Here is a 1,058,978-nt window from a genome sequence, read left to right on the forward strand (position 1 = left end):
ATTGGTTCCCTGTGCATTCTTCTTCACTTCACTTATTGTAGCCTTCATTTTTTCATCTAATTTGTGACCAAAATCAACCAATTCTGTGAGCATCCTGATCACCAGTGCTTTGAACTGTGCATCTGATAGGTTGGCTACCTCTTGGTCGCTTAAAAGTATTGGCTTTGGGGCTTTGATTTGTTCTTTCCTTTGAGCCACTTTGGGGGGTGGGTGGGTTCTGGTCGAGCCTGTTAAGTAGTGAGGGGAGGAGCCTTAGGTGTTCACCAGGGCGGGGCAATCAGTCACTGGGTTGTGACGTTGTATGTGGGGGCGGGGTCAGAGAGGGAACAATGGCTCTTGCTCTGCTCTCTGTCAGACTTCAGTCCCTTCTGCTGCCTCCCACAAGCAAATTGGGCCCTTCTGGTGCTGCTTCCCGGGTGGGTGGGCTTGTGTATATTCTAGGACCCTGTGGGTCTCTCCAACAAACTCTCCCATGAGGCTGGAAATCTCTTCCAGCACCTCAATCTCCACAAGTGTTTTCAGTCAGTGCTTTTAGGCTTTATTTCCTGGCACTGGGGCCCTGGGTTGCAAGGTCTGTCTTGCTGCCTGTTTTCATCTGGTTTATCTGCATGCAAATGTGTGACTGTGGACAGCCAGACACCTTGTGTGCCTCACTGGGTCTGCTCATTGCCTCCCCATGCCCGGGGTCGGCCACCGGGGATAGCTAGCCTCCACCTGCTCCCTACATGCCTGGGTCTGCCAGCCACTGCTTTTTCCTGTCAGGACCCCTCTCCAGTGGCCGCCAACTCCGCCCCTCTTACCAGTCTGGATGAATGGTTGTTGAGACTTCTATACAGTTCAATTTTCTGTTTGTTCTGTTTGTTTGTTTGTTTTTTGTTTCTGGTAGTGTGAGGAGGCACAGTGTGTCCTCCTATGCCTCCATCTTGGCCAGAAGTCCCTAATTTTACTCTTAATGTGTTTCACTCTTGGAAATAGTTGCTCAAAAATGTAGATGCTTCCAAATAGCAATGATGAATAAGGCATCATTGTGAAGCAAGGGGTATGTGTCTCTGGGAAGATAGCACTTATAAAATTCCAGTAAAGAGACATAATCAAATTTTTCTTTAAGTTGAATGTCTGATTGCAGCTCTATCCATTTGAAAATTAGCAGGTAACATATTTATGTCTGCATAAAATGGAGTTGCAGCTATAGAAAAATATTGATTACTTTCTCAGAAATCTTGAAATGTCTTCAAATTCTTGTATCAAATGGAAAGTGAAGACTGCATGTTTTTCACCATTCACAGAATTGTGTTTATCCAACGTGTCAAAATGCATAAAATTGTTTGCCTTAATTTGAGCTTGCCTTGACTTCAGTTTCATTTGAAGCACTGTTATGGTTTGAAGCATGGTATTAAACATGCATCACCTTGAAGATGCATGTTTAACTCATTTAAATGAGTGGTTAAATCCACTAAAAATCCTGAATTTGTAAGCCAGTTTTCATCATCAAATTCTGGCACAAATTTGTATTTTGAAACCATAAACTACTTATCACATGTCACAAATCATAAAATCTTTTCAAAATCTGACCTTGACTTAGCCTCTTACTTCACAAAGTAAATGACATCCTCATAGTTGGGATCAATACTTTTAAGGAATTCTTGGAAATGGCGATGATTCAATCCCTTGGCTGTTATAAAATTTATAGTCTTGATGATGATTTTCATAATGTTATCTATTTTTAAAGCTTTTGTGCATAAATTTTCTTCATGTACTATACAATGATACTTCCTCAAACATGAGTTTTGGACAGCAATTGCATCATCTTCTATTACTTTTACAAATTCCTCTCTTTTACCTACCACCGCCGGGTCACCATTAGCAACCATACCAGATGTGCTGACAATGGCCAAAGAAAATCACTTTAACATATTTTTTACTGCTTCATATAAATCTCTTGATTCAGTTGTGTCTTATAATGGCACTAAAGGAAGCACTTCTTCAGTGACATTATATTTATTATCAGTACATCTAATAAAAATGTCAAGTTGAGCCATATCTGTAACATCAGTGCTAACATCCATCGCCAAAGCATAAAATTTAAAATTAGCAGCTTTACTCTCTAAACTTCTTTGATAGATTTTCCAGTTTCTTCAGTTCACCTGGCTATAGTCTAGTGAGGCAATCTGATTTGAGAAATATGCCCCTTTATATCAGGGCAAATTATATCTGCCATGCTGTCTATACATTGCTTAATAAACTCACCATCAGTAAATGGTTTTGATTTTTTTGCTATTAAATAAGCTACTACATAACTAGCTTTTGCAATGGTATCTACCCGAGTTGTAACATTTTGAAACATTTTTGTTGAGAAGACAGACTTTTTTCACTTCTGCTATTTTGTCCTTATGAAACAATCCTTCATACACATTGAATTTGGCAGCATATTTTTGCATATAATGCCTCTTCAAATTTTAGACCTTGAAAACTTGCACAAATTCCCTAAAAATGGAGCAGAGTGCCTTCCTATTTGCTTTGATAAAAAAAAGGAGTCATCCATCCACTTTTCATTGAACAATCTTTCTTCATCTGTAATTTTTTTGTTTTTTTTTTTCTTTTGAGATGTTGTGGAAGCCATACTGTGATTTTAAAAAGTAATACGAGATAAGGGACTTTGTTTACTTTTATTATGAAAAGTAATTGACAGTAAAATAGCAAGGTTTGGGACCTTTCACATCCCTCAGCTGCTGATGCAGGGCAGGACAGAGGACCAACTGTAAAGTGTGGGGACCACATGAGAGGCACTGCTGAGGTATGTAAGTACCTTTAATAATCAAATAAGGCCCTGCTTGTGTGGTTCAGTGGATTGAGTGCTGACCTGTGGACCAAAGGGTCACTGGTTCAATTTCCAGCCAGGGAACATGCCTGGGTTGCAGGACAGGTTTCCAGTGCGGGGCACGCGAGAGGCAACCACACATCGATGTTTCCCTCTCTCTTTCCCTCCTTTCTCCCCTCTCTAAAAATAAATAAATGAAATATTCAAAAAATAATTAAATAAGAATGCTTACCTAACTTCTAAATAACATTAAATGCCTAATATTGCAAAGGTAGGTTGAAGTATTATTGATAATTGCTGCCTCACTAAGTCACCAAGAACACATATAACATCTGATAGTGTGAATTCTACTGTCTACACTTGGAAGATAACACATTGGAAGCCACACAACACAGTAAAACTGAAGCCACACATGTGTACAAATAGCAAGAGTGTAGATATGTTTATTTTATATGACATTGTAACACATAATCACAGAAAAACTCATAATATTTGAAGTAAATTTATTATTTTTGTCTTGGGCCATTAAAGACAAAATTTGGGGCCACTTATAGCCATCCTGGGCCACATGTGGCCATGGGCCTCGGGTTGGACACCCCTGATTTAGAGAGAGGGGAAGGGAGGAAGTAAGGAAGGGAGAAAGATCAATGTGGGAGAGAAACAATGATTGGTAGCCTCTACCATGCTCCCAATGGAGGACTTGGCCTACAATTCAGGCAAGTGTCCTGATGGGAATCCAACCAGGAACCTTTCTGTTTGAAGGCTGGTGCTCAACCTATTGACCCATACCAGCCAGGGTGAGATATAATTTTATCTGTTCATGGATACAATCGTGCTTGGTAGGTGATGTGTTGTGTTTTAGGTGAAGACAAGATTCAATTTGCATTCTTCTTGCTGTCCCATCAGCTGAGGTCAGAGTAGTGAAGATTTTAGTTTTTTTTTGTGCCCAGGGCAGGAGTTTTCCCAATGTGTACCAATCTCCATTGCAGTATTTAGTGGCAAAAATTACTGGGGACATACTGATGTTATTCTTTCATAAGAAATGTAGACAAGGGGACTGCATACTGACAAACTCTACAGGTTACTTTAAGATGAAATCTGTGAAGAGTTCACAGATTTTAGAGATGTTAGAGTTCACAGATTGCAGATATTAGAGAATCTGAAACTTCTCACAGACAACAGTTGCCATGGTCATTCACAACACAGGCCACTAGAGTCCATGGTAGCACAAGTGCTATGGCTTCAAGCAGAAGCTCTTACCCCTGTCTTTTGAATCTAACCATCTTTGCTAAGCTAGTCTCTCCTGCAATTCTTTCTGTGCAGTTCTTTGTTTTATGCTCCACATTATGGCTCTTTGGAAAAATGGATCTCTTAAGCATTTCCCCTTTTCCTCAAGCACTGTTTTTCATCAGGGATAATTGTCTAATTATTCTTTAATGGGGTTGAATATTTGCATTGTTTATTCTGCCATCCTACTGATGTTGCCTACAGAGATCTTTTTCTTTCATCTCTTTGTGCTAAGATGTTCTAAAACATGTTGGTTATTCATCTCTTCTGTTTTCTCTGAGGAGTTGCATCATCACTATTCAGTGTAACTGCTCAACTGGGAGGGAATTGGAAGAGTTCTCCATGTAGCACAAGAGGGACATGAGTCCAGCCAACACAGGATGGGCTCACAGGGGCTCTGGTGATGGTGAATGACACTTGGGGAGAGTTTTATGCCAGGACTTCGTTAAAACACAATGAGGAACTTGTTCTGCTTAACTGCATTTTGTTACCATTGTGAGTAACCACACCTTAATGTATTCTCCTTTCCCAGTGTTGGCACTTAGCCTGTTTGATAGTCTCATAGTTATCATTAGTACTCTGACTTCCAGCCAGGGCTGAACTCTGCCTCTCTGATCTCTACCCCACAACCATTTCTTTGCAGAGTCTTTTTGCTGTGCTCTAAAACTTTGCTCAATGCTTGTGTCACCTTGAAGTGTGCCCATGTTTCTATATGAACCATACACAGCATCTTCTCTGCTGTGGTGGATTTTCATGGTTTTGGGCACATCCACATTTATGTATACAGCCTGACGTCGCTACCAGGAGGGCTTTTGCAGGTACCATAAGCAAAGGAACAACTTTTAAACCCTGCCTCTTCCTTGTTTCCTGCCCTATCCTACCATCCTTCATTTAATGAGGTGCCCATTACTTACTGTCTTAGGGGCCTGGTAATGCACAACAACCACTTTCTCAGTGTCTGTGTCATGTATCTTGGGAATCATAACATAGAATCATGCCCTGATGTGACAAATGCAAATTTGTGGTGAGCATACCCCTTACCTACTTCAGTATGTACTTTACCAGCATTGGTTTCTGTTCAGGTTGCTGCTGTGGAGCAGAGGATGTGGAGGCACCCACTGAACAGAATGTTTCTCTAAGAGTGTTGCAGGCTAAAAATCCCAAGCCACCTTTGCCTTCCCAGAAGAGCCACCCCTGTGAGAGATGTGGGCCCTCTTGTGAGACATTTTCCACTTGGTTGACCACCAGGGAACACAACAGGGACTGACACTGCTGAGGTGTGGGGCATGTGCAAAACCATTTTATTTCAGTGCACAGAATCACCAGCAGCAGGAGTAGGATGCAACACAGAATGGTTTCATAAGCAATATGGACAGGGTTTCACATGGAAAGAGCTGCAGTTTCCATGTGTCATGGACGGCTTGTACCTCTAATTGGAATGGGAAATATTTCCTAACCAGCTCAGGGCATCTCAAGCAACTGGCTACTCACATCATGCACAGGGCAAAGGAAATCTCTAAGTCAGGAATAACTTTCAAAATAGAAAATGTTGTTATACCCCTAGAGAATGCAAGAAAGCCTATGAATGTGATTACACATTTCTTGAGGACCAGAGTTTCCTTACAGAAAGACAGTGTTGTATGTGTTGTGAATGTGGGAAATCTTTTACCAATGGCTCTGCCTTCCATGGTCATCAGAGAGTTCATACTAGGGAAAGGCCTTATGAGTGTGGTAAATGTAGGAAATCTTTTCTCTAGAGATTTGCCCTTCATTGTCCCCAGAGAGTTAACACTGAAGAAAGACCTTATGAGTACAGTGAATGTAAGAAATGTTTCAGAAAGAGCTCTGACCTTATTCGACACTGTCAAGTTCATTCTGGAGAAAAGCCCATGTGAGTGCAGTAATGTGGAAAAACTTACAAAAGTAACTGTGCCTTTTTTCTTCATTGAAGAGTTCACACTGGATAAAAGCTTTCTGTGTACAGAGACTGTGGGAAACTTCTTACCTGTAGCAGTCACTTCCATTAGAATCCAAGTTCACATGCAAAAATGTTCTTAGCATTGCAGTAAAAGCCTGAAGTCTTTTATCTGTAACTTTAACCTTCATTGTCATATGAGAGTTCACAGTGGTGGAAAGGCCATATGAGTGCAGCGAATGTGGGAAATCCTTCATCTGTATCAGTCACCTTTGTGGTCTTCTGAGAGTTCACACTGGGGAAAAGGCTTATGCCTTCAGTGAATTTGGAAAATCCTTTTCTTATACCAGTAATTTCAGTTATTATGAGAGAGTTTGCACTGTAGAAATGCCTTCTGAGTGCTGTGAATATGGGGAATACTTTACCAGTATCCATGTCCTTCATTATCATTAGAAAATTCACAATGACTAAGTTCTTGGAAGTTAAGAAAATTTGGGTCCTGGTTGGTGTCACTCAGTGTATTGAGCACCAGCCTGTGAACTGTTTCCTTTCCCAGTTGGGGAACATGCCTGGGTTACAGGTCAGGTCCCCAGTGAGGTGCACACTAGAGGCAACCACACATTGATGTTTCTTTCCCTCATTTTCTCCTTCCTGTCCTCTCTGTTTAAAAATAAAAATAAATAAAATCTTTTAAAAAAAGAAAACTTGGGAATTGTTTTATGTGTAGCCATTTCCTTTGTTATCTTCTCTGAGGTCACATAGGTGATAAGTTTGAAATGTACATGCAATATGAGAAATCCTTTTTTGGAGCACTAATCTCCATTATATTCAGAGATTTCCTTCTGGGAAATGGTCTTAAGAATACAGTGTGTGTGGGAAATTCTTATTTCTACCTTTTTTTTTCTTTTTGTATCATCAGTTTACACAGAAGATAGGCCTTATGGGGATATCACATGTGAGAAATATTTTACCTTGGAGTCATTATCACCTGAATCACAGTTCACACTGGTTAAAGGCTTCAAGCATGAAGTAAACATGGGAAATCTTTAGCCATAAATCTACACCTTTTGACATAGGAGAGTTCTCATGGTATAAATGGCTAGATTGTAGGAAATGTATTTATTTATTTGCAATGTAAAGATACTGAAGAAAACTTTCTGAAGAAATATCTGAGTTTAATTTTATATATTCCCAGTACAAACATGTCTCAGAAGTTGAATGTTTAAAGTTTGAAGAATCTAACAATGTATGATCTAAACTAATTGTCCTTTATTATACATTCTGTTTAAAAAGATTTATTTATTTATTTATTCATTTCTTTTTAGAGGAAAGGGACAGGAAGGAGAAAGAGGTAGAGAAACATCAATGTGTGGTTGCTCCCACGGACCCCAAATGGGAACCTGTCCTGCAACCCAGGGACGTGCCTTGACTGAGAATCAAACCGGCAAAACTTTGGTTCACAGGCTGGCACTCAAACCACTTAGCCACACCAGCCAGGGCTGCATTCTTTTTTTTTTTTTTAAGATTTTATTTATTTATTTTTAGAGAGGGAAGGGAGGGAGATAGAGAGAGAGAGAGAAACATCAATGTGCAGTTGCTGGGGGTCATGGCCTGCAAGCCAGGCATGTGCCCTGACTGGGAATCGAACCTGCGACACTTTGGTTCGCAGCCCGTGCTCAATCCACTGGCTACGCCAGCCGGGGCAGGGCTGCATTCTTACTCATAGTGTATGACGGATGCATTTCCACACTCTAATAAAATCTTGATTTGTTCAATTTTTATTAATTTAACCTCTTTTTATTTGTTCATCATGATCTCTCTGTTGTTTTAGTTGCACTTCCCTAAAGATTTATCATGAACATTTTTGCAGGTGTGCATGCATGACTGATATGCTTTTAGAAAATATGTGCCCACACAATTTTCCTATTCTTTTATAGATTTGGGCTCCTCTCTTTAACAAATAGTAAAACAACAAAGATATATGTCCTAATGTGACCTATCTTCACTCCTTGAACAACAAGTAATTTTCGCTTTATGATCTATCCTCTGGACTGGAGCAGGACTTGAAAATGAACTGGGTAAATGAGTATTAATGGATATTTGTTGAGCTCTGGTCCCTCCTGGAAGCCAAAGAGAAGAGATCAGCATTTAGAATATCTTGGGCCTGCAACCTGGGTTTCATTCTTGGATTATTGACCATTGCTGTGATTCGAGAAAAATGATGCTGTCTATGGGTCTCAGTTTCCTCCTTCATAAAACAGGGGTGATGAGCAGCCTTGACCTAGGACTTGGTGCTTATATGAAAGGCAGTGGCTATACCGCCAGTTATCTGCTGTGGGTGCCATGCACAGGTCTCACTCCTAGAACCTTCTACCCTCGGTTCTTAGAAAACAAAATGTATTAAGAAAAAGAAGATCAAAACTATGAAAAATAAAATGACAATAAATGCATACCTATCAACAAATGCATATAAAAACAAACTAAGCAAACAAGAAGAACAGACACATGATGGATATGGAGAGTACATTTTGGTGGTTGCCAGATAGGAGGTGGGAGAATGCGTGAAGAGGTGAGGAGATTAAGAAGTATAAATTGGGTCCTGGCTGGTATGGCTCAGTGGATTGAGTGCTGGCCTGTGAACCAAAAGGTCTCTGTTTCGATTCCCAGTCAGGGTACATGCCTGGGTTGTGGACCAGGTCCCTGGTTGGGGGCATGCAAGAGGCAGCCAGCTGATGTTTCTCTATCACATTGATGTTCCTCTCTCTCTCTTTCTCCCTCCTTTATCCCCTCTCTGAAAATAAATAAATAAAATCTTTTAAAAGAAAGTACAACTCAGTAGTTATAGAACAGCCATGGGGATATAAAGTACAGAAATGGAGTAACCAAAGAACTTACACACATGACCCATGGATATGAACAGTTATGTAGGGATTGCCTGAGGAAGTGTGGGGTGCCCAGTGCAAGTAGGGCAAAGGGTGAAAAATTGAGATAATGATAATAATACAATTAATTTAATGTAATTTAAAAAAGGAAATGAGTGGAGCTTATCAGATTCCCCATATCTGCTTCAGTCCACACAGACTTTTCAATGTGGAGGAGGTGTCTTCAGGGCTCCTAGGTCTCAGTATGGATCCCCCACTGGGGCATCTTTTGGTGACAGTAAATCTCCCCAAAACTCACTTCACTGACTGATAAGAAATTAATAAAGACACTAATGATACCCTTGTGAGGATCAATAGAGGTAACAGAATTCAGTCAACACTTATACATACTGGTATTGCAGGTTTTCTTTTTTGATTAGTTTCTTTTTAATTCAACTGTACATTCTGATTAGTAACCATTATTGTATGTTTTGGGATTGAGGATCAGGAATAGGAAGGGATTTTTCCGAGGTCACACAGCAGACAGAAGTCAGATTAAAGAGGATAGATTCAAATTCCCGAGTCTGGCTCCAGAGCTGGGGTCAATCCCTGCCATATCACACTGAGTACTTAGTGCAAGGCAGGAGAAAGCAAACACCCGGGAAATGAGAAACTCAGTCGCCATTGCTGTTTTTATTGTTGCAATTATCATGACTTTTTCTCATTGTTCTGGTGTCTTAGACTGCTTAATATCTGCCTCATAGTGTTCATGAGAACACTGTTATTTTCAGTGGTTTCTCCAGGAAAACTACTTTAAAACTTAGCTGCATTTAAAAAAATTTACTCTTGGCTGGCATAGCTCAGTGGATTGAGCTCGGGCTGGGAACCAAAGTGTCCCAGGTTCGATTCCCAGCCAGGGTACATTCCTGGGTTGCAGGCCATAACCCCCAGCAACGGCACATTGATGTTTCTCTCTCTCTCTCTCTCTCTCTCTCTCTCTCTCTCTCTCCCCCTCTCTCTCTTTCCCTCCCTTCTCTCCCTAAAAAAAAAAAAAAATAAATACTTATTTATTTTTAGAGGGAGGGAGGGAGAAAGAGGAGGGAAATATCAGTGCGTGGTTACCTCTCATGTGCCCCCACTAGGGACCTGGCCTGCAACCCAGGCATGTGCCCTGACTGGGAATCAACTGGTGACCCTTTGCTTTGCAACCCGGTGTTCAATCCACTGAGCCATGACAGCCAGGGCAGTGCATGTTTTAATAGATTAATTTAGCTAAGCAAGTTCAACTGAGGAAGGCTAGCTAGTTAGCGACTTGAACTACCTCCACCAACCCCATCCAGCCTGAAGGATCCACATGTCATATGCCCTGAGTCAAAGGCCTTGCCAGAGACCCTCACCCGACAAATGTTCTTCACTGGAAGGCAATACTGAGCACTTATCATTCTCAGGGTATTCTTGGGGTGTAAATTTGCAAATCCACTCCTGCAAAGGGCTGGCGTAATTCAGGATGCCATCCTTGAGTGTAAGATCTCCATTACCTAGGAGGCAGGCTTGGAAGAGCAGGACAATGAGCCAATAAAAACTCTGAAATGCATTTCCGGTAGGGTACTACTGTAAGGCGGGACTTTTGCCTCCCGTTGACAGGCATTTCCGGTTCTCTCAGTTTCGCTATCAAAGTCTGGGTGTGTGGTGCCAAGATCGAGCAGAGTGGGCGCCAGAGATGTGGTCTCCACAGCACCTGTGAGACCCAGCAAAGCTGCTCGGGTGACCGGCCCTTGAGGCAGCCCAGGGACCCCCTTATTGCCCGCTGCTCAGGCTCCCCTCAGCCCCCAAAGTCCGGTGGCGGCGGGCGCGCTGAGGCGCGGGGTGTAGGTGAGTGCGGGACCCCTGCCCATCCCCTTCACCGCACCGAGCCCTGCAGGCCGGGCGTGGTGAGTTTGTCACGTCCTGGAACCCAGGCCCCAGTGACCCTTTCCGATGAGACGGTCGTGGGTGACACGTGGTGTGACCGGAGCAGAAAAGGGTGACGAGCTCGGGGGCCGACGGCAGTTCTCTTACTGAACCTATAACACCCCGGAGACTGATCATGCCCTGGCACATTCAGAAAACTTTGGCGTGTCAGACAGCCTTCGGGTCATGGACAGGCCTACGGTCAATTTCAGGTAGAAAAAAGAAAGGCCAGTGTGGGCGACACAGTGCAGGAAGCAAAACATGTGCCTCCAGGTGGAGTCAGGTCAACGGACAAGACACGAGCGAATGCTGAGATAGTTCTTGGGGTTTTACCCTTTTTCCTAGGTGGGGGCTATTTCTGCAAGATCCTTGCCGCCACAGTTTGAGTAGGACTCCTGGCTGGCAGGGGTGCTCCAAGATTGCAATTCCCTAATTGCCCAAGGATCTTCCCACCATGAACTGTTTTCCCTTGTTGGTGCGTGGAGGGAGGGGCTGAAGCTACCTGTGTGGCTTCCTACATCCTTCTTACATCTGTGAGGAGATTTCCCTAAATTCTTTCTGCCCTGCCTCAGTTGTACTAGGTCATTCTGAAACACATAAGCACGGTCTGGAAGCCATATTCTAAGTACCCTTTGCTCCCAGAGTGATGCCTGTTGTGTGGAGCAGGAGGTGGCAGAGCTGAGGAAGTGAAACAGGTGTGAAGCTGTGAAGGAGGAAGAATTACACTGTGCCCAGCTAGAGGAAGTGTGAACTCATGGTCTCGGGTCTTTGGTGTGGGGATTGAAGGGTGAAACATAAGCCCATGTATGGCTCTGCTGAAGAGGCATGGTCTGGGAGACTCAGTGGAATTGGTGAACAGGAGGGATGCAGCCCAGAAGGCTTGGACTGAGAATGGATTCCTACTTATCTGCTGCATGACCAACCTTTTCTGTTGTTGCTGAGGGCGCTGTGATTAATGAGACTGATGAGACGGTAGGCAGCAGGGCTGTTTTCCTCTCTGAATGGGGTATCCTGGATGGTTTTATGAGTGGGTAACATTTGTCTAGAATAGCATTGGCATGGCTGGTTTCAGACAGACTATTCTGGATTCATTTATATTAATTCTGACAGGTTGTTGTGACCTTTGAGGATGTGGCTGTGTATCTGTCCAGGACAGAATGGTGCCTCCTTGATGAGGCTCAGAGACGCCTGTACCTGGATGTGATGCTGGAGAACTTTGCTCATGTATCCTCGCTGGGTAAGACACTGACTGCCCCTTTGTGCTCAACTTTGGCATGCCTGCACCCACCTTTCTTCAGGGTTGAGTTTGGTTCTGTTATGACCTCTAAGGGTCCTGACCAGACTTGCACCCAGGAAGCCATGGACAGCAGCAGTGTCCCTTGGGCTCACCTCCGATTCTGTCTCCAGGGACCCTTCTTTCTCTCTCATTGCCACAAACTTTAATAAGTTAACTTTCTATTTAAAAAATAATGACTTTCACACTCACCATGTACTTGGACTAGGCTTTGTATGTCCCATACCCTTCATTCTTTAGGAGTTGCTGTGTCCTCACATGTTGACTGTAGGTGCACAATTTACTCTCCCAGGTTTCTGGGTAGGTCTTGGGGTTGGCAGGGTGGTGTGTTGGCACTGCCCCCTTCTCTCCCAGCTGCCCCAATACCTGCTGTTCTGAAACCCCATAGAGGGGAAGGATTTGAGGTCAGTATTGTTGCCAGAAATCTAATTGATTTCACATCGAGTAGTGTGGAAAATAGTTTTTTATAATCCTGTTGATAATATCTTCATATATGTATTTACTTTTAATCTTCATCCAAGGATATGTTTACTGATGGTTAGAGAGGTAGGCGTAGAGAGACAGAGAGAAGGAGACAGAGAGAGACACACACAGCAGTGTGAGAGAAAAGCATCAATTGTTGCCTCCTTTGTGTCCCCAGGTAGGGATTGAACTTGCAAGCATTTGGTGCTGTTCTGGAAAACTACCCAACCATCTAATCCACCTGGCCAAGCTATATAAAATATTTTTTGTATATTCATCAGCCCTGTTTTCTCTAAATAGTAGTCAGCTCTGGCTGGTGTACCTCAGTGGACTGACTATGGCCCTATGAACAAAAGTGTCGCTGGTTTGAATCCTGGTCTAGGGCAGATGCCGGGAATTTGGGGCAGATCCCCAGTAGGAGGCTTGCGATAGGCAACCACACCTTGATGTTTCTTTCCTTCTGTTTTTCCCTTCCCATCTTTAAAAATAAAATCAATAAAATCTTAAAAACAAAGAGGGTCATCAAACTTCATATAAGCTGCCTCTTAGATGGTGTATATCCATTTCTCTGCTTGAGCATCTCTACTCTTTGGAACTCTTTGTAGTTTTTACTTTATTTGTCATATTCTCAACTCCAGTTTCTCAGTTTTATATTTTTATGATTTCTGATTGTGATCACCATATTGTGTGACTGTATTTGTTCATTATGTAGAGTACCATGCATATTTGCATGTTCCTCACTGAGATTTTTTAGAATGATTATTTGTATTTTTGCCTGGGCAATGTGTAATTCTACATTTATTGGGAATTCAGTAAGAAATTGTGAGGTACCATTTGTGATTTTTTTTTACATTTCTTTTGCTCTTAGTGTTGAGGTCTAAGCATTTTATGAGACAGTTACCATAAGAATTTGTTTTTGTATTAAAGATTTATTTATTAATTACCAAGAGGGGAAGGTTGAAAGAAAGAGAGGGAAAGAAACATTAATGTATCAGAGCAGCATTTATTGTTTGCCTCTGGCATGCCCCTGTCTGGGGTCCTGGCCTGAAATGCAGGTATGTGCAAGGACCTGGAAACCTTGAGGTGGACACTGTGAAAGTAGGCCAGTAGTCAACCCAGTGAAACACCCAAGCCAGGGCTAGATGAAGTTTCATCTGCACATGGATTTGAGTGTTCTTAGTAGGTGATGTGTTGTGTTTTTCGTGAAGAGAAGTCATTTTCCATTCTGCTTGCTGCCCCATGAGCTGAAGTTAGAGTAATGAAGTCTGTAGGGGTCCTTCATGGCCAGGGGAATACTTTTCCAAATACCTAGCGGTCCCTGTTGGATTCTTGGTGGCAAAGATTGCTGGGAGTAGATGATGTTATCCCTCCCTAAGAGATGTTGTGGCCAAACATCTTCCTCCTGATATCCTTTCTGATAAACTACAGGTTCCTTTGAGATAAAATCTGTGGGAGGTTGGCAGATATTATTGAGATTTCTGAAGCTCTCAGAGTCAATGGTTGCCATGGTCATTCATAGAACAGGCCACTAGAGTCCACTGTAGCATAAGCTCAGTGGCTTAGAGAGGAAGCTTTCACCCTTCTCTTAGGAATCTAAGCATCTTTGCTAAGGCTTTCTCTATTGCAGTTCTTTCTGTGGTATTTCTTGTTTTATGCTCCTCTTTCTAGCTCTTTGGAAAAATTGATCTCCTAATTACTTCCCCTTTTCCATAGAGTTGCTTTTATCATATATAATTATATAATTACTCTTGAAGGCAGAAAATAATTGTCGTTTTTATTCTGCCATCCTGCTGATGGTACTCCCACAGATCTTTTTCTTTCTGTCTGTGCTGAGTTGTTCTATGATAGTGCTGGTAATGCGTGTCTTGTGTTTTCTCTTACGAGTTGCATCAGCGTTATTCCATGTAACTGCTCAACTGGGAGGGAACCGGAAGGAGTCCTTTCTGTAGCACAAGAGGTACATGAGTCCAGCCATGACAGGATGGGCTTAGAGGTGCTCTGGTGCCATTAGAGGCACCTGGGGGAGGGTTTGATGCCATAGCTTTGTTAAAATATAATCAGAAACCTGTTCTCTTTAACTGCATTTTGTTCCCATTACCAGTGGACACACCTTAATCTACATGTCCTTTCTAAGTGTTGGCACTTTGCCTATTTTTTAATTCTCATAGTTATCTTTTCTGATTCTAGCCAGGGATAATCTCTCCCTCTGTATCCTCTACATGACAACCCTCTGTGTGAGGAGTATTGTTGGTGTGCTCTCCAACTTTACTCAATGATCATTGTCCCTTGAAGGTGCAAATTTATCTATAGGAACCTTACCAGTATCCATTCTGCTGTGGTTGATTACCATGGTTTTTGGCACATTCATTTTCCTCTACACAGCCTCACATCACCAGCAGGAATGATTTTGCAGGCCACCATCAGCAGAGCAACTTTTAAAGCCTACCTTTCCTTGTTCCATGTCCTACCATAATGTACTTCAGTTAATGGGGGGACCATTGTTTTCTATGTTACTTGCCTAGTAATGCACAACCACCCTTTCTTAGAGTCTATCACATTTGCCTTGATAATTGTCACAGGGAATCATCTGTAAATATGACAGATGAAAATTTGTGATGTGAATAACTTCTCCCTACTTCAGTATGTACTTCAGCAGGGTTTGTTTTTGTTCAGGTTGCTGCTGTGGAGCAGAGGATGTGGAGAAACCCACTGAACAGAAACTCTCTGAACAAGCATCACAGGAAAAGTATCCCAAGGCAGCTTTGTCTTCTCAGAAGGGCCATCCCTGTGAGAGGTGTGGGCCAGTGTTAAGAGACATTTTCCTGTTGGTTGATCAGCAGGGAAAGCAACACCGCAGAACTCTGCTGTGGTGCAAAACTATTTTATTTCAGTGCCTGGAGGAACCAGCATCAGGAACAGGACACAATGAAGAATTACTTCCTAAGCAGTGTGCACAGTGTCTCACTTGGAAAGAGCTGTAATTCCCATATGTCATGGAAGCTTCATACATCTAGTCAGGTTGTAAAAGACTTCACTATGACCTCAGGACATCTTGAGCAACAGGATACTGACACCATGTACAGGGAAAACAAAATCTCTTAGTTTGGAATAACTCTTCACAGTACAAAATATCATTATAGCTGAAGAGAATGGAAGAAAGCCAGGGGCAGTGAGGACCAGAGTTTCCTTACAGGAAGCCAGTGTTTTCAGTATTTTGAATGTGAGAAGTCTTTTTCCAAAATTTCTTCCCTCCCATGTTTGTCAGAGAGTTCACACTGGAGAAAGGCCTTATGAGTGCAGTGAATGCAGGAAATCTTATACCAGAGGTAATGCCCTCCATAAACATCAGACAGCATGCAATGGAGTAGGGCCTTATGAGTGCACTGAATGCGGGAAATCTTTCAACGATAGCCATGTTCATCTTAGTTATCAGAGAGTTCACACTAGAGAAAAACTTTATACATGCAGGGACTGTGGAAGATTGTTTACTTGGAACTCTGGTTTTCTGAATCAAAAAGTTCACAGTGGAGAAAGGCCTTATGAGTACAGTAAACGTGGGAAATATTTTCCTTGGCATTCCTCGCTTTTGAAGCATCAGAAAAATTCACAGTGGAGAAAGGCCTTATGTTTGCAGTGAATGTGGGAGATCTTATACCACTAGCTCTGACCTCCATTATCACCAGAGAGTTCACACTGCAGAAGGGCCTTATGAGAGCAGTGAATGTGGGAATACTTATTCTAGTAGGTCTGTCCTCCATAGACATTGGAGAATGTCTTTCACACTGGTGAAAGGCCTTATGAGTGCAAGAAATGTGGGAAATCCTTTGCCAGGAGCTTTATCCTTTGTTGTCATCAGAGAGTTCGCCTTGGAGAATAACCTTATGGCTGCACTTTAAGTGCAGATACTTTCATTAGTAGCTCTGCATTTTGTCATCATTGAGCTGTTTACACTGGATAAAGGCCTTTTGAGTACACTGAATGTGGGAAATCCTTTATCATTATCAGTGACCTGCACTGTTATCAGAGAGTTCTCACTGGGAAATGTCCTTATGCATGCAGTGAATTTGGGAAATTCTTTTTTTGCATTCGTAATTTCAGTTGTTATGACAGAGTTTACACTCCAGTGATGCCTTTTAATTGCCGAGATTATGTGTAATATCAAATTGTTTGGGTTTTTACTGTATGGAGTGTAGTAGATACATGTCATATACTTTACTTATTTTTATTTTTTAAATATATTTTATTGGCAATGCTATTACAGTTGTCCCATTACCCCCCTTCACTCCCCTCCACCCTGCACACCCTCTCCCACCCACATTCCCCTCCTTTAGTTCATGTCCATGTGTCATAAGTTCTTTAGCTTCTACATTTCCCATACTATTCCTGCCCTCCCCGTCTATTTTCTACCTACCATCTGTGCTACCTATTCTCTGTACCTTTTCCCCCCTCTCTTCCTTCTACTCCCCTGTTGCTACCCCTCTATGTGATCTCCATTTCTGTGGTTATGTTCCTGTTCTAGTTGTTTGCTTAGTTTCTTTTTGTTTTAGGTGTGGTTGTTAATAATTGTGAGTTTGCTCTCATTTTACCGTACATGTTTTTTATCTTCCTTTTCTTAGATAAGTCCCTTTAACATTTCATATAAGGGCTTGGTGATGATAAACTCCTTGAACTTGACCTTATCTGAGAAGCACTTTATCTGCCCTCCCATTCTAAATGAAAGCTTGACTGGATAAAGTATTCTGGGATATAGGACCTTGCCTTTCATGACTTGGAATACTTTTTTCCAGCCCCTTCTTGCCTGTAAGGACTCTTTTGAGAAATCAGCTGACAGTCTGATGGGAACTCCTTTGTAGGTTACTGTCTCCTTGTCTCTTGCTGCTTCTAGGATTCTCTCCTTCATTTTTACCTTCGCTAATGTAATTATGATGTGCCTTGGTGTGTTCCTCCTTGGGTCTCTTCTTGGGACTCTCTGAGCTTCTTGGACTTTATGGAAATCTATTTCCTTTGCCAGCTTGGGGAAGTTCTCCTTTATTATTTGTTCAAATAACTTTTCCACCTGTAGCTCTTCCTCTTCTTCTTCAGGTACCCCTATATGTTGGAACATTTCAAGATGTCCTGGAGGTTCCTAAGCCTCTCATTTTTTTGAGTTCTTATTCCTTCATTCTTTTGTGATTGTATGTTTTTTTCTTTCTTTTTTTTTTTCTTTTTCTTTTCTTTTTTTTTTTTTTTAAAGATTTTATTTATTTATTTTTAGGGAAGGAAGGGAGGGGGAGAGAGAGAAATAGAGATAGATATGTGCGGTTGCTGGGGGTTATGGCCTGCAACCCAGGAATGTACCCTGGCTGGGAATCGAACCTGGGACACTTTGGTTCCCAGCCCGCGCTCAATCCACTGAGCTATGCCAGCCAGGGCTTGTTTTTTTCTTTCTTCTGGTCCACTCCATTGATGTGAGACCCAGCTTTCTTTCTATTACTATTGGCTCCCTATGCATTTTTCTTCATTTCACTTATTGTAACCTTAATTTTTTCATCTAATTTGTGACCAAAGTCAACCAATTCTGAGAGCATCCTGATCACCAGTGTTTTGAACTGCGCATCTGATAGGTTGGCTATCTCTCAGTCACCTAGAAGGATAGGTTCTGGTGCTTTCATTTTTTCTGTTTGAGCCATTTTTTGGGTGGGGGAGTGGTCTGGTTGCCCCTGTTATGTATGAGGGGCGGAGCCCTAGGTGTTCACCAGGGTGGCATAACTCAGGTGTTGGGTTGTGATGCTGTATGTGGGGATGGGGTCCGAGAGGGAACAATGGCCCTTGCTCTGCTCTCGGTGGACTTCAGTCCCTTCCCCTGCTTTCCCCAAGCAAACTGGACCTTTCCGGTGCTGATTCCCATGTGGGTGGGCTTGTGCACCCCATGGGTCTTTCCAAAGACCTCTCCTATGAGACTGGGAGTCTCTCCCTGTGCCTCAACCCCCACAGGTGTTTTCAATCAGTGCCCCAAGGCTCTATTTCCCAGCACTGGGATCCTGGGTTGTGTGCAGTGCCTTGTTTCACAATCCCCGCCTCCCTGGGTCTGCTGGTTGCCACCTCTTGGCTGGGGTTTGCCAGCCTCTGCTTTCGCACCCAGGGTCTACCTGCTGAGGTCTTAGGTGCCTGGTCCCAACGCTCTTTGTGCCTTGTGACCCGTCTCCGCTCGGCTGCCTGACTCTGTCCCTCCTACCGGTCTGGATGAACATGTCTATTTTAACTCCTTGGTTGTCCAACTTCCATACAGTTCAATTTTCTGTCAGTTCTGGCTGTTACTCTGTTTCTAAATTGTTGTTATCCCTATCTTGGTTGTGCAAGGAGGCACAGTGTGTCTACCTATGCCTCCATCTTGGCCAGAAGTCCTCATATCATATACTTTAAATAATAATGTGTATTAATTGACACACTAGTCACTTTTGTAAATTCCAACATTTAATAATATAATCAAAAGCTTTAATAATATAAATAATGTGTCTGAGTGGATTGAGAGCAGTTCTCTGAACCAAAAGGTCATTTGTTCAGTTCTCAGTGAGGGTACATTCCTGAGTTTTCTGCCAGGCCCGCAAAATGAGCCCCATGACAAGGAAGCATACACTGATGTTTGTCTACCTTACAAAACGTACATTGATGTTTGTCTCTCCCATTCCCTCTGTCTAAAAATAAATTAATTAAAAAATCTTTGAAGAAAAGGCCATATTCAAACTTAAGTCTGGTACTAGAGATGGGAATTTTTCCATTGTAGCATATTAAGGCCTCAGTGCAGGGCAGAGAGACAGCTAAGACCAGTGAAATGGAAAATACAACTATTGCTGCTGTTTTCATTGTTGCAGTTATCATGAATTTTCAACTTTGTTCTGATGTCTTAAAGTACTTTTGTCTGCCTCACTGTCTTCATGTGAACATTACCTGTCATTTCCATGCTTTCTCAGGGGAATCTACATTGAAAATTAGCTGTATTTTGTCTACCACCTTTTTGAGCTTAGCATACAGTTGGACACTAAGGAGACCCCTGTGATTGAGGGCCAGGCCTTTCTTCTTCAGTTTTCTTTTGCATCACAGGCTTGATTTTATCCACTGTGGTGAATGGGGTACATCATTTTGACTTTCCAGTGTTTTTGCTACATGTCACAGACATTCACTCAGCAGTACTGAGGACAGTGGGACATGATACCTGGAACATATTCAGAACTCACAATGGAGACCTATAGTATCATTACACACATGCTGGAATGTTCACCTCTTCTTCACAGAGGAAACTCAGTGCCCACATGACCCTGTACTCTGTCAGGACTGGCTACAGGAGACAATGTTGCTCACCATCTATTCCCTGCGGCCCTGACCGTGTTCAGCAGCCACATCTTCCTTCCAGTCTCCCTGTGTCAGCACCAGAGATCTCTGGGTAGTATCCATAGTCCTTTGGAACACAAGCCCTCCCTCCATTGCCCAGGACACTTTGACCACGACTGAGAATCTTACTCTGATTGTTCCAGACAGCAGCCAATTGGCCAAATTAGTTTTGGTCTACGTCTCCATGACCCAATTAACATTGTTATGTCTCAGGGGCATTTTCAGAGAAGAGGACGAGTACTGATCATCCTTGGTGATATTTGCTGTCTGCTTCCATAACATTTTCCTAAGCAATACAATCCATTTAAAAGCAAAAGTGGCATGGGTGGACACTCTGAAAATGGACCCCTTGCCCCTTGTTTACGACTAACTGCTGTCAGTAGAATGTCTAGGATTAGTGCTCAATCTGTAAGCCCTTCTAAGTGTTCCTGATGTTCCATTTTCAACAGAGTGAGCAAGGGGCAGTGAGCAGCCTTATAAGTGACCTGGGACTTTAGGGCATTATGTTCCAAGTCTCTGCATTTTCATTGTATGCTATCTCATAGTTGTAAGTCAGATATTTTCCCAGTTATCAAAGAGATACAAGTATACCTTTAGTGTTCAGTCTATATGGGAAAAAGGTTACGTGTTAGTCATGTTAAAGAGAATAATACCGTGGCATAGCTATAGTCCCCTAAGCTGAGATGAGGTGTCAGTTCATTTGTAGACTCACATCATCCCCATCCTTTAGCTTGAAGTTTCTTTACATGCCTAATTATATTGCTAGTTGTATTTTATGACCTTTTATTAGCAGGTTTTACAAGTGTTTCTTGGTATCTCATGAAATATAATTCATGAATGTGTTCCTAATCTTATTGGTTTGACATTGCCATAGTTATCCTCATCTCACCTATACACCCTTAAATATGTAACTCATGAGTTCTGTTTCATTATGGTAACTACAAAACCATTTTCGTGCTAATGAAAATACCAGTAACTTTGTCACAATTCTGTCAGTTTTTTACAATTAATTTTCTTATATTTAAATTACAAAAAAATAGACTCCAATTTATGTTTATATTATGCATCTTATTTTATTTTCTAAGGTTGGTCCTATATTCTTGTGACATATATGTTCAATGAGGTAACCAGGTGTTAACCCAGTAAAATTTCACAGATTCTTCCCATGGGTCATATCCCCACCCTTTTCTTGAGATGTACTTTATAGAGTTTCAGAGATAGTGTGTTCTCAGCAACAGTAACACAAATCCCTTGGATTGCAAAAAGATCGCATGCAATTCAACGAAATCTCAGGTAATCCTTTGCATTTTGTAATCTTAAGTAATTTTTAAATTTCGATATGAACATTTTCATTTTTTACCTAGAGCTACTTACTGGACATTTTAGACCTTACAATATGCACTGAAGAAAAACCAAATCAGTGAGACTAGCTTTATTACTATATTCTGGGTTGGTCTGGATTTAAATGCAATTTGTGGGCTGAACTCCAGTAACTGCATGCCTTTGAGGTCTTCAACAGGTACTCCATTGTTAGTAAAAAAAGAACGTATAATTTAAATCAGAGGCATCTGATCAAATCAGTGTGGACTCCAGTCACAATGCTGCATGCGCAAAGCTAAGACTCCTGCTGCATCAGGAACAGATGCACTTAAGTATTAGTGCATATTTTACCAAATTAACTTCGGAAAGCCAGTCCAACTGCGGCTGAGTAGACAGTGCTAGGGACTTGAACAACCTCCCCCAACCACATCCAGCCTGAAAGTGCCACGTACCATATGCCCCGAATCAAAAGCCTCGCAGGCGTTCCAGAGCCCTCGCTTGAGAACTGATCTTCCCTGGAAGGTGATACGGCGCACTTATTCTCAGGGTCTTCTTGGTGTGTAAATTTGCAAAACCACTACTGGAAACCCTAGCATAATACAGGACCCATTTTTCAGTGTAAGATCTCCATTACCCTGGGGAAGGAAGGGGTAGAATAGCAGTAATGAGAACCAATAAAAACTCCGAAATGCATTTCCTGTTGGGTACTACAGTAGGGCGGGACTTATGCCTTACGTGGCTGGCATTTCCTGTTCTCTCAGATTCATGCTTTGACTGACAACCTGTGCGTTGCCAATATCGAGTAGAGCAGGTGCCAGAGTTGTGTTCCCCGCAGTGTCTGTGAGACCCAGTAAGCTGCTCGGGTGACCGGCCCTTGAGGCAGCCCCGGGACCCCCATTCCGGGAACACCCCTGTTACCCGCCGCTCTGGCCCGGCTGGGCCCCCAGAGTCCGATGGCGGCGGGCGCGCTGAGGCGCCGGTTGGAGGTGAGTGCGCGACCCAGCGACCCAATCCTTCCCTATCATCGCACCGAGTCCTGCGGGCCAGGCGCGGTGAGTCTGTCCCATCCTGCAGCCCAGGCCGCAGCGACCAGTCTGGTGAGACAGTTGTGGGTGACACACGGTATGACCGGAGCATGAGCGCGTGACGGGCTAAGGGGTCTGGGGCGGTTTTCTTAACTGCACTATAACACACCGAGGGCTGTTCCTGCCTGGCACCTTCAGAAAAGTTTGGGGTATCCAACAGCCTTCGTGACCTTCACTGCCTAGGGTCAATGTGAATAACAAATCAGTGTGAGAGTAAAGCAAGTTTTATACAGGTAGGAAAAAGAAAGAGGCCAGTATGGGCGACATAGTGCAGGAAGGAAAATGTGTTCCTGCAGTAGAGGCGGGGGTGGGGGTGGGGGTAGGGGCAGCTGGAAGGACAGGAGCGAAATAGTTCTTGGGGTTTTACCCATTTTCAAGGGTGGGGGCTATTTGTCCAAGGTTTTTGGTGTCAAATTCTGAGTGGGACACCCGGTTAGGAGAGGTACTTGTGTTTGCATTTCTGGGATTACCGGAGGGGCTTCCTGCCATTAATTGTTTTCCTTTGTTGGTGCCCCAACATAGGGCCTGTGGTTAAGTGTTGTGGCTTCCTACATCCTGTTTACACCTGTCAGGATTTTACTCTAAAATTTTTCTGCTCTGCCTCAGTTGTACTAGGTCATTCTGCAATACCTGAGCACTGTCTGGAAGCCATATACTAAGTTCAAGGCTGCTTTCACAGTGTGGAGCAGGAGGTTGCAGAGCTTAGGCAGTAAACTGGGGTGTGAAGCTGTGAAGGAGGAAGACATCACACTGTGCCCAGCTATGGGAAGTGTGAACTCATTGTCTTGGGTCCTTGGTGTGGGGATTGAAGGGTGAAACATAAGCCCAACTTTGGCTCTGCTGTAGGGGCATGATCTGGGACACTGAGTATAAATGATGGGCAGGGGGGATGCAGCCCAGAAGGTTTGGCTTGAGACTAGATGCCTACTTCTCTGCTGCAGGACCAATGATTGCTGTTGTTGCTGAGGGCCATGTGAGTGGTAAATGAGACTGATGAGACAGAAGGCAGCAAGGCTGTTTTTCTCTGTAGGCTGGGCATGCAGGATGGTTTTGGGAGTGGGAGAGGTTGCTCTGGATTAGCATTGGGCAGGACTGATGTCAGACAGATTATTCTGGTTTCATTTGTATTAATTCTGACAGGTTGTTGTGACCTTTGAGGATGTGGCTGTGTATCTGTCCAGGACAGAATGGTGCCTCCTTGATGAGGCTCAGAGACGCCTGTACCTGGATGTGATGCTGGAGAACTTTGCTCATGTATCCTCGCTGGGTAAGACACTGACTGCCCCTTTGTGCTCCACTTTGGCATGCCTGCACCCACCTTTGTTCAGGGTTGAGTTTGTTCCTGTTATAACCTCTAAGGGTCCTGACCAGACTTGCACTCAGGAGCCAAGGACAGCAGCAGTTTGCCTTGGGTTCACCTTTGATTCTGTCTGCACTGGTCCATTTTTGTCCCTCATTGCCACAAATGTTAATAAGTTAACTCTCTCTTTAAAAAGATCATGACTTTATACTCACCATGCACTTGGACTAGGCTTTGTATGTCCCATACCCTTCATTCTTTAGGAGTTGCTGTGTCCTCACATGTTGACTGTAAATGCACAGTTTGCTCTCCCAGGTTTCTGGGTAGGTCTTGGGGTTGGCAGGGTGGTGTGTTGGCACTGCCCCCTTCTCTCCCAGCTGCCCCAATACCTGCTGTTCTGAAACCCCATAGAGGGGAAGGATTTGAGGTCAGTATTGTTGCCAGAAATCTAACTGATTTCACATTGAGTAGTGTGGAAAGTTGTTTTTCATCATCCTGTTGATAATACTTTCATATATATATTCACTTTTCATCTTCATCTGAGGATATGTGTAGTAACTATCAGAGAGGAAGGCATATAGAAACAGAGACGGGGATGGAGAGAGAGACACATACAGCAGTGCAAGACAAAAGCATCAGTCAGGTTGCTTCCTTACGTCCCCATGTAGGGATCGTACTTGCAAGCTTCTGGTGCTGCTGTGGAAAACTACCCAACCAACTAATCTACCTGGCCAAGCTGAATGAAATATTTTGTGTATATTTATGAGTTCTGTTGAGTGCAGGACAGTGAATCAAAGGGTGATGAGGTTAAGTTTCATTCTGGGGCACATGCCTGGGTTGCAGGTCAGGTCTCCAGTAGGTGGCACAGGGAAGGCAACTACACATCACTGTTTCTCTCCCTCTCTTTGTCCCTTCCTTTCTGTCCCTAAAATTAAAATAAGTAAAATCTTTTTTAAAAATGTATTCAGACTTCATATAATCTGCCTCTGAGGTGACATATCCAATTTAGGTCTTGGTCTTGCCTACTTTGAAACTCTTTTCGCAGTTTTTGCTTTATTCATCATATTCTTCTCAATTCCTGAATTTCTCTTCTATTTTTTTATGGTTTCTGACTCTGATCCCCATATTTTGTGACTCTACTTGTTTGTTCATTATGTTGATTTCCATGTGCATTTGCTTGTTCCTCACTGAGGATTGTAAAAATGACTATTTGCATTTTCGTGTGGGCAATGTGTAGATCTCCATTTACTGGGAATGCAGTACAAAACTGTGATGTTCCTTTTGTGAATTTTGTTTACATTGCTTTTGGTCTTAGTATTGAGATCTCAGCACTTTATGAGACAGTTACTATAAAGATTAGTTTTTATATTTAAGATTTATTTATTACTCACCAAGAGGGGAAGGGAGGAAAAAAGAGAGGGACCAAAACATCAGTGTGTTCGAGACGTGTTGATTGCTTCCCTCTAGCATGTCCTCAACTGGGGTCCTGGCCAGAATTCCAGTCATGTGGCCTAGCATTCCAGTCAGGCGCTTAGAAGCTAGCAGGTGAGCTTTCTGTTAGCAGGCCAGTAGTCAACCCCAAGAAACACTCAAGGCAGAGCTAGATGAAGTTTCATCTGCACGTGGATAGGAGTGTTTTTAGTAGGTGCCGTGCTGTGCTTTGGGTAGGGACAAGTTTCAATTCTAATTCTTCTGGCTGCCCCAGAACTGAAGTTAGAGTAGTGAAGACTGTGGGGGTCCCCTGTGGCCAGGGGAGTTTTCCAAGTATCCAGTTGTTCCTGTTGAAATGTTGGTGGCAAAGATTGCTGGGAGTAGATGATGTTATTCCTTCATAAGATGTGATGTAGCCAAGGGGGGTTCCTCTTGATATCCTTTCTGATGAACTACAGGTTCCTTTGAGATAAAATCTGTGGTAGGTTGGCAGATATTACTGAGATTCCTGAGTTTCTCAGCAACAGTGGTAGCCATGGTCATTCACAAAGCAGGCCACTAGAGTCCACTGTAGCACAAGCTCAGTGGCTTGGAGAGGAAGCTCTCACCCTCCTCTTAGGAATCTAAGCATCTTTGCTAAGCCAATGTCTCTTGCAATTCTTTCTGTGCCATTTCCTGTTTTATGCTCCACTTTATGGCTCTTGGAAAAATTGATCCCTAGTTATTTCTGTTTTTCCTTGGGGCTGCTTTTAGCAAGATAATTTTCTAATTACTCTTGAAGGGCCCATAGTATTTGTATTTTTTATTCTGCCATCCACCTGATGCTACTCCCATAGATCTTTTTCCTTTGTCTGTTTGTGGGTAGTTGTTCTACAACAGTGCTAGTAATGCATGTCTTCTCTTTGCTCTTAAGAGTTGCATGATCACCATTTCATGTAACTGCTCAACTGGTAGGGAATGAATGGGTCCTTTGTGTGTAGCACAACAGGATCATGAATCCAGCTTTGACAGGATGGGCTCAGGGAGGCTCTGGTGATAGTGAACGTCACTTGTGGAGGGTTTAGTTTCATGGCTTTGTTAAAACATAACGAGAAACCTCTTCTGTTTAACTATATTTTCTCACCATTACCAGTGTCCACACCTTAATCTTTGTGTCCTTTCCAAGTGTTGGCACTTTGCCTCCTTGTTAGTTCTCATAGGTATCTTTTCTACCGTTGCTTGGAGCCAGGAATCATCCCCACCTCTGTAACCTCTAGAGCCCTAACTACCCTGTGTGTGAAGAGTGTTTTGGATGTGCCCTTCAAGTTTACTCAATGATCATTGGACATTGAAGCTGCAAATTTTTCAAAGGAACCTTGCATAGTGTCTGCCCTCCTGGGGTTGGTTATTGTGGTTTTCTGCATATTCACATCCTCTAAGTGCCTGACATCACTAGCAGGAATGACTTTGCAGGCTGCCATCTGCGGAAGAACAACTTTTAGACCCTGTCTCTCCTTGTTCCACATCCTACCATAATTTACTTCCTTTAATGAGGGGACCATTATTTCTCTCTTAATGCCTGATAATGCACTACTACTCTCTCTTAAACTCTATCCCACTTGCCTTGTCAATTGTCACAGGGAATCATCCTTACATATGACAGACACAAATTTGTGATGAGAATATCCCCACCCTAGTTCACTGTGTACTTCACTAGTGTTTGCTTTTGTTCAGGTTGCTGCTGTGGAGCAGAGGATGTGGAAGCACCCACTGAACAGAAACTCTCTGAACAAGTGTCACAAGAAAAGTATCCCAAGGCAGCTTTGTCTTCCCAGAAGGGCCACCCCTGTGAGAGATGTGGGCCGGTCTTAAGAGACATTTTCCTCTTGGTTGATCAGCAAGGAACGCAACACAGTACAATACTGCTGAGGTGTGGAGCATGTGCAAAACCATTTTATTTCAGTGCCTGGAGGAACCAGCATCAGGAACAGGACACAACACAGAATTACCTCCTAAACAGTGTGGACAGTGTCTCACTTGGAGAGAGCTGCAATTCCCATATGTCATGGAAGCCTCATACGTCCAGTCAGGTTGGAAAAGACTTCACCATGACCTCAGGACATCCAGTGCAAGAGGATACTGACACCATGCACAGGGCAAACAAAATCTCTCAGTCTGGAATAACTTTTCACAATACGAAGTATCATTATGTCCAAATAGAAAATAAGAATTCCATGGGTTGTGAAGATACACTTTTTGATGACCAGAGGTTCCTTACAGGGAGACAGTGTTTTGTGTGTTTTGAATGTGAGAAATCATTTTCCAGAATTTCTGCCTTCCGTGTTCATCAGAGAGTTCACACTGGAGAAAGGCCTTATGATTGCAGTGCGTGCAAGAAATCATATACCACTGGTACTGCCCTCCACAACTATCACAACGTTCACAATGGAGTAAGGCCTTATGAGTGCAGTGAATGCGGGAAATGTTTTCCCTATAGCTATGTTCTTAGACATCAGAGAGTTCACACTGGAGAAAAGCCTTATGAGTGCAGTGAATGTGGGAAATTATTTAGGTGGAGGTCTGGTTTTCTGAATCATCAGCGAATTCACACTGGAGAAAGACCTTATGTTTGCAGTGAATGTGGAAAATCTTATATCACTAGTTCTAACCTCAAAAAACATCAGACAGTTCACAGTGGAGAAAGGCCTTACGAGTGCAGTGAATGTGGGAAGTTCTTTCGCAGTGCTTCTGCCCTCCGTGTACATCGCATTGTGCACACTGGAGAAAGGCCTTATGAGTGTAGTGACTGTGGGAAATTTTTTCGTAGGAGGTCCAATGTTTTGGAGCATCAGAGAGTTCACACTGGAGAAAGGCCTTATGAGTGTAGTGAATGTGGCAAATGTTGTACCAGTAGGTCTGGCCTCTATAAACATCACAGAGTTCATACTGGAGAAAGGCCTTATGAGTGCAAGAAATGTGGGAAATCTTTTGCCAGGAGCTTTACCCTGCGTTGCCATCAGAGAATTCACCTTGGAGAATAACCTTATGACTGTAGTTTATGTGCAAATACTTTCATTAGTAGGTCCACCTTTTGTCATCATTGAGCTGTTTACACTGGATAAAGGCCTTTTGAGTGCAGTGACTGTGGGAAATCCTTTATCAGAATCAGTCACCTGCACTGTCATCAGCGGGTTCTCACTGGAAAATGTCCTTATAAATTAAGAATTTGGGTAATTCTTCTTTTGCATCCGTAATTTCAGTTGTTATGACAGAGTTTACACTCTAGTGATGCCTTTTGATGGCTGAGATTATGTGTAATATCTTACCAGCAGCCATGGCCTCTGTTCTCATCAGAAAATTCAGAATCACTCAGTTCTTACAAGAGTATTCAGGAAATCTTTTTGTTCTAGGCATGTGTGTGTTCTTCTCTGAGGTCACAGTTGATATGTTTTTTATATACATGTCATTTGAGATTGTTTTCCTTGTAGCACTAACCTATATGATATTGAGAGACTTCAGTCTAGGGAAAGACCTTAGGAGTGCAGTGAGTGTAGGAAATTCGCTTTCCATCCTCTATCCTTTATATCAGCAGACAGTTTGCACCATCGCTAACTAACCTTTAAGGAGATTTCAAATGTTGGAGATTTTTCCCTCATAGTCATGGCCACCTTAACAACTCTTTAGAGTTTTAATGTGTGATGTGAACATGGAAATTTTTACCCAAGAGTCTATTCTGTTTTGACATTGGAGAATTCTCATTGTGTAAATGGCTAGATTATAGGAAATGTGTTTTTGTTTTTTGAAAATTTTATTCATTTTTAAAGAGAGGGAAAGGGAGACAGAAAGTGAGGGAGAGCAAGATCAATGTGTGATTTCCTATTGAACACCCCCCCAGTTGGCCCCCACCCTTGGCAACCCAGGGATGTGCCCTGACTGCAAGTCCAACCACCAACACTCTGGTTTGCAGGCCCCAACTGAATCCACTGAGCCTCACCAACCAGAGCCTTGAAAATGAGTTTTCTTTTTCAGTATAATGGCGCTGAAACTTTCTGGGGAAACATCAGAGTTGAATTTTATATATTCCGACTATGGATATATCTCAGAAGTAGAATGTTTAAATTTTGAAAAGCCATACAAAGTACGACATCAACTAATTGTGCCTTTATCCATTCTTACCAAAAGTGTATGCAAAGTGCAGTTCCTCACTGTGACAAAGTCTTCATTTCTTCAATTTTTCTGAATTTAACCTCTTTACAAATGTTTATTGTGCTCTCTCTGTCATTTTAGTTCTTTTAGTTATAGTTGCGTGTTCCATTTTAGTTCCATTTCCTTGCGGTTGTAGGATGAGCATTTTTGGAGGTGTTATGTACTACTGATATGTTTTTGGTCAAATCTGTGTTCACATAATTTACCTGTTCCTTTCTTAATTTGGGCTACTGTCCTTTAAGAAATAGGAGAGTAAAGCAACAAAGGTATATATTCCAATGACACCCACTTTCACTCCTTGAATAACAAGTCATTTTCATGTTATGGAATAATTGTTCTTTTTTCTAGGAATGTCATAATTGTTTTAATAGTGTGAAATACATCCAAATTGTTTCGGTTTTACTGTACAAATTGTAGTAGATACATATCATATCCTTTAAAGAATTGTCTTCATTAATTAACACACTTCATCAGTTATGTAAGTTTCAACATTTAATCATATAATAAAAAGACTTGTGTCCTGTATAGTGTGTCTGAGTAGATTGAGAGCAGTCCTTCGAACCAAAGGGTCGCTGGTTCAATTCCCAGAGAGGGCACATGCCTGAGTTGGTGTCCAAGTCCTCAGAAGGGGCCCCTCCCTTATTTTGTCTATCCCATTCACTCTGTCTAAAAATGAATAAATTAAAAAATCTTTTTGCCCTGTTTAGTATGGCTCAGTGGATTAAGTGCTGGCCTACCAACCAAAGGATCGCTGGATCTATTCCCATTCAGCAGGGGATGCCAGGATTGCAGGCCAGGTCCCCAGTAGGGGGCTTGTGCAAGACAGCCACACGTTGACATTTCTCTCCTCCTCTTCCTCCCTTACCCTGAGTCTAAAAATAAATACATAAAATATTTTTATGTATTTAAATTTTTAAAAAATATTTTATGTATTTATTTTTAGAGAGGGAAGGGAGGGAGATAGAGAGAAACATCAATGTGCGGTTGCTGGGGGTTATGGCCTGCAACCCAGGCATGTACCCTGACTGGGAATCAAACCTGCGACACTTTGGTTCGCAGCCCGTGCTCAATCCACTGAGCTACGCCAGCCAGGGACATAAAATATTTTTTAAAAAATCTTTTTAAAAAGTCTAATCAAATTTAAGTCTGGCAGCAGAGATGGGGACATTCTCCACTGTGGCATATTAATGCCTCAGTGCAGGGCAAAAACATAGCTAAATCCAATAAAATGGAAAACACAGCTATTGATGCTGTTCTCATTGTTGCAGTTACCATGAATTTTCAACTTTGTTCTCATGTATTAAAGTGCTTAACATCTGCCTCACAGTCTTACATGGGAACATTACCTGTTATTTCTTTGGTTTCTCCAGGGGAATCTACCTTGAGTGTTAGGTATATTTTGTCTACTGCCTTTACAGCTTAGCACATAGCTGGACACTAAGGAGGCCCCCATGACTCAGGCCTGGGCCTTTCTGCAAGTTCAGTTTTCTTTTGCATCACAGGCTCAAATTTATCCACTGTAGAGAATGTGATGCATCATTTTGATTTTCTGTTTTTGCAACGTGTCGCAGACATTCACTCTGCATTACTGAGGACAGTGGGACATGATACCTGGAACATATTCAGAACTCACAATGGAGACCTATAGTATCATTACTGCCCTCATGGACTATTCACCTCTTCTTCATAGAGGAAACTCAGTGCCCACATGACCCTGGACTCTGTCAGGACTGGCTACAGGAGACAAGGTTGCTCACCATCTATTCCCTGACCATGTCCAGCAGCCACATCTTCCTTTCTAGTCTCCCTGTGTCAGCACCAGAGATCTCTGGGTAGTAAGCATAAGCCTTTGGAACACAAGCCCTCCCTCCACTGTCCAGGACACTTTGACCACAACTGAGAATCTTACTCCTGATTGTTCCAGACAGCAGCCAATTGGCCAAATTAGTTTTGGTCTATGTCTCCATGACCCAATTAGCATTGTTATGTCTCAGGGGCATTTTCAGAGAAGAGGATGAGTACTGATCATCCTTGGTGATATTTGCTGTCTGCTTCCACAACATTTTCCTAAGTGATACAATCCATTCAAAAGCACCAGGTGGCATGGGTGGACACTCTGAAAATAGATCCCTTGCCCCTTGTTTACGACGAACTGCTGTTAGTGGAATGTCTAGGATTAGTGCTCAATCTGTAAGCCCTTGTAAGTGTTCCTGATGTTCCATTTTCAACAGAGTGAGCAAACAGCAGTGAGTAGCCCTGGTAAGTGACCTGGGCTTGAGACTTATTTTCCATGTGTCTGCATTTACATTGTATCCTACTACTTAGTTGTAAGTCAGACATTTTCCCAGTTATGGAAGAGATACAAGTACACATTTTAGTATTCAATCTACATGAGAAAAAGTAAATGTTGGTCATGTTAAAGAGAATAATACTGTGGCATAGCTGTGGTCCCCTGAGCAGAATTCAGGAGTCAGTTAACTTTTCAACTCAGTTCAAGCAGTTCTCATTGAATTGTAACATCATCTCCATCCTTTAGCTTGTAGTTAATTTACTTGCCTGATCATATTGCTAGTTATATTTTAGAACCTTAACGGGTTTTTCAAGTGTGTCTTGGTGCCTCACAAAATATAATTCATGAATGTGTTCCTAATCGTATTGCTTTGACATTGCCCTAGTTATCCTCATCTCACCTATACACCCCTAACAATGTAATGCACAAGTTTTCTTTCATTATGGTAACTACAAAACTATTTTCACAGTAATGAAAATACCAATAACTTTGTCACAAGTTATTTCTGCCAGTTTTTTTACTATTATTTTTTCTTTCTTGATATTTAAATTACAAGTACATGGACTCCATTTTATGCTTTGCATTTTCTATTTTGTAAGGTTTGTTTTATATTCTTGTAACATAATGTTATGTGTTCCATGGGGCCACCAGGTTGTTAACCTAGTAAAATTTTAGTCTTCCATGGGTCATACCCCACTTTATTGAGATGTGCTTTATTGAGCTTCAGAGGTGCACTCTCATCAACTGGAATACAAATCCCTCAGACTGGAAAAAGATTGTGTGCAACAGAGCAAAGTCTCAGATTATCGTCTGCATTTTGTGATCTTAAAGAATTTTTAAATTATAGTATGAACATTTTCATTTTTGGTCTAGTACTACTGGACGTTTCATGCACTACAATATGCACTGAGGAGGAAATAATCAGTGTGACTGGCTTTATTGGTATATTCTTGGTGGGCCTGGAAATTTAAATGCAATTTCTGGACTGAATTCTAGAAACTGTATGTCTTTGAGGTCTTACAAATGTAGTGCCTTGTTAGTTTAAAAAAAAATGTATAATTTAAATCGAGGCATCTGATCAAATGAGTGAAGACTCCAGTCACCCTGCTGCCTGGGCAAAGCTAAGACTTTTGGCCGCATCAGGAAGAGATGCAATACATTAACTTCGCAAAGCCAGTGCAATGCGGCTGTGTAGGTAGCGTTAGGGACTTGAACAACCTCCCCCAACCACATCCATCCTGAAGGAGCCACGTGTCATGGGCCCAGAATCAAAGGTCTGTAGGCGTACTAGGGACCCTCTCCTGAGAAATGATCTTCCCTGGAAGGCGATACTGCGCACTTATTCTCAAGGTCTTCTTGGTGTGTAAATTTGCAAATCCACTCCTGGAATCGTTAGCGTAATTCGGGATGCCATCCTGGAGTGTAAGATCTCCATTACCTAGAAGGCAGGTGGAAGAGCAGGACGATGAGCCAATAAAAACTCTGAAATGCATTTCCGGTTGGGTACTACTGTAGGGTGGGACTTTTGCCTTCCATTGGCTGGTATTTCCTGTTCTCTTAGATTGCTCATTAGATGTTCAGCATGTGAGGTGCGAATATCGAGTAGAATAGGCGACAAAGTTGTATTACCCGTAGTAGCTGTGAGACCGAGCAAAGCTGCGCAGGTGACCAGCACTTGAGACAATCCAGGGACCCCCATAGCAGGGAAAACCTTTTTGCTCGCTGTTCTAGTCCGGGTCTGCCCACAGAGTCTAATGGCGGAGGGCAGGCTGAGACACCGAGTGCAGGTGAGTACGCGACCCTGGTCCCTCCCCATCACCGCCCCTCGCCCTGCAGGATGGTCATGGGTGAGACATGGTGTGACCGCAGCAGGGAAAGGGTGACGGGCTGAAGGGCCCACGGTAGTTTTCTTTCTGAACCTCTAACACCCCAGGGCCGTTCTCGCTGGTCAAGTTCTGAAAAGTTTCGCAAGTCGGACAACCTTCGTGTCCCTGATTGGGCCAGGGTCAATTTGAATAACAAATCAGGGTAAGACTAAAGCAGGTTTTATTCAGGTAGCAAAAAGAGAGTCCGAGTGGGCGACCCAGTGCAGGAACCAAGACGTGTGCCTCTAGTGCAGGTGGGCCAATTCCAGAGACAGGAGCAAAATAGTTATTGGGGTTTACCCTTTTCAAGGGAGGGGGCAGTTTTTGGCGACAAATTCTGAATGAGACTCCTATTGGGAAAGTTCCTTGTAGTTTGCAGTCCTGTGGTTGCCCAAGGGGCTTCCTGCCATTACCTGTTTCTTTTGTTGGTGCCTAGAGGGAGTAGCTCATGTGAGATGGTGTGGCCTCCTACATCCTCCTTCTACCTGTCAGTGTTTTTCCCTAAATTCTTTCTGCCCTGCCTCAGTTGTACTAGGTCATTCTGCAATACCTGAGCACTGTCTGGAAGCCGTATTCTAAGTACTGGATGCTCTCAGAGTAATGCCTGTTGTGCAGAGCAGGAGGTGTCAGAGCTGAGGAACTGAAAATGGGGTGTGAAGCTGTGAAGGAGGAAGAATTACACTGTGCCCAGCTAGAGGAAGTGTGAACTCATTGTCTTTGGTCCTCCGTGTGGGGATTGAAGGATGAAACATAAGCCCAACTTTGGCTCTGCTGAAGAGGCATGGTCTGGGAGACTCAGTAGAATTGGTGGACAGCAGGGATGGAGCCCAGATTTGGCTTGAGACTAGATGCCTACTTCACTGCTGCAGGACCAATCACTGCTTTTGTTGCTGAGGGCCATGTGAGTGGTAAATGAGACTGATGAGACAGAAGGCAGCAGGGCTGTTTTTCTCTGTAGGCTGGGCATGCAGGATGGTTTTGGGAGTGGGAGAGGTTGCTCTGGATTAGCATTGGGCAGGACTGATGTCAGACAGATTATTCTGGTTTCATTTATATTAATTCTGACAGGTTGTTGTGACCTTTGAGGATGTGGCTGTGTATCTGTCCAGGACAGAGTGGTGCCTCCTTGATGAGGCTCAGAGACGCCTGTACCTGGATGTGATGCTGGAGAACTTTGCTCATGTATCCTCACTGGGTAAGACACTGACTGCCCTTTTGTGCTCCACTTTGGCATGCCTGCACCCACCTTTGTTCAGGGTTGAGTTTGTTCCTGTTATAACCTCTAAGGGTCCTGACCAGACTTGCACTCAGGAGCCAAGGACAGCAGCAGTTTGCCTTGGGTTCACCTTTGATTCTGTCTGCACTGGTCCATTTTTGTCCCTCATTGCCACAAATGTTAATAAGTTAACTCTCTCTTTAAAGAGATCATGACTTTATACTCACCATGCACTTGGACTAGGCTTTGTATGTCCCATACCCTTCATTCTTTAGGAGTTGCTGTGTCCTCACATGTTGACTGTAAATGCAGTTTGCTCTCCCAGGTTTCTGGGTAGGTCTTGGGGTTGGCAGGGTGGTGTGTTGGCACTGCCCCCTTCTCTCCCAGCTGCCCCAATACCTGCTGTTCTGAAACCCCATAGAGGAGAAGGATTTGAGGTCAGTATTGTTGCCAGAAATCTAACTGATTTCACATTGAGTAGTGTGGAAAGTTGTTTTTCATCATCCTGTTGATAATGCCTTCATATATATTTACTTTTCATCTTCATCTGAGGATATGTGTAGTAACTATCAGAGAGGAAGGCATATAGAAACAGAGACAGGGGGATGGAGAGAGACACACATACAGCAGTGCAAGACAAAAGCATCAGTCAGGTTGCTTCCTTATGTCCCCATGTAGGGATCGAACTTGAAAGCTTCTGGTGCTGCTGTGGAAAACTACCCAACCAACTAATCTACCTGGCCAAGCTGAATAAAATATTTTGTGTATTTTTATGAGTTCTGTTGAGTGCAGGACAGTGAATCAAAGGGTGATGAGATTAAGTTTCATTCTGGGGCACATGCCTGGGTTGCAGGTCAGGTCTCCAGTAGGTGGCACAGGGAAGGCAACTACACATCACTGTTTCTCTCCCTCTCTTTGTCCCTTCCTTTCTGTCCCTAAAATTAAAATAAGTAAAACCTTTTTTAAAAGCATATTCAGACTTCATATAATCTGCCTCTGAGGTGACATATCCAATTTAGGTCTTGGTCTTGCCTACTTTGAAACTCTTTTCGCAGTTTTTGCTTTATTCATCATATTCTTCTCAATTCCTGAATTTCTCTTCTATTTTTTTATGGTTTCTGACTCTGATCCCCATATTTTGTGACTCTACTTGTTTGTTCATTATGTTGATTTCCATGTGCATTTGCTTGTTCCTCACTGAGGATTGTAAAAATGACTATTTGCATTTTCGTGTGGGCAATGTGTAGATCTCCATTTACTGGGAATGCAGTACAAAACTGTGATGTTCCTTTTGTGAATTTTGTTTACATTGCTTTTGGTCTTAGTATTGAGATCTCAGCACTTTATGAGACAGTTACTATAAAGATTAGTTTTTATATTTAAGATTTATTTATTACTCACCAAGAGGGGAAGGGAGGAAAAAAGAGAGGGACCAAAACATCAGTGTGTTCGAGACGTGTTGATTGCTTCCCTCTAGCATGTCCTCAACTGGGGTCCTGGCCAGAATTCCAGTCATGTGGCCTAGCATTCCAGTCAGGCGCTTAGAAGCTAGCAGGTGAGCTTTCTGTTAGCAGGCCAGTAGTCAACCCCAAGAAACACTCAAGGCAGAGCTAGATGAAGTTTCATCTGCACGTGGATAGGAGTGTTTTTAGTAGGTGCCGTGCTGTGCTTTGGGTAGGGACAAGTTTCAATTCTAATTCTTCTGGCTGCCCCAGAACTGAAGTTAGAGTAGTGAAGACTGTGGGGGTCCCCTGTGGCCAGGGGAGTTTTCCAAGTATCCAGTTGTTCCTGTTGAAATGTTGGTGGCAAAGATTGCTGGGAGTAGATGATGTTATTCCTTCATAAGATGTGATGTAGCCAAGGGGGGTTCCTCTTGATATCCTTTCTGATGAACTACAGGTTCCTTTGAGATAAAATCTGTGGTAGGTTGGCAGATATTACTGAGATTCCTGAGTTTCTCAGCAACAGTGGTAGCCGTGGTCATTCACAAAGCAGGCCACTAGAGCCCACTGTAGCACAAGCTCAGTGGCTTGGAGAGGAAGCTCTCACCCTCCTCTTAGGAATCTAAGCATCTTTGCTAAGCCAATGTCTCTTGCAATTCTTTCTGTGCCATTTCCTGTTTTATGCTCCACTTTATGGCTCTTGGAAAAATTGATCCCTAGTTATTTCTGTTTTTCCTTGGGGCTGCTTTTAGCAAGATAATTTTCTAATTACTCTTGAAGGGCCCATAGTATTTGTATTTTTTATTCTGCCATCCACCTGATGCTACTCCCATAGATCTTTTTCCTTTTGTCTGTTTATGCGGAGTTGTTGTACAATAGTGCTAGTAATGGATGTCTTCTCTTTGCCCTTAGGTGTGCATGATCACCATTTCATGTAACTGCTCAACAGGTAGGGAATGAAAGGGTCCTTTGTAGCCCTGGCTGGCTTAGCTCAGTTGATTGAGTGGGGGCTGTGAACCAGGTACCGCAGGTTTGATTCCCAGTCAGGGCACATGCTTAGGTTGCAGGCCACGGCCCCCAGCAACCGCACATTGATGTTTCTCTCTCTCTCTCTCTCTCTCTCTCTCTCTCTCTCTCCCTCTCTCTCTCTCTCTCTCTCTCTCTTTCTCTTTCCCTTCCCTCTCTAAAAATAAATAAATAAAATCTTAAAAAAAAAAAGAAAGGGTCCTTTGTGTAGCACAAGAATTCTGAGTCCAGCTTTGACAGGATGGGCTCAGGGAGGCTCTGGTGATAGTGAACGTCACTTGTGGAGGGTTTGGTTTCACAGCTTTGTTAAAACATAACGAGAAACCTCTTCTGTTTAAATATATTTTCTCACCATTACCAGTGTCCACACCTTAATCTTTGTGTTCTTTCCAAGTGTTGGCACTTTGCCTCCTTGTTAGTTCTCATAGTTATCTTTTCTACCGTTGCTTGGAGCCAGGACTCATCCCCACCTCTGTAACCTCTAGAGCCCTAACTACCCTGTGTGTGAAGAGTGTTTTGGATGTGCCCTTCAAGTTTACTCAATGATCATTGGACATTGAAGCTGCAAATTTTTCAAAGGAACCTTGCATAGTGTCTGCCCTCCTGGGGTTGGTTATTGTGGTTTTCTGCATATTCACATCCTCTAAGGGCCTGACATCACTAGCAGGAATGACTTTGCAGGCTGCCATCAGCGGAAGAACAACTTTTAGACCCTGTCTCTCCTTGTTCCACATCCTACCATAATTTACTTCCTTTAATGAGGGGACCATTATTTCTCTCTTAATGCCTGATAATGCACTACTACTCTCTCTTAAACTCTATCCCACTTGCCTTGTCAATTGTCACAGGGAATCATCCTTACATAAGACAGACACAAATTTATGATGAGATTACCCCTGCCCTAGTTCAGTATGTACCTCACTAGTGTTTGCTTTTGTTCAGGTTGCTGCTGTGGAGCAGAGGATGTGGAAGCACCCACTGAACAGAAACTCTCTGAACAAGTGTCACAAGAAAAGTATCCCAAGGCAGCTTTGTCTTCCCAGAAGGGCCACCCCTGTGAGAGATGTGGGCCAGTCTTAAGAGACATTTTCCTCTTGGTTGATCAGCAAGGAACGGAATACAGCACAACACTGCTGAGGTGTGGGGCCTGTGCAAAACCATTTTATTTCAGTGCCTGGAGGAACCAGCATCAGGAACAGGACACAACACAGAATTACCTCCTAAACAGTGTGGACAGTGTCTCACTTGGAGAGAGCTGCAATTCCCATATGTCATGGAAGCCTCATACGTCCAGTCAGGTTGGAAAAGACTTCACCATGACCTCAGGACATCCAGTGCAAGAGGATACTGACACCATGCACAGGGCAAACAAAATCTCTCAGTCTGGAATAACTTTTCACAATACGAAGTATCATTATGTCCAAACAGAAAATAAGAATTCCATGGGTTGTGAAGATATACTTTTTAATCACCAGAGGTTCCTTACACAGAGACGGCATTTTGTGTGCTTTGAATGTGAGAAGTCTTTTTCCAGAATTTCTGCCCTCCGTGTCCATCAGAGAGTTCACACTGGAGAAAGGCCTTATGAGTGCAGTGAATGTGGGAAATCTTATACCAGTGGAACTGCTCTTTACCACCATCACAACAGTCACAATGGAGTAAGGCCTTATAAGTGCAGTGAATGTGGGAAATGTTTCGCCTATAGCCATGTTCTTCTTATTCATCAGAGAGTTCACACTGGAGAAAAGCCTTATACATGCAGTGATTGTGGGAAGTTATTTAGGTGGAGGTCTGGTTTTCTGAATCATGGGAGAATGCACACTGGAGAAAGGCCTTATGTTTGCAGTGAATGTGGGAAATCTTATATCACTAGTTCTGAACTCAGAAGACATCAGACAGTTCACAGTGGAGAAAGGCCTTATGTTTGCAGTGAATGTGGGAAGTGCTTTCGCAGTGCTTCTACCCTCCGTGTACATCATATTATACATACTGGAAAAAGGCCTTATGAGTGTGGCGAATGTGGGAAATTTTTTCTAACTAAGTCCAACCTTTTAGAGCATCAGAGAGTTCACACTGGAGAAAGGCCTTATGAGTGTAGTAAATGTGGGAAATGTTATACCACTAGGTCTGGCCTCTCTAAACATCACAGAGTTCACACTGGAGAAACGCCTTATGAGTGCAAGAAATGTGGGAAATTTTTTACTAGGAGCTCTACCCTGCATTGTCATCAGAGAGTTCACCTTGGAGAATAACCTTATGACTGTAGTTTAGGTGCAAATACTTTCATTAGTAGGTCCACCTTTTGTCATCATTGAGCTGTTTACACTGGATAAAGGCCTTTTGAGTGCAGTGACTGTGGGAAATCCTTTATCAGAATCAGTCACCTGCATTGTTATCAGAGAGTTCTCACTAGAAAATGTCCTTATAAATTAAGTGAATTTGGGTAATTCTTTTTTTGCATCCATAATTTCAGTTGTTATGACAGAGTTTACACTCCAGTGATGCCTTTTGATGGCTGAGATTATGTGTAATATCTTACCAGCAGCCATGGCCTCTGTTCTCATCAGAAAATTCAGAATCACTCAGTTCTTACAAGAGTATTCAGGAAATCTTTTTGTTCTAGACATGTGTGTGTTCTTCTCTGAGGTCACAGTTGATATGTTTTTTATATTCATGTCACTTGAGATTGTTTTCCTTGTAGCACTAACCTATATGATATTGAGAGACTTCAGTCTAGGGAAAGGCCTTAGGAGTGCAGTGAGTGTAGGAAATTCGCTTTCCATCCTCTATCCTTTATATCAGCAGACAGTTTGCACCATTGCTAACTAACCTTTAAGGAGATTTCAAATGTTGGAGATTTTTCCCTCATAGTCATGGCCACCTTAACACTGTTCACTCTTTAGAGTTTTAATGTGTGATGTGAACATGGAAATTTTTACCCAAGAGTCTATTCTGTTTTGACATTGGAGAATTCTCATTGTGTAAATGGCTAGATTATAGGAAATGTGTTTTTGTTTTTTGAAAATTTTATTCATTTTTAAAGAGAGGGAAAGGGAGACAGAAAGTGAGGGAGAGCAAGATCAATGTGTGATTTCCTATTGAACACCCCCCAGTTGGCCCCCATCCCTGGCAACCCAGGGATGTGCCCTAACTGCAAGTCCAACCACCAACACTCTGGTTTGCAGGCCCCAACTGAATCCACTGAGCCTCACCAACCAGAGCCTTGAAAATGTGTTTTCTTTTTCAGTGTAATGGCGCTGGAACTTTCTGGGGAAACATCAGAGTTGAATTTTATATATTCCGACTATGGATATATCTCAGAAGTAGAATGTTTAAATTTTGAAAAGCCATACAAAGTACAACATCAACTAATTGTGCCTTTATCCATTCTTACCAAAAGTGTATGCAAAGTGCAGTTCCTCACTGCGACAAAGTCTTCATTTCTTCAATTTTTCTGAATTTAACCTCTTTACAAATGTTTATTGTGCTCTCTCTGTCGTTTTAGTTCTGTTTCCTTGAGGATGTAGGATGAGCATTTTTGGTGTTATGTACTACTGATATGTTTTTAGTCAAATCTGTGCTCACATAATTTTTCTGTTCCTTTATTAATTTGGGCTACTGTCCTTTAAGAAATAGGAGAGTAAAGCAACAAAGGTATATATTACAATGACACCCACTTTCTTTCCTTGAATAACAAGTCATATTCATGTTATGGAACAATTGTTTTTTCTTTCGAGGGATGTGATAATTGTTTTAATAGTGTGAAATATTTACAAATTGGGTGTTTCCTGTACACAGTACAGTAGATACGTGTCATATCCTTTAAAGAATAATCTTCATTAATGAACACACTTTATCACTTTTTTAAGTTCTAACTTTTAATAATACAATAAAAAGCCTTGTGCCTTGGATAGTGTCTCTGAGTGGATTAAGAGCAGTTCTGCAAACCAAAGGGTCGCTGGTTTGATTCACAGTGAGAACACATGCCTGAGTTTTCTGCCAGGTCCCCAGAAGGGACCCCGGGAAAGCTTACATTGGTGTTTCTCTCTTAGTTTGTGTGTCTCATTCCTTCTGTTTTAAAATAAATAAATTAGCCCTGGCTGGCATAGCTCAGTGCATTGAGTGTGGGCTGTGTACCAAAGCATTGCCAGTTGAATTCCCAGTCAGGGCACATGCCAGGGTTGGGGGCCAGGTCACCAGTAGGGGGCCACATGGGATGTAACCACACATTGATATTTCTCTCCCTCTTTTTCTCCTTCCCTTCCTCTGTCTAAAAATAAATAAAATGTTTAAAAAATAAAATATAAATAAACACATTAAAAATCCTTTTAAAAAGTGTGTCAGGAGAGATGGGGATGTTCTCCATTATGGCATGTTAGGGCATCAGTGCAGGGCAGAGACACAGCAAAGACCAGTGAAATGGAAAACAGCCAATGCTGCTGTTTTCGTTCTTGCAATTATGTATTTTCAACTTTGCTCTGATGTGTTAAAGTGCTTTAACATCTAGCTCACAGGCTTCATGGGAAGAGTACCTGTCATTTCCATGGTTTCTCCAGGGGAAACTACATTGAGACTTAGCTATATTTTTTCTACCATTTTTTTTAGCTTAGCATACAGCTGGACACTAAGGAGACCCCTGTGATTGAGGGCCAGGCCTTTCTGCAAGTTCAGTTTTCTTTTGCATCACAGTCTCAAATTTATCCACTGTAGAGAATGTGATGCATCATTTTGACTTTCTAGTGTTTTTGCAACATGTCGAAGACACTCATTCTGCATTAATGAGGACAGTGGGACATGATACCTGGAACATATTCAGAACTCACAATGGAGACCTATAGTATCATTACCCACCTGCTGGAATGTTCACCTCTTCTTCATAGAGGAAACTCAGTGCCCACATGACCCTGGACTCTGTCAGGACTGGCTACAGGAGACAAGGTTGCTCACCATCTCTTCCCTGTTACCCTGACCATGTTCAGCAGCCACATCTTCCTTCCAGTCTCCCTGTGTCATCACCAGAGATCTCTGGGTAGTAAGCATAGGCCTTTGGAACACAGGCCCTCCCTCCACTGTCCAGGACACTTTGACCACAACTGAGAATCTTACTCCTGATTGTTCCAGACAGCAGCCAATTGGCCAAATTAGTTTTGGTCTATGTCTCCATGACCCAATTAGCATTGTTATGTCTCAGGGGCATTTTCAGAGAAGAGGATGAGTACTGATCATTCTTGGTGATATTTGCTGTCTGCTTCCACAACATTTTCCTAAGTGATACAATCCATTTAAAAGCAAAAGTGGCATGGGTGGACACTCTGAAAATAGATCCCTTGCCCCTTGTTTACGACGAACTGCTGTTAATAGAATGTCTAGGATTAGTGCTCAATCTGTAAGCCCTTGTAAGTGTTCCTGATGTTCCATTTTCAACAGAGTGAGCAAGCAGCAGTGAGCAGCCCTTGTAAGTGACCTGTGTGTCTCAGGCATTATTTTCATTTGCACTCTACATTTGCACTGTATCTGTCACTTAGTTGTAAGTCTGACATTTCTCCAGTTATTGAAGAGATATAAGTACACATTTTAGTATTCAGTCTATATGAGGAAAATAAATGCCAGTCATGTTAAAGAGCATAATACCATGGCATAGCTGTGGTTCAGTAAGCAGAGATGAGTTGGTTCATTTTTAGACTCAGTTCCAACAATTGTCATTGAATCCTAACATCATCCCTGTCATTTAGCTTGAAGTCACTTTACTTGCTTGATCATATTGTTAGTTATATTTTAGAAACTTTTCTTGACAGATTTACAAGTGTGTCTTGGTGTCTCACAAAATATAATTCATGAATGTGTTCCTAATCTTATTCTTTTGACACTGCCATAGTTATCCTCATCTCACCTATACATCCTTAACTATGTAACACATAAGTTCTCTTTCATTACGATAAGTGCAAAACCGTTTTTACACTAAGGAAAATGCCAATAACTTTGTCACAATTTATTTCTGCCAGTTTTTTACAATTAATTTTTCTTTATTGATAATTAAATTACAAATAAATGGACTCCCATTTTTGTCTATATTATGTATCTCTTTACTTTCTAAGATTAGTCCTATATTCTTGTGACTTACATGTTATAACTTCGATGCGGTAACCATGTTTTTAACCTAGTAAAATTTCCCAGATTCCTCCCATGGGTCATATCCCCACTCCTTTAATGAGATGTGCTTTACTGAGATTCAGAGATAATGTGTTCTTATCAACAGGTATACAAATCCCTCAGATGGCAAAAAGGTTGCAAGCAAATCATCAAAGTCTCAGATAATCATTTGCATTTTGTGATCTTAAGTAATTTTTAAATTATGGTATATATATTTTCATTTTTGACATAGTGCTACTGGACATTTCATACTCTAGAACATGTGCTGAGGGAAAAACAAATCAGTGAGATTAGCTTTATTACTATATTCTGTGTGGGTATGGAACTTTACATGCAATTTGTGGGCTGAACTCCAGTGACTGCATGTCTTTGAGGTCTTCAACGTGTACTCCATTGTTAGGGAAAAAACGTATAATTTAAATTAGAGGGATCAAATCAAATCAGTGTGGACTGCAGTCACACTGCTGCACAGGCATCAGTAAGACTCTGGCTGCATCAGGAACAGATACACTTAAGTATTAGTGCATGTTTTAATACATTAACTAAGCAAAGCCAATCCAATGAGTCTGGGTAGATAGCATTAGGGACTTGAACAACCTTTCTGAACCACATCCAGCCAGAAGGCGCCATGTGTCATATGCTGTGAATCAAAAAAGTCCTTGCAGGTGTAACAGAGACCCTTGCCTGAGAAATGATTTTCACTGGAAGGCGATACAGCGCACTTATCATTTTTAAGGTCTTGGTGTGTAAATTTGCAAATCTACTCCTAGAAATGGCTGGCGAAATTCAGGATGCCACCCTAGAGTGTAAGATCTCCATTACCTAGAAGGCAGGGTTGGAATAGTAGGACAAGGAACCAATAAAAACATTGCAGAGCATTTCTGGTTGGGTAGCACTGTAAGGTGGGACTTGTGCCTTCCATTGTCTGGCATTTCCTGTTCTCAGATTCCTTATTATATAGATGGTCAGGAAGTGAGGTGTGAATATCCAGTAGAGCAGCCATGGGAGTTGTGTTCCCCACAGTAGCTGTGAGACCCAGCAAAGCTGCTCAGGTGACCGGCCCTTGAGACAACCCAGGGACCCCCATACCAGGGACAACCTATTTGCTCACTGGTCTGCCCCGGCTCCACCCACAGAGTCCAATGGTGGCAGGCAGGCTGAGGCACGGGATGGGGATTAGCAAGGCCCCGGTCCCCCCTCCCATCACCTCAGGGAGCCCTGCAGGGCGGACTTGTTGAGTCTCTCACTTTCTGGAGCCCAAGCCCCAGCCTAGACTGGTCTGGTGAGTGACAAACCTAGGCAGGCCTAGGAGGAATGGAAAATCACCAGGCACAAAACTACTGTGGGAAAGTGTAGCCTGGGAAAATGCCTGTCGGGGAAACTGCCTTCTGACCCTACCCAGGACAAACATGCCCAGCTAAGGTTAGGGCCTGGGGTCTGCCGGAATACCAGGATGCAGCTTTAACTTGAGCCTGGCAGGATGTATTAAGAACAATGGTCAGCAGAAATGGTTCCCATTAACCAGCTCTAGCAAATCAGACTCTCACACCCTAACCACTTACCCTTGTTGGGTTTTTGCACCTAAAAATCCCTGACCTAAGAATAACCGAGTAAGGCCTAATGTTGACCGGAGGGACCTGGTTCTTCTTGCTGAGGCATGCAAAGAATTAAATATCATCAAATCTAGTAGTATGTAATCAGTTTGTTAGTGGTCTGCTTCCATGGAAAAGAATAGGACCGGTAGAGTAGGGGGTGAAAGGGAAAGTTTCAGGGCAAAGCAGGGTGAGAAAAGCAAGAGCGGCTGAAGACCAGGGTGGCAAGCCCCTGGGCAGCCTGAGGCCAGGTGGCCAGAGGTCCTGTGGCCCGAGAGCCAAGAGTCCCCTGAGTCCCAGAGAGAGACAGAGAGAGAGAGAGAGAGAGAGAGAGAGAGAGGGAGAGAGAGAGAGTCTTTTGTTCTCAGGACTTACATAGTTGATGGGATAGGAGGGAAAAAGTTACATATTGATTAATGGGTAAATGTGGCGCCAGCTTTACTGGGGAAATGTGACTACCCAAATTTAGGGATAAATGGGGGTCTGTCAGTCCAAATTTTTATCTTGCTCCAGACTCCATTTGGTCATCCTGTTGTAAAACAAATACATGACAGGAGGCAGTTAATTAAAATTGGGGCAATTTCCAAAGTTATTTATGGGCTCTTTCTGTGAGCATCAGGGACTCCCTTGTAAGACAGATAGTGACCAGAGGTAGGCAATTAACCAAAGTTGTTTTATGGGCTCTTTCTTTGGGCACCGGGGACCCTCTGTCACATTCAGGCCTTGGGATGAAAGCACAGTTTCAAGGCTTTCTTTCCCAGATAGTGGAAATGTTACATAGAATTTCAAGGACTTTTCTTCTTTCTTGCTAATATAGTGTTTCTTGTGATATTGAAACATCTGGCAATATTATCAAAACAAGCTTAGGACTTGTCTCAGCCACCAACCAGCAGTGACTGCGGAACACTACGGATGGCTTGTCGAAACACGAGAAAAACATACACAGAGACAAGCAGGTCCTGTGGGGAAATAGGAAGGAAATGGCCCCTCTCTCTAGTGGAGAGTGTCCCTAAGGGAGAGCGGCTCATTCTTCCACTGGAGCAGGGTTCTATTGGGTTCGTTTGCATAAGAATTCAGGTAAAGCTCATTACTCATTGCCAGGAAGTAAGGATCAAACAACAGATAACAAAGAACTCTAAGGGCCTATTTTGAGTCAGGGTCAGATAGCTAAAGAGCTGTAAAACTTTGAGGAACAAACTTACTTCTTGTTTGGACCCTTATCATTTAATTGAGAGCATTCTAAACAAAGCAGCTTTCACAGGACTTTACATATTCTTTCTTAGGCCTGATCACCCAGGGAACCCACCCTTTCCAGCACAGGGCTGCACCACCCTCTGTCATTGTTTCAGGCTTAGGTGGAGCAAGGGAAGTAAGGCAGCCAAGAGATTAGGAGATTTTCGCACAGACAATGAGGACTCAGGCTATGCCAAAGCCGAGGGGCGAGGGTCCATCACCTCCTTTTGCTGTAGCCCCCAAAGTCCTTCCTTGGGGGCCCCCATGTGATTGTGCCTGTCTTAGGTCGTCCCCCGCCTTGGGGAATCTTACCTGTCATTGGGTAACTGACCAAGCATCGGGGGCCAGGCAGAGTGAAGTAAAAGGATCAGAAGCGGCACTCCTACCAGGGAGATAAGCTTTTGTGTCCTTGGTGGCTTAAGGTCTGAGGTCACTCCCTCAGCCTTAGCCTTGGTGGGGGTTACAGCTTCTGATACCAGGCAGGGCAGTTCCCAACAGGACTGTTGAGTTAGTGTGTGAGACTTGTCTCCTTCCTCCTCCCTGACTCAGTTTACTATTTATTCTACCTAATTAGTGAAAGGAGTTTTCTGGCAACCAGGGTGCTAAATGCTGGCCAGTGACAGTATTGCAGTCTCAGAGTTCTTCCTATGCTGTCTCCTGCTTCACCAGTACCATCAGCTGTGTCACGGTCCAGGCAGGATCTCCAATTAATCCAATGCCATGTGGCACCTTCTCATGCCCTACTGGCAAGAGTTCTTTCACCCTTCTTCCAGGTAAAGTATCTCCTGCTTCCCAGGCTCCTCAGACAAAGGGAGCACCCCAAAGCTGCATTGTCCTCTTTTACCAGAGCTGTGGGGTCTGCACTCTGGCAAAACTGCATGGATCTCTCCGCAAAGCTGCGGGGAGGGGTGGGTCACCACTCTGGCCAAAGCTGAGTGGTGATTTTCTGCTAAAGCCGCATGGTGGTTCTGATAGGGGACCCAAGACTTGGAAAATTTTAGCTTAAGGTAAAAAGTTATGAGTCTAGCAAGTAATGTATATGTTAAAGCTTTTGTTTCAGAAACTACAGATAAGGCCAATCCTGGCTCCTGGGGAAAACAGCTGACCTCCTGGGGCACTGATAGAAGATTACCACCTGGGGACATCCGAACCTTTGTTCCAGGGAGAGCAGATGACCACCCCTCTCCCTTGGGATCAGCTAACTGCCCAGGACAGGAATGTTGCAGCTTTTGAATCTCAAAGTCCTCACCTCACCTTGTTTGTCCTCCCCCACCCCCTTATGAGAGATCTGGCCAGGAAAGAGAAGGGAAGATGGTTTGTTAGGGGGTATGAACCTGCCATCTTCTCGGATAACGGGCCACCTGAGTAAAGCGTTCATAAAAGATTCAATCGCTGTCATCGTTTATTGGATTTGGAAGTGACAGGCAGCCCGAACGCTGGTGTCTTTTCTGGTTACATATTCCCCTACTAAAGCTGCGGGGGTCCCCACTCTGGCAAAGCCATGTGGTTCTCCCTCTTTAATGGCTGCAGCATCTCGGTTTAAATCCCTGCGCCAATCTTCCTCTGCAGCCCCATTTCCAACTCCTCCCACAATTGGCTACACTTGCCAGCACTCTCATATCCTTCCAGCTTTACTGGGCTGCCATCACGAGTCTGGGCAGGCATAGCCCCATGTCATGGAGCCAGTCATCTACAAGCTCTCACACAAGCGCTGTAACTAGGGGGAAGTTGCTTCCCACTTAGTCTTGGGGGGAAGTTACTTCCATCCTTCTGGCTCAGAGCATGGCCACAGCTATTTAAGATGTCTATGCAACCAGTTAAAGGTGATAGATATGTTAAATGACCACCCCAGAGGTTAGCTGCAAAGCTGTTGCTATGCAAAACAACTCTCAGAGGCCCTGCTCCATGTGTCCCTTCCCCCAACCCACACCTGTGGGGTGGGGGGCGGTGAGGACAACCTAATATTTCCTGGACACCTTGATTTCTGGACCCCATTCCAAATCCCTGTTTGGGGCCCCCCTCTTGGCTGCACCCTCTTACAATGCTAGAGAACTTTGCTCAAGTATCCTCGCTGGGTAAGACACTGACTGCCCCTTTGTGCTCAACTTTGGCATGCCTACGCCTACCTTTCTTCAGGGTTGAGTTTGGTTCTGTTACAACCTCTAAGCGTCCTGACCAGACTAGCTCTCAGGAGCCATGGACAGCAGCAGTTTGCCTTGGGTTTACTTCTGATCCTGTCTCCAGTCGTCCTTCTTTGTCCCTCACTGCCACAAATTTAATAAGTTAACTCTCTCTTTAAAGAAATAATGATTTTACACTCACCATTGATCTGCACTAGGCTTTATATGGCCTTTACCCTTCATTGTCTAGGGGTTGCTCTGTCCTCACATGTTGACTGTAGGTGCACAATTTGCTTTTCCAGATTTTTGGGTAGATCTTGGGGTTGGCAGGGTGGTGTTTTGGCACTGGCCCCTTCCCTCCAAGCTGCCCCAGTACCTGCTGTTCTGAAATCCCATAGGGGGAAGGATTTGAGGTCAGTAGTGTTGCCAGAAACCTAATGGATTTCACATTGATTGACAGAAAATTAGTTTTTGTAATCCTGTTGATAGCATCTTCATGAAATTATTTATTTTGAATTTGCATCTGAGGATATCTTTATTGAGTGTTAGAAAGGAAGGCATGGAGAGACAGAGAGAGGGAGATACATAGAGAGAGAGAAACACCAGTGTAAGAGAGAAGCATCAGTCAGTTGCCTCTTTTGTGTCCCCATGTAGGGATAGAACTGGCAAGCTTTTGGTGCAGCTCTGGAAAATTATCCAACCATCTAATCCACCTGGCCAAGCTAAATCAAATATTTTGCATATATTTATTACTTCTGTTTTCTCTAAAGTGTAGTCAGCTGTGGCTGGTGCGGCTCACTGGATTGAATTCTGCCTTATGAACAAAAGTGTCATTGGTTCGATACCCAGTCTAGTGTTGGGAACTGCCCTGCCTGGTTTCAGAAGCTGTAACCACCACCAAGGCTAAGGCTGAGGGAGTGACCTCAGACCTCAAGCCACCAAGGAGATAAAAGCTTACCTCCCTGGTAGAAGTGCCGCTTCTGATCCTTTTACTTCACTCTGCCTGGCCCCCGATGCTTGGTCAGTTACGCAATGACAGGTAAGATTCCCCAAGGCGGGGGACGACCTAAGACAGGCACAATCACATGGGGGCCCCCAAGGAAGGACTTTGGGGGCTACAGCAAAAGGAGGTGATGGACCCTCGCCCCTCGGCTTTGGCATAGCCTGAGTCCTCATTGTCTGTGCGAAAATCTCCTAATCTCTTGGCTGCCTTACTTCCTTTGCTCCACCTAAGCCTGAAACAATGACAGAGGGTGGTGCAGCCCTGTGCTGGAAAGGGTGGGTTCCCTGGGTGATCAGGCCTAAGAAAGAATATGTAAAGTCTTGTGAAACCTGCTTTGTTTAGAATGCTCTCAATTAAATGATAAGGGTCCAAACAAGAAGTAAGTTTGTTCCTCAAAGTTTTACAGCTCTTTAGCTATCTGACCCTGACTCAAAATAGGCCCTTAGAGTTCTTTGTTATCTATTGTTTGATCCTTACTTCCTGCCAATGAGTAATGAGCTTTACCTGAATTCCTGTGTAAATGAACCCAGTAAAAGCCCCTTGAGGAATAGGCTCCTGGTCCTTCTCCTTTGAGAGATCGGCCACCTTTCCTCCCCAAGGAGATCATGTCTTGGTAGGCTTATTCTCATCCATGGCAGTCAGGGGGCTCTGTAGGCAAAGCTCCCCCACATCTGGCGCCCTAACAGGGACCTGAGGATTTGGGACCTGCTTCGACCAGAGGCTACTAGCCACCGTCAGGGGTCGCACACCTAAGAGGATGGAAATTAGCGCTTTTGTCCCCCCAGGGACGGGGCAACTCTTGGTAAGACCCCCAGGTGTGTTACAGATAAGAGGAAAGGTTACTGTCCTGCCGCCCCTTGAGCGGTTTTCTTCTAATTTCTTTCCCCTTCACTCTCTCCCATGAATAGGAGTCTTGCTTTCTCTTTCCAAAGCATTTTCTTTACTTTGCGGGCATGGGTGGAGCAGTTAAGAGCCATAAGGGTGCTCGCCACTAAAAGTCACCCGTGAGAGGTATAAGTTGAGACGTGGGCCAGGTCAGAACACTAGGTTTCCCACCAACTGCAAGAATAAGCCCATGCAACAAGAGGCACACTGTAAAAGCATTTACAATCCCATCCCCTTCAGCACAATCCCCGCCAGGTATAGGCTTGGGGAAGAGAAAGCAAAGACTTTCCCTTTTATCAGCTTATTGTAGCGAGGTATTTATGAGCATTTCAGCTTCTTGCTGAGCGCCAAAGAAAAGAGGCACTTCTTCCCCCGGCTCTAGATCTCGGGCATCCCTGTGCAGGTGGGGGCCTCGCGGAGGTCTCTGGGGTCTAATCCCCAAGATGTGTTGGGGCCTCATAGGGAATTCCATCTCCCATAATTTAACTTTTGACTCATCCTGGGAAGTGCAATTTAAGTGTTGGTCACCCAGCACTCTGAGTCCTCCCAGGTAGCTGGTCTAGATGACTGGGAACAGAAACCGAGACCCATAAGCAGGGTTAGGGTACCCGAAATATCCAGTACTGCTCTACCTGACTGCCTTCCACCAACAGCACACTTTTGACCCATTGCACTCTCCTCACTGGCAAGAAACAGGATCTGAGGGTGCAGGAGGAGTGAAACTGAAACGGGTTTTGTAATAGCTGCTCTTGCGGCAGGAGGAATTTCAGAAAAGGTTCATTTATTTGTCAAGGAATTTTTTAAGGGGCTCTACAAATACTCAACCATAGGCAACAAGCTCTCTATAGAACAAGAGTAATGTTTTAAAGTAATTCAGCTTTTTAAGGCTGTTAAATGTCTCCCTGATAAGGGATCTTTAGATTTGGAAATATGGGAAAAAGCAGGACAGGGAGGTCCTCATAGTCAGGAAAGCTTAGACAAAAAAGAGAAGGGGACTATGGGATGGTGGCAGTGGAGACTCTAGACGCCTGCTGGACCCTTCCTGTGGGTTGCCCCAGCTGCAGTGAGCATCACAGCTGCACCTGGTGAGCCCAGCCAGAGCACCGGTGTCCAGTGTGCCTGTGTTGGCAGCATGGTGCAGCCTGGTCTTTCTGCCAAGGACTGGCAGCAGCGGAAGGCAGAGCTGGTCCTTTTCACCTCCCCTCCTCCCTGTGCAAATGGGAGCAACCTTTCCTCGCACCCATTGCCGGATTCAGTCCTGACCTGCTGGACCCGCCCCTGGGGCAGTGGAACGCCCCATGGAGCTTTGCCTTGGCCAGCACCTAGCAGAAGACTTGGAACTGGTGTGGAGAGCATGTCAAGGAGGGAAGTTCCAGCCAGGTCGTCTCTGAGGTAAGGGACAGCAGCCCCCAAGATTTGGGAGGCTGCCACCATGCTTAATTTCAAGAAAGGGATTTCTATTTTGTTTGCATTTCTATACATAAGATAGGGGGCATTTCTCAGCCCCACAAAAGTGTGTGGACTCTTAAATGTTTTGGTCCAGATGGGAAAATTGGACAAATTCAACCTTACGTCCTTCCTGCCCCACTTAATATCTGGAGCTGGGACCTTCTCACTCAGTGAGGAATACAAATCACCCTGCCACCTTTCCTTTAGTGGCCACTGTCCAGATTCAGACTTAAATTCTCCTGGATCCTTATGTGATCAGGCTACACAGGAATTAGATTTAGTTAACCAATGCCTGTCTTCCAGGCAGCTCACTAGGGTAAACAGACAATTACCTGTCAGACTCTTTTGCTTTCCCACACTGGGGATGCCTACTGGCTTAATCGGACAGTTGTCACCTAATTTAGAAATGATTGAATGGCTGTTTTTATCCCATCAACCTCAGCACACTATTACCACCTATATTATTGCACTATGTCAGCTTATTATCAAAGGCCATGATAGAGTAATTCAGCTTTTTGTCCATGACTCAGCTGTTAAACATGTTCCACTCACCCAAGTGTATCTACAACAACTTTATAGTCAATCTTTAGAACTTCAGTGTGCAGTTGCTGATTTTGTAGGAGATCTTAATATTCATTTACCTTCTGATAAAATTCTCCAACACCTCCCCACTCTTAATATCCACATAGAGGAAAATTCAGCACCACTCCTATTCCTAAAACTAGAACCATCTTTATTGACGGTTCAGGGAAAATAGAAAGCTGCTATCACCTGGAAAGAAGGGAATGAGTGGAAATGTTTTCTTTGTAAGAAGCACTCTTCCACCCAACTGGCAGAAATTTCAGGGGCTATTCTTGCCCTCCAGCATTGGCCCAAAGAGCCTCTTAATTTAGTTTGTGACTCTGGTTATACTGTATATACACTCCTTCATATAGGTCAGTCTCTATTAAAAGAGTCCATTGAGCTTCAGTTACTAAGTCTATTTTTAACCTTGCAAAGTCTTTTAGATAAGAGGAAGTACCCTTTATTCGTCACCCATATCCAATCTCATTCAGGCTTACCCGGACCTATGGCAGAGGGTAACTCACGGGCTGATGCCCTTGTCAGCCTAGCAAATACTTTTCAATCTGTGGTAATATCTCATCAATTTTTTCACCAAAATAGTCAGGCCTTATGTAAAGAATTTAATATTCTACAGGCCCATTCAAAACAAATTATTAGAGAATGTCCAGATTGTCGAGTGCTTTCAAAAGCGTCCCCTACTCTTGGGATTAACCCCAGAGGATTGCAACCTCGAATGATTTGGCAGACAGATGTTACTCATTACCCCCTTTTTGGAAGATTAAAATATTTGCATATATTGGTAGACACTTACTCAGGTGTTCTGCATACCACCGCCCCTCTCTGGGGAGTAGGTGAAGAATATTAGAGCTCATTGGCTCAAAGCCTTCAGCAACTTAGGCTGTCCACAAGAAATCAAGACTGATAATGGCCCAGGATGCATTGCACAAGCCACTCAGGCTTTATTAGAAAAATGGGGCATTCAACATAAAACAGGTATCCCCTATCCCTATGGGCCAAGCAATTGTTGAAAGAGCTCAAAAGACTTTTAAAACATTATTAAACAAACAAAAGAGGGGGAGCCAAGAAACTTCCCCCAGGAATTTAACCATGCTAGCAATATATACGTAACATTTTTTGAATTGTGATAATAATTTAAAGTCACCCATAAACAAACACCTTGTGCAAAACAGGCCTGCAGGCCCACACCCTTTGGTCTTATACAAAGACCCATTAGGGGAAGGAAGATAGGAAGGCCCAGCTGAACTATTAACTTGGGAACGAGGGCGAGGGTATGCTTATGTTTACTCTCCAGAAGGACCTTTGGAGCTGCCGGCGAAGAGGGTGAAGCCATATCACAAAAAGGCTTCCCTGGCCATGACCCACCTTTGCTCCATTGGACTCCCTTAATCCAGACTTCTCTAAGCATGTGTTACTCCTTTAAAGTGGAATTCCAGTTAACATTCCTGGGCAGATATTCGTCATCTCCTGCAAGGAGCATTTTCTACCAATCTATGTCAAAGGACAAATTGATCAGCTCCAGCTTGAGCTCCACCAGCAGCTCAGTGACATCAAATGCCTAACTGAACAAAAGGTGTTCCAGACTCTGAACAGTAATCTACAATGGCTGAACCCAAAAAACTGGTTTGATGGACTGAATGTACAAGTTTGGGTTATGGTAACCATTGGGTGCATCCTTGTTTTAATCCTTATTTGTGCTTTGCAATGTATATGGAAGTTGCTTTCTTGGGATCACATTCAAAAACAGCAAATAGTAGGTTTCACAGGTTTAACAACCACAATTGATTTTTAAAAACAAAAAAGGGGAAGATGTTGGGAACCGCCCTGCCTGGTTTCAGAAGCTGTAACCCCCATCAAGGCTAAGGCTGAGGGAGCGACCTCAGACCTTTAGCCACCAAGGAGACAAAAGCTTATCTCCCTGGTAGGAGTGCCACTTCTGATCCTTTTACTTCACTCTGCCTGACCCCCGATGCTTGGTCAGTTAGCCAGTGACAGGTAAGATTCCCCAAGGCAGGGGACGATCTAAGACAGGCACGATCACATGGGACCTGTGGAAGGTCCCAAGGTCCCAAAATCCCAAGGAAGGACTTTGGGGGCTACAGCAAAAGGAGGTGATGGACCCTCGCCCCTCGGCTTTGGCATAGCCTGAGTCCTCATTGTCTGTGCGAAAATCTCCTAATCTCTTGGCTGCCTTACTTCCTTTGCTCCACCTAAGCCTGAAACAATGACAGAGGGTGGTGCAGCCCTGTGCTAGAAAGGGTGGGTTCCCTGGGCGATCAGGCCTAAGAAAGAATATGTAAAGTCCTGTGAAAGCTGCTTTGTTTAGAATGCTCTCAATTAAATGATAAGGGTCCAAACAAGAAGTAAGTTTGTTCCTCAAAGTTTTACAGCTCTTTAGCTATCTGACCCTGACTCAAAATAGGCCCTCAGAGTTCTTTGTTATCTATTGTTTGATCCTTCCTGGCAATGAGTAATGAACTTTACCTGATTTCCTGTGTAAACGAACCCAGTAAAAGCCCCTTGAGGAACAGGCTCCTGGTCCTTCTCCTTTGAGAGATTGGCCACCTTTCCTCCCCAAGGAGATCATGTTTTGGTAGGCTTATTCTCATCCATGGCGGTCAGGGGGCTCTGTGGGCAAAGCTGCCCCACAGTCTAGGGCAGATGCCTGGGTTTCATGGCAGGTCCCCAATAGGGAGCGTACAAGAGGCAAGCACATGTTCATGTTTGTTTCCCTCTGTTTTTCCCTTCCCATCTTTTTTTAAATACATTTTATTGATTATGCTATTACAGTTGTCCCATTTCCCCCCTTCTCTCCCCTCCACCCTGTACCCCCTCCCACCCACATTTCCCTCCTTTAGTTCATGTCTATATGTCATACTTATGAGTTCTTTAGCTTCTACATTTCCTGTACTATTCTTGCCCTCCCCCTATCTATTTTCAACCTACATTCTATGCTACTTATTCTCTATACCTTTTCCCCTCTCTCCTCCTCCCACCCCCCTGCTGCTAACCCTCCATGTGCCCTCCATTTCTGTGGTTCTGTTCCTGTTCTAATTGTTTACTTAGTTCCTTTTGGTTTTGCTTTAGGTGTGGTTGTGAATATTTGTGAGTTTGCTGTCCTTTTACATGTCTTTTCTTTATCTTCTTTTCTTAGATAAGTCCCTTTAGCATTTCATAAAATAAGGGCTTGGTGATGATGAACTCCTTTAACTTGACCTTATCCGAGAAGCACTTTATCTGCCCTTCCATTTGAAATGAGAGCTTTGCTGGGTAGAGCAATCTGGGATGTAGGTCCTTGTCTTTCATGACTTGGAATATTTCTTTCCAGCCCCTTCTTGCCTGTAAGGTCTCTTTGGAGAAATCAGCTGACAGTCTGATGGGAACTCCTTTGTAGGTTACTGCCCCCTTATCTCTTGCTGCTTCTAGGATTCTCTCCTTCATTTTTACCTTGGGTAATGTAATTATGATGTGCCTTGGTGTGATTCTTCTTGGGTCCAACTTCTTTGGGGCTCTCTGAGCTTCTTGGATTTCTTGGAAGACTGTTCCCTTTGCCATATTGGGGAAGTTCTCCTTTATTATTTGTTCAAATACGTGCTCAATCTGTTGCTTTTCCCCTTCCGATTCTGGTACCCCTATAATTCGGATATTGGAACGTTTTAAGGTGTCTTTGATGCTCTTAAGCTTTTCCTCGATTTTTTTGAATTCTTATTTCATCATGCTTTCCTGCTTGGTTGATTCTATCTTCCTTCTGGCCCACTGTATTGTTTTGAGACTCAGATTCCTTCCTTTCACTATTGGCTCTCCTCCGCGTATCTTCCTGCATCTCTTTTATGGTAACCTGCATCCTTTCATTTAAATTGCGCCCAAAATCAACCAATTCCATGAGCTTTCTGATCACCAGTGTTTTGAACTGCGCATCTGATAGATTGGCTATTTCTTGGTCGCTCAAAAGGATGAGTCCTGGGGGACTGATCTGCTCTGTTGAAAACATTTTTCCCCTGTCTCTCCTTTTTTTTTTTTTTTTTTATCTCTGGTCTGGTTGCTCCTGTTGCAGTGGGGGGCGGAGCCTTAGGTGTTCACCGGGGCTGGGCACCCTAGTCGCTAGATTGTGACGTTATATATGGGGGCGGGAGTGGGAGTGGGTACTGGAGAAAACAGTGGCGGTAGTTCCGTTCTCCTGGGCTCAGACCCTTCTCTGGGCTCGCGGGCTGCGAGTGCTGCCCTGGTCCACAATTGCTACCCCTCTGGGTCTGCCAGCTGCAGCTTGCATATTCAGGGATCACCGCTCCGTTCTTGCGCCCCACATGGCTGTCGCGCCCATTTTGCGCCAAACTTTCCCCGACCTCCCCGCACCGCCAGCCCCGCGCCCGCCTGGCTCGTCGCCTCCCACCAGTCCGGATGAACGCATCTACTTCAACTTCTTGGCTGCCCGACTTCCATTCAGATAAATCCTCTGCCGGATCTGGGCGTTATTCTGTCTGTAAATTATTGTTGTAAATTATTGTTGTTCTAATCTTGGTTGTGTGAGGAGGTACGGTGTATCCACCTATTCCTCCATCTTGCCAGAAGTCCCCTTCCCATCTTTAAAAAGAAAACAAAATAAATCTTAAAAACAGGAAAGGTAGTCAAACTTCATATAAGTTTTCTCTGAGATGACATATCCCTTTCACATCTTGAGCATGCCTACTTTGAACTTTCTTTGCAGTTTTCACCTTATTCTCAACTCTATTCTCTTCATCATATTCTCAACTCTAGATTTTCACTTTTAAATTGTTATGATTTCTGACTGTAATCACCATATTGTGTGAGTGTATTGGTGTGTTTGTGTTGAGTTCCATGTGTATTTGCTTGGTCCTTGCTGAGGTTTTTAAGCATGATTATTTGGATTTTGTCTGGGCAATATGTATATCTGTATTTGTGGGAATGCAGCACAAAATTATGATGTTCCTTTTGTGTTTTTTTTTAAAACATTTGTTTTGGTCTTAGTGGTGAGCTCTGAGCATTTTATGAGACAGTTACCAGAAGAATAACTCTTTTTTTTCTTTTTTCTTTTCTGTCTTTTTAAATCTTTTTAATATATTTTATTGATTATGCTATTACAGTTGTCCCATTTCCCCCCTTCACTCCCCTCCACTCTGTACACCCTCTCCCATCCACATCCCCCCTTATTCATGTCCATGTGTCATACTTATAAGTTCTTTAGCTTCTACATTTCTCATACTATTCTTACCCTCCCCCATCTATTTTCAACCTACAATCTATGCTACTTATTCTCTGTACCTTTTCCCCCTTTTCTCCAACTCCTCTGTTGCTAACCCTCCAGGTGATCTCCATTTCTATGGTTCTGTTTCTGTTGTAGTTGTTTGCTTAGTTTCTTTTGGTTTTGTTTTAGGTGTAGTTGTTAATGATTGTGAGTTTGCTGTCATTTTACTGTACATTTTTTTTAATCTTCTTTTCTTAGGTAAGTTCCTTTAACATTTCATAAAATAAGGACTTGGTGATGATTAACTCCTTTAACTTGACCTTATCTAGGAAGCACTTTATCTGTCCTTCCATTCTAAATGAAAGCTTTGTTGGATAGAGCAATCTGGGATGTAGGTTCTTGCCTTTCATGACTTGGAATACTTCTTTCCAGGCCCTTGTTGCCTGCAAGGTCTCTTTTGAGAAATCAGCTGACAGTCTGGTGGGAACCCCTTTGTAGGTAGTTCTCTCCTTTTCTCTTGCTGCTTCTAGGATTTTCTCCTTCATTTTTACCTTGGATAATGTAATTATGATATGCCTTGGTGTGTTTCTTCTTGGGTCCAACTTCTTTGGGACTCTGTGAGCTTCCTGGACTTCCTGGAAGTCTATTTCCTTTGCCAGATTGGGGAAGTTCTCCTTCATTATTTGTTCAAATACATTTTCAATCTGTTGCTCCTCCTCTTCCCCTTCTGGTACCCCTATAATTCAGAGGTTGGAACGTTTAAAGATGTCCTGGAAGTTCCTAAGCCTTTCCTTCTTTTTTTGAATTCTTATTTCTCCATTCTTTCCTGTTTGGTTATTTCTTTCTTCCTTCTGGTCCACTCTATTGTTTTGAGTCCCAGTTTCCTTCCCATCAGTATTGGTTCCCTGTACATTTTCCTTCATTTCTCTTATCATAACCTGCATTTGTTCATCTAATTTGCGACCAAAATCAACCATTTCTGTGAGCTTCCTGATCACCAGTGTTTTGAACTGTGCATCTGATAGGTTGGTTGTCTTTCAGTCACTTAAAAGGATGAGTTCTGGGGCTTGATCTGTTCTTCTGTTTGAGACGTGTCTCTTTCTATCTTTTTTTTTGCAGGGGGGGGGGGATCTGGTCGCTCCTGTTACAGTGAGGGGCAGAACCTTAGGTGTTCACCAGGGGTGGGCACCCTAGTTGCTAGATTGAGACATTGTATGTGGGGGGCAGGGTTGACAGGGAAGAATGGCAGTTGCTCTGTTCTCCATGGGACCTCAGTCCCTTCTCTGGGATCCTGGGTTGTGTGCTGTGCCCTGCTCCACAATTACCACCTCACTGGGTCTGCCAGCTGCCGCTTGTGTACTCAGGGTCCACCCGCTGGGATCTTGTGTGTCCCAGATGTCTTACATGCCCCTGGATGCCTTATGCCCCCAACTCTCTCTGCTCTCCTCCCTGCGACCCTCACCGGGCTGCTTGTCTCCACCCCTCCTACTGGTTTGGATGAACAGGTCTATTTCAACTTCTTGGCTGTCCGACTTCCATTCAGATAAATTTTCTGTCTGTTCTGGATGTTATTCTGCCTCTCAATTGTTGTTGTTCCAAGCTTGGCTGTGTGTGGAGGTATGGTGTGTCCACCCATGTCTCCATCTTGGCCGGAAGTGATAATAACTCTTTATTTAAAGATTTATCTATTATTTACTAAGGGGACAAAGGAAGAAGAAAGTGAGAGAAACATTAATGTGTCAGAGCAGCATCTATTGTTTGTCTCTGTCTTGCCCCTGCCTGGGGTCCTGGCCTGAAATGCAGGTATATGCAGGGACCTGGAAACTTTGAGGTGAACACTGTGATAGTAGGCCAGTAGTCAATCCAGCGAAACACCCACGCCAGGGCTAGATGAAGTTTCATCTGCACATGGATTTGAGTGTTCTTAGTAGGTGATGTGTTGTGTTTTTCGTGAAGAGATGTCACTTCCCATTCTGCTTGTTGCCTCATGAGCTGAAGTTAGAGTAATGAAGTCTGTAGGGGTCTTCCATGGCCAGGGGAGCAATTTTCCAAATATCTAGTGGTCTCTGTTGGATCTTGGTGGCAAAGATTACTGCAAGTAGAGGATGTTATTCCTTCCTAAGAGATGTTGTGGCCAAAGGTCTTCCTTTTGATATCCTTTCTGATGAACTACAGGTTCCTTTGAGATAAAATCTGTGTGTGGTTGGGAGATATTATCAAGATTTCTGATGTTCTCAGGGATAGAGGTTGCCATGGTCATTCTCAGAAGAGGCCACTAGAGTCCAACTGTAGCACAAGCTCAGTGGCTTGGAGAGGAAGCTCTCACCCTTCTCTTAGGAATCTAGGCACCTTTGCTAAGCCAGTCTCTTGCAATTTTTTCTGTGCCATTTTGTGTTTTATAGAATAAGATAGTTTAGTTACTTATTTTTTAAGTACTTTTAAAAAAAGATTTTATTTACTTATTTTTAGACAGAGGGGAAGGGAGAGATAGAGGGAGACAAACATCAACGTGTGATTGCTTCTTGCTTGCCCGAAAGAGGCCTGGCCAGCAACCAATGTGCTCTGAGTGGGAGCACATGTGCTCTGAGTGGGAGTCAAAGCAACAATGCTTTGGTTCACAGGCCAGTGCTCAATCCACTGAGATACACCACCCAGGGCAGAACAAGATACTTTATACTTTAGTGGAAGTATACTAAAGTAGAAAGAGATAATAGTTTCCACTATACCTCTGGAAAAATTGATCCCTAATTACTTCCCCTTTTCCTTAGGCCTGCTTTTATCACAGATAATTATATAATTACTCTTGAAGGTAGAGAATATTTGTGTTTTTTATTCTGCCATCCTGCTGATGCTCCTCCCATAGATCTTTTTCCTTTGGTGTTTTTGTACTGAGTTGTTCTACGATAATGATGGTGATGCATGTCTTCTGTTTTTTCTTTGGAGTTCTGTCATCACTATTCCATGTAACTGCTCAACTAGGAGGAAATGGGAAGAGTCCTTTGTGTAGCACAAGAAGGACATGAGTCCATCCATGCACCATGACAGGCTCAGAGGAGCTCTGGTGTTGGTGCATGGCACTTGGGGTTAGGGGGGCGTTGGTGCCTCCACCTTGTTAAAACATGATGAGAAGTGTGTTCTGTTCAACTGCATTTTGTCATCATTGCCAGTGGCCACACCTTAATCTACATGTCCTTTCCAAGTGTTGGTACTTTGTCTATTTGTTATTTCTCAGTTATCCTTTCTACTCTGACTGCTAGCCAGGGCTAATATGTACCTCTGCAACTTGTACACTGTAACCCTCTGTGAGGTGTGTTTTTGTGTGCTCTCCAACTTTACTTAGTGATCATTGTGCCTTGAAGTTGAAAATTTTTCTATTGGAACCTTGTGTAGTATCTGTTTGCTGTGGTTGATTATCATGGTGTTCAGAACATTCACATTCCTGTACACATCTTGACACCACCAGCAAGAGAGATTTTGCAGGCTGCCATCAGCAGAAGAACAACTTTTAGACCCTGTCTCTCTTTGTTCCACATCCTACCATAATTTACTTCCTTTAATGAGGGGACCATTATTTCTCTCTTAATGCCTGATAATGCACTACTACTCTCTCTTAAATTCTGTCCCACTTGTCTTGTCAATTGTCACAGGGAATCATCCTTACATATGACAGACACAAATTTGTGATGAGAATATCCCCGCCCTAGTTCATTGTGTACTTCACTATTGTTTGCTTTTGTTCAGGTTGCTGCTGTGGAGCAGAGGATGTGGAGGCATCCACTGAACAGAAACTCTCTGAGCAAGTGTCACAGGAAAAGTATCCCAAGGCAGCTTTGTCTTCCCAGAAGGGCCATCCCTGTGAGAGATGTGGGCCAGGCTTAAGAGACATTTTCCTCTTACTTGATCAGGAGGGAACACAACACAGCATAACACTGCTGAGGTGTGGTGCATGTGCAAAACCATTTTATTTCAGTGCATGCAGGAACCAGCATCAGGAACAGGACACAACACAGAATTACCTCCTAAACAGTGTGGACAGTGTATCACTTGGAGAGAGCTGCAATTCCCATGTGATGGAAGCCTCATACATCCAGTCAGGTTGGAAAAGACTTCACTATGACCTCAGGACATCCAGTGCAACAGGATACTGGCACCATGCACAGGGCAAACAAAATCTCTCAGTCTGGAATAACTCTTCACTGTATAAAATATCATTACAACTGAAGCTAATGTAAGAAAGCCATGGGCTGTGAGTCCTCAACACACTTGTTGAGGACCAGAGTTTCCTTACAGGAAGCCAGTGCTTTGAATGTGAGAAGTCTTTTTCCAGAATTTCTGCCCTCTGTGTCCATCAGAGAGTTCACACTGGAGAAAGGCCTTATGAGTGCAGTGAATGCAGGAAATCTTACTCCTCCTGGTATATTCTTCTTAGTCATCAGCAACTTCATACTGGAGAAAAGCCTTATGTGTTCACTGATTGTGGAAAATTATTTACTTGGAGCTCTGGGTTTCTGAATCATCAGAAAATTCACACTGGAAAAGACCTTGTGTGTGCAGTGAATGTGAGAATTCTTTTCCTCATACTTATGCTCTCTGTGTTCATCAGAGACTTTACACGGAAGAAAGGACTTATGAGTGCAGTGAATTTGGGAAATTTTTTCCTTGGAGGTCCTACCTTTTTAAGAATCAGAGATTTCACACTGGCAAAAAGCCTTTATGAGTGTAGCAAATGTGGCAAATCTTGTATCACTAGTTTTGCTCTCCACAAACATCAGGGAGTTCATACTGGAGAAAGGCCTTTTGAATACTATGAGTGTGGAATTTTTTTTGCCTTGGAAGTCCTCACTTTTGGAGCATCAGGGAGTTCACACTGGAGAAAGACCTTATGAGTGCAAGAAATGTGGGAAATCATTTGCCAGGAGCTTTACTCTTAGTTGTCATTAGAGAGTTCACTTTGGAGAAAAACCATATGACTACAGTTTATGCTTGAATACTTTCATTAGCAGCGCCACCTTTTGTCATCACTGAGGTGTTTACACTGGGTAAAGGCCTTTTGAGTGCAGTGAATGTGGAGAATCTTTTATTTGTATCAGTCACCTCCACTGTCATCAGAGAGTTCTCACTGGGAAAGTCCATATGTGTGCAGTGAATGCGGGTAGTATATTTCCCGCATCAGTAATTTCCATTATTCTGACATAGTTTATACTGCAGCAATGCCATTTGAGTGTTCTGCATATGCAGAATATTTAACCAGCAGCCATGTTATTTGAGGTCATCATAAAATTCACAATGACTGAGATGTTAAGAGAAAATTTGGGCCCTGGCTGGTGTGGCTCAGTGGACTGAGTGGTGGCCTGAGAACCAAGGGTCACTGGTTCGAATCCCATTTGATACACCTGCCTGGGTTGTGAACTCATCCTTTTGGTTACTGAATCATGTTCCTTTAACTTATTCACACTGGCCAGGGCCCTCTCCCTCATTTCCTCTCTCCCTTTCCCCTCTCTCCACAAATTATTAAGTAAATAAATAAACTGTTAACAACACATTTATTCAGTGTCACAATCAGATCATTTCTTTTAGGATTCAATGGCATTGGTAAAAAAACAATGACATTAAAACACTTTGATGTAATGCTTTACAGTTTACACAAAGAGGAACTAAAATAACCTGTTGTAAAATTACAAACACACTCAAGTTTTTTGCCCTTTCACATGACTTCTATCTAAAATATGTCTTATGTGGCCCTAGCAGGTGTGGCTCGAACTGAGCACCAGCCTGTGAACTAAAGGGTTGCCAGTTCAATTCCCAGTCAGGTCACATGCCTGTGTTGAGTGCCAGGTCCCCAGTATAGTACATGTGTGAGACAACCACACATTGATATTTCTCTTCCTCTCTCCCCTTCCCCTCTGCCTAAAAATAAAGAGATAAATAAACTTTTTTTAAAGAAAGAAAGCATTTAAAACCTTTTAAAAAATGTCTTGCTTGTAGCAACCTGGCCCTGCCTCCACTTGTCTGAGTCTACAAACCTGTTGTAACCTGTAGTTTCTCTGGCTCTCCTCTCCTGCTAAAAGCTTTGCTTCTAGGCAGTACTTACAACCTCTGCCAAGATTGGTGGTGGTGCTGCTGCTGCTGTAACCACCAGGGCTGCCTTGGATTCCTGGATTGACCAAGTGTTTCCCTCAATCACCATAGGGGCAAGATCTTCTGCCTCCAAAGTTTTCTCCTTTCATTAGTCCAAAATTCGAAAATTGGTTGTTGTAATTGCTAAAACCATTGTATCTACCACCACTTCCAGACTTGTTTCCATCATTACCAAATCCATTATAGCATCCCCATTGCTGCATGGTCACTGCCACCACCGCAGCAGCCACCAAATCTACCTCGACCACTAGTTTGCTTGGTATTGTCGCTGAGAAATACTACCCCTGTAGTGCATGCATTGTGGATTAAATATAGTTTCCAAGGCTATTTCTAAAAAATGTTGGGCATATAGATATTTTATGTTGAAGCATTTTTTTAAAAGTTTTGATTAGTAAACAGTATATTTTACGTATAGCATTTGATGAGTCTACCTACGCATGAATGTAAAACAAACACCGCGGGTGTATCACTGACCATATCTGACACTATGTCTTTATACTGTCATGTCTATAATTTCTATTTCCCTTCCCTTCACAGCTCTCTAAGGAGCCTTTGACTTACTTTTCACTTTAATAGGTAACTTTGATTTCCTAGAGTTAATATAATGGGAATAAAATTATTTATTGTGCTTTCATTTTTGTTGCATAAATACTTGGACATTCATTTATGATACAATAGGAACTGAAACTTTCTTTGCTGAGGAGTGTTCATATCTTTATATACTAACATTTGTTTATCCAGTAACTTCTTTTTTTTTTTTATTTCAATCATTGTTCAAGTACAGTTTTCTGCCCCCTACTCCCTTTCCAGCCCCTCCACCCAACCCTCCCCCCTTCCCCCCATTACCCCCCACCCTTAGTTTTTGTCCATGTGTCCTCCAAATTTGTTCCTGTAATCCCTACCCTATCCAGTAACTTCTTCGTGGGCTTTGGGGTTATATCTAATTTATGGCTTTTGGAAATAAAGCTTGTAGAAACATTTGTGAATAATTTTTAATATGGGTATATGTTTTATTTACCATTACAATACCTGAGTGCATAGTCTGAGTCATTAGCTAAATGAATGTTTAAATTAAAGAGATTAGCAAGTTGTGATCTACACTGCTTATGCTGTTTTTCATTTTTTCAGCAGTGTATGAGACACTGGATTCCTCCATGTCCTAGACAATGTTTGGTTTGCTCAACCATTCTTATTTAAACTTTTTAAAATATGTGTTGTGCTATCTTACTATGTTTGATTGCATTTCTCTAAGGATTTACAGAGTTATTCTTAGATGTGTATTTTCCATTTCTGTATCTTTTGTAAACTATGTGTCATCATATGTTCTGCCAAATCTGCTCTGAATTTTGTCAGTTTTCTTTAACAAAGGGACACTGAAATGAGAGATGCATGTTGGCATTTCACTCCTTTTGTGCCTTTTTTCTTTACAGAACAGTGGTTTTTCACATTGGAATAGTATGTTCTGATCTTTTTCACCTGAAATGCTACATGCCAAATAATGAATGGACACGTACAATTTTGAGCTGCACTGTTAATTCTGCATCATATTTAGAAGATTAGGCATTAGAAAATACAATAAGCTTTTAGTTTGTACAGTTCTCTATAGGGAACCGGTCCATGTGCCAATTGCGAATGTAGCTCAGCCCTGGTTCAGAAAACCGTGAGGTGCAAGGTGGCACAGATGAGCCAGGCCCACACTGGCTTTTTCATGGGGAACCAGGCTTGCATTATATCTAGGCTGCTTTGAGGCTTGATTTTGCTAAAACTCCCTCACCCTGAGTTAAGACAGCAGATGTTTAATGTATATCTTGAAGCAACTCCCTAAAGTATGTTCTAAGCCATCCCAAGGACAGACATAACCAGATCAGTCACTTCTATCATTCCCTTGCATTTGCAACATACTTTTCTTTGTTATCTGTAAGAAGTAAGCACTAAAAGTAAACCTGAGCATAATGAATGAGAACCTTTTGTGATGTAATGCTACTAGAAGCAATAAAAGCCTGTCCAGGGAAGGGTTGGGTCGCTCTCTTGCTCAAAGTGGCCATCCTGTCCCTTTTCTCCACAGGGCTTCTGCAATCCGTGTGAATTTGTTCATTGCATCCACAGCCCCACGGACACTGCTGATCAGTGTCTGCCTCAGTTCTTCCATTTTTTTGGTCTGCTATCATGAGAATACTGCATTCAAACAAGACTCAGGGGGATTAGATGACATGCAGATGGGTGGGGTGTTTTGAAGTCCCAAAGTTCAGTGCATTGGGAATGGCAGAGCAGTTATTAGATTCTACATGCCCTGAGTCAGGCACCCTGGATTTTGGATCTTTGATTTCTGAATTTTACAGGGACTTGTAGAAATATGACCCCTTCCCATAAATCTGGGTTTCAGTTTCCTCTTTTGTCCATTGGTAAAAGGTATGTGTGCGCCACTGAGCTATTGGAGGAGGTCAAAAGCTATGGTGCCTATTCGCTGTGCAGCAGCTGTGCCTATAGCCTGTCAGGGCTCCAGCTACTTCAGTCTCTGTCTACAGAGACATTCCTAGGCCTGGAGGAACCCCTTACTCCTCCGATGTGCACAAGGCCCTGGAATATGGAGTTGTTTTTTTTTTTTTTAATCATTGTTCAAGTACAGTTTTCTCCCCCCTACTCCCATTCCAGCCCACCCACCCAACCCTCCCCCCTTCCCCCCATTACCCCCCACCCCTAGTTTTTGTCCATGTGTCCTCCAAATTTGTTCCTGTAATCCCTACCCATTCCCCCCTGAAATTCCCTCTTCTCTCCCCTCTGGCCACTGTCAGACTATCCCCTATTTCAGTGTGGAGTGTTTTAAGGAAGAAAAAAAGTGATGCTTTCTGGAACCTGCTGAGTCACCTGTAGGAGGCAGGTGCTACTGGGCAATGAGGTGTCAGTGTGGGGTCTCCATCTGGGAATTTTTAAGTGACTCACTAGAACTTCCTGAATGTCAGTTGGCTCAATGTGACCTGCAGGTGATGATAGCACTTACCTTGGCCTCTTAGGATCCATAAAAGTAACAAATGAGTACTTGTCAGTACCAGCATTTCAAAATCTGGGAAGTGAAGTAAATTTTGAATTGCTGCTGAGAAAATTCAAAATTAGAGAAATGAAATATTTTCTTTAAATTTATATAACAGAGAAGTGTCAGATTGAAGAGGCTGGATTTTAACCCCAGATTCTGACTCCTGGGCCAGAGACAATCTCCAACACTGTTTTTGAAGCCTTCACTTGGGCAGCTACACTGTAAGAACCTGGAGGCTCAGGTGAAGGTGCTATTTCCATTGTTGCAATTATGATTCTCCTCCTCCTGCCCATTTCTCTAGCACTCCAAAATACTTACCGTCTGCCCCCTAGTCTTAATAGTAACAACATCATCTGTCAACTTGGTGGTTTTTCAAAGGGAACATTGAGTCTGAGCTGCAATTTGTCTGCCTTCTCTTTGAGCACACCATGGAGTGTGACTCTCAGGAGATGGGTAATTTGGTCTGGGTCTCTGCATTTTCACCCACCTTTTGGTGACAGGCTGTGATACCATCATTGTGGTGAATTTTGTACCTCAGTTAGTCTCTTAGGGTGATTTTGTACATGGCTCTGACATTCACTCTGTAATATAGGGGTCAACATGATGTGAATATGGGGATCTCATGTTCAGAAATGATGCTGGAGTCCTCAGTATCACGATCTCACTGGGTGAGTGGTCACCTCCCCCCATGTAAGGGACCCCTGCTTATGTTATCCTGTCATCTAGGTTCAGAGTGGATTTATAGACAATTGTGTTCACCATGTCCTCCATGCAGCCCTGACCATGTTATGAGGTCACGTCATCCTTTGTGGCCTCCCTCTGTTTGAACCAGAGATCTTTGTTATGTTTGTGTTATGTCCCTGTCTCCAGCTCCCAGCACACTCTGGCCACAACTGAAATCCTTACTCCAGATTCCAGCAGAGAGATACAAATATACTTTTTAAAAATATAAGGTATATAAGAAAAATCATCTCTGGCCGGCTTAAATCATTTGGTTGGAGACTCATGTGCATGGATGGGTTCGTTTTCCAGTTAGGGCCCATATCTAGCTGTGGATTTGGTCCTCTCTCAAGGCACATGGGGGAGGTAGTGGATTGGTGTCTCTCTCTCACTCTGTCTTTCCTCCTTCTCTTTGATCACAATATTAAAAAATAAGAAAAATTAAGTGTCGATCACATTGAACAAAACTGTATGTATAGTCAAGGCAAGCACACAACTGGTGTCAGGCCACTTGTAAACAGTTTAAATTTCAGTCATTGAATGATAATACCACCACCATTTATTACTTTTTGAGATTTTTAAAAAAGATTTTATTTATTTTTAGACAGAAGGAAAGGGGGGAGAAACGGAGGGAAAGAAACATCAGTGTGTGGTTACCTCTCACATGCCCTCTACTAGGGACCTGGCCCACAACCCAGGCATGTGCCCTGACTGGGAATCAAACCAGTGACCCTTTGGTTCACAGGCTATTGCTCAATCCACTGAGCCACACCAGCCAGAGCAGAATTTTTATATGTGAGGTTACCTTGCATTTGTATTTTATAAAGTTTTATTGGCCTGTTTGAATGTGCCTTGGTGTCACTAAACCTAGTAGAAATTTTTAACACTCATGTTCATCATAGACTTGTAAGTAAAATAGTGTTACAGAATCCATTTGTTATTTATGCACTGAAAATGTCAGAATTTACAAGCAAATATTGGTATAAACACATTCAGGTTCACTCAAAGTGAAAAAAGATCGTCTTCTTACTCTTCATAAGGAGCAAAGCTCTTTGAATGAATATCAGGGACTAGGTGTGTTTTGCACTCAGAGGTGAGTGCAAAAATACTTTAGACACAAGTGGAGGACTCACGGAGGGGAGATATTAGGTAACCCTAAAACAAGTGGATTCTATGACACCATGCCTTTTAGTTCCTCAGAATTTATTTAATCTGACTGTCTGTCTTTGTGTTCCAATTGCAGAAATTATTTGTTTTCCTCAGTAACAATTCTTTAAAAACTTTCTGGGGCATCATTTATTGTTTTATAAGTATATGACATATATCCGGGAATATAATTAAATAGCCAATTTATATTTGTTTGCATCCAAGAATGTGTGGAAAATAGGAATGTGAACCTGAGAAAATGGTTTTGGATTTAGAGATCAGATCTCCTTGTCAGGGAGCAGTGGTGAATTCACCTGTTTTTATCACATGACATTTCTTCATGGAGTTTTTCATATATAGTCTATCCCAGCTTTCGTATATGATATATATCTGGGAATACTGGTTATTACTAATTTTACATTTCCTGCCAGAATGGGAATGACATTGGCATCATGATTGTGTGGAAAGTGGGCTTCTGAACCTGAGGTAAAGGCTTTGAATTTCAGATTTTACTACCTATTCTGGACAGCATGATCATTTCTGCTGAAAATGCATTGACAGTGACTGAATGGGGACTGCAGGGTTTTTGCAGAAAAGAATTAGATTAAACTACAGAAAGGTATTCCTGTTGATTAATGGAGTTATACAATGAGAATTACTTATGGAGCTAGAAGAGAGAAGGCTCTATTAAGCTTGAGAACAGGTAAGACAAAATGGGTGGCAAATAAGGACCCTGACTTCTAAGAATGAGATTAAATCTGAGCTGTATCTCTCCTGGAAACTTGGCAACTATGAACTTGTTTCTGCAAAATGTGAGTCCTTTTAATTCACGAGAACTCGAGGAAAAAATAGTTAAGTGACTAAGATAGCAAGTTGTTAGCAGAAAAATTAAGAAGAGTCAAAGAAAAGACATGGCATCGTGTTTAATTTAATCAACAATCATTTAGTAATTATTATATTTCACCTGATTCAGAGGCTCTTCTAATTCTATGTTATATATCAATGAATAAATAAATGTGTTTGCAACCCGTCTTCTTCAAAGCCTTTCTGAAAGGCTAGCCAAGTAGTAAAAAAGAAAATATTTTATGTTATATTAAATTTTAAGGGAATAGGTGCTGTTAAAACAAGAAAAAAAGCACACCAAAATGACAAGTATGTGGATCCTGAGTATTTTAAGAGCTCTCATTCAGAGAGGGGAGAAGGATTGATTAGATCAGGATGCTATCCCGCTATTCCATGGAAAATAAAAGTATAGTACAATTTTCCCATGTTTGCAACTTGGCTGGAGAGTCAGACCGTTTCAATGACTCTCCAATGCAGGGGTGCCAATGAGGGTTCAGAAAAGGCTTTTCATTCGGGGCAAAACGCAAGCGGGCGGGACTTCCGTCCTTCTACGTGTGGGCATCTTCTTTCAATTACCGGTCAGAGGGGGCTGAGCGGTGGCAATAAATTCCCGCGTCACAAACGCGATTGTGAGGCTCTGTGACCCCGCCCAGGTGACCCGGCCCCTGGTAAAGGATGGGGACCGCGGAGACCGGTGCCCCGGTCTGGTTTGCTGCTCCAGCTCCGCTCCGCCCACGGAGTCCTTGGCTGCGGCCGCACTGAGGCGCGGAGCTGAGGTGAGTGCGCGACCCGGGCCCTCACCGCTCACCTCTACGAGGCCCGAAGCTCAGGTGCGGGGCGCGCGTTGTGTCCTGCAACCCTGTCCCGCAGCCTGGTCCCCGGCGCCCGCCCGGGAAGTGAGGCGCTCGTGGGTGACACGGGGTGTGAAGGGGGTGGGAGAGGATGAGGAGCTGAGGTGCTGCTGACCCTGAAAGACCCGCAAACTGGGATGGACCTTACGTCTCCTTTAAACCGTTTGAGGCGGAGTCACGTACGAACTGGGAGGCAAAGGATTTGCGACTTCATTCTGAGGATCCTGGGAGCCCTAGAAGGTTGTGAACCGAGAGGGGACACAGTCTGGGTCTTGGTTTTCAAAGCTTTTTACATTCTCCTGAGACAGAAAAAGCGACTGGAGTCTGACGGTGAAGACAATGAGGCACCGGAAGAGGACCCCTTGTTCATGTCACAGGGTTAGTAAGAGGCCTCAGTGAGGAGACACTTGGCCTAAGGTCCCCAGACTCCAGGGCTGGGTCGGGATACAGCTGAGACCTTACCAGGAGCTGATGGGTGGTTGACTGCTTCTTCGCACAGGTTCTGAAGTTGAAAGCCATTATGTAAACCAGACATTGAAAGAGAAAGGGTGTCCCAGCCCCTCCCTGGTGATGACAATACCTATGGTGTCTAAGTTAGACTGTTCCCTTGACAGTTTTCCAGCTCTCAGGAAGTGGGGCCCTGGGGATACCCCAATCTTGAGTGCAAGTCACAGGTAATATCAAGGTGCTCCTATTTTTGGTGTCAATGTAAAAAACATTCAAACCTTTAGAGATTTTTTTCTTAATGTTTATTTTAGACAAACTGATGAAGATTGCCAGGAAAAAAAATCTCAACAGAGTTAGAAAATGTTTTGGAAAATGGCATATTTACTTCTTTTTATACATTAGAGTAAAAAAGAAAGACATAAGTGGGGAACTTGACATCCATTGGTAATAAGTTAGAGAGGCAGGAGAAAACGAGGGAAACTCTGATATTATATAAAAGGTAAAAATGTTCTTTTACCTTGGTGGACATAAGATACTTAATATTTAATTACTTAATACAATAATAACTCAGTGGTTTTTTGGCCTCTTGTCTGGTGCAGTGTTTGTGCCCTGCTGGGTAAGAAGAAAGGAAATTATCCTGACATTCCAAAGGTATGTTAACAAAAGTGCTAAAATACAAAGATGTGCTCAGTTAAGGTAAAAAATTCACTTTCCTCAGGAAAGATACAGACCTAGGTTATGACTACTGTGTCTCACTTTTAGTTAGAAAGTTTTAAGTTCAGGCCATATAGAGGGGTATTTTTGGTCTCTCACTTTGTAGGGCCATCATGGAGGGCTCCCATAAGGTGGTTGGGTTCAGTTTGTGTCCTCGTTTTTTCGGGTCTACACAGGCAACCAGTATAAGCAGTTAAGGCAGGTTGTTTGGGAAGGTACACCTGTACCTGCAAATACTTGGAGATGCCACAGAGCTGGGAATAGGTATCTCAGGTCTCCTTTGTGTTAAAAACAAGGAGCTGCCCTGGCTAGTATGGCTTACCACAGAGTGAAAGGTCTCTGGTTCAATTTCCAGTCAAGGCACATGCCTGGGTTAAGCCCAGGTCCCTGGTTGGGAGCATGCAAGAGGCAACCAATATTTGTTTTGAATATTGATGTTTCTCTCCTTCCTCCCTTCCACTCTCACTAAAAAAAATGAATAAATCTTTCTTTAAAAGTTTTAAAAAAAGTTTTCCTGACAGCAAGGAGCAAGGGGATTGAGAATCAGAATTGAAAATGGCCAAACGATAATTTGGTTATCTATTATGGAGTTATTGGGGCATTTGCATAAGACATAGGAGTTGGTCTCTGGTGAGTGTAACAGTTTCCACCTGGATGCATAGTGGAAAACAGATTATGGGGGTTAACGGAGGAGGCATGGAGCCCTGGACCACGCGAATTCTATGATCCAGAGGAGAGCTGATGGACCAGAGTTGGGCCTCAGAGGTAGGAAAAAAGGTTGGATTCTTGGTCCATCTTTTATTTTTATTTTTTATTTATTTTTAAAAGATTTTTTTGAAATATTAATGTGTGGTTGCTGTGGGCCATGGCCTACAACCCAGGCATGTACCCTGTCTGGGAATTGAACCTGCGACACTTTGGTTCGCAGCCCATGCTCAATCCACTGAGCTACGCCAGCCAACCATCTTTTATTTTTTTATTGTATTTTTTTTCATTACCATTTATCTCCCTCATACCCTCTTCCTCCCCCTTCCATTTTTAAAAAGGGCAAGTAGAGTTTCAGATTTTGCAGCTGCAAGAAAGAAAGGAAAGTGTTCAAAACCATCCCAGTGTTTTTGGTCCTAGCAGCTAGAAGCAGCGGAGTCTCCATCAACTGGACTGGGGAAGATGATAGTAGGTTAATTCTCTTTGAGAATATCAGAAGGTCCTTTTTGTTAAGATTTTAAAAATTTCAAAGAGCAGGAAGTGGAAACATCTAGTGAGCAGCTGAACACATGGATCTGGAAATCTGAGGAAGGATCAAGGTAGGAGTCAAGCAAAACTGGTGGCTCTTTTGTGTTATAGCAAATGTGGTAGAGCTGAGGGTGTAACCTAGAGCTGAGGGTGAAGATGTGAAGGGGGCAGAGATCACACAGTGGTGTGCACAGCCAGAGAAAGTGTGACCTCGTGGTCCTGGGTACCTGGTGTTGGGACTTAACGGTGAAACATAAGAGCATGTTTGGCTGTGTCTTGGAGGCATGATCTGGGACACTCAGTGGAATTGCTTAGCTGATAGGATGGGGGCCTGCTGGAATAGCCCCAAGTTTAGATGGCATTTATCTACCCCACTTCCTCTTTTTCTGCCTACCTTTGCTGAGGGCGATGTGAGTGATTAATGAGACCGTGATGAGACAGTAGGCATTCCTGGCACCAAGGGCTGGGCCCTTACTTTCCCAACTAAGGGCCCTACAGGACTTTGAGTTTGGTGAAGAGTAGAATTGTGAAGTCTTAGACACACTTTTCCATATTATTTGTGTTCATTCTGACAGGTTGTTGTGACCTTTGAGGATGTTGCTGTGTATTTCTCCAGAACAGAATGGCATTTTCTTGATAAGGCTCAGAAAATCCTGTACTTTGATGTGATGCTGGAGAACTATGCTCTTATATCATCACTGGGTAAGATAATCACTCTCCCATCATACTCTTCTTCAGCTTGCCTTCTCCCTTTCCTCAGAGTTGCAGTTTACTTCTATTCTAAGCTCTAAGGGTCCTGACTAGATTTATATCCAGGGAGGAATGGACAGCAGCAACTGGTCTTAAGCTTGTTAAAGGAGACTCAGTTCTTCTTTCTGACACAGTAAGGAAACAGATTAGCAGTCTGCTAGCGTGCAAGCAGAGTGTACTAAGTGATAAGTTCTCGTGAAAGAAAATGGGTCTTGCTGAGTTGGGGGTGAAGGGCATAGGTTGAGGGCAGGGCAAGGTAAGGGCAGCAAGAGGAAGGGTGGCAAAAAGCATCAGGTCCTTTGTCCTGAGGACTTACATAGTCCACAGGATGGGGGTGAGAGTTACGTATTGATTGACTGTTAAAGGTGGTGCCAGCTTCCCCAGGGGGGACATGACTACCCAAAAGTAGCTATTGGTAGACGGATTGTTAACCAGAATTCTTATTGTGCTTCAGACCACATTTGGCCATCTTGTTGTAAACCATGACAGGAGGCAGTTAGTTAAAGTTGAGGTAGTTTCCCAAAGTTATTTGTGGTCTCTTTCTATAAGCACTAAGGAACCCAACATAAAACAGAAAATGACCAGAGACAGGCAATTAACTAACCTGTTTTATGAACCTTCTCTGTGGACCCCCTGCTACCTTTTTTCCAGGCCTTGGGATGAAAGCACAGTTTTCAAAGGCTTTCTTACCCAGCTAGTGGAAACGCTACATAGAATTTCAAGGACTACCCCCCTCTCATGATAGCATGGTGTTTTTTGTGATGTTCAGAACACCTGGCAATATTATTGGATCAGGCTCAGGATTGCTGAGGTAGTGGGTGAGACATGTTTCCCTCCTCCTCCCTGCCTTATTCCACCTAACAGGCTCATCCTTGATCCTGTCTCCAGGGGTCCTTTGTTTTGCTTCATTGCTCCAAACTTTAATAAACTAATTCACATTTTTAAAAAATTCACTCTTTCCCAGTGACCTTGACTAGGGTTTGCATTTCCCCTCTGCCCTCTGTTCCCAGGGAGCCCTCTGTCCCCACATGTGAACTATTGGCACTGCTTGCTTACCCAGTGTTCTGAGTAGATACTGGACATGGCAGGACTGGTTGCTTGCACTGCCCCCTACTCTCCCTGCAGCCCCAATACCTGCTGTACAGAACTCTCATAGGGAAGGATTCGACATCAGTTGTTGTCAGAATCTGAATAGATTTTTCATTGATTAGTGAGAAAAAGCATTTTTTGATTGTTAGAAGAAGGGAGGGAGAAGTAGAAATATCAATGTGAGAGAGAAGAATGCATAGGTTGCATCCTGTACATGCCTTTAAAAGGGGTTCAAACCCACAACCTACTTACTCATGCACAGGGCACTGCTCTAACTAACTGAGTCACTTGTCCATAGCTGGATCAACTACTATGCATATACTTTTTGGTTCTGTTTTCTCAATAGTGTTTTCAAACTTCAATAATTCCTTATTGCTTTCAAATGGGATGATCTACCCATGGTTGAAAGGGGAATATTTAAAGTTGTCTAGTACTGTTGCATTGCATTTTCTGCCTTCAGATCTCATATTGTTTGCTTAATGTACTTAGGTGCTTTGTGCTTGGGTGCATAGTAATTACAATTGTTATCCTCCTGCTCTCTTTGGTGTCACTTGCACGGCATATTTTTTACATGTCTTTATTTTCAGTGTATTTGTGTCCATAAAGATTTAATGAGTCTCTTGGAAGAAGCATATATTGTCATGCAGGGACTTTTTATTTTTTAGAACACAAGGAAGCCAGTCAAGCCTGTCTGTCTGTCTGTCTATCTATCTATCTATCTATCTATTTATCTATCTATTCATTCATTTATTTATTTAGAATACTTTATTATTACATACAATTGACATACATTTTTGTATTAGTTTCATGATTAGACATTGTATAACTTAGTGATCATCTCAATAAATCTCACGCCCATCTGATACCATACATAATTAGTAGAGTGCTATTGCCTCTATCCCCTGTTAGGGTGGTCAGTAACATGGGCTGTGAAAGAATTCACAAAGAAAAGAAAATGTAAAGAGTAAAGTATTTATTCACTCACCAAGAAAGGAGAAAGGCAAGTTGTGGAGAGGTGCACCAGTACTAAGGGGTGGGGGCTTTAAGTTTTTATTGGACTACAATTGGATTTAAAAAGGGCGGGGGTTCCCGTTGTGTGTCCCCTGAGCTGTTGGGGCTGCAGTTTGTTCCAGTGTTATCTGCTGCCTGTGGCTGTGGGGAGTGGTTAGTCACTTTCTGTTCTTGCTTTCCAGTCATTTCCAGTCCTTGGGACTTAAGTTCAGAAGAGTAAAATGGCAGTCACGTTTAACAATGTCATAGGCCTGTTCAGCAAATGGCGCCATGATTGCAAATGGTGCCAACTTTATCCTTTCATTCCTTGTGCTTTACTTGACATCCCCATGATTATTCGGTAACTGCCAATTTGTAATTTTTTTTTAAAGATTTTATTCATTTATTTTTAGAGAGGGAAGGGAGGGAGAAAGAGAGAGAGAGAGAGAGAGAGAGAGAGAGGACCATCAGTGTGCGGTTGCTGGGGATCATGGCCTGCAACCCAAGCATGTACCCTGACTGGGAATTGAACCTGTGACACTTTGGTTCACAGCCCGCGCTCTATCCACTGAGCTACGCCAGCCAGGGTCAATTTGTAATTTTTAATCCCTTCACCTTTTTCACCCATCATGAGAAATTTTTCAGTATGTATCTGAGGCAAACTGATGACAAGAGCCAGGAAGCAAGGTCTCCAATGCTTCTCTGTCTTGTGTTTTTTATCCCTTAAGCCACTCTGTCTTTAGGTTGGAGAATTTTTTGAAGAACCTACTGTTACCACCTTATCATTGTTTTCTGCCTCTTTTGTAGTTCCTCTTTTGTCTTCCTTCCTGTCTTGCTGACTTTTTGTGATTTGATCCTTTTCTCTAGTGGTATGTTTTCATTCCTCCTTTTGTGCATGTGGTACACAGGATTGTGCTTGTGGTTTCCATTAGACTCCCATAAAACAACTCATACTTTTAACAGTTTATCATAACCTGAAAACAGCTTCACTTGCATGCAAAAACTCTGCCACACTACCCCTTTATATGTTTTATGTGACAGTTCACATCTTCGTTGTGTATCTTTTCACAAATTATTGTCACCATTGTTATTCTTACTATACTTTCTTTTCATCCTATACAATAGAGTTAAATAACATACACTTCACCAATGAACTGTCTTAGTATTGTGAACTTGATGACATATGCTGATTTACCAGAGGGTTTTACAGTTTGGTACATTTCCTGTTTCTATGTAGTATGCCTTTATTTCAGCTGAAACATCTGTTTTTCTTGGCATTTCTAGTAAGTCAGGATGAGTGGAAATTAACTTCTTTACCTTTTGTCTTTTTGGTTGAGTTTTTTTCTTGTTATTTCTGAGGAAGACTTTTTCTGAGTAAAGTATTGTGGTTTGCAGATGTTTTCTTTCAGTGTTTTGAATATACCATTTGATATTCTCCAAGTCTGCAAGGTTTCTTTACAGAAATCTGTTGATGGCCTTATGGGAGTGTTGTCCTTACATAAGCAGTTTGTATTCCCTTTGATCTTTCAATCTTTGTTGTGTTTTTGATTTTTTACATTTTTATTATAATGTGTCTTGCTGAACTCCTGTTGGCATCGAATCTATACAAGGACCTGGGAGGATCTTGAACATGGCCATTCACTTTCTTTTTCATATTTTAAAGTCAATCTTTAGGTCATTTTTTACACTTCTTTTTTTCCACCCTTCCCATCTATCTCTCATTTTCTTTTTTTCACCTTCTCTGGGACTCCCATAATGCAAATTTAGGCTATCTCTGTTGTGTTCCAAAATTCAGGTTGTCTTCACTTTTTTTTCCTTTTATATGGATGATTTTAATTAAACTGCCTCAGAGATGACATAATTCATTTTATTCCTTGATTTAGACTGCCCTTGAAACTCTTGCATTTTTCATTTTATTCATCGTATTCTTCAACTCCCAAATTTCTGTTTCATACTTTCTTATGATTTCTGTCTCTCTGATTCCCATGTTTTGTTCCCATATTTATTAGTTCATCACATTGAGTTCCATGTGTTTTTGCTCATACCTCATAGAAGTTTAAAAAAATGATTATTTGAATTATATTTCTGGCAATACACATACCTCAGTTTTCTTGGTTTAATTCACATTAAAATTGTGATGTTCCTTTTGTGATTTTTATTTCATATATCCCTTTCTCTTAGTGTTCATGTCTGATATTTGACAAAATAGTTACTCTTTTTAAAGGATTTTATTATTTATTTTTAGAGAGGAGAAGGTAGGGGGAAAGAGGGGGAGAAAAACATCAGTGTGTGGTTGATTCCTGCATGCCCTCTACCGGGGACTTGACCCACAACCTAGAAATCTGCCTTGACTGGAAATAGAATTGGTGACACTTTGATTCGCAGTCCAGTGCTCAATACACTGAGCCACACCACTCAGGACAGATGAAGCAGTTACTTTTTTGAACTATAAGAACCAATTATGTTTAGAGGGGTAGTTTTATCTACATGTGCATACAAGGGTGTTTGCTAGGTGGTGTGTCATCATTGCTAGGTGATGACAAGCTATACTTCCCATTCTTCTTGCTGCCCCATGAGCTAGGTCAGCATTGTTAAGATTGAAGGGGTACTCAGTGCCCAGGGCTGTGGTTTTTCAAATATTTGGCAATGTCTTTTGAAATCATTAGTGGCACAAAACAGGCCAGTAGAGTCAATAGTAGCACAAGGATAGTGTCTTCTAGAAGTTCTTACCTTTGTGTTTTGAATCTAACCATGTTTGCTAAGCCAGTCTTTCCTGCTATTCCTTTGCATAGCTCTTTATATTATGCTCTACTTTGAAGCTTTTGGGAATAACTGGTATGCTAAGCCTCTTTCCCTTTCCTGAAAGGATGCTATTTATCATGGATAATTGTCTAAATAGAAAAAGGGGGAATATTTTTTTTCTGTCATCTTGCTGTCATCATTCACATAGATCTTTTTCTTTTGGTTTGTTTGTGCAAAGTTGTTCTACAACAGTGTTGGTTATTCATCTCTTCTGCTTTCTCTTTGGAGTTGCATCATCCACATAACTGGTCATTGGGGAGGGAACTGAAAGAGTCTTTTGTGTATCACAGAGGGATATTGTCTAGCCATGACAGATAGGGTTCACAGGAGTCTGGCATTGGGGGAGATTTTGATTCCAAGGCTTTGTTAAAGCATAATGAGGGCAATGTTGTCTTTAACTGTATTTTATCACCATTGCCAGTGGCCATAATTTAATCTACTTGTCCTTTCCCGGTCCTGGCACATTGCCAGTTTGTTTCTTTTAATAGTTTTCATTTCTATCTTGACTTCCAACCATGGATAATCTTTGCCTCTCCCACCTCTACCACACAACCATTTCTTTGAGAAGTCTTTTTGGTGTGCTTTCCCATTTCAATCAATGTCTGTGGCACCTTGAAGTATGCTCATATATCTACACAAACCTTCCACAGTATCTGTTCTGCTTCGGTTGATATTCATGGTTTTACACTCATTCATATTCTTCTACACAACTTTACATCACAGTAGGAAGGGTTTTGCAGGCAGCATTATCAGGGGAACAGTTTGTAAACCCAGCCTCTGTTCCTGTGTCCGTCATGTGCTAGTGTTCTTCAATTAATGGGGTGCCCATTATTACTGACCAGAGGGACTTCTTCTGAGTCTGTCTCACTTGTCTTAAAAATCATCACATAGAATCATGCCAGCTATTACAGATGCAAATTTGTGATAAGAAAATCCATTCCCTACAGTTCAGTATGTACTTCACTAGCATTTATTTTTGTTCAGGTTGCTGCTGTGGAACAGAGGATGTGGAAGCACCCATTGAACAGAATGTTTCTGAAAGAGTCTTGAAGGTTGAAAATCTTAAGTCATCACTGTCTTCCCAGAAGAGCCACCCCTGTGAGAGTTGTGGGTTCATCTTGAGGCATATTTTCTTCTTGGTTGACCAGCAGGGAACACAACAAAGGCCAACACTGCTGAGGTGTGGGGCATGTGCAAAACCATTTTATTTCAGTGCACACCAACACAAGCACCAGGAGCAAGACATAAAAAAGAATTGTTTCATAAGCAGTGTGGATAGGGTCTCACTTGCAAAGACCTGCAAATCCCATGCGTTGTGGGAGCCTTGTACCACTCATCAGGTTGAAACATGCTTCCTTATCAGCTCTAGACATCTTGAGCAACTGGGTACACAAACCATGCACAGGACAAACAAAATCTCTAAGATTAGAATGACTTCTCAAAATAGAAAATATCATTACACCCAAACAGAATGTAAAAAGACAATTGGCTGTGGTGACACACTTGTTGAGGGCCAGAGTTTATTTACAGGAAGACAGTGTTTTGTGTGTTTTGAATGTAAGAAGTCTTTTTCCAGAATTTCTTCCCTCCATGTTCATCAGAGAGTTCATACTGGAGAAAGGCCTTATCATTGCAGTGAATGTGGGAAATCTTATACCAGTAGCTATGCCCTCCGTAAGCATCACAAAATTCACACCGGAGAAAGGCCTTATGAGTGCAGTGATTGTAGGAAATCTTTTACCACTAGCTCTCTTCTGCATTACCATCAGAGAGTTCATACTAGAGAAAGACCTTATGAGTGTGGTGAATGTGGGAAAGCTTTTTCCTGGAGTTCTTCCCTTCAATGTCATCAGAGAGGTCACACTGGAGAAAGACCTTATGAGTGTGATGAATGTGGGAAATCTTTTAAGAGAAGCTCTGACCTCCGTGTTCACCAGAGAGTTCACACTGGAGAAAGACCTTATGAGTGCAGTGAATGTGGGAAATCTCATACCAGTAGCTCTGACCTCCACAGACATCAGAGAGTTCACACTGGGGAAAGGCCTTATGAGTGCGGTAAATGTGGGAAATCTTATACCAGTGGATCTGCCCTCCATAGACATCAGCGAGTTCACAGTGGAGAAAAGCCTTGTGGATGAGGTGAATGTGGGAAATCTTTCACCATTAGCTCTGCTCTTCATTATCATTAGGGAGTTCACACTGGAGAAAGGTCTTATGAGTGCAATGAATGTTGTAAATTTTTACTTGGAGCTCTGTCCTTTTTAATCAGAGAATTCATACCAGAGAAAGACCTTATGTGTATCATGTATGAGGGAATCTTTTCCTCTAGCCTACAAGTTCATCATGTGAGAGTTCACCCTGGAGAAAGACCTTATGAATTCATTGAATGTGCCTTTGTCATCACTGAGCTGTTCACACTGGATAAAGGCTTTTCAAATGCAGTGAATGCGGGAAATCCTTTTTGTATCAGTCACCTCCATTGTCATCAGAGGGTTCTCACTAGGAGATGGCCTTATGTGTCCAGTGAATGTGGCAAGTTTTTTTGTTGTACCAGTACTTTCTATTATTATGAGAGAGTTTACACTGCAGTTATCTCAGTATTGTTACCCTACTGGGGCATCTGTGGGTGACAGTAAATCTCCCAGAACTCACTTCACTGATACGAATCAATGAAGGCACTAACCACGGCCCTTTTGAGAATCAGTAGAGGTAATGAAATTCAGTAAACACTTATAGGCAGTAGTATTGCAGGATTTGCTTTTTTTTATTTAAAGATTTTATTTATTTATTTTTAGAGAGGAGGATTTGCTTTTTTATTATTTTCTTTTTAATTCAAATGCACCCTGGGGATTAATAACTGTTATTATATTTCTGGGGAAATCAAGATCAGGAATAAGAATGGATTTTTCCATCGTCACACAGTAGACAAATGTCAGGTTCAAGAGGCTGGATTCAAACTTGTAAATCTGGCACCAGTGCTGGGACAATCTCTACCATGGCATATTAAGTAATCAGTGCAAGGGAGGAGGACAGCAAATTAAATGGTAAATTCAACTGTTACAGCTGTTTTAATTGTTGTAATTTATAAGAGGCCCCATTCCACAAAGTTTCTCCCATTCGTGATGAAAATAAGTCATCCCAGACACAATCTGTTGTTCTGGTGGGAAAGGGGCTGGAGATTCCCCCTAGCAGAGAATGGCCTGAGCCCTTCTCTGAAATGGCTTTTATTGGGATCTGTATGTACAGGGGTATACAGCATACATGCATAGCTTATCAATCAATGTCCAAAGGCTATAGTTGTAGAAAACAAATATTATCTATAGATAACAATTGAAGAAACACAGAGATCTGCCTCAGGTCAGGGTCTGTTTAACATGCCAATGCCAGATGGTTGTTAAACGATATTTCATGAGACAAGGAGTTCACTCCTTATGCTTTGAACTTAAACATCTGGTTTATATCAAGGGGGCTATAGCAAAGCAAAGCAAAGCAAAGCAAAGCAAAGCAAAGCAAAGCAAGCTTCAAAGGATATAATGCATTCTTCAGACCTGATTTCCCACCAGAACCCTCAGTGTTAGTATTGGGATGTACCTGCCACCTGCATTCCCTGTGTTCTGATTGAGACTTACCAGCCTCTTTCAAGGCCTTGCTCGCATGGGGCTACAGTTTCCAATACTTCACAAAGTGGTCCCCAACAGTAATTATCATGAATTTTCCACATTTTCCTGATCTTAAAGTGTTTAACATCTGGCTCAGAGTCTTTGTGGGAAAACTATATCATTTCCAGTGGTTCTTCCAGGGGAAACTACTTTAAACCTCATCTGCATTTTGTTATTTTATAATTTTTTAAATTTATTTATTTTTGAGTTTATAACAGCTCAGAACTAAGGAGACCCCAGTAATTCAGGGAAGAGTCTTTCTGCATGTTCACTTTCTTTTGCATGGCACTCCTGCATGTTATCCACTGTGGTGAATGTGGTGCATCAGTTTGACCCATCGAGTGTTTTTGGTACATGTTGCTGACATGCACTCTGCAGTATTGAGGACAGGTGGACCTGATACCTGGCACATATTTAGAAGTGATGCTGGAGACCTATGTAGTATTGTTATCTCCTTGGAGGATAGTTCACCTCTTTTTCATACAGGAAACTCAGTGTGCACTTGACCCTGTAGTCTGTCAGGACTGGCTGGAGGAGACAGTGTTGCTCACCCTCTATTCCCTGAAGCCCTGAGCATGTTCAGCAGCCACATTCTCCTTTCCAGTGTCCCTGTATCTGCACCAGAGATCTTTGGGTAGGAACATAGTCCTTCTGAACACAAGCCCTCATTCCAATGCTTAGTACACTCTGGCCACAACTGAGGTTCTTATTCCTGATTCTCCAGACAGGGGCCAATTGGCCAAATCATGCTGAGTCAATCTCTATGAAGCTCAGTTAGCAGAGTTATGGTTACCGGGCTTTTTCAGAGAAGAGAGTGAGTCTGGAACACCTGCAATCTGCTTTCATGATATGTCCCTAAACAACACAGTCCATTTAAAGGTACCAGGTGATGTGGGTGGACACTGAAAAATGACCCGTTTCCCCTTGTTCCATCCTCACTGCTGTCAGTAGACTGCCTTAGATTAGTGCTGAATCTCTAAAGCCCTTGTAAGTGTTACTGATTTTGCATTTTCAACAGACTGAGCAAGCAGCCCTGAGTAGCCCTTGTAAGTGACCTTGGGACTTTAGAGCATTATTTTGATGTCATTTTCATGTTAACTCATCACTTAATCATAAATCAAACAGGCTTTCCCAGCTATCGGATACATACAAGTACATTTTTTAGGATAGAATGTATGTGAGAAAAATTAAGCATAGGTCATGTTAAAGAGAATAATACTATTGTACAGTTAATGACCCTTAAGCAGAGATCAGGTGTCAGGTCATTTGTAAGGCCAGTTGAAACTCCTCTTGTTGAACTCTAAAATCATTGCCAGCCTTAAGCTTTAAGTTGCATTGCATGCTTGATTATATTGTTACTTGTATTTCATTGACGTGTTTTTTCTGGTGTGACTTGTCCCACTAAATCCCACAGAAAGTTTTTACACTCACTCTCATAAAGACATGTTATTAAAATACTACAGAATCCTGTTTGCAAATCATGCTTTGAAAACATCAAAATGCATACCCAACAATTTCCATAGATATGAATATGTACTCAAAAAATTGATAACTCATTATCTTTATTAATTGGGAAGCAAAGTTCTTAACAGTGAACGTGGAGAGGTTCTGTGTTTTAGCTCAGCAATGAGAGCAACACTATTTGACACATTTGTAGAGAAAACCCGGAGTGTACATACTAGGTAACCCTAAAGCAAGTGGATGACTTGGCACCATGTCTAATAGACACTCAGAATATTAACCCTCTGTCTCATTCAGTATTTGTATTTTTAAGAGGATATTAAATCATTTACTAATTACACATCCTAATGGATGATCCACAGACTTGATTGCCATCTATATTTTTACCAGGTGCCATAATTGAATTTAGATGTATTGCATAGGATGTGTCAACAATCCACATTAACTTTCATGACTGCTTGGGTGACCCTTTTAATGGCAAACTCCAGGTCACAAAACAGTATATCAATTATACCACACCAACTTTTCTGAAGACAATGGCTTATGTGCCTAAGCAAGTTGTAAATAAGTTTCAAGTGAAACCTGGCATCACTCTGGAGAAATTCTAACTTCACAGTCTTTGGGTATTTTACCAAAATAGCTTTCAGGTAAACTAACTTTCACAGCACATTTTAAAAGAATATATTTAGGCCTGACTAGTGTGGCTCAGGTAGTTTTGTGTCATCCCATTAAGTGAAAAGTTGCAAGTTCCATTCATGGTCAGGGCACATAGCTAGGTTGTGGGTTCTGTCCCTAGTTGAGGCATGGGCTAGAGGCAACTGATCGAAGTTTATCTTTCACATAGGCATTTCTCCCTCTTTTTCCCTCCCATTTCCTCTCTCTCTAAAAAAAGTAATTTTTAAAATAAAGACATTTATTCAGCATCTTTATCAGAGCATGACATTTAGAAATCAACAGCATGGGTGTAAAAAGTCTACATTAAAACTGTTAGAATGCATCCCTGACTAGTTTGGCTCAATGGATTGAGCACCGGCCTGCAAATCAAAGGGTTGCTGGTTTGATTCCTAGTCTAGGGCACATGTCTGAATCATCCCCCAGGTTCCCTGTAGGGGGTGCATGAGAGGCAACCACACATTGATGTTTCTCTCTCTTTCCCCTCCTTTCCCCCCTGTCTAAAAAATAAAGTCTTTTGAAAAACTGTTAGAATGCTTTACACTTTCCACGGAACAGAAACTAACCTGTTGTACAATTGTCACATACAGTCCTCAAGTTTTTGCCCATTAACATGAGTCTTGCAGCCTAGCACCTGTGCTTGGCTGAATTCACAGATCTGTTGTAACCTGTAGCTTCTCTGGCTCCCCCGCCTCCTGCTAAGCTTTGTTTCCAAGCAGTACTTACAACCTGTGCCACAGCCATCGCTGCTGCTGCTGCTGCTACTGCTACTGGACCCACCACAACCACTTTGGTTTCCTGGATTGGCAGAGTGTAGGCCTCTATCACCACAGGGGCAAGAATGTCTGTTTCCAAAGTTTCCTCCTTTCATGCATCCAAAATATGCAGATTGTTATAATTGCCAAAATCATTATATCTTCCACCACCTCCGAACTTCTTTCAATCATTACCAAATTCATTATGGCCATCCCCAGTGCCACCATTTTCACTGCCACCACCACAGCAGCCACCAAAGCCACCTTGACTACTAAAGGTTCCTCCACAACCAATGTCCCTTATATGAGAACTACTCCATGACCACCTCTGAAGGTTCCAGAACCACTTCTACCTCCTTGGCTGGATAAAGCACTAGCCATCTTGTTTAGATGGGGCTTTTATCACTTCACAGTTGTGGCCATTCGCAGTATGGGACTTCTAAATGACAATCCTATCTTAAGATTGGTTTTTTTATACTAAAGGCGATGGAGGGAGAAAAAGTGAGAGAAACATGTGAGAGAATCATAGATTGGTTGCCTGTCTCATGTGTCTAACCAGGGCCCTGGCCTGATACCCAGGCATGTGCCCTGACCAGAAGTTGAACCAGTGGTCTTTGTCTGCAGGCTGGCGCTCCATCTGCTGAGCCACACCAGCCAGGGCTTCAGTGTCTTTTTAATGCCACTGACACAAATCTTTTTCACAGTTACGTGGATACCACTTCTTTGAGAATCTTCTCTTGAAATAGTCCTTTTTGGTTCTACAACTCTTCCACCCATCTCATATGGCCATGAATTCATGGCTGCATCCAACTCCTCCACAGTGGCATGTGTGACAAACCCCAAGCCTCTGGAGCACTTGGTGTTTGGATCTCTCATCATCACACAGTCTGTGAGTGTTCGCTATTGCTCAATATGGCTCCTCAGATCCTCAAATGTTTCAAAGCTCAAACCACTGATAAAGAGGTTCTTTAGCCATTTGGGCTCTTTGGGAGACTCTGACTTAGGCATGGAGACTGCAGGAGGGAGACTTCAATGATGGTCATTCAGCAGGTACCTGGGAATAATGGTTATGTACAAAATTTATATTTGGCATCAGGATGACTGCAATGGTGCCATCCATAAAGGATTGGAAAGTGAGCATCTGAATGTGAGATAAGTGTTTTGGATTTCTAAATATCTCCACTTGACAGGGAAATGATCATAATTTTACCCATAAATGCAGTGACAGTTTCTGCATGGGGACTGCAGTCTATTTCTGCAAAAAATGTCATGGAGTGAGCAAACTACAGAACAGTATTAAAATTGTTAATGGAGTTATACAATGAGCATTACTTAAATAGCTACAAGAAAATGTTCTATGAAGCCTGAGAACAGGTAAGTCTCAAAGAGTGATAAAGGACACTGGGTTCTAAGAAGTGAGAGAATTAACTTGAGCTATGGCTTTGCTGGAAACTTGGCTACCATGAAATTCTACTTACAAAGTGTGAGTCTTTCATTCATGAGAACTTAAGAAAAATAGTGAACTTAGAAAATAGTAAGTTGTGAGCTTAGAAATTGAGAGGAGTTAAAGGAAAGCCATGATATGATGTTTCATTTCTTAAACAATCATTTACTAATTACCTCATCTGCTTTTAGGCTACTTAGGTTTAAGGGAAGATGTGGTTGACATACTTTGACTCCATGGCCATGTTTCAGGGCAAATTGAACTACCTTCATTCTAAAGGTCTCAGTGGCTCTCTCACTCACTGTCAGAAGGTCAAAGTCAGAGTTGGGCCTCTTGTCAAAGAAGAGCTCACACTTGTTTCACTGGACAACAATGTTCCAGGAAAACAGGGAGTTTACATAGCTCACCAGTGTTGGCGTCACTGGGCAACATATTCCCTGGGTATTTCCCAGCTCTCAGATGACAAGGTTGTCTGGGGTGGTGAGTGTGTAGAAGATGCTTGATGCTTCACAGGGGCTTGTTCCTTTGCATGGGGATGCAGTCAAAAGCTTTATCATAATGTTCTAGGTTCACACATCACTCAGCGTCTTGTAGCTCTGACACAAGTAAAGCATCTTTATTAACTGGGGAAAGTTATTTCTGTTTCTACTCCCAGTCTCTATGAACTTCAGTTTCATGGATTTTAAGTTTGTTCCCGTAAGTGCCTCACTCCAAATTGTCCCTGGAACTTATTCCACAGGCACATGCGTTTACTCTCTCTCTCTGTTTGGTGTTCTCAGGCAGCATCTGCAGGTTCAGCTGCATCCTGTTCCTTAGATATTTGTCTCGGCTAAGGTTTTGCTGTGAAAATGTTATCTGATTCTGGTGGTAGGCAGTCTTCCGTGTGTACGCTGTGTCCCCTGGCTGGAAACAGTTTTATTCTTCTTGTAGAGGTAAGAAAACTGCTTCCCACCACCAAACTGAGAGGGCTACTAATGCGTGTCCCTGTATCTTTGTACGTGGCACTCATTTGGTCTGCCAACTTTGTCAGCGGAAATTAGTTGAATGGCTGGTAGAGCATATCCCACAAGTTTTCAGGAATCCCATAGGGACCCTCCCCAGGCTGAGGGGTTGTCTTGGATCAATGGTGTCATAAACTTTTCAATTTTCTAAGATATGCAACTACCTCAGCCCATCTACTTGGTGAAAGATGAGTTGAGACAGAGACATCAACACCTACTACAAACTGAGAAGCAGGAACAAAAGCCCTTTAAATTTTAAAATAGGAAAAAACTTGTTACAGAATTAATATTTAATTATAGGTATGCATAACAAAAATTTCACTTTACATTTATTTATTGATTTTACTGAAAGAAAGGAAGTGAGAGAAATATCAATTAATGTTCCACTTATTTATGCATTCATTGGTTGATTCTTGTATGTGCCTTGATGGGGGATTGAGCCCAACAACCCAGATATGTAGGATCAATGCTCTCACCAACTGAGTATCTGGCCAGGGGAACTCATAATTTCTTGTTTATTATAATATTTCATGCAATGTATATAAAAGAATTCTCAGCTAAACATGGCCAAATTTCATTATATATATGTACTTCTTCATTTGCTCTAAATATAATTCCTGAATATGTTTCTAATGTTACTGCATTGACAATGCCACACTTATCATCTCACCTATAAATCTTGTACAATGTCTGTAACTCACAGTACTATTTTATTATGACAAACTCATTTTCACACTAACAGAAATACCAATAACTTTGTCACAATTCAGTTCTCCAAGTTTTTCAAAAATTAATTTTGCTTAACTGATATTTAAGTTACAAATAAAAAGACTTCCATTTATGTTTATATATGTATTTTTTCTGTATTTTGTATATGCATACTTTTTACTTTTAAAGGTTTATACTACATTCTTAAGACATATGTCATATGTTTGATGGGGTAATTAGGTAACTTGTCTGGTAAAATTTCCCAGATTCTCAAATGTGTGCATACCCCATTTATTGTGGTGTGCTTTACTGAGCTTCAGAGATAATGCATTTTCATCAATAGGAAGGCAAGACCCACCCCCCCGCCACCTGCAAAATGGTTGCATGCAACTCAGTGACTGTTTGCATTTTTAATCCATAAACTATGTTTAAATTAATGTATATATTATTATTATTTTTGAAATATTGCTATTGCATATTTAATAGATAGCAATATACAATAATGAACCAATAAACCAGTGTGACTAGCCTTACTGTCCTGTTCATTTGGTTGGTGTGGAACTTTACATGCAATTTCTGGACTGAATTCCTGTAACTGTGTGTCTTTGAGGTCTTCAACATATACTTCATTGTTTGCAAAAAAAAAAATGTATAATTTAAGCCAGAGGCATCAAATGAAGTTTGTCTCAACTCTAGTCACACTGCTGACTAGAAAGAGCTGAGACTTCTGATTGCATCAGGCACAGGTGTGCTCAAGTATTAGTGTATGTTTTATTACATTAACTTCACATAGTGTATCCAACTAGGGCAGGGTAAATAACATCAGGTATTGGGCTCACTCTGTGTGGTATTGGAGATGGTGGCCCTGCTCAAGCAAGGCCTTGAGAGAGGCCTGCAAGATGACTGGAAAACTGGGAAGGTAGGAGGCAGGCATGACCTGATGCCAGCACCATGGAGAATGCATTGTATCCTTTGAAGCTTGCTTTGCTTTTCTATAGCCCCATTGATATAAACCAGACGTTTAAGTTCAAAGTATGAGGAGTAAACTCTTTATCTCATGAAACACTCTTTAACAACCATCTGGTGTCAGCATGTCTAACAGACCCTGACCTGAGGCAGATCTCTGTGTTTCTTCAATTGTTATCTATAGATAATATTTGTTCTATAACTATAGCTTTTGGACATTGATTGATGAGCTATGCATGTATGCTGTATATGCCTGTACATACCGATCCCAATAAAAGCTGTTTTGGAGAAGGGCTTGGGGCATTCTCCTCTAGAGGGTATTGCCAGCCCCTTTTCCCACAGATTGTGTCCAGGCCAATTCATTTCATCTGTGAACAGGAGGACTCCGGAGGACAGGATTCCCCTCAGTTAGGGACTTGAGCAACCTCCCCCAGTTCTGCCTGAAGGAGCCACATGTCATATGGCCTGAATCAACAAAAGACATGATGCCAGGAGGTCATGTGGAAATCTTGAAGAAAGATACGCAAAATCAGAAATAACAACAAAACAAAAGTTTTCCTTGGTTGGTGTGGCTCAGTGGATTGAGTACCAGCCTACTATCCAAAGGGTCCTCAGTTTGATACCCAGTCAGAGCACAGGCCTGGGTTGTGGGTCACATCCCCAGTAGGGTGCATGTGAGAGGTAATCCGCTGATGTTTCTCTTGCACATCAATGTTTCTCTTTCTCTCCTCTCTCTAAAAATAAATAAAATCTCAAAAGGAAGGAAGGAAGGAAGGAAGAAGGAAGGAAGGAAGGAAGGAAGGAAGGAAGGAAGGAAGGAAGGAAGGAAGGAAGGGAGGGAAAGAAAAAGAGAGAGAGAAAGAGGAAAGAAAGAAGTTAGCCCTGGATGGTGTGGCTCAGTGGATTGAGTGCCAGACCAAGAACCAAAGCGTTGGATTCCCACTCAGGACACATGCCTGGGTTGCAGGCCAGGTTTCCAGTATGGGGCATGCGAGGGGCAACCACATGTTGATGTTTCTCTCCCTCTCTTTTCTTCCCTTCCCTTACTTCCCTTCCCTTACTCTCTGAAAAGTAAATAAATTTTTTTTTAAAAAATCCACTTGAACAACAGTTAAAATTTAAAATAAATCCACTAACACTTCCAACTCCTTATATTTGAATTGACAGAAAATGCTTAACACATTTTAGCTAAGGGTGGATGTATTTTGTGTCTAAATGAGAATACATGCCTCTGGACTTGTAGTCTTTGGGAATAATTGTAATAACATTTTCCTTCTAAGAGCATTCTGAGCTTCATGGTGTAATGGAATAAAAACCGTATACAACTCTGACTTACCATAAAACAGAGTAAGATGTACTAACAAACAAAAATAACTGTTATTTTAGTAATAACTCTACTAACAGTTTCTTTGTAAGCATATTGCAAGTACCTGTAGTTCCATTTCCTGCTTATAGAAGAAACGGCCCTGAGCACGGCTTCTGGTGACAGAGATCACCCAGCTGCAGGCATTTGGCTGTCAGTGCTCAGTTCCAGGGTCTGACATTAAAGATCCTTATCAGGACCACTAAGGACACTATCAGCACATCCACAGTCTCCTCCCCTGATCTCTTGTTCTGCTTGTCCCACTCTTGTCTTTAAAAATCCCTTGCCTATACCAAGATGTGAGGTTGGGTTTTGAGAGGAGAGTCCCCCATCTTCTAGGTTGCCTGCCCCTGAAACCTGCCTCTGGAGTATTGGCTTTCCAATTGGCAGGCAGCCAGAACTATGTTCGGTTACAGTTTTGATGAGCAAGACAGTTTCTGAATAATGTCTCCACATAAGTGACCAGATGCAAGCACCACTCCCCAGAAAACTGCGAACACCCCTACAACCTAATGCCATGTCCCAGCTTCTTTTTAAAATATATTTTATTGATTATGCTATTACAGTTGTCCCATTTTCCCTCCTTCATTCCCCTCCACCCTGAACACCCTCTCCCACACACATTCCCCCCACTTTAGTTCATGTCCATGGGTCATAAGTTCTTTAGCTTCTACGTTTCCCATACTATTCTTACCCTTCCCCTGCCTATTTTCTACCTACCATCTGTGCTACTTATTCTCTGTACTTTTTCCCCCTCTCTCCTCCTCCTACTCCCCTGTTGCTAACCCTCCATGTGATCTCCATTTCTGTGGTTCTGTTCCTGTTCTAGTTGTTTGCTTAGTTTGTTTTTGTTTTTGTTTTAGGTATGGTTGTTAATAATTGTGAGTTTGCTGTCATTTTACTATACGTGTTTTTTATCTTCTTTTTCTTAGATAAGTCCCTTTAACATTTCGTATAATAAGGACTTGGTGATGATGAACTCCTTGAACTTGACCTTATCTGAGAAGCACTTTATCTGCCCTCCCATTCTAAATGAAAGCTTGGCTGGATAGAGCAATCTTGGATGTATGTAGGTCCTTGCCTTTCATGACTTGGAATACTTCTTTCCAGCCTCTTCTTGCCTGTAAGGTCTCTTTTGAGAAATCAGCTGACAGTCTGATGGGAACTCCTTTGTAGGTAACTGTCTCCTTTTCTCTTGCTGCTTCTAGGATTCTCTCCTTATTTTTGATCTTGGGTAATGTAATTATGATGTGCCTTGGTGTGTTCCTCCTTGGGTCCAACTTCTTTGGGACTCTCTGAGCTTCCTGGACTTCCTGGAAGTCTATTTCCTTTGCCAGATTGGGGAAGTTCTCCTTTATTATTTGCTCAAATAAGTTTTTCACTTGTTGCTCCTCTTCTTCCCCTTCTGGTACCCCTATAATCCAGATGTTGGAACATTTCAAGATGTCCTGGAGGTTCCTAAGCCTCTCCTTCTTTTTTTGAATTCTTGTTTCTTCGTTCTTTTCTGGTTGAATGTTTCTTTCTTCCTTCTGGCCTACTCCATTGATTGGAGTCCCAGTTTCCTTCCCATCACTATTGGTTCCCTGTACATTTTCCTTCATTTCACTTAGTGTAGCCTTCATTTTTTCATCTAATTTGGGACCAAATTCAGCCAATTCTGTGACCATCCTGATCACCAGTGCTTTGAACTGTGCATCTGATAGGTTGGCTATCTCTTTGTTGCTTAGTTGTATTTTTTTTATCTGTTCTTTCATTTGGGCCATTTTTGTCTTGTTGTGCCTGTTATGTATGAGGGGTGGAGCCTTAGGTGTTCACCAGGGTGGGGCAACCCATGTTGCTGGGTTGTGATGCTATATGTGGGACAGGGATCTGAAAGGGAACAGTGGCACTTGCTCCACTCTCTGCCAGATTTCAGTCACTTCCGCCACTTCCCCCAAGCAAAGTGGGCCCTTCTGGTGCTGATTCCTGTGTGGATGGGTTTGTGTATGTTCTAGGACCTTATGGGTCTCTGCAACGAACTCTCCTGTGAGGCTGGGAGTCTCTCCTGGCACCTCAACCCTCACAGGTGTTTTCAATCGGTGTTTTGAGGCTTTATTTCCCTGGGGCTGGAACCCTGGGTTTCACAGTCTGTCTTGCTCCCCAACTTTGCCTGGTTTATCTGCTCTCAAATGTGGGACTGCCCAGTCTGCCAGCCACCTTGCACCAGGCCCCTCCACAATCTGCTGCCTCACTGGGTCTGCCTGCTGCTGCCTTGTGCCAGGGGTCCTCCAGCCACCGCTTTTTTTTGCCACCACTCCTTTCCACCCAGCCACCCCACTCCACCCCTCTTACCAGTCTGGATGAATGTGTCTACTTTAACTTCTTGATTGTTGGACTTCTACACAATTCAATTTACTGTCAGTACTGGTTGTTTTTGTGTGTCTAAATTTTTGTTGTCCTTATTTTGGTTGTGTGAGGAGGCACAGTGTGTCTACCTATACCTCCCATCTTGGCCAGAAGTCCTATACTTAATTCCTGACTGGATTTTTTTATGCTGTTGAGGTCCTTACTAAGTTCCTTGAGCATCCTTATATCCCATGTTTTGAACTCTGCATCTGATAGATTGCTTATCTCCATTTCATTTAGCTCTTTTTCTGGAGTTTAGATCTGTTTTTTCATATGGAGAGGCATGCCTCATCTGTAGTCATGTTTCTTTGCCTCATTTTGGCAGCCTCCTTGCGTTTGTTTCTATGTATTAGGTAGAGCTGTTTTGACTCCATGTCTTGGTAGTGTGGCCTAATGTAGTAGGTGTCCTGTAGGGTCCAATGGCACAGCTTCCTCTACCACCCAAGCTGGATACTGGAGGTGTGCCCTTTGTCTGGGGTGAGTACACCCTCCTCTTGTAGTTGAGCCTTGGTTGGTGTTGACCAATCAGTGTGAAGGATTTGCCCGGGCCAGTCAGCTGCAAGGATTGGCTGTGACCACTTACCACCAACCTCTACCCTCCCTGGGGATCAGCTGTGTAGGGGCAGGGTGGTGGTGCTCCATCATGGTCTGTAGTTGTTCACTGCATGTGCAGGCTCTGAGGTTTTCCAGGTTGTGCAGGCCTAATTCAGCCCCCAACTGTGTTCTGCCTGGGTTCACCCTACATGAGCTACAAAGCATTATGAGGTGTCTGCTACTTGTGCTAGGGTTGGAGATTCCCAGGCAAAGCCAAGCTGTAAATCTAGGCTGGCTGCTGCTAGTGCCAGTATAGGAAATGGAGTAGCCAAAAAACTTATATGCATGACCCATGGACATGAACAAAGGTTTGGGGATTGCTTGAGGGAGTGGGGACTGCTGGGTGGAGGGGGGCAAAGGAAGAAATTGGGGACAAATGTGATAGCATAATCAATAAAATATATTTTTTAAAAATCACAATACCAGGATTGGGATCAGCCTGACTCAAATTTCAGTGTCTCTTGATAAAATTATCTGGATCTTAAGTCTCATTCCTCCCCCATTGATATTTCCTTATAGCTTTTTTTACCACTGTTTTTTAATAACTCCATAACTGTTATTAAGAGCTTTCTGTAAATTGCATTTCGCAACTCTTTTCTGGTATATCAATACTCATGAACAAGAGTCCAAGCAATCACCATAGAAAAGATAATCCCTTCCCTGAAAAATGAGATGAGATGATGGTTTTCAGGTGTTCCCTTTGCATATGCGATGTGCCTGAGAACACTGTAGTCATTATCCCATATCCAAACAGAATTTGAAAAGTTGTTTTCCACTGGAGAAATATGTCAGGTTCCTCAAGGAATATATAGCTTAGACTATTGAGTAGGAAATACTAAATGGATAAACAATGCTGTTCTATGGATTGGCACCATCACTGAAGATAGAATCAGAAAAGCTGTTTTCTGTGGGAACCAGAGGAAGGGTTAACTAGGACAGCTTAAATCCTCCTTATCTTTCAACTCATGGCTCAGACTGAACATTCAGAAGGTTACAAAATGCACTAATGCTTCTGACTCCATGCATTTCAATGGCAGAAAATAGTTAATGCATTTTGGCTAAGAGCAGGTGCATTTGAAGTTTCAACGTGAATGTATGTAAATTTGGGTTTGAAATAATATGTTTTGTCTCATGCAGCCAGACAGAATCTGGTAAGCCCTTTTTTAAGACCACCATCCTCTTCCCTTCCAAACCTCCCCAATTACCTCCAGAATAGACCCACAACTTCTCAGTCATTTCAGTCCTGACTCCTGCCTTTCTGCTCTTTGTTCCCACCTGAACTAAAGGAGATGTGTGTTTTCCTGAACACTCCTAGCTCAGTTATATCTCTGAGCACCTCCACATCTTGGTACCACTTGCTGAAGGAACCCTTTAACCTGTTTATATTGGTTGACAGAAACAGGAACACCAGTATATAAACCTATGTGGATGTGGCACCCACAGATTGGGTGTTCTCTGGGGTTCTCAGACCCAAGATAGGGGGGAATAATAAGAGCCCAAGGTCACCACAATCCAGAGAATATGTTGGCGGGAGTCAGGGCAAGGGAGGAACTGACCTATGTAGGTTCCATAAGCACTTCTGCACCATGGGAAATTATAAAGTGATTGGTAATGGAGGAATGTGTTCATGTGGGGTTCAATGGGCTCATGCTTCCCTGTCCTCTTCTATGTCCTTGGAATTAGGTGACCTTACAGATTCTCTAACCTTTGTGCCTTAGTGCTCCGTGTCCTTTTGTACCAGCTATGTCACTTAAAGATCCAAGTTATTAAATGGATAAAAGTGTTGCTCACTGAATTGCACAGGCAGGAGAGACGTTTTTGTTGAGAACCACAAGGATCTATTAAGACCCTTGTTAAAACTGGAAAGCAGGCTTTACTTGAAATCATGAGATATGTGTAGGGCCAATGGGGTTTTGCAGTAAGGGAGAGAGATTGGATTCAACTACAAATTTTATTTATTAAAATACATTTTTTAATTTATTGATTTTAGAGGGAGTGAGCACTCGAGCAAGAAAGGAGTCAATTTGTTGTTGCATGTATTTATACATTCATTGGTTGCTTCTTTTATGTGCCCTGATGGGAGATCCAATCCACAACCTTGGCATATGGGAACAACTGATGCTGTAACCATCTATACCACATGGCCAGAGCTCAACCACAAATTTTAAAGAGAAAGCTGAGATTTATATCCAAGGAGCAAGGGTGGTGTCAGCGGATAAAAAAATTACTTAAAGAGTAGGGAAGTCCTTCCTAAACTGACCTAAAAGATCTTGCTGAAGGAAGGTCAAGTGTGGTCAGATATAACCCATGTGATGGTGAGGGATGAAGAAATTTGATCAGATATCAGTAATGATCAGATATTGAAGGTGAAAAGTTATTGCTAAACTGACTTAGCAGGACAAGTCCCAAGGCCTAGTCAAAAAGAGCTTAGAGGAACCTGACTAAAGTTAGTCAAGAAGAAACGCTGTCAGATTCTTCTGTGTCCTCCTGCTTCAGGGTGGCTTAGCATCCTTCCTGTATCTTCCTTGACATGGCACAATTGGAAGTATTTTCTCTCTTGTCTCTGACCAAACTTGAAATAAGGTAATGTTTATTAGCTTCTGTAACAGTGGACATATTTTTTGTCTGAATGACTCCATGTAATATGTTTATTTGGATTTGTAGACTTTGAGAGCATCAGAAATAAGATCTTGGTTTTTCGCTCCAAGATGGCAGCCTAAGTAAACATGGTTCACCTCCTTGCACAACCACATCAAATTACAACTAAAGTATAGGACAACAATCACTCAGGCCCACAGAAATCAACTTGAATGGAGGTCCTGTGACCACGGAATTGAAAAACCACATCTATACAGACCAGTAGGAGGGGTGGAGACATAGAACGGCCTGATCCCACACCCCTGTGTGGCAGATAAAAATTGGGAGGGATATTTTGAAAGTGAGGGGTACCAGCTCTGTACCAGGCCCTCCAGCCCAGGGTTTCCATGCTGGGAAGGTAAGTCCCCATGGCTTCTGGATGTAAAAACCAGTGGAGATTGGGTTGATGGAAGAAACTTCTGGATTACCCGGCAGTTCCTCTTAAAGGGCCTGTATACAGACATACTCAAACTCACTCTCGCTAAGCTCCAGCACCAGAGCAGCAGCTTGAAAGACGCCAGTGGCATCCAGGGAGGATCTGAAGTGTCTGGTACCAGCGCAAGAGCTGAGGGACAACCTTCTCCTAGACAAAACTGCTAGCAGAAGCCACTGATCCTCTTCTGAGTCCTCCCCTTCACAGAGCTGCAGACTGTGTTGGACACCATATCTGAGACTCCATCAACCTGGCTCACACTGTTTGTCCTGCTTTGGTGATTCCCTGAGACTCTACCCCACCCAACTTATGGGCCCACCAGGCAGTTAATGGTCACTTTTCCATATGAATGACTTGTTTTGGCTCATTCTTCTGACCTTCCAGTCAGAAACGAAGGATACACTAATTGAAATGAAAAACAATTTACAGGAAAACAACAGTAGAGTGGATGAAACTGAGAATCAAATCAATGATTTGGAACATAAGGAAGCAAAAAACAACAAACCAGAATAACAAGAAAAAGAATCCAAAAAATTAGGATAGTATAATGAGCCTCTGGGACAATTTCAAGCATACCAATATTCACATCTTAGGGATGCCAGAAGGAGAAGAGAAAGAGCCAGAAATTGGAAATCTGTTTGAAAAAATAATAAAAGAGCCCCAGGTAGTGTGGCTCAGTGGATTGAATGCTGGCCTATGAACCAAAGGGTCGGTAGATCAATTCCCAGTCAGGGTGCATGCCTGGGTTGCGGGCTGAGTCCCTGGTGGAGGGCACACAAGAGGCAACCATACACTGATGCTTCTCTCCCTGTCTTTCTCCCTTCCTTACCCACTCTCTAAAATTGAAAAAAAATTAAATATTTTTAAAAAGGAAAAATAATGAAAGAAAACTTCCTTAATTTGGTGAAGGAAGTAGACACACAAGTCCAGTAAGCACAGACAGACAGAGAGTCCAAACAAGATACATTCAAAGAGGCCCACACCAAGATACATCATGATGAAAATGCCAAAGTTTAAAGATAAAGAGAGAATCTTAAAAGTAGCAAGAGAAAAGCAGGTTGTTACCTACAAGGGAGTTCCCATAAAATTGTCAGCTGATTTCTCAAAAGAAACTTTACAGGCTAGAAGACATTGGCAATAAATATTCAAAGTGATGTAAAGGAGGACCTACTACCTAAACTACTCTCTCCAGCAAAGCTATCATTTAGAACCAAAGGGCAGATAAAGGCCTTCCCAGGTAAGAAAATGCTTGAAGTGTTCATCACCACCAAATCATTTTTATTTGAAATTTTAAAGGGACTTTTTAATAAAGATTTTCTTTTATTTTTGTACAGAGGAGAAGGGAGAGAGAAAGAGCAAGAGAAACATCAATGTGTGGTTGTCTCTCATGCAGCCCCTACTAGGGACCTGACCCATAACCCAGGCATGTGCCCTGGCTGGGAATGGAACTGGTGACCCTTTGGTTCACAGGCCAGCACTCAATCCACTGAGCCACACCAGCAACGGCTAAAGGTACTTATTTAAGAAAAAGAAGATCAAAGTGTGAACAATAAAATGGCAATAAATACATATCTATCAAAAATTGAACCCCCCAAAACAAACAAGCAGAAAATAACAGAATCATAGATATGGAGAGCAGTTTAATGGCTGTCAGATGGGAGAGGGTATTTGTGGCGTAGATGAAAAGGTGAAGTGATTAAGAAACACAAATTAGGAGTCATAGAATAGTCATGGGGATGTAAAGTGCAGTATAGGCTATGAAGAAGCTGAAGAGCTTATATGCATGACCCATGAACATGAACAAAGGTGTTGGGATGGCCTGAGGGAGTGGGGGGCTACCTGGTGGAGGGGGACAGAGGGGGAACAACAGGGGCAACTATAATAGCATAATCAATAAAATATAATTTAAAAAATGATCTTTAGCCTTCAGGAGTATGCTGAGCTTCAGAGTCTCAAATAATATGTCTCCATAATTTGGGTGATCATTTGCAAAGAGCACTTCGCAGAAATATGATGAAGATCCCTTTAAAGGGGAGGTGAAGCCTACCTAGATGTGCCGTATTCCAATGCTCCTCCCAGGCGAGCATAACCTTCTGGGCAGTAAACCTGTCATCGCCGGAATTTTTTGACTCTGGGGGGACTACATTACCCAGAATGCTCAGAGCCGAGCGGCAACCTCGCTCTCCAGTGAGAACTTAGAACAGAGGAGATTCCTCGTTGGCTCATTTTTTCTGGGGGCGGGATTTCTGGGTCTCCCTTGGCGGCCATGTTAGCTGCTCTTGGTTTTGTTCACTGTCCGAGACTCTGGAGTGGGGAGTCAGGGTTGTGGTGCCGGGTCCGGAAACCTCGAGAGTCGTGGTCCCGCTCCATAATCGCGGCTGTTCGACTCCACGGCCTATATGACCCGCGGCAAGGCCAAAACAGGAACCCCCGTGCCAGTGCCCTGGGCTCCCTCCTCGTCTGCCACTCCAGCCCTGTCCCGCCCAAAGAGCCTGATGGCGGCACCCGCACGGAGGCCCCCGGCTGAGGTGAGTGCTGTTACCCCAGCCCCCTCTCCCCACACATACACTCCACTGAGCCCTGTTGCCCTGGTACGGAGTGCTGGCCACGTCCTGCAGCCTAGGCCCTGGCGTCCAGGACCGAGAGGCAGTTGACGGTGACACAATGTCACACGATGGGGAGAGGGTGGTGAGCTGAGAAGCACCTGGTAAAAGGTGAACTGAGCACTGAGGCACCGTGGTTAAACGGTCGGCTCGAGTCCCAGTCTTCAGGACGGGGTGCAGTACCGGCTTGCTTGAGCCCATGAAACCCGCCATGAACTCATTTCTCTAAGGCCTACTTCTGTTCACCTGTCCCGTGGCTGCAGACGCGGTCATGGGACAACAGGGAAGTGGAAGCATGTCCCCATCCCTCACTGGCCCTGACCACCACCCACATATTCCCCGTAATGGTGTCTTTGGACTGTAAAGTGACATTTCCTCGGTTTTGGGTTTGGAGAATCTGGAGGAACCCTAAGGACGGGGTCCTAAGGCCACTCCAAGGGTGGTCTCTTTTTTGTAACAAAGATCAAGGGAACAGGAGTCAGGACTGGAATGGCTACCTGAGAGACTGGGTGTCTATTCTGGCGCTAATGGAGGGGTTGGATCTGAAGGGAGAGGAGATACTACCGAAGTCTTACCTGGGTCCTTCTGGTTCTTGTATCATCATAGACTGGGGTTGAGGGAGGAAAAAGGAAGAAGGGGAGCAGGGTCAGGGCTATTGCCATAATTCAGCTGAGGGTTAATGGAGCAGAGTCGTGGCTTAGGAGTTGTGATTGCATTGTGCTGTGTAACTCTTTTTTAAAAAATCCTCACCTGGGGACGTGCTTATTGATTTTAGAGGGAGAAACATTGATACGTTAACTCCCGTATGAGCCATGTCTAGGGATTGAACCTTTCACAAAGGTATGTGCCGTGACTGGGAATCAACCTGCACCGGTGCCAAGTTTGTTTTCCAACATGGACTGTGAGGGTGTGAAATGGGACTCAGATAAAACTAGGGTTTTTTCTCAGCAGCTGTTAAGAACAGAAGCTCCACTTAAAATGAGGAAGTTGGTAGAAGTAATAGTCATGGGGGAGATATCAGGATGTTCTGAGATTTTGGGGAGGGGGGAGCACTATGTGGAGGCATTAAGTGAGCAGCTAAACACACAGGTCTGGAAATCTGGGAAAGGGTTGAAGATGGAGACATGTAAAATGTAATGGCTGCTGTGTGGGCCAAGGTGAATGATTTGGGTCATTTTTAGGACAATTGTTTTTATGGTTATGGTGCCAGGAAATGGGGAGGTTAGGGGCTCAGGACTGGCTCTCTTGCTTGGATACCTGGGTGATGGTATTGAAACACATTAGAGGGAGGTAAGTGGCCATGGAAGGAGAATGTGTCAGTAACAGGACAGTCTGGCAGGTGGCCTAGGTTTCCAGTGAAAGGAGTAGACATGAAGTGGATGCAGCAGCTTAGGAGCAATGAAGGTGAGATGACTCTCAGGCCTGAGCTAGAGTGTATTCACCCACTACTCTATGGATTACAACCAGGGTTTTATGGGGGCTTTGGTGGGCCCTGAGCTACTGCTATTCACTCTTTTTCAGAATGCATCCCCCAGGTGGCCTTGTGTGCTGTGTGGTGTCCTCCTCTCCCAGGCTGTGCTATTCATCAACTTTGTACAGAGTCAGGTGTTGTGTGTTTGGCCATCCCTATAACTCTAAGATGGGAATCCCACCCTCACCAGTGGGGTGAAGAGGAGGTGATTAAGACACAAGTTATGTGGGGAGGCCAGGAAGATGCCTTTGGTGTGGAACAGTGAAGTGGTGGTGACCATAGATATGGGACTGTGGGATCCAGTCTCAAGAATTATATGTTCTTGGAGAGGGAGTATGCCTGATGACTCCAGGGGCCTGGTATCAAGACTTACGTGAACTTAGCCACACCAGTGGAATAGCCTGGCATGAGTGGGTGGACCCCTCTATGCAAGTCCAAAACTTGCATGTCTGCTTATCCACCTCCTTCCTCTTGCTGATGGCTGTACCCTGTCATCAGTGAGCCCATGAGGAGACAACAGCACCAGTGGCACCAGGGCTTGGCTTGTCCTTTGAGTTGGGGAGATTGGGAGGAGGATGGGCACAGGGTTGATGTTTGGGGGAAGGGATTGTGGGTTCTCAGTAGAGGAACTTTTTGTGGTTTCATCTGTCCCCATCATGCCAGGGCAGGGTGACCTTTGAGGATGTGGCCGTATACTTCTCCTTGGAGGAATGGGATCTCCTTAATGAGGCTCAGAGACATCTGTACCACGATGTGATGCTGGAGAACCTGGCACTTATAACCTCCTTGGGTAAGGTTTTCAAACTCACCCCTGTGCTGTGAGCTAGTAGTCTCTACCCTTCCCTTCTCTAGGAACAAGCAGGCCTATCCACACAGCAGGACCATGGGCTTTGCTTCCCTAGTTCCCAGGGAAGGTGCTGTGGTTATTGGGCTGAGGTGTGTGCACTGCACTCTCCTTCCATGAGCAGCCCCAACACTAGTTGTCCTGTAGACTTGCAGGGAAGGAATCAGGATCAGGAGTCTTCCAGTGAACCTAATGGATATCACTTTACTTGCCTTCCTGATGGAGTGACCTTGTCCAAATCCAAGGCTCCTGTGTGCCCAGGTTCTGTTTCCTTCCTCTAGCTGACACTTTCTCGGGTGTGCCTATGCCAGGAATTGCCATCACTGACATGGTGACTCCTTATATAACCCACAGGCTATTCTTGCAAAACCCTCTTTTGAAGTTTTCTGTAGTATTTAGTTTTCTGTTGGCAATCATGTGCTAAGTTGTTCTGGACTAGTGCTGGCTCCTCATCTGTGCTATCTCCTTCCCTTAGTACTTGTATAAGTTGCCATAAATTTGCTCATTGAGGGAGTTGGGTTGGGTTGGAAAGCAGTGGTTCTCAGGATGAATATGAGTCCATCTGTACATAGCAAGATGGGCTCAGAAAGAGCCTGGCCCTGAAGAGTGTCATTCAGGGGGAGGGTGTGATGGCATTGCTGTGTTCAAATCATACCAGACACCTATTTGCAGGCTAGTATTTTGGTGCCAGTACATGTGGCCACATATGGTATCTAAACCATTTTTCTCACCATTCCATTACAGTGTGTTCTCATTGGCTCCTGTGCATTGTGTCTTGAGTGTGCATATTCCTAAACAGTCCTTGAACCCCAGCTTCCCTGCTATAGTTGTATTTCCTTGGTTCTTAATATACCCTTCTACACACATTCATGTGTCACCAGTAGAGAAGTTCCTTTGGAAAGTTGGTAGTAGAGAATGAACCGTAGACCCTGTCTCTCCTCTGTGTCACACTGCATGGTTTGTCCTTCACCTTGTAAGGCCTCCCCAGTCCTGTGCTCTGTATAGCCCAGTATTGCTAACCAGCCCCATACTCAGCCTGAACCAACATCCTGGTCCTTCACATGGTGCCACAGGCTTACTCCTGAGTTTGTCAGACACATACGTCTGCCCTCTGTCACCAAAGGCAGCATGCACTTCACCAGTGCTTCTTGCTTTCAGGTTGTTGGCATGGAGCCCAGAATGAGGAGGTACCATCTGAGCACCGTGATTCTTTACAAGGAGTGTCACAGGTCTGGACTCGCAAGGCAGGTGTGTCTCCCCAGAAGGCCCATCCTTGTGAGATGTGTGGTATGGACTTGAGAGACATTTTGCACTTGATCAAGCACCAGGGAACACGTCATGGGCAGAAACTGTGCAAGATAGGGGCATGTGAGAAGCAGTTGTATGTCAGTGTGGAACTTCAGCATCAGAAGCAGCACATGGGAGAGAAGTGCTTCAGGAACAACATGGGCAGAGCCTCCGTTGTAAAGGACTGCAAATTCTGTATGTCAGGGAAACCCTTTTCCTATGGAGAGGCTGTGAGGGATTTCCTAGCCAGCTCAGGATTTCTCCAGCATCAGGCTGCATGCACCAAGGAGAAGACAAAGAGGAGAACTGAGTGTGGGGCAGCCTCTCACAGGGGAAAAACTATATGTAACTCTGGAGAATACACAAAAGACTTCAGTTGCAAACGCACACTTGTTGAACACCAGAGAGTTTTCACTAGAGAAAGATGCTACATGTGCAGTGAATGTGGAAAGTCTTACAGCAAAAGCTATAGCCTCAATGACCATTGGAGAGTTCACACTGGGGAAAAGCCTTATGAGTGTGGGGAATGTGGGAAGTCCTTTAGGCAAAGCTCTAGCCTCATTCAACACCGGAGAGTTCACACTGGAGCAAGGCCTCACAAGTGTGACTTATGTGGAAAATTATTTAGCAACAAGTCCAACCTCATCAAACACCGAAGAATTCACACTGGAGAAAGGCCTTATGAGTGTAGTGAATGTGGGAAATCCTTTAGTGAAAGCTCTGCACTCCTTCAACACCGGAGTGTTCACACTGGAGAAAGGCCTTATGAGTGCAGTGAATGTGGGAAGTTTTTTACCTACCACTCCAGTCTCATAAAACACCAGAGAGTTCACTCTGGATCAAGGCCCTATGCATGCAATGAATGTGGAAAATCCTTCACTCAAAACTCCAGCCTCATTGAACACCGCAGAGTTCATAGTGGAGAAAGGCCTTATAAATGCAGTGAATGTGGGAAATCTTTTAGCCAAAGCTCTGCGCTTCTACAGCATCGGAGAGTTCACACTGGAGAAAGGCCTTATGAGTGCAGTGAATGTGGGAAGTTCTTTACTTACAGCTCCAGTCTCTTAAAACACCAGAGAGTTCACACTGGATCAAGGCCTTATGAGTGCAGTGAATGTGGGAAATCCTTTACTCAAAACTCTAGTCTCATCAAACACAGGAGAATTCACACTGGAGAAAGGCCTTATGAGTGTAGTAAATGTGGGAAATCTTTTAGCCATAGCTCCAGCCTCATTAAACACCAGAGAGTTCACACTGGATAAAGGCCTTGGGAGAATTGGAATGTGGGAAGTTATTTACCTTTAACTCCAGGCTCCTAAAACACTGGATCACATTGGATGAAAGCCTTGAGCATGGCATTGTGAGATATCATTTACCAAGAGCCAGCCTCATTACATCTAGAGCAGGGCTGTCAAACTCATTTTCACCGGGGGCCTGACAAGAACCTCTTGGGCCTGACATCAGCCTGGCAGTTGCCTTCAAAGGGCCAAATGCAATTTTAGGACTGTGTAAATGTAACTACTCTGTAACAGTTAAGCGAGAGCTCAGCGTTGCCACTGGTAGAAACAAGGTGCCAGGCTGGATAAAACAAGGTGGAAGGCCAGATTTGGCCCATGGGCCTTGTGTTTGCCACCTGTGATCTAGAGAATTCACAGTGGAGAAAGGTCTTGTAAGTGCAGTGAATATGAGAAGGCATTCAGTCAAAGGACTTGCTGTATTGGATACCACAGATTTCAAATGGGAGAACTGCCTTAATTGCACAGGTATATACTATATTTTTGTTCAGTGAGCCAGCACTGGAGGAGGTCCTTTATGAAGGTGCCATTTGCCTGTATTGAGCCTCATACATGTAAACATCTACATAAATTTCAGGTATGTGGGAATGGCATTGCACTTTTTTACCTGCCCAGGGCCGTGGCCAGATTTACGTCACTGGCAGTTTGTAGCAGAAGCCATTTCATGTCTACCTCCTGGCTGCAGCCCACAGTGTGCAACATTTATCCATCTCACAATGTTCAGGAAGTAAGCCCCAGTGTGCTGTCATTTGCAGAATGATGCATCAATAACCTGAGCACTTAACTCTTTCCCAATTTTTCCTCTCTGATGAGTTAGTGCATGGACCTTACCCAGTTTTGGCCTAGGGCACTGTTGGGACTACATTTTTCAGGGATATTGTTGGTTTCATGTGACTTCTGTGATGGCATTTTCTAGCCTCCAAGTCACCAACCCAGGAACTGTGCCTATCATTGCTCTTGTTTGTATGACAATAAAGGTCTTTTTAATCTTGGGGGTTCTAGTCACTGTTCAGGGTGCTTTGAAATTAACTGGGTTTGTTAGAATGTGGGGTGAACAGCTTTGGCTGGGATCCCAAACTGTGTGCCTCAGAGTGTATATATAGTATGACGGTAGAATATACCTCTTCAAGTATGGCCTATTTTGCATTGCTGCTCAGAGCCTTTAAGGAAAGACTTCAGAGCTTTGGGCTCCTATTTTGTAGCTTGGATACCATGACTTTTATAGGTTCAGAGTTCAACCTGAGGAGGGGGTCCTTGTGACAACCCTCGGTGCTTCTGAGAGCAGTGTGAACTTGTTCTCTTCTTCACAGGGGCTATTGTGTCATGCCCAGCACTGGTGAGAGGACATCTGTCCCACAGGTCCTGCAGCGGAGCTGTGGGCTCTGATGTCCTGAATCTGTGGGATAATGTCACTGGTTTTAAGATCATGGGGTCCAGGAGAATGATTGTTGTTATAGAAACACTGGATTAATAGAGTGGAGGAAACTGCCATAAACTGGTTAGCAGGCTCTGCCTTTATTTATTTGTGGACCTCTTCTGAAAGGTCCACAATGTTTAGTACCTATAGCTGTGAAGGATGAGCGGGTACAGATGTTCTCAGGCCCTCCAGGAACTATGTATCTTGTGTAGCTAAGGGTCCTGTCAGAGAAAATGTAAAGGTTTGTGGGTTTCTGTGGCCCCTCTGGGCTGTTTACCTAAGGTCACCGCTGTGCAGAAACACAAGAAAGATCTCAGTTCAGCAATGTGGTCTTCTTGACCTAGTCAGCGTTCCTGTGAGTAAAGTGGAAACACCCTTCAGTGTTCACCTATTTTTGCTGCCACTCAGGCAAGTGTCTGCCTCATGAGGAGAGAGGATGTGGAGTCAGTTCAGCTGCCAAGCCTGATTTTCTAAAGGGTAAGAAATCCAGACTTTAATTTGAACCTATTTTTCAAGGTTTTTTTTTTTTTTTTTTTAAAGATTTTATTTATTTATTTTTAGGGAGGGAAGGCAGGGGGGCGGGGAGAGAGAGAGAGAGAGAGAGAGGGAGGGAGGGAGGGAGGGAGAAACATCAATGTGCGGTTGCTGGGGGTTATGGCCTGCAACCCAGGAATGTACCCTGGCTGGGAATCGAACCTGGGACACTTTGGTTCCCAGCCCGCGCTCAATCCACTGAGCTACTCTATTTTTCAAGTTTTAATAAGGTATAAACAACATGCAATAATCTATCCATATTTAAACTGTATAACTGTATAAATTTTGACATTCATGCAAACCCCTGAAACCATCAGACATAATAATAAACCTTTCCATCACCCCTATATTTACCTTGTGTCCTTTAATAATCACTGTCCTCCAGGCAGCCACAGATTTGCATTTGTAATAATAGATTGGTTTGCATTTTCTAAAATTTTATATGACTGAAATCATAAAGTGTTTAGTGTTTTCCTTGGGTTCCCTAATGTGACATATTTATTTTGAGAATCATCAGTGTTGCTTATTTGAGTAGTTTATTCTTTTTATATTGTTCACTAGCATGTTACATTAATGTACCACCATTCATCTGTTTATGGATATTTTAACTGTTTCTAATTTTGGCCATTGCAAAAACTGGACAAAGTTCATATTGATATGTTTCCTTTCTCATGTTAATACTGTGAGGTGCAATACCCGAGTCCGAGTAAACATTAATGTATAACTTTAAGAAACACCAAACTGTCATCTAAAATGATTGTTCCTTTTGTATTTTTACCAGCAGTATATACAGGTTCCACTTCTCGCATGGCCTTGCTAATAGTGCATAGGCCTGGTCTTTTAAAATTTTGATCCTTTTAGTAAATGTGTAGCAGTATCTCACTCTGATTTTGCATGTCCCTGGTATTTCATGATGCTGAGCATAGCTAATGTACAAAAAATATGGGGGGATGGTGAGTATGTTAAATGGTATGAAAGAAATCAACAAGCCAACTTTAGATAGTGGCATATTCCAATGAACAAATAAATGGGTTAGCACCTTCACAAATGTGTGACTTCAGTCACTAAATGCCGTATAACTTAAGTCCATACAGTTTTAAATTTCTGCCATTATTTCAAGGCAGAGCTCCTTATGGCCTACTGCTTTCCCTTCTGGTGGACCCCCCTTGCAGACCCTCCTCCCCCTTGAGTCAGCCTCACTGCTCTGCCCTCAGCCCCATCCCTCTCCTCTCTCATTTCAGGATTTATCTGAGAGTAAAGTCTATGATTCTCTGCTTTCCCAGTCTGAGCACTAGGCTTGGTCCAAGTGTCAGGACCCCTCCCCAGAATTTCAGAACTGTGAATCCAGTTGTCCATGTGCCACCTCTACCTTTAGGACATCTCAGATTCACCATGTCCAAAATCCAACTCCTAATATTACTCCTGAATCCTGTTCCTACCACCAAATTACCCATCTCCATTCTTCTAGATGTTCAGACAAAAAAATCTGGGGTGGTTATTTACTTCTTACCTTAGTTCACAGCCACATCTGATGTAGCAGGAAAACCTGTCAGTTCTGTCTTTAAGCTCCATCAAGAATTTGCACTTATCGCCACTCTACTCCCACCTCTCTGGCCCACCTGAAACAGACTAGTGAGCCAGGACAAGAGGTATAGGGAAACTGAGACAGTTAAACACCCAAGGAAGTTACAGCCTTCTTAGTAAATTGCAAAATCCTATCTTGCCTAATCAAGGACACTTAGGAGTCAATGGTTTATACTCCTCCCCAACCAGAGGTTAAATAGCTTAAATCACCCTACTCAGGGAGATAGATAGAAATGCAATTAGTGCCATTTGCCAACCACCTCCAAGGACAGATGCAGTTAAGGGGATAAATCTCATTTTGGCACATCAGCACAAAGCTGGTGAATATCCTATTGAAATCCATATGACCTCCCCTAAACTGCCAGCCTTTAAAAACCCTCAAAATGAAGGACCCAGTGTGCACTATCCCTCCAGGCAGCACACCCATGCCTTTCCCTCCCGCCTCTTCTTCACCTAAACACTAAGGGACTCCATGAGACTTGGAACAAGGAAGCAATGGGCAGCAGTAGCTGTCCCAGGCTAACCCCCTGAACCTGCCTCCATGGCGCCCTTTTCTCTTGACTTCTCTGTGAGCCAAAGCAGCCCCACCTAGGCTCGTTTTCCTTCTCCTGTTGCTTCTGTAAGCGTCCTTCCTTGTTTCACTGTCCCCAGCTTTAATAAACGTACTCTCAAAGTCACCTGGACTCATGTAAAGTCAAGAAACCTACACACTGCCATGGCTGGTGTGGCTCAGTGGATTGAGTGGTCCCCAGTTGGGAACATGTAAGAGGCAGCCACACATCAATGTTTCTCTCCCTTCTTTCTCCCTCCCTCCCTTCCCCTTTATCTAAAAATAAATAAACAAAATCTTTAAAAGAACAAAACCCCACATACTATAGACCAGTCGGCTCCACCAACACCAAAACTTGCAAGTGACCACCTTACTAGTTTATTTCTTTCCCTCTACCATCATGATCACTTCTCCCTGAGCAACATTTGGAATACTTTTAAGACCATAATTTAAAAAAAAATAGAAAACCTTAACTCAGATTCTCTCTGTTCCAACTTCCATGGCTCACAGGAGCCCCACAGTGGCTGCTTGAGCTGCCATGGCAGGCACACTACCCCCTGCAGACTAAGTGGGACACCAGGTTTCCTGACTGTTCCGAGCTTAAGCAAGCATACTTCCAAGACTGTGCTTGCTGTTCACTCCATCTGCAACACTCTTCCACACTTCATACTGTGTTTCAGAAATAGGGACCCCTCCCAGAAACACCTTACTGTTCTGGAGATGGTCCCGAACTGCAGTGACCTGAGCAGGGAGTCTTCAAGATTTGGGTGGGGTGTGGCCCGGGTGCATGGCCATGGCCATGGCTCTGAAGGTGGAACAGTTTCAGGGAACTCAAGCTGGGTGGCTTGGGAGGTCACCCAGATGACAAGACCTCTTGCTCTGCTGTTCCAGTATCCCAGTTCAACCCACTGACCAGGTGAACAGGATCAAAAGCAGCTGAAATGAACATCACAAGGAAGACACCAAAAGTCTCACTTTCAAATGGTACACTCACAGAAACAATCCTCTTCCAAGCTTTCCTAAGTGTAGCACTGTCGGGCACTTAAGGTGCACACTCTTCTGGGAAATACAGTTGCTGTTATGGAGGCAGCCACTGGGGGGGCGGGGGCGCCCTGGCCTGGCCTCCTGTGTATTGGACAAGTACTCAGAAAAAATACACCAAAACTGACCCTGCCTGGTGTGGGTCAGTGAAAAATACACCAAAGCTAGAGTGGGCAAAGCCTACCCATATGTAAAGAGAAAGAACAGGATCTATTTTGCATTCCTCAACATAAAAGAGGATGCAGCATTACTTTATATTTAAAATGCATAGCTCAGTTGGTTAGAGCAGTATCCTGATATACCAAGGTTGTGGGTTCAGTCCCCAGTGAGGTCATTTACAAGGGTCAGCCACTGAATGCATAAATACGTGGAACAAATCAATATTTCTCTTCCTCTCTAAAATAAATACAAATAGAGTTGGCACAGTCCTTCACTTTCTTTTTTACTATGTATTTTGCCAATATAAAGAATACCTTGATGAAAATCTTGGAGAGAATATTCAAATGAGATAAGTCAGTAGGTTTGGGAATAAAAATGGAAAGTAAAGGTAACATGTTGGTAGGTTTCATTTTGGGCTAAAATTTTTAAAAAATATTCATAGATATCTATTGTTGACAGTCAACTTGCATTACTTAATGGTGTTGCCAAACAAAATGACTGCTATTACTTTGGGGGCTTATAATACTAGAAATATAAAAATTGCACACTGTTTCATAAGTCTGAAGTAGTTTCTAAATACCATAGGCAAAAACTGACAATTGCTTTAATATGTAAAGTTGGAAATGACTTCTTGAAAAGCCATAAAGCATATTATAAATCTCCATTAAATAAGGTGTCTTTTCTAAAATTTAGATTTTTAAAAAAGATTTTACCTATTTTTAAAGAGGGGAAGGGAAGGAGAAAGAGGGAGAGAAACATCAGTGTGTGGTTGCCTCTCATGCAACCCAGTATGCATGGAATACTTCGGGACATGACCCACAACCCAGGCATGTGCCCTAGACTGGGAATTAAACCAGCTGCTCTTTGGTGCACAGGCCAGTGCTCAATCCACTGAGCCACTCCAGCCAGGGCTAAATAAAGTGTCTTAATGGCATGGAGTTTAGCTTAAAAACTAGTAGAACACACTATAGATTCATGATTTACAACTGTGGTAGTGGTTATGAAATAATGGGAAATGGCAGTTTTTAAATAAAATTTTCTGGGGCCGTGTGGTATATAAATTTTAATTTTTACCAAAGTGCTTCTAGTATTAAAACATAAAAATTAAAATAAGCCACATGCTTGAGAAAATGTTTGAATCCTCTATAATTGCTAGTATATAAATAAATTTAATAAATTCTGTAAGTTGAAGATAAAAAATTCAAATGAAAATGAGTGCAGAAAGCATGTAGAGTCACTTTAGAAGCATTCCAAAGGAAAATTATTTTAAAAAATGGTTTTGGAGGGAGGGAGGAATATCAATTTGTTGTTTCGCTTATTTATGCATTCACTGGTTAATTCCTGTATGTACCCTGACAAGGGACTGAACCTGCAACCTTGGCATATCCAGACAATGCTCTAACCAACTGAGCTATCCTGTCAGGGCCCAAAGGACAATCTTAAAAGGAAAAAAAGTCCACCTACTGGCAACCAGGAAAATGCAAATTAAAACCAACATCATCAGCCCTGAAGGATGTGGGCTGGTTGGGTGTCGTCCCACAAAGTGAAAGTTTGTAGGTTCAATTCCCAGTAAGGTCACGTAAAATATTTTAAAAAACAAAAAGAACATTTGTAAATTATTTAGATTAGTGGCAGGCATTAAAAATTGATAATGCTAGGTGCTGGAAGCAACCTAGATGCCCATCAGTAAATGAATGGATCAAAAAACTATGGTACATGTACACAATGGAATTCTATGCAGCAGAAAGAAAGAAGGAACTCCTGCCCTCTGCAACAGCTTGGATGGAGCTGGAAAGCATTACGCTAAGCGAAATAAGCCAGGCAGTGAAAGACAAATACCATATAATCTCACCTTTAACAGGAACCTAAACAACAAAACAAAGAAACAAGCAAAATATAACCAAAGTCACTGAAATAGAGGACAGGCTGATAGTGACCAGAGGGGAGAGAAGAGGGAATTTCAGGGGAGAATGGGTAGGGATTACAGGAACAAATTTAAAGGACACATGGACAAAAACTAGGGGGAGGGTGGTAATGGGAGGGAAGTGGGGAGGGTTGGGTGGGTGGGCTGGAATGGGAGTAAAAGGGAGAAAACTGTACTTGAACAAAGATTAAAAAAAAAGTTATGAAAAAAAATAAAAGAAAATTATTGAAAAAACAAAAAAATTGATAATGCTTTTTCTTCAAGGTTAATTGATATCCAACATGTCTTTTTAAATGATTATGACCCATAGTTTGCATTTAAATAGAAAAATTGAAATGTAAAATATTGCAACTACTCAAAAATTCATAAGATCATTGATATGTTCTTTTTCTTTTTTAATTTTTAAAAGGATTTTATTTAGTTTTAGAGAGGGGAAGGGAGGAGAAAAAGAGGGAGAGAAACATCAATGTGTGGTTGCCTCTTGAGTGCCCCCTAATGGGTACCCAGCCTGGCACCCCAGGCATATGCCCCCGCTCGGAATCAAACTGGCAACCCTTTGGTTTGCAAGCCCAGCACTCAATCTACTGAGCCACACTAACCAGGGCCATGATGGAATGTCTATATTTTAGTTTAAAAAATAAATTAATTTAGTTTAATTAGTTCCATATGTAACACCCAGATATAAGTTGGGATTGTTATTTGAATGGAACCTTTTCAGATACTTACGTTTATATGTAACCATACCTTCAAAAAATGTTATAGTGCTCTGGCTGGTGTGGCTCAGTGGACTGAGCACCAGCCTGGGATCCAGAAGGTCAGTGGTTCAATTCCCAATCAGTACACCTGCTTGGGTTGCTGGCCAGCCCCCCAGTTGGAGACATTCCAGAGGCTACCTACATATCAATGTCTTTCCCTCTTTTTCTCCCTCGCTTCCCTTCTCTCTAAAATTTTTTTTTAATTTTTAAAAGATTTTATTTCTTTATTTTTAGAGAGGGAAGGGAGGGAGAAAGAGAGAGAGAGAGAAACATCAATGTGCGATTGCTGGGGGCCCTGGCTTGCAACCCAGGCATGTGCCCTGACTGGGAATTGAACCTGCGATGCTTTGGATCACAGCCCGTGCTCAACCCACTGAGCTACACCAGCCAGGGCTCAATAAAAATCTTTTAAAAGAGAAATGTGATTGTTATACTGCTCTAATTTATTTTTAATGTATGTATCACCAATAAGTTTCCGTTATAAATACATGCAGAACTAGTTCAATATAATTCCTAAATTGCTTTATTATCTGAATAAAATTTAAAACCTCCCCTCTTGATGTGCCTCGTTTGCACTTAGAAGCAAACTAAATACTAAACAAAAAACATTTTGTATAGAAATACATAGGAACACACAGTGGTACCTCAATGTGCTGGCAGAATTCTAAAAGGACATCAAGCTGCCAACACTGTTTTTCTCTAGTAATTAGAATTCTCATACTTTTTATAAAATATCCATAGAGTAGTACTCCTTCATAAACAACAGTTAACTTTATATTTTACACCTTAAAATATTAAAATCTTTATTAGGAAAAAGAATATGCATATATAAAATAGTTTTATGTTTTATAGGTAAAAATTTTACGTTTATGGATAACAGCATTTCTTACTGTGTTGGGCACAATCACTGAGATTGGAGAGATGTGTTCCGCGGGTACCAAAGGTCCAGATCCCGTTTTGTTCATCGCTGCCCATTACCTGTCTTCTCCATCTTGTTCCTGAATGGTTTCTTCTTTTGTCTCAGACAGAGCTTACTGAAGCTCACAAAAATGGTGGCGAGGTCATTTCCCAGCGGCCACACCACAGTCCTTAATAGTTTTTCTGGTAGTCTGGCGAGGGGCTTCCAGCGCGGTGCGGCTGTGCGAACTACATTACCCAGAGAGCTATGCGCTGAGCGTCCACTACGTCAAAGGAATGAAAGTTCAGGAAAAGGGCATTTTCACGGGGGCAATCGCACTAGGGTGGGGCTTCCGGACTGTTCCTGGTGGTCATTTTAGCGGCTTTCGGGTTGCGTTGCGAGCTCAGAGGCTCCGGCTCCGGCTCCCACAGGTCTGGGTGCAGGTGACAGACAGACAAAGCGCGAGAGGAGGCTTTGCATCCACTTGCACAGCGACTAGTTGAGGGTAGGGGGAATCGCTGCCCGTGAGGCTGACCTTGAGACGTCTGTGCAGGGGCCCCCTCCAGGTCGCTTGGCTGTCACCACTCCACTCCTCCCCGCCGTGGGGCGGCGGCCTTGCTGAGGTGAATGCGCAGGTCCCGGACCTTCCCCCTCCACCCCACTGAGTCTAGGCAGCCTAGGCCCCAGAGTCCGGACTGTGAGGCTCTTGTGGGTGACACGCGTTGTGATGAGGTAGGAAGCGTGACGGACTGAGGGGCCGCCGTGTAAAGACACACAGGGGCGGCTGAACAGGGAGATTCGGGACCCTGGTGTCCTTCTTGCTTCTGCAGGAAACTAAGTTTGGCTAGAGTTGCACTTGCAACGGCATTCTGGGGAGTTAGCTGTGTCTACCTTCCTAGGGCTCTGGGTGCCATGGAGAATTTTGAGGAAAAGAGACATCTAATATGATAGAGTTTGAAAAACCCCCCCCCCCCCCCCCCCCAAGTCTGCTCAGTACAAGAACAGACTGTAGGTCCTGACCAGGTGGCTCAGTTGGTTTGAGCGTCGTGCCATGCACCAAAAGATCACTGGTTGGATCCCCAATTGGGGCACGTGCCTGGCTTATGGGTCGATCCCTGGTCCACTGGGTCTGGGAGGCACCCAATGGATATTTCTCATACATGGAGGTTTCTCTCCCTCTCTCAAAAAAACAAAACCCAAAAACCTTCAAATGATGATTTAAAAAATCAAGAAAAAAAAAAAAGAATAGACTGTAGGGGTTATGAAGACACTGAGGCAGAGGGAGGTTTAGTATTTTTCCAAGGACGCACAGTTGGTGAGAGGCATTACAGAGGTTAGACAGTTGCCCCAGGCTACCTGGCTCTGGTGCCCTGCAGGGGTATGGGGAAGGCCCCTATGCCTGAAACCTTGCCATTATGATATCTAAGATCTGACTCTTCCCTCAGGTTTCCATGGCAGCAGAAGTGCTTTTGGAGCCTACACAGGTAAGTAGAGGTGTCTCAGACCCTCATTAGTGCCAATACACATTTTCTCTGGATTTGTGGTGTCATGAGTCTCTTCACCTGCCATTCCTCCAGCCCTTAGTTTGGAGACCCTGGAGAATCCCCATGCGAGCTCAGGGTCTTGAGTCTAGGTCAGTGGTTATGTGGAGGGGTTTTCATTTTGAGCCATCAACAGAAAGATGGAAGTTTATCACAAAAACAGGTAACAATATTTGGAACTACTTGGAGGTGAGGCTTAGCAGGTTCAGGGAATTTTAGGGCTCCTTTCTGGTGAGCATGAAAGAGGAAGGAGGCAAGAGTCAGGCTTGGAATGACTGCTCTAGAAGTTAGGCATTTATTCTGGAGCCAGTAGAAGGCCTGAATAAGAGGAGGAAGGTGATCTTACCTGGTTCTTAAAGGGCTCCATCCATCAAAGAGTGGAAAACAGTGAACATAATGACTAAAGGGAAGTTGAGAGAGAGAAGACACCAATGGCCCCATGGTCTAGTATCTCCCCTGATTTGGGGATCTTGGGAGGAGGGTGGAAATGGGGGTAGATGTGTGGGGAGGTGGATTGTGAGTCTTCAAGAGTAAGATCATTCCTGGTTTTATCTGTCCTGGCAGGGATGTGTGACCTTTGAGGACGTCGCCCTTTATTTTTCCTGGGAGGAATGGGAGCTCCTTGATGAGACTCAGAAATGCTTGTACCAAGATGTGATGCTTGAGAACTTTGCACTTACATCCTCGCTGGGTAAGACTCTCACATCCACCCCTGTGCCCTGATTGAGTTTCTGTCTTTCTTAGTCAGGGGCAACTTTGTCTTTCTCATATCTAAACCATGGACACTGCTTCCTTCCCCAGTTTCATGAGTGTGTGCAGTGGTTACTATGGCTAGACTGAATGCACGCCTACTTCTCTTTGTTTCCACCCCAACACCCACTTCCCCAAAGCCTCATAGGGAAGGATTCAGGGATCAGTAATCTTGATGTTAGCCTAATGGATCCCACCTGTCTTGCTCTCTCCCTTGCTGAGTGACTGTCTAGATCCATGGCACCTTAGTGTCGCTCCTTCCTATACCTGACATTTATTTGAGCCTGACTATGCCAGGCTCATAGTATCTCATACGCATAGAATCATACACTAATTGTACTTCTGTGTCTGGCTTTTTATTACTTAGCATAATATGGCCCAGGGGTGTCCAACCTGCAGCCCTCAGGCTCCATGTGGCTAAGAATGGCTATGAATGTAGCCCAACACAAAATTGTAAATTTACTTAACACATTATGAGAGTTCTTTAAATATTTACTTTTTATTATTTTAAAATATATTTTATTGATTATGCTATTACAGTTGTCCCATTTTCCCTCCTTCATTCCCCCCCACCCTGCACACCCTCTTCCACCCACATTCCCCCATTTAGTTCATGTCCATGGGTCATAAGTTCTTTAACTTCTACATTTCCCATACTATTCTTGCCCTCCCCCTGTCTATTTTCTACCTACCATCTATGCTACTTATTCTCTGTACCTTTTCCCCCTCTCTCCTCCTCCCACTCCCCTGTTGCTAACCTTCCAGGTGATCTCCATTTCTGTGGTTCTGTTCCTGTTCTAGTTGTTTGCTTAGTTTGTTTTTGTTTTTGTTTTAGGTGTGGTTGTTAATAATTGTGAGTTTGCTGTCGTTTTACTACACATGTCTTTTATCTTCTTTTTCTTAGATAAGTCCCTTTAACATTTCATATAATAAGAACTTGGTGATGATGAACTCCTTGAATTTGACCTTATCTGAGAAGCACTTTATCTGCCCTTCCATTCTAAATGAAAGCTTTGCTGGATAGAGAATCTTGGATGTATGTAGGTCCTTGCCTTTCATGACCTGGGATATTTCTTTCCAGCCCCTTCTTGCCTACAAGGTCTCTTTTTGAGAAATCAGCTGACAGTCTGATGGAAACTCCTTTGTAGGTAACTGTCCCTTATTTCTTGCTGCTTCTAGGATTCTCTCCTTCATTTTAATCTTGGGTAATATAATTATGATGTGCCTTGGTGTGTTTCTCCTTGGGTCCAACTTCTTTGGGACTCTCTGAGCTTCCTGGACTTCCTGGAAGTCTCCCCTTCTGGTACCCCTATAATTTGGATGTTGGAATGTTTAAAGATGTCCTGGAGGTTCCTAAGCCTCTCCTCGGTTTTTTGAATTCTCGTTTCTTCATTCTTTTCTGGTTGAATGTTTCTTTCTTCCTTCTGGCCCACTCCATTGATTCAAGTCCCAGTTTCCTTCCCATCACTATTGGTTCCCTGTACATTTTCCTTCATTTCACTTAGCGTAGCCTTCATTTTTTTCATCTAATTTGTGACCAAATTCAGCCAATTCTGTGACCATCCTGATCACCAGTGCTTTGAACTGTGCATCTGATAGGTTGGCTATCTCTTTGTTGCTTAGTTGTATTTTTTCTGGAGCTTTGATCTGTTCTTTTGTTTGGTCCATTTTTGTTTTGTTGTGCCTATTACGTATGAGAGGCAGAGCCTTAGATGTTCACCAGGGCGGGACAACCCATGTCGCTGGGTTGTGACGCTGTATGTAGGGGCAGGGTCGAGAGGGAACAATGGTGCTTGCTCCACTTTCTGTCAGATTTCTGTCCCTTCTGCCGCTTCCCCCAAACAAACTGGGCCTTTCTGGTGCTGATTTCCATGTGAGTGTGCTTGTGTACGTTCTAGGACCCTGTGGATCTCTCCAGTGAACTCTCCTATGAGTCTGGGAGTCTCTCCCAGCACCTCAACCCCCACAGGTGTCCCCAGTTGGTGCCTTGAGGCTTTATTTCCTGGCGCTGGGACCCTGGGTTGTGCAGTCTATCTCACTCCACAGCTTCGCCTGGTTTATCTTTGTGTGAATGTGGGACCACCCAGTCTGCCAGCTGCCTTGCATGCATGCCTCGCTTCACAATCGCTGCCTCGCTGGGTCTGCTTGTTGCCACCCTATGCCCGGGGTCTGCCAGTCACTGCCTGTGCGCCCAGTGTCCGCCCACTTCTGTCTTGCGCTCCCAGTGCCAGCACTTTTTGTGCTATGACCCCTGTCCACCTGGCTGCCTGACTCCACCCGGCCTGCTGGTCTGGATGAATGTGTCTATTTAACTCCTTGGTTGTTGGACTTCTATACAGTTCAATTTTCTGTCAGTTCTGGTTGTTATTTTGTTTTTAAATTGTTGCCCTTATTTTGGTTGTGCATGGAGGCACAGCGTGTCTACCTATGCCTCCATCTTGGCCAGAAGTCCATTATGAGAGTTTTTGTGATTACGTGTCACAATGTATTTAGTGTGTAGCCCAAGACAGCTCTTCTTCCAATGTGGCCCAGAGATGCCAAAAGATTGGACACCCCTGTAAGGTTCATTTGTGTTATAGCATGTGTTAAAATTTCCTTTATTTTTAAGACTGAATAATATTCTGTTGTATGTCTGTACCACATTTTGTTTATCCATTTATTCATTGATGATCACCTGGCTCTTATTAAAAATGCTGATATGAATATGGGGGTACAAATACCTTTCATGTCTCTGCTTCAATTCTTTTGAATAACATCTGGGACTGGAATTGCTATATCATATGATAATTCTATTTTTTTAATTCTTTGAGTAACCACCATACTGTTTTCCATATCCATATTTTCATGCACCATTTTATATTCCCACCAGCAATGCACCGAGGTCCTAATTTCTCTCTTCTTGGCAGTGTTTATTTTCTGTGTTTTGTTTTTTTAATAATAGCCATCCTAATGGGTAAGTTGTATTTTATTGTGGTTTTTATTTATATTTCCTTAATAATTAGTGGTGTTGAGCACCTTTTATGTTCTTATTGGCCAATCGTATATCTTCTTAGAGAAATATCTATTCAAGTCTCTTGCTACTATCCCCCGTTTTAAAAAAGATTTTATTTATTTAGGCCCTGGCTGATGTGGCTCAGTGAATTGAGTGCAAGTCTGAGAAGCAAAGGCTTGCCGGTTCAATACCCAGTCAGGGTACGTCCCTGAGTTAGAAGCCAGGTCCCCAGTAGGAGGCACACACAAGGCAACCACCATTGATGTTTCTCTCCCTCTCTCCCTCCCTTCTCTCTCTAAAAATAAGTAAATTTTTTTTTTAACCTGCATATGGAGGATGTTGGTCCTCCTCATGGTATCTTATAGGTCCTTATGCTCTGTTCACTTTTGTGCAATATTTTTATTTTCTGTTCCTCATATTTGATATCTTCAAGTTTACTGACTGGTTTTCTGTTTGCTGAAACCTGCTTTTGAATCCCTCTAGTGATTTTTTTTTAAAGATTTTATTTATTTTTTTAGAGAGGGAAGGGAGGGAGGGGGAGAGAGAGAGAGAGAGAGATCAATGTGCGGTTGCTGGGGGTTATGGCCTGCAACCCAGGAATGTACCCTGGCTGGGAATCGAATCTGGGACACTTTGGTTCCCAGCCCGCGCTCAATCCACTGAGCTACACCAGCCAGGGCTTAGTGATTTTTTTTCATTAGTTATTGTACATTTCAGTTCCAAAATTTTTTCTTGATTCTTTTTTATGTTTCCTATCTCTTTACTGATAATTTCCATTTTGCTCATGCAACATTTTCTTGACTTTGTCCACATTTTCTTTTAGTTCTTTTAGCATCTTTTAGACAGTTGTTTTAAAGTCTTTGTCTAAGAAGTACAATATCTGGATCTCAAGGTCATTTTCACTTGATTTTTTTCCCCTTAGATTGAGCCATACTTTCCTGTTGCTTTGTATGCTCTTTGATTTTTTTCTGAGAACTGGATATTTGTATTTTACCATGTGGCAACTCAAGAAATCTGATCCCTATCCCCTAGGATTTGCTGGGAGGGGGTGGTTTTGTTTGTTTATTGTTTAATGGTTGTAGGTTGTCTCTGTGCTGGAGATCAGTCTGCATTATAAACTTATAAACTTAACATCGTCTTGGTTTTTTTTCTGAACCTGTGCTATTCCCTGGACATGCATGATAATTTTCTAAATTTCCCTATATGATTGAGTTCGAATGTCCTGGTCCTTTACATTCTGTCTCCCAAAGAGGAATAAGAAAAAAATTAAAGAAAAGGGGATGGAGGGAATAGACGCCTACCTTTTAAATTCCCTGCAAAGTCAGTTCAGCCAGTGAGGTAGGTAAGGGCTTTGCAACAATGGTGGTGTGGTTTGCAACAATGGCTACCCACCTTTCTGTTGCACCTCTACCATCCAAAGCAAAATTGAACCCTGGCTGGTATTGCTCAGTAGATTGAGTGCCAGGCTACAAACCGAAGTGTTGGTCACTGGTTCTGTTCCCAGTCAGGACACGTGGCTGGGTTGCAGGCCAGGTGCCCAATAGAGAGTGCTCAAGAGGCAACCACATATTGCTGTTTCTCTCCTCTCTTTCTCCTTTCCTTTCCCTCTCTAAAAAAAATAATAAGTAAAATATTTTTTAAAATGCAGAAATGAGAGCACAGATCCCAGAGGCCAGGGATCCTGGTTTGTGCGAGCTGCTCCAGTTACATGTTCATGACTGCCGGCTTCTGGGCTCAGGGTGGGGAATTGTGTGAGTTAGGGGATGGATAGCTGATACCACCTAACAGGTGAAATTGATCAGAATTAAATCAATTTAGCATGTTGCAAGCCTTCTGTGGGCTCCGGAGTTGCAAAATATTTATGGTCATATCGATTCTATCAGTTCAGTTGTTGTCTAGGTAGGGAGACAGATTCCTGATGCTTACTACTCTGCCATCTTCCCTCTTTCTGTGCCCAGAGGTATTTTTTGTAGTATTTGAATATCTTTCCTGTGATCTGTTGTGTGCTGAGTTGTTCTGGGTCACTTTGGCTATTGACCTGTCCTGTCTTTCCTTTAGGGATCAAATCATCCAGGTCCTATGCAGTTGCTCAGCTGGGGCGAAGGGGGGAGTCTCTGTGATTCACAGTATGAACATGATTCCAGTCTCAACAAGAGGAGCTCAGGGAGGGGCCTGACTGAAGTGAATAGCAATCGGAGGATGTAACGTTAGGGCTTTGGTCACATCATACCAGGAACCTGTCCTGTTTGACTTACGTTTTGGTGCTATTTCATTACAGGTGGTTACCTTACATCTACCTTCCCTTGTCCAATCTTGACTCTCTGCTGACTTATCATTTTTATTCCCAGTCCATCCCTGGGGTAATCCCCACTCTCTGGACTGCTTATCTCACTCAATCCTCACATTATTCCTTCCACAGTGCTTTCCAGTGATGTTTTGTCCTAAAGTGTACACATACCTTTTAATAATCCTTGACACCAGTTACTTTGTTCTATTCAAATTTTCCTGGGCCTGGATGTAGACTTCTTCACAGCATTACATGTCAGCAGCAGATAGAATCCTGCTCAAAGCCATGGACAGAAGAATGACTTATAGAACATGCCTTTCATCCCGGGACCACACCCTTTTCTTATGTTCTGTGCCTGATAAGACCTGTCCAATTTTGTGACCTTAGTGACCCAGTAGTACACAACAACTGCTTTGTCAATCTGACCCCAACTCCCTTTTCCTGAAAACAGCCTCATGGACTGGTTTTTCATGTGTCAGATGTACATTTGTGATGGTTTTGCCCCCTCCCAATAAAGTTAACATGTACTTCACCGTCACTTCTGTGCTTTCAGGCTGTTGGAGTGGAGTGGAAGGTGATGATGTACCTTCTGAACAGAGCATTTATTTAGAAGGAGCATCACAAAGCAGGACTTTTAAAGCAGGTTCAGATCTCCAGAAGATCCAGCTCTTTGAGATGTGTGGCCCGATCCTGAAAGATATTTTACACTTGGCTGAGCATCAGGGAACACATCTTGGGCAGAAAACATACACATGTGAGAAACTGTTCTTCATGACCAACCTTCAACAGTACAGGGAGCAACACACTAGAAGTTCTGTGGACAGAGCTTTGTTTACAAAGGACTGCAGAGTGTATGCGTCAGAGAAGCCCTTTATTTGTGGGGAGATTGGGAAGGACTTTTTAGCCAGGCTGCAATTCTTTCATCAACAGATCACTCACACTGGGAAGAAGCCAAACAACAGTAATGAGTGTGAGGCTGCCTTTCACAGTGGAAAAAATCTTCACAGCTGGGGAGAATGCAAGAAGACCTTTAGGTACACAGACACACTTGCTCAGAACCAGAGAGTCCTCACTCAAGAAGGGCTTTATGAATGCAGTAAATGTGGAAAAGCCTGTACCCGAAGATGTAACCTAATTCAGCACCAGAAAGTTCACAGTGGAGAAAGGCCTTTTGAATGCAGTGAATGTGGGAAATTCTTTACCTACTGTTCCAGCTTCATTATACATCAGAGAGTTCACACTGGAGAAAGGCCTTACGAGTGCAATGAATGTGGGAAATCCTTTAGCCAAAGCTACAGACTCAATAGTCATAGGAAAGTTCACACTGGAGAAAAGCCCTATAAGTGCAGGGAATGTGGAAAATCTTTTAGCCAAAGGTCCAATCTCATTCAACATCAAAGAGTTCACACTGGAGAAAGGCCTTATCAGTGTAGTGAGTGTGGGAAGTCCTTTACCCAAAACTTTAGCCTTATTTACCACCAGAGAATTCATACTGGAGAAAGGCCTCATCAGTGTGGTGAGTGTGGGAAATCTTTTAGCCGAAGCTCCAGCCTCATTCACCATAAGAGACTACACACTGGAGAAAGGCCTTATGAGTGCAGTAAATGCGGGAAATCTTTCAAGCAAAGCTCTAGCTTCAGTTCACATAGAAAAGTCCACACAGGAGAAAGGCCTTATGAGTGTTTGGAATGTGGAAAATCCTTTAGCCATAGCTCCAACCTCAAGAACCACTGGAAAGTTCACACTGGAGAAAGGACTATTGACTGCAGTGAATGTGGGAAATCCTTTAGCTGCAAATCTAACCTTGTTAAACACCTGAGAGTTCACACTGGAGAAAGGCCTTATGAGTGTGGGGAATGTGGCAAATCCTTTAGCCAAAGCTCAAGCCTTATTCAACACCGAAGAGTTCACAGTGGAAAAAAGCCTCATGAGTGCATTGAATGTGGCAAATCCTTTAGCTGCAAATCTGACCTCATTCAGCACCACAAACTTCACACTGGAGAAAAGCCTTAGATGTATAGGGAATGTGCAATTTCCTTTTAGTATAATTACACTGGAGGAGAGAATTTGTGAGGGAGCCATTTACCTGAATTACAACCCATACATCAGAAAATCCACAGTGGAAAGATCCTTCTTAAATTCTGGGTGTAGGAATCTTTAAGGAACTGTTTTACACTTTCTGACCTGCCCAGGGCCCTTGCTAGATATATGTCACTACCAGTTTCTATAGCAGAATTCATTTCACCTCTACCACCTGGCAGGTCCACACAGTGTGTGTCAGTCACCACCTTAGCCACCTCAGGGAATTGGACCTCTAGGTACTCTTCCAGGGTTCTTCTCATTCCTCTCTCTTTTATAAGTTAGGTCATAGACCTCACTCAGTTTTGTCCCACTGGACCAGATCAGAGTTTTGCTGGTGACTTTGTCAAGAGGACCGTGTTTATAAGGACATGTTAATTTCATATGACACTTACTTGGACTTTCCCAGCTTCCAAGTCACCAACGTGGAAACTGCCGGCCACTTATTGCCTTGGATTTTATAAGAATAAAGGCATTATTGTTTAAGCCGCCTTTGACTTTGGTATTGTATTTACTGTGTGAACTGGTTTGGAAACAGTTTGGCTCTGCCAGATTAAGGAGTAAAACATTTGTCATGCAGGTTCAAAGCTCTGTGTGCCTCAGAGATGACAGAATGATGGAAGAATATTCCTCTGTAAACATTGTTGACCAAAGTCTCCTGGAAAAGATTTCGGGGCTTTGTGGTCCTCCTTTGTACCTGGGATGTCAGAATTTTTGGGCGGGCTCTGGAAACACCCTGAGGAACCAGGAAGTTGTGGCAGCCTCAAATGCTTCTGGGAACAACATGAATTGTTTCTCTTGTTCACAGTAGATATCATATAATGTTCAGCAGTGTTGAGGGGAATCTGTACCCCAGGTCCTACAAAGGAGCCATGTGTCCTGATACCCAGAATTTACTGGGCTAGGGTCATAAGACTACAAGGCCGTGGGGGTGGGGGGAGCATAATTGGTGCAGTAACACTGGAGTGGAGGAGACTACAGCAAAGTAGATGGAATGCACCCCTGTTAAAATTTCATCAAAAATGTCCCAGTGACTGTCACTGTGACCATGAAGGATCAGCGTGCACAGAAATTCTCAGGACTTTCAAGCATGTATGCCTTTTGTAGCTGAGTTCATTTTCAAACAAAATAAGGTATTGGTTTTGTGGATTCCTGCAGACTTTGTGGGATGATAACTGAAAAGCCATTGCTACACAGGCAGAAAAACAAACAATTCGAAATTAAATCCCTTTGTCCAGTGATGTTGCTCTGTGACCCAGCCAGCATTTCTGTTGACTTAGGTGGAAACAGATTTCAATGCTCATCAATTTTCTACCACTGAGGCAAAGCTGTTCTTCCATAGTCATCAGAAAAGAGTCAATATATGATCAAGAAGCCTGATTTTCTGAAAATAGTGGGAGATCTAGATTTGTCTTTTGAACCAGTTTATAATGTTTTTTTTCAGGTATAATGGACATGCAATATAGTGCACCTATTTGAAATGTATAATTTGTTAAATTTTGACATAATATACAAACCCATGAAACTTTATTATAATCATGAAATGTCCATCACCTCTACTTCATGCCATTTTACAATGTGCCCCTTCCCTCTCCAGGCCTCCAGGCAACCATTGATTTACCTTTATTTATAATAAATTAGTTTGTATTTTATATGCTTTGATTTGTAAAAAGATTATTTTTTCTGGTTTCATTTCTGGTTATTTTGAGATTTTTCAATAATGCTTATATGAGTTGTTCTTTCTATTACTGAGTAGTATCTTATTTATGGATAGATCATTTGTATATTCATCTGTTTGGGCATTTGGGTTACTTCCAGTTTTGACTTGCGCAAAATGCTGCTAGAATGTTTGTGTATGGCCCTGGCTGGTGTGGCTGAGTGGATTGAGTGCTGGTCTGTGAACCAAAGGATTGCCAGTTCAATTCCTAGTCAGGGCACATGCCTGGGTTGCAGGCCAGGTCCCCGGTAGGGGGCACAGGAGAGGCAGCCACACATTGATGTTTCTCTCCTTCTCTTTCTCCTTCCCTTCCCCTCTCTATAAAAATAAATAAAATAAAATCTTTGTTTAAAAGGCCCTGGCTCATGTGGCTCAGTGGGTTGAGTGTCTGCCTGGGAATCAAAGGGTCACCAGTTTGATTCCCAGTCAGGGCACACACCTGGGTTGTGGGCCAGGTCCCCAGTGGGGACCACTTGAGAGGCAACCACACACTGATGCTTTTCTCCTTCTCTTTCTCCCTTCTTTTCCTTACCTTTAAGAATAAGTAAATAAAATCTTTTAAAAAAGAATATTTGTATATGATACCTTATATGTACATTTATGCTTCACTTTTCCTGTGTTAGAAAATCAAAGTGTAATGTCTGAATCATAGGATAGCCAAATGTTTAAATTAAGAAATTTCTAAATTGTGATCTGAAATGGCTGTTCACTGTTGTGTACCCACTAGGAATGTATGAGAATTCCAGTTCTTTTTTTTTTTTTTAAGGTTTTATCCATTTATTTTTTGGTGGGGAGGGAGAAAGAGAAGGAGAGAAACATCAAGGTGTGGTTGCCTCTCATGCGTCCCCTACTGGTGACCTGGCCTGCAACCCAGGCATGTGCCCTGACTGGGAACTGAACTGGCAACTTTTTGGTTCACAGGCCAGCACTCAATCCACTGAGCCACACCAGTCAGGGCAAGAATAACAGTTTTTAAACATTCTTGTCAGTACTTGATCTGGTCAATTTTTTGAATTTATCTTTTAATAAGCAAGCAGTAGTTTTAATAGCATTTCTCTATGGATTCTTGATGTTGAGCAGATCTTTTTATGTGTTTGCCGCCTGTGAATCTTTGGTTTGAATCTTTGGTTTGTAAAATGTTTGTATCTTTTGCCTATTTTGTTTGTTTTATGAATTGTACATACTTCCCTTTTCATTAACAAACAGCTCATTTTTGTTCCTCCATTTTTTTGTGCCATGTGCAGTGTAATGAACACATACACCATGCCCTTTTATTTTTATTTTTTAAATATTTTATTTATTTTTAGACAGAGGGGAAGGGAGAGAGAAAGAGAGGGAGAGAAGCATCAATGTGTGGTTGCCTCTTGTGTGCCCCCTACTGGGTACCTGGCCCATAACCCAGGCATGTGCCCTGATTGGGAATCAAACCTGCAGCCCTTTGGTTCACAGGCTAGAGTTCAATCCACTGAGCCACACCAGCTAGGGCACCTTGCACTTTTAAATTCAATCTGCATTTTTTCCCTTATTCACCATCATACTCTTTCTTTAGACTTTCAGTAATACAATTAGTTAAATTCTGGTTTGTAGTGTTCTCCAGTTTCCCTGGTGTTAGTATTCCCACCATGGCCAGTTTCAAACTGTCAACATGATGGCATTGAACATGGAGTTGGGAAGAATAGCCAGAGACACACCACTTTATTTTCCCTGTATTAATCCAGTAGCTGTAAATAACCTCTAGAATAGGGATATAAAACTCATCTTCACCAGGGATCACATCAGCCTCGTGGTTGCCTTCAAAGGGCCAAAATAATTTTAGGACCCTATAAATGTAAATACTACTTAACCGTTAAGAAATTGAAACTACATTCGGCCCTTTGAAGGCAACCATGAGGCTTATGTGGTCCCCGGTGAAAATGAGTTTGATACCCCTGCTCTAGAACATAGTTGATAGGAAAACGGTAAAATGATTAGGAAGTAACGCTGTCACAGATTCCTGTGCCATTGCCAGTATTAGTTCTTCAGTGCATTCAGTTGCAACAATTTGTCATTCAGGACTGCGTGCTTTAGGGTGAATACCCCAAAGCATCTAATCAAGCTCATCTATGCCTTTCCCCACACCAAAGTTTGGGCTTCTGAGGCCCAATTTAATTCTCAAGCAGATAGATTAGAACAAATTTCAAAAACTCAGGTGAAAACTGTCTGATGACCCTCCAGGTTCCATTTGTCTATCTTTGGCAAAATGGACCCACCAGCCATAGAGGAATCTGTGCCTTTGAAACTTGGGCTGAACACACAGGGCTTCCCCACTCTTCTGCCATGGCTAACACGGTGACAAGTCAGGGCACTCTCTGTGGGAACACCTGTCACTGGCAATACAATGGAGGGATGCGATACCAGGGAGATCTCCTGTTTTCACCAACAAGCCAACTTTATCAGGCCACTGTCCCCCTGTGCTGCTGCCACTTGACAGTGGATACCTCCCCAAACATCTTATTTGTCCACCCCACTAGACATGTCACTGCTGAAGCTTCCATATTAGGCCTCACAAAAACACTCCTTGTGAGCTTCAGAGTTCCAGACATTATCGACATTAAATAAAGCTGTCACTTTAGAATAAGGCATTCAATACATGTTCTACCCTTCCTATCAGTCCCAGGCAGCTGGACTTACAGAATGCCGCAATGTCTTAATTAAACCTTACAGAAATTATAAAATAAGATGATCTTTAAAATAGGTCCTCCTTCCCTGGTTTGGTGGCTTGGTTGGAGCATCATCCCACCAAAAGTTTGATCTCAAGTCAGGACACATACCTAGGTTGTGGGTTCCATCCCCATTCAAGGCATGTACTAGAGGCAACTGATGAATGTTTCTCTCTCACATTGATATTTCTCTCTCCCTCTAAAAAAAAAATCAAAATTCATATTCTCAGGTAAGGATTAAAATGAGTCTCCCTCCTACCGTTGGACCTCATTATACTAAATTCCTGACCCTTGGGGCTCTCTACTCCCAGTCAAACTACACTGAAAAAAATTACCTTTCCTTGCCCTCTGCAGTGACACTACATTTCAGGGTCCACAAAGATCATCTTGTAGTAGACATTCCTCTTGTTTCTCCTCTTCTTTCACCCATCATTTTTGGTCTTTCTCCCACCCTGATCAGGAAGAGACTGAGACTTGAGCTATTGTGAGTTATGATCGAATGCATCTTTGGCTATCCACCAGTTACCTGACACCTTGGTAATGTTGACTTGCCTGAGCCACAGGTTTGTCAAATATTCCTGACTATAAAAGATACTTTTCATGCCTTGGGTTATAGCACTCATAAGGTACTAATGCTACTGCTTGGCCTTCTGGCTTTTTGTAGTCTGGGTGAACAGTGGAACCTCAGTTCTCAAACTGAATTCATTCTGGAAGACTGTTCGAGAAGCAATTAGAACAGAATCTTCTTTGTTGCCCGAGAGACACATGAATGATCATACAGGTATCAGCCTGAGAGGGCTGTCAGATAGAGAATTGAGATCTGAAGTTTTGTTAGACAACCAAGATATTTTTTTTCGTGAACACCTTGGTCAAGAACTGAATTGTTCGAGAATCAAGATATTCGAGAACTGAGATTTGACTGTACCTACTTTGAGTAGATAGGTAATAGCCTGGACCTGGGGCACTGCAGGCCATGGGCTGACCCTACCTGGCAATGGAGCAGCTACTTGATGCTATTTTGGCACACAGACACCATACTTAAATGGCCTCTTAAGCACCATTGCCACAGCTAACTGCTATTAGGCACCATAATTTTGTTCCTATTTCACTGGTGTAATTTTTTACCTTATATGGCATAAGGCTCCCTTTCAAAGAGCTCCCTGCCTGTGTTGTAGTCTAGTCAGCTGATCTTTAAGAAGCCATTATCATCTCCCTACCTACACCCTATTGATCTCTTTAGCAGTCCAAACCTAAGACTCCTGGCCTTCACTGTAAAATCCTAATTCCAAGGTCAGTTGGCTGTAGCATAGTCCTGATCAACCAAGGGTGTGGGTTTGATCCTATTTAGGGCGTATACAAGAAGCAGCCATTGGAATAACAAATCAATGTTGTCCCTCAAATCAATAAAGAAATATTTTAAAAACCCACAAAAACCAACTCCAACTATTTGGGATGGTCACCATAAATGTCCTGACCCAAATCCTTCTTGGTAACCTATTAAATCTTGGTTGCTCATGCCAGATGTAAAGCCCAAGATTTTAGCCCATGATGACTATTAGTTTTAACCTTCTAAATACTCTTCATTTGCATAAGCATATATCCCTCTACCTCCAACTTCTCTTAATTTGATTTATAATACTGAATTTGGGGCTTAAATATAACCTTTGGCCTTTTGTCAAAAAAGTTCTGTATTTTGATTGTGAATCTATATGTGGGTTAAAATTGCATAGAACTACACACATACATGAGTATATATAAAACAGTGAACTCTGAGCAAGTTCTGAGGATTGAACCAATGTCAAATTGCTGATTTTGATATTAAGGTTATGTGAGCTATTACCATATGGGAAATTAAGTGAAAGATACTCTGTACTATATTTATAATGTCCTATGAATCTATAATGATTTCTAAATAAGACATTAAGAAAAGATTATGTGTCTGTATTGCTAAATACTTTCCAGAGCAGTTAGAGAAATCTTAAATTTCTCATTGTAGCCTACACAACCATGTGTATCAGCCCCTTCCCCCTCAACCCTTCAACGCCTTCCAGCGCGACCAACCTTCCCATGATTCCACCAGCAAGCTGCGCTCTCACTGGCCAGGGGGTCTTGGTACTTGCTTTTCTCTTTGCCAAAAGTGTTTCCTCACCTTTGCAGCTGGACTGCATAACATCACCTCTTGTTTACTGTCTGCTTTCTTCTCTGTGCTGTACAATTTAAAGTCCATGTTCCCATTTTTCCAGACATGGACCCTGAGGTTTGGGGAGAATGAATATGACCAAGGTCAGCCAGATGGTAATGGGCTCAGCTCAGAGGAGTTTGACTCGCAACCTATCCCCAGAGTCAAGTACTTAGCTACTAGCCGATGCTGCTTCCTTCACATGTAAATAGGGAGGCAATGAAAAGGGGCCAGGATCTTGTCCATGGATCTCCCCCGTGGTTGGCAACAGGATACTGCTAGTTGCTGTTATCTGTGTTTCCCTCTATCTTCTAATTTCTGTATGATGTCTGTGGGTTGTGATCAGCATTCCTCCCAGGCCCCAAAGCTGTCTTGAGTTTCTACTTCCTGAATTTCCATGTGGCCCGTGTGATTCTGCCCTCCCTGCAGCTGCACAGTCTCTTACCTGCAATATTCATTTCACGCTGACACATACTGAACGGGACCTGCTAAGTGCTGAGCTTTGCGTAAATTTCTAGGGATACAAGACAAAACAAAACAGAAAAAAAAAGTGTGTGTTCATTAAATTTCATGAGGTGGGACTGACAATCAATGTGACGAGAATATAATTCGTCTGGTGCAGACCAAAGCTATAGAGAAAAATAGAGCAGAGAGGGTGAACAGAGACAGATTGGGGCAGGGGGATGAGATGAGAGCACCAAAATTTCAGAAAATGTGTTCAGCCCTGGCCAGGTGGCTCATTTGGTTGGAATGTAGTATATATACCAAAGGGCTGCGGTTTGATCACTGGTTGGGGCATGTACGGGAGGCAACAATTGATATTTCTCTCTCACATGGATGTTTTTCTCTTGTGCTCACTCTCTCTCGAAATCAATAAGTATATCCTTGAGTGAAGATTTTTAAAAGTGTTAAAAAAAAAGAAAGCAAAAATGTGTTCAGGGGAGCTTTCACTTAGAAGGAGATGCTTGAATAAAGACCTAGAGAGAATTCAGTGAGACCGGTGCATTTCTGTCTGGGAGCCAGGTTTACAGGATCTCCAGGCCACTGTCAGGAAGCCTGGAGAAATTTCCACACCATGTCAATGATGTTTGGAGTATAGTCTGAGGACACTGCCCTTCTCCACTCCTGTTCCTGTTCTTGGCAGGGTGAGCACAGGAACCAGGAGTTAAGGAGTCAGCTCTTCAGGCAAGTTGACAAACATTTTCAGATATTTTATGTCCATCGACTCTGTTTGCCATTGACGGCAAAGGCTTTACCTTTTGCATGACTTCATTTCCTTGATAACTACACATTTCTGGTGATTCATTTTGACTGCATTTGGTGAAACTGTGAGCCATGACAGATTGGGGAGTGATGAGGTCCTTTCCCAGAAGTGGTTTGAGTTCTGGCAGAGCGACCCTGGAAGTTGTTGGGGAGCTTCTAGGACAGGAGGGACATGGTCAGCCTTGGTTCTAATAGGGTCCCTGTGAAGGCTGCTATGAGAATGGGCTGAAGACTGGCAGGAGGAGGGGAGCCCAGTCAGGAACTGACCTCAATAATCTGGGGAGGGTAGATGGGGGGGACTAAAAAGTGATTTGATTCTGGATATTACTTGAACGTAAAGGACAGACAGATATTGTTTGGACTGCTCCCCAAGCACCTTCCCTCAAAAAATCCCACTCCATCTGCTTCCCCAACTCTCCCTGGTCCTCTGTAGGCTGGTCCCTCACTCCACAATGAGTCAGGGAACAAAGTGCTTAGTCTCCCTTGTGTGAGTACAGGAGACCCCCTCCCAGCCAGATTTTCAAACTAGGAGCCTCTCACCATTGAAACCCCTTCCTCTCCCTCAGTCCTCACAAGTCTATCAAACATCATGTGTTTCTCAATATAAAATAAGCACCAGCATCTCCCTTCCTCCGGTAAGGATCCTAGTCGCAGCCCCTGTGGTCTCCTTGCTGGACTTGGAACCCTCTGCTTGAGTCCCAGGGCCCCTCTGACTCATTGGCACAGGAGGAGAGAACAGTCCTACACTTGTGATCCCCAAATCTCTTAAAATTAGCAAGTTCGTAAGACTCATTTATGACACAACTTGACTAGAGTTTATGTGAGACTAATGTTAACCTTTGCATTCTGCCTTAGAGTTAATGTTGTTAGATTTCACAGTAAGATGTCAGTGTGATTGATGATGGCCTCTGGCTCCCCCACCCAGGGGATTATGCTCTATTGCAGTAGTTTTGAGAGAGCTGGAGGGTGAAGTTGCCTTCAGGGATGCATTACTGGGCAGATTTTATCCAATTATGTCTTTGATCTCATGACTGACCCAGTCTCTTTATAAAAGGGAGGAACCTTGGGAAAGGATACCATATGAGCCAGTGCAGCCAGCCAGTCAGCACCTCAGCCTTTGGGCCAGGATTACTCAGTTGGAAGTTCAGTCTTCTTGAGGCGGTGAGTTTCTGGAAAGGAAAGAAAATTTCTAATTGTGTATGTCTGCGGGTGAGAGTGCATGCATATGTATATAGGCTTAGCTACGAGGAGAGAGTTTCTACATACAAAGATTTGGGGTCTCTCAGGCATGGGGGGTCTATTGTGGCTACTGCTCTAGCTGTGCAAAATCTGGCCCAATTGCAGGAGACATCTCCTTGAGAAGCCTTGTCTGCGTGGCTATGTTGTCAGGTTAATTGCATCTTTCTAGGAATTCATTTTTAAGGCATCTTGGGAAAGGGTGGTATGGGTAGAACTTGACATTGAAAGCGTGGCTGTCGGATATTTAGCGGATATATACTGAGTGCTTCCCATGTGCCAGCAAATAAATGTTAACTCTGAGCTGCTGTGGCAACTCTGGAAGTTAGTGGCATTGGAGATCAGAGCCCCCATGATACAGATGGGGACCTGATGGGTAATGCGCCTGGGGTCACACAGCTTGTAAATGTTGGACTCCAGGTTAAGGAGACTGACAATCTGCTTTTTTGTTTGTTTGTTTGTTTGTTTTGTTTTGTTTTGTACTGAGATGTAACTAGCATATAATATTCTACCAGCTTCAGGTATACAATACAATGACTCTTTCTTTATAATATATTGCAAAATGATCACCATACTAAGTCTAGTTAACATCTGTTAGCACACATAGTTACAAAATGTTGTTTTCTTGTGATGGGAACTTTTTTTTTTAATTTTATTCATTTATTTTTAGAGAGGGAAGGGAGGGAGTTGGAGAGAGAGAGACATCAATGTGCGGTTGCTGGAGGTTATGGCCTGCAACCCAGGAATGTACTCTGGCTGGGAATCGAACCTGGGACACTTTGGTTCCCAGCCCGTGCTCAACCCTCTGAGCTACGCCAGCCAGGGCTGGGGACTTTTATTATACAGTCTGATCTTAAATTCCAGCTGTGTCTGTGTGGAATTAAATGCATGTCCGCAAGTGTGACCACGTGGTCTGTGTGTGCCTGGAGGCAGTCTAGAAAGAAAATCTGTGGGAGACTGAGAAGAAGGGCAGGGCATGGATCCTACAGGAGAGAGACAGAGACCAAGACAGACAGTTTACCTGGATATGAGAACTGGCCACAACACCTCAGAGGGAGATGGAGGGGTGAGAAGGTGGGCTGGCGTGGCCCTAAGGGACCAGGTTGGGTTTGGCATTCTTCTCTGAGAGGAAGAGTGATGCAAGCAGGGATTAAAGTGAAATGTGACCTAAACAGGTTATAGTTTTGAGTTGGCTGGAAGCTTTGTGATAAACGGATTAGGGGAAGACAAAAGTGTTTTCTTCTTGAGGTTTTTTACTAGTTACCTATTGCCTCAATAAATAATGAGATCATGGTAGGTAATCTGATCAAATGGTCACTTGAGAATGACACAAAGATGTCATGACATTGACTAACAGAAACTAATTACGTGGGGTTTTATGTGACCACGTATCAATGCCTCCCAACACCCATATTTTGCAATTTTGTGGCATGAAACTTATAAAAAATACAAATCTTTGAAATGTTAACTATATTTAAAATGGGAAAAGGACACAAAAATAGAGAGGTGATATAGAGAAGGGATTAAATCTTTTATCCATTTGACATCCCAGATGATATGCCTACCATTGCCCAGGTAATATAATCTGTGGTCAGAAATCAATATAAATTAATATGGAGCAATGCAAACTCAATTTCATCTCTGCTGGATCCTACACACCTGGAAAAACGACAGGGATTAAAAACAGAGGGACACCAAACTGTAACTTTGGTGAATGCAGTTAAGCAAGGAGAAATGTTTTTCACAAGGAAAGGTAATTGATGGTGGAAAAAAAGAAAATCAGTGAAGAGAAAATTTCCTATGGAATGTGTCACTGGACCGACACAGCTGGTCATGCAGGCACCCGTGTTTGACGTAGGCATTTCCAACACAGGAGGAGACCATTTGTATGGATTCCAGCCTGCCTCTTCCCTTTCATTCACTTTGTTTTTCAGCTTTTCCTAACATTTTGTTTTCTTACAATAACTTAAAGTATATTTGTACAAGATCATTGCCTTCATTCAATCACATCGTGTCCAGTTGCAAGTTAAGACCCCATTTAGTATTTGCAATTGGACATTTTTTAAATGAAAAACACATAACAGAAACAAACTTGCATAGATGCAGAGAACAAATTTGTGGTTGCCAAATGGGAGGGAGTTGGGGGATGGGTGAAAAAGGTAAAGGGATTAAGTAGTAAAATTGGGATGTTACAAAATACCCATATTTTGCCATATATGATGTGCAATTTTTTGCTCAAGTTTTTGAGGGAAAAATAAGGATTTGCATTATACATGGGTAGTATTCTGTATCTATATAAATGTTTTTAATTCTTTTATTTATGCTGATGCATTAAAAGTAACTCTAGAAAGCAATAATGATATGTGTATGCAAAATAATACCCTGGAATATGATCATCGGTTTTGTTTCTAAATGTAAATAAATAATTGAATTAAAAACTTAAAAGTTTTTTTTCTGAAAGTTTGGGCCCAAAACATGGGTGCACATTATATACAGGAATGCATTATATATGGCAAAATACTGTAGTCACAGGGGTGTAAAGTACAGCATTCAGAATATAGTCTATAATACTGTAATAACTATGTGTGGAACCAGGTGGGTATTTGGCTTATCAGGGGAATCACTTCCTAAGATATAAAAATGCCTAATCACTATGCTATACACCTGAAATTAATGTAATATTGAATGTCAACTGTCCTTGAAATAGAAAAAATTTTAAATAAAATAAAATTGAGCATTTTTATTGAAGTATAATGCACATAACAAAAAATTTAAAACTAAAAGTATATATAGCTTGGTAGCTTTGTATAGAGAAACACTCCTGCATAACTACCTTTGAAGTCAGAGAGATAGACAATTGCCAACTAAAAAACAGGAAGTACGGCACCCCAGGAAAACTGGGATGGGGTCCTCCTATGGAGCCTTCTGTATATGTACCTCTCCTGGTTTCCACTGTTGTCTCCAAAATGCAACATCTTAAATAATATTGATAATATTTGTATGCTTTTGAAACAGCATAAATAGGACTAAACAAAAGGTTTTTGTTTGGTGTCTGGATTATTTCATTCAACATTTTGATGTGTGATTAAGCCATCTTATTGCATGACACAGTTCATTTTCATTGCTGTCAAACATGCTTCTGTATGAGTTAATTATGATCTATCCCATTTAATGTTGGGCATTTAGGAGGTTGCAACGTGGGAGTATTGTACATTATGATGATTTAAACATCCTTTTTTATGTCTTCAATGTACATGAATACATTTTTCTGTTGAGTATATGCCCAGGAGTAAAATTGATGAGTCACAGGGAATGCATAAATACAAATTTAGATGATTCCGGTCAAAACCTTTCTACAGTGGATACCCACCAACAATGACTGAGACCTCCAGGTACTTCAGACATGCCGATACCTAATCTATTTGATTTTAGTCACTCTGGCAGGTATTTTGTAGCATGATATTGTAGTTTTATTTGCATTTCTGGGATCGTTAGTGAGGTTGAACTTCTTTTTACTTGTTCATTAATCCACTTCCTTCTTATTTTAATTTTTTATTTTGAGAGTACGTTTATTAAAGCTGAGGACAGTGAAACAAAGGGCTTAGGGTAGAAGAAGCAACAGGAGAGATGCTAGGTGGTGCTTTGCTTTGGCTCTCTAGAAATGTTACAGGAATAGGAGAACATGAGCCAGGGTGGGGCTGCTGTTAGCTCACTGAAAAGTCAGAAAAGGGAGGCCTTGGAGATGGTACAGAGGGTTAGCCCTAGACAAGCTGCTGCTGCCCACTGCTCTGCTAGTTGCAAGTCTCAGGGGGAACCTTAGAGCTTAGGGAGGAAATATAAAGATGCACACCTGAGGAAGAAAGGCATGGGCGTGCTCCAGAGAGAGCCCACCTCAGTCCACTTTTGATAAGTACTTTTGACAATTTTTCTATTAAGCAGTCCTTTATTTAATTGATTTGAAGGAGTTCTGTATAAACTCATCTAGTGTTTTGTGTACTACTGAAAATTTTTTCTCCTATGCTGTGCTTAATCTTATAAATTATTTTTATTTTTATTTATTTATTTAGAGAGAAGGGAAGGGAGAAAGAAAAGAGAGAAAAATCCATGCAAGAGAAAAATATCAATCAGCTGATTCTTGTATATACCCTAGTCAGGACTGGATCCATAACCTAGGCATGTGCCCTGACTGGGAGTTGAGCCAGTGACCTTTTACATTGTGAAACAATGCCCGACCAACTGAGCCACATGGGTCAGGATGTACTTCATCTTTTCGATGAATGAATGACTCTACTTGGTAAACAGAAATCTTCATTTTAAAGTAGTCCAGTATATCAGTCTTCCTTTGTGCTGAGTTCTTTCTCTCATCTTAAAGATATCTTTTCTATTATAAGTTCTTAAATGTGTTCTTCTATGTGGTGTTCTAGATGCTTTATTATTTTATATTTCATTTTTTATTTTGCTGCTGTTGTTTTATATTTCTGAGGTGTTTCTTTTTAATCCACCTAAGAACTAATTTATGTAAATGGTATAAGGTAGGGGTCAGGATTAACTTTCCCCTTTATGGATAGTGAGTTGACCTAATACCATTCATTGAGGAAAAAAAATTTTCCCCTTTGGAATACACTTCCCTGTCATGTTTCCCAGAAAGCAGGTACCTATAGATGTTGATCCATAACAACACAACATTCTGTTCTATTGCTTTTTGTGTCTTAATGATCACAGTTTTAATGAATATAGTCTTTTAATCCATTTTGCTTTCAGGTTAAGTGCATCTTGAAAAATTCTTCTTCAGATTTGTCTTGGTTATTTTTAGCCCCTTTATGTCTATATAATTTTGAGGTTAGCTTGTTGTTTATTACATACACACACACACACACACACTTGGTGGATTTTCACTGGGATAGCATTAAGTTTATAAAGCAATTTAGGAAAAATTAAGGTTTTTTTAAATAATACTGAGTCTTCCAACCTGTGAACATGTCTATCCTTTATATATATGTACATGATATTTATTGATTCCTTAGTGCAGGTGGCTGGGAACCAGAAGTCTTGGGGGAAGAGTGACTGGGTGCCTTGTACCCCTGGGCGCCCCTTTCTGGACCTTTTGCAGTTGGGTCTCAGAGGGGTGTGCAGGATGGCCCTGCCTGGACCCTGCCATTTGCGATGCCCATTTTTAAAAATAAATTTATTTTTAGAGAGAGAAGAAGGGAAGGAGAAGAGGAGAGAAACACATCAATATGTGATTACCTCTCACACACCCCACACTGGGGACCTGGCCTGCAATCCAGGGATATGTTCTGACTGGGAATTGAACCAGTGAACCTTTGGTTCACAGGCCAGCACTTGATCCACTGAACCACACCAGCCAGGGCTCCAGGGGCAATTTAGAATTCCGTATGCAGTATGATTCCACTGGTCAGTTTCACCAGAGGTTCAGCTTTTGGACAACATTTAGAAATTAAAGACTTTGAACCCTAGCTGGTGTGGCTCAGTGGACTGAGTGCCAGCTTGCAAACCAAAGGGTTGCCGGTTCAATTCCCAGTCTAGGGCACATGACTGGGTTGCAGGTCAGGTCCCCAGTTGAGGACGTGTGAGAGGCAACGGACTGATGTTTCTCTCCCTTTCTTTCTCCTTCCTCCTCTCTCTAAAAGTAAATAAATAAAATCTTTAAAAAAAGAAATTAAAGACTTTGAAAATTCCACTTAGAAACTGTTATTACTTGCTAATTTTAAAGGGTCTCCTTTAGACCCTACTCTAGCTGTGAAGAAGCCTAGAGAGCTCCGAGGGAAACCTAGGGCTGTTATGCAGAGTCTCTAAGCCTGAGCTGAGAAGCTCATCCTTTGACCAAAGGAGATTTTGGGATGAAGTGTCAGGATGGGGGGAGCTTGGTCTGTGGGTGCTGGTTTTAGGACACAAGTAAAGTAGAACTTTGAAGAAAAGAGAAAGACCTTCTGGACAGAGAGTATGGTATTCCTGAGACAGCGGGCCCTGGGGCCTGGAGAGGGGATGTGGCCTTATTCACAGTGAAGTGGAGGGAGAGGATCCGTTTGGCACCCAAACCTTGTTTTGTTGGTGCAAATCAGCCATTTCGCTTGGCACATTAAATGTGTTCACAATAGGGTAGTACCTCAAACAGTCTAATTCTAAAATACTTTCATTTTCCTAATTCAGTGTGGAAGGATCCTTGCTTTTCCTCTTGTGATAGCTCTTGTAAGTGGCAGGGTGAGCTACTTTATGTTTCTCTATTCTAAAGAACTAATCAAAATGGGAAATAATTTTTAGGTCAAAATATTTGAATATTTAATTTACCATTATACCACATATATTGCTTTTTAAAAAATATTTATATTTATATTTATTTTTAGAGAGAGGGGGAGAGAGAAAGAGAGGGAGAGAAACATCAATGTGTGGTTGCCCCTTGCACGCCCCCTACTGAGGACTTGGCCTGCAACCCAGGTATGTGCCCTGACTGGGAACTGAACTGGCAACCCTTTGGTTTGCAGGCTGGCGTTCAATCCACTGAGCCACACCATCAGGGCACATATATTGCTTTTAATAAACATTCAGATAAAGAACTTTTAAAAAATTCATAGATATTAATAAAAATCATTTAAATATGATAATTAGAAATAATATTTTTGTCTATTTGGGTTCAGGCCTCACATTTTTATTGGATTTCCTAAAAAATTGTATTTATTGAGAGAAGGAATGAGAGGGAGAAAGGGAGGGAGAGAAGCATCAATGTAAGAAACATCAGTTGGTTGCCTCTTGTACACACTCCAACAGGGTTTGAACCCACAACCCAGGCATGTGCCCTGACTGAGAACTGAACCTGCAACCTTTCACTTTGTGGGACTATACCCCAACAACTGAGCCACATCAGTCAAGGCTGGATTTTTTCTTAGATATTTGGTTAATGGTTATATAGTGGTAAAGTATTTTTGTTTTAATTTTCAGCTGCTTGTGTTATTGTACAATCCAATTGATTTTGGTATATTGGTCTTGTTTTATGTATCTTGCAAAAATTTACCTCATCTAATATTTGTAGAATATTTGGGACTTCTCTGTGAACAAAGTTAGGATATATATAAATAATGACATGCACTCACTCTCTTTCTCTCTCTCTTATATATATATATATATAAGCTGGTTACGGAGCAGTCCATTGTTGCATAGACTTGATAGGGGGCATCAGCTGTCTCTCAATCTTAAGGTGAAAACTTTTACATATAATTTTTGCTGCATTTTGTATACTTGATCACATTAATGAAATTCTCTTTATTTCTTGTCTACTAAGTATCTTTCATAATGAGCACTGACTTTTATTAAACATTTTAAAATTAAAAATTTAAATGTATCTAGGCATATGATTATAGTGGGGTTTTTTTTTCTATATTCCATTAATGTGGTAGGTCACATTGATTTTTAAATTTTAACTCTTCATTTAGAAAGTAAACCCTGGGTTTGACTTGCAAATAATTTGCTTTTGATTTTTACACCTACATTCATGACAAATTGGCCTATGGAGTTCCTTTCTTTAATGTATTGGCAAGGTTTTGTTATCAGGGAGCTGCTAACCTCCTTAACCAAAAGGGAAGTGTTTCCACTCTCTTTTTTTTTTTAAATGCTCTAGGAAAGTTTGCATAAAATTAGAAATCTTTCTTTTTTCTTCATTGTCTAGTAGAATTCATCTATGAGTTTATCTGGACCCAAACTTTTTTGTTTGTTTTTAAGTATCTCAGTGCTGTAATTAATAATACATCCTTTCTATCTCTCCAGCTTGCAGTGTTTAAGCATCTACCAGTTATTGAAACAAATCCCTAGAGTAAATAACTAAGAGGAGCTTGAACTCCTGAAGTTTAGTCTCTCTGAAAATTCGTGCTAAGAATGGCTTCATATCTCAGAAATTCCTATCAAGCTAAACCATCGAGGAATGATCACGAGTCAGAAAATCTAGAGAGTAAACCTAGCCAAGGACCTGCCATCCAGGAGGGAGAAGGGATCTCCACATTTCCAAGTACTGAGCTCAGCTTATTTCAAAATAGCAATAACATGTGTGCAAGGCAGGAACTGCAAAGACTCTATGAATTATTTCACTCATGGCTGCAGCCAGAAAAACACAGCAAGGATGAAATTATTTCTTGTTTGACGCTGGAACAGTTTATGATCAGTAGGCACTGCAGTGACAGGTCCATGTTGAAGGAGAAATGGGAAGCAAGTGGCAGAAACCTGGAGACATTCATGGAAAGCCTGAGTGATGATTGCCTGAAGCCCCCTGGCTTGGTGAGTGGAGGGTTCTGACCCCTGAGGTGAGGGGCTGAGGAAAAAAAGGAATAGTAGTCTATTGGGGGTGCCTGGAAGTAAAGAAAGAAGAGTAGACTCAGTTGCTAGTCCTCCCTTGGGAGGAGTAAAGGGAATCTTTACCATTCTAAGTGAACAAGGAAAAAATTCCATATTCATATATTCAGTGGGACATGTAAGAGCCAGTGTATTAATAGATACTCATTAATACTCTTTTAAGCTGGTGAAGTGGTAAGAGGGCTCATTAACAAAATCATATTTGAGCAGACACCTCAAGGATGAGAAATGACTTAACATGAACTAGTTCTTCCCTCAGAAGGATACACGAACAAGAAATTACCATGAATTTAAGGCCATCGGAGGTAAAAGGCAGGATAGTGGGCACAGGAGCATGCAGTAGAGGGATCTTGGGAAAGCCCAATGAGGGTAGGTTTTTCACATGTGTCTGTAGCTGAAGAGATCCAGATATGACAGTGATCAGGCTTTGTTTACAGGTCCATGTCCACATGCGGGGACAGGAAGCCCTCTTTTCTGACACTGTGCCCTTAAGAGAAGTCATTGTTCACTTTAAGAAACAATTGTCAGCAGAAACCCCAACAGTGGCAAATGTGGGAACACTCCCCTGGGCTGCCCAAGATGCTTCTCTGCAAAGAAGACAAGGTGAGTGAGGCGGGGCCCATGAACCAGAGGGCTGTTCTGTATAAACTCTTTCTTGGGTACAATTTCACTGAGTCATGTCTTTATTTTCACAGGAGATGAGGATAAAGAAAATGGTAGCAACATTTCTTTGAAAACTACTGAAGAAAATGTCAATATTACTAGTCAAGGCCATCAAACACCTCCCCTGCTCATTATCCAGGGAGAGAACTCTCCTGAGCCTGGCAGGGGAGATGTTTCTTTGGAGAATGTACTCAGCTCCAGAAGAGCAAGTCTAGGCACCTCCAGGTCCCAGGGAGGGTCCCCAAAAGAACCCTGTAATCAAGATGTTCTCATGGAGGTAAGACCAGCATTCCTCTCCAGGCTGTACCAGGTCACCCCTGAGCCCATTCCTACCCACCAGAGCAATGCTGGAAGCTCCACATGTGGGAGACCTAAAGAAAGATTCCAAAGAGCTCAAAGGTCATACCAATGTAAGAAGTGTCCCAAGATCTTTAGGTGTTTCTCTTGGTTAAAAGTCCATCTTAGAAGACACAATAATAAGAGGATATTTATTTGTGCCGTGTGTGACAAAGGCTTTTTCCAGGCCTCAGACCTACGCATGCATCAGAAGATTCATTTAGGAGAGAAGCCTTTCAGGTGCAGCACCTGTGCTAAGTCCTTCAGCTACAGAACCAACCTTCTGGCTCATGAGAGAATTCACACGGGAGAGAAGCCCTATGTGTGTTCTGTGTGCCAGAGATGCTTCCGCCAGTCATCCACCTACCACCGCCACCTGAGGATGCACCAGAGAACTGCCTTCAGACGTGTTTCCTCTATACCTGAAGCTTCCTCTATGTAATGAATATAAATATGTCTTCAAGTACGTATATTTCCATAGTACTTCTCTATTTAGAACATACTTTATAATTTCTCAATCATATATTCCATTCATTTTCTCCCTCTCTAAAATGTAAGTTTAAGGAAGGCAGGAAATTTCTGTTTTGTTCAGCAAAGTGTCTCAGGTGCCTACAAAGAGGCTGACACATTTTATTTTCTTAAATATTTTGTTTTTTTTTTATTTTTGGAGAGAGGGTAAGGAAAGGAGAGGGAGAGAAGTATCAATGTGTGGTTGCCTCTCAAGCACCCCCCGTACTGGGGTACTGGCCCACAACCCAGGCATGTGCCCTGAATGGGAATGCAACCGGTGACTCTTTGGTTCGCAGGCTGGCACTTAGTTCATTGAGCCACACCAGCCAGGGCTGGCTGACACATTTTAAATGACCAATAAATACCTGTTGAATAAATGAAAGTGTAATGTGTGTTTACTTTTTAAAATCCAGTAATGTGTCCCATGTGAGAAGACAATGAGCCCCAACACTAGGACACAAACCTACCTGCTACCCAGTCCTCTGTCAACACCCTTTACTTTCAAGTAGCCACAAGCACCTAAAAACATGGGGAGGGGAAGTGGGAAGCTGGGAATAGGCCTTAGCTCATGAAACAGAACCTTATATTCAAAGGATGTCATTGTTCCTTTGATTCACTGGAATATCAATAGCTAAATAGGACATAAATATGACTGGTAACTGGAAGTTGTAGAATGCTATTTGATGAACAAATATCATAAAAGTCCAATGTTTTCCACTCATTTGTTCCAAAGATGGCAGGTATAGGTGGTGAAGGAGTTTATTTATCCAACCAGTTTCAGTAAGCAGTTTGGAGAAAAAGAAAGGATTCTGTACAGCATACAGGCAAAAGCATGTGTGCTAGTTATTTGGAACCCAATTGTGAGTTGGTGTCCACTAGGAACTGGGGCTCAGTCCTACTGAGAGACTGGAAGTTGCCATGTAGGGATGGCTTAAATCATGGAAGAGGGCAATCTGCCAGGTAAATTGTGACATTTCTGTTTTCCTCTTTGCATCCATAGAAGGGAGGACTATCAGTTTGCAGATAAGGCTTCACTGTGTGGAGAAGCTGCCCTTGGCTTCTGGGGCTGTATTCAAATGTTTTACAGTATAAATGTTCTTTTTTTTTTCATTAATGTTTTTTCTTTTATTGATTCCAGAGATAGGGGAAAGGAGGAAGAGAAACATCAATGTGAGAAAGATCCATTGGTTCCCTCTTGCATGCTCCCTGACCGGGGAACAGGCCCATAACTCAGGCATGTGACCTGATCGGGAACTGAACTGGTGTCTTTTAGCTTTGCAGGATGATGACCAACCATCTGAGCCACACTGGCAAGGGCTTTTTCCATTTCTAAAATTTATTAATTTTCTTACTGAATTTATTGCAATGACTTTGGTTAATAAATTTATATAGGTTTCAGCTGTACAATTCTATAATACATCATCTGTATATTTCACATGTGCTCTGCCTCAGAACATTAGTCACTGTCCCATACCCAAACATAATTTGATAAGTTCCTCTCAGTTTGAGAAATATGATAGATTCCTCAAGGAATTTAATATATCTTAGCATATTGAGTAGGAAATACTAAATGGATAAACAATGTTTTTCTATAGTGTGGACACTGTCACTGAGGATACAGGCAGGAGAGATCATCAGTAGCAGAGATAATTCCTAGTTCTTCTTAAGGGCATCCTAAGTCCCTCTTTTTCTTCCAAATTATGGCTCAGAATGAAGGTACAAAGAGTTACAAAATCCACTATTGCTTCTGACTCCGTGCATTAAAATTGGTGGAAAATGGTTAACACATCCCAGCTAAGAGTAGATGCATTTTATGCCTGAATGAAAATATATGTTTATTTGAATTCGTAGTCTTTAGGAATAATCAAGATAATACTTCTCACCTCAGGGAGCATCCTGAGATTCACAGAATGTGAAATATCTCCAAACAAGTTAAGGGTTGTGTTGCAGACAACACTGCCAGAAACCTCCAAGAGCTCCTGAAACCCTAAGTTGTTATTTACAAGTGTCCTTCACAGTGACACAACATGTTTTTCAAAAATATATTTATTTATTGATGTGAGAGAGGGAGAGAGAGACTCCAGAGAAGCCTGGCACAACAGGAGTCTCTGGAGAAGTCATCCGCACTGTCAAGAGGTTGTTTGAGGATTGACAACCTGCAATAGCAGCTGGATAGGGCTTCTGAGCCTTGAACACCTTATAGCCTCTGTTCCACCCACAGAATTTGTTGGTGGTAGCCACGCAGAGGCTCCCAGAGGTGAGTGAGTGTTTTCTGCCCCACCCCCACCCCTCCTCACCCGGCTGAGACCCGCAACCTGGTGAGGAGTGCCTGTTACATCCTGCAGCAGCCTAGGCCCCTGTGTCTAGGACCATGAGGTTCACTGAAGTCTTGACTATTCCCTTTTTTCCCCAAGCCCCACCAGCATTATTAGGCTTTATGTTCTTTAAATGAGCATTTCGTTTCCTTAAATGAGGAAATGATTAGGCCCTCAGGTCTCTAAACAGGAGGTAAATGCTAACACTTTTGATGACAGAAATTTTAGAGCTGGATTTTTACAGACAGCAGCACAACAGACTCATAACTAAACACACCAAAACCCACCCTGGTTGGATAGTATATTTGGTTAGAGCATTGTCCTGATACCCCAAGGTTGTGGGTTAGATCCCAAGATGGGGCACATACAAGAACCAATGAGTGCATAAATAAGTGGAATAACAAATCTATGTTTCTCTCTACCTCTCTTTCCCTCTCTATCTCTAAAATCAATTTATGGCCCTGGCCAGGTAGCTCAGTTTGTTACAGCATCATCCCGATACACCAAGGTTGCAAGTCGATCCCTGGTCAGGGCATACATAAGAAGCAACCAATGAATGCTTCAAAAGCAGAACAACAAGTTCATGTTTCTCTCCCCACAAAAAAAATCACTAAACAAAAATTTTTCAAGAAATAATTAAATGACTTCAAAAAATTAAATACACCAAAATCAAACACTCATGTCATCCCCTGTGCTGAGGCCCCAGGCAACTCAGCAGCAGTATGTAGTTGCATTTCATTGCTTGGCCATGTGTCTGCAGAGTAAAGTTTTTAGAGTGAGAGAAAATGAAAAGATTTCACAGAAACTACAGCTAAGGAGAGAGAATAGGTGTCATGCAGCCCTAAAGCAGTTTGGGCAAAGGGATGGGATGTATCAGGTGTTGTCAGGAAGCATCATTTCTTATTATATACAAAATGTATTTGTGGTCCAATCCCAGGAAACATAAGAGACAGAGATTTATGTTTGTCTTTTCTACTAATTTCAGTGATATAGGTAAATGAATCTGACTCCCATCTACAAAATAGAAACTGATCAAATGACATTTGCAGTTGGGACAGCAGGTGCCAGGGCAACACCTATGCATGTGTGGGAAGGAGCATCTGAACCTGAGATAAAGGTTTGGGACACCATGATGTCATATCTTTGGTGTAAAATGATTATCATGTCACCTTTAATTTCAGTGGCGAGACCTGCATGGGGAGTTAAGATGATCATTGAAAAACATTGGCAGATTGTACAAATTACTAAATTACTGAAAGAAATTAATATTGAAATACAAAGTTTTATATTGAAAACTGAAGATAGCTAGGGAAGAACTTACTTGTGAAAATGTTTTTTGTTTTGTTTGTTTTTTTTAATCTCAGGGAACACAGAGCAGGCCAACAAATGCTGTGATGTAATAAGTGAGAGAATGAAACAGCTTTCTGTTATCCAGGATTATTAGTTATTTGCAAGTTTGTCTCAAAATATTATTTATTTCAAGTTTACTGGAATAGAAAGTATAGAAGCACGTGAGATAGAAAGAGAGGGAGATAAAAAGAGATGAGATAGAAAGAACAGCTGGGTGATTCAAAAGAGCAGAAATCTGTGATGTCATTCAGTAAGTCTTATTCCAGAAATTATTGAGGTTCTTACAACCGTTGGGCACTTTGGTAGCTACACTGGACCTTCATTGTACAAAACACAGAATCTACCTTCTAAGGGAGAGACAGCATTACATGAAACCAAGTTATTACATAGTTGATTAGTAATGAGTTCTATGGAAAATTGAAAAGAGCAGGAAAGTATGATGAAACATTCACTGGTCAAGGAAGGGTGGCGACATTAAATAGGACATTCATCATAGACCTTGGAAGATGAAACTGAAGAAAATACATTGAAGACCTGGGGGGGCAGGTTTGATTTTTTCTTTGAAATCTGTAAATGTTCCTACCCTTCCTTACATTCATGTAATGATAGGACTACAACTAGGGTAAAATAATGAAGAGTGCCAAGTTGACAGCGTTTCTCCACTGGACCCACCTTCCTTCCCTTCCCGGTTCTTCTAGCAGAAAACAGTGCTGTGATCAAGATTCACTCACTCACTTTGTGTTAGAAGCCACCCATTTTGTCTTCTCTAGGACAATATGTCTGAAGCTAACTACCTTTTCTACAATACAAAACATCTTCCCTACTCCATCTTATTCCCAACAACATCCACATGTGGTGGTGTGGCCACAATAAACAATATGGTACTGGTGTCCCAACCTTCCTTCAGCTGATACTATTGCCCTATTCCATCAGATCAAAACTGCTACCAGAGAGTGTGGTCATCTTTTGGTTCTTCTTCTACCACCCACTCCGGGAAGGTTTGTGTTTTATTGAGGAAATTGTCACTACAACCAATATCACCTAATTTGAGGTCACTTCAAACTGTGAGGTTTAACCAGAGTAAAGAAAGCATGGAGAAAAGATGCTGATGTAGACAGGATATGGGGACCTGGTCTGCAGAGTCTCCAGGCCACTGTTAGGCATCTGGTTTCTACCCCAAGCAAGTGGATTTTTTTTTATTTAGCTAATTTTAGAGGGAGAGAGGGAAACATTAATATGTTGTTCCACATATTGAGGTATTCATCAGTTGCTTGTATGTACCCTGACCTGAGATCAAACTTTCCAATTTGGTGTATCCGGTGATGCACTGCACTAACCACCCAGGGTCCAAGTTAGTGTTGACCAAAGTATGGTCAGAGGACTTGCCAGTTCCCATGGTCCCCTCTGTAAATTTGAGGCTGAAATGAAGAACAGTGATTTAGAAACCAGTACAGCAAGTTCATTGAGTCTTAAATCTGACTAAAATGTCTTCCATTCACATGAGTCAGGAAACAGAAGGGCTGAGTTTCACGGATGCTCTTCCTGTTGCCTTTCCTCCTACTCAGTAAAGGACACACCCCAGCCCAGGCAGAGGCTGGGATTTCTAGTCTTTGGGAATAATTGAAATAATATTTTTTGCCTCAGGGAGCATTCTGAGCTCCCTTGAGTCTGAACTAATGTCTCCAAATACATAAGGGATCTATTGAGGACAACACTCTCCAGACACCTACCAAGCGCCCCTGAAAGCTAAAGTTCTTTAAAAAAAAAAAAAAGATTTTATTTATTTATTTTTAAGGAAAGGGGAAGGCAGGGAGAAAGAGGGAAAGAAACATCAACATGTGGTTGCCTCTCACCTGGCCCCCACTGGGGGCCTGGCCCGCAATGCAGGCATGTGCCCTGAGTGGGAATTGAACAAAGAATTATTTTATTGTTGTTCAATTACAGTTGTCTGTGTTTACCCTGCACCACTCCCGCCCACCCCAGCCAAACCCACCTCCTTCCCTTGCTTCCACCTTGCTTGGTTTTGTCCATGTGTCTTTTATAGTTGTTCCTGAAAACCCTTCCCCCCTTCACCCCATTATCCCCTCTCACCTCCCCTCTGGCTACCATCAGATTGTTCTTAATTTCAATGTCCCTGGTTATATTTTGCTTGTTTTCTTTTTTTCTTTTGATGATTTGGTACCAGCTAAAGGTGAGATCATATGGTATTTGTTCCTCACCACCTGGCTTACTTCACTTAGCATAATGCTCTCCAGTTCCATCCATGCTGTTGCAAAGGGTAGGCGCTCCATTGTGTAAAGGTACCATAGTTTTTTGATCCATTCATTTACTGATGGGCACTTAGGTGGCTTCCATCACTTGGATATTGTAAATTGTGCTGCTATGAACATTGGGGTGCATAGGTTCTTTTGGATTGGTGTTCCAGGGTTCTTAGGATATAATCCCAGCAGTGGAATTGTCAGGTCAAAAGGCAGTTTCATTTTTAGTTTTCTGGGGAAATTCCATACTGTTTTCCACAGTGGCTGTACTAGTCTGCAATCCCACCAACAGTGCACTAGGGTTCCCTTTTCTCCACATCCTCTCCAACACTTGTTGATTTGTTTATGATGGCCATTCTCACTGATGTAAAGTGGCATCTAATTGTGGTTTTAATTTGTATCTCTCTGGTGGCCAGTGATGCTGAGCATCTTTTCATATGTCACTGTGCCCTCTGTATATCCTCCTTGGAGAAGTGTCTGTTCAAGTCTTTTGCCTACTTTTTAATTGGGTTGTTTGTCTTCCTAGAGTCCTTTATATATTTTGGAGATCAAACCCTTGTCCGAGGTATCATTGGCAAATACGTTTTCCCATATAGTTGGTTCTCTTTTCATTTTAATGCTGTTTTCTTTAGCCATGTAGAATGAAAACTAAAGTTCTTTTTTTAAAAAAAAATATTTTATTTATTTTTAGAGAAAGGGTGGGAGAGGAACATCAATGTGTGGTTGCCTCTGACACATCTCCCACTTGGGACCTGGCCTGCAACCAAGGCATGTCCCCTAGACTGGGAATTGAACTGACAACACTTTGGTTTGCAGGCCAGCACTCAATCCACTGAGCCACACCAGCCAGGGCCAAAAGCTGAAGTTCTTAATTCCCAGGAGCATTCGTGCTGCTGCAACACTTTTTTAAAAAATGCATTTTAGAGAGAGAAAGAGAATCATCAACTTCTTATTTCACTTATTTATTCATTCATTGGTTGACTCTCCTATGTTCCCCTACCGCGGGGATGGTGGCTTATGGAAGAAGATGCCTTAACCAAGGGCAAGACAGGGCCAGGGCTGCTGCCTCAACTCATTTAATCCCCATAGTGCGCCAGTGGGACCCTAATACCCTGAACAGCGGAAGAAACTACATTACCCAGAGCCCAACGGGCCCAATGTGGGAGGGTTGGTCCGTGAAAGCCCCAAGCCCGCATTGCCACGCTGAGCCTGAGGTTGCTGCGTGACACACGCCACAGGCTTCCACCGCTTGGCGGTCATTTTGGCTTCTCTGCTGGGCTCACGGAGTGAGAGCCTTCAAAGTCCAGGTCGCCACTGAGGAAGCACTAGAGGAGTGGTCCCCGCTGTGCAGGGAGGGGTGCGTCCGAAGCTTGACCACTGGCATCGGGCCGAACTGGGGCCTCAGAGCCTCGCAGCCTCCACTCAGCCCACAGAGTCCGCTGGCCTCGGCCGCCCTGAGGCTCCCAGCTGAGGTGAGTGCACGACCCCCGGGCCCTCCCCTCTCAGCCCACCGAGCCCTGCAGCCCCGGGTGCCGGGTTCCAGTCACGTCCTGCAGCCCAGGCCCCGGTGTCCAGGACAGTGAAGCGCTCGCCGGGGCACACAGGGTGTGACGGGGTGGAGAGGGTGACAGACTGAGGGGCCACCACGTCCCCGTGACTGGCAGGGTCGGGTCTGATAATCCGTGCTCTGTTTTGTGTCTAAAGTGGCACAGAGTGGCTGTGGCCACTCTGACAGGGTGAAGCTGTCAGAGGGTGACAGAGAAGCTGAGGCGAAGTACTGCATGAGGAGTTTTACTTTCATTCTCCAGAAGCAGAGGCTGTGGAGAGTTGTGAACAGAAGAGGGACCTTGGCCGAGATAGGGTTGTAACAATTTCCAAACACTGCTGAGAGTAAGGAGAGATCAGAAGAGGTGATAGCTGTTGGGGGCAGCAAGATGAATCCTGTAAAAGGTGATATTACTGGCAGTGTCTGCACTCAGGATGGAAGCCCTGAGGTAGTACAGTTACCTCCAGGGCACCTGGCCCCAGGCAGAGTGAGAGAGCACTTAGAGACCTGAGCCCGTGGGTCGTGGCAGTGGTGGCCAGCCTTTCAGCAGAACTTTCTCTTTCCACAGACTCCTGACACTGCAGAATCGCTTTGGGCCCTGGTTTGTGGAGCTTATGTCATGGCCTCCTACTCTTATAGAGGTGGTCTGGGACTGTGGTGCCACGTTTCCTGCTGTTGGGCCTGGGGACCTTGAACTGACACCAGGCCCAGGGTCCTTAGTTTAGGTTTAGATTTATATGAAGTGGTTCCTTTGTTTGGCAACCAGTGGAATGAGATGTGGGCGGTCCTCCCAGGGATAGATACCGGCTTGTGCAAAGGCTTGGAGGGAGGATTAGCTGGTACAGAACCTGCAGGTATCCTTCCTTTCATATAGATACTGGAAGCAATGGGACAGCATTTGGGTCTAAAGGCACTTTGTGACAAGTTGGCTGTCTATTTGGCAGGTGATGGGAGCAATGGGAGATATGAAGCAGTGGAGGCAGGTGATCCAGCCCAGGTCTCAATAGGCTCACTGGTTGTAGCATAGAGAAGAGTGTGAGTGTGAGGGACTTGGTAGGACCAGGCAGGAGGTTGCTTATATAATCTGGGTGAGTGTGAAGGACCAAGAAGGGGGCCGTGGAGGTAGGAGAAGCAGTTGGATTCTGGATGGGTGTTTTAGGTGTGGCTGTGTGGATTTTCTTAAAATTAAAAAAATTATCTGTTCATTTTAGAGATAGAAAAAGAGTAATAGTGGACACAGACAACATAGAGGGAGACAAACATTGATTTGTAATTCACCTTATTAATGTATTCAGTGTTTGATTATTTTTAGTTTTTAAAGATTTTATTTCTTTAGTTTTAGAGAGAGGGTAAAAGAGGGAGAAAGACAAGGAGAGAAACATCAATATGTGGTTGCCACTTGTGTGCTCTCTACTAGGGGCCTGGCCTGCAACCCAGGCATGTGCCCTGACTGTGAATCGAACTGGTCCACAGGCCAGCACTCAATCCACTGAGCAACACCAGCCAGGGCCATTTGATTCTTATATGTGCCCTGACAAGAGATTGAACCCACAACCTTGGAATATGGGGAGAACAATCCAACCTATTGAGCAACCAGGCCAGGTTGCCACATGGATTTTCACATTGGGAGGGAGGGAGGGAGAGAGAGAGATAGGTAAGTGTCAGGGATGATAACAAGTTGAGAAGTTTTGGTCCCACCATCAACTGAGGGGAAATCCACAGTAGTATGAGTAATTTTCACTAGGGATATGAGTTTTAAATTTGGCCTGTTAATGGTATGAGTTGTTTCAGAGAGCAGTTCATGGGCATGTGGAACTCCAAGGAGGAGTTCAAGATGGAGACTTCTCCAAAAGGTAGTGGAGAGTGTATGGACCAGGGAGGAGCTTTAGGTCAGTGTGAAATATGAAATCATGGTCAGGATAATACTGGTAGTAATAGCCCAATAAGAAGAGGGTGGGAGTGAGGACTGGGTTTCCTTTTGGGAACCCTGGTTGTGCAAAATGGGTGTCACAACACAGCTTATGGATAGCAGTTGTCAAGTAGGACATCAGGGAGAGCGTATGCTGTGGCATATGGCCAAGGACTTTAAGGGATGCATGGATGTGAGATGGATTGAAGGCCTAAGAGTAATTCACACAAGAGGAGACTGGAGCTGGTGCATATTCACGGCTCTAAAGACTCACTAGAAGTTTGTTGTGAGCCTTGGTGAGACCTGGGGTGTCCCAGTCAGGCTGGCAGGTTAGTATAGGAGCATAAGCGATCATCTGTGAGACTCACTGGGCATGGGGTGGAGGGTCACTGGGGCTGGGCCTTCAATGAGTGGGAGGTGGACAGGGAAAGCCTGGACTGGTGGACAGGCATCAGGAGCAGGACCAGTGGGGGAGGACTGTGCATATCTGAGGTCTGATGTGGTTCTCGGTGAGGTTGAAGCAAGGAACAGTCAGGGAGGGAGGCCTTCACAGCAGGACTCTAGGCAACCCCTGTCAGTGGGGCCCATCAGAGTCTGGGTAGTACCTGATCCTGTTTGAATTTACCATGTATTCTCTGGACCACATATGCTGACCACTGAGTAGAGAGATCAAGGTGATGACTGTGGTACAGGACAGGAGGAGGCTGGGGCTGTGGTGGTATGGGTGTGAGAGAGAGATGTGGTAGGAAGATTAAGGTACACTTGGAGGGGGAGTGTGAATTTATGGCCCCAGGTCTCTGGCTTTGATCTAAGAGTGAGTTAAGGGTCAGTCTGTGTCTGGCAGTGTCTGGAAGAAACAATGTGGGGAACATCAGGAGAATTGCCTGAAAAGAGAGGTGGTAATTCTACATGGCAGGTCCAGAGATGAGAATCCATTTGTCTGCCTACCTGTCTATTTTTGTTGAGGGCTGATTCAATGACCAATAGGACTTAGATGAAATAGCAAAAGTCAGTGCCACCCAGGATTAAAAACCTCCACTGCCCTGGGGAAAGCAGAGGGGTAAGCAAAGGATAGATTATAGGGATGGTGAAATTAAAATCCTAGGAAAGAAGCTGATCAGAGAACAGTCTCTGTCATGGTAGGACTGTGGTACATTTCAAGTTGACCCTCTGAGAAGGTAGCTGTGTGAGAGAGAGGCGATAAAAAAAGTTATGTGCAGAGAGTAGGGTAAACTGAAGGCCTCAGGCCCCTATGATGGGGCTCATAGGTTGAATGGGATGCCATGTTTTTCATGTCTTGTAGGGACAATCTGGGAGACCACAGTGGTATATTGTCAAATCATTCACACCATCTCTGGCCGACTTCTCTTCTTAACCTATAATTGTGACACCCACCATACTGACAAGAGGCTGCGTGGCCTACCTTCCAGGCTCAGAGCTCAGGCATTGCTATCTGCCCAGCTGCCTGCTGTTGTGGGAACTCATAGTATCAATGGGGATATAAGGAGAGAGTGACACTGATGGCACCAGGGCCCGCTATCTGCTCTGATGTGGGGATGTGAGTGAACAGATAAACGTGGAGGGTGGGGGGTAGGACAAACTTAGAATCCTAGGAGAGAAGCTGGTCATGGAATGAACTGTCCCCATTCTGACAGGATATGAATTTTGCGGACGTGGCCATTGCCTTCTCCCAAGAGGAGTGGGGGCTCCTTGATGAGGCTCAGAGACTTCTGCACTGCGATGTGATGCTGGAAATCTTTGCCCTTGTAGCATCCGTGGGTAAGAACTTCACATTTCTCCTCATGTCCTGAGGTGATGTTTTACCTTCCCTATTTTCTCCAGAGGTAGAAAATGTCTTTCTCACAGCCATGGGTTCTGCTAATTTCCATCTCTCTGTTGTCATCTGTGCTGTTGCTGCCAGTGCTGAGCTGTGTGGAGTGTCCTGAGTCATGAACTCTCTGAGCAGTTCTAATGTGTGTTGCATCAAAAAGTACAGGGAAGTGTCTGTGAGTCAGGAGTCTTGCTGACAGCTTAATGGATCCCACCTTGCATGCCTTCTTTCTGGCAGGGTAAATATGTCCAGATCCACGACCTCCAGTTCTGTCCCCCTTTTGTAGCTAACAGTTCCTTGTGACTGTCCATGCCAAGTCATGGGCATTACCTACATGAGCCATGGGCTCTTGTAAGATCCTTCTTAAGTCAGTCTTTCTAACATTGTCTTCACTGAGTAGTATTGTATGCTGAGTTGCTCTGGGTTCATGCTGGCTGGTCACCACTGTTGTCTTTCATTAAAACTTGAATTGTTCACATTCTGAGTACATTAGAGGGTAAAGGGAGAACCCTGGTTTTTTGACAGAGTGGACATGGAAAAATGGTCTCCATGGAAACTAACAGGAGGCTTGGCCCTAGTTAGTGTCAGCTATGGAGAGGGCATGAGATAAAAGCTGTGTTCAAGCCCTGGCTGGCATAGCTCAGTGGATTGAGTGCAGGCTGTGAACCAGAGTGTCGCAGGTTCAATTCCCAGTCAGGGTACATGCCTGGGTTGCAGGCCATGACCCCTAGCAACCGCACATTGATGTTTCTCTCTCTCTCTTTCTCCTTCCCTTCCCTCTCTAAAAATAAATAAATAAAATCTTAAAAAAAAAAGCTGTGTTCAGATCATACTAGAAACCTGTCTTGTGTCCATTAGTGTTTTGGTGCTAATGCCACTGGCCATACCTTATTTTTTCTTTTCTTTCTCATCCATAACACTCTACTGACTTGTCATTTCATCTGTGACTTCCTAGCTCCTGGCTGTCTTCATGTCTGTGGCCTCAATGCATCACCTGTTTCTCTGCACAGCTCCCTCTACAGTATACTCCAGCATTGACCTGTGCATGCATTATGAGGTGTGCATACATCCTTATGTAGTCCTCAGACACCAGCCTCACATTCATTTAATTTTCCTGGGGAACAAACATAACCCAGCCTCCTGAACAGCTTTCCCATGTCACCAGCAGACAAGCCCTGCTAAATGCTGTTAGCAGAAGATTAGTTGGAGATCCTGCTTCTTTTCCATGTAGTGCTTGCCATCTTTGTACCTTTTTCTGGTGAGGTCTCCCCTATTTTGTGATCTTCGAGGTTCAGTACTGCACAGCAGCACCTTATTCAACCTGCCTCCAGGTCCCTTTCTTTCAGACAATCCTGTGGAACCAGTGTATTATGTCTGACATCTTTATAATTGGACTTTTCCTCTCCTACCAATATTGATATCCATTTCCTCAGCATTTCTCTGCTTTCAGGTTGTTGGCATAAAAAGGAAGATGAGGAGGCCCCTTCTGAGCAGAGGGTGTCTGTAGAAGGAGAGTCACAGGTCGGGGTTTCTAAGACAGCTCCAGTAACCCCGAAGATCCATCCCTGTGAGCAGTGTGTCTCAGCCTTGAAAACTGTTTTGCACCTGACTGAGTTCCAAGCAGCATACCTTGAGCAGAAAGCATTCTTCAGTGACGTGTGTGTGAGAGGCTTCTGTATCAGTGTAAACCATCACCAGCAACAGAGGCCTGCCAGTGGAGAGAAGCTCTGGAAAGGAGGCATGGACAGGGCCTGGTTTGTGACCAGGTGCAGGTGCCATGTATCAGAGACACCTCTCACCAGTAGGGTGGTTGGGAAGGACTTCCTAGCCATTTCAGGACTTCTCCAGCACCAGGCTACTCCTAATAGTGAGGAACCTCACAATGGTGGGGAATCCTTTCTCAGTGGAAAAAGTCATCACCAGTGGAGTGAATGTGAAAAAGCTGCCAGCCACAACCACAAACTTGTTCAACATGAGGGTGTCTGCTCTGGAGAATGGCTTTATGAGAGTAGCAACTGTGGGAAAGCCTGCAGAAAGCTCTTTGACCTTATTCAGTGTGGGAGAGCTCACCCGGTAGAAAAGCCGTATGAGTGCAGTATTTGTGGAAAATGCTTTAACCGAAAATTTTTCCTCATTCGACATCAGAGTGTTCATACGGGAGAAAAGCCATATGAGTGTAAAGATTGTGGGAAGTCCTTCAGCCAAAGCTCTAATCTCATTCAACACCAGAGAGGTCACACTGGAGAAAAGCCAAATGAGTGCAGTGTTTGTGGGAAATGCTTTAGGTATAAATATATCCTCATTAATCACCAGAGAATTCATACTGGAGAAAAGCCATATGAATGTAGTGATTGTGGGAAGTCCTTCAGACAAAGCTCTGCCCTCATTGAACACCAGAAAATACACACTGGAGAAAAGCGATATGAGTGCAGTGTTTGTGCAAAATGGTTTTGCCGCAAATTTAACCTCATTCAACATCAGAGAATTCACACTGGAGAAAAGCCATATGAGTGTAGAGATTGTGGGAAATCCTTCAGACAGAACTCTAAGCTCATTGAACACCAGAGAGTCCACACTGGAGAAAAGCCTTATGAGTGCAGCGTCTGTGGGAAATGTTTTAGCCGCAAATTTAACCTCATTAAACACCAGAGACTTCACAATGTAGAAAAACCCATATGACTGTAGCGATTATGGTAAATACTTGAGCTAAAAATTCATCTTCATTCAACACCAGAGAATTCACACTGGAGAAAAGCCTTGAGTGCAGTGATTGTGGAAAATGCTTTAACTACAAATCTAACCTCATTAATTACCAGAGAATTCATACTGGAGAAAAGCCATATGAGTATTGTCAATGTGGGAAATCTTTTAAACAATGCTCCCATGTTACTCATCACCATCAAGGTCATTCTGGGAAAAAGCTTTATGAGTGTAGCAAATGTGGGAAATCATTTAGCCATTAATCTCCTTAAATACTAGAGAGTTCACACTGGAGGAAAGTATTAAATATGCTGTGAATGTTTTATTTCCTCACTCCATGTATCAACACAGGAGGAAGTATCTTCCTCTGAAATCCTTTTACCTGAATTTGAAGCCCTTTTAACAGAACATACACTGTGCTAGATTCCTCGTAAGTTTCAGGTACAAGTACGGCTTTAAAAAGCTGCATTCCACTTTCTAACCTGCCCAAGGGTATTACCAGGTTGATGTCAGTTTTTGTGATTGAAGCCATTTCACTACTACCACCTGTCCCATCTGCCCAGTGTGCATTAGTCACAAACATAGTGTGCTCAGGGAAGCTGACCTCTATTGTCTCTTTTTCTTGAAGAAGTTATCAATTTTCTGAACTCTTGGCTTCAGGAATGAAGTATATTCCTTTTTCTTTGATTGGGGAATGAACCTGACTCTGTTTTGTCTCAGAAAACCCATCCTCAGCTAAGAAGCACTATCTGTTTCACCACACTGTTGTTCTCATATTATGCTGTGATAAATTTTTACAGATTCTCTTTCATCTACCTAGAAACTGCTTTCTGTACACTGCTCTGGTGTTTGATCTTATGCCAGTGGTCTCTTTACTATTGTACCTTTAATTTTGGTGTATCTATTTAGTGTGTGGGATGATTTGAAAGTAGAATTGTGATCTGTCAATACAGAGATGAACAGATTTTGTGGGGATTGCAAACTTTCTGTGCTTCAGAAGGGACAGAATGATGGAAGAAAAGTGCTCTTTGTCTAACATTGGTTTATTTTGTATCAGCACCCAAGGCCTTGAAAGAAATACTGGATGGCTTTTGGTCTATATTTGCAGCCTCATTCTCTGATTATTGGGGAGGTTAAAGGTCACCCTGAAGACAAGTCTTTTACTGTGCTTCTGTGAGCAACATGAATTTTACTCCCTTTTTTACTTTTATATTATGTAATTCCCAGCTATGTTGAGGGGACATCCTCCACAGGTTGTGCAAAGGACCCACATGCCATAATGTACAAAATTTTGTAGGCTGGTGTCATTTATTGTAAGCGTCTGAGGATTATGTGGAGCCACAATTGGGACAGAAACACTGTATTAATAGTGAGTGGAAGAGACTGCAGTAAATTAGATGAAAGGTGCCTCTTCAAACATTCATCCCTGAATGTTCCAGGAACTCTGGCTTGTGTGATCTGTGTGTACAGACATTCTCAGGTCCCCATAACTGTTTCCTGTAGCTGAAGTCACTGGCAGAGAAAATAATCTGATGCCACTGTGGATTCTTCTGGCCTCTCTGACATGTTCACCTCAAGGCTGTTGCTCTATAGAAAAGAAAACAAAGATAGAGAGAAGGATGATCTTGTAGTCAGTCCCAGGATGTGTCTATTAATAGTGACCCAATCAGCAGTGCTATTGATTCAATGCCAAAAATCTTCACTGTTTGCTCATATTTGCTGCTGCTAAGGCAAGGCTGCCTCTCTTAGGACATGAGGAGAGAGATGGTAAAACCCATATAGTGTTGCCAATCTAATTTTCTGCAAAACATATGTCTAGGTCTTTATTAGGGACCACTTTTTAAAGCTTTATTCAGGTTTATTTATAATTGACATACAACAAAGTGCACTTATCTGATGTGGACTCTTTGGTGAGCTCTGACATACACATAAAGCTATGATACTGTCACACTGAAATGAAACTTATCTGTCACCCATATAAGGGTGGAGAAAATTTAGGTTTACAGTTGTTAGTTTGTAAAACACAAATTTTAGTCTTGTATTATCGTTTATTAATTGTTGTAGTATTTTCCATAAAAATAACTGTAAACTTTCATTTGCCCCATCATCTATTTACCTCCTGCTTTTTTTCTTCAGATTTTATTTATTTACTTTTAGAGAGAAGGGACGGGAGGGAAAAAGAGAGGGAGAGAAACATCAATATGTGAGATCACATCTCAACTGGGGACCTGGCCTACAACCCAAGCATTTGCCCTGACCTGGAATCAAACCAATTTCCTTTTGGTTTACAGGCCAGCACTTAGTCCACTGAACCACACCAGCCAGGGCTACCTCCTCATTTTTTATAATCTTTTTTCTGCCTACCCTGACCCTCTAGGCAATCCTTGATTTATCTTTCTTTATCATAGATTAATTCATATTTTCTATAATTTAATAGGCATTATAAAGTGTATACATGTTAAAAAACACTGGTTTCTTTCATGCTGGACAGTTATTTGGAGATTCAACAATAATGCTTATATGAATAGTTTATTCTTTTTACTGCTAAGTATTATTTTGTTCTATGGATAGCCACTTTGTTTATCCATTCATGTGCCTATGGTTTGGATTATTTCCAGGTTTGGAATTTTACAAATAAAGCTACTATAAATATCTGCATTGAGTTCTTTATATTAATATATGTTTTATTTCTCAAACTGTTACAGTGTTGGAGAATGTTTTGCATTTTTTAGAAATGCAGAAATATGATCTAAAATGATCATTCCCTTTGCTTTTCCACCTACCCACAGTGAATAAAAATTCAAGTTGTTCTGCAATTCTGCCAGCACTTGCTATGATTAGTCTTTGTAAATATTAGCTTTGTAAATCATTGTAGTAGTAGCTCACTTTGGTTTTAATTCCATTTTTGTAAGAATTCATAATGGTGGACATCTTTTCCTACATTCAATTATCCTGTCTTTGCTTCCTTTGGTAAAATCTTTTTTTTTCCTGAACAATTTCCTTTGTTCAGGATCTTTTGCCTATTTTTTAATGAATTTATTATTTTAACCAATAGATAGTGCAGCAACAAAGACATATGTTAGAATTTTATTCATTCCTCAATGACCCAAGTGACTGCTTTGCCATATGGAACAATTATATTTGAATACTAGATAGAGAATTTTTTCCTCAAATTTTTATGTACAATTTAAAGCTTACTATTACCATATAGTTATAAATTTAATATACATTGTTTAATATATTCTCTGCTGGTGGGTAAAACAGGGATAAATGGTAATGGAAAAGAAATACATTCTCAGAAACAAAACACCCCATATTCTCTACCAATTTCTTTAACTCTAAACATTAAGTCAGGTCTAGGTTTGTAATATTTATCCATTTCTCTGGTGTAAATGCTCCCATTGTGATATATTTCTAACTGACAAAATGATGTAACTGAACATGAAGTTGAGACAGGCCAGCAAACCAGGACAAGTGGAATAAGGAAAGGAACAGATAATTACGTGGCCAAGCAAATTACATCCACCTAGTAAGTCACACAATCCTATCTTCTACAACCCAGGGCACTTAAGAATAAGTGGTTTAGAAAAAAAATTAAAAAAAAAAAGTAAATAGTTGACAGTAGCACTCCTTCCAACCACACCTAAGGAAAGATTAAATTAAGGGAATAAATCTGATTTTGGCACATTTGCATAAAGCTGATGAATATTTTATTAAGATCCTCCCTTAAAACTTCCCCCAAATGCCCAGCCATTAAAACCCTCAAAATGACTTCCGGCAAGATGGAGGCATAGGGGGATGCTCCGTACCTCCACGCACAACCAAGATTAGAACAACAACAATTTAGAGCTAGAATAACACACAGAACTGACAGAGAATTTATCTGAACGGAAGTCGGGCAGCCAAGAAGTTGAAGTAGACCCATTCACCCATTCACCCAGGCAGGTAGGCAGGGCAGAGCCAGGCGGGCGCAGGTTGGCAGCGGCTCCGTGATGGGGAGAACTCGGTGCGAACTGGGTGAGAACTGGGTGCGAACTCAGCGCCTGAGCCATCTGGGGCAAGCAAGATCGCAGTGGTGTGAGTGCGCAAGCGGAGGCTGGCGGACCCAGTGAAGCAGCGATTGTGGACCAGGGGAGAGCGCGCAACCCAGGATCCCAGAGAAGGGACTGTGTTCCTGGGAGAACGGAACTACCGCCATTGTTCCCTCCCGCCCCCCGCACCCATCCCTACATACAATGTCACAATCTAGAGACTAGGGTGCCCAGCCCAGGTAAACACCTAAGGCTCCGCCCCTCACCATAACAAGAGTGACCAGACCGGAAAAAAAAAAGAAAGAAAAAAGGAGAGACCGGGAGAGACATATTTCCAACAGAAGAACAGATCAGTCCCCCAGGACTCATCCTTTTGAGCGACTAAGAAATAGCCAATCTATCAGATGCACAGTTCAAAACACTGGTGATCAGAAAGCTCACGGAATTGGTTGATTTTGGGCGCAAATTAGATAAGATGCAGGTCACCATAAAAGAGATGAAGGAAGATGCACAGAGGAGAGCCAATAGTGAAGGGAAGGAAACTGGGTCTCAAAACAATACAGTGAACCAGAAGGAAGATAGAAACAACCAGGCAGGAAAGCATGAAAAAATAAGAATTCAAAAAAATGAGGAGAAGCTTAGGCACCTCAAGGACATCTTTAAACGTTCCAACATTCAAATTATAGGGGTACCAGCAGGGGAAGGGGGAAAGCAACAGATTGAGCATGTATTTGAACAAATAAAAAAGGAGAACTTCCCCAATCTGGCAAAGGAAATAGTCTTCCAAGAAATCCAGGAAGCTCAGAGAGCCTCAAAGAAGTTGGACCCAAGAAGAAACACACCAAGGCACATCATAATTACATTAGCCAAGGTAAAAATTAAGGAGAGAATCCTAGAAGCATTAAGAGATAAGGAGACAGTCACCTACAAAGGAGTTCCCATCAGACTGTCAGCTGATTTCTCAAAAGAGACCTTACGGGCAAGAAAGGGCTGGAAAGAAATATTCCAAGTCATGAAAGACAAGGACCTACGCCCCAGATTGCTCTATCCAGCAAAGCTCTCATTTAGAATGGAAGGGCTGATAAAGTGCTTTTCAGATAAGGTCAAGTTAAAGGAGTTCATCACCACCAAGCCCTTATTTTATGAAATGTTAAAGGGACTTATCTAAGAAAAGAAGATTAAAAAAAAACATGTATAGTAAAAGGACAGCAAACTCACAGTTATTAACAACCACACCTAAAGCAAAACCAAAAGAAACTGAGCAAACAACTAGAACAGGAACAGAACCACAGAAATGGAGATCACCTGGAGGGTTAGCAACAGGGGAGTGGGAGGAGGAGAGAGGGGGAAAAGGTACAGAGAATAAGTAGCATAGATTGTAGGCTGAAAATAGATATGGGGAGGGTAAGAATAGTATGAGAAATGTAGAAGCTAAAGAACTCATAAGTATGACACATGGACATGAACTAAAGGGGGGGAAGTGGGTGGGAGAGGGTGTACAGGGTGGAGGGGAGTGAAGGGGGGAAAATGGGACAACTGTAATAGCATAATCAATAAAATATATTAAAAAAAAACCAAAAACCCCTCAAAATGAAGGTCTCAGTGTGCACTGTGCTTTCCCAGAGAACACCCACACCTTTTTATTACTCTTCCTTTCCCCCAAAAGGCATGCACCTTTTAAATTCTAAGGGTCCTCAAAAGACTTGCAACCAGGACAACAGTGGGCAGTGGCAGGTTGTCCCAGACTGGCCCCATGACTCTTTTATCATGGCCCTGTTCTCTTTGTCTCTCCAGTAAGCTGGTATTAGCCCCTCCTTGGCTCACTTACTTCCTCATGAGGTTTCCAGAGAGCTGTAGTAGCCCCACCTAGTCTTTCTCCTATTGCTTTTTTTATCCTAAGCTTTTCCTTCTTTCACTGTCTTCAGCTTTAATAAACATACTCTCAAAATCACCTGTTGAAATCTTGCCAGCACAAAGTCGCGAACCTATACACTACAGGCCGGCCCTAGGCAGACCTGCTCCAGTCCCAGTTTCTAGTAATACAGTTATGCCAGAGACATCTCTGTGAAGACAGATCAATGTATAATTTTGCTTACAAGAGTTGGATGAAAATGGGTTAACCCACACTAAGTTCAGTGTTGGCTCAAGTCACAAAACATTCTTATTGAGGGGAACTTCCTCACTCCTAAATATTTCCCTTCTATGTTATCCAATTATCTTAGTCATGCCCTCTGGGCGTATTGGAATAGAGAATCAAATGGCACCCAGGGATCCAATTGTATATCCTAGAAGATTTCAGCAACCAAAACTAAATGGAGGTAGCCATAAAGGCACATCCTCTGAAGATCTTATACTTGATTTGAAGTCCCGTGGCAGCGTACACATTCACAGGATAAAGAAATGGCGGCCAAAGTGCCAGCTGTACCTTCCTTGGCATGGTAGGCTGTTTAATGAATCCAGTTAGGCAGCCAAGAGCAATCTTGCCTCAAGGCATGCTCTTCTATCTAACCTAGTAACCCTGCTCCCTACACAAATTATCTCGATTATACCCACAGGGTTTTAATTTACAGAGGTGACTGTATGATGACATGGAGAGTTTAATGTGTCTGTAAGAAGTTTTCATTACAGTTCCCAAGAGTGGCAATACGCTGTGCCAACATGTGGCCATGTGACAAAGCAATAGTGCTGTTTGGAAGGCACAAAGGATTGAGGAGAACATGGGCACAATCCTTTGTGTTATGGTGGCCAGTGATGCAGGCTGTGAAAGACTTATGAAGAGAAGAAAACACAGAGCGAAGTTTTACTTTTTTTACTTTCGCAAGAGAGGGAAGGGGCTAGGAGCAGAGAAATGCACCAGCCCTGAGGTTTTATTGTGGGATAAAGGGGAAGAGGAGCTGTAGCTGGGTAGTCATGGCAATTAGTTGTAAATCAGGAGGTTTCGGGCTTCAGTGCAGCTTCAGTTTGTTTCGCTGTTATCTTTGGATTCAGGGTCCAGGTGCTCCAGTTCGGTATGTCCTCTTTGTATATGTTTTAAAATACCTGGGTGGGAGATGCTTCTAATCTCTCCAATCCTGAGAATAGAGGCTCACAGAAATAACAGTTAATTATGCCTGACAGACTCAAGGAAAGAGAGATCTGGTAAAGAGAGCCTGAAAAAGGCTTTTTTGTTCTTTCACTTGCTTGTGGTTTTCTTGAGAAAGGTGAGTCAGCGTAGCACATAGGATTGTTGAGTTTGAAGTATTCTGGCAGGCTTTGAGGTATAGGTGTAGTTCTTAAATTTGGGGGACCTCATCCTGACATGATTTAGAGGACATACTGGCTTGTGTGAGAGTCAAATAAAGGAGGTAGATGGTGGTATGGCTTTGAATTGGTTAGTTTGCATATGAAAGAAATTAAGGTGGTTGGGCCTGTCGTTTATTATCTTTTAGAATTAACTAGCCCTGGGAAGTGCAGTCTCTTCCAGGTCTGTGGGCCTCCAAATGTCAACATTGTAAAATACACATAAAACATATGATTAACACATGTAGAGATGTACTTCTCACACATGATAAATTCAGCCAATATTTCTATCCCTAAGCCCTGCAACTCTGTCTTGTACATCATGTAAGACTAACTCTGGCATCTCAGCCTCATTAACTAAAAGCCACCAATGACTCCACAGTCAGCTTAACACATAGGCTGTTAGAGCCACCTCCTCCCTCTGCTTGAGCTAACAATAAATCCAGACTCTTTAGTACTGCACAAAGTCAATGAATTTGATCCACTTATATATTTATTGTACTTGGTCTATTTGTATATTTTACCCTTATTGGTTAAACAGCCTTAGAATCCATACCCATAGTTGCTCCCCTCTTTTCTGATAATAAATACTGGCAAAATATCAATTTTTCTGATGTGCCCATTATTTTACTGGGTCATGAAGAGAATTAGTACAAGTTATGGGTTGTGGTAAGTCTTCAGAAGAATTGCCATCTTTTTTTTGTCTGTAATTTGGTGGACTATTTTCTTTTTTTTAATATATTTATTGATTATGCTATTACAGTTGTCCCATTTTCCCCCCTTCATTCCCCTCCACCCTGTACACCCTCTCCCACCCACTTCCCCCCCTTTAGTTCATGTCCATGTGTCATACTTATGAGTTCTTTAGCTTCTACATTTCTCATACTATTCTTACCCTCCCCATATCTATTTTCAGCCTACAATCTATGCTACTTATTCTCTGTACCTTTTCCCCCTCTCTCCTCCTCTCACTCCCCTGTTGCTAACCCTCCAGGTGATCTCCATTTCTGTGGTTCTGTTCCTGTTCTAGTTGTTTGCTCAGTTTCTTTTGGTTTTGCTTTAGGTGTGGTTGTTAATAACTGTGAGTTTGCTGTCCTTTTACTATACATGTTTTTTTTTAATCTTCTTTTCTTAGATAAGTCCCTTTAACATTTCATAAAATAAGGGCTTGGTGGTGATGAACTCCTTTAACTTGACCTTATCTGAAAAGCACTTTATCAGCCCTTCCATTCTAAATGAGAGCTTTGCTGGATAGAGCAATCTGGGGCGTAGGTCCTTGTCTTTCATGACTTGGAATATTTCTTTCCAGCCCTTTCTTGCCTGTAAGGTCTCTTTTGAGAAATCAGCTGACAGTCTGATGGGAACTCCTTTGTATGTTACTGTCCCCTTATCTCTTGTTGCTTCTAGGATTCTCTCCTTAATTTTTACCTTGGCTAATGTAATTATGATGTGCCTTGGTGTGTTTCTTCTTGGGTCCAACTTCTTTGGGACTCTCTGAGCTTCCTGGACTTCCTGGAAGTCTATTTCCTTTGCCAGAATGGAGAAGTTCGCCTTTATTATTTGTTCAAATATGTGTTCAATCTGTTGCTTTTCCTCTTCCCCTGCTGGTACCCCTATAATTTGAATGTTGGAACGTTTAAAGATATTCTGGAGGTTCTTAAGCTTCTCCTCATTTTTTTGAATTCTTATTTCTCCATTCTTTCCTGTGTGGTTGTTTTTTCCTTCCTTCTGGTCCACTCTATTGTTTTGAGTCCCAGTTTTCTTTCCATCACTATTGGTTCTCCGTGTATCTTCCTTCATCTCTTTTATGGTAACCTGCATTTTTTCATCTAATTTGCGCCCAAAATCAATCAATTCTGTGAGCTTCCTGATCACCAGTATTTTGAATCGTGCATCTGACAGATTGGCTATCTCTTGGTCACTCAAAAGGATGAGTCCTGGGGCATTGATCTGTTCTTCTGTTTGAGACATGTTTCTCTCTCTTTTTTGGGGAGGGGCATCTGGTTGCTCCTGTTACAGTGAGGGGCGGAGCCTTAGGTGTTCACCCGGGCTGAGCACCCCAGTCGCTAGATTGTGACGTTATATGTGGGGGCGGGGGCGAACAATGGTGGTAGCTCCACTCTCCTGGGACCACAGTCCCTTCTCTGGGATCCTGGGTTGTGCGCTCTGCCCTGGTCCACAGTCGCCACCTCACTGGGTCCGCCAGCTGCCACTTTCGTACTCAGGGTCCACCCACTGTGATCTTGCGCACCCTAGATGCCTTACATGCTCCCGGTTGTCTTATGTGCCCAATTCACCCTGTTCTCCCTGCACTCGCGTGTCACGACCCGTGCCCAGCTGCTCCTCTCCACCCCTCCTACCAGTCTGGTTGAACGGGTCTACTTCAACTTCTTGGCTGTCCAACTTCCATTCAGATAAATTCTCTGTCAGCTCTGGATGTTATTCTACCTCTAAATTGCTGTTGTTCTAATCTTGGTTGTGCATGGAGATATGGTGCGTCCACCTATGCCTTCATCTTGCCGGAAGTCAAATTGCCATCTTTTAAAATAAAATGTTATTATTTATTTCAGAGAGAGGGGAAGGGAGGGAGAAATGTGGAGAGAAACATTGATGTGAGAGAGAAACACATCATCGGTTGCCTTTCTTATCTACCCCTACCAAAGATTGAACCTACAACCTAGGTATGTGTTCTAACTGGGAATCAAACTAGAAACTGAACCAGCGACATTTTTGTTTTGCAGGACAACGCCCAACAAAGTGAGCCACTCTGGTCAAGGCGAATTGACGTTTTTTTTACAAGTGGCTACCCCAGGTGATATTCAGAGGAAGACTAGTCTCCTCAGACACCTGGTAAGAGAGACTCAGTCACTTAAGAGTTCCAAATTATTTTCTTTTTCATTTAACTGTATGTCCCCATTCCAAGATTCTTTGTTGTTGTTGTTGTTGTTGTTGTTCATTTTTATTTTAAATATTTTAAATTGTTCAATTCCAAGATTCTGAATTTCATTATATGTATCAGTGCCCTAAATGTTACATGAGAAATACTGTGGTACTGTATTTAACTTTTATGGTAATCACAAAATACATGTTTTTTATTTTTCAGCAATATGTACACTGTAGCTCCAGAAATCAGAGCTTCTTTTAGGGCTCTTGTGGAACTTTCTTGTGCTAAGACTTGAATTTACCATTTTCTCTTTGTAAGCAATAACATGAAATCAAAAGTATTCTTTCCTAACCACAGTCTTTGTAGTCACTCTCACTACATGATCATTGCTCACCTTCCTGGTCTTGAGATCTGTGACACTTGTCTCTTTTTCAAAGTGAGTCCCAAGTAACATTAATTATGATACCATTGTGTGCCATGAGTCAGTAGCATCCAACTTCTCATGGGTAGGTACTGAGCACTTCATTCAAGCCTAAGGGTATGGCCAAACCAATCTCAAAATTTCATCCTTATGGATTTATCTACTAGGACTATTGCCAAACCAATTCATTATAGGGTTGAATTAGGAGAAAGAAATTCCATAACAATTTTTATAGAGAAATTTTAATAAAAATTTTAACCCAAACAGTGCAGTACTGAGGAATTGCAAGTTATTTTTAAAAACAATTCTAAAAACACTGAGCTTACAAAATATTTACACATATACATAACCTAAAATTATTAAAAATTGCCAACAGAATTGTAGAAAAAAGTTGTATCTGACTAAAAAACTTTTATGTAAAAGAAATCACAGAAATCAATAAGAAACAGACCAATCGGCAGCACATAAAATAGGCAACATATTTGGGCAGATTCTTCATTAAAGAACACAATAATTATTAGGCTAGAAGAGTTGTTTCATATTAGTCATTAAATTGTAGCTTAAAACTTCAGTGAGAAAGCACTACAAATCTGCTAAGATGAAACCAATTAAAAAGAATCACACTACCAAGATGGGGCTCATTGGGGTCATTGATAAATATTATCTGAGGTCTTAACTCTTTTCCCCCTCCACTGACATTTTCCCAGATATATTTCTACCACTGTCTTTTAATTACATAGTCATTATTAATATCTTTCTGTAAATTGCATTTCATAACTTTTTTTCTGACACATGAATTCCTTATGCACAAGATTCCCAGCAATCACCAGAGTAATGATCACTTCTAATCAAAACAAAAAGAGATGATGGTGTTCAGATTCCCCGTTTGCACATGTGCTCTGCTTGAGGGCACTGTAGTCACTATCCCATACCCAAATAGAATTTGGTAAGTTGCTCTCCATTTTAGAAATATGTCAGATATTTACTGGAATTGCATCTAACTTATAATATTAAGTTGGAAATACTTAATGGGTAATCAATGTTGTTCTACAAAGTAAGGAAACCCACTTAGAGATGCAATATGGCTCCAGAAGCAAAGGTGTCTATATGATGCTGTACTCTGTGTTTTAACTTTCTGTAGCCTCAGGCTTAGCTGACATTCTAGAAAACTAGAATGCCACCCAAAGATAAACATCATACTTCCATGAGGGAGGTTAATGAATGTACACAATGTGATAACTGCTTGATATTATCTATTAATTTAGGAATGCATTGTTCTTTCTGGTTGTCCAAATGACTACCCACGATATGGTTTTACTGTTAACCCTTATAGAAAGGAATCCTGTCCTGGGAGCAGTGTGCATTCTTTCCATTTGGCTACCACTGGGAGAAGCTGCATTGCCCATGTATGTAAGTATCTCCTATTAAAGATCTTAAGAATTTGAATAAGGCTACATTTAAATTCTTCAGAGTGGGAGCTGACTTTAGACTTTTGGGGCTTTCCTCAACAGACACCATCACTGAAGACACGGAGAGATGTTCTCTGTGGGAACCAGAGGCAAAGATAACTCCTTGTCCTCCTCCTTGAGGGCAACCTAAATCCCCCCCTATCTTCCAAGTCCTGGCTCAGACTAAACATCAGAGAGTTACAAAATCTGTTTATGATTCTGACTCCATGTATTTGAATTGGCAGAAAATGTTTACCACAGTCCAGCTAAGAGTGGATGCATTTTGTGTCTGAGTTAAAACACCTGTCCATTTAGATTTGTAGTATTAAGGAATAACTGGAATAATACTTTTCGCCTCAGGGAGCATTCTGAGCTACACAGAGTCAGAAGGAATGTCTCCAAACAAGTGATCGGTTGCAGACAACACTTCCCAGACACCTGGAACCGCCCCTGAAACCTAAAGCTGTCGTTTCCCAGCGCCAGTAGCTGAGCCACGACCTCTTTTATTCGCCAAGGTCAGTGTCTGGAATGCTAAAGTCTCCTGCGCTGCTGAGGAAACTACATTACCCAAGAGGGCAATGCACACAACGACTGCTGGCTTAAGGCCCTGAACCGATGGGAGAAGGGTATTTAGTGCGTGCCCATCAGATTGGGGCGGGATTTCCCTTGTCCTCTTGGTGGCGGTCATTTTGAGCTCTCCAGTCTGTTCTTCAAGTCAGAAGCTCCGGAGCGTGAGGTGGCGACCGAAAAGGCGCCAGAGAAGTGCTTCCTGATGCTCAGAGGCACGCCCAAAGCTTGAGGACCAGCAGCTGACCGAATTGGGGCTTCTGAGCCTCGCAGACTCAGCTCCGCTCAAAGTGTCCGCTGGCCAGTAGCCACGCTGAGGCCTCCTGCTGAGGTGAGTGCTCAGCCTCGGGGTCCTCTCCCCTCATCCGACCTGGCGAGCGACGACATAGCGAGCGCTGCAGCTTGGGTGCCGGGCACCAGTCACGTCCTGCAGCCCAGGTCCTGGCATGTGGGACCGCCAGGCGCTCCTGGGTGACATGGTTTGACTGGCTGAGGGGCCGCTGCGTAAGTACTCACAGGGGCGGCTGAACCGGGAGAACCAGGGACACCCAGGCGCTGCTTTGTGTCTCAAGGCAACGGAGAAGCTGAGGCGAATTTGTACGTGAGGAGTTGTACTTTTTTACTCTGGACACCGGAGCGGTGGAGGGTTGTGAATAAAAGAGGGACCTTAGCTGAGATCGGGTAGTAATGTTTTCTAAACACTGCTGAGAGGAAGGAGAGACCAGAAGAGGTGATAGCAGTTGGAGAGAGGAAGGTGAATCCTGTAAAAGGTGATGTGACTGCACAAAAGAGTCTGCAGTGAGAACTGAGGCCCTGAGGTAGTGCAGTCAGCTCCAGGGCTCCTGGCCCCTGGCGGGTAGAGGGCCCTTAGCGGCCTGCCGGTGGGCGCCGCGGTGGCCAGGCTCTCAGCAGACCGTTCTCTTTCCACACGTTCTGCGACTGCAGAATCCCTTAGGGTCCTTTGTGTTTCAGGGCCTCCCACTCTTAGCGTCTTTGAGAGAGAGGTGTTTGGGGATTGTGGTGCCACTCTTCCAGTCCTTGAGCCTGGGGCCCTTGAACTGACACCAAGCCCAGGGTCCTTAGTTCAGATTAAGATTTATATGAAGTAGTTACTGTTTTTGGCAACAAGTGAAATGAGATTTGGGAGATCTTCCAGGCAAAGATAAGAGGATAGGCCAAGGCTTGCAGGAGAGGCTGAGCTGAATCAGGAAACTGTGCAGTTTGCTTTTGTTTTTATAATATGGGACAGATGGGAAAGGAGTCAGGTGTAGAGCAGCTTTGTGTCAAGTTGGGTGTGTGTTTGGCTGGTCATGGGGGATACAGAATATTTTGAGGAGTGGAGGCAGATGATCTAACCCAGGTCTCATTAGAATACCTGTGAATGTGGAGGGTGAGGGGCATAACTAACTTGGAATCCTAGAACAGAAACTGATGATGGAATGAACTGTCCCCATTCTGACAGGATATGAACTTTGCGGACTTGGCCATTGCCTTCTCCCAGGAGGAGTGGGGGCTCCTTGGTGAGGCTCAGAGACTGCTGTACTATGATGTGATGCTGGAAATCTTTGCCTTTGTAACATCTGTGGGTAAGACTTTTGCATTTGCCTGGTGTCCTGAGGTGATATGCTATCTTCCCCATTTTCTTTAGAGGTAGCTTTGTCTTTTTCACAGCCAGACCATTTGCTATGCTAATTTACACCACTTTCTTGTCATCTGTGCTGTGGCTGCCAATGGAGAGCTGTGTGGAGTGCACTGGGCCATGGACACCCCAAGCATCCCTGTCCCCTGTTGTCTCAAAAAGTTATGGAAATGTCTGTGAGTCAGAAATCTTGCAGAGAGCTTAATAGATCCCACCTTGTTAACATGTCCTCTCTTTTGCTTGGTGACTCTCCAAATTAATGGCCTCGAGCTCTTCCTTACTGCCTCTAGCTAACTGTTCATTGTGACTGCCTGTGCCAGGTCATGGTCATTACATAAACTGTGGGTGTTCTTGTAAGATCCTCCTCAATTGTTCTTTGTAATATTGTCTTCCCTGAATACTATTGTATGAAGATTTGCTCTGAGCCAGTGCTGGCTGCTCACTACTGTGGTCTTTCATTAAGGCTTGGATTATTCAGATTCTGAGATTCTTTCACAATAGAAGGTGCAGGAAGAAAACTGGTAATTTTCACAGGGTAGACAATGCAGGATAGTCTTAAATGAGGCCTGGTCCTAGTGAGTGGCAGCTGGATGAGGGCATGAGATAGGGCTGTATTCAGGTCATACCAGCAACCTCCCCTGTGTCCAGTATTGTTTTGGTTCAAGTGCCACTGGGCACAAATTATTTTTACCTTTTGTTTCCAATACTTGACACTTTGTTGACTTGTCATTTCATGTGTGACTTTGTGGCTCCTGACTACCTTCACTTTCGTACTGTCTGTGTGTCATTTTACTGCACTTCCTACTCTGCGGTATTGTCAAACATCCACCTGTGCATGTTTTATGAGGTGCATATACATCTTTAAGTAGTCCTCAAATACCAGCTACTCATTTATTGAATTTTACTGGGAGAAAGATGTAACCAACATTCTGCATAGCTTGCCCATGTCACCAGCACACAAGCCTTGCTATACAGTGTTAGCAGAAGACTGGGTTGTGGGTTTGGCTTCTCTTTCATGTGGTGCATGTAACCTGTCTTTTGTTTTGTTTTGTTTTGTGAGGTGTCCCCTAATTTGTGGTTTTAGAGGCCCATTACTATACAACAGCCCCTTATTTAACCTGTCTCCAGGTCTCTTATTTTCAGATAATCCCATGAAACCAATGTATTATATCTGACAGTCTTTTGAAATGGGCCTTACTCCTTCCATCAAAGTCAATATCCATTTCCTCAGTATTTCTCTACTTTCAGGTTGTTGGCATAAGATGGAAGATGAAGAGGCCCCTGCTGAGCATATTGTATCTATAGAAGGAGAGTCACAGGTAAGGGTTTCTACAACAACTCCAATAATGCAGAAGACCCATCTCTGTGAGCAGTGTGTCTCAGCCTTGAAAACTGTTTTGCACCTGACTGAGTTCCAAGCAGCATACCTTGAGCAGAAATCATTCTTCAGTGACGTGTGTGTGAGAGGCTTCTGTATCAGTGCAAACTTTCACCAACAACCAAGGCCTGCCAGGGGAGAGAATCCCAGGAAAATGAATATGGACAGGGCCTGGTTTGTGACTAGGTGCAGGTGCTATGTATCAAGGGCACTTTTCACCAGGAGAGAGGTTGAGGAGGACTTCCCAGCCATCTTAGGACTTCTCCAACACCAGGCCACTCATAACAGCGAAGAGCCACTCAGTTGTGGTGAGAGTTGGCAGGCCTTTCATGGTGGAAAAGGTCATCATCGATGGGGTGAACGTGAAATAGTTGCCAGCTACAACCACAGTGTCGTTCATTGTCATGGTGTCTGCTCGGGAGAGTGGCTTTATGAGTGTAGCAAATGTGGGAAAGCCTTTAGACAAATCTTTTACCTCATTCGACATAGGAGAGTTCATATGGGAGAAAAGCGATACGAGTGCAGTGTTTGTGGGAAGTGCTTTAACCGCAAATTTTCCTTTATTCAACATCAAAGTGTTCACACAGGAGAAAAGCCGTATGAGTGCAGTGTTTGTGGTAAGTGCTTCAGCTGCAAATATATCCTCATTCAACATCATAGAGTTCACACTGGAGAAAAGCCTTATGAATGCAGTGTTTGTGGGAAATGCTTTAGCTACAAATTTAATCTCAGTAAACACCAGAAAATTCATGCTGGTAAAAAACCCCATCAGTGCAGTGATTGTGGAAAGTCCTTCGGTGAAAGCTCTGTTCTCATTCAACACAAAAGGGTTCACACTGGAGAAAAGCCATATGAGTGTAGTTATTGTGGGAAGCCCTTCAGACAAACCTCCAGTCTCATTCAACACTACAGAATTCACACGGGAGAAAAGCAGCATGAGTGCAGTGTTTGTGGGAAATGCTTTCGCCGCAAATTTAACCTAATTCGACATCAAAGAATTCACACTGGAGAAAAGCCATATGAGTGTGGAGATTGTGGGAAGTTCTTCAGCCGAAGCTGTAAGCTTATTGAACACCAGAGAAGCCATACTGGTGAAAAGGTGAATGAGTGCAGTGTTTGTGGGAAACACATTCGCCACAAATTTAACCTCATTCAACATCAGAGAATTCACACTGGTGAAAAGCCGTATGAGTGCAGTGATTGTGGGAAGTCTTTCAACCAAAGTTCTGCCCTCATTCAACATCAGAGAGTTCACACTGGAGAAAAGCCTTATGAGTGTAGTAATTGTGGGAAATGCTTTAACTACAAATATATACTCATTCAACACCAGAAAATTCACAGTGGAGAAAAGCCATATGAGTGCAGTGATTGTGGAAAATGCTTTAGCTACAAATACATACTCATTCAACACCAGAGAATTCACACTGGAGAAAAGCCGTATGAGTGTAGTGATTGTGGAAAGTTCTTCCGCCATAGCTCTGGCCTCATTCAGCACCAGAGAGTTCATACTGGAGAAAAGCCGTATGAGTGTAGTGATTGTGGGAAATTGTTTAGCTACAAATATGTACTCAATAACCACCAGAGAATTCACACTGGAGAAAAGCCGTATGAGTGTATTGATTGTGGAAAGTCCTTCAGCCAAAGCTCTGCCCTTATTCAACACCACAGAGTTCATACTGGAAAAAAACCATATGAGTGTAGTGAATGTGGGAAATCCTTTAGACGACGCAGCCAACTTGTTCAACACTGTCGAGTTCATTCTGGAGAGAAGCCTTATGAGTGTGGGGAATGTGGGAAATACTTTAGCTATACATCTAACCTCATTCAACACCAGAAAGTTCACAGTGGAGAAAGACCTTATGAGTGTAGTGAGTGTGGGAAGTCTTTTGGCCACAAATCTCACCTTCTTCGGCACCGGAGAGTTCACACTGGAGAAAAGCCCTATCAGTGTAGTGAATGTGGGAAGTCTTTCAGCACAAGTTCTTCCCTCATTCAACACCAGAAAGTTCACTCTGGTGAAAAGCGGTATGAATGCAGTGATTGTGGGAAGGCTTTTAGCCAAAGTTTTAAACTCATTGAACACCACAGGTGTCACACTGGTGAAAGGCCTTATGAATGTAGTGAATGTAGGAAGTCCTTTAGGCAGCGCTCTAGCCTTTTCCGACACCGCAGAATTCACACTGGAAAAAAACCTTATTAGTGAAGCAAATATGGGAAAGCCTTTGGACAAAATTGTAACCTTATTTGACATTAAGAAAGATCATACTGAAGAAATGCCTTTATGACTGTAACGACTGGCAAATCCTTGTGACATCCTCCCAAATTGTCCACATTATCAAGTTTATTCTGGAGAAAAGCTTTATGAGTGTGACGTATGAGGGAAATCTTTTAGCATTCCTCTAGCCTCCTTGATCACTACAGAGTTCACCCTGGAGAAGAGTTGTAGGAGTGTAATGAATGTTGGAAGTCCTTCAGCCAGACCTCTACCCTTATTAAACATCAGAGAGTTCACACTGGTCTAAGGTCTTACAAATGTGGTATATGAAGAAAGTCGTTTAGAAATAGCTGTAGCCTTTTTGACACCGCACACTGTAGACTAGAGAAAAGCTTATGAGTGCAGTAAATATTTTTAAAAAGTACCCTGACTGGTGTGGCTCAGTGAGTTGGGTGTTGTACCACAAACCAAAAGATTGCTGGATCAATTCCCAGTCAGGGCACATGCTTGGATTTTAGTCCAAGTCCCTAATTGGGAGCATGTGAGAGGCAACTGATTGATGTTTCTCTTCCTCTCTCTCTCCCTCCCTTCCCTTCTCTCTAACAAATGAATATTTTTAAAAATGTCCAAAACACCTTAAATTTTTAACCTGATTTTTACATAGGAAAGTTAACACCAGAGAAATGCCTTATGAGGGTAGTGGTTGCAGTAAGTGTATTGGGGAAAACTCTGGCCTCACTAATCACTGGAGAGTTCACACTGGAGAAAAGCTGTGTGAATGCAGTCTTTGTGGAAAATGCTTTAGTCACAAATCTAACCTTATGCAACACCAGAGAATTCATACTGACAAAAGACATGTGCACTGAATGTGCAAAATCCTATAGTGAACACTGCACCTTACTCAATACTCAAGTTCATTTGCAAATCTCACATCTTTATATATACACTGGGGAGCTCACAATGAAGAAAAGCCTTAAATATGCTTGTAATGTTTTATTTCCTCACTATAACAGCACTGGAAGAGACTCTTTACAACCATTTACCTAAATTTAAGTTTGGTGGAATGTACACTGTGTTAGATTTCTCATAAGTTCCAGGAAGAAGTGAAGCTTTAAGAAGTTGCATTTTCTAACCTGAACTGTGCTATCACCAAATTGATGTCAGTGCCAGTTTTTGTGAGTAAAAAGCCATTTTATTTCTATAACCTGGCTCACCTGCAAAGTGTGTGTCGGTCACAACTGCAACATACTCAGGGAAACTGACCCTGGTATTCTCACTTGCTTGAGGAAATTATGAATACTCCAAGCTCTTGGCATGATCCTCATTCCTTTCTGTCTGACTGTTGACTGAGCTGACCCACATGGTTCAGCAGACCCATCCTTAGCTAAGAAGGACTTTTTCTTTCAAGGACATTGTTGTTATCACATTATGCTGGGATGAATATTTCTAAGTTCTCATTCACCAACCTGTAAATTTGTAAACTGCTTGCTGTTCACTGCTTTTGATAATGATTTTTTGTGTGTGTGAAGGTCCTTTCGCTTTTGTACCTTTAATGTCGGTGGTTGTATTTAGTGGGTGGGATGATTTGAAAGGAGAATTGTGATCTGTCAGCATGTAGAAGTAAATAGATATTGTGGAGATCCGAGAATTCTGTGCTTGGGAAGGTAAGGTGTGATGGCAAAAATCACTCTTTGTTCAATATAAGTTTTGTAATTACACCCAAGACCTTGGAAGAAAGAATGCATGACTTTGTGGTCCTAATTTGTAGCCTGGTACCATAATTATTGGGGAGGTCAAAGATCACCCCAAGGAGGAGGCTTTTGTTGTGCTTCTATGAACAAAATGGATTCTTTTGCTTTGTTTACATTTATATTACATAATTCCCAGCAATGTTGAAGGGACCTACTCCACAGGTTGTGCAAGGAGCCATGTGCCATTATGTGCAAAATTTCATAGATTGGTGTCATTTGTTATAAAACTCTGGGTTACATGGAAGCACAATTGAGACAGAAACACTGTATTAATAGGGAATGGAAGAGACTGCAGTAAATTAGGTGGGAGGTACCTCTTCTGAATGTTCATCCACAAATGTTTCAGGGACTGTGGCTAGTGTGACCTGTGTATACAACATTCTGAGGCCCTCCATAACTGTTTCCTAACTGTTTCATCTGCCTCATTGGCAGAGAAAATAATCTAATGGTTTGTGGTCTTCTCCTAGCCCCTCTGGGGTGTTCATCTCAGGGTTATTGCTCTACAGGCAAGAGAACAAAACTAGCGAGAAGGGTGATTCTGTAGTCAATCCTAGGATGTGTCCTTTGTGACCCAGCCAGCATTGCTGTTGATTCAGAATGCAATAGCCTTCACTACTTGCCAGTATTTTTTTAAAAGACTGCATATTTATTTTTAGAGAAAGGAGAATAGAGGGAGAAAGAGAGGTTGAGAAACATCAATGCAAGAAACATCAGTTGGTTGTCTTCTGTATGCTCCCCCAACAGGGGACCATACCAGCATCACAGGCATGTTTCCTGACCAGGAGTCACCCTGGTGACCTTTCACTTAGTAGGATGACACCCAAGCAACTGAGTGCCTTAGTCAGGGCTGCTTGCCAATATTTGTTGCCACTGAGGCAGGCTGCCCCTCACAGGATATGAAAAGAAAGGAGGTAGAGTTTCTGTACAGTTGAAAACCTGATTTTTTTACAACCTAATTTTCTAAGAAAAGAAGGATATCCAGGATTTTATTTTGAACTATTTTATAAAGCTTTATTCAGGTATATATATAATGGACATGTGACAAAGTACACTTATCTAATGTGTACTGTTTAGTGAGCTTTGACATAAGGATAAAGCTGTGAAACTCACAGGTAAAAAAAACTTAACTGTCACCCGTATACAGGTTCACCCTTCTCGCTTACAACTGTAAACCTACCAAAAGTAGGTTTACAGTTGTAAGTATGCAAAACACCAAGTTAATTCTTGCATTATTATTTATTATTATGTTATTATTTATTCAAAAAACTGTAAACTTATTTTTGTCCTACCCTGTATTTAAGTTACCTCCTGCCCTTTTATAATCTCTCTCCCTGTCTTCCTTAGCCCTCCAGCTGATTGTTGATTTATCTTCCTTTACAATAGACTAGTTCATGTATTATATAATTTTAAAGGCATTATAAGGTGTATATCTCTTTAACAAGTACTTTTATGCTGCACAGTTATTTTGTGATTCAACAATAACACTTATGTAAAAAGCTAATTCTTTTATTTCTGAGTAGATTTGTGTTATATAGGTAATGCTTTGTTTATTCATTTATTTGTCTATGGTTTGGGCTATTTCTAGGTTGGGGTATTACAAATAAAGCTATGAATACTTGCATTCACTTCTCTATATGTATATATGTTTTATTTCTCATGCTGTTATAGTGTCAGTGAATGTTTTGTATTTTTAGAAATGCAAAACTATGATCTAAAATGGTTTCCTTTGCCTTCCCATTCACCCACAGCATAAGAAAATTCCATTTCTATCCTTTCGTAGTTCATAAGCATGATGATGGGGTGTTCTGGCTCTTGTGTGACATGTGCCTCCCACAAACCTTGTTATGACTTTGGCACATTATCTGCCTGACATGAAAAAAAAAAGAAAAAGAAAATTCCATTTCTTCTGCAACCCTGCCAGCACTTGCTGTGGTTAATCTTCTTAAATATTAGTCCTAGAAGTCAGTGTAGTAGTAACTTGCTTTGGATTTTATTCCATTTTCTTAAGAATTTGTAATGGTTATCTTTTTTAATACATTTATTTACCCTGTCTTTATTTCTTTTGATAACATATCTGCTTGAATATTTTTGCCTATATTCTGTTTATGAATTTATTTATTTTAACCAATAGGACACAGTGAAGCAACAAAGACATATGTTGGAATTTCATTCATTTTCCAATGACCTGAATGACTTCTTTGTCATATGGAACAATTATTTTTGAGTACTGGAAGGAGTATTGTTTTTCTCAATTTTTATATTTGTATACAACTTAAGCTCACTTGTACCATACACTTATAAGTTTAACCTACAGTTTTAATGTATTATCCACCACTTTCTTAAGTCTAAACATTCCATACTACATTGTCAAGTCTAGGTTTGTAATCTTTTGTCAGTTTCCCTGGTGTAAATACCCTCATCATGGTCAGTTTGAAACTGCCAAATAGATGTCACTGAACATGGAAAATGTAAGATATTCCAGTAGAACACAACTATATTTTATTTCTATCATACTGATACAGTAGCAACAAATAAAAACTTCAAAAACATCAATAATAAAACAGTAAAATGACTGGGAAATTGCAAGTTTAAAACATTGTTTTTTAAAAGTGTGACTTCTGCCTTGGCTGGTGCTTAGTGCACTGAGTGCTGGCCTATGAGCTGAAAGGTTGCTGGTTCGATTCCTGGTCAGGGCACATGCCTGGGTTGTGGGTGAGGTCCCCAGTTGGGGTCATGGAAGAGGCAACTGATCAATGTATCTCACACATTGAAGTTTCTTTCCCTCTCTTTCTCCTTCCCTTCTGCTCTCTAAAAATAAATAAATAAATAATATTGTATTTTAGTAAAAAATTATTTACAATTTGCAGAAGGATATTTGGATGGGGTAACAGAAGGCACTTAATAAAGAGTAAAATTTATCATCATTTTTATTAATAAAAGTATGAAATCTAAGTAATTTTTTCAACCAAGGAATCAACTTTAGAGACTATTATTTATAGTAATTGCAACCAATTTAAGTTGACAGTGTGCTGAGTTTTTAAACAAAGGTTTCTAAAACTAACTTGCTATAAGATAAAGCAAAATAAATAGCAAGGAAACAACCTCTCCCCACATTCACTGAGTATGTTTTATGTGTAAAGCACATTATAACATAGTCAATACCCCCAAAGAGTATACGTGCCTTATGTATTGTAAATTCTAAAGCTTTAGATTTATCTGCTGCTAACTTGGAATTTCTTGAGAATTGTTTTGGAGTGCTAAATATATAAAACTTTATATGATATATTCTGTTTTTGTGAAGGGATGAATTTTATTTGGCTCTGGATTTAATTATTTAATAAATCATGTTCTGAACTCAGAAACTTGAATTAGTCTTAAAAGTTGCCAATGTTGTGTTGGGCTGAAAATAGATGTTGGGCATCTACCACTGTCATTCTCTATATTTTCTAATCTTATTTTTCAGGCTGATTGTGCAATTTAGGATTAAGTAAATTAAATGCTTTTAAAACATTCTGCCCTTAAATGTATATATACCTTGATTTACTAAGATTTCACAGTGAAATTTAGTTTTTAAATTTAAAATTTTTTAATTTTAAAAACACTTAAGTTTGAAAAAGAAATTTTGGGCATAAAGAATAGAATAAAATATGTAACAGAATTAGGACAGAAAGTGAGGGAAAAGGAAAGATTTAGAATCTTTTCAGCAATACATGAAATATTTAAATTTAAAACAGGTAAAAAGATATGGTGTGGGAATTAATAAAATTTGTTTAATTTGTCTGCTATACAATCCTGTAAGTCTCCAAAATGCTGTGGATATCGATCATTCCACCTCTTAAAGACTTCAGAGATACAGGACAGGAAAGGATCACAATATTCCCTTCATCATAGGATTTCAGGGTAACAAAGGTGGGATCTGAGTTAAGTGCCTCCTGCTCTTGAAGGGACATGCACCTGACCATGAAACAAATTCTCTGGTCAGAATTTTATTTTATTCTTATCTTTCTAATTTAATAAACACATCTGAGAGGGTAGAAAGACAAATTTCAGTAGACCAATTAATATCCGATTATATTTCATACTAGATAATACTATCTTAAGACTACTGAGATTGTTACTATTTTTTTTCTCCAAACCCCACCAGCATTAGGTTTTATGTTCTTTAAATGAGCATTTCATTTTCTTAAATGAGGAAATGATTAGACCCTCAGGTCTCTAAACAGGAGGAAAATGACAACACTTCTGATGACAGAAATTTTAGAGCTGGATCTTTACAGAGACCAGCACAACAAGCTCACAACCAAACACATCAAAACCAGCGCTCACTGGACAGCACAGTTGTTCAGAGCGTTGTTGATACCCTAAAGCTGTGGGTTCAACCTCAGGTCAGAACACATATAAGACTCAATGAGTGCATAAATAAGTGGGATAACAAATTGATGGCTCTCTCAAATCCTTTTCATTATTAAATAGACCAAAACCAAACATGCATGTCAGTCCTCGTGCTGAGACCCCAGGCAACTCAGCAGCAGCAGCATCTAATTGCATCTAATTTCGGGGCAGGTGTCTGCAGAGTGAAGTAAACTGTGAGCAGAGATGAGGTTTGGGGCAGGCCTAAAACAGTTGGGCAAAGGGGTAGGATATATCAGATATTCTCAGGAAGCATCATTCCTTAGCATATACAAAATGTATTTGTGGTTCTGGCTGGTGTCTTAGTAGATTGATCAGCCTGCAAACCGAAAGGTCACCAGTTTGATTCCCAGTCAGGGCACATGCCTGGGTTGCTGGTCAGATTCCCATTTCAGCACATGAGAGAGGCAACCAGTAATCAATCAATGTTTCTTCTTTCCCCTCTCTAAAAGATAAATAAAATCTTTTAAAAATATAATTTTGTTTCAATTCCAGAACATATAACAGAGAAATTTATGTTTGTCTTTTTTACTGGATTTCAGTAATATAAGTAAATGGATCTGATACCCATCTAAAAATGTAGACACTTTCCAAATGATATTTGCAGTCAAGTCAGCAGGTGTCAAATGAAAAAAAAGAAGAAAATGCGTGCAGGGCAGCACCTGTGTAGGTGTGAACAGGGCCATCTGAACCTGAGATAATGGTTTGGGACACCATGATGTCAACTTGGTGTAAAATGATTATCATATCACCTGTAATTTCAGTGACAATACTTGCATGGGGAGTTGAGATGATGTTTGAAAAACATTTGCAGATTGTACAAATTACTGAAAGCAATTAATGTTAATTAAAAAGTTTTGTATTGACAACTGCTAAAATGGCTAGGGAACAACCTACCTGTAAAACATTTTTAAAAAAATCTCAGGGAACACAGAGAAGACCTGAAAACACTGGGATGTAATAAGTGAGAATGAGACAGTTCCTTGTTATCCAGGTTTATTAATTATTTTGAAAGTTTGTCTCAAAATATTGTTCCTTTTGAGTACTGGAATAGAAGGTATAGCAGAACATGAGATAGAAAAAGAGATAAAAAGAGATAAATAGAAAGGGTAGCTGGGTGGTTCAAATGAACAAATATCTGCGATGTCATTCAGTAAGTCTTATTCCAGAAATTATTGAGGTTCTTACATCTTTGGGCACTTTGGTAGCTATACTGCACCATTATTGTATAAGACACATAATCTAGCTTCTAATGGAGAGACAGCATTACATAAAACCAAGTTATTAAATTTAGTTAATTAGTATAAAGTTTTATGGAAAATGGAGAAAAGTAAGCACAGATGATGAAACATTCAGTGGTCAAGGATCAGTGGCAGCATAAAATATGTTAAAGATGTGAGGGGACAGGTCTGATTCTTCCTTTGAAATCTATAAACGTTCCTTCTTTTCCTTGCACTGTTGTAATGAGAGGACTACAATTTGGGTAAAATAATGAAGCGCTCCAAATAGACAACTAACTTCCACTGGACCCACTTTCCTTCCCTTCCCGGTTCTAGCAGAAAATAGAAAGTGCTGCGATCAAGATTCAGCCACTCACTTTGCATTGGAGACAACCCATCTTGTCTTCTTCAGGACAGGATGCCTGGAACTCATTACCTTCTTACAGTGCTATCTTCCCTCCTCCATCTCATTCCCAACAACATCCACACGTGGTGGTGTGGCCACAGTAAACAATGTAGTACTGCTGTTCCAGCCTGCATTCAGCTGATACTATTGTCCTACTATTGTCCTACTATTGCCCTGGTGTAGCTCAGCAGATTGAATGCCGACTTGCAAACCAAAGTACTCCACGGTTCAATTCCCAGTCAGGACACATTCTTGGGTTGTGGGCCACGTCTCCAGTAGTACGCAAGCGAGGGGCAACCACATGTTGATGTTTCCCTCTCTTTCTGCCTCCCCCCTCTAAAAATAAATAAAATCTTAAAAAAACACATTTATTTACTTACTTATTTTAGAGAGATGGGGAGAAACATCACCGTGGTGTTCCACTAATTTATACATTCATTGGTTGACTCTCCAATGTTCCCCTACGTGTGAATGGTGGCTTATGCGCGAGGGCGCTGTACCCAACTAAATCACCGGCCCGGGCTGCTGCCTCTCAATTCCTTTAATCCTCCAAGTGTGCAATTGGAACACTAACACCCTGAACAGTGGAGGAAACTACATTACCCAGGACGCAGTGCGCCCAACAATGGCGGAGTTGAGCTAGTGAAAACCTCAAACCCGCATTGCCACGCAGATCCTGGGGTCCGTGCGTGACACACGCGCCTGCCTCTTGGTGGTTGCTTTGGCCTCTCGGCTGGGCTCACGGAGTGAGAGCCTTCAAAGTCCAGGTCGCCACGGAAGAGGCGCCAGAGGAGTGGTTCCCGCTGTGCAAAGGTGCCTCCGAAGCTTGACCGCATCGGGCTGGATCGGGGCCTCAGAGCCTCGCAGCCTCCACTCAGCCCACAGAGCCCGCTGGAGGCCGGCCGCCCCGAGGCTCCCAGCTGAGGTGAGTGCTCGGCCCCCGGGCCCTGCCCTCTTAGCCCACCGAGCCCTGCAGCCCAGGCCCCTGTGTCCGGGACAGTGAAGCGCTCGCGGGGGCACACAGGGTGTGACGGGGTGGAGAGGCTGACAGACTGAGGGGCCACCGTGTCCCGGTGACGCGCAGGGTCGGGTCTGAGAATCCGTGCTCTGTTTTGTGTCTAAAGGTGACAGAGAAGCTGAGGCAAAGTACTGCGTAAGGAGTTTTACTTTCATTCTCCAGAAGTGAAGGTTCTGGATGGTTGTGAATAAAAGAGGGATCAGGGCCCCTGGGTAGTACCTGATCCTGTTTGAATTTACCATGTATTCTCTGGACCACATACGCTCACTACTGAGTAGAGAGGAATTGTGGTCAGGTTGTAATGTTTTCCAAACACTGCTGAGAGGAAGGAGAGACCAGAAGAGGTGATAGAGGAGACAGGATGGTGAATCCCGTAAAAGGTGACGTGACTGGCAGACTTTGCACTGAGGACGGAGCCCCTGAAGTAGTACAGTCAAACCTGGCCCTGGGCCAGACAAGAGCACTTAGTGGCCCTAGCCTGTGGGTCCTGGCAGTGGTGGCCAGGCTCTCAGCAGACTTTTCTCTTTCCACAGATTCCTGCCACTGCAGAATCGCTTAGGGTTCTGGTTTATGGAGCTTATTCCATGACTTCCCACTTTTAAGGTCGTGAAAGAGAGGTGTCCTGGACAGTGTGCCACTCTTCCAGCCCTTGGGCCTGGGAACCTTGAACAGACGCCAAGCCCAGGGGTCTAGGTCCAGGTATAGGGTTATGTGAAGTGGTTCCTATGTTTGACAACCAATGGAATGAGATGTTGGAGGTCCTCCCAGGAATAGGTACCAGAATGTGCAAAGGCTTGTAGCTGAGGCTGAACTGGTTCAGGGATCTGCATGTATCCCTTCTTATAGGATCTGGGACCAGTGGGAAAGGAGTTAGGTCTAGAGCAGCTCTGTGACAAGTTGGCTGTCTGTTCTGCAGGTGATGGGAGGAATGGAAGATGTGGAGCAATAGAGGCAGGTGATCTGGCCCATGTCTCAGCGGATTTGCCGTGGCTGCAGCGTGGAGAACAGTGCATGTGAGGGAGGTGGTAGAAGGACCTGGGAGGAGGCTGGTTGTATAATTTGGGTTAGTGTGAAGGACCAAAATGGGGCAATGTAGGTGGGAGAAGCATTTGGATGGATGTTTAGGTGTGGCCGCCTGGACTTTGTAATTTTGAGTTTCAGAGAAACTCAAAAGAAAGGTAGGAGTAGGGGGTGACTTCAAAAGAAAAGGGGGTGAAACTCAAAAGAAAGGTAGCAGTAGGGGGTGACTTCAACATTTGGTATTTAGCAGCTGAAGGTTTGGAAGCACCATCAACTGAGATGGTGAAATCCACAATAGGAAAAGTAGCTTTCATTGGTGACAACAGGAGGTTTATTTTTGGCCTGTTAATGGTATGAGTTGTTTCAGAGAGTAGTTCAAGGGCATCTGCAACGCCAAGGAGGAGTTCAGGATGGAGACGTCTCCAAAAGGTAGAGGAGAATGTATGGACCAGGGAGGAGTTGTAGGTCAGTGTGAAATATGGAATCGTGGTCAGGATGATAATGGTAGTAATAACCCCAAAAGACCTGGTCTTGGGTTTCCTGCTGGGGCTTCTAGTTTTGGGAGGGGGGTTCATAGCACAGCTTAGAGACAGAAGTGGTCGTGTAGGGGGTGGGGGTAAGATATGGTATGGCACGTGGCCAGGGACATTAAGGGATATGTGGACTTAGATGGAACAAAGCCCTGAAGAGTAATTCACACAAGCGGAGACAAGCTGGTGCATATTCACTGCTCTAAAGACTCACTAGAAGTTTGTTGTGAGCCTTGGTGAGACCTGGGGTGTCCCAGTCAGGCTGGCGGGTTAGTGGAGGGGCATAAGTGATCATCTGTGAGACTCACTGGGCATGGGGTGGAGGGTCACTGGGGCTGGGCCTTCAATGAGTGGGAGGTGGACAGGGAAAGTCTGGACTGGTGGACAGGCATCAGGAGCAGGACCAGTGGGGGAGGACTGTGCATATCTGAGGTCTGATGTGGTTCTCGGTGAGGTTGAAGCAAGGAACAGTCAGGGAGGGAAGCCTTCACAGCAGGACTCTAGGCAACCCCTGTCAGTGGGGCCCATCAGAGTCTGGGTAGTACCTGATCGTGTTTGAATTTACCATGTATTCTCTGGACCACATATGCTGACCACTGAGTAGAGAGATCAAGGTGATGACTGTGGTACAGGACAGGAGGAGGCTGGGGCTGTGGTGGTATGGGTGTGAGAGAGAGATGTGGTAGGAAGATTAAGGTACACTTGGAGGGGGAGTGTGAATTTATGGCCCCAGGTCTCTGGCTTTGATCTAAGAGTGAGTTAAGGGTCAGTCTGTGTCTGGCAGTGTCTGGAAGAAACAACGTGGGGAACATCAGGAGAATTGCCTGAAAAGAGAGGTGGTAATTCTACATGGCAGGTCCAGAGATGAGAATCCATTTGTCTGCCTACCTGTCTATTTTTGTTGAGGGCTGATTCAATGACCAATAGGACTTAGATGAAATAGCAGAAGTCAGTGCCACCCAGGATTAAAAACCTCCACTGCCCTGGGGAAGGGAGAAGGGTAAGCAAAGGATAAATTATAGCAGTGGGGAAATTAGAATCCTGGGAAAGAAGCTGATCTGGGAACAAACAGTCCCTGTCATGGCAGAGCTGTGCTACCTTTGAAGTTGTGTTTTTGGGAATGTAGCTGTGTGAGAGAAGTGTGGTTCAAAGAATTATGTACACAGGTTTACATAAACTGATGGCCTCAGTGCCCTGGGATGGGGATTATAATGGTAAAGGGTGATGCCATCTCTTTTACTCTTGGACAATCTGGAGGACCAACGGGGTATTGCCTGACGAGACCAGTGTCAAATCACTCACATCATCTATATGACCAACTTCAATCCCTAACCATTGTATGTGACACCCACTGCATTGATAAGAGGCAGTGTGACCTACATGCCAGGCCCATAACCGCCCATCGGCCTATTGTTGTGGGAAGACACACTATCAATAGGAATATAGGAAGAGTGACACCGATGGCACCAATGCCTGGTATCTTCTCTGATGTGGGGGCATGAGTGAGCAGATGGATGTGGAAGGTGGGGTGTAGGACCAACTTGGAATCCTAGGAGAGAAGCTGATCATGGAATGAAATCTCCCCATTCTAACAGGATATGAAGTTTGAGGACGTGGCCATTGCCTTCTCCCAAGAGGAGTGGGGGCTCCTTGATGAGGCTCAGAGACTTCTGTACTGCGATGTGATGTGGGAAATCTTCAACCTTGTAACATCTGTTGGTAAGACTTTCACATCTCTCCTCATTTCCTGGGGTGATGTCCTGCCTTCCCTATTTTCTCAAGAGGTAGTGTTGTCTTTCCCACAGCCAGACCATGGACTCTGCTAATTTCTACCTCTCTGTTGTCAACTGTGCTGTGGCTGCCAATGCTGAGCTGTGTAGAATGTCCTGAGCCATGAAGTGCTGGACTAGCTCTAACACTTGTTTTCTCAAAAATTGCATGGAAGGCCTGACGGTGTGGCTTAGTGGGTTGAGCATTGTCCTGCAAAACAAAAGATCACTGGTTTCATTCCAGATCAGGGCACATACCTGGGTTGCAAAGCAGGTCCCTGGGTGGAGGCATGTGAGAGGCAGCCAATCCATGTTCCTCTCACATATCTATGCTTCTGTCTTTGTCTTCCTCCCTTCCCCTTGCTGTAAAATAAATAAATAAATCTTTTGTTTTTAAGTGCAGGGAAGATTCTGGGAGTCTGAAATCTTGCAGACAGCTAAATGGATCCCACCTTGCTTGCCCTCTTCCTGACAGGGTGACTGTGTCCCGACCCATGGCCTCCAGTTCTGCCCCTTCATCTGGCTCATGGCTCTTTGTGACTCCCTGTGCCTGGTCATTATCATTACTTGAATGGACTGTTGGCTGTTCTTGTAAGATTCTTCTTCAAATGATGTTTGTAATCTTGTCTTTCCTGAATACTAGTGTATGCTGAGTTGCTGTGATTCAGTGGTTGCTGCTCACCACTGTTTTCTTTCATGAGTACTCGAATTACTCAAGTTCTTCTTTTGAGGTTTTTAAAAATACATTTTATTGATTATGCTATTACAGTTGTCCTCTTCCTCCCCCTTCACTCCCCTCCACCGTGCATACCCCCTCCCACCCACATTCCCCTCCTTTACTTCATGTCCATGTATCATACATATAAGTTCTTTGGCTTCTACATTTCCCATACTATTCTTGCTCTCCCCTGTCTGTTTTCTACCTACCATCTATGCTACTTATTCTCTGTACCTTTTCCTCTTCTCTCCCACTCCCACTCCCCTCTTGATAACCCTCCATGTGATGTCTATTTCTGTGGTTCTGTTCCTGTTCTAGTTGTTTGCTTAGTTTGTTTTTGTTTTTGTTTTAGGTGTGGTTGTTAATAATTGTGAGTTTGTTGTCATTTTACTATACCTGTTTTTTATTTTCTTTTCCTTAGATAAGTTTTTTTAACATTTCATACAATAAGGGCTTGGTGATGATGAACTCCTTGAACTTGACCTTATCTGGGTAGCACTTTACCTGCTGTTCCATTCTAAATGAAAGTTTTGCTGGATAGAGCAATCTTGGATATAAGTCCTTGCCTTTCATGACTTTGAATACTTCTTTCCAGCCCCTTCTTGCCTGCAAGGTCTCTTTTGAGAAATCAGCTGAGAGTCTGATGGAAACTCCTTTGTAGGTTACTGTCTCCTTATCTCTTGCTGCTTCTAGGATTCTCTCCTTCATTTTTACCTTGGCTAATGTAAGTGTGATGTGCCTTGATGTGTTCCTCCTTGGGTCCAACTTCTTTGGGACTCTCTGAGTTTCCTGAACTTCCCGGAAGTTTATTTCCTTTGCCAGATTGGGGAAGTTCTCTTTTATTATTTGTTCATATAAGTTTTCAATTTGTTGCTCTTCCTCTTCTCCTTCTGGCACCCCTATAATTCGAATGTTGGAACATTTAAAGATGTCCTGAATGTTCCTAAGCCTCTCATTTTTTTTTTGAATTCTTGTTTCTTCATTCTTTTCTGGTTGTATGTTTCTTTCTTCCTTCTGGCTCACTCCATTGATTTGAGTCCCAGTTTCCTTCCCCTCACTATTGGTTCCCTATGCATTTTCCTTTATTTCACTTAGCGTAGTCTTCATTTTTTTCATCTAATTTGCAATCAAATTCAACCAATTCTGTGAGCATCCTGATTACCAGTGTTTTGAACTGTGCAATCTGATAGGTTGGCTATCTCTTCATTGCTTAGTTGTATTTTTTCTGGAGCTTTGATCTGTTCTTTCATTTGGGCCATTTTTTTTTGTCTTGTTGCACTTGTTACATAGTGAGTGGCGGAGCCTTAGGTGGTCACCTGGGCAGGGCAACCCACATAGCTGGGTTGTGAGGCTGTATGAAGGGTAGGGGTCTGAGAGGGAACAATGGTGCTTGCTCCGCTCTGCCGTATTTCAGTTACTTCCCCCACTTCCCACAAGGAAAGTGGGCCCTTCTGGTGCTGATTCCTGGGTGGGTTGGCTTTTCCAGGACCCTGTGGGTCTCTGCAATGAACTCTCCTGTGAGGCTGGGAGTTTCTCCCGGCTCCTGAACCCGCACAGGTGTTTTCAATCAGTGGTTTGAGGCTTTATTTCCCTACATTGGTACCCTGGGTTCTACAGTTGGTCCCGCTCTCCAGTTTTGCCTGGTTTGTCAGCATGCAAATGTGAGACTGCCTGGTCTGCCAGCCGCCTTGCATGCAGTGCTCCATTCCACAATCCCCCGCCTCACTGGGTCTGCCAGCTGTTGCCTTGCCGTGAGCCCTCTCCACCCCGGATGCCCATCTCCACCCTTCCTATTGGTCTGGATGAAAGTGTCTTCTTTAACTTCTTGGTTGTCAGACTTCCATACAATTCAATTTTCTGTCAGTTCTGGTTGTTTTTGTTTTTAAATGGTTGTTGTCCTTCTTTTGGTTGTGCAAGGAGGCACAGTGTGTCTACCTACGCCTCCATCTTGGCTGGAAGTGAATTACTCAAGTTCTGAGTAGTTTTTACAATAAGATGTGGAGAGAACTGTGTTTTCTTACAGGGTGGGCATTCAAAATGGTCTCAGAAGAGACCTTGCCCTGGTAAACATCAACTATGGAGAGGGCATGAGAAAAGAACTGTGTTCAGATCATTCCAGAAACCTGCCTTGTGTCCAGTAGTGTTTTAGTACAAGTGTCACTAGCCACAACTTATTTTTTTCTTTTCTTTCTCATCGTAACACTTTGCTGTCTTGTCATTTTATCTGTGATTTTCTAGCACCGGGCTACCTTAACATCTGTGGCCTCAGTGCATCACCTATTCTTCTGCACAGCTCCCTCTGCAGTATTCTCCATCATTGACCTGAGCATGTGTTGTTAGGTTGCATACATCCTTATGTAGTCCTTGAACACTATCTACACATTTATTGAATTTTACTGGGCAAAGGACATAACCAGCCTTTTGCATAACTTGCCTGTGTCACCAGCAAAATACCCTAATCAATGCTGTTAACAGAAGAATGAGTTGCAGATCCAGTTTCACATCCATGTGGTGCTTGCATCTCTGTGTTCTTTTTCCAGTGAGGTCTCCCCTATTTTTCGATCTTTAGAGATCCAGTACTACACAGCAGAACCTTATTCAACCTGCCTCTAAGTCCCTTTCTTTCAGACATTCAATGGAACCAATGTATAATGTGTGATACACCTTTGTAATAGGACTTCATTTTCCCATGAAAGCTGACATCTATTTTCTAAGCATTTGTCTGCTTTCAGGTTGTTTGCATAAAATGGAAGGCGATGAGATCCCTTCTGAGCAGAGTGTATCTATAGATGGAGAATCACAGGTCAGTTCTTCTAAGATAGTGCCTGCAACTCAGAAGACCCATCCCTGTGAGCAGTGTGTCTCAGTCTTGAAAGCTATTTTGCACCTGACTGAGTTCCATGCAGCATACCTTGAGCAGAAAGCATTCTTCAGTGATGCGTGTGTGAGAGGCTTCTGTTTCAATGCCAAGCTTCAGCAGCAACGGAAACCTGCCAGTGGAGAGAAGCTCCTGAAAGGAGATATGGATGAGGCCTCATTTGTGACAAGGTGCAGGTACTACGTGCCAAGGGCACTTTTCACCCATGGGGATATTGGGGAAGACCTCCAAGCCATCTCTGGCCTTCTCCAGCACCAAATCACTCCTAACAGTGGAGAGCCACCCAGTGGTGGGCAGGGCTTTCACAGCAGAAAAAGTCATCCCCAGTTGGACGAATGTAAAAAAGCTGCCAGCTGCAACCACAAACTTGTTCAATGTCAGGGTGTCTGCTCTGGAGAAGGTCTTTATGAGTGTAGCAAATGTGGGAAAGCATTTGGACAAATCTTTAACCTCATTCAACATAGAAGAGTTCACACTGGAGAAAAGCCATATGAGTGCAGTGTTTGTGGAAAATGCTTTAACCGCAACTTTTTCCTTCTTCGACATCAGAGTGTTCACACTGGAGAAAAGCCATATGAGTGCAGTGATTGTGGGAAGTCCTTCAGCCAAAGGTCTAACCTCATTCAACATCAGAGAGTGCATACTGGAGAAAGGCCATATGAGTGTACTAATTGTGGAAAGTTCTTCAGCCAAAGCTCTACCCTCATTCAACACCAGAAAATTCATACTGGAGAAAAGCCGTATGAGTGCAGTGATTGTGGGAAATCTTTTAGACTACGCTCTCATCTTATTCAACACCGTCGAGTTCATTCTGGTGAAAGGCCTTATGACTGTGGTGAATGTGGGAAATCTTTTAGCGATACCTCTAGCCTCAGTAGACACCAGAGAATTCATACTGGTGAAAAGCCACATGAGTGTAGTGCTTGTGGGAAGTTCTTTACCCAAAGATCTGCCCTCATTCAACACCAGATAATTCATACTGGAGAAAAGCCTTATGAATGTAATGAATGTGGAAAATCCTTTAGAAAACGCTGTGAGCTTATTCAACACCGTCCAGTTCATTCTGGTGAAAAGCCTTATGAGTGTGGTGAATGTGGGAAGTTTTTTAGCATTTACTCCAGCCTCTTTAGACACCAGAGAATTCACACTGGAGAAAAGCCATATGAGTGTAGTGAATGTGGGAAATCCTTTGCACAACGCTCTTATCTTATTCAACACTGTCGAGTACATTCTGGAGAAAAGCCTTATGAGTGTGGTAAATGTGGGAAATACTTTAGCTATACCTCTAACCTCATTCAACATCAGAGAGTTCACAGTGGAGAAAATCTTTAAATGTGCTGGGAATTTTTTTTTTCACTTACTGTAAGAACACTGGAGGAGACGTTTTGAGAGCCACTTACCTAAATTACAATGTTTTAGTGAAACACTCATACACTGTTCTAGATTCCTCTTAGTTTTCAGGTACAAGCAAGGCTCAAAGCAGCTTTGTTGCACTTTGTAACCTGCCCAGGGCTATTACCAGATGATGTCAGTGTCAGTTTTTGTGGCTGAAGCCATTTCATCTCTACCACCTGGCTCACCTACATATGTTTGTCAGTCACAACCCCAGTGTTCTCAGAGATGACCTCTGTTCTCTCTTTTGCTTGAGAAAATAGTGAATACTCTGATCCTATGGTGAGATCCTTATTCTTTCCTGTCTGAGTAGGAAATGGCCCTGACCCCAATGTGGGTCCAAGAGACCCATTTTTGGCTAACAAGGACTACTTCTTCCAGGGTCATTGTTGTTCTCATGTTATACTGTGATGAATCTTTTAGGTTCTAATTCATGAATATGGAACCTGCTCACTGTACACTGCTCTGTTTATGATCTTTTTATAAAGGTCTTTTTACTTTAGTGCCTTTAATGTTTGTGGTTCAATTCACTACATAAGATTGTTTGAAAGCAGAATTGTGATCTGTCAACATGTGGAGGTGAACAGATTTTGTGGGGATCCCAGGCTCACTGTGCTTCAGCATAACAGCATTATGGCAAAAAATTGCTGTTCAGTATTGATTTATTTTGTATTGCTTCCCAAGGCATTGAAAGAAAGACTGCATGACTTTGTCCTAATTTGCATCCTGATGCCCAGGTTATTGGAGAGGTCAAAGGTCACTCAGAAGAGGCTTTTGTGCCTCTGTGAACAATATGAGTTACATTTCTTTGCTCAACATATATATTATGTAATTTTCAGCAATGATGTGGAGACCTCCTCCCCAGGTCCTACAAATGAGCCATGTGTCAATTATGTATGAAATTTCATACATGGGTTGGTGTCATTTGCTGTAAGACTCTGAGTGTTAGGTGGAAACACAACTGAGACAGAAAGACTGTATTAACAGTGAGTGGGAGAGACTGCAGTAAATTAGATAGAAGTTGCCTCTTCTGAAAATTCATCCACAGATGTTCCAGGGACTGTGGTTTATGTGATCTCTTTATATAGGCATTTTGAGAACATCCATAACTGTTCCCCCTAGCTTAGGTCATTGGCAGAGAAGATAATCTAATGGTCTGTGGTCTTCTCCTATCCTCTCTAGGGTGCTTGCTTCAAGGCTGTTGCTGTACAGGCAACAAAACAAAGCTAGAGAGAAGGACAATCCTGTACTCAGTCCTAAGATGTATGCCTTGTGACCCAGTCATCATTCCTGATGATTGGATGGCAACAGTCATCACTGTTTGCCAGTATTTGCTGCCACTGAGGCAAGGCTGCCACTCCTTGGACATGAGGAGAGAGGTGGTAGAGTTCACATAGTGTTGCCAATCTAATTTTCTAAGAAAAGGGGGATATCTGGGTCATTAATAGGAACCACTTTTTAAAGCTTTATGCAGGTATATGTATAATTGACATGCAACAAAGTGCACTTATCTGATGTGGACTGTTTGGTGAGCTTTGCCATACTCATAAAGCTGTGAAACTGTCACACTTGAAAAAGAACTTATCTGTCACCCATAAAAGTAGTTGTACAGTTTTGAGTACACAAAACAGAGTTTATTCTTTTTTTTCCTCACCTACCCATTATACTTGCTACTTTACTTTCCTCTGAAAAAAATACAGTGTTATTTGGAGAAATACAGAATTAGTTGTCAGGAGTTGCTTTTGGAGAATGATCCGTAAGTGCCTTATCTGTAGTCAGATATTGATACAGGGATCACCTCTGGCACATTAATCTTCATACTTCCAGCTCTGTTAATGTGATTCAGCTTTTTATTTTTGCTTCATTTCGAAGGATAGTTATTGCTTTTTTGTAATTCCTTTGAGGATTGAAAAGTGGCCTTAACAAGTTTGTGATAGAGACTGAGTATAGTACTTCTGTTCCTTGTGATATTTTGCCTCCTGGCATTCCCCTTTGGGGTGTCCCTTCAACCTGAAGGTGCCCTGTAAATCCTCTCCTTCCTAGATAATGGACCCTGTATTAGTCTGCTCGGGCTGCCATAACAAAGTGCTTCACACTGGGCAGCTTAAACAACAGAGATCTATTTTCTCATATACTTGGAGGCTAGAAGTCAGGCCAAGATGTCAGCAGAGTTGGATTCTCCTGAGGCCTCTCTCCTTGGCTTGCAGATGGCCATCTTCTCTGTCCTCATATGGCCTTTTGCATGTGTGTGTGTGTGTGTGTGTGTGTGTGTGTGTTGGACCTAACCTCTTCCTGTAAGGACACCAGCCTACCCTATTGATTATTTTACCTTCAAAAGACCCTGTTTTCAAATACATTCTGGGGCAGTGGGGTTAGGACTTCAGTATATGGATTTATGTCATGCAGTGCAGCCCATAACAGTCCCCAGGCATCTTTCCATTAAGGAGCTCTCTGGAGGATTATCTCATTTAACACCCCTGAAATTATCCAGCAAGGGAATGATTTATTTATGTATACTTCTCAAAGGAGAGATCTGCAGCTCAGAGAGGGTACTCAGCTGCAAGTGTGAGCAGGGAAACATTTATTGGACAAGCTGTGGGTCAGCTCACTTTGTTCCCTTGCATCCTGCCCCTGAGGGAAATAGCAGACTCCAGCCAGAAGCCCAGATTCCTTTCCTGTGATGTGGGACCATGTAGAAACAACACCCTAAAATCACCCAAGGCCCCAGGGCCCCTCCCACACACCCGCTGCACCTTCCCTGCAAACTCTTGCCCTCTTGTCCTCATGGAAGGCTTCACCATTGTGCTGGCATCCCACACAGGGTCATCAGTGCCACTCCAAACAACACTGGCCCTCACCATGACATAGAATGATTTGTGTTTAGATCCTGTTGGTCTTCTAATATCACTGCAGGGTGTTCCCTCCCATCAGTACCTCAGTACTGAGTGCCTCCCAGTAATCACTGTCACTTTTGTGGACATTGAAGACATGCTGAAAGACTAAAGAAAGCTCAGTCTCTTTTTTCCACCCACCCCACAACAGGTGACCTTAGCCCTCCCTGACTGTTCCTCCCCACCCTTCTAGCTAAAATGCAAATCAATGACTGACAAAGTGAATCCCTAAGAACCTTCCCTTTCCCCCCTAGAGAACTAGACCAACCACTCCCTAACCTGGGCAGTAGAGCAGGATGGTCCCATTCTACAACCTGCACCTCTCACACAGGACATGACAGCATCTCACACCTGTCACACTGTCCCCATGGTGTATGTGAGGTGACTAGGCTGTGCTGAGTATCAGTATCAGAACTTTCTCACAGGGTCCCCATCCAATCTGATACCTGACATGTCTGTTTCCAGGCTGTGCTGCTATACACTTGATTTCAACAGTCACGACGTTTGTGTTTCCAGACGTGTCGCATAGAAATGACTTATACTTGGGAAAAAATAGTAAACAACCAATACAAAATAAAGACAAGAGGTTTAATTCTCTGCTGAAAATGGAAAGGAGATTTTCTTCCCTTTCCTTGTCTTAGAGCATTTGCCTTCTTTGAAACCTGTAAGTACTTTTCCATCTCTAAAGTGATGGCCTGCCCTGGCTGGCGTAGCTCAGTGGATTGAGCGCGGGCTGCGAACCAAAGTATCGCAGGTTCGATTCCCAGTCAGGGCACATGCCTGGGTTGCAGGCCACAGCCCCCAGCAACCGCACATTGATGTTTCTCTCTCTCTCTCTTTCTCCCTCCCTTCCCTCTCTAAAAATAAATAAATAAAATCTTAAAAAAAAAAAAAAAAAAAGTGATGGCCTTTGAAGGCCAGCTGAGCCTTTTGTCAGTTCAGGCTCCCAGTCCCTGTGAAGGAAGGAGGCTAAGCTCAGGGCACTTTGTCTGTTTGTAAAGCTACCTCCTGTTTATGTGTTCTACCCCTCTTGATACAGTGTTTTTCACTTGTTTTTATCTTAAAAGCTTATAGTATGCATATCAGCTTGGTTACATAGAGCAGTGGTCCCCAAGCTTTTTGGCACCAGAGACCAGTTTCATGGAAGACAGGGTGGAGGGTTGGGGGTTACCTGGAGGTGAGGGGGAGCTCAGGTGAGCTTTACCCGCTTTGGATGAGAGAAGGTGGGAGGGAGACAGGAGGCAGATTTCAGGCCAGCTTCAATCTGGTGGTTCCTAACAGGTCGCAGACCGGCAGCAGCCCACGGCCCCTGATATAGGGGAATGAGAGTTGTTCTTTTAAATTTTTTCTATCTTTGCACTTTCTTAGCAGATTACCTGCAATGGACATCTCATTCTGGCTTAATGCTTATTTAATAGTAAAGTGTTTCCTGTCTGTACTATGAGAGAATGTCTGGGCTGGGAAAATATTTTATTTTCCCAACAGTTATCATCACACACCTGCCTGTAGAAACCAAATGTCCCACTCATCTCATCAATATTTAGTGTACAGGAAACATGGGCAAGGATGATCACTTAAACAATACCAGACAATAAACCTCGTCTAAGAAGTGGCTAATTGTAATGTGCAAATGTGTCAGCAATTTCAGCAAATAATTAGAATGGTATTTGGAATGATAGGATAAGAAACTTTTGAGATAGCTACTCAACCTCTCATGTACTCACTGGATCCTGATAGCAATAAGTCTGGCTTAAGAAACTAACTCATTTCTTTTTTTAAGATTTTATTTACTTATTTTTAGAGAGAGAAGGGAGGGGGGAGAGAGAGAGAGGGAGACAGAGAGAGAGAGAGAGAGAAACATCAATGTGCTGTTGCTGGGGGTCATGGCCTGCAACCCAGGCATGTACCCTGACGGGGAATCGAACCTGTGACACTTTGGTTCTCAGCCTGCACTCAATCCACTGAGCTATGCCAGCCAGGGTGAAACTAACTTATTTCTAAGACAGTTGAGAAAATTAGCCATCAGTAATATTTTAAAATATTTTTATTTTGTGTGAAAGTTACTGGCATTGTGAAATAGCCTTTACATTTGAAAAAAATGGGTTTTGAGGAGGTTATACATGTGTTGGCAATACATATACATGTCTGCAAACATGTATATTTTCATAGTACTACTATATTTAGAACACATTTTATAACTTCCAGATGATATTTTTCATTTATTGTCTCCCCCCTCTAAGTTGTTAAGTTTTAGAAGGGCAGGGAGCCCTGACCAGTGAGGCTTAGTTGGTTGAGTATCATCCCACACAATGAAAGATCACCAGTCCCACTCCTGGTCAGGGCACATGGCTGGGTTGCAGGTTTGGTTGTAGGTCAGGATGCATATGAGAGGCAACGGATTGATGTTTCTGTCTCACATCAATGTTTCTTTTCCTCTTTCCCTCCCTTCCCCTCTCTCCAAAAATAAATAAAAACTTAAAAAAGAAAAACAGGGAGGGTAAGGAATTTTTATTTTGTTCACCAAAGCATCTCAGGTGCCTAAACATCTCAAGTGGCTGAAACATTTTAAATCACCAATAAATACCTGTTGAATAAATGAAAGTGTGATGCTTGTATTGTTTACTTTTTAAAATCCAGGAATGTGTCCTATGTGAGAAGACAATGAACTCCAATGCCAGGACACAAACTCTTTCTGCTGCCCAGTTCTGTGTCCCACACCCTTTATTTTAGTGCAGCCACAGGCACCAAAATCCATGGGGAGGGGAGGTGGGAACCTAGGGACAGGCCTTACTCCATAAAAGGGAACCATTTTATTCAAATGATATAATCATTTCTTTAATCCACTGGAAATACCAATAGCTAAGTGGAATGTAAACATGACTGGTGACTGAAAGTTGCAGAATCCTCTTATATGAACAGATACCATAAAAGTCCAATGTTTTCCACCCATATGTTCCAAAGATGGAGAGCATGGGGGTTGAAGGAGCTTATTTGTCCAACCAGTGTGAAAAGACAGTCTGGAAAAAAGAGAAAAGATTCTATGCAGCACTGAGGCAAAAGCACATGTGCTGGTTATTTGGAATCCATTTGTGAGCTGGTGTCCATCAGGAACTGGGGCTAAGTCCTGAGAAACTGGGAGGTACCCTGTAGAAATAGCTTGAATCATGGAAGGGGGCAACCTATAGGGTAAGTTGTGACATTTCTCTGCTTTCCTCATATATATAGAAGGAAGGCCTATTGGGCTATGGAGAAGGCTCCAGTGGGTGCAGAAGCTCATTTATCCATCCTTTTTCCTGTTTCCAAGTGGTGTGCTATAGTGGACATTCTTGCCTATGCTTCCTGATACATATGAGGGGGAGCTGCTTTTGTAATGTCCTTTATGGGGTGGGGGACAAACATTTTTCAAGTGGTTTTAGTAATTATTAAACCATCATTGACAAGATCCTTCATGTCCATGTCTTCTGGAGCACCCAACATTGTGATTGGTCCAACCTTAATACCAAGATCCTGGCTAACATTTATTGGATTAAGCTGGTAAGATAAAGGAGTAAAACACACACAGACACACACAGTTTCTTTCTCCACCCCCTGCTTAGCCAATATGAATGGGTTTTGCAGATTAAATGCATGGTTGACAGTTCTCCCTGATGTACCACCTACATGTTGGACTCTACTTGCCCTAATAAAAGGATGGAAGTCACATATAGACAAAATGCTCATCAGATGTCCATCCAATGCTGCATCTGCATTTGTATCCAGAAATCATAACTGAAACAGGTTTGGCTGTCTGCTGACACAAAAGCCAAACTTGTGAGACAGGTGCTGGTGCAAAAAGAAAAATTTATTCAGGTGCCGTGACCTGGGAGAATGGTGGAACCCTGTCTCAAAGACAATCCCGTCTTCCTGCTGAAACCCACATTTCTGACAGAAATGGGACTCTGACCCTGTCCATTCATCTTTCTAGTCTTGGGCATGCTTGGGCCTTCCAGTGCTGGACATGGTGCCTGCACATCCCAGTGAGCTGTCACCTGAAACCCCCCTTAGAGAGCTGGCATCCCCATGTCTTCTGGGACTTGTAGTCCAGGTCTAGTGTCTAGTCATGTGTTGTCCTCTCAGTAATGTAGTTGGTGGTGCATTCTGCACAGAAGCACTATGGTTCCCATGGAAGTTGCTGTCCAAGGCGTCTGTGTCTGAAGTTTGAGTGTGAATCCCAGATTAGCTGGTTTTTAGCATTTCTGCTCATAAGACTGAAGAGAGAGGGCTCCTGTGCAGGGTAAAACCAAGTAGATCAGTGGATTTATCTTTGCAATGTTGCCTACTGTTTATTCGAAGTGGAACTGGCTTGCCCCTTACAGAAGTGAATCCATGTTTTTCTAAGATGCTTATATTTGAAAAATAAATCTAGTGAAATATTTTAATGGTATGTGCAGGAGAGTTGTGTCTCAGGATGTAAATGCAACCTGCCTCAGGGTTACTCTCTAGCATGTAACCCTGTTTACACTCACCATAGCCCTGGTCACCATAGAGATTTTTTAAATTATATTTTATTGATTATGCTATTACAGTTGTCCTTATTTTCCCTTTTTGCCCCCCTCCACCCAGCATCGCCCACTCTCTCAGGCAACCCCCCACACTTGTTCATGCCCATGGGTCATGCATATAAGTTCTTTGGCTACTCTATTTCCTATACTGTACTTTACACCCCCATGGCTATTCTGTAATTACCTATTTGTGCTTCTTTTAAAAAAAATACTTTATCTATTTATTTTTAAAAAGGGGGAAAGGAAGGAGAAAGAGAGGGAGAGAAACATCAATGTGTGGTTGCCTCTTGTGTGCTCCCTACTGGGGACCTGGCCTGCAATCCAAGCATGTGCCCTGACTGGGAATTGAACCAGTGACCCTTTGATTTGCAGGCTGGCACTCAATCCACTGAGCCACACTAGCCAGGGCTGTACTTGTTAATCCTCTCACCTCTTCACCCATTCCTCCATTCACCCCTCCCATCAGGCAACCATCAAAATACTTTCCATATCCATGTTTCTGTCTCTGTTCTTCTTTGCTTAGTTTGTTTATTAGATTCAATTATTGATAATTTGTAATTTTTGCCATTTTATTAGTTTTTGCAGCCAGAAGTTTTGGGGACTTGTTTTCCTGGCACTGGAACCCTGGGCTGAGGGAACTAGTGTGGGGCTGAGACTCCTTGCTCCAGAAATATTCCTCCCAAATTTTTATCCATCACGTGTTCATGAGGGACCAGCCAGTTCCATGCCTGTGCCTCTCCTTCCATCTGGATGGATGTAGTTTCTTTAATTCCATAGTTGTCAGACTACCATTCAACTCGATTTCTGATGGTTCTGAATGATGGTTGTTGTATATTTTAGCTGTAATTCTGATGTGGTTGTGTGAAGAAGCAAGCTATGCCTGTCTATGCTGCCATCTTGACCAGAAGTCCCACCATAGGGATTGTACATATTCATTTGACATCTGTGTCATTCCCTCACTTCACAACCAGCTGGAACCAGTGTCCTTTCATCTCAGTTCTTTTGGGGTTGTCCCATGTAAAGTCATCCCAAAACTCTTTGGTCTCTTCACTATTTGTTGTCCTTGGAAACTTTATTTCGTACTCTTCAGAATCTTTGCATGACTTCCCCTTTACATTGTCTTTTAGTGGGTTCTACATCAGCAAACTAAGTAAATAGAGTCTCAACATTAAAAGATAGATAGTAGAGCCAAGTAGTGTCACTCTGAAAGTCCCCTGTTAAACAGCTGACATAAAATTTAAGGAGCTTCATGATTTTTCCCACATTTAAAAAATATTTTATGTTATTTATTTTTATAGAGGGTAAGTTTGTACTCCTATTTATACTTCTTTTTAAAAAAAATATTTATTTATTTTTAGAACAGGGGAAAGGAAGGAGAAAGAGTGGGAGAGAAACATCAATGTGTGGTTGGCTCTCATGAACTCTTTACTGGGGACCTGGCCTGCAACCCAGGCATGTGCCCTGACTGGGAATTGAACTGGAGACCCTTTGGTTCACAGGCCAGCATTCAATCCACTGAGCCACACCAGCCAGGGCTTTCCCCACATATTTTTTTAGAATGCACAGCATGGAACTCTGACTAGCATGTGAAGCAAGGGAAGTTTTGTGAGACTGAATCAGTTGCTGACTCCAGGTAGTGTCAGAATAGGATTGAATAGTAGGACATCCAGTAGATTCTAGAGTGTTGTCAGAAAGCACCCAAGTAACCACTGGAGGAGTCACCAGACACAGTGGCCAATTGTTCTATTTACGTTGTGTCCTATAACCTTCTCTTGATTGACCGAAAAGAGCTACTTGGTTAATGGAAGTTCCAAGGTAAATGGATGGCCTCTCTTTGGGAAGGTGGTCACTCTGATTGAAAACAGACAAATCAATCAAATAAATTGGTACAATAGGTGAACTCTATGCTCTTTGCCTCTATCCCTGAGTTTTTACCAACTCGTGGGCAGAATTTATGTGTTCATACCTAAACCCCAATGCGACTGTATGGAGAGAGGGCCTCTAAAGTAAACTTTAAGGTCATAAGGCTGGGGCACAGATATGACAGCATTTCTGTCCTTATAGGAAATTACACCAGAAAACACTCCATTGGTTTCTTCCTGCACCCCCTTGTCTCTGTTTCTGCCATGTATGCATTTAGCCTGACAGAAGCCATAGTAGCCCTATCTATTGTAGTCATATTGTTTGAACTAAAGCAATTTCTTTAAATGGACATTTAAAGATTAAAAGAAAGAATTAAACATGCCCCGTCATGTCTTTAAAATATTTTTTTCAGTATCATCTTCCCTATGAGTCTTACTGTGAATATCCTTTAATGTCACAACACTTCCGTAACCACTAAACTTTTCATCATATGGACTCTGCTTTCTTCCATTTTCTACAGAACATAACATCCTTAGAAAAACAAAAGAATTTGGTAATTTACTTTTATGTGATGCTCTCATTCCTGTTCCTAGAAGGTAGGTTCCATGCTAACATACTGATGATTCAGTGTAGCTGCCGAAGTGCCCAAAAGACCTAAGAATCTCAATAGCTATCTGGAAGAACACTTACTGAATGACATCATAGATATCTGTTCATTTGAACCAGATATCTCACCTCTTTTTACCTCTTTTTTTTTTTTCTATCTCATATGCTGTTCTACCTTCAATTCCAGTACCTTCAGTGAACTCAGGAATGGAATCATGTTTTCAGAAAAACTTTCAGAGTGATTGATAATTCCAGATAAGGAAGTGCTCAGTTTCATTCTGTCACTTATTAGATCTCATTTTTTTTCTGGTCTGCTTCATGTTCCCTGAGATTTCTTAAAATTTAAATTTAGCCCTGGCTTGTGTGGCTCAGTGGATTGAGTGCTGGCCTGTGAACCAAAGGATTGCTGGTTAAATTCCCAATCAGGACACATGCCTGGGTTGCTGGCTGCGTCCCCAGTTGGGGGCATGCAAGAGGCAACCACACATTGATGTTTCTCTCCCTCTCTTTCTCTCTCCCTTGCCCTCTTTCTAAAAATAAATCAATAAAATCTTTAAAATGTTTAAAATTTATATTTAAGTATAGACAGTATACAATATTATATTAGTTTCGGGTATATAATATGGTGATTTGATATTTATAGATATTTTAAACTTTTTCACAGGTAAGCTTTCCCTCAGCTATTTCTACAGTTTTCAATATAAAACTTTATAATTCAATATTAATGGTTTTCAGTAATTTGTACAATCTGCAAATATTTTTCAATGATCATCTCAACTCCCTATGCAGATCTTGTCACTGAAATTACAGGTGACTTGATAATTATTTTACACCAAGGAGATGACATTATGGCTTCCCAAAACTTTATCTCAGGTTCAGATGCCCCTTTCCACACATGCACAGGTGTTGCCCTGGCACCTGCTGTCCTGACTGCAAATGCCATTTGGTAAGTGTTTATTTTTTAGATGGGTGTCAGATTCATTGACTTGTACCACTGAAATCTAGTAAAATAAAGACAAATATGAATCTCTCTCTCAGATAATGTTTTCTAGGATTGGAACACAAATACATTTCATATATAGTGATGAATGATGCTTCCTGAGAACATCTGATATCCCACCCCTTTGCCCACCTGCTTTAGGGCTGCCTGACACTTTTCTCTCCTCACAGCTTCTGTGAAGTCTTTTCATTTTCTCTGACTAAAGATACTGAACCTCACGTCATTTACTCTAAACTCTTCACACTGCAGACATGTACCCAGAAATTAGATGCTGTTGCTGAGCTCCCAGACCTGCAGAATTGTCTGGTGTCTGAGCACAGGTTTGGATTTGATGTATTTAGTTGTGAACCCGCTGTGCTGCTATCCGTAATGATCCAGCTCTAAAATATCTGTCATCAGAGGTGTTGACACCCTTCTTCCTGAGAGCACACATGTGCCTTTCTCGCCTTCTTTCCTCTCAAGGAGTACCTTTCATAAACTCCAAGGGACCCCAAGAGACTTGCAACCAGGGGAGCAGTGGGCAACAGCTGTCCATCCCAGGCTAACTCTGTCTCCAAGGCCCCTTTTCTCTGACTTCTCAATGAGCTGACAGCAGCCCTGCCTCCTCTCACTTTTGTTACTGTGACTTCTGTTTCTCAGTGAGTCAGAGCAGCCATGCCTAGGCTCTCTCTTGTTGCTTCTTTTGTCCTAAGCCCTTCTTGATTCACTGTCCTTAGCTTTAATAAACATACTTGTATAATTCTGTATGGTTTTTAAAATGTGATCAATGAACATTTGTTAAAACACTGAATAAACATGACACCTCAAAATCTCTTTTATGTTTACTCTTGTGGCTAGCCTAAAGGTACTCTTAAAAAAAAAGATTTTTATTTATTTATTTTTAGAGAGGGGTAGGGAAGGAGAAAGAGAGGAAGAGAAACATCAATGCGTGGTTGCCTTCCATGTGCCCTGCACTGTGGACCCAGCCTGCAACCCAGGGATGCACCCTAGACTGGGAATTGACCCTTTGACTCCTCAGTTCACAGTCCATTGCTCAGTTCACTGAACTGCACCAGCCAGGGATAAATGTCTTCTTTTACTCTTTCCACAAGCTGGTATTGCTCAATGTGCTCATGGGGAAAACAATCAGGTTTTGAAGATGCTATCCTCAGGGTGACCAAGGTTCCAGAAGATTCACATGCTCAACTGGAGATTCTAGCTATTCTCAGATTTCCATAACTTAACAAATTTCACTGGGGTCTTAAATGTTTTCACCCTTCTCTGATGTTTCCCCAGAGCTTTGTACCACTACCTTTAAAAAACTACATAAATAGTTCTAATAGTGTTACAATACAAAAGGGGGGGCCAAGGGCAGCAGAGGCAATATACTATTACCCAAAAGGAACCCCCCAGGTTCATTATGTCCACCACCAGAGGAAAGACATCTCTCAATGACCAAGATTCGTGAAAAGGAAAAGAATTTATTATTCATTTGAAATAACACAAACTAAAGTTCCCCACAAATGCACACAGCCCTCCCAGCACCCTCCATGTGGCAAAAGGGAGCACTACCAAAGCCTTGTGGTCCTGACTCTCATGCAAGCCTCATGGTCCCAACCAAGATACCAAAGCCAAGTGGTCCCAAAAAGAAAGACGCCCGATGGCTACTGTGCCTCCGTGTAAATCTTCCTCCGTAGCCCCATTTCCTGCTCCTCTCACAACTGGCCACAGCTGCCCGCAGTCTGGGCAGGCGTGGCCCTGTGGTGTGGAGCCAATTATCTGCCAGCTCTTCTGGACCCTATTACAAATCCCTATTTGGGGCTCCCCTCTTGGCTGTACCCTGTTACAATCATTTCTAATAATGTTAGAAACTATTAAAGTTATTATTAAAAACTTTGTGCAATTTCCACTTCACAACTGTTTTTCAAAAGATAATCTGAAAAAAAGTTTAAAAATACGTAATCTTAATTTGCTGTACAGTACTGTGCCTTTGGAATAGGAGAAATGCTTCCCCCCCCCCCCGCCAAAAAATGACTGCAATGCTTCTGTCAGGTTACATGCATGAGAGGAACAATAAAATGATGTTTATTAGCTTCTATCTGAGTATGAATATATCTTATGTGTGAATGACTTAATGGAGTTATATGTCCATTTGTATCAGTAGTCTCCCCGGGCACCTAAAATATTTTTAATCCTTTGAAGTGCTGAGTTTATGGGGTCTGAAATAATGTTTCCAAAAACTTTATTTGATCACTTGCAGACAATACTCCCCATAGATATGCATGCAGCTCTTTTGAGAAGCAGCGAAGCCCTCCTAATCTTATCAGACCCCTCACTAGCGCCTCTAGGATGGGCCTGGTACGTGTGTGTTTGGAGGAGCTAAGCGGTTGGCATTTCGGTGGAGACACACATAGCCCAGGCCTTTCGAGAGCTGGGAACTACATTTCCCAGAGAACACTGCACCGCGCCGAAAGGCAGTAGAGTTGAGCCAATGAAGGCCCAAGCTAAGAGCGACTCCTTGAGTGCGCAACGCGACGGGGCGGGACTTCCGGCCTTCGCTGGCGGTCATTTTGGCTACTCCGTGGTCTGTTCTGGTTCGGATGGAGGTACCTGACCGAAAAGGCGCGAGAGTTGTGGTCTCCGCCGCAGAAACGCAGGTCTGAGTGTCCGCGACACATTCCGAGTGATCCGTGACAGTACCTTTGCCGCCGCCTCTCCCGCCCTGCCCCGCCCAGAGTCCGATGGCGGCGGCCGAGCTAGGGCGCCCGGCTGAGGTGAGTGCGCGTCCCCCGCGCCCTCCCCCCTCATCCTACCGAGTCCTGCTGCTTGGGTGCGGGGCTCCCGTCCTGTCCTGCCGCCCAGGTCCTGGCGTCCCGGACCGTGAGGGCTCGTGGGTGACACAGGGTGTGACGGGGGTTGTAGAGGGTGACGGGCTGCGGGACCGCTGTGTAAAGACGCGCAGGGCGGCTGTGCCGGGAGGATCCGGGAACTTGGAATTCCTCCTGTGTCCTTTTGGAACAGAGTGTTGAGGCCGAGTCACGCCCAGACTGTCAGGTTGGGGGGTTGTACCTCCATTCTGAGGACCCGGGCAGCCATGGATAACCAAGAAGAGAAGAGGAACACGGTCTGGTTTAGGCTTTTATTTCTTTTTATAGTAAGTTCTGATTTTATTTCATTAACTTTTAATTTTAATTTTTTTAATCCTCACCCGAGGATGTGTTTATTGATTTCTGAGAGGGAAGAAAGAGAAGCATCAGTGTGAGAGAGAATCATCGACAGTTGCCTCCTATACAGCTAGACCAGGGATCGAACCTGCAGTCTATGCTTGTGCCCTGATAGGGGGTTGAACATGCAACCTCATGGTGCGCCGGACAACGCTCCAACCCACTGAGCCACCCTGCCAGGGATGATTAAGGCTTTTAAGTTTCCCAAGAGCTGCTCAGGGGAAACGGACTGGATTGCAGGTGATGAGGACAGTGAGGCACAGAGAGATGAGTCCTTTTCATAGAGCTGGTGAGTGATAGCAGTGAGGTCTAAAGCACAGAGTTTAGTAATTGAGCCCGAAGTCCCTTGTCCTGTAGTGTAGGCCAGAGGTTCAGGGGAGGTTTTTGCCCATTGAAACACCAGTGCCCCAGCCTGCTTCTGCCTACAGGTCCCTGTGGCTAAAGAAGCACTTAATGAATCCTATCCAAGAAAGTACGGGGTGTCCCAGGTCCTCACTGATTCTGACTCCACCCGATTTGACTTTTGGGAGTGTGGTGTTTTAGAGCTCTTTAGCTGCCATTCTCCCAGCCCTTGGGTTTGGGGTCCTGGGAGAAATCCCATAGACTCCTCCTTGAGCCCTGGCTGAGGGTTGTATGGAGGAGTTCCCTATTCTGGCCACCAGTAGAAAGAGGTGTAGGTTTTTCTGAGGACAGGTGAGAGTAAACCTGAGACAGATGCAGAGGCATGGGACCGGTTGAAATAAGATGGATTTACCAGAATTTTGTAGCAAGCTTTGGCAGGATATAGGGTGTGTTAGTCTTGCTGGTGAGCACAGTAACGGCAAATGTGGTCATGTGTGAGGATCATGCCTGGTGTGGGTACTAGTGTGGCAGGAATGTTAATGAAGGTTAGTTAGGTGAAAAGAGGAGAGTTGTAGCTGCTGAGGGGATGAGTACAAAGCTGAAGTGGAAGGGGGTCGTGGGTATTTGAAATTCACATATGGTGTGTGTGACTAATGTGGAAATGAGGATTAAAGACAGGCAGAGAGGCCTCCAAAGCAGCATCCACAGCTACCCTGGTATTGGGATCTACTGGAGGTCTTAAGTAGTACTGGACAGTGTTTGAATTTGCCAAGTTCTCTCTGGATGCCATGCGTCAAATAACATGAGCGCGTTCAGGGAGATGACCATGGTGAAGGGCAGGGAGTTGGCGGTGGCTGTGGGGATGCAACTGTGGGGTCTGAAGATGTGAGAGAGGTACATGTAGAGAGAGGGAATGTGAAAGAATGGCCCCTGGTACTGGAAATGTAAAGGTAATGGGTGACCCCCAAGGCTATTGTGCTTTGAGGCATGATATGGAGGACCCCAAGGAAATTGCCTGAGAGGAATGGATGGGGCCCTACAATATAGTCTCTGACCTTAGCTGGTGTCTGTTTGCCTACTGACCTGTCTTGGCTGAGGGCTGGGCACATTAAGGAACCCTAAGGAGCCAGCAGCACTAGTTGCATCAGGCCTTGTTATCTGTTCTAAGGTGGGGAACTTGGGAGGAGGATGGGCATGGGGTAGATGTTGGGGGTGGGTGGGTTATGGGTCCTCGGGAGAGAGGCTGTGGTTTCATCTGTCCCCGTCATGACAGGACAGTGTGACTCTGGAGGATGTGGTTGTGTACTTCTCCTGGGAGGAATGGGGTCTCCTCGATGAGGCTCAGAGACGCCTGTACTATGATGTGATGCTGGAGAACTTGGCACTTATATCTTCGCTGGGTAAGACTCTTACACCCACCCCAGTGACCTGGACTAGATTTTGCCTTTCTGCTTTTTCCTAGGGGCTGCTCCATCCTTCTTACCCCAAGACCATGGACACTACCTCTTTTTCTAGTACCCTGCATAGTGCTGTTTTTCCTTGGGTTGGGTTTTTGCACTGTCCTCTTCTCTCCCCTGCAGCCCAGTCCTGCTGCCCCAAAGCCTGGCAGGAGAGGATTCTGGTAACTAGTCTTGGAATCAGCTGGTTGGATCTCACCTTGCTTGCCCTCTCCTTGGCTGGGTAACTTTCCAGATCCATGGTATCTGTGTGTCCCGGGTTTTGCTCCCCTTTTCTGACAGTTTTTCATGCCTGCTGTGTCAGGAATTGCCGCCACTGACATGGACACTCCTTACATGCACCATGAGCTGTTCTTGTGAGAACCTTATCCAAGGTTCTTTTTGTAACATTTAGTTTTCTGTGGACAGTCATGATAAATTGCTGTGGGCTGGTACTGTCCACTTAACTGTCCTGTCCCCTTTAGGACTTGCATTGTCCAAGTCCCATGTAGTTGGTCAACTTGGGTTGATAGTGGGAGAGAGTCCTGGGTACTTCATAGAATGGATATCAGTCTCACCTTAGAAAGATGGGCTAAATGGGGCCTGGCCCTGCTAAGAGAAGACAGGTTCACTGGGCTGTGTTCACATCCCACCAAGAACCTATTCAAACTAGTATTTTTTTTTTTCTATTTTTTTCTTTCCCATTCATGATCCTTGGCCAGCTTGTCATTTTTACTAATTTGTAGCCCCTGCCTACTCCCAACTTTCCTGCCTCTACCTGTTACCCATTCTTCTTTACTGCTGACTCTGCAGTGTTCTCCAACCTTGGTTCACATTTATAATGGGGTGGTGTGCACATATCCTTAATAGTCCTGGAACACCAGTGACTTCAACTCCCTCATTCTGAAAGAACCTCATGTATTCATTCTTTGGTGTGTCAGACACCTATGTACATATTTGTGATGTTGCTGCCACTTGTCCCCAAAGACAACATGTACTTTACTAATATTTCTCTGTTTTCAGGTTGTTTGTGTGGCCTAGAGATTGAGAAAGCACCTTCTGGACAGATTGTTTCCTTGGAAAGATTGCCACAAGTCAGGACTCCAAAGCTAGATCTGTCAATCCAGACGGCTCCTGTCTCTGAGATGTGTGTTCCGGTCATGGGAGATATTTTGTCCCCAGATGAGTATCAAGGAGCACTTACTGGGCAGAAATTGAACCCATGTGTGGCATGTGGGAAACAGTTTTGTTTTAGTGAAAATCTTCACCAACATCAGGAGCACAGTGTAATGAAACCCTACAGCAAGGACATGGACGTGGCCTCTGTGAAGAGCTACAGAGGTCATTTGTCAGAGAAGAATTTCACCTTCGGGGAAATTGGAGAGGACTTCTTTACTAGTGTGGGTCTTTTCCAGCGCCAGGCCATTCCCAAAGCACTACTGAGTATACATAGCAGTATTGGGTGTGGGGAGGTCTTTCACAGTGGAAAACGTCATTATATGTGTGGTGCGTGTGGGAAAACTTTCCGCCGCAAACGTACACTTGTTCAGCACCAGAGAATCCACACTGGAGAAGGACTGTATGAGTGTAGTGAGTGTGGGAAAACCTTCAGCTACAAGCACTCATTTGTTCAGCACAAGACAATCCACACTGGAGAAAAGCCTTTTGAGTGCAGTGAATGTGGGAAGGCCTTCAGGTTCAAATATAAACTTGTTGAGCACCAACGTATTCACACTGGAGAAAGGCCTTATGAGTGCAGTGACTGTGGGAAAGCTTTTGGATTTAAATCCAGACTTGTTCGGCATCAGAGAATTCACACTGGGGCGAAGCCTTATGCATGTGCTGATTGTGGGAAACTCTTTAGATACAGCTCTAGCCTAGTTCAGCACCGGAGGATTCACACTGGAGAAATGCCTTATGAGTGCAGTGAATGCCGGAAATGCTTTAGACAAAACTCCAGCCTCATTCAGCACCAGAAATTTCACACTGGAGAAAGTCCTTATGAGTGCAGTGAATGTGGGAAATCTTTTAAACACAGCTCCAGCCTCATTCTACATCGGAGAATTCACACTGGAACAAGACTATATGAATGCAGTGAATGTGGGAAATCTTTTAGCCAAAATTATAGCCTCATTCAACACCATAAACTCCATAGTAGAGGAAGGCTTTAAGAGTGCACCCTCCAGGAGAAAGCCTTCAGCTTATAGTCCACTCTGATCCAACAGGAAAAACTTTACCACCCAGTTTTATGAATCCAGTGTGAGAATTGCACAGATGATAATGAATGGCATGAGACTTTGAGGGCCTCTGTGAGGGGCCATCTTCTTGAGTTCCAAGAATGTGAGTTTTCAGGAATTGAATTTTATATTCTGACCTGCTCAGGACCCTTGCTAGAATGATACAAATTTCTGTGGCAGAAGTCATCTCACTTCTACCTCCTGGCAGGTTCCCACAGCATGTATCAGTCACCACAACATGGTCAGAAAAGAAGGGCACAGTTTGACAACTGATGGTGGCATTTTACCGTCTTTGTGGCATTGCTGATCTTGTGTGATATTTTTGATGGACTTTCTATCCTTCCAAGACCAGCCTGGAAACTCTGCCTCACATTGGCCTGGACTGTGCAATAATAAGTCCCAATTGCTTAAGTCACCTTTAACCTTAAGAGTTGTATTTGCTGTGTGGGGTAGGTTGAGAACAGAATTGAGCTTTGCCAGTGTGAAGAGGACAGCTTTCTTGAGATCCTCAGTATGATGTCAGAGAGTACCTCCTAGTACAATTTTTGCCTAATCTGTTATGATAAAATAAAAATAAACATTTGGTGTTTGTCCCCAGTTCCTGGCACAGAGGTTCTAAAACCCTTGGAATCCCCTGAATGAGAAGAGCATCTTTGTATGATAATGAAATGACTCAAGGTAGGTGTCAATAAAGAGCTTCAGGAAGGGCTCTTGCCCCCAGATTTGAGGGTTAAAACTCTCAGCCCTACCCCTTGGCCTGGTGACACTGTGGAGGTAGAGATTGAACTCAGTCACCAGTGGTCAGTGATGTATTCAACCTTGTCTATTTGATGACACCTTGATAAAAACCTCTAAATAAGAGCGGTTGTGCCCTGGCTGCTGTGACTCAGCAGATTGAGTGCCAGCCTGCAAACCTAAGGGTTGCCAGTTCAGTTCCCAGTCAGGGCACATGCCTGGGGTGCAGGCCCAGTAGGGGATGCATGAGAGGTAACCACACATTGATGTTTCTCTCCCTCTGTTTCTCCCTTCCCCCTCTTAAAATTAAATACATTTTTAAAAAGTGTTTGAGGAGCAGCTGAGTTGGTGAACACATCCAACCAAGGGAGGGGTGTACCCTGACCCCACTGGGATAGAGGCTGTTGCACTTGGGGATTTTCTAAACCTCACCCTATGTATCTCTTCTGGCTGTTGACTGTGTCTTTTATAAGAAACTAATCATAAGTATAGCATTTTCCTGAATTCTGTGAGTAATTCTAACACATTACCTCCATGGTGGGGGCAGGTGGTAGTTTATGGGAATTCCAGATTTGTATTTGACCTGGAAGAATACACCGAGGGACCCCATTTATACCTGGCACCTGAAGTGGAAGTAATCTTGTGGAACTGAGTCCTTTATGTGTGGGATCTGTGCTAACTCCACATAGTGTCAGAATTGAATTAAATGGACTTGGAGAATTGGGAATTGTTGGAATGATGTATTTGGTTTCATAAAAAGCCACACACTACTTGGGGTGGTGAACACAATAACAATATACAGATGATGTGTTACAGAATTGTACCCCTGAAACCTATGTAATTTTATTAACCAATGTGACCCCAATAGATTCAATAAAGGAAAAAATGAGAAAGAAAAGCCATGTACTACATAAAGCCTTCTGGAAAAGACTGTAGTCATATGTGATTTGCCAGGACTTTTTGTAGGCCCAGGGATTTGAGGAGGGTGCAGTTGTGACAACCTACAGTAATTTCTGTCAGTTACAGTGAGAGAAATCAACAGTGCTTGAATTGTGCAGCATGAAATTATTAAAGCCTGATTATCTAAAATGAATCAGGAATATAAAAAGTGCTTAAGTCTTTGGCTCTGAAATTATTGTGAAATACCTTAATGTTAAAGCCAGTTTAAAAAAAAAAATCCTTGTATCAGTAATTACCATTAAACCTGGAGTTAATCCCTGACTGGTATGACTCAGTGGGTTGAGCAACATTCTGTGAACTGAAAGTTTGCAGGTTTGATTCCTGATCAGAGCACATGCCTGGGTCATGGACCAGGCCCTCCGGTTAGCATGTGAGAGGCAACCAGTTGATGTTTCTCTCCCTTTTTATCCCTCTCTCTCCCTCTCTCTGAAAATAAAATTTTTTAAGAGAAAAACTTGGAGCCCTGGCTGGTGTGACTCAGTGGATTGATGATGGAGATGCAAACTGAAGGGTCACCAGTTCAACATTTGGTTGAGGCACATGCCTGGGTTTCAGGCCAGGTCCCCTGATGGTGATGTATGGGAGGCAACTGATAGATGTTTCTTTCACGCATTGATGTTTCTCTCTTTCCCTTCCCTCTTCTCTAATAAAAAGCATTAAAAAAAGTCTATCTTTGTTCATGTTTATTTTTAACAATTTCAGTTTTTACTGAATGAATCTTGCCTTCCTCTGCCTTTCAGGCTACAATTGGGCAGGGTCCTCAGGAAAAAAAAATCATATTTGGGAGGCAAAAATCTTCAGGTTAGCCAGAAATAGCCCAGCCCCAAGCCAAGCTTCTTTCCATGTCATACATCAGTGTCCTTGTCTCATCTTTCATCTCCAACTGATACTTTTCAGACAGCTTCACTGTGTTTGCCCCTGGCTGTTCTTATCTCTCTTTCTGAATGAATTAAACACTAGTAATAGCTTCATTTTACAGTTTTTTCAGAGAGAATCTCAACTCCCTGCGCAGACATTGACAGGGACAATGACTGCCATTACAGGTGATATGGTAATTCCCAGCAAGGAGATGAGCTCATGGTGTCTCAAACCTTTATCTCGAGGATAAGATGCCCCCTTTACACACATGCTCCAGGTGCAACCAGGACACCTGCTATTCCAGCAGGCAATGACATTTGGTAAGTGGAGCTTCCTTTTAAAAGTAATTTTATAGAAATTACATTGCTTAGAAAACATCTTAAGAAGTATGTGTTTTTTTCTGGAGTGAGAACATGGACATAGGCATGTACAGAAAGGATATTTTCTGAGGGCTCCTAAGAATAGAGACCTAAAGTTCCTGTCCCTGGGCTGTCTGCCTTCTGTCCTCTGCTTTCTCTGTCAGCCTTCTGAATTTCTGGGGTTAGGGAGCAGGAATGGCCAGGTAATACTACTGCATTAAAACCCTGTAGTTTAACTAGATGTAAAGGTCCTTTGGTAGTCCCTGAGCTTTAGCAGCTGCTTTGAATCTCTGGTTTCCAAAGCCATCTCCCCAAACTAATCTCCAGGTCTGTTCTAACCACCAAGCTTCCAGAAAGCTATTGAAAGAAAGCTTCCTTGGAGCTATTGAAAGAGATTGTCCTGCCATTTTCCCAGGAAGTAAGATGAGCCCAATGTAGCTCATAATTATGCCTCCATAGAAAGCAATTTGACCAAAGAAATGAGGGGCTTTATTTGTATATGAGCATCTGTATTTCTTAAAGGACGTGGGATTAGAATTCACAAAACATTCATGTCTACGTTTTTTTTTAAAGATTTTATTCTCAGAGAGGGGAAAGGAGGGAGAAAGAGGGAGAGAAATATCAATGTGTGGTTGCCTCTCATGTGGCCCCCACTGGGGACCTGACCCACAACCCAGGCATGTGCCCTGACTGGGAATTGAATTGGTGACTCTTTGGTTCGCAGCCAGCACTCAATACACTGACCTACACCAGCCAGGCAAAATTCATTTTTATGATTTACCTTTATTATGATTACCATTCATGAACAATCCTCATATCTCTTACTTGGATTTGTTAATCTGTTTGTTTTTTTCAAGATTTTATTTACTTATTTTTTTCAGTCTTTTTTTAAATTTAACTTTTATTTTCAGAGAGGGGAAGGGAAGGAGAAAAAGGAGAGAAACATTGATGTGTGAGGGAAGCATTGATTGGTTGCCTCTTTCATGCCCCAAACTGGGGATGTGGCCTGCATCCAGGCATGTGCCCTAACTGGAATCAAACTAGCAACCTTTTGGTTTGCAGGCTGGCACTCAATCCACTGAGCCACACCAGCTAGGGCTCTTTTTATTTAAATTTATCATGCATTTGCCTTATAATTTCTAACAAAAATCACATTTTACATTTATGTTGTTTCTTCAGAAATGCTTATTTATATACTTTCAATGTTAGAAAATATATGATCATCTATCTCATTGGTTATGATGAGCACTTAGAATATAATTGATTGCCTCACATTTCACTGTTCTTCTGTAACATAAAATGTTTTCTATGCTTTGTTTTCATATTTTTTATGCCTTTCACCTTACATAAGTTGTACATTTTTTATACTCTAATAAGTCTTTTTTATGCATTACTTAGTACTTATCACAGTTTTCAAAAATATATATATACTCCTATATGATTTATCAGTTAGGTTTAGATTTTTCTATATATATGCTAGTATATAATGTTTTCTATATGTCTAAATGCCATGCAGTAGAAATTTAGCTTCATTTTTTCAAATAAGTTTGCAAAGATCTTCATATATATTAAATAAGCTTTTATTTCCCAACTATTTTTTAAATTCCTTTTAGTCACACTAAATTTCTACTATTTTTAATACATGTATATAGAAAAAGATCTGATTTTAATCTATATATTTACCTGCCTACCTCTCTACATATCAAATACTTTGAAACATTTTATAGACTTTCTTTTCATAGTGTATTTCATTGCCTCAATTTTACTCTCTCATTATTGACTAAGAGCAAGCTTTTTATTTTCAACAGTAATGCCTTTTTTCTAATAACTGTTAGAATTAATCTGCTAAACTCAATTTAATTTATTTCTCCTTTTCTACCAGCACAGGAAACTTGTAAATATTATTTGGTTATGTTACATTGTTTATGCACACTTTATTTATTTTATGGATTTATTTACAACAATGTTTTATTTTTATTTAGATTTTTAAAGTATTTTTTATTGATTATGCTATTACAGTTTTCCCAATTTTTTCTCCCTTTGTCCCCTCTCTGCCCTGCCCTGCTATCCCTCCAGCATTCCATCCCCTTAGTTCATGTCCATGGGTTCTACATGTAAGTTCTTTGAGTCCTCTGTTTCCTGTGCCATTTTTTATCTCTTCCCGTCTATTTTATGCCAACTAATTATGCTTCTCCTTCCCTGTACATTTTCCCTTTATTTCTCCCTTTCCACTCCCCACTGAAATCCCTCCATGTGATGTCCATTTCTCTGATCCTGTTCCTGTTCTAATTGTTTGCTTAATTTTTGTTTTCATTGTTTGTCTTTTCTTTTAGATTCATTTGTTGATAATTGTGAATTTGTTGTCATTTTATTGTTCATACTTTTTATATTCTTTTTCTTAGATAAGTCCCTTTAACATTTCATATAATAATGGTTTGGTGACGATGAACTCCTTTAACTTGACCATATCCGGGAAGCACTTTATCTGCCCTTCCATTCTAAATGAAAGCTTTGCTGGATAGAGTAATCTTGGATATAGCTCCTTGCCTTTCATGACTTCAGATACCTCTTCCCAACCCCTTCTTGCCTGCAAGGTTTCTTTTGAGAAATCAGCTGATAGCCTAATGCACTCCTTTGTAGGTAACTCTCTCCTTTCCTCTTGCTGCTTTTAGGATTTTCTCTTTATGTTTGATCTTGGGTAACTTAATGATTATGTGCCTTGGTGTGTACCTCTTTGGGTCCAACTTCTTTGGGAGTCTCTGGGCTTCCTGGACTTCCTGGAAGTCTATTTGCTTTGCCAGATTGGGGAAGTTTTCCTTATTTGTTCAAGTAAGTTTTCAATTTCTTGCTGTTGTTCTTGTCCTTCTGACACCCCTATAATTCATATACTGGAACGTTTCAGGTTGTCCCAGAGGTTCCTAAGACTCGCTTCACTTTTTTGAATTCTTGTTTCTTCATTCTGTTCTGGTTGGATGTTTATTTTTTCCTTTTGTTCCAAATTGTTGCTTTGAGTCCTGGTTTCCTTCCTGTCACTGTTGGTTCTCTGAATATTTTGCTTTATTTCATGTTGGGTATCTTTCATTTGTTTTTCATTTTTCAACCAAGCTCAATCAGATCTGTGTGCATTTTGATTACCAGGGCTTTAAATTCTCCATTAGATAGGTTGGCTGTGTCCTCATCATTTAGTTCTCTTTCTGAAGTTACACTCTGTTTTTTCATTTGGGCCATATTACTTTGTCTTGGCACAACTGATAAGTTGTAAGGGGGTGGGGCCATAGGAATTCCTGAGGCAGGGCAGCCCTCCTTGCTGCCTTGTGGTGCTGCCTGTGGGGGAGGGGCCAGAGAGGGAACAATGCAGCTGGCTTGCTCATCTCTAGTGCACTTTTCAACGAAATCTTATGTGAGACTGGGAGTTTCTCTCACTATAGAAACCACTGTATCAACTTTGAGTCTCAGTTTCCCCTTAAGACAGCCCCACCCTCGCAGCCTGCTGCCTCCCCAAGGTTTTTCTACACAGGCCAACTCACATGGTCTTCTGCCTTACCGGTCTGGTTGTTCTGACTGATTTTTTCTTTAATTCCTTGGTTGTCAAGAGTTCCATGCAGTTTGATTTTCTGGTGCTTCTGGTTGTTTATTGATTTTAGATTGGTTATTATCCTCCTCTTGGTTCTGCGAGGAAGTGAAGGGTTTCTTTACCTGTACCTCCTTCTTGGCTGGAACTCCTAGATCTTTTTTAAAAAGTTGTGCAGTTTCACTGTTTCTTCCACATTTCTGTAATTTTATGGTTGAATTGCATAATTAAGCATGTCATTCATAGTATTTTTTGCTCATATTTTTAAATATAATGTTCCTGTAGAGAAATTGTAAATTATTACTTTTTAAACATAGCATTTGTGTATGTTGTAAATATTTATTAGTATTGATAAGAATTCACTTTATTCATGTTATTTAGCAATTATGTACCTGCATCCTCTCTGAATGTTAAATATGTGATTTTGTGATTTCCATAATATATCCAGAGTTATATTTCATCTTATTGATGGGCTGTGCCTAAACTATATTGAACAAAGAATAGTGGCATACAGCACTGTGATCTTATTTCTGAACAATTTTTAAGTGATACTAATATTTAACCACTGTGATACAAAAACAAAAAAGAAAAAGGCAAAACAACCAATATCCAGTAATTTTGGATGCATGAGGTAGTGTCACCTTAATATATTGCAATTTATTTATTTTTTGATACCTGTGATTGGGAGCCCAGATACTACTGCCTATATAGTGTTTTAATTGAAACATTGTTTTTATAAAAATTGAGATATTGTAGAAACCAACCTGACTTTGTTGATATGGTAATACAAGTAAAAAATAGGTAGAGCTGGAAAATACCACCCCACTTGGTTGGGTCTTGTATTCTCCACTTTGTACCTCTACCTACAGGGCTGGCTTTGCCTTTTCTACTTCACTCTCCTGATAATGAAGGCATTTAAGTTGTTATCACTGGCTCAGGAAAATGTTGAGAAAAAGAGTAATATTAAGAGATCTCAATGGACTCCTATCTGAAAATGACAGGGTAAATAATGCAAGATAAGAAGGTACGGTGCTATAGAGTATAAAAGAACAAAGTTGTAGCAGAGAACAAACTCCGTATTTGTCAGTTATTGCAGTAAATACTTTCCAACTTTAATATGGACCCTTAAAAAAATACCTACAGAAAGCTCTGGTGGGTGTAGCTCAGTGCATTGAGCACTGGTGTGTGAACCAAAAGGTCACTAGTCTGATTCCCAGGCAGCACACATGCCTGCATAGTGGGCCAGGTCCCCAGTTGGGGAAGTGTGAGAGGCAACCGATCGATGTTACTCTTCCTCCCTTCTCTTTCTAAAAGTAAATAAATAAAATCGTTAAAAAATTAAAATACCTACAAAAGAGAAGAGGAGGATAATACAAACCAAAAGAACCCATCACACAACTATAATCCATGTCAAACTCATTTTATCTGTGAACTTCCCCATCTTCCCTGTAGCAAACATTCATATGTTCTTGGATTGCCCTCTGGACCTCCAGACCCATCCGTTATGGTGGGCATTAGGAACATGTCCCCTGTTGGGGTCTTACAGTCATTAAGGATTATGCCTCACTTTATGTGATGTTCCACTTCTGTCCCCCTTTTCTCTTATTAGGTAGAAACTTCTACAAAAAAATAGTTTCTTGAAGAAAAGTTTAGATAGAAAAACAACTTAATTCTACCCCTTTATTTTTCCTTTTTCAGTGTGTTGATTTGGTCTTCTGTCATCTACTAAAGGTAAGGTTATTTTTTAAAAGTATGGTTAATTTCAAAAATAATAAAAATATATTTAGAAAACATACTTGTTTTAATTCTTTAAAGTTACTATTTGAGTCCTGACTGGTGTGGCTCAGTTGGTAGGGCATCAGCTGCCAAAACAAAAAGTCGTCAGTTTGATTCCTAGTCAGGGCACACGCCGGGATTGCAGATTCCATCTCTGGTCGGGGCACATTTGAGAGGAAACATCAATGTTTCTCTCTTACATCAATGTTTCTTTCCTTCTCTTTCACTCTTCCTCCCGGATCCCACCAAAATAAATAAATAACTAGTTGATACTGAAAATGTCCAACACTTAGCCAATGGGAATCTTTCATGTTAACTGTTGGGTCCCATTGACACAACCCCAATGATTTAGGGTGCTTCTTTTTTTAAAAACAATTTTTCAAAGTTATAGTTTACATTCAATATTATTTATATTAGTTTCCATTGTACAGCATAGCCTTTGTTTTCTTGTATGATGATGAGTTCTGAGATCATATTCTATACCTTCTACTCCAGATGTAGATTCATTTATTTCTTCAAGAAGCTGTGATATGGATACATCTTATATCTGTGTATATGTATGTGTGTATATACCTATGTATATACACATATATATAAAATCGCAGAATTAAAATACCAGTTTTTACTCACAAGTGCAATAATTTACTCTTACTTTGTTCTGATATTTATTGGTATAGAGTATATGTTCAAACTAGTGTTTAGAGTATTTGAGGTAATTCCTTTTCATTTCTTTAAATCCCAATGACATATTTAGATTTATTTTTTTGTTTACATACTTGAGTTTTATATTTTTGCTACTATATATCATTAGAATAAGTATGTAAAGTATTTTTTTAAACATTTACTTATTTTTAGAGAGGGTAAGGGAGGGAGAAAGTGAGGGAGAGAAACGTCAATGTGTGTTTACCTCTCACACACCCCCTACTGGGGACCTGGCTTGCAACCCCTGCATGTGCCCTGACTAGGAATTGAACCAGTGCCTCTTTGGTTCAGAGGCTAGTGCTCAATCCGCTGAGCCACACTACTGAGGGTAAATTTTTAATTTTTATTTTTATCTTTATCTTTATTTTTGTTTTTGTAAAAATCTAGCCAAACCCACAAACTAGATATATTGAGGGTAGTCTTACTTAATACTTTGTCCTCTACTATGTCTCCATAATCTTCTACAAGTACTCATTTTTATAATTTTAAAATGTATTCTTCTATTTGAAAATATAACCATATACATGCAAATAAGTGGATAGTATATAATTTTATTCCTTTTATTAGAAAAATAAAGCTAACTGCACACTATATTCTGGTATTTTCTGTCTTTTACTTCATAATATCCTGGCAGTGCAGCAGTAGAGGGAACTTGATTCATCGCTGCTGCCTGGTGCTCCATTGTGACAAAGTCCAGTGAGTCACTGAATCAGTCTCCCATTGACTGACAGTGGGTGGGGTCCATTCTTACATTTTTTAATCTTTATTTACTTTTTAGAGCAAGGGGAATGGAGGAAGAAAGAAAGGGAGAAAAACATTAATGTGAGAGAAACATGAATAGGTTGTCTCTTGCACAGGCCCCAACCAGCAACGATTTGGTTTACAGGATGATGCCCAACTAATCGAGCCACACCAGCCAGGGCTGGGGTCCACTCTTTGTTATAATAAATAATCCTGCAGGAATTTGCTTTGCACATATAAAATGCATGTCTAAATATTCATAATGAGTTGAAAAATTACATGATCAAAGAAATTTTCTTGGTGTAATGAGAGTAGCCAATTTTCCATTTTAGTCTTTAGATTCCTGTGGTTCAAATAATATCAGTCAACAGTATCCACACTTCAAATTGATGAAATGGTTTCTACTAACTTAAATCTTTGTGTTATTTTCCTCACTCAGATTGGAGTTGGGATCATTGGAATTTCCTCCCTCCTTTGTCTTTCTTTATACCTTTACTTTGCTCACTAGACACATGTTCAGACCCACAGATTTGATTCTCATCCACCTTGTCATAGCTAACAACTTGGTTCTTCTTAACAAAAGGATTCCTCAGACAATGGCAACATTTTGGTTGAAATATTTCCTGGGTGGTATTGGATGTAAACCTGTCTTCTTTTTACAGTGGCCAGAAGAGTTTCCCTGGGCACTACCTGCCTCCTCAGTGGCATCTAGGCCATTAAGCTCATCCTTAATACATTGAAGTGGAAGGAACTTAAGATCAGATCCCCAAAGTACATTGTCTTCTGCTGTTTTCTCTGCTGGATCCTACGTCTCCTGTTAAATATCTTAATTACAGTGAATGTTACTGTACCAAAAAAGAGCAAAAGTAGGAGTATGGAGAAAACTTATGGATACCGTATTTCTTCTTTCCATACAAATCTGTAGCCTCAAAGCATGCAGTCATGTTCTCCTTCACTGATTTTATAGATTTGAGCCTCATGGCCTGTTCTAGTGGCTCTGTGGTCTTCATCCTGCCCAGGCATCAGCAGGGAGTGCAACACATTCACTAACAGATGCTCCCCAGACCCTCCCACGAGACCAGAGCAACATGCACCATCCTGGTCCTGGTGAGCATATTTGCCTCCTCTTATTTTCTCTTTTCCATTTTGTCTTATTGGGTAACACTGAGTGTGAACCCAGGCCACAGGCTGATGAATACCTCTGCACTGGTGTGTTTAGGCTTCCCAATATTCAGCCCCTCAGTGCTCCTTGGCAGTGACAACTGTGTCTCTCAGTTCCACTCTGCCTTTTAGGGTTAGAAAAATAATGTTTTGAAGTTGATCTCTGGGCAGTAAGTTCCCTCTAAGACCTCTTATCACTTATTTAAACCACTTTTTGTGTGTTTGTAGGCTCATGTGTTTTTTAACATTTTTTGTTTACAGGTTTTAGAAAAAGAGGCGGGGGGAAGAGAGAGAGAGATAAAAACATCGACTCATTATTCCACTTATTTATGTATTTACTGGTTGATTCTTGTATATGCCTTGACTGGGGATCGAACCTGCAACCTTGGTGTATCATGACAACACTCTAACCAGCTGTGCTACCTGGCCAGGGCTATAACCTCATGTTTTATGTCAGATGATCTGTCACCACACTGGTATTCAGTATGGAATAATAGCAAAAATAATCCTGACCTCATACTGCTTAGAAGATTGCCAAAATATAAACATAGATTAGATCATGGCTGAAAGATGACTTTCTAAAATTATGGGTTGCTCCCTGGCCAGTGTGGTTTAGTGGACTGAGTACTGGCTTGTAAACCAAGAGGTTGCTGATTTGATTCCTGGCAGGGCACATGCCTTGGTTGTAGGCCAGGTCCCCAGTTGGGGATGTGTGAGAGGCAGTGATTGGTGTTTCTCTTCCTCTCTCCCCTCTTTTTAAAAGTAAATCAATAAAATCCTTAAAATAAATAAATAAAATTATGGATTGCTATTCATGGGAAGAAAGTCAGACAATAGTGATAATGACATCTGGGAGCTTGTCAGTGTTTGGAACTGCTGGACTTGAAACACACTTGAAATTCTAAAGTAAAATCCAAAAGATAACTTGGGCATTGCAAATCTTTTTTTTCTTTCTCTCTCTCTCTCCCTCTTTTTTTTTTTTTTTTTTTTTTTTAGCAAAAGGAAAGAAAATGACCTGGGAATATCCTGAATTGGGATGGCACTGGCAGGCTTAAAATTGAGTTGACAAAGGTTCATGGTATTTGGCAAAGAGTGTGATACACAGTGTTTTGAGAAAGATAGAAAGGAAAACAGGTGGTAGCTTCTTCTGGCAGGTGGTGAGGGCCACAGCAATGATCAAAACTTTTCATAGGAGAGATCAGGGTCTCTGATGACTTTGGTCTAGTTGGTGAAATAATCAAAATTGCTTGTGATAAAAAATACCAAAACAATAAATCAGCCCTGGTTGGTGTAGCTCAGTGGGTTGAGTGCGGGCTGTGAATCAAGGGGTCATTGGTTCGATTCCCAATCAGGGTACATACCTGGGTTGTGCGCCAGGTCCCCAGCGGGGGGCACCCAGGAGGTAACCACACATTGATGTTTCTCTCCTCTTTCTCCCTCCCTTCCTCTCTAAAAATAAAATCTAAAAAAAATAAATCATTTAAAATAAATTAATTTTAGTACACATTATAGTTTACCACTTTTAAAACTTACAATATTTTTTCCTTAATAAAATAAGTGGTGTCCTGGCTGGTGTGGCTTAGTTGGTTGGAGTATTGTCCCACAGAACGAAAGGTCACAGGTTTGACTCCCAGTGGGGCACATACCAAGGTTGCAGGTTCAATCTCTGGTTGGGGAGCATCTGAGAAAGCAACAAATTGATGTTTCCTTCTCACACTGATATTTCTTTCTCTCTCTTTCAAGATTAAAAAAAAAGGCAAGGAAGAAATGTCCCCAGGTGAGGATTAAAAAAGAAATAAGTAGTAAACTAATTCATTTCCAATTTAGAATATATAGTGATCAGATCTGACAAAATTTTTCCTTGATCTAACTTTAGTCAGGCTCCTCTGAATCTTCTTCCCTACTAGGCCTCAATTTTGGACTTCTGTGCCCATCTTTGCATTGCCCAATTTTAGCAAGAATCCTATGAGGTTGGTTTAGCCACAATCCTCTCCACCTCAGTATCTGATCACTCTCGATAGCTGGTTAAATTCCTCATCCCATTATCTCCCAGGTGATAGCTGATCACCTTAGCCTGCTGTCAGCAGGAATCCTATTAGATCAGCTTAGCAAGGATCCTTCCATACATCTGATGTTCCCTCTTAGTAATTTTCCATCCACTGAATCAACTATAAACCCTGATGTGTCCATATTTGGAATGTAGCCCAGTTCTTTGTGAAGTTCATTCCAATAGTTTCTGATGAAAATCCACTTTACTTTTTTAATTACTGTTCACCTCTGGCTTTCTTTAAAACAAATCCTTCCATATCTTTAAAATTATCATTTTTTATGTAATTGATCTTTAGAAAATTTGTCTTTGGTACTTAAAGAAAACTTTAAAAAAGTTTCATTTTCATTTCACCTTTATTTCTCACCTTTAAATAATCATTTGACTTTATTACAACTACTTTATAAACATAATGCCTGGTCATTAAATATCATATGTTGCTAAATATACAATTATGCATTTTTATGATTATCAATATTTAACTAAAATTATATTTAAAAATTAATCTTATTTGTTATATGTTTGAAAGTAACTCATGTAAAATAGTTTAATGTATATATAAAACCTGTACCTAAAGTACCTAAATATTCTATTCCAATATATTTAAGCAATATGGCTATGAATGACAAATCATGATGAAATAAATTTCTCCCCTCTAATAAACTGAAGAGCAAAACTGTGTCTTATAGAAAGAGTTTTTTCTTAGCCCATTGTCCCCTAATCAATTGAAAATATTCTCATTTCCTTTAAGGAGTTTAATTTGTGTTAGTATTTTCACGGGCTCATGGTTTTACATAAGCACTTAGTGGCTTACCTTTGTAACCTAAATCATCCCAGGGCCAGATACCAGGCAGTATAACCCAAAGTCCACTGGAATTGTTCAAACTAGCCAATCATCAGCTCTTGACTCTGCCCTGCCTTATGTTTCCCACAAAGGATATAATTAAGGCTCTGGCCTAGGCTTTCCCATGGTTCCTGCCTCTGCCTACTGACGAAAACCTGGTATTTCTTCTGTGCCTCTCACTTCTAGGGGAATTGTGAATAACAGTAAACTTTTCTTTCAATGGTATTACTGTGTTGTCACTCAGACACATTTATAAATTAAGATCTGGGCACAAGTCAGCCTCCTTTGCCTGTATAATATTACACCTCATTCTCTACTTCTTGGTGTCTTCATCTTCTCTCTTTTCCATGTGCCTACCACATTCTAATATTGCATATAACTTTTCTTTTTCTGTCTCTTCCTCTTTTTAAAAAAAGATTTTATTTATTTTTAGAGAGGGGGATGGGAGGGGGAAAGGGAGAGAAACATCAATGTGTGGTTGCCTCCCAAGCGCCCCCTACTGGGGACCTGGCCTATAACCCAGGCATGTGCCCTGACTGGGAATCAACATGGGACCCTTTGGTTCACAGGCTGGCGCTTAATCCACTGAGCCACATCAGTCAGGGCCTCTTCTTCTGTCTTTCTTAAATACAGTGTAAGCTACTTGATAGCTGGGGTATTTGTCTCTTGTTTTCAAAGTTGTCTTACAGCTGTGTGCAGCTTACAGCTGCATTCTCTCACTTCTCAGACTTCAGTGTCCTCGGGTCAAATTGTGCTGACATTTTAACTCTCTTCACCTGTCACATTTATGTTCCCCAGAGCCATTCTTGCATATATCTGAGAATAACTATACAATTACTACTTTTAAAAAATATTTTTAAAGATTTTATTTGTTTTTAGGGAGATTTGAAGGGAGGAAGAAAGGAATAGAAACATCAATGTGTGAAAGATATATCAACTGGTTGCCTCTCACACATCTACAACTGGGGACCTGGCCCACAACCTAGGCATGTTACCTGACCAGGAATCAAACCAGTGACCCTTTGGATTGCAGGCTGTGCTCAATCCACTGAGCCATACCTGCCAGGGATACTACACAATTATTATTAATGACTTTTGGTAACTTGAACAATTCATAAATATTTGTGTTGTGTTTTCTCTTTCTGTCCTCCCCTCTTTTTGGCTTATCATGAATAATCTCAACTCCCAAGTCAGACACTGTCCCTGTAATTACAAGTGAAATGAGAATTCCTAGCAAGGAAATGAGATCATGGTATTACCAGAGAGACCTGAGTTAGGGTGCTCTCCCTTCTGGGTTTTTGCCTTGCTCACAAGAGATGAATTCAGTTGAGAGACAACACATATAGTGGAAATGAGATAGTAAGTTTATTTATGAAATACACGAACACAAAGCTGCAAGTGGGTTCACAACTAGTCTGAGTATACTGACTATTGGGATTTTAGGAGTTCTATGCTTATAGCCAGCTTCCAGGTTCCCCCTCTGCTTCCGCTGTCCAGACCTTGGGATGAATACACAGTTTTAAAGGCTGTCTTTCCCAGGTAGTGAAAATGATACAAATAGAATTTCAATGCCTCCCTTCCTCCTGTGCTTTCATGGTTTTTCTTGTGATATTTGGAATACCTTGCAATCTTACCAGACAAGGCTCAGGACTGCTGAGTTAATGGGTGAGGCATGTCTTTCTCCCCATTCCTGCCTTGGTTCACTATCCTAACAATGGTGTTCCAAATCTTTATTTCCATGCCCAGATGTCACCTTTGCAAATGTGCTGCCACTATGACTATGTCAGCCACTGCGCTGGCACACAAGAGCACTTGTAATGGTTCTTTTCAAATAGGCAGTACATTCCTAAAAGGAAATAAGTATATCTCAGCTGTTGGGCTAAGAAATATCTTTTGGTTTAATGAGTGCTGTTCCCTGGGTTGGTTACTGTCAGTGACTATACAGGCAAGAAAAGCAACTTCCTTGTGTTCCTCTTTTTCCCTAGGGTGCTATCGGGAATCATTTCTGAGGAAACCAGAGTGTCCAAATAATAATAAATGGAGCCATTTTAAAATAGAGTTGTGCCCTGATAAGTGTGGCTCAGTTGATTGGGCATCCTCCCGCAAAGCAAAAAGTCACCTGTTCTTAATTCCCAGTTAGGGCGTATGTCTGGGTCGCATGTTTAGTCCCAGGTTGGGGCAAATACAAGAAGCAATCGATTGATGTCCCTCTTTGATGTCAGTGTTTCTTTCCCTCTCTCCCTTCCCCTCTCTCTCTCAAAAAAAAAAAAAAATGGAGTTGTAGCTGCCATGCCAAAGGAATTGCCTTGCACATCTTATGCCTTAAACATTAAAAAAAATAATTTTAGAGGGGAAAGGAAGGAAGAAGAGAGGGAGAGAAACATCTGTCGACTGCCTCTTGCACCAGGGACCTGGCCCACAATGCAGGCATGTGCCCGGATTTGGAATCGAACCAGGTACCCTTGGGTTTGCAGGCCAGCACTCAATCCTCTAAGACATACCAGCCAGGAAGCCTTAAACCTTTTGATGTTAAAACAGGGTAAAATGGACTTGGAGAACATTATTGCTAATTAAAATAAGCCAGTCAGAGAAAGACAAGTAATATATGATTTCACTTATAGGTGGAAGCTAATGAACAAACTGAACAAGCAAAACAAAAACAGGCTCATAAATGGGGCGAGGGGAATATATGGGGAATAAATGGTAATAAAAATATAAAGATTAAATAAAATATATATTTTTTAAAAGAATTTATAAAACCCTGTCACGTGTTTAGGTTTTTCAGCTATACAAGTTCTCTTTTAAATAGTTTTTAAAAGGAGGGTGGGGAAAATGACCCTTGGACTGGGTCCAAGCAGGGATGTCCAACCTGCAGCATTCCAGATGCATATGGCCCAGGATAGCTATGAATGTGGCCCAATACAAAATTGTAAATGTACTTAAAACCTTTTTTGTTGTTGTGCTTATCAGTTTTCACTAGTGTTTGTGTATTTTATGTGTGGCCCAAGACACCAAAAGGTTGGACACCCCTGACCCTAAAGCAACCTTGTGGCCCTAAAACAAAGAACTGTTTGCAAAAATAGTGAGAAACCAGTCGTTATTATTACTGGACTCATGACTACCTGACTGAAAATTATAAACTTTGTCTAGAATTAGTGTTATTATGTAATCTGCACCAATAGCAATCCCTTCTTTCCACTGATGTAATTGTTCCCTTCCCTTTCTCATAAATACCCCTCGCCTTTGTCTTCCAAAGGGAATACTACTTGGGCTTCTGTCTGAATCAGTGCTTCCAAAATAGCTATTGTCATTGTTCTCGCATAAACGCTTGTATCCTCACTTTGAAAAGCTTTTTGTTTTTAGGTTAGCAAGCAGATGTTCTTCAGGTAGTCACTTGCTCCAGAGAGCCCCAACCTCACTCCTCTTTCCATTCCACAGGCCTCTATGGAGACAACTCTTAACTACTAACTAAACTGAAAGTACCAAAACTAATTTAAAGCTTCCTTTCACACATATTTAAAGAAGAAGGACAGCCCTGGCTGGCGTAGCTCAGTGGATTGAGCACGGGCTCTGAACCAAAGTGTCGCAAGTTCGATTCCCAGTCAGGCCACATACCTGAGTTGCAGGCTGTGGCCCCCAGCAACCGCACATTGATGTTTCTCTCCCTCCCTTTCCTCTCTAAAAATAAAAAAATCTTTGGGGAAAAACAAAAAAAACAAGGACATAGGAGTGAACTCAGCGACATTTCATTTCATGTGGCACTCCCATTTGGTTCCGTAACTTTGGGAATACCTGAGTGAATACGTCCATAAACATTTCTTCCACCACGCGTAAGAGGCGCGAAGTGGAGGGACCACTTCCCAGCACCCCTCGCGGTACCGGAGAGTGTCTGATTCGGGTACAATCCCCAGCGAACTACATTACCCAGAAATCTCTGCGCTGCACGGTCGGGGAGCTTTGGTTGGCAATTCCAAAAGTGCGCAAGGTGCCTGGGTGGGACTTCCGGCGTCTTCCTCGCGGCGGACATCTTGTGGATCTAGGATGGCACGGTTAGAAAGCTGTACTTCAGTTCTGAGGTGACGAAAGCGAGGAGACCTCGTTGTCGCTAGGAAGAGACTCTGCGGTCGCAGCGACCACGGGGATCTGCGTCTGGACTCAGAATCCTCACAGCTCTACGCTGTCTAGACCGTGATGGCGGCGCCTGCGGGGGATGGGCCCGGCCTAGGTAGGTGCTGTGTCCCGGACCTCGATTCAGCCCGATTCTCCGAATACTAAGCCCTAGAATGAGTGAGCGGTCGCTGTTGAAGTCACTAGTCCAGGCCGTTTGTGGATGGAGACTCCGTATCGAACAGCCAGTCGGATGAGACGTGGGAGGAACAACCGAGCCTGGAGCGTTCTAGAAACTGCAGTCCTGGCCTGTGCCAGAGTTGCAGCGTGTGAGCACTAGTCATGGCTGGCCGGAGTGGCAGGATGAGGCGAGTACTTTCATTGCGAGAACGTAAGTATTCCAACGGACTAGGGTGGGGTGGGGATCCTGAAGATGGAGGAGGGAGGCCGTGAGGAGGCAGCAGAAACCAGCAGTGTGGTGTTGGCAGTACCAGAGCAGGGGCAGGAGGAGTTGAGAGTGGGGAAGTCATTCAGTCCTAGAGAGGTTTCTCAGATAGAAGCAACAGGATTGCTGCTGGGCCAGATATGGCTGTGAGTGAAAATAGGGCATGAGGGGCTATTCCAAGTTTTTTTGTTGTTTTTCACTGAACATCTGAAGACTGGGAATGGGTAAGTTGGAGCAGGGAGCACCTTTCAGGGCTATCAGGAGTTGGATTTTGGACATGATAAGTCTGAGGTGTCTCACAGTGGAGGTGTTACATGGGCATCTGTTCGTGCAGTTCTGCAGAGTGAACTGTGCTGGAAACCTCTAAGGGATGAGGCCTCAGGTCAAACTCTGGAGATCACATTTAGGGGAAGAATATTAAGGATGTTATTTTATGTGGCCCCTGAGGTGAGAGATTTGAGGGCATGGGAGAAGGTATGAATATTCCTGAGATTCCTTCCAGAAAGAAGGGGTCCTGTCATTTGAAAGGGATCTGGCTGATGTGAGCAGGAGAAGAGTGCTATAGGGTATTAGGAGCCTAACCTGGAGGGAGAGTAAGGTGTGAGGTGCTGTAGATTTGCCATGGTGTGGACTCATCATGCCCCATAAGCAGTGCCTGTGGAGCAGAGGAGAAGTCTACCAGGCTAGTGGAGCAGCTCTAGCCCAATTCAGGGCCTTGGTACATCAGTTTCTTAATTCTGCGGGTGAGAAGAGATGATGAACATCTATAATGAAGGACCACTAGCAGGCTTACTTTCAGAGGTGTATGTGCCAGGTAGGCTGGTTTGGTGAAAGACTAGTGAACACCTGGCAAGTATACATACATAAGCAGGCAATTAAATGTTAACATACGTAAATAGGATAAATCAGATTTATATCCATCCTTAATAATTGATTGAAGTTCTTTCCTCTAAATATCTCATTACAATGAGAGTCTCAAATATCACATTTCCTTAAAAGAGTAAAAACAAACACTTTCAAAAATCACTTCATTTGCAACAAAACTGTTTGCAAGTGTTACGGACAGTAAAAGCTAATTCAAAGGTACTTAACCTGTACTAACATGTCTGATATAAAACAGCAGCTCTGTTAGGTGGAGACCACTGTAATCACAGCTTTACAGATGAGGACACTGAGACACAGATCTTTGTTCAAGGTCACATAGATGGTAGCAGGTGACACTAAGGTGTGAGTATCTGAAGTCAGACAGCCTGAAATCATCCTCACCAAAGGGCAGGGAGGAGTTAGGGAAATAGTCCATGTGACCCCACTGTGGAAACTCCCAGCTCCCTCATCCTTCAGGTTGCCGTGGCAGAAGTGCTCGAGATCCATGCATAGATGACTGGAGACTGTGCAGGTGGTCCTCATTCAACCCACCATCACCCATATATCTAACAACTTAGTATAGTGAATGGTGCCCCAGGACTCTGAACCTATCTTCTATCTGCTACTGAGTTTGGGGATCCCCGTGTCAGCAAAGGTCTTGAGCCCTGACTTTATTCTTGAATTACATGAAAGGGTTTCCATTTCTAGCAGTAATGGGATGAAGTTGGGAACAGTGTCCCAGGCACAGGAACTAGAATATGCAAATGCATCACCTGAGGTTACACTGGAGTGTTCAGAAAACCTCAGGTCTCCATTATGTCTGGTGTGATCAGAGAGTGGGCGAAAGGATTCAGTTTTGGAATGACACCCTGTTGAGCTGGACTTATGTTCTGAGAGTGGTTAGAGCCATGGAAGGTTTGAAATAGTGGAGGGAATGATTTTCTGATGTGGAGGGGAAGAGAAAGAAGGGAGGAGTTAGAGATCACCCTTCAGTTTTTGGCATAATAAGCTGTAAGGATAGAGAAATTCTCAGTTGAGATGGTGAAACATCTGAGTGGAGTTGTCAAATGGACAGCTGGACCCATGGGTTTAGAGTTCAGAGGAGGGATTCAAGTTGGAGACATCCACAAGGTAGCAGCCAGTATGTGTATTAGGATAGAGTTGTGTATTAGATTTGTATAGAGAACCTTTATGTTATGGTGGTATTGCCATTAGTGGTCTGGAAAGTGGATGGGCACAGAAGATTGGGAGTAGGAGCCACCTGAGAGACAAGAAATGGGGGGGTTAGTATTTGTGTTGGTGTGGGGGTTGGGGGGAAATACAGGTGGTGAAGTCTTCCAGAGAAAGAGTGGACATGAGATGCATGCTGGGGTGTGGTAGTAAAAGAGATGAAAGTGAGGCCAGAGCTGATGCTTATTGCCCTCTCTGTGCTTCCCAGGCTTTTGTGGTGACATTTGATGGGACGTGGAGTTTCAATTGAGCCGGCAAATTAGCTCAGGGACAATTGAGTCAGTTGGTCCACAGTTGGTGGACCACTACTCATGGGATAGAAGGCCAGTAGGTGTGGCTTTAAATGAGTGTTTAGTGTTAAGCCTCTGGCTGATGAAGATATAGCATCCTCAGTGTGCAACATCAAAGTACAAAAGGGCTGGATGTGTCTCATACTGGTGCATGGTTCTGGATTGCTGAAGTTCAGTGAAGTAGCAGAGGATTGAATAGCTAGGTTCACAGGGCCTGAGTTGGTTAGAGTGTCAGCCTGATACATCACGGTTGTAGGTGACCATAGATAAAAGGGAAATGTGATCTGAACTTAGAGTGACCATACGTGGAGATAGAATCTTAATTTATGGTACTGAGGGTTTTAGGGGGAATGCTAAGCTCAAAATTTGTATATGAGAGGCATAATCTCTGGACTCCAGGGAAGGGTTGGGCCCTGCACACCAGTCCCAAACTAGGCAGTGTCTGTCTACCTGTCCACCAGCCTGGTCTAGCCTGGACAGAATGACAAGGGCCCTGTGTCTTGTCTGACTTGGGCAGCTGGAGAGGAAGGTGAAATGTGATGGATATACCAGTAGTCCTGGGAAGACAGGCTGCCCTCGTCATATGGGGTCATGTGACTTTTAATGATGTGCTTGTGTTTTTCTCCTGGGAGGAGTGGGGATTACTTGATGAGGTTCAGAGACTCTCTCTGTGTGCTTTGCCTTTTTGGTCATCCTGGGTAAGATTCTCTGTGTTCTAGTTTTCGAGTCTGTGCTCTGCTCTTTTTTTCTCTTTTTTTGTAGCTGAACCATGGGCACTGCTGTTTTCCCTCATTCCCTCACATAGGTCCTCAGGGTTCGGCTGTAATGTGTACTATGTACTGTCTCTTCCACTTCCTGTGCTCTCCAACACTTGCTGCCCCAAACCATTAACTGAAAGGGTGTCACAGTCAGGAGTTGTGTCGTCAGCCCAATGGATACTACCCTGCTTGACTTCTTCCAGGCTGAATTGCTTTGTCCCTGACCCCTTTCTTTAATTGATACTTTCCTGGACCTATTTGTGTCATGAAATATAGTCATGGTCATTACTTGTGGGAGCCATTGGGTTGTTTCTTTAAGATACTGATTGCTGATGGGTAGGCTGCCCTGGGGAAGTACTTTCTCACTCAATGGCCCTTTTTCCTCTATGACTTGTATCTTCCAGATCATCTGTGGTTGCTGAATAGTAGCAAGGGAAAGAACTCTTTGAGTACCTGACTGACCTGACGTCATGACTCTAGCCACAGCAGAGGGGGCTTGGATGGGCCCTGGTAAGTGACAGCCTAGAAAGTGTGTGACTTCAGGGTTGGGTTCAAGTAGCACCAGAAAACTATCCTGTGCCCACTATTGTTTGATGCCCAGGCCATACCTTATTTCTGTTTTTCCTCCCCATTGTGGACACTTTACATGCTTGTCATTTCTATTCTGACTTGTGGCCCAGAGCTCTCCACCCCACTCACCAGTGTGCTCTATTGCTCCCTCTGTTGTCATCTCCCATATTGGACAATGCTCATGTATCGGAGATGTACAAATATCTGTAAATAGTTCTTCACTGCCAGTTACTAATTTTAAGTCAGGTTTTCCTGGGCCTGGACATACATTTCTGTGTAGCACTCACTTGCAATAGGCCCTTTTAAAAGTCAATTTGCAAGGAGGAAGTAGGAGATCCTGCCTGCTTCTCTCTAAGCTATGCCTCAGCCTTGTATCTTTGTCCTTTGTGAGACCTTCCCCATTCTATGATCCTTAGAGTCTAGTAATGCCCAGCAGCTCTTTCTTTAACCTGATCCCAAATCTGTCATCCTGTCAACCACTTATTTCATGGACTCAGTTCTGGGTATGCTAGACACACTTTTGTGATGGGGTTGTCCCTCTCACCAAAGTCAGTGTGTGCTTCAACGGTGTTTTTCTGCCCTCAGGTTGTTGGCTTGAAGTGAAGGATGAAGAGGCATCTTCTGAGCAGAGCAAGTCTGTGGAAGTGTCACATGTTCGTAATACTTCTAAGGCAGGTTCATCAGTCCAGATGGCTCATCCTTGTAATATATGTGGCCCCATCTTGAAGGATGTTTTGTGCCTGGATGAACACCAGGAAACACACCATGGACTGAAACCTTACACATGTAAGGCATGTGGGAGACAATTCTTATTTGGTGCAAACTTCCTTCAGCACCAGAAGCAGTACAATGTAGAGAGATCCTTAAGGAGAGACAAAGGCAAGACCTCATTTGTGAAGAACTGCAGAGTTTGTGAAGAACCTCATCTGTCAGAGAAGTCATTTACATGTGCAGAGGAACAGAAAAACTTCCAGACCTGTTTGGGCAGTCACCAGCAAAAGGCAACCCGCGGCAAGAGGAAGACAAGTGGCAATGAGGGTAGGGAGGCCTTTCACATTGGACAGATGCCTTATAGCTGCAGCGAATGTGGGAAAGCCTTCAGCCGCAAAGACACACTTGTTCAGCACCAGAGAATCCACACTGGAGAAAAGCCTTATGAGTGTAGTGAGTGTGGGAAAGCCTTCAGCCGCAAAGCCACACTTGTGCAGCACCAGAGGATCCACACTGGAGAGAGGCCTTATGAATGTAGCGAGTGTGGGAAATCCTTTAGCCGCAAAGACAACCTTACACAGCACAAAAGAATTCACACTGGAGAAATGCCTTATAAGTGTGGTGAATGTGGAAAATATTTTAGCCATCACTCCAATCTGATTGTGCACCAGAGAGTTCACAATGGAGCAAGGCCTTATAAGTGCAATGATTGTGGGAAAGTCTTCAGACACAAATCTACACTTGTTCAGCATGAGAGCATCCATACTGGAGAAAATCCATATGTTTGCAGTGATTGTGGAAAATCCTTTGGCCACAAGTACACCCTCATTAAACACCAGCGAATTCACACTGAGACAAGGCCTTTTGAGTGCACTGAATGTGGGAAATTTTTTAGTCGAAGCTCTGACTTTATTGCACACCAGAGAGTTCACACTGGTGAAAGGCCTTTTGTGTGTAGCAAATGTGGGAAAGATTTCATAAGAACCTCCCACCTTGTTCGGCACCAAAAAGTTCACACTGGAGAAAGGCCATACGAGTGCAATGAATGTGGGAAATCCTATAGCTTAAGCTCCCACCTCATTCGGCACCAGAAAGTTCACACTACAGGAAGGCTTTAGGAGTGCTGTTAACAGAACAGCACTCATATGGAAAGGGAATCTGTGATTTCCCTTTGAGAGGAAGACATTAGTCAAATGTTGATCTTCATATATCTGAACATTAACATTGGGGAGATACTATATAACTGATGGGTATAAGGAAAGTTTTCAGGGGCTATATTGCACTTTCAGACCTGCTCAGGCTCCTTGCCAGATTTCTCAGTGTCAATGTCTGGTGGAAAACATTTTAGCTCTATCAGCTAAGTTGTCCTGATATCCTCAGAGAAGGCAGAATTTTGTTACTGTCTCCAGTCGCTGGGAGAATTAGGATAAACCTGAATTAAGTGAGGGAGGGGACTCATTTCTTCCCTGCTGACTGGTAAAGGTGTGAACACAACCCGTCTTTAGCCAAGAGGACCTGAGTTATGTTCTGGTGGCATGAAAGGTTTACTTTCCCCATGGACATTCTTTGTCTTGTGATAGTTTTAATGGATTTTTCCAGCCTTCCAAGCGACTCAGCCTGAAGAACTACTTGCCTCATGTTGCTCTGATTTGTGTGATAATAAAGACATTATTTGAGCCACCTTTAGTTGTGGAGGTTGTTTTCAGTGTTTCAGTGGTTTGAAAACAATGAAGCTCTGCCAGATTAAAGAGGTGAAGAATGTAGTTGCCTCCAACTTTGGGTTCCTCAAATGGGACTGGGACAGCAGGTTGGTAGAGAACACTTCTCAGTCCATCAGTCCATCTCTGGTGTTAATTTCCATTGCTGAGAAAAGATTTTCTTTTTTAACAAATTCTCAAGAAGAAATATAAAATTTAAAAACAATATATTGGGCACTGGCTGGTGTGGCTAAGTGGATTGAGTGCTGGTGTGCGAACCAAAGGGTTGCTGGTTTGATTCCCAGTCAGGACATGTGCCTAGGTTGCAGGCCACGTACTCAGTAGGGGTTACATGAGAGGCAACCACACACTGATGTTTCCTCTCCCTTTCTAAAAAGAAAACCTTTTTTTAAAGATTGGAGATTTTAGGATACCGATAAAGTAGGTATCATTACAGTGAAAATGTGTAAAATAGCTAATTACTAAAACCAAGGAAAGTGGGAAACAAATGTGACAAAAAATTACAGTAGTTCCCTGGCTGGTGTGGCTCAGTGGGTTGAGTGCAGGCCTGCAAATCAAAAGTGGCCTTTGATTCCCAATCAGGGTACATGCCTGGGTCATGGGCCAGGTCCATGGTGGAGTCATAAAAGAGAGGCAACTATACATTGTATCTCCCCCTCTTTCTCCCTTCACCTCTCTCTGTAAATAAGTAAACGATCTTTTTAAAAATTAGGAGAAATGAATTAAGAAATGTGAAAGTGCTTTGAAAAAATAGAGAAAATAATACTAATCAATAAAAAGGAGAAAGCACAAATATATGTAATTAGAATTAACAGTTAACCAAAGTAGAAGAATAGTATCATTAGAATTTCTAATCTTTTTTAAAACCCTTACTCAAAATTAAGCTGTTCACTATTTAGATATACTGAAGAAAACTGGTGTAAAGAACTTTAATACTAGGTTGCCTAGAGAAACTGGATAAAACAAGGTTTATCAGAGGGCAGAGTGCCTCTTTTTTTTTTTTTTTTTTTTTTTTTTAATTTATTGGGAGTGACGTTAATAAAACCCTACAGGTTTCAAGTGTACAAAACAGTTGCATACTACATTGAGTTCTCACTTCCCAAAGTAAAGTCTCCCCATTTATTCCTTTGCCTTCTTCCATCTGCCCTGACCACCCCCTTTCCCTCTGGCATTGTCTGTGCATCATATGTATGTATGTATGTATATTTTAAATCACCTTTTCCACCCAACCTCCTTCCCCTCTGACAGCTGTTACTCTATATAGCTATTCTGTTTCTTTTTTGTTAGATTATTTTGTTCTTTAGATTCCACACATAGTGAAGTCATAGGACATTTATCTTTCTCTGGCTTATTTCACTTAGCATAATACTTTACAGGTTCATCACAAAAGGTAAGATTTCCTTTCTAATGGCTCAGGGGTATTATTCCAATGTGTAAATGTACCACACAGTTTTTGTTTAATCTCTTCATCTACTGGTGAGCACTTGGGCTGTTTCCAGATCTTGGTTATTGAAAATAACACTGCAGTGAACATAGGGGTGCATATATCCTTTCAAATTAGTGTTTTGGATTTATCTGGATAGGTTCTCACAAGTGGTATTGCTGGGTCAAAGAGCAGTTCCACTTTTAATTTGCTGAGATTACTCCACAGTATTTTCCACAGTGGCTACATCAATCTGTTCTCCCACCAACCATTCATGAGAGTTCCTTTTTCTCCACATCCTTGCCAGTGCTTGTTTGTTGATTTATTGATGATCGCTATTCTGACAAGTTGTGAGGTGGTACCTTACCATTTTAATTTGCATGAGAAAAGCTTGTTAGGTGAGGATTCAGGGCTCGGTTGGACTGATGTCCTCTGCATTTCAGAATTATTTGAGAGCTCAGACATCACTTTAAGGAAGGTGCTATTGTAACAACCTACAACATGTTTGGAAATAGCATGGATTGAGTGTCTTGTTTCTAGCATATGACCCATATCCCCAGCACTGTTGAGTACAAGCTGTCCTTTACAACCTGAAAAGTGTGATGTGCCCTGAAGGCCAGAATCTGGTACACTGGCTGTAAGATCTATTCTGTCCAGGAAGGAAACAATTGATATAGAAATGCTGAGTGTGAATAATTGGGATTGTAGAGACTGCAGCAAAAAGGAGTGGCTGTACCCTTTGTAAAAACACATTGGTAAACATCTGTCAGCATGGTCATATGAGATCTGGGTGTATGGAAATTCTCAGGACCTCCAGGCTTCTCACTCATATGACTAAGGTCAGCAGCACAGTAAAGAACTGTGAAGTTTTCCTCAACACCTGTGCCTCCCTGGGCTGTACCTGATGTCTTGGCTGCAGGGGCAGGAACCCTGGGACTGAGAGTAGAGTGAAATTGTGGTCCAAGGATAAAGATTTTGTGACTAGCCAGTTTCTGGTGACTCACTGGAAACAGCATTCATTTCTTACCAGTTTTTCTTGCTACTGAGGAAGAGGTTCTCTTCACAAGGCATTTGGGATGAGATGGCAGAGTGACTATACTGATGCTCAAACTTCTGGTTTTCTGGTAGAAATGGGGGACCCAGACTTCTACGTAGAATAATTTTTTAATACTTTCTTTGAAATGTAGTCAACATACAATATGAAGTGCACAATTTAGTAAACCTTAGTATACACATGAAAGCATCCTAGCCATAATACTGAACATAGCTATTACCTCCAGCGTCACCTCATGCCCCTTCGTTTTTCTTCCACATCCTAAATATTAAAAATAAAGCTGCTGCAAATACTCATGTACAAGTCTTTTTATGGACATTTAGCTCAGGAACTCAACAACAGTGTTGAAAATGACCTTGTGTCTTCTTACTGATTGTAGTAAAGTGTGACAGGGAAGAGAAAAGTATAGGGAGGAACTGTTGAATAGAAAAGACTTGATATGGGAAATTCTCAACCCATCTTGATTGCAAAAGGCACTGCAATGAAGAGATTTGTGATAAAACATGTTCTAGAGAAATAGCCGTGGATGTGGCTGTACACCTTTTGTAGTATCTCAGAAAGATTTTTTTTAAAGTATTAATTCATATAAAAATCAGAGAGCATCCAGGAGGCTTAAAGGTGTCCTTTAACCATCTCAGTAAAAGCCAAAAACAGATACGGAATTACTTAGGGGGAAAAAAATCTGTCAACCAACCTTCTATCTGATAGAGTGAATCTCTTGACATAAGACACCCACAAACTTCTTGAAAAGTTTATTGTGGTAGAAATACCTTGGATCTAAAGTGCTAGTATGAAGCTTTGGCTGGTTGACTTGGTTGGTTGTAGTGTTGTCCTATGGCCCAGAGGGTTGTGGATTCAGTCCCTGGGAGGCAGCCAGTCAATATCTAATTGATGTCTGTCTTTTCCTCTCCCTTTTCCCCTCCTATCCCCTCCCTTCCTTTCTCTCTAAAAGCAGTGAGAATATCTTGGTTGGGGAGGGAAGAATAAATAACTAGTATGAAATTAAAGGCTGTCGACCTTCAAAGCATATATGAAACTGGCTGAGAAAGATGAGCCGCAACCCTGTTACCTTTCATGAAAACGGAAGCATGACTCAGCAGAGCAGAACCCAGAGTGGGAAGCTTCCAGCCCAGTGGGCAGGGCCCTAAACCACACATCATGTTCCCAGGGCTTGATCTTTATTGTAGTTTGCCAAGCTTGCTTTCAAAATGTCTTGGGAATCACGTCTCCTTTTCCCTTCCATTTTTCTCCCCTTTTGAAATAATGTATGTAGCTATCATTCTTGGACTGTTCTACCATTTTATTTTGGGAGCAGTTACCTTGATTTTTAGTATCAGACCCACAGAGGGGAGATAATGCACCCCAGTGTGCATTAAAACCAGCATCTCACCCATAACTGATTTTGACAGTTTAGATGATGAGGTGTAGGGTAAACAGTTAGTCTGAGTCCCTCACCCAGATGTTTGGGTAACTAAGGTAAGCAGTTATAAGGCATGCCAGCTTTGTGTGCATGTAGTATATAAGGGAGTTGGGACTTCCCGCTATGTGACATGCAGGAACATGCTGGGGGACACATAGCTTACAGTGTGCATGGATCGCCCCACCCAAGAATAAAGGCATGTCAGATATCCTGACAGCTCTGTGAATTTTCTTCCACCTGTCTGAATCCAGAGTGAACCAGTATGGCCTTGAATGGTCATAACACATGAGGTTTTGGACTTTGGGGCTCGTGAGGTTTCAATGTTGAGTCCACATTAGAAAGAGACCTTTTAGGACCTTGGGTTAGGTTTATTTTGCAAGCAGAACAGATAGAAATCTGGGGAATAGAGGATAAACTGTAGTAGACAGAATAATTGCTCCCAAAATGTCCATGCCCTCATCCCGAGAATCCGTGCAGGTCCCAGAATGGCCAATGGGACTTTGCATATGTAAGTAATGTTATGCTCGTTGCAATCAGACTTACCTCAGTTGAGCTCAGTGTAATCACACTGAGCTCCCTCCCAGCTGCAGGGAAAAGAATGCAGATAGAAGAGCCGGACACATGTATGATCAGGCTGTCTGATGCCCCCTTGCTGGTTCTGGGATACAGCTGTGTGCTAGGAGTGCAGAGGAACCCTAGGAGCTGAGGCCAGCTCTAGTCAGCAAGATCAAAAGGACCGAGTTCAGACAGACAAAATGAAGAAAGTTACTTGTGACTTCGAAAATCTGCTCCATACAACCAGAGAGCCTCTAGGGAGCTTAGAGACATTGCTTCCTACAAATACAAGGAACTGGATTCTGCCAATGACCCAAATGAGCAGAAATCTGAATTCCCCGGGGCCTCCAGAAAGGAACACAGCCCACCAACATCTTGGAATCGCTAGAGCCCCAGGGACTGCAAGAGCTCCACCCCTGCCTCTGGGTGTGAGATATAGCAGGGGCAGGCCAGGGGTTTTGGTCTTTAGATAGGAAGGGAAGGAAGCCAGACCTTTGAAATCTCAAAACTGCTGGCTTAGGGAGTGGGTGTCATGCAGTGGGGTATCTAGGCACAGAGCCCAGAGAGAACTCTGGTCTAACTGGCTTAGGCCCCCTAGTGCTATCACTTCTGGACTCCAGGAGCCAGGTTCTGCTGACTTTGATGTTGGCAATACTCAACAGCCTGCTTTTGGGGTCTCCACAGCCTGGGGAATTCAGTGTTGACTCCCTGGCCCTTGCACTCTTGATGTACCTGCGCTCCTCGTTCCCCTGGCCTCTCCTGCATCCTGGCAGCAGGCTCCCTCCACAACCCAGCCTCAGCCCAGCTTTGAACTCGCCATCCCCGCACTTTCCTTTCACACCTGCCACCTGTGTTCCCAAGGCAGCTAATTGCACCTGCTCCTGCACAGATGCCCACTGCACCTCTGGCCTCAGTGACTCACCTGGCATCTCCTGTTGCCTGGACTCCAGCTCAACCTGGTCTACAGTTCAACCTGGTCTCCAGCCTGGGCCCTCTACTCTAGTTCCCAGTACCTCAAGTTTTTATTGCGGCTCCTCTCTGCCTCCCTGCCCTATCACAAAATCACTCCAAAATAACAAGAATTGTAGCTCTGTGAGGTCTGGAGTGAGAGAAGTTGGTGGAGATGGACCGGGAAGTGCAGACATCCTCTAGGTAGGCAATCTTGTGGGCAATCCTGGGCTGTGTGGTACCAGTGTGAACAAGAGGGCCACTTCTCATTCAAGGGTAGCAGCATCTTTTTCCAGTGCATGTTCACCTAATTCAGGGTGAGTTCTGGGGGAGACATTTTACTAGGTACCTTGAACAGGAAAAAGTGGAGATCACCCTCGGGAAAATGCTCAAGACTTTCCCTCAGCAGCAAAGACTGCTCTCAGACTGTGACAATTTCATTCTCTGGTGTTTAGTTTTTTCTCTGCCTGGCAAAGATAGTTGTTTATTTTGTTTCCTAGTTTTTTGGTCAAATTTTTGGTCTTTGTTTCTGGCTGTTCCTGGCTTCTTAAGAAATTCAGAAGTAGCCACTGGGACACTTTGCTTCCAGGAGGGCAACAAATGAATGGAGCCCTGTGATTGCCCTGCACATAGAGCCTAGGGCAGAAAAGGTGAAAGTCAATGTAACCAAAATTCAAACAGCTAAAATGAGAAGGTAGGGAGCTAGAGATGAGGTACAGCCCTGACTGGGTGGCTCTGTTGTTTGGAGCATCGCTCCATGCACCAGAAGGTTGTGGGTTCAGTCCCCAGTCAGGCACATACCTAGACTGAGAGTTTGATACCCAGTCAGTCGGCACACATTCAAGGGGGCAACCCATCAAAATGTCTCTGTCACATCAATGTTTCTCTTGCTCTCCCTGTCTTCTTTCCTGTGTCTCTAAAATTAAAAAAAGAGAGAGAGAGAGATGAGGGACACATGGAGAGACAAGAAGCAAAGAACTGAGGAGAGACCCACTGAAATTGTTGGCTGTGTCCTGATGCATACAAATGGGATGAGTGAAGTAGCTGAAGTTTGGAAAAGTACCAATAGAGGGCAGTATACCAAATCATTCCTGAAGATCACACAGACTGGAGAGGGGTTTGTTGTCTGCGGGGAATGGAAACACCTGGTAGTACAAATGTAGGACAGCAGGTAAGATCCTCAGAAATATTTCACCTAGAGAGTGAGGCTTAATTATACACAGAATCAAACCTGCTCTGGACCCACCCCGAAAATAATTAAAAGCAAGCATTCAGCCCTGGATGGTGTGGCTCAGTGGATTCTGTACCAGCCTACAACAAAAGGGTCGCTGGTTTGATTCCCAGTCAGGGCACATGCCTGGGTTGCAGGCCAGGTACCCAGTAGGGATCCCAGGAGAGGCAGACACACACTGATGCTTCTCTCCCTCTCATTCTCACTCCCTTCATCTCTCTCTAAAACTAAATAAATAAAATATTTTTTAAAAAATACAAGAAAGCATCCAAAGGAAAAGTTGCAGTCCAGTGCCTTTGCTGAAAACCTTGTCAAAATCTGTCACTCTTTAAAGATATACAAGCAAGTGCACCACCCAATGTACAGTTTTTCTTGTGTGGTATTCAATAAATAATTGCTGGGCACACAGAGAGGCAAAAATATGATTTATAGCATATTAGCACAAAAACCAATAGACACAAGCATAAAAAATAACATAAACGATAACATTGGTAGACAAGTATGTTAAAATAGCTTTTATAAAATATCCTGTATTTTTTCTTGGAAGTATGGGAAAGGCAAGAACTTGATTAAGAGAGAACTAGATGTAGGCCCTGGTGGGATAGCTTAGTTGGTTAGAGTGTCATCTCAATATTGTGAGACAAGGTTGTGAGTTCGATCCCCAGTCAAGGCACATATTAAGAATCAACCAATGAATGTATAAGTAAGTGGAACAAGAAAGCTATGTCTCTCTCCCTCCCTCTCTCTCTCTCAAATCAATTTTAAAAAGAGAGAAATGGATGTAAAAACAGATATAAATATAGACTTATATGGAACTTATAGGGAATACAATATCCAACACAAAAAATATACTTACTGCATGGTATGTATGAAAAGCTGATGAGATAATGCAAAAGAAGAGATAAGAGAATTTAAAGATATAGTCATAGAAATTATTCAAAACAAGCCACAAAGAAAGGAGGAAATGAATAAACAATAATAGCAATAGGGACTTGTAGGAAAATAACAAATGGTCTAATATACGTGTATTTGGAATGCCAGAAGCAAGAGCATATAAAGAGAAAGAGGGAGAGAGAGGGAAGGAAGGAAAGCAGAGATATTTCCCTATTTGTTTACAACTAAAACCTAGACAGGAATCATCTGAAACTAGGAAGAAGCAAGGAAGGAATCTTCTCTGACACCTTCAGAAGAAGCATGGCCTTATCGACATCTTCATTTCAGACTTCCAGCTTCCAGAACTGTGAGAGAATAAACTGATGGTGTTTTAAGTCATTCAGTTTGTAATAATTTTTTACATCAGCCATAGGAAACTAATATACCAACCAACTTGGCCTAATGGACATTTAGAGAGTCCTTTTTTCTAAAAACAGCAGAATATACTTTAGGGTCCACAAAGAATATTCACAAAAATGGACCATATTCACTCTAGCCAGGTGGCTCAGTTATATGGACTGTTGTCCTGTACAACAAAAAAGGTTGCAGCTTTGATTCAGCCAGGGCATAACTGACATTTCCTCATGGCTGACTGTGCCAGGAATTCATCACAACAGAATCACTACATAGTGGACCTGGTTGTTCTTACTCTACCTTCCTTGTGTGCTTAGGTGATCTCAACTGAGGCTTGCTGCTCAGCTGTCTGGGAGCCGTGTACTTGCAGAGCTGGGATTGTAGGGCGAGCTCTGGTTCCTTCATAGGACATGGCATCACAGTTTCAGAGGAGCCTGGTTCTGACTGGGAGAGTTCTGACCTGAGGTGTGTTCAGATTACACCAGAAACCAGTCCTGAATCCCCAGGTGGAGATGTTACTTGGCACACCTCATTTCTCCCTTTTCTTTTCCATACTTGACACTCTGTTGCTCTGTAGTTTCATCTGTCACTTCTGCCCCCTGGACATTTGCCTCTTCTTACCTCCAGTCTCATTCCTCACCACTGCTTGCTTTTCAGTGTTCTCCAGTTTCGTTTTGTTTTGCTTTTATCCTCACCCAAGGATATGCTTTATTGATTTTAGAGAGCGAGGAAGGGCTGAGGAAAGGGAGAGAGAGAAACATCAATGTGGGAGAGAAACATGGCTTGGTTGGCTCCCATACATGCCCTGACTGGGGATCAAACCTGCAACCCTTTGGTATACAGGACAAAGATGCTCCATCTAATTGAGCCACCCAGCTCAGCAGAGCAGTGTTCTCCAGTTTTGACTCACATTTTAAAAAATTTTGTCTAGGACACAAAACTACTTGAATGAATGTTACAGGAATCAACTTATCAATGTTTCTCTCTCTCTCAGATCAATAAATGTATCCTCAGGAAAGAATTAAAAGCAAAAAATAAATTAAAAAGTAGATTATCTTGCATTCAGGTATTTAAAATTTTTCAAAGTAGTGCTATAATTACTTGTATGAAATATTGAAGCAAATGTCAAAATACTTAAGATATTAAGATCAGAATAAAGAGCAAAGACACACTATAGTCTAACAGAAAAAAAACTACTGCAAATAATTCAGTTCATGAAATATGTATTTTATTAAGTGGCATTCTTAAATTCCACTACTAACTTCAAGGTATTTTGAAAATTAATAAAAGTGAGCAAATTTAAAATATTTTAATGAAGAGAATTTGCTCTGATGATGTTAATGACACATTTTACTACTATAGAGATCTACCTTTAGTTCAGTGAAACAACAGGATATCTGTAAACACACATGCATACACAAATAGAAAGTCAGTTAAAATGTTAGCTGGGAAAACTATAACATAAACTATATGTTAACTAACTAACATATATATAACTATATATATAGTTATGTATATAGCTGTATGTGTATATATGTATATAGTTTATATATATTTTAAAGATTTTATTTATTTATTTTTAGAAGGGAAGAGAAGACAAAAGAGAGGGAGAAAAACATCAATGTGTGGTTGCTTCTTGCATGTCCCCTACTGGGCACCTGGCCTGCAACTCAGGCATGTGCCCTGACTAGGAATTGAGCGAGTGGCCCTTTGGTTCTCAGGCTGGTGCTCAATCCGCTGAGCTACACCAACTGGGGCAAACAATTTATATATTATTAAAATTTTAGTCTTAGTTTGAAAAAGTGGTAAATGTTGACATTATAGATTTAAAAGCAAGATCTAAAAGTAAAGAATGAGAAATGTACTAGATAAAATAGTATATTTTTTATAATCTGGGATAGTGGAAATCATTTTCACTTATGGCACAAATCATAGTCCATTTTATTTCATAAACATGAAACAATGAAAATAGAAATAGGCCACAAATTAAAATTAAACCAGAATTAAATATGTAATAATGGAAAAAGTAAAAAAAAAAAAACCAACTATGGATAATCACTTCTAGTCAGTGAGAGAAATCATGAAGAAAATGCTGCCCTACATATGAAGAGTCAGTACTGAGAAAAGAATATGTCAATCTCACAACTCATCACAAATATTAAAAAATTGAAATACTGGTCTATTATTTTAAAGTAGAACATATGACTTGTCTTAAGTTTTATTGTAGGTTAAATACCTTGATAGGTGTTTTACATTTTTTCATTTCCAACTGAAAACCGTATTTAATCAATTTGTTTACAACTGATAGGCCTTTAAAATAGGCTACACATTTTAAAACATTGATAACCTGAGTACAGAAAACTCATGGATTTGTATATTTACACTTGTAGGAATTTACCATCCACTTTTAATCTCAGTGGCATTTCTTAAGGGCCTCAACTTTTGTTTTAAATTCACTTACTTTAGGATTTATAGAAATAAATATTTTTATAATCATATTTTGATATTTCCATTACATTATAAATTATATAATTAAAATAAAGAGGGCAATAAACATTAAAGTTTTGGGGGGAGTATTTGTGACTTCATAAACATGCAGTTTAACCAGCAGAAATTCCAGTGCAGGGCAGGGGAAGGGCCGACCCTGTGTGGTCCATGGACATGACGTCTCAGTTATAACAAAAATATATCATAGATTTATTTTTATGTATTATCATATATTATCATATCATATATATTATATCATATATATTATCATAGAGCTAAAACAATGAATGGAAATAAGAAAAAGAAGAAGGGCAAGGACTAGGAGTCAGTTTGAAAAGAAACCATAAAACGCATTTAAATAACAACACGTAGGCCATTAGACATGGTGTGGGAGGTAGTTTCCTTACATGAGAAAGACCACACTACTGTGGTTATTGAACAGTGCAACCCTTGAAGAACTGGCATCATTCACAAGCAATGACAGCTTACAATTTCCTCTGATCACAGGGGTTCTGTGGAGACACAGGGAGGATTCACTTAAGCACATCCTGCTTTCCAGGGTAGGTAGATGAACTTGCCTGTCAGTCAGTGTCTGTGGTCAAAATGTTTTGATTGAATACAAATCTTGTAATACTATAGGTAAGTGGGTGGAGGAAGAGACAAATTTGGAAATTTGGAGGGGTGAATGACAAGAGCAAAGTATTTTAAAATACAATGAACTGAGGGGCCATTTTTAAAGTGTCTGATCTTATCACAATCTTTAGGAATATTTTTATACATGATTCAAATGCCTGAAATGAGAAAGCAAATGAGACTTTCATTCCTCTAAATAACAATATCACGTAGACAGCCTCTGCTCAAGAAAGATGGAGACCTTTCCCGCCATAAGAAATGCACATACCAGAACCTGTCACTCAGACACAAGGTCTCTGCTCAGTCCCTGAACATTATCTTACTGCTCTTCACATAGCTACAGTGCAAAACTGTTAAGAATCAAGGGTATTAGGTTCAGGGTGTGTACACAGGGTAAGAAGAAGATTACAAAAACGGTGTAACTGGAGGAGAAAAGGGATAATGAGCAGAGTCAGGGCTGGTGGAGAAGATTGTAGACAGGTCTGTTTCTGTCAGCAAAGATCTTCCCAAAATATATAAGATGCATGTGTGCTCCAACTCCAGAAATCAGAAAAATTTTACTGAGTTTTTTTCTGGATTTTCTGACATAAAATTCTAAGAATGTTACTTCTCTTAAAAGAATCACTACTTACCCATTTGTCACTTGCTCTTAGAAAAGTAGGTACAGGGGTAGCATCGGAGCCTGTTCAGCAACTGATCACCAAGGTAAAGGATTTCAATGTCACAATGCCCTGTCCTTTTGGGAAGTGATTATCATGTCACCTGTAAGTGCACTGACAGTGTCTGCATGGAGATTTTCTCTGAAAAACAGTTGTGAATTGTTTATATTTCTGAACACTTAAAATACATTTATTTATTTGTTAGAGAGAGGGGAAGGGAGGAAGAAAGAGAAAGAGGGAAACATGATTGGGTGCCTCTTTCAAGCCCCCAGCTGGGGACCTGGCCTGCAACCCAGGCATGTACCCTGACTGGCAATCGAACTAGTGACCTTTCAGTTTGCTAGCCAGCACTCATTCCACTGAGCCACACCAGCCAGGGCCTCAACACTTAAAATGTAATGATTGTCAACAGATGGGGCAAAACCTGGGAAATTTGTGGTGGGGGGGAGTTAAAAAGGGATAGCAAGACAGGTGCACAGCAAACACTGAAATGTTAAATGAGAAAATGTAGCTGAGCAAATGACAGCTATATTTACTATTTTGAAGATTTTTGTATTCAAAATATGGGTTGTCAAGGATTTCATTATGGGGAGTTATGACATGGCACTCTTCGTTTTATTCTCTCTCTCTTTTTTTTGGCTTTGTGAACAATATATTCTTTTTTATTGTTTTTTATTGCCATTCATGCCCCTTATACCCTTTCCCACATTTACCCTCTCCCCTACTTTACAATCACCACACTGTTGTCCATGTCCATGAGTCCTTTTTCTTTTTTCTCCATCCTTCCACCCCCAACCCCTACTACCAGAGCTCTCAGCCTCCTCTCTAACTATGAATGTGTTTCTATTTTGAATGTTCAGTTTGTGCATTAGATTCCACATATGAGTGAATCATATGGTATTTGCCTTTGTCTGACTAGATTATTTTACTTAGCACAATATCTTCCTTTTATTCTAATTGAGATTTCTTGAGCTTTTAATTTCCAACAAATTTGGAAATGTTTCAGCCATTATCTATTAGTTTTTTCATACCCCTTTCCTCCTAGTATTCCAAATCAGTGTATTTTTTATATTTCTACAAGTCACTCACACTCTGTTTTTTTTTCTCTCTCTCTCCTTCTCTGTGGTTCTATTCTCATATAATTTCCATAGCTATATCTTCAAATTAACTCATCTTTTGTTACATACAGGTGTGGGCAAAAGTAGGCTTAGACTTGTGAGTACATAAAACACAGTTTATTCTTGTATTATAATTATTGTATTATTGATTTGCATTATTTGTCTTTTTCCATTGAAACAACTGTAAACCTACTTTTTCCAACACCGTATTGTGTCTTCTGCTGATCATCCCATGCAGTTTATTTTATAGTTTAGATATTTTGCTCCTTTAAGTCGCTGTACATTTGATTTAGGTCTGCTTTTACATCTTATATTTTTATCTTTATTAAATTCTCTTTTTTTATTCTGGCTGGTGTGGCTCAGTGGATTGAGTGCAGGCTTGCGGACCAAAGGGTTCCCAGTTCGATTCCCAGTCAAGGCACATGCCTGGGTTTCGGGCCTTGTCCCCAGTGGGTGGTGTATGAGAGGCAACTAGAACCGGGCACCAGTTGCCCGGAAACTGCTAGTTTTCCTTTTACAGGGATTCTGCCCTGCTTCCAGGGCCCATGTGGCCCACATTAACTACGCTGTCTGTCCTCTGGCAGCTGGGCTGAGTGGTTGTGTTATGTCAGGAGTGTCATCTGCCAATGCCTGTCCGTGAATGTTCAGGCTTATGTTGATGTTTCTCTCCCTCTCTTTTTCCTTCCCTTCCCCTTTCTCTAAAAATAAATAGATAAAGTCTTTTTTTTAATTATCCTTTTCTCCCTGTACTACCCCAAACAAATGTAAGCTATTATCATCTGTTATATTTGTGATTATTTCCATTTGATTTATTTCTGATGCTGACAGGTCTTATATTCCTGGGTATTTGTGGGTATAGACATTCTGCATTGGATACCAGACATTTATCCAATGTATTTACACTGGTGGGTGTTGTGATTCAGACCAGAAACAAAGATGAATCTCAAGTTAATTATTTTGTCTGATTAAATGCAGATGAAAAAGAGTAAATAATTTTTATTCATTGATAAAAATTCTAGAAAAGCAAAATAAGTTAGTCAAAGATATCAGTGATTGCTCAGGGTTTGGAAGCTGGAAAGGCAGAGAGACTTCTATCTTACTCAACTAAAGAAAGAATGGCAAATGAGCCTAAATCAAGCAGCAGAAACTACAAAAATAGCACCTAAATCAATGAAGTTGAAAACAAGTAAACAACAGAAAAAAAAACAATGAATCTAAAAGCTGTTATTTTATAAAGAGACTATAGTGCTCACCTAAATCCTTGCTCTCAGGGTTTACTTCCCAGAGCTATTTCCAATATCTGAAAACCATTATTGCATATCAGGTTTTTTATTCGTTTGTGGTTAGTAGGCAAATCAGGTCCATTAGTCCACCATGGTTGGAATGAAAAGCCCTCACCTGACGATATTTCAGTTACTTTTTATAAATAGTAAATAGTAGGAAGTATAGGGATGGTTATGATCATTATTTTGAAAATTTCAGGTACACAAACAGATATATGCACTAGTTTTTTCATAACAGCTACCTGGGTGCCTGTAATGGCCTCTGGTTCTCTACTTCCATAAGAGGAAATATCTGTGCGACCAAGGGAACTTGCGTGCAGACTGACTCCCACTTTCAGACTATGTTTCGGTTTTGTGGGATGTCTGAAGCACTGGGCCAAATGTGCCTGGAAAGCACTCTTAGGGTCTTCACAGGCTTCTTCCCAGGGCATGCCTTTTGAGGGCTGAAGGTACAGGTATGCACACATATAGGTGTTTATGGACACACCTGGGTGTATTCCTCACCGAAGAAGAACTGAATCAGGCAGGCTGGTGTTAAAGTTCTTCATGAGTAGTCTTTACCTGATTCAGGAAACGTGAAGGCCAGGACTGCAAGTCATGAATTCCTCAGTGCTTTCTACCTGTAAGTCCTGCAGTGAACGGGAGGTGTCGCCAAAGCTCACAGCCAGCGATCAATGTAAGGCACCCCTCCGCTCCCTCCACTCAGGCGACCGTAGCTGATTTCCTTCTGAGCACAGAGCAAGGATGAAACGTCAAGAAATTTAGACAGAAGTGAAGAGTACAGCTGGTGTTCTCCTTTCCCCACCAAAAGGACCTGTGTTAAAATGTTCATGTTTACACCCTGATGTCGTTAGTTATTAACGGTGGAGCACCTCCACATGAGGTTTATTCTCAGGGGCAGCTCAGACGTTTTCACGTTCTCTGCGTTCTCAAGCTGACGGTTTGGAGAACGCAGGGCTAAGCCCGAACTTTCACGGACAGGCATAGGCGGATGACAATCCAGACATAACACAACCACTCGGCCCAGCTCCAGAGGACAGACCGCGAAGTTAATGTGGGCCACATGGGCCCTGGAAGCAGGGCAGAATCCTTGTAAAAGGAAAACTAGCAGTTTCCAGGCAACTGGCGCCCGGTTCTGGGATCCTCTCTCCGACCTCAGCAACCTCCGCCTCAAATCAGGACACCCTCTCAGCGGGTGGGGCGGGATAGCCTCGCCTCCCACTAGACTAGCCGGCACAGTGCGCCTGCGTAGAGCGCTGCCGCCAACAGCTGAGGGAGAGTTCCGCGCAGTGCTGCACCCCAGCGCCAGTCAGGAGGTAGCGCAATGCTTTCTGCTGGTGGGATTTTAACCGAGTCCGCAGTGTAAGTACCCGTTGTAGACCTGTGCAGGAGGAAGTTCACCCGCAGCCTTTGTGTCGGTGAACTCCATGTAACCACCAATAAATGAAGTTATTGGCATATTTCATAGCTGTCTGCAGGCCAGAACGCTCTGACTGGCTGTAGTGAGAGGGAAGGGCTACCGAGTGTGGGACCTGAAGGAAGCTCCTGGGGGCGGGCGGGAACAGGCAGCGCTTAATTACCCGCTTTATCTTACCCTCTTCTGCGCAACCTGTATCCAAATCAGGGTATGAAAGTCAAACCGTCACAGTAGTGAGTGTTGGAAAGGGTATTAGGGATCTTTCCATTACTCACTAATACCGTAGTCATTAATTAGTAAATTCACTTTCAATAAATTTGTTCCTGCATCAGAAGTGTCTTTGCAAAGAGAAGTGATCGGGCCTTCTGGCCAAGATGGAGCTGTAGGTAGACACACTGTGCCTCCTCACACAACCAAAAGAAGGACAACAACAATTTAAAAACAAAAAAATAACCAGAACTGACAGAAAATTGATCTGTATGGAAGTCCAGCAACCAAGGAGTTAAAGAAGACACATTTATCCAGACTAGCAGGAGGGGTGGAGATGGGCATCCGGGAGGACAGGACTCCAGGATTGGAAGCAAGCCTGAAGGCAGCAGCAGGCAGGCCCTGCACGAGGTAGTGGATTGTGGACTAGGCGGTCCCACATTCACATGCAGATAAAATGGGAGAAACAACTAGGGAGCCAGATGGACTGTGTAACCCAGGGCCCCAGCATGGGTAAATAAAGCCTCAAACCACTAACTGAAAACACATGTGGGGGTTGAGGCAGCAGGAGAAACTCTCAGCCTCACAGGAGAGTTCGCTGGAGAGACCCGTAGGGTTCTAGAATGTACACAAACACACCCATATGGGAATCAGCACCAGAAGGGCCCAATTTGCTTGTAGGAAGCAGGGGAAGTGACTGAAATACGGCAGAGAGTGGAGCAAGTGCCATTATTGTCTCTCAGACCCCTTCCCACATACAGCATCACAACACAGTGACATGGGTTACCCTGCCCTGGTGAATACCTACGGCTCCACCCCTCACTATGTAACAGGTGCAACAAGACAAAAAAAAATATATAGCCCAAACAAAAGAACAGATCAAAGCTCCAGAAAAAATACAACTAAGCGATGAAGAGATAGCCAACCTATCAGATGCACAGTTCAAAACACTGGTAATCAGGATGCTCACAGAATTCATTGAATTTGGTCACAAATTACATGAAAAAATGAAGGCTATGCTAAGTGAAATAAAGGAAAATGCACAGGGAACCAATAGTGATGCGAAGGAAACTGGAACTCAAATCAATGGTGTGGACCAGAAGGAAGAAAGAAACATCCAACCAGAAAGAATGAAGAAGCAAGAATTAAAAAAAATGAGGAGAGGCTTAGGAACCTCCAGGACATCTTTAAATGTTCCAACATCTGAATTATAGGGGTGCCAGAAGGAGAAGAGAAAGAACAACAAGTGGAAAAGATATTTGAACAAATAATGGAGAACTTCCCCAATCTGGCAAAGGAAATAGACTTCCAGGAAGTCCAGGAAGCTCAGAGAGTTCCAAAAAAGTTGGACCACAAGAGGAACACACCAGGGTACATCATCATTACATTACCCAAGATTAAAATGAAAGAGAGAATCCTAGAAGCAGCAAGAGAAAAGGTGACAGTTACCTATAAAGGAGTTCCCATCAGACTGTCAGCTGATTTCTCAAAAGAGACCTTGCAGGCAAGAAGGGGCTGGAAAGAAGTATTCCAAGTCATGAAAGGCAAGGACCTACATCCAAGATTGCTCTATCCAGCAAAGCTTTCATTTAGCATGGAAGGGCAGATAAAGTGCTTCCTAGATAAGGTCAAGTTCAAGGACTTCACTATCACACAGCCCTTATTATATGAAATGTTAAAGGGATTTATCTGAGAAAAAGAAGATAAAAAATATGAATAGTAAAATTACAACAAACTCACAATCATTAACAACCACATCTAAAACAAAAACAAAAGCAAAATAAGCAAACAACTAGAACAGGAACAGAAACACAGAAATGGAGATTACATGAAGGGTTATCAACAGGGGAGTGGGAGCAGGAGAGGGGGAAAAAGGTACAGAGAACAGATGGTAGGTAGAAAATAGACAGGGGGAGGGCAAGAATAGTATAGGAAATGTAGAAGCCAAAGAACTTATATGTATGACCCATGGACATGAACTAAAGCAAGGGGAATGTGGGTGGGAGGGGTGTGCAGGGCAGAGGGGAGTGAAGGGGGTAAATGGGACAAGTATAATAGCATAATCAATAAAATATATTTTTTAAAAAGGAGAAGTGATCTGTCGTGTTTACAAGGCAATGTACAACGGTGTTCACAATTGCAAGACAACTGGATTCAGTTGTCAAAACCAAACTGCATGCTGAGTAAAACAAAGCCAAAAGATGAATGAATTGCAAGGGTTTTGACTCACGAGCTGGGAAAATTCAAGGCCCTTGGATCAGTGAGTCCCAGGTTGATCACAGACCAAGGTGTTTTTCTGGAATAAGTGCAGAAGCTGGCTTTCAGCCAAGTGGTTTTCTCCCCTATTAGGATCCAGAGAGCTGAGTCAGCAATGAAGTCCAGCTGAGAGAGTGTATGTGGTAAAATGGCTGTAGGCCATAAGGGCTACACAGACTATCAGGGAGATAGTAAGACCAACCCCCAAGGGAGTTATGGCTTAGAACTGGAAGAAGACTAGCTTGATTCAACATAGTGACAAATTTTCATTTTGGGGTAACCCCTATCTTCATTATATGCTCATGGTAATATATTAGTATACCAAAGGACACACCACACCTCACCGTGATAGGATACAGAGATCCCATACAAGTATGCAAAATGGCCAATGGTGGTCTTCCGAGAAGTCTCCATCCCTTTTCTGGAAATTCCTTAAGATTCCTTCCCCTTATTGAATGCTCTACCCATTAATTAAATCAGCCTCAATAAGAGAAGTAAATCCCACTGCCTGTGGAGTAGTGTCTCTCTCTCACTGCTTCACTAACAAACTCTCTTTCACTTTAAACTCTGTGCTGACTTGTCTTAATTCTTTTATGAGCTGTGCCAAGAATGCACAGTGGATCTTGGACCTTTTGTCCCAGAACCCCTGGAGTGCCTGATTCATAGAGATGGGATGAGCATTTGAGGATTAGCTGGCATCCTCTGCTCATTTTTGAGAAGAGCTCTAAATTCCTGCAACATAAAAAAGGTTAAGATTAATTTTCTCAGATCCGCCTGCTTTGGACAACTCGACATTGTCCCTGATTTAAGTGACTCTGTTTTAGTGTTAGTTCTAATGCAGTCCAGGAGAGAGGATTGATAAATGGGTTTCTCCACATTGGGCAGGGGTACATCATCCCCAGCCCAATAATTCTCAGTTCCATGGATGTCACAAGGGAATCAAAGAAACGTCACATTTCTTTATGCTACAGAATATTTCCTTTCCATGATTTGTGCCAATTCCATATGGTGACTAGTAGGTTCTCAGTGGGATTGAGCTCTAGTTTTCCAAGTGGAAACCAGCTCACTAATGCATCCTAGATGGCCTGCCAGAATGCCAGCCTTGGCCTCAGCTCTACAAAGACCCCCTTTTTCCTTCTCCACACTACTCTTTCAAACTGGTTCTGGAAATAATCACACCCCCCGCACCTTTTGATAAAATTTATGAGAAAGACTTGGCTTTTCTGTGACCTATTTGCCAGGAAGTGCATTCCATGAATTTCACTCACCAATGTTGTTCAGCACCTAACAGTTTACAGATATATGTTTTTAAAATTGAGATATACTTGACATATAACACTATATTGGTTTCTGGTATACAACATAATGATGCAGTATTTCTATATATATCCCAATGATCACCATATTGAATGTAGTTGTCACTGAAATCAAGGGGTTTGCCACTTGGGGTGCTCTATTCAAGAATGAGATGTGGTTGGAACAAGGTAACATTCTATTAATGCGATGTATTGTTTGAGTTCTGCGTGTTCATTTTGTTGGTGATTTCTGTATTTTTATTAATAAGGGATATTGTTTTGGAGTTTCTTTTTCTTGTGATTTTCTTGTCTTTAGTGTTTCTTGCCCTCATAGAATGAATTAAGAAGTGTCCTGTCCATCTTCTTTTAGTTTTTAGAATAATTTGAGAAGAATTCCATGTTATCTCTACAAGAAATGTTTGTTAGAATTCACCAGTGCAGCATGGTATTTTCTTTGTTGCTAGTTTTTTGTTACTGTTTCAGTGCATTTGTTTGTTGTAGTTCTGTCCATATTTTCTACTTCTTGAGGTAGTTTGGATATTTTATGAGTTTCAGGAATTTAGGTTATCTAATTTATTGAAGCACACTGATCACAATGTTGACTTATAATTGTATTTATTGCTGCCAGATCAGTAATAATGACCCACTTTGATTTGTGATTTTAGTGACTTGAGCATTTACTCTTTAGTTCCCAGTCAGTCTAGTTAAAGGCTTAGCAAAGTTGTAGATGTGTTCAAAGAAACAGCTAGCATATTTCTTTTAAGTGCTTTTGACATATGTCACTCAGGAGGCCATAGTAGCTGTGGGAATATTGTGAAGTGGACAAAACAGAGGGAAGTCCCTAAGGTGATCCTAAGGGAGGATCACAGCCATAGTTCTGTGAGAACAAGGTTCATAATGCCCCTTCAGGAACCAGCAAGCCCCATGAGGTGGAGGGAAGTTGGGGATAGTGGGCGGGTAAGTTAATATGCTGCAATGTGCTTTTCCAAAATTTGACAGCTCTTTCTTCATTATACACTCCCCTGTGATTGTAAATTTTTTAAAAGATTTTATTTATTTATTTTTAGAGAGGGAAGGGAGGGAGAGAGAGAGAGAGAGAGAGAGAGAGAGAGAGAGAGAGAGGGAGAGGGAGAGAGACATCAATGTGCGGTTGCTGGGGGTTATAGCCTGCAACCCAGGCATGTACCCTGGCTGGGAATCGAACCTGCGACACTTTGGTTCGCAGCCTATGCTCAATCCACTGAGCTACACCAGCCAGGGTGATTGTAAATTTTTAAATTAGATTTCAGATTTCTTGAATAGTTGATTCTGACCATTTTTGCAAACTTAATCTTTGTTTTTGTTGCCGGATGAAAATTTCCAATTCCCCACTCCACCATTTTCGGTGATGTTGCTTTGTTGGTGAATTCCATTTGCTGCATACAGAGATTTAAAGTGAGTGTGATGTGAAAGATACCAACTCCCTACCTCATGGTAAATAAGGAAAGGATTGGGTCAGAACCACTGGTGTAATAAAACATACTTTTGGGCACAAAAATTCAAAGAAATTTTGTGAACTCTAATAAAGATTAGGTCATTGGTTCACACAATGACTCCCTGGACCAGTAGCATAGCATTCTCAGGAACTTGTTAAAAATGCAAATTCTTGTGTCTTGTCTCAGGCCAACACAATTAGAAACACTGGACTTGGGAGTCCACAGTCTGGGTTTCATAAACATTACTTTTCATTCTGACGCATATTTGATTTAGAAGACCACTATGATACACTATGAACAAAAAGTGACATGACGGCTCCAGATTAAGAAAATTACATGAGCTCATAATTTTAGTAGAAAATAGAAAAGGTTATATACTTCCAGGAAATGAATCAAAATTCAAGATGTTATGTAACTAACTATAAAAAACCACTTTTGTAAAATATTTGATCTAGCATGAAAATTATATAGGTACATTAAAAGCCTCAGGAAAACTTGAGAAGCCTTAAGTGACAAGGAAATAATAGTCAGATATTTGCAAAAAAGATACTGTTGCATTTTATTCAGTGGTGGGGAAAAAGAAAGGGTAATTTAAGTTATACCAAAAGTTTTGACATTAATTTCCATCATGTGAGCATAGTACAGGGATATTAATTCACCAGACTTGACACTGAAGCGATTTATTTTTTAGTTCCAACTAATACAATTTAGAGATAAACTGACATTTATAAAAATGTAACTTTATAATATACATAATGTACTTAGTGGAATATTTACTAAAATAATTTATAGTAATCAGAGCTGCTGATGTTACCCATTGATTAAACCTAAATTGGACTTGTCATTATTTTTACAACCAAAAATAGAGTTCTTGGCTGGTTCTATAGTGTCTGTCTGAACTAGTTGTCATGTATATTTATTGCTTCATGTTGTATCCTAGTCCCCATCATTCTCCATATCAACACCAGACATGATGAGGTTCATCAGATTTCTGAAGGCTTTTTGTGGCTTCTACTGAAGGGATCTTTTCAGGTGATTAATCTGTGTCCGAAACTACTAGATACAAGTATGCTTTAAAAAATCATAAATTCTTCAGGTAACTACATGAAAAATAAGTATAATACCCATCTTTATCACAAAATTTGATGCTTTGCACATTTGTACACTCTCAACACTTTTCCAAGACTTTCCATTCATTATAAAGAAGCATAAGTACATGAAGTAAGTTTGATACAATTGAGTATACAATTTCAACTTCTGCTTAAGCTACAAATTCTAGGGAAGCAGAAATGTAATTAGTTTTATTCATCATTGTGACACACATTTCTAGCAGAATTATTAGCACCTAATAATTACCTACATTCATTAAAAGTTCTTAAAAACTGAATTCATTATTCATCCAACTGCAGAAGTCAGAAGAGTTATAGGTTTTTAACCAGATTAGCATTACATGAAATTTTGGCCCAGAAATTAAAGAAGAGTCTCTGAGAGCTATGGATGTTACTGGTAATAAGCAAAAAGGGACTAAATGTTAGAAAGCATGAGTCCAGGAACACAGGAATGTCCACCAGCCACTGTCTTGGTGACACACTAAGAATAATGTAAAGAGTTGAAATGGAAGAGAGAGAGTAAAAGGAGACAAACATGCTCACCATGATCAGAATGATGCGTGTGGCTCTGACTTCATGGGACAGTCTGTGGGGAAACGTGTTGTTGTGAATGTGTTTGACTTGCTGCTTGTGCCTAATCAGAAAAAAGACCATGGAGCCACTAGTCCACATCATGAGACCCAAACATATAATATCAAAGGAAGCTAATATAACTCCCTGAAGTAGGACTATAAATCTGTCTGACCTGAGTGAAAAACAATATCCAAAATTTGTTTTCACACTCACATTTTTACTGTTTCTTGGTCCAACTGTTAGCATGGGAATAAAGACATGTATTAAGAGATTCAGGATCCAGCAGAAGGAACAGCAGAAAGCAATGCACTTTGGAGATCTCGTTTTATGCTCCATCCACCTATAGGTTCTGGAATAAAGTTTAATGGCCTGGAAGCCACTGAGAAGGCAGGCAGTGCTAAGCGACACCCCTCTGGCCACTCAGTGTAAATAGAAGACAAGTTTACATCCCACATCATCCAAGAAATATTTTAACCCAAAAGCTGCCATCGTGTGAGGTATCCCTTTAGAATAAAGAACCAGGTTGTTGGCAAAGACCAGCTGGTTGAGAATCAAGTCTATGGGTCTCAAATTGTGTCCAGTGAGCAAAGAGAAATTATAAAAACAAAGGAGGGAGGAGTTTCCCAGGATCCCAGCTCCAGTCTGCAGGAGGAAGATAAATCCTTTTTCTAAGTTGGCAGAGCCCATCACATCAGTATCTAGGAGACACTGATCTTAATTTGGAATCAAAATGTGGTAGAAACATAAAGAAACAAGAATGTGTTAACTTCTTCTGCCAGCGATTCCTAATGCTAAATCTAATACATTTAAAAAATTCTTTAAATAGTACGTTTTTCAAATTAAATGGACATTAAGAATAAGGGTTTATGGATTTGAAACAATAATTAGGGGTCCTATGTTGGAAACAAGTCAAATATTAAACTAAAAGAAGAACTTTAAATAGATAATGCACCATTAATATAATATCTCTACATCTATAAAACTGAATGGAAAACCTCTCTGTGCATGTGTATGAAGTTCTTTCTAGGATATATTTTATTAAATAAAAGATAAGACATGGGCAAGCATCTATCTAGTATGCCACTATTTTTGGATTCTTTATGATTCTGAATGAATATGAATGTGGGTACATTTGTATGTGTGAATTCAGTTGTTTTAACACTCAAACCCACATAAGATGAATGATATAGAGATAAAGAGGCAATCTAGGTTGGAGGGATAGAAATGAAGACTAAATGTTTATGAATTGATCATGTGTTACAGTGTTTACTTTTAGGGAATGCAGCTATTTTACAAAACTATCTAACAATATTAACTTAAAATGTAATTAAAACAATCAAAATTCTAAGGCAAATTTATGATCAAATATATAAAGTTCATTGTTGTCTATCTATATGAAGCAATAAAATTTTAAGTACCTTGAAAATCAGTTTGTACTAAGTACTTGTACTGAACTATATCAAAGCAAAAATACTTACAAAAGTGCAATACTTACAATACTTAAATTTTCCATAACCATATTGTTAATAAAAACAATGGGAAATATTCTGAAATTAGTGAGTAAGTATTTTAATGTAATTGGGAAATGAGGCTTTTTCTAAAAGGGAAAACTTAGACATAAAAATGCAAACAGTTTAAGGAAAACTTTTTAACTTTAATTTCATTTAGGAGAATCATCATTAATGTGATCTCTACTTTTCTGAAGCATGAATACATACTTCCATTGAATGCATCTGTATACTGTGACCAACTCCCAAGTAATTACCATGCTCATTATCCATACTGTATTCACAAAATGCAGTTCTCAATGAGAAGAAAATACATATCCTTCGAAAAATAAAAGAGGACTCGGAAATGTTTTCTCAGAGCAAACAAGGAAACTTTCCCAAACATCTAAAGAGTCTTTGGAGCTCAGAGTGGTTTTGTTTTCAGGAAGTTAAGGAAAGGACTATTTATTCTGTAAAGTGATAAGAGGGAGGATGTCGAAGCAAAGTAAGAACTGGTTTTATATATTAACATCAGGAAGAAATAACACTGGTTGTATATTTTAGACTAAAAGGGGAAATCTCATATTGCAAATAATTCATTTAACCTAAGTGTATTGATTAATATCATTCAAGTGGCAATGTAAATTTTTTACAATTTCAAAATATTAAAAATATAATTAATAATATTTGAAGCTTGCAATAAAGAGAATTTTCTTTAACAGAGCCAAAGTCTACTACCTTTTATTCATATATAAAATTAGATATGGTCCAAAAGAGGAGGCCTGTAATTGATACACATACACACACACAACACACACATTATCTTCAATAAAAGTACATTAAAATTAGTTGGGAAAATAATTTTCCCCTTTAAATACATGGTACTACAAGATTATTGGTTCAAAACAGAAGTAAATTTTTACCTTACAACTGAGGGAGCTTTAAAATGATGGGTAGAATCTAAAATAATAACAAATCCCACAGATAAGCTGTTAGCTATATTTTTATAATCTTTGATGGAACACATCATTATGTGTATACTACAGGTAAAAAACTGTTTTCATAACAATGAAATTATAATGAAGGCAGAAGAAATATATCACATATAAAATTAACCTAAAGAGACTATTTAAATATATACAATATATTGTAAAAATGTCTCAATAATCACCTGCTAATATGCACAAACAGGCAGGTCTTATAAACATTAAAACTTATAACATGTCACAAACCATCAGAAAAATGAAAATGAAATTTAAATGACATTATTTATAACTATACCATTAATTTTATCCAAATTTTGGTTCAAATTCTTCTGAAAGAAGGCTTACATATTTTTTATTTTCTATAAAAACCATCATTAAGCATAATTGACAACTGGTAACTATTTTTTCTTGAGATATAATTGATATATAACATTGTGTTGGCTTTAGGTATATGACATAACAATTCAATATATGTATATATTGTAGAATTGTCACCATAAATGTAGTTATAACATTCATCACCACACATAGTTACATTTTTTTTCTTGTGATGAGAAGTGTTCCAGTCTATTTTTTTAGCTACTTTCAAATATGCAGTACAGTGTTATTAACTATAGTCACCATGCTGTACATTATGTCCCTGGGACTTATTTATTGAACAACTGGTAATTCTTTATGCTAGCCTGAACATTGAGAGATGTTGGAAACCTGAAAGCTCAGAATTTTGTATATTTATACATGTATGTCTTATCACCTACTGTTACCTTAAAGGCACTTAAAAAAAAAAAACCTTCCAATTTGGGTGTCATTTCATACTGGATTTATAGAAAAAACTTTCATATGACTTTTTGTACTCCTATTTTAGTTGTTATCAATAAATTAGTTATATAATTGGAATGAAGAGAGCCGCTAAAGTTTGGGAGAAGGAAACTGGCTCTTTTTTAGTTTATTGGGGTGACATTGATTAATAAAATGGTTTTACAGGTTTCAGGTATACAACTCTACAGCATGTAATCTGTACATTGTATTGTGTGTTTACCACACCAAGCCAAGTCTCCTTCCATCCTCAGAAAACTGGCTGTTGATAAAGGATACACACCAGCTTATGGAGACTAATGGGCTGACCTCCTGGCCAAGACCATGTTTGATCCATGGATACTGATTAGCATGGTACTTGAAGGGGATATGGAGAAATAATTCACTCAGCAGGAGGTCAAGCAGAAGGGAGCTACAAGAGATCTTGCAAAATCTTTGTAAACAAATGAATATGTGTCTGCAGGGATCCTCACCAATTGTAGATAGGGTTCCTTCCCTGGGTGGAGGTCCTGTAGGGGTAGCAGGGTAGTGTGTTAGAGTGACTATTTACATTAAATGTATACACACAGGTATTGTTCAAAATACCTGTAGAAGAAATGTAATGTTAATAACTTTTGTGAGATTAAGAAAATTTACAAAGTTACTAGTATAGTAAATATATATTCTAGACTAAAACAATGAGGCAAATAAGAGGAGGAGAATAACAGAATCTTTGGAAGGTAAACGATATTGAATTTAAGTAATAAAAAGTAGGTCAGTGGGCATTAAAGGGTTTCTTTTTTTCTAAGATTTTATTTATTTGTTTTTAGAGAGAGGGGAGGGAAGGGAAGGAGAAAGAGAGGGAGAGAAACATCAATGTGTGGTTGCTTCTCACACATCCATCACTGGCAACACAGCCTGCAACCCAGGCATGTGGCCTGAGTGGGAATCAGACCAGCAACCTTTGGGGCTGCAAGCCGGCACTCAATCCAACGAGCAACACCAGCCACTGCTAAAGGGTTTCTTTAAAACAAGAATACCACATTGCTCTGATTATTGGCCACCCCAGCACTGGAAGAACTGCAGTAATTCACAGGAAATAAAAGCTCATTCTTTCCTATTGATCACAGGGATATTGTGGAGCCACAAAGAAATCAGAATTCAGTGCCTCCTGCTTTCAAAAAGAGGGAGTGGAAAATATCCTTCAGCCAGGGTCTCTGGTCAGAATTTTTTTCTTTTTGAAAAGAAAATTCTCTTATTAAAATAGTTGGAAAGAAGGGAGGGGAAAGGGAGGGAGCAAGAGACATCCAGACAAGTAGTGCAGGACTTGTGGATAGAGGTAGTATCATAGTTACGCAGGAGTGACAATGTCCAGGCACTTGGAGATTACCTACTGGGACAGTGATACATACAGCTCAAGATTTTTAAAATCCATTAAGTCCTTTATTAGTCTTTATGCCCCAAACCCACAATCTTTTTTTCCATATTAATCTGTGTATATTATTTGCATTTCAAGAATGGGAGAGAATATTAGACTTTTATTTCTCTAAATGACAGAAAATTATTAATCTATGAATGAAAAATAGAGAGAGAGATATTATTGCAGACCCCACTTGACCCATGCATACTGCTCCCCCAGAACCTGTCATACAGGTATCAGGTGTGTGCTTGGCAGCTCAGAGTTGACTGTCTTTGAATGCTTGCCCACATGGCTGTGGTATGAAGCCTTTAGAGTGAGCACTGAGAGTGAGTGTGTGTAGTCAGGGACAAGGGAGAGGTGATTTCAGAAAGGGCTGTAACTGGGAGGAGAAAGGGGACATGAGGAGTATCCTGAAGCAGGTAGATGAGGGTGGCAATATGCTCCCGGTTTTCTCAGCAGCAACCTTCCTATTGATACATATCTAACAGTACTTTTGTGCCTCATGCTCAGAAAACATAGGTATATGAGCAAGACCAGGTATCACTAGGTTGCCTGAGATATTTCCTTTCTAGAATATGAAAGTTATATGAAGAGGAGATTTACTTACTTGGCTTGTATTACTGTCAGGACTGTGAGTTGCAGGGACAGCCTTGTCTGCAGATGTGGAGAGTGGACATTTGAACCTGAGATAAAGGATTTGGATGCCATGATGTCATCTCCTTGCTGGGAAGTGATTATCATTTCAACTGTAATTGTGCAGACAGTGTCTGCAAAGGGAGTGGCGGTGGTTTGTGAAAAACATTTGTGGATTGTGTATATTACTGAAAACAATTAATGCTGAATTATCAAAGATTCCAGTGGGAGTTACAAAACCCCTTATCTAGGAAGTATGAAAAAGTAAAAATAAAATTAATCTCAAGGGCAGGTGAGTAGAGAACATTGAGATCTAACAAGAGAATTAAAGTGAGCACATGGCTCTGATGGATGTTTAGCCATCTTGAAGGTTTTGACACACAATATCATCTAGTTCTTTTTTAATTATTCAAGACTGCATTGAGGTTCCTGAAATTGAAAGCAGAGACAGTGAATAAGTAGAGAAGGAAGATTTCCAGAGTAGTACAAGTGAATGGGAAATCTGTGTTCCAACAAATATTTATTGCATGGACCCTGTGCATCTGGGACTTTTTGGTGTTTGAGATATAACACTACAGAAAAGTCTTAAAATAAATGTTCCCTGTGGAACTTACACTGCAGTTGATAGAAACATAGAATAAATAAAACACCTCAGTTACTAGGTTCACAGTACATGAGAAGGCGATGGGACCTGTAGAAAACTGAAAAGAAGAGCAGGATACAGGGGATTAGGGTGAGTTGAAATAGGGTTTCCAATCATAGTGAAGATGACATCTGAGGAAATAGTTGACATGGTGAGGAATGACAGCTTTATTTCTTCCTTTCCAATTGTTATATATGGATTGCTTAATAGATGAAAATAAAGATTATGTTCAAAAATTAAAAAACTTTAACATGTTGATATTTCATAAGATGATTTATAGTGCAACATAATTTCAATTATTATCTGGCAGGCTTTTTTCATAGTAGAAGTTGACAGTCTTATCCTAATGTTAAGATTGAAAAAACACAGGGACTAAGATAGAAAAACATAATCTTTGAAAAAAGAAAAGTATGGGAGGACTTATATTGACTGATCATTACACTGACAGTAAAGGTGTGGAGCCCTGGCTGGGTGGCTCAGTTGGTTGGAGCATCGTTCTGTGCACAAAAGATTTCAGGTTAAATCCCTGGTCAAGGTACATACCTAGGTTGTGGGTTCAGTCCCTGGTCATGGTGTATATGGGAGGAAATTGATGTTTCTGTCTCAGATCAATGTCTTTTCTCTCTCTCTCTTTCAAATCAATAAAAACGTACATTTTTTAAAAAGTTTAACCTATTCAGTTTCTAAGGGAAAACACATCAGAGTATCTTTGTGTAGTGAATGCAGGCAAATATTTCATAGAAAGGACACATCAAGACAACCACAAAGGGAAAATTGATAGATAAACTTTTATAAAATGATAAACCTCTCTACCAAAAGAACCACTGATACCATAAGGTAAAGATTAAGTATAGGAGAAAATATTTACAGAGCATGTACCTGATAGAGTAGAGGACTTGAATCTAGAGTATGTGACATTCCCACAACTCAACGGTAAAAACATACACACCCAATTTAATGTTCAGAATACTTGATGGACATTTTAGAAGAGAAGATAGCTGAAAAGCCAAAAAAACACTTTAATAAAGTTTTAACAGTATCAGTCACAAGGGAAATGCAAATGAGTTAAAACCTCCATGACGGTCCATTACAAATACAGCAGAAAACACAAAATGATAAACCCTGATGACACCACACATTGGCAGGAATAGAACTACCTCTCACAGGTACCGACTGTGGGAGTATAAAATGGCCAAAGAACTTTGGGCAAGGGTTGTCACTTTTAAAAAAAATTTCCTTTGGTTTTATTTTCTGGGATTGAAAAGCAAGTAGAGGCATAAATGATTTTGACATAGTCCTCCTGAAGATACCTTTCAAATAATTTATGAAATGACTTAATTCATTATGTCTCTTGATTTTAAGGATCCATCCATATCACTGTCAGCCTTGATTAATGGGTTGAAGTTTTCAGAGCAGAAGAAGTAAGTTATGAATATTTTCCCAACCCCTGAGAATCATAATCATCACAAACATTTTATCCTTTCATTGTAAATATCTGGAAAGTAGATGTGTTTGCTCATTGTTACTAGGAAGGAGTAGTGTCATAGGGGGTTAATGTGGGTAAACTGGCTTTCACCCACAGAGATGATTTTGAAACATCATGGATATAAGTCAGGAAAAAAACCAAAGACACAGACCATTCTGCTGCAGTAGTGATCATGTGAAGCACATATACTTTGGTTGTCCCTTTTTAAAAATTCTCTACTGAGGACACTTTTTTCATTGCTTTTTAGGGAGAGAGAGAAAAGCTTCAGTGCAAGAGAGAAGCCTTGCTTGATTGCCTCCCATAGGAGACCGACCAGGGAGGCACTTACCCAGACTGGAGATCAAACCCACAACCTTTCAGTTACTGACACACTTCAACTGAGTCACACCAGTCAGAGCTGGTTGTCACCTTTTAATAAAACAAATATATGACCTAGCAATTCTGCTTGAATGGATTTACCCAAGGGAAATGAAGATCAGTGTCCATATGAGGTTTATAGAAAATGACATGATGTACATAATTTTAGTGACCAGAACTGGAATTAACCCAAGTGGCCATCAATATGATGACAGATAAACAGCTTTTGACAGGGACGAATTGCTGATGCTCTCATACATCATCTTTGGTGACTCTCACAGGAATTACAAAAGCCAGGTCCAAAGGTGGTTCTGATGATTGTTCTCACATGAGTTCATAGAAGAAGTAAAACCTAAAGTGTGTTATGAAAATACCAGAAAAATGGTTGCCTATCTAGTAGAAAAATTTACTGAAGACAAGCAAGTGGGAATTTTCTGTCATCATAGAATATTTTGTACTTCTACTTTTTTCCTTTTAAAAATGGATTGTTCCTGGCTGGCATAGCTCAGTGGATTGAGCTCGGGCTGCGAACCAAAGTGTCACAGGTTCGATTCCCAGCCAGGGTACATGCCTGGGTTGCAGGCCATAACCCCTAGCAACCACACATTAATATCTCTCTCTCTCTCTCTCTCTCTCTCTCTCTCTCTCTCTCTCTCTCTCTCCCCTCCTTTCCCTCTCTAAAAATAAATAAATAAATCTTTTTAAAAAGATTAAAAATGTATTGTTGTTTAGTTCTAGTTGTCCTGCCTTTTTCCCCATTGCTCACTCTACCCCATCCCCCCGCCCATCATTGTAGAATTTTTGATGCCTATTTTGGGGAATGGATCACATGGGTACTAGCATCTCCCAAACTCTTCCAATTGTGCAATTCAAGTGTGGGCATTTTCCTTCATATTAACATTGCATTATCAAAAAATATGTATTTCTTGAACTCTGGCTAATGGTTTTGTTTGTGCCATTGGAAAGTTAGCACTTGTGAACCTCATTTTATTGCATCCTGAGAGTCTAGAAGCCATAGCTCACCCACCTAATACTTGGAACTTAGTTTCTCAGGACTGTTCTCCACCAAACAAAAGCACATAGAATTTATGGGAGAAAAGGCTGATTCTGAGTGGAACTGCTAAGGATGGAAGTAATGTGGCCTCGTCCAGCTGGGGTTCTGCACTGGGGCTTCTGCCAAGTAACTCAGCACCCTGGGCTGCTGGGAGAAGCTGCAGTGGGACCTGCAGCAGATTCCATGGAAGTGGAGGTCACGACTCCTAGCCATGGTGTGTCCATATTCCTGGTGGTGTGGGCCAAGTTCGAGGGAAGATTGCTGCTTCAGAGACCTGGGCTAGTGAATACAGATGCCCCACACATCTGTGCCTTAGAGCAGAAAACCATGACCCCAGAGCTGTGGGCCCTTGAACAGCAGAAATAAGGGACCAGGACCTGGGCAGCCATTAAATTACAAATAAAGGCTAATAAAAGAAGAAAAGGAAAGAAAGAAGTTTTGACTCCTGATCAGGCAAGGGCGTTAAAGGGTTGGAGTTATCTTGCTGTACAGAAAGACATGCCAGAAGAAGAATGAGGACGTGAACAAAGGACAGAGAAACCAGTTTGGGAACATCAGAATAAATAACAAAAATCTCATCACCCTGACCAAATAGCTCAGTTGGTTAGAGTATCATCTGGATATGCTAAGGTTGTGGGTTTGATCCCCTGCCAGCGCCCCTACTGGAATCAACCAATGCAAGCATCAATAAGTGGAACAAAACAATGTTTCCTTCTTCCCATTAAAACTTTTCAAAAAGGAAAATCTCATATTATAACTCATTAAAACATTTCAGAACCCATGAAACCATGTGCATAAATGAATTAATTGATAATAGGGGGACTGGAAATATCAACTAGTAACTAGAGACTCAGAAAGTTAGCAAATCATCAGTGGCTTTTAAAACAAGGACTGACACTCAGCCCTGGCTGGCGTAGCTCAGTGGATGGAGCTCAGGCTGGGAACCCAAGTGTCCCAGGTTCGATTCCCAGCCAGGGTACATGCCTGGGTTGCAGGCCATAACCCCCAGCAACTGCACATTGAAGTTTCTCTGTCTCTCTCTCTCTATCTCCCTCCCTTCCCTTTCTAAAAATAAATAAATAAAATCTTTAAAAAAAAAAAACAAGGACTGAAAGATGGATATGGTCAGGATATTTATATTGTTTCAAATATATTCTATAATTATTTACTGAATATAATGAAAAACTAGTATGTTTAAAGTTGAGAGGCCTGACAAAATTAAAGTGTTATAAAGTAACATAATTAGTATTGAAAAACATGGAATGCCATGTGCCTTCTGATACATCTTGATGGCATATTGCCACTCTGATGTTTCCCAGTCATATATCCCAAAGCTTTTTGTAATCATCTGAAAGCATTTGAGAGACAGGGAACATTTTAAAACTAGTGAGCCTGTAATCTTCAAAAGTTGACAAGTTCAGAGAACTCAGTTGAAAGGTAAAGAACTTTTATTAAAGGAATGTTAAAGGAATCTAAAGTGACATGAAAACTAAATGCAACACATGAATTTGGATTTGGCCCTGCACAAATTGAAATACTCAAGAAGGGCACTGTCAGGACAAATGATGGCAATGTATTATCTGTTGCTTCAATTATATTGTGCTCATGTTGAAATTCCTGCTTTTCTTATAGTTCCCCTATTCTATACATAAGAAAGTTCCCGTGCTTTCCAGAATTATGCACTAAAGTATTCAGTGATAAAGAGGAGAAAATTTCCAAAATATACACCAGTTATTTGGAAGATATTATATATGTATGTGTGTTTATAAACATACAAATGCATGTGTGTGATGTGTTTTCGAAAGAAAGGGAGAAAGGATAAAGTAAATGGAGCAAAAAATAAACAATTGTTCAACCTGTGAAAAATGTTTACAAGTGTAACTTGCTTTTTTAGATCAATTATTTGAACTCGTTCATGTTTCTTGAGCTAGGCCTATAATGCTATGAATTTCCATCTTAGGACTGCGTTCCCAGTGTCCCACAGATTTTTGGTTCATTGTGTTCTCATTTTCATTTGTGTCAATGTATCTTTCGATTTTTTTGTTGATCTCATTGTTAGCCCATTCATTGTTAGTAACATGTTATTTTTTTATATTTCCACTGTTGTTGTTTTCTCTTTTCTCTTTTTTAATTGTTTTTCAAGTACACTTGTCTCCATTTTCCCATCACCACTCCTCACCATCCCACCAATCCCTGCCTTCCACTGTTGATCCTACCCCCTTTGGTTTGTCCATGTGTCATTTATACATGTTCCTTAATGACCCTTCCCCTATTTTTCCCATTATCCCTCCCCTCCTCCTCTCTTATTACTATCAGTCTGCTTTTTATTTGAAAGTCTCTGTTTATATTTTGCTTACTTGTTTGTTTTATTAATCAGGTTCTGCTTATAGGTGGGGTCACATGGTATTTGTCTTTCACCACCTGGCTTGCTTCACTTAGCATAATGCTTTCCAGATTCATCCATGCTGTCAGAAACGGTAGGAGCTCCTTCTTTCTTTCTCCTGGGTAGTATTCCATTGTGTAAATGTACCATAGTTTTTTGATCCATTCACTTACAGATGGGCATGTAGGTGTCTTCCAACACTTGGATATTGTAAATTGTGCTCCTATGAACATTGCAGTGCATAGGTTCTTTTCAAGTGGTGTTTCAGGGTTCTTAGGATATAATCCTAGCGGTGGATTTGCCGGGTCAAAAGGCAGTTCCATTTTCAGTTTTCTGAGGAAATTCCGTCTTGTTTTCCAAGGGACATAAAGGAAAGAGTAAACAAATGGGACTTCATCAAAATAAAAAGCTTCCACACGGCTAAAGAAAACATCAGCAAAATGAAAAGGGAACCAACCACATGGGAAAATATACTTGCAAATGATACCTCAGACAAGGGTTTGATATCAAAATATATAAAGAACTCACACGACTCCACTCCAGGAGGACAAACAACTCAATTAAGAAATGGGCAAAAGACCTGGACAGACACTTTTCTAAAGAGGACATACAGAAGGCCCAGAGGCATATGAAAGGATGCTCAGCATCACTAGTCATCAGAGACATGCAAATTAAAACCACAATGGGATACTACTTCATACAAGTGTAATTTTTTAAATCCTTGCCGCTTTTCTTGAACTTTGAAATTGTATCAAACTTTTTAAAATATAAAAATTGTCATGTGTTTGATTGCCAAGTAAGAAACTATATATATCATGAAATCAACTCAAGTGAATTAAATTATTTAATGTAATTTCAACCCTCCCTGACATTTTTAATTTTTTCTTTTTGTCATCACCTGAGGACTTTATTTTCTCAATCCTTTTTTAGAGAGAGAGAGGAAGTGCAGAGAGTAACATCCATGTGAGACAAGCATCTATTTGATGTCTTTGTACACACCCAGACCCGAAATCCATGCTGGGACTGCACTGGGGGCATGATGGGATAGTAGAGTGATGGGGCAGGGGGTGGGGGGTGGGTAAGAAGTTGTCACTGGTGTCTTCTCCAGAAAGGGAATAAACCTAAGTATGTGCCCTGACCAGAAATCGAACTCACAACCCTTTGGTTATGGAACAATGCTCCAACCACTGAGTGACACTAGCCAGGACATTCCTGACATTTTTTAAAACAAACTAGAATCAGGAGAACTCTTCCTTAAACTTCTATAGGTACCGAAAACAACAGTAAAAAAAATCCTACTACAAGCACCACACATATAATCTATTATTAAAATATTTCACCTCAGTTCAGGGATGAAAGGAGAACAATTGCTCTATGTATTGACCTCCAATGTTACTTCCTAAGGACTGTTTACTAGCTAACAGGAAAAATATTCATGTATATCATTTGGGAAGGGAGAAATAATTTGGTTTTCTTCATCTCATTACAGCATTATCTCTCATGGCATCTTCAGTGTGAGTCCTACCAGGAACATCCTATTGAGTGTGCACCCAATGCCTGCTCCCATGTTTCACTACACCTGTGTCCTGTTCTGTCTTTTCCATAGAGCCCACCAGCTTCTAATGACATACTGTATACCTTAATATCTTAGGAGCACCACTTATGGGCTGTTTCCCTGAACAAGAATGAAAATTCCATGAGGGCAAAATTATCTTAATGTTTTATGTGCAGATACATCTTCTATACCAAGAGAAGTGTGTGACCCACATAAGCTATAAAATTAATCTTCCTTGAAACACTGAATAAGTGTGTCACTATAATACTTGTGTCTATCTGAGGTGCTCTGGCTACTCCTAACTCCTGAGTTCTTGTCCTCCCTTCAGGCTGATTTCCCACAGGGTCTTAGGAATGAAAAAAGAACCATATTTTGAAGAGAAACCACCAAGGTGACAAGGCAATTAAAAATCCAGCAGAGTTGGTGTTGACATCTCTGACTCACTAAATCTCAGTGTCCTCTACTGAACTTCCACTGGGATTATTATTGGTTTCCAATGGGTGGTCTCCCCTGGTCTTTTCTGCCACTTCACATGGGTATTTTCCCACTTCACTTTAATAGCTTTCTGTACTTTCCACAATTAGCAAATGTTTTTCAGAGACACTCTCTGCTCCCCTTGCAGACACTGTCACTATAATCCCATATGAAATGATAATCACTTTCCAACAAGGAGATGAGATCATGAAAGCCACAACCTTTATAACAGGTTGAGATGCCACTTTCCACAGCTGCACAGGTGCCTCCCAGGCATGCACTGCCCCAGCTGCAAATGCCAGCCAGATAAGTAGCAACTCTGTTCAGATAAGTATCCGATTCGGAGATGGACTTCTTTAGAAAATTCAGTGATAACATATGAAAAATGGATCTGTGTCTTGGGATTGGAACATAAAACTATAACACATACACAGACACACACACATACATGCATATTTGGGACAGATTTAGTTTAGGAAAGTGATGTCATATTGCCAGGCTCATTCACCTGTGTTGAGACTGTCTGATACCTCTCCTCCCTGTTACAGCTCTCTCTGAAGTCATCTCTTCTCTGTCCCTGATCGCACTCAGGGACCCACAGGATTTCACTGTCAGGATTCATGTTCCAGGCAAGTGACAAGCAGCAAGTCAGACAAGATGGGTTCTAGCTGCTGAGGCAATACTGGTGTCTGACTGACAGGTACTGTATGTGAATTTGCTTTTCTTTTGTTTTGTTTGTGGGGAGAGTATGTTGGACTAAATGGAGTCTGTAAGAATATGTTCTAATGTTTCTTTCCTTATGAAGACAGGAACATTTATTTAGAGAAAAGGAATGCTCATTCCATCTCCCACATTAGGGACAAAAATAAAAAGCTTCATTAAGGAAATCTGTGGCTCACTATTATACTTGACGAGGCCTTTTAGGGAGGTCTTGGATGTTTTCTGCCCCACACCCAACAGTGTTACCTCTCTCCAAGTTTTGCTTTCTTTTACTGAGAAATGGCATTTATGTATCAGTTAATTACTGATTACAGTTAATTACTGTAGATGGTCATTACCAAGGACCACCTAGTAGACTCTTTCAGGAAAGTAAATAGGGAATATATATGTGTTTTAAATTTATGTACTACATGCATTATTTCTTTTCAAATTTACAGGATTATAGGTTTTGTTTAAAATTATATTTCATGCATATATAACCTTTTGTCTTACACAAAACATCTTATTTACCAGTTATATTTTCTACTGAATTTATATGGATGACATTGGTTAATAAAATATATAAGTTTCAGGGGTACAATTCTATAACACATTATCTGTATATTGTACTATGTGTTCACTACTCCAAGGTACCAATTAATAGAGTAATTCACATGTTTCAATTTAGTGATATTAGGATAATTTGCAGTTTACCATTTTTTTTCTACTGTTTCTGCCTTTATCTTTGCCTCTGATTTCTAGTAACTTGACCTTTTTCTTACAAGTACACAGAGAATATCATGCTGATAGACAATCAGCATAATTTTTTCATTTCACTTTGAATTTTATGCATTCTAACATCTGATTTTATTGTTTTTCAACAATTGTGTGATATATTTATATTTCTATATGTCAAAAATAGAACTCTGACTACTTCATGAGTCCTAGCCTACATTGCCAGCCCTTTCTCTGGATCATTTCTACCCCCAAGCTTTTGTATTTATATTCTTAAAAAATACTCTTTTTACACATTTTCTGAATCTTGCCTTTTTAATGTGAGACTATATCTTGGGGAAGGATGGTATCTGTATACAGAGTCTCCCTCCCTCCTCTCTGCCTCTCCAGGGAACCCGGTTGTGCAGTTGAGCCTCCTGCATTCACCCTGGACATTCATACCAAGACTGTTTAACATCCAGGTCTTTATTGAACTGCCTTTGCACACATGAGCCAATATTCTAATGGTCCAGTTCAAGTGAGAATATATGGAAGAGCATAAGCCTTAAAAAGTGAAGGACATGGTAATGGTGACACGTTCATCTTCCTTTCACTCTTCATTTCTCTGACTTTAGTTAAAATCCATACCCTGCAGTTTCTGATGCCATGCTGTCCGCCGGCTTGGACAAAAGGATTGTGTTCCTCACTCAGACAGGAATTGGCCTCCTGGGAAATATCTTCCTCTTTTGTCTTTATACCTTCACTTCCCTCACCCAACGTAATTTTAGACCCACAGACCTCATTCTCTTGCAGCTGGTCTCAGCCAATTGTGTGAGTCTTTTCTCTAAAGGCATCCCTCAGGCAATGGCAGCTTCTGGATGGAGGTATTTCCTGGATGATAATGGGTGTAGATGTGTCCACTATTTTTACAGCATGGGCATAGGAGTTTCCTTAAGAACCATCTGTCTCTACTTTGGCTTCCAGGCCATTAAGCTGAACCCCAGTATTTGGAGGTGGATGGAGCTCAAGATTAGATCCCTAAAGTTCATTGCCTTCCTCTGTTCCCTTTGCTGGTTCCTGCAAATTTTGATGAATTCATTTGTTCCCCTGGCAATAAATGGTCCCTTGAACGGGAAGAACTTCAGTGTGGAAAATAATGATGTGCACTGTTCTTGGCATAGAAATGAGGGTTTTGTAGGCTCATTCACTACAGTGATTTATTTTTGCCCTCACTTTATGAGTTTGGGCTTCGTAATCTGGGCCTGTAGCTCACTGGTTCTTGTCCTGCACAGACACAAGCAGCGAGTCCAATGCATTTGCAGCAGCAGACTCTCCCCCAGACCTTCCTTTGAGGCTAAAGCCACATGCACCATCCTGATCCTGATGAGCAGTTTTGTTACACTGTATTCAGCCTATTTAATTTTGTCAGTTCATACAGCTCTACCAACAAATCAAGGCCAGTGGATGCTGAACATCTGTGAGATTGCAGTATCATCTTTTCCATCATTCTTCCCCTTTGTGCTCATCATCAGTGACACCCGGATCTCTCAGTTCTGCTTGCCCTGCTGGAATAGGAAATGCATTTCTTAATCTGGTCCTGGTTCCATCAGTCTCTTCTCAGTGTCATTAAATATTCATCCCAACATTTGTTAATGTTTGGGGACATCTGAAATGTAAGGAATGTGTGATGCTGTTGCAAACAAGGGCAGTCATGTGCCTGCCTGCATCAGTGCTAACAGGGAGCTAAAAGTGAACATCACTTGTATAATGAAACAAAAAATCCTTATTCTAATTGTTATATTCTTCAGTAGGGAAGGCCTGGACACTGAAAATGCAATAATGGAGGGAATATTCCTCCATTATTCCTGAATTTAAGGCCCCCGGGAAGTCTATCACTTTGGGCGTCTTAGAGAGTCCTGGAAATTGTTTTTCTTTTCTTTTCTTTTGTTTAAATATATTTTCAAACATTGTTGAGTTCATCTTTTTATGACAGGGAAAAATTACCTGTGAAGACCCATGTGAGAAAGACATGTACATCCTCATGGGAGTGAGATGAATCCTGAATGTTGGGAGTGTGGATAGATGGGAGCACAGCAGAACTGAAGGTGATGGATGTTCTGGGTAACTGCTGAGGACAGTCTGAGAAGTCTGAACTTTCCTTTGAGAACATTATGGACAGAGGAGGTAAACAATCTAGCGGGTAAAAAAGATGTGCTTTTAATTTCAAATTATATATAAACTCTAAATAAACTAATCCTGTTTTTCTAGTAATACTATAACTATTATTTAGCTAAAATGAAAAGTGTTTCATATGAATTAACTCTCAAAGGAAACACATGATCAGTTTCTCATGGGTCATTTTAAGTATCTAAATAATTTAAATTGTTTTTCTCATCTACGTTCACCTAAATCAAAAAGTTCAAGACTTTCATATCCTAAAATAACAGCTGTATTTTTCTACGTCTGATTATTTCTGTCTAGAAAATTAAACATGGTCTTCAGTACTGTAAAAGACTTATGTTTGATTCATTATCTATAATTTCATCTACTCATTCAAATGTAATATATTTTCATTATGCCTATGTAGTTATGCCTATCAAAAACTCAATAGTGTTTTTAGTACCAAAGTGTAAGTCTTCATACTTTGCTTAATTCTAACATTTTGAAATCTTCCTATTCCTCTTGTTAAAATAAAGACATATGCTATAACTATATCTTATTTATTTTGAAGGAAATGATCTGTGAGGGATCCTTGTCATTCATATTGCCCTACTTTTCACCAGATTTAACATTAGTTATAGGGTTCATTGATTTGCATATCACCTTCCCAAAGTATGAACAATGATCTGAGTTAAAAATTAAATCAGTCATATGAAGTACAATCAATATTTTTAACTTTGTCCAGTGAGAGATGGTCACCAGACTTTTGCAATCATTGTATAAGCTATATAAATGTTAAGTCACTCTGTTGTACACCCACAACTAACATAATACTGTAGGTAAAGTATGCTTTACTTTAGCAATCCAGAATGTAAATTTAAAAAAAATTAAGGTGGTGATCAATAGATATAGATTTGTCTTCTTGGTTACTTTCTTAGAATGAAACTTTCTTGAAGTGAGTGGTGGGTGGCATTGCAGAAGGGATTTTATCTCTTGTGATCAATTGGCCAGTAATGAAAACCTTTAGCACCTTAAGTTAGGAGTATACTTAAGGACTATTTTAGAAGTCATCTCAGTCCTGGTCCATGTGGCTCACTTGGTAGGAGTATCATTCGATGAATGAAAGGTTGCCACTTGAATCTCTGGTCTGAGCACATATGATTCAGGCATGTCTGGGAGGCAATCAATCAATGCTCCTCTCATGCATTGATGTTACTTTTCTTCCTTTCCTCTCTCTCCAAAAGCAATGAAAAAAATGTCATTGGGTGAGGATGAAAAAAAATTAACTAACTCACCTGAATGCCTAAGTGATATGGCTCAGTTGGTTGGAGGTTGTCCCACAAAGCAAAAGGTCACAGGTTCAATTCCCAGTCAGGGCACATTCCGGGTTGCATGTTCCTGGATGGGTGCTTACAAGAGGCAACTGATTGACGTTTCTGTCTCACATGGGTGTTTCTTTCCCTCTTCCTATCCTTCCCTACTTCTCTCTCTGAAAATAAGTAAATAAATAAAAGTTTACCACAGGAATATTATATCCTTATTTACATGGGTTTATACAGTCATGAGAAAGTGTGAAGCTTGTGCAAAAATAGGAGGCCCTATGATACTTTAAATATTGGTCTTTTTTTAAGAATTCCTTCCTGAGCAGAGAAGTAGGAAATGCCTCTGAGTCAGTTCAGTCTGTGCTGCTCCTCCTCTCCACTAAAAAGTAAAATTCCAAAATACTTCCTTCCAAAGCCTGAAGGCCAATAATATAAGTTCCCTAAGTGTTTTCTACATACAAGGCTGCTTTCCATAGACCATCATAGCTGAGTGAGAGTCTTAATTCAAGATTCAACCCTGAGGGCATAGCCATGGCCCAGACCTGCCCTATGCAATAAGATCTGTACTGATGTGTCCTCATTTGCACCTAGTAATTGGTCAGTCAGAACAGCTTCATAACAGCCAATCAGAATGCACACTGTGGACCAATCAGGACCATGCTACAAAATTGGACCAATGAGGATTGTATGATTTCAATTCCTCATTTGTATAAACACGGACCAAACTTGAACAAGGGAAGGAATTTTGTAAGTGAGCCTCCCCCATGTTGCAATGAAGCACAGTTTCATTCTCCTCTGGAGGCTTCCTCTTCCCAGTGTGTAAATGGTTTACCTGATTAAATTTCTCTTTTGACTGTAGCCCAGGCTGGAGACTCCTGCTGGTATCATGTTGATGGCAGCAAACTTTTCTGGACAATCATCATTTTGTACATTGTATCCCTGGTGCTTAATTATTGCATCTCTTAATAACAAGTACCTTTATTACTATGAATGTAAGTAGCCCGAGGAAGAGCCAAAGCATTAATATGGGACCAACCTTTGTAGACTGCATTCCTCACAATTTGCAGAAATGTATGTATTCTCACCTCATCACAACAATTTGTTTCAAGGGGCATACATGTTCATGGAAAAAATACAGTCAAACACATTGTTTTTGTTATTGAGGTTTTGTGTTTGGTCCTTATAGTCTGCACCAGTGACCCCATGGTTCTTGTCCTGCATAGGAAAATGCAATGGGTTCTTGACATTGGCAACCATAGTGTTTCCCACAGGTCTTTTAGTGAAACTATGGCAAATGCACCATCCCGATCTTTGTGAACTCTGCTTTGACTCTCTAGCTGCTGTTTTGTCATTGTGGACAGCCCAGATTGTGAACCCAAGTCATTGTCTGATGAACACCTCTGTATGGGTGTCTTCAAGCTCACCCTCTTAGCATTCCTTGTCAGTAAAATCCACGTCTCAGGGCTGCACTTTGCCAGCTAGGCTAGGGAGACAAATATTCCAGGTAGTGCCTCTGGATATAGGTTTCCTGCAGAACACCCCATGACTTATTTAAACACCTTTGAACACTCTTTTTTTAAAGTTTTTTATATGTATTTATTTATTCGTTTGTTTCTTTCTTTATTTATTTTTAGAGGGAAGGGAGGGAGAAAGAGAGAGAGAGAGAAACATCCATGTGCAGTTGCTGGGGGTCATGGCCTGCAACCCAGGCATGTACCCTGACTGGGAATCGAACCTGAGACACTTTGGTTCGCAGCCCGCGCTCAATCCACTGAGCGACACCAGCCAGGGCTTCCTTTGAACACTCTTTGCAGCAGGCTTTTGTGTTATGTTGTTTCACGTGCAAAGTCACTGAGATTCCATATTGACAGAGACGGTGGCATTCTGGCATTGTTTTTTCTTGACTGGGGAACCTTGTGTGAATTTCAGGTATGCAATAAAATTCACCCAGAAAGTTCATGCTAACAAACTTCAGATAGCTACTCTGCAGTGTCATGCAACACATCCATTGCTCCCGGTCAGGATAGCTATCACCAGTGTTGGTCCCAGAGGCTGAGTTGTGGCTCCTCCCAGCACAGGCTTAGTGCAGTCCATGGGGCCAGAGTCCCCATTCAAGAACTGCCTGATTCTGCGAGCCTCCAGCAGGGCCCTCCAAGTGGGATCCCCTGTGGTCAACTGCTGGTGGCACAAGGGTCAGGGACGGTGGGAGCAGCTCTGAGGCTCAGAACTTTGAGGCAGAGCTTTCCAGCATCCAGACCCCACATGTGATTGTGCACCCTGTACGATGCCTGCCAGGGAGGCCAGTGAAGGGGGCCATGCAGGGACCCAGCCCAGAGCAACTCAGACAAGAAATGAGCTCCTGGGCAGGATATGGCCTGGACTCCTCAGCCCTTGCTATAGGCCTCTGGGGCTTTAGACATTGTGCGGATGAGACCCTGGCCTGCCACCAGGTCTGACCAGCCTGGAGTCTGCTCCTTCCCATCCAGACCTGGCCCAGTGAAGGGTTGTGATGACAGCACATGAGGAACAGTCAGATGACATTTGCTCACTTCCAGGTTCAGGGTTGCAGGTGTGTCTGAAAGATGCTGGAGTGGCTGACCACATGGGTCTGAAACTCTGAGAGTGGCTAAAATAATGTGTTCGTCCTCTAAGGGCATTTGAGCAAAACTGGTGGTCACTTAGCCCCCACCCCAAATCACCCCTAGAAGGACAAGTTTCTTCCTCCCAGTGCAAGAGACAAATGCCAGTTTCCAGGCTCCTCCCAGTGCTCGGGTGTGTGTTGGAGCACTTCCAGGTATCAGACACTCGAGTCCCTGTGCTGTGTCAGGTGAAGGGTGCTGGAAAAAAGTACTGCTTGTCCAGATGGGGTGGGACCTTCAGGGTCCTCCCTGTGTTGATTAATTTGACCTGGGCTCCTGAGCTCTGGGCTATAACTAGAGGACGGAACAGAGGGGCCATTTTTCTACTGAACAGAATCCGTTCTGAGGTTCTGGCACATTGCCTGGGAAACCAAGAAATTCCCATGACTACTGTTATTGTGATATTTGCTCTATTGCAGTTGGCCTGTAACCAAACCCATATTGTCTCCAAGGAATGTAATAGGAGTGGAATGGGGTCCAGAACTTGGGGTGTCAGGGAATGTAGGATATCCCCCATAAACCTGGCTATGGGATGGGAGACTTGGAACGGGGCCATTGAGAGTTACTTTGCATATCAGTAACAGTAGGCTAGCTTGATGGTGATGGTGAATAGAATGCCTGGGCCAGGGAGATGGGCATGACTTCTACCCCTTATGTAGGTGGGAGGCTGTTCCTTTGGTTATACAGCACCTGTGAGAGAGCTTGGAAACAGTTGGGTTTGCTCCAGCCACGGGGCTATACCTGCCTGGACTAACAATGGCGGCCAAGAAAGACAGAAAATACCGGAGTGCTAGCAGGTGTAGGCCATTGAGGGAGGTGTGAGAAGTGGGGATACAGAGGAGGAGCAAGGTTGGGGTTTAAAGTAAAAGGCAGGCATCCATGTGCAGCAAGACCACGCATGCCAAAAAGGAGAGAAGGGCCTTGAGGCAGTGCCACATGGTTTTGGAATAAGAACTGGAGATGGCAGCAACTAAACCAGACTGGCCAAAATGCCTGTAGTAGATGACTGCCACTCTGAGCCTTTGAACACTGAGGAAAGATGCTTCCCTTGCACACAAGGCTTCTCCTGTGGCGGGTGGTTGGGACTCCCTCTTGACTCACGGGCTACTAGGCGCGTGGCCACTGAGTCTGGTGAAAATATGAACCGGGAAGGCGGGGCGTGGGGGGAGGGGCGCCGGCAGTTGTCTGCACTGCACAGACCCAAGTGAGAAGTTCCACGGCGAAGCCCCTGGTGACCCCCGCTAGGGCTAGGGCACGGACCACCCCCGCCTCTCCTTCCCGCCGAGCCTACGAGGTCCAGGTCCCCTGGGGGCCGCCCCGCTGTGGTGCCCAGGTGCACTGAGTGCTGGTCTCTGCAGCCCTCGCCCCTCTCCCCACCCAGCCCTGAAGCCCCGGTGCGGGGCGCCCATCACGTCCTGCTGCCCAGGCCATGGCGTTTGGGACCGCGAGGCGCTCCTGGCAGTGGGAGAGGGTGTCCCGCTGAGGGTCCGCGGTGTGAACGCGAGCAGGGCCTTCTGACACAGGAGGTTATGGGAACCCGGCTCCTTGCGTCTACAGGGTCCGAGAGTGTGAGGAGTGGCTCGTGGACTAGCAGGTGAAGGGCTGTCCCTGTGTTTTTAGGACACTGGAAGACATGGGGGTTGTGCGGAGGAAGACACGGTCTGCATTAACTTTGAAAACTTCAGCAAGAACTGCACAGAGGAAGGCTAGACTGGTTGGTAATAATAGTTAGGAAATCATCAGTGGTTTTTAAAGCGAGGGCTGAAAGATTGATATGGGTCAGGATATTTACACAGGCTCCAATTTATCCTACTAATTGTTTACTAAATGTAATGGAAAACTGGTATGTTTAAAGTTGAGAAGCCTGACCAAGTTAAAATGATAAAAATTAACATAATCACTATTGAAAAGCATGCCACATCATGTGCCTTGTGATACGATATCTTGACAACGACATATTGTCACTCTGCTGTTTCCCAGTTAGATATTGCAAAGCTTTTTCTAATCATTTGAAAGCATTTGAGAGACAGGCAAAATTTTAAAACCAATGAGCCTGTAATCTTCAAAACTCAGTTGAAAGCTAAAGAACTTTTATTTAAAAATATTAGAGGAATCTAAAGCGACATGAAAACGAAATGCAACACGTGAATTTGGTTTTGGCCCTGCACAAATTAAAATCCTCAAGAAGGGCACTGTCTTGACAAATGATGGCCATGTGTTCTCCATTGCTTCCATTAAATTATGCCCATGTTGAAATTCCTGACTTTATTATAGTTCTCTGATTGTATACAAGAAAGTTCTGGCCTGGCTGGTGTAGCTCAGTGGATTCAGTGTGGGCTGAGAACTAAAGGGTCACTGATTTGATTCCCAGTCAGGGCACATGCCTCGGTTGTGGGCCAGGTGCCCAGTGGGGGCCACTTGAGAGTCAACCATATATTGATGATTCTCTCCCTCTTGTTCTCCCTCCCTTCCCCTCTCTCTAAAAAATAAATAACTAAAAACTTTAGAAAACAAGAAAGTTTCTGTGCTTTCAGGAATTATGCACTGAAGTATTCAGTGGTAAAGAGGAGAAACTTTCCAAATTACACACCGATCATTCAGCAGTTATAGTATATGTATATGTGTATATAAACATACAAATACATGAGTGTGATGTGTTTTTGTAAAGAAAGGGAGAAAGGATAAACTAAATGGGACAAAAGGGAACCATTTATTAAATTTATAAAAGTGTTTATACGTGTAACTTTTTAAATCCTTGCAGCAATTCTTTAAGTTTGAAATTGTATCAAAATTTTTACAATACAAAAATCATGTCATTTGCTTGCCTAGTGGGAAACTAGATATATCTCACAATCAACTCAAATGAATTAAAGTATGTAATGTAATTTCAGCCCTTCCTGACAGTTTAAACTTTTTCTTTTGTCCTCTCCCAAGGACATTTTTTTTTCATTGCTTTCTTAGAGAGAGAGAGAAAGGTAGAGAGAAACATCCATGTGAGACAAGCATCTATTTGATGTCTTTGTACACACCCAGACCTGAAATCCAAGCTGGGACTGCTCGGGGACTGTGGGGGTGGCACAGGATGGGGGTGGGGGGATGAATTGTCATAGCACCTATGCCCAGAAGGGGATAAGCCCACAACCCAGGTATGCGCCCTGACCTGAAATCGAACTCACAACCCTTCGGTTATGGAACCATGCTCCAACCACTGAGTCACACTAGCCAGGACCTTCCTGACATTTTGAAAACAAACTATAATTAGAAGGACTCTTCCTTAAACTTCTGTAGGTACCAAAAACAACAGTAAAATATCCTATTGCAAGCACTACACATAAGATTTATGATTAAAATATTTCACCTCAGTTCAGGGATGAAAGGACAACTACCACTCTGTATATTGACTTTCAGTGTTAGTCCATAGGGACAGTTAGTCAATGATAGGGAGAATATGCATGTATATGGTTTGGAAAGGGAGAAATCATCTTGGTTTTCTTCATCTCATTAGAGTGTTTTCTAACATGGTGTCTTCAGTGTGAGTCCTTCCAGGAACATCCTATTGAGTGTGCACCCAATGCCTCCTCCATGTTTCAGTACCCCTGTGTCCTGTTCTGTCTTTTCCATAGAGCCCACCAGCTTCTAATGACATACTGCATGACTTAATATCTTGGAAGCATCACTTATAATCTGTTTCCCTGAACTAGAATAAAAATTCCATGAGGGCAAAATTATCTTAACATTTTATGTGCAGATACATCTTCTCTACCCAGAGAAGTGTGTGACCCACATAAACTATAAAATTAATGTTCCTTGAAACACTGAATAAATGTGAAACCTTAATACTTGTGTCTATCTGAGCCACTTTGGCTACTCCTAACTACTCAGTTACTGTCTTCCCTTTAGTCTGACTTCTCTCAGAGTCTCAGGAATTAAAAAAGAACCATATTTTGAAGAGAAACCACCAAGGTGACAAGGCGATTAAAAATCCAGCAGAGCTGGTGTTGACATCTCTGACTCACTCGATCTCAGTGTCCTCTACTGAACTTCCACTGGGATTATTATTGGTTTCCAGTGGGTGGTCTCCCCTGGTCTTTTCTGCCACTTCACATGGGTATTTTCCTGCTTCACTTTAATAGCTTTCTGTACTTTCCACAATTAGCAAATGTTTTTCAGAGACACTCTCTGCTCCCCTTGCAGACACTGTCACTATAATCCCATATGAAATAATAATCACTTTCCAACAAGGAGATGAGATCATGAAAGCCACAACCTTTATAACAGGTTGAGATGCCACTTTCCACAGCTGCACAGGTGCCTCCCAGGCATGCACTGCTCCAGCTGCAAATGCCAGCCAGATAAGTAGCAACTCTGTTCAGATAAGTATCCGATTCTGAGATGGACTTCTTTAGAAAATTCAGTGATAACATGTGAAAAATTGTTCTGTGTCTTGGGATTGGAACACAAAACTATAACACATACACAGACACACACACATACATGCATATTTGGGACAGATTTAGTTTAGGAAAGTGATGTCATATTGCCAGGCTCATTCACCTGTGTTGAGACTGTCTGATACCTCTCCTCCCTGTTACAGCTCTCTCTGAAGTCATCTCTTCTCTGTCCCTGATCGCACTCAGGGACCCACAGGATTTCACTGTCAGGATTCATGTTCCAGGCAAGTGACAAGCAGCAAGTCAGACAAGATGGGTTCTAGCTGCTGAGGCAATACTGGTGTCTGACTGACAGGTACTGTATGTGAATTTGCTTTTCTTTTGTTTTGTTTGTGGGGAGAGTATGTTGGACTAAATGGAGTCTGTAAGAATATGTTCTAATGTTTCTTTCCTTATGAGGACAGGAACATTTATTTAGAGAAAAGGAATGCTCATTCCATCTCCCACATTAGGGACAAAAATAAAAAGCTTCATTAAGGAAATCTGTGGCTCACTATTATACTTGACGAGGCCTTTTAGGGAGGCCTTGGATGTTTTCTGCCCCACACCCAACAGTGTTACCTCTCTCCAAGTTTTGCTTTCTTTTAGTGAGAAATGGCATTTATGTATCAGTTAATTACTGATTACAGTTAATTACTGTAGATGGTCATTACCAAGGACCACCTAGTAGACTCTTTCAGGAAAGTAAATAGGGAATATATATGTGTTTTAAATTTATGTACTACATGCATTATTTCTTTTCAAATTTACAGGATTATAGGTTTTGTTTAAAATTATATTTCATGCATATATAACCTTTTGTCTTACACAAAACATCTTATTTACCAGTTATATTTTTTACTGAATTTATATGGATGACATTGGTTAATAAAATATATAAGTTTCAGGGGTACAATTCTATAACACATTATCTGTATATTGTACTATGTGTTCACTACTCCAAGGTACCAATTAATAGAGTAATTCACATGTTTCAATTTAGTGATATTAGGATAATTTGCAGTTTACCATTTTTTTTCTACTGTTTCTGCCTTTATCTTTGCCTCTGATTTCTAGTAACTTGACCTTTTTCTTACAAGTACACAGAGAATATCATGCTGATAGACAATCAGCATAATTTTTTCATTTCACTTTGAATTTTATGCATTCTAACATCTGATTTTATTGTTTTTCAACAATTGTGTGATATATTTATATTTCTATATGTCAAAAATAGAACTCTGACTACTTCATGAGTCCTAGCCTACATTGCCAGCCCTTTCTCTGGATCATTTCTACCCCCAAACTTTTGTATTTATATTCTTAAAAAATACTCTTTTCACACATTTTCTGTATCTTGCCTTTTTAATATGAGACTATATCTTGGGGAAGGATGGTATCTGTATACAGAGTCTCCCTCCCTCCTCTCTGCCTCTCCAGGGAACCCGGTTGTGCAGTTGAGCCTCCTGCATTCACCCTGGACATTCATACCAAGACTGTTTAACATCCAGGTCTTTATTGAACTGCCTTTGCACACATGAGCCAATATTCTAATGGTCCAGTTCAAGTGAGAATATATGGAAGAGCATAAGCCTTAAAAAGTGAAGGACATGGTAATGGTGACACGTTCATCTTCCTTTCACTCTTCATTTCTCTGACTTTAGTTAAAATCCATACCCTGCAGTTTCTGATGCCATGCTGTCCGCTGGCTTGGACAAGAGGATTGTGTTGCTCACTCAGACAGGAATTGGCCTCCTGGGAAATATCTTCCTCTTTTGTCTTTATACCTTCACTTCCCTCACCCAACATAATTTTAGACCCACAGACCTCATTCTCTTGCAGCTGGTCTCAGCCAATTGTGTGAGTCTTTTCTCTAAAGGCATCCCTCAGGCAATGGCAGCTTCTGGATGGAGGTATTTCCTGGATGATAATGGGTGTAAATGTGTCTTCTATTTTTACAGCATGGGCATAGGAGTTTCCTTAAGAACCATCTGTCTCTACTTTGGCTTCCAGGCCATTAAGCTGAACCCCAGTATTTGGAGGTGGATGGAGCTCAAGATTAGATCCCTAAAGTTCATTGCCTTCCTCTGTTCCCTTTGCTGGTTCCTGCAAATTTTGATGAATTCATTTGTTCCCCTGGCAATAAATGGTCCCTTGAACGGGAAGAACTTCAGTGTGGAAAATAATGATGTGCACTGTTCTTGGCATAGAAATGAGGGTTTTGTAGGCTCATTCACTACAGTGATTTATTTTTGCCCTCACTTTATGAGTTTGGGCTTCGTAATCTGGGCCTGTAGCTCACTGGTTCTTGTCCTGCACAGACACAAGCAGCGAGTCCAATGCATTTGCAGCAGCAGACTCTCCCCCAGACCTTCCTTTGAGGCTAAAGCCACATGCACCATCCTGATCCTGGTGAGCAGTTTTGTTACAGTGTATTCAGCCTATTTAATTTTGTCAGTTTATATAGCTCTACCAACAAATCAAGGCCAGTGGATGCTGAACATCTCTGAGATTGCGGTATCATCTTTTCCATCATTCTTCCCCTTTGTGCTCATCATCAGTGACACCCGGATCTCTCAGTTCTGCTTGCCCTGCTGGAATAGGAAATGCATTTCTTAATCTGGTCCTGGTTCCATCAGTCTCTTCTCAGTGTCATTAAATATTCATCCCAACATTTGTTAATGTTTGGGGACATCTGAAATGTAAGGAATGTGTGATGCTGTTGCAAACAAGGGCAGTCATGTGCCTGCCTGCATCAGTGCTAACAGGGAGCTAAAAGTGAACATCACTTGTATAATGAAACAAAAAATCCTTATTCTAATTGTTATATTCTTCAGTAGGGAAGGCCTGGACACTGAAAATGCAATAATGGAGGGAATATTCCTCCATTATTCCTGAATTTAAGGCCCCCGGGAAGTCTATCACTTTGGGCGTCTTAGAGAGTCCTGGAAACTGTTTTACTTTTCTTTTCTTTTGTTTAAATATATTTTCAAACATTGTTGAGTTCATCTTTTTGTGACAAGGAAAAATTACCTGTGAAGACCCATGTGAGAAAGACATGTACAACCTCATGGGAGTGAGATGAATCCTGAATGTTGGGAGTGTGGATAGATGGGAGCACAGCAGAACTGAAGGTGATGGATGTTCTGGGTAACTGCTGAGGACAGTCTGAGAAGTCTGAACTTTCCTTTGAGAACATTATGGACAGAGGAGGTAAACAATCTAGCGGGTAAAAAAGATGTGCTTTTAATTTCAAATTATATATAAACTCTAAATAAACTAATCCTGTTTTTCTAGTAATACTATAACTATTATTTAGCTAAAATGAAAAGTGTTTCATATGAATTAACTCTCAAAGGAAACACATGATCAGTTTCTCATGGGTCATTTTAAGTATCTAAATAATTTAAATTGTTTTTCTCATCTACGTTCACCTAAATCAAAAAGTTCAAGACTTTCATATCCTAAAATAACAGCTGTATTTTTCTACGTCTGATTATTTCTGTCTAGAAAATTAAACATGGTCTTCAGTACTGTAAAAGACTTATGTTTGATTCATTATCTATAATTTCATCTACTCATTCAAATGTAATATATTTTCATTATGCCTATGTAGTTATGCCTATCAAAAACTCAATAGTGTTTTTAGTACCAAAGTGTAAGTCTTCATACTTTGCTTAATTCTAACATTTTGAAATCTTCCTATTCCTCTTGTTAAAATAAAGACATATGCTATAACTATATCTTATTTATTTTGAAGGAAATGATCTGTGAGGGATCCTTGTCATTCATATTGCCCTACTTTTCACCAGATTTAACATTAGTTATAGGGTTCATTGATTTGCATATCACCTTCCCAAAGTATGAACAATGATCTGAGTTAAAAATTAAATCAGTCATATGAAGTACAATCAATATTTTTAACTTTGTCCAGTGAGAGATGGTCACCAGACTTTTGCAATCATTGTATAAGCTATATAAATGTTAAGTCACTCTGTTGTACACCCACAACTAACATAATACTGTAGGTAAAGTATGCTTTACTTTAGCAATCCAGAATGTAAATTTAAAAAAAATTAAGGTGGTGATCAATAGATATAGATTTGTCTTCTTGGTTACTTTCTTAGAATGAAACTTTCTTGAAGTGAGTGGTGGGTGGCATTGCAGAAGGGATTTTATCTCTTGTGATCAATTGGCCAGTAATGAAAACCTTTAGCACCTTAAGTTAGGAGTATACTTAAGGACTATTTTAGAAGTCATCTCAGTCCTGGTCCATGTGGCTCACTTGGTAGGAGTATCATTCGATGAATGAAAGGTTGCCACTTGAATCTCTGGTCTGAGCACATATGATTCAGGCATGTCTGGGAGGCAATCAATCAATGCTCCTCTCATGCATTGATGTTACTTTTCTTCCTTTCCTCTCTCTCCAAAAGCAATGAAAAAAATGTCATTGGGTGAGGATGAAAAAAAATTAACTAACTCACCTGAATGCCTAAGTGATATGGCTCAGTTGGTTGGAGGTTGTCCCACAAAGCAAAAGGTCACAGGTTCAATTCCCAGTCAGGGCACATTCCGGGTTGCATGTTCCTGGATGGGTGCTTACAAGAGGCAACTGATTGATGTTTCTCTCTCACATGGGTGTTTCTTTCCCTCTTCCTATCCTTCCCTACTTCTCTCTCTGAAAATAAGTAAATAAATAAAAAGTTACCACAAGAATATTATATCCTTAGTTACATGGGTTTATACAGTCATGAGAAAGTGTGAAGCTTGTGCAAAAATAGGAGGCCCTATGATACTTTAAATATTGGTCTTTTTTTAAGAATTCCTTCCTGAGCAGAGAAGTAGGAAATGCCTCTGAGTCAGTTCAGTCTGTGCTGCTCCTCCTCTCCACTAAAAAGTAAAATTCCAAAATACTTCCTTCCAAAGCCTGAAGGCCAATAATATAAGTTCCCTAAGTGTTTTCTACATACAAGGCTGCTTTCCATAGACCATCATAGCTGAGTGAGAGTCTTAATTCAAGATTCAACCCTGAGGGCATAGCCATGGCCCAGACCTGCCCTATGCAATAAGATCTGTACTGATGTGTCCTCATTTGCACCTAGTAATTGGTCAGTCAGAACAGCTTCATAACAGCCAATCAGAATGCACACTGTGGACCAATCAGGACCATGCTACAAAATTGGACCAATGAGGATTGTATGATTTCAATTCCTCATTTGTATAAACACGGACCAAACTTGAACAAGGGAAGGAATTTTGTAAGTGAGCCTCCCCCATGTTGCAATGAAGCACAGTTTCATTCTCCTCTGGAGGCTTCCTCTTTCCAGTGTGTAAATGGTTTACCTGATTAAATTTCTCTTTTGACTGTAGCCCAGGCTGGAGACTCCTGCTGGTATCATGTTGATGGCAGCAAACTTTTCTGGACAATCATCATTTTGTACATTGTATCCCTGGTGCTTAATTATTGCATCTCTTAATAACAAGTACCTTTATTACTATGAATGTAAGTAGCCCGAGGAAGAGCCAAAGCATTAATATGGGACCAACCTTTGTAGACTGCATTCCTCACAATTTGCAGAAATGTATGTATTCTCACCTCATCACAACAATTTGTTTCAAGGGGCATACATGTTCATGGAAAAAATACAGTCAAAACACATTGTTTTTGTTATTGAGGTTTTGTGTTTGGTCCTTATAGTCTGCACCAGGGACCCCATGGTTCTTGTCCTGCATAGGAAAATGCAATGGGTTCTTCACATTGGCAACCATAGTCTTTCCCACAGGTCTTTTAGTGAAACTATGGCAAATGCACCATCCCGATCTTTGTGAACTCTGCTTTGACTCTCTAGCTGCTGTTTTGTCATTGTGGACAGCCCAGATTGTGAACCCAAGTCATTGTCTGATGAACACCTCTGTATGGGTGTCTTCAAGCTCACCCTCTTAGCATTCCTTGTCAGTAAAATCCACGTCTCAGGGCTGCACTTTGCCAGCTAGGCTAAGGAGACAAATATTCCAGGTAGCGCCTCTGGATATAGGTTTCCTCCAGAACACCCCATGACTTATTTAAACACCTTTGAACACTCTTTTTTTAAAGTTTTTTATATGTATTTATTTATTCGTTTGTTTCTTTATTTATTTATTTTTAGAGGGAAGGGAGGGAGAAAGAGAGAGAGAGAGAAACATCCATGTACGGTTGCTGGGGGTCATGGCCTGCAACCCAGGCATGTACCCTGACTGGGAATCGAACCTGCAACGCTTTGGTTCGCAGCCCGCGCTCAATCCACTGAGCGACACCAGCCAGGGCTTCCTTTGAACACTCTTTGCAGCAGGCTTTTGTGTTATGTTGTTTCACATGCAAAGTCACTGAGATTCCATATTGACAGAGACGGTGGCATTCTGGCATTGTTTTTTCTTGACTGGGGAACCTTGTGTGAATTTCACGTATGCAATAAAATTCACCCAGAAAGTTCATGCTAACAAACTTCAGATAGCTACTCTGCAGTGTCATGCAACACATCCATTGCTCCCGGTCAGGATAGTTATCACCAGTGTTGGTCCCAGAGGCTGAGTTGTGGCTCCTCCCAGCACAGGCTTAGTGCAGGCCATGGGGCCAGAGTCCCCATTCAAGCACCGCCTGATTCTGCGAGCCTCCAGCAGGGCCCTCCAAGTGGGATCCCCTGTGGTCAACTGCTGGTGGCACAAGGGTCAGGGACGGTGGGAGCAGCTCTGAGGCTCAGAACTTTGAGGCAGAGCTTTCCAGCATCCAGACCCCACATGTGATTGTGCACCCTGTACGATGCCTGCCAGGGAGGCCAGTGAAGGGGGCCATGCAGGGACCCAGCCCAGAGCAACTCAGACAAGAAATGAGCTCCTGGGCAGGATATGGCCTGGACTCCTCAGCCCTTGCTATAGGCCTCTGGGGCTTTAGACATTGTGCGGATGAGACCCTGGCCTGCCACCAGGTCTGACCAGCCTGGAGTCTGCTCCTTCCCATCCAGACCTGGCCCAGTGAAGGGTTGTGATGACAGCACATGAGGAACAGTCAGATGACATTTGCTCACTTCCAGGTTCAGGGTTGCAGGTGTGTCTGAAAGATGCTGGAGTGGCTGACCACATGGGTCTGAAACTCTGAGAGTGGCTAAAATAATGTGTTCGTCCTCTAAGGGCATTTGAGCAAAACTGGTGGTCACTTAGCCCCCACCCCAAATCACCCCTAGAAGGACAAGTTTCTTCCTCCCAGTGCAAGAGACAAATGCCAGTTTCCAGGCTCCTCCCAGTGCTCGGGTGTGTGTTGGAGCACTTCCAGGTATCAGACACTCGAGTCCCTGTGCTGTGTCAGGTGAAGGGTGCTGGGAAAAAGTACTGCTTGTCCAGATGGGGTGGGACCTTCAGGGTCCTCCCTGTGTTGATTAATTTGACCTGGGCTCCTGAGCTCTGGGCTATAACTAGAGGACGGAACAGAGGGGCCATTTTTCTACTGAACAGAATCCGTTCTGAGGTTCTGGCACATTGCCTGGGAAACCAAGAAATTCCCATGACTACTGTTATTGTGATATTTGCTCTATTGCAGTTGGTCTGTAACCAAACCCATATTGTCTCCAAGGAATGTAATAGGTGTGGAATGGGGTCCAGAACTTGGGGTGTCGGGGAATGTAGGATATCCCCCATAAACCTGGCTATGGGATGGGAGGCTTGGAACGGAGCCATTGAGAGTTACTTTGCATATCAGTAACAGTAGGCTAGCTTGATGGTGATAGTGACTAGAATGCCTGGGCCAGGGAGATGGGCATGACTTCTACCCCTTATGTAGGTGGGAGGCTGTTCCTTTGGTTACAGCACCTGTGAGAGAGCTTGGAAACAGTTGGGTTTGCTCCAGCCACGGGGCTATACCTGCCTGGACTAACAATGGCGGCCAAGAAAGACAGAAAATACCGGAGTGCTAGCAGGTGTAGGCCATTGAGGGAGGTGTGAGAAGTGGGGATACAGAGGAGGAGCAAGGTTGGGGTTTAAAGTAAAAGGCAGGCATCCATGTGCAGCAAGACCACGCATGCCAAAAAGGAGAGAAGGGCCTTGAGGCAGTGCTACATGGTTTTGGAATAAGAACTGGAGATGGCAGCAACTAAACCAGACTGGCCAAAATGCCTGTAGTAGATGACTGCCACTCTGAGCCATTGAACACTGAGGAAAGATGCTTCCCTTGCACACAAGGCTTCTCCTGTGGCGGGTGGTTGGGACTCCCTCTTGACTCACGGGCTACTAGGCGCGTGGCCACTGAGTCTGGTGAAAATATGAACCGGGAAGGCGGGGCGTGGGGCGGGGGGCGCGGGCAGTTGTCTGCACTGCACAGACGCAAGTGAGAAGTTCCACGGCGAAGCCCCTGGTGACCCCCGCTAGGGCTAGGGCACGGACCACCCCCGCCTCTTCTTCCCGCCGAGCCTACAAGGTCCAGGTCCGCTGGCGGCAGCCCCGCTGTGGTGCCCAGGTGCGCTCAGTGCTGGTCTCTGCAGCCCTCGCCCCTCCCCCACCGAGCCCTGCAGCCCCGGTGCGGGGCGCCCATCACGTCCTGCTGCCCAGGCCATGGTGTTTGGGACCGCGAGGCGCTCCTGGCAGTGGGAGAGGGTGTCCCGCTGAGGGTCCGCGGTGTGAACGCGAGCAGGGCCTTCTGACACAGGAGGTTATGGGAACCCGGCTCCTTGCGTCTACAGGGTCCGAGAGTGTGAGGAGTGGCTCGTGGACTAGCAGGTGAAGGGCTGTCCCTGTGTTTTTAGGACACTGGAAGACATGGGGGTTGTGCGGAGGAAGACACCGTCTGAATTAACTTTGAAAACTTCAGCAAGAACTGCACAGAGGAAGGGTAGACTGGTTGGAAAAAATAGGAAATCATCAGTGGTTTTTAAAGCGAGGGCTGAAAGATTGATATGGGTCAGGATATTTACACAGGCTCCAATTTATCCTACTAATTGTTTACTAAATGTAATGGAAAACTGGTATGTTTAAAGTTGAGAAGCCTGACCAAGTTAAAATGATAAAAATTAACATAACACTATTGAAAAGCATGCCACATCATGTGCCTTGTGATACGATATCTTGACAATGACATATTGTCACTCTGCTGTTTCCCAGTTAGATATTCCAAAGCTTTTTCTAATCATTTGAAAGCATTTGAGAGACAGGCAAAATTTTAAAACCAATGAGCCTGTAATCTTCAAAACTCAGTTGAAAGCTAAAGAACTTTTATTTAAAAATATTAGAGGAATCTAAAGCGACATGAAAACGAAATGCAACACGTGAATTTGGTTTTGGCCCTGCACAAATTAAAATCCTCAAGAAGGGCACTGTCTTGACAAATGATGGCCATGTGTTCTCCATTGCTTCCATTAAATTATGCCCATGTTGAAATTCCTGACTTTATTATAGTTCTCTGATTGTATACAAGAAAGTTCTGGCCTGGCTGGTGTAGCTCAGTGGATTCAGTGTGGGCTGAGAACTAAAGGGTCACTGATTTGATTCCCAGTCAGGGCACATGCCTCGGTTGTGGGCCAGGTGCCCAGTGGGGGCCACTTGAGAGTCAACCATATATTGATGATTCTCTCCCTCTTGTTCTCCCTCCCTTCCCCTCTCTCTAAAAAATAAATAACTAAAAACTTTAGAAAACAAGAAAGTTTCTGTGCTTTCAGGAATTATGCACTGAAGTATTCAGTGGTAAAGAGGAGAAACTTTCCAAATTACACACCGATCATTCAGCAGTTATAGTATATGTATATGTGTATATAAACATACAAATACATGAGTGTGATGTGTTTTTGTAAAGAAAGGGAGAAAGGATAAACTAAATGGGACAAAAGGGAACCATTTATTAAATTTATAAAAGTGTTTATACGTGTAACTTTTTAAATCCTTGCAGCAATTCTTTAAGTTTGAAATTGTATCAAAATTTTTACAATACAAAAATCATGTCATTTGCTTGCCTAGTGGGAAACTAGATATATCTCACAATCAACTCAAATGAATTAAAGTATGTAATGTAATTTCAGCCCTTCCTGACAGTTTAAACTTTTTCTTTTGTCCTCTCCCAAGGACATTTTTTTTTCATTGCTTTTTTAGAGAGAGAGAGAAAGGTAGAGAGAAACATCCATGTGAGACAAGCATCTATTTGATGTCTTTGTACACACCCAGACCTGAAATCCAAGCTGGGACTGCTCGGGGACTGTGGGGGTGGCACAGGATGGGGGTGGGGGGATGAATTGTCATAGCACCTATGCCCAGAAGGGGATAAGCCCACAACCCAGGTATGCGCCCTGACCTGAAATCGAACTCACAACCCTTCGGTTATGGAACCATGCTCCAACCACTGAGTCACACTAGCCAGGACCTTCCTGACATTTTGAAAACAAACTATAATTAGGAGGACTCTTCCTTAAACTTCTGTAGGTACCAAAAACAACAGTAAAATATCCTATTGCAAGCACTACACATAAGATTTATGATTAAAATATTTCACCTCAGTTCAGGGATGAAAGGACAACTACCACTCTGTATATTGACTTTCAGTGTTAGTCCATAGGGACAGTTTAGTTAATGATAGGGAAAATACGCATGTATATGGTTTGGGAAGGGAGAAACCATCTTGGTTTTCTTCATCTCATTAGAGTGTTTTCTAACATGGTGTCTTCAGTGTGAGTCCTTCCAGGAACATCCTATTGAGTGTGCACCCAATGCCTCCTCCATGTTTCAGTACCCCTGTGTCCTGTTCTGTCTTTTCCATAGAGCCCACCAGCTTCTAATGACATACTGCATGACTTAATATCTTGGAAGCATCACTTATAATCTGTTTCCCTGAACTAGAATAAAAATTCCATGAGGGCAAAATCATCTTAACGTTTTATGTGCAGATACATCTTCTCTACCCAGAGAAGTGTGTGACCCACATAAGCTGTAAAATTAATCTTCCTTGAAACACTGAATAAGTGTGTCACTATAATACTTGTGTCTATCTGAGGTGCTCTGGCTACTCCTAACTCCTGAGTTATTGTCCTCCCTTCAGGCTGATTTCCCACAGGGTCTTAGGAATGAAAAAAGAACCATATTTTGAAGAGAAACCACCAAGGTGACAAGGCAATTAAAAATCCAGCAGAGTTGGTGTTGACATCTCTGACTCACTAAATCTCAGTGTCCTCTACTGAACTTCCACTGGGATTATTATTGGTTTCCAATGGGTGGTCTCCCCTGGTCTTTTCTGCCACTTCACATGGGTATTTTCCCACTTCACCTTAATAGCTTTCTGTACTTTCCACAATTAGCAAATGTTTTTCAGAGACACTCTCTGCTCCCCTTGCAGACACTGTCACTATAATCCCATATGAAATGATAATCACTTTCCAACAAGGAGATGAGATCATGAAAGCCACAACCTTTATATCAGGTTCAGATGCCCCTTTCGATACCTGCACAGGTGCCTCCCAGGCATCCACTGCCCCAGCTGCAAATGCCAGCCAGGTAAGTAGGAACTCTGTTCAGATAAGTATTAGATTCTGAGATGGACTTCTTTAGAAAATTCAGTGATAACATATGAAAAATGGTTCTGTGTCTTAGTATTGGAACCCAAAAGTATAATACATATGCAGACATGCATGTATATGCAGGATAGATTTAGTTTAGGAAACTGATGTCACATTGCCAGCCTTATTTACCTGCATTGAGACTGCCTGACACCTCCCTGTTAAAGCTCTCTCTGAAGTCGTCCCTCCCATGTCCCTGATCACACACAGGGACCCATGGGTTTTCACTGTCCAGGCTTCATGTTCCAGGCAAGTGACGAACAATAACACAGAGAAAATGAACTCCAGCTGCTGAGGCAACACCAGTACCTGAGTTATAGGTGCTGTATGTCAGTTTGCTTTTTTTTTGTTTTTGTTTTGTAGAGTATGTTGGACCAAATGGAGTCTGTAATAATGTGTCGGTAACTTTTCTTTCATTGTGAGAAAATTAACATTTATTTAGAGAAAAGGAAGATTCATTTCATCTCCCATGTTAGGTACAAAAATAAAAAGCTTAATTAAGGAAACCTGTGGCTCACTATTATATTTGACGAGGCCTTTTAGGGAGGTCTTGGATGTTTTCTGCCTCACATCCAACAGTGTCACTTATCTTCAAGTTTTGCTTTCTTCTAGTAAGAAATGGCATTTATGTATTACAGTTAATTACTATAGATGGTCATTACCATGGACCACCTAGTAGACTCTTTCAGGAAACTAAATAGGAAATACATATGTGCTTGAAAATTATACAATCCATGCACTATTTCTTTCCAAATTTATAGGATTATAGATTTTAGTTAAAATTGTATTTCATCCATATATAATCTTTTCTCTTAAACAGAAAGTCTTATTTACCAATTACCATATTTTTGGACCATAAGATGTACCTAGGTTTTAGAGGAGGAAAATGGGGGAAAAATTTTGGAGCAAAAAATGTCAAATATTTAATAACATAAATAACCTAATATTTCACCAATGTAAATGTAAACAGGACTCAAAAGCAGCATTAATAACCATCATTACTGACTTTAAGCTTTAAGTACAGAAGCTCCTCTAACCATCAGGGAACCCCAAGAACTCCTCGTCACTACTGTCCACATTTATGGAGCTCAGTTCCTCAGAATCACTAGTATCACTGTCTTCACTTTGCTCACAGAGGATGTCATCTTCAGAGCCATCTAAGGCATTGCTGTAGCCACATTTTTTGAAGGACCTCACAACAGTTCCATCCTTAACTGACTGCCATGAGGTTTTCACCCACTCATAGTGGGTAATAGTGGGCCTCTTCATTCATCCAGTTGGTTTCAGATCATGATCTCCAGCAGCTGTCCATTTGTTCCACTCTTCTCTCATGAAAACTCTAAATGGCTTTTGATGGAAATGCCCAAAGGTTGCAAATGGCTGGTAAGTCCCGCCCCGGAATTACGGCTAGATGGGTTTTCCCTTCTTTAAATCTCTTTTGTGGCTTCAGTGATATGTGCCCTAAACTGGTCAAGCACTAATAGAACAGGTTTTTTCAGAAGCCCTCCAGGACTTTTGGATCACACTTTTTCTATTCATATCTTCATGCCATTTTCGTCCATCCATCCTTTGTCATGAACATGAACAATAACTCCCCTTGGGATTGCTTCTTTTGGCATGTTTTTTTCTCTCAAAAATCAGCACTGGTGGCAGTTTGGTGCCATCTGCACAGCAGGACAACACAACCATGAAATGGGTTTTATCATGCCCTGAGATGTTCATGGTTACGGTTTTGGCACTTTTTACAGTCTTGTTTGATGAAACATCAAAAGTTAATGGGACTTCATCCATGTTCCCAATTCTGGCTTTTCTTTCTTGCATCCAGTACAAATTTGTGAAAAGACATAATCTTGGATTCATATTCTGTAGGCATTTTTTGTGCAATCCTAGTTTTGGTGCGCATAGCAAGGCTACATCACTTCATAAATCTGTGGCACTATGATGGTGATCCAGTGAAGTTCTTAATGCCTTTCTCTGCAGCAAGACGTTTGGCTTTGTATAGGATCATTTTTTTAGACACTGAAAAGCCATGGTTCCCATGACGTGTGATCCACTCTTTCCTATCCACTTCTAACCATGACCATTTTGCAGCATGCCCACGAAAACATTGTTTCATCTTGTCCATTTTTTGCAGTTGATCCTCCTGTTTCCTCCCTTCCCATATCATTTTTTCAGTTGGAGGTGGCTCAAAGTGTCTCTCCACTGCTTTGTTCCCATGCTCTTTGGCATACTTCACTACCTCCAGTTTAAAAGGGATTTTATATGAAATCCTTTTCTGCTTTGACATCTTTCCACAATTACGATAGATTCAGCAGGAGACTATGGTACACTATCATATCTTTCTACAACAAAATACAGTAATGACAGAACTATCAGCAGCTTCATAGTTATAGGGGCACTGTAGCTGAGAACATCAGTGGATGACACACCATTATGGGGGGAATCTGTTGCTGACACTGTTATGGGGGAGATCTGCTGCTGGAGGGCCACAGGCTGTGCAACACTCTTGTATGGGGACAGCAGTTTTGCACAACCTGTGTGGCTCAGCAGCTGTTGCCAAATTACAGCTCCCATCATCCCAAACTGTCCAAGCCTGATGGAAGTTGTAGTTTTGTTGTAGCTGTAGGATTCTCTGCAGTGGAATTTGCCTATGTTAATGTTAATGGGGGACACACCAGTCATGTGACGGAGAAACGTAAGGGTGCTGCAGGCTTTCTTCTCCTAACATGCTGGCACCACCTGTACCGGCCTCCCTAGCACTATAGTGTGCTGCAGCAGGGACTCCCCTCCTGCTTCCCTTGCTTCGCACTGCCGGGACACCCCCTCCTCCCAGCCCAGGGCCCGCAGCATCGCCCCACTCCTGCCACTACTGGTTTTCTGCAGTGGTGGCCCTACTTCTGCCTCCTGTGACACCACTCCACTGCCTCCGCCTCCACACAGCAAGCCAGGTAAGCTACTTTCTGACTATAAGACACACTCTCTTTTCCTCCCAAATTTGGGGGGAGATTGCGTCTTATAGTCCAAAAAATCAGTTTGTGGGTGTTTTTGTTTTTGTTTTACTGAATTTATTGGGGTGACTGGCTAATAGAATATATAGCTTTCTAGGGTACAATTCTGTAACACATTGTATATTGTACTGTGTGTTCACCACTTCAAGTTACCAATTATATTAATAGACGAATTTGCGTGTTTTAAATTAGTAATGCTAGGATAATCTGCAGTTTACTATTTCTTCTTAGGTATGCTTTATCTATGCCCCTGCCTTCATCTCTGCCCCTGATTTCCAGTAACTTGACCTTTTTCTTACAAGTACACATGGAATATCATGCTGATAGACAATCAGCATATTTTTTTTCATTTTACTTTAAATTTAATGGATTCTGATATCTTATTTTTATTGTTTTCAACAATTGTGTGATATATTTATATTTCTATATGTCAAAAATATAACTCAGGAGACTTCCAACCAAGATGAAGGCATAGGTAGACACACTGTGCCTCCTCACACAGCCAAAAGAAGGACAACAACAATTTAAAAACAAAAAAACAACCAGAACTGGCAGAAAATCGAACTGTATAGAAGTCCAACAACTAAGGAGTTAAAGAAGACACATTCATCCAGACCAGTAAGAGGGGCAGAGACAGGCAGCTAGACAGAGAGGACTCAAAGCAAGGTGGTGGCTAGAAGACCCAGGCGGGAGAGGCAGCAGCTGGTGGACTGGGCGGTCCCACATTCACATGCCAATAAACCAGGAGGAACAACTATGGAGCGAGACAGACTGCGCAACCCAGAGTCTCAGTGTGGGAAATAAAGCCTCAAACTTCTTCCTGAAAACACCTGTAAGGGTTGATGCCACAGCAGGAGAAACTCCCAACCTAACAGGAGAGTTCATTGGAGAGACCAACAGGGTCCTAGCACCCAACTGGGAATCAGCACCAGAAGGACCCAATTTGATTGTGGGTAGCAGGGGAAGTGACTGAAAACAGGCAGAGAATGGAGCAAGCAGCACTGTTTCCTCTCAGATACCTCCCCCACATATAGCATCACAACGCAACAACATGGGTTGCCCCGGTGAACACCTAAGGCTCCACCCCTTACTATGTAACAGGTGCACTGAGACAAAAAAAAAATGGCACATATGAAAGAACACATCAAAGCTCCAGAAAAAATACAACTAAGTGACAAAGGGATAGCCAACCTATCAGATGCACAGTTCAAAACACTGGTAATCAGGATGCTCACAGAATTGGTGGAATATGGTCGCAAATTAGGTGAACAAAATGAAAGCTATGCTAAGTGAAATAAAAGAAAATGTACAGGGAACCAACAGTGAGGGGAAGGAAACCAGGACTCAAATCAATGGAGTGGACCAAAAGGAAGAAACATCCAACCAGAAAAGAATGAAGAAACAAGAATTCAAAAAAAAAAAAAGAGAGGCTTAGGAACCTCCAGGACATCTTTAAATGTTCTAACATCTGAATCATAGGGGTACCAGAAGGATAAGAGAAAGAGCAAGAAATGGAAAATTTATTTGAATAAATAATAAAGGAGAACTTCCCCATTCTGGCAAAGGAAATAGACTTCCAGGAAGTCCAGGAAGCTCAGAGAGTCTCAAAGAGGTTGGACCCAAGGAGAAACACACCAAGGTACATCATCATTACATTATCCAAGATTAAAATGAAGGAGAGAATCCTAGAAGCAGCAAGAGAAAAGGAGACAGTTACCTACAAAGGAGTTCCCATCAGACTGTCAGCTGATTTCTCAAAAGAGTCCTTACAGGCAAGAAGGGGCTGGAAAGGAGTATTCCAAGTCATGAAAGGCAAGGACCTACATCCAAGATTGCTCTATCCAGCAAAGCTTTCATTTAGCATGGAAGGGCAGATAAAGTGCTTCCTAGATAAGGTCAAGTTCAAGGAGTTCACCATCATACAGCCCTTATTATATGAAATGTTAAAGGGATTTATCTGAGAGAAAAGAAGATAAAAAATATGAAGAGTAAAATGACAGCAAATTCACAATCATTAACAACCACACCTAAAAAAAAATAAAAGCAAACTAAGCAAACAACTAGAACAGGAACAGAAACACAAAAATGGAGATCACATGGAGGGTTAGCAACAGGGCAATTGGAGGAGGAGAGAGGGGGACAAGGTACAACAGGATAAGTAGCATAGATGGTAGGTAGAAAATAGAAAGGGGGAGGGTAAGAATAGTACAGGAAATGTAGAAGCCAGAGAACTTATATGTATGACCCATGGACATGAACAAAAGGTGGGGAATATGGGTGGGAGGGGTGTGCAGGGTGGAGGAGAGTGAAGGGGGGAAATGGGACAACTGTAATAGCATAATCAATAAAATATATTTTAAAAATAATATTTGAACAGTAAAATGACAACAAACTCACAGTTATTAATGAGTGAACCTAAAGCAAAAACAAAAACAAACTAAGCAAACAACTAGAACAGGAACAGATTCACAGAAATAGAGATCACAAGGAGGGTTATTAGCAGGGGTGTGGATGGGGAGAGAGGGGGAAAAGGTACAGAGAATAAGTAGCATCAATGGTAGGTGGAAGAGAAACAGGGGGAGGTTAAGAATAGTATAGGAAATGTGAAAAAGATGATAAAAAATATGTACACTAAAATGACAACAAACTCACAGCTATTAACAACCGAACCTGGAAAAAAAAGACTAAGCAAACAACTAAAACAGGAACAGAATCACAGAAATGGAGATCACATGGAGGGTTATCAGTGGGGGGAGGGGGAGGGGGGGAAAGGTACAGAGAATAAGTAGCATAAATGGTATGTGAAAGATAGACAGGGGGAGGTTAAGAATAGTATGGGAAATGGAGAAGCCAAAGAACTTACATGTACAACCCATGGACATGAACCTAAAGGGTGGGAATGTGGGTGGGAGGAGGTGTGCAGGGCAGAGGGGAATAAAGGGGGGGAAATGGGACAACTGTAACAGCATAATCAATAAAATATCTTTTTAAAATATATAACTCATACTACTTCATGAAGCCTAGCCTACATTTTTTAAATTTTAAGTGTATTTTATTAATTATGCTATCCCAATTTTCCCAATTTTCCTCCTTTATCCCCCCTACCCTGTACCCCCCAAACCTCTAGAATTCCCCCCACCTTAGTTCACATCCATGGGTTGTACATATAAGTTCTTTGAGTTTTCTGTTTCCTATACCATTTTTTACCTCTCCCCATCTATGTTATCACCCTGTGAGGGCACATTCCTGGGTTGGAGGCCAGGTCCCCAGTTGGGGACATATGAAAGGCAACTGATGTTTCTCAAACACATTGATCTTTCTCTCTTCTCTTCCACTATCTCTAAAAATAAATAAATGAAATCTTTAAGAAAAAATAAATCAATGTTAAAAAAAGTACTGTAATGGAGGGAAATTCCTGAGTTTAAGGCCCCTGGGTAGTCTATCACTTCCAGGCTTATAGAGATTGCTGGAAGCTATTTTGTTTGTACTTACATACATTTTCAAGAATTGTTGATTTCATCTTTTTCTGAAAGGGGAAAATCACCTGGAAAGACCCACGTTAGAAAGAGATGTACAGTCTCATGGGAGTACGATGAATCCTCAATGTTAGGAGTATGGATAGATGGGAGCACAGCATAACTGAAGTTGTTAGTAGCTGCTTAGGACAGGTTGAGACATCTGAACTTTTCTTTGAGAAAATTATGGACAGCAAAGGGATTCAATCTGGTGAGTTCAGAAAGAAAAATGCTGTGATAAGGTACCTTAACAGTAAGTTTGTACAATGCAGCAATCAGTCACACAGTCTAGTTACTGTCAGCTTACTCACATTTGTAAAGATTTGGCAATTTCTCCTGCTGTCCTCAGTGTGGACCCACTAACCTAGGTCATGAGGCCCAAACATGACACAGATGAGGCAGAGCAGGAACACATTTTTATATAGTAAGAAAAGAGTGGTTTTCCCTGTGAAGGGAAAGAACCAGAATAAGTCATCCCAAAATATGTCACTTTGGCACATTGATTATTTTAAATTCAAGGCATTTAAGATACTGCAGTCACAAGAAGGACACTGACTCCCTTCCTTATGGAAAACAGGAGATAAAACTCCCACATGAATGGTACCCTCCCTGAAGCAGCAGGAGAGAAGCCTTATCAGTCCAGAGTGAACATCAGAGAAACTTGCAAACAAAACATTAGTCCCTTAGGTTCCTCCCATATATTTATTTATCTTCCCAGTTTGCCAACCTTGAAAGCCTAAGACTGCTTTTCTTTCTCCCGCCTTTTTTCTCCAACTTGCTTGTTCTTTTCTGAAGATGCTATACATGCTGGAATCCTGAGTTGCCACTGTGAGTGACTTCTGACTTCAATTCCTTCTGTGTGACATGGGCTCCACATATTAATACTGTTTTTCTCTTCAAATTTTATCAAATATTTACATGAACACAGGAGCCTTCCCAAGAGAATGAAGATGTGAAGGAATGACCAGGCCAGGAAACTTTATACCCTTTGGACAATCAAAATGTGTCAATTTGTGAAGAATTGATGACAAAGGGGTTTTGGGTTTGGACTGTGGGTAATCCGTAGTGAAGAAGTAGTGAGGAATATAGGAAGTGAGTTTAACAAGGTTTGTTGGTATAGATTACTCAGCCCCCAGTTCTCCTGCCCTCCCTTCATGTATGTGGTGGCTAAGAATGTCACCCAAGTATGAGCTGAAAGTGTGCAGTACCTTTACATGGAGGATCCAAACTCTAGTGAAGTGATGCAGCTCACCTACCTGCCAACCTCTGCTCTGTGGGCAGATTCTACCATCCCTATTACTGATACCAGGGTTTTCATATTCAACAGTTAACCTCTCCTACCATGAAACAATTAAATAAACTCAGTCTTGGCCTGGGAAAAAAATGTCTCCCTTACCTCTGGGAAGGTGCTGCTCACCTGGAAGTTAGATTACCAAACTGAGAGTAGGTTAGTTCATTGCCCATGGCAGACAGAGGAGGCAACATCTGAGGCAACCGGTCTTTTCCCAATGAGAAGGGAAATTGACCAAGCAAACAGGGGCCCATTTACATGGTGCCTTGGTGTATGACCCAACAATTAACGCTGGAAGGAACAGGTTTTTACTTACAACATCCCAACCTTGGGGGTGTTTAGAGCACTCATGCTCTGAGCCCTGTTTTCCCACGAGACTCAACACTTCCCCTGTTCCCCAAAAGGCTATAAATCAGAAACCCCCCCAAATTCACCATGTTCTTATCTGATCTTAGTCTGGCTGTCCAAACAGTTTTGCAGCAGCTCTCTTCTTCAGGATGTGGGGTACATTGTCCTCAGCCTCCATGTAATACTCCAGAAAAAGCGCAAGTCCCAAAAGTCCAGACAGAGTCCCAGTGTAGCAGGTCAGCATCTTGCAAGGAAGTCCTTGTTGGCTCTGGAGTCAACTAGAGCAGGCATGATCAAAGCAGCAGCATGTCTTCCTTCTTACTAGTCCAGGCCCTACGGCCCGACTACAGACTACATAGCTGCTTGCTTCTTACTAGCTCTGGCCGCACATGGCTTAATCCCTTACTACAGTGAGCATGCCTCCTTTTGGACTACTACTCCCTGCATGGCTTAATTCCTCCTGCAGGGCTGCAGCATCACAGCCCTTCTTTCCTCCTGCCCTCCCAAAAAGTATGGCTGAACATCCCTCATGGTGGCCCGCCCTTAGTTTTTAAATCCTGAAAGTCACCTTACACCTTTCACTCTGTGCCTCAGCACAGCCATTAGCATAGCTACCAGCTTGTCATAATGCAAAGTATCTTAAATACTATCATCTGCTCTCACCTAAACCCCAACCATGTTTGTAGGGGCTTTCTTCTATATTGGGGGGAACCCCCCTTGCTCCACACCCATTCACAAGACCAGGCTCAGGTCAGTCTTCCCCAGTGAAAACTCAGAGCAAATTTAAAGGATAATGGTAATGAGAAACTACATATTTATGAATTCTATTTGGGAGTCTTTTTTTTTAATTTAAATTATTTTATTGTTGTTCAATTACAGTAGTCCCTATTTTCTCCCCACCCCTTATTTGGGAGTCTTGATTGGACAGTCTTGGAGCCAAGTCAAGTAAGGTATGAATGGGAACAGTGAGAGCAAGCATAAAGGAATTCCAAGTTGGCAGGGCCTGACTGGGTGAGATCTAGATGCCCTGCGGAGCACTAGGCACCCCTGGCTTCTGAAGACTGTTCTTGGGGACCCGGGCTGCACACCAAGATTCTGCCTAGAGATGAATTTGAATCTTGGCCCCTGTCGGGGTTAGTTTTTCACTTTGGGCATCTGCGTGAGCCTTAGGTACAGTCTGATCGGCTCAGTCTGGTGGTCCTCGGGAGCGATGAGCACACCAGGTATTATCTCCTCAACAGCAAATAAAAACAAACAAAAACTGAGAAGGAATAACTGTTACGGCCTGGTTTTACTATTACAGAATAAAAACGATTCATCCGTAGTTCTCCCAGTACTTGCACGGTTTCAGTTTACAGTCCCCCACCCGGCAGCAGACAGGCGCCCTGGAAGCTCGGGAACCACTCGTGCGGCTCCGGGAACCCGTGTCCGGGCCTCCAGGGAGTTTCCCACGTCCTCCTGGCTCTCCGGGAGTCGAGTGGGGAGTCTGATCCCTGTGTTAGGCGCCCTCCTCCAAGGTTGCCGGCAGCCCTCACCTGCGAAAAGGAAGAGGAGGCTGACGCATGTCCCGGTTGCTCTCGCCCGGGATGCGCTGGGCTCGCGTTCTCCGGGGCTGACCTAATTCGCGCAATGAACGGACACGCTCTTTGCTCTGCCCGTGGCCTCTCCGGTCCTAACCGCTGTGGGCCGTGCAAGGGAAGCGCTCCGAGGTGGACTGAGACAACACTGGGTGTCCGGGCGTCCCGCAGCGCAGCCTCTTCGCCTCGAGACCCGGAACCTTCCCGCTGGCATTCGCCTCGGTTGTCTGGTGGCCGCTTCTAGATTGTTTCCTCCCTCCGAAGCGCCCGGGGAAATCCATAAGGGAAGGCATTTGGTCGCGTTGCCCGAGGCAGCGTCCCAGGAAGTCGGCAAAACTAGCAAATTTGTCCCGGTCATGCCCGGACATTGGTAATTCATCCATTCTCCAAAGATTGAATCTGCAGGCTTCTGGGGGAGTGACCTTCTCCGAAATCCCGCGTGGATGTTGCGCAGCCCGGACCGGTCGAACTGCGCTCGCTGGGAACGGGCGAGGGTGTCCGAGGTCCGGACGCCGGCACACTCGGGAGATGGAGGTTGGCTTCGGTGGTGCTGCGAGGGTTGTGCAGGGTGCCACACGCTCTGCCAGGGCACGCGTGAGTCTCGACCGACCGTCTTACTGCGTCTTTCTCAACTTTTTCGAGCCTCCATCACGAGATGAAGATTGGCCCAGGTCATTCGCGAAGCTCCAGGCAGTATACCGGCCACAGTCTTTTGTGAGGCGCCTCTGCGAATTTAATTTTTAAAGTCACCTGGAGACGTGGACGTTGCCCTGCCCCTTGCTGGATCACCCAGCTCCTGCACTCTCTCTAACCACATTTAGGGGTTGATCAGATTGCCTCAGTAGCTCCAAAGACAGTGGCCATGGAGTGGCATGGGGGTAAATCAGTGGATGGGCCGCGGTTCCAGAAGGCCCCCATGGCATGTGGACCAGCCCCGTCACCAGCTGTGGTTCCCTAAATTGCTATTTTCTGCAGGCGGGGTAGGCAAAGGCATGCCACTAGCAAAGAGGTTGACTTGTTCGAACTGACAGGGGCCGCCAGGCTTGACCAAGACCCTCCATACGCCCGTCAACACTGCTGGAGAAGCCCATCAAGGCCTATGCACCACCAGTTCCCTCGTTGGGAGCCCAGGCCACGGTATCTTATCCGGGCTCCAGAGTCCGGTGGCGGCCGGGCTCTTACGTGGTGTCGCGCACACCTATTCTGGGTACAACCCAGACGACCCCACCTTCCAGTCTCCGTGCTGCGTGTCATGCGTGCTCCGGGGGGCGTCGGCCCCCCTGGCCTGGGAAAGGATCGGGGAGGCCGACGCACGCCCCATTTGCTGCCCCCAAGATCTTCACCATGCTTCGCGAACCAATCTGGGTGGTCCTCGCACTCTCCTGGGCGGACCTAACAAGCGCGGACGAGGAACGGACGCTCTGCTTGTGCTGCCCGCGGTCCCTCTCTCGCTCTTCCTGCTCGGGGCTGGGCAAGAGATATCCTCCCAGGTGGACCGGGACCAGAGTGGGTGTCTGGGCTGCAGACTGGGCGACCACGCCTCCCTGCGATTGGTCCACGTTCGGTCACAATGGTGGTTGTCGGGCGCCATCTGGTGGTCGCTTTTAGATCGTTTTCTCTCTGTGGGCTCAGTGAAAATGGGTTAAGAGGGTTTTAGGCTGTATTGCCCAAGACAGAGTTCCAGGAGGCCATTGGCGCTAGCGTGATCAGTCTGTTTCGTAGACGCCTCATCTGTTCGCTGGAGATTGTACTTCTGCTGGATTACTAGGGAGTGAGGATCTTTGCCAACTGGCAGCCAAAGTTTGGGGCCGCCCAAACGGATCTACCAGCACCTGCTGATGTCCCTTTGTCTATGGTCAGAGTGAAAGGGTGTCCCATGCTGGCCTGCTCTGGAAGTGGGGGCCGGACTGGGCCGTATGTGGAGTCACAGGTAGGAAGTCCCTCCTCAGGAGGCCCAGTCATTGAAGGGACCTTCGTGGAATTTCTTTTAAGTCCATGTTCAGAGATACGGAGGAGCGGGCCATGCCTGCGAAGGTGACCAGGGAGAGTAGGGTGTTCTCTGCCGGGAAGCGTGCCTCCGCGGGTCTCAGGCGTCGGACACATCTTTCTCACCAGTATTTGAGTACTGCTCCCGGAGACGTGTGAAGGGCACCCTGGCCCTGCTAGCGAGAAAAAACGGAGGGCACAGCCAGTCCTCCAAGCAAGCCCCTCTTCCACCACACTCACAACCATGTGCCCCAGGAGCTCCAAGTATGTTTGATGATATGGTGTTGGGGGCAGCGGGGGGCGCTGAATGGCTGAATGGACCACTGTCTCAAGAAGCTCACTTGACCTGTAGACCACCCTGTTTAACAGATGCAGAAAATTTTCACCCCGAAATTATTGTCTACTACTGGATAGGCAAAGATGCACTGATGATTATGGCCCTAACAGGTTGGCTTTATGTCCAGGGCTCCAGATTTAAGCTTGACCAGCCACCCAGCTCTGTCCCCACTTGCCAGGGTTGGCCACCAGGCCTGCACATTGACTCTCCTGTGCCCCAGGCCTAGACTTTCCGGTGTCTCCAGACTCCAGGGCAGCAGGATTCTCAATTGGACCCTCACTGGCACAGGCTCCCAACTCGCAGATTCTGTGCTGCCTGTTAGCTGTCCTTTTCTTAGGGTTATTGGCCACACTTGCCTGAGAAAAGGGGAAGCAAGACTGACAACGCCTTTCCAGTTAATGGGCTCTCTCAGGGCTTGCTGCGCATTAATGATCCATGGGGTACACTGTCCTGGGGTGGGCCTAATCCTCGGAGTTCAATATGAACACGGTACTCTGCTGGCTGTGGCCAACATTCACACCAGTTTTTGTCTTCCTGTGCTCCGGGAAATGGGAAAAGGATGGGATTTGGCCATGGTGACTGGGGCAGAGTTTCAGCAGTTTCGGCACTATCAGATTCAGCCCAGTTTACACCTGCATGTTGGTGTTCCATCTGTTTGCCAAATATAGTACCTACAGGTATATGGGAGAATTGACCATCGTTGCAATTTCTGGCCTGGGTAGGGGACCATTAGGACAGGTCAACAGCTTGGTCCACTGGAGCCAAGTGGTACTCAGCAGGAAACATGAGAGGGTGTGGAAACTGGCCAGGGCCTTACATGGAGTCCCAGGGAGGGTGGCCATGGGCTATCGTGGTCTCTCAGAAGAAAGGAGTTTATTGGAGTTACCTCAGTTAGAATTTTTTTTAAAGTCCTCATTCCACATTATAGAGCTGGACCTAGCCCATGTAGGCAAAACTGGGAGGGAACAGTTGTCCTAACTCCTGCAACTCAGGCCCCACCATGGTGCTGCCAGGAAGCTCAAGAGCCTGAGTGGAGAAGTCCTTACTGAGCCATTCCATGGCTCAGACATACAGTGTGGTCTCATTGACCCTACCCTGCAAATTCAGACATGTGTCAGCGATGCATCCTTCTCTCAGGTTGTTGGTCACCCTTGCCCCACACAGCATTTCTGGTTGCTGCCCCTTGGTCATCCCCTTGGAGCTTTGCATAACAACTTGTGCTCTGACAGGCCCAAGTCAGTGGACCTTGGTGATGTCCCTGGTGGGCAGATGCACTCTGTTCACTTCCTCACGTAACTGCTCTTCTCAGCCTCTGGACAGTGCATGAATAGCAGGGACGCAGACCTGACTGATCTCACTGTCCCGTGTTGGGCCTCAGGATGTAAGTGGCCACGTCTACCCAGGGAGAGGAGGCCATCCCACCAGGTCCTCTGTGGTGCCCATGGAGGCTCCAGGTCATGCCTCGTTTGCCCAAAGATGAGCAGGGGTGTTGTTCTCGTTGCAATGACCCCTTTGGGCTCCCACCTCAGTGGGGAGCAACAGTGCATTCTTTGAGGGTCCCTTGTGTCCTCAGGCAGGAGCAAGTGTTGTATTGAAGCTACTGATGGGTCACCCACATCTTTGGATACTTTGGTTTTCAAATGTTTAACTTTGTGGGAGTGTTTTAAGTATATTTTATTGATTATGTTATTACAATTGTCCCAATTTTCCCCCTTTATCCCCCCTCTACCCTGTACCCTCATCCCTCTAGCATTCTCCCCCCCTCTTAGTTCATGTTCATGGGTTGTACATGAAAATTCTTTGAGCTTTCTGTTTCCTATATCATTGTTGGCCTCTCTCCCTATTTTATGCCTACCAATTATGCTTATTCCCTGTACCTTTTCCCCCCATTCCTCCCCTCCCCGCTACCCACTGAAAACCCTCCATGGGATGTCCATTTTTCTGATTCTGTTCCTGTTCTAGGTGTGTTTGCTTAGTTTTTGTTGTTGGTTGTTTTTTTAGGGTCATTTGTTGATAGTTGTGAGTTTGTTGTCATTTTACTGTTCATAGTTTTTTATCTTCTTCAATTTCTTAAATAAGCCCCTTTAACATTTCATATATTAATGGCTTGGTAGTGATAACTCCTTTTATCTAGGATGAACTTTATCTGCCCTTCCATTATAAATGATAGCTTTGCTGTGAATAGAGTAATCTTGGCTATAAATCCTTGCCTTTCATGACTTCAAATACTTCTTTCCAGCCCCTTTTTGCTTGTAAGATTTCTTTTGAGAAATCAGCTGATAGCCTAATGGGCACTCCTTTGTAGGTAACTCTCTCCTTTCCTCTTGCTGCTTTTAAGATTCTCTCTTTATTTTTAATCTTGGGTGACTTAATGCCAATGTGCCCTGTGTGTTCCTCTTTGGGTCCAACTTCTTTGGGACTCTCTGAACTTCCTGGAAGTCTATTTCCTTTGCCAGATTGGGGAAGTTTTCCTTCCTTATTTGTTCAAATAAGTCTTCAATTTCTTGCTCTTGTTCTTCTCCTTCTGACACCCCTATAATTCAGATATTGGAATGTTTCAAGTTGTCCCAGAGGTTCCTAAGCCTCTCTTCATTTTTTTTTTTAAATTTGTGTTTCTTCATTCTGTTCCAGTTGGATGTTTATTTCTTCCTTTTGTTCCAAGTCATTGATTTGAGTCCTGGTTTCCTTCCTGTCATGGTTGGTTCCCTGAATATTTTGCTTTATTTCACTTTGCGTATCCTTCATTTCTTCTTTCATTTTGTGACCAAGCTCAATCAATTTTGTGAGCATTTTGATTACCAGGGCTTTGAACTCTCCATCAGATAGGTTGGCTATCTCCTCATCGCTTAGCTCTCTTTCTGGAATTTTGGTGTTTTTTCTTTCATTTGGGCCATATTTCCTCGTCTCCACACACCTGTTATGTTGTAAGGGGGCGGGGCCTTTAGGTATTCACCAGGGCAGGGCAACCCTCTTGCTGCACTGAGGTGCTGCCTGTACGGGAGGGGCTAGAAAGGGAACAAATCAGCTCACCTGCTCGGCTCTAACCCCACTTTCCAACAAACACTTGTGTGAGACTGGGAGTTTCTCCCACCCTTGGCAACCCCTGCCATAGTCCCAAGTCAGCTGTGAGTTTTGGTTTCCCATAGTCCGAAGTCAGCTGTGAGTTTCAGTTTCCCATTCAGTCAGCCCCTCCCATGGTCTGCCAATTTGCCCTGGGTTCTCTCCTACTGTCCATCTACCCATCTCCCTCCTACCAGTCTGGTTGGTCTGGTTGACTGTTTCTTTAATTCCTTGGTTGTTGGAGTTCTGTGCAGTTTGATTTTCTGGTACTTCTGGTGTTTACTGATTTTAGATTGGTTGTTATCCTCCTTTTGGTTTTTCGTGGAAGCAAAGGGTTTCTACCTGCGCCTCGATCTTGGCAGGAACCTAACTTTGGTTTTCTTAATGAAAACGCTAATCACAACCATGTCTTGGGCTGGGTAGCGGACACCAGTGTGGTCTTCTGGCCCCACTCTGGACACTCAATTGTCAGGAGCCTTTGTGTTCCACAGGCTTAAAGGAGGGGCAAGCCCTGGTGAAGACCCTAAGCCTGGCCTTGAGGCCAGAGACACTCCTCAGAACATAACCACCAATGTGAGCGATCCAAATTGCGCATGCGCAGAGCCCTCCTGGCGGGTAGGTCTGACCATCAGTGATTCTGAGCTGGCCCACGCAGCCGGGCCCAGTTCCTCATAACATGCCAGGAGGAGACCCATCGCACCCCAGACAGCTCCTCTCCCACTCCACCCTGAGCCACAGGTACAGGTAGGACTGCTTCACCTGCAATTGTCCACACAACATGACTTTGGAAGACACCGGGGTGAGTGGGTGAACTACAATGGGTGCTGGAGGTGCAAGAGGTGCAGAAGCCCCAAGCGTTATGGTGGGGGCGGGGGTGTCCTCCCAGCTTTTCCGTTGACCTGGTTGCCTGTGAGGACTTTCCTGGACCCCTCCCTGTGGCCTGCCCAGTGTGCCTCTCCCTGCCATCCCCTCTCAGGGCAATTCCAGCTATCACAGCTCCTAATGATCTGCTGTGAAGTGTCTCAGACCTGACACCATCCCACACAATTAGTGAGCAGCACAAGATGTGTTGTGTATACAGTAAGGGGTTGGCTGCAGGGCGGTAGACTAAGCCCAGTGAGATGACTTATTACTGGGGCCACCTGTGCTGGGCCAAAAGCATCTTGGCTGTGTCTCAGTGAATGAGGCTCCCCAGTGCTTCCCTCTGGTGCTGTCCAGCTGCTAGCATGGTTTTGTGTCCAGTTTGAGGCATGTGGCACCTAGGCTTTGGGTGGGCTTTCCCCAGAAAGCATGATGGCCTCAATGGCACATGCCCTACCTTGAATCAGCCTCACCTAGGGCAAGTTTTCCCTTTCTGTGTTGCAAGCACACCATGGCTGAATGTGTCCCCTCACTAGCTGCCAGGATGCTATTAAAAAGCATGCCCTCTGGCTCCCCATGTTCCTCCAAGCCCATCCTGCCCAGCAGCACCTGCTTGTCCCTGTGGAAACCAAGAAAATTACCTACTAAGAGCTCCAGGTGACTAATAAGTCAGTTAAAAGCAAAGTCTTAGCAGATTTTTCCACAGGGGCCTCTTGTGCAAAACGTGCTTCAGAGACAAGTCTTCTGCCATCTGAAGCAACCATTACGCAGTTTCTGTCTTTGTATTCTGACCAACAGGTCTGAGGCTTCCACATCATCCTAACCCCTTCCCGTGAAGACTGTTTCCCCCAGCTGAAGCCCAAACACCAAATGGGCCAGAACAGGTGGAGCAGAATCCAGAGCAGAGCTGCCTAGCTGAGGAGGGGCTGCCTTGACCCTGGGCTTAGCTGATAGCTCTGCTGTCTCTATTGCACTGAGTTTCATTCACTATGTCCCAAATTGGGGAGTCTTGATGGAATTCAATTGGTGCTGACGACCACTGGTTGACAACTCAAAGATGAAGCTGCATGTACCTGCCCCAGGAGTGGTGAGACTGCAAGTGGCCCATTTCATTTATGGGTCTCTTGGACTTGGATGATACATATCTGGTGCTAATACATGTGAATGGATGCTGAAACGCTCCATCTACCACCTGGGGGAGGAAATGCTCTTCTCTCTCAACCTTGTCAGCCTTCCCCCACTGGGGGCTTTGGAGACTATTTGAGAACCTGATTTGTAACCCCTCCTAACAGCAACCCACTGGAATATCTGTTCTATCAACTTTCAGTGGTGTTCATGATGCTGATCATGGTGCCCATGGCTTGTGACTGGGAAAGCAACTTACCTACTCTGGATCAAAGGTAGTGGTGAAAAGAATGCAGAACTTTTCTGGCCCTCCTATCATTGGAACTAGCCCACTTTTTAAGTCCCTTGAAGACCAGGTAGCAAGCCTGGTTGCTGCCACCAACTGCAGAAATTCCAGTTCCCTGTCATTTGCCAGGAAGAAGTGAATCTTCAATTTTGGTGAACTATGCACAGTCTTTGGTGCAATTTCTATACTTTTGGGAAATGCTGTTTTGCCATCTACAAAATCACAGTAACTGCTGAGAAGTATTAACTGGGCCACTTTATGATTCCAACAATTTGCTCTAACCAGCTTCTGTTGGCTTATAATATGTAATGCTGATATGAAAAAGTCACTTTTATCAGCAAAGTTTATTCATAAAAAGCAAAGAGTTTTGTAATTTGAGAAGGAGAGGAACATTATGGGGGGAGGAAGCTGGGAGGGATGTTTTGGAGAATAGGGAGAATTCAGGGGGAGAACTATTTCTCACTGCATGAGTGGCTGGAATAGTTGATTTCTTGGAGGACATGCATTTACAATAACCTTGAAGTTGGAAACAAGTCAAACATCCTCCATTAACAGATTTAAATGTAAACAATTTGTATACATTCAGAGTATTCAACAATAAAGTATTTCATTGACATGTATGAACCTCAAAATGAGCATGAAATCAAAATTTAAAACCTCTGAGAGCACTTTGACTTGAATCATAAAATTTTATAAAATACATAATCTGTGAAAGTAACATCAATCCCTAGTTGCCATGAGAGCAGAGGGAGATTTTAAAAGGGCACAAGGTGAGAATGAGAGTTCATAGTTGTTCATCATGATTTTGATTTTATGGATGCATGCCAAAAGTAAACAAAGAGGTGCAGTTCCTTAGTATGTAATAATCATTCACATGAAGTCTGGATCCCCCTACTTTTCCATAAACAGGCTTAGAAATGTTGACTCATGATTTGGGGGGAAGCACAGCCCTGTCTCAGCAGCAGGAAATACTCAAATGATCTTGTTTGCCAGTATTTCCTGACAATTGCTTGGCTGGGTCACAAAAGCTACATCCCTGGTCACCCTCCTATTTTCATCATTTTTCCTCTGCAGCACTATGTTCCAATGAAACAGTGCAGACACTACTATAATAACCAAGGCTGTATTTGCTGACAATGGCCTCAGCTACAGGTCACTGAAATGTGTGGAGGACACATGCTCTCTAGTTCCCCTTCTCACCTAATGTTTTGATACAAATTAGTTTCAGTCCAGCTCCTGCAGTCTTACTAACAGCAGATAACTCTAGACATGAAAGGCACGTGATTCCTTTGTAAGTACCTGGTAAACAGCTCCCCCGCCCGATAGTGCTTGGGATATGATGTGACATCTTGGCAAAAGGGAACCAATTTATACTTGCCTAAATAAAGCACTGGAGGTTGTCACAAATTTTACCCTCCTTCTCTGGGCTAACATCCAGGGTATAAACAATGACCACAAAGTGCTGTAAGTCACTCTTAAGAGGCCTTTAGCAGCAATGCAAGTTAGACCAGAACCAGAAGGCGGCAAGCCTTCTTTTCAAGCTACCATTATCCAGCCTGATCTCAGTCAATAAAACTGGATCCAGACTATGCCCTAGTCAGAAAGGAGGTAATGAATTCCCCCCTCCCTCTGAGGTGGTCTGTATAAGTGAGGTGGCTTGTGGCAGAGGAATGAGTTCAGGCAAGGGAACCAGCAAGGTAGAATACACAAGGCTCCAAAATTCTTTCTATGTACGAGGAACTCAGGGTCAGAATCTCCCTACTGTAGACACTGAGACGCATAAAGTTCAACTTCATGCAGAGGGCTTCCTAATGAAAAAAAGTAGCACATTCCCTGAGGCAAATCTCAGGCTTTTCTTCTGTGTGGACTTTCTGGGGCCAAAGGACATTAATTGTGAAACTATCTTATCTCTAGGTTAAGTTGTCATGTTGAATTGACAGGAGAGCAGTGGCTGAGAAGTCTGCTGAAGCCAGTGCACATTCATGAGGTTATCTGGTGTGAAGCTTTCTGTGTTGAATGATGTGTGAGCTCTGGCTAAAGGATTTCCCACATTCCCCACACTCATAAGGCCTTTCTCCTGTATGAACTCTCTGATGCTGAATGAGGTTGGACTTTTGGCTGAAGGATTTCTCACACTCACCACACTTATAAGGCCTGGCTCCAGTGTGAATTCTCCGGTGTTGGTTGAGGGTGGAGCTGTGGCTGAAAGACCTCCCACAATCCCCACACTCATAAGGCCTTTCACCAGTGTGAATCCGCAGGTGCTGAACAAGTTTGCACTTATAGCTAAAAGATTTTCCACATTCGCTACATTTGTAAGGCCTCGCCCCATTGTGAATCTTCTGGTGTTGGACAAGGTTGGAGCTCTGACTGAAGGAGTTCCCACACTCACCACACTTATAAGGCCTAGCTCCTGTGTGCACTCTCTGGTGTTTAATCAGAGTGGAGCTATAGCTAAAAGATTTCCTACATTCCCCACACTCATAAGGCTTCACCCTATTGTGAATTTGCAGGTGCTGAACAAGTCTGAGTTTGTAAGTGAAGGCTTTGCCACACTCACTGCACTTGTACGGCCTGGCTCCAGTGTGAATTCTGTGGTGTTGAATGAGGTGGTAGCTTTGGCTGAAGGATCTCCCGCACTCATTGCACTGATAAGGCCTTGCTCCCATGTCAGGTCTCTGGCAATCACTAATGGGGGAGCTTTGGTTAAAGTGTTTCTCATAATCATCACAGTCATGACTCTGAGGGTGAAGCTGCTGATGCTGAAAGAGTTTGTATTCATAGCTGGGTGGTTTGCCATAGTCACTGCACGTGTAATGACTTCTCCCACTATGAAAAGCTTCCTCGTCCCCACACATGAAACTGTTTGATGACTTTGCCCCTTTCAAAGTGGCCTGATGCTGAAGAAGACTCAACATGGCCAGGAAGTCTTTCCCGACTGCGCCGCAAGTGAAGGTGAGGGGCTTTCCTGACATCTGGAATTTGCAGCTTGTCACAACTGAAGCTGTGTCCATGTCCTGCTCAAGTGGCTTCTCTTCATTGTTCTTCTGGTGTAGGTTTGGACTGAACCAGGGTTGTTTGCCACAGGCCTCACAGGTGTGTGATTTCTGGCCAGGATGTGACCCTGGGTACTCTGTCAGGTACAAAATGTCTCTCCCCACCAGGATGCACTTCTCACAGGGGTGATTCTCCTCAATGGCTGGGTCTGGATTTGGAGTCAGGCTTGGTGATGTTTGTGCTACAGAAACACTCTGCATAGAAAGCGCCTCCTCCTCCATTCCATACCAGGAACCTGAAAGCAAAAGGCTGGTGAGTACGTGCAGACTCTGATGGGGGAATAGCCCCATCACAGATGTGTATGAGAGACACCAAAGAACTGAATTCAGTGGATTGTTTTCAGGTGGGTGAGAGAGGCTGTTCTGTACCAAGTATGGGAACTCTAAGAGCCCCAAGAAGTAGGGGGGGTAGTCCCCCACTTACTCTTTCCTATGGCCTTCAGCGGAGTCTTGGTTGTGTGCGAGTTTATGTCCAGGCCAAGGCAAACCTGGTTGGAACTAGCTAGAATTGGTGTTCAGAGATTGGTTGAAAGATATGTGCAATCCTTGTAATATTATGTGTGAGGTCACTGGGGCAACCGAGGACCAGAATCAGGGTAGAAATGAGAACTGGGAGAAGTGTCAAGAATGGGGAAGGGCAGGCAGACACGAAGGGGGCACTGACATTGGTGGGCACAGGACAAGCTCCTGATGTGAACACACCCTACCCTAGCTGCCATTCACCGTCATGTCTATCCTGTGAGGCACCTAGGACTCTTTACCTGGGGTTTAGGAAAAATTGGGTGGGACCCGCATGATAGGAAACCTAAGGTGACACACAAGGAACTAGCACTGGCCCAGAGCAATTCTGCACATAATAGACAACAGGAGACAACTAAATGTTACAAGGAACCTCAGAGGAATCTTGTGAGAACAACCATACACAGGTGTTAAGTGGGGAGAAACATCATATAAAAGGTAGGGAGAATAATCCGGGCTGAGCTGCCAGGCCTGGCCAGTTACCCAGCCAGGGGAAGGGCAGACAAGGCCAACTGGGGCAGCACACTTTGGGCTCTAGGTTTTCAATCAGTCTACCTGGCCAGGGAACTGGAAGGTAAGGTCCAAGGGTGAGAACAGCAGCATCCCTGGGAGGAAAAGCAAAGATAGCGCCTCCAGTTGGGTGCTAGAAATAGCAGGGTACTTTGTACTTTGTACATAGTACTTTGTACTATGCACTTTGTAAAGTACTGGTATGACTGTCTGAAACCAATACAGTAACAATGAACATCATATCTAATTTTAAAAGATGGAGGCTAGCCCATGCACTGGTGTGGGGGGTTGAGTCTTACCCAGAGATATAACGAGGGCAAAGTTCTCCAGCATCACGTCATGGTACAGGCATCGCTGAGTCTCATCCAGGAGCCCCCACTCCTCCCAGGAGAAGTACACAACCACATCCTCAAAGGTCACACGGCCCTGCCATGAGGTGAAGACATGAAACAACAAACAACCTCTCTGCCAAGGCCCTACAGTAAAGCTACCCAACTCAGAGATACCAAACCCTCCTTTTCATGAAGTGGCCCAAACACAGACACCAGCCATGCCTCTAGCCAGGCGATCTCCCTGAAATGTCCTCCCAGGTACACCCAAATATACCCTTAACCTTCACCTAAGTCCTTAATGTCAAGGGTCTGAAGCCACTGGCTCAAACATGCTTTCCATGTGCACCTCCTGGGCATCTGTTACCCATCACGTGGCATCAACAGTGCTCAGCACAAACAGGGCCCAGTGCTACCACAGACCTGGTGGACCCTCAAGTGCACAGTGAAGGCACCCTGTCAGCTTGGGATCCTTGCTTCAATCTCAGCCACCTCACATACACCCCTGGTCCTCTACCTATGTTGTATTGAGATCCCCTCACCAGTCAGCCCTTTTCTTTACTCTCTCTCTCATTCAGTCCTCAGCTATGTTGCTTTGCTAGGGACTACTGTAACAAAGTACCCAGTCATGCTGTATTAGAATCCATCTATAGCTTCATTTTAACGTAATTACCACCGTAAGGACCCTATGACCAACCACAGTCATGATGTGAGGTACTGGGAATGAAGTACTTTAACATACACATTTTTGGGGGACACAATTCAGTCCCTAAGTTCACAGATGAGCTCATCTGACAGCCTGACTAAAATAACACAGGCTCCACAAAAAAAATCCCCATAAAATCCTGGTGAGTGAAGAATAGTGAACAAGCCTTTAGGTCAGTCATCTGCCTCAACAACTCCTAGGCTTAATATCTACCTCCTGTCCATTCTTCCCTTGGAGGCCTTATTCACCTGCTAGATTACCCTCCTCTCCCCACTGAGCTGTATTTGACAGGCCATTCCTTCCAACCAAGTGCCCAGAAAGAGACCCAGACTTCATGCTAAACCTCTTCTTTCCAGCCTGTCAATAACATGCCATCTGAATTCCTCTTCCTGTGTGTGACACACAGCTCTCCATCCAGTCCACACAACCACTGCAACCTATTTGGTGCCTAATACTGAACCTCATCTCAAATTTGTAGACCTTTATATCCAGCTGCCTCCATTTAGTATTTTCTGAACTGTGTCAGACTCTTGACCAAAATCACTCCCAGTACTGACTGCTTCAGCCCAATTAAGGGAGCTCCCACAGCCCTAGCTGCTCAGACACGAAGTGTAGGACTAGGTCACCTCTCACCCCTCCCCTTCTGTTCCTTACTTTCCAAAAACTTCTCCTACTTCGATAGTTACAATTTACATTAACCTCACCTGGACCTTCTGGTAGCTTCCTCCCCAAGTATCCCAGTCTGTTTTCTGCAACTACTGGAACATGTAACTGCATGAGTGAGACCACCATTCTACTCCCACCTCTGTTCCCAGTGTTTTGCACATACTGGTACCTGTGCCCAGAAATGCCTCTATATAACCAGGCTGGATTTGATGCTTCTTCACGATCTCAGACCCAGGGGCTCAGAGAATGGCAGATGGAGAAGACCAGGACAACCCTATCCCCTAACTTATTTTGGCAGTCATAAAAATCAGGAGAGGGAGGATAGGAAATAGGCGATCATGGTGGAGTGCCCTGGGCTCTGGTCCCCTTTGTGCTTCTGCCCATTCCTGGACCCAAGAGACTTCAGGCTGATTGTCCTCAGTGTCACCTGTCACTCAACCTCCCTGTGCCACCTGCCATCAACCCTCTCTACTGTTCTTCCTGTAAACAGCCTCTTGACAAGCTTTCATCCTGTTTCTCCTTTGGTGAAATTGCTCTGGCTCCCAGGACCCTCAGTCAGCTATTTCCAAGAGTCACTCCACCTCACACGATCTGCTCCCTATAGGCAGAAGGTAGACCCCAGGTTCCTGAATCTTCCTGGCTCAGTCACAACTTGACATCTTTGCATGGTTGGCCCCTGTAGCGGATCACCCATGACACTTCCAGTCCTGGATACTGAGATCCAGGCTGCAGGACATAACAGGTGCCCACACCTGGGGCTGTAAGGTTCGGTGGAGAATGTACACTCACCTCAACCGGGCCCCTCAGTGCGGCCACTGCCATTGTACTCTGTACAATAAGGACAATGGCTCCTGCCCCACCTTCTCTGTCTGGTCGTCACATCCAGACTCTCTGAACAAGAAGCAACCACAAAGAAGATGATGGCAGTCATGGACCTTCATTGGCTCCACAGTCACGTTGCTCCACACAGGCTTCTCTGGGCAATGGTGTTCTTGCAGCTCTACAAGCCTCCAAGCTGAGTGGCCACAACAGAACCTCCTGGAACAGAGGGGAAACAGCACTGCCAGTGGTATCCTGGATACAAGGACAGGAGAGGACTACTCTGTCTTAAAGGGGCTGTGCCCAGATACCTGGGGAGTTGCCAGCAACTGATCACTTATGTGCATGTTTAGAGACATTACTCCAGCCTCCAGGAAGTAGCCAAAAGCTACCAGTATTAACCCTCAACCCCCCCGCAAGATTATAAAGCTCCAAACCACACTCCCAAACTATTTTTTTTTAAATCCTCACCCAAGGATATATTTACTGATTTTAGAGAAACACTGATGTGAGAGAAAACATCATTCGGTTGCCTCCAGTACACACCTCAACCAGAAATTAAATTCACAACTTTTTATGGTGCCCAGAACAACGTGCCAACTAACTTAGACACCTGGCCAGGGCCCTTCCCCCGACTTTTATATCAGCCCATATTATAGTCACATAGACAGTCACTGACACCAACTATGCTCACTAACTTCTATGGCTTCTGAAGCTGAGCCTACTAGCCAAAAGAACCTTGAGGATAGGGGAGAGAGTTTCTTCCTCCCTGACAGGATACAATAAGCATGAATGAGTAAAAAAGCCAAATGTGCTCACCAGGGTCAAGATGCTGCCTCTGGCTCTGGCTTCCTAGAAAGTTCTACAATGTAGTCTAGTGATGAATGTACAGCACTCACTGCTTATATCTGTAAGGCACAAGGACAACAGAGCCATTAGGCAAGACCATGATGCTGAAACACATTATATGAAAATCACAGACTTTTGACAATGTTTCCTAAACCTCTCAATTCTATCTAGAGTATTCCAGGGAAACATGCATGTCACTCTCATAAAAATGTGGGTAGATACACCAAGAGTTTCAGGATCCAATAGAAGAAATAGCAGGAGCTGAGAAACTGGGACAAAGTGTAATGACCTAGAACCTACTCAAGAGGCAAGTCATGCTGGGCAAAAGCCCCATGCCCGTCCTGTGTAAAACAGAAGATAAGTAGCATCCAGCAAACCTGCCAGCGCTAGATGATCCCTTTGAAAAAGAACCAATTTGTTAGCAAGTTGTTACCAGGGGCCCTATGTCTTTGGATTTCAACACGTGCCCACTTTTTGTTAAATAATTTTCAAGGATCCCAACCCCAGTCTGAGTGAGGAAGATAATGCCCAAATTTAAGTGTGTTTAAAGGCTGATTGTATTTGAGTCAGAGGAATGTAGTGACATAATAGCGACTCCACTATCACCACATAAGAAAATCATCTCAACTCACATAACAAATTCTTTCATAATTTCAAAGCTATTTTCTGTAGATCAGAATAAATCCTGCAGCATTGTAGTGGTGGATGTGCTCAATAAATTTTGCATAAAGCTGAACCTACAAATCACAATCTTACGTTTAAAAAAAACTATCACAACCCTAACCAATGTCGCTCAGTTAATTGTGCATCTTCCTACAAAGCAAAAGGTTGCCAGTTCAATTCCTGGGTTTCAGACCAGTCCCTGGCTGGGGGCGTGGGAGAGGCAACCTTGATCAATGCTTCTCTTACACATCAATGTTTCTCTCCCTCTTCTTCTCCCTCCCTTCCCCTTTCTCTTAAATAAATTATTTTTTTAAAAATCCAATTTAAAACATGGGCAGAGAGTCTGAATCAACATCTCTCCAAAGAAAACATACAGATGACTAATAGACATATGAAAAGACACTGACTGTCACTAATCAGAGAAAATGCAATTTTAAAACCACAATGAGGTATTATCTCACACCTATAAGAAAGGCTATAATCAATAAATCAACAAACAGTGTTGGTGAGGATGTGGGGAAAAAGAAACCCTTGTGCAATATTGGTAGGCAGGCCACAATTGGTATAGTCACTATGGAAAACATTATGGGTAGTTCCTGAAAAACAATTAAAAAGAAACTCGCCTTATGACCCACCAATTGTTACTTCTGAGAACATACCTGAAGAAACTCAAAACATTAATTCAAAAAGATATATGCATCCCTATGTTCACTGCATCATTACAACAGTCAAGATATGGAAACAACCTAAGTAGCCACAGATAGACACGGGATAAAGAACTTGTCATACATATATATAATGGACTATTACTTAGCCACAAAAAAAATGAAACCAAACACATAAAAACAATTACCATATGATTTCACTTTATATGGACTCTAAAGAATTAAATAAATGAACAAATAAGACAGAAAAAACTAGTAGATACACAGCACATTTTGATGTTGCCAGATGGAAGGGGCATTTCAGGGCAGAAAGTGGGGGCCGTCTAGGAAAAAAGAAGATGGGATAAAGAAGCACAAATTGGCAATTACAAAATACCGATGGGATTGTAAAGTACAGCAAGTACAGGGATGCCCAACCACTACACTGTAACCCTGAAACTAATATAACATTGAATATCAACTGTAATTGAAAAATTTTTTAATTTCTGAAAAAATTATTAAAATTTTTAACTCCTTGTGGGTGTTTGCATTGGGGGGGGGGGCGGGTAGGGTAGAAAAAGGGACAAATTAGGAGTATTTCTTGGCACTTCCAAAGCTGATTGAACTGTGCATCATAGAAGATTTGGTGCCTTGGCAGATATGGCCTGCAAACCAAAGGGTCAATGATTAGATTCCCAGTCAGGGCACATTCCTGGGTTGTGAGTCAGGTCCCCAGCAGGAGGAATGTTGAGAGGCACCACACATTGGTGTTTCTCTCCCTGTCTTTCTCCTTCCCTACCCCTCTCTCTAAAAATAAATAAAATCTTTAAAAAAAAGAAAAAATATAAAAAGGTTTGGTTATTTTGACTCAAGGTAATGTATTTGCTTAACACATCACACCTACAGAATGTTTTCAAAACCATTCCCAAGCTTGTTTTAATAGCCTGAGGCTAACTGGACATGTGTGTTTACCAGTTTTGTGTGCTTTCACAGCTATTGTTTCATTTGATCCTACTAACAGTCAGCTGAATGATACATGTTTGTTTTTACCCTTCTTTATAAGGAATAAGTAGGTTTTAAATATAGCAAAACATGTTCATAGTGCTAGAATATAGACGACTACCAGATTTTGTTCCCATTGTGTTTTCTAGTATACTTAGGGTTGCCTGACAAAACTTACCCATGTTTAATTTAAACTTCAGGTGAGTAATAACTAATTTTATAATGTATATTACATGGGACACATACTTTTAAAAATTCACTGTTTATTTGAAATCCACATTTAACTAAGTATCCTGTATTTTTATTTCCTAAAGCTGAAAATCCTAAGTATACCAATAATGCCCTATTTTTTTAGTGAGTATATTAATTTTATTATGTGAAAAGGTTATACCAGTTTCTTACTGCTGCTGTTACAAATTATCATGAGTTGAATAACTTAAACAATGCAAACCCAACCTGGTTTCTCCTTTTTTTTTTTTTTTAAATCTAATTTGTTACTTTTTTAAAGATTGTATTTATTTATTTATTTACTTTTTAGAGAGGGAAGGGAGGGAGAAAGAGAGAGAGAGAAACATCAATGTGTGGTTACCTCCCACGTGGCCCCCACTGGGGACGTGGCCTGTTACCCAGGCATGCGCCCCGACTGGGAATCGAACCCGCAACGCCTTGGTTCGCAGCCTGTGCTCAATCCACCGAGCCACGCCAGCTGGGGCTCTCCTTTTCTTTAGGATTCCATTTTGGTAGCCACAATTTCCCCCTAATTGCTTTTATTCTAACCACTCTCTTCAGATAGATTATCTTGGTGGAAGTAAAGTATTTTTTATTTATAGTAATACCTGAACATATTTAAAGAGTATAAGGTGGTGAGTTTTAGCAGATACCTGTGAAACTTCACCCCAGTCAAGATAGCGAACATACTCACCATCCCTCAAAAGTTTTCTCATAGCTCTTTCCACTACCATCCCCTCATCCAAACCACCATTCTCAATCAACTACTGACCTGCTTATGCTATGATAAAGTTGTATTTCCTAAGATCTTATGTAAATAAAATTAAGCTGTGTTCTCTTCATCTGCATTCTTCCACTCAGCTAAATTTAGCAATTCATCCATGTTTTTGCATATATCTGTATTTTATTTCTGTTCAGACTAAAGTGTGCCCCCAGACCCCAATGTAATGGTGTCAAGAGATGCAGTTTGGAGAGGTAATTAGATAGACGAGGTAATCAGCTGGGACCCTCATGATAAATTTAGTTGCAAGGGTGTACAACCTGTGGTTCAGGATGACTATGAATGCGGCCCAACACAAAATTGTAAGTTTACCTAAAACATGAGATGTTTCTGTTTTTGTTAGCATTTATGTATTTAATGTGTGGCCCAGAGACATCAAAAGGTTGGACATCCCTGGCAGTGCTTTTAAAAGATACAGCAGAGAGCTCTGCCTGGTGTGGCTCAGTGGATTGAGTGCTAGCCTGTGAACCAAAATGTTGCTGGTTCAATTCCCAGTCAGGGCATACATCTGGTTTGCAGGCCAGGTCCTCTGTTGGGGGTGGGCAAGAGGCAACAGACAGGTGTTTCTCTCCCTTTCTTACTCCCTCTTCTCTCTCTAAAAATAAATAAAAATCTTTAAAAAAATTTTTTTAAAGAAAAGATACAGCAGAGACCTTGTACTTCCTCTGTCTTTTTACCACGTGAAGACACAAACAGGCCATGTGCAAGACAGGAAAAGGGTCCTTATCAAGAGCCAAAGCATTTGACCTTGGACTCCTTAGTTTCCAGAACTGTGAGATAAATTTCTGTTCACTAAACCACCAGTCTATGGTATTCTGTTATAGCAGACTAAGACAACTATTTTTTCTTCCTGAGTAATATTCCATTACAGTGTTACAACAATTTATCTCATTTGAACATTGTATACAGGTCTCTGCAAAAACATGTGTTCTTATTTCCTTTGGATAAATACCTAGAAATGGGATCGCCAAATTGTATGAAAGATCTATGTTTAACTTTTAAAGACTGCCATACTGCTTTCCAAAATGGTTACACCTTTTCCATTCCTACCATCAGAGGATAAGAGTTCCAGTTACTTCCACATGCTTGGCAATACTTGGTATGCACTTACCACAAGTGCATAATGGTAAGTCATTATGGACTTAATTCTTAATTGTAAATTTTTAAATATATTTGAGATACTTATTCTCTGTTGGATATATTTTGCAAATATGTTCTTCTAGTCTCTGCCTTTTTATTTTTATGTCATTTGAAAAACAAAGTTTTTAATTTCTGAAGTTCCTCTTCTAGTCCCCAGAACTACAAGAAATTTGTTGTTCGTAAGTCACCTCACTTACAGTATTTTGTTACAGCAACACAGCGACCAAGACACTTTTCTTCCACATTAGGAAATCTAGTTGATCCTTAATAAAAACACATCCAGAACCCAGCCACTTCTCCTAAGCCACTACTTTGATTCCATGAAGCCTCAACTGAATGACTGCAGTAGTCTCCACCCTGATTTTCCTTCTCTTTCCAGGCCCTCACAGTATGTTCTTTACTCTGAAACGGTGGAGCCTAAGACCTGAGTTTGGTCGGCTGGCTCCTCCATTCCCAAAGTCCCATCACATCCTCAGCCTCTCCTGCTCTTTGCTCCCATCCAAAAGAAAGCAGATCTATGGTTTCCTACATGCTTCCACCTCAGCTTTACTTCTAAGCAGTTTTACATCCTGGACTGTGATAACCGTCCCACACTTCTTTACATTAGGTGCCAGAAAGGAAAATAAAATACAACCATGTCCAGTTTCAACGGGTTCACGCCTGGCCTTTAAGCCAGGTAAGACCAGGGCTGGATGTCTAACCTCTGTGCCTCACTCACCGTCTTCATCACCCTCCTTCAGGCTGTTCTCACGTTGAAAGTATTCGGGAACCTTGTAAAGCCCTAACGTAGTTCCTGTCCCTCCTTTGTTTAAAATCCTCCACGGCTTCTAGAGTCCTGAGAAAGTGGACAGAACACCCAGCACATGTGACTCCACCTCAAGCACCATTCCCCGAAGGCACCGCGGACCCCAGCTTCCCCGGGTGGTCCAGGATCAGTCGCACCTCCCAGCCCCTGCACGTAACCCTCCCCAACAGCACCGGCAGACAGTTCATAGCCGTGATCAGAAACAGGACCCCACGGACCAGCGCCTCACCGTACCGGACGCCGGGGTCCACGATGCAGGGCTCGGTGGGTAATGGCCTGGGGGACGTGCACTCACCTCAGCCAGGAGCCTCAGCACGGCAGCCGCCATCCGGGCCTCGGGCAGAGGGGAACAACGGTTCTAGTCCCAGGCCCCGTGCAGAGCATCTCGGGCGGCGCCGCGGTCCAGCCTCAGACCCGCTTCTGTGGCGTGCGGACCACCCCTCCGATTTCTGGATCTCGCTCACGGCCACAAGCCCGCGCTCTGGAACCACCACCGGGAGGAACACACCCGAGCAGCCAAAATGACCGCCGGGAGGAGGACACCGGAAGTCACGCCTCCGGCTCGGTGCCACGCACGGAAACGCCTCGCTATGGAGCCCTCATTGGCGCAGCGGGGCTGCCACTCGACGCAAAGCACAAGGGTAATGTAGTTCTCACAAACTGGTGCAGGCGCTCCGGCTCTGACCTCCCACCGAAAACTTTAGACCCCAGGGCCCCTGGGAAATGGCGTCTGCGGTCCGGCCCGAGGGCTTTAGAAAGGTTTGGGTCCCTTCGTGAAGCAGCATAACTGAAGTTTCTGGGGAAAGTGGTACGTTGCCTGTCCTTGTTTGCCCAAATGTTAGGAGACATTCTCTCAAACTCATGAAGTTCAGTAGTTTCCAGGGGCTAAACATGATATTTCAGATACCTCCTCCCCAAAGGCTACAGACCCCTATGCAATATCGTTGGGTATGTTTTGACATCCGCTGATTTTTCACCAAAACTACTTCTGCTACCACCTTTGAATCACTACATAGTCATTGTTAATAGCTCTCTGTAACCTGCATTGTACATGCTAGGAGTACATTAAATTGATTTCAACTCCTGACTGGGAAGTCATTATCACTTTTCTTATTGCAGGGGCTCAGCTCCATGGGGAATTAAACTTATCTCAGAAAAAAAGGTTTAAAATGCAAAATTACATAAAGCTATTGATGACTATGTAGTGACTTGGGCTACTTCTGGTGAAACATCAGTGGATGTTGAAAATAGTTAAGACCTCAAAGATGTCTGAGAAAACAGAGTTAACGTGAGCACATGACTCGAATGGTCACTGAGGGTTTTGTATCCAAAATGTGATTCCTTTCCATTCTTGAAAATGTTGAACCATATTAGGATTGCAAAAATAAATAGAAGTCTAACGTCTGCATTACAATATTACCCTTTTAGAATTGCCCATACAGTGTTTTGTGTGCCGTGATTGTGGAAAATATTTACCAGCAACTATGGCCTTTGTTGTCATGAGAGACTTCACAAAGGTAAATGAGCTAATAAATGAAGTGAATGTGAGTCTTTTACCAAAAGCACTAGCCTCAGAAAACATTGGAGAGTTCATCCTAGAGAAAGGCTTTATCGTGAATATGGCAAGCCATCCTGGCCTCCATTGTCATCAGAGAGTACATATAAAAGAAAAGCATTATGAGTGCAATGAATGTAACAAATCTTTTACCAGTAGCAGTAAGCTGTTATCATAAGAGAGTTCACACTGAAGAAAGGCCTTATGTGTGCTGTGAATGTGGGATGTCCTTTATATTGTTTGTGGTTGCCTCTCTCGCACCCCCAACCAGGGGACCTGGCCTACAACCCAGGAATGTTGGTTTGAACCAGCAACCCTTTGGTTCACAGGCCAGCGCTTAATCCACTGAGCCACACCAGCCAGGGCTATATTTTGCCTTTGTTATCATAATAAAATTCATACTGGAGAAAGGCCTTATAAGTGCAATGATTGTGACAAATCCTTTATCAGTAGTAATGTCTTCCATTATCATTAGAGAGCTCACACAAGACAAAGGCCTAATGCCTGTAGTAATTGTGGGAAATCTTTTGTCCATATCAGTAGCCCTTATTATCATAAAAAACTTCACACTGTAGAAATGTTACAGAGCTCACCAAAACTGTACGTGAGCACACTGGGGCCCATCCACATAGTGCCTTAGTGAAAGACCCAACAAGTAATGCTGGAAGGAGGAGATCTTTATTTACAGCTTTTGATCCTTGGGGGGTGGGGCTCAGAGCACCTCAGCTCAGAGCCCTCCTTTTCCATGAGACCCAGAACTTCCCATGCTCCGTACTGTGCTACTAGCCAAAAGCCCCAAAAGTTTCCCATGTCTTTATCTTAAGCTGGCTGCACAAGCAGTTCTCCAGTCTCTCTAGATCAAAGTTGCCACCCTCATGTAACAGCTCTCTGCTTTAGGATCTGGGATATGTGTTCATCAGCCTCCATTTTAATAGTCCAAGAATGCTTGTGTCATGATTCCCTATATCATGGTGAAACTCTGGAAAGACACAAGTCTTAACAGTCCCAGTAAAAATTCAGGTGTAGCCGGACAGGATCTTTCATGGCCTCCTTCCTCACTGTAACTACACCCTACATGACAGAAACCCTCCTTCTTTCTAAATTGCATGGCTAAGACTGCTCCCAAGCCACATGGTCAAGAGGCTTCTCCTTCCCAAGCTGCATGGTTAAGAGACCCTGCATAACTGCTGCTCTTGAGTTTAAATCCTCACCCTGCTCCTCCTCCAAAACCCATTTCAAACTCCTCCTACAATTACTACACTTGCCAGTACTCTGGTCTCTTCTGCCCTTCTCTGCTACCATTGTTACTCTGGGCAGGCTGAACCCCGTGAAGTAGGGGAACCACCTTCTTGCTCTCTCCCAGGCTCAGTGAGCTTCTCCTCATCACAAGTCAAAGTCACACTCTCTCCCTGCCTTTGAGCCTACTTAACACATCTATAATACTAGGTAGCTGTTATATATATGTAAAGTAACTCTTTTTCAAAAAAAGTATATTTTATTGATTATGCTATTAAAGTTGTCCCATTCTTTTTCTCCCCTTTATCCCTCTACATTCAGTACCCCCACTCCCTCCAGTGTCATCCCCGCCAGCCACCCTGAGTTCATGTCTATGGGATGTTCGTATAAGTTCTCTGGCTTCTCCATTTCCCATACTATTCTTAACCTCCCCTGCCTATTATGTACCTACCAATTATGCTTCTTATTCCCTGTACATTTCCCCTCTTTCTCCACTTCCCCCTCCCCACTGTATTCCTCCATTTCTGTGATTCTGTTCTTATTCTCGTTGTTTGCTTAGTTTGTTTTTCTTTTTGTTTTCTTAGGTTCAGTTATTGATAGTTGTGAGTTTGCTGTCATTTTAATGTTCATAGTTTTGATTTTCTTAGATAAGTCCCTTTAACATTTCATGTAATAAGGGCTTGGTGCTGACGAACTCCTTTAACTTACCTTATCTGAGAAGCACTTTATCTGCCCTTCCATTCTAAATGATAGCTTTGCTGGATAGAGCAATCTTGGATGTAGGTCTTTGCCTTTTATGACTTGGAATACTTCTTTCCAGCCCCTTCTTGCCTCTAAGGTCTCTTTTGAGAAATCAGCTGACAGTCTTATGGGAACTCCTTTGTAGGTTACTGTCTCCTTATCTCTTGCTGCTTCTAGGATTCTCTCCTTCATTTTTACCTTGGCTAATGTAATTATGATGTGCCTTGGTGTGTTTCTTCTTGGGTCCAACTTCTTTGGGACTCTCTGAGCTTCCTGGACTTCCTGGAAGTCTGTTTTCTTTGCCAGACTGGGGAAGTTCTCCTTTATTATTTGTTCAGATAAGTTTTCAATTTGTTGCTCTTCCTCTTTTTCTTCGGTAATTCGGATGTTGAAATGTTTAAAGATGTCCTGGAGGTTCCTAAGCCTCTCCTCATTTTTTTGAATTCTTATTTCTTCATTGTTTTCTGATTGTATGTTGTTTTCTTCCTTCTGGTCCACTCCATTGATGTGAAACCCAGCTTTCATTCCATCACTATTGGTTCCCTGTGCATTTTTCTTCATTTCACTTATTGTAGCCTTCATTTTTTCATCTAATTTTTGACAAAAATCAACCAATTCTGTGAGCATCATGATCACCAGTGCTTTGAACTGTGCATCTGATAGGTTGGCTATCTCTCGGTTGCTTAAAAGTACAGATTCTGGGGCTTTCAGTTCTGTTTGAGCCATCTTTTTTTTCCCCCTTTAGTATGGTCATGCCTGTTATGTATGAGGGGCAGAGCCTTAGGTGTTCACCAGGGTGGGGCACCCCAATCACTGGGTTGTGATGTTGTATTGGGGGGCAGGGTCTGAGAGGGAATAATGGGGCTTGCTCCATTCTCCGTCAAACCTCAGTCCCTTCCACTGCTTTCCCTGAGCAAACTGGGCCCCTCTGGTGCCAATTCCCATGTGGGTGGGCTTGTGCAGCCTGTGGGACTTTCCAAGGACCTCTCCTGTGAGGCTGGGAGTCTCTCCCTGAGCCTCAACCCCCACAGGTGTTTTCAATCAGTTCCCCAAGGCTCTATTTCCCAGCACTGTGATCCTGGGTTGCGCACAGTGCCTTGCTTCACAATCGCTGCCTCACTGGGTCTGCTGGTTGCCACACCTTGGCCAGGGTCCACCCACTGCAGTCTTGCACACCCCAGATGCCTCATGTGCCGGGTCCCAACACTCTCTGCTATCCCTGCTGAGACCTGCGCCCAGCTGCCCGACTCTGCTCCTCCTACCAGTCTGGATGAAAGCGTCTATTTCAACTTCTTGGTTGTCCGACTTCCATACAGTTCAGTTTTCTGTCAATTCTGGTTGTTACTCTATTTCTAAATTGTTGTTGTCCCTATCTTGGTTGTGGGAGGAGGCATAGTGTGCTTACCTATGCCTCCATCTTGGCTGATTGGCTGGCACTCTTAGTAACTCCTATATGCAAAGTAACTCTTAATTGATCTGTTCACTTCCCCATCCCCCATGCCAGGTTAGTTAGGTCTTCCCTGTTTTGGGGACCTTCATAGTCCTTCTTATAGTAATATCTTCTGGGTGTCTTAAAGTAGTCATGGCCTTTATTGTCATCAAAGAGTTCACACACTACTAAGGCCTGTTGAGTGCAAAAATGTGAAAAATATTTTACCTTATAACCATATTTTTTTGTTATTAGACAGGTCACACAAGAAAGGTCTTATATGGGCAGCAAATTTGGGAAATCTTTTAGCAGTAGCTATGGCCTCTGTTACCAAAGAACTCAGGCTAGTTAAAGGCTTCAAGCATGAAATGTATGGGAGAAGTTATTTAGCCATTAAATTTTGCCCTCCTGATATTGGTTAATTCACACTCTGGAAACACTTTGATTTAAGAGGATGTGTTGTTATCTTATTCAGTGAAATGACACTGAATAAAACTCTGAGTAGCCGTCTGAGTTAAACTTCATATGAATATTCACCGTATGAACATTTCTCATAAGTTTAATGTTTAAGTTCTAAAGAACCTAACAAATTGTGATACAAACTGATTGTAACTTTTTGAATTCTTACCAGTGGTATAGAGGATTCCATTTCTGCCTCTTTAGCAAACTGTTGATTTGTTCAAATTTTTTTAATTTTAGCTCTTTAAATAAGTTTGTTGTGGTCTCTTACTGCTCTTTCAGTTTGTTCTTTAAGGATTAATGTTGAGCATTTTTGCAGATGTGTATTTAGTAATTATAAGTTACTCTAAAACCTTCTAAAGTGGGCGTGTGGACCTGAGATAAAGATTCTGGATTCGACAATTGAATGTTTTCATTGGGAAATAATGATCATTTTACCTGTAAATGCAGTGACAGTGGCTGCCTGGGGACCGAGGATTGTTTCTTTGAAAAAAAGTTACAGAGTGAGCAAGCTGCAAAAAGATATTAATGTTAATTAATGGAGTTGTACAATGACTGTTATTCACCAGTTAGAAGAGAAAAGGCTCTATGGAGCCTGAGAAGAGGTAAATTTTAATGGGTGTTACATAAAGCACATTGAGTTCTACATGACAGAATTAACGTGAATCTGGGCTTCTTTTGAATACTTAGATACTATGAAAATTTTTTTTAATTTTTGTAGTCTGAGAGGTAAATGAATAGAGCAATGCTTCCTATCCAATCATCTCTCCTATGCCTGTGTTTCAATGTCCCAAAGTTTAATAAACAGAACAGGGAAGCTGCCCTGAACTGAACTCAACACTTTGGAAGGATACTATGAAATTCTTATTTCTGCAAAGTGTGAGTCCTTTTCATAGTCCCAGACCAAGGTCTGTTTGTTTTTTGTTGTTGTTGTTGTTTTAAGATTTTATTTATTTATTTTTTAGAGAGGGAAGTGAGGGGGGAAGAGAGAGAGAGAGAGAGAAACATCAATGTGCAGTTGCTGGGGGCTATGGCCTGCAACCCAGGCACGCGGCCTGACTGGGAATCAAACCTGCGATACTTTGGTTCGCAGACCGCGCTCAATCCACTGAGCTATGCCAGCCAGGGCTCAGACCAAGTTTCCATTCATGAGAACTTGAGGAAAAACTAGTGAGGTGAGAAGCATATAGTAAGGTGAGAGTAGTGAGATGTGGATGAATGGAAGAAAAGCCACGACATGTTTCATTGCTTCAACAATTATTTACTCATGATCTCACCTTTTTCAGAAGTTCACCAAGGTCTGTGTTTGTTATACATCAGTGAATAAATGTGTCCTCAGGAAGGGTTATTCAAAAAGTTTTTAAAGATTTTATTTATTTTTAGAGAGAGGGCAGGGAGGGAGAAAGAGAGGGAGAGGAACATCGATGTGAGAGAGAAACATCAATTGGTTGCCTTTGGTATGCGCCCCAACCGGTGACTGAAATATGTACCCAAAGCATAAACTGTACCAGCAACCTTTCGCTTTGCAGGACAATGGCCAACAAACTGAACCTCACAGGTCAGGGCAGTTCAAATTTTTATCGAAAAAGTAGCCAATAAGTCAAAAAGAAATAATTCTGTATTATAGTAAATTAGAAGTTGAGAGGTATTGTGGAAATACAAAAAGAGCAGCACCCGGGAATGAGAAACATGTGGATCCTGAGGATTTTAAGGATACACATTTAGAAAGGAAGATAAAGGGATTTTATTACATTGTGTAGCTGTTCCATCGGGAAGAAAAAGCCAGTACAAAGTTCTTGTGCCAGGAACTTTCTTAGAGTGTCAGACTACTCCTATGACCATTGTGCCAGTGGCAGGGTGCTGGAGATATTTTCTGTTTTTATTTAGAAGTGATTTTTATAATTTCTGTTAAGTTTTTAAATTTTTTTAACTCTCTGTTACATGTCTTAGCTTTAATGCTCTTCAAATGTTGGTTTATATTTCAGTATAATATTTGCTTTAAATTTTAAATAAAAAAGAATGTAGGTACATTCATGATTTCTTGTTAATTATAATGAAACTTCAGTGTCTGGGCTGACTTTTCAAAGATGGAAAAATGATTACAAAAAGGAGAATGTAAGAAAGCCATTGGCTGCAAGCACACACTTATTCAGGAGCAGGTGTTCAGACTGGAAGACAGTGTTTTCTGTGCCGTGACTGTGGGGAATATTTTACCACTAGAATTGCCTTATATTATTGTCAGAGTTTACACTGTGTAAAGGCTTTAAGTGTGCAGTAAACATAGAAAAACATTCAGCCATAAATCTGTGCCCCCTTGACACTGGAGAGTTTACACTGTGTGAATGCTTAGATTTTAGGAAATGTGTTACTGTCTTGTTCAGTGTAATGACCCTAAAATAAACTCTGAGGAGCCATATGTCTGATTTGAATTTATGTCCCCAGCAGTTTCTATGGTTTAAGGCATTTTGCCTCTACCACTCAGTAAGTCTTCAGAATGTGTACCAGCCACTACCCCAATGTGCTTGGGGGAGGTTACCTCTGTTCACCCATGTACTCATTTTTTACTTCTGTTGCCCCTCAGAAATACTCTTCCCAAGGCCAACAGTGCAGAGGCAGGAGCACAAAGGTGTAATAGTGTGGATCTGCAGTACTGGGTTGTTGCTTTTGTGACTCAGTCAGTATTACTGTTGACCTGGGTTGTAATGTCCTTCATTGCTTACTAGTATTGGTTTCTGCTGAGGCAAGACTGACCCCCGGGAGGCATGAGGAAATTGATAGTGGGTTGAAAATAATGTTCTTAAGCATATTTTCTTTTTTAAGTTTTTTATTTATTGATTTGAGAGAGAGAGAAAGGGAGAGGAAAGAGAGAGAAACATCAATTTGAGTTTTGTTGTTCCACTTATTCGTATATTCATCAGTTGACTCTTGTACATGCCCTGAGTGGGATCAAACCTACAACCTTGATGTATCAGGAGGATACTCGAACCAGCTGAGCCACCTGGCTAGGCCATATTTTCTTAAAAGAGAGAAACATAGACATTTAGTTAAATGCAGAACCATTTTCACAGCTTTATTACAGTGTAATTCATATTGCATTAAACTGCTCATACATACAATATACCATTTGATAAATTTTTTAAAGATTTTATTCATTTACTTTTAGAGAGAAGGAAAGAGAGGGAGAGGAACATTGAAGTGAGAGAGAAACATCAATCATTTACCTCTTGCATGCACCTCAACTGAGGATTGAACCTACAACCCAGGCATGGGTGCTGACTGTGAATCAAACCCGCAATGTTTTGCTTTGCAGGTGACGCCCAACCAACTGAGCCACACCAGTTAGGTCTCATTTGATAAGTTTTGATGTAGTATTGAACCTGTGAAACCATGATCATAGTCATAATAATAAGTATATCTGTTACTGTATATTTACCTATTTTTATAATCTTTCTCTCACTGTCCTTCCCTTCTTCCAGATAACCATTGACTTATATTCCCTTAAAATTGATACCTTGCATTTCATTAAATTTGAATGCTTGCAGTTATGAAATGTATGTGTTAATACATTTTTAAGATTTCTCAATGTTGTTAGATGAATAGCTCACTTTTTTTTGGTGAGTAATGTTACCTTTGTATATACAAATATTAGTTTGTCCCTTCCTTTGCACATGTGTTATTTCCAGCTATCTTCCTTTTCTTTTCTCAATAAATTAGAATGCAGTGTCTGACTCACAGGGTAGGTTAATATTTAAGTTTTGAAATGATTCACATATTGTCATTTAATCAGTTTTGTTTTGCATTTTTATCAAGAGTGTATGAGGGTTTCATTTCTTCACACTGTTTATCTAATATCTAATGTTAGCAGGGCTAGTAATTAACCCTGCTGACAATAATAATAATTATATTTGTTTTTCACCTTTTCCTCAAATCTTGTGTTTGCAGCCCAACAATTAATAATTGCTAAAGGTGTATAAGACAACTTTTGTATTATTAATAATAGTCTTTTTATGTTTTCTTTTTTGAAATTTAGAAGAAATGCTATTATAAAAGGAAGGAAGGAAATGTCTATATTTTTGAAAGACGTTAAAAGAAAGTAGTTCATCTTAATAAGTTGGTTACTTCTGAGTTAAAAAAAAGACAAGCCCTGGCTGGTGTGACTCAGTGGATTCAGTGCCAACCTGAGAAACAAAACATTACCGGTTTGATTCCCAGTCAAAGCACATGCCTAGATTGCAGACCAGGTCCCCCAGTGTGGGGAGTGCAAGAGGCAACCACACATTGATGTTTTTCTCCCTCCCCCATCTCTAAAAATAAGTAAATAAAATCTTTTTAAAAAATAAAATTACAGTAATGATAAAAAGAAATTCTTACTGTCCTTTTGTCCTCATTGTTATTGTTATCTTGTTAATTGTTGACTGTAACTATCCTGTACCTCCTTATGTAAAAGAAGTATGTGTCTATCATTTTCTATTTTATTCAATCCCAGAGGTTTCCCCCCAATTTTGCTTTCTCCCACCTCCATATTACCAATGGATTTCATGTAACCCACTTGTGTCTTTTTTTTTTACTGCAATGTATAAAATAAGGTACAAAACTGCCATTTTTTGGAGCATTTTCTCAATTCATTGAGGTTTTCCTTTCAGTAGCTGTCCATTGCGCTCAAATAAACTCACGAAATTTCTTAAGGATTGGAAGTTTCTTATGTTAACATACGATCTAATAAATCATGCAACATCCTAGCAACTTGAAAGGTGCTAAGAGTTGCACAAAATGGAAGGATTTTATAGACAGAAACAGGAGCAGGAAGGGGGATTAAGAAGTTAAATGAGTGGAATATTTTAGGCAAAGTCACCTTCCCGTAGGGAAAGGTGAGGGTCTTATTTGACAGGATATTTTTGAGCCAGGACTCCTTTTCTTAAAGGGGAGAAGACCTGGAAAATTTTTTATTATTGAGATTCCTCTTCTTTCTATGGGGGATGGAGAGGGTTCTTGAGACACATTCATTACCTTACTGATGGTTGGCCAGAAATCATGTTTCTGGGAAGGGTTGAAACTGCAATTAGCAGATATTGTGCAGATGTTCAGCATCAGCAATGTTATCTTGGGCCTGTGGTTTTCTGTTTAAAAATAGCCTGTTGTTCTGAAGCACAGGTAACACATGAACTTGGAATTCACAATGAAATGGGGCATAGTCTCGTGGGCCTGAGCCCTGAACATATCTTCAGGTAGATAGTGTCAGAATTGAGTTTTTGGTGCAATTAACAAGTAAAGACCTTCCCTCCAGGTAGCAGCAGCGCTTTCCAGGATCTTCCTGTTGACGGGAGAGACCTGGTTCTTCTTGCTGACTCATGTGAAGAATTACATATCAGGCCCTGGCTGGTGTGGGTCAGTGGATTGAGCGCGGGCTGGGAACCAAAGTGTCCCAGGTTCGATTCCCAGCCAGGGCACATTCCTGGGTTGCAGGCCATAGATGTTTCTCTCTCTCTCTCTCTCTCCCCCTCCCTTCCCTGTCTAAAATAAATAAATAAAATCTTTTTTTTTAAATATTTTATTTATTTATTTTTAGGGAGGGGAAGGAGGGAGTGGGAGAGAAAGAGAGAGGGAGAGAGAGAGAGAGAGAGAAACATCAATGTGCGGTTGCTGGGGGTTATGGCCTGCAACCCAGGAATGTGCCCTGGCTGGGAATCGAACCTGGGACACTTTGGTTCCCAGCCCGCGCTCAATCCACTGAGCTACGCCAGCCAGGGCTAAATAAATAAAATCTTAAAAAAAAAAAAAAAAGAATTACATATCAGCAAATCTAGCAGTATATAATCAGTTTATTAGTGGCCCATTCTCATGTAAGAGAACAGGACTGGGTAGAGTAGGGAGTGAAAGGCAAAGTTTCAGGGCAAAGAAGGGTGAGAAAAGTAAGAGCGGCTGAAGACCAGGGTGGCAAGCCCCTGGCAGCCTAAGGCCAGGTGGCCAGAGGCCCTGTGGCCTGAGAGCCAAGAGCCCTGAGAGAGAGACAGAGGGGGATGGGGGGAGGGGAAGAGGGAGTCCTTTGTTATCAGGACTTATATAGTTAGTGGGATAGAAGGGAAAAAAGTTACATATTGATTAACGGGTAAATGTGGTGCCAGTTTTCCTGGGGAAGTAACTTAGGTATGTGTGGGAGTCTGTTAGCTCAAATCCTTATCTTGCTCCAGACTCCATTTGGTCATCTTGTTATAAAACAAATACTCTACAGGAGGCAGTTAATTAAAATTGGGGCACTTTCCAAAGTTATTTATGGGCTCTTTGTGTAAGCATCAGCGACCCCCTCCTAAAACAGATAATGACCAGAGGTAGGCAATTAACCAGAGTTGTTTTATGGGATCTTTTTTTGGGCACCACGGACCCTCTCCCACATTCAGACCTTGGGATAAAAAGCATAGTTTCAAGGCTTTCTTTCCCAGACAGTGGAAATGTTACATAGAATTTCAAGGACTTCCCTTCTTTCTTGCTAACATAGTGTTTCTTGTGATGTTGGAACACCTGGCAATATTATCACACCAGGCTTAGGACTGTTGAGTTAGCATGTGGGACTTGTCTCCTTCCTCCTTCCTCCATTTACTATTTATTCTACCTAATTGGTAAAAGGTGTTTCCTGGCAACCAGGGTTAATAAATGCTGGCCAGTGACAGTATTGCAGTCTCAGAGTTCTTCCTATGCTGTCTCCTGTCTCATTCCCAATGCAAACATCCTGATTGCTAGGGTTAGAAACATCCCGCTCTGTAGCCATTACATCCCTGTGAACTACATTACCCAGAAGAACGTGCTGTGAGTTGAGCCAGTGATAGGTCAGAATAAAAGCATTTCATGAGCTTCAACCACAAGGGGCCGGACTTCCGGGACACTCTTACTGGTGGTCATTATTGCTGCTGTGCGTGTGCTTTAAATTGGGGGCTGCTGGGCTGGTTTCGAGGTGATAAAAACGGGGAAACCGGGAAGGAGTCGTCGCCGCCTCAGCACAGACAGAGGTGTGAGGCTCCCTCACGACCCCAGGGTGACCCGCTGGGGTCGGGACTACGACGGCAGTGCCCGGCGCCCCCTCCTCTCCCGCTGCTTCCGCGCCCCTTGGCGCACACAGTCCGATGGCGGCGGCTGCACGGAGGCGCCAGGCTGAGGTGAGTTCGCTCCTGTGCGCCCTCACCCCTCACTTCACCGAGCCCTGCAACCTGGGTGCGGGCTCCCACCACATCCTACAGCCCCAGACCCATGCACCGCGTTTAGGTGGCGGAATGCAGGCCCTCCTGCCGGTGCTGCTGTTTGGTCAGAAATATCAGGGTGAGGGATGAGTTTTTCCTTGCTATGCCCCAAACGAGGGTGCTACGCACAGAAATAAAAGTGAAGGATGGAGGTGGTCACGGTAACCGTGTGGCAGGTGAGGCAAGCTTCAATGGGATGAGTGGACGTGATGGTTCTGGAGGCAGAGAAGGAACTGAGGTGAGGTGTCACTGAGGGCAAAGCTTCTGCCTGTTCGCTAGTGGAACAAGGTGCAGCCAGAGGGGGACACCCCCAAATAGGGATTTGGAATACGGTCCAGAACTCAAGGTGTTCAGGAAATATTACGATACCCACCCCCCGCACAGGTATGTGTTGGGGGAAGGGGCACTTGGAGCAGGGCCATTGAGAGCTGTTTTGCATAGCAACAGCCTTGCAGATAACCTCTGGCGTGGTCATTTAACATATGTATAATTGGTTACATAGATACGTTAAATAGCTGTGGCCATGCTCTGAGCCAGAGGAATGGAAGTCACTTCCCCAGCAAGACTTAATTAGGAGGCAGGTCCACCGAGTTACAGCACCTGCCTGGGAGCTTAGAGAAGATTGGCTCCATGACATGGGGCCACACCTGCCAAGGCCCGTGATGGAAGCCCAGTGAAGCTGTAAGGATATGAGAGTGCTGGTGTAACTGATTGTAGGAGGATCCTGAAACGGGGCTGCAGAGGAGGATTGGCTCCGGGATTTAAACCCAGACACGGCAGCCATTAGGGGGAGAATGGTGCGGCTTTGGCAGAGTGGAGACTTCCGCAGCCATTGTGCAGAGAGGAACACACAGCTGGGGCAGTGGAGAGAGAACCACGGGGCTTTGCCAAAGTGGGGACACCTGAAGCTTTAGTAGGGCGAACCACCACCCGGCCTTAGCAGAGATCTCGGGACACAGCTGATAGTGCCGGGAAATGAGGGAGGCCTACTAGCTGAGATGGATTACTGGGAAGAACTGGGGAAGCCACAGACTTCTATTTCTTTTCCTGAGATACGGTACCCCAGACTGGGCAAAGGAGGAAAGAAAGGACTGTGGGTGTTGTAAGGGACTTTGGGATTTTGATGAAGACATCAGGTCACTACTTTAAGTTTGTATAGCACTAAATAAACATTTTCTTTCCTTTTCACAAATCTCTGGCATTGAGAGACATTATCTCCTTTGGTGGCAGACATAACGAACCTGGGGGGTTCCTTTTGGGTAATAGCATATTGTCCGAGGCCCCCTTTGTTGTTCTGTAACACTAGAGCAGGATCTACCGCATGTGTGTGCTGTGCTGTGAAAGGGTCTGGTGTCTCAGTCTTGCTGGTGGCTAAGGTCTGGGACAAATGTGGTCATTTTTGAATGTCACTGAGCCTGGCATGGAGACATCTTCATGGAGACCATAGAGAATTTCTCCCATAATGTAAATGCTGCTGTGAATGGGATCAAAACTGGGGTTTTAAGGAAGGGAAACCGGAAAAGCTAGTCTTAGCAAAAGAGACGTTCAAACCTGTGTGGAATCGTTGGTGAGTTTGTTTGCAACAAACTAATGGCAGTCCTGGGAAGCAGAAATCTCCATGGGTTAAGAAATGCCCCTGAGAGTAGCAGTTTCCAACCTCGTTTAATACATTCGACTCAAAGGAAGAGACTTGAGGGTTGAAATCCATTGATATTAGATTAAGGAGGAAGGAGAAAGCAAAGCTGGAGGGGAACCCCTGGAATTGGAAGAAAGGTAAAATGATAGACACTTCTTTTACATCCTTGGGTACAGGATAGTTAACAGTCAACAATTCAAAAGATAAGAGCGGGTTGTGAACCAAAGGGCCCATTCTGTTCCCAGTCAGGGCACATGCCTGGGTTTTGGGCCCAGTCCCCAGTACTGGGAGCGTGAGAGACAACCACACATTGATATTTCTCTCCCTCTTCTCCTTCTCTTCCCTCCTCTCTAAAAATCAATAAATAAAATCTTGAAAAAAAAGAAAACGAGAACAATGAGGGGATTTGTGGTCTCTGCTTGTGCCCAAGGGGTTTGGGGAAAAGGAAGTTACCTTGACATTCCAGAGGCCTGCTATAAATGCAAAAGACTATAGTTAAAGTAAAGGTCAATTGACCTTTGTTAGGGAAGAATACTGGCCTAGAACATGGCTACCTTCCATGAACTGTTTAGTTAATAAGTTTTAATTTCAGACCATCTTTGTGGTTACTTTAGGCCTCTGAGTTTGTAAGGCTACCTCACAGGCCTCCCCCGAGCTTGTCAGGTTAATATGTCGCCCCTCTCCTTCCACACCTGTGCTTGTGCTGTCTTTCACCACCTGACCCACTAAGTAGAGACAGAGATTGAAACTTTTTGATGTTTTATTCAGATGGCTGGCTAATTGAAAAGACAGAGTGTATGTACACTAAAAGACCATCTTACATTTTTGCTCAAGCCAGCCTTTTGATAAGGAGGAAAAAAATGTAGATAAGGGATTTGGAATTCAGGGGGAAAAGTACAGGTAAGGGATTTGGAATTCAGAAAAAAGGTTATCAGATAGAAGCTGCAGTCCTGCAATTTCCCTGGCCTCTTCTCATGGTTGACTTGTGATTCTTTATCTATATCCTGGACAGTGGGATGCCTCTCCCTGGAACACAGTGGCTCAGATACATTCTCGGTTGTGCAGTCCTCCTGGTGTTACAGAGCTGGCCAAAACTGTAAGCCAGCAAACCATGACTTGTCTATGTAGCACCTTGGTAACACACCCACCAATTAATGCTGGAAGGAGTAGATTATTATTTACAATATTTCAACCTTGGGGGACCTCAGAGATCCTTAGCTTGGAGCCCTCCTTTCCCACAAGACCCAGTACTTCGCATGCTCCCCACCAGGCTACTGGCCAAAAGCCCCAAAAGTTTCCTATGTTCTTATTTTAAGCCCCGTCCGCAGTTTTCATTGTCTTTGCATTAAGGTCGCCATTCTTACACAGCAGCTCTTTCCTTCAGGATGTGGAATATGTGTCCATTAGCCTCCATGGAATAATCCAGGAAAGCATGTGCTGTGTTTTTCTGGATCATGGTGAAACTCAGGAAAGGCAAATCTTAATAGTCAAGGGAAAAATCCAGGTGTTGCTTGGGGTCTCTTGCAGTCAGGGTGGATCATGCCTTCAGTTCCCGAAGTTCCCCCAGAGGAAGGTTATGTGGAGAGAGGACATTGTGGCTGCTGAGGGTGAAAGCAGAGGTCAGCTGAGTCCACGTAGTGCTGCCTTTCACTGCTCAGCCAGAAAAGCAGAGACAGGGATTGAATTATAATTGTGCTTTTTTTAAACATTATTGAAATTATTTCTTTTTTGCCATTTTTTTATTTTAATTGTTGTTCAAGTACAGTTTTCTGCCTTTTACTCCCTATAATTGTGCTTTTATTAATATCAAAGTAAGACAGGCTAGTGAAAAGCTAGGAAGATTCCTGGGAGAGTGGAATGGGGAAACTGAGATAAGATTAAGGTGAAACTGAGCAACTTGCAGCCAGCTGTTGAAATGTAAGAAGACCTTATCTCCCCTTAACAGGGACAATTGAGAGTCAATGGTTTATACCCCTCCTCCCTAACCAGAGAATACCTAACCTCCCCAGCTATAAGGCTATCAACCACTGTCCTCAGGAGAAGAGAGGAAGAGGAGTTTTAATGCAAATGCAGGGATAACAGCAGAAAAGGTAGCCAGTTTGGGCAGAAGCCTCTGACTACCCTTTCTGTTCCCACTCCCCTTACTCCTGGAGATTCCCCCTCCCATTTTCTTACAGTTCCCCTGTGTAAACTCACCTCCGAAAGGAAGGTGGGTGCTAGGTTTTTCACCAGCCACCTTTACCAGACTGCTGGCCTCTGTCATTAATAAGAGCACAGTTATAATCCAATCCCTGTCTGCTTTCTAGGAGAGCAGTGACAGGCAGCAGGAGCCCTGGACTCCATTGTCCTTGGTTTCAAGAGGCAGGCAATCTGAGAAGGTGGCAGGTAAAAGCCTTAACATCCACTTTCCCTTGAGCTTTCAGAAGCAGGTTTGCAAAGGGTAAATGTAGGAATATGGGAGGGGGAAGTACCTATGGGGAACTTGGAAATGCCCTTTTCCTTAGGAGTAAGAATAGGGGGAGCTGCTCAGAGAGTCATGCAGCTTCTTCCCAAGCTGGCTCCCTTTGTTCCCCTGTTACCTCTCCATTTATGTTCCTTTTCCTCTGTTCCCCATACACCCATGTTTTATGGTTGGTGCCAGAATATCTCACAACTATAATGAGAAGTGTCAAAAGAAAGCAAGTTCTGTTGCACTTTGTGGAATCTTACTAAAAGTCTTTATTACTGGTTCCTAGAACATGATGATCAGCCTCCACATTCCTGGTGACCAGATACTTCAGGGTAGGGCCGGGTTGGATGTGCCTTTGTCCTTGTTTAGTGGACCATTAACTGTAATGAGATCTCAGCCAGAACATAAGGTTAAATATAAACTTGATGACTTGGTACCTAGTCTGTTAGTAGTTCTCTAAGGCTATGATGCTGAGAAAACTGAGCTGGCCCTAATAAGAATTGTATCTCTATTTCTCAGACCAGGATGATTTAAGCCCTGTATTCTCTGGTTAGGGAGGAGAGGTAGAAACCATTTGCTCTCAAGTGTCCTTACTTAGGGGACAGAAGGTCTTGGCAGTTCACCACCTGGCCAAGAGGTGCCCAGATTATTTGGCTTTGTTTAACTTTCTTGTCTAAGATTCCCCATTGTACTCACCTAGGAACTTTCCTAGCTTTGCACTATCCTGTCACAAGAGTTCAGCAAGTGCAGAACAGAGTGAGAAGGGGTCATGTTCTCTTGAAATTTACGTGGGCTTCTGGGAAGCAAATACTGAGGCAAGAACCAGATGTATAGAGGAGGCCTTCAAAGCAGCATCTGCACAAATGTGTGCCTGTAGGAGCTCAGGTGGGGACTGAAGGTGTCAGAAGGACAATCTACAAAATGATGGGCTTATTGAGAAAAACTAGGAGTTATGGTCCCAGAGCCCTAGTGTTGGGCACTGAAGGGTGAAGCATGAGCCCGCACTTGGCTGTGTCTTGTCACAATCTAGACACCCCAAAGGGAATTAATGACAGGGTAGATGGGACCCTACAAGCCAGGACCAGAACTGGATTACATCTCTGTGCCTTCCTGCCTGATAAGGCTGAGTGAGGGCTGAACGATAATGAATAAAAGGGGACCTGATGGTAGGACAGGCATCAGTGGAATTCCTCTGAACTGTGCAGCTTTGGAGAAGGGTGAGTGTGAGATAGATGTGTGGGGAGGTGGGTTGTGGGTCTCACACACACAGAAAATTCATGTTTTTTCCTGTCCCCATGATAACAGGCCAGTGTGACCTTTGAGGATGTTGCTGTGCACTTCTCCTGGGAGGAATGGAGGCTGCTTGATGAGGCTCAGAGACTCCTGTACCTCCGTGTGATGCTGGAGAACTTTTCACTTATATCCTCTCTGGGTAAGACCCACGGCACACCAGTGCCTCGGACTAGACTCTACTCCATCCACCCTGAGACCTTTCTCAGTGCTCAGGTGTAGACCACGGGCACTTGTTGCTGCCCCAGTTTTCCAGGTAGTTGCTATATTGATAGGGCTGGTGTGTTTTCACTGCCCTCTTCTCTCCCTTCAGTCCCAGTCCTAAACCCTTTTAGGGAAGGATTCAAGGTCAATACTATTACATTGAGCTTGGTGGATTCACAGTGCTTGCCCTCTCAGTGTCTGGGTAAATGTGTCCAGATCTGCATCACTTTTGCATCCCAGGGTTTTAGCTGTCATTTCCTGCCGCCTACCTGGGCCAGGAGTTGCAGGTGTTGTCGTGGCTTTTACATAATTGAAGCACAACTTCTTTTTAACACTCTCCTGTGCAGTGTATAGTGTTTAAATATGTTTTCCTTTGTTTATTTATTTATGGGTTGATTTATTTTTTGGGGCGGGGGGGAAGGAAAGAGAAACATCAATGTGTGCTGCCCCCTACTGGGGACCTGGCCTGCAACCCAGGCATGTGCCCTGACTGGGAATGGAACCAGGGACCCCTTGCTTCTCAGGATGGCACTCAATCCACTGAGCCACACCAGCCAGGGCTTCCTCCCCCAACCAACCCCCCCCCCCAGAAAGATTTTATTTATTTACTTTTAGAGAGAAGGTAAGGTAAGGAGGGGATGGGGAGAGAAATATCGATGTGTGAGAGAGATATCACTCGGTTGCCTCTTGCACGCCCCCAGCCTGGGACCTGGCCTGCAACCCAAGTAAGTATGTGCCCCGACTAGGAATCTAACCAACGACCTTTCTGTTCTCAAGCAGTGCCCAATCCACTGAGCACACCAGCCAGGTGAAAGTGCTTCTTTTTGTTCAGAGTTTTGGGAGACATTAAGAAGGGTTAATATTAATCATTCTTTACATTTCATAGAATTTACCAGTGAAGGTACCTTTTGTTATTGGAAGATTTTTTGATACTGATTTAATTTCCATACTAGTCAGATTTTCTGTGTCTTCATAATTCAGTGTTGATCAGTTGTATGTCTTCTGGGGTATCTGATTTTGTGGCCTGATTTCATGGTAGTCTTCTGGGATCCTCTGTCTCTGTGCTATCAGTTGTAGTTTGTCTTCTTTTATTTCTGAGTTAATTTATTTGCATCTTCCTTCCAGTCTTAAGTTAACCTAGCTAAAGATTTGTCAATTGACCAAAGTGTCGCAGGTTCGATTCCCAGTCAGGGTACATGCCTGGGTTGCACGCCATGACCCCCAGCAACCACATATTGATGGTTTTCTCTCTCTCTCTCTCTCCCTCCTTTCCCTCTCTAAAAATAAATAAATAAAATCTTTTAAAAATTATTTAAAAAGAAAAGATTTGTCAATTGAATTAATGTATTGGAAAAAAACAGCTCTTAGACTTGTTGGTGTTGTTGTTTTTCTACTTTTATTTTATTTATTTTTTCACTGATCTTTGTTCTTTTTCTTTGTTATGCTCTTCTTTTACTAGTTCCTCAAAATTTAAGTTTAGGTTACTAAGTTTAAGTTTAGGTTGTTTGGAATCTTTCTGTTTTCTTAACAGTCGCATTTATAGCTCTGAATGCTCCTCTTAGAATAACTTTTGCACATTCCATATATTTTCACTTGTTTTACATTAAAAATTTTTTTTCTTTGATTGATGAGGAGTATGTTATTTAATGTCCACATATTTGTGGATTTTTCAACTCTCTGTTACTGATTACTGGGTTTATCCATTGTTTTAGCAAAAGGTACTTGATATGATTTTAGTCTTCTGAAATTTGTTAAGCCTTTATTTTTTTTAATTTTTTTAAGTTGTTGTTCAAGTACAGTTTTCTGCCTTTTACTCCCTGTTAAGTCCTTTTTTGATGTAACATAAGATTAATCCTAGAGAATTTTCTGTGTGTACTTGAGAAGAATGCATATTGTGCTGTAATAGGATGAAATGTTCTTTATATGCCAGTTAGGTCTGTTTGGACTAAAGTGTGAGTCAATTCAAATACATCTTTATTAAACTTTTGTCTGGTTATCTCCTCATTGTTGAAAGGGGGATGTTGACGTTTTTTACTAATACTCTGTTGCTGTTTTCCTGTATTCAGATATAGTAGTATTTGCTTAATACTTACTTCAGATCCTCTGATATGTGTTGCATATATACATACAGTTGTTACATGCTTTTGATGAAGTTACTCCATTTTCATTATGTAATGACCTTTTTTATCTCTTGTGATAGTTTTTCACATGGAGTCTATTTGGTATAGCTAACACTGCTCTCTTTTGATTTTCATTTGTGTGTAATATCTTTCAATCCCTCACTTTCAACCAATGTGTGTTCTTACTGCTGAAGTTACTCTATGGTAGGCAGGATATACTTAGGTCTTATTTGTTTGTTTGTTTGCTTAATATTTATTTTAGCCAGTGTCTTTTGATTGGAGAATTTCATTAGGATCTACTATTACCATCTTGTTTATTATCTGACTGCTTATAGTTTCTTTTTTCCTTTCTTCTTTTTCTTTGTAATTTGATGATATATGGTGGTAGGTTTTTATTTCTTTGTCTTTATTTTTTGTCTATCAACTATACCTTTTTGCTTTGTGGTTTCCAGAGGCTTATCTAAAACTTCTTACAGGTAAAACATTCTACTTTAAGCTGATAACGGCTTCAATTGCATATTAAACCAATACTCCTACTCTCCCCACACACATACACATTTTATGTTTTTGATGTTACAATTTGATAACCATTACCAAATTGGAGTAGTCTGAATTTGAGTCAATACTTAACCTTTACCAGACTATTTTATATTTACATGTTACTAATTTGTGTACTTTTCTTTGTACTTGAACTGCTTGCTGGAGCATTTCTATTTTTTTATTATCACTTTTATTTTGTTCTATTTTATTTTAATTGTTGTTCAAGTAGTTTTCTGTCTTTTACTTCCATCCCAGCCCTCCCCACCTTCCTCCCATTGAAACGCCCCCCAGCCCCCACCCCGCCATAGTTTTTGTCCATGTATCCTTTATACATTTTCCTGTAAACCCTTCCCCTTTTCCCCTGGAGCATTTCTTACAGGGTAGGGCAAGTAGTGATAAAGTCCCTCAGCTTTTCTTTGCAAAAGTGTCTCTTCGTTTCTGAAAGACAACTTCACTAATAAAGTATCTTGGCTTGCAGATTTGTGGGAAAAACAGCAATTGGTTGCCTCATGTACAGCCCCACTGGGGACATGGCCCACAAACCAGGCACTGGAACCAAACCAGCACATTTCAGTTCACAGGCCAGTGCTCAATCCACTGAGCCACATAAGCCAGGCCATTGGTTGTTGCTTGTATGTGCCCCGACCTGGGATCAAACTCACATCACTGGCTCATGTGGATGATGCTCTAATCATCTGAGATACAAGGCCAGGGCTCCTATTCCCGCATTGACACTTTGCTGACCTGTCATTTCTACTACTCATCACTTCCATTGTGGTTTCCAGCTCTGCTGATCCCACGTTTCACCCACTCTCTCATCCCTCTTTCTATAGTATTCTTGAATATTGACGCCTAGGTGTTGTGCTCTGAGTTGTTCCCAAATCTACATATTGACCTTGTACAGCAGCTAATATCTTGCATTTGGATAGTAATGGACTTACATGCATGCTTTTACCCAGCGTAATGTCAGCAGCACAGGAGGATGTGCAGGAAGCTGTTGGCAGAGGAAATGCATTGTAAGCCCTGCCTCACTCTGTGTGTCATGCCTGTCTAGTAGCCTTCCCCTGGAGGGGTTTCCATTATATTGTGACTTACAAGCCCAGTAACATAACACAGTGAGCCAGTTCTTCAGCTGAACATCCTTGTTTTGAAAAGGATTTTATTTATTCATGCCTACATGTGACCTGAGGATATGTGTCATGGGGTTCTCTCTTTTCTGTAGTCAACAGGTACTTCTCCAGCATTTCTTTCTTTCTTTATTTACTTATTTATTTATTTTTGTTCAGGTTGCTGCTGTGGAGCAGAGGGTGTGGAGGCACCCACTGAACTGAACATTTGTGCACAAGCGCCTCAGGAAAGGAATGCCAAGGCAGCTTCATCTTCCCAGAAGAGCCACCCCTGTGAGGGTTGTGGGACAGTCTTGAGAGACATTTTCAGCTTGTTTGAGCAGCATGGAACACAGCAGAGCCCACCACTGCTGAGGTGTAGGGCATGTGCAAAACGATTTCATTTCAGTGCAAAGTGTCATCAGTACAAGGAGCAGCTTATGGGACAGAAACCCTTCAAGAGTAGTGTGGACAGGACCTCATTTGTGAAGAGGAAGCCCTTTACCTGTGGCAAGGTTCAGAAGGACTTCCTGGCTAGCTCGAGTCCTCAGCAGCAACAGGACACCCATAAAGCACAGGAGCCAAACAAAGGCACCCAATGGGAAGCAACATTACAAAGCAGAAAAAGTCATTACACTTTGGAAGAAGGCAAGGAAGCCTTTAAGCCCCAACACATACTTATTCAGGACCAGGCTGTCCATACTGGAAGACAGTGTTTTGTGTGTGGTGAATGTGGAAAAACATTCAGCTCCAAATCCTCATTTGTCACGCACTGCAGAGGCCACACTGGAAAAGGCTTCCCTGTGGATACTGAAAGTGGAAAATCGTTTAGTGAAGCCTCAACCCTCCGTGAGCATCAAAAAATTCATACTGGAGCAAGGCAGTACAAGTGCAGCAAATGTGGAAAATCCTTAAGCCTCACATCTGTCCTCATTCATCCCAACGGACAGGAAAGTGCAGAAGACAATTACATGTGTACTGAATGTACTCAGTCATTTAGTGATAACTCAGCATTTAATCAATCTCAGAGAGTTCACACTGGAGAAGAAACTTATGAATGCAACGAATGTGGAAAATCTTATAACAGTAGGCGGAAACTGGTTCGACACCAGAAATCTCACAGAACAGAAAGGCCTTATGGGTGTAGCAAGTGTGGGAAATCCTTTACTGATAGGGGGAAACTTGGTCGACACCAGAAATCTCACATAGAAGAAAGGCCTTATGGGTGTAGTGAGTGTGGGAAATCTTTTACTGAGAGGGGGAAACTTGTTCGACACCAGAAAATTCACACAGGAGAAAGGCCGCATGTGTGTACTATATGCGGTAAATCTTTTTATCGTCGCTGCAACCTTACGTATCATGAGCGCAGCCACCGAGGAGAAAAGCCTTACAAGTGTGAATGTGGGAAGTGTTTCACCACTGGCTCTGCCCTCTATTACCATCGGAGAGTTCACACAGGAGAAAGGCCTTATGAATGTACTGAATGTGGGAAATCTTTTACCTGGATCAATGCCCTTCAGTGTCATCAGAGAGTTCACACAGGAGAAAAACCTTATGTGTGCAATGAATGTGGGAAATCTTTTCCCAGGATTTATAACTTTCGTTGTCATCAGAGACTTCACACTGGAGAAAGGCCTTATGAATGCAGTGAATGCGGGAAGTCTTTTGCCTGGATGAAAAGCCTGCATTATCATCAGAGAGTTCACATAGGAAAAAGGCCTAGTGAGTGCAGTGAATGTGGGAAATCTTCTACCTCGAACAAAAGCTTTTGTTATCATCAGAAAGTTAATACAAGAGAAAGGCCTTATATGTGCAGTGAGTGCGGGAAATCTTTTACCCAGAACCATAGCCTTCGCTGTCATCAAAGAATTCATACAGGGAAACGGCCTTATGAATGCAGTGAATGTGGAAAGTCCTTTATCTCCCACCAATACCTTCGTAATCATCAGAGAGTGCACACAGGAGAAAGGCCGTATGAGTGCAGTGAATGTGGGAAATCTTTTGCCCGTCGCAACACTCTCTCTTATCATCAGAGAGTTCATACAGGAACAAAGCCTTACAAATGCAGTGAGTGTGGAAAATGTTTTGCCTCTAGTTCCACCCTCCGTAGCCATGAGAGAGTTCACACAGGAGAAAGGCCATATAAGTGCAGTGAATGTGAAAAATCTTTTACCGCGAGCTCTGCCCTCCGTTATCATCAGCGAGGTCACACAGGAGAAAGGCCTTATGAATGCAGCAAATGTGGCAAGTCATTTAAGGATAGTTCCCAATTCAGTCTACACTGTAGACGTCATACTGGGGAAAGGCCTTATGAGTGCAATGAATGTGGGAAATCTTTTATCAGTAATTCTAAACTTCATGATCATCAGAGACTTCACACAGGAGAAAGGCCTTATGAGTGCAGTGAATGTGGGAAATCTTTCATTAGTAATTCTAAACTTCATAATCATCTGAGAATTCACACTAGAGAAAAGCCTTAAGTGTGCTGGCAATGTGCAATTTTCTGTTCATTGTAACAGTCTGGAGGAAATTCTTTCAAGAGACTTTTGAATTGAAACTTTTCCATGTGAATATGCACAGTATGGAAATTGCCTGTCATTTTCACTTATATGGGAAGTGTTTGTAAATATGTCACACTTTCTGACTTGCCCAAGGCTCCTTCTAGGTTTATTGTGTAGCTGCATTCTGTGGTTCTAGTCCTTTCACCTTTACCACAGTGCAGGTCCACAAAGTTTGTATCATTCAACACCCTAATGTGCTCAGGGAAGCTGAACTCTGGTCTCACGAGTGTTGTAGCAAACTAGAAATGACTGGAGCCCTCAGGAAGGCAGCTTTCTCTTTACTAGTAATTTGGATATGGACTAGGTCCTCTGTTGACCCTGAGAATGTCATGAGTTCTGCACTCAAGCTTGCATAGAAATGTCTACCTGTTCCAGAGATGTGTTCATCTCACCTGATGTTTTGATGAGATTTTCCAGCTTATGAACTTGGTACATGCCTTCTGCACATTGCTTTGGCTTGCACTAATTCAAGCCTTATTTTTACTTTTGAGGATCTTATTTGATTTTAGAGAAAGGGAAAGAGGGAGAGAGTGTTAATGTGAGGAGGAAACATTGATGAGTTGCCTCTTGCACACACCTGAATGGGGGAACTGAACCCACAACTTAGGCATGTGCCCTGACTGGGAATAGAACATACCACCTTTTGCTTTGTGGGACAACACCTAACCAACTGAGCCACACTGGTCATGACCAGGCCTTAATGTTTAAGTTTTTCTTTAGTTTTGGTTATTCTTTGTACGGGGTAGTTTATAAACTGATTCAGGCTCTAAAACCGTGAAGAGCTGAGCAAACTTTTTATGGTTTCAAATTTTGTCTAGTTGTTGAGGGACTGTATGATGGCAGAACATAACTGGCTAGTTTTGACCAAATTTGCATGGCTATCCACAGACTTCTAGAAAGGACTGAAGGCTTTCTGTTTTTTGTTTAGATGCCATGAGTTTTAGGAGTCTTTGAGATGATCCTGAGGGGAAGGCAGGTGTGAGAACCTGCGGTACTTAGAAGAGTAGCCTGTTTTTTTTTCCCTTGCCCACGACAGATGTCACAGATTGTACTAGCACAGTTGAGGGTCTATCTTTTCTCAGGTCTAGAGAAAGTCACGTGCCCTGGCTGGCGTCCACAACTCATTGGGCTTATAGAGTCACTGGTTGAACAACTGGGTCCATGGAAAACCATAGTTAGTGCAGAAACACTAATAGTGGCCTATTAGGGATTGGAGGAGACTGCAGCCAGCTGGATAGAACTTGCCTCATCCAAAGATGTACCCGGAATTATTTCTGTGACCCCGACTGCATGATGAGTGTACACAGATCTGAGGAACGCCAGGCATCATTATCTTGTGTAGCTGACATCACTGTGACAAAAAACAAAAATTATCAAGAGGCTTTGTGGATTCCCATAGCCACTCAGTGATGTCTGCCTCAAAGCCATTACTACACACCAGGAAAGGAGAAGAGATGGTGGAGGGACATGTCCTCCAGGGTTATGATTCTTGATGCAGGCAGCATTCTTGTGGACTAATGTACAGATGTTCATTACTCACCACATTTGATGCCATCGAGGCAATACTGAGCCCTAGAGGGCCTGAGGAAAGATGGTGGAGTCAATGTAGAGTGGTCAAGCCTATTTTCCAAAACAAGTATAATACAAAGTTTGTTGTAATCTTGAGCCATTTTTTACAGTTTCACTACCAATTTACATGCACTACCTGCATCTATATAAGGTATACAATTTGATAAATTTTGACGTAGGTATGAACTTATGAAACCATTATTGTAGTTCTGATAGTGACCACATCTGTCCTTCCTTGCTCACCAGCTGCCACTGAGGCCAGGCAGGTGTTGCTAGGACAGAAGAGCTCATGGTGTCAATATAGAGTTTTATAGCATATTTTCTGAAAAGAGTGTGAAGCCTAGGTTTTTCTTTTTAACTGTTTTTATCATTTAGTAAGGAATAAGTGACAGGCAATAAAACATTAAAGTTTACATTTTTGTTAAGTATTTCCGTGTATAACAACCTGTGAACAGGTCATCCCCATGAGAATGAGTCTCTGTCACTTGCATATGTGCCTTGTGTTTTTTCTCTGTAATCCCTCCTCCTAGCCTTCCCTGACATCACAGCAACCATTGATTTGCTCTTTGTATAGATTGGATTGCATTTTCTAGACTTTTTTTGGTTGTAATTAAAAAGTGTTTGTTGTTTCTCCCTCCATTCCCTCATGCCTATTTTTTGAGACACTTGTCTTATTTCTGAGTAATATTTTGTTTTCTGGATACATACCACTATCCATTCATCTGTTCAGGGCAATTGCCAATAAAGCTGATCTGGACTTTTTTTTGTTTACAATTAAAAATGTTTATTGATTTGTAGCCCTGGCTGGTGTAGCTCAGTGGATTGAGTGCGGGCTATGAACCAAAGTGTCGCAGGTTTGATTCCCAGTCAGGGTACATGCCTGGGTTGCACACCATGACCCCCAGCAACCACACATTGATGTTTCTCTCTCTCTCTCTCTCTTTTCTCCCTCCCTTCCCTATCTAAGAAATAAATAAATAAAATCTTTAAAAAATGTTTATTTATTTTAGAGAGAGAAAAAGACATCAATTGGTTGCCTGTTATATGCACCGCGACTGGGGCTTCAAATGGCACATCCCTGCCAGTAATTCATATGATCAATCTTTAACGTTAGCCCTTTTAGTACCTGTGTAGTGCTATCTTGGTGTGGTTTTAATCACACTTGCCTAGGGATTAGTGGTTTTGAGCTTTTTTCCTTTAAATCCTCACCCAAGGTTATGTTTATTGATTTTAGAGAGATCAGAAAGGAGACAGAGAAAGAGAAACATCAATTGCTTGCCTCCCTTATATGCCCCAACCTGGGATCAAGCCCACAACCTACGTATGTGCCCAGACTGGGAATCCCGCATGCATCTTTTTGTTGTAGAGGATGATGCTCCAGTTAGCTGAGCTCTTTTTCATGTGTTTAGTTGCCACCTGTATATCTTCTTCAGCACAATTTCTCTTTGTATCATATGGCTTTTTTCCTTTGCAAGTTATATTTCCCTTATTTACAAAGAAGATCTCAAAACAACAAACGCATGTTAAGAGTTGAACTAAATTGTATAGAGCACCGTTGTTATTTTTCTGTTTGGTTCATTGTTTTTTGTTTGTCTTTAATTTTCAGTTGGGGGAAGAGAAAGAGAGAGAAACATCTGTCAGTTGCCTCTCTCCCACCCCCAACTGGGGACCTGGCTTGCAACCCAGGTATGTGCCCTGACCAGGAATAGAACTGGTGACCTTTCAGTTTGTAGGCCAGCACTCAATTCACTGAGCCACACCACCCAGGCCTTGGTTCATTATTTCAAATTTTCTTATTTTCCCCAAACTTTGTGTGCCATGTATAATGTCATGGCCATAAACACCATACATGCTTAGATTTTAGCCTGCATAATTACAATTTTCATCACAGAAGTCCAGGCTTCTAGTAACACAATAAATCTGACCCTGCTTTTTAGTATTTGCCCAAAGCATAAATTTTCCCACTATGAAAGGGATGTGTTCAGAGAAGGAGCTGAAGAATTCTACTGTACCGCATGGTGTTAGCCCAAAAGCTAAACTAAATGCCTGCAGGAGGATACCAGGCAGAGGACAGGGGGGGCTGCCAGCTGGGTGGAGGTTCCAGAGGCTCCACAGTCTGGAAACAATCCAGAATATGAGGATGGAGAGAGCTGTTTGAACCCCTCGGGTCATGGGGACTCCCAGCGGCCTCACCTCAGTATCAGGGCACACACTTTGTTTTGTTGAGTTGCCTCCAGCCCCACCCATACCTTTAAAGGAGTTCTCACAAGTGAGTTTTATCTTTTTCTCTCAGTAATTGTTGGTCTCCACATATTTACCTTCTACGCATTTTATCACCACTCGAGGAAACTTTTCCAGATCCCTTGGTCTGTCCTGTCCCCAGTGGGGCCTCTGAGGAAGACAGGCCCTGAAGCAGCCAGAGAGAATTCTCTGGGCACCCAGTGTGGGAACTAGAGACCCACTGTGCCTGTGATATGAGGGCTAGTGCCCAGAGGGGACACCTACCGGGTGTTGCACCCTGTAGATCTGATTTGGGAGGGACCTTCCTGGCCAAGGTCTTTCTCCCTCTAGAGACTGATCTCCCACTGCTCATTTCTAAGGCCATGCATAGCCAGATCGCATGGGAATGTGCAAAAGTCAGATTCCAAACCCTCAGCAGTTCAGTTTCCAAAATGTTAAGGCAGAAAATGTCACTGCAGATTGATGAACTCAAGTGTCACCTTTATTGTCCTAAGAAAAGCCATATAGGAACGTACGTGAATCCCGCACATGTGCAGCGGTCTATGCGTGTGCACAGAGCTAAGTAAACACTCTTGCCAACACTGTTTTTCTCCAAGATGTACACTGGTTAGAGGTGCTTTTCATGTTCCATATTTATAAAGAGGTAGTAATCCACTAACAAACAGTACCAGTGTGGGCATCCTATACTTTAACTTTTGTCTCCTTAACAACATGCCCTGCTAAACTTGCAACCTCAGTTGTGAAATTTTGCAGCTGTATAGGAGACTCAGGTTAATCAGATGAACAGCAAGAGATGGAGGTGTCTCAAAACACTGACTGGGACCCTGCCCCCAAAGAGTAGATAGGCTTGGGGCTGAGAAGTTGCATTTTTTTCTTTTCAAAAGGTTTTATTTTTTTTTGTTTGTTTGTTTTTAGAAAGGGGAAAGGAGGGAGAGAAACATCAATGTGTGGTTGCCTCTCGTGTGCGACCTGGCCCACAAGCCAGGCATGTGCATGGGAATCAAACTGGTGACCCTTTGGTTCCCAGGCCAGCACTCAGTCCACTGAGCCACACCAGCCAGGGTTCAACCAGACTTTTACAAATAAGGCAACTCCCTACACTACAGGCAATCCAATCATTTTCTTTGCTTTGCTTCTGCTCAACAAAAGCCTTTCCTCGAGTCTGCTTTGGTGCTGCCTGATTGGAATTGGCATTTCCTCTAAGAAATCCTTCAAAGTTTATCTTTAAAGAGGACAGATCTCACCCTCCCTACTCTTGCTTCTAGAAAAAAAAACCCTACAGGGTTCATCCTTGTCAATGGTGTTCTTAGAAAGGAGGCCTTCCTGACCTCTGTGCCCTCCCGTTACACCCCACACCCTATTGCTGAGTTGGTGCTTGAAGTTTGGTCTCTGCCATCAGGTATCTGATGGTGACTTGAGCAAATAAAAACAAAATCTTTTCTGGGCCCAGAAATCCTCTCTACAAGGGTAGTAGAGACAGAAACAATTTTACTATTAATCATGAAACCACAGTTTGTTGTGCATCACAAACAATCCACTAAGAAAATTGCAAAGACAGACCAACCTCATTCCTCAGTATATAGGTGCAACCAGAGGGCAACCAAGTCCCTGCTCTGCTGCCTGCCACCACTCAGCCAAAATGCAGAGATAGGATTGGATTGCAACTGCACTTTTATTAATGACAGAGACCAGCACTCTGAGAAGGTGGTGGGTAAAAACCCTACCATCTGCTTGCCCTTGAGCCTTCAGAAGCAAGTTTACATAGGGGAAATGTAAGAATTTGGGAGGCAGAAATTCCAAAGAGAGGAGCCACAACCTGCAGTTTCTCTTGGGAGAAAGGGGAGGAGGAACTTCTCAAGCTTGCTCCCTTGGCTCACCATTTGCATTACCATCCTCTCTTGTCAGGGCACCTGTGGTTCATGGTCAGGGAACCTGTGTATCCTCTCCTTAGGAAGGAGAGATATAAACCATTGGCTCTCCCGTGTCCTCGTGTCCTCGTGTCCTCGTGTCCTCAGTTAGGGGAGATTAGGTGTTAGGATTCACCAGCTGGCTGTAAATTGCTCAACCTGTTTGCACTTGTTTAATGTTCTTGTCTCAGTTTCCCCATTTCACTTGCCTTCAATTGAATGGTAATCCTCCAGGGCTCAGAAGAGACACCAGACCCTGGTGACAGGGATGTCTGCTCACCACTCGTGGTCCCCTAATGACTGTGTTCAGCCCTCAGCAACAGGCAGTGGGGACACACAGATCTCAACCAAGCTGTGGGCCATACCGTGCAGGGCCCCATCCCTCCTGCATAACAATTCCCCCCACCCCCACCTGGGGTCTCCCAGACTGTACCTGCTAGACACAGCAGAGGTGGGCTCCTGCTTTTACTGGCCCCACCCCAGTGCCTTGGGGCCATCAGCTCACATGACCTACATGTGTGCACCACTGTGTACACCCTACCTTCTAACACTTTGGGTTCCCACAGTCCCACCCCCACAGCTCTGCTACCACCCAGCCCTGCATCACAGGCAACTCTCTCCACTCACCCAGTGGGCGACCCACGGCACCCAAAGAGAGTGCTTGAGAGACTCAAACACCATCCAGCACAACGCCATCCTCTGACGGGTCCCACAGTCCAGGAAAGCCCAGTGAGGTGCTGCAGTCCTCCCTGCCGGCCTCTGACTCACTTCGTTATGAGGCACCCAGAAGGCCATGTCAATTTCAATTATGAATAACCCCGGTCCCCTCTGCACTGTACTTGCTGTCCCCTCAGTAGCCCGAACCCTGCTGTGTCCACTCAGCCTCCCTCATGTCTCGGATCACGCTGGGGCATGGGCGGATGGGGACCCTGCTCCTGGGATGCTGGGCTTGGTGGAAGGAGAGAGGAGGTTTTGAGGGACGCATGCTGGCTTCAGCCAGTAGCGTCAGCGCTGTCCTACAATGCACTCAGTGGGCGGAATGGGGCGGTAGGGTCTGGGGAGGACCCTGGCCCTGGTTACCTTAAGGGGTGAGTGTGGTGGATCCTCCCAATGGTGACTGAGGGTCCAGGACCCTTTGTTCCTCCTAGGTTCTGTGAATTCTGTCTGGATGAACCCCTGAGGAGCAAAAACAAATGAGTATTTGTTGACCCCTCCAAAGCCCTACCAAAAGCCAAAGAGAAGAGATTAGTAACAGATATTTCATACTTTGGGCCATGCAACATGGGTTTAAATTCCAGACCTCAGAAAATCTCCATGAGGACAGGCAAAACATTCACTCTTTGAGCCTCAGTTTCCTGTTGTGGAAAATGGGGATAAAGAGCCCCCTTTCCTCTGGGCCTTATTGCCCATTCCAGGAGTAGGGGCTAACCTCCACCATCACGTGTGGGTGCAAATCACAGGCCAGTCACTTTTGAGACCTTCTGCCCCAGGTGCTTGGGAAAACTAAGTGGGGCTTCTCAGGACCCCTAGCTTCCTATGGTCCACACAGACGTCACCACATGAAGTAGGAGTCTTCACAGCACTGATGTGGCAGCGTGGATTTATTACCAGGAAATCTCGGGATGACTAGAGCTCTCCAAAACTCACATTACTGATGATGTGAAAGTAATGAAGGTGTGAAGCATGCCCATGTGAGAATGAGCAGAGGCAACAAAACACTAAATACTTACTGGTGCCAGTATTTCATAGTTGGCTGTTGTTGTTGTTGTTGTTGTTGTTACCACACCCTGAGTATTTTGGGGGAAATAAGGATCAGAAAGATGAAGTGAGTTTTCCAAGGTCACACAACAGACAAGTGTCAGATTCAAGGGGCTGCATTCAAAGCAGTGAGTGGTAGCACAGCTGGGGACAATCTCCCCACATGTGAAGCCCTTGGCCGAGGGCACATGGCTGGAGAGGAACAGGGAGGCTCAGCTGTGGCAGCTGTTTCTACCAGTGGAGTTATCTCCACTATTGCCTTCACATTCTTCTGACTTGCTCACTGACTGCCCCACACTCTTCATGGGAATGCCATCATTTCTGTCATCTCCAGGGCAAACTTCTCTGGTCATGTCTGTCTCACCTTCGAGTTTAGCACAGAGCCTGGTACTAATGAGACCCAGGTGATTCAGGCCTGGTTCTTCCCCTTCACCTGCATCATGGGTGAGAGGCTTGGATCCCATCCCCCTGGTGAATTTGATGCCTCAGTTTGACTCTTCAAGTGTTGTTGGTACATGCCTTTCACATTCCCCCTGTAGGAGAGGGGACAGCTAAACATGAACTCTGAAACTTCACATTCAGAGGTGATGCTGGAGGTCTGCAGGATTGTGGTCTCCTTAGTTGAGTGCTCCTCTCTTCTCCAGGCAGGGGACTCGCTGGCCATGTGATTCTGCCCTCCACCCAGACTGGCTGGATGAGACCCTGCCTTCCCTGCAGCCCCAACCATGTTCTGAACCCACATCCTCCTTCCCATTCTCCCCGTGTCTCCACCAGGGATGTTTGTGTAAGAACAGAGTCCTGAACACAAACTCGAACTTCATGCCTGGCACACTCTAGCCACTACTGAGATCCTTACTCCAAATTTTATGAGAAGGGAGCCAATGAGCCCAACCAGGTGAGGTCAATGTTTCCACAGCTCAGTCAGCAGAGTTGAGGGTGATGGGCATTCCTTAGGGCAGATAGGTGTCCAGAACACCCTTGATGACATCTATGTGATTGGTGCTCTCTGACCATCTTCCTGAACAACACAGTCCATATAGAAGGCACCAGCTGGCATGTATGGACCCTCTCAGAAAGCCAACCCCTTTCCCTTTGTTGTCAGGCCTCACTGCTATCAGGGGGATGTCTTGGATTACCACTGAATTCTAAAGCCTTTTTATGTGTCACTAGTTTTTAATTTCAGCAGATGGAGCAGCCCTGAATAAGTGTCTTGAACTCTCTGGTACTTAGAGGATGATTTTGAGGTAATTGTATGTTCATGTCACCTCTCTCTTGTGTCATGTCAAAGTGATTTTCCCAGCTAAACAACTGATAGAAATACAGTATTTAGGACACAAGTGATATAAGAAATACTAAATGTAGGTCATTGTTTTCTAGAAATTTTATTTTATTGTTTTTAAATGTCTTGCTGATTATGGTATTACAGTTGTCCCATTTTCCCTATTTATTCCCCTCCACCCTGCACACCCCCTCCCACCCACATTCCCTCCTTTAGTTCATGTCCATGGTTCATGCATATAATTCTTTGGCTTCTACATTTTCCATACTATTCTTAACCTCCCCCTGTGTTTTTTTCTACCTACCATTTATGCTACTTATTCCCTATACCTTTACCCCTCTCTCCTCCTCCCACTGCCCCACTCATAACCCTCCATGTCATCTCCATTTCTGTGGATCTGTTCCTGTTCTAGTGGTTTGCTTAATTTCATTGTTGTTGTTGTTGTTATTGTTTTTGGTGTGGTTGTTAATACCTGTGAGCTTGTTGTCATTTACTGTTCATATTTTTGATGTTCTTCTTCTTAGATAAGTCCCTTTAACATTTCCTGTAATAAGGGCTGTGTGATGATGAACTCCTTTAACTTGACCTTATCTGGGAAGCACTTTATCTGCCCTTCCATTCTAAATGATAGCTTTGCTGGATACAGTAATCTTGGATGCAGGTCCTTGCCTTTCATGACTTCAAATACTTCTTTCCAACCCCTTCTTGCATGCAAGGTTTTGTGGGGTTTTGTTTTGTTTTGTTTTGTTTTGTTTTTGAGAAATCAGCTGACAGTCTTATGGGCACTACTTTGTAGGTAACTGTCTCCTTTTCTCTTGCTGCTTTTAAGATTCTCCTTATCTTTAGTCTTGGGTAATGTAATTATGATGTGCGTTTGTGTGTTCCTCCTTGGGTCCAAGTTCTTTGGGACTCTGAGCTTCCTGGACTTCCTGGAAGTCTATTTCCTTTGCCAGATTGGGGAAGTTCTCCTTCATTATTTTTTCAAATAAATTTTCAATTTCTTGGTCTTCCTCTTTTCCTTCTGGCACCCCTATGATTTGGATGTTGGACCATTTAAAGATGTCCTCGAGGTTCCTAAGTCTCTCCTCATTTTTTTTTTTTTTGAATTCTTGTTTCTTCATTCTGTTCTGGTTGAACATTTCTTTCTTCCTTCTGGTCAACACTGTTGATTTGAGTGCCAGTTTCTTTCCTGTCACCGTTGGTTCCCTGTACATTTTCCTTTATTTCACTTAGCATAGCCTTCATTTTTCCCATCTAATTTGTGACCATATTCCACCACATCTGTGAGCATCCTGATTACCAGTGTTTTGAACTGTGTATTTGATAGGTTGGCAATGTCTTCATAGCTTAGTTGTATTTGTTCTGGAGCTTTGATCTGTTCTTTCATTTGGGCCTTGTTTTTTTTGTTTTTTGTTTTTTGTTTTTTTTTTGTCTCTACACCTGTTACATAGTAAGGGGCAGAGCCTTAGGTGTTCACCACAGTGGGGCAACCCATGTCTCTGTGTTGTGACGCTGTATGGCAGGAAAGGGTCCGAGAGGGAACAGTGCTGCTTGCTCCATACTCTGCCAGTTTTCAGTCACTCCTCCCGTTACCCCACAATCAAATTGGGCCCTTCTGGTGTTGATTCCCAGATGGGTGGGTTCATGCACATTGTAAGACCCTATAGGTCTCTCCAATGAACTCTCTTGTGAGTCTGGTAGGTTCTCCCGCTACCGCCTCAACACCCACATGTGTTTTCAGTAAGAAGTTTGGGGCTATATTTCAGCACACTGGAACCCCGGGTTTCGAGGTCTGTCTCACTCCCCAGTTGTTCCTCCCAGTTTATCTGCACACAAATGTCAGACTGCCCAGTCTGCCAGCCAGCTGCTACCTTTCTGTGAGTCCTCTTCACCCAGCTTCCTGTCTCTGCCCCTCCTACTGGTCTGGATGAATATTTCTTCTTTAACTTTTTGGTTGTTGGACCTCCATACAGTTTGATTTTCTGTCAGTTCTGGGGTTTTTTGTTTTTAAATTTGCTGTTATCCTTCTTTTGGTTGTGTGTTTCCCTACGCCTCCATCTTGGCCAGAAATTCCAAAATTTTTAAATACAGGTCATTTTACAGAGAATAATAACCATGCTCACAGCTCATTTCCCCTAAGCACAGATTGGGTATCAGATTAGTTATAAGCACAGTTCAAACTCCACACATTGAATTATAATATGGCCACCATCCTTTAGCTTGGAGATTCTTTACAGGCCCGACTATCTTGCTATTTGTATTATACAATATTTTATTGGCATGTTTTTAAAGAATGTCATGGTTTCACTAAATCCATAAATTTTAACAACCACCTTCATGAAAGACATGTTAGTAAAACATACTCCATTTGTAACTTCCACTTTGAAAATGTCAAATATACACACCCAACAATTGTTCTAAAGACACTAAGGTTCACTCAGACACTAAATAAAACTCTTTATCTTCATGCTCTTCATTTCATGGGGAAGAAAGTTTTCAGAGTGAACATCAGGAGGCCCAATGTATTCACTCTCTGATCAGACCAAGAACATTGCAGACAGGGGTAGAGGACACATGGAGGGGGACATATTATGCAGCCCTAAAGGAAATGGATGAGGTGTCACCATGCCTTTTAGTTCCTCACAACATATTCCACTTGGCTCTCTATTTTCTTCAAACTCCAAAAAAAAAAAAAAGTTTTTGTCCATTGCCTTTATTACTGAATATTCTCCATATGGTCTTACTTTTTAAAAGATTGTGACATGTACCTGGGAATATGGTTATGGAGCAAATTTAAGTTTGATGTCAACATGCTGCCATTTTTGCATCCATGAAGGTTTGGAAAGTGGGCATCGGAACCTGAGATAATGGTTTGGGATTCAACCATGTAATGTCCTCGCTGGGAAATAATGAACATTGCTCTTGTAACTGCAATGACTGTGTTTCCATGGAGACCAGAGATTATTTCTGGAAGTGGTATGCTGTGAACAAACTACAGAAAGGTATTAATGTTGGTTGAAATAACAACAACAAAAAGATTATGTTTCTTGGAAAATGATTTTAAAGAATTATGTTTCTGGAACAGGTTGAAAATACAACAATAGCAGGAATTAGACTAAGTTTTGTAGCATGAGTGATGCCATTTGTGCCTGTGGTTTTCTTTTTATTATTATTTATTGATTCTTGAGAGAGAGAGAGAGAATCATGGATTTGTTGTTCCACTTATTTATGCATCCATTGACTGATTCTTTTATTTGCCCTGACTGGGGACTGAACCTGCAATTTTGGCATATTAGGATGATGTTCCAACCAACTATGTAACCAGCCAGGGCTGACTGGTGGTTTTCTGTTTAAAACCATGTTGCTGTGCCCTGGCTGGAGAGCTCACTTGGATGTATCATTGTTTCCTATATCAAGAGGTTGGGCATTTGGTCCCCAGTCTGGCTACTTACCTTGGTTGCAAGTTTGATCCTCAGTCAAGGCATACTCGGGAAGCAACTGATTGATATTTCTTTCTCTCCAATCCTCTCTCTCTAAGAAATTAATAAAATTATCCTTGTGTGAAGGTTTTTCAAATAACAAATAAAATAAAATACTCTGTGGTTCTGAAGCACAGATAACACCTGCACTTGCCATTGGTATCTGATGGAGGGTGGGATGGGGCGCCCGACCGTGTTGTGGGACTCAGCCCTGAACTTATCTTGAGGTAGATAGATAGTGTCACAATTGAGTTTTTGGTGCAATTAACAACAAGCAAAGACCTTCTCTCCAGGTACCAGCAGTGCTTTCAAGGATCCTCCCAGTGCAAACATCCTAGTTGCTCAGGTTGGAGAACTCCCTTCCTTGTGGCATATAGAGCTCTGGAAACTACACTACCCATAAAATCCTGTGGTGAGTTGGGGCAATTACAGATAGGGTGAAATTTCCGTGAGATTCACTCCATTGGGGCGGGACTTCCTGGGCTCTCCTACTGGTGGCCATTATTGACGGTGTGAGGCGAGGTGTACCGGCTGTGGACTGGTGCGCCTTTCCGTGCTCTGTCCTCTGCGAACTCTCCCGCCAATCTCCGCGCACACAGTCTGATGGCAGCGGCCAAGCTGAGACGTCCTGCTGAGGTGAGTGCACGCCTCCCTTGACCAGCTCCCTCACTACACTTAGCCCTGCAGCCCAGGTGTGAGGCGCCAGTCGGGTCTTGCAGCCCAGGCCCCATTGGCCAGCGTTTAGGTGGTGGAATACACGCCTCCTGCCGGTGCTGCTATTTGGTCTGAAAGAGCAGGATGCTGGATGAGTTTTTCCTTCCTATGCTCCAAATGAGGGTGCTGTGCACAGAAATACAAGTGAAGGATGGAGGTGGTCACGGTAACCATGTGGCAGGTGAGGAAAGCTTCTATGGGAGGAGTGGAGGTGATAATTCCGGAAGCAGAGAAGTAACTGAGGTGAGGTGTCACTGAGGGCAAAGCTTCTGCTTGTTTGCTAGTGGAACGGGGTGCAGCCAAGAGGGGTAGCCCCAAATAGGGATTTGGAATGGGGTCCAGACCTCAAGGTGTTCGGGAAATATTAGGATGTGCTCGCTGCCCCCACACACAGGTGTGGGTTGGGGGAAGGAACAAATGGAGCAGGGGCATTAAGAGCTGTTTTCGTAACAACAGCCTTGCAGCTAACCTCTGGTGTGGTCATTTAACATATGTATAATTGGTTACATAGATATATTAAATAGCTATGGTGGTGCTCTGAGCTGGAAGGGAATGAGAGTACTGGTGTAACTGATTGTAGGAGGAGTCGGAAATGGGGCTGCAGAGGAGTATTGGCGCGGGCATTTAAACCCAGACAAGGCAGCCAGTAAGGGGAGAACCACATGGTTTGGCAGAGTGGTGACTCCCCCAGCCATTGTGCACAGAGGAGCACACAGCTGGGGCAGTGGAGAGAGTACCACTAGGCTTTGCCAGAGTGGGGACCCCAGCAGCTTTAGAAGGGGGAACCACCACCCGGCTTTAGCAGAGATCTCGGGGACACGGCTGACGGTGCAGGGAACCCAGGGAGGCCTACTAGCTGAGATGGATTACTGGGAAGAACTGGGGAGCCACAGACTTCTATTTCTTTTCCTGAGATATGGTACCCCAGACTGGGCAAAGGGAGAAAGAAAGGACTGTGTGTGTTTGTGGGTGTTTTAAGGGACTTTGGGATTTTGATGAAGACATTAGGTCACTATTTGAAGTTTGTATAGCATTAAATAAACATTTCCTTTCCTCTTCACGAATCTCTGGCATTGAGAGACATCTCTCTGGTGGCAGGCATAATGAACCTGGGGATTCCTTTTGGGTAATAGTATATTGTCCGAGGCCCCCTTTGTTGTTCTGTAACACTAGGGCAGGATCCACCGCATGTGTGTGCTGTGCTGTGAAAGGGTCTGGTGTCTCAGTCTTGCTGGTGGCTAAGGTCTGGGGCAAATGTGTTCACTTTTGAGTGTCACTGGGCCTGGCATGGAGACATCTTCATGGAAACTATGGAGAGTTTCTCCCGTAAGGTAAATGCTGCCGTGAATGGGATCAAAACTGGGGTTTTAAGGAAGGGAAACCGGAAAAGCTAGTCTTAGCAAAAGAGACGTTCAAACCCATGTAGAATCATTGGTGAGTTTGTTTGTGACAAACTAATGGCAATTGCTGGGAAGCAAAAATCTCCATGGGTTAAGAAATGCCCCAGAGTGCAGCAGTTTCGCACCTCATTTAATACATTTGACTCAGAGGAGGAGACTTGAGGGTTGGAATCCACTGATATTAGATTAAGGAGGAAGGAGAAAGTAAAGCTGGAGGGAAACTCCTGGAATTGGAAGAAAGGTAAAATGATAGACACTTCTTTTACATCCTTGGGTACAGGATAGTTAACAGTCAACAATTCAAAAGATAAGAGCGGGTTGTGAACCAAAGGGCCCATTCTGTTCCCAGTGAGGGCACATGCCTGGGTTTTGGGCCCGGTCCCCGGTACCGGGTGGGTGAGAGACAACCACACATTGATATTTCTCTCCCTCTTCTCCTTCTCTTCCCTTCTCTCTAAAAATGAATAAATAAAATCTTGAAAAAAAAGAAAACGAGAACAATGAGGGGATTTGTGGTCTCTACTTGTGCCCAAGGAGTCTGGGGAAAAGGAAGTTATCTTGACATTCCAGAGGTCTGCTATAAATGCAAAAGACAATAGTTAAGGTAAAGGTCAATTGACCTTTGTTAGGGAAGAATACTGGCCTAGAACATGGCTACCTTCCATGAACTGCTTAGTTAATAAGTTTTCATTTCAGACCATCTTTGTGGTTACTTTAGGCCTCTGAGTTTGTAAGGCTACCTCACAGACCTCCTCCGAGCTTGTCAGGTTGATATGTAGCCCCTCTTCTTCCACACCTATGCTTGTGCTATGTCTGTCACCACCTGACCCACTAAGTAGAGACAGAGATTGAAACTTTTTGTTGTTTTATTCAGATGGCTGGCTAATTGAAAAGACAGAGGGTATGTACACTAAAAGACCATCTTACATTTTTGCTCAAGCCAGCCTTTTGATAAGGAGGAAAAAAATGTAGATAAGGGATTTGGAATTCAGGGGGAAAAGTACAGGTAAGGGATTTGGAATTCAGAAAAAAGGTTATCAGATAGAAGCTGCAGTCCTGCAATTTCCCTGGCCTCTTCTCATGGTTGACTTGTGATTCTTTATCTATATCCTGGACAGTGGGATGCCTCTCCCTGGAACACAGTGGCTCAGATACATTCTCGGTTGTGCAGTCCTCCTGGTGTTACAGAGCTGGCCAAAACTGTAAGCCAGCAAACCATGACTTGTCTATGTAGCACCTTGGTAACACACCCACCAATTAATGCTGGAAGGAGTAGATTTTTATTTACAATATTTCAACCTTGGGAGACCTCAGAGATCCTTAGCTTGGAGCCCTCCTTTCCCACAAGACCCAGTACTTCGCATGCTCCCCCCCAGGCTACTGGCCAAAAGCCCCAAAAGTTTCCCATGTTCTTATTTTAAGCCCCATCCGCAGTTTTCATTGTCTTTGCATTAAGGTCGCCATTCTTACACAGTAGCTCTTTCCTTCAGGATGTGGAATATGTGTCCATTAGCCTCCATGGAATAATCCAGGAAAGCATGTGCTGTGTTTTTCTGGATCATGGTGAAACTTAGGAAAGGCAAATCTTAATAGTCAAGGGAAAAATCCAGGTGTTGCTTGGGGTCTCTTGCAGTCAGGGTGGATCATGCCTTCAGTTCCCGAAGTTCCCCCAGAGGAAGGTTATGTGGAGAGAGGACATTGTGGCTGCTCAGGGTGAAAGCAGAGGTCAGCTGAGTCCACGTACTGCTCAGCCAGAAAAGCAGAGACAGGGATTGAATTATAATTGTGCTTTTTTAAACATTATTGAAATTATTTCTTTTTTGCCATTTTTTGATTATAAATGTTGTTCAAGTACAGTTTTCTGCCTTTTACTCCCTATAATTGTGCTTTTATTAATATCAGAGTGAGACAGGCTAGTGAAAAGCTAGGAAAACTCCTGGGAGAGTGGAATGAGGAAACTGAGATAAGAAGATTAAGGTGAAACTGAGCAACTTGCAGCCAGCTGTTGAAATGTGAGAAGACCTTATCTCCCCTTAACGGGGACAATTGAGAGTCAATGGTTTATAGCTCTCCTCCCTAACCTCCCCAGGAGGTGAAAGGCTATCAACCACTGTCCTCAGGGGGAGAGAGGAAGAGGAGTTTTAATGCAAATGCAGGGATAACAGCAGAAAAGGTAGCCAGTTTGGGCAGAAGCCTCTGACTACCCTTTCTGTTCCCACTCCCCTTACTCCTGGAGATTCCCCCTCCCATTTTCTTACAGTTCCCCTGTGTAAACTCACCTCCGAAAGGAAAGTGGGTGCTAGGTTTTTCACCAGCCACCTTTACCAGACTGCTGGCCTCTGTCATTAATAAGAGCACAGTTATAATCCAATCCCTGTCTGCTTTCTAGCAGAGCAGTGACAGGCAGCAGGAGCCCTGGACTCCATTGTCCTTGGTTTCAAGAGGCAGGCAGTCTGAGAAGGTGGCAGGTAAAAGCCTTAACATCCACTTTCCCTTGAGCTTTCAGAAACAGGTTTGTAAAGGGTAAATGTAGGAATATGGGAGGGGGAAGTACCTATGGGAAACTTGGAAATGCCCTTTTCCTTAGGGGTAAGGATAGGGGGAGCTGCTCAGAGAGTCACGCAGCTTCTTCCCAAGCTGGCTCCCTTTGTTCCCCTGTTACCTCTCCATTTATGTTCCTTTTCCTCTGTTCCCCATACACCCATGTTTTATGGTTGGTGCCAGAATATCTCACAACTATAATGAGAAGTGTCAAAAGAAAGCAAGTTCTGTTGCACTTTGTGGAATCTTACTAAAAGTCTTTATTACTGGTTCCTAGAACATGATGATCAGCCTCCACATTCCTGGTGACCAGATACTTCAGGGTAGGGCCGGGTTGGATGTGCCTTTGTCCTTGTTTAGTGGACCATTAACTGTAATGAGATCTCAGCCAGAACATAAGGTTAAATATAAACTTGATGACTTGGTACGTAGTCTGTTAGTAGTTCTCTAAGGCTATGATGCTGAGAAAACTGAGCTGGCCCTAATAAGAATTGTATCTCTATTTCTCAGACCAGGATGATTTAAGCCCTATATTCTCTGGTTAGGGAGGAGAGGTAGAAACCATTTGCTCTCAAGTGTCCTTACTTAGGGGACAAAAGGTCTTGGCAGTTCACCACCTGGCCAAGAGGTGCCCAGGTTATTTGGCTTTGTTTAACTTTCTTGTCTAAGATTCCCCATTCCACTCACCTAGGAACTTTCCTAGCTTTGCACTATCCTGTCACAAGGGTTCAGCAAGTGCAGAACAGAGTGAGAAGGGGTCATGTTCTCCTGAAATTTACGTGGGCTTCTGGGAAGCAAATACTGAGGCAAGAACCAGATGTATAGAGGAGGCCTTCAAAGCAGCATCTGCACAAATGTGTGCCTGTGGGAGCTCAGGTGGGGACTGAAGGCGTCAGAGGGACAATCTACAAAATGATGGGCTTATTGAGAAAAACTAGGAGTTATGGTCCCAGAGCCCTAGTGTTGGGCACTGAAGGGTGAAGCATGAGCCCGCACATGGCTGTTGTCTTGTCACAATCTAGACACCCCAAAGGGAATTAATGACAGGGTGGATGGGACCTTACAAGCCAGGACCAGAACTGGATTACATCTCTGTGCCTTCCTGCCTGATAAGGCTGAGGGCTGAACAATAATGAATAAAAGGGGACCTGATTGTAGGACAGGCATCAGTGGAATTCCTCTGAACTGTGCAGCTTTGGAGAAGGGTGACTGTGAGATAGATGTGTGGGGAGGTGGGTTGTGGGTTTCACACACACAGAAAATTCATGTTTTTTCCTGTCCCCATGATAACAGGCCAGTGTGACCTTTGAGGATGTTGCTGTGCACTTCTCCCGGGAGGAATGGAGGCTGCTTGATGAGGCTCAGAGACGCCTGTACCTCCGTGTGATGCTGGAGAACTTTTCACTTATATCCTCTCTGGGTAAGACCCATGGCCTCACCGGTGACTCAGACTAGACTCTACTCCATCCACCCTGAGACCTTTCTCAGTGCTCAGGTGTGGACCACGGGCACTGCTTGCTGCCCCAGTTTTCTGGGTAGTTGCTATATTGTTAAGCCTGGTGTGTTTTTCCTGCCCTCTTCTCTCCCTGCAGTCCCAGTCCTAAACCCTTTTAGGGAAGGATTCAAGGTCAATACTATTACATTGAGCTTGGGGGATTCACAGTGCTTGCCCTCTCAAGTGTCTGGGTAAATGTGTCCAGATCCGCATCACTTCTGCATCTCAGGGTTTGACTCCTTTTAGCTGTCATTTCCTGCTGCCTACCTGAGCCAGGAGTTGCAGGTATTGTCGTGGCTTTTACATAATTGAAGCACAACTTCTTTTTAACACTCTCCTGTGCAGTGTGTAGTGTTTAAATATGTTTTCCTTTGTTTATTTATTTATGGGTTGATTTATTTTGGGGGGCGGGGGGGAAGGAAAGAGAAACATCAATGTGTGCTGCCCCCTACTGGGGACCTGGCCTGCAACCCAGGCATGTGCCCTGACTGGAAATGGAACCAGGGACCCCTTGCTTCTCAGGATGGCACTCAATCCACTGAGCCACACCAGCCAGGGCTTCCTCCCCCAACCAACCCCCCCGCAGAAAGATTTTATTTATTTACCTTTAGAGAGAAGGTAAGGTAAGGAGGGGGTGGGGAGAGAAACATCGATGTGTGAGAGAGATATCAATCGGTTGCCTCTTGCACGCCCCCAGCCTGGGACCTGGCCTGCAACCCAAGTATGTGCCCCGACTAGGAATCTAACCAATGACCTTTCTGTTCTCAAGCAGTACCCAATCCACTGAGCACACCAGTCAGGTGAAAGTGCTTCTTTTTGTTCAGAGTTTTGGGAGAGATTAAGAAGGGTTAATATTAATCATTCTTTACATTCATAGAATTTACCAGTGAAGGTACCTTTTCTTATTGGAAGATTCTTTTGATACTGATTTAATTTCCATACTAGTCAGATTTGCTGTGTCTTCATAATTCAGTGTTGATGAGTTGTATGTCTTCTGGGGTATCTGATTTTGTGGCCTGATTTCATGGTAGTCTTCTGGGATCCTCTGTCTCTGTGCTATCAGTTGTAGTTTGTCTTCTTTTATTTCTGAGTTAATTTATTTGCATCTTCCTTCCAGTCTTAAGTTAACCTAGCTAAAGATTTGTCAATTGAATTAATGTATTGGAAAAAACCAGCTCTTAGACTTGTTCGTGTTGTTGTTTTTCTACTTTTTATTTTATTTATTTTTTTCTCTTATCTTTGTTCTTTTTCTTTGTTCTGCTCTTTGTTTACTAGTTCCTCAAGATTTAAGTTTAGGTTGTTTGGAATCTTTCTGTTTTCTTAACAGTGGCATATATAGCTCTGAATGCTCCTCTTAGAATAACTTTTCCACATTCCATATATTTTCACTTGTTTTACATTAAAAAATTTTTTTTCTTTGGTGAGGAGTATGTTATTTAATGTCCACATTTGTGGATTTTTCAACTCTCTGTTACTGATTACTGGGTTTATCCATTGTTTTAGTAAAAGGTACTTGATATGATTTTAATCTTCTGAAATTTGTTAAGCCTTTATTTTTTTTTAATTTTTTTAAGTTGTTGTTCAAGTGCAGTTTTCTGCCTTTTACTCCCCGTTAAGTCCTTTTTTGATGTAACATAAGATTAATCCTAGAGAATTTTCTGTGTGTACTTGAGAAGAATGTGTATTGTGCTGTAATAGGATGAAATGTTCTCTATATGCCAGTTAGATCTGTTTGGACTAAAGTGTAAGTCAATTCAAATATATCTTTATTAAACTTTTGTCTGGTTATCTCCTCATTGTTGAAAGGGGGAAGTTGAAGTGTTATACTAATACTCTGTTGCTGCTTTCCTATATTCAGATATAGTAGTATTTGCTTAATACTTACTTCAGATCCTCTGATATGTGTTGCATATATACATACAGTTGTTACATGCTTATGACGAAGTTACTCCATTTTAATTATGTAATAACCTATTTTATATCTTGTGATAGTTTTTCACATGGAGTCTATTTGGTATAGCCAAAACTGCACTCTTTTGATTTTCATTTGTGTGTAATATCTTTCAATCTTCACTTTTAGCCGATGTGTGTTCTTACTGCTGAAGTTACTCTATGGTAGACAGGATATACTTAGGTTTTGTTCATTTGTTTGTTTGTTTGCTTGCTTAATATTTATTTTAGCCAGTGTCTTTTGATTGGAGAATTTCATTAGGACCTACTATTACCATCTTGTTTATGATCTGACTGCTTATAGTTTCTTTTTTCCTTTCTTCTTTTTCTTAGTAATTTGATGATATATGGTGGTAGGTTTTTATTTCTTTGTCTTTATTTTTTGTCTATCAACTATACCTTTTTGCTTTGTGGTTTCCAGAGGCTTATCTAAAACTTCTTACAGTTAAAACATTCTACTTTAAGCTGATAACGACTTCAATTGCATATAAAACCAATACACTCACTCCCCCCACACACATACACATTTCATGTTTTTGATGTTACAATTTGATGACCATTACCAAATTGGAATATTCTGAATTTGAGTCAATACTTACCTTTACGAGACTATTTTATATTTACATGTTACTAATTCGTGTACTTTTCTTTGAACTTGAACTACTTGCTGGAGCATTTCTATTTTTTTATTATCACTTTTATTTTGTTTTATTTTATTGTAATTGTTGTTCAAGTAGTTTTCTGTCTTTTACTTCCATCCCAGCCCACCACACCAGCCCTCCCCACTTCCCTCCCATTCGCTCATGCGCGAGCCACACCCCCCCTCAGTTTTTGTCCATGTATCCTTTATACTTTTTCCTTTAAACCCTTCCCCTTTTCCCCTGGAGCATTTCTTATAGGGTAGGGCAAGTAGTGATAAAGTTCCTCAGCTTTTCTTTGGAAAAGTGTCTCTTCATTTCTGAAGGAGAGCTTTGCTAGTAAAGTATCTTGGTTTGCAGATTTGTGGGAAAACAGCAATTGGTTGCCTCATGTACAGCCCCACTGGGGACCTGTCCCACAAACCAGGCACTGGAACCAAACTAGCACATTTCAGTTCACAGGCCAGTGCTCAATCCACTGAGCCACATAAGCCAGGCCATTGGTTGTTTCTTATATGTGCCCTGACCTGGGATCAAACTCACATCACTGGCTCATGTGGATGATGCTCTAATCATCTGAGCTACAAGGCCAGGGCTCCTATTCCCGCATTGACACTTTGCTGACCTGTCATTTCTACTACTCATCACTTCCATTGTGGTTTCCAGCTCAGCTGATCCCACGTTTCACCCACTCTCTCATCCCTCTTTCTATAGTACTCTTGAATATTGACGCCTAGGTGTTGTGCTCTGAGTTGTTCCCAAGTCTACATATTGACCTTGTACAGCAGCTAATATCTTGCATTTGGATAGTAATGGACTTACATGCATACTTTTACCCAGCGTAATGTCAGCAGCAGAGGAGCATGTGCAGGAAGCTGTTGGCAGAGGAAATGCATTGTAAGCCCTGCCTCACTCTGTATGTCATGCCTGTCTAGTAGCCTTCCCCTGGAGGGGTTTCCATTATATTGTGACTTACAAGCCCAGTAACATAACACAGTGAGCCAGTTCTTCAGCTGAACATCCTTGTTTTGAAAAGGATTTTATTTATTCATGCCTACATGTGACCTGAGGATATGTGTCATGGTGTTCTCTCTTTTCTGTAGTCAACAGGTACTTCTCCAGCATTTATTTCTTTCTTTATTTACTTATTTATTTATTTTTGTTCAGGTTGCTGCTGTGGAGCAGAGGGTGTGGAGGCACCCACTGAACTGAACATTTGTGCACAAGCGCCTCAGGAAAGGAATGCCAAGGCAGCTTCATCTTCCCAGAAGAGCCATCCCTGTGAGGGTTGTGGGACAGTCTTGAGAGACATTTTCAGCTTGTTTGAGCAGCATGGAACACAGCAGAGCCCACCACTGCTGAGGTGTGGGGCATGTGCAAAACGATTTCATTTCAGTGCAAAGTATCACCAGTACCAGGTGCAGCTTATTGGACAGAAACCTATCAGAAGTAGTGTGGACAGGACCTCATTTGTGAAGAGGAAGCCCTTTGTGTCAGGGAAGCCCTTTAGCTGTGGTGAGGTTGAGAAGGACATCCTGGCTAGCTCGGGAAATCAGCAGCAACAGGACACCCAAGTGAAGGAGTCAAACATAGGGACCCAGTGGGAAGCAATGTTACAAAACAGAAAAAGTCAGTACACCTCAGAGGAAGGCAAAAAAGCTTTTAACCCTCAACACATACTTATTCAGGACCAGGCTGTTAATACTGGAAGACAGTGTTTTGTGTGCAGTGAATGTGGAAAAACATTCAAGTACAAATCCTCATTTGTCACGCACTGCAGAGGACACACTGGAAAAAACTTCCCTGTGAATAGTGAAAGTGGAAAATCATTTATTGAAGCCTCAACCCTCCGTGAGCATCAAAAAATTCATACTGGAGCAAGGCAGTACAAGTGCAGCAAATGTGGAAAATCCTTAAGCCTCACATCTGTCCTCATTCATCCCAACGGACAGGAAAATGTAGAAAACAATTACATGTGTAGTGAATGTACTCAGTCATTTAGTGATAGCTCAGCATTTAATCAATCTCAGAGAGTTCACACTGGAGAAGAACCTTATGAATGCAACGAATGTGGAAAATCTTTTAACAATAGGTGGAAACTGGTTCGACACCAGAAATCTCACACAACAGAGAGGCCTTATGAGTGTAGCGAGTGTGGGAAATCTTTTACTGAGAGGGGAAAACTTGTTCGACACCAGAAAACTCACACAGGAGAAAAGCCGCATGTGTGTACTATATGCGGTAAATCTTTTTATCGTCGCTACAACCTTACGTATCATGAGCGAATCCACCGAGGAGAAAAGCCTTACAAGTGTGGCGAATGTGGGAAATGTTTTACCACTGGCTCTGCCCTCTATAGTCATCAGAAAGTTCACGGAGAAGAAAGGCCTTATGAATGCACTGAATGTGGGAAATGTTTTACCAGTGAATCGATACTCATTCGACATCGTAGAGTTCACACAGGAGAAAGGCCTTATGAATGCACTGAATGTGGGAAATCTTTTACCTGGGTCTATGCCCTTCAGTGTCATCAGAGAGTTCACACGGGAGAAAAACCTTATGTGTGCAGTGAATGTGGGAAATCTTTTCCCAGGATTTATAACTTTCGTTGTCATCAGAGACTTCACACTGGAGAAAGGCCTTATGAATGCAGTGAATGCGGGAAGTCTTTTGCCTGGATGAAAAGCCTGCATTATCATCAGGGACTTCACATAGGAAAAAGGCCTAGTGAGTTGCAGTGAATGCAGGAAATCTTCTACCTTGAACAAAAGCTTTTGTTATCATCAGAAAGTTAATACAAAAGAAAGGCCTTATGAGTGCAGTGAGTATGGGAAATCTTTTGCCCGTCGAAACACTCTCTCTTATCATCAGACAGTTCATACAGGAACAAAGCCTTACAAATGCAGTGAGTATGGAAAATGTTTTGCCTCTAGTTCCACCTTCTGTTGCGATGAGAGAGTTCACACAGGAGAAAGGCCATATAAGTGCAGTGAATGTGGGAAATCTTTCATTAGTAATTCTAAACTTCATAATCACCTGAGAATTCACACTAGAGAAAAGCCTTAAGTGTGCTGGCAATGTGCAATTTTCTGTTCATTGTAACAGTCTGGAGGAAATTCTTTCAAGAGACTTTTGAATTGAAACTTCCATTTGAATATGCACAGTATGGAAATTGCCTGTCATTTTTACTTATATGGGAAGTGTTTGTAAATATGTCACACTTTCTGACTTGCCCAAGGCTCCTTCTAGGTTTATTGTGTAGCTGCATTCTGTGGTTCTAGTCCTTTCACCTTTACCACAGTGCAGGTCCACAAAGTTGGCATCATTCAACACCCTAATGTGCTCAGGGAAGCTGAACTCTGGTCTCACGAGTGTTGTAGCAAACTAGAAATGACTGGAGCCCTCAGGAAGGCAGCTTTCTCTTTACTCGTAATTTGGATATGGACTAGGTCCTCTGTTGACCCTGAGAATGTCATGAGTTCTGCACTCAAGCTTGCATAGAAATGTCTACCTGTTCCAGAGATGTGTTCATCTCACATGATGTTTTGATGAGATTTTCCAGCTTATGAACTTGGTACATGCCTTCTGCACATTGCTTTGGCTTGCACTAATTCAAGCCTTATTTTTACTTTTGAGGATCTTATTTGATTTTAGAGAAAGGGAAAGAGGGAGAAAAAGAGGGAGAGAGTGTTAATGTGAGAGAGAAACATTGGTCAGTTGCCTCTTGCACACACCTGAATGGGGGAACTGAACCCACAACTTAGGCATGTGCCCTGACTGGGAATAGAACATACCACCTTTTGCTTTGTGGGACAACACCTAACCAACTGAGCCACACTGGTCATGACCAGGCCTTAATGTTTAAGTTTTTCTTTAGTTTTGGTTATTCTTTGTACGGGGTAGTTTATAAACTGATTCAGGCTCTAAAACCGTGAAGAGCTGAGCAAATTTTTTATGGTCTCAAATTTTCTCTGGTTGTTGAGAGACTGTATGATGGCAGAAAATAACTGGCTAGTTTTGACCAAATTTGCTTGGCTATCCACAGACTTCTAGAAAGGACTAAAGGCTTTCTGGTTTTTGTTTAGATGCCATGAGTTTTAGGAGTCTTTGAGATGATCCTGAGGGGAAGGCAGGTGTGAGAACCTGTAGTACTTAGAAGAGTAGCCTGTTTTTTTCCCCTTGCCCACAACAGATGCCACAGATTGTACTAGCACAGTTGAGGGTCTATCTTTTCTCAGGTCTAGAGAAAGTCACGTGCCCTGGCTGGCGTCCAAAACTCATTGGGCTTGTAGCGTCACCGGTTGAAAAACTGGGTCCATGGAAAACCATAGTTAGTGCAGAAACACTAATAGTGGCCTATTAGGGATTGGAGGAGACCGCAGCCAGCTGGATAGAACTGGCCTCATCCAAAGATGCACCCGGAATTATTTCTGTGACCCCGACTGCATGGTGAGTGTACCCAGATCTGAGGGACTCCAGACATCATTATCTTGTGTAGCTGACATCACTGTGACAAAAAACAAAAATAATCAAAAGGCTTTGTGGATTCCCATAGCCACTCAGTGATGTCTGCCCCAAAGCCATTACTACACACCAGGAAAGGAGAAGAGATGGTGGAGGGACATGTACTCCAGGGTTATGATTCTTGACGCAGGCAGCATTCTTGTGGACTAATGTACAGATGTTCATTACTCACCACATTTGATGCCATCGAGGCAATACTGAGCCCTAGAGGGCCTGAGGAAAGATGGTGGAGTCAATGTAGAGTGGTCAAGCCTATTTTCCAAAACAAGTATAATACAAAGTTTGTTGTAATCTTGAGCCATTTTTTAAAATTTCACTACCAATTTACATGCACTACCTGCATCTATATAAGGTATACAATTTGATAAATTTTGACGTAGGTATGAACTTATGAAACCATTATTGTAGTTCTGATAGTGACCACATCTGTCCTTCCTTGCTCACCAGCTGCCACTGAGGCCAGGCAGGTGTTGCTAGGACAGAAGAGCTCATGGTGTCAATATAGAGTTTTATAGCATATTTTCTGAAAAGAGTGTGAAGCCTAGGTTTTTCTTTTTAACTGTTTTTATCATTTAGTAAGGAATAAGTGACAGGCAATAAAACATTAAAGTTTACATTTTTGTTAAGTATTTCCGTGTATAACAACCTGTGAACAGGTCATCCCCATGAGAATGAGTCTCTGTCACTTGCATATGTGCCTTGTGTTTTTTCTCTGTAATCCCTCCTCCTAGCCTTCCCTGACATCACAGCAACCATTGATTTGCTCTTTGTATAGATTGGATTGCATTTTCTAGACTTTTTTATGGTTGTAATTAAAAAGTGTTTGTTGTTTCTCCCTCCATTCCCTCATGCCTATTTTTTGAGACACTTGTCTTATTTCTGAGTAATATTTTGTTTTCTGGATATATACCACTATCCATTCATCTGTTCAGGGCAATTGCCAATAAAGCTGATCTGGACTTTTTTTTGTTTACAATTAAAAATGTTTATTGATTTTTAGCCCTGGCTGGTGTAGTTCAGTGGATTGAGTGTGGGCTGCGAACCAAAGTGTCGCAGGTTCAATTCCCAGTCAGGGTACATGCCTGGGTTGCACACCATGACCCCCAGCAACCACACATTGATGTTTCTCTTTCTCCCTCTTTCTCCCTCCCTTCCCTATCTAAAAAATAAATAAAATCTTTAAAAAAATGTTTATTTATTTTAGAGAGAGAAAAAGACATCAATTGGTTGCCTGTTATATGCGCCGCGACTGGGGCTTGAAGTGGAACATCCCTGGAATATAATTCATATGATCAGTCTTTAATGTTAGCCCTTTTAGTACCTGTGTAGTGCTATCTTGGTGTGGTTTTAACCACACTTGCCTAGGGATTAGTGGTTTTGAGCTTTTTTCCTTTAAATCCTCTCCCAAGGTTATGTTTATTGATTTTTAGAGAGATCAGAAAGGAGACAGAGCGAAACATCAATTGCTTGCCTCCCTTATATGCCCCAACCTGGGATCAAGCCCACAACCTAGGTATATGCTCAGACTGGGAATCCCGCATGCATCTTTTTGTTGTAGAGGATGATGCTCCAGTTAACTGAGCTCTTTTTCATGTGTTTAGGTGCCACCTGTATATCTTCTTCAGCACAAAAGGGTAGATGACCTCTGGGCTGAGAAGTTGTGTGTTAGAAAGAGGGGAAGGGAGGGAGAGAAATATCAATGTGTGGTTGCCTCTGGTGTGCCCCCTATTGGGGACCTGGCCCACAACCCAGGCATGTGCATGGGAATCAAACTGGTGATCTTTTGGTTCCCAGGCCGGCACTCAGTCCACTGAGCCACACCAGTCAGGGTTCAACCAGACTTACAAATGAGGCAACTCCTTGCACTACAGGCAATCCAATCATTTTCTTGCTTTGCTTTCCTTCTGCTCAACAAAAGCCTTTCCTCGAGTCTGGTTTGGTGCTGCCTGATTGGAATTGGCCATTTCCTCTAAGAATTCCTTCAAAGTTTATATTTCAAGAGGACAGATCTCACCCTCCCCACTCTTGCTTGTAGAAAAAAAAAACCCTACAAGGTTCATTGTTGTCAATGATGTTCTTAGAAAAGAGGCCTTCCTGACCTCTGTGCCCTCCCATTACACCCCACACCCTATTGCTGAGTTGGTGCTTGAAATTTGGTCTCTGTCATCAGGTATCTGATGGTGACTGTTTAGCAAATACAAACAAAATCTTTTCTCGGCCCAGAAATCCTCTCTACAAGGGTAGTAGAGACAGAAACAATTTTACTATTAATCATGAAACCACAGTTTGTTGTGCATCACAAACAATCCACTAAGAAAATTGCAAAGACAGACCAATCTCTTTCCTCAGTATAGGTGCAACCAGGGGGCAACCAAGTCCCTGCTCTGCTGCCTGCCACCACTCAGCCAAAATGCAGAGACAGGGATTGGATTGCAATTGCACTTTTATTAATGACAGAGACCAGCACTCTGAGAAGGTGGTGGGTAAAAACCCTACCATCCGCTTGCCCTTGAGCCTTCAGAAGCAAGTTTACATAGGGGAAATGTAAGAATTTGGGAGGCAGAAATTCCAAAGAGAGGAGCCACAACCTGCAGTTTCTCTTGGGAGAAAGGGGAAGAGGAACTTCTCAAGCTTGCTCCCTTGGCTCACCATTTGCATTACCATCCTCTCTTGTCAGGGCACCTGTGGTTCATGGTCAGGGAACCTGTGTATCCTCTCCTTAGGAAGGAGAGGTATAAACCATTGGCTCTCCCGTGTCCTCGTGTCCTCGGTTAGGGGAGATTAGGTGTTAGGATTCACCAGCTGGCTGTAAATTGCTCAACCTGTTTGCACTTGTTTAATGTTCTTGTCTCAGTTTCCCCATTTCACTTGCCTTCAATTGAATGGTAATCCTCCAGGGCTCAGAAGAGACACCAGACCCTGGTGACAGGGATGTCTGCTCACCACTCATGGTCCCCTAATGACTGTGTTCAGCCCTCAGCAACAGGCAGTGGGGACACAGATCTCAACCAAGCTGTGGGCCATACCGTGCAGGGCCCCATCCCTCCTGCATAACAATTCCCCCCACCCCCACCTGGGGTCTCCCAGACTGTACCTGCTAGACACAGCAGAGGTGGGCTCCTGCTTTTACTGGCCCCACCCCAGTGCCTTGGGGCCATCAGTTCACATGACCTACATGTGTGCACCACTGTGTACACCCTACCTTCTAACACTTTGGGTTCCCACAGTCCCACCCCCACAGCTCTGCTACTGCCCTGCCCTGCATCACAGGCAACTCTCTCCACTCACCCAGTGGGCGACCCACGGCACCCAAAGAGAGTGCTCGAGAGACTCAAACACCATCCAGCACAACACCATCCTCTGACGGGTCCCACAGCCAGGGAAAGCCCAGTGAGGTGCTCCAGTCCTCCCTGCTGGCCTCTGACCTTCACTTCATTATTAGGCACCCAGAAGGCCATGTCAATTTCAATTATGAATAACCCTGGTCCCCTCTGCACTGTACTTGCTGTCCCTTCAGTAGCCTGAACCCTGCTGTGTCCACTCAGCCTCCCTCATGTCTCAGATCACTCCGGGGCTGGGGTGGAGGGGTACCCTGCTCCTGGGATGCTGGGCTTGGTGGAGGGAGAGAGGAGGTCCCGAGGTACATGTATTCGCTTCAGCCAGTAGCGTCAGTGCAGCTCAGTTAGCAAAGTTGAGGGTGACGGGCATTTCTTAGGGAAGTTAGGTGTCCAGAACACCCCTGATGATATCTATGCCATCCGTGCTCTCTGACCGTCTTCCTGTACAACACAGTCCATACGGAAGGCACCAGCTGGCATGTATGGACCCTTCAGAAAGCCAACCCCTTTCCCTTTGTTGTCAGGCCTCACTGCTATCAGGGGGATGTCTTGGATTACTGCTGAATTCTAAAGCCTTTTTTAATTTTTTTTTTATTTTTTTTAAATATTTTATTTATTTATTTTTAGAGAAGGAAGGGAGGGAGAGAGAGAGAGAGAGAGAGAGAGAGAGAGAGAGAAACATCAATGTGCAGTTGCTGGGGGTTATGGCCTGCAACCCAGGAATGTACCCTGGCTGGGAATCGAACCTGGGACACTTTGGTTCCCAGCCCGCGCTCAATCCACTGAGCTACGCCAGCCAGGGCTTTAAAGCCTTTTTATGTGTCACTAGTTTTTAATTTCAGCAGATGGAGCAGCCCTGAATAAGCTGTGAACTCTCTGGTACTTAGAGGATGATTTTGAGGTAATTGTATGTTCATGTCACTTCTCTCTTGTGTCATGTCAAAGTAATTTTCCCAGCTAAACAACTGATAGAAATACAGTATTTAGGACACAAGTGATATAGGAAATACTAAATGTAGGTCATTGTTTTCTAGAAATTTTATTTTATTGTTTTTAAATGTTTTACTGATTATGCTATTACAGTTGTCCTATTTTCCCCATTTATTCCCCTCCACCCTGCACACCCCCTCCTACCCACATTCCCTCCTTTAGTTCATGTCCATGGTTCATGCATATAATTCTTTGGCTTCTACATTTTCCATACTATTCTTAACCTCCCCCTGTGTTTTTTTCTACCTACCATTTATGCTACTTATTCCCTATACCTTTACCCCTCTCTCCTCCTCCCACTGCCCCACTCATAACCCTCCATGTGATCTCCATTTCTGTGGATCTGTTCCTGTTCTAGTGGTTTGCTTAATTTCATTGTTGTTGTTATTGTTTTTGGTGTGGTTGTTAATACCTGTGAACTTGTTGTCATTTTACTGTTCATATTTTTGATGTTCTTCTGCTTAGATAAGTCCCTTTAACATTTCCTATAATAAGGGCTATGTGATGATGAACTCCTTTAACTTGACCTTATCTGGGAAGCACTTTATCTGCCCTTCCATTCTAAATGATAGCTTTGCTGGATACAGTAATCTTGGATGTAGGTCCTTGCCTTTCATGACTTCAAATACTTCTTTCCAACCCCTTCTTGCCTGCAAGGTTTTGTGGGGTTTTCTTTTTGTTTTTGGTTTTGTTTTGTTTTGTTTTGTTTGAGAAATCAGCTGACAGTCTTACGGGCACTACTTTGTAGGTAACTGTCTCCTTTTCTCTTGCTGCTTTTAAGATTCTCCTTATCTTTAGTCTTGGGTAATGTAATTATGATGTGCGTTTGTGTGTTCCTCCTTGGGTCCAAGTTCTTTGGGACTCTGAGCTTCCTGGACTTCCTGGAAGTCTATTTCCTTTGCCAGATTGGGGAAGTTCTCCTTCATTATTTTTTCAAATAAATTTTCAATTTCTTGGTCTTCCTCTTTTCCTTCTGGCACCCCTATGATTTGGATGTTGGACCATTTAAAGATGTCCTCGAGGTTCCTAGGTCTCTCCTCATTTTTTTTTTTTTGAATTCTTGTTTCTTCATTCTGTTCTGGTTGAACATTTCCTTCTTCCTTCTGGTCAACACTGTTGATTTGAGTGTCAGTTTCTTTTCCATCACCGTTGGTTCCCTGTACATTTTCCTTTATTTCACTTAGCATAGCCTTCATTTTTCCCATCTAATTTGCGACCATATTTCACCACATCTGTGAGCATCTTGATTACCACTGTTTTGAACTGTGTATTTGATAGGTTGGCAATGTCTTCATAGCTTAGTTGTATTTGTTCTGGAGCTTTGATCTGTTCTTTCATTTGGGCCTTTTTTTTTTGTCTCTACACCTGTTACATAGTAAGGGGCAGAGCCTTAGGTGTTCACCACAGTGGGGCAACCTATGTCTCTGTTGTGACGGTGTATGTCGGGGAAGGGTCCGAGAGGGAATAGTGCTGCTTGCTCCATACTCTGCCAGTTTTCAGTCACTCCTCACATTACCCTGTTATGGAAAATCCACCCGCACTCGGGAAGATAACGAAGCACAAACTTTATTACGTGCAGGGCTCAAGGGGGGGTTAATTCCCAAATCCTGAGCCGAAAAGGCTGGGTTAGGGGTCCTTTTTATATACCAATTACACAGGCAGAAAGAGAAGGGGAACCAGCTGCTGAAAGCAAGCATTCAGAAGCAGGAGCAAGGTTAGTGACCTTCAGATAACGTTACATAGCAACATCTTGCTAGCCGGCTCCTTACCTAAAAATAACTTTTACTCAGCTTTTGTCCCGACAAAACTTGCAAGTGTTACAGAGAGCAGTTTCTTTTCCTGCCACATTCCCCCCTTTGATGCTATAAGGTGTTTTATCCCTTTTACCATCACTAATACCTGGCTGTACGGCTGAAGTCCTTGGGAGGGTTACAACTGCTGATACTGGTGTTGGTACCACTGGAGGGCTAGCACTGTGGTGGCTGCCCTATGAGTTACTGTAGTCCTAGGTGTTGGAATAAGGTCCGGAGGATGCAGGGTCCTATATGCCTGACACCTCCGGGTCTGGTACTTCATGGTCCTGGATGTTACTCTAGTCTAGTATACCTTCCCTCCCCAAGTGCAGAAGGATTGCTGTGGCTGAACACAACCCGATGGCATGTTAGTGGAGGAGCTGAAAGCTGACCCTGGGAGATAGTAAGAGACCACTTTGCCGCTGAGCTTAATCCTATGCCTGGGGGGTATTACATTTGCAGGCTGGGGCTTAAACAGGGGCCACATTTGTTAAGCAAAGCATACAATAAATCCAAATACAGAGATCAAACAGAGACAAACTGTTTCTAGGGTGACCCGCTTTGCAGGGATTCCATTCCTCAGGGGCCACATTCACTAGTCCAATTGTCAATGCTCCTGTGAAGGTGCCAATTAAAGTCAGGTACCCTGCGGAACAATGGTCTATTCCTTGGTGTCTTTTTTTTACTGGTTGGCATCCTCCAGTGTCTTAGTGTGGGTTTTTGGCACAGGCCTAGTCCTCGGGTCTTTGGGATCTGCTGCTGTCTTGGCCCAGCTGTAGTAGATCCAAGGGGTGACTCCTGCAGCAGTAAGTTTGTCCAGGGCAGTCCAGTTTTCTGGTCTGCATACTTGGCAACTTTTCTGCCCTCAACCATATAGCTGCTTCTATTCATGTAGTGGGTGGCATCGACATCAGGTTGGGCCAGGGGCTGGTCCTGGAGGTCTGGCCAGCTGGCGTGGACTTCTTTAGTTACTCTAAGACAGTCATGGTCCAGCTCTCCAAGTTCTGCCGGTAAGTAGGTGGCTGGATTGACTTGTTTCATGGTCTTAACATGCACCCTCGGGTTTCCTTGGAGGATGCCCTGGTATTGAGTCAGTCTGGGGTTTGACAGCCACTTATGTCCCTTGCAAGAGGGTTATGGCAGCAGTGACTGCCCTCAGATGAGGTGGCCAGCCGGTGGCATCATGGTCCAACTGCTTAGACAGGTGAGCCACTGGCTGTTGCCATGGTCCCATAGACTGGGTCAGGACCCAAGGTCTACCTTGTTTCTCTTGTTGGTATACAGATTAAAAGGCCGCCCCAGTTTTGACAGTCCAAGGGCAAGAACATTACTGAGGCACCTCTTAATATTTTGGAAGGCTTTTTCTTAATGTCCAGACCCTTCAAAGCCTGGTAGTAGGACTGAGTTCCACAGCCACAGGGTGCAGGCTGGCTTTCCCTTAGGAGAACGAGCATTTTTCTTAGAAATCAGACAAGGTTCTGGAGGGCGTTGGCAACTCTGCCATTTTCTGTCCTTGCCCCTGATCACACCCTGAGTGCTTCTGGCAAGCCTGGTTGCTGAGCTCTACACCTGGCAACATTACTGGAGCCCCAAGGGAGCTTGCAGGCTACTGGGGCAGGCGAACCCAATGGAGCAATGTGAAGGGCCATGACAGAGTACTGCGCGGAGGGCTGTGGGGGCACTTCAGATACACAGCGCGTGCCCTCTGCAACTCGACGTGAAGAGCAGGAGTGTGTTCGGGGATGTGCTTCTGGTGTTCTTTCCTTAATTCAGCCAGGCACTTTAGCAGCGTGTGCATTCCCTCCCAGCACCGTTCCTGGGATGAGGCCACCAGGAGGAGGTTGTCCATGTACTGCAGAATTGTCAGGTCTGTCCCCCGTTAGCGAGGGGTCTCCTGCTAGGGCTTCCCCAAATAGTGTTGGGGGGTTCTTAAACCCCTGGGGCAGTCTAGTCCAGGTTAACTGAGTCTTGACCGCTGTGTGTGGATCTTTTCATTCAAAGGCAAAAATGGGTTGGCTGGAAGGTGCCACAGGAATGCAGGAGAATGCTGTTACTGTACAAAACAACCCCGCATATTTTTCTGTGTGTCCCTCCCCAACTTATACCTGTGGGAGAAGGGGTGAAGACATCTTAAAATTTCCTGGACACCTTGAGTTATGGACCCTGTTTCAAATGCCCATTTGCCCCCCCCCCCCTTAGCTGCACCTTGTAACAATTTTTCATTTTAGATATATACCCACTTTAAATTCTTTTAAAGGACAATAGATGAAGGTCTCGTCTTCTTGTAACTGCTTCTGGCTGGAAATGGATGTTGTTTTACCTACCCGTGGGTCTGGGGTGCCCTGAAAGGGGGTGCAGCATGGAGGGAGTCCTTCCTGAAAGGGAAGGACCTTACAGAATCCTGGTCAGTTGGCTATTACGAGAAAGTCGCAGGCTCGGTGTCCAAAGGCTGGCATTACTGGACCGTTGGCATCCTGGTTATATTCTGGAGGTGACAGATTTGGAAAGAGTTGGAAGGCACAATTAAATCATAACCATTAAATGACAAAGGCAGGGGCTTAGGTATGGCTTATCTGGGGGAAGGTGTACAAGACATGCTACACTTATCCAAAGCTTTTGTGGTCCATTATACTTTACTCAGGCTGGAGGGAATATATTGTGATTTCCCTCCTTTCAGATATCTAAACCTTTCCTGTTCAAGCCACTAAGACAGAAAAGGGAAAATCAGTTTTAAAGAGAAGCCCACAGATCGCCCAAACTGCTTACTAACCTAACCACTTAGTTTAGCCAAACCATTGAGCTCCAGAGGGCGATGATGAAAAATGGGCTCCTTAAGTGAGGCCTATATTGCAACCAGTTACTCAGGCAATGAAGTCATAGGCATACGTCCTATGAAAACAGGCGAACACACAGGTTAATTTACACAATAGTCCCCAAACCAGTCTCTGTGCCTGTGAGACTGTCTTTTGGGAAGGCATTCAGTTGCGAAGTCTTTCCTGCAATGACATTCAGCAATGGGAATTTGACAGGTCCTCCATACCTGTAAATTGTACATCTTTGATGATATTACAAAACCAGTTTTAACTTTTAAATGAAAAGACGCTTTAAAGACAGTTAGCTGCGTCATTCTGGTGTCTAATACTGAGCACTGTGATTTTCTTTTTTTTTTTTTTTAATATATTTTATTGATTATGCTATTACAGTTGTCCCATTTCCCCCCTTCTCTCCCCTCCCCCCTGTACCCCCCTCCCATCCACTTTTCCCCCTTTAGTTCATGTCCATGTGTCATACTTATGAGTTCTTTAGTTTCTACATTTCCCGTACTATTCTTGCCCTCCCCCTATCTATTTTCAACCTACATTCTATGCTACTTATTCTCTATACCTTTTCCCCCTCTCTCCTCCTCCCACCCCCCTGCTGCTAACCCTCCATGTGCCCTCCATTTCTGTGGTTCTGTTCCTGTTCTAGTTGTTTACTTAGTTTCTTTTGGTTTTGCTTTAGGTGTGGTTGTTGATATTTGTGAGTTTGCTGTCCTTTTACTATACATGTCTTTTCTTTATCTTCTTTTCTTAGATAAGTCCCTTTAGCATTTCATAAAATAAGGGCTTGGTGATGATGAACTCCTTTAACTTGACCTTATCTGAGAAGCACTTTATCTGCCCTTCCATTCTAAATGAGAGCTTTGCTGGATAGAGCAATCTGGGATGTAGGTCCTTGTCTTTCATGACTTGGAATATTTCTTTCCAGCCCCTTCTTGCCTGTAAGGTCTCTTTGGAGAAATCAGCTGACAGTCTGATGGGAACTCCTTTGTAGGTGACTGTCCCCTTACCTCTTGCTGCTTCTAGGACTCTCTCCTTCGTTTTTACCTTGGCTAATGTAATTATGATGTGCCTTGGTGTGTTTCTTCTTGGGTCCAACTTCTTTGGGGCTCTCTGAGCTTCTTGGATTTCTTGGAAGACTGTTCCCTTTGCCAGCTTGGGGAAGTTCTCCTTTATTATTTGTTCAAATACGTGCTCAATCTGTTGCTTTTCCCCTTCCGATTCTGGTACCCCTATAATTCGGATATTGGAACGTTTAAAGGTGTCTTGGATGCTCTTAATCTTTTCCTCAATTTTTTGAATTCTTATTTCATCATGCTTTCCTGCTTGGTCGATTCTATCTTCCTTCTGGTCCACTGTATTGTTTTGAGACTCATATTCCTTCCTTTCACTATTGGCTCTCCTCCGCATGTCTTCCTGCATCTGTTTTATGGTAATCTGCATTCTTTCATCTAGATTTCGTCCAAAATCCACCAGTTCCGTGAGCTTTCTGATCACCAGTGTTTTGAACTGCGCATCTGATAGATTGGCTAATTCTTGGTCGCTCAAAAGGATGAGTCCTGGGGGACTGATCTGCTCTGTTGAAAACATATTTTTTTTTCCCCCCGTCTCTCCTTTTTTTTTTCCGGTCTGGTTGCTCTTGTTACGGTGGGGGGCGGAGCCTTAGGTGCTCACCTGGGCTGGGCACCCCAGTCGCTAGGTTGTGACGTTATATGTGGGGGCAGGGCGGGAGCGGGAGCGGGACGGGAGCAAACAATGGCGGTAGTTCCGTTCCCCTGGACTCAGACCCTTGTCTGGGGTTCTGGGCCGTGAGTTCTGCCCTGGTGCACAATCGCTGCCCCTCTGGGTCTGCCAGCCACAGCTTGCGTACTCAGGGATCACCGCTGCCTTCTTGCGCGCCGGATGGCTTTTGCGCCGATTTCGCGCCAAACCTTCCCCCGACCTCCGCGAGCCGCCGACCCGAGCCAGCCCTGCGCCCGCTGGGCTCGTCTTCTCCTACCAGTCCGGATGAACGTGTCTACTTCAACTTCTTGGCTGCCCGACTTCCATTCAGATAAATCCTCTGCCGGATCTGGGTGTTATTCTGATAGTAAATTATTGGTTTTCTAATCTTGGTTGTACGAGGAGGTATGGCGCGACCACCTATTCCTCCATCTTGCCGGAAGTCAGCACTGTGATTTTCCTTGAACCACAGTTTTCTCCTTAAGATCACCCTCACTGTTATTAAAGGGACTACTTTGAGTTCTGTTTTTTATTTTGACTGTTCATTTGCATAAACACACCAAGAGCAGCCTGGATTATTTATGATCTTTAATTCTGCTTTGCTGGAACTCACACAGGGAACCTTTAGATTAACTTCTCCGTCCACCCCTCAGGGCACAGAAGCAGAGCCACACATCCGCCATCTGGCTTCACCTGTACCAGTTGTTTCACTCAGATCCTTGAGGTTTTCATTGTGCCCACAGGTTCCTTTTTAGCCACCTTTCATGAAAGCAACCTTCATTCTTTCCCTGGAAAGACTGCCATGAACTGCACAACCAACCAAAGTACCAGGCTTTTTCTCGTGGGTTTACGCTAGCTTCACAAGTCAATCCCAGTTCCTCAGGGCTTTCTGGTGATGACCAGAGCCCATACATGCCTCTATCAGATGTGATGTTCCAGTCAAAATCTTGGTTAACAAAACCACTATTAACTACTGGTCTTATTGGTCTTATGCAAAGAAACCTTATGTTTTCACTTACTCCTTTAGAATACCAAATTCTGGAGGGATCAGGTAGGGAGAAAAATACAAAGCCTGAGGGAAAATCTTTTCCCTTCTGATATTTACCGGGCTTCTTAAAACCTTTACTTCTACAGACTTTTTGCAACATTTACAACCCTTTTAATTTTTTCATATATTTTGACATCCATCAAGAGTGTATTTCCATGCCTTATACCTTTTATTATTAACTAACACCACATAATTCCTTTTAAAACTTTTACTTTTCCATTTATCTTTACAGTTTCCCACAGACCTTCTTCATATATATATATTATATATATATATATATATATATATATATAAATTATTTACTTTTCTACAGAATGTGAAGTTTTAACCTTCCCTGGAATCCTTAATTTCCTTTTCAGAGCAGATGCAGAGCAAAATCCAAAACACAGAGTTTCCAGAACAGTACACAGGGGTATTCTCTTGCACAGAGACATGCTCCTTCAGGCCCAGTCTTTTGGCAGAGACATGCTGCTTTGCCTCTGGCTGAAGCACTTATCAGCCCCAAATGACCCTTCCTGGGTCCCGAGTGGCAAAGGCATCCTCCCCAACCGGTTATAGGCAACCTTAAACAGATTTTAAGTACAGAGGGTTTTTCATCAGAAACAACACTGCTCTTTTCCCACAAAACCAGAAACCAAATCGTTGAGGTTTCCTTTAGTCCACGTTTAAAACTTTACATTCTTTATACATAATTTGACTCATTCAGATTCAACCATTATTCTTTTAATCCTGGTTCCTTTCCCACTCTGGGAAGGACAGCCAAAAGTCCCTGGCACTGCAGGTACCTTCCACTAAAATTCCCTAGATTTGCAGGGACATGCTGCAGTTTTCTGAAGCTCAGACCCTGCAAACACCCTACAGCCAGATGTTTTCCTTAAACCTCAGTACATGTCCTTCAGGGCCATTCTTATCAGAACCAGTTATACAGAGAACCAGACGGATGCAGTCTGGAGAGAGAGCCCTTGGCCTGTCACTTTGCCCAGTTCCAAGATGGAGGGGCTCTCACGTGACCCATCATCCAAGATGACGACAACCATGCACCTCCACCCTGGGGGGGCACTCACGTGGCTCGTCCTCCATTTTATCCAAAATGGCGGCGCACCCACATACATGCAATATAGTACTGTGGCAGAAACCCTCCCCAACCCATGATGAATTCTCCCAACTGACGCAGACAAACAAAGGAAAAGGGGATCTTTCACATGCCCGCCGCAGGTGGGGGGACCCAATCAGACTCCATAAGCCTGGCCAGCCCATAGAGTTACAAATACATTCACACACAGTCAGTCACACAGTTCTCCCCTGAGTAGGAGTCCGATGGTCTGGGTCTTGGCCCAGACTCCTGAATTTTCCGGTTGAGAGATGATCACCCTCTCTCTGGTACTTGAGTCCGGTCCCCGGGGCTCACCGATTCCTGATTGGCGCCTCCGACAGTTTGTGGTTTGTCTCTCCCCTCTGCCCAGGTGTTAGAACAGTCGGGGACATAGCACGGGGAGTCTCTGCCCCGGGAAGCCTGGAATCACCAGGACAGGTGCTCCTCCCCTGCGGCAGGGCTCCCCCGCCGACTCCCCCGGTCACTTTCACCGGAGGCAAAATACCTGTTCGCGTGAGGGGTTTTCCGGCCAATGCACCAAAATATTGTGGAAAATCCACTCACACTCGGGAAGATAATGAAGCACAAACTTTATTACGCACAGGGCTCAAGAGGGGGGTTAATTCCCAAATCCTGAGCCAAAAAGGCTGGGTTAGGGGTCCTTTTTATATACCAGTTACACAGGCAGAAAGGGAGGGGGAACCAGCTGCTGAAAGCAAGCATTCAGAAGCAGGAGCAAGGTTAGTGACCTTCAGATAATGTTACATAGCAACGTCTTGCTAGCTGGCTCCTTACCTAAAAATAACTTTTACTCAGTTTTTGTCCCGACAAAACTTGCAAGTGTTACAGAGAGCAGTTTCTTTTCCTGCCACAACCCCACAATCAAATTGGGCCCTTCTGGTGCTTATTCCCAGGTGGATGGGTTCATGCATTTTCTAGGACCCTGTCGGTCTCTCTCCAATGAACTCTCCTGTGAGACTGGGAGTTTGTCCCGCTGCCGCCTCAACACCCACATGTGTTGTAAGTCAGAGGTTTGAGGCTATATTTCAGTGCACTGGAACCCCAGATTGCGAGATCTGTCTCACTCCCCAGTTGTTCTTCCCAGTTTATCTGCACACAAATGTCGGACTGCCCAGTCTGCCAGCCATCTGCCGCCTTTCTGTGAGTCCTCTCCACCCAGCTTCCTGTCTCTGCCCCTCCTACTGGTCTGGATGAATATTTCTTCCTTAACTTTTTGGTTGTTGGACCTCATTACAGTTTGATTTTCTGTCAGTTCTGGGGTTTTTTTGTTTTTAAATTTGCTTTTGTCCTTCTCTTGGTTGTGCATGAAGGTGCAGTGTGTCTCCCTACGCCTCCATCTTGGCTGGAACTTCCAAAATTTTTAAATGCAGGTCACTTTACAGAGAATAATAACCATGCTCACAGCTCATTTCCCCTAAGCACAGACTGGGTATCAGATTAGTTACAAGCACAGTTCAAACTCCACACATTGAATTATAATATGGCCACCATCATTTAGCTTGGAGATTCTTTACAGGCCTGATTATCTTGCTATTTGTATTATACAATATTTTATTGGCATATTTTTAAAGAATGTCATGGTTTCACTAAATCCATAAATTTTAACAACCACCTTCATGAAAGACATGTTAGTAAAACATACTCCATTTGTAACTTCCACTTTGAAAATGTCAAATATGCACACCCCACAATTGTTCTAAAGACACTAAGGTTCACTCAGACACTAAATAAAACTCTTTATCTTCATGCTCTTCATTTCATGGGGAAGAAAGTTTTCAGAGTGAACATCAGGAGGCCCAGTGTATTCACTCTCTGATCAGACCAAGAACATTGCAGACAGGGGTAGAGGACACATGGAGGGGGACATATTATGCAGCCCTAAAGGAAGTGGATGAGGTGTCACCATGCCTTTTAGTTCCTCACAAAATATTCCACTTGGCTTTCTATTTTGTTCGAACTCCAAAAAAAAAAAATGTTTTTGTCCATTGCCTTTATTACTGAATATTCTCCATATGGTCTTACTTTTGAAAAGATTGTGACATGTACCTGGGAATATGGTTATGGAGCAAATTTAAGTTTGATGTCAACATGCTGCCATTTTTGCATCCATGAAGGTTTGGAAAGTGGGCATCAGAACCTGAGATAATGGTTTGGGATTCAACCATGTAATGTCCTCACTGGCAAATAATGAACATTGCTCTTGTAACTGCAATGACTGTGTTTCCATGGAGACCAGAGATTATTTCTGTAAGTGGTATGCTGTGAACAAACTACAGAAATGTATTAATGTTGGTCGAAATAACAACAACAAAAAGATTATGTTTCTTGGAAAATGTTTTTAAAGAATTATGTTTCTGGAACAGGTTGAAAATACAACAATAGCAGGTATTAGACTAAATTTTGTAGCATGAGTGATGCCATTTGTGCCTGTGGTATTCTTTTTATTATTATTTATTGATTCTTGAGAGAAAGAGAGAATCATCGATTTGTTGTTCTTCTTATTTATGCATCCATTGACTGATTCTTTTATTTGCCCTGACTGGGGACTGAACCTGCAATTTTGGCAGATTAGGATGATGTTCCAACGAACTATGTAACCAGCCAGGGCTGACTGGTGGTTTTCTGTTTAAAACCATGTTGCTGTGCCCTGGCTGGAGAGCTCACTTGGATGTATCATTGTTTCCTATATCAAGAGGTTGGGCATTTGGTCCCCAGTCAGGCTACTTACCTTGGTTGCAAGTTTGATCCTCAGTCAAGGCACACCCGGGAAGCAGCGGATTGATATTTCTTTCTCTCCAATCCTCTCTCTCTAAGAAATTAATAAAATTATCCTTGTGTGAAGGTTTTTCAAATAACAAATAAAATAAAATACCCTGTGGTTCTGAAGCACAGATAACACCTGCACTTGCAATTGGTATCTGATGGAGGGTGGGGGTGAGGCGTGCGACAGTCTTGTGGGACTGAGCCCTGAACTTATCTTGAGGTAGATAGATAGTGTCACAATTGAGTTTTTGGTGCAATTAAAAAGCAAAGACCTTCTCTCCAGGTACCAGCAGTGCTTTCAAGGATCCTCCCAGTGCAAACATCCTAGTTGCTCAGGTTGGAGAACTCCCTTCTCTGTGGCTTATAGGGCTCTGGAAACTACACTACCCATAAAATCCTGTGGTGAGTTGGGGCAATTACAGATTAGGATGAAATTTCCGTGAGATTCACTCTATTGGGGCGGGACTTCCGGGGCTCCCTTACTGGTGGCCATTATTGAGGTTGTGAGGCGAGGCGTACCGGCTGTGAATCAGTAGACCTCTCCCGCCCCGAGTACACTGCAAACTCTCCCGCCAATCTCTGCGCACACAGTCTGATGGCAGCGGCCAAGCTGAGACGTCCTGCTGAGGTGAGTGCACGCCTCCCATTACCAGCTCCCTCACTACACTTATCCCTGCAGCCCGGGTGTGAGGCGCGAGTCAGGTCCTGCAGCCCAGGCCCTGTTGGTCAGCGTTTAGGTGGCGGAATACAGGCCCTCCTGCGGGTGTTGCTATTTGGTCAGAAAGAGCAGGGTGCGGGATGAGTTTTTTCTTGCTTTGCTCCAAATGAAGGTGCTGCGCACAAAAATACAAGTGAAGGATGGAGGTGGTCAGGGTAACCATGTGGCAGATGAGGAAAGCTTCAATGGGACGAGTGGACGTGATGGTTCTGGAGGCGGGGAAGTAACTGAAGTGAGGTGTTACTGAGGGCAAAGCTTCTGCTTGTTCGCTAGGGCAGGGTCCACCCTATGTGTGTGCTGTGCTGTGATGGGGTTTGTTGTCTCAGTTGCTGGTGGCTAAGGTCAGGGGCAAATGTGGTCGGTTTTGAGTGTCACTGGGCCTGGCAATGGAGACATCTCCATGGAGACCATAGAGAGTTTCTCCCCTAAGGTAAATGGTGCGGTGAATCGGATTAAAACTGGGGTATTAAGGGAGGGAAACCGGAAAAGCCAGTGTCAGCAAGAGACTTCAAACCCATGTAGAACTGTTGGTGGGTTTGTTTGTGACAAACTAACGGCAATCACTGGTGTGGGTGGGAGGGTGTCATAGTCTTGTTGGTGGCTAAGGTCTGGGGCAAATGTAGTCATTTTTGAGTGTCACTGGGCCTGGCATGGAGACCATCAGAACTGGGGTTTTAAAGTGGAGAGAGTTCTATGTGGCTGCTGAGTACAGCACATCACTGGAAGGGGGTCATGGGCATCTGAAGTTCACATGTGCTTCTGGGAGGCAAATACTGAAGCAAGGGCCAGATGTATAGAGGAGGCCTTCAAAGCAGCATCTCCACAAATACATACCTGGGGAACTCAGGTGGACTGAAGGTGTCAGAGGGACAATCTACAGAATGATGTGCTTATTGAAAAAAAGGTGGTGTGAATTACTGTCCAAGGACCCTAGTGTTTGGCACTGAAGGATGAAGCATGAGCCTGCACTTGGCTGTGTCTGTCACAATCTAGACACCCCAAAGGGAATTAATGACAGGGTGGATGGGACCCTACAAGCCAGGACCAGAACTGGATTACATCTCTGTGCCTTCCTGCCTGATAAGGCTGAGGGCTGAACAATAATGAATAAAAGGGGACCTGATGGTAGGATAGGCATCAGTGGAATTCCTCTGAGGTGTGCAGCTTTAGAGAAGTTTGGGTGTGGGGTAGGTGTGCAGGGAGGTGGGTTGTGGGTCTCACACACAGAATGTTCATGTTTTTTTCTGTCCCCATGATAACAGGCCAGTGTGACCTTTGAGGATGTTGCTGTGCACTTCTCCTGGGAGGAATGGAGGCTGCTTGATGAGGCTCAGAGACGCCTGTACCTTCGTGTGATGCTGGAGAACTTTTCACTTATATCCTCTCTGGGTAAGACCCACGGCCTCACCAGTGACTCGGACTAGACTCTACTCCATCCACCCCAAGACCTTTCTCAGTGCTCAAGTGTGGACTATGGGCACTGCTTCCTGCCCCAGTTTTCTGGGTAGTTGCTGTATTGCTAGGGCTGGTGTGTTTACACTACCCTCATCTCTCCCTGCAGTCCCAGTCCTGAACCCTTTTAGGGAAGGATTCAAGGTCAGTACTATTACATTGAGCTTGGCGGATTCACAGTGCTTGCCCTCTCAGTGTCTGGGTTAATGTGTCCAGGTCCGCATCACATCTGCATCCCAGGGTTTGAGTTCTTCTTTTAGCTGTCATTTCCTCCTGCCTACCTGGGCCAGGAGTTGCAGGTATTGTCATGGTCATTACTTAATTGAACCACTAGCTTCCTTTTAACATTTGCACAGTATGTAGTGTTTAAATCTGTTTTCTTTTTTTTTAAGCCTTGTTGAGATATAAACTTGTATATATTAAAGTATACCATGTGCTCAATTTAAATATATAGTGAGATAATTACCACTGTGAAGTTAAAATAAGGTTAATAATCACCATCTAAAGTTAACTTATTATTATTTATTATTATTATTAGTTTTTTTAATTCTTACCCAAGGAAATATTGTTTAGTGATTTTAATGCAAAGGGAAGGGACAGAGAGAGAGAAATGTCAGTGTGAGATAATCATCAGTCTGTTGCCCCCTGTATTTGCTTCAACCAGGGATTGAACCCACAAACTGACTAGGAATTGAATTTGCAACTTTGTGGTATATGGTATGATGCCCAAACAAACTGTGACATGTGGTGAGGTCTACCTCATTATTTTTTAATACTAAGAATGTTTAAGGTGGCCCTGGCTGGCGTAGCTCAGTGGATTGAGCTTGGGCTGTGAACCAAAGTGTTGCAGGCTCGATTCCCAGTCAGGGTACATGCCTAGGTTGCAGGCCATGACCCCCAGCAACCTCACATTGATGTTTCTCTCTCTTTCTCCCTCTCTAAAAAATAAATAAATAAAATCTTTAAAAAAAGAATGTTTAAGGTCTACTTTTAGTGAATTTCAACTATATAACATTATTATCTATAGTTACCATGCTCATAAATATATCCTCAGAACTCATAAAAGAATATTTGTACCTTTGACTGGCAGGTTCCCATTTTCCCCTACATCACAGATCCTGGCATTTTATTCTTTTTCTATAATTTTTGCATGTTTCTTGGCATTCTTTGGTTGTTTATTTTTTACATTTCAACTGTAGTGTACACACATTTCTTTATATATGCACCTGCACCAACACTTACCTCTGCTCTTCGATAGTAGCCATTTGTCAGGTGAGAGGTAATATTATTGTAGCTTTGATTGCATTTTTCTGTTTATTAGTGAGGAAGAACATATTTTATATAGTTTGACCATTTTTAGATTCCTTTTTAGATTTTTATGTAAAAGTTGTATTTTTTAGAAGCATTCAGAATGTCAATGAAATATCTGCAACTTTTTTTTTGCAATTACAGAGTTCTATTCCATTAACAAAACAATTATTTCTTCTAAGGTACCTCAGAAACAACTGAAGATGAAAACACTACCATCCCCATGTATAACCTATTAGTGCAGTGCACCAAGAAGTACCTGCTTCAAATGTCCATGCCAATTTACAACCCCCATGTTGTATCAGACAAGGATAGTGGCTATTAAAAATACCACCAGAATGCTGGTTCAATTCCCCATCAGGGCACATGCCTGAGTTGCAGTCCAGGTCCCCCACAGGGGTTGGGTGAAGGCAATCACATGTTGATGTTTCTTTGTCTCGCTCTCTTTTTCCCTTCCTTCCCTTCTGTCTATAAAAATAAATAAAATCTTTTAAAAAATTAAGATTTTATTAAAAAAAAAAACCCACCAGGACAGGGCTATCTAAAGACATATTCAGTAGTGTGGTAACTATACAAAAATAGACAGTGTATAGTTTAAAAACAAATCTTACACGGCTCTACATTTCAATTTTTTTTCCTTAAAAAGAGTCAATTGTGTACAGGGATGTTAAATGCTTTATAAACTTGAAAAATTAACTGCTCTAGAACCAACTTCTTCACCGTTATCATCTTCTTCTCATCTCCTTTATCTTCCTCATCTTCCTCTTCCATATTTTTCTTGCTTTTTTCAGTCTTGGTGACTTCCTTTTCACCACCTCAGGTTTTTTTTAGCTCAGTATGGAGAAATATTCTTTTTGTATTTCATCTTCAGCTTGGCCACCTTATTTTTAGTAAGGCTGCTTGCCACCTATGGCAGTATTACTCCACACCTTTCCCAGCTTCTCTGCAGCATCACCAATGGACAGGTCAGGATTCTCTCCTTTGATTTTGTACTCAGAGCAAAACAAGAAGGCAGAAGGAGGCTTTTTGGGGACATTGGAATTCTTGAATTCCTTCTTTGTTTCCCCTTTAGGAGGGATATAAGGTCTGATTTCTTTTCATAACGGGCCTTGTCTGCCTTCGGCATGTCTTCAAATTTCCTTCCTCTTTGGTGGACATGGTCTTCCACCTCTCTGAGCACTTCTTTGAAAACTCTGAGAAGTTGACTGAAGCTCTTGTGTTCCTCGTGGCGAGTTTGCATGAAGAAAGCACATGTTGACATTTTTTCTCTTGGCTTCTTAGGATCTCCTTTGCCCAAGTTTAATTACTTTTCCTCAGCAAGCACACTGTCTTACAAGTGCCTGCTTGGCTCACACTTGCCCTGGCACCATCACTATGGAGTTCAAGGTACTTCAATGGCTGTCCATTTTTGGATTTTTGAAAAATGTTTATTCAGATTATTTGCCTATTTTTTAATTGGATTATTATTATTACTTTTTTTACTATTGAGTTGGATGGGCATCTTATATATTTTAGATAATTGCCGTCATGAGACAATATTTACAAATATTTTTTCTCTTTCATTTTATTGATTGCTTTCTTTGTTATGCAGGAGCTGTTTAGTTTGATGTGGTCTGGTTTATTTATTTTTGCCTTTGTGGTCTGCTTTTGGTTTATCAAAAAAATCACTGCCAAAACCAATGTCAAGAAGCCTTTTGTTTTTCCAAGGAGTTTCACATTTTTATGTGTTACATTTAAGATTTTGATGCATTTTGAGTTAATTTTTGTGAGTAGGGTAAGGTAGGAATCTAGCGTCTTTCCTTGCAGGAGCATATCTGGTTTTGTCAACACCATTTATTGGAGAACCAACCCTTTCCTTATTGTGTGTTGTTGGTGTGCTTGTCAAAGAGTAGTTGACCACATATGTGAGTTTACTTCTGTGTTGTCTATATTCTCTTTCTTAGGTCTGTGTGTCTAATTTGTGTCTGTTTTGATTACTGTTGTTTTATAATATGGTTTAAGTCATGAAGTATGCCTCTGACTCTACCATTTGATCATCTTGCTCAAAATTGCTTTGACTATACAGATCATTTGTGGTTTGAATTTTAGGATTCTTTGTCTATTTTTGGCAAAAATGCCATTGGATTTTGGTAAAGGTTGCATTGAATCATTAGGTTGCTCCAATTAGAGATAATTTAATAATTCTTCCAATCCAAGGACATAGGATGTCTTTTTATTAATTTGTTACTTTTCTTAGTTTCTTTCATCACTGTCTTGTAGGTTTTAGAGTCCAGATCACTTACCTTGTTGATTAACTCTATTCCTAAGTGTTTTACTGTTTTTAATCTTATTTGGTAAATGAGATTGATTTCTTAATTTCTTAGTGAGATACTTTGTTGTTAGTGCACAGATCAGCGGATTTTTGTATGTGGTTTGGGTTCTACAAATTTACCAGGCTTATTCATTCTGGCATGTGTGTGTTTGGGTGGGGGTGGAGGTTTTAGGATTCCCTTTATATAAGATCATGTCATCTGCAAATACTGGAAGTTTTACTGTTTTTAAATTTTGAGAGTCTCATTTCTCTTTCCTGCCTTCTTGTTTGAGCTAGAACATCCAGTACTATTTTGAAAAGCCATGGTTAGGGTGTGCATCCTTCACTTGTTCCTGATCTTAGAGAAAATGTGTTTACCTTATCACTGGTGAATGTGCTGGTAGCTGTGAGTTATCATGTATGACCGTTTTGATATTGAAGTATATCTTCCATACCTAATGGTATTTATTTATTGATTTCTTTTAGAGCAAGAGAGTAAGAGAGAGAGAGACAAAACATAGATGTATTGTTCCACTTTTTTATGCATTCATTGGTTGCTTCTTTTTTTTTTTTTCCATTGGTTGCTTCTTGTACGTGCCCTGACCAATTATAAAACTCACAAGTCTGGCATATCTGTCTGATGATCTAAACAACTGAGAGTCTTGACCAAAGCCTTATTATTTTTTATTTGTGTGGTTATTGCTCTTTCTCCCCCTGCACTATGTTGCAGTTTTATATTTTTTTATTTTTATTTATTTATTTTTAGAGAAAGGGGAAGGGAAGGAGAAAGAAAGGGAGAGAAACATCAATGTATGAGAGGTATATCGATGGTTGCCTCTTGCACGCGACCAACTGGGGACCTGGCCCTCAACACAGTCATGTGCCCTGACTGGGAATCAAACCAAAGACCTTTTGGTCCAAAGGCCACCACTCAGTGTACTCGACCACACCAGTCAGAGCTGCAGTTCTATCTTAATCGTACTATTAAGCCATCGAAGGATCAATTTTGTTTGTAGATAACTGTGTTAGTATTTCGTTGTTGGTAACAAAGGCTAGTTTCTTTCACCATCATGCTGACGTGACTCACTTAGATTTATTTTCTGGGTACATTGTAGGCTGTGTTGCTCTGACACATTCCTGGCCATTCAGTCTTTCTGATTTTTCCTTGTATCATTTATGTTCTGTTTAGCTACTCTGCTAGACCTCTTGGGGAAGTGTCACAGGATGGGTATTTCCTCAGCCACGGCAAAGTGTACTGACAAGGGGTGTGGTCCTGGTGAGTGACAGCTGTGGAGATTGTGAGTGAGGACCTTGTTCAGATCATACCAGGAACCTGTCTTTGTTCAACCAGAGTTTTCATGTCACTGCCAGTAGCCACACCATTCTATACTTTCTTTTCCTGCTTAGACACTTTGTCAACCTCTCAGTTCTACTACTGGTCACTTCCATTGTGATTTCCAGCCTGGGGATATTTCCATCTCCATTGATCCCACATTTTACCCCCTCCCTCACCCCTCTTTCTATAGTACTCTTCAACACTGGCACTCGTGTTGTGCTCTGAGATGTTCACAAATCTGTGTATTGACCTTAGCAGCTAATATCTTGCAATTGGATAGTAATGGACTTGTGTACATGCTGCTACCAGCCTCACATCAGCAGCAGAGGAAGATGTGCAGGAAGCTGTTGACAGAGGAAATGCATTGTAAGCCCTGCTTCTCTTCCGTGTGTCATGCCCTGTTGGAGTATCCTTCCCTAGTGGGGTTTCCATTATTTTGTTACTTAGAAGCCCAGTACCATACAACAGTGAGCCAGTTCTTCAACTGAACTTTCTCATTTTGAAGAACATTTCGTGTATTCTTGCTTACGTGTGACACCTAAGTATGTGTGATGGAGTTCTCTGTTCCCTATAGTTGAAGTAATTCACCACCATTATTTTTGTTTAGGTTGCTGCTGTGGAGCAGAGGATGTAGAAGTATCACAGACAAGGAATGCCAAGGCAGCTTCGTCTCCCCAGAAGAGCCACCCCTGTGAGGGTTGTGGGACAGTCTTGAGAGACATTTTCAGCTTGTTTGAGCAACATGGAACACAACAGAGCCCAAACATACTGTGGTGTGGGGCATGTGCAAAACGATTTCATTTCAGTGCAAAGTGTCACCGACATCAGGACATGCACATGGGACAGAAACCCTTCAGAAGTAGTGTGGACAGGACCTCATTTGTGAAGAACTGTAGAATCCATGTGTCAGGGAAGCCCTTTAGCTGTGGTGAGGTTGAGAAGGACATCCTGGCTAGCTCGGGAAATCAGCAGCAACAGGACACCCAAGTGAAGGAGTCAAACACAGGAACCCAGTGGGAAGCAACGTTACAAAACAGAAAAAGTCAGTACACCTCAGAGGAAGGCAAGAAAGCCTTTAACCCTCAACACATACTTATTCAGGACCAGGCTGTTAATACTGGAAGACAGTGTTTTGTGTGCGGTGAATGTGGAAAAACATTCAAGTACAAATCCTCATTTGTTACGCACTGCAGAGGCCACACTGGAAAAAACTTCCCTGTGAATAGTGAAAGTGGAAAATCGTTTAGTGAAGTCTCAACCCTCCATGAGCATCAAAAAATTCACACTGGAGCAAGGCAGTTCAGGTGCAACAAATGTGGAAAATTCGTAAGCCTCAAATCTGTCCTCATTCATCCCAAGGGACAGGAAAATGCAGAGAACAATTACATGTGTAGTGAATGTACTCAGTCATTTAGTCATAGCTCAGTGTTTAATCAGTCTCAGAGAATTCAAAGTGGAGAAAAACCTTATAAGTGTACTGACTGTGAAAAATCTTTTATCTCTGTTGCTGCTCTCAGTTATCATCAAAGCTCTCACACAGGAGCAAGGCCTTATGAGTGTAGTGAATGTGGGAAATCTTTCACTAGGATTTACAACTTTCGTTGTCATCAAAGACTTCACTCTGGAGAAAGACCTTATGAGTGCAGTGAATGTGGGAAATGTTTCACCTGGAAAGGAAGCCTTCATTATCATCAGAGAGCGCACACAGGAGAAAGGCCTAATGAGTGCAGGGAATGTGGGAAGTCTTTTAACACTAACTCTGCTCTCCATTATCATCAGAGAGTTCACACAGGAAAAAAGCCTTATGAATGCAGTGAATGTGGCAAATCTTTTACCCGGAATAACAGCCTTCGTTATCATCAAAAAATTCACACAGGCCAAAGGCCTTATGAATGCAATGAATGTGGGAAATCTTTTACCTCCCGCCAAAACCTTTGTTTCCATCAGAGAGTGCACACTGGAGAAAGGCCCTATGAGTGCAGTGAATGTGGGAAATCCTTTACCCGTCCGCACACCCTTTATTACCATCAGAGAGTTCATACAGGAACAGAGACTTACAAATGCAGTCAGTGTGGAAAATCTTTTGCTTGTATTTCTAACCTCCGTTGTCATGAGAGAGTTCACACAGGAGAAAGGCCTTATGAATGCAGTGAATGTGAGAAATCTTTTGCCACAAGCTCTGCCCTCCGTTTTCATCAGCGAGGTCACACAGGAGAAAGGCCTTATAAGTGCAGTGAATGTGGAAAGTCATTTAGGGGTAGTTCCCAATTAAATCTACACTGGAGAGTTCACACAGGAGAAAGGCCTTATGAGTGTGGTGAATGTGGGAAATCTTTTATCAGTAATTCTAAACTTCATTATCATCAGAGCGTCCATACAGGAGATAGACCTTATGAGTGCAGGGAATGTGGAAAGTCATTTAGGCGTAGTTTCCAGTTAAGTCTACACCAGAGAGTTCACACAGGAGAAAGGCCTTATGAGTGCAGTGAATGTGAGAAATCTTTTACCAGTAGCTCTGCCCTCCGTTATCATCATCGAGGCCACACAGGAGAAAGGCCTTATGAGTGTGGTGAATGTGGAAAGTCATTTAGGGATACTGCCCAATTCAGTCGACACCGGAGAAGTCACACCGGAAAAAGGCCTTATGAGTGCAGTGAATGTGGGAAATCTTTTATTACCAGTTCTAAACTTTATTATCATCAGAGAGTTCACACTGGAGAAAAACAATGTGCTGGGAATGTACAAGTTTCTGTTCTGTGTAACAACCCTTGAGGCAATTTTTGAGCAGCCATCTGAATTCAAACTCTTACATATGAATATGCATAGTGGGGAGATTTCCCATAGACTTCATTTATATGGGAAGTGTGTGTAAATATGTTGCACTTTCTGAATGGCTATTCCTAGGTTTATGTTGCAGCTACATTCCATGGCTAAAGTCTTTTCACCTCTGTCACAGGGCAGATCCACAAAGTTTGTGTCATTCAACACCCTAATGTGCTCAGGGAAGCTGACCTCTGGTCTCATGAATATTGTAGCAAAATAGAAATGACTGGAGCCTCCGGGGGGCTAGCTTTTTCTTATATGTCTAATTTGTACATGGAAGTGTGTCCGTGTGTTTTTTGACCCTGAGAATATTGTGAGTACCACTTGCATAGAAATGACTAATTTTTCAGGGACGTTTTCATCTCATGTGATACTTGTGATGAGGTTTTTCAGTTTCTAGTTCATGAACTTGGGAAGTGCCAGTTGCACATTGCTTTGACTTGTGCCATAATCAAGGCCTTATTGGTTTAAGTTTCTTTAATTTTGGTTGTTCTTTTACAGAGTAATTCATAAACTGATTTGGAATCTTTAAATGTGAAGGGGTAAACAACTTTTTAGGGGTCTTAATCTTTCTCTGCTTATGGAGGGCCTGTATGATGGCAGAAAATAACTGGCCAATTTTGGCCAAATTTGCATAGCTGTCCACAGCCTCCTAGGAAGAACTGAAGGGCTTTCTGGTCCTGATTTGGGTGCTCTGTGTTTTAGGAGTCTTTAAGATGACTGAGAAGAAGACAGGTTGAGAACCTCAGGCACTTGTAAGAGTAGCATGGTTATTAGCACTGTTGAGTGTATATCTTCCCCAGGTCTACAGAAAGTCTTGTGCCCTGACATCCACAATTCATTGGACTAGAGTCACTGAAAGGACAAAAACAAAGCCCCTTTCAAGAGCTCTGTACCAGCACTAGCTACTTCTCTTCCTTTGAGTCTGCCAGATGTAATTAACTATTGTTTCTCTGAGCCTCTATTATCAGGATTAAATAGATTACTGAGAAATATCCCCCACACAAATGTTTTAAAACTTAAATAAACAAGACATACAAGACCAGAGCACCTGAACCCTGAACACAAAGACAACAGCAATACAAACTGAAGGCTGCACAGTCAGCCTGAAAGCTGACTTATAATTGTCATTGTCATGACTATCCAGCTATAGCTCCCTTCCCTTTATCACTGAATAAAAACTTAAAGCCCCTCCATTTCCCTGCTGGTGTATCTCTTCCCACCAGCCCCTTTCCTTCTTGAAAAGTAAATAAAGGCTTTGCTCTCTGTGCTTTCTACTCCGTGAATTCTTTCACAGCTCACATCATTGGCCACCCCAATAGTCACTAGTTGAAAGACTGGATCCAGGGAAAACCATAGTTGGTGCAAAAAGAGTGTTTATAAGGGATTGGAGGGGACTGCAGCCAGCTAGATGGAATATGCCTCTTCCAAATGTGCACCCAGAATTGTTTCTGTGACCCCGACTGTGTGATGAGTGTACACAGATCTGAGGAACCCCAGACATTGTTATCTTGTGTAGCTGACATCACTGTGAGAAAAAACAAAAATAATCAAAAGGTTTTGTGGATTCCCATAGCTACTCAGTGATGTCTGCCTCAAAGTCATTACTACACAACAGGAAAGAAGAAGACGGGGACCTGTACTCTGGGGTTGTGGTTCTTGACACAGGCAGCATTCTTGTGGACTGAGGTACAAATGTTCATTACTCACCACAGTTGATGCCATCGAGGCAATACTGAGCCCTAGAGGGCCTGAGGAAAGAGATGGTGGAGTCAATGTAGGGTGGTCGTGCCTATTTTCCAAAATGATTGGGACATAACGTTTGTTTTAATTTTGAGCCATTTTAAGTAAGATTTTATTTATTTATTTTTCTTGGAGGACAAGGGAAGGAGAAAGGGAGAGAAACATTGATCTGCTCTTGGTTGCCAGTTGCCTCTTGCCTCTTGCAAGCCCCCAACTGGAGACCTGACCTGCAACCCAGGCATGTGCCCTAACTGGGAATCAAACTGGTATCCTTTTGATTTCACAGACCGACACTCAATCCACTGAGCTACATGTACTACCTACATGTATTTAAAGTGCACAATTTGATAAGTTTTGACTCTCTGTCAAAACTTATGAACCTATGAAACCATCATCATAGTCCTGATAGTGAACACATCTGTAGATTGCTCACTATCTGCCATTGAGGCTACATTGACCTCAGTAGGACAGAAGAACTTGTGGAATAAATACAGAGTTACCATAGCTTACCATCTCTTCTCTAAAAATTGTGGAAAGTCTATGTTTTTGTTTTGTTTGTAATCCTCACCCAAGCATGTGTTTATTGATTTTAGAGAGAGAGGAAGGGAGGGAGAGAGAGACATCCATGTGAGAGAGAAATGATAGGTTGCCTCCCATATGTGCCCCAACTGGGAATTGAACCCACAACCTTTTGGTGTACAAGACAACACTCCAACCAAGTCCAGGGGTCATGTTGCCTAAGCCAAAAAGCAGAGTGATTGGATTGTAATTGAGCTTTTATTAATGTCAGATGCCAGCAGTCTGAGAAGGAGGAAGATAAAAATCCTAACATCCACCTTCCCTTGAGCTTTCAAAAGAAAGTTTATTTAGGGGAAACTGTGAAATTGGGAGCATGAACTTCCTAGCAGGCACAGATGTGTAGTCATGGTGTTTCTCTTGGGAAGGAGCGCTGACAAGGGAGTCAGGCAGCTTCTTCCCAAGCTGATTCCCATGTATGTCTCCCTTTGCATTAGCATTTCTCTCTTCCCCTTAGCCTTCCCCAAGCCTAGGGAGGTTATATATTCTCTCCTGAGTGAGTTAAGGTTTTGGCATTCATCAGCAGGCTATTAATTGCTCAGTTTGGCCTTGTTTAATGTTATTATTTCAGTCTTCCCATTCCACTTTCCCAGGAATTTTCTTAGCTTCTTAGTATCCTGTCTCAATTTTACTTCAGTTACACCTGTCCCTCCATGTCCATTTATTCCTCAGAAACCTCGGCCACCTGCCAGATTATCCTCTCTTCCCAACTCTACCAGGTGCCCAAGCCAGACATGCACTTGCAGCACCCACCCTCCCTTCCTGATGGACTATTAGCATTACCATCATGTCCAGATTTCCTACTAATAATATTACGAAGAGCTCCCCTGCTCCACACACTGTCCAGCACCTCTTGTACATGGGTCCATCCAAAAGCCCCTCCCACAGTACCAGGCCTGTGGGTCTAGCTGTCCACTGAATTATTGCACTCAGGTTTTCTATCAACATTAGTAACACTCAAACCTGTGGAGAATTTCAGTGAATTTATTTGAGGCAAACTGACGACTGTTGTCTGGAAGCAAAATCTCAACAGAATGAGAAACTGCTCCAGAGAATGGCAGTTACGTGCCTTACAATCAAAGGAAGAGGTGGAAATGGGTTACATAAATCCACTGGTGATAGATGATGGAGGTGGGGGAAAGCAAAGGGGAAAATCTCTGGGACTGGACAAAAAGTAAAATGATAGACATATACTTCCTTCACATAGGTGGGTAGAGAATAGTTAATAGTCAACAGATAACATGATAACAATGATGATGAAAGGATCTGTGATCTCTGGTATGGTGCCTCTGCTTTGAAGGGTCTGAAAAAAGAGAAATTACTTTGTTTTTGCAAAAGCGTATTTATCAGGTAATGTATCCTAGGTGGGAAAAGACAACAGATAGGCTTAGTTTAGGTAAAGTATGACTTTGTTAGGAAAGATTTTGCCCTAGGACATGACAATCTGCTATCAACTGATTTTCTTTTATTTTTTTAAAACAACTTTTTATTTATTTTATTTTATTTTTTAGAGAGGGAAGGGAGGGAGAGAGAGAGAGAGAGAGAGAGAGAGACAGAAACATCAATGTGCGGTTGCTGGGGGCCGTGGCCTGCAACCCAGGCATGTGCCCTGACTGGGAATCGAACCTGCGATGCCTGGTTTGCAGCCTGAGCTCAATCCACTGAGCTACACCAGCCAGGGCAACTGATTTTATTTTATTTATTTATTTATTTATTTATTATTAAAAATATTTTATGTATTTTTTATTTTTTAGAGAGAGGAGAAGGGAGGGGGAAAAGGGAAAGAAACATCAATGTGCAAGAGGTAAATTGATAGGTTGCTTCTCACAGGCCCCCCAAGTGGGGGCCTGGCCCACAATCCAGGCATGTGCCCTGACTGGGAGTCGAACCAGTGACATTTTGGCTCACAGGCTAGTGCTCAATCACTGAACCACACTAGCCACGGCCATGCTGGTATTTCTGAATGTTTTCAAGAATAAAAGTCCTTCGAAGACTTGTTAACTTTTTTCAACATCCTCTGGTATTTTCCTGGAGCTATTTATGCCACTGTTTTTAAATAACTACATAGACATGTTAATATGTTTCTGAACCTTGCATTTAAAACTTCTTCTGATATAACCAACTCTCCATTAAGAACTGTACCTGCAATGAGTGGAAAATGATAACCACGTACCAGCAAGGATATGAGATCATGGGCTTAAGATGCCCTCTTCATCTCAGTGTTCAGATATACCCTTCACACATGTCCTGTGACTGTGATAGTCATCCACTGACCCATACCAAAATAGCATGATTTTAGTCACTCTCCATCTGAGATAGATGTCTGTTCCTTAAACAAAATTGAGTACAGTCAGTCCATTATGTCCATGGGTTTCACATCCTTGGATCAACCTTAGATGAAAAATATCCTTTAAAAATGTTACATTGTTGCTGATGTGTGTTCTATGTGGTATGCCTATCTTGGTTGCATGGTTGTGTGTGTACTGAACATACACAGACTTTTTTCTAGTCATTTTTTAAAAAGACCTTATTTATTTTTAGAGAGGGGAAGGAAGGGAGAAACAGAGGGAGAGAAACATCAATGTGTGGTTGCCTTTCATGCACTCCCTACTGGGGACCTGGCCCACAACCCAGGCATGTGCCCTAGGCTGGGAATCAAAGTGGTGACACTTGGGTTCACAGGCTAGCACTCAATTCACTCAGCCACACCAGCCAGGACTCTAGTCATTGTTTTTTAAAGATACAATATAAATTCCATGTAAATAGTTTTTATATAGAGGATTATAAAAAACTGTGTAGAATTTATGTTGCATCATATATTATAGGTCGTATAGAAGATTATAATATACTGAAAGATATATGTAGGCTATATGCAAATCCAATGCCATTTTATATGAGGGACTTGAACATCCACAGACTTTGGTATGTGCAGGGTCCTTGAACTAATCTCTGGTGGATACTGAGGAACAACTGTATATCTAAGAGTATGGAGTAAGGCCCTGGCTGGCATAACTCAGTGGACTGAGCGTGGGCATGTGAATCAGAGGGTCACTGGTTTGAATACCAGTCTAGGGCACATGCCTAAGTTGCAGACCAGGTCCCCAGTGGTGGGGGGTGGGGCATGTGAGAAGCAACCACACATTGATGTTTCTATCCCTCTCTTTCTCCTCCCCTTCCCCTCCCTCTAAGAATAAATAAAATCTTTTTTTAAAAGGATACGGAGTAAGAAATATTATATGTACAATAGTGTTCTTCAATGGGTAGGCATTGATTCTGTAGGAAAGAGAGATGCTTCTATGGGAACTGGAGGTAGAATGTGTCATCATAAGAAATTCCAGTGCTATAGAGAATTTGTTTTTTATCTTCACCCAAGAACATTTTTTAATTGCTTCTTAGAGAGAGAGAGAGAAAGGAAGAGGAGAGAGAGAGAGAGAGAGAGAGAGAGAGAGAGAGAGAGAGAGGAGATATAGACATTGATGTGATCAGGAAATTAAAGCCACAACCTGGGTATTCCCTGACCTGGAATCAAACCCATGACCTTTGGTCTACTGGAAGATGCTCCAACCAGCTGAGCCACAGCCACTATGGCAAGAATTTTTATAAAAGTTTATTTGAGTGAATATTATGAAATATGCCTGGGAGATAGATCTCAACTGATTCCTAGAATAACAGTTTTTCAGTTTCTTTATGCTGTTGAAATTAAGGAGGGAATGTAAGGACAATAACATGGAGTTTGAGGACAGCAAAGTGGGAGTTAGACTACAGGGAAGTTAACAAAATTGTGTGCTCCCTTGAGAATTTATGCTTCCTTCAGCATTATTACTTCTGGTGTTTCATAGATGTCTTAATCTAGATGGACAAGAACAATTAACTGGGCTGCCCTATAACCTTTCACTGAAATTTCAGGCCTAGGGTGTGACTACCCAGTATGCCGTGCCCAGTTAGGAATTTATGATCAGAACACCCAGAAAGGCTCCTTACCATAAACTCTCTTTTTTCCAGCACTTACTGCTGTATGTTCACCTAATTCAGAATATCCCTCTTCTTTCCTCCCAGCCATGGCTCTGTATGGAGTCATTTCCATTGCTTTTAGCCAATCATAAAAAAACAACAAAAGACATATTAATCTCAGACTACATGCATTTGAAGAGCCATAACAAATACGATGTGTCCAGGTGCTACAGATGGACACGGGGTCCAGGTTATTGGTGGTTGCAAACAAAGAATTGAATGGACTACACAAACAGAATCAAGTGAAGCAAGTGAGATTTATTAAGAAAAAGTACGCTTCCCAAGATACCTGAGTGGGCCACCTCTGACCAGAGAATGGCCCCTTTCCACCAAAAGGGTGTAGGCTTATAATGCATGTGCGAGTGGTTGTATAACTTCTTTGTTACTTTGCATGTGTTTTCCAATAATTCTCCTTGACTGCCCACTCCAGGGCATCAAACTACAGTGCTAATGTATTATAATGATATTAGGGAAAAAGCGTGAAACTTGGGGCACTTGGTGTCCTTAGGCACGGGTGCTTTCTGCTGCGCATTTTTGAAAAGCCAGAAGTGTCAAAGGCTATCAGAGCACAAGGTTCTTGATAAATCGGATGAGCAGCTCTGCGGGTGTCAGCAAGCCTAGTCCCAGACACTTCTTTCCTATTCGCTATCCTGCTTCATAGCTATGCCTGGACTATTTATATGTGTGAATGACGCTATAGAAGGATATAGGGAATGACTCTATACATAGATATGCCCATTTAGATCAGCAGATTTGAGAGCATCTCAAATACTTTTTAAAATTATATTTTATTGATTATGCTGTTAGAGTTGTTCCAATTTTTATCTTCTGCAAGCAGGTGAGCTTCACGAATCATTAAATTATGTCTTCGGCTTCAGTAAACAATAAGCAAAGCCTCTCCCTGTAGGTAAGAATACTTAACTTTTGCGTAATTCCTAGCATAGCAAACAGTTTAGTGGCCCAGGATAAAGAACTCCTTCCTTGAGGGAGGCCTCTAGATCCCTCTGGGAACTACATTACCCAGAAGACATGGCGCTGAGTCGATCTAACGAAAAAGTAGGACACAGTATTCCCCGAGATTTCAGTTATTGGGAGGGACTTCCGTTGTCTTTCTTCTGGCAGTATTTTTTTTACCTCAAGAGCTTCATCCGACAGGACTGTCAGACCTCAGGGGCCTTCCACACTCGCGAAAAGGAGTCGCCATCCCTTCACACGAGTGTGGAAGGCTCTGCGACGCTCCACCCCTTAAGGTAACGGGCACCTGAGACAAAACGGACAGAGGTCCTCGGCACCCTATCCGCCCAGCTCCGCCCACTGAGTTCGATGGCTGCGGCAGCGCTGCTGCGCCCGGCTGAGGTGAGTGCGCGTCCCGGAGTCCTCCCGTCTCACCTCACCCAGCTCTCCAGCCCGGGCGCGAGCGTCTGTCAGTTCCTGCAGCCGGGGCCTCGGAGTCCGGGACGTGAGGGATGCTGAGTGGAGACAGCAGGGTTGTGGCTACTGAGGGGACAGCAAATACAGTGCAGAGGAGACCGGGGTTATTCGTATCTGAAATTGACATGGCCTTCTGGGTGCCTAATAATGAAGTGAAGGTCAGAGGTCGGCTGGGAGGACTGCAGCTCTTCATAGGGCTTTCCCCGGCTGTGGGACCCGTCAGAGGATGGCGCTGTGCTGGATGGTGTTTGAGTTTCTCGAGCACTCTCTTTGGGTGCCGTGGGTCGCCCACTGGGTGAGTGGAGAGAGTTGCCTGTGAAGCAGGGCAGGGCCGTAGCAGAGCTGTGGGGGTGGGACTGTGGGGACCCAAGGTGTTAGAGGGTAGGGTGTGCACAGTGTTGTGCACACGTGTAGGTTGTGTGAGTTGATGGCTCCAAGGCCCTGGGGTGGGACCAGGTGAAGAAGCCCACTTTTGCTGAGTTTAGCAGGTACAGTCTGAGAGACTCTGGGGCAATTGCTCTGCAGGAGGGAGGAGGCCCTGCAGGTATGGCCCACAGCTTGAATGAGGTCTGTGTGTCCCCACTGCCTGTTGCTGAGGGCTGTGCACAGTCATTAGGGGACTGTAAGAGGTGAGCAGACATCCCTGTCACCAGGACCTAGTATCTCCTCTGATTGGGGGAGCCTTGGAGGAGGATGAACAGGCTGAAGATGTGAGGTGGTAGACTGAGATTCTCAGAAAGACAAAGCTTATGGTTTCCTTTGTCCCCATCTTGACAGGCCAGTGTGACCTTTGAGGACGTTGCTGTGCACTTCTCCTGGGAGGAATGGAGGCTGCTTGATGAGGCTCAGAGACACCTGTACCTCGATGTGATGCTGGAGAACTTTGCTCTTACATCCTCTCTGGGTAGGACTCTCACAGTCTTATCACTGATGTGGACTAGCCTCCTTTCTGCCTTACTCTTCTCTCCCCAGAGGGTGTTTTGTCCTTCTGACATGTGGATCACAGGCCCTGCATTCTTCTGCAGCCTGCTGTGTTTCTAGGGCTGGATGGTTGCACTGCCCTCTTCTCACAGGGAAGGATTGCAGTGAGCCTAATGCATTCCACCATGCTTGCCCTTCCCTAGTCTGATCACTGTGTCCAGATCCCTGGTACTTGTTTTGATCCCTTTCTTTAGCTGACATTTCCCAGGGCCTCCCTGTGCCACGAATCTCAGGCATTGTCATCATCACTATTTACCTGAATCATGGGCCTCTTTTCAGGACTCTTTTGCAGTTTTTAGAGTTTTCTATAGATATCTTTTCTTTCTGTTTTTGTTCCAGCATTGCTGATATGTAAAATGGTATATATTTGAGGCATAAAATGTGACCATTCGCTATATGTAAATATTGTGAATTAATTGTGAAATCAAGTTAATGAACACTTTCTCACCTGGTATAATCACTTTTTTTGTAATAGCACTTAAAATATACTTTCCTAGTAAATTATATGTGTAAAATATAGTATTAATTGGAGTTACAAGGTTTTACATTAGATCCTCAGAACTTATTTATCTTATAAGTGAAGTTTTATATTTTTTGACTGATAACTACCTATGTCCCCCTTTCCCTGACCCTCTCATTCTACTATTCTGCGTGTTCAACTTTTTTCCCAAAATTTTTTTTAAAATTTTATATGAGGGGGGCAGAGAGGGAGAGAAACATCGATGTGGAAAATAAACATCAATCTGTTGCCTCTCACAAGCATCCAGCTGGCATCCTGGCCCACAACCCAGGCATGTGCCCTGCCTGGGAATCAAACCCCAGACATACTGGTTTGTAGATTGGCACTCAGTCCACTGAGTCACACCAGCCAGGGAGAGTTCAACTTCTTTTTGTTTAGACTCCACTTCTAAATGATATACAGTATTTATCTTTCTGTGACTGGATTATTTAATTTAGCATAAGGTTGTCCAGGTTCATTCAACTGGTCACATACAGCAGGATTTCTTTTCTTTTTAAAATTTTTCTTATTTTGTTAAATTCTTTTTACTTATTTATTTAAATTTCAGGGGAGTTTCCTTTATTAAGGCTAAGTAGTATTCAAAAGGTGTGTGAGCACATGTACATGTGCATGTGTGTGAAGAAAAATTTTAATTTGGATGCAGTTCTACTCAGTTTTACATATCTTTTCCTCTGTTACTTTTGGTGTCATATCCAAAAAAATCTTTGACCAGGACACTATCAAGTTGCACCTGAATAACTCTTGTTAGTATTTCTGGTCAGGCAGGCTGAGCTATGATGGAATTTCTGAGCTGTTTTTAACCTAGAGAAGTGTTTATTTCTCCTACATTTTGGAAGGACAGCTTCCCAGAAGTATTCTTATTTGGCATTATTCTTCACTATTTTAAATGTATCACCCATCTCTCCAGGTGTGCAGTTTCTGCTGATAAATCCAGTTGTACCTCATTGAGGCTCTCTGTATGCAATGAGTTTCCTTTTTTTTTTTCAGCTTTCAAAATTCTGTTTTTGATTTTTGAAAGGTTCATTATAAAGTGTCTCAGTGAAGTCTCAGTGAAGATCTTTTTGTTTTGAACTTGTTTGTGGACATGTGAGCATCATGAACTTGGATGTCAACATCTCTCCTGATTTGGAAAGTTGTCAGCCATTATTTATTTATTTATTTATTTACTTTGTGGGTTTGTTTTTTTTTTTTAGAGAGAAAGGGGGAAGGGGAAGAGAAGAGAGGGAGAGAAATGGTGATGTGAGAGAAAACCATTTATTTGTTGCATCTCTTATATGCCCCAAAGAATAACAAAACCAGCAACCTGAGCATGTGCCCTCACATGGAATCAAACCTGTGAACTTCACTTTGCAGGATGACACCCAACCAACGGAGACACAATGGTCAGGGCTCAGCCATTATTTTCTTAAATAAGCTTCCTGGCCCTTTCTCCCTCACTTCTCCTTCTGGCACTCCCCTATTGCCAATATTATTTCCCTTGATGACATCCCATAAATTATGTAGTCTTTTCCAGTCTCCCCCCCCCCCCCACGCCCCATGACTGGATGATTTGCAGTGACCTGATGCTTGGTCACATCACAGATTGTTCTCCTGCTTCAATAACTTGCAATTGACATCCTCCATTGTATTTTTCATTTCATTCTTTGTATTTTTTGGCTCCTGAATTTTTTTTGAACTCCTTTAAAAATATTTTTTTGTCTCTGAACTTGATGTGTTCATGTATTGTTTTCTTGATTTTCCTGAATTGTCTCTCTGTGTTCTCTTGGACCTCAGTGAGCTTCTGTAAAACAGTTATTTTGGTTTCTTTATCCAGAACTTTGTTGGCTTCACTTTGTGGAAACTTATGGTGCTGTTTTAGTGATACCATGGTTCCATGATTCTTTGTGCTGCTTATAGCCTTTTCTTGATGTCTTTCATTTCACAGATCAGTCACCCCTCCTGTCTTTAACTGCTTTTTTCTCGGTGTAGAAAGGTCTCCCCATTGGGTTGGTTGCAATGTCATTGGACTGCCTAGGTGTGGCAGTTTTGGCTCTGGGGAGGAACCAGCTATGTTACCACCGAGCAGCTGGGTGAGCTGAGGTCAGGAATGGCAAATATAGTAGAGAATCTCAATGCCAAGGCAGCAAGATGAACTCTCAGCTATCTAGTCATGATGAAGCTGTATATGGTGTCAACCAGGACTGTGTTCTGATCATACTAGAAACATTTTCCATTTAACAAGTGTTTTTGTCATGCCCACTTTGCTGACTAGCCCATTTTAGTACTTTGTCATCTGTATTCTCACTTTTAGCCCATAAAGAATCTCCACCTCTCTGGACTTCATATCTCACACATTCCTCTCATCCCTCCTTTTATTGGTCTATGACATCAGTCCACAATGTGCATCCTTACATTGGCCTTGAATGACAGCTACTCTACTGCAGTTGGTTTTTCCTGGGTTTGGACAAGTGCTTCTACATAGTCTCACATCACCAGCCATAAAGGTTTTACAGGAAATTTGGCAGATAAATAAATTTTAGAACATGCTTCTCTTCTTTGTGTTTTACATTACACTTGTGTCTTCTCTCTGGTGTAGTAATGATATCAGGAGCCATTTCATCAACAAGATTTTAACTCCCCTGATTGAAAACCATTGCATAGACTCATTCCTAAATGTGACAAATGCGCATCTGGATGACATTGCGCCATTCTTGTAGTCAACATGTACTTCACCATCATTTATTTATGTTCAGGTTGCTGCTCTGGACCAGAAGATGTAGAAGCCCTCTTTGAACAGAGTAGTTCTGTGGGAGTGTCACAGGCCAGCACCTCCAGAGCAGCTCTCTCTTCCCTGAAGACTCACTTCTGTCAGATTTGTGGTCCAGTCTTAAGAGACATATTCCAGTTGGCTGAGCACCAAGGAACACCACACAGCCAAAAAGTGTTCAGGTGTGGGGTGTGTATGAAACAATTTAATTTTAGTGCAAACCTCCAAACGCACCAGAAACAGCACCTGGGAGAGAAACCCTTGAGAAGCAGTGTGGACAGGACCTTATTTGTGAAGAGCTATCAATTCCATATGTCAGAGAAGCCCTTTACCTGTGGTGAAGTTGGGAAGGACTTCCTGTCCACCTCAGAACATCTACAGCAGCAAACTACTCAGGCCAGGGAGGAGCCCGACAAAATTACCCAGAGTGGGGCAACGTTACAAAAGAGAAAAACTCGTTCCACCCCGGGAGAATATAGAAAAGCCTTCAGCCACATAAATTCACATGCTCCAAGACAGGATGTTCACACTGGAAGACAGTGTTTTTTGTGCCATGAATGTGGGAAAGCATTCAGGTATCAGTTCTCATTAGTTGTTCACCAGAGGGTTCACACTGGTGAAAGACATCATGTGTGTAGCAAATATGGCAAGTCTTCTAGGCAAAACTCAACCCTCAGTCAGCATCAAAGAATTCATCGTGGGGCAAGGCAGTACACATGCTGCAAATGTGGGAAGTCCTTTAACCAAAAATTTGTCCACCTATATTCCAGGAGGAGTCATAATGGAAAAACGTATGACTTGTGCCATGAATGTGTACAATCTTGTAGTCGTAGATCCGTCCTTATTAAACAGACTACTCACTCTGGAGAACAGCATTATGAGTGCATGCAATGTGGGAAAGTCTTTAGACGAAAATTTTGCCTTATTGTGCATATGAGAATTCACTGTGGAGAAAAGCCTTATCAGTGTAGTGAATGTGGGAAATGTTTTACCAATAGTTCTGTCTTTCATTATCATAAGAAAGTTCACACTGGAGCAAGGCCTTATCAGTGCAGTGACTGTGGGAAATCCTATTTCCGAAGGCATCACCTTCTTACACACCAGAGAGTTCACACTGGAGAAAGGCCTTATCAGTGTAATGAATGTGGGAAATGTTTTACCACTAGCTCTGGCTTTTATTGTCATAAGAAAGTTCACACTGGAGAAAGACCTTATCAATGCCATGAATGCGGGAAATCTTTTGCATTTGCTTTCATTCTCAGTAATCATCAGAGAGTACATACAGGAGAGAGACCTTATCAGTGCAGTGAATGTGGAAAATCCTTTATTCAAAGACATCACCTTCTTTTGCACCAGAGAGTTCACACAGGAGAAAAGCCTTATCAGTGTAGTGAATGTGGGAAATGTTTTACTACTAGCTCTGTGTTTCATTATCATAAGAGAGTTCACACTGGAGAAAGGCCTTATCAGTGCAGTGAGTGTGGAAGATCTTTTGCATTTGGTTCCAATCTTAGGGCTCATCAGAGAGTACACACAGGAGAAAGACCTTATGAGTGCAGTGACTGTGGGAAATCCTTTTTCCGAAGGCATCACCTTCTTACACACCAGAGAGTTCACACAGGAGAAAGGCCTTATCAGTGCAATGAATGTGGGAAATCTTTTGTATCTGGTTTTAGCCTCAGAAATCATGAGAGAGTTCACACAGGAGAAAAGCCTTATGAGTGCAGTGTATGTGGGGTATCTTTTACAACTAAGAGGAAACTTCGTTATCATCAGGAAGTTCATAGTGGAGAAGGGCCTCATGAGTGCCGTGAATGTGGAAAATCCTTTACCTCTCGGTACGCCCTCCGTGATCATCAGAGAAATCATACAAGCAAAAGGCCTTATGAATGTACTAAGTGTGGAAAGTCCTTTACATCAAATTCTAACCTCATTGCACACTGGAGAGTTCACACTGGAGAAAAGCCTTGTCAATGTACCGAATGTGGGAAAGCTTTTTCCTCTGGCTCTGGCCTCCGTTATCATCAAAGTGTCCACACTGGGTTAAGTCCTTATGAGTGTAGTGAATGTGGGAAATCTTTTCCCAGGAGCTCAGCACTCATTCGACATCAAAGAACTCATACAGGTGAAAGGCCTTATGTGTGCAGTGATTGTGGGAAATCTTTCATCCAGAGAAATCACCTTCTTGTACACCAGCGAGTTCACACAAGATAAAGGCCTTATGATTGCAACAGAATGGTCAAAATCCTTTATGGATACTTCCCAGTTCAGTTAACACTGGGCAGTTCCCACTGGATTAAGGTATGTGAGTACAAAAATGTAGGAAATCCTTTAGCTATAAATCTCATTTTTCTTAACACCATAGACTATATATTTGAAAGTTGTTTTGTGGGTGTGGTAATGGTAGGAAATGTTTTAACTTTTTTTCTGGCGTTTGTTATTATCTGAGAATTCGCACAAGATGAGGCCCTCCTATAGCAAAGATCAAAATCTTTACTCATTCTTGACAGTCTTTTCACCACCATATAGTTCACCCAGGAGAAAGGCCTTATAACTACTTGAATGTAAGAAATCCTTAAAGGGTTTACCTTGTTATACCACAGAATTTACACTGGAGAAAGAACTTACATGTGCAAGGGAAGATGCACTTTTGTTGTTCAGTATGGTGACACTGGAAGAAACCACGAGAAGTCATCCATCTGAATTCGTTCTCGTATATCCAGTTGTCCACATGTGGGAGCAGGTTGACGAGTAGTTTCTTATATTTATTTGCTACCTGTATATGTGATAATATGTCTGCTCATTTTTTGCCTTTTATGAGCTGTCATTTTGCTTTAACATTAGGACAATGAAGAAACATATGTATTGGAATGTTACTCATTTTTTAATATAAGTGAATTCTTTGCTTAATAGATTGTTTTCAATATTAGAAAAATGTTAATTTTCCTCTTTAAAATATTTTATTTATTTATTTATTTTTAGAGACTGGGGAAAGGAGGGAGAAAGAGAAACTTCAATGTAGGAAAGAAACATTGATTGGTTACCTCTCACGCTCCTAACCTTGAACCAGGCCTGCAACCCAGGCATGTGTCTTGACTGGGATCAAACATACAGCCTTTAGGTTTACAGGATGACACCAAACCCACTGAGCCACCTCAATCAGCACTATTTTTTTATTCAACTTTTCTGTAATACATGTGTTGTTCAGTAATGTATGGTTTAATGTCCACATACTTATGAACTTTCTAGCTTTTATCCTCCTACTGGTTTGTAGTTTCAAACCCTTGTGTTCAGATAAAATTCTTAATTTAATTTCAGTCTTCTTCAACTTAAGTGTTTTTTTTTTAATTTATAAGTATTTTAACAAAACCTAGGATTTCTCCTAGAGAATGTTTGCTGACCACTTGAGAATGTACATTCTTCTATAGATCGACAAAAGTGACCTATATATATTTACCAGGTCCATTTTCTATAAAGTGTTCAAATAAAAAAAAACCTCTTGTTGAAATCAAATATCTTTTTAGTGGTTTTCTGTCTGGATTTTCTACTCAGACTTGAAAGATGAGTATTGGACTGTACTATTATTAATCCATTGGCTTTGTTTTTTAAAAAATTTTACTTATTTTTTTTTAGAGAGGGGAAGGGAGGGAGAAAGGAGGGAAACATTGATGTGTAGTGAAACATTGGTAACATTGATCAGTTGCCTCTTATATGTGCACCAACCGGGGACCGAACCCATTATCTAGACATGTGTCCTGATCGTGAATTGAACTCATGACTTTTCAGTTTGCAGGATGATCCCCAGCCTACTGAACTACATCAGTCAGGGCTTGTTAGTTGTCATTTTTTTTAATCCTCACCAAAGGAAATGTTCCTTGACCCTAGAGAAAGATGAGGGACAGGGAGAGAGACAGAAAAACATCGACTTGAAGGAGAAACATTGATTGTTTACATCCTATTTACACCCCAACTGGGGGTCAAAGCAACAACCTAGGTATGTGCCCAGACCGGGAATTGAAGTGTCAACCTTTTGTTGTACTGGATGATGCTCCCATGAACTGAGCCATCAGGCCAGGGCTGTCTTTTCTATAGCCCAGTCTGTTAATATTTGCTAAATATAATTAGCTGCTTCTATGTTTGGTACATATACATTAAAATTGTGATATCTTCTTGATGAATCACTTTCTTATTTTTTTATTTATTCAGCGAAAGAGAGTAACGTCAGTCTGTTATTTCACCTATTATTCATTTATTGATTGATTCTTGTATATGCCCTGACTAAGGATTCAACTCGCAACCTTGCTGTATTGGACTATGTTCTAAGCAACTGAGCCACTGGCCAGGACCTGAATGAATTTATCTTTTTTTTTTGTCTTTTTAGAGATTTCAGTTAGTTATTTTTAGAGAGAGGAGAAGGGAGGGAGAAGGAGACAGAGAAAAACAGCAGTGGGTGAGAAATACATCAATAGGTTGCCTCTCACATGCCCCCCAACTGGGAACCTGGCCTGCAACCCAGACATGTGCCCTGACTGGGAATCGAACTGTCAACTTTTCAGTTTGCACACCAGCAATCATTCCACAGAACCACACCAGCCAGGCCATTTTCATCATTTTTTAAAAAATAAAAATAAGAGGGGCAGGGAGGGCGTAAGAGGGAGAGAAACATCAATGCATGAGAGACACATTGATCAGTTGCCTTTTGTACACCCCCACTCAGGGAACTGGCTTCTGACAATCACCACAATAACAGGCAAAAAGCATCCACTCTTTCAGTCTCAGTCTTCTTGTGTAAGATGTGGGTAAAGATTTGCCCTTCTCTGGGCTTTATTGTCCATTTTGGGAGCAGTGGCTATACCACTAGCCATCATATGTGGCTACCATACCCACCGAAAAGTACTTTCACCATTAACCTCCCATCTCAGTGACAGAGCTTCCATCCTTCCAGCAGCTAACACTATAAATCCTGGAGTCATCCCTGACCCCTACCTTTCTCTCCCTCACTATTACAATCAGAAAATTTGTGTTGCCTAGGCTACTATGGCTCAGTAAGTTGAGTGCTGGCCTGCAAACCCAAAGGTCACCAGTTCCAGTGCCAGTCAGGGCACATGCCTGGGTTGCAGGAACCTCCAAAATGGAGGTTCCCACTAGGGGGCATCTGAGAAGCAGCCCATCGACATTACTTTCCCTCTGTCTCCATTCTCCTGACTAAAAAATAAAAATAAAAACTTTTTTTCTTTAATTTCTTTATTGATTTTAGAGAGTGAGAGGAAGGAGGAGAGAGAGAGAAACATCAATTTGTTGTTCCATTTATTGGTGTATTCATTGGTTGACTTCTGTATGTGCCTGACGGGATCAAACCTGCAACCTTGGCGTATGGGGACAAAGTTGTAACCAACTTAGCTACTCAGCCAGGGTAAAAAAAATAAAATCTTTAAGAAAAAATTTGCATTACTCTACTTTACAAACTGATTTAAAATCCATTTATTTTTCCTGTTTCCACCACAATGAGCCATACCATCAACATGTACCTCAGTGTCTTATGGATGGAACAGTTGTGGGAAAAACTCAGTTCTTGCTGACACAGTAAGGAATTAGCAAGTCAGTTAGTATGCAGTCAGGGTTTATTAGTATGTTCTCTGGAATTGAACCAGCCTTGCCAAGGTGGAGGGGAAGGGCATAGGCAAAAAGCAAGGCAGGGCAAGGGTGGCAAGGCATCAGGTCCTTTGTCCTGAGGACTTACATAGTTATCGGGATGAGGTGAGGGAGTTACGCATTGATTGGTAGATAAATGATGCCAGCTTCCCCCTGGGGGTGGGGGTCATCACCATCTAAATGTAGGTATGTGCAGGGGGTCGGGGGGGTCCTCTTAGCCCAACTCTTATCTTGCTCCAGACCACATTTGTTCATGTTGTTGTAAAACAGATATGTGACAGACAGTTAAAGTTGAAGCAGTTATACAAAGTTGTTTATGGTCTCTTTCTGTACGCACTAGGGACCTCCCTGTAAAACATAGTGACCAGAGGCAGGCAATTAACCAAAGTTGTAAGTTGTTTTTTTTTTTTTAAGATTTTTATTTATTTATTTTTAGAGAGAGAGGGAGGAAAAGAAACAGCAATGTGTGGTTGCCTCTCATGCACCCCCCAAACGGAGACGCAGCCTGCAGCCCAGGCATGTGCCCTGACTGGGAATCAAACCAGCAATCCCTTGGTTTGCAGGCTGGGGCTTAATCCATTGAGCCACACCAGTCAGGGCCAAAGTTGTAAGTTGTTTTAAGGCTTCTTCTTTGGGCACTGGGGACCCTCTCTGGCTCTCCCCCTCCTGCATTTTCTAACTTCTACCTAACAGAACCAACCAGTGCATGTGTACTGAGCCCTGGGTGTAGGACTCGTACCAGGCCAATCACTGGGGGCAGGACTCTTGTCCACTGCAGCTGCAGAGATAAGACCACTGTCCCAGTGGGTTTGATTGGAAGACCTTCAAGTTAATAAAGATTATTCAAGAACCATATGATCTCATGAAGTTTGCTTTTCTTGATTTTGAATCTTTGGACACCTCATCCCTTATAATTTTTTTTTTTCATTTTCCCTTGTTGGGAAGAAAATGTTTATTTTATGCCTGTTTCACAATTGTCTTTGGAAGCATGTAACTTTTGATTTCACATGTTTATAGCTGGAAGGGAATTTTGCTCAGGATGAATTAGACCTTGAATCTCACTCCTACCTGACAGAGATGATATTTAGGTGTTTTGATTGCTTTACATCACATTTAACTTACTGTATAGTCATACACTTTTTCTTTTATGTTTCCTGTCTTTGCCCATGGAAGAATTTAAGTTGCTTGTGCTCAGGGGTCTTTGTTATGTTTCCCAGGTACCCACAATAATGTTTCATGCTGAGTATTTGCTCAGTGAACATTTATTAGAACCATGTATAAACATTACACCACAAGTTCTTCTGCATTTTTACTACTTGGGCTACTCTAAATGTGATCTTCAAATTCTTTCTCAAGACTGGTATTGGTTAATGTTTTAGGGAATTAGAACCTTTCTAAAACTTATCTCAAATGTTAACATTCTTCAACATCCTCTGTTATTTCCCTGAAACTACTTCTGCCACAGTTTTTTACATAACTATATAAACATGTTAATATGTTCCTGAAACTAGCATTTCAAAACAGTTTTCCTGATATAAACTCAATTCCACATTAAGAGTTGCACCTGCAATCAAAGGAAAATGATCATCACTTACCACCAGAGATGTGAGAGCATTGCTTAAGATGCCCCCTTTATTTCAGTGTTCAGATACTCCCTTTGCACATGTTCTGTAACTATATAAGTTGTACCCACTGACCTATACCAAAATAGCATTATTTTAGTCACTCTCCATTTGTAGATGTTCCTAAAACAAAACTGAGTACAGTAATCCCATAGTATCCATGGAATTTGCATCCTTGAATTAAACTAACCTGGATGAAAAATATTCTAAAAAATATTACATCATTGCTGAGGTGCACTACATAATTGGGCCCATGATGCCTATGATGGTTGCTCGGTTCAGTGTGTACTGAACATGAACAGACATTTTTTCCTAGTCATTATTTTTTAAAATACGGTATAAAATAATTCACATAAAATTTATATTATATCATGTTATAAGCAATATAGAGAGAATTCAAAGTATACAGAAAGATATATGTAAATCCTATGCTATTTTATATAAGTGATCTGAACATCCACAGACTTTGGTATGTGCAGGGTCTTAGAACCAATCCCTGGTGGATACTGAGGAACAACTGTATATCTCAGAATGTGGAAAATAAATATTATGTGGAGCCCTGGCTGGTGTGGCTCAGTGGGTTGAATGCCAGCCTGTGAACTGAAAGGTCACCAGTTTGATTCCCAGTCAGAGCATATGCTTAGGTTGTAGGCCAGGTCCCCCCAGTTTGGGACATACAAGAAGCAACCAATTGGTGTTTGTCTCACACATTGATGTTTCTCTCCCTTTCTCTTCCCCTTTCCCTCTCTCTAAAGAATAAAATCATTAAAAAATAAAAAGAAATATGTGGATAAAGGTGTTCCTCAATGAGTAGGACATAATCATTGACTATACAGGACACAGGTTTTCTATGAGAACTAGAGGTAGAACTTGTCAAAATAAGAAATGTCCAAAACTGTAGAGAATTTGTTTTACACAGTTCTTTTTAAAATCTTCACCCAAGGATATTTTGTTATTGTGTTTTAGATAGAGAGGAAGGGAGAGAAAGGAGAGAGATATCTGTGTGAGAGAGAAACATCTCTTGGCTGCTTTGTTGTATTTACCACAAATGGGGATCCAACCCACAACCTTTTTATGTGCCCTGACTGGGAATTGAATTGGTGTACTTTTTGTCTACCAGAAGATACTTCAACAAACTGAGCCACACCAGCCATGGTGAAAAGTTTTATAAAAGTTTATTTGAGCCACTATTATGACAGATGCCTGGTAGAAAGATCTCAACTGCTTGTGAGGATTAACAGTTTTGCAGTTTCTATTACGCTGTTGAAATTTAGGAGGGAATGTAAGGACAATAACATGGAGTTTGAGGACAGCAAAGTGGGAGTTGGATTGCAGGACAGTTAACAAAACTGTGAGCTCTCATGAGAGTTTATGATTACTTCCAGAGTTATTACTTTTGGTATTTCAAAGTTGTGTTAGCCAAGGTGAACAAGAACAATAGACAGGACTACCCTAAAACCTTTCACTAAAGTTTTAGGCCTGGGCCATGACTACCCACCATGTCATGCTCAGTTAGGAATTTATGATCAGAACACCCTGGGCGATTACTTTCCATAGAACGCCTTTTATCTCCGCCCCCCCCCCCCCCCCGCCACACACACACACACATATTGCTGTTTGTTCACTTAATTCAGAATATCCACCTCCTTTCTTCATAACCATGGCTCTGTATGGAGTCATTTCTACTTTCTTGACCAATCATAACACAACAGAAGACAAGTATTCACCTCAGACTACATGCATTTCAAGAGCAATAACAACATGGCCAGCTAACACTGGACTATTTTGTGTGTGAAGACTCTATAGAAGGATACACCCATTTAGATAAGTAGATTTGAGAGTGTCTCAAATATTAGGTCTTTAGTTGCAGTAAACAATGAGCAAAGCCCCTCTCTGGAAGTAGGAATACTTACTTTGCATGATTCTTGGCATAGTAAACATTTTAGTGGGCCAGGATGAAAAATGTCTTCCCTGAGGCCTCTAGATCCCTGCGAACTACATTACCCAGAAGACATGGAGCTGAGTTAAGCCACATTTTCTGAGATTTTTAGCATTTGGGAGGGACTTCTGGTGTCCTCCTGGAGGCATTTTTTTTTAATTTAACTTCTCGGGGTTCATCGGAGAGATTTGACAGAACCTAGGAGTCACAAAGCAGTCACAGTCTGTCACGCAGCTGCGAGGCTCCACAACGCCACACCCCTTAAGGTGACCAGCGCCTGGGACAAAACACACCCAAGTGCCAGGCTCTTTGCTGCTCCTGCTGCTCCTGCCCTCAGAGTCCGATGGCCATCGCACTGAGGGGCCTGGCTGAGGTGAGTGCGCTTACCCTGGGCCCTGCCCGCTACGCCCTATCCCTCACCCTCTACCCCACCCCATGGGGCCTTGCAGCCGGGGTTTCCTCTGTCCCCATCTTGACAGGCCAGTGTAACCTTTGAGGACATTGCTGTGCACTTCTCCTAGGAGGAATGGAGGCTCCTTGACTAGGCTCAGAGACGCCTGTACCTCGATGTGATGCTGGAGAACTGTGCTCTTACATTCTCACTAGGTAAGACTCTCACAGTCACACCTCTGACACGGACTAGCCTCCTTTCTGCCTCACCCTCCTTTCCCTAGAGGGTGTTCCGTCCTTCTCACATGTGGACCCACAGGCCCTGCTGCCTTCTCCAGCCTGCTGTGTTTCTAGGGCTGGGTGGTTGCCTTGCCCTCTTCTCTGGGCTGCAGCCCCAATACCTGCTGGACTGCCCTCTTCTCTTAGGGATGGATTGCAGTGAGCCTAATGCATTCCCCATGCTTCCCTCTCCCTAGTCGGTTCACTGTGTCCTGTTCCCCGGTACTTCTTTTGATCCCTTTCTTTAACTGACATTTCCTAGGGCCTCCCTGTGCCACGAATCTCAGGCATTGTCACATTCACCCTTTACCTGGACCATGGACCTCTTTTCAAGACCCTTTTGCACGGTTTTTAGACTTTTCTGTAGATGTCATTTTGGTTTTGTTCCAGCGTTGCTCATATGTAAAATGGTGTATTTGAAGTGTAAAATGTGATGATTTGATGTATGTAAATATTGTGAATTAATTGCCATATCAAGTTAATGAACACTTTTGTCACTGGATATAACTTTGTGGGGGGTTTTTGGTAATAGTGCTTAAGATATATTTCCTAGTAACTTTTAGGTGTAAAATACAGTATTATTAACTGGAGTCACATTACAGTTAGTAGGTTCTGAGGTTTTACATTAGATCCTCAGAACTTATTCATCGTACAAATGAAGTTGTATATCTTTTGACCAATAAGTACCCATTTTCCCCTCTCCCTGGTCCTGTCATTCACTGTTTCTGTGAGTTCAACTTCTTTTATTTTACACTTCACATCTAAGTGATATCATACAGCATTTATCTTTTTTTGAAAAGATTTTATTTATTTATTTTTAGAGATAGGGGAAGGGAGGGAGAAAGACAGGGAGAGAAACATCAATGTGTGGTTGCCTCTGGAGTGCCCCTCACTGAGGACCTGGCCCGCAACCCAGGCATGTGCCCTGACTGGGAATCAAACTGGCGACCCTTTGGTTCACAGGCCGGCGCTTAGTCCACTGAGCCACACCAGCCAGGGCCATTTATCTTTTTTTGACTGGCTTATTTCATTTAGCATAATGACACCCAGATTCATTCCAGTTGTCTCATATGCAGGATTTCCTTTTTCAAAAAGCATTTTTCTTACTCTATTATATTCACTATGTTTATTTATTTTTTTAATTTTGGGAGGATTTCTTTCTTTATTAAGGCTAAATAATTTTCAAAGGATGTGTGTGTGTGTGTTTGTGTAAAGAAACACTTTAGTTCAATGTAATTCCTCTTGGTTATTTTAGATTTTTTTCCTGTTACTTTTGGTGTCATATCCAAAAAAATCTTTGACTAGGATACTGTCAAATTCATCTTGAAGAATTCTTATTAGTATTTCTGGTAAGGCAGGCCAAGCAGTGTAGAACTTTTTTTGGCTGTTTTTAATCTAAAGAAGCCTTTATTCTCCTACCTTTCTGAAGGATAGCTTTACCAGAAAAAGCATTCTTAGCATTTTTTCTCTTCAGTTATTGATTTTCTTTCCCATTCTCTTGGTGTGCTCATTTTCTGCTGATAAATTCACTGATAACTAATTGTGGTTTCCTTCTATGCAATGACTTTCTTTTCTTTTTCTGCTTTCAACATTTTCTCTTTTTAAACTTTTTTAAAAAGATTTTATTTATTTATTTTTTAGAGAGAGGGGAAGGGAGGGAGAGAGGGAGAGAAATATCAATTTGTGGTTGCCTCTTGTGAGCCCCCTACTGAGGACCTGGCTGGCCAGCATGTGCCCTAGATTGGTAATCTAACCAGTGACCCTTTGGTTCACAGGCTGGCACTCAATCCACTGAGCCACACCAGCCAAGGCTCAAAATTCTCTTTGTGTTTAATTTTGAAAGGTTCGTTATGAAGTGTCTTAGTAAAGATCTCTTTGTTTTAAATGTGTATGTGGACCGGTGAGCATCATGTACCTGGATGTAAACACCATTCTACTGATTTGGGAAGTGTTCAGCCATTATTATTTCTTTTTATTCTTGTTCTTCCTTCTTTCTTTTTCTTCTTTCTTCTTTTTGTTCTTCTTCTTGTTCTTCCTTGTTCTTCCTTCTTCTTTCTCCTCACACTCTACCCCCTTGCCCCTCCTCCTCCTTCTTCATAATTCTTCTTCCTCTCTCCTCCTTCTCCTTTTTCTTCCAGGAACATAGAGAAAAAGAGAGGAAGAGGAACATCAGTGTGAGAGAGCAACATCCATTTGCTGTATCTCTACAATGCCCTGATAAAGAACAGAACCAGCATCCTGGGTATGTGCTCTCACATAGAATTGAACCAGTGAACTTTCACTTTATGGGATGATACCCAACCAACTGAGACATACCAGTCAGGGCTCAGCCATTATATCTTTCAATAAGCTTCCACCTGGCTGGTATGGCTCAGTGGACTGAGTGCTGGACTGCAAACCAAAGGGTTGTGGATTCGATTCCAAGTCAGGGCACATGCTTGGGTTGTGGGCCAGGTCCCCACCATGGGGCATGCAAGAGGCAACCACACATTGATGTTTCTCTCCCTCTCTTTCTCCTTCCCTTCCCCTCTCTCTAAAAATAAATAAATAAAATATTTATAAATAAATAAATAAGCAAGCTTCCTGACCCTTTCTCCCTCACTTCTCCTTCTGGCACTCCAATATTGCCAATATTATTTCCCTTGATGACATCCCATAAATTATGTAGTCTTTTTCCAGTCTTCCCCCCCGCCCCCCATGACTGGATGATTTGCAGTGACCTGATGCTTGGTCACATCACAGATTTATATCTCCTGCTTCAATAACTTGCAATTGACATTCTCCATTGTATTTTTCATTTCATTCTTTGTATTTTTTGGCTCCTGAATTTTTTTTGAACTCCTTTAAAAATATTTTTTTGTCTCTGAACTTGATGTGTTCATGTATTGTTTTATTGATTTTCCTGAATTGTCTCTCTGTGTTCTCTTGGACCTTGGTGAGCTTCTGTAAAACAGTTATTTTGATTTCTTTATCCAGAATTTTGTTGGCTTCACTTTGTGGAAACTTATGGTGCTGTTTTGGTGATACCATAATGGAATGATTCTTTGTGTTGCTTGTAGCCTTTTCTTGATGTCTTTCATTTCACAGATCAGTCACCTCTCCTGTCTTTAACTGTTTTTTTCTCAGTGTAGAAAGGTCTCCCCATTGGGTTGGTTGCAATGTCATTGGACTGCCTAGGTGTGGCAGTTTTTGCTTTGGGGGGGAACCAGCTATGTTACCACCAAGCAGCTATGTGAGCTGAGGTCAAGAATGGCAAATATAGTAGAGAATCTCAATGCCAAGGCAGCAAGATGAACTCTCAGCTATCTAGTCATGTTGAAGCTGTATATGGTGTGAACCAGGACTATGTTCTGATCATACCAGAAACATTTTCCATTTAACCAGGATTTTTTGGTTTTGGTTTTGCCATTGCCATCTTGCTGGCTAGTCCATTTTACTACTCTGTCATTTTCACTCTGATTTGCAGTCCACAGAGAATCTCCATCTCTCTGGACTTCGTATCTGACACATCTTTCTCATCTCTTCCCCCACTGCTCTGTGACATCAATTCACTACACCATGAGATTAGCATGCATCCTTACATTGACCTTGAATGGCAGCTACTCTGCTGCAGTTTGTTTTTCCTAAGACATGTGCTTTTATGCAGCCTCACATCACCAGCAGTAATGTTTTTATAGAAATATTGGCAGAGGGCTTTTTAAAAACTTTTATTAGTATTTATTTTATGCTGCGTTTACTCCTTGGCCATAAGCTTTTCTTTCTTCCATTTCTTCTGGAATATATTTTTGTTCTGTGCAACTTTCTCTTCTGGTTTAGGAATAGTCTGCTTGTTTTCAGTAGGAATCATCTCAATGTGGCAGGGAGAGCCCATGTGTGTGTTAATCCGTCCATGAGCTATATAGGTTCAACTCTGCATCTTGGGAGCTTTGTTCATCTGGATGTGCTCAATGAATGGATAATCTACATTTAAACTCTTAAGTTCGGCATTACTCTGTATTTTAAAGCACGTGCAGCAAAAATTCAGCACTCTTTTTGGACCACTGACCTTGTGCCCAGCCCTACTGTCTAGCCTGGGCACACCTACCAATTACACTATTGTAACAATGGAAGGGCACACATTGTGTCTGCAAAATGACATCCTTCAGGTACTCGGTGACTTTTCATATACACATACCCTTTATGGCCTGGGCTGCTTCATGGGTGTTCTTGAAGTAAATACAAAGATTTGAATCTCTTGATTTGCATGATTTTGTGGGGTTTTTTGGGTCAAGTGAATAGTGAACCATTTTCAGAGGTCACATCTGGTTGCTTTTGGGAGAGAGAAAAATAAGTTTTAGAACATGCTTATTTTCCTTTTGTTATGCCTTATTATTGGGTCTTTTCCCTCATGAGAATTTACCTTTTTTTTGTCTTAGAGGTGTAGTAATGCTCAGGAGCTACAATCCCAACTGGATTTTGACTCCCCTGATTGAAAACCATCCCATAGACTCATTCCTAAATGCAACAAACACATTTGTGATGGCATGGCATTCCTATAGTCAACGTGTACTTTACCAGCATTTATTTGCATTCATGTGGCTGCTGTGGACCAGAGGATGTAGAAGCCCCTTTTAAACAAACTGTTTCTGTGGGAGTGTCACAGGTCAACACCTCCAGGGCTGCTCTCTCTTTCCTAAAGACTCACTTCTGTCAGACTTGTGGTCCAGTCTTGAGAGACATATTCCAGTTGGCTGAGCACCAAGGAACACCACACAGCCAAAAAGTGTTCAGGTGTGGGGTGTGTATGAAACAATTTAATTGTAGTGCAAACCTCCAAACACACCAGAAGCAGCATCTGGGAGAAAAACCCTTGAGAAGCAGTGTGGATACCATCTTGTTTGTGAAGAGCTATGAATTTCATATTTCAGAGAGGCCCTTTACCTGTGGTGAAGTTGGGAAGGACTTCCTGTCTACCTCAGAACATCTACAGCAGCAGACTACTCAGGCCAGGGAGGAGCCCAGCAAAATCACCCAGAGTGGGGCAACATTACAAAAGAGAAAAACTCATTCCACCCTGGGAGAATATAGAAAAGCCTTCAGCCACATAAATTCACATGCTCCAAGACAGGGTGTTCACGCTGGAAGACAGTGCTTTATATGTGGTGAATGTAGGAGAGCATCAGGTATCAGTCCTCATTAGTTGTTCACCAGAGAGTTCATACTGGTGAAAGACGTTTTGTTTGTGGTGAATATGACAAGTCCTTTAGGGAAAACTCAACCCTCAGTCAGCATCAAAAAATTTATTGTGGGGCAAAGGAGTACATGTGCAGCAAATGTGGGAAGTCCTTTAACAAAAAATCTGTCCTTTATCCCTGGAGGAGTTATATTGGAAAAAAATGTGCCATGTGCCATGTATATGCTCAATCATTCATCTGTAGATCCATCCTATTCCACAATGGACATTTCATATGGGAGAATGGCGTTTATGAGTACAGACAATGTTGGAAATCCTTTAGACGAAAATTTTGGCTCATTTTACATATGAGAGTTCACACTGGAGAAAGGCCTTAACAGTGTAGTGAATGTGGGAAATGTTTTACTTCTGTCTCTGCTTTTCATTATCATAAGAAAGTTCACATTGGGGAAAGGCCTTATCAGTGTGGTGAGCATAGGAAATCTTTTACCTCTCATTACGCACACTATGATCATCAGAGAAATCATACAGGTAAAAGACCTTATGAATGTACTGAATGTGGGAAGTCTTTTACAACAAAGTTTAACCTCACTGCACACTGGAGAGTTCACACTGGAGAAAAACCTTACCAATGTACTGAATGTGGAAAATCTTTTTCATATGTCTCTGGCCTTTATTATCATCAAACTGTTTACACTGGGTTAAGTCCTTACGACTGTAGTGAATGTGGGAAATCTTTTCCCAGGAGCTCGGCACTCATTCGACATCAAAGAACTCACACAGCTGAAAGGCCTTATGTGTGCAGTGAGTGTGGGAAATGTTTTACCACTAGTTCTGTCTTTCATTTTCATGAGAGAGTTCATACAGGAGAAAGACCTAATCAGTGCAGTGAATGTGGAAAATCTTTTCTTCAAAGACATCAACTTCTTCTACACCAGAGAGTTCACACAGGAGAAAAACCTTACCAGTGTAGTGAATGTGGAAAATGTTTTTATCACTAGCTCGGTCTTTCATTATCATAAGAGAGTTCACACTGGAGAAAGGCTGTATCAGTGTACTGAATGTAGAAAATCCTTTATTCAAAGACATCACCTTCTTTTGCACCAGAGAGTTCACACTGGAGAAAGGCCTTATCAGTGCAGTGAATGTGAAAAGTCTTTTGCATGTGATTCCCACCTTAAGGCTCATTGGAGAGTACACACAGGAGAAAGACCTTATGAGTGCAATAACTGTGGGAAGTCCTTTTCCCGAATGCATCACCTTCTTACACACCAGAAAGTTCACACAGGAGAAAGGCCTTATCAGTGCAATGAATGTGGGAAATCTTTTGTATCTGGTTTTAGCCTCAGAAATCATGAGAGAGTTCACACAGGAGAAAAGCCTTATGAGTGCAGTGTATGTGGGGTATCTTTTACAACTAAGAGGAAACTTCGTTATCATCAGGAAGTTCATAGTGGAGAAGGGCCTCATGAGTGCCGTGAATGTGGAAAATCCTTTACCTCTCGGTACGCCCTCCGTGATCATCAGAGAAATCATACAAGCAAAAGGCCTTATGAATGTACTAAGTGTGGAAAGTCCTTTACATCAAATTCTAACCTCATTGCACACTGGAGAGTTCACACTGGAGAAAAGCCTTATCAATGTACCGAATGTGGGAAAGCTTTTTCCTCTGGCTCTGGCCTCCGTTATCATCAAAGTGTCCACACTGGGTTAAGTCCTTATGAGTGTAGTGAATGTGGGAAATCTTTTCCCAGGAGCTCAGCACTCATTCGACATCAAAGAACTCACAGATGAAAGGCCGTATGTGTACAGTGATTGTGGGAAATCTTTCATCCAGAGAAATCACCTTCTTGTACACCAGCGAGTTCACACAAGATAAAGGCCTTATGACTGCAACAGAATGGTCAAAATCCTTTATGGATACTTCCCAGTTCAGTTAACATGGGGCACTTCACACTGGATTAAGGTGTGTGAATGCAAAAATGTACAAAATCTTTTAGCCATAAATCTCATTTTTTTACTACCTTAGATTTCATATTTGAAAGTTGTTTTGTGAATGTGGTAATTGCAGGAAATGTTTTAACTGTTTCTCTGGTGTTTGTTATTATCTGAGAGTTCTCACAGGATGAGGCCTTTCTGTAACAAAGATCAAAAATCTTTTACTCATTCTTGACAGTCTTTTCACCACCATATAGTTCACTCAGGAGAAAGGCCTTATAAGTGCATGGAATGTAAGAAATCCTTAGAGTTTACTTTATTATACAGTGCAGAATTTATACTGTAGAAGATCTTACATGTGCAAGGGAATATGCACTTTTGTTGTTCAGTATGGTGACACTGGAAGAAACCACGAGAAGCCATCCACTTGAATTCATTCTCATATGTCCAATTTCCACAGGTGGGAGCAGGTCAATGAGTAGTTTTATATTTATTATCTATCTGTACATGTGATAATATGTCTGCTTGTATCTTTTTCCTATTTTATGAACTATCATTTTTCTTTTCTTAATAGGACAGCGATGCAACATATATGTATATTGGAATTTTTCTCATTCCTGAATACACAAGTGACATCTTTGCTTAATAGATTGTTTTCAATTCTAAAAAATGTTATTACCTTTTTTATATCTTTTTTAGATTTTATTTATTTTATTTTATTTTTAAGAGGGAAGGGAGGGAGAAAGAAAGAGAGAGAGAGAAACGTCAATGTGTGGTTGCTGGGGGTCATGGCTTACAACCCAGGCATGTACCCTGACTGGGAATGGAACCTGTGACACTTTAGTTCGCAGCCCGTGCTCAATCCACTGAGCTACACCAGCCAGGGCTTAATTATTACCTTTTAAAAAATATTTTTTAAAATATTTTATTTATTTTTAGACAGATGGGGAGGGAGCAAAAAGGAGAGGGACAGAAATATCAATGTGTGGTTGCTTCTCATGCACCCCCTACTGGGGACCTGGCCTGCAACCTAGGCATGTGCCCCAATTGGGAATCGAACCAGCAAACCTTTGGTTCACAGGCTGGTACTCAATCCACTGAGCCACACCAGGCAGGTGTTTTTTTTTTAAATATTTTATTTATTTATTTTTAGAGATTGAGGAAGGGAAGGAGACAGAGAGGGAGGAGAACTTCAGTGTAGGAGAGAAACATTGATTGCTTGCCTCTTGCATACCCGAAACCCAGGACCTAGCCTGAAACCCAGGCATGTGTCTTGATTGGCAATTGAATCTGTGACCTTTAGTTTGCAGGATAATGCTCAACGCACAGAGCCACACCAGTCAGGACTCTTTCCACTTTTTTAAAAAGATTTTATTTATTTATTTTTAGAGAGGGAAGGGAGGGAGAAAGAGAGAGAGAGAGAGAGAGAAACATCAATGTGTGGTTGCTAGGGGTCATGGCCTGCAACCCAGGCATGTGCCCTAACTGGGAACTGAACCTGTGATGCTTTGGTTTGCAGCCCGCGCTCAATCCACTGAGCTACACCAGCCAGGGCTTCTGTCCTTTTTTTTTAATTGAATTTTTCTTTAATCCACAGGTTGTTCAGTAATATACCGTTTAATGTCCACATATTTGTGAACTTTCTAGCTTTTATCCTGTTATTAGTTTCTAGTTTCAAACCCTTGTATTCAGATAAAATTCTTGATTTAATTTCAATCTTCTTAAATTTATAAGTTTTTTTTAAGATTTTATTTATTTATTTTTAGAGAGAGAAGGGAGGGAGAGAGAGAGAGAGAGAGGGAGAGAAACATCAATGTGTGGTTGCTGGGGGTCATGGCCTGCAACCCAGGCATGTACCCTGACTGGGAATAGAACCTGCGACACTAATTTATAAGTGTTTTAACAAAACCTAGGATCTCTCCTAGGGAATGGTCTCTGTTCACTTGAGGATGTATATTCTGCTATAGTTTGACAAAATGACCTACATATATTTATTAGGTCATTTTGGTATAAAATGTTCAAATAAAAAAACCTGTTGTTAAAGTCAAATATCTTTTTACTGATTTTCTGTCTGGGTTATCTACCCATACTTGAAAGATGAGTATAGAACTGTGCTATTATTATTGTTCCATTGGCTTTCTTTTTCAAAAAAGTTTTACTTATTTAGTTAATTATTTTGGAGACAGGGAAAGGGAGGGAGAAAAAGAGGGAGAGAAATATGGTTGCATCTTGTATGCACCCAACTGGGGACTGAACCCTCTCCCCACATGTGTCCTGACTGTGAATTGAACCCATGACTTTTAGCTTTTCAGGACTATGCTCAACTGTCTGAGCCACACCAGTCAGAGTTCTTTAGCTGTCTTTTTTTTTTTTTTTCCCAGTCCTCACCAAAGAAAATATTCACTAACCCTAGAGAGAGAGGAAGGGAGGGGTGAGAGAGAAGCATCAATTGTTTACATTCTATTAGCATCTCAACTGGGGATCAAACCCACATTATAGATATTTGCCCAGACTGGGAATTGAACCTGCAACCTTTTGTTGTACTGAATGATGCTCCCACAAGCTGAGCCATCAGGCCAGGGCTGTCTTTTCTATAACCCAGTCTGTTAATATTTGCTAAATATAATTAGTTGCATCTATGTTTGGTTCATTACATTTTAATTGTTATATCCTCTTGATGCATCAATTACTTTTTTATTATTGATTTTAGAGAGAGTAACATCAATCTGTTGTTCCTCCTATTCATTTATTGATTGATTCTTGTATATTCCCTGACCAAGGATTGAATCTGCAACCTGCTGTATCAGGTTATATTCTAAGCAACTGTGCCACTTGGCTAGGGCCTGAGTGAATTTATTTACCATTTTATAAAAAAGAATTTATTTTTAGAGAGAGGAGAAGGGAGGAAGAGAGGAAGAGAAACATCGATGTGTGAGAGAAACATTGATCAGTTGCCTCTCATATGCCCCCACCCAGGGAACTGGCCTAAAACCCAGGTTGTGCCCTTGTTACAGAACAGAAGGGGGGTCCTGGGATGATATACTATTATCCAAAAGGAACCCCCCAGGTTTGTTATGTCCGCCGCCAAAGGAAAGAGGTCTCTCAATGCCAGAGATTCATGAAAAGAAAATGTGTCAGGATGAGCGGGGTAGAACAAAATGGCAGCTGAACTACAAGCATGCGGCTGAACTATAACCCAGGAAAGACGGCTGACGTCAAACCAGGGCGCGAGGAGAACCACCAATGATATATTGTCGCTTTGTTCAAAGGGGACCAATCCCCAGCTCCCACGAAGAGAGCTGATCAGAATAAAACCCCGCCATATTCCCTGCTCCGGGCGACTTTCTCGGCCCCACCGTGTGGACCAGGAAACCTCACCTGGGCGTGCAAACTCCAATAAAGCTCTATACTACCTAACTTTGTGGCTGATTAGCATTTATTCCTCAGCAGAGCCTAGAAAACCTTTCAAAATATTTAATGCTGTATAGACTTAAAGTAGTGACCTAATATCCTCATCAAAATCCCAAAGTCCCTTAAAACACCCACAAACACACACAGTCCTTCTTTCCCCCCTTTGCCCAGTCTGGGGTACCATATCTCAGGAAAAGAAATAGAAGTCTGTGGCTCAGGTAGCCCCCAGTTCTTCTCAGTAATCCATCTTGGCTGGTAGGCCTCCCTCGGTTTCCGGAACCATCAGCTGTGTCACCAGGATCTCTGCTAAAGCCAGGTGGTGGTTCCCCCTTCTAAAGCTGCGGGGGTCCCCACCCTGGCAAAGCCTCGAGGTTCTCTTTCCACTGCCCCAGCTGTGTGGTCCTTTCTGCACAATGGCCGCAGGAGTCTCCACTCTGCCAAAGTTGCGTGGTTCTCCCCACAATGACTGCGAGGAGGGGAAGTCGCCACTCTGCCAAAGCCAAGTGGCAATTCTCTCTCACAGGGCTGTGGGAGTCCCCACCCTGCTAAAGACCGAGTGGTTCTCTCCTCAATGGCTTCCATGTCTGGGTTTAAATCCCCATGCCAATCCTCCTCTGCAGCCCCATTTCTGACTCCTTCCACAATTGACCACACTTGCCAGCACTCTCGTATCCTTCTAGCTTCACTGGGCTGATATCGTGGGTCTGGGCAGGTGTGGCCCCATGTCATGGAGCCAATCTTCTCCAAGCTCCCATGCAGGTGCTGTAACTCAGGGGACCTGCCCCCCAGTTATGTCTTGGTGGGGAAGTTACTTCCTTTCCCCTGGCTCAGAGTGTGGCCACAACTATTTAACATATCTATGCAACCAGGTAAAGGTTATAGATATGCTAAATGACCATACCAGAGGTTAGCTGCAAAGCTGTTGCTATGCAAAACAGCTCTCAATGGCCCTGCTCCATTTGTCCCTTCCCCCAACCCACACCTGTAGGTAGGGGGCGGGGTGAGGACATCCTAATATTTCCTGGACACCCTGAGTTCTGGGCCCCATTCCAAATCCCTATTTGGGGCCTCCCTCTTGGCTGCACCATTACACCCTTAGCAGGAATCAAACCAGTGACCTTCTGCTTTGCAGGATGATGCCCAACCAACTGAGCTACATCAAACTGGGCAATTTGTTTATCTTTATGTAATTTTTTAATAATTTTGTGATAGGTTTTTAGTTTATTTTGTCTAGTATAAGTATAGCTACTTGTAAGTGTAAGGTTCTTTTGACTTTTACTTGCATGAGTTATTCTTTTCGATTTCTGTATTTTGAACCTATTTCTGCTTTTAAGGCTGAAGTAAGTTTCTTGCAGGCAATATATATTGCTGGGGGAGGTCCAATAAAACCTCCCAGAATTTATTTATAAAAAATTGTGTATTCTTACATGTTTAAACTTCAGGCACATTCAAAGTGCTCTCCATTTGATGCAATATACCTATCGAGACGATTTTCCCACTGATCACAACAGGTTTTAAACTCATTAATTTTGATGACTTTTAGTGCTTCTGCCAGTTTTTGTTTCACCTGTCCACATCAGCAAAATGTTTGTTTCCCTTTGAGGACTTGTTTCACCTGGGGAAACAAAAGAAGTCACTAGGGTGAGATCAGGTGAATAGGGAGGGTGGGGCATGGGGGTCACGCGGTTTTTACTCAAATACTACTGAATACTCAGCGTGGTGTGGGTAAGTGTGCTCATAAATCACCCATTGTGAAATGGGCAAATTGTAACTGGAAAAGACACTGGTGTTCGGGCTGCCTGTCACTACCAAATCCAATAAACAATGACAGTGATCGAATCTTTTATAGGCGCTTTATTCAGATGGCCGGTGATCTGAGAAGATGGTGGGTTCATACCCTAACAAACCATCTTCCCCTTTATTTCCTGGCCAGATCTTTTATAAGTGGGTTGGGGGAGGACAAACAGGTCTGCGAAAGCCTTAAAATTCAACAGCTGTCTCCAAGGGGGAGGAGTAGTCGCCTGCTTCTTCCCGGTACGGATGTCTCCAGGCGGTAATCTCTAGCCACTGCCCCAGGAGGTCAGCTGCTTTTCCCAGGCATCAGGATGGGCCTTATCTGTAGTTTCTGAAACTGTAATCGGAAAAGACACCAGCGTTTGGGCTGCCTGTCACTACCAAATCCAATAAGCAATGACAGTGATTGAATCTTTTATAGGCACTTTATTCAGATGGCCGGCGGGTTCATACCCTAACAAACCATCTTGCTCTTTCTTTCCCAGCCAGATCTTTTATAAGGGGGTTGGGGGAGGGCAAACAAGGTGTCAGCGAAAGCCTTTGAAATTTAACAGTTGCCTCCAGGGGGGAAGGGTAGTTGCTTGCTTCTTCCTGGTACAGACAGTCTTCAGACTGAGGTAATCTCCAGCCAGTGACCCAGGAGGTCAACTGCTGAATCCCAGGCGCCAGGATGGGCCTTATCTGTAGTTACTGAAACAAAAACTTAACATACACATTACTTGCTAGATTTATGACTATTTACCTTAAGCTAAATTTTCCCAAGTCTTAAACCCCTATCAAAACAAAAGCTTAACATACACATTACCTGCTACATTTATGGCTATTTACCTTAAGCTAAAATTTTCCAAGTCTTTAGCCCCCTATCAAAATGTGTTGAAATCTCTAAAAAATAATTCACTGAAGCCAAATGCAGCCATTCACAACAATGCCAACTGATACACTGATACACTGATACAGACGGGTTCCTAGAACACTCACCTAGTGGGAGAAGCCTATACTACAAGGGTCCTGACATCCAGAAGATAATTTCAGCCTTTTTGGGTCCCCCCTACTAGTTTGGATTTAATTTTTATTTTTTATTTTTATTTTTAAAAGATTTTATTTAGCCCTGGCTGGTGTAGCTCAGTGGATTGAGCACGGGCCTGTGAACAAAAGGGTCATTAGTTCGATTCCCATTCAAGGCATATGCCTGGGTTATGGGCCAGGTCCCCAGTAGGGGATGCGCAAGAGGCAACCACACACTGTTGTTTCTCTCCCTCTTTCTCCTTTCCTTCCCCTCTCTCTAAAAATAAATAGAGAGAGGAGAAGGGAGAGAGGAAGAGAGAGGGAGATACATCAATGTGTGAGACATACATTCATTGGTTCCCTTTCCCATGCCCCCAGCCAAGGACCTGACCCTCAATCCAGGCATGCACCCTGACCAGGAATCGAACCAGTGACTTCTTGGTTTGCAGGCTGGTGCTTAATCCACTGAGCGAGATTAGCTAGGGCTAATTTTTGATTTATTAAGCCATCGTATGTGATTTGATCGGAGAATTTTGTAAGTACTTGATGATTGCCATCTCTTTAATTTTTGTCTTGCTGTTTTGTAGTTCCTTTTATTTCTCTCCTGATTTCCTCCTTGTCTCTTTATTTTCTGTAGATATTCTGATTGCTTAACTTTATTTTCTGTTTCTCTACTGTAGGATTTTGCTTTGAGATTACCATGTTTGTTTACTAAGCTATCTTAAAGTTATAACAGTCTCTTTTAATCAGATAACCATCAACTGCATAGAAAAAAATGTATTCTTTTAGCCCTGTGTGGCTCAGTTTGTTGAGCATTAACCAGCAAGGCAAGAGTTTACCAGTTCAATTCCCCATGAGGGCACATGGCCTAGGTTTTGGGCCAGTGTCTGGTTTGTGCACATGCAAGTGACAGTTGATCGATATCTTGTACACATCAGCATTTCTCTCCCATTCTCCCTCCCTTTTCTTCTCTGTAAAGTTGAATAAGTAACATCTTTAAAAAAAAATAAAGAAAACATACCCTTTTAGCATTCCACCCCTCTACATTATGTTTTGATGTCACAATTTAATCATTAAAATTTTTAAAAAATTATTATGAAATTATTGTGGCTATAGTTGTTTTTAATACTCCTCATTTGTATACTTTATTCTAGAGTTAAGTGTCTGACACACTATGATATTACAATATTAGCATATTCTGCATATGATTTTATATTTACCATTTAAGGTGTGCTCCTTATTTTTATATATTTCTTTGTTAGGAAATAGTGTTTTTTTCATTTCAGCTTGAAGAACTTCCCTTAACATAATCTGATTAAGGCAGATCATATTATGATGTACTTCCTCACCTTTTTACATTTTATTTTATTTTTTAAGATTTTATTTATTTATTTATTTTTAGAAAGGGTAAGAGACAGAAAAAGACATGATGTGTAAGCGAAACATCGATCTGTTGCCTCCCACAAACCCCTAGTTGGGTACCTGGCCCATGACCTAAGCATGTGCCCTGACCGGGAATCGAATTGGTGACCTTTTGGTTTGCAGGCTGGTGCTCAATCCACTAAGCCACACCAGTCAGGACTCCTCACCTTTTTTTAAACTAGGGAAATGTTTCTCCTACATTTGTGAAGGACAGCTTTGCCAGATAACATGTTGTTAGTTGACATTTTTTTCTTCAGTATTTTGAGTTTGTCACCCATTCTCTTCTGGTTTGAAGGTTTCTGCTGAGTATAGCCTTATTGAAGTTCTCTTGTATGCAATGAGTTTCTTATTGTGCCTTTAAAATCCTCTTCATATATGATCTTTGAAAGTTTCATTATAATGTGTTTCTGTGAAGATCTCTTTGAATTGAAGATGTATGTAGATCTGTGAGTGTCATGTACCTGGATGTCCACATCTCTCTTGATTTGGAAACTTTTCAGCTATTATTTATACCAGTAAGCTTGCTGACCCTTTCTCTCTCACTTCTCCTTGTGGCACTGCCATATTGCAAGTGTTATTTCCCTTGTTGGCATCCAAATAAATTATGTTGTGTTTTCCAGTCTTTTTCTCCTCTGAGTGGATGATTTGAAATGACCTAATGCTAGGTCACAGATTTGTCTATTACTTCATTAAATTGCTGTTGATGTTGTCTATTGCATTTGTCATTTCATTCCTTGTATTCTTTAGGTCCAGAATTTCTCTTTTTATTATTATTTTTTGATACTCATCTCAGGCTATGTTTATTGATTTTAGAGAGAGAGAGTGAGAGATACAACAATGTGAGAAGGAAATATCAATCTGTTGTTTCCCATTCACACCACACCAGGTATTGAACCTGCAACTTAGGTATGTGTCCTGACTGGGAATCAGATTCATAAACTTTTGGTGTGTGGTCAGTGCTCCAACCACTGACCCACCAGCCAAGGCACTTTTTGTATTTTTATCAGTGGTGTATAAGGGGTCGGTCCACTTCTTCCCCTGTAGGAAACTGTTGATTTGTTTAAATTTTATTAATTTTAGCTCTTTTAATAGGTTTGTTGTATTTTCTCTCTCTGCTATTTTAGTTGCATCTGTGTCTGTGTAAGTATTCATGACCAGCACTTTTACAAATGTGTATTTACTAATGATAAGTTTTTAGCAAAATGTGTGTCATACGCTATACCTATTTTTTAAGAATTTGGACTTAAAAAGGTTTTATATATCACACTGTTTTACTCCTTGGATAACAGATTTAACTCTTATTTTATGGAATGTTTGTTTTCAATAGTAGAAAACTATTTTCTAATATTTCAAATTATTTTTGTTATATACAATTTTATAGGCACATGCCATACACTTTAAAGAAAAATCTGCATTATTAATACAGTTAATACAGTTACTCACTGCTGTAAATTTAGTCATTTAGTAATATAATAAAGCCCTCCTTTTTAGTGTTCACCTATTTTTGTGTCTATCATCTGGGAGTTGGTGGCTGGGAGCAGGTCTCAAAGGTGCATCGTGTGATAAGAGGATCAATAGATGTTTGTTGACCCCCAAAGCCCCACCGGAAGCCAAAGAGAAGAGATTATTAATCAGATTCCTCATACCTTGGGCCATGTAACCTAGGTTTAAATTCTAGGTCTCCAATAATCACTATGATGACAGGCAAACAATCTACTCTTTGAGCCTCAGTTCCCTCTTGTGTGAAATGGGAGTAAAGAGCCACCCTTCTCCTGACCTTATTGCCCATCCCAGGAGTAGGGGCAACACCAGCAGCCATCACATGCCCCTGTCATTACAGGCCAGTCACTTGCGACACCTTGTACCCCAAGTACTTGTGGAAAAAAAAATAGGGCTTTTAGGACCCCTGACTTGCTAAGGTCCACACAAACCCTACCACATGGAGGAGATGTCTACATGGCACTGAGGTGTCAGCGTGGATTTTTTACCGGGGAATCTCCAGGTGGCTCTAGAGCTCTCCAAACTCACATTACTGATAATGTGAATGCAATGCCAGGTGTGCCCATGTGAGAATCAATACAGGTAAAGAAACTCTCAATAGATACTGTTGCCAACATTCCAGGATTGGCTTTTTGAGGTTGTTTGTTTGTTTGTTTATACCCTGGGTATTTTGAGGGAAATAAGGATCAGAAAGATGAAGTGAGTTTTCCAAGGTCACACAACAGACAAGTGTCAGATTTAAGAGGCTGCATGCAAACCAGTGAGTGGTTGCACAGCTGGGGACAGTCTCTCCACATGTGAAGCCCTCAGCCAAGGGCATGTGGCTGGGGAGGAACAGGGAGGCTCAGCTGTGGCTGCTGTTTCCACCACTGGAATTATCCTCACAATTGCTGTCCCATTCCTTTGACATCCCAGCATGCTCATCAACAACCGCACATTCTTCATGGGAGTGCCATCATTTCTGTCATTTCTAGGACAAACTCTGATTCTTAGCTGCATCATGTCTGTCTCACCTTAGAGTTTAGCATAGAGCCTGGTACTAATGAGACCCTGGTGATTCAGGCCTGGTTCTTCCCCTTCACCTGCATGATGGGTGAGAGGCTTGGATCCCATCCCCCTGGTGAATTTGATGCCTCAGTTTGACTCTTCAAGTGTTGTTGGTACATGCCTTTCACATTCCCCCTTGTAGGAGAGGGGACAGCTAAACATGAACTCTGAAACTTCACATTCAGAGGTGATGCTGGAGGTCTGCAGGATTCTGGTCTCCTTAGTCGAGTGCTCCTCCCTTCTCCAGGCAGGGGACTCGCTGGCCATGTGATTCTGCCCTCCACCCAGACTGGCTGGATGAGACCCTGCCTTCCCTGCAGCCCCGACCATGTTCTGAACCCACATCCTCCTTTCCATTCTCTCGTGTCTCCACCAGGGATGTTTGTGTAAGAACAGAGTCCTGAACACAAACTCTAACTCCAGTGCCCAGCACACTCTGGCCACTACTGAGATCCTTACTTCAAATTTTATGAGAAGGGAGCCAATGAGCCCAACCAGGTGGGGTCAATGTTTCCACAGCTCAGTCAGCAGAGTTGAGGGTGATGGGCATTCCTTAGGGCAGATAGGTGTCCAGAACACCCCTGATGACATCTATGTGATTGGTGCTCTCCGACCATCTTCCTGAACAACACAGTCCATATAGAAGGCACCAGCTAGCATGTATGGACCCTCTCAGAAAGCCAACCCCTTTCCCTTTGTTGTCAGGCCTCACTGCTGTCAGGGGGATGTCTTGGATTACTGCTGAATTCTAAAAATAAAGCCCTTCTAAGTGTTACTGATGTTTTTTAAAGTTGTTTATTTATTTTTAGAGCAAGAGAAAGGGAGGGAGAATTAGAGGGAGAGAAACACAGACATGAGAGAAACATCAATCAGTTGCCTCTCACATGTGCCCCATCCTGGGACTGGGCCACAACCCAGTCATGTGCCCTGACCAGGAATCTAACTGGTGGCATTTAGCTTTGTGGGATGATGCTCTACCAACTGAGCCTAGCTGGTCAGGGCATGTATCTGATTTTTAATTTCACAGATGAGTGGCCCTGAGTAGGCCTTGTGAGCACTCTGGTGCTTAGCATTATTTTCAGGTCATTGTATGTTCATGTAACCTCTCACTTGTATCATGGCACACTTGTTTTTCCAGATATACAACTGATAGAAATAGACTTTTTAAGATACAAGTGATATAAGAAATACTAAATGTAGGTAATTTTAAAGAGAATAATAACCATGCTTGCAGCCCATTTCCCCTAAGCACAGACTGGGAATTGGTTTAGTTGCAAGCACAGTTCAAACTCCACACATTTAATTTTTAGATAAGTCCCTTTGATATTTCATGTAAAAAGAGCTTGCTGATGATGAACTACTTTAGCTTTACCTTGACTGCTTTTTCTACTCTTCAATTATAAATGATAGCTTTGCTGGATAGAGTAATCTAGGTAGTAGGTCCTTGCTTTTTGTAATGGACCTTGCTTAGGTCCATCACTTTGAATACTTCTTGCCAGTCCCCTCTTGCCTGCAAGGTTTCATTTGAGAAATCTGCTGACAATCTTATGGAAATTCCTTTATAAGTAACTGTCTTCTTTTCTCTTGCTGCTATTAAGATTCTCTCTGTATCTCTCTCTTTTTTTTTTTTTTTAGATTTTATTTATTGCCCTGGCTGATGCGGCTCAGTGGATTGAGTGCCGGCTTGCAAACCAAAGGGTTGCAGGTTTGATTCCTAGTCAGGGCACATGCCTGGGTTGCAGGCCAGGACCCCAGTAGGGCGCTCACAACATGCAACTACACATTGATGTTTCTCTCCCTATCTTTCTCCCTCCCTTCCCCTCTCTCTAAGTATAAATAAATAAAATATTTTTAAAATGTTTTTTAAAATTTTTATTTATTTATTTTTAGAGAGACAGGAAGAGAGGGAGAAAGAGAGTGAAACATCAATGTGTGAGAGATACATTGACTGGTCACTTCTCACATGCCCCTAACTGGGGACCCAGCCCACAACTCAGGCATGTACCCTGACTGGGAATCTATCCTGCAACCCTTTGGTTTGTGGGTCAGTGCTCAATCCACTGAGCCACACCAGACAGGACCTCCTTATCTTTATCTTTAGCAATTTAATCATGACGAGTCTTAATATGACCTTCTTTGGGTCCAACTTGGTTGGGACTCTCTGAGCTTCCTGGACTTGTATGTCTATTTTCTTTGCCAAATTGGAGAAGTTTTCTTTCATTATTTTTTCAAATAAGTTTTCAATTTCTACCTCTTCTTCTTCTCCTTTTGGCACCCCTATGATTTGGATGTTGCTATGTTTAAAGTTGTCCCAGAGGTTCCTAAGCCTCTCCAATTTTTTTGAATTCTTATTTCTTCATTCTATTCCAGTTGAATGTTTATTTCTTTCTTCTGTTCCAAATCATTGATTTGAATCCCTGTTTTCTTCTCTTCACTCTTGGTCCCCTGTATATTTTTCTTTATTTCACTTTGTATAGCCTTCACTTGTTCCTTTATTTTGTGACTATACTCAGTCAGTTCTCTGAGCATCCTCATCACCAGTGTTTTAACTCTGCAACTGAGAGGTTGGCTATCTCCATGTTACTTAGTTCTTTTTCTGGAGTTTTGATCTGTTCTTTCATTTGGGTCATATTTCTTTGTCTCCTCAATTTGGTAGCCTCCCTTTGGTAGCCTTCTGTGTATTAGGTAGAGCTGTTTTGACTCCCCATGTTAACACACCTGTTACGTTGTAAGGGGCAGAGCCTTAGTTTTTTTCCAGAGTAGGGCAACCCACTTTGCCACTCTGTGGTGCTGTATGTGGGGGAGGGGTCAGAGAGGGAACAATGTCACTTGCTCAGTTCTTGCCCCATTTCCAGTCACTTCTCCCTTCTGTAGGCAACTGGCACTCTTCTAGCTGCTGCCTTAGCGCTGATTTCCCAAGTGGGTAGGTCTGTGTACATTCTAGGACCCTGTGGGCACTTTAAACACACTCTCCTGAGTGACCAACAGTTTCTTCCACTGCCCCAGCAGCCACTGGATTTTATATCCAGAGGTTATGAGGCTTTATTTCCCAGTGCTTGAACCTTGGGCTGCAGTCTGGCCTGGGGCTGGGATTGCTTACTCCCCAGTTGTTCCTCCCAGTTTTTATCTGCAGCATGTGAATATGGGACCACCCTATCCACAGGCCTCCACTGCCACTGTCCCTGTTACCTCACCATACCAAACTCCATCCTCTCTGGCCCATTTGGATGAATGTTTCATCTTTAAATCCTTTGTTGTTAGACTTCCATACAGTTCAGTTTTCTGGCAGTTCTGATTGTTTTTGTTTTTAGATTGGTTGTTATCTTTCTTATGGTTGTGTGAGGAGGCAAAGCATGTCTAGCTATGCCTCCATCTTGGATGGAAGTCCTATTGGCATGTTTTTTAAGAATATTTTGGTTCAGTAAATCGATAAGGAAGTTTTAACAACCACCTTTATCAAAGACATGTTAGTAAAATATGCTCCATTTGTAACTTCCACTTCAAAAATGTCAAATATGCATATCCATCAATTGTTCTAATGACACTAAGGTTCATTCAAATATAAATAAAACAACCCTGGTTGGTGTAGCTCAGTGGATTAAGCACAGGCTGTGAACCAAAGGGCTGCTGGTTCCCAGTCAGGGGACTTCCCTGAGTTGCAAGCCAGGTCCCCAGTAGGGAGCATGTGAGAGGCAACCACACATTGATATTTTTCTCCCTCTCTTTCTTCTTCCCTTTCCCTCTCTCTAAAAACAAATAAATAATTTTAAAAATAAAGAAAACACAATACATTCATTCTTTTCATTTCTTGGAGAACAAAGTTTTTAGAGTGACCATCAGGAGGTCCAGTATGTTCACTCAGTGATCACAGCAAGAACATTCCAGACAGGTGTAGAAAACACATGGAGGAAGATACTATGCAGCAATAAAGGAAGTGAATGAGGTGTCACCATACCTTTTATTTCCTCACAATATTCCATCTGGCTCTCTCATATGTTCTACTTTTTTAAAGAATGTGACATGGCCCTGGATGGTGTAGCTCAATGGATTGAGCGTAGACCTGTGAGCCAAAGCATTGCCAGTTCGATTCCCAGTCAGGGCACATACCTGGGTTGCGGGCCATATCCCCAGCAGAGGGTGTGCAAGAGGCAACCACACATTGATGTTTCACTTCCCCTCTTTTTCCCTCCCTTCCTCCCTCTAAAAATAAATAAATAAAATCTTAAAAAATAAAAACTTACAGAAATGAAAAAAATTTAAAAAAAAGAATGTGACATGTATCTGGGAATAGGTTTATGTGGCAAATTTATATTGGCTGTCAAGGTGTTGAAATTTTTGCATCCATAAAGGTTTGGAAAGTGGGCATCTGAACTTGAGATAACAGTTTTGGATTCAATCATGTAATGTCTTTGCTGGGAAATAATGAACATTCCTCCTGTGAATGCAGTGACTGTGGTTCCATGGGGATGGGAGATTATTTCTGGAAAAAATGTTATGGAGTGAGCAAACTACAGAAAGGTATTAATGTTCACCAAAAAAAAAAAAAAGATTATGTTTCTTGCGGGGGCAGGGAGATAAAGTAAAAAAAAGTTTATGTTCCTGAGAGAGGTTGAAACTGCAATTATATCAGGTATTGAACTAGGTTTAGAATCATGGGCTTGCAGGATGAGTGATGCTATTTTTGCTTGTGGTTTTCTTTTTATTATTATTATTATTTACTGATTTTACAGAGAAAGAGAAACATCAATTTTTTGTTGCACTTATTTATGCATTTGTTGGTCGATTCTTGTATTTGCCCTGACCAGGATTAGAAAATGCAATTTTAGCGTGATGGTCTAACCAGCTCTGTAACCCAGCCAGGGAGGATCTGTGGTTTTCTGTTTATAATGTCATGCTGTATGGAGACTTTCAGTCAAGATGGAGGCATAGGTAAACATAGCTTATCTCCATGTACAACTGAAACAAAATTACAACTAAACTACAGAACCACTATCACTCAGAACCATCAGAAAATCAAGCTGTATGGAGTTGAACAAGTAAAGAATTAAAGAAACCACATTCATCCAGATGCATAGGAGGGACAGACTGGCAGAACAGGCTGGTCCTACACCCACATGTGGTAGATAAAAGTTGGAAGGGACATCTTAGGAGTGAGGGATCCCTGCCCCACACCAGACCACCCAGCCCAGGGTTCCAGTGCCAAGAACATAAGTTCCATAACTTCTGTCTGTAAAAACCAGTGGGGGTTGGGTTGGCAGAAGAAACTGAGGTATTTGTAGGCCTTTGCTCTTAAAGGGCCTTGCACCACACACAGACTTTCTCAGACTCATTCCCTCTGGTCTCCAGCACTGGGGCAGCACACTCAAGGACATCAGTGGCATATGGGGGAGGAACTGAAATGTCTGGTTCCTCCAGGGTGAGAGCTGGGAGACAGCTTCCTCCTAGACAGAACTGTAGGCAGTGGCCATTGCTCCTTTTTAAAGCCCTAATCCACACAGAGATTAAGTGCAGTGGCACCATATGTGAGGCTCCATCAATCTGGTTCACACGGTTTGCCCTACCCTGGAGATTACCTAAGGCTCCAACTGATCCAATTTATGGGCCAACTCAAGATGTTAAAAGTGGCTTTTCCATAAGAATGGCTTGGCTGAGTGCAGGCTTCAGACCTTCCTAAATCCACTCAAAGAAGCAACAGCTGATCCCAACCAATCCCCTACCCTGTACCTCTTTCTATGTGGCTCCTGGCCTGGCACTAGCAGCAGCCATCTGCAGAATGCTTTATATGCTTACACCAAGTGACCCCAGACAAACTCAGGTGGTGACTAACTTTGGCCTGAACAACTCAGGAAAACCCAGAGCCTGCACACCCAGAAGAGAGTTACAGACCATGATGGAGGACCACCACCCAACCACCTCCACAAGGCACAGAAGGAAGTAGTTGGTAGACAGTGGTCACAGCCAGTCCTACCAGGTGACTGGCATAGGTAAATCCCTCCCACTATCCTGCCAACAGCAATCAAAACTCAACTACAGCCCTGGCTGGTGTAGCTCAGTGGATTGAGCGCAGGCTGCAAACCAAAGGGTCACCAGTTCAATTCCTGGTCAGCACACATGCCTGGGTTGTGGGCCAGGTCCCCAGTGAGAGCCACGTGAGAGGCAACCACACATTGATATTTCTCTCCCTCTCTTTCTCCCTTCCTTCCGCTCTCTAAAAATAAATAAATAAAATCTTATTTTAAAAAAAACCCTAGAAATAAAGATTGGGAAATAATTATATTAAAAAAGACTCAACTATAAGAAGAGGGAGTATTCAGCCCCCATGGAGGGTGCACCTTGAGTACTCGGCTTGGCTAAAGGTGGAGGCTGAGCCAGTGGATCCTACAGGACACCTGCTGCATTAGGCCATGCTACTAAGACAGGGAGTCAAAGCAGCTCTACTTAATGTTGGGAAATGTCTTGCCTGGTTTCAGAAGCTGTAACCCCACCGACAGCCAAAAAGACCCCATGGCTAGGGGAGCTTGGGACCATAAGCCACTAAAGAGACAAAACTTATCCTCCTGGCAGGGGCACAGCCTCTGCCTCCTTTACTTCACCCTGCTTGGCCCCTGGAGGATGGCTGGATAGTCAATGGTGGGTAAGATTCCTCAAGGAAGGAACAACCTAAGACAAGCACAGTCACAAAGGGGCCATCAGGGAAGGACCTAGGAGACTGTGGCGAAAGGACCAAAAATCCTCACCCCTAGCCTGTATCATAGCCTGAGTCCTCATTCTATCTGTAAAAAGTCTCCTAATCTCTTGGCTGCCTTGCTTCCCCCACCTGATTCAGGCCTGAAACAATGCCAAAGGGAGATGCAGCCCTGTGCTGGAACCGGCAGTTCCCAGTGGGGAGCAATCAGGTCTAAGAAAGAATGCATAAAGTTCTGCTTTGCTAAGAACGTCCTAAATTTAAATGTTAAGGGTCTGAGCACAAGATAAGTTTGTTTGGCGTCACCCTGTCTACCAGACCCTGATTCAAAAGGACCCCTGTGATCCCAGAAATGTTATCTGTAAACAATACCTCCTTTCTTTGATATGCGTCCCCATGCAAGCTAAACTCAATAAAAGCCCATTGAGAGAGAGGTGAAACACCTTTCTCCTCTGAGAGACTGAAGAACCTTTCCTCCCCAAACAGATAATTTCTTGGTAGATTTATTCTCATCCACAGCGGCCGGGGGGAGCTCTGTGGGCAGAGCCCCCCTACAACTTAATATGTAGACTAACACAGGGAGGCTCCCAAAATAAGGAAGCAAAGAAATATGACCCAAATGAAAGAACAGAACAAAAGTTTAGAACAAGAACTAAACAAAATGGAGATAAGCCAGCTATCAGATGCAGAGTTTAGAACACTGGTTGTAAGGATCTCAAGAAACACAGTGTGTACTTCAACAACTTTAAATGATCCAAGCAAAAATTAAGGATACACTAACTGAAATAAAGAACAATTTACAGGGAATCAAGAGTGGAGTGGATGAAGATGAGAATGAAATCTGATTCAGATCATAAGAAAGCAAAAGACACCCAAAGAGAACAGCAAGAAGAAAAAAGAATACAAAAAAATGAGCATAATGTAAGGAGCCTCTGGGACATCTTCAAGCATACCAACATTCATATCATAAGGGTTTCAGGAGGAGAAGAGAAAGGCAAGAAATTGGAAATTAATTTTAAAAATTAATAAAAGAAAACTTCCTTAACTTGATGAAGAAAATAGACATAGAAGTCCAGGAAGCACAGAGTCCCAAACAAGATGGACAAAAGAGGACCACACCAAGGCGCATCATAATTAAAGTGCCAAAGAATAAAGATAAAGAGAGAATCTTAAAAGCACCAAGGGAAATGTGGTTAGTTACCTGTAGGGAAGCTCCCATAAGACTGTCCCCTGATTTCTCAAAAGAAACTTTGCAGACTAGAAGAGACTGGCACAAAGTATTTTTTTAAAGATTTTATTTATTTATTTTTAGAGAGGGGAAGGGAGGGAGAAAGAGAGGGAAAGAAACATCAATGTGCCTCTCATGTGCCCACTACTGGGGGACTGACCTGCAACCCAGGTATGTGCCCTGACTGGGAATCGAACCAGTGACCCTTGGTTCACAGGCTGATGCTCAATCCACTGAACTACACCAGACAGGGCTGGCAAAAAGTATTTAAAATAATGAAAAGCAAGGACCTACTACCTAGATTACTGTGTCCAGCAAAGCTATCATTTAGAGTCAAAATGCAGGTAAAATGCTTCACTGACAAGGTAAAGCTAAAGGAATTCATTACCAAGCTATTATTATATGAATTTTTTAAATTGCATTTTATTGATTATGCTAATATTGTTGTCCCAATGTACCCCCTCTGTCCCCCCTCCACCCAGAACCCCCCATATGAAATGTTAAAGGGATTTATTTAAGAAAACAGATCAAAATTATGAACATTAAAATGGTAATGAATACATAACTATCAATAATTGAATCTAAAAACAAACTAAGCAAACAGGAACAGAGATAGAATCATGGGTATGGAGAGCATTTGGAGGGTTGCCAGGGGGCAGGGGTTTTGGGGAAAAGGTAAAGAGATTAAGAAATACAAATTGGTAGCTACAGAATAGGCAGGAAGATGTTAAGAACAGTATAGGAAATGGAGTTGCCAAAGAACTTACATGCATGACCTATGCGCATGAACTAAGGTGGGGTGGGGGATTGCCAGAGGGAGGGGTGGTGCTGTGTGAAGGAGGGCAAAAGGGGGAAATTGGGAGAACAGTTATAGCACAATCAATAAAATACAATAATAATAATTTTAAAAGCCTATTGTGTCCTAGACAGGTGGCTCAAAGGGTGGGAGCCTGATCCCATACACAAAAGGTTGTGGGTTTGGTTTTTGGCCAGCATACTTCCCTTCGTTGCAGGTTCTATCCCTGGTGAAGGTACATACCGGACCTTCCGAACCAATGGATGTTTCTCTTTCTCTCCCTTCCTCCCTAATAATAATAATAATAATAATAAACATATCCTTGGGAGAGGATTACAAAAAATACTAAATAGCCTGTTGTTCTGAAGCACAGGTAACAACTGGACTTGCAACTGGTATCTGAATGGTGGGGGGCAGTCCTGTAGGACTGAGCTTTGAACCTGTCTTCGGGTAGATAGCCTCAGAGTTGTGTTTGTTTGTTTGTTTGTTTGTTTTTTCAAAGATTTTATTTATTTATTTTTAGAGATGGAAGGGAGGGAGAAAGAGAGAGAGAGAAACATCAATGTGCAGTTGCTGGGGGCCATGGCCTGCAACCCAGGCATGTGACCTGACTGGGAATCGAACCTGCGATACTTTGGTTTGCAACCCGGGCTCAATCCACTGAGCTACGCCAGCCAGGGCCAGAGATGTGTTTTTGCTTTAATCAGCAACAAGGAAAGACCTTCCGTAAATGTAGCAGCATCGCTTTAGAACACCCTTCCAGTGGCAAACATTCCAGTGGCTTAGGGTGAAGAATCCCCACCCTGTTGCCCTTAGAACTATACAAACTACATTACCCATAAAACTCGGTGCTGAGTTGAGCCAATAACAGGTCAAGAAGAAAGCATTTTCCTGAGATTCATGGACTTGGGGAGGGACTTCTGGCATCTTTGTCCTGGCAACAATTCTTGCTGCCATTCTTGTGAGTGTATTCTGCCTTCAGAGGGCTGTGTCGGATCTGAGGTGACAAAACGAAGAAAGCGCGAAAGGGACGTGGTCCTCGTCGCACAGCCGTGGAATGACGCTCAGAAACACCGTCACCGTGTGACCTGCGCCCTGGGCCCTTGGGAAGGACGGCTGTGCTAGGCGCTCTCCCGCTGTTCCCGCTCTGCTCGGCTCTGCCCACGGAGTGTTATGGCGGCGGCTCCGCGAAGGCGCCTGGCTGATGTGAGTGCGCGTCCCCGGGCCCTACCCCTCCCCTCACCGAGCCCTGCAGCCCAGGTGCGGGGTTCCAGTCATGTTCAGCAGGCCACGCGTTTAGGTGGCGGAATGTAGGTCCTCCTGGCAATGCCACTTGGTCAGAAAGAACAGGCTGCAGAACAAGGGTTTTTTTCCTTGCTCTGCCCCTGATGAGAGTGCTGCGCACAGAAATACTAGTGAAGGATGGAGGTGGTCACGGTAACCGTGTGGCAGGTGATGAAGGCTTCGATGAGACGAGTGGACGTGATGGTTCTGGAGGCAGAGAAGTAACTGAGATGACATGACACTGAGGGGCAAAGCTGCTGCTTGTTCGCCACAGCTGGATCCTCCCCGTGTGTGTGTTGTGCTTGCGAGGGTGAGGAGGTGTCTCAGTTTTGCTGGTGGCTAAGGTCAGGGGCAAATGTGGTCATTTTTGAGTGTCACTGGGCCTGGTTTGGAGACCATCAGGACTGGGGTTTTTAGGGAAGGTTGTGTGGAGAGAGCCTGATTGGCTGCTGAGTACAGCACACCAGTGGAAGAGGGTCATGGGCATCTGAAATTCACATGTGTTTCTGGGAGGCAAATACTGAAGCCAGGGTCAGGTGTGGAGAGAAGGTCTTCAAAGCAGCATCTCCACAAATGTGTGCCTGTCAGAGCTCAGCTGGGGACTGAAGGTGTCAAAGGGACAATCTACAGAATGATGTACTTACTGAGAAAAAGTGAGTTATTGTCCCAGAGCCCTAGTGTTGGGCACCGAAGGGTGAAATATGAGCCTGTATTCATTGGTGCCTTGTCACAAGCTAGAGACCCCAAAGGGAATTAATGACAGGATGGATGGGACCTTAAGCCAGGACCAGAACTGGATTACATCTCTGTACCTCCCTGCTTGATGAGGCTGAGGGCTGAACATAACAAATAAAGGGACCTGAGGGTAGGGCGGGCATCAGTGAGCATCATTGGAATTCCTCTGAGATGTGCAGCTTTGGAGGGTGAGTGAGGGATAGATGTGTGGGGAGGTGGGTTGTGGGCGGTCACACACAGAATGTTCATGTTTTTTTCTGTCCCTGTTATAACAGACCAGTGTGACCTTTGAGGACATTGCCATGCACTTCTCCTGGGAGGAATGGAGGCTGCTTGATGAGGCTCAGAGACGCCTGTACCTCCATGTGATGCTAGACAACTTCACACTTATATCCTCTCTGGGTAAGACCCACAACCTCACCACCCCCACTCCTCTTAGTATTCAGGTGCGGACCATAGGCACTGTTTTCTGGATAGTTGCTGTATTGCCAGGGCTAGTGTGTTTGCACTGCCCTCCTCTCTCCCTGCAGTCCCAGTCCCTGAAACCCTTTTTGGAAGGATTCAAGGTCAGTACTATCACATTAATGGAGCCACCATGCTTTCCCTCTCAGTGTCTGGGTTAATGTGTCCAGATCCACATCATTTCAGTATCTCAGGGTTTGATTCCTTTTTTAAAATAAGGATTTTTATTTATTTATGTTTTAGAGACATGGGAAGGGAGGGAGAACAAGAGGAAAAGAAACATCATTGTGAGAGAGAAATATTGATCTCTTTCCTCTTCAACGTGCCCCAACCTAGGACCAAACTCGCAACCCAGGCATATGTCCCAACCAGGAATCGAACCTGAGAGCTTTCACTTTGCGGGGTGATGCCCAAACCACTGAGCCACACCAGTCATGTGTGATTCCTTCCTTTGCTGTCATTTCCTCCTACCAGTGCCAGGAGTTGCAGTTGTTGTTATGGTCGTTACTTATCTGAACCATGGCCTTTTATCTAACACTCTACTGAACAGTGTGTAGTGTTTAAATCTGTTTTTCCTTTTTCAGCCTTGTTGAGATATAAACTTGTATATATTAAAGTATACAGTGTCCTGATTTGTGTGTGTGTGTATGTATGTGTGTGTGTATGTATGTATGTGTGGTGGAATAATTGTTGTAGTGAAGTTAATAAAACATCCATCACCATGTAAAGTTACCTTATTATTATTTATTATTTTTTAAATCTTCACCTGAGGATATATTTCTTTTTTTAATATATTTTATTGATTATGCTATTATAGTTGTCCCATTACCCCCCTTCATTCCCCTCTACCCTGCACACCCTCTCCCACCCACATTCCCCCCTTTAGTTCATGTCCATGTGTCATACTTATAAGTTCTTTAGCTTCTACATTTCTCATAATATCTGACTCCCCATCTATCTTCTACCTACCATCTATGCTACTTATTCTCCATACCTCTTCCCCCTCTCTCCTCCTCCCACTCCCCTGTTGCTAACCCTCCTGTGATCTCCATTTCTTTGGGTCTGTTCCATTCTTGTTTGTTTAGTTTGTTCTTGTTTTTGTTTTTGTTTTGTTTTAGGGTGTGGTTGTTAATAATTGTGAGTTTGCTGACATTTTACTAAACATGTTTTTTTATCTTCTTTTTCTTAGATAAGTCCCTTTAACATTTCATATAATAATGGCTTGGTGATGGTGAACTCCTTTAACTTGATCTTATCTGAGAAGCACTTTATCTGCCCTTCCATTCTAAATGAAAGCTTTGCTGGATAGAGCAATCTTGGATGTAGGCCCTTGCCTTTCATGACTTGGAATACTTCTTTCCAGCCCCTTCTTGCCTCTAGGGCCTCTTTTGAGAAATCAGCTGACAGTCTTATGGGAACTCCTTTGTAGATTACTGTCTCCTTATCTCTTGCTGCTTCTAGGATTCTCTCCTTCATTTTTACCTTGGCTAATGTAATTATGATGTGCCTTGGTGTGTTCCTTCTTGGGTCCAACTTGTTTGGGACTCTCTGAGCTTCCTGAACTTCCTGCAAGTCTATTTCCTTTGCCAGAATGGGGAAGTTCTCCTTTATTATTTGTTTAGATAAGTTTTCCACTTGTTGCTCTTCCTCTTCTCCTGGTACCCCTATAATTCGGATGTTGGAACATTTAAAGATATCCTGGAGGTTCCTAAGCTTCTCCTCATTTTTTTGAATTCTTATTCTTCATTGTTTTCTGTTTGGTTCTTTCTTCCTTCTGATCCACTCTCTGATTTTGAGTCCCAGTTTCCTTCCCATCATTATTGGTTCCCTGTGCATTTTCCTTCATTTCTCTTATCATAGCCTGCATTTATTCATCTAATTTGGGACCAAAATCAACCAATTCTGTGAGCATCTTGATTACCAGTGCTTTGAACTGTGCATCTGATAGGTTGGCTATCTCTCGGTCAGTTAAAAGTATTGGTTGAGAGATTTTCAATTCTGTTTGAGCCATCTTTTTTTTTTCTTTGGTCTGGTCGTACCTGTTACGTATGAGGGGCAGAGCCTTAGGTGTTCACCAGGGCGGGGCACCACAGTCGCTGGGTTGTGACGTTGTATGTGGGGGCAGGGTCTGAGAGGGAACAACGGGGCTTGTTCCACTCTCCGTCAGACCTCAGTCCCTTCCGCCACTTCCCCCGAGCAAACTGGGCCCCTCTGGTGCCGATTCCCATGTGGGTGGGCTTGTGCTCCCCATGAGACTTTCCAAGGACCTCTCCTGTGAGGCTGGGAGTCTCTCCCTGAGCCTCAACCCCCACAGGTGTTTTCAGTCAGTGTCCCGAGGCTCTATTTCCCAGCACTGTGATCTGGGTTGCGCACAGTGCCTTGCTTCACAATTCCCACCTCGCTGATCTGCCAGTTGCAACCCCTCAGCCAGGGTCTGCCAGCTGCTGCTTGCGCACTCAGGGTCCGCCCACTGCAGTCTTCCACGCCCCAGATGCCTTGCGCCTTGCGCATCTGGTCCCAACGCTCTCTTCTCTCCGCACTGAGACCCACGCCCGGCTGCCTGACTCTGCTCCTCCTACCAGTCTGGATGAACGTGTCTATTTTAACTTCTTGGTTGTCTGACTTCCATACAGTTCAATTTTCTGTCAGTTCTGCTTGTTATTCTGTTTCTAAATTGTTGTTGTCCCTATCTTGGTTGTGTGAGTAGGCACAGTGTATCTACCTATGCCTCCATCTTGGTCAGAAGTCCAATATATTTCTTTATTGATTTTAGTGAAAGAGGAAGGGACAGAGAGAAAGAGAAAAACATCAATCTGTTGCCTTCGATATGCACCACAACCAAGAATGAAACACACAGCTTAGGTATGTCCCCTGACTGGGAATCAAACTTGCAACTTTTAGTATACAGTACAGTGCTCCAACCAACTGAGCTACTTGGTCAGGGCTACCTTATTTTTTTATGCTAAGAATGCTTAAGGTCTACTCTCAGTACATTTTAAGTATATAACATTATTATATATAGTCACCACACTCCTGATTACATCCTCAGAACTGATAAAGAAACATTTGTACTTTCTGACCAAGTTCCCATTTTCCCCTACACCCCTGGCATTCTATTCTTTTTCTATTATTTTATATCTTCTTTTACATTCCAACTGTAGCATACAAGTGTTTTATTGTATCTACATCATCACCAACACTTATTTCTGCTCTTTTGATATTAGCCATCTTAGTAGGTAAGAGGTAATATCATTGTAGTTTTGATTTGCATTTCCCTGATGATCAGTGACAAAAAATGTTTTTTATTTATCTGTTAGTGGTTTTTAGATTTTTCAAAAAATTTTTAAAATAAAAATTGCATTTTCTTAAGAAGCATTTAGAATGTCACAAAACAGCTGCAACTTTGATTTGCAATTACAAAGTGGTATTCAGTTACAAAACAACAATTATTTCATATAAGCTGCATCAGAGACCATTGAAGATGAAAAAGTACCATCCCCATGTATAACTAATTAGGGCTGAGCACCAAGAAAACCTGCTTTTGATTTCCATGCCAATTTATAACCCATGCTCTACCAGACAGGGATGGTACTATTAAAATTACCACCAGGCTCTGGCTGGTGTGGCTCAGTGGATTTGCTCTGGCCTGTGAGCTAAAAAGTTGCTGGTTTGATTGCCCATTAGGGCACATGCCTGGGTTGTGGGCAAGGTCCCCAGTTGGAGGCGTGCAATAGGCATCCAACTGGTGTTCTCACACATCAATGTTTCCCTCTCTTTCTCCTTTCACCTCTCTCTAAAAATAAGTAAATATAATCTTTAAAAAAACCTTTTCAGTAGTGTGTTAACTACATATAAACAAGATAGTGTATAGTTTAAAAACAAATCTTGCACAGCTTTACATATCCATTTTTTCTTTGAAAGGAGTGAAGTATGTACAAGAGTGTTAAATGCTTCATAGACAAGAAAAAGGCACTACAACCAACTTATTCACCATTTTCATCATTTCTTCATCTTCATTTTCTGTATCTTGCTTTTCTTCATCATCCTCTTCAACTTTCTCATCTTCTTCCTCTTTCTACCTTTTCTTTTCTTTTTTTGCTTTTTTTTTAGGCTTGGCAACTCCCTTCTCACTGCATCAAGCTTTCCTTTAGCTCAGTATGCAGCAATATTCCTTCCATGATTCACTTTCAGTTTAACATCCTTCTTTTAATAAGGCTGCATGCCACCTGTAGCAGTATTATTTTGCATCTCTCCCAGCTTCTCTGTGCAGCATCACCAATGGACAGGCCAGGATGCTCTCCTTGATTTTGGGTGGTACTCAGAACAAACAAACAGAAGCCTGAAGGAGGCCTCTTGGGACATTGGGATCCTTGAATTCCTTCTTTGTTTCCCCTTTAAGAGGGTAAAAGTTCTCATTTCTTTTTCATAATGGGCCTTGTCTGCCTTTGTCATGTCTTCAGATTTCCTTTTCTCTCTAGTGGACATGGTCTTCCACCTCTCTGAGCACTTCTTAGAAAACTCTGAGAAGCTGAATGAAGCATCTGGGTACTTAATCTTGTAGTTCTCCAGCGAGTTTGCACAAAGGAAGCACATGTTGACGGTTTTCCTCTGGGCTTCTTAGGATCTCCTTTGCCCAAGTTTAATTACTTTTCCTCAGCAAGCACACTGTCACCCAAGTGCCCACCTAGCTCACACTTGCCCTGGCACCATCTCTATGGAGCTCAAGGTACTCCAATGGCTGTCCATTTTTAGATTTTTGAAAAATGTTTATTCAGGTTCTTTGCCTATTTTTTAATTGGATTATTATTATTATTACTTTTTTTACTATTGAGTTGGATGGGCATCTTATATATTTTAGATAATTGCCCTCATGAGACAATATTACAAATATTTCCTCTCATTTTATTGATTGCTTTCTTTACTATGCAGGAGCTTTTTAGTTTTGATGTGGTCTGGCTTATTTATTTTTGCCTTTGTTGTCTGCTTTTGGTTCATAAAAAAATCACTGCCAAAACCAATGTCAAGAAGCCTTTTGTTTTTCCAAGGAGTTTTACATTTTCATCTGTTACCTTTAAGATTTTAATGTTTCAACTTAATTTTTGCGAGTAGTGTAAGGTAGGACTCCAGTGCTTTGCCTTTTCTTGCAGGTGCATATCTGGTTTTGTCAACATCATTAATCGCAGAACCCACCTTTTCCTTAATGTGTGTTGTTGGTGTGCTTGTCAAAGGGTAGTTGACCACATACGTGAGTTTATTTCTGTGCTATCTATATTCTCTTTCTTAGGTGTGTCTATTTGTGTCTGTTTTGATCACTGTTGTTTTATAATATGGTTTAAGTCATGAGGTATGATGCCTCTGACTCTACCATTGATCTTCTTACTCAAAATTATTTTGACTATAACAGATCATTTGTGGTTTGAATTATTCTAGTTCTGGCAAAAATGCCATTGGATTTTGGTAAAGGTTGCATTGAATCATTAGGTTGCTTCAATTAATGGAGATATTTTAACAATAATAATTCTTCATATCCAGAGACACAGGATGTCTTTTTATTAATTTGTGTCTTCAGTTTCTTTCATCACTGTCTTATAGGTTTTAGAGTCTGGATCATTTACTTTGTTGATGAACTCTATTCCTAAGTGTCTTATTGTTTTTAATTCTATTGTAAATGAGATTGATTTCTTAAATTTTTTATTGAGGTATTTTGTTAGTGCATAGATCAACTGATTTTTGTATGTGGATTATGAGTTCTGCAAATTTACTGGGCTTGTTTATTCATTCTGTCACATTTTTTAGTGGACTTCTTTGGATTTTCTTTATATAAGATCATATCATCTGCAAACACATAAAGTTTTACTACTTTTTAATTAGGATCTCTTTCATTCTTTTTTGTACCTTATTGTTCAGGCTAAAACTTTTACTACTATTTTGATAAGCCATGATGACAGTGTGCATCCTTCACTTGTTCCTGATCTTAGAGAAAAGCATTTAATTTGTCACTGTTGAATGTGCTGGTAGCTGTGGGTTATCATCTATAGCCTTTTTGATATTGAAATACATACCTTCTACACCTAATTTTTAAATTTAATGATTATTTTAGAGACAGAGAATGAGAGTAAGAAGGAGAGAGAGAGAGAGGGATATCAATTTATTGTTCCACTTATTTAAGCATTCATTGGTTGTTTCTTGTATGTACCCTGACCAGTAATCAAACTCCTAACCTTGGTGTATCGGGATGATATTCTGACCAACTGAGCTGCCTGGCCAAAGCCATATTACTTTTTTTATTTGTGTAGTTATATTTTTGCTCCACTGTGCTGCAGTAGTATCTTAATTTTACTGTTGAGCCCTTCAAGAACCAGTTTTGTTTGTGGATAGCTGTCTTAATGTTTTGTTGTTGGCAACGAAGGCAGTTGTTGGTTTTTGTAGTTGGTTTACTATCATGCTTACATGACTCACCTAGATCTCCTTTCTGGGTCTATTATGTGCTGCATTGTTCTGGGACAGTGCTAGCCATTCAGTGCTCCTGCTTTTTCCTTTTGTCTTTCATGTTCTATGTAGCTTCCCTGCTAGGACTTTCTGCATGAATCAGAGGATGGATCTCTCCAACCATTGCAAATTGGGCTGCCAGGGGGTGTGGTCCTGGTGAGTGACAGCTGTGGAGATTGTGAAGTCAGGACCTTGTTCAGATCATACCAGGAACCTGGCTTTGTTCACTCAGAGTTTTAGTGTCATTACTAGCAGTCACACCAATTTCTACTCTTTGTTTTCCAGCTTTTACAATGTGCTAACTTGTCAGTTCTACTACTGGTCACTTCCATTGTGATTTCCAGCCCCAAGGATATTTCCATCTCAGTTGATCCCACATTTCACCCTTTCTCTCACCCCTCTGTCTGTAGTACTCTTGAACATTGGCGCTCAGGTGTTGTGCTCTGAGTTGTTCACAAATATATATATCGACCTTGTACAGCAGCTAATATCTTGTAATTGGATGGTAATGGGCTTATATGCGTGCTTCTACCCAGCCTAATGTCAGCAGCAGAGAGGGATATACAGGAAGCTGTTGGCAGAGGAAATGCATTGTAAGCCCTGTCTCTCTTCCGTGTGTCATGCCCTGTCCGAGTATCCTTCCCATGGCCTGGTTTTCATTATTTTGTGACTTACAAGCCCAGTACCATACAGCAGTGAGCCAGTTCTTCAAATGAACTTGTTTTGAAAGGGATTTTATGTATTCATGCCTACATGTGACATGTGAATATATGTGATATGGTTCTCTCCTTTCTATAGTGAACAGATACTTCTACAGCATTTATTTATTTTTTTTTGTCCAGGTTGCTGCTGTGGAGCAAAGGATGTGGAGGCACCCACTGAAGAGAACATTTGTGTACCAGTGTCACAGGCAAGGAATGCCAAGACAGCTGTGTCTTCCCAGAAGAGCCACCCCTGTGAGAGTTGTGGGCCCGTGCTGAGAGACATTTTTAACTTGGTGGAGCTTCAGGGAACACAACAGAGCCCACCACTGCTGAGGTGTGGGGCATGTGCAAAACGATTTTATTTCAGTGCAAAGTGTCACCAACACTGGGATGTACACATGCGACAGAAACCCTTCAGGAGTAGTATGGACAAGGCCTCATTTGTGAAGAGCTGCAGAATCCACATGTCAGGGAATCCCTTTACCTGTGACGTGGTTGAGAAGGACTTCCTGGCCAGCTCAGGACATCAGCAGCAACAGGACACCCATAAAGCACAGGAACCAAACATAGGCACCCAGTGGGAAGCAACATTACAAAGCAGAAAAAGTCATTACACTTTGGAAGAAGGCAAGAAAGCCTTCAACCCCCAACACACACTTGTGGACCAGGGTGTTCATACTGGGAGAGAGTGTTTTGTATGCAATGAATGTGGAAAAACATTCAGGTACAGATCCTCATTTGTTATGCACTGCAGAGGCCACAATGGAGAAAGTTTCCGTGTGTGTGGCCAAAATGGAAAATCCTTTAGTGAAACCTCAACCTTCCATCGGCATAAAAAAAATCATACCAGAGCAAGGCAGTACAAGTGCAGCAAATGTGGAAAATCCTTAAGCCTCAAATCTGTCATTCATTCACGGAAACGGCACTATGGACAAGCAAATTACATGTGCAGTGAATGTGCACAATCTTTTAGTCATAGCTCAATTTTTAATCAATATCAGAGAGTTCGCACTGGAGAAAAGCCTTACAAGTGTAATGACTGTGAAAAATCTTTTACCTCTGTTGCTGCTCTCAGTTACCATCAGAGAGTTCACACTGGAGAAAGGCCTTATGGGTGTAGTGAATGTGGGAAGTCTTTTATCACTTTTATTGCCCTTTGTTATCATCAGAAAGTTCACACTGGAGAAAGGCATTATGACTGCAGTGAGTGTGGGAAATCTTTTAACAATAGGTGGAAACTTGTTCGACACCAGAAAACTCATACAGGAGAAAAGCCTTATGTGTGCAGTATATGTGGCAAATCTTTTACTAATAGCTTTACCCTTAAGTATCATGAACAAGGCCACCTAGGAAAAAGGCCTTATGAGTGCAGTGAATGTCAGAAATCCTTTACCACTAGCTCTGCCCTTCGATATCATCATAGTGTTCACTCGGGAAAAAGACCTTATGAATGCAGTGAATGTGGGAAATCTTTTATCTCTCGATCTACCTTCCAATACCATCTGAAAACACATTCAGGAGAAAAGCCTTATAAGTGCAGTGAATGTGGGAAATCTTTTACCAGGAACTATGGTCTTCATTGTCATCAGAGTGTTCACACCGGAGAAAAGCCTTATGAGTGCAGTGAATGTGGGAAATCTTTTACCAGGATCAATGGTCTTCATTGTCATCAGAGAATTCACACTGGAGAAAGACCTTATGAGTGCAGTGAATGTGGGAAGTCTTTTACCACAAGCAGTAGCCTTGCAAAACATCGGAGAGTTCATCCTGGAGGAAGGCCATTTGAGTGCAGTGAATGTGAGAAATCTTTTGCCAGTAGTGATACCTTCTGTTCTCATCAGACGGTTCACAAAAGAGAAAAGCCTTTTAAGTGCAATCAGTGCGGAAAATCTTTTTCCTCTGGTTCCACTCTCCGTTATCATCAGAGAGTTCACACAGGAGAAAGGCCTTATGAGTGTAATCAATGTGGGAAATTTTTTATTTATAGTTCCAAACTTCGTTATCATCAGCGACTTCACACTGGTGAAAGACCTTATAAGTGCAGTGAATGTGGAAAATCTTTTATCTATAGTTCCAAACTTCGTTGTCATCAGCGACTTCACACGGGAGAAAGGCCTTATGAGTGCAGTGAATGTGGGAAATCTTTTATCTATAGTTCCCTATTGCGTTATCATCAGCGAGTTCACACTGGTGAAAGGCCTTATGAGTGCAGTGAATGTGGGAAAACTTTTATCTCTAGTTCCAAACTTCGTTATCATCAGAGAGTTCACACTAGGAAAAAGCCTTAAATGTGTTGGAAATGTTCAATTTTCTGTTCACTGTAACAACCCTGGAGGAAGCTCTTTGAGGAGCCATCTGTCTGAAAAGAAACTCTTATATCTGAATATGCACAGTGGGGTGATTCCCCAGAATTTTTGTTTATCTGGGAAGTGTGTGCAGATATGTTGTATTTTCTAACTTGCCCATGTTTTCTGACTTGCTTTTCTGAGTTTTATGTTACAGCTACATTCTGTGGTTATAGTCCTTTTACCTTTACCACAGTGTACATCCACAGAGTTTACATCATTCAACACCCTAATGTGCTCAGGGAAGCTGACCTCTGGTTTCATGTATCTGGTTGGAAATAGAAATGCCTGGAGCCCTTAGCAGGTCAATTTCCCATTATGAATAATTTGGTCATGGACCTCAGTCCATGTGCTGGCCTGGAAAATATGATTTCTGCACTCAGCTTGCACAGAAATGACTACCTGTTTCAGGGATGTGTTCATCTCATGTAATACTTGTGAGGAGGTTTTTCACCTTCCAGATCATGATCTTGGAAAGTGCCTGCTGCACATTGCTTTGGCTTGTACAATAATCGAGGCCTTAATCTTTTAATTCTTTTTTAATCTTGGTTATTTTTATTGTACAAGTTAGTTTATAAACTGATTTGAGCTCTGCAAGCATGAGAATGTGAACAACTTTTTTTTTTTTTAATTTACTTTTTAGAGAAGGAAGGAAGGGGAAATAATGGGAGAAAAGTATCAATAGGAGAGAGAGACATTGATCAGTTGCCTTCTTGTATGCACTCCAGACTGAACCCACAATTCAAGCATGTGCTCTGACCAAAAAAGGAAGCAGCAACCTTTCAATTTGCAGCACAACAACCAACCAACTAAGACACACTGGTCAGAACGTGAGATGAACACCTCTTTTTAAGGGTCTCTAACTTTCTCTGCTTGTGGAGTGACTATGATAGCAGAAAATAACTTCCCTGTTTTGATGAAATTTGCATGGCTGTCCACAAATGTCTAGAAAGGACTGAAGGGCTTTCTGGTCCTCATGTAGATGCTATGTACTTTAGGAGAGTCTTAGAGATGACCCTGAGGAGAAGACAGGTATGAGAACCTCAAGTACTTATGAAAGGAGCATAATTTATTTTTCCCCACAGCAGATATCACAGATTATACCACCACAGTTGATGGTATATCTTTAGGTCTACAGATAGTCACGTGCCCTGACATCCAAAATGTTCTGTGCTAGTTGTTGAAAGACTGGGTACAGGGACAACAATAGTTAGTGCAGAAACAGTGGGCTATTAGGGATTGGAGGAGACTTCCACCAACTCGATGGAATGTGCATCCAGAAGTGTTTCTGTGACTGTGACTGCGTGATGAGTGTACACAGATCTGAGGAACCCTAGGCATGGTTATCATGTGTAGCTGAGGTCATTGTCAGAAAAAAATAAAAATAATCAAAAGACCTCCTGGGTTCCTGTACCCTGACGGTGATGTCTGCCTCAAAGCCATTACTACACATCAGGAAAGAATAAGAGGGAGATCTGTACTCCAGACATGTGTTTCTTGACACAGGCAGCATTCTTGTTGACTCAGGTGAAAATGTTCATTACTCACCATATTTGATTCCATCAAAGCAATACTGAGCCCTAGAGGGCCTGAGGAAAGAGATGGCAGAGTCAATATAGGCTGGTCAATCCTAGTTTCCAAAAAGATTTGGCCATTTAATCTTGAGCCATGTTCTAAAACTTCACTACCAATTTGCATGTACCTTTTTGGACCATAAGACACACCTAGGTCTTAGAGGAGGAAAATGGGAAAAAAAGTTTTGAAGCAAAAAATGTGGTAAAATATTTAATAACATAACATAATTTTCACCAATGTGAATGTAAAGCTACGTTCCGACTATAAGACACACCCCCATTTTTCTACCAAATTTGGGGAAAAGAAGTGCATCTTATAGTTTGAAAATACTGTACTACCTGCATATATTTGAGGTGTACAACTTGACAAGTTTTGACATAGGTATGAACCTGTGAAACCATCATCATAGTCCTGATAGTGACCACATCTGTCCTTCATTGCTCACTAGCTACCTCTGAGGCCAAACTGGCCTCACTAGAACAGAAGAGCTTGTGGAATCAATATAGAGTTACCACAGCTTACTTTCTGAAAATAGTAGAAAATCTACATTTTTGTTTTCTTTGTAATCCTCACCCAAGGATATATTTATTGATTTTAGGGGGGAGAGGGGAGAGAGACATGGGTATGAGAAAGAAATATTGATAGGTTGGCTCGCGTATGCGCCCCAACTGGGGACTGAACCCACAAGCTACGTATGTACCCTGACTGGGAATTGAACTTGCAACCTTTTGGTGCACAAGACAATGCTCTAACCAATTTAGCCACTAGCTATGGCTAGGTTTTTTATTTGAAAAATTCTTAAAGCTTTAGTAAGGTATAAGTTATATGCCAACACTTATTAAAGTTTACAGTTTGATATAACCTTGTATAAGAACCGGTGAACACATAACCATAATAATGAACATCTGTTAGTTGCATATTTGCCTTGTGTCCTTTTTTTTTTCTCAACCAAGGATGTATTTACTGATTTTAGAAGAGAGAGAAACATCAGTCTTTTGCCTCTGAGAAATGCCCTGGCCAGGGATGAAACCCACAACCTGTGCCCTGACTGGGGATCCAATCCACAACCTATTGGTGTAAGGGACAACACTTAAGAAAGACAGGGAGAGAAACATCTATTGATTGCCTCTCATGCACCCCCAACCAGGGACCTGGCCTGTATGCCCAGGGCATGTGCCCTGACTGGGAATTGAACTGGTGACCTTTTAGTTTTGGGGGCATGCCTAGACCATTGAGCTACGCCAGTCAAGGCAGTGTTTAACTTTTTAAGATGCTGCCAAACTCTAAATGATTGTTCCTGTTTGCATTTCCACCAGCAGTTTATGACAGCCCCTATTCTTTCATATTTCTGCCAGTACTTTATATAGTCTTGAAAATTAGCCCTTTTAGTACATGTGGTGCTATCTCAGTGTGGTTCTAATCACATCTGTCCAAGGGTTTGTGATTTCTGAGCTTTTTTTATCTGCTTATTTGTCACCTGTATAGATTCTTTGGTACAATTTCTATTCACATCACCCATCTTTTTTTCCTTTCTAATTTATGGCTATTTTCCTTCTCATTTATGAATAATACCCTGAAACAACAAAGACATGTTAAAATTTTACTCATACAACATCAGCATCATTTTTCTATTCAGTGCATTGTTTCTAAATTTTCGTATTTTCCTCAAATTGTTTATGTCATGCAGAATGCCATGGCCACAGGTTTTACTCTGCATGTTAACAATTTCCATCACAGAAGTCCAGGGGTTCTCGTAATACAATAAATCTAAACTTGCTTTGTATCATTTGCCTATTCCAAAAGTGTAAATTCTCACTTATGAAAGTGATGTGCTCAGAGAAGGAGATGAAAAATCCTGCTGTGCCCCATTGTGTTAAGCCAAAAGCTAAACTAAGTGCCTGCAGGAGAAGACTTTGAGAAATGCCAGGCAGAGAACAGGTGGGGCTGCCGGCTGGCTGGAGGTTGCTGAGGCTCCACAGGCTGGAGACATAAGAATCCAAACGTGCCAGAATGGAGAGAGCTGTTTGAACACGTGGGGTCTTGGAGATGGTGAGTGGCCTCACTTAACTGTCAGAGCACACATGCTTTGTTCTAAGTTGCTTCCTCTGACCCATACCTGTTTAGGTTTTTTTTAAAGATTTAATTTATCTGATTTTAGAGGGAAGGGAGGGAGAAAGAGACGGAAACATCAGTGTGTGATTGCCTGTCACATAATCCCTACGGGGGGGGGGGGGGGCGGACCTGGCCCACAACCCAGGCATGTGCCCAGACTGGGAATCAAAACGGTGACACTTTGGTTTGCAGGCTGGTGCCCAATCCACTGAGCCACACCAGCCAGGGCCCATGCCTGTTTTTTAATTAATTTATTTTTTATCCTTAACTGAGGACATTTCATCATTGATTTTTGAGAGAGTTGCAGGAAGACAGAGAAATATCAATGCAAGAAAAAAGCACCTATTGGCTGCCCTCCATATGCACCTGGACAGGATTATACGTGTCAAGATGGAACCTAACCAACAACCCAGGAATATGACCTTACTGGGAATCAAACCCTCCACCTTTCGGCTATGAAAGTCCAACCAACTAAGCCATACCAGCCAAGGTCCCACCCATACCTTCTAAGGAGTTTTCATCTTCTGGATACTCCAGGCATTTTTCCTCTTTCCCCTTTCTGTAATTGTTGGTCGATCTCCAATAGGTTTTACCTTCCATGCATTTCACCACACCGCCCTGGGTCACTTTTCCAGATGCCCTGATCCCAGAAAGACACTCTGATCACTGGGGTCATTGCTGGTCTCTCCTATCCCCAGTGAGGCCTCTGAGGAGGACAGGCCCTGGAGCAGCTGACAAATGAATTTCTGGGCACCCAATGTCAGCTTGGTCCACACCAAGCTCGCCCTGCTTTCTCATCTCTGAGGGCACCTGCTTTCTCATCCCTGAGGGTGAGTCCCTTTTTTCCTATGGATGCAGATACTTCAAGTCACAGTGCCACATCTTATCTGAGATCACATCTTCAAGGGGACAATGAGGAAGAGACCCAGCTAGGTGGTGCTTAGGGTGGTGAATGCTGGGACACAACAGTGAAAATCCAGAGATCCACTGTTTCTGTGACACAAGGGTGGTGTCCCCTGGGAGACCCAGAGAACACCTAAAGGGAGTTGCTCCCTCACAGAAGTGATTCAGGAAGAATAGTCCTCCCTGAGTTTTTGCTTCTTTGGAGTCTAAGAAGCAGGGAGAAAAAGAGAGAAACACTGATGGTTGCTTCTCCTTCCATTCTCCCAACCAGGGACCCACCTGCAACCCAGGCATGTGCCCTGTGAGAATCAAATCAGCGATCTTTCAGTTTGCAGGCCAGAGCTCAGTTCACTGAGCCACACCAGTCAGGGCTCTCAACACTTACTTTTTAAAAAATACTTTATTGTTATTCTACTACAGTTGTCCTAATTATTCCCCCTTTGCCCTCCGCCCAGCCCCACCCTCACCACTCTTTTTTACATGAAGCATAGCGCAGATCACATTGGGATGGGCAAAAGTCACACTCCAAATGTTCAACAATTCAGTTTTCCAAAATATATTGTTAATGGAGAAAATCTCAGTGCAGATTGATAAAACGTCACTTTATTGTACTAAGAAATACAATATAGGAACAAGTTTTAAAACCCCCACATTCAGCAATCTGTATTTGCAGAAAGCTGAGTGGACACTATCTTTAAAACTGTTTTTCTCCAGGATATACAACAATTGGTGATGCTTTTCACTTTCGATGTTTATAAGGAGGTAGTAATCCATTAATAAACAATAGAAGTTTGGACATTCTATGCATTTTTAAATTAAAATAACATGCCCTACTAAACTTCTGCAACCTCAGTTGTGAAATTTTGCAGCTGTAAAAGAGACTCATATAAGTCACATAAATATCAGGTGCCCTGTCCACAGCCCCACAGCAAAATGGAATTCCCCTTATTCTGCATCAACATCACCTGAAGGTGTCTCAAAATACTGATTCTTGCACACTGCCCCCAAAGTGAGTGGGTAGGTTTGGGTTTGGGGCTGACAAACCACATTTGTAATGAGCCCCTAGGTGCTAATGGACAGGTCTGTGCAGAGGTGAAACCCTGAGAAGATTCCTAGGGAAGGCCAGGCTGCTTTCCTCCTGCTCCAGTCCATGGGGCTGCAGGTGTGCACACCCGGAGGAGCATCAGAGCTATGCTTCCTAGTGGACACCCTCAGAGTATCTGTAATGAGCCAAGCTGGCTAATGGTGACAAGGGCTTGAGGACCTCCACTGCCTGGGAGCTCTGTGAGAGCTCCAGACACTGAAGCCATCTAGCAACCTGCTTCTTTGGCTTGGAAACGTGGTTAAAGAAGGAGGCCATTAGGCTGAGGTGGGTCCAATGCCATCTAGCCTGCATGGGCAAACTGAAAATCTAATTCAGAGTAAATTCTTATAAATGTCTCTATGGTTAAGAAATTGAGAATGACTGGTCACAGACAGCCAAGTAGACTTTTTCAAATGAGGCAACTCCTTAACCTATATGAGCCAATCATTTTCATCCTTTACTTTCCTTCTGCTAAACAAAAGCCTTTCCCCTCGTCTGGTTTGATGCTGCCTGATTGGACAATTGTTTCCTCAAATAAAAAACAATCTATGGTTCACATTGATAGTGATCATGGCAATGCCTGCAATTCTTAGCAGAGGCAGCCACCAGGAAATACCTGGAGAAAGGAGGCAGAACCTGAAACACTGAGCTCCCACACTGTGCCCAAGCCAAGGAAAATGTAGGCCAGGTGAGATGCATTAAGCTGACCACAAGATTCTGACACCCTACACTCAAGTCTTTTCTTTCTTTGAAGTAGGTGATGATGAGGTGCTGTGGGAGAAATTTTCTGGGAGCAGAGCACACCACTCAGCACTGGTGTCCTCAGCACGAATGCTAGAAAGTGGATATTACTAGAGCCGTGTCCAGCTGTGTGAATGATTAGAAATGACCTGGGGAGGGAAGGAAGACAGGAATCCTGAGCCCAGGATTCTAGAGGGATGTGAGGGTCTTACCCATGGATACCATAAGTACAGAATTCTCCAGCATCTAATCACAGTACTGAAACTCTGAGGCTCACTGAGGAGCCCTCATTTCTGGTGGAAGTTATTGGCTATGTCCTCAAAGATCATGCTCTGTCATAATGTAGGTGGTTCATTCTATAGTAGATCTCTTCTAAAACCATAAGTTGATACACGCCCCTCCCACAGACACACACATAAACATACAGATATCCATCCTCTGGTCAACAACTCTCAATCTCCCAGCCTTAAAGAAGACAACAGGTCCCAGTCCCCCCTCTGGGGCCACATTGATCACCATCTCAGGGCACAACAAGAGCAGGATAGTGGGCAGATGCCTATTTTGCCTCCTGGACTTGACATGTCAGGCCACATATTCTCTTACCATATAAAACAGTAAAACAAACAACATGCTTCCACATCATTTTGCTTCAGTGACCCCTCTGTTCCCACCTCCATTTAGTCCTCAGAAGACTTGGCCACCTGCCAGATTATTCTGTTCCCAACCCCAACCAGGTGCCCAAGCCAGACATGCACTTGCGGCACCCACCCTCCCTTCCTGATGGACTATTAGCATTACCATCATGTCCAGATTTCCTCCTAATAATACTACGAAGAGCTCCCCTGCTCCACACACTGTCCAGCACCTCTTGTACATGGGTCCATCCAAAGCCCTCCCACAGTACCAGGCCTGTGGGTCTAGCTGTCCACTGAATTGTTGCAGTCCTTTGTTCTCTCAAATATCTCACACACTGAACATGACCAAAAAGACAACTGCTGATAATGCCAGTGAAATGTACTCCCGCTGTGGGCCACCCATCTCAGTGACAGAGCTTCCATCCTTCCAGTAGCTAATACCAGAAATCTTGGAGTCATTCTCGATGCTTCATTCCTCTCTCACCATCTGAGTCAGAAAATCCGGCTGCCGTATTTTAAAACTGATATAAAATCCATTTACCTTTTTCCCTCCACCACAGTGGATCACACCACCAACTCACCTGAATATCTTGTGAATGGAACCACCCAGAGCATCTGTACAGAGCCCTGGGTGTGGGATTCACACAAGGCCAATCCCTGGGAGCAGGACTCTTGTCCACTGCTGCTGCAGAGACAGACAGGACCACTGTCCCAGAGGATCTGAAAGGCATAGCTTCAAGCTTAAGATATTCGTGAGTCATATGATCTCATGAAGTTTGCACTTGCTCAAAGTTTTGAACTTGCTTTGGATATAGCATCTTTTATTTCTCATTTCCTTTGTTTGAAATGGAAATGTGTATCCTACTTCTATTTCACCATTGTCTTTTGGAAGCACATAACTTCTACTTTCACAGGTTCATAGCAGGAAAGGAAGTTTGTCTCAGAATAAATAGGACCTTGAGTCTCACTCATATCTGACATAGATCATATTTAGATGAGTCTTTAGACTTCTTTTTTAAAATATATTTTATTGATTATGTTATTACAGTTGTCCCATTTTCCCCCTTCACTCCCCTCTACCCTGCACCCCCGCTCCCACCCACATTCCCCCCCTTTAGTTCATGTCCATGTGTCATACTTATAAGTTCTTTAGCTTCTACATTTCCCATATTATTCTTACCTTCCCCTGTCTATTTTCTGCCTACCATCTATGCTACTTATTCTCTGTGCCCTTTCCCCTTCTCTCCTCCTCTGATTGCCCTGTTTGCTAACCCTCCATGTGATCTCCATTTCTTTGGGTCTGTTCCTGTTCTAGTTGTTTGCTTAGTTTGCTTTTGTTTTTGTTTTAGGTGTGGTTGTTAATAAATGTGAGCTTGCTGTCATTTTACTGCACATGTTTTTTATCTTCTTTTTCTTACATAAGTCCCTTTAACATTTCATATAATAAGGGCTTGGTGATGGTGAACTCTTTAACTTAACCTTATCTGAGAAGCACTTTATCTTCCCTTCCATTCTAAATGAAAGCTTGCTGGATAGAGAAATCTTGGATGTAGGTCCTGCCTTTCATGAGTTGGAATATTTCTTTCTAGCCCCTTCTTGCCTGTAAGGCCTCTTTTGAAAAATCAGCTGACAGTCTGATGGGAACTTCTTTGTAGGTAACTGTTTCCTTTTCCCTTGCTGCTTTCAAGATTCTCTCCTTGTCTTTCATCTTGGCTAATGTAATTATGATGTGCCTTGGTGTGTTCCTTCTTGGGTCCAACTTCTTTGGGATTCTATGAGCTTCCTGGACTTCCTGGAAGTCTATTTCCTTTGCCAGATTGGGGAAGTTCTCCTTTATTATTTGTTTAGATAGTTTTCCACTTGTTGCTCTTCCTCTTCTCTTTCTGGTATCCCTATAATTCAGATGTTGAAATGTTTAAAGATGTCCTGGAGGTTCCTAAGTCTCTGCTCATTTTTTTTTTTTTTAATTCTTGAGTCTTCATTCTTTTCTGATTGGATGTTTCTTTCTTCCTCCTGGTCCACTCCATTGATTTGAGTTCCAGTTTCCTTCCCATCACTATAGGTTCCCTGTACATTTTCCTTATTTCACTTAGCGTAGCCTTCATTTTTTCATCTAATTTGCAAGCAAATTCAACCAATTCTGTGAGCACCCTGATCACCAGTGTTTTGAACTGTGCATCTGATAGGTTGGCTATCTCTTCATCGCTTAGTTGTAGTTGTTCTGGAGCTTTGACCTGTTCTTTCATTTGTATCTTTTTTTTTTTTTTTGTCTCAGTTGACCTGTATGTAGTGAGGGGTGGAGCCTTAGGTGTTCCCCGTGGCAGGGTAACCCGCTCACTGTGTTGTGACACTGTATGTGGGGCAGGGGTTTGAGAAGAAATAACGGTGCTTGCTATTCTCTCTGCCAATTTCAGTCACTTCCCCCGCTTCCCACAAACAAATTGGGCCCTTCTGGTGCTGATTCCCGGGTGGGTGTGTTGTGTACGTTCTATGACCCTGTGTGTCTCTCCAACGAACTCTCCTGTGAGGCTGGGAGTCTCTTCTGGCACCCCACCACCAACAGGTGTTTTTAATCAGTGTTTCAGGCTCTATTTCCCCACGCTGGGACCCTGGGTTGTGTGGTCTGTCTCACTCCCCAGTTTCGCCTGGTTTATCTGTGTGCAAATGTGGGACCCCGCCTGGTCTGCCAGCCGCCTTGTGTACCACGCCCTCCACAATCTGCTGCCTGGATGGGTCCGCCAGCCACCGCTTTGCTGAGACCCCTCTCCAGCCCCTGACTCCGCTGCTCCTACTAGTCTGGATGAATATGTCTAGTTTAACTCCTTGGTTGTCAGACTTCCATACAGTTCAGTTTTCTGTTGGTACTGGTTGTTTTTTGTTTTTAAATTGTCGTTGTCCTTATTTTGGTTGTGTGAGGAGGCACAGTGTGTCTACCTACTTGTCCATCTTGGCCAGAAGTCCTCTTTGGACTTCTTTTTTTTTTTTTTTAAAGATTTTATTTATTTATTTTTAGAGAGGGAAGGGAGGAAGATAGAGAGAGAGAGAGAAACATCAATGTGCAGTTGCTGGGGGTTATGGCCTGCAACCCAGGCATGTACCCTGGCTGGGAATCGAACCTGGGACACTTTGGTTCCCAGCCCGTGCTCAATCCACTGAGCTACGCCAGCCAGGGCTGGACTTCTTTATATCACATTGTAATTTACTGTATAGCCACATACTTTGTCTTTATATTTGTGTTTGTGCTGGTATTACTTAATGTTTTCAAGGAAAAAATAACCAAAAAATCTCTGAGGTATTAACTTTCTTCAACAACCTCTGATATTTCCTCAGAATTATTTGTGCCACTATCTTTGAATAACTACAGAAACACGTTACTAAGTTTCTGAAATTTTGTGTTCAAAACTGCTTTGCTTTTTGGGTTTTACCCAATTCCCCATGAAGAACTGCACCTGCAATTTATGGAAAATGATAAGCACAAACAAGGATATGAGATCATGGGTTTAAGAATGCCCTCTTTATCTCAGTGTTCAGATTACTCCATTTGCACACTTGCTGTGACTGTGAAACTTGCATCAGCTGACCCATACCAAAATAGCATTAGTTACCTTGTTCTCCATTTAAAGAAGATATCTGTTCATGAAAAAAAAAAAATTGAGTACAGCCCTGGCTGGTGTGCCTCAGTGGGTTGAGTGTTGGTCTGTGAATCAAAATGTCACTGGTTAGATCCCCTGTCAGGACACATGTCTGGGTTGTGGGCCAGGTCCCTAGTTGGGGGAATGTGAGAAGCAACTGATTGATGTTTCTCTCCCTGTCTTTCTCCCTCCCTTCCCTTTTCTCTAAAAGGAAATAAAAGCTTTAAAAATGTTGATCCCTGGTTGGTGTGGCTCAGTGGACTGGGTGCTAGCCGGTGAAAGGTTACCAGTTTGATTCCAAGTCAGGGCACACTCCTGGGTTTTGGCCCAGGTTGCCAATTGGGGGTGTGCGAGAGGCAACTGATCTGTGTATCTATCCACATCAATGCCTCTCTCCCTCTCTTTCTCCTTCCCTTCCCCTCTCTCTAAAAATAAATAAATAAAATATTAAGAAAAGATTGAATGTAGTCAGCCCTCATTATTCATGGGTTTTGCATCCTTGGATTCAACTATTCTTGGATGGAAAATATTCTAAAATAAATGTTATTCTCTTCTTGATGTTCTATGTAGTTAGAGCTATGATGGTTGCATGTTTGTGTGTGTACTGAACATGAACAGATACTTTTCCTGCCGTTATTCCCTAAAAATACAATTTAACTACTATTTACATAACATTATATTGCATTGTGTATTACAATTAATCTAGAGATTATTTAAATTCAACAGGAGGATATATGTACACTATATGCAAAGACTATGCCATTTTATATAAGGGACTTGATCATCTACAGATTTTGGTGTCTGCAGGGCCCTGATGGAAACTGAGGAACAACTGTGTATCTTATATTATGGAGTAAGAAATATTATGTGGATAAAAGTGTTCCTCAATGGGGCAGGACTCTACAAGCAAGAGAGGTTTTCTATGGGAACCAGAGGTAGAGCTCGTCAACATAAGAAAAGTCCAAAGCTGTAGAGAATTTTGATAAGAAAATATTTGAACCAAAATTATGATGTATGCCTAGGAGCAAGATCTCAACTGCTCCTGAGAATAACAGTTTTGCAATTTTTATGCCGTTGAATTACAGAGGAAATATAAACAAAATTACATGACATTTAGGAAAGCAAAGTGAGGATTGGATTACTGGATACTTAACAACATTATGTGCTCTCTTGAGGGTTAATGCTCCCTTCAAGGGCTATTATTGCTGGTATTTCAAAGGTGTGTTAAATCTAGATGCACAAGAACAAGGGACAGGGCTGCCCTAAAACCTTTCACTAAACAGTTTTAGTCCTAGGGTTGGACTATCCACATGCCCTGCTCAGGTAGGAATTTATGACCCAATCAACCTGGAATATCTCTTTCCATAGAACCTTTTCTTTTCTCCCTTGTACAAACTTAATCTTGTTCACCTAATTCAGACTATCCGTCTTTTGTCTTCAGAGCCATGACTCTGTATGGAGTCATTTCTCTTGTTCTTGGCCAATCATAACACAACAAAATAACAAATATCCACCTCAGATTACAGACACTTTCAGAGCAATGACTACGTGTCCAACTATGCCTGTACTACTTTATGTATGAATGACTCTGTAGAAGGATATTCCCTTTTGCATCAGGAGATTTGAGAGCATCTAAAATATTTTTATCTTCTGGGGGCAGGCTGAGCTTCACGGAAAAATAAATGATGTCTGTTGCTGCAGACATTCATTTTGCCCCAGGGAGTGGGAACGTCCCTTTTGCTAAATTCCTTGCATAGCAAACCTTTTAGTAGACCAGGATGGAAAACTCCTTTCTTGCGGCCTCTAGAGACCTGGGAACTACCTTACCCAGAAAACCTGGGGCGGAGTTGAGCCAATGGCACACCAGGATGAAAGTTTTTCCTTGATATCTCATCCACTTGGGGCGGGACTTGAGGCGTCTTCCTCGTGGCGGGCATTTTTTCAGCTCCCCTGCAACGGTGGGGACTGACCTGACCAAACTAGTAGGCGCAAAGGCGTCGTTGCTTTCACACCGCACAGACACGGCCGTGAGGCTGGGCTATGCCGCCCGGATGACCCGTGCCACGGCCGATACCAGGACCACTTTATCCAGGGACCCCTCACCTCTCCCGCCTCTGCCACCGCTCCCTCCTTGCAGTCTGCACGCGCCCGGCACGCCCCGCTCGCGCCGGTCTGCTCTCTAGTCCGATGGCAGCGTCCGCGCTGCAGCGCCCGACAGAGGTGAGTGCGGGTCCCTCGGGTCCTCCCCACTCTCACCCCACTGAGCTCTGCAGCCCGGGTGCGGGGCTCCTGTCACATCCTGCACCCCAGGCCCGGGAGTCCGGGATTGCGATGAAGGCTGAGTGGAAACAGGAGGGTTGTGGCTACTGAGGGGACAGCAAGTACAGTGCAGAGGGGACCGGGCTTATTCGTGTCTGAAATTTACATGCTCTTCTGGGTGCCTAATAATGAAGTGAAGAGATCGGCAGGGAGGACTGCAGCTCCTCATTGGGCTTTCCCCGGCTGTGGGACCCGTCACAGGATGGCGCTGTGCTGTTGTTTGAGTCTCTCGAGCACTCTGGGTGCCGTGGGTCGCCCACCGGGTGAGTGGAGAGAGTTTCCTGTGAAGCAGGGCAGGGCAGTCACAGAGCTGTGGGGGTGGAACTGTGGGAACCGAAGGTGTTAGAAGGTAGCGAAACAGTGTTGTGCGCACGTGTAGGTCATGTGAGCTGATGGCCCCAAGGCCTTGGGGGGTGGAACCAGGTGAAGCAGGAGCCCATTTTTGCTGAGTCCAGTAGGTACAGTCTGGGAGACCCCTGGGGGGAATTGCTCTGCAGGAGGGTTGGAGCCCTGCGGGTATGGCCCACAGCTTGGATGAGGTCCACGTGTCCCCTGTTACTGAGGGCTGCACACAGTCATTACGTTTCCCCTGAGAAGTGAACAGGCATCCCAGTCTCCAGGGCCTGGCATCTCTTCTGCTGCGGGAACCCTGGAGGAGGATGAGCTGGGGGAAGATGTGTGAGGTGATGGACTGTGAGGTTCTCAGAAAGACAAAGTTTGTGGTTTCCTCTGTCCGTATCTTGACAGGCCAGAGTGACCTTTGCTGATGTTGCCGTGCACTTCTCCTGGGAGGAATGGAGGCTCCTTGATGAGGCTCAGAGACGTCTGTACTTTGATGTGATGCTGGAGAACTTTGCACTTATATCCTCACTGGGTAAGACTTGTACAGTTTCATCAGTAATGTGGACTGGTCTCTGTTCTGCCTTACTCTCCTCACCCCAGAGGGTGCTCTGTCCTTCTCACATGTAGACCACAGGGCCCACTTCCTTCTCCAGCCTGTTGTGTTTCTGGGGCTGGGTGTTGCACTGCCATCTTCTCTGGGCCGCAGTCCCAATACCTGCTGCAATACCCTCTTCTCATTCGGACGGATTACGGTGACCCTGTGCATTCTACTATGCTTGCCCACCCCTTGGGCCAGTCACTGTGTCCACAGCCATAGTAATTGTTTTGATCCCTTCCTTTAGCTGACATTTCCTAGAGCCTCCCTATGCCAGAAATTGGGAGCATTGTCACCATTACTATTTACCATGGGCTGTTTTTAAGACTCTTTTGCATAGTTTGTAGAGTTTTGTTTAGATCTTTTGTCTGTTTTGTTTTCAGCATTGCTGATCTGTAAAATGGTGTGTATTCAAAGTGTATGATGTGATGATGGATATATGTAAATATTGTGAAATAATTGCCATAATCAAGTCAGTGAACATTTCCCTCACCCAATATAATCATTTTGGGGTGGGGGGTAATAGCACTTAAGACATACTTTTCTACTAACTTTTTTTTTAATTTATTTTAATCATTGTTCAAGTACAGTTTCTCCCTTTTACTCCCATTCCAGCCCACCCATCTACTAACTTTTAAGTGTACAATAGAGTATTATTAACTCTAATCACCATGTTTTACATTTTAAATTATATTTTAATTTTTAAAGAAATAATATCTTTTGAAAAAGAAGTAGGATTGCTGGCTGAAAAGGTATTTGTACTTTGCATTTTTTGAGATATTTCCATGGTTTTCATAATGCCTTTATGAATTTACATTCCCACCAACACTGTACAAGTGTTTCCTTCTCTCTACATGTTTGCTAACACCTCTTGTCTTTCTAATAATAGCCTTCCTAGTATGTATGAGGTAATATCTCATTGTGGTTTGGATTTACATTTTCCTGCTTTTTTTTTTCAGATTTTATTTATTTACTTTTAGAGAGAGGGGAAAGGAGAGAGAAAGAGAGGAAGAGAAACATCAGTATGTGATAGGTACATTGATGGACTGCCTCTCACATGCCCTCAACTGGGGACCTGGCCTGCAACCCAGGCCTGTGCCCTGACTGGGAATCTGACTGCAAACCCTTCAGTTTGCAGGATGGCACTCAATCCACTGAGCCACACCAGCCAGGGCTCCTGCTTATTTTTGAGGAAGTGCAACTTTATATTAAAACTTACCTAATAGCCACTTAACATTTTCATGTCTTATATTTAACTAATCCATTTTGAGTTCATTGTTAGTGGTGAAAGATAGGGATCCAATTTTATATTTTCACATGTAGGTATGCGGTTTTCCCGGCACTATTGAAAAAGACTATTTGTCCTCATTGTGTGTTCTTTCTGCCTTTGTTAAAGATCAGTTGACCATATATATATATATATATATATACACATAGGATTTTTTTTGAGATTTTATTAATTTATTTTTAGAAATAGGGGAAGGGAGGGAGAAAGAGAGGGAGAGAAACATCAATGTGCTAGAGATACAGTGATCAGTTGCGTCTTGCACAACCCAAACTGGTTGGAACACATGCTTGGCAGTCCAAGCATGTGTTCCAACCTGGAATGTACCAGCAAGTTTTTAGTTCACAGGCCTGCACTCAATCCACTGAGCCACACCAGCCAGGGCTATACATGGGATCTTTAATGAGTTCTTGATTCTAATCCATCTCTCTTATGTCTGCTTTTATGTCAGTATCATACTTTTTTGATTAGTGTAGCTTCATAATATAGTTTGAAATTAGGAAGTGTGGTACTTTTAGTTTTGATCTTACTCAAGATTGATGGCCTGGCTAGTGTGGTTCAGTGGATTGAGTGCCAGCCTGTGAACCAAAGGGTCACCTGTTGATTACCAGCCAGAGCATATGCCTGGGTTGTAGGCCAGGTTCCAGGTGGTGCTCATAAGAGGCAACCACACATTGATGCTTCTCTCCCTCTCTTTCTCTCTCCCTTCCTCTCTCTCTAAAAATAAATAAATAAAATCTTTTTAAAAAAGATTGCTTTGTCTATTGAAGCCATTTGTGGTTCCATGTGAATTTTAGGACTCCTTTTCTATTTACACAAAAAATTCCATTGGAATTTTAATAGGTATTGCATTGGATCTGTACATTGTATTTGGTAGTATGGACATTTTAACAATCTTAATTTTTCCAATCCATGAACATAAGATATCTTTCCATTTGTTTGTGTCTTCAGGGATTTTTTTTTTCCATTAATGTCTTATAGGTTTCAGTGTCTAGATCTTTCACCTCCTAGGTTATATTTATGTGTATGTATTTACTGTTTTTGATATTCATTAATGTGATTGCTTTCTTAATTTTTATTTTATTTTATTTTTTCCTTTACCATTTAACCCTTATTCTCTCTTCCACCCCCAACTAACCCCTCCACCATTTCTTTCTCTTTTTTAAAAAATATTTTTTTGGTAGTTACTCCTGTTACAATCAGCTGCCATCCAGGGAGCTGCCCTGATGGGCACAGGCATATGTCCTGACTGGGAATTAAACCTGTGACCTTCTGTTCACGGGCCAGTGCTCAATCCACGGAGCCACACCAGCCAGGGCCAGAATTTCTATTTAACTCATTTATTTTTTAAAGTTTCTTTCTCGGGTGGGTGGGTGGAGGTGGAAGAGGGTATAGTGGGGATAAATAATAATGGGAAAAACTGAATTTTAAAGAAGGTTTTCTCTGAAGTTGATGTATTTATGCCTTTTCCTGATTCCCCTGAGTTTTCTCTGTGTTCTGTTGGAGCTGTCTAAGCTTCTGTAAAAAGTTATTTTGAATTCTTTTTTATTATTGATTCGATTGAGAAACAATGATTTGTTGCTCAATTTTTTCATGCATTTATTAGTTTATTATTTGTATGTGCCCTGACTAGGAATCAAACCCACAACCTTGACATACCAGGACTACACACTAACTAACTGAGCTACCCAGCCAGGGCTATTTTGAATTCTTTGTCCAGACTTTGTTGCCTTTACTTGCTGGACACTTGCTATGCTCCTTTGGTGCTGCCATGATTCTTTGCTTTTTCTGTGTGTTCCTTATGAACTTTTGATGTCTCCGAATTTGATGGATCAGTCACCCTTTCCTTCCATTACAGGGTTTTTTTGGTGTATAAAGTCTTCACTTTGGGTTGGTTGTGAGGTCATTGGACTGCCCATGTGTGGCAGTTTTGGCTCTTGACAGCTGAGGTCAAGGATGGCAAATATTGTATATTGTAGCATTTCTCAATAGCTGAGGCTGCAAGGTGAACTCACAGGCATTTGGTCATGTTGAGACTGGGTGGGGTGTGATGTCAACACTTTTTTTTTTTAAGATTTTATTTATTTATTTTTAGACAGAGGGGAAGGGTGGGAGAAAAAGAGGGAGAGAAACATCAGTGTGTGGTTGCCTCGCAGGTGCCCCCCACTAGGGACCTGGCCTGCAACCCAGGCATGTGCCCTGACTGGGAATCAAACCAGTGATCCTTTGGGTCACAGGCCAGTACTCAATCCACTGAGCCACACCAGCCAGGGCTCAACACTGTTTTGATCAAACCAGGACTGTTTTCATTTAACCCATGTTTTGTTGTCATTGCCAGTGCTGAACCACATTTTTTTTTATTTTTTAAAGATTTTATTTATTTAATTTTAGAGAGGGAGGAAGGGAGAGAGAAAGAAACAGAGAGAAACAGCAGTGTGCGAAAAAAAATTGGTTGGTTACCTCTTACACACACCACAATGGAGATCAGACCCACAATGCCAGGTGTATACCCTGACTGAGAATAGAACCCCTGACCTTTTCTCTTTGCAAAATGACACCCAACTGAGCCACACCAGTCAGGGCTACACTCCGCTTCTAATTTTCTTTCCTTAATATTGCCACTTTGCTAAATTTTGTAACTTTGTTACATTTACCCTGACTTGTAGGCCATGGAGAATCTCCTCCTCTTTGGACTTCATATCTCACACATCTCTCTCATCTCTTCCTCTATTGCTCTGTGCTGTTGGTCCACACATGTCATGGGATTAGCATGCATCCTTACATTGGCTTGAATGGCAACTACTCTACTGCAATTGGTTTCTTCTGGGTTTGACATGTTCTTCTACACAGCCTCATTTCACAAGCAAAAAAGTTCCTACAGGAATCCTTCCTCCAAGAAACAAATTTTATTTTATTTTATTTTTAAGATTTTATTTATTTTTAGAGAGGGGAAGCGAGAGAGAAGGAGAGGGAGAGAAACATCAATGTATGGTAGCCTCCCGTGCACCTCCCACCAGGGACCCAGCCTGCAACCCAGGCATGTGCCCCGACTGGGAACCGAGCTAGCAACCATTTGGTTCACAGGCCAGCACTCAGTCCACTGAGCAACACCAGACAGGACCCAATGAACAAATTTTAGAACATGCATATGTTCTTTGTCTTATACTTTATTCTTGTGTCCTTTCCTTAGTAAGAACTTTACATTCTTTTGTCTTAGAGGTGGATAATGCTCAGGAACCACTTCTCCATCACATGTTAACTCCCCTCATTGAAAAGCATCCCCTAGACTTACTCCTGATGTAACAAATACCCATTTGTGATGACATTGCATCCCTATAGTCAACGTGTACTTCACCAGTGTTTATTTGTGTTCAGGTGGCTGCTGTGGACCAGAAGATGTAGAAGCCCCCTTTGAACAGAATGTTTCTGTGGGAGTGTCACAGGCCAACACCTCCAGGGCATCTCTGTCTTCCCTGAAGGCTCACTTCTGTCAGACTTGTGGTCCAGTCTTGAGAGACATATTCCAGTTCGCTGAACACCAAGGAACACCACACAGCCAAAAAGTTTTGAGGTGTGGGGTATGTATGAAAGAATTTAATTGTAGTGCAAACCTCCAAACACACCAGGAGCAGCACCTGGGAGCGAAACCTTTAAGAAGCAGTGTGGGCAGGACCTTGTTTGTGAAGAGCCATAAATCCGTTGTTTCAGAAAAGCCCTTTATTTGTGATGAAGTTGGGAAGAACATCCTGGCCACCTCAGAACATCTACAGCAGCAAGTGACTCATACCAGGGAAGAACCCAACAAAATCACACAGTGTGGGGAAACTATAGAAAAGAGAAAAACTCTTCTGACCTGGACAGAATGTAAGAAAGTCTTCAACCCTAGACACACACATGCTCAGGACCAGGACATCCACACTAGGAGACAGTGTTTTGTGTGCCCTGAATGTGGGAAAGCATTTAGGAATCAGTCCTCATTAGTTGTTCACCAGAGAGTTCACACCGGTAAAAATCTTCATGTATGTGGCAAATGTGGCAAGTCTTTTAGGCTAACCTCAACCCTTAGTCGTCATCAAAGAAATTATTGTCAGGCAAGACAGTACAAGTGCAGCAAATGTGGGAAGTCCTTTAACCGAAAATTTGTTCTTATTTATCCGTGGAGAAATCATACTAAAAAAATACGTGACCTGTGCTGTGAATGTGTGCAGTTGTTCAGCCGTAGATCCATCCTTATTCGACAACGAACGGTTCAGTCTGGAGAAAGGCGTTATGAGTGTATGCAATGCGGGAAAGCCTTTAGACGAAAATTTTACCTCATTGTACATATGAGAGTTCACACTGGCACAAGGCCTTATCAGTGTAGTGAATGTGGGAAATGTTTTACCAATAGTTCAGTACTTATTTTACACCAGAAAGTACATACAGGAGAAAGGCCTTTTGAGTGCAGTAAGTGTGGGAAATCCTTTACCAGTAGTTCAATACTCATTCTACACCAAAGAGTTCACACAGGAAAAAGGCCTTATGAGTGCACTGAATGTTGGAAATCCTTTAGCCGTGAGTCGTACCTTACTCAACACCAGATAGTTCATAGTGGAAGAAAGTCTTACGAATGCAGTGAATGTGGGAAATCTTTTACCTCTCGTCCAGGCCTACGTTATCATGAGAGTGTTCACAATGGATCCAGGTCTTATGAGTGTAGTCAATGTGGGAAATGTTTTACTTCTCGCCCCGGCCTTCGTTATCATCTGAGAGTTCACACTGGAAGAAAGCCTTATAAGTGCAGTGAATGTGGGAAATCTTATAGTCAAAAGTCCAACCTCATCCAACATCAGAGAGTTCACACAGGTGAAAGGCCTTATCAGTGTAGTGAATGTGACAAATGTTTTACCTCTAGCTCTGCTTTTCATTATCATAAGAAAGTTCACACTGGAGAAAGGCCTTATCAGTGCAGTGAATGTGGGAAGTCTTTTTTATCTGTTTCCAACCTCAATAATCATCAGAGAGTACACACAGGAGAGAGACCCTATGAGTGCAGTGAGTGTGAGAAATCTTTTATTCAAAAACATCACTTTCTTTTACACCAGAGAGTTCATAGAGGAGAAATGCCTTATCAGTGTACCGAATGTGGGAAATCTTTTTCAGCTGGTTCCAACCTTAGTAATCATCAGAGAGTTCACACTGGAGAAAGACCTTATGAGTGCAGTGAATGTGGAAAATCCTTTATCCAAAGACATCACCTTCTTACACACCAGAGAGTTCATACAGGAGAAAGGCCGTATCAGTGCAATGAATGTGGAAAATCTTTTGCATCTGGTTTTAACCTGAGAAATCATCAGAGAGTTCATACTGGAGAAAAGCCTTATGAGTGCAGTGAATGTGGAAAATCCTTTATCCAAAAATGCTACTTTCTTATACACCTAAGAGTTCACACAGGAGAAAGGCCTTATGAGTGCAGTGTATGTGGAATTTCTTTTACCACTAGGAGGAAACTCCTTTATCATCAGGGAGTTCACAGTGGAGAAGGACCTCATGAGTGCCATGAATGTGGAAAATCTTTTACCTCTAGTTATGCCCTCCGTGATCATCAGAGAGTTCATACCAGCCAAAGGCCTTATGAATGCACTGAATGTGGGAAGTCCTTTAGAGCAAATTCTTACCTCATTGAACACTGGAGAGTTCACACTGGAGAAAAGCCTTACCAATGTACTGAATGTGGGAAAGCTTTTTCATCTGGCTCTGGCCTCCGTTATCATCAGAGTATTCACACTGGGTTAAGGCCTTATGGGTGCAGTGAATGTGGGAAATCTTTTCCCAAGAGCTCGGCACTCATTCGCCATCGAAGAACTCACACAGGTGAAAGGCCTTATGTGTGCAGTGAGTGTGGTAAATCCTTTATCCAGAGACATCACCTTCTTGTACACCAACGAGTTCACACAAGATGAAGGCCTTATGGTCCAGCAAATGTGGGAAATCTTTTAAGGATAGTTCCCAGTCCAATTAACACTGGGCAGTTCAGTGCTAAACTGTAGAAAGGTGCGTGAGTTAAAAAATGTGGGAAATCTTTTAGCCATAAGTTTTACCTTTCTTAACACCCAAGACTTCATACTGCAAAATGATTTTATAAGTGTATGGAATGTAGGAAATGTTGTATCTGGAGTGTGTTATCTGATAATTTACACAAGATGAAGGCCTATGGTGTAGCAAAGGTGAAAATTCCTTTACCCATAGCTTCACAGTCTTTCACCACCAGATAATTCATTTAGGAGAAAGGCCTTATAAGTGCACAAAATGTAGAAAATCCTTAAAGAATTCACCTTATTATACAGTGTAGAATTTACACTGGACCCTAGATGTGCAAGGGAATGTGCACTTTTCTTGTCCGTATAATGACACGAATAAACCATGAGAAGCCATCTGTCTGAATTTGATCTCATATATCCAGTTGTCCACAGTTGGGAGATTCACCATAAGTTTAGTTATGTGGGAATCATGTGTGTCTATGTTGCACTTTCTAACCTGCCCAGGACTCTTTGCCATTTTCTGTTTTCAAAGTCATTTCAGACTACCATGTGGCAAGTCCCCACAGTTTGTGTCCATTACCATCCTGCTGTGCTGACTTGTGTTCTCCCGTGTATTGGAGGAAAAGAGGAGTTTCCCTGAGGTCTTTGGAGTCACACTGGGCAAAAATCCAACCCTATATTGGCTCAGAGAATATCACATGAGTCTGGCTGGAGGGCCATGTTCTCCCAGGAATTTTTCCAGCTTCCAAGTTACCAACTTGACCTCTTTGCTGCACTTTGCTTTGGTTTGTACAATACTGTTTAATTCCTTGCTGTGTCAGTTCTCTTTTATTTTCTGAGTTCTATGTAGTGAGTGGTATATTTCATAAACAGTTTGGCTCCACAAGTATGAAAGGTGAACGTTTTAATGAGGATCCCCAATCTCGTGTTCTTCATAAGGACGGTATAATGGCAAAATACAGCTCACCAATTTTTGCCAAATTTACATTCTTTCTAGGAAGGACTGCATGGCTTTTTGGTCTTTGTATGAAGCCTAGAAGCTATGAATTTTAGGAGATTTAGAAATCACCCTGTGGAGGGGTCAGATGTGATCATCTCAAGTACTTCTTGGAGCAGCATGAATTTTCCCATTGTTCACAGGGGATAATCTCAGGGTATGTTAAAGGGAACCTGTTTCCTAGGTCCTGCAGTGAACCATGTGTTCTCATAATTAGATTCCTTTGGTGATGGTCACTTGTTGTAAGACCACTGGGGCTACTGAAAACTGTAACTGCTACAGAAATGGCACCGGATTTGTAGGGATTGGAGACTTTAGCCAACACAATGGAATGTGCTTCTTAAATACACAAGCATTTCTGTAACAGTGACTGTGCAGGATCAGTGTGCACACAAATCTTAGGATCTCCAGGCATGTTTGTTTTTTTTTAAGATTTTATTTATTTTTAGACAGGGGAAGGAAGGGAGGAAGAGGGAGAGAAACATTGATGTGAGAAAGATAGATAGATAGGTTGCCTCTCACATGCTCCTAGCTGGGGACTTGGCCACAATCCAGGAATGTGCCCTGACTGGGAATCAAACTGGCGACTCTGGTTTGCAGGCTGGTGCTCAATCCACTGAGCCATACCAGCCAGGGCCAGGTGTTTTTATCTGGTGTGCCTGAAGTCTTTGTTATAGAAAATAAATGTTTTGAGAATTTGGGCCCTGGCTGGCGTAGCTCAGTGGATTGAGCGCGGACTGGGAACCAAAGTGTCCCAAGTTCGATTCCCAGCCAGGGTACATGCCTGGGTTGCAGGCCATAACCCCCAGCAACCACACACTGATGTTTCTCTCTCTCTCTCTCTCTCCCTTCCCTCCCTAAAAATAAATAAATAAAATCTTTAAAAACATGGTATTTAAAAAAAAAAAGAAAGAAAATAAATGTTTTGAGAATTCTGTAATGATGCTTACCCAAGGCCATGTTGCACAGTCAGGAAAACAAACATACATGTAATAAACTGTGCATATTTAAAGTGTCATATTTGATGTTTTTAAATACATATGAAACTGAAAGCATCATTGTAGTTATGGGAATGACTTAACCTGCCAGTGGATTTTTGCCTCTTGTCCTTTTTAAATCTTTCCCTGCATATCACAGCCCTTCAAATAACTTGATTTACTTTCCCTTAGTATAGATAATTTTGTATTTGTTATAATTTATATGATGGAATCATTAAATGTTTACTTACTTTTTTGTTTCCTTTATATTTTGCTGTCTTTGGATATATGACAATTGGTTTATCCATTCATGCTTTTATGGACATTTGGGGTATTTCCATTTTTTTATTATAATAAATGAAGGTTGTATAAACTTATGTGTACAGTTCTTTCTGTGAATATGTTTTATTTATCTGTTGTCAATAATATATAGTGTAATGTCAGAGTCACAGGTAACTAGGTGAGTATTAACTTTTGACGAAACTAACAAATTGTGATGTAACATGATTGTACTTGTCTACATTCTTATCTTTTTTTTTAAGATTTTATTTATTTATTTTTAGAGAGGGAAGGGAGGGAGAAAGAGAGAGAGAGAGAGAAACATCAATGTGCGGTTGCTGGGGGCCATGGCCTGCAACCCAGGCACGTGCCCTGACTGGGAATCAAACCTGCGACACTTTGGTTCACAGCCTACGTTCAATCCACTGAGCTACGCCAGCCAGGGCTGCATTCTTATCTTTATGGGAGTTCCATTGTTCCACAACGTCATTAATACTTTTTTTGTTATTTTTAATTTAGCTTTTAAACATAGTTTGTAGTGCTATCTTATTATTTTAATTGCATTTTCTTAAGCTTTCTTGATAAGTAGATTTTAATATGTATTTGCTAGGTGTAATGTCTGGGAAAATGTCTATTGATAACTTTTGCCTATTTTACAAACATTGACCATTTTCCTTTTTTAAGACTTTATTAAATTTTAGAGAGAGGGGAAAAGAGGGAGAAAGAGAAGTAGAAAATATCAGTTGCTTTTCACATGCCCCCAACTGAGGACCTGGCCTGCAACCCAGGCGTGTGCCCTGACCTAGAATCGAATTGGTGAACTTTTGATTTGCAGGACAGAGCTCAATCCACTGAGCCACACCAGCCAGGGCCATTTTCCTTTTTTTTTTTTTTTTAAGATTTTATTTATTTATTTTTAGACAGAAGGGAAGGGATGGAGAAAGAGAGGGAGTGAAATATCAATGTGTGGCTGCCTCTCACCCACGTCCCCCCACTGGGGACCCGGCCCACAACCCAGGCATGTTCCCTGACTGAGAACTGAACCAGTGACCCCTTGGTTCATAGGTCCTTGCTCAGTCCACTGAGCCACACCAGCCAGGGCTGTTTTCCTTAACAACTAGGACAATGAGCAACAAAGATATATGTTTGAATCGTACTCAATTTTAAATACATGAATGACTTCTTTACTTAATGGATTGTTTTCCATACTAGTAAAATATATCTTAACTTTTTCCAAAAAATTTATGCTGTGTCCAATGCTATGCAGCTTGCATGAGCAAACTGAAAATCTAATTCAGAGTAAATTCTTGTAGATGTCTCAATGGTAAGAAATTGAAAGCTAAGAAAAACCAATCACAGTCAACTAGGCTTTTTGAAATGAGGCAACTCCTTACATTGTAGCCAGTCCAATCATTTTCTTGCTTTACTTTCCTTCTGCTCAACAAAAGCCTTTCCTGGAGCCTGGTTTGGTGTTGCCTGATTGGACAATTGTTTTCTCAAATAAAACCGTCAAAGTTTTAATGTACCTCAGTTTATCTTTAAACAGAACAGAGCTGCCCTCCTCTTGGTTCCAGAAAAAAATATACCCATAGGGCTCATCCTTGTCAATGATGTTCCTAGAAAGGAGGCTTTCCTAACCTCTCTGTGCTGTCCTGTTACACCCTGTCCCCTATCAGCTGAGATGGGTGCTTGAGGTAGAGTCTCTGCTATCAGGTGTGTGGTGGTGATAGTTGAGCAAATACAAACAATATCTACTCCAAGTCCAGAAATCCTCTCTATGAAGGGACTAGGAAGAGCAACTTACTGTTATTAAATAATTATTAAGTCACGTTTGATGTGCATCACAGGCAATCCAGTAAGAAACAGCAAAGACAAACTTCACCCCTCTAAATAGCTAAGCGGATAAAACCCAGTGCAGCGTGTATTAAAAATAAATGGTAGGCATAAAATAGACAGGGAGATGTTAAGAATGGTGTAGGAAACAGAGAAGCCAAAAAACTTGTACGTACAACCCATGGACATGAATGAAGGAGGCGAAATGCTGGAGGGTTGGGGGGTTCGGGCAGAGGAGAGATAAGAGGGGGAAAAAATTGGGAAAACTGTGACAGCAGAATCAATAAAATATACTTAAAAAATAAAAAACAACTAGTCCCCAAGTAACCAGTCTTGACAGCAGCATTTGTCAGGCAGAGCTCACCCTGTTCACCTTAGGCTTCATCCAGAGGAAAAGCAAACATCCTTATGAGAGAATGTGGTTTTTGATGTTGTAGCCAGCTGAACACTGAAGTTAGGCTCCTCCCCTCACATGGGCTGCAGAGGTGGAGGAGCTTTCTCCCTTTATGTTTGCATTTAAGAAAGAAAAACCTGGCTGGCATAGCCCAGTGGATTGAGCACAGGCTGCGAACCAAAGTATCGCAGGTTTGATTGCCAGTCAGGGCACGTACCTGGGTTGCAGGCCATGGCCCCCAGCAACCGCACATTGATGTTTCTCTCTCTCTTTCTCCCTCCCTTCCCTCTCTAAAAAATAAATACATAAAATCTTTAAAGAAAAAGAAAGAAAGAAAAAGGCTGTTCGTATCTTTAATTTTTTTTGGCAGAATTTTAAGTGCACACAATCTGTCTATTCATTTTCTTCACTGCACAGCCTGGCATTGGGATTGGTGACTCTGATGGCCAGCTGGGCTGCTCTTTCCACAATGGCTTTGCAGTTCTTTGAGGAGACGTTGTGAGCAATCTCAGCACAGTAAGATTTGTTGCACATCAGCAGCACTTCAAACTCCTTGACATTATGGACCAGGAACTTTCGAAAACCAATGGGCAGCATGTGCTTTGTTTTCTTGTTGCTCCCATAACCAATGTTGGGCATCAATATCTGGCCCTTGAATCTTCTGAGCACCCTATTGTCAATGCCTCTGGGTTTCTGCCAGTTCTGCTTAATTTTGACATAACAGTCTGACTGGTGCCGAATGAACTTCTTGGTCCTCTTTTTGACAATCTTGGGTTTCACAAGGGGTCTGAGGGCTGCCATGGTGCTGAGTAAGATGGCTGCCACCTCCGTAGGCAGTGCCGAGGAAGCCGTATCTTTAAATTTTAAAAGAGATGGTTCAAAAATTCAGAGTCACAAGACTGGAGGGAAAAGGAGACCAGCAAACAAAATGATCAGTTTGTGGCTCAGCACACAACAAAAAGTAGGAAAAACTATGTTACAGAAACCTAAAAAAGGTACTTATCAGAACAGTCCCTTGATCATATTAACAGTAATTGTGACAGTGCTTGCAATTCTTAGCAGCCACCAGGAACTACCTGGAGGTGTTACCATACAGGGGATCTGATCCTGAGCAGAGCTGCCCAGACACAGCCAGTGGTGTTCGGGTTCTTGACTTTGTGTCCCCCCCAAAAAAATTCGCAGCATGAGCCCAGGTACTATGAGGGTATTAAAGCTGGGGACAGGGAAACAAGGAAGAGTTTGGCATCAAAGAAGCAACAGGAGAACCTGTGCTGGCTGCCTTAGCTCACTGGGAAGTCAGGGAAAGGAGGGCTTTGGAGACAGTTTCCAGATGGGGTGTTGGTCCAGGATGACCTGCTGCTGCAAGTCTTGTGGGAGACAAAAAAGGGGGAGGGGAATGGTGCATGCCTACTCCCCAGAGAAAGAGCACCCCCTGGGCCCTTTATCTTGAGGGGTTTTGGGTGTTTGTTTGTTTTTTTTATCCTCAGCCAGGGACATTTTTTCATTGTTTTTTAGACAGAGAAAGGACGTGTGACAGAGAAACATCAGTATGACAAGGAAATGTTGATGGGTTGCCTCCCATATGCACCTGGACCAGGAATAGAATCTGCTTTACAGGATGACGCACCACCAACTGATAAGCCACATGAGCTGCAGCTGTCTTGAGGGCTTTCTTTCTTGCAGTCCTGCATCTTAGGCAGGTCTCGGGAGGGTTTCACAAGATATTCATCAGTTTTCCAGGACTGCTTTTTAAGGGTTGTTCTCTTTACTGATTGGTAAGTGCGATGGCAGAGGGTCATTAGTCATTGCAGCTGGTCCTGGTGTTGCCCACCTGGTTTTGTTGCTTTTCTGGGACTAGACATTTTCTCTTAAGGAAGTGACTTTCTGCCTCTAGCTGGAAATTGTTCAGCCACTTTGTTCAGCTTCCCTATCCCACTCGCCCTGGCTTACTAGACTGTCTCAGGGGAAGGGGGCAGAAGCTGAAACATTGAGCTCCCACACTGTGCCCAAGCCAAGGAAAATGTAAGCCAGATGAGATTCATTAAGCTGACGGCAAGATTCCTGACACCCTAACACTCGAGTTCTTTCTTTGAAGTAGGTGATGGGGCTGCTGTGGGAGAGATTTTTCTGGGAGCAGAGCACACCACTTAGCGCTGCCGTCTCAGCTGGAAAGTGGATGTTATTAGAGCCATGATCCAGCTGTGGAATGACAGAAATGACTGGGGAGGGAGGGAAGACAGAGATGAGACCAGGATTTCTAGGAGGGATGTTAAGGTCTTACCCATGAATACCACAACTAATCACAGTACATCAACCTCTGAGCCTCACCAAGGAGCCCCCATTTCTGGCTGAAGTTGCTGGCCATGCCCTCAAAGATCATGCTCTGTCATAATGGAGATGTTTCGTTCTATTAGTAGGATCTCTTCTAAAACTGTAAGTTGCTATTGCCTCTAAACACATACATCCCTTCTCTACTCCCAGACTCAACACCTCAAAGAAATAACTCATCCTGGTGCTCTAAACGCATGGCTACATTGATCACTGTCTCAGTGCACAAGAGCAAGAAAGAGGGCTGATACGATGTTTCTGGACCTGACATGCGGGGCTGCATATTCTCACCATGTAGAGCAGCAAATAAACAGCAGGACTCCATGTCATTTGCCTTCAGTTATACCTTTGCCTCCATGTCCTTCTCTTGTCCATTTATTCCTCAGAAGCTTTGGTCACCTGCTGGATTATCCTCTCTTTTCAACCTCACCAGGTGCCCAAGCTGGCCATGCACTTATTTTACAATGAATAGTTCACATTGGAGAAAGTCTTTATGAATGCACACAATGTGGGAAATCCTTTACACGAAATCTTACCTCATTGTGCTTATGAGAGTTTACACTGGAGCAAGGCCTTATGAGTGTGGTGAGTGGAGAAAATATTTTACCAATAGTTTAGTACTTTCTACATTGCAAAATGCATAGAGAAATGTAGGAATCTTTTTGCCAGTAGTTCAATACTCATTCTACACCAGAGAGTATACACAGGAAAAAGGCCTTATGAGTGCACTGAATGTTGGAAATCCTTTAGCCATGAGTCATACCTCACTCAACACCAGATAGCTCATAGTGGAAGAAAGTCTTACGAGTGTAGTGAATGTGGGAAATCTTTTACATCTCATCTAGGCCTACATTATCATGAGAGTGTTCACAATGGATCCAGGTCTTATGAATGTAATGAATGTGGGAAATGTTTTAGCTCTCATCTTGGCCCTCCTTACCATCTGAGAGTTCATACTGGAAAAGGCCTTATTACTGTGGTGTATGTGGGAAATCTTATAAAGCCCCACTTCATTTAACATCAGAGAGGTCACATAGGAGAAAGGCTTTGTAAATATAGTGAAAATGGAAAATATTTTGCATTTGGTTCCAACTTTAGGGCTCATCAGAGAGCACACACAGGAGAGAGACTTTATGAATGCAGTGATTATGGGAAATCCCTTTACCGAAAGCTTCACCTCCTTACATACCAGAGAGTTAACACAGAAAGGCCTTATCAGTGTAATGAATGTGGGAAATCTTTTGTTCTCCTAGTATTCCTCTTGTTAGTTTTTAATTATCTTATTTCTATAGGGTTAGTTTACAAACTAAAAATCAACATAAGATAAAAAGCTACACAATTTTGGAAGAAGAACAGGCTTCTGCCTCAGAGCTTGTTCCCTCTAGAACACCCAAAGAATAATAACCCTGCACCCTCTGCCAGGCTGCCTATCTAATATACCATCCATTGGGAAATGCAGGGAACTGTAGCACAGTCATCCAGGCATCCTTAAGAAAGAGAGAGCCAAAGAAAGAGAGACAGAGAGACTTAAAGCCCGAGAGCCCCTCTTTTATTTCAAATATAGCCCATAATTCCATACACTCTAGAGGCATTCATCTTCTCAGCCAAACCTGTCCTAGACTGTTTACCATTGCCTTGGGCTATCTCCTCCTATGGCCCCTCCCTATTCCCCTCCAGTGATCTGATCAGATCTTTAGTAAAACAAGGAAGAGGAAAGGGGTCCCTTCAAACATCAGGGTTGTTTAAGTCCTGACTCACCAGACACCATCACCTGGGGATTATCTAAGGATGGTCGTGTGGGAAGGTAACTTAGTGTCCATAAGGCAGGTTTACTTTTTGTCTCAGCATTGAAAGAGACACATTTTAATGAAATAGTTACTCAGCAGCTGACAGGTAGGTTTTCCCCTCATCGATGATGGGAAGAGAGGGTGTGATGAAAACAACTCCAGATCCCACCAGTGTTGTTAAAGAATGTCACTGGAGAGAAATTAGGTGGGGGAAGAGAGACTAAAGCCTAACTAATATTTTTGTCTTTTGTTTTAGTACTCACCTAAAAATGTGTTTGATTTTAGGAGAGAGAAACATCAATGTGAGAGAGAAACATTGATTGGTTGCCCCCTATAGGCATTCTGCCTGGGGAGAAAACCCACAGCCTAAGTATGTGTGCTGATCAGGAATCAAACTTGCAACTTTTTGGTATACAGGACGAAACTCCAACTAACTTAGCCAGTAGCCAGGCCTGGGGTTTTCTTCTTTACAAATAAAACTTTCACAAACTTGTATAACTTTCATAACTTTCTACAAATCTTTCTACAGCTTTCACAAACCTTCTTATTCATTGAGAAATAATCATTCTTAGAACAACTCTTTTTTTCCTTTTCCTTCAAAAATTACCTCCATACCTTATTTCTTCTATTATCAAAACCATACAACATCTTTTCTAACTCAATTAGAATTGTTAAAAACCTCCATTTTCAATGGCAACCAAAAAGGTAAATAATTAACAGATCTAATCACCCTGGAAGGAATAATTAAGAGAACTCTGTTATTTTCTACACAAGCTGTTAGGGTGGCAGGTGACGCTGGCTGTGAAAGAATTCACAAAGAGAAGAAAATGCAGAAAACAAAGTTTTATTCACTTTCCAAGATTGGAAAGGGGCTACATGGTGGAGAAATGCACCAGTACTGAAGGGTGGAGGACTTGAGCTTTTATTGGGTTGTACAGGGTTGGGGTTGGCTGTGGCTGTGTGTTGTTGCTGGGCTGTTAGGAGTGTTGCAGCATAGAAGGTTTCCATTGGTTTTGCATAAGCTACAGTTTGCTCCAGTGTGATATTTTGCCTGTGGCTGTGGGCAGTGGTTAGTCACATTCTATTCTTGCTTTCCAGTAACTTTCAGTCCTGGTGACATAAGCACAGAAGAGTAAGATGGCAGTCATGGTTAACAAGTTCACAGGCCTGCTCTGCAAATGGTACCATGATAGAAAATTGCATCAGCTTTGTCCTTTCACAAACTGCTGCTTGTTCATCTAATTCAGAATACTTCCTTTCTTTCTTCCCAGCAATGACTCAGTATGGAGTCATTTCTATAGTTCTTGGCCATTCATAATAAAACAAAATACAAATATCTACCTCACATGCATTCGAAGGCATAACAACGTGCCCTGCTATGCCTGAATGTTATGTGGGAATGACTCTATACAAAGAGCCCATTCAGATCACGATATTTGAGAGCATCACAGGCTGACTTCACAGAACATCAAATTATGCCTTTTGCTGCAGTAAACTATGAAGAAAAACCCTCTCAGGAAGTAGGAACACTACTTTTGCTGGATCCCTCCCTTAACAAAGGTCCTTCCTCCCTCCCTCCCTCCCTCCCTTCCTTCCTTCCTTCCTTCCTTCCTCCTCCCTCCCTTTTCTTTCTTCCTTTCTTTCAAGGTTTTATTTACTTTTTTTTAGAGAGGGTGAAGGGAGGGAGAAAAAGAGGGAGAGAAACATCAATATATGAGAGATACATTGATCGTTGCCTCTCACATTCCCCTAATTGGGGACCTGGCCTGCAACTCCACTGAGCCCCACCAACCAGGACTTAACACACGTCCTAACAAGCCAGGATGGAGAACTCTTTCCTTGTGGGCTCTAGAGTCGGGGAACTACAATACCCAGAAGAACCAGCGCCGAGCGAACCAATGAAAGATCAGCGTGTATGCATATCCGTGATTTCTGCGTTTGGAGTGGGACTGCTAGGAGCGGGACTGACTTCTCAACGTGCTGAGGCGCTGGGTCGAGGTAAGTGCGCGTCCCCTGGGCACTGCCCCCGCAGCCCACGGAGCCCTGCAACCAGAGTTCGGGCGTCTGTCACGCGCTGCAGCCCCCGCCCTGGCGTCCGGGACACGAGGGGGCCGAGTGGATACAGGTGTGTTGTGGCTACTGAGAGGACAGCAAGTACAGTGCACAGTGGACCAGGGTTATTTGTAACTGGAATGTACATGCCCTTCTGGGTGCCTAATTAATGAAATGAAGGTCTGAGGCAGGCAGGGAGAACTGAGGAGTCTCATTGGGCTTTCCCGGGCTGTGGGACCCGTCAGAGGATGGCGCTGTGCTGGATAGTATTTGAGTCTCTCGAGCACTCTGTCTGGGTGCCATGGGCCACACACCGGCTTAGTGGAGAGAGATGCCTGTCATGCAGAGCAGGGCGGTCGCAGAACTGTGGGAACCAAAGATGTTAGAAAGTAGCATGTACAAGTGGTGTGCACACGGTAGGTCATGTGAGCTGATGGCCCCAAGGCCCTGGTGGGACCAGGTGAAGGAGCCCACCTTTGCTGAGTCTAGCAGGTACAGTCTGGGAGACCCCTGCAGGGAATTGCTCTGCAGGGGGCATGGGGTCCTGCAGGTATGGCCCACAGCTTGGGTGAGGTCCGTGTGTCCCCACTGTCTGTTGCTGAGGGCTGAACACAGTCATTAGGGGGCTGTAAGAGGTGAGCAGACATCTCTGTCACCAGGGCCTGGTGTCTGATTAGGAGAGCCCTGGAGGAGGATGAGCAGGGGGGAAGGATCTATGAGGTGGACTATGAGGTTCTCAGAAAGACAGTTTGTGGTTCCCTCTGTCCGCATCTTGACAGGCCAGTGTGACCTTTGAGGACATTTCTGTACTATTCTCCTGGGAGGAATGGAGTCTCCTTGACGAGGCTCAGAGACACCTATACCACGATGTGATGATGCTAGAGAACCTGGCACTTAACATCCTCTCTGGGTAGGACTCTGAGTCTGTAAAATGGTATATACAAGGTGTTTGAAATGTAAAATGTGATAGTCTGATATATGTATATCTTGTTAAATAATTCCCACAATCAGGTTAATAAACATTTCTGTCACCTGATATAATTACCACTTTTTGTAACAGGGCTTAAGACATACTCTCCCAGCAACTTTTAAGTGTCCAGTATTATTTACTGTGGGCACTATGTTTACATTAGATCCTCAAAACTTGATTCATTTTATAGGAAGGCTTGTGCCTTTTGATTGGTAACTTTCCACTTTTTCTCCCCTTGGCCTTGTCAGGCTACTCAGTTTCTGTGAGTCCAATTTTTTTTGTTATTGTTTAGATTCCACAGCTAAGTGCTATCATACAGTACTTATATAACTTCACTCGACTGGCTTATTTCATTTTGCCTAATGCCCCCCAGGTTCATCCAAGTTGTTGCATATAGCAGTGTTTTTTTTCTTCCTTTGTCTCTTTTTATTTTTATACCTTTAATTTTTTTAGGGGGAGTTGTTAAGCTGAATAATATCCCAAGGGGTTGTATATGTGTGTAACACCTCTTTTTTATCCAATTACCCCTGGCTAGACACTTACATTGTATCTATAGCTTGTGTATTGTGAACAATGAAGTACACATGAGAATAAACATGTCTCTTCTGATTTTATTTCCTTCAGTGTATGCCAGGAAGTCAGATTTGCTGGCTTATACTGTAGGGTTTTTATTCATTTTCGCACATTTTCAGGTATTTTCATTCTTTTTTTAAAAAGTATTTTATGTTTATAGAGAGGGGAGAAACAGAGAAACATTGATCTTTTGCTTCTGGGGATCTGGCACACAATGCAGGCTTGTGCCCTGACCGAGATCTGAACACTGACCTATCAGTTTTGAGGCCGGTGTTCAATCCTCATAGCCACACAGCCAGAGCTCTATACTACGTTTCAAAATGCCTTTAAGAGTCTACATTCCCATCAACAGTGTACAGCGATCCTTTCTCTATATATGTTTGCTAATACTTACCTCTTGTCTTTTTGGTGATAGTCCTCATAACATGTATGAGGTAATATCTCGTTGTTTGGCTTTACAGTCTCCTGCTGATTAGTAAGGAAGAGCAAGTTCTCATTAAAATTTACCTGTTAGTCACTTAATCAGATTTCCCCCCATATTTTATGTATGTATTCATTGGTTGATTTTTTTTAAAAGATTTTATTTTTAGAGAGAGGGGAAGAGGAGAAAGAGAGGGAGAGAAACATCAATGTGTGGTTGCCTCTTGCACACTCCTTGCTGGGGAGTTGGCCTGCAACCCAGGCATGTTCCCTGACTGGGAATCGAACCAATAACCCTTTGGCTTGCAGGCCTATACTCAATCCACTGAGCTACACCAGCCAAGGCATATCTTCTTTCTATTATACCTTATTCTTGTGTCCTTTTCCTGGTTAGAACTTTATATTCTTTTGTGTTAGGAGGTGGGTAATGCTCAGGAGCTACTTCCCCATCCACATGTTAACTCCCCTCATTGAAAACCATCCCCTAGACTTACTCCTGATGTAACAAATACCCATTTGTGATGACATGCATCTCTATAGTCAACGTGTACTTCACCAGCGTTTATTTGCGTCCAGGTGGCTGCTGTGGACCAGAGGATGTAGAAGCCCCCTTTGAACAGAATGTTTCTGTTGGAGTGTCACAGGCCAACACCTCCAGGGCATCTCTGTCTTCCCTGAAGGCTCACTTCTGTCAGACTTGTGGTCCAGTCTTGAGAGACCTATTCCAGTTGGCTGAGCACTGAGGAACACCACACAGCCAAGTAATAATGTTCAGGTGTGGGATGTGTATGAAACAATTAATTGTAGTGCAAACCTCCAAACACACCAGAAGTAGCACCAGGGAGAGAAACCTTTGAGAAGCAGCAGGGCCTTATTTGTGAAGAGCTATAAATTCTGTGTTTCAGAGAAGCCCTTTATCTGTGACGAAGTCGAAGTGGACTTCCTGGCCACCTCAGAACATCTACAGCAGCGGAACACTCAGACCAGGGAGGTGTCCAGCAAAATCACCCAGAGGCAGGCAATGGTACAAAAGAGAAAAACTTGTTCCAACCTGGGAGAATGTAAGAAACCCTTCAGCCCGAGAAACACACATGCTCGGGACCAGGACATCCACACTGCAATACAGTGTCTTTTGTGCCCTCAATGTAGAAAGGCATTCAGGTGTCAGTCCTCATTAGTAGTTCACACTGGTGAAAGGCCTTATAAGTGTAGTCAATGTGGGAAATGTTTTACCTCCAGCTCTGCTTTTCATTATCTTAAGAAAGTTCACACTGAAGAAAGGCCTTACCAGTGCAGTGAATGTTGGAAATCTTTTTCAGCTGGTTCCAACCTCAGTAATCATCAGACAATACACACAAGAGAGAGCTCTTATGAATGCAGTGACTGTGGGAAATCCTTTATCCAAAGACATCACCTTCTAGCACACCAGAGTCCATACAAGAGAAAGACTTTATCAGTGCAATGAATGTGAAAAATCTTTTGTATCTGGTTTTAACTTCAGAAATCATCACAGAGTTCATACAGGAGTGAGGCCTTATGAGTGCAATGAATGTGGAAAATCCTTTATCCAATATCCAAAAACGTTCCTTTCATATACATCTGAGTTCACACAGGAGAAAGCCTTGTGAGTGCAGTGTATGTGGCAAGACTTTTACCACTAGAAAGAAACTTCTTTATCATCAGGGAGTTCACAGTGGAGAAGGGCCTTATGAGTGTCATGAATGTGGAAATCTTTTACCTCTCATTATGCCATTTGTGACCATCAGAGAAATCATACAAGTAAAAAGGCCTTATGAATGTTCTGAATGTGGGAAGTCCTTTAGAGCAAATTATTACCTCACTGAACACTCAAAAGTTTTCACTGGAGAAAAGCCTTATCAATGTACTGAATGTGTACTGATCGTTTTCATCTGGCTCTGGCTTCTATTATCATCAGAGTTTTCATATTGGGTTAAGGCCTTATAAGTGCAGTGAATGTGGGAAATCTTTTCCTGAGAGCTGGGCACTCATTCAACATTGAGTTCACACAGGTGAAAGGCCTTATGTGTGCAGTGACTGTGGGAAATCTTTTTTTCAGAAAAATCACCTTCTTGTACATCAGCGAGTTCACACAAGATAAAGGCCTTATGATTGCAGCGAACATGGGAAATCCTTTAAGGATAGTTCCGTTGAGTTAACATGAGAGTTCATACTGGGAAATGCATTTGAAAGTAAAAATATAGAAAATCCTTTAGCCATAGATTTTACCTTCTTAACACCTGAGATTTCATATGGAAAATGGTTTTATGAATGTAGTGAATATAAGAAATGTTTTACCTATATCTCTGGAGTTTGTTATTATCTGAGAGTTCATACAAGATGAAGGCATTATGTGTAGCAAATGTAAAAACTCCTTTACCCACAGTCTTTCACCACCAGAGAGTTTACCCAGGAGTTCTTGGAATGTGGAAAATTCGTTTCCCAAAGGATTTTCCTTAATATACAATGCAGAATTTAGATTGGAGAAAGACCTCAGATGTGCAAAGGAATGTGTACTTTTCTTGTTTAGTATTATGACACTGGAAGAAACCATAAGAAGCCATTTGTCTGAATTTGATCTCATACATCCAGTTGTCCACAGTTGGGAGATTTGCCCTAAGTTTAGTTATTTGGGAAGCATGTGTACCTATGTTGCCCTTTCTGACCTGCATGGGGCTTTATCAGACGGCTGACTAAAATCATTTCTGTTGACCAAAACTTTGTAACTTTGGGAATTAATGTAAAATTGGAATTAAGGTATGGAGAGAGAAAAACAGGGTCATGTAAACAGTCAGTTATCTATGTAATCTAGAACTTAAAAAATTATTTATTTTTAGAGAATGGAAAGGAGGGAGAAAGAGATGGAGAAAAACATCAACGTGTGGTTGCTTCTCACATACCTCCAAATGGGGGACTTGGCCTGTAACTCAGGCATGTGCCCTGACTGGAAATGGAACCAGTGACCTTTTGGTTCACAGGCCAGCACTCAATCCATTCAGCCACACCAGCCAGGACTAGAACTTTTTTACAGGAGAACTTCGTGGGTAGGTAGGCCTGGTTTCTTACCTAGTTGCTATGTCACACAGCTGGCAATATGTTTATTACCGACGGATGTCTGAAATTGATGCCCTGACAATCAAAAGCTTATTGTTAGGCCCTATAGGGAGGGATGAATAGGCAGAGTGCAGAAATTTTTATGCCACTAAAACACTGTGATATAAAGGTGGATAGGTACATGTCATTACAGTGAAGACATGTAAGAACTTTAATCTCATAATTTGTGGCCCAACATTTATTTGTATATTTTGCAGTTTAGTCTCTGAAGCAGCTTACAAATCATGACTTTATTCTTTGGGCTCCAAAACCACCCACAGCATGACTATGTTGTCCAACAATGCTACTTCTTATGCTGCTGACAATCAACACTCCCTGTACTAAAACTGTAATTAAAACTTTTCATTCTGCAGACCTGAACTTGAATTAGGATGTTGCTAAATGCTTAATAATCATATACAAGGAAGGACCCCCTCCCCAAACAAAAAACCATCACGGAATTATCTCGTGCAGTGTGGCCCCACTGTAGTACAGGATTCCCCTGCCCAGGTGAGGGTTCTAGGAACCCATCTGTATCACTATACCAGCTGGCACTGTGAGAAGCTATGTTTGGCTTCAGTGAATTTTCTTTAAGACTCAATGTGTTTGCTCATTTCATGATGGGTGATTTAAGAGCACACCTGCCCACACAGCACTGGGTATTCAGTTTTTGACCAAAAACAGCATGACCCCAACCCCACCCTTCCTATTTACCTGTACTTGTCCTGAGTGACTTTGTTTTGTTTCCCTGGATTAAAAAAAAAAAAAAAAAGCCCTCAAAAGGAAATGTTTTGCTGATGTGGAAGCGGTAAAACAAAAAACAAAAGCACTAAAAGGCATCAAAATTGACAAGTTCAAAAACTGTTTTCAGTAATGGGAAAAAAAGTCTTGATAGGTGTATTGCATCAAATGGAGAGTACTTTGAAGGTCACTGAAGTTTAAACATGTAAGAATAAACACATAATTTTTTATAAACACATTCCAGGGTTTTTTGGGTTCCCCCTCATATTGCTCATTGCTCTCAACTCACAGCTCCACCTGTTAACCATTGGATCACCTGAACATTGAAGTTCCAGTTGACCCTACCAATCAGAAAATGAATGATGTAAGTTTGTGAACTTACTCCCTAGCAGCTCATCTCTTTGATTGTCACCTTGCAAAATGCATCTTGAGGTTCTGGCCAAGATGTAGGAATAAATAGAAATGCTTTGCTTCCTCGCAAAACCAAAAGAAGGATAACAACCAATTTAAAAACAATAAACAACCGGAAGTGCCACAAAATGAAACTGCAAGAAACTCTAACAACCAAGGAGTTAAAGAAACATTCACCCAGGTAGGATGGGCAGAGATGGGACACAAACAGCCAACTGGAGAGGACATGCAGCAAGGAAGCAGACTACACAGGCCAGGCAGGGCTGGCTGAACAGGAAACTAAAGACTCAAAACTAGTAAAATACTGCAGGGATTGCCATGGCAGAAGAAACTCCCATTCTCATAGGAGATGTCCTTGGAAAGAGTAGCTAGAGCAGAGTAGGCAAATGGCATTGTTCCTTCTCTGACCTGTCCCTCACAGACAGCACTACAACGCAGCAAACAGAGTTGCCCTGCCCCAGCTAATACATAAGACTCCACCCCCTTACAACATAACAACTGTGCTGAGACAAAGAAATATGGCCTAAATGAAAGAACATCAAAACTCCAGAAAAAGAGCTAAGCGAGGAGGAGAGACAACGTATCTCATGCAGAGTTCAAAACAATGGTAATCAGGAAGGTCACAGAACTGATTGAGCTCATTGACAAAAGGAAGGAAGAAATGAAGGCTACCCAAAGTGAAATAAAGTAAAATATACAGGAAACCAATAGTGAAGGGAAGGAAAGCAGGACTTAAATCTACGATTTGAAACAAAAGGAAGAATAAACATCCAACCAGAAGAGAATGAAGGAACAAAAATTCAAAAACACCAGGAGAGGCTTAGGAACCTATGAGACAACTTTAAGTGCTCTTAACATCTGAATTATAGGGGTGCCAGAAAAAGAACAAAAACAAGGAATTGAAGACTTATTTGAACAAATAATGAAGGAAAACTTACCCAATCTGGCAAAGGAAACAGACTTCCAGGAAGTCCAGAGAGTCCCAAAGAACTTGGACCCAAGGAGGAACACACTGAGGCACCTCACAAGTAGGTTAGCCAAGATTAAAGATAAAGAGAGAATCTTAAAAGCAGCAAGAGGAAAGGAGAGAGTTACCTACAAAAAAGTGCCCATAAGACCATCAGCTGATTTCTCAAAAGAAACCTTGTAGTCAAGAAGGGGCTAGAAAGAAGTATTTGAAGTCATGGAAGACAAGGACCTATGGCCAAGAATACTCCATCCAGCAAAGCTATCATTTAGAATGGAAGGGCAGATAAAGTACTCCCCAGATGAGGTCAAGTTAAAGGAGTTCATCATACCAAGCCCTTAGGTGAAATGTTAAAGGAACTTATCCAAGAAACAGAAGATCAAAAACTGAACAGTAAAATGACTACAAAGTCATGACTAGCAACTGAATCTAAAACACAAAACAAAAACTAAGCAAACAACTAGAAAAGGAATAGAACCAGAGAAATGGAGATCACATAGAGGGTTTTCAGTGGGGAGGGGGAAAATGGGGGGGAGGTATAGGGAATAAGAAGCTGGTAGGCATAAAATAGACGGGGAGTTTAAGGATACTATAGGAAACAGAAGTCAAAGAACTTATGTTAAACCCATGGGCATGAACCAAAGGGGGAGGGGGAATGCTGGAGGACAGGGGTAGGGTACAGGGTGGAAGGGAGGATAGAGGGGAGAAAAAAAATCAGGACAACTATAATAGCACAATCAATAAAATATACTTAAAAATTGGTTTCTAATAAAAAGTTGAATTTATAATTTTAAAAAAACCCAAAAAACCTAAAATGCATCTTCAAAAAACCTGTTCCATTGTTCCCACTCAGGGTATGTCTTTTGTTTTTATTGAAGGCTGTGTTCCCTGATTTGCAAATCCAAAAGAAAAAAGTCCCTTTCAATTTCTCAGAAGGGTCTTCTGGAAATTTTGTTTATAAAACATTTGTCCAAACCAGTAGAATGTACAAGAATGAACTTTATGTAAACTTATCTTTGAAGGATGATGTGTCAGTGTAGGTTTATAAATTGTAAAAAAATCTCAGGTTGGGGGATATTGGTATTGAGGGAGGCTATACAGGTTTTGGAGGCAGAGGTATAGGAAAAATATCTGAACCTGCTGTTCAATTTTGCTGTGATTGTAAACCTCTAAAAAAGTAAACTCTATTAGCATAGTATTACTTAAGTTGCTCTCTGGTTGAGATATATGTAGGATTACTCAAAGAAATTTGAGTATATGTTAGCATATGTACTAAAAATTAGTATGCAAATAAAGCAATGTTCAGGAATGGGGCAGACACAATTGCTGTCAGTGACACAGGCAGGAGAGGTTTTCCTGTGGAACCAGTGGCGGGGCTCTAGTTTGTCCACCTGCTTCATTGCAACCTAATAGTCTTCTTATGGCCCTACATGGAACTTTTTCCTCTTGACCATAGTGACAACACTGACTAATTCTTCAGGTTACATACACTTGAAAAGCAGTATCATAATGTTTCCAGCTATACGTGTACTTATTTTATGTGTGAATGAGTACGGAAAGACACACCCATTTACATAATAAGGGAATATCTTAGACCTTAGGACTGAGACTCCACAGACCTCATCACACACAGCACACACACCGAGTGGATCTTGCAGTAGTGAAAAAGCAGCTTTGCCCTCAGTGTCATGTAATCTAAGTTACTCTTCTGCCTCAGAATTATGTTCACTCGTACCACTGAAACCTTCATCACCTGCCACACAATCACCATGACCACCTCCCTCCTTCACTTGTATTTATTGCGCAGCACCATGAGCAAGTGCAGAGAACAAAAATACTCCGCATCCCGCACCTTGGTTCTTTCTGACCAAGTAGTACCGCTGCCAGATCGACGTGCATTCTGCCACCTAAACGCCGTCGACCGCGGCTGCGGCTGCAGGGCTCGGGACGGGGTGAGGAGAGGGCCTGGGTTACACACTCACCTCAGCCCGGCGCCTCACACTGGCCACAGCCATCAACTCGGGACTGAGGTACGAGATCTGTGTTCGAGGAGACAGCCTTCGCAGCGGCCACCTGGGTGTCCCCTGGGCGCTCTTTCTCGGATTTGTTACCTCAAAACCGATACGATTCAACGGCCCGACTCCACACACACAGAGCAAGTATGGCTACCAGGAGAGAGAACCAGAAGTCCCGCCCCACGTCAGTCTCAAGGAAATGCTTTCAGTCTGGTACGTCATTGGCTTAACTTCGCGCATGCACTCCTGGGCAATGTAGTTCCTCGGACCTTAAGAAGCGGCAGAAAAGTCCTCAATCATTGCCCACAAGAATGTTGTAAGGCAGTGATCCTGCGGTGATGTACCGATTTCCAGAGCCTTTGCTCATTGTGAACTACAGTCGAAGACACAACTCCTCCTTTCATGAATTTCAACCTGCTCCCAGAATGAAAAATATTTGAGATGCTCTCAAATCTCTTGATCTAAAAGGAAACATCCTTCCAGTTACTCACATACAAAATAGTCCAGGCACAGCAGGACGTTGTTATTGCCTCCAAATGTGTGTAGTCTTAAGTGTGTACTTGTATTTTGCTTTGATTAACCGAGAACAACGAAAATGACTCCATACTGAGCCATGGTTGGAAAGAAAGACCACGTATATTCTGAATAGCTTTAAATAGGCAGTACCATCCCCAAAAGGGGGCGGGGATTGTGTGGAAAGTAACCTCAAAGGGCGATCTGATCATAAACTCCTAACCCTGAAGGGCATAGTGGGGAGTCACATGCCAGGCCTGAAACTTCTTTAGGGAAAAGTGCTAAGGCAGCCTTGTCTTTTTAATGTGACTGTAGGTTAATACTCCTTCAGAATACCAAAAGTAATAGCATTCAATGGGAGCATGAACCCTCAAGAGAGTGTACAATTTTGTTAACTATCCTGTAATCCCCTTCACACTTTGCTTTTGCCAAATTCCATGCAGTTGTCCCTTTGTACCCTCAATTTCAACTGCATAAAAGTGCAAAACTTATTCTCAAAAGCATTGGAGACGTTTCTCCCAGCATGTCATCATTTTGGATCACATAAGCTCTTATAACAACTCTCTACATCTTCAGATGTTCCTCATGTTAAGTTCTTCTAGTCCATGAACAAACAAACAAAAGAAAAAACCTCTCTGTTCCCCACAGTCAATGATTATGTCCTGCCCACTTAGGGACAACTTTACCTGCATAGTGTTTCTTTATAAAAAAGACTATTTACTAAGCCCTGGCTGGCGTAGCTCAGTGGATTGAGCGCGGGCTGGGAACCAAAGTGTCCCAGGTTCGATTCCCAGCCAGGTTACATTCCTGGGTTGCAGGCCATAACCTCCAGCAACCGCACATTGATATCTCTCTCTCTCTCTCTCCCCGCCTCCCTCCCTAAAAATAAATATTTTTTAAAAAAGACTGTTTACTTATAGAAAGGGAGAAGAGGAAGAAGGTGAAGGGAAGAAACACTGATGTGAGAGAAACATAGATCAGTTGCCTCCTGCTTACCAGGACCAATCTGCAACTCTGGCACATGCCATGGCCAAGAATGAAACAGGCAAACTCACTTTCCACGACACCCAATCAACTGAGCCACATTAGTCAGGGCTACCCATGTAATATTTCTTAACTTATAACCTAAGACAAACACTATCTATAAGGGATTGATTCCATGACCCTGCAAATACTTATATAAGATGACATAAGATTTGTATATAGCCTACATATGTCCTGTAGATGTTAACAAATTTCTAGATTACTTATAATACATAATGGCAATATAAATTTTATATACCTTTTTTGTATTGTAGTTTTACAAAATATGAAGAAAAACTATTCATGTTCAGCAGGCAAAAACACACAACCAATATACAGCTAGAAGTACATAGTACACGTGAGCAAAAATGTAAGTTATTTTTTAGTATTTTCCACTCATGATTAGTGTAATGCAAGGATGTGAAACCCATGGATACAATGGCCAACTTGACCTTTTTTTAAAATATTTTTAAAATATTTTTTATTTTTTACTCATTGTTATAGTTGTTCAAATACAATTATCTCCATTACCCACTACCAATTTCCTTTGCCACACCCATCCCCACTTCCCACCCAATTTATTTATTTTGAGAGAGAGGAGCGGAGGAAAAAACAGAAAGATCAGATTCTCGCACGCCTCAACTGGAGGCCTGAACTGCAAACCAGGCATTTGCCCTGAGAATCAAACCTGCGACTATTTGGTTCCCAGACCAGCACTCAATGCACTGAGCCACACCCCCCCAGAACTCAATTGGTCTTTTTTAAATGACCAAATTCAGCTACACAAAATAACCATGCCTGGGAGTACTCAGATATGTGCAGACTGATCATGCAGTCAGGGTCCCAGAAAGAATTCTGGGTACATGTGCAGAAGAGGCACATTCATCGAGCTGGCTGCAGTTTCTCCAATCTGTAATGGGCCACTGTTTCTGCACCAACAATGGTCTTCCCTGAACCCAGTCTCTCCATCAGTGACCCTAGTCCAATGAAATATGGACAGCAGGGCATTTCGCTTCCTGTATACCAGAAGACGACGACCCACTGATACAATCTGTGCCATCAGCTTCAGGTAAAGGAAAAATCATGCTACTCTCGTAACTATCTGAGGGTCTTATATCTGCCACCTCCTCAGGGTAATCTCTGAGACTCCTAAATCACAATATCCAAATGAGAACCAGAAAGCCCTTCATTCCTTTCTAGGAAACTTTGGAGAGCCACAAAAATTTGGTCAAAACTGGCCAGTTATTTTCTGCCACCGATTGTCTACAACAGTCTGTCCAAAAGCAGAGAATGTTTGAGACCCGGAAAATATTCACCTCTTCATGCTTGTAGAGCCCAAATCAGTTTATAAACTACCCTGTACAGTAAAAAGTACAACCAATTTTAAAGGAGAGCGCTGGCAGGGTAGCTCAGTTAGTTAGAGCATCACCCCAATGTGCCAAGGTTGTGGGTTCAAACCCTTGTCTGGGTACATAAATAATCAACAAATGAATGCATAAATAAAGAAACAACAAATCAATAATTCTCTCTCCCCCTTCTCTAAAAATCAACAAATAAAAATTAAAAACAGCCCTGGCTGGTGTACCTCAGTAGATTGAGCACTGGCCTATGGCCCAGAAGGATGCTGCTGCAGTTCCTGATCAGGGCATATGCCTGGGTTGCAGGTTGGGTCCCAAGTTGGGGATGTGAGAGAAGCAACTGATCTACGTTTCTCTCCCTCTATTTCTCCCTCCTTCCTCCTTGCTAAAAATAAAATCTTTTTGATTTTAAAAATAAAGATTAGCGTGAAATCAAGAGTAAGGCCTCAATTATTCCACAAGCCAAAGCAATGTGCAACAGGCACTTCCTAGATTTATGAACTGCTAGCTAGAAAAAGTCATCAAAAGTATCACGTAAGACCAATGAACCCCTGCGACTGGAGATTAGTCATAAAGGGAAAGCTGACACCTAAGTGCTCACATTATTCCTACTTTACTACAGTATATGTGAGGACAAGAGGTCAGTTTCCCTGAGCACATTAGGGTGTGGACTCTTGCAAAGTTTGTAAATCTGCTCTGTGGTAAAGTGGAAAAGGCTACACCCACACAATTTGCACCGTAAACCTAAAAAGAGTCCTGAGCAAGTAAGAAATTACAATACATTTCCACACATTTCCCACATGAATGAAATTTAGAAGGAATCTCCTCATTGGGTCAATTCAAATGTAACAGCTTAGATTCAGACAGATGGCTCCTTAGAGTTTCCTCCAAGGCTGTTTGTTACACTGAACAGAAAATTATACATTCACAACACATTTAAGGCTTTTCTCTAGTGTGAACTCTCTGATGTTGAGTCAGGGTAGATATTCGCTTAAAAAATTTCCCACATTCACTGCACTCATAAGGTCTTTTTTCAGTGTGAACTCTCTGGTGTTTGCTGAATTGGGAACTATCCTTAAATGACTTTCCACATTCACTGCACTCATAACGCCTGTCTCTTGTGTGAACTCGCTGATGATAACGAAGGTTGGAACTACTGATAAAAGATTTCCCACATTCGCCACACTCATAAGGCCTTTCTCCACGGTGCACTCGCTCATGACATTGAAGGGAGTAGCGACAAGTGAAAGATTTGCCACATTCAGTGCACTCATAAGGCCTTTCTCCAGTGTGAACTCTCTGGTGTCTAACAAGTGATGACTTGCTAGTAAAAGATTTTCCACATTCAATGCACTGATACGGCTTTTCACCCCTGTGAAGTCTCTGATGATAACGAAGGCCGGGAGCAGAGGTAAAAGATTTACCACATTCACTGCACTTGTAAGACCTTTCTCTATTATGAATTTTCTGGTGCATTGAGAGGGAGTATTTGATATGAAAGGATTTCCCACATTCACTACACACATAAGGCCTCTGTCCAGTGTGACCTCTCTGGTGTTTAACAAATTGAGAACTATCTTTAAAGGTTTTACCACATTCACTGCATTTATACGGTCTTTCTCCAGTATGCATTCTGTGATGATAACGGAGGCTTGAGCTAAAGGTAAAAGATTTGCCACACTCATTGCACTTATAAGGTCTTTCTCCTGTATGAATTCTCTGATGGTAACTCAGGGTAGAACTAGACGTAAAAGACTTCCCACATTCATGGCATTCATGAGTTCTTCGCCCAAGGTGCCGTCGCTCATGGCATCGAAGGGTGGAGCTAGAAGTAAAAGATTTGCCACATAAACTGCACACATAAGGCTTTTCTCCAGTGTGAATTCTATGATGGTAACGAAGGGTAGACCTAAAGGTAAAATATTTTCCACACTCACTGCACTCATAAGGACTACTCCCTGAGTGAACTATCAGGTGTGTAAGAAGGTTATTTCTATGGGCATAAGACTTCCCGCATTCCGTACATTCATAAGGCCTTTCTCCAGTGTGAATTCGCTGATGATAACGAAGTTTGGAACTACAGATAAAAGATTTTCCACATTCACCACACTCATAAGGCCTTTCTCTCGTGTGAATTCTCTGATGATAGCGCAGGGTGGAACCAGAGGCAAAGGATTTTTCACACTGACTACATTTGTAAGGCTTTGTTCCTGTATGAACTCTCTGATGATAAGAAAGGCTACTGCTACTGGTGAAAGACTTTCTACATTCACTGCACTCATAAGGCCTTTCTCCAGTGTGAACTCTCTGGTGTTTAGTAAATTGTGACCTATCCTTAAAGGTTTTTCCACATTCACTGCATTCATATGGTCTCTCTCCAGTATGCACTCTGTGGTGATAACGGAGGCTTGAGGTAGAGGTAAAAGATTTCCCACATTCATTGCACTTATAAGCTCTTTCTCCTGTATGAACTCTCTGATGGTTATTCAGGGTGTACGTAGATGTAAAAGATTTCCCACATTCACGGCAACCATAAGGCCCGTCTCCTGTGTGAGAGCTCTGATGATAATTTAGAGCAGCAACAGAGGTAAAAGATTTGGAACAGTCATTACACTTATAAGGCTTTTCTCCAGTGTGAACTCTCTGATAAGGAATCAACACTGAACTATGACTAAAAGGTTGTGTACATTCACTGCACACAAAACTGTTTTCTCCATTGTGCTGTCCCGAGGGAGGTATGTGGAAATATTTGTGGCTTAAGGATTTTCCACATTTGCTGCACTTGTACTGCCTTGCTCCAGTATGAATTTTTTGATGCTCACGGAGGGTTAAGGCTTCACCAAATGATTTTCCACTTTCACCACCCACATGGAAACTTTCTCCAGTGTGCTCTGTGCAGTGTGTGATAAATGAGGATTTGTACCTGAATGTTTTTCCACAATCATTGCACACAAAACACTGTCTTCCAGTATGAACTGCTTGGTCCACAAGTATGTGTTGGGGGTTGAAGCCTTTCTTGCCTTCTTCCAAAGCGTAATGACTTTTTCTGCTTTGTAACGTTGCTTCCCACTGGGTGTCTTTGTTGGGCTCCTTCACATTATGGGTGTCCTTCTCCTGCTGAGGACCTGAGCTGGCCAGGAAGTCAATCTCAACCTCATCACAGGTAAAGGGATTCTCTGACATGTGGGTTCTGCAGCTCTTCACAAATGAGGACCTGCCCAGAGTACTACTGAAGGGTTTCTGTCCCATATGCTGCTCCTGGTACTGTTGACACTTTGCACTGAAATGAAATCGTTTTGCACATGCCCCACACCTCAGCAGTGTCAGGCTGTGTTGTGTGCCCTGCTGCTCTACCAAGGTGAAAATGTCTCTCAAGACAGGCCCACAACTCGCACAGGGGTGAGTCTTCTGGGAAGATGAAGTTGCCTTGGGATTCTTGGTTTGTGATACTTGTACAGAAACATTCTGTTCAATGGGTGTCTCCACATCCTTTCTTCCACAGCAGCAACCTGAATGCAGAGAAATGCTGGTGAAGTATCTATTAACAGCAGGGAACCCCAGCACACATATGTGTATGTCACATGAAAGCAAGAATACATGAAATGTTCTTCAAAGTGAGAAAGTACTACTGAAGGACTGGCTGATTCTTGTCTTTTATTGGGCCTCTAAGGTCGCAATATAATGGACACCTCTCCAGGGGAAGGATACTCGGATAGGGCATGACACACGGAAGAGAGACAGGGCTTACAATGCATTTCCTCTGCCAACAGCTTCCTGCATGTTCCTTTCTGCTGCTGACATTAGGCTGGGTAGACGCATGCATACAAACCCATTACTGTCCAATTGCAAGATATGAGCTGCTGTACAAAATCAATATATAGATTTTTGAGTGTCTGGGTGAATAACACATGAGCGCCAATGTTCAAAAGTACTACAGACAGAGGGGTGAGAGAAAGGGTGAAATGTGGATCAATGGAGGTAGAAATATCCCTGAGCTGGAAACCATGGGGGAAGTGACAAGTAGTAGGACTGACAAGTTAGCAAAGTATCAAAGCTGGAAAAGGTAGAAGTGGGTGGGGCTACTGGCAATAATAGCAAAACTATGGTTGAAAAAAAGTCATATTCCTGATATCATCTGAACGAGATCCTGACTTCACAAGCTCCATAGCTACCACACCTCCTGTAAGCCCACTTTGCCATTGTTAGAGAGAGATCCATCCTGTGATTCATGTAGATAGGACTCTTCCCTGAAAGTCCTAGCAGGGCAGCTACATAGAACATGGGTGACAAAAGGAAAAACCAGGAACACTGAGTGGCCAGCATTGTGCCAGAGCAAGGAAGCATAGAACAGACCCAGAAAAGAGATGTAGGTGAGTCATGTCAGCATGATGGTGAAAGAAACCAGCCTTGATTACTAATAACAAAATATTAAGACAGTTATACACAGAGAAAATTGGTGGTTGGAGGCCTAAACAGTACCTTTAAAATACTACAGCACCATGCCTGGTGTAGCTCAACTGGTTGTGCATCATTCTACAGAAGGTCAGGAATTCAATTCCTGATCAGTGCATATGCCCACTTTGTTGGCTCAGTACTTAGCTGGGCTGTGTTCAAAAGACAAGCAACTGATACTTCTCTCACAGCTAAGTTTTTCTCCCTCCCTTTCCCTATCAGAAAAATGTTTTTTAAAAAAAATAATGCAACAACTTAAAAACAAAAAGACACACAGCAACACAGTGGAGCATGAAAAGGAGAATATCCACACAAAGAGATCAGGTGGTGACATTGGCTTAGTGAACACAGACAGAGATGGAAAAGAAACAATTAGGCAGGAGCCATGCATACCAGCTACAGGGCAGATGACATAGTGTTCCCAATGCCGTGCTCTGCCAAAAACCCCAAAGCCTTTGCCACAGAGACCACAGATCTTGCTGAAAGTGAGAACCCCTACAATATGCACAGCAGAGGAGACCCAGCACGTGTTGCCCTGGATCCAAGCTGCCTACTCCCCAGAGGATACTGGCAGCCTTAACACTGATGGTACCAAGGGCCATCACCACAGGCAACCTGTGGGACCAGAGTAGGTGAGTTATCCTCACTCCCCCTTTCCAGGACCAGGGCAGCCACATCTCCCAACTCCCAGGCCCCAGAGCCACAGCTGCTCCTGGGATGCCTGCATTTTAGACCCTGACTCCACAGCCATCAAGTGAGTGCTCAGGGCTCAGGCACCAAAGCCATGACCACTGAGGGGCAGCCGGCTCCTCAGACACCAGAATCACTGTCTCTCTGTGTGTACCTGTGTGCTGGTCACAGGCTCCAGAACTGATCGGTGTGTGACTGCATCTCACACAACAATGTCAATTTTCCTGGGAGCTAGTCGGTATCTGAGACCCTACTACTGCTATTCCTCTGAGTCTACTCAGAGTCTAGAATCCAGATTCACACCTGCTCTACAGGTGCCCAAAGATCAGACACCAACTGCATCATCACCATGAAGACCCCCTGCACTTGGCACCAAAAGGGAACCACTCAGCCAAAACAGTTCCCATGAGAGAACAAAGCTGAGAAGTCCTCAGAAACCTTCTCTACTGGTGTCAACACCCACAGTCTTAGCTATTGTTTCCCTAATGTTGACCTCAGGTGACACAGATTCAGACACTAAGCTGCTGGGCCTCCTTGTATTGAAAACTGCAACATCCTACTAATAAGTCTGCACAGTGACACCCACACACAGGTGATGATCTTGCCCCATAAAACCTTTCCATGAAGTCTGCAAGAAATTCTGCTCTGTGAAATGTACAGTCATCAACACAAGGCTCCAAAGTACACACACACACACCATCAAGGAAACATGACAACCCCCCAAACAAGAAAACACAATAATTTATCAATTACCCCAAAGAAATGAAGGTCTGTGAATGGTCAGAAGAGGACTTTAAAATAAAAGAAACAGAAATTATGGTGCTTAAAAATATAATAGATGAAAGGAAAAGAATGGAGCAGAGAGCATCAACAATTTACTTGATCCACCAAAGAAGTGATTCAGAAATGGAAAGGTGTTTTAATACCATCCAAAGGAAAAGTAATCAAAAGAGCTAAATAGAGTGAAGAAAGTCTACATAATTACACGTTATCCTAAGGTTATTTGAAAAAATAATGGCCCTGGCTGGAGTGTCTCAGCACCACCCTGCAAAACTATAGGTCTGCAGTTCCATTCCCCATCAGGACAAATGCCTCAGTTGCAGGCCAGGTCCTGGATTCGGGTGTGGCGGTGTGCAGGTATTCGAGAGGCAACTGATTGATGTATCTAGCACATGGATGTTTCTCTCCCTCTCTTTCTCCCTTCCTCCCCCCTCTCTAAAATAAATAAATAAAATCTTTTTGAAAAGCTTTAAAAGATCATCAATATTGCCCTGACCAGTGTGGCTCAGTTTCTTGGGTATTATCCTATAAAGGGAATGGTCAGTGATTCCACGCCCAGTCAGGGCACATGCCAGGACTGTGGTTTGGTCCCAGGTCAGGGCATGTAGGAGAAGGAACTGATCAATGTTTCCCTCTCTCTCACATCAATGTTTCTCCCTCTCCCTTTCCCTATCTCTAAGATCAGTGACCATATTCTCCTGTCAGGATAAATAAAAAGCTGTACAGAAAAAGAAGTAAAACTGCTTATGTTTGCAGATGACATAAGTTTATATGATTAAACCTAAAATCTGCACACAAAAAAATAAATAAAAACTCTGCTAGAAGAACAATCCCTGTAAATTTACAGAACCCCAAATCTACATAAAAATCAGATGCATCATAACACTAACAAAATATTTCAGTAGGAAATGAAATATTAAAAACAATAAAATACTTAGAAATAAATTTAATCAAGGAGGAGAAAGATTTGGATTCTAAAAACTGTAACACAGTTCTCAAAGAAACTGAAGATACAAACTAATGCAAAGATATCCTGTATATTTGAATAGGGACAATTATTATTGTTAAAATATTTCTAATAAACAAAATGACCAAATGATTCAATGCAATCTCTACCAAAATCCATAACATTTTTTACCAGGAACAGAAAAAGAATCCTAAAATTCAAACAACAAATGATATCCAATAGTCAAAGCAATTTTGATCAAGATCAACTACAAAGATAGAGGCATCATACTTCATGATTTACTTTTTTAAGACTTCATTTATTTTTCGAGGACAAGGGAGGGAGAAAGAGAGACAAATACTGAGATGAGAGAGAAACACTGATCAGTTGCCTTTTGTACACATCTCAATGGAGACCAAACCTGAAACCCAGGCATGTGCCCTGACCAAGAATAGAACTAGCGACCTTTAGCTTTGAGAGATAACACCCAACCACTGAGACACACTGTTCAGGGCTAATACTTAAGGATTTAAACCATACTGCAAAACAATATTAACCAAAACAGACATTAATAGACACATGGACACACAGATTTAAGAAACAGAATATAAACAGCCCAGAAATAAACCCAAATATGTGGGCAACTATTCTTTGATAAGAACACCAAAACCACACAATGGGGAAAAGATAGTTTATCCAAGAAATAGTGTTGAGCTTTGGCCAGGAAAATCAATTGCTTAGAGCATCATCCTGATGCACCAAGGTTTCAGGTTCAATCCCTGATCAGGGACAAACAACATGAATCTACTAATGAATGCATAAATAAGTGGAACAACAAATCGATGTTTCTGCTTCTCTCTCTCCTCTCTCCCACCCACTCTTCATAAAAATCAGTAAAATAAATTAAAATAAAATAGTGTTGAGAAAACTGAAAATATACCTGACACCCTACTTTACAACTGTCAGAAAAATTAACTCAAAATGTACTAAACCCTCAAACATAACACATGAAATACAAAATTTCTTGGGAAAAAAGATCTTTTTGACACTGGCTCTGGCAATAATATTTTGGATGACACCCCAAACAGGCAAGAAAAGCAAAAAGTAAGCTAGGCTACCTCAAACTTCATGGTAAAGAAAGCAACTCTGCATAGTAAAGAAAGCAATCAACAGCCCTGGCTGGTGTGGCTCAGTGGATTGAGCCCTGGACTGTTGACTGAAAAGGTCACAGGTCAGTTCTGAGTCAGGGCACATGCCTAAGTTGCAGGCCAAGTCCCCAGATGAGGGCGAGACAACTGATTGATGGATGTAGCTCTCACACATTGATGTTTCTCTCTCTCTCTTTCACTCTCTCAATAAGTAATAAAATTAAATTAAATTTTAAAAAGAAAGGAATGAACAAAATGGAAAATAAGAGAATATTTGTAAAGACTGTCCCCTAAGGGGTAAATATCCAAAACATACAAGGTCCCATACAACTAAATAGAAAATCAAAAAACTGGCAACAAACCAGAATAATCATTTAATCCCAAATCTAAAAATGGTCTACAGAGATAATGATAAATGTACTTCCTTCCATGTTTTGGCACCAAGAAACATAAAACACACATACACTCGTTATTCCTCACTAAGCAACATAAAATGCAAATCAAACCAAGAATGATATCAACCCCCACCTGATAAGATGGCTATCATTAAAACAGCAGAGAGCCTTCCCTAGGGTGGCTCAATGGACTGAGTCCCCACCTGAAAACCAAAGGGTCGCCCGTTTGATTTCCAGTGAGGGCACATGCCTGAGTTGTAGGCCAGGTCCTGGGTAGGGGGCATGTAAGAGGCAACCACACACTGATGTTTCTCTCCCTCTTTTTCTTCTCTTGCCCTTTCCCTCTCTCTAAAAATAAATGAATAAAATCTTTTTTAAAAAACAAGAGAGGTGCAGGTGTACATATACTAAAACTGCTGTACATGTGGTTGAAATGTAAGAAAGAAAATCAAAATTATGAAAAATAGAAGAGTAGAATGCCAGGATCTGGAGTGTACTGCAAAATGGGTACCTGTTGGTCAACAGGGACAAACATTCCTTTAAAAGATGAGTGAATTCTGAAGAAGTAATTAAAAGCGTGGTGCCTATAGTTAACAATATCATATACTTGAAATTCAAGAGAGTAGATCTTAAGGATTCTTAGCATAAAAAAAAATAAGGTAATTTTCTATAGTGATGGTTGTTGAATTAACTTCATTGTGGCAATTATTTCACTTAATGTATAAAATCACCATGCTATACATTTCAATATATACAAGTTTACACCTCCACAAAGCTAGGGGAAAAAAAGGAAAACAGATCTAAAGACTACACACTATGTACCAGAGGTATTTTAAGACAAGTCCATGGTTCAGATACGTAATGACCATGACAACACCTGCAACTCCTGGCCCAGGTAGGCAGGAGGAAATGACAACTACAAGAAGGACTCAAACCCCAGGATGCAGAAGTGATGCGGACCTGGACACATTAACCCAGACACTGAGAGTACAAGCACTGTGAATCCACTAAGCTCAATGCAATAGTGCTGACCTTGAATTCTTCCCTAAAAGGGTTTAGGACTGGGGTTGCAGGGAGAGATGAGGGCAGTGAAAACACACCAGCCCTAACAATACAGAAAATACCCAGAAAACGAGGGCAGCAAGCAGTGCCCGTGGTCTACACCTGAGCACTGAGAAAGGTCTGGGGTGGATGGAGTAGAGTCTAGTCCGAGTCACTGGTGAGGCTGTGGGTCTTACCCAGAGAGGATATAAGTGAAAAGTTCTCCAGCATCACACAGAGGTACAGGCGTCTCTGAGCCTCATCAAGTAGCCTCCATTCATCCCAGGAGAAGTGCACAGCAACATCCTCAAAGGTCACACTGGCCTGTTATCATGGGGACAGGAAAAAACATGAACATCTGTGAGACCCACAACGCACCTCCTCGCACATCTACCCCACACCCAACCTTCTCTAAAGCTGCACACCTCAGAGGAATTCCACTGATATCTGTCCTACCCTCAGGTCCCTTTTTATTCATTATTGTTCAGGCCTCAGCCTCATCAGGCAGGAAGGCACAGAGATGTAATCCAGTTCTAGTCCTGGCTTGTAAGGTCCCATCCACCCTGTCATTAATTCCCTCTGGGGTCTCTAGATTGTGAGGAGACACAGCCAAGTGTGGGCTCATGCTTCACCCTTCAGTGCCCAACACTAGGGCTCTGGGACAATAACTCACTTTTTCTCAATAATCACATCGTTATGTAGATTGTCCCTTTGACACCTTCAATCACCACTTGAGCTCCCATAGGCACACATTTGTGGAGACGCTGCTTTGAAAGACTCCTCTGTACTTCTAGCTCTTGTTTCAATATTTGCCTCCCAGAAGCACATGTGAACTTCTGATGCCCATTACCCTTTTCGACTGGCTGTTCTCAGCAGCCACAATGGGCTCTCACCAATTTAAAACCCCAATTCTGATGATCTCCATCCCAGGTACAGTGACAATCAAAAGTGACATTTGTCCCAGCTTTTGGCCACCAACAGGACTGAAACCGCCCTCCCCCGAGACCTCAGCACAGCACAGCACAGCACACACGGGGTAAACAAACAGCAACTTTGCCCTCAGTGCGACGTCACCGCAATTACTCTTCTGCCTCCAGAACTATCATGTCCACTTGTACCATCCAAGCCTTCCTCGCTTGCCGCACAGTTACCGCACAGTTACCGTAACCACCTCCTTCCTTCACTTTTTTTCCTGTATGGAGCACATTGATGAACTGAGAGCAAGAAACAACTCCGCATCCCGCACCTTGGTTCTTTCTGACCAAGTAGTACCGCTGCCAGATCGACGTGCATTCCGCCACCTAAACGTGGTCGACCGCGGCTGCGGCTGCAGTACTTGACTGGCGCCCAGGAACCTGGGCTGCAGGGCTCGGGACAGGGTTAGGAGAGGGCCTGGGTTACACACTCACCTCAGCCGGGCGCCTCACACTGGCCACAGCCATCAACTCGGGACTGAGGTACGAGATCTGTGTTCGAGGAGACGGCCTTCGCACCGGCCACCTGGGTGTCCTCTGCGCACTTCAAACTCGAGTCTGTGTGACAAGGACCAAGACTCCGTCGCTCTTTCTCGGATTTACCTCAAAACCGACACGATTCAACGGCCCGACTCCACACACACAGAGCAAGTATGGCCGCCAAGAGAGAGAACGGGAAGTCCCACCCCACGTCAGTCTCAAGGAAATGCTTTCAGTCTGGTACGTCATTGGTTTAACTTCGCGCATGCACTTCTGGGCAATGTAGTTCCTCCGACCTTAAGAAGCGGCAGAAAAGTTCTCAATCATTGCCCACAAGAATGTTGTAAGGCAGTGATCCTTCGGTGATGTACCGATTTTCAGAGCCTTTGCTCATTGTGAACTACAGCCGAAGACACAACTCCTCCTTTCATGAATTTCAACCTGCTCCCAGAATGAAAAATATTTGAGATGCTCTCAAATCTCTTGATCTAAAAGGAAACATCCTTCCAGTTACTCACATACAAAATAGTCCAGGCACAGCAGGACGTTGTTATTGCCTCCAAATGTGTGTAGTCTTAAGTGTGTACTTGTATTTTGCTTTGATTAACCGAGAACAACGAAAATGACTCCATACTGAGCCATGGTTGGAAAGAAAGACCACGTATATTCTGAATAGCTTTAAATAGGCAGTACCATCCCCAAAAGGGAGCGGGGATTGTGTGGAAAGTAACCTCAAAGGGCGATCTGATCATAAACTCCTAACCCTGAAGGGCATAGTGGGGAGTCACATGCCAGGCCTGAAACTTCTTTAGGGAAAAGTGCTAAGGCAGCCTTGTCTTTTTAATGTGACTGTAGGTTAATACTCCTTCAGAATACCAAAAGTACCGCTGATAGCATTCAATGGGACAATGAACCCTCAAGAGAGTGCACAATTTTATTAACCATCCTGTAATCCCCATCACACTTAGCTTTTGCCAAACTCCATGCAGTTGTCCTTCTGTACCCTCAACTTCAACTGCATAAAAGTACAAAACTTATTCTCAAAAGCACTAGATTTTTCTCCCAGGCATATGTCATCATTTTGGCTCACATAAACTCTAACAATTCTCTACAGCTTTGGGTATTTCTGAAGCAGTAGACAAGTTCTACAAGTTCTACTTCTAGTCCAAGTTCAAAAAAGAAAAAGAAAAAAAAAACCCTCTCTCTTCCTGGTAGGTAATGATTATGCATTGCCCATTTAGGGACAATTTTACACACATAACATTTCTTTTTTTTTAAGATTTTATTTATTTTTAGAGAAGGGGGAAGACAAGGATAAGATGAAGGAAAGAAACATTGATGTAAGAAACAAAGATTGGTTTGCTTCCTGCTTGCCTGGAGCAAAGGCGCAACTCTTGCATGTGCCATGGGCAGGAATGAAACTGGTGACTTCACTTTCCATGACACCCAACCAAGTAACATCTATCAAGGCTACCCATGTAGTATTTCTTGCTTTATAATCTAAGACACTACCTATGAGGGATTGATTTCACAAGTCTGCAAATACCAGTCTGTGGATGTTCAAGTCCCTTATATAAAATGGCATAAGATTTGCATATAGCCTACAATGTCCTGTATACCTTAACAAATTCCTAGATTACTTATAATACATAATGCAATATAAATTTTATATACTTCATTTTTAAAGATGTTATTTATTTTTAAACAGAGGTGAAGGGAGAGAGGGAGAGAAACACCAATCTTTGGCTCCCTCTTACACACCCCTCACTGGGGAATGTGGCCTGCAACACAGGCATGTGTACTGACTGGGAATCGAACCCATGACCCTTTGCTTCCCAGTCCCATGCTCAATCCACTCAGCTACACCAGCCAGGGCCTACGTTTTATATGCTTTTTATATTGTGGTTTTGAAGAGCAAGAAAAACTGTTCATGTTTAGTAGGAACAATCATACAACCACTATACAGCTAACTACATGGTTACATGTGAGCAACAATGTAACTTTTTTTTTAGCATTTTCCACCCACAGTGAAATCAAAGGATGCAAAACCCATACATATTATGGGCCTACTGGACTCAGTTTTATTAAAATATGAACCTCAGCTACACAAAATAATCATGCTTGGGAGGTCTCAGATCTGTCCAAATTGATCACACAGTTGCACTTGCAAAAAGAATCCTGGATGCATGTTAAGAGAGGCACGTTCATCTATCTAGCTGCAATTCCTCCAGTCATTATGGGCTACTGTTTCTGCACCAGCTACAGTTTTTCCTAGACCCAGTGTCTCAACCAGTTACCCTAGTCCAATCAATTGTGGACATCAGAGCACATGATTTCCTGTAGACCAGAAGACAAGCCATTGTCAATTCTAATACAATCTGTGCCAGCAGCTTTGGGTAAAGGAAAAATCATGCTACTCTTGTAACTATCTGAGGATCTTATATCTGCCACCTCCTCAGGGTAATCTCTGAGACTCCTAAAATACAATATCCAAATGAGAACCAGAAAGCCCTCCATTCCTTTCTAGGAAACTTTGGAGAGCTACAAAAATTTGATCAAAACTGGCCAGCTATTTTCTGCCATCAACTGTCCACAACCAGAGAATGTTTGAAGCCGGAAAATGTTCCTCTTCATGCTTGTAGAGCCCAAATCAGTTTATAAACTACCCTGTACAGTAAAAAGTACAACCAATTTTAAAGGAGAGCGCTGGCAGGGTAGCTCAGTTAGTTAGAGCATCACCCCAATGTGCCAAGGTTGTGGGTTCAAACCCTTGTCTGGGTACATAATCAACAAATAAACGCATAAATAAGAGAAACAACAAATCAATAATTCTCTCTCCCCCCTTCTCTAAAAATCAATAAAATTTAAAAACAGCCCTGGCTGGTGTGGCTCAGTAGATTGAGCACTGGCCCATGGCCCAGTAGGTTGCTGCTGCAGTTCCTGATCAGGGCACATGCCTGGGTTGCAGGTTGGGTCCCAAGTTGGGGACATGAGAAAAGCAACTGATCTGTTTCTCTCCCTCTATTTCTGCCTCCTTCCTCCTTGCTAAAAATAAATAAATAAAATCTTCTTTTAATTTTAAAAATAAAGATTAGTATAGAATTAAGAGTAAGGCCTCAATTATTGTACAAGCCAAAGCAATGTGGAGCAGGCACTTCCTAGGTTTATGAACTGCTAGCTGGAAAAAGTCATCAAAAGTATCATGTGAGACCAACAAATCCTTTGGACTCCAAATTAGTCATAAAGGGAAAGCTGACACCTAAGTGCTCACATTATTCCTACTTTACTATAGTATATGTGAGGAAAAGAGGTCAGTTTCCCTGAGTGAACATTAGGGTGTGGACTCTTGCAAAGTTTGTATACCTGCCCCTGGTAAAGAGGAAAAGGTTACAGCTACACAATCTGTTTGAACCATAAACCTAAAAAGAGTCCTGAGCAACAAAGAAAGTACAATATACACACATTTCCGACATGAATGAAATTTAGAAGGAATCTCCTCATTGGTTCAATTTAAATGTAACAGCTTAGATTCAGAGTTTCCTCCAGGGCTGTTAGACATTCAGAATGTACAACAGAAAATTGTACATTCTCAACACATTTAAGGCTCTTCTCTAGTGTGAACTCTTTGATGTTGAGACAGGGTAGATTTTCGCATAAAAAATTTTCCACAATCTCTACACTCATAAGGCCTTTCTCCAGTATGACCTCTCCGGTGTTGACTGAATTGGGAACTATCCCTAAATGACTTTCCACATTCACTGCACTCATAAGGCCTTTCTCCTGTGTGAACTCGCTGATGATAACGAAGTTTGGAACTACAGATAAAAGATTTTCCACATTCACCACACTCATAAGGCCTTTCTCCTGTGTGAACTCTCTGATGATAGCGGAGGGTGGAACCAGAGGCAAAGGATTTTTCACACTGACTGCATTTGTAAGGTTTTGTTCCTGTATGAACTCTCTGATGATAAGAAAGTGTATCACTGCTAGCAAAAGATTTGCCACATTCACTGCACTCATAAGGCCTTTCTCCAGTGTGAACTCTCTGGTGTCTAACAAGTATTGAACTGCTGGTAAAAGATTTCCCACATTCAATGCACTGATAGGGCTTTTCTCCCCTGTGAAGTCTCCGATGATAACCAAGTCCAGAGGTAGAGGTAAAAGATTTACCACATTCACTGCATTTGTAAGACCTTTCTCTATTATGAATTTTCTGATGTATTGAGAGGGAAGATTTGTGGCTAAAACATTTCCCACATTCACTACACTCATAAGGCCTTTGTCCAGTGTGACCTCTCTGGTGTTTAGTAAATTGTGACCTATCCTTAAAGGTTTTTCCACATTCACTGCATTCATATGGTCTCTCTCCAGTATGTACTCTGTGATGATAACGGAGGCTTGAGCTGAAGGTAAAAGATTTCCCACACTCATTGCACTTATAAGGTCTTTCTCCTGTATGAACTCTCTGATGGTAATTCAGGGTGGAACTGGATGTAAAACATTTCCCACATTCACGACACTCATAAGGCCTTTTTCCCGCGTGAGTTCTCAGATGATAACAGAGCGTGGAGCTAGAAGTAAAGGATTTCCCACATTCACTGCACACGTAAGGTTTTTCTCCTGTGTGAACTCTCAAGTGTTGAATGAGTGTCGACTTATTGTTAAAAGATTTCCCACACTCGCTGCACTTGTAAGGTCTTTCTCCTGTGTGAACTCTCTGGTGTAAAATGAGGTTATTTCTTCGAATAAAGGATTTCCCACATACACTACACTCATAAGGCCTTTCTCCTGAATGAGTTTTCTGATGATACTGGAAGTCAGATCTAGAGATAAAAGATCTCCCACATTCACTGCACCCATAAGGCCTTTCTCCTGTGTGAACACTCTGATGGTAACGAAGGGCAGAGCTAGTGGTAAAAGATCTATCGCATTCAGTGCACTCATAAGGCCTTTCTCCAAGGTGGCCTCGCTCATGATACTGAAGGGTAGAGCTACAAGTAAAAGATTTGCCACATTTACTGCACACATAAGGTTTTTCTCCTGTGTGAATTCTCTGGTGTCGAACAAGTGTCCACCTATTGTTAAAGGATTTTCCACACTCATTACAATCATAAGGCCTTTCCCCTGTGTGAACTCTATGATGATAACGAAGGCTAGAGCTAAAAGTAAAAGATTTACCACATTCACTGCACTCATAAGGCCTATACCCTGAATGAACTCTCAGGTGTATGAGAAGGTTATTTCTACGGGTAAAGGACTTCCCACATTGCCTACATTCATAAGGCCTTTCTCCAGTGTGAACTCTCTGATGATAACGAAGAGCAGTACGAGTAATAAAAGATTTCCCACATTCACTACACTCATGAGGTCTCTCTCCAGTGTGAACTCTTTGATGATAACGCAGGTCAGACCTAGAAATAAAAGATTTCCCACATTCATTACACCCATAAGGCCTTTCTCCTGTGTGAGAGCTCTGATGATAATTTAGAGCAGCAACAGAGGTAAAAGATTTGGAACAGTCATTACACTTATAAGGCTTTTCTCCAGTGTGAACTCTCTGATAAGGAATCAACACTGAACTATGACTAAAAGGTTGTGTACATTCACTGCACACAAAACTGTTTTCTCCATTGTGCTGTCCTGAGGGAGAAATGAGGAAAAATTTGTGGCTTAAAGATTTTCCACATTTGCTGCACTTATACTGCCTTGTTCCTATTTGACTTTTTTCATGATGACTGCGAGCTGAGCTTCCACTGAAGGATTTTCTACTTCTACCATACACATGTAAAGTTTTTCCAGTGTGGCCTCTGCAGTGCGTGATAAATGACGATTTGTACCTGAATGTTTTTCCACAATCATTGCACACAAAACACTGTCTTCCAGTATGAACTGCTTGGTCCACAAGTATGTGTTGAGGGTTGAAGGCTTTCTTGCCTTCTTCCAAAGCGTAATGACTTTTTCTGCTTTGTAACGTTGCTTCCCACTGGGTGTCTTTGTTGGGCTCCTTCACATTATGGGTGTCCTGCTCCTGCTGATGTCCTGAGCTGGCTAGGCACTCCTTCTCAACCTTACCATTGATAAAGCGTGTCCCTGACACATGGATTCTGCAGCTCTTCACAAATGATGCCCTACCCACACTACTTCTAAAAGGTTTCTGTCCCATATGCTGCTCCTGGTACTGTTGACACTTTGCACTGAAATGAAATCGTTTTGCACATGCCCCACACCTCAGCAGTGTCGGGCTATGTTGTGTGCCCTGCTGCTCTACCAAGGTGAAAATGTCTCTCAAGACGGGCCCACAACTCGCACAGGGGTGAGTCTTCTGGGAAGATGAAGCTGCCTTGGGATTCTTGGTTTGTGATACTCGTACAGAAACATTCTGTTTAATGGGTGTCTCCACATCCTTTCTTCCACAGCAGCAACCTGAATGCAGAGAAATGCTGGTGAAGTACCTATTGACTATAAGGAGCAGAGAACCACAGCACACAATTCTATGTGTCACACAAAAGCAAGAATACACGAAATATTCTTCAAAGTGAGAAAGTTCCACTGAACGACTGGCTGATTCTTGTATTTTATTGGGCCTCTAAGGTTGCAATATAATGGACACCTCTCCAGGGGAAGGATACTCGGATAGGGCATGACACACGGAAGAGAGACAGGGCTTACAATGCATTTCCTCTGCCAACAGCTTCCTGCATGTTCCTTTCTGCTGCTGACATTAGGCTGGGTAGACGCATGCATACAAACCCATTACTGTCCAATTGCAAGATATGAGCTACTGTACAAGGTCAATATATAGATTTGTAAGTGTCTAGGTGAATAACACATGAGCGCCAATGTTCAAGAGTACTACAGACAGAGGGGTGAGAGAAAGGGTGAAATGTGGATCAATGGAGGTAGAAATATCCCTGGGCTGGAAACCATGGGGGAAGTGACAAGTAGTAGAACTGACAAGTCAGCAAAGTATCAAAGCTGGAAAAGGTAGAAGTGGGTGGGGCTACTGGCAATAATAGCAAAACTGTGGTTGAAAAAAATGTCACATTCCTGATATGATCTGAACGAGGTCCTGACTTCACAATTTCCACAGCTACCACACTTCCTGTGAGCCCACTTTGCCATTGTTGGAGAGAGATCCATCCTAGTGCAGAAAGGACTCTCCCCTGAAAAGGCTTAGCAGGACGGCTACATAGAACATGGGTGACAAAAGGAAAAACCAGAACACTGAATGGCCAGCACCGTCCCAGAGCAAGGAAGCATAGAACAGACCCAGAAGAGATGTAGGTGAGTCATGTCAGCATGATGGTGGAAGAAACCAGCCTTGATTATTAACAACAAAATATTAAGACAGTTATACACAGAAAAAATTGGTCCTTGGAGGACTAAAAAGTACCACTGAAACACTATAGCACCATGCCTGGTATAACTGAGGTGGTTTGAGTCACCACACAAAGCAAAGGTTAGGGGTTCAGTTCCTAGTTCAGCCTTGTTCAAATGGCAACCAATTGATATTTCTCTCTCACATCAATGTTTTTCTCCTTTCTTCCTCCCTTTCCCTATCAGAAAAATATAAAAATATAATAAAACAAAGCTTAAAAACAAAAAGACACACAGCAACACAGTGGAGCATGAAAAGGAGAATATCCACACAAAGAGATCAGGTGGTGACATTGGCTTAGTGAACACAGACAGAGATGGAAAAGAAACAATTAGGCAGGAGCCATGCATACCAGCTACAGGGCAGATGACATAGTGTTCCCAATGCCGTGCTCTGCCAAAAACCCCAAAGCCTTTGCCACAGAGACCACAGATCTTGCTGAAAGTGAGAACCCCTACAATATGCACAGCAGAGGAGACCCAGCACGTGTTGCCCTGGATCCAAGCTGCCTACTCCCCAGAGGATACTGGCAGCCTTAACACTGATGGTACCAAGGGCCATCACCACAGGCAACCTGTGGGACCAGAGTAGGTGAGTTATCCTCACTCCCCCTTTCCAGGACCAGGGCAGCCACATCTCCCAACTCCCAGGCCCCAGAGCCACAGCTGCTCCTGGGATGCCTGCATTTTAGACCCTGACTCCACAGCCATCAAGTGAGTGCTCAGGGCTCAGGCACCAAAGCCATGACCACTGAGGGGCAGCCGGCTCCTCAGACACCAGAATCACTGTCTCTCTGTGTGTACCTGTGTGCTGGTCACAGGCTCCAGAACTGATCGGTGTGTGACTGCATCTCACACAACAATGTCAATTTTCCTGGGAGCTAGTCGGTATCTGAGACCCTACTACTGCTATTCCTCTGAGTCTACTCAGAGTCTAGAATCCAGATTCACACCTGCTCTACAGGTGCCCAAAGATCAGACACCAACTGCATCATCACCATGAAGACCCCCTGCACTTGGCACCAAAAGGGAACCACTCAGCCAAAACAGTTCCCATGAGAGAACAAAGCTGAGAAGTCCTCAGAAACCTTCTCTACTGGTGTCAACACCCACAGTCTTAGCTATTGTTTCCCTAATGTTGACCTCAGGTGACACAGATTCAGACACTAAGCTGCTGGGCCTCCTTGTATTGAAAACTGCAACATCCTACTAATAAGTCTGCACAGTGACACCCACACACAGGTGATGATCTTGCCCCGTAAAACCTTTCCATGAAGTCTGCAAGAAATTCTGCTCTGTGAAATGTACAGTCATCAACACAAGGCTCCAAAGTACACACACACACACCATCAAGGAAACATGACAACCCCCCAAACAAGAAAACACAATAATTTATCAATTACTCCAAAGAAATGAAGGTCTGTGAATGGTCAGGAGAGGACTTCAAAATAAAAGAAACAGAAATTATGGTGCTTAAAAATATAATAAATGAAAGGAAAAGAATGGGGCAGAGAGCATCAACAGTTTACTTGATACATCAAAGAAATGATTCAGAAATTGAAAGGTCTTTTAAAACCATCCAAAGGAAAAAGTAATCAAAAGCACTAGAGACTAAAAAAAAGTCTACATAAATTATAGGTTATCCTAAGGTTATTTGAAAAAATAATGGACCTGGCTAGAGTGTCTCAGTGGATTCAGCAGTACCTGTCTGTTTCAGAAGTTGTAAACACCCATGGCTAAGGCTGAGTAAAAAGACCTTGGGACTATAAGCCACTAAAGGAGATAAAACATCTTCCCAGTAGGGGCGCTGCCTACTTCAACCTGCCTGGCCCAAGGTGGATGACTGGTTAGCCAAAGATGGGTAAGATTCCTCAAGGGAAGGACAACCTAAGATAGTCAGGGTCACAGAAGGGGCCACCAGGGAAGTACTTAGGGGACTATAGAAAAAGGGGTGATGGACCCTCACCCCTCAGCTTTGTCAGAGCAGGAGTGCTCATTCTATCTGTATAAAGTCTACTAATCTCTTGGCCGCCCCCACCCCCTACCTGATTTAAACATAAAATAATGCTGGAGGTGGGTGTGGCCCTGTCCTGGAATGGGGGTTTCCTAGGGAGATCAGGCCTAAGAAAGGAATGCATAAAATCCTGTGAAACCTGCTTTGCTAAGAATACCCTCAATTTAAATGATAACAATCTAAGCATAAAATGAGTTTGTTTCCCAGTTTTATGGCCCTTTGAGGTCACTCTATGTAGCTGACCCTGACTCAGAAAAAGCCATTATAGTTCTTTGAATATCTATTCCTTGATCATAACTGCCTTACAATGATTGATGAACTTTACCTATAAGCCCTGTGTTCCTATGCAAATTAAACCTAATAAAAGTCCATTGAGGAACAGGCTCAAGAATGCGCACCCAAGAGACTGGCCACCTTTCCTCCCTAAGGAGATCGCATCTTGGTAGACTTATTCTCCTCTGTAGAGGACAGGAGGGCTCTGTGGGCGGAGCCTCCCCACAGCAGGGCAGGTCCTTGATAAAGGGTGTGGGGTATGCAGGTGTGCAAGAGGCAACTGACCGATGTATCCGGCACATGGATGTTCCTCTTCCTCTCTTTCTCCCTTCCCCCCTCTCTAAAGTAAATAAATAAAATCATTTTTTAAAATTTAAAAAAAAAATTGATATTGCCCTCATCAGTTTTGCTCAGTTTCTTGGGCATTGTCCTGTAAAGCAAATGGTCAGCAGTTCCACCCCCAATCAGGGCACACCCTAGGGTTGCGGTTTGGTCCCAGGTCAGGGCATGTAGGAGATGCAACTGATCAACGTTTCCCTCTCACTCTCACATCAATATTTCTCTCCCTGTCTCTCCCCCTTCCTTTCCCTCCAAGATCAGTGACCATGTTCTCCAGCCAGGATAAATAAAAAGCTATACAGAAAAAAAGTAAAACTGCTTGTGTTTGCAGATGATGTAAATCTGTATTAATAAAAACCTAAAATCTGCACTAAGACAAAAAAACCCATGGCAGAATGAACAAACCCTGTAAATTTACAGAACCCCGAATCCACATAAAAATAAAGATGCATCAAAGCACTAATAAAATATCTCAATAAGAAATTAAGAGACCCATAGCATTAAAGACAATAAAATACTTAAGAATAAATTTAATCAAGGAGGAGAACAATGTGGACTCAAACTTTAACACAGTGCTGAAAGGAACTAAACACAGAAATTAATGAAAAGACATCCTGTGTTCTTGGATTGGAAGAATTATTATTGTTAGGATATTTCTTTTTTAACAAAGATGTATTTATTTATTTTTGAGAGGGGAAGGGAAGGAGATGGAGATAAACATCAATATGCGGGTGCCTCTCGAATGCCCTGTACTGGGAAGTTGGCCCAAAACCCAGGCATATGCTCTGAATGGGAATTAAACCACTGATCCTTTGGTTTGCAGGCCAGCACTCAAACTAGTGAGCCATACCAGCCAGGGCTGGCTATTTCTAATAAAACCACCAAATGATTCAATGCACTCTCTACAAAAGTCTGTTAACATTTTTACCAGAAACAAAAAAAGAATCCTAAAATTCAAACAACAAATGATCTCCAATAGCCAAAGGAATTTTCAAGAAGATCAAGGGTAGAGACAGAAGTATCACATTTCATTATTTACTTTTTTAAGACATTATTTATCTTTACAAGAGAAGGACAGAGAAAGATAGGGAGAGAATACTGAGGTGAGAGAGAAACATCGATCAGTCAGTCACCTCTTGTACACACCCCAACTGGGGACCAAACGCAAAACCCAGGTGTGTGCCCTGACCAAGAATGGAAGCAGCATCCTTTAGCTTTGTGGGACAACACCCAACCACCTCAGACCACTGTTGAGGGACAAAACTTCAGGATTTAAACCATATTACAAATCAATATTAATCAACACAAATAGACACATGGACACAAAGATCTAAGAAACAGAATATAGACAGCCCAGAAATAAACCCACATATGTGCGCAACTATTCTTTAACAAGGACACCAAAAACACGCAATGGGGAAAAGATAGTTTGATCAACTAATAGTGTTGAGCCTTGGCCAAGTAGTTCAACTAGTTAGAGCATTATCCCAATGTGCCAAGGTTTCAGGGCACATACAAGATCATAAACTGATGTTTCTGACTCTCTCACTCTCTCTCTATAAAAATCAATAAAATAATTAAAGTTAAATAAATAGTGATGAAATATTGAACATATACCAGACCCCCAACCTTACACCACTCACAAAAATTAACTAAAAATGCAGTAAACTCTCAAATGTAACACATGAAAATACAAAATTCTTTGGGAAAGAAGACCTTGACATTGGTATTGGCAATAATATTTTGGATGACACCACAACCAGATAAGAAAGGCAAAAATAAATAAGCCAGGATATATCAAACTAAAAAGATTCTGCAAATGCCCTGGCTGATGTGGCTCAGTGGACTGAGTGCCAGCCTGTCAACCAAAGGTTCACTGGCTCAATTCCCAGTCAGGGCACATGACTGTGTTGCAAGCCTGGTCTCTAGTGCCCAAAAGGCAACGACTCATGGATGTTTCTCTCCCTCTATTTCTCCCTCCTTTCCCTGCTCTCTAAAAATAAATAAAATCTTTAAAAGAAAAGATTCTGCACAGCAAAGAAAGCAATCAAAAGCCCTGGGTGGTGTGGCTCAGTGGACTGAGCCCTGGCCTGTGAACAGAAAGGTCACTAGTTCAGTTCCTAGTCAGGGCACATGCCTAGGTTGCAGGCCAGGTACCTAGTGGGGGTTGATGCAACTGATTCATTGGTCTATCTGTCACACATTGATGTATCTCTCTCTTTCTCCCTTCCTTTCACTCTCTCTAAAAGTAAATAAAATAGCCCTGGCTGGTGTAGCTCAGTGGATTGAGCGCAGGCTGCGAACTGAAGGGCTGCCAGTTTGATTCCCAGTCAGGGCACATGCCTGGGTTGCAGGCCAGGTCCCCAGTGGGGGCCACATAAGAGGCAACCACACATTGATGTTTCTCTCCCTCTCTTTCTCCCTCCCTTCTCCTCTCTGTAAAAATAAATAAAATCTTAAAAAAATACACACACACACACACACCAATCCTATTTTTTTTAAAGTACGTAAGAGAAAGCAACCAACAAAATGACAACCAAGGCAATATTTGTAAGAATGGTCTCATAAAGAGTAAATATCTAACATATAAGGTGCCCAAAGAACTCAATAGCAAAAGAACAAATTAAAAAGTTGGCACAAATCTAAATAAACATTTAATCAAAAATCTAAAAATGACAAACAGATAATACAAAAAATGTATTTCTTTCCATGTTTTGTCACCAAAACACATGCACAGACATACACAAACATTTTTCCTCACTAATCAACATTAAATACAAATCAAACCAACAATGGTATCACCTCTAACCTGGTAAGATGCCTATCATCAACACTGCAGAGAGCGCCCTGGATAGTGTTGCTCAGTGGTTTGATTGCTGGTTCAATCCACTAGCCTGAGAACCAAAGGGCTGCTGGTTTGATTCCCAGTGAGGATACATGCCTAGGTTTTGGGCCAGGAATCTGGTGGTGGGCCTGTGAGAGGCAACCACACACTGATGTTTCTCTCCCTCTCTTTCTCCCCCCGCTTTCCCTCTCTCTAAAAACAAATAAAGAAAATCTTCAAAAAAGAAAAACACTGCAGAAAGAAGTGTTAGTGCAGGTGTGGATATAACAAAACCCAAGTAAAATAAGGCTGAAATGTTAAAAAAAAAAATTCAAAATTATAAAAAAACAAGTAGAATGCCAGGATCTAGGGTGTAGTGGAAAACAGGACCTTGCTGGTGGAAAGGTACAAACATTCCTTTAAAATATGAGAGATTTTTTTCCTGGCTGGTGTGGCTCAGTGGATTGAGTGCTAGCCTGAGAACCAAAGGGCACATGCCTGGGTGGTGGGCCAGGTCAGCTGTGGGGGGTGCATGTGAGAGGCAACCACACATTGATGTTTCTCTCATTCTCTTTTGCCTTCCCTTCGCCCCCTCTTTATTTATTAAAAAAATAATGAAATCTTAAAAAAAAAAGATGAGTAAGTTCTGAGGATGTAATTAAAAGCATGGTGACTATAGTTAACAACTTCATATACTTGAAATTCAGGAGAATATATCTTAACCATTCTTGGCATTAAAAAATAAGTTAATTTTCTATAGTGATGGATGTTGAATTGACTTCACTGTGGCAATTATTTCACTAAATGTATAAAATCACCACGCTCTACATTTCAATATATACAAGTTTATACCTCCACAAAGCCAGGGGAAAAAAAGGAAAACAGATCTAAAGACTACACACTATGTACCAGAGGTATTTTAAGACAAGTCCATGGTTCAGATACGTAATGACCATGACAACACCTGCAACTCCTGGCCCAGGTAGGCAGGAGGAAATGACAACTAAAAGAAGGACTCAAACCCCAGGATGCAGAAGTGATGCGGACCTGGACACATTAACCCAGACACTGAGAGTACAAGCACTGTGAATCCACTAAGCTCAATGCAATAGTGCTGACCTTGAATTCTTCCCTAAAAGGGTTTAGGACTGGGACTGCAGGGAGAGATGAGGGCAGTGAAAACACACCAGCCCTAACAATACAGCAAATACCCAGAAAACGAGGGCAGCAAGCAGTGCCTGTGGTCTACACCTGAGCACTGAGAAAGGTCTGGGGTGGATGGAGTAGAGTCTAGTCCGAGTCACTGGTGAGGCTGTGGGTCTTACCCAGAGAGGATATAAGTGAAAAGTTCTCCAGCATCACACAGAGGTACAGGCGTCTCTGAGCCTCATCAAGCAGCCTCCATTCCTCCCAGGAGAAGTGCACAGCAACATCCTCAAAGGTCACACTGGCCTGTTATCACGGGAACAGAAAAAAGCATGAACATTCTGTGTGTGAGAGCCCACAATCCACCTCCCCGCACATCTATCCCACACCCACCCTTCTCCAAAGCTGCACATCTTAGAGGAATTCCACTGATGCCTGCCCTACACTCAGGTCCCTTTTTATTCATTATTGTTCAGCCCTCAGTCTCATCAGGCAGGAAGGCACAGAGATGTAATCCAGTTCTGGTCCTGGTTTGTAGGGTCCCATCCACCCTGTCATTAATTCCCTTTGGGATGTCTAGATTGTGACAAGACACAGCCAAGTGTAGGCTCATGCTTTGCCCTTCAGTGCCCAATACTAGGGTCCTTGAACAGTAACTCACACCTTTTCTCAATAATCCCATCATTATGTAGATTGTTCCTCTGACACCTTCAGTCCCCACCTGAGCTCCCACAGGTACGCATTTGTGGAGACGCTGCTTCGAAGACCTCCTCTGGCTCTCGCTTCAGTATTCGCCTCCCAGAACCACGTGTGAAATTCAGATGGCCATGATCCCCTTCCACTAGTGTGCTGTACTGCTCAGCCTCAATGGGCTCTCTCCACACAGCCTTCCCTAAAAATCCCAGTCCTGATCGTCACCGTGCCAGGAACAGACACGCATAAATGACCATACGTGTCCCAGACCTTAACCACCAGCAAATCTGAGACTCCCTCAGATCCCACCACAGCACAGTGCACACGGGGTGGATCCAGCTCTAGCGAACATGCCGGAGCTTTGCCCTGTGTCATCTCAGCTACTCCCGTTTCCAGAACCATCACGTCCACTCGTCCCACTGAAGTCTTCGTCACCCGCCACAGTCACCGTGATCACCTCCATCCTTTACTTGTATTTCTGTGCGCAGCACCCCCATTAGATGCAGAGTCAGAAGAAAACTCATCCCGCACCCTGCTCTTTCTGACCAAATAGCAGCACCGGCAGGAGGACCTGCATTCCCCCACCTAAACGCCATCCACCAGGGTTTGGGCTGCAGGACAGGACGGGCGCCCCGCACCCGGACTGCGAGGCTCCGGAGGGTACGGGTGGAGGGCACGGGGACGCGCACTCACCGCAGCTGGGCGCCTCCTCGAAGCCGCCGCCATCCGACAGTGTGGGCGGAGCGGGGCGGGAGTGGGGAGTGCGGAGGGGTCCCCCGGACCGCGGTTCGGATCTCAGCGGTGGCGGGCTTCACGGGCGGTGTCACCGAGTGACAGACTCCTGTCTGTTCGGCAGGGACTACGACTCCTTTGCGCTTTCTCCGTTTTATCACCTCATAAGCGGCTCACCTACCCAAAGCCGAATAGACTCACAAGAATGGGAGCAAGAATGGCCGCCAGGAGGAGGATGTCGGAAGTCCCGCCCCAAATTGGTGAAATCTCAGAGAAATGCTTTCTTTCGATTTGGGATTGGCTCCACGAAGCCCTCCGTCTTCTGGGTAATGTAGTTCTCAGAGCTCTGGAGGTCCTAAGGAATGGCGTTCTCTATCCTGAGCAACTGGAAGGATGAGTAAATTGATACTCCTATCTCGAGGGAGGACTTTGCTTTCTGTTAATTTGCAGTTCCGACACAAGGTACCGGAACCTAGCTTCAGGGGTGAAGTCCGGAAGACTGGCCTCCCAATTCACTTGCAAATTTAAGGCGTGTTACCTGTGCTTTGGAAGAACAGGTTATTTTTCAAAAACCACAGGCCCCAAATGGCATCAGTGATCCTGAAAGCCCAAGATACGAAACCAAGTTTAATTCGTGATGTAATTGTAGGTTCGCGGAAAACTAGTTTTACCCAGTTTGACATTTTCTGTCCAATGTGATCTTCAGGTGATCTTTCTTATAAACCCTATCCATTCCCCTTAGTTAGAAGAGGCAATCTGCAAGACAAAAACCCCTCTAGATCTTTTCCTCTAATGAAAAGATGTCCTGGCTCAGAGATATCCGGTCCTTTCTAATTGCTTCCATGCCCCACCCTGCTTCCTATAAAACCTCTCATTTGTTTTTATAAGATTTTATTTATTTTTAGAGAGAAGGGAAATGAGGCACAAGGAGAGAAATCAGTTGGTTGCCACTTGCCTGTCACCAACCAGGGACGTGTCCAACAATCCAGGCATGTGTTCTAAGGGAATTGAATCTCTAACCTTCCGCTTTGCAGACGGACTCCCAAGCCACTGAACCACACCAGTCAGGGCAAAACCTCCTATTAAGACTTTTGTCTTCCCCTAAGGGAAAGTGACTTTGCTTGAAATAATCTGTAATAGGAAAAGTTGGCATTTGTGCTGCCTGTCACCGACAGAACCAAAAAGTAGAGACAAGTATTGAATTTTAGAGGATTTGAGATCTTGTTTCCAGGCGTTGTTACCAGTGGTAGCTCAAACAAATTCTTTAAAAAATTCTCTCCAGGTTTGGACAAAAAGAAAATTTAATTTTTCTGTGTGCATTATTCACATGCCAACAGTCTAAAGAAGATGGCAGGTTATGTACCTTAAAAACTGTCTTAACATCTCATGTCAGGCTAGCCTTTTAATAATAAGGGCAGGGTAGGTAGTGGTTTTGGAATTCAAGAAAAAAGTAGGTAAGGTGCCCTAATCTGGTTGGAATTCAAGGAAAAAAGTTAATCAGATAAAAATTGCAGTCCAGCGAGTTTTCCAGCATCTCTCTCTCTCTTTTATTTCCTTTTAGAGAGAAGGGAAGGGAGGAAGAAAGAGAGGGGGAGAAACATCAATGTGTGGTTGCCTTTCACGTGTCCCCTACTGAGTACCTGGCCTACAACCCAGGTATGTGCCCTGAGTAGGAATCAAACCGGTGACCCTCTGGTTCACAGGCCCTTGCTCAATCCACTGAGCTACACCAGCCAGGGCTATTTCCTTAATAATTTTAATGTGTGTTGCTGGATGCTTTTCTAGCATCTCTTTATCTGCTGAGCTTTTCTAGCATCTCTTTATCTGCTGACCACAGATTGTTTATCTGTATCCTGGTCGATGGATGTTCCCTCTCTGGAGCACAATGGCGCAGATACCATCTTGATCACTTGCCATCCTCCTGGGACACAAAGGTTGACTTGCTTCTTGGCATTCTACAGTTATGTCCAGTCATGCATTCCAGTTCATGGAACCAGTTTTCTACATGCATTAATCACTAAACATATTAACTATAACTAAAGCTAAAAACCATTTTTTAGTTTTTAAAAAGATTTTATTTATTTATTTTTTAGAGAGAGGGAAGGGAGGGAAAGAGGGAAACATAGATCAATAGCCTCTCACAACCCCCAACCAAGGACCTGGCCTGCAACCCAGGCATATGCCCTGACCAGGAATCAAACTGGCAATTTTTGGTTTGCTGGATGGTGTCCAACACACTGAGCCACACCAGCCAGGGCTAAAGCTAAAAATTTGTAACTTTTGACTTCCCTCATTAAATCCACTTTGAACATCTAAGTTTCTTCCTCCCTCCATTTCATGCAAATCTGAGCACCCTTCATGTTATTAGATGGGTTGCTGCCAGATTAAGAATCACTTAAAGCCAATTATCTTTAAATTTACTTGGTTAAATTTTGTTTATAACACTCTAAATCAGTCTGTCTGGGAAGATCATTTGGTTGGGTGGTTAGAGGGTCACCCCACATGTTAAGGTTGCAGGTTCCATCCCAGATCAGGGAGTATACCAATTCATTCAACCAATGAATGCATACATAACTAGGAAAACAAATTGATGCTCCTTTCTCTCATTTCTTTCTACTTCAAATCAATCAATAAATTAAAATGATCTACATTAAATTTTCTTATAGAGATTATACCCTAAAAAGTGTATTTGGGCACTGACTGGTGTAGGTCAGTGTGTTGTATGCCATCTGACAAACCAAAAGATTGCCAGTTTCATTCCTGGCCAGGTCATATGCCTGGGTTGTAGGCCAGGTCCCTAGTTGGGGGTTGTGAAAGGCAACCAATTGATGTGTCTCTTGCATGTCGATGTTTCTTTCCCTCTTTCTTCTTCCCTTGGCCTCTCTAAAAATAATCTTTTTTTTAAAGTATATTTGCATCTCTCTAACTGGAATCTGGAGTAGAAGAATCTGCATTGTGGATAGAGTATGCTGGACACTGGGATCAGGGTTTGTATATATAAAAATACTATGTACAAAGTCCTTGGTGCAGACAGAGACAGACTGCAAAAAAATGACTTGGGTTCAGAACATGGTCAGGGATGCAGGAAAGAAATGGTGAGCATCAGTGTCTCATAAAGCCACTCTAGACAGACAACAAAATAACATAGGCCACATCTCTGGGCCCTTGCACAGAGAAGAGGTGAGCACTCACCCAATGAGACCAGTATCCTGCAGGTCTCCAGCATCACTTTTGAATATGAAGTCCCAAAATTTACATCCTGTTCTACCCCGTCCTTCTGGATGAATGTAGACCCATGTAATGTCAATACTCTAAGAGACAAATTAAGATATCAAATTCACCTCAAGGGATGGTATCACATCCTGACACCCAAAAGGTGGGTGAAGGTGCAGAGACCCAGCCCAAACTACTGAGGTCTCCTGAGAGTCACACTCTATGCTGAGCTCAAAAAAGAGGCAAATTGCAACTCAGACTGAAAAAAAGGTTCACTGGGAGAAACTACTGGAGGTGACATATGATGCCATTTTTCTGGAGACTGGAGGGCAGTGCGTAAGTACTCTTAGATGTTAGGGGAATGGAAGAAAAAATCATGATAATTACAATGGAAAGGGCAGCTTCAACTAACCCTACCTGGTCCTCCCTGTGTATCTGCCCCAGTGAAGGTTTCACAGCAGTGACACTGTCCTGGGCTCTGGAGCCAGAATCCAAAGTTAGAAACCAGCCTCCTTGACAGTGTGCTGTTAACTTGGAGGACGTTTTATTTCTCTAATCCTGGATTTTCTCAGCACTTCATTGTTAGTTTACATTCCCAGCGTCTTGTGAGAATTAAAAAAGAAAATGCTCTAAACCCTAACCCTGGAATCCTGATACCAGCAAGTACTCAGTTTGTTCCCTTTACTGATCCCCAGAGGCCGAGGTAAGTGCCATCATTACCTGCACGAGGTTCAGGGAGTTCTAGCAAGTCACCCTGAGATTAACACAGATCTAGTGTGTATTAAGGGAAACAAGGGGTGGCTGTCCTGTCAGATAAAGGTGGGTGAAGGTAAAGACCCAGGCCTGAATCACTGGGTCTCCTTAGGGCCAGCTCTGTGCTAATCTCAAAGTTGAGGCAGACGAAGTTCACCTGAGACTCAAAAAAACGTTTCCCTTGGAGCCACTATTGGAGATGACAACAGATGGCATTCCCATCAAGTTTGTGGGGCAGACAGTGAGTGCTCTGAGACATCAGAGTAACAAGAAAAAAATCATGATTATAATTCCAATTAAAGCAGCAGCAGCACTTGAGCCTCCCCAGCCATCTGCTCTAAATTGAGGGCTTCACATGTCCTGGATTGTCCCTAGCTCTGGAGTCAGAGTCTCTGGTTTGTGCAGCCTCTGGAATCTGACACTTATCTGATATATGAACTTGGAAAACTCACTTTATCTTTCTATTTTTATAACTTCATTTTTTTTTAAGATTTTAGGGAGAGTGGAAGGGAAGGAGAGAGGGAGAAAAACATCAATGTGTGTTTGCCTCTCATACACCCCTCACTGGGCACCTGGCCCACAACTCAGACATGTGCCCTGACTGGGAATTGAACTAGCTATCCTTTGGTTCGCAGGCACCCGCTCAATCCAATGAGCTACAACAGCCAGGGCTCACTTTATTGTTCTGATCCTTGATTTCCTCAAATTTCCAGGGTATTATAAGTATTAAAAAAAAAAGGCTCAAAAACCCTGGAACTGGCAATGGACGTATTCAGTGTTTTGTTATCTCTATTGATCTTCCCTGGTTAAAAAAAAAAAAAAAAATTCCCTTCCCTCCCCTGGTAAAAAAAAAAAAAAATCCACACCAACACCTCAGTGCCATGAAGACATCTCCTCCATGTGGTGGGGGTCTGTGTGGACCTTAGCCAGTCAGGGGTCCTGAGAGGCCCAATTTAGTTTTCTCAAGCACTGGGACACAAAGGGTCCCAGGGGCATCTGGTCTATGGATGACACCCACACATAATGGGACCAGCCATTTTGTGCACACTGGCTCTACCAGGTACAGCACTAAAGCCTGGTGTAGGGGCAGCCCATTGCCCCCATCTTACAAAAAATATGAGGCCCTGAGAGGGATGCTTTCTCTGTTATTGTGGTGATTGTTGTAGTTCTGAGATTTTAACCCAGGTTGCATGGATAAAGCTATGAAGAGTTGGGGCACTGATCTCTTTCATTTTCAGAAGGGCTTTGGAACTCAACAAAGACCCTCACCTTCATACCACCTGGTGCACCTTTGCATTTGCTCCATCCCAGCACACCCCAGAAGATAGACCACAAAAATTAGTAACACTTACAAGGAAGGCTTTTACAACTATAAAGGACATATGGACAAAACCAAGGAGGGGTGGAAAAGAGAGGAGGGAGGTGGTGATGGGTAGGGGGGGGGTGGCAAATGCAGACAACTATACTTGAACAATAATTAAAAGAAATAAAAAGGCTTTTTATATTAGTAAATGTTTGAACTTACAAAAGTAATGAAGTGCCTTAATAATGCAGATCATTCTTTTTTTCCTTTTTTTGTAGAATATTCTATCAAGTGTATGGTATATGCCTAAATAGTGTGTATGCCAAAATACTTTTTAAAAACTGGAAATATTTTCCCTGTATTGAAAACAATTATACCATAAAGCAAGAGTTATGCCTGTTACTGAGGGAGTAAAAATAAGTGACAATGCATTGTAACATATCTGTTGTTTCACTGTCCTATTGGTTAAAGGAACATTTAAATTCATAATAAAATAAGTAAATCACATGAGCACACATTTTACTAAAATTTTATAATTATTAAATACACATCTGCAAAAATGCTCATGAATTCTTATAAAAATGCAACTATAACAGCAAGAGTGCACAACAAACCTATTTAAAAAGCTAAAATTAATAAAGTTTAAGCAAATCAACAGCTTTTTAGTGTGGCTGAAATGGAACTCTCCTACACTGCTGGTAAGAATCTAAAAAGTTACAGTCAGTTTACATCATGAACTTATGAGAAATGTCCACTCTGTGAATATTTGTATAAAGGTTAACCCAGATGGATGGATACTCAGTTTTCTTCAGTGTCATTATAATGAACAAGAAAATAGCACTCCCTAAAACCTAAGCATTTTCAGAGTGTTAACTATTCAATGTCAAGAGGGCATAATTTTATGGCTAAATAATTTCCCACATTTACTTCATGCCTGAACCCTTTAACCAGCTTGAGTTCTTTGACAACAGAGGCCACAGCTACAGGTAAAAGATTTCCTACATTTGCTGCTTACATTGAGGCCTTTCTCTTGTATGATGTATAACAAAAAAATATGGCAACATGGTAAAATATTTTTCATATTTTTTGCACTCAAAAGGCCTTAGTGTGTGAACTCTTGAATGACAATAAAGGCAACGACTGCTGTTAAAAGATTTTTCTATTTAGGACACTCACAAGGCCTCTCTACAGTGTGCAATCTCTCATGATAGTGAAGGTTACTAACACGAACAAAAGATTTCCCACAATGACTACAGGCATAAGGCCTTTTTCTTGTATGGACTTTCTGATGACAACGGAGGTCACTGCTACTGGTAAAAGATCTCCCACATTTATTGCACTCATAAGGCCTTTCTCCCTTATGAACTCTCTGGTGATAACGGAGGCCATTGTTACTCACGAGAAATTTCCCACACTCACTGCACTCATAAGGCCTTTCTCCAGTGTGAAATCTCTGATGATAACGAAGGCCGTTGTTACTGGTGAAAGATTTTCCACATTTACTGCACTCATAAGGCCTTTCTCCAGTATGAACTATCTGATGTAAACGAAGGTCAGAATTTCTTTGAAAAGATTTCCCACATTGACTGCACACATAGGGCCTTTCACCAGTGTGAACTCTCTTATGAGCATAGAGGTTACTGCTCCAGGTATAAGATTTCCCACATTCATGGCACTCATAAGGCCTTTCTCTAGTATGAACTCTTTCATGAAAACGGAGGCGACTTCTAAAGAAAAAAGATTTCCCACATTCATGGCACACATAAGGCCTCTCAGCAGTGTGAACTCTCTCATGATAACAGAGCTTACTGCTACTGGTAAAAGATCTGTCACATTCATTGCACTTATAATGCCTTTCCCTTGTGTGAACTCTCTGATGACACTGGAGGCCAAAGCTGCTTGTGAAAGATTTCCCACATTCACTGCATTCATAAGGCCTTTCTCCAGGATGAACTCTTTGATGTTTTCCAAGGCTACTGGCTGTGGTAAAAGACTTTCCGCATTCATTGCACTCATAAGGCCTTTCTCCTTTGTGAAGTCTCTCATGACAACGAAGGCCATAGCTGCTGGTAAAATATTTCCCACATTCATGGCACAAAAAACACTGTCTTCCATTATGAACACCCTCATCCTGTCCAAGAGTGTGCTTGCGGCCAGTGGTATTCTTGCAGGATCTCCAGGTATAATGATTTTTTCTTCTCTGAAATGTCACTCCAGACACAGGAATTTTATTTGGTCTTTCCCTGATTTCAGTGGCATTTTGCTGGAGATTTCCTGAGATGGTTAGAAAATTATTCCCAACCTCCCCAGCAATAGAAGTTTTTGATTTATGGAAATTGCTGCTATTCACAACAGAGACCCTCTCTACTCTATATATAAAGGGTTTCTCTCTCATGTGCTGCTCTTCAGGCTGGTAATAATTTGCACTGAAATAAAATCGTTTTGCACATGCCCCACACTTCAGCAGTGTCAGGCTGTGTTGTGTTCCCTTCTGGTCAACCAAGAGGAAAATGTCTCTTAGCACTGGCGCACAACTCTCACATGGGTGGCTCTTCTGGGAAGATGAAGCCGCATTGGAATTCTTTGCCTGTGATGCTTGTACAGAAATGCTGTGTTCAATGGGTGCCTCCACATCCTCTTTTCCACAGCAGCATCCTAAAGACAAAGAAATGTTAGTGAAATATATTTTGATCTTATAAAGAAAAGGTAGCCCTGGCTGGCGTAGCTCAGTGGATTGAGCGCGGGCTGGGAACCAAAGTGTCCCAGGTTCAATTCCCAGCCAGGGTACATTCCTGGATTGCAGGCCATAACCCCCAGCAACCACACATTGATGTTTCTCTCTCTCTCTCTCCATCTCCCTCCCTTCCCTCTCTAAAAAATAAATAAATAAAATATTTTTAAAAAAAAACAAAACAGATTTGTTTAAAAAAAAAAAAATGGAAAGAAAAGGTAATCAGCCCTAGCTGGTGTGGCTCAGTGGATTGAGCACTGGCCTGTGAACTGAAGGGTCATGGATTCAGTTCCCAATCAGGGCACATGCCTGGGTTGCGGGCCAGTGTTTCTCTCCCTCTCTTTCTCCCTCACTTGCCTTCTCTCTAAAAATAAATAAATAAATTCTTTAAAAAAAAAGTAATCACATCATAAATGTCCATATGTCACATCTAGGCTGATAGTATAGAAAGATTTCAATACAAGTGAGTTAGACTCTGCAAAAATGGCTCAAACCCTTAATGGCAGTAAGTGGCAAAAACCTCACCAATGGTAGGGCAGAAACATAGAATGACACAAAAGAAAGAGAGACATGGTTTACAAGTAGTTCCTCTTCTTGTTTTGTGACTGTTCTTGCTGTTGTCATAAGGCTACGTAGAAGATTGTGGAAGCACCCAAAGCCATGAAAATTAATTGCAGCAGAACAGACGCTGTTCACAGTCAACACAAGGATATGTGCACACTGTAATGTGCTGCCGTCATGTACCACAGTTGAAGAGCAGTACAGAGAGAAATGGTTGAGGTGTAGAGTTTACAGAGATGAAGATCATCCATAAACTACAAGTCTGATTATAAATAATAATTGCTAGAACTGACCAGTTGGCAAAGTGTGGGCAAAAACAAGCAGAGTGGGGTGTGGGCACTGGAAATGATAACAAAACACTGTTGGACAGCCTGGGTTCCCAGTTATGACCTTAACAAAGCCCTAACATAAAACCTTTTACCAATTGACCAAAGCAAGGCTGTTTGTGATCCCACCTTACCATGGATGAAGTAATGTCCATCCTGTGATGCACAAAGGACCCTTGCCCTTAACTCCCATGAGATTCACTACATAGGAGACAGATAGAAAATACACTTCCAAAGAGAGAAACTGAAGAGAGGGATAGCCAGCACTACGGTAGAAAAACATAGCACAAAACAAACCACAGGAAAAAGACCTGTATGTGTGATACCAGCAACATGGTAGATTAGGAGTTACCAGAATTCATTACCCTTCCCAGCACAAGTAGACAGTCATCCAGGAACAAAAACAGACCCGAGGGAGGGGAATAAGAGTTCAACTGACACAAAGAGCAATGCAAAGGAGCAAAAAGAAACAAATGCACAGAAACAATGACTGGATAGACTGGGTGTACAAAGATGCATAAAGATCTTGGCTGGGGCCAAAAGACAAGTATAAAGGCTAGCTCTTTTAGCCAGTTTGCTCGTGTCAAATTGAACCCTAATGGCCTGTTCAATGAAGGACACTGACAAATTTTGTTGATGAAATGCTTCAAAGCCCCTGTAATATCTAAAACCTCTCCAGAGTTTACACCTCAGAGGACACTGCAGAGTTCAAAGGCATGAATTCCAAAAGATCCATGAACACACAACACTCCACAGACAATGCGCAGTAGACTTGTGCATCTGTAACCTGTGTTATTTTGTTAACCAGTGTCACCCCAATAAAAGGAAGGAAGGAAGGAAGGAATAAAGAAAAGAAGGAAGGAGGAAAGAAAGAAGCTGAAGACTGGCTTTCAATATCTAACTGAAAATGTGGTCATCCAAGTTCATTATTCTCACAGGTCCCTGTACAAATTCAATGCAAACAGGATCTCACTGAAACATATTACAATGAGTGTCAAAAATAAAAGCAAGAGAGTTCTCATAAAGCACAAAGAAAAAATGAACTTTTCTCACACAAAAAAGAACCCCACATCAATAAAATACATATTTTCAAAAAAAAAAAGATAAAGAATAAAAACTCAGCAGAAGCCATTCAGGCTAGGAGAAAACCAGGTGATATATTCAAAACACTAAAAGGAAACAACTGCCATTCAACAAGACTGTACCCAGAAAGACAGCCCCTCAGAAACAAACAAAAAAAAATAGTTTCTCAGACAAACAAAAGCTGAGGAAGTTTACTGCCACTCAACCTGACTTGTTAGAAATGCAAAAAAATATGGTCAGGTAGCTCAATTGGATAGAGTGTCATCCTGACACACCAAGGTTGTGGGTTTGATCCACAGTCAGGGCACACACAATAATCAACCAATGAATGCACAGATAAGTGGAACAACAAATCAACTGTTTCTGTCGCTCTAAAATCAATAAAAAAGAAAAAGAAATGTCAAAGAATGTCATTCAAGCTAAAATGAAAGGTTACTAAATAAAAGCACAGGAAACTATGAAACTCACTGGTAAAGCTGAGAATGTAATCAAACTCAATACTACAATACTCTATTGGTCAAGTGTATATCACATAACTCTATTATAAAGGTTAAAAAATAAAAGTAGTAAAAATGATGGCTACAATAATTTTTATGTTTTAAAATTTATGATTTATTTGTATTTTATTTTTTCCATTACCATTTATATCCCCCCTACAATAATTTCATATCCCCCTACAATAATTTCATATTAGATGCCCAATATAAGAGATGTGAATTGTAACACTGAACACATAAAATGCTATGTTCTGTGAGAGATACAAGGGTAAAATATTTATATGCAATTGAAGCTTTTATTACATTAAAATAGACTTTTGAGTTATTTTACATACTCCTCATGGAAATGACAAATAAACACTTACATAATATACAACAAATAAAGGAATCAAAGCATTCTACTTTAAAAAATGATCAAATCATAAAGGAAGAGAAGAAAAACAAAGGAACTACAAAAGAGCAAGAAAACAATGAAGACCTCAATACTAGCTCCTTAAACAAATTCCTCAATGAAAAGACACAGAGTAGCTGAAGGGATAAAAACAAAAGAGCCAATATATGCAGCCTACAAGAGACTTACTTCACCCTTTTGGGAACAAATAGGCTGAAAGTATAAAAATGGAAAAAATATTACATGCAAATAGGCACCGAGAGAGCAGGAGCAGCCTAATTTCTCTCACACAAAAAATTCTTTCAAGAAACAATGGTCATCATAGAATGATAAAAAAGTCAATTCATCAAGTGGATATAGCAATTTTAAATATGTACCCAATGTTTAGAGCATTGTCCTAATATGCCAAGACTGTGGGCTTGATCCCCGGTCAGTACACACACAAGAATCAACCAATAAGTACATAAATGAGTGAAACAACAAATCACTGTTTCTCTCTCTCACTCTGTAAAATCAATAAATTAAAAAAATAAATGCTACGCACCCAAGATCAGAGCAGAAAATGAAACCCAAAGCAGTTAAGAACTTTAGTACTCCCTTTTCAACAATAGGTAAATCATACCAACTGAAAAACAATCAAGAAACTACTGAAGTTTAACTATACTTTAGAGAAAGGCAATAGAAATAGATAAAACTTTACATCCAAATGCAGCAGATTACACAATCCTTTTAAGTATATAGGGAATATCCTCTAAGTAGATGATGTTAGGTCAGGGAACTTTTCTGGTTGCAACAGTATGAATGCAGAAATAAATTTTAGTTCCAAAAAAGGTGAAAAATTCACAAACATGTAGAAATTAAATAGACTCCTAAAAAATTAACAAGTCAAAGAAAAAAAAGAAACAAAAGAATTCAAATACATTCAGAGGCAAATGTGAGTGGAAACACAAGCTACCAACCATTATGCCTGAGGTACAGAACAAACAGTTCTAAGAGCAAATTTTATAAAGACGAATGCCTATATTTAAAAAACTCCTCAAATAAACAACCTAACCTCATCCCTCAGGAAAATGAAAAACAAGAAGAAACTAAGGCCAAAGTTACTAAATGAAGGAAACAACACATAAATTGGCAAATCTTAATGAGAGATTGATTATACATTATACCTGATACTACAAACTGTTGGGAACCTCCCTGCCTGGTATCAGAAGCTGTAACCCCGCCTAGACTAAGGCTAAGGGAACACCCTTGGACCATAGGCCAGCAAGGAGACAAAGTTTATCTCCCTGGCAAGAGCGCTGCTTCTGCTGCTTCATTCATAACTGAACCCCAAAGCTTGGTTGGTTAGCCAATGACGGGTAAGATTCCCTAAGGGGGGAACGACCTAAGACAGGCACAATCACGTGGGAGGTCCCCAAGGAAGGACTTTGGGGGCTACAGCAAAAGGGGGTGATGGACCCTCACTTCTCGGCTTTGACATAGCTTGAGTCCTCATGTCTGGGAGAAAATCTCCTTATCTCCTAGTTCCCTTGCTCCACCTAAGCCTGAAACAATGACAGGGTGATGCAGCTCTGTGCTGAAAAGGGCGGATTCCCCAGGTGATCAGGTCTAAGAAAGAATATGTAAAATCCTGTGAAACCTGCTTTGTTTAGAATGCTCTCAGTTGAATGAGAAGGGTCCAAGGAGGAAGTTAGTTTGTTCCTTCAAGTTTTACAGTTGTTTGACCCTGACTCAAAAATAGGCCCTCAGACTTCCTTGTTACCTATTGTTTGATCCTTACTTCCTAGCAATGAGTAATGAGCTTTTACCTGAATTCTTATGCAAATGAAACCAATAAAAAGCCTCTCCGGAGGGGGAATGAGAGTGCTCTCCCCAACAGGGAGGGTGGCCAAGCGGCACCCTCTAGGAGGGAGGGTGGCCAAGGCGCTCGCCACGCAAGGAGTGGCCCTGCTGTTCCTATTCCCCCACAGGACCTGGTTGTCTCTGTGTATGTTTTTTCTCACGTTTCAACGAGCCACCCGCAGCGTTCTGTGATCACTGCTGGCCGGTGACCCACGCATCAACAAACCATGAAGGATCCTAAGAGATGCCTGCAGGTGATATAACACAGGTGGAAAACACAAGGCCCATGGGTTGATTCCGGCCCTCCACCTTGTTTTATCTGGCCCTGCACCTTGTTTCTACCCTGTGGCAGCACTGAGCTCTCCCTTAACAGTTAAGGAGTAGTTACATTTATATAGTCCTCAAATTACATTTGGCCCTTTGAAGGCAACTGCAAGGCTGATATGGCCCCCAGTGAAAATGAGTTTGACTTCCCTGTGATATAACCTCATATACATATCATTTAGATTCCACCATGAACTTCAAAAACTCATGAACAAATTAAGTAAACTGACAGGATACACAATCGACATGCAAATCAGTTCCATTTCTATACAATATAAAAGATATAACAATAAGATCTGACAGAGAAATTATGAAAGCAATCTCCATTACGACAGCTTGAAAAGCCATAAAATACGCAGGAATAAATTTACCCAAAAAAGTAAGAGATCTGTACATTAAACACTCTAAGACTGACAAAAAAGATAAAAGAAAACAAAAATAAATCAGAAGACATTATTTGTCTTAAATTCCAAGAACTAATATTGTTAAAATGTATTTACTACTGATTTAATGCAATCCATTCAGAACTGTAATGGTATTTCACACAGAAATAGAATATAAATTCTGAAATGTATGCAACCTCAGAAGACCTTCAGTAGTCACAGCAATCTTCAGCAGGAAAAACAAAGCTGGTGGCAACAAGTTTTCTCAATTCAGTCTATTACATTATAGCAACCAACCAGTGTGTTACTAGCAAGAACACAGAAGCATAAACCAATAGCCCTGTACAGAGAATGCAAAAATAAACCCAAGCACATATAATCAAGTAATCTTTGATAAAAACTGGGAGAACATATACGGAAAAAAGCATAGTCTTTATAATGAAGCCTGTTAGGAAAACTGGGTATTATACCACTAATAAAAATTAACTCCAAATGGATTAAAAATTAAATACAAGAGCTAAAAATTTAAAGCTCATAGAAGACAATGTAGAGAAAAAAGCTCTGTGAGACTGTTGTCATCACTGATTTTCTGGATATGATGCCAAAACACAGGAAACAAAAATAAAAATTAAAAAATCTAAACTACAACTAATGAAAAAGCTTCTGCACAGCAAAACAAAAAATGAATGAAACAAAAATACAATCTACAGGATGGTAGAAAACACTTGCAAACCACATACAATTATCCCTTGGAAGTATAGGTTCAGGTCAGACCTCCACAATAAAACAAGTATCACATGTAAGGAGTCACATAAAATTTTTGATTTCCAGTGAATAATAAAGTTGTGTTTACATTATATTCTAGTCTCCTAATAGTTCAATAGCTTTATGTCTGCAAAAGTGTACATAAAAATTAAACATACTTTATCGCTAAAAAACACTAACCATATACTATGACTGCTCAAAAAATGGCCTTAATAGATTTGCTGAGAGTCTTCATAAACCAAATTGGTAAAAATGTAATATCTGTGAAGTACAATTAAGTAAATGCAAAAAGATATATCTGATAAGGAATTGATATATAAAATATACAAGATATTTAAAAGATTCATTAGCAAAAGAAAATTACAATTAAAGAAGGCATTAGAATGCATAGATGTTTTTCAAAAGAACATATAAAAATGACTATGAGGAATATAAAATATTCTTTTTCTCACTAACCAAGGTGGAATCCATTTGGCTCTTTGCAAGACCAGCAACCACAAATGCTTCCCTATGAGGATTCAGTACAGCAGGTATTGGGGCTGCAGGGAGAGAACAGGGCAGTGCTAACAAACCAACCCTGCTAAAAACAACATCTACCCCAAAAATTAGGGAAGTGAGCAGTACCCACAGTCCATATGTGAGGAAAGAACACACCCTGAAGAAAGAGGGCATGGAAACTACAAAGCCTACTCCAGGTCACTGTGTAGCCTAGGGGTATGTATCTTACCCAGTGAGGATATAAGAGCAAAGTTCTCCAGCATCACATCCAGGTACAGGCGTCTCTGAACCTCATCAAGGAGGTGCCATTCCTCTTGAGAGAAGTACACAGCAATGTCCTCAAAGGTAAAACCAACCTATTAGGATGAATAAAAAAGAAGAACATTGTGTCTCTGAGAACTCACAATCCTACTACTATTCACACATCTTCCCCATATTCACCATCCTCCAGTGATGCCCCTGCCACAAGATACTGAGACAGTATACTGAGAAGCTAGGAAAGTTTGTTGGCACATGGAATACAGAGACTGAGACAGACAGCTGAACACAACAGCCAAGTAATTTACAGCCAGTGAAGACTGTCACCAGAAGTGCCTGACAGGGGGCAAATATGGGAAAACAAGGACCTCACCCCCAGGGTAACCTCTTCTCCCCTGGCCTTTCCTCCCTGGAGATAACATCTAGGCTTCCATATTTCAGCTCCAGGCCCAGAAAAGCAGCAAAACCAGGTGGGTAATGCCAGGACCAACTGTAGTGACTAAAGACCCCTTGCTGTGTCACTGACCAATCAGCGGTGACCATGACCCTAAGAGAGCATACCTGGAAAACTGGTGAATATTTTACTGAAGCCCTCTCAAGACCTTTGTTAAGATTCCCTCCTCCAAGAAGAGAGAAAAGCCTCAAGACAAATGACCAGTGTGTGTCCTCTCCCTCTGAGGAACAACCAGCACCATTTCCTTCCCCCCTCCTACTTATTTCAAGGCAAACATCTCGTAAACTCTAAGGCAATGGGCAGCTGGCAGCTTGTCCCAGGCAGGTTCCCTGAACCTATCCTCAAAGCCTCCTTTTCTCTGACTTCCTAGTGAGCTGTGGCAGCCCCATATAGGCTCTCCTTTTGCTTTTTCTGTGCTAAGCCCTTCTTTGTTTTACTGTCCCCAGGTTTAATAAATGTATCCTCATAGTCACCTGATCTTGTTATGTGAAACCTTTCCTACACAAACTGAAGAATTCACACATTACCAGCTGACCCTAGGCAAACCTGCTCAGGCCAAGGCCAGTGTCCAGTAACAACACCAGGCCCTGGTACCAGTGACACTATCTGTTCATGGTCCCAAGAATCACTGTGAATCACCCTCAGCAACAGCAGCAGGGATGTAATGTGCTGCAGACAAATAGCATCTAAATTCCAGGCCATGCCTGCAGAGTTCCAACCTTCCTGCCCAGCAATTTCACTAAGTCTCCCAGCTCATGCTCCCAACACTCAGCCAAACATGGGCTTATACTTCACCCTTAAGTCCCTACACCTGGTACCCAGGACCAGCAGCTCACACTACCTCTGGCTTTGCACACACACTGTGATTTCTTCCTCCCTCACAGCTTCACACCCAGGTTCACTCCCTCAGCTCTGCCACCTCCTGCTCCACACCACAAGCATCTCTCTGAAATTACCCATGAACTTAGCATGTGGCTTCCAGGGAGTGCTCAGATATTTCAGAATGCTCCAGAACAACTGAAACAGGACAGAAAGAATTTAAGAGAAAAATCCTCACCACTGGTGGTAAAATCCCACATCCTTTAATCTGAGCCCCAACCTCTCCGCACAAAGGGAAACACTTAATGGCAGGAAGCCCCTGTGGCAATCACAGGAATCAGAACAAGCCCCACTCGCAAACAGAAGGCTCAGAATTTAGCACCAAAAAGCTTGAGGACAGAAGCCCTCACCCTTGGGAACATAAAATCCCAAGAACTATCTCAGCACTCGCTCCAGTCTCTCCAGTTGGCGCGTATCTACTCAGAAACACTGGTTTTGCTTCCTTCACAGTGGCTCCCACACTGGCCTTTCTTTTTTTTTTCTACTAAAATAAAACTTGCTTTAGTCTCACCCCGATTTGTCCTTCAAACCTTCCTGGGCCAGTCAAGGACCTGATGGTTGTCTGACACGGGAAATTTTAGGAACGTCCAGGGCAGGAAGGATCACCCCGGTGTGTTGGAGGTTTAGTGAGAAAACCGCCCCTGGCCCCTCAGCCCGTCACCCTCTCCCTACTCCCGTCACACCGTGTGTCACCCGTGAGCGCCTGGCGCTCCCAGACGCCGCGGCCTGGGCTGCAGGGCTCGGTGGGCTGAGGGGGAGGGTTGGGGGACGCGCGTTCACCTCAGCTGGGCGCCTCAGCGCGGGCGCCGCCATCAAACTCCGTGGGCTGAGCGGGGCCGGAGGAGCAGAAAACAGTGGTCCTCGGGGCAAGACGAACTCTGTCCCCGCTCTGACGCTGGTCACCGAAGCGGAACGGCCGAGCTTCACACTTAGTGTGACCACCATTCTCACGTCTTCTACATTCGACTCCCTGACCACAAGATCCTCACCGTGGTAATAAGGAAACTGAGAGTAAAGGAAATGCCCGTCAAGAGAACCACCGAAGTCTAGTCCTCCAACAGTGCCCAACCGGAAATGCCTTTTTTTGAGTCTCCATTGGCTCCCTGTGGCGGCATTCCACCCCTGGCCTTCTGGGTAATGTAGTTCCTACTCTCCAAGGCCTGGTAGCTGTATTTCTCCAGCTGACTCCGAAGGTGGATTATGGGACATACACCGCAAGAATACACGGAGAGCCCTGGTGGGGAGAGCCCTGGTCTGGTGGCCCTGTTGGTTGGAGCGTGGTCCCATGCCCCAAAAAACATCGGCATTTTGATTTCAGGTTCGGGCACGTACCTAGATTGAGTTTGATCCTCAGTAAGGACATATGCTGGAGGCAACCAATTTACCGTATATTTCTCACATCAACTTTTCTCTTTCTCTCCATTCCCCTTGCTCTAAAAATCACTGAACATGTCAAATGAGTATTTTTAAAATACCAAATTTCTAAACTTTTTTAAAATTTATGTTTACCCTATACACTATTGTAGTCTATTAAGTGTGCTATGGCACTGCAAAAAGTAACAATATACACCTTGATTTTAAAATATTTTATTAATTAAAAATACAAACCATCACCTGAGCCTTCATTGAGTTGCATACAATCTTTTTGCAGGTGGAAGGTCTTGCCTTTGTATTGTTGAATGTGCATTATCTCTGAAGCTCAATAAAGCACAGCACAATACAGGGAGATATATTCCCATTGGAGAATGAAAATTTTTAAACGAATGTCTTGGTACACAATCATACATGCCATAAATGTAACACAAGAATGTAGAACTAACTGTTAAAATGAAAGGATACATAATATAAACATAAATGAAAGGCTATGTATTTATAATTTAAATATCAATTTAAAAACTAATGTTTGAAAAAGTGGGAGACTTGAATTCTGACAAAGTTATTTGTATTTTTGTTGGTATAAAAATGCTATTGTAATTATTGTAATGAAATAGAACTTGTGAGTTATAGATGTAGTTAATAATTTATAGGTGAGATGATGATAAAGATGGCATTGTCACTGCAGTAAGATTAGGGACATATTCAGGAATTATATTTAGAATAAATAAAGAAGTACATATTCATACTGAAAGTTGAGGAATGCTGAGCTGAGAATTTCTTTACATCACAAGAAATATTATAATAAACAAGAAATTATGAGAGTGCATGCTACTATGACACAATTCTTTGTTGTGTGCTGGTGACACTTTGCACTAAAATAAAAATGTTTACCACATGCCCCACACCTTAGCAGTGTGGGCCTCTGTTCTGTTCCCTTCTGGTCAACTAATAGGAAAATATCTCTCAAGACTGGCCCACAATTCTTACAGGGCTTGGAGTTCTGAGAAGACACAGGTGCTGTAATATTCTTTGACAGCAACACTCTTAGAGAAATGTTCTGTTCAATGGATGCTTCCATGTCTTCTGCTCCACAGCAGAAACCTGAACAAAAGAAAACCCTGGTGAAGTACATATTGACCTATTGGGAAGAGGTATCCTCACAACAAATTTTTGTCTGTCACATCTAGGTATGATTCAATGGCATGATTTTCAAGGCAACTAAGACAGACTTAGAAAACGTTGTTGTACATTACAGGCCACTAAGGTCAGTAAGTACAGGGCACCTCATTAAACAAAAAACACTAGGATAGGACAGGACACAAGGAAGAGAGACAGGATGTTAGGCTTTGTAGAGGAATGTGAATGTGCCCCAAACCATGAATAACAACCACAGTAGAGACACGAAAGCATTTGAGATCTTGCTTCCTGGCCATTGACATCAGTTTGGCTCAAATAAACATTTAAAAAATTTTCATGGCGGGTGAAAAAGGTGAAGGGATCAAGAAGTACACATTGACGGTGACAGAATAGCCATGAGGACGTAAAGTACAGTCTAGGAAATAGAGTCAATAACATTCTAAAACCTAGGTATGGTGTCTAATATCTATATATGGCTAGATTTATCAGAAAGATCATTTAGTAAGTTATAATTATAATGTCTAATCACTGGGGTGTACACATGAAACTAATATCAAAATGCATGGCAACTTTAATTTAAAAATATTTATTTACTGGTGGTGTAGCTCAGTGGATTGAGCTTGGGCTGTGAACCAAAGGGTTGCTAGCTCAATTCCCAGTTAGGGCACATGCCTGGGTTGCAGGTAAGGCCCCTGTGGGGGCCACGTGAGAGGCAACCACACATTGATGTTTCTCTCCCTCCCTTTCTCCCTCCCTCCCCCTCTTTCTAAAAATAAAGAAATAAAATCAATAAAATCTTTAAAAAATAAAAATAAAAATATTTATTTATAAAAAATAAATAAATAAGTGAGGACAGAACTACTGGAAAAGCCTGCTTAGGCTTTGCTTTTGTCTCCCTGGCACTTCTCACTCACCCCAACCCCTGCAAAAATCTCCACAAGACACAATATATGTTGCCTCCAAGAGTCTCACTGAATCTTCATGAACAAAAATAAGCTGAAAACAAAGAGATGTAATAAATATTTCATGCAAATATAACCAAAGAGAACAGGAGTAGCTAAAATGTATCACACAAAACAGACAACCTCAAACACTGTCGAAAGGGGAATAGATCATCCTAAAATGATAAAGAAGTCAATTAGAGGATAACAATTTTAATTACTATGTGCCCCACCATAAAGCACCTAAGAACATTAAGCAAACAATATGAGATCTTAAAGCAGAAATGGCAATGCAACAGTACTAGACAAATATTCCTCTTTCAAAAATAGGTAGCTCATCCTGTTCAAAAGGATTAAGTAATTATTGAAGTTTGAGTACTCTTTAGACAAAATACAACTAATAAACATATACAGAATATTTTATCCAGCCATGGCCAGGTGACTCAGTTAATCATTAGATCAGTTAATGATCTAAGGATCATTGTCCTGCGAACCAAAAAGTTACAGGTTTGATTCCTGGTCAGGGCACATACCTAAGTTGCAAGTTCGATCCCCGGTTTGGGTGCAGATGGCAGGCAACTGACAGCAAATACTTCTCTCTCCCATTGACATTTTTCTCCCTCTCATTCTCTCTCTCTCCCTCCCTCTATTCTTCTCTCTAACAATCCATAAGGATATTTCTGATGTAGAAATGATCAAGAGAAATATAAAAAATGGGTTTCCTCACTAATCAATGTGAAATCTATTAGGTTTCCAGCAATACCACTGAGGTCAAATCCTTCCCTAAGAGTTCAGTACAGCAGGTATTGGGGCAGCAGGGAGAAAAGGGGACAGTGCCAAAAAGCAGGCCTGCCAAGTACAAGACCTACCCAGAAATCTGGAAAAGCAAGCTGTACACAGTCCACATGTGCAGACAGAGCAACCCCTGAGGAATGAAGGGAGTGGGGCAAATGCACAGCCCAGAGTTCTTTCTGCAGGAGCATGTGGAGCAAAGGTTTATTAGAAATACTGTACTTTTTGAACAAGGGAGTGTGGCTTATCCACCACTGAATGATGGCTGAAGTAAGGGCTAGGGATATTTATTTGGGTTTGTTTCCAGATAACGAAAGTGTAAGAAAGAAATTGGCACAGAAGGTTAAGACTGGGTCTGGCTTCCAGCCTGGTTTTGAAGCTTACCCACTGTGTTTTGGTGCACACATCACAAGAATACAGTGAAAATATTAAGTGTGATCTAGTGTCCCCAGGGGAGTTATTTCTAGGGCAAGTTTGTCTCTGGTGAACATGGATGGCTTCCTTTAACTGCTGGTTTTGCATAGCTTTCTGAAGGATTTGCTGTCTCTAACCTTCAGGCATCCTTTTCTTGTTGATCAGGTCACCTGGCATCCAGGGCCTTCAGGCAGAATGTCTTTGGGGGGGAGTGGCTGAAGTCCCTAATGCTGTTTATCCTGTACCAGTTGGGCTCACTATGCAGTTAATGTCACAAAACAGACACTAATACTTCACAGCATGTATTCTTGATGTAATGAGAAGTCTCTCAGCTCTGCCTGTGCAGCAGTGTGGCTAGACTCAAGTTGGGTTTGAGCTGAATCCTCTGGTTCAAATTATACATTTATTGCAAATAATGGAGAACATATTGTGGACATCAAATACATATAATTACAAGCATTCCTCCAAAACAGTGCATGTTTGGTTCCAGACCAATCAATCAAATATGCCCACAAAGCTACTCACATGAATTTGTTGGTTTTGCAGTGCATATAAAATTTATGGTTACACAATAAACTACTGTAGTATACTAACTGTGCCATAGCATTATCTCAAAAATAATATTGTACATACCTCAATTAGAATACTTGTTGCTAAAAAATGCAACAACTATTCTTCATTGAATTACATGCAATCTTTTTGCAGCAGGAGGGTCTTGTCTTCAGGTTGATGAAAAGACATTGTCTGTGAAGCTCAATACCACAATAAAGGGTGGTATGCTCGAATTCAAGAATCTGGGAAATGTTACTAGGCAAAGATCTAGTTACACCATCATACATTTGAAAAACATAACACAAGAATGTAGGAGAGACTTGTGAAATAAAAAATCTAAAACGCATAATATAAACACAAACTTTATAATTTAAATTTCAATTGAGAAAAATTAATTTTGAAAAACTGAGAAAACTGAATTTTGACAAAGTTTTGGTATTTTTGTTACTGTGACAATGCTATTATAATTACCATAATAACAGACACCCTCTGAGTAACAGACATATTTAAAGATTTATAGTAGAGATCATATATATGGCATTGTCAGTGCGATAAGATTAGAAACATATTCACAAATTACACTTATAGTATAAGTGAAGAAGTACAAATTCATACCGAATTTTGACCTATGCATAGATCACTATCTTTTTTACATCACATGAAATATTTTAATTATCTATTATGGGTATGTGTAAATGCAATAAAAATTAAAAACCAGCCTTGCCTGGGTAGCTCAGGTACTTAGAGCATTGTCTAGGTACCCCAAAGTTGTGGGTTCAATCCACAATCAGGGAACATAGAAGAATTAACCAATGAATGCATGCAGAAGTGGAACAACAAACTAATGTTTCCCTATTTCTCTGTCCCATCATCTCTCTCTGACATCAATAAACTTTTTTTTAAATTAAAAATCAATTGTAATCCTGTAAGAAGCTCTCTCTTACTTAAAAATTTAAAGTGCTTTCCCTCCATTCCTCAGATAGCAGCTAGTGTTGAGGTCTCCGTCTCTAACCGTCATTTGCTGTATGGCCTGGCCGAGATCCTTGCAGGTTTTACAAGATAGAAAGGTGTATGACACCCTTGATCCAGGACAGCCCTTTGTGCATTTTCAAAATATGCCTTGTCACACATTCAACAAAGGAGAAAGGATCACAAAGTTTGCAGTCTGAAAGGGTGCCACATACCAAGTTAAGAGGGACATGAATGAGTACTCTCACTTAGGTGGTGGAAATTGGTACGCTTACATTTTTTAGGAAGATGAAACTGTTTCCAGTTGGTGGACACAATGTACTCACAGAAGACAACCTACCAGCAGAATCTAATGTGATTAGCATGGATGAACCTCTGTAAATTCAAAGATCTGCAGACCCTACCTGAGAGGGCCAAGCAGAGAGAGTGAATGTACACATCTGTGGAAAAAACAATTCCAGGGGCAATTTAGATTGAGAACCAAATGAAAATAAGAGAAACCATGAGTTTCTGAAGTTTGTTTAAAGACTGGGAGCAGGAAGAGAAATGGACTTTTCTGTTAATGAAGATGCTCTACCTGAAGCATCTTGTGTCAGAGCCACAGGACAATCAGTGATACATGGCCCTACGATACTATGATAAAGGCTTTGACTGCATCCCCAGAAAGAGCAACAAGCCCCTGTGGAGCTTCAAGAGCATCTGCCACATATTCACTACCACAGTTGACCTGTCATCTGAAACTTGTAATATCTAGAGCAATGTGTTGGCCACCAATACCATGTTGCGCACACTGATGAGCTGTGCCCACCCCCTGTATTTCCTGGACATGTCGGGTCCAAGCTCTTCTTTGACAGTGGCCACAATTTTGACTTTGACCTCCTGACAATGAGACTACCAAAGAGCCCCTTTGTAAGACTGAAACCTGGTCATGGAGTCAACCTACATGAATCACAGGTTCTCTCAGCAGTGCCTGAAGATGAAGAACCAACCCAAACCCATTTGTAGAGGATGACATGGGTAAGAAAGAAATAACCTCTGTTGAAAACTAGTCTTGTAGGTAGAAGCTTGGAAACACTCAGGCCCTGATTTTCCATTGTTGCACAGCCCATGGGGAAGTGTCCTTCAACATTAGCACCCTCAACAAAGTGACACTCCATGCACTGTGTGGCATAGACTGGACTCAGAAGCTGGACTGTCAGTCAGGGGCTGTCCTTGCCATAAAGTTGAAGAACAATAGCTACAAGCTGGCTCAATGGGGTTTCTGTGGTTTGCTGGCTGGATTTGAGTCAGTAGGCTTGTTTACATGTCCCAAAACCATGTGAATGACCCCTTGTATCATGTCATCCTGGGCACCCAGCAGTTCAAGTCCAATGAGTTTCCCAACCACATCAGCCTGAGCATTAGAGAACACCAGGCACATCTTTTTTTTTTTAATTTTAAGATTTTATTTATTTATTTTTTGAAAGTGGAGGAGGGAGAAAGAGGTAGAGAAACATCAATGTGTGGTTACCTCTCACATGGCCCCCACTGGGGACCTGGCCCACAACCCAGGCACATGCCCTGACTGGGAATCAAACAAGTGACCCTTTGGTTTGCAGCCCATGCTCAATCCACTGAGCTACACCAGCGAGGGCAACACCTGGCACATCTTGCGCTGCATGGACATCAACATGAATTAGAAGAGGGCAATTACCACATCCTCAATGACCCCAACAAGCAGGTCATAGTAACCAATAGCCTGCCTGATGGCTCCTTTTGCTTGAACAAGGACAAGGAGGAGAAAGTAAAAGAAACTTAAACCCAATGATGGCATGGAGTTTCGGGGTTTTTAAAAACTATTTTATATATTTGTTTGTAGAGAGAGGTTAAGGGAAGGAGAGGGAGAGAGAAACATCAATGTGTGGTTGCCTCTCATGAGCTCCTACTGAAGACCTGGCCCAGAGCCCAGGCATATGCCCTGATTGGGAATCAAACTGGCAACCCTTTGGTTCACAAGCTGGCACTCAATCCACTGAGCCACACCAGACAGGGTGGAGCTTGTTTTTAAATCCATGCAGCCTGGGACTCCCAGTCAAGATGGAGTTGTAAGTAGACACACTGTGCCTTCTCACACAACCATGAGAATCACAACTAACTTCAACACAAAAAATCACCCAGAACTGCAGGAAAATCAAACTGTGTATAAGTCAACAACCAAGTATCTGAAGAAGCCATATTCATCTACATGTGTAAGAGGGGAAAAGCTTGGGAGGAGAGGATGTGGTGTGGCATTGGAGATGCAGCACCAGGGTCAGAATGCGGTCTCACGTTCATGTGTGGTGGATAAAAATTGGGAAGGATACCTTGGGAACAAGTGATCCCAACACCAGGCCAGACAGTGCAGTCCAGGCTTCAGTGCCAGCAAAATAAAGCCTCATAATTTCTGGCTTAAAAAACCTTTGGGGGTTGGGGTGGTGGAAGAAACTGTCAGTTTCTCAGGGGAATTCATTTAAAGGGCCCAGCCCACAGACTTAGAACATACGCAAGCCCACCCACTCTGGGAACCACCACCAGGACACAACTAAAAGGATGCCAGTCACAGACAGGAAGTGGGTGAAATGACTGAAGACATAGCAAGTGCCAGACAAGCCTCCAGAAGCTAAGCAGCAGCATTGCGCCCTTCCCGACCCCTCCTCCACACACAGAGCCACCAAGTGAAGTGGGTTGCCCTACTCTGGCAAACACCTAAGGTTCTGTCCATACAACTTAACAGGTGTGCTAAGACAGGGCATCAAACCAGCTCTACCTAACACATAGCAACAAACTCAGGGAGGCTGCCAAATTGAGAAGACAGAGAAATATGGCCCAAATGAAAGAAGAGAACAAAACTACAGAGAAACAACTAAACAAAACAGAGACATCCTATGAGATGTAGTTCAAAACACTGGTGATCAGGATGCTCAGAGAACTCACTGAATATTGCAAAAACATAAAGGAAGAAATGAAGGCTACACTAAGTGAAATAAAAGAAAGTTGACAAGAAACCAACAGTGGAGGGAAGGAAGCTGGGATTCAAATAAACAATTTGGAAGACAATGAAGAAGAAAACATTCAACTAGAACAGAAATAATAAACAAGAATTAAAAAAAAAAAAGACAAGGAGTGTATAAGAATACTCTGGGACATCTCCAAACATGCCAACATCCGAATTATAGGGATTGCAGAAGGAGATGAGGAAGAGCAAGAATTACACACAAATGTTTGTCCCAGCTTTATTTTAAATAATCAAAAATTAGAAATAACCCAATGTCCATGAACAAATGAATAAACAAATGTCGATAAATTCAAAGACAAAAATATTGCAGAAAAAAAGATGAGCTACAAACATATCAAAATGAATCTTCAAGTATTTATGCAACATAAATTAAAACAAAAACTTTTATTCTCATCATATAAATTCCAGGGAATGCAAAGTTACCCATTAAAGGGAAAAGTAAAGCAATGGTCAATTAGAGAATTGTGAAGGGCAGGGAGAGTGGTTATAAAAGGACGTGAGGTAAATACACAGAAACAGATATGGTCAGCATTATAATTATGGTGAGGGTTTCAGCTTAATACATATGTAAAATTCCATCACATATTCTCAAATACACTATTTGCTAATTAAAACATTTCAAAAATGCTTCAATATAACAAAAATACTGCCTGTCCAATGTTCTGGATAATAGATTTGACAACTCTATATTCAATCCATGTTCTCATGCCCTCCAGGGTCACTCTTGCCTTAGTTATAGCAAATATGCCAATCAATGAATGACTTTCAACCAAATCAGCAGAAATGCTATGAGTCTCAAAAGCCACACCACTGGACAAGATACCACTTTTCTTCATCTTTAATTTTTCTGTCTAGACATCAGTGGTCTTCAGGTAAACATATTACAGGGTACATAACTCCACAAAACTGTTAATTTTCTTTTTTTTTCTTTTTTTTAAAATATATCTTATTGATTATGCTATTACAGTTGTCCCATTTTCCCCCTTCTCTCCCCTCCCCCCTGTAAAAACTGTTAATTTTCAATGACAGTGACTTGGACTAGAAATGACAAACATGCTTGGAGATCCTCAGATTTGTGTACACACCGACTCTGCAGTCTTTTTCACAGAAATATTTCTGGACAGGTCTAGAAGCAGCACATTGAGTATAGCTGGCTGCAGTCTTCCCAAATCTTTTTTACGCAGGTGATTCTGTAATAATCATGGTTTACCCTAACTCCTTCAGTCATACAACTCAGAGACTATCACTTAACTTATGTAATTATAGATGTTATAACAAATGGACCTTTGAAAAACTCTTGAAAGTGATTCCCTTCAAAATTATTGGCATACCCCATGAACAAGGGAAAAATTCATGCTGCTGTCAGAAGTACTTGAGGTTGTCCTGACCACTGTGGCTCAGTTGGGAATCATCCTGCAAAGAAAAGGTCGGTGGTTTGATGGTAAGTCACGACACTTGCCCAGTGCCCAGGTTTTTGGTTCATTCCCTCATTGGGGCATATAGGAGAGGCAAGCAATTGATGATTTGGTCTCACATCATTTTGTCTCTGTCCTTTTCATTTTCTCTAAAAGAATAAACATACTCATAGGTGAACAATTTGTTTTTAAAAGTTCTTTGTCTGGTATAAACTATCTGATGACAACAAAGGTCAGAGATTCTGATAAAAGATTTCCCACATTCACTAAACTAATATGACCTTTCTCCTCTGGGAGCTTTCTGAGAATAGTGAACATTACTGCTGATGAAAAAAGATTTCCTATATTCAGTGCACTTTTAATGCCTTTCTTTAGTGCAAAACCTCTGATGGTAACAGAGGCCATGGCTAGTGGTATAAGGTGTTCTACTTTAACTGCACTCCTAAGGCCTTTTTCCATTGTGAACTCTCTGATGACAACGGAACGGATATTTCCTATTAAAAGATTTCCCACATTCACTACACTTATAAGGCCTTTCTCCAGTGTGAACCCTCTGATGATAAAGAAGGCTAGAGCTCCAAATAAATGATTTTCCACATTCATTGCACTTATAACGCTTTTCTTCAGTGTGAACTCTCTGATGATACAGGAGGGCAGAATTTACAGTGAAAGATTTCCCACATTCACTGCACTGATAAGGCTTTTCTCCAGTGTGAAGTTTCTGATGACAACGAACGTGCCATTTACTCTTAAAACACTTCCCACATTCATTGCACTCATAAGGCCTTTCTTCCGTGTGAGTATACTGATGACAAAGAAAGTGCCATTTCCTCTTAAAAGATTTTCCACATTCACTGCACTCATAAGGCCTTTCTCCAGTGTGAAGTCTTTGATGACGATGAAGGCCAGACATTCTGGTAAAATATTTCCCACATTCAGTGCACTGATATGGCTTTTCTCCAGTGTGAATCCTTTGGTGTTGAATGAGGCTTCCCCATTGGCTAAATGATTTCCCACATTTGTCACACCCATAAGGCTTTTCTCCAGTATGGACTCTCTGGTGTATAATGAGGCTTGAACTTTGTTTAAAACATTTTCCACACTCACCACACCTATAAGGCCTTTCTCCTGAGTGAACTAAGCTTTTTCCACATTCACTGCACTTATATGGCTTTTCTCCTGTGTGAACTTTCTGTTGATAATGACGCCCAGAGATTTCTAGAGAACATTTTTCACATTCACGGCACACAAAACACTGTCTTCCAGTTTTGACAGCTTGATTTGGATCAAGTGTACGTTTGCAGCCAATGGCTTTCTTACATTCCTTGCCTGTGTGATGTTTTCTCCTGTGAAAACCCTCCTCAGATGCTGCCATTTCTTTTGGCTTGTCCCTGGGGTAAGTAGCCTGTTGTTGGACATGTCCTGATCTGGTAAAAACATTCTGCCCAACCTCCCCACAAGTAAAAAGCTTTTGGGACACATTAAAATTGCTGCCCTTCACAAGGGAGGCTCTGTCCCCACCTCGTATGGATGGCTTTTCTCTTATATACTGCTCCTGGTGATGCTTTGCTCTGAAATAAAATCGTTTTTTACAGGCTCCACATCTCAACAGTTTTTGGCTGTCTTGCATTCCCTGCTGGTCAACCAAGAGGAAAATATCTCTCAAGACCAGCCCACAGCTCTCACAGGGATGGCTCTTCTGGGAAGGCAAAGCTATCTTGAGATTCTTTTCCTGTGATGCTTGTGTAGAAAGGTTCTGTTCAGTGGGTGCCTCCACATCCTCTGCTCCACAGCAGCAACCTGACAAAAAGAAAATACTTTTGAAATGTATGCTAACCATATCCTGAAGGAATATTATAGTCACAAATGTTCATCTGTCACAGCTAGGCATGATCCTATGGAATGATTTTCAAGACAATGAGTTACACTGAGGAAAGGGTTGTTATATATTGGCTGGCCCCAAAGGTCAATAAATGGTCGAGAGCTCACCAAAAAAGATACAAGCATAGAATGTGAAACAAAGACAGGAGTACAGGAGGTAGAGCCTACTAGTTTTTCCTTAACCGGGAAAATAGGACCTTTCCTTCTGGTGATGACAGGCTGTGTAGAAGAATTTGAATGTGCGTGAACCCATAAAAACCAATCACAGCCCTGGCTAGTCTAGCAAAGTTGGTTTGCTGTCATCATGCACAGCAAAATGTTGCCAGTTCCATTCCTGCTCAGATAGATGTTTGGGTTGCAGATGCAGCCCCAAGTTGAGACACATCAAAAAGTCAACCAACTGATGTTGCTACCACACATTAATGTTTCTCTCTCCTTCCTCCTTTCTCTAAGAATAAACACATAAAATCATTAGAATTTCTCTTCAAAACAAAAATCAATTTCACCAGAGCATATGATATTCAAGGACAATATTAGAATATGTAAGTGCTGACCTGACTGGTGTGGGTGAGTGGTTTGGGTGTTGTTCTCCCTCCCACCCCCTCTCTCTAAAAATCAATTTGAAAATCTTTAAACAAAATAAAGTTGAAAAAAAAAAAAAAGATCTGGTACATATACACAACGGAACTACCCAGCCATAAAAATTTTATCCCTTATGACAGCATGGATGGACCTGAAGAACATTGTATTAAGTGAAATAAGCTACTCAAAGACAAATATCATATGATTTCACTCATGTGGATTCTAAGGAACAAAGTGAACTAACAAGCAAAATAGAGACAGACTTATAAATAGAGAGTAGGGTGACATTTCTGGGGGCGGGGAAATTGAGCAAAAAGGAAAAAGGACTCATGGAAACAGACAATAGTGTGGTGACAGCAGGGGGAGGAAATGGGGAGTATAAGGGGGATAAATGGTAATGAAAAAATACAATAAAAAATATATATAGTAAAATCTTCCAAAGGGAGGGGGTGGGGAAACAGAATACCCCAAGTCCTTGCTGAGGTGGCCACTTGGCTGGAGCATAAACAAAAAGGCTGCAGGTTGGTCTCCATCCCCAGTTGGGGTACGTGCAGAAGCCAAATGATTAACTGATTGTTGTTTCTTTATCGCATCTCTCTCTATCTCAAAAAAATAAACATATCCTCAGGTTAGAAATTAAAAAATGATAAAAATGAATATGTGCACATTATGAAGCTCTACATGCATGGATCAAGGATGGAGAGCAGTGAGGAGAGAAATGGTTGAGGTGAAGGGCTTAAATTTATGTATTCATTCATTCATTTATTTATTTATTTATAGAGAGGGGAAGGGTGGGAGAAGAGAGAAAAAGATCAGTGTGTGGTTGCCTCTTGCACTCCCCCTACCAGGGACCTGGCCTGTAACCCAGTCATGTGCCCTAGACTGGGAATTGAACCTGTAACCCTTTTGTTTGCAGGCTAGTACTCAATCCACTGAGCCACACCAGCCAGGGTGAAGGGTTTAGAAAAATGGAAATTATCACAGGCTGGGAATACTAGGAGAAATGATAACTGTCAAAACACACAGTAGTTGGAAAATTATCAACAATATGCAAGGGCAAGTAGATTAAGGTATAAGAAAGCAATGGTAAAAAACTCTGTTAAATAAATGAGTTTCTAGTTATGACCTTAACAAATCCCTGGCATCAAACCCTCACCAACTGCCATTCACTAAGGCATAAACCCTTTCTGAGCCCACCCAAATGGATGAAGTCATGCCCCTCCTATGATGCACAAATGACTCTTCCCCTTAACTGTCAGTGGAGCCATGCCATGGCATTCGGATAAAAAAAATCCTAAAAAAGAAACTGAAGAGATAAATGATAAAACTATGATGAAACAAGAGAGCACAAAACCAACTCTAGCAAAAAGATCTCTATAAGTGACATCAGCAAAATAGCAGAATAGGAGATGTGAGAAAAAATGTGAGAGAAAGAGAATAAATTAGAAAGTTGATATTTTAAATAATAATCTGAAGACTGACTTCCCAAATCTGAAAGACATGGAAATAATCAAGTTTGCAGTTTCTCACAGGTAACTGTACAGGTTGATGGGAGTAGGACTTCACCAAGACACATTATAATAAAATTGTCAAAAATGCAAAGCAAAGAAATTTTGAAAGCACAGAGACTAGAAACACTTCTCACAGAAAAAACACACCCATATTGTATGGGTCAAGTTCTGTGAAAAAACCTTAAAGGCTAGAAGAAAATGAAGTGATATATTGAAAACACTAAAAGATAAAAATGTGCAAATTGACAGTATTTATCCAGAAAACCTGTTCTTCAGAAATAAGAAAGACATTCCCAGGCAAGCAAAGCTGAGAAAGTTCATTGTCACTCACCATGACTCAGTAGAAATCTCAAAGGAGAAACTTCTGGACAAGAAGGCTGCGTAAGCCAACATGGATTGCCACTTCACACAACCACATCAAAATTACAACTAAAAGATACAACAACCATCACTCAGAATGGTCAGAAATTGAGTTGAAAGGAAGTCTGACAACTACAGAATTAAAGAAACCTCATCCATCCAGACTTGTAAGAGAGGTACAGACAGAGAATGGGCTGGTCCCACACCCACATGTGATGGATAAAATTCAGGAGGGATATCTCAGGATCAAGGAGTCCCAGCCCCACACCAGGATCCCAGCCCAGAGTTCCAGTGCCAGGAAGATAAGTCCCCACAAACTGTAAAATCCAGTGGGGATTGAGACAATGGAGAAAATGCTGGGCCCCCAAGCAGGTCCTCTTAAAGAACCTACACACAGACCCACCTACTGAGCCTCAGTCCCTCTGAGCTCCAGCACTACCGTAGCAGCTTAAAAGGCACCAATGGTATATTGGGAGAAACTGAAGTGTCTGACATTAAGGTGAGCAGATGTCACTGTCCCTTTGCTAAACCTTCCTGCCACAGAGCCAGCAAGCTTGTGCCATATCTAAGACTCCATCAACCTGGCTAACACTGCTTAACCTGACTTGGAGATCCCCAGAGACTCTGGCCCGTCCAACTTATGGGCTCACCCAAGCAACTTTACCATATGAATGACTCATCTTGGCACATGCTTCACAACTTCCTAAATCCTCTCAAACAAGCAACAGCTGGCCTCAGTGAGTCCCAGGTCTGGAAATAGCACCAGCCAGCCTAGATTCACCTGGGAATCTCCAAGCCCAGAACAGGTAGCAGCCATCTCATATTGCTTTAGAGCTGAGGCAGTGTGACCTTGAGCAAAAAACAGATGGGGGCTGAGCTTGTCCTGCATCACCTGGGAAATGGCAGGGACAAAGCACCCACTGGACAGCTTCAGGCCATGTCAGAGCACCACCACCCTCCCCTGCACAGCTGATTTTTCACATAGTATGGACGCTGGTGGTCAGTGGTCACAGACAATCCTTGCAGCTGGCTGGCCTGGGTAAATGCCTCCCACTGATCTGCTAACAACAACCAAGGCTCAACTACAAAAGGAAGGTATACTCAGCCCACACAGAGTGTGCACCTTGAGTATCCAGCTTGGGTGATAGGGGAGGCTGGGCCACTGGATCCTACAGGATGCCTCCTACATTAGACCATACTACCAAGACACAGACACATACTACCAAGACACATGGAGGCTGGAAAAACAAGGAGACAAAGAAACATGGCCCTAATTTCAGGGATGTCCAAACAGTGGCCCGTGGGCTGCATGTTGCCCAACATGAAATCTCTGTCATATCTCTGAACTTTTTTTTTGCTCATCAGTTTTCATTAGTGTTTGTATTTAATGTGTGGCCCAAGACAATTATTCTTCATCCAGTGTAGCCCAGAGGCGCCAAAAGGTTGGGCACCCTTGGGTTCTAAATGAAAACAAAAACAAAAACAAAAACAAAGAAACAGATCAAGAAAAAAGAACTAAATGAAATGAAGATAAGTAATCTATGAGATGCAGAGTTCAAAACACTGGTTATAATGATGCTCAAGGAACTTAGTGAGGATCTCAACAGCATAAAAAAGATCCAGTGATTAACAAAAGATACATTAATTAAATTAAAGAACAATTTACAGGGAAACAATAATAGAAAGGATGAAACCCAGAATCAAATCAATAATATGGAACACAAGGCAGCCAAAACAACCAATCAGAGTAAAAGAAGAAAAAAGAATCCAAGAAAGAAAAGAAGACAGTATAAGCAGCCACTGGCACAACTTCAAGAGGTCCAACATTCTCATCATAGGGGTCCCTGAAAGAGAAGAGAAAGAGCAAGAAATTGGAAATCTATTTGAAAAAATAATGAATGAAAACTCCCCAAATTTGGTGAAGAAATAGATATGCAAGTCTAGGATGCAAAGACAGTCCCAAACAAGATGGATATAAAGAGGCCTACTCCAAGACACAGCATAATGAAAATGCCAAAGGTTAAAGATAAAGAAAGAATCTTAAAAGCACCAAGAGAAATGCAGTTAGTTACCTACAGGGGAGTTCCCATAAGACCACCAGCTGACTTCTCAAAAGAAACTTTGTTGGCTAGAAGGGACTGGCAAGACACATTCAAAGTCATGAAAACCTGGGAACTACAGCCAAGATCCCTCTACCCAGCGAAGATATCAAAGGGCAGATAAAGAGCTTCTCAGACAAGAAAAAAACTAAAGGGGTTCATCATCACCAAACCATTATTATATGAAATGTTAAAGGGACTTATTTAAGAAAAAGAAGATCAAAGCTATGAACAATAAAATGGCAAAAATACTTATCCATCAAAAGTTGAATCTAGCCCTGGTTGGCGTAGCTCAGTGGATTGAGCGCAGGCTGCGAACCAAAGCATGGCAGGTTCGATTCCCAGTCAGGGCACATGCCTGGGTTGCAGGCCACAGCCCCCAGCAACTGCACATTGATGTTTCTCTCTCTCTCTCTCTTTCTCCCTCCCTTCCCTCTCTAAAAATAAATAAATAAAATCCTTAAAAAAAAAGTTGAATCTAAAAAACTAAGCAAACAAAAAGACTAGAGACAGAATTATCAATACAAAGAACTTTTTGATGGTTGTCAGAAGGCGGGGGGGGGGGGTGAGGGGAGCACAATGGGTAAAGAGGTGAGGGAATTAAAAAGTACAAATAGGTAGTTACAGAATAGCCATGGGGATGTAAAGTACAGTATAGGAAATGAAATAGCTAAAGAACTTATATGCATGACCCATGCACATGAACAATGGTTGGGGAATTGCCTGAGGGAGTGTCGGGTGCTGGGTAGAGGGGTGAAAAAAAGGAAAAACTGGGACAACTGTAATAGGGTAATCAATAAAACGTAATAAAAAAAAACCCTCATAAATTCCAAAGGAAGTTTTTCATGTTGAAATGAAAGAATACTTAACAGAAACATGAATACATAAAAAAGTGTAACTAAATCTGAGAGTGGAATTCGCAATATAGCAAGACTGCATTGGTACAATGTACATTACTTAAAACTATTACAAACATTAAAACTTAAAAGGAGTAAAAACACCAAAGCTAACATTGTGTACCTTAACAGATATACAATATAAAAGATGTGAATTGTGACATTAAAAACATATAAAGGAGTGGTGTGGTGAAGAGTCAAAGGGTAGAATTTTTGTATGCTATTGAAACTGCCATCAAGAGAAAATAAACTGTTCAGTGTCGCCCTGGCTGGCATAGCTCAGTGGATTGAGCATGGGCTGTGAACCAAAGCATCACAGGTTCGATTCCCACTCAGGGCACATGCCTGGGTTGCAGGCCACGGCCCCCAGCAACTGCACATTGATGTTTCTCTCTCTCTCTTTCTCCCTCCCTTCCTTCTCTAAAAATAAATAAATAAATAAATAAATAATTATAAAAAACAAACAAACAAAAAAACCTATTGAGTGTCTTAGTTGTTTTATCTAAGCCTCTCAGAAACCACAAGCAAATGCCTATGTAATAGATACACAAAAAAGAAAGGAGTTTAAGCACAACACCATAAAAAATGATGAAATCACAAAGGAAGACAGACAAAAAGATAAAGAAACTACAAAAGTACTGGAAACCACTAAAAAAATGGCTAATAGGTTCTTCAACAAACTCTCCAATCAAAAGACATAGAGTGGGGGGGACGGGGGGGAAGCCCTGGCTGATGTAGCTCAGTGGATTGAGCACGGACTGTGTACCAAAGGGTCGCTGGTTCGATTCCCGGTCAGGGCACATGCCTAGGTTGCAGGCCAGGTCCCCAGTGTGGGCCATGTGAGTTGCAACCACACATTGATGTTTCTATCCCTCTCTTTCTCCCTCCCTTCCCCTCTCTCTAAAAATAAATAAAGAATCTTAAAAAAAAAAAGACATAGAGTGGTTGAAGGGATAAAAAAAAAAGAAAAGAAAACACAATATATGCTTCCTAAACCTTTATGGACACAGCCTGAAAGAAAAACAAGGCAAACATATTTATTGGAAATAAAACCAAAAGAGGACAGAAGTAGCTAAAATTTTCTCAGACAAAATAGACAACCTCATACACTGACACAAAAGAGAAAGGTCATCACAGAATGGTAAGTGGTCAATTCATCAAGAGGACAATTTGCCCTGGCTGGTGTGGCTCAGTGGACTGAGCACCCACCTGCAAACCAAAGGGTTGCCAGTTGGATTCCCAATCAGGGCACATGCCTGGGATCCAAGCCAGGTCCCTAGTAGGGAGCGTGTGATAGGCAACCACCTATTAATGTTTCTCTTCTTCTCTTTCTCCCTCTTTCCACTTCTCTCTAAAAATAAATGAATGAAATCTTTAAAAAACTGAGGACAAAATTTTAAGTATTAAGCATCCAACAACATACATTAAGATTATTAAGGAAATAAGCCCTGGCTGGCGTAGCTCAGTGGATTGAGCACGGGCTGGGAACCAAAGTGTCCCAGGTTCGATTCCCAGCCAGGGTACATTCCTGGGTTGCAGGCCATAACCCCCAGCAACTGCACATTGATGTTTCACTCTCTCTCTCTCTCTCTCTCTCTCTCTCTATCTCCCTCCCTTCACTCCATAAAAATAAATAAATAAAATCTTAAAAAAAAAAAAAAAAAAAAAAGATTATTAAGGAAATAGCCCTGGCTGGTATGCCTCAATGGATTGAATGCTGGCCTGTGAAGCAAGGGGTGTGTGGTTGATTTCCAGTCAGGGCACATGTGTCTGTTGCAGGCCATATCCCCAGTAGGGGGCGCATGAGAGGCAACCATACATTGATATTTCTCTTCATCTCTTTCTGCCTCCCTTCCTCTCTAAAGATAAATAAATAGAATCTTTAAAAAAAAATTAAGGAAATAATATCAGAACTGAAGGTGAAAATAGAAACCCAGTATTAGTCCAATATTATTAGGGAAATTTAATGCCCCCGTTCAACAATACCTGGATCATCCCATCTGAAAGCATTAAGGAATCACTGAAGTTTGACTATACTTTACAATATAATAAATATTTACAGAACATTTCATCCAAATACAACAGAGGATGTAGTCTAGTCAAGGGCACAAGAAACAATATCTATGTAGGTCATATGTTAGGTCAAGAAATGTTTTGAACTTTCAGTAGAAATTACATCAAGTATCTTATCTGGTTGCAATGGTATAAAACTAGAAATCAATTTTAATGTTAAGAAAGATGGAGTATTGCCCTGGCTGGTGTAGCTCAGTGGATTGAGTGTGGGCTGCGAACCAAAGAGTCACCGGTTTGACTCCCAGTCAGGGCACATGCCTGGGTTGCGGGCCCAGTAGGGGGCCACGTGAAAGGCAACCACACATTGATGTTTTTGTCTCTCTTGCTCCCTCCCTTCCCCTCTGTCTAAAAATAAATAAATATTTTTAAAAAAGAAAGATGGAGTATTCACAATTATAATGAAATTAATCACAACACTCCTGAAGAAAGAGCAGGTCAAAGAAAAAAATGAGGTAACTCAAAAAACATCTAGGGACAAAAGGAAGAAAAAACACAACATACCAAAGCTTATGTATGTGGAGCAGAAAATACAATTCTAACACCAAACTTTGTAGCGATCAATCCCACCTTGAGATAAAAGATCTCCAATAAACCACCTAAACTTGCACCTCAGGAACTTAGAAAAACAAGAAGAAACTAAACTCAAAGTTAGCAAAGAAAATAAAGAGCTCTTTTTTGAGACAGTACACCTGACACTAAGAACCACAAAGCAACATTAAGAGATATTTCCTGATGACATGACCCAACATACAGAAAATTATCAACATTTTATTACAAACTTCTGAAATTAATAAATTCAATAAAGATACAGGATACAGAATGAACATCAGTTTGGTATTTATGCACTAACAATAAACTCTTTAAATGGGTTATTAAGAAAGTAAAGAAATTTACAACAGCATTAAAACCAAGAAAGGATACAGGAATCAATTCAAACGTTCAGGTGAAAGGTCTGTACACTGAATACTACTAGACATTGATCAAAGACGTGGAAGAAAACACAAATGAAAAGAAATCTTGTGTTCTTGGGTTTTAAGATTTAATACTGTTAAAATGTTATACTCCCCAAAGCAATCTACAGATTAAATGCAATTTTGATCATAATTCCAATGGTATTTTAAACAAAATCTTTAAAGAAGGAATCCTGAAATAGAGGAAACCTCAAAAGACCTTGAATAGCAAAAGCAATCTAGAGCAATAACAACAGATCTAGAGGCATCGCACTTCCTGACTTCAAGGTATTACAAAGCCCAAGCCAAACAGTGTGTTGTTATTGTCATAAACACAGACCAACAGGTCAGGAATAGAGAACGCAAAAATAAACCCAGGCACAAATTTCCATTAAAGTTTGACAAAAACGGAAAGACACATGTGACAAAAAGATAGTTTCTTCAATGAATGATGCCAGGGTAACTGGACACTCACATGTAAAACAGCAAAACTGGACGCCACTGATAAAAATTAGTTCCTAAGCCCTGGCTGGCATAGCTCAGTGGATTGAGCGCAGGCTGGGAACCAAAGTGTCCCAGGTTCAATTCCCAGCCAGGGTACATGCCTGGGTTGCAGGCCATGACCCCCAGCAACCGCACATTGATGTTTCTCTCTCTCTCTATCTCCCCCCTTCCCTCTCTAAAAATAATAAAATCTTAAAAAAAAAATTAGTTCCCAAATGATTAAAAAATTAGTGTCAGTCCCAAAACTCGAAAATTCCTTCAAGACACCCTTGGCTAGTCTGCCTTGGGGACTGACTGAGTGCTCTTCTGTGAACAAAAAGGTTGCTGGTTAGATTCCTGGTCAGGGCACATGCCTGGGTTGCAGGCCGAGTCCCCCAAGTAGGGCACATGGAAGGCAACCAAACATTATTTTTCTCTCCCTCTCCTCCCTTCCCCTCTAAAAGTAAAAAATCAAAATCTTAAAAAAGAACACACACACACACACACACACACACACACAAACTCCTTCAAGACAACCTAGAAAAAAAGCTTTGGAGATTTGTATTGGCAATAATTTACTGGATATGACATTAACCTCCAGGCAAAAATACACAATCTGAACTACAAAACTACAACAAACTAATAACCTTCTGCACAGCACAACAGCAATTAACAAAATGAAAAGCACATTTACAGGATGGGAAAAAATACTTGGAACCCATGTAAAGGTATTTCCTGGAAATATTACAAGCTGTACCCTGACTGGTGTGGCTCAGTGAATTGAGTGCCAGCCTGTGAATCAAGGGGTTGCCAGTTGGATTCCCAGTCTGGGGCGCATGCCTGGGTTGTGGACCAGGTCCCCAGTATGGGGCACACAAGTGGCAACCACATATTGGTATTTCCTTCTCTCCTCTCTCCATTCCTTTCTCTAAAAATAAATAAATAAAATCTTTATAAAAAAGAAGGAAATATTATCAATTCAGTTCAAATCACCATAATAAAATGAATACTGTAATACAGAAAAAAAGTTACACAGATTTTTTGATTTCTCAGTGAATAAAATTGCTATGTTTACATTACACTGCTATCTATTAATGCAATAGCTTTGTATAAAGAATACTACATAACTTAATTAAAATATTTTAATGCTGAAAATTGGTAACCAGCATCTCAGCTTATTAAAATGGCAGATTTTCTGACAAATATTTAACTTGTAAAAAACTCAATATCTGTGAAGTATAATAAAGCAAAGTAGAAGAAAACATGTTCCTGAATCACATAAGAAGTTAATTTATAAAATATACAAAGTTAGCCTATCCTGGCCTAGTAGCTCAGTTGCTTAGAGTGATGTTGATTCCCCAAGGCTGAGGGTTCATTCCCTGGTCAAACACATACAAGAATCAATCAGTAGATACAATCAGTAGAGGGTTCTTTCTGTACAGCAGGTATTGGGGCTGCAGGGAGAGTAAGTGGAATAACAATCAATGTTTTCCTCTCTGTCTCTGCAAAAATCAGTGAATAAAAATGAAAAGAAAAAGACTAATCATTAGCCCAAAAATATGGTTAAAAGCAAGGCTAATGGTGTAAACATTTTCCAAAAAATATGTAAAATTGATGAACAAAAATATAAAAAATGCTTTTCCTCACTCATGAAGGTGGAATCCATTAGGCTTCTGACAACACTACTCACCTCAAATTCTTCCCTATGAGTGTTTTGTACAGCAGGTATTGGGGCTGCAGGAAGAGTAGGGGGCAATACAAGCAAACCAGCAAGCAATGCTGACAGTCTACACGTGAGGACAGAGCCCACCCTAGGGAAGAGAGGGCAAGGGGAAATGCAAGCCCTAGTCAAGGTCACCAGAAGAGGTTGAGGGTCTTACCCAGCGAGGATATAAGAGCAAAGTTCTCCAGCATCACATCGAGGTACAGGCGTCTCTGAGTCTCATCAAGGAGGCGCCATTCTGTCCTGGAGAAATACACGGTGACATCCTCCAAGGTCACCCTATCCTGTCAAAATTAATACAAATGAATTTGGAACAGACTTTCTTCTGGACCCTGCAATCCCACCCTTCCCCCTGCCCAAACCGCTCCAGAGGCCCCAGTTCAGAGAAGATACCAGTCCATGGCCCCAGTGCTGACTTCTGCCTCTCTGTCTCACTAACCACTCTTACCACCCTCAGCAAAGCAGCAGGGATGGGATGTACCACAGATAAATAGGATCAAAGCTCAGGGCCCCTTCCATCCTGCCAAGCAATTTGTCTGAGTTTCCCACATCATGCCTCCAAGACATAAGCAAACATGGGCTTATACTTCACCCTTAAATCCCCACAGCAGGTACTCAGGACCATGAGCTCACACTTCCTTCAGCTGTGCACAACACTGTGTGATCCCTGCCTCTTTCACATCCAGGTTCACTCCCTTAGCTCTGCCACCTCCTGCTCCACACCACAGGCATCTCTCAGAAATCACCCATGAACTTAGCATATGGCTTCCAGAGAGTCTCAGATATTCATAACGATCTAGTACAATTGAGACAGGTCAGAAAGAAGTTTGGGAATCCCTGCCTGGTATTGCTCAGTGGATTGAGCACCCCTGTGCAAACCCAAAGGGTTGCGGCTTCAATTCCCAGTCTAGGGCACATGCCTGGGTTGCAGGCCAGGTCCCCAGTAGCGGGGGCGCCTAAGAGGCAACCACACATTGATTTTTCTCTCCCTTTCCTTCTCCTTCCCTTTCCCTCTTGTTGGGAGCAGACCAACAGCCGACCATTGACACAGTCGGGACCGATGAGCTGCATAGTAGAGGCAACTGTGGCCAGATCTCCTGTCTATCTCTTCCTGTATGCCTGTCCCTGGTAGCAATAGGTGGTGGGATTTTTAGATACCTGTGCGTTAAATAAAAAATCTGCAGGATGCCTCTGATTCTGTGCAAAATGACTTGCTGACCACAGAACAAAAATCCCTAAAAACCCTCATGCTGCCTACTTTCCCCACCTAGGAAGTTAAGGACAAAATTAAACTATGGGCAGACCAGCTGCCAGAATGCTGGAGGAAGCTGTTGCTAGGAATGGTCCTTAAGGAGTCACCACTTAAAAGCTCAAGATTTATTAGAGCCACTACCCCTCCCATACCCTGGACAGGAACGTTTATTAATGGGACCAGGTGGGTAAAGCAAGGAGTTCTAGTTGAATACAATAATCTCAATACATGGAAACAAATACAAAACATGGCCCCAGCCCAAGATGTATAAATCAAAAGACCTAGGCAGGAAACCAGTTACCTAACCTAGACAAATCTAACCTCAATGGACAATAGCTAGTTTCTATATAACCTATAATTCACCCCTTGCACCCTTTTAACTTAGACCAATCCCCAGAATCTTAATAGACACCTAGTTCCTAATTCGCACTTGAAAGTTTGTGCCCATATAGCTTCGTTGGCTATCTGATTGATAACCCTCTTGGTCAAAATAACCTTTGTTTAACATGGTTGATCTGTGGGACCTCCTGTACTTTTCGATTATTTCTTTAACATGATTGATCTGTAAAACCTTCTGTACTTTTCGAAGTTATTTCTATGGTAACCGTTTCTGCTTTAATAATTACACTATGCACTTGCTCCATAGAATATTGTATAACCTCCGCTATAAAAATAAAGATTAATTCTTCTCGGTGAGTCAGTCGGGCCCCAAAAGCCTGACTGTCCTCCGGCACCCCACCTGGTGTCTCGCTCCATTTTCTTCGCCTGAGCCATTCCTCCTTCGCCTGAGCCGTTCCTCCTTCGGGGACCCTGAGACCCGCCGAGGCGGGACCCCGGCACCCTCTCTCTAAAAGCAAAACAGTGAAAGGCAGGAAGCTCCTGTGGCAATCACGGAAATGGAAATTACAAGGACACCTCCCACCCAGAAGACCCCCTCAGATTTTGCCACCACAAAGCTTGGAGACAAAGCCCCTGCCCTGGGAAATGCATAAAATCCCAAGAGCTAACTGAGCACTCGCTCCTCTCTCTCCAGTTGGCCGGAGTCCACTCGGAGGCACACGTTTTGCTTCCTTCAGTGGCGCCCACACTGGCCTCTTCCCTTTTTTCCTGAGTAAAACTTGCTTTAGTCTCACACTGATTTGTTTATTCAAATTGACCCTGGGCCAGTCAAGGACAAGAAGGCTGTCTGACAAACCCAAGTTTTAGGAACATGCCAGGACAGGCGCAGCCCCCGGTGTGTCGGAAGTTCAGTAACCAAAACCACTGTCGGCCCCTCAGCCCGCCCCCCAACTCCCTGCTCCAGTCACACCCTGGGTCACCCACGAGCGTCTCCTGATCCACTGCACCCGGGACCCGGGCTGGAAGCCTCGGTGGGGTGAGGGGGTGAGGGGGATGCGCCCGGGTGCGCGCACTCACCTGGGCCCGGCGCCTCAGCGAGACCGCCGCCATCGGAGTCCGGGTGCGGAGCGGAGAGTTGAGAAGGCTGGCCTTGGTGTCGGCGTTCCTGTCCCGGCCCTGGCACCGCTCACCAGAGCCGCGTCGCTGGGCCTCACGCCTGCTGCGGCCACCACCACTCTCGCGCCTTCTTCTCCTTTTCATGTCGGGACCGCAGGATCCTGACCGCGTAAGAATGAAATGAGAGAAGAGGAAATGCCCGCCACTGGAAGGTACGGAAGTCCTGCCCTGCGGTACTGCCCAAACGGAAATGCGTCTGCTGAGGCTTTTTTGGTCAGAATTGCAATGTTCTACGCCTGCCTTCTGGGTTGTGTAGTTCTTCCACTCCAAGGCAGGCATCCTCAGTTTCCTCAGCGGACTCTGGCAGGACAGACAGCCCAACAAGCATGCCTGAGTACTAGGGGCGCTCTGTGCAGCTTTTGCCTATCTTTCTTCAGCACCTGCCATTTCTGACCTCCAGGCATCCTGTCTCTTCTTGATTCACGCCATCTGACATATGCCTTCTTCATGTAGAACGTGGTTGGGGGAGGTTGCTCCAGACCATAACACTATCTGTTCTGCCCTAGTTGTACCCACTTGGCAAAGTCAATGTAATAAAACATACACTAAGCCCTGGCTCGTGTGGCTCAGTGGATTCATTACCGGCCTGTGAACCAAAGAGTTTCTATTTCGATTCCCAGTCAGGGCACATGCCTAGGTTGCAGGCCCTGTCACCAGGTGGTGGCGTGAGAGGCAACCACACATTGATGTTTCCCTCTTTCTCCCTCCCTTCCCCTCTAAAAATAAAATGAAATCTTTTTTAAAAAATACACTAATACTTAAGGGCATCTGATCCTGATGCAATCACTAATCTCAGCTCTTTTGGTGAGCAGAGTGACTACCATCGAGACAAATTTTATCTTTTGCCTCTTGCTTAAATTATACATTTTTGAAAAAAAAAATAAATGAAGTATATATTGAAGACCTCAAAGACATGCAATTACAGGAATTCAGTCCAGAAATTACATGTAGAGTTCCAGATGAACCAAGGTAGTAACACTAATTTGTTGATGCATATTGTAATCTATTAAATATGCAATAGCACTATGTCAGAAATAACAAATGCCCTAGCTGGTGTGGCTCAGTGGATTGAGTGCTGACCTGCAAACTAAAGGGTCACCCATTTGATTACCACTTAGGGCACATGCCTGGACTGTGGGCCAGTTCTGCAGTAGGCGGGGTGTGAGAGACAACTGCACATTGATGTTTCTCCCCTCTCTTTCTCCCTCTGTTCCCCTCTCTAAAAATAAGTAAGGAAAGTCTTTTAAAAAAAGAAATAATTCACCCTGGCTGGCGTAGCTCAGTGGATTGAGCGCAGGCTGGGAACCAAAGTGTCCCAGGTTCGATTCCCAGTCAGGGTACATTCCTAGGTTGCAGGCCATAACCCCCAGCAACCACACATTGATGTTTCTCTCTCTCTCCCCCTCCCTCCCTTCCCTCTCTAAAAAATAAATCAATAAAATATTAAAAAAAAGAAATAATTCTATATACCATAATTTAAAAATATTTCATTAAAAATGCAAAAAATCATCTAATCCTTCAATCAGTTGCATGCACTCTTTTTGCCTTTCTTGTTAATGAAAATGCATTGTCTCTGAACCTCAATAAAGCACATCACAATAAAAAAGGGTATGCCCATGAGGATGGAAATTACAGTATAGAAAATGGCGACTTCCGGCAAGATGGAGGAATAGGTGGACGCACCGTACCTCCTCGTACAACTAAGATTAGAAAACCAATAATTTACAACAATAATTTACTATCAGAATAACACCCAGATCCGGCAGAGGATTTATCTGAATGGAAGTCAGGCAGCCAAGAAGTTGAAGTAGACGCGTTCATCTGGACTGGTAGGAGAAGACGAGCCGGCGGGCGCGGGGCTGGCTCGGGTCGGCAGCGTGCGGAGGTCGGGGGAAGGTTTGGCGCAAAATCAGCGCAAAAGCCATCGGGCGTGTAAGAAGGCAGCGGTGATCCCTGAGTACACAAGCTGCGGCTGGCAGACCCAGAGGGGCAGCAATTGTGGACCAGGGCAGAACTCGCAGCCCGGAAGCCCAGACAAAGGTCTGAGTCCAGGGGAATGGAACTACCGCCATTGTTTTCTCCTGCCCCGCTCCCGCTCCCGCCCCGCCCCCACATATAACGTCACAATCTAGCGACCGGGGTGCCCAGCCCCGGTGAGCACCTAAGGCTCCGCTCCCCACCGTAACCAGAGCAACCAGACCGAAGAGGGGGAAAAAAAAAAAGGAGAGACAGGGGGAAAAAAAAAATATGTTTTCAACAGTGCAGATCAGTCCCCCAGGACTCATCCTTTTGAGCGACCAAGAATTAGCCAATCTATCAGATGCACAGTTCAAAACACTGGTGATCAGAAAGCTCACGGAACTGGTGGATTTTGGATGAAATTTAGATGAAAGAATGCAGATTACCATAAAACAGATGCAGGAAGACACGCGGAGGAGAGCCAATAGTGAAAGGAAGGAATATGAGTCTCAAAACAATACAGTGGACCAGAAGAAAGATAGAATCAACCAAGCAGGAAAGCATGATGAAAGAAGAATTCAAAAAATTGAGGAAAAGATTAAGAGCATCCAAGACACCTTTAAACGTTCCAATATCTGAATTATAGGGGTACCAGAATCGGAAGGGGAAAAGCAACAGATTGAGCACGTATTTGAACAAATAATAAAGGAGAACTTCCCCAATCTGGCAAAGGGAACAGTCTTCCAAGAAATCCAAGAAGCTCAGAGAGCCCCAAAGAAGTTGGACCCAAGAAGAAACACACCAAGGCACATCATAATCACATTAGCCAAGGTAAAAACAAAGGAGAGAATCCTAGAAGCAGCAAGAGGTAAGGGGGCAGTCACCTACAAAGGAGTTCCCATCAGACTGTCAGCTGATTTCTCCAAAGAGACCTTACAGGCAAGAAGGGGCTGGAAAGAAATATTCCAAGTCATGAAAGACAAGGACCTACATCCCAGATTGCTCTATCCAGCAAAGCTCTCATTTAGAATGGAAGGGCAGATAAAGTGCTTCTCAGATAAGGTCAAGTTAAAGGAGTTCATTGTCACCAAGCCCTTATTTTATGAAATGCTAAAGGGACTTATCTAAGAAAAGAAGATAAAGAAAAGACATGTATAGTAAAAGGACAGCAAACTCACAAATATCAACAACCACACCTAAAGCAAAACCAAAAGAAACGAAGTAAACAATTAGAACAGGAACAGAACCACAGAAATGGAGGGCACATGGAGGGTTAGCAGCAGGGGGGTGGGAGGAGGAGAGAGAGGGAAAAGGTATAGAGAATAAGTAGCATAGAATGTAGGTTGAAAATAGATAGGGGGAGGGGAAGAATAGTACGGGAAATGTAGAAACTAAAGAACTCATAAGTATGACACATGGACATGTACTAAAGGGGGAAATGTGGGTGGGAGGGGGGTACAGGGTGGAGGGGAGAGAGGGGGGAAATGGGACAACTGTAATAGCATAATCAATAAAATATATTAAAAAAAAAGAAATTACAGTATAGAAAATGGAGCAGCCAAAGAATTTAAACACATGACTCATGGAAATGAACAATGGAGTGGGGATTGCCTGATGGAGTGGGGGGTGCTGGGTGGAGGGAGGCAAAGGGAGACAGTTAAAACAACTGTAATAGCATAATAAGTAAAATATAACTAAAAAAAGAAAAAATTGACTAATGAATGCCTAAAAAGTGGAACAATAAATTGATGTTTCTCTTTCACTCTCTCCTTTCTTCATTTCTCTCTTCAAAATCAATAAATTTATAAAATAAAAATTTTTTAAAGTAAAATTATAAATCATGGCTAGTGTAGCTCAGTAGATTAAGCGCCCGAAACAATGGGTCATTGGTTTGATTCCCAGTCAGGGCACATGCCTGGGTTGCAGGCCAGATCCTCAGTAGGGCGTGTGGAATAGGCAACCACACACTGATGTTTCTCTCCCTCTCTTTCTTCTTCCCTTCCCCTCTCTCCAAAAGTAAATAAATAAAATCTTTAAAAAAATAAAATTATAAGAAAGGTATGCCCAGATTGAAACCTCTGGGAAATTTTACCAGAGAAATAACCTAGCTACCCCATCATACACATGACAAATATATGACAAAAAGTGGGACAAACCTTTGAAAATAAAAAAGATGCATAATATAAATATAAATGAAAGCCTATTTATTTGCAATTTAAATATTAATTAGGAAAAGTTAATTGATGATAAACTTGGAGAATTGAATTTTGACAAAGTTATTGGTATTTTTGTTAGTGTGAAAATGGGATTGTAATTGTCATAATGAAATAGAACTGGTGAGTTACAGACATAGTAAAAAATTTATAGCTGAGGTAATGATGAGTATGATATTCTCAATGCAATAACATTAGAAACACATTCAGGAATTATATTTAAGTAAATGAAGAAGTACATGTGTATAATAAAAGTTTACCTATGTTCAGCTCAGAATTCTTTTACATCATGACATGAAATATAATAAATAAGAAATTATAAGCTGCCATGGGCAGGTAGCTCAGTTGGTCAAATCATCAACACGACACACCAAGATTGTGGGTTTGATGCCTGGTCAGGGCACATGTAAGAATCAATCAGCCCTGGCTGGTGTGGCTCAGTGGGTTGAGCACCAGCCTGCAAATCAAAGGGTCATCGCTTTGAATCCCACTCAGGGCAAATGCCTGGGTTGCAGGCCAAGTCAGTTCCCCAGTGGGGGAGGTACATGAGAGGCAAGCATGCATTAATATTTCTCTTCCTCTCTTTCTCCCTCCCTTCCCCTCCGCTAAAATAAATAAATAAAAATCTCAAAAAAAAAATCAATCAATGAATGCATAAGTAGAACAACAAACCAATGTTTCTCTCCCTCTCTCTTACTTCCTCTCTCTATATAAAATCAATACATAAATTTAAAGCAATATTATAAGTAGGCATGCGTGAAATGAAAATTAAAAATCAATAGTAATTTTAAAGAAATTTTGTCCTGTTTAAAACTTTAAAGGACTTTTTCCTGTCTCTCAGATTGCAGTAGGTGTTGAGGTCTCTCTCTCAACTCACCTTTCACCATCTGGACCAGCTGAGGAGTTTGCAGGTTATAGAGACTGCAAAGTTTGTGACACCCTTGATCTAAGACCACCCTTCAGGCTGCATGGGCTCCCTATGGGATTCCTGAGCACTTTTGGGATATGCTCTACCAGGCATTCAGCAAAAGAGATCCCAGCCGACAAAGTCTGCAGACTGAACATGTGCCACATACCAAAATACAAGGGACACACATTACTACACATCTCAGTTTAGTGGTAGAGAGAAGTATGCTTGCGTCTACAAGGAGAATGAAACTTTCCAGCTGGTGGACACGGCATGCATACAGGAGACCACCTACCAGCAAACCAGATGACATTTTCACAGCAGGATCTCACCTGGGACAAATACCCAAGGAAGGACACAGTTGAACCTGCAGATGCTCCCTCAGAGCACCGAGCAGAGAGAGAGAGTGAATCCACATGCCTGTGGAATAAATTCCAGAATCAACTTGGAGTAAGACTCATATGGACCTGAATTTAAGAAAATCCACAAGACTCTCAAGATTGTGGGAATTCAGAGCACACATGGAAATGGATGTTCCTCAGTTAATGAAGATGCTCTACTTGTAAGTGTAACAGCCACAGGACACTCGGTGATGTGTGGCCTTAGAATACTATGATAAAGTGTTTGACAGCATCCCCACACACAAAAAGATGACAAGCCCCTGTGGAACACCAAGAGCATCTTCCAAACACTCACAACCACAGACGACCCTGTCATGGGAAAGCTGGAAAATACCTTGGGAAATACGTTGCCCACCAATGCCAGTATGGCCCCACTAATGAGCTGTGTCCACTCTCTTAATTCCTGGGACACTGTCATCCAGAGAGTCTGGTTCAAACTCTGACAAGAGGCACAACTCTGACATTGACCTCCTGACAGTGAGTGAGACGGCCAATGAGCATGTCAGGGTGAAGGTAATTTCTTCAATTTGCCCTAAAACCTGGCCATCTGTGCCATTAAGGAGCATGTATGAGATCATGGCCACTTAATTTGAAGGTTCAGATTCACAGATAATAAAGATCCCCAATTCAAAGGTGAATAGTTAAGCACTTTATTAAGCAAGACCAAAAAGAAAAGCAAGAATCAGGAGCATCCATCACCAGACAGGAAATCACCTACACCCAAACACAGACACTGGGGAATCCCAAGAGGCAGCAGTGGTCTGGGTTCGTCTGGGAACAGTTCTGAGCAAAGCGTCCTTCCCTTGGGTGGCATTCCAAAGTCGCACTTTGGGGCTTTCATTAAATATGTTTTAGATAAACATGGCTATGTGCCAAGGGCCTTGTGTGATTTTGACTAACTAACCATTCCATCTGGGAGAAGGGCCAATTCTCCCAAGGGAACAGCTAAAGATCAAAAGGTACTAATCTCCCAGGGAGAAGGGTCAGTTCTCCCTGGGAGACAGCACTATATTTTGCTTTTCCAATGAAGGTCACAACTCAGGCATAAACAGGGAGAATTTTTAGAGCCCCTTTAACCCTTCATCATGGAGACAAATTATGTTGACCACACCTTCCCTTAGACCTAAGTATCCTCTGAAGCTGATGGATAATTAGTAAATGATTGTTGAAGAAATGAAACATGATATCATGGCTTTCTTTCAACACTTCTAAATTTATCAGCTCACAAATTATTATATTTTTCTCAGCTCACTAATTTTCCTCAAGTTCTTAGGAATAAAAAGGACCCACATGACTTTGTAGAAAGCACAATTTCATGATAGCCAAGTTTCCTGCAGAGCCATAGTTCAAGTTCATTCTCTCATATCTTAGAACTCAGTGTTCTTTATTTACAACCCTTTGAAACTTACATGTTCTCAGGCTTCATAGAGCATTTTCTCTTCTGGCTATTTAAATAATGCTCATTGTATAATGCCATAGAAAATCACTAAATGATTGCCTCTCACATGCACCTTGACCAGAAATGGAATCTGAAACTTCAGTAAGTACCCTGAGAATCTAACTTACAACCTTTCGCTTTGTAGGAAAATAGCAGCCCACCCCACTGAACACAGGAGGCATAGCTAAGTGTGTAAGTGTGTGTGTTTAAATATTTTATTTATTAATTTTGCAAGAGGGGAAGGGAGAGAGAAAGAGATGGAGAGAAACATCAACGTGTAAAAGATATATTGATCAATTGCCTCTCACATGCTCCTAACCATGGACCTGGCCTTAGACTTAAGCATTTGCCCTGAACAGGAATGGAACCAGTGACCTATTGGTTCACTGACCAGTGCTCAATCCAGTGAGCCACACCATCCAGGGTGTGTGTGTGTGTGTGTGTTTTAAATGTTCTGTATAAAGGTAGTTTACTCTGATGCCACCTTGGTAACACCAACAGTGTGAAGTTATATAGAATTCCTTCAGGGTGATGCTAGGTTCAATCTGAAATACATTTAAAATCTGCATGGGAGCCCTGGCTGGCGTAGCTCAGTGGATTGAGTGCGGGCTGTGAACCAAAGCATCGCAGGTTCAATTACCAGCCAGGGCAAATGCCTGGGTTGCAGGCCATGGCCCCCAGCAACCACACATTGATGTTTCTCTCTCTCTCTCTTTCTCCCTCCCTCCCCTCTCTAAAAATAAATAAATAAATCTTTTTAAAAAATCTGCATGGGCACATAAACCATTATCTTCAAAGAACTTGGTGTATTTGAACTGATAGTTACTGTATTGTGACCTTGAGTTCACTATTAAAAGGTTCACCCAAGAGGAGTCATGGAGTTAATTTGGGTATTATTGATAGTTTATATATCTTATACAATATGTCTAAATTCAGTTATAGTACCAGACAAAATTATTGATGGGAATGAAGTTTGTGTAGCACCCATTATCATGTGTAATCATTAAATGATTTAATATTCCCTTGGAAAAAAAAAAGAAAATACCGAGAGGCAGAGGGATATATGAGAGGGAACCTAAAAAAAAACTTCCAGAATTTATTTGTAAAACATTGTGTATTTATTTTTACATGTTGAAACTTTAGTCACCTTCAAAGAACTCTCCCTTTGATGCAATACACCTATCAAGATCTTTTCTTTCACTGCTTAAAGTTTTTTAACTCATTGATTTTGGTGGCTTTTAGTGTATCTGCCATGTTTGTTTCTTGTCTTCCACCAAGGCCAAATATTTCTCTTTGAGGACTTTTTTCATCTAGGGAGACAAAAACAAAAATAAGTCACTTGGGGCAAGATTGGGTGAATAGGGAGGGTGGGGTATAGGGGTCATACCATTTTTGGTCAAAAACTGCTGAACACTCAGCACAGTGTGGGCAGGTACACTCATAAATCACCCATCATAAAATGGGCAAATGTGTTGAGTCTTCAAAAAAAAATGCAATGAATACTAGGGCATGGGGAAAAAACAAACAAATTGGATTACATCAAATTAAAAAGTTTCTACATGGCTAAAGAAACCATAATCAAAATGAAAAAGGAACTGACTACATGGGAGAACATATTTGCAAATGATACATCTGGAAAGGGTTTGATCTTTAAAATATATAAAGAACTCATATAACTCTACACCAGGAAGACAAAGAATCCAATTAAAAAAATGGGAAAAGGACTTCAAAAGACACTTTTCCAAGGAGGACATACAGATGGCCCAGAGACATATATAAGGATGCTCAGAAACACTAGCCATCACAGAGATGCAAATTAAAGCTGCAATGAGATTTCATCCCACACCTGCCATAACAGCCATCACTATTAAATCAACAAAGAACAACTGCTGGTAAGGATGTGGAGAAAAGGGAACCTAGGGCACTGTTGGTAGGAATGCAAACTGGTGCAACCACTGTGGGAAGAGAGTACAGAGTTTCCTCAAAACATTAAAACTTGAACTTCCTCATAACCCAGCAATTCCACTGCTGGGAATATACCCTAAGTATTCTGAAACACAAATTCAAAAGAACTTATTTGTTAGGAATCGCTCTGCCTGGTTTCAGAAGCTGTAACCACCCCTCCTCTCCCCCTTCATTCCCATGGCTGAGGCTGAGTGAGCGACAGACCCTAAGCCACTAAGGAGATAAAGCTTATCTCTCTGGCAGGGGCGCCGCTTCTGCTCCTTTTACTTCACCTTGCCTGTCTCCCAATGCTTATTTGGTTAGCCAATGACTGGCAAGATTCCCCAAGGGGGGAACGATCGAAGACAGCCACGATCATGTGGGAGACCCAGGGAAGGACTTGAGGGGTTATAGCAAAAGGGCGTGTTGGACCCTCGCCCCTCGGCTTTGACATAGCTTGAGTCCTCATTCTGTCTGCAAGGAGTCTCCTAATCTCTTGGCTGCCTTACTTCCCCTGCCTGACTTAAGCCTGAAAAAATGCCTTAAGCCTGAAACAATGCCTTAAGCCTGAAACCCTGCGGCCCTGTGCTGGAAAGGGCGGGTTCCCTAGGACGATCAGACCTAAGAAAGAATATGTAAAATCCTGTGTAACCTGCTTTGTTTAGAACACTCCCAATTAAATGATAAGGGTCCAAGTGAGAAGTGAGTTTGTTCCTCAAAGTTTTATGGCCATTTAGCTATCTGACCCTGACTCAAAATAAGCCCTCAGTGCCGGGAGCCAGCCCAGCCCTGCTGTCTGACACAGTCACAGAGGGAGCCTTGCATTGGCACAGCAGACATGGCGGGGGGAAAGTACCTGGCACTCCTCTGCTTAATCACTGTATTACTACCCGTGCTTAGGGTCTATGTGATTTACCATGGGACTGGGACAAATGGCAATTCCACAGAAGAAATACAGTTCTTTGGAAGTAAGAAAGAAAATGACAGCTCATTGGAGAGTGACTCCCCACCAGAGTGTTCTCCTAAGTGGGTTAGAGAGTTCAAAGAATGGGCATTGGGAAGATTATTTTACACTCCCCTTCTATGAAATGCTTAAGTGATCAGGGCCCCCATGGTGTTTATTGCCTAAAGAGGTCAGACATCAAAGATGGAAACAAATAATAAAAATGCATCAACACCAAGGTAGATGGCAGGCAGCTGAATGGACTGAGCGAAACAAAGATTATCACTTGCATAAGGTAACAGGGTTCTGGCGCTGAAGTGAGAAGTGAGAGACAGATACTAACCACATTGACCACGAAAGCCTTCTTCATGGCCATTGTCAGTGAGCTAAAACAGTCCTGTGCCCAGCTACATGCCCAGCTTGCAACTTTAGAATATATAGATTAAAATTAAGTTAAGCTTTAAGAAATTAAGGTGTTATATAATGTGGTAAAGTGTGTTACTGATTAATTGCAAAGATTAGGAGCTAAAAGCTTGCACAATAACATGCAATAAACAGCTACTATTATGTGTGTCATATTTTCTGCAGAACAATGATAAAGCAAATATGCCTAGAAAACCTCATTTTTTTATTGCTTTCACATATGCCACATGTACACACCCAACTGTATAAAAATAAAGAACTCAAGAGCCCAGCAGAGATGCCTGGCTGTTGAGCTTGAAACTGCACCTCTCGTGTCATTTCTCTGCCGATGCTGTCCCTCCATTGGGGATCCCTGGACCTTCTGGAGCTGGACTCCGGCAAGGAACATATCATAAGAAGAGAGTGTAAGTATCACCAAGGATACTGGTCCTCACCTTCTTCTCTGAAAAGACCCATCAGCCATAAAAATGCTATTTGGGCTGTGCATGCATAGAACCAAACTGATTTGGCTGATTGACCCACTGTGAACAATCAGGAGTAGGAATCTCAGTTGTGGGGAGAGTGTACTGGGAAATGGAATGAGAGTTTATGTTCAGAAGGACTTGTTCCTACCCCACTAACTCTGGTGCAAACATGGGGAGACTGGAAAGGAGGATGTGGTTGCTGAACATGGCCAGGACTGCAGGGAATAGATGGTGAGCACCATTGTCTCCTCCAGCCAGTCCTGCCAGAGTACAGGGTCAAGTGGGTACTGAGTTTCCTGTATGAAGAAGAGGTGAACACTTCACCAAGAAGATAATATTATAGATCTCCAGCATCATTTTTGAATATGTCCCAGGTATCATGCCCAGTTGTCCTCAGTACTGCAGAGTACATGTCAGCGACATGTACCAAAAACATTTGAAGGGTCAAACTGAGGCACAACATTCACCACAGTAGGTAAAATGGAAGCCAGTCATGCAAAAGATAAGTAAACATGCAGAAAGATAGTTTACTATGCCATGGTAGAGATTGCCCCCACCCACAGAGCCAGATTCATTAATTTGAACCCAGCCACTTCAATCTGACATTCGTCTACTCTGTGACCTTAAAAAACCTGACTCTTCTTCCCAATTGTCAACTTCCTCAAATATACAGTAAGATACTAATCTCTAGGGTGCTGTTAGAATTTTAAAAATGACCAAGCTCTGGCTGGTGTGTCTCAGTGGACCGAGCGGCAGCCTGCAGACCCAAGGTTGGTGGTTCAATTCCCAGTTAGGGCACATGCCTGGGTTGTGAGCCAGGTCCCCCACTGGGAGAGGCAACCAATTGATCCATTTTCTCTCCATCTCTGTCTCCCTCCTTTCCCCTCTCTCTAAAAATAAAGTGAAATATTAAAAAACAATCAAAATCATCAAAAGCAAATCTTGAAATATTAGTACTTGTAAGGGTTCAGTGAGTTTCATAACTCTAGTGATCCTCATCAGGGTCATAGTTCCTGCCTTCATTAAATTCATAAGTTAATGAAGTGAGTTTTGGGGAGTTTTATTATTACTCAGATGCCCCAGTGGGGGAATCATACTGAGACCAAGGAGCCCTGAAGTCACATTGTCCACAAGGCTGAGTCCATGTGGACTGTAGCAGATATGGAGAATCTGAGAAGCTCCATTCATTTTCACAAGCACGTGGGGCAGAAGGTCCCAGTGATGTCTGGTGTGTGGGTGGCAACAATACGTGATGACTGATGGTATAGTCACTACTTTCCAAATAAGTACCAAGGCTGGGGTTATTAGCATTGACAGTGACACTGGCAGTGAGAAACTTCACAAAGAGAAAATGCAGAGAGCAAGGTTTTATTCACTTTCCAAGAGAGGACAGTGGCCTAAGTGTATGACAGGCAGCACTCTTGGTGAAAGGTTGGGGTTGTGAGTTTTTTATTGAGTTACAAAGGATGAGGTGTGTGCATATGGGTAGTCATGGCAATTAGGTATAAAATAGGTTTCAGGGTGATTATGCAGGGTTCAGTTTATTATGCTCTTATCTTTGGGTTTAGGTCCAGGCCTTTTGGTCTGATATGCCATATGTATAAGTTTCTAAACCACCTATGGGAAGGACATTTTCAGTAATCTCTCCAGTCCTGAGAAGAGGCTCAGAAAACAAATTAATTCTGCCTGACAGGGTCAAGAAGTGAATAGGTAGCTCTGGAAAAAGAGGGCCTAAAAGGGGACTTTTTGTCCTTTCAGGGAGGAATGCTGCTTTTAAAAAAAAGATTTCATTTTTAGAGAGATGAAGAGAGACAGAGAGGGAAATGTGAATATGTGCTTGCTTCTCAAGCACCCCTACTGGGGACTTGGCCCACAACCAATTCCTGACTGGGAATTCAACCTGCAACCTTTTAGTTGGTGGGGTAACACTCAACTCACTGTGCCACTCCAGCCAGGGCAAGGTTGCTTTTTATCCCTATTTTACACAGGAAAATACTGAGGCCATAGAGTGCATCACTTTTCTGTAATCAAAACTATGGTCAATTATCTAAGATTTAAAGCCATATTGGAAGGCCCAAGGTATGAGGAGTTTAATCACTGACTCTTCTTTTGGACTTCTGACTCAACAAATACCAGTTCATACTGATTCCACCTGGAGCATCTTCAGGTCCTGCAGCAGCCAGCAAACACCAGACAACACACCATAAAAACAAAAACTAAAAAGCAAGGCTTTTTAATTACAGTACTAAATGTCTGAATTTACAAAAGTGATGAAGTGTGTTAATTGCCGAGGTCCGGCTGCAGCTGGGTCCAGGGGTTCCTGAAAGATGGGTAAGGCATTGGCGATGGGAGACAGATGACAACATGACTCAAAGGATGGTGAAGCTCTGTTCCATTTATTGCAACTACAAGCAGGTTTTTGTATTTTCATTTTTTTGGCAGTGATTAACATTTGCAGTTAGGCGAAGCAGGAAATTTTCTACCTGGTTATCAGGTCATGCTAATCTAGGGACCTTTTAAATCAGACAATTAAAAATAGCTGTATGTATGAATGTCTTATTGTTTATTAAAGTTTTTAGAATTTGTCATGGAGCAAAAGGATATGCTAGATTGAGTAGAGGTTATAGGTAATTTATTATAAGGCCTTTGTGATGTCTAACTTAGCTATCTATCTATTCTGTCTAAAATGTTTCTTTATGTACTATGGACTCTGACTCCCTGGTAATTGTTTCTACATGCTTAGTTTGTAATAGCTAACCAGCTTTTCTTATTTCTTTGCCTGTCTAATTCTAATTGATATATATTCCTATTCAAGGTAAAGAAGGGGCTGTTACTCCAACAACTTTTAAGCATTCAGGGGCTATTTCATTAGAGGGGATTTTGTTCTCTGGTCAAGAAATTATTTTGTACAACTTCATTGGAATTATGCGAATCAATAAACCTGAAATACAGGTATCTAACAATCCCACCACCTTTTGATCACCAAAACAAACATGTAAGGAGACATAGACAGGAAATCCAGCCACAGTAAACCTTTTGACCTAAAAGGTGATAGACAATTTTATTAAATTTTGTAGGGTACAGGCCATTCTTGACTTTCTCATGTCTTATTCTATTTTTGTTTGGATAGTTCAAAGAGTTCTTTTTGGTAGCTGCTGCATGATAGGGGGAAATGTGGGCAAAATCCTTTGACAAGCTGGCAGAATAGTGACTTTTTTTGTTCCTTAGTTAATAAACACCAAGGAGGTCTGCTTCGAGCTAACTTTTCCAAGAAATTTAGACTATTATAAGGCACTTGGACTCCATCCTTATTGACCATTCTAATGCCATCCTCATTATATGCTCCTGTATAAGGCAATGGGGGATCTGGAACCCTCTGGAGACTATTAGCTCCTCTTGGGGGATACCATAATTTGCCAATTAATCCAATATGCTACCCAGGGGTATCACTGGGCTGTGAGTAGGGTCTAATAGTTTTTTCTTGTTTTCTTGGAAACCCTTTGTATCTGTGGATAAGGAACAGGTGTGGGAGAATCTGCCAATAATTTAGCCTGTTGTAACTGATTCATGAATTCTTTTATGGGACAGTCAGGGATAATTTCTTACTCAGGTTTATAAATACCTTGTTTAAACAATTTGGGCATGATTCAACAGTCTGGGGAGAACTAGTTGTCCCTTCAGAATTTCCCTCAAAGTTAATCATTGACTCACTTCGAGCCTCTTTCTCCTCATGGCCTGTTCTTATGGGAATCAGGGTACAAAGTAAGACCATGATTAATATTAGCAAGGAAATTATTAAGAGCAATCCCCAGGAAAATTACCACCCCCCTTTGTATGCCATGTTCTCTTCCAGGAAGATGGATTCCTTGAATTCCTTCTTTCCACATTCGGACCTTGTCAGACAACATGGTTGGAAGAGGACGTGGCAGTTAATAATGCAGATTATTCCTTGAAGTATATATGTACCTAGCACATTGTGTACAGCAAGAATAATCCAAGTCATTTGGGCATGCTTTCTAATATTAAAAACAATTACTCCAAAAAAATTATTCCACAAAGTGAAAATTATTTTATTCAAGGAGTGAAAATGGGTGGCATTACAACATAGAAATTTATACTTCCACTGTCCTACTTGTTAAAGAAAAGTTCCCCAAATTCATAAAATAGGTGAATTATGTGAGCACAGATTTTGCTAAAAACATATCAGTAGTAGATACAATTCTCCAAAAATGGTCATCATAAATCCTTAGAAAAATGCAATTTAAACAAAGAGCATGAAAAACAAAAAGAGTTAAATTACAAAATTTAAACAAATCTCTATTTTCGTAAGAGTGGGGAAATGCAACCCTCATACAATGAGTAAGAATGCATAAAGGCACAATTAGTTTAGATCATATTGTTACATTTTTCAAAAATTTCAACATTAAACTTCTGAGACATGTGAACATCTAAAATCCCCTCACCTCTTCATCCATTCTCCCACCTCCCCTTCAATCTGGCAACCATCTAGTAAGGAACTTCTTTTGCCTTGCTGTTTCTAAGATCCTCTCTATCTTAAACTTTTGGCCTTTTCATTATGATGTGTCTTGGAGTATGCCTCTTTGTAAACATCACATTGGACTCTGTGCTTCCTGGATTTGCATGTTTGTTTACTTCACAAAATTAAGGAAGTTTTCCTTTTTAACAAATATTTTATTTATTTTTAGGGAAAGGGAAAGAAACATCATGAGTGGTTGCCTCTTGCACACGCCCTACCGGGGCCACAACTTGGCTCACAACAAAGGCATGTGCCCTGACTGGGAATCTAACCAGCGACCCTTTGGTTCGCAGGCCATTGCTCAATCCACTGAACCACACCAGCCAGAGCAGGAAGTTTTCTTTCACTATTTTATCAGAGATTTTTAATTTCTTGCTTTCTCTTCTCCTTCTGGCACTCCTGATTCAAATGTCATACCTGTTGAAGTTGTCCCAGAGGCTGTTGATACTATCCTCATTTTTGGGTGTTTTTTTTAAAGATTTATTCATTTATTTTTAGAGAGGGAAGGGAGGGAGATAGAGAGAGAAAGAGAGAGAAACATCAATGTGTGGTTGCTGGGGGTTATGGCCTGCAACCCAGGCATGTACCCTGGCTGGGAATCAAACCTGCGACACTTTAGTTCACAGCCTGCACTCAATCCACTGAGCTATGCCAGCCAGGGCTTATACTATCCTCATTTTTAAAAATTCTTTTCTTGTTGTGTGTTGTTTTTTGCTTACTTATGATCCAAATCATTGATTTGATTCTCAGCTTCATCCACTCTACTTTTGTTTCCCTATAAATTACTGTATCCTTCATTCCTCACTGGGTATTTTTCTACTGCTGATATCCTAAGTTCCTTGAGCATCCTTATAACCAGCATTTTGAAATCTTCATCTGATCAATTGCTTATCTTCATTTCATTTAGCTTTTTCTGGAGTTTTGATCTGTCCTTTTATTTGGGCTGTCTTTGTCTCCTCATTTTGGCAGCCTCCCTATGTTTGTTTCTATGAATTAGGCAGAGCTGCTTTGACTCCGTGTCTTCATAGTGTGGCCTAATGTAGTAGGTGTCCTATAGTGTCCAGTGGCACAACCTTCCCTATCACCCTAGCTGGGCACTCAAGGTGCACCCTTCATGTGGACAAATTATACCCATCTCTTGTAGTTGAGCCTTCATTGCTGTTGAAGATCAATGGGATTTACCCAGGCCAGTCAGGTATGAGAACTGGCTGTGACCATTGCCCACCACTCTCTACTCTATGTGAAAGATCAGTTGTGCAGGGGCAGGATGTTGGCACTCTGATGTGGTCTATAGCTGCCCACCACATGTGCAAGATCTGTCCCACCTGTGTTTTGCCCTGGGCCACCCTACCTGAAATATAAAACAATCTGAGATGGCTGTTACTTATCCTGAGCTTGGAGATTCCCAGGTGAAGCCAAGCTGTGAAACGAGACTGGCTGCTGCTATTGCCAGGCCTGGGGCTCACTGAGGACAGCTGCTGCTTGTTTAATAGCATTTAATAAGGTGTGAAGCATGAGTCAAAACCAGCCATTCATATGGAAAAGCAGCTTGGGTGGGACCTTAAGTTGAATAGGGCAGATTCTTTGGGGAATCTCCAGGGCAGGTACAACAGTGTTATAAGAGTTAACAGGTTGATAAGAGTATCAGGTATGGCACCAGCTTATCAGCTCTATGGAAGGAGGATACAGCAAAGGTACCTGTGGCCTCTGCTCACCTTGACGAAAGACACTTCAGTTTTTCCCAGTAGACCAATGGTGCCATTCAAGGTGCTATCTTGGTGCTGCAGCTCAGAGGGACTGAGTCCGTGTAGTTGAGTCCATGTGTGGGTTCTTTAAGAGGACCTACTTGTGGCTCCAGCAGTTTCTTCCACTGACTCAGTCCCTGCTGCTTTTTGTTGCCACCAGAAGTTGTGGGGACTTTCTTCTTGGCATTAGAATCCTGGTCTGGGGACCCTGGTGTGAGTTTGGGATCCCTGGCTCCTGAGATATCCCTCATGAATTTTTATCCATGTGGTTGTGATACCAGCCTTTCCATGTCTGCACCCTTCCTACTAGTCAGTATCGATGTTATTTCTTTAATTTTGTTAGAACTCCATTCAACTCAATTGCATAGTTATCAGCCTTCCATTCAGCTTCATTTCTGACATTCCTTAGTAACAGCTGTTCTACACCTTAGTTGTAATTTTGATGTGGTTGTTCAGAGGTGAGCCACGTCTGCCTATTCTGCCACCTTGATTGGAAGTCTCCCAAATTTTAACTTATTAGAATTTAATCCTTGTGAATTTCATGATGACAATAAAAATAGTGGTGACTCTTTTTTTTTATTTTTAGAGAGGGAAGGGAGGGAGAGAGAGAGAGACAGAGGGAGAGAGAGAGAGAGAGAGAGAGAGAGAGAGAGAGAGAGAAAGAGAGAGATCAATGTGCGGTTGCTGGGGGTTCTGGCCTGCAATCCAGGAATGTACACTGGCTGGGAATCGAACCTGGGACACTTTGGTTCCCAGCCTGCACTCAATCCACTGAGCTACGCCAGCCAGGAGTGGTGACTCTTAAATTTCCACATTCACAGCACTCAAATGGTGTATCCATAGTGTAAATTCTCTCATAATAAGGAAAATCATTGATATAAAAAAAGACTTCCACATTAATTGCAGGCATAAGGCCATTCAGCTGTGTGAACTCTCTGATGACAACAGAGGTGACAGCTCCAGGAAAAAGATGTCCTACTGTCAGAGCACTCATAAAAGCTATCTCCTCTGTGAAATCTCTGATAACAGACAGCAGAGTTCATGTTAAAGATACCCCAGTTTTACTGCACCCAAAACGCCTTTATCCTGTGTAAACACTATAGTTATGAAAAACACAGAGCTATTCATATCAGTTTTTCCACATTAACTTCACTGATATGGTTTTTCTCCAGAATGAATTCAATGGTATTTAATAAAGGATGGTTCTTTTTGTAAAGTATTTCTTATATTCACTGCACTCTTGAGTTCTTTCTGCAATGTGAATCCTGATGAATACGAAGAAGAGAGCTACGGGTAAAAGATTTCCCACATTGGGAGCATTCATAAGGCCCTTCTCCAGTGTGAAGTCTCTGATGCGAATTATAGTGGTGTTTCAACTTAAATGATTTCCCACATTCACCACATGCATAGGGTTTTTCTGCAGTGTGAACCCTCTTATGAGCATGGAAGGCAGAAGTCCTGGTAAAAGATTTCCCACATTCACTGCATTCATATGGCCTTTCTCCAGTGTGAAGTCTTAGATGAATATGAAGAAGACTGCGATTGGTAAAGGATTTCCCACACTGAGAGCACTCATAAGGCTTTTCTCCAGTGTGCACTCTCTGATGACAATTAAGGTTGTATTTCATCTTAAATGATTTCCCACATTCACTGCACTCATAAGGCTTTTCTGCAGTGTGAACTCTCTGATGAGAATGAAGGGCAGAGCTACTGATGAAAGACTTCCCACATTCACTGCATTCATAAGGCCTTTCTCCAGTGTGAAGTCTCAAATGAATATGAAGAAGAGAGCGAGTGGTAAAACTTTTCCCACATTCCCTGCACTCATAAGGCCTTTCTCCAGTGTGAACTCTTTGATGATAAAGGAGATTCCAACTACTGGTAAAAGATTTTCCACATTCACCGCACTCATATGGCCTTTCTCCCCTGTGAACTTTCTGATGATAATGGAGGGCATTAGTACGGGTAAAGGATTTCCCACATTGACCACACTCATAAGGCCTTTCTCCAGTGTGAACTCTCTGATGACCACGGAGGTTCCGGCTACTGGTAAAAGATTTTCCACATATATTGCACACATAAGGCCTTTCTCCAGTGTTAACTCTTTGATGTTTACAAAGGTCAGAGATACTGGTCAAAGATTTTCCACATTCACCGCCTTTATTAGGCCTTTCTCCAGTGTGAACTCTCTGATGAACACAAAGGGAAGAGCTATTGGTAAAAGATTTCCCACATTCACAATACACAAAACGCTGTCTTCCTGTAAGAAATCTCTGGTCCTCAACAAGTGTGTCATTGCAGCCAATGGCTTTCTTGCATTCTCTTGGGATGTAATACTTTGTACTTTGAAAAGTCATTTCGGATTTAGCGATTTTGTTTGCTCTGTGCATGGTATGAGCATCCAGTTGCTCAATATGTCCTGGGATGATGACAAAGCATTTTCCTCCCTGACTAGAGGTACAAGGCTTCCATGATGCATTGAAATTGGAGCTCTTTGCACTTGAGACTCTGTCCACATTGCCTGTGAAAGAATTCTTTGTTGTATGCTCCTCCTGGTGCTTGTTATACTGTGCACTGAAATAAAATGGTTTTGCACATGCCCCACACCTCAGCAGTGTGGGCCTTTTTTGTATTCTGTGCTGGTCAACCACATGGAAAATGTCTCTCAAGACGGGCTCACAACTCTCACAGGGGTGGCTATTCTGGGAAGACTTGGCAGACTTGGGATTCTTAGCCTCCAACTTTCTTACAGAAATATTCTGTTCCATGGGTGCCACCATGTCCTCTGATCTGCAGCAGCAACCTGAAGAAAAACAAGTGCTAGTGAAGTACATAGTGACCTATAGGGAGGAGGTTTATTCAACACCAATTTGAATCTGAAACATTTGACATGCATCTATGTGATGATTTCCCAGATTAGTGAGATAGGCTCTGAGAAAGGCCTCAGGTCAGTAGATAATGGGGACCTCATTAAACAAAGGGCACTAAGATAGGAAGGGACATGAGGAAGAGAGGCACAGTTTACAAGTTGTTCCTCTGCTAATGGCTGCCTGGAAAACCCTTCCTGGCTGACATCAGACTGTGCAGTTGGGTATGAATGTGCCCCAAACCATGAAAATCAACCACAGTAGAGTATATGCTGTGCAAGTTTTGTATGGAATATGTGCACAATTCAAGACAAAAAGGCATTCATCAAAATTGAAAAGCACACCAAAGTGATTCCCCAGAGAAATGGTTGTGGTGTTAAGGTTAGAGAGGTGAAGATTAATCACAGCTGGAAGTCAGAGGAGAAAGGAAAACTATTAAAAGTGACAAACTGGCAATGTGGCAACACTGGAAAAGGACAAGTAGATTAAACTGTAGGTACTGGCAATGGTGACAAAATACAGTTAAAGAGAACAGGTTCCTCATTATATTTTAATAATGTCATGGAAGCAAATTCTCCCCAATGGCCATTAATGAATGCCAGACCTTCTGTGAACCTATCCTGTCCTGGCTGGACTCATGTCACCCGTGTGATACACAAAGGACTCTTCTACTTCCTTCCCAATTAAGCATTTACATGGAATACCGATGATGGAACTCCAAAGAGAAAACAGATGAGATGAATAACCAGCACTGTCATAGAACAACTCTGTATAAACAAACCAAAAGAGAAAGATCTACGTGAATGACAACAGCAAGGTGGCAGAAGAAAAAATACAAATATTCTACCCCTTCCAAAATAATCAGACAATTATCCATGATAAACAACATCCCTTCAGAAATGGAAGAGAGGCTTAAGAGACCAGTAATTCCAAAGAGCGATAAAGTAGAGCATAATATGAAGTGGAGTTGGAGTGTAGACTTAGCAAATAAGGTTAGATGCAAAACACAAGGGTAAAACCTTCTTGGAGACACAGCACTTGTGTTACCATTGATTCTAGTGGCCTATTTTGTGTCACCAAAACTCCAAAAGAGATTGTTAAATAGTTGGAAGCTGCAGCCCTGGCCACTGATCAACCCTTCAATCTTCAATAGAGTGACCTAGCTCATGGGGCTACAAGAAGAATGGGAAGTGAAACATCATCACTCCAGACACAACAAACCACTTAGAAAGTACCATTATGTGCATATGCAGAAAAACCACTTCTATAAACAGAATTAGCCCACAAGTAAAAAATAATAACTGTTTAATCAAATATCACACAACACTAAGACGAAGGGAAATATGAGAAAAAAGTGACAAAAGACACATTATAATTTTAATGTGAATTAAACTAAAAAACTGGAGGTATAAAAACTATGAGAAAAATAATTAAAATAATAATTTCTAAAAACATCAGTTGGAGCCTTGGATGGTGTTGCTCAGTGGATAGAGTGCCAGACTGTGAACCAAAGCATAGTGGTTTGATTCCAAGTCAGAGCATATGCCTGGGTTGCAGGCTGGGTCCCTAGTGGGGGGCATGCAAGGGGCAACCACATGTTGATGTTTCTCTCCATCGCTTTCTCCCTCCCTTCCCCTCTGTCTAAAAATAAATAAATAAAATCCTTAAAAAATAAACAAAAAAAAAAATCCAAAAACATCAGTGAGGTACAGGCGAATACACATGGAACTCAACATAATGAACAAGCAAATATAGGAAAAAACATGGAGTTCAGAAATATAGAAATCATAAAAGAGAATGAAACAGAAATTTGGAAGTTGCAGAAAATTATGAATGAAATGAAAAATGCAAAAGACTTTCAAAAGCAGACAAGATCAAGGAGTAAAATGAATATATCACCTCAGAGGCAGGTGATTTGAAAATATCCATGTAAAAGAAAAAAACTGAAGACAGCCTATGTGAATACTAAAACACCACAGAGATAACCTATATTTGTATTATGGGGGTCCCAGAGGGGGTGAAAAAGAGAAAAAAAGAGAGCAAGAGAAAAATGGAGAGGAAGAAGAAGCATAACATTTTTAATTTAAAAAATGAGTTCAAGTTCAACCTGAAAATATGAAAAGAAGTGTGAATTGTCATCTTAAAGATCCTCCCAGGTCCCAGTACACATTTAATGCAAACAGAACTTCAGCAAGATACATTATAATAAAAGTGCCAAAAATCAAAAACAAGAAAAAGTTTGAAAGACCAAAGAGAATAGAAATTCCTATATAAGGACAACACTCCCCATAAGGTCAATGACAGATTTCTCTGAAAAAACCTTGTAACCTTGGAGAATACCAAATGATGTATTCAAAACACTAAAGGAAAATATCTGCAAACTGGCAATACTTAATCCAGAAAAGCTCTTCCTCAGAAATAACAAGGAAAAAAAATACTTTCCTGGAATGACAAAATGTGAAGAAGTTAATTTCCATTCATCCTGACTTACTAGAAATGTGGGGGGCTGGGGTGGAGGAGAGATATATCAGCTAAAATAAACACATGCTACATAGAAATAGGAGCCTGTAGCAAAGTATAAAATACTCTGGTAAGGCCAGGATGTCATCAAGTTCTGAATACTGGAACAGTTCTTGGTGAAGTATACTTTATTTAACTCTACTGTATAGGATAAAAATTAAGTGTATTGAGAATAACAATGGTGACAAGAATTTGTAAATAGACACACAATATAGAAAGACGTGAACTGTGACATCAAAAATATAAAGTGGTGATATAGCAGGGAGTCGAGGATAATTTTTTTGCATGCAAGCAAAGCTGTTTCAAGGTTACAATGAACTGTTAAGAGTATGAGTTGTTTTATGAAGTTTAATAAAAAACAAAACACAAGCACAAGCCTGTCTAATGGATGCCCAAGAGAAAGGAATCAAATCTAAAAAAAAAAAAAAAAAAAAAAAAGCAAGATAGGAAGACAAAAAAGGAAGTACACAATAGGCAGAAAACATGACAACGTGGCAATAGTAGGACCTTCAAATAATTCTTCAATCAGTCCTTGGCTGGCATGGCTCAGTGGATTGAGCACCAGACTGCAAAGCAAACTGTCGCTGGTTTGATTCCCAGTTAGGACACGTGCCTGAGTTGTGAAACAGGTTCCCTGGTGCAGAGCAATGTTTCTCTCTTTCTCCCTCCCTTCCCCCCTGTCTAAAGATAAATAAATATTTTTTAAAAAAATTCTTCAATCAAGAGACATAAGAGTGGCTGATGGAATAAAAACACAAGATACAGCCCTGGCTGGTGTGGATAAGTGGATTGAGTGCCAGCCTGCGAACCAAAGGGTTGCTGGTTCTATTCCCAATCAGGGCACATGCCTGGGCTGCAGGCCAGGTCCCCAGTAGAGGACACATGAGAGGCAACCATACATTGATGTTTCTCTCCCTCTCTTTATCCCTCCCTTCCCCCTGTCTAAAATAAATAAATAAATAAATAAAATCTTTAAAAAAACAACAACAAAATACAAAAGCATTTGATATCCGGCTTTCTGGCTACTATCATCTGTTTGGCTCACATAAACACTTAAAAAATTCTTATCATAGGTGAAAAAGATGAAGGGATTAAAAAGTACAAATTGGCAGTTACCAAATAATCATTAGGATGTAAAGGACAGCCTAGAGAAGGGGTGTCAAACTCTTTTTCACTGGGGGCCACATTAGCCACGCAGTTGCCTTCAAAGGGCTGAAATAATTTTAAGACTGTATAAAAGTAACTACTTCTTAACTGTTAAGGAGTTGAAATTACATTTGGCCCTTTGAAGGCAACTTCAAGGCTGATGTGGCACCCGGTGAAAATGAGTTTGATACCCCTGACCTAGAGAATATAGTCAATAGCATTCTACTAATAATGTATGTTGTCAGATGAGTGAGATTTATGGAGATGGTCACTTAGTAAGTTATACAATGTCTAATCATAAAACTAATATAAAAATATATGTCAATGATATTTAAAAATAAAAATATTTATAGAAATAGATGAATGAATAAATACATTGATGCCTGGTTAAGCTTACCTTCTGTTCCAAAAAAAAAAAATTCCCACAAGACACAATATATGCTTTTTCCAAGAGATAATTAATCTTTATGGACACAAATACACTCAAAGAGATGGAAAATATATTCCATGCAAGTAACACTAAAGAGAGAAAGAAGATAACAATTTTAATTACTATGTACCCAACCAAGAGCACCTAAGTGCGTAAGCAAACGATATGAGATCTGAAGGCAGAAAACACAATGCAACAGTACTAGACAACTTAAATGTTCCCCTTTCAACAATGGAGCATCTCTTTGGAAAGCAATAAGGAATTATTGAAGTTTGAATACATAATAGAGGAAACAGACTTAATAAACATATGCATAGTCCAGCCATGGCCAGGTAACTTAGTTAGTTAGAGCATTGTCCCATGTACCAAAAGGTTGCAGCTTTGATTCCTGGTCAGGGCACAAACACAGGTTACAGGGACAATCCCCTGTTAAAGGCATGTATGGGAAGAAACTGATCGATGCTCTTCTCACATTGATATTTGTCCTTCCTCCTACCTCCTTCTCTCTAACAATCAATAATAATATTTTGCAGTGAGGATTAAAATATATATAGTTGTAGAAATGATAGAGAAAATAAAAAAATGCTTTTTCTCACTAATCAATGTGAAATCTATTAGACTTCCAGCAATACCAGTAACTTCAAATACTTCCCTGAGGATTCATTACAGCAGGTATGGGGGCAGCAGGGAGAATAGGGGGAACTGCAAGTAAACCAGCTCTGTCAAGTTCAGGATCTACCCAGAAATCTAGAAAAGCAAACAGTGTGCACAATCCACATATGAGAACAGAGCAACCCCTGAGCAATGAAGGCTTTGGGGGAATGCAAAGCCTAGTCCAAGTGATTGGTGAGATGGAGGCCTTTTTTTTTAATTAACATGAGTTAGTTTATTAAAATTGCCAACAATGAAGAATAAAAAGGACTTCTGGATACAGGATTGGGGTAAGCGTGACCCCCGTTGCTGCTGTCCATTGCCACCTGGGTACAAGTCTGGGTGTCAGGGCCCTTAGAGCTTAGGACAGAAGCAAACTGCAACCATGAGGAAAGGGGGGTGCAGGCAGTCCAAAGAACAGTGCACAGCGAGAGTCAGTGTCTTACCCAGTGATGATACAAGAGCATAGTTTTCTAGCATCACATCGAGGTACAGGCGTCTCTGAGCCTCATCCAGGAGGAGCCATTCTTTCCTAGAGAGGTACACGGCAACATCCTCAAAGGTTAAAACGACCTGTCAGAATTAAAACAAATGAATCCAGAGTCTGTCTCAGACTCTGTAATCCTAATATTCCCAAATTGAATCCCTTGCAGGGCCTCCCCAGTTCAGAGAAGACACCAGTGCTTGGTGTCAAAGATGCCTACTGTCTTATCAGTCTCATTTATGACACTCATCACCCTCCACAAAGGAAGGCAGATGAGGAAGTAGGGCAGATAAACTGCCACCTAAACTTGGGTACATGACTGCAGGGCCCCATTCTTCCTGATAAACAGTTCCACTGAGTCTCCCAGATCACACCTCCAAAACAGAGCCAAACATGGGCTTATGCTTCCCCCTTATGTCCCAACACCAGGTTGGGAGGACCATCAGCTCATATTCCCTCTAGCTGTGCATGTTACTGTGTGATCTCTACCTGCTTTACATCTTCACACCCAAGTTCACTCTCTCAGCTCTGCTTCCTTCACCCTCATGTACAAAAGAGCTTCCACTTTTGCTTCACTCCATCATGGATCCTTCCACAAATTTACAGAATCATATGTTCAGGTGCTCACAGAGTGTTTCCACTCACTGCTCTTTGAACCTTTAAAAGTGTGAACCAAAACAAGATTCTGATATTCCCAAAGAGAATTAACCTACCACCATCCTCCCCAGCCCAGTTGATGGAGCCTCCACTGCTTCAGCTGCTAGGACAAAAAGTGCTGCAGTGGTTTTGAGCCCTTTCCTTTTTTCCTGCAGCTGCAAAATATGAAGTGGTACTTACCTGTCTTTTTTTTTTTAAAGATTTATTTATTTATTTACTTACTTATTTATTTTTAGAGACAGGGGATGGGAAGGAAAGAAACATCAATGTGTGAGACAAACATTGATCAGTTGGTTCTCGCATGCCCCCAACTAGGGAACTGGCCAATAATCTAGGCATGTGCACTGACTGGGAATCAAACCAGTGACCTTGTGGTTTATAGGCCAGCACTCAATTCAGAGCCACACCAGCAGGGCCATAGTGGCCCTTCTTAAAAAATGGAAGAGGGCCCTGGTTGGTGTGGCTCAGTGGATTGAGTGAACCAGAGTCACTTGTTCAAGTCCCCAGTCTAGGGCACATGCCTGGGTTGCGGGCCAGGTCCCCAGTTCAAGAGAAAAATCACACATTGATGTTTCTCTCCTTCCCTAAAACAAATAAATCTTTTTTTTTTAAATGAAAAGGCAGGGTGGTGGAAGTGGGTATGAAGCGGATAAATGGTAATGGATAAAAACATAATAAAAAAAATAAAAGATAGCCCTGACTGGTACAGCTCAGTTGGTTAGAGTGCAGTCCCATAAACCAAAGGGTTGTGGGTTCCATTCCTGGCTGGGGCACATACTTGGGTTTCAGGCCAGGCCTCCAGTTAGAGGTGTCCAAGAGCCAATGGGTTGCTGTTTCTCTCCCTCTCTTTCTCCCTCCCTTCCCTTCTATCTAAAAATAAATAAAACTTTTTAAAGAAATAAAACATGTACCAAAATCCAACCTTTTCTCCTACCTCTAACGCCCAACTCTGGTCCATCTGCTATGAATTACAAGAACCTGCCTGGTCCAGGGCTCCCTGCCTCCTCCATTCATCCCCATCATGTTTTCCAGTATGCAGCCAGATGGAGCCTGTTAAACCCAGGAGTCGCCAAGTCCTTTCTCTTATGCAAATGCACTATTATCTCCATAATAGATACCCAAGTTACCGTTTGGCCACTTTATAAATCTGATTCTTGTACCCCCTTCCTCCTTGTCTTTAACACAAAGGAGACCTGAGTGACCCACATCCAGCTCTGTGGCACCTCCAAGCATTTTTCAGTGCAGGTGTCCTTCCCTGGATAACCTGCCTTAACTGCTTACACTGGCTGTTTGTGGGGACCAAACAAGTGTGGGGCAGGGGGGCACATACTAAACCTGACAGCTTGAGTGTTCTCTCATGGCCTTCCAAACTGAGAGACTGAAAAACCCCTACATATGGTCTGAAATTAAAACTTTCTAACTAAAAGCAAGTCATGGAAAATAGTCATGTCCTAGGCCTGTATCTTCCCCGAGGAAGGTCAATTTTTACCTTAAGTCAGCCCATCTTTGCATTTTTGCTCCTTTGTAACATAGCTTTGGAATTTCAGGATAATATCCTTTTTACTTACCACTCAGGGCACAAACACTGCACCAGAACAAAGACAAAAAACACTTCAGTGTTATTATTTTTGTGTTAATTAACTAAATATTAACTACCTTATACCCACCAATGTAAGAGAATTGTGTTTCCATTCATTTTTACTTTTTATCTAATAACAGTGATTTTCCTGCTTTGTTTTCTCCCACCTCCCTAACCTATCACCAATGGGTTTCAAGTTCCCACTTCTACTTTACTTCCTGATTCTGATGTATGAAGTAAATAGTAAAACTGCCATTTTCCGAAGTGTTTTCACACTCTCTTGAGATTTTGTCTAACTTTACTTCTCAATTTGACTCAAATTAGTATATAAAAAAACTCTCCATAGTTTGAATGTTTCTTACCTTGACAACAGAAATGGAAAATGGGAGCATCTTGATATTACCTGTGACCTGCACTCAGGATTGGGGTATCCCCAGGGTCCCCACATCCAAGAGCTAGGACATTAGCAAGGGAAGAGTCTTTTGACACTATGAGATAATGTCACCACCAGGCAGGGACTGGGACACCCTGTCCTTCTTTGTCTAGTTTACAAAATAGTTTTCAACTTCAGAACCTATGGGGGAAGTCTCAGTCAACCACCGTTAAGCTCCAGGTAAGCAGGTCTCAGCTGTACCTAGAACCATCCCTGGAGTACGGTGACTTTCAGCAAGTGTCTCCTCAATGCGGCCGCTTACCAGCCCTGTGACCTTCAACAATGGCTCCTCTTCCTGTGCCTGTCATCACCACACTCCACTGGGTTTTCTATCTCAGAAGGATCTAAAAGGCTTTCAAAACCGTGACACAGCCTGTCTGTCTCTCTCTCGGTTCAGGACCTTCTCCAGCTCCCAGAACCATTAGAATGAGTGTGCAACCCCTCTGCCTCCCAGTCTGGACGTGACTCCGCCTCAGACTGTTGAAACCAGAGGTAAGGCCGATCCCAGTTCGCTGTCCTTCCCGGTCAATGATATCTGCACGTGCTTAGAAGGCTGCACCTCGGCTGGTCACCCTCGCCCACCCCGTCACACCGTGGGTCACCTACTAGCGCCTCACGGTCCCGGACGTGGGGGTCGGGGCTGCAGGACGTGATGGGCGTCCCGCACCGGGGCTGCTGGGCTCAGTGGGCTGAGGGCGGAGGGCCCGGGGGACGTGCACTCACCTCAGCCCGTCGCCTTAGCGTGGTCACCGCCATGGGACTCTGTGGCCGGAGAGGGGCGGCCCGGCGGGCCAGAAGGGTGTCCCTGGTACTGGGGTTACTGTCCCAACCCTGACGTCAGACACCCGGGCAGCGTGCTTGGCCTCACAGTTCCTATGGGGAGCAGCTTCCTAGCGCCTTATCCTTCCCATACTGTGATCACGAGACCCTGACCAGGTAATAGGGAAACTGAGAGAAGAGGAAATGCCCCCTAGGAGACCCACGGAAGTCCCGCCCTGCAGAATGGCCTTAACGGAAATACTTTTTCTGAGTCTTTACTGACTCAGCCCAGTGATAATCCACGCCTGCCTCTGGGTAATGTAGGTTTACACTCCAAGGCTAAGATCCTGTATTTCCTGAGCTGACTCCAGGAGTGGATTTGCAAATTTATACCCTAAGAATACCTTGAGAATACTCAGTGCGTTCTATCGCTCTCTATTGGGTGTCATTTCTTGGGCGAGGAAGTCTCTGCTACGCCTGCTAGGAGGCCTTTTGATTCAGGCCATGGGGCATGTGCCTTCTTCATGCCGAATGTGGTTGGGAAGGTTGCTCTAGTCTTTAATGCTACCTATCACACATCAGTTGGACCCACAGTCCAAATTAAATGCAATAAATAATACACTAATACTTAAGTGCATCTGTGCCTGATGTAGCCAGAAATCTTAGCTCTGCCTGAACAGCATTAATAGAGTCCAACTGATTTGATCTGATGCCTCTGACTTAAATTATACATTATTTTTGCAAACAATGTAGTACATGTTGAAGACATCAAAGACATGCAAGTACAGGAATTCAGCCCAGAAAGTGCATATAAAGTTCCAGATCACAAACTAAATATGATAATAAAGCTAGTCACACTAAATCTTTCTGAAGTGAACATTGTAGTCTATTTAATATGCAATTATACTAGGTCAAAAATAATGTACAACCATAATTTTAAAATACTTCATTGATTAAAAATATAAACCATTATCTGAGCCTTCGTTGAATTGCATGCTATCTATTTGTAGGTACAGGGTCGTAAATACATATTTTCTGAAGTTCAATAAAGCACACTACAATAGAGGGGGATATGCCCCCATTAGAGAATCTGTGATATACACTAATAACCTAGTTACCCCATCATACATATGACAAATATACCACAAGAATATAGGACAAACCTTCAAAAATAAAAATGATGCATAATATAAACACAAATAAAAATCTAATTATTTATAATTTAAATATTAATAAAATAAATAAAACAACAAATCTATGTTTCCCTCTTTCACTTCCTCTGTAAAATCAATACATAAATTTAAAACAAAATGATGTGTATGCATACATGAAATATAAGTTAAAAATCAATAGTAATTTTTCAGAAGGTTTTTCCTATTTAAATATTTAAAGGGCTTTTTTTCCTGTCTCTCAAATTGCAATAGATGTTGAGTCTCAACTCACCTTTCACCATCTGGACCAGCTGAGGAGTTTGCAGGTTATAGAGATTGCAAAGTTTGTGATACCCTTGATCCAAGACCACCCTTCAGGCTGCATGGGTTCCCTGTGGGATTCCTGAGCACTTTTGGGATATGCCCTACCAGCCATTCAGTAAAGAAGACCCCAGCCGACAAAGTTTGCAGACTTAACACATGCCACATACCAAAATACAAGGGACACATGTTACAACCCCTCTCAAATTGGTGTTGAAAAGAAGTATGCTTATTTCATAAGGAAAATGAAACTTTCCAGCTGGTGGACACAGTATGCATTCAGGAGACCGCCTACCAGCAAATCAGATGACATTTTCACAACAGAATCTCACCGGGGACAAATATCCAAGGAATAGAACACAGCTGAATCTGCAGATGCTGCCTCAGAGCCCCAAGTACATAGAGAGTGAATGCACATGCATGTGGAATAAATTCCAGAGACAATTTGGAGGCACATACGGGACCGAATTTAGCAAAATCCACAAGACTCTGAAGTTCATAGAAACTGGGAGGAGACACAGAAATGAGTGTTACTTAGTTAATGAATATTCTCAACTTGTAAGTGTGAGAGCCACAGGACATCAGTCAAGTGATGTGTAACCCTAGAGTACAATTATAAAGACTTTGACAGCATCCCCACAAAAATACAAGTCCCTGTGGAGCAATGAGAGCATCTTCCAAACGCTCACAACCACAGACAATCTTGTCATCTAAAAGCTGGCAAATACCCAGGGGAATATACTGTTCATTGATGCCAGTCTGGTCACAGAAATGAGTTCTATCCACTCTCTGTAATTCCCAGGACAATGTCATGCAGAGAGTGCAAATCCAAGCTCTTCTTTGACAAGATGCATAACTTTGACTTTGACCTCCTGGCAGTGAGTGAGAGAGCCAATGAGCATCTCAGGATGAAGGTAATTTCAATTTGCACTGCAACCTGGCTATGGAGTCAAACTACATCAAACACACCTTCCCTTAGACCTAAATATCCTCTAGACCTAAATAACTAGTAAATGATTGTTGAAGAGATGAAACATCATATCATGGCTTTTCTTCAAGGCTTCTAGATTTCTCAGTTTACTAATTTTGCTCAAGTTCTCATGAATGAAATAGACCCACACTTTGGAGAAAGCAGGATTGCATTGTAGCCAAGTGTCTGCTCAAGTTAATTCTCTCTTTTTTCAGAACTCAGGTTTTTAAAAAGAATTTATTTATTTTTAGAGAGAGAGGAAAGAGAAAGAGTGTGAAACATCAATGTGTGGTTGCCTCTCGTGCACCCCTCTACCTGGCCCATAACACAGGCCTGTGCCCTGTCTGGGAATTGAATTCTTTGGTTCACAGGCCTGCACTCCATCACTGAGCTACACCACCCAGGGCAGAACTCAGTGATTTTATTTACCACCCTTTGAGATTTACCTGTTCTCAAGCTTCATAGAGTATTTTCTCTTATAGCTATTTAAATAATGCTTATTCTATACCTCCATAGAAAAATATCAATTGATTGCCTCTCAGATACCCCTTGACCAGGAATGGAATCTGAAACCTTGGCAAGTGCCCTCAACAGAGAATCAAACTTGGAACCTTTTGCTTAGCAGATTGATGCCCACCCAACACTGCCACAGTGGTCAGAGCTGTGTGTGTGTGTGTGTGTGTTTTAAATGTGCTGTGTAAAGTTATTCTACTCTGAAGACATGTTAAATAATCCCAGCAGTGTAATGTTACATAGAATTCCTTCAGGGTGATACCAGGTTCCATTTAAAATACATTTACAACCTACTTAAGCACACAAGCCATCATCTTTAAAAACTTTGTGTAGTTCATTTGATAGTTACTGTGTGGTGACTTTGAGTTCACCTTTAAAAGGTTCACCACAGCAGAGTAATGGAATTAATTTGATTATTAATGATAGTTTACATATCTTATGCAATACATCTAAATTCATTATGGTAAAAGACAAATTAATGGGGATGAAGTTGGTGTAGCACCTATTATCATGTGTAATCAATAAATTATTTAATATCTCCCTGGGTGGGAGATATAGCTCAGTGGACTGAGCACAGGCTTGAAACCAAGGGGTTGCCGGTTCATTTCCCAGTCAGGGCACATGCCTGGGTTGTGCGTCATGTCCCTAGTGGGGGCTACGTGAGAGGCAACCATACATGAGTGTTTCTCTCCTTTTCTCCCTCCCTTCCTTCTCTCTAAAAATAAATAAAATCTTAAAAAAAGAGAGAGAGAGAGAGACCACATTTAGGAGAGTAGGAACATTAAAAAAAATTAATATCCTCTTGAATGCTGGCTGGTGTGGCCCAGTGGACTGAACACCAGCCTGCAAACCTAAAGGTCACTGGTTGGATTTCTGTTCAGGGAACATGCCTGGGTTGGTCAGGTTCCCCACTGGGGGTGTGCCAGAGGCATTCTTCTCTGGTACATCAATATTTCTCTCCCCCTCTTTGCCCTTCCTTTCCCCTCTCTAAAAAATAAATGAAATCTAAAATTCTTTTAAATCCTCTTAAAAAAATAGTGAAAGATGCAGAGGGATATGAGAGGGGACCCAAAAAACCCCACCGGAATTTATTAAAAATTGTGTAGTCTTACATGTTGAAAAGTCAGTCATCTTCAAAGTATTCTCCATTTGATGTAATACACCTATAGAGTTCTTTTTTCCACTGCTGTTTTTGAGCTAATCAATTTTGATGACTTTTAGTATTTTGGCCATTTTCATTTCACCTCTTCCACCAAGGCAAAATGTTTCTCTTTGAGTTTGTTCATCTGTGAAGGCAAAATGATGCTCTGGGCAAGATGGGGTGAATAGGGAAAGTGGGGAGCAGGGTCTTGCCAATTTTAGTCAAAAACTGCTGAACACTCAGCACATTGTGGGCAGGTACACTCATAAATCACCCATCATAAAACGGGCAAACATAGTGTCTTCAAACAAAATTCACTAAATGTGAATTCAGCCTCTCCAAATGCCAGCTTGTATATTAATTAAGGTCAGTTCCTAGAACACTTCCTAGCTGGGGAAGCCTATACTACAAGGGACCCACACTCCAGAAGATAATTCAAGTGTTTTGTGTCCCCCTTGTATTCTTAGGGCCTGGGAGCCATGGTACCAAATCATCTACTTGCTTTAGAGCTGCCTAGGATGCCCCATCCAGGATTCCGCTACAAACTCTGTAGAGTATTGTTCTCATTGATGAGCAAATACACTGAACCCCTCCACGTTCATTGTAATATCTTTGATCCCCAATAAAAAGTGTTATTAATTTTTTCAGTTAATATTAGTCTGTTAAGCAATTGTTATGTATTGTTGACCTTTTCAAAGCATGATTTGCAAAAGGATTCTATGGCACTGTTTTAATAATGTATATGAATGTTGGTATAAAAACTTTCCGTAAGATTTAGTGAGACACCAAGACACACTTGAAAAATATGTCAATAAAAGCTTGTAGCCCTGGATGGTGTGGCTCAGTGGATTGAGTGCTGGCCTGCAAACCAAAGGGTCACCAGTTCAATTCCCAGTCAGGGCACATGCCTGAGTTGCAGGCTAGGTCCCCAGCTGCGGGGGCGGGGAGGATGTGAGAGGCAACCACATATTGCTATTTCTCTTTCTCCCTCACATTCCCTTTCTCTAAAAAAAACAAAAGTTTGTAAAATATGAGTAGCAATATAAACAATGTGCATGTAAAGGAACTTAAAGCTAAGGGCTGCGGATGATCTTAGAGTTCAGTAGGAGACTGAACTGTGCCTGCAGATCACCTGATACCTGATCTCTGCTTAGGGGAACATAGCTGTGCCCATGGTTACTGTTCCCTTTAACATGACCTAGTTTTCCTTATAAACACTGCATCCTAAAAAGTATACTTGTATCTTTCCAATAACTGGGAAGATAAATTTGACTTACGACTACTGATAGGTTACCTTGATGACAAAATGACATCAAATTAATGCTTAAATCCCAAGTAACTTACGAGTGGTATTCAGGGGTGCTCCATCTGTTGAAAGTGGAAAATCAGTTAAGACTTAGAAGGGCTTTAAAGATTCAGCACTAATCCAAGACATTGTATTGACAGTAGTGAGGAGGAAATGGCAAAGGGAAAGAATAGATTTTCAGGGTGCCCATGCATGCCACTTGATGACTTTAAATGGACTGTGTTATTTTGGAATATACAAGAGCAGTTTGCAAATATCACCAAGGATGCTTTAGAGTCACCCTCCCTCCAGCTGTAACACTGCAAATGGGACATACAGACACAGACCCAACCTGATTTGGCCGATTGGCCCCTCCCTGGAACAATTAGGAGTGAGAATCTTAATTATGGCCAGCATGTACTGGGCAATGGAATGAGAATTTATGTTCAGAACAACTTATCCCGGTCCAAGTATCGCTGGTGTAGACACTGGGAAGCTAGAAAGCAGGATGTGGTTGTCGAACATGGTCAGGCCTGCAGGGAATAGATGAACACCATTGTTTCCCCCCAGCCAGTACTTGACAGTGTATAGTATCAAGTGGGCATTGAGTTTCCTGTAAGATGTGAACACTCCATCAAGGAGATACTATACTACAGGTCTCCACCATCACTTCTGAATATATCCCAGGTAACATGTTCAGCTGTCCTCAATATTGCAGAGTGGATCAGAGACATGTAGTAAAAACACTTGTAGTGTAAAACTGAAGCACAACATTCACCACAGTGTATAGTATCCTAACCTATCATTCACAAAACAAGTGTGCAGAAAGACCCAGCTCTGATTCACCAGATCTCATTAGTGCTGAACTCTGTAATAAGCTCAAAAAAGAGGTAGACAAATGCAGCTAAGGCTCAAAGTAGTTTCCCCTGCAGACCACCGGAAATGACAGATAGGGCTCCTATGAAGACTGTGAGGAAGATGTTAAACACACTTTTAAGACATAAGAAATGCAGAGATTTTTTGACAATTGCAACAGTGAAAACAGCAGCTAGATGAGTTTTATTTGCCTGGTCTTTGCTGTCCTCCTACCTTCTTCTGGGGGCCTAATACGCTATGGTAGAGATTGTCCCCAGCTCTAGAGCTAGACTTACGAGATTGAACCTAGGCTCTTCAATCTGACCTCCCTTTGCTATGTGACCCTGTAAAAACCCCTTCCTCTTCCCAACTATATTTCCCCCAGAAATACAATAACATCTACTAATCCTAGGATACTGTTAGAATTTTAAAACTGTAATGATCAAAAAGCAAACCCTGAAATATGAATGCCTGTTAAGTGTTCAGTGACTTTCATTACCTCCATTGATTCTTACAAGAGCCATAGTCAGTGCCTTAATTTCCTGTCAGTGAAGTGAGCTTTGGGGAGTTTGTCACTTAGATGCAACAGCAGGGATTCACATTGAGACCAAGGAGCCACCTCCTCCATGGGGAGGAGTCTGTGTGGACTGCAGCAGATGAGAGATCTAAGAAGTTCCATTTATCTTCACAAGTACTTGGGTGAGGTCCCAGGAGTCACTGGCTTGTGGATAGCACCCACCAGTGTGATAACTTAGTGGTATAGCCACTACTTTTGAAGTACCAAAATTGGGTTTGTGTGGCCAGTAACAGGAGCTGTGAAATAATTCACAGAGAACAAAAGCAGAAAGCAAAGTTTTACTCACTTTCCAAAAGAGGAAAGGGGCCTAAGTGGTAGCGCTGGTGGTGAATGGCTGGGGCTTTGAGTTCTTATCAGGTGATAAAGGGCAGCTTTGCAGCTGGGTAGTTGTGGTACTTATAAAACAGGTTTCCAACAGATTGTACAGGCTTCAGTTTGCTGTTATATTTTGGGTTAGGGTCCAGGTGTTGGGATTTGGTATGTGCTTTTTTGGTAAGTTTCTAAAATATCTGAATGGGGGACGAGTTCTGTAACCTCTCCAGTCCTGACAAGAGACTCAATGGATAGGTGGCTCTGCTTTAGAGCGCCTAAAAGGTGGGTTTTGTCCTTTCAGGGAAGAGGGCTGTTCTTTTTGAAAAATATTTTAACTTACATTCACTTATTTTCAGAGCTAGGGTGAGGGAGAGGAATATGGAAGTGCACAAAACATTAATTTTGTGTTTCTTGCATTTTCCTTACTAGGGACCTGGTCCAAAACCCAGGCATGTCCCGACCTGGAATTGAACCTGCAACCATTTTGTTTGCAGAACAATACTGAACCCACTATGGCACTCAACCCAGGGCAAGGTTGCTGTTTAGCCCTATTTTACACAGCTAATCCTGAGGCCTACAAGAATGCATCAAGTTCCTACAATCATAACAATGGTCAATAATCTAATATTTAAACCCAGGTTGCATGGCCAAGGTACTGGGAGTCCAATCACTATTCTCTTGCCTTTGGCTTCTGGGAGGGCTGAGTCTCAACAAATACCTGTTCATCTTCATACCACCTGGTGTACCTTCATGCTGGCAGCAACCCAACAAAACCCAGATGGCAGTCCACAGAAACAGCTTAAAACTAAAAAGCAAGGCTTTATTATATTATATTACTAAATGTTTGAATTTACAAAACAATGAAGTGTTAATAATGCAATTCATTCCTTAAAGTATATATTATGTACATACTACATAGTGTACAGCAAAAAAAAGAAAACAAAAAATCCAAGTAATTTGTATGCCTTCCACTATTAAAAACAATTATACAAAAAAGTTACTCCATAAAACAAAAATTATTTATTTAAGGAGTCAAAATGGGTGACTTTACAACATAGATCTTTGTTGTTTCATTCTCCTATTTGTTAAAGGTGAGTAACCCAATTTAATAAAATAGGTAGATTATGTAAGTACACATTTTACTAAAAAAACATCACTAATATATACACTCCTGCAAAAATGCTCATCATAAATCCTTAGGGAAATGCAACTAACACAACAGAGAGAGCATAATAAACATATGAAAAGAGCAAAAATTATAAAAATTAAACAAATCAAGATTTTGTTAGAGTGGGGAAATGCAACCCTCATACACTGTATGACACACCTAGTTTAGATAGTACTTTGTTAGGTACTTCAAAATATAAACATTAAACTTCTGAGACACGTCCACACTGTGAGCATATAAATTTAACCTCAGAAGTTTTCTTACAAAGTTTTCTTCGGTGTCATTTCAGTCACACTGAAAAAATTTTTTTCCCAAAAGTTAAGCATTTATGCAGTGAGACCTCTCCTACATCAAAAGGGTATGTATACAGACTTATGCCTAAAGATTTCCCATGTTCACTTCATGCCTGAAGCCATCAACCAGTGTGAACTATGATTAAGGTGTCTATGACTGTGAGTCAAAATGTGTCCCACATTTTATGTACCTGTAAGACCTATCTCCTGTGTAAACTCTCTAATGATGAGAAAGGATCGAAAAGAATATCCCGCATTCCCCATACTCAACACCTTTCACCAGATTAAAATGTCTGAATATAACGGAGGCTAGTGCTACCCGCCCCCCCCCAAAAATCTCATATTGCATGTATAAAACATTTCTCCTGTGTGACTTCTTAGAAGATAACAAAGGAAATGGATAAAAATGAAAGGTTTCCCAATTTTCTTTAGTTCTAAGAACTAAGACATCGTGAATTCTCTAATGACAATGAAGGGAATGGCTATAGTTAAAAGATTTCTCATATTTACATCACTTAAATGCACCATAAACTTATTGTACTAATGGAAATCACTGATACAAGAAAAACATTACACACATTCACTGTAGGCATAAGACCATTCTCTAGGGTGAACTCTCTGATGATAAGAGGGGACTGCTACAGAAGAATTTTCCACGTTCACTGCACTCATAAGGTCTTTCTCATATGTGAAATCTCTAAGGATAAGGAAGGTTACTGATAAAATAAAATCTCCCACATTCCATGCAGCCATAAAACTTCGCTCCGGTGTGTAGTCTGATTACAATGAAGGTTAATGCTACAGATAAAAGATTTCCTGCATTTATTGCCCTCATAGGCATTTCTTTGGTGTGAACTCTGATGATAAAGGACTTCCCACATTCAGTGCACTCTTAAGGTCTTTTGTAAGTGTGAATTCTGTTTACAGTAGGCAGAGCTACTGGTATAAGATCACTCACATTCACTGAACTCATACAAACTTTCTCCAGTGTGAACTCTGTGATGTTTACAAAGTTCACAGCAACTGGTAAAATATTTTCCAGTTTCACCACACATACAAGGCAATTCTCTAGTGTGAACTTTGTGATGATAATGGAGGGCAGAATTATTGGTAAAAGATTTTCCACATTCACTGCACACAAAAGGCCTTAATCCAGTGTGAACTTTCTGGTAACAACAGAAGGCAACCCCTATGGGTAAAAAATTTCCTACATTCACCACTCATAATGCTTTTCTCCAGTGTGAAATCAGATGAGAATTAAAGTAATCTTTTTTCTTAAAACATTTCCCACATTCACCACACTCATAAGGCCTTTCTCCGGTGTGAACTCTCTGATGACGAATGAGGCCAGATTTGCAGGGGAAAGACTTCCCACATTCACCACACTTATACGGCCTTTCTCCAGTGTGAACTCTGTGATGATAACGGAGGGATGAGCTAATGGCAAAACATTTTCCACATTCACTGCACTCATAAGGCCTTTCGCCAGTGTGAATTTTCTGATGATGACGAAGAGAAAAGCTCCTGGTAAAAGATTTTTCACATATACTGCACTCATAAGGTCTTTCTCCAGTGTGGACACTTTGATGATTACGGAGAGCAGAGCTACTGGTAAAAGATTTCCCACATTCACCACACTTATAAGGCCTTTCTCCAGTGTGAACTCTGTAATGATAACGGAGAGACGAGCTAATGGTAAAAGATTTTCCACATTCACTGCACTCATAAGGCCTTTCTCCAGTGTGACCTCTGTGATGTTTACAAAGTTCAGAGCTACTGGTGAAAGATTTTCCACCTTCACTGGACTCATCTGGCCCTTCTCCAGTGTGAACTCTCTGATGATACTGGAGTGAAAAGCTATAGGTAAAAGATTTTCCACATTCACTACACTGATAAGGCCTTTCTCCATTGTGAACATTCTGATGATGACGGAGGGTAGAGCTCCTGGTAAATGATTTTTTACATTTACTGCATTTATAAGGTTTTTCTCCATTATGAACACTCTGATGATTACGGAGTCCAGAGCTACCAGTAAAAGACTTCCCACATTCATTGCACTCATAAGGCCTTTCCCCGGCATGAATTCTCTGATGATATCGCAGGCCAGAGCTTCCGGCAAAAGATTTCCCACATTCACTGCAATCATAAGGCCTTTCTCCAGTATGAACACTCTGATGATTACGAAGGCCAGAGCTACCAGTAAAAGATTTCCCACATTCACCACACTCATAAGGCCTTTCTCCAGTGTGAACTCTCTGATGATACCGTAGGGCAGAACTAAAGTTAAAAGATTTTCCACATTCACTGCACTCATAAGGCCTTTCTCCAGTATGAATTCTCTGATGAACACGGAGGGAAGAGCTAGTGGTAAAGGATTTCCCACATTCACAACATAAAACACACTGTCTTTCTGTAAGGAATCTTTGGTCCTCAACAAGTATGCTGTCACACCCAATGGCTTTCTTGTATTCTTTTCCGTTGTCATATTTTGTAGTTTGAAAAGTCACTACAGACTTAGAGATGTTATTTTCCCTGGGCATGGTGTGAGCAGCCAGTTGCTCAAGATGTCCTGAGCTGATGAGGAAATGCTTTTCAACCTGACTAGAGGCACAAGGATTCCAAGACACATGGAAATTGCAGCTCTTTGCAAGTGAGATCCTCTCCACACTGCTTATGAAACGATTCTTTGTTATCTGTTCCTCCTGGTGCTGGTAACTCTGTGCACTGAAATAGTATGGTTTTGCACATGCCCCACACCTCAGCAGTGTTGGGTTCTGTTGCGTTCCCTGCTGGTCAGCCAAGAGGAAAATGTCTTTCAAGATGAACCCACAACTCTCACAGGGGTGGCTTTTCTGGGAAGACAGTGCTGATTTAATATTCTTAGCCTTTGAGTCTCCTGCAGATACATTCTCTTGAATGGCTGCCTCCACCTCCTCTGTTCCACAGCAGCAACCTGAACAAAAAGAAACATTACTGAAGTTCATACTGACCTTAGGAAGCGGGCTTTCTCATCACAAATATGCATCTATAACTCCTGGCATGATTCTATGTGATGATTTCCAAGACAAGTGGGATAGACACTGAAAAAAAGCCCCTCAATTCAGTAAATAATGGGAACTCATTAAACAAAGGGCACTAGGATTGGAAGGAACACAATGAAGACAGGCTGGGTTTACAAGATGTTCCTCTGTTAGTGGATGCCTGCAAAGCCCTTCCTTCTTGTGATGTATGGCTGTGTAGAGGAATATGAATGTGTGCAACTCCATGAAAATCAACCACAGAAAATCAGATGTTCTACGAGGTTTATAGAAAAATATGTGCACACTGCAAGGTGTAACAGGCATTGATCAAAGGTGGAGAGTACATCAAAAAGACCCCTCTGGGAAATAGTGGTGGTGTAGAGGTTAGAGAGGCAGAGAGTTTCCATGGCTGGAAGCTAGGGTAGAAATTAAAACTATTAAAGTAATAAAGGGCAATATGTCAATACTGGGAAAGAATAAGTGGATTAAAGTGTAGCCACCGGTAATGGTGACAAAATACAGTTAAAGAAAACAACTTCCTCACTATGTTTTAACAAAGCCCTGGAATCAAATTCTCCCCAACTGCCATTCACCAACTCCAGACCACCTCTGAGCCCATTTTGTCATAGGTGGATTCCTGTCTCTCTTATGTTACACCAAGGATTCTTCCACTTGACTCTCCATTAATCAATTATGTGGAATACTGATGATGCAACTCTAAAGAGAAAGAGAAGAGATAATAACCAATACTGTCATAGAACTCTGCACACACACAAAAAAAAGCAAGCAAGAAAAAAAGAAAAAGAGCTTTGTGTGTGATGATAGCAAGAGGGCAGAATAAAAAATACAAATATTTAATCCCCTTTAAGAATAATTAGACAATCATCCATATAAAACCACATCCCTTCAGGAAAGGAGAAGAAGCTAAAGAGACCAGTTATACCAAAGAGCTACAAAGTGGAGAACACAAAGAGCTAGGCAAAAGAATTCCAGGAAAGCCCCGGCTTGTATGGCTCAGTGGATGGAGTGCCAGCCTATAAACTGAAAGACTACAGGTTCGATTCCCAGTCAGAGCACATGGCTGTTATGCAGGCCATATCCTCAGATGGGAGTGTGCAAGAGGCATCTGATTGATGGACCTCTAGCACTGTCATTTTCACTCCATCTCTTTCTTCTTCTCTTTCGCTCTCTCTAAAAATAAATAAATCTTAAAACAGAAAAACAATAGCAAGAAAAATAGCTTAGCAAACAGGGTTAGATTCAAAACACTAGGGTAAGAACTTTTTGGAGGCACTACGCTTGTGCTACCATTGACTCTAGTGGCCTGTTTTATGCCTCCAAAGACTCCAAAAAAGATCACTAAATATTTGGAACACCACAGCCCTGGCCACTGAGGATCCCTTCAATCTTCACAATGCTGACCTTGGTCATGGGGCAGCAAGAATTATGGGAAGTGAAGCTTCTCCTCAACGCAAAACACAGCATACCACCTAGCAAGCACCCTTGTATGCATATGCAGATAAAACTACTTCTCTAAACAGAATTGGTTCATGAAGTCCAAAAAGTAACTGCTCCATCAAATATCAGACATCAACACTAAGAAAAAGGGAAATATGAAAAAAAAAATCACAAAGGAACATCACAATTTTAAAGTGAATTAAACAACAAAAAAGAGGAAGTATATAAATTGCCAGAAAAATAATTCAAATAATCATTCTCAAAAACATCAATGAGATACAAGCAAATACACATGGAATTCAACAAAATGAACAAGCAAATACAGGAACAAAACACAGGACCAGAGAGAGAGAAACCATAAAAAAGAATGCAATAGATATTTGGGAGTTGAAGAATACAATGTATAAAATTAAAAATGCAAAAGAGTTTCAAGACCAAACAAGATCACACAGTAAAATGAATATGTCACCCCAGAGGCAGGTTACTTAAAATCATCCATTTGGGGGAAAAAAAAAAAAAAAAAAAAAAAAAAAAAAAAGAGGACAGCCTGTGTGAACATCATAGAGATAACCTATATTGCATTGTGGGTGTACCAGAGGAGGTGAAAAGAACAGAAAATGAGAAATAAATAGGAAGAGAAGAAGCATAAAAATTTATTTTAAAAAATGAGCTGAAGATTGACTTCAAAATATGAAAAAAAAAAATGTGAATAGCCATGTTCAAAACCCTCCCAGGTCCCAGTACAGATTCAATGCAAAAAGAACTTCAGCAAGATACATTATAATAAAAGTGTCAAAAATCAAGAGCAAGAAAAAGTCTGAACAACCAAAGATGACAAAAACTCCTCATGTAAGGACAACACTCCCATAAGGCTATCAACAGATTTCTCTGAAGATACCTGGCAGGCTTGGAGAATATCAAATGATATATTCAAAGCATGAAAGGAAAACATCTGCAAACCAGAAAAACTATTCCTCAGAAATAAGGTCTTTCAGCTGAAATAAAGGCATATTATATAGAAATAGGAAATGTAATAAAGTGTAAAACTCTGGTAAGGCTGGATGTCACCAGGTTCCCAACACTGAAACAGTTAAGTGCTGAAGTGTACTTTATTTAACTCTATTGTATAGGATAAAAATAAAACGTTTTAAGAATAACAATGGTGCCCTTGCTGGTGTAGCTTAGTGGACTGAGTGCTGGCCTGCAAACCAAAGGATCACAGGTTTGATTCCCAGTCATGAGGATATAAAGTACAGCACAGGAATGAATAGATAAAGTCAGCGCCATTTGCTATTGTAGCACCATTTGCTGAGCAGGCCCATGACCTTGTTAAACATGAATGCCATTTTACTCTTCTGAGCTTAAGTCCCCAGGACTGGAAATTACTGGAAAGCAAGAATAACCCCTGAGCAACTGCTTCCTACAGCCAAAGGCAGAAGATAATATTGCAACAAACTGCAGCCCCAACAGCCCAAGGGCCACAAAACAGCAACCTTCCCATCCTGTTTTGATCCAGTTATAATCCAATTAAAGCTCAAAGCCTCCACCCCTCAATACTGGTGCTTCTCTCCATACCATGCCCCTCTCCTTTTTTGCAGAGGGAATAAAAACATTACTACCTATACTTTCTTCTTTTTGTGAATTCTTTCATAGCCAGCAGCACAGACCACCCAAACACGGAATATAGTCAGTAACAGTCTACTAATTATGTATGGTGTCGGGTGCATATGAGATTTATCAAGATGACCACACTATATAATGTCTAATCATGGAACTAATAATGTATGTCAATTGTATTTAAAAATAAAATATTTTAAAGAAAGGCGAAACTTGTCTTCCCACAAAAAAAAAAAAATCTCCACAAGACACAATGTATGCTGCTTCCAAGAGGCTCGTGAAATCTTTACAGACACAAATATGCTGAAAATAAAGAGATGTAAAAAATATTCCATGCGAATAACACCAAAGAGATCAGGAGGATAACAATTTTAATTACTATACACCCAACCACAGAGCCCCTAAGTACATTAATGAAACAACATGAGATCTTAAGGCAGAAAATGCAATGCAACAGTACTAGACGACTTAAATATTCCCCTTCCAACAATGGGTGGATCATCCTGTTTTAAACAATTTAGGAATTACTGAAGTTTGAGAACACTACTGAGAAAACAGAACTAATACATGCATAGTATTTTATCCAGCCCTGGCCATGAGTCTCAGTTACTTAGAGCATTGCCCTCTTTCAGAACTAGTTTGAGGATCTGATGCCCTTTTAAAGATGTTTATAGTTCAATGCCTCTCTCACATTGATGTTTCTCCTTATCCCTCTCTTCTTTCTCTAATAATCAATGAAAGTGTGTTTTTTTAAAAAGATTTATTTATTTTTAGAGAGGGGAAGGGAGGAGGAAACAGAGGGAGAGAGAAACATCAATGTGTGGTTGCCTCTCACACGCTGCCTGCCCACTGAGGACCTAGACTGCAACCCAGGCATGTGCCCTGACTGGGAATTGAACTGACAACCCTTTGGTTTGCAGGCTGGCACTCAATCCACTGAGCCACACCAGTCAAGGCTCAATGAAAATATTTTCCAGTGAGGCTAAAAAAAAAAAATATATATATAGTTGTAGAGAGTACGGGCAAAATGCAAGTCCTAGTCATAGTCACCAGAAGAGTGTGAGGGTTTTTTTTTTTTTTAATGAAAATGTGAGTTAGTTCATTAAAGTTTGGGGTAATGAAACAAAACAAAACAAAACAAAAAAGAAGGACCCCTGGAGACATGATCATAGGTGAGCCTGTTAAGTAGAAGAGACATTAAACTCAGGCAGGGAGGAGGGAGAAGTGTCTCACCCACCACCTCAGTAGCCCTGAGCCTGGTCCAATAATATTGCCAGGTGTTCTGAACATCACAAAACACCATGCTAACACAGGAGGGGGAAAAGCCCTTGAAATTTTACATATAGTTTCCACTATCTGGGAAAGAAAGGCTTTGAAACTGTATATTAATCCCAAGGCCTAGAAGAAAAGCAGGAGTGGGTCCACAGTGCCCAAAGAAGAAGTTCATAAAAACCTAGTTAATTGCCTGTCTCTGGTCACTACTGTTTTATGAGGGGGTCCCTAGTGCTTACAGACAGATCCCATAAATAACTTTGGGTAACTACCTCAACTTTAAAGATCTGGTTCCTGTTATGTATCTGTACACAACAGGATAACCAAATGTGGCCTGGAGCAAGATGAGAATTCGGGCTAATAACCTGCCTGCACATACCTACTTTTGGGTAGTAACCTCTGCCCCAGGGGAAGCTGGAACCACCTTTGGCTGTCAATCAACATGTAATTCCCACATCCCCATCCCACCAACTATATAAGTTCTCAGGACAAAGAACCTGATGCTTTTTGCTGCCCTTACCCTGCAATGTCCATAACTTATGCCTTTTGCCCCGACCTCAGCAAGGCTTGTTGTCTTCCATGAGAATGTATTGCTAATGAACTCTGCTTAATGCTAGTAGACTGCTAATCTGTAACTCTTTACTGTATTGGAAAGACGAATCAAGTGTATCCTGTAAAAATCCCAAGACTAGCTGCTGCTGTCCATTGTCCCCTGGGTACAAGTCTGGCTGGGACCTATAAAGCTTGGAATAGAAGAAGCAAATGGCAAACCTGAGGAAACAGGGACGCAGGTGTGCCAAAGAAGGGCACACAGGGAGAGTCAGTGTCTTACCTAGCGAAGATATAAGAGCATAGTTCTCCAGCATCACATTGATGTACAGGCATCTCTGAGCCTCATCAAGGAGGTGCCATTCTGTCCTGGAGAAATACACAGCAACATCCTCAAAGGTCACAACAACCTGTCAGAATTAACAAAAATAAATCTGGAAAAGTCTGAGACCCCAGAATCCTACTTCCCCATGACCAACCATCTACGGGGCCAAAATCAGAAAAGACATCAACCCTTGGTGCCAGGGATGCCTATAGTCTCATCATGATCTCATTAATCACTCTCATCACCTTCAGCAAAGGAAGGCAGAATGAGAGGAAGTGGAGCAGATAAATCCCATCTAAACTCAGGGCTGTGCCTGCAGGGCCCCATTCTTCTTTTCCACCAATTCACCTTCAGCTGCTAGGACCAAAATTGCTGGGGTGGTTTTGAACACTCTCCTTTCTTTCCTGTAGCTGCAAAATCTGAAACTTTATACTTGTATTTCTTTTTTTTAGAGGGGAGAGAGGAGTCAGGAGAGGTGGAAGAGGGTATAAAGGGGATAAATAATGAAAAAAAAGAAAGAAAAAAAAAATGGACCAACAATCCAACCCTTTCTTCAAACTCTGAGGCCCAATGCTGCTTCACCGTCTGTCCTGGGACCCTAGAACCTTCCTGGTTCTGGGCTCCCTGACACCATTTTTTAACTCCCATAGTATTTCCCACTATGCAGTCAGATGTAGCCTGTTAAACCTAGGAGAGCCTAGCTCCTTTTCTTATGCAAATACCCCATTCTCTTCATGAAAATGATCATTTGGCCACTTTACAACTGTGATTCTTGACCCCCCTGTTCCTGGTTTTTAACACAAAGAAAGGAGACCTCAGATACCTATCCTAGTTCTGTGGCACCTCCAAGTATTTGCATATGGATGTGATTCTCCCTGGATAGCTTTCCATAACTGCTTCCATGGGCTGCCATTGTGGATCCCCCAAAAAGGGGGTAACCACATGCTAAAACTGACAGTTTTTATGGAATCTACCATGATGGCCTTACAAACTGAGAGGTGGAAAATACTCCGTAGATGGTCTGAAATTAAAACTTTCTAACTCAAAACAGATAATGGCAAGTTTTCTCGTAGGCCTGTATCTTCCCCAAGAAAGATCAATTTTTACCTTAACTGAGCCCGCCCATCTTTCTATTTTTGCACCTACGTTAACATACCTTTGGAACATCAGTGTAATTTCCTTTTTTCTTACCCATAAAGGCACAACCTCTGCATGACAACAGAGACTTAAAAAAACCCTCATTGTTCTTACTACTGTTAATCAATTAATATTAACTATACTATATCCAAAAATGTAAAAGAACACTTACTTTTTATCTAATATCAAAGAGTTTCCTTCTTTGTTTTCTCCTGCCTCCTTAACCTATCACCCATTTAATTTCAAGTTCCCTACTTGCGTCTTCCCTTTCGATTCTGCTGTATAAAATAAGTACTAAAACTGCTGTATTGCAGCCCTGGCTGGTGTAGCTCAGTGGATTGAACGCCGGCCTGGGAATCAAAGGGTCACCAGCTGGATTCCCAGTTAGGGCACATGCCTGGGTTGCCGGCCGGATCCCCAGTAGGGGGCGCAAGAGAGGCAACCACACGTAGATGTTTCTCTCCCTCTTTCTCCTTTCCTTCCCCTCACTCTAAAAGTAAATAGATAAAATCTTTTTAAAAAATAAAATATAACTGCCATATTCCAAAGCATTTTCTCACTCTTTTGAGATTTGGTTTCCTGGCAATCATCGCCAGTTTGGCTAAAATAAACATTAAAAAAATTAAACTCTAAAAATTGGAATGTTTCTTACATTGACACCAGAAATGGGTGCACCTTGATATACCAGTGACCTGCACTCAGGACTGGGTATCCGCAGGGTCCCCAAATCTAAAAGCTGGGAAACTACCAAGAAAAGAGTCTTTAGACACTATAAGGTAATGAATGTCACCACCAGGTAGGAACTGGGACACCCTTTCCTTCCTTGTCTAGTTCGATAATGCCTTTCAGCTTCAGAACCTGTGGGGAAGACGCAATCAATCACCTTCACCTATTGGTAAGCCGGTCTCAGCTGTATCCCCGCCCAGCCATGGAGTCTAGCGACCTCCGGCCAAGGGTCTCCTCAGTGCGGCCTTCAACAAGGGGCTCCCCTACCAGTGCCTCTCTGTTCTCATCACCAGACTCCAGTCGGTTTTCTATCTCAGCAGACTCCTAAAAGCTTTGAAAACAATTACACAGCCTGTGTCTCTCTAGGTTCACGACGTTCCCAGGCTCCCAGGACCCTGAAAATGAAGGTGCAAACCCTCTGCCTCCCAGTTAGGACCCGACTCCGCCTCACACTGTTTGAACGAGATGTGAGGCCGACATTAGTTTGCAGGTCCTTCATGGTCAGCAGCAACTGCGCGTCGTTACTCCGTGGCCCCTCAGCCCATCACCCTCTGCCACGCCGTCACTCCCTGTGTCACCCACGAGCGCCTCACGTCCAGAACACAGGAGCGTAGGCTGCAGGGCGTCACCCGCACTCGAGATGTAGGGCTCGGTGGGATGAGGGGTTGAGGGCCCGGTGACTGAGCACTCACCTCAGCCGGGCGCCTCAGCGCAGCCGCCGCCATGGCAATCTGTGTGCTGAGCTGTGAGGGAGCCGGGGGCCAGGAGGGGGCGCCGAGCACCGCGGTCCCCATCGCCGACTAGGCCCCGGTCACCCAAGCGGAGTCCCGGAGCCTCCCAACTGCGTTTGTGACGCAGCGACCAGGTCTCTTCTCAAGAGCACCTCCACCGAGGTCCAGCGCTCACCTCCCTCTGACCGGAGAGATGAGCCTGAGAGCAGGCAAAATGCCCGCCAGCAGGGCGACGGAAGTCCCGCCCACATGCGTTTGGCCCCAGCGGAAAAGCCTTTTCTGAGCCTTCATTGGTTCAGCCCTGAACAGCCTTCTGGGGACTGCAGTTCCTAGAAAACAAGAAGCTGAAAAGGGGTTTCCCACCTGATTTCAAGAGAAAAGTCCCAGATCTGTGGGAAACCTACTGGGAGATAACGCGTCCTGAATATGATAAATGATGTCATCTGTTTCTGGTAACGGATCTCACCTGCACGATGATGAACATGCACTACCTCTGCAACTCCACACAGCCAGTCACAGAAAAAGGAGGTACCCGTATTTTTGGACCATAAGACACACCTAGGTTTTAGAAGAAAATAGGAAAAAATTTTTGAAGCAAAAAATGTAAAATATTTAATAACATAAATAACATAATATTTCACCAATGTAAATGTAAACAGAACTCAACAGCAGCACTAACAACCATTATTCCTCCCAAATTTGGGGGGGAAAAAAGTGCATCTCACAGCCCGAAAAATACGGTGCTCCTGCATTACAGGGCCTGGAAAATTTTATCAGAGAAATGACCTATGTACAACATCACATGTATGTCAGAGATAACCCAGGAATGTAAGTCAAATGTTTGATATAAAAAAGAACTAAGATACAAAATACAAACTTGAAGTCAATTGTTTAGTTAGAAACATCCACTAAAAAAAGTTTTGAAAAACTGGGAGAATTGAATTCTGACAAGGTTATTTGTATTACTTTAACTTCAAAGTGATATTGTAATTATCATAAGGAAAGAGATTTTCCCCTACAGACATATTTAAGAGCAGAGGCGACATGTTTCTCATATTCCCAATGGAATAAGATGAATCTATTTAGAAATTATACTTAGAGTAAATAAAGTACATATTCATACTCGACCTATGTATACCCCAGAAAATTAAAAAGCACATAAAATGTTAGGATTAACAAAATATATGGGCATATGTGTGTGCAATTTCAAACATCAATAATACTGTAACAAGCCTGTCTTATTTAAAAATTTAGAGCAAACATAACACTAAAATATAAACCAAACCTTGAAAAACATTAAAACTAAGTAACACGAGAGTTGAAAAAAATCTAAAAGCTTACCAGATATTACTTAAAAATCACTTTTCAAAAAATAAAAAACACAGTATTTTCAGCAGCCTGCCATGGGCACAGTGGTCATAGAAATGATCTGATGCTCCAGCCAAGCTGCAAACATGGAAAAATTGTACTTCATTTTTATTGTCCATGGAACAGAATCCTGATCTAATCACAACCTTCTCCCCTCTTTTAATGCTTTTACAATACTCAGGATGCACATACTTTTTGGTGTGTTGTTTTTTTCATGTTTCAACAGCACTTATCACCTTATCATTTACAATAATATAAAATAATTACTTCTTGACTACTTGGCTAGCTTTCAGTTAAGGCTTTGAAGAAGCCAGGTTGCAAACATATTTATTTATTAATTGATACATAACACAGAACTATCAGAGCTTCTGAATCAGATGAATACAAAAATTACTAAATGATTGAAGAAATGAAACATGATGCTATATCTCTTCTTCAACTCTTCTTTATATTTCTGCTAATGGCTTGCTATCTTTGTCACCTATTTTTTCCAAGTTCTCATCAGTTAAAAAGACTCACACTTTGTAGAAACAATTTCATGGTAGCCAAGTTCCCAGGAGAAAAATTGCTCAGGTTAAACCTCTCATTCTTAGAGTCAGTGTCCTTTATTTACCACCCATTGTGTCTTACCTGTTCTCGGGCTTAGTAGAGCTTTTTATTTTCTAACTATATAAGTAATTCTCATTGTATAACTCCATTAATCAACAGGAATACCCCTCTGTACTTTGATCTAATTCTTCGATGCAATTCATCACATCAAAACAAACTAAGCAAACAATAAGAACAGGAACAGAATCATAGGTATGGAGATCATTTGGAGGGTATCTGATGGGTAGAGGAAGGGGAGGGATGGAGGAAAACGTGCAGAGATTATAAAGCATAATTCGTAGGTACAAAATAGCGGGATGTTAAGAATATTATAGAAAATGAAAAAGCTGAAAAACTTATATGCATGGTCCATGGACATGAACTAAGAGGGGGGATTGCTGGAGGGAATGGTGTACAGTGTGGAGGGGGCACCAGGGGATAACTGGGACAACCATAATAACAGATCGATAAAATAAAAATAAAAGTTAACTTTCTGTAGCATTTAGTGAGATGCCAAGACATACTTGAAAGGCATGTTAATAAAAGGTTGTAAATTACAAGTAGCAATATAAACAAGCACAATGTGAAGAAACTTTCAAACGATGTAAGGAAACTTAAAGCTCAGGGCTGGGGATGATCTTAGAGTTCAATAGGAGGAGACTGAAATGTGCCTGCAAATGACCTGATACCTGACCTCTGCTTAGGGGAACATAGCTGTGCCCATAGTTATTATTCTCAACATGACCTACACAAGTTTTCTTGTATACATTGCATCCTAAAAAGTGTACTTGTATCTCTCCAATAACTAAGAAAATCAGTTTGCCTTAAGGCTTATGATAGGTTACTATGAAAATGCAATGACATCAAAATAATGCTCAAGTCCCAAGTAACTTACAAGGGCTGCTGAGGGCTGTTTCATGTGGAAAATGGAAAATTTAGAAGGGCTTTAGAGCTTCAGCACTAAGTGAAGACACTCTACTGAGAGCACTGAGGAGGAAACAACAAGAGGAAGGGGGTCAATTTTCAGAGTGTCCATGAATGCCACCTGTGCATTTAAATGGATTGTGTTGTTCAGGAATATTGTAAGGTCAGATTGCAAATATCACCAAGGATGCTGCAGACTCATCCTGTTCTCTGAAAGAGCCATCAGCTGTAACAATGCTAATTGGGCCATGCACACATACACATAATCAATGTGGCCACTGGCCTTTGTCTGGAGCAATCAGGAATAAGAATCTTCATTGTGGCTAGAGCGTACTGGGCAATGGAATGAACGTTTATGTTCAAAAGGGCTAGTTCCTACCCAAGTATCTCTGGTGCACACACAGGGAGGTTGGAAAGGATGATGTGGTTGCTGAACATGGTCAGGGCCACAAGAGATAGATGGTGAGTACCAATGTCTCCTGCAGCCAGTCCTGACAGAGCACAAGATCAAGTGGGCACTGAGTTTTCTGTGTAAAGAAGAGGTGAACACTTTACCAAGGAGATAACAATAAAATAGACCTTCATCATCACTTCTGAATGTATCCCTGGTATAATGTCCAGCTGTCCTGAATACTGCAGACTGCATGTCAATGACATGTACCAAAAACACTTGCAGGGTCCAGCTGAGGCACCATATTCACCACACTGGATAAATATTCTAGCCTGTCATACACAAAATAGCAGAAACACCTTGCCTAGAATTACTGGGGTCTCATTATTGCTGAGCTCTGCACTAAGCTCAGAAATGAGGTAGACAAAATGCAGCTAAGTCTCAAAGTAGTTTTCCTTGGAGAGACAATGGAAATGACAGAAAGCCTAATATGCTGATACAGGCTATTTCCAGATCTGGAGCCAAACTCAGTTGAATTTAGGCTCCTCAATCTGGCACCTATCTGCTCTGTGATCTTGGAAAAACCCCTTCCTATTCCTGATCTTATTTTCCCCACTAAATTATTAATTTTCCCCAGTAAATTACTAATACCCAGGGTGCTGTTAGAATAAAAAAAAATGATCAAAAGCAAACCCTGGAGTCCTGGCTGGTGTAGCCCAGTGGATTGAGTACGGGCCTGTGAACCAAAGGGTTGCTGGTTCAGTTCCCAGTCAGGGCACATGCCTAGGTTGCGGGCCAGGTCCCCAGTTGGGGACACATGATGGGCAACCAATCATTGATGTTTCTCTCCATCTCTTCCTCCTTCCCTTCCCCTCTCTCTAAATAAATAAAAAATAAAATCTTTTAAAAAAGCAAACCCTGGAATATTAATACCTGTGTTAAGTGAGTTCCGTTACTTCTATTGATCCTCACAACAGCCATAGTTAGTGTCTTCTGTTTACTTAATATCAGTCAGTGAAGTGAGTTTTGGGGTTTTATTGTCACCCTGAGATGCCCCAGTGGGGGATTCATATTGAAACTGAGGAGCCCTGAAGCTACCTCCTCAAGGGGAGGAGTCTGCAACAGATATGAGGGATCTGAGAAGCTCCATTTATTTTCACAAGCACTTGGGTCAGAGGGTCCCAAGAGTCACTGGCTTATGGATAGCAGCCACCAGTGATAACTGGTGGTATAGCCACTACTTTTTAAATAAGCACCAAGGCTGGGACTGTTAGCAAGGCAGGTGACACTGGCTGTGAAAGAATTCACAAAGAAAATGCAGGGAGCAAAGTTTTACTCCCTTTACAAGAGAGAATGGGGACCTAACTACATGAGAGGCAGCACTGGAGGTGAAAGGTTGGGCTACTTTTTATTGGCTGATAAACAGCAGGGTCTTTGCAGCAGGGTAGTTGTAGCAATCAGTTATTAAACAGGTTTCAAGCTGATGGTGCACACTTGTTCTGCTATCTTTGGGTTTAGGGTCCCGATGTGAGGATCTGGTGTTTGTTCTTTGTATGTTTCTAAAACAAGTGAATAGAGAGTGAGTTCGGTAATCTTTCTAGTCCTGACAACAGACGCTCAGAAAAACAATTAATTGTGTGTAAGTCAAGGAATAGAGAGGTAGCTCTGGTAAAGAGAGCCTTAAATAGAGATTTTGGCCCTGGCTGGTGTAGATCAGTGGATTGAGCGCGGGCTGTGAACCACAGGTCGCTGGTTTCATTGCGAGTCAGGGCACACTCCTGGGTTGCAGGCCAGGTCCCCAGTGAGGGCCATGTGAGAGGCAACCATACATTGATGTTTCTCTCCCTCTCTCTAAAAATAAATAAATGAAATCTTTTTTAAAGAGAAATTTTGTCCTTTCAGGGATGAAGGCTGCTCTTTTTAAGAAATATTTTAACTTATCACTTATTTTAGAGACAGGGTAAAGGAGGGAGAGAGGGACCTAGTACAATCCCCAGGCAAGTGGCCTCACCAGGAACTGAAACTGCAACCTTTTCGTTTGCGGGGCAACACTCCCCACTGTGCCCCTCAACCCAGGTCAATGTTGCTTTTTATCCGTATTTTATACAGGAAAATCCTGAGTCCCATAGACAGCACTACTTTCCTACAATCATAACAACAGTCAGTAACCTATGATTTAATCCCAGGTTGGAAGGCCAAGATACGGTGAGTTCAGTCACTTGTTCTCTTGTGTTCGGGAGGGCGTGGAAGGTATACATTCATATTACCAACTGGTGCACCTTCAACTCCTGCTGCAGCCCAGCAAACCTCAGATGATAGACCACAAATGGCTGAAAACTAAGAAGCAAAGCTTTTTATTTTATTACTGTATGTTTGAATTTACAAAATCAATAAAGTGTTAACGATTCAGATTATTAGTTCAAGTATATAAAATGTGCCAACTACATTGTGTATAGCCAAAAAACCAAACCAAAACAAAAAAAAACCCCAAACAGCCCTGGCTGTTGTGGCTCAGTGGATTAAACTCCAGCCTGTGAACCAAAGGTTCACCATTTCAATCTCTTCGCAGGGCACATGCCTGGGTTGCAGGCCAGGTCCCCGGTAGGGAGGCATGTGAGAGGCAACCACACACGGATGTTTCTCCCCCTCTCTAAAAATAAATAAAATCTTTTTTAAAAAATCCAAATAATTTGGGTATGTTTTCCACTATTAAAAACAGTTATTCACCTGTTGTAGTGTAGTGCCTGGTGTAGTTCAGTGGATTGAGCGTGGGCTGCAAACCAAAGGGTTGCCAGTCAGGGCACATGCCTGGGTTGTGGGCTGGGTCCCTAGTGGGGGCCACTTGAGAGGCATCCACACATTGATGTTTCTCTCCCCTTCTTTCTCCCTCCCTTCCTCTCTCTCTACATAAATACAGAAAATCTTAAAAAACTAAAAACAATTATTTTAAAAAACAGCTAATTCATAAATAAAAAAGTATTTGTTATTCAGGATTGAAAATGGGTGATACTACAACATAGATTTTTGTTGTTTCACTGTCCTATGTTAAAGGGGAGTACCCAAATTAATAGGTAAACTATGTGAGCACACATTTTACTAAAAAAATCTCTAGTACATACACTCCTGCAAAAACGTTCATCAAAAATCCTCAGGGAAATGCAACTAAAACAGTGAGTACATGATATATGTATGAAAAAAGCTAAAATGATAAAAATTAAACAATCAAGATTTTGTTAGAGTGAGGAAATGCAACCCTCATACACTATAAATATGAATCCAAAAAGGTACCATTAGTTTAGGTTGTACTTTGTTAGGTTCTTCAAAATTTAAACATTAAACTTCTGAGACATGTCTACACCATGAACATATAAAATTAAACTCAGACATTTTTCTCAGTAAGTTTTCTTCAGAGTCATTACACTGAAAAAAAAATAGTACATTTCCTGAAATTTCAGTAACCATTTAGACAGTTAGAACTCTCCAGTATTCAAAGGGTAGAGACTTATGGCTAAAGATTTCCTGTGTTCACTTCATGTTCAAAGACTTTAACCAGTGTGAACTATGATTAAAGCAGTTATGGCTACGAGGTAAAAGATTTCCCACATGTAATGTCCCCATAAGGCCTGTCTATGTGTCAACTCTCTGATGATAGGAAGGAGAAAGAATCAAAAAATATTTTCCCACATTCCCTGTACTCATGAGGTCTTCCACCAGAATGAAAATAGGGATATAATGGAGGCTAGTGATACAAAAAAACCCAAAAACTTCTTATATTTGATGTATATAAAAATGTTTCTCCTGTTTGACTTCCCAGAAGTTAACACACACAATGGATAGAAAATAAGATTTCCCAAGTTTTCTTTAGTTATAAGAACTAAGACATTGTCAATTCTCTAATAACAATGAAGGGAATGGCTACAGTTAAAATACTTCATATTCATAATTACTGAAATTCCATTTCCCCAGTGAAATTCTAACATACTAGTGGAAATCACTGATACAAAAAAAAACATTACACACGTTCACTGCAGGCATAAGGCCATTCCATTATGAATTCTCTGATGACAACAGCAAGAACTGCACAGAAAAAGATATTCCCAATTTCATTGCACTCAGCCTTTCTCCTATGTGAAGTCTCTAAGGATAACAAAGGTTACTGATAAAACAAAATTTCTCACATTTCCTGTAGCCATAAACTTTGCTATGTTTGCAGTCTCTGATAACAATGAAGGTTAATGCTACAGAGAAAACATTTCCTGCATTTACTGCCCTCACAGGTATTCCTTTGGTGTGAACTCTTTGATGGTAATGGACCTGACTGATAGACACAAAGGATTTCCCAATTTAGTGCATTCATAAGGTCTTCATCCAGTGTGAACAGATAAAAATGGAGGGCACAGCTACAGGTATAAAGTTTCCCATACCCCCTGCACTCGTAAGGCCTTTTTCAAGTGTGAACTCTCTGGTGTTTACAGAGGGCAGAGCTACTGGTCTATGATTTCCCACATTTACCACACTACTAAGGCTTTTCTCCAATATGAACTCTATGATGTTTACTAAGTTCAGAGCTACGGGCAAAAGATTTTTTGCACTTACTGCACTTATAAGGCCTTTCTCCAATGTGAATTCTGTGATGATAATGGAGGGATGAGCTACGTGTAAAAAATTTTCCACATTCACTGCACTCATAAGGCCTTTCTCCACTGTGAACTCTCTGATGTTTACACAGGGTAGAGCTGTGGGTAAAAGATTTCCCACATTCACCACATGTATAAGGTCTTTCTCCAGTGTGTACTCTGTGATGAGAATTAAAGTTATCTTTTCTCTTAAAATACTTCCCACATTCACGGCACTCATAGGGCTTTTCTACAGTGTGAACTTTCTGATGTTTACGCAGGGTAGAGCTATGGGTAAAATATTTCCCACATTCACCACATTTATTAAGCCTTTCTCCAGTGTGAAGTCTCTGATGAGAATTAATCTTTTCTCTTAAAATATTTCCCACATTCACTGCACTGATAAGGCCTTTCTCCAGTGTGAACTTTCTGATGAGAGTTAAAGATACCTTTTCTCTTAAAAGATTTCCCACATTTACTACACACATAAGGCCTCTCTGCAATGTGAACTTTCTCATGTGCATGCAGGGGAGAGCGGTGGGTAAAAGACTTCCCACATTCACCACACTTGTAAGGTCTTTCCCCAGTGTGAATTCTGTGATGATAACAGAGGTTCGAACTACTAGTAAAAGATTTTCCACATTGACTGCACTTATAAGGCCTTTCTCCAGTGTGAACTCTGTAATGATAATGGAGGGCTGAGATAAAGGTAAAAGATTTTCCACATTCACTGCACTCATAAGGCCTTTCTCCAGTGTTAACTGTCTGATGGTAACAGAGGGTAGAGCTATAGGTAAAACATGTCCCACATTTATCACATGTATAAGTCCTTTCTCCAGAATGTTTAGAAAGTTCAGAGCTAAAGTTAAAAGATTTTCCACATTCAATGCATTCATAAGGCCTTTCTCCACTGTGAACTCTCTGATGAACATGGAGGGAAGAGCTACAGTTAACAGTTTTTCCAATTTCACAGTACATAAAACATTGTCTTCCAGGAAGGAATCCCTGGTCCTCAAGAAGTGTATCACAGTCAATGGCTTTCTTGCATTCTCTTGTAGTGTAATATTTTGTACTTTGTAAAGTCATTCCAGACTTAGAGATTTTGTTTGTCCTGTGCATGGTGGGAACATCCAATTGCTCTAGATGTTGGGGGCTGATGAAGCATTTTCCAACCTGACTAGAAGTATAAGGATTCCATGACATATGGGAATTGCAGCTCTTTTCAAGTGAAACCCTGTCCACATTGCTTATGAAACAATTCTCTGTTGTGCCCTGCTCCTGCTGCTGGTAACGCTGTGCACTGAAATAAAATGGTTTTGCACATGCCCCACACTTCAGCAGTATCGGCCTCTGTTGTGTTCCCTGCTGGTGAAACAAGAGGAAAATGTCTCTCAAGACACATCCACAACTTTCACATGGGTGGCTCTTCTGGAAAGACAGTGCTGACTTCAGATTCATAGCCTTTGAGATTCTTATAGTAATATTCTGTTCAGTGGGTGCCACCACATGCTCTGCTGCACAGCAACAACCTGAAGAAAAACAAATGCTAGTGAAGTCCATACTGACCCACAGGGAGAGGGTTTTCTCATCACTAATTTGCATCTGTAACATCTGGTACGACTCTATGTGACGATTATCAAGACAAGTGTGACAGACTCTAAATAAGCCCCTGAGGTCAGTGATAATGGACACCTCATTAATTGAAGGATAATAGGACACAATAGGACACAAGGAAGAGGGATTTACAAAATATTTCTGTTAATGGCTGCCTGCAGCCCTTCCTGCTTATGATGTATGGGTGTGTAGCAATTTGAATGTGAATTACAATGCAACCAACCACAGAGCACCTAAGTACATTAAGCCAACAAGATGAGATCTAAAGGCAGAAAACACAATGTAACAGTACTAGACAACTTAAATATCCCCCTTTCAACAATGGGCAGATTATCCCATTTGAAAGCAATAAGGAATTATTGAAGTTTGAACATATTGAGAAAACAGAACTAATAAATATATGTACAGTATTTTATCCAGCCCTGCCCAAGTGGCTCAGTTAGTTATAGCATGGTCCCATGCATGAATAGGTTTTGGGTTTGAACCCCTATTAAAGGTATATATGGGGGCAACCTATCCATGCTTCTCTTTCACACCAATGTTTCTACTTCTCCCTCCCTTCTTCTAACAATCAATAAAAATATTTTCCATTGAGGATGAAAATATATATAGTTGTAGAATGATCAACAGAAATATAAAAAATATATTTTCTCACTAACCAATGAGAAATCCATTAGCCTTCTGGCAACACTGCTGATTTCAAATTCTTCCCTAAGAGGGTTCAGTATAGCAGGTATTGGGGATGCAGGGAGAGAAGGGGGCAGTGCAAACAAACTAGCCCAGCCAAGTCCAGGATCTACTCAGAAAACTGAGGAAGCAAGCAGTGCCCAAAATCAATGCATGAGAGCAGAGGGCTCCCTAGGGAACAGAGGGCATGGGGACTATGCAAACCTTGGTCAAGGTCACCAGGAGAGAGTGGGGGTTTTATTGTTTCTTGACAATGTGAGTTAGTTTACTGAAGGTTGGGACAATGAAGCAAAAAGAAGGATCCCTAGAGAGAGGATTATGAGTGATCCTGTCAGGCAGAATAAGTAGTAAAGTCAGGGAGGAGAAGGAAGACATGTCTCACCCACTACCTCAGCAGTCCTGAACCTGGTCCAATAATATTGCCAGGTGTTCCCAACATCACAGAAAACACATGCTAGCACAGGAGGGGGGAAGCCCTTGAAATTCTATGTATAGTTTTCCCTATCTGGGGGAGAAAGCCTTTGAAACTGTGCGTTCATCCCCAGTGTTGGAAGAAAGGGGGAAGGGACCCACAGCACCCAAAAAAGGTTCATAAAACAGCTTTGGTTAATTGCCTGTTTCTGGTCACTATCTGTTTTATGAGGGGGTCCCTAGTGTTTAGAGAAAGATCCCATAAATAACTTTGGAAAACTACCTCAACTTTAATTACCTGCCTCCTGTCATGTATCTGTTTTACAAGATGACCAAATGTGGTCTGGATCAAGATAAGAATTCAGGCTGACAGACCCTGACTATATACCAACTTTTGGGTAGTCACATTCCCCCAGGGAAAGCTGCCACCACCTTTGCCCATCAGTCAATATGTAACATCTCACCCCAATCCTCCCACTACATGAGTCCTAAGGACAAAGACCTGATGCTTTTTGCCACCCTTGCCTTGAAGTAAACCTACAACTTATACCCCCAACTTCGCAAGACCCATTCTCTTCCATGAGATGGTATCAGTAATAAATTCTGTTTGCATGCTAGTAGACTTGCTGATCTGTAATTCTTTACTGTGTCGGAAAGGAGAACTGAGGTTCCTGTAACACGCTAAAGACCAGCTGCTGCTGTCCATTCCTCCCTGGGTATGAGTCTGGTCAGGACCAATAGAGCTTAGAATAGGAGCAAAAGGCAACCCATAAGAATGGGGAGTGAAGGCATACCAAAGAAGAGTGCAATGGGAGAGTGAGTGTCTTACCCAGTGATGATATAAGAGCATAGTTTTCCAGCATCACCTCAAGGTACAGGCATCTCTGAGCCTCACCAAGGAGGCACCATTCTGTCCTGGAGAAATACATGGCAACATCCTCAAAGACCACAACAACCTGTCAGAATTAAGGAAAATAAATCTGGAAAAGTGTGTCTGAGAACTCGCTATCTTACTCTTACCCACACTCAACCCCCTACAGGGTCCTTAGTTGAGAAAAGAGCCCTTGGTGCCATCGGAGCTGCCTGTGCTTTCATCACAATCTCATTAATCACTCACATTGCCCTTGGCATAGACAGGCAGGATAACAGGAAGTGGGGCAGATAAATGCCATCTAAACTCAGGGTCCACCCTGCAGGGCCTCATCCTACACACTGAGTCTCCCACATCATACCTTCAAGACACAACCAAACATGGTCTTATGCTTCACCCTTAATTCCCTACACCAGGTACCTAGAACCATAAGTTCACACTATCTCTAGCTGTGCACAACTGTGTGATCTCTACCCCTTCAGATCTTTACCCTGGGGTTCACACCTGATGCAGACACTGGCCCACAGTGTCTGCAGCGTTATGGAGAAAAAAGGATGGTGCGACTTCTCTCTCAAGGGAAGAGCAAGCCTCAGAGGCCTCTGCCACCCTCTCAAAATGAGAGTGCCCTGACTCTAGCCTTGAGAGACTTTTATTGGATTTAATTTGCATAGGAATACAGGGTGTGTATACGTAAAGCTCATTAATAGTTATCAGGCAGTAAGGGCCAAACAATAGATACCATGCAGAGAACTCTAAGGGCTTATTTTGAGTCAGGGTTAGATAGCTAAATGGCCATAAAACTTTGAGGAACCAACTCACTTCCTGCTTGGACTCTTATCATTTAATTGAGAGCATTCTTAACAAAGCAGGTTTCACAATATTTTAGGTATTCTTCCTTAGGCCTGATTGCCCTAGGGAACCTGCCCTTTCCAGCACAGGGCTGCACCCACCACCAGCATTATTTCAGGCTTTAGTCAGGCCTATGTCAAAGCCAAGGGGCGAGGGTCTATCACCCCTTTTCTGTAGCCCCCAAGTCCTTCCCTGGGGGCCCCTGTGACTGTGCGTGTCTTAGGTCGTCCCTCGCTTGAGGAATCTTACCCATCATTGGCTAACCCATCAAGCATTGGGGGCCAGGCAGGATGAAGTAAAAGAAGCAGAGGCAGCACCCCTGCCATGGAGCTGAGCTTTGTCTCCTTAGTGGCTTACAGTCCCAAGGTCACTCACTCAGCCTTAGCCATGAGAGGGTTACAACTCCTGAAACCAGGCAGGGCAGTTCCCAATACACACCCTCAGCTCTACCACCTTAACCCTCACCCTAAAGAGCCACCATTTTTTAATTACTCCTACCTCAACCCTTCCACAGATTTCCAGACCCCTGTGTTCACTAATGAGATATTTCCACTCACTGCTCTTTGAAACTTTTAAAAGTGTGAATCAAAACATCCTTCTGATATTTTCAAAGAGAATTAACATACCACCATCTTCCCCTGCCCAGCTGATGGAGCCTCCACTGCTTCAGGTGCTAGGATGAAAAATGCTAGGGTGATTTTGAACCCTTTCCTTTCTCTCCTGCAGCTGCAAAATCTGCAACTCTACTTGACATTCTTTAGAAATGGAAGGGGGAAGGTGTGGATGGAGGTGGAAGAGGGTATGAGGGGGATAAAGGGTAACGGAAAAAAACATAATAAGAAAATAAAAGATGGACCAAGAAACCAACCTTTTCTCCTACCTGAGGCCCATTTCTTGTTAATCAGCTCTCCTCTGCATCCATCAGCTCTCCTTTGGATCATAGAATTCACCTAGGCCAGTGCTCCCTGCCTCTTCCATTAACCCCCATAATATGTATTTCCAGTGTGTATCCACAGGGAGCCTGTTAAATCCAGGAGAAACCAACTTCTTTCCCTTATGCAAATGCTCCAGCATCCCCACTATGAATACCCTAATTACCATTTGGCCACTTTATAAGTCTAATTCTTGATCCTCTTGCTCCTTGTTTTTAACACAAACAAAGGAGACCTGAGGTACCTATTCTAAGTTCTGTGACATCTCTAAGCATTATTAAGTGCAGGTGTCCCTTCCTGGATTACCTGAATTAACTGTTTAAAGTGGCTGCCTGTGTGGACTGGAAAAAAAAAAGGGAGGGCACAAACTAAACCTGACCAGCTTAGGGGAGTCCTCCATGATGGCCAACAAAATGAGAAACTGAAACCATCCTTATATATAGTCTGAATTTAAAACATTCTAACTAAAAGCAAGTCATGGTAAGTAGCCATGTCCTAAGTCTGTATCTTCCCTGAGGAAGGTCAATTTTTACCTTAACTAATCCCATCTTTGTATTTTTGCACTTATGTTAACATACCCTTAGGATATCAGGATAATTTCCTTTTTTCTTACCCTGCAAAACACAAACACTGCACCAGAAAAAGAGACCAAAAACCCCTCATTGTTATTATAGTGTTAATTAAATATTAACTATCTTGTACCCACAAATATAAATGAACATTTTTATTTTTATCTAATATCAGAGTTTCCTTCTTTGTATATTCCTGCCTCTCTAACCTATCACCAATTGATGTCACATTTTCCACTTATGTCTTCCCTTTTGATTCTGATGTATAAAACAAGTAGTAAAAATGCCATTTTCTGAAGCATTTTCTCACTCTGTTGTTTCTTTGTAATCGACGTCCTTTTGACTAAATTAAACATTTTTTAAAAGTCTCTAAGGGGTAAAGGGGGAATAAATGATACTAGAAAATATATAATAAAGATTTCTTAAAAATGTTCTAAAGTGCCCTGGCTGGTGTGGATCAGTGGATTGAGCACTGGCCTGTGAACCAAAGGGTGGCTGGTTCCATTTCCAGTCAGAGCACATGCCTGGGTTGCAAGCGAAGTCGTGCCCTCAAAGGGGCATGTGAGAGGCAACCACACATTGATGTGTCCCTCCTTCCCTTCCCGTCTCCCTACAAATAAGTAGAATATTTTTTTTAAAATTCTCTAAAGATTTGAAATTTTCTTTAATTGACACAAGAAGTGGGAGCACCTTGATATTACCAATGACCTGCACTCAGGATTGGAGTATCCCCAGGGTCCCCACATCCAAGAGCCAGGAAAAAAACCAAAGGAAGAGTCTTTGGACACTATTACAGTAGTGTTATCACCAGGGAGGGACTGGGACACCCTATACTTCCTTGTCTAGTTTGATAATGATTTTCAACTTCAGAACCTGTGGGAAGAAGCAATCAACCAACCACCCTTCAGCTCCAGGTAAGCAGGTGTCAGCTGTATCCTCGCCCAGCCCTGGAGTCTGGTGACCTCTGGCCAAATGTCTCCTCAGCACGGCTGCTTATCAGCCCTGTGATCTTGAAAAACGGCCCTCTTCCTGTGCCCCACTGTCCTCATCACCCCACTCCAGTCGGTTTTCTACCTCAGAAAGGTCTAAAAGGCTTTCAAAACCGTGACAACCTGTGTTTCTCTCTGTTCACGAACATTCCGGGCTCCCAGGACCCTCAGAATGAAGGTGCAACACACCCCGGCCTCCCAGTCAGGACGTGACTCCGCTTCAGACTGTTTCAAGCAGATGTGAGGCCCATCCCAGTTTGCGGGTCTTTCAGGGTCAGCAGCACCTGCGCGTCGTTACTCGGTGGTCCTTCAGCCCCTTCACACCCTGTGTCACCAACGAGCACCTATGATTAACGAGGCCGGGGCGTAGGCTGCAGAACGGGACAGGTGCCCCTCTCCTGGCCTTCAGGGCTCCGTGGGCTGAGAACGGAGGGCGCTGGGACGAGCACTCACCTCAGTTGGGCTCCTCGGAGGGGTCGCCGCAGGCAAACTCTGTGTGAGGAGCAGGGCGGGAGCAGCGGGCCAGGAGGGGGCATCGGGCATCGTGGTCCCCATCTTGGTTACTTAAGCGGAGTCACAGACGCTCACAATCGCTTTTGTGACGCCACGACCAGGTCTCTTCGATTTCTTGTCACTAGGATCTCCACTGCGGGACTGCATTCCCCATCCTTCCTAGGGTAAGGTGTTTCTGAGAGAAGACAAAATGCCCGCCAGCAGGGCGACGGAAGTCCCGCCCACATGCGTGTGGCCCCAGCAGAAAACCCTTTTCTGGGCCTTATAGGCTCAGCCCTTGAACAGCCTTCTGGGTACTGTGGTTCCTAGGGTCCAAGGAGTTGAAAAGAGGTTTCCTACCTGACTCCAAGAGACAAGACCCAGACTCCCTGGAAAAGCTACCAGGAGATAACGCATTCTGAAAAGGATAAATGATGTTTTCTGTCTGGTGACGGGTCTCGCGTGCACGATGATGAACATGCATTATCTCTGCAACACCACACAGCCAGTCACAGAAAAAGGAAGCACTCCTGCATGACAGGGCCTGAAAAAGTTTTTCAGATAATGGTTTACTTACACCACCGCACCTGCATCATAAGTAACACAAGAATGTAAGTCACATGTTTGATACAGAAAAGAACTAAGATACAAAATATAAACTTAAATGGAAGTCAACTGTTTAGTTAGAAACATCCATTAAGAAAAATAAAGTTTTGAAAAACTGGGAGAATTGAATTCTGACAAGGTTATTTGTACTATTCTAACTTCAAAGTGATATTGCAGTTATCATAAGGAAAGATATTTTCCCCTGTGCAGACATATTTAAGAGCAGGGGCGACATGTTTCTCACATTCCCAATGGAATAAGATGAATCTATTTAGAAATTATACTTAGAGTAAATAAAGTACATATTCATACTCAACCTATGTATACCCCAGAAAATTAAAAAGCACATAAAATGTTAGGATTAACAAAAAATATGGGCATACATGTGTGCAATAATATAAAATATCAACAGTACTGTAAGAAGCCTGTCTCTTTTTTTAAGATTTTATTTATTTATGTATTTATGTATGTATGTATGTATGTATTTATTTATAGAGAGGGAAGGGAGGGGGAAAAAGAGAGAGAGAAACATCAATGTGCTGTTGCTGGGGGCCATGGCCTGCAACCCAGGTATGTGCCCTGACTGGGAATCGAACCTGCGAAGAAGCCTGTCTTAATTAAAAATTAAGAGCAAACATAACACTAAAATATAATCCAAAGCCTGAAAAAAATTAAAACTAAATAACATGAGAGGAGTTGAAAAAATCTAAAAACTTACCAGATATTACTTAAAAATCATTTTTTAAAAAAGTAAAAATAGTATTTTTCAGCACCCTGCAATGGGCACAGTGGTCATAGAAATGGTCTGACACTACAGCCAAGCTGCAAATATGGGAAAATTGTACTGCATTTTTACTGTCCACAGAACAGCATCCTGATCTAATCACAACCTTCTCCCCTGTTTCGATGAAAGCTCTAAAATATGCAGGATGCACATACTTCTATTTGCGTTGTGCTGCTTTTTTCATGTTTCAACAGCACCTACCACCTTATAATTTACAATAACATAAAATATATTCTTTTTGACTACTTGGCTAGCCTTCATTTAAGGTTTTAAAGCCAGGTTGTAAACTTATTTATTTTCTTTTTTAAAAAATATATTTTATTGATTATGCTATCACAGTTATCCCATTTTCCCCTTTAGTCCCCTCTGCCTTGCATTCCTCTTTACCACTATTCACCCCTGCACCTTTAGTTTATGTCCATGGATCATACATATAAGTTCTTTGGCTTCTCCATTCCTATGTTATTTCTTAACCTCCCACTGTCTATTTTGTACCTACCGTTTATGCTTCTTATTCCCTGTACATTTCCCCCCAGTCTCCCCACTCCCCTCCACACTGATAACCCTCCATGTGATCTCCAGTTCCGTGATTCTGTTCCTGTTCTAGTTGTTTGCTTAGTTTGTTTTTGTTTTTGATTTTTCAGGTTCAGTTGTTGATAGTTGTGAGTTTGTTGTCATTATACTGTTCATATTTTTTATCATTTTCTTTTTCATAGATAACTCCCTTTAACATTTCATATAATAAGGATGTGGTGATGATGAATTCCTTTAACTTGATCTTGTCTGGGAAGCACTTTATCTGCCCTTCCATTCTAAATGATAGTTTTGCTGGATACAGTAATCTTGGCTGTAGGTTCTTGTCTTTCCTGATTTGGAATACTTCTCTCCAGCCCCTTCTTGCCTTCAAGTTTTCTTTTGAGAAATCAGCTGACAGTCTTATGGGAACTCCTTTGTAGGTAACTCTCTCCGTTTCTCTTACTGCTTTTAAGATTCTCTCCTTATCTTTAATTTTGGGCAATGTAATGATGATGTGCCTTACAAATATAAATATCTATATTTAATATCTAAATATAAATATCTATATCATATAAATATCTATATGCCCAAGACTTTTTAGAAATAGGTTTGGAAACTCTATTCAATCCATATTCTCATGCACTACAGGGGTAGCACTTCTCAGTGACAATATACCACACTGAACATCTTTCACTTATTCAATAAAAATGCTGACTGGGTCACAAAAATCACATTTCTGAACAATACATAACAGTTTTTGGTAACACTGACTTCTTGCCTGGACACCAATAATCTTCAGATAAATATCTGAGAAGGCAAAGAAATCTGCAAAATCTTTTGATGATTTTCTGTAACAATGACTTTGGCCATAAAAAGAAACTTGCCTGAAGATCGTCAGATTTGTGAACACACTGATCTGGCAGTCTTTTGCCAGGAACCTTTGTGGATGCACATTTAGAAGAGGCACATTCCACCCTGGCTGGCGTAGCTCAGTGGATTGAGCGCGGGCTGAGAACCAAAGTGTCGCAGGTTCGATTCCCAGTCAGGGCACATGCCTCGGTTGCAGGCCATGACCCCCAGCAACCACACATTGATGTTTCTCTCTCTCTCTTTCTCCCTCCCTTCCCTCTCTAAAAATAAATAAATAAAATCTTAAAAAAAAAAAAAGAAAAAAGAGGCACATTCCATCTATTTGGCTGCAGTCTCCTCCAGTCTCTATTAGTCCAGCTATTGTGTAGCAATCATAGTTTTCCATACCCCTTTGGTCCTAAGACCAGTGACCAACACCAATTGTACTGTTGGCATTAGGACATAGCATTCCTTGCAAGAGTTTCTGAGTGATTCCCTTGAAAATGGTGCATTACGCTGACAAAGGAAACAAGTCATGCTGATCCTAGATGCATCTGAAGTTGTTACCCCACCCCCTCTTGAAACTCATCTGTGACTCCTAAAACTCATAGCATCCAGGCTTGATATGAGTATCACAGAGCTCCGCAATCTGACCTAGAAGGAGGTGGGCAGCACTAATTTTGGCACCGTTGCACTACCTGTGAGGCAGAGAAATTCTGAAACCACCATAAAATTTGTTTACTTCTTCATGCTTGTAGAGCACAAATCTGGCTTTATCCTACCCCACACAGTAAATAAAACATCCAAAATGAAAGGGGACTTAAACAAAAACACACCTTCATTATTTTACACACCAAACAGACATGGACTTGGCCATTCTAGCCTGTGACTTCAATGCTGGAAATACTCACCAGAGCTATCCTGGAAATATAGGATACAGAATGTTTCACTCACTTTCTCCCTCCTCCTCTCCTTAAAAATAAATAAATGAAATTGTGAAAAATATAAACAGATTATTTCCAGACAACAGGTTTTCCAAAAAGAAACATGTTTTGCAAGCTGCCAGCTGAACTCAGATGTTGCGTGGGTCACCGGCCAGCAATGACCACGGAACGCTGTGGATGGCTCGTCAAAAAACACGAGAGAAAAAAACATGCACGGAGACAAACTAGTTTCTCTGGGGAAGTAGGGACGAAATGGCCACCCCCCCTAGTGGGGAGCGCCCCGATTTACCGGCCATACCTGCTTTTATTGGGCTCATTTTGCATAATAATTCAGGTAAAGTACAGTACTTATCAGGGGGGAGTAAGGAACTATAGAAAACAAGGAACTCTGCCGGTCTATTTTGAGTCGGGGTCAAAGAGCTGTAAGACTTTGAGGAACAAACTAACTTCCTCCTTGGACCCCTCTCATTCAACTGAGAGCATTCTAAACAAAGAAGGTTTCACAGTAATTTACATATTCTTTCTTAGACCCGATCACCTGGGAAATCCGCCCTTTTCAGCACAGAACTGCACCACCCTGTCATTGTTTCAGGCTTAGGTGGAGCGCGGGAACTAAGGCAACCAAGAGATAAGGAGATTTTCTCCCAGATGATGAGAACTCAGGCTATGTCAAAGCCAAGGAGCAAGGGTCAATCACCCCCTTTTGCTGCAGCCCCCAAAGTCCTTCTTTTGGGGGGCCTCCCAAAGTGATTATGCCTGGCTTAGGTCGTTCCCCCCTTGGGGAATCTTACCCATCTTTGGCTAACCGACCAAGCTTTTGGGGGTTCAGTTATGAATAAAGCAGCAGAAGCAGCATTCCTGCCAGGGAGATAAGCTTTTGTCTCCTTGCTGGCTTATGGTTCCAAGGGTGTTCCCTTAGCCTTAGCCTAGGTGGGGGTTTCAGCTCCTGATACCAGTCAGGGCGGTTCCCAACACTCAGATGCTGTTTTCTGGGGTCAACACTAAGTCAGGTCCATGCCCCAACTAGTCAGAGTGACAGAAATGCAGATCTCCTAAGGGCTCAGGCTACTCCTAATTTCCTCCAACAAAGCAGAGAACAAACTCAGCTTCCCTGAGGACAGTAGGACAGTGACCAATGAAAACCGTGAAGATCTAAAGAAAAAAAAAACTGTGAGTACCTGCTAGGTGGTATAGGTGAAATAGCTTTGGCCACAGAAATTTCCACTGACATAATCTAACAAGAGCCCTGGGAAGTTTAAAAAATGTAACATAAATACACATGCTTTCCCATGACTCGTGTGGCTCAGTTGGTTGAGTGTTATTGTCCCCCAAAGCAAAAAGTGGCTGCTTAGATTTCCAGTCAGGGCACATGTCTGGGGTGCAGGTTCAGGCCTTTGGGGTGTTCAATACCTCTTGATATTTATTTCTGGCATGAATGTTTCACTCACTTTCTCCTTCCCCTTCCTTAAAAAGAAATAAATGAAATCATGAAATATATAAACAGATTCTTTCCAGACAACTAATAGTTATTTCAATATCTCCCTTCCTTTGATGTTTGCATATAAATGATTAAATTCAGAAAAATGACTCCTCAGAGTTTTCTCCAGTGTTGTTAAATTGAACCAAAGACAGTGTATATTTTTTGAAAGATTTTCTTTATTTATTTTTAGAGAGGGAAGGGAGGGAGAAAAAGAGAGAGAGAAACATCAATGTTAGGTTATTTCTGGCACATTCCCAACTGGGGACCTGGCCCACAACCCAGGCAATGTACCCTGACTGGGAATTGAACTGGTAACCCTTTGGTTCGCAGGCCAGCACCCAAGCTAAACCACTTGCATCCATTGAGCTACACCAGCCAGGGTAAAAGTGTACATTTTCTACACATCCAAAAATATCCTCCAAAGTGAACTCTCATGTGTCCAAACATATAATTTTGGCTAAAAGATTACGCATATTTACCATTCTCATAAAGTCTTTATTCTATTTGAACTCTGATGATAATGTTCTCTTGTATTAATTTCTCATGATAACAAGCGCAGAGTTCTTGATAAAAGATTTCCCACATTCACTGCACATGTAAGTGCAGTGAGTGTGGCAGGAATACATGTAAGGCTTCCTCTTTTTTAATATGTGAATTTTCTGATGATGATACAGACCAGAGATTCCTAGAAAACATTTTTCATGTTCATGGCACAAAAAACATAGTCTTCCAGTTTGGACAGGCTGTTCTGGAAGAAGTATGTTTGCAGCCTGTGGCTTTCATACATTCTTTCCTTGTGTGATAATGTTTTATCTTTGAGAACCCACCCCAGATGTTGACATTTCATTTGGCCTTTCCCAGGTGTAAGTAACCTGTTGTTGGACATGTCCTGAGCTGGTAAAAATGTTCTGCCCAAGCTCCCTACAGGTAAAAATCTTTTGGGACAGATTCAAATTGCAGCCCTTCACAAGTGAGGCCCTGTCCACACCTCGTATGGAAGGCTTCTCTCTCATGTGCTACTCCTGGTGCTGGAGCTGCTTTGCTCTGCAATAAAATCATTTTGCACATGGACCACACCTGAAGTTTCTGGCTGTGTTGTGTTCTTTGCTGGTCAACCAAAAGGAAAATGTCTCACAAGACTGGCCAACAACACTCACTGGGGTGGCTCTTCTGGGAAGACAAAGCTTCCTTGGGGTTCTTTGCCTGTGACACACATACAGAAAGGTTCTGTTCAGTGGGATCCTCCACATCTGCTGCTCCAGAGCAGCAAACTGAACAAAAAGAAAGCCTGGTGAATTTGATGTTGAGTGAATAGGGAAAGACTATTCCCATTGCAAGCATCCATCTTACACAGTTAGGCGGGATTCTATGGGATGATTTTCAAGATAAAGACTCAGACTTGGAGGAAATGGCTATCATATATGGTTTGGCCCCAAAGTTCAGTAAATGGTGGAGACTTCACAAAGAAACACACAAGCATAGAGTGGGAAACAAACAAGAGAGGCAGGGTTTACTAGTTGATCCTCCACAAATGGCTTCCTATAGGACCTTTCCTCCTCGTGATGAGAGGCTGCATAGAAGAAGTTGAATGTGTGCAAAGCCACAGAAATCACATTCCAGAACCATAGATTCAAGGTCAATATAAGAATATGTGAGTCCTGGCTAATGTGGCTTAGTTAGTTGGAGTATCGTCCTATAAACAGAAAGGTGTGATTCCCTGTCAGAGCTCATATCTAAATGGTGAATTCAGTACCCATCCCCAGTTGGGGTGAATTGATGTGTCTCTCTCACATTTTTATCTATCTCTTTTCCTTCTTCTCTCTAAAATCAATAAACATATTTGATCCATCCAAGTCTCCTTGTGGTTTTGTTACAGAACACACAAGGGGGGGGCCTGGGACAATATACTATTATTAAAAGAAGGCCCCGGTCCATTATGTCCGCCGCCCTAGGAAAGATGTCTCTCAATGCCAGAGATTTGTGAAAAGGAAAGAAAATGTTTATTTAATGCTATACTAACTTAAAGTAGTGACCTAATGTCTTCACCAAAATCCGAAAGTCCCTTAAAACACCCAGAAACACACAGTCCTTCCTTCCTTCCCCCTTTGCCCAGTCCAGAGTACCGTATCTCAGGAAAGGAAATAGAAGTCCATGACTTAGGTAGTCTTCTGGTTCTTCCCAGTTAGAACTCCATCTCGACTGGGAGACCTCCCTGGATTCCCGGCACCCTCGGCTGAGTCACCAGGATCTCTGCTAAAACCAGGTGGTGGTTCCCCCTTCTAAAGCTGTGGGGGTCCCCACTCTGCCAGGCATGTGGTCCTCTCTCTCTCAGGGCTGCAGGAAGGGAGAGTCCCCACTCTGCCAAAACTGCATGGTTCTCTCCTCCAAGGCTGCCACGTGGTTCTCCCTCTCTCAGGGCTGCAGGAGTCTCCACTCTGTCAAGGCCGCGTGGTTTCTCCTTCCTAAAGCAGCATGGCTCTCCTCCAATGGCCGTGATCTTCTCTGCACCTCCACAGCCACATGGTTCTCCTCTCTAATGGCCGCCAAATCTGGGTTTTAAATCCCCGCGGCCAATCTTCCTCTGCAGCCCCATTTCCGACTCCTCCCATACTCGGCTTCACATGCCAGAACTTGTATCCTTCCAGCTTTACTGGGCTGCCATCATGAGTCTGGGCAGGCGTAGCCCCATGTCCTGGAGCCAATCCTCTCTGAGCTCCCATGCAGATGCTGTAACTCAGGGGACCCACCCTCCCCAGTCTGGGTGGGGAAGTTACTTCTGTTCCCCTGGCTTAGAGCTGATCAGGGCTACTTAACATATCCATGCAGCCAGCCAAAGGCTATAGATATGCTAAATGACCAACCTAGAGGTTAGCTGCAAGGCTGTTGCTATGCAAAACAGCTCTCAATGGCCCTGCTCCATTTGTCCCTTCCCCCAACCCACACCTGTGGGGAGGATGGAGACATCTTAAAATCTCCTGGACACCTTAAGTTCTGGACCCCATCTCAAATGCCTATTTGGGGTCCCCCCTCTTGGCTGCACCCTGTAACAGTTTTTTCAACTTATCCAAAGGAACAGTTCAGATCCCTGGGCTCAAACTCCTGCTTTATACCATCTAAACTCAGGTATGTGTCTACAGGGCCCCATCCTTCCTGGTAAGCACTTTCACTGAATCTCCCAGATCTTGCCTCCAACACACAGCAATATATGGGCTTAGGCTTCACCCTTCAATCCAAACACCAAGAACTCAGACCCATCAGCTCACACTTCCTCTAGCTGTGCATATGCTGTATGACCTCTTCCTCCTTACATCCTCACATCCAGGTTCACTCCTTTAGGTTTGACACTCTCACTCTCATGCACAAAAGAGCCACCACTTTTGCTTGACTCCGTCTTCCACCCTTCCACACGTTTCCAGGCCCATATGTCAGCTGCTCACGGTGATTTCCACTCATTGCTCTTTAAAACTTATACAAATGTGAACAAAAAGAATGTTCCCATATTCCCCAAAAGAACTAACTTACTACCATCTTCCCCTGTCCAGTTGATGGAGCCTCCACTGCTTTAGCTGCTAGGACCAAAAATGCCGGGATGGTTTTGAACCTTTTCCTTTCTCTACTGGAGCTGCAAACTCTGAAACTCTACGTGCCCTTCTTAAAAAATGGAAAGGAGAGTGTGTGGATGGAAGAGGATGTGAAGGGGTAAATGGTAATGTGAAAAATGCAATAAAAAATAAAAGATGGCCCTGGCTGGCGTAGCTCAGTGGATTGAGCACGGGCTGGGAACTAAAGTGTCCCAGGTTCGATTCCCAGCCAGGGTACATTCTTGGGTTGCAGGCCATAACCCCCAGCAACCGCACACTGATGTTTCTCTCTCTCTCTCTCTCTCTCTCTCTCTCTCCCCCTTCCCTCCCTGAAAATAAATAAATAAAATCTTAAAAAAAAATAAAAAAATAAATAAAAGATGAGCCCTGGCTGGCATAGCTCAGTGGATTGAGCGCGGGCTGGGAACCAAAGTGTCCCAGGTTCGATTCCCAGCCAGGGTACATGCCTGGGTTGCAGGCCATAACCCCCAGCAACTGCACATTGATGTTTCTCTCTCTCTCTATCTCCCTCCCTTCCCCTCTAAAAATAAACAAATAAAATCTTTTAAAAAAATAAAATAAAATAAAAGATGGACCAAGAACCCAACCTTTTCTCCTACCTCTAAGACCCAACTATGGTCCATCAGCTCTCCTCTGAATCATAGAACTTCCTTGGTCTAGAGCTCCCTGCTTCCTCCGTTAACCCCCACAATCTGTTTTAAACTAGGCAGCCAGATGGATCCTGTTAAACTCAGGAGAGACCAACTACTTTCTCTTATGCAAATGCCCCAATATCTACAGTGGATATCCAAATTATCATTTGGTCATTTTACAAGTCTGATTCTTGACCCCTCCCTTTTACCCCTTGCTTTTAACACAAGGAAAGTAGACTTGAGGTACCTATTCCCAGCTCTGTGGCATCTCCAAGCATTTGCAGATGCAGGTGGCCCTTCTTAACTGCTTACACATGCTAGCTCTGTGGACCAAAGAAAGAAAAGGCTCAGGCCCAAACTAAACCTCACCATCTTAGTGGACTCCTCCGAGATGGCCTTACAAACCGAGAGTCTGCAAATACCCCTATATATGCTCTGAAATTAAAACTTTCTAACTAAAAGCAAGTCATAGCAAGTAGGCATGTCTAGGACTGTATCTTCCCGGAAAAGGGTCAATTTTTACCTTATATGAGAACATTTTGAACTTTTGCACCTATGTTAACGTACATTTGTAAGGTCAGGGTAATTTCCTTTTTTCTTACCCCTCAGGGCACAAGCACTGCACCAGAGCAAAGACCAAAAAAAACCCCATAGTTCTAATTATTGTGTTAATTAACTAAATATTAACTGTCATACCCACCAATGCAAAAGAACTGGGTTTCATTCATTTTTGCTTTTTTTTTATCTAATATCAGGGATTTTACTGCTTTGTCTTCTTCTGCCTCTCTAACCCATTACCAGTGGATTTCCAAGTTCCCATTTATATTTTCCTTTTTGATTCTGATGTATAAAATTAGTGGTAAAACTGCCATTTTCCAATGCATTTTCACACTTCCTTGAAATTTTATTTCCTGGAAATCATCCTCAGTTTGGCTCAAATACACATTAAAAACAGTCTTTCCAGCCCTGGCTGGTGTGGCTCAGTGGATTGAGTGCCAGCCTGTAAACCTAATGGTCCTCAGTTTGATTCCTAGTCAGAACACATGACTCGGTTGCTAGCCAGGTCCCCAGTAGGGGACGTGTGAGAGCCAACCACACATTGATGATTCTCTCCCTCTTTCTCCCTCCCTTCCCTTCTGCCTCAAAATAAATAAATGAAATATTTAAGAAACAGTCTCTGCAGTATGAAATGTTTCTTAATTTCCTTTAACTCATCTAAATTTCTTGACTCACACCTTACTATATCTTTCTCACCTTATTATTTTTCCTCAAGACCTCAGGAATGCAAAGAACCCACATTTTGTAGAAAGAATTCCAGGGTAGCCACGTTTCCAGCAGACCCATAGCTTAAGTTAATTCTCTCATTCTTAGCTAAGTGCCTTTTGTACTACCCATTGTGACTTGCCTTTTCTAGGGCTTCATAGAGCATTTTCTCTTATTTGCTATTTAAGACATGCACATTGTATAACTCTGTTCATCAACATTAATACCTTTCTGTAGTTTGCTTACTTCAACAACTCTTTTATAAAAATGATCTCCAGTCACCATGCATAAACTGTCACTGCATTTACAGGTAAAGTGATGATTATTTCCCTGCAATGTGGAGAAATATAACAATCCAAAACAATTGTCTCACGTTCACATGTTCACTTTATAAACCTTAATGGATGGCAACATCACAGACATTCTGGTTATAATGTAAATTGTGTATACATAATTACTATTTCCAGATTCATGTTATATTCACAGAAGTTAAAAATACATCTTATCAGAAAACTCAATAAAACATTTCATGGGCCAAAACAAGTATTTTCACCAGTAAGAAAATAAATACTAACCCTTTCTGGAGGTGGATTCTGCTAAGTACAGTGATCCCTCACCTATCTCAGGGGTTATGTTCCAGAGACTCCCGTGATAGGTGAAAATCCTCGAAGTAGCGGCATTATATTTATTTTATTACTTATATATATTTTAAGGCTTTATAAACCCTTCCCACACTCCTATAAACCTTTCCCACTCTCTTATTAACCTTTCCCACATTCTTATAAACATTTCATACGCTCTTAAACACTTTCTACACTCTTAAACCTACGTAATTTTAACAGCATATAAAATTCTATATGGGTACTCACCACTGAAGTACAGTACCGCAAAATTCCATGATATAGCAAAAACTCCATGATACAGAATTAGATTTAAAAACAAACAAACTGTGATACAGTGAAACTGCAATAAGTGAACCATGATATAGTGAAGGACAGTATTATTGTTAAAGTCTCCCTCCTGCAATTGTCATGTCTAAGCCAGAGTCTCTCAAAGAGCCCAAACAGCCCTGGCTGGCGTAGCTCAGTGGATTGAGCACAGGCTGAGAACCAAAGCATCGCAGGTTTGATTCCCAGTCAGGACACATGCCTGGGTTGCAGGCGATGCCCCCAGCAACCACACATTGATGTTTCTCTCTCTCTCTTTCTCACTCCCTTCCCTCTCTAAAAATGAATAAATAAAATCTTAAAAAAAAAAAAAAAAAAAAGAGCCCAAACAGCTGAGGAAGCTCATTATTGGAGGATTGAGTTTTGCAGCATGTGATGAGGATCTGAGAAGCCATGTTGACCAATGGGGAGCACTCACAAACTATGTGATGAGAGATCCAAACACCAAGTACTCCAGAGGCTTGGGGTTGTCACACACGCCACTGTGAAGGAGGTGGATGCAGCCACAAACACACGGCCTTATGCTGTTGAAGTCCTTACTAACTTTCTGGAGAATGAATAAACAGTTTTGAAGTCTGTATATGACTAATTGCTAATATCCATTTTGGATAGCTCTTTTTCTGTAGTTTTGATCTGTTCTTTCATTTGGACCATGTTTCTTTTTTTTATTATCTATATATTTATTTTCCGCCCAAATTTTTAAAATATATTTTATTGATTATGCCCCTCTTCATTCCCCTCCACCCTGCACACCCTCTTCCACCCACATTCCCCACCTTTAGTTCATGTCCCTGTGTCATAAGTTCTTTAGCTTCTACATTTCCCATACTATTCTTGCCCTCCCCGTCTATTTTCTACCTACCATTTAATGCTACTTATTATCCGTAGCCCCTCCCCCGCCACTCCTCTGTTGCTAACCCTCCATGTGTTCTCTATTTCTGTGGGTCTGTTCCTGTTCTAGTTTTTTGCTTAGTTTGTTTTTTTTAGGTGTGGTTGTTAATAATTGTGAGTTTGCTGTCATTTTACTGTACTTTTTTTTCTTTGTCTTAGATAAATCCCTCTAACATTTCATAAAATAAGGGCTTGGTAATGATTGAAAGGTTTTTTTAAGCTCCACCAAGGAATAAATGCAAATCAGCCTCAAAATTAGGCAGTATAGAGCTTTAATGGGGTTTGTGCACCCGGGTGACATTTCTTGGTCCAGGTGACATTTCTTGGTCCGCACGGTGGGGCCAAGAAAGTCGCAAGCAACAGGGAATATGGCAGGGTTTTATTTTGGTTGGCCCTCTTCGTGGGGGCTGGGGATTGGTTCCCTCCGAACAAAGCAGCAACATATCATTGGTGGTTCTCCGCGCACCCTGGTTTGACATCAGCCGTCTTTTCCGGGTTGTAGTTCAGCTGCCATTTTGTCCTACCCTTCCCATGCAGACATTCCGACTTCTTTGATAGGATAAGGGGCGTGAGTGTTCCATCGGCTACTTCCTGCTGTCAGCAGCGCGTAGAGGGGAGGGGCTAGAGGTTGGCTGTTTCTGGTTCATCAGGGAGGGGCAAGTAGGTTTGGGCCTGAAGCAGCATCTGGTTGAAGGTAACCTGGGAGGCTTTGCGAATTCTTTCCTGGAGGAATTTCAGGAAACAGGGGCCAAGCATTAATAGTATGTAGATTATTATGACTGGCCCTACGACCGGGGCCAGGGTGGTAAAGAGTAGAGAAAGCCACCACAGAGTTATTGTTTCAAGAGTGGCGTGGTCTCGGCGTAATTTGTCTCTGAGGTTCTGTAGTGTATTAACATTCTCTTCTACTATGCTGCTCTCATTCACATAGAAGCAGCACTATTCCTGCAGGGAGAGACATGTTCCTCCTTTTTCTGCTGTTAGTAGGTCTATAGCTCTGCGGTTTTGGAGGGAAACCCGGGCTACCGAGGTTATCTGTTTCTTCAAAGATGCTAGAGAGGTGGCAGAGGCATCAAGGGCCTGCTCCAACTCAGCCTGTAATTGGCGAGTGGCTTGGAAACTGTGTGTTAACCCAGTGCTGCCTATTCCAGCTGCTGCCAGGGTTGTGGTAAAGGTTAGACTTACTAGTGTGGGCAGGAAGACAGCTTGTTTTTCTTTATGCCTGGTTAGTTTGTCCCTGAGCTCTCCTTCTCCATAATGCATAAGCTGTGGGGTCAGCACAGTTGGGAAGCAGGGGAAGGCAGAGGAAGAGTTAATGGTCCACAGCAGTGCTTCATTGCACCAAAAAAATGTGCTGGGTGGGGGGCTGGTAGTGGTTCCTGATATGGGTATAGTTTGGTTTCAGGGGGAGATGCTATTAGTGGCATAACATACCTGTGGCTGGCGTTTGGGATCTTGAAGAAGAGGTACGTCCTTTAAGAGGAAAGATGTGGGAGAGTCAGTGACATTGAGAGGAGTGGGAATGGGGACCGCTGTGATCGGGGAACAGTCAAGATAAGCACATAAAAAACAATTGGTAATATTTCCTATACCAGTAAGGTTAGGAGGGAAATACCTTGATGTACGAGGCCAAGCCAAGAGAAGGGGGGATTTTATTTTTCTTACTAGATTTTTGTTAGTAGAGACTGTTCATGTGTTAGAATAGTATCTGTCAGTATGGTTTTATTCCATGGGCCTGGGACAAGGGCTCAGTATTTTTCAATCAAACTCTGTGGGGGGGGGGGTGAGTATGAAAAGTCTTGGTATAATTTTCCTTTTTCTCCCTTTTCCCACTTGGAATCCCATGGATCTGCGATAATTAGGGTCCATGGTTGATTTTTGGGCCATTCATGATGCCTGCAGGAGTTATAAGGGCAGCCTCTATATTTGTCTGGCCACCATTTGCATCTTTCCTCTGTCTGATCATAGAGGAAACACATAGTGGGGAAATTATCTAAGTGTCCGGCACAGTCTAGTCCTTTAAAGCTACTGGCCGGTGCAGAGAGAAGGATGTATGTAGGGCACCCAGAGGGAGGGCAATCCGCAGAAATGACAGTGTGAGAAATTACTTGCCCGTTTTTGTTTTTTTTTTTAGTGTGTTTTACACACAAAGAACCTCTAAACATACTTATTCTGCAGTTTGAGTATGGCCTTTGCCCAAAGTGGGAGAACAAACAGGAGGAGAAGGAGGGTTTGCAGCGACTTCATTTGGGGAGCCTGGTGTTCGAGTAAAGTGGACTTGGGTGTCTCCTATGAGCTGCGCTGACCACTTTTCTGAGGCAGGGGCCAGCTTAAGGCGGGAGAGGTGGACCCACACTGGCTGACTTACTAATTTTGCTGCTGTGGGGGTGGTCAGAATGACAGTATGGGGTCCCGTTCACTTAGGCTGGAGCGGTCCAGGTCAGAGCTCCTTAAGTAATACCTGGTCTCCAGGCTGTAGGAGAGTGGCCGGGCCTGTCTCTGGACACCCCCCCCTACTGGAGGAAGAACTCTGTCAGTGTGTTTACAGAGAAGATGCTGGAGGAGAGAGAAATAGGACAGATAGGAGGCCAGAGGGGGAGTGTGTACTGGCAGGTTATGGTTAATTAGGAAAAGGCAGCCATACAGTAATTCAAAAGGGCTAAGTCCTGTTGGTTTTTGTGGGGCTGCCCGTATTTGAGTGAGGGCTAGAGGGAGCAGAGAGGACCTGGAACCTCTAGTTTTTAGGGTATGTGTGGTTAGGTGGGTTTTCAGGATGCTGTTAGTCCATTCTACTTTACTGGGAGACTGGGGATAATAAGGAATGTGCAGCTTCCAGGTGATGCCAAGGGAGGTGGAGACCTGCTGGAGAATTTGGGAGATGAAGCCTGGGCCGTTGTCTGACTGGATAGAGGAGGGCAGCCCAAATTGTGGGACAATGTGGTTGAGGAGGAAGTTGGCTACTGATCCGCTGTTTCTCTTGTCATGGGATGGACCTCAATCCAACTTGAAAACGTGTCAATAAAAATGAAAAGGTAGCGGAATTTTTTGTGGGGAGGCATGTGAGTGAAGTTGATTTGCCAGTCCTGGCCAGGGAGATGTCCTCTCATCTGGTGAGTTGGAAACCGGGGTTTAAGGCCTTCCTGGGTTGATGTTTTAGAGCAGACTGAGCATTCAGAATGCACCTGTTTGATGGACTGGAGAAGATTTGGGAAGGAGAAGAGGGGATCTAGGAACTTGAACAGAGCCTTGGGGAAGGACTGTCCATGTCAGTTGTTGTGAGAGGTTGGTGTCAGGGTCAGTCCAGGTAAAGGCAAAAAGAAAATATGAATCCTGGTGGAGGGGGATAGTAAAGAAGGCATTTTTGAGGTCCAGAACAGAAAAATGGGTGGTGGTAGGTGGGATGTGGGAGGGGAGAGTGTAGGGGTTTGGGACCGCTGGGTGGATAGGGACTACAGCTTTATTAATGAGCCTTAGGTCTTGGACTAACCAGTATACTCCTGATGGTTTCCGAACTGGAAGAATTGGGGTGTTACTCGGGAACTTGGTCGGAATTAAAAGTCCCTGCCCCATAAGGCGGGAGATGATAGGTTTGAGACCTCTACGATGGGCTTCAGAGATTGGGAACTGGGGTCTAGAAAGAAAGATGGTGGGGTTTTTCAGCGTGATGGTGACTGGGGTGTGGTGAGAGTCCACAACAGGCTTGGAGGTGTCCCATATCTGAGGGTTGACTAGGGTAGGTGAGATTGGAGGTTGGGTTAACGGGGTAGGTTATTGAGCTGATATAATGGCCAGACTGTAGTGGACAGAAAAGTCAGCCATTTTTGCTTGAGGCCAGGGTCAATTGCTGGCAAATTTTTCAGAAGGCACCCTAGAGGTGACTTAGGATCTGGCCTGGACCCTTGCTCCCCCATTCCTGGTCCCAAGGATGGAAGATTGGTGACCGAGAATTGATGTCCCGTAACTCAAGTCACTGACCAAGTTGGACAGAAATGGAGCTCAAGGCCGGGGGATGTCTCCACCCGTTCTTGAATCCTGGAGAGAGAACAGTTTCTCCCAGAAGGGCTACCCCTGACATAGCGTTACGATTTCTGGTAGGAGAGCAGCCTCTCCAGCAGACGGGGACCCGGAGTCAGAGTCCAAGGACCAGGAAGTTGAGGGATGGTGACACTTACCCTGGTTCGGTGCTCAGACTGGTGGGGTGGCCATGAGGCCTCCTCAGGGAATCGGGAGAGGAGCGGTCTTCAGTAGACAACTACTCCTCCCAGGTTTCGGCACCAAATGAAAGGGTTTTTTTAAGGCTCCACTGAGGAATAAATGCTAATCAGCCACAAAATTAGGCAGTATAGAGCTTTATTGGGATTTGCACGCCTGGGTGAGGTTTCTCAGTCCGCACGGTGGGGCTGAGAAAGTCGTGAGCAAACAGGGAATATGGCGGGTTTTATTTCGGTTGGCCCTCTTCGTGGCGGCTGGGGATTGGGTCCCTCCAAACAAAGCGGCAACATATTGGTGGTTATCATCACGCCCTAGTTTGACGTCAGCCGTCTTTTCCGGGCTCAGCCTCCATTTTGTCCTGCCCTGCTCATCCTGATGATGATGAACTCCTTTAACTTCACCTTACCTGAGAAACATTTCATCTCCCCTTCCATTCTAAATGAAAGCTTGGCTGGATAGAGCAATCTGGGATGTAGGTCCTTGCCTTTCATGACTTGGAATACTTCTTTCCAGCCCCTTCTGGCCTCTAAGGTCTCTTTTGAGAAATCAGCTGACAGTCTTATGGGAACTCCTTTGTAGATTACTGTCTCCTTATCTCTTGCTGCTTCTAGGATTCTCTCCTTCATTTTTACCTTGGCTAATGTAATTATAGTGTGCCTTGGTGTGTTCCTTCTTGGGTCCAACTTCTTTGGGACTCTCTGAACTTCCTGGAAGTCTATTTCCTTTGCCAGATTGGAGAAGTTCTCCTTTATTATTTGTTCAAATAAGTTTTCCACTTGCTGCTCTTCCTTTTCTTCTTCTGGTACCCCTATAATTTAGATGTTGGAACATTTAAAGATGTCCTGGAGGTTCCTAAGCTTCTCCTCATTTTTTAAAAATTCTTATTTCTTCATTGTTTTCTGTTTGGTTGGTTGTTTCTTCCTTCTGGTCCACTCTATTGTTTTGAGTCCCAGTTTCCTTCCATCACTATTGGTGCCCTGTGCATTTTCCTTCATTTCTCTTATGGTAGCCCTGCATTTGTTCATCTAATTTGCAACCAAAATCAATCAATTCTGTGAGCATCCTGATTACCAGTGCTTTGAACTGTGCATCTGATAGGTTGGCTATCTCTCGGTCATTTAAAAGTATTGGTTGAGAGGTTTTCAGTTCTGTTTAAGCCATCTCTTTTTTTTTTTCCTTTGGTCTGCTCGCACCTGTTACATATGAGGGGCAGAGCCTTAGGTGTTCATCGGGGCGGGGCACCCCAGTCGCTGGGTTGTGACGTTGTATGTGGGGGTAGGGTCCGAGAGGAAACAATGGCATTTGCTCCACTCTCTGTCAGACCTCAGTCCCTTCCGCCGCTTCCCCCAAGCAAACTGGATCTTTCTGGTGCTGATTCCCATGTGGGTGGGCTTGTGCACCCCATGGAACTTTCCAACGACCTCTCCTGTGAGGCTGGGAGTCTATCCCTGTTCCTCAACCCCCACAGGTGTTTTCAATCAGTGTCCCGAGGCTCTATTTCCCAGCAATGTGATCCTGGGTTGCGCGCAGTGCCTCGCTGGGTCTGCCGATTGCCACCCCTCAGCAGAGGTCTGCCAGCTGCCACTTGCAAGCTCAGGGTCTGCCCACTGCGGTCTTGCGTGCCCCATCCCAATGCTCTCTGCTCTACACGCCGCAACCAGCACCCGGCTGCCTGACTCCGCCCCTCCTACCAGTCTGGATGAACGTGTCTATTTTAACTTCTTGGTTGTCCGACTTCCATACAGTTCAATTTTCTGTCAGTTCTGGTTGTTATTCTGTTTCTAAATTGTTATTGTCCCCATCTTGGTTGTGTGAGGAGGCACAGTGTGTCTACCTATGCCTCCATCTTGACTGAGGTCTCCCCCCAATTTTTTAAAAAAATATTTTATTGTTGTTCAAGTACAGTTGTCTGCATTCCCCCCCCCACCACGCCCCACCAAGACCATCCCCACCTCCCTCCTCTGCTTCCATCCCCACTTGGTTTTGTCTATGTGTCTTTTATAGTTATTCCTGAAAACCCTTCCCCCCCCCCCCCGCCCCATTATCCCCTCCCACCTCCCCTCTGGGCCACGTTTCTTTGTCTCCTCGTTTTGGCAGCCTTCCTGTGTTTGTTTATATGTATTAGGTAGAGGTGCTTTGACTCTGTCTTGGTAGTGTGGCCTAATGTAGCAGGTGTCCTGTATGGTCTAGTGGCACATCTTCTCCTATCACCCAAGCTGAGTACTCAAGGTGCGCCTTTCATGTGGACTGAGTACACCAGTCTCTTGTAGAGCCTTGGATGCTGTCAGAAGATCAATGGGAGGAATTTACAGTGTTGTTAAGAGGCACGTATGAGATCATGGCTACTTAATTTGGAGGCTCAGATTTGCAGACAATAAAGACTCCAAGTCAAAGGTGAATAGTTAAGCAATTTGTTAAGAAGAGCAAAGAGAAAACAAGAATCAAAAACATACATCACCAGATGGGAGAATCACCAACACCCGAATACAGATGCTGGGAAATCCATCATTCGGGCAGCCGCATTCGGGGTTCATCTGGGTGTTGGGAACTGCCCTGCCTCATTTCAGAAGCTACAACCCCTCCATGGCTAAGGCTGAGTGAGCAACCTTGGGATCATAAGCCACTAAAGAGACAAAGCTTATCTCCATGGCTGGGGCACCTCCTCTGCCCCTTTTACTTCACCCTGCCTGGCCCCCAATGCATGATCAGTTAGCCAGCGATGGGTAAGATTCCTCAAGGGAGGGATGACCTAAACAGGCACAATCACAGGGGTCCCCAGGGAAGGATTTGGGAGGCTATAACAAAAGGGGCTGATGGACCCTCACCCCTTGGCTTTGACATAGCCTGGGTCCTTATTCTGTCTGTGAGAAGCCTCCTAATCTCTCAACTGCCTTACTTCCTGTGTCTGACTTAAGCCTGAAACAATGACAGAGGGCAGTGCATCCCTGTGTTGGAAGGGGCGGGTTTTCCCAGCGCAATCAGGCCTAAGAAAGAATACCCAAAATCCTATGAAACCTGCTTTGTTAAGAATGTTCTCAATTAAATTATAAGGGTCTGAGCAGGAAATGAGTTTGTTTCCCAAAGTTTTGTAGCACTTTAGCTAATGGACCCTGACTCGGAATAAGCCCTCGTAGTTTTTTGTATGTATGCTATCTATTATTTGATCCTTACTGCCTGACAATGATTGATGAGCTTTACCTGTATTCCTGTGCAAAAACAACCCAATAAAAGCCCATTGAGGAAAAGGCTCTTGACCCTTCTCCTTTGAGAGATTGGCCACCTTTCCTCCCCAAGCAGATGGTGTCTTGGTAGATTTATTATCATCCATGGCGGCTGGGGTGGGGGGCCTGTGGGCAGAGGCCCCCCACATCTGGGAACAGTTCTGAGTAAAGCATTCTTCCCTCAGGTGGGATTCCCAAGTCTCACTTTGGGGGCTCTGCTTAAATATGTTTTAGACAAAAGTGGCTATGCGCCACTTTTGTGACTCCACTGACCAACCGTTCCCTCCAGAATAGCCAGTTCTTTCCCAAGGGAACAATTAGAGCTCACAGGTACTAAGATAAAAATCAGGCCTGGCTGGCGTAGCTCAGTGGATTGAGTGCGGGCTGGGAACCAAAGTGTCCCAGGTTCGATTCCCAGCCAGGGCACATGCCTAGGTTGCAGGCCATAACCCCCAGCAACCGCACATTGATGTTTCTCTCTCTCTCTCTCTCTCTCTCTCTCTCTCTCCCCCTCCCTTCTCTCTCTAAAAATAAATAAATAAAATATTTAAAAAAAAAAAAAAAGATAAAAATCAGTGGTGCTTAGTGTTCCGTGGAGAAGGGCTAGTTCTCCCTGGGAGACAGCACACCTATATTTCATTCTTACAATAAGAGGTCACGGCTTGGGCATAAACTGGGAGGATTCTTAATATTTCTTTAACTCATCATTTACCCAGGGTAGTCAGAAGCAAGGACTGACTGTGACCACTGACCACCAACTTTGCCATCCATGGAGGATCAGCTATCCAGGGGAAGAATGGTGGTGCATTGACATGGTCTGTAGCTGTCCACTGGGAGCTCTGTCCCTGGGGTTCCCCAGGCGGTTCAGGCCAAGGTCAGCCACCCTGCCTCAGCTATAAAGCAATCGGAGATGGCTGCTACTTGGGCTGGGCTTGGAGATTCCCAGGCAAAGCTGTGCTATGAACCTAGGCAAGCTGCTGCTAGTGCCAAGCCTGGGACTCACTGAAGCCTGGTGTTTTTTGTTTGATGGAAAAGCAGTTTGGATTCGCTCGTAAGTTGGGTGGGGCAGTCTTTATGGCAGGTCAAACCCAGTTAGCCAGGTTGTTGGTTTCAGGTATGGCTCTTGCTGTGGCTATGGGAGGCAGGGGAAAAAGGTTTAGAAAAGGGCCCATGGCCTCTGCTCACCTTGAGGCCAGACGCTTCAGTGTCTCCCAGTATACCAAAGGTGACTTTCTCACCCCCCCCCCCCCCCCGCCCCGCCAAGGTGATTTCCAAGCTGCTATACAGATGCTGGAGGTCAGAGGGACTGAGTCTGAGTAGGTGAGCCTCTGTCTGGGGTCTTTAAGAGAAATTGCTTGGGACTTCCATTTTCTTGGACCAACAGAATCCTGACTTGTTTTTAAAGACTAAAGTTATGGGGATGTATCCTCATGGCTCTGGAACCCTGGGCTGGGGAGCCTCATGTGGCTCTGGACTCCTTGCTGCCAAGATATCCCTACTGAATTTTTATGCACCACACATCAGTGAGGGACCAGCCCTACCCTCATCTCTGCCCCTTCTGCCAGTTCTGGATGGATTTCTTTAATGCCCTTGTTCTCAGACTTCCACTCAACTCCGTATCTGACAGTTCTGAGTCATGGTTGTTCTATATTTTGGTTGTAATTTTGATGTGGTTGTGTGAAGAGTTGAACCATGTCTGCCTAAGCTGTCATCTGTAACTATGAGACTGAAATTCTTAGGAAGAGAGGGAAAACAGAAATGGACTCTTTAATTAATGAAGATTTCTTGTCAGAGCCACAGGACATAGAGTGATGTGCAGCCCTAGAATATGATAAAGCCTTTGAGGTCATCCCCAGAAAAGCAACAAGCCCCTGTGGAGCTCAAAGAGTATCTTCCACACCCTCAACACAACAGATGACTCTGTCATCTGAAAGCTGGTGAACACCTAGAGCAATATGTTGTCATTGAGGGCAACCTGGCCCCAAAGATGAGCTGCATGCATGCAGAGTATTCCTGGGACATTGCTGACCAGAGGCAGGTCTGCCCTATTCTTTGATAAAATGTACAATCCTGACACAGACTCCAGACAGTGAGAGGGCCAATGAGGCCTATTGAAGGAAGTAATTTCTGCAATTTGCCCTACAACCTGGCCATGGAGTCAAACTACATTAGCCAAAGCTTCCCTGAGACCAAGATGAGACTATGAAACAGGTGACATAATTAGTAAATTATTGAAGAAACAAAACATGGTGTCATGGCTTTCCTTTAACTCTTCTGAATTTCTCACCTCACTATTTTTCTTCCAGTTGTCTGGAATGAAAAGGACCCACACTTTGAAGAAAGATATTCAGGGTAGCCCTGTTTCCAGCAGGGCCATAGCTCAAGTTAGTCTGTCTTACCTGTTCTTAGGCTACATAGAGCATTTTGCTATATAGTTATTTTAGTAATATTCATGACATAACTCCATCAACATTATTATCTTTCTTTAGTTAGCTCAATCCCTAACTCTTTTTTAAAATACTTTATTTATTTTTAGAGAGAAGAGAAGGGAGGAAGAAGAGAGAAAGAAACATCAATGGTTGCCTCTCATGCGTCCCCTACTGGGGGACCTGGCCTGCAACCCAGACATGCACCCTGACTGGGAATTAAACTGGTGACCCTCTGGTTCGCAGGCCTGCATTCAATCCACTAAGCCACACCAACCAGGGCCAATCCATAATTCTTTCACAGAAATAATCTCTAGTCCCCATGCAGAAATTGTTATTGCATTGACAGGTAAAATGATTATCATTTCCCTGCAAGGTGCAGAAATACAGAATCCAAAGTGTTTCTTGTGTTCACATGCTCACTTTTGAAACCTTAAGATGGCAATATCACAGCCATTCTGGTACAAAACTGTACATTTTGTATTTGACCACTATTTCCAGGTACACGTTAATCTTCAGAGTTTAAAAAAAATATCTTAGCCTGGCTGACATAGTCAGTGGATTGAGCGCGGGCTGCAAACCAAGGGGTCACAGGTTCAATTCCCAGTCAGGGTACATGCCTGGGTTGCAGGCCATGACCCCCAGCAACCACACATTGATGTTTCTTTCTCCCTCCCTTCCCTCTCTAAAAACAAATAAAATCTTAAACAAAACATCTTACCTCAGAAAATTCAGTGAGAAGTTTCATGTACAAAAAGTAATTTTTGGCCCTGGCTGGTGTGGCTCAGTGGATTGAATGCCAGCGTATGAACTGGAAGGTCACCAGTTTGTTTCTAGGTCAGGAAACATGCATGGACTATGGTCATGGTCACCAGTAGTGGTCATGTGAGAAGGAATAGATAGAATTCTCACACGTGGATGTTTCTTTTTCTATCTCCCTTACTCTCCATCAGAAGTATATTGAAACTCATTAACATTTAGACGGTTTTTAAAGATACAGCACTAATCCAAGACACTGTACTGACAGAGGAGGAAATGACAAGAGAAAAGATTTTCAGTGTCCACACATGCCACCTGGTTCCTTTAAATCCATTATGTCGTTTGGAAAAATGTCATGGAAAGATTGTAAATCACCAAAGATGCTCCGGACTCACCATCTTCTGAAAAAGCCCATGAGCCATAATTCTACTGAGCCATAAAGATATGGACTCAACTTAATATGGCTAATTTGACCATCTGGAGCACTTAGGACTAAGAATCACAGTTGTGACCAGTGCACTGGGCACTGTAACGAGGGCTTTTGTTCAGGACTACGTTCTTACCCAAAGATCTCTGGTGCAGACACAGGGACATTGGAAAGGAAGATGTGGCTGCTGAAAATGGTCATGGCTACAGAGAATGGATGGTGAGCACCACTGTCTCCTCTAGCCAGTCCTGGATAGGACTGGCTGGAGGAGATCAAGTGGGCACCGAGTTTCCTAAATTAAGAAGATGTGAACACTCCAGGAGGGAGATAACAATACTATAGGTCTCCAGGGTCACTTCTGAATATGCTCAAGGTGTCACATCCAGCCATCCTCAATTCTGCAGAGTGCATGTCAGTGGCATGTACAAAAAAAAAAAAAAAAGATGGGTCAAATTGAAACATTCAATTCACCAGTGATAAAATCACAGCCTGTCAAAGAAAATGTAAGTGAACGTGCAGAAAGACTCTGCCATGAATCATAGGGGACTCCTTACTGCCTAGCTGTGTTAAACTTAAAAAGGAGGTAGACAAAATACAGCTAAAGCTCAAAGTAGTTTCCCCAGGAGAAACCACTGGAACTGAGACATAGAGTTCCCATGAAGACTGTGAGGTAGATGTTAAGCATCCTAACCCATCAAATGCCTGGTAACCCATTTCCCCCCCACCAAAAAATGCAGAAATTACATTAAATTGCAACACTGAAAACAGGAGCAACAGCTGAGTTTCCCATTTTCTTGGTCTTGACTATCCCCCTGCCCTGTGCTGAGGCCTTAATATGCCACAATAGGGAATGTCCCCAGCTCTGCAACCGCACTAATGACTTTGAATCAAGCCTCTTGTGCCTGACTTCTGCATGTGACCTGAAAAAGCCCTTTACGTTCCTGTTATTTGATTTCCTGAGAAATATACTGTCATGGACCTACTGATGGATGAACTAAAAACATAATCATCATCAAAAAGCAAATCCTGGAATACTAATACCACCAGTAAGTGCTTACAGAATTTGGTTACCTCTATTGGCCCTCATCAGGACCGTGGTTAGTCCCTTGCTTTTTATTATATTACTGTTTGCACTTACAAAAGTGATAGTGTTAATAATGCAGAGTATTCTGCAAAGTATATGATATGTATTACTATGTTTGTACATCATACAAACATATGATATGTATACACAAGTATGTGATATGTATTCCTAATAATTAGGAATACTTTCCATTGTTAAAGACAATTATTCCAACAATACAATTTTCCACAGAGAAAACTACATGATCTTGAAGGAGTGAAATGGTGACATTGTAACACATATCTTTATTGTTTTATATCCTGTTACAGGAGTTAGCTGAAATTAGTACAAAAGGTAAATTATGTGAACACGCAATATACTAAAAACATATCAGTAGTGCACACACACCTACAAAAATGCTCGTTATAAATCCTCAGGGAAATGCAACTAAAACAACAGAGAGAGCATGATGAACATATAAAAAGAGCTACAACTGACAAATATAAAACACTCAAGATTTTGTTAGATGGGGAGAAACAACCCCCATACACTAGGAGTAAGGATGTGTAAAGTCACAGCTGGTTTAGTTTCTATTTTGTTAGGTTCTTTAGAAATTTAACCATTACAATCTGAGACATGTCCACACTGTGAACATATAAAATTAAATTCTGAGGTTCCTCAGAAAGTTCTCTTCAGTGTTCCTGCACTGGAAAACAAACACATTTCCCAAAATATAACCATTTACACAGTGAGAACACTCCAACGTTCCAAGGGTATAAACTTATTGCTACAGATCTTCCAACTTCACTTTACATGTGCAGCCTTTAACCAGTTTGAACTGTGATTAAAGGGATTATGACTGAGATAAAATATTTAAATTTGATGTGCCCCTAAGGCCTATATCCTGTGTGACCTCTCTGATAAGTTAAAAAAAGGGTAGAAAAAGCATTTCCAACATTCACTGTACTCATAAAACTCTTCCCCAGAGTGGACTCTCTGAATAAAGGAGCTTGGTGTTATAAGAAAATAAAATTATCATACTGCATGTATATATAAAACCTTTCACCCCTGTGAACTCTCAAATATATAACAAAGTGACAAAAGTTTTCCAAAGTTACTTAACTTACAAAGACTCAGTCATCGTGAATTCTGGTGAAATGGAAATCATGGCTACTGTAAGATTCCCCATATTCACAAGCACTCAACAGGCATTTCTACAGTGTAAACTCACAATAATGGAAATTACTGATACAAGAAAAAGACTTCCCACAGTCACTGTACTCATAAGGCCTTTCTTTTGAGTGAACTATTCAATATTAATATGGGTGACTGCTATAGCTACAGGATATCCTACATTCAGAGCACTCATAAAGCCTCTCTCCTTTGTGAACTGATAATACCAGCAGAATTACTGGTGAAAGATTACAGAGCTCCAATGCACTCAAAAAGCCTTTATCCAGTGCTAACACTTCAATGACAAAAGGCAGAGCTAATTGTATGTTTTCCATAACAGATTTTCTCCAGAATGAACTCTGTAGTGCTGAATAAGGGCGGAGCTCTGCCTAAAACACTTCTTACATTCACTACATTCGTAAGGTTTTTCTCCAGTGTGAACTCGCTGATGACAATGAAAACCATACCAATTGGGAAAAGATCTTCCACACTGACTGCACTCATAATGCCTGTCTCTAATGTGATCTCTGTGATGAAGATGGAGGGAACTACTATGGGTAAAAGATTTTCCACACTGACCACACTCATAAGGACTTTCGCCAGTATGAACTTTCTGATGACGACGGAGGATGATATTTTGTGTAAAAGATTTCCCACATTCACATTTATAAACCCTTTCTCCAGTGTGAAGTCTCTGATGAACACGGAGGGCAGAAATTCCGATAAAAGACTTCCCACATTCACAACACAAAAAACGCTTTCTTCCAGTAAGGAATCTGTGGTTCTCAACCAGTTTGTCATCACAACCAATTGTCTTCTTGCCTTTTCTTGGGATGTAATATTTTGTAGTGTTAAAAGTCATTCCAGACTTAGAGATTTTGTTTCCCCTAGACATGGAGCAAGCAGCCAGTTGCTCACGATGTCTGGAACTGATGAGCAAGTATTTTCCAATCAGACTAGACCTACGAGGATCCCTGGGCACATAGAAATTGCTGCTCTTTTCAAGTGAGACCCTGTCTACACTTCTTATGAAACCATTCTGTGTTGCGCCCTGCTCCTGGTACTGGTGACTCCATGCACTGAAATAAAATGATTTTGCACATGCCCCACACCTCAGCTGTGTTGGGCCCCGTTGGTTTCCCTGCTGGTTAACCAAGAAGAAAATATTTCTCAAGACACACCCACAACTCTCACAGGGGTGGCTCTTCTGGGAAGACAGTGCTGTCTTAAGATTCATAGCCTTTGAGACTCTTACAGTAATATTTTGTTCATTGGGTGTCTCCTCATCCTCTGTTCCACAGCAGCAACCTAAGGAAAAACAAAAGCTAGTAAAGCACATACTGACCTATAGGCAGGTTTTCTCATCACTAATTTGCACCTGTAACAGCTGGCATGAAATAAAAAATAATCAGGACTGCCAGAAAATCAAACTGTATGGACACCCGACAACCAAGGGGTTAAAGAAGAAACATTCATCCACACCTGTAGAAAGGGCAGAGATGGATAGGACACGAGGCAAGTCAGCAGCTGGTGGAGCGGGAGGTCCCACATTAGCATGCAGATAAACCAGGAGGAACAACTGGAAAGCAAGATAGACCCTGTAAGCCAGGGTTCTAGTGCAGGGAAATAAAGCCTCAAAACCTCTGACTGAAAAACTGGGGAAGCATATATTGCCCAAAGACCACATGGAAGGACAGAGAAATCCCTGAGGAATGAAAGGCACAAAGGAAATGCAAAGCCTTGTACAGATCACTGTGAGATGGAGGGTCTTTTCTTTTTTTTTTTTTACACTGTGAGTTTATTAAAATCTGGCACAATTAACTACAAGAAAATGGACCCCTGCAGATGTGGTAAGCCTGAGACTAACTGTTGCTGTCCACCACTCCCTGGGTACAAGTCAGGTGAGGACACTTAGAGCTTCACATAGGAGAAGCAAGCTGCAACCCTGAGGAAGGGGTGGACAGGCAAGGAAAAGAAGAGTGTGTAGGGAGAGTTGATGTCTTACCCAGAGATGATATAAGACCATAGTTATCCAACATCACATCGAGGTACAGGCGTCTCTGAGACTCATCCAGGAGGAGCCATTCTTTCTTGGAGAGGTGCACGGCGACATCCTCAAAGGTCACAAAAGCCTGTCAGAATTAATACAAATGAATGTGGAACAGTCTGTCTGATGTGCCCTATCACATTCTTCCCCAGGCCCAAACCCTTCCAATGCCCCCCATCAGAGAAGACAACAGAGCTTCCTGCCAGGGATGCCTGCTGTCTCTCATGAGTCTCATTCATTACTTACATCGCCTTCAGCAAAGGCAGGCAGGATGAGAGGAAGTGAGGCAGATGAATGCCATTCAAACTCAGGGCCCTGCCTGTAGGACCCCATCCTTCCTGCTAAATAATTCCACTGACTCTCCCAGATCATACTTCCAAATTAGGCTTCACCCTTAAATCCAAACACCAAGAACCCAGGGCCATCAGCTTACACTCCCTCTAGCTGTGCACACCACTGTGTGATCTCTCCCGGCTTCACAGTTTTACACCCCAGGTTCACTCCCTCAGCTCTGCCCTTTCACCCTCCTGCATAGAAGAGCCACCACTTTTGTATTAATTCTATCCTCGACTCTTCCATAGATTTATAGACCAATATATTAGCTGCTCAAAGGATGTTTCCACTTACTGCTCTTTTTAACTTATAAAAGTGCGAACTGAAAGAACCTTCTAATATTCACGAAGAGAATTAACCTACCACCATCTTCCCCAGCCCAGCTGATAGGGCCTCCACTGCTACAGCTGCTAGGACCAAAAATGCTGGGGTGGTTTTGAACCCCTTCCTTTCTTACTGCAGCTGAAAAATCTGAAACTATACTTGCCCTTCTTTAAAAAATGTAAAGGGGAGGGCGTGGATAGCCATGCCAGAAGGTATGGGGGACATATATAGTAGTGGGAAAAAAATACATTCAAAAAAAGGAAAAGATGGACAAAGAATGCAACCTTTTCTCCTACTGTGGTAGGAAAAGAAAACCCCATGAAAAAGCTTCTATGCTCTGCAGCTTCCTTGATAAGCAGTGCTCTCTGTAACACCTGCAAAATTTCACAGTGCCTTTTGTTTTAATGTGACAGGACACAGCTGAGCAGTAGCTGTTTTTAGGTAGGAGCTGATCAGCAGGCGTTTCCAAGGAAACAGTTATCTCAAGGCCAAAGCACTAACCTTCGCTTCTGCTTCTGTATGCTTGCTTTAGCTGTTGTTTACCCCCTCCCTTTTTGCTTTGTAACAAGTATTTAAAGGAAACTCCAGCTTAAGCTCTTTGCTCAGAATTTGGGTAGTTAACCCCTATGCCTGCGCGTAATAAAAGTTTGTGCCTCGCCATCTTTCCTGAGTGTGAGTTATTTTCCATAACACTACCTGTGAGGCCCAATTCAGGTCCATCAGCTCTCTCCTCTGGATCATAGAACTCACCTGGCCCAGGGATCCCTGCCTCCTCCATTAACCCCCATACTCCACTATGCATCCAAATAGAGCATGGTACACCAGGAAAGACCAACTCCTTTATTCTTATGCAAATGCCGCATCATCTCCCTAATAGATACCCAAAGTATCAATTGGCCACTTTACAAGTCTGATTCTTGACCCCCTTAGGTCTTGTTTTCAACACAAAGGAGAACTGAGGTAGCCATTCCCAGCTCTGTGGCATCTCCAACCATTAGACCCCCTTAGGTCTTGTTTTCAACACAAAGGAGAAGTGAGGTAGCCATTCCCAGCTCTGTGGCATCTCCATCCATTATTAAGTGCAGATGTCCCTCCCAGATAACTTGCCTTCAATGCTTATGCTGGCTGCGTGTGTGGACCAAGAACAAACAACAAAAGGGAGCACATACTAAAACTGACCAGCCTAATGGACTTCTCCCAGATGGTCTTACAAACTAAAAGACTGAAAAGACCCCTATATCGGGTCTGAAATTAAATCTAACCAAAAGTGAGTCATGGCAAGTGTTTTTGTCCTGGGCCTGTATCTTCCCTGAAGAAATTAAATTTTTACCTTTCCTGAACCCATCTTAGTATTTCAGCACCTTTGTCAACACACCCTTGGAATGTCAGGATAATTTCCTTTCCTTTCTTCTTACTACTCAGGGCACAAACACTGCAGCAGAGCAAGAGATCAAGGTACTGCTCCGGGTTATTATTGTGTAAATTAACTACAGATTAACTATCTAACACCCAGTAATGTAAAGGAATTGTGTGTCCATTCACCTTTACCTTTTATTTAACACCAGGGATTTTCCTGTTTTGTTTTCTCCTACCTCCCTAATCCATCACCAATGGATTTCAAGTTCCCAATTTACATATCCTCCCTTTTGATTCTAATGTATAAAATAAGTGGTGAAACTGCCATTTTCCGAAGCATTTTCACAGTTGTCCTTTTGTTTCCTGGAAATGGTCATCAGTTTGGCTCAAATAAACATTTAAAAATGTCTCTATAGTTTGAATATTTCTTATGCTGACACCAGAAATGGGAACACCTTGATATTTCCTGAGACCTGCACTCAGAATTGGGGTATCCCCAGGGTTTGCTCATCTGAAAGTTGGAAAATTACCAAGTGAAGTGTCTTTAGACACTATACAGTAATGTCACAACCAGGTAGGGACTGGGACACCCAATACTTCCTTGTCTAGTTTGATAATGCTTGTCAACTTCAGAACCTGTGGGAAGAAGCAAGCAACCACCCTCAGCTTTAGGTAAGCAGGTCTCTGCTGTATCTCAGGCCAGCCGTGGAGTTTGGAGGCCTCCGGCCAAGTGTCTCCTCAACGAGGCCTCTTACCAACTCTGTGACCTTGGACAAGGGCTCCTCTTCCTGTGCCTCACTGTCCTCATTACCACACTCCCGTCGCTTTTCTATCTGACGAGAATCTAAAAGATTTTTAAAACCATGACACAGCCTAGCCCTGGCTGGCGTAGCTCAGTGGATGGAGCGCGGCTGGGAACCAAAGTGTCCCAGGTTCGATTCCCAACCAGGGTCCGTGCCTGGGTTGCAGGCCATAACCCCCAGCAACCGCACATTGATGTTTCTCTCTCTCTCTCTCTCTCTCTCTCTCCCTTCCCACTCTAAAAATAAATAAATAAATAAGTAAATAAATAAATAAGTAAACTATGACACAGCCTGTGTCTCTTTCGATTCGCGAATATCCCGGGCTCCCAGGACCATTAGAATGAAGGTGCAACACTTCTGCCTCCCAGTCAGGACGTGACTCCGCCTTGGACTGTTTAAAGCAGATAAAAGGCCGAGCCCAGGTGTGCGGGTCTTTGGGGTCAACGATACCTGCACGTGTTTAGAAGGCGAGATCTCGGCCGGTCACCCTCGCCCACCCGTTACACTGTGGATCACCCAGTAGCGCCTAGGATCCCCGACGCCCAGGCCTGGACTGTAGGTCGTGAAAGGCGCCCTGCACCCCGGATGCTTGGGTCGGTGGGCTGAGGGCGGAGGGCCCAGGGGCGTGCACTCACCTTAGCCGCGCGCCTCAGCATGGTCGCCGCCATCCGTGGCCCGAGAGAGGCGGGAGCGGCGAACGAGGAGGGTGTCCCTCGTACTGAGGTTTCTGTCCCAATGCTCACGCCAGACCCCGGGCAGCGTGCTTGGCCTCACAGCTTCTGTGGGGAGCAGCACTGTGGCGCCTTTCCCTTCCCTTCCTGTGACCACGCGATCCTGAGGCGGTAACAGAAACTAAGAGAAGAGGAAATGCCCGCCCGGAGACCGACGGAAGTCCCACCCTAGAGTAGGGCTCCAAGGAAACTGCCTGGTCTGAGCCTTGATTGACACTGCCTTCTGATATTCCACGCCTACTTCCCGGTTGCACACTCCCAGGCTGGTACCATGTATTTCCCCAGCGGACTCCAGGAGTGTCTGTGTGGGTGTACACCCCAAGAATACCCTGAGAATATTAAAGCTGCTCTATAGCCGACCCGGTGAACATCATGTCTTGGTTGAGGAAGTCTCTGCTACGCCTGCTAGGGCTTTTGATTCAGACCATGGGTCACGTGCCTCCTTCGGGCGAACGTGGTTGGGGAATGTTGCTCCACTCCCTAATGGTCTGTATCCTGCATCAGTAGGACCCGCATTGCAAGTTAAATGTAATAAAAACCACTAATATATAAGTGCATCTGTGCCTGCCACAGCCAGAAATCTTAGCTGTGTCTGAGCTGCAGTGTGACTGGATTCCTCACTGATTTGATATGCCTCTAACTTAAATTACACTTTTTTTTTTCCAAAATGGAGTACAGTTTGAAGACATCAAAGACGTGAATTATAGGAACTTAACCTAGAAAGTGCATGTGAAGTTCCAGACTAACCAACTGAATATGCTAATAAAACTACTCACACTAATTAGTTTCTTCGAAAATACACATTGCAGTCTATTAAATATTCAGTAACACTAGGTGAGAAATAACAATATACATACCTTAACTTAAAAATATTTTATTAGCCCTGGCTGGCGTAGCTCAGTGGATTGAGCATGGGCTGTGAAGCAAAATGTCGCAGGTTCTATTCTCAGTGCCACATACCAGGGTTGTAGGCCACAGCCCCCAGCAACCGTATATGGATGTTTCTCTCTCTCTCTCTCCCTTCCCTCTCTAAAAATAAATAAAATCTTTTAAAAAAATTTTATTGATTAAAAAATGTAAACCATTATGTGAACCTTGGTTGAGTTGCATGTGACTCAACTTTGTCTTTTGCTAGTGGAGGGTCTTTCCTTTCTGTTATTTCAAATGTGTATTCTTTAAAGCTCAACACAGCACATTGTAATAAATGGGGGTGTGCCCACATTAGCAAATCTGAAATATAGACTAATAACCTAGTTATCCCAAACTACATACAACAAAAATGTTGCAGGAATATAGGACAAACCTTTGAAATTTAAAGAAAAATGGATGATATAAAAGAAATGGGAGTCTACTTGTAATTTCAATATCAATTAAGAAATAAATTGTTGGAAAACTTGGCAGAAGTAAATTCTGACAAAGTTCTTGGTATTTTTGTTAGTGTGAAAATGGTATTGTAATTATCATATTGAAACAGTTTGTGAGTTTTGTAGCATCCAGCACACGCGAGAACCAATATCGGAGACTTTCAGGGGTTCAAAGATGTTATTTTATTGGCCAAGTTTAACCTGTGCAGGGGCGAACTCTCAAAGTGTCATGTGACACAGTGCCCACAAGGAGCTGCAAACGAGAGCTGCCCTGAGCGCGTACAAGTACTTTCTTATATAGGGACGGGCAAGCAAGCATTATACAGAAGCAGACATGGCAGTTAGCAATTCGCTTAGAGACCGCGCACGCGGGAATTTCAAACCAAGCATTTTTGCATAAGTCGGGAAGGCAGGCTGTTTGTTCATTAACCTAGTAATCTCCTGGCTCTAGCTAGCTAGTTTTCTATTTTCTCATTAAAAACTACAAAGCACCCTGGCTGGCGTAGCTCAGTGGATGGAGCGAGGGCTGGGAACCAAAGTGTCCCAGGTTCGATTCCCAGCCAGGGTACATGCCTGGGTTGCAGGCCATAACCCCCAGCAACCGCACATTGATGTTTCTCTCTCTCTCTCTCTCTCTCTCTCCCTTCCCTCAAAAAAAAAAAAAAAAAAAAAACAAAACAAAAAAAAAAAACAAACTACAAAGCATTGCTTATCTAGCCTACTCAAGGGAGAGCGTCTGCTAGACACAGGATGTTTGCTTAACTGTACTTTGTCTCTTTTATCATTTCCTTAGCTACAATGTGGTTCTTGTCTATTAGAGGAAATTTAGTTCTTAATTTCCTTATTCCCAACATTTCCCCGTTTTCTCTTGGGGGTTTGTCAAACCCTTGACCCTTCATCATTAGGAATCATAGTATAGGGTTGAGATAGAACTATTAGCTTTACTACTTCTATTCTTTCTTTAATAAAGGCTATGACCCTATTTAAAATGTAGGGCCCTATAGTGATTGCTAGCAAGAGTATATCTTAAGGTCTAGTCTACTTTTCTTCTAATTGATTTTTGGGGATTTTGTCCTCTAAATCTCTATTTGGGGACCCTTTGGCTGCACCCTCCTTTTAGATATACCCACTTTAAATTCTTTTAAAGGACAATGGATGAAGGTCTCATCTTCTTGTAACTGCTTCCGGCTGGAAACGGACGTTGTTTTACCCACCCATGGGTCAGGGGTGCCCTGAAAGGGGGGGTGCAGCACGGAGGGAGTCCTTCCTGTAAGGGGAAGGACCTTACAAATCCTGGTCAGTTGGCTGTCACTAGGAAGTCGCAGGCTCGGTGTCCAAAGGCTGGCATTACTGGACCGTTGGTATCCTGGTTATATTCTGGAGGTGACAGATTTGGAAAGAGTTGGAAGGCACAATTAAATCATAACCATTAAATGACAAAGGCAGGGGCTTAGGTATGGCTTATCTGGAGGAAGGTGTACAAGGCATGCTACACCTATCCAAAGCTTTTGTAGTCCATTATTCTTTACTCAGGCTGAGGGAATATATTATGATTTCCCTCCTTTCAGATATCTAAACTTTTCCTGTTCAAGCTATTAAGACAGAAAAGGGAAAATCAATTTTAAAGTGAAGCCCACAAATCGCCCAAACTGCTTACTAACCCAACCACTTAGTTTAGCCAAACCGTTGAGTCTTGGGGGTGATGATGAAAATGGGCTCCTTAAGCGAGGTTTATATTCATTCACTCATTTAACCAATTACTCAGGTAATGAAGTCATAGGCATATGCCCTATGAAAACAGAAGAATACACAGGTTAATTCACACAACAATCCCCAAACCAGTCTCTGTGCCTGCGAGACCGTCTTTTGGGAAGACATTCAATTGCAAGGTTCTTCCTGCAATAACATTTAGTAATAGCAATTTCACAGGTCCTCTGTACCTGTAAATTGTACATTTTTGTTGATATTACAAACTCAGTTTCAACTTTCAAATGAAAACAAACTTTCAAGACAGTTAGCTGCACCATTCTGATGTCCAATACTAAGCACTGTGATTTTCCTTGAACCACAATTTTTCTCCTTAAGATCACCCTCACTGTTATTACAGGGACCACTTTGAGTCCTGCTTTTAATTTTGACTGTTTGTTTGCATAAACACACCAAGAGCAGCCTGGATCACTTATGATCCTTGAGTCTACCTTGCTGGAACTCACACAGGGAGCCTTTAGGTTGACTTCTCAGTCCGCCCCCCTTGGAGCACAGAAGCAGAGCCACACATCTGGCTTTGCTTGTACCAAACCTTGAGGCTTCCATTGTGCTTGCAGGTTTCTTTTGGCCATCTTTCAGGAAAGCAACCTTCGTTCCTTCCCTGGAAAGACTGCCATGAACCACACAACCAACCAAAGTACCAGGCTTTTTCGTGGGCTTATGCTAGCTTCACAAGTCAATCCCAGTTCCTCAGGGCTTTCTGGTGACAACCAGAACCCATACATGCCTCCTTCAGGCGTGACATTCCAGTCAAAGTCTTGGTTAACAAAACCACTATTCACGACTGGTCTTATTGGTTTTATGCAAAGAAACCTTATATTATCACCCACTCCTTCAGAATGCCAAATTCTGGAGGGATCAGGTAGGGAGAAAAATATAAAGCATGGAGGAAAATCCTTTTCCTTCTGATATCTACTGGGCTTCTTAAAACCTTTACTTCCACAGACTTTCTGCAACATTCACAAACCCTTTATTTTATACAGCTTTTGATATCCACCAGGATTGCATTTTTATGCCTTATACCTTCTTTTATTAACTAACACCACATAATTCCTTTCTAAAACTTTCCTACAGAGTGTGAAGTTTCAACTTTCCCTGGAATTCTCAATTTCCTTTTTAGAGCAGATACAGAGTGAAATCCAAAATACAGAATTTCCAGAACAGTAGGGGCATTCTCTTGCACAGAGACATGCTTCTTCAGGCCCGGTCTTTTGGCAGAGACATGCTGCTTTGCCCATGGCTGAAGCACTTATCAGCCCCAAATGACCCTGCCTGGGTCCCGAGTGGCAAAAGCATTCTCCCCAACCAGTTACAGGTAACCTTTCCTAGGTCTTAAAGTACAGAAGGTTTCTGATCAGAAACAAAGAAACAACACCAATGTTAGAAATCTTGCTTGTTTCCTACAAAACCAGAAACCAATTCAGGTTTCCTTTACTCCAGGTTTAAAACTTTCACATCCTTTACACATAATTTTTACACATCCAGATTTAACCATCAATCTCTTAATCCTGGTTCCTTTCCCACACTGGGAAGGACTATACTTAAACTCAGTACTCAAACTCAGTGTGTCGCAGCTAAAAGTCCCTAACATTGCAGGTACCTTCCACTAAAAGTCCCTAGATTCGGAGGGACATCCTGCAGCTTTCTGAAGCTTAGATCTGGCAAACATCCTATAAATCAGATGGTCACCTTTGGACCTCAGTTCATGACCTTCAGAACCAGAGCCATTCCTATCAGAACCAGTTACACAGAGAACCTGACTGATGCAATGGGAACACAGCAGCAGCATATAGCCCATAATCTGGAGAGATCCCTTAGCCCACCACCTTGTCCAGTTCCAAGATGGCGGCGCCCATGCATGTCGGGTCATCCAAGATGGCGTTGCCCATGCACAACCCACCCTCCGTGGTGGGGCACTCACGTGGCTAATCCTCCATTTTACCCAAAATGGCGCCACACCCACATGGTTTGCTGTCCGATCCCCACCACCTGTGCAGGCTCGGCTTACAGAGCTGAAGGGTTTGCTTCTTCCCCAAACCTGAGTATAGGTTTCCTTACTGCCACCTGGGCTTCCCGAAACTGTAAGTGAGCAGACAAGGGCAACCTGGGAGCAGGATACTAACCAAACTATTATCCACAGCTCCATTATTCCAAAATGGTATTCAGAAACCAGTTTTCAACCAAAACACTTTCATGTTTCTGCTCCCTCCCCGTTTCATTTCCTTTCCACCTTTCCAGGCGTGATAGGCGGCCGATGCCCTCAGGAGGAGTGCAGAGAAATTCTCGAGACTGGGAAAACTCCAAAGTCTCACTCTCTCGCACCTGAGGGGGTCGGTCTGCCACGGACAATTATCATCCTGGCAGAGATACCAAAAACTGTTACAGAACAAACAAGGGGGGCCTGGGACGATATACTATTATTGAAAGAAGGCCCCGGGTCCATTATGTCCGCCGCCCTAGGAAAGACGTCTCTCAATGCCAGAGATTCATGAAAAGGAAAGAAAATGTTTATTTAATGCTATACTAACTTAAAGTAGTGACCTAATGTCTTTATCAAAAAAATCCTAAAGTCCCTAAAAACACCCACAAACACACAGTCCTTCCTTTCTTCCCCCTTTGCTTAGTCCAGAGTACTGTATCTCAGGAAAGGAAATAGAAGTCCATGGCTCAGGCAGTCCTCTGGTTCTTCCTCTCAGGGCTGCGGGAGTCTCCACTCTGTCAAGGCCGAGTGGATCTCCCCTCTCTCAGGGCTGCCGTGTCTGGGTTTAAATTCCCGCGCCAATCTTCTTCTGCAGCCCCATTTCCGACTCCTCCTACACTTGGGCACACTTGCCCTCAGTCTGCTGTCTTCTCCAGCTTTTCTGGTCGCCATCATGGGTCTGGGCAGGTGTCACCCCATGTCCTGGAGCCAATCTTCTCCCAGCTCCCACACAAGTGCTGTAACTCAGGGGACCTGCCTCCCAGGTCCCATCTTGGGGGGTAGCTCCCTTTCCATCCCCCTGGCCTTGAGCATGGCCATAGCTATTTAGCATATCTAAGTGACCAGCCAAAGGCTATAGGTATGCTAAATGACCATGCCATGGATTAGCTGCAAAGCTGCCCTGCATGTTCTTGCTCTGTGTGCCCCTTCCCCCAACTCACACCTGTGGGGGAAGGGGTGAAGACACCTTAAAATCTCCTGGACACCTTGAGTTCCAGGCCCCATTTCAAATGCCTATTTGGGGTCCCCCCTCTTGGCTGCACCCTGTAACAATCCCTCCTTTCCAAGTACAGATTTTGCCGCCTCTCTTATAATATGGTCTCTCTCCACTGATGTAAAGAGTCTGCAAAATCTGCTGACAATCATCCCAAATTGGCTGGTGAGTCCTAAAATGGTTTCTAGGAGGGAAATCAATCCCTGGGGTTTCTCAGAAAATGGGGGATTCTGATGCTTACAATTATACAAATCACTAGTGGAAAAGGGAACACAGATTAACCGTAGGGGTGCCCGTGGAGGGGCTTCTGGTGCCGGGGGCGCTTTCCGGAGCGGGAAGATGGCGGCGCCCCCCGCCAAAGGCAACATGGCGGCGCCTCCCGCGCCTGTTCCATAGCAAGTTCCCGCTCGCGTATGTGGCAGGCTGGAAACTCCACCTATCTCTGGCAAGGAAGAATCAGGCTCCTCCTTGCGGGGATAAGGCGGGGGTACATTCACAGGATCTAAATGGCCCTCCAGCGCCCCTGGTAAGACAGGGTACAGCCTTGACCATCCCGGGGGCCCGCCTAATGCGGTGACCGGGTCTCAGTTCCCCTTCCTTTCGCCTTATTCCCCGCTGATGCTAGGCACACTGCACGCCTCCCTCTCTGATTTCCACCCTGACACTTGATGTATCAGGACCGCTAGGTGGCAATGTCGACCCAGACATCTATATAGAGGAACTGATGTGGATGGGGAACCCTGTGTACTGTGGCTTGAACAGCAAAAAGGGTGGGCAAGTCAAAAGTCCCCTCCGAGGGCCACCCAACATCAAATGTAGGCCACTCAAGTTGACTAAGGGTGCGGAGGAACTCTGGATCTGGCTAGGGCCCACCATAACCCTCGCCCTCCTCTGGAAATCTGAGAAGTTCTTTAGCAAACAGTCGAGGGGTGATCCTGGCACCGATTCTTGTTGTCCCATCTGGACCTGGTATGGGGGCTCTAGGATTAAAGTGACAATCACAAAGACAGACCACCCAACAAAGGCAAAACCAAACAGAGTTCGGACACAACAAGGATCATTCACAAGTTTAGGCATGAAATTCAGCAATTAACTTGTGACACAACGCGTAGACAAAACAAGACACAAAATACAATCGCTCGCCCGCCTGGCCTGCCCTCTCGCGAGGTAATGTCGATCTTGGCTAAGGCTGCCCGATCAGAGTCCAGGTTAGACTGCCAGCCGTTATGCCGTACGACCTGACACAGGATCCGCAGGTTAGGGCCCTCTCATGCCCCGTAGGTTTCCTCGTGGGGCTACAAACACAGTCATTCACGAGCTCGTTCACTCACACACTCAAATATTTCAATCACGGCGCAGCGCAAAAGGGAGGGGAACCTAACGTGACCGGTCACTACTTAATTTCCAAAACCAAATTTCAGGAGCGGCATCCCGCCTCTGGAGGTTCCTGGGTAGGTTATCGGCAGTGTCCCACCTACTACCTCAGGATTATTTGCTCTGGAGCCCAGAAACCAGAAACCAAAAGAGGATCCTCAGCGAATACTTACTCAGCTCCAGCTGCCCGTCCGGTCTCCGAACCAAAACTCCACCAATAAGGGAGATCTCGCTGGGGCCTCCATATGTAGCATCCAGCACACGTGAGAACCAATATCGGAGACTTTCAGGGGTTCAAAGATGTTATTTTATTGGCCAAGTTTAACCTGCGCAGGGGCGAACTCTCAAAGTGTCAAGCGACACAGTGCCCACAAGGAGCGGCAAACGAGAGCCGCCCCGAGCGTGTACAACTACTTTCTTATATAGGGGCGGGCAAGCAAGCATTATACAGAAGCAGACGTGGCAGTTAGCAATTCGCTTACAGAGACCGCGCGCGCGGGAATTTCAAACCAAGCATTTTTGCATAAGTCGGGAAGGCAGGCTGTTTGTTCATTAACCTAGTAATCTCCTGGCTCTAGCTAGCTAGTTTTCTATTTTCTCATTAAAAACTACAAAGCATTGCTTATCTAGCCTACTCAGGGGAGAGCGTCTGCTAGACACAGGATGTTTGCTTAACTGTACTTTGTCTCTTTTATCATTTCCTTTTAGCTACAATGTGGTTCTTGTCTATTAGAGGAAATTTAGTTCTTAATCTCCTTATTCCCAACAAGTTTCACACAAATCACTGATGTACTGGTGAGATGATGATTAGTATGGCATTGTCAATTCAGTAAGATTAGGAACATATTCAAGAATTAAAGTAAATATAGAAATACATATCTATAATGAAAGTTGACCTATATTAGGTTGAGAGTTCTTTTATATTACATGAAATATTACAATAAACAAGACAATATGGGCCCTAGCCAGGTAGTTCCGCTGAGTAGAGGGTCGACCCTAACAGCAAGGTGTTGAGTTTGATCCCCTATCAGGGCACCTATAAGTATTCATCAATGGATGCATAAATAAGTGGAGCAACAAATTCACGTTTCTCTCTTTCTTAAAATAAATAAATTAAATTCTTAAAAATTATGGGTATGCATATATGATGTAAAAATTTAAAAATCAATAGAAATTCTGCATTAGGTCTTTTCTTATTTAAAAATTTAACATGTTGGCCCTGGCTGGTGTAGCTCAGTGGATTGAGCACAGGCCTGTGAGCCAAAGCATCGCCAGTTTGATTCCCAGTCAGGGCATATGCCTGAGTTGCAGGCCATATCCCCAGTATGGGGTGTGCTACAGGCAACCACACATTGATGTTTCATGCCCTTTCTTTTGCCACCCCTTCCCCATCTCTCTAAAATAAATAAAATCTTTTTAAAAATTTTAACATTTTTTTTCCTGTTTCTGATTGTACTAGGTGTCAAAGTGGCAATCTCAAATCATTTTTCAAATCTGGACTGCCTGAGGTCATTGTAGGTTTTAAAACACTGTAAAGTTTATGACACCCTTGATCTAAGACATCATTCCCTCAGCCTACATGGAGTCCCTTTGGAAATGCTAAGCACATTCCCCATATACCCTACCAGCCCAACAAGCTCTACCAGCCATTGAACTAAGGAGATCTCTGCTGTCAAAGGGTACAGGCTGGATGGGTTGCACCTACCAAGACATACATCAGTAACCCTCTGAGTTTGATGGTGTAGTCAACAAGCTTATGTCCATGAGGAGGATGAACTGTACCCAGATAGTGGACACAGTGGGCACACAGAAGACGATCTACTAACTGATATAGATGAAATTTTCACAGCAGAATCTTGACCCAAACAGAGATACAAAAAACAGTAGTTCAACATGTAGGTGCTGCCTAAAAGCACCAAGGATAGAGAGAGTGAACACACAGGACTGTGTAAAAAATACCAGAGACAAGTTATTTTTTATTTCATACACCTTAATTACTCCCTTTTATTTTTTTCTATTTCATTGATTATGCCTTTATCATAGTCCTAATTTTTTCTCTTTTACCTCACTCCACCCAGCCCCCCCCATTCCCTCAGGCAATTCTCCAATCATTGTTCATGTCCATGGATCATGCATATATGTTTTTTGGCTACTTCATTTCCTATACTGTATTTCATATACCCAAGGCGATTCTGTAACTACCGATTTGTGCTTCTTAATCCCCTCACCTGGTCAGCCATTCCACTTCACCACCCCTCCCATGTGGGAACAATAAAAAAACTCTCCAGTCCTATAGGGTGTGGCTGAGTGGATTGACTACAGGCCTGCGAACCAAAGGGTTGCCGGTTTGATTCCCAGTCAGGGCACATGCCTGGGTTGCAGTACAGATGCCCAGCAGGGGTGCTTGAGAGGCAACCACACATGGATGTTTCTGTCCCTCCCTTTCCCTCTTTTTTTTTTTTTTTACTCTATGTATTTCTTTTTTTTCCTTCCCCTCTTTCTAACAATAAATAAATAAAATCTTTAAAAAATAAATTTAAAAAACGCTGTTCAGATCCATGACTCTGTCCAGTTCTTCTTGATGCTTAGTTTCTTTTTTATATTCAATTGTAGATAGTCTTCTTTGCTATTTTATTGTTCACAGTTTTTTTTAAGATTTTATTTATTTATTTTTAGAGAGGGAAGGGAAGGAGAGAGAGAGAGAGAGAGGGAGAGAAACATCCATGTGCGGTTGCTGGGGGCCGTGGCCTGCAACCCAGGCATGTGCCCTGGCTGGGAATCGAACCTGCAATGCTTTGGTTCGCAGCCTGCGCTCAATCCACTGAGCTACGCCAGCCAGGCTGTTCACAGTTTTGATCTTTTTATTAAATATGTGCTTTTAACATTTCATATAATAATGGTTTGCTTCTGATGATCTCCTTCAATATTTTCTTGCTGGGGTAGCTCTTTATCTGCCCTTGCTTTCTAAATGATGTCTTTGCTGAATAGAGCAATCTTGGCTCTAAGTCCTGCTTTTCATGACATTGATATCTCTTGCCAATCCCTTCTAGCCTGCAGTTTCTTTTGAGATAGCAGCTGACAGTCTTAAGGGAATTCTCCTGTACCTAACAAACTTCTTTTCTTATGCTGCTTTTAAGATTCTCTCTTTATCTTTAAACTTTGGAATTTTATTTTATTTTTCTTGACTTTAACCTTCTTCTTTTGTGAGCTGATCTATGTTCTTCACTCTGGATTATGGAATATAATAGAAACTCAATGATATAATACATTGTTGCCTGTATTGTAAGCTTCCATTTCCACATGCCACACTTTTTTTTAAATGTTTTATTTATTTATTTTTAGAGAGGGAAGGGAGGGAGAGAGAGAGAGAGAGAGAAACATCAATGTGCAGTTGCTGGAGGTCATGGCCTGCAACCCAGGCATGTGCCCTGATTGGGAATCAAACCTGCTACACTTTGGTTCGCAGCCCGCGCTCAATCCACTGAGCTATGCCAGCCAGGGCCCACATGCCACACTTTTGTAAAAGATTTTTTATTTCTTTGTTTTTAGAGAGAGGCAAAGGGAAGGAGAAAGAGAGGGAGACAAACTTTGATGTGTGAGAAATACATTGATGAGTTGCCTCTCTCTGCTCCAAAAAGGGGACCTGGCCTGGAAACCTGGCATGTGCGCTGCTTGGGAATTGAACTCACAACCTTCAATTTTGCAGGCCAGACTCGATCCACTGAGTCATACCAGCCAGCGCTAATCTATAGCAGTTTAATTATAATGTGTTTTGGAATGGGCCTTTTTGCATCCATGTTTTTTCAGACACTTTGTACTTTCTGGACTTGCATGTCTGTTTACTTCACAATATTAGGTTTGTTTGCTTTCATTAAAAAAAAAAAAAGATTTCCAGCTTCTAGTTCTTTCTGTTTTCCTTCTGGTACCCCAGTAATGCAAATGTATTTCTTGAAATTGTCCCAGAGGCTGCTTACACTGTCATCTAAGTTTTGATTCTTTTTTCTTTTTAAAAAAATATTTTGGACTCCCAGCCAAGATGGAGGTGTAGGTAGACACATGTGCTTCCTAGCTTTCCCAACTAAAAGAAGGGCAACAATTTAAAAACAAAAAACAACCAGAACTGACAGAAAATCAAAGTGTATGGAAATCTGAAAACTAAGGAGTTAAAGAAGACATTACTCCAGACTGGTAAGAGGGGCGGAGTCGGGCAGCTCATGGCAAAGTGGCAGCTGGCAGACCCAGAGAGGCAGCAGATTGTGGAATGGGGTGCAGCATGCAAGGCTGCAGCTGGCTGGCAAAGCAGCACTGGCGGACCGAGCAGTCCCACATTCATGCACAGATAAACCAGGTGAAACTGGAGAGCGGGACGGACCAAACAACCCAGAGTCCCAGCACCAGGAAATAAAGCCTCAAACCACTGATTGAAAACACCTGTGGAGACACCTGAGGCTCCGCCCCTCACTATGTAACAGGCGCATCAAGACACACACAAAAAAATGGCCTAAACAAAAGAACAAATCAAAGCTCCAGAAAAAATACAACTCAGCGACGAAGACGTAGCCAACCTATCAGATGCACAGTTCAAAACATTGATAATCAGGATGCTCACAGCACTGGTTGAATTTGGTCACAAATTGAATGAAAGAATGAAGGATAAGCTAAGTGAAATACAGTCATCCCTTGCTATATCATGGTTCACTTACTGCAGCTTCACTGTATTGCAGGTTTAAAAATATATATATCTAATTCTGTATCATGGAGTTTTTGCTATATCGTGGGATTTTGTGGTATATAGGTATTTATATATTTATGATTTAAATTATTTTTGCTTAAAAAATTTAAAACAATATAAAACTGTTAATTCAAACATATTAAAAGAATATTAAATTGAAATAAAATACAGTACGTATTTCATCAGTGGACAAATACTTCACTGTACACAGTGGAAATGAAGTATGCCACTACCGCTTGCACAAGTTTGCCAATGTGAGATTGTACATGGCACACTATTGGCTGATGGAATGGAAGGTGACCAACCACAGCACTGTGTTCTGTATCCTGGGCACTGATTGACTGTAGCATTGGTCTGTTAGCTCTCCCACACTGTACCCATACGTTCAGCGTCTCTCCTTGTCCACTTCACATCGATGTCTGATCGCTGCATGTAGTGTTGCTCTGTGGTGTTGTTTTTGTGAAATTTTTGTAAAAGTTTGAATTTATTTCAAGCCCTATGATGCCACTCAAATGTTCTGCGCCTTCTAAGACTTCTGGCAGTGAACCCAAGCACCAGAGGAATATGCTTACCATCAAAGAAAAGGTGGAACGTCTCAACATGTTAAAGGAAGGCAAAAGCTATGCAGCTGTAGGCCACCACTATGGGATCAATGAATCTACTGTTCGTTACATAAAGAAAGATGAAATGAATATTAGGTCTATGGCAACAATGACTTTTAACAAGATGCAAAGAGGGTGGTCACTTCCCACAATAAGGCCATTGTGAAGATGGAGTCTGCATTGGCCCTGTGGATAAATGGCTGCAGGAAGAAGAATATCTCACTGGATACCAACACCATCCGGATGAAAGTCAAGAAACTTTATGATAGTTTTGCGGAAAGCAATGATGTTCACCACGGTGGCGAGGATGAAGATGAGGACGATGCAGAAGCAAGACTGTCAAGGGCTTCTCCCACCACACCAACCCTCATTCAATGCCAGCAAGGGCTGGTTTGACAAATTTCAGAGACGCTTTGGACTCAAGAGTGTTTCTCTGCATGGAGAAGCAGCCTCTGTGGATAAAAAACAGTGCCAGCAACTTCCCATAACTATGTTCACCACTCGGATGAAGAGAAGTTACACCTGTGCCTTTAGTGGAAATAGAAGTTATGGCCCAGGATGAAGATACTGCACCACCTGATGAAGCACCTGATGAAGTGGTGCCTTCAGAAGAGCTGTAATGCTCCTCTTGGCTGTGCAGTACATTCATCTCATCATCATCACCTTCATTGCCATCAGTACTACACAGCTACATAATTCATGATCTTCATCATTCAAGTTGTAGTAAACTTCACTGGTGAGTACCCATATAGAATGTTATATGTTGTTAAAATTACATAGGTTTAAAAGTGTATAAAGTGTTTAAAAGCATATGAAGTGTTTATAAGAGTGTGGGAAAGGTTAATGAGAGTGGGAAAGGTTTATAGGAGTGTGGGAAGGGTTTATAAAGCCTTAAGATATATATCATAAATAAAATAAATACAACACTGCTACTTCGAGGATTTTCACCTATCTTAGGTGTCTCTGGAATATAACTCCCACAATAGGTGAGGGATCACTGTAAAGGAAAATGTACAGGGAACCAATAGTGATGGGAAGGAAACTGGGACTCAAATCAACAGTGCAGATCAGAAGGAAGAAAAAAGCATCCAGAAAAGAATGAAGAAACAAGAATTCAAAAAATTAAGGAGAGGCTTAGGAACGTCCAGGACATCTTTAAATGATCCAACATCCAAATTATAGGGGTAACAGAAGGAGAAGAGGAAGAGCAACAAGTAGAAAAGTTATTTGAACAAATAATAAAGGAGAACTTCCCCAATCTGGTAAAGGAAATAGACTTCCAGGAAGTCCAGGAAGCTCAGAGAGGTCCAAAGAAGTTGGACACAAGGAGGAACACACCAAGGCACATCATAATTACATTAGAAAAAATTAAAGATAAGGAGAGAATCCTAGAAGAAGCAAGAGAAAAGGAGGCAGTTAAAAATATGTTCAGTAAAATGACAGCAAACTCACAATTACTAACAATCACACCTGAAACAAAAACAAACTAAGCAAATAGTTCAAGAACAAAACCACAGAAATGGAGATCAACAGGGGAGTGGGAGGGGGAGAAAGTGGGGAAAAGGTACAGAGAATAAGTAGCATAGATGGTAGGTAGAAAATAGACAGGGGTAGGGTAAGAACAGTATGGGAAAAGTACAAGCCAAAAAACTTATATGTATGACCCATGGACATGGAATAAAGTGGGGGAATGTAGGTGGGAGGGGGTGTGTACGGTGGAGGGGAGTGAAGGGGGGGAAATGGGACAACTGTAATGGCTTAATCAATAAAATATATTTTTAAAAAGTAAAAAATATATTTATTTATTTTTAGAGAGTGAAGGAAAGGAGAAAGAGAGGAAGAGAAACCTCAGTGTGTGGTTGCCTCTCATGCACCTGCTGCTGGAGACCTGGACTACAACCCAGGCACATGCCCTGACTGGGAATCGAACCAGCAATCCTTTGGTTCATAGGCCCACACTCAATCCACTGAGCTAGACCAGCCAAGGCTGATTCTTTTTTTCTTGTTGTTCTGATTAGTTGTTTTTTTCTTTCTTTCTTTTCCATATAATTGATTTGCTTCTCAGCGTTATCAAGTCTACTGTTGTTCCCCTGTAAATTATTCTTTATTTCAATTAGCATATTTTTTATTTCTGATGGAATCCTTTTTATGCTGCTGAGGACCTCACTAAGTTTCTTCAACATCCAAATAAACAGAGTTTTGACATCTACAAATGACTGATTGCTAATATCCATTTTGTATAGCCCTTTTTCTGGAGTTTTGACATATTCTTTCATTTGGGCCATGTTTCTTTGTCTCCTCATTTTGGCAGCCTCCCCGTGTTTGTTTCTGTGTATTAGGTAGAGTTGCTTTTACTCTCTGACTTGGTAGTGTGGCCTAATGTAGTAGGCGTCCTGTAGGGTTCATGGCACAATCTCACCTATCACCCAAGCTGGCTACTCCAGGTGTGTGCCCTTTGTGTGGGTTGAGTACACACTCCTCTTGTAGTTGAACCTTGGTTGCTGTTGACAAATGGGAAGAATTTACCAAAGCCAATCAGAGGCAGGGATTGGCTGTGACCACTGACCACCAACTTCTGCCATTGGTGGAGCATCAGCTCTGAAGTCGAAGGGTGGTGGTACTTTGACATACTCTATAGCTGTCCACTGGGTGCTCTGTCCATGGGGTTTCCCAGGTGGTGAAGGCTACGGTCACCTACCACCTGTCTTTTATCCTCAGCCACCTTGCCTGAGAAAGCAATCTGAGATATCTGCCACTTGTGGTGGGCTTAGAGATTCCCAGGCAAAGCCATGCTATGCATCTAGGCAGGCTGCTACTAGTGCCAGGCTTGGGGTCACTGAGGCCAGGAGTTTTTGATAGAATTTAGGAAGTTGTGAAGCAGGAGCAAAGACCAGCCATTCATATGGAAAATCAGGTTGTATGGAAAATCAGGCCATAGGTTTTGTGGGGCAGTCCCTAGGGATCTCTAAGACAGGTTATCCACTGTTAGCTAGGTTGATAGAGTCTCAGATATGGCACCAGCTTGCTGGTTTGGGGGGGCAGGGAAAATGGAACATGGATTCTGCTTAGCTTGAGGCCAGACACGACGGTGTCTTCCTGTATACCAAGGATACCTATAGCTGGTATGCCAGTGCTGGAGCTCAGAGGGAATGAGTTTGTGTGTCTGTGTCTGGGGTCTTCAAGGAAAACTGTTTAGTTCATTTTTCTTGCACCAACAGAATTCCCACTTGTTTTTCCAGACTGAAGTTGTGGGGATTTATCCTCCTGGCATAAGAACCCTGGCCTTGGGGTCTGGTATGGCACTGGACTCCTTGCTCCCAAGATATCTGTCCCAAAATTATCCACCACATGTGGGTAAGGGGCCACTCCGTTCCTCATCTGTGTCACTACTACCAGTGGGGATGGATGTACTTTTTTATTTCTCTTGTTCTTAGACTTCCATTCAACTCCATATCTGACAATTCTGAATGAAGGCTGTCCTATATTTTATTTGTAATTTTGATGGGTTTTTCAAAAGGTGAGCCACATCTGCCTATGCTGTCATCTTGACCAGAATTAGAGATAGTTTAGAATAAGGCATAAAAGGGATCAAACATAATGGAAACCATGACACTCTGAAATTCTTAGGAATAGGGAGGAAAAACAAAAGCAGACTCTCACCAGTTAATGAAATTGCTCTACTTGGAAGTGTCAGAGCCACAGGACACTGAGTGATGTGTGGCCCTGGGATACTATGATAAAGCCTTGAGGTCATGCTCAGAAAAGCAACAAGCTCCTGTGGAGCTTCAAGAGTCTCATCCACACATTCAACATAACAGATGACCCTGTCATGTGCAAGTTGGTGAGCACGTAGAGCAATATGTTGGCCATCAATGGCAATGTGGCTCCACTGAGGTGCTGCATTCACTCCCTGTATTTTTGGGACATTGCTGTCCAGAGGCAGATCTGCCCTATTCTTTGACAAAAGTTACAATGCTGACAGGGACCCCTGACAGTGAGTGGGAGGGCCAATGAGCCCTACTGAATTAAAGTAATTTCTGCAGTTTGCTCAGCACCAGGCCGTGGTGTTAAACTACATTAGGCAGAGCTTCCGTGAGACCTTGGAGAGTTCTGAAACAGGTGACATAATTGGTAAATGATTACTGAAGAAATGAAACATGATGTCATGGCTTTCTTTTAACTCTTCTAAATTTCTAAGCTCACATTTCACTATATCTTTCTCACCTCACTATTTTTCTTCAAGTTCTCAAGAATGAAAAAGACCCACACTTGGTAGGAAGAAGATATTCAGGGTGGCTATGTTTCCAGTAGAGCTGTGGCTCAAATTAGTTCTGTCATTCTGAGAACTAAGTTTCTTTTAGGTATGACCCATTGGGACTTACCTGTTCTCGGGCATCACAGATCATTGTCTCATATATCTATTTTAGAAATACTCTTGTATGACTCCATCAACATTATTAAACTTTCTTTAGAAATTGTCAATCCATAACTCTCCAGTTCCCATGCAGAAACTGTAACTGCAGTTACAGGTAAAATGATTATTTTCCTGCAAGGTGCAGAAATACAGGAATCCAAAACATATTTCTCATGTTCACATGGTCACTTTGGAAACCTTCAGATAGCAATATCACAGCCATACTAGTATAAAAACATACATTTTATATGTAACCACTATTTCATGTACATGTTAATCTTCACAGAACTTAAGAATACATCTTATCTCAGAAAATGCAGTAAGAAATTTCATGTGCAAAAACAATTATTTTTGGCCCTGGCTGGTGTGGCTCAGTGGACTGAATGCCAGCATGTGAATTAAAAGGTCACCAGTTCAATCCCCAGTCAGGAAATACATGTGGGCTGTGAGCCACATCCCTAGTAGTGAGAATATGAGAGGAAATTGATCGATGTTTCTCTCACACATGGATGTAACTCTACCTTTCTTTCTCCCTCCCCACCTCTCTCAGATGAAAATGTAGTATCACTAACATTTAGAAGGGCTTTAAAGATTCAGCAATAATCCAAGACACTATACTGACAGCAGTGAGGAGGATGTGATCATGGAAATGGAGATTTTCAGTGTCCACACGTTACCTGGTTCCTTTAAATGCATTGTGTTGTTTTGTAAAATGTCATGGAAGTAGATTGCAAATACCACCAAGGATACTCCAGACTCACCCACTTCTCTGAAAAAGCTCATGAGCCATAACTCTGTTAACTGGGCAATTGAGACATCGATTCAGCCTAATTAGGTCAATTTGTCCCTGTCTGAAGCAATCAGGACTAAGAATCTCAGTTGTGACCAGAGTGTACTGGGCACTGTAGTGAGGGCTTCTGTTCAGGACTACGTTCCTACCCAGAGATCTCTGGTGCAGACACAGGGACATTGGAAAGGAGGATGTGGCTGCTGAACATGGTCAGGGCTGCAGGTAATGGATGGTGAGCACCATTGTCTCCTCCAGCCAGTCCTGGACAGAGTACAGGATCAAGTGGGCACTGAGTTTTCTGTATGAAGACATGAACTTTCCACCAAAGACATAACAATACTATAGGTCTCCAGGATCACTTCTGAATTTGTCCCAGGTATCACATCCAGCCATCCTCAATACTGCAGAGTGTATGTCAGTGGCATGTACCAAAAACACTTGACAGGTCAAACTGAGGCACCATATTCACCACAGTGGATAAAATCAAAGCCTGTCATGCGAAAGTTACCTTGCAGAAATGGTGAACATGCAGAAAGACTCTGCCATGAATCATTGGGGACTCCTTACTGCCTAGCTGTGTTAAACTTAAAAAGGAGGTAGACAAAATGCAGCTAAAGCTCAAAGTAGTTTCCCCAGGAGAAACCACTGGAACTGAGACATAGGGTTCCCATGAAGACTGTGAGGGAGATGTTAAGCATTCTAACCCATCAGAAAAGGGTGGAAATTTCATTAAATTGCAACACTGAAAACAGGAGCAACAGCTAAGTTTCCCATTTTCTTGGTCTTTACTATCCCCCTGCCCTGTGCTGAGGCCTTAATATGCCACAATAGGGAATGTCCCCAGCTCTGCAACCGCACTAATGACTTTGAATCAAGCCTCTTGTGCCTGACTTCTGTGTGACCTTGAAAAAGCCCTTTACCTTCTTGATATTTGACTTCCTGAGAAATACACTAACTGTTACGGACTTACTGATGGATGAACTAAAAAAATAAAAAATAAATAATCAAAAAGCAAATCCTGGAATGTCACCAGTAAGTGCTTACAGAATTTGGTTACCTCTATTGGCCCTCATCAGGGCCATGGTTAGTCCCTTCGTTAATTTCTTATCAGTCAGGGAAGTGAGTTTTGGGGAGTTTTGTTGACACCCAGAGATACCCATGTGGAGAATCCATACAGATACTTAGGAACCCTCCAGCCACCTCCTCCCTGTGGTAGAAGCTGCAGATATGGGAGATCTGTGAAGCCCCATTTATTTTTCCCAACAACCTGGGGCACAGGTTGCATGGGGTTTTGGCCTTTGGATGGTACCCAAAGTTAGTAACTAAATGTAAGGCAGCTAGTTTTTGTACAAGCACCAAGACAGAGGGATCAAGGCTGCTCTTTACCACTATATTACAAGGGAACACAATGACCCCTACAGAGCATCACATTCCTATAATCAAAACAATAGCAAATAATCCAAGCTTTAGACCCACTTTGTGTGGCTCACGGCATGGGGGATCTAATCACTGATCTCTTATCTGTGGCTTCAGAGAGGGCTCAGGAAATACTTGTTCATCCTCATACCACCAGTTTCACCTCCAAGCCCAGCAAACCCTAGATGACAGACCATAAAAATGGGTGAACACGAAAAAGGAAGGCTTTTTATTATATTACTAACTGTTTGCACTTACAAAAGTGATAAAGAGTATTAGTAACGCCAGAATATTCCGCAAAGTATATGATATGTATTACTATGTTTTTACATCAAAATTCCTAATAATTAGGAATATTTTCCATTATTAAAAACAATTATTCCAACAATACAATTTTCCAGAAAGGGAAAGTTGCATGATATTGAAGGAGTGAAATGGTGACATTGTAACACATATCTTTATTGTTTTATATCCTGTTACAGGAGTTAGCTGAAATTAATACAATAGGTAAATTATGTGAACACGCAATATACTAAAAACATATCAGTAGTGCACACACACCTACAAAAATGCTCGTTATAAATCCTCAGGGAAATGCAACTAAAACAACAGAGAGAGCATGATGAACATATAAAAAGAACTAGAACTGACAAATATAAAACACTCAAGATTTTGTTAGATGGGGAGAAACAACCCCTATACACTAGGAGTAAGAATGTGTAAAGTCACAGCTGGTTTAGTTTCTATTTTGTTAGGTTCTTCAGAAATTTAACCATTACAATCTGAGACATGTCCACACTGTGAACATATAAAATTAAATTCTGAGGTTCCTCAGAAAGTTCTCTTCAGTGTTCCTGCACTGGAAAACAACACATTTCCCAAAATATAACCATTTACACAGTGAGAACACTCCAACGTTCCAAGGGTATAAACTTATTGCTATAGATCTTCCAACTTCACTTTACATGTGCAGCCTTTAACCAGTTTGAACTGTGATTAAAGGGATTATGACTCTGAGATAAAATATTTAAATTTGATGAGCCCCTAAGGCCTATATCCTGTGTGACCTCTCTGATGATAAGTAAAAAAAAAAAAAAGGGTTGAAAAAGCATTTCCAACATTCACTGTACTCATAAAGCTCTTCCCCAGAGTGGAATCTCTGAATAAAGGAGCTTGGTGTTATAAGAAAAAAATGTATCATATTGCATGTATATATAAAACCTTTCACCCCTGTGAACTCTCAAATATATAACAAAGTGACAAAAGATTTTCCAAAGTTACTTAACTTTAAGACTCAGTCATCGTGAATTCTGGTGAAATGGAAATCATGGCCAATGTAAGATTCCCCATATTTACAAGCACTCAACAGGCATTTCTACAGTGTAAACTCACAATAATGGAAATTACTGATGCAAGAAAAAGACTTCCCACAGTCACTGCACTCATAAGGCCTTTCTTTTGAGTGAACTATTCAATATTAATATGGGTGACTGCTATAGCTACAGGATATCCTACATTCAGAGCACTCATAAAGCCTCTCTCCTTTGTGAACTCTGATAATACCAGCAGAATTACTGGTGAAAGATTACAGAACTTCAATGCATTCAAAAAGCCTTTATCCAGTGCCAACACTTCAATGACAAAAAGGCAGTTACTCATGTTTTCCACATTAAGTGCACTCATAGGATTTTTCTCTAGAATGAATTCTGTAGTGCTGAGTAAGAGTGGAGTTCTGTTTAAAACACTTCTTACATTCACGGCACTCATAAGGTCTTTCTCCAGTGTGAACTCGCTGATGACAATGAAAACCATACTTACTGGAAAAAGATTTCCCACACTGACTGCACTCATAAGGCCTTTCTCCAGTGTGAACTCTGTGATGAAGATGGAGGGAAGAGCTACGGGTAAAGGATTTTCCGCATTGACCACAGCCATAAGGCCTTTCTCCAGTGTGAACTCTATAATGAATACGAAGGTCCAATTTACAGATAAAAGATTTTCTGCATTGACTGCACTCATAAGGCCTTTCTCCAGTGTGAGCTCTCTTATGTTCAAGAAGGTCACAGCTATGGGTAAAAGATTTACTACATCCACGGCACTTATATAGCCTTTCTCCAGTGTGAACTCTCTGATGAACACGTAGGGTAAAGTTTTGTGTAAAAGATTTCCCACATTCACCACATTCATAAGGCCTTTCTCCAGTGTGAATTCTGTGGTGATACCTGAGGATACAGCTACGGGTAAAAGCCTTCCCACATTCACCACACTTATAAGGCCTTTCTCCAGTGTGAACTTTCTGATGACGACGGAGAACAGAGTGACTGATGAAAGATTTCCCACATTCATCACACTTATAAGGCCTTTCTCCAGTGTGAACTTTCTGATGACAACGGAGGGTAGAGGTCTGGGTAAAAGACTTGCCACATTTACCACACTCATGAGGCCTTTCTCCAGTGTGAACTCTGTGATGATATAAGAGGCCACTGCGACTGGCAAAAGATTTCCCACATACATCACATTTGTAAGACCTTCCTCCAGTGTGAACTCTCTGATGAGCATGGAGGGCAGAAATTCTGGTAAAAGACTTGCCACATTCACAACACAAAATACACTGTCTTCCAGTAAGGAAGCTCTGGTCCTCAATGAGTGTGTCATCACAGCCAATGGCTTTCTTGCATTCTCTTGGGGTGTAATACTTTGCAGTTTGAAAAGTCATTCCAGGCTTAGAGTTTTCCTTTTCTCTGTGCATGGTGTAAGCAGACTGATGCTCACAATATCTGGAGCTGATGAGGAAGCATTTTCCAACCCGACTAGAGGTACAAGGATCCCAAGACACATGGAAATTGCAGTTCTTTGCAAGTGAGACCCTGTCCACATTGCTTATGAAACCATTCTTTGTCGTGTCCTGTTCCTGGTGCTGGTGATGCTGTGCACTGAAATAAAATGGTTTTGCACATGCCCCACACTTCAGCAGTGTTGGGCCCTGTTGGGTTCCCTGCTGGTCAACCAAGAGGAAAATGTCTCTCAAGACACATCTACAACTTTCACATGGGTGGCTCTTCTGGAAAGACAGTGCTGACTTCAGATTCATAGCCTTTGAGATTCTTATAGTAATATTCTGTTCAGTGGGTGCCACCACATGCTCTGCTGCACAGCAACAACCTAAAGAAAAACAAATGCTAGTGAAGTCCATACTGACCCACAGGGAGAGGGTTCTCTCATCACTAATTTGCATCTGTAACATCTGGCATGATTCTATGGGATGATTTCCAAGACAAAGGAGAGACTCAAAAAAAGTACCTCCTGTCTATAATAATGGGCAACTCATTAATTAAACGGTACTATGATGGGACAGGACCCAAAGAAGAGATGCTGGCTCTATAAGTTATTCCTCTGCTAGGGGCTACCTGCAAAACCCTCTGTGCTTGTCTTGTAAGACTGTGTGGAGGATATGAATGTTCCCGAAACAATATTCAGGAAACAAGAATGAAAATCAACAACAGTAGAGCAGATGCTGTGCTAGGTTTCTATAGAAATACACGGACACTTCAAGGGGCACATGCATTGATCAAAAATGGCGGGGGGGAGGGGCACACGAAAAAGACTCCTCAAAGAAATGGTTATGGTGCCTGGCTGGCGTAGCTCAGTGGATTGAGCGCGGGCTGGGAACCAAAGTGTCCCAGGTTCGATTCCCAGCCAGGGTACATTCCTGGGTTGCAGGCCATAACCCCCAGCAACCGCACATTGATGTTTCTCTCTCTCTCTCTCCCTCCCTTCCTTCTGCCTCTAAAAATAAATAAATAAAATCTTAAAAAAAAAAAAAAAAGAAAGAAATGGTTATGGTGTAGAAGTCAGAGAGGCAGAGATTATCCAAAGCTAGAAACCAGGAAACAAATGGAAACTATTCAAAGACATAAACTGGTAATGTGACAAAAATGGGAAAGGACAAGCTGATTAAGGTGTGGCCATTCACAATTGTGACTAAATACAGTTAAAGAGAACAGGGTGCTCATTATGCATTAACAAAGCCTTGGAATAAAATTCTCCCCTACGACCAGACCTCCCATGAGCCCAATCTGTCATGGCTGGACTATTATCCTTCTCGTGATACACAAAGGATTCTTCCAGTTTCCAACTCTTTAAGCAAGTATGTGAAATATTGATGATGCAACTCCAAAGAAAGCAGAAGTGGATAATCAACACAATCTTAGAATAACATTGTACCAAAAAAACCCACAAAAAACAAAAAACAAAAAGATTTGTGTGACCACATCAAGATGGCAGAATAAAAAAATAAAAGTATTCAACCCCCTTCAAGAATCATAGATAATTACCCACGATAAACACCACCCCTTCATGAAAGGGAAGAGCCTTAAGAGATCAGTTACTTCAAAGAGGTACTATGTGGATGATAATACAATGAGCTACACAAAACAATAGCATAAAGAGTGGCTCAGCAAACAGGGTTAGATTGAAAATACAAGGGTAAGAACTTCTGGGAAACACTGAGTTTGTGCTACCATTGACTCTCATATCATGTTTTGTGCCACCAAAACCTCCAAGAGATCACTAAGCATTTGGAAAACTGAAGCCCTGGCCACTGAGGACCCCCTTCAATCTCTGCAGCACTGACCTTGATCATAGGGTAGCAAGAAGAAGGGGAAGGGAAGTTTCTCATGAGCCCAAAACACAACACAACACCTAACAAGCACCCCTGTGTGCATATGTAGATAAAATGACAGCTATAAACAGAATTGGTTCATAAAGTGCAAAAAAGCAACTGCTTCATCAAATATCAGACATCAACAGTAAGACAAAGGAGAATATTAAAAAAATCACAGCCCTGGCTGGCGTAGCTCAGTGGATTGAGCGCGGGCTGGGAACCAAAGTGTCCCAGGTTCGATTCCCAGCCAGGGTACATTCCTGGGTTGCAGGCCATAACCCCCAGCAGCCGCACATTGATGTTTCTCTCTCTCTCTCTCTCCTCTCTCTCTCTCTCTCTCTCTCTCTCTCTCTCTCTCTCTCTCCCTCCCTTCCCTCTCTAAAAATAAATATAAATAAATAAAATCTTAAAAAAAAAGAGTTTAAAAAAAATCACAAAAGGAACATCACAACATTAAAGTAAATTAAACCAAAATATGGAAGCATATAAATTGCTGAATAATTAAAAAATTATTTCTAAAAAATTCATTGAGTTATAAGCAAATACATATGGAACTCAAAATAATGAACAAACAAATATGGGAACGAAACATGGGGATCAGAGAGACAGAAATTATAAAAAAAGAATGAAACAAATTTGAAGTTGAAGAATACAGTAAATAAAATGAAAAATGCAAAAGACTTTCATAAGAAGACAACAACAGGAGTAAAATGAATACATCACCTCAGAGGCAGGTGATTTAAAATGTTCTATGTAAGAAAAAAAATGTGAGGACACCCTACATCAATTTAGGAACACCACAGAGATAACCAATATTTGTATTATGGGAGTCCCAGAGAAGGGGAAAAAGAGAGAAAACATGAGATAGATAATTGGGAGGGAAAGAAGCATAAAATATTTATTTTTAAAAATGAGCTAAAAATTGACTTCAAAATATGAAAAAGAAATGTGAGTAGCCATGTTCAACATTCTCCCAGGTCTCTGTACACATTCAATGCAAAAAGGATATCAGCATGACATATTATAATAAAAGGGTCAAAAAGCAAAAGCAAAAAAAATATTTGAAATACCAAAGACAACAGAAATGCCTCATGAAAGGACAATACTCCCATAAGCCAGCAATAGATTTCTCTGAAGAAACCTTGCAGCCTTGGAGAATGTCCAATGATATATTCAAAACACTACAAGAAAACATCTGCAAAACAATACTTTATCCCAAAACCTCCTCCTCAGAAATAACAAGAAAAACACTTTCTTGGAAACACAAAAGGTGAAGAAGTTCATTTCCACTCATTGTGTTTACTAGAAATGTCAAAAACAAACAAACAAACAAACAAACAAAAAAAGATCTTTGAGCTGAAATAAAGGCATACTACATTGAAACAGGAAACTGTGGGAAAGTGTAAAACTCTGTGCTAATACTAAATGTTAATACAGTTAATATTAATACAATATTAAAACATTTCATCTGTGGAGTCTACTTTAACTCTATTTTGTGAGATAAAACTAAAGTATGTTAAGAATAACAATGGTGCATATTTGTGAATAGATACAAAATATAGAACAATGTGAACTGTGACAATAATATAAAGGGCTGGTGTGGCAGAGTCACAGGGTTGAATTTTTGCATGCAGTGAAGCTGTTTTCAGGTTACAATGAACTGTTACGAGTTTTATGTAAGTCTAATAAAAACTAAACCACAAGCATAATACTGTGTTATGGATGCACAAGACAGAAAGGAATCAAATCATATCACACACACACACACATAAGACAGCAAGATAGGAAGACAAAAAAAGGAACTATAAGAGGCAGAAAACATGACAAGATTCCAATAGTATTCTTCAAGAAATTCTCCAATCAGAGATATGAGTGGGTGAAGGTCTAAAAAACATAAGACACAAAAACATTTCAGATCATGTGTCCTGGCTACTGTCTTCAGTTTGGTTCAAATAAACAGTAATGAAAAATTCTCATGATTGGTGAAAAATGTTGAAGGGGTTAAAAAGTACAAACTGGCAGTTACAGAATACCCACAGGGATGTAAGTACAGCCTAGGAGACAGAATAAATAACATTCTACTGATTATGTATGGTGTCAGATGTGTGTGAGATTTATGGACATGATCATTTAATAAGTTATACAATGCCTAATCATGAAATCAATTTTTGAAGATATAAAAAATACTTTTTCTCACTAATCAATGTAAAATATATTAGGCTTGTGGCAATACCACTGAGGTCGAATTCTTCCCTGTGACAGTTCAGTACAGCAGGTATTGGGGCAGTAGGAAGAGTAGCGGACAATGAAAATACTTCAGCCCTGCCAAGTCCAGGATCTATCCAGAAAAACAGGGAAGCATATATTCTTTACAGTTCACATGGGAGGACAGAGCCACCCCTCTGGAATGAAGGACACTAGCGAAATGAAAAGCCCAGGCTAGGTCGCTGGTGAGAGACAGGGTCTTTTTTTTTTAAACTGTGAATTAGTTTATTAAAATCTGGGGCAATCAACCATAAAAAAATGGACCCCTGCAGACATGATGAGGGGCAACCTGAGACCAGTTGCTCCTGCCCATCTCTCCCTGGGAACAAGTCTGGTCAGAACCCTTTAGAGCTTAGGATAAAAGAAGCAAACTGGACCCCTGAGGAAAAGGCGGGGGACACAGTCAATTCAAAGATGAGTGTACACAGGGAGAGTCAGTGTCTTACCCAGAGATGATATAAGAGCATAGTTCTCCAGCATGACATTAAGGTACAGGTGTCTCTGGGTCTCATCAAGGAGGAGCCATTCTGTCCTGGAGAGAGACACAGCAACATCCTCGAAGGTCACTAGAACCTGTCAGAATTAATACAAATGAATCTGGAACAGTCTGTCTGACCCCCCCATACCTTACTTATCCCCAGGACAAACCCTTCCAGGTCCCCTCATTCTGAGAAGACACCAGAACTTGGTGCCAGAGCTGCTTATTGTCTCATCATAGTCTCATTCATTACTCATATTACCCTCAGCAAAGACAGGCAGGGTCAGAGGAAGTAGGGCAGATGAATGCCATCTAAACTCAGGGCCATGCTTGCAGGGCCCCATTCTTCCTACTAAACAATTCCACTGACTTTCCCAGATCATGCCTCCAAAACACAGCCATATGTGGGCTCAGACTTCACCCTTAAATCCAAACACCAAGAACCCAGGGCCACCAGCTCATACTTCCTCTAGCTGTGCACACACTGTGTGATCTCTACCTGTTTCAGTTGCACACCCCAGATTCACTCCCTCAGCTCTGCCCCCTTCACCCTCATGCACAAGAGAGCCACCACTTTGGCATGACCCCATCCTCCACCTTTCCACAGATTTACAGACCAATGTGTTAACTTCGCACAAGATGTTTCCATTTCCTGCTATTTGTAACTTATGAGCAAAAAGATCCTTCTGATATTGCCAAAGAGAATTAATCTACCACCATCTTCCACTGCCCAGTGGATGGAGCCTCCACTGCTTCAGCTGCTAGGACCAAAAACGCTGGGGTAATTTTCAACCATTTCCTTTTTCCTGCAGCTGCAAAACCTAAAGCTATACTTGCATTTCTTAAGAAAAAATGTAATGTGGAGCAAGTGTATGGAGGTGGAAGAAGGCATGAGGAAGATAACGGGTAATGGGGAAAAATAGAATAGAATAAAATAAAATAATGGACCAAGAATCCAACCTTTTCTCTCACCTCTGAGGCCCAACCCAGGTCCATGAGCTCTCCTCTAGACAAGAGAACTCACTTTGTCCAGGGGTCCCTGCCTCCTTCATTAACTCCCATAATCTGTTCTCCGCTATGCAGCCAGATGAAGCCTATTACACCTAGGAAAGACCATCTTCTCTTACGCAAATGCATCATCATCACCCTAAAACATACCCAAATTGTCATCGGGCCACTTTACATGTCTGATCCTTGACCCTCCCGCATCTTATTTATAACACACAAAAAAAGGAGACTTGAGGTACCTATTCCCAGCTCTGTGGCATCTCCAACCATTATTAAGTGCAGATGTCCCTTCCAGATAACCTGTCTTCAATGCTTACATGGGCTGTGTATGTGGACCAAAAACACAAAAGAGCAGGGGGCACATACTAATGATCAGCTTAGGGGACTCCTCCCAGATGGCTTTACAAACTGAGAGACTGAAAATACCCCTATATAGGGTGTGAAATTAAAGCTTTTTAATCAAAAGCCAGTCATAGCAAGCAGTCATGTCCTGAACCTCTATCTTCCATGAAGAAAATCAATTTTTACCTTGAGCCCACCTTAGTATTCTGGCACCTTTGTTAACATACCTTTGGAATGTCAGAATAATTTACTTTTTTCTTACCCCTCATGGCACAAAAGCAGCAACATAGCAGGGACCAAAACACTGCTCCTGGTGATTGTGTAAATTCATTGAATATTCACACTATCTTATACCCAGTAATGTAAAACAACTGTGTGTGCATTCATCTTTCCCTTTTATTTAACATCAGGGATTTTCCTGTTTTGTTCCCTCCTATCTCCCTAACCCATGACCAATGGATTTCAAGTTCTCAACGTATACATCTACCTTTTTTATTCTGATATATAAAATAAGGGGTAAAACTGTCATTTTCCGAAGCATTTTCACACTGTTGTCATTTTGTTTCCTGGAAATGGTCATCAGTTTGGCTCAAATAAACATTTAAAAATGTCTCTATGTTACAGAACACACCAAGGGGGGCCTGGGATGATATACTATTATTGAAAGAAGGCCCCAGGTCCGTTATGTCCGCCACCAGAGGAAGGACTTCTCTCAATGCCAGAGATTCGTGAAAAGGAAAGGAAACGTTTATTTAATGCTATACAAACTTAAAGTAGTGACCTAATGTCTTTACCAAAATCCCAAAGTCCCTTAAAACACCCACAAACAGACACAGTCCTTCCTTCCTTCCCCCTTTGCCCAGTCCAGAGTACCGTATCTCAGGAAAGGAAATAGAAGTCCACGGCTTAGGTAGTCCTCTGGTTCTTTCCAGTTAGAACTCCATCTCGACTGGGAGACCTCCCTGGGTTCCCGGCACCCTTGGCTGAGTCGCCGGGATCTCTGCTAAAACCAGATGGTGGTTCCCCCTTCTAAAGCTGTGGGGGTCCCCACTCTGTCAAGGCCGCGTGGTTCTCCCTCTCTCAGGGCTGCAGGAGTCTCCACTCCGTCAAGGCCACGTGGTTTCTCTCCCCCAATGGCTGCACATGGTTCTTCTTCTCAGGGCAGCGCATGGCTCTCCACCTCTCAATGGCCGCCAAATCTCGGTTTTTAAATCCCCGCCGCCAATCTTCCTCTGCAGCCCCGTTTCCGACTCCTCCCACACTCGGCTTCACATGCTGGAACTCGTATCCTTCCAGCTTTACTGGGCTGCCATCATGAGTCTGGGCAGGTGTGGCCCCATGTCCTGGAGCCAATCCTCTCTGAGCTCCCACGCAGGTGCTGTAACTCAGGGGACCTGACTCCCAGGTCTCATCTTGGGGGGAAGGTCCCTTTCCATTCCCCTGGCCTAGAGCTGATCACAGCTACTTAACATATCTATGCAACCAGTCAAGGGTTATAGATATGCCAAACGACCACGCCAGAGCCTAGCTGCAAGGCTGTCTCTACGCTAAACAGCTCCCATGGCCCCGCTCCACCCGTCCCTTCCCCCAACCCACACCCTGGGGTGGGGGATGGAGACATCTTAAAATCTCCTGGACACCTTAAGTTCTGGACCCCATTTTAAATGCCTATTTGGGGCCCCCTCTTGGCTGCACCCTGTAACATCTATAGTTTGAATATTTCTTATGCTGACACCAGAAATGGGAACACCTTGATATTTCCTGAGACCTGCACTCAGAATTGGGGTATCCCCAGGGTCTGCTCATTTGAAAGTTGGAAAATTACCAAGTGAAGTGTCTTTAGACACTATACAGTAATGTCACAACCAGGTAGGGACTGGGACACCCAATACTTCCTTGTCTAGTTTGATAATGCTTGTCAACTTCAGAACCTGTGGGAAGAAGCAAGCAACCACCCTCAGCTCCAGGTAAGCAGGTCTCTGCTGTATTCAGGCCAGCCTTGGAGTTTGGAGACCTCTGGCCAAGTGTGTCCTCAATGGGGCCTCTTACCAGCTCTGTGACTTTGGACAAGGGCCCCTCCTCCCGTGCCTCACTGTCCTCATCACCCCACTCCAGCCGGTTTTCTATCTCAGAAAGCTTTCAAAACCATGAGACAGCCTTTGTCTCCCTCGGTTCACGACCATCCTGAGCTCCCACTGCCATTACAATGAAGATGCAACACCTCTGCCTCCCAGTCAGGACATGATTACGCCTCCGACTATTGAAGCCAAATATAAGGCCGAGGCCACGTGTGCGGGTTTATCCGGGTCAAAGCCACCGGCACGTGTTTGGATGGCGGCACCTCGGCCGGTCGCCCTCGCCCACCCTGTGACACCGTGGGTCACCCACAAGTAACTACAATCCCGGACGCCGGGGCTGGGGCCGCAGGACTTGAAAGGCTACCCGCTCGCGGGCTGCGGGGCTCGGTGGGCCGAAGGTGGAGGAGGGCCAGGGGTCGCGCACTCACCTCGCCCCGAAGCTTCAGCTCGGTCGCCGCCATCGTACTCCGGGGCAGGAGACGGGTGGGAGCGGCGGGCGAGGAGGGTGTCCCTGGTACTGGGGTTACCATCCCGACCCTGACGCCGGGTACCCGGGCAGAGTACTTGGCCTCACAGCTTCTGCGCGGAGCAGCACACAAGCACTTTCTCTTTTCAATTCAGTGACTACGAGATGCTGACGCGGTAATAAGGAAACTGAGGGAAGAGGAAATGCCTTCCAGGAGACCCATGGAAGTCCCGCCCTAGAGTAGGGCCCTAACGGAAATGCCTTTTCTGAGTCTTTCTTGACTCAGCCTGGTGAAGTTCCACGCCTCACCTCTGGGTACTGTAGGTTGTACACTCCAAAGCTGAGATCCCGTATTTCCCCAGCTGACTTCAGGAGTGGATTTGCGGATTAACACTCCAAGAATACCCTGAGAATACTCAGTGTGTTCTGTCGCGCCCTATCGTATGTCATTCCTTGGGCGAGGAAGTCCTGCTGTGTCTGCTAGGCCTTTGACTCAGACCATGGGGCCAGTGCCTCCTTCAGGCCAAATGGGGTTGGAAGACCTTGCTCTAGTCCGTAATGGTTTCTATTCTGCATCAGTAGGACGCACAATGCAAATTAAGTAAATAATACACTAATACTTAAGTGCATCTGTGCCACGTGTAGTAGAATCTTAGCTCTGCCTGAGCAGCAATGGGACTGGATTCCTCAGTGATTTGATCTGATGATGCCTTCAATTTACATTACACATTATTTTTTCAAACAATGGAGTATATGTTGAAGACATGAAAGACATGCCATTACAGGAATTTGGCCCAGAAAGTGCACATAAAGTTCCAGACTAACTGACTGAATATGCTAATAAAGCTAGCTAGTCACATTAATTTGTTTGTTCCGAAGTGCACATTGTAGTCTATTAAAAATGCAATAACACTAGGTGAAATATAAAAATATACATACCTAATTTAAAAATACTTTATTGATAAGAAATGTAAACCATTATGTGAGTCTTCATTGACTTGCACGCAATGCTTAGGAGACCAGTTTTTCCAAATAGACATACGTGGAGTATAAAAAATTGCATAGAAAGAATTGCAGGACAGACTTAGGAAAGATCGTTAGATTGAAAAGACAAGGATGAGTGTTTCCTCTCCAAGCCACTGAGCATGTGCTCCCATGGACTCTAAGGGCCTTGTTTGTGAATGACCATGGCAACCATTGTCTCTGAGTACTTCAGGATTCTCAGTAATGTCTGCAACTTCTCATAAATTTCATTTCAAAGGAGCTTGTAGAGTTTGTCAGCATGGTTATCAAGAGGAATCTCCTTGGCGACAATATCATTTATGAAGGAATAACATCAGTATGTCCCCAGCAATATATGCCATGAAAGACTCCAAAAAAAAAATCACTAAATATTGGGAAGACTGCTGCCCTGTCCACTGAAGACCCTAAAGTCTTCAGCACTCTGACCTCAGCTCCTAGGGCAGCAAGAATGGGAATTGAAACTTCTTTCAGCACAGAACACATCATCTAACAAGCACTCTCTATCCACATACAGATAAAACTATTCACACCAGCTGGTGTGGATCAGAGAGTTGAGCACCAAATCTCACTCTAGGTGTGTACCTGGATTATGGGCCATATCACCAGGTGAGTCTGTATAAGAGGCAATCAATTGATAATTCTCCTGAACATCAATTTTTCACTTTCTGTTTCTCCCTCCCTTCCCCTCTACATAAAATTAAATAAAATAATTTTTAAAAATATTTACAGACACCAATAGGTTGATAATAAAAAAAGATGTGAAAGTATTCCATGTAGCCCTGGCTGGTGGGGCTCAGTAGATTTGCTCACAGGCCTACAGACCAAAGTGTTGGTGGTTCTATTCCCAGTCAGGGCACAACTCTGGGTTGTGAGCCAGGTCACCAGTAGGGGGAAAATGAGAGACAACCAAATGCAGAATTTTCTCTCCCTCTGTTTCTTCCTCCCCTCCGTCTAAAAGTAAATAAAATCTTTTAAAAATATATTTTATTGATTATGCTATTACATTTGTCCCATTTTCCCCCCTTCACTTCCCTCCACCCTGCACACTCCCACCCACATTCCCCACCTTTAGCTCATGTCCATGTGTCATGCATATTAATTCTTTGGCTTTTATATTTCCCATACTATTCTTACCCTCCCCCTGTCTATATTCTACCCACCATCTACGCCACTTATTCTCTGTACCTTTTCCCCCTCTCTCCTCCGCCCATTCCCCTGTTGATACCCCTCCATGTGATCTCCATTTCTGTGGTTCTGTTCCTGTTCTAGTTGTTTGCTTACTTTGTTTTTGTTTTAGGTGTGGTTGTTAATAATTGTGAGTTTGCTGTCATTTTACTATACATGTTTTTTTATATTCTTTTTCTTAGATAACTCCCTTTAATATTTCATATAATAAGGGCTTGGTAATGATGAACTCCTTTAACTTGACCTTATCTAGGAAGCATTTTATCTGCCCTTCCATTCTAAATGAAAGCTTTGCTGGATAGAGCAATCTTGGATGTAGGTCCTTGCCTTTCGTAGACTTGGAATACTTCTTTCCAGCTCCTTCTTGCCTGTAAGGTCTCTTTTGAGAAATCAGCTGACAGTCTGATGGGAACTCCTTTGTAGTTAAATATCTCATTTTTTCTTGGTGCTTCTAGGATTCTCTCCTTAAATTTTAATCTTGGGTAATGTAATTATGATGTGCCTTGGTGTGTTCCTCCTTGTGTCCAACTTCTTTGGACCTCTCTGAGCTTCCTGGACTTCCTGGAAGTCTATTTCCTTTGCCAGATTGGGGAAGTTTTCCTTTATTATTTGTTCAAATAACTTTTCCACTTGTTGCTCTTCCTCTTCTCCTCTGGTACCCCTATAATTCAGATGTTGGAATGTTTAAAGATATCTTGAGCCCTGGCTGGTGTAGCTCAGTGGATTGAGTGCGGGCTGCGAACCAAAGTGTCGCAGGTTCGATTCCCAGCCAGGGTACATGCCTGGGTTGCAGGCCATAACCCCCAGCAACCGCACATTGATGTTTCTCTCTCTATCTCCCTCCCTTCCCTCTCTAAAAATAAATAAATAAAATCTTTAAAAAAAAAAGATATCTTGGAGGTTCTTAAGCCTCTCCTCATTTTTAAAAATTCTTGTTCATTCTTTCCTGATTGGATGTTTCTTTCTTCCTTCTGGTCCACACCGTTGATTTGAGTTCCAATTTCCTTCCCATCACTATTGATTCCCTATACATTTTCCTTCATTTCACTTAGCCTTCATTTTTTTCATCTAATTTGTGACCAAATTCAACCAAATTCTGTGAGCATCCTGATAACCAGTGCTTTGAACTGTGCATCTGATAGGTTGCCGATCTCTTGATTGCTTAGTTGTATTTTTTCTGGAGCTTTGATCTGTTCTTTAGTTTGGGTCATTTTTTTTTTGTTTTGTCTTGACAAGCCTGTTATGCATGGAAGGGCGGAGCCTTAGGTGTTCACCAGGACAGGGTAACCCACATCGCTGGGTTGTGATGCTGTATGTGGGGCAGAGGTCTGAGAGGGAACAATGATGCTTGCTCCACTCTCTGTCAGATTTCAGTCACTTCCCCTGCTTTCCCCAAGCAAACTGGGCCCTTCTGGTGCTTATTCCTGTGTGGGAGGGCTTGTGTACATTCTAGGACTCTGTGAGTCTCTCCAGTGAACTCTCCTGTGAGGCTGGGAGTTTCTCCAGCTGCTGCCTCAACCCCTGCAGGTGTTTTCAGTCAGTGGTTTCAGCCTTTATTTCCCCACGCTGGGACCCTGGGTTGCGTGGTCTGTCTCACTCGACAGCTTTGCCTGGTTTATCTATGCATGAATGTGGGACCACCCACCAACCACTCCCTTGCTTGCTAGCTGCAGCCTTGCTCGCCATGCCCCACTCCACAATCCACTGCCTCACTGGGTCTGCCAGCTGCCACTTTGCTGGGAGCTGCCCAACTCAGCCCCTCTTACCAGTCTGAAAGAATGTCCTCTTTAACTCCTTGGTTGTCAGACTTCCATACAGTTCGATTTTCTGTCAGTTCTGGTTTTTTGTTTTTAAATTGTTGTTGTCCTTCTTTTGGTAGTGCAAGGCAGCACAGTGTGTCTACCCTCGCCTCTAACTTGGCCAGAAGTCAATAAATGAAATCTCAAAAAATATTTCATACAAGCCCTAGCTGGCGTAGCTCAGTGGATTGAGCACGGGCTGGGAACCAAAGTGTCCCAGGTTCGATTCCCAGCCAGGGTACATGCCTGGGTTGCAGGCCATAACCCCCAGCAACCGCACATTGATGTTTCTCTCTCTCTCTCTCTCTCTCTCTCTCTCTCTAAAAATAAATAAATAAAATCTTTAAAAAATATTTCATACAGATAAAAACAAAGAGAGCAGGACTAGGTAAAATTGTATCAGACAGCCCTGGCTGGTGTGGCTCAGTGCACTGAGTGCCTGCCTGCAAACCAAAGGGTCGCTGGTTTGATTCCCAGTTGGGGCACATGCCTAAGTTGCAGGCCAGGTCCCCTGTAGGGGGCATGCAAGAAGCAACCACACATTGATGTTTCTCTCCTTCTCTTTCTCCTCTCTCTAAAGATAAATCAATAAATAAAATATTTTAAAAATTAGAGTTAAAAAAATAAAAAATAAAATTGTATCAGACAAAAAGACAACCTCACATATTCTCACAAGAGAAAATGGCGACCATAAAATAAAAAAGGAGTCTTTTTATTAAAAGGGTAACAATTTTAATTACTATGTATCCAACCACAGACACCTAAGTATATTAGGTCAGTATATTAAGCAAACAGTATAAGATCTGAAGTCAGAAAATACAACATAACAATAGTACAGCATACAACATAACAATGGTACTAAAATAGTACAATTTAAATATTCCTCTTTCAGTTGTGGGTAGATCTAACCAATTGAAATCAATAAAGAACTATTGAGACTTCTGTCATGTTTGGTTTCATTTGTGCGTCACTCTAAATTGTCAGGAGAGGAGAGCCAGGGAATCTATAGGTTACAACAGATCTCTGAACTCAGCCAAGCACAGTGGTGGCAGGGCCAGGCTGGTACAAGAAGACATGTTTTAGACAAAAGTCATGTGAATGGGCAAAAAACTCGAGGACTCTATTTGTGAGTAATTTTACAAAAGGTTATTTTAGTTCCTCTTATGTGGAAAGTATAAAACATCCCCAAAAAGTATTTTGAATGTTTTTTCACCCATGCTGTTGAATATCAAATAAGATAGTCTGATTCTGACACTGAATAGATGTATGTTTCAAATATTACTTATTTATTTATTTGCTTATTTATTTCTAGAGAGAGGGGAAAGAGACTGAGGAAAGAGGGAGAGAGCCATGGCCAGTGTGGATCAGTGGAAAGAGCATCATCCAGTCACCAAAACAATACAAAATTGATTATGGATTAGGGCACATACCTAGGTTAGGGGTCAACCCTAGTCCAACTCCAGGTGCATGAAAGGAATGATTTCCTAAATATTCTAAACTTATAAAAAATTAGTCCTTATAAACTGTCTTATAAAATTGTAGCTACTGATAAGAGATTTGCCATATTCACAGTACTGAAAACACATTTCTACAGTGTAACTCTCTCACAATAATGGAAAGTACTGACACAGGGAAATGACTTCTCACATTCACTGCTGGTATAAAGCCATTCTCCAGAGAAAACTCTCTGATAACAACAGAGAGGACAGCTACAGAAAAAGGGTTTCCCACTTTCACTGCACTCATGAGGCCTTTCTCTAATGTGAAGTCTCCAAGGATAAAGAAAGTTACTGGTTAAACAACATTTCCCACATTCCCTGCAGCCATAAAACTTTCCTCTTGTGTGTAGTCCCTGATAACAATGATAGTTAATAGAACAGATAAGATTTCCCACATTCACCACACTATTGTTTCTAGGTATGAAACTTGGATGATCACTGAGGCGAATGGTAGACAAAAAGTATTTCCCCATTTAGTGGATTCATAAGTACTTTATCCAGTGTGAACACTTTCATGAAAGTGGAGGGCAGAGCTTCAGGTACAAGATTTCCCATGCTCACTACACCTATGAGGCCTTTCTCCAGTGTGAGCTGTGTGGTGCAGACAAAGTTCAGAGCTACTGTTAAAAGATTTTCCATATTCACCAGACTTATACAGGCTTTCTTCAGTGTGAATTTTCTTAAGATGATGGAGGAAAAAGCTAGGTGTAAAAGATTTTCCACATTCATCACAACTAAAAGGCCTTTTCTCCTGTGTGAATTCTGTGATGAACACGGAGGGCAGAGCTCTGGGTAAAAGATTTACTGCATTTACTGCACCCAAAAGGCCTTTCTCTAGTGTGAATTCTCTGATGAAGAAGGAGGTAAGATCTACAGGTAAAACATTTTCTGCATTCACTGCACTCATAAGGCCTTTCTCCTGTGTGAACTCTGTGGTGAAGGCAGAGGGTAGAGCTCTGTTTAAAACATTTCCCACATTCAATACACTCATAAGGCCTTTCTCCAGTGTGAACTTTCTGATAACAATGGAAACCAGAGTAACTGGAGTAAGATTTCCCACATTCACCACACTTATAAGGCCTTTCTCCAGTGAGAACTCTCTGATGAACTTGAAGACCAGAAATTCTGGTAAAAGCCTTCTGACATTCAGTGCACTCATAAGGCCCTTCTCTGGTGTGAACTCTCTGATGAACATGGAGGGATGAAATTCTGATAAAAGACTTGCCACATTTACAACATGAAAGATGCTTTTTCCCAGTAAGGAATTCCTGGTCCTCAATATGTGTGTTATCACAGCCAATGATTTTCTTTCTTTCTCTTGGGGTGTAATATTTTGCAGTTTGAAAAGTCATTCCAGACTTACAGATTTTGTTTTCCCTGTGCATGGTGTAAGCAACTAGTTCCTCATGATATCCAGGGCTGATGAGGAAACATTTTCAACCTGTCTAGAGGTACAAGGCTTCCATGGCACATAGAATTTGTACCTCTTTGCTAGCAAGACCCTGTCCACATTGCTTATGAAACAATTCTTTTTTGTGTCCTCCAAAACCTGGAGCTTGTGACTCTGTGCACTGAAATAAAATGGTTTTGCACATGCCCCACACCTCAGCAGTGTTGGGCCCTATTGGGTTCCCTGCTGGTCAACCAAGAGGAAAATGTCTCTCAAAATGCACCCACAGCTCTCACATGGGTGGCTCTTCTGGGGAGATAGTGTTAACTTCAGATTCATAGCCTTTGAGACTTTTATAGAAACATTCTGTTCAGTGGGTGCCACCACATGCTCTGCTGCACAGCAACAACCTGAAGAAAAACAAATGCTAGTGAAGTCCATACTGACCCACAGGGAGAGGGTTCTCTCATCACTAATTTGCATCTGTAACATCTGGCATGATTCTATGGGATGATTTCCAAGACAAAGGAGAGACTCAAAAAAAGTACCTCCTGTCTATAATAATGGGCAACTCATTAATGAAAGGGTACTAAGATGGGACAGGACCCAAGGAAGAGATGCTGGCTCTACAAGATATTCCTCTGTTAGGGCCTACCTGCAAAACCCTCTGTGCTTGTCTTGTAAGACTGTGTGGAGGATATGAGTGTGCCCAAAACAATGAAAATCAACAACAGTAGAGCAGATGCTGTGCTAGGTTTCTATAGAAATATATAGACACTTCAAGATGTAACATACATTGATCATAATGGGAAAGCACACGAAAAAGATGCCTCAGAAAAAGGGTTGTGGTGTATAGTTAGATAGGCAGAGATTATCCATTACTGGAAACCAAGAGTGCAAAGGAAAATTATTAAAAGTAACAAACTGGTAAGGTATCAACACTGGGAAAGGACAAGTTGATTAATTTGTGTGGCTACTGGCAATGGTGACAAAATATAATTAAACAGAACAGGTTTGTCATTAGGTTTTAACCAAGCCTTGGAGTCAAATTCTCTTCCAATGCCATTCACCAATGCCAGTTCCCCTGTGAGCCCATCCTGTCGTGGCTGGTTGCCTATCCCTCTTGTGATACATAAAGGACTGTTCCTTCCCCTACCATTAGAGTAACTACATGGAATACTGATGATTCAACTCCAAAGAGAAAGCAGAAGAGATGACTGACCAACAAAGTCATAGAAAAACTCTGCAGCAAAAAAACAAAAGAATAATATCTATGTCAGTGACCACACCAAGGCTGAAGAAGAAAAAATACAAGTATTCAACCCCCTTTGAAAATAATTAGACAATTACCCATGCTAAACAGCAAGCTCTTCAGGAAAGGCAAAGAGGCTTAACAGACCAGTTATTCTTAAGAGCTACAAAGTGGAGCATATACAAAGAGCTACACAAAAGGAGAGGAAGAAGACTGGCTCAGCAAACAGAGGTAGATTCAAATCACATAGATAAACTGGAGGGGAAGGAGAGGTGTAAAATATTTATTTTAAAACACGAGCTAAAGATTGACTTCAAAATCGGAAAAAGAAATGTGAATGGCCATGTACAACACCCTCTCAGGTCCCTGTACACATTCAATGCAAACAGGATTTCAGCATGACATATTCTAATAAAAGGGTCAAATATCAAAACCAAAAAAAGTTTGAAAGACCAAAGACAATAGAAGCTCCTCAAGTAAGGAAAACACTTCCATAAGGGCAGCAATAGGTTTTTCTGAAGAAACCTTGTGGTCTTGGAGAATGTCAAATGATATATTCAAAACACTACAAGAACACATCTGCAAAACACAATACTCTATCCCCCAAACCTCATCCTCAGAAATCAGAAGAAAAAAAATTTCCTGGAAACACAAAAGGTGAAGAAGCTAATTTCATTAATCCTGACTTATTGGATATGCTAAAAAAAAAAATCTTTGAGATGAAATAAAGGCATACTGCACAGAAACAGGAAACCGTGGAAAACTGTAAAACTTTCTGGTAAAGCCAGGATGTCATCAGGTTCACAATACTAAGACAGTTCATTAGTTGAATGTACTTCATTTAACTCTATTGTATAGGACAAAAATAAAGTGTATTATGAATAACAATGGTGACATATTTGTCAACAGGTACACAATATAGAAAGATGTGAAGTGTGAATCAATACATATAAAGCAGTGGTGTGGCAGAATGACAGGGTAGAAGTTTTGCATGTAGTGAAGCTGTTTTTGGTTACAATGAACTGTTAAGAGTATGAGTTTTATGTAAGTCTAATCAAGACAAACCACAAGTGCAATACTGTGTAATGGATACACAAAAGAGAAGGGAATAAAATCACACATATACACACAAGACAGCAAAATAGGAAGGCAATAAAGGAACTCCACAAGAGGCAGAAAACATAACAAGGTGGCAACAGTATGTTCTCCAAGAAATTTTCCAATCAAGGATACAGAGTTGAGGCAGGAGATAGCATAGGAAGAACTCTGAGACTGCAATACTGTTACTGGCCAGCAGCTAGCACCCTGGTTGCCAGGAAACACCTTTTACCAATTAGGTAAATTAAATAGTAAACTGAGGGAGGAGCCCTGGCTGGCGTAGGTCAGTGGATTGAGCGTGGGCTGCGAACCAAAGTGTCTCAGGTTCGATACCCAGCCAGGGTACATGCCTGGGTTGCAGGCCATAACCCCCAGCAACCGCACATTGATGTTTCTCTCTCTCTCTCTCTCTCTATCTCCCTCCCTTCCCTCTCTAAAAATAAATAAATAAAATCTAAATAAATAAATAAATAAATAAACTGAGGGAGGAAGGAGAAAGGAGACAGGTCTCACACGTTAACTCAGCAGTTCTAAGCCTGGTCTGATAATATTGCCAGGTGTTCCAACATCACAAGAAACACTATGTTGGCAAGAAAGAAGGGAAGTCCTTGAAATTCTATGTAGCATTTCCACTATCTGAGAAAGAAAGCCCTGATATTGTGCTTTCATCCCAAGGCCTAGAATGTGGGAGAGTGTCCATGGTGCCCAAAGAGGAAGCCCATGAAGCAACTTTGGTTAATTATCTACCTCTGGTCACTATCTGTTTTACAAGGGAGTCCCTGATGCTTACAGAAAGAGCCCATAATAACTTTGGGAAGTGCCCCAATTTTAATGAACTGCCTCCTGTCCCGTATTTGTTTTACAACAAGATGAACAAATGGAGTCTGGAGCAAGATAAGGATTCGAGCTAACAGACCCCCACACATACCTAAGTTTGGGTAGTCACATTCCCCCAGGAAAGCTGGTACCACATTTACCTGTTAATTAATATGTAACTTTTTTTCCCTCCTATCCCACCAACTATATAAGTCCTCTGAACAACAGACTCACTCTCTCTCTTGGGGGCTCGGGCATTCTAAGCGATCTTGGCTGCCAGGCCACTGGGCCTCTGACCACCCGGCCTCAGGCTGCCTGGGGGCTTGCCACCCTAGTCTTCAGCCTCTCTTACTTTTGCCTCCCTGCTTTGCCCTGAAACTTTGACCTTCACCCCCTAATCTTACCCAGTCCTGTTCTCTTTCATGGGAACAGGTCACTAATAAACTGATTACATGCAAATAGATTTGTTGATCTGTAATTTTTTACATGTATCAGCAAGAAGAACCAGGTCTCTCCCCTCAACAGAGTGGGAAAAGGGATAAAAAAACATAAGACAAAGCATTTGAGATCTTGCATCCTGGCCATTGTCATCAGTTTGGCTCAAAAAAGACATATAAAAATTCAGCCCTGGCTGGTGTGGCCAGGTGGATTGAGTGCAGAGTATAAAGCAAAATGTCACAGGTTTGATTAACAGTCAGGCACATGCTTGGTATGTGGACGTGCCCCCATTTGGGGGGTGCACCATAGACAACCACACACTGATATTTCTCTCCTTCTCTTCTCCTCTCTCTAAAAATAAATAAATAAACAATCTTTAAAAATCAATTCTTACAACGGGTATAAGAAGTGAAGAGATTAAAACTTACAAATGGGCAGCTACACAAAATTCATGGGGATGTAAAGTAAAGCCTGGGAAATATAATCAATAACATTCTACTAATTATGTATGGTTTCAGATGGGTGTGAGATTTATAGAGAGGATCATTTAGTAAGTTATAAAATGTCTAAGCATGAAACAAATATAATGATGTATGTCAATGTATTTAAAAATGAAAAAATCTATAGAAATAAGTAAATAAATAAAGAAAGAAAGAAACTGATACCTGGATGGGTTTACATTGTGTTATGCAAAAAAAGTCCCCAGGACACAAAATGTGCTGCTTCCCGGAGACTCACTAAATCTTTATGGACACAAATATGCTTAAAATAAGGAGATATAAAAAACATCCATGCAGCCCCGGTTGATGCAGCTCGGTGGACTGAGCAAGGGCCTATAAAACAGAGGGCTGATGGTTCCACTCCCAATCAGGGCATACGCTGGCATTGTGGACCAGGTCCCCAGTAGAGGGTGTACGAGAGGCACCCACCCATTGATGATTTTTCTCTCCTTCCCAACCAATCTCTCTAAAAATAAATAATTAAGTCTTCAAAAAAATATTCCATGGAAATAACACCAAAGAGAGTGGGAGGATAACAATTTTAATTACTAGGTACCCAAATACAGAGCACCTGAGGACACAAGCAAACAATGAAATCTGACACAGAAAACGCAACACAACACTACTAGACAACTTAGATATTGCCCTTCCAAGATGAGTACCTCATCCATTTCAAAAGCAAAGGGAATTATTGGACTTTGAAAACACTACTGACAAAACAAAATTAATAAGCCCTGGCTGGTGTGGCTCAGTGGATTTAGCTCTGGCCTGTGAACCAAAGGGTCACAGGGTCAATTCTCAGTCAGGGCACATCCCTGGTTCCAGGCCAGGTTTCCAGTATGGGGCGCACAAGAGGCAACTACACATTGATGTTTCAGTGTCCCTTGTTCTCCCTTCCTTCCCCTCTCTCTAAAAATAAATAAAATCTTTAAAAAAAAAAAACCAACCCAGAACTAATAAATATATGCATAGTATGTTAACCAACCCTGGCCAAGTGGCTCAGTTAGAGCATTGTCCTGTGTACCAAAAGGCTGCAGGTCTGATTCCTAGTCAAGGTACAAATGTAGGTCACTGGGACAATTGCCTGCTAAAGGTGTGTATGGGAAGAAACTGATCGATGCTTCTCTTTCACGTTGATATTTCTCCTTCCCTTCTTTCTCTAACAATCAACAATATTTTGCAGTGAGGATAAAAATATATATAGTTGTAGAAATGTTTGAGAACATAAATATTTTCTCACTACTCAATATGCAATCTATTCAGCTTCTTGCAATACTACTGAGGTTGAATCCTTCCCTATGAGAGTTCTGTACAACAGGTAGCAGCAGGGATAGTAGAGGGCAGGGCAAGCAAACCAGCCCTGCCAAGTCCAGGATCCACCCAGGACACTGTGGTAGCAAATAGTGCCTGCAGTCCACATGGGAGGACAGAGCAACCCCTCTGGAATGAAGGACACTAGAGAAATGAAAAGCCCAGACCAGGTCACTGGTGAGAGACAGGGTCTTTTTTTTTTTTTAAACTGTGAGTTAGTTTTTTAAAATCTGGGACAATCAACCATAAAAAAATGGACCCCTGCAGACATGATGAGGGGCAACCTGAGACCAGTTGCTCCTGCCCATCTCTCCCTGGGAACAAGTCTGGTCAGAACCTTTAGAGCTTAGGATAAAAGAAGCAAACTGGACCCTTGAGGAAAAGGGGGGCACAGTCAATCCAAAGATGAGTGTACACAGGGAGAGTCGGCATCTGACCCAGAGATGATATAAGAGCATAGTTCTCCAGCATAACATTAAAGTACAGGCATCTCTGAGTCTCATCAAGTAGGAGCCATTCTGTCCTGGAGAGATACACAGCAACATCCTCAAAGGTCACTAGAACCTGTCAGAATTAATACAAATGAATCTGGAACAGTCAGTCTGACACCCTGTATCCTACTCTTCCCCATGCCCAACCCCTTCCAACCCCACCCCCTTCAGAGAAGACAGAAGTGTTGGGAACCACCCTGCCTGGTTTCAGAAGCTATAACCCACAGCAAGGCTAAGGCTGAGGGAGTGACCTTGGACCGTAAACCACCAGGGAGACAAAAGCTTGTCTCCCAGGCAGGAGCGCTGCTTCTGCTCCTTTTACTTCATCCATAACTGGCCCCCAATGCTTGGTCGGTTAGCCAATGATGGGTAAGATTCCCCAAGGGGGGAAGGATCCAAGACAGGCACGATCATGTGGGAGGCCCCCAAGGAAGGACTTTGGGGGCTACCCCAAAAGGGGATGATGGACCCTCGCCCCTCGAGGTTGACAAAGCCTGAGTCCTCATTGTCTGTGAGAAATCTCCTAATCTCTTAGCTGTCTTACTTCTCTTGCTCCACCTAAGCCTGAAACAATGAAAGAGGGTGGTGCAGCCCTGTGCTGGAAAGGGTGGTTCCCCAGGAGAGCAGGCCTAAGAAACAATATGTAAAATCCTGTGAAACCTGCTTTGTTTAGAATGCCCTCAATTAAATGATAAGGGTCCAAGCAAGAAGTAAGTTTGTTCCTCAAAGTTTTATAGCTCTTTAGCTATCTGACCCTGACTCAAAATAGGCCCTCAGAGTTCTTTGTTATCTATTGTTTGATCCTTACTGTCTGGCAATGATTAATGAGCCTTACCTGAATTCTTGTATAAACAAACCCAGTAAAAGCCCATTGAGGAACAGGCTCCTAGCCCTTCTCCTTTGAGTGATTGGCCACCTTTCCTCCCCAAGCAGATCATGTCTTGGTAGACTTAGTCTCATCTGTGGCGACTGGATAGGCCCTGCAGACGGAGCCCCACCACCCCAGAGCAGCACTTGGTGCCAAAGCTGTCTGCTGTCTCATCACAATCTCTTTCATCAATCACATTGCCTTTAGCAAAGGCAGGCAGGATGAGAGGAAGTAGGTCAGATAAATGCCATCTAAACTAAGGGCCATGTTTGCTGGGCCCCATTCTTCCTACTAAACAATTCCACTCAGTCTCCCAGATCATGCCTCCAAAGCACAGTCATATATGGGCTTAGGTTTCACCCTTAAATCCAGACACCAAGAACCCAGGGCCATTAGCTCACACCTCCTCCCGCTGTGCACCCACTGTGTGATTTCTCCCTGCTTCATGGCTTAACACCCAATTATGCTCCCTCAGCTCTGCCCCCTTCATGCTCATGCACAAAAGAGCCACCATTTGATATGACTCCATCCTCTACCCTTCCACAGATTTCCAGACACATGGTTTAGCTGCTCATAAGATGTTTCCACTCATTGCTCTTGGACTTTTAAGAATGTGAACCAAAAGAACCTTCTGATATTCCCAAAGAGAATTAATCTACCACCATCTTCTGCTGCCTAATTGATGGAACTTGCACTGCTTTAGCTGCTACACCATAAATGCTGGGGTGGTCTTGAACACTCTGCAACTGCAAAAGCTGAAATTATACTTGCCCTTCTTAAAAATATAAAGTGGAGGAGGGTAGATGGAAATGGAAGAAGGTATGAGGAAGGTAAACAGTAAGGGGAAAAATGCAATAAAAAAGATGGACAAAGAATCCAACCTTTTCTCTTACCTGTGAGGCCCAACTCAGGTCCATCAGCTCTCCTCTGGACCGTAGATGGCACCTGGTCCAGGGCTCCCTGCCTCCTCCATTAATCCCCATAATCTCTTATCCACTAGGCAGCCAGAGGGAGCCTGTTAAACTGGAGAGACCACTCCTTTCTCTTATGCAAATGATCCATTATCTCCATAATAGATATGCAAATTATCATTTGGCTACTTTACACATCTGATTCTTGACCCACTTGCACTTTGTTTTTAACACAAAGGAGACTTTTGAGGTACCCATTCCCAGCTCTGTGGCATCCCCAACCATTATTAAGTGCAGATGTCCCTTCCCAGATAACCTGCCTTCAATGCTTACACTGGCTGCGTGTGTGGACCAAAACTAAAAAACAAAGAGGCCGGGGGCATATACTAATCATGATCAGCTTAGGGGACTCCCAGATGGCCTTACAAACTGAGGGACTGAAAATACCCCTATATAGAGTGAGAAATTAAAACTTTCTAAGTAAAATCCAGTCATGGCAAGTAGTCATGTCCTAGGCCTGTATATTCCCTGAGGAGGGTCAATTTTTACCTTCACAGAGCCCATCTTTGTATTTAGGCACCTTTGTTAACATACCTTTGGATTGTCAGGGTAATTTACTTTTTTCTTATCCTTCAGGGCACAAACACTGTATAGAGCAGAGACCTGTGCTCTGTGTTATTATTGTGTTAACTCATTGAATATGAACTATCTTATACCCAGTAATGTAAAACAATTGTATGCCCATGCATTTTTCCCTTTTATTTAATATCAGGGGTATTCCTGCTTTGTTCTCTCCCAACTCCCTACCCCATCACCAATAGATTTCAAGATCTCAACTTATACAACTTCCTTTTTGATTCTGATGTATAAAATAAGTGGTAAAACTACCATTGTCTGAAGCATTTTCACTCTCCATAGAGATTTTGTTTCCTGAAAACCGTCCTCAGTTCGGCTCAAATAAACATTTAAAGAAGCCCCTACAGTTATAACGTTTCTTATGTTGACACCAGAAATGGGAATGTGGCAGGAAAAGAAAAACCCCCATGAAAAAGCTTCTATGCTCTGCAGCTTCTTTGTTAAGCAGTGTTCTCTGTAACACTTGCAAAATTTCACACAGGACTATTTTAGGTAGAAGCTGACCAGCAGTCGTTACCAAGGTAACTGTTATCTCAAGGCCAAAATACTGACCTTCGCTTCTGCATGCTTGCTTTCAGCAGCTGGTTCCCCCTCCCTTTCTGCCTGTGTAACTAGTATATAAAAAAAACTCCAGCTTAGACTCTTTGCTCAGAGAATTTGGAATTTAACCCCTCTGAGCCTGTGAGTAAAAAAGTTTGTGCTTCGTTATCTCTCTGCGTGTAAGTGATTTTCTGCAACAGGAGGACCTTGATATTTCAAGGGACCTGCACTCAGGATTAGCATATCCCCAGGGTCTCCTCATTTGAAAGCTGAAAAATTACTGAGGGAAGAATCTTTAGACACTATATGGTCATGTCACCACCAGGTAAGGACTGAGACCCCTGTTCTACCTTGTCTAATTTGATAATGATTTTCCACTTGAGCACCTGGGAAGAAGAAATCAACCACCCTTCAGCTCTTGGTAAGCGGGTCTCTGCTGTATCTCTGCCTAGTCCTGGAGTCTGGTGACCTCAGGCTAAATGTCTCCTCAGCGAATCCTCTGACCCGCTCTGTGACCCTTAACAAGGACTCCCCTTCCTGTGCCTCAATGTCCTCATTGCCCCACTCCAGTAGGTTTCCTATCTTAGAAGGATCTAAAAGGCTTTCAAAACCATGACACAGCCTGTACCTCTCTCAGTGCACGAGCATCCTGGGCGACCAGGACCATTAGAATGAAGTTGCAATGCCTCTGCCTCCCAGTCAAGACGTGAGCTTGCCTCCGACTGCTCAGACCAGATGTGAGTCCCAGGTCAGGTTTGCGGGTTTTTTCGGGTCAACGACACCTGCACATGTTTAGAAGGCCTGTCACCCTCGCCAACCCTGTCACACCGTGTCACCCACAAGCACCTACGATTCTGGAAGCCGGGGCTTGGGCTGCAGGACATGACAGGTGTCCCCGACCCGAGCTGCAGTACTCGGTGGGCTGAGTGGTGAAGACCAAGGGTGTACCCACTCACCTCAGCCCAGCGCCTCAGTGAGGCCTTCCCCATCGTGCTCTGTGACCTGAAAGGGGTGGGAGCGGGGGGGCCAGGAGGGCATCCCTGGTATTGGGGTTACTGTCCCAACCCTGATGTCGGACACTCCGGCAGCGTACTTGGCCTCACAGCTTCTGTGGGGAACAACGCCCTGGCGCCTTCTCCTTTCAATCCTGCGACCACAACTCCCTGACCCGGTAATATAAAAACTGAGAAAAGAGGAAATGCCCGCCAAGAGACCGATGGAAGTTCCACCTTAGAGTAGGGCCCCAGGAGAAATGCCTTTTCTGAGTATTGACTCAGCTCTGTGACATTCCACCCTGCCTTCCAGGTAATGTAGGTTGTACACTCCATGGTTGGGTCCCAGACTTCAAGGCTGAGGTCTGAGGTTTCCCCAGCTGACTCCTGGATCGAGTCTGCGGGTTTACACCCCAAGAATACCCTAAGAATACCCCATCTGCTCTATAGCCACCTGGGTGGACATCACTTCTTGGGCAACGAAGGGTCCGGTGTGCCTGCTAGGCTGTTGATTCAGGCCTAGCACAAAATGGGGCATGTGCCTCCCTCAGGCCAAATGTATTTGGGAACTTTGCTCTAGTCCCTAATGCTCTCTATCCTGCATCAGTAGGATCCACAAGGCAAATTAAATGTAATAATTAATACACTAATACCTAAGTGCATCTGTGCTTGATGTACCCAGAAGTCTTACCTCTCCTGGGTCACACTGTGACTGGATTACTCACTGATTTTATCTGATGCCTCTAACTTAAATTACACTTTTTTTTCAAACAATAGAGTACATGTCAAAGACATCAAAGACAAGCCATTACAGGAATTTGGCCCAGAAAATGCATGTAAATTCCCAGACCAACCAACTGAATATGCTAATAAAGCTAGTCACCCTAATCTATTTGTTGTGAAGTACACATTGTGGTCTATTAAGAATGCAACAACACTAGGTGAAAAATAAAAATATATGCTTAATTTAAAAATATTTTATTGATAAATGTAAACCATTATGTGAGCCTTGGTTGAGTTGCATACAATCTTTTGCTGCTGGGGGTCTTGCCTTTCTGTTGATGAAAATGCATGTCCTCTGAAGCTTAATAAAGCACATTGCAATAAAGGGGGGTGTGCTCACATGAGCAAATCTGGGAAACAGAGTAATACTTAGTTTCCTCATCACATATACATTAAAATGTCACAGGAATATAGGACAAACCTTTGAAAATGAAAAAAGAATAACAAGATAAAATACATAAATTGCATAAACATTAACCAATGAATGCATATATAAGTGGAACAACAAATAGGCTTTTTTCTCTTTCCCTCTCTCATTCTTTTTCTTAAAATAAATAAATTGTTAAAAAGTATGGGTATGTATACATGCCATAAAAAATTTAAAATCAATAGAAATTCTTTAAGGTCTTTTCCTTTTAAAAAATTTAACATACACTTTTTTTTGTTGTTTTTGATTGCACTAGGTGTTGAGGTCGCGTTCTGAAACCATTTTTCAAATCTGGACCAGCTGGTCACTGCAGATTTTAAAACATTGCAAAGTTTATGACACCCTTGACCCAAGACATCATTCATTCAGGCTACTTGCAGTTCCTTTGTAAATGCTAAGCACCTTCCCAATACACCCTACCTGCCATTCAACTAAGGAGATCTCCTCTAAGGAAGGCTACAGACTGGATGTGTGTCACCTACCAAGATATACGTTAGTACCCCTCTCAGTTTGGTGGTGAAGTCAGCAAGCTTATGTCCATGAGGAGGATGAACTGTATCCAGATAGTGGACACAACAGTCTACCAACTGATTTAGATGAAATTCTCACAGCAGAATCTCGACCCAGACAAAGATACAAAAAACATAGTAGCTGAACCTGTAGGTGCTGCCTAAAAGCATCAAGGATAGAGAGAGTGAATGCACATGCTTGTGGAAAAAATTACAAAGACAAGTTATTTTTCTTCATAGACCTTAATTACTTCCCTTTTAAAAATACATTTTATTAGGACCCAGAGGTCAAGTCGCACACATCTCGCGCGTCCGCTTCCTCTCTCTTCCTCGGCGCTGCCTACGGAGGTGGCAGCCATCTCTTACTCGGCACCATGGCAGCCCTCAGACCCCTCGTGAAACCCAAGATTGTCAAAAAGAGGACCAAGAAGTTCATTCGGCACCAGTCAGACCGTTATGTCAAAATTAAGCGGAACTGGCGGAAACCCAGAGGCACTGACAATAGGGTGCGCAGAAGATTCAAGGGCCAGATATTGATGCCCAACATTGGTTATGGGAGCAACAAGAAAACAAAGCACATGCTGCCCAGTGGTTTTCGAAAGTTCCTGGTCCATAACGTCAAGGAGCTTGAAGTGCTGCTGATGTGCAACAAATCTTACTGTGCTGAGATTGCTCACAACGTCTCCTCAAAGAACCGCAAAGCCATTGTGGAAAGAGCAGCCCAGCTGGCCATCAGAGTCACCAATCCCAATGCCAGGCTGCGCAGTGAAGAAAATGAATAGACAGATTGTGTGCACATTGTATTTGTGTTAATAAAACCTTAAAATTCTGCAAAAAAAATATATGTATATATATTATTGATTATGCTATTACAGCTGTCCTAACTTTTCTCCTTATGCCCTCCTCCACCCAGCACCACCCACTCCCTCAGGCAATTCTCCAACCATTGTTCATGTCCACGGGTCATGCATATAATAAGTTCTTTGGCTACTTCATTTCCTATACTGTACTTTATATCCCCAGGGCTATTCTGTAACTACCTGTGTGTACTTATTAATCCCCTCACATCTTCAGCCATTCCCCCACACCACCTCTCCCACATGGCAACTATCAAAACGCTCTCCATATCCATGATTGGGGTCTTTGATCTTCTTGTTGCTTAGTTTGTTTTTCAGATTCAATTGTTTTTTTTTTTTTAATTTTCTATCCAAAATGTGTTTTTGGGAAGGCTCCCCACTGATCTTAATTCAGGTACTTCTAGTTCTGCTTCCATCTGAAACAGCATCCTTCTGTAAGCCTTTCTTTTCCTACTGTAAACTGAGAGAGGGCAATGAAGAAGACAACACACAAAACTACCATTTGTGCATGGCTAAAGACGGTGGTGGCTTTATAGCATCCAGGTCATTTCACATCCAGGATGTAGAAATTGAAGCTCTGTACCAGGTGCTTCTTTTGTTTCCTCTTTTCCTCTCCTGGAGATGGATGAAGGAGATCTTTTGCAAGAGGCATGTTGATGTGGGGAGCTCCCTACTGCCAGAAAGGCTACATTCAGTGGTTAATAGATTGTCTTGTTTGCCATTTTATTGTTCATAGTTTTGATCTTGTTCTTTTTCTTAAATAAGTCCCTTTAACGTTTTACATAATAATGGTTTGGTCATGATGAACTCCTTTAGTGTTTTTTTGTCTGGGTAACTCTTTATCTGCCCTTGGATTCTAAATGATATATTTGCTGGGTAGAGCAGTTTTGGCTGTAGGCCCCTGCTGTTCATGACTTTCAATATTTCTTGCTAATCTCTTCTAGCCTGCAAAGTTTCTTTTGAATAATTGACAGCTGATGGTCTTATGGGAATTCTCTGTTGAGGGGGCCAACCAACAACTGACCTTTGACACAGTCAGGTAGGGTGAGACGCGTCTGCACAGCAGAGGCGGCTGTGGCCGGGTCTCCTGTCTATCTCTTCCCGTATGCCTGTCCCTATTAGCATCAGGTGGTGAGAATTTTCGACACTTGTGCTTTATAACAAAAAATCTTGCACGATGCCTCTGATTCTGTGTGAAATGACTTGCTGACCACTAACTAGAAGCCCCTAATAACCCTAATGCTGCCCACTCCCCCCACCTGGAAAGTTAAGGATAGATTTAAACTATGGGCAGACTAGCTGCCAGAATGCTGGAGGAGGCCATTGCTAAGAATGTCTAGGGAGTCACCATTCAAAAGCTCAAGATTTATTAGAACCACTGCCTTTCCCATGCCCTGGGCAGGAGGGGTTATTGATGGGACTATGTAGATAGAGAAGGAAGGAGTTTTAATTAAAATATAATTATCTCAGCACATGGAAACATAACATAGTCCTCCCTAGATATGTAGTTCATAGACCTAGGCAAAAAATCATTTATCTAATGCAGATAATCTAATTTCTATAAACAATAACTAATTTTTAAATCACTCCTTGGATCCCTTTGATTTAGACTAATCTACAGAAACTTAGTAGATATTTAATTATAACCAGCATTTGAAAGTTTGTGCTCCTATAGCTTCATTGGTTATCTGATTAATGAACCTCTTGGTCAAAATAACCTTTGTTTAATATGGTTGATCTGTGGGACTTTCTGGACTTTTCAGTTATTTTTTTGTTTAACATGATTGATTTGTAAAACTTTCTGTGTTTTTAGAAATTATTTCTGTGGTAACCATTTCTGTTTTAATAATCACACTATGTATTGAATGTTGTATAATCTCCCCTATAAAAATAAAGACTGATTTTTCTCGGTGAGTCAGTTAGGTCTAGAGAGCCTGGCTGTCCTCTGGCATCACATCTGGTGTCTGTCTCATTTCACCTGAGCTGTTCCTCCTTTGGGGACCCTGAAACTCGCCGAGGCTGGACCCCGGCAATTCTCTTGTAGGTAACTAACTTCTTTTCTTATGCTGCTTTTAAGACTCTCTCTTTAAAAATAGCATTAAAATTAAAAGAGAACCAACTGTATGGGAAAACATATTTGCCAATGATACCTCAGACAAGGGTTTGATCTCCAAAACATATAAAGAACTCACGCAACTCCACTCTAGGAAGACAAAAAAAAAAATTAAAAAATGGGCAAAGGACTTGAATAGACACTTCTCCAAGGAGGACATACAAAGGGTCCAGAGACATATGAAAAGATGCTCAGCATCGCTAGCCACCAGAGAGATGCAAATTAAAACCACAATGTGATACCACTTCACACTGGTGAGAATGGCCATCATAAATAAAGTAACAAACAACAAGTGTTGTAGAGGATGTGGAGAAAAGGGAACCCTGGTGCACTGTTGGTGGAACTGCAGACTGGTACAACCACTGTGAAAAACAGTATGGAATTTCCTCAGAAAACTAAAAATGAAATTGCTTTTTGATCTGGCAATTCCACTGCTAGGATTTTATCCTAAGAACCCTGAAACATTAATCCAAAAAACCCTATGCATCCAATGTTCATAGCAGCACAATTTACAATAGCCACATGCTAGAAACAACCTAAGTGCCCATCAGTAAATAAATGAATCAAAAAACTATGGTACATTTACACAATGGAACACCATGCAGCAGAAAGAAAGAAGGAGCTCCTACCCTTTGCAACAGCATGGATGGAACTGGAGAGTATTATGCTAAGTGAAATAAGCCAGGTGGTGAAACACAAATACCATAAGATCTCACCTTTAAGTGGAACCTAATCAACAAAACAACCAAGCAAGCAAAATATAACCAGAGACTTTGAAATTAAGAACAAACGGACAGTAACCAGAGGGGAAATGGGAGGGGATAATTGGGGGAAAAGGGTGAAGGGTTTTCAGGAACAACTATAAAGGACACATGGACAAAACCAAGGGGCGTTCGAATTGGGGGAGGGAAGTGGGGATGGCTGGGGTGGCGGAGGAGAGATGGTGAGAAAAGGCAGAAAACTGTACATGAACAACAATAAAACTTTTAAAAATGGGGAAAAAAGTAAAATTAGAATCAAAAACATCTGATGAGCACCTTGAAAATTCACTGGGAATTGCAACTACTTCCATCCCACTAGTGTGATGTTGCCCTCTTTTACTTTTATAATAAAAAAAATTACTAAAAAAATACTCTCTATCTTTCACTTTTGGCATTTTATTTTTTTTCTTCTTGACCTTAATGTTCCTCTTTAGTGAGGTGATCTGCATTCTTCACTATGGATTATGGAATATAATAGAAACTGAATGATATATTATCACCTGCATCTTAAACTTCCATTTCCATCCCTCCTCCTTTTTAAAAAAGATTTTATTTATTTAAAAGAGAGTAAGGGAAGGAGAGATGGAAAGAAACAATGATATGTAAGAGATACACTGATAGGTTGCCTCTCGCTGCCCCAAACTGGGGACCTGGCCCACAACCCAGGAATGTATCCTGACTTGGAATCAAACTCAAAACCTTCCAGTTCATAGGCTGGCACTCAATCCACTAAGTTATAGCAGGCAAGGTTAATCTTTGGAGTTTTAATACTGATGTGTCTTGGAATGGGCCTCTTTGCACCTATCTTGTTTGGGACTCTGCTTCCTGGACTTGCATATCTATTTACCTCACAAAATTAGACAAGTTATCTATCATTATTTTTTTTAAAGATTTTATTTATTTATTTTTAGAGAGGAAAGGTAGGGAGAAAGAGAGAGAAACATCAATGTGCGGTTGCTCGGGTCTGTGGCCTGCAACCCAGGCATGTGCCCTGACTGGGAATTGAACCTGCGATGCTTTGGTTCACAGCCCACGCTCAATCCACTGAGCTACGCCAGCCGGGCCCTATCTATCACTATTTTTCAAAATAGATTTCCAACTACTTGTTCTTTCTGTTTTCCTTCTTGCACCCCCATGATGGGAATGTTGGATCTCTTGAAGTTGTCCCTTAGGCTGCTTATACTATCCTCAATTTCTTGGATTCTTTTTTCCTATGGTTGTTCTGATTGGTTGTTGTTTGCTTCCTTTTGTTCCATATAGTTGATTTGACTCTCAGCTTTATCAACAATACTGTTGTTTCCATGCAAAATTGTTCTCTGTTTCTTTCTTTTTAAGATGTTATGTATTCATTTTTAGACAGAGGGGAAGAGAAGGAGAAAGAGAGGGAGAGAAGTATCAGTGTGTGGTTGACTCTCAAGCACCCCATACTGGGGACCTGGCCCATAACCCAGGCATGTGTCCGCACTGGGAATCAAACTGGCAACCATTTGGTTTGCAGCCGGTGCTCAATCCTCTGAGCTACACCAGTCAGGGGTGTTCTCTGTTTCCATTACTATATGCTTTACTTCTGACTGGATTTTTTTATCCTGTGGAGGTCCTCACGAACTTTCTGGAGCATCAGAATAAACAGAATTTTGAAGCCTGCATCTGATTGATTGCTAATCTCCTCTTTGTTTAGCTCTTTTTCTGGATATTTGACCTACTCTTTCTTTTGAGCCATGTTTCTCTGTCGCCTCATTGTGGCAGCCTCCCTGTGTTTATTTTATGTATTAGGTAGAGCTGTTTTGACTCTGTGTCTTGGTTGTGTGGCCTAATGTAATAGGTGTCCTGTAGGGTCCAGGACACAACATCTCCTATCACCCAAGCCAGGTATTCCAGGTGTACCTTCATGTAGGCACACCCTCCTTTGGTAGTACACCCTCCTTTTGCAGTTGAGCCTTGGTTGCTGTTGGCAGATCAATGGGAGGGATTTATCCAGGCCCGTCAGAAGCAAGGATTGCCTGCCACCATTGACCACCAATTTCTGCCATCCATGGTGGACCAACTATACAGGGGCAGGGTGGTGGTGCTCTGACATGGTCTGTAGGTGTCCACTGGGTGCTCTGTCCCTTGGGATTCCCAGGTGGTACAAAGGTCAGCTCCCACCTGTCCTTTGCCCTCAACCGCCCTACCTGATCTAGAAAGCATCCTGAGGTGGCTGCTATTTGTGCTGGTCTTGTAGATTCCCATGCAAAACCATGCTATGAATGTAGGCAGGCTGCAACAACTGCTGGGTCTGGGGCTCACTGAAGCCAGGTGTTTTTTGATAGAAATGAGGAAGTTGTGAAGCATGAGTGAAGACCATTCATTCACATGGTAAAGTAGGTTGGGTGGGGCCATAAGTAGGGTGGGGCAGAGTATCTAGGGATCTGCAAGGCAGGTCAAACACTGTTAGCCCAGTGGATGGTTCCAGATACGGCACCAGCTTGCCAGGTCTGGGGTGCAGGGTGTGGACTTAGAAAAGGGATGATGGCTTCTGCTCACATTGATGCCAGACACTTCAGTGTCTCCTTGTATACCAATGGTGCCTTTCAAGTTGCTATGCCAGTGCTGGAGCTCAGAGGGAATTAGTCTGAGTATGTGAGTCTGTATGGGGGACTTTAAGAGACACTGCTTAGGACACTGGAAGATTTTTCCACCAATGAAATCCCCACTTGTTTTTGCAGACAGAAGTTATGGGGACTTATCTTCCAGGCACTGGAACCCTGAGGGAGGGGTTGAGTGTGGGACTGGACTGCTTGCTCCCAAGATATCCCTCTCAAATTTTCATCCATCACACGTGGGTGAGGGACAAGCCTGTTCTTCATCTGTGCCCCTCCTATCAGTCTGGATGGATGTGGTTTCTTTAATTCCCTTGTTCTCAGACATATTCAACTCAGTATCTCATGGTTCTGAGTGCTAGTTGTTATGTATTTTAGTTGTAATTTTGATGTGGTTTTGGGAATAGAGAAGCCATGTCTGTCTATACCCCCACATTAACCAGATCCAGAGACAACTTAGTGAGGCACAAGAGGGACCAAATATAACAGAAAACATGGGACACTGAAACTCTTTGGGGCTTGGGAGAAAAAGAGAAATGGACTCTTTAGTTAATGAAGTTTCTCTATTGGAAGTGTCAGAGCACAAAACATTGAGTGCTGTGTGGCCCCAGAATATTATGATAAAGCCTTTGAGGTCATCCTCAGAAAATAGACAAGCCCCCGTGGAGCTTCAAGAGTATCTTTCACACACTCAACACAAAAGATGACCCTGTCATCTGATAGCTGGTGAATATCTAGAGCAATAAATATGTTGGCCACCGATGGCAATCTGGCCCCACTGATGAGCTGCACACACTCTTCTGCAATTTGCCCTGCAACCTGGCAATGGAATCAAACTACATCAGACAGAGCTTCCCTGAGACCTGGAGAGTCTCTGAAACAGGTCAGATAATTACTTAATGATTACTGAACAAGTGAAACATGATGTCATGGCTTTCATTTACTCTTCTAAATCTCGGCTTACACCTTACTATATCTTTCTACCTCACTATTTTACTTCACTATTATCAGAATGTAAAAGACCCACACATTGTATAAAAAAGATATTCAGTGTGGCCATGTTTCCAGCATAGCTGTAGCTCAAGTTACTCCTTTCATTCTTAGAACAAAGTTCCCTTAATGTCCAACCCTTTACGACTTACCTGTTCTCAGGCTTTGTAGAGTGTATTCTCATATTGCTATTTAGGAATTGATCATTGTATATCCATCCATTCATCAACATTAATAACTTTCAATAGTTTGCTCACTCCACAACTTTTTATAAATTTAATTTCATTTTAAAAATATTTTATTTTATATTTACAGAGAAGGGAAGGGGAATGAGAGGGAGATAAACATCAATGTGTGGTTGCCTCAGAAACACCCTCTATTGGGGGGGACCTGGTCCACAACGCAGGCTTGTGCCCTGGCTGGGAATCCAACAAGCAACCATTTGGTTTGCACGCCAGCACCCAATCCACTGAGCAACACCAAGCAGGGCTCCATAACACTTTTTAACAGAAATAATCTCCAGTCCCCATGCACACTGTCATTTAATTGATAAGTGAGATGATGATCATTTCCCTGCCAGGTAGAGAAACACAACAATCCAAAACGTCTTTCTCACGTTCACATGCCCATTTTCCATAAGGAAACTTAAAACTAAGGGCTGGGGATGATCTTAGAGTTCAACAGGAAGAGACTGAACTGTTCCTGCAAATGACCTGATACCTGATCTCTGCTTAGGGGACATAGCTGTGCCCACGGCTATTATTCTCTTGAACATGATCTATACAATTTTTCTTGTATGCACTGCATGCTAAAATGTGCACTTGTATTTCTTCAGTAACTGGGGAAATTTGTTTGACTTACGACAATTGATAGGTTACCATGAAAATGCAATGAAAACAAAATAATTCTCAAGATCCCGGTAACTTATGAGGGCTGCTGAGAGCTGCGCCACGTGGAAACAAGATCATCAGTAGCACTTAGAAGGGCTTTAGAGATTTTGCACTAATCCAAGTCATTCTAATGACAGCAGTAAGGAGGAAACAACAGGGGAAAGAGGCTGATTTTCAGATAGTGTCCGTGTATGCCACTTGGTGCCTTTAGATGGATTATGTTGTTAGGAACATAAGAACAAATTGTAAACATCACCAAAGATGATGCAGACTCATCCCATTCTTGAAAAAGCAATGAGCATAACAATGCTAATAAGGCTGTGCACATAGACCCAACCTGACTTGGACCACAGGCCTGTCACAAGCAATCAGGAAAAATGTCTGTTCAGAAGGACTAGCCCCTACTGAAATATTTCTGGTGCAGACATGGGGAGGTTGGAAAAGGGGATGTGGTTGCTGAACATGGTCAGGGCTGCAGGAAAAACACAGTGAGCTTCAATTTCTCATCCAGTCACTACTTGATGTTTTGATATTTCTGTGCCACACTGAAAGAAGGGTTGTCTCGGGCCACAGATTAAATACATTGCAACAGGTAATCTCAACGCATTTTTTGAACCATAAGATGCACCTAGGTTTTAGAGAAAAATAGGAAAAAAACATTTTTGCAAGCAAAAAATGTGGTTAAATATTTAATAACATAATATTTCATCAGTGTAAAAAGTAAAGCTACATTTGGACTATAAGATGCGCCCCCCTCTCTTCCCAAATAGGGGGCGGGGAATGTGAGTCTTATAGTCCGAAAAACATGGTAAATGTAATAAGGTTGTAAGTTAGCTTACAATTTTGTGTCGGCCACATTAATAGCCATCTGGGCTGCATGTCCACCAGGGGCCACAGATTGGACACACCTGGGATACAGGATCAAGGGGATGCTTTCCTGACGGAAGAAGTGGTGAACCGTCCACTGAGTAGACAACAATACAGCAGGTCTCTAGCATCACTTCTGAATATATATCCCAGGTATCAGGTCCAGCTGTTCTCAGCACTGCAGGGAGGTTGTCGGTGACATGTACAAAAAACCCTTGAACAATCAAACAGAGTGCATAATATTCACCAGGGTACATAATATCTTAGCCTGAAATGCAAAAGGTAAGTCAATGTACAGAAAGACCCAGCTGAGAATCACTGGGGTCTCATTAGTGTGAGCTGTGTACTAAGCTCAAAAAGGAGATAGACAAAATGCATCTAAGACTCAAAGTAGGTTCCCTGGGAGAGACCATTGGAAATGGCAGAAAAGGTTCCCATGAAGATCGTGAGGCAGATGTTAAACACCCTAAGACATCAGTAAAATGCAGAAAATTCATGATAATTAAAACAATGAAAACAGCAGCTAGCCAAGTTTCTCACGTCGTTCCCTGATGTTTGTTGTCCTCCTGCCTTGTGCTGAGAGGCCTAATATGCTATGGTAGAGATTGTCCCCAGCCCTGAAGCCAGACTCACATGTTCAAATCCAGCTACTTCAATCTAACAGTTGTCTGCTCTGTGACCTTAGAAAAACCCCTTCTTCTTCTCGACCTTATTTTTCCCAGAAGTACAATAACAGTTACTAATTCCCAGGTGTTGTTAGGACTGAAAAATAATAATGGTAAAAAAGCAAGTTGCCCTGGAAAACTTTCATTCAGAGATGAAGGCAGCTCTTTCTTAAAAATATCTTATTCTCTGGATTTTAGAGAGGGTAAGGAAGGGAGAAGGGGAGAGAAATATTGAAGTGCAAAACCATTAATTGTTTGCCTCTCCCACTCCCCTAACTTGGAAACTGGACGGACTCACAGGCATGTGCCCTGACCGGGAATTGAACACACAACCTTTTGGTTTACAGGATATTAAACTTTCTGTGCCACTGAACTCAGAGCAAGGTTGCTTTATATCTCTATTTAAACTTACAGACTGAATCACTTTTCTGTTACCATAACTACAGTCAATAATCTAAGATTTAAACAAGACTGCCAAGATATGGGGAGTCTAATCACTGTTTTCTTGTCTTTGGCTTCCAGAAGGGCTTTTAGACACAACAAATACCCACCGATCCTCATACCACCTGGTGTACCTTCAAGTCCCGCTGCAGCCCAGCATCCCCAGATGAAAGACCATAGAAAGGCCTGAAAACTTTGAAGCAAAAATTATTATATTATTAAATGTTTGAATTTACAAAAGCAAAGAAGTAGGTTAATAATGCAGATTATTCTTTAAAGTATATGATATGTATCTACTACATTGTGTACAACAAAAAAAGAATCCAAATAATTTGGATATGTTTATCACTATGAAAAGGAATTATTCCATGAAAACAATATTTCACAAAATTATTAACAAAAATTTTAAAAAGTTATTTGTTATTCAAGGAGTGAAAATGGGTGGCACTACAACATAGCTCTTAGTTGTTTCACTCTCCTATTTTTTTAAAGAATTTATTTATTTATTTTAGAGCGGAAGGGAGGAAGAAAGAGAGAAACATCAATGTGTGGTCGCCTCTCGTGCACTTTCCTCGGAGACCTGCCTGCAAACAACACATGCTCCATGATGGGGTTCGAACCAGTGACCCTTTGGTTCACAAGCTGGTGCTCAATCTACTGAGACAACCACCCAGGGCTAACTCTCCCATTTTTTAAAGGAGAGTAGCCCAAAATGATAAAATAATAGATAAAGTATAAAAGCACATAATATACTAAAAATATATCCCCACTACATACACTCCAGAAAAATGCTTTTCGTAAATCCTTAGAGAAATACAAGTAGAACAACAAAAAAAGGATGACATATATATTAAAGAAGCTAAAATTATAAAAATTAAACAAATCAACATTTTGTTAGAATGGGGGAATACAACCATCATACACGATAACCATGAATGCATAAAGGCACAATTAGTTAAGGTCACACTCTGTAAGTTACTCCAAAATTTAAACATTAACTATCTGAGACATCACCACACTATGAACATACATAATTAAATTTGGGCATTTTCAGAAAGTTTTTTTCAGTATCATTACAATGAAAAAAAAACATTTCCTACAATCTAACATTTTACAAAGTGACAACTCTGTAACATCAAAATAGTAAAGTCTCGTGGCTAAAGATTTCTCATGTTTACTTCATGCTTGAAGCCTGTCACAAGTGTGAACTATGATTAACATGCCTATGGAAAGGAGGTGAAAGATTTCTCCCATTTCATGTCATCATAAAGGCTATCTCCTGTGTAAACTTTCTGATAAGAAAAGAGAAAGAATCAAAAAACATTTTCCCACATTCCCTGTACTCATAAGAACTTTTACCACAGTGAAACTGGGAATATAATGGAGGACTGTGCTACATAAAAAATTCTCATATTGCAGGTATATAAAAATTTTTCTCCTGTGTCACATCTCAGAAGAGAACAAAGGTAATGGGTACATAATAAAAGATCTCAAAAATTTCCTTGTTATAAGAACTTAGACATTGTGAATTCTCTAATGACAATAAAGGGAACGGCTACAGTTCAAAAATTTCTAATATATGCACTGGCTAGTGTGGCTCAGTTGATTGAGCACTGGCCTGCAAAAAAAGGGTCGCCAGTTTGATTCCCAGTCAGGGCACATATCTGGGTTGTGGGCCAGATCTCCAGCAGGTGGTGTATGAAAGGCAACCACATATTGATGGTTCTCTCCCTCCCTTTTCCTCTGTCTAAAAATAAAGTGAATAAGAAAATTCTCAGTCACATCACTCAAACTGCATTTTGACAGTATAAACTCTATCATACTAGTGGAAATCAATGACACAAGAAAAATATTTCCCAAATCACTGCAGGCATAAGGTCATTCTCCAGGGTGACTCTCTAATGATAACTGAGAGGACTGCTACAGAAGAAGTTTTTCCCACTTTCACCACACTCATGAGGCCTTTCTCCAATGTGAAGTCTTTAAGGAAAATGAAGGTTATTGATCAAATATTTCTCACATTCTCTGCAGCCATAAAACTTTGCTCAGGTTTGTAGTCTCTGATACAAATGATAGTTAATGCAAGAGATAAAAGATTTCCCACATTCACCACACTCTTAAGTGTTTCTAGGTGTGAACAATTTGATGGTAATTGACATGAGTGGTATGCAAAAAGGATTTCCCCATTTAGTGCACGCATAAATACTTTAACCACTGTGAACACTTTGATGAAAATGGAGGGCAGAGCTACAGGTACAAGATTTCCATGTTCACTGCACTCATATGGTCTTTCTTAGTTGTGTGTTTTCTGATGATAATGAAGAGAAGAGCAAGTGGTATAAGATTTCTCACATTTGCTACACTTATAAGGCCTTTCTCCAGTATGAACTCTGTGATGTTTATGCAGGTCAGATCTATGGGTAAAAGATTTACCACAATCACCGCACTTATGAGGCCTTTCTCCAGTGTGAATTTTCTGATGACGATGGAGGATAAAGTTTTGAGAAAAAGATTTTCCACATTCACCACACACATAAGGCCTTTCTCCAGTATGAATTCTGCGATGATACCGGAGGCTACAGTTACGAGTAAAAGATCTCCCACATTCACCACACTTATAAGGCTTTTCTCCAGTGTGAATTTTGTAATGACGATGGAGGGTACAGCTACTGTTGAAAGATTTCCCACATTCAGCACACACGTAAGGCCTTTCTCCAGTGTGAACTCTCTGATGAAAAAAGAGGGTAGGTTTACTGGTAAAAGATTTTTCACATTCACCACACTTATAAGGCCTTTCTCCAGTATGAACTCTCTGATGAACATTAAGGGTACTTCTTTGCTTAAAAGACTTCCCACATTTAGTGCACACATAAGGCCTTTCTGCAGAGTGAACTTTCTCATGTTTACGGAGGTCAGAGCTACGAATATAAGATTTCCCACAGGTACCACATTTATAAGGCCTTTCTCCTGTGTGAACTCTCTGATGAATACGGAGGGCAGAGACTCTGGAAAAAGACTTTCCACATTCACAACACAAAAAACACCGTCTTCTAGTAAGGAAACTATGGTCTTCAACCAGTCTGTCATCACAGCCACTGGCTTGATGTTCTGTTGCAGTGTAATAATTTGGAGTTTGAAAAGCCATTTCAGACCTAGAAATTTCATTTTCCCTATTCATGGTGAAGGCAGCCAATTGTTTAAGATGTTCGGAGGTGATGAGGAAGCAATTTTCAACCTGACTGGACGTACAAGGCTTCCACGACACATCGGCATTAGAGCTATTTGCAGGGGAGACCTCGTTCACACTGCTTATGAAACAATTCTGTGTTGTGTCCTGCTCCTGGAGCTGGTGACTCTGTGCACTGAAGGAAAATGGTTCTGCACATGCCCCACACCTCAGCAGAGTTGGGACTTGTTGGCTTCCCTGCTGGTTAAGCAAGAGTAAAATGTCTCTTAAGACACACCCACAACGCTCACATGGGTGGCTTTTCTGGGAAGACAGCACTGACTTCAGATTCACAGCCTCTGAGACTCTTACAGTAACATTCTGTTCAGTGGGTGCCTCCACAACCGTTGGTCCACAGCAGCAACCTAAAGGAAAACAAACACTGGTGAATTATATACTGACCTATAGGGAGCATGTTTTTTTCCTCACTAATTTAGCTCTGTAACATCTAGCATGATTCTATGGGATGATTTCCAAGACAAAGGAGAGTCTCTAAAAAAGCCCCTCAGGGCTATAAAATAATGGGCAACTCACGAATTGAAAGAAAGCAGAACACAGTGAGACACAAAGAGAGGCCGGCTTTGCAATATATTCCTTTCTTAGAGGCTGCTTGCAAAACAATTCCTGCTTGTGTTGTAAGGCTGTATAGAGAATATGAATGTGCCCCAAACCATGAAAATTAACTACAGAGGAGCAGATGCTGTGCTAGGGTTTATACAAATATGTGCACATTTCAAGGTACAACATGCATTGATCATAATGTTAGAGCACACCAAAAAGACGCCTCAGAGAAAGGGTTGTGGTGTACAGGTTAGATAGGCAGAGATCACCCATGGCTGGAAATCAAGAATGCAATGGGCAATTATTAAAAGTAACAAACTGGCAAGGTGTCAACACTGGGAAAGGACAAGTTGATTAATGTGTGGCCACTGGCAATGGTGACAAAATATAGTTAAACAGAACAGGTTCCTCATTAGGTTTGAACCAAGCCTTGGAATCAAATTTCCCCAAATGCCATTTACCAATGCTAGACACCCTATGAGCCCATCCTTTCACAGCTGGATGCCTGTCCCTCTTGTGATACACAAAGGACTGTTCCCTCCCCTCCCTAGTGGAATTACATTCCAAAGAGAAAGCAGAAGAGATGACTGAGCAACAAAGTCATAAACCAATTCTGCACCAAAATCCCAAAGAACAACATCTACATGAGTGACAATGGCAAGATGGCAAAATAAAAAATATCAGTGTTCAGCCCTGGCTGGTGTGGCTGAGTGGACTGAGCACAGGCCTGTGAACCACAGAGTCAACTGGTTTGATTCCCAGCCAGGGCACATGGGCCAGCGTTGCAGGCCAGGTCCCCAGTTGGGGGTGTGTGAGAGGTAACCACACATTGATGTTTCTCTCCCTCTCTATTTCCTTCCCTTCTCTCTCTAAAAATAAATAAAATCTTTTTAAAAAATACCAGTATTCAGCCCCCTTTAAGAATAATTAGACAATTATCCATGATAAACAGCACCCCTTCAGGATAAGGGAAGAGGCTTATGAGACCAGTTATTTCAAAGACCTACAAGGTGGAGCATAATAGAAAGAGCTACACAAAAGGACAGCAGGAAAGGTTGGTTCAAGAAACAGGGTTAGATTAAAACACATGGGTAAGAACTTCTGGGAGACACTGAGCTTGTGCTACCATTAACTCTAGCGGCCTACTTTGTGCCACCAAAGACTCCAAGAGATGACTAAATATTTGGAAAGCCGCAGCCCTGGCCACTGAGCACCCCTTTAATCTTCACATTGCTGACCTTGGTCATGGGGAAGCAAGAACGATAGGAAATGAAGCTTCTCCTCAGCCCAAAACACACCACACCACCTAGGAAATACTCTTTTTTTTAAAAAAAAATTATTTTATTTTATTTTATTTTATTTTTATTATTATTTTTAGATTTTATTTATTTATTTTTAGGGAGGGAAGGAAGGGGGGGCGGAGAGAGAGAGAGAGAGAAAGAAACATCAATGTACGGTTGCTGGGGGTTATGGCCTGCAACCCAGGAATGTACCCTGGCTGGGAATCGAACCTGGGACACTTTGGTTCCCAGCCCGCGCTCAATCCACTGAGCTATGCCAGCCAGGGCTAAATTATTTTATTTTTTAGAGAAGGGAAGAAGAGAGAAACACAGGGAGACAAACACAGTCAGGGCTAGGAAGCACTCTTATAAGCATATGCAGATAAAACTATTCCTCTGAACAGAACTGGTTCCTGAAGTCCAAAACAAACAGACAAACAAAAAAGCTGCTTCATCAAATATCAGACATTGATACTAAGACAAAGGGAGATATTTAAAAAATGACAAAAGGAACATCAAAATGTTAAAGAATTAAATTAAAAGATAGAGGAATATAAATTGCCAAAAAAGAATACAAATAATCATTTCTAAAAACTCCATTAAGGTACAAGCAAATACATAAGGAACTTGACATAATGAACAAATGTGGGAACAAAACATGGGGATCACAGAACAGAAATTGAAAAATAGAAACAGAAATTGAAAGTTGAAGAATACAATAAATAAAATGAAAACTGCAAAAGAGTTTCAAAAGCAGACACAATCAAGGACTAAAATGAATACATCACCTCAGAGGCAGGGGATTTAAAATACTCCATGTAAAAAATATTGTGAGGACAGCCTTGATGAATTTTGTAATGCCATAGAGATAACTTGTATTTACATCATGGGAGTCCCAGAAAAGGAGGAAAGAGAGAAAATGACACACAGGTAAGTGGGAGGGGAAGGCAAAGCATAAAAAATTTATTTCAAAAAATGAGTTAAAGATTGACTTTGAAATATGAAAAAGAAATGTGAATGGCCATGTTCAACATCCTTCCAGGTCCCTGTATGCATTCAATGGAAACAGGATTTCAGAAGGACATTTTGTAATAAAAGGGTCAAATATCAAAACCAAAAAAAGTTTCAAAGACCAAAGACAATAGAAACTCCTCATGTAAGGACAACATTCCCATAAGGCCAGTAATAGATTTCTCCGAAGAAACACTGCAAACTTGGAAAATATCAAGTGATATATTCAAACACTACAAAAAAACATCTGCAAAACACAGTACTTTATCCTAAAAGCCTCATCTTCAGAAGTCACAAGAAAAAACTTTCCTGGAAACACAAATGGTGAGGAAGTTAATTTCTACTCATCCTGACTTACTAGAAATGTCAAAAAGGAAAAAAAAAAAAAAAAAAAAAAAAAAAAAAAGATCTCTGAGCTGCTATAAAGGCAGACTACATAGAAACAGGAAATTGGGGAACCCGCTACAGTGTCAGGCCTCAGGAGCCATCCAGGTCCAGCAATGCACTCCGACCAAGATGGAGGTGTAGGCAGACACACTGTGCCTCCTCACACAACCAGAAGGACAACAACGAATTTAAAAACAAAAAAGCAACCAGAACTGACAGAAAATTGAACTGTATGGAAGTCCGACAACCAAGGAATTAAAGAAGAAACATTCATCCAGACTGGTAGGAGGGGCAGAGAGGACTCACAGCAAGGCAGCTGCTGGTGGAGTGGGTGGTCTTACATTGAGTGCAGATAAACCAAGAACAACAACTGAGGAACAAGAGAGACCACGCAACCCAGGGTTCCAGCGCGGGGAAATAAAGCCTCAAACCTCTGACTAAAAACACCAGTGGGGGTTGAGGCAGCAGCAGGAGAAACTCCCAGCCACACAGAAGAGTTCATTGGAGAGACCAACAGAGTGCAAGAACATACACAAGCCCACCCACCCAGGAATTAGCAACAGAAGGGCCCAATTTGATTGTGGGTAACAGGAGGAAATGACTGAAAGCTGGTGGAAAGTGGGGCAAGCAGTACTGTTCCCTGGACTGCTCCCCCACATACAGCGTCACAACGCAGCCATGTGGGTTGCCCCGCCCTGGTGAACGCCTAAGGCTTTGCCCCTTACTATGTAACAGGCATGCTGAGACAAAAAAATGGCCCAAATGAAAGAAAAGATCAAAGCTCCAGAAAAAATACAACTAAGTGATGAAGAGATAGCCAACATACCAGATGCACAGTTCAGAACACTGGTAATCATGATGCTCACAGAATTGGTTGATTATGATCACAAATTAGATGAAAAAATAAAGGCTATGCTAAGTGAAATAAGGGAAAATGTACAGGGAACCAACAGTGATGGGAAGGAAACTGTGACTCAAATCAATGGTGTAGACCAGATGGAAGAAACATCCAATCAGAAAAGAATGAAGGAACGAGAATTTTAAAAAATGAGGAGAGGCTTAAGAACCTCCAGAACATCTTTAAATGGTCCAACATCTGAATTATAGGGGTACCAGAAGGAGAAGAGGAAGAGCAATAAGTGGAAAAGTTATTTGAACAAATAATAAAGGAGAGTTTCCCCAATCTGGCAAAGGAAATAGACTTCCAGGAAGTCCAGGAAGCTCAGAGAGGTCCAAAGAAGTTGGATCCCAGGAAGAACACACCAAGGTACATCATAATTACATTACCCAAGATTAAAATTAAGGGTAGAATCCTAGAAGCACCAAGAAAAAAGGAGACATTTAACTACTAAGGAGTTCCCATCAGACTGTCAGCTGATTTCTCAAAAGAGACCTTACAGGCAAGAAGAGGCTAGAAAGAAGTATTCCAAGTCTACGAAAGGCAAGGACCTACATCCCAGATTGCTCTATCCAGCAAAGCTTTCATTTAGAATTGAAGGACAGATAAAGAGCTTCCTAGATAAAGTCAAGTTAAAGGAGTTCATGTCACCAAGCCATTATTATATGAAGGAACTTATCTAAGAAAAGGAAGATCAAAACAATGAACAGTAAGATGACAACAAAGTCAGTTATTAACAACTGAACGTAAAACAAAAACAAAATAAGCAAACAACTAGAACAGGAAGAGAATCACAGAAATAGACATCACATGGAGGGTTATCTGTGGGGGAGTGGGTGGGGAGACAGGGGGAAAAGGTACAGAGAATAATGCTACTTAGCATAAATGGTAGGTAGAAGATAGACAGGGGAAGGTTAAGAATAGTATAGGAAATGTAGAAGTCAAAGAACTTACATATATGACCCATGAACATGAACTAAAGGGGGGGAATGAAGGTGGGAGGGGATGTGCAGGGTGGAGGGTAATAAAGGGGGGGAATGGGATGACTGTAGTAGCATAATCAATAAAACATATTTAAAAAAAGAAACAGGAAACCATGGACAGTGTAAAACTCTGGTAAGGTCGGATATGAGGTTCATAATACTGACAGTTCATTGATGGATATACTTTATTTAACTCTATTGTAAAGGAAAAATATAAAGTGTATTAAAAAATATACGTCACCATTGTCAATATATGTCAACATATGTCAATAGGTACACAATATAGAAAGATGTGAAGTGTGACGTCAACACATATAAGGGGTGATGTGGAAGACAGTGACAGGATAGGATTTTTGCTTGCAGTGAAGCTGTTTTCAGATCACAACAAACTGTTAAGAGTATGAGTTTTATATAAGTCTAAAAAAAAAACAAAACCACAAGCACAATGCAGTGTAATGCATGTACAAAAGAGAAAAGAATCAAACCACACACACACACACACACACACGACAGCAAAATAGGAAGGCAATAAAGGAAATACAAAAGAAGCAGAAAACATGACAAGGTGGCAACAGTAGGTTCTTCAAGAAATTCTCCTATCAAACACAGAGTGGGAGAAGGGATGAAAAACACAGGACCCAGAAGAATTTGAGATCTTGTGTCCTGATCATAAGCATAAGTTCGTTTCAAGGAAAAACTTATAAAAATTCATTCCTGGCTGGTGTGGCTCAGTGGATTGAGTGCGGATTGTAAATCAAAATGTTACAGGTTTGATTCCCAGTCAGGCACATGTTTGGGTTGTGGGTGTGTTCCCAACTGGGGGGCAAGTAAGAGGCAACCACACATTGATATTTTTTTCCCTCTCTTCCTCCCTCCCTTCTCTTTTCTCAAAAGAAAAATAAATAAATAATCTTTAAAAACAATTCTCATGATGGGTGAATAAGGTGAAGAGATTAAAGGGACAGGCCTGCTTTGTGGGCCAGCTCCCCAGTAGGGGGCGTGCAAGAGAAAACCAAAATTGATGTTTGTCTCTCTTCTTCCTTCCCTTCCTTTCTCTCTAAAAACAAATAAAATCTTTCAAAAAATATTTCATGCAAATAACACCAAGAGAGTGGGAGGATAACAATTTAATTACTATGTACCCAACTACAGGGAACCTAAGTACATAAGCAAACATATGAGATCTGAAAGTGGAAAATGCAACACAAGACTACTAAACAACTTGGATATTCCCCTTCCAAGATGAGTAAATCATCCATTTCGAAAGCAAAAGGAATTATTGAAATTTAAAAACACTACTGACAAAACAGAACTAATAAATATATGCATAGTATGTTATCCAGCTCTGGCCAAGTGGCTCAGTTAGTTAGAGCCCTGTCCCATGCACCACAAGGTTGCAGGTTTGATTCCTGGTCACGGTACAAATGTAGGTTGTGGAAACAATCGCATGTTAAAGGCATGTATAGGCAGAAACTGATTGATGCTTCTCTTTCACAATGATATTTCTCGTTCTCCCTTCCTTCTTTCTCTAACAAACAATAAAAATATTTTGCAGTGAGGATAATAAATATATATAGTTGTAGAAATGTTCAAGAATATAAAAAAGTACTTTTTCTCACTACTCAATGTGCATTCTATTCGGCTTCTCACAATACTACTGAGGTCAAATCCTTCCCTATGAGGGTTCAATACAGCAGGTATGGGGGCAGCAGGGAAAGTAGGGGCCACTGCAAGCAGACCAGCCCTGCCAAGTCCAGGATCCACCCAGAACACTGTGGAAGTGAATGGTGCCCCAAATCCACATGGGAGGACAGAGCCACCCCCGAGAAAATGAAGGGCAAAGAGGAAATGCAAAGCCCAGACTACGTCTCTGATAAGAGAGAGGATTTTTTTTAAACTGTGAGTTAGTTTATTAAAATTGAGGACATTGAAACAAACAGAAAACAACAACAACAAAACACCCCTACAGACATGATCAAGGGTAAGTAAGCCCCAGAGCAGCTACTGCTGTCCATTTTCCCTGGGTACAAGTCAGGTCAGGACCCTTAGAGCTTAGGATAGAAGCAGCAAACTGCAACCCTGAGGAAAGGGGGTAGAGACAGTGCAAAAAGAGTGCTCAGGGAGAGTCAAAGTCTTACCCAGAGATGATACAACAGCATAGTTCTCCAGCATGACATCAAAGTACAGGCGTCTCTGAGACTCATCAAGGAGGAGCCATTCTGTCCTGGAGAAGTACACGGCAACTTCCTCAAGAGTCACAACCTGTCAGAATTAATACAAATGAATGTGGAACAGTCTGTCAGAGACCCTGTATTCTGCTCTTCCCCACACCCAACACCTTACAGACCACTCCTTCAGAGAAACAGCAGAACTTGGTGCCAGAGCTGCCTACTGTCTTATCACAGTCTCGTTTATCTCAAACATCATCCTCAGCAAAGACAGGCAGGATAAGAGGAAGTGGGGCAGATAAAGGCCATCTAAACTCAGGGCTATGCCTGCAGCACCCCTTTCTACCTGCTAAACAATCCCACGGATTCTCCCAAATCATGCTTCCAAAACACAGACATATATGGGCTTAGGCTTCATGAGTAAATCCAAACACCAAGAACCCAGGGTCATCAGCTCATACTTCCTCTAGTTGTGCACACACTGTGTGATTTCTCCCTGCTTCATGGCTTTACACCCAATTTTGCTCCCTCAGCTCTGCCCCCTTCACCCTCCTGCATAAAAGAACCTCCACTTTTGCATGACTCCATCCTCTACCCTTCCACAGGTTTCAGACCCATATGTTAGCTGCTCACAAGATGTTGCCACATGGTCTTTGTAACTGATAAAACGTGAAAAAGAACCACTTGATATTCTCAAACGGAATTAATCTACCTCCGTCATCTCCAGCCCAGTTGATGGAACCTCTACTGCTTTAGCTGCTGAGACCAAAAACATTGGGGTGGTTTTGAAACCTTTCCTTCTTCCTGCAACTGCAAAATCTGAAACTATCCTTGCCCTTCTTAAAAAAAATAAAGTGGAAGAGGGTGGATGGAGGTGGAAGAAGGTATGAGGAAGATAAGAGGTAATGGCAAAAAATAAAAATCAATAAAATAATAAAAGATGGACCAAGAATCCAACCTTTTCTCCTACCTGAGGCCCAACTTGGTGCCATCACCTCTCCTATGGATCAGAAAAGTCCAGGATCCAGAGCTTCTGGCCTCTTCCATTAACCCCCATAACCTGTTTCCCACTGGGCAGCCAGATGGAGCCTGTTACACCCAGGAGAGACCAAGTTCTTTGTTTTACGCAAACATCCCATTATCTCCCTAATAGATGCCCAAATTATCATTGGCTACTTTACAAGTCTGATTCTCCACCCCCTTGCACCTTGTTTTTACCACAAAGGAGACTGAGGTATCTATTCCCAGCTCTGTGGCATCTCCAAGCATTTGGAGGTGCAGTCGTCCCTTCCCAGATGACCAGCCACCGATGCTTACATTGGCTAGCTTTGTGAACCAAAAAATAAAAGAAAGGGATGAAAGCACATACTAAACCTGACCAGTTTGCGGTGGGGTTGGGGAGGTCCTCTGAGATAGCATTAGGAACTGAGAGACTGAAAAGACCCCTCCCTATGTGTGGTCTGAAATTAAAACTTTCTAACTAAAAGAGAGTCATGGCAAGTAGTCATGTCCTAGGTCTGTATCTTCCCTGAGGAAAGTCAATTTTTAAAAAGATTTTATTTATTTATTTTTAGAGAGAGGGAAAGGAGGGAGAAAGCGAGGGAGATGAATTCACATCAATGTGTGGTAGCCACTTGTGCACCCCCAACTAGGGGCCGGGCCCACAACACAGTCATGTGCCCTGACTGGGAATTGAACCACAGACCTTTTGGTTCACAGGCTGGTGCTCAGCCCACTGAGCCACACCAGCCAGGGCAGGAAAGTCAATTTTTATCTTACCTGAGCCCAACTTTGTATTTAGCACATTTGTTAACATACCTTTGGAATGTTAGGATAATTTCCTTTTTTCTCAGGGCACAAACACTACATGAGGGCAGAGACCAAGAAACTACTCTGTTATTATTATGTTAATTCATTAAGTAATAACAACGTTATACACAGTAATATAAAACAATTTTGTGCCCATTCATCTTTAATTTTTATTTAATATCAGGGATTTTCCTGCTTTGCTTTCTCCCACCTCCATGACCCATCACCAGTGGATTTCAAGTTCCCAATTTATACATCTTCCTTTTGATTCCGATGTATAAAATAAGTGGTAAAAAAAATAATAAAATAAAGTAAGTGGTAAAAAGTATTCTGAAGTATTTTCACTCTCTACAGAGATTTTGTGTCCTGAAACCGTACTCACTTTGGCACAAATAAACATGTTAAAACGTCTCTACAGTTTGAATATTTCTGACACCGAGCACCTTAATATTTCCTGAGACCTGAACTCAGGATTGGGATATCACCAGGGTCTTATTTAAAGCTGAAAAATTACCAAGGGAAGAGTCTTTACACACTATATGGTAATGTTATCACCAGGTAGGGATCGGAAGGATCCTGTCCTTCTTTGTCTAGTTTGATAATTATTTTCAACTTCAGAACCTGTGGGAAGAAGCAATCAACCACCCTCAGCTCCTGGTAAGCAGGTCTTAGCTGTTCCAACCCAGCCCTGAGTAAGGTGAACTCCGGCCAAGTGTCTCCTCAGAGCGGCCCCTTACCAGCTCCATGACCTTTAACAAGAGCCCTTCTTCCTGTGCCTCAATGTCCTCATCACCACACTCCTGCCGATTTTCTCTCAGAAGGATCTGAAAGGCTTTCAAAACCATGACACAACCTGCGTCTCTTTCAGTTCACGTCCATCCAGAACTCCCCGGACCGACCCTCAGAAAGAAGGTGAGACCCCCTCCGACTCGGACTGTTTAAAGCAGATGTAAGGCCAAGGCCACGTGTGCCAGCCTTTCGGGGTCAACGACACCGGCACGTGTTTAGAAGGCGGCACCTTGGCTGGTCACCCACACCAACCGGTATCCGTGTGTTACCCACGAGCGCCTAAGGTTCCAGACGCCAGGGCCGGAGCTGTAAGACCTGACGGGCGCCCCGCACCCGGGTACCTGGGTCGGTGGGCTGAAGGCGGAGGAAGGCCCCGGGACACTTACTCACCTCAGCCGGGCGTCTCGGCTCGGTCTCCGCCATTGCCTTCGGACTCTGTGGCCCGAGGGTGTTTGGGAGCGGCGGGCGAGGAGGGTATCCTTGGTGTTGGGGTTACGGCCCCAATCCTGACACTGGACACCCAGGTAGCACACTTGGCCTCACAGCTTCTGCACGGAGCAGCCCACTGGCGCCTTCTCCGACCGATCTTGTGACTACCAGCGCCTGACCCAGCAAAGTAGAAACTGCGAGGAGGAAGTCCCGCCCCCGAGTGTGGCCCGCAGGGAAATAACCTTTTCTGAGTCTGGACGCAGCTCTGTGATATTCCACGCCTACCTCCTAGGTAACGTAAGTTGTACGGTCCAAGGCTGGGGTCCTGGATTTCCCCATCAGACTCCAGGAGTAGATTTGGTGGTTTAGACCTAAATGATACCGTGAGAAAACACAATCTGCCCTACAGCCGCCCGGGTGGACCTTATTATTTCTTGGGCGAGTTTGTGTCTGCTATGCCTGCCGGACCTTTGTTTCAGGCCATGTGGGACGTGCCTCCCTCCCAGGCCGAATGTGGTTGGCGGACGTTGCTCTAGTCCTTAATACTGTGTATTCTGTATCAGTAGGACGCACAATGTACATTAAATGTAATAAATAACACACTAATACTTAAGTACATGTGTACCTAATGTAGCCAGAAGTCATAGCTCAGCCTGGGCCACATTGTGACTGGATTCCTCATTGATGTGATCGGATGCCTCTAACTTACATTCACATTTTTTTCCCATACAATGGAGTATATGTTGACATCAAAGACATGCAATTACATGATTGACAGGGTACCGGCAGCCTGTGTGTAATAAACTTCTCTATGATGGGCTGCAGACCCTCTAGGGCCCCCTGATTGATAGGATATTATTTCTTGTGGGGATAAGCTACCCCAGGCTTTAGGTAGATTTGGACTGGTTGGGCTGTGCTGGCCCTGCCAGGAACTACAGAGTCCCAAACTAGGGTATCTACTCCTTGTAAAATCTGCTCCGGGATATTATTTTCCTTCTTGTCTTCACAGGCTAGCATAATTATAAGGATCTTTTCTGGTACCTCCTAATCTGGCTAACAGGCCTTGTCCTAGCAATGGTATGGGGCATTGTGGAATAATTAGGAAAGAATGCTTTAAAATTTGGCTTTCAAACTAACAAGCGATAGGGGTACAAGTAAAAACAAGTCCTAGATTATCCTTCAACCCCTATAATACCACTTGAGTTAGAGGAAAGAGGCCCAGTACATGAACTGAGGACAAAGTGGCCCCAGTATCAACAAGAAAATTAATTTTCTTACCTGCCATGTCAAGAGTCACCCAGGGTTCTTCAGTAGAGATTGACATGCTGGTGTAGGCTGGGGCCACCCTGCTCCACAGGCACCCTCAGTCCTGAAGCGCTGCTGTGGCCGTAGGACATGATCCCTTTCTGCTCTGGGAGTGGGCACAGTCTGCCTTCCAGTGGCAGGTATCAGGGTTTGTTCCTCTGCACTTGGGACATGGCCCTGGTAGTGGCCTACTACATTCCTTTGCCCAGTGTCCAGGGCATTTGCACCTAAAACACACTTGATCCTTGTGTCCTCCATGCTTTTGTGACTTTCCCAGGTTACCTTGAGGTGGCTGTCCATGGCCATGGTTGTTGCTAAGAGCTAGTGCAAGTAGCTTTGTAACTGGAAAAGACACCAGCGTTCAGGCTGCCTGTCACTACCAAATCCAATAAACAATGACAGTGATTGAATCTTTTATACGCACTTTATTCAGATGGCCAGTGATCTGAGAAGATGGCGGGTTCATACACTAACAAACCATCTTCCCCTTTCTTTCCCAGCCAGATCTTTTATAAGGGGGTTGGGGGAGGGCAAACAGGAATTAGTGAGAGTCTTTGAAGTTCACAGCTGCAGCACTTCTATCCTAGGCAATAGCTATCTCCAAGGGGGAGGGGTAGTCACCTGCTGTTCCCAACACACAAGTCTCCAGGAGGTAATCTCTAGCCAGCACCCCAGGAGGCCAGCCACTTTTTCTCAGGCGCCAAAAGGGCCTTATCTGTAGTTTCTGAAACAAAAACTTAACATACACATTACTTGTTAGATTTATGGCTATTTACCTTAAGCTAAAATTTTCTAAGTCTTAAGCCCCCTATCAGCTTGGCCTGTCTTTCCTCTAAGTCTCAGCTGATGAAGACAGAAAAGGCAACATCCATCAGTTGTGCCAAAGGGGTTTGGGGCCCCATTTGTAATTTCTGAAGCTTTTTACAGATATCAGGGGCTGACCGGGTGATAAAGTTTTTCCTATTAACACTTGCTCCTCTAGAGAAGATGGGTCTATGTTAGTGTATTTCTGAAAGGCCTCTACCAGTCTGTTATGGAAGAGTGCAGGATTCTCTTCCTTTCCTTGTGTTATTTCCTTAACCTTATCATAATTCACTGGCTTTTTGATACAGGCCCTCATTCCATCCGATAAGCACTGCATCATGACAGATTTACTTCTGTTCCTTCCTGGTGTATTATAGTCCCAACTGGGCTCATGATCTGGGACAGCATCCACTGCAGGCCTCGCATTACTAGGGTCTTCAGTATGTAATTGATCTGCATGTTTGTGGGCCCCTTCCCAAATTAATTGCTTGTCTTCTGGAGAGCAACATGTCGTCAGAACTATATAAAGGTCCTTCCAAGCCATATCAAAAGCAAAAGTTAATATATGGAAGTTATTAATGCAGCATGAGGGATGCTCAGAAAAGTTTCCTAGCCTTTCCTTGCACTACTATAGGTAAGCTATTGAGAAAGGTGTGTGTATTCAAGTAGGGGGCCTTCTGCACCTGCTACTTCTCTCAGGGGTAGGAGGCCAGAAGGGGCAGGGAGATATGAGGCTCCACTCCTAGTATGCCCCGCTGGACTGGGTTTCTCCTTCTTTGGTAACTTTGGGTATATTGGTGAGTAGGGTGGAGGAGAAGTTGTAGTTGTCAACTCAGGGGTTGAGGTCTTAGGGCTCTGAGGCCTATTAGATTCTCCCAGAGAAACAGATGTACTAACCTCCTCTTCTTTCCCCTGAGAGACAGGGGTGGAACTTAAAAGCAGGTCATCTAGAATGTCATCGGTAAACCCTCAAGTAGATGTTTCCTTTGACCCAGAACAAAGAGATGGAGTGTGAGATAACACAAAAAAAGCCTTGTACATAGGGAAGCTCCGACCACCTCCCTAGCCTCCGACAGAATAGATGTAACTGGAGTATGGTGGTGTAATTGCTACTCCCATTTTCAGGCCATGTCTCCCTCTCTCCCAACTTATACTGAGGCCAAGCTGTGTTACACAAGAAAATCAGTGTCTTTATCTTGAGACACTCAAGGTCAAACTTGTCCCAGTTTCTAAGGGTGTATCCTAATGGGCATCCTGGATAGTTTTGGTGGGCTTTTATTGCACATGTACAAGTAGTTACATTACTTTAAAGTTACTGCGCTTGTGGTCTCCCATGATCTTTCTTGATTGACCACTGGGGAAGGAGGTCCCACAATGTTAATGTATTATAATGCTAGTATAATGAAGCAAGGGTCATGTAGCATCTTCTGTGCAGGTACATTCTCATCATAAAAAACATCCTATGCAAATAATACCATAGAGAGCAGGAGGATAACAATTGTAATTACTACACACCCAAACACAGAGCACCTAAGTAAAAAGGCAAATAATATGAGATCTGAAAGTGGAAAACACAATGCAACACAACTAGACAACTTGAATATTCTCCTTGCAATATGTAGATCATCTATTTCAAAAGCAGTAAGGTATTATTGAAGTTTGAAAACACTACTGAGAAAACAGAGCTGATAAATATACGCATAGTATTTTATTCAGCCCTGGCCAAATGGTGCACTCAGGGCATTGTCCCATGGCCCAGAAGGCTGCAATTTTCATTCCTGGTCAGGATGCAAACCTAGATTATGGGTTTGAGTCCCTGTTATAGACACATATGGGATAAAACCAATTGATGCTTCTATTTCACAATGATATTTCTCCTTCTCCCTCCCTTCTTTCTTTAACAATCAAAAAACATTTTGCAGTAAGGACAAAAAATATAAATAGTTGTAGAAATGCTGGAGACTATAAAAGATGCTTTTTCTCACTCGTCAATGTGCACTCTGTTAGGCTTCTGGCAATACTACTGAGGTCAATCCTTCCCTATGAGGGTTCTGTACAGCAGGTATGGGGGCAGCAGGGAGAATAGGGGGCAATGCAAGCAAACCAGCCCTGCCAGTCCAGGATCCACCCAGAATACTGGGGGAGCACTAGTGCTTCACAAGCCACATAGGAGCATAGAGCAACCCCTGAGGAATGAAGGGCACAGGGGAAATGCAAAGCCTAGTCCAGGTCACAGGTGAAACGGAGGACTGTTTTTGAAGCTGTGAGTTAGTTTATTAAAATTGGGGGCATGAAACAAATGAAAATGGATCCTTGCAGACATGATCAGGGGCAAACCTGAGACCAGCTGCTGCTTTCCTTCTTCCCTGGGAACAAGTCTAGTGAGGACCCTTAAAGCTTAGGATAAAAGAAGCAAACTGCCACCCTGAGGAAGGGGTGTACAGGCAAGGCAAAGAAGAGTGTGCAGGGAGAGTTGGTGTCTTACCCAGATATAAGAGCATAGTTCTCCAGCATCACATGGAGATACAGGCGTCTCTGAACCTCATCAAAGAGGAGCCATTCTTTCCTGGAAAAATACACAGCAACATCCTCAAAGGTCACAACAACCTGTCGGAATTAATACAAATGAATTTGGAATAGTCTGTCTGACACCCTGTATCCTACTCTTCCCCATGCCCAACCCCTTACAGGGCCCCCTGTTCAGAGAAGATAGCAGCACTTGGTGCCAGAGCTGCCTGCTGTCTCATCACAGTCTCATTAATTACTCACATTGCCTTTAGCAAAGGCAGAGAGAAGAGGAAGTGAGGCAGATAAATGTCATCTAAACTCAGGGCCCTGCCTGCAGGGCCCAATTCTTCCTGCTAAACAATTGCACTGAGTCTCCCAGATCATGCCTCCAAAACACAGCCGTGTATGGGCTTGGGCTTCACGCTTAAATCCAAACACCAAGAACCCAGGCCCATCAGCTCACACTTCCTCCAGCTGTGCACACACTGCGTGATCTCTCCCTGCTTCTCGGCTTCACACCCAGGTGCACTGCCTCAGCTCTGCCCCTTTCACCCTCCTGCATAAAAGGGGCACCACTTTTGCATGACTCCTTTCTCGACCCTTCCATAGATTTCCAGACACATGTGTTAGCTGCTCACAAGATTTTTCTGTTAGAAATGTACAAGACATAGAGGTGGGAGGAACCAGATGAACTGATCCGAGTGCCTTTATTTGATGCTGCACTGAGAGGCCAGCTGAGTCAGGGTTGACTTCAGCCCTGGGGAAGGCAAGAGTGGGGTTTCTAAAAGAAAAAGCGCAGGGTTTGTGAGCTGATAAGGGGAGGGGTTCATCTCTTATTCTTCCAGGCGGGTTCCTCAGGGTTCCAGCATGAGAGTAGAGACAATAGGTTAGGTGCAGGGCCAGGCTATTCCCAGGTACAGCAGGGTCAGTGTGACCACCGGCCATTTTGCCCGGCACCAGATATCTATTGTGCGTGTTGGGAGAGTTTCGATGGAGCCCCAGGCTATCAGTTGAGTTGAGATAAGTGAGTCATGAGCAGTCCAGTCGGTTGGAAAACTGGCTTGACTAGGTCATGAGCACTCTGGCGGGCTGGGAATTGGCCTGACCATTTCAGTTTCTGCTTACTTCTCTTTGTGACATGTGAAAGCGTGTACCAAAAGAACCTTCTGACATTTCTAAAGAGAATTAATCTACCATCTTCCTCCCCAGCCCAGCTGCTGGAGCCTCCACTGCTTCAGCTGCTAGGACCAAAAATGCTGGGGTGGTTTTGAACCCTTTCATTTCTTCCTGCAACTGAAAATCTGAAACTATGCTTGCCCTTCTTAAAAAATGTAAAGAGGAGGGGAGTGGATGGAAGTGGAAGGAGGTATGAGGGAGATAAATGGTAAGGGGAAAAAATTCAATGAAAAAAAAAGATGGACCAAGAATTCAACCTTTTCTCCCTCATCTGAGGCCCAACTCGGGTCCATTAGCTCTCCTCTGGATCATAGAACTCTCCTGGTTCAAAGCTCCCTGCCTTCTCCATTAACCCCCATAATCTGTTTTCTACTAGGCAGCCAGATGTAGCCTGTTAAACCCAGGAGACACTAACTCCTGTTTCTTACGCAAATGCCCCATTATCTCCCTCATACATACCCAAAGTGGCCATTTTACCACTTTGAAGTCTGATTTTTGAATCCCTTGTGCCTTATTTTTACCATAAGGAAAGAGACCTGAGGGATGCACTCTCAACTCTGTGGCCTCTCCAAGCAGGTGCTGGTGTCCCCTCCCACATATCCTGCCTTAACTGCTTACACTGGCTGCCAGTGGATCCCCTCCCCCCCAAAATGGGTAGGGTTCACATACTAAACTAGCTTAGGGGAGTCCTCCCAGATGGCCTTACAAACTAAGAGACTGAAAGTACCCCTGTTTATAGTCTCAAATTAAAAGTTCCTAACTAAAAGCAAGTCTTGGCAAGTAGTCATGTCCTAGGGCCTCTATCTTCCCTGAGGAAAATCAATTTTAATTTTAAAGGAGCCCATCTTTGTATTATGCACCTTTGTTAACACACCTTTGGAATATCAGGATAATTTCCTTTTTTCTTACTCCTCAGGGCACAAACTCTGCATGACAGCAGAGACCAAGGTACTGCTCCATGTTATCACTGTGTTAATTAATTAAATATTAACAATGTTATACCCAGTAATGTAAAAGAATTCTGTGTCCACTCATCTTTACCTTTTATTTAATATCAGGTATCTTCGTGCTTTGTTTTCTCCCAACTCCGTGACCCATCACCAATGGATTTCAAGTTCCCAACTTACACATCTTCCCTTTTGATTCTCAAGTATAAAATAAGTGGTAAAACTGCCATTTTCTAAAGCAGTTTTGCACTGCACTGAGAGTTTGTTTCCTGGAATTCATCCTCAGTTTGGCTCACATAAACATTTTCAAAAGTCTCTACTGTTTGAATGTTTCTTACATTGACACCACAAATGGGAGCATCTTGATATTACTTGTGACCTACACTCAGAAATGGGGTATCCCCCTGGTCTCCTCACTTGAAAGCTGGAATATTACCAAGAGAAGAGTCTTTACACACTATACAGTAATGTTACCACCAGGTAGGGACTGGGACATCCTGTCCTTCCTTGTCTAGTTTGATAATGATTTTCAACTTTAGAACCTGTGGGAAGAAGCAAGCAACCACCCTCAGCTCCTGGTAAGCAGGTCTCAGCTGTATCAACCTATCCCTGGAGTACGTGACCTCCGGCCAAGTTTCTCCTCAGTGCACCCTCTTATCAACCCTGAGACCTTGGATAAGGACTCCTGTTCCTGTATTTCAATGTTTTCATCACCACACTTCAGTCGGCTTTCTATCTCAGAAGGATCTAAATAGCTTTGAAAACTATGACACAGCCTGTGTATCCCTCGGTTCACAACCATCCTGGGCTCCCAGTACCATGAAAATGAAGGTGCAACACCTCTGCCTCCCAGTCAGGATGTGACTCCCCCTCAGACTCTTTCAAGGCAGAGGCCAGGCGTGTGGGTTTATGCGGGTCAACAACCCCTTCATGTATTTCAAAGAGGGCATCTAGGCTGGTCACCCTCACCCACTGGTCACACCGTGGGCCTGGGCTACAGGGTTCAGTGGGCTGAGGGTGGAGGGCCCAGGGCCCATGCACTAACCTCAGCTGGGCCCCTCACCACAGTCACCACCATCTGACTCTGTGGCAGGAGAGGGGCGGGTGCAGTGGGCAAGGAGGCTGTTCCTGGGATTGGGGTTACTGTCCTAACAACCCTGATGCTGGACACCGGGGCAGCGTACTTGGCCTCACTCCTTCTGTGGGGAGCAGCACACTGGGGCCTTCTCCTTTCCGTCCTGTGACCACTATACCCCAACCAGGTAATAAGACAGAAAAGAGAAAATACTGGCCAGGAAACCGAGGGAAGTCCCACCCTACAGCATGGCCCCAGGGAAAATGCATTTTCTGAGTTTTTATTGCCTCAGCTTTGTGATGTTCCACGCCTGCCTTCTGGGTAATGTAGGTTGTACACTCCAAGGTTGGGGTCCTGTATTTCGCTCAAAGAATACCCTCAGAATACTAACTCTACTCTATAGCTGTCCCAGTGGACATCATTTCTTGGGCAAGAAAGTATTTAAAATGCCTGCTAGGCCTTTCATTCAGGCCATGGAACTTGTGTCTCCTTCAGGTGGAATGTGGTTAGGAACTTTGCTCCAGTCCCTAATGGTCTCTATCCTGCATCAGTAGGACCCACAATGCAAATTAAACGTAATACATAACACACTAACACTTAAGTGCATTTGTGCCTAGTGCAGAAGCACAGCTCTGCCTGGGCAGCAGTGTGACTAGATTCCTTGCTGATTCGATCTGCTGATGCCTCTAACTTAAATTACACATTCTTTTTTCAAACAATGAAGTACATGTTGAAGACGTCAAAGACATGCCCTTAAAGGAATTCGGCACAGAATGTTCCTGTAAAGATTGCACTAGTTGTCAAGGTAGCAGTCTCAAATCATCTTTCAAATCTGGACTGCCAACGTCACTGCAGGTTTTAAAACATTTCAAAGTTTAAGATACCCTTTACCCAAGATGTCATTCCCTCCGGTTACTTACAGTCCCTTTGTAAATGTTAAGCACGTTCCTAATACACCCTACCTGCCATTCAACTAAGGAGATCTCTCCTAATGAAGGCTCCAGACTGGATGTATGCCACCTACCAGGACATGCATCAGTACCCCTCTCAGTCTGGTGGTGAAGTCAGCAAGCTTATGTCCATGAAGGGGATGAAACTGTACCTAGATAGTGGACACAGTGGACACACAGAAGACAGCCTACCAACTAATTTAGATGAAATTTTCACACGAGAGCCTCAGCACAGACAAAGATCCTAAAAACATAGTAGTTGAACCTGTAGGTGCTGCCTAAAAGCACCAAGGATAGGGTGAATGCACATGCCTGTAAAAAAAATTCCAGAGACAAGTTATTTTTCTTCGTAGACCTTAATTTCTTCCCTTTTAAAAATATTTTTTATTGATTATGCTATTACCCTTTTTCTAATTTTTTCCCTTTTGTCCTCTTCCACCCAGGTACCCCAACTCCCGTAGGCAGTCCCCCAACCATTGTTCATGTCCATGGGTCATGCATATAAGTTCTTTGGCTACTTCATTTCCTATACTGTACTTTACATCCCCAGGGCTATTCTGTAACTACCTATGTGTACTTCTTAACCCCATCACCTCTTTAGCCATTCCCCCTCACCACCTCTCCCACATGGCAACTGTCAAAATGCTCTCCATATCTGTGACTGTGTCTCTGTTCTTGTTCCTTAGTTTGTTTTTTTAGATTTAATTGTTTGTTTGTTAGTTCATTTCTATCCAAAATATGTTTTTGGCATGGTGCCCCACTCATCTTGACTCAGGTACTTTAGTGATGTGTCCTTCTGAAGGAACATCCTTCTGTAAATCTTGTTTTTTCTCCTGTAGGCTGAGAGAGGGCAATGGAGGAGACAACACCCAAAACTACCATTTGTGCATGGCTAAAGATGGTGATTGTATAGCATCCAGGGCATTTCACATCCATGAAGTAGTAATAGGGGCTTAAGACTTGGGAAAATTTAGCTTAAGGTAAATAGTCAAAAATCTAGCAAGTAATGTGTATGTTAAATTTTTGTTTCAGTAATTACAGATAAGGCCTATCTTAGAGCCTAAGAATAAGCAGATGACCTCTTGGAGAAGTCTGTACCAGGAAGAAGCAAGAGGCTACCCTTCCCCCTTGGAGGCAACTGTTGAATTTCAAAGGCTTTCCATGACACCTTGTTTGCCCTCCCCCAACCCCCTTATAAAAGATCTGCCTGGGAAAGAAAGAGCAAGATGGTTTGTTAGGCTATGAACCCGCCATCTTCTCAGATTGCCGGCCATCTGAATAAAGCGCCTATAAAAGATTCAATCACTGTCATTGCTTATTAGATTTGGTAGTGACAGGCAGCCCGAACGTCGGTGTCTTTTCTGGTTACAGTAGGAACTAGGGCTCTGCACCAGGCACTTCTTGTGTTTCCTCTTCTCTTCTTCTGGAGAAGGATAAATGAGGTGCTTAGTGAGAGGCATGTTGACTTGGGGAGCTCCTCACCACCAGAAAGGCTACATTCAATGGTTGATAGATTGTCTTGTTTGTCATTTTATTGTTCATAGTTTTGATATTCTTTTTTTTTCTTGAATAAGTCTCTTTAATGTTCCACATAATAATGATTTAGTCATGATGAATTCCTTTAGTATTTTCTTGTCTGGGTAACTCTTTATCTGCCTTTGGATTCTAATGATATCTTTGCTGGGTAAAGCAATCTTGGCCTAGTGTAGTAGACCATTCTGTGTGGCATGGGCCCAGCCCCCAGTGGCAAACATTTACTGCAAAGAAACTTCCTAAAAACCTTGCTAACCCTTCCAAGGACCAGTGTAACCGGTTCAACCACTTTTGCCTTTTCATTTGCAAGTATCCTTCTTCTGCGATATGATTACTGAAATCCTCTCCTTTGTTTTCTGTATAAGGTAACCACCTAAAGTGAGCTTGTGCATAGTTAATGAGGACCTTCTTGTAATGTGCCCAGTAAGACAATAAAAGCTCACTGGAGCAAGGGCTGAGGTTTTTGCTCCACTTGAGAGAGAAGCCTCTTGCCCTTTTCTTCCACAGGATCCGGTAGTCCTTGTGAATTTCTTTTGTTTCAGCTACAGCGCTGTGGACCCCATGAGCGGGAGTCTGCTACAGTGTAGGTCCCTGCTTCTCATGACTTTCAATATTTCTTGCCAATCCCTTCTAGCCTGCAAAGTTTCTTTTCAGAAATTGACAGCTGATAGTCTTATGAGAATTCTCCGGTAGATAACTAACTTCTTTTCTTAGGCTGCTTTTAAGACTCTCTCTTTATCTTTCACCTTTGGCATTTTATTTTTTTCTCCTTGACCTTCACATTCCTCTTTTGTGAGGTGATCTGCATTCTTCATTGTGGATTATGGGATGTAATAGCAACTGAATGATATAATATATTGTTGCCTGCATATTAAATTTCCATTTCCACCCCCACCTTTTTGGAAAGATTTTATTTATTTCTTTTTAAAGAGAGGGTAAGGGCTGGAGAAAGAGAAGGAAAGAGACAACAGTGTGGGAAGTTGCCTCTTGCTGCCCCAAACTGGGGACCGGGCCCACAACCTAGGCATGTGCCCTGACTGGGAATTGAACATATGACCTTCCAGTTCCCAGGCTGGCACTCAATCTGAAGCAGGAGACAGCATAGGAAGAACTCTGAGACTGCAATACTGTCACTGGCCAGCATTTATCACCCTGGTTGCCAGGAAACACCTTTTACCAATTAGGTAGAATAAATAGTAAACCCAGGCAGGAAGGAGGAAGGAGACAAGTCCCACACACTAACTCAGCAGTCCTGAGTCTGGTCTGATGGTATTGCCAGGTGTTCCAACATGACAAGAGACACTATGTTGGCAAGAAAGAAGGGAAGTCCTTGAAATTTTATGTAACACTTCCACTATCTGGAAAAGAAAACCTTGAAACTGTGCTTTCATCCCAAGGCCTGAATGTGGGAGAGGGGCCCGGGTGGCCACAGAAAGAGCCACATTGTCGGGAGCCGACCAACAGCTGACCTTTGCCACAGTTGGGTCAGGTGAGACGCATCTGCACAGCAGAGGTGGCTGTGGCCAGGTCTCCTGTCTATCTCTTCCTGTATGCCTGTCCCTATTAGCATCAGGCAGTGAGATTTTTGGACACCTGTGTTTTATAACAAAAAACCTTGCACGATGCCTCTGATTCTGTGTGAAATGACTTGCTGACCACTAACTAGAAGCCCCTAATAACCCTAATGCTGCCCACTCCCCCCACCTGGAAAGTTAAGGATAGATTTAAACTATGGGCAGACTAGCTGCCAGAACGCTGGAGGAGGCCATTGCTAGGAATGTTTAAGGAGTTACCATTCAAAAGCTCAGGATTTATTAGAACCACTGCCTTTCCCATGCCCTGGGCAGGAGTGGTTATTGATGGGACCACGTAGATAGAGAAGGAAGGAATTTTAATTAAAATATAATAATGTCAGTACATGGAAACATAACATAGTCTCCCCTAGATATGTAGTTAATAGACCTAGGCAAAAAATCATTTATCTAATTCAGATAATCTAATTAGTATAAACAGCAACTAATTTTTATTTTATTTTATTTTTTTAAATATATTTTATTGATTATGCTATTACAGTTGTCCCATAGCAACTAATTTTTAAATCACTCCTTGTACCCCTTTGATTTAGACCAATCTATAGAAACTTAGTAGACATTTAATTATAATCAGCATTTGAAAGTTTGTGCTCATATAGCTTTGTTGGCTATCTGATTAATGTCCCTCTTAGTCAAAAATAACCTTTGTGTAATATGGTTGATCTGTGGGACTTCCTGGACTTTTCAGTTATTTTTTTGTTTAACATGATTGATTTGTAAAACTTTCTGTGTTTTTAGAAATTATTTCTGTGGTAACCGTTTCTGTTTTAATAATCACAGTATGCATTGAATATTGTATAACCTCCCCTATAAAAATAAAGATTGATTTTTCTCGGTGAGTCAGTCAGGTCTAGAGAGCCTGGCTGTCCTCTGGCATCACATCTGGTGTCTGTCTCATTTCACCTGAGCCGTTCCTCCTTTGGGGACCCTGAGACTTGCCGAGGCGGCTGGACCCTGGCAATACAGATAAACAGAGTTTTGAAGTCTGTATCTGATTGATTGCTAATCTCCATTTTGTTTTGCTCTTTTTCTTGAGCTTTGATCTGTTCTTTTTTGGGCCACGTTTCGTTGTCTACTCATTTTGGCAGCCACCCTGTGTTTGCTTCTATGTATTAGGCAAAGCTGCTTTGACTCTGTTTCTTGGTAGTGTGGCCTAGTGTAGTAAGTGTCCTATAGGGCCCAGGGGCACAACTTCTCCTATCACCCAAGCTGGGTACTTGAGGGGTGCCCTTCATATAGGCTGAGTACACCCTTCTCTTGCAGTTGAGCTTCGGTTGCTGTTGGCAGATCAATAGGAGGGATTTACCCAGGCCAGTCAGAAGCAAGGATTGCCTGTCACCATTGACCACCAATTTCTGCCATCTATGGTGGACCAACTTTGCAGGGGCAGGGTGGTGGTGCTCTGATGTGGTCTGTAGGTGTCCACTGGCTGCTCTGCCCCTTGGGATTCCCAGGTGGTACAGTCAGAGGTCAGCTCCCACCTGTCCTTTGCCCTCAACCGCCCTACCTGATCTAGAAAGCATCCTGAGGTGGCTGCTGTTTGCTCTGGTCTTGTAGATTCCCATGCAAAACCATGCTATGAATGTAGGCAGGCTGCAGCAACTGCTGGGTCTGGGGCTCACTGAAGCCAGGTGTTTTTTTGATAGAATTGAGGAAGTTGTAAAGCAGGAGCGAATACCATTCATTCATATGGAAAAGCAGATTGGGTGGGCCCATAAGTAGGGTGGGGCAGAGTATCTAGGGATCTGTAAGGCAGGTCAAACAGTTAGCCAGGTGGTTGGTTCCAGATACAGCACCAGCTTACTGTCTCGGGTGTGGGTAGGAGATTTAGAAAAGGGATGAAGGCCTCTGCTCACCTTGATGCCAGACACATGAGGTTCTCCATGTATACCAACAATGTCTCTCAAGCTGCTATGCTGTTCTGGAGCTAGAGGGACTGAGTCTGAGTATGTGAGTCTGTGTGGGGGACTTTAAAAGAAACTGCTTGGGATTCCAGAGTTTCTTCCACCAATGAAATCCCCACTTGTTTTTGCAGACAGAAGTTATGGGGACTTATCTTCCAGGCACTGGAACACTGGGGGAGGGGCTGGGTGTGGGGCTGACCCCTTGCTCCCCAGATATCCCTCCCAAATTTTTATCCACCACCCATGGGTGAGGGACAAGACTATTCCTCACCTGGGCCCCTTCTATCAGTCTGGATGGATGAGGTTTCTTTAATTCCCTTATCTCAGACTTATATTCAACTCCTTATCTGATGGTTCTGAGTGCTAGTTGTTCTCTATTTTAGTTGTAATATGTATGTGGTTGTGCAAAGAGGGGAGCCATGTCTTCACATACCACAACCTTGACCAGAAGTCCAGAGACAACTTAGATATAGTCCAAAAAAGGGACCAAACGAAACAGAAACCATGATTCTGAAATTCTCTGGAGCTAGGAAGAAAAACAAATTGACTTCAGAAACTTAGGAGACTCAGTTAATGAAGTTTCTGTATTGAAAGTGTCAGAGCCCAAAGTGTCGCAGGTTCGATTCCCAGCCAGGGCACATGCTGGGTTGCAGGCCATAACCCCCAGCAACGGTACATTGATGTTTCTCTCTCTCTCTCTATCACCCTCCCTTCCCTCTCTAAAAATAAATAAATAAATAAAATCTTAAAAAGAAAGTGTCAGAGCCACAGGACATCGAGTGATGTGAAGCCCTAGAATATTATGATAAAGTCTTGAGGTCATCCTCAGAAAAGAGACAAGCCCCTGTGGGGCTCCAAGAGTATCTTCCATGCACTCATCTGAAAGCTGGTGAACATCCAGAGCAGTATGTTGGCCTTGATGGCAATCTGGCCCCCAAAATGAGCTGCACGCACTCCTTATATTCCTGGGACATTTTCATCTGGAGTCAGGTTTGCCCTATTCTTTGACTAAAGGCACAATTATGACATGCACCTCCTGACAGTGAGTTGGAGGACAATAAGCCTTACTGGATGAAGGTAATTTCTGCAATTTGCCCTGCAACCTAGCCATGGAGTCAAGCTACATCAGGCAGAGCTTCCCTGAGACCTAGGTGAGCCTCTGAAACAGGTCAGGTAATTACTTAATAATTATTGAACAAGTGAAACATGATGTCATGGCTTTCGTTTACTCTTCTAAATCTCGGCTTACACCTTCCTATATCTTTCCACCTCACTATTTTTCTTCAAGTTCTCTAGAATGAAAATGACTCACACATTGTAGAAAAAAGATACTCAGGGTGGCCACAATCCAGCGGAACCATAGCTGAAGTTAGTTCTGTCATTCTCAGGACAAAGTTCCCTTAATGTCCAACCCTTTAGGACTTATCTGTTCTTGGGCTTTGTAGAGCATTTTCTCATGTTTCTATTTAAGTAATGATCATTGTATGTCCGTTCATCAACATTCATAACTTTCCATAGTTTGCTTACTCCATAACTCTTTTTAGAAATTTAACTTAATTTCATTTTTTAAAACATTATTTTATTTATTTTTAGAGAGAAGGGAAAGGAAGGAGAGAGGGAGACAAGCATCAATGTGTGTTTGCCTCATAAATACCCCTTACTGGGGACCTAGTCCACAAGGCAGTCCTGTGACCTGACTTGGAATCCAACAAGCAACCTTTTGGTTTGCAAGCCAGCACTCAATCCACTGAGCCACACCAGTCATGGCTCCATAACTCTTTAACAGTCCCCATGCAAAAAATGTCACTGCATTGATAAGTGAAATAATGATCATTTGCCTTCAAGGTGTAGAAATACAACAATTCAAAATGTCTTTCTCACATTCACATGCCTACTTTATAAACCTTCATGGATGATGATATCATAGCCACTCTGGTACAAAATTTGTACATACCTGCTATTTCCAGGTACATGCTAAATATCATGGAAATGAAAAATACATCTTATCTCAGAAAATTCAGTGAGACATTTCATGTGCAAATACAATTCTTTTTGGCCTTGGCCAGTACCATGCTACTAACTGAAAGGTCACTAGTTTGATTCCCAGTCAAGGAGTACAACTGGGTTGCAGGCCAGGTCCCCAGTATAAGGGTGAGAGAGTCGATAGATGTTTCTCTCAAACGTGGATGTTCCCCTCCTTCCCCTTCTTCCTCCCTTCCAATCTCTCTAAAAAAGGTAAATAAAATTTTAAATCACATAATTGTTTTCAACAGTTAAAAAACCAGTACTGACTCTTTGTACAGTAGCTGCTGCTGAGTAGCATTGCTGAATTCTCCCTCCTGCAGTTGTCATGACATCTAAGCCAGTCTCCTAAAGAGCCTAAACAGCTGAAGAAGCTGTTTATCGGAGGTTTGAGGTATGAAGCATATGATGAAGGTCTTAGGAGCCATGTTGAGCAATGGGGAACACCCACAGACTGTGTCATGAGAGATTCAAATCCAAAGTGCTCCAGAGGGTTGGATTTTGTTACACATGCCACTGTGGAAGTAGATGCAGCCACAAACTAACGGCCTTATGAAGTGGGTAGAAGAGTTGTGGCACCAAAGAGACTTTGTGAAGACAAAATTCCCTAGGCAGCTTAGGTGTGACTCAGTGGACTGAGCTGAGGCCTAGGAATCCAAATGTTGCTGGTTGGCCCGGGCTGTTGTTGCTCAGTAGATTGAGCACTGCACTGGAAGGCAAGGGGTTGCTGGTTTGATTCCCAGGCTAGGGCATATGCCTAGGTTTTGGGCTGGGTCGCCAGTTGGGGGCATGCAAGAAGCAAGCACATATTGATGTTTCTCTCCTTCTCTTTCTCCCTCCCTTTCCCTCTCTCTAGAGGTAAATAAATAAATAATCTTAAAAAAAAAAAAAAGACTGGCATGTCTGGTGTAGCTCAGTGGATTGAGTACAGGCTGTGAACCAAAGGGTCACCAGTTCATTCCCAGTTAGGGCACATGCCTGCATTGTAGGTCAGGCCCCCAGTGGGAGTCACGTGCGAGGTAAGCACACATTGATATTTCTTTCCCTTTCTTTCTCCCTCCGTTCCTCTCTCTCACTCTTAAAAAATAGGTGAATAAAATCTTTAAAAAAAAACTGCAAAAAAAAAGTGTTTATACGAAAGATGTTTAAAAAATGTTGCTGGTTTGGTTCCTGTCAGGACACATCTGGCTATGGGCCAGGTCTCCAGTTAAGGGCATGTTAGGGGAAACAGATCCATGTTTGTCTCCCTCTCTCCATACCTGACTGTCTCTCCAAAAATAAATAAGTGAAACCCTTTTAAAAAATGATTTGCACACTTAGTGGCCCCAAAATTGTGAAGACATTTGTCAATAGTGTAAAAGAAGACACTGAAAAACTTCACCTAACAGATTACTTTTGAAGAACGTGGAAAAATTGAAGTGGTTGAAGTTGTGGCTGACCCAGGGTGTGGCCAAAAGAGAGGATCTGTTTTTGTAACCTTTGATGACCATGCCTGTGTAAACAAGGTTGACATTTAGAAGTTCCATATTGTGAATTGCCACAATTGTGAACTGATACAAGTCCTATCTAAGCAAGAGATGGCTAGTGCTTTCTGTAGCCCTAGATGGAGAAGTGCATCTGGAACCTTCAGAGGTGGTCATGTGGGTAGTTTTGGTACAGATGACAACATTGGTCATGAAGGAAACTTTAGTGGTCAAGGTAGCTTCAGTGGCTGCTGTGGTGGCAGTGGTGAATATGGTGCCAGTGGGGATGGCTATAATGGATTTGGTGATGATGGAAGGGAGTTTGGAGGTGGTAGAAGGTACAATGATTTTTGGCAATTACAACAACTGATCTTCAAATTTTGGACCCATGAAAGGAGGAATCTTTAGAGGCAGAAGCTCTTGCTCCTCTGCTGATGGAGGCCAACATTTGGCCAATCCAGGAATCCAAGGAGGCTGTGGTGGCTCCAGCAGCAGCAGGGAAGGCCATGGCACAGGTTGTAAGAACTGCCTAGAAACAAAGCTTAGCAGGACAGGAGCCAGGGAAGCTACATGTTACAACAGATCTGTGAACTCAGCCAAGCACAGTGGTGGCAGGGCCAGGCTGCTACGAAGAAGACATGTTTTAGACAAATATCATGTGAATGGGCAAGAAACTTGAGGGGCATATTTGTGAGAATTTTAGTTCCTCTTCTGTGGAAAGTGTTAAGCACTCCATGAAAGTATTTTAATGTCATATTAAAATACTTTGTTGGTATACCCCTGCTGTTGAATGCCAAATAAAATGGTCTGATTCCGAAACTGATAAATGCGTTAAAAATTATTAATTATTTATTTGCTTATTTACTTCTAGAGTGAAGGGAAAGGGAGGGAGGAAAAGAGGGAGAGAGGCTTGGTCAGTGCAGATCAGTGAGAGGAGCATCATTCAGTAACCAAAGGGATGCAAATTTGATTCTGGGTCAGGGCACATACCTAGGTTACAGGTCACCCCAGCCCAGGTGGAGGTGCATGGAACAAATGATTTCCCAAATATTCTAAACTTATAAGAAATTAATCCTTGTGAATTGCCTCATAAAATGAAAATCATAGCTACTGGTAAGAGATTTCCCATATTCACAGCACTCAAAAGACATTTCTGCATTTTGAACTCTCTCATAATAATGGAAAATTATTGACACAGGAAAAGACTTCCCATACTCATGGCAGGTGTATGGGCATTCTCTTGGTTTAACTCTATGATGACATAGGAGGTGACCGTAACAGAAAAGAGATTTCCAACATTCACTGCACTCACAAAGCTTATCTCTTGGTGAACTCTCTGATAATGACAGAGAGCAGAGCTCATTGTAAAAAATTTCCCAATATCGCTGAACTCAAAAAGCCTACATCCATCCTGGCCCTTCTGGGAAGCCAAAGCTGAGTTGGGAGTCTTAGCCTGTGAGACTCTTACAGAAACACACTGTTCAGTGGGTCCCAACACATCCTTGCTCCACAGCAGCAACCTGAATGAAAACAAATGCTTGTGAAATGCATAGTGACTCAGGGTGAGGTTTTTTTTTTAAATTATTTTATTCATTTATTTTTAGAGAGAAGGAAAGGTCAGGACAGAAACATCAATGTGCAAGAGAAACATCAGTTGGATGTCTCTCCAACACCCCCAGCTGGAAACTCAGCCCACAACACAGGCATGTCCCCCGACAGGTAAGTGAACCTGTGACATTTTGGTTTACAGGCCTCCATTTAGCCCACTGAGCTGCACCAGTCAGTTCAGGGAGTTTTCTTATTACAGATGTACATCTGTCACATCAAGGCATGATTCTATGTCACAATTTTCAAGAAACTGAGATAGACTCTGAAAAAGTGGAGGTTGTACATTACTAGCCCACTAACAACTATACATAATGAGCACCTCATTAAACAAAGTAAATTAGCATAGGATGGGACACAAGGAAGACAGGCATGGTTCTGAAGCTGTCCCTCTGCTGGTGGCTGCCTGCAAAAGCCTTCCTGCTGGTGACGTCAGCCTGTGTAGAGGCATGTGAATGTGCCCCAAATCATGAAAATCAACCGCAGCAGATTAGATGCTGTGCAAGTTTCATAGAGAAACATGAGTACATTTCAAGGTGAAACAGGCATTGACCAAAGTTGGAGAACACACCAAAAAGATTCCTCAGAGAAATGGTTCTGGTGTAGAGGTTAGAGAGGCAGAGATCAGCCCTGGCTGTATGTCAGACTAGATATGACACCTATTAAATCTAAAAATTGGCAAAGTGCCTACAGTGGGAAGAGACCAAGATATTAAGGTGTGGTCAATGGCAATGGTGACAAAAAAGAAAAGTTAAAGAGAACATGTTCCTCATTATGTTTTAAAAAGCCTTGACATCAAATGCTCCCCAAGTGCCATTCACAAACGCCACACCTTCTGTCAGCCCATCCTGTCATGGTTGGACTCATGTCCCTCTTGTGATACACAAAGGACTATTCCACTTCCCTCCCAGTTGAGCAATGACATGAAATTTTGATGATTCCACTCTAAGAAAAAAACAGAAGGGGTGAAAAAGCAGCACTGTCATAGAATAGCTCAGCACAAAGAGACAAAAAGAAAACAATCTATGTGAGTGAGGGTAGAGTGCTGCTGGGGTCCAGCCTCAGCGGGTCTCAGGGACCCTGAAGGAGGAACGGCTCAGGCGAAGGAAATGGAGTGAGACACCAGGTGGGGTGCTGGAGGACAGCCAGGTTCTCTAGGCCTGACTGACTCCCTGAGAAGAATCAATCTTTATCTTTATAGGGGAGGTTACACAACATTCAATGTAGCAGGTGCATAGTGTGATTATTAAAACAAACGGTTACCATAGAAATAACTTCAAAAAGTACAGGAGGTCCCACAGATCAACCATGTTAAACAAAGTTTATTCTGACCAAGAGGGTTATCAATCAGATAGCCAATGAAGCTATACGGCCACAAACTTTCAGGTGCCAATTAGTAACTAGGTGTCTATTAAGGTTCTAGGGACTGGTCTAAGTTAAAAAGGTGCAAGGGGTGATTTATAGGTTATATAGAAACTAACTATTGTCCATTGAGGTTAGATTTGTCTAGGTTAGGTAACTGGTTTCCTGCCTAGTTCTTTTGATTTATACATCTTGGGCAGGGGCCATGTTTTGTATTTGTTTCCATGTATTGAGATTATTATATTCAATTAGAACTCCTTGCTTCTTTACCCACCTGGTCCCATTAGTAAACATTCCTGTCAAGGGTATGGGAGGGGTAGTGGCTCTAATAAATCTTGAGCTTTTAAGTGGTGACTCCTTAAGGACCATTCCTAGCCAACAGCTTCCTCCAGCGTCCTGGCAGCTGGTCTGCCCATAGTTTAATTTTGTCCTTAACTTCCCAGGTGGGGAAACTAGGCAGCATTAGGGTTGTTAGGGATTTCTGTTCTGTGGTCAGCAAATTATTTTGTGCAGAATCAGAGACATTGTGCAGATTTTTTGTTATAACATACAGGTATCTAAAAATCCCACCACCTATTGCTAGCAGGGACAGGCATACAGGAAGAGATAGACAGGAGATCCGGCCACAGTCGCCTCTGCTGTGCAGATGCGTCTCATCTGTCCTAACTGTGTCAAGTGTTGGCTGTTGGTCGGCTCCCGAGAGAGTGCTGGCAGAATAAAAAAATAAAATTTTCTACCCCTTCCAAAATAATTAGACAATTATCCATGATAAAAACCATCCCTTGAGGAATGGGGGAAATGCTTAGGAGACCAGTTTTTCCAAAGAGCCATAGTGCAGTATAGAAGAACTACATAGAAAGAATTGCAGGAGGGACTGGCTTAGCAAAGATTAGATTCAAAAACAAAGATGAGAGTTTCCACACCAAGCCATTGCACATGTGCTACCCTGGACTCTAGCAGCCTGTTTTGTGAATGACCGTGGATCATTGTCTCTGAGAACTTCAGGATTCTCAGTAATATCTACAACTTCCCACAAGTTTCAACTTAAAGGAACCTGTAGAGTTTGTCAGCATGGTTATCAAGAGGAATACCCTTGGCCACAACATCACTTAAGAATAACATCAGTATATCCCCAGCGATATTAGCTGTCAAAGACTCCAAACAGATCACTAAATATTTGGACATCAGCTGCCTTGCCCACTGAGGAACCTACAATCTTCAGCACTCTTACTTCAGTTCATGGGGCAGCAAGAAGACTGGTAACTGAAACTTCTTTTCACCTCAAAACACTTTACCTAACAAGCACTCTTCTATCCGCAGTGAGATAAAACTAGTTCTCACCATAACTTGTGTGGATCAGTTTGTTGAGCACCAAAACTCAGTCCTGGCACATGCTTCTGTTGCAGGCCACATCACCAGGTGGGGGTGTGCAAGAGGCAACCAATCAATAATTGTCTTGCACATCAATGTTTCTCTCCTTCTGTTTCTCCCACCCTTGCCCTCTCCATAAAATATCTATAAAAAAGGTTTCTGGACACAAATAGGTTGAAAATAAAGAGATGTGAACAATATTTCATACAAATAAAAACAAAGAGAGCAGGACTAGCTAAAATTGTATTATACCAAAAGAAACCTCATACAATATCACAAGAGGAAAAGATGATCACAGAATGAAAAAGGAGTCAATTCAGCAAGAGGGTGACAAATTTAATTACTATGCATCCAACCACAGATACCTAAGTGTATTAAGCAAATGATATAAGATCTGAAGTCAGAAAATGCTACACAACAATGGTAAAGAACTTAAACTTTCCCTTTTCAACAATGGGTAGATGCAACCAATTGAAAGCAATAAAGAATTAATGAGATATCTATCTGGTCAAGATGGAGGCAAAAATAGACATGTCTCACTTCTCAGGCAAACACAAAGATAATTACAACTGTATCTCAAAAACAAATAAAAACCTCAACTGTCAAGAAATTGAGCTGTAAACAAGTATGACAAGTAAGGATTTAAAGAAGCCATGGTCATCCTGACAGGTGCCTTTTACAGGGACTCAGAGCAGTTCCAGCTAATACACAGAAACAAACACAGGGAGGTTCCCAAATTGAGGAGACATAGAAACATGGCCCAAATGAAAGAACAAAACATATCCCCAGAAAAAGAACTATATGAAATAGACATAGCAAACCTGTCAGATGCAGAGTTCAATATGTTGGTAATCAGGATGCTAAAGAACTCATTGAGTACAGCAACAACGTAAAGGAAGAAATGATGGTGACACTAAGTGAAATAAAGAAAAGTCAACGGGGAACCTACAGGGCAGGGAAGCAAGCCTGAATTAAAATCAAAGATTTGGAACACAAGGAAGAAATAAATACCAGAATATGAAGAAACAAAAATTCAAAAAACAAGGATAGTATAAGAAATCTCTAAGACATCACCAAATGTGTCAACATCCAAATAATAGGGGTGACCTAAGGAGAACAGGAAGAATAAGAATTTGAAAACTTATTTGAGCTGTAGTCCTACAGGAGGGCTGCACAGCACTGCATCCATATCCCAAGTGTTTCCTGAGAAGTTCCAGCACTCTTTCTGAGTCCTCAACACCAATACCGATATGCAGTGGAAACAAGCCTTTGCCATCAGTGCAGTTAAGGGTGTGGGGTAAAGATATGCTCGTGTGATGCTGAGGAAAGCAAACATCAACCTCACCAAGAGGACAGGAGTGCTCACAGAGGACGAAGCGGAATGAGTGATTACCATTATGCAGATCCCACTCCAGCACGGATTCCTGACTAGTTCTTGAACACACAGAAGGATGTGAAGGATGGAAAATACAGCTAGGTCCTGGACAATGGTCTGGACAATAAGCTTTGTGAAGACCTAGAGCTCCTGAGAAAATTCAGGCCCACAGAGGGTTGCACCACTTCTGGGATCTTTGTGTTCGAGACCAGCATGCTAAGACCACAGGCTGCCATGGTCAAACTGTGAGTGTGCCCAAGAAGAAATAAATCTGTAGGCCTTGTCTGTTAATAAATAGTTCTACAAATGAAAATTTATTTAAAATAGTAATGAAATAAAACTTCTTTACTTTGGTGAAGCAAATAGATATAGAAGTCCAGGAAGCACATAGTGTCCCCAACAAGTTGGACCCACAAAAAACCACACCAAGATAGATCATAAATAAAATGTCAAAAGTTAAAGAGAGAAATTTAAAAGTAGCAGTAGAAAAGCACAGAGTTACCTACAAAGGAGCACCTATAAGAAAATCAGCTAATTTATTTTTTAACAATTTTTTAAAGAATTTTTTAAAGATTTTATTTATTTATTTTTAGAGAGGGAAGGGAGGGAGATAGAGAGAGAGAGACATCAATGTGTGGTTGCTGGGGGTCATGGCCTGCAACCCAGGCATGTACCCTGACTGGGAATCGAACTTGCAACACTTTGGTTCGCAGCCTGCATTCAATCCACTGAGCTACGCCAGCCAGGGTAAAAATCAGCTAATTTCTTAAAACAAACATTACATGCAAGAAGAGACTGGCAAGATGTATTCAAAGTAATGAAAAGTAAGGACCTACAACCTAGATTACTCTATCCAGCAATGCTATTCTTTAGAATAGAAAGACCAATGAAGTGCTTCCCAGATGGTGTAAAGCTAAAAGAGTTCATCGTCACTAGGCCCTTATTACGTAAAGTATTAAAGAGACTTATTTAAGAAAAAGAAGATCAAAACTATGAACAGTAAAAAGGCAGCAAATTCAGAACTATCAACAACTGAATCTGAAACAAAACAAAGCAAAACACAAAAAACTAAGCCAACAGGAACAGGAATAAAATCATAGGTATGGGCATAATTTGGAGGGTTAGCAGACGGGAAGGCAGAAAATGGACAGAAAGATGCAGGGATTAAAAAGCACAATTGTAGGTAGAAAATAGACAGGAGGAGGTTAAGAATAGAATAGAAAATGGAGAAGACAAAGAACTTATATGCATGACCCACAGACATGAAATAAGGTGGCAGGCATTGCTGGATAGAAGGGGTACTGGATGCAGTGCACTAAAGTGGAATAATTGGAATGCCTATAATGAAATAATTAATAAAATATATGTAAAAAAATTAAACTTTCTATAGGATTTGGTGACACACCAGGACACACTTGAAAAACAGATCAATAAAAGGTTGTAAAATACAAGCAGCAATATAAACAAGCCCATAGAGTAACTTCAAGCTAAGGGGTAGGGATGATCTTAGTTCTATAGGAAGAGACTGAACTGTGCCTGCAAATGACCTGACACCTGAGCTCTGCTTAGGGGAACATAGCTGTGCCCAGTTATTATTCCCTTTAACATGACCTACACAGTTTTTCTTATATACACTGCATCCTGAAAAGTGTACCTGTATATCTTCAGTAAGTGGGAAAGTCAATTTTACTTATGACAAGTGATAAACTACTATAAAAATGCAATGACAGCAAATTAATTCTCGAGTCCCAGGTAACTTACAAGGGCTGCTGAGGGCTACTCTTTGTGGAAAATGGATAATCAGTAGCACTTAGAAGGGCTTTAGAGATTCAGCACAAATCGAAGGCATTCTACTGAAATCAAGGATGAAATAAGGAGAAAGAGGTCAATTTTCAGACAGTGTCCATGCATGCCACCAGGTGACTTCAGATGGATTGTGTTGTTAGGAACTTATCATAAGATCAGATTGCAAACATCACCAAGAATGCTGCACACTCATCCTGTTCTCAGAAAAGCAATCAGCTATAACAATGCTAATAAGGCTGTGCAGACATGCACCCAACCTGATTTGGCCAATTGGCCTGTCTCAAGCAATCAGGAGAAGAATCTCACTTTGTTCAGAAGGACTTGCGTATAACGAAATATTTCTGGTGCGGACAGGGGGAGGTTGGAAAAGGGAATGTCACGGCTGAAAATGGTCAGGGCTGCAGGGAAAACATGGAGAGCCTCAATTCCTCATCCAGCCAGCACTTGACAGAGTAGCAGGGGTGTCCAACCTGCTACTCTGGTCTAAACTGAAAGAAGAATTGTCATCTTGGGCCACCCATTAAATATATTGTGACATGTAATCACAAAAAATTCTTGTTTTAAGTAAATCTATGATTTTGTGTTGGGACGCATTCATAGCCATCCTTGGCTGCATGCAGCTTGTGGGCCACAAGTTGGACACCCCCGGAATACAGGATCAAGAGGAACTTTTACTGTGTGAAGAAGAAGCGAACACTCCACTAAGTAGACAACAATACAGTAGGTCTCCAGCACCACTTCTGAATACATACCAGGTATCATGTCCAGCTGTTCCCAATACTGCAGGGAGGATGTCAGCGATAAGTAAAAACATACTTGAAGTGGCAAAAAGAGTGGATGATATTCACCACAGTGCATAATATTCTAGCCTTCCATGCAAAGTTAAGTGAATGTGCAGGAAAAAACAGCCATGAATCACTGGGGTCTCATAAGTGTGAGGTGTGTGCTAAGCTCAAAAAGGAGGTCAACAAAACACAGCTAAGGCTGAAAGTCATTTCCCCTGGAGAGAGCACTGAAAACTACAGGTAGGGTTCCCATGAAGAGTATGAGGCAGATGTTAAGCACCCTAAGACATCAGAAAAATGTAGGAAATTCACTTTAATTAAAACAATGAAAACAGCAGCTGGTTTAGTTGCTCATGTCTCTGGCCTTTGCTGTCTTCCTACCTTGTGCTGAGACACCTAATATGCTGTGATAGAGATTGTCCCCAGCCCTGAAGCCAGACTCACATGTTCAAATCCAGCCACTTCAAACTGATAATTGTCTGCCCTGTAACCTTGGAAAAACCCCTTCCTCCTCACCATCCTATTTGCTCCAGAAATATAATAACAGTTACTAATTCCTAGGGTGCTGTTAGGATTGAAAAAATAATGGTCAAAAACAGGCTCTGGAAAATTTTCATTCAGGTATAAAGGCTTCTCTTTCTTAAAAATATTTTATTCTCTGGGCTTTACAGAGTGTAAGGAAGCAAGAAAGAGAGGGAGAGAAATATCCAAGTGTAAAAAGCATTAATTGTTTGCCTCTTCCACTCCCCTAACTTGAGAACTGGATCAAAACACAGGCATGTGCCTTGACTAGGAATTGAAAACTCAACCTTTTGGTTTATCAGACCACATTCCATCCACTGTGCTATAGAACCCAGGAAAGGTTGCTTTTTAACTTAATTTACATATGAAAATACAGAGGTTTATAGGGTGATTCACTTTCCTGTAACAATATCTATCGTCAACAATCTAAGATTTAAAATTAGGCTGCGTGGCCAACATATGGGGAGTCTAATTACTGTTTTCTTGTCTTTGGCTTCTGGGAGAGCTTTCAGACTCAACAAATACCCATTGATCCTCATACCACCTGGTGCACCTTCAAGTCCTGCTGCAGCCCGGCAACCTCAGACGAAAGACCACAGAAAGAGCTAAAAACTAAAAGGCAAAAATTATTCATTATTTAATGTTTGAATTTACAAAATTATGAACTGTATTAATAATGCAGATTATTCTTTAAAGTGTATGATATGTTCCTACTACATTGTGCACAGCAAAGAAAAAAATCAAAATAATTTGGATATGATTTCTACTGCTAAAAACAATTTTTCATCATTCAATGAAACAAAACTTTGTTATTCAAGGAGCGAAAGTGGGTGACACAACAACGTAGATCTTTCTTGTTTCACTCTCCTATTCTTTAAAGGACAGTAGCCCAAAACTATAAAAAAAATAGGTAAAGTATGTGAGCACAGAATACACTAAAAACAAATCCCCATAACACACACTCCAGAAAATGCTCTTTGTAAATCTTACTGTAGAAAATGCAACAAGAACAACAAAAAGAACGTGACATATATATGAAAAGAGCTAAAATTATAAAAATTAAACCAGTCGAGATTTTAGTAAGGTCAGGGAATGCAGCCCTCATACACTGTAACTATGAATGCATAAAGGCATGATTAGTTTAGATCATATTTTGTTTGTTACTTCAAAATTTAAATATTAAACATCTGAGACATCTCTACACTGTGAACACATAAAATTAAACTCAGACATTTTCATAAAGTTTTCTTCAGTGTCATTACACTGAAAAAAAAAAAAAACACATTTCCTACAATCTAACATTTTACAAAGAGAACTATACAACGTCAGAGGGGTAAAGACTTATGGCTAAGGATGTCCAATGTTCATTTCATGCTTGAAGCCTTTAACCAGTGTGAACCATACATAACTCGCCTAAGGAAATGAGGTGAAAGATTTCCCACATTTCATGTCATCATAAAACCTATCTCCTGAGTAAATTCTTTGATAAGAAAGGAAAAACAATAAAAACACATTTTCCCACATTCCCTGTACCCATAAGGCCTTTCACCAGAGTGAAACTTGGAGTATAATGCAGGATTGTGCTACAAAATAAAATTCTCATATTGCCTGTATATAAAAACATTTCTTCTGTGTGACTTCTCAGACGATAACAAAGGCAATGGATAGATAATAAAAGATTTCCCAAACTTCCTTAAGTTATAAGAACTTAGACATTGTGAATTTTCTAATGACAATAAAGGGAATGGCTACAGTTCAAACATGTCTCATATTCACATCACTTAAATTGCACTTCTGCAGCATAAACTCTATCCTACTAGTGGAAATCACTGATACAAGAAAAACATTTCCCAAATTCACTGCAAGCATATGGCCATTCTCCAGGGTAACTCTCTGATGACAACCAAGGGGAATGCTACAGAAAAAGTGTTTCCCACTTTCACCACACTCATGAGGCCTTTCTCCATGTGAAGTCTCCAAGGATAAGGAAGGTTACTGATAAAGCACGTCCCACGTTCTCTGCAGGCATAAAACTTTGCTCCTGTATGTAGTCTCTGATAACATGATAGTTCATACAACAGAGAAAAGATTTCCCACATTCACCACACTCTTAAATGTTTCTAGATGTGCACGATTTGATGGGAATTGAGGTGAGTGGTACACAAAAAGGATTTCCCCATTTACTGCTCTCATGAGTACTTTATCCAGTGTGAACACTTTGATGAAAGTGGAAGGCAGAGCTTCATGTAGAAGATTTCCCCTGTTCACTGCACTCATAAGGCCTTTCTCCAGTGCGAACTCTGCAATGCAGGCAAAGTTCAGAACTATTGATAAAAGATCTTCTGCATTCATCACACTTTAAGGGTTTACTTGAGTATGAACTTTCTGATGACGACGGAGGCAAAAGCTAAAGGTAAAAGATTTCCCACATTCATCACACTTAAAAGGCCTTTCTCCAGTGTGAACTCGCTGATGACAATGGAAGGCAGAACTATAGCTAAAAGATTTTCCGCATTGCCTGCACTCATAAGGCCTTTCTCCAGTGTGAACTCTGTGATGTAGACGAAGGTCAGAGCTATGAATAAAGGATTTTCCGCATTCATTGCACTTATAAGGCCTTTCTCCTCTGTGAACACTGTGATGATGATGAAGGGAGGAGTTACGGGTAAAAGATTTCCCACATGTATCGCACTTATAAGGCCTTTCTCCAGTGTGAACTCTGTGATGTTCACGAAGCCGAGAGCTATTGATAAAACATTTGCTACATTCAGCACACTTAAAAGGCTTTTCTGTTGTGTGAAGTATCTGATGATGACGGAGGGTTATGTTTTGCATAAAAGATTTCCCACATTCACCACACTTATAAGGCCTTTCTCCAGTGTGAACTCTCTGATGAACACGGAGGGAAGAAATTCTGGTAAAAGACTTCCCACATTCAGAACACAAAAAGCACTGTCTTCCAGTAAGGAATCTCTGGTCCTTAGCAAGTGTGTCATCACAGTCAATGGTCTTCTTGCGTTCTCTTGGGGTGTAATATTTTGTAGTGTTAAAAGTCATTCCAGACTTGGAGATTTTGTTTCCCCTGGGCATGGAGCAAGTTGCCAGTTGCTTATGATGTCTGGAACTGATGAAGCATTCTCCAACCTGAAGAGAGGTACTAGCATCCCTGGACACATGGAAATTACAGCTGTTTTCAAGTGAGACCCTGTCCACACTGCTTATGAAACCATTCTGTGTTGTGCCCTGCTGGTGACTCTGTGCACTGAAATAAAATGGTTTCGCACACGCCCCACACCTCAGCAGTGTTATGACCTGCTGGCCAAACAAGAGGAATGTATCTCTCAAGATGCACCCACAACTCTCACATGGGTGGCTCTTCTGGGAAGACACTTCTGACTTCAGATTCTTATCTTTTGAGGCCCTTTCAGAAACATTCCATTCAGTGGGAGCCTCTACATCCTCTGCTTCACAGCAGCAACCTGAGGAAAAACAAACACTAGTGAAGCACATACTAACTTATAGGGAGAAGGTTTTCTCATCACCAATATGCATTGGTAACATCTGGCATGATGCTATGGGATAATTTCCAAGAGAAATGAGAGACTCAAAAAAGGCCCCCCAGATCTGTAAGAACAGGCAACTCATAAACTGAAGGATACTAGGACATGGGGTAACTTAAGGAAGAGAATCTGGCTTTACAAGTTATTCCTCTCTTAGGGGCTACCTGCAAAACCCTTCCTGCTTCAGTTGGGAGGCTGTGTAAAGGATATGAATGTGCCCAAAACCTTGAAAAGAAACTACAGCAGAACAGAAGTTGTGTTAGTTTTGTATAGAAATACGTGCACACTTCAAGGTGCAACATACATTGATCAAAATGGGAGAGCGCACCAAAATCACTCCTCAGAGAATGCGTTGTTCTGTAAAGGTTAGAGAGACAGAGATTACCCATGTCTGGAAATCAAGAGTGTGAAGGAAAATTATTTAAAGTAACACTCTGGTCAGGTGCCAATACTGAGAAAGGACAAGTGCATTAAAGTTTGGCCACTGACAATGGTGATCAAATACATTTAAGAGAACAATGTTTCTCATTATGTTTCTTTTTTAAAAGATTTTACCTATTTATCTCTAGAGAGGGGGGAAGGGAAGGAGAAAGAGAGGAAGAGAAACACCAGTGTGTGGTTGCCTCTCCCATGCCCCCCACTGGGGACCCAGCTGCAACACCGGTAGGTGCCCTAACTGGGAATAGAACCGGCAACCCCTTGGTTCAAGGGTGGCACTCAGTCCACGGAGGTCCTCATTCTCTTTTAACCAAGCCTTGGAATCAAATTTTCCCCAACTGCCAGACCCCCTGTGAGCCCATCCTGTCATGGCTGGATGCCTGTCCCTCTTGTGATACACAAAGGAGTCTTCCATGTCCCTCGCCGGTGAGCAGTTATGTGGAATGCAGATGATAAAACTCCAAAGAGAAAGCAGAAGAGGTGAATAACCAATACTGTCATAGAACAACTCTGCACCAAAAAAGCAAAAGTTAAAGATCTACATGAGTGACCATAGCAAGGTGGCAGAATAAAAAATACAAGTATTCAAACCCCTTCAAGAATAATTAGACAATTATCCTTGTTAAACAGCATTTCTTCAGGAAAGGGGAAGAGGCTTAAGAGACCTGTTATTTCAAAGAGCTACAAGTAGGAGCATAATACATCAGGCTATGCAAAAGAATAGCAGGAAATAGCAGGAAAGTCTGGCTCAGCAAACAGGGAAAGATTCACAAGAGTAAGAATTTCTCAGAGAAACTGTGTCTGTGCTACCATTGACTCTAGTGGCCTGTTTTGTGCCATGAAAGACTCAAGAAATCCCTAAATATTTGGAAAACCACAGTCCTGGCCACTGAGGACCCCTTCAATCTTCACAACGCTGACCTTGGTCATGGGGCAGCAACAAGAATGGGATGTGAAGCTTCTCATCAGCCCCAAACACAACACACCACCCAGTAAGCATCCTTGTATACATATGAAGATAAAACTACTTCTCTAAACAGAATTGGTTCATGAAGTCCAAAAAAGTAACTCATCAAATATCAGACATCAACACTCAGACAAATGGATATATGAAAAAAAAAATCATAAAAGGAACATCACAATGTTGAAGTGAATTATGCCAAAATATGGAGGTATATAAATTGCCAAAAAATAATTCAAATAATCATTTATAAAAAATACCAGTGAAGTACAAGCAAAAATACACGTGGAACTCAACATAATGAACAAGCAAACATGGGAACAAAACATGAGGATTAGAGAGACAGAAATCATAGAAAAGAGTGAAGCAGAAATTTGAAGTTGAAGAATATAATTAAAATGGAAAATGCAAAAGAGTTTCAAAAGCAGACAAGATCAAGGACTAAAAAAATACATTACCTCAGAGGCAGGTGATTTAAAACCCTCCATGTAAAAAAAAAAGATAAATGTGAGGACACCCTTTGGGCATTTTGGAACACCAGAGAGAAAACCTATATCTGCATCATGGGGTCCAGAGGAAGGAAAAAGAGAAAATGAGAGAAAAATGGGCCCTGGCTGGCGTAGCTCAGTGGACTGAACACAGGCCTGCAAACCAAAGGGTTACTGGTTCCATTCCCAGTCAGGGCACATGCCTGGGGTGCAGGCCAGGCCCCCAGTATGCAGCATGCTAGAGGCAACCACACATTGAAATTTCTCTTCCTCTCTTTCTCCTTCCCTTTCCCCATTCTCTAACAATGAATAAATAAAATATTTTTTAAAAATATGAGCTAAAGATTGATTTCACTCAGTGGATTGAGTGTGGGCTACGAACCAAAGCATTGCAGGTTCGATTCCCAGTCAGGGCACATTCCTGGGTTGCAGGTCATGGCCCCCAGCAACCGCACATTGATGTTTCTCTCTCTCTCTTTCTCCCTCCCTTCCCTCTCTAATAAATAAATAAAATTTTTAAAAAAGATTGATTTCAAAATATGAAAAAAATATAAGTAGCCATTCTAGATCTTTCCAGATCCCTGCACACATTCAATGCAAATAGGATTTCAGCATGACCATATTATAAGAGTGTCAAAAATCAAAAGCAAAAAAATGTTTGAAAGACCAAAGACAGTAGAAACTCCTCATGAAAGGACACCACTCCCATAAGGGAAGCAATAAACTTCTCTGAAGAAACCTTGCAGCCTTGGAGATACTCAAATGATAGCATCAAATCACTGAAAGGAAACATCTGCAAAGCACAATACTTTATCCCAAAAACCTCCTCCTCAGAAATAACAGGAAAAATAACTTTCCCAGAACAGAAAACGTGAAGAATGTAGTGTCCACTCATCATGACTTTTAGATGAAAAAAAAAAAAAAAAAAGATCTTGCAGCTGAAATAAAGACAAACTACATAGAAACCGGAAACTGGGAAAGTGTAAAACTCTCTGGTAAGGTTGGGATGTCATCAGGTTCACAATACTAAGAGAGTTCATTGGTGGACTGTACTTTATTTCACTCTACTTATAGGATAAAAGTAAAGTGTATTAGGAATAACAATGGTGACAATATTTGTGCACAGATACACAATATAGAATGATGTGAAGCGTGACATCAATACATATAAAGGAATGGTGTGGCGGAGAGTCAAAATGTAAAGTGTTTGCATGCAGTAAAGCTGTTTTTGGTTACAATGAACTGTTAAGAGTATGAGTTTTATGTAAGTCTAATCAAAACAAACCACAAGCATAATACTGTGTAATGGGTACACAAAAGAGAAGGGAATAAAATCACACATACACACACAAGACAGCGAAATAGGAAGGCAATAAAGGAACTCCACTAGAGGCAGAAAACATGACAAGGTGGCAGCAGTAGGTTCTTCAAGAAATTTTCCAATCAAGGATACAGAGTTGAGAGAGGAGAAAGCATAGGAAGAATTCTGAGACTGCAGTACTGTTACTGGCCAGCAGCTAGCACCCTGGTTGCCAAGAAACACCTTTTACCAATGAGGTAAATTAAATAGTAAACCCAGGCAGAGGGGAGGAAGGAGACAGGTCTCACAGTTAACTCAGCAGTCCTGAGCCTGGTCTGATAGTATTGCCAGGTGTTCCAATCACAAGAGACACTATATTAGCAAAAAAGAAGGGAAGTCCTTGAAATTTTATGTAGCGTTTCCATTATCTGGGAAAGAAAGCCTTGAAGCTGTGCTTTCATCCCAAGGCCTGGAATGTGGGAGAGGGTCCCCAGTGCCCAAAGAGGAAGCCCATAAAACAACTTTGGTTGATTGCCTACCTCTGGTCACTACCTGTTTTATGAGGGAGTCCCTGGTGCTTACAGAAAGAGCCCATAATAACTTTGGAAAGTGCTCCAATTTTAATTAACTGCCTCCTGTCACGTATTTGTTTTACAACAAGATGAACAAACGGAGTCTGGAGCAGGATAAGGATTCGAGCTAACAGACCCCCACACATACCTAAGTTTGGGTAGTCACATCCCCCCAGGAAAGCTGGCACCACTTTCACCCGTTAATCAATATGTAACTTTTTTTCTCCTGTCTCACCAACTAGGTAAATCCTCAGAACAAAGGACTCTCTCTCTCCTCTCTCTCTCTCTCTCTCTGTCTCTCTCTCTGGCTCAGGGCACTCTAGGTGATCTTGGCTCCCAGGCCACTGGGCCTTGCCACCCTGGTCTTGAGCCACCCTGCTTTGCCCTAAAATTTTGCCTTTCACCCCCTACTCTACCCTGTTCTCTTCCATGGGAACAGGTCACTAATAAACTGATTGAAGGCAAATAGATTTGCTTATTTGTAATTCTTTACATGTGTCAGCAAGAAGAACCAGGTCTCTCCCATTAACACTGTGACTTAGTTTATTAAAATTTGGGGCAATGAGAAAAAAAACCACAAAAACCTACAGATATGTTCAGTGGTAAGCCCAAGACCAGCTGCTCCTGTCCATCTCTCCCTGAATACAAGGGTGGTCAGGACCCTTAGAGCTTAGGATAGAAGAAGCAAACTGCAACCCTGAGGAAAGACTGGTACAGGCAAGAAAAAGAAGAGTGTGTAGGGAGAGTGAGTGTCTTACCCAGTGATGATATAAGAGCATAGTTCTCCAGCATCACACTGAGGTACAGGCATCTCTGAGCTTCATCCAGAAGAAGCCATTCTGTCCTGGAGAAGTGCACGGCAACATCCTCAAAGGTCACAACAGCCTGTCAGAATGAACACAAATGAATCTGGAACGGTCTGTCTGAGACCCCATATTCTAGTCATCCCCATGTCCAAACCCTTGCATGGGCCCCACCCGTAACCCCGTACTGAGAAGACTCCAGCACTTGGTGCCAGAGCTGCCTGCTGTCTCATCATAGTCTCATTCATCTCTCACGTGTCCTCAGCAAAGGCAGGCAGGATGAGAAAGTGGGGCAGATGAATGCCATCTAAACTCAGGGCCCTGCCTGCAGGGCTCCTTTCTTCCTGCTAAACAATTCCACTGAGTCTCCCAGATCATGCCTCCAAATCACAGCCATGTATGGGCTTAGGTCTCACCCTTAAATCCAAACATCAAGAACCCAGGGCCATTACCTCACACTTCCTCTAGCTGTGCACACACTGTGTGATCTCTCCCCGCTTCACAGCTTCCAACCCAGGTTCACTCCTTCAGCTCTGCCCCCTTCACCCTCCTGCACAAAAGATCCACCACTTTTGTATGACTCCATCCTCGAACCTCCCACAGATTTCCAGCTGCCTGTGTTACCTGCTCACAAGATGGTTCCACTCACTGCTCTTTGTAACTGATAAAAATGTGAACCAAAAGAACCTTCTGATATTCCCAGAGAATATTAAGCTACCACCATCTTCCCTAACCCAGTGGATGGAGCCTCCACTGCTTCAGCTGCTAGGACCAAAAATCACTGAGGTGGTTTTGAACCCCTTTCCTTTCTTCCTGCAAATGCAAAATCTGAAACTGTACTTGCCCTTTTTAAAAAATGTAAAAGGTGGTGTGTGGATGGGGGTGGAGGATGAGGGAGATAAACGGTAATGGGAAAAAATAAAATTTAAAAAATGAAAGATGGACCAAAATTCCAACCTTTGCTATCTCTGAGGCCCAACTCAAGTCCATCAGCTCTCCTCTGGGTCATAGAACTCACCTGGTCCAAGGCTCCCTGCCTCCTCCATGAACCCCCATACTCTGTTCTCCACTAGGCAGCCAGAGGGAGACCGTTTAACCCAGGAGAGACCAACTCCTGTCTCTTTTGCAAATACCCTATTTTCTCCCTAATAAATATCCAAATTATCATTTGTCCACTTTCAAGTCTGATTTTTTTTTAATCCCTTGTGCCTTGTTTTTAACATAAGGAAAGAGACCTGAGGGATGCATTCCCAGCTCTGTGGCACATCCAAGCATTTGCAGGCGCAGATGCCCCTTCCCAGTAACCTGCCTTCAGTGCTTACTCTGGCTGCCTGCACAGACCAAACAAGCAAACAAACAAAAAACCAAATCATGTCCTAGGTCTGTGTCTTCCCTGAGGAAGGTCAATTATCACCTTAACTGAGATGATCTTTGTATGTTTGCACCGTGTTAACATACCTTTGAAATGTCAGGATAATTACTTTTTTTCTTACCCCTCAGGGCACAAACTCTGCATGACAGCAGAGACCAAAAAAAAAAAAAAAACCCCAAAACCCCCCCCCAAAAAAGCCCTCAGTGTTATTATTGTGTTAAGTAATTAAATATTAATTATTTTATATCCAGTATTGTAAAAGAATTATGTTCACTCATTTTCATCTTTTATTTACTATCAGGGATTTTCCTGCTTTGTTTTCTCTCATCTCCCTAACCCGTCACTAATGGATATCCAGTTCCCAACCAAATATCTGCCTTTTGTATTCTGATGTATAAACAGGTGGTAAAACTGTGATTTTCTGAAGTATTTTCACACTCAGTTGAGATTTTTGTTTCCTGGAAATCATCCTCAGTTTGGCTCAAATAAACATTTAAAAATGTCTCCACAGTTTGAATATTTTTTACACTGACACCAGAAATGGGAACACCTTGATATTTCCTGGGACCTGCACTCAGGATTGGGGTATCCCCAGGGTCTGCTCATTTGAGAGCTGAAAAATTACTAAGGGAAGAGTCTTTAGACACTATAAGGTAATGCCATCACCAAGTAGGGACAGGGACACCCTGTCCTTCTTTGTTCAGTCAAATAATGATTTGCAACTTCAGCACCTGTGGGAAGACACAATCAACCACCCTTCAGCTCCTGGTAAGCAGGTCTCAGCTGTACCTCAGCCCAGCCGTGGAGCCTGGTGACCTTCTCCTCAGTGTGGCCGCTTTCTGTTAGAATGTACTAGGACAGGGACCTAAGCCATCACTTATGCTGGAACAAAGAAGGTGTGAGTCACCAGCTAAATACCTGCCCACGAGGTTTCCCATATCAGAAGCAGCTGAAGCATAGCCTCTGGCATCCTGCTGGAAACGGGTTGAATCCTCACTGCCCCTCCCCTCTCCCTCCAGCTTTCTACAGAACCAGCCCTCCCTGACCAGATACCCAGGACACCTGGAGCAGATCAGCTGTGTGACTCACCCTCCCCTGGGGAGGTCTGCTACAACTTTAAAAATGCTTCTACCCTTCCCCTTATGGCTGCACTCAGTTCAGACCCAGCCTGCCAGACCTGTCTCTCCCACCTTGAATAAAAGCCCTTAATTGGACTTTGTTGGCTCCAGGTCCTTTCTTAGCCACCTGGGTTGCCTAACATTTTGGTGCTGAAACCGGGACATCACCTCCAGCCTCCTGAGGCTTGGGACTAGGGGAGAAGTGAGGAGCAGAATCTCGTCCCTGGGTAACCCCCTAGCCCTGTCTTGGTGAGGTCTGGAGACCTGGGAGCCAGGTCAATAACTCGGCAGACCCACTTGTCCAGCCATCACCTCAACATCGGGACTCTCTCATGGCAAGGGAATAAGCTTCTGTTCCTCTCTGGCTCACCCTTTTCTGCACTGTCCCCTGGGACGACATTCCAGAAAATCTTGGAGCAGAGCAGGGAGCTGCCTATGGGTGCAAGAGCTCAGTGTGGGCCTGGGACCTGCTAGGAAAATGAGTCAAAGGGATGCCCTTTTCTCAGTCTCCTCCACTTGGCCTCACGGACCAGGAGACCCTGAGGAGGGGACACCCCCTCAGTGGTCCTTGGTGCAAGGAACACTTATCTTCCTTACCTTTATCTCCAGCATGGGGGCCTCTCAATCGTGCCCTCCATGAGACACTCCCCTAGGGTGTCTACTTTGTAACTTTAAGAAATTAAACCTAACACCCAAAATCTGACTGAAGAGGCTCATTTTCTATTGTAATAATGCCTGGCCTCAATATAAATTAGATGAAGGGTCCATTTGGTCTGAAAATGAGTCCTTTGAGCCTCAAATTCTTACTGATCTTGACAACTCCTGTCATCGCATGGGCAAGTGGAGTGAACTGCCCTACGTTCAGGTGTTTTTCAATCTGTGCAGGTGCCCCACCCTTTGTCAACCCTCTTCCACTCACCAAGTCCTGCTTCTCCAATCCCCTCTACCCGAGTCCTCACACTCTGACTCTACTGACCCTCCTTTCTAACCTGCCAATCACTCTTCCCTCTGCTCCTGTTTCACCCCCTCCCTATGGCTCCCCCAGGCCCTTAAACCCGACCCTCTGCCACCTTCCCCCCATTCATCCACTCACCCAGGTCCCAGTTATCCCCTCCCTTCACCCCACCAAACACGGTCCCGGGGTGACCCTCCCACTGTGGGGTATGCACTCCATGTGCCCCCTTAGGAAAGTCGCTAGGCCCCAGGGTCCAATTTGAGTCCATGTCCCTCTCTCCCTCTCCCATCTCTCTCAGGTCGAACAGGAATTAGGATCCTGCTCCTCTGAACCAACGTGCTTTGTTAAGGAATTTGAATGAATACCTTACTGGCTCTTATGACCTTACTTGGAGGGATCTCTTCATCATTCTTTCCACCTGCCTGTCCCCGGAGGAGAAGGAACAAGTTCGGTTAGTGGCTCAGGCCCATGCAGAGGCTTTAAACAGATAAAACCCTAATAGTCCAGTGGGTGCTTGTGGAGGGTGGTGAAGGCTGGCGTCATACAGCCGGAACCCACAGGGGCTAAGGAGATGGTTAAATAGTTAACAAGCTTTAGCTGAATGCAGCTGTAACTTTTGCAGAAGAACTAGTTATCCTTTAGATAGCCCGGGAATGGAGCAATTATGCCTGCAGTTTTTCCCTGAGCCTGTGAAACGTCCTTGAGCTTTATTTAACTAACTCTTATAAAATAAACGTGGATACCGTGTTCAGGGTTGTTGTCTATCAGAGGACGATGTCCCACCTGGTCCCCACTTTTCCTTAAACTTTCTGTGTCTGTGTCTTTCTTAACCTCTCATCGCCCCCCTCAGGGACCTCCTCCCCACGCAGGTCTCAGCAGGTGCTACTGCCATCCCGCTTGAAGAACCTGATGGGGATCATCAGGATGGGAGATCAGGCAGGTGGACTCGTAGTCATATGATCACTTGCCTAATTGCTGGCCTTAAGTTCTCCGCAAATAAGGGAGTCAATTATGACAAACTTAAGGAAATTACACAAGGATTGGATAAAAACCCCTCAGCCTTCCTGTTCTGTCTCTGGGACACCCTCCAATGGTTCACTAACTTAAACCCAGTCTCCCCAGGAGGCAGCCTACTTCTCCACACGCATTTTTCCTCATAGTCAGCCCTAGACATAAGGAGAAAGCTTCAGAAGCTTGATACTGGCCCCCAAACTGGACAGACTGAACTAATGAACCTGGCCTTTAAGGTCTTTAACCAAAGAGACGAGGAACAAGCCCAGAAAGAGAAGGGAAGAGAGGAGGCAAAGGCCAAGTCCGGTCATCAGGCTTCAGGCTTACCAGCTCCTAGCCTAGACCCTGAAAGACACCCAATGGCCGCCCAACAGAAAAGGCCAAGAGAAAGGAAAACCTTCCCCGGGGGGGTTGCTTTAAATGTGGCAAGCCAGGGCACTGGGCAAGGTGCCACCCATAGCCACAGCCTCTGCCAGGGCCTTGTCCTCTCTGTAAACCAGAGGGTCATTGGAAGTCTGACTCTCCCCAGGCCTCTCAAGGCAAGGGGATATAGGTTACCCACTTGGACCGGACCTCTGGTTTTGAACTCGCAGACCTTGTGAGGTTAGCGGCAGCAGACTGAAGGTACCTGAGAGCCGCCATAGGCCCCACAACCATCTCTGTGGCAAAGCAGGGAAGCCAATATCCTTTCTCATAGACACAGGGCCACTGACTCTGCTCTTCCTGAATATTCTGGAAGACCTGTTCTTTCCTCAGTTTCTGTTCTTGGGGTCAGCAGTATAATTTCTCATCCCCTAGCTACTTCGCCTTGGACATGTTCTTGGATACTCTTTCACATACTCCTTCTTAATACTCCCTCGCTGCCTGACACCAATTCTAGGAAGAAAATCCTAGCCAAATTCCTTTTCCTCCCAGTCCTCGGGGGTTCTTTTTGCTCTCTCTAGCTAGTTCCAGGCCTCACACGTCACTACTCCTCCCAGCCACAGAATTACACCCTATAGTTTGGAACACTGATATGCCCATTATAACTAAACACCAAGCCCTGGTTTGGAGCTCCCTCCAGGATCCTTCCCACTTTCCAGCATGGCCTCAGTAACCCCTAGCAAGTGAGGTCCTACAAGGAATAAAACCCATCACAAGCCACCTCCTTCATGTAGGATGACTGCAACCTACAAACTCCCCATGCGACACCCCCATTCTCCCAGTCCAAATGCCTAATGGCGCTTCTCATGTAGTCCAGGACTTATGAATCATCAACCAGGCTGTTATTCCCCTGCACGCAGGAGTCCCTAACCCATACTTTTCTTTCTCTTAGTCCTACAAACACCACCTATTACTCTGTCCTCAACCTCAAAGACACATTTTTCCCCCATTCCTTTATACCCTGACTCTCAAAATTGCTTCGCATTCACTTGAACTGACCCTGACACCCACATTTCCCAACAACTTATTTAGACAGTGTTATCCCAGGGAGTTTGAAACAGTCCCCACCTTTAAGGGTAAGCCCTGGCTAGGGATCTTAAAGCCACTGATCTCTCCCCATAAACCCTCCTACAACATATTGATGATCTGCCCTGCAGCTTGACCCTATAAGACTCACAGACTCACATGGCCCAACTTCTTAATCACTTAGGACAAGTAGGTTACCGAGTTCCCCCCAATAAGGCCCAACTATCCAAATCATTAGTAACATGCCTAGGATTTACTGTATCTTCTGGACACAGAGAGAGCACCCCTGACTGGAAGACTCTCATTACCTCCATGCCAATTCCTACAACTAAACAAGACCTCCTTTCCTTCTTTGGCTTGACTGGATATTTTAGAATCTGGATCCTCCACTTTGGCCTCATAGCTACATCACTGTATGATGCTGCCAAGGGCCCACTAAATGAGTCCCTGCCACCAAAGAGGTCAGTTGGCTGGCCGGGTTGAGGAGCTAAAGAACACCCTAACAGAAGCTCTGGCTGTAGCCCTCTATAACCTAGAAAAGCCTTATTCTTTATGTGGACAGAAGGCCAGGAATATCGTGAGGGTTGTTTGGGACAAAAACCCTGACCTTAAAGTAATTGCCTACTTATCTTGGCAGCTAGACTATACAGTTCAAGGCTGGCCTACATGCCTGAGGGCCCCAGGTGCCACAGCGATACCTATGACAGGGGCCCAAGAACTTACCTATTCTCAACCTATAACTGCCCACTCCCCCCACATAATAGCAGCTTCATTACCAAACAGGCAGAAAAATTTCTGCGTCCCTCGTGGCTACAGCAATTCTTCCTAACTTTACTCCAGGCATACCAAGTAAAAGGAGCTAGAGGCACCACCATAAATCCTGCTACACTCGTCCACCTTCCAGAAGCCATAGGAGAGGAACATTCCTGCATTGAGTTCCTGTTCACCATCATTTTGACTTTTCACATATTTCTGAATTGCCTTTCTCTTCCCCAAAAGATACCCAGTTCATAGATGGGAGCTCATTCATGAACACGGGTCAGCACAGGGCTGGATACGCTATTGTATCCTCCACCCAAGTCATTGAGACTAGTAGCCTCCTTCTACCAGGGACATCCTTACAACAAGCTGAGTTCATAGCTTTAATCGGAGCCCTCAGACTAGCAAAGGACAGAAAAATCAACATATACACTGACTCCAGATATGCCTACCCTATTTTACACTCACATGCCTCCATATGGGCAGAGAGCGGTTTTCTCACATCCAAAGAATCCCCCATTACCAATGCAGACCTCACTTCTAAACTCCCCTTAGCGGCACATCAAACTTCTGAAATAGCAGTCATTCATCGCAAAGGAAGCCAGGGTGACACGTCTGCCATCTCACTCGGGAATGAGCGGGTAGACAAACACGCTAAATAAGCAGCCTCCCTTCCAGCCTCTAAATACCACCTCCTAGCTCTCCCTACTGTAACACCAAGGCACACTCACAAAGAAATTAAACTTGTACAACAAGGGGCAGTCTGGGTAGATGAGTGGCTCACCAGTGGGGGGCAATTAATACTTTCCCTAAACCAAAGAGAAGAATTCCTCTCTCATTTCCACAAGGCCCTCCATGTAGAATCCTGGCCTCCGTATATGCCATCTCCCTTCTCCAAACCATCACTCGTGTAACAAAACATGTGACAAGCATGCTCCAAACATGCCTGTACCTTTAAAAAGAGTGTGGTTTTTACATAAACAAATCAGAGCAAGTCCAGCAGAACACTCAAAGTATTCTTGAGTCTGCCTCTAAGATCGGGACCTTCACCCGCTCTTGGGACCCCACCTCATGGCTCCCCAATATGACCTGATTATTGCCCTACTTAGGTTCCCTATTCATGATACTTCTTCTACTCCTATTTGGCTCATGCCTATTTAGCCTGCTTATGAAACTGACGTCATACAGATTAGACCAGCTCAAAAAACAAGTCAGAACCGTCTTCTACTTGCAAGATCAGAATCCCATATAGGCCCAGGCTGGACTCCTAGATATGATCTAAAGAGGACTCTCCAACTCTTGTCAGCATTGAAGTAGTTACTAAAGAAATTCGGTGACCCTTTTCCCAAATAAGACAGAAAAAGCCTGGGATGTTAGAATGTACTGGGATATGAACCTAAGCCACTGTCTTTGCTGGAACAAAGAAGATACACGTCACTACATACCTGACCATGAGGTTCCCCTTATCAGAAGCAGCTGAGGCATAGCCTCTGGCATCCTGCTAGAAGCCGGTTGAATCCTCACTGACCCCTCCCCTCTCCCTCCAGCTTTCTACAGAATCAGTCCTCCCAGATCAGATACCAGGACCTCCTGACTCACCCTCCACACGGCAGTCCGCTACGACCTTAAAAGCCCTTCTACCCTTTCCCTTGCGGCTGCCATCCGTTCAGACCCAGCCAGCCTGAACTCAGTGTCCTGGCTTGAATAAAACCCTTTAATTGGACTTTTCTGGCTCCGAGTCCTTTCTTAGCCACCTCAGCTACTTAACACCAACTCTGTGACCTTTAACAAGGGCCCTTCTTCCTGTGCCTCAGTGTCCTCATCACCACACTCCAGCGGGTTTTCTATCTCAGAAGGATCTAAAAGGCTTTCAAAACCCTGACACAGCCTGTGTCTCTCTTGGTTCTCTTCCATCCTGGGCTCCCAGGACCATCGGAAAGAAGGTGCGACCCCTCCGCCTCAGACTTTTTAGAGCAGATGTAAGGCCAAGGCCACGTGTGCGGGCCTTTTGGGATCAACGACACCTGCATGTGTTTAAAAGGCGGCACCAGGGCGGGTCACCCTTGCCAACCCCCTCACACTGTCAGCCACGAATACCTACGATCCCAGATGCAGGGGCCTGGGCTGCAGGCTGTGAGGGGCGCCCCACACCCGGACTGCAGGGTTCAGTGGGCTGAGGGCGGAGGACCCAGGGGATTTGCACTCACCTCAGCCGCGGGCCTCAGCGTGGTTGCTGCCATTGGATTCTGTGGCAGGAGAGGGGCAGGTGCAGTGGGCAAGGAGGCTGTTTCTGGGATTGGGGTTACTGTCCCAACAACCCTGATGCTGGACACCGGGGCAGCGTACTTGGCCTCACTCCTTCTGTGGGGAGCAGCACACTGGGGCCTTCTCCCTTCCGTCCTGTGACCACTACACCCCAACCAGGTAATAAGACAGAAAAGAGGAAATACTGGCCAGGAAACCCAGGGAAGTCCCGCCCTACAGTGTGGCCCCAGGGGAAATGCATTTTCTGAGTCTTTATTGACTCAGCTTTGTCATAGTCCACGCCTGCCTTCTGGGTAATGTAGGTTGTACACTCCAAGGTTGGGGTCCTGTATTTCCCGAGCTGTCTCCAGGTGAGGATTTGTGGGTTTACACCCCAAGAATACCAGAATACTAAATCCACTCCATAGCCACCAGGGTGGATATCATTTCTTGGGCAAGGAAGAGTCTGGTACGCCTGCTGGACCTTTGAGTCAGGCCGTGGGGCCCATCCCTCCCTCAGGCCGATTGTGGTTAGGGACATTGCCCGAGTCCCTAATGCTGTCTATCCTGCATCAGGAGGACCCACAATGCAAATTATTACACTATTAGTGTAATAAATAATACACTAATACTTAAGTGTATCTGTGCCTGATACAGCCAGAAGTCTTATCTGCCTGGATTGCAGTGTGACTGGATTCCTCACTGATTTGATCAGAAGCCTCCAAGATAAATTACAGCCTAGAAAGGAATTCAGCCCAGAAAGTGCATGTAAAGTTCGAGACCAACGAAGTGAATATGCTCATAAAATTAGTGACACTAATTAGTTTATTCCGAACTGCATTTTGTAGTTTATTAAATATGCAGTAACATTAGGTAAAATAATAGCAATATACATACCTTAACTTAAAAATATTTAATTGATTAAAAATGTACACGATTATCTGAAGCTTCGTTGAGTTGCATACAATCTTTTGCTTGTGGGGGGGTCTTGCCTTTCTGTTGATGAAAATACATATTCTCTGAAGCTCAATAAAGCACACTGCAAGAAATGGGTGTGTGCCCAAGGTAGCGAATCAGGGAAATAGACTAACATCCTAGTTTCCCATCACATATATGACAAAAGTGTCACAGGGATACAAGACAAACCTTTGAAAATGAAAAATAATATCAATACAAATGGGAGCCTACTTGTAATTTCAGTATCAATTAAGATAAATTGATTGTTAGGAAATTGGCAGAAGTAAATACTTACAAAGTTGTTGGTACTTTGTTAGGGTGAAAACAGTATTGTAATTATTGTAATGAAAGAGATGGTGAGTTACAGACATAGTTGTTGGTTTATAGGTGAGATTGTGGCAGGAAATGAAAACACCAATGAAAAAGCTTCTATGCTCTGCAGCTTCTTTGATAAGCAAAGGTGTTCTCTGTAACACCTGCAAAGTTTCACAGTGCCTTTTGTTTAAGTAGGAGCTGACCAGCAGTCATTACCAAGGTAACAGTTATCTCAAGGTCAAAACACTGACTTTCGCTTCTGCTTCTGTACGCTTGCTTTTTAGCAGTTGCCCCTCCTCCCTTTCTGCCTGTGTAGCTAGTATATAAAGAAAACTCCAGCTTGAGCTCATTTGCACAGGATTTGGGAATTTAATCCCTCTGAGCCCTTGCGAATAATAAAGGATCGTGCTTTGCCATCTCCCCGAGTGTGAATGATTTTCCGCAACAAGATGATGATTAGTATGGCATTGTCAATTCAATAAGATTAGGAATATATTCAAGAATTATACTTGGAGTAAATAAAGAAATATATATCTATAATGAAAGTTGACCTATATTTAGCTGAGAATTCTTTTACATTACATGAAATATTATAATGAACAGGAAAGTATGGGCTCTGGCCTGGTAGTTCTGGAACTGGAAAAGCCAGCATTCAGGCTGCCTGACACCCACTAGACCCAACAAGCAGACACAGGGAGTCAACCTGTACGGGCACCTTATTGAGATGGCCAGTGATCTCAGAAGATGCAGATTTGTACCCTAACAAACCGTCTTTCCTTTCCTTTCAAGCCAGCTTTTTTTATAAGGGGGAAAAACGTATATGTAAGGGATTTGGAATTCAGGAAGGAGGTTAATCAGATAAAAGCTGCAGTCTGGCAGTGTGACTACTATTCTTTCATCAGCTGACCAGTGATTTTCTTTATCTGTGTCCTGGGCGGTGTATGTCTCTCCCTAGAACACAATGGCTTAGATGCCGCCTTCATTGCTTTTGGACCACAAAGGCCAATTTCTTGTTGTCTCCTGGAGTCAAGCTGGGCTGTACCTGCAGTTCCTGAAACAATAGCTTTTTACATGCATTAACTACTAGGCTTATTAACTACTATCTTAAACTAAAATTTTCCAACTCTTGAGTCCCTCATCATTCCCTTCTGTTAGTTTTAAACTATCTCATTTCTGTGAGATCGGTTTCATATAGAAGTATTCATTTTGCTGTTGAGCATGTATTTTAGCATTAGACTGTATGGTAGGGAGTTTATGTGGATCTAACTGTAGATCCACATAAGGGGGCACATTGTATGCAGCAAGGAGCTATGACAAAGGACAAAACAGTTTTTAGCACTTTTGACAAAAGGTGCACACTCTCCAGCTGGGGCTACATCAGAGACTTTTAAGAATAACATTTCCCTATCCTTTAAAGTTACCACAGGTTTCCGATTACAAATATCAGAGTAGGTTATTTTCTTACTGATATGCTTAAATAAAGTATAGTATCCAAGGCTTCTCAGGGGAATACAAACACCTGTAAGACATGTAGTGAATGTTCGGTTCAATGTAAGCTCCTCCTGCAAGACAAAAGTCAGAAATATTTACAATATCTTTTGCTAAATATACCCAAATATTTTCATCTCATTTGAAAGGAATAAGTTGTCTATAACAGGTGGTCAAACAAGAAGTGATGAAAAGAACATAAGTCATTATTTTGGAAAGATGGCTTTCAGGTCTTCTTGAGATTCAGAGGTCCATTGTTCCTCCAGTGCTTTCTTTACTCTGGTGTGAAGGATCCAAGATTTTATTCCTACCAACTTCACCGAGGGATAAGGGGTATGTCCCAAGGTCCCGTGCACTTTTCTTCTAGTTGGCTCTCTGGAGATCCTGTCTGAAAGGTCTTGAGTAGCACCTTGTCTCCAGGCTCAAAGGAATGTAGTGAACCTCTAGGGGAGAGGTCACTAATTAAGGTCACTAATTAATAACCAAGGTCATTAATTACAGCTAAGGTCTGACTTAAATGTTGTACACATTTCTTTATCTTCACTTCTTGATCTATATACATATCTCCCACCCCAGTCATTACCTGAAATGGTCACCCATGCACAATTTCATAAGGACTCAACTGAATCCCATTTCGAGGAGCTACCCTTATCCTGAGCAGGGCAATAGCAAAACTTGATTCCAGTGGAGATGAGTTTCTTGACACAACTTGGCTACATTTTTCTTCAAGGTGTGATTCATCTTTTTTACCTTCCCAAAGCCTGAGCTCTCCATGCCCTGTGGAGCCTCCATTTGATTCCTAAAAACTTACTAACCTGTGTAATTTCTGAAATGAAAGCAGGTCCATTATCACTCTGGGTGCTGCCAGGGAGGCCAAAGCGAGGGAACATTCCCTTCAGTAAGGCTTTACTGCTTTGAGGATTTCTCCGTTCTAGTAGGATAGGCTTCCACCCATCCTGAAAAGGTGTCAACAAACACTAGCAAATATTTCCACCCTTGGACCCTTGGCATCTGGGTAAAGTCTATTTGCCAGTCCTCAGTTGGGCCCTGTCCTTGGTATTGCTTCCCTTCTTTCTTTTGATGGGGATCTGTCTTTGGGTTGTTCTTTTGGTACACAACATATCAAGCAATTACTTTTCACATGGCTTTAGAAATTCCAGGACCTGTGAGGCATGGTTTGATATAGGTGGTTAATGCACCTCTTCCAGAGTGTGTGGTCCCATGCAAATGCTTCATGGCTGGCTCTACTAAATGTTCAGGAAGCAGTGTGACTCCTTTCTTATTCTTTCTCCATCCATTATCAGTTACTTCTTGATCAAACCTCAGCTCTCAGCTTTCTCTAAGTCTGCAGTGAAATATTCAGGGTCAAATTGTGACAAGTCTAGAACAGGTACCACAGGCATTTAAACACTCCTTTACCAGCCTTTTCCACTGCTCAAACAGCCAGATTTTTTTGTCTCTAGCCACTTCAGTGTCCTCTATCTGATGCCCCGTGCAGTACATAACCGCCACCTGTAAACATACCTGAACAGCATCTAATAATTTTGAAATTTCTGCTGCACGCTGAATTGCCTTTTTATTGGAGGTTAATGATTCTTTTTCCTTTCATATGGAACCACGTGATTGCAAAATTAGGAGAGCTTACCTTGAGTTGGTACATACATTCACTCTCTTTCGTGCGACAATTCCAGTGCACTTGTCAATGCAATCAGTTCAGCTTTCTGACCAGAGGTGGAAGCCAAGCCTTGGCCTCCACTACTCCTTCAAGAGTCACAACTGCATACCCAGCCTTTCTGTTTCTTTTGTCCATATAATTGCTTCTGTCTGCATAGAGAGTCCAATCTGCCTCTTCTAGAGGATGGTCCCGTAAATCAATTCTGCTAGAACTAACTTCATCTGTTATCTCAGCACGATCATGTATTAGTGCAGCTGACTCAGGCTCCAGGAGAAGAAAGGCAGGATTTAATTTACTTACAGTTTTGAAGGAGACATTGGGATTGTCCAGAAGAGTGGCTTGGTATCTGTCCATTCTTCCAACAGTGAGCCACAAATTTCCTTTTTGCTCCAGCAGGCTCAACACTTGGTGGGGTGCATGAATGGTGATAGGCTGTCCAAAGGAAAATTTTCAGCTTTCGATAAGAGTTCACAGGTGGCTGTCACAGCTCTCAAGCAGTCTGGCCACCCCTGGACAGTGTAATCTACTTTCCTTGACAACCATGCGATGGGTTGCAATATGTAATACGCATTTGGGTGAGGAATCCTAGGGCAATTCCCTGCCTTTCTTGACCACGTAACTGAGAGGGCTTTAGTAGGTTTGGAAGCCCCAAGCCTGTAGAAACCAGGTACAGCTTCAGGGACTCAAAAAGCCTGAGTGCACTCCTTCATCTGTTCTAAAGGGATACTCTGGTCTTTGCAGAGTTTTTCCAGTTTAATAAATCTGATGTAGAGAACGGAGTATGTGCCTAATAACATCCAGCAGGCTGGCTCTGCAGCCCTACTTCCACTGGAAGTTTTCACACAGGGTATTGCCCTGCCCTAGTAGAGGCTTTTCCTCCACCCAGTCTGGTTCCCCGATGAGTTCCAGATGACGAAAGCAGCTAAGGATCACTTTCCTGGTTCCCTCAGCCAAGGAAGGAGGATCTCCAGGACTGGAGGAACCATGGAAACACTGACCTTGCTCACAAGAGCCATATTATCTAGATCTTCCAAGGCTCTCTCCTCTGAGTTTCTGCTATCTTTCACAGGCAAATTCCCTTTTCTCTGGACCATTAATCCATTTCCTTTTAATCCTGCATCCTCATTATGTAAACTCATGAAAGTTTCTAGGTCAGGCATTTTGTCCCACTTCTCTGATCTTTGACAAAACAACTCTAGTTACAGTAATATACAGTAATCTAGTATAATACAGTAATTTAAAGACTCACTCAGTCCTGGCTGGTGTGGTTCAGTGGATTGAACGCTGCCCTGCAAATCAAAGGGTCGCTGCTTTGACTACCAGAGCACAGGCCTGGGCAACCAGAAGGGTTCACAGTAGCGGGCACACAAGAGGCAACCACACGTGGATATTTCTCTCCCTCTCTTTCTCCATCCCTTCCCCTCTGTCTAAAACTAAATAAATAAATAATCTTTAAAAAATAAAATAAAATGCTATATATATATATATAAAAAAAGGCCTGGGGGAGCAGCGTTGCCTGTGGCGATCCTCAGAGGCCCACCGGATTTGTTGGCTACCGGCCCTGCTGCTGGGCACTGGGTTAAAAACGACAACTAATGAAACTCCAACCATGAAAGATCCAAGTTACAGCAGTACTAGCCCGAGCCTCTTCGATGAAGATGTGATTATTAATGGTCATTCTCATGAAGATGAAAGTCCATTTGCAGAGTACATGTGGATGGGAAATGAAGAGGAATTTAACAGACAACAGCAATCTGAATCCAAATGCAAAGGAGTTTGTTCCTGGGTGAAGTACTAAAATATTTGAGTAGATGGGGCCCTCTTTTGGTGGATGTAGTACAATTTCCACACCGTGGAGGCAGTGTTAGAAGACTTCATTGTAAAAGCTCTCTTGTCAGCGTGTTACACTTAGGCAATGCCAAAATTTTGTTAGTCTTGCATGCTTAATAAAAGTGCTAAGACTATTTATTACATAAAAAAGCTGTCAAACATTTACTGAAAAGCAGAATTGGCCCCATGGCTTGATGTGACGACAGCAAGGAAAGAAGCACCTGTCAAGCTGTGACAAAGCACCAGATTAAATGACCTTTAACTTAGTGAACTGTCTTTTTTTGAGACTAAATTGGTCCCTTAGGATTAACTAACACTTGTTATTGTCTAAGCTTTTTTTAAGTGAGTAAATTTAAATTAAGTTCTAGTTGCTAAGCGAATTTCTCAGCTCAGACTCAAATTTGTATTTGTCCCAATCAAAAAGAATCTTCTGAGGAAGGTTGTTAATTTGAAATAATTCATTGTAGACACATCTATCTTTGGTTACTGAGGTAGTGATCAGATTAGAACTAGTATTGGCTTTGGTGGTATGTTATCATGTCAGAAATATAGCTGAAGAAGTATGTAATTTGAGAGCTGCATCTCCTGCAATTCTCACTGTAGCTATACCTTTGTAAAGTCTAACATTTGACCAACCTTAATCCACTTGAACAAAGAAATTGGGACGTATGATTTGAGCGGTGCTTTTCCTTGCTTTGTTAACCATCACTACAATAGTCTGCAGCATTTTTCTTTTAACTAAACTAGAACAGTTTTGGCTTCTTAAACTTCATATCTGGGTAGGTTAAGCTGCCATACGTGTTCAGTGTGAATAGTGTTTAAGTTGAAAATATTGTAAAAAAATTATATTTTTTCAAAAAAATTGTTTTTGAAAAAAGATTTTATTTTACTTATTTTTAGAGAGGGAAGGGAGGGAGAGGGGGGAGAGAGAGAGAGAGAGAGAGAGAGCGAGAGAGAGAGAAAGAGAGAGAAACATCAATGTGCAGTTGCTGGGGGTTATGGCCTGCAACCCAGGCATGTACCCTGGCTGGGAATCGAACCTGGGACACTTTGGTTCCCAGCTCGCGCTCAATCCACTGAGCTACGCCAGCCAGGGCTTAAAAATGTTTTTAAAAATAAATAGTAGAACTAAAAAAAAAAAAATACCTATTCAGTGGCCAGTGCTGCCCTGAGTCTAAATTATATAATACATAACCCCAACAGTATTATAATAAAAACCACTTTCTTTTTAGTCATACATTTATAAGCATAGGTTGACCAATTAGCTAAAACTTGACCCAAAGGGCTGTTTTCTGGAACCAAGTTTTTTCCCCCCATTCTATGGGAGAGCTGTATAATGTCACTAAAATCAGAAGGTACCTTAATTAAACCAGAAGGCATCTTTTTACCAGACAGAGCTCTGTATACCAGAATGCATCTTAATTACTGAGGATCTAAATAGTGACCCAGAATTGTAAACTGAACCAGAAAGTGTAGTGATTCAATCAAATGAGAAAATGACAAGAACTGCTGAGAGTCAGAGGAGAGTCCCCACGTGAAATCACTTGGCAGGTGCTAGTGATATGCACCCTGGGGGCCTCCAGTCTAGGCAGGCAACAGGACTCCCCATCAAATACAGAAAGTCCGAAAGTCTGTCCAAGAGGAGTCCCCAAAATATGAAGCCAGAAAAGCCAGTGTTTGGGCTTCCTGTCACCTACAGCACACAGAAGCAGGGACAGGGATTGAACCTCTAAGAGCTCTTTATTCAGAAGGCCAGTGATCTGAGAAGATGGTATATTCACACCATAACAGAAAGTCTTTGCTTTCCTTTCAAGCAAGCTTTTTTTATAAGGGGGCAAAATGTAGGTAAGGGACTTGGAATTCAAGGGGAAAAAAGTGTAGGTAAGGGATTTGGAATTCAGAAAAGAGGTTAATCAGATAAAAGCTGCAGTCTGGCAGTGTCCCTAACATTCTTTCATCAGCCGACCAGTGATTTTCTTTATCTGTGTCCTGGGCGGTGTATGTCTCTCCCTAGAACACAATGGCTTGGATGCCGCCTTCATTGCTTCTGGACCACAGAGGCCAATTTCTTGTTGTCTCCTGGAGTCAAGCTGGGCTGTACCTGCAGTTCCTGAAACAATAGCTTTTTACATGCATTAACTACTAGGTTTATTACTATTAACTTAAACTAAAATTTTCCAACTCTTGAGGCCTCCATCAGTTCAGTTGGTTACAGGGTAGACCCTAACACCAAGGTTTTGGGTTTCATCCCCAGTGAGGACACATATAAGAATTAACCAATGAATGCATACATAAGTAGAACAACAAATGAATGTTTCCCTCTCCCTTTCCCTCTTTCTTAAATTAAATTTTTTAAAAATTATAGGTATACATACATGCTATAAAAATTTTTAAATCAATAGAAATTCTGTAAGAGGTCTTTTCCTATTTAAAAATTTAACATGCCTTTTTTCCTGTTTCTCATTGCACTTGATGTCGAGGTCTCTGTCTCAAATCATTTTTCAAATCTGGACTGGCTGGTCACTGTAGGTTTTGAAACATTCCAAAGTTTATCACACCCTCGATCCAAGACATCATTCCCTCAGGTTACATGGAGTCTCTTTCAAAATTGTTTACATTACATTCCTAATTTTTTACATTCCAGATATGTCCTAGCAGCCATTTAACTAAGGTGATCTCAGCTAACAAAGGTTACAGACTAAATGGATGCCACATGTCAAGACACATTTATATGCTATGAAGAGGATAAAACTGTATCCAGGTAGTGGACACAGTGGACACAGGAAGATGGCCTACCAACAAATTTAGATGAAATTTCCACACCGGAATCTCAACCCACACAATGAGCCAAAAAACTAATAATAGTTGAACCTGCAGATGCTGCCCCAAAGCACCAAGGATAAAGGAGTGAATGCACACACCCATGGAAAAAATTCCAGAGACAAGTTATTTTTCTTCATAGACCTTATAACTTCTTTTTATATTTTATATTTTATTGATTACGCTGTTACAGTAATACTAATTTTTCCTCTTTTGCCCCTCTCTACCCAGCACCCACACCTCCCTCAGGCAGTCCCCCAACCATTGTTCATGTCCATGGGTCATGCATATAAGCTCTTTGGCAACTTCATTTCCTATACTGTACTTTACATCCCCATGGCTATTCTGTCACAACCTATGTGTACTTCTTAATCTCCTCACCTCTTCAGCCATTCCCCCTCACCCCACCTTCAACACGGCCACCATTAAAACACTCTCCTTATCCATGACTCAGAGTCTATTCTTCTTGTTGCTTAGTTTGTTTTTTAGATTCAATTGTTGATAGATTGTCTTTTTTTTACATTTATTGTTCATATTTTCTTTTTCCTAAATAAGTCCCTTTAACATTTCACATAATAATGGTTTGGTGATTAGGAGCTCCTTTACATTTTTCTTGTCTGGGAAGTCCTTTATCTCTCCTTCTTGGATTCCAAATGGTATCTTTGCTGGGTAGAGCAATCTAGGCCCCCGAGTCTCATGACTATCAATATTTCTTGCCAAGCCCTTCTAGCCTGAAAAGTTTCTTTTGAAAAATCAGCTGATAGTCTTATGGAAATTCTCCTGTAGGTAACTAATTTCTTTTCTTATAATAATTAAGAATTTTATTTTGTCCTTTTTTAAAGATTTTATTTATTTATTTTTAGAGAGGTAAGGGAGGGAGATAGAGAGAGAAAGAGAGAGAGAAACATCAGTATATGGTTGCTGGGGGTCATGGCCTGCAACCCAGGCATGTACCCTGACTGGGAATCGAACCTGCAACACTTTGGTTCACAGACCGTGCTCAATCCACTGAGCAATGCCAGCCAGGGCTCTAATTTCTTTTCTTATGCTGCTTTTAAGACTCTCTCTTTATCTTTCACCTTAGGCATTTTATTTTTTTCTTCTTGACCTTAACATTCCTCTTTTGTGAAGTGATCTGCATTCTTTACTATGGATTATGGAATATAATAGAAACGGAATGATATAATATATTATTGTCTGCATCTTAAACTTCCATTTTCATCCCCCCCTTTCTTGAAAGATTTTATTTATTTAAGAGAGAGTAAGGGAAGGAGAAAGAGAGGGAAAGAAAAATGATGTGCAAGAGATACAGTGATAGGTTGCCTCTCACTGCCCCAAACTGGGGACCTGGCCCACAACCCAGGAATGTATCCTGACTGGGAATCAAACTCACAACCTTCCAGTTCACAGGCTGGCACTCAATCCACTAAGCCATAGCAGGCAGAGCTAACCTTTGGCGTTTTAATACTGATGTATCTTGGAGTGGGCCTCTTTGCACCTTATCTTGTTTGGGACTCTCTGTGCTTCTTGGACTTGCATATCTATTTACTTCACAAAATTAGACAAGTTATCTATCACTATTTTTTAAAATAGATTTTCCAACTACTTGTTCTTTCCCTTTTCCTTCTAGCACCCCTATGATGTGAATGTTGGATCTCTTGAAATTGTCTCATAGGCTGCTTATAACTATCCTGTTTCTTGGATTCTGTTTTCTTTTCTTTTTTTTTTTTTTTAAAGATTTTATTTACTTATTTTTAGAGAGGGAAGGGAGGGAGAAAGAGAGAGAGAAACATCAATGTGTGGTTGCTGGGGGTCATGGCCTGCAACACAGGCATGTACCCTGACTGGGAATCGAACCTGTGACACTTTGGTTCACAGCCCACACTCAATCCACTGAGCTACACCAGCCAGGGCTTGGATTCTGTTTTCTTCTGGTTGTTCTGATTGGTTGTTGTTTCTGTTCCATATCATTGATTTGATTCTCAGCTTTATCAACACAATTGTTGTCTCTATGCAAAATTGTTCTCTATTTCAATTACTGTATCTTTCACTTCTGACTGGATCCCTTTTATACTGTGGAAGTCCTCACTAACTTTCTAGACCATCCAAATAAATGGGAGTATTGAAATCTGCACATGATTGATTGCTAATCTCCATTTCATTTTGCTGTTTGAGTTTTGATCTGTCTTTCTTTTGGGTCATGTTACTTTGTCTACTCATTTTGGCAGCCTCCCTGTGTTTATTTCTATGTATTAGGTAGAGCTGTTTTGACTCCGTGTCTTGGTAATGTGGCCCAATGTAGTAGGAGTCCTCTAGGGTCTCGTGGCACAATTTCCCCTATCACCCAGGCTGGGATCTCAGGTGTGCCCTTCATATAGGCTGAGTACACTGTCCTCTTGTAGTTGGGCCTTGGTTGCTATTGGGAGATCAATGGGAGGGATTTACCCAGGCCAGTCAGAAGCAAAGATTGCCTGTGAATACTGACCACCAACTTCTGCTGTCCGTGGCAGATCAACTATGCAGCAGCAAGGTGGTGGTGCTGATGTGGTCTGTAGGTGTCCAATGGGTGCTCTGTCCCTGTGATTTACCAGGTGGTTGAGGCCATGGTCAGTTCCCACCTGAGTTTTGCCCTCAGCCTACTTGCCTGACCTATAAAACATTTTGAGATGGCTGCTATTTGTGTTGGGCTTGGAGATTCCCAGACAAAGCCATGCTATGAATCTAGGCAGGCTGCTGCTCATGCTAGTCCTGGGGCTCACTGAAACCACCTGTTATTTTTTACAATTTAGGAATTTGTGAGGAATGAGACAAGACCAGACCTTCATATGGAAAAGCTGCTTGGATGGGCCCATAAATTGAGTGGGGCAGTGTCTCTAAGGCAGCTCAAGCACTGTCAGTCAGGTGGATGGAATCTCAGGTATGTCACCATTTCCTGGCTCTGGATTACAGGAGGAGGGTTTAGAAAAGGGATAATGGCGCCTGCTTGCCTTGAGGCGAGACACCAGTTTTTCCCTGTATACCAATGGTGCCTTTCAAGTTGCTAAGCTAGTGCTGGAGTTCAGAGGGAATGAGTCAGAGTGTGAGTCTGTTGGGGGGGGGACTTTAAGAGAAACTGCTTGGAACTCCAGAGTTTCTTGCAGCGGTGAAGTCACTTGTTTTTGCAGATAGATGTTACACAGACAGAGGGTAAGATGAACTTATCCTCCTGCCACTGGAACCCTGGGCTGGGGTCCTTCCTGGGCTGGGGCTGGACTCCTCATTCCCCAGATATCCCTCCCAAATTTTTATCTACCACACATGGGAGAGGGACAAGACTATTCTTTATCTGTGCCCCTCCTATCAGTCTGGATGGATGTGGTTTCTTTAATTCCCTGGTTCTCAAAATTCCATTCAATTCAGTATCTGATGGTCTGAGTGCAGTTTGTTCTATATTTTAGTTGTAATTTTGATATGGTTGTGCAAAGAGGGAAGCTATGGCTGCCTCTGCTGCCACTTTGACCAGAAGCCCAGAGACAATTTAGAGTGAGGCCAAAAGGGACCAAGCATAACAGAAACTATGAGACTCTGAAATTCTTAGGGGCTGGGAAGAAAAACAGAAATGAACCCTCCATAGTTAATGAAGTTGCTCTACTTGGAAGTATCAGAGCCACAGGACATCGAGTGATATGTGGCCCTAGAATATTATAAGGCCTTTGAGGTCATCCTCAGAAAAGAGACAAACCCCTGTGGAGCTTCAAGAGTATCTTCCACACACTCAACTCAACAGATGACCCTGTCATCTGATAGCTGGTGAACATCTAGAGCAATACGTTTGCCATCAATGGCAATCTGGCCGCAAAAATTAGCTGCATGCACTCTGTGTATTCTGGGGACATTGCCATCCAGAAGCAGGTCTCATCTCTTCTTTGACAAAAGGCACAATTATGACATGGGCCTCCTGACACTGAGTGGGAGGACAATGAGCCCTAGTAGATCAAGGCAATTTCTTCAACTTGCCCTGTGACCTGGCCATGGAGTCAAACTACATCAGCCAAAGCTTCCCTGAAACCTCAATGAGCCTCTGGAACAGGTGACATAATTAGTAAATGATTATTGAAGAAATGAAACATGATGTCATGGCTTTTCCTCACTCTTCTGTATTTCTCAGTTTATACCTTCCTATATGTTTCTCACCTCACTGTTTTTCTTCAAATTCTTAGGAATGAAAATTACCCATACATTGTAGAAAGATAATATTTAGGGTGGCCACATTTCCAGCAGACCAATAACTCAAGTTAATTCTGTCATTCCTAGAACTAAGTTCCCTTAATTTAAAACTCATTGGGCCTCATCTGTCCTCTGGCTGCATAGAGCATTTTCTCACATTGCTCCTTAAGTAATGAGCATTGTATATCCATTCATCAACATTAATAATGTTCCATAGTTTGCTCACTCCATAACTGTTTTTATAAATTTAATTTCAATTTTTAAAGAATTTTATTTATTTATTTATTTTCAAACTGTATCCAGCTTTATTAAAGATACTTTTCATAAACAATCATGGTATTTCAGGCAGGACATGGGCAGACAACCGTTAACAGTATACAACAACTTTCAAACTCCCTTCTTCAATGGACTACCAAAATCAGAAAGCCACTATAAAACCCAATGAAGTCTTCATTTGATGCTCTGAACAGGGAAAGTTTAGAGTGAGGGTTGACATTTCACATTAGGCATGTTGTCTAACAACTTTTCACAAGCCGACCCTGACTTTCAGGAAATGAAATGAAAATGGCAGAATTATCAACCTGTAGATCCACAATCTAAAAAGGGAACTGCTGCTCTTTTGAGGGATGCCATCTCAATGGTGACAACCAGAAAGTCCAGATTGCCCAACATACCGGTAACCAATTTTTTGGGGGGAGGGGGTCAGGTCCCAACAGGTCTCTGGGCTTTAGGGAGTCAAGTCTATGCTTAAAGTGGAGAGGGAGAAAAGGACATAAAAATGAATTTTAGTTTTCCCACACCACAAGGTGTCTGTGCCAAGGTGGCTAATGTGTCAACATCAAGGGATCCCTCCTCCCTGGAACCAAGAGGAAGTCTCTCAAAACTAGAAGGAAAAGGTGGGTTTTTTTCCTATGACAGTCCAGCTTTGGAGACACTCTATTAGTACTATATGTCCTTCCCCCAAAAAACAACAATGAAGTGTTCTGTGTGCTAACAACATAGCTTAAAAAAAAAAGTAAAACAAAATTCTGCATTTTTATAAAACTTGATAAAAAATAGTATTTCAAACTGTACAGTCACCAGAAATACACAGTTATCAAAAATGCACACACTTCACTTGGCATCTCCAGCACCTTCAGCTTTCTGTGCCTGGTCTGTTTTGGCATCTCCATTCTCTGCAGGGTCATTCCCATCCTTGCCAGCATCAGCTTTCCCCTTCTTCCCTTTGGGTACCTTCTCTCCCTTCTTTGCAGGGGCCTTTTTAGGCTTGGGCTCTGGCTTTGGAGGAGTAGGTTTAGCCGATAACCTGGCGGATCTTCTCTGTGGTTTGTCCTTCACCTTGGCTTTATCTCCTTTAGCATCCCCTTCAGCCTTTCTCTTGGGCATGATGGCAAGGGTGGCAGGGCATTAGGGCTGGACTTGGGGATGCAGTAGCATGTGGGCTTTGGCCGGTCCAGGGGTCATTCTCGCCTCCTCTTCCGAATTATATTTATTTTTAAAAAATTTTTAAGATTTTATTTATTTTTTAGAGAGGGGAAGGGAGAGAGAAAGAGAGGGAGAGAATCATCAATGTGTTTGCCTCTCACACACCCCCTACTGGGTGCCTGGCCCACAACCCAGGCATGTGCCCCCAAAAGGGAATCTAACCGGCGCCCTTTTGATATACAGGCCAGCACTCAACCACTGAGGCACCACCCAAAACTATTTTATTTATTTTTAGAGAGAGAGAGGAAGGGAAGGAGAGAGAGAGACAGACATCAATGTGTGGTTGCCTCATAAGTGCCCCCTACTGTATTGGCCCACAAGACAGGCCTGTGCCCTGACTGGGAATCCAACAAGCAACCTTTTGGTTTGCAGTCTAGCACTCAATCTACTGAGCCACACCATTCTGGGATCCATAACTCTTTAACAGAAATAATCTCTAGTCCCCACACAGAAAATGTTACTACATTGACAAGTAAAATGATGACCATTTCCCTGCAAGGTAGAGAACTACAACAATCCTAAACATCTTTCTCATATTCACATGCCCACTTCCTAAACCTTCATGGATGGCAATATAAAAGCCATTTGGTACAAAATGTAAATTTTGTACATAATCACTATTTCCAAGTACATGTTAATATTCACAGAAGTTAAAAATACACCTTGTCTCAGAAAATTCAGTGAGAAATTTCATGTGCAAACACAATTCTTTTTGGCCCTGGCCAGTGTGGCTCAGTGGATTGAGTGCCAGTAGGCAAAACGAAAGGTCATTGTTTGATTCTCAGTGAGAGAATATGGCCAGGTTGCAGGCCAGGTCCCCAGTTGTAAGAGGGCAAGAAGCAATTGATTGATGTTTATCACACATGAATGTTTCTCTGCCCATCTCTCTGCCTTCCTTCCCCTCTCTCTAAAAAGTAAATAAAATTTTAAATAATTGTTTTCAGCAGTTAGAAAACAAATACTGACCCTTCCTGCTGGTGGACACTGCTGAGTAGCATCACTAAATTCTCCCTCCTGCAGTCTTCAAATCTAAGTCAGTGTCTCCCTAACAGCCCAACAGCTGAAGAAGCACTTTATTGGAGGTTTGAGATTTGAAACATGTGATGGACTGAGGAACCACGCTGAGCAATGGCAAACACTCACAGACTGTGTGATGATGAGAGATCCAAACACCAAGTGCTACAGAAGCTTGGAATTTGTCACACATGCTACCGTGGAGGTGGATGCAGCCATGAACACATGGCCATATGAGGCGGGAGGAAGAGTTGTGGAACCAAAGAGCCTTTCTCAAGGGAAAGTTCCCTAGCCTTGCTTAGCTGTTGCTCAGTGGGTTGAGCTCTGGCATGGGAGTCCAAATGGTGCTGGTTTGATTCCTGTCAGGACACGTCTGATTGTGGGCCAAGTCCCCAGCTGGGGGCATGTGAGAGGCAACAGATGCATGTTTTCTCCCCCTTTCTCCCTAACTTATGCTCTCATTAAAAATAAATAAGTGAAACCTTTTTAAAAAATGATTTTCACAGACCTGGTGCCCCCTTAACTGTGAAGTCTTTAGTCAATGATATTAAAGAAGACATTGAAAAAATCATCTAGCAGATTACTTTTGAACAATATGAAAATTTGAAGTGATTGAAGTCATAACTGACAGTGGCAGTGACAAAACTAGTCTTTGCTTTTGAAACCTTTGATGACCATGCCAGTGTAGACAAGGTTGACATTTAGAAGTCCCATATTGTGAATTGTCACAACTGTGAACTGATACAAGTCCTATCTAAGCAAGAGATGTCTAGTGCTTTCTCCAGCCCTAGATGGAGAAGTGCGTCTGGAACCTTCAGAGGTGGTCATGTGGGTAGTTTTGGTACAAATGACGACATTGGTCATGAAGGAAACTTTAGTGGTCAAGGTAGCTTCAGTGGCTGCTGTGGTGGCAGTGGTGAATATGGTGCCAGTGGGGATGGCTATAATGGATTTGGTGATGATGGAAGGGAGTTTGGAGGTGGTAGAAGGTACAATGATTTTTGGCAATTACAACAAACAGTCTTCAGATTTTGGCCCATGAAAGGAGGAACTTTCGGAGGCAAAAACTCTTGCTCCTCTGCTGATGGAGGCCAACATTTGACCAATCCAGGAATCCAAGGAGGCTGTGGTGGCTCCAGTAGCAGCAGGGAAGGCGATGGCACAGGTTGTAAGAACTGCCTAGAAACAAAGCTTAGCAGGACAGGAGCCAGGGAAGCTACAGGTTACAACAGATCTGTGAACTCAGGCAAGTACCGTGGTGGCAGTCAGGCTGCTACAAAGGAGATGTGCTGCGGTCCAGCCGCAGCTGGGTCCAGGGGTTCCTGAAAGGTGGGTAAGGTGTCAGCAATGGGAGACGGACGACAACACGCCTCAAAGGATGGTGATGCTCTGTTCCGTTTATTGCAAGTACAAGCAGGTTTTTTTCTTTCATTTTTAGCAGTGATTAACATTTGCGGTTAGGTGAACCAGAAAAAAATCAATACAAAGTTACCCAGGAAAAGCATGAAAATTCCCATATATTCAGTTATATTAAACAAAGATTATTTTCACCAGGAGAGCCATAAATCAGACAATTCGAAATAGCTGTATGTATAGAGTTTGAATGTCTTATTATTTATTAAAGTTCTCAGAATTTGTCATCTGACTCCCTGGTAACTGTTTCTACATGCTTAGTTTGTAATAGCTAACCAGCTTTTATTTCTTTACCTGTCTAATTCTATTTGATATATATTCCTATTCAAGGTAAAGGCGGGGCTGTTACTCCAACAACTTTTAGACATTCAGAGGCTATTTTATTAGAGGGGATTTTGTTCTCTGGTCAAGAAATTATTTTATACTTCATTGGAATTATGCAAATCAATAAACCTGAGATACAGGTGTCTAACAATCCTACCACCTTTTAATCACCAAAACAAACATGTAAGGAGAGGTAAACAGGAAATCCAGCTACAGTAAACCTTTTTTGTTCCTTAGTTAATAAACACCAGGGAGGTCTGCTTCAAGCTAGCCTTTCCATGAAATTTAGACTATTATAAGGCACTTGGACTCCATCCTTATTGACCATTCTAATGTCATCCTCATTATATGCTCCTGTATAAGGCAATGGGGGATCTGGAACCCTCTGGAGACTATTAGCTCCTCTTGGGGGATACCATAATTTGCCATTAATCCAATATGCTACCCAGGGGTATCTCTGGGCTGTGGGTAGGGGTCTATATAATTTTTTTCTTGCTTTCTTGAAAGATTCTTTGTATCTATGGGTAAGGAACAGGCATGGGAAAGTCCACCAATAATTCAGCCTGTTGTAACTGATTCATCAATTCTTTTATGGGAATAATTGGGGATAATTTCTTACTCAGGTTTATAAACACCTTGTTTAAAACAATTTGGGCATAATTCAATAGTCTAGGGAGAACTAGTTGTCCCTTCAGAATTTCCCTCAAAGTTCATCGTTGACTCACTTCAAGACTTTTTCTTCTCATGGCCTGTTCTTATGGGAATCAGGGTACAAAGTAAGACCATGATTAATATTAGCAAGAAAATTACTAAGAGCAATCCCCAGGAAAATTACCACCCCCCTTTGTATGCCACACTCTCTTCCAGGAAGATGGATTCCTTGAATTCCCTCTTTCCAGGTTCAGACCTTGTCAAAAAACATGGTTGGAAGAGGGTGTGGCAGAGATGTTTTAGACAAATATCATGTGAATGAGCAAAAAACTCAAGGACTGTGTTTGTGAGTAAATTTAGAACAGAATATTTAGTTCCTCTTCTGTAGAAAGTGTTAAGCACTCCAAGAAAGTGTTTTACTATCATTGTTTTTGCACCCGTGTTGTTAAATGCCAAATAAAATGGTCTGATTCTGACACTGGATGTCTTTCAAAAATTATTCATTTGCTTATTTATTTCTACAGGGGAAATGGAGGGAGGAAAAGAAGGATAGAACATTGACCAGTGTGGATCAGTGGGAGGAGCTTAATCAGTAATCGAAAGGATGCAAATTTGATTGTGGGTTAGGGCATATACCTGTGTTATGGGTCACCCCCATCTATGGGCAGGTGCAGGAAACAAGTGATTTCCAAAATTTCCTAAACTTGTAAGAAATTAATTTTTGTGACTTCTCTCATAACATGAAAATCATAGCTACTGGTAAAAGATTTCCCATACTCAAAGCACAGAAAACACATTTCTATAGTGTAAACTCTCATAATAATGGAAATTACTGACACAGAGAAAAGACTTCCCACATTCACTGCAGGCATAATGCCATTCTCCAGGGTGAACTGATGACAAAGGAGGTGACTACAACAGAGAAGGGATTTCCTACATTCACTGCACTCAGAAAGCCTATCTTCTTTGTGAACTCTGATATCAGAGAGCAGAGAGATTATTAAAAATGTGAGGGCTGGGTGGGTAGGTTGGGATGGGAGTAAAAGATAGAAAATTGTACTGCAACAACAATTAAAATAAAAGAAAAAAGAAAAAAATTAAAATGTCCCAATTTCACTGGCCTCAAAAGGCCTACAGCCATTGTGGACAATTCAAAGATGAAAAAGACAGAGCTGCTCATATAAGTTTTTCCACATTTAGCACACTCATATGGCTTTTCTACAGAATAAACTTGATAGTGTTGATGAAGGGTAGATCTTTTGTTTGTAAAGACTTTATTTATTTTTAGATGGAAAGGGAGAGGGTGAGAGGGAAACGTGTGTGGTTGCCTCTCACGCACCCCCAACTGGGGACCTGACCTGCACCCCGGGCATGTGCTGTGACTGGGAATCGAACCAGCAGCACCCTTTGCTTTGCAGGTAGCATTCAGTCCCCTGAACTACATCAGCCAGGGCAAAGAGCAGATCTTTGTATAAAACATTTCCCACATTCACTGCACTCATAAGGCCTTTCTCCAGTGTAAACCTTTTGATGATCATGAAGGGATGGGTTCATGGTTAAATATTTCCAACCTTCACTGAACACAAAACACTGTCTTAACTTGTGTTGGACACAGGCGATAACTTTCTTGCATTCTCTAGAGGTGTAAATAATACTTAGTATTTTGAAAAGTCATTCTAAGTTAGAGATTTCCTTTGCTCTTTAGCTGGTATGAGCAGCCAGTTGCTTGAGATGTCCTGACTTAATGAGGAAGCATTTTCCAATGTGACTAGAGGTGCAAGGATTCCATGACACATGGAAATTGCAGCTCTTTGCAAGGGAGACCCTGAGCACACTGCTTGTGAAACAATTCTTTGTTGTGTCCCCCTTTTCTGGTGCTGGGGGACAACATACTAGGATAAATGGTTTTGCACGTGCCCCACACCTCAGCAGTTTTGGCCTAACTTATGTTCCCTGCTGGTCAAAGAAAAGAAAATGTCTCTCAAGATCAGTCCATAATTCTCACAGCGGTGGCCCTTGTGGGAAGACAAAGCTGAGTTGGGAGTCTTAGTCTGTGAGGCTCTTACAGAAATGCACTGTTCAATGGGTCCCAACACATCCTTGTTCCATAGCAGCAACATGAATGAAAAACAAATGGTGGTAAAATACAGTGACTTAGGGTGAGGGTTTGGGTTTTTTTTTTTTAAGGTCTTTATTTACTTTTACAGAGAGGGGAAGGGAGAAAGAGGAGAGAAACATCAATGTGTGGCTGCCTCTTGCACAACCCTCATGGAGGACTTGGCCCACAATCCAGGCATGTGCCCTGACCAGGAATCGAACTGGTCACCCTTTGTTTCATAGGCCAGCACTCAATCCACTCAGCCACATGAGCCAGGGCATCAGGGTGAGTTTTAAAAAATGTATTTATTTATTTTTAGAGAGGGAAAGGTCAGGAGATAAACATCAATATGTAAGAGAAACATTAATCGGATGTCTCCCCAATACCCCCAGCTGGAGAGCCAACCCACAACACAGGCATGTCCCCCAACAGGGAAATGAACCAGCAACCTTTTGGTTCACAGGGCTTCATTCATTCCACTGAGCCACACCAGCTAGCGCAGGGCATTCTCTCATCACAGGTGTTCATCTCTCACATTAAAGCACAATTCTATGTGACAGTTTTCCAGAAACCGACATAGACTGTGAAAAAGTGGCCGTTGTGCATTACTACAGCAGTAATGAATGTAAATAACAGGCACCTCATGAAACAAAGGACACTGGGATAGGATGGGACACAAGGACGAAAAGCAGGGTTCAGAGGTTGTCCCTCTGATAGCTGCCTGCAAAACCCTTCCTGCTGGTGCTGTCAGCCTTTGTAGAGGAATGTGAATGTGCCTCAAAGCATGATAATCAACAGCAGCAGAGCACATGCTGTGCAAGGTTCATATAGAAACATGAGCACACTTCAAGGTGCAACACGTATTGACCAAAGTTGGAGAGCACAGCAAATAGGCTCCTCAGAGAAATGGTTGTGATGTAGAGGTCAGAGAGCCTGAGTTTAGTCCTGGCTGGATGTCAGATTAGAAATGATACCTATTAAAACAACCAGCCCTGGCTGGTGTGGCTCAGTGGATTGAGTGCCGACCTGCAAACCAAAGGGTTGCTGGATGGATTCCTGGTTGGAGCATATGCCTGGGTTACGGGCCAGGTCCCCAGTAGTGGGGTACACTAGGAGCAGCCACATATTGATGCTTCTCTCCCTCTCTTAAAAAAAAAAAAAGCAACCAAATTTGCAAAATGTGAACACTGGGAAGGGACCAAAAGATTAATACGTGGCCACTGACAAGGGTGACAAAATTAAAAGTTAAAGAAAACATGTTCCTTATTTATGTTTTACAAAGTCCTTGCATCTAATGCTCCCTTAAAAATCTCTTGCATCAAGCACCATTCACAAACACCAGACCTTCTGTGAGCTCATCCTATGATGACTGGACTCAGGTTCCTCTTGTGATACACACAAGACTCTTAAAATTCCCTCCCAGTTAAGCAATTACATGAAATACTGATGATTCAACTGAGAAGTGAAAATGCAACAGATGAAAATCTAGCACTGCTGTAGCACAACTTAGCAGAAATAAACCAAAGCAAAACAATCTATATTCATGATGAATAATGTTGGCAAAATAAAACATACAAATTTTCAACTGCCTTCCAAAATAATTAGAAAATTATCCATCATAAAGAACATCCCTGGAGAAATGGGGAAAATGCTTAGGAAACCAGGTTTTTCAAACAGCCATAAGTGCAGTATGAAAGAACTGCACAGAAGGAATTGCAAAGGAGACTGTCTTAGCAAAGATCATTTGATTCAAAATTGAGGATGAGTTTCCATTATGACCCACTGCACATGTGTTACCGTGGACTTTAGCGACCTGGTCTGTGAATCACCATGGAAACCATTGTCTCTGAGAACTTCAGGATTTTCAGTAATGTCTGCAACTTCCCACAAATTTCATCTCAAAAGAACCTGTAGAGTTTCTCAACACGGATATCCAGAGAAATCCCCTTGGCTACAATATCATGAAGGAATAACATCAGTATATCCCTAGAAATCTTTGCCATCAAAAACTTCTAAACAGATCACTAAATATTTGGACATCTGCTGTCCTGCCCACTGAGGACCCTAAAATCTTCAGCAATCTGACCTCATAGGAGAACAAGAATGACAACTGAAATTTGTTTTCAGCTCAAAATACATCTCCTACCAGGAACTCTTCTATCCACAATGAGATAAAACTATTTCTTGTCCTGGCTGGTATGGATCAGTACGTTGAGCATAAATCTGAGTCCTGACACATGCCTGGGTTGTGGGCCAGATCACCAGGTGGGGGTGTGCAAGAGACGACCAATGGATAATTGTCTAGCACATCATGTTTCTCCCTCCCTTCACCTCTGTAAAAATATATAAAATATCTTTAAAAACATTTATAGAAACAAACAGGTTGAAAATAAAAAGATATAAAAATTTTCCACACAGATAAAAAACAAAGAGAGCAGGACTAGCTAAAATACTATAAAACAAAAAGAAACCTGAAACACTGTTACAAGAGGAAAATGTGATCATAAAATGAAAAAGAAGTTAATTCAGCAAGAGAATGACAATTTTAATTACTATGCATCCAACCACAGACACCTAAGTATTTTTAGAAACCTACAAGATCTAAAGCCAGAAAATGCAACACAACAACATTAAACAACTTACACATTCCCCTTTCAACAATGGGTAGATGTAACCGATTGAAAGCAATAAAGAACTAATGAGACATCTGGTCAAGATGGAGTCTAAGCAGACATGCCTCACTTCTCAGCCAACCCAAAGAGAATCACAACTATATCTCAAAACAAATAAAAACCTCAACTCTCAGAAAATCAAGCTGTATGGAAGTCCCACAATCAAGGATTTAAAGAAGCCACATTCATCCCAACAGGTGCCTTTTACAGGGATTCAAAGCAGTGCCACCTAATACACAGAAACACACACAGGGAGGCTGAAAAATTGAGGAGAGACAAAGAATTATGGCCCAAGTGAAAGAATAGAACAAAACCCCAGAAAAACAACTAAATGAAATGGAAATAACCAACCTGGCAGATGCAGACTTCAATACATTGCTAATCAGGATGCTAAAGAACTCACTGAGTACAGCAACAACATAAAGGAAGAGATGATGGCTACACTAAGTGAAATCAAGAAAAGTCAACAGGGAACCAACAGTGCAGGAAAGAGAGCTGGGATTCAAGTCAAGGATTTAGACACAAAGAAGAAATAAATATCCAACCAGCACGTGAAAAAGAAACAAGAATTCAAAAGAACAAAGAGAGTATAAGAAGTCTCTAAGACATCTCCAAACATGCAAACATCCAACTAATAGGGATGCCCAAAGGAGAAGAGAAAGAGCAAGAAAGTGAAAAATCAGTTGAGACCCTCCACAGGAGGCCTACACACTGCTGCAGCCAAGTCTCTGGTGATTCCTGAGAAATTCCAACACAGCTTGTGAGTACTCAACACCTATACTGATGCACGATGGAAAACAGCCTTTGCCATCACTGCAATTAAGGGTGTGGGGTGAAGATATGCTCATGTGGGGTTGAGGAAAGCAGACATCAACCTCACCAAGAGGGCAGGAGAGCTCATAGAGGATGAGGTGGATGGGGGATTACCATTATGCAGAACCCACCTTAGTACAAGATTCCAGACTGGTTCTTGAACACACAGAAGGATGTGAAGGATGGAAAATACAGCCAGGTCCTGGACAATGGTCTGGACAATAAGCTTCATGAAACCCCAGAGCAGCTGAGAAAATTCAGCCCACAGAGGGCTACGCCACTTCTGGGGTCTTTGTGTTTGAGACCAGAACACCAAGACCACAAGCTGCTGGGGTCGTACTGTGGGTGTGCCCAAGAAGAAATAAATCTGTAAAACTTGTCTGTTAATAAAGTCTATACACACACAAAATGAAAACTTATTTGAAAAAATAATGAAAGAAAATGTCCTTGGTTTGGTGAAAGAAATAGACATACAAGCACAGGAAGCACACAGAGTCCCAAACAAGTTTGACCCACAGAAGACCAGAGCAAGATATATAATTAAAATAGCAAAAGTTAAAGAGAGACACTTAAAAGCAGCAGAGAAAAGTAAAGTGTTACCTACAAAGGAGTGCCCAGAAAACAATCAGCTGATTTCTGAAAACAAACTTTGCAGGCAAGAAAAGACTGGCAAGGAGTATTCAGTGATGAAAAGCAAGGACCTACAACCTAGATTAGTCTATCCAGCAAAGCTATCATTTAAATAGGACTGATAAAGTGCTTCCCAGACAGTGTAAAGCTAAAGGGGTTCATCATCATTAAGCCCTTGTTACACGAAGTGTTAAAGGGACTTATTTAAAAGATCAAAACTATGAACATTAAAAAGGCAACAAATTCATAACTATCAACAATTGAATTGGAAACAACACAAAACAAATAAAAAAACAAAGGAAACAACCAGAGTAGGAACAAAATCATAGGTATGGAAATAATTTGGAGGGTTATCAGATGGAAGGGAGAAGGGGAAAAATATGCAGTGGTTAAAAAGCATAAATGGTAGGTACAAAATAGACAGGGGGAGGTTAAGAATAGCATAGAAAATGGGGAAGCCAAAGAACTGATATGCATGACCCATGGACATGAAATGACTGGGTGGAGGAATTGCTGGATGGAAGGGTACTGGATGCAATGGGGCAAAGGTGGAATAATTGGAACAACTGTAGTCAAATAATCAATAAAACATATGTAAAAAAATAGAAAAATTCAAACTTTCTGTAGGATTTAGTGACACACCAGGACACACTTGAAAAACACGTCAATAAAAGACTGTAAAATACAAGCAACAATATAGACAAGCATGTGAATAAACTTAAAGCTAAGGGCTGCAATGATCTTAGAGTTTAATAGGAGACTGAACTGTGCCTGCAAATGACCTGACACTTGGTATCTGCTTAGGGGACATAGCTGTGCCCATGGTTATTGCTCCCTTGAACACGACCTACACAATTTCCCTTGTATACAATACAACATAAAAAGTATATGTGTATCTCTTCAGTAACTGGGAAAATGAGTGTGACTTACGACTAGTGATAAGTTACCATGAAAATGCAATGATGTCAAAATAATGCTCAAGTCCCAGGTAACTTACAAGGGCTGCTGAGGGCTGCTCCATGTGGAAAATGGATAATCAGAAACACTTAGAAGAGCTTTAGAGATTCAGCATTAATCCAAGTCATTCTACTGACAGCAGTGAGGAGGAAACAAGGGGAAAGAGGTCAATTTTCAGACACTGTCTACGCCTGCCACCTGGTGACTTCAGATGGATTGTGTTGTTAGGAACATATCATAAGATCAGACTGCAAACATCACCAAGAATGCAGCACACTCATCCTGTTCTCAGTAAAAGCAATCAGCCATAACAATTCTAATAAGGCCATGTAGACATATACCCAACCTGATTTGGCCGATTGGCCTGTCTCAAGCAATCAGGAGAAGAATCTCACTTTGTTCAGAAGGACTGTGTCTAACGAAACATCTCTGGTGCAGACAGGGGGAGGTTGGAAAAGGGAATGTCACTGCTGAAAATGGTCAGGGCTGCAGGGAAAACATGGAGAGCCTCAATTCCTCATTCAGCCAGCACTTGACAGAATAGCAGGGGTGTCCAACCTTTTGGAGTCTCTGATCTAAACTGGAAGCAGAGTTGTCTTGGTCCACACATTAAATATACTATAACACGTAATCACACACACACACAAAAAAATCTCATAATGTTTTAAGTAAATTTACAATTCTGTGTTGGCCCACATTTACAGCCATCCTGGGCTACATGCAGCCTACGGGCCACAGAGTGGACACCCAGAGTACAAAATCAAGAGGACAGTTTCCTGTATGAAGAATAAATGAACACTCCACTAAGTAGATAACAATACGATAGGTCTCCAGCATCACTTCTGAATATATCCCAGGTATCATATCAACCTATCCTCAAGGACAGGTTGCAGAGTGCCTATCAGCAACATGTACAAAAAATACTTCAAGTGTCAGAGTGGATAATATTGACCAGCGTATAATATCCTAGCCTGTTATGCAAAAGATAAGTAAATGTGCAGAAAGACCCAGCCGAAAATCACTTGGGCCTCATTAGTGCTGAGCTATGCATATTAAGCTCAAAAAGGAGGCAGACAAAACACAGATAAGGCTCAAAGTAGTTTCCCCTGGAGAGACAACTGGAAACGACCCATAGGGTTCCCATGAAGAATGTGATGCAGATGTTAAGCACCCTAAGACACCAGTAAAATGCAGAAAACTTATAATTAAAACAATGAAAATAGCAGCTAGCGCAGTTTCTCTTGTCCCTGACATTTGCTGTCCCCCTGCCTTATGCTGAGGGCCTAATATGCTATGGTAGATTGTCCCCAGCCCTGGAGCCAGACTCACATGTTCAAATCCGGCCACTTGAATCTGACAACTGCTTGCTCTGTGACCTTGGAAAAACCCCTTCCTCTTCTCCATCCTATTTTTCCCAAAAATACAATAACAGTTACTAATTCCCATGGTGCGGTAAGGATTTAAAAAATAATAATGATCAAAATGCAAGGTCTGGAAAATTTTCATTCAGGGATGAAGGTTGCTCTTTCTTAAAAATATTTTATCCTCTGGCTACTAGAGAGGGTAAGGAAGGGAGAAAGAGAGGCAAAGGTATATGCAAGTGCAAAAATATTAACTGCTTGTCTCTCCCACTCCCCTAGCTTGGGAAATGGACCAAAACACAGGCATGTGCCCTGACCAGGAATTGAACACATGACCTTTTGGGTTGTGGGACAACTTTCAAACCACTGTGCCACTCAACCCAGAGCAAGGGTGCCTTTTATCCCTATTTACACAGGAAAAGACTGAGAAAGGGTGAATCACTTTCCTGTAACTGTATCAATGATCAATATTCTAAGATTTAAACCCAGTTGCATTGCCAAGATATGGGGAGTCTAATCATTGTTTTCTTGTCTTTGGCTTCTGGGAGAGCTTTCAGGCTCAACAAATACCCGTTGGTCCTCATACCACCTGGTGCACCTTCAAGTCTTGTTGGAGTCCAGCAAACCCCAGATGAAAGACCACAGAAAGGGCTGAAAACTAAAAGCAAAAATTATTATATTAATGACTGAATTTACAAAAGCAAAGAAGTGTGTTATAATGCAGATTATTCTAAAATATATATATGTACCTGTACATTCTGTACAGCAAAAAGCTCCAAATAATTTGATTTGTTTTCCACTACTAAAAACAATTTTTCCATGAAACAAAAATTATTTGTTATTCAAGGAGTGAAAATGGGTGACATCACAACATAGATCTTTGTTGTTTCACTCTCCTATTTTCTAAGGAGAGTAGCCCTAAATTATAAAACAATAGGTGAAGTATTTGAGTACAGAATATACTAAAAACAAATCCTCATAACATACACTCCTGAAAAATGCTCATCAATCCTTATATAAGTAGAACTAGAACAATAAAAAGAACATGACAAATATATGAAAAGAACTATAATTATAAAAATTAAACAAATTAACATTTTGTTAGACTGGGGGAATGTAACCCTCATACATATAACTATGAATGCATAAATGCAACATTAGTTTAGATCATATCTTGTTAGTTACTTCAAAATTTAAATATTAAATTTCTGAGACATTTCCACACTGAGCATATAAAATTAAACTCAGATATTTTCAGAAATTTTTCAGTATCATTACACTGAAAAAAAAAACATAAAACATTTCTGACAATCTAACCTTTTACAAAGTGAGACCTCTTCAACATCAAAAGGCTAAAGACTTATGGCTAAGATTTCCCATGTTCACTTCGTGCTTGAATCCTTTACCAGTGTGAACTACGATTGATATGCTTATGGAAATGAGGTGAAAGATTTCCCACATTTCATGTTACCATAAGGTCTATCTCCTCTGTAAACTGTCTGGTAAGAAAGGAGTTACAATAAAAAAACATTTTTCCACATTCCCTTTACTTACAAAGACATTCAGCACAGTAAAACTGGGAATATAATAGAGAATTGTGCTATAGAAAAAATTCTCTTATTTCTTGTATATAAAAATGTTTCTCCTGTGTAATTTCTCAGAAGATAACAAAGGCAACAGATAGATGATAAAAGATTTCCTAAATTTCCTTAATTTATAGGAACTTAGACATTGTGAATTCTCTAATGATAATGAAGGGAATGGCTACAGTTCAAGCACATCTCATATTTATATCACTCAAGTTGCAATTCAACAGCATAAACTCTATCATACTAGTGGAAGTCACTGATACAAGAAAAACATTTTTCAAATTCACTGCAGGCATAAGGCCATTTTGAAGGGTTACTTAGGGACTACCTGAGGGAACTACTACAGAAAAAGGAATTCCCACTTTCACTACATTCATGATGCCTTTCTTCAATGTGAAGTCTTTCGGGAAAACAAAGATTACTGATAAAACAATTTCCACATTCCCTGCAGCCATTAAACTTTGCTCATGTGTGTCATCTCTGGTAACAATGATAGTTAACGCAACAGATGAAAGATTTCCCACATTCGCCACTCATTAGCGTTTCTTTGGTGTGAACTCTGTGATGACAATTGAGGTAACTGGTACACATACAGCGTTCCCCCATTTACTACTCTCCTAAGTACTTTATCCAGTGTGAACACTAATGAAAATGGAGGGCAGACTTACAAGTACAAGATTTCCCATGTTCACTGCACTCGTAAGGCCTTTCTCTAGTGTGTACTTTCTGATGATTACGGAGGATACAGCTATGAGTAAAAGATTTCCCACATTCCCCACACACATAAGGCCTTTGTCCAGTATGAACTATGTAATGATACCGGAGGCTACAACTACTTATAAAAGCTTTCCCACATTCCCCACACACATAAGGCCTTTCTCCAGTGTGAACTCTCTGATGTTTACGGAGGTCAGAGCTCCTGGCATGAGACTTCCCACATTCACCACACACATAAGGCCTTTCTCCAGTGTGAACTCTCTGGTGACCACGGAGGGCAGAGCTAGTAATATAAGATTTCTTACATTCACCACATTTATAAGGCCTTTCTCCAGTGTGAATTCTCTGATGAACAAGGAGGGCAGAGCTATTGGTATAAGACTTCCCACATTCACCACACTTATAAGGAAATTCTCCAGTATGAACTCTCTTATGAACACAGAGGGCAGAACTACTGGTATAAGATTTCCCACATTCACCACATTTATGCCTTTCTCCAGTGTGAACTCTGTGATGAGAAAGAAATTTATGTTGTTGCTTAAAAGATTTCCCACATTCAGCGCACTCATAAGGCCTTTCTCCAGTGTGAATTCTCTGATGTTCGTGGAGGTCAGAGCTACTGGTACAAGATTTCCCACATTCATTGCACTTAAATGGCCCTTCTCCACTGTGAAGTTTCTGATGACGACGGAGGATATTGTTTCGTGTAAAAGATTTCCCACATTCACCACACCTATAAGGCCTTTCTCCAGTATGAATTTTCTGATGATGACGGAGAACAGAGTAACCAGTGAAAGATTTCCCACATTCACTACACTTATAAGGCCTTTCTCCAGTGTGAACTTTCTCGTGATAAAGGAAACCTGACCTACTGTTAAAAGATTTTCCGCATTCACCACACTTATAAGGGCTTCCTTCAATGTGAACTTTGTGATAACGATGGAGGATAAAGCTATTGGTTAAAGATTTACCATATTCACCATGACTATAAGGCCTTTCCCCTGTGTGAACTCTGTGATGTTTACGAAGGTCAGAGCTACGAGAAAAGGCTTTGTTACATCCATCACATTTATAAGGCTTTTCTCCAGTGTGAACTTTCTGATGACGACGGAGGGTAGAGCTCTGAGTAAAAGATTTTCCACATTCAACACACTCATAAGGCCTTTCTCCAGTGTGAACTTTCTGATGACGACGGAGGGTAGAGCTCTGAGTAAAAGATTTTCCACATTCAACACATTCATAAGGCCTTTCTCCACTGTGAACTCTGTGATGATGAAGGAGACCGGTGCAAGTGGTGAAAGATTTCTCACATTCACCACATTTATAAGGCCTTTCTCCAGTGTGAACTCTCTGATGAACACGGAGAGCAGAAATTTTGGTAAAGGACTTCCCACATTCAGAACACAAAAAGCACTTTCTTCCAGTAAGGAATCTCTGGTCCTCAACAAGTATGTCATCACAGCCAGCAGCTTTCTTGCATTCTCTTGGCGCGTAATATTTTGTAGTGCGACAAATCATTCCAGACTTAGAGAGTTTTCCCCCCCTGTGTTTGGTGTAAGCAGCCAGTTGTGCAGGATATCTGGAGCTGATGAGGAAGCATTTTCCAACCTGACTAGAGGTACAAAAATTCCGCGACACGCGGAAATTGCAGCTCTTTGGTAACGAGACCGTGTCCATAGTGCTGATGAAACAGTTTTGTGCTGTGTCCTGCTCCTGGTGCTGGTGACTCTGTGCACTGAAGTAAAATGGTTTTGCACATGCCCCACACCTCAGCAGTGTTGAGCCCTGTTGGGTTCCCTGCTGGTCAACCAAAAGGAAAATGTCTCTCAAGACACACCCACAACTCTCACAGGGGTGGCTCTCCTGGGAAGACAGTGTTGACTTCAGATTCATAGCCTTTGAGACTCTTACAGTAATATTCTGTTCTGTCGGTGCCTCCAAGTTCTCTACTCCACAGCAGCAACCTAAACAAAAGCAAACCTAGTCAAGTACAGAGTGACCTACAGAGAGAAGGTTTTCTCATCATCAATTTGCATGTGTAACATCTGGCATGATTCTATGTGATGATTTCCAAGACAAATGAGAGACTCAAAAAAAGGCTTTCCTGTCTATAATAATGGGAAAGTCCTTAACTGAAGGATACTAGGACAAGACGGGATACAAGGAAGAGAGGCTGGCTTTACAAGTTTTTCCTCTCTTAAGGGCTGCCTATAAAACCCTTCCTGCTTGTCTTGTAAAGCTATGTAGAGGATATGAATGTACTCAAAACAATGAAAATCAACAACAGTAGAACAGAGGCTGTGCTAGGTTTGTAAAGAAGTATGTACATAATTCAAAGTGCAACATACATTGATCAAAATGGTATAGCACACCACCCTGGCTGGTGTGACTCAATGTATTGAGTGCTGGCCTGTGAACCAAAGGGTGGCCAGTTGTATTTCCAGTCAGGGCACATTTTTGGGTGTAGGCCAGATCCCCAGTGCAGGATGCACAACAGGCAACCACACATTGATGTTTCTTATTGTCTCTCCTTCCTTTCCCCTTTCTCTAAAAAGAAATAAATAAAATGTCAAGAAAAATATAGTAGAGGACACTAAAAGGATTCCTCAGAGAAATGGTTGTGGTATAGAGGTAAGAGAGGCAGGGATCATCCGTGGGTGGAAGTTAGGATAGAAATAGAAACCATTCAAAGAAAAAACTGGTAATGTGACAAGAAAGGGAAAGGACAAGTTAATTAACATGTGGCCACTGGCAACTGTGACAAAATGCAGTTAAAGACAACAGGGTCCTCATTATGCTTTAACACAGCCTTGGAATGAAATTCTCCCCCTCAGCCAGACCTCCTGTGAGCCCAATCTGTCATGGCTGGTCTACTAACCTTCTTGTGATACACAAAGGACTCTTCTAGTTTCCAACCCATTGAGCAATTATGTAAAATATTGATGATGCAACTCCAAAGAGAAAGCAGAAGAGGTGAATAACCAACACCATCTTAGAATAGTTCTGGACCAAAAAACCAAAAGAAAAAGTTCTGGGTAACCACAGCAAGATAGCAAAATAAAAAATAAAGTATTCAACATATTACAATGAAATTAGAAAATTATCCACCATAAACAGCACCCACAGGAAAGGGGAAGAGGCTTAAGACCCAAGTTATTTCAAAGAGCAACAAAGTGGAGCATAATACAAAGAGCTACACAAAATAATAGCAGGGAAGACTGGCTCAGCAAACAGGTGTAGATTCAAAACACAAAGGTAAGAACTTCTGGGGGACCCTGAGTTTGTGCCAACACTGACTCTAATGGCCTTTTTTGTGCCACCAAAGCATCCAGAGAGCACAAAATATTTGGAAAACCATAGCCCTAGCCACTGAAGACCCCTTCAATTTCTACAACGCAGACCTTGGTTATGGGGCAGCAAGAAGAATGGGAAGTGAAGCTTCCCATCAGTCCAAAACACATCACACCACCTACTGAGCACCCTTGTATGCATATGCAGATAAAATGACCCCTCTATACATAATCGGTTCATGAGGTGCAAACAAGTAACTGCTTCATCAAACATCAGACATCAACACTAAGACAAAGGGAAACATGAAAAAAATAATCACGAAAGGAACATTACAATGTTAAAGTGAATTAAGCCAAAATATGGAGGTATAAAAACTGCTGAAAAATAATTTAAAAAATCATTACTAAAAACTTCAGTGAGGGTGAGGTACAAGCAAATACACAAGTACCCACAATGAACAAACAAATATAAAAATAAAACATGGGACTCTGGCTGGTGTGGCTCAGGGGATTGTGTGTCAGCCTGCAAACCAAAGGTCGCCAGTTTGATTCCTAGTCAGGGCACATGCCTGGGTTGTGAGCCAGATCCTCAATTGAGGATGCAAAAGAGGCAACCACACATTAATGTTTCTCTCCCTCTCTTTCTTTCTCCCTCCCTTCCCCTCTGTCTAAAAATAAACAATATCTAAACAATAAATAAATAAAAATAAAATAAAACATAGGGGTTGGAGAGAAAGATATCATAAAAAGAATTAAACAGAAATTTGAAGTTGAAGAATACAATGAATAAAATGAAAAATGCAAAAGAGTTTCAAAAACAGATAAGATCAAGGAGTAAAATGAATACATCACCTCAGAGGCAGGTGATTTAAAATACTGTATCCAAAACAAAATGAGAGGACACCCTCTGTCAATTTTGGAACACCACAGAGATAACATATATACACATTACGAAGTCTTAGAGGAGTGGGAAAATAGAGAAAATGAGAGATAAATAAAAAAGAGGGTAAACAGAAGCATAAAAAATCTATTTAAATAATAAGCTAAAGACTAACTTCGAAATATGAAAAAGAAATGTGAATAGCCATGTTTAAGATCCCCGCAGGTCCCTGTACACATTCAAAGCAAACAGGATTTTAGCATGACATATTACAATAAAAGGTCAAAAATCAAAAGCAAAAAAATGTTTCAAAGACTGAAGACAACAGAAACTCCTCATGGCCCTGGCTGGTATGGCTCAGGGGTTTGAGTTGCTGGCCTGTGAACCAAAGGGACCCTTGTTGGATTCCTAGTCAGGGCACATGCCTGCACTGCAGGCCAAGTCCCCAGTAGGGGGCGTGTGAGAAGCAACCACACATTGAGGTTTCTTTCTGTTTCTATCTCCCTCCTTTCCCCTCTAAAAATAAATAAATAAAAATAAATAAATAAATCTTTAAAAAGAAAGAAAGAAAGAAACTCCTCATGAAAGGATAACACTCCCATAAGCCAGCAATAGACTTCTCTGAAGGAATCTTGCAGTCTTAGAGAATATCAAATGATATATGCAAAACACTGAAAGAAAATATCTGCAAAGCATAAAATTTTATCCCAAAAACCTCTTTCTCAGAAATAACAAGAAAAATAACTTTCCAGAAATACAAAAGGCGAAGAAGTTAATTTCCACTCATCCTGACTTACGAGAAATGCAAAAAAAAAAAAAAAAAAAAAAGATCTTCGACTGAAATAAAGGCATACTATACAGAAACAGGAAACCATGGGAAAGTGAAAAACTCTCTGGTAAGGCCAGGATGTTATCAGGTTCACAATACTAAGACAGTTCATTGGTGGATTGTACTTTATTTCACTCTACTTATAGGATAAAAGTAAAGTGTATTAGGAATAACAATGGTGACAATATTTGTGCATAGATACACAATATAGAATGATGTGAAGTGTGACATCAATACATATAAAGGAATGGTGTGGCAGAGAGTCAAAGTGTAAAGTGTTTGCATGCAGTAAAGCTGTTTTTGGTTACAATGAACTGTTAAGAGTATGAGTTTTATGTAAGTCTAACAAAATTTCTCATGATAGGTGAAAAAGGTGAAGGGATTACACAGTACAAACTGGCAGTTACAGAATAGTCATGGGGATATAAAGTGCAGCCTATGAGAGTCAATAACATTCTACTAATTATAAGTGGTGTCAGAGGGGAGTGAGATTTATGGAGATGATCACTTAGTAAGTTATACAATTTCAAATCATGAAATGAATACCATGATGTATGTCAACTGTATTTAAAAATAAAAACATTTATAGAAATATATAAATAAATGAATAAATAAATAAATTGAAGCCTGGTTGGGCTTAACTTGTGATAAAAAAAAAATCCCCAATACACAATATATGCTACTTCCATGAGACTCACTAAATCTTCATGGAAACAAATAAGCTGAAAATAAAGAGATGTAAAAAAATATTCTATGCAAATAACAACAAAGTGCTTGGGAAGATATCAATTTTAATTACTATATACCCAAACACAGAACACCTAAGTACACAAGCAAACAAAATGAGATCTGAAAGTGGAAAACGCAACACAAGACTACTAGACAACTTGGATATTCCCCTTCCAACAATGGGTAGATCATTCATTTCGAAGCAATGAGGAATTATTGAAGTTTGAAAACAAGGTTGAGAAAACAGAGCTAATAAATATATACATAGTATTTTCTCCAGCCATGGCCAAGTGTCTCAGTTAGTTAGGGCCCTGTCCTGTGCACCAAAAGGCTGCAGTTTTGATTCTTGGGCAAGGGACAAACCTAAGTTATGGGTTTGATTCCCTGTGACAGGCGTGTATGAGAGAAAACCAATCAATGTTTCTATCTCACAAAGATATTTCTCCTCCCTCCCTTCTATCTCCAACAATCAAAATAAATTTTGCACTGAGGATAAAAAATATATATAGTTGTAGAAATGTTCAAAAATATAAAAAATGCTTTTTCACACTAATAAATGTGAAATATATTAGGCTTCTGGCAATAATACCGAGGTCAAATTCTTCCCTACAATTGTTCTGCACAGCAGATATTGGGGCAGCAAGGACAGTAGGGGGCAGTGAAAACACTCGAGCCCTACCTAGTCCAGCATCTATCCAGATAATTGGGGAAGCATATATTGCCCACAGCGTACATAAGAGGACAAAGCAATCCCTAAGGAAAGAAGTGTACTGGGGAAATGCATGGCCTTGTCCAGATCACTGGTAAGACAGAGGGTCTTTTGTTTTTTTGACACTGTGAGGTAGTTTATTAAAATTTGGGGAAATGAACCAGAAAAAATGGACCCCAGTAGACATGATCAGGGGAAAGCCCGAGACCAGCTACTGCTGTCTATCTTCCCTGGGAACAAGTCTGGTCAGGACCCTTATAGCTCAGGATAAAAGAAACAAACTGCAACCCCGAGGAAGAGGTGTACAGGCAAGGCAAAGAGTATGCAGGGAGAGTTAGTGTCTTACCCAGAGATGATATAAGAGCATAGTTGTCCAGCATCACATTGAGGTACAGGCATCTCTGAGCCTCATCAAGGAGGAGCCATTCTGTCCTGGAGAAATACACGGCAACATCCTCAAAGGTCACAACTACCTGTCAGAATTAATACAAATGAATCTGGCACAGTCTGTTTGAGACTCTTTTCCTAGTTTTACCCACATTGAATCCCTTGCAGCACCCCCCCACCCCCCCGCAATGCCTTCAGAGAAGACACCAGCGCTGGTGCTAGAGCTGCCTGCTGTCTCATCACAGTCTCATCCATCTCTCACATCTTCCTCAGCAAAGGCGGCAGGATGAGAGGAAGTGGGGTAGATGAATGCCATCTAAACTCAGGGCCATGCCTGCAGGGTCCCTTTCTACCTTCTAAACAGTTTCACGGATTCTCCCAGCTGAGGCATCCAAACCCAGCCATGAATGGACTTAGGCTTCACCCTTAAATCCAAACACCAAAAACCCAGGTCCATTTGCTCACACTTCCTCTAGCTGTGCACACACTGTGTGATCTCTCCCTGCTTCACAGCTTCACACCCAGGTTCAATCCCTCAGCTCTGCCCCCTTCACCCTCCTGCATAAAAGAGCCTCCACTTTTGTACAACTCCATCCTCAACTCTTCCACAGATTCAGACCCATGTAGGTGCTCACAAAATATTTCTACTTACTGTTCTTTTTAACTTATAAAAGTTGAACCAAACAGCCTTCCAATATTCATAAAGAGAATTAACCTACCACTATCCTCCCCAGCCCAATAGATGGAGCTTCCACTGCTTCTGCTGCTAGGACCAGATAGGCTGGGGTGGTTTTGAACCCTTTCCTTTCTTCCTGCAGCTGAAAAACCTGAAACTATGCTTGCCCTTCTTAAAAAATGTAAAGGGGACAGGAGTGAATGAAGGTGGAAGAAGGTATGAGAAAGATAAATGGTAATGGGAAGAAATAGGATAAAAAATAAAAGATCGACCAAGAATCCAGCTTTTTCTCCTGAGGCCCAACTCAGGTCCATCGACTTGCCTCTGAATCAGAGAACTCGCCTGGTGATGGGATCCCTGCCTTGTCCATGAAACTCATGATCTATTCTCCACTATGCAACCAGATGGAGCCTGTTACACCCAAGAAAGACCAACTCCTTTCTCTTATGCAAATGCCCTATTATTTCCCTAAGTTATCAATTGACCACTTCAGGAGTCTGATTCTTGACCCCCTTGTGCCTTGTTTTTAACACAAAGGGGACTTGGGGTACCTATTCCCAGCTCTGTGGCATCTTCAAGCAGTATTAACTACAGGTGTGCCTTCCCAGGAAACCTGACTTCAATGCTTACACTGGTTGCCTGTGTGGACCAAAAACAAAAAAGAAAAGGGCAAGTGGCACATACTAAACCTGAGCAGCTTAGGAGACTTACAAACTAATGGCCTTACAAACTGAGAGAAAATACTCCTATATACAGTCTGAAATTAAGGCTTTCTAACCAAAAGTGAGTCATGGCAAGTAGTCTTGTCCTGGGCCTCTATCTTCCCTGAAGAAACTCAATTTTTACCCTAACTGAGCCCATTTAGTATTTTGGCACCTTTGTTAACATACCTTTGGAATGTCAGCATAATTTCCTTTTTTCTTACCCCTCAGAGCACAAACACTGCATCAGAGCAGAGACCAAGGTATTCCTCTGTGTTGTTACTGTGTTAATTAACTAAATTTAACTATCTTATACCCAGTAATGTAAAGGATTGTGTCCATTCATCTTTACCTTTTATTTAGTATCAGGCATTTTCCTGCTTTGTTTTCTCCCACCTCACTAACCCATCACCAATGGATTTCCAGTTCCCAACTTATACATCTTCCTTTTGATTCTGACGTATAAAATAAGTAGTAAAACTGCCATTTCCCTGAGCAGTTTCACATTCTGGATATTTTGGATACTTTGTTTCCTGAAATCATGCTCAGTTCAGCTCAAATAAACATTTAAAAAAGTTTCTACAGTTTGAATGTTTCTTATGTTGACACCAGAAATGGGAGCACTTTAAATTACCTGTGACCTGCACTGAAGACTGGGGTATCCCAGGGTCTCCTCATTTGAAAGCTGGAAAATTAACAAGAAAAGAGTCTTTAGGCGCTATACAGTAATGTCACCACCAGGTAGGGACTGGGACGCCCTGTCCTTCTTTGTCTGGTTTGATAATGATTTTCAACTTCAGCACCTGGGAAGAGGCAATCAATCACCCTCCGGGTCCTAGTCAGCAGGTCTCAGCTGTATCTCAGCCCAGGCCTGGAGTACAGTGCCCTCTGGCCAAGTGCCACCTCTTACCAACTCTCCGACCCTGAACAAGGGCTCCTCTTATTGTGCCTCAATGTCCTCATCACCACACTCCAGTCCGTCTTCTATCTGAGAAGGATCTAAACGGCTTTGAAAACCACGACACAGCCTGTGTCTCTCTCGGCTCATAACTATCCCGGGCTCCCAGGACCCTCAGAATGAAGGTGCAACACCTCTGCCTCCCAGCCAGGATACGACTCGCCTCAGACTGTTTAAACCAGATGTCATGCCCAGGCCAGGTGTGAAGGTCTTTTAGGGTCAACGACACCGGCACCTGTTTGGAGAGCTGCACCTCCCCCGGTCACCCACCTCCCCCGGTCACCCACAATCGCCTAGGATCCCGGACCGCGGGGCCGGGGCTGCACGATGTGGGGGCTGCAGGATGTGACGGGAGTCCCGCACCCGGGCTGCAGGGCTCGGCGGGCTGAGGGGCGAGGGCCCGGGTCGCGCACTCACCTCAGCGGAGCGCATCAGCGCGGTCGCCGCCATCGGACGCCGCGACCGGAGGGGCGGGAGCGGCGGGCGAGGAGGGTGTCCCTGGTACTAGGGTTACTGTCCCAACCCTGACGCCGGACCCCCGGGCAGCGTCCTAGGCCTCACAGCTCTGTGGGGAGCAGCACACTGACGCCTTCTCCTTTCGACCCAGTGACCAACAGACACAGACTGGGTAACAGCAACTAGGAGAAGAGGAAATGCCCGCCAAGAAACCAACGGAAGTCCCGCCCTAGAGTAGGGCCCCAACGGAAATGCCTTTTCTGAGTCTTTATTGACTCAACCTGGCGATGTTCCACCCTGCCTTCTGGGTAATGTACGGGTCCAAGGTTGGGGTCCTGTATTTCCCGAGTGGACTCCAGGTGTGGATTTGCGGGTTAACACCCCACGAATACCCTGAGAATACTAAATCCTCTCCATAGCCTCGCCGGTGGACATCATTTCTTGGGCGAGGAAGTGTCTGGTTTCTTGCTAGGCCTTTGATTCAGGCCACGGGGCAAGTGCCTCCTTCAGGTGGAATGTGGTTGAGGACCTTGCTCTAGTCCCTAATGCTCTCTATATTCTACATTAGTACGACCCACAATGCAAACTAAATTTACTAAATAATACATTAAATATTAAGTGCATTTGTGTCTGGGCAGCAGTGTGACTGAATTCCTCATTGATTTGATCTGATGAGGTGTCTAATTTACATTACACATTTTTTTTTCAAACAACGGAGTACATGTTGAAAACATCAAAGACATGCCATTTCAGAAATTTGGCCCAGAAAGTGTATATAAACTTCCAGACCAACCAACTGAATATACTAATAAAGCTAGTCACACTAATTGGTTCCAAAGTACAGATTGTAGTCTATTAAAAATGCAATAATACTAGGTGAAAATTAAAAATATACATAACTTAATTTAAAACTATTTTATTGATTAAAACATTTAAACCATTATATGACCCCTTGTTGAGTTGCATGCCATCTTTTGCTGGTGGGGTTCTTGCCTTTCTGTTGATGAAAATGCATATTCTCTGAAGCTCAATAAAGTACATTGCAGTAAAGGGGGTATGCCCATGTTAGCAAATCTGGGAAACAGAGTAATAACCTAGTTTCCCCATCACACATATGAAAAAATGTCACAGGAATGTAGGATAAGCCATTGAAAAATGGAAAAATATGAATAATGTAAACATTAACCAATGAATGCATAAATAAGTGAAAAAACAGTTCTCTTTCCCCCTCTTAAAATGAATAAATAAAATTTTAAAAAATTATGGGTATGCCTACGTACGGTAAAAATTTAAAAATCAATAGAAATTCTGTAAAAGGCTTTTTCCTTTTTTTAAAAAAGTGATGTACACTTTTTCCTATTTCTGATTGCATGAAGTGTTGAGGTTGCTGTATCAAATCATCTTTCAAATCTGGACTGCCTGAGGTCACTGCAGGTTTTTAAACATTGCAAAGTTAATGACACCCTTGATGCCAGACATCATTCCCTCAGCCTATGTGGAGTCCCTTTGGAAATGCTAAGCACATTCCAGATACACTCTACCAGCCATTCAACTAAGGAGACCTCTGCTAACAAAGCAGGTGCCATCAACCAAGAAATGCATTAGTACCCCTCTCAGATTGGTTGTGAAGTCAGCAAGCTTATGTCCATGAGGAGGATGAAGTGTATCCATACAGTGGACACACTGAAGACAGCCTACCAACTGATTTAGATGAAATTTTCACAGCAGAACCTCAGCACAAAGATCCAAAGAACAGATAGTACTTGAACCTCCAGTCCCTGCACAAAAGCACAAAGGATAGAGCAAGTGAATGCAAATGCCCATGGAAAAACTTCGAGAGACACATAATTTTTCTTCATGGACCTTATTACATCATTTTAACTTTTTAAATATTTTATTGGTTATGCTGTTACATTTATCCTAATTTTTCTCCTTTTGCCCCCCTCCACCCAGCAACAATCACTCCCTCAAGCAATCCCCCAAGCTGTTCATGTCCATAGGTCATACATGTAGGTTCTTTGGCTACTTCATTTCCTATACTATACTTTACATCCCCATGGCTATTCTGTAACTACCTATTTGTACTTCTTAATCCACTCACTTCTTCAGCAATTCCCCCTCACTACCTTTCCTGTTTGGCAACCACCAACATGCTCTCCATATCCAGGACTACTTGGGTCCCTGTTCTTCTTGTTGCTTAGTTTGTTTTTTAGATTCAATCGTTTCTCTCTCTTTCTCTCTCTCTCTCTCCCCTCCCTTCTTTGTATCCAAAATGTGTTTATTGGGATGGTTCCCTACTCATCTTGATTCAGGAAATTGTAATGATGCTTCCTTCTGAAGGAGCTTCCTTCTGAAGGAGCATCCTTCTGTAAACCTTGCTTTTCCTCCTGTAGGCAGACAGAGGACAGTGGAACATCCAACATACAAAACTACCATTTGTGCATGGCTAAACACAGTGATGATTTTATAGTATCCTGGCACTTCACAGGATTCAGGGCTCTGCACAAGATGCTTCTTGTGTCTCTTCCTCTTCTGGAAATGGATGAAGGAGATCCTTTGCGAGAGGCATGTTGAAGTGGAGAGCTCCTCACCCTCAGAAAAGTTATATTCAATTGCTGATAGATTGTCTTGTTTGCTATATTATTGTTCATAGTTTTGATTTTTTTCTTTAATAATTCTCTTTAACATTACATGAATAATGGTTTTGTCATGATGACCTTTCCTGTTTTCTGGTGTGGGTAACTCCTTATCTGCCCTTGGATTTTAAATGATATCTTTGCTGGGTAGAGCAATGTTGGCGTAGGTCCCTACTTTTTGTGACCTTCAATATCTCTTGCCAATCCCTTCCAGCCTGCAAAGTTTCTTTTGAAAAATCAGCTGACAGTCTTATGGGAATTCTCCTGTAGGTAACTAGCTTCATTTCTTATGCTGCTTTTAAGACTCTATCTTTATCTTTTACCTTTGGCCTTATATATTTTTTCTTCTTGACCTTAAGGTTCCTCTTTTGTGAGGTGATCTTCATTCTTCACTCTGAATTATGGAATATAATAGAAACTGAATAACAAACTACATTGTCCCCTGCATCTTAAATGTTCATTTTCATACCTATTTTTTTGAAAGATTTTATTTATTAATTTTTAGACAGAGGGTAAGGGAAGGAGAAAGAGAGGGAGAGAAACATCAGTGTGTTAGGTTGGAGTCGCTCCAGAAAACAGATGGATGCAGCAAGCTAAGGAGCAGGGTTTATTAGCAGGAATAAGAGTGAAAGGGCAGCCAACCTAGGGAGGTCAAGACTTACTTGGTTGTTCTTAGGGCAGGGTTTTTAAGTGCAAAAACCCGCGAAGGTTAACTGGTTGGGGTGTCAGAGTCTGATTGGCTAGATCTGGTTGCTGGGTGCCGTTTCTGCTTTCCATTGTTCTTGATAAATCTTGCCAGGCTCAAGTTAAAGCTGCATCCTGTTATGCCAGATAGGCCAACCCCAGACCCCAATCTTAGCCAGGCATCTGTTTGTCCTGGGTAGGGTTGGCAGGCAGTTTCCCAGGCTGGCATTTTCCCAGGCTCCAGTTTCCCTCGGTACTGTTTTCCCATCTGGTGATTTTCCATTCCTCCCAGGCCCACCTAGGTCTGTCACAGTGTGCAAGAGATAATTGATTGGTTTCTTCTTGCTTCCCCAAACTGGAGACCTGGCCCACAACAGAGATATGTGCCTTGACTGGGAATAAAACTCACCACCTTCCAGTTTGCAGGCCGGCACTCAATACACTGAGCCATAATAGCTAAGGCTAACCTTCAGCACTTCAATTATCATGTATCTTTGTCTGGGCCTCTTTGCACCCATCTTGTTTGGGACTCTCTGTGCTTCCCGGACTTGCATGTGTATTTACCTCACAGAATTAGGGAAGTTTACTTTCACTATTTTTTAAAATTTCGAACTTCTTGTTGTTTCTCTTGTCCTTCCAGCACCCCTACAATGTGAAAGTTGGGTCTCTTGAAGTTGTCCCATAGGCTGCTTATACTACCCTCAGTTTCTTGGACTCTGTTTTCTTCAGGTTGTTGATTGGTTGTGGTTTGCTTCCTTCTGTTCGGTATCATTAATTTGATTCTCGGATTTATCAACAATACAGTTGTCTCTATGCAAAATTGTTCTCTATTTCAATTACTGTATCTTTCACTTCTGACTGGATTTTTTAATACTGTGGAGTTCCTCACTAACTTTCTAGACTATCCAAATAAACAGAGTGTTGAAATCTGTATATGATTGATTGCTAATCTCCTTTGTTTTGCTTTTTCTGGAGATTTGATTTATTCTTTCTTTTGGGCCATGTTTCTTTGTCTACTTACTTTGGCAGCCACCCTGTGTTTGTTTCTATGTCTGTTTGGCAGCCACCCTGTATTAGGTAGAGCTGTTTTTACTCTGTCTTTGTAGTGTGGCCTAATGTGGTGTCTGTAGGGTCCAGGGGCACAACTTCTCCTATCACCCAAGCTGGGTACCCAAGGTGTGCCCTTCATATAGGCTGAGTACACCCTACTCTTGCAGTTGAGACTTTGTTGCTGTTGGCAGATCGATGGGAAGGGTTTTCCAAGGCCAGTCAGAAGGAAGGATTGGCCATGACCACTGACCACCAACTTCTGCCATCCATGGATGATCAGCTATGCAGGGGCAGGGTGGTGGTACTCTAATGTGGTCTGTAGCTGTCCAATGGGTGGTGTCCCTGGGGTTCCCCAAGTGTTCTGTCGAAGTTCAGCTCCCACTTGTCTTTTGCCCTCAGCCACCCTGCCTGAGCTGTAAAGCAATCTGAGATGGTTACTACTTGTGCTGGACTTGGAGATTCCTAGGCAAAGCTGTGCTATGCATCTAGGCAGGCTGCTACTAGTTCCAGGCCTGGGGCTCACTGAAGACAGCCATTCATATGAAAAAGCAACTTCAGTGTGCCCATACATCGGGGGGTACAGAGTCTCTAGGGATCTGTAAGGGAGGTCAAACACTGATAGCCAGGTGGATGGTTCCAGATATGGCACCAGCTTGCCAGCTTTGGGGAGGCAGATTTAGAAAAGGGATGATGGCCTCTGTTCACCTTGAAGCCAGATACATCAGGTTCTCCATGTATACCAACAATGTCTTTCAAGCTGCTACATTGTTTTGGAGCTCAGAAATGAGTCTGAGTATGTGAGTCTGTGCAGGGGACTGCTTGGGACTCCAGAGTTTCTTCCACCAATGAAATCTCCACTTGTTTTTGTGGACAAAAGTTATGGGGACTTATCTTCCAGGCACGGAACCCTGGGAAGGGGCTTGATGTGGGGCTGAACTCCTTGCTCCCCAAATACCCCTCCCAAACCTTTATCCACCACCCACGGGTGAGGGACAAGGCTATTCCTCATCTGTGCCCCGCAGATCAGTCTAGATGGATGAGGTTTCTTTAATTCCCTTGTTCTCAGACTTACATTCAACTTCATATCTGATGGTTCTGAGTGCTAGCTGTACTATATTTTAGTTGTAATTGGTTGTGATTGTGCAGAGGTGTGCCATGTCTGCCTATACCACAACCTTGATCAGAAGTTCAGAGACAATTTAGATATAGGCAAAAAAGGGACCAAACAAAACAGAAACCATGAACCTCTGCAATTCTTTGGGACTGAGAAGAAAAACAAATGGACTCTCCTTAGTTAATGACATTGATCTGCTTGGAAGTGTCAGAGCCACAGGACATTGAGTGATGTGTGGCTCTAGAATATTATGATAAAGTCTTGAGGTCATCCTCAGAAAAGAGACAAGTCCCTGTGGAGCTTCAAGAGCATCTTCAAGAGTATACACTCAACACAACAGATTATTCTGTCATCTGAAAGCTGGTGAACATCCAGAGCAGTATGTCATTGACAGCAATCTGGCCCCAAATATGAGCTGCACATACTCCCTGTATTCTTGAGACATTTCCATCCAGAATCAGGTCTCACCTCTTTTTTGGCAAAAGGCACAATTATGACATGCACCTCCTGACAGTGAGTAGGATGATGAGCCCTAATGAATGAAGGAATTTCTGCAATTTACCCTGTGACCTGGCCATCGAGTCAAATTACATCAGCCAGAGCTTCCCTGAAGGTGAGCCTCTGAAACAGGTGACATAATTAAATGATTATTGAAGAAATGAAACATGGTGTCATGGCTTTCCCTCACTCTTCTGTATTTCTCAGCTTACACATTCCTATATGTTTCTCACCTGTTTTTCTTCAAGTTCTTAGGAATGAAAATTACCCATACATTTTAGAAAGATAATATTCAGGGTGGCCACATTTCCAGCAAACCGATAATTCATTAGTTCTGTCATTCTTAGAACTAAGTTCCCTTAATGTAAAACCCATTGGGCCTCATCTGTCCTCTGGCTGCATACAGCATTTTCTCATATTGCTCCTTAAGTAATGAACATTTCATATCCATTCATCAACATTAATAATGTTCCCTAGTTTGCTCACTCCATAACTCTTTTTAGAAATTTAGCCCTGGCTGGCGTAGCTCAGTGGATTGAACGCAGGCTGTGAACCAAAGTGTCGCAGGTTCGATTCCCAGTCAGGGTACATGCCCAGATTGCAGGCCATGACCCCCAGCAACCGTACATTGATGTTTCTCCCTCTCCCTCTTTCTCTCTCCCTTCCCTCTCTAAAAAATAAATAAATAAAATCTTAAAAAAAATAAAATACCTTGAATAGGTAGAACTCTCAGGGGTAAAGGTGTGCCCCATTAGATAATATGTCTGATAAGCAAAATATCCTTAAAAAAAAGAAATTTAACTTAATTTCATTTTTTAAAATACCTTTTGTATTTCTAGAAAGAGAGGAAGGGAAGAAGAAACAAAGACAAACATCAAAGTGTGCCTGCCTCATAAATGCCCCTTACTGGGGACCTAGCCCACAAAGCAGGCCTGTGACCTGACTGGGGATCCAATAAGCAACCTTTTGGCTTTCATGCCAGTACTCAATCCACTGAGCCACACCAGTCATGGCTCCATTAACTCTTTAAGAGAAATAATCTCCAGTCCCCATGCAGAAAATGTCACTGCATTGACAAATGAAATTATGATCATTTCCATGCAAGGTGGAGATATACAATAATCCAAAGCATCTTTCTCACATTCAGATGTCTACTTTTCCAAAACTTCATGGATGGCAATCACAGCCATTTTTGTACAAGATGTAAATTTTGTACTTAACCACTATTTCCAGGAACATATTAATATTCACAGAAGTTAAAATGCATCTTCAGAAAGTTCAGTGAGATTTTATATGAAAAACAATTATTTTTAGCACTGGCTGGTGTGACTCAGTGGATTGAGTGCCAGCCTCCAAACTGAATGATCAGCAGTTCAATTCCCAGTTAGGGAATACACCTGGGTTGCAGGGCCATTCCCCAGTTGAAATTGTCAGAGGCAATTGATAGATGTTTCTCTGACACATGGGTGTTTCACTCCCTCTTTCTGCCTCCCTTCCACTCTAAAAAAATAAATAAAATTTTAAATAATATAATTGTTTTCAGGAATTAGAATGCAAATACTGACTCCTTCTGCCAGCAGATGCTGCTGAGTAACCATCGTTGAAGTCTCCCTCCTGCAGTTGTTACATCTAAGTCAGAGTCTTCCTGAGAGCCCTAACAGCTAAAGAACCTCTTCATTGGAGGTTTGAGATTTGAAACATGTGGTGAGGGTCGAAAGAGCAATGTCGAGCAATGGCAAATGCTCACAAACTGTGTGATGAAAGATCCAAACACCAAGTGCTCCAGAGACGGGATTGTCACACATACCACATTGGAGGATGTAGATGCAGCCAAGAACACACAGCCATATAGGTAGGTGGAAGAATTGTGGAACCAAAGAGCCTTTTTCAGGAGAAAATTCCATAGCCCTGCTGAGGTTTGGCTCAGTGGATTGAGCTCTGGCCTGTGAATTGAAATGTTGCTGGTTTGATTCCTGTCAGGACACATCTGGATTGTGGGCTAGATTCCCAGTTGGGGGCATGTTTGAGACAACAGATCCGTGTTTGTCTCCCTGTCTCGCTACCTTACCCTCCCTCTAAAAATAAATAATTGAAATCATTTTAAAAATTATTTTCACAGACATAGTGCCCCTTAACTGTGAAGTCTTTAGTAGATGGTATCAAAGAAGACACTGAAAAACATTAGCTAAGAGATTATTTTAACAATGTGGAGAAACTGAAGTGATTGAAGTCGTGACTGACCCAGGCAGTAGCAAAAAGAGAGGCTTTGCTTTTGTAACCTTTGATGACAGTGCCTGTGTAGACAAGGGTGTCATTTAGAAGAACCATACTCTGAGTAGATATTCACCACAGTGCATAATATCCTAGCCTGTCATGCAAAAGATAAGTGAACATGCAGAGAGACCTAGCCATGAATCATTGGGGTCTCATTAGTTCTGAACTGTGTGCACTAAGCTCAAAAAGGAGGTAGGCAAAATGCAGCTAAGGCTCAACGTAGTTTCCCCTGGAGAGACCAATGCAAATGACAGACAGGGTTTCCATGAAGACTGTGAGGCAGATGTTAAACACTATTAAGATATCAGAAAAAAACACAGAAAATTCATGATAATTAAAATAATGAAAACAGCAGCTAGCTGAGTTTCTCCTGTCTCTGGCCCTGTTGTCCTCCTGTCTTATGCTGAGGGTCTAATATGCTTTGGTAGATTGTGCCCAGCTCTGGAGCCAGACTCACATGTTTGAATCCAGCCACTTCAATCTTACAATTGTCTGCCCTGTGACCTTGGGAAAACCCCTTCCTCTTCTCTATCCTATTTTCCCCAGAAATACAGTAACAGTTACTAATTCCCAGGGTGCAGTTAGGATTAAAATAACAGTTTTGATCAAAACACAAGCCCTGGATAATTTTTATTCAAGGATGAAGGCTGCTCTTTCTTAAAACTATTTTATTCTCTGGATTTTAGAGAGCGGAAGGGAGAAAGAGGGAGAGAAATATTGAACTGCAAAAACATTCATTGTTTGCCTCTCCCACTCCCCTACCTTGGAAACTGGACCAAAACACAGGCATGTGCCCTGACCAGGAATTAAACTCGCAATCTTTTGGGTTGTGGGACAACATTCAACCCACTGTGCCACTCAATCCAGGGAGAGGGTATTTTTATCTCTATTTACACAGGAAAATACTGAGGCCTATACAGTGAATCACTTTCCTATAATAACAACAATGGTAAATAATCTAAGATTTAAACCCAGGTTGCATGGCCAAGATATGGGGAGTCTAATCACTGTTGTCTTGTCTTTGGCTTCTGGAAGGGCTTTCAGGCTCAACAAATACCCACTGATTCTCATACCACCTGGTACACCTTCAAGTCCTGCTGTAGCACAGTGAACCCCAGATGAAAGACCACAGAAAGGGCTGAAAACTTAGAAACAAAATTATTATATTACTTAATGACTGAATTTACAAAAGCAATGAAGTGCGTAAATAATGCATATTATTCTATAAAGTATATGATAACTACCTACACATTCTTTACAGCAAAAAATCCAAATAATTTGGATATGTTTTCCACTAAAAACAATTTTTCCATAAAACAATTTTTCCATAAAAACAATTTTTCCATGAAATAAAAATTATTTGCTTTTCAAAGAGTGAAAATGGGTGACATTACAACATAGATCTTTGTTGTTTCACTCTCCTATTTTCTATGGAGAGTAGCCTAAAATTGTAAAACTATAGGTAAAGTATGTGAGCACAGAATATCCTAAAAATATACCCGTTTTACATACACTCCTGAAAAATGCTCATCATAAACCCTTAGAAAAGTACCACTAGAACAATAAAAAGAACATGACAAATATATGAAAACAGCTAAAATTATAAAAAATAAACAAATCAACATTTTGTTAGAGTGGGGGAATGCAACCCTAATATGCTATAAGTATGAATGCATAAAGGCACAAGGAGTTTAGATCATAATTTGTTAGGTACTTCAACATTTAAATATTAAATTTCTGAGACATACATCTCCATACTCTGAGCATATAAAATTAAACTCAGACATTTTCAGAAAGTTTTTTTCTGAAGTTTTTATAATTACACTGAAAAAAAAAAAACATTTCCTACAATCTAACCTTTTACAAAGTGAGACCTCTCCAACATCAAAAGGCTAAAGACTTATGGCTAAAGATTTCCCACATTCACTTCATGCTTGAATCCTTTTACCAGTGTGAACTATGATTAACATGCCTATGGAAACGAGGTGAAAAATTTCCCACAATCATGTCATCATAAAGGCTATCTCCTCTGCAAACTCTGATAAGAAAGGAGTTAGAATCAAAAACATTTTCCCACATTCCCTGTACTCATAAGGCTATTTACCACAGGAAACTGGGAATATAATGGAAGATTGTGGTATAAAAAAATTCTCACATTGCATATATAAAAAAACTTCTTGTATCAGTGGAAATCACTGACACTAGAAAAACATTTCCCAAATTCACTGCAGGCATAAGGCCATTCTCCAGGGTAACTCTCTGATGACAACCAAGGGAATGCTACAGAAAAAGGATTTCCACTTTCACTGCACTCACAGCATTTCTCCAACATGAAGTCTCCAAGGAAAACGAAGGTTACTGATAAAACATGTCCCACATTCCCTGCAGACATAAAACTTTGCTACTGTGTACAGTCTGATAACAATAATACTTAATGAAATAGATAGGAGATTTCCCATTTTCACCACATTCATAAGTGCTTCTTTGGTGTGAACTCTTTGAGGGTAATGGAAGTCACTGGTACACATAAAGGATTTCCCCAATTAGTGCATTCATCAGTGCTTTATCCAGTGTGAACACTGTGATGAAAATGGAGGGCAGAGCTACTGGTACAAGATTCCCCATGTTCACTGCACTCATAAGGCATTTCTCCAGTGTGAACTTTCTCATGATGACGGAGCCCAGAGCGACTGGTGTAAGATTTTTCACATTTACCACACTTATAAGGCCTTACTCCAGTGTGAACTCTGTGATGATGACGGAGGGAAGAGCTATGGGCAAAAGATTTTTTGCATTCACTGCACTCATAAGGCCTTTCTCCAGTGTGAACTCTGTGATGTTTACGAAGCTCAGAGTTTTGGGTAAAAGATTTTCCACATTCACTGCACTTATAAGGCTTTTCTTCTATGTGAACTTTCTGATGGTGACGGAGGGAAGAGCTACAGGTAAAAGATTTTCTGCATTCACTGCACTCATAAGGCCTTTCTCCAGTGTGATCTCTGTGATGTTTTCGAAGGTAACAGATACGGGTAAAAGATTTACCACATTCACCACATTTATAAGGCCGTTCTCCCGTGTGAAAATTCTGATGATGACGGAGGTTAGAGCTTTGGGTAAAAGATTTCCCACATTCACCACACACATAAGGCCTTTTTCCAGTGTGAACTCTATGATGATACCGGAGGCCACAGCTACTGGTGAAAGATTTTCCACAGTCACCACACTTATAAGGCCTTTCTCCAGTGTGAACTCTCTGATGAGAATTAAAGTTAGCTTTTTGCTTAAACAATTTCCCACATTCACTGCACCCATAAGGCCTTTCTCCAGTGTGAAGTTTCTGATGATGGCTCAGGCCAGAGTGACTGGTGTAAGATTTCCCACATTCACCACACTTATAAGGCCTTTCCCCAGTGTGAACTCTCTGATGTACACGGAGGGCAGGGCTACTGGTGAAAGATTTTCCACACTCACCACACTTAAAAGGCCTTTCTCCAGTGTGAACTCTCTGATGAACCTGGAGGGCAGAAATTCGGCTAAAAGACTTCACACATTCAGTGCACTCATAAGGCCTTTCTCCAGTGTGAACTCTATGATGAATACGGAGAGCAGAAATTGTGTTAAAAGACTTCCCACATTCACAACACAAAAAAAACTGTTTTCTACTAAGGAATCTCTGGTCAATAAGTGTGTCATCACAGCCAGTGGCTTTCTTATATTCTCTTGGGGTATAACATTTTGTAGTTTGTAGAGAGATTTCATTTTCCCTATGCATGGTGTAAGCAGACAGTTGTTCAAGATGTCTGGAGCTGAAGAGGAAGCATTTTCCATCCTGACTAGAGCTACGAGCCTTCCACAACACATGGGAATTGCAGCTCTTTGCAAGCGAGACCCTGTCCACACTGCTGATGAAACAATTCTTTGTCGTGTCCTGCTCCTGGAGCTGGTGACTCTGTGCACTGAAATAAAATGGTTTTGCACATGCCCCACACCTCAGCAGTGTTGGGGCCTGTTGGGTTCCCTGCTGGTCAATGTAGAAGAAAATTTGTCTCAAGACACACCCACAACTTTCACATGGGTGGTTCTTCTGGGAAGACAGGGCTGACTTCAGATTCATAGCCCTTGAGACTCTTATAGAAACATTCTCTTCAATGGGTGCCTCCCCATCCTCTGCTCCACAGCAGCAACCTGAAGAAAAACAAACACTAGTAAAGTACATACTGACCTATAGGGAGCGGGTTTTCTCATCACTGATTTGCATCAGTTACATCTGGCATGATTTTATATGATGATTTCCAAGACAAATCAGAGTCTCAAAAAAAGCCCCTCAGGGCTGTAATATGAGGAACTCATTAATTAAGAATACCAGGATACGGGGGAACCTAAGGAAGAGAAGCTGGCTTTAGAAGTTATCCCCGTCATAGGGGATGCCTGCAAAATCCTTCCTGCTTGTGTTGGGAGGCTGTGTAGAGGATATGAATGTGCCCCAAACCATTAAAATCAACCACAGCAGAACAGATGCTGTGTTAGTTTTGTATAGAAATATGTGCACACTTCAAGGTGCAACAGGCATTGATCAAAATGAGAGAGCACACGAAAAAGACTCCTCACAGAATGGGTTGTGGTATATAAGTTAGAGAGGCAGAGATGACCCATGGCTGGAAGTCAAGTGTATGAAGGAAAATTATTAAAAGTAACAAACAACCCTGGCTGGTGTGGCTCAGAGGATTGACTGCAGCCTGCAAAGAGCAAAGGGTTACTAGTTCGATCCCAGTCAGGGCACATGACCGGGTTGCAGGCCAGGTCCCCAGCCATAGACACACAATAAGAAACCTCCCATTGATGTTTCTCTCCCTCTCTTTCTCCTTCCCTTCCCCTCTTGATAAAATATATGGGTTTTTGGGGGGGGTTTTTTGTTTTAAAAAATCACACAGACAAGGTGCCAACATGGGAAAAGTCAAGTTTAATTAAGTGTGGCCATTGGCAATGGTGAGGAATAAATTCAAAGAGAATAAGTTCCTCACTATGCTTTAACCAAGGCTTCGAATCAAATACTCCCTATCTCCCATACCCACTTGTGAGCCCATACTGTCATGGGTGGATGCCTGATCCTCTGTAATACACAAAGGAGTCTTCTACTTCCCTACCCAGTGAGCAATTATGTGGAATACAGATGACACAACTTCAAAGAGAAAGCAGAAGAGGTGAATAACCAACATTGTCATAGAACAATCTGTACCAAAAAAGCAAAAGTTAAAGATCTATGTGAGTGACCACAGCAAGATGGCAGAATAAAAAATACAAGATTCAACCCCCTTCAAGAATAATTAGACCTTTATCCATGATAAACAGTGTCCCTATAGGAAAGGGGAAGAAGCTTAAGAGACAAGTTATTTCAAAGAGGTACAAGTTGGAGCCTAATACAAAGAGCTATGGAAAAGAAAAGCACAAAAGACGCTCAACAAACAGGTTTAGATTCAAAAGAAAAGGATAAGAACTTCTGGGAGGCACTGCACTTGTGCTACCATTGAATCTACTGGCCTGTTTCTGGCTACCAAAGGCTCTAAGAGGTTACTAAATATTTGGAAAACCACAGCCCTGGCCACTGAGAACCCCTTCAATCTTTACAATGCTGACCTTGGTCAGGGGGCAGCAAGAAGAATGGGACGTGAAGCTTCTCATCAGCCCAAAACACAACACACCACCTAGCAAGCACCCTTGTATGCATATGCAGATAAAACTACTCCTCTAAATAGAATTGGTTACAGAAATCCAAAAATGTAACCCTTCATCAAATATCAGACATCAACACTCAGACAAAGGGAAATATGAAAAAAAAACACAAAAGAAACATCACAATGTTAAAGTGAATTAAGCCAAATTATGGAGGTATATAAATTGACAAAAAATAATTCTAAAAATCATTTCTAAAAATTTCAATCAGGTACAAGTGAATACATATGGAACTCAACATAATGAACAAACATGGGAACAAAATTTGGGGATCAGTGAGAAAGAAATAAAAAGGATGAAAAAGAAATTTGAAGTTGGAGAATACAATGAATAAAATGAAAAATGCAAAAGAGTTTCAAAAGCAGACAAGATCAAGGGCTAAAAAACTACATCACCTTAGAGGCAGATGATTTAAAATCCTCCATGTAAAAAAACACGTGAGGACAGCGCTGGTGAATTTTGGAACACAATATAGATAACTTGTATTTGTATTATGGGAGTCCCATAGACGGGGCCAAAAGGAGAAAATGAGAGATAGGTAAACATGGGGGGAAAGAGAAACATACAAAATTGGTTTTAAAAAAATAAACTACAGATTGACTTCAAAATATGAAAAAGAAATCTGAGATTTCTGGCCAAGATAGAGGTGTAGGTAGAAACTTTCACTTCCTCGCACAACCAAAAAGAGGATAACAACCAATCTAAAATCAATAAACAACCAAAAGCACCAAAAAGTCACTGCATGGAACTCTGATGACCAAGGAATTAAAGAAAAAATCAGCTAGAACAACCAGACCAGTGAGGTGGCGGACTGCAGGCTGACTCAGAAAAACCAGGGCAATGTGGCAGACCTTAGGGACAGGGTTGGCTGCCTACCTCCTAGGGCTGTGGAATTGGGGTTGACTTAAGGGGAAACCTGAGGCTTAGAGGTGGCTTCGGACTACTCAGAGGTAGGAGAAACTCCCAGTCTCACAGGAGAGTCCCTTGGAAAGGGTGCTAGAGAGGAGCAGGCAGGTGAGCTGCATCGTTCCCTCTCTGGCCCAGCAACACAGCACAGCAAGGAAGTTTGCTCTGACAGCGGGGAATACCTAAGGCCCCACCCTCTTACAACTTATCAGCTGTGCCAAGACAAAGAAATAAGGCCCAAATGAAAGAACAGAGCAAAACCTCAGAACTAAGCAATGAGGAGATTGCCAACCTATCTGATGGAGAATGTAAAGCCCTGGAAATGAAAATGCTCACAGAAGTGATTAAGCTTGGTCAAAAAATGAAAAAAAAAAAAAGCAACAAATGAATGATACCCAAAGTAAAATAAAGCAAAATATTCAGGGAACCAACAGTGACAGTAAGGAAACCAGGAGTCAAAGCAACAATTTGGAACAAAAGGAAAAAAACATTCAACTGAAACAAAATGAAGAAACAAGAATTTAAAAAAGTGAAGAGATTCTTACAAACCTCTGGGACAACCTGAAACATTCCAATAACTGAATTATAGGGGTGCCAGAAAGAGAAAAGGAAGACCAAGAAACTGAAAACTTACTTGAACAAATGACAAAAAACTTCCCCAATCTGGCAAAGGTAATAGACTTCCAGGAAGCTCAGAGAATCCCAAAGAAGTTGAACTCAAAGAGAAACACACCAAGACACATCATCATTAAGTTACCCAAGATTAAATATAGAGAATCCTAAAAGGAGCAAGACGAAAGGAGGGAATTACCTACAAAGGAGTGCCCATAAGTCTATCACCTGATTTCTCAAAAGACCATTGCAGGCAAGAAGGGGCTGGAAAGAAGTAGCTGAAGTCATGAAAGGTAAGGACCTACATCCAAGATGACTATCCAGGAAAACTTTCATTTAGAATGGAAGGGCAGATAAAGTGCTTTCTGTATAAGGTCAGATTAAAGGAGTTCATCATCACCAAGCCATTATTATATGAAATGTTAAAGGGACTTATCTAAGAAAAAGAAGATAAAAAATATGAAAAGTAAAATGAAAACAAACTCATAACTATCAACAACTGAACCTATGAGAAAAGAAAAACAATGAAAACAAAAACTAAGCAAACAACCAGAACAGGAACAAAATCAGAGAAATGGACATCACATGGAGGGATTTCAGTGGGGAGCAGGATGGAAGGAATGTGGGGGAAGGTACAGGGAAGAAGAAGCACAGTTAGCAGGCATAAAATAGACGGGGAGAGATAAAAAAGGGGGGTATAGGAAACAGAGGACTCAAATACTTAATAGGTATAACCCATGGACATGAACTAAAGTGGGGGAATTCTGGAGGGTTAGTGGGGCAGGGAGGATGGGGGGAAAAGTGGGAAAATTGGGAAAATTGTAATAGTATAATAAAAAATACTTAAAAAAAAAAGAAATTTGAACAGCCATGTTTAACATTCTCCCAGGTCCCTGTACACATTCAATGCAAACAGGATTTCAGCACAACATATTATAATAAAAGTGTCAAAAATAAGAGTGAAAAAAATTTTTGAAAGACCGGAGACCACAATAGAAACTCCTCTCATAAGGACAACACTCCCATAAGGCAGCAATATTTTTCTCTGAAGAAACCTTGCAGACTTGGAGAATGTCAAATGATATATTCAAAACACTAAAAGAAAACATCTGCAAAGCACAATGCTTTATTTTAAAAACCTCATCCTTACTTTAACAAGCAAAAAAACTTTCCCAGACACAAAAGATGAAGACATTGATTTCCACTCCTCCTGACTTACTACAAATGCCAGGGGGGGAAGATCTTTGAGCTGAAATAAATGCATACTACACAGAAGCAGGAAACTGTGGGAAAATGTAAAACTCTCTGGTAAAGCCAGGATGTCATCAGGGTCACAATACTAAGACAGTTTATATGTGGATATACTTTATTGAACTCTATTGTACAGGACAAATAAAGTAGATTAAGAATAACAATGGTGACAATATTTGTGAATAGGTATATAGAAAGAGGTGAACTATGAAATCAAAACATGTAAAGGGGTAGTGTGGCAGAGAATCACAGGGTAGAATTTTTTGAATGCAGGGAAGCTGTTTTCAGGGTACAATGAACTGTTAAGAAAATGAGTTACATGTAAGTCTAATAAAAAACAAACCACAACCACAATCCTGTGAAATGGATACACAAAAGAGAAAGAAATGATCTCAAAAAAAAACAACAAAAAAAAAAACCAAAAAAGAACTGCTGGTGTGGCTCAGTGGATTGAGTGCCAGTCAGGGCACATGCCTGTGTTGTGGCCCAGGTCCTCAGTTGGGAGCATATGAGAGGCAACCACACACTGAGGTTTCTCCTTCTCTTTCTCCCTCCATTCCCCTCTCTCTAAAAATAAATTAGTAAAATCTTTAAAAAAAAAGGAAAGGAAAAATAAAAATAATACAGCAAAATGGAAGGCAAAAGAAACTACAAAAAAGGCAGAAAACACGACAATGTGGCAACACCTTTCGAAGATATGAGTGAGTGAAGGGATAAAAAACACAAGACACAAAAGCATTTGAGATATTGCGTCCTGTCCATTGTCACCAGTTTGGCTCAAATAAACACATAAAAATTCTCATGATGGGTGAAAAAGGTAAAGGGATTAAAAAGTACAAACTGGCAATTACAGAACACTCAACTGGATGTGAAGTACAGTCTAGGAAATAGAGTCAATAACATTCTACTGATTATGTACGGTGTTAGATGGAATCAGATTTATGGAGATGATCACTTAGTAAGTTATACAATGTCTAATCATGAAACTAATATTATAATGTATGTCAGCAATCTTTAAAAATAAGAAAAAATAGATTAAATAAACACATGAATAAATAAATTAATTAAGGATTAGCTGGGATTACCTTGTGTCCCCCCAAAAAAGTCTCCAAAACACAACATATGCTGCTTCCACGAGACTCACTAAATCTTTATGGACACAAATACACTGAAAATAAAGAGATATAAAAAACATTCCATGCAAATAACACCAAAGACAGTGGGGAGAATAACAACTGTAAATTCTACATGCCCAACAATAGAGCACATAAGTACATAAGCAAACAATATGAGATCTGAAAGGGGAAAACGCAAGCCAACACTACTAGACAACTTGGATATTCGCCTTCCAACAATGGGTAGATCATCCATTTCTAAAGCAATAAGGAATTATTGCGGTCTGAAAACACTGTTGAGGAAACAGAGTTGATAAATGTATGCATAGCATTTTATCCACCCCTGGCCAAGTGGCTCTGTTAGTTAGAGCATTGTCCCACATACACCAAAAGGTTGCAGGTTTGATTCCTGGTCAGGGCACAAATGTAGGTTACAGGTTCAATCCCCTCCTATAGGCATGTATAGGAGGAAACTGATCCATGCTACTCTCACATTGATATTTCTCCTTCTCCCTTCCTTCTTTCTCTAACAATCCATACAAATATTTTGCAGAGAGTACAAAAAATATATACACTTGTAGAAATGTTCGAGAATATAAAAAATGCTTTTTCTTACTAATCAATGTGAAATCTATTTGGCTTCTGGCAATACTACTGAGGTCAAATCCTTCCCTATGAGGGTTCTGTACAGCAGGTATAGGGGCAGCAGGGAGAGTAGGGGGCAATGCAAGCAAACCAGCCCTGCCAGTCCAGGATCCACCCAGAACACTGGGGAAGTGAATAGTGCCTGCAATTCACATAGGAGGATGGAGCAACCCCTGAGGAATGAAGGGCACAGGGGACATGCAAAGCCTACTACAGGTCACTGGTGAGATGGAGAGTGCTTTTTTTTTTTTTAAGATTTTATTTATTTATTTTTAGAGAGGGAAGGGAGGGAGAGAGAGAGAGAGAGAGAGAAACATCAATGTACGGTTGCTGGGGGTTATGGCCTGCAACCCAGGCATGTACCCTGGCTGGGAATCGAACCTGTGACACTTTGGTTCTCAGCCCGAGCTCAATCCACTGAGCTACGCCAGCCAGGGCAGGAGAGTGCTTTTTAAAAAAACTGTGAGTTAGTTTATTAAAATATGGAGCAATGAACAACAACAACTAAAAGAAAATACCCCTGCAGACATGGTCAGGGGCCAGCCTAAGACCAGATGCTGCTGTCCATCTCTCCCTGAATATGTGAGACTGGTCAGGATCCTTACAGCTTAGGATAGAAAAAGCAAGGTGCAACCCTGAGGAAGGGGTGTGCAGGCAAGGCAAAGAAAAGTGCACAGGGAGAGTTGGTGTCTTACCCAGCGATGATATAAGAGTATAGTTCTCCAGCATCACATCAAAGTATAGGCGTCTCTGAGCCTCATCCAGAAGGAGCCATTCTGTCCTGGAGAGATACACGGCAACATCCTCAAAGGTCACACCAACCTATCAAAATTAACACAAATGAATCTGAAATAATCTTTCTGAGACCCCTTTTCCTACTCTTCCCCACACTGAACTCCTTTGATGGGCCCTCTAATTCAGAGTAGACACCAGTGCTTCGCGCCAGAACTGCCTGCCATCTGTCTCATTATCACTCACATTGCCCTCAGCAAAGGCAGGCAGGGTAAGAGAAAGTGGGGCAGATGAATACCATCTAATCTAAGGTCCATACCTGCAGGGCCACATTCTTCCTGCTAAAGAAGTCCACTGAGTCTCCCAGATCATGCCTCTAAAACACAGCCATATATGGTCTTAGGCTTCACCCTTAATTCCAAACACCAAGAACCCAGGGCCATCAGCTATCACTTCCTGTAGCTGTGCACACACTGTGTGATCTCTCCCTGCTTCATAGCTTCCAACCCAGTTCACTCTCTCACCTCTGCCCCCTTCACTCTCCTGCATAAAAGAGACTCCACTTTTGTGTGACTCCATCCTCAACCCTTCCACAGGTTTCAGACCTATGTGTTAGCTACTCACAAGACGTTTCCACACGGTCTTTGTAATTGATAAAAAAGTGTGAAACAAAAGAACCTTCTGATATTGCCAAAAGGAATTAACCTACCCCCATCTTCCCCAGCCCAGTGGAGGGAGCCTCCACTGCTTCAGCTGCTAAAACCAAAAAATGCTGGGGTGGTTTTGAACCCTTTCCTTTCTTCCTGAAACTACAAAATCTTAAAATATACTTTTTTAAAAATGTAAAGGGGAGGGGGGTGTTGGAGGTGGAAGAAGGTATGAGGGAGATAAATGGTAATGAGAAAAAAATACTATAAAAATATTAAAGGATGGATGAAGAATCCAACCTTTTGTCCCACCCTTGAGGCCCAACACAGGTCCATCAGCTCTCCTCTGGATCATAGAACTCCCCAGGTCCAAGGCCCCCTGCCTCCTCCATTAACCCCCATACTCTGTTCTCCACTAGGCAGCCAGACAAAGACTGTTTAACTCAGGAGAGACCAACTCCTTTTTCTTATGCAAATACTCCATGATCTCCTTAACAGATACCTTAATTATCAATTGGTCACTTTACAAGTCTGATCTTTGAATCCCTTGTGCCTTGTGTTTAATACAAACCAAGGAAACCTGAGGTACCTATTCCCAGCTCTGTGGCATCTCCAAGCATTAGTAGGCACAGGTGTCCCTTCCTGGATAACCTGCCTTCAATGCTTACAGTGGCTGTCTGTGTGGAAAAAACAATGATGCAGGAGACACACTAAACCTGACCAGCTTAGAGGAGTCCTCCCAGGTGGCCTTACACACTGAGAGTGAAAAGACCCCTACATATGGTCTGAAATTAAAACTTTCTAACTAAAGCAAGTCATAGTAAGTAGTCATGTCCTAGGCCTCTATGCCCCCTAAGGAAAGTCAACTTGGACCTTAACTGAGCCCATCTTTGTATTTTTGCACCTTTGGAATGTCAGGAAATTTCGTTTTTTCTTACCCCTCATTGCACAAGCACTGCATGAGAGCTGAGACCAAAAATCCCCAGTTATTGTGTTTATTCATTAAATGTTAAATATCTTACACCCAGTAATGTAAAAGAATTGTGTCCATTCATTTTTATCTTTTATATAATATCAAACATTTTCCTGCTTTGTTTTCTCCCACCTACCTAACCGATCACCAATGAATTCCAGTTTGCCAACTAACACATCTTTTTTTACTGCGATGTATAAAATAAGTGGTAAAACTGCAATTTTCTGAAGTATTTTCACACTCCACTGATTTTTTCCTGGAAATCATCCCTAGTATGGCTCAAATAAACATTTTTAAAAGTCTACCGCTTGAATGTTTTTTACATTCACACCAGAAATGGGAGCACCTTGATAGTACCTGGAGCCTGCACTCAGAATTAGGGTATCCCCAGAGTCTCCTCATTTGAAAGCTGAAAAATTACTGAGGGAAGAATCTTTAGACACTACACAGTAATGTCACCACCAGGTAGGGACTGGGACACCCTTTCCTTCTTATTCTAATTTGGTAATAATTTTCAACTTTAGAACCTGCGGGAAGAAGCAATCAACCACCCTCAGCTGCTGTTAAGCAGGTCTGTATCTCAGCCCAGCCCCGGTGAAGTCCCAAGTTTCTGCCAAGTGCAGTGGCTTACCTGCTCTGTGTGACCTTGGACAAGGGCTCCCCTTCCTGTGCCTCAATGTCCTCATCACCCCAGGCCAGTTGGTTTTCTATCTCAGAAGAATCTAAACAGCTTTCAAAGCCATGACACAGCCTGTGTCTCTCTGTCCACGACCATCCCGGACTCCCAGGACCATTAGAATGAAGGTGCAACCCCTCTGCCTCCCAGTCAGGACGTGGCTCCGCCTCAGACTGTTTAAAGCAGATGTAAGGCCAAGCAAGGCCAGATGTGCGGGTCTTTCGGGATCAATGACACCTGCCCATGTTTAGAAGGCGGCACCTCGGCCGGCCACCCACGCCAACCCCGTCACAGCGTGTCACCCACAAGCGCCTCAGATTCCGGACGCCGGGGCCGGGGCTGCAGGATGTGAAGGGCGCCCCGCACCCGGGCTGCAAAGCTAGGTGGGCTGAGGGCGGAGGGTCCGGGCTCACGTACTCACCTCAGCCGGGCGCCTCAGCTTGGTCGCCATCGGAATTTGTGGCAAAAAAGTGGCGGGAGCGGCAGGTGAGGAGGGTGTCCCTGGTACTTGGGTTTCTGTCCCGACGCTGACCCCGGACACCGGGGCAGCGTGCTTGGTCTCACAGCTCCGTGGGGAGCAGCACCCTGGCGCCTTCTCCATTGGATCCTGTGACCACGAGACCCTGACCGGGTAATAAGGAAACTGAGAGAAGAGGAAATGTCCGCCAGGACACTGAGGGAAGTCCCGCCCTACAGCGGTGATCAAACGGAAATGCCTTTTCGGGAGACTGTATGGACTCAGCCTTGCCTGCCTTCTGGGTAATGTAGGTTTTAACGTCCACGGCTGGGGACTGGACTCCACGGCCGGCCGGGAGGCTATTTCCCGAGCTGACTCCAGGAGCGGATTTGCAGGTTTACAGCCCAAGAATACCCTGAGAATACGAAATCCGCTCTTCAGCCGCCCGATGGACTTACTTTCTTGGGAGATGTGTCTGGTATGCCGGCTGGATCTTTGATTCAAGCCATGGAGCATGTTTCTCCTTCAGGCGTAATGCAGTTGGCATACGTTGCTCTAGTCCCTAATGCTCTCAATCCTGCATCAGGAGGACCCACGATGCAAATTGAATGTAATAATAATACACTAATTTTACACTTAAGTGCATCTGTGCTTCGTGCAGCAAGAAGTCTTATCTCTGCCTGGGCAGTAGTAGTGTGACTGGATTCCTCACTGATTTTATCAGATGCCTCTGACTTGAATTACACATTTTTTTCAAACAATGGAGTACATGCTGAGCTCATCAAAGACATGCAGTTACAGGAATTCAGCCCAGAAAGTGGATGTAAAGTTCCAGCCCAACCAACTGAATACTAATAAAGCTAGGGACACTGATTTGTTTGTTCCTAAGTGCAAACTGTAGTCTATTAAATATGCACTAACACTAGGTGAAAAATAATAATGTACATAAATTTACTTTTTGAAAGATTTTATTTATTTATTTTTATTTTTAAAACTATTTATTTATTTCTAGAGTTAGGGGGAGAGAAATAGGGAAACGTCAATGTGTGATTGCCTCTGATGTATCATGTACTGGGGATGTGGCAGGCATCCCAGGCATGTGCCCTGACTTGGAATCCAACCCATGACTGTTTGTTTCGAAGGCCAGCACTTAAGCCACTGAGCCACACCAGCCAGGGCTATTTATTTATTTTCAGAAAGAGGAGAAAGGAGGGAGAGAAACATCAATGTGCAAGAAAAACATGAGTGGGTTGCCTCTCACACACCCCTGACTGGAGAGTTGGCCTGCAACCCAGGCATGTCCAGAACAAGGAAGTGAACCAGCAACCTTTTGGTCCACAGGCCTGAACTCAATCCACTGAGCCACACCAGCCAGGACAGGGGGTTTTCTCATCACAAATGTGCATCTGTAACATCAGCGCATAATTCCATGTGACAAGTTTCAAGAAACTGAGTCTGAATGACACCACTCTGAGATGTGGTTGCGTATTACTTGGCCACTAATGACTGTAAATAATGGGCACCTCATTAAACAAAGGCAACTAGGATTGGATGTGACACAAGAAAGAGAGGAGGGTTCAGAAGTTATCCCTCTGCTGATGGCTGCCTACAAAAGCCTTCCTGCTGTTGACGTCAGACTGTGTAGAGGATATGAATGCATCCCAAACCATGAAAGTCAACTTCAACACCGCAGATGCTGTGCAAGGTTCATATAGAACCATGTGCATACTTCAAAGAGATACAGTCATTGACCAAAGTTGGAGAGCACACCAAAAAGACTCCTCAAAGTAATGGTTGTGGTGTAGAGGTTAGAGGCAGAGTTTAGCCCTGGATGGATATCAGATTAGAAAATTACTCCTATTAAAACTAACAAATAGGACCTGGATGGTGTGGCTCAGTGGATTGAGTGCAGGCCTGCTAACCAAAGAGTCCCAGGCTCAATTTCCACCCTAGGGCACATGCCTGGGTTGCTGGCCAGGTCCCCAGTAGAGTGCATGCAAAAGGCAACAACACACTGATATTTCCCTCTCTTTCTCCCTCCCATCCCCTCATTCTAAAAATAATTAAGTGCAATCTTAAAAAACAAAAACTAACGAATTAGCTAAGTGCCAACACTGGGAAGGGACCAATTCATTAAGGTGTGGCCACTGGTAAAGGTAACAAAATTAAAAGTTAAAGAGAACAGGCTCCTCATTACGTTTTAAAAAGCCCTGGCATCAAATGCTCCCCAATGCCACTCACAAACATCAGACCTTCTGTGAACCCATCCTGTCATGACTGGATTCATGTCCCTCTTGTAATACACATATTACTCTTCCAATTCCCTCCCAGTTAAGCAATTGCATGAAATACTGATGACTGAACTCTTAATAAGAGAGAAAACAAGAGATGAAAAACAAACATATCATATCATAACGTATCATAGCACTACTTAGCACAAACAGACCAGAGGAAAACCATCTATGTGATGAAGAATAATGGCATACTAAATAAATACAAATATTCAAACCCTTTCCAAAATAATTAGACAATTATTCATGATAAAAAGCATCCCTAGAGCCCTAGCTGGTGTGGCTTAGTGGACTGAGTGCTGGACTACGAAGCCAAAAGTTGCTGGTTCGATTCCCAGCCAGGGCACATGCCTGGGTTATGGGCCAGGTCCCCAGGAGGAGGTGCACGAGAGGTAACCACACACTGATGTTTCTTTCCCTTTCTTTCTCCTTCCCCTCTCTCTAAAAATAAATAAATAAAATCTTTTAAGAAAAGCATCCCTAGAGGAATGGGGGAAATGGCTAACAGACCAGTTTTTTTTTTAAAGCCATAAGTGGATTATAAAAGGACTAAACAGAAAGAATTGCAGGGTGGACTGGCTTAGCAAAGATGGTTCGATTCAAAAGACAAGGATGCCAGTTTCCACACCAAGCCACTGTGCATGTGCTACCCTAGACTCTAGATGCTTGTTGTGTGAGTGACCATAGCAACCACTGTGTCTGAGAATTTCAGGATTCTCAGTAATATCTGCAACTTCCCACAAGTTTCATCTCAAAGTAACCTGCAGAGTTTGTCAACAAGGATATGAAAAGGAATGCCCTTCGCTACAACATCATTTATGAAGGATATCTCCAGCAATATTTACCATCAAAGACACCAAAAAAGGTCACTTAATATTTGGACATCAGCTCCCCCCACTAGGGCCCTATAATCTTCAGATTTCTGACTTGAGCTCCTGGGGCAGCAAGAAGAATATCAATTGAAACTTATATTCGGCTCAAAACACATTAGCTAACTAGGACTCTTCTATCCATATGGAGATAAAACTACTTCTCGCAACAGCTGGTGTGGATCACTGTGTTGAGCACCATATCTGAATCCTGGTCCATGCTTGGGTTGTGGGCCAGATCACCATGGGGTGTGTGCAAGAGGCAACCAATCAATAATTCTCTTGCACATCAATGTTTCTCTCCCTGTTTCTCCCTGCTGTCCCCTCTCTATAAGAAGAAATAAAATAACTTAAAAAAAGCTTATGGACAAAAACAGCTTGAAAATAAAGCAATGTAAAACATATTCCATACAGATAAAAACAAAGACAGCAGGACAAGCTAAAATTGTATCACACAAGAAGACAACCAAACACACTGTCACAAGAGAAAAAGGTGATCATCAAATGAAAAAGGAGTCAATTCATCAAGAGGATAAAAATTTGCATTACTATGCATCCAACCACAGACATCTAAGTATATTAAGAAAACAATATAAGATCTGAAGTCAGAAAATACAACACAACAATAGCAAACAACTCAAATATTCGCCTATCAAAAATAGGGAGATAGTAAGCAATAAAGAACTAATGAGACTTCTGCTCAAGATGGAGTCTAAGTAGACATGCCTCACTTCTCAGCCATCCCAAAAAGAATCACAACTATATCTCAAAACAAATAAAAACCTCAACTCTCAGAAAATCAAGCTGTATGGAAGTCCCACAATCAAGGATTTAAAGAAGCCACATTCATCCCAACAGGTGCCTTTTACAGGGATTCAAAGCAGTGCCACCTGATACACAGAAACACACACAGGGAGGCTGAAAAATTGAGGAGAGACAAAGAATTATGGCCCAAGTGAAAGAACAGAACAAAACCCCAGAAAAACAACTAAATGAAATGGAAATAACCAACCTGGCAGATGCAGACTTCAATACATTGCTAATCAGGATGCTAAAGAACTCACTGAGTGCAGCAATAACATAAAGGAAGAGATGATGGCTACACTAAGTGAAATCAAGAAAAGCCAACAGGGAACCAACAGTGCAGGAAAGAGAGCCGGGATTCAAGTCAAGGATTTGGACACAAGGAAGAAATAAATATCCAACCAGAACATGAAAAAGAAACCAGAATTCAAAAGAACAAAGAGAGTATAAGAAGTCTCTAAGACATCTCCAAACATGCAAACATCCAACTAATAGGGATGCCCAAAGGAGAAGAGAAAGAGCAAGAAAGTGAAAAATCAGTTGAGACCCTCCACAGGAGGCCTATACACTGCTGTAGCCATGTCTCTAGTGATTCCTGAGAAATTCCAACACAGCTTGTGAGTACTCAACACCTATACTGATGCACGATGGAAAATAGCCTTTGCCATCACTGCAATTAAGGGTGTGGGGCAAAGATATGCTCATGTGGGGTTGAGGAAAGCAGACATCAACCTCACCAAGAGGGCAGGAGAGCTCATAGAGGATGAAGTGGATGGGTGATTACCATTATGCAGAACCCACCTTAGTACAAGATTCCAGACTGGTTCTTGAACGTACAGAAGGGTGTAAAGGATGGAAAATACAGCCAGGTCCTGAACAATGGTCTGGATAATAAGCTCTATGAAGACCCAGAGCAGCTGAGAAAATTCAGCCCACAGAGGGTTGCGCTACTTCTGGGGTCTTTGTGTTTGAAACCAACACACCAAGACCACAAGCTGCTGGGGTCGTACTGTGGGTGTACCCAAGAAGAAATAAGTCTACAGTCCTTGATTGTTAATAAATAGTACACACACACACACACGTGAAAATTTATTTGAAAAGATAATAGAAGAAAACATCCTTAGTTTGTGAAGGCAATAGACATAGAAATCCAGGAAGTCCATGGAGTCCCAAACAAGTTGGACCCACAGAAGACACACCAAAACACATCACTATTAAAATGCCAAATGTTAAAGATAAAGGGAGAGATCTAAAAGCAGCAGAGAAAAAGCAAAGAGTACCTACAAAGAGTACCCAAAAGACAATCAGCTGATTTCTGAGAACAAGATTTGCAGGCAAGAAGAAACTGGCAAGAAGTATTCAAAGTGATGAAAAGCAAGGACCTATAACCTAGATTACTCTATCCAGCAAAGCTATCATTTAAATAGAAGGACTGATAAAGTGCTTCCCACACAGAGTAAAGCTACAAGAGTTCATCACCTTGAATCCCATATTACATGAAGTGTTTGAAGAAAAATCAAAACTATGAATATTAGAAATGCAACAAATTCAGAACTATCAACAACTGAATCAGAATCAAAATAAAATTAAAAAACAACCAGAACAGGAACAGAATCATAGATATGGAGATAATTTGGAGGGTTATCAGATGGCAGGAGGAAGAAGCAAAAAGCAGGGAACCATGTAGGGATTCAAAAGCATAATTTGTAGGTACAATATAGACAGGGAGAGGTTAAGAATAGTATAGAAAATAGAGAAGCAAAAGAACTTATATGCATGACCCATGGACATGAGATAAGGTATGGGGATTGTTGGATGGAAGGGTACTGGACACAGTGGGTCAAAGGAGAATAATAGTAACAACTGTAAAAAATAATTGATAAAATATATGTAAAAATACAAACTTACTGTAGAATTTAAAGACACTAGCACACACTTGAAAAACATGTCAATAAAAGGTTGTAAACTACAGGTAGCAATATAAACAATCATGTAAATAAAGTTAAAGCTAAGGTCTACAAAATGATCATAGAGTTCAATAGGAGGAGATTGAACTGTACGTACAAATGTCCTAACACCTAATCTCTCCTCTTGGGGGACATAGCTGGACCCACGGTTAATATTCTCTGGAACATTACCTACTCAATTTTTCTTGTATACACTGAATCCTAAAAAGTGTACTTGTACCTCTTCAATACTTGGGGAAATCAGTGTGACTTATGACTAATGATAGGATACCATGGAAATGCAATGACATCAAAATAACGCTGAAGTCCCAGGTAACTTACATGGGCTGCTGAGGGCTGCTCCATGTTGAAACTAGATACTCAGAAACACTTAGAAGGGCTTTTGAGATTCAGCACTAATCCAAGTCATTCTACTGACAACAGTGAAAAGGAAACAACAAGGGGAAGGAAAATGTTCAGACCCTGTCCATGCATGCCATCTGGTGCCTTTAAATGCATTGTGTTATGACTTGACTTGTGTAGCTCAGTGGATTGAGAATGGGTCTGTGAACCAAAGGATCACTGGTTTGATTCCCAGTCAGGGCACATGTCTGGGTTGCAGGTCAGGTCCCCATTTGGGGGTGTGTGAGAGGCAAACACACATTGATATTTGTCTCCAACTCTTTCTTCTTCACTTCACTTCCCTTCTCTCTAAAAATAAATAAATAAAATCTTTTTAAAAAAAATGGATTGTGTTGTTAGGAGCATATCATAAGATCAGGTTGCAAACATCACCATGGATGATGCACACTCATCCTGTTCTCTGAAAAAGCAATCAGCCATAACAATGCTAATAAGGCCGAGCAGACATACTCCCAATCTGATCCGGCTGACTTGCCTTTCTTGAGGAATCAGGAAAAGAATCTCACTTTGTTCGAAAGGACAAAGTGTCTACAGAAATATCTCTGGTGCAGACATGGGGAGGTTGGAAAGGGGGATGTGGTTGCTGAACATGGTCAAGACTGCAGGGAAAACATAGTGAGCCCTGTTTCTTCATCCAGCCAGTACTTCACAGAGTAGCAAGGGTGTCCAACCATTTGGCGTCTCTGGTCTACTCTGAAAGAAGAAGAGTTGTCTTGGGCCATACATTAAATACATTGCAACAGATAATCACAAAAACATTCTCATAATGTTTTAAGTAAATTTATGATTCTGTGTTGCCTGCTTTCACAGCCGTCCTGAGTTGCATGTGGCCCACAGGCCACAGATTGGACATACATGGGGTACAGTATCAAGAGGACAGGATCTTCTTCCTATATGAAGAAGAAATGAACACTCCACTAAGCAGATAACATACTATAGGTCTCCAGTATCACTTTTGAATATATTCCAGTATCCTGTCCAGCTGTTCTCAATGCTAGAAGGTGCATATCAGCAGCATATATAAAAACCAGCTGAAGGGTCAAATGGAGTGCATAATATTCACCACAGTGGATAATATGCTAGCCCATCATTGAAAAAAATAAGAGAATGTGCAGAAAGATTCAGCCATGAATCACTGGGGTCTCATTAGTGTGAGCTGTGCACTAAGCTCAAAAAGGAGGTAGGCGAAATGCAGCTAAGGCTCAAGTAGTTTCCCTTGGAGAGACCACTGGAAATGACAGCTAAGGTCCCCATAAAATCTGTGAGGCAGGTGTTAAACACTCTAAGATATCGGAAAATGCAGAAATTGTATGATAAAACAATGAAAATAGCAGCTAGCTGAGTTTCTAATGTCCCTGGCCTTTGCTGTCCTCCTTGCCTTGTGCTGAGGGCCTAATATGCTATGATAGAGATTGCCCCCACCTCTGGAGCCAGACTCCCATGTTCGAATCCAGCCACTGAAATCTGACAGTTGTCTGTCCTGTGACCTTGAAAAAACCCATTCCTCTTCTCCTCCTATTTTCCCCAGAAATACATGAACAGTTACCGACTCCCAGGGTGCAGTTAGGATTAAAAAAATAAAATTTATCAAAACGTAAGCCCTGGAAAATTTTCATTCAGGGATGGAGGCTGCTCTTTCTTAAAACTATTTTTATTCTCTAAATTTTAGAGAGGGTAAGGTATAAAAGACCTTTCTGCTTGGCGTGAGCCCAGCTCCCACTCAGAGATGCATAGCACCCACACCCACAGGTAGGTTCTCCCATGGGGAATCAGGCCTGCAATGTACCTAGGCCACTTTGCTTTTGCTAAAACTCCGTCACCCTGAATTGAGGCAGCAAGTGCTTACTATAACTTCCTAAAGTCTGTGCTAAACCTCCCCAGTATGAAGTGTAACCAGTTCAACCACTTTTCCCTTTGCATTGCAAATATCCTCCTTCTGTGATGTGATTAGCAGCAGCATCTCATTTGTTTTCTGTAAAAGGTAACCACCTAAAGCAAACCTGTGCATAGTAAATGAGGACCATCATGTAATGTGCCCAGAAAAGCAATAAAGGCCTATCAAGGCAAGGGCTGAGGCTTTTTCTCCTCTTGAGAGAGAAGCCATGCTTGCCCTTTTCTTCTACAGAACTCAGTAGTCCATGTGAATTTCTTGTGCCTCATCCACAATGTGGTGGACCCCATGAGCCGAGGTCCATATCAGTAAGGAAAGGAGAAAGAGAGGGAGAGAAATATTGAAGTGCAAAAATATTAATTGTTTGCCTTTCCCACTCCCCTAGTTCCCTAACTTGGGAACTGGACCAAAAAACAAGCATATGCCCTGACCAAGAATTGAACACATGACCTTTTGGGTTGTGGGACAACATTCAACCCACTGTACCATTCAATCCAGAGGAAGGGTGTTTTTATTTCTATTTACACAGGAAAATACTGAGGCCTATACAGTGAATCACTTTCCTGTAATAACAACTATGATCAATAATCTAAGATTTAAACTCAGGTTGCATGGCCAAGATATGGGGAATCTAAACACTGTTTTCTTGTCTTTGGCTTCTGGGAGGGCTTTCAGGCTTGACTAATACCCATTGATCCTCATACCACCTGGTGCACCTTCAAGTCCTACTGGAGTCCAGCAAACCCCAGATGAAAGACAACCAAAAGGACTGAAAACTTAGAAGCAAAATTATTATACTACTTAATGATTGAATTTACAAAAGCAGTGAAGTGTGTAAAGAATGTAGATTATTTTTTAAAGTATACGTATGTCCCTACATATGCTATACAGCAAAAAAAGAATAGAAATAATCTGAATATATTTTCACTACTAAAACAATTTCTCCATAAAAACTATTATTCCATGAAACAAAAATTATTTATTATTCAAAGAATTAAAATGGATGACACTACAGCATATATCTTTGTTGTTTCATTCTCCTATTTTCTAAGGAGAGTAGCCCTAAATTATAAAAGAATAGGTAAAGTATGTGAGCACAGAATATACTAAAAACATATCCAATTTACATACACTCCTGAAAAATACACACCATAGATTATTACAGAAATGCAACTAGAACAACAAAAACAGCGTGACAAATACATAGAAAGAGCTAAAATTATAAAAATAAACAAGTCAAGACTTTGTTAGAGTGGAAGAATGTAACCCTCATACACTATAAGTAAGAACGCATCAAGGCATGATTAGTTTAGAACGTACTTTGTTAGTTAACATCAAAATGTAAACATTAAACTTCTGAGACATCCCCATAGTGTGAATATATAAAATTAAACTCAGACATTTTCAGAAAGTTTTCTTCAGTGTCATTACTATGAAGATAACAAATAAACATTTCCTAAAAAATACCCTTTTACCGAGTGAGAACTGTTCAACATCTTATGGCTAAAGATTTCCCTAGTTTGCTTCACTCTTGAATCCTTTCGCCACTGTGGACTCTGGTTAACATGCCTATGGATATGAGGTGAAATATTTGCCACATTTCATGTCATCATAAGACCTATCTCCTATGTAAACTCTGATAAGAAAGGAGAAACAATCAAAAAACATTTTCCCACATTCCCTGCACTCATAAGGACATTCTCCAGAGTGAAACTGGGAATATAATGGAGGATTGTACTACAGAAAAAATTCTCATATTGCCTGTATATGAAAAGATTTTACCTGTGTGAATTTTCAGAAGATAAAAAAGGCAATGAATACATAATAAAAGATTTCCCAAATTTCCTTAACTTATAAGAACTTAGACATTGTAAATTCTCTAATGGCAATAAAGAGAATGGCTACAGTGCAAACATTTCTCATACTCTCAACACTCAAATTGCATTTCAACAAACTCAATTTTGTTGACAAATTGCATATTTGACAGCATAAATAGAGTTTATTCATACTAGTGGAAATCACTAATACAGGAAAAACACTTCCCAAATTCACTGCAGGCATAAGGCCATTCTCCAGGTAACTCTCTGATGACAACTGAGGGGAATGCTACAGAAAAAGGATTTCCTACTTTCACTGTACTCATGAGACCTTTCTCCAAAAGGAAGTCTCCAAGGAAAATGAAGATTACTGATAAAACATCTCCCATATGCCATACAGACATAAAACTTTGAACTGTGTGTAGTCTTTAATAACATGATAGTTAATGCAACAGATAAAAGATTTTCCACTTTCACCACATTCATAAGCATTTCTTTGGTGAGAACTCTGTGGTAGTAATGGAGGTTACTGGAACATATAAAGGATTTCCTCATTTAGTGCAGTAATCAGTCCTTTATCCAGTGTGAACACCTTGATGAAAATGGAGGGCAGAGCTACTGGTACAAGATTTTGTATGTTCACTGCACTCATAAGGCCTTTCCCCAGTGTGTACTCTGTGATGTACATAAAGGTCAGAGCCACTACTAAAAGACTTTCCACATTCACCACACTTATAAGGGCTTTCTTCAGTGTGAACTTTCTGATGACGATGAAGAAGAAAGCTATGGGTAAAAGATTTCCCACATTCACCGCAATTATATGGTCTTTCTCCTGTGTGGACTCTGTGATGAATACGGAGGGAAGAGCTACGAGTAAAAGATTTCCCACATTCACCACACTCATAAGGCCTTTCACCAGTGTGAACTCTGTGATGTTTACGGAGGTCACAGCTACGGCTAAAAGATCTACTACAATCACCACACTTATAAGGCCTTTCTCCACTGTGAATTCTCTGATGAGAATTAAGGGAATCTTTTTGCTTAAACGATTTCCCACATTCAGTGCACTCATAAGGCCTTTCTCCAGTGTGAACTTTCTGATGATGACCAAGACCTGAGCTACTGCTGAAATTTTTCCCACATTCACCACACTTGTAAGGCCTTTCTCCGGTGTGAACTCTCTGATGAGAATTAAAGGAATCTTTTCGCTTAAATGATTTCCCACATTCAGTGCATTCATAAGGCCTTTCCCCAGTGTGAACTTTCTGATGATGACCAAGACCTGAGCTACTGCTGAAAGATTTCCCACATTCCCTGCACTTATAAGGCCTTTCTCCAGTGTGAACTTTCTTATGATAACCAAGACCAGAGCTACCACTGAAAGATTTCCCACATTCTCCGCACTTATAAGGCCTTTCTCCAGTATGAACTCTCTTATGAACATGGAGGGCAGAAATCCTGGTAAAAGACTTCCCACATTCACAACACAGAAAACACTGTCTTCCAGTAAGGAAGCTCTGGTCCTCAATGAGTGTGTCATCACAGCCAATAGCTTTATTGCATTCTCCTGCTGTGTAATATTTTGTAGTTTGAAAAGTCATCCCAGACTTAGAGATTTCCTTTGTCCTGTGCATGGCGTAAGCAGCCAGTGGCTCATGATGTCCAGAATTGATGAGGAAGCATTTTTCATCCTGACTAGAGCTACGAGCCTTCCACAACACATGGGAATTGCAGCTCTTTGCAAGCGAGACCCTGTCCACACTGCTGATGAAACAATTCTTTGTCGTGTCCTGCTCCTGGAGCTGGTGACTCTGTGCACTGAAATAAAATGGTTTTGCACATGCCCCACACCTCAGCAGTGTTGGGACCTGTTGGGTTCCCTGCTGGTCAATGGAGAAGAAAATTTGTCTCAAGACACACCCACAACTTTCACATGGGTGGTTCTTCTGGGAAGACAGTGCTGACTTCAGATTCATAGCCCTTGAGACTCTTACAGAAACATTCTCTTCAATGGGTGCCTCCCCATCCTCTGCTCCACAGCAGCAACCTGAAGAAAAACAAATGCTAGTGAAGTACATACTGACCTATAGGGATCAGGTTTTCTCATCACTGATTTGCATCAGTTACATCTGGCATGATTTTATATGCTGATTTCAAGACAAATGAGAGTCTCAAGAAAAGCCCCTCAGTGTTGAAATATGGGGAACTCATTAACTAAAGGACACCAGGATGCAGGGGAACCTAAGGAAGAGAAGCTGGCTTTAGAAGTTATTCCTGTCATATGGGCTGCCTGCAAAACCCTTCCTAGTTCTGTTTTAAGGCTGTGTAGTGGATATGAATGTGCCACAAACCATGAAAATCAACCACAGGAATGCAGATGCTGTCTAAGTTTTGTATAGAAATATGAGCACACTTCAAGTTTCAACAGGCATTGATCAAAAGGGGAGAGCACACAAAAAAGAGTCCTCAGAGAAAGGGTTGTGGTGTAGAGGTTAGAGTGGCAGAAATTACCCATGGCTAGAAATCAAGAGTATAAAGGAAAATTATTACAATTATCAAACTAGAAATGTGCCAACACTGGAAAAGGACAAGTGCATTCAAGTGTGGCCACAGGTAATGGTGAGCAACTTCAGTTAAAGAGATCATATTCCTCATTATGTTTTTTTTTTAAGATTTTATTTATTTATTTTTAGAGAGAGAAGAAAGGGAGGGAGAGAGAGAGAGAGAAACATCAATGTGCGGTTGCTGGGGGTTATGGCCTGCAACCCAGGAATGTACCCTGGCTGGGAATCGAACCTGGGACACTTTGGTTCCCAGCCCGCGCTCAATCCACTGAGCTACACCAGCCAGGGCCCTCATTATGTTTTAACCAAGCCTTGGAATCAAATTTTCCCCAACTGCCATTCACCAAGTAAGATCCCCTGTGACACTACTCTGTCAAGGCTGGATGCCTGTCCCTGTTGTAATACACAAAGGACTGTTCCCATCCCTCCTCTTGGAGCTATCAGGTGGAAAATTGATGATGCAACTCCAAAGAGAAAGCAGAAGAGGTGAATAACCAGCACTGTTGTAGACCAACTCTGTACTAAGTGTCAGTGGCCACAGCAAGGTGGCAGAATAAAAAATACAAATATTCAACCCCCTTCAAGAATAATTAGACAATTATCCATGTTAAATAGCATTCCTTCATGAAATGGGAAGAGGCTTAAGAGACCAGGTATTTCAAGGAGCTACAAGGTGGAACCTAACACAAGGAGTTGCACAAAACGATAGCAAGAAAGACTGGCTCAGTGAACAGGGATAGATTCAAAAGAAAAGGGTAAGAGTTTCTCGGACACACTGTACATGTGCTACCATTGACTCTACTAGCCTGTTTTGTGTTACAAGCCTCCAAGAGATCGCTAAATATTTAGAATACCACAGCCCTGGCCACTGAGGACCCCTTTAATATTCACAATGCTGATCTTGGTCATAGGGCAGCAAGAAGAATGGGATATGAAGCTTCTCATCAGCCCAAAACACAACACACCACCTAGCAAGCACCCATGTATGCATATGCAGATAAAACTATTCCTCTAAACAGAACTGGGTCCAGAAAGCCAAAAAAGTAACTCTTCATCAAATATCAGACATCAACACTCAGACAAAGGGAAATATGAAAAAAAATCACAAAAGAAACATCACAGTGTTAAAGTGAATTAAGCCAAATTATGGAGATATATATATTGACAAAAATAATTTTAATGATCATTTCTAAAATTTCAGTCAGGTACAAATGAATATACTTGGAACTAAACATAATGAACAGACACACATGGAAACAAAACATGGGGATCGGTGAAACAGAAATCATAAAAAGGATGAAAAAGAAATTTGAAGTTGGAGAATACAATGAATAAAATGAAAAATGCAAACGAGTTTCAAAAGCAGACAAGGACATCACCTCAGAGGCAAGTGATTTAAAATCCTCCATGTAAAAAAAAATGTAGGGCAGCGCTGGTGAATTTTGGAACACCACAGAGATAACGCGTATTTGCATTATGGGAGTCCCAAATGCAAATTTGGAGGGGCCAAAAGGAGAAAATGACAGATAGATAAACATGAGGGGAAAGACAAGCATACAGAATTGGTTTTAAGAAATGAACTACAGATTGACTTCAAAATATGAAAAACAAATTTGAACAGCCATGTTTAACATCCTCCCAGGTCCCTGTACACATTCAATGCAAACAGGATTTCAGCACAACATATGATAATAAAAGTGTCAAAAATAAAAAGAGAAAAAAAATTTGAAAAGACCAAGGACGATAGAAACTTGTCATGTTAAGGACAACACTCCCATAAGACAGCAATATTTTTCTCTGAAGAAACCTTGCCCTGGCTGGCATAGCTCAGTGGATTGAGCGCAGGCTGCGAACCAAAGTGTCGCAGGTTCGATTCCCAGTCAGGGTACATGCCTGGGTTGCAGGCCATGACCCCCAGCAACCACACATTGATGTTTCTCTCTCTCTTTCTCCTTCCCTTCTCTCTCTAAAAATAAATAAATAAAATATTTTAAAAAAAGAAAAAAAAAGGAACCTTGCAGACTTGGAGAATGTCAAATGATATATTCAAAACACTAAAAGAAAACATCTGCAAAGCACAATGTTTTATTCCAAAAAACCTCATCCTCACTTTAACAAGCAAAAAAACTTTCCCAGACACAAAAGATGAAGATGTTAATTTCCACTCATCCTGACTTACTACAAATGCTGGAATAAAAAAGATCTCTGAGCTGAAATAAATGCGTACTACATAGAAGCAGGAAACCGTGGGAAAATGTAAAACTCTCTGGTAAAGCCAGGATGTCATCAGGGTCACAATACTAAGACAGTTCATATGCAGATATACTTTATTGAGCTCTATTGTACAGGACAAAGTAGATTAAGGATAACAATGTGACAATATTTGTGAATAGGTACACAATATAGAAAGAAGTAAACTATGAAATCAAAACATGTAAAGGGGTAGTGTGACAGAGAGTCACAGAGTAGAATTTTTTGAATGCAGTGAAGCTGTTTTCAGGGTACAATGAACTGTTAAGAAAATGAGTTACATGTAAGTCTAATAAAAAACAAACCACAACCACAATCCTGTGAAAATGGATGCACAAAAAAGAAAGAAATCAAATCTCAAAAACAACAAAAAAGAACTGGCTAGTGTGGCTCAGTGGATTGAGTGCTGACCTGTAAACCAAAGGGTCACCAGTTTGATTCCCAGTCAGGGCACATGCCTGGGTTATGGACCAGGTCCCCATTTGGGAGCGCATGAGAAGCAACCACACATTGAAGTTTCTCCCTCTCTTTCTCCCTCCATTCTCCTCTCTCTAAAAATAAATAAAATCTTTAAAAAAAAGAAAATAAAAGGAAAAAGAAAAAAAATACAGCAAAAGGGAAAGACAAAAGGAACTACAAAAGAGGCAGAGAACATGACAAGGTGGCAACAGTAGGTTCCTCCAGAAATTCTCCAATTAAAGATATGAGTGGGTAAAGGGATAAAAAACACAAGACACAAAACCATTTGAGATCTGTGCCCTGTTTATTGTCATCAGTTTGGCTCAATAAACACTTATAAAAATCCTCATGATGGGTGAAAAAGGTGAAGAGATTAAAAAGTACAGACAATTTCAGAATACTCAATTGGATGTAAAGTACAGTCTAGGAAATAGTCAATTAACATTCTACTGATTATGTATGGTGTCACATAGAATCAGATTTATGGAGATGATCACTTAGTTATATAATGTATAATTATGAAACTAATACAATGCATGTCAATTGTATTTAATAAGAAAAATAAGAGAGTAACTAAATACATGAATATATAAATAAATTGAAGCCTGTGCTCCAAAAAGAAAACAGAATTCCCCAAGATATGACATATGCTGCTTCCACGAGACTCACTAAATCTTTATGGACACAAGTAAGCTGAAAATAAAGAGATATAAAAAACATTCCATGCAAATAACACCAAAGAGAGTGGGGAGGATAGCAACTGTAAATTCTACGTGCCCAACAATAGAACACCTAAGTACATAAGCAAACAATATGAGATCTGAAAGGGGAAAACGCAAGCCAACACTACTAGACAACTTGGATGTTCACCTTCCAACAATGGGTATATCATCCATTTCTAAAGCAATAAGGAATTATTGAAGTTTGAAAACACTGTTGAGGAAACAGGGTTGATAAACGTATACACAGCATTTTATCCACCCCTGGCCAAGTGGCTCTGTTAGAGCACTGTCCCACATACACCGAAAGGTTGTGGGCTTGATTCTTGGGCAGGGCACAAACACAGGTTGGGGTTAGATCCCATTACACGCACGTACAGGTGGAAACCAATCCATGCTACTCCCACATTGATATTTCTCCTTCTCCCTTCCTTCTTTCTCTAACAATCCATACAAATACTTTGCATGAGCACAAAAAATATATACACTTGTAGAAATGTTCAAGAATATAAAAAATGCTTTTCCTTACTAATCAATGTGAAATCTATTTGGCTTCTGGCAATACTACTGAGGTCAAATCCTTCCCTATGAGAGTTCTGTACAGCAGGTATGGGGGCAGCAGGGAGAGTAGGGGGCAGTGCAAGCAAACCAGCCCTGCCAGTCCAGGATCCACCCAGCATACTGGGGAAGTGAATAGTTCCTGCAATCCACATGGGAGAACAGAGCAAACTCTGAGGAATGGAGGGCACGGGGGACATGCAAAGCCTCACTGGTGAGATGGAGGGTCTTTTTTTTTGAAACTGTTAGTTTATTAATATTTGAGACAATGAACAAAAAAAAAACCCCACACCCCTGCAGACATGATCAGGGGCCAGCCTAAGACCCAATGCTGCTGTGCATCTCTCCCTGGGTACATGACTGGTCAGGACCCTTAGAGCTTAGGAAACAAGAAGCAAACTGCAATCCTGAGGAAGGGGTATGCAGGCAAGGCAAAGAAAAGTGTGCAGGGAGAATCAGGATCTTACCCAGCAATGACATAAGAGCATAGTTCTCCAGCACAATACTGAGGAACACATGTCTCTGAGCCTCATCCAGAAGGAACCATTCTGTCCTGGACAGATACACAGCGATGTCTTCAAATGTCACAAAAACCTATCAGAATTAATACAAATGAATCTGGAACAGTCTAAGACCCAAAATCCTACTGTTCCCCACAGTGAATTCCTTACAGAACATCCCCCCATCAGGGAAGACAGCAGCAGTTGGTCTGCCTGCTGTCTCATCACAGTCTCATTCACCTCTCACATTGTCCTGAGCAAAGGCAGGCAGGATAAGAGATAGTGGGGCAGATAAATGCTATCTAAACTCAGGGCCCTGCCTGCAGGGCCTCATTCTTCCTGCTAAACAAGTCCACTGAGTCTCCCAGATCAGGCCTCCAAACCCAGCCATAAATGGTCTTAGGCTTCACCCTTAATTCCAAACACCAAGAATGTAAGCCATCCACTCACACTTCCTCTAGCTGTGCACACACTGTGTGATCTCTCCCTGCGTCATAGCTTCACACCCAGGTTCACTCCCTCAGCTCTGCCCCCTTCACCCCACTGCATAAAAAGAGCCACCACTTTTGCATGACTCCATCCTTGACCTTTCCAGATTCAGACCCATGTGAGCTGCTCACAAGAGGTTTCCACTCATTGCTGTTTGTAACTGATAAAAGTGTAAACTGAAAGAACCTTCTGATATTCCCCAAGAGAATTAACCTACCACCAGCTTCCACAACCCAATGGACGGAGTCTCCACTGCTTTAGCTCCTAGGACCAAAAATGCTGGGGTGGGTTTGGACCCCTTCCTTTCTTTCTGCAACTGCAAAATCTTAAAATATACTTCTTTAAACTTTAAAGGGGAGGGGGATAATGGAGGTGGAAGAAGGTATGAGAAGATAAATGGTAATGAGAAAAAAACACAATAAAAATACAATAAAAGGTTGGATGAAGAATTCAACCTTTTCTCCTACCTCTGAGACCCAGCTTGGATCTATCAGCTCTCCTCTGGATCAGAGAACTCTCCAGGTCCAGGGCCCCCTGTCTTCTCCATTAATCCCCATACTCTATTCTCCACTGTGTAGCCAGATGGAGCGTATTAAACCCAGGAGAGACCAACTCCTTTCTCTTATGCAAATATCCCATTATCTCCCTAATACATACCCAGGACCACTTTACAAGATTCCTCCCTGTGCCTTGTGTCTAACACAGTCGACCTGAGGTACCTATTCCCAGCTCTGTGGCATCTTCAAGCATTTGTAGGTGCAGGTGTCCCTTCCCAGATAACTTCTCTCAACTGCTTACACTGGGGGCCTGTGTGGACCAAAAAAAAAAAAAAAAAAAAAAAGGAAAGGGGCACATAAAACCCTGACCAGTCTAGGGGAGTCCCCCATAATGTCCTTACAAACTGAGAGACAGAAAAGATTATTATATATGGTCGGAAATTAAAACTTTGTAACTAAAAGCAAGTCATGGCAAATAGTCATGACTTAGACCTCTATCTTCCCTGAGGAAGGTGAATTTTTACCTTAACTGAGCCCATCTTTACATTTTTGCACCTTTGCTAACATACTTTTGGAATGTCATAATAATTTTCTTTTTTCTTACCCCTCAGGGCACAAACACTGCATGAGAGCAGAGACCAAAAAACCCCTCAATGTTATTGTCATGTTAATTCATTAAAAAATAACTATCTTATACTCAGTAATGTGTAACAGTTTGTGTCCATTTATTTTTACCTTTTATTTAACATCAGGGATTTTCCTGCTTTGTCTTCTCCCACCTTGCTAACCCATTCCCCAAATGATTTCAACTTCCAAACTTGTATGTCTACCTTTTTTATTCTGATGTATAAAATAAGCGGTAAAACTGCCATTTTCTGAAGCACTTTCATACTCTGATGAGATTTTTTTCCCTGGAAACTGCCATCAGTTCTGTTCAGATCAACATTTCAAAAAGTCTCTATAGTTTGAATGTCTCTTATGTTCATACCAGAAATGGGAGGCCCTTATATTACCCATGACCTGCATTCAGGATTGGGGTATCCCCAGGGTCTCCTCATTTGAAAGCTGGAAAATTACCAAGGGAAGTGTTTTTAGATACTATATGGTAATGTCATCAACAGGTAGAGACTGGGACACCCTGTCCTCCTTTGTCTGGTTTGATAATGATTTTCAACTTCTGCACCTGTGGGAAAAAGCAATCAAGCATCCTTCAGCTCCAAGTAAGCAGGTCTCAGCTGTATTTCAACCCAGCCCTGGAGTCTGGTGACCTCTGGTTAAGTATCTCCCCAGTGTGGCCTCTTACCAGCTCTGTAACCTAGAACAAGGGCTCTTCTTCCTGTGCCTCACTGTCCTCATCACCCCAGTCCAGTTGGTTTTCTACCTCAGAAGCACCTAAACAGCTTTGAAAACCATGTCACAGCCTGTGTCTCTCTCAGTTCACAACCATCCCAGGCTCCCAGGACCCTCAGAATGAAGGTGCAACTCCTATGCCTCCCAGTTATGACATGACTCTGCCTCAGACTGTTGAAACCAGATGTAAGCCCCAGACCAGATTTGTGGGTTTATCTGGGTCAAGGACACCCCCAGGTGTTTAGAAGGCGGCACCACAGCTGGTCACCCTCGCCAACCCCATAACACCATGTGTCACCCATGAGCACCTAAGATCCTGGACGCTGGGGCTAGGGTTGCAGGATGTGATGGGTGCCCTGCACCTGGGCTGCAGGGCTTGGTAGGCTTAGGAGGGAGGGCCCAGGGATGCACACTCGCTTCAGCCACACGCCTCAGCGTGTTCACTGTCATTGGACTCTATGGCAGGGAAGTGGTGGGAGCGGCAGACAAAGAGGGTATCCCTGGTGTTGGGGTTACTGTCCCAACCCTGACTCTGGACACCCAGGCAGCATACTTGGCCTCACAGCATCTGTGGGGAGCAGCACACTGGTGTCTTCTCCTTTCCATCCTGTGACCACGAGATCCTAATCCTGTAATAACGAAACTTAGAGAACAGGAATTCCCACCAGGAGACAGATGGAAGAATACCCTACAGTATGGCCCCAATGGAAATGCCTTTCATGAGTCATCACTAACCCAGCCTTGTGATATTCTGCCTGCCTTCTGGGTAATTTAAGGTATATATTCCAAGAATGGGATCTTGTATTTCCCCAGCTGCCTTGAGGAGTGGATTGGCAGATTTACACCCCAAGAATTCCCTAATAATACTAAATCCACTCTATTCTCACCCCTGTGGACAATATTTCTTGGGTGAGGAAGTGCCTGCTATGCCCACTAGGCCTTTGATTCAGACTATGGGGCATGTGCTCCCTCAGGTGAATGTGGTTGGGGGATGTTGCTCTAGTCCCTAATGCTCTCTATCCTGAATCAGGAGGACTAACATGGCAAATTAAATGTAATAAATAATACACTAATACTCAAGTGAGTCCATGCCTAGTGCAACCAGAAGTCTTAGCTCTTCCTGGGCAGCAGCGTGACTGGAATCCTCACTGATTTGATCTGATGTCTCCTACTTACGTTATACATTTTTTTCAAACAATGGAGTACATGTCAATGACATCAAAGACAAGCAATTATAGGAAATCAGCCCAGAAAGTGCCTATAAAGTTCCAAACCTACCAACCCAATATGCCAATAAAGCTAGTGACACTAACTGGTTTGGTCCGAAGTACATCCTGTGGTATATTAAATATGGTTATTAAACATATTAATGTGGTATATTAAACACTAGGTTAAAAATAAATATACATACGATAGCTACTGAGGATCTGGCCAAAAAGCTTGTCATGTGCCCTGACTGGAAACTGAACCAGAGACCCTTTGGTTCCCAGGCCTTCATTCAATCCACAGAGCCACATCAGACAGGGCTCTTTGAATATTTCTTGCCAATCCCTTCTAACCTGCAATTTCTTTTGAGAAATCACCTGATAGTCTTAAGGGAATTCTCTGTAGGTAACTAACTTCTTTCCTTCTTCTGCTTTTAAGATTCTCTCTTTACCTTTAAACTATGGCATTTTATTTTATTTTTTTCTTGACTGTAAGCTTCCTCTTCTGTGAGGTGATCTGCCTTCTTTACTTTGGATGATGGAACATAATAGAAACTCAATAGCTTAATATATTGTTGCCAGCATCTTAAACTTCCATTTCCAAATCCCTCCTTTTTTCAAACATTTTATTTATTTCTTTTTAGAGAGAGGGGAAGAGAAGAAGAAAGAGAAACATCGATGCGCAAGAGATACATCAATCGATTGCCTCTTGCTGCCCTAAACAAGAGACCTGGCCCACAACCCAAGCATGTGCCCTGACTGGGAATTGAACTAGCAACCTTCCAGTTTGCAGGCTGACACTCAACCCACTGAGCCATAACAGCCAGGGTTAATCTTCAGCATTTTGATTATGATGTATCTTGAAGTGGGCATCTTTTCATCCATGTTGTTTGAGACTGTGCTTTCTGGAATTCCATGTGTATTTACTTCATGAAATTAGGGGTTTTTTTTTTTCTCACTATTTTTTAAAATAGATTTCCAACTTCTTGTTCTTTCTCTTTTCCTTCTGGCACCCCTGTGATGTGAATGGTGGATCTCTTGAAGTTGTCCCAGAGACTGCTTATAGTACCCTCATTTTCTTTGGGTTCATTTTCCTTCTGGTTATTCTGATTGGTCAGTTTTTGTTCCTTCTCTTCCATATTGATTTGGTTCTCAGCTTTATCACTTCAACTGTTGTTTCCCTGTAAATTTTTTATTTCAATTAGTGTATCCTTCATTGCTGACTGGATCCTTTTAATGCTGCTGAGGTCCTCATTAAGTTTTTAGAGCATCCAAATAAAGTTTTGAAGTTGGCATCTGATTGATTGCTAATCTTCATTTCATTTAGCTCTTTCTCTGGAGTTTTAATCTGTTCTTTTATTTGGGCCATGTTTGTCTCCCTGTCTTGGCAGCCTCCCTGTGTTTATCTCTATGTATTAGGTAGAGCTGCTTTAACTCTCTGTCTTGGTAGTATGGCCAAATGTAGTAGGTGTCCTGTAGGGTCCAGAGGTACAAATTTCCCGATCACCAAAGTTGGGTATTAGAAGTGAACCCTTCGTATGAGCTGAATATACCCTCCTCTTGTACTTGAGGCTTTGTTGCTGTTGGCAGATCAAAAAAAAAGGGATTTACCCAAGCCAGTCAGAAGGAAGGATTGGCTGTAACCATTCTGTCAATCCAGAAGGAAGGATTGACCACCAACTTCTGCCATCCATGGATGATCAGCTATGCAGGGGCAGGGTGGTGGTGCTCTGAAGCTGTCCACTGGGTGCTCTGTCCCTGGGATTCACCAGGTGGCTCAGGCCAAGGTCAGCTCCTACCTGTCTTTTGCCCTCAGCCACCCTGCCAGAGATACAAAGCAATCCGAGATGGCTGCTACTTGTGCTGGGCTTGGAGATTCCCAGGGAAAGCCATGCTATGGAGCTAGGCAGGCTTCTGCTAGTGTCAGACCTAGGGCTCACTGTGGCCAGGTGTTGTTTGATAGACTTCAGGAAGTTATGAAGCATGAGCCAAGACCAGGCACTCATGTAGAAAAGTAGTATAGGAATGCCCACAAGTTGGGTGGGGCGGAGTCTTTTGACCCGCTAATGCAGGTCAAAAAACTGTTAGACATGTTGATGGAGAGTCTCAGATATGGCACCACCTTGCCTGCTCTGGGGTGTAGGGGGAGGGTTTAGAAAAGGGACCATTACCTCGCTGACCTTAATGCCAGATACTTCAGTGTCTCCCTGTGTATCAATGGTGCCTTTCAAGCTCCTATGTCAGTGCTGGAGCAGAGAGAATGAGTCTGAGTAGGTGAGTCTGCATCTGGGGTCTTTTTTTTTTATTGAAAATGTGTTTAAAGGGATGGTTCCCCACTCACCTTGATTCAGAGTACTTTTAGTGCTGCTTCCTTCTGAAGGAGCATCCTTCTGTAAGCCTTGCTTTTCCTCCTGTAGGCTGACAGAGGACAGTGGAGCAGCCAACACACAAAACTACTGTTTGTGCATGGCTAAAGATGGTGCTGATTTTATAGTATCCTTGGCATTTCACATCCTTGAAGGAGGAATTGGGGCTCTGCACCAGGCATTTCTTCTGTTTCCTCTCCTCTTCTGGAGAGGGATGAAGGTGATCCTTCACGAGAGGCATGTTGTGGGGAGGTTGTCATGGCCAGAAAGCTGTGTCTAGGGTCTTAAAGAGAAACTGTTTGGGACTTAATTTTCTTGCACTAACAGAATCCCCACTTGTTTTTGCAGACAAAAGTTATGGGGACTTATCCTCCTAGCACCGGAACTCTGGTGTGGGGTCCTGCTGTGGGGCTGCACTCCTAGCTCCCAAGATATCTCCCCAGAATTTTTATCCACTACATGTGGGTGGCAGTCCAGCCCATTTCTCATCGTTCCCCTACTACCAGTTTGGATGAATGTGATTTCCTTAATTCCCTTGTCCCCAGACTTCCCTTCAACCCAGTATCTGATGGTTCTGAGTGATGATTGTCCTATATTTTTGTTGTAATGTTGATGTCACTGTGTGGAGAGTTAAGCCATATCTACCCAAGCTGCCATCTTGACCAGAAGTCCAGAGACAATTTAGAGTGAGGCACAAAGGGACCAAACATAACAGAAACGAGACTCTGAAATTCTTAGGGGCTGGTAGGTTAAATTAGAAATGGATTCTGCTCAGTTAATAAAGTTGCTCAACTTGGAAGTGTCAGAGCCACAGGATATCAAGTAATGTTTGGCCCTAGAATTTGCAGATAAAGCCTTGAGGTCATTCTCAGAAAAGTAGCAAGCCCCTGCGGAGCTTTAAGAGTATCATCCATGCATTCAACGGATGACCCTGTCATGTGAAATCTGGTGGACATCTAGAGCATGATGTTGGCCATCAATGCACTCTATCCACACTGAGGGGCTGTATCTACTTCCTATCCAGGAATAACTGTATTCCTGGGACATTGCCATCCAGAGTCAGGTCTTACCTCTTCTTTGACAAAAGGCAAAATCCTGACAGTACCTCCTGACAGTGATTCAGAAGGCCTATTAGCCCTGCTGGATTAAGGTACTTTATTCAGTTTGTCCTGCAACCTGGCCATGGAATCAAACTACATCAGCCAAAGCTCCCCTGAGACCTAGGTGAGCCTCTGAAATAGGTGACATAATTAGTAAATGATTACTGAAGAAATGAAACATGATGTCATGGCTTTCCTTTAACTCTTCTAAATTTCTTGGCTCACAACGTCATTATATCTTTCTCACCTCACTATTTTTCTTCAAGTTTTCAGGAGTCAAAAGGACCCACACTTTGTAGAAAGAAGATATTCAGTCACATTTCCAGCAGAGCCATAGCTCAAGTTAGTTCTGTCATTCTTAGAACTAAGTGTCCTTTATGTACTACCCATTGGGACTTACCTGTCTTAGGGCTTCATAGATCATTTTCTCATATAGCTATTTTAGTAATACTCTTATATAACCCCACTCATCAACATTACCTTTTTTCAGAAATCATGAATCCACCATGGCTGGTGTGCCTTAGTGGATTGAGCGCCTGCCTGTGAACCAAAGGGTTGCCAATTCAATTCCCAGTCAGGGCACATGCCTGGGTTGTGGGCCAGATCCCCGGTGGTGGGTAGATGAGAGGCAACCACACACTGATGCTTCTCTTCCTCTCTTTCTGCCTCCCTTCCCCTCTGTCTAAAAATAAATAATATCTTTTTTAAAAAAGAAATTCTCAATCTATAACTCTTTCACAGAAATAATCCCCAGTCCCCACCCAGAAACTGTCACTACATTTATGGGAAAAATGATCATTTCCCTGCCAGGTGAAGAAATATAAGAATCCAAAATGTGTTTCTCATGTTCATATGCCCACTTTCCAAACCTTCAAGGATGGCAATATCACAGCCATTCTTGTACAAAAATGTAAATTTTGTACAAAACCACTATTTCCAGGTAGTTAATATTCACAGAAGTTAAAACTACATCTTATCTCAGAAAATTCAGTGAGAATTTCATCTGCAAAAACAATTATTTTTGGCCCTGGATGCTGTGTCTCAGTGGAGTGAATGCCAGCATGTGAACTGAAAGGTCACTGGTTTGATTCCCAGTCAAGGTACACACATGGGCTGTGTGTGACCCATGGCCCCGTAGTGGGCATTCGAAAGGAAATTGATAGATGTTCTTCTTACACGTGGATGTATCTGTATCTTTCTTTCTCCCTCCCTTCCCCTCCTTCAGATGAAAATGGTAAATCACTAACATTTAGAAGGGCTTTAAAGATTTAGCACTAATTCAAGACATTGTACTGACAGCAGTGAGGAGGAAAAGACGAGGGAAAAGGAGATTTTTAGAGTGTCCACACATGCCACCTGGTTCCTTTAAATGGATTGTGTTTAGTAAAATGTCATGGATGCGGATTGCAAATATCACCAAAGATGTGCCAGACTTGCCCTCCTATTTGAAAAAGCCCATGAACCATAATTCTGCTAACCGGAACAGATACATTGATTCATCCTCATTTGGCCAATGTACCCGTCTAGAGCAATCAGGACTAAGAATCTCAGTTGTGATGAGAGTGTACTGGGCATTGTAGCAAGGGCTTATGTTCAGGAGGACTACTCAAAGATCTCTGGTGCAGACACAGGGACACTGGAAAGGAGGATGTGGTTACTGAACAAGGTCAGGGCTGCAGGGAATAGATGGTAAGCACCATTGTCTCCCCCAGTCAGTCCTGACAGAGTACAGAGTCGAGTGGGCACTGAGTTTCCTGTATGAAGAAGAGGTGAACTCTCCGCCAAGGAGATAACAATACTGTAGGTCTCCAGCATCACTTCTGAGTATGCCCCAGGTATCACATTCAGCTGTCCTAAACAGTGCAGAGTGCATGTCAGTGACATGTACCAAAAACACTTGATGGGTCAAACTGAGGCATTATATTCACTGCAGTGGATAAAATTAAAGCCTGTCATGCAAAATGTCAGTGAATATGCAGAAAGACTTCTGAGTACCCAACTGTGTGTTAAACTTAAAAAGGAGGATGACAAAATGCAGCTAAGGCTCAAAGTAGTTTCACCTGGAAAAACCACTGGATCTGACAGATAGTGTCCCAAGAATACTGAGGTAGATGTTAAGCATTCTAAGACATCAGAAAAATGCAGAAATTTCCCCATACTTGATTTCCTCATATGATCCTCATATTTGATTTCCTGAAAAATACACAAATAGTTACTGATCTACTGATGGATGAATTTAAAAAATTATCATCATCAAAAACTGAATCCTGGAATATTAAAACCAGTGTTTACTGAATTTTGTTATTTCTATTGACCCTCATGAGGGCCATGGTTAGTCCCTTCATTAATTTCCTATCAGTCAGTGAACTGAGTTTTGGGGAATTTTGTTGACACCCAGAGATGCCCATGTGGAGAATCCATACAGATACCTAGGAGCCCTGAAGCCACCTTCTCCCTGTGGTAGTCTGTGTGGATAGCAGCAGATATGGGAGATCTGCAAGACTCCATTCATTTTCCCCAAGAACTTGGGGCAGAAGGTTCCAGGGGGTTTTGGCTTGTGGGTGGTACGCAAAGTTGGTAACTAAATGTAAGGCAACTACTTTTTGAACAAGAACCAAAGCAGGGGGATCAAGGCTGCTCTTTATCACTATATTACAAGGGGAAATACTGAGGCCCATATACAGCATCGATTTTCTATAATCCTAACAATAGTCACACCTAAACTTTAAACCCAGGTTGTATGGTCCAAGGTATGGGGAGGATCTAATCACTGATCTCTTCTCTTTGCCTTTTGAGAGGGCTCAAGAAATACTTGTTCATCCTCATACCACCAATTTCCCCTCTCAAGTCCTGCTCCAGCCCAGCAAACCCCAGGTGACAGACCATGAAAATGGGCGAACACTAAAAAGGAAGGCTTTTTATTATATTACTGTTTGCACTAACAAAAGTGATAAAGTGTGTTAATAACGCAGAGTATTCCTTAAAAGGATATATGTACCTACTACATATTGTACAGCAAAAAGTCTGAAGAATTAGGAAATATTTTCCACTATTAAGAACAATTATTCCAAAAACCCCACAAATTTTCATAAGGTAAAAATTACTTGTTGTTCAAGGAGTGAAAGTGGTGACACTGCAACACATATCTTTGCTATTTTATCACCTATTATTTACAGGAGAGTAGCTGAAGTTAATAAAACAACAGATAAATTATGTAAGCACATAATATACTAAAAATATATTAGTAGTGCATATACACCTGCAAAAATGCTCATTATAAATCTGTAGGGAAATGCAACTAAAACAACAGAGAGGGCATGATGAACATGTAAAAAGAGCCAGAACTGATAAAAATAAAACACTCAAGATTTTGTTAGATAGGGAGAAACGACCCACATACACTATGTGTAAGAATGTCACAACTAGTTTAGGTTGTACTTTGTTAGGTTCTTTAGAATTTAAACATGAAATTCTAAGACATGGCCGCACTGTGAACATATAAAATTAAATTCAGAGGTTTCCTCAGAAAGTTTTCTTCAGTGTCATTGCACTGGGAAAAAAAATACATTTCCCAAAATATAACCATGTACACAGTGAGAACACTACAATGATAAAAGGGCATAAACTTATGGCTAGAGATTTCACATGATCACTTCACACTTGAACCATTTAACAAGTTTGAACTGTAATTAAGGTGAGTATGACTCTGAGATAAAATATTTCCTAAATTAGCCCTGGCTGGTGTGGCTCAGTTAAACGAGTGCTGGCCTGCAAACCAAAGGGTCGCTGGTTTGATTGCCATTTGAGGCAGATGCCTGGGTTGTAGGCCAGTTCCCCAGTGGGGGGCACGCAAGAGGCAACCACAAATTGATGTTTTGCTCCCTCTCTTTCTCCTTCCCTTCCCCTCTAAATAATAAGCAAAATATTTTTTTTGAACTGAAAAAAAAAAAACAACCCACTTCCCACATTCACTGCACTCATAAGCCTTTTCTTTTTTGTGAACTATTCATGCTAATTTGGGTGACTGTTACAGCTATAGGATATCCTATATTCAGAGCACTCATAAAGCCTATTCCCTTTGTAAACTCTGATAATACCAAATTACTGGTAAAAGATTTCCGAATTTCACTGCATTCAAAAAGTCTTTATCCAATGTAAACATTTCAATGATGACAAAAGGCAGACCTACTCATATGTTTTTCCACATTAACTGCTCTCATATGGTTTTCCTCCCGAATGAACTCTATAGTGTTGAATAAGGGAGGAGCTTTGTCTAAAACATTTCTTACATTCACTACACTCATAAGGTCTTTCACCAGTGTGAATGCGCTGATGACAACGATAACCATTCCGAGTGGAAAAAGATTTCCCACATTCACTGCACTCATAAGGCCTTTCTCCAGTATGTATTCTCTGATGAATACGAAGAACAGAGCTACTGGTAAAAGATTTCCCACATTCACCACATGCATAAGGCCTTTCTCCAGTGTGAACTCTCAGATGACACCGAAGGTCAGAGCTATAGGCAAAACATTTCCCACATTCACCACATTCATAAGGCCTTTTGCCAGTGTGAACTCTGTGATGCTTACGAAGGGCAGAGTTCATGGTAAAAGATTTCCCACATTCACTGCACTTAAAAGGTCTTTCGCCAGTGTGAAGTTTCTGATGAGAATTAAAGTTTTCTTTCCTCTTAAAAGATTTCCCACACTCACTGCACTCATAAGGCTTTTCTCCAGCGTGTACTCTCTGATGACAAATAAGGTAAGAACTACAGGTAAAAGATTTCCCACATTCTGTGCACTCATAAGGCCTTTCTCCAGTGTGAACTCTCTGATGACAAATAAGGTAAGAGCTACAGGTAAAAGATTTTCCACATTCAGTGCATTCATAAGGCCTTTCTCCAGTGTGAACTCTCTGATGACAATTAAAGTGATACTTCCTTCTAAAAGATTTCCCACAATCACTGCACTCATAAGGCTTTTCTGTAGTGTGTACTCTCTGATGATCATGGAGGGCAGAGTTCCTGGTAAAAGATTTCCCACATTCACTGCACTTATAAGGCCTTTCTCCAGTGTGAACTCTGCGATGACAATTAAAGTAATATATTCTCCTAAAAGACTTCCCACATTCACCACACTCATAAGGCTTTTCCCCAGTGTGAACTCTCTGATGATCATGGAGGGAAGCACTACTGATAAAAGATTTCCCACATTCAAGGCACTCATAAGGCCTTTCTCCTGTGTGAACTCTCTGGTGGTCATGGAGGGCAGAGCTACTGGTAAAAGATTTCCCACATTCATTGCACTCATAAGGCTTTTCCCCAGTATGAACTCGCTGATGGTAACGGAAAGCAGAGCTACTGGTAAAATGTTTCCCACATTCACTGCACTTATAAGGCCTTTCTCCAGTGTGAACTCGCTGATGGTATCGGAGGGCAGAGCTACTGGTAAAAGATTTCCCACATTCTATGCACTCATAAGGCCTTTCTCCAGTGTGAAGTCTCTGATGATAACAGAGAGCAGAGCTACTTGTAAAAAATTTTCCACATTCTGTGCACTTATAAGGCCTTTCTCCAGTGTGTACTCTCTGATGACATTTAAAGTCATATTTCCTCTTAAAAGTTTTCCCACATTCACCACACTTATAATACTCTTCTCTAGTGAGAAGTCTCTGATGATCACGGAGAGCTGGGCTACTGGTAAAAGATTTCCCATATTCAACAAACTCATAAGGTTTTTCTCCCGTGAAAAGTCTATGAGGAGCAGAGAGAGCCGAACTACTGGTAAAAAATTTTCCACATTCACAACACACAAAACACTGTCTTCCTGTAAGGAAATCATGGTCCTCAACAAGTGTGTGGTCACAGCCAATGGCTTTCTTGCATTCTTCTGGGTTGTAATAATGTTGTATACTTTGAAAAATCTTTCCAGAATCAGAGATTTCCTTTGCCCTGTGCATGATGTGAGTAGCCAGTTTCTCAAGATGTCCTGAGCTGATGAGCAAGCATTTTCCAACCTGACTAGAGGTACAAGGCTTCTGTGACACATGGAAATTGCAGCTCTTTGCAAGTGACACCCTGTCCACACTGCTTATGAAACCATTCTCTGTTGTGTCCTGCTCCTGATGTTGGTGATTCTTTGTACTGAAATAAAATGGTTTTGCACATGCCCCACACCTCAGCAGGGGACTCTGTTGTGTTCCCTGGTGGTCAACCAAGAGGAAAATGTCTCTCAAGACACACCCACAACTCTGACAGGGGTGGCTCTTCTGGGAAGTCAAAGCTGCCTTGGTATTCTTAGCCTGTGAGACTCTTACAGATAAGTTTTGTTCAGTGGGTGCCTCCACATCCTCTGCTCCACAGCAGCAACCTGAACAAAAAGAAATGCTGGTGAAATACATAGTGACATATTGTGAGGGAGGGACTTTTCAGATCACTAATTTCCACCTGTCACATCAAGGCATGGTTCCAGGCAACAATTGTCAAGACAAGTGAGACAGACTCTGAAAAAGTGGTGGCTGTGCATTACTAGACCAGTAAGGTTAATAAATAATGGGCACCTCATTAAACAAAGTATACTGGGATGAAACAGGACACAAGGAAGAAAGGCAGGGGTTAGAAGTTGTCTCACTACTGGTCGCTGCCTACAAAAGCCTTCCTGCTGGTGATGTCAGGCTTTGTAGAGGATATGAATGTGCCCCAAACTACAAAAATCTACCACAGCAGAGCAGATATAGTACAAGGTTCGTACACAAACATAGACACCTCAAGGTGCAATAGACATTGACCAAAGTTGGAGAGCACACCAAAAAGACTCCTCAGAAAAATGGGTGTGGTGTAGAGGATACAGACGCAGATATTAGCCCTGGCTGGAAGTCAGAGTAGAAATGATAACTATGTGAACTAACAGGCAAAGTGCCAACACTGTGAAAAGACAAGTAGATTAGGGTGTAGCCAGTGGCAATGATGACAGAATACAGTTAAATAGAACAGGATCCTCTTTTTTTTTTTTTTTAAAGATTTATTTTTAGAGAGGGAAGGGGGTGGGGGAGAGAGAGAGACAGACACAGACAGACACATCAATGTGTGGTTGCTGGGGGTCATGGCCTGCAACCCAGGCATGTACCCTGACTGGGAATCGAACCTGCGACACTTTGGTTTGCAGCCCGAGCTCAATCCACTGAGCTACGCCAGCCAGGGCTCCAGGATCCTCTTTATGTTTTAACAAAACCATGATATCCCTGGCTGGTGTAGCTCAGTGGACTGAACATGGCTGAGAACCAAACAGTCGCTAGTTCAATTCCCTGTCAGGGCACATGCCTGGGTTGTGGGCCAGGTCCCCAGTGGGGGCCATGTGAGAGGCAACTACACATTGATATTTCTCCCTCTCTTTCTCCCTCCCTTCCCCTCTCTCTAAAAATAAACAAATAAGATCTTTAAATAAAAAATAAATAAATAAACAAAAAACCGTGGTATCAATCCCTTCCCAAGTACCATTCACCAACACCAAACCCCTATGAGCCCATCCTATGTTGCCTGGATTCATGTCCCTCTTGTGATACACAAAGGACTCTTCCACTTCCCTCCCAGTTAAGCAGTTACATGGAACACTAATGATGAAACTCGTAAGGTAAAACTAAAGAGATGAGTAACCAGCACTGTCATAGAACAACTCAGCACAAACGGACCAAAGGAAAAAGATTTATGTGAGTGACAACAGAAAATCGGCAGAATGAAAAATACAAATATACAACCCACGTCGAAAATAATTAGACAAATATCCATGATAAAAAGCATCCCTTGATGGAAGGGGGAAATGCTTAGGAGACTAGTTTTTCCAAAGAGCCCTAAGTGAAGAATCAAACAAAGAACTGCATGGAAAGAACTGCAGGGAAAATTGAAGTTCTAACAATGCTAGCAAACACATTTAGATTCAAAACACAAGGAGTGAGAGCTTCATCTCAAAGCTACTGGGCATGTGCTACTGTGGATTTTAGTGGCCAGTTTTGTAAATCACAATGGCAAATGTTGTTGCTGAGAACTTCAAGATTCCCTATAATATCTGCATACCCCTCACACATTTCTCCTCAAAGAAATCTGTAGAGTTTCTGAACATAGATATCAAGAGGAATCCTCTTGACCACAACATCACTTATGAAAGAATAACATCAGTATGTCCCCAGCAATCTTTGTACCCAAAGCCTCCAAAACAGATAGCTACATACGTGGAAAACTGCTGCCCTGGCCTCTGAGGGCCCCTGTGATTTTTACTACTTGTACCTCAGCTTAAGGGACAAGAAGGATGGTAATTGAAACTTGTCTTCAGCTCAAAACACAACACATCACATACCAAGCACTCTTGTAACCACATGCAGATAAAACTACTTTTTGCCCTGGGTGGTATAGATCAGTACATTAAGCACTGAATCCCAGTCCAGGCACATGCCTGGGTTGCAGGCCCTGTACCCAGATGGGAGCATCCAAGATGCAACCAATTGATGGTTCTCTCACATATCAATGTTTCTCTCCCTAACTCTCTCCCCAATGCCCCTCTGTCCAAAAGGAAATAAAATATCTTTAAGAAAAGTTTATGGGAACAAATAGGTTGAAAAATTAAGAGATATAAAAAACATTCCATACAAATAAAAACTAAGAGAGCAGGAATAGATAAAATTCTATCGTACAAAATACCCAACCTCAATCACTATCACAAGGAAAAAGGACATCCTAAAATGATAAAGGAGTCAGTTCATCACAAGGAAAACAAGTTAGTAATTATTTATCCAACCACAGAGCACTTAAGTACATAAGCAAACAATATAAGATCTGAAGGCAGAAAATATGACCCAAAAGTACTAGACAAGTTAAATATTAAATATTCCCCTTTCAACAATGAGTGGATATGACCAATTAAAAGCAACAAAGAACTGCTGAAATTTAACTACATTTTAGAGAAAACAGAACTAATAAATACATACAAAATATTTTATCCACCCTTGGCCCGGTGGCTCACTTATTTAGAGAGTTGTCCAGTGCACCAAAAGGTAATGGGTTTGATTCCCAGTGGGGGTGCCTCCAAAAGGCAACCAAGTGGTACTTTTCTCTCACATTCATATTTCTCTCTCTTTCTCAATTCCTTCGCTTGCTCTAGTAGTCAGTAAACATACACACAAGTAAATATTTAAAATATGTATGTAAAAATTATAAACAAGGATATAAAAAGTACCCTGGCTGGTGTGGTTCAGTGATTTGAGCACCAGCCTGCAAACCAAAGGGTTGCTGGTCTGATTCCCAGTCAGGGCACATGCCTGATTTGTGGGCCAGGTCCCCAAGTTGGGGGTGCATAAGAGGCAACCACACACTGATGTTTCGCTTCCTCTCTCCCTCCCAACCCTTCTCTAAAAATAAATAAATAAAATCTCTTTAAAAAATTAAAAAAAAAAAAAATATATATATATAAAGTGCTTTTCTTCACTAATCAATGAGAAATCCACTAGGCTCCTGCAAACACTATTGACCTCAAACCCTTCCCTATGAAGGTTCAGTACAGCAGGTGTTGGAGCTTCAGGGAGAGATGAAGCATGGAAAAAAACATGCCTTACAAGGTACAAGGACTACAAAGAAAACTGGGCAAGCAAACAGTGCACACACAGTCCACACGTGAGGACAGAGCAACCACTGAAGAATGAAGGGCACTGAGAAAATGCAGAGTCTACTTGAGGTCACTGGTGAGTATGAGGGTGTTATTTTTTGTTTTTGTTTTTGGAAGATGAGAGTTAAGTTTATTATGTTTGGGGCAATGAAGCAAAAAGAACGGCTCCTGAAGACAGGATCAGGGGTGACCCAAGACCTATTACTGTTGTCCTTTGCTCCCTGGGTACAACTCTGGTCAAAACCCTTAGACTTTGAGATGGAAGAAATGGCAACCCTGAGGAAATGGGGGCGCAGGCCTACTGAAGGCAGCAGTGAAGGGAGAATCAATGTCTTACCCAACGAAGATATAAGAGCAAAGTTCTCCAGCATCACATCAAGGTACAGGTGTCTCTGAGCCTCATCAAGGAGGAGCCACTCAGTCCTCGAGAAATATACGGCGACATCGTCAAAGGTCACAACAACCTGTCAAAATTAATACAAATGAATCCAGAACAATCTGCCTGAAATCCTGAAATCCAAATGTTAACCACACCAAAACCCTTGCAGGGCTCCCAGTTCAAAGACAATTGGTCCCAGAGCTGACCGTGGTCTCATCACAGTCTCATTAATCTCTCTCATTGCCCTCAGCACAGGCAGGCAGGATAAGAGGAAGTGGGGCAGATAAATTCCATCTAAACTTGTGGCCATGTCTAAAGGGCCCCCTTCTTCCTGCTAAACAATTCCATTAAGTCTCCCAGATTATGCCTTCAAAATAGAGCCAAATATGGTCTTATGCTTCACCCTTAAGTTCCAGGTAACTCGGGCAATCATCTCACACTTCCTCTAGCTGTGCATACCACTGTGTGATCTCTACCTCCTTTACATCTTCACGCCCAGGTTCACTCCCTCAGCTATGTCACCTTTACCCTCCTCATGTACAAAAGGGCCACCACTTTTGCTTGATTCTATTTTTGACCCTTCCAGATTTCCAGACTTCATATTCAGCTGTTCACTGGAAGCTTCCATTCACTGCTCTTTGAAACTTTAAAAAATGTTAATCAAAAGAACATTCTGATATTCCTAAAGAGAGTTAACCTACCTACCAAAATCTCCCCCAGCTCAGCTGAATGGAGCCTGTACCATTGAACACTTTTCCTTTCTCTCCTTCAGCTGTATAATCTGAAAATCTACTTGCCCTCCTTAAAAAATAGAAGGGGAAAGGTGGAAAAGTGCATGAAGGGGATGAATGATAATGGAAAAAAAGAATTCAAAAACTGGAACAACAATCCAACCTTTCCTCCTGCCTCTGAGGCCCAACTCTGTACTCCCTCTGTTTTTAACTTCCATAATCTGTTTTCCACTATGAAAGCAAAGTGAGCCTATAAGAGACCAACTACTTCCTCTTACACAAATAACCCATTATCTCCATGACAGATTCCCAAATTATCATTTGGCCACATAACGGGTCTGATGATTAAACTTCACCCTCACATGCTCTTTTTTTAACATAAAGAAGCCCTGAGGTACCTATTCCTATTTCCAGCTCTGTTTCTATGGGCAAGTGTCTCTCCCTGGATAACCATGCATAAATGCTTACAGTCACTGCCAGTGTGTACCAAAAAAAGGGGGCAGGTGGACCACTTGCCTAACCTGGTAAGCTTAGGGAGTCCTCTTGACAACCTTACAAACTGAGAGACTGAAAATGCCCCTATATATGGTCTGAAATTAAAACTTTTTAACTAAAAGTGAGTCATGGCAGGAGTCATGTCCTATGCCTGTATCTTTCTGGAGGAAGGCCAATTCTTACCTTAAATGAGTCAGTCCATTTTTGCACCTGTGTTAACATACTTTTGGAACATCAATGTAATTTACTTTTTTATTACCCTTAGGGCACAAACACTGCATCAGAGCACACACCAAAAAATGTCCCCATTGTTCTTATTATTGTGTTAATTAAATATTAACTACCCAAACCCACAATTGTAAAAGACATGTGTCTAATCATTTTTACTTTTTATCTAATATCAGGATTTTCGTTCTATGTTTTATCCTGACTCCCACATCTATAACCAATGGACTTAAAGTTTCCCAATTATGTCTTCCCTTTTGATTCTGATGTATAAAATGAGTGATAAACCTGTCATTTCCTGAATTATTTTTCTCAAACTGTTGAAACTGTATTCAGTCAATCAGTTTGGTTCAAATAACGTTAAAAATGTCTCTACAGGTTTAAATGTTTCTTACGTTAACACCAGAAATGGGAGCACCTTGCTTGGTATTATCTGTGACATGCACTCAGGATTGGGGTATCTCCAGGGTCCCCACATCCAAGAGCAGGGGAAAAAAAAACAAGGGAAAAGTCTTTACACACTGTACTGTCACCCACCAGGGAGGGACTGCGACACTCTGTCCTTCCTTGTCTAGGTAACAAAATGGTTTTCAACTTCAGATCCTGTGGAAGGACGAAATCAACCACCCTTACAGCTCCCGGTAAGGTCTCAGCTGTATGCCCACCCAATCCTGGAGTCTGGTGACCTCGGGCCAAGAGTCTCCTCAGTGCCGCCTCTTAGCAGCCCTGTGACCTTGAACAAGGGCTCCTTTTCCTGTGCTCGCTGTCCTCATCACCCCAGTCCAGGCGGTTTTGTATCTAGAAGGATCTAAAAGGCTTTCAAAACCATGACTAGCCTTTGTCCCCTCTGTGGTATGTTCACCACAATCCCAGGCTCCCAGGACCCTTAGAATGAAGGTGTAACTCCTGCCTCTCAGTCAGGACGTGAGTCCGCCTCCATTTAAAGATTTAAGGCCGAGGCCAGGTCTGAGGGTTTATCCGGGTCCGGTACCTGCGCTTACTTACACGGCGGCCTTTCAGCTCGTCACCCCGTCACCCCTCCCATCCCGTCACACCCTGTGTCACCCAAGAGCACCTATGATCGCCGATGCGGGGCAGCAGGATGTGACAGTCCCGCACCCGGGCTGCAGTGCTCAACGGGCTGAGGGGCAAGGACCCGGGGGCGCGCACTCACCTCAGCCGGGAGCCTCCGCGGGGAAGCCGCCAAAGGACTCTGTGGGCGGAGTGAGGCCGGAGCGGCGGGCAAGAAGGGGGCACCAGTCATGAAGGTCCCCATCCCCGAGCAAGCACAGGTCGCCTGGGCAGAGTCACAGAACCTCACAATCGCGTTTGTGAGGCGGCAATCAAGTTTCTCCGATTTCCCTTCACCGCATCGCCAGCGCGACACAGTACTCAGCGAATCCGACTGATGAATCCGGGGGGGGGTAGAGAAAATGCCCGCCAGCAGGGCGACGGAAGTCCCGCCCTCATGCCGTTAGCCCCAATGGAAAGGCCGTTTCTGAGCCTTAGCTCAGCCCTCCAATGGCCTTCTGGGTACTGCGGTCTCTGAAGTCCATGGAGGTGAACAGGGTGCCACCCCCCTCCCCCCCCCCCCCCCCCCCCCCCCGCCGCCCCGTCCTCCCATTCTGAGACAACACCCAGACTCTTCGGGAAGGGTACAAGGAAATGACGCGTCCTGGTCCAAAAGAGACCCAACATGATACAAGATGTCATCTATTCCTGCTGGAGGGTCTCGCGTGTATGATGATGAACATGCATTATCTCCGCAACTCCACGGGTACTCCTGCATTACAGGGTCTGGAAATTTTATGACAAATGACCTGCTTACACCATCAAATATATGAGAACTATAATACAAGACAGTAAGACAAAACTTTGAAATTAAAGAAAAAACTAAGATAAAAAATATAAAACTTGAATAGAAGTTGCCCTGACTGGCGTGGCTCAATGAGTTGAGTCCCGGCCCAGAACTGATAGGTCTGTGGTTCAATTCCCAGTTAGGGCATATGCCTGGGTTGCAGACCAGCTCCCCAGTTGGAGGCGTGAGAGGCAACCATGTATTGGTGTTATTTCCCCTTTCTCCCTCCCTTCCCCTTTCTCTAAAAATAAATATCTTTTAAAAATAAATAAATATTTTCAAAATAAATATAAGTCAATTGTTTACTTACAAACAAATCAATTATGGAAAATAGATTTTGGAAAAAATGGGAGAATTGAATTCTGACAAAATTATTGGTGTTTTTCTTATTTCAAAATGATATTGTGACTATTATAACAAAAGAAACTTGGGGTTCCCCAGACACATTTAAGATCAGAGGTCACATGATATTTCTTGTATCCCTAATGGAATAAGTTAAAGACCATATTTATAAATTACACTTAGAGTAAATAAACAACATATTCATATTGAAAGTTAACCTATGTATACCTCTAAATGAAAAAAGTGCAAAAAATATTAGAATTAACAAAAATATAGAAGCATATATGCAATAAATATAAAAAATCAATAATTCTATAGGAAGCCTGTACTATTTAAAAATTTAGAGCAAATATCACAGTAAAATAGAAACCAAAACTTGAAAAACGATAAAACTATCATAAGAGAGGAGTTGAAAAAAATCTAAAATCTTACCAGATGTTACTTAAAAATCCCTTCTAAAAAATAATACAATATTTCCAGCATCCTGCTACTGGGATAGTGGTCATAGAAATGGTCTGACACTCTAACCAATTTACTAACATGGGAAAATTGTACTGTATTTTAATTGTCCATGGAACAGCAATCTGATCTAATCAAATCTTTCTCCCCTTTTCCAGTGAGAGCTCTCAAAGTCTTGAGGATCCACATAATTTTCATTTTGGTGTGTTGCTTTTTTCATGTTCTAATGGCACCTATCCCTTTACAATTTACTATGATATTAAATATTTGATCTCTTGGCTAGCCTTCAATAAGGGCTTTGAAGAAACCAAGTTGCAAACACCTTTATTTACTCACTGACAAGTAACACAAACCTGGAACAGCCAAAAAAACAGATGAAATAAGTGATTGTTAAAGAAATAAAACTTGATGCCATATCTTTCCTTACACTTTTCTAAATCCTTCTGCTTACAACTATCTTTGTCACCTACTTTTTCCTCAGGTTCTCATGAATGAAATGCGCTCACACATTGTACAAAGAATTTCAGGGTAGCCAAGTTTCCAGTTAAATCTTAGAAGATTTAACTTCTTCATTCTTAGAAGTCAGTGTCCCTTATTTACCACCCATTGTGTCTTACCTATTCTCATGCTTAATAGAGTCTTTTCTTTTCTAGCTATATAAGTAATTCTTATTGAATAACTTCATTAATCAATAGGAATACCTTTCTGTAGTTTGATCTAATTCTCTTCTGGAAACAATCTGCCGTCCCCATGCAGACATTGTCGATGCATTTTCAGCAGAAATGATCATCATGTTCAGGATAAGTGGTAAAACCTCAAATTCAAAACCTTTACCTCAGATTGAGGTTCCCACTTTCCACACAATCATGGATGCCAACATCGTACCCATTTTGGCAGCAAATATAAAATTGGTACATAACCAGTATTCCCAGATACGCCTTATTCTTAGAAGATTGGAATACCTCTATTGATGCTCAAAGGTGTCATAGTTAGTGCCATCATTAATTTCACGTCAGTGAAGTGAGTTTTGACGAGTTTTACTGTTACCCAAAGATTCCCAAGTGCAGAACCCATACTGAGACATAGGAGCCCTGAAGATATCTCCTCAGTAAGGTAGGGTCTGTGTGGACTAAAGCAGATATTGGGTATCTGAGAACCCCCATTTATTTTTCACAAGCACATGGAGTAGAAGGTCGCAGGACTAGCCAGTGGATGATGCCCTCAAGTGATAACTAATGGTATAGCTACTGTTTTTTGAATAAACCAAGGCTTCTCTTTACCCCTTTTACACAGGGGAAACTGAGGCCCCTAGAGTGCATCGATTTCCTGTAATCATAACAATAGTCACTAAGCCAAGATTTAAACTCGGGTTGCATGGCCCAAGGTATGGGGAATCTGATCACTGAACTCTTCCCTTGGGCTTCTAGGAGGGCCTTGAGCTCAAGAAATACTTGTTCATCCGCATACCACCCAGTTCACCTTCAAATCCTTCTCCAGCCCAGCAAACCACAGATGATGGACCATAAAAATGGGTGAACACTAAAAAGCACAGCTTATTACATTACTAAATATGTGAACTTATAAAAGTAAGTGTGTAAATAATGCAGATTATTCCTTGAAATACATGATATATTCCTACTGCATTGTATACAGCAAGAAATCCAATAATTTGGAAATATTTTTCACTATTAAAAACAAGTATTCTGGCCCCAGTTGGTGTAGCTCAGCGAATTGAGCTCAGGCCTTCAAACCAAAGGGTCACCAGTTCAATTCCCAGTCAGGGCACATGCCTGGGTTGCAGGCCAGGTCTCCAGTAGGGGGCACGTGACAGGCAACCACACATTGATGTTTCTCTCCCTCTCTTTCTCCCTTCCTTTCTCTCTAAAAATAAATAAATAAAATCTTTAAAAAAAACCTGGATCAAAAATTATTCCAAAAAGATTTTCCATAGAGCAAAAAATATTTGTTATTCAAGGAGTGAAAACAGGTGACATTGCAACATGTATCTTTGCTGTTTTCCTTTCCTATTTGTTAGAGGACAGTGGCCAAAATTAATAAAAGAATTGGTAGTTATGTGAGCACTCATATTACTAAAAACATATCAGTAGTATATACACACCTGTAAAAATGCTCATCATAAATCCTTAGGGAAATGCAACTAAAAGAACAGACAGCATGATGAACATATCAAAAGAGCTAACATTTATAATTATTACAAGAAGATTCTGTTAGAGTAGGGAAATGCAGCCCATACACTATGAGTAAGAATGCATAAAGTCACAATTAGTTGTGCTTTGTTAAGTACTTCAAAAGTTAAACAATAAACTTCTGAGACATGTCTACACTGTGAACATGTAAAATTAAATACATGGGTTTCCTCAGAAAGTTTTCTTGTGTCATTGCATAGGAAATAAAATACATTTCCCAAAATATAACCATTTACACAGTGAGAACTCTCCAATGCCAAAAGGGTATTGACTTATGGCCAGAGATTTCCCATGTTGACGTCACATTTGAAGTCTTTAATCAGTGAACTGTGATTAAGGTGACCATGACTCTGACATAAAACATTTCTTAAATTTGATGGACCTATAAGGCCTATCTCCTGTGTAAACTCTGATGATATGAAAAGAGAAAGCATAGAAAAAGAATTTCCCACAGCCACAATACTCATAAGGCCTTTCCCCAAAGTGAAATCTCTGAACATAAGGGGTCTTAGTGCTACAGGAAAACAATTTCTCATATTGTATGTATATATAAAACCTACCGCCAGTATGACTTCTCAGAAGATAACAAAGGAAATGGCTAGACATAAAAGATTTCCCAAAATTTCTTAACTTATAAGAACCTAGTGATTGTGAATTCTCTAATGGCAATGAAAACCATGGTTACTCGTAAAAGATTTCCAATATAGACAGCACTCAAAAGACATTTCTGAAGTGTAAAACTTCTCATCATAATGGAAATTACTGATACAAAAAAAAGACTTCCCACATTCATTACAAGCACAAGGTGATTCCCTACAGTGAACTCTCTGATGACAACTGAGGAGACTGCTACAGATACAAGATTTACCACATTCACTACTTTCATAAGGCTTTCTCCAGTGGGAAGTTTTTTAGAATAATGAAGATTACTGATTTAGAAGATTTCCCACTACCCTAGCTGGTGTAGCTCAGTGGATTGAGTGCTGGCCTGCAAACTAAAGTTTTGCCAGTTTGATTCCCAGTCAGAGCACATGCCAAGATTGTGGGCTAGATCCCCAGTTGGGGATGTGCACCAGGCAACACAGGTGATGTTTCTCTCCCTCCCTTGCCCTCCCTAGAAATAAAATCATTTAAAAAGAGATTTTATTAAAAAAATTTAAAAATTTCCCATATTCATTGCAGCCATAAGGCCAAAATTCTGTGTGAACTAGGTAATGACAATGAAATTTATTATGAAAGATAAAACATTTCTCACATTCACTGCACTCATAAGGCCTTACTTTTCTTTGAACTATTTGATGCAAATAAAGGTGACTGCTAGAGCTACCACCAGATGTATTACATTCATGCACTGATAAAGACTATCTCCTTTGTAAACTTCTGAAAATAACAGAAAGCAGATCTACTGGTAAAAGATTTCCCATCTTCACTTCACTCAGAAAGCCTTTATCCAGTGTGAATACTTCAATGACGACAAAAGGCAGAGCTACTCATGTTAAGTTTTTCCACATTAACTGCACTCATACGGCTTTTCTCCAGAATGAACTCGATAGTGTTGAATAAGGGCGGATCTTTGTCTAAAGCATTTCTTACATTCACTGCACTCATAAGGTTTTTCTCCAGTATGAACTCTCTGATGAATATGAAGAATAGAGCTACTGGTAAAAGATTTCCCACATTCACCACATGCATAAGGCCTTTCTCCAGTGTGAACTCTTAGATGACACCGAAGGTCAGAGCTATAGGTAAAACATTTCCCACATTCACTGCATTCATAAGGTCTTTCACCAGTGTGAACTCTGTGATGCTTAAGAAGGGCAGAGCTCATGGTAAAAGATTTCCCACATTCAGTGCACTCATAAGGTCTTTCACCAGTGTGAAGCCTCTGATGAGAATTAAAGTTTTCTCTCCTCTTAAAAGATTTTCCGCATTCACTGCACTCATAAGGCTTTTCTCCAGTGTGAACTCTCTGATGACAATTAAAGTAATATTTCCTTTTAAAAGATTTCCCACATTCACCACATGCATAAGGCTTTTCTCCAGTGTGAACTCTCTGATGATTATGAAGGACAGAACTCCTGGTAAAAGATTTCCCACATTCACTGCACTCATAAGGCCTTTCTCCAGTGTGAACTCTCCGATGACAATTAAAGTAATATATCCTCCTAAAAGTTTTCCCACATTCACCACACTCATAAGGCTTTTCTCCAGTGTGAACTCTCTGATGATCATGGAGGGAAGGTCTACTGGTAAAAGATTTCCCGCATTCATTGCACTCATAAGGCTTTTCTCCAGTGTGAACTCGCTGATGGTAACGGAGGGCAGAGCTACTGGCAAAATGTTTCCCACATTCACTACACTCATGAGGCCTTTCTCCAGTGTGAACTCGCTGGTGGTAACGGAGGGCGGAGTTACTGGTAAAAGATTTCCCACATTCACTGCACATATAAGGCCTTTCTCCAGTGTGAACTCTCTGATGATAACAAAGGGCAGAGCTACTGGTAAAACATTTCCCACATTCAATGCACTCATAAGGCCTTTCTCCAGTATGAACTCTCTGATGACATTTAAAGTCGTATTTCCTCTTAAAAATTTTTCCACATTCATCACATTCATAAGACTTTTTCCCAGTGTGAACTCTGTGATGATCATAGAGTGCAGAGCTATTGGTAAAAGATTTTCCACATTCACAACACAGAAAACACTGTCTTCCTGTCAGGAATCCCTGTTCTTCAACAACTGTGTGGTTACAGCCAATGGTGTTCTGGCATTCTCTTGCAGTATAATAATTTTCTGTACTTTCAAAAGTCATTCCAGACTTAGAGATTTCGTTTGCCCTGTGTATGTTGTGAGTAGCCAGTTGCTTGAGGGGTTCTGAGCTGATGAGGAGATCTTTTCCAACCTGACTAGAGGTACGAGCCTTCCATGACATATGGAAATTGCAGCTCTTTCCAAGGAAGGCCTTGTCCACACTGCTTATGAAACAATACTTTGTTGTGTCCTGCTCCTGGTGCTGGTGACTCTGTGCACTGAAATAAAATGGTTTTGCACATGCCCCACACCTCAGCAGTGTCGAACCATGTTGTGTTCCTGGCTGGTCAACCAAGAAGAAAATATCTCTCAAGACTGGTCCACAACTCTCACAGGGGTGGCTCTTCTTGGAAGACAAAGCTGTCTTGGGATTCTTCGCTTTTGAGACTCTTAGAGAAACACTCTGTTCAGAGGGTGCCTCCACATCCTCTGTTCCACAGCAGCAACCTGAACAAAAAGAAAACACTAGTGAAGTTTAGTGACCTATGGGGGGTTGTTTCTCACCACAAATTTGCATCTGTCACAGGCAAGGCATTATCCTGTGCCATCATTGGCAGAGGATATCATCAGTTTCATGACAACTAAGACTCTGAAAAGTGGTGGTTATACATTATTAGGCCACTTAGGGGAGTAAATAATGGGCACCTCATTATACAAAGGACACTAGGATAGGGTGGACACTTGTCAAGTGTTCATGATTGTCTGAAAAAGCCTTTTTGCTGGTGACATAAGGCTGTGTAGAGGAATGTGAATATACCCAATATCATGAATCAACATCTGCACAGCAGATGCTCTGCAAGGCTCCTGTGGAAATATGTAAACATGTCAGTCCTAGCTGGGGTTGCTCAGTGGATTAAGTGCCAGCCTGCAAACCAAAAGGTTTGATTCCTAGTCAGGGCACATTTCTGGGTTGTGAGCCAGTTCCCTAGTTGTGGTTGTATGAGAGGCAACAAATCAATGATTCTCAGACACATCAACTTTTCTCTCCCTCACTTTCTCCCTCCCTTATCCTCTCTCTGAAAAATAAATAGAATCTGTAACAAAAAAATACAAAGAAAGAAAAATGTGCACCCTTCAAGGCTCAACAGAAATGTACCAAAATTGGAGAGCACACCAAAAAGACTCCTTAGAGAAATGGCTGTGGGTAGAGGTTAGAGAAGCAGATATTAGCCATGGCTGGAAGTTAGAGTAGAAATGATACATATTAAAACTATCAAATAGGCAAAGTGCCAACACTGAATAAGGACATGTAGATTAAGGTGTGGACACTGGCATAGGTAACAAAATGCAGTTAAATAGAACAGGTTCCTCATTATGTTTTAACAAAGCCCTGGCATCACACCCTCCCTAAGTATCATTCACTGATGCCAGACCTCCTGAGCCCATCCTGTCATGGCTGGACTCATGTCCCTCTTTTGATACACAAAGGACTCTTCCACTTCTTTCCCAGTTGAGCAATAACATGGATTACTAATGATGTAACTCCAAAGAGAAAGCCGAAGAGATAAATAACCAGCACTGTCGTAGAACAGCTCAGCACAAACAAGCCAAAGGGAAAAGTTTGAACTCACTATGTGAGTGACGACAGAAAGTCTACAGGATAAAAAATTCAAATATCCCACCCCCTTCAAAAATAATTAGATAACTTTGCCCTGGCTGGTGTGGCTCAGTGGATTGAGTGCCAGCCTGTGAACCACAGGATCGCCAGTTCAATTCCCAGTCTAGGGCACATGCCTAGGCACAGGCCAGGTCCCCAGTTGGGGGTGTGCAAGAGGCAACCGATTGATGTTTCCCTCACACATCTATGTTCTTTCCCTCTTGGTCTCCCTCCCTTCTCCCTCTCTAAAAGTAGATAAAATATCTTTAAAAAAAATTTATGGCTCTGCCTGGTGTGGCTCAGTGGACTGAGCGCCAGTCTGCAAACCAAAGGGTCCCTAGTTCAATTTCCAGTCAGAGCACAGGCCTGGGCTGCAGACCAGGTCCCCAGTAGGGCGTGTGTGAGAGGCAACCAAACACTGATATTTCTCTCCCTCTTTCTCCCTCTTTTCCCCTCTATCTAAAAATAAATAAATAAAACCTTTAAAAAAAGGTTATGGGCACAAATATGTTGAAAAGAAACAGATATAAAAAATATTCCACACAAATAAAACCAAAGAGAGGAGTAGTTAAAATTCTCAGACAAAATAGACAACATCAAACACACTTGGACTAGTGGTTCAGTTAGTTGGAAAGTTGCACCAAAAGTTTGTGAGCTCGATTCCCAGGCAGGGCACCTACAGAAGGCAACCAGTTAATGTTTTTCCTTCACACTGATGTTTCTTTCTCTCAATTTCTTCCATTGTAACAGTCTACAAACATATCCTCAGGTGAACAGCTCCCCATTTGGGGGTGTGAGAGAGGCAACCGATCCTTTATTCTCTCATACATCATGTTTCTCTCCCTCTTTCTACCTCCCTTTCCCTTTCTCAAATAAATAAATGCATACATACATAAATACATAAATAAATAAATGTTTTCTCTCACTAATAAATGTGAAATCTATTAGGCTGCTGGTAACATTAGTGACCTCAAATCCTTCCCTATGCAGGTTGACTACAGCAGCTTTTGGGGCTGCAGGGAGAGAGGCAGTGCAAAAAAAACTAGCTCTGCCAAGTACAAGGTCTACCCAGAAATTCTGGGAAGCAAACAGTGTACACATAGTACACATGTGAGGACAGAGAAACCCCTAAGGAATGAAGGGCATGGGAAATGCAAAGCCTAGAACAGATCACCAGTGAATATGAGGGTGTGTTATTTTTTTATGAAAGTGAGAGTTAGTTTAAAACTTTGCGGCACCCTGCCTGGTGTGGCTCAATGGATTAAGTGGAGCCTGAGACCAAAAGGTCACTTATTCAATTGCCAGTCAGGGCACATGCCAGAGTTGCGGGCCAGGTCCCCAATCCATATATCTTCCACATTGCTGTTTTTCTCCCTCCCTTCTCTCCTCTCTAAAAGTAAATAAAATCTTTTTTTTAAAAGTTTGTGCTCTGGCTGATGTAGCTAAGTGGATTGACCGTGGGCCTACAAACCAAAGAGTCATAGTTCAGTTTTCAGTCAGGGCACATACCTGGGTTGCAGGCCAGTTGACAGCATGGGGGTGCACAAAAGGCAACCACACATTGATGTTTCTCTCCCTCTCTACTTCCCCTCCCTTCTAAAGATAAATAAATAAAATCTTTTTTAAAAAAAGAAACTTGAAAGAAAAGTTTGAGACAATGAGGCAAAAAGACAGACACCTGGGAACAGGATCAGAGGGTGACCCCACAACCGCTGCTACTGACCAGCACTTCCTGGGTGCAAGTATGGTCAGGATCCTTAGAGCTTAGGGTAGAAGAAAAGTGCAACCCTGAGGAAATGGGGGTGCAGGCAAGCCAAAGAAAACTGCACAGGAGAGTCAATGTCTTACCAAGTGAAGATATAAGACCAAAGTTCTCCAGCATCACATCGAGGTACAGGCATCTCTGAGCCTCATCAAGGAGGCACCATTCTGTCCTGGAGAAATACACTGCAACATCCTCAAAGGTCACAGAAACCTGTCAGAATTAATAGAAATGAATATGGAACAGTGTGTCTGAGACCTCATATCCCTACTTTTCCCCATGCCCAATCCCTCCTAAGGCCCCCAGTTTGGACAGGATACCAGCCCTTGCTAAGAGAGCTGCCTGCTGTGTCATCACAACTGCATGAAACACTTACTTCGCCCCCAGCAAAGGCAGGCAGGATAACAGGAAGTGGTGCAAATAAATGCCATCTAAGCTTGGGGCCATGGCTGCAGGGCCCCATTCTTCCAGCTAAGAAATTCCACTGAGTTCCCGATTATGCCTCTGAAACACGACCAAACATGATCTTAAGCCTCACCCTTAAATCCCGACACCAAAAACCCAGGGCCATCCGCTCACACTTCCTCTAGGTAGTACACACCACAGTGGGATCTCTACCTGCTTCACATCTTCACACTCCAGGTTGACTCCCTCAGTTCTGCCACCTTCGCCCTCATGCAAAAAAGAGCCAGACTTTTGCATGTCTCCATCTTCTAATCTTACCTAGGTTTCCAGACTAATGTGTTCAGCTGCTTGCTGGATGTTTCCACTCACTGCTCTTTGAAACCTTTAAAAATGTTACCCACAAGAACATTCTGATATTCCCAAAGAGAATAAACCTACCGCTATCTTCCTCAGCCCAGCTGATGGAACCTGCATCACTTCAGCTACTATGAGCAAAAACACTAGGGTCATTTTGAACACTTTCCTTTCTCTCCTACAGCTGCAAAATCTGAAACTCTACATGCCCTTCTTTAAAAAGGAGGGAGAAGTTGCCAAGTGGAGGTGTAAGAGGGTATAAGGAAGATAAATGGTAATGGAAAAAAGAATGGTAACAGAATTTAAAAAATGGATCAACTAGCCAAACTTTCCTTCTACCTCTGAGGCCCAGGTCTGGTCCATCAGCAATCCTCCGGATCATAGAACTTGCTTGGTCCTGAGCTCCCTTAATTCCTATAACCATTTTCCCACTACGCAGCCAGATGGAGCCTGTTAAATCCAGGAGAAACCAACACATTTCTCTTATACAAATACTCCATTATCTCCATAATGTTTTTATTATTATCAATTGGCCACTTTACAGGCATGATTCTGACCCCTGCCACTCAGCCCTGTCCTTGAGGTGCCTATTCCTATTCCCAGCTCTGTGTCATCTCCAAGCATTTGCATGTACACCTGTCTCTCCCTGGATAACGTTCCATGACTGCTTATGCAGGCTGCCAGTGTAGACCAAAAAAAAGAATGGCCACATGCTAAACCTGGCCAGCATAGGGGAGTATTCCATGATGGCATTACACTGAGAGACTGAAAATACCTATACAGATGGTATGAAATTAAAACTTTCTAACTAAAAATGAGTCATGGCAAGGAGTCATGTCCCAGGCCTGGATCTTCTCTAAGGAAGGTCAATTTTTACTTTAACTGAGCTCATCTTTTTACTTTTGCACAATGTTAACAAACCTTTGGAATGACAGGATAATTTCCTTTCTCCTTACCCTTCCGGACACAAATACTGCACCACAGCAGAGACCAAAAATCATGTATTGTTGTTAACTATCATAATACCACCAATGTAAAAGAAGTGTGTGTGTCTATTCAATTTTACTTTTTATTTTATGTCAGAGAGTTTCCTTCTTTGTTTTCTCCTGCCTCCCAACACCTATTACCAATAGATGTCAACTTACCAACTTCTGTCTTCCCTTTTGATTCTGATGTATAAAATAAGTGCTAAAACTGCCAATTTCTGAAGCATGTTCTCACTCCGTTGAGATTTTATTTTCAGTCAATCGTACTCAGTTTAGCTCAAATAAACAGTTTTAAAAGTACAGGTTTGAATGTTTCTTACATTAACACCAGAAATGGGAGCATCTTGACATTATCTGTGACCTGCACTGAGGATTGGGGTAGCCCCAGGGTCCCCTCATGTGAGAGCCAGGAAATTATGAAGGGAAGAGTCTTTAGACACTGTATGGTAATGTCACCACCAGGTAGGGAGTGCAATACCCTGTCCTTCCTTGTCTAATTACATAATGGTTTTCAACTTCAGAACCTGTGGAAAGACACAGTCAACCTCCCTTCAGCTCCAGGTACGCAGGGTCAGCCTTATCTGGGTCCAGCCTTGGAGTCTGGTGACCTCCCACCAAGTGTCTCACCTCAGGGAAGCCTGTTACCAGCTTTGTGATCTGCACAAAGGATCCTCTTCCTGTGCCTCACTGTATTCATTACTCAATTCCAGTCGGTTTTCTATCTGAGAATTCTAAAAGCTTTGAAAACCATGACACAGCCTGTGTCCCTCTCGGTTCACAATCTCCCCAGGCTCCCAGGACTTTCAGAATGTCAGTGCAACCCCTCTGATTCCCAGTTAGGTCGTGACTCCGCCTCAGACTGTTTAAAGCAGATGTAAGCCCGAAGCCATGGTCCCAGATCCTTCTGGTTCAGCAGCACCCGCACGTCTTTACACATTGGCCCCTCAGCCAGTCATCCTCTCCCATTTCCTTACATCTTTTATCCCCACGAGCACCCCACGATCCCATGCTGGGGCCTCGGCTTCAGGGCCTGACAGGCGCCCCGGCCCGGATGCACGGCTTGTTGGGAGAAGGTGAGGAGGGCCAGGGTGACGCGCACTCACCTCGGCCAGGCCCCTCAACGTACCCACGACCAGAGGGCTCTGTGAGTGGAGCGAGATGGGAGCAGCAGGCGAGGAGGAGCCGGGCACCAGAGTCCCCATCCTGGAGGAGGTACGTTCACCTGGGCAGAGTCAGGAAGCCTCACAATTGCCTTTGCGCGGCAGCGACCAGGACTCTGTCATTTTTTATCATGAGCATCTTTTCCGGGAACCAAAGCTGAGCCGCCTCTGACAGATGAGGGGATCCTGAGAACAGACAAAGTGCCCACCAGCAGGGTGACGGAAGTCCCGCCCACATGCGTGTGGTACTAACGAAAAAAATCCTTTTCCTTGCCTTCATTGGGTCAACCCTCCAACTGCCTTCTGGGTAATGTGGTTCCTAAGGTCCACGGAGGTGAAAGGGTTCCCCCCCATACCAAGACAAAAGGCCCAGACTCACCGGGAAGGGTACAGGTAAATGACTCGGCCTGATCCAAAGTAATCTTGAAAATGATAAAAGTAAAAGGAAGTACTCCTGCAGTACAGGGTCTGGAAAATTTTATCAGACAAATGACCTGCGAATACCATCACATGTATGACCAATATAACCCAAGTCAGACCTTTGAAATAAAGATCTCAGATACAAAATATGAACTTTAAATTCAATTACTTAGTTACAAATGAATCAAGAAAAATAAATTTTTTTTGTAAAAGAAACATTCTTTTTCTTAAAAGATTTTTACACAGAAGGGTATGGTGAGAAAAAGAGATGGAAACATCAATGTGTGGTTGCCTCTCGCCCACACCCTCCTAAGGACTTGGCCCACAGTCCAGGCATGTGCCCTGACTGGGAATTGAACCAGTGACCCTTTGCTTCGAAGGCCGGCACTCAATCACTGAGCCACACCAGCCAGGGCAAGAAATATAAATTTTTAAAAATGTGGTAGAATTGAGCCCTGGCCAGTGTGAATCAGTGGACTGAGTGCTGGTGTGTGAACCACAGGGTCATCAGTTCACTTCCCAGTCTGGGCACATACCCAGGCTGATAGCCAGGTCCCCAATCAGGGGTGCCAGAGGCAACCACATATTGTTTTTCTCCCACTCTTTCCCTCTCCCTTCCCTTCCATCTAAAAATAAATATTTTTCAAAAAAGTAAATAAAGTCAATTGTTTACTTATAAATAAATCATCAATTATGAAAAATGTTTGAAAAAATGGGAGAATTGAATTCTAACAACGTTACTGGTGTTTATTTTTTCATTTCAAAATGATCCCGGCTGGTGTAGCTCAGTGGATTGAGTGCTGGCCTGTGAACCAAAGGTTTATCAGTTCAATTCCCAGTCAGTACATATGCCTGGGTTGTGGGCTAGGTTCCAGGAGGGGCCATGTTAGAGGCAACCACACATTGATGTTTCTCTCCCTCTCTTTCTCCTTCAATTCCCCTCTCTCTAAAAATAAATAAAAATCTTTTAAAATATTTTAAAATTTTTTAAAAATTATATTGTGACTATTATAACAAAAGAAATTGGGTACTCCTGAGAGATATTTAAGATCAGAGGTCACATATTTCTTGCATTCCTAATGGAATAAAGACCATAATTGTAAATTATATTTAGAGTAAATAAACAACATATTCATACTGAAAGTTAATGTATGTTTACCTCAGAAACTTAAAAAGCTCATATTAGAATTAAGAAAAATGTGGGCATATATATGTACAATAAATATAAAAAATCAGTAATTCTGTAAGAAGCCTGTTTTACTTAATAATTTACAGCAAATATCACACTAAAATATAACTTGACACCAAACTTGAAAAATAGTAAACTAATTAAAGAGGAGTTGAAAAAAAATCTAAGAACTTACCAGATATTATTTAAAAATCACTTCTCAAAAAAATAAAATATACAGTATTTACATTTCCCTGCTACTGGCCCAATGATCATAAAATGGTCTGACACTGTATCCAACTCACTAACATAGGAAAATTGTACTGCATTTTTACTGTCCATGGAACAGCAACCTAATCTAATCAAATCTTTCTTCCTTCTTTGAATGAGAGCTCTTAAAATCCTGAGGATCCACATACTTGTCATTTTGGTGTGCTGCTTTTTTTCACATTTCAACTGCACCTATCCCTTCAAAATTTACTATAATATGAATTTTTTTTTCACTTCTTGGCTAGCCTTCAATAAAGGCTTTGAGGAAACCTGGTTACAAAAACCTTTATTTACTCACTGATACATAACACAGACCTAGAAGAGCCTCTGAAGCTAATGAAATCATCAGTAAATTATTGAAATGAAATACAATGCCATTTCTTTCCTTCCACTCTTCCAAATTTCTCTGCTCACAACTTACTATCTCTGTTACCTATTTTTTCCTCAGGTTCTTGTAAAGAAAATGGATTTACATATTGTAGAAACAATTTCAGAGTAGCCAAGTTTCCAGCAGTCATACCTCAGGATAAATCTCGTTGTTAGAAGTCAGTGTCCTGCCCTAGCTATGGTGGCTCAGTGCATTGAGTGCCACTGGTTCAACCCACTGTCTAGAGCAAATGCCTGGGTTGTAGGCCAGATCCCCAGTAGGGGGTGCACAAGAGGCAACCACACACTGATCTTTCTTTCCCTCTTTTTTCCCTCTCTTCCCCTCTCTAAAAGTAAATAAATAAAAAATAAACTGAAAAAACAACTGTTAAAAATATTTCATTAACTTATATTTACTTATTTTTAGAGAGAAGGTAAAGAGAGGGAGAGAAATATTGATGTGCAAAAGAAACATCAATTCTATTCATTTTTTGACATCTGGCCAAGATGGAGGCATAGGTAGACACACTGTGCCTCCTCGCAGAAGCAAAATAAGAGCAACAAAAAAAATTTAGAAACAAACAAACAAAAAAACACCAGTAGTGACAGAAAATTGAACTATATGGAAGTATGACAATCAAGGAGTAAAAGAACAAATATTCATCCAGACCAGTAGCAGGGGCTGAGTTGGGCAGCTGGGCCAGAGAGTAGTGGCTGGCAGACCCCAGGCGCGCAAGGTGGCAGTGGGTAGACCCAGCGAGGTAGTGATTGTGGCGCACAAGGTGACTGGTAAACCAGGCAGTCCCACATTTGCTTGCAGATAAACCAGGTAAAACTGGGGAGTGAGACAGACTTCGCAACCCAGAGTTCCAGCGTGGGGAAATAAAGCCTCAAAACACCAGTTGAAAACGCCTGTGGGGGTTGAGGTGCTGGGAGAGACTCCCAGCCTCACAGGAGAGTTTGCTGGAGAGATCCACAGGGTCCCAGGATGTACACAAACCACGCATCCAGGAATCAGCACCAGAAGGGCCCAATTTGCTTGTGGGAAGCGGGGAAAGTAACTGAAATCCAGTAGAAAGTGGAGCAAGCACCACTGTTCCCTCTCAGACCCCTGCCCCACATACAGTGTCACAACACAGTGAGTAGGTTACCCTGCTGCGGTGAACACCTAAGGCTCCGTCACTCACTATGTAATAGGTGCTTCAAGACAAAAAAAAAAATGGCCCAAATGAAAGAACAAATCAAAGCTCCAGAAAAAATACAACTAAACAATGAAGAGATAGTCAACCTATCAAATACACAGTTCAAAACACTGGTAATCAGGATGCTCACAGGATTGGTTGAATTTGGTTGCAAATTAGATGAAAAAATGAAGGCTATGCTAAGTGAAATAAGGAAATAAGGAAAATGTACAGTAAACCAATAGTAATGGGAAGGAAACTGGGACTCAAATCAATGGAGCGGCCCAGAAGGAAGAAAGAAACAACCAAACAGAAAAGAATGAAGAAACAAGAATTTTTTTTTAAACATTTACTGAACACAAACACCATTTTTCCTTTTACACAGCAATTTTGTTAGTTTCAAATTAGCTGAGCTATTAGGACTGTCAATTGCCATGAAATTAAAAATGATTCTACATGTCAAACTCAAACAGAAAATGTCATGCAATATAGAAATCACTAACAGATCTCTGGTGCAGTCAGCAAGTTTACTAAGAAACAAGAATTTTTTAAAAAATGAGGAGAGGCTTAGGAACCTCCAGGATATCTTTAAATGTTCCAACATCTGAATTATAGGGGTACGAGAAAGAGAAGAGGAAGAGCAACAAGTGGAAAAGTTATTTGAACAAATAATAAAGAACTTGCCCAATCTGGCAAAGGAAATAGACTTCCAGGAAGTCCAGGAAGCTCAGAGAGTCCCAAAGAAGTTGGACCCAAGGAGGAACACACCAAGGCACATCATAATTACACTAACCAAGATTAAAATGAAGGAGAGAATCCTAGAAGCAGCAAGAGAAAAGAAAACAGTTACCTACAAAGGAGTTCCCATCAGACTGTCAGCTGATTTCTCAAAAGAGAACTTACAGGCAAGAAGGGGCTGGAAAGAAGAATTCCAAGTCATGAAAGGCAAGGACCTACATCCAAGATTACTCTATCCAGCAAAGCTTTCATTTAGAATGGAAGGGCAGATAAAGTGCTTCCTAGATAAGGTCAAGTTAAAGGAGTTCATCATCACCAAGCCCTTATTATATGAAATGTTAAAGGGACTTATCTAAGAAAATGAAGATAAAAAACATGTACAGTAAAATGACAGTAAACTCACAATTATTAACAACCACACCTAAAACAAAAACAAAAACAAACTAAGCAAACAACCAGAACAGGAACAGAACCACAGAAATAGAGATCACATGGAGGGTTAGCAACAGGGGGGTGGGAGGAGGAGAGAATAGGAAAAGGTACAGAGAATAAGTAGCATAGATGGTAGGTAGAAAATACACAGGGGAAGGGTAAGAATAGTATGGGAAATGTAGAAGCTAAAGAACTTATATATATAACACATGGACATAAATTAAAGTGGGGGAAGGTGGGTGGGAGAGGATGTGCAGGGTAAAGTGAAGGGGGGAAAGTGGGACAACTGTAATAGCATAATCAAATAAACTATATTTAAAAAAAAAAAAGAAACATCAATTCTTTCCCTCTTGCATGCCCCCAACTGGGAAACTGGTATGAAGCCCAGGCATGTATCCTGACCATGAATTGAACCTGTGACCTTTTAGTTTGTAAGACAACGCTCAACCCACTGAGCCAAACCAGCTAAGGCAAGGTTGCTTATTACCCCATTTTACACAGGAAAATACTGAGGCCCATAGAGTGCATCCCTTTCCTATAATCATAACTACAGTCAATAATGTAAGATCTAAACCCAGGTTGCATGGACCAAGGTATGGGGAGTCTACTCACTAAACTCCTCTTGGACTTCGGGAGTACATAGAGGTTCAACAAATACTTGTTCATACTCATACCACCCAGTGGCAGTGCACATTGAAGTCCTCCTCCAGACCAGCGAACCAAGCAGTAAACCATAAAAATGGGTGAACACTAAAAAGCAAGGCTTTTTATTATATTAGAAATATTTTGAATTTACAAAAGTGATGAAATGTGTTAATAATGTAGATTATTCCTTAAAGTATATATTATGTACCTACTACATTGTATACAGCAGAAAATCCAAATTTGGAAATGTTTTCCAATATTTCAAATAATTATTCCAAAAAATTATTCCATAAAGCAAAAAATTTCAAGGAGTGAAAATGGATAACATTACAACATACATCTGTGTTGTTTCACTCCATGCTATTAATTTGTGCTAATCTTCTTTACAAATAGTGGCACTAAAAGAAAAGGTAAATTACAGAGTATACATTTTACTAAAAACAGTAATACATACACAGCTGTAAAAATGCTCATCATAAATCCTTAGGGAAATGCAACTAAAATAACATGAGGAACATATGGAAAGAGCTAACATTTACATTTATTAAACTAACATTTTCTTAGAGTGAGGAAATGCAACCAACATACACTATGAGTAATAATGCATAAAAGCACATTTAGTAGAAATTCTTTTGTTAGGTTCTTCAAAATTTATACATTAAACTTCTGAGAATGTCTGCACTGTGAACATATAAAACTAAACTCAGACGTGTCCTGAGAAAGCTTTCTTTAGTGTCATTACACTGAAAAAAACAAAACAAAACATTTCTTAAAATCTAACCATTAACACAGTGACACGTCACAATGTCGAAAGGGTATGTACTTATAGTTGAAGATTTTTGATGTTCACTTCATCATTGAAGCCTTTAACCAGTGTGAACTGTGCTAAGGCTGGCCCTGACTATGAGAAAAACGATTTCCAATATTTGATGTCACCGTAAGGCTTATCTCCTACGTAAACTCTCTGATGATAAGAAAGAACAGAAAAAGAATGTCTCACATTCACTGTATTCATAAGGCCTTTCACCAGAGTGAAATCTCTGAATATAAGAGGCTAGTGCTACAAGAAAAAAAATTTCTTATATTACATGTATATGTGAAACCTTTCTCCTGTGTGACTTTTCAGAAGACAACAAAAGGAATGGATAAAAAAATTAAGATTTCCCAAATTTTCTTAGAACTTAAATTGTAAATTCTCTAATGACGACAACAAAGGCAATGGTGACTGGTAAAATATACCCCATATTCACACAACTCAAAATGCATTTCTGCCATGTAACGTCTCTCAAAATAGTGTAAATCACTGATAGAAGAAAAACATTTCCCACATTCACTGCAGACATAAAGCCATTCTCCAGTGTGAACTCTCTGATGACAATGAAGGTTAATGCTAACAAATAAAAAGACTTCCCATATTCACCACGTTCATAAAACATTTTTGTGTGAATTCGGATGCCATTAAAGGTGACTGCTACAGATAACAGATTCCCCCCTTTCAGTGCACTCATAAAGCATTTATCCAGTGTGAACTCTTTGACAACAGAAATCAGAATTGTGGTAATTTCCTACACTCAGTGCATTCCTAAGGCCTTTACCCAGTGTGAATGCATTGATAACAATGGAAGGCAGAGCTACAAGTATATTCATTTCCCACATTCACTGCACTATTATGGCCTTCCTCAAGTGTGAATTCTGATGTTTATAGAGGGCAGAGCTTCTGGTATAAGATTTCCCACATTCACTGCACTCATAAGGCCTTTCTCCTGTGTGAACTCTCTGATGATAACGAAGGGCAGAGCTAATGAAAAAAGATTTCCCACAATCACCACACTCATAAGGTCTGTTTCCAGTGTGAACTCTCTGATGATAACGGAGGGCAGAGCTACATGTTAAAGATTTTCCACATTCACCACACACATATGGCCTTTCTCCAGTGTGAATTCTCTGATGATTACGAATAGCATAGCTACGATTAAAAGATTTTCCACATTCAGTGCACTCATAAGGCTTTTCTCCAGTGTGAACTCTGTGATGTTTACGGAGCTCAGAGCGACTGGTAAAAGATTTTCCACATTCACCACACTCATGAGGCCTATCTCCAATGTGAATTCTCTGATGTTTATAGAGGGCAGAGCTACTGGAAAAAGATTTCCCACATTCACTGCATTCATAAGGCCTTTCACCAGTGTGAACTCTGTGATGACATCGAAGGTCCCAGCTAATGTGAAAAGTTTTTCCACATTCACTGCACTCATAAGGCCTTTCTCCAGTGTGAAATCTGTGATGACGCCTAAGTGCCCAACTACTGTTAAAAGATTTTCCACATTCACCACACTCATAAGGTCTTTCTCCAGTGTGAACTCGGTGATGACGTTGAAGTGCCCAAATACTGTTAAAAGATTTTCCACATTCACCACAGTCATAAGGCCTTTCTCCAGTGTGAACCCTCTGATGATAACGAAGGGCAGAACTACAAGAAAAAGATTTTCCACATTCAGTGCACTCATAAGGTCTTTCTCCAGCGTCAATTCTGTGATGCTTATGTAGGTCAGACCTACTGGCAAAAGATACTCCATGTTGGCCAAACTCATAAGGCCCTTCTCCAGTGTGAACTCTGTGATGTTCACAGATGTCAGAGCTACTGGTAAAAGATTTTCCACATTCACTGCACTCATATGGTCTCTCTCCATTGTGAACTCTCTGATGATTATGGAGGGCAGAACTATGGGTAAAAGATTCCCCACATTCACAACACAAAAAACAATGTCTTCCAGTAAGGGATCTGTGGTTCTCAACAAGTGTGTGATCATGGCCGATGGCTTTCTTGCATTCTCTTTGGCTGTAATGTTTTCTGCTTTGAAAAGTCATTCCAGACTTAGAGATTTTGTTTGCCCTATGCATGGTGTGAGTAGCCATTTGCCTGAGATGACCTGAGCTGATGAGGAAGGACTTTCCAACCTGAGTAGAAGTACAAGGCTTCCATGACATATGGAAATTGTGGCTCTCTGTAAGTGAAACTCTGTCCACATTACTTAAGATACAATTCTTTGTCGTGTCCCACTGCTCCTGGTGCTGGTGACCCTGTGCATTGAAATAAAATGGTTTTGCACATCTCCCACATCTCAGCAGTGTTGAGCTGTGCTGTGTTTCCTGATTGTCAACCAAGAGGAAAATGTCTCTCAAGACTGGTCCACAACTCTCACAGGGGTGGCTATTCTGGGTAGCCAAAACTGACTTGGGTTTCTTATATTTTGAGATTCTTACAGAAATGCTCTGTTCAGTAGGTGCCTCCACATCCTCTGGTCCACAGCAACAACCTGAACAAAAAGAAATTCTCGTAAAATACATGGTGACCTACAGGGAGGCAGTTTTCTCGCCAACAACTTGCATTTGTTGCATCTAGGCATGATTCTTATGAAAGTTTTCTAGACAAGTGAGACAAACTCTGACACAGTGGTTATTGTACATTACTAGGCCACTAACATCTATAAATAATAGCCACCTCTATAATAAAAACACTAGTTTAGGACATAACACAAGGATGAGAGAAGGGTATATAAGTTGTACCACTGTAGACGGCTGCCTGCAAAACCCTTCCTGCTGGTGACGTCAGGCTGTGTAGAGGAAAGAGAATGTGTCTAAAACCATGAAAATCAACCATAGCAGAGCAGATGCTGTGCAAGGTTTGTACAGAAACATGTGCACACTTCAAGATGCAACAGGTATTGACCAATGTTGAAGAGCACAACAAAAAGACTCCTTAGGGAAATGGCAGTGGTGTAGTGGTTAGAGAGGTACAGTTTATCCCTGGCCATAAATTAGAGTAGAAATTATAACTATGAGAACTAACAGATAGGCCAAGTACCAACACTTGGAAAGGGCAACTACATTAAGGTGTGGTCACTGGAAATGGTGACAAAATATAGTTAAAGAGAACAGATTACTCATTAAGTGTTAACAAACCCCTGGCATCAAATGCTCCCCAAGTGCCATTTGGAAATGTCAGAAACCCTCTGAGCCCATCCTTTCATGGCTGGACTCCTGTCTCTCTTGTGATAAACAAGAACCCTTCTGCCTCCCTCCCAGTTAAGCAATTACATGGAATACTGACGATGCAAATGCAAGAGAAAACAGAAGAAATACATAACCAGCACTGTTGTAGTACAACTCAGCACACTGTCATGTGAGAAACAAGACATCCTAAAATGATAACAAAGTGAAATCATCAAGAGGATAACAATTTTTACCACTATGCACCCAATCACAGAGCACCTAACTACACCACGCCAACAATATGAGACCTGAGAGCAGAAAATGCAATGCAACAGTACTAGACAACTTGAATATCCCCCTTTCAACAATGAGTAAATCATCCGATTCGAAAGCAATAAGGAATTATTGAAGTTGACTATACTTTAAAAAAACAGAACTAATAAATATATACATAATATTTTATCCAGCCTTGGTCGAGTAGCTCAATTAGTTAGAGCACTGGCCTGTGCACAAAAAGGTTGAGGGTTTGATTCCCAGTAAGGGCACAAACCTAGGTTGTAGATCAATTCCTGGTTAAGGACAAGTACTGGAAGCAACTGATCCATGCTTCTCTCACATTGATGTTTCTCTCTCTCTGTCCCGTCTCTCAATCAATACAAATATTTTCCAGTGAGGATAAAAAATATAAACAGATGTAGAAATAATCAACAAGAATATAAAAAGTGCTTTTCCTCCCTATTCAATGAGAAATCCATTAGGCTTCCAGAAACACTACTGACCTCAAATCCTTCCCTGTAAGGGCTGGAAATGGAATTTAGACTGAGAGGCCCTCAAATCACCCATAGCCTTTGGTTGGAGGATGAAGGAGCAAACAGTAAGGCTTAAGATACTTTTCATGCCCGGCTGGTTTGGCTCAGTGGATTGAGAGACAGCCTGTGAACTGAAAGGTCCCAGATTGTTTTCCAGTCAGGGCACATGCCTACATTGTGGGCCAGGTCTCCAGTTGGGGGTGAGAAAGAGGCAACCTATTGATGTATCTCTGGCACATCCATGTTTCTCTCCCTAACTTGCTTCCTCCCTTACCCTATCTCTAAAAATAAATAAATAAAATCTTAAAAAATAAATAAACAAAAGAAAGATACATTTTATAACAAAGGTAAGATAATAGCTGTGCTACTGCCTCAGGGCAAGGTGGGTGAAACTTTCAGCATATATCCGGACTCCTAATGTAGCCAGAGGGGCACTCCCATGGAGTCACTCCTGCCCTGACTAGGGATGGCAACAGAAAACATGTAAATACAGAAGAACTGATAAATGTAGCTCAGAGTGGAAGGAGTCAGAGATGAGGTCACACAGGAGGCTCTGGGGTCAGGATTTAAAACTAATGGTGAGCAGCCATGAAATAATTTGGTCATAAATCTTAGAAGGTAGTTGAACCATGAGGGAGGAATGATGTAGTAGCCATGTGATATGGAGAAATAAGAGAGCAGCTAGCTATGTAGTTTATTGTCAGGATTTGGCCATGTGGCCTGGTATAATAGGAAGGAGACATGTTGCTCTTCTGATCTGACAGGCTCTAGCTGACTCCAAAGACTCTCCTTTGCAAGATAGTGACTTGCTGCTGCCTTGCAAACCCGGACTCTCTCTGGATTCTTGGGACTTATGTCTTTCCCTGACTTCACTCTGATCCAGTATAATGTGGTATACCCTTTCCTGGACTGTTATACAAAAGCTGATGACAACATACCCCAGATCCTGGAGGACAGAATCGCTTGCACAGCTGACTTAAGGTAAAGACATAAGGAACTTTTGGGGCTTTTAGTACAGCCTTTTAGGGAACAAGGGAAATGCTGCATCTTGTGGGAAAAGAGGGCTCTGAGCATAAGTGCTCTGAGCACCCCCGCCCCCGCCGCCAGGGTTGGAATGTTGTAAATAAAGACATATTCCTTCTAATACAGATTGTTGGGTCATTCATCAAGGTGTCACATGGATAAACCCATGTCTGCTCAGTGACAGGTTCAGTACACCAGGTACTGGGGCTGAAAGAAGAGGAGGGAACATTGCAAATAAACAAGCCTTGGCAAGTGCAGGATGTACACAGAAATCTGGAAAAGCAAACTGTGTATATAGTCCACATGTGAGGGCAGAGCAACCCCAGAAAACCTTAGGGCATGGGGAAATACAAAGCTTAGTCCAGGTCACTGCTGAGTAAAGGGTCTTTTTTTTTTTTTTGAAGTGAGAGTTAGTTTATTGAAGTTTGGTGCAACGAGACAAAAAGAAAAAAACCCTAGAGACCACAAGACCAGCTGCTGCTGTCCATTGCTTCCTGGGTACAAGTCTGGTGAAGACCCTTATACCTTAGAAGGAAACCATAACCCTGGGAAAAGAGAGGTGCACACACGCCAAAGAAAAGTGAGCAGGGACAGTGAATGTCTTACCCAGTGAAGATATAAGGGCAAAGTTCTCCAGCATCACATCGAGATACAGTCGTCGCTGAGCCTCACTAAGAAGGTGCCATTCTGTCCTTGAGAAATACACGGCGACATCCTCAAATGTTATAACAATCTGTCAGAATTAATACAAATGAATTGAAACAGTCTGTCTGAGACTTTGCAATCCTACTGTTCCCCATGCCCAACCCACTCACAAGCCACCAGTTCAGAGAAGACACCAACCCTTGGTGACAGAGCTGCCTGCGGTATCATCTAGTCTCATTAATCACTCACATCCCCTGCAACAAAGGCAGCAGGATGAGAGTAAGAGGGGCAAATAAATGCCATCTAAACTTGGGACCATGCCTGAGCACCCCATCCTTCCTGCTAAGCAATTTCACTGATCCTCCCAGATCATGCCTCCAAGGCACAGCAAAACATTGACATATGCTTCACCATTAAATCACAACACCAGGTATCCAGGACCATCAGCTCACACTTCCTGTAGCTATGCACATCACTGTGTGATCTCTACCTCCTTCATATCTTCACACCACAGGTTGACTCCCTCAGCTCTGCCCATTCGCTCTCATGCACAAAAGAGCCATGACTTTTGCACGTCTACATCTATTGCCCTATTGAACACCATGCGTTCAGCTGCTCACTTGATATTTCTACTCACTGCTCTTGGAAACTTTTAAAAATGTAAACCAAAAAACCTTCTGATATTCCTAAAGAGAATTAACCTACCACCAACTTCCCTTGCCCAGTTGATGGAGCCTCCACTGCTTCAGCTGCTAGGACCAAAAACACTGGGGTGGTTGAACCATTTCCTTTCTCTTCCACAACTGTGAAATGTGAAACTCTAGTTGCCTTTCTTAAAAAACTGAGGTGGGGAGGAGGGACAGTGGAGGTGTAAGACCATATAAAAGAGATAAATGGTAATAGAAAAACGTACAATAAAAAATGGACCAACAAGCCAACCTTTCCTTCTACCTCTGAGGCCCAGCTCTGGTCCATCAGCTCTCCTCTGGATCATAGAACCCACCTGGTCCTGTACTCCCTGTCTCCTCCCTTAATTCCCATAGTCTTTTTTGCACTATGCAGCCAGATGGAGCCTGTTAAACCCAAGAGAGACCAAGTCCTTTCTCTTATGCAAATGCCCCATTTTCTCCCTAAGAGATACTCAGATTATCATTTGAACATTTTATAGGTCTGATTATTGACTCTCCCAGCTCCTTGTTTTTAATACAAAGGATGGACATCAGAGGTGCCTATTCCCAGCTCTGTGGCACAACCAAGCATTTCCATGTGCAGGTGTCTCTCCTTCAAAAACCTTCCATTACTGCTTACACTGGTTGCCTGTATGAACCTAAAAAAGGGGGGTATGGACCACATACTAAACCTGACTAGCTTAGGGGAGTCTGCCATGATAACCTTAAAAACTGAGACTGAAAATACCCCCATAGATGGCCTGAAGTTAAAACTGTCTAACTAAAGACAAGTCATGGCAAGGAGTCATGTCTTAGGCCAGTCTTTTCCCTTAGAAAGGTCAATCTTTATCTTAAGTGAGCCCATCTTTGTGTTTTTCCATCTATATTAACACATCCTTCAAATGTCAGGATAATTTCCTTTTTATTTTCACCCCTCAGGACACAAACACTGTACCAGAGCCCCCAAATCCTGCATTGTTCTTCTTATTGTGCTAATTATCTATAACAACCAATGTAAAAGAACCATGTGTCTATTCACATGGTTCTTTTTATATAATACCAGAGTTTCCTTCCTTGTTTTCTCCTGCCTCCCACACCTATCACCAATGGATTTCAAGTTCCGCATTTATGTCTTCCATTTTGATTTTGATGTATAAAATCAGTGCTAAAACTGCCATTTTCCGAAGCATTTTCTCACTCCATTGAGATCTCTGTTTCCTGGCAATCATACTCAGCTTAAAAAAAAAAACATTTTTAAAAGTCTACAGGTTTAATGTTTCTAACATTGACACGAGAAATGGGAGCATCTTGATATTACCGGTGACTTACTCTCAAGATTGGGGTATCGCCAGGGTCCTCACAACAGAGAACTGAGAAATGACCAAGGAAAGAGTATTTAGACACTATAATGTAATGTCACCACCAGGTAGGCACTGGGACACCCTTTCCTTCCTTGTCTAGTTTCATAATGGTTTTCAACTTCGGGAACTGTGGGAAGAAGTAATCAACCGTCCTTTCAGCTCCTCGTAAGCAGGTCTCAGCTGTATCTCAGCCCAGCCCTGGGGTCTGGTGACCTCGGGCCAAGTGTTTCCTCAGTGCAGCCTCTTACCAGTCCTGTGACCTTGAACAGGGTCTCCTATTCCTGTGCCTCACTGCCCTCATCGTCCCATTCTAGTCGGTTTTCTATCTCAGCAAGAGCTAAAAGACTTTGTAAACCATGACACAGCCTGTGTCCCCAGTCGGTTCAGGACCATCCCGGGCTCCCAGAACCCTCAGAATGAAGGTGCAACCCCTCTGCCTCCTAGTCGGGACGTGACTCCGCCTCAGACCTTGAAAGATGTAAGGCCGAGGCCAGGTCTGCGAGTCCTTCAGAGACAGCAGCATTCGCGCGTCGTTATAGGGCGGCCCCTCAGCCAGTCACCCTCGCCCACCCTATCACACCGTTTGTACCCAAGAGCGCTAACGGTCCCGAACGCCGCGGCCTGGGCAGCAGAACGTGACCGGCGTCCCGCACTGGGGCTGCGGGGCTCGGTGGGCTGAAGGGAGCGGAGGAGGGCCCGGGGACGCGCACTCACCTCTGCCCGGAGGTTCAGCAACGCTGCCGCAGGCGGACTCTGTGTGCGGAGCGACGCAGACACAGCGGGCGAGAAGGGGGCGCCGGGCACCGCGGTCCCCATCCCGGACCAGGCGCGAGTCACCCCGGGAGGAGTCACGGAGCCTCACAATCGCGTTTGTGATGCGGCGACCAGGTCTCTCCGACTTCTCGTGACCGCATCGCTACCGCGGCCCAGTGCTCGGCTCCCTCTGACAGGTGAAGTAAACCTGACAGAAGACAAAATGCCCGCCAGCAAGGCGACGGAAGCCCCGCCCCACGCGTTTGGCCCCAACGGAAAAGCCTTTTCTGAGCCTTCATTGGCTCAGCCCTCGAAGTGCCTTCTGGGTACTGTGGTTCCTCGAGTCAACGGAGGTGAAAAGGGGTTTGCCCCTCCTGAGAGGAGAAAAGATACGGGCTCCCGAGGAAGGTACTGGAAAATGACGAGTCCTGTTGGAAAAGAGATCTTGAACATGACATAAGGTGTCATCTCTTTCTGGTGAAGGGTCACGCTCTTAAAATCCCGAAAACCTCATACTTGTCATTTGGTGTGCCTCTTTTTCCCCTTTTCAACAGCACCTATCCCTTAAAATTTACTATAAGATGAAATTTTTTTGACTGCTTGCTAGCCATCAATAAAGGCTCTAGTTACAATCACTTTTATTTACTCGCTGATAGGTAACACAGACCTAGAAGAGCCCAGGAAGTAGATGAAATAATCAGTAAATGATGCCAAGTCTTTCCTTTACATTCTTATAAATTTTTCTGCTCACAACTTACTTTGTCACCTGTTGTTTCCTCGGGTTCTCACGAATGAAATGGATTCACACTTTGTGGAAGGAATTTCATGGTAGCCAAGTTTCCAGCAGAGACATAGTTCAGGTTAAATCTCTGGTTCTTAGAAGTCAGTGTCCTTTGTTTACCACCCATTGTGTCTTACCTGTTCTCAGGCCTAATAGAGCCTTTTCTTTCTTAGCTATATAAGTAATTCTCATTATATAATTTCATTAATCAACACGAATACCGTTCTATAGTTTGACCTAAATCACTTTTGGAAATATTCTGCAGTCCCCATGCAGACATTGTTAGTGTATTTTCAGCAGGAATGATCATGTCCAGGATAAGTAGTAAAATCTCAAATTCAAAATTTGCCTTAGGTTCAGGTGCCCACTTTCGACATAATCATATGCCAACATTGCACCCATTCTGGCAGCAAATATAAAATTGGTACATAACCAGTATTCCCAGATACATGTATATATTCTTACAAGTTTGGAATACACCATATCTGAGAAAATTCAGTAAAAAGTGTCATGTGGAAAAGAATGAGTGAATTCATCATTGTTCCCTGACAAGATCCACTCTCTGAATCCAAACATTTTCCTCAGGTTCAGATGCCCATTTTCCACACCTCCTTGGATGCCAACAACTGTAAACTGGCTAATCACATTCCCAGATATACTTACAAAACAATAAACTATGTATGCCTCAGTAAGTTAATGTTAAGAATGTAATGTAATGTAAGAATGTAATGTAAGAATTGTTAATGAAAGAAAAACTAGTAATTCCTGTTATTGGAACACAAATAAAAAGCAGTACCAGATAAAATTCTGAGGAAGTAAGGTATGGTGTCACACCATTCACTTGCTTTAGGGCTGCCTAATATCTACCCTCCATGATTCCTCCACACATCTCAAGTATTTTTGCTCCCATCTGTGAGTGAACACACCTAGCCTCCTGATATTCAAAGAGCTTTACTCCCCATGAAATGAATAGTAAGATGACTTTATTCAGTTTTTGAGAGAACCTTAGTGTCTTTATAGCAATTGTTCCATGTATATTTGACATTTTCAGTACATGAGTTACAAATAGATTCCATAACAATATTTTACTTACATGTCTATGAACCTGGGTGTTAAAACTTTTTACTGGATTTAGTCACAGCAAGACACACTTAAGAAAACAGGCCAATAAAACTGTAGAATATGAATAGCAAGATAATCAACCAGGTAAAAATTCTCAAGAAATAAAAAATAGAGGCGATGTTAGATTTCAAGTGGTTTAAACAGTGCCTAAAACTGACCTGACAGTTCTGTGCTGGGGAACCTTAACTGATATTGTGTTTATTGTTCTCTTTAATATAGCCTAAATTTAACTTTCCTTAATTTCTGAAATATGTATTGATTAAAGAGAGTAAGAGAAAGAGAGACTTTGATCAGCTGACTCCTACATACACCCCAACACAGGTATACCTTACTACAAATCGAACTTGTGATGCTCTGGGCACAAAATAATACTCCAACCAACTAAGCTACTCCAGCCAGAGCTAATTTATCTTATATGCATTGTTTTCTTTAAAATGTACTCGTATCTCAGTATTAACTGGAATCTGGAGTAAGGGTGTCCGTGGCCAGAGTGTGCTGGAACCTGGCATTCAAGAAAATCTATGTTCCAAACAAACAGCCGTGGCACAGGCAGACAGAGGCTGCAAAGAATGATGTGGGTTTAGAATATGGTCAGAGCTGCAGGGAAGACGTGGTGAGCACCATTGTCCCTAAGTCCACTCTGAAGCTAGAGAACAGAATAAGGTGGGGGTGGGGTCCTCTCATGGAGAGAGGTGACCACTCACCCAGTGAGATCATACCTAGGTCTGCAGCATCACTTCTGAATACAAGATCCCCAAATTCATAACCAGCTGTGCCCTATCCTGCAGGATGAATGTCAAGACCATGACCCAAAAACACTCTCGGAGACAGAGTGAGGTATCAAATTCACCTCAATGGATGGTATCTTAGTCTGTCATCAGAAAAGTGGGTAAAGGAACAAAGACCCAGCCCAAATCACCAGTCTCCTGAGGATCACAGTCTGTGCTGGGCTCAAAGAGCAGGCAAATTGCAGTTCAGATACTAAGATTTCCCTTGAAAATCCACCCCAGCTGACAGCTGATGGCATTCCCATTAAGACTGGGGGGCCTATGGTAAGTGCTCTGCAATGTTAGAGAAATGGCAGGGGGGTGGGGGAGTGGACCATAATTGCAACAATGCAAACAGCACTTTTAGCTGAGCCTCCTTTTCTTAGTGTGGCTGCTTCAGTGAGGGCTTCACAACTAGTGCTGGGGATCATCCCTGGCTCAGGAGCCAGAATCCCAGGTTGGAGTCCAGCCCCTTCAAAGCTGATGCCAGGAGAAAGGGCAGTCCCAGGGCCAATAGGCTAGGAAGTTGAGCCTCTGCCCAAGAAACATTTTGAAAAAAGCCTGAAAAAAGTGTGTTTATCAGGCTCTTCCTCCCTTTGACATACAGAGTACACTTTATGGCAAACAAATTCAAGTTTAAACTCTTCTTCTTTATAATTGCTGTGTAATAAATTCAGGTGTCCTGATAAAATTAAATAGAATATGGACATGTCTCAATAGTACATAGAATAAATTTTACCAATGATCATCAACCAAATACCTTCAAGGACAGCTGGCACAATAAAGTCCAATACATAAACACATTGGATGAAAAAGCCCACCCTGGCTGGTGTGGCTGGGTGGATTAAGTGCCTGCCTGTGAACCAAAGAGTGGCTGGTTTGATTCCCAGTCAGAGTACAGGCCTGGGTTGTGGGCCAGGTTCCCAGTAGGGGGCATTTGAGGCAACCACACATTGATGTTTTCCTCTTTCTCCTTCCTTTCCCCTCTCTGAAAATACAATCTTTAAAAACAAATCCTGGTAACAGGTGTAATGGTGGTTGACTTGGGTCAGTGAATTTGTACAAATGGATCACAATGCTAGGCCTCCAGTATGTCTACTTCAACAGAAAGAACCCACGGACAATTATGTAGAAGCAAGCAGAGTGAAAGTTTATTGAAAATACGGTACACATTGGACAAAGGAAGTACAGGTTCTACCAAGAATGAGTGGCAGGATGGAGTAAAGGGTTGGCATATTTTTCTGGTTTGTTACCAATGAGTTTCAGTACTTTCCTGATATCAAACCATTTCATCCAGGGACACTGATAAAAGCAAAGACAGACTTTTGAGGCTCTGCATTGGGCAAGAACACTGAGATAGTGCCCAGACTATGAGGCTTAGGAAACACAGAAGGTGCTGGGGTTTGTGGCATGACTTTAGATCTCAGAAACAAGATTAAATGAAGTTGGGGTAGCTACTAGACCATTGTTTTTTAGCTACCTATTCACAACTGCCATAGTTCTGGCAGGGCTTGACTTGATGGGGCAATTTGGGGGAACACTTTTTTCTGTTTCATTCCCCCCCACCGAGAGACTTTGTATTTATAATTTATTACAGGTTAGTTGATGGAGGTCTCCTCTTCTGTAGCTTCAACCTGTAGATGAGGGACATTGGCCTAAGTGAGAAAAAAACTTTTTAATACATTTAGTTTTATGTACAAAGCAACTTGTACATTTTAAGGTTTAAAACTTGAGTATCAGCTCTGGCCAGTGTGATTCAGCTGGTTGGAGCCTCTTCCTGTAACTGAAAGGTTGTGGGTTTGATACCAGGTCCAGAGGTGGGTGCATGCAAACAACCCTAGGTCTGAACACATATGATCCCCAGTCTGGTGTGTACCTGAGGCAACCAGTTGATGCTTCTCTCTTGCATCAGTTTCTCTCTCCATTCCTCTCTAAAACCAATGAAAACAAAATGTCATCAGATGTGGATAAAAGTAAATAAACTGAGGTTCATCTTTCCTTCATAGTGAAGCAAAGAGAAGTGTAAAAAATAAACAGGAATAAAATTATAGCAGAGAAATGTCAATTCTGAATAAAATCCTATATTCCTGATCCTCTCATCTAGTGACAGCACTCAAGTCACTGTTATTTAGGAAGATGCCTGGGGAGCACTGACAACAAATGTCTTCTCAGACATGTGACCTGACTCCCCCTGTTCTTTTAGAACAGTGTGAATGCAAAGGGGCCACATACTAAACCTGCCAAGCTCAGGGGAGGCCTGCATGGTAGCCTTATTAACTCAGAGTCCTAAAGTAACCACAAAGGATGGTCTGAAATTGATACATATTAACTAAAAGCAGTTTATGGCAGGTCATCATGTTACAGGCTACAATCTTTCCTGACAAAAGTCAATCTTCATTGTAAGCTGTGTAGTGTCTTTTTTTAAAAAAGACTTGATTTGTCTTTAGCAAAGGGGAAGGGAGGAAGAGGAGAGAAATATCAATGTGTGGTTGTCTCTCATGCACACCCCCACTGGGAACCTGACCTGCAACCCAGGCATGCATCCTGACTGGGAATCAAACTAGCAACCCTTTGGTTTGCAGGACGGCACTCAATCTACTGAGCCACACCAGGCAGGGCGTGCATTGTCTTTCGGCATCTATGATTAACATACCTTTGAAAAGTCAGAACAACTTGCTTTTTCTAGAATCTTCAAAGTGCAGCTAGTGGAGACCACAAATCTCCTTGTTAATTGTTGACTGTTAATTATCCTGTACCCACCCATTTAAAAAAACGGTTTCTGTCATTTTGCTTTTTATCCAATTACAAGAGTTCCTCCCACCTGGCTATTCTATCACTAATGGATATCACATAACCCATTTACATCCTCTCTTTTAATTGTAATATATAAGGCAAGCTGCAGAACTGCCATTCTCTGGAGCATTTTCTCAATCTGTTGAGGTTTTGCTTCCCAGCAGTTGTCATCATTTGACTCAAATAAACTTGTAATAAATTCGTACAGGTTTCGATGTTTCTTACATTCACAATAGTCCATCACCCACCCACCGCTAACTGTGCCATGGTCACAATGACCCAACAGTTTGCCCAACTGGCTCCCATCTCCGGGAATCTGGCGTAAGGATTTCAGTGCTGGTCAGAGCGTAGCAAGTAAACACAGGGAGACTGGAAAGGAGGATGTTAGTCCAGAACATGGTCAAGCCTGTAGGAAACACACGGCAGGTGCTACTTTCTCATCCAGCCACCAAGCACAGACTATAGAAGGACACGAGACCAGGATCCTGCAGGTCTCAAATATCATTTCTGAATACTGGGTGCCAGGGTTCATGGTCCAGCTGTCCACATTCCTGTAGGGTCAATGTCAATGTCATGTACCAGACCATCTCAAGAGTCAAACTAAGGCACCACACTCACCACAGTGGATGGGATCCAAGCCTGTCACCAAAAAATGAGGGGAAGAGAGACGCAGGCTCTAATCACTGAGGTGTCCAGAGGGCAAAACTCTGTGTTGGTCTCAAAAGGGAGGCAAATTGCAACTCAGACTCAAAGAAGACTCCCCTGAAGAAACCACTGGAGATGACACAGACAACAACATTCCTGAGAGGACTTCACGTCAGATGGTAAGTGCACTGGAATGTCAAAGGAATGGCGGGAAAATCATGATAATAGACACAATGCAAATGGCAGAGGCAGCAACAGTGTACCTGCCCCACAGGCTTCACAAGCAGTGGTAGAGATTGTGCCTAATTCTGAAGCCAGAATCCCAGGTAGGAATTGACACTTGTCTGCTGTGTAAACTTGGAGAACCTTCTATATTTCTCTAATGCTGAATTTTCTCAGCAATTCAGTATTAGTTTCACTTTTTAGGTGGTTCCAAAAATTTAAAAATGCCCAACAAGTTAACCCTGGAATCCTGGCATCGACAAGTACTGAATTTGTTACTTCTATTGATCTTCAAAAACCAAGGTAAGAGTTATCATCACCTGAATCTCACATTAAGCCAATTGAGACTGAAGGAGCTCTAGCAAGTCACTTGGGAGTTTCCTGGGGAAAGACCCCACAGTGATATCTCTGTGCCCAGCAGCACCTGCCTTCCTGCAGGTGAATCAGCAGGTTGCGAAAAGCCCTATTTCTCATAGGCACCCCAAAACAGGGCCTGTGGGCACTGAAGGGAATGAGGGGTGCCTGGCCTGAGAATGTCTCGCAGTCGGAGGCTGGAATTGCCTAAGCCCAGGCAGACTGCAGGTGCAGCTTCTGCACTGCAAATGGAAACTTTAGCTCTTGACCTCCTCCAGCAACTCAGGTATGAAGACATACCCATTTTACACTGAAGAAAAAACAGGCCAGGAGCAGAGGGAGCATCATTTCTCTGTGACTCCCAATGATATCTGGGGCTCTGGGATCCAAACCCAGGCTTCCTGACCAGAGCATATGGGAAGAGATCACTGCCCTCCTATTTTCCCCTCCAATGGGCTTTGGGACTCCATCTACATGCCATCTGGTCCCCCTGAGCGTCCTGTTGCAACTTATTAACCACCATGATAGCAGACCAGAAAAATGGGAGAACACTACAAAGCAAGAGCTTACTGTATTATTAAATGTCTCGACTTTTGTAAATAACAGAAAAATGTTATCAGATCAGGTTAAAAGTGTTCATTAATTTGTGCAGAGGACAAAATTTTAAAAAAATATTAGAATATATTATTCCAATATAAAACCAATTATTCTATATTGAAAAAGGCACAAAATGAATGAAATTCCAACATGCATCTTTCTTGTTTCACTGTCCTTTTGTTAAAGAAAATTGCCAAAATTCATAGCAGATTAGGTTGAACATATAATCAGACATTTTACCAAACATACACAGATAGCAAATATACATCTGAAACAAGGCTTACCATAAATCCTTAGGGAAATGTAACTAGTGAGGTAGCGTGACAAAGTTTAAAAGGGTTGACATAAAGAACAATTGGCCAAACCAAATATTCTCTAGGATATGAAGGTATTGGGCCCCTCATACACTACTGGGAGAATGCAAAAAGGTAAAATTAGTCTAGATCACAATTTGGTAACTTAAACATTTACCTACTCTACGACTCAGACTGAGAGTGCACTGTGCACTGAATTATTGACAAACGTAAAAGAAACATGTATCTATGTAAGGAATTATACAGAAATGTTTATCCCAGCTTGATCTTCAATAGTCAAAAATTAGAAATAACCTAATGTCCATAAATGAGTGGATAAACTAATGGTAATACATTTGAAGATAAGAATATTTCTCAGCAAAAGATGTGCTAATACAGCATTAAATACATCTCCAAGTATTTATAGTATTTATGCAACATAAATTAAACCAGAAAAAATACTGTGATCCCCGTCATATAAATTCTAGATGTAAAGTTACCCATTAAAATAAAAAGTAACTAATGGTTACTTGGGAGAGCTGTGAAGGGCAGGGAGAGAGGCTTTTAAAAGATATGAAGTAGCCCTGGCTTGTATGGCTCAGTGGATTGAACGCAGACCTGGGAACCAAAAGGTCACCAGTTTGATTCCAGTCAGGGTACAACATACCTGGGTTCAGGCCAGATCCCCACTTGGGGGTGTGTATGAAAGGCAACCAATGGATGTTCCTCTTCTTCTCTAGGTCCCTCCCTTCCCCTCTCTCTAAAAAAATTTAAATAAGTAAAATCTTTATAAAAAAAGATATTAAGTAAATACACAGTGACAGATATGGTCAGTATTATGGCTATGGTGATGGTTTCATTTTAATACACAGGTCAAACTTCATCAGATACTATACTTGAAATATATCATTTAGTACATGTGTATTATACCATACTAAAGCTTTTTAAAAATTGTAAAGATAAAAAAGAAAATTGTGTATCCAACTTTTTAAAAAATAGGTTTGGCAACTATATTCAATTCATGTGTTCATGCCCTCTAGTGGTCAGTCTTGCCTTAGTGACAGCACATAGAGCAAACAATGACAGAATATAGCAAACCAGGAATGCTGACTGGGTCACAAAAGCCACATCCCTGGACTATACATACCCCTTTTCTTTACCTTTGATTTCCTGCCTGGGCACCAACTGTCTTGAGGTGAACATCTGAGGCCCTACAGAAATTCACAAAATCTTTAGATTATTTTCAATGAAAATGACTTGGGCCACAGAAGACAAACAAGTTGGGAGAGTCTCAGATTTGTGAACTCACCACTCCTGCCATCTTTTTCACAAATACACTTCTTGATACATGTTTCCAAGAGGCACATTCCATCTAGTTGGGGGCAGTCTCCTCCAACCCCTACTAGAATAGTGATTCTCTAGCAACCATAACTTCCCATAACTTCTACTGTCCTACAATCAAGTGACCACCACCTATGGTATTGTAGATAACAGGGCACATGGCTCATTTTAAGACCTTTGAAAGTGATTCCCTTCAAAAGTACTGACACACCCTGTGAACCAGGTAAATTCATGCTACTCGAAGGACTTGAGTTTTTCGCACATGCCCTTCCTCAGGTGATTTTTGAGTCTCCTTGAACTTATAGCATCCTGGCTTCACGTGACCAGGAAGCCCTGCAGTCTTTCCTAAGAGGACATGGGCAATAATACAAATTTGGTAAAAAATGGTGACCTAATTGCTGTGACCATATCACCCAATCTGAGGCAGAGAAACTTTGAGACCCCCATAAAGGTTGCTCACCTCTTCATGCTTGTAGAGCCCACATCTGCTTATAAACCCCACACAAAAATACAACACTCAAGATTAAAGGGTACTTAAAAAATAAGACATTCATTATTTTACAAACCAAAGAGACATGGACCTGGCAGTTCCTGCATTGGTGACTTCAACACTGAACATATTCATCACAGGTGTCTAGGGAAACCAGGTCCCTGAAGAAAACAGTCCTTCTCAAGCTGCCAGCTGAATTCAGATGATGTTTTCCGTGGTCAACAATGGGTCAGGTCCACGCCTCAACTAGCCAGAGTAAAGGAAATGCAGATCTCCTAAGGGCTGAGGCTACTCCTAAATCCCTCCAACAAATCAGAGAACAGAGTTAGCTTCCCTGAGGACATTACGACAGTGACTGATGAGAACTGTGGGGACCTGCAAGGTAATACAAGTAAAATAGCTTCAACCACAGAAATTTTGAGTGACATAAATCTGCAAAAGATCTGTGTCAATTAAAAAGTGCAACACAGATACACGTGGTTCCCACATAACAAGAACTTATGGGGAACCTCCCTTCCGTTGATGTTTGGATGCATGAGTATAATTCAGACAAACAGGGCCTCAGAGTTTCCTCCTGTGTAGTTAACACTGAACAACAACAAAAAAACCCCTGTACATTTTATACACATCTAAGGCCTTTCTCCATTGTGAACTCTCATGTGCTGAGAAAGGTTAGATTTTCTGCTAAAAGATTTGCCACATTCACTACAATCATAAGGCCTTTCTCCCGTGTGAACTCTCTGATGATAATGGAGTGTAGAACGAGAAGTAAAAGATTTCCCACATTCATTGCATTCATATGGCCTTTCTCCTGTGTGAACTCTCTGGTGAATAATGAGGTGAATTCTTTGGGTAAAGGATTTCCCACATTCACTGCACTCATGGGGCCTTTCTCCTGTGTGAACTCTCCGGTGTCTAATAAGTATCGAGCTATTTGTAAAAGATTTCTCACACTCACTGCACTTGTAAGGCCTTTCTCCTGTGTGAACTCTCTGATGATAACCAAGGGCAGAGACAGAAGTAAAAGATTTTCCACATTCATTGCACTCATAAGGTCTTTCTCCTGTGTGAACTCTCCTGTGTTTAGAGAGGTATGAATTCTGGCTAAAGGATCTCCCACAATCAGCACATTCATAAGGTTTTTCTCCAGTGTGAACTCTCTGATGTTGATTCAACTGGGAACTATCCCTAAAAGATTTTCCACATTCACTGCAGTCAAAAGGCCTTTCTCCTGTGTGAACTCGCTGATGACAACGGAGGGCAGAGCTAGAGGTAAAAGATTTCTCACACTCACTGCACTCATAAGGCCTTTCTCCAATATGAACTTTCTGATGATAACGAAGGGCAGAGCCAGAAGTAAAACATTTTCCACATTCACGACATTCATAAGGCCGCTCTCCTGTGTGAACTCTCTGATGTATATTGAGGTGATTTCTTTGGGTAAATGACTTCCCACATTCACTGCATTCATAAGGCCTTTCTCCTGTGTGAACTCTACGATGTCGAATGAGTATCGGTCCATTGGTAAAAGATTTCCCACATTCGGTGCATTCATAGGGTTTTTCTCCAGAGTGAACTCTCTGATGATAACAGAGGGCAGAACCAGAGGTAAAAGATTTCCCACATTCACTACACTCAAAAGGCCTTTCTCCAGTGTGAACTCTCTGGTGTTGGGAGAGGTAAGATTTGTGGCTAAAGGACTTCCCACATTCACTGCACTCATAAGGTCTTTCTCCTGTGTGAACTCTTCGGTGTATAATGAGGTGATTTATTTGAGTAAAAGACTTTCCACAATCACTACACTCATATGGCCTTTCTCCTGTATGAACTCTCTGATGGTAACGGAGGCCAGAGCTAGAGGTAAAGGATTTCCCACATTCACTACATTTATAGGGTTTTTCTCCAGTGTGAACTCTCTCATGATAACGGAGAGCAGAGCTAGAAGTAAAAGATTTCCCACATTCATCACACTCATAAGGCCTTTCTCCTGTGTGAACTCTGCCATGTTCAATGAGGTCAGATTTTCGTTTAAAGAATTTCCCACATTCAGTGCACTCAAAACTCATTTCTCCAGTATCAACTGTCTGTTGTTGAATATGAACAGAGCTATGCCTGAAAGATGGCGCACACTCACAACACACATAACAACTTTCTCCAGTGTGACTTCTCTGAGGATAAATGAGGACGAATTTTTGGTTAAAGGATTTCCCACATTTGCCACACTTGTGCTGCCTTGCCCCAGAATGAATTCTTCGGTGTTGACTGAAAGTTAAGCTTCCCCTAAAGGATTTTCCACAGTCTTCACAAACACGAATTTTGTCATCAGTGTGGACTCTCTGGTGAATAACAAATGAAGATTTGTACCTGAATGTTTTCCCACACTCATGGCACGTAAAACACTGTCTTTTAGCGTGCACACCTGAATCCTGAACAAGTGTGTTTTTTGGACTAAGGGCTTTCTTGCGTTCTTCCCAAGTACGACTACTTTTTATGCTTTGAAAAGACACTTTATTTCTGGAGATTTTGTTTGGCTTCTCTCTGGTGTGAGTCGCCTGTTGCTGGAGATGTCCTGAGGTGGTCATGCAGTCTTTCCCAACCTCCTCACAGGTAATGGGCTTCTGTGACTTAGGGAAATTGCAGCTCTTTGCAAATGAGGCTCTGTTCACATCATTTGTAAAGAGTTTTTCTCCTGTGTGATGCTCCTGGTACTGCTGACAGTTTGCACTGAAATCAAATTGTTTTGCACATGACCCACATCTCAACAGTTTCAGGCTGTGTAGTGTTTCCTGATTTTCGGTCAAGTGGAAGATGTGTCTCAATACCGAACCACATATTTCACAAGGATGGGTCTTCTGGGAAGATGGAGGTTCCTTTGGAGTCCTGGTCTGTGACACTCCCACAGGAATGCTCTGTTCAGATGGTGCCTCCACATCCTTTGCTCCACAACAGCAACCTGAGTGCAAAGAAATGCTGGTGAAGTACACATTGACTTTATTGGCAAGGAGCAATGCAATCACAAATGTTCAAATGAAAACCAAAAAAGAACTGAGATAACTACGCTTATGCCAGACAAAATAAGACTTTTTAAGTCCAAAACTGTCACAAAAGGCAAAGAACCTCCTTATATAATAATAAAGCAGCCAAGTAATCAAGAGAAAATAACTGTTGTAGTACATATATACCCATAATTGGAGCACCTAAATATACTAAGTAAGTACTAACTAACGCAAAGACAAAAATAGACAGCGATATGATAAATGTAGGGGACTTCAATACTCTGATTTCTAGAATAGATAGATCACTGAAACAAAAATATCAGTAAAGGAATATCGAACTTAAACTTCCCTTAAGAGCAAATGAGCTCTTCCCGAAAGCAATGAGAGATGACTTCTGAAAAATGGTTCACTACTCACCTGACCCAGAAAAACCCACAAAATCATCCAAATCAAGAGGTTCAAATGTTCGTGTTCACTTTAAGAAAATTCACAAAACTGCCAGACCAAGAAGGGTATGCATATTCAAAAAGCCACCAAATATCTCAAGGATGTCACTCTGGATAAGCAACATGCACCCTTCCATCATTACAATGGTGGAGTAAATAGGCATGCCCAGTCCAAACAGTGGTGCTGGATACAGAGTTAGTGGGTCAAAAAGAAGGCCGTAGTTTTGCTGCACAAGCTTAAAAATGCAGGGAATGATGATGAACTTAAAGGTTTAGAGGACAGATTTTCTGGTCATTGAGCACAATCAGTTGAACAAAGCTCCTAAGATGTAGTGTAGAATTTACAGAGCTCCTGGGCAGATTATCCCATACACAGTGCTCTCCCTACCACAATGAGATGATCCTCACTGAAGAAGAACAGACTGTTCCCAAACCAGAAAAGGACGTTTCACAAATGAAAAAGATATTACAGAATAAAACTGAAGAAATAAAAGCTTATGGCCAAGGAGTATATTCAGCATAAAATAAATACTGCCCAGGCTGGTGTGCCTCAGTAGACTGAGTCATGGCCTGCGAACCAAAGGGTCACCAGTTTGAGTCCTAGTCAGGACACATGCCTGGGTTGTAGGCCAGGTTCCCATTAGGGGGTGTGTGAGAGATAATCACACACTGATGTCTCCCTCTCTTTCCCTCGATCTAAAAATAAATAAATACAACCTTAAAAAGAAAATAAAATAAATACCAATAAAAGTTAAAAAAAAAATAGCCCTGGCTGGTGTAGCTCTGTGGATTGAGCACCAGACTAGGTAAAGCAAAGTGTCACAAGTTCAATTCCCAGTCAGGGCACATACTTAGGTTGCGGGCCAGGTCCCCAGTTGGGGGCCCACGAGAGGCAACCACACATTGATGTTTCTCTCTCTCGCTCTCCCTTTCCCTCTCCCTATAAATAAATAAATAAATAAATAAATAAATCTTTTTTGGTTTAAGTTAAAAAAAAAAAAGAGAGAGAGAGCAAATGAACCAAATCCTGACGGGGTAACTCTGAGGGTTGTCCTGATACACCAAGGTTGCAGGTGCAATCCCCAGTTCAGACACATACAAGAAGCAACCAATGGCCCTGGCTGGTGTGGCTCAATGGTTTGAGTGTCAGCCTGCAAACCTAAGGGTGTCTAGTTCCCAGTGAAAGTACATGCCTGGGTTGTGGGACAGGTCCCCAGTTGTGGACTTGGGAAAAGCAACCTACTGATGTATCTCTCATACATCAATGTTTCCCTCTCTCTTTCTCCCTGCCTTCCCTACTCTCTAAAAATAAATATTTTTTTTAAAAAAGAAGCAAGCAATGAATGCATAAATAAGTGGAACAAATTGATATCTGTCTCTCTGCCTCCTCTTGAAAACGAATAAATAAAAATTTGTAAAAAAACCCAAATGTACCTAACAGACATCTTTAGAAGACACAGCAGAGTACATTCTTCTCAAATACACAAGGAACATATGATAAAACAAATCACCTATTGGGTCACAAAACAAGTCTTAATAAACTTAAGAAGACTGAAATCATATCGAGTATCTTTTCCAATAAAAATGGAATGAAAGTAAAAATCATTAGAAGGAAGAATGATGGAAAAATCAAATATGTAAATTTTAAACAACACACTCTTGAAAGATCAATGAGTTGAAGATACCAAAAATATGTATTCAGACAAATGAAAATGGAAACATAACTTAGAGAATGCTACAAAAGTGGCAGTAAGAGGAAAGTTTATAGTGATAAATGTATACATTAATATAAAAGAAACATCTCAAACAACTTACCTTTATACTTTAAGGTATGAGGGAAAAAACAAAGATCAAAGCAGAAGAAAATAAATAACAAAAATCAAAGCAGAAATAAGTGAAAGAGAGACAGGAAAAACAACAGAAAAGACCAATGAAACTAAGAGATGGTATTTTAAGAAGATAATCAAATTGACAAACCTTTACATAACCTAAGAGAAAGAACTCAAATAAAATCAGAAATGAAAGCAGACATCACAACCGATAGTACAGAAATATAATCAATCAGAAGAGACTATGAAAAACAATGATATGTTAGCAAATTGAATAACCTGGAAGAAATTAAAAATTTCCTGGAAACAGAGTTCTGGCCAAGATGGAGACATGGGCAGAAACCCTTTGCCTCCTCGCACAACCAAAAGGAGGATAACGACCAATCTAAAACCAATAAACAACCAGAAGCACCAGAAAATCAAACCGCATGGAACTCCAACAACCAAGAAATTAAAGAAAAAAAATCAAACAGAACAACCAGATAGGTGCGCCAAGACAAAAAATATGGCCCAAATGAAAGAACACATCAAAACTTCAAAAAGACAGCTATGCAATAGGGAGATGGCCAACCTATCTGATGGAGAATTTAAAGCCCTGGTAATCAAAATGCTCACAGAAATGACTGAGTTTGGTTGAAAAATGAAAAAACAAATGAAAGATACCCAAAATGAAATAAAGCAAAATATTCAGGGAACCAACAGTGACAGGAAGGAAACCACGACTCAAGGCAACAATTTGGAGCGAAAGGGAAAAATCCAACCAGAACAGAATGAAGAAACAAGAATTCAAAAAAGTGAAGAGACTTACGAACCTCTGAGACAACCTGAAACATTCCAATATCCAAATTATAGGGGTGCCAGAAAAGGAGGAAGACCAAGAAATTGAAAACTTATTTGAACAAATAAGGAAGGAAAACTTCCCCAATCTGGTAAAGGAAATAGATTTCCAGGAAGCCCAGAAAGTCCCAAAGAAGTGGGACTCAAAGAGGAACACACCAAGGCACATCATCATTAAGTTACTCAATATTAAACATAAAAAGAAAATCTTAAAAGCAGCAAGAAGAAAGGAGAAAGTCACTTACAAAGGAATGCCCATAAGGCTATCAGCTGATTTCTCAAAAGAAACTTGCAAGCAAGGGACTAGAAAGAAGTATCTGAAGTCATGAAATGCAAGGACCTACATCCAAGATAACTCTATCCAGCAAAGCTATCATTTAGAAAAGAAGGGCAGATAAAGTGCTTCCCAGATAAAGTTCAGTTAAAGGAGTTCATCATCACCAAGCCATTATTATATGAAGGGACTTATCTAAGAAAAGGAAGATCATAAATATGAACAATAAAATTACAACAAACTCACAACTATCAACAAATGAATCTAAAAAAAGAAAAACCATGAAAATAACTAAGCAAACAACTAGAATAGGAACAAAATCAGAGAAATGGACATCACATGGAGGGATTTCAGTGGGGAGGGGGAAGGAGGAATAGCGGGGAAAAGGTACAGGGAAGAAGCATAATTAGTAGGCATAAACTAGACAGGGAGAGAGAAAGAATGGTGTAGGAAATAGAGAACTCGAAGAATTCATATGTACAACCCATGGACATGAACTAAGGGGCAGGGAATGCTGGAGGGTTGTGGGGCAAGGCAGAGGGGGAATAAAGGAGAAAAAAATGGGAAAGCTATAATAGCATAATCAATAAAAAATACTTAAAAAATAAAAAAATAAAAATTTCCTTTTAACATATAAACCATCAAAACTGAATAATGTAGAAATAGGAAATCTAAATAGATCTATAACTGGTAAGAAAATTGAATCAGCAATCAAAAATCTCCCAACAAACAAAAACCCAGGACTAAGAAGAATCAATGCTACTAAAAAAGAGTTAATGTCAATCCTTCTGCAAAACTTCCAAAAAGTTGAAGAGGTGACACTTACAAACTCATTTTATGAGATGCATTACCCTGATATAAAAGTCGTTTAAGGAAGATACAAGGGAAGAAATTTACAGGCCAGTTATCTTTGATGAATACAGATGCAAAAATCCTCAACAAAATACCTAAACTACATCTAACAGCACATTAAAGGGTGATACGCCACAATCAAGTAGAATTTATTATCCCTGGCATGTAGTGCAACATATGTAAATGAATAAATGTGATACACCAGATTAACAGAACAAAGGATCAAAAGCACAAACATAAACACATACAGGAAAAAAGCTGACAAAACTCAATATCCTTTCATGATAAACAACCTTCAACAAATTAGGTCTAGAATCTAACCCAAAGCTAACATCATACTCAACAATCAAAAGCTAAAAGGTTTTCCTCTAACATCAGGAACTTGAGAAGGATGCCCATGCTCTCCACTTTTGTTCAACGTAGTAAAGTCTCAGCCAGAATAAAGAAAACAAGAAATAAAGACCACCCAAATTAGAAAGAAAGAAGCAAAACTGTTTGCAGATGAAATCATCTTACGTATAGAAAACCCTAAAGACTCTACCAAAACAGCTTTAGAGCTAATCAGCGAATTTGGTAAAGTTGTAGGATAAAAAAAAAAATCAACAGACAAAACTCAGTTGTGTTGGCCAGGTAGTTCAGTTGATTAGAGTGTTGCCCCAACATGCCAAGGTTGCAGGTTCAATGTCCAGTCAGGGCACATAAAAGAAGCAACAAATGAATGCATAAAAGTGGATCAACAAATGGATGTTTCTCTGTCTCTGTCTCTAAAAAAAAAAAAAAAATCAATTAAAATACGCCCTAGCTGGTGTGGCTCAGTGGATTGAATTTTAGCCTGTGAACCAAAAAGTCAGTGGTTCAATTAGGGCACATGCCTGGGTTGCAGGCCGGGTTTTCAGTTAGGGGCATATGAGAGGCAAACAATCAATGCTTCTCTCACACATCAATGTTTCTCTCCCTTTCTTTATTCCGCCTTTCCTCTGCTCTCTAAAAATAAATAAATAAAACAAAATCTTAAAGAAAAAAACTCATTTGTTCATATACACTAATAATAAATTATCTGAAAGAAAATTAAGAAAACAATCCCATTTAAAATAGCATCAAAAAGAAAAAAACACTCAAGAATAAAATTAACCTAGGAGGTGAAAGATCTATATTCTGAAAATTGTAAGATATCGATGAAAGAAATTGAAGACACAAATAAACAGAAAAATATCCAGTGTTCTTGTATTGCAAGAATACCATTATAATGTCCATTTAACCCAGAGTAGTCTACCCAGAGTGATATACAGATTCTATGCAATTCATATCAAAATTCCAATTAAATTTTTCACAGATACAGAAAAAACAATCCTGTTGACTTGGAGTGGTGAACATACAATGCAGTATACAGATAGATACTGTGTTGTAGAATTGTGCACCTTATGCTAAGCGAAATAAGCCAGGCAGTGAAAGACAAATACCATATGATCTCACCTTTAACAGGAACCTAAAGAACAAAACAAAGAAACAATCAAAATATAACCAAAGACACTGAAATAGAGAACAGTCTGACAGTGTTCAGAGGGGAGAGGAGAGGGAATTTCAGGGGAAAAGGGGAAGGGTTTACAGGAAGAAGTATAAAGGACACATGGATAAAAACTAGGGGTGGGTGGAAATGGGAGGGAGGAGGGGAGTGCTGGGTGGGTGGGTTGGGATGGGAGTAAAAGATAGAAAATTGTGCTGCAACAACAATTAAAATAAAAAATATTAAAAAAAAGAATTGTGCACCTCAAACCTGTATAATTGTGTTAACCAGTGTAAGCCAATTAATTCAATAAAAAGGAGAAAAAAGTCCTAAAATCGTTATGGAACCACCAAAAACACAAACAAACAAACAACCCAAATAGCCAAAGCAATCTTTAACAACAAAAAAACAAAACAAAAAACAAACAAACAAAAAGCTGTAAGCACACTTCCTATTTCAAGATATTACAAATCTATAAGCAATCAAAACAATATGATACTGGCATAAAAATGGACAAGTGGAACAGAACAGAATGCCTACAAATAAATCCACAATATATGGTCAAATAATCTTTCATTAGGGACTCAAGAACACAAAATGGGGAAACAACAATCTCTTCAAAATGATGGTAAGCCCTGGCTGGGTGGCTCAGTTGGTTGAAGCATAGTCCCATACACCAAAAGGTTGTGGGTTCAGCCCTGACGGGCATGCTTCAGTTGGCTGGGCATCATCCACCAAAGCAAAGGGTTGCCGATTCAATTCCAGCCAGGGTGCATGCCTGGGCTGCAGGTTCATTTCCTCTCAGGGTCCATACCAGAGGCAATCAACAGATGTTTCTCTTTCACAATAATGTTTTTCTTTCTCCCCCCCACCAAATAAATAAAAAAAATCTAAAAAAAAAAAAGAAGGTTGTATGTTTGACTCAGGGTCAGGGTACATGCCTAGAGTGTAGGTTCTGTATCCAGTCAGACTGCATACAAGAGGCAACCAATTGATGTTTCTATCTCACGTCATTGCTTCTGTTTCTCTCTTTCTCTCTCCCTTTCTAAAATTAATAAACCTATAAAGTGAGGATTAAAAAACAAAATAAAAAATGGTGATGAGCCCTGGCCAGGTAGCTCAGTTGGTCAGAACATTGTCCTGATACACCAAGGCTGGCAGATTGATCCCAGGTCATGGCACATACAAGGTTCAACCAATGAATGCATAAATAAATAGAACAACAAACTGATGTTTCTCTCAAATCAATAAAAATTTAAAAAATGAACAGCGAGGAAAATGGATACTCATGTGCCAAAAAAAAAGAAAAGAAACTGAACCGCTATCTTACATTCCTTACAAAAATTAAAAGTACCTTGAATGTAAAAAAAAAAAACATTTAAGACTTGAAATTGTTAAAATTTCAGAAGAAAACATAAGAAAAAAGCTCCCTGACATTGGTGTTGGCCATGATTTCTTAGATATGAAACCAACAGCACAGACAACAAAAGGAAAAATAAACCAGTGGGCTATATCAAACCAAAAATTTTCTGCACAGCAAGAGGCACAATCAATGAAATAAAAAGGCAACCTAAGAAATAGGATAGCCTGGCTAGTGTGGCTCAGTAGACTGAGCACCTCCTGCAAACCAGTGTCACCAGTTCCATTCCCAGTCAGAGCACATGCCGGGGTTGCCAGCCAGGTCACCAGTAGGTAACGCATAAGAAGTAAGCACACACTGATGTGTCCCTTCCTCTTTTTCTTCCTCCCTTCCCCTCTGTCTAAAAAGAAATAAATACAATCTTAAACAATAGAATAGAATATTTGCAAGATATTCAAGGAGGGGACCCCAAAAACCCATAATTTATAAAAAATTGTTTACTCTTACATGTTTAAACTTTAGTCACCTTCAAAGTACCCTCCATTTGATGCAATACACCTATCAAGACTTTTTTCCACTGCTAAAGTTTTTGAACTCATCAATTTTGATATGTTTTAGTGCTTCTGCCATTTTTTGTTTCACATCTTCCACATCAGTAAAACACCGCCCTTTGAAGACTTTTTTCATCCAGGGAAACAAAAACAAGAGTTGCTAGGGGTGAGACTGGCTGAATAGGGAGAGTGGGGCAAGGGGAGGTAGTCATACTGTTTTGGGTGAAAAACTGTGGGAAACTCAGCACAATGTGGGCAGGTGTGCTCATAAATTACACATCATGAAATGGGCAAACCAAATGTGTTGAAAGAATCTTCAAAAAAAAAAAAAATCACTGAAGCCAAATGCTGCCTCTCACAACAATGCCAGCTGGTACACTGATACAGATGGGTTCCTAGAACACTCACTTAGAGAAAGCATATACTACAAGGAACCCACCCATCAGAAGAAAGTAACAGTTTATGGGGGTCCCTCCCACCATATCTGATAAGGGGTTAATATCCAGAATATATAAAGAATTCATATACCTTGACAACAAAAAAACAATTCAATTAAAAATGTGTGTGTGTATTTACCCAAAGACATACAAATAGCCAAGAGATATATGAAAAGGTGCTTAACATCACCAATATCACGTAAATGCAAAATCAAACCACAGTGACACACTACCTCACACTTCTTAGTATGGCTATTATCAACAAGACAAGAGACAACCAGCGTTGACCAGGATGGGAAGGAAAACAAGCTGCCCTAGCTGGTGTGAACTAGCTGGTGTGCCAGCCTGCAAACCAAAGGGCTGCCAGTTCGATTCCCAGTCTACAGCACATGCCTGGGTTGCGGGCCAGGTCCCCAGTGGGGGCCATGCCAGAGGCAATCATTAAATGCTGTTTCTCTCCCTTTCTTTCTCCCTTTCCGCTCTCTAAATGTAAATAAACAAAATCTTAAAAAAAAAAAAAAAGAAAAAAGTCTTTGTACACTGTTTGTTAAAATGTATCTCAAGCCCTGGCTGGCGTAGCTTGGTGGATTGAGCACAGGCTGTGAACCAAAGCATCGCAGGTTTGATTCCCAGTCAGGGCACATGCCTGGGTTGCAGGCCACGGCCCCAGCAACCGCACATTGATGTTTCTCTCTCTTCTCTCTCTTCTCTCTCTCTCTCTCTCCCTCCCTCCCTTCCCTCTCTAAAAATAAATTAATAAAAATAAATTTTAAAAAATTGAAGGTGTTTATGCTCTACATGAAACTGAAATCTAGGCAAAAAATGTGCTTATATGTACAAAGCAAAGAACAATACAGTGTCTCCTTGTAGTAAACCAAATAAAACCAGAGTAATCTGGGGAAAGGGTAACTGGTGCTCATGGAAACTGGCATGGTTCACGCTAAATTCTGAAGCAACCTTCCTGCTAAGGCCATTGGACACAGAATCCGTGTTATCTTGTACCCCTCAAGGATTTAAACGTATTAAAAGGTAAATAACAGCCCTGACTGGCTCAAGCTGCAGTTGGGGATCCAACTGTGGCTCAGTTTGTTGGGGGTCCTCTGGCAAAGTGAAGAATTCCTGGTTAGGGCACAAGGTTGGGTTGCAGGTTCAGTCCCTGGTCAAGATGCAAAGGGGAACCAAGTGATGAATGTTTTTCTCACATATCAATGGTTCTCCCCCCTTTTTTCCTCCTTCCCTCCCTTCTCCCTAAAATAGGTAAATAAATTTTATTTTAAAAAGTTAAAAAAAAAGGTTCTGATTATCTAATGTAAAGCATGATGACACCTGTATTAAAGCATGTATTATACACTTGAAACTTCCTAAGAGACCAGGTATTAAGTGGTATCTCACACATGAAAAGGTCAATACAACAGTCCCCTGTTATTCATGGGGAGTATATTCCAAGAAATCATGAATAGTATCAAGCCCTACATAGGAGGTGATAGATGTATTCATTTGATTGTACTAATCATTTCAAAATGTGTATGCACAGTAAACCATGACATTATACATTTAAAATATGTACAATATTATTTGTCAATTATACCTCCTCAAAGCTGAAAAAAGAAAAAAAGATCTGAATACTACAAACAGAACTGTATAGGACAATCTTGAAAAGTAGCCCATGGTAATTGCAATAGCTGTGATAATGCCTATAATAGAGGGCACATGCAAGCACAAGGAAATATCAAATAAAATGGAGGAAAAATCTGAGACACATAAGTGCCATTTACCAGGATGCATGAACCCAACCAGGGAGAGAGAGCAAACAAGGTAAAATCATTAGGCTCCCTGTAAGACTACTGGCCTCAAATCCTGCCCTGTGAGGGTCTGGAGAACATGTACTGGGGCAGCAGGGAGAAAAGGGGGCAGTGCAAACAAACCAGTCCTGCCAAGTCTAGGATCTACCCAGAACACTGCAAAAGCAAACAGTACCCTCAGTCCACATGTGAGGACTGAGTGCACCCTAGGGAACAGAGGGCACAGTGCAATGCAAACCCTAGTCAAGGTCACCGGGAGAGAGTGAGGGTCTTACCCAGTGAGGATACAAGAGCAAAGTTCTCCAGCATCACATCAAGGTACAGGTGTCTCTGAGCCTCATCAAGGAGGCGCCATTCTGTCCTGGAGAAATACACGGCGACATCCTCAAGGGTCACACAAACCTGTCAGGATTAATATGAATGAAACCATGAACAGTCTCTGAGAAATCACCAGCCAGCTCCTCACATTATTTTCCCAATGCTTGTCCTCCTCCAGGGTTCCACACCTCAGAGGAGATACGTGGCCTTGGTGCCAGTGATACTATCTACTTGCAGTCCTATTAATCACTGTTCTCACACTCAGCAACAACAGCCAGTGGGGCAGATAAATTCAACCTAGTCTCTGAACCTGGCCTGCATCCCTCCTGACAAGTAACTTACCTGGAGCTTCCCATATTGTGCCTCCAAGACATAGCCAAACATGGGGCACTCAGGTCACGCTTCCTCTCAATATACACATCATACAACAGTAAGCTAAACTGCTCTCACATCTTCAGACTGCAGGTTCACTCCTTCAGCTCTGCCACATTCCTGCTCCATATCAAGGGCATCTCTCCGGACTCACCTATGTACATGGCCCATGGGCATCAGAGTGTGTATGACATAGTCAAACAGGATCCCTCAAAACCCCAGTACTCTGCCAGATCCCACAGCCAAGAAAAGTCCCAAATGAGGCTCTGCAGTCCTTCCTGCCTGTCTCTCATCTTTACTTCAATTAGCCACCCAGAACCATGTGAATTTCAGATGATAATAATAACCCCCCTCCACTTCTGCACTGCACTTACTATCACTGCAGCAGCCAAAAGCCTCCTCTTTCCACCCAACCTTCCCTAAAAGCCCAGTCCTATTGGTCTCTTTTATAGGCAGTGAAACACTGACCACATTTTTGCCCCAGATCTTATTAAACAACAAGACAGAAACTCCCCAGATCCCATCAAAATTTACCACAAAATTGTGGTAAATCCTGCAGTAGTGGATAAGCAGGTGCCCTGTCCTCTAGCGTCATCTCTCAATTACTCCTCTGACTCCCCAGTCATCTCATGTCCATTCATCCCATAGAAGCCTGGCTTCCTGCCCAACCTCCTGGCACACCCTTCCCACAATCACTTCTCTCCTTCACCATGCACACCCTCTTCTTTCTGAGGCACTAATTAGCATTACCACCATGAATCGCATTCCCCTCCTACATGCGGATCCACAGCTTCACCGTGGTCCACACTTCCGCATGTTTCCATCCTGGACCCCTCCCCAGACTTCTAGACTTGTGTGTCCAGTTGCCCACTTGATGTCTCCCCTCACTGTTCTCTGAAATTTCTCAGCCTCTTCACAGGGCTCAAACAAAACTTCTCATATTTGCAAGGAAAAATTAACCTATCACCATCTTCCCCAGCCTAGTTGATGGAGCTCCCATCACTTCCTGGGGTTGTTCCTAACTCTTCCTTTTTTCTCCTCACATTCTTTAAAAGTGAACCCAGAATCTAACCTCTTCTTCTACCTCTACAGCCACCACTTCTGGTCATCAATTTTCATCTGGATTAGAGCTGTTGCCTCCACCTTGGTTCCCTGCCTCCCTCCTTTAACCCTATAATCTGCTTTCCATTTGTGGCCAGAAGGAGGCTGTTACATCCAGGAGAAATGAACTCTTTCCTCTTGTCCAAACTTCCCTTGATGTCCATAACAGAGGCCCAACTTCTTAGGCAGCTACATCACAGGCCAGATTACAGCCTCCCTGTTTTATTCTTTTCTTTTTTAATTTTATTTTAATTGTTGTTCAAGTACAGTTCTCTGCCTTTTACTCCCATCCCAGCCCTCGCTCCCCCTCCTAACACAGTGGCACCTCCAAGCATTTGCACATGCTGGTGGTGTCTGGCCCTGGGTTATGTTTCCACACCTGTTTATGTTGGTTGTAAAGATATGGCAGCACCTTCATGTTACCTGTATCCTACATTCAGGACATAGGCACTGGGGGTATCCCAAGGTTCCCCACATTCAAGAGCTGGTAAACTACCAAGGAAGATTCTGGAGACACCCACAATCCCAGGCAGGCTTGGGGTATCTATCTCTAAAGGTCTCAGACCCAACAGTTGGGAAAACAGGTGAACATCTGTTCACCTGAGTGAGCATCACAATCCCAGACACCATCTGGGTGGTGTAAGGACCAGAGAGGGACAGGAATACCCTGTCCTCCTCTAGTTTACATGACTGGTTTTTCAACCTTCGGAACCTGTGAGAAGACATGGTTAACCACCTTACAGCTCCTGGTAAGCAGGTTTCAGCTGCATCCAGGCCCAGCCCTGAAGTCTGGTGACCTCCAGCCAAGTGTCCTCAGTGCTGCCTCTTACCAGCTTTGCGACCTTTGATAAGGGCTCAACTCTCAGTGTCTCATCATCACCATTCTAGTCTCCTCTCTGGGCAGCTTATGGAAGAAACTAAAAGCTCTAACACAGGTCTGTGTCCCTCTTCTGTCCTCAACCTTTCACGATCCACAGGCCCTTAGAATGGAGGCACAACCCCTGCCAGTCCAGGTGCCACTCCTCCCTCTCTGCTCCCCAAGGGCGTTCAGGAGGACCCCAGGGTTCAGGATCCTCCCGGCTCGGCCGCCCCTGCACGTCTTCACTCAGGGGCTCCTCAGCCCGTTACCCTCTCCCACCCTCGTCACACAGTGTCACCCACGAGCGCCTCACGGCCCCAGATGTCGGGTCCTAGGCTACAGGACGTAATGGGCACCCGGCACTCGGGCTGCAGGGCTAGATGGGCTGAGGGGGGAGGGCCGGGGGAACCCGCACTCACTTCAGCCTGGCGCCTCTGCTCGGCCGCCGCCATCGCTCTGTGGGTGAGGTGGGAGCGGCGGGAGCGGCAGGAGAGGACGGGGTCCCGGACACCGCGGTCCTTGTCCCAGCCCTGGCAGGGGTCACCCGGGAGGCGTTGCTGAGCCTCACGCTAGCGACTGTACGGCCCGGGACCACGACTCTCGCGCCTTCTAGGTTCCAGCAGGTATTCCTGGACCCACCACGCTCGAGCCTCTGATGGAATGAAAAGACCCTCGCGGAGCCAAAATGACCGCCACCCTGAAGAGACAGGAAGTCCCGCCTTGGCGGGATTCGCACGCACGAGAATGCCTCTTTCTGATACGCCACTGGCTTGTCATGTTGTCCTCTGCGCGAGGTCTTCTGGGTAATGTAGTTCCCAGAGATCCAGGCGCCGCAAGGAAGGCTGTTCACACACTGGCCAGGCTGTGAGGGTTGTTCAACAATGGTGCGAGGAAGAGAGCAGGTGGGGAGAGGACGTGAATAAAGTGCATATAGTTTTTTTTTAATGTGCATCACAAAAATCTATTCTCTTTGTTTAGAAAATTGTGGGTAGATTTCTGTGTGTATACGTACAATAAAGCTATATCCTCATTTTCATATTCCATTACCCATCCTCTATAATACAGTTGCCATCAATTATTGTGTATCCTTCCAGAAATATTTGTCAGTATACATGTATGGTAACTAGCCTGTACTTTTTCATATCTGATGTTCCCTAACCCCTAATCCCAAGCACTCATTTACTGTTATTTAATAACTTACTATTAATGGAAACAAGTGAAATATTATGGATTTTAAGTGATACTATGATAAATCTTAATTTGACTTCTGTGGGAGCATACAGAGTTTACATGTTCTAAAAAATTGCTGTGGTTGCCCTTGCTGGTGTGGCTTAGTTGGCTGGAGCATCATCCTGTAAATCAAAATGTTACAGGTTCGATCCCCTTCACAGCACATATCTAGACTGTAGGTTCGATCCCCAGCTGGGGTGCATACAAAGGCAACCAATGGATGTTCCTCTTTTTCTCTCCCTCTCCTTCTCTCTCTAAAAGCAATGAAAAGATATCCTCAGGTGAGGATAAAAATTCATAAGTTTGCTCAGATTAATCTGTAAACCACATAGATCATCCTAGATTTTACAAGGTTTTTATAACCATATAATATGCTAAGAGTTTAATCTAAAGGCTTGAGACTTGATTAAACTTCCTTCCATCTTATGCCATCCCTGATACTGAAAGTTGCCAGAGATGCTTTCAGGCAGTCCAGCATGTTTTGCAGGACCAAAGGTGTGATCCTGTAGAAACCCCATGAGACTGGCCAATGCAGCTTGGAGGACCTTCTAGTAATCTCTTCATTAATTTTTTTCTTTATTATACCTTCATTATAATACTAAAATCTCCCTCCAAGGGTGGAGATGTTCCACTATTTTTGAACATTCAATGTATGTAAAGGTATGTTGTCTAACTATGCATGTGCAGGAATGTTTTCACCTATATGTGTGATGACAAAGCTCAACCTGATGTTTATGCATGATTTCCCTGAAAAAAGACTAATCTTGCCCTGGATGGTGTGGCTCAGTGGATTGAGTACCAGACCATGAAGTAAAGGGTGACCAGTTCAATTTGTAGTCAGGGCCCATGCCTGGGTTGCTGGCCAGGTCCCCAGTAGGGGGTACAGGAGAGGCAACCATACATTGATGTTTCTCTCCCTTTCTCCTCCCTTTTCCCTCTCTCTAAAAATACAAATAAAATATTTTTTTAAGAAAAGGCTAATCTGATCCTTTGTTTGGAGACACTGCTTTGGGCAGTGACCCCAGGTGTGTCCTTACTTGTTGTCTACTTGGAGTAAAGTTCCTTCTGAAACATATCATCCCATAATTGTCTTTTGGCTGTCACCTACAGAGTAACTGAACCTGGTTTGGCCCAGTAACAAGAAGTAAAATAAACATATATGAGGACTTGGTTTCAAATATCTATAGCAGTTTTATTTGGAATGGCTGAAAACTGGAAATAACTCAAGTATGTATAAAGAAAGGAATAAACAAATAATGCTAGATCTATAGAACATCATATTTCTCAGCAACATAAAAAAATGACATACATATAAGGATCATTGACGAATCTCTAAACTAAGCCACACGAGGCTAGTCAGAAGCATAGAAATGTAAAAACTCTGTGAAAATCATCTAAATGTCTATAAAATGGGCCACATGACATATGGTGAAGGTGGCTTTCTGCAAATGAGGAAGAGGGCTTTCCCCAGGACCTGAATTGAACTCCACCTTGATCTTAAGACTACCAGCCTCCAGAACTATGTTTATTGAGGGCATGCCATATTCAACACTGTTCCAGTACTAGGGACCAAATCAATGCCCTCCCTCTCTTCACCTGCCAATAATGCACGGTGTGCTGCACCTCTCCTACATGAAATATTCAATTACCATAAACCCAGGAAGGAAGAACAAAGGAAACTTTCAACTGTAACACTGACTAAAAGGAGAGTAAAAGAAATGCAGAGATACCCAAAGCCTTTGCTCATAGAAAAAAATTCCTAATTCTCCTACCCAGAAACTGACATTAACTGGGCATTCCATATGTGTGAATGTGAGTATGAGTATGTATGTGGATGTGTAAAGTCTTTGAAGTGTCTCCAATAAAGAGTTTTTGCTGCTGCTGCCCGGTCTGGTGTGACTCAGTAGGTTGAATGCTGCCCTGCAGACCTAAAGGTCACAGGTTCTTTTCCAGTCAGGGCACATACCTGAGTTGCAGGCCAGGTCCCCAGTGGGGGGTACGTGAGAGGCAACCACACATTGATGTTTCTCTCTCCCTCCTTTCCTTTCCTCCTCTCTAAAAATAAATATATTTTTTAAAAATTTCCTTTTTGCCCTCTGATTCTCACTTGTGGAAATGTAACCTATTTTTTATTTTTCAATTTTTTTTCTATTTTTAATACTAAGCTTAAGTATGGTTAATTTGAACTGTCATAAATACTCCAGATATTCATGATATTCTTTGAAAATTTTCTAGGTGAATAATCATAATTTCAGAGAAATTATACAACTGTAAACAGTATTCTAATTAATTCTCCTTTGTCTCTGTATAGCACCAGCTAGACTGTCAGGTGTGGTAGCTAAGCATTTAATGACAGCCATGTTCAGTTGCTAAGTGGGTCTGTGGCTCCTCACATGGAAAGTCAAGATTTCTGATATTACTAAAATTCAGGTTTATTGTAGTTTTTATTGATAAATTTCAAGTTAAGGATGTATGTTTCTTTTTTTTTAAGATTTCATTTATTTATTTATTTTAGAGAGGGAAGGGAGGGAGAAAGAGAGAGAGAGAAACATCAATGCGCGGCTGCTGGGGGCCATGGCCTGCAACCCAGGCATATGCCCTGACTGGGAATCAAACCTGTGATGCCTGGTTCACAGCCCGAGCTCAATCCACTGAGCTACGCCAGCCAGGGCAGGATGTATGTTTCTATGCAGTGTGGTAGTTTTTTCTAATGTGGATGGATTTATTTTTTTCTGCATTGAAGAGAATCACATTTTTTTTAAAGATTTTTAAAAATTTATTGTAGAGGGGGAAGGGAGAAACATCAATGTGTGGCTGCTTCTCTCACGCCCCCTGCTGGGTTGGCCCTGAAACTCAGGCATGTGACCTAGAATGAGAAACGAACCAGAGACCCTTTGGTTCACAGGCCAGCATTCAATCCACTGGGCCACACCAACCAGGCCAAAAATCATACTTTTTAAAATGATAATCATGTTTTATAACCCACTTATAATGCTTCTAATGTATTTTTAATAATTCTTGACATGCTTTCAACTGGTATTACCTTCTGTAAACTAGATGAACTTTGAATTGGGTTTTGTGTAGGGTGTAAAATAGGACCTTGTCTTTCCAACCCTGTTTATTGAAGACTATCTGGCTGCACATGTGGTGCTGGACCACGAGCTGTTGGGCAAGTCACAGAGCCTGGGGACTGAGTACACTAAGCTGCATCCCTCAGGGCCTCCCAGGGCAAAAGCAACAGGGAACTCTGGGCAGGGTGTTACCTTGGGAACAAGCACTGGGAGATGAGCCTTCAGAGGGACAAGTGGGACTCACCCAGGAGGGTCCCTCCTAAATCTATTCAGCAGGGGAGTGACTCCCACTATGTGTACCCTCCAGCCCCCAGGGTGCCCTGGCCCTCCCATCACAGGCACAGTGGGTCTGTGGCTCCTCACTGTAGTCTCCCAGCATCCTGTACCCTGCACTCCACCTGACTCACCCCATTCCTTGCTGTTTCCTCCAAGATTTGGCCTCAGATCACACACAGCACCATGACCTGAAGTACTTACATCCACAGAGAAAAAGGACTCCCCAAGTGCCCTGGGGGATGCGGGAGCAGGGAGAGCCTGGTAAGGACCACACCCCTCATAGGGTGCCTACAGGACCAGCCACCAGGTTGCGTGTGGGCCTATCCTTTTCAGAGGCCCTGCCGGGACCAGAAAAGACCAGCAGCAACCCCAGTGCCCAGTACATCTTCCTGGGATCAGGGTGGGAAAAGTGACCCAGAGCGGTGGTAAAATGCATGGAAGGTAAGTACTTGTGGAAGACCAACAATTACAGAAAGCAAAAGTTAAAAATCACTTGAAGGAGACAACAGTTGAGAGGCTGAGAACTTACCTGGCAAGATCAAAGGCAACTCGGAAATGTCTGACCTTGTCACCACAGTGATGAGGCTATTTGGGGTCTCCTCTATCACCCCGTGGTGCTCAGGAAGGTCCCTCACATCTAGCATATCTCAATGCTCGTGTCTGCAGCCTGTAGAATCTCCTCGACCTCCAGCCAGCTGGCAGCACCCCCTGTTCTCTGCCTGACTTTGCAAAGTCTCCTCTTGCACAAGCAGAGTTTAGCTTTCCACCAAACACCAGGGGTCCCCAGTAGAATTTTTCAGCTCCTTTTCTGAGCACCTCCCTTTCTTGGGAAATTTACACTTTGGAAATTGGCAAACACTACAAACCAAGGCTAAACTTACGTTACTGAACGCCTCAACTTTATATTAATACAGACAAAAATTTAAATGTGTATGGTTTTTGTGGGTGAGACATTATGTGTGACACAAAAAGTTTTAAGGAAAAAATGAGAAAATATCCTTCTACTATTTAGAAACAATGACTGCACACAGCAAAATATCCCTCAATACCACCACCCTCATGGTCAAGGCACATGCCTCGGTCGTGGTTTCGATCCCCAGTGTGGGTGTGTATGGAGGCAATTGGTTGATGCTTTTCTCTCACATCACTGTTTCTTTCTCCCTGTCCCTTCCTCTCTCTCTAAAAACAATGAAAAAAATATTGTCAGGTGAGGATTTTTTTAACCCCAGAATTCACAGAGATTATATATGAAAAGTGATCAAATGAAAAGACTGACTATATCAAGTGTTGGTAGGGATGGGGTGGAACTGAAGTCTCACATACTGCAGGTGGGAATGCAAAAAGGAACAATCATTTTAAATCAGAGTCTTGCAGTTTCTTCAAGTTAAACATTCATCTGCCCTGAGACTTAGATATTGCACTCTTAAGTTTTTGCCAAAAAACAAATATACACCCATATAAGGAACTGAGATAAATGTTTATAACAGGTTTATTTTTGACAGTCAAAATCTAGAAATAACCTAAACACCCAGAAAAGATGAATGGATAAAGTAAAAATGGTATATCCAAAAATAAGACTACTACACAGGGGGGAAAATGAGCTACTGTAAAATATCACTGATGAATCTTAGTCAATTGTGAAACATATGGAAAATCAGAAAGAAAACAATTGAATAAATAGTTTATGATTGCAATCATATAAATTCAAGAAAATGCATAGAAGGTATGGTAAGGTAAAGTAAATCAATGGTCACCAGGAGAGGTGGAAAAGGGCAAGATAATAGTTGAAAATGAGGTAAATATAATGTGACAGTTAGGGACATTATCAGGACTACAATGATGGCTTTGGAGGTTCACACTTGTGTCAAAACTTGTCAAACTGTACACTTAAAAATATATACAGCCCTGGCTGGTATGGGCTCAGGGGATTGAGCACCAGCCTGTAAACCAAAGGGTTGCCAGTTTGATTCCCAGTCAGGGCACATGCCTGGGTTGTGGGCCAAGTCCCCAGTAGCAAATGTGTGAGAGGCAACCACACATTGATGTTTCTCTCCCTCTCCTTCTCCCTCTTTTCCCTCTCTCGTAACAAAATCTTAAAAATACATGCAGTTTTGTATATGTAAATTATACCTCAACAAAACTTTAAAAATTGACTTAAAATAAAAAAAAATTATGACCCAGTCTTTTTGGAAAACAGGTTGGAAAACCCAGTATTGATTCCACATCTCTGTCCTCATGGCCTCTGTAAAGTCAGTCTTCCTTCAGTGGCAGCAAACATAGGGATAAATGAACACAAATCAGCAGGGATGCTGCCTGGGTCACAGGAGCCACAACTCCAGACTACAAATCCCCTTTTCTTCTTTTTATCCAGCCTGTGAAGTATGCCCTCTTATCACTGAGAGGCTACAGGAATCCACAAAAATGTTAGATTATTTTCTCTGTCCACAACTTCAGACACGCGAAATTAATACACCTGAAGTACTAAAATTAGTGTACAAATTGATCCTGTTAGTCACTGTCACAAACATTCCAGATGCACATTTCAAAAAGGCAGCAATACAAGTTTGGTCAAACTGATGAGCTTTTTCTGCCTTAATACTATACCTGTGAAGGGATAGAGATTCACAAAAAAGTTGTTCTCCCCTTCATGTTTGCAAACCCACTATCAGTTTATACACTAGCCCACACAAGATTAAAGAGGTCTTAAATAGTAAAGCCTTCATTTTTATACAAGTCAAAGCAATGTGCAACAGACAGTTCTCATGTTTGTGATGTGCAAGGTAGAAAAACCCATCACAAGTATCACATGAGACCCACATGACCCTGGAAATGGTAGTCTATGTTGAAAGCTGCCCACCAAACTCACATAATATTCACTGTGCCAATGTCAACCCAGGTCCATGTCCAAGGTAGTGAAGGAGAAGAAAACCTGACCCCACCCCACCCCCCAAGTTCAGGGTACTTCACATTTGCTCTAGTACATGGCAGAACGGAGTTAACTTCACTGGGATGATGACTGATGACTGATGAAGAATTGCCAGGTGATAGAAGTTAAATGCCTTTGGCCACAGAAAATGGCAGGGATATAAACCTGGCGAGAACCCTGGGCAGGTTAGAAAATGCAACATATCCACACTTTCCCCCAATCTAAAGCTTATGGGGAATCTCACCACTGTGCATGTTCACATGTGAGACTCAGTTCAGAGAGACGGCTCCCACAGAGTTATTATCAGTGTCCTTACACAAAACAATCAAATTCCACATTCCCCACACACCTGTGCCCTTTTCTACTGTGAAATCTCCGATATAAAATGAATGTTCATTTTACCACTAAAAATTTGCCACTTTCAGCCCTGGCTGGTGTGGCTTAATGGACTGAGCACCAGCCTGCAAACCAAAGGGTCTCTGGTTTGATTCCCAGTCAGGACACAGGCCTACACTGCAGGCCAGGTGCCCAGTAGGGGAAGTATGGGAGGCAACCACACAATGTTTCCATCTCCCCCTCCCTTCCCCTTTGCCTAAAATAATTAATTAATTTTAAAAAATCTCCCACATTCCCTGCACTTGTAAGGCCTCTCTCTTGTTTGGATTCTCTGATAATAATAAACACCAAACTAAACTAAAACTAAAAGATTTCCCTTGTTTGCTCCATTCTATGGACATTCTCTATTATGAAATCTCTGGTGTCTGGAGAGGAGAGACTTTTGCTTAAAGAATTTCTCACATCACTACACTCATAAGGCCCTTCTCCTGTGTGAACTCACTGATGAGAATGAGGTTTGGAGTTAAAGATAAGTATGTTGAACATTCACAGCACGCATAAGGCCCACCTACACTGTGATGCTCTTGTGATAATGGAAGGCAGAGCTATTGGTAAAAGATTTCACACACTTATTATACATATATGGCCTTTCTCCTGTATGAACTCTCCAGTGTCAATTTAATTAGAATCTATCCTTAAAAAATTTCCTACATTCAGCCCTGGCTGGCGTAGCTCAGTGGATTGAGCATGGGCTGAGAACCAAAGTGTTGCAGGTTCGATTCCCAGTCAGGGCACATGCCTGGGTTGCAGGCCATGGTCCCCAGCAACCACACATTGATGTTTCTCTCTCTCTCTCTCTCTCTTTCTCCCTCCCTTCCCTCTCTAAAAAAATAAATAAAATCTAAAAAAAAAACTTTCCCACATTCACTACAGTCATAAGGTCTTTTTCCTGTGTGAACTCTCTGTTGTTGATTTAATTGGGACCTATCCTTAAAAACTTTCTCACATTCAATGCATCCAAAGGGCCTCTCTCCTCTTTAAGACCTTTGATGATAACAGAGGGCAGAGTTAGAAGTAAAAGATTTCACAGTCACTACACCTGTAAAGCCTTTGTCCAGTTTGAACTCTCCAGAGTTGAATGCATACCGAGCTATGGCTAAAATATTTCACACAGTCATTGCACACAATTTGGACCTTCTCTGGGAATAAACAAAAATTGATTTATGGTTTAAGGATTTTCCACATGTGCTGTGTTTATACTATTTCCCAAGTATGAATTCTTTGATGTTCACTGAGAGTTGAGCTTCTCCTAGAGGTGTCAAACATTTTGGCATCTCTGGGATACATTGTAAGAAGAGGAGTTGTCTTGGGCCACAGATTAAATACATTGTTACACATAATCACAAAAAAGTCTCATAGTTTTAAGTAAATTTACTATTTTGTGTTGGGCAGCATTCACATCCATCTTGGGCTACATGTGGCCCGTGGGCCACAGGCTGGACACCTCAGTTGGATTTTCCACGTTCACCACACACATATCAAGTATGGATTCTCAGGTGCTTAACAAATAAAAGATCTATACCTGAATGCTTTCCTATATTCACTGCACATGAAACACTGTTGTTCAGTGTGAACACCCTGGTCCTGAACAAGCTTGAGCATGGAGCTCAAAGTTTTCTTGCATTCTTCTGAAGAATAGGTAGGTAGACACAACCAAAAGAAGGACAACAACAATTAAAAAAAAAAACAATCAGAACTGACAGAAAATCGAACCATATGGAAGTCCGACAACCAAGGAGTTAAAGAAGAAACATCCATCCAGACGGGTAGGAGGGGTAGAGAGGACTCATGGCAAAGAGGCCGTGGAGGACCGGGGCTGGCAAGGAGGCAGCTGATGGCCCCAGTGAAGCAGTGAATTGTGGAGCAGGGCCAGCAAGGCAGCAGCTGGTAGACCCGCAAGGCAGCAGCTGGTAGACCAGCAAGGCAGCAGCTGCTGGAGCGGGCAGTCCCACATTCACGTGCAGATAAACCAAAAGGAACATGTGGGCAGCAAGGCCGACCTTGCAACCCCAGGGCCCAGCTCAGGGAAATAAAGCCTCAAACCACCAGTTGAAAACACCTATAAGGGTTGAGGCGACAGCAAGAGAAACTCCCAGCCTCACAGGAGAGTTCACTGGAGAGACCCACAGGGTCCTAGAACATACACAAGCCAACCCACTAAGGAATCAGCACCAGAAGGACCCAGTTTGCTTGTGGGTAGTGAGGGAAGTGACTGAAATCCGGCAGAGATCAGAGCAAGCGCCATTGTTCCCTCTGGACCCCTTCCCCACATACAGCAGCACAAAGCAGTGACAGGGTGGGTTGTCCCACCCTGGTGAACACCTAAGGCTCTGCCCCTCATACGTAACAGGTGCGTCAAGACAAAAAAAATGGCCCAAATGAAAGAACAGATCAAAGCTCCAGAAAAAATACAACTAAGCGATGAAGAGATAGTCAACCTATCAAATGCACAGTTCAAAACACTGGTAATCAGGATGCTCACAGGATTGGTTGAATTTGGTCACAAATTAGAAGAAAAAATGAAGGCAATGCTAAGTCAAATAAAGGAAAATGTACAGAGAACCAATACTGATGGGAAGGAAACTGGAACTCTAATCAACAGTGTGAACCAGAAGAGAGAAAGAAACATTCAACCAGAAAAGAATGAAGAAACAAGAACTCAAAAAAATGAGGAGAGGCTTAGGAACCTCCAGGACATCTTTAAACGTTCCAACATCCTAATTATAGGGGTAGCAGAAGGAGAAGAGGAAGAGCAAAAAAGTGAAAACTTATTTGAACAAATAATCAAGAACTTCCCCAATCTGGCAAAGAAAACAGACTTCCAGGAAGTCCAGGAAGCTCAGAGAATCCCAAAGAAGTTGGACCCAAGGAGGAACACACCAAGGCACATCATAATTACATTACCCAAGATTAAAAATAAGGAGAAAATCTTAGAAGCAGAAAGAGAAAAGAAAACAGTTATCTACAAAGGAGGTCCCAATAGACTGTCAGCTGATTTCTCAAAGGAAACCTTGCAGGCAAGAAGGGGCTGGAAAAAAATATTCCAAGTCATGAAAGGCAACAACCTACATCCAAGATTACTCTATCCAGCAAAGCTTTCATTTAGAATGGAAGAACTGATAAAGTGCTTCTCAGATAAGGTCAAGTTAAAGGAGTTCATCACCACCAAACCCTTATTATATGAAATGTTAAATAGATTTATCTAAGACAAAGAAGATAAAAATATGAACAGTAAAATGACAGCAAACACAGTTATTAACAACCACACCTAAAACAAAAACAAAAGCAAACTAAGCAAACAACTAAAACAGGAATAGAACCCCAGAAATGGAGATCATATGGAGGGTTATCAATCGGGGAGTAAAAGGAGGAGAGAGGGGGAAAAGGTAGATAGAATAAGTAGCACAGATGGTAGGTACAAAATAGACAGGGTGAGGTTAAGAATAGTATAGGAAATGTAGAAGCTAAAGAACTTGCATGTATAACACATGGACATGAACTAAAGTTGGGGAATGTGGGTGGCAGTGGGTGTGCAGGGCGGAGGGAATAAGTGGGGGGAAATGGGACAATTGTAATAGTATAATCAATAAAATATATTCAAAAAAGAAATCTGTAGCCCTGGCTGGCGTAGCTCAGTGGATTGAACATGGGTTGTGAACCAAAGCATCACAGGTTCGATTCCCAGTTAGGGCACATGCCTGGGTTGCAGGCCACAGCCCCCACCAACTGCACATTGATGTTTCTCTCTTTCTCCCTCCCTTCCCTCTCTAAAAATAAATAAATAAAAAATCTTTAAAAAAAATCTCCCCTAGAACTTAAAAAAAAAAGAAATCTGTGTTGACAGAGAAAAAAAAATAAAAATAATTTAAGATCTGAAATCATAAAACTCCTAAAAGGATACATGAAGAAAAGGCACCTTTCCTTGTTCTTGGCAATGATTTTTTTGAGTATGACATCAAAAGAATAAGCAACAAAAGCAAAAATAAACAAGTGGGGTGACATCAAATTAATGTGGAGAATAGCGAACCCTTGAACACTGTTGCTGGGAATGTAAGTTACTGCAGTCATTATGAAAAATCTTTATGGAAGTTCCTCAAAAAATAAGAAATAGAACTAACGCATGATACACTATTCCCATTACATTTCAGGATATATGATGGGGACCCCCCTAAAAAACCACCAGAAGTTATTTATTAAAAATTGTGCATTTATTTTTACATGTTTAAACTTCAGTCACCTTCAAAGTTCTCTCCATTTGATGCAATACATCTACTGAGACTTTTTTCCCACTGCTCAAAGAGTTTTTGAACTAGCCCTGGCTGGCATAGCTCAGTGGATTGAGCGCAGGCTGTGAACCAAAGTATCGCAGGTTCGATTCCCAGTCAGGGCACATACCTGGGTTGTAGGCCATGGCCCCCCAGCAACTGCACATTGATGTTTCTCTCTCTCTCTTTCTCCCTCCCTTCCCTCTCTAAAAATAAATAAATAAATAAAAAGAGTTTTTGAACTTGTTTATTTTGAATGCCTTTTAATGCTTCTGCCATTTTTGTTTCCTCTCTTCACATTGGCAAAACATTTCTCTTAGAGGGCTTTTCATCCAGGGAAACAAAAAAAGTCACTCAGGGTGAGACTGGGTGAATAAGGTGGGTGGGGCACAGCGGTTATGCAGTTTTTTTGGTCAAAAACTGCTGAATACTCAGCGCAGTGTGGGCAGGTGCATTCATAAAACACCCATCATGAAATGGACAAATGTTTGAAAGAATCTTCAAAAAATAATTCAATGAAGCTGAACGCAGCCTCTCACAACTGACAGCTGGTATGCTAATACAGATGGGTTTCTAGAACACTCACCTGGCAAGGGAAGCCTGCTGCAAGGGGCCTACCCTACAGAATATAATTTCATTTTTTGGGGTCCCTCTGTGTATAACCTAAAAAAACAGTATCAGTACTGGCAAGATACATCAGCATGTGCACATTTATTACAGCATTATTCACAATAGTCAGTTTATGGAAACAAACTGTGTCCATCACTGCATGAACAAATAAAGTAAATGTGGTAAGAACACACAGAGATATACACAACACACACAAATACATGCATGCAACATTATGTCACCATAAAAAAGTAGGAAAAGCCTTGGCTGGTGTAGCTCAGTGGATTGAGCACCGGAGGCAAACCAAAGGGTCACCAGTTTGATACCCAGTCAGGACACAGGCCTGGGTTGTGGGCTAAGTCCCCAGTGGGGGCCACGTGAGTTTCTCTCCCTCTCTTTCTCCTTTTCTTCCCCTGTCTCTAAAAATAAATAAATAAAATCTTTAAAAAATTTTATTTTAAAAAACAGCAGGAAAAACTGCCTCTTGTAACAACATGGATGAACCAGCAAGACATTATGCTAAGTGAAATAACCCACACAGAGAAAAACAAATACTGTATGGTGATACACTCATGGAGAACCTTAAAAAAAGAAAAAAAAAGTCAACTGAGAAACCAAAAGTAGAATGGCATAAGCTGAGGACGGGGGGAAATAAGGACATGTTAGTCAAAGGATACACACTTGCATTTATACGATGAATAAGTTATCAGGATTTAATGTACAATATGGTGACTACAGTTAGTCATACTGTACTATAGCCCTGGCTGAGTACTTCAGTTGGTTAGAGTGTCATCTTGATATGTCAAGGTTGTGGGTTCAATTTCTGGTCAGGGCACATACAAGAATTAACTGATAAATGCATAAATAAGTGAAACAACAAATCGATATTTTTCTCTTTCTAAAATCAATTAATAAAAAAAATTAAACAACCACTACTCCTCAGCATGCACCCTCCTCTTTCTTTCTTTTTTTAAATTTATTTTAAAGATTTTATTTATTTTTAGAGAGCAGGGAGGGAGGGAGAGAAATATCAATGCGTAATTGCCTCTTACGAGCCCGCTATTGGGGATCTGACCCACAACGCAGGTACAGGCCCTAGACTGGGAATGGAACCACCACCCTTCGGTTTGCAGGCCCCCGCTCAACCCACTGAGCTACACCAGCCAGGGCAACCCTCCTCTTGCTGACCTATCAGCAGCATTGGCACAACCTGCATTCCCCTCCTGTGAACCATTTTAATCACTTTTCCCACCTGCCAAGGCTGTGTGGTCCATGAACCCAGAAGCAGGCGAGAGTGGTAATTGCCTCCTGTGCTCCTCTTCCCTTCCCCTTCTCCCACCGTTTTTCTTCTCTGCTAGCGCCTCAAAAAGGCCACCATCCTCCCCCAATTCAAACCTTTCATTACCTCCAAGACAGATGGCTCACCTCTGGAACTTGACTCTGGGCCTGCTCCTTCTTGCTCCTAAAGGAAATAATAAAGACCTGCTGTCGGATCAGCGGCCCATTAACATCTGAACATCTTCACACGTGGTCCTCAGACCATCAAGCTCTGCAACCCCCATCAGACCCTGTGTCACCTACGAGCTCCTCACAGTTTGGGACGCCGGGGCCTCGGCTGCAGGACGTGGCAGGCTGCCAGCTCCCGGGCTGCAGTGCTCGGTAGGGTGAGTGGGGAGGACCCCGAGGCCGGCTAATGGACTCTGTGGGCGGAGCCGGGCCGGGAGCCCGGGGGGGGGGGGGGGGGGGGGGGGGGGGGGGGCGACTGTGGCACCGGCACCGTCATCCTTGGCCAGGTCTCGTGCGGGTCACCCAGGCGGAATCGAAGAGCCTCGCACACGCGTCTGCGCGGCGGTAACCATGACTCTCGCGCTTACTCGGTCCTGACATCTCGACCTCGACCCTGCGCTTCGGAGCCTCTAACCGGGTACGTGAGCGGCCCAAGAGAAGACAAAAATCCCGCCACGAAAAGAACGCCGGAAGTCCCGCCCCGACAAAATACATTCTCAAGGAAATACCTCCTCTTGATCTGTCATTGACTCATTTCGGCGTGTATGTGAGGGGTACTGTAGTTCCGGGAGCTCCAGAGGGTTGCAGGAACAGTGTTCTCTCTGAGGACCAGAGCATTTGCCAAGTGGTACCAAGAGAAAGTTAGCAATGACACACACCATGGGCGGCGGGGTGGGGATCTGCTCCTCAGTAAAACAAGCGAAGGGTGGTCATTTCAAACTCCAGGACGTTGTCTTTCCAACAAGCCTTCCTAAAGTCTGAGAAAAGGTAACATCAAGCTGATTATGTGACTGCTAGAACCTTGATCACTGCATTCTGTCTGCACAATGTGACTCTTTTTCAGTCCTGAAAACATTGAGCAATACTAATTTGGAAAGAGTTAAAAGAACATTTAGAGTATCCAGAAAATGAAATGAAATAAACGAAATGAAACGAAACGAAACGAAATGAAATGAAATAGAAGGAAAGTGAAGTGTCATGTTTATTCACTGCTGAAACAAATGTTCATTGGGCATATACTGGGTTTACCAGTATATGCCCAATGAACATTTACCAGTATACTGACTTTCTGCAGGTGCATGGGAGAAATTCAGCCACAAGAGAAACGAATAGCCCTACCTTCTTCTGGTTCTATGATACCGAAGGAAATATGAAAGAAGAAATACTAAATACACAGTATGTTCGAATGGGGAAGGTGACATGAAATCAAGGACAAAAGGTGATTTTGCTGAGAAGAGGGGATGAGCAGTGAGGAAGGCCTCCTTCCTAAGAGCACCATCAAAAAGGATGGGCCCTGGCAGTATTTAGCAGGGGTGGAGATTGAAAGTACATTAAAAATTTGACCCTGGCTGGCGTAGCTCAGTGGATTGAGCTCGGGCTGCGAACCAAAGCATCGCAGGTTCGATTCCCAGTCAGGGCACATGCCTGGGTTGCAGGTCATGGCCCCCAGCAACCGCACATTGATGTTTCTCTCTCTCTCTCCCTCCCTTCCCTCTCTAAAAATAAATAAACAAAAAATCTTTAAAAAAAAAATTTGAAGACTTTGGGCAAACAAATTTTAATCAGGTGGCACCAAACTGAACCAGAAGAAAGGATTTTACAGAGAAGGGGCAGCAAAGCAAGAAAATTATGGGGGAGGTGAAGGTGGGAGATGGGGGATGAATGGTGATGAAAAAATACTATAAAAAAAAGAAAAGTATTGGATTGGCTATAATTTAAGAAGATGCTTCATTTGAGAGAGCCCAGCAGGCTGTGTTTGGATGTTCTTATGTTTCAATTTCTTACAACTGAGGAATTTACTGGTGGTGAATTAACACATGAGAAAATGACCAAAGTTGCCCTGGCTGGTGTGTCTCAGTGGATTGAGCACCGGCCTGGGAACCAAAGGACCGCAAGTTCTATTCCCAATCAGGGCATATGCCTGGGTTAGAAGCTCCCCTTGTATGTTCTGGGTTACAAGCTGCCTAGGTCCCCAGAAGGGGGTGCACAATAGACAACCATACATTGATGGTTCTCTCCCTCTTCCTCTCTCCCTTCCCTTCTGTCTAAAAATAAATTTAAAAATTTTTAAATGCTCAAAATCACAAATCCTAGGAAAGCAACTAAAACCGCACTGAGAGAGCACTATACATTTACTAAAATGGTTAACATGAAAGGCTGACCATATAAAAATTAAAAAATAAAGACTGACCATATGAAGTACTAGCAGGAATGTGGAGGAAATGAGGACTCATACACTGCTGGTGGGGAAGTAAACAGAAACAACAATTTTAGATCACAGTCTGCAATTTTTAAAAAAATTTTAGCACTTACCCACCCTGTGTGTTAGGCATGCACTTTGAGTTGTAACAGAAGAGAAATAAAATATCTCTCCACAAAAACAAATGTAATGAAAATGTTCAGAGAAGAATTTTTTACAATAGTCCAAAACTGGAAATAACCCAAGTGCTCCAGAACAGACGAATAGATAAAAACAGTGGTATATATGCAGAGAACAAAATAGTACTTAGTAATACAAAGAACGAACTGCTCATATAAGCACCACTGATGTATCTCAAAACAAGATTGTGCATGCAGAACTCGGGGGGCAAAATGAATAAACACTTTATGACTACAATCATATAACAGTCTAGAAAATGCAAATTTCCTGTAAAGAAAGTAAATCAATGATTGCTGGGAGGACCCAGGAGAGCATGGAGAGAGACTATAAAAGGACAGGAGGCAAATATGTGAGTGACAGAAGTTCATTATCTTAGTTATGATGTGTTCACAGGTTCCTAAGGGGAAAACAAATAAATCATAAGCTTTAAATGTTTAATGCATGCCAACTATACCGCTATAATCCTTTAAAAACTGTTCAAAATAAAAATCCCAATCTCTCTCTCTTTCCAGAAAAATAAGCTTTGGTAACTGTTTACTTTCATAACTAAAAAACAATTGTTCTTTTATCGATTATAGAGAGAGGGGAAGGGATGGAGAAAGAGAGGGTAAGAAACATCGAACTGCAAAAGAAACATTAATCAGTTGCCTCTTGCAACTGGGGACCAAACCTGCAACCCAGACATGTGTCCTGACCAGGAACCAAACCTGTGACCATTGGGTTAGCAGGACACCACCAAACCAACTGAACCACACAATCCAGGGCTATAATTATTTTCTAATCCTCACTTGAGGATATGTTTATTGACCTTAGAAATGAAGGGGGTGGTGAGAAAGAGAGGAGGGATGACAGAGGGAGAAAGGGAGCAGGGAGAGAGGGTAAGAGAGAAAGAAACATCAACAGGCCGCCTCCTGTCAGTGCCCTGACCAAGGATCCAACCTGCAGCTTTTTGGTGTATGGGACTAGACACTCCAACCAACTGAGCCATTCAGCCAGGACAGTAAGTGTTTGACTCTACACATGCTTCTCTCAGCCTAGCCAGGACCTCGGTGTCAGCTGGTTAGCAATGAAGGCTATTTCTTGTGTCAACAGAACACAGGCTGGGCTGGGTCACAAAAGCCACATCCCTGGACTGTGAGATCTCCCTTCTCTTTATCCTTGCTTTTCTGCCTGCACAGCAATGGCATTGATGGGATGGATAGCCCAGGAAGAGAACAGAACTCCAAAAACCTTGATTGTTTTACCTGACAATGATCTGTTACAAAAGATATATGGGTGTGAAGGCTGGAGAGTTCCTGCCATCCCTGGAATATATGTGGATGAACTTTTAGAAGCAGTACATTCCATCTATGTGGCTGAGTCTCCTCCACTTCCTATTAATTCAGTCTTCAGGATTACCAATTATGGTATCCCCGCTCCTGCAGTATTACAAGTGAATTCTGTATATCATGGGACACAGTTCTTTTACATGATCTAGGAAAGACTCCATTCAACTTCACCTGGCATTGAATAAAGTGTGAACAAACAAAACTTCCATAGTGTTTCCAGAAGCACTGGAGGTTGTCACAATTGCTTCCTCTTCAGGATGACCTGACCCCACACACGCAAAAAAAAAAATCTTGGCATCCAGACCACAAAGCTAAGGTATGTATCCTAGGAGGCTGTGTTAGTCAGCTAGAACTGGCATAACAAAGTACTACCAACTGGGTGGCTTAGACAATAGAAATTTATTTTCCCATGCATATGGAGTCTAGAAATCTAGAAACCAACCCTGTCAACAGGGTTGGTTTCCTCTGAGGCTCTCTCCTTGGCTTGCAGAAGGTGGTCTTTCTTCTGTGGGTGTGTGTCCTCAACCCTTTTATTAAGGACATCATTCACACTGAGTAAGAGTCTACCCTAATGATTTCATGCTAATGTAGTACAGTAGAGCCTACATTCTTGAACTTAATTCGTTCCAGAAGGCAGGTAAAAAAACAATTTGTTCAAAAACGAAATCATACTCAAACTCATGCATTCTTTCATGTGTTGCCTGAGAAACATGTGACTGATTATACGTGATCAGCATGAAAGGGTTGTTGGGACAAGAATCAAAGTTTTGTTTGATAAATGAGACATTTTTTCCCATGAACTTGGTGAAGAATCAAATTGTTCAAGAGGGAAGACTTTGGAGAACCAAGGTTTGACTGGTATCTCTTTCAAAATGCTATGTCCAAACACAGTCATGTTTTAAAGTGCCGAGGGTGAAGACTTTTAACATAGGAATATTGGAGTACACAACTCAGCCCACAACAAAGGCTTTGGCTCATAATGCAAGACGAAAATTGGACAGCTTTATTCATTCATTCATTTGCAATTATACTCACTTCTTTAAAACACAAAGCTTGGGCTCCAATGAAATCTGTTCACCCCTTCGTGACGGCAGACCTTGATTCTGCTTTGAAATCACCCCACAAGTAAAAGAACGCCAAATTTAAAAGTAATTAAACCAAAGGATCTTTATTATTGCATAAGCCAAAGAAAGGGTGGCACACAAGTCCTAGGTTGGTGACTTCAAAACTGCAAAGACTTATGACAAGCCTCACGTGACACCAACAATACTCCTAAGAAATGTAGTTTTTATTTGCAAGACACCAACAGAACTCAGATCAAGTACTCTGGGCCAACACTGGGTCACATCCATGCCCTAAGTTAGGAGGAAATGAGCATCCCTGTGGGTTCCATTTACCTATCACTTCCATAAGCAATGAGAGAAGAGAACACAAAGCAGCTTCCCTAACCATGTGGGGGTGGTGACTGATGTACATTGTGGGGACTGGCCAGGTGGCAGAGGTGAAATTACTTCTGCCACAGAAATTGGCAGTGACTGAAATCTAGCCAGTAGTCCAGGGAGGTTAGAAAGCACATGCAGTTTCTGAACATTTTCCAAGTAGCTGGGACATACGGGAAATCACCCACTGTGGACATTCAGATTAACAAAGTTCAGTCCAGGTAAACAACTGCCTCACAAGAATTCTTCCCCAGTGTAATTATCCTAAGCCAAGAAATATCACATTCTCTGCTATTTTAAAACTTGTGGGCAGTGTGAACCCTGAAGTGTGGAGTGAAGACAGATGACTGGCTAAAGGGATTGTGACATTCGCTAAACCCATAAAGGCCTTGCTCCACTGTGAATTCTCTGATTTTTATGAGACTGTGTCTTTGCCTAAAGGATTACCCATATTTGTTTTAGCTTGGGCTGCTATAAAATATTATAATAAACTGGGGTGCTTATAAACAATGTAAATTTACTTCTCGCACTTTTGAAGCCTGGATGTCTGACATCATGGTCCCCATGTGGTCAGGTCCAGTGTCCGGTAAGGACCAGCATCCTGATTCACAGACCATCTTCTCAAAGATGTCCTTCCATAGCAGATAGAGGAAGCAAGCTTTCTCTCCTCTTATAAGGACATTAATCCCAAACTCATGATGACCAATTTTCATGATGACTACCCTAATGACCAATTTTCATGATAAATACCTCCCAAAGACCTCACCTCCTAATACTATCACATTAGGGGATAGGATTTCAATAAACAAATTGTGGGGCACATAAACATTTAATTTATAACATCACTCATAAGGCCATTACCTAGTGTGTACCTTCTGGTGTTGAATGAGACTAGAGCTTTGGCTAAAAGATTTCCCACATTCACAGCACTCATAAGGCCTTTCTCCAGTGTGAACTCTCCAATGTTTATTGAGGTTAGACTTGTTACTAAATAATTTTCCACATTCTCCACATTCGTAAGGCCTGACTCCAGTGTGAACTCTCTGGTGTTGAATGAGGCCAGAATTTTGGTAAAAGGATTTTCCACATTCCCCACACTCATATGGCCTTTCTCCACTGTGAACTATCTGGTGTTTAATGAGGCTAGAGCTATGGCTAAAGGATTTCCCACAATCACAGCATTCATATGGCCTTTCTCCAGTGTGAATTCTCCCATGGTTATTGAGGTGGGATCTTTGGCTAAATGACTTTCCACATTCACTGCATTCATAAGGCCTTTCTCCAGTGTGAACTCTTTGGTGTTCTAAGAGAATGGACCTGTAGATAAAGAATTTCCCACATTCCTTGCACTCATAAGGCCTTTCTGCAGTGTGAACTCTCTGGTGTTTCATGAGATTAGAGCTATGGGTAAAGGTTTTCCCACATTCCCTACATAAATAAGGCCTTTCTCCAGTGTGAACTCTCTGATGGTTACTGAAAGTACAGCTTTTGCTAAAGGATTTCCCACATTCCCTGCACTCATAGGGCCTTTCTTCTGTGTGAACTCTCCAATGTCTAATGAGACTGTAGCTTTGGCTAAAGGATTTCCCACATTCACTGCATATGTAACATCTTTCTCTACTGAGAACTCTCTGGTGATGAATAACTTTGTGTTTGTATCTCAAAGCTTTCATGCATTCTTGAGAGTGAGTTTTTCGCTTGGGAAAGGCTGCCACAGAGTTGGTTCCGGTGTTTGAATTTTCTTCAGTATTAGTGGTTTGTACCTGCAGAAATCCTGAAGTGGCCAAGAAGTCCTTCCCAATCTCCCCACAGGTAAAGGGTTTCCCAGACATGTGAAATTTGTAGTCATTCCCAATGGAGGTTCTGTTCACATTGATTGCGAAGGGTTTCTCTCCAATGTTTTGCATCTGGTGCTGAGAGAGGTTTGCACTGAAATATAGTTGTTTCCCACATGGGCCCAGCCTGCACAGCTTCTGTCCATGATGTGTTCCCTGATGTTCAGCTGAGAGCAAAATGTCTTTCAACACCGGGGTACACTTGTCACATGGGTGGGCCCTCTGGGAAGACAGACCTGCCTTGGGAATCCTGACCTGTGACACTGTTTCTACAGAAACACTCTGCTCAGGTGCCTCATCCTCTGCCCCATACCAACAACCTAAAAGAAAAGAAACACTGGTAAAGTGCATGTTGACTGTGGCAGGAGGGGCAGCCTGGACACAAGTGAGTGTTTGACACAATCAGGAGAGTTCATGCAATGTGTGCGGGAGCTTGGACCTGGGTTCAGGCGAGGATTACTTAGCAGTACTGGGCTATAAATCAGACTGTAGGAAGCCTCATGAAGTGAAGGACACCACCAAGTACAGAGCACAGGGAGGAAAGACAGGATCTACAACTCATTTCTCTGTAAACAAATTTTAGCAGGACCTATCTGCTGGTGGGTAACACCTGAATGCTGAGTAGGAAAGTACTAGGCTAGAAAGAGCACAAATGGGGCAGGAGGTATCACAAGGTGAAGGCAAGGGCTACTACTTATTTATTTGAAAACATTAAACAGGATCTTATCTATAGCTGACCCATGAATGCTGTGCAGAAGGGTGTGTCCAGGGTAAAGCATATCCAGGCCAATGTGGCTCAGTTGGTTGGAGCATCACCCTGAACACCAAATGGTCATGGACTCAATCCCGGCCTGGGAACATGCTTAGGCTGTGGGCTCAATCCCCAGTTAGGGAGCCTATGAGAGACAACCAATCACTATTTCTCTCTCTCTTTCTCTCCCCCCAAACCTTGTCTAAAACTAATGAAAAAATCTCCTCAGGTATGAATAAAAAATATCCAACTACACCAAAGCAGCAGGTGTTCAATGACTACCTAAAAGTATGTGTGTGCACATCATGATATAATATGCAAAAGGCAATGTTGGAGAACACTGACAATGGAGCAGCATAATGTGGAGTCAGACAAATAAGAATGAACCCACAGGCTGGGTGTAAGAGAAGTGACATGTGGAAGAATTATCAGTATGTGAAGTGTCAGAATGGAGGTGGAAAGGCTGAAATAAAATGTAGCCACTAGCTTGAGAACCAAGATAAGAGTCCAACAGAATAGGTGGTGGTATGGTTTCAATACAATCCTGACATCATGCCTTCTCCCAAGGTGCCACTCCCCAGGACCAAGCTCCCTCTGGGCCCATCTTTCTATGGGTGGACTCATATCCACCCTGAGAACCACCAATGGCTCATCATACTCCCAAGATGAGCAACTACATGGCAACCACATGATGCAAGTACTCAGGGAAGTAAAAATGAGAGGAAATTAAGAACTTAGCACATGACAGCCACAGGAGAGAAAACTACATACTACAAAGACAACTTCTGAAGAAGGTCTTACAAGAACACTGCATGAATCATACATGCAGTGACAATGTAACTGATGATAATTCCTAGTTCAGGTAGGCATCAAAAAATGTTAGCAAGAGGAAAGAAGTCAGCCCTTGGGTAGAGAGTTAATTTGAATCTGAACAAATCTGCCTGGCTAAGGTGACAGCAGGCATGGTGGAATCTATACAGTGACTGCAAGATGACTGACTCTGGAACCTTCCATGGTAAACTTAGGGGAAGCAGATATTGGGAATGTTCAAGACAAGGGCAGTACACACACCTCAGTCCAATCAACCACAGCACCTACCCAAGAAACTGTGAAAGAAAGCAGTGCTCATGGTCATATGTGAGACAAGCAGACCTCTCTGGGGAAAACGAAAGGGCAGACTAGTTCAGAAGACAGGGGTGGGTGTGAGGATCTTACCCAGGGAGGTTATAAGTGCCAAGTTCTCCAGCATCACATCCTGGTACAGGCGTCTCTGAGCCTCATCAAGGAGATCCCATTCCTCCCAGGAGAAGTACACGGCCACATCATCAAAGGTCACACTGCCCTATCATAATGGGGACAGATGAAACCAAAAACAGCCCCTTCCTAAGGGCCTACAATCCCTTCCCTCTTCTATTTGACTCATGCCCATTCTTATCCTAAGCTTCTTAACTCAGCAGAAAAAACAAACCCTGGTGGCAAGGACACTTTTGGAACTCATTGGTCTTGAGGTCCAGTGATCAGTAACAAGAGGCAGGTGAACCAATAGATATCTGTGAGCCTGGAATAGAGGATTCCACCAGCTCCCACCAGGCAATTCCTCTGAGACGGCCAAGGTCATGCAAGTGTCAATACAAGGGCCCTGGGGCCATCAAACATACTTCTGCTCCAAGAGCACGCAAGTCTTTAGGCTGTACATTTATCACACCTCTGGACAGCACAGCCACAGGCCCACTGCCACCACCACCTCATTGCCCCATACCATAGCCCTTTCCCTAGTCTCCCCACATTACTATAATTTAATGACCTCTCCTCTCCACCACACTGCTGGGGATAGGATCCTGCCCTAGGGTTATAGGAAAAACCAAACATATGACACCTGACACTGGAGAGATGAGATGGTCAGCAGTTTAACTGATCACATACATTCACAGTCTGGGAGGGGAAAACACCACACAGGGCTACATGGGGTTGTACTATAACTTTTGTTGTTGTTGTTTTTAACCCTCACTTGAAGATATTTTTTCATTGCTTTTTAGAGAGAGAAACATCCATGCAAGAGAGATGTATCGATTGGCTGCTTCCCATAAGCAGCCATCTGAGGATCGTATGTGCACTGGGATGGGGCATGGAACATTGCAACCTAGATATGTGCCCTTACTGGGAATTGAACCCTCAACCTTTCAGTTATGGGATGACACTCCAACCAACTTTGCCACACTGGCCAGGGTCATGGGGTTATCCTATGAAAAACAGTGAACAACCAGGGATGTAGAATGCAAGCTTTGTAGTAATGGGACAGTGAGATGCCCCTGGGTTCCAGCAGGATGATGCCACTGGTTGGTATGAATAACTCCATGGGCTGGCAGAGAACTAAAACCTAATACAAAGGGAAAAGGAGGAACTGGGTCTGATATCTTCACTAAAAAGAATTGCTTGGCTAGAGTGGGGGAGGGAATTTGCACGCAGGCCATTTGAGGCCCTCCAGGTTTCACCAGATGTCAAGGCAACATGTAACACTGGCACTTCATGTTAGGTCTTACACTACAACTTAACAGACAACATCCAGAGTAAGATCAGCAAATTCAAACAGGATCCAATACCACTACAGACCTCCCATTGCTCCTATGAGTGGTGGCAACTCCAAAGGCTTCCACTAAGCCTTCACTGTCTGCCTTGGTTCCTTGCCTCAGACTCAGCCACAGAGAATCCTGTGTGGATCTCACACACACACCCATGACCCTCTTCCACTTGTGTGCTGCACTTGCTGTCCGTTAGTAGTAAAAACTTCCTCTGCTCACCTAACCTCATTCTAAGGCTACTTCATGCCTAGTGACTCTCACAGGTGATCCTATGTGCCCCTGGCTAAATCCTTCAGGATGAATGAAACACTTTGCCCCAACGAAATTGCCACAAAATTTTGCTGGGTGAAGAGCATGGAGAAAAAACACTAGCTCTGGCCTAAATGTCATATTGATTTAATCACTCCCTCTGCATCCATCTCATGTGCATTATTCCCTTGAAAGGCCTGGTCACCTGCCAGATTATACAATCTTCAACATGTCCTCCCTTCATGACCACTTCACTGCCTCACCTGAAAACTACCACCCAGTACTCAAGCAAGTGACCTAGTTCACAAACTCTACCTTCCTCAACTTGTCCCTCTAATAGCTTTGACTTCATCCCTTTTAAGTGTGAACACAGCTTACTCACCTGAGTCTACAAAGTATCCACATTTTGGATGTTTTCATTGAGAACCCTCCCCAGATTTCCAGACCAGTGTGTCCAGCTGCCCAAGCCATGTCTGCACTTGGTCTCAGAAACACCTCAGCCTCTCAACATGGCCAAAGCAAAGCTCTTGATACCTTCAGTGAATTCCTCTCCTTTATAATCTTTCCCAACTTGGATAATGGAGCATCTATTCCTACAAGTCGAGAACACAGTGGTCATCACTGAATCCTGTGTTTCACCATCTCTCCCTCTACATTAGAAAATCTAGTTGACCCTTTTTCAAATATGCATCCAGAGTCCAACCACTTTCGCTAAGCTACCATTCTGGTCCATTAATCTTCAGCTGGAGTCAGTAGTAGCCTCTAGCCTGACCTTATTTTCTCCTGCCTCACCCCCACAATTTGCTACCACTGTACAGCCAGATGGAGGCTGGTAAGACCTTTAAAGACCACCTCCTCTCTCTAATCCAAAACTCCAGTTACTTCCAGAATACATATCCAACTCTCAGGCAGCCATTCCAGTCCCAACTCCTGCACCCCTGCTGTTTGTTCCCACATTAAAAAAATAAGACAGAGCTGTGGTTTCCGGAGCACTCTCAGGTGAGTTACACCTGCAAGCATCTGCACATCCTGGTACTAGTTCCCTATATAACGATATAACCCTCCACACTTTTTACATTGGTTGCCACCTACAGGAACAGGTCTGTATAAAGCCGACAAGGACTTATAACTCAAAGACTGGGGTTTCTTCAAGATTTCCAGACCAAAGTACAGGAGGAATGGCACTTAAGACTCTAAGCAGGGCTCTAGCTGAGTGACTCAGTTGGTTGTAGCATGGTACAGTACACCAAAAGGCTGTGGTTTCACTGCCCTGCGGTCAGGACACATACCTAGATTGTGGGTTTGATCCCTGGCCAGGGCACATCTGGGAAGCAACCAATCTATGTTCTCTCTAAAATCAACAAACATATCCTTGGGTGAGGATTAAAACAAAAGACTCCAGGTAGGTATATATTTGTTGAATCATTATGCTGTACACACCTGAAACTAACAAAATCTTTTATGTGAACTATAATTTAAAATAATTTTAAAGAAAAGACTCTTAAAAACCATCCAGAGAAAAATGTGGGTAGGTAGAGGTCAAGGTCACCGAGGGTCTGGAACACCCTCTACTTCCTGTGCTTCCAAAAGCACTTCCGAAGGCACGAGAACCTGTACTAGACGGAGGCCTCAGAGAAATCTGTCCATGGTTGGGTTCACAGAGCTCCCTTCCTGCCCCCTTCCTGATCCTGAAGCCCGATGACCTCGTGCTGGCTGTCTCACCTCCATACCTCAGCGCTCTGTGTCCTGTTAACCCGCACTGAGATCTTGAAACAGGGATTCAACCTCCCAGTGCCTCAAGGTCTCATCTTCCTTTGAGCGGCCTTTGGGGACGTTTGATACCCCCCATGCCTGGCTTCTAGAGTCCTCACAATTAAGTACAAGGCCAGCCTGCTACTCAAGCTGTCACTCCGCCTCGCACTCTCTGCTACCTGCAGGCAGGAGGATCCCAGGGTCCCGGATCCTCCCCGCTCAGGCTCCCCTGCGCGTCTTTACCTAGCAGCCCCTCAGCCCGTCATCCTCTCCCACCCCCGTCACACCGTGTGTCACCCAGGAGCGCCTCAAAGTCCGTACCGCCGGGGTCTGGGCTGCAGGACGTGACCGACGTCCCGCACCCGGGATGCAGGGCTTGATGGGGTGAGGGGCGAAGGCCCTGGGGCCGCACACTCACTTCAGCCGGGCACCGAAGCGCGGCCGCCGCCATCGGACTCTGTGAGGGTGGAGCGGGGTGGGAGCAGCGAGGGAAGAGGCTGCCCCGGGCACCGCGATCTTCCTCCAGGCCCCGGCGAGGGTCACTCGGACCGTGTCACCGAGACTCAGACCTGTGTCTTTGTTGAGGGAACCGCGACCCACGCCTTCTCGGTGCTGTCACCTCAGGGACGACCCAGTGTTCAGGCGCCAACACCGGGTCAGGGCCGCTGGCATAGCCACCTGGCTGAACAGGCCGGAAGTCCCGCCTGGACGCCTTACGCACACCTCAGAAATGCCTCACCTAGCCCCTCATTGGCTGCTAATGCGTCCTCTCTACGCGGATTCTTCCGGGTAATGTAGTTCCTTATGCACTACAGGCCACCTCGTGTGGTGTTTTCCATTCTGAACAAACTTGAAGGTAAACGTGGTTTCTAAATACTTGCCTTTGGCAATTTGCCGCTCCTACGTACTCAGAGTTCTCATGGGAATATAAAGTACAGTTTGGAAAGTACAGTCAGTAATATTCTAATAACTATGATGGCGTCTGGTGGGTGCTAGACTTACAGAGTAGTAACTTTGTAAGTTATATGAATGTCTAGGCATTACACTGCACACTTGAAACAAATATAAAATAATAATGAATTTTAACTGTAATTGAAAAAAAGTAATGTAAAAAAGCTCAAGATACTTTTCCTTTGTCTTATTGTACTATTGTTGAAAATTTTCTACAAGACTGAATGGTAAGCCACCTCTTTGTACACGTTAATGTTGGCGTTTTCTATTAAAAAAAAAAATACTTCTTTTTAGAGAGGGGAAGGAACAGGAGAAAAAGAAACACCAACGTGCGGTTGCCTCCCACGCACCGCGCCCCCCCGCCCCCCAGCACCTTCCCCACCTCCACCACGCACCCCCGCCCAGCAATCCAGGCATGTGCCCTAACTGGGGATCAAATAGGGACCCTTGGTTCATAGACCAGCACTCACTCCACTGGGCCAAACAGGCCAGGGCTAAAGTTCTGTTTTTATCATTTTTTCCTTATTGTTTGTTGAATTTGCAGAGTCATTTTTTTCATTAGAATTTGGCACACGCTAGAGTGGTTTATTAAGTCTCTGAGACTGTTGAACTGATCTCCTTTCCCCATAGTCCTGTACACTAGATATTGATGAGATGGGTGATTGAGGTTTTTCCTGGCAGTGTTTGATGGTGAATGCTGGTAAATAAAATCTTGGAACACAGAAACCCTCTCAACAAAGGTAGTAGTGACAGAAAACACTTTTAAATTTTTTTCAATTACAGTTGGCATTCAATATTATTTTATATTAGTTTAAGGTGTATATCGTAGTGACTAGACATTTAGGTAATTTCTGAAGTGATAACCCTGATATTTCCAATACCCACCTGGCATCATACATAGCTATTACATTATTATTGACCATATTCCCTATGCTGTACATAACATTCTGGTGTCTATTTCAAAACTAGCAACCCGTCTTTCTTAGTCTCTTCACTTTTTCCACCCAGCTACCCTAAACACCCCTCCCATCTGGTAACCATCAGTTTTTTCTCTCTACAACTGTTTATATTTTGCCTGTTTGTTCTTTAAATTCCACATATAACTGAAATCATATGGTATTGGTTTTCATGTCTGACCCATTTCACTAAACATGATAGAAAACTTTAGTTATTGAATAAGCATTAAACCAGAATTTAATGTACATCACAGGCAATGTGTTAAGAAATTGTAAAGGCAGCCCTGACTGGTGTGGTCCCTGTAAACCAAACGGCCACCACTTCCATTTCCAGTCAGGGCACATGCCTGGGTTTTGGGCCAGGTCCCCAGTTGGGGGCCTGCAAGAGTCAACTGATTGATGTTTCATTCTCCCTCCCCTACCCTCTCTCTGAAAGTAAATAAAATCTTTAAAAAAAAAGAAATTGTAAAGGCAGAAAAGAAAATCCTCTTATATAGCCAAACAGAGACAACCCATTACATACATGTTTTGGAAATATCAGCTATAACTAGTCATCCAGCTCTGGTACCAAACCATGCTCAGCCACTGGCTGAGAGCAAGGTGCCTAGGGTGGTTTCTTTCAGTAGGCTACAGTGCATCCTCAAGGCAGCAGAGCTCAGGGCCTGTGGGCCACCTGACCCCCTCACATCAAGATCCTTATTAGGTCAGAACCTAGAAGCATACTCCCATGAATATCCAGGACTGAAACTAAATCAGTAATATTTGAATAATTTTACATATGGATTCAGCAGAGTAAGGAAGCAGTGGAATCATTCTTTGATAGGTTTATCTCTTACTTAATGCATAAACTTCTGTTTTCTTTAAAAAAAAGATTTTACTTATTTATTTTTAGAGAGAGGGGAGGGAAGGAGAACAAGAGAGAGAGAAATATCAATGTGTGGTGACTGCCTTTTGCACAGCCCCTACTGGGGACCTGGCCTGCAACTGAAGCATGTGCCCTGACTGGTAATCAAACTGGTAATCCTTTAGTTTGCAGGCTGGCACTCAATCCACTAAGCCACACTAGCCAGGGGAGAACTCACTTATTTTCAAATCACCACAGAGTAAACAGAATTCCAAACTTGAATGAGTTTGAACAATAAAGCCTTCCTTCATTGTCACACAAGCCAGAACACTAGGAGGTAGGCTGTTCTCAGGTTCAGGACAAGAGGATTAAAAATTCCACCATAATAGCCACATGAGACTCCAGTAAAAGGTCGTCCATCTTTTCAAGTCACCAGCAGAGTGTCTGACCCAAAAATAAGCCAGTTCCATGGCCCAACTTATCAGAAAGGAAGAGATGAACACTCAGGCTTCTGAAAAATCGCTCCACTGTGTGAGAGAATGCTAAGGTTTCCTTCCTTGGATGCACTGAGGTGGGTGAGGGCACCATCCAAGTGGCAGAGGTGAAAAGGTTTTTGCACAGAACTGGCAGTGACATAAATCTGGCCATGGCACTGTGCACTTAAAGTGCAATGCAGCCCTGGCTAGTGTGGCTCAGTAGATTTAGCGCTGGCCCGTGAACCAACAGATCACTGGCTCGATTCCAGTCAGGGCACATGCCTGGGTTGTAGGCCAGGTCTCCAGTTGGGGGGTGGGTAAGAGGCTGCCAGTTGGTGTTTCTTTCACACATCGATGTTTCTCTCCCTCTTTCTCCATTCCTTCCTCTCTCTCTAAAAAATAAAATCTTTTTTTAAAAAAGTGCAATGCAGTTCCCATATACCTATTTATGCAGCTGTGCAAATGTATGAGGTTTAACATAGGCAGGTGGCACCTTCAAAAGGGATCTCCCTTAGCATTATACTGAAAAGGAATTAGCACATTCCCTGCCTATCTAAACTTTTTCTTACATAAACTTTGTGATTTCCAATGAGATACAGCTGAAGGCTTTCTCATATTCACTGCACTCATAAGGCTTTTCCCAGCGTGAACTCTGATGTATACTTAGACTTGAGTTTTGGCTAAAGGATTTCTCACATTCCCACACTCATAAGGCCACTATTGAGTGTGACCTATTGAAGAAGGAACAAAGAGGTTTAGCTCAAGAATTTTCCACATTTGCTTCACTTAAAAATCCTTTATCCAGTGTGAATTCTCCTATGGTTAATGAGGCTGAGGTATGCAGCAAAGGATTTCTCACAATCAATGCACTTAAATGGTCTTTCTCCAGTGTGAACTCTCTGATGATAACAGAAGGCAGAGATTTGGCTAAATGGTTTTCCACATTCATTGCACTCATAAGGCCTTTTTCCAGTGTTAACTCTCTGGTATTGAATGAGACTTGAACTTTGGCTAAAGGATTTTCCACATTTCCCACATTCATAAGGTTTTTCTCCAGTGTGAACTCTGAGGTGTTTAATGAGGTTAGATTTGCAGCTAAAAGATTTGCTACATTCACTGCACTCAATAGACCTTTGTCCAATATGAACTTCCTGATGGAAACTGATACTTGAGTTTTGTTTGAAGGATTTTCCACATTCGTTGTACTGATAAGGACTTTCTTCAGTGTGAACTCTTTGGTGGACAATAAGGCTAGATTTTTGGTTAAAGCATTTCCCACATTCACTATATCCACAAGGCTTTACTCTGGTGTGAATTCTTTGGTGTACAATGAGGTTGGACTTGTGCTTAAATGATTTTCCACATTCACCACACTCATAAGGTCTTTCTCCAGTGTGAACTCTCCTATGTGCAACAAGGTGGGAGTTTCTGGTAAATGATTTCCCACACTCTGTACATTCATAAGGACTTTCTCTGGTTTTTCCTCTCCAGGGTTCAACGTCATGGGACTTTTTAAATAATGTTCCACACTTCCCAGACTCGAAAGCTCTTTCTCCTGTGTGAAAATTCTGATGTCTAATGAGGCTACCACTTTTGCTAAACAATTTCCCACATCCATGGGACATAAAACAACTTTCTCTAGTGAGGACTCTCTGGTGCCAAACAAGCATGTGTTTGTGGCTGAAGGATTTCATGTGTTCTTCCCAATTGTTGAGAGTTGATAATTGAGCCTTTCCCTTCTGAAAAACTGCCACACACTTGGCTCTGTTGTTTGAATTCTCCTTGTTGCTGAAGAAATTCATAGCTGGCCATGAAGTCCTTCCCAGTCTCCCTGAAGATAAGCGTCTTCCCTGCCACATTCAGTTTGCAGGTCTTCACAAACAAAGCTGTGTTCACATGGCTTCTGAAGGGTTTCTGTCCAACGTGTTGCTTCTGATAAAGGTATGTGCAGTTTTCTCCCAGACACATCACACCTGTACAGTTTTTGCTTGTCACGAGTTTCCCGGTGCTCAGTGCAAAATGCAAAATGTCACTCGAGATCAAGCCATACTTTTCACAGGGTTGGGCCTTCTTGAGAGACAGATCAACATTGGAAGTCCTGATCTGTGACACTCTTTGTACAGAAACACTGTGCTCAAAAGGAGCCTCCATATACTCCGCTTCAGGGCAACAACCTGAAAGCAAGAAATGCTGGTGAAATGCACGCTGACTTTGGTTGGAGGGGGCAGCTATTATGCATGTGTGTGTCTAACAAACCCAGGTTTTAGGTTGATGATGGGGCTGTTTAGAAGTACTGGTCTATACAGATCACAGGATGGAGGAGACCTCACGTGACAAAGGACATACACTTTGTTCCAAGGCAAACAACCTTCAACAGGACCTTGTTTGCTGGAGACATGAGTGCTATAAAAAAGGTTGTGTCCAGGTTCTCTAAAGAGAATTGTAACAGAGCTGCTGTTGGTCAGACACTGTTTAAGAATGAGTACACACTTCATAAAACAAATCATGTAAGCCCATATTGAAGACAGCTGCAGAAGAAGCAGTGAGAAAAATGGGTGAGACATAAGGTCCAGAGAGGTAAGGATTAGCTATGGTCTGGATGTAGGTGTATAAGTCACAAGGTGTGTGCATGTGTGTATATATATAGCACTGACAGGTCAGCAAGTGTAAGAATGGCAAGGAAAATGCAGAAATAGTGTGTGGTCACAGGCCCTGGCACTAAAACACTAGTCCAACAGAACAGGTGTCTGGTATGATTTGAACACAGCACTTACATTATGCCCTCCCCCAGGTGCCACTCCTCAGGGCCAGGCTTCCTGTGAGCCCATCTTGCTGAGCCTGAACTCATATTCAGCCAGGGAATAACTGAGGACTCTCCAACACACTCCCTAGATGACCAAGGATATGAGACCTGGATAATGCAATAGTTAGGAAAAGACAGACAGCACTAGCCAAGACCAAGCCAGCACATGATAGCCCATGGGAAAGAAAACTAAATAATACACAGAATTTGAAAGGAGTCTTGCAAGAATAGCCCTTGGCCCACGTAAGTGGTGATCACATCAGCAATGGCATGTTCTGGCACAGACAGGCCCAAAGAAACGTTAGCTAGAGAAGGGGAACAGAACCTGGGTACTCAGGTGCTTGGCCAGGGTGAGGGCAAGCAAAGTGGGATCCATTAGGGTGACTGTAAAACCTCTGCCCCTGACACCCTCCATATAAGACTATAGGGGAGGTGTCTTGAGCAGCTGCTCGAGAAGAGGGGAGTGCACAAACGTCGGCCCCACTAATCACAGTACCTACCCAGGGGAATGGGGAAAAACTAGTGTCCATGGTCCTATGTGAGAAAAACAGGCTTGTCTCTGAGTCAAAGGAAAGGGCAGAAAGTAGCTAAGGTAATAAGAAAAAGTCTGAGAATCTTACCCAGTGAGGATATAAGTGCCAAGTTCTCCAGCATCACATCATAGTATAGGCATCTCTGAGCCTCATCAGGTAGCCTCCATTCCTCCCAGGAGAAGCACATGAACACATCTTCAAAGGTCACATGGCCCTGCTATGATGGCAAAAGATGAAACCACAAACAGCCCCTCTGCTGAGAAGCCAAACATATCCCTCCCACTTCAACATCTACTGTACACTTTCTGCTAAGCAATCTAATGCAGAGAAACCAGGCCATGGTATTACTGGTGCTGCTGTCTCTGCACGGGCCCATTGATAACTGGGTAAAGCCATCAGCAGCAAAAAGCAGATTGACAAGTTATGTATCTAAGCTGTGGGACTAGCACAGAAGGATGTACCCCATCCACAGACAATTCCCCTGGTATGGCCACTACCATGTTATTCTCAATGCAGTGCCCTAGACAACCAGACATACTACCTGTGCAACCACACATCACTCTTTATAACGCATACCCCTCATATCTCCAGATCCCATAGCTACATGCCCATGCCACTACAATCAATGTCCACCCCCTACATTTGTATTTCAATTAGCTCCTCATACTGGTAAGGGTGTGATTCCCACACTATGTGTGGTCACACTCATAGCACCTGATGCTGGACAAATGCAATCAGCATCTTTACTAACCTCACATACTTGCAGCCTGGGAGAGAAGGACACTATACAACACACAAGGCCACATGAAGGCTGCACTCAAGAAAAGACTGAACAGCCAGAGGCCGTCTTTGTGAGACTGAGAGGTAAGATGTCCCAATTCCTGCAGGAGGATGTGACCAACTTGTTTAAGTGTTTCTGCAGGTTGGTAGGGAACTAAAACCGACTACAAAGGGATTAGCAGGAACTGCGCCTGCTCCCCTGTTAACAAGAGTTGTGAGGCTACAAAATTGTATCTGTAAGAGCAGAGTGTGGAGAGTAACTTGCAATAGGGCTGATTGAAGGTATCCTGGTTTCACCAGACATCAGGATAGCACATCTATTTCCCTTAATTTTAGAACTTAACCACAAAACTTGGTAGAGAGCATCCACCTCTAAGAGCATACTTAGCAAATGCGAGCAGGATCCAGTATTACCAGAAATTTCCCATGGTTCCCATTAGCAATAGCAGCCCCAGACCACTCTATGATGGTCTCGCTATATGCCTTGCATCAGACTTAGCCACATGGAGCCATATGTGTGTGAAGGCTCAGAACCAGCCACTCCAAGATGTGCCTCCATTATATGCAAATTCTGAGCTAAAGTAACTGACACCTCGTGGGCTCAAGAGAAACTTCTGTCTCCATCCCCTTAACTATCTAGCAGTAATTTTTGACCGGTGTGCTGCAAGAATTTTTAAAACATGCAATAACTGACCTCTTTTCCCTTAGATTGTCAAAATTAAAAAATGACAACAGCCAACACAACAATAGCCATCCAGTGTGAATGAGTCAAAATTATATCCTTTCTTTCTTTGTCAAATTGGGAAAAATTATATTTTTTGGTATGCTGTAGAATTTTAGTAATTAGTTTATGTGTGCCAAGACAAAAAAAAAGGTAAAAGTCGCTGATCTAGAAGAATCTGAGCCCTGCCTGGGTAGCTCAGTTGGTTAACACATCCTCCTGATATGCCAAGGTTGTGGGTTTGATTTCTGCTCAGGATACATACAAGAATCAACCAGTGAACACACATATAAGTGGAACAACAGAGCAATGTTTCTGTCTGTCTGTCTCTCTCTCTCTGTCCTCCTTCCTCTCTGTAAAATCAATTAACAACAAACTCACCTCCCTGTTGAGAACCGTCCTGCCTGGTTTCAGGAGCTGTAACCTCGCTGACAGGTGAAAAGGACCCATGGCTAGGGGACCTTGGGACCAAAAGCCACTAAGGAGACAAAACTTATCCTCCCGGCAGGGGCACTGCCTCTGCCCCCTTTTTACTTCACCCTGCTTGGCTCCTGGAGGATGGCTGGATAGTCAATGATGGATAAGACTCCTCAAGGAAGGAACAACCTAAGACAGGCACAATAACAAAGGGGCCATCAGAGAAGGACTTAGGGATTATGGAGGAAGGACAAAAGACCCTCACCCCTTGCCTTTGTCATAGCCTGAATCTTCATTCTATCTGTAAAAAGTCTCCTAATCTTTTGACTGCCTTGCTTCCCCCATGTGATTCAGGCCTGAAACAATGCCAAAGGGGGGTGCAGCCCTGTGCAAGAACAAATGGTTCCAGTGGGTGGGGGAGGGGGTCGATCAGGCTTGAGAAGGAATGCATAAAATCCTCTGAAACTTGCTTTGCTAAGAATGCCCTCAATTTAAATGTTAAGGGTCCAAACACTCAACACAAATAGACTCAATACCCTGGGCTTTTATCCATGGTTTCTCCATGGTCCTCAAACTCAAGGACTGGAAAACTGGCACTAAGAATCCAAGGAAACTGTCCTGGCATGGTAGTTCTGTTGGTTAGAGTATTGTCCTGATATGCCAAGGTTGCAAGTTCAATCCCCAGTTAGGTACACACTGTGGCCCAGTTAGGGCACGTGCAAGAATCAACCAATGAATGCACAAATAAGTGGAACAACAAATCAATGTCTGTCTCTCTTTTTCCTCCTCTCTCAAATCTATAAATAACTTTTTAAAATCAAAATAAATAAAGAATAAAGAGCTCTGATGCCATCACAGGAAAAATTGTATTAAAGAAAAAAAAAAAGCCCTGACCAGTGTGGTTTAGTTGGTTGGGTGTCAGCCCACAAAGCAAAAGGTCGCAGGTTCAATTATTGGTCAGAGCACATGCCTGAAGTACAGGCCTACTCCCTGGTTGCGGCACAAGTGAGAGGCAACCAATGATGTTTCTCTCCCTCTTTCTCTCTCCCTTCCCATCTCTAAAAGTAAGTAAATAAAATCTCTTTTAAACAAAATCCCAGGAAACCACAATCCAGGGAACACAAAACGGGGGTTGGGTTAGTGAGGGTCTGTGACACCCTGCACTCTCTGTGGTTCCATAAGCACTAGGGGAACCTGTATTGAAGAGGCCTTAGAAAAATGCGGGTCCCTGGAGGAGTTCCATCTGTTCACACCTCCCTGTACCCTCCCTGCCCTGGGCCTGGACCCTGATGACCTCAGTCAGTCTCACTGGCCATCTAACTTCTGTGGTCTCTTACCATCCAGTTTGAACCGAACAGAGAACCTCCCCGCGCCTCAGTGAACTCAGCAGCCCCTCCAGTCTGTTTTTCCTTTGAACAGCTTCTGGGGACATTGGAAAACCCTAACTGAGATCATGTCTCTTTTTGTTCAAACCCCCGCCCCCCTACCTTCTAGAGTCCTCACAATAAGAGACAAGCCCAGCCTGCTACCCCAGCTGTTACTCCACCTCTCACTCTCTGCTTCCCACAGGCTGGAGGATCCCAGGGTCCTGGATCCTCCGGGATCAGCTGCCCCTTCGCGTGTTCACAAGGCGGCCGCTCAACCGGTCACCCTCTCCCACCCCTGTCATGCCGTGTGTCACCCACGAGAGCCTCACGGTTCAGACACCGGTCCAGGCTGCAGGGCTCGGAGAGATGAGCCGGAGAGGGCCCCGGGGAAGCACCCTCACCTCAGCGGGCGCCTCTGCGCAGCCGCGGCCATCCCACTCTGAGTGGCGGGCGAGGGGGTGCCAGGCACTGAGGTCCTTCCAGAGCTGGCGCAGACCACCTGGGAGGCGTCGCCGAGCCTTCACACACCAGTCTGTGCAGCGAGGACCACTGCGACTCCGGTGCCCTCTTGGTCCCGGCAAGTTTCCTCTGACGCAGGGCTGAGCAGCATCCGATGCAGTGAGTCGATCCTGAGAGATGTCAAATTGCCCGCCACAAAGAGGAGGCCGGAAGTGCCTCCTGCACGCCCCCCGACATTATGAAGCTCAGGCAGATTTTCTGAACCTTCACTGGTCGGCGTCGCTGCCAACGTCTGGCAGCGATCTGGGTAATACAGTTCCCAGATCTACGGGCCACGCTAACCGGCCTTCCACGAACCTCCAGTGGAAAAGGCCACGCACCGCCTCGAGGGACACTGGGAACCAGAGAGTCTGATTCCCAGGATAGAGGAGGGGCTTAGCTCCTTCTTAAAGTGTGGCACTCAGACTTCTGGGGACTACTGTCTGCAACCAAACCAGTCAAGTGTTTGGAGACATCTTATTTCAGAGTCCGTGAAGTTGTGAGGCTAAACATATTCTGTCAGAGGCTCCCGAAGATTTTGAGATCCTAATGCACCTATTTTGTATTCAGTCACAAAATGTGTCCACTCGTGGAGGAAATACATTGGTATCAAAACTGTGACGGCATTTCATTGCTGGAAAGGGACTACAGCACATGAGGAATTGAAATTATCTCACAATAACACTTGTAAAATGCAAATTATAGAAAGCTTTTAATTTTTGTAACTATGTAAGGTGAGAGATGCTAACGACTTATGATTTCACAATGCATGCAAATAATCATGTTATACATCTAAAACTAATATAATGTTGTATGTCAATTATACCTCAGTTTTTAAAAATTTTAATCATTGTTCAAGTACAGTTTTCTCCCCCCTACTCCCATTCCAGCCCACCCACCCAACCCTCCCCCCCATACCTCACTTTTTTAAAAGGATTTTATTTATTTTTAGACAGAGGGGAAGGGAGGGAGAAAGGGAGAGAAACATCAATGTGTGGTTGCCTTGTCCACCCCCTATGGGGTACCTGGCCTGTAACCCAGGCACCTGCCCCACCTGGGAATCAAACTAGTGGCCCTGTGGTTTGTAGGCCGGCACTCAATCCACTGACCCACCAGCCAGGGCTAAACATCACTTTTAAAAATTGCTTTAGAAAATTATTAGTAATGACTGTGTAGTGATTTGAAGATTGTGGAAGAATTGCCTCTGGGTATCAATGGATAGTGGAAAAAGGAAGATCTCACTTTTAGAAAGTTTATTAGTGATATCTGTGAAAAGACACAATCACATAATTTAGGGATAATTTGGGGATTCTTGAATTGGCAAGTTTTTATTATTACTTTTTTTTTACCCTCATCCCAGGACATTTTTTCCATTGCTTTTAGGAAGAGAGGAAGGTAGAGAAACATTGCCCAGGCAGAAGCTCAAACCCACAAACCCAGTGGGCATGCTCCCTGTTGGGGAATCCAACTGACCAAGGTCCAACCAACTGAGCCACACCAGCCAGGGCTTGAATTGGCAAGTTTTTAAAGGTCATCATTTTGTTTTGCCATTTGTAATACTTATGACTATTGTTTTGTACCCCCTCAGTAAAACCAAGCTATTTAGCACAAACACTTTGTATATACTGCAGAATTGGGGAAAACACACACATACAAACACACACACACACACACACACACACACACACCCTACCTGCCAGGGACCAGGCACTCCCAGAAAAGGTCTGACCAGGCCTTCGGTCTTCACACTTGGTTGGTTAATGAAGGTCTTTTCCTGCATGAAGCCAGTCCTTAAACACTAGGGGAGACAGCTCTCCAGTTTGTAACAATTAAGAGAGCAACTAACCTACCACCTTTGCCTAATCAAGAGAGTGACATGTCATATTTGCAAAGGGAGGGGCTTATAAATTTTTAACACAAAAGGGTGGAAATCTTGGGGATCATCTTAGAATTCTGCCTACCATGATGATTTTGCTAAGGTATATCTGCACATGAAGACTGTGGACCCTGGGGAGGGGAGGGAAGACACCTACTAAGATAGGTTCTTGGTCAATAGCTGTGCTCAATTTTTTTTTTAAAGAGCTCAGCAGCTATTTCTTCACAGGGTTCTCTCACACAGACTGCAAAGAGAAGCCTGCACTGAACTGCCTGCCTGCACTGTGTTCCTGCTATCTAAGCCAGCCCTTATAGTGGAGTTCTAGAAACCTATTTCAACCAATAGTACTGAAGCTTTCCCCAACAGAGCTGTGCAGCTCTGGCCATGCAGAGCAGCTCTAGTCTGATTAAATAGGACAGTGACTTTGGGGCCAAACTTCGAGGATTTGGAATCCTCCATTGGAGGACAGACCAATCGGGGACAAGGGCAGGGATTCCTGTCCACATAAGCCAGCTCCCCTCTGGCTCCTCAGTACATGCTGCCGGACTGAGCTACAGAGCAGCTGGTTGGCCCCAGAGCTGTTCAACAGCTGCGCTGTTTTGACCGCTGCTGCATCACATTTGGACTGTTTTATATTGAATAAAGTTCCTGCTTCACTGCACCCCAAATTGGAAATTCCTGTTGGCATTGAATTCATACCAACAATCATTGGATGACAAGATTCATATTCTTCCTCTCCTTTTTTACTTGATACTTGATTAAAAGGCTATCCAGTCTCTTCATGCTGGCATCCATATAGAGTGTGTAGTGTATTTCCACCATACCAACCCTGGAGTATGTGCAATGCTGCCTCCCAATGACTAGATGAATTTGCCATAGACTTTGATGGATTTTAAAGGCACAGAGGTGTGCTGGAGCCTGACTTCTCCACTTTCTGGGCCTTCACCTGATTTGGAAACCTGGGATATAATTGCTCTGAGAATTATCAGCAATGGAATGGTGAGGTGGGCCCCTTTACTCTGGTACTGAGTTGGCATTCTTAGTCTTCTCACGTAAATGGAGAGAAGCTATGAGAATGGCAGACAGTGGGAAAATTCTGTTTAATTTAAGTGGCTCCCCGGTATAGTCTGGGATATTTCCCAAATAAATTACTTGTATTTCTGGTTAGGATCAAGGAAAGAAACATTGACAATTCTTTTTCACATTTACGAAGTTGGATTTTTCTCTACCCAATTACATTACAATTATTCATGAAATATGAGAGCTAAGATACAAGAATTGCTATATCATATGAATTTATTTTGTCTTACATACTTCTAGTATTCTTTCCTTAGAGTTTGTATGTCCTCTGTCTGACATCCCTGCCATTGTTTTCTCCACACTGGGAAGCACGTACCGCAGTTCTTTCATTTGTTTTCACAGATTTCCCACTTTTTCAAGATGCACAGCATTCAGTATTTCATTACATTTACTTACTGTTGTTCACTCTTCAATCTTGTCCTTTCAAAGTGTTGTCTGCTTTTCGATTTAATAACTAAAATGTAGACATAATGTTATTTAGATACAAATAAATGAGAAACAGAAATGGAGAAAGAGAGCTGAGGGAGAAAGTATGGAAAAATAAAGATGCAAATAGTGGAATTTTCAGGACATAATGAGTGTTACTGGTCTGATAAGGATGGTGAAAATTAGAATTTTTAAATTATCCCATTTTCTGTATTTGTTTTTTTTTATTTTAATCATTGTTCAAGTACAGTTTTCTCCCCCCTACTCCCATTCCAGCCCACCCACCCAACCCTCCCCCCTTCCCCCCATTACCCCCCACCCCTAGTTTTTGTCCATGTGTCCTCCAAATTTGTTCCTGTAATCCCTACCCATTCCCCCCTGAAATTCCCTCTTCTCTCCCCTCTGGCCACTGTCAGGCTATCCCCTATTTCAGTGTCTTTGGTTATATTTTGCTAGTTTTTTTGTTTTGTTTTGTTTTGTTGTTTAGATTCCTGTTAAAGGTGATATCATGTGGTATTTGTCTTTCACTGCCTGGCTTGTTTCACTTAGCATATTGTTTTCCAGCTCCATCCATGCTGTTGCAAAGGGTATGAGCTCCTTCTTTCTTTCTGCTGCATAGAATTCCATTGTGTAAATGTACCATAGTTTTTTGATCCATTCATTTACTGATGGGCATCTAGGTTGCTTCTAGCACCTAGCTATTGTAAATTGTGCTGCTATGAACATCGGGGTGCAAAAGTTCTTTTGTATTGGTGTTTTAGTGTTCTTAGGATAGAGTCCCAGCAATGGAATTGCTGGGTCAAAAGGCAGATCCATTTTTAGTTTTCTGAGGAAGTTCCAAACTGCTTTCCATAGTGGTTGTAGCAGTCTGCAGTCCCACCAACAGTGCACTAGGGACCCCCTTTCTCCACATCCTCTCCAACACTTGTTGTTTGTTGCTTTGTTTATGATGGCCATTCTCCATTTTCTGTATTTGAATTTTTAAATTATTGTCCCATTTTCTGTATTGAAGCTTTTTTTTTAATTGAACTTATTGGGGTGACATTGGTTAATAAAAATGATATAGGTTTCAGGTATACAGTTCTATAATACATCATCTGTATATGGTACTGTGTGTTCACCAGCCCCAGTCAACTCTCCTTCCATCACCATTTATTCCCTCATACCCTCTTCTACCTCCCCCCACCACCCTTCCACTCTGGTAATCACCATACTATTGTCTGTGTCTATGAGTTTGTATTCAAGCTTTATAAATACACACACACACACACACACACACACACACACACACACAAAAATATATAGCCCTGGCTGGTGCAGCTCAGTGGATTGAGCACCTGCCTGCGAACCAAAGGGTCACCAGCTCGATTCTCAGTCAAGGCACAAGCCTAGATTATGGGCCAGGTCCCCAGTAGGGGGTGCACAAGAGGCAACCACACACTGATGTTTTCTCTTCCTCTCTTTCTCCCTGCCTTCCACTCTGTCTAAAAACGAGTAAATAAAATCTGCAAAAAAAAAAAGGTAGAAAAGTTATAATTCGATCATGAAAAGACATTGAAAAAATTCTTTTCTAAGGGTTAACAAGGGCTGTCTGCCTCAGGAAGTGTCAGTTATTTCTCCTCTTGGCCCACCAGCCTCTCTCTGACTTTTGTGTCTGGGGTTGTTAGGGAGGAGCTTCATGCAGGGTATGTGATTAGTAAGATTGAATTACCCCTGGCTGCTGTGGCTGAGTGGATTGAGCGCGAGCCTGGGAACCAAAGGGTTGCTGGTTCAATTCTCAGTCAGGACACATGCCTGGGTTGTGGGCTGGGTCCCCAGTGGGGGACATGCAAGAAGCAACCACACAATGATGTTTCTCTCCCTCTCATCCTCCCTGTCCATCTCTCTAAAAATAAATATTTTTAAAAAATTTAAAAAAGATTGAATTAGACATTGCACACTCTACAGATTTTTAAAGCAAGTATCCAAGAATGTCAGAACTTCTATAAAATCAGGTTTATACGAGCATATGTGTGTCCCTCTCCTCACAATAACTTGCAGTCATGGCAGGCATATCTCAGACAGGAATCTTTGAACCTAGGATAGTGACCTCTTGTTTTGTGGGCTTGGACCAGTTTTCACATCAGATTGAGGCACAAAGTACTGGCAGGACATCTGCTTGTCTGTGTTCTAAACTTGGGAATAATGTTACTTTAATAAGTATGTTTAAGAGAAATGTCTTGTTTGGGAAAAAGTTTGTTCCTGAACTCTGTTGTCAACTCTTGGAACATCTCTGCAAAAGGAACCAAGCAACCATATAGTTGTTTACCACTCTGCACAACGTGATTAGAACAGGTCATCTCTGTAGATGTGGTTGAAATATTTATCTTTCTTTCCTCAAGTTCCATAAACTCCCACTTAATTTTGCATTTGAAAACCAAACCATCATTGCCAGCTCACTTTCATGTGATTTTGGATCTGACAAGATAAACTGGTCAAGTCTCTACCTGAATTAATGAACTTTGCCAGGTTCTTTTCATTCTCTGCAAGTACGTAACTGGACTCTTCTTGGCCACTGTCCTTCTCTTCATCTCCTAATAATGGTATCTTGATATTTTTATAAAGCAATGCAAGTTGTTGCCTCTTCTCAGTCTGTACCAGTCGACTAGAGAATAATACAGATGAATTTAGGAGCACAATTTTCATGATATATCATATCTTAATCATGTGATCTTTTGACTGAAAAAGAGTCACTGGTAGGCCTTAGCCAGTTAGTTCAGTTGGCCAGATCATCGTCCTGATACACCAAGGTTGCAGGTTCGATCTCTGGTTAGGATACATACAAAAAGCAACCAATAAATGCATAAATAAGTATAACAACAAATTGATGTCTCTCTCTCAAATAATTTTTTTCTTTTTTAAAGATTTTATTCGTTTATTTTTAGATAGAGGGAAAGGGAGGGAGAAAGAAAGGGAGAAAAACATCAGTGTGTGGTTGTCTCTTGTGTGCCCTGCAACAGGGAACCTGGCCTGCAACCCAGGCATGTGCCCTGACTGGGAAATCAAACCAATGACCCTTTGGTTTGCAGGCTCAATCTGCTGAGCCATACCAGGGCTCAAATCAATTTTTAAAAAAGAGTGGGAGGAAGCCTAAAAAAATCAATAAATAAAAATTTAAAAATTTACTTCTAAGAAAAATCAACCACTAAAAATCCCATGAAAACATGTACTTTGGGGCTCATGTTTTCATTTTGCCTCAGGCTCTAAAACAGCATGGAGCACTGGCTGTAACTCAAACATATTAGCTCAGTAACTTAATTGGGTATTGAAACTCCAGGAGGATACGTTTTAGTGAGTTCTCTTAGAAAACTTTATATTTTAATATCTTTGTCTACATTAATAAAAGAAACTGAAATTTCAGTTATATAAATTGAGTCACAGGAGATCACCACATTAGATAACCCAAAACCAAGCATGATGGTTACACTCTCTCATCAGCAAAATGTCTTCAATTTTACCTTTAATCTCAGCTTGCCTTCATTTGCCATACTTCACAGAGGTCCTAAAATGGCTACCTTAAAAAATATCCCCTCCTGGCAATATACTGAGTTCTAATAGACCAAGTAATGTGGTACATCTTCCCCAAACACTGCTATTACCTCAACCTTTGTTGATAATAACAAGTTTCCAGTGAAAAAAAATCAAAGGTCGGTCACTCTTTTCTGCTTTGCGCTGTTAAGATTCCCTCCAGATATCACATTCTGGGAAAATACTAGCATTTCATACAATGGCTTTTAAAAATTTTTAACCATGATCCTCAGTAAGAAGTATGTTTTACCCATTTCCACCCTGACTGGTGTGTCTCAGTGGATTGAGTGCTGGCTTGCAAACCAAAGGGTTACTGGTTCAATTTCCAGTCAGGGCACATGCGTGGATTGTGGGTCAGGTCCCCAGTGCAGGGCATGCAAGAGGCAACCACACACTGATATTTCTCTCCCTCTCTTCTCTTCTCCTTCCCTTCTTCTCTCTCTAAAAATAAATACATACATACATACATGAATATCTTTACATTTTTTTCAGTGTCATTTCCTTTAATACATGTAATGCTTTCTAATATATTCTATTTTTCTAAATCACATTCTGTTCTTTCTCTTCTTTTTAAAAAATTTATATCATGTCCCAATATGAGTACAGGCCATATTCTGAAAAACACTGATCTGGAAATTTAAGGTTACAATAATTTAGTGATCATAAGAACTATAATCATGCCCTGGTCAGTGTGGCTCAGTTGTTTGGAGCATCATCCTGTACACTAAAAGGTTGGGGATTCGATTCCTGGTCAGGGCACATACCTAGGTTTCAGGTTCAATCCCTGGTCAGGGAGCATATGGGAGGCAACTAATCAATGTTTCTCTCTTACATTAATGTTTCTCTCTCTCTGTCTCTTTGTCACTTCCTCACTCTCTAAAATCAATAAACATTTTTTAAAAGAATTATGGAATCCTGGCTGGCGTAGCTCAGTGGATTGAGCGCTAGCTGCAAACCAAAGCATCGCAGGTTCCATTCCCAGTCAGGGCACATACCTGGGTTGCAGGCCATGGCCCCTAGCAACTGCACATTGATGTTTCTCTCTCTTTCTCCCTCCCTTCCCTCTCTAAAAATAAATAAATAAAATCTTTTAAAAATAAATAAATAAATAAATGCTTTAAAAAAAGCATTATGATCATCATTATCACCCTCATCATTAAATAATAACCTAGTTAATTTATGTTTTACTTAAGGATGGTAATGTTACTTAGCATAGACTTACTATATTATATAGGAAACAGCAGCCCCACACACCAGGGCAATGCTTAAGGCTATACATGCAATTGTAATTACTTGAACAAGAGCAGGTCTACGTGGAATCATCACTACAAAGAAAAGAAAAAATTCTCACCAAATTTTGTTTTAGAGGTGCTTATCAGTTAATATATTAGTTAATCATATTGTTATTCCAAAGGGGAATCAGAGATAAAATCAGAAATTCCATTAAAAAAAAGCATTCTAAAACAAACAAGCAAAATATAAGCAAAGACATTGAAATTGAGAACAGGCTAACAGTGACCAGAGGGAAGAGGGGAGGGAATTTCAGGGGAACGGGGGAAGGGTTTGAAGGAACTAGTATAAAGGACACATGGACAATAACAAGGCAGGGGTGGACACGGGAGGGAGGTAGGGAGGGCTGGGGGGTGGGCTTGGGTGGGGGTAAAGGGCAGAAAACTGTACTTGAACAACAATTAAAATTTTTTTTAAAAAAGCATTCTTGCCCTGGCCAGATGTCTCCATTGGTGGGAGCATCATCCCATACCAAAAAGTTGAGGGTTTGATTCCAGGTCAGGGCAAGTACAGGAGGCAACTGATTGACGTTTCTCTCTCATATTGATGTTTCTCTCTTTCTCTCAAATCAATAAAAACATATCCTCAGGTGAGGATTAAAAAAACTAGCATTCCTGGCCCTGGCTGGCGTAGCTCAGTGGATTGAGCGCGGGCTGCGAACCAAAGTATCGCAGGTTCGATTCCCAGTCAGGGCACATGCCTGGGTTGCAGGCCACGGCCCCCAGCAACCGCACATTGATGTCTCTCTCTCTCTCTTTCTCCCTCCCTTCCCTCTCTAAAAATAAAAATAAATAAATAAATAAAATCTTAAAAAAAAAAAACTAGCATTCCTAATTTTTAAAAACATCAGGGCAAGCTTGCACAGCCTGTGTGAACAAACATAATCTGAATTCCCATATCTTGCAGACTCCACCTTGTCTGCCTCCTGTCCTGGGTGGAAGCCCTTTATTTTGCTTCCTGACTCAGTGTAGCAGCACCTGCCAACTACACAGCCCAACAGGAGAGTTGTCTTAGTTTCAGAACCCAAGTGCTGCCCTGATGGGCTCAGGCTGTGCAGTGCTATGATGAAAGAATATTACAGGGCAGCCTGAAATGGAATTCCACCAACCTGCATCCCAGGTGTTGGTGTTTGGGGCCATGGAATGTGCTCTAATGTTGTTCTTTGTAGGCTCAGGTGTATCATCCTTCCTATCACCTGAAACAAAAAAGGAAAAACTAGAGAGTTATTGTTTGTACAGACTAAAAAAAAAAAAGTGCAATAGGCAACCATGCTGAAAAGGGCCTTGAGGCTCAGCCCTCAGGGAAAAGTCAGCCTTACAGGATGAAAAGAACCTGGGCTGTGGAAATGATAGCAGTGCAAAATGTTTCACTGCAGGTGTGAGGTATATGAATGTGAGCTTTATAATTTTTTCAACTTTTCTGTGATTTTAGATTTTCATAATGAAATAATGGAGGAAAAAAGAAAATACGGGTCACAGATGGTTTCAAATCAACAAGTGCTGAAAGTCGCCCTTTGGATTTGGCAACAGGAAGGTCATCAGGAACCCAGATGAAGGTGACATTAGCACTGATGTGGTGGGGATACAAGCTTGACTGAAGAGGTTCAAGAGAGAATGGGAGGAAAGGAATTAGAGATGTGAATTTAGGAAAAAAATTTTAAGATTTTATTTATTTATTTTTAGAGAGGGAAGGGGGGGGGAGAGAGAGAGAGAGAGAGAGAGAAACATCAATGTGCTGTTGCTGGGGGCTGTGGCCTGCAACCCGGGCATGTGCCCTGACTGGGAATCAAGCCTGCGATGCTTTGGTTTGCAGCTGGCACTCAATCTATTGAGCTATGTATGCCAGCCACGGCGAATTTAGGAAACTTTTAACGAACTCTGCTGTAAAGATGGGGACAGAAACAGGGCAGCTTCTGGAGGAGCCTAAGCAATCAACAGGCTGGTTTTCTTTCTTAAGATGGGAAAATTGAGCTGTCTTACTTAGATGGTTTGAGTGTTGTCTCCATATGCCAAGATTGAGGGTTTGATTCCTGGTCAGGGCACATACAAGGATCAACCAATGAATATATAAATTAAGTATAACAACAAACTGATGTTTCTCTCTCTCTCTCAAATCAATACATTTTAAATTGAAGGGAAAGTTAAAAAGCATGTTAATATAAGTGGGACTGATATTTTAAATTGATATGACAGAAAAAGTCACCAAACAGAATGGGAGAGTAGTGGACTAGGGAAATTGATTAGTGTATTTTTAATAAAATGTCCTAGAAATGATATTGCTGGTTATATTGACTATATTTTCTTATTTTCTGTTCTCTTGATGCTCTGGCATTTGGGGCCTTGATCCTAGAATCTCTCTCCTAGGGCTAGTATTTCCTACAAAGAGCAAAAGACCTTCTGCGAGCATTCCTTTGATGTATAAACCAAGCAATCCTGATCAAATTCTCACACTCCAGGTCAATATTCTCTCTGCCCTAAATCATCCCAGGGCCAGGTACTAGACAAGTAGAACCACTCCAATTGCCCAAAGCCTGCCAAAATTATTCAAATTGTCCAACCTTAAACTGACTCCATGTACCTCTCCTCACCCATTCCTTCCAAGAGAAACTCTGGTAAAGACTCTGGACCTTACTCTCCCCTCCTCTTCCTGCTTCCTGACCAACCCTGGTCCTTTCCCACATGGTTCTAAAAGGTAGGTGTGCCATGCCTGCTGTTCCTAGGAATCTGTGCATGTACACTTCCTTCCTAACAATCATTTCCATATCTGCACGTCTTACCTGAGTAAAACAAATCTCAGATATGTTTCAACTCTCTGGATCACAAGAGGACAGACTTCACACAGCAGACAAGAAGACCCCAAACTAGTTTTCATTTCACTAAATGAGCAGTGCAAGGACTTACAGCCAGGTCTTGGGGTGAGGGCTGCTGAATTTGAGGTAATTTACTTTTCTTAGGAGACACTTTGGGCTGTCTAGTGACTCTTACACATTATTGTGACTACTGATGGCCTTGAAAAGAAAACATATAGCAGTGAAATGTAATTATCCCTTCTTATTCAATACTTCTGAAACAAGTAAACACAGTGGTTGGCATTCCCTATTAAACTGGGGTCTGAACTCACCTGCATAAGGCAGGCATACAAGAAGTGGCCATTCCATTAAAAACAAAAATAAAAAGGTGAAAGAACTTTGCACCTTTTCCATCATTCCACTATTGTTAGTCTTTAATCCTATGGATGAAAGGAACTATTTAGCTAGAGTCCAGCATCTGCTCTATATATTCATCCAAGGAACTAAGGTGCTTTGCTCCCCACAGAGTGTGGGTTCTGCCTTGGAGCCTACAGTGTGAGGTCAGTCCAGGTTGCCACGTGGATTTTCTTCATGGAATCATGTCAGCCAATGGGGACATTGATGGGATGAGGGACTTTGTGAAGGGAGATTAGGTTGGTGGGGGCTGGTACAAGAGAGACCAGGTCCTGCCTTCAAGAAGTAGACAGTTAACAAGGAGGCAGTGCTCGCTCCCTGTCCCAGTCATTCCTCTTGTTTATTTTTGGTACCAGGCCTGCCTCCTCCATCTCTCTCCCCAACTTTCCTCAGGCTCTCCTGCCTGGGCTCACCCCACTTTGATGCCTCTTTAGCAGTGTCCACAATGCATAAGTGCATCCATCTGCTTTTGTCAAACAAAACCGAGTCTCATGTTCTGCCCTGAAACACAAGTGCGTGTTTTCTTTTCCTCTCTAAAAACTCCCTGTAATAGTGGAAACAGCTGTTGGTTTCCTAGCCATGCACCAAAATAGGTAGTGGTGTCACCTTCCAAGAAAGCCTCCCTGGTCTGAATGTGGTGCTCCCACACCGGTTCCTGCCTATTATGGCCCCAACACCAAGACCTGTCCTCACTGATGTCCCCAACATCTCACCTGTGACTGTGGTTCCTAAGGGGCCCACAGACTAGCACAGGCTTCATGTACAGAAGCCCCTCCCAGAACATCTGCCGAACACCAGTGAACAAATGAATGAACAAGCATAGCAGCCATTTTCCAGGCACTCAGCCCCTCTGAGGGTGAACCAAGTGTAGTTATTCCCATGTCTGCATCCACTTGTTCCAGTTCTGCATTTGTACCTTTCCCCAAGTCACTGCCTAGCAGGATTACCTGTGGGTCATTAATGTCCTCACCAGATTTCTGAACGAGCATGGAATCCACTGCCACCCCACCCCGCAACACCCTCTTCCTTTCACTGTTTCCAATACTGGCAAATTGTAACTTCAGTGGTTAGTACACATTCAACTCATATCTGAGTGCTTTGGTCCCACAAGCATCATGGAACTCATGACGTCCAGAGTTAGGATGATTGTAAATGGGCTACTTAGATCATCACCTTCAAGACTTGCACCCTGGCTAGTGTGGTTCAGTGGACTGAATGCCAGCCTGCGAACCAATGGGTTGCTGGTTCGATTCCCAGTCAGGGAACATGCCCAGGTTGCGGGCCAGGTCCCCACCTGAGGAAGTGTGAGAGGCAACCAGTTGATGTATCTCTCACACATCAATGTTTCTTTCCCTCTCTTTCTCCCACCCTTCCCATCTCTCTAAAAATAATTAAATAACATCTTAAAAACTTGCTTATGTTCATTTACATGTAATGTTAGTTGGGGAAGATTGCCTTTCCACCCTCCACCTGGGGTGTTGCACCCACCCCGTGGAGCCCTGGAAAATCCCAAGACAGTACTGCCCACAGGGTGGGCCCCATCTAGTTTGCACCAAGCTCCAAAAGAGTTAGCTCACCACCTCCCAGGCCAGCTGGTTTATTCATTGGACAAGAGTACCATCCAGTTAACAAACTGAGGTGAGCAGAGCCCTCAGAAAGTTCTTAAGCAGGGAGGCTTGCTTTCCTACTAACAGTAATGTACCAGATGACATAATTTTGGTCAAGGACAGACCATGTATAGGTGTGATTACCCCTTAGGATTATATACTGCTACCTCTATTCTCTCCACAGGTCGTGGCATAAAGCATGTGAGAAAGCTATTCAATGACTTGAATTCACTCCTGTGACACTGGGTTACCACTATGCAGTAAGCCCTGAGAGGGAGGGTATCAGATCCCACATGCTTGTGGAAACTTCAGTGACAGGGTGCTCAGGTGAACATCAGAGGGCGCCCACGACACCAGGAGGCTGCTGTTGCACAACCACTGGGGAGTCATGGACCTACATGAATGTTTTGTCCCCTGGATTTCTAACCAATACCCTTGAAACATCTCTAGGAAGAATGGCTGGCCCCTAACTATAGCCCTACAGGGAAATACAGGAAATATGTGGAAACTGGAGAGAAGCCACCCAAGACCTCCTGTTCATCTCACCCCTTCTCATGTAAGCACTCAGGCTTCCTCACTCTATGGGAACTGGTTAGCACCCTTCCCATCTGAGTCCTCTCTGTGATCAAGCAATCTTTTCATCTAGAAAAGATAAAGAAAATATAAACATGAATTCAGGGGAGACCTTGAGGAACGGTGTGTCCATGTGCAGTGCTATGTCATGCCCTCTGCCATATAAGTAGCATTCTGAACCCATCAGACAGCATTCCTCTGGCTAGTCTGAATTTCCAGTTAAGTTCTCCAGCACCTGCTCTGCTGTAATCCTCAGGGCTGTGGTTGGTGTGATTCCAGGGAACCCAGGTCTCAGAAAGTGAGGTGATTCTGAAGTCCAAAACAGATTTCATATTCCGGAACTTAGTGCTCATGTTACCAGAAATCCTTCAAGGACAGAGAGCCAGGTAACTTTATTTCTCATTATTTAAGAACTTCTTGATTTTTATTATCAAATATCTACTATAGAAACACTGAACAGTAACAACAACAAAAAGAATATTAGGAAGGAAAAATCACTGGAGAGTCAGCATAATGTAGTGGTTAAAAACATGAACTCTGGAGCCAAACAATCTCAACGCCACTCCTTACTAGCTGCATCCTGAATTAGGTTTGTCAACATCTCTGCTTCAGTTTCTCCATTTGTAAAACTGGGATGATAATGGCACCTACCTCATATAACTAAGAGGATTGAGCAAGTTAATCAATGAAAAGCATTTAAAACAAGCCTAGCACATAGTAAGTGCTGTATGTTTGTAAAACTTTGAAAAAATGTTTTTAAATTAACTGGGTTAATTTATCCATGGGTCTTACCAGTCCTTATCCATATACATTTTGTTAGATGTTAGATATGTATATACAACTCTGTGTCCTTTTTATTTCTTCAGGTTATGTATGCTAATGCAGTGTCCATAAATATAACTTATAGTGATTACCTAAAACAATTAGAAACTAATGTCCAACAATGCAGTAATGAGTAAACTGTGGACACTGACACACTGGGTTTTTAAATATCGCTTTTTGTCCCAACATCAGTCTCATACTTCTAGTCAAAAACATTTCCACCATTAGTAATCTCATTTACTAATCTTTTCTAAGGTTAATCTTGATCAACAGTAAATATCACACTCAATACTATTTTTTTCTTAAAATTCAGACTTAGAATTCCACACTCTATTTCTTAAAGGGCACCCAGACTCTCCCCCTTATAATAGCACAATCTATACTTCCATAGTTATGCACAAAATGTTATTATAAAGCTTCCTGTCCAATACTCCAGCTCAATGCAAAACAGTGTATTTCCAGCTGAAACACCTTTTCTAGCATAAGGTTTTCCCCTCAACAATGCACTCTGATCCACATTTGAGATCTCTTACTAAAAGACATCTCATTCCCTCATTCAAATTCAAGTGGGATTCCTAGTGGATCATGAGAGGACTTCTTAAGAATTTTCTTTGCTCTAATTATCTGAAGTTAAATAAGGGATACATTAACTGCTAAGCTTTCCTCTATTCTTTTCTTTCACTAGTCTTCTAAGAAGATATTTCCTATTGAGTAGTAAGGGGAAGAGTCTTAATTAACTCTTACTAAAAAAACCTCAGCTCCTCCTGACTCTAAGGGTTTTTTCAATGTGTTAGCAAATGTACAGTGAAAATCTCTCATCAGTTCAATTCACAGACTTTCCTTTCACTATGACTCCTCTGGTGTTGAAGCAGAGCTGAGTGGCCACTATAGGATTTTCCACAGTCACTGCATATGAAGCGTTTCTCTCCGCTGTGCATTCTTTGATGAATAATAAGAGAAGAATTCTTACAGAAAGCCTTCTCACAGTGATTACATTTGTAGGGCTTTTCTCCAGTGTGGTTTCTCAGATGCACAATGAGGGAAGAACTCTCATTAAATGCTTTCCCACATTCATTACATCTATATGGTTTCTCTCCGGTGTGAGTTCTCCGGTGTGCAATCAGGTGAGAGCTACAGTTAAAGGATCTTTCACACTGATTACATTTATAAGGCTTCTCACCTGTGTGAATTCTCCGATGAGCAACAAGGTGACAGCTCTGGCTGAAGGATTTCCCACATTTATTGCACTCATAGGGCTTTTCTCCAGTGTGAGTTCTCTGGTGTCTAACAAGATGAGCCATCTGGCTACAGGATTTTCCACATTTATTACATTCATAGGGCTTAATTCCAGAATGAATTATTTCATGTTTTGTGAGGGCTGAGCGTTCTCTGAATGCTTTGCCACATTCCTGACAGTTATAGGGTTTCTCTCCTGTGTGAGTTCTCTGATGGGCAATAAGGTGGGAGCTCCAGCTGAAGGATTTTCCACATTCAGTACATTTGTATGGTTTTGCTCCAGAGTGAGTTCTTTCATGTTTACTAAGAGCTGAGTAATCCCTAAAAGCTTTTTCACATTCATCACATTTAAAGGGCTTCTCTCCAGTATGCATTCTCATGTGGGCAATAAGATGGGAGCTCCAGCTGAAAGACTTCCCACATTCAGTACATTCAAACGGTTTCTCTCCAGTATGAGTTCTCTGATGTCCAATAAGATGGGAGTTCCAGTTGAAAGACTTCCCACATTCATTACATACATAAGGTTTCTCTCCCGTATGAATTCTCGTATGCACAATAAGATGAGAATTCCAGCTGAAGGCTTTTCCACATTTATTACACTCGTAGGGTTTTATTCCAGTGTGAGTCCGTTCATGTTTAGTAAGGGCTGAACGATTCCTAAAAACTTTTCCACATTTATCACATTCGTAGGGTTTCTCTCCAGTATGAGTTTTCTTATGTTGGATAAGGTAAGAGCTCCAGATGAAAGATGTCCCACATTCATTGTATTCATATGGTTTCTCGGCAGTGTAAGTGCTTGTATGTTGAGTGAGGAATGAGTCATACCCAAAGACTTTCTCCCATTCATTGTATTTATATGATTTCTCTACAGTACCAATCTTTTGATGCTCCATAAAGGATGAGAAGTAAAAGATATTCTCATATTCTTTGTAACCATATTGGTTTTCTCCAACATGAGGTCTTGGGTGGTCAGTAAATGGTGGGCTCTGGTTAAAGATTTGATGGCATTCCTTATATTCATAGAGCTTTCCTCCTGTATGCATTTCCTTATGATCACCAAAATGTAGTACATGATTCAAAGATTTAACAGCATCAGAACATGTGAAAAGATTATCTCCAGTTTGTGTCCTTGCAGGGTGAATAGGTTGCATGGACTGGTAGAAGGCTTTGTCATAATCATTATTTTCACAGGTAATCTTATCTGTATACATTATGGCTGAGTTATATCTCCAACTTCCAGCATTTGTATCAGGCTTATAGAAATGTTCTATTTGAGAAACTCTCTGAGAAGGAATACAGTTTAAGCTCTGGCTACACTCTGCCCCAAGTTCACAGAATGAAGAACCTCTTGGAGATAGTACTTGCTTTTGCATGAACACCATCTGCCTCATGGCTGTACTCTCATTCACGTGGTACATCTGTAATTGGTCTTTACACCCCAAAATTTCTAACCTAGAGAACCAAGGATTATGCCACACGTATCGTTCCAACTTCATGCTGTGGGATTGTTCTTCCTCAAAAATGCTATGTGTTGGGATCAATGTTTTGCTTTCAGGATATCTCACCATTTCTGAAATAAACCAAAAAAAAAAAAAAGTTGTTGAGGTCACAGAGAAAGTACTTCTAAGAATAGAGTGGAAAAGGTGGGATTTTTGGGGTCCATAATTATTGAAAAAACAAGTGTGTGCTATTTTCAAATAGACTTGTAACTTAAAGGAAGGTCATAACAGAAAAAATGAAAATAGTGAATGTGAATGAAAGTAGTTAATCATAATATGAAGCATATACTGAATATAAAATCCATTCAGGAACATTTTCCTAGGAAAAGCAGGACCAGATAAGAGTATACAGGAAAGAGGTAACTCTACATCTCTTGAGTTGCTCAAACTGCACATTTTCAGGAAGGCTTGTTCATGACTGGCCCTCAGCCAATTTTTAGGAATTGAGGTCCCAGAATGCCTTAACTGGTAAGAATATTTTCCACACTTACGGTGTTGAGGCACACATACAATTTCTCTAGATAGTTAGTTTGTATAAACAATGTCCTTTACAGTGAACATCTGCTTTGCTTCTGGGGTCCAGAACTTCCATGGTTACAACCAGTCATGTGTGTCTGAATGACTGACCCCCAATAAACACCCTGGGCTCCCAGGCTCTAGCAAGCTTCCCCTAGTAGATGACACTTCACACATGTTGCCACGACTCGTTGCTGAAGGAACTAATTTGCACCTCCACTGGGAAAGGACTCTAGAAAGCTTGTACTTGGTTTCCTCCTCTGGATTTTGTTCAAGAGCCTTTCCCTCTGGTGTTACTTCATATCTTTTCACCATAATAAAGCAGTACCCTGAGTATAATGACTCTGAGTCCTGGGAGTCCTTCTAAGTGAGTCACTGAACCTGGGGGATTCTCTTGGGGAGGCCCCTGAAAGAAGACATAGTAAATACTATTAAGGTGAAAAAAAAATAACTGTCTTAACAAAAGACAGTTGAAAGCCCTAGCCAGGTAGCTCACTTGGTTAGAGCATCGTCCCCATATACCAACATTGTGGGTTTGATCAGGGCACATACAAGAATCAACCAATGAATGCATAAATAAGTAAAAAACCAAATCAATGTTTCTCTGTCTATCCCTTTTCCTCTCTCTAAAAATCAATTAAAAAAAGACAGATGAGCAACCAAGCCCTTAGGAACTAACATTTAAATTATTAAGGTATCCTAATTCCTTTATGTGTTATAACGTCCTTACTGTTCCCCTATTTGACATCTGCCAAAATAGGAGAGGCTGGTGTTAAGTATCACCAACAAAGGCTTCAAGCCAAGATACTGTTTATGATAATATGCTATCACATTACTTTCTACTCATAGAGGTCCATCAGTAACACAAAATGTATCACCCCAAAGGGCAAAAATCCCATGGTTTAAGGGTATTCCTGAAGTTACAATTCCTCTAATGACTACAGAATCATTTGTGGAGTGATGACATAAGACATGGACTTGAAAGGCAGCACACTGGGATGAGATATGTACACAGTTATAGCCTGATTGTCTGCATTTAAATACTGGCTCTGCCACTCTCCTTGGAGAACTTCTCTGATTATTTTTTTTAAATGTTAAATCAATTGTGGTTTATTGGAGTTCTTTATTTGAGTTTTTTTTAAGATTTTATTTATTTATTTTTATTTATTTTTAGGAGGGAAGGGAGAGAGAGAGAGAGAGAGAGAGAGAAACATCAATGTGCGGTTGCTGGGGGTTATGGCCTGCAACCCAGGAATGTACCCTGACTGGGAATCGAACCTGGGACACTTTGGTTCCCAGCCCGCGCTCAATCCACTGAGCTACGCCAGCCAGGGCCGGAGAACTTCTCTGCTTATTAAATGAGATTGTGAATTCAGCGAAATGTCTGGTTAATTCCATATGTGAAACTAACTGTCACCAGTTCTAAGGTATCAGTCCCCTAACAGCTGAAGGGGCATTAGTTTCCTACTGCTGCTGCAACAAACTGTCACACACATGTCATGTAGTGGCTTAAAATAACACCAACTACTAGTCTGGAAGTCAGACATCCAAAATGGCTTTCACTGGGTTAAAATCAAAGTAGCTTCTCTTCAGAAACTCTAGGGATTATCCCTACCCTTGTCTTTTCCTGCTTTTATTTTTATTTATTGATTGTTTTTAGAAAGAGAGAGAAAGGAATAGAGAGAGAAATATTGGTTTGTTGTTCCACTCATGCATTCATTGGTTGATTCTTATATGTTCTGACTGGAAATCAAACCCGCAACCTTAGCGTATTGGGATGATGCTCCAACTGAACCACCTGGCCAGGGCCCCTTTCCCTACTTTTAGAAGCTGCCTGCATTCTTTGGCTTGAGGCTCTTTCCTTTATCTTCAAGGCACATAATTCCAGCCTCTGCTTCTGTCAATCACATCTCTGTGTTGCTGACACACCTGCTTACTCTTAGAAGAACCTTATGACTACAATGGGACCACCCAGATAACCCATGTTCACAGGTTTAGGATGGGACTTCTGTTTTTCAGGTGGAGTGTCATCATGCAGCCTACCACAGGGTCTAAAGCTGCAGGTACACAACAGGACCTGGACACTTGTCCTCTTTCTTTAGGTTTTTCTCGTTCTCTAGTCACTATACACCATTTTCCCCCTTTTTCTACCGGAGTCCATCACAACAGAAGCCCTACTCTGCTCCAGAACTTGCATTTATTACCAATTTCAAGCTTAGATCCTAGACATTACAAAATGATCTTCATATACTTTTGAAAACTTCTAATAGAAACTCCTAAAAATGGTAGCTGACCAAATAAACAATTCTTGTCCAACTTTATACCTAGTACTTGTGGCCTGAGTGTCAGAACCAGAGACAAGAAAGTGCAGTCTCTTTTCCCTGGAAGTTAGAACCATGTAATGAGACGACAGTGACCAGTTATAAACAGTGCAGACAATGTACCCCTGACAGACTGGGGTTATGGGTGCTGAGAGGGTGGGAGGCAAGAAAATCAGCATGAACAGAGACAATTAGGGAAGGGTTCATGCAGAGAAACAACGTGAGCTCAACCTTCAGGCACAGCTTCAACACAGACTGACACTAGCATGCACAGCATGGGCAAAGGCATTCATGACCAGACTGCCACTTGAGGAGGACACTGAAGGAGCCCACTGAGTAAACTATAGGAACTAGTCAGGAAATGAGAGAAACAATAGAAAAAACTGCAAGGTCTTGGTCTGGTGAGAGTTATTAAAAAGGCAACACAAATCACTGTAGTTGTACTAAGCTCACAATGGAAGATTTCAGGGACACAAACTTAGAAATAAGGCCTGAGGTGGTCAATAACAAGGAAGAATTTACTCGTCAACTTGAGCTGCAGTTATGAGAAGGGACCTGTGGGGACAGTGGTAGTCACTGAGCAACACCTCTGACAGAAGAATAAAATCTCAGGAGTTGGAAGAGGGATTACTTCTCAGAGAGGGAAAAGCAGGAAGTCAGATGACTTCTCAATGTGCAGCCTAAGGGACTCACTGAAGGAAGGCTGGTACCAGGGACAGACACTGGGAAGATGAGGAAACAGTCTAAAAGAGAGAGATGAGATTCCTGGTTGTATCGAGATGAAGAAGACAGTTGAGATGGTAACAGAATGGTCAGTACTGAGGGTGGGAGAGTTAAAGCTACCAGAATTCATGAAGGTTTCTGATCTGAATGGAGGGCAAATGGTGAGGCTGCACAAAACCCCACTTGATTAGAGTGGATGCAAGACGTCCACCTTCAGGACTCAAAAGAGGCCAAGGTACATCGTTGAACTAAAACCAGCAAGATAGCCCTGGCTGGGTGCCCAATTGGCTGGAGCACCATCTTGTACATTAAAAGGTTTCAGGTTCAATCCCCAGTCAGGCACGTATGGGAGGCAACCAATCAGTCTCTGTCTCTGTCTCTCTTTTTCTACCTCCCCTTTTTCTCTCTTTAAAATCAATAATAAGAAATATCCTTGGTTGAGAGTTAGAAACAAATAAATAATTAAAAAAATAAAAATAAAAACAACAAGGTACACAACAGTGTGTCATATTCTACCTTTGGAAAGGTGAAAAGTAAGTACTTATCCCTACGTGCCTGCAGTTGCGTAAAGAAACTGTGGAAACATACAATAGGAATACTGACCGTGATTACCTGGGATAGGAAGTCAGGGCAAACAGCAAATTGAGGACCTTTGAAATTTCACCCCTCCAACAAGCACCCAAAAAAACTGGCAAAATCTATTTTCTCAGAATTCTATAAATTAAGCCAAAGCCTTGGAGCAGCCCAAGGAGAGTTTATTCCAGAAAAGCAGCTGCATTTTGATAATAACAGTAAGCAGGATGACACTGTAACTGACTGCCATCACTGGCTCCCCAACTCAGCGGTACCCTTGAAAACTAACTGCCCTTATCTCTAGTACTGGATGGAGCAGAACAGGCTGGACTTGTCAAAACCTCGTTCCCACAGAACAGTCGTTATCTGACCTGTGAAGTGGTTCCCTGGCAGCCCTTGTGCAGAGGCTTGTGGTAAACTTGCACAGCACTGGAAGCTTCTAGGGAGCAGCTATCTGTCAAACACAGGCCCAGTTGTGAAGTCATTACTATCTGAGACCATTGGTGCCAACAATACACGTGTCAGAAAGATGAAAGGAAACTGAGGAGCGAGCTGTCTGTAGGGGCTTTGAAGAGTTTATTCCTGGGAATCTAGAAGACCACAGAAGACCTTGCATGCAGATCATAATTAAACTGCCAAAGCCACAGCAAGAACTCTAAAGGCAGCAAGAGGAAGCAGTTTATTGCAGACCAGGGGTGCTCCTCAGATGGACAGTACCATTCTCACCCGAAACCATGCAGACCAGAAAAAAAACCTGTCAACCACGAGTTGTGTATCTGGCATAACAATCCTTCAACAATGGAGAAATAAAGACATTCCCAAATAAACCAAACCTGCCCCATGAGAAACATGAAGGGGAGTCCTCTAGGTTGAAATGAAAGGACAATAACTTGAAATAAACACCAATAAAGGTAACTACACAGATAGGTTGACAAGGCAAGACTGTGTAAGTGCCTTTTTGGCTTGTAACTCCTTTTTATCTACCTGATTTAAAATACATTACATTAAGCAACAATGATAAATCTATGGTGGATGACTCACAATGTATAGATGTGATAATAACAGCATAAAAGGGGGAAAGACCGAGGTATACAAAACCAAAGTATTCACATACTGTCAATGTTAAAATTGGATTAATGTAAACTAGATTATTATAAATTAAGATGTTATTAATTTTTAAAAAAGATTTTATTTACTTATTTTTGGAGAGAGGGTAAAGGAGGGAGAAAAGGAGGCAGAGAAACATTGATGTGCAAAAGAAACATCAAGTGGTTGCCTTTCGCATGCCCCAACTGGGGACCCAGCCAGCAACCCAGGCCTGTGCCCTAACTGGGAATTGAACCAACAACCTTTTGGTCCGCAGACTGACATTCAATCCACTGAGCCACACCAGCCAGGGCTAAGATGTTAATTTTAAACTGCAGGAAAACCATTAATAAAATAACTCAAATATGCATGGTAAAGCCCTGGCTGGTGTGGCTCAGTTGGTTGAAGTATCATCTTATAACCAAAATCTCACTGGTTCAATTCCGGTCAGGGCCCATGACTGAGTTGTGGGCTCGATCCTCGGTTGGGGCGTATTCAGGAGGCAGCCGATTGGTGTTTCTTTCTCACATCGATGTTTCTCTCTCTCCTTTCTCCTTTACCTCAAACAAGAATAAAACAAACCTTTAAAAAATAATTTTAACCTGGCCTATGTGGCTCAGTGGATTAAGCACTGGCCTGAGAACTGAAAGATTGCCAGTTTGATTCCCAGTCTGAGCAAAGAAATGCCTTGACTGCAGGACAGGTTCCCAGTAGGGAGAGCCCGAGAGACAATTGATCGATATATCTGTTGTGCATTGATATTTCTCTCCCTCTCTTTCTCTCCACCCCTCTAAAAATATGTAAAATATGTAAAAATAAGTAATTTTTAAAAGATTTTACATATTTTTAAAAAGATTTTCTTTCTTTATTTTTTTTAGAGAGAGGGGAAGAAGAGAGGGAGAGAAACATCAGTGTGTGGTTGCCCCTCACATACCCCCAACTGGGGACCTGGCCCACAACCCAGGTATGTAGCCTGACTGGGAATCGAACCAGCAACCCTTTGCAGGTGCGAGCTCAATCCACTGAGCTACACCAGTCAGGGCAGATTTTACATATTTTTAGACAGAGGAGAAAGGTGGAAGAAAGACAGGGAGAGAAACATCAATGTGTGGTTGCCTCTCACATGCCCCCTACTGGGGACCTGGGCTGCAATCCAGGCTTGTGCCCTGACTGGGAAATGAACCAGTGACCCTTTGGTTCACAGGTCAGCACTCAATCCACTAGGCCACACCAGCTCAGTGTTTTAATTAAAAATGCATAGTAACCTGGCTGGCGTAGCTCAGTGGATTGAGCACGGGCTGCGAACCAAAGTGTCACAGGTTCGATTCCCAGTCAGAGTACATGCCTGGGTTGTAGGCCACGACTCCCAGCAACTGCACATTGATGTTTCTCACTCTCTCTTTCTCCCTCCCTTCCCACTCTAAAAAATAAATAAATAAAATCTTAAAAAAAAAAAAAAGAACTCAACAAAGCCCTCATTGGTGTGGCCCGGAGCAGCCGCTCTGCCCAATGATTTAAAAAAAAAAATGCATAGTAAAAAAAAAAAGTGGTTACCTGTGTATGCCTCTGTGTGTGTGTGTCTGTCTGTGTTTGGGGGTAAGAATATGTGCAGAAGAGGAAAGCATATAAATGAGACTTTTTTCATCTGATATATTTTATATAGCTTTGAGTTTTTCAACCATGTAAATACATTATCTACATTAAAAAAAAAAAAAGAACTATTTTCATCCTGGCTGGTGTGGCTTAGGGGATTGAGCACTGGCCTGTGCACCAAGGGGTTACAGGTTTGATCCCAGGTCAGGGCATGTGCCTGAGTTACAGGCCAGATCCATGGTTGGGGGTGTGTAAAATGCAACTGAGCCATGTTTCTCTTGCATATTGATGTTTCTCTCCCTCTCTTTCCCCTCTCTAAAAATAAAAAAAAATTTAAATACAACTATTTTCTCATTAGTTTTTTTTTAAGAAAACTCTGGATACAGGCTATAAGTCTGGTAATAAATGAAGAATTAAACAGGTTAGAGAATGAGAAGTCATCTAAGAGAAAGGCATAGCAGAGACATTCAGAAGAGTGGATGGCAAGGTGGCGAAAGTGCAGTTTACAAAAACTCACCTTGTTAAAAAGATGGGCATACTGGCTCTGATTCAACAGCAGCAAAAAGTCAACATGAAAGACAGGGCTCCCAAGAGGGAACTGTGAGTGTGTCCGAGGAAGGTGACTCACTGAGGCCTCAGCCCATCTCTCAAACAAGGTGGGCTTGGGGGTTTGTTGCTCCCACCTGGGGCCTGCTCTCACCTGTACCAGTACCCTGAGAATACGTTTGCTCCACCAGCCATGGCTCTCCTCCTTGCTCCAGAACGGAGATGACCTTGGGCTTGGCGATCTGATTACCTGCCATGAAGAAACACAGGACTTGTGTTACCTGGACAGCCTTCTTTGTCTCTTCCCCACAGCTCTCACTTGGGCAGAGTAAGCAGGGGCCCTCTTGCTTCCTGCTCTAGAAGCACTACATGCTTGAGCCTCAGAACTCAAGATCACCTCTGCTCTCTGAGGCCCCTGTGAGCCTCAAGCACAAGATCTCAACATGAAAATCACTTCACTGACAGGGCAGCACAAGCCTTACCCACAGAGAGCAGGTGCCCAAAGGTCTCCAGCATCACGTCCCGATACAGCATCCTCTGAACAGGGTCCAGCTGCCCCCACTCCTCCTGGGTGAAGTCCACAGCCACATCCTTGAAGGTCACTGGTTCCTACAAGAACACACAGGTTCCTCCTCAGCCTGGAGCTACCCTTCCAGTGTTTTGAGGATGGAATGAGACTGACAGTCCTAGGAGGACACAGGATGGAAACAAAGAACCTTGGGTATCACCAATACTCTGATGGGGGTCAGGGTTGCACTGTGAGCACTTCAGGACCCATGTCTGAGATATACCCACGGAGCTGGATATATGGGTCATAGTAACTATGACAAAGAGGAGGTTGTGCTATCTGAACTTCTCTACCTGAGGTCCCATTTAAGTAAACTGTTGGCATTACCCAGAACGAAGAAGCAGCAGCAATCAAGGAAACAGGCCTCAGCAGGTCTGCGAGAACAAACCCAAGAAATTGGCATTGATGTGTCCAAAGTTGGGGCTGGTTTCATCAAAGCAGGTTTGTGGTCAGCAGTTTCCCATGCGTGTGTGGAGTCAGGGAATCAAGCACCAGGCCAACACCCCTTCTCTGGAGGTGCAGACACTCAGCAAGGCCAGGAGCAGGCAGATGCAGGCTTCAAGCGTGGGCCAGACCACAGACCCTGGGGCTGGGCCCTGGAAGGGAAATCTGAACATTCACAGATCATGCTGCTGGCCACAGCAGGAATTCTCCTTTCCCAGGTCACCTCTGCCTCAAGGATTGGAGCCAGGATAGGACAGGATTCAGCCAAGGAGAATTAGTCCCAGTTGCTGTTAAAAGTGCTCTGAGTTTTAAAAACTCCAAACTGATGTTTTTAGAAAAACAGAACAAGGAATACTCACTAGAAAACAAGTGAAAAGATGAATTATAAGTCTGATTTTTGCAATGAATGCATAACTCACAGTCCTTTTTTAAAAAAGATTTTAGTTATTATTACAGCTGGGAAGGGAGAAAAGAGAGGGAGAGAAACATCAATGTGTAGTTGCCTCTTGTGCGCCCCCTACTAGGGACCTGGCCTGCAACCCAGGATGTGCCCCGACTGGGAATTGAACCGGCAACCATTTGGTTCACAGGCCAGCACTCAATCCACTGAGCCACACTAGACAGGGCTCACAGTCCTAAGAAATCACCATGAACCTTGGGGGTGCAGGCATTTCTGGGGGACAAGGGCAGGCCTCCTTTTGCAGTGGTGGCAGGGAGTCAGCTGGGCAGCAGTGGGATGTAATATACACCCTGCAGCCCCCATTCACATCTAGTACCCCTCTTGGCCTATCTGTGCATAACGGTCCTCCCATCTACCTTGGAAACTGGTGTTCTGGTCTCCTTGTGTGAGGGCAATTCCACTCAAACAGCCCTGTGACCCTCCACCCTCCCCTCAAAACTGCATCATCACCTTTCTTCTACCCTATGACCAGCCTTTCTGCCCCTGCAAGCCATTTCTGATCAGATCCAGCTCTCCATGCTGCTCTTTCTCTGTCTGGAACAGATCCCCCTCCACCTTCACATAGCAACTGGCTGAAACCACAGGGCTGTTCTGCTTCTATGATACCAACTCCATACATGCATGGGAAAAGTGCTGACTGCAAACCTCCTTTAGGGAAACAGGCCCCAACCTGGACATATCAATGCCAATTTCTTGGGTTTCCTCTCACGGACCTGCATGGAACTCGATTTTCTTGATTGCTGCTGTTTCTATGTTCTGGATAATGCTAACCTTTCATGCAAATGTGATCTCAGGTAGAGGTGCAGACAGCACAACCTCAATGCATGTTCACAGAGTGATCATACCTAGGGGACCTGCTGGGAGGCTGTTCTCATTTCATGCTATCTCATCTCCTTAGGTGGCTTCAAAGTCCAACTCCCACCCTCCTGAGACCCCAGTGGAAACCCTGCACACACACTTTAAAAGAAACAGAAAAGCCCTGGCCAGGTGGCTCAGATGGTTGGAGCATTGTGCCATACACCAAAAGGTTGTGGGTTTGACCCCCCGTTGAGCATGTATGGGAGGCAACCAATTGATATTTTCTCTCTCCCCCTTCTTCTCTCTCTAAAATCAATAAACATACCCTTAGGTGAGGATTAAAAATAAATTTTGCCCTGGCTGGTGTTGTTCAGTGGATTGAGTGTCAGCCTGAAAACCCAAAGGTCACTGGTTCAATTCCCAGTCAGGCCATATGCCTGGGTTGCAGGCCAGGTTCCCAGGTGGAGGCAGGTGAGAAGCAACCATTGTTTCTCTCCTTTCTCTTCCTCCCTTCCCCTCTCTCTAAATAAATAAATAATATTTTAAAAATAAGGCAGACAGGGAACTTGACAACAGAGGAGTTGGGCTGATGACATTGGCACCCACTAACCTATCCATCATTTGTAGCTGAGACAACCGAACACCCAGACCCACTGACACCTCCAGTAGGAGGTGGCAGCCCTGCCACAACAGGAGAGGGAATTCATGTTGCTCTGCGTCATTAAGTTTGTGGTGATCTGTTACAGTGGCGACAGGAAACAAATACATGCTCCATGGTCCACCTCTGGGTTTAAAAACCTCCTAAATTTAAGACAAAGTTTTAGTTTTTAAACCTCACCTGAGGATATGTTTTTATTGATTTTTATTTATTTATTTTTTAAAATCCCTTTTCTTTTTCTAAGATTTTATTTATTTTTAGAGAAAGGGGAAGGGAGGGAGAGAGGGAAACATCAAAGGGTGGTTGCCTCTCACACGGCCCCTACTGGGGACCTGGTCTGCAACCCAGGCATGTGCCCTGACTGGGAATGGAACCAGCAACCCTTTGGTTCACAGGCTGGTACTCAATCTACCAAGTCACACCAGCCAGAGCTTGTTTTTATTGATTTTTAGAGAGAGAGGAAGCAAGACAGAGGAAGGAACACCGATGTGAGAAACATTGGTCAGCTGCCTCTCATAGGTGCCCCAACCAGGGATTGAACCTGCAATCTAGGTATCTGCCCTAAGCACCATCCCACACACCAAAAGGTTGCAGGTTCCATCCCCAGTAGTGGGCATTAGGCAACAAATCAATATTTCTCTCTCTCTTTCTGAAATCAGGAAACATATTCTCAGGTAAAAGTAAAATATAGCAGCCAGTGAAAAGAAGAGCCATGGATACATGGTCATTCATGCCCTCCTGGAAGTTGAGATGAAAGTGATGCTCCCCAAGGAAATAGGACCCAGGAGAGGCCCTGACCTCCGAGCTTACAGATACAGTGAAGGTAGGAGTAAGTCAGGCTGCACACAGATGAGAAAAGGTATGTTTGTGAGACCTTTGCCAATAGCCCCTACCCCTCAGCCACTTCACCTGCGGGAAGCACCACCAGCAGGCCTGGCCTTTCAGATTAGAGTGTGGGTGGCAACACCTGAGGAGCAGAGACCTCTTCAGCCCAACATTGGGAGAGGGGAGGGCGTCCATGGTCTGACAGGCCAGCTGCGTCCAGGAAGTGGAAGCAGAACCAGCCTTATGATCCTGGCCCCCCCAGGCCCATGGAAATTAGAGTGAGATTTGTCAGGAGACAACAGGGAGGGAGTGAGGCAGGGAGGCTGATTAGGATCCAGACTTAACTCTGAAACACAGCCTCACAGCTCTTTGCTGGTAAACGGACTAACCACAGAAGCCCTTTGAGACATGACCAAACTTGGCACCAAGGGGACACAAAATCCAGGCAGCTGCCACACAAAACATCAGTGACCTATAATTCCAAGTCTCAGACTGGGAGATTCAGGTGTAAAACAGAAAAGGATGACAGAAGAGAGGCTAAGAGAACAGGAAAGAATTTATAGAATACTAAGGAGATGGAGGACATAGTGATTGCTTTAGGAAGCCCCAGGAAGAAGTCATGGTGACAAAAATGCTGGCCAGGCTCCCCAACTCCCCATTACCACCAAGAAAAAGACATGAAATATAGAGAGATCAGAGACACAGCAGTTCATTCAGGATGCACCCCATCTAAAAATAGCTCCCAGAAAGAGAATATAAAAGGACAGAAGAAAATTTTAAAATATAGGACTTCTTTTAAAAGAGACACAAAAACACTATACATGCAGATAGATGTCTGACATATAATGAAAAACATCTGAATGATAAGACACGACAAAGCTAAGACGAGCTACAGACTGGAAGAAGACCATTTCCATCTGGATCAAGATCAGAATGCACGTAAAATGCCCACAATTCTGTAAGTCACAGCTTGCAGAAATCTAGGAATGGAATAGAGTCAAAGAGAAGGAAACAGACTGTCAATGATGACATGAAAGAATATTTAACCTCACTAGTAATCAAAAAAAATGAAAATTAAAGCAATACAGTACACCACTTCGGTGGTGAGGTAAGCAAAAACTAAGTATTATCAAACAGCTGCCAAGATGTGGGGAAGTGAGCATTGAAGAGCCGTGAGAACTGGCTTTGTCTCTTCAGAACCACATGGCAGTACTAGTCGGATGGAAAACAGACCCTAAAATTCAGAAAACTCCTCAGTAAACACTTGTATGTGTGCACAAGGTGAAACTACAGGAACGTCCACACACCTTGGGGTGGAAGAGCAAACTTGATGGGGGAAGGGCAGGCTTAGAAGCCCAATCATAGAATTAATAGAGTCCTTGTCTCTGATGGGGCAAAAGGAAAAAACCTGAACTCTTATCTAGCACATGGATGGTCCTCAACATTGACTGAATGTGCAAAGAATGCTGTAGAATAGCCACATGTATGAAAAGCATTTTCAAAAAAGGACAGTCTCATTGTTATGTCTATATAGTTTATTTGCATGAGTATTTGAATGGATTAGCTGCCTGCACACCATGAGTTGTTCTGAGGGTGGGAAGGGAATTTTCAGGAACTACATAAAAAAAGGAAAACAAATCAAGTATGACCAATCATTAAAAATTGCCAATTTAGCCCTGAATGGGGTAGCTCAGTGGATTGAGTGTGGGCTGTGATCCAGGCATCGCAGGTTCGATTCCCAGTCAGGGCACATGCCTAGGTTGCAGGCCACAACCCTGAGTAACCACACATTGATGTGTGTGTGTGTCTCTCTCTCCTTCCCTTCCCTCTCTGACAATAAAATCTTTTTAAAAATTGCCAATTTAGAGTGATGAGGGTCATGTTTTGTTCACTTTTTATTTTTCAGTAATTATGGAATTTGTCAAAATACTTTAAGGGTGACCAGAATTGAAGATGTTATCAAACTGGAAGGGCTATGGACTAGCAGGGGGGAAAAAAGACCCCCAGATGAACATGCCCCGATGCCAGGGTCCACAGTTCATGGAGGCTTCAGTGATGTAACATAAAAGGCAAACCTGAAATGAACAGGGAAATGACAGAAGAGTGGAGACAAAAAGGACCCTCCTGGGATAGCAGAGGAGCTGCAGGTTTTACTGCTACCTAAAACTTTAGGGTGAGAGGACAAGAGTGAGAAGGATCGTACCACAGAAAGGGAGAGCCTTTCTTTCAGGTCCACAGGTAACACTTACCTGACACCTTGCACTTTCCAACATCACCTGTTACTTTACAATGACTTGCAAAGATGTTTCACGCAGTCTTGCAAACACTCCGTCTTGCAAACATGTGTTTATCTAGGCATTCTAAAACTTTACGGACCCTAACACACAAGCTGCATGTTTAAACCATGGGAGGGTCTGGGGGAGGCTGCAGAGGGTGCTGAGCTGGGTCTCAGCCATTTGCCTGACAGGATCTCCTGGGACTGCTTCTACATTACCTGAATTTTCTGACAGTGGCCCCTACATGGAGCCTGGGAAATTCAGATGGCCTCTTTGGAAGTTTCAGGATTTCATTATTTACTAATATTTTAAAAAAGATTTTATTTATTTTGAGAGAAAGAGGGAGAAAAACATCGATGTGTGGTTGCCTTTCTGCATGGCCCCTACTGGGGCCCTCAACCCAGGCATGTGCCCTGACTGGAAATCAACTGGTGACCCTTTGGTACACAGGCTAGCATTCAATCTACTGAGTCATACCAGCCAGGGCTCATTATTTACTAATATTTTAGTGCAGGATCTTTGCAAAGAAGAAAAATATCACTAGATTGTACACTTTCTTGACACAACCAAGGATAGGTGTAGAGTATCAGATTATTGGTGTTTTATGTGCATATTAATGATGCAGAAATTGTTGATGGAGTATTAGAGAGGGATTTGAGAGTTTCCATATTTGGGGAGGCTGGCTGAGGTTTATAGATAGGCTGGAACATTATTTTCCCTCTCCCTCAAAGTAATGGGATCTGGCTGAAACATATTTCCCAGAACAGACTCTTCAGATAACAAGGGAGGACAGCATTTGATGTTTTTACCAAGTGAATGCTTTATTTCAGGAAATATTTAATTTGGAGGAAACAATAGAGGGATATGGGGCTCTCGTTGCTTAATATAAAACTCATAATTCAAGTCTTGAATTTCCCACAGGAAAAATCCAAAGTGAGTGTGGAGTGGGGGCAGGAGCACATTCTCAGAATTCACAACTCTTCACACATTGGACAGTGTTGTTATTTTGATTCTCCATTTCATTTTCTCATCATCAAATCTAATAATTCTCAGAAACCCTCACCTATATTAACACCAGAGTACAGCACAGTGGTTATTGTGGCTTCTTCATAGCAGTTTATTACAACTAACTTTTGTTCCCAAGAGACTGATTCAGGGCCCATCTTGCAGCCCAGCCTAGCTTCTCTGCTGTTACAGGATCTAAAAATGACTGTGCATTGTAACAGCAGCAAATATCACAGCCACCAAGTCCTGACACCAGACAACCACCACCAGCTCCTTTCAGATCAGGGCTCTGACTTCCTGGACAGCAGTGCTGGCACATGGGATGGCAACTTACCGTGCACTATACCAGTCATCTTAGAAACAGTGGGAGGCTTCCTGAATTTTTTTAATCTGGGAGAGGGTATGAAGTTCAGTCATTTTAATATTTTTGTATCACGATATATCACATTTGCTTGATTCATTATTTTAATTTAGAAATGAATAACCTAAATATAATAATGAGACTATTTTTCTTCGTCTTTCACAGTCTGGGGTCAATAGAATAAACAAACATTTGATGTATTAGAACAAAAATCTCTCATTTAGAAATATAGAAACTGAAAATAGTGAGTTCAAATGGGTGCCTGAGTCATGAAAAGAAACATTAAAATATGCTACAACATACATAACCCTTGAAAACATGCTAAGTGACAGAAGTCAGACACAAAATGTCATATATTATGTGATTCCCTTTATATAAAATGTCCAGAATCAACAAATACATAGAGAAGTTTAGTGGCTGCCAGGGGCTGAGGTGGGATGGGGAGGAACAACTAATAGATATTAGGGTTTCTTTTAGAGATGATGAAAATATTCTAGAATTAGATATCGGTGATGGTTGTGCAATTGTGAGTATACTATAAACCCTTGACCTATACATTTTAAAAGGTTAAACTTTCCAGTACATAAACAATATTTTAATAAAGCTGTTAAATTTTTTTTTCCTTAAGTGGCTGCCTCTAGTGAGGAGGCTGGGCAGGAGGAAGGTAGAGAAATGATACCTCCCCACATTATCAACTCTACCCCTTTTCTCTTAGGAGTCACCTTCATGTCCTTTAGTCACAAAATCCCCCTGCTTTGACTCCCTAATATATCTCATATCTTGCTCCCAGGCTCTGGTTACACAGAAGCCTGAAATGCCAGCCTGCTTCCCATACCTCTACGAGGGATAACCTGTACAGCCCCACAGCAAACCCTGGCATCTCCTGCTCCCAACACTTTGGAGGCACATTATCACCAGGATGGAACTGGGCTGGATTCATCCTGGCCTCCTCAGCCCAAAGTCTAACTGGAGTCAGGGTTCACCCAGACACTGGCCATGCAGTCCCCCTCACCCACTCTTACTGTGGTACTATAGCAGGACAGACCCCTGTTCAACAGGCCAGGCCCATCCAGCTGATCCTCCTATCTCCTGGGCAGCCTCCCTCACCACAGCAAAGGACCCCAGCTGCTCTGTGCTCCATGACCTCTGTGCAGACTCTGTTCGGCCTCCCAAGGCATCAGCGGGGCTCTGCTCCTCCAGGGCTCCAAGCCTCCCCAAGTGCCTCAGGCTTCTATCCTGAACCACACGTGCAGCATCAGGCAAACCATGAGCTGAGTGAAGCACCCTGGGAGCTCCTTAGGACAAGAGCTCAGACTTGTCCTTGTTTCCCTCTCAGCAAGCACAGAACTAACCAGACATCAGCCTGAATCCAGCACTGATTACATAAGGGAAGGTGGGAAGAGGAAAGTGGAGGGGGCTGCCAACCAAGGGGGTTGCCCCTCATTCATCAAAACAAACCACAGCATAGCTATGGCTCATGACTGTGAACAGCCTGGTAGATAGCAAGGCTGCAAGACATGGAAAACTGAATCCTCTCTGTCTGTCCTCAGAAAGTGATAAACTTCTGACTGATTCTGTCTCTACCCAAACTAGCTGTTGTAAACTGAGGAACCACATGGACTGGGATGGCTGGGGACAACCTGGGCAACTCAGGGAATAGGGCAGCCCTTCAGGAAAAAGTGGAAGCCCCATCTCACCTGGACCTGGGCTGTTGGGAGCCCGGTGGCCCTCCTCCCCTGCTCAGGGGTCTCCTCCACATGCCAGGCAGAGTCCTGAGGATACAGAGCTGGGGGAGGAAAGCAAAGTCACAGAAGCAGCTCTCCCAGTTGGAAGTGTGCCCACTTCAGTCCTTCCTCCTGGTGGGGTGCAGAGAGAGGGAGCCCCAGCTCTTCCCACAGGGCAAGGGGAGAGACCCACCTTCTCATTTTATAGATGAAGGGGACTCCAAGAAGATAAGGAATGTGCCTAAATGCATAAATATACACTGCCCCCCTTTGCTCTGAGGTACTGTCTCTGAGAAGCAGTGTGCATTCACAGCCATGAAATCACCACACATTCATTCTCATGCACCCTGTCCTGGAGATGTCAGCACCACTTCATGCCCCTGGCAGAACGTTCTGAGCCCTCCCAGCTCCAGCTCTGCATAGAGACAGATCTAGATGAGAAACCCCCTACCCTAAAGCCCCACTTGGCTCCCCTGGTTGGATCCCCAGCCATGGCAGGTCACTGCCGGGAGAGGCCACACCATGGCAGCAAATGCGGTCGATGGGAACACAGGCTCTTGACTCACCCCAGGAGGCCCATGGGTCAACAGCTGCCATCCCCCAGGACTGGTTCGTAAGGACACCTGCACCAGAAGACCAGGTTAGAACAAGGAAAGGAGAGGCACTGTGACACCAATCCCAGTGACTAAAGGCAACAAAATGGAAAAGGATGTCTCTCTCACTGATGCGCATAACGAAGTTCCATAAATAATCCCAAAGGCATGTGCAAAGATCCACCACAAGAAACTAGATTTATACCAGAAATGCACAGGTGGGTCACTGTCAAGAAATTTACCAATATGATATAGCCACAGGACAATTAAAAACAGAACCCCTCAAACAGCTAAAGAGGCTTTCTGATGAAATGTTTAACATAACCTAGCTTTTTCAAAGATTTTATTTATTTATTTATTTATTTAAGAGAAGGGAAAGGAGGAAGAAAGAGAGAGGGCAAAACATTGGTGTGAGAGAGAAACATAAATCAGTTGTTTCTTGTATGTGCCCTGACCAGAGACTGAACCTGCAACCCAGGCATGTGCCCTGACCAGGAATCAAACCCACAACCTTTTGCTTTGCGGGATGATGCCCAACCAACTGAACTACATGGGTCAGAGCAAACACAACCTAATTTTCTTAAAAAACGTAAATAATAGAAAGATACAACCTTGATGTCTTTGGTGACAAGTACCAGAAACTTCACTTAAAGGGAATACACACCACTGACATCACACTACTATTTAACATTACTCTTAAATTACAGGTCAATGCTATGTAAGTGGAAAACAACAATAAAATTAAAATACAGTAGTAGTAAAAATTTGATTATCTGTATGACTGTATTCTAAGAAATCCCACAAATAACCAGAAAAACCTCTTTGAACTAATAAAACACCTAAGGAGACAACTATAAAATGTGTAAAAGTTACATTGTCTTTTACACCAAGTTTCCCCTTTCACCAATAACTAAGTTTCCTAATTGTGTACCAAAACAAACACCCATACGCCCTCAGACCCCACTCCCCCAGCTCTGACCATTGCCACGGCAAGTCATTGCAGGGAAGGCCCAACGTTAACAGGGCTTGGACTCACCCCAAGAGGCCCATGGGTTGACGGCAGACATCCCGCAGGATGAGTGGACCAGGCGCCTGCACTGGATTCTGGTTCAGTACCGGGAGCAACTTCAACCCCAACCTATTACAAACGTGAAAAAGACAAAAGTGGTCCTTTCTCATAGGAAATGCAGTGGTAACAAATAAGAGAACTCAGCCACAGAAGCAAAAAAAAGTCCTAGGGAGCGGCATAAGAAAACAAGTTTAGCCCCGGACGGGTGGCTCCCTTGATTAGGGTCTATCCGGACGATGCTCCAACTAAGAGAGCCACCCTGCCAGAGCTAGAACGGTTCATTTTAACTTCTGTCTCCTGGGATGAGGTCCAGACCGCTCCCCACTCCCAGGTTCCGGATCTTTGTGCCAGTCCTGCGACCTGTGAGGGCACCAGCGCCAACTGGCAGGGGCTCCGCATGCGGATTCCCGGATCTGTGAATAACGCACAGGGAGCGGCGCCAACAGGGAGCAGGCGAACCGCCTTCTGGACCTCGGTTAGCAACTTGACAAAGTCCCACGGCCACTGCGTGCTCAAGGGAACCCAGCGCTGTTCCCAAGCCCACGTCTGACATCCTTCAGCGCTTTAAGCGAACAAGCCCGAAAGCGAACGCCCGCTGGCTGTGAGATGTGGGTGTTCCCCACCAGCGGCTCCGGAGGCGTCCCCCTCGTCCGCTTGCTGGCCTTGCGTCCCACATTTCCACCCACAATGCAAATGCCACCTCCGGGAACGCGCACCGGTGAGTGGTCCCTCACCTGGTCCACAGCTGCCGACCGCCCCCTCCGGGCCCGGCCGCGCCACGCCACTTTCCGAGGCCGCTACGCGGTCGCTAGGTTGGGCGCTCGGCTTTTGTTGAGCTCCAGGCTCGGCCGAGCGCGCGCGGCCTCAGGGACAAAGACGCGCTGGGCTGGGGCCGCGACCCGGCGCCAGGGGCCGTCCAGCCGGACAAGCGCGGCCGGGAGCCCTGAAACCGAGGGAATGGGGAAGCGAAGCCGGCGCGAAAGGGCAGGCGCAGAACCCGCCCGGGCGCCGCGCCGGCCCCGAAGGCAGGCACCGCCTCTCTCAGAGCGTTCAGCCGACTCTGCGCGCCCCCTCCACCCTCGCGACCGCCTCACCTCGGCCGCGGACAATGGCGACCGCTCCCCGTGCGTCGACCAAAACGCGACGCGCGGGCTACTGGGAGTTGTAGTTCCAGACGGCGTACTTCCGGCTTGGGGGAGAGGGCCCATAGGGCATGTTCCCCTGGGCTTCGCCGTCCAGAGTTTCTCCGTACGTAGTCCTGCCTCCCCACGGGAAACTGGACCCCGGGGGCTGCTCTGGTCCCAGGTAGGCACTACTGTCCCTGTCCCAAACCGCCCTACAGCAACGCTGCCCAGTTTGGTAGTGGGGGGTGGAGGGTTGTCTGTCTAAGTCAGGCCCCCAAACCCCCTCAGTTTGCCCATCTGTAAAATGGCAGCTCACGGTGGCCACATTGAGCAACAGGAACTTGATAAAACTACAAGTGTGGGTGAAAAAAAGTGCTCTATGGAAAAGTATCCTTACAGGGTGATTTGATCATAAATTCCTTACTGGGTAGGTGTTCTGGGTGGTCAGGTCCTAACATGTAACTTCTTTAGTAAAAGGCTTATCTTTGCCTTTAGAAAGCCCTCTCCATTGTTCTTGTGCATTTAGGTTAACTCACCTTTGAAATAAGCATGACTATCCACAAGAGAGCACATAATCTCCTTCACTGTCTTGTAAAATAATCCTCACGTATTTCTCCCACCTCCATGTAACCTTCATTACGTCTCCTCCTTAATTTCAAATGCATAAGATTACATCCCCTCCTTAATTTCAAATGCATAAGAGAAACTGCAAAACCATCCTTTGAAGCATTTGAGATCTTGTTTCCCAGCAATATCATCAGTTTGGACTCACATAAACTGTTTTCTTTTTTAGCCTCACCCAAGGACGTGCTTATTGATTTTAGAAGGGGGAAGGAAAGAGGAGAGGACAGAAACATTAATGTGAGAAACATGGATGGATTGCCTCTGGTTTGCGCCGGTACCACACCCCCGCAGTGAGGTGAACCTGCAACCCAGGTACTGCCCTCATCTGGAATCAAACCCATGACCCTTCAGTTAATGGGACCACACTCCAACCAACTGAGCCACACTGGCCAGAGCACAAAATATTACAAAAATTCTTTACAGGTTTGGATGGTCTACACTGACACAAGATTGTGAAGAAGAGGCTGTTATGATACCCTTTTCCACATGAGGAACCCAATTTTGAGCTTTCCCTTGAATATGAAGCTCTACTGCTGACAACATCGAGCTTGTTCCCCAAATACTCTTTAGATGATGAAGCTTTATCGGAATGCAAGTTATCATCGACCTATTCTATGTTTTTACCCCCTTGAGTTAACATTTATTGAGTGGTGCTGAAGAACAGAGCGGAGAACTAAGCCAACAAAACCTGTCTTGGCAAGCTGCCAATCAAGGCCACCATTCAAAAGTACTGGCAGGGAGGAAGAAAAGGGTCCTCACCCAGCACGGAGGGGACCCCCTAGGCAGTGATCCCTAGCCTCCAGCCCTAACTGGCCCTGGGATCTCTGGTGGCTAAGACCACTGATAGCCCTTTGCGACTCTCAAAGCCTCCTTCCCACCTGTGTTGGGGCTGACCTCTCCAAGAGCTTTCCTGGACCCCAGACCCTTCCTTCTTGTTCCCTATTTGCCTTGCCTATTCCTTTTTCCACCTTCTTTTTGACAGCACGGTGGTCAGAGAGCCAGTGGAGACTGGAGGGCAGAGCCTCAGTGGCTTCATGATGGATGGCTCTGGCTTTGAGTGAAATGGAGAGCCAGGGCATGCTTCTGAGCAGAGAAGTGATAAACTGGCCTTATCAAAGCATCAATCTTGCTTCTCTGTGGAGAAGAGACAGAGGGGGAGGGAAGGACTAGTGACTAGTGACAATAAACTAGCCCCAGCTGGTGTGGCTCAAAGGATTAACCTCTGGGCTGTGAACCAAAGGGTCATTGGTTCAATTCCCAGTCAGGGCACATGCCTTGGTAGTGGGCCAGGTCCCTGGTGGGGGTGTGCAAGAGGCAACCACACACATTGATGTCTCTCTCCCTCTCTTTCTCCTTCCCTTCCCCTCTCTTTAAAAAGAATAACTAAAAAAAAAAAAAAAAAAAAAAAAAAACTAGGGCAGTGATGAGAGATGACAGCAGCAGTTTGGATTAGAGTGGATCAGTAGTCATATTGTGGACATTAGTACTTTAAAGGCAGAGACAACAGGTGGTTGGTTCAAGGTTTTGCATCATGGGCTGCAGTTCAGCTTGTAACACCCTGAACAGGGCAGGGCATAGAGGAGGCCTCTCAAGTTGGAGCTGTTCATCAAAAGCCTTATTGGGTGGAAATGGGTTACAGGTGTGTGCAGATACCAGGGTTTGGGTCTTCCCTCTGACCCAAACCCTCTCGCACTAAAGTTACCACAGTTGTGTAGGATAGTACCATACTGCAGAACTGTGGTATGAGGTGGCAAAGACTGGGCTGCACAATCATCTTGAATGCCCCTATTAGGGGTCTGAGCTGCCACTGAGGTTTCTGAGTGGGAAGACCCAGAACAGTAGGAGAATATAGGCTTTCCCAGGACAAGCCCTTTGTCTGAGAGATGCATGGAGTGGTCACCCCATGCCACATGAAGGGCTCTAGCTCATTCCATTTCATCATAGCCAGATGAGAATAAAAGGTAAAGGGAGGGGAGCTCAAAGCACATTACTTGGAAAAAGTTAGCCATTTTATGAATTTGGCCATAAAATAACTAACACAAGTAAGGTAGACTTAAGGTTACCTTGTGCTCTCAAACCCAAGGATTAACTCATGTTCACCAGCTAAGAGTTTAGGAGTCACTAAGTTCAACATTATGGGATTCTGAGCCTCTCTCCAACTGGCCCCCACCACACACACATGGAAATCAACATGCTTCTGCATTGATGGTGGCCAGGTGGAAGCTTCCACACAGCTCTTCAGGGTGCCTCTGCCACCAGCTCCACATTCAGCCTGCAGTTTTTCTCATCTCAAACTTAATGTTAAAGAGCTGATCATTTTTCTTTTAAAACAATGTAAAACATAATAAAGTTGTAAGGAAATCAGTGAAACCCTGTGAATGCACTCCTTGACTAGGAAAAAAAAAGTACATTTTACTCATGGAGTGGAAACCCCTGTCTTCCCATCTCTAATAGAAACCTCTTTTCCTCCAGAGGCAGCCACTATCCTGAATGAGATGTGGGTCACTCCATGTTTTCTGAAACCTTACAACATGTGTGAATTCAAGAGCAGTACAAAACATTATTTACTTTGATGTTTTGCATTCATATAAATGCTATGGATACCATAAAGATTTTATATTCAACTTGAATTTTTGCTCCATGTATTTATCATTGCAAGATTTGTCCTATTTGATATGTGAAGCTCTATTTCATTTATTTTCACTGCTGTATAGTTTTTAAATTTATTTTTAGTTCAAATAATACAATTCATTGTAAATAAATGAAAATCATTTAGGAAAGGCCAGTGTGGTTCAGTTGATTAGAGCATCATCCCATAACTGAAAGATTGCGGTTCAATTTCCAGTCAGGGTACATACTTAGGTTGTGGGTATGATCCCTGGTCCGGGCACATATGGGAAGCAATAGATCAATGTTTCTCTCTCTCCCTTGCTCTCTTTTTAAAAGCAATGAGCCCTGGCTGGCGTAGCTCAGTGGATTGAGCGCGGGCTGGGAACCAAAGTGTCCCAGGTTCGATTCCCAGCCAGGGTACATTCCTGGGTTGCAGGCCATAACCCCCGGCAACCGCACATTGATGTTTCTCTCTCTCTCTCCCTCCCTCTCTCTCTCTCTCTCTCTCTCCCCCCCCTTCCTTCCCTCCCTAAAAAAAAAAAAAAAAAGATGGAAATATTAAAAAAAAAAAGCAATGAAAAAAAATGTCTTTGGGTTAGGATTTTAAAAATATCACTTAGGAAGAAAGGAACAAATATTGCTTAAAATCCCACCACCCATGGATAAGTGATGTTAACATGGGTGGCATTCTTCCAGAGTTCCCCTGGGAGAAACTTATGGTTGCATAGAGTTGGGACCACTGATGTTGTTATTAATTGAATTTTGTTTCCCCAAAATATGCCATTTAATTTCTGCAGTATAATTACTGAAACATTCTCCTATTGCTGAGCATGTTTACTTAGCATTTTGCTGTTACATATCATACCATAATAATGGTCCTATGACCTATGCTTTCATATCTGGGCAGTGACTTCCATGAGGAAATTGCAAAGATGATATTGCAGAATCAGCTCATAAACATATATTTGGACACTTCCAACCTGACCACCCTGTAAAAATGGAGCACCTATATAATCATGCATGTGTGCTGAATAATAGGTTCCACTTCCCCATTATTTTTACCTACATCCAACATAAGTCTTTTTAAAATCTTGGCCAATCTTTACATGCCATTTGGCCTCTTTGGACTTCATTTTCTACATCTGTCAAATGGAAATGATAGAACTTCTCTCACTAGGATTTCTGTATTAAAAAAGGTTATATAGACTGAGTGCTTGGGATACTGCCTGCCTCATAAAAGGTGCCCAAGTAAACAAGCATAGCTTTCTCATCTTTATTTGCATTTCTTTGATTATTGATGAGATGCAAATACAGGATTTTATGTTATTTACTGTCCATTTGTATTCCTTTCATGAATTGCTTGCTTATACATACAGACTAGTGAGGAACCTTGCCTTGGTCCTCCCTGAGTGGAATGGAGACGGCTCTAGGTCAAGGATTGGCAAAGCGTTTCTGGTAAAACTTGACTTTTCAGGACATCCAATCTCTAGCAAGTACTAACTCTTCCTTACTAAATAGCTATAGACAACATAGAAGTGAATAAGTATGTACTATTTTCCAATAATACTTAATTTACAGAAACATATAGGCTGGATTTGGCCAGTAGATTCTAGTTTGCCAACCTCAGCTGTAGAGTCACCATGTAGCCTGGTATTGTCATACTGTAAAAATACTTTATTCCTGTTACCAGGTTCTGTCCTAAAATAATCAAATTTTATCAACTTCTTTCTCACTAATCATTGAGATGATTGGCTTTTGTTCACTGCTTAATTACAATGGAAAATTAAGTTGTATATATCCTAATGGGAAGAGCCACATGCGATTATTGGAGTTCACATTCCTAAATCTATGGGTGCTAGCTCTATAGTCTGATCTGGAACTTTTGCATTAATATTCCTAAGAGATACTGGCTTTTAAATTTTCTTTGAGTTTTGACAAATTGGTATCATAAAAAATGTAAATGTTCTGAAATAGCTGTACATCAGAGTTTCTATTTCTTTTCTTTCCAGTATTTTTTAATTGATTTAAAAGAGAGAGAGAGGGAGGGAGAGGGAGGAAGAAAAACATTGATTTGTTCCACTTATTTATGTACTTATTGGTTCTTCTTGTATGTGTCCTGGCCACAACCCTGGCGAACTGGGGCAACACTCTAACCAATTGAACTACCAGGCCAGGACCAAAAGTTTGTATTTCTTAAAGTGAAAGTAATTCACTGGTAAAATAATTTGGGCTTAGAATTTTATCGTAGAGTAATTCTTTGAAAACTTTTCCAATTTAATCCAAAATGTTTAGTCTATTTAGGTTTTCTGTGTCTTCTTCAGTCAGGTTATATTTTCCAAGAATATTGTCTTTTCAGCTAAGTTTTCAAGTGTACACAAAAATATACAAAACTTTTGATGTTGTTTTGTGTTCTTTTTATTCCCAATGTAACAAAGTTTTTTGTGATCATTTAGTTTTTCTCAGTCACCTTTGACCAGGTATTTTTTGTTTTTATCTTATAACCTTCCCTCTGCTTTGATTAGAAATAATTTTTTCTAAATTTTTGTGTTGACCACTAAACCTATTTCTATTTATTTTTGCTACCTTAGTGCATCAATTTCTAATGATTCAGACTGATATTTGTTCTACTTCTTTCTCCTTTATCTTTTAAAAATTATTTTATTGTATTTTTATTACCATGTAGTTCCCTTATATCCCCTCCCCATTTTCTTTTTATTATTGTAAAATTATAGAAATTTTGAGAAATGTAAAAGCAATTACACAATATTCCAAGACTCTTATTAATTAGATATGTTCATTTTTGTGTTTCCTTTTTAAGTCCATGTCCAAATGCACATGTAAGGTAACATAGCCATAATTCTGCACCTTTTACTGCACATTATAGGTGTTTTCCATGTTTCATATGGTGTTCATATAGTTTATAGTGACTTCCTGAAACAAATCAGGAGCAGCCTAATTTTCTAGCATCAGGGGAATAATAAACTCTGGAACTCTGGCTTTTTGGAACTGTACATTGTCATTTAATCAAATACCATCAACGTATTTTGACTTCTCAGCAACAGCCTTTCCCATACTGGTTGATCATATTAACTAGCATTGAAGTGAGTTTTGATCTTAGTAATTATTTTTCATTGGCATTAGTGAAATTTCCCAAGGCATCAAATGCCACCCAGGCTCAGCCCTTCTGAGAATGGGTAAAAAATGACAAAATCTAAATGTAATTGTATAGCATTTATTATTAAAATGAAATGTGTAGTTTTTTTCCCCTCTGGTATGAGTTCTTTAATGCCCAGTAAAGTTAGAACCTTGACAGAAAGCTTTCTCAAACTGATGACATTTGTATAGTTTCTCTCCAGTGTATGTTCTCTCTGGTTGAGTGAAATATAAATGAAAACTGAAAGTTTTCCCACATTCATTTTATTTCTATATTTTCTCAGCAGTATGGATTCTCTTGTGAACTGTCAGGTGAAAGCTGTGGCTGAAGGCTTTTCCACATTCACTACATTTGTAATTTCTGTCCAGTATGCATCCTTTCACATTGTAGATATGATGAGCAATCACTAAAGGCTTTGCCACATTTGTAAAGTTTTTGTCCAGTATGTGTTCTCTTATGCACATTAAGATTAGACTTTCCACTGAAGGATTTTCCACATTTTTCACATTTATAGTGTTTCTCTCCAGTATGAGTTTTCTGGTGTACATTAATGTGAGAATTTTGGCTAAATGATTTTCCACATATATCACATTCATAAGATTTCTCACCAGTGTGAATTCTCTGGTGTAATATGAGGTGGAGTCTCTGCTGGAAAGACTTCCCACATTCATAGGCTTTCTCTCTACTATGATTTCTCTGATAATGAATAAGAGATGAAAGCTTCATAAAGCCTTTCCCACATTCATTACATTCATAGGGTTTCCCCCCACTATGAGCTCTCATGACCTAAGAGAGGTGTGAACTCCTGAGTCAACTTGATGGAAATGTTCTTTGATAAGAATTCTCTGTGAAAAAATAGTCTGAATCGAAACCGCATTTTCTGACAACTTCAGCATTTTCCCAATCCCTGTCCTGGGTCACTATTGCCCTTGTTTATATTCCACTGGCCCAATACTTCCATTGTGTTCCTTCTGCTTTTCTGATTCATCCTCAGGTTCCCAGTTGCCGCTAGAGTACAACTCCAGGAGTCATCTGTTGTGAATCTTACCAGGCTCATGTTGCTAGGCAGTTCTTCACCAAAAATGGCTTCAGTTGATGGTGACTTCTTTTTTTTTTTTTAAGAACTTTGTTTAGATTATTTATCCATTTTTAGAGAGAGAGGGGAAGGGAGGGAGGGAGAAAAACATCAATATGTTAGAGAAAGGTAGATTGGTTGACTTTCACATATCCCCAAACCAGGGACCTGGCCAGCAGCCCAGATATGTGCCCTAGCTGGAAATCGAACCAGTGACCTTTCAGTTTGCGGGCTAGCATTCAATCCACTGAGCTACACTACCCAGGGCATTTGTCCTGTTTTCGTTTATATTTCTTTAGTTCTCACTCTTTATGACCATTTCTCCAATAAATGCACAGCTGCTATCTATTCATGGACCTTCCTTTGATCCCAAGGTCTTAGGGGTCAGCAACCCTTCCCCTTCTTTTCCTTATTTACATCATAACTTCCAGGTCACCTCTTCTGAGAGACCTTCCCTTACCTCCCAACCAATGTGGTTTCTCCTCACTTTCTACCTCACTATCCTGTTTTATTTCACTATACCATTTGACCAATGTTCCTTACTATTATTGGTTTCTATCAACTTTCTGCATAGCCTTGGTTTTAAAGGATTATGTTGCCCAGGCCTGGGGTAGCTTAGTGAATTGAGCACCAACGCAAACCGAAAAGTCACCAGTTGGAGTCCCAGTCAGGGCACATGCCCAGGTTGCAGGGCAGGTCCCCAGTTAGGGGAGTGTGAGAGGCAACCTTTTTTACACATTGATGTTTCTCTCCTTCCCCCTCTCTCTAAAACATAAATAAAATCTAAAAAAAGTATTATATTTCTACCTAGAAGTCTCTCCCCTCCCACCATTATCCTTCAAAACAGCACCAACCACAACAACAGGAGTGTAGGTATGTATATGTATTTCCTAGAAATTTTGCTATTAATTTTTTATCTACAGGCAATTTCTGTTGCTACTACTCTACAGTGGCAGTAAGGCAACATCCAAACTCTAGTAGACTAAGGTAACCCTCTGAGAGTTAAGGTAGTAAAGTCAACAAGTAATGGTTGATACTCACAAATAAAGGGTCGATTATTGTAAATGTCTGCCTCAAACCCAACCTGGGCAATGGAGATGGGATCTTGAGGAAAAATTACTGATATATAATTTAACTTAGAAAGCTGGAACCTAATCAGCAGAGAAAGATCATAGCATAAGTAATGTGGGATGCTGGTGTTTGTAGAGCACTGAAACCTGGTATATCACATCTGTTAGAAATAGGCACCTCAGCATGTACTAAATACTGAGTTAAGTAATCTGAACTGAGAATAGAGAAGCCAGGTACGGTAATAATGTAGACCTCATCATAATAGATGTTTACTGTTCAAGGGCAACAACCTGCAGAGAAAATCTTAGGTTTTTGACATCTGACCTCATATTTTTTATCATTTCATAACATACTTCAGTATTATGGTAAGTACAGCTAGACAAACCATTCTAAATGACAGTCTCTCTGAGGGAAAGATATACGTGAAAACTAAATTCCCACTTTTAAAATGTAACTTTTTTATCAAGCACATATTAAAGACTTACCAAAAAAAATAACAACAACAAAAAAAGGTAAAGGGTCATAGGCAGTGTGGGTTTGAAGCACCAATCCCAGAGATAGGACCTGAGCCCTCACTTCTAATTTCATGAAGTTGTCCTGGTACATCCTCTCTGCTCGCTTAAGGACAATTCATGAACTTCAACTGCCCATCAGAGAGAACTGACATACAAGTGAGAACCTCATCCAGCCCAGAATGATGGAACAAGAAAGCCCAAAAGGAGCTAAGAGTTTAAAATGATGACAGACTGTATTGGAAAGTTCCTCAGAATGCAGCATATTTTTCAGACTGAATGGCAATGATCAAATGTAGAAGCCTAGAGCTGCAGAAAGAAATTAAGAGCAAGCAAAAGACTAATTCATTATGAAAAAATATTGCACAAAATTCCCTTTAAATTCCTTCTAGATGTTGACTATATAAAGTAGTAACAACAGAATATTTATACAGAATATTACATAATATAATACAAAATATTTCTGTAAATAAAATATACAGAAACAGAAATAAAATAGGGAAAATTGCAATTATGTCAATATAAGTTCTTCCATTGTACATTAAATGACATAGTACTACCATCAGGTACTTTATGATAAAATTTGTATTGTTAACCTTAGTGCAAATAAGACATAAGATTACATGATATTACAAAGATATAAAGCTAAGAAGAAACTAAGAGATAAAATGGATTAATAAACAATATCAAATTACTACAAAAGGCAGAATGGAAAAACAAAGGAACAAGGACCAGATGAAACAAAAAGAAAATAACAAGGTGGTAGACATAAACCTAAACACATCAATAATTATATACTAAATACAAATTTAGTAAACAGTCAAATTAAATAATAAGATTGCTGAAATGGATTATAAACAAAATCCAATTAAATGCTATTTACAGGAGAGCTACTTTAACATTTCAACAATTAAGTTGAAAGTAAAAATAGCCCTGGCTGGTGTGGTTCAGTAGACTGGGCACTGGCCTGTGAACCAAAAGGTTGCCAGTTTGATTCCCAGTCAGGGCACATGCCTGGGTAGCAGGCTGGGTCCCCGGTGAGGGGCCCATGAGAGGCAACCACACATTGATGTTTCTCTCCCTCTCTTTTTCTCTCACTTCCCCTCTGTCTAAAAAAAATAAATAAAATCTTTTAAAAAAGTAAAGATAAATAAAAAGATACAATGTGGTACAAGCAAAGTAAACTCCAAGGCAAGAGGTATTACCAGAGGAAAAGAATATCTCAGTGGTAGGGTATTTTCAACAGCAAGACATAATCTAACATGATAATAAGCTCGATAACATAGTTTCAAAATACATGAAGCAAAAATTTAAAAAAGGAAAAAATATATAGACAAGTCATAGTTGGAGATTTAACACTAATAATTAATAATATTGCTTTTTAAGTAGCTGATGGAACAAGCAGACAAGAAAATACATAAGAATAATGTGTGTGTAACGCAAGAAAATAAATGAACTGCCATTAATTGAACACTATGCCCAACAAGAGTAGAATACACATTTATCAAAACAGACTATATGCTGTGTCATAAAACATTTCTCAATAAATTTAACAGAACAATTCATACATAAGAGCTTCTCTGACCACAATGAAATTAATCTATACATCGATAACAGAATTCTCCTCATATCTGGAAATTAAACAATGCACTTCACAAATCCAGAAATCAGTTCCATATGTTGTATTTTCATTATGGCTAAATACTGCCTATGAAAATGGGCAGAATGCAGTTAAAGTAAGACTTAAAGGAAAGTATGTAGCAATATATAGAAACAATAGAAAGGAAGGATTAAAATGAATGACCTAAACTTCTATCTCAAGAAGCCAGAAAAAAAGAAAGAAAATTAAACCAAGATAAAGGAAAAATAACAATAAAAAGCAGAAAACAATAGAACAAAGGAGAAAAAAATATGGTCATGTCAATAGGTCCATATAGGGCATTTGATAAAAGTACAATACCCATTCCTGATAAAAACTCAGCAAATCAGAAATAAGACTTTCTCAATCTGCTAAAGAGTACTGGATCATATTTAATGGTGACATACTGAATGCTATTTCCTCATATCAGGAGCAAGGCAAGGATGTCCACTCTCATCACTTTTATTCAATATTGCACTAGATAATCTATGGTGAAGGTATCAGAACAACAGTGGCCACGTGAGGGAAATACTAACTAGAAAGGGGAATAAAGGACATGTCCCAGGAGATGGAAATATTCTATATATGGATTGGAGTATAGGTAACACACATACACATTTGTAAAACTATTGGATTCTATTCCTAAGAACAGCACGTTTGACTATGTTAATTGTGATCATTTTTAAAAAAAAAAAAGGACTAGCGGTCCTAGCCAGTATAATAACATTAAAGCATAGAGACTTTAATGAAAAGCATAAAGACTGGAAAGGGAAGATACAAAGCTATCTTTATTTATATATAACGTAACTGTGTAAAGAGTCCAAGAAAAATGACAAAATAACTGGCACAAGTAAGTGATTTTAGCCAAGTTCACAGGATAGAAGATCTATTTAAAAGTACATTCTGCCCTGGCTGGTGTAGCTCAGAGAATTGAGCAAGGCCCTGAAAACCAAAGGGTAGCCAGTTTGATTCCCAGTCAGGGCACATGCTTGGGTTGTAGGCCAGGCCCCCAGTAGGGGGCATGCAAGAGGCAACCACACATTGATGTTTCTCTCCCTCTCTCCTTCCCTTTCCCAGTTCTCTAAATATAAATAAATAAAATCTTTAAAAAAGTAAATTCTATTTTTATACACTAACAAATAATTAGAAAATAAAATTAAGGATGCTATTGCAATAGCATCGAAAATATGCCTAGGAATAAATTTAAAAGTTGTGCAAGATCTGTATACCTAAAAACTGCAAAATATTGCTAAGAGAAGTTGAAGTACTTAAATAAATATACCATGATCACAAAACTGAAGGCTCAACATGTCAAGATGTAAATTCTTCCCAAAATGATCTACAGATTTAAGGCAAAAAAGTCAAAATTCAAGTAGGAATGATGTGGATTTACAAGTTTGATAACTTCCGATTGACAAGCTAAATCTAAAATAAAAATACGCCCTGTCTGGTGTGGCTCAGTGGATTGAGTACTGTCCCGAGAACCAGAGTTGCTGGTTTGATTCCTAGTCAGGTCACATGCCTGTGTTTCAGGCCATGTCCTCAGTTGAGGGTGTGTGAGAGGTAACCACACATTGGTGTTTCTCTCCCTCTCTTTCTCCTTCCTTTCCCCTCTCTCTAAAAATAAATACATAAATACATAAATAAAATATTCTTTAAGAATCAATAAAATCTTTAAGAAAATAATAAAGACCATGTTAATCTATCAGTCAGCAATTCCATTCCCAGATATTTACCCAAAAGAAATAAAAACATAGGTCCACTAAAAGCATTGCACAAAAATGTGCATAGCTCTGGCCAGTGTGGCTTGGATGGTTGGAGTCTGGAGTGTTGCCCCACACACCATTAGGCTGCAAGTTCCATCCCTGGTCTGGGTGCATGCAGGAGGCAACTGCTTGATGTTCCTCTCTCACATCGATATATTTCTCTCTCCCTTACTCTCCCCCTCTCTCCCTCCCCCTCTCCCCCCCCCCCCCCCCCCACCTCTCTCTCTCTGAAAGCAATGAAAAAGTCCTCAGGTGAGGATTAAAAAAAAAAAAAGAGGGAGAAGCCAGGTATAAGGGGGCTAAATGGTAATGGAAAAAATAGAGATTAATTTTTAAAAAATTTAAATAAAAATATTTAAAACAATCAAAGATCCAGTCTTCAAAGTAACAATAAGTTGGAAGACTGACTTCTCAAAAGAAATTATGGGGTCCAGAAGACAATAGATGGTGTCTTTAAAGTACTGAAAAAAACTGCCAACCTAAAAGTCTCTACCAAAAGTAACTTTCCAAAATGAAGACGGAATAAAAGCATTTTCAGGCAAACACAAAGTAAGGGAATTTTGTCACTCTAGAAGGAATGATAAAGATCCCTCAGGCTAAAGGAAAATGATTCCAGATAGAAATATGAGTATGCCAAAGACAATGAACAGTACAAGAAATGGTAGATATGAAGGAAAACACTAACATTGACTTTAAAGACCAGGTTACCTGCTTCTGAAATGTCACCGAAATGTATACTGAACTAAAACTCTTATCTCTGCAAAGGTCAGTGAGGGGAAGAGAGAAGGGTACATACCATATGAGGAAGGACCCAGGTACACAGAGTGATGTCCTCAATTCCACTTGCCCTGATCAGGTGCCTCAGCTGTTCGGAATATTATCCCATACACCAAAAGGTTGTGGGTTCAATTCCCAGTTGGCGTGGGGAGACACAACTGATTGGTTCTCTCTCACATCGATGTTCTCTCTCTCTAAAATCGATAAAATAAAAATAAAAATAAAGGATCCTGCTGCTCAGGGATACACAGGAGCCTTCCTGGAGGTACCTGGGGTCAGCCATTTCAGAGGAGATCTCCACAAGGCTGAAAATGTGACCCCTAAGAATCTTTCCTACTTCTTAATCAACTAGTGATCTTCTGAAAAATGGAAATGTACAGTTCCCTTCCTTTTTATACCACCAACTATAAAAAAATGATATTGTTAATATCTGCTGATGACAATGTAAACATTTGTCAAGATTTTTCCAGGCTGGGGGCTGTACTAAGTAAGCACCCCAATTCTTGGAAACTCACTTAATCCTCACAACAGTCTAAGGAAGGTGTTCTTAATTCCTGGGGACTTTTTGTTTGCTTTCCCCCCACAAAGTGTCCAGGTTTTGGAATCACAATCATGCTAGCATCATTAAAACCCACAGAGATTCCCCTGGCTAGATAGTCCAGTCGGTTGTAATGGCATCCTCTACACCAAAAGGTTGCTGGTTGGATCTCAGTCAGGACACATACCCAGGTTCCCTATTTGATCCTCTGCATGGGCTGTGTGTGAGAGGCAACCTATCTATATTTCTCTCACATTGATGTTGCAAGTGCACGAGAGCTCTCGCTCTCTCTCTTTCTTCCCCTTCCTCTTTCTCTAAAATCAATAAACATATCTTTGAGGATTAAAAATAAAAATTGAGATGCTCTGACCTCTTTGTTCAGGATTAAAACATTGTCCAAATAGCCAGTTTCACATTCATCCTAGTGAGGGCACAACACAACAAGCAACCAATGAATGCAAAAATAACGAACCACAAATTGCTGTTTCTCTCTCTCTCTGCCCTCCTCTTCTCTAAAATCAATGTGTATGTGTGTGTGTGTGTGTGTATATATATATATATATATATATTTTTTTTTTTTTTTAAAGAACCAACCAACTCATATATAAACAAGTGGGAAGAAATGTTCCCTCTTCCAGACAAATTACTCCAGGTGGTGGGAAGACCAGAATTATTCCGTCTTTAAATGTTTGGTAGCTGAAGCCCTCTAGGTCCGCAGGTTTGGGGACTCAACCTTAAATGGCTAGAAGACTTTGTTGGTACCTTTAAGGACCCCACGACTCAGATTTACTGCTTCTTGTTTCTCTCCGTGGACAGAGTGACAGGCTGTGGCGCTATTCAGAGGAAGGGCGGGGTTTCCAGGCAAGGTCCCACCTAGCTGTGAGGGAAAAAAACGCAAACTCCTCAAGTCTAGCCAGTCAGGAGCTAGGGAACTCGGCCACGCACCCTGGGACAGATGGCTGCGAGCCCACAAAAACTGTCTCCTCTGACTCCGGGGTGAAACCGGTGAGAGACAAGCCCTTCGCACTTCCCCTCCCATGCAGAGACCTATCACCCCCGGTTCCTCAGTGGGAAGGGTTCCAGGCAGACAAGGTGAGTCCAAGCCCAAGTGAATTCTGGGACGGGGGTGCGGGGTGGGGGGGGTTCTCCTATAGCAGCTTCTCCGCTGGACCCCAGAACCAGGATGGAGGCAAAACTACCGCGACCAGAAGTCCCCACGAGGAGAGGATCAATAAGAGCGTGCAGCCGGGCTAACGGGAGTTGTAGGTCTATGGCCCCAGCCCTACCCCAGTCCTACAGTCCCGGCAACTGAGTGCCCAGAGAGCCAGACTGCTTTTCCCAGAAAATCAGTGAGGTACCCACGACTGGGCCTGGACCGGACATGGGCTCTTCTGGAACTTGTTGTCCAGACACTCTGGCCAGCCCTAGGCAGCACTGAGAAGGCTTTTTCCCGCTTTAATTCCGAGAGGCTACGGTTGGGCATGAATTCTGAATTTCACAAAGTCAGCGTCGGAGACTCTGCAGAGTTCATAAAACCCGGGCTTGAAAATCACGGGTTACAAGGACTCACGGTGACACCAGTCTCCACCAAGCGTGGATATCAGATATGTAGAACCCCGTATACTTCTTCCAGAAGCTCTGCGGCAAGGGTGTTCCTCACTATGGTAGGAGACAGTGGGGCGCTTCCAGACAAATTGACAAAACGAAGGAGTTGTGGTCCACTGTTTCAGGGCTTGACCCTTCCCGGAAGAGCTGTGGACCACACCTCCCAGAAGGCCATGGGCAACCCCGAGGCTGGAGGCACCTCCGCTGATCTTCAGATTTCAGCAAAGATTTCAAATATGCCGCCTACACAAATACACCATACTGGAATGAATTAAAGTAAATGTCGTGACCTTTCTCTATATTCGAAAAAGACTCAAATGTTATGTCCCTGCCGGGAGTCCCTCCACATTGGGAGAGAAATAAAGTGTGTAATGCTCCACCCTGACCCATGCTTTCTCTGTTTCCAGGGATGCAACCGAAGGGAAAATCGAACTTTCTCCCCATATCTCTCATTTCTCCCCCTTTTTGGCACCTTCATCTTTATGTGAATCTCCTCCCAGTTGGGGAAACGACCACAAGAACCGCCATGCTGCAGGCAGAAAGCGAAATTTATGAAGACATAAGTACTGGTACCAGGTACAGGACTTCGGTAGCAAATACTCCCACAAGAGGGAGAAGCTACAGATGAAATTCTCACGTGGCCCTCCAGGAGTTGTAGTTTGATGCCCACTGGAGTAGACTCAGTCTCAGCGACTAGCGGACGTGACCTTCGTCCTTCCGAAGTACGACAGAGACCTTTCAGTTGGACCTTTCAGGTGAGGCTATGATGCTGAGGAAGGAGGAGCCTGCGAGCAGGAATGGGAACCCAGCCTAACAGTTCAGGCTGTTGCCCTGGGCGGGGCGAACACCGAAATGACCAGACAAGGGCGTGACTCCCTCTGGGTGATATAGTTCAAGCTCCCACTGAACGATGGCCATGGCCTTTGTGCGGCCATCTAACAGTGAGCGGTCCTGGGGCCGAATGACTGGCTGAGTCCACGAGGGTAATCTCGGCTGCCCACCTTGCTGATACACTTCTCGAGTCCCGTGTGGGGGCGGAGCAAGCTGGAGTAACCGGATGTGAGCGCGCTGCCATCTGGGAGCTGTAGTTCGCCGACTGCTGGCGCAGGCGCAATCGTGGGCAGTAGCGACCAGGGCCTTTGTGCTGTCGTTCTGCCTATAAGCGAGATTGGGAATGGACGGTGGGTCAGCTGAGGTCGACCTAGTCGGGGTTCCGGCGTTTTCTCTGGGTCTCCGGCCGTGGTGTGTACTGAACCGTGCGTGATTGTGACAAGTCCATTTGTTCCTCGGGGCCTTGGCGGCTTTCGTCGGGGGAAGGGCAGCAAGGCCGAGTGGGCGGGGCCTGGTAGAGTTGGGGGTTTCAGGGTACCAGAGAACGATGGGTGAGGTCCTATCTTTGGCACCAGGGGTCAGTCTTCCGTGTCTTGGGGGCACAATCGGAGAGATAGCCGACCTGACCCTTCAGAGAATGGAGTGAGCCTGGCCTGCATCCATCGCCCGCTTTAGTGGGGACGTTAGGGATTCTGAGAGTGGGGAATGCCTAGGTCCCACCATGGAGTGAAATGCAGCCTCGCCTTCCTTAGGAGCCTTCTCTTCCTAATAAAGGAGACCAAAAACACATTTTAATCCAGGTTACCCAGGACCCAGAAAACAGACTCATTATATGAAATTTACTGAGCACTGACTGCATGCCAGACACCATCCATGCTCTTCTATTAATTCATCAAACACGTATTAGGTGTCCTGAGTGTCAGGCCCTGTTCTGTGTCCATGAACCTCTGCACAGAGAAAACTGCTACCCTGGATACTGCAGTGAGGACAACACAGCACAGACGGGATGAGGCAGAATTGGGATACACAGTCAAGGTCATCAAGGGAAGATGCAGCAGCAAAGGAAAGGCATCCCACCTTAGACCTGAATTTCATTTTGGGCAATCAGATAGCGTCGATCTTGTAAACCAAAAACATAATAGTATGTATGTCTTAGATGCTAAATAGGTGCTCACTGATAAGTGAGGCTTCCCTCCCAGCAGAAGACGCTGTCATGTGTAAACTGCTGTTCTGCTCCTTTTTCACTTTCTCACACTCTAATTTATGTAATTGAATTAAATAATTGTAATTGTAATAAGCTGTCTGGCTTCTTGTCATGATAGTGAATAATCAACAACCAGGAAGTCATCTGCAACAAGGAGTATGTCCCTTGCCCACCCTGGTTCTCAGTTTCCCTCTCTTTGAAATGATGTGGGTAAATCTGAGATCATTCTTCGACAGTGCATGGAATAGCACAGACTCACAGCAGGTGCTTGGGAAATGCCAAGCTGAGGGACACTGCTCGGGTTTGGCATGGGGGCTGGGCTCCTGGGTCTGGCAGCCACAGCTCCTTCTACCTCTGGGTAGGGGTTCTAACACTTGGGGTCTTTGGTAACCATAGATGCCGGCTCAGTCTCACATTCCCTTCTCCCCACCCCAGAGCTGCCTGTAGAGACACTGGCTTCCTGCAAGAGACCAGAGGAGAAGGGAATGACCACTGGGCTTCTGGATTCAGGGTTCCTGGTGAGTACACCACCATCCTCACAACCCAGCCTCCCAGACTTGAGAGAACCCCCGCAACAACCAACTTGGCCTTATCTCACATGGCCAGCTGCTCCCACCAGCAGCAAGTGCCAGGCTTGCTCTGGCTGAGGAAAGTCCTGTGTGATATTACAGGAGCAAGTGACCTTTGAGGATGTGGTCGTGGACTTCACCCAGGAGGAGTGGGGGCAGCTGGAGCCTGCACAGAGGACCCTATACTGCAGTGTGATGCTGGAGACTTTCAGGCTCCTAGTCTCCGTGGGTAAGGGCACACCCATGCCCCTCATGGTCTCCTCTGGTGTGGACTCTAATTCTCCTGGATTAAAAGTGGGAGTATGTCTAGGCATTCAACGCAGATAACTTAGATGTGTCTTGGGCCTGAGGGAACACACTATTTAGATTTAGGGATTATCAATGAGGATGTTTCCCCTGCAAGTTACACATGCCACCTGAAAATGCCAGAGGCAGGATATGTCTGGTAAGAGGGACACACTGGGTCCCAGAACTGCAGAATCCCAGGCTAGAACTGGGTCTTCCTCTATTGCTCTCAGGAGTCCCCCTCCTTCCTCACTTCCTCCTTCTGTACCTCTTTCTGCCACCATTCACAGAAGGGTACTGCCATCTTGTTCAGCCACAAGGTCCTTGCCACAGTGGTCATTGTTGCCAGTGGCAGTGGAAGAAGAGCTCTCTCTGGGTTCCCAGGTGGGAGTCACATGTCCCTCACTGAGCTAGGGGTGGGGGTCAGGTACTGACAGTGGAAGGACACTGGAGTCTATTACCACAGTAAACTTTGGTCTTTGAGGTTACCAGCCACTTGGGTCCTGGAAGGCTGAAAGGTCAGCGAGCAGAGGATTGGGAAGGGCCCTGGTACACAATTGCTCATGCCCTGAGTCTCCCCCTGATCAGGACATTGGCTTCCAAAGCCTCCCGTCATCTCCCTGCTGGAGCAGGAGGTGGAGCCATGGCTTATGGATGAAGAGGTCCCACAAGGTGTGTGTCTAGGTCAGATGACAGTGTGCAGGGCTGAGAGGACCCCACTCACCTCTAAAGATCCCTGAGATCCATATCTGATCTCAAATTCCTCAGAGCACACTGACTACTCAATTTTTAGTGAATGCTCACCAACCACCATTCTGCCTTGAGCGAGAACAGTTCTTGTCTTCCCTGAATTTACATTCTTGAGGAGGGAGAGGGGCACATAATAAATAACTAAAAATATAATAACAACAGTGAATAGGATGGTGACAGATTATGGTGAATGCTGAGAAAGTGAAAGTAGGTGAGGAGGTGGAGACTAGAATTAAGGGGAGGACTTGAGCAGAAAGATGAGAGAGCCAAGATGACATGGGAGCTAAAGCCTGAATTGTGAGAACAGGGACTCCATAAAACAATCTGGGAAAACAGCTTCCAGGGGAAAGAAACAGCAGGCACAGAGGCACTGGCAGGGGTTGGGGGGTGCAAGTTTCTTAATGAGTAACAGACACTCCACCCTCAGTGCTTTAAACTTCAGTGCTCACTTATGACTCAGGCATCTGTGTGTCCTGGCTCTTCCACGTGCTTGTAGATTGGCTGGGTGGTTCTGCTCTTCATACCTGCTGCCCAGCTCCCAAGACTGGCAAGCACCTCTATAAGAAGTGGGGGTGTCTTTGCACTCTAGCAGACTGTTCCCACTGGCATCAAGCCATGAATGCATGTAAGCAGTAGCCCTTAGCCAATGCCCCAGAAAGATGTACAGTGTGTGGGAGGGAAGTCACAGCAGGGTTTCCCCTCTCTCAAATAATAACTAGCCTGCAGTCCTGTCCAGAGTAACTCAGTTGGTTGGAGGTTGTCCCTCTGGTGCAATTCCTGGTCACAGCATATGCCTGGGTTGCTGATTTGGTCCCTAGTCAGATCATGTATGAAAGGCTGCCAATTGATGTTTCTCCCTGTCTTTCTCCTTCCGTTCTCCTCTCTAAACAGACAAATAAATGAAAATATAATATAAAAATAATAATAACAACCAGCTTTCACCCGGTATATTAGTCTCCTGTTGCCACTGTGATGAATTACCACAAATGCAGTACTTGAAGTAACAAATGATCTTATAGTTCTAGAAGAACCAGGTCCAAAATGGGTCTGACTAGGCTGCATTCAGGGATCATCAGAACAGTATTCCTTCTGGAGGGTCTGGGGAGAATCCATTTTCATTCATTTTCCAGCCTTTTGAGGCTACCACATTCCTGGACACACGGTCTTGTCCATCTTCAGCGCCAGCAGCGGCTGGTCAGATCTTAATACATCAGGTCACCCTGACCCTGACTCTCCTGCCCCTTTCACATTTTAGAACCCTGTGGTTACAGGGGGGCCACCTCAAAAATCCAAGATAATCTCAGTGATGGACTAATGGCAAATGATTAGCAACCGTAATTTGTTGTTCACATGCAAGGTCATAGAATACTCCCAGGTTCGGGGCTTAGGTTCTTTCTAAGACACTGTGCTGACAATTGCACTTGACTGGACTGTTTTCTTCCCCTTAGCTTTACAATGGAGTGTGGCATAAATGGAAAATGTGCCTATATCATGCACCTTTACACCAGTCCAGTGTTGGGTTGGAGGCTGTGTACCAGGGCAAAATGGCCCTCTTACCAGGAAGAAGGGGGAGGGACTGCACGTGCTTTTCATTTAGCACATCTGTTCGTGCCTGTTGTGGGTGGAGGTACACTAGTTAGTAAGGTGGGCAAAGGCCCTGCCCCCGGCGTCCTCCTAGCTAGTGAGACACAGAATAAACCATCTCAAAGGGCTACTCCACAGTCATTTATTGATTGTCCTGGTGATAGTTCAGCAGTTTCCACTTTGGGGAGATGATGGGTTTCTTTACATCTGTGGCAAGGTGATACAACAGTTAAGGGCCTCCAAGATGATACTGGTTCTAAGCAACAGGAGAAATGAATGGTCCTTCTCACATGGTGGCTTTTTCTCCATCACCACCTGGCATGGTCAATGCTGTGTTAGCTGAGGCCTGACCATCACTTTGCTCCCTCCAGTCCTGGGCATCTGAAGTCTCACTATCTCCTCAGCATCTTTTCTTGCCCAAATTCTCTGTGACCACCTTGCCAACTCTATCTTTACCCCTTAATACCAACTCCCCTCCTCTGTTTTCTGTACTTTCTCTTCCTCTTCTTTCCTTCTGTTCTCTTCCTCTTCTTTCCTTCTGTGGTTTGTAAAGCCATATGGTTAAGTGAGCAAAGCCACTTGTGTTTGAAACTTTCAAAACTGTCACTTTAATTCTTCTAACCACCTATCCACAAACTGTTATTCCCAAAACAGAGATTAAGGGACAACTCCATTTTTTTGTTGTTGTTTCTTTCAGACTTAGAAACCAGATCAAAAACCAAATTGCCAGCTGCAAAGCAAGACATCTCTGAAAAAATATCCAACAATGTCCTGGTAGAAAGGTTCCTGTGGTATGGTCTGCCAGGCTATAAACCTGAAGATGCTGAGGGCCAGTGGGAACAGAGTTTTGAGAGTCTTTATTGCGCTGGCATTCAGGCAGCCTTCACGCCTGTGACAACATCCATTCAGGAGCGGCAGCTGGGGAATGAGCTTGGGGAAAATTTAAATCTGAGCCCTGATCTCCCAATTCAACCCATGACTCCTGAAAGACAAGCCTCCCACATATGGGGAATGCATAGAAAAAGGGAGAATCCCAACTCAAATGTCCAACAGGAAACCTCTGCAACAGAGAAACCCTACAGATGTCAGGAATGTGGAAAGTCCTTTAGTCACAGCTCTGCACTCATCGAACACCACCGAACGCACACAGGAGAGAGACCTTATGAATGTCATGAATGTGGAAAAAGATTCCGAAACAGCTCAGCACTTACTAAACACCAGAGAATCCACACTGGTGAGAAACCCTATAAGTGCATGCAGTGTGGGAGGAACTTCAACCAAATTGCCCCACTGATCCAGCACCAGAGAACTCACACGGGTGAGAAGCCCTACGAGTGCAGAGAGTGTGGGAAGTCCTTCAGTTTTAGGTCCTCCTTCAGCCAACATGAGCGGACTCACACAGGCGAGAAGCCTTATGAGTGTGGTGAATGTGGGAAGGCCTTCCGACAAAGTATCCACCTTACCCAGCACCTGCGAATACACACCGGGGAGAAGCCCTATCAGTGTTCAGGGTGTGGCAAGGCCTTCAGCCACAGCTCATCCTTGACTAAGCACCAGCGAATCCACACTGGTGAGAAGCCCTATGAGTGTCATGAGTGTGGAAAAGCCTTTACCCAGATCACACCACTGATTCAGCATCAGAGGACACACACAGGAGAGAAGCCCTATGAGTGCAATGAGTGTGGGAAAGCCTTCAGCCAGAGCACACTCCTGACTGAGCATCAGAGGATTCACACTGGAGAGAAGCCCTATGGGTGCAATGAGTGTGGAAAAACCTTCAGCCACAGCTCATCCCTAAGCCAGCATGAACGGACCCACACAGGAGAGAAGCCCTATGAGTGTAGGCAGTGTGGCAAGGCCTTCCGGCAGAGCACACACCTAAGTCAACATCAGAGGATACACACAGGGGAGAAACCTTATGTGTGCAGTGACTGTGGGAGGGCCTTCAGCCACAGCTCATCCCTAACGAAGCACCAGCGAATCCACACTGGGGAGAAGCCCTATGAGTGTAACGAATGTGGCAGGGCCTTCAGCCAGCTCGCTCCACTCATTCAGCATCAGAGGATCCACACAGGAGAGAAGCCCTATGAGTGTAATGAGTGTGGCAGGGCTTTCAGCCAGAGCTCCCTACTCATAGAGCACCAGAGAATCCACACCAAGGAAAAGCCATATGCATGCAATGAGTGTGGGAAGTCCTTCAGTCACAGTTCATCACTGAGCCAGCATGAGAGGACACACACTGGGGAAAAGCCATATGAATGCCCAGATTGTGGAAAATCCTTCAGGCAGAGCACTCACCTCACTCAGCACCGGAGGATCCATACTGGCGAGAAGCCGTATGAGTGCAGGAACTGTGGGAAGGCCTTCACACACAGCTCTTCCTTGACTAAGCACCACAGAACTCATACTGGGTAGAGGCACTTTATATGAACTGGGGCATAGGGAGCCTTAAGCCATAGTTCATCCCTTCCAACACTTGACCATCATACCCATATTCATCATACCCATATTCAAAATGACACATTTATACACATGTCATCACACATAGTACACTCCTCAGGTCATCCTAACTGTAAGGGAATGTGGAGATGATCAATGTTGAAGACCTTCAAATGAGTGTCCATCAATGCTCTATTATAGAACCCAGAAAAGGGAAGCTGGTAAGCCCTATTCTGAGTGTCTTGGTTGGTGTGTCATTCCATAGCCAAAGGATTGCAGGTTCAATTTCCCAGTCAGGGCACACCTAGTCTGTGCATCTGATCCCTGGTCCAGGCACAGACAGGAGGCAGTTGGTATTTCTCTTCTTTTCCCTATCCCGTCCTCTTTCTGTAAAACCAGTGGAAAAAATGTCCTTAGGTGAGATTTTTTAAAAAGAAAAAAAGAGAAGTGGGAAAATGTATTGGATTTTGGCATGACTTCTAAGGATTCAACAGATTCCAAAATTTAGATTCTCAAAATGGTGTGAATCCCAACAAATGCTTTCCATGTAAAAGAACCAAGTGCAGTCCAACTTTATCATTATTTCACATTACCTTCTTGAGTGGGGAGAAGTGCTTATGAATGGTGCAGATTGATGCTGATATTTCCTAAAAACAATACGGCAGAGTGTTCTACATATGCAAGTGGGATCTGTATGGAATCACAATGCATACTTGCCTGTCTCTGTAGAAAGTTTTGCAATCTATGTGTAAATTATTTGTTCAAGGTACATAGCAACCAGTCTCACAGATTTGAATCCCATACAACAAAGTATCAGAGTAGCGTAAACATTTTAAATTAGTTATATGCATTATTTTACAATAAATTAAGCCTTATAATAAGCCCTACTGGAGAAATTTTATATAGGAACTCTTGAAATTTAAGTTCCATGAAGTTTTGCAGGTTGTGCAATAGCTTTGCTGCTCTTTTCTGGTTATAAATTTCTTTACAGGACTCACAGGCATTGGACATATGGTGCCATTGCACAAAAAGGCCAAGATTTTTCCTAAGTCCCATCATAAGCAATAGGACTTCCATGTTGAAACCTTATATTTTGCAAGATTTAGTTATCTGTGAAACGTACAAATTAATTTGTTCTTGAAGTGCTTCTTAATTGATTCTTGTGGTGTTTAATAAGCTTTTGGGTTTCTTTATAATTTAATTTGAAGGTCCATAGTATTTCATGGAACCCTGAATATTCTAAAAGCAGTGTCCCAAAACCATAACCCTTAAATAATGACTTGCCATCTCTGACTATTGCCACACAGCGATAGTAACTAATAACACTCTGGAAGATTGTTTGTAATACAAATACAATTGGGTTACTCTTGCTTCATACATTCCAGTGGTTCCTATCACTCCAGATAAAGAGACAATCCTCACTGTGACAGACAAGGTGCTGAAAGATTTGGCATCTGCCCACCTCTGGGTCTCAGTCCAACCCAGGTGTCCCTCTGCTGGCCACCTAGATCTTGTTTTTCTGGAAAACAGTCTCTCACAGTAGGACCCATGACTTTTGTCATGTGAAAATCACCAGTGTGTATGTTATAAATGCAGACTCTTGGGCCTTGCATGCCAACAAATGATGCCAAATTTGGGGGTAGGGATAATGAGGCTGATTCTTGTATCATCTGTACTATGAGGGTTCTGCTGTAAACACAACATGCTGCCTTTCTCAGGGACTGAAGAAACACCCTATCTGCTTTTTCAGGGGCTGCTCCCTCTACATTGTCACATATCCTCTGTCCCTGATACATAAATCTTTTTCATGGAACTCTTTCCAGAGACTTTGTAGTACACGTGACAATCACATCTCTGTTTGTGTTAAAGACTATTAATCTCAGAAGACTAAAGGTGGAGGTCACCCTCACTGGCCCCTGTAGGATTAGGGCCCTATCTTATGGCCCTAATTGATCTAAATTATCTCCATAAAGGCCCTATCTCCAAATAGTCACATTGGGGGTTTGGACTTCAACATGTGGTTGCAATTCAGTTTATAATGGTATTTAAAGATTTCTTCCCATGAAATGCCAGGTTACCATGTATGTGATTTACCTTTCCCTACCCCATGAACTCTGCCTGTTCCTTGTGTTAGCCTACCTTGGCCTGCCCCTTGCCCTCCAGATATCTGACATCCCTTTGAGTTGTGGCTCAGAGCCCCATGGACTGTACATTTTTCAGCTTTCCAAATACCATCAGTGAGATTTGGGCCACCTTCTGATACCTCCTGTTTGCTGCACTTTTGTCAATGTTCCATGTGCTTGCACATTTGGATAGTAGTTGAGACCCTCAGCACACACCCTTTGCTGCTAATTCCTGGACCAATCCAACTTCCCCTGAGAATGAGTGGGAAGGTCTGGTTGTTTTTTGTCTGTTGAAGAAAGCGTCCACTTACAAGCTTTACCGTGTCTCCAACAGGATGGTGGTGGTGGTAGTGATGATTAGGGAAAAGGTAAAAAATCCTGAAATATTTTTAGTAGGTTTATTGTCTTGTAGTGGTTTTAGAAAAGCCACTCTGAAACTATTTTAGGATTCAGTAAATTAACAGGTCAAGTTTTGAGCTGTCAGCATCCTCACCATTGAGCCCAATTGCATTTCCCAGGAGATGCTAGTGGTGCAGGTATCCCTCCAGAGGGCCAGTGGGGTAGGAACCGGGCATTCCGGGACACTCAGCCAGGACCAAGACTCACTGAGACACCTCTCTCTATATATAATTCACAGAGGCTACGTTTGAGTAAGCGTCTGAACCTGCAGAAGGGCAAGGGTGGACAGCTTGGCAGAGTCCAGGAAGCCTGGGTTTGAAAAATCTAGGAGTTATAGAAAATCATGATTACACCAACCTTGTCCACCAGGTGGCGAACTAGCACTTTCTATTGCTGCCCCAAAAGGCTTCGGGGTACTGTGGCCCTTCCAAGTAAGGAGGCAGTGGACAGCCACAGACAATCCAACTCATTTGGGAGCCACGCTTTCTGGAAGTTGAAGTCCAACGCCTTCTGGGAGTTGAAGTCTAGGCACTCCCGCTTAATGCAGGTCGTACGTCGAAGGTTTTTTCTCACTACATTGCCGAGAGGTTGCTTCCTTGTGCTTTCCGACCTCCGGAAGGGAACAGTGGGCAGCTCCCAGAAACCTGAGTTTAAGAATTCTCCGTTTTAAGGAATCATGGTTATACTAAACTTGTCCACCTGGAGGCGCAGTTATCCACCTAGAGCCTGGTTCTACTTCCCAAAGATACGATGCCTGGGTGCCCTTCCCAGCGAGGGAACCAACAGTGGACTGCCCGATTACGACGGGAGAGGAGACCTCTGGGAGTGCTAGAGTTGACTCCCCCACCAACACTTATAAAGCTGAGGCCACACGTATAAGTGTTTTGCTCACTATAATTCCCAAGGGCTACTGTTAAGCGGGTGCCCCGGCATTCAGAAAGCTGTGGCCGGCGGCTCCACAGTGTCACGGAATCCTTGGTTTGAGAATTCCAGGAGTTATAGGGAATCGTGTTTACTGTGTCCACCAGATAGCAATCTCTGACAGCTTGAGGCTCCTACTATTTCTCCGGGAAGGTTCCACCGTACCCGTTCAGTTGTTCTTCCTGACAGTCAGTTAGTTGAACAAAGTAGACTGCAACTGAATGGGGGGGGGGGGGGGCACATGAGCAAAGCCTCCTGGGAGTCATAGTCCATTGTGACAGCCACCAGGCCCCAATTCCCCAACGCTATGGACTGCAACTCCCGAGCAAAATGCGGCAGCACAATGGACCTCAGCGTTCTTTGGTCTTCAGCATGGATTTCAAACATGCCACATTCTCAAAGACATTTTGCTGGTATGAAATGCAAACAAATGTTGCGATGTGCTTTCTGTATTCCATTGAAGAGACAAACTTAAATATTATGTCAATGTCCAGAAGTCTCTGTATATTGGGAGAATAATGACGTGTCCCGGCTGACACAAACCGGACCTTTTACTGTCTCCCGGAATGAAACCCAAGAACAATCAACTTTGCCTTTATTCCATCAGTATTCCCTCTTTATTACCCCTTCTATTTTTGTCTCTGTCTCTCCTCCAAGCTGGGACAACCACAAGGACTGCCATGCTGCGGGCGGAAAGAGAATATTTATGAAGGGGACAAAAGTACAAGTGTTAGGAATCGAACTACGGCCAGGAATACTACAGGTGGGGGAACCTGCGCACTGAACCCACGCAAGGCAACCTGGGATATGTAGTTCGATGAACGTGGGTGCAGTCCCTGAGAATGGTAGGCCTGGGCTTCGTCCTGCCGCTCCACAAAACAGTGCCTAATGGGAAGTTTCATGGGGGTCAGTGACGCCGACGAGGCCAGTGGTGTTTGGGAGCAGAACTTGGATTCCAGCCTAACAGGTGAGGCCTCGGTCCAAGGTCAGGTGAACAAGTAAACGGCCGGAAGTTCGCGCGGCTGCTTCTGGGAGTGGTAGTTTGATACATGTCTGTGCAGGCTCAGTCCCAGCCAGCGAACGTGGACTTTGTCCCACCGGTGGTTGAAAGGCTGCGCTTGGGAGGTTTCCAGTGGAACGGCAGCGCTACGGTCCATGGGGGTCTGGCGGCAGACTTTGGAGTCCAGTTTAACGGTTTAGGCCGCTGCCGTGGGTGGGGTGAACGCGGAATCCACAGGAAGCGCGCGCGCCTCTCTATGGGTAATGTAGTTCAGGCTGAATAACGCTAAGATCCGCAGCCTTTGTCCTGCGGTGTAACGGTAAGTGGGCCTGGTCCCAGGCGGAACCGCTGAGACAGACGGAAGTTGACGAAGTCTTCCCGGATTCTGACCTTGCTACAGTGGTTCCAGAATCCAGGTACGACCAATCTGGAGTAACTAGGCGAGCACAAGGGGCAGTGGTCCCAGTCGCCCAACTGCGCAGGCGCAGTTCTGACCAGTTCGCTAAGGGGACTTGGTTAGGTCAACGAGATACGTGGTGTACACGTCAGGGACTGTCGCGCAGGCAGAGGATCCCGCCACCTCGCTGGAGCTTCAGGCGTGGTGCGTACCAAACCTTGCATGATTGTGTCATTTTCCCCTTTGTTCTCTTGATCCTGGGTAGCTCGCTTCCCCGGCAGCGGTGCTGGGCCGAGTGGGCGGGGCCTGGTAAGAGGGTGTTCCAGGTTCCGGGGAGGTTTGGGCTGGGGTGGGCTCGAGACTTTGGCGAAAAGGGTCGGAGTCCCCGACTAGTGAAGGAAAGCCTACAGGCAGCGGGCTGTCCTTTCAGAAACTGGAGCCAACTTGATCTGCATCCTTCCGAGGGTGGGGAAGGCAGCTGTTCCTACCACGGAGTCAAATTCTGGCTTATCTTCTTGAGGGGCATTTCCTCCTTGAAGGTTGAAGGTGAGGGGAAAACAAAAACAAGACTTTAATCCCAGTCGCCTAGAACTCAGAAAACGGACTCATTATATAAAACTCCTGCCCTGGCTGGTGTGGCTCAGTGGATCGAAGGCTGGCCTGTGAACCGAAGGGTGGCGGGTTTGATTCCCCCGCCAGGGCGCAGGCCTGGGTTGGGGGCCAGGACCCCTAGGGGCGCGTGTGAGGCAACCAACCACACATGGATCTTTCTCTCCCTTTCTCTCTCCGTTCTCCTCTATCTTAAAAATAAATAAAATCTTTAAAAAAATAAAACTATTGAGCACTAACTGCATGCTAGGCACCATCCATTCTTTAATTCATCAAACATGTATTTAGATGTCCTCCTCGGTGCCATCTGGTTTTATGCCCAGGAGCCTCTGCACAAAGATAACGCCTACCACAAATACTGCAGTGAGGACAACACAGCACAAATGGGATGAGGCAGAATCGAAATGCAGAGTCAGTGTCATCAATGGAAGATGCAGCGACAAGAAAATGCATCCTGCCTTGGGCCTGAGTTTCATTATGGGCTATCGCACAGGGTCAAGCTTGTCAACCACAGGAAATGAGGAATAGTATGTATATCGCAGGCGTAAACAGGCGCTCAGTGAATCATGAGGCTTCTCCTTCCATCACTATCATGTGTATACTGCTGTTTTGCTCCATTTTCACTTACTTTTATTATGTTTAACCCTCACCTGGGCAATATTTACTGATTTTCAAGTGAGAGAAAGTAAGAGAAACATCTATGTGAGACAAAAATATCAATAGGTTGTCTCCCAACAGGGGATGGAACCCACAACTTAGGTATGTGTATGTGCTCTGACTGGAAATTGAACCTGAAACTTTTTGGTATACAGGACGATGTTCCAACCAACTGAGCCACCCAGACAGCGCCTTTTTTTCCACTGCAGTTCTGGTAATCTCTATCTCAGGTCACCACCCTTATTTTAAGAGAGAAGGAAACAGCCACAGCAAGCAGTGTCCAGGGAACCCAAACTGTCTGGTTCCCTGTCATGACAACAGAAATACTCATCACCCTGGAAATCATCTGAGTAACCAGGGATGTCCCCATTGCCCACCCTGGTTCTCAGTTTTTCTGTCTGGAATGGCACAAGTAAATCTGAGGTCATTCTTCAATAGCACTAAGAGCAGCCCTGGCTCACAGCAGGCACTTGGGAAATGCCAAGCTGAGGGACACTGCTGTTGGGTTTGGCTGGGTGCTGGGCTCCAGGCTCTGACAGCAGTAGCTCCTTCTACCTCCAGGTAGGGGTTCTGATGCTTGGGACCTCTGGTCACCACAGATACCTATTCACTGTCTCACACCCCATTTTCCCCCAGAACTGCCTGCAGAAAAAGCCGGCTGTTCCTGCAAGAGACCAGAGGAGGAGGGAATGACTGCTGGGTTCCTGGATGTGGGGTTGCTGGTGAGTACATCACCACTGTCAGGATGGGCCTCCCAGGCTCTGGCCTGTGGTTCCCACCAGGCTCAACTGGCCTCAGAGCCTTTGTCCTCACTCTGCCCCCTGCCAGGAATGTCCTTTAGCCAACTCTGTGTCCTCCTTCAGATCTTACTCTGAGGACCTGGTGGATTCCCTAGCCTGCCCCTGCTGCCTGGCTGTCATTGATCATCCGTCCCACTGATGGGCCAGCTCACTCTCTTCATCACTAGGCAGATGTGTGGTGAGCACCAGCTGAGGTCCAGGCACTGGTCCAGGCACCATTTCAGGAGTTGCAGGTGCAGGAACAGAGAAGGGAGCAGAAATCTCTGTCTCTGAGGGACTCACAACCCTCTGGAGCAATGTAAAACATGTGAAGTTATACAGAAAATGAGGCCCAGAAGAGGAAGGGCTTGTGTAACAGGCATTAACTACAACAGGGGTTTCAAACTCATTTTCATCCACATGAAAATGAGGGGGCCACATCAGCCTCGAGTTTTGCCTCCAAAAGGCTGAATGTAATGTTAGGACTGTATAAATGTAACTACTCCTTAACAGTTAAGCGAGAGCTCAGTGCTGCTGCTGGGTAGAAACAAGGTGCCAGGCTGGATAAAACAAGGTGAAGGGCTGGATTTGGCTGGTGGGCATTGTGTTTGCCACCTGTGAACTAGAGGAACCTGGGAGGCCTCTGTGAAGAAGAAGCCCAGAAGCAAAGCAAAGACCTATGGGAGAAGGGGTACTGAGGTGAGAGGTCACACAAAGAATGTTCCAAGCAGAAGGAATAGCATGAACAAAGGGCTTGAATGGGACCACAACAACCACTTTTCACAAAAGGCAGGCACATACATAGCAGGAAGACTGAGGACAAGGTCTCCTAGAGCAGATGCCGGGGGCCTGGGAAGTAATTCTGGCCATTTTTTCCATTTGCAAAGGCCCAGCAAACACTCTATGTAAAGTAGGCAATCTACGAATAGGTGGAAAAATGAACATTCTGAATTCCGTGGTCAGTGTTGGACACATGTGACCCTAATCAACCCCTGTATCAGCTCCATGAGGTGGAATGAGGAGGAAACCAAGGTACATGAACAAGTCATCTCCTAAGTTCCCACCACTTTGAGGAGTGCCCAGAAATGACCATCTGCCCACTCTGGGGCCCATAATGCCCAGCACACATCCTGTTACCTTCATGACTTCTTCCAGATGTCTGAGTGGCTGGCCCAGCAGCATCCCTCCCGTTTTCTCCAGAGCACTGACCCTCCTGGGATTTTAGATTGCTAGCTCCCTGTCCCTGCAACCGGCATACAAACGCCACTGGGCTTGTATGTGTGCCTCTTGTTTCCACAGCGCCTGCTGTGCCCAGAACAGTGACTTGCACTCAGTAGTACCCCAAATAACCACTGAGGGAAACCTAGTACATGTGGAAAATGTGGTGAAAATAAGGAAAGTTAGTGAAAGACATTTAAAACCTTGTGAGTCCATAGCAAACCAGTCTGAAGAGTGATGCCCACAGATAAAGCACCTGCTATGCACTGTGCACAGGATACACACTTTGCATTAATTCCTTCACTCCTCCCAACAGGCCTCTCGGAGTTCTCATTAACTTAAAGATGAGAGCAGGGAGGCACATAGCAGTTAAAGAGATGCCTGGGGCTGGGTACAGGGTCTAGACAGCATTGCCCCCAAGTGTCCAGTTCACACCTTTTTAATTGAACACCTCATTTCATTTTTGGAGAGAAATGTGGTCATCAGAATTCTAAGATGGGCTCCAAATTTCCTACCTCTATTGTGTGCAAGCATAATCCCCAGAGCCTGTTCATATAATGATAGCACTCTCGTGACTACATTATGTTATAACATGACTGGCCTGAAGAAATGGAGGTGATCTAGGTAGACTTGACGTAATCACACAAGCCTTTGAAAGGCACAGTGTTTTTCCCTGGCCTGGCTGGTTGCAGGAGGAAGTTGGAGAGACGCATGCTGACTGGCCCAAAAGAAAGCATATATCCTTGCTGTGAGCTGTCAATTGAGGAGCGGCTTCTAGAAGCTAAGGGGGACCTCTGACCAGCAGCTAGCAGGACCTCAATCCTACAACCTCATGAACTGTTTCTGTGAACAACAAGAATGGCTCTGGGAACATATTTCCCCCCCAGAGCGCCTGAAAAAAACACACTCTGACTAATGCCTTGATTTTAGCCCCGTGAGACTTGAGCAGAGAACCCATCCATACTGTGCTCGATTCTGACCTACAGGACAATGAGATGATAAATGGCCGTTGTTTTAAGACACTAACTTTGGGGTAATTTACATTTTGTAAAACATAAAGATAAAGGATTAGGGTTAGAAAGATCTCCATCCCAAAGATTTTTTAAATTTCTCTTTTTCAGGGGCTTTATTTCATTCATTGTGCACATGTCTTAGACATGTCAGGTTGTTATTTTGACCACAAGCATGAGGCAGGATTCCAGCCTAACAGTTTTGGGGTGCTGCCTTCCCCTACTACTGCCCAGACCCCAGGCCTCACCTAAAAACCTGACCCAAACCCTCAGCCTTGAAAGAATCTCCACCCACCTGACTTGGGCATATCCCTGTTCACCTGCTATTCCCATAGTACCGAATGCCAGGTTCACTGTGACTGAGGAAACTCCTTTGTGATGTTCCAGGAGCAAGTGACCTTTGAGGACGTGGTCGTGGACTTTACTCAGGAGGAGTGGGGGCAGCTGACACCTGCCCAGAGGACCCTGTACCGTGATGTGATGCTGGAGACCTTTGGGCTCCTAGTCTCTGTGGGTAAGTCCGTACCCATGCCCCTCATGGTCTCCCCCAATATGGACTCTAATTTTCCTGGGTTAAAAGTGGGGTAGTCTCGAATTAAAAGTCGGTATTTTGAATGTATCGTGGACCTGAGGGACCAGGCTGTTCTGGTTTAGGTAATATCAATGAGGATATTTTGCCTTGTTCGTTATAGATCTCACCTGAAATTGCTAGAGACAAGACATCTCACGTAAGAGACACACACTGCATCCTAAAACTTCAGAATCCTAGGCCAGACCTGGATCTTCCTGTTGTGTTGCGAGGAGCCTGCTCCTTCCTCACCACCTCCCTCTGCACCTCTTTCTGCCACTACTCACATTTGAACCCTCTGAAGCTGAAATGATACCTTCCTGGCTCCAAGACAGGCAAAAAAGAGTGTATCCAGGGTGCACATCAGAGGTCCCTGGGTTGTCTTCTTTCAGCCACTACATCCCCTCCACACGGGTCATTGCTACCAGCATGCAGCAGAAGAGGCAGATCTCTCACTGGCTAGCCAGATCTGGGTCACATGTCCACCATAATAACTGGCCTATTTTGGTTTTCAGCCACATGGGTCCTGAAAGAGTGAAGGGAGAGTGGGCAGAGGTTTGGGTTATGGTTCATAAATGCTCACTGCCTGGATCTCACCCTGAGCAGGACATTGGCTCCCGAAGCCCCTGCTCATCTCCCTGCTGGAGCAGAAAGCAGAGCCATGGCCTGTGGGTGAGGAGGTTCCACAAGGTGTGTGTCCAGGTAAGATGACAGTGTTCAGGGCTGGAATGACCCCACTCACCCCCACAGGTCTCTCTCTATATCTGATCTCAGATTCTTCAGAGAAAACTGACTACTCACTGTTGTAGTGAACATTCACCAATCACTATTTTGCTTTGAGTGAGACCAAGTTCCCGTCTTCCCTGGATTTACATTCTTGGTGGGGGAGAGGGACACACAATAAATAACTAAAAATGCTCTGGTTGGTATAGCTCAGTGGATTGAGCACATGCCTGTGAACCAAAGGGTTTCAGGTTCTTATTCCCAGTCAGTGCCTGGGTTGTGGGCCAGGTCCCTGGTTGGGGGTGTGCAAGAAGCAACCAATAGATGTTTCACTTGGGCATGGATGTTTCTCTCCTTCTGTTTCTGCCTCCCTTCCCTTCTCTTTAAAAGTATTAAAAAAGAAAGAAAAAGAAAAAGAACCCTGTGGTTACATGGGGAAATTCCAAAACTCCAGGGTAGTCACAGGTGATCAGCAACTTTAATTTCTCATTCACATGTAAGTTGACCACATACTCACCAGTTTCAGGCCTCAGGATGTGAATACCTTTGGGAGACAATATTCTGCACTTGATTAATTTTCCTCTCTTAACTTTTCAGTCGAGTGGAGCATAAATGGGAAAGGTGTCCACATCATACCTTTAGGCCAGTCCAGTGTCAACAGTGGAGGCTTGGTACCAGGGCAGAAAGGCCATTCTGCCAGGAAGGAGGGAGAGGGAGTGCATGTGTTTTTCTTTCATCATATACACTGACTCCTGTTGAGGGTGGGGGTTCAGTGGTGAGTAAGGCAGGCAAAGGCTTTGCCCATGGGATCCTCCCAGTTAGGAAGACAGACAGAATAAATGAGCTCAAAGGGCTCTAACATACCACAGTAATTTTTTAAAAGATTTTATTTATTTATTTTTAGAGAGGAGAAGGGAGGGAGAAGAGAGGGAGAGCAACATCAATCTGTGCTTGTCTCTTGCATGCCCCCCATCGGCAGCCCAGCCTGCAACCCAGGTGTGTGCCCTAGACTGGTAATCCAGCAACCCTTTGGTTTGTAGGCTGGTTCTCAATCCACTGAGCCACACCTGCTAGGGCTATACCACAGTTATTTATTGATCCTTCTGGTGACAGACATTTCAGCAGATTCTAGATTGGGTTTCTTTACGTCTTGGGTGAGGCAGTACAACAGTGAGAGGCCTCCAAGAAGAGATTCTGAGCAATGGGAAGGCTGAGTGGTCCTTCCCATATGGCGACTTTTCCTCCATCACCATCTAGTGTGGTAGACTCTGTTTCCTGGCCATCACTTTGCTCCCTCTAAGCCTGGGCATCTGGTGAGATTTTCCCTGAAGTCTCACTATATCCTCAGCATCTTCTCCTGTCCAAATTCTCAGTGCCTGCCTTGTCATCTCCATTTGTACCCCTTATACTATTGACTTCCCTATTCTCTGTATTTTCCCTCCCTCTTTCCTTCTCTGGTTTACAAAACTGTATGGTAGATGGCCAAAGCCACTTGCATTTTGAAACTTTCGAAACTTGCTTTAATTCTTCCATCCACCTATCCATAGATAAACTATTCCCCCCAAAACAGCAATTACAGGATAATTTCATTTTTTGTTTCTTTCAGATTTAGAAACTAGATCGAAAACCAAATTGCCAGCTGCAAAGCAAGACACCTCTGAAAAAATATCCAACAATGTCCTTGTAGAAAGGTTCCTGTGGAGTGGTCTGCCAGGCTCTGAGTGTGAAGATGCTGAGGGCCACTGGGTACAGAATTGTGAGAGTCTTGATGATGTGGTACAGGCAGACTTCCAGCCTGTGAAGGCATCTGTTCAGGAGCAGCAACTGGGGAATGGGTTTGGGGAAAACTTAAGTCTGAACCCAGATATCCCAACTCAACCCATGACTCCTGAAAGACAATGCTCCCACACATGGGGAATGCGTGGAAAAAGGGAAAATCCAGATGCCAAATTAAATGTGCAACCGAAAACCTATACAACAGAGAAAACCTACAGATACGAGGAATGTGGAAGGTCCTTTAGTCACAGCTCTGCACTCATAGAACACCAGAGAATCCACACTGGTGAGAAACTTTATAAGTACATGCATTGTGGGACGACCTTCAATCAAATTGCACCATTGATCCAGCATCAGAGAACTCACACAGATGGAAAGCCCTATGAGTGCAGCGAATGTGTGAAGTCCTTCAATTTTAGGTCCTCCTTCAGCCAACAGGAGTGGATTCACACAGGTGAGAAACCCTATGAGTGCAGTCAGTGTGGGAAGGTCTTCCGACAAAGCATACACATCACTCAACATCAGAGGATTCACATGGGAGAGAAGCCCTATGAGTGCTATGAGTTTGGAAAAACCTTCAGCCACAACACACTTCTGACTGAGCATCAGAAGGTTCACACAGGAGAGAAGCCATTCAGCTGTAATGAATGTGGAAAAACGTTCAGCCACAGCTCATCTCTCAGTCACCACAGGCGGACACATACTGGAGAGAAGCCCTATGAGTGTAGTCAGTGTGGCAAGACCTTCCGGCAGAGCACACACCTCAGTCAACATCAGAGGATACACACAGGAGAGAAACCCTATAAGTGCAGTGACTGTGGCAGGGCCTTCAGCCACCGCTCATCCCTAACCAATCACCAGCGAATCCACACTGGGGAGAAGCCCTATGAGTGTAATGATTGTGGCAAGGCCTTCAGCCAGCTCTCTCCACTCATTCTACATCAAAGGATCCACACAGGAGAGAAACCTTATGTGTGCAGTGACTGTGGCAGGGCCTTCAGCCACAGCTCATCCCTAACCAACCACCAGCGAATCCACACTGGGGAAAAGCCCTATGAGTGTAACGTATGTTGTAGAGCCTTCAGACAGCTTTCTTCACTCATTCTACATCAGAGGACCCACACAGGAGAGAAGCCCTATGAGTGTAATGAGTGTGGCAGAGCCTTCAGCCAGAGCTCCCCTCTCATACAACACCTTAGGATTCACACTAAGGAAAAGCCCTACATGTGCAACAAGTGGGGGGAGTCCTTCAGTCATTCCTGAGTCAGCAGGAGAGGACACACTGGGGAAAAGCCATACAAGTGTGTAAATTGTGGGAAATCCTTCAAACAGAGCTCTCACCTCACTCAACACTGGAAAATCCACACATGTGAGTGCAGGGACTGTGGGAAGTCCTTCACACACAGCTCCTCCCTGAAAAAGGGCCAGAGAACACATACTGGAAACAGGCACTCTACATAATTTGAGTCATAGGAAACCTTAAGCCATAGTTCATCCCTTCCTACACTTGACCCAGACATACTCATAAGGAAGATGACAGACATTTATGCACACGCTTTCACACACAGTATAGTCCACAGATCATCCTGACAGTAGGGAAATGTGTAGACAATGTTGAAGACCTTCAGATGTGAGTGACCAATAGTATGTTATAGAATCCACAAAAGGAGAAGTGGAACAATGTATTGGATTTGGACATGACTTTTACAGATTCACTGGATTCCACACTTTAGATCTTCACAATGGTGAAAACCCCAACAAATGCTTTTCCTATAAAAGTACTAAGTACAGCCCTGACTGGTGTGGCTTAGTGAACTGGGTGTCATCTCACAAACCAAAAGGTTGCTGTTTGAATCATAGTTTGATGCCGGGTCAGGGCACATGCCTGGGTTGCAGGCCAGGTCCGTGGTTGGGGGTGAGAGAGAGTCAACTGATCAATTGCTTCTCTCCCTCTCTTTCTACCTCCTTTCCCATCTCTCTAAAAATAAATATCTTTTTTAAAAATAAAAGAACTAACTGCAGTCCAACTTTATTATCGTTGAACATTACCGTAAATTCTTGAGTGGGGAGAACTGCTTATGAATGGTCAAACTGACACTGATACTCCATAAAAATAATAATGGCAGTTTTCCACACATTCGAGTGGCATCTGTATGGAATCACCACACATACTGAACTTTGTCAGTATAAAGTTTTTTGGTCTATGTGTAAACAGAGTGAGGTACTCAGCAACCAGTCACAGATTTGAATCCCATATGACAAAGTATCAGTAAAACTTGTACTATAAACAGATTTTAAATTACTTATAGGCATTATTTTGCAATAAATTAATCCTTGTATGCAATGGAATTGGAGAGATCTGTGTAGGAAGTCTTGAAATACAACTTCCATAATTCCTTGCAGGTTCTGCAATGGCTTTTGCTGGTTCTGTGCTGTAAATTTCTTTACAGCACTCACAGGTATTAGACAGATGGTGCCATTGCACACAAAGACCACAATTTTTCCTAAGTCCTTTCTCATAAGCAATACCATTTCCACGTTGGTATATTTTGCAAGATTCAGCTATTGGTGAAATGTGCAAGTTAATCCTTTCTTGAGGCATTTTTTTCATTAATTCTTCATCCTGGTGTTTAATAAGTTTTTGTTCATGTAAGTGGAAAGTCCATAGTATTTCAATGAACCTTAAATCTTCTAAAAGCAGTCTCCCTGACACCCATGACCCTTAAGGTATTTTGCCACTCTTGACTATTGCCACATGGCAATAATAACTAATAACACTCTGGTAGATATTCTTTTTAATTTTATGTTTAGAGGGAGAAAGAGCTGGAAAGAAATAACGACATGAGAGAGAAACACATTGGTTGCCTCTCATATGCGCCTCACCTGCAGACCAAACCCCCAACGCAGGCATTTACCCTAAATAGGAATTGAAAGGGTGACCTTTGGCTTTGCAGAGCAACACCGAACTAATTGAGGCACACCAATCAGGTTGGGAACCTTTTTTACTACAAATACAATTGGGTCAGTCTTGCCTCATATATTCCAGTGGTTTCTATCACTCTTCACATAAAGAAAAACCCTAATTGTGACAGACAAGGTGCTGAAAGATTGGGCATCTGCCCACCTTTGGCATTTCAGTCTACCCCAGGTGTCTGTGTGCCAGCTACATAGACCTTGGTTGTTTTTTTCTGAAAAAATAGTCTCTCACAGTGGGACCCATAACTTTTGTCATGAAAATCACCAGTGTGTGTGTTATACATGCAGACTCTTGGCCCTCGCATGCCAACAAATGAGTCCAAATCTTTGGGTAGGGGCGCATGATGAGGCTGACTCATACCATTTATATTATGAGGGTCCTGCTCTAAACACATAACATACTGCCCTTCTCAGGAACTATAGAAACACACTTTCTGCTTTCTAAGGGACTGCTCCCTCTACCTGTCACTATGCATGATTTGCATAGTGATGCATGATTTATCTTCAAGTAACCCTTTCCAGAGACTTTGTAGTACAACAATCATTATTTGCTTCTTGATTTAAGGACCATCACTCTGGACAGAGGTCTGAAAGTACAGAGAACTCCACCTGTGGGATTAGCGCCCCATATTTATGGCTTCATTTGACTTTACCTCCATAAAGTCTCTATTTCCAAATACAGTCATATTGGGTATAGGGCTTCAACATAGGTTGGGGATAAGGAAGTTGAAATTCAGTTTATAATAGGGTATTTAAGCATTTCTTCCCATGAAATACCAGGTTTCCATGTATGTGATTTACATTTCCCTACCCCATGAACTCTGCCCATTCCTTGTGTCAGCTCACCTGGGACTGTCCCTTGCCCTCCAGGTACCTCCTTTTTGAGTCCTGGCTCAGAGTACCATTGTTTCTACATTTTTCAGCTTTCCAAAGTCCAGTGGTAAGACCTAGAACACACTCTTGGTGCCACCCCTTTCTGCATTTTTATCAATGGTTCATTTCTCTGCACGTTTGTTTTCTATTGGGTTCTTTTTTTTTTTTTTAAGATTTTATTTTTAGGGGAAGGGAGAGAGAAAAATCAATGTGCAGTTGCCTCTCATGCGCCCCCTACTGGGGACCTGGCCTGCAACCCAGGCATGTATCCTGACTAGGAATAGAAACTAGGGACCCTTTGATTCACAGGCTGGCACTCAACCACTGAGCCACACCAGCCCCGGGGCTATATTGGGTTTTTTAATTGAATCTATTCCGGTGACACTGGTAAATAAAATTATATGGGTTTCAGGTGCCTGCACCTTTGGTTAGTAGTTGAGACCCTCAGCGCACACTCATTGCCACTAATGACTGAGTCAACCCAGCTTTCTCTGAGAATGAGTGGAAACATCTGGCTATGTGTCTGTGTGTCTGTTACTGTTTGTGAGGCAGGGTGGTGGTGGTTAGGGAATCCATCCTGAAATCTTTTCTTTAGGTTGTTTTTCTTGTAGTTTGAGAAAAGCAATTCTGAAACTATTTAAAAGGTATTTTAGGATTCAGTAGGTTAACAGGTCAATTTTTGAGATATCATTATCCTTACTATTGAGGCCAACTGCATTTCCCAGGAGCGTAGCAGTGGAGGTGCCCAATCAGGGGGCCAGCACTACCAGGCCCATGTCAGGGACAGGGCCTTCCAGACTTGCAGTCCAGCCTCTCAGGCAGGATGAAAGCTCCCAGAGACACCTCTCTCTATATATAATTCCCAGAGGCTACATTTGAGTAGGCGTCTGAACCTGCAGAAGGGTGCAGGTGGACAGCTTAGCAGAGTCCAGGAAGCCTGGGTTGAAAAATATAGGAGTTACAGAAAATCATGATTACACTAACCTTGTTCACCAGAGATGGTGAACATGGACACCTGTGCCTCCTACTATGAAAAGGCTGAGCCCTCCCAGCGTAAGGAGGCAGTGGACAGCCACAGACAAACCAACCCACCTCGGAGCAACGCTTCCTAGGAATTCAAGTTCAGGTTCCCCCGCTCGGTGTAAGCCATGCTTCGAAGGCTTTTTCTTTATTTCCGGGAGGCTACCGTTGGGCGGGCGTTCCAACCTCTGGAAAAGGGCGGTGGGAGGCTCAGCAAAGTCCAAGATACCTAGGTTTTGAGAATTCCCGCAGTTGTAGGAAATCGTGGTTAGACTAACCTTGCCCATGAGGTAGCACAGTCAGGTGCTTAGAGCCCCGTACTACCTCTCAAAGACGGCTCTCCTGAAGGAGGAAACAGAGGGCGGCCCCAGATTTCCGTGGAACGGGACTTCTGGGAGTAGTAGGGCAGGCTCCCCGGCCAACCTTAGGCTGCTCTCATCTTTATCGTTTCCAGAGGCTATCGTTGAGCTGGAATTGCGATCTAGCGACTCCGCAGAGTCCGGAAAACCTGGGCTTGAGAAATCAGGAAGTTATACAAAATCTTGTTTATACTATGTTCACTAAGTGACGATTTCCGACCCCTGGTACTACTACTCGGTGAGTTCCAGCGCCCCTCCAGAGAACTGGACGCAAGGTGCGGATCCATTAATTCGCGACTCGTAGAAGTTGAAGCTTTCTGAGAGTAGTAGTTCATTGTGTCAGGCTCTGACTCTGTACTCACGGAGCTGCGGAATGCAACTCACGGAATGCAACTCCCAGCAGGACAAGCTACACCGAGGAGGCCGGGAGTGGGGGCCTCAGTGGGTCGTAAGTATTGAGCGTGAATTTCACACAAGCCACTTTCACAAATACATAGTCCTAGGAGCAAATGAAAATAAATGTCGCGATGTACCTTCTATATTCAACAAAGACATAAACCTAAATGTTATGTTACTGTCCTGGAGTCTCTGTAATTGGGAGCGTAATGAGGTGTCCGGATGGACCCAGATCCGTTTTTCTTCCATTTCCAGGAGTGAAACCCAGGGAACAATCGAAATTTCCCATCACTTCTCTCAGTAGCTCCCTTTATTATCCCCCTACTTTTGTTTATCTCTCTGCCCACCGCCACGTTTAGGTGACGACCACAAGGACCGCCATGGCGACAGTGGGCAGCAGTGAATACTCACAAGGGGCAATAAGTACACACACCAGGAATCGAACTTCAATCTCTTATACTCCGAGGCGTGGGAAAGCAGTGCCCGGAACACGACGAGTGGCCCTCTGGGAGTAGTAGTACCTGCGCGCCAGTGCAGGGGCAGTCCCGACAAACGGCAGATGTGCCTTCAACCAACTATTGGAGGAGAGGGTGCTCAGAGTCAGGCTTATTGTGGGACCCTGACGGAGTGGCTGGCGGTCCAGAGCTCTGAGCCCAGTTTAACAGCTTACACCACGCCCTTGGCGCAGCGCTGGAGGCAACAGCTGGAAGTGCGTGAGACTCTTTCTGGGTGATGTAGTTTGCGCTGCGTTGGCTGGTGGCCTTGGCCTCCGTGCGGAGGTGTAACGGCCAATGGTTCTGGATCAGGGCGAAACAGTTGAACGGGCTGGAGTTTGTGAGGCAGTTCTCGAATTCCGAACCTGCTGCATTTCCAGAGTTCTGGACGGGAGCGGGGCAAGCCTGGAGTAACCGATGTGAGCATTCAACCCTCGGGGAGGTGTACCTCTTGGCCAGTGTGCACAGGCTCATTCCTGGTCAGTGGAAACTGCAGACCTGGTTCCATAAACCAGAACGTAGAGAGGGGTGCTGTGTGGAGGTCCAGCGTCCTTCTTGGAGCTGTGCCCGTGGTGTCTACTCAATGACACAATATTCTGTCATGTTCCTCTTTGTTACTTTGCGCCACAGGTGGCTGGCTTCCAGGGCGGCAGGGACCGGGTCTAGTGGTTGGTGTGCAGTAAGGGGATTCCCAAGGTACAAGATGGATGTTGTCCTGAGACAGGGCCCTGGCTCCCGGCTCTCCGGCTCTCTGGGGAGCAATCTGAGAGCCAGGCTGACCTGCATCAGCCCCTACTCAGAAGGACCGTCGGAATTCAAGGTCAGGAAGACCTGAGTCAAATGCAGCCTCACCTTCCCTAGGGTCTTTCTGTCCCAAAAGGGTGAACATGGGAGAACAAAAATACAAGATTTTAATCCCAGTCATCTGGGACCCAGAAAACAGACTCTTTATCTGAAACACTGAGCACTGAGTGCAGGCCAGGCATCATCCATTCTTCTTTATTAATTCATCAAACATGTACTCACGTGTCCTGGGTGCCAGGCCCTGTTCTATGCCCACCAGCCTCTGGACAGAGAAAACTCATACCTTGAATACTGCAGTAAGGACAACACGGCACAAACGGAAAGAGGCAGAATTGGGATACATAGTCAGGGTCATCAAAGGAAGATGCAGTAGCGGTGACAGGGGAAAGGCATCCTACCTTGGGCCTGAGTTTCATTTTGGGCAATCAGACAGCCTCGAGCTTGTATACCACCAGGAACATGTAATGTGGAGTATGGAAATCTTAGATGTTAAACAGCTGCCCACTGAAATGGGAGGTTTCCCTCCCAGCAGCACTTGCTGTCACGTGTAAACTGCACCTGTGCTCCATGATCAGACAATTTTTTAAAATATTTTTAAATCTCATTCGAGAGTATATTTATTGAGTTTACAGAGACAGTAAGGGCAGCTGGGAGAGAGACATCGATGTGAGAGAGAAACGTCGATAGGGTATATCCAATACAGGCCCTGACCAGGGATTGAACCCACAGGGTTTGGTACATGGGAACACACTCCAACCAACTAAGCCACCCAGCCAGGGCCCTTTTTTCCACTGCAGTTCTGGTAATCTCTATCTCAGGTCACCACCCTTATTTTAAGAGAGAAGGAAACAGCCACAGCAAGCAGTGTCCAGGGAACCCAAACTGTCTGGTTCCCTGTCATGACAACAGAAATACTCACCACCCTGGAAATCATCTGAGTAACCAGGGATGTCCCCATTGCCCACCCTGGTTCTCAGTTTTTCTGTCTGGAATAGCACAGGTAAATCTGAGGTCATTCTTCAATAGCGCTAAGAGCAGCCCTGGCTCACAGCAGGCACTTGGGAAATGCCAAGCTGAGGGACACTGCTGTTGGGTTTGGCTGGGTGCTGGGCTCCAGGCTCTGACAGCAGCAGCTCCTTCTACCTCCAGGTAGGGGTTCTGATGCTTGGGACCTCTGGTCACCACAGATACCTATTCACTGTCTCACACCCCATTTCCCCCCAGAACTGCCTGCAGAAAAAGCCGGCTGTTCCTGCAAGAGACCAGAGGAGGAGGGAATGACTGCTGGGTTCCTGGATGTGGGGTTGCTGGTGAGTACACCACCACTGTCAGGATGGGCCTCCCAGGCTCTGGCCTGTGGTTCCCACCAGGCTCAAGTGGCCTCAGAGCCTTTGTCCTCACTCTGCCCCCTGCCAGGAATGTCCTTTAGCCAACTCTGTGTCCTCCTTCAGATCTTACTCTGAGGACCTGGTGATTCCCTAGCCTGCCCCTTCTGCCTGGCTGTCATTGATCATCCATCCCACTGATGGGCCAGCTCACTCTCTTCATCACTAGGCAGATGTGTGGTGAGCACCAGCTGAGGTCCAGGCACCATTTCAGGAGTTGCAGGTGCAGGAACAGAGAAGGGAGCAGAAATCTCTGTCTCTGAGGGACTCACAACCCTCTGGAGCAATGTAAAACATGTGAAGTTATACAGAAAATGAGGCCCAGAAGAGGAAGGGCTTGTGTAACAGGCATTAACTACAACAGGGGTTTCAAACTCATTTTCACCCACATGAAAATGAGGGGGCCACATCAGCCTCGAGTTTTGCCTTCAAAAGGCTGAATGTAATGTTGGGACTGTATAAATGTAACTACTCCTTAACAGTTAAGCGAGAGATCAGTGCTGCCACTGGGTAGAAACAAGGTGCCAGGCTGGATAAAACAAGGTGAAGGGCTGGATTTGGCTGGTGGGCATTGTGTTTGCCACCTGTGAACTAGAGGAACCTGGGAGGCCTCTGTGAAGAAGAAGCCCAAGGAAGGGGAGGGAGTGAGGTGGCAGCTCACACAAAGAATGTTCCAAGCAGAAGGAATAGCATGAACAAAGGGCTTGAATGGGACCACAACAAGCACTTTTCACAAAAGGCAGGCACATACATAGCAGGAAGACTGAGGACAAGGTCTCCTAGAGCAGATGCCGGGGGCCTGGGAAGTAATTCTAGCCATTTTTTCCATTTGCAAAGGCCCAGCAAACACTATATGTAGAGTAGGCAATCAACAAATGGGTGGAACAATGAACATTCTGAACTCTGTGGTCAATACTAGACACATGTGGCACTAATCAACCCCTATATCAGCCCCATGAGGAGGAAACCAAGGCACAGAAGCAAGTCATCCCCCAAGGCCCCACCCAACAGCTAGCTTGACTTCAGTCCTATAACCTGAGGAACTGTTTCTGTCAACAAAATGGCTCTGAGAGCATATTTTCCCCTAGAGTGCCTGGATAAAACACATTCTGACTGATGTCTTGATATTAGCCCCCTGGGACCTGAGCAGAGAACCCACCCATGCTGTGCTCGATTCTGACCTACAGGATGATGAGATGATAAATGGGTGCTGTTTTAATACATTAACTTTGCGGTAGTTTGTTTTGCAAAACATAAAGGTGAATGGGAGTATCATGGTGTCATGACTACAAAAATCTCCATCCATCTTTAAATTTTAAAAATTTAAAGATTTTTAAAATTTGTTTTATCAAAGGCTCTATTTTATTCATTGTGCATATATCTTGGACATGTCAGGTTGTTTTGACCACAAGCATGAGGCAGAATTCCAACCTAACAGTTTTCAGCTGCTGCCTTCCCCTACTGCTCAGACCCCAGATCCCACCTAAAAACCTGACCCAAATCCTCAGACTTGAGAGAATCTCTACCCACCTAAATTGGACATATCCGAGTTCACCTGCTATTCCCACAACACCAAATGCCAGGTTCACTGTGGCTGAGGAAACTCCTGTGTGATGTTCCAGGAGCAAGTGACCTTTGAGGATGTGGTCATGGACTTCACCCAGGAGGAGTGAGGATAGCTGACACCTGCTCAGAGGACCCCGTACCGTGATGTGATGCTGGAGACCTTTGGGCTCCTAGTCTTCATGGGTAAGGCCACACCCTAGTATGGACTCTCATTTTCTGGGGTTAGAAGTGGGGTAGTCTGGCATTAAAAGCAGCTTTTTTGGATGCATTGTGGACCTTAGTGACTAGGCTATTCTTGGTTTAGGGACTATCAATGAGGATGTTTTGGCTGCTATTTACAGATCTCATCTAAAAATGCCAGAGGCAAGACATCTCATGTAGGAGACATACTGCATCCCAAAACTTCAGAATCCCAGGCCAGACCTGGGTGTTCCTTTCGTGGTTTCAGGAGCCCCCTTCTTCCCCACCTTCTCCCTCTGCATCTCTTTCTCCCACCATTCGCCAGTGTGCCCTCTGAAGATGACATAACAGCTACCAGGATTCAAGACCAGCAGAAAAGACTGTGTCCTAGGTGCACCTCAAAGGCTCCTGGGTTGTCTTGTTTCAGCAGCCACATCCCCTCCACACAGGTCATTGTTGCCAGGGTGCAGGGGAGGGAGCAGACTGATGCAGACTCCAGCCTACCAGAATCTGTGTGTTGTAGATGCCGTAAAGAAATTCACACAGACTGCAGAAGTCCTGTGGAGAGAAAGGGACGGCATGGATACTCTCTGAGAGAGAGAGTGCTTTGGCTACTCTCTCAAGGGGAGAACACCTCAACCCTTGCATGGACAAGCTTTTATTGCTTTCCAGTCATATTACATCAAAGAAGGTTCTCATTAATTATTCTTAGATTTACGTTAAGTGATTACTTCTTACAGATAACAAAAAAAAAAGAGAAAAAAATGTTGCAATTGCAAGGGAATGATAAAAATTATTGACTTGGTTCCATTTTGTCCTTGGAATGTCTTAGCACAGACTTTAGGGAGCTGCTTCAGAAATATACATTAAACATCTGCAGTTTCAACTCAGGGTGAGGGAGTTTTAGCAAAAGCAAGTCTCATAGCAGCCTAGGTACTGTGCATGCCTGTTCCCCATGAGAAAGCTGATCTGCACATCTGGCTCCTGTGTGCCACCTGGCATTCGATTGGTTTTCTGGATCAATGCTGGGCTACATGTCCCATGCCACGCTGATCGGTTCCCTATAACAGACTTTCCACTGGGTGGCCAGATCTGGTCACATGTCTACCCTGGAACCAGATTTGGGGTCCAGGACTGATAGTGGGAGCTGTTACCACAATAACTGTGGTCTCTCTGTGTTCTCAGCTACTTTGGTCCTAGAAGGCTGAGGGTGCAGTGGGCAAAACATTGGAAGAGCCCTAGGATACAATTGCTAATATCCTGGGTTTCCCCCTGAGCAGAACATTGGCTCCTAAAGGCCCCCCTCATGTCCCTGCTGGAGCAGGAGGCAAAGCCATAGCCTGTGGGTGAGGAGATTCCACAAGGTGTGAGGTGACAGTGTGCAGGGCAGAGAGGACCACACTCACCCATACGTACAGGTCTTCCTCCATACCTGATCTCGGATTCTTCAGAGAAAACTGACTACTCACCTGTCAGTGAACATTCACCAACTACCATTCTCTCGTGAGTAACCAAATTCCTGTCTTCCCTGAATTTGCATCCTTGGTGAGGGAGAGGGGCACACAATATATAACTAAAAATATAATAACAACAGTGAATAGGATGGTGACAGATTATGATGAATGCTGAGAAGTGAAAGTAGATGAGGAGGTGGAGACTAGAATTGGGGGGGAGGACTTGAGCAGAGAGATGAGAGTTTGCCTATCGAAGGAGGTGACATGGGAGCTGAAACCTGAACCATAAGAACAGGGGCCTCCATGAAATGATTTGGGAGAACAGATTCCAGGTGGAGGAAAGAGCAGGTGCAGGTGCACTGGGGGGGGTTGCAGATCTCTTACTGAAGTAACAGACATTTCATCCTCAGTGCTTTAAACCAGAGGTTCACTTCTGACTCAGGCATCTGTGTGTCATGGCTCTAGGCCTGGCTCTTATGCCTGTAGATTGGCTAGGTGGTCCTGCTCTTCATACCTGCTGTCCAGCTCCTGAGACCGGCAGGCACCTCTGTAAGAAGTGGGTATGTCCTGGCCCTTGGGCAGGCAGTTCCCACTGGTGTCAGGCCATGACCTTATGTAAGCAGGAGCCCAAGGCCAGTGCCCAGGAAAGTTGGACAGTGTGTGCGATGACAGATCCTTCCTCCTAAGAGGAAGGTCACTGCAGGGTCTCCCCTTCTGAAATAATAACAAACCTTCATCCAGTGTATTAGCCTCCTATTGCTGCTGTACCAAATTACCACAAATGTAGTACTTGAAGCAACACAAAAGATCTTACAGTTCTAGAGGACAAAAGTCCAAACTGTCTGATTGAGCTGCATTCAAGATGTTGGCAGGCCAGCATTCCTTCTGGAAGGTCTGGAGAGAATCCATATTGATACATTCTCCAGCCTCTCAAGGCTCCCACATTCCTGGACACATGGCCTTGTCCATCTTCAGTGTCAGCCTTGGCTGGACAGGTTTTTACACAGCAGGCCACCCTGACCCTGACTCTCCTGCTCCTTTCACATTTAAGAACCCTGTGGTTACATGGCAATATCCCAAAAATTTAGTGTAGTCACAGGTGATCAACAGTCTTAATCTCTCATTCACATGTAAGGTGACCGCATACTCACTGGTTCCAGACATAACAATATGAACATCTATTGGGGGCAATCTTCTGCTTTTGACTTTTTTTCCCTGTTAACTTTTCATTAAAGTGTGGTGTAAATGGGAAAGGTGCCCACATCACAGCTTTAGGCCAGTATAGTGTCAGAGGGGAGCCTGGATACCAGGGCAGAAAGGTCATCCTGCCAGGAAGGAGAGGGACTGCAATTGTTTATTATTCAGCATGTCTGTTGACTCCTGTTGTGGGTAAGGGAACAGTGGTGAAGTAAGGCAGACAAAGGTTGTGCTGGCAGGATCCTTCCAGTTACAAGATACACAGAATAAACTAGCTGAAAGGGCTCTAACATACCACAGTCATGTATTGATCTTCCTAGTGACGGACTTTTCAGCAGATTTCAGTCTGGGGAGCTGATGGGTTTCTTTATATCTGGGGTGAGGCAGTACAACAGTGAGGGGTCTCCAAGAAGAGGCTATTTCTGAGCAATGGGAGGGCTAGGTGGTCCTTTCCACATAGTGGCTTTTCCTCCATCACCACTGGTGTGGTAGACACTGTGTTATCCAGGGCCTTACCATCACTCTGCTCCTTCCCAACCTGGGCATCTGATGACATTTTCCCTGAAGGCTCACTCTTGCTTCTGCATCTTCTTCAGCCCCAATTCTCTATGCTCCCCTTGCCAATTCCATCTGTACCCCTTATACCAACTCCACTCCACTGTCTCTGAACTTTTCTTCCCTCTTCTGTTCCTCCTCTGGTTTACAAAACCATATGGTTAAATGGTCAAAGCCACTTATGTTTTGGATTCAAGTGGTTTAATTCTCCATCCACCTATCCAGACAATTTTTCTCCAAAAAAGGATTGAGGAACAATTCCATTTTTGTTGTTTCTTTTTGGACTTAGAAAGTAGATCAAAACTCAAATGTTCACCTGCAAAACAAGATATCTCTGAGGATCTATCCAATAATGTCCTGGTAGAAATGTTCCTGTGGGACGGTCTGCAGGGCTGTAAAGGTGAAGACACTGAGGGCCACTAGGAACAGAGTTGTGAGAGTCTCAATGGTACTGTGTTTCAGGTTGCATTCATGCCTGTGAAAACATCCATTCAGAAGCACAGCTGGGTAAAACTTAAGTCTAAGCCCTGATCTCCCAACTAAACACATTAGTCCTAAAAGATGAAGCTCCCACACATGGGGAATGCACAGAAAAAGGGAGAATACAGACTCAATGTTAAATGTGCAACAGAAAACCTATGCAACAGACAAGCCCTACAGATGTCAGGAATGTGGAAAGTACTTTCATCACAGCTCTGCACTCATTGAATACTGAACATACACAGGAAAGAGACCTTAAAATGTCATGATTGTAGAAAAGGCATCCAAAACAGCTTGGCACTTACCAAACAACAGAGAATCCACACTGGTGAGAAACCTTGTATGTGTATGCAGTGTGGCAGGACCTACAATCAGACTGTGCTATACATCCAGCACCACAGAACTCACACAGCTGAGAAGCCCTTCAAGTCCAGAGAAAGTGGGAAGTCCCTTAGTTTTAGGTCTTCATTTAACAAACACAAGTGGCCTCATACAGGCAAGAAGCCCTGTGAGTGCAGTCAGTGTGGAAAGACATTCCAGCAGAGCACACATCTCAGTCAACATCAGAGAATACACACAGGAGAGAAACCATATGAGTGCAGTGACTGTAGCAGGGCCTTCAGCCAACAGCTCTTCTCTAAACAGTTACCAGCAAATCCATACTGGGGAGAAGCCCTTTGAGTGTCATGAGTGTGGAAAAGCCTTTACCCAGATCACACCACTGATTCAGCATCAGAGGACACACACAGGAGAGAAGCCCTATGAATGCAATGAGTGTGGGAAAGCCTTCAGCCAGAGCACACTCCTGACTGAGCATCAGAGGATTCACACTGGGGAGAAGCCCTATGGGTGAAACGAGTGTGGAAAAACCTTCAGCCACAGCTCATCCCTAAGCCAGCATGAACGGACCCACACAGGAGAGAAGCCCTGTGAGTGCAGGCAGTGTGGCAAGGCCTTCTGGCAGAGCACACACCTAAGTCAACATCAGAGGATATACACAGGGGAGAAACCTTACGTGTGCAGTGACTGTGGGAGGGCTTTCAGCGACAGCTCATCCCTAACGAAGCACCAGTGAATCCACACTGGGGAGAAGCCCTATGAGTGTACTGAGTGTGGCAGGGCCTTCAGCCAGAGGTCTCTTATAGAGCACCAGAGAATCCACACCAAGGAAAAGCCATATGCATGTAATGAGTGGGAAGTCCTTCAGTCACAGTTCATCACTAAGCCAACATGTGAGGACACACACTGGGGAAAAGCCATATGAGTGTCCAGATTGCAGGAAACCCTTCAAGCAAAGCACTCACTTCACTCAGCACTAGAGGATCCATACTAGTGAGAAGCCATATGACTGCAGGGACTGTGGAAAGGCCTTCACACACAGCTCTTCCCTGACTAAGCACCAGAGAACTCATACTGAGTAGAGGCACTCTATATGAGCTGGGGCATAGGGAGCCTTAAGCCATAGTTCATCCCTTCCAACACTTGACCCAATCATTCTAATGAACAAGGTGACAAATATTTGTATAGATGCCTTCACACACACTAAAGTCCTCAATTCATCCTAACAGTAGAGAAAATGAGATAATTATTGTTGAGATTCTTTATCCATGAGTAACCATTAACACTACATTATAGAACCCACAGAAGAGAGAAGTGGGGTAATGAGGATTTGTTCGGGTCTTCCGTCTTAAGGATTCACCAGATTCCAAACTTGAGATTTGAAAAAGTAGTGAGAAACCCAACAAATGCCTTTCATATAAAAGAATCAAGTGCAGTGAGAATTTATCATTATTACACATAACATTCTTGAGTAGGGAGAAGTTCTTAAGAATGGAACAGATAGACAGTGATACTCCCTAAAATCCATATGGCCGAGGGCTCCACAAAAGTGAGTGGCATCTGTATGGACGCACCGTGCACACTCAACTGTCTCAGTATAAAGTTTTCTGATCTATGTGTACATTGTTTGATCAAGGTACACAGCAACCAGTCATACAGATTTGAATTCTATATGACAAAGTATCAGTGTACTATAAACAGGTTTTAAGTTAGTTGTCTGCATTATTTTGCAATAAATTAAGCCTTTTCATTAGGTTTTTCTTTTTGTAGTAGCTTGAGAAAAGCAATTCTGAAACTGTTTTAGAGGTATTTTAGGATTCAGCAAAATTTTATGTTGATTTTGTAGGTCTCAGTTTTGTAGAAACTACATGATAGTTTGGTTTTTTTTAGAGAAAGAGGGGAAGGGGAGGAGAAAGGGAGAGAAACATCAATGTGTGGGTGCCTCCCACACACCCCCTACTGGCGACCTGGCCCACAACCCAGGCATGTGTCTTGGCTGGGAATCGAACCAGTGACCCTTTGGTTCACAGGCTGTGCTCAATCCACTATTAGACATGAAACTATGGGGATGTTATAAATTGGAAATGTATGTATGTATATGTGCACACACACTTTTGTGTACCTATATATGTCCATATATACGCCTTTATTTCCTAGCTCTGTAGAAGACACCCTAATAGAAAGGAGCACACCTGGCACTCAGATTTGGTCCCTAATGCCATCCCCTACTCAAGGGAATGAGTTCTTTATAACTGGAGAAATGACTGATTTCAGAGCTGAGGGAAGCAGAAAGATGAGCTTGGAACATCTTACACTAAAAATAAATACATCAGAGGTATATCAGAGTTATGCCACCAGATGGAGACTTCCTCTAAGACTCTTACTGACCTCACCTTGGACAACTTAAGCACCAAAATCACTGATAGCAGTCAGTTATCAACCATTTGAGAAAACAGGAATCCATGAGTCCATCTGATAATAGTGACAAATAAATGGAGAGAAGGGAGGGTGCTAGCTTGAAGCAGAGTGCCAAGGACTCAGCAAATGGGCAGAAAGCTGACACTGGATAATTGACACTTTGCAACCATCAAGGGTAGGGACTGATTCAAGCAAGAGTCATTAATAGAGGCTGACCCTAGCAGGAATATTTTGGTAAGCAGGCAGGTATTTGCATTATCTTAAATGTCTCATATATTGGTTATTAGTTAAAAGGGAGAAATAGTAACTATATGATGGAGAAATTGGGCAACACTTTTGAGTGAGCAAAAGAATCACTACTGGCAGAATGAGGAATTTGTGCACTACCCAGGTGTGTGTGTATGTGTATGTTTGCAGTGATAGTACACACAAATCGCAGGCAGAGAAGGTAAAATGTTAACAACAGGTGGGTCTGGATGAGGGTACATCAATACTATTTTCAATATTTCTGTGCCTTTTGTTTTTTTTTAATATTTTATTTATTTTTAGAGGGGGAGAAAGAAACAGAGAAACATCAATGTGTGGTCTTCTCTCGCAGTCCCCCCACCAGGGACCTGGCCCACAAACAGCACAGACATATGCCCTAGACCAGCAACCGTTTGGTTTGCAGGCCCACACTCAATCCACTGAGCCACACCAGTCAGGGCTTAAGTTTTAAATTATTTCCAAATAAAGTAAACAAGACACAGGCATTCAGCTGTGCAGTAAATGAGACAATGTGGGAAACTGAAGGGACTGAGTGCTGGGTAATATAACAAAGGAGTCACTAGTGGGCATCAAAGCTGAGTGGGATGCATCTCAGGAGTGATATTGTGGCAGCAGAACTGAACCCATTGGTTAGGCTGGGAACAATAGTTGAAAGGGCAAATGTAGTTGTTCTTTGAAGAATTACCAGAGCCAGCCCTGGCTGGGTGTTGGCTCAACTGAATAAAGCATCATTCCATACACCAAAAGGTTACAGGTTTGATCCTTGGTCAGATCACATACCTAGCTTGTGGGTCAAGGTGCATATGGGAGGTAACTGGTTGATGTCTCTCTCTCCCTCCCTCTCCCCTCCCCTCCTCTCCTCTTCTCTCTCATCAATAGACATATCCACCAGAGCCACACCCAGCTTCAGGTTCAGGGTGGACAGGCTGAGAAGAGACAGGAAGGGACAGGCATCCAGGCAGTTTCAGTCTCTTGCAAGTGACTGAGGCCATGATATCATGTGTCTCTGAGAATGCACAAGTACAAGTGCAAGTGATGTGTTATCTCCCAGCTGAGTGACTGGCCCTCGTGTTCCAACCATCCAGAGGATAACAGAGCTGCAACAGTGTTGGAACCTGGGTCCCTGAGTCTCAGGAAGCAGTACTCCCAGCACCACCATGGAAGTAACAGGTACAGCTACAAGACTGTACTGCAAGTGAAGAAATAAATCCTGTATTATGTTAAGCCTCTGTGCACTGGGTGTCAGACTGGTGCTCAAACATGGTGACAGAAAGTTGTACCAGTTTCTGTAGCTACAGGAAGCAATTAACTTTATGGTCAGGTCATGAAAACAGTGCTGTAATCTGAGATTAAATACAAAATTCAAAAGATCTGCTGATTGCTAATGTAGCTCAAGGAATGAAGTTCCCCTTACTTGGGCAGACACATTTCCTCATGACCTTTTATTAGTGTTTTCAAGCTGTTTTGACCCAAGTAAAAAATACAGTTTAGATTGCAACCTGTTCTCATAGTTAACATATTTAGATATGGCTGAAAAGTTTCACAAAATAGTATTTGCCTTTACTACATGATAGTTTGTGTTTTTTTAGAGAAAGAGGGGAAGGGGAGGAGAAAGGGAGAGAAACATCAATGTGTGGGTGCCTCCCACACACCCCCTACTGGCAACCTGGCCCACAACCCAGGCATGTGTCTTGGCTGGGAATTGAACCAGTGACCCTTTGGTTCACAGGCTGTGCTCAATCCACTAAGGTACACCAGCCAGGGCTTACATGATGAATTTTGACCCATTTTATTCTGCTTCATGGTTGTGTAATGTCAGTGGCATCCACTAAATTGATTTTACAATTCACTAATGAACTGAAGCACCTGGTTTGAAAAGACTGCATTACACGGCTTCAATTGTTCTTGTGATCTTTGTAAGCTACTCCATACACATAAAGACAGGTGAGTTAAACTAGGAAACAGTTTGCTATTGAGGATTTAGAAGTAAACTTCACATCACATATTTATGAAAAGGCCAAAGTAGCTGTCAAGATTTCTGCTTGAACAGCAGCCCTGGGAAGGAGTGGAAACAAGGTTGATAAACAAGAAAGTTGGCAGATCACACACTTGAAAGCAACTCTACACTTTGCACAATGACAAATTTTCCAACGTGTAGCTGGTGCTAAAATGGCTACAGAAGAAAGCAGAGTCTTACTTCACATATGACCATCTGTGGTGTGCTTACAGGAGGTAAGGGCTTGCTGTGGGCTGTTCCTGGGTGCCATTTGACCCACATTAGCTCATTCAGAAAACAAACAAGCTGGCTTATATCCACACAGACACCACAGGAACTCGTGCAAGGGTTTTAAAGGAGCCCATTTGTTATTTGGGAATCGTAGGCCAAGTTGCCCACCAGGGGCACTGAGCAGTGGTTCATCTCTGTGCCTCAGATTGTACAGGGAAAACATTAATGTCCACACACTCCAGGAGCCAGCCATGCCCCCACTGGCACAGGCTCCACATGTGGCAGGGTTGGGGTCTTGCTCTTTCTTCTGGGCCTTCTAGTGCTCAGCCACGGCCAGGCTGAGGTGGAAGGCTTGCCAGTACCCCTGGCACATGTAAAAATTTCTGCCACAGTGACTCCTGAGGTGATGGGTGAAATGTGAGACCTACACGAAGGACTCCCCACACTGGCTACACACATAGGGTTCCCCTCAAAACACTCCAGGCTCATCACCTGCTGCAAGCTCCTTCTTTACACCACAATACTGGTGGTAACTCATGCTGGAGATACACTTAAGGCCCAGCCCATCACCTCTAAGTGGGCCCTTTTCCTTCCAAGTCCTAGGTGTGGGATGGCTGGCATTCCAGGCATAGGAAGGCTCTCCACAGACTTTTCCCACCCTGGACTGGCTCCTAGGTGATAGACTGCCTGTAGGTGACAGTAACAGGGCTTGGTTCACCCTCCTGAGAATCCAGTCTTCCGGGACTGCTTTTCCTACTCCCCTAGTGGTGCTCATCAAAGGCAAACAAGAACATCCCTCAAGAGCCTATCAGAATCTCACACATGGAGACTTCCTCATATATGCTCTCTTTTGCTTTCTTGCCACCTCCTGCCTCCTGAAACAAGGTGAGAATGTGAGCAGTGCCAACCCAGGGCTCAGAGAAGGAAGCTGTTATGTGAACAGAACAAAAGCCACCCCCAGGCTTTGATGCGATGTCAAGCAGCTGAAATAGTTCTCACTTGGCTACGTGCCTCAGAAGGACATTCCCAGGTCATCCCTGACCTCTCTGTAG

General features: G+C 42.6%; 40 protein-coding genes, 9 long non-coding RNA genes, 2 other non-coding genes and 10 pseudogenes across 91 annotated transcripts; 33 read left to right on the forward strand and 28 right to left on the reverse strand.

Annotated features, from left to right (window-relative positions):
* The first annotated feature begins 11,941 nt into the window (after nt 1–11,941).
* Nucleotides 11,942–459,878, forward strand: LOC114511481 (zinc finger protein 345-like). Of its 8 annotated transcripts, XM_036013398.1 has the most exons (4): nt 22,129–22,261; nt 23,501–23,627; nt 34,500–34,626; nt 455,187–458,812. In XM_036013398.1, the coding sequence occupies exons 2-4, from the start codon at nt 23,613–23,615 to the stop codon at nt 457,334–457,336; spliced, it is 2,292 nt and encodes a 763-aa protein (XP_035869291.1). In that variant the 5' UTR covers nt 22,129–22,261; nt 23,501–23,612; the 3' UTR covers nt 457,337–458,812. The 8 variants fall into 8 exon arrangements, with proteins under 8 accessions (XP_035869292.1, XP_035869291.1, XP_035869289.1 ...); XM_036013399.1 differs by lacking the exons at nt 22,129–22,261; nt 34,500–34,626 and adding an exon at nt 11,942–12,068; XM_036013396.1 differs by lacking the exon at nt 34,500–34,626.
* Nucleotides 22,159–28,182, forward strand: LOC114510902 (zinc finger protein 239-like). The gene is made up of 2 exons (XM_036013485.1): nt 22,159–22,261; nt 26,805–28,182. Exon 2 carries the CDS (start codon nt 27,131–27,133, stop codon nt 28,109–28,111), a length of 981 nt encoding a protein of 326 aa, XP_035869378.1. The 5' UTR covers nt 22,159–22,261; nt 26,805–27,130; the 3' UTR covers nt 28,112–28,182.
* LOC114511525 (zinc finger protein 345-like) lies at nt 72,190–173,400 on the forward strand. Its single transcript, XM_036013389.1, has 3 exons — nt 72,190–73,157; nt 152,170–152,293; nt 170,563–173,400. Exons 1-3 carry the CDS (start codon nt 73,137–73,139, stop codon nt 172,890–172,892), a joined length of 2,475 nt encoding a protein of 824 aa, XP_035869282.1. The 5' UTR covers nt 72,190–73,136; the 3' UTR covers nt 172,893–173,400.
* Nucleotides 98,300–106,503, forward strand: LOC114510579 (zinc finger protein 154-like). Its single transcript, XM_028529125.2, has 4 exons — nt 98,300–98,692; nt 100,902–101,028; nt 102,241–105,597; nt 105,836–106,503. The coding sequence occupies exons 1-3, from the start codon at nt 98,564–98,566 to the stop codon at nt 103,629–103,631; spliced, it is 1,647 nt and encodes a 548-aa protein (XP_028384926.2). The 5' UTR covers nt 98,300–98,563; the 3' UTR covers nt 103,632–105,597; nt 105,836–106,503.
* LOC114510578 (zinc finger protein 211-like) lies at nt 112,693–122,664 on the forward strand. 3 transcript variants are annotated; one of them, XM_036013441.1, is made up of 6 exons: nt 112,694–113,103; nt 113,137–113,149; nt 113,972–114,010; nt 114,632–114,758; nt 120,650–121,330; nt 121,499–122,664. In XM_036013441.1, the coding sequence occupies exons 3-6, from the start codon at nt 113,978–113,980 to the stop codon at nt 122,107–122,109; spliced, it is 1,452 nt and encodes a 483-aa protein (XP_035869334.1). In that variant the 5' UTR covers nt 112,694–113,103; nt 113,137–113,149; nt 113,972–113,977; the 3' UTR covers nt 122,110–122,664. The 3 variants fall into 3 exon arrangements, with proteins under 3 accessions (XP_035869332.1, XP_035869333.1, XP_035869334.1); XM_036013439.1 differs by having other exon boundaries at nt 112,693–113,103; nt 120,650–122,664; XM_036013440.1 differs by having other exon boundaries at nt 112,693–113,149; nt 120,650–122,664.
* On the forward strand, nt 130,991–141,329 carry LOC114510807 (zinc finger and SCAN domain-containing protein 4-like). Its single transcript, XM_028529287.2, has 4 exons — nt 130,991–131,194; nt 139,049–139,552; nt 140,065–140,230; nt 140,323–141,329. Exons 2-4 carry the CDS (start codon nt 139,157–139,159, stop codon nt 141,066–141,068), a joined length of 1,308 nt encoding a protein of 435 aa, XP_028385088.1. The 5' UTR covers nt 130,991–131,194; nt 139,049–139,156; the 3' UTR covers nt 141,069–141,329.
* Nucleotides 147,933–193,456, forward strand: LOC114511713 (zinc finger protein OZF-like). 2 transcript variants are annotated; one of them, XM_036013443.1, is made up of 3 exons: nt 147,933–148,531; nt 184,858–184,981; nt 188,482–193,456. In XM_036013443.1, exons 2-3 carry the CDS (start codon nt 184,861–184,863, stop codon nt 189,957–189,959), a joined length of 1,599 nt encoding a protein of 532 aa, XP_035869336.1. In that variant the 5' UTR covers nt 147,933–148,531; nt 184,858–184,860; the 3' UTR covers nt 189,960–193,456. The 2 variants fall into 2 exon arrangements, with proteins under 2 accessions (XP_035869336.1, XP_028386314.1); XM_028530513.2 differs by lacking the exon at nt 147,933–148,531 and adding an exon at nt 181,305–181,619 and having other exon boundaries at nt 188,482–189,981.
* LOC114511746 lies at nt 176,427–176,530 on the forward strand. The gene has a single exon (XR_003685720.1). It is a non-coding gene; the product is annotated as a small nucleolar RNA U13 (small nucleolar RNA).
* LOC118497809 lies at nt 179,552–193,019 on the forward strand. The gene is made up of 3 exons (XR_004900335.1): nt 179,552–180,972; nt 183,298–183,301; nt 193,006–193,019. It is a non-coding gene; the product is annotated as an uncharacterized LOC118497809 (long non-coding RNA).
* LOC114511712 (zinc finger protein 211-like) lies at nt 203,438–210,088 on the forward strand. Of its 3 annotated transcripts, XM_036013464.1 has the most exons (4): nt 203,438–203,673; nt 203,921–204,053; nt 205,739–205,865; nt 206,925–210,088. In XM_036013464.1, the coding sequence occupies exons 2-4, from the start codon at nt 203,994–203,996 to the stop codon at nt 208,070–208,072; spliced, it is 1,335 nt and encodes a 444-aa protein (XP_035869357.1). In that variant the 5' UTR covers nt 203,438–203,673; nt 203,921–203,993; the 3' UTR covers nt 208,073–210,088. The 3 variants fall into 3 exon arrangements, with proteins under 3 accessions (XP_035869357.1, XP_028386313.2, XP_035869358.1); XM_028530512.2 differs by lacking the exon at nt 203,921–204,053; XM_036013465.1 differs by lacking the exon at nt 203,921–204,053 and having other exon boundaries at nt 205,744–205,865.
* Nucleotides 210,550–225,418, forward strand: LOC118497810. Its single transcript, XR_004900336.1, has 3 exons — nt 210,550–211,011; nt 216,320–216,352; nt 225,331–225,418. It is a non-coding gene; the product is annotated as an uncharacterized LOC118497810 (long non-coding RNA).
* On the forward strand, nt 225,874–232,553 carry LOC118497793 (zinc finger protein 134-like). 5 transcript variants are annotated; one of them, XM_036013471.1, is made up of 4 exons: nt 225,880–226,117; nt 226,245–226,367; nt 229,991–230,096; nt 230,742–232,553. In XM_036013471.1, the coding sequence occupies exons 3-4, from the start codon at nt 230,057–230,059 to the stop codon at nt 231,983–231,985; spliced, it is 1,284 nt and encodes a 427-aa protein (XP_035869364.1). In that variant the 5' UTR covers nt 225,880–226,117; nt 226,245–226,367; nt 229,991–230,056; the 3' UTR covers nt 231,986–232,553. The 5 variants fall into 5 exon arrangements, with proteins under 5 accessions (XP_035869367.1, XP_035869364.1, XP_035869363.1 ...); XM_036013470.1 differs by having other exon boundaries at nt 225,880–226,367; XM_036013472.1 differs by lacking the exon at nt 226,245–226,367.
* LOC114511665 lies at nt 254,755–255,702 on the reverse strand (annotated as a pseudogene).
* Nucleotides 268,604–272,161, forward strand: LOC114510571 (vomeronasal type-1 receptor 1-like). The gene is made up of 2 exons (XM_036013490.1): nt 268,604–268,988; nt 270,634–272,161. Exon 2 carries the CDS (start codon nt 270,635–270,637, stop codon nt 271,289–271,291), a length of 657 nt encoding a protein of 218 aa, XP_035869383.1. The 5' UTR covers nt 268,604–268,988; nt 270,634; the 3' UTR covers nt 271,292–272,161.
* Nucleotides 281,495–283,741, forward strand: LOC114511669 (vomeronasal type-1 receptor 1-like). Its single transcript, XM_028530442.2, has one exon. It carries the CDS (start codon nt 281,948–281,950, stop codon nt 282,869–282,871), a length of 924 nt encoding a protein of 307 aa, XP_028386243.1. The 5' UTR covers nt 281,495–281,947; the 3' UTR covers nt 282,872–283,741.
* Nucleotides 291,538–292,130, forward strand: LOC118497804. The gene is made up of 2 exons (XR_004900330.1): nt 291,538–291,748; nt 291,978–292,130. It is a non-coding gene; the product is annotated as an uncharacterized LOC118497804 (long non-coding RNA).
* LOC114511072 (zinc finger protein 530-like) lies at nt 309,530–878,222 on the reverse strand. 7 transcript variants are annotated; one of them, XM_036013453.1, is made up of 5 exons: nt 878,163–878,182; nt 316,629–316,717; nt 315,780–316,028; nt 313,589–313,715; nt 309,530–312,496 (listed from the first exon to the last, which is right to left on the reverse strand). In XM_036013453.1, exons 3-5 carry the CDS (start codon nt 315,810–315,812, stop codon nt 311,193–311,195), a joined length of 1,464 nt encoding a protein of 487 aa, XP_035869346.1. In that variant the 5' UTR covers nt 315,813–316,028; nt 316,629–316,717; nt 878,163–878,182; the 3' UTR covers nt 309,530–311,192. The 7 variants fall into 7 exon arrangements, with proteins under 7 accessions (XP_035869346.1, XP_035869350.1, XP_035869348.1 ...); XM_036013457.1 differs by having other exon boundaries at nt 315,780–316,025; nt 878,163–878,181; XM_036013455.1 differs by lacking the exon at nt 878,163–878,182 and adding an exon at nt 322,217–322,477 and having other exon boundaries at nt 315,780–316,025.
* On the reverse strand, nt 328,055–328,189 carry LOC114511784. Its single transcript, XR_003685750.1, has one exon. It is a non-coding gene; the product is annotated as a small nucleolar RNA SNORA36 family (small nucleolar RNA).
* On the forward strand, nt 334,105–348,456 carry LOC114511157 (zinc finger protein 345-like). 2 transcript variants are annotated; one of them, XM_028529824.2, is made up of 3 exons: nt 334,105–334,489; nt 339,961–340,087; nt 344,096–348,456. In XM_028529824.2, exons 1-3 carry the CDS (start codon nt 334,457–334,459, stop codon nt 346,393–346,395), a joined length of 2,460 nt encoding a protein of 819 aa, XP_028385625.1. In that variant the 5' UTR covers nt 334,105–334,456; the 3' UTR covers nt 346,396–348,456. The 2 variants fall into 2 exon arrangements, with proteins under 2 accessions (XP_028385625.1, XP_035869283.1); XM_036013390.1 differs by lacking the exon at nt 334,105–334,489 and adding an exon at nt 335,936–336,137 and having other exon boundaries at nt 344,096–347,006.
* LOC114511216 (zinc finger protein 345-like) lies at nt 359,225–398,755 on the forward strand. Of its 4 annotated transcripts, XM_036013395.1 has the most exons (4): nt 388,056–388,186; nt 389,539–389,665; nt 395,270–396,797; nt 397,134–398,755. In XM_036013395.1, the coding sequence occupies exons 1-4, from the start codon at nt 388,154–388,156 to the stop codon at nt 397,432–397,434; spliced, it is 1,989 nt and encodes a 662-aa protein (XP_035869288.1). In that variant the 5' UTR covers nt 388,056–388,153; the 3' UTR covers nt 397,435–398,755. The 4 variants fall into 4 exon arrangements, with proteins under 4 accessions (XP_035869287.1, XP_028385712.1, XP_028385713.1 ...); XM_036013394.1 differs by lacking the exons at nt 388,056–388,186; nt 389,539–389,665 and adding exons at nt 359,225–359,345; nt 364,658–364,784 and having other exon boundaries at nt 395,270–398,755; XM_028529911.2 differs by having other exon boundaries at nt 388,026–388,186; nt 395,270–398,755.
* Nucleotides 375,686–380,729, forward strand: LOC118497811. The gene is made up of 3 exons (XR_004900337.1): nt 375,686–375,697; nt 380,516–380,518; nt 380,655–380,729. It is a non-coding gene; the product is annotated as an uncharacterized LOC118497811 (long non-coding RNA).
* Nucleotides 404,565–415,525, forward strand: LOC114511604 (zinc finger protein 256-like). The gene is made up of 3 exons (XM_028530351.2): nt 404,565–405,171; nt 406,024–406,150; nt 409,480–415,525. The coding sequence occupies exons 1-3, from the start codon at nt 405,139–405,141 to the stop codon at nt 411,705–411,707; spliced, it is 2,388 nt and encodes a 795-aa protein (XP_028386152.1). The 5' UTR covers nt 404,565–405,138; the 3' UTR covers nt 411,708–415,525.
* On the reverse strand, nt 422,068–423,937 carry LOC118497798 (annotated as a pseudogene).
* LOC114511427 (zinc finger protein 345-like) lies at nt 469,727–480,105 on the forward strand. Its single transcript, XM_036013383.1, has 2 exons — nt 469,727–471,268; nt 475,992–480,105. The coding sequence occupies exons 1-2, from the start codon at nt 471,235–471,237 to the stop codon at nt 478,556–478,558; spliced, it is 2,601 nt and encodes an 866-aa protein (XP_035869276.1). The 5' UTR covers nt 469,727–471,234; the 3' UTR covers nt 478,559–480,105.
* On the reverse strand, nt 483,497–483,947 carry LOC114511428 (60S ribosomal protein L32-like). Its single transcript, XM_036013496.1, has one exon. The coding sequence runs from the start codon at nt 483,915–483,917 to the stop codon at nt 483,510–483,512; it is 408 nt and encodes a 135-aa protein (XP_035869389.1). The 5' UTR covers nt 483,918–483,947; the 3' UTR covers nt 483,497–483,509.
* On the forward strand, nt 488,946–492,003 carry LOC118497800. The gene is made up of 2 exons (XR_004900325.1): nt 488,946–490,217; nt 491,823–492,003. It is a non-coding gene; the product is annotated as an uncharacterized LOC118497800 (long non-coding RNA).
* Nucleotides 500,273–513,450, reverse strand: LOC114510582 (zinc finger protein 814-like). Its single transcript, XM_028529128.2, has 3 exons — nt 512,247–513,450; nt 511,035–511,161; nt 500,273–504,894 (listed from the first exon to the last, which is right to left on the reverse strand). The coding sequence occupies exons 1-3, from the start codon at nt 512,277–512,279 to the stop codon at nt 502,322–502,324; spliced, it is 2,733 nt and encodes a 910-aa protein (XP_028384929.1). The 5' UTR covers nt 512,280–513,450; the 3' UTR covers nt 500,273–502,321.
* On the reverse strand, nt 513,590–545,020 carry LOC114510581 (zinc finger protein 271-like). 2 transcript variants are annotated; one of them, XM_028529127.2, is made up of 3 exons: nt 527,651–528,238; nt 526,444–526,570; nt 513,590–518,714 (listed from the first exon to the last, which is right to left on the reverse strand). In XM_028529127.2, exons 1-3 carry the CDS (start codon nt 527,681–527,683, stop codon nt 515,890–515,892), a joined length of 2,985 nt encoding a protein of 994 aa, XP_028384928.1. In that variant the 5' UTR covers nt 527,684–528,238; the 3' UTR covers nt 513,590–515,889. The 2 variants fall into 2 exon arrangements, with proteins under 2 accessions (XP_028384928.1, XP_035869270.1); XM_036013377.1 differs by lacking the exon at nt 527,651–528,238 and adding an exon at nt 544,731–545,020 and having other exon boundaries at nt 515,600–518,714.
* LOC118497802 lies at nt 550,272–576,163 on the forward strand. The gene is made up of 3 exons (XR_004900327.1): nt 550,272–550,985; nt 554,533–554,534; nt 575,834–576,163. It is a non-coding gene; the product is annotated as an uncharacterized LOC118497802 (long non-coding RNA).
* On the reverse strand, nt 554,347–570,104 carry LOC114510954 (zinc finger protein 660-like). Its single transcript, XM_036013428.1, has 3 exons — nt 569,808–570,104; nt 567,297–567,423; nt 554,347–556,381 (listed from the first exon to the last, which is right to left on the reverse strand). The coding sequence occupies exons 1-3, from the start codon at nt 569,988–569,990 to the stop codon at nt 555,024–555,026; spliced, it is 1,668 nt and encodes a 555-aa protein (XP_035869321.1). The 5' UTR covers nt 569,991–570,104; the 3' UTR covers nt 554,347–555,023.
* Nucleotides 588,110–598,625, reverse strand: LOC114510810 (zinc finger protein OZF-like). Its single transcript, XM_036013542.1, has 3 exons — nt 597,910–598,625; nt 594,941–595,067; nt 588,110–589,683 (listed from the first exon to the last, which is right to left on the reverse strand). The coding sequence occupies exons 2-3, from the start codon at nt 594,972–594,974 to the stop codon at nt 588,110–588,112; spliced, it is 1,608 nt and encodes a 535-aa protein (XP_035869435.1). The 5' UTR covers nt 594,975–595,067; nt 597,910–598,625.
* Nucleotides 605,840–780,765, reverse strand: LOC114511040 (zinc finger protein 883-like). Of its 4 annotated transcripts, none has more exons than XM_036013415.1 (3): nt 780,741–780,765; nt 771,825–771,951; nt 605,840–609,945 (listed from the first exon to the last, which is right to left on the reverse strand). In XM_036013415.1, exons 2-3 carry the CDS (start codon nt 771,856–771,858, stop codon nt 608,213–608,215), a joined length of 1,767 nt encoding a protein of 588 aa, XP_035869308.1. In that variant the 5' UTR covers nt 771,859–771,951; nt 780,741–780,765; the 3' UTR covers nt 605,840–608,212. The 4 variants fall into 4 exon arrangements, with proteins under 4 accessions (XP_035869308.1, XP_035869307.1, XP_028385448.1 ...); XM_036013414.1 differs by lacking the exons at nt 771,825–771,951; nt 780,741–780,765 and adding exons at nt 629,256–629,801; nt 630,585–630,718; XM_028529647.2 differs by lacking the exons at nt 771,825–771,951; nt 780,741–780,765 and adding exons at nt 615,192–615,318; nt 617,789–618,373.
* Nucleotides 624,944–626,439, reverse strand: LOC114510811 (zinc finger protein 239-like). Its single transcript, XM_036013505.1, has one exon. The coding sequence runs from the start codon at nt 626,236–626,238 to the stop codon at nt 625,618–625,620; it is 621 nt and encodes a 206-aa protein (XP_035869398.1). The 5' UTR covers nt 626,239–626,439; the 3' UTR covers nt 624,944–625,617.
* On the forward strand, nt 646,060–654,610 carry LOC118497805. Its single transcript, XR_004900331.1, has 3 exons — nt 646,060–646,210; nt 647,898–647,909; nt 654,600–654,610. It is a non-coding gene; the product is annotated as an uncharacterized LOC118497805 (long non-coding RNA).
* Nucleotides 658,105–664,650, reverse strand: LOC114511593 (zinc finger protein 211-like). The gene is made up of 3 exons (XM_028530328.2): nt 664,422–664,650; nt 660,929–661,055; nt 658,105–660,231 (listed from the first exon to the last, which is right to left on the reverse strand). The coding sequence occupies exons 1-3, from the start codon at nt 664,452–664,454 to the stop codon at nt 659,240–659,242; spliced, it is 1,152 nt and encodes a 383-aa protein (XP_028386129.1). The 5' UTR covers nt 664,455–664,650; the 3' UTR covers nt 658,105–659,239.
* On the reverse strand, nt 684,377–695,534 carry LOC114511588 (zinc finger protein 660-like). The gene is made up of 3 exons (XM_028530321.2): nt 695,433–695,534; nt 691,545–691,671; nt 684,377–687,332 (listed from the first exon to the last, which is right to left on the reverse strand). Exons 1-3 carry the CDS (start codon nt 695,532–695,534, stop codon nt 685,840–685,842), a joined length of 1,722 nt encoding a protein of 573 aa, XP_028386122.1. The 3' UTR covers nt 684,377–685,839.
* On the forward strand, nt 714,248–714,778 carry LOC114510937 (60S ribosomal protein L32-like). The gene has a single exon (XM_036013495.1). The coding sequence runs from the start codon at nt 714,313–714,315 to the stop codon at nt 714,718–714,720; it is 408 nt and encodes a 135-aa protein (XP_035869388.1). The 5' UTR covers nt 714,248–714,312; the 3' UTR covers nt 714,721–714,778.
* Nucleotides 725,872–734,939, reverse strand: LOC114510813 (zinc finger protein 501-like). Its single transcript, XM_036013466.1, has 2 exons — nt 734,586–734,939; nt 725,872–727,692 (listed from the first exon to the last, which is right to left on the reverse strand). The coding sequence occupies exons 1-2, from the start codon at nt 734,617–734,619 to the stop codon at nt 726,395–726,397; spliced, it is 1,332 nt and encodes a 443-aa protein (XP_035869359.1). The 5' UTR covers nt 734,620–734,939; the 3' UTR covers nt 725,872–726,394.
* Nucleotides 737,268–755,600, forward strand: LOC114510814 (annotated as a pseudogene).
* LOC114510816 lies at nt 760,369–760,925 on the forward strand (annotated as a pseudogene).
* On the reverse strand, nt 764,842–779,649 carry LOC118497795 (zinc finger protein 239-like). Its single transcript, XM_036013486.1, has 2 exons — nt 779,639–779,649; nt 764,842–767,062 (listed from the first exon to the last, which is right to left on the reverse strand). Exon 2 carries the CDS (start codon nt 766,835–766,837, stop codon nt 766,106–766,108), a length of 732 nt encoding a protein of 243 aa, XP_035869379.1. The 5' UTR covers nt 766,838–767,062; nt 779,639–779,649; the 3' UTR covers nt 764,842–766,105.
* On the reverse strand, nt 794,452–795,519 carry LOC114511375 (non-histone chromosomal protein HMG-17-like). The gene has a single exon (XM_036013503.1). It carries the CDS (start codon nt 795,452–795,454, stop codon nt 795,182–795,184), a length of 273 nt encoding a protein of 90 aa, XP_035869396.1. The 5' UTR covers nt 795,455–795,519; the 3' UTR covers nt 794,452–795,181.
* Nucleotides 797,066–797,893, forward strand: LOC114510817 (annotated as a pseudogene).
* Nucleotides 802,828–804,946, forward strand: LOC114510818 (annotated as a pseudogene).
* LOC114511580 (zinc finger protein 883-like) lies at nt 805,778–842,385 on the reverse strand. Of its 6 annotated transcripts, none has more exons than XM_036013378.1 (3): nt 841,372–842,385; nt 838,618–838,744; nt 805,778–811,756 (listed from the first exon to the last, which is right to left on the reverse strand). In XM_036013378.1, exons 1-3 carry the CDS (start codon nt 841,921–841,923, stop codon nt 809,718–809,720), a joined length of 2,718 nt encoding a protein of 905 aa, XP_035869271.1. In that variant the 5' UTR covers nt 841,924–842,385; the 3' UTR covers nt 805,778–809,717. The 6 variants fall into 6 exon arrangements, with proteins under 6 accessions (XP_035869271.1, XP_035869275.1, XP_035869273.1 ...); XM_036013382.1 differs by having other exon boundaries at nt 838,618–838,703; nt 841,372–841,487; XM_036013380.1 differs by lacking the exon at nt 841,372–842,385 and adding an exon at nt 840,906–841,353.
* LOC114510819 lies at nt 821,668–822,333 on the reverse strand (annotated as a pseudogene).
* LOC114511564 lies at nt 845,936–846,675 on the forward strand (annotated as a pseudogene).
* Nucleotides 850,409–859,244, reverse strand: LOC118497791 (zinc finger protein 501-like). Its single transcript, XM_036013452.1, has 2 exons — nt 858,466–859,244; nt 850,409–853,495 (listed from the first exon to the last, which is right to left on the reverse strand). The coding sequence occupies exons 1-2, from the start codon at nt 858,476–858,478 to the stop codon at nt 852,024–852,026; spliced, it is 1,485 nt and encodes a 494-aa protein (XP_035869345.1). The 5' UTR covers nt 858,479–859,244; the 3' UTR covers nt 850,409–852,023.
* LOC114511703 (40S ribosomal protein S27-like) lies at nt 864,343–864,661 on the reverse strand. The gene has a single exon (XM_028530498.2). The coding sequence runs from the start codon at nt 864,644–864,646 to the stop codon at nt 864,398–864,400; it is 249 nt and encodes an 82-aa protein (XP_028386299.1). The 5' UTR covers nt 864,647–864,661; the 3' UTR covers nt 864,343–864,397.
* On the reverse strand, nt 869,513–905,940 carry LOC114511670 (annotated as a pseudogene).
* Nucleotides 896,136–905,466, reverse strand: LOC114511691 (zinc finger protein 883-like). The gene is made up of 2 exons (XM_036013478.1): nt 905,363–905,466; nt 896,136–899,466 (listed from the first exon to the last, which is right to left on the reverse strand). The coding sequence occupies exon 2, from the start codon at nt 899,135–899,137 to the stop codon at nt 897,806–897,808; it is 1,332 nt and encodes a 443-aa protein (XP_035869371.1). The 5' UTR covers nt 899,138–899,466; nt 905,363–905,466; the 3' UTR covers nt 896,136–897,805.
* A 3,260-nt stretch (nt 905,941–909,200) lies between the features above and the next one.
* LOC114511676 (zinc finger protein 345-like) lies at nt 909,201–931,086 on the reverse strand. 4 transcript variants are annotated; one of them, XR_004900319.1, is made up of 4 exons: nt 930,764–931,085; nt 927,970–928,096; nt 914,136–917,759; nt 909,201–910,002 (listed from the first exon to the last, which is right to left on the reverse strand). XR_004900319.1 is itself a non-coding variant. In XM_036013388.1 (4 exons), exons 1-4 carry the CDS (start codon nt 930,794–930,796, stop codon nt 915,436–915,438), a joined length of 2,148 nt encoding a protein of 715 aa, XP_035869281.1. In that variant the 5' UTR covers nt 930,797–931,086; the 3' UTR covers nt 909,204–915,435. The 4 variants fall into 4 exon arrangements, 2 of the variants coding, with proteins under 2 accessions (XP_035869281.1, XP_028386255.1); XM_036013388.1 differs by having other exon boundaries at nt 909,204–916,087; nt 916,424–917,759; nt 930,764–931,086; XR_004900320.1 differs by lacking the exon at nt 909,201–910,002 and having other exon boundaries at nt 910,790–914,186; nt 914,898–917,759.
* An 18,007-nt stretch (nt 931,087–949,093) lies between these two features.
* Nucleotides 949,094–957,746, reverse strand: LOC114511690 (zinc finger protein 211-like). The gene is made up of 3 exons (XM_028530485.2): nt 957,355–957,746; nt 953,572–953,698; nt 949,094–951,925 (listed from the first exon to the last, which is right to left on the reverse strand). The coding sequence occupies exons 1-3, from the start codon at nt 957,385–957,387 to the stop codon at nt 950,628–950,630; spliced, it is 1,458 nt and encodes a 485-aa protein (XP_028386286.2). The 5' UTR covers nt 957,388–957,746; the 3' UTR covers nt 949,094–950,627.
* A 2,834-nt stretch (nt 957,747–960,580) lies between these two features.
* LOC118496646 (zinc finger protein 239-like) lies at nt 960,581–962,418 on the reverse strand. Its single transcript, XM_036013479.1, has one exon. It carries the CDS (start codon nt 962,020–962,022, stop codon nt 960,961–960,963), a length of 1,062 nt encoding a protein of 353 aa, XP_035869372.1. The 5' UTR covers nt 962,023–962,418; the 3' UTR covers nt 960,581–960,960.
* Nucleotides 962,419–969,348: 6,930 nt separating this feature from the next.
* C12H19orf18 (chromosome 12 C19orf18 homolog) lies at nt 969,349–979,962 on the reverse strand. The gene is made up of 5 exons (XM_028529940.2): nt 978,564–979,962; nt 976,630–976,716; nt 975,454–975,556; nt 973,151–973,308; nt 969,349–970,692 (listed from the first exon to the last, which is right to left on the reverse strand). The coding sequence occupies exons 1-5, from the start codon at nt 978,724–978,726 to the stop codon at nt 970,631–970,633; spliced, it is 573 nt and encodes a 190-aa protein (XP_028385741.1). The 5' UTR covers nt 978,727–979,962; the 3' UTR covers nt 969,349–970,630.
* A 174-nt stretch (nt 979,963–980,136) lies between these two features.
* On the reverse strand, nt 980,137–1,003,471 carry ZNF606 (zinc finger protein 606). Of its 2 annotated transcripts, XM_036013392.1 has the most exons (8): nt 1,003,334–1,003,471; nt 1,002,567–1,002,668; nt 1,001,504–1,001,560; nt 1,000,911–1,000,999; nt 992,301–992,427; nt 991,973–992,068; nt 982,906–984,531; nt 980,137–980,972 (listed from the first exon to the last, which is right to left on the reverse strand). In XM_036013392.1, exons 2-8 carry the CDS (start codon nt 1,002,595–1,002,597, stop codon nt 980,956–980,958), a joined length of 2,043 nt encoding a protein of 680 aa, XP_035869285.1. In that variant the 5' UTR covers nt 1,002,598–1,002,668; nt 1,003,334–1,003,471; the 3' UTR covers nt 980,137–980,955. The 2 variants fall into 2 exon arrangements, with proteins under 2 accessions (XP_035869285.1, XP_028386251.1); XM_028530450.2 differs by lacking the exon at nt 980,137–980,972 and having other exon boundaries at nt 981,651–984,531.
* Nucleotides 1,003,472–1,010,456: 6,985 nt separating this feature from the next.
* On the reverse strand, nt 1,010,457–1,010,962 carry LOC114510820 (zinc finger protein 2 homolog). Its single transcript, XM_028529297.2, has one exon. The coding sequence runs from the start codon at nt 1,010,892–1,010,894 to the stop codon at nt 1,010,457–1,010,459; it is 438 nt and encodes a 145-aa protein (XP_028385098.1). The 5' UTR covers nt 1,010,895–1,010,962.
* A 7,106-nt stretch (nt 1,010,963–1,018,068) lies between these two features.
* On the forward strand, nt 1,018,069–1,042,158 carry LOC114511677 (zinc finger protein 135). Its single transcript, XM_036013506.1, is given in 5 exon segments — nt 1,018,069–1,020,275; nt 1,021,565–1,021,647; nt 1,021,801–1,021,927; nt 1,025,015–1,026,728; nt 1,039,368–1,042,158. Coding segments are annotated over 5 exon segments (2,961 nt in total). The 5' UTR covers nt 1,018,069–1,020,268; the 3' UTR covers nt 1,040,398–1,042,158.
* Nucleotides 1,030,972–1,038,787, forward strand: LOC114511250. Its single transcript, XR_004900323.1, has 5 exons — nt 1,030,972–1,031,800; nt 1,033,499–1,033,584; nt 1,036,257–1,036,383; nt 1,036,953–1,037,139; nt 1,038,767–1,038,787. It is a non-coding gene; the product is annotated as an uncharacterized LOC114511250 (long non-coding RNA).
* Nucleotides 1,042,159–1,043,089: 931 nt separating the features above from the next.
* On the forward strand, nt 1,043,090–1,048,904 carry LOC118497803. 2 transcript variants are annotated; one of them, XR_004900328.1, is made up of 4 exons: nt 1,043,090–1,044,612; nt 1,044,920–1,045,684; nt 1,047,083–1,047,168; nt 1,048,866–1,048,904. It is a non-coding gene; the product is annotated as an uncharacterized LOC118497803 (long non-coding RNA). The 2 variants fall into 2 exon arrangements; XR_004900329.1 differs by lacking the exons at nt 1,047,083–1,047,168; nt 1,048,866–1,048,904 and having other exon boundaries at nt 1,044,920–1,046,770.
* Nucleotides 1,048,905–1,049,882: 978 nt separating this feature from the next.
* LOC118497794 lies at nt 1,049,883–1,054,765 on the forward strand (annotated as a pseudogene).
* The last annotated feature ends 4,213 nt before the right edge of the window (nt 1,054,766–1,058,978 follow it).

The sequence above is a fragment of the Phyllostomus discolor genome, chromosome 12 (genome assembly GCF_004126475.2).
Source record: "Phyllostomus discolor isolate MPI-MPIP mPhyDis1 chromosome 12, mPhyDis1.pri.v3, whole genome shotgun sequence".
Taxonomy (NCBI): Eukaryota; Metazoa; Chordata; class Mammalia; order Chiroptera; family Phyllostomidae; genus Phyllostomus; species Phyllostomus discolor.

What these genes read in the sequence shown, in the direction of transcription:
- LOC114510579 (XM_028529125.2), top strand. Translation starts at nt 98,564, where the DNA reads ATGACCCGCGGCAAGGCCAAAACAGGAACCCCCGTGCCAGTGCCCTGG. An exon ending in CACGGAGGCCCCCGGCTGAG is followed by an intron (nt 98,693 to 100,901) that starts GTGAGTGCTGTT and finishes CCATCATGCCAG; the next exon opens with GGCAGGGTGACCTTTGAGGA. An exon ending in GGCACTTATAACCTCCTTGG is followed by an intron (nt 101,029 to 102,240) that starts GTAAGGTTTTCA and finishes TCTTGCTTTCAG; the next exon opens with GTTGTTGGCATGGAGCCCAG.
- LOC114511604 (XM_028530351.2), top strand. Translation starts at nt 405,139, where the DNA reads ATGGCTGCGGCAGCGCTGCTGCGCCCGGCTGAG. An exon ending in CGCTGCTGCGCCCGGCTGAG is followed by an intron (nt 405,172 to 406,023) that starts GTGAGTGCGCGT and finishes CCATCTTGACAG; the next exon opens with GCCAGTGTGACCTTTGAGGA. An exon ending in TGCTCTTACATCCTCTCTGG is followed by an intron (nt 406,151 to 409,479) that starts GTAGGACTCTCA and finishes ATTTATGTTCAG; the next exon opens with GTTGCTGCTCTGGACCAGAA.
- LOC114511216 (XM_036013394.1), top strand. Translation starts at nt 359,313, where the DNA reads ATGGCAGCGGCCAAGCTGAGACGTCCTGCTGAG. An exon ending in AGCTGAGACGTCCTGCTGAG is followed by an intron (nt 359,346 to 364,657) that starts GTGAGTGCACGC and finishes CCATGATAACAG; the next exon opens with GCCAGTGTGACCTTTGAGGA. An exon ending in TTCACTTATATCCTCTCTGG is followed by an intron (nt 364,785 to 395,269) that starts GTAAGACCCATG and finishes ATTTTTGTTTAG; the next exon opens with GTTGCTGCTGTGGAGCAGAG.
- LOC114510954 (XM_036013428.1), bottom strand. Translation starts at nt 569,990, where the DNA reads ATGAAAAGGAGAAGAAGGCGCGAGAGTGGTGGTGGCCGCAGCAGGCGT. An exon ending in CGCTGAGGCGCCGGGCCCAG is followed by an intron (nt 567,424 to 569,807) that starts GTGAGTGCGCGC and finishes TAATTTTGACAG; the next exon opens with GATAGGGTGACCTTGGAGGA. An exon ending in TGCTCTTATATCCTCGCTGG is followed by an intron (nt 556,382 to 567,296) that starts GTAAGACCCTCA and finishes TCTTTTTGTCAG; the next exon opens with GTTGCTGCTGTGGAGCAGAG.
- LOC114511040 (XM_028529647.2), bottom strand. Translation starts at nt 617,890, where the DNA reads ATGGGGACCGCGGTGCTCGGCGCCCCCTCCTGGCCCCCGGCTCCCTCA. An exon ending in CGCTGAGGCGCCCGGCTGAG is followed by an intron (nt 615,319 to 617,788) that starts GTGAGTGCTCAG and finishes TAATTCTGACAG; the next exon opens with GTTGTTGTGACCTTTGAGGA. An exon ending in TGCTCTTATATCTTCGCTAG is followed by an intron (nt 609,946 to 615,191) that starts GTAAGACACTGA and finishes CTTTTTGTTCAG; the next exon opens with GTTGCTGCTGTGGAACAGAG.
- LOC114510902 (XM_036013485.1), top strand. Translation starts at nt 27,131, where the DNA reads ATGTCATGGAAGCCTCATACGTCCAGTCAGGTTGGAAAAGACTTCACC.
- C12H19orf18 (XM_028529940.2), bottom strand. Translation starts at nt 978,726, where the DNA reads ATGATGGAAAAGGTGCAAAGTTCTTTCACCTTTTTATTTTTGTTTTTA. An exon ending in GCTGTTTCCTATATAATATA is followed by an intron (nt 973,309 to 975,453) that starts GTAAGTCTATGC and finishes ATTATTCTCTAG; the next exon opens with TCGACTGGTACAGACTGAGA. An exon ending in GGCAAAGTTCATTAATTCAG is followed by an intron (nt 970,693 to 973,150) that starts GTAGAGACTTGA and finishes TCTACATTTTAG; the next exon opens with TTATTAAATCGAAAAGCAGA.
- LOC114511691 (XM_036013478.1), bottom strand. Translation starts at nt 899,137, where the DNA reads ATGTCATGGAAGCCTTGTACTTCTACTCAGGTTGGAAAGTCCTTCCTC.
- LOC114511157 (XM_028529824.2), top strand. Translation starts at nt 334,457, where the DNA reads ATGGCGGCGGCTGCACGGAGGCGCCAGGCTGAG. An exon ending in CACGGAGGCGCCAGGCTGAG is followed by an intron (nt 334,490 to 339,960) that starts GTGAGTTCGCTC and finishes CCATGATAACAG; the next exon opens with GCCAGTGTGACCTTTGAGGA. An exon ending in TTCACTTATATCCTCTCTGG is followed by an intron (nt 340,088 to 344,095) that starts GTAAGACCCACG and finishes ATTTTTGTTCAG; the next exon opens with GTTGCTGCTGTGGAGCAGAG.
- LOC114511690 (XM_028530485.2), bottom strand. Translation starts at nt 957,387, where the DNA reads ATGGCGGCGGCCGCGCTTCGGTGCCCGGCTGAA. An exon ending in CGCTTCGGTGCCCGGCTGAA is followed by an intron (nt 953,699 to 957,354) that starts GTGAGTGTGCGG and finishes CCATTATGATAG; the next exon opens with GGCAGTGTGACCTTTGATGA. An exon ending in GGCACTTATAACCTCCCTGG is followed by an intron (nt 951,926 to 953,571) that starts GTAAGATCCTCA and finishes CTTTTCTTTTAG; the next exon opens with GTTGTTGGTATGGGGCAGAG.
- ZNF606 (XM_028530450.2), bottom strand. Translation starts at nt 1,002,597, where the DNA reads ATGTCTGCCGTCAACCCATGGGCCTCTTGGG. An exon ending in CAACCCATGGGCCTCTTGGG is followed by an intron (nt 1,001,561 to 1,002,566) that starts GTGAGTCCAAGC and finishes CTTCTGGTGCAG; the next exon opens with GTGTCCTTACGAACCAGTCC. An exon ending in TTCTCAGGGTACTGGTACAG is followed by an intron (nt 984,532 to 991,972) that starts GTGAGAGCAGGC and finishes GGTTTATTTCAG; the next exon opens with AAATGGTGAGATATCCTGAA.
- LOC114510811 (XM_036013505.1), bottom strand. Translation starts at nt 626,238, where the DNA reads ATGCACATGAGAAAGTTCACATTGCAGAGAGGCCTTATGTGTGTAGTA.
- LOC114510937 (XM_036013495.1), top strand. Translation starts at nt 714,313, where the DNA reads ATGGCAGCCCTCAGACCCCTCGTGAAACCCAAGATTGTCAAAAAGAGG.
- LOC114511593 (XM_028530328.2), bottom strand. Translation starts at nt 664,454, where the DNA reads ATGGCGGCGACCATGCTGAGGCGCGCGGCTAAG. An exon ending in TGCTGAGGCGCGCGGCTAAG is followed by an intron (nt 661,056 to 664,421) that starts GTGAGTGCACGC and finishes TAATTCTGACAG; the next exon opens with GCTTTTGTGACCTTTGAGGA. An exon ending in TGGTCTTATATCATCTCTGG is followed by an intron (nt 660,232 to 660,928) that starts GTAAGACATCAA and finishes GTTTTTCCTTAG; the next exon opens with GTTGCTGCTGTGGAACAGAG.
- LOC114511375 (XM_036013503.1), bottom strand. Translation starts at nt 795,454, where the DNA reads ATGCCCAAGAGAAAGGCTGAAGGGGATGCTAAAGGAGATAAAGCCAAG.
- LOC114510571 (XM_036013490.1), top strand. Translation starts at nt 270,635, where the DNA reads ATGGGCATAGGAGTTTCCTTAAGAACCATCTGTCTCTACTTTGGCTTC.
- LOC118496646 (XM_036013479.1), bottom strand. Translation starts at nt 962,022, where the DNA reads ATGTGGCAGGGAAGACGCTTATCTTCAGGGAGACTGGGAAGGACTTCA.
- LOC114510581 (XM_036013377.1), bottom strand. Translation starts at nt 544,895, where the DNA reads ATGGTGGTCACACTAAGTGTGAAGCTCGGCCGTTCCGCTTCGGTGACC. An exon ending in CGCTGAGGCGCCCAGCTGAG is followed by an intron (nt 526,571 to 544,730) that starts GTGAACGCGCGT and finishes CCGTGATAACAG; the next exon opens with GCCAGTGTGACCTTTGAGGA. An exon ending in TTCACTTATATCCTCTCTGG is followed by an intron (nt 518,715 to 526,443) that starts GTAAGACCCACA and finishes CTCTGCATTCAG; the next exon opens with GTTGCTGCTGTGGAAGAAAG.
- LOC114511072 (XM_036013456.1), bottom strand. Translation starts at nt 315,812, where the DNA reads ATGGCAGTGGCCGCACTGAGGGGCCCGGTTGAG. An exon ending in CACTGAGGGGCCCGGTTGAG is followed by an intron (nt 313,716 to 315,779) that starts GTGAGTGTACAT and finishes ACCTCATGGCAG; the next exon opens with GGCCGTGTGACCTTTGAGGA. An exon ending in TGCCCTCGTTATATCTCTGG is followed by an intron (nt 312,497 to 313,588) that starts GTAAGACTCAAC and finishes TTTTGCTTTCAG; the next exon opens with GTTCCTGGTATGGAATGGAG.
- LOC114511428 (XM_036013496.1), bottom strand. Translation starts at nt 483,917, where the DNA reads ATGGCAGCCCTCAGACCCCTTGTGAAACCCAAGATTGTCAAAAAGAGG.
- LOC114511713 (XM_036013443.1), top strand. Translation starts at nt 184,861, where the DNA reads ATGAAGTTTGAGGACGTGGCCATTGCCTTCTCCCAAGAGGAGTGGGGG. An exon ending in CAACCTTGTAACATCTGTTG is followed by an intron (nt 184,982 to 188,481) that starts GTAAGACTTTCA and finishes GTCTGCTTTCAG; the next exon opens with GTTGTTTGCATAAAATGGAA.
- LOC114511588 (XM_028530321.2), bottom strand. Translation starts at nt 695,534, where the DNA reads ATGGTAACCCCAGTACCAGGGACACCCTCCTCGCCCGCCGCTCCCACC. An exon ending in AGCTGAAGCTTCGGGGCGAG is followed by an intron (nt 691,672 to 695,432) that starts GTGAGTGCGCGA and finishes TAATTCTGACAG; the next exon opens with GTTCTAGTGACCTTCGAGGA. An exon ending in TGCTCTTATATCATCTCTGG is followed by an intron (nt 687,333 to 691,544) that starts GTAAGACACTGA and finishes GTTTTTCTTTAG; the next exon opens with GTTGTTGCTGTGCAGCAGAG.
- LOC118497795 (XM_036013486.1), bottom strand. Translation starts at nt 766,837, where the DNA reads ATGCCCAGGGGAAACAAAATCTCCAAGTCTGGAATGACTTTTAACACT.
- LOC114511669 (XM_028530442.2), top strand. Translation starts at nt 281,948, where the DNA reads ATGCTGTCCGCTGGCTTGGACAAGAGGATTGTGTTGCTCACTCAGACA.
- LOC114511676 (XM_028530454.2), bottom strand. Translation starts at nt 930,796, where the DNA reads ATGGCGGCGGCCGAGCAGAGGCGCCAGGCTGAA. An exon ending in AGCAGAGGCGCCAGGCTGAA is followed by an intron (nt 928,097 to 930,763) that starts GTGAGTGCGGGT and finishes TAATCCTGACAG; the next exon opens with GTTTGTGTGACCCTTGAGGA. An exon ending in TGCTCTTGTATCCTCACTGG is followed by an intron (nt 917,760 to 927,969) that starts GTAAGACCCTCA and finishes CTTTGCACTCAG; the next exon opens with GTTGCTGTTGTGGAGCAAAG.
- LOC114511525 (XM_036013389.1), top strand. Translation starts at nt 73,137, where the DNA reads ATGCTCTTATATCATCACTGG. An exon ending in TGCTCTTATATCATCACTGG is followed by an intron (nt 73,158 to 152,169) that starts GTAAGATAATCA and finishes CCATTCTGACAG; the next exon opens with GATATGAATTTTGCGGACGT. An exon ending in TGCCCTTGTAGCATCCGTGG is followed by an intron (nt 152,294 to 170,562) that starts GTAAGAACTTCA and finishes CTCTACTTTCAG; the next exon opens with GTTGTTGGCATAAGATGGAA.
- LOC114510810 (XM_036013542.1), bottom strand. Translation starts at nt 594,974, where the DNA reads ATGCTAGAAAACTATGCTCTTGTATCATCACTGG. An exon ending in TGCTCTTGTATCATCACTGG is followed by an intron (nt 589,684 to 594,940) that starts GTAAGACACTGA and finishes GTTTTTCTTCAG; the next exon opens with GTTGCTGCTGCAGATCAGAG.
- LOC114510813 (XM_036013466.1), bottom strand. Translation starts at nt 734,619, where the DNA reads ATGCTGGAGAACTATGCTGTTGTATCATCTCTGG. An exon ending in TGCTGTTGTATCATCTCTGG is followed by an intron (nt 727,693 to 734,585) that starts GTAAGACTTTGA and finishes GTTTTCCTTTAG; the next exon opens with GTTGCTGCTGTGGACCAACG.
- LOC114511481 (XM_036013396.1), top strand. Translation starts at nt 22,229, where the DNA reads ATGGCGGCGGGCGCGCTGAGGCGCCGGTTGGAG. An exon ending in CGCTGAGGCGCCGGTTGGAG is followed by an intron (nt 22,262 to 23,500) that starts GTGAGTGCGCGA and finishes TAATTCTGACAG; the next exon opens with GTTGTTGTGACCTTTGAGGA. An exon ending in TGCTCATGTATCCTCGCTGG is followed by an intron (nt 23,628 to 455,186) that starts GTAAGACACTGA and finishes TTTTTTGTCCAG; the next exon opens with GTTGCTGCTGTGGAGCAAAG.
- LOC114510820 (XM_028529297.2), bottom strand. Translation starts at nt 1,010,894, where the DNA reads ATGAGAGCTCATAGTGGGGGGAAACCCTATGAATGTAATGAATGTGGG.
- LOC114511580 (XM_036013378.1), bottom strand. Translation starts at nt 841,923, where the DNA reads ATGCTCCATGGCTTGAATCAAAGATCCAGCCGGCATACCAGACACATC. An exon ending in AGCTGAGGCGCCCGGCTGAG is followed by an intron (nt 838,745 to 841,371) that starts GTGAGTACGTGA and finishes TAATTTTGATAG; the next exon opens with GTTGGTGTGACCTTTGAGGA. An exon ending in TACTCTTATATCATCGCTGG is followed by an intron (nt 811,757 to 838,617) that starts GTAAGACACCAA and finishes GCTTTTGTTTAG; the next exon opens with GTTGCTGCTGTGGAGTAGAG.
- LOC114510807 (XM_028529287.2), top strand. Translation starts at nt 139,157, where the DNA reads ATGGCTTCATATCTCAGAAATTCCTATCAAGCTAAACCATCGAGGAAT. An exon ending in GCCTGAAGCCCCCTGGCTTG is followed by an intron (nt 139,553 to 140,064) that starts GTGAGTGGAGGG and finishes CTTTGTTTACAG; the next exon opens with GTCCATGTCCACATGCGGGG. An exon ending in TTCTCTGCAAAGAAGACAAG is followed by an intron (nt 140,231 to 140,322) that starts GTGAGTGAGGCG and finishes TTATTTTCACAG; the next exon opens with GAGATGAGGATAAAGAAAAT.
- LOC114511427 (XM_036013383.1), top strand. Translation starts at nt 471,235, where the DNA reads ATGCTGGAGAACTTTGCACTTATATCCTCACTGG. An exon ending in TGCACTTATATCCTCACTGG is followed by an intron (nt 471,269 to 475,991) that starts GTAAGACTTGTA and finishes ATTTGTGTTCAG; the next exon opens with GTGGCTGCTGTGGACCAGAA.
- LOC118497793 (XM_036013470.1), top strand. Translation starts at nt 230,057, where the DNA reads ATGACTCTAGCCACAGCAGAGGGGGCTTGGATGGGCCCTG. An exon ending in GGGGGCTTGGATGGGCCCTG is followed by an intron (nt 230,097 to 230,741) that starts GTAAGTGACAGC and finishes TTCTGCCCTCAG; the next exon opens with GTTGTTGGCTTGAAGTGAAG.
- LOC114510578 (XM_036013440.1), top strand. Translation starts at nt 113,978, where the DNA reads ATGGCAGCAGAAGTGCTTTTGGAGCCTACACAG. An exon ending in TGCTTTTGGAGCCTACACAG is followed by an intron (nt 114,011 to 114,631) that starts GTAAGTAGAGGT and finishes CTGTCCTGGCAG; the next exon opens with GGATGTGTGACCTTTGAGGA. An exon ending in TGCACTTACATCCTCGCTGG is followed by an intron (nt 114,759 to 120,649) that starts GTAAGACTCTCA and finishes CTGTGCTTTCAG; the next exon opens with GCTGTTGGAGTGGAGTGGAA.
- LOC114511703 (XM_028530498.2), bottom strand. Translation starts at nt 864,646, where the DNA reads ATGCCTCTCGTGAAGGATCACCTTCATCCCTCTCCAGAAGAGGAGAGG.
- LOC114510582 (XM_028529128.2), bottom strand. Translation starts at nt 512,279, where the DNA reads ATGGCTGTGGCCAGTGTGAGGCGCCCGGCTGAG. An exon ending in GTGTGAGGCGCCCGGCTGAG is followed by an intron (nt 511,162 to 512,246) that starts GTGAGTGTGTAA and finishes CCATGATAACAG; the next exon opens with GCCAGTGTGACCTTTGAGGA. An exon ending in TTCACTTATATCCTCTCTGG is followed by an intron (nt 504,895 to 511,034) that starts GTAAGACCCACA and finishes CTCTGCATTCAG; the next exon opens with GTTGCTGCTGTGGAAGAAAG.
- LOC114511712 (XM_036013464.1), top strand. Translation starts at nt 203,994, where the DNA reads ATGGATAACCAAGAAGAGAAGAGGAACACGGTCTGGTTTAGGCTTTTA. An exon ending in GGCTTTTATTTCTTTTTATA is followed by an intron (nt 204,054 to 205,738) that starts GTAAGTTCTGAT and finishes CCGTCATGACAG; the next exon opens with GACAGTGTGACTCTGGAGGA. An exon ending in GGCACTTATATCTTCGCTGG is followed by an intron (nt 205,866 to 206,924) that starts GTAAGACTCTTA and finishes CTCTGTTTTCAG; the next exon opens with GTTGTTTGTGTGGCCTAGAG.